Source organism: Mugil cephalus, chromosome 15, assembly GCF_022458985.1.
Source record: "Mugil cephalus isolate CIBA_MC_2020 chromosome 15, CIBA_Mcephalus_1.1, whole genome shotgun sequence".
Classification (NCBI taxonomy): domain Eukaryota; kingdom Metazoa; phylum Chordata; class Actinopteri; order Mugiliformes; family Mugilidae; genus Mugil; species Mugil cephalus.
Genome location: NC_061784.1, coordinates 18,591,986 through 19,745,418, shown reverse-complemented (window position 1 = coordinate 19,745,418; position 1,153,433 = coordinate 18,591,986). Strand labels below are relative to the sequence as shown.

Sequence of the window (1,153,433 nt, the reverse complement as noted above, 5' to 3'; positions counted from 1 at the left end):
AAAGATCAGAGGAGGTAACACAAACACGCTTCGTATCTGTATGTTAAGCAACCACAACAGAGTGTACAGACTGTACTGTGGTGATAAGTTGTCTGTGTGTGTGTGTTTGCAGTGCGCATGTAGACGTGAGTTTACCGTGAATGATTCACTTTGCAAAAAAACAACTCGCTTCAACTCATTATTTTCATATTTTACAAAAAGCTGATTCTGTCAGAGGTCTTCCAGAGGCTGTTGTGAAACTGTAAACAAAACAAAGTCACGCTTCATTCCACTGAGAATCAAATTAAATGGACACATTGTGTTTCAGCTTTGAAATCAAGTCATGGTTAGATTTCTTCCCTTTTCCGTAGCCCAGCCAGTTTTCCTGCGGTTTGTGGAAAAGTAAAAAGGCAGCAGGAACTGCACCAGCTGGTCAGAGGTCTTCACCCATGGGATCAGTGATTTGGCCGTGCCACAGCTCTCAGTTATTATTGTCATAACTTATAAGACTTTGTTCAGACTGCAGCTCTAATCAGATTCGTTTCTTTAATCACATCCCTAGGACGGACTGTGTGCCCCGTTAGTGGCTTGTGATCGAATCAGATATGTTTCCTTTCGGCCGGTTCCATCCATCTTCACTTGTACAGAGGCCTCCTCCTCCCAAACCACCAACAATACAGTTTACTTCACTGTCTGCACCAGAGACTCTTATTCTACATGTGGTCCTCCATAGGGCTCCAAGGATTCTGCTCTGCACTTCAAGAGACTTTGAAATCCAGTTTGAGCAACAACATCAGCTCATTTCCCAACACCACCAAAACTTTTGTTGACTAGACTGGCTTAAGTAAAAAATGAGTAAATATGAATATGCAAAAATCAAATATGAGGCCTTTCTGTCAGCTCACAACACCATCGCTGTGGGAGTCATTCGAGGCAACTGTGAACTGTACAGGACATGCTAAAGCTGACATTCTTTCTCTTCCAAATAAAATTTAACTGCTGAGCAGCAGCGTTAGAGAACATCATGTAGCTAGCACAAAGTTTTTTATTGCTGTATTCTTAAGTGTGGTTTATGCCTCTGCGGTACTAAAAATGTAAAAATGTTAAAATGTCCGGTTAAGTGTACAAAGCTCGGAACCACCACTACCCAGACGCTTTTCTCTTATGCACTTTTGCACGGACATGCGTGTTCATACAGTCTTATATATATTACCAGTCTTACATTTGCATGTATGTGCAGTAATGCTGTCCGACACAGGAAAACACAAACAAAAGTCCCAATTATCTTATCCACAAAAGAAGGTGTAATAAAAAAATCCATAGGTGATCTTTTGTTTTAAGCAAACGTTACCAATGGAGGTGTAGGGAACTCCAATCTCACCGATAGTCCTCACCCTCTGCACAACTAACGCAAACACCTCTTGATATCTAATAAGGCAGGGACCGGAAATAAAAGTAAAAAGGAGTCGAACAGCAGCAGCAGAGACTTGAGGTTCTGTCCCTTTTCATGTCGGCCTTGGGTCTTAATTGGACTTAATTGGGGCTGAACAAACCAATCAGCATCTAAATGTCAAATGTCAAATCTAAATGGAAATGTTAGACATTTGACATTTAGATTTAACGTTTACATTTTGATTCAACATCAAACATGTTGATTTAACACTTACATTTAACATCTTATAAATGTGATAACTCGACAGCACCACATACGTAACATCCGTACTGTTTATTGTTGTGTTGAATCCAATGTATATCTATATATCTATTTATGTATGTCTCAAATTGTGCATGCTGCTTTGGCTAACGAGTGCTTTACCAAACAAATATTTCATGCAGAAAAACTTTTTAAGGGTTTTAATGATTTTGCTGGATTCATTAAAGACCCACTGGACGGGAATAAACCCAGCTATTTATGGGACTTGATCCCAAGCTACACTTATTTTGTCTGTGATCTTGAAAGGACAAACAATAATTCATATCCGCTCCTAAATAGGCATCTAACAACATCTACATTGTTCTAATGTTCTTGAAAATGAAAAGAGTCTTTACTTCCTGACACAGACTGAGACATTTATCATCTGGAGAGGACAGAGAGACTCAGTGATCAGGATTTATTGTGCATGGGAGATAAGACACAAAAACATGCTTACATACATGCACAGACCACACACCATGAACACACACACACACATAATCATTTTCACACACACACATTCAGGGGTACCACACACTTCAAAAACTGGGGCTGACTGGGACCACTCCTGCCCTCTCCTCCCTCTACTTGACCTTTAACCCCCGTCTCTTCATTCTTCCCGTCTCGCCGTCTCTGTTCTCTCCTCTGTCTTTTATCTTTTCTCACCAACGTTTTAGAGAAGCGATACATTATCTTTTTTTTTTTTTTTCCCCGGAGCTGCACCAGAAATGAAAAACTTCACAAATTCACAAGTGTATAGTTTGTGTGTAGTTTTTTTTTTTTTTTTTGCATTTTTTAAATCTAGGGACATGGTACCGTCATTGAAGAGATGTCCTGTGTGTCAAGAAGTGGTTTTAGTAATAGTGATTCCATCAGGACCCAAGGACGGGAAGTCCAAAGACATGAAGCTAGTTTGCATCTAAATAGCACATATTTTAAGAAAGTGAAAAAAAAACTATTTGAGATAAATAAACTTCCCTCTCTTTTGCGAATAACCCAAAAGTCTTGTGGAATGTGGACACAGCGGCATGTGGTTCATTTGTGCGTGTCCGTTTCAGGAATGTTACGATATAGAGAAGGTTTGAAGGTTGCATCTTCTGCTTAATGACAATCCTTTTCTATCTTAGACATGCGCCAAATGTTCCCTCTGTAACACTGAGAGACCAGAAAGAGCCTTTTCTTTTTATTTAAGACCAGCCACTGCAGTCTAAGGCGACGGCTCCAGCTGTCTAGACCGAATTTATATTCACCAACCACATACACAAGTTTAAGCCAAAGTTATGAGACGACAATGTGCGTGGACAACATGGAGGGAAAAAAGGACATTCTGCTGCAGCGAAGGCCTAAATAAAAGTGCTAAGCACTGCTGTAGACCCCTTCACAGTTTGTAAACAGTGCAATGTTTTTTGAGGGACGGGGCTTAAAGAGTTCAAACATTCTGGCAAGAATGGACGAGGAAAACGTGTATTTCAATATGCTACACTCACTGTCCGAGACTGTGAGTGTTATAAAAAGTTGACTGACTGATGAGACTACATTCACCGACCCCTACACTCTCACTCACTGGATGGACGTTTTGACCAAAGGACACAGAGGGGACGAAGTCTGGTCTGTCTTTATCAAGTGAAGCCTCTCCAACAACGCCCCTGAAACACACAGCTAACGTTGCGTTAGCTAGCAGTTAGCATGTATCAAGAATCCTCCAAATAATAATTAACTTTTTTTATTAACGTTATTTCAGTCACAATTTAGTCCAACTCATAACGTTATCCAGGTTAGATATGATTATGCATTACATATTAATCTGACCTGAGAGTTGTTGATGATAGTCTCACTCCAGTCCTTTCTTTTAATCACAAAGTCCTCTGTGACTGACAGTGGCTGGTATACCTCAAGAAACCTCAAGTGAGTGTTTTTGCTTTTTCGGTTTTGGTCCCTAAAAATACAGCAAGATGTCATGACAGTGTTGTCTCCAGCTAATCCTGTGACGTCACAGTGACGTAGGCCAGGAAGGGGTTTATATGTTCCTAAAAATCTTAAACGCAAATACCAATAAATAAATAATCTGCAGGGTAACAGGGTTAAATTCGTCATTCAAGACCAAGAGGCATTTAATAAGATGTTGTGGACTGTGAGATCTGCCACATAAGGAAAGAATGCAGCACATATATTGTGTTTGAAGAGTAAGTGCTGTTCATATGGTGCAAAATGAAGAGCAGATGCCAGTTAAAGGCAGATGAAGCAGTCGGTGCAGCTCTTCCAGGCTGCCAGGCAACAAAATGAGCCGTCGACTCTCCTTCTCCTGACTCATATCCACTGAGCCCTCCCCACACAACGGTTTTTAATAGATGAGATAGAAATCAATAGAAGTCAGCACTAACAGGCAGATGATTTAAAAACTTTAAATCTCATCATCAACACGCAGACAAAGACACGGAGCGGCTTTATTTTAAATTATACTTTATTTCATATAAAAACAAAACAATAAACAAATAAATTAGATATTTCTAAAATAATTCTCTTGAGGAAATGTTTAAGACCGCTGTGATTGTGTCGACGGTCGGTACCTGGGAGAAGAGCAGATGACTGGAATGTAAAAAAAAAAAGAAAATAACAATAAAATTTTGTGGTTTTACCAAAAATGTGTCGTTTTGCAGAAAAGACAGTGACACAGAGATGACCGACGGCATGAAATTAAAAACAAATGAGGAGAGCAGAGAATCCTTCGTTGACAATTTTTTTTTTTTACAAATGCATGAAAATGACTGGTTGGAGAATTTAAAGCATTTTGGAATGAAACCCTTCATTTGCCTTTAGACTTCTGAATAAAAAGACAGCAGCAGATCATTTGTTCTGACCTTTGGAAGATTTGAGAGAAAGATGTTTGCTGATGATACACTATGGTCAGTCTCCATCAGTTTGTATTTTGGGGTTTTGTCTGTCGTTTGGCAGACTAAGACTCAGTTGGCATTTTCTCCCCACGGGGGAATTCTCTACAGCTGGTCCTGGTGGCGGCGGCGGCGGAGTGGCGAATCTGAATTGAGATTTGTAATTTAAAAGATGGAGGCTATGGGGATAAAGATAGGGACATTTGGGGGAGAAGAGGAGGCATTACCATAATAAGAGCCTCTTCATTTGCACACAAGCCCAAGCTATCCTCTCACCACCACCCCCCAAAACTCCCTCTGGTCCGTAGGCACACCCATTAAGCCTGCAAAGCCTTCATTGTCCAGCCAGGCTGCGGACCTGAGGACCCCTCGCCAACAGATTGGGCTGGGTGAAGGGTTACAGCCAGACAAAGGAGACTCCCTCCCCCTCCTCCTCTATTTGAAATCAATCACACAGGCTTTCACATTCAGTGTCCCCCCCCCTCCCCTCCATGCCCTGCTCTCCTTGTCAGCAGTGGCAGTGGGCTTGGGCCAGCTCCCCACAGAGTCCTCATGCTAAATCGCCCCGTCCTCCTTTCAGGACCAGTCCCACCCTGGACACATTGTCCCCGACAAAGCGTTCATGTAGGCAAAGAGTGAACGAGTAAAGCTGTTGTTGGGAGGAAGACCGTGAATCAAAGTTGGTAGAAAAAAAAAAAAAAAAAAAAACAAGTCTCATAACCTTTGTGGCTTTTGTGGTTTTTGCCCAAAAACAACCACATTATAAATGGGCTGCTGGATTAAAAAAATGCAAAATACAGGGTTTCATTCCAAAATTTTGACATATTCAAAGCACCAATCGCCAATTTTTTGACCACAAACATTGAATTGTTCATAGAAAAACTTGATTTAAGTGTATCTCAGTCAGTCATCAACAAATTTAACCAAACATAAACCACATCCTTTTCATTTGCATTTGGAAATGAACACTGTGTTTTGGAAAGAAAGCTGAACATGAAAAACGGTGTGACAGAGCTGTGACAGGTTTGGCACTTGATTCAGTTCCTTCCCTACCCCTTTTGCCTCCAGTAACCTTCATTTTTTGTGTCATTCAGAATAATTTATAAAAGGCAATCGTCTCTTCTGCTATTGATATGTACATACAATATTTTAATATTCTAATATATTCACAGGAAATCATCAGTTCAGGCACTTTGCTGCCGCTACAGCAACTTCTTAGCATGAGAGATCCTGAGATTTAAGACCGTTTTCTTTTTAAATAAGCAACACAAAAAGTAAAATAATCTTATATAGAGAGATTTATATTTAACATCAGTCTCTTTTTTTTATTTTATCGTAGCAAAATAAATCTTTTTTTTTGTTAGTTTTTTTTTTTTGTTTTGTTTTGTTAAAAAAGTCTTTTTTACCGAGGTTTTCAAGCCCTGGTTTTGGGTTTTGAGTTTGTGTGAGGAGATCATCGTCTGTCACCCTCTCCCTCCGGAGGAGAAGAGTTGATCGAAGAGAGCACTTCAAGGCGTTTTTTTGAGTACCAGGGTCCATTCTGTTGTGTTTAGTGCCACAGTTTTTCCAACGTTACAACTGTTCTTGGGCACAGTGCCAGAGCTGATAGTACCACATTTTGTTTGTCCCGCTTTTTCTTCTGCTCGTTCCTCTGCCCACGACGAAACGTTTTCTTCTTCAAAACCTCCACCATGTAATGAAGCCCACTGGCCTCAGTGCTCCATGTGCATACATGTGTGTCTGTATGTGTATGTATAAATGCCTACCTATCTCTAAGGGCTTTGTCTGGTGCCATAATGGAGGTCCAGTGGAAAACAGAATAAAATCTTTAACTTAACTTTAAAAAAAAAAAAAAAACCAGCAGTGGACCTTCCATTTAGCCGCCGGTGAACGACTTCACCTGAAAGTCTGAAGCAGTGTTTCCCCCCCCACGCCAGTGTTTGTGTGTGAAAGCGTGGGGTGCCTATCGGAGAGCCGTCTTCACGTCTATCCGAGAGCGCACGTCCTGGTAGCCCAGGAGGCAGGGGTCGGTGGACAAGGCATCGTGGGTGAAAACGGAGTCGTTGTCAGAGGAGCAGGAGCTGGACGTGTCCTCACACGATGGGGAGTACTGTTCAAAAGGCGTGGACAGGTCCAAGTACTGAGGGGTAGAGGAAAGCCACAAGTTAGAGAAATGCTGGAAGAAACTTATTCACGTTTAAATGTTTGTGAAATTGGCAGTAAGCACTGATGGAAATTGAATTTGAGCATCTTTCAAACCGCTATCGAGCAAAAGAGATGCAGATGTGGAGAAGTGCTTTTAGACCATAGGGTCAGTGAAGACAAATATTTTTTCCCAAACTGTGTTAGGTTTGTACCCAAGTCTAGAAAGTTCTGTGACAAATCAACCCTCGACTCTTCTGCAGTCTGACAGTGACAGAAATAGCAGCCTGACTGCTAAAGCCGTCTTTGTACTGACGACATCTGGACGGCAGATTGTCGAGAGAAATGTGCGTGTACATCTTCATGGCGACATGCTGTACATTAGCATGTGAGTGTGTTCCCTAATGTGTCTACGTTTGAAGCCCACCTCGTCAGAGATGGACAGCAGCACTTTGTCTAGCTCCTCCACCAGCTGTTTGAAGGTCGGCCTCTGGGTGGGAACGGCGTGCCAGCACTCGCGCATCATCATGTAGCTGCAGAGGAGACACAAAAACACAGTCAACAATCTATGCAGTATGCGGTTAACTATGATTTGAGAGAAAATGTTAAGTTACATAAGAAGTACTGCCCCATTTATACCAGGGGACTTTGATGTTTTTCAGGCTATGGATCCCAAACCGTTGGCACCACCTACCTACTATATGTGTTCTATATTAAACTTGGCCTAGTGCTATTTATATATATACATTATTATTATCATTTTGCATTCAATATGAAGCTCTCCCTTATCCCTTAAAATATAGTGTGTATTTAAAGAACATTTATGAAAAAAACATATGAAAAATGTCTAATCAACCAAAGATTTTGCGACCCCTCTGCAGCACCTCCACGGACCTCCTAGAGGTCGCCGACCCCCTGGTGAAGACCTATGTTTTATACAGTGTAAAGCAGGCTGACAGATGCTTACAGATCATGTGTGCAGTTGGAGGGTTTGTCCATGCGGTGTCCTTCCTTTAGCAGCTTGAAGAGTTCCTCGACGGGGATACCGGGATACGGTGAACCCCCCAACGTGAATATCTCCCACATGAGAACGCCGAACGACCACCTGGGCACACACAAGAAGACAGGAAAGACAAAGTATTAGTGATCAAGGCTCATAGTAGAATTTAGAGTTGAGAATATATATATATATATATATATATATATATATATATATATATTTTTTTTTTTTTTTTTTTTTTTGATTGTAGAGAAGAGGAGCTTTTCTTGGTTCTTTGGCATAAAGAGACTTTGTGTATGAGAGGTTGAACTTACACGTCACTCTGATGTGTGTAGACTCTGTCAAACAAAGCTTCTGGTGCCATCCACTTCACCGGCAGCCGTCCCTGCAGAGCAAACATGGACATGTTAGATCCCTGCTGAAACTGAGCCACGAACTCTCGCACTTGAAGTATTTTAAACGCAATTCTCACTCCCTGTCGCTGCATGGCATCTCCCACATGATCCCCCCCATCCCCGCTCCCCTCCACCCTTCCTCCCTTTTTTTCTAATTAAGTCCCATTAAGGCTGCTGCCAATCAGAGGAACAACATCAAACATCTGTCTCGAGGAGTGTTTCAGCTGCGAAATGAGCCGGGCAGGAGGGAAACTGACCGAGGAGCTGATATGTTTATGAGCAAGGCAAGATGAGGTTTTCCTTTAAACAATTCATAAATATTGATAATATTAAAATTCTGCTTCATTCACCCTGACGGGGTGTCAAGGTCAACTACAGCCGGAATGGAAAACCAAGAGCAGTAATTTAGCCAAACTCTCACTGACTTGTTAACTACCGAAAAAGAAAGTTTTTCGCCGCGAAGCTACAGGAGCAAATTCCTGAAAATATGACGCTGTCGCTTACGTTGGTGGTTTTCTTGTAGTAGTCGATCTGGTGGACTCCTCTGGCCAGACCGAAGTCGGCGATCTTCATCACATTGTCCTCCGTCACCAGAACGTTCCTGGCTGCCAAGTCTCTGTGGATGCACTGCAAAGACAGAAGAGAATGAATTAAAGACGGAACTGATTACTCCCAGATTAGCACGAGGTTTAAATTAGTCTCATTGACGCTTAATGATGGAAACTAGGCTGAATGTTGTATACATTTATAGCCTCAGCGAAGCAAAAAAGGTGAAGCTAAATTTGATTAAGTAATACTTTATATTTACGAAATGCTCTGTTGAATTTAGATATGTGACACACTGTGTGCCTTTCTGATCCAGCCCGGGGAGGTAGAAAAGATTCACTGCAGATTTTCTTCAAAAGTCAGAGTCTTAGGTCAACACATAAAGCCTCATTTTAGTGAACTCCGCAAAAATAAAAAGTCTTTATATAGAAATCCTGGAGTTTTAAGAAAAAACAACCCTTTGGGAGGAAAAAAGAAAGCACTGTTTGCCCACATTGAATGCATGTCATTAAGTTTATTTTGGTTTTCATTCGAAATAGACGTGGGATTTGTGGCGACGTGCAAAATGAACCAGTGTTGGTTTGCGGGTCTCCCCATAATGGAGGGTTAGTTTCAGGCCCCTGCATTCTTAGGAGGCCGTAGAGCCAGAAACCTGATGCCTGTACCCAGACGAAGGCTCAGGCTGCCTGTTTGCTAACAGATTTATGGCAGCGCTAAAAAGGACAAAGCCCCGCAACGAGGGGACAGACAGATGGATGAGGAGGAGAGTAAACAGGACTTGAAGCTGTGGCAGCTTTCTGCTTAGGAATGCTTGTCTGAGACACCGGCTGGCAGACAAAGGGCTGTGTTGATAAGGAGCACACAAACATAATGCATGCTGGGAAAATGAAAGGGGTAGAAAACATGGGGGTTGGGGGCAGGAAAAAAGAAAGAGACAGGGAGAGGAGAAAGAGGAGAGGAACAGCTGGTGCTGCCATCGACAGTCTAGACCACACCAATCAATCTGAAGGCCAAGTGCCCGAATACAGTGAATTCAATCCTAATCACACTTCCCTTTCAGTCAAACCAGACTTCTTACATTACAGCTCTGTTGCAGATTATACACCTCAGAAGACCACAAATGTTTTACTATCCTACTTTCATCTCTTGACTGTATTTCCTTCTGCGGGGATATGGATACACCTCGGTCATGTTTGATGTGTAAACAAACCCACCGATCTGAAGCGACCAGTGTCGAAGTTTCTTAACAACCGAGTCCCCCCAAAATCAAGAAGCACTAAAGCAAGTTTTTTCAAGATGTATTATTAAAACACCAAAATGTAAAACGTTATCACACTGTTCTTCGAATGAAATCCTTGCGGAGAAGTTATAGCCACTCAGATGTTTTAAAATGTTTTAAAATGCTTCCTCTACCAAGTCATTTTCACGCTTAAAAGTGAACATACCCTCTTAGAGGCCAGGTACTCCATCCCTCGGGCCACCTGGTAGGCACAGGACAGCAGGTCTTTGAATGTGAGCTGCTCCTCAGGCACCTTGGTCACATCAAAGGTGTAATCCATGCCTGGAGGTCGCCGGGCACGCAGATACTCCCTCAGACTCCCTTTGGAAGCGTATTCCACCAGCACATACAGGGGGCCTGGGGGTTAACACAAACAGGATGAAGGATGGAGTTGTTTCTATTGTTGCTTTAGCCTGGACGTTTAGGACCACCATAGTTGAAACACTCACAAAATTAGCTTGGTGAGTTGTTTTTAGGTTTACAATGAAAGGGGTGACATGCCAGGAAAGATAGTGTTTCCTATCCAAAAATATCTTTTGCCAGAAACTCACCATCCTGTGTGCAGACTCCCAGCAGGTTGATGATGTTCTTGTGTTTGTCCATCACCTTCATCAGCTCCATCTCTGAGATAAGGTCCGCCAGATCCTTGTCTGTGGCGTCATCTAAGAGAAAAATGTCTCTTGTTTAATGTGCACCCAGTTTGCTTTCTGCTTTCTAACACTTATATGTTTTTTTCCTACCTTTGAGCATTTTAACGGCCACAGTGGTGGCCTGGTCCGAGGAGTCCTTGTTGATGCCGTAGGCGTCAGCTCTGACCACCTGACCGAAACAACCTTCTCCTAGAGGTTTGCCCAATGTTAAACTAGAGAGAGAAAGAGCAGGAGTTAGAAAAAAGAAAATAAGTATGTTCAAAAGAAAACTGTACAAATCCATAATTTGGAGCTCTGGTTTCTTAAACTATAGGTTGGACTGAGCCAAAATTGGCTGCGGGCATGTTTCTTTTTAGGGCCACGCATGATGCGAGAGCTACAATGTTTAAATAAGCCCCAGAAAAGAAACTAAAATTAGAGAAGGAATGCTCTCATTGAAAGAGGCAGAACGGTTTCAAATGTTATTGAGATCTTAAATATGAGAAAGAATATCATCTGCATCTTTGTAGACGATCAAACAAAGAAGTTGCTCTGAATTGCAGATGACTTACTTCTCTCTAGGAAACTCCCAGTCTGGGTCATAGGGCAACTCGAACTCCATGACTCCAGCCAACATAGGTGAACAGCTGGAAGAGAGACGAGCCACCCTCATCAGGGACGCGCTGGACTTCCCGGAAGAGTTTGACTCCACCGAGTACTGAAAGAAAAGATCCACAGAGGGTTAACTAGTTACCAACAGAACAAAAAGGAAGGTCTAGTGATATGAACCCTCTAGCCCAACATCATGTTATAGTCAAGTACCTGTCTGCGAAGAGGAAATTTGGACAGCTTCTGAACAGGGAGGGCGTCAAAAGGCTCCCTTCTGGGGTGGACCTGCATTCGGCACAACACCACAATGACGATGGCCATGATCAGAGCCAGGAATCCACAGGCGTAGATGATGATGTCTGTGTATTTGGTCTCCATGGTGTCCATGGCGTCTGCTGCTTCCTCCTCTGCAGGAACAGGGCAACAGATTTTAGAAACTATTCTCAAGTATATTCCCAGATTTCAAGATATCACACGCAGCTTGGTGCAATACTTGGTTATATGTCAATGCAGAAAGACTTCACTTCAGTCTTTACCTGAAAGTACGGTGAGCCAGGCGGACTGGTGGGCAAAGCCGATTGAGTTTCCAGCCAGACAGGTGTACTCCCCTGCATCTTCCATGGTCACTTTGGACAGGTAGAGCACTTCCACCTCTGACATGTTCAGACTGCCGGTCTGCACGACACAAAAAGAGGACATAAGCCGATCAATAAACTGAACTATTAGCTAATGTCAGATTGATGCAAACTGATGCAAAGAAAGAAAAACCAACCTTGAGGACCTGAACGTAGGGAGTCCCATCAGGACCGTAACGACTGCCGTTCCTTTCAATGTGCTTGAGCCACTGGATGTGAGGCTGGGCATCACTGTAGACTTTACAGTGGAACTGCACGTCACTGCCCACCACTGCTGTCGTGTTGGCGGGCAGACCGGCCTGAAGGATGGGCCGGTGGGGGGAACGCTCTGTGTCAGGAAGAAATTGGAGAAGAGATCAGTAAAGCAAGCGGAGACTCAAGAGTCACAAAGATTGTATTAAGCTGCAGAGAAACCAGTCGGAGCTTAAAGGATTTCAGTCAACGGTTCAAAGGTGAAGTAGGCACATGGAGAATTTAACTGATCTGCTAAGCCCGATTGGAGTCTGAGAAACACCCCTCTCAACAGGAGTCCAGGTATGCAGGAATCCCAGTCAGCGGTGGCTAAAAATATCCAGATATTTAGCCATTTAACAGCTGACATGCAAGACTGCTTTGTAAACAAATGTCTCAAAATGGCCAGCAATTGTCACTGTCACCATTAATGTGTTTCAATGCCTGCAAGAGACCAGGCAGTGCCATTTTGGGATGAAACCCGGTTTCATTAGCGTGCCTCTTTGTCGCTGGTCTCTTTGATCTGTGGTCACTCTCACTCCCTGATCTCGTTAGTCGTCTCGTTAGTCTTCTCCCCCCGTCAGCAGGGACGGAAACTGACCCCGCGGTGGACAGGCAGCGAACAAATGAACAAACAAACCGCAGCCCTCCTCGATCTCTTATCACAAGTCAGGGAGAAAACTGGAATGGACGCCTGACCGTACACATCCTGCCCGCCAAGGCCGACGCCAGGCGCCCCTGTCACTTTCTACTCACCCCCTCGGTTACCTCCTCTCTCAGGCTGTTTTTTTTTTTATTTTGGAAAGTGCTGACTAATGGTGTTCTGACTATTGCTTTAACAAATACTCTACTGTTCACATTCAGATCAATAATGCACCACATATCTATATTTTTTAAAGTACATATCAGTGTCTTACCCAGGACATCGAGAACATAGCTGTGAGCGATGGAGCCATGTTTGTTCTCCACCACGCAGGTGTAGTTTCCTCTGTCTGACGGCACAACGCTCTCCATCACCAGGCTCCAGTGCTGGTGTCTCAGCTAGGAAATTCAACAAAACATAACATTAGCATGAAAGAGACATTTAACTTAAAGAAGTACCTCCAAAGCAGCACAAAGCTAATGACTGAACTGCAGCCATCCTCACCTTGATGCCCCCGATGCGGTGCTCTCCCCTAAATTCGCGTCCATTTTTGAGCCAGCGGATGCTCGGCATGGGGCTGCCCATGGCCGGGCAGCGAAACTTCACCGTGTTGCCTGCAGGAACTGCGTACAGCTTCTTCTCCATGCGCTGGGTGTGGGTCCAATAGGGACCTGTGTGGACGAATATTGAGCCGACAATGAGACCTCCTGTTTTGCTGATTTTTTTAAGAAGTGCAGCTGCTAAACAAACGACAAACGCACCTCTGGAGAAGTAAACTTGGTCATTTTCGATCTCGGACGACGAGTCCTCCAACCCGTTGTCCTCATCGTCGTCCCCAGAACCCAACGTGTCTGGAAACATGACAAATAAAGACAATTTGACTCAATTTTTCGGCTGCTTTAATCCTCATTATTTCTCCCATTTCAGCACTTGTGAGTTCCCTTTACCTGTCACGGTGATAGTGAAGTTCCTCACAGGCTCTTTAGTTCCCCGCAGGACGCACACATAAACGCCAGAATCTTCATATGTTACGTCTGTGATCTCCATGATGGCTCCACGCATCTGGATGCGAGGTGTGGGCAGAACTCGCCCTCCCTCCTTGTACCAGGTCACCGCCATGCCGGGCCGGGTGTTCATGTCGCAGCGCAGTTTCAGGACGTTACCTGGCTCCAACAGAAGATGCTCTGTGGTGTCTTCACTCAGGTCCTCGAGAACATCTGTTGAAAACAAAGGGGCTGTAAGTATCTTCAAAGATCTGCCCTCCTCGCTTCCGAAACTTAGTTTCCTTCACTTTCCATAGAAGTGGTCATTCCGTCATATATGACCTTTAACTCCCAACCCCACACAGACACAAACACTAAACTACCATGGAGACCAGAAGGCCTAACTGACCCGACCCTCCTTCTCTCACCCTCCCCACCCCGGCCTCCCCATCTTTTTGTTGCTCTGTGGATTATTGTGGGATCCTTCTTTGCTCACCCTCCCCAGAAAAAAAAAAGGAAAGAAAAGGAACAAGGCAAAAGAAGAGAGCGCGGAGCTAATGAACATGTTGCAACGTGACAGTGGACGGGGAGTAAATCTAAGGGGTGGAGAAGGTTCACTGGAGATCTAAGTGAGCAAAGGGAGGAGAGACATTTTTCCAGCCCGGGGAGGAGGACGGGACGTTTTGAGCCCACACAGATGGCCACCTCACCACTGACAGCATTTTAAAATTACAATCTAAAACTGAACAGATTCAGTTTGAACAACAAAAGAAAATACAAGCAATGACACATATTATTGTAAAGTACCTGGAGGGGCTTCAGCAACAGTCAGGTCCACAGTTTGGGAAATGATTGTACCTGTTGAAGGAAAAAAGTGTTTTAAAAAGTGTTTTAAAGAGTGAAGGTCGCATTAATGCTCTTTGGTCTTTTTGTAGTAGAATATGCATGATAACATGTCCCAACTTTAAATGAATCTCACCAGGCAGGACCTCCAACCACGCTGACTGCATAGCCTGCACCGCCTGTCCACCGTGACTTCCCTCAGCCATGCAGATGTACTCGCCTGCATCCCCCAAAGTGATGTTGGACAAGTGCAGAGTGTTCATCTTGGATGCATTGCTCTGCAGATTCTGCACAGAGATGAGATTATATAGCATCTTTGTGATGTGAATAAATAAATAAATCTAACTGAGGTTTGTTGGTATCTGCAGATCTCACCGTTAAAGCCCTGAGGCGGGGTGGTCCGCCGCCCTGGCTCCGCCCTGGCCCGCTGACATCTTTCTTCAGCCACTGCACCTTAGTGGATGCTGGCCTGTGGACTTTACACACCAGCTTTGCCTGACCACCCAGCACCCCTGTGGTGTTTTCTGGGTAACCTGGCACGATCAACGGCCTGGGGACCCGGAGATCTGGAGAGACAGGGTGGAGATGGTCACCATTTTTATTTTTACAGAAGGACTTTAGAGGTTTGTGAATCCTAAATTGAGATTAAGAAAAGCATGTCCACTGCTACAAACCACCATGACGTCAGTGCACCCGAGTGAACAAGAGAAAACTTGTCAAAATACATCCTGCCGGTTTCAGTTTACCTCTGAAAGGTCCAGCAACAGAACTACACCATGTTCCTAAACTGCCACTGACATTTAATGCATCCCAGGAACTGGTGATAGAGTGCCCTGATAACCCCGCTACTATCGTGTCACCATCAGCCACAGTGCCATCCATTCAGTGGGTCACTCGCCCATTTATGCGCTCGCCCACTCACTTGTTGGAGCATATGTGCGCCCTGGCCGGGGACCTCACTTACTGCTCAGTCACTCAGAACGAGCAATTTTCCAGGGCAATTTTCTGTCTGATTGCTTCCTGCGGCACTTAGTGAAAAGGCAATCTGTTCCCTTGTAGGAGTGAAGTGCTGCTTCTTTTTTTTTCTAACCACCCAGCGTAGATGTAGGTGATGCTTTCAGGGGAAAAAAAAAAAAAAAAAACACGCTCACAACCTCGTAAGTGGAAAAATCAGGGATGGCAAAACTAATTAAACTGAGCATCTTGTTGGCGAGTTTTAATGCAAACACATGCAAGTCAAAAACATTAAGAGCGTGAACTCCCTTTAAACATTTTCATCCGACGGAGCAAACTTGAACTAAGAAACCAGGAGCCGAGCACTGATCGCACAGATGAACCACTTGCATTGCAGCCACGCTAATGAACTTGCGGAGACAGGGACGGTGCCCCAGAGTTGAACTCGCGGCAGAGTGTGAATTGTCACCCAGAGGCGAGGGGGCAAACAAAACACAACACAACACAAACAAACCGCTCGGATGGTGCGAGCCAGTCAGTCAGCCAGCCGGCCGGCCGGGCTGGCATCGGAGCCCTCTGTGGAAATCACAATGAAGAGGCCTTCGTGCCCCAACGCTGGAACTCACAGCAGCAGAACCGGCCCATATGGACTTTCTGTCGGTTTAGTTTTAACACCAGAAGCTGCAGAACATATTGAAAAATAAGCCATTCTTGTTTCTGGTTGACTCATTTTTGAAACTCATCTTATGATTCGAGTTTGCAGCTGCTGCAGTTACATAACTGTGTCATCACAACGTCTTGTGCTTATTATACAACCTAAAGATTTTTCTGTTTTCAGTCCGCGTTGGCCTCATTACTCATCTGTCTCGTAAATAGAGAGAGATTTTTTTTTTTTTTTTTTTCCGGAGCCCCCTCCTGCACCTTGTCGTCTGAACAACAAGCCCCGGCTGGCCTCTGTGGCTCTGCAGTACAAAGTGGGGCCACAGAGACAGAGAAGAGACAGCGTCTGTGCTCGATGCCTCCGGGGCAACTATCCACTTTGTCTTTCATCAATCCACACGTCTCCTAACAAAAATGCCATCACTGAATCCTTTAATCCGACTGAAAACTAATTTACTTTACAGCGGGGAAGAGACAGGAGACAAACAAATTCAAAGTTATTGAAAGATGCAGTTTGTCTTAATAGGGACATGTTAATGGAGCGTTAACAGTGACTGTCTTATTGCACTGGCGTCTGTATGTGGAGCATCAATGAAAAAAAGCCCCTGCCGCCCCTCCTCATCCTCTACCGCTGGCACACAGCCAGACAGATTTACACTTCCGAGCCCCAGGGAATCGGACGGATCAGGTAGCGCAGTTTAAGGCAGCAAAAACACTGAGCGCTTCCGACTCCCTCACTCCCCTCCAAGCCTCGACTGCAGCCTCTCATCTCATCTTTGCTTTGCATCAGCTTTGGCCTTTTTAGGGAAAAGTGATCAAATCATCTACACGTGCACAGTGAAATATGATGGATTCAGACGTCTCATCTCATCAAACGGAAGCGGCGGAAGACGTCTACCCCCAAGCCACGTGTGCTTATCTAAATTGTATGCAAACACAGGCCCTTGAAAGAGAATTGATCTGTGAGTGCGTTGCAGTTTCTACTTACCTTTTGCTCTTAACTCATCGATGGCTCTGGCCGTGACCCTGTCCAACAAACAGAGCAGGAGAACGCAGAGCATGCAGACCCTCGCCATCTTCTAGACGCGTGTCTCTTGGGGCCGAGTGGAAAAATTATAAGTGAGAAGCCTGGAGTGGGCCTCACACTCCGGTCGCTGGCATGGTAACTTCAGAAACCCACAAAGTCTCTAAATCAGGATCCTGCTGGGGCAAACAAACACATGGCAGACGGTTATCTGATGATCAGAAACGCGATTCTTTAAGGAGATCTGGCTGCAGCTAGTGACAAAAATAATAATAATACTTTTCTGCATCTAAAAGCAGATGGCAAAATCACCACCAATTGTTTGGCCAAATAGTTAGAGCCTGTTTTGGCCGCGAGCAGCTGTGTTCTTAACCAGATGTCCTGCTAACTGTCCCGCTCGTCTGCCTTACATTGTCCAGGCTCTCCTGTGTCATGAATAAGGAGCTGGGCTGTTGCTGCCTGTTGTTTGTCAATGGACGGTGCTCAGTCTGTCCCGGGGTAATGGGCTCTTACTAGGAAAACACTTGAAACTTGCCAGGAAGCTAGAGACTGTGAAGGAGTGATAGAGAGATTCGACTGGCGGCTGGTGGGGCTTCAGGTTCTGGAGGTGGAGAAATGGACAACTGGACTAAAAGAGGAGTATCGAGTACTGACAGCATCCTCTCATCATATCAATCATTTTAAGCTAATGAGAAACTGACTCACCTAAGATGTAGGTTACAATAACTTTTTTAATAAATGGTCTGGAGAAAACTGGTCTGTACTGAAGAACTGGTTTAACTAGGGATGAGACCAGCGAATTAATCTGTTAAATATAGAAAAGTTGACTCATCCATTCATTAACCAATGCTTCAATTGTAATGCAAATAACATAGGTAACTTGAGAAGCATTTGTGATAATCAAAGAATTTGCTACATTGATAAAAAGCCCTAATTTAAAATGTGAGCTAATTTCAATTAACGTGCAACAAATGAGCATCTGCTGAACCAGATTTAATCTGCAAGCAGATTTGCGTGCAGCACTGTCCTTGTAACTCAATTCTGCAGACTATAAACTTTGACAGCCTGTAAGACGACAAAAGAAGTAATGCAATTTTTGTGCTGCAAGCTGGGCTAACAGGCGCCAGAACCTGGTGATTGCGCACCATGCATGCAAGCCGCGCCCACACACACACACACGCACACACACACACACACACACACACACAGACCGTTTTAACAACCAGCTTGCTGAATGAAACGTATTCTTTCTCAATTAAGGACTGGAAAACTTTTTTCTCCTGCTGCTGCTAATTCCGCTGGCAATCTGCCTGGCTGCTGCACTCTGCTGTGTCCAGCCGGAGCCAAAACACTTCTACTGTATTCTACTCCTCAGCCCTAAAAACGGAGGGAATTGCGTCAATTCACATTTCTGTCACATAATTCACGCTTAATAAATCCGTCCCATGCGATATTGAACTCAAACAGCCCGTGTAGCTTATAATGGACCCTGGAGATGCCAAAAACAAGTGCGAGCCTGTGACTTGTAATGTCACGGTGTTCGCACGTGTGCGCGCCTCAGTCGGTCAATATATTGGATCAGTTCAGTAGAGTATGTGACACATCCGGAGATAATTTTTAAAAAGAGGCATGTTGTACAGCAAGTTTTCCCCCAAATTAACACATTAAACCGGCTCATCGTATGTATTTGGTCTGTCTTTTTAATCCGTTTTCAATCCCACAACTTTTTATTGGTTCTGCGCTCTTGACAAAGTTCAAACTCCGCTTTGAGCCATACAAACCTGACTTTTCCCATGACACAGTCTATGTGGAAGGTTCAATGTCTACCAAGTGATTTGTTTGGCTCTGCGCATTGCAAAAAAACAGCACGTTAAACTGCTTCTTCCTTTAAATAAAACGTTTAAAAATGACAAAACTCGCCTTAGTCCGTTCCTTTACAATGAAAATGATTCAACCTAAAAGTTGAAGCAGAACAAAATAAAACCCATTCTAGTTTCTATAAAACCTGAAAATGACGCAGAGTGTGAGATACGCTGCGTTATGTTATGTTGTAATCTAACTCTTATTTCGCCGTGTCCTCTGACAATGAATGAAACAACAACTCTTCAAGAATCCCCAGCTGTCTCAGTCTGTTTTCACCCACCTTTCCTCCCGGGCTGTCCACGCAGCGATGACTGGCACCACTGGGGGAATCACTCCTTGTCCCGGTCGATAAGAGTGAATATAGAAATCCTCATTTGGAACTCTGATATCCCTGGAGTATCCTTCCAAAAAAACAGCCGGGCGAGTCGCTGCGTCTGCTGTGTATCCGACTGAAATCGAAGTCGAGCTTATAAATCCATCAAAAACAGCCCCCTGCAACATGAACGACAGCTGCCGGGCTCTCCTGATGACCGGGCAAAGTCCACTGCGGCCGGCCGCTTAAAACACTAAATCCGTGGAGAAAATGAAGCCCGCGGAGAGAGAGAGAGCGGATTTCTTTAGTGTAAATAAGTCCAAAATGTTGTGAAAGAATGGTCCGGTGTTAAGACGGGTGGGTGGGGAAAAGCCCCGTGGTTCAGTCTCTTCTTAGTTACACTGGACAACTCTTAACGTGCGTCTTTACGCACAAGTTATCCTCTTCTCTGTGACTTTATCCTGGTGAGATCTGAGCTCTTGCAGCTGAAATGTGGAGCTCAGCCTCCTCCGTCCGTGTCCCTTCAATCGCAAAAAGAGAGAGAGAGGGGGGAGAGAGTGAGAGAGAGAGAGAAGAGAGAGAGAGAGGAGCTATCGGATCGACTGCGTCCTTCGCGCACTAGTCCTCCTCTTCCCCCACTTTGCTGCTCTCCGGACGGCAGTCACAACAACAATGGTCTGAGAACGGCCGGGGGAGCAGGAGGAGGAGGAGGAGAAAGGAGGGGTAGTAGAAGAGGGAGAGAGGGAGGGGTACACTCCTGCTGCCACCCCCACACAAAAACACCCCCCATCCCTCCTCAGAGCTGGCAAATAAAACCCTAGACCTTATCCCTCCTCTCCACCGAGCGCAAATGAAATCAGTCTAACGATATTTGTCGCGGGCTAATTGCTCCAAGCATGTTTTTCCTTCTTCTTTTTCCATACAGTACGCGTGGAACACATAAATCACGCCACTGAACGAGTTTATTACGAAGTCTCATAATTTAGTGCGCGTTAATTGCTCTTCAGAAGACGCATTCAATTAAGCAGCTTTTGTGAGTGAATTGCCTCCATGTTTTAATTGCATCAGTAAAAGAACAAGGCCGAGTAATCCCATTAGCCGCAGCAGAGAATCAAGATAAACCCTGTTTTTTATAAGCTTAACACTTTGAGCCTCAATGTCTCTCCTCAAATGGAAGCGTTGGTTTATTAGACCCCACTAGGCTAATCATTTTAAAGGGATAAAAAAGAAAAAAAAAACAACATCGTGAGTAAAATCTAAGTTTAAAGATGCAACAAATAAAAATATAGCTTTTAAATACATCTATACCAGGCCAGCAGGAGCACAACATATAGAGGGAGATAAAGAAAACACCTGATAATGACAATAAAGTGGTGAAATGCTAACATAAGATCACATGAATACACTCACTAACTCATTAACTTTTCCTTTCTTCCACATTCACTTGGCTCTTCATACACAACACTGTCCCCGTCTGAGTCTGCTGGGATTTCATCAACGAAGTCGCGAGGAGACAGCGAGGAACAATACGCGCCTTTCTGTAAAAGCTGATCTCTGGGCCTGGATTGATCCTTTAATGATGAGTCACCCGCTTTTAAATCCCCACGAGGAGGAGAAATAAAAGACAGATATGTGTCTCCGAAGCTTAAAGAAATGTGTGTATAAGTCGCACGGCTTTAGGAGCAAACCTAATAGAGAAAAAGAACTGAGACGTGTTTTTCAGTTTTCTAAATAAATGGCGATAGTTCAGGGGATGACTCTTGGACACACAAGCTGAGGTCCACTAATATTGTCCCAGTTCGGAGTGGAAAGACGGTCGCACAGAACCCTGAGCTTAAACTTCATCCAACAGCTTTGGGATGTAAAATGAAGTGGAACGTTTGAAAACAGAAGAATGAAGCTGTTTGATATAAAATGCTTAAAAAATGCCACATAAAGGCACAGAATTCGAGCGTCTACATATTTTTGATTGTTAGGGGGACTTTAAATTACCATTACTACTATTTGTAATTTGTAATTGATTTGAGTATCATCATATTTTTTTTGTTTTTTGCACATTAAAGTTTTTCAGCTGGTTAACCATGTAGCTGTAAAAGCTCACATCTGTTAAACTCCACCAATAAATGTGTTTCAGCCTCTGAGGAATTCTTATTTATTTATTTATTTATTTTGCCTCTGCTGGACAGTTTTTATTGTGAAGAGAGACAGGAAGCACCAAGGAGAGAGAGGGAGGGGGACGATCACAAGCTGCAAAAGGTCCTGGCCCGGATTCAAACACGGTTACATGATACCTGCTTTAGCCGAGAGAACCACCGGGGCGCTGCGCAAAAGAGCACAACCGAGATCCAGCCGTCGCACGGGCTCGGCCGACTTCAAAATAAAAGTTCCAAACGGATCGCGGAGCGGGACTGAGGGGGCCGCCGCACTCCGTCTGCTTTTATTTGCGACTCGGACTCCTCGGGCGGCGCGAGTGGGTTTTAGCAGAAAATTTATGTGCTGAAATAAATTCCAGATTTGACCTTTGACACTTTGTGGCGCTACTTCGGGTCAGACGCAGCTTTACAGCGAAAGTCAAAGTACACAAATAAACGAGTCCAAGTGGAAGTCATAAAGCAGATAAGAGCTGAGCTAATGCCAACCGGAGCTGTGGGGTCGACCGCTGGGACGGCCTCAGTGTGTCTGTGTGTGTGTGTCATATCTGTGTGTGTGTGTGTGTGTTACTGACTGTTGGCTCAATACAACAGGTCAGATGAGCCCAGTTTCCACAAATGATTAATTTGTGTTTGCTCTCCAAGTTAGGACTGAACTGGGGTCTGAAAGTAATCAAATGTGTGTGTGTGTTTTTGTGTGTGTGTGTGTGTGTGCATGTGTTTACCCTGATAGGTTATTAGATACGTGTGTTTTGGGAGGGGACGGCGGTGTTAATGTTATTGCACCTTGTTGTTGTGCTAATGAGGTACAGGTGGGATTGCAGGCGCCTCAATCGCCTCACACACACCACACACAATCCTAACAATTAAGTCCATTGGCACACCCCTAACCTGAGTGTTTAAAGTAAATACACCATGTTTTGGGGAAGCTAAAATTATCTACTTACCATCTATGCATGTGCCAAATTACCGCTACACTAAAATCACTGCCGTGTGCTAACGCTTTAGCCCAGAGCGGAGATTCGCAATTACGCTAAAAAGGAACAAAGTTAACTATTCACTGTAAGTACGTGTGCTCTGCTTTCAAGGAAAAAACATCTCACTAGATTTCCGGGCATTCAAATTTCCTTTTACGCTGTTTGTATGTGACAGTTAAGAGAGAATAACTTTGTGATATTGATGATTTGGGACCAAAATGAAGGACGCCCTTGTCTGCAACGTGTCAGCGATCACGGACGCTGTCGACCTTTGAGTTTGTGCGCGGTGGTTCACCTGGGGGTCTGTAACCTGGAGCTGCCCACAGCACGAACTCTCAGTAACCTGAAAGTCTTGGGTGCTTTGCCTTACCGTTGCAAATATAACTGAAATGTCGTGGATATTGCATTGTGGGAGTTTTTATAATCTTGACTCTGCGGTGGGCTTTAAATTTGTCTAATGGCCCCATTTGATGTTTGACCTGAAGTTACGAGATTAAAAATATGACATGGGACGAATGTTAAAAGTTTATGCACTCAACTCAGAACAGTTTGGGAGAAAAGAGGCAGTTTGAGTTTGAAATATTTTATATTTTCTAATTTTAGTAAAATATACATTTGAAAAGAAGCATTTTTGACAAACAAGCATATAAATGCTATGCTACATGCTAGCTTCACGCCTTTTCTACTTATTAGAACTATTCCTTTAAGTTATGCAAGCACACGTGCAACTTTATCTTTCACATTATTAAAAAAAAGATAAAAGGAGAGTAGATCGGTGTGAGATTAAATTTTTTTTACTTCTGCATCCCGACATGAGAGTAACAGCAATAACAGACTTCTAATAACTACACTGATGCTGCTGTTATGTCTATTCTGTAATTTCCAAAAACCTTGTGCAGCACGTTTATACGTTTACCACTGCTGCTATAAAAATCTATATATATTATGATTTTTTGCATATTTTCTATATATTTTTAGTATTAGTATTTTAACTTTAGCTTGTAAACCTTTGTAAACAATACCTTCTTTGCACTATTTTTTTGTATATACTTGCGCTGTATAATGACAATAAAGGGCATTCGATTCCATTCTGTTCTATTCTATAATGAATACTTAAATTTGAGATCCCCCCTCACTCTTCAACCAGAACCTGCATCGCCACCTCTTTATCTGATGACATCTGATGACACCACCAACCCCCACCCCCACCCCCACCACCCTCAGGTCCAGATAGCATTGATAGCCTGCTGCATACTGATGTAAATGCTAGTGGGGAATACCACGGCTGCTTGGTGCCTGACAGCTGATAACAGATTGGGGAGGAGGAGGAGGAGGGGCCGCATTGGGGTGAATGATAATCATTCGGGTGAGGTGAGGTGAGGTTAGCAGTGTGTGTGTGTGTGTGTGTGTGTGTGCGTGTGTGGAGGGAAAGTGAGGTGGAACAGAGGTCAGGAGGAATGTGTGAGGTGTGGTCGGCCGCTCATTAGGCCGGTTCACAGCAGGGACACATTATGGAAACATCAGCTCCCATTTAGATTGAAATATTCGACTGTTTTGCTGATGCTCCTCATCTTAACCTGAAAAAAAAACAAAAACCGCTGTGTTTGTTGCGGTGCTGCGTGCAAACCGAAGCCTGGACGTACTTTTCTTAATGGTGGATTGAAAGTTTGCGATTGAAAGGGTCAGAGGTTAGCGAATTCTTTGTTTTGCTCCGGATTCGTTTAGAACATTTCAGCACCTTCTTGATTTGCTGGAAGTCTGTTATCTCTTGAGATAAGTCAGACTCGCTCTTTTCCAAGAGATCAAACCCTGGACCTAACCAACACGAAGTCTTTCAGTGCTCCAGGTCAGGAACGCAGAGCAGCTTCTGAGCTTTTTTAGATCTTAAAATAGATTCTGGACAGACTGCAGTCGCTCTGACGTCAAGGCGAGATACTAGAATCTTCAGAAAAGTCTCGGCCTGCGGCTTCAGCGCCGGTCATCAGCTCTTGGCCGCCTGTCTGCGGCTCATCCCCGACACAAAGGCCATCGACTCCCACGCTGCGCGGAGCTGCAGCTCCCATTGTTGTGTGTTTGTGTTAATCATTACCTGCGATGTTCGCAACACAATGGGACAAGCTGAGAGTACGGGCTTTGTGATGCAGGGGAGCGCTGCTGCCAAAACACAAGGCTGAAAGGAAGACAGCAGCGAGGCAGGGGGAGGGGGGAGGAGGGGGGAGGAGGCAGGGAGGAGGCAGGGAGGAGGAGGGAGGAGGCAGGGAGGAGGCAGGGAGGGAGGGAGGCTCCCACGGCGAGAGATCTGATATGTTTCCCCACGTCATCTGACCTGGAGGTAGACCTGACCAATCAAACATGCAGAGCGGAAGGTTTGATCATGACACAGACCCCAGCGTTTCTGAAGATGCTGAATATGTTGTGAAGAAAATTATGCACAAAGTTTATGTTTTGATTCGACTTTATAGTCACACAACAGACGCGGTGTCTAGTTTAATACTTTACTTGAATGTGCATTGTAAAATGAGATCATTTAACTGAGTTAATAGTTAACAAGAAGAGGATTAACAAGAAGCTTCCATCTAAAATGAAACCTTTCAGAAATCTGCAAACTTTTCTGCTTTGCACCCACGAAACAAACAAGAACAAGAGATTTCTCATTTTCAGAAACGTTAAAATTTACCTTTTAATTAATAAGGGATTAAAATAAACCATAGAAAAACAGCATGCATGAAGATTTGTCTATGTGGAGGTGCAAAACAACAGTTTAGAGAATATTACTCTCTGATTAAAAGAACAATATTCATTTAACAACGTTTTTGAAACTCTCCTTTCCAAGGCTGAAGGAAATGTTAAATGCAGATGTTACGCGTTAAAAGCCCATTCGTGCACACGTACGCCGACATTTGCGTAACTGATTGGTTTGGTACGTTTGAAGGGAGCCGTCATGAGGCTGGAAGGAGGGGTGGAGGCTCGGGGAGCACACACCTGGCTACGTCTGAGGTTTTAAACAACGTCCTTAATTTACAGTATGCGAGTAGACAGTTTCCTCAAATTCCCGGGGACAAATAAAAAGTTTTCTGAATCTGAATAAAAAAGGTAATCTGATTACTCTAAATGTTCTTTTTAACATGTGTTTAAGTCTGACTGCTCGTGTGTTTGATGTCGGGCTAATTTAAAAATGCAGCTGCTGCTTTTCTAACTAATTAGAGTAAAAATAAATCCTTAAAAAAAAAAACTCACGCATTGTCGCTTTACTCTCAATAGAACGCTACTCAATGCAGAGTTTTCTCCTCTTGTCCCCCCCTCCAGCCACACACCTACACACACCCAGCTGTTTACATGAAGATGGATATCAATGACAGCCACTGTTTTCCCTCGCCTCTTCTGCCTTTCTTCTTTGGTTCCCTAATCACATCCAGCAGGGGACTCCTGTTCCCCCCTCACACACACAGAAGGCTGAACCCTGCCTGAACCCTGCTGCTTTAATTAATCTCACTGACTTTGTTAATTATTTGTTTGGCTGGTCGACTGCCTCTGTGTGTGTGTGTGTGTGTGTGTGTGTGTGTGTGTGTGAACATGTCCCTGCTTTGAAGTGTTTGGGACGTATGCCACGGCTGAAAAAACTTGCCCGGCGCTGATAACCTCGAGCAGAGGAGGAGGAGGAGGAGGAGGAGGAGGATTCCCGCTTCTTCTTATCCGTTATTAATCTGTGGAAATATCTCACGTCTTGCGGTTTGTCATTACAGAAAATTTGTGACGTTTTCCTGAGAACTCAAAAAACCGCGTGGCAGCACGCCAACTTCTAGCTCAGAGCAACACGTCACCGTTCTCACCAGATCTTTACATCTCTGGTAATTAAGGCGTCCCAGTCAGTGGACGAGTTTTTATATTATTAAGTTTGGCAAACAGCAGCAGCTCATCCTGGTTTGTGAAGCCTGGTGCCGCCGCGATGGCTCTCCAGTCTCACCTGTGTGGTCCTGTGGTCTCCCAGCATGTCGCGCTCTCTTAGGTGTAAATTTTTGCACACTGCAATTCAATCAGGTGACTAGGGGAGCTCATTAGAAGAGACGCTGCATTGTTCCTGCGTTAGAGCGCTCGTTAAATGCGTCTGACGTGGGTGCATTTGAAAACTAATGGTTTTATTGAGATTTTCAGGTTGTTTTCTGAAACTTCACCCCAATTAAATCATTGTTGCTTTTTTATTTTCGTGCATATGCACTATCGGTCAAAAGTTTTAGAAGAGAAAAGTTTGCTTTTTTATTGAAATGTATGTAGTTTAATGTCTCATTTTACAAAAAAGAAAAAATCATGGAATCAATATATAACCCAAAATATATTCTTAACTTTCCACTCATCAAAGTCTTTGGCTGATTTAACACACCTAACATGGAAATCAAACATTTTTCTTCCCAATTTTGTTGCAGAAGTTCCCAGAAATGTGTGTCACTTGTTTGTAGGGAGCTTTGCTTTCACTCTTCTGTCCAGTTCATCACAAACCAGCTCCGTGGGGTTAAAGTCTAGAGACTGGGCCATGTTTCAAGCTTTCCATCTTGTTTTTATCTTGAGGTAGTTCCGGTTTAGCTTGGACTAAAGTTTTGGGTCAGTATCTTGCTGTAGGATACTGTGTGCGCCTCTAAAGCTTTTGACCGATAGTGCAGTTTCTGCATAGTTTGGACTATTAGCCTCCCTTGCTAACCGGCCACGCTGACACGGAGAACATTTCTTCCACTTCATTGAAATCATTCTTATAAGTAATTATTCAGATAAAGTGTTTCTGTAACAGTAACCGTGAAATAAAATGGTCTGACAGATCACAAAGTCAGAATAGTAGTTTTCTTTCCCTCCAAAACTTCATTAACACCGCCCGTTTAATAGGAGACGACGGAGCCTCGTCTTCAACGTTGCTGCCCACATTAAAAACGCTCGTTTAAACAACCGGCTGATTTGCTATCTCCGTGTTTCTGTTCCTCCTGGAGACTCAACATAACTCCTACGTGGGATAAACATGCGCAGAAGGAATGGATTGATTCCCCCCAGAGAGAAACGATCATATCCACTATTGAAAAGGTTGACGGCAGGTGGCACTTACTAATATTTTATACCAATTGATATACTATACAAAAAACCCCACACAACTTCACGGTATGGCTTTGGGCTCAGGCCTTCAAGCCACTTTGATAAAATCAGAATCAGAATCATTTTAATAATCCCAAGGGAAGAAATTACTTTTTGTTGCAATGTGTGTATTGTAAAAAAAAATATAATATATATATTAAAAAAAACTAGTATAAGTGAACATGACTGAATATGGGGTATTGCACAGCTGGAAATTACTGCACATGTAGAGTCCAGAGTCCAATAAATATATAAAGAAATAAGTACAAGTATATGAAAAGAAAGTGAACATGAGTTATTGTGCAATCTCAGCACACTCCCTCAATGTTTAGTGAAGCTGTGTGAGAGCTGGATTATTTTTTCTGATCACATTATGAGGGCCCATTTTTCATAATACGTTCCTTGAATAACATTTTAATTGTTCGATGTCAACAGCTCAGAGTGTTCGGCCATAATTCTGGCTTGTATTTGGATATTAGTTGAATAATTATGTGACAGGATATAGATGCTCTTTTAATTTCCCCCTGATTAAAGTGGTCGTGCAGCTTAAACTGAGCCTCGTGAGAGATGTGGGATAAAGATTCATTGTGTCCATAACTTGGTGCATTACTCCACTAATTACTTCTCAGAAAGAAATAACATATTTTTTATGTGCGTATTATAATGTAATCAATGCACACGTGTGCGTTGTTAAGCATATTTGCCTGGCAACAGAGGAGCTCGCTGTCGTCCAAACACACAGTGTGATATACCCAGGATGTACGTGCACAGACATGTTTGGTTAACCTCAACACTCGGGCTTGAGCGAACGCAGACTCCCGGCTGCTGTATTCTGGAGGAAATCCGGTAACGTGTTACATATGGGAGGTATTATTCATGATTACAGTTCAATAAACACAATGAGAGGATGGAAACAGATCTGTGGTCCGACTCTTCCTCCTGGCCTCGCTTAACTTGGAATCATTTCCTTTCTCTTCTTCTCTTCTCCTTGTCTGACATCCCCCCGGCAGGATGGAGGGTTATATTCTATCTTCTTTGCAGGACTTTTTTAACATAGCAAGTTATTTTCACGTTTTTAGGTCCCGAACGGTGTAAATAAAGACGACGCTAAAGGCAAACCTGTTTGAGAACAAAGCTACATTTTCTCTTCCCAGCAGATAATAGCGTGAATGGATGGAGGCTCCATCTGGACACACCAGGTCTCCTCTTTTGAAAGCCCTCAGGTCCTCGCTCCTCCGCCCCTGCAGCCTGCTGCTATGAAGACATCAAAGGTGGCGAGCGCCTGGTGTCACAGTAGCTTTTGCTAATGGGTCCGCCCTCTCCATTGGGGCAGGAAGCTGGTCACTCCCCTGCTTCACATTAAGAGCCACGCACTCCAGCTCTCCATTGAATGACCCTCACACACCACCTAGCCCCTTGTTGGTCTCCATTCACTTAAGCCTCATTTAATACCTGGAGTTCACTATTCAAGGGAATCATCTGCATTTCTAACATTAAAAAACTAAAGAAATACAAGTGGAAATGGACATAAAATAAAGATAGTAACACAGTTTACTCAAGACGTTTCATACGCATTTTAGGACACAAAATATTTGCAATTAAAATGAGCTTTGAATATTTCAACATTAGTTATTCGCTCAAATCTGAGTCACTGAACTCAAACCTAGGCCTAAATAAAAATAATATGGTAAGATGTATGCATTTACATGCCCTAAAACATCAATCAAAACAGCTTGAGCATTAAAGCTGCAGTAAACGTAACGGAAATATTTTTTCCCGAGCGGATTCATTCAATAGAAGACGATGAAAAGACGGACCAACGTCGCTGCCCACGTGGATTCTGGCTTTGTTCATCCTTTCAGACGTCTGTTTGCACACCTCGTTTCGGGCTGCCTCCACATTTCTCACCCTCCTGGAAACTTGTCGGGTCACGTGACGTTTAGCCCATGTGCTGCAAACATGGACGGAATTAATGGATTTATTCGACCCGGAGAGAAACAGTAGCTCCGAGTGTTTACACGGTTACTAGGAGCTGATATTTCCTTAACGAGCGGATTACCAAAGATTTTCTCCAGCCTTTGATTGAAGATCTGAGTTCAATCAAGGGCTGGAACCAAGTTTGTTCTGATTAGACTATTAATCTGATTAATGTGTCAGTGCTGGTGGATTCAAACAGACAGTACATCAGTATTATTCAAACATCAGCAATCACGACAGCAGTCACATGTCAGGTGACGTCACACTTGCAAGGCCGCAGTGCATTCTGGGTCATTAGAGCCATTTTTGCAATAGTAATTCAAATGCTAAAAGAGTTGATGCTGGTGTTAGCTAGCTGCTAAAGATGTGGAGGAAACTAGAAAAAAAAATTGCTCACAAACTAGTTATAGTTTAAAGATATGAATCAAGCTTCAAACTTTATTCATTGCAAAACAGCTCTTCACCTTTTTTTAAATTAATTTTACAGTTTACACAGTATTAAATCCTATGTTTCAAACTAATGCCGTGTATATCCACTAAAGTGCAAACAGAAAATTATGCTGTGATCATTACATGACGATCAGCCCTTGCTCTCTGCTTTAAAGCATTTATGGAAATTAAATTGTAAAAAGTGATCAGAGACTTTTATTTACTTTGTCAATACTACACCACTTAGGTCTCTCTTTTATTCTGTATTCATTCCTGTTAAGTCCAGGATTTCTAGTGAATTATCAGGCTATTGATTTTTATTTATGTGGGTATTGTCATATTTTGTGTTTTCTATCCAATTACAAATTTTTTTTTTCACCTTAATCAGATCGAGATGCAATTTCCCCAAATAATACGTGCATGAGGGGGTGAAATCATGTCACTGAAGCAGCAGAGGGGAAATCTTCGTAAAGTGATAATAGTGGTAGTGTAGGGAGGAGTAGGGGCCTAGAGGTGTTGAGTGGGCTAAGAGGTGTAGTTCTGAGCAGGGGGTTTTGGAGACCTGGTTGGTGGGAGACGGAGCTTTAGTCCTTTACGTCTTAGATGTATTATGCATCATGTGAACAGTGGGCGATTCTTGTTTTAAGCATTGGGGAGGCTGGTGGAGTGGGCACGTCCTTCGAATACAGCGATTGTTCTAATGTCTCAAAAGGAAAATTACTGTGATTATTTGGGGTCACTTCATGGTCTCCTACTAGTCCTGCACAGGTGTTCAAAAGCTCCATTTTGAGACCTTTATACCTCCGTGTCTCTCTTCTCTCCCCAACACAGGAGACTCCTTACAGCACTAACAACAGGCTACAGACGAACCCTGTTCAACGTCAGATTTGGCAGCTGGTCACCCCTGCTTCATGTATGAGATGAGGGATGTTACACGGACGGTAATATTTACATTATTTGTCGTCACTAGGAACAGTACAGATTTACAGAACGTAGGAAATAAAGCCTGTTTTAATGTATGTCAAACCCATTTGACATGTTCTGACCCATGTTTTAACACGTCCCACATCACAGACTCTCACTGGATGTCTTCAAATTAAAATAACTGAGCTCCGGCTACATGTTAACTTCGAATGCAGACATTAAATCCACTTTTTTTCAAATGTCATCAATTTATAACATGGCTGCCTTCATCTGGCTTTTAAAGTAATGTCATACAGTTTGTATCTGTTAAATCCTTATCTTCCGAGAGTTAAAGTCAAAGGAAAAGACATTTGTCTACTTAAAAGAAAAAGCGACTTTTAAGAAAGGGCTTCGCATGACTGATCTCATGTATGTTCAGGGAAGGAATAAAGCAACCGGAGATATAGACTGGAAAAATTAAGGCAAGCTTTTCCATCATTTTAACCCTTAGATCAAACAGAAGTAGTCTTTGTTGGTACAACATTAATTCTGTACGTAACATCAATTTACTTTTGCAGATGATGTCAGCTTACTTTTACAAGTTGACTTTACTCACAAAAGTAGATGGAGCATCGTATTTTTAAATCACTGCATGGCCGACTTCCAGCGAAAATCCCTCGCTAACGGTGTTAGCTAACGGCTCTACGTTACGTAGAGGAAAAAACACATCTCTGCTCACTTTTAATCAAATATTTTAAATCAACTTGCTGTTGTTAATTCCAAATCACATCAAGTCTCTAGTTATTTTACTTATTCATTTCTACAACAATATAAAACCTTAAAGACTCTAGTAAATAACTATATCACCAACATTAACTTCGCTCTTACCTTAATGGCCAGTCTCCCACTTTTTCCAGTTTCTTCTTTTGAGGAGATGGTTGTTTGGTGGGATTTACCCAGAATTCATTACATCAGGCTGCAGTTGAAGCAAACTGTGTGTTATGGAAATCTTCATAAGATCTGTTGAGCCATTTACATGTAGCTTGTTAATGAAAAAAAAAAATCAAAATGACTTGTATTTTGAACAAATGGAGACGAATTCAAAACATAATATATTTAAGTCAAGTTTTTTTATTGTTATTATCAGACATTTAATTATTTTTAAATGACATATTCTTAGATTGACCTTTTTTCAGTGTAGGACATACTTTTAAATGATCTTTCTTTATTCAGTGTTGATGTTATTCAGCGAGAACGAACACCTAACATTTATAAATTAGTGTGTCCTGTGTCACTGATGAGACATACAGGTTGTAACATTCCTTCAGAGGTTCGAATTATTAATATTATTGCTCCAGTAAACGTCATTGTTGTTCTTGATAGACAACAAAGACATATCTTAAATTTGAGTAATATTATGATTATAAGTTTTCCTACTTTTATTTTTAGTTTAATTTGCTTCCTCTCAGCTGTTCTACATACGGCTCATGTTCAACCTTCATGAATCCCTGTAAGTGATGTGGACGGAGGTAAGAGAGAACATTAAAACTGACATTTAACGGACATTCATCTCATCTACAAAAGCCATTACTGAGACAGATCCACAAGAGGAGCAATATTAAGCGTCTCGTGTCAGAAAAGGTTACAGATTAACATCTACTTGATGGATCTTTGTCTTATTAAGGTTTTCTTACGAGGTACCACTGGTCTTAGGCTCCAAACAAGATAAAATTTTCTGCTTTTATAACCTCTTCATATATACACTCCTTCTCTTCCCACCTCGAGTGAGGAGGCCCCCTCTCCGGTGTAGATCCCTCCTAGTAATCCCCTGGATCAAACCACCCGCCCCCTCCGCATCTCAGCCGTCCTCTGCTTATTAGATCAGACCCTCTGTCAAAAAGCAGGGATCTGGGGCCTCATTGTTTGGCCCCTGATTAAGAGCTTCTCACTCTGGAGGATCAGGCCTCTACACTGAGGGGAAGCAGAGGGAGTTGGGGGGTAAGAAAAAGAGAGGATCTTTCTTTCTTTTATGCTGTGGGGAGGGGGTCTTACGGGCCACATTGTTGCAGGGCTCAGATAAGGCTTCTTTTAAAGGTAGGCTGGATTTGGAGAACAATGGGATGTTAGACGATGAGGGATTTAAAACTTAAGCTCAAACTTTTAGGCCCAGCGGCTTCAGACTTGTGCGTTAGTCGGAGGTGTACCCTGTCAATCTTGTGAAGTGAACTGCTCTGGCAGAAATTCAAGGCAACATCTTAATATGAACTGACTAATCACATCAGGTCACTGCCAGAAACACCATTACAAAGAAGAAGGCGGAGACTCCTTTGTGTATTTGTCACATGATCACTATATTAAATAGAGAAGAAAATAAAATGAAATAATCAAACATCCAAGTGTGGAGTTCCTCAAGGTTCTGTACTGGGTCCTAAATATTTTCTTTTATCATCTTTTTGTGATTATTGTTTGTTATTTTTTTTCACATGAAAGCATCAGTTTTTGATAAAGGCAAGAACCCAACTGGAGCGTCTTTGTACCTTGTATCTACTTCACTTTGAATGTTTGTGAGAAACATAAAACTGCACTGATTAGTTCACTTAGTAACATGAACATTTTTAACAAGCATACATCTGCAAAAACTTTGTTTTTACCTTCAGTATTTGTTCAACTAAAGCAACTAAAACATAACTGTTATTCACATGGTTATGTTTAGGCACTCAAAGCATTTTTGTTAAAGGTTTTAGTTATAAAGGCTTAACCAAACTCAAAATCTGATAAAACGGGTCCTGCACTTTGAACTCATAACTACACATCTACAAACATGTGAAACAGTATTTTATTTAGAATAGATCATTTATAAACACTTTTTTTGGTATAGACTAACTACCTGAGGAGGAAATGAGATGTTTTTTTTTTTTCTTTTAAACATGTGAATATTGAATATTCATATATGTGAATATTTTCTGTGCAAATAATGGGAGGGGAAAAACATGAAAGGATTTTTAGCTTCCTTCCATTCATTATCTACAGTATAGCCATTAATCTTTTCGCAGGGTTACAGGGGGCTGGAGACAGTTTATCACAGGACTGATAAGCCAGACACCCTCATATAGTCAGCTTTGACCAATCAGGAGTCTCCAACCTACAGCAACAGTTTTTGTACAAGTGGAGGAAGATGAACAGACACTAAAAGGCTAAGGCTAGCATGTTATCGTGCCACATGAACAAACCCGTGATCCTTCTGAAGCCTACTCTAATATTCTAATTAGCCCTCAATGTAAAGAAAGACGTTAGCTTGAAGTTGATGCGACATTCCAGAGGGATTGAGAGGCCATGTGGGAAAAGCAAACCGAGGTGTTAATCTCAACAGAGTGACTCCCCTCCCTTCATGTCCCATCATCCTCCAGGGGGATATTCTTAATCCCACAGTCTCCGCCATTCATTCCCTGACATGCACCGAGACCTCTTCACCATCACCCGATATACAAAGGGTTAATTAAAGCTGGACAACTGGAATGAGAGCGGAGAGTTGGTGTCCATCATGATTTGTTGATGTAGGATGGCAGCAGTGCTCTTGAACATAGGATTTGTTTAATGTTGATTTTAGGTTGATATGGTTTGAATTAACTCAGCGACAAAATTAAAGTTTGCTGTGGATGAATGGGTTGTTTTTTTTAAAAAAAACTAATCTGCAAAGCCAATAAATATCACTTTTGTACTGCTTTATACTTCACCTCTCTGACAATTCTGAAAGAGATCTGTGTACACACTTCTGTAGATCATTTACAAAAGATGAAAAATAAATAAATAAAAATAGCAACAGCAAAATTCCACGACATATGGAAGTAATAATAATCAAATTACACCTAACAGTGATTTTTCATTAAAGTTAAACTTGATTAAATCAATCATAGGCTCCACGGGACTAACGAATAAATCGTATTTAATTTTCTGCCCTGAAACGATTTGGTTGTCTTTGTTTGTTTGTTCAGTGTCATATAAAAGGATCTGCTGCATGGTCCAAAGGGACAAATTTAAATGGGAAAGACTCTGTCCCACCTCCTTTCTGTCCTTGGGCCACTATTGATAGGAACTGCATAACACAACAGACCATGCACTCTGTTTCTTGCAGAATCACTGCTTGTATAGTTTTTTTTAAACTGCATAAAATGATCGGAGAGTAGAGAACCCAATCAAACAGATGACACAAAAATATTAAGCTTTTGGATGTTTTAAATCAAGAAAAAGAGTCAATATTTCATATCTGTAAGAACATCTCTAGGATTACAAGTATATTTTGAAATTAGAGTCCATCTCTTCACAAGTGTTTCCAATCAAGTGGTTGTAATGTTTTGGCTGAGCAGTGTCCATTTTCTTCAGACTATGTTGCATTACTCCTGTCTTTCTAAATTGTGTGTTTTTACTGTAGAGAGGACGTCTCAGCACAAGGACTTTTCTGCTGGTGTTTATGGGTGTGGATGTAATTCTCTCACACACAGACACAGACACACACATATTTCGTTCCGTTCGTTGACAGACAGACAGAGAGTTGGTGACAGAGGCGGAAACATACCTTCCTCTCAATGTGTGAAACCAGAAGACAAACGGTAGTGCTGCTGATAAACCTTGAAGCAGGTGGATGTTTGGGTTCTGACGTTCAGTCAAGCGTTAAAAAAACACACACAGACGAAGAAACACCTGGGAGGGTATCAGAGCCTCCATCAGGGAATCAGGAACTACCCTCAGATTCACCTCCCTCTCCATTTTTGAGTGCGGTTTATACCATTGTGGGACTAGAAGACGTAATTTACGCTAGCAGCCTGGGTGAGCTATGATTGTTGGGGAGTATCTGATGCTTCTAGATGATGTCAACTGTATGTTCAGCTCAGGCTGCGAGATCTGGAGATGGGACCGGTGATAAAAAAAAAAAAAAAAAAAAAAAAAGTATTTAATGATTAACAAAAGAAAAACTACAAGACAAAAACTTGTCTTGAAAGGAAGGACATGGAAACACAGCTTGGGGACAAAAGTCATGGTAGGTAGACAAAAACATAACATGGAAACAAAAAAAATGACACAACAGGGAAGAGAGGACAAGGCAGGGGTATATATATATATACACACAGGGGCAGAGGGATGACGGGACACAGGTGAAACTAATGAGGGCAATCACACCAGGACAAGTCAATAAGCAATCAAGGAAAACACTGGGAGAAGTTCCAACCATTAAACCAAGAAACTCAACAAAATAAAACAAGAAACATGATCATAAAAATACAGAAAACAAAAATCAGGATCGTGACATAGACAACACAAGTTTAATTTATTTTTTGGAAGAGATTGCTCAACAAAGTATTTTGTTTAGAATTTTTAACTTTCCACATAAAAGAAATAAAATGACAGAATAATTCAATCCATTCATTCGTATGTTAGACATGAAAAGATTTATCCTTAAAAATATGCTAAAATAATAAAACAGCTTTTATTAATTTATAAATAAAACTAACGACTAGCTAAATTACTCCGCTTCAATAACAACAGCTAAAACTGCTAACCCCTCTTCCACTTCTTCATGTTCATTCCTGTACCAATTATAAAGCACAACCATCGCCATCCCTGACCGAACCGATTCACCCCGGCACTAGGGTCTGGGCATGGCATTAAATTGACGCAGAGGTATAAATTGCGAATTACAAACACATGAATTAAAAACTGTACCATTGTCAAATGGACGTAGCTCAGACAAATTGGCATTGTGCTGTAATTAAAACAATATTCAGCAGTGTTGAGTTTGTGTAGTTTCTGTCCCATCAGGAACAATGAACAATGACGGGTAAAAAAAAAAAATTAAAAAATGCTGTAAAACATTTACTTTTATTTTGACTGAGAAAGAGAAGAGAGAAAAAACGAGAGAAGACGGAATCATTTTCATCCGCAGAAAGACGTGAACGGAGAAATGCATTTCGGACCAATCAAAGCTGCTGTGGTTTGCATTGCTGCAACCTCCAGGTACGTCCACGGGGAGGTGCATGCACCCGACTACAGTGCAGATCTGACTACTATAAATATAACTTTACTTGGAGAGACAGGACACAACTAAGAAGAGTTTTGTTTTCAAGGTTGAAGGCATTGAAACAAAAAACTGTCTAAACAATTGTCTGAAAGGACAAATGAATAAGGCAACCTTGAGAAAACATTGTCCATCTTTGTCAACTTCTTATAGTGAATAAATTCAGCGTTGTCAGTAAAATTGGGGAGGAAAAACAACTTCTTCTCTTCGATAACAGATCCAACACAGAAGCGTAGATGTAGCTTAAGGCAGGTACATTCGTGAGCACATCTTTACGCCTCCACTGTGACTCATCTTTTTGACTAAGTCCACATTCTTCTCCCATGAATGCTGAGCTTTTCTTAAGTTTGTCTGTGAAGGTTCTCAATCATCTAGGTCATTTTATATCCAAAACACAAGCTGAAACAAAGGCAACTGGACTCGTAGGGTTTCTCTAAGACACTTAATCCAAGTAGCTTCTTAAGTTCTGAAAGACTGGCGGAGAGTTGTTGTGTAAATAGGAAGATCTGTGGGTGTTGCCCCTTGGAAATTCCAAGTCATGCATGCGGCAAAATGTCTTTAAGAAACCCTAAAAGTCCACTTGTCCTTGTTTCAACTTGTATTTTGGGTATTTTCTAAAGTTTCCAAATCTAAGATGCATATGCAGAAGACAAAGGCTTCATAGATGGCAAACAAGGGTGGTAGTTGTGCAGAAGTTTGTTCATTTTCTAAACCAGGATCAGCAAGAGGAAGCAACACGGCCACAGCTGTACTTTGTTGACATTTTAATTCTAGGATTTTGTTTTCCCAGTTCCCATGGATGATGGTAATGATTGAAGACCAACCTTTTATTTTATTGCTTTCTTATACAACTAATATGCATAAACCGCTCACATACTACTAACCCAAAACTTTAGTCCAGAACTACCTCAGGATACAAACAATGGAAAGCTTGGAAACATGGAGTGGACCATGGCCCAGTCTCTAGACTTTAACCCCATGGAGCTGGTTTGTGATGAACTGGACAGAAGAGTGGAAGCAAAGGGAACTTCTGGATCAAAACTGAGAAGAAAAATATTTGATTTCCATTTAAGAAAGAATGAATGTCCCAAGGGTGTTCACATGTTAAATCAGCAAAAGATGGTTACATTCATGAGGAAAAGGTTTAGAATTTATATTATATTTATATTATATATTGATTCCATGATTTTATTTTTAACTTCAGCTGTTTATTTGCTCTATGCTTTCATTTCAGAGTAAAATGAGACATAGATTTCAGTAAATTTCTTAAACTTGTTCTAAAACGTTTGCCTGGTAGTGTATAAACCCCTTCACGGTTTGTAATCAATGTGATGTTTTTTGGGGGCGGGGCTTAACTGGATGCCAAACATCTCAAATGCTATAGCTTGTAAACGGTGGTTAGCATATTTCAGTAGACTTTTGGCAAAAATGGACGAGGAAAACGCATGTTTTAAAGAATATACTGATACACTGACTAATACACTAATATTTTAAAAAGTTGACTCCGACCGATGGGACTATATTCACTGACCTCTACACTCTCACTCTCTGGATGGACGATTTGACCAAAGGAGGACACAGAGGGGACGAAGTCTGGTCTGTCTTTATCAAGTGAAGCTTTTCCAACAAAGATATTACAAGAAGTAAGTGGAACCACTGTGGAGGGTAAAATGCAACTTCTGCTCGGGCAGCCCTGAAACACACAGCTAATGTTGCGTTAGCTGGCGGTTAGCATTAGCATTAATATGTAACAAACAAATACCCCTAAATAAGCATTAACTAAACGTAATTTCACTTATAATTTGTTCTGACCCATAATGTTTTCCAGGCTGAAGCTGATGATGCATTACATATTAATCTGAACAGATATTAAGTGTGCTGGTTGTTGATTATCTCAACAAAGTTGTCTACAACTGGCAGTGGCTGGTGTGTGATAAAACTTCAAGTTATTGTTTTTGAATTTTCAGTTTTGGCACCAAAAAATACAGCAAGACGACATTTCCGTGGTTGAAAGTGACAGTGACGTCTATCTATATTTAGCAACTGTACAGTTGCCATGGTTACTAGTTCTAATATAATATGGGAGTGGTACAACTCATACATATTGCCAAGTAGTTTGTACACACAAGGTGTTTGCTTCATTTTGTTGCATGGAAAACATAAAATTTCACTCAATACCAAGCTGTATATGTACAGTGAAGTTCCACTTGAGCATTATGGAGTAAGATGCTTTGCTCATGGGCACATCAGTGGTAGCTTTTAAACAAAGGGAAGACCGGGTCTCTTTTTAGCCCTCCATACATGCTTCTCCCAGCTCGTCAGGGGATAAAAAAAAAACTGTCATTCCTTTCCCATCGTGGACAAAAGAAACCCGTCCCTTCCCTCCACACCACCATCATAAATATCTCAGTTCAGACGCTGACAGCTCAAGCTTGATTCATTTTCACGCATGTACATATTTGAACTGGATTCCTGTCAGGAACAATTATAATGGTCCCCCCAGGATTTCGACACCCCCTCTCGCTCCTGAGAGGCGTCTGCTGTCAAGACTGCTTGGATGATTTTCCGGAGTCGGGGTGTCCACATCTGTGCCTGATTAGCACAACAATAAGGCTCAGCAGCCCAGACTTAATGAGAAGGCATCTTCAGCCTGGACTTGAGGAGCCCATAGACAAAGATGCCATACAACCACTACACACAAGTGTTTTTTCTCCAGATCCATTAAACAGAAACCTGCAAAAAAAAAGAAAAGAGAAAAGAGAAGAAAAAAATCTGACCTTACAAAATATCCCAAAAATATGAGGCTTTTTTGCAAAGGGTCCTTTGTGCTCTGAATGGACAATACTGTAAACTGGAAAATAAAATGTGGGTAGACGTGGAACCGAAAGAAAATGAAAACATCACCCACGGCCAAAATTAGAGGGGAAAGCTGGCTGTACAATGTGCTTCCATTTCGTTTAAACAGCAGCTTGTGATGCTCTGTTTTTCTTAAAGTCAATTTCCCAAAAAACTTTCCCATCTGTGCAGCCAGTTGTTACGGCGGCCTGAGTGGCCTTTTGTGTAAATGTGAAATAAAATTACACAGGGGATGCTCGCAGACTCGCAAACATACAGACGCGTAGTGTATGGTTAAAACTCCTGGAGCTGCACTGAGGACATCAGACAACAATGGCTCTGTCATTATACCCCAGCCTGTATGTGTGTGTGTGTGTCTGTGTCTTTTTTCATTCACTTTCTGGAGTATAAACCCAGCTTCAGCCAGAATGAATCTCAACTTATCTCTCATCTTCCACAACTTCCACTTTTCCCGTCAAAAACCAGGGACAACGCTACGAATCCTTTGAGGAGAGATTGTCTGAAAATGTGCTCTGTTGTTCCCTTTATTTATTCAATATCAAGTATAATCAAGCATAATCTACTAATACCTGCGCAGAGCTTGCGGCTACCCTCACATCAGTGAAAGCCATTGTGAGTGTGTAAGTACGGTTATAAATGTAGTGTAATGTGTGTTTTTAATTCCTGAGGAAATCTGGGATGATTTTACTTTCAACGCGCTGACAGTCACTGGTTTGGCAGCGGGTTTTGTTTAGAAAGTGCCTTAACTACAACTTAGTAGCGCAGACTTCAAATTAAACCAAACAAATATACCCCTTAATGAAAAGACAGACTGATTTGTTTGGTGGCGTGTTTGTGTCTAAGGAAAAAAAAATCCAAATGCATTCAGATAATTACTAAACGTGAGGTTGGAGGATGGATTATCTGTGTAGAAGCTGCAGCATTATCCTTTAAAGGAATACGATGAATGTTAAGGCAGAATAAGAGGATTCAACAGTTAAATCGATTTGAACCATCAAGTGAGCAGAACTCTAACATGTGGATATTTTTATTGAGTTTCTCGAATCAAACCCCTTTTCTTGTCTCATATTTGTTTGGAGGTCAGACATGCCGGTTCGGAAAACAAAGCCTCAGAGGTCATTTCCAACGACACGTCATTGAATCGATGGTAAACAGCAGACAAAGTCAAAGTCATCCAGCTGATCCAGTGAGTTTACCCAGCCGGCCTCCTCCCCTGGCTGTAAATGGTCAATTAATCTAAATCTCTCCGTGTTTATTGGTCTCCGTTAGCTAAATGAGAGTAGACTTCTCCTCCCTCTTTGGGGCCGTAAAATGAAGAAAACGGTGCTAAAAGAAAAGGAGACTTGCTGATTGGCAGCGGCGCCCTGTGTGGCCTTGAAGGAGTGAAGGGAGGTGGGGGTGGGTGGGTTTCTCTGTCGGAGGGGAGTTTTATGAGTCCCTGTAATCACCAGGCGTTAAACTCAACAATTAGGAGCTGCTATTTTGTCGCTGGTTTATGGCGAGAGGTTGGCTAGCTGCTCCATCAGATCAGCAGGCGGGAGGATGGTTGTGGTCATCAGCTAGGTACACAATACAGGAGGAAGGACATTAACACGCCACCTCGCAGTGTATGAGCTTATTTACTAAAGCTCCAGACTATTATAAGTGGTTTTAAGAATAAAACATGCTCACCTACTATGTACATTTTCTTTTGTTGTTTTGGTTCAGAAAAAACTGAGTGAGTTATAGGTAACGTTGCATCGTGTGGGTGACAGGTAAGTGGATTTCAGCTTCACTTCTGGATAGATTTTGACATAAAAAAATAGAAAACACTCTTAAAATATAGTAATACTAATAATGAAATAAATCCAATATAATAGAATATAATAATATGAGCAAAGAAAAATGTGCACGGTTTTGGAAAGTTACAGATATTAGGCAGCGGCACATCTCCACGCTCTTTTTTTTTTTTTTTTTTTTGACAGTGGGTGGGTTCTGAAATTTCTGCAAGCTTTTCAGGCAGTGGTCTGTGCATCCTGGGTTTTCTCATTAAAATAACTGAGGAAATTTCAGGCTATGCCCGTGTCAGGTTTTCCTACTCAGACACACAGCATGGTGTCATTGAAAGGGAACAGCCCCCACTTAAATTACACGCGTAATTAGTTGTCTTCACCAAAACTAATACCGACTACCAAGTAAATACATGGCCAGACTTTTTCTTGAAATGTCATGATCATTGAATAACTTCGTGATTTTCCCTTTAGTTAGTTGTTATAGGACAAATATTTAGGCAAATAAACCCGTTTTTCTTAACTAATTACAATGTAAAACTATTTAACAGTATAACATTAATAATTCCCCTTTTACTACAGAAACAACTGTCTTTGAAAAAAGTCATTAGTGTTAAAATCTGTCAATAATTACCTTTTACTTCAGGTAGTCATGGAGAAGCTTCTGATGCACATAGACTTAGAGAGAATCTGCACTTGCATGAACTCTTGACGAGTAATTTACTGGACGTATAGAAGAGAAACTGTAACAAAAGTATCGATCTCATCAAGCTAGTATCGATCCGATACAGACATTGGCCTTGGTACGATACTATCGATATTTAGTGCGATACTCCCCAGTCCTAATACAGGCCTCATGGGTGAAAATGTTGCATTAGTAGATGCATCCTTGTGCAGGGACACAGGGATCAGCTGGAGCTGACCACCTTTTAACTTTAACTGGCAATTATTTAAAGGAACAACATGTAACATACAGTATTTAATATACAAACGCATAAAATAACCAATACTTGGTCTGTAAATGTCCTTATTCAAGTCATAGTATATCTGAAAACCCAAGCTAAAGCAGGGGAAAGTGGACTTGTGCGGTTTCTTTAAGACATTTCACCGCTTTATCCAAGTAGCGTCCTCAGTTCTGGTGGTCTTTTATGACCCTGTTATGTCATCAAGGGAAACATTTAAAGTTGAAATACTTGCTTCTCTGACAACAACTGCTTCATCCAGAATGTTTTATTCTGAAATGTCCCTCCTGACAAAACATGGAAGCAAACAAACATGCTGGATTCAACGCACATGTCGATTCTTCAATCAGTCGATTGAATGCAGAGGGCCAATGTCTTTACCACCAGCTTAAAACATTTGGTTCGTTCCATTTCTACTCAGAAGTTGGAATTTCCGACTTCCAAGTTGGAGTTTTCAACTGGAACGCCCCCAAAGTCATATTTTCTACTCATGAAGTTGTAGAATCCTCACGACTCCTGAGTTGAGTAACAAAGATGGCCGCCACTGTAAACAGTAATTATAAGCTAGTGTAATATTCCGTTTATTTGCTCATCTGATTAGTTTTTGTTGCATTAAATCGTCTTACAGACCGTATTTTTCCACATACATATGTTGAAATGTTGAAAAAGTTTTTCATGTGTTATATGGGAACTACAAGTCCATGTCACGCTAACAACGGCTAAAAACAATAGCCTGGTAAAACCAAAACAGGGCAAAACAATTAAACCTTTTGAATATTTTTATAAATTGCTGCCTCGCGTGGTCTTGTAAATTTAATCACTGTAAATAATTCTAGTAAAACACTCATGAGGTGGTTCAACTTATCTGTTCAAATTCACTCTGCGCTCAAAAAATCTAAATATAGAACACACCAAGTTATATTCGGACAAGGCAAGAGCTTTTATGGATGCGACCATCTAGTTTTCTGACTTCTGTAACGTCTGTAGCGCTGATAACTCAGGTGTGATGTAATTCCCGGTGTCGAATTCTGCCCTCCGAGGTAAATGGAACGCACCATTTGGGTCCTATGGGTTGAGGGGATGGGCCAACAGATACATGATTAGTTTGGGATCTAGAGAATTTGAAGACCAGGTCATCACCTTGTCCTGGTCCTTGGTCTGGTCTAGGTGGGTAATACATATGCAAGTAATAACCACATGAATGTCAAGTCCAGAAGTTTCCCAGCAGAACGATGAATTATCACAAGATGGCCGATGTCAATGGTTTTAATGTTGTGGCTGATCAATATATATTACAAACAGAGACTTCTGTCATTTCATTAAGCTTTGCTCACAGCCACAAACTATCTCCGTCCTACATTTGTTTTCCTGTAACGTTTAACAGAGAGAATATTTTTTCCGTCACGCCACCTGCACACTGTAAAGTCAGTCAGTATACTGGGGTAAAGACAGTATAAGCCACCGTAGCTTCGTAGTAAATGTTCGAGTCAGATTTGTTGTCTTTGGGTATGTGAAATATGTAGAACCTAGAAGGAAAGGTTTCCTCTGCTGACCTCTGCTTATCTAACCCGGCCCCTGACTGCACGACCTGCCCCAGCATCTCTCACCTGATCAGCCTCGGGTGACTCTGCTCACGCAAACTGTCACCCAAGGGTGCTCCAAAGCTGAAATGACCTCTGAGCCTCATTCTTCTGGGGCTGCTCAGATTCATGATGCGAGAGTAACACCTGTGGAGTTTGTGTGAAGAAGTAACTGCTAATACTACACATTCTTTTTAGTATTTTACGACACATTATGAGTTCGTATTTGCACAGTGGTCACAACGGTCGGTGCGTTATTGTGTTTTGAGTGCAGGCAAAGAAATGAGAGACAGGTGGTCGAAGCCGTCCAGCTGAACTCTCCCGGGAGGCGCTCGGTTCACAGGGGTCAGAGGTCAGCGTGCACGTGTTTGCACATGTGTACCCATTCCACGTATTCGAGCATGTTTTAGGCTAAAGGTAGATGTCAGTAGGTCGGTGTGTGTCTGTGACATGTTGTCATCGGTGCGTAGAGACCTGCAGCTGCAGATTGGACGCTCAGTCCTCTGGGACGACAACAGAGGAGCTCTCTGTTCTGTTAGACAGAGCGCTCACACTCACTCCTGTATTGTGGCTCTTATTGGCTTTTTTTTTTTTAGACAAATTGATTTACTGCAGATTTGAGAGATGAGCAGCAGCATCCTCTCAGCAACAGGAAGCAACTAGATTTATGGAAAGTTATTAGCATATATCTTTGCCCTTCTGCTCATCATTGACGCCTTGTGTGGTCTTCATGTTATTCACACTTGACTGTGGGAATTAAGCTTGGTTTTTATAATTTTGCAGCAGATCTCCATATATTTAGGCTTTATTCTGTAATTACGTCACTAAAAAAACTGATCGGTGGGGGGATTTTTGTGCCACTGTGCAGCAGTTTTTGCATGTACTTCAATTGCTGTTTCCATTACACCTAGAAATGCGCAAAACCCAAATATCGCAATAGAAAACTGGTCATTGAAACAGCTACATTTAAAAGAAAACTCTCAGATATCTAAAGCTAAAACACTTTTACGCTCACATGAGGTCGTTTTTCAGACGTATCGATGTAACAGTTAAAAAAACAAAAGTTAATGTAAAACAAAAACATGAGTTAAATTAACTCACAAGAAGTCAAGACAATGGATTGTGTTTAAGTTTAGAAAACCTTTTAAATTGAGTTCGATATAAAAAACTTGTCATGACAGTTGGATTTAAAGAAAAGAGATTTATTCATGTAACTTAATGGGGCTGTAACGTTTTACAGTGCAGGTTCATTTCTGGGGTTGATACGTCTACCGACGTGGCCTAATCTCCTCTCTAGCACCAAACTAAGAGAGTTGCTCCATTTCATAGAGATTAGAAAATAACAAGGAAAGAAAATACTTGGGAAATGTTCTTGCCAAGAGGTCGAGGAGGAGATCTGGACCACTACAGACATCCCGCTTATAGTTTAGAGCAAGACTCCGCTCGGTCTTTATCCAAATTCAGTACGGCTAAAACTCACCAATTATCCTGCTATAGAGTACATGCAAAAATAGCAACACACGCTTTGGAGCATTCAGGCTCTGACTTTGCTCTGTCCGGTACTGTAGACTCAACGCGCTCCATTATGTTTAATGAAATGTGATCACATTTAACAAATTAGGAAGAATTATAAAAACTAAATATGTTCTTCCATCCTAACCCTATAAGGTCTCTCTCTACTTCACAGATTCATCTCATCTACAGTTTGACTTTCACTATGATGTAGGATAATACTAACGAAGCAGTGTCTGGTCTACTGTAGGAGCCAGCTACTTTACGTCACACAAGCTCACTTGCACATGAAGTACAGGTAACACCAAACCACAAGCAACATAATCAGACATTTAAAAAAAAAAAAAATTTTAAAAAAACCCTCACAGAGCTGAGCTGAGCTGCACAGACCGGTATGGAAGCAGTTTGAGCTCTTGGCCTGAGCGGTGAACCGTGTAGTTTCGTGGTGCCACGCGTCTTTCCTGTGTTGGTTTATGGATGTGTGGCGACATAAGTGATTCCAGGCCCGTGTGGTAGCGCCGTGACGCAGATCCAGCCAAAGAAAACCCCTTCAGACAGACGGCCGTGTGTGTTCTTGAAAAGAGCCGCTTGTTCTAGCCCGTGTTCAAGATTGGGAAAGTGAGTACATTTCGGTCGTGTATTAGTGTGAGTTGGGGGTAATTTTGCGACTGCGCCCGTTTTATTTTAATGTTTTCACATATTTAGAGCTGTAAATTTTGAGATTTTCTGGGCGATACAAGTCTGTAGAGGAAGAATAAATAACGTGTTGCCTTTGTGCGTGGATCACTGTGTTTGTGCATTTTTAAAAGCAACCCACGCTCTCCTTTTTTCCCCTGCAATTGAAGTCATTATGTCCATTAATTACCTGTGAAATGGCTCTCAGGCAGAGGCAGGCCTGCTGCATTCAGGCTGCCAGCAGGCAATTTGAGTTGGCATCGAGCCAGGAGGGCAGATATTCAGGGCAACACACGCATTTAGCTTTTATATTTCAGTCTATTATCACATAAACCACACTGATTTATGAAGTGGAGGAAATCCTCTTTTGACCAGGGAAGCACAGAATATTCACCGTATAATAAAAAAGTGAAGAGAAATGAGCTGCTGATTTTCCTTCAGATTACTGAATTTTGCCAAATCATTTTGGCTCCCGTCTGTGAAAAAGCTTTATTTTGTCTTCAGCTGAAAACAATAAGAAGCAAAGAGACATTTGCGGTGTTGCAACAGACCAGAGTATATTGGCTCACCGGATGATTTGGAAATTAGCTGTGCAGCTGAGGAAATCTGAAGCTGAGAAAACTCCCTTTTTTTTTTTTTTTTTAAGATAATAATTTCCCTGAATCCACACAGGTTTTACTCAGCCTGGAGGTAGGGCTGTAAATTCCACTGAAGAAGTTTTGCGGGGGCTTAAAATTTTATTTACCAGGTAAAAATAGAATTGGGTGGCGGGTTGCTGTGTGATTTCTGTGCTTGAACTGCACTGCTTTTCGATTCATCAGAAATGTTTTGGCCACCGGTAATAAGCTGAACAAGCTGCAAGGAGTGGTGCAGTGACTTCTTTTAACCGGGGGCTTTGCCTCCCATGCATGAGCCTAGATTTATTTTAAGCTCCTTGCATATAGACCCCTTCACGGTCTGTAAACAATGTGACGTTTTTTGAGGGGCGGGGCTTAACTGGAGGCAAAACATCCCACATAATAGCCTGTAAACATTAGCATATTTCAACGGACTGTTTTAGGAAGAATGGACAAGGAAAACTCATATTTTAGCGAATATACTAATACACTCACTCTCTGAGACTGTGAGTGTTATTTTAAAGAGTTGAATGACTGATGGGACTATATTCAACCACCTCTACACTCTCACTCACTGGATGGACGATTTGATTATAGAAGAAAACACTGAGAGGATGGAGTCTGGTCTGTCTTTATCAAGTGAAGTCTCTTCTACAAAGATATTACAAGAACTAAGTGGAACCACTGTGGAGTAACGTAGTAAATGCAACTTCTGCTTGGACACCCCTGGAACATACAACTAACGTTGTGTTAGCTAGCGGTTAGCATTAGCATTAACCAGTAACAAGAATCCCCCAAATAACGATTTAAACTTCAAGTTATTGTTTTCTATTTTTTTTGGTTTTGGCACCAAAAAATTCGGCAAGACGACATTTTCATTTGGCCTCAAACTTCCCTCTGTTCTGCCTCCAGCTAACGTTGTGACGTCACAGTGACGCAGACCATGAAGGGGTTTATACTTTCTAATATATATACACAATCTGCAGTGAAGGGATAAATGTTATTCGGCAACTTGTTTTATACTGTAAAACCTGTGCAGCTCAACCTCATGGTTTCGCTGCAACCACTTACATTTACTGAGTCATGAACAAACAAGCGCACACACACTTGGATACCACAGGCGTTTACTCATTTATATACAGTAGTCAGCAGCAAATACGCCCACCGTGATACTCTGACCACACATGGAGACACACTGTGGCCTGAGGTGTCCTTCTTTGAAGTGTCGCGCGCAAACGGTGTCACACACAAAAAAAGAAGAGTTTCACTGCAAAATGGTTTAATCTTCACTCAGTCTGGTCCTCTTATAATACTCTGGATGGAGGGAATTCCCTCAAATTTGACACAAATATTTACTTGGATTGAAGGATGAATTGACCAAGGTCGAGTGGTCGTCTTAGATTAAAGTCCTTGTTGTTCACCAAAAAAATATTTTATTCAGATCGTTTCTAGCAGAGACACACAACCATGAGGCAGAAATCATAGACTTACAGTTTTCAGTCAAATAAATCTCGTCTTTTTCTAATAATTAAGAAGATTTAAGAGTGAAAATTGTACACAGGCAGCTTTAAATGTCAAATGACGTCGCAAATGAGTTTTTCTCAAGATGGAAGAAGAGAGTGTCTGAAGGATGTGAAAGGATTGATGCGACAAAGTGTAATGTTACCATGGAGTCAGAGAGTTTTTAACCCTTTTATTTTTAACTTTTTAATATGAGGCAGGTCTGTGTAGATGTTCTCGTCTCTATTGATTTTTCTCGGTCAGTTAGCATCAAACCAAGCCCCTTCTAAATCCATGCTTAGATACTGTGTGTCTACGTATCTAAGGTTGCATTTTGCTTTGGCCAAGGAGGATGATATGGGTTTTTGTCAAAGCAATTAACAATTCAGGTTTTAAATAAGTGATGAATTTATCAAAGCAAGGCCTACGAAAAAAGTATATATTTTTGTGGATATACTGGTTCGTTCTTGCTGGACCTTCTTGAAGACTGACACGTCAGATTACTCCAACATGTCCGCCATCATGAATGCTGTCTGAGAAGGTTTGAGCACAAAAAACTACTTTAGTTTCAAAACAAAGATCCAAGTTTGGAGGAGTATGATTAAGGTTAAGCATGTGCCCTCCATCCACCCAGACCTCCTCCCTACACAGACTCTAGGTCACTCAACTTCCACCATAATTACTAGAGCCATTAGAGGATCACAATAAAATGTAACTACGGGTCTTAATAGGATGAGGTTGTTGTGTTGTTTTCTAGATTTATTACTTTAAGTATTAAAATGCCTAACGAGAACGGGTTTAAACTTCATGGATGTTGCATCATAATGTGCACGCAGAGATTCGTTTTTTTGAGTGTTTATTAATTGTACAAGTACATTTCAGTCGCAGTGACTGTCTCTACAGTGGGCAGGTCCCTCCCAGCATGCAGTGCAATGAGGCCCCGAGCAGCATGCATCCTTTTAGTGAAAGAGCAGCCAGGTGGAGGGGCCTATTCACTGCAAACTGACCTTGACAGGGTCTGATTGAATTCCGCTTCCTCTCGTTCCTCCCCCTTTCTCCACCTCTACCTCCTCCTCCTCCTCTATCTTCCATTCTCCTCCGCTGACTGACATGTCCCATCAATGTGCTCTTTGTTTCCGGCCTGAGAAGTTTCTTTTTCTCTGTTTCATTTGCGTCTTGTTTATCTCCTTTCTCAGGATTACTCTCACTAGACTGGCTGTGGTTTGTATCACCTTTCTCTCTCTGCTTGTGTATCCCTCTGTTTCCTGCCTGTCTTTCTTTGACTCTCCCTTCTCCGCTGAAAGATGACGACATCGGTTGCACGGGACAGTTTCGTCTTTAAAAATGGTTTTACGAAAACCTTTTTGCCTGTAGCTGTAGAGAAAATAAACCAGGCGGTGCAGATTCTTTGTTACGCAGAGCGACCTGAGATTCTTAGAAATCATTTTCAAAAGGGCAGCCACTAATAGCGAGGAGGTGAGTGCACTAACCATCTATCACGATCTATCACAGGCTAAACACAACAAGCTACAGAGTCAAATTGACGCCGAAGCGTAAACCCCCTATTAGCAGTCTATGCAAAAAAGTAGTTAAAAGATTTGCAAATATGAAAGTGGGTTTTAATTCAGGATTAAAGTCACTAGGAGGTTTACACAAATTTACATTTATTAACCTCTTATCATTCCAGTTTATTTAGGACACACCCAAAGTGAATTAAATGCTTTTCATGAACATTTTGAAGCTTATGCACAGTCTTGGTCTCTTTTGAAAGCTGAGTTTATATCACAAAAGTCAAAATTACGCTAAGTACGATTGTTCTTGAGGAATCAAAGTTGGGACGCAGTTAAAAATTATCAAGTTCATCTGAATTTTCTTAGGTTGGGTTCAAAAAGCTACTGCTGTTAAAAGCACTGACAGGAGAAGTAAATAACACTGACAGTCTTGTGATTCAATGAGTAAATAGACCAAAAGAGCAAAACTCCCAGCAACTCGCTGTATTTGAGATGGACCGTGGAAAAGTTCGGGTTCTTCAGGCCTCCCTACAGGCTGCTCAGCTGGCGCTGTGTTATCATTCAGAAGGAGCCTGAGCGTCGGACTTTCATTACGTTTATCTGTGTTTTCTTTGGTCTTTGCAGCCTTCGAGGTAGAGAACGATAAACAGCCCCGTACCTCACGTCTGCTTGTGATGTCACTGCTCAGCTTCTCGGGCCAAAGTAAATCTGCTACGTAAGGAAACAGGGTTGATAACCGCTTCCAGTTTCCAAAAAAGTTCGTGGATCTGCGTAGATGAAGTTCCATACAAGCGTATGTTGTTTTTCTTGCGTAGTTCGTGTTACATGGAGGCTCTTTTCACATAGACTCCACGTGTTTTAATAATTCCTCCAGTTGATTTCGGCCTGTAAAACAATCAGAGATCTGTCAAATATTACTCTGAGTAATTGGCCAAAAATAGACAAGTCACACGAATTAAATGTTAAGACGAAGCCGCTGTAAACTTCCTGGTTTGATGTGAAATTAATACTTAAACAAGATTAGACCGACTGTAGATCGATAAACAGGAAATGAACAGGGCTCTCCTCCGATAAAGAAATGTTAACCTTCCATCCACCCCGACCTCCTCCCTCTGGGGACTTTTCACTTTTGTAATAACGTAATTTTTATTGTCCACTGCTTCCAGATGGTTTTGACTAATCAATGTAAACTATGTATGTGGTTTTGAGGTCATCTTCCTTCATTTCTCTTTAACTTTTCTTTCCAAAGTTGCTTAGCTCAGATGGATCAACTTTAATCTTATATTATTTCTTTGGCCTTTTATCTGTACATTTTTTTTTTTCAAAATTCCTCCCGAGTTGGTCAACTTTCAAATACCTCTTTAATCTTGTAGAACAGACAGAGAAAATGTGACCTCCAAGAAAAACAGATATCACTGTAAAATGATCCTGAAATCTGTTTTTCAAAACAAAGCTTTTAATGCATGAAATTTATTTGAGTCAGAATGTGAACATGAGTCTCCTGAGTCAAAGCTCCAGAAGTTAGAAAGGGGGGGCAGATGTCAGCAAAGTGAAAGCGTGACGTGTGAGAGGAAAACGTCCTGATGACAGATGTCTGTCGACGAAGACAGACAGTGGAGGAGACAGCGAAGAGACACAGATAAAAAGACAGACAGGAAGCACCAAGTGACTTCTTTGAGCTGTGGTTGAATTCAGGAAGTCAGTTAAATTTCTCTGAATTATACCGACGCCCGTGATCAAACAAAGTCGTACATTTTATCGATTTAAGGCGGCTGTACCGTTTCATCTGTCCAGCAGCTGATGTTGCAGCTACAGCTCAGTAACAGGTGAAACGTTTCGCAGTTCAGCTCCCGGCGCAAATTCTTCAGAGCGAACCAGCACAGTCAAACGAGAGCCAAGAATTCATTTTCAGAAATAACCAACACCAGTAAAAGGGTGAAAAGAAGGCGCACGTGAAACTGTACTTAAAATCACCCACGCACGCTCCAGTAATCGGCCTCAACACTCCCAACCGTCCAACTTTCGTTACTTACTGCCATAACCCGTAAAGCACTGACAATAGCACATGAGCCCTGCCACCCCCTCAACCCATGTCTCACACTCCTCCCCCCCTGTATCCGGTACAGATTTAAGTTGCAAAAGGACACGGTTTTCCAAGACCTTCATCCCCACAGCCATGTCTGACATATCTAGGGTTTTTGTGATACTGTGTTATATGTGCTGAGCGTTTAAATGTTATATGTTCGTATATGTGCCATGTCTGCGAACTGTAAAGCAAATTTCCCCACTCGGGATAAACAATAAAGTATGAATCTTAATTTTAGATGCTGTTTTTCACTGTTTAATTCTATTATTATAAGTTTAAGATTATTAAATATACAGAACAGATATGTTAAAATTGCTTTTTGCCAGTTTGGTCGACTTATTATATCACATTATTCTGTCCCACGTCTTCACTGAGCTTAAACTTAAGCTTTTTATTGCTGGAAACTCAGCTGGACTTTACCGATAAATTGTGGGTTTCAGAGCACGAGTCTGTAAAGAGCATTAAGTAAAAACATATTGTTGTGCGGCGCTATTTAACATTCATACTAGATGCAAAGTTTTGGCTGAGATGTGTCCAAGCCTGCGGTCAAAACCCGCCCCCATCGTTCCAGCCGGGCCCCTCTCTCTTATTCTCTAACAGTGCATGAAGCCACACAGGTGTACACAGGGTGTAACAGCCTGGAACAGGGAGACAAATCACAGCCCCGCTCACCAGAAACAGGATTAGTGGCGATGCTCCTTATTTACTTGTATAAATGCCACTAATCTGTGTAACCATAGTTTCTTCCTCTGTCCTCGACCCCAACAAGGTAACACACAACCTGCTGAGGTAATGTTTGCTAATAGCTACGTAGCTACGTTTCAGAGGCCTTTTTTTTTTTTTTTAAATAACAAACTGCACATTTGTTGGCTTTTTGTTAAAGGTTTGAATTAAGGTAGAGAAGTTAGAAAGGAGTTGTTGATTCGAGGCCTTTCATTATATCTCAGCTCGATTTCAGCTGCTGTTTTATTTAAACAGATGGTTAATGACCGTTTTATGCCTGCGTCATTCGTCTTATGTTTTTGTATTGAATTTACTTTCTTTTACTTTTGTGCAACATTTTTTTTTTTTACTATTTTATTGTGAAGCACTTTGTGGTTTGGTGCTGTATAAATAAAGTTTACTTATGTTCTACTTACTTACATCAGGCCGAAAAACTCAGCATGTAATTGTGCAAACATCTAATTTCAATTAGGGTAAAAGATTTACTTAAATACTTTAACACATTTAAGAAAAACGGGGCTATTGTGGTAGAAATACACACATTTTTAACTTATTTAACCCGTGTGTTTACGGCAAAGGTGAATATACAAATATACTTTACAGTAGAGTCTTTTGTGATTCTCTGCCCTCCTGTTATTTTGAGAGCGCACTTTGTGGCCCAGCTGCTGATGTTGCTGCTATCAGCCGCTGTCCCTGTGGTTCAGCCGTCGTCTGCAGCTGCTTGAACGGACCCGCTTATCAAAGGGGGCACGTGCTCCTGTGATGTGGCCCTTCAGGCCGCTATCAGGGGGACGAGGGGGAGGAGGGGGAGGAGGAGGGGGACGGGTGGGGGTGGGAGGGGGTGAGGAGAGCTGACCCAGAGGACACCCGCCAAGACGCCCTCTAGGTGGGCGGCGTTATCAGGGAGTGTGGAGGCGGGGAAGGTGGGGGGAGACATGGAGGGGGAGGGACTGGAGGGATCCATCTAATGAACGACGTCTTCATGTTATTTATTTATTTTTTTTAAGGCGACCGTGTATTTTTAAATTTATCACCGTCAGTAAGAATATGATAGAAGTAAAAGTCGTCTCTGAGTAAATACAGTGTGACTGAACAGGGAGGAAAGATTTTAAAAGTTTCTCTGCTGCCTCTGCTTTGAATAACACTTGAATGCATCAGCAGTGTCTGTGTTTTTAAATTGTTACTGAAGTCATCACTCCTGCACGTTATCTGCTAAACAGTTTTTGAGTGTTTGAGTTATATTAAGGCCTGTTGATGTTGTTGTTTGTTAGTGATTTTTATTTATTTATTCATTTATTTATTTATTGGTGGGGGAGCTGCCTTGAATAAGCCCAGTTAGGGTTTTATTTACCTCTGCGGTTCTTTATGTATGTTTTTTTTTTATTATTATTATTCTCAGTTATTGTGTCTGTATTATGGTGCAAATATACAAATTACAAATGTTTATTTCGAGGCTGTTGTTATTTGTCTTATTTGTGTGGACGTGGCTAGGTCACCCTTGTGAAAGAGGTTCTTCATCTCAAAGGGTCTGGTGAAATAAAATAAATTAATTAATAAATAAATGAAGCTCTGTTGTGGTGGAAAGACTGGAAGGGTGAAAAAGGAAATTGGGATTATGGTTTATTAATCCTGAGGAGACCTGCAAGTCTGTTACATTATTCAACACTTTGGATGTTTTTTTCAGTTTTTTAATGTATTTATCTGTTTATTTACTTACTCTTATATATATCCACTATATATATATATATATATTATTTATTTAGTTTTGAATGGGTGTTTATGTGTTAGGAAAGTGTATTGCAGTTTATGTTTTTAAATAAATGAGGAGGTTATAGTCTGTGGCACTGTGAAATACAATAAACTCTTCAGTGAGGGAAATCTTTAAAAGGGTCCTTAAAATAATCAAATATGTAGGTGCTCAGTTAATTTTACTTTACTGTCATTATGAGAACTTAATGAAATTCTGCAGAGACCCCTGGGTTAAAGGCACAACATAAATACGCGGACATTTAAATAAGACTTAAGAATAGAAAAACCAACCTGAAAGGGAAAAATATGTGCAAAGAAAAGGTGAATATTGTAACAACGAACATAAAGTGCAGCTTAGTGCAAGTTGTGAGTGTGATTGTCCTTCAGCTTTTAAGACGTTGTCTCCACTCTACAGATTGATCTTGAGAGTCGTGTTGAATGTCTGTTTCTGTGCCGCAGGTCTCCAGAAAATTAAAAGAGATTCATATTTAGTGATTTACAAATGTTTCCGACTCCTGCGCTTTGAAAGACTTTTGCTTCCCACTGGTGAATCTCAGCCAGCAGGGTGAGAGATAAACCAGGAAGGGGTCTGCTAACTCCCAGTGATAAGCCCGGGGTATGTCCACCTCACACAGCTCCCAGCGCTGATAGCGCTCCACTCTTTGATGTGACTCCTGGAGGGAAAACGGGGTGATTGAGAAGGAAAAGAGAAAAGGGTGATTGAGAGGGAGGGAAATTGAGAGAGATTACAGGAATGGCTGCAGGGATGTTGTTTTGTCCCCGTGTTGTGGGACACTATTTCAGCCCTTATCAGTCCACCGTCATCTTCTTCTCTTTCAGGTTGAAATGCTGCAGACAAATTTTAGTATCGACAATGTTTTGTGGCCAAAGGCGGTGACGGACGGGAGTCTGGTGGCTCGTTTGGTTTCGTTTAAGACAAATACATTAGACTTATTTTATTTCTTATTATATCACATTATTTTTGCACCAAGTCTTCAGTGAAGCGTGACACGTTTTCTTAAAAATAGGATTAAATCCAGGACAACCCATGAAATCATTCACACAACTCCAAGAAGAATTGAATTTACCAGACCAGGACTTTTATAAGTTCATGCAGCTAAAAGATTATCTGCAGAAACGCCAGGAGTGGGAGAATATTTGTAAGACATCAAGAGGAAGGGGTCATATCAAAAATATATAAAGCAACAATATAGATATTAGAGCAAAAATGGGAGATGGAACGAAGTGTAACTGTCTATGTTGTGCATCTCCTCTGTATTTGTTGTGTTTGTGCTTATATCTACATGTCAAATAAAAAATCTTTTTATTGCTGTAAACATAAGGCCATCTGCTGCATTTTGCAGTTAAGTTGCATATTTCAGAGCATGAATCTGTAAAGAACATTAAAAAACATATAAAAACAAATTATTATTGTAGTGACGCATTATTTAACATTCATTCAGTTTTGGTTCAGATGTGGCCAAATGTGTGGTGAAAACACGCCCAACAACATCGTATCTGAACAACTGCATATTCTGTTGTTGCACCTCATTCATCTCTGCAAAAAATACCAATGCATTTTTAATTTCTTTCTGACCTACGATACTATAAAATCAACATTTCCAGAAATTATTGGGCCGCACCACCAAGAGGCTGTTTAACAAGTTGAAAACAAAATAAAAGTTAATATCTACTCAGATCATCTCTGACTCATTTAACCTCAAATAGTGACGTACGGATCGATACTGAAATAACGATACTGGGTTTTTACGCTTTAAAATCGATTCTCAAATCAAAATGTCGATACTTTCGATGCTTCCGTCATTGGAGGTGATGTAGGAAAGTAAACAAACTATTGAGTTGTAGCAACACAACAAACCTTGTGAAACACCTCAGGTTAAACCACAACACAGAATAGGAGGCATTTATCAAAATGAAACTCTGATATCGTGACAGTCCTATTATGTATTAAGTCATTCCATTATCTATCTACTAGACACCAGGCATCCCCACGACTTACAGCTGATTTACAGCATGAATGCCAAGTATTTCACACTGAAGTCAGCAGCAGTAAAGAGCTGAGGCTCATTTTATACGCATGTCTGTTTTCTAAGAGATCTGACGACATTTTAAAGTTTTCTTTTTGTGCTTTTATTGGAACTGTAGTAACAACTGAAGTCTCAGTTAATCTGGAAACCAGCTATTGAGACTGATAACACTTTGATAACATGTTCAAATTATAGTGACTTTACCACCACAACAATTTGACCTTTCGAGGACAAATAAATCTGTAGCTGCGTCGTTCAAAATGTTCGCTCTCGTTTCTGTTTCAGCGTCGGAGGAATTAATGAGTTTGCTGCCACAGTGTTCAAGAAGTCATGAAATGAGTTTAACGCCGTGACATGCTCCGTTCCCATGAGTTTGGTCCTTTCCACAGGATGTTATGCTGTGAAATTTGAGCATGGACATGAGAAAGGAGAGGAGGAAGAAAGGGGGGAAAGGTGTGTGTGTGTTTACTTCCTGTAGGATGTTACACCGTGACCTCTGAGGATGAACCTGGGGTGAGAGTGGAGGCTCTTCTCTGCATCCTGACACTAATAAGATGCCTCCGTTTGTCTTGTGTGTGTGTGTGTGTGTGTGTGTGTGGCTGAGGAAAACCTCTGATAAGTGTATTCGCATGTGTGTGTGTGTGTGTGTGTGTGTGAAGTATCCAGATAAACAAATATCTACTTGAAGCTCTGGACAAGTGACCCTTAGAGCTCAAGTGGAAGGAAGTCCTTGAGCAGAATCTACTCCCTTCCTCATGCAGCAGCTACTGTTTTCAGTCACTCTCAGTGGTTTATCCAAAATCTTTTTCTTCTCCTCAGACGCAGAGTGAATGCAGAATCAGAAAGCTGCAGACGTCTGAAAGACAAAGCATTTTCTGTTTGATGCAGTACAGAAAGGAGAAATTATCTAATTAAGACAATTGGTGATGTTACTTTGAACCAAAGCAGCAAACTAGCTAACCAGAAACACTGGCTAATGCTAGCTGCTGCAGGTATAAGAAATATCATCTTGAAATACAATAGTTTAGCCAAATACTACACGATAGTATGTGTCCTACGTGCAGTGGTGTCATACACGGGGGAAATATTTTTACAATTCCAACTGAATGTGAAAAGAGATGAGCCAGCAGCAGCCCTGTCTCCTTAAAACCTGCCCCCTCCCTGTCCCAGTGAAGAAGGTGAGCAACATTGTGTTCAGCTTAATCGACCTATGCTCAAAATTCGACTTTCTGAATGAGGCTCACGTTCCAGTTTACATGCAACAGAGAAAATCTAATAACCGATGGGAACATCTTCTCCTCCTCCACACTAGGTGGCGACATGTGTCTTTTTCGCTGGTTAATACGAGCCCCTTTCTGGTTGACCTATTACATCATATAATAAAGAAGAGTCGTTCATGTGGCAGACCAGATGGGTAACAGTTCGGCTTTTTTAATCTCGTACTTCTGGTGCAGATAAGATGGCGCTGTCCCTCAGGTGGTTCTTCTACCGACTCTGTTTACCTTCTTCTTCTTCGGCAACCAGCTTTCTTGGATGTTTTTGTTCTGGGGTCATACGCCAGCGCAGTGGTTGTGTAACATGCGCACGCGTGTTGTCCAGTTAAAGTCTGATTAAGGCGCATACATGCCAGAGAAAATCAATTTCAAGTTGCATTATCTGAGTGTCTTAATCGGATAATGAGAACTCTGATTTTAATCAGAGTAATGTCTTTACATGCACTTAGGCTGTCATGTTAGTTAGAGTCAGATTAAGGCAATAATTTGCTTTTTTCACATGCATGTAAACGTACAGCCTACTGCAGTGACATGCAAGGACTGCACCACTGCAAGGAGTCTATTGGAACTTCTCTGTTTTTATGAACAGCAGCTGCACCAAAAAATGTATCTGCTGCAATGTTTGAAATGTAGTGATGGAGTCTATTCTACACACGACTGTAGGTTAAAAGATTCCCTTAAACAGAAGAAGAAGTCAGCAGAGACAGGGCGAGTTGTTAGAGCAGCAACAAAATGCTCTAAAATCTTTTTGTGTCAGAGAACACATACAGCAATAATCATTTATTGTTAATTGAAAAATCACTTCTGCACTGAAAGGAAGCTGCAGATATTTGAAAGGAATCAAAGGAATGAGCAATTATATTTTTTATAATATAATATTCACAGTGTACTGACAAAGTCCACCATTAAAAAGAAAAGGGGCCTGATGCATGTTACTGCTTGTCCACATCAAACTTTCACCATTTGTGTCCAAATAAGTACAAGCATTTGGAGACGTAAGTCATTTGTGTTCAATGCACTTTTTGTTTTTTCTTAGGTGTGAGTAGCTCTATGTTTTTTACTTCTTGTCATTTTATCTTCTCTATAAGGCGACTTGCACATTTTTTTTTCCACTTCTCGACTTTTTCTCTACACACGTACCTAAAACATCCCATTACGACAGAGTCTGTTCATTAAGCCATTACCACGCGTACCACACACAAAGCCACACGTAACGGTTAAAATGTCCCATAAAATCATCAAGTTGATTTAACGAGGGGGCAGCGAGTCCACCTGAACGCACAGAAGTGAGACAAGAAAAGCAAAGAGGAAAAATGTTTCACTAAAGAATTCGCTGAAAAATAAACTGATGTCTCTCTCTCTCTCTCTCTCTCAAAGCTGCAAGCGAGTTGGAGAATTCAGTGTGAGAGTAAAAGCGACTCAAGACGCTAAATAAACAGATTCTCCACAGGTGAGCTCTCAGCTGGAGTCCACAGATGACGCTGCAGAGACAGGTGTCCACGGACACAAATGTGCCTCCCCTCCCTCCTCCCTCCTCCCTCCTCCCCATGAACAACGAGAAAGAGAAAGAGAACAGGCCATTCACGCTAAAACGATGAATAATCAATAAACACAAGTCTCCCCTCCATTCATCCCTCCAGCTTCTCCTTCCTTTCTGTCAGCGTCTCCCTCGGAAGGAAAAATAAACTTGACCCCTGCATCCTGGCCATTTGTGACCTCTCCACCTCAGCGACCCCTGAACACACAGGTCCACCCTCCTTTCTCTTTTCCCTTGAATCTCTCCATCAACTTATTTGAACTTCTACTGCTGCTCCTCAATTCTCTGACTTTTAGAAAGTGGTCGCAGTCCGAACTAAGTGTCTACTTATGTTAGGGAATATAAAAAAATTAAATTTTAAAAAATGGATACGTTCCTTGAAGAGGTTTTACCACTCATCCAAGTAGCCTGGTGGTGCACAAAGAGGGGAAAGGAGGAGGAAGGCTGAGAAACCTGCTTTCGGACAGTTTAAGGTTGATAACAGTGAAGACGAGAGGAGGAGGAGCAGCAGCAGCAGCAGCAGCAACACATGGTCCCAATTTCACGGTTGTGGACGGAGGAGTGCCGGCGGATGCGGGGGCAGGAAAAAGTCTTGCAATCTGGAGGCATTAAAAGCTCAGTAATAGTCACATTCACTTCCACAACCAGGAAACTGCTGCCCCGGTCCTACTACACGTCTATCTTTGTGAGAAGCAATTAGAGTTGTAGGACTTCAGGGTAATGTCCGCGGGGAAAGACTTGGTTTTAGGGTTAAAGTAAGAATCAGGTTGAATGGTTAGAGATTAAAACAGTTTATAACGATGCTAAACAAAATGACAAATCTATGTCCCTAATATGTAGGGACATATGTCGTGTGTTACTACCCTTTGCCTTCAAACCAGCACCCCTATAGGTGCACTCACACAAAGCCGGGGATTTTGTAGGATCTTAGACGCAGTGGTCGGCCAAGGAAACTTAGTGCAGCAGATGAAACACACATCAAGCTTATTTCCCTTCGAAAACGGAACATGTCCAGCAGGGACATCAGGTCAGAACTGGCAGGAACCAGTGGGACCCAGGTACACCCATCTACTGTCTGAAGTAGTCTGGCCAGAGCAGTGTTCTTCATGGAAGAGTTGCAGCTAAAAAAATCCATCCCTCTGACATGAAAACAAGGTCAAGAAACTCAACTATGCAGGAAAACATAGGAACTTGAGTCAGAAAAATGGCAGCAGGTGCTCTGGACCGTTGAGTCAAAATTTGAAATATTTGTAGCAGAAGGCAGGTTGTTCAGTGAAGGGCTGGAGAGAGCTACAATAATGAATGTTTGCAGCCAACAGTGAAGCATGGTGGAGGCTCCTTGCAAGTCTAGGGCTGCATTTCTGCAAATGGAGTTGGGGATTTGGTCAGGATTAGTGGTGTCATCAATGCTGAGAAATACAGGCAGATAGTCATTGATCATCAGTACCATCAGGGAGGAGGATGATTGGCCCCACATTTATTGTGCAGCAGGACACAGATCCAGTCAAGGTCATGAGGAACTATCTTCAGAGTAAAGAAGAACAAGATGGCCACCACAGAGCCCTGACCTCAACATCATGGAGTGTTTCTGCCAAGCTGCCTAATCCATAAAAAAATGTCTGCACACGGCTGAATGTTTGCAACTGGGTTAAACGCAGAGAACTAATTCTTGTACATGTGTTTGGTCGATGAACTTTTTCTTGCATGCACAGAAAAAGAGATTATTAAAGGTTTACGCCACCTCTCTCATCCCGATCAATAATTCACACCAATCAGGTCTGTCAGGTTTTCACGTTCTTATTATTATTGGGAATATTACGTGTATTTAGAGCGATATTTAGCTCTATCTACACCCTCGCTGGTTTTCTGCAGACACAAACTAAATTTCTCACTGCTGGTGTGTTTTCCTGTAGCTCATTCACTGTCTCACACACACACACACACACACACACACACACACACACACACACACACACACACACACACATGCTGAGACAGAGCAGACCATAACAGAGTAGTAAAAGACGTGCAGCAGGGCAGAGCAGGACATCGAGTGCCTGACTTCCTGTTACCTCGTGTTCTTCCTGAGCTCTTAATTAGACCTGTTACAGTAAACCACCACCTCCGCTTTCAGTCCATCTGTCATTTAGCCATCTGTCCGTCCACAAGGCCTCCTCTCTTTTTTCTTCTCTTCCGCTTCTTCTTTTTTCCAACAGTCGTACTTTTATACTCGCAGTACATTTAAACGTATACAGCTGTCTCGTTCACAGTAAATACTGAGGCGATGTAGTGTTCGAATTGGCTTTGAGATCAGATATTTTCTGTTCTGAAGGTTAAATGGGAATTTAATTTTTATTGCGTGTGCATCACTTCAGAAACATGTGAAGAGCGTCCAGCTCGTTCATATCATACACGTGTTTTTTTTAATCATTTATTTTGAAGGTTTGAACATGTAATGACCAGTGCAAGGCTGGGACATTTCCTTTCATCTTAGCCTTTGTGGTGTGTTCAAGTGCAACTTTTTTGTTCATGCGTCGGCAACATGAGGCGGAATTCATTCAGTTTTCCTGTCTAGAAATATAGTTTGTGGTTTCAGGCTTGTCTAATTTTTCATCTACATTCTGTTATCACCTTATTATTTATCCTTCCTATGTATGCAGCAAATATTTACTTATTTCTATTTCTTGTATCCAAATAAGGTATATTTTTCCTCATTTCTATATTTATTAACTATCTTACACCCATTTTCATTTTTAATAGTGTTTTTTATTTATTTATTTTTTGTGCAGCTGAGCTACTGTGACCAAGCATTTTCTCACACATTGATGTGAATGATATTTACTGCACAAGGTCTTATGCCACTTACAGTAATCTGCCTTATTTAAACATTTTTAAACCTACCCTGCACAAACCATTGATAATTCCTCTATATACAGAATGTCCTTTTCCATTCCCATTTCTAGTTTCCTCTATATATTTTTTTGTTATTTTTTGTATATTCTTTCTAATCTGATATTGTTTTTTTTTGTATGTATTCTTGTCTAATTCTATGTGGGATAAAATACACAATACCTTTTGTGTTATAGGTTTTATTTATCACGTATGCAGCTTTATCTACTACAGTGCACAGTGAAATTTATTTTAGTACCTGCATGGAGTATAAATGTAAAACTGAGAAAGAAAAAAAAATATTAAATATAAAAAACTGCAGTTTACAGTGAAAGAAAGTCCAGTTAAGGCTCAGAGTTAAGTCGACAGATGAAATGAGGATTTAAATCTTTTCTGAAAAGCATGTGTCAGAAGTGGGATTCGAACCCACGCCTCCATTCGGAGACCAGAAGTCCCGCCTGTGCGTGAAGGAGCTGATCCTTGAGTCTGGCGCCTTAGACCACTCGGCCATCCTGACACAAAACTCTTTCTTTCCAGGCACCAGCAAGATTAGGCGAAGGCACAGTTTGGTAGTTTGTAGAGGTCAAACAGATATTTCATATGTACATAACACACAAATAGCTTTTAAAATAGATTTGTTGCAATAGCAGAACTAAAAGGATGTGTTTTTATTATAAACCAGTATAAGATCAACAGTAAATTGCACAATCCCTGTGATAAAGAGAGCAGAAGAGCTAACTGTGCGTACATACAGTGATCTTAATACTTTAATGTAATGTTTCTACTTAATTTGTTTACAACAAAATGTCTGTGAGTGGTTGAAGGACTGTCTATTTGCATGCAGAAGTGTTTTACTTGTCTTTGTATTGGTTGAAATCTAGATGACGTAATAAGAGGAACTACGCCAGGTGAGTAATTCCTGAGTCGTAACTGGAAATATTAAAAACTCAGCGCAATAAAAAGTGTTTTTATTGCTGTTTATGCACTGGTGGAACAAGAGAGACACAAGATGAAGGTTGTCCACGTTATCTAAATGTGCTGTCAACACACGTTGCGCACGACATATCGGAACTGGACTGTGCAGCGGCCGGGTAACAAGTTTTCTCCAAACACTGGCACAGATTCCAAGTTTCATACATCAAATAGGCCTCTGTTCACCAACTGACTTTAAAAAAAAAAATGAAACTACTTAGTCGTAAACACAGAGACACACACATAGACTCATGGTCTCAGTCAACACTCTCAGCTCTGTGTGTTTAACTGCAGCTCCTGGACTCTGCCGGAGGTGTTTCATCAATGTCAGGGCTGGTTTGAAAACGTCCTCTGTCAGGCCACACCGGCTGGAGACGCTGGCTGCTTTAAAGACAGCCACAAACCTGAAGACACGCTGAAAGAGGCCCTTGGTGCGTCAATGGACCGCTCACTGCTCGAGGGGAGGAGGGAGGGAGGAGGGGAGGGAGGGAGGGAGGGAGGGGGGTGTTAGAAACCCAGAGAGAGAGGAGTCAGTCGATAACTCTGATAAGAGCAGCTTTATTTTCACACTAAACCTCTTCTGATTGTCTTATCAGATGTTATTTATACTGAGCCCAGAAACATCTACGTGTGAAATACTGCACTACATTTATCAAAGCTTCTCAGTGTGACTTACTAATAAGTTTTATTTTTATTTCCAAAACATACAAACAGCTGGTAAAGGTTGTGCAATAGCTCAGATAGGGACGGCAAGAACATAAGGTTCATGTGCTAAGGAATTATAAATGGTTTGTGCATGGTGAGGTTCAAAGGAGTTTAAATAAGGCAGATTACTGTAAGTGGTGTTTGACTTTCAGTAAATATCATTCACATTAATGTGTGAGGATTATTAGACGAAGACTTTACTCATGCACGAGAGAAAATGTTTGGTCACAGTCGCTCAGTTGCATAAAAAATAAATGAATTCAATAAACACCAGTGAAAAGGTAAACGGTTGTAAATGGGAAAATAGGAGAGTCAATAAATATAGATAAGAATAAATAAACAATAGTATAAGGAAATATTTGCATATGTACACATCTACAAGAAACAGAAATAAGTAAATATATAAATAGGAAGAATAAATAATAGGGGATAATAAGATAAGCTCCTGAGAAATGTTATGCATTTTTATTTTCTCCATTTCTCTTTATTTGGGATTAGTAGGATTTAAGTTAGTTTAACTAACTATGCATCGTCTTTGAACAGGAAGTAGTTTTTGGGGAAAAAAATTGTCCTTGTGTGTGGACACAGGGATTATTTAACTCAATATTATAATAAATTCCAATATGTAACAAAATTATAACAGTTTATTTGCATGTCTGAATGTTGCTGTGCAAAAGCAGAATTGCAAATTATGAAATCCCAATTTCCTCAATTGAGTACTTGCTATATAGCTCATTATTATTGATAAAGTAGAAAAGCTAATAAACATAAATAAAGTTTAAACTGTAAAATCTGATGAAGTTTTGTAATTTGTCACTTTTGTTACGTGATCAGCTGTAGAATGAAATGTCCGCTATCATGTTTTTACACCAACTAGTATCTAGTTATGAGAATAAAAGTTTAAATAAAGCTGAATAAGCTGCCACAAGCCTGAAATTTAATGTCCCCATATGAGGACGTGAGGTCTCGGGAGGATAATATGGATGAAATGGAGTTATCTGCTATGGGCTTCTAAAGATACATTCAATCTGAGTTTTAGTTATCCCGTAGATATCGGCAACAGTACGTCCCAGACTGTCCTTAATCTGCTTGTCCCCCAGGAGGAACCTAAAAATAACGCAACTGTACGGATGGAGCTGACTCTGGGTCGAATCATCCTATCATCACGCTGAATTTGACGATACGAACCAAGGTGTTCAGTGTTTGGGGAATAACATACATCACGTGTTGGGGTCATCGACTGTGTTTGTCACCTCCAATGTGACAGTTTAAAGGTAAAATGAACTTAATTCGGTCCAGCTTTATGCAGTCAAAGGTTTTTTTTTCTTTTATCGTTGCCACAACTCTCTGAATTTCTTTCTAATTCCATTTTCCAGCTGATATCTGTTTTAACGTTCAGTCAGACTCAGCTACTGCAGGAAAATCTTTGGTTGATTAGACATTTTTATATATATATATTTTAATTTCGCCCCCACAGTTATTATAAACACACATTAACTATAACCAACTACAGAGACACCTGTCAAAAAAAAAAAAAAAAACTGGCTGTAAAATAGTAAATTGTGTTTGTGGTACTTAAGGGAATTTATTTTGCCCATAAACAGACAGTTCCTTCAAGGATTAGGATTATGGTTAGTTCACGTGCTACAACCTGACGCTTTAATGTCACCCTCCACCCACTGCTTCTCCGTCCCACCACCTTGCCCTCGACCGCACGTGCTCAGATCTCAGTGTGGTGCAGCTGCGTCAGCCGAGGCCTGCGTGCTGTCGGTTCAGACCACAAAACACACACACACACACACACACACACCCTCAATGGCTGCCCTTTAATCGGAGGACCGACACACACCCACAACACTCCTGGGCCTTTAATGATTAAAATAGCCCCCGAACACTGAGGAAGAGAAGAGGCTGGTGGCGCTGGTGGAAGAGGAGCAGCTCTTTACTCTTAATCTTGGCATTAATGAGCTGTAGGTGTCACAGCTGTTTAAATTCATCTCTTGAAACAAATCTGTCGCGTCAGTTCACCAGCTCAAGTTCACCGTCCTCATCCAGATCTTCTCGTTAACATCTTGTTCTAAAATCTCCCCCTCAAATAGGACGAATAATTTGTCTTTTAAACCAGCGCAGAAATCACATAAATACTAACATCATGTAAAAGAATCATGGAGTGAAATATAAAGGTGCAAAAAGTACAATGTGAGTCTGAACATGCGTCAGGTTCTGGTCAGGCTGGATATTAATAGATGAAGTGTAAAAGCTGTTGAGGTGGTAGAACCTGAAGGAGGACGTCTGTGCTGACCGAGGGGACGGGAGTACAGTCAAACCTCTATGGAGCTTCACAAATATTAGAGGAAGATCAGTTGGTGGGAGCTGAAAGCCTCGCTGTCTGCACGGCTCTCACTCTCAGGGAGGTCAGGGCCCCTGCTTTTCAATCTTTATCGTTATATCTGTGTTTAAAAAAAAAAAAAAAGTGTTAAGTGGAGAGGGATGAGAAGCAGCCATTTAAAGTGAAGGTGAAGGGGGAGGAAGGGGAAGACGTCTGGGTCTAATTTATGGCCCCTAATAAATCCTCGCTCTTTACCCTCTAACCCTTGAACCAGCCGGGCAGCTCCCTAAAAGCTTATCGCTCCCCAGCCTCCGCCCCCCCTCCCTCCATATCCTCGCGGGGCGACAGAGAGAAAGGAACAGTGGCCATATTATTCTGCTGTAAAACCAAATGGCGTCCTTGTAATCACCTGAATGGCCCCTCAGCCAGACAGCCAGCGAAGAAGTCGGCCAGGGAGACAGTCGGTTATTCAGCCGCTCGTAGCCCCGGCTGGATGAATTACAGAGGCCCTCCAACCTCCAGGACATAAACACACTCACAGAGATTTATCCCCGATCCAGTCGAAGTGAGAAAACTCTGAAAAGGCTTTTTTTTTTTTTTTTACTTTTAGCACCAAGAACGTTTTATTATAGATAAACTTGTTTCCACTGGAGAGCAGACAGAGTCTTTCTTCATATTCTTTAATTGGCAGACTGATTTTTTTCATTTATTTATTTTTTTTACTTGATGTGGTAAAACTGTTTCAGGCCTTGGAATATTTTTTTATTAGGCTATATTCAATTAATTTGGACCTTCGTATCCAGATGGTTTGTCCTATTATAAGTCACTGGGTACTAAAAAAATCCACTTAAAATCTGAATAAAAGTCTAATTGGAATAAAAAACACCTCATAACCACCTCAGTCCAGTTCAGTATGAAACTTTTTGCCCCTAATCACCACGGTAACGTGTGACCTGATCAGTTTACAGTCAGTAAAGATGGAAAAATAAACTTTCTCTACATGGACACTTGGTCCGACTGATGTTTGTGAGCATAAAAACACTTATTTATACACAGTACGGCTCAAACGTCTTAGACCAACACACAGGATCATGTAAAGTTGCTTCATCCTGCAGCAAGATAATGACCCAAAACTTTAGTCCAAGCTAAACCAGAACTACCTCAGGATAAAAACAAGATGGAAAGCTTGAAACATGGAGTGGACCATGGCCCAGTCTCTAGACTTTAACCCTGTGGAGCTGGTTTGTGATGAACTGGACAGAAGAGTGAAAGCAAAGCTCCCTACAAAGGGTCATATATTGATTCCATGATTATTATTTTATTTTATTTTTTTAACTTTCAGCTGTTTATTTGGTCTGTGCTTTCATTTCAGAGTAAAATGAGACATTAAACTGCAAACATTTCAGTAACACTTTTGACTGGCAGTGTATATTACTGGATAATTTTATGTTGCGTTGAAGTTGAAATGCTATTTATTTGAGCCTGGTTGACCAAATATCGTCCATATGAACGTAGAGACTTTCAAGAAAATGTGTCGAGAAATTTAGTTTATTGTCTTATTCATTTCAGCTGCATTGGTCAAATAAAAGCATGAGAATTAACTGTTAATTGGATGGATGGATGGATGGATGGATGGATGGATGGATGGATGGATGGATGGATGGATGGATGGATGGATGCTTTATTATCCTAAACTGGGACATGTAAGTGTTGCAGCAGCCATGTACAGGCACTCAGCATACTATACATGATCTATAATGATAGCAAAAATAATAATCTATCAGTCCATGAGGAGCTGCACAGACTGACGGATATAACTCAGGCTCCGTAACCATTATTTTAAATTATTTAACTTTTATATTTCTGCTGTAAAAGGGAATATTGATAAATGCATCTTGAAGGGTTACGTTACTTTAAATCGTCAAAATAAAATCAATTTATTGCAGTTAGTCTGACATTAAGAGACAAAACTTGAGCGTACCTGCGGCCTACGATATCATGTCTGATTATCATAACCGGTTCCTCATAAGGACACTTGTTTGTTTTTTGTGTGACTGACGGCAGCAGCACTAAGTGACCAGCCGGCGTCCTGGATCCTGCCGGCCCCCGCGGCTGGCGAGGCCTCCAGCTCGTCTGGTCTGCTGTCGGCTCGTCTGACTCAGCGGACTCACTGGCTGACTCGCCGGCTTGTTTTCTGGCTGGCAGAGCGGCCGTGTCAGAGTAGATTTATGTCGCCGGGGCCGTGGTGATAACTCATTTCAGACACGCTGAGCTCCCCGTGGGGGAGCCATAAACCCGCTCGCTGTATTAACCTGTTTACCCCCGAATTCAGAGCAAAACACTCAGAGGCTTCATCCATGTTTACACGTTTTTTCTGCCTGATGCTTTTATCCATAATTAGCGTAATTACACCCATTGACAGATATGATGAACTGCAGTGAGTGTTTAGATATGATTTAAGTATTAAATGCTGACACCTGATCCAGGACAGGAGACGTCTCCTGACATTCAAGATCTGAAATCTCTGTTCAAAATGTTGATCTTATGCTTCTGTCATCCAATTACATTCACGTAATTTAGTTTTTTCAAGGAAGCATGAAAACACAAGGAAGTGAAGAAGATGCTACGTTCAGGATCAACACAGATGTTGTTCGTTTATCCCAGTAATCAAGCAGCAAAGTCTCACACTGAGGCAAAAATTATTATTTCTTTGCATGAGAATAAAGAGGAAAAAATGACTAAAATACTTCTATTGAATATTATCTGGATTTTGCCACAACGATTGTGAGACATGTCCAATTCTTGGTTTGGAAGGATTTTGCTTTTCATTAAATGTTAATCAAGTAAATATGTCGTGTCTCATGCTTCAACTTTTAATTTTTTTTTATTAAAACCAAGCCTTTGATCTTCGCCCCAGCCTTAACCTAAGCCCCGCGAACGCCGAAACAATAAGTCAGAGCAGGTTTAATCCAACAGATGCAGAAGAAGAAATCTTTCATTTCTTTCATCATTTTCAAATTTTCACACACAATCTTTCTGACGCTGAAGTGGCCTGATTGCTGACAGTCCAGGAAATTGTTGCCTTTAATAAAAAAAAATAAAAAAATGAGCGATCGTAAGTGAGGACAAGCAGCAGGTGATCAGATGTGCTTGTCCCGGGACGGCAGACGCCCACGTCCTCGACTTTCAAGGACAGTAACACAAAGGACGCGGGCATTTTAAGAGTGCGGTGTCTACGAGACGCTCAGTCGAGAGGAAACCGCAGCTGTAAAGACAAAAGAGGAACCCAGAGGTCTCATAAATCACTTTTTTAAAAATGCACCACTCACACCCACTTTCAACAACAACGGCAGCCACTTCCTTCGAAGCGACCACATGCGCCAATAACAGGATTCTGTGAGAGTAAAAAAAAAAAAAAAAAAGAAAAAGAAAGAAAAAAGAAAGGAGACGGATGTTTGTCTCATCTGCTGGATCACCCACAGAGGTCAAAGCAAGGCACCAACACGGGCGAGAGTTCGAGGTTTGGTCCCTCTAAGTGTCTGAGCAGGGTCCCTAAATTATACTCTTTATAATATTAGAGACAATTGGAGCCTGGTTTGGATTAAGAAGAAGAAGAAGAAAGCAGATGTTCGTGTTTATGAGAAAGATTCAGGGTGACTGTCTTTTCCTGTTGGTTCTACTGGTTTAAAATCTTTTTGTTATTGCACGGTTTTGCCGATTAATTGAAAAATCACATGTTTTTATTGCAAGATAAATAACAGAAAGGGCACAAAAGAAAAGCACAAAGTTTCACAAGATCATTTATGCATTTAGGCAACGAGGAGCAACATTTTAACATTGTTTCTGTTCATTGGATTAAAAGCTATATTTTCTCCAAAGTTCAGCGCGGTATCACGGATCCAGAGCTTCTTATCTGGTCCATAACCTCAGAGTGACCCGCTCAGCTGTGCCTCATTAGCTCGTCAGATCAGGAAAACCTGTGCACCGGCATTTGTACGCACTCATCCAATCAGCAAATCATGAGGCCGAATTATCTCTTCCTGGTGGAGTTAGCTCTTCTGCTGACGGACCTGCACAGTTTAATTTGATATTTCATAAGATTGCAGGCAGGAAGTCAGTGTCAGGGGGTTTCGGCTGAGAGAAGGTGACACGGGTTGTGGATGTTGAATGTAAAGAAGTGAGGCTGGCTAGAAAAAAACTAATTATTATTTATTATTATTATTATTAATTTGACATTTCAACCACATATAGCAGGTGCTATATGTGGTGGTGAGATGAGAGGATGTCCCTCCAGGACCATGGATCTACACGAAGACGTAGGACTAAGTATAATACAAGGCACCGAGCATAAAGTGCAAAAGACATTCATTACAATAAAGACAGTTTAAGACACTTGTGAGACATTGCATTTACAAAAAAGACACTAAACAGCAACAGAGAAAAACATTAATCTCAAAGTCCTTTTTCTCTTGTTTTTAGCTTTTTTTTTTTTTTTTGCCCTCACAGACATGTGACTAATTGTCATTTAAGAAAATTAGACAAAGCTGAAAGTCTCCGAAGACTTGGTTTTAAATAATAAGTATGTCTATAAAGTCAGTGAAAGATTTGGAAAAAGAGACAGAGGTTTTATTTTTGTGGTTCAGATATAATTGACAACTGTCATCAAGGTTTAGATTCAAATATTAGAAATATTTTATTTATTTTATTTCAAACATTGAAAAGAGAAGAGATGCACCAAATGCATATTCAATAGAATAATAAAAATACTTCCAATAAGCAACATAAATTACTGGAAATATTCGAAAAGCAGCACGTTTATCCGGCCCCACCCCTCGTCAGTATTAAATAATATGTCATTGTTCAATGTTTTCTCATCCTCTGCTAAACAAATATGAGTCCCACCCTCCTCAATTTACATGAAATGTCACATAAATTAAACCAAACATTCAAGACGCTGACTGAAGGAAATTAAGAGAAACATGCATGGTACACTAGGGGCGCTGTGCAAAACTACACCAAATTATTTCTGTCAAGAAGCAGCAGGTAGCATACGCCCAGTTTTAAAAAAAGGAAGAAAAAAAAGAAGAAAAACTGTCATTTGGACACAACAGGTTGTCTGGGTCTTTTACAGAGTCATTACTTGGCTGATGTGAATCATTACCGTCCGCTGCAGCCAAGCAGGCCTGTAATTGTTCATGTATGGAGCCCCTAGGATGTGACTGATTGGATGTCATTAAGTCGAATGTGCGTCAACGTACGTGAAGAGAGCGTATTACAGTCAAACTCTCCCTCAACCCTACACTTTCTCCTCAGAGGGCAGCTAATGGCCCACGAGGTCCAGGTAGCAATTTAGGGCTCTTAACATTTAAATGCTTCCTACTGTACGATTTCAGAAGCCACATCCACACATGGCACAATACAAACGTTTACGTTTCCTGTAGATAAGATGTTTTATTCAAAAGGAAAAGGAAAAATGTATTTTTACCCATGAACATTTGTGAATGTGGGATTTTTATTTAAATAATGAGGGCGCCTTTTGTATTTATTTTTAGTCTGAAATCGCTCTGTAGTTGACTTAAAAAAGGACCGGCACTCATGTTGCTTCCTTTTATTTATTTATTTTCACATTGATTTTAACTGGATAAACGTCCCCATTTCACAGAGGAGTGAACCATCGAACTGTAATGGGATAATGGAACCAAACAGAGGACACAGTCATACAAAATATGTGTAAATGTTGTTTCAAACACTAAAAAAATAAATAAGTAAAATAATAAGACCATTAAAATAAATTGTTTAACTATTAAGAACTAGTGTAAAATGAAAACTTGCATCTTAATTCTGACTGACGAGGTTTGTTGTGTTGCTACAGCTCAGTAGTTTGTTTACTTTCCACTATTTTCCTCCCTAAAACGACTGAAGTATCAAAAGTATCGACATTTTGATTTGAGAATCAATTTTAGAGCATAAAGTCCTGGTATCGGAAGTATCGATATTTCAGTATCGATGTGCACATCACTAGAGCTGAGTCTTGGAAGTCACAGAGATATTAAATGGGATGACATAACCTGCTGCAGGTGCTGTACGAAACCATCGTGGTGAAAAAAAGCTTCAGTCACTTATGATCATAAACTTTGGCATTCAATAAAAGAAAAATAGAACTGGCATCATGGATACAAGATCCAAAACAAGTTTCCTTTGTACGGCGTCAGGGCTCGGCCTTGAGGCTCTTTTAGACACTTAAACTTTTATTGATCCAAAACAATCATTTGGAAAATTGCAGAGATGGAGAAGCAGCCGGAAATACTAAAAGAGGAATACTACAGCAGAAACACGCTACTACTGATATCCAGATTAGAGGCTGCTCATTCACGTTGAAACTGACCAGTTGTGTCGGCCTGGACATCAGGTGAGGATGCCTTCTGGGTTTCCTTCCCTTAATTTATCAGCTGAGACGAGGTCTACAACTAGAATCCACATCACGCAGGATTCCTCATGGATGGACCAGGTTTTTCTTTTCTGTAGAGAGGGACATCTGGAACGCCATACGCTTAGCTTAGCTTGCAGGTGAAAACAGATAAATGTATGGAAGAGTTATTACGTCTCTAATCTGGTCGGACGAGGACTTCTTAAATAAGACCCTTGAACCTGTGCACACTGGACATTACCAGGTAACTGAAGCGTAAATTAGGCGGCAGGTCACTTGGTTCAAAAGCAAATCCAGTTTTCCAGACACTGGAAATAAAATAAAATAATTTAATCTTGATAACTGGTGGAAATTGGACTGTAATTTCCTTTAATAAGCTTCGCTGAGCCGGCTCCATGTGCCTCTGGCTGTTCAGTCATGGAAGTCAGATAAAAAACTCACGGCGCAGCCTTTTGCTCCAGCGAGTATCGCAGCAGTTACATGATTTTGAGGCAGATTGCAGGCAGCTGGGTTCACGCAGTGCTGTGTTCAGGTGCTCTGGTGCATGAAGAGTTCACACAGTGTGACCTTAAAAGTCTTCGCTTCCAACAAGGGCTCCTGTAGACCAGAAAACAGGCTGCGAGGCTCCAAACATACATGATCCAGAAAACATAGAAAAAGTAGAAATGAAGTTAGGTTTTTTTTTTACTGTGCATTTTTATCTCATCACAATTAAAAACTGGCTCCGCTTCTCAGTTGTGGAAATTGCTGATGCTTTGTTGGAAAACCAAGTCAAAGAAGCTTGAGTGTTTTATGATTTGCGGGCGCGGTCGTGTTTGTGGGTTATGTCTCATATATTTAGATTTAAAACATGTTCAAAGACGAATGTCTTCTCGCAGGGTTTTGTGACACTGGGATTGCATGAGACCGTTTTATGGGTGAACTTTACAGCACGAAGAGAACACAACAAAGAGGAATGAGTGCTGCTGTGTGTGAACGAACAAACCCAACAGCTCCTATGTGTCTAAAAGTTGCTCCACTTTGTTCCTTAACAATAAAATGATTAACCGGCTTTTATCCTCCTGACAAGCATCTGCAGCCACATGAGCAGCTCTTATGCTTTGGCTCTGTGCTGCTTTCAGCTAAATGCTAATGGCACCATGTGTGCTAACCAAGCAGCTACCTCCTGGTCTAAACGATGAAGCCCTGCAAAGAACTGCAGTTCACCGAGTGGCCACTAGAGGCTCCAAAAGGGAGCAAATCCTAATAGACCCCCATGTTAAAAAGCCCAAATTTACAGTGATATTAAACATGTTTACAGTCCTATACAAAAACATATTTTGGTCTCAATAGTTTATTTTACTATTCATTGCAACTGCGCAGGGGGTGGATTTTTTTTCTGACTCATTTGTTTATTTTTTTATTAAGGTTTAAAGTTCTGCATAATTAATTAGCCTGAGCTAACAGGTAGCGGAGAGTTGGAGTTAGCATGAGTTAGCATCACAAATCAGCAGTATAAATATTTGTTCAGAGCAAATCAGTACGGGAGAAGAAAAATGTTTTTCCATCGTTATCTCATCTGAACATTAAAATAAAGCGTGATTCGGGGGAAGGAGCCATCTCAGTACGACAGTTTGTAGCTCTTAGCCTAGCCTGCGTGCTAACAGTAGCTCTTCCTCTTTCGCATTTTAAATGACATATACAGACTACTGCCCCCTGCTGGTAGGAAGAGTTAATTACCTACCTACCGACTATATATGTTCTCCATTAAACTCAGCCCAGTGCTATTTATTAATGTACATTATTATTATGGATTCATGCTAATGTGTATTTAAAGAAATTTAATTTTGTGGCTCTCCACAGCATCTACAAGACTTAAAACTTGCACTAAGGCATAAAATGGTATCAGTAGTTTAATATATACAGGTCTTACAAGTTGAGGTCTGTTTGAATAACATTATATGTTGTTGTGAGTCTGATTTTATTTTGAAATGGTTCATATAAATTATGTGCTAACTCCCTCATGTTCAGATTCGATGTTGAAAGCGGCGTGGGGAAAAATATCAACACTGCACAGCGTGTGATTATAGTTTCGGGTTAATTAAACTCTCAGGACAGACAAGAGTGTTGCTTGTCAAGGCAGGAAGTTAAACCAAAGCACAACAATCAAGCCTCAGCTCCTCAAGAAACTGTTTTTATTAGATGCACTGGAAGCTTAGACAGTTACAAAAGACTTACTGCATGAATGAAATGCCCCTGTAAGCCCCGGAGAGTCTCTGTGGGCACATAGAGCACATGGAAAAATAAGAAAGAATGCAAAGCAAAAACAAAGAAGAAGAATAAGGCTGTCATCACCCCGTATTCCTCCTTCATCAGCGAAATATGTAATTAACAGTCCGGAAGAGCAGCCATCCTCCTCCTGTTTATGTTCTCGACTTTCCCTTGTGAATGTGCGTGCGTTTGTTTTCTCAGACGCCTTAAAATTCTCCCCGTCACACACAAACAGACACCTCAGATCCTCAGCAGAGTTGCGTGCTTTGTCAAGGGCCCTTCTTCTTCTTTTTCTTCTTCTTCTTTTTCTTTTTTTTTAATTAAACAAAAACAGTGGCATCAAGAAGTCTCACAGCCATGACCATCCCATCCTCCCACAATAATCACAACCCACTTTTTTTTTTTTTCCATCACACATTTAGCAACAATGTAACTGTGGAAACAGGCAAAGCTGATTTTATTTAATGTCTGGAGTTGTGGGAAATCTCACGCTAGAAGCACGGAGATATCCGGGATACACTGGAATATCTCAGCAACTGCTGGATGGTTTCACGTGAAATTTTTAACACCTGTTTACAGCATCTAAAAGATAAATCCCAACGGCCTCGGTGGTCTTTGGACGTTTTATTTCATGCCATCAGCAGGCCGAACTTTTCTAGGGCTGGCGCAAAATTGATTTCGTTTTTTCATTAGCTGCAGTTATTAATATCTGATGGATGACACAAATCCTGATAATAGACAAAAATTAACCAAATTAAACAGAAAAATAACCCAGAAAAATGATACTATTGCTTTTTTATACAACAAAATGAATCATTTGTACATATCAGCAAAAAGTAACTACTTGCTTATTTCCTGCGTCACTTTGAAAAGTTCCTTGTACGTGTTTTTTCCCTTTTTCTTAGTTTTGCTTGTGTCTCAAAATGAATCCTTCGCACAAGCTTGTGACTTGCAAAAGTATGTGAATTCTTGTTTTCAGTATCTTGTGTGACCGTCTTGCGCAGCAAATAACTTCAACTAAACATTTCCTGTAACTGCTGATCAGTCGTCTGCTGCATCTTGGAGCAATTTAAGCCTTTAAGTCCGTTCCTTAGAACAGAACCACTTCAGTTCTGAGATGTTGGTGGGTTTTCTTTGCATGAACATTTCTTTTGGATTCACTTCAGGACTTTGACGTGGTTGTCCAAGTGTTTTGGGTCGTTGACTTGCTGCATGACTAGGGACGGATACTGTTACAGTTTTATCTGATGACAAACCAGTACCTTTGAAACTGTGCTGGTGCTTAAAGAATAGAAAACATACAAACTTTGTCCAAAAACGGTGCCTTTTTATTTTTAAGGCATTTTATCACATATAAGTTGACCAGAATATTAATTTAAATAATATAAATACAACTAAGAATAATAAATAAATGAACCAATATAAAATAAAATTCATGACAAACCGTCATAATTGTCATAATAAAAACACCTTGAACATTAGCGAGGAGTTTCCCTGAGTGTCTCCTGCGGAGGCTAACCATCATCCTCAACCTCCTCCATTTGTTCATAATCTGTCTGACTGTGGATTTGTGGATTCCAAACTCTTTAAAGATGGTTTTGTAACCTCCTCCTCTTCCCCAAGATTCAGAATCCCCTCTTATCCGTACTAAACCCTCTCACAGACACCGTGAGCATGTAGCGCTCTGTTAGCATTTGGCTCAAAGCTTCACTGAGCTTCTGGGACACCTCAAAGATTAATCATAAGGATATTTTATAACTGTCTAATCCGTAAAACAACTGGTGTTCATGGTGATCAGATCTCAATATGCCAGTGGTTAATTTAGTGGTGCATTCATGGTTTTCAGTCAGGTCGTACGCGCTAGCTCCCGCTAATAATACTACACTTTAGTAGATTTCTTTTAGCAATAGAGAGAGTTTAGAGACCTTTCAGTTTGCTGGATACGTCGTCTTTCTATTTAAACATGTGACGCCTGCAGTCCATGTCTGAAAAGAGCTCTAAACTTGTGACCCACGCACTGGCTGATCCGAGTCTGTGAACCTGATGGGAAACTCTTCAGAAACGTTTGTTTGCCACAGAGACAAACACACAGAGTTCACAGGTACCATTGTTGAATGAAATCACTTTACATTAACATTTTGTTTACATGCCCTCAGTAAGTCAAACATGTTGTAGCACAGTCACCTGTTCTCCGGGATCCAGGAGATAAGGATTCCCCCCCGGGCCCCCCCTCCAACCACCATCACCACCACCACATCAACCACTCCCAGGGGGAAACCCCACTTGTTGTTGTGTGCTTGTCACTGTTAGGGGTAACTTCTGCCTCATTTGATCTATTCTTCATATAAAAACATTCACAATAGCAGCTTTTTTTGTTTTGTTTTGATATTTTGGCTTAATTTGACAGCCACTCTACACATAAAATATGCAGATATAAAACGTTATTACATCCAACAGTGGTTCCAAATCCAGACTGCAGTCGTGGGATGCACCTTTACCATCACGTGTGTCTCTTCCCAGCTGTGTTTGTTTCCAGAGATGATGACAAGCTGATCTCTCAAGCAGAAAGAAGTAATACACCGAGACATAAATGACTTCATTAATCCATATTAGTGCGGAACAAGCTGCGTTAACCTCAGGCAGATGTGACGTTGGCTCTGATCTCTCTGGTATGTCAGTGATTGTTGTGTTTTGTGGCCACGGTGACAACTCGGCGCTCCTCCCTCTGTTTGTTTGGCTTTGTTTTGCTTTAATCTACAAATCTCCAGAACAAGACAGGGACCAGATGCTCTGACCAGAGGAGGAGGAGGAGGAGGACGATGAGGAAGGGAGAGAAAGTGACCTCCCGCTCCCACCAAGAGGTCAGCCAGGAGGCTGAACAAGACACAATCAAATGTTTCTAACACCGTCACTTAAAAATATACTGAATTTCTACTGGTCATTTCTACTGCAGACTTGATGAAGACGCATTCAAACGCCTTGTTGTTGCTGTCAATAGAGGGAATGCACATGACGTAAGCACAGTAAGTCTCCACGGTTACGGCCACTGAGTGGCAGTTGAACATGGAGATTAGCAGCATAAGTTTGAATCATAGACTTTAATAGCATCTAAATTGCAAAACTGATTTAAAAATGGGGAAGAGCTGATGTGCGATTGACTGAACCAACAGATTTGAAAAGACAGACATAGATATATTTTTACAGATATCTGACAAAGAAAAGAGAAGTAAATGTATCGCTGCATTAGAAGAAACAACTGGAATCCAGGCCCTGACACCTGGTGTTGTGGTTCACATTTAGTGTCAGGTAATATTAATTTATGGTGTATTTTTTTTTTTGATGAAGTCAAACCTTAAGTTACTTCTTAAGTTACATCCTGGAGGGCTGTCAGATAAGTTGTTTTGGCGTAGTTACGGCATTCTTACGTCTACAGTATTGTATGGGTAACGTTACTCCTCAGTAAAGCTCTTAGCGTTAGCATCTTTTATTTAGGTACATTTATCATAACTGAACTGACCTAAACATAACTTAATCTAACTAAAACTGAAGCTAATACACTTTTCTAAATCAATACTAGTTCATATGGACCATTGTTGTATCCAGTTGTCCTTAATTTGCTCTGATAATCCACATTTTTCCCCGATTTCGCTGTATTTATTGATACATTTTACCATGTTTTTGCCATCAGTGCATACCGTCTATATATGAGCTGGATAGTTTAAGTTAAGCTACTTTACAAAATATGGACGTGATCCATGCTAGGTAAATAGTAGCCTGGATTTCTATTTCATTATTCAGAAAATACCTCTGCACGCAGTTGGATAGTCCTACAATCAATCCCATTTTGTGTTGTAAACAGAGTATTTATCGGTTTGTGCTCATGTGGACGTGTGAAGAGTTTCTTTTTAAATCTCAAAACTTCTTGTATTTTGAAATGTCTCTAAATTTATGGTGTTTTTCCATCTCTAAATATCATGTCTGTTTTGGACCTTACTTCGTTTGAAATCATAATTCAACCAAGCCGCACGAGTGGGTTCATCACAAGTTGAGACATCCGAGCACAGACGCACATACAAACTCAACAAAAGCAGCAGTTTTTTTATCTTAGAATGCGACAACAGCCAATGTTTGCGGGCGGTGAGCTGCAGAGACCTGTCTGTCTCCAAGCTGTGATGAGCACCGTGGGGTGAGAGACAGTCTGGCGAGAGCCCCGGTGACCGGGAGGCTCAAACCGTGACCGACGTCTGACCACACAGCTACGGGTCAGCCTACACAGAGACAGACAGGGAGACGACGACCAGGGTCTCCTCCAGAAGACGTTAATGATCCGGAGACAAAGAAACAAGGGGAAAACACGCTGGCTGCTGTTACAGGCAGTAATGTTCCTTGAAAATGGGATTTATCTGATTAACAGCGAAGCAAAACGTGACAGTTTTATCAGTTAGCGTCCCTGATCTTGTCTCATATTCAATAGATATAAGACAACTGATCCATGTCTGTCCCAGTTTCTAATTCATAAATAAAAGTATAATTATTTTAACACATTAACACTCATGCCCAGTTAAGGACAAAAATGCCAGTTGAATCTTTTTGATAACTCAGCAGTTGTTACGCTTTTTGCTATCATATTTGCCATCAATTTTAGCAAATTTAGATATTTCAAACTCAATTTTACTCTATATTTGTTACACTTTTTTATATAAATATTTTAATCAACTTCAGTCCTAATCATAAATATCAAATGTTTGATTAATTTCAAAATTTTAACCGTTTATATGCCAGTGTTTGTGATGGCGTCAAACAAAACAACCATTAATAGAGTTGGTCTTAATTTTACATCAACAATGAGCACAACGTTTTAAATTGGACAACATAAGCCTTTTCACCTGCATCCTTACTCTTTAACATGTAAAAACATGTGTGGTTGGTTTGAAAAGGGTTGTATGTAACTTCAAGAACCTCCAGAAACGAAGGTCGACAAATGCAAAGACTACAGCCAACAATGAAGCACATTCAGTTTGCATCTGTGTGAGAGGTAATAACTCTCCATACCAGCAGGGGGCAGTAGTCTGCGTTCGTCTTTCAGCAGCAGAAGCAGGAAAAGCTAAAAAACAGACCTTTTCTGAATCATACTCATAAGTTTATTCATTCAAGACGATCATGTTGTTGAGAAAATATTTTCTTTTAGGTGAAGTTCAGACGAGATGAAGATGCTAAATGGAATTTTATTTGATAATTTTATTTATTCGTCGCTGCTGTTTTTCTTTCAGCGCACCAGTTCTCTTAACTGATCTCTACGATCACATGTAGCAAAACGATCTTTTTTCCTCTGGTTTTTCTTGGCGTTGTGTCAAGAATTCGTATCCGTAAAAGTGGATCCACTGCAAAACCGCATCTAGTTGTAGAAAGGCCGTAGTACATAACTAAGGGGCGGAGCATGCGCGTCAACCTTGCACACCATACAGTAAATATATACAGTCTGGGTTACAGTCCATAATTAACTCATCGTCATAGTGGCGAAGCAGCAGTATATATTAACCTAGCCACAAAACAAGGGTCAATATCTGATGCAGCACCGTCGCAATCCTGTAGTCCACCATTAATGTCGGGGGCTGGAGGGTCGAGAGGTGAGGCGATAACATCATCGTTTTCATATTCAGCCACTCACACGTTTGAAAAAAAAATAAAAATCTGCACAGGCTCCGTATTTTTCTTTTTCACCCTGGGACCTGGATTCAGAAAGGTGCAAGACTTAAAAAATCGGATTTGTGTAAACGTGGCCTGAATCAGGTGAAAAGTTGGCAGCAGGGATGCAACTAGCACCAATACTCTGTGTGGCCACCTAGATAGAACAAGTTGTCCAAAAAAACAGGGGTAGTGATTTGATCCCTGGTGCATGAAACACATGTAGAACCAACAATTATATACATATATGTATATTTATATATCACAGCCCTTTATCAGCCAACTTTTTTCAAGGAAACTCCATCTCACATATCACGGATTAAAAAAAGTGTGTGACGACATAATCATATTTGCAGATTCTGGCAGCCTACAAGTAGGAAAGGAAAAAAAAAATGTCTGAAACCTTTTTCACACTGTCTGCTTCATTGGCTACCCACACTAAAATAACTCATAACTCACAATAGAAATGAGCAGGAAAGGTAACGCTCCCATGTCTCAGCATGGAAACTTAAGCAGACAGAAGACAGAGGCCTTTCTGTCTAAGCTGCAGAGGAGGAAACACAGGCATCATGCAGCGCCGGGACGTCCTGACAGCCCGACGGCCGTTCTGACCAATTAAAAGGTGAGAGGAGAGGAAGAGCAGGATGTCAGGAGCCGAGCGGAGAGCTGTCTGGACTCCCCCAAAACACTGAGCTCAGTGTAGCGCGGTTTCACTCCAGTTTTATTGGAGGACAAAAGATTCTCCCTCTGGAAAATGTATAAAATTTCATGTCATGAGTGATGGTTTAACACCGGCGCTGTTGTTTGCAGAAGGAGCGCAGGCCGGAGTTGTTCTGGAGACGTGTCGTTGGAAGTGACAAAATGGCAGCAAACCAGTTGAAGAGAAGCAGAAATTTGAGGATCAGGGTTGGTGCAAACCAAAGCATCAAAGCAGCAGTGGCTTCTGGCCACATTTGAGACATGTTTGTGAAGCGCGGACGGTGTTATTTATTGCCTCGTAAATATGATGTTTTGCATTTTGTGGATTCTGTTGGGCCACTCTGACAAGATACATCAAACGCACCTCCAGTTCCCTAAATACCTTGAAGGAGAAAACAGGTTTTAATGTGGATTTTCACACTGTGAGCAGCTCTGAGGTTGTGGATACTTTGATCATTTTAAACCTGAGCCCCGAATCTTTTTGTGGACAATTCTTTGAAGTTTTTGTCATCGTTTCTTATCAGGTTTGATAAGAAGCTACTTCCCCCAGGTCATCCCACAGTACTAGATGATGTTTGTGGTCGAATATAAGCAGTGAGTGGTTGGCTTGTTGGAGCCAGATGTGGCAGGAAAATTTTTAGATGAAGATTTTCTGATGGACAAATCAGGCTTAATATTATGACCACCTTCCCAATATTGTGTTGGTATCCATTGTTCCTCTAAAACAGCTGTGACCTGACATGAGAATGGGACCTAGTGAATTTGGAAGTGAGATCAACACCTTGTTCCTAAACTGTTTTTGTGCTACATGTCTAAATGTGATCCACATGAATGCCAGGTCCAAAAGTTTCCCAGCAGAACATTGAATTGTCACAAGATGGTCAATGTTATTTACTTCACCTGTTTTGTGGTTTTAATGTTTGTGGCTGATCAGTAAAGATTTAGTCTTCCATGTTGATGTGTAACAGACTTTAAGCAGTAAATAAAGATGTGACAGAGTAAAAATTCAATTCAGAATGTCATTAAAATGTTTAGAGCAAGGATCAATAGCAGAAAATGGTCGTGCTGTGGGCGGTGAAATGTTTAAAAAATCTTCTTTCTCTGGGACCTTACCGTGGCAGTTAGTGGGCTTTAAACAGAGCGGTGTTGTGAGGTCCAGGCCCGGCGGTAATCTCGCTGTTGACAGTTTGGGTTTTTTAGACAGAGGAGACAGCGGAGAGGCTCACGGCCGTCTTTTGATGAGGCCAGATGAGACCTTCAGCCACATTCCTCGTCAGTCTCCTGGGCTGCCATTCGCCACATTACTGCCTCCTGTCCAAACAAACAAGGCCAGCCTCAGAGGGCCCCCTGAGTCGTGCCAAGCCAGGCCAGGCCGGGACAAACCGCCCACCTCTGACGGTCCTAAAATATAGACTCTCCATTTTTAAACTCCAGCAACAAGAAGCTTTTTCACCCAAAAACAAAGTCGTTCCACATTTTGTGTAGCTGTTGTTGTTTCCTGTGATGTCCAGACGTCAACAACCTGTCACTGGAAACTGTGTTTGTTCCTTAAAGACGCACACTTAAACGCCACAGGTCTTATTTGTTTTTATGTTGAAGGGATGATGGAGGAGTAAACTAAATAGTCCGAATCCTTCGCCAAATACTGACAGTCATAGCTTCTTTTCACGCCAAAGCATTACAAACATTAGTCACATTAATTTCAGGGGTGGTGTCTATCTACTGCCCGTCTGAAACCACAATGTGAAAATGTGCTTTCAGTCAAACATGTAGTGACGCACGCAGGCATAAGCTTGTTAGCTAGTTTGCTAGCTAACAAGCGAGGAGTTTGATGAGACGACTGCAGACGGCCGCAACACCAAGACCACCATCACTTTTGAGAATTGTTAGCTAGTTTGCTAACTAGCTAAGTAGCTTATGCCTGCGCAGAGAGATTGAGCCCTAGAAGCACAAAGTTAGCAAGTTACAGCTAAAGTTGGCAGCTCGTCCATGATGTGTTATGTTTCTGTGTACCAGATAGCATCTTTTAAAAATCTACAACCACAAATGAAAATTATGAGCTAATTTTTGCTTGGACCACTAGCTAAAATTGCAAAACAAAAACACTATATTCATTGTGTTTTCTACATGGAGGAAGCTAACCAACTTTGAGCTAATGCTAATTCCCATAGACTTCAAACAATAAAGGAAAACTGGAGCTCAGTTTACTCCATATATTGCAGTGTTTAAGAGAAAACTGGATCCAAAACAAGCCTGAAACATGGACAGGTTGACTTGTTCGTGTCTTGAAAAGCAACCTAGAAGAGTTTTGATCTCTTTTTGTAATTTGTTTTATCCTTAATGGGTTTCATATTTAACCGTTGCCTGAGTTCAGAAAAGAAAAGTGTGTTGTCATCCTACTGTCAAGTCTATGGGCCAAGTGGGTACGTGCAAGCAAGGCTAAGAAGAGAAAGACTATTGCACGTATGAGGTGAACCGCTAAGGGTAGAAGTAAACCCAAAAACTCAATATGAAATGTCAACAGAAGCCTGACACTTGCTGCTACACGACTGACGTGACATTTGAACAGATGCCATCACCAAGAACGACATTTAGTGGCAACTTGCTTATAATGTAGCTGGAAATGCTAGCTTTTGTAGCTCATAGTATGAATGCAGCATAAGCTATATGCTTGTAAGCTTTAGCCTCAGTTATTTACTTTAATTATTAGGCAGAATGTAGCTGCAAATGTTACAGATGGAATGAAATATTTGTTCAGTTGTTATGTCAGTATTTGTTTTTTAAGTACCACTATAACCACTATGCCACTACTATAAACTGGGCTAATATGATTTTAATAATCATTTGGTAACATAAAAGCTAGCAGCTAGCGTTAGCTTTGTCATGTTTTTGCTATTATTTAATTTGAAACAGACTCACACAACACAATAAATACATAGTGTACACAGTGATGATGAATTAAAGTATAAAACTCGGGACAAGGTGAGTGTCTTCAACAATTCACAGAATGCCAGCTAACATCAGCATGCCAGAATTAGCTAGTCAGCTAAAGTTTCAGCTGCCAGTACATGTTGTTGTGTTGTAATGAGTGTTCACAACCTCTGACACTAATATAGTATAATCGTTTTGTTTTGTAAATCTTTCACTATTGTTGTAAACTGCATGTGTGGAGCAAAACAGTTAAAAATACATTTTCTACCATCAAAAAAATTAAAAGAACAATATTTTTATCTTCAGTGATACCACACACTAAGCCACTCAGGTTCCTACAGTTTTGACTTGGAAAAATTGAAAATAAGAAAAGAAAAAAAGACACAAACAGAAGTACAAAGTGGTGGCGTGTACGCTATTCATTTCACGAGCAGAAAAATGTCTAGACAACATATTATTTTTCTGTGATGTTCAGATGTTTGTATGAAACATGTCTGACGGTTGAAAACAGGTTGTGTTTTTTTGCGTGCAGGTCTCCGTGTGTGGGCTGTTGTGTTTCTGAAAGTCTCAGAGAGGCAGCTCGTAAACACAGAGCCACATGATTTTGATTTAACGCAAGTTTTTACTAGAATAGTTTTCTCCTGATCTCCCGAAACACAGCCCTCCACAGCTGATCGAAACTGAAGAATAGTGTGTCACTTCATATTTACAAAACAAAACCAGCCGGTCGGTGGAATGAATTTGGTTCAGGGACGCGGTTTTCGAGAGGACTAGATGGAAACTTGACTTTCATATTTGACCTGCTCATAGTTTCCTTTTTGCTTGCAGGGACAGAAACATAATGAAAATTGTCCACAGTATTGTCAGTGGGAGTTGCCTGATTGCTGTTGACTTTACACTTTGCAGTACAAACAGTACCTTACCCCATGTAAATCACCCTTCCCCACTCCTTCCTCCGACAACTTTGAATCGCAAATGTAAAGGCAGGATTTTACATTTCAAACAAATGATTGTATTTACATGAAACCAGACACAGGCAGACACCAGACAGGAGGCGAGCGTCCACCTATAATTGAACAGATAGTTACATAAATAAAAATGTATATTAGACATTTTAAAGGTGGAATTTGCAGTGAAATTGCAGAAGTGTAAATATTTAATCAAAATATGACGCAAAGTGAAAGTGCTGATACTATCTGTACATGTGTGCGGATGCATGCACAACCAAGCTTGTATTTTACATATTCAATTCAAAATAAGATTAGTTGCAGGTACATCAAATGTATAATAAACTAATCTTCCGTAAAAAAAGATTGGACGGTGCGGAATTTAAGATGTTATATCATAAAATTAGATCAATTGCTTCATGATTAGATGACCGTAACCATCTGAGACTTGAGCTTTTATTTGGTTTGCATTCAAGGTATTTTAGGATTAGTAGGAGCTAAGAACTATAAAAACTAAGCATCATATTTGAACAAGAAGTAGTAGTTTTTGAAAAAAAAAAGTACTCATATGTGGACACTGGGATTATTTCATTATTTATATTATAAAGAAGTCATCAACGTGTGACAAAATATAAAACTGTTCATTTTAATACCTGGACATGACTGAGCAAAGAAAGAATGGCAAACAATGAAGTCCCAACATCCTCAAACGAGTACTTGCTAATTGGCAAACATTGCTAATTGTTAAATTTGCGGAGTCATATCAAACTAGAAACCGTCCACTAATGAGGACAGTGGATTTAAATGAAGCAGAATAAGCTTCAATCAAACCTCAAACAACTAAAAAACAAAACAAACAAACAAAAAAACAACTAACAAATATCTGATGCCTTAATTCTAATTTAGGCTGTTTTTTTTCATATTTCCTGTTTGTTTAAAAAAGAAACCATTATTATTTTATTTCAGCTTTTATCATATAGTTAGATTCATTTCATACATTTTGAGTCAGTAGTAATGAAAATAGAATAGAAAAATACATTTCACCACAGAAACTGCACATTTGATGTCAAAGAATTAAATCAAATTTGATCTAGATGCCACAATGAAACTAGTAAACAAATTTAGCCTTGCAAAAATCTTTCTTGTCTCTGGAAAGTATCAGAAACATGAGATTAGGACGTCACAATGCTGTTTTAACAACACTGACCAGATGCTGAATTCCTGCTTGTGCCCTGAGTGGGGCTGACTCTGAAAGTCTTTATCATGGTTGTCAAATCAGATTGACATGTAACCTCTGAAAGACAATCTGTCAGGCTGCGAGCGCATGTGTGTGAGTGTGAGTGTGTCTGTTTATTGTGTGTGCACGTCTTTGTGTCTGCGTCTCCGTGACAGACAGAGACGTCAAGTCGTCAAAGAGGACAATGCGTCTGGACCAGAGCTGAACTCTGGGAGACGGAGACAGACAAAGAGATGGTGTGATAGGTGGAAGGAGGTGACAGAGAACCAAAGGCCAATGAGTGAAGCCGTTTATGTCGCCACCTGCCCTCTTGCTGTCTGAAAACCCGCAAATTAAGCCAATGACGTTCTCCTGAAGATGAAATAAGAGTTTGTTTTTTTTCTCATTGAACTTTCCTCCACAATGGTTTTGTTTACTATTTTCAGCAACCTCCCTGAAGGAGAAGAGGTCTGGTGGTCTCTGATGATGTTTTGTTTTTTGTTTTTCTTTGCTGATGATGCAGCCCTGTTTGCTTCACTGGACCGTGACATTCAGTGCACACCATCATGGTCTGAAGCACCCACAAGTCTGAGGCCATGTATCTTTGACAGAAAACAGTGAGGTGACCTCTTCCTGCTGAAGGTCTTCAAGTATCTAGAATCTTGTGAGAGCAACACTTTGACATGCACGTGAAAAAAACTAATTATTGCCTTATACCGACTTTAACTGCACAACTTAACTGCATGTAAACACATTACTCCAGATTTCACCTTATCTGATTAAGACACCCAGATAATGTGTTTAGAAATCAATTTTCTGGCATGAATACGCTTAATTTAACTTTAACTGGACAACGCATGTGCGCATGCTCCATAACTGCTGCGCTGACCATGACCAAGGAAGTAAAACATTCAAAAAAAATAACGGTTGTAGAAGAAGAAGGTAAACAGAGTCGGTAGAAGAACCACCTGAGGGATAGCACCATCTTATCTGCACCAAAAGTAGTGAACACATTATGTATGAGATTAAAAAAAGCTGAACTATTATCCATGTGGTTGTTGTTTAAAATGCTAGTATACTGCATGAACGACTCTTGTTTATTATACTGTATATCTAGAATCGTATCAACCCACTGAAAAGACACATATCGCCACCTAGTGTGGAGGAGGAGGACATGTTCCCGTCAGTTATTCGATTTTCACTGCTGCATGTGAACTGGGACAAGAACCGCTTTTATGTTTGTACATATTGTTTTATATATATTTCTTATATTTTTACATTCTCTTACTCATTCTTATTGCCTATATTGCTCTTTTGTTCTTCACACTGGTGAAGAGGAGTAGGAGGAGTTGGGTAGGAGATGCTGCTCTAACGAAAAGTAATTTCCCCTGGGATCAATAAAGTAATTCTGATTCTGATTTCTTCAGGTGCTGTATGTGCGACGGGTGAAGTGAGAGATCAGGAAAAGAAAAGATTGCAAAGCCACTCTGTGGTTGAAAAAGTATAAAAAGACTTTATGTGAATAAATAAAACTCAATCCGACCAAAGACCAGAACATAAATAAAGTCAGAGAAAGACTGACTAAATATAAGTAATGATGAGCTGCTTCAAATCTTAATAACAACAAAGACGTTAGGGACTTGGGGGAAAGTCATGCAGATAACACCTGACATGTTAAATTTCTCATGATCTCTTTGAAAGCCCATCATGTCTAACCTTTTATACCACAGGCCTTATTAGCTGCTAATGAGCCTCAACACATTTGAGATCTTATTATTTTTATTTTTTTTTTTTCCAGCACATGTCTCTCTTGAAGGTTTTGTCCTCGCCAGCGTCCAGCGTCCAGCCCTGATTGGTCCGGCCCGTCTGCTGCCACGCCGCCACGGGGGTGTCATTATGGGCCAGTGGGGGTGTCACTCAAGCCCCTCGGAAGAGAAAAGGGAGGGAGTCGATGTAGCATTAGGTCATCCCCACCCCTCCTGCTCCCTCTGTGAGGCGCTCTGACAGGTCTCATCATACAGGGGACCTGCCGGGCAGATTGACAACTCAATGAGCCGACCAGCGCCGGGCTTTTACAAGAACCATTTCACGGCTTCAGTCTTTGTATGACGATCCCCCTACACCGCCCAATATACCCTCTGCTACCACCCCCATCCCCTTCTCTCTCTCTCTCTGTCTGTCTCTCTGTCCTTCTTTTTATTTCTTTCCACAGCCACAGTCTGTCCACTCACCACTGTCCTGCCTCTGTTGTTGTGGTTGAGCTGGGATGTAGCCAATTCAATCCTCTAATTATTAGAAAATGAAAAAATAATAATAATCTATTAGTACTTCGGAAAATATACCTTCATTCAACGCTAGAATGACTTTTCTCTGTGACTTTTGGTATTTGTTTGGGTAAAACTTATATAAAAAAAGAATAAATGCTGATATATATTTTATTTAAGTTCTTCCACATTGCATTACTCCTCAATAATGCACATTTTCATTATTCACTTATTAAAAATGCAATAATAAATAGACTTTTTGGCTAATAAACACATCAGATGTGTGTGAAACAATAAGGAGAGGAGAGAGAGGACTGACAGAAATGTCATATTTCATATGATTTTCAGTTTAATTTGCCTCCATAACGGCACCACACTGAAGAATTGGCACCGATATCGATTTATCTTTAATATTAGTAGTGATTTGAAAAAAAAAATTGGCTATTTTGTGCTTTATATTTTAGAAGCTAATTAGCAGATATTTCTACCTGCGAGGCACGAATGCAAGGTTGAAATTTTAAAATATACATACATTTTGTCCTTTTTACAGATTCTTGTACTTGCACTAATTACCTCACTGTCCATATTCACTATCTTAGCAATAATATTATATTTCATTTTTTTAATTCCCAGCCCACACTGTACGTACTGACTGTCAGAGTGCTGTTATATTCTTGTATATTTTGTGCATTCTTTCAGATTTATCTTTAATTGTTTAGTCTCGTGTGACGAGGTCATTTCCCATATGTGGGATAAATAAATGTTGTGTTGTGTCTGTCTATCGACGCCGCACATCCGTCCAGGCTGAGATTAACACAGAGGAAGAAGGGTGGAGGGAGACAGGTGAAGAAGAAGAAGAAGAGAAGAGCGGAAGGAAGGAAGCAAGGACAGGAGGGAATGAAAAAAAAAAGGAGGGAAAGTGGGAGGCCTTGGAAGGGAGGGGATACCGTTACGCTTTGGTGCCTCTCAAATGAAGTCTGTACACTAGGCACAAAAACCCGGCTCGCTCCATATACCTCATCTTTGCATGTGAAAGGGCGCCTCCTTTGTCCGGACCTAACTGCACATTTAACCTGTCTGGAATGAAAGAGACGGGAAATTTCTCTCCTTGATCCCCCCCTCCACCACCACCACCACATCCACTCGCACCCTCTCTCTCTCGTCTTAACAAACCAATTAGCCGGACATTTCTCCTGCAAAGACGACTTCTTTACACCCGTGCTAAATAGTGAACAAGGAGCTCTCGGATGTTTAGTTTTTAGCCGGAGGGAAGAGGCAGAGCTTGTCCAGCTTTTTCTCTGGGTTGGGCTCAATTTGGACATCGCAGATCTCCCGGTAGTCGGTCCAGGAGGATGCAGGTTTGACGCCTGTGTCTGGGATCAACAGCAGATATCGAGAATTTGACAACCAGCTCGTTTTCTGTTCTACACATAAAAAAAAAAAATCACATCACCCTTTTCAGCTGCTGTGTTTATTTTTAAATTGCACAAAAATGAATGTTTGTCGTTTGTGCATAGGCAGCTTTGGAGGTGACGTGCAGATTTATTTGTGGAATTAATTATAAAAATGAGTCATAACTAGTTTCATCAGTGATTTTAATAAAGTCCGACTCTTTAAACATACATACTTTCCCATTTCTCCTAAATCTTAAGACTCTTAATCCAAATATGAGTGACATGTTGCGAAATGCAGCTATTTTTCCATTTAACAGTTAAGTGGACACTTATTTTTCTCCACCAGAGGATGCATAATGATCCCAAGCTATTCTGTGGCCGCGTCCACAGTGAACCTCAGCTCACGCTGAGAGACCGAGTGGAGATCGCTTCTGCTGCCAAAAGCCCCTGGCTATGCTTCGGGTTTAAAAAGGAGGCTTGTCACGACGCTGACCAACACAATCCAGCTCGAAGCCAAGCGGGCTGTTTGTGTTTCTTGAAGTTTAGCCATGTTCAACACTTATTAAGGAGTATGTGGTGTTTTATTAATCATTGCTAACGTCCTCTGCTTTTATGAATGAGTACTTTCGGGGTGCCAGGTTGTGAAAAACCCACTTCGGTTTTAGCCTGAGCCGTCAAGCAGGCTGTTAATAATCGTTCCTTGCACAAAAACACTGAATGGTTTTTGTGAGGCTCAAACTGTCTTAGATGCAGGAGGTTTGTAGGACATGTACAAGGAAACTCCGCGATTTCTCGGTAGTAAATGTCCCCAGTTATTGGGTTACACCCTCTGTTGATTATTAAATTTCTGTTAACAGGTTTAACTAATGAGGTGGGCAATGTTTGTAATGACTCCGCACAAAGTGATCTCTTCCCAGAAGTCCTTAACAAATAATCAGTTGAGTGTAAAACAGGAATGAAATGAGTCTTTAATTAGAAGTTGGCCCAAAGGAAAATGGGTAAACGTTTTCTAAAGTGATCATAAATAAAGCTGCTAAAGTTGTTTAAGTGAGTGATTCTACCAAGAGACAAAGTAGTTAACAAATACAAGACAATTAGTTTTAGTTGTGGTGTCTTTTAGCTTTTATCTTTAGATGCTTGTAGTAAAGGATGTGTACTAAAAGTTGTGTAAATGTGTGAAGCTGGTTTGCACCACTAATCCGCCAAACCAGAGGTAAGCTGAGGTTAAACACTGTACGTGGACTTCATTGTCAGAGAAACGCCAAACATGTGAATGGGGAAGCTGACACTCTGTCATGAATGCCGGCGTCCCGAGGAGCTGAGCCCCAGAGAGAGAGAGAGAGAGGACGCCGTCTCTGTACCTGCGAAGCCGTCAAGCGGCCGACCGCGGTTTGTTTGTGTCGCCGGTCGAGTCGAACCTCAGCAAGGGCTCTCTCGACACAATGTCCAGGGCCCCGGCCCCTCTGGCTCCGACGCTCAGCCGAGGGGCCGGCTGTAAGGGCGTCTCAGCCGGGGGGCCCCGGGCCCAGAGCGGGTCCAAAAAGGCCTGGTGCTGGGAGCCTCTTACAGGGGCAGCTGCATCCCAGCGGCCCCTCAACGCCCCGCTCATTCTTCTAATTAGACATTTGAAGAATCAACTCCCGCAAGGGCGAGAACGGCCCCTCAGTCCCCTGCAGCCAGAGCTGAGTGGAAGAAAAATAATGTACACATCACATGCTCTTCAGATTCCCATTGTTTAAAGTGTACGTCACTAAAAAAAACGCGCCCTCAGCGTGGTGAGGCGTTTGTTGAATTGTCTGGTCGTTTTGAGAGTTGGTTCGTTTCTCCATGCCAGGTGAGAGTTTCTGTGAGTTGATCAGCATCTCCAGAGTGAAGTTCTGCAAAACCAAGACCTGAACCTATGTTTTTAAAACTTGATCAAACAAATTTGGTGCAGAAATGACTTCTTCTTCAAATACATTTTGGTGTGCTCATATTAGAAACAATCTACCGTATATATTTGATGATGCTGCATCCCGTTTACCGACAACAGTTCTTCCATCCTGTTCGGTGCCAAGACAGAAACTGGAAAAACTTATAGGCCTTTAACTTAATTATACAGACATGTTGTTTCAATAAAATAAGTTAAAACCCAGCCAGTTGTTTTAATTAATATTGCCAACATTGTCACACACAGTGGGACAACATCATAGTATCATGGGGAAAGAGAAAAGTTTACTTTTATTCTTCTCTTGTTGTTGTTAAATTCTGTTTTGCATATTTTCCCTAATAGTAGCTCTACTGTTCCCTCATTTCGTCTTCAAATTCTTACTTGTTTAATAGCTTTGCTGTGTGTGTGTCTGCATTTAAAAATGGTTTATTTTCTGTATTTTAATATTGGGGTTTTCACAGAGAGATGTGAGAAATGTGTGTTTTTCTCTCACCTTATTGTGTGCGGTCACTTTGTGCCCCCCCGCCCACCCGCCTCACACTCGTCCCCGTGAATGCGCTGCGTCTTAATTAGAGCGAGCGGGGATGCTGCTTGTGAGCTGCAGGTGCAGCTTTAAATGACTTGTTGACATTTTCTGCAGTGTGCAGAAGGTGGCAGGTTGTGATCCTGCAACCCGGCATCTCATATACATAATCCAGCAGGCAGACAGGCCCCTGCTCTCGTTTGAATGGGGAGGGGAGGGAGGGGAAGGGGGGGGGGTTCTCCCTTCCTCTGGGGACGTTTCAGGGCTGAAAGAGAACCCTCACCACCCGGCTACCGGGGGCCCGTGGGCGCAGTGAGAAAATGAAGACCTCTGCGCCCCTCTAAATCCCCAGGAATTTCTCATTAAGCGTAGGTCCCGGTCTGCCGAGGGCCCTCTGGGCCCTCACCCACCCCCTGTGAGGGGTCTTCCTCTCTGGCAGGGAGAATGGAGCTCTCCACTCCACTTTGTGCTGGCTGCCGGCTACCAGGGCCTGTTATTCACCTTTTCCTTTCTCACCAGCACAAGAGCTTTCTCCCAATCGTGCTTTCAAAGCCCTCAGGACTTCCTCTTCCTTTCATTCATTTTTTTTTTTTTTTTTACATAAGTGTGTGTGTGTGTGTGTGTGTGTGTGTGTGTGTGTGTGTGTGTGTGGTGTCCCAAAAGAAAGAAAGGCATAATTGAATTTGACATTTTTTAATGGTCTCCTGAGATATTTTTTGTCCGGAGACGCCAAAGCTGGAGTGAAGCGGACTCTCATTTCAAAGAGGTTTTTTTTTTTTTTTTCTCACGTTGTCTGTGAGTACAAGTAGGATTAATGAGGATTATGTATATGAGGCGAGGTAATGAGTTTGATGAGAGTAGAGAGGATATTTAGTGTAAGATTTCAAAACATCTCCGTGAGTCAGGATTTGGCAGCGTCGGCTCATGACCGCTCTGGGGGTTTTGTTATGGAGGAACTCTATCCTCATATTTATCTGAGACCAAATGGACTGAAGAGGCGAAGGTGACAGTGACGTATTTTTTTCAGATCTCGAAATGCACTAATAAGCTGAAGAGACGAGCCGTGCGTCTTTTTGTGCCAAAACCCTCGTGTGCTGCACAAACATGTGGAAAAATGGTGTCGTCGGCTCATATCTGGTGTTAACTTACTTCACCTTTAATCATCTATGTGGCCACTTTTGTTACTTTGTGTTTGCATTTTTTTGTGTCTTTATTCTTTCGGTTTTTGGCCTTTTTCTCCCACATGAAAACACCACATATGAGTCCACTCATGTCACTGCAGTTCATCCATCAGCTGTGCGTGTTTGCGAGTCCGTGGGGAAGTGTTGGAACGATAGGTCCGGGCTAATTACCCCGTGTCCGTCAACTTTTCCAGCAGGAAGAGCGGCTCCATATGGTTCCCCTCACTCACGGGAGCCTGTAAACCGCCGCCACGGCCTCGGATGATGGACGTCCAGCGTGACCTTAACGCGGCTGATATCTTGTCTCCGCGGTGAAAAGATGATTCAGCATCTGGGGCTGTTGGTCAGCAGTAACTCAGCTGCAGGTGCTGAGAAAAAAAAAAAAAAAAAAAAGTGTTTCCTCCAGTGGCGTGTCCTTGTTTTGACTTTGCTTCGTGTTGCTGTTTTGCAACAGCACAAATAAGTTAAAGCCCTTAAGTGTAGGACAGATGAATTATTAACGTCCTTGCAACTTAATGCTCTCTGAGCTGTTGTTTTTCAGACTGAAATTATTAAACATCTAAAAAGTTTATTTATCTGAAACATAGACAAACATATCACTAAATATTGCTCCTTAATGTCAATGTAATGTATTTTTTCATTATAAAGAGTAAAATAATGAAAAAATTGTTAAAAGGAGTAAATTTCCGCGTCTGCAAAAGCTTCTTGTAGAATAAAACATTCGTATTATTTCTTGCAAAGTCCACTCAAAGCAGCTTTGAGTTAGCTTAGACACTAAGAAGCACTTGGACTGAACATTTTTCCTTGATTAAACAAGCGGCGACTTCCACGTCTGAGTGATGAAGCCTAATGTGGACGTGCAAAACAACTGCAGTTCATCAAGTGGCCACTAGAGGCTCCAAAGGGGAACAAATCTGCATGGACCTTAATGTTAAAAAGACCAACTTTACAGCATTATTAAACATGTTTGCAGCCTGGTACAAAAAATATTTTGGTCTCGATAGTTTATTTCACTATTTATGACAACTGTTTTTTTTTTGCAGAGTAAAGCACATTCCACCTCGGGCTTCATTTTCAAGGTTCAGAATCCAATGGGTGATGTCACGAGTCCATAATATATGCAATCAATGTGATTAACATATTATCAAAACGATTGTCAAAACCTTAATTTAGCTACCATACATTGAACTCAGGATGGTAACACAAAAAATAAAAAAAAATAATGTAATGTCATGTTTTAACTCTCAAGCATATGTGCTAGTTTTGTTTAGTTAAAAACTAAATTTAATAGGTTTATGGGATTTTCAGCAATGCAGTCACTCAACTAATCAATTCACATACTGAAAATTAACTTGAAATTAATCAAACTTACTTAATTTTAAACAATAATCAGTCTTTTTATATATATACTGGCAGATTATGGGGTAAATGCTTTTAGAGACCAGGATTGTTTTTCTTTTTTGCAGTCCCTAAAGTGGCCACTGGGGGCAAATATTACATCCATGAAATGAATAGAGAGGGAGAGAGACAGAGCTGTCCCATGCAGGCCAGGACAGCTGACAGCTGGGTTCAGCTGGGGTCAGAGGTCGTAGATTGGCAGCAGTGGGGGAGTGAATTGGAATCTAAAACAACAGGAAGACACGCACACACACACACACACACACACACACATGCACAGACACACACACACACACAGTTCCGGGACTAGAGACGAGCGTGGGCCTCCGGATGTGACAGACAGTTGACTAGAACTTCATCCAGGAGCTTTCCCTGCGTGTCAGTGTCTTCTCGTGTTACTCACATTGTGGGGACATAAAGCTGTTAATTCAGTCACATTGTGGGGACTCGCCTCCTGTCAGGGGTAATATATGTAAATCCTTTTAATATAATCTGAAATTAGGTAAAGTAGTGATTATGGCTAATGTTAAGATACATGAATGCGGAATACTTTGGGACGCTTTCAAATGTGCCTGCTCCATATTGAGTTGAACAGGTTGAATGAGGCTGCAAAGTTGTGTTTCTAATAAAGTGCACGATTAGTGGATGTAAATAGATGGAGATTTGTTTCAGTAATGATAAATGCTTTTCTGATTGATATTCACACCGGACACTTCATTAGGTTACACTAGCGAAACAAAATTAATTGTAATATAACATTGTCTACATTGGATTGAACTAAACTCAAAACTTGTCAAAAATAATGCAGATATTTGTTTTCACTAGTGGCCAAATATTAAGAAAATTTTGACAAAACGACAACTAAAACGTGTAAACACGGTGATTTTACAGGTCGGCCTGAAATTCAATACACTGATGCAACCAGAAAAACAAAGCAAAACAAGATGCAAGGTCCAAATTATTATTATTATTTTTTTAAAAAAACAAAACAGAATTGTGTATTTTCATGCAGATAAATAAATGCCATCATTTGTATTTCTAATTCTACTGACTCCCTTGTCTTCTTCACTTTAAGCCATTAACCATGTTTCTTTGATGTTTTTTTTTTTTTTTTTTATGAATTTAGACTGAAAAAGGCCAAAAACAGTAATAGGAAGTATTTAAAACACATTTATGTCATTTCAATTATAAGGTTAAATGAGTAACGTAAGCATCAAATTGGGTAAAAGTTGTGCTTTATTTTGAAACAGTTGGAACTTTAAAATCCATGCATGCATTTATAAAACTGTATGAACTCGGAGGAAACACTCTTTAATCATGTGATAGTAAAGTTGCTCTAAGCCTTTTGTGGTCAGGCTTATTCCTGCAGGTCACATGTTATGTGCTGTGATGCTGCCCTCTGGTGGACATCATGAGTCTTTACAAGAGCGTTAGTATCTATTCATTGTGAACACGTGGGGCTTTAGCCAAATATGATTATGTGGTTCTGATGTGATAATCACAGAGGCCATAACTATTAGTTTTATTTGTATGATGGGTGGATGAACTGTGATGTTTTTAAATCCTGATATTAATGTTACCAAAACGTCAAATGCAGCCAGTTGTAAATAAACACAACACATATCAAAAAATAAATAAATAAACAAAAATAAAAAGTAATGAAACAACTTAAATTTACTAAAAATGTAAAAGTATACATACTTGTTTGGTAGAAATGGCCCACATATTATTTATATATATAAATATATATTATTGGATTGTTAATACTAATGCATCATTGAATAAGCAGCATTTTATTTGGCCCAGGTGGAACTGGTTTTAACTTCTATAAATATATTAATGTGGTATTTGGTCCATCCAGTGGGTGTCTGGTTAAATCTGTGGAGGTGGGAAACAAGAAACGTTCTCATACACAAAATATTTTCTGAATTTGTGCAGGAATTCTTGTACTTTTGGGGCAAATTTTACAGGGTAAATGTGTCAGAGGTGGAAGCACAACCACGTTAGGTTTTTTTATGTGAAATCTTAATGAGTTTATTTGACAGTTTGGAAAACTCTTCACTCTCTTTGCTTGTGGGGAGTTAGATTAAAAGGTGAATATCAGCCTCCGGCCTGTAACCTATGACGCTACAGCTAGCAGGTGGTTAGCCTGGCTTAGCACAAACACTTGAAAAAAGGTTTGTCTGGAGATAAGCTGATTCCAGATAACTCCCGACTTCCACTCATAACGCGTAGAACTTTAAGACTTGATAGATTTTAAACAACCAAGTCGCCTACAGTTGTTATGAAAATAGAAATGATATATTTCAGTATCACTCCTAGAAGTGCAGTATTCCCATAAACAGCACGCCAAGGCTACGCAGAACAGAATAAAGGTGAGAAACAAGTTTAATCAAAATCTCATTTTGATCTGCATAGGATGCGGTGATGACTCTACAAAAGTCTTAGTCTTTTATTACCAAAACAGAAACCAGAAATGTCTTTTCAGTTGAAAAGAAAGGGGGAAAGAACTACCGCAGAAAGATGTGTGATGAGCGCTTTCTGTAGCTTTGGTGAATTACTCATAATTATTATTTTGCATATGTCTCATTTCACCCCGTGAAACTCAGAATGGCTGTGAGAAGTAGCTGAGGGAAGGCAGTTAAAAACATGCAGGTTTAAAATAGAAATAGCCTGGTTGAGGCTAACCGTGACATTTTATAATAATCCACATGATGAAGCATTGTCAAAGTAAAACCACTAACACCGCACTGACATGTTTTTGTTAGCTCTCTCTTCATCTACAAAGTTTTGTAGTGAGTTTCCACCCGTTGTTCCCCAAACGGCAGACAGTTAGCAACTAGCTGGTTAGCTTTCATTCACCAGCTCAATTAACACCAGTTAAAAGTGAGTAAATTAGAGTTACAGATATATTTCAATAAATTATGAGGACAAGTGAGACGTGGCGACATTTTCAGGCCATATCAGCCGTGCCTTTTACTTTGACTTAGGCAATCAACACTTGCACACTCATTGCAAGGCCAGTGGGGGTGCAGAACACATAACAGGGTTTAATGTAACCCCCCTTTTTCAAGTCTAGACTTCCTGTGTTACAGTTGCTGGGTTGGACACGCAATAATCATAGAGTCAATTCCCGGAGGATACATAATTAGCATGGTGCTAACGTTAGCCGTCTCACATGCATGTCACCTCTAGATTATGTTTTACTGGTTTTTAGGGTTTGTGTAAGGGAATGGACCCCAGCATAGCTAGTGTTTGTTCAAACTAGGAACAATAACACACAAGGTTGAGACTTGATAAAAGCTGGGGGCCTTGGTTAGAAGACCAGACAGAAGGCCAACACAGGGTCACTTGGGAAAGTAACTAAAGCAAAGTACTGTACTCTGAAATAATAGCACAGGGGTCAAATTATTTAAGTTTAGCAATACTTTGTACTAGTTATTTTGCACATCTGTGATCTAAAGACTTCACGGCTCTGTCTTTGACCTGACCTGTGGCTCCAGGCTGACGACCCCTGGTCTGGTTGGACAGATGTCAGGCAGGTGACTACACCTCCTGAAGACCACGCATGAAATGAAATAAGTTTGAAAATAACATTGCTGTTGCATGCACTAGTGCATAGGTCTTCAACCCCTAGGGGCTCCACGGAGGCACTGCAGGTGGGTCGCATAATCGTTGGTTGACACATTTTTCATAATTTTCTCCCACAAATTTAAATTTTCTTTAAAGAGTCAGAACTTCACTCATTCAGCGACACAGGAGCTGTCTTCACAACACTAACCCAGACTTATCAATCTAAGCGTCCTGTATACAACAGGCCACGCCCCCTATCGGTTCTGAGCCAATCACGAGGCTGCATATCACACGTTTACTCTATGAGGTTTCCCACAATTGGCTGAGAGCCTATTCAGTCCTCAGGTTGAATCCAGAAGCATATATACATATACATATAACATATATTTATAAATAGCACTGGGTCAAGTTTAATTTATAAGACGTATAGTAGGTAGGGGGGCCCTACTTAATCTCCCCATTGGTTTGGGGTCCCAGGTCTGAAAAACTTTGAAGACCCCTGGTCTAGTAAATGTATCTACACTGATCAGGCATAACTTTATGACCACTAACAGGTGAAGTGAATGACATTAACCATCTTGTGATAATTCAATGTTTGGCTGGGAAACCTCTGGACCTGGCACCTGAACCAGACCAGGCACCCACCGTGTTTTACACAGGTGGGTGGACAAAATAATAGAAACACCTCTCTGTATACCTGCTGCAGTTCTTCAGCTGGCCTTTTTTGAATTAGTTTCACTTAATGAGCAAATAACCGAGTGTACATTCAGGGTTTTTATTTTTAGGATCTTTTGAGGTATATTTAACACTCCCGTGGTGTAACTTGTTATTTATATTGATATAAAGAGTGCGTTTAAGGGCTTATCTTATTAAAATGTTTTATTAATTTGTATTACAGTTCTTCTAAGTGGAGTCAAGCAATTTCTTATAGAGCATCAGACTCATAAACGAGTCGCAAAGTCAAATCAAAACCATGCGCTACAGCGGAAATTCCGGGAAGTGGAGAGTGCGCCAAATGAGAATGAAATCACGTGAACGGCGACGCCGGCTCATCCCCGGAAAAAAACGGACCCGTGCGACCGACCCGCGGCGCTGTTTTGCGCGAACAGCGCGAACCCGCAGCAGGCCCCGTCCTGTCCGCCTCGCCGTCTGCCTGTCTCTCCGCCTGTCTGTCTCACCACGAGTCTCCCTTTCAGTCCCACCAAACTCCTTCCTGGCCGAGGCTGGAAAGCAAAAAACGCGCCCCCCCAAATAACCAGTTTCCACACACTCAAAGAGAAAGTGGAGTGCAATAACGATGACATCGAGCTTTTTGAGGCTGCGTTCATGTCACTTCACTGGTAAAGCCAACCCAGTGTTTCCCGGATGCGAGGATGATTTTTCGTCCGTCTCGATTGAAAACGCTGCTTCCCACATCGCAGCCCGCTGACTGGAGTGGTGCCTATGTATGTATGTGCGTGTGTGTGCGCAGGGGGGGTATTTTTACACCTGAGTCAGCCCCCACTCTCTAAGCGCCCCCCCCCCTGAACATACCGTCTCCAAAATCACAATATCTGCACGTTTCTTCCTCTTACAAAATCAAACACACCCAAGCACCAAAAAAATCTCGCACGTCTTCCAGATCAGCTCCGGCCGAGAGCTGCAGTTGTTTTCCAGCTTTCACCCCTCCGTGTCTGAGGGAAGAGAAAAAAGCTGACCGTGTTTTTCCTTCCTGTACAAAATCTGGAGCCACACAACTACGGTCGACGGTTACAGTGCGATTAAATGTTGTGTTTTTTTGTTTTGTTTTTTTTTGCTGTCAGACGTGCGTTTGGCACACATGCATAGACTCTCTCGCTCACACTCACACGGACACACACACACACACACACCAGTGGATTGTGCCTCAGTCTCCCCCCCTTGTCGTGGCCGAAACGCTCGTAAGACAGTGACTTTGGGAGGTATAACATGTAAAGAAAATGTTCCTGTCGTGGCAAGGCTCGACCCAGGCTCCAGAAACCCCTCCAGAGCAGAGCAGAGGTGCGCTTTGTGGGTCAGTTTCTTCGTAGCTGGGTGAACTTTATAGCGCACATATATTAACACTTTGTGGCCTGTTTTTTTTTTTCTCCTCCTCTAAGGCTGGATGACTCCATTTTGAAGAGACAGGGTGTGCAGCCAGATCCTGCACAGCAACTCGTCTCTCAGGGAAGGAGACCCGTCTGTTTTTCCGGGTAGCCCGCCGCACCACTTCACTGCTCCTCTTCAGACGTGTTGGTGCTGGTGGGGGGGACATTTTCGAATGATTATTTTTTTTCTCAGCTCCAAGCGCATGTGTGCTGCCCAAACCAAGTGCGTCTCGGGTTGTTGGGGGGGATGGCTGTGGTATATGTGGGAAGAAGATGCCAGTTGTTGGCACAAGTTTGGCATGTGCCATGTCATAGCTGATGGTTGCCTGGTTTGGGTTAATAATTGATGCTTGTAATTAAGGAGAAGGGGCGTGGCGATTTTTTTTTTTTTTTGGAGGTGGCGAGTGGTCGTCTTTTTTTGGGTCCTGCTGGGTGGCCGTCAGCTCAGATGCTTCTTCTTCTTTTTATTTTTTTAATAATTGTTATATATTTTTTTTTCTTAAGAAGAGATTTACGGCCCCTTCTGTGCTCCACGCTGTTGGACCGGCTGGGGAGGGAGGCACTGGTGACGACTGGCAGTGCGCACAGCAGAGAGAGAGAGAGACTGACTTTCAAGGGGCATGGCAGAGTCTGCAGGCAGGAAATAGCCATGCAACAGAGTAAACATCCATAGACGAGGGGGGGGGATTTTAAAGTTATTGTAGTTATAGCAAAGCAAAAGGGGGAGTGTCGCTGAGAGGAGCACAACACGCCCGAATTTCTATTCAGAGGGCCGCTGGACCAGGCTTTAGCGCATGTAGAGAGGAGGGAGGAGGGAGGGAGGTGTTGGAGGTGGTGGAGGGAGGGGGGCGAGTGAGTACGTTTCACAGAATCCAGGCCTAGTAGTATTGCCGCTGGGACTCTCCTCATCCGCTTTCAAAAAATTGGAAATTGGCACATTTAAACGCCACAATGAGCGGGTTGAGGGCCACTTTTGCGATGTCCGACATCGGAATGGTAAGATTCTCGCGACAGATCCCGTGTCATGTGGCGTTTTCTGCGTGATTTTGCTGTTTGATGCACATAGCCTGCATCTGTCGGAGGGAAGCCCGTGGAAGTGTGCGGTTGTCAGCGCGTTGTGTGTCAGCGTGTGTAGCCGACGTGAACTTGCGCGTCGTCGTCTTTGCATGCGATCCGGCGTTTGTGTGTCTTTCTTGTGCAATTATGCGACCGCTGCAAGCCACGGGCGACACGCAGACACACACGCAGCTGCGCACACCTATATATACACACACACACTCACACGCGTACACACGCGCAAGATAGGCACGCGCGCGCGCGCGCATGAACGGGTCCATTTTAATTCCCAATTCGTGATTTTTAGCGCCGGCGTGTTGACGTGTGGGGGATTTTAACATGACGCTAGAACATAATGTCATAATGCCGCTGCCTGCATGCTACGTGTGTGTGAGTTTAGAGTCTGACCTTATAGCGCCTCATGTCATTTTCATCATATCGCGATAACGGTCCTAAAAGGATTTACGGCTCGACTGCGGCGTTCGCGCAAAAAAAAAAAAAAAAAACCCTCTCCTAGAAATGTCACGTTAGGCCGGTTGGCTCGTCGTCACTCAGTGAGTCTGTTTACGTCTTTATTTTGACACCATGTGAAAGCAGGTTGTGTTTTCCCGTATGGGTCTTGTTGTTGTCTGAGCTCTTTAAAAATATCTAATTACCAGCTGCCCGGGATAACTTTAGACATAAGCTGCAGCAGTGTTATGACATTTTATTGAATGAAAGGAAGATTTGACCATAATATATTGTCCCCCGTTTGTTTATACGTGAGGTATTATAGGCGAATGTCATGAAATCACAACATTGCGTTGAACTTTCATGGAGGAAATGCCTTAAATTGACCTGCTTGTTTCAAGAATGCGCTCTGATTGTCTTCTCTTCGTGTTTCAGGGAGGGATCATGCCAGCATGAGTGGGCCTTATCCAGGCCCTGGCAGGGAGACTTATCAGTCCGGCTGCCCTTTGACCCCTGGCCGTGACCTCTCCGCCCACTCCTGCCCCTCCAGGCGGCATGATCACAGGTCCGGCCTGACCATGTCTGCAGCCACCTCCTCCCTGAAGCATGCATCTGTCTATGGGTTCGCACAGAGGGACCACTCCACCACTTCCTCCTCGTCCTCCTCCTCCTCTTCTTCCTACAGCCCTCTCAGGAGGCTGCAGCATCTCACCACCATGGTCAGCCAGCCGGACCTGGTCCTGCCACTGAGGGAGCCAGAGAGGAGCTGGGAGTGGGGGACACATAAGAAGGAGAGGGGGAAGGCGACGAGGGATTCCTGGGCCGACTGCACTGGCAGGGATTATTCTGGCAGCCAGACGACAAGCAGAGAGGAGAACTTTGCAAACTCTCTTGCGAGACAGAAACAACCCCAAGTCCAAACTGGAAGTAGAGACCCACCTGCAGCGAGTAGTCGTGATTCGGTTGCTTCCGAGAAAAAGGCAGAAGGTGGATTGTCAAGCCCGCCGAGCCCGGCCTTCTCTCTTGATAGCAACAGCCCCTTTGCCAACGGTTTGCTCCACTTCGAGTCCTCTTTGTTTGAGGATGACAACAACGACGAAGAGCAAAGGATCGCGTCGCCAACCGGAGGCGTGCAGGAAAAGCACGAGAGGCCGGGCGGTTTCCATCAGTCCACCGCGGCGGACTCGAATCTTGACTCCAAGGGTGCTACGGCGTCGTCGGCCAAGGTCGTCACCCGCTCCCAGTCCTCGGGTCAGCGGAGGAGATACTGGGACGGCTCGGAGGACGAGTGGGAAAGCGACACCGAGCTCTTTCTGTTTGAGGATTGTCCCTCAAGGCATCCAGTGGCAAGTTTTACCCTCATCAATCTAAGTTTAAGTTTTCAGTTTCGATATACACGTTTCTTGCAGGAGTAGATGGGCACAACTAGTAAAACTTATAAATGGTCAGCTGATTCACTTGCTGGTTGGATTACATAACCTTTTCACACACAAACCTGGAGGAGAGTTGAAGGGAGGAATTTGAATCAAACATACAGCATGTGTTGAAGGGAACTGCATGCCCATGGCTAACTGATCTGGTTTGATTGAACTGATTTTGGAGTACTGTGGGAGCTATACGTAGTGATCTAGACGCACGTAGCCTACGCTCTGTAACAACGGCACCCACACACTAGTTGGCGCTGCATCTTTTTTTTTTTGTTTCTACTTCCTGCTTCAGTTTCCACAATGGTGACACGAGTCGTATCTCCAAACCTCCTCAGTTACAGATTCTTTATTTATCCAAAACAACCATCAAATTGTGGAGATGGAGGAGCAGCTGGAAATACTAAAGCGGAAACACGCCACTACTATTTCTGGGGTGGTTTGTAGGGTGTGCATAGGTGTCTGCGTTAACACCATAGCGGTCGACTGCTGCCACAATTTGCTGAGCGCAAATTCTCTTAATGTCTCAGCAAAAAAAAAAAAAGAAGAAGAAGAAGGTACAAAATAGAAAGTTTTGGAGGTATAGCAGATACATCTGTTGACACCTTGTCTCTGAAAAGAGTTGTAGCCAACTCAAGTTTGATTTACAGCACATCTAGCAGTGCTAAATATTGGGCAGTATCGCAGGCTTCTTTTAAAAATGACTTGTAGTTCAGTTGCTTTTTAGTCTGAAAACACAAGCTATGTTCACACTTCGAGTGACGGAAGCTACAAACACAAACCATGAGTTGTGAACATCAGTTGGCTTGGCATATTCATAGAACCACACCCAGCAATTGTGCCTCACTCTGCTGAGTTCATTATTATTTTTATCAATGTCTTTGTAAAATAAAAAGGTGGAGGAAGTGATACTAGTGAAACGCATATGATGGGTGGACACGCCTCCACGTCTTTGGTGTACTGAACATAGCTGTGGCGAGCTCAGAATGGGTTTGCAGCATGTCTTGCTTCTAGTGCTGAGCATAAGTTTATAGTTAATATCAGATTTCACCGAAAGTCACTTGTAGCGCTGTTAAACTTCAGGTCTGCTGTTCCAGCTGCAGCAGAGGCTGTGTTACACTGCTCAGTGAGGCTGTGAGTGTACTTTCATACCTTTATCGTCAGATTCTCGCAATTGATGTCAAACATATTGCTCACGTTCTGCATCCTCACTAAGTTAATCATCGCCGTACAATAGAGCTGCGTGCATCATGTGACTTTTTTGTTGACGCCGCCATATTGGCAGGAAAACTCTGAGGAAAAATGAGTTTACTGCATTTTAAACAGATACAAAATGACCAGTGCAAGGCCAAACTCAGCAGATTACATATCGCAGGCTCTTATCATGCCCCAGGTTTGCTTTTTCTTTGAGCATTAATGAAGCCGGCGGGGACAATGTTTCTGACCTGTAGTATCCGGATATATAGGGCTACCTCATTAACTTCCCTTCCTCCTACTCCGGAGTCACTGAAAGCATACAATAACCCGGAGGGGTCTAAATGGACGCAGTCAGGCTTCATGATGTACATCCAGGTTTGGAGTCACTTCGTCACTGTTACGCTGTCGTCACAGCAGCACAATGCAAAGAGCTAATCACTGCTAAATAGTCTCTATATTCCATATATGATGGTAACACAGTTTAAAAGAATGTCTAAATGCACCACAACATACACGAAATTAGTCTTTTATTTTTTATTTATTATACAACGGGTAACTGTTTAATCCTGAATTTCTTTCCCATTGTGAGTAGTTTTAGGGCTGAATGAGCAACATCCCTTTGTAATCCATGTTATAAACATTAGCCTAACTTTGCTTTATGGAAATAAATGTGTCAAGTGGAAACTTGGCTCAGAGTTATCATGGTTTTAGGTCTTCTTTAGTAACATCAATGGGTACATTGCTAACAGTAACTATTATAGGTAATCTGGCATAATTTAGATTATGCATCATTACTAGGCAAGAACTGGCACTCTATCCATAGCACCATTATATTTCCTGTCTATATTATCAGTGCATTGTGAACTACAGTTTCAAAATCTTGAATAAGCCTCTGAATAAAAGTAAAATCTTCTCCACAACAGGAACTAATTTAATTAGTATTGTACGATTGGAGACATGATCATGAAACTGCATTTTGGTACGGCTCATTAATCAGAAGCGATATTTGAAGAAAGAGCGAAGGACCGCAGCCGCTTTAATTGTAGTTGTGTGTACTTGCTCGCTGTCTACTTCAGTATGAGATGATGTCAGGCTGGTGATTTAGAGAGACTCGCATGACGTAGTTGACATAACCACAGTAAACACACTCAGACTGTGACTTATGATATTAATACTGTCTCATTTCAGTGTAACATTGAGCCGGTGTGAACAATCCTAGGACAAACTGAAGTGGATAAACATGATTCAGCCATGTAAAAAAGCCCCACAGATTCTCGAGAACGTTATTCATAGCGAAGAAAGCTGACCATATGTACGGTAGATGTGAAACTGCAAGAAGGCTATAAGTAATTTGCTAGTAGCATTTTGTGCTAGTACACTCACAAGTCAACTCAGTAAAACTACACCTCTCATTTTTGCATTTTAGTTTGTTCATGGATTGGAACAATAGGTCATAGTTTGTTTATTTCTGTAGGCAAATCCAATCCTGTTATCACTAAGCTAAGCTAAGCTAAGCTAAGCTAAACGTCTTCTGACTTTAGCTTCATGCCCCTACAATTTAGCATAGCTCCCCTGAAACAACCTCATTATAGACATAACTGTTAAGATACACATAATATAACTTAAATACAACACAGAATTCATTCTGAGACTATCATCACAACTTTTGTACCTCCAGAGCCACAAAAGGTTTCATACAATCATTTGCACATACTGTATCTTATTGTTCTCCCTAAGACATTTGACATTTATATTGTATGATATATAAAAGTATAAAGTCAACACTGACATTTGATCACCTTTGCTCATTTATTCTATATTATCTGTACTTTGAGTTGTTTTATATTTTTATAATTATTACATTTTTTTTATGTTATCAGCAGCAGAATAACTTCAAGAAAAAGTCTTTGCCACCTGTGAAGTTTGTAGAGGGGGAAGTTGTTTGGGCAAAGTTCAACCGAAGACCATGGTGGCCCTGTGAGGTGATTGTTGACCCGGTACATGGAGTCTATCACAGAGTGAAAGGTGGGCCTTTTTACAGCTGTTTCAGATAATAATAATTTATGGCATTTCCTTTCAAATGTCACAGAGAACTTATTATGATTTACATTACCTGCAATGTGCCATTGTTACTGACATTCTCTGTTATAAACTATTGGTTTCTATATATTTATTTTGTAAATAAGAACAGAGGCTATGGAAATACCTAAAGTTGGTACCAATACCTTTGAAGTACCACAATTTGGAAAATGAACTATCCCTACGTAAGCTTGTTTAGGCTAATGCATGAGCTATTTCTACGCCTAAATAAACTATTGTGGTGTAAGCTTTGGCTATGTTAGCCTAAACAAGAAACAACAAACACATTAGCTTGTTAGCCTACTTTAGCCTAGGAAAGCTAATGTGAGCGTTGGTGAATATTCTGTGTGAAGCATTGTTACAACAGATGCAGCTGTTGCAAAAGGAACAGTTCAGGATATGAACTAAACTTCAATTTAGCACACAGATCTTTGTGCTTGTTTTTGGGATTAGTTGGACGTTTACTTGGACATGTAACGATAAGTCATGTTCAGAAGTCTGAAACCAATATGCAGTAGTTGATTGTAATTTTGTACCGAGTTCAGTTTTCTCGCATTTTAAAGCTCCCTTTGCTTAGTTGGTTCCTTTGTATAGTTGTTATGAAGATAATGTAGTTATAGGATGATATAGTTTAAATTTTTCGTGAGATCAAGTGTAATGTCTTGTTGTTGTTGTCTCAGAGCCCAGTGACCGGCCGTGTCGGCTCTATTATGTCAAGACCTTTGGGGAACCTGTGGAGCTGGTCTGGGTGGAGGAAAAATCAACTCAAACTTTTCACGGAGGCTTTGAATTTGAACAGCTCCTCCTACTGCGCCGGAGGGGGAAGCAAAGGGAGCAGAGCCACAAATACACTGTAATTATTATCCCTTAAATAAAACATGATACTTGCATGTTGTAGTGGAAAGTTGGTCTAAATTATGATTCTTAGGTGAGTGATCACCTTGTTAAAGAAACTTGATGGCGTTGATGTTGTTTTTATCAGGAATAACACATTCCTCCTTTAAACTATGTAAAAATATTGACAGCTCTTTGTCTTAATTTTTCTACAGATTGCGAAGCGTTTTCAGGACTCCTGGAAATCTAGTGTCGCAGAAGCAGAATCTGTTCTCCCAGAGAGACCAAAAATGGCTTCCACCATTTCTTCGTCCATAGATGATGCCTTCCAGGACAGCTCCACACTGGAGAGGGAAGACAAGGCCCATCCAACATTTCCTCTTTCCAGTTCCCCGACCTGTTGCCTTCCGGAAACAACGCACATAACTAATGGATCCATTTCATCTCCAGTAACCTCACTCCAAGTGACATCTCCGACAAATCCAAGCACTTTAAAGAAATCTTCCAGCAAGAAGAAACAGAGTAAATCATCAAAAGACACGAGTAGTAAACACTACTCTAAAAAGGCACTCAGTAACAGCCCTGACCAATCAGACAGAGACAATGGAGAGTGCCCATACTCCGACCTTGACTCTGTCCCTAAGATATTGTGTCCTAAAGCACTTGAACGTCAGCATAAGTTAGTTCCAACTCAGCTCTCTGTTACAGTTGTGAAAGAGGTGAAGAAGCAGCCTGAGATTCAGACTGGTCTTTGGTTTAGCAAATCAGGCAAAGACAGACGACCAAAAACAACCAGCCCAATGCCGGACCGCACTCTCTTTGGTAAGGTGCCCTGCAAGAAGAAGAACTCATCCGTTGTTAGTAAAAAGACGCTGGTTCCTTGTGCCACCTCCTATTCCAGCGGTGGGGCTAGTGACCAATCAGGGTTATCGGACAAAAATAAGCCTCTTGAAACCAATCTAACACCTGAACAATCAGGACAGTTGAAGTGTAAAAACACCCCGGCTGCTAATAATATTTTTGATACCACTGACAGTCCTAATGACCAGATGTCCTTGGTTTCCTTTAGCAGTGAAACCTCAAAGAGTAGGCAGATAGTTGATGATTCAGCAGACACTTTTACTGGCCAGGTAGCTAGTCCAGATGTTAAAAAACCTTTAGAGACCAATATAAATGTCAGTTTAAGTGACCAGTCCGGGTTTTTAGAAAGCGTGAAGTGTGTTAGTCGAATTGAACACTCTGAGAAAAAGTCCACTAGAAATGTTCAAATAACTGACAATGTTTCGGACCAAGGCAAGGAAAGCATCCCGACTTCACTGTCCAGTTTACAAACGAAAACAGCCAAGTCATCGACAGGGATAGAAAAGCAAACGAGTTTGGTCTCTAAGTGTAGGGTTCCCTTTGTGAAATTAGTACGCAAGGACATGAAGGACAAAAGGTTCCTAAACTCCAGTATTTGTCCCACTGACAAAGGAGTCACAAAGAAAGAGAAAATAACAGATAATAATGTGACTAAAATATCCTCCAAACAATCACACTGGATGGAAGACAAAGCAGCAGACAGTTCAGAATCCATAAGGTTCTCCGTTAAGAAGTTAAAAGCGAGCAGTGGTTCTGGTTTGCTTCATCTCTCAACAGAGTCATCACAGGGGAGTGAAACTGTCACCTCCAATATGTCCGCTGATGAGCTGTGTAGCACAGAAGCCGAAAGGATACCAGTTTCAAATGTAAGCCCAAGCAATGTAACGTACCCAACCTCTAACCAGTCAGACAAGACAGAAGGTGAGGAGGCTTCTCCTTCTGTAAAGAGCAAGTCCTTTGACCAGGTGGACAGTTCAGAGCCACTCCTCACAAGTACAACTCATAGTTCTTCTGTTCTGCCTCCTCACCAGCATGAGAGCTCAGAATGTAGCAGTGCTCTTGCGCCCGAAGGCCCGTCACCTGAGATATCAAAGAAGGCTGTTCACAAATCCAAGCAGGTTCGAGATGAAGTCCTACATGAGCAGCCTGCGCACCTTCCTGCCAGCAATCGGCTGATGACTAGAGCGCTGAAGGCCATGCATGAGAAACGTGAAAAAGCCCAAAAGAAGACTAAACATAAACAACTCTTGACTCCTTTCAGAAAAGCTGAGGACCTTGTGTGGAAGCCTGAAGCTAAGCAGGACTCATGCACTAAGATAAAATCTTTGAAATCCCGTAATAATGACAATGGTGAGTGCAATCAGGATGCTTTTTCTAGCTGTAGTACATCCCCTTTGATATTTTCTGATTCAAATGACTTTGATGTCAAGAGTGAAGATGAAGACCTCTCAATATCTTCTACTCCGCCAATGGACTTCATACCCCTCACCTCTAGAGTAAAGGCAAAGAAGGAGGATCATTCCTCTGACATAAGCTCCGTGTCTTCACCGCCCTCACCATTTTCTTTTATGAATGCGTTTAAAAATGTAGATGAGGTCTCCTTTCAGTCAGTGACAAATGAGAGCGGTAAACCCATCTCCTTCAAGCCAGACACAAACTACAAGTTCAGCACGTTTCTCATGATGCTGAAGGACTTGCACGACACTAGAGAGCGAGACGGGGCGCCCTTAGAACTGGATATTGGGCCTCCGAGTGCACATGTCAAGGAGGAGCCCTTAGTGATGCCAGGGGAAGCTACGCCCATGGGTCAAGATCAAAGAAACACATATGGTCTGAGCACTTCAAATACAAGTCCAGATAAATCTGTAGTCACACACACTGAAGTCGGCGTCCACCAGATATCCAAGAGATCCTATAACAGAAGGAGCAACTCCACCGGGGGTAAAAAGAAACCCAACCGCAAAGTGCCTTGTCGTCCTGGCAGGTCTGGACCTGGCTTCCCAGGACTGGAGTCCCCGTCACGAACGACATCCTTGATGGCTGTGGACTCCTCGTCACGAGTGGATTTCCCTTCGAGAGTATTGGGTTGGGAGAGGCAGGTTGGAGGTGGGGAAGGGCTGATTGGCGCAGACAAGGAGGAGAGATGGCATCGGGTAAAAGAGAATCTACAGATCATGGTGCCTTTGGAGCAGAACAAGTGTAACGCTACGCTTTGTCGGAAACAGTCGAACGACCTTTTTGCACACTGCCCTAAAAGTTTGACGCACAACACTGGAGGAGGTGACATGGCTCCAACAGGTGAGGAACAGTTCTACACAAACATGTACAAAATAGTCTGTGAAGGTTCTCAGTAGTCCAGGTGGTGGTTTAACCAAAGAACAAGCTGAGGAACAAGGTAGCTGGACTTGTAGAGTTTTTTGAAGATGTTTCACCCAGGATTAAAAAGCTGGTGGTGAGTGAGGGTTTAAACAATGTCGGTGTTGCACACTTGAAACTCACACGACAACCAGATATTATAACTGGAGGAATCTCTTTTGATCTAATCATGGTTCCTCAGTGAAGGTCAAGGTGTGAATGAAGGTGAATGACCTCCCGTGTGACAGAATGTGGCTAAACTATAGTGCATGATATTCAATCACTACCGTAGTGAATGTATTTTTAAGGCGCAGAATCTACTCCATAGAAACTTCCAGAGAGACCTGAGCATAGTTTTGAAATTAAAACACTAGTCGTGTTGGAGTTGGAGCTGATAAACAACAGTTGCTTTTACTGAAGTCGCTGCAGTGAGTGGAAAAAGAGAAAACATCCATATCCGTGGTGTGTATGAGGGTGCGTGTTTGGCGCTGATGTCATGTGGATGAGAAAATCTATTTTGGACCAACCATAGTTGTTGTTGTCTGCATGGCTGCAGTCTGTCGTTAGATTTCTAGGAATGTTCACATCAGGCTACAGGGTAAATGACTACGCCAGAGGTTTGACGTAGCGCCAATGCTCATGCATGAATCTGGCTCTACTCTCTCCAAGAATATTCTCTCCTTCCACTGGACATAAACAACATGACATCAACCGGAAATCACGGACACTTACTGTAACTACAGGACTTTTTTGATAATCATCACATTTTTAAGTTGTTCATCTAGTAGTGCACTGTGAAAAGGAGCTACTAATAGTTAGTTCATCATGCATATAATCAGCCACTTTGCCACGATGTGAAAGAAAAAATAAAAACAGGTCAGAGGAGAGTTGGGATTTGATTACCACACTGTAGACTTTTTCATGCTTTTACTCTTCTTGGCAAAACAAATGATGAATGTAAGTTTAAATGTTGCTTCCTTATTCTAAGCTACTTTTCTAGATTAAATTTTTGGCACATTAGATCTAATTAGTCCGGACGAATGCAGACCGAAGGGTCCTTAAAGAATAATTTGTGAGTTTAAATCTGACTCAAATCCACTTAAAAGGGCATATTCACACTAAGTGACTTAAGTGTGATGACAGGGGACAAACCGAGAGCTCAAAGAACGTAGTGTTAATGCCATAAAATGTTATAGTTTCATTTGAAAAGTAGTTCATTTAACATAATTAGCTAAAATTGGATTTTATTCGTCTTATGTGACAGAAATACTCCTACATCCTGTAGAAGGACATGGAAAATGTCTGTTTCTGAATGACTATTTATACGTTTTTATATATATTATTATTTACATTCAGTGTCCGTGTCAGCACATAAACGAATAAGAAAACCAAGCAAGAGGCTGATTGAATGGACAGAAGAATACGACCAGATTTTCTCCACAAGGAAGAAAACCAAAAAGCCTCTCCAGTCGATTGGAAAGGTAAAAATCCTACAAAGTAAGCTCTGTTGTGACTTCATAACTACACGCTGTCATATGTGCATAAACAAACAACAAAAAAAAAAAGTATGTCGGCCGGTGTGCCTTTAAGCAGCCACACTCTCACGCAGTTTGTTTTCTCAGGCCGCCCAGCCCATTACCTCCATGGCTGAACCCTCGGGGTCAGACAGAAACGCACTCGACCACCCATCCTTCAGCTTACTTCCTGAAATACAGACGCCGCCTCCTGAGGAAATCGCTACGACGACGTCGACGACGACGACGACGACGCCCTCTGAACTACAAATCCCCAGCACTGAAAACACAACTTCCCAGGATGCACCGGTGCTTTCCATCGACACGTTGACCCCTCCTCCTGAAGCCGAACCTTCGCCGACAGAGGGCCTCATCAAAGACGACGGTAAAGGAGCAGCCTTTTGATTTATCTGCAAACACAATCATTTTAAAATGTCTGCCGGAGTAAAGTCTTCATGGCCGAAAGTATGTGGACACCTGAAAAGCGCTAGGACACACACACATAATTCTAAATTCAAGGACATTGTAACATCGGCTGATGAAAGCTAGAATGGAAGTTAATGTCACTGTGGATTTCTTTTTTTTTTCTTTTTTTCTTTAGGCCATCTGAGTTGGAGTTTAAAACCAGACGAGACAAGATCACATGACTCAAAAGCTCGTAACTTTTTGGTCAAATCTCTGAAAAGTGGGTGTGAAATACCAGTGAAAATAAACATGCTTTATATAAAAAAATATACTAAAAATAAAAACTTTCCCGTTTCATCAAGTGATTAGACATTTGTTTTCAGACTTTCCAAACTAAAAGAAAGTTGCAGATTTTCTAAACTTGTTTTTAAACTTGTTGTCTGTAATAAGCCAGAGTAAAACAGATCTGAACAGGCAGGCTGAGGTGAAGGCAGGTAGAAAGTGGAGTGGTGTTGAGATGGACTGGAGATGTGACCAGTAATGACCCGTGAACACAAAGAGCGACAGGCTACAAAAAAGCTACGTCGTGGATACGAAGACAAAATCTAAATCTCAGGTGGCTTTGATCAGGGGCTGGATGAGAATAAATATACTGCAGGGCTGGATTTATGTTTAGGGCACAGGGTGATCGAAGAGATGATCAGATTGCCAAGAGACTTGCCGAGGGAGGGAAAAGACAAGAAACACAAGTACTGGGCTAGAAGACGTACAAAATATTATTTTTTTTGTTACGATCTTAAGCAGTTATCTAAAATATTCTGTGCTGTAGTATTAAATAATGTCTTCCCTGGAAGTATGAGCCCAAAAGACAATAGAAGTGTGCACAGAGCTGTGTTAATGATGCGCCATTCATTATACACTCTCTTATCAGTTTATTAGGTACACTAGTGAAAACTAGTCCATTCTTATAGTTTGATCATTTGAGGATGTAGTTTGTGGAGCTGTTAACCTGTATTGAATTACTAAGTGAACTAAAAGGAGGTTGTCAAAATAGTAGGAACATGTACGAGTGCAACACAATACAGTTCAGTCACTTTAAAATGATGCTGAATGTCGTAATCTTCGTAACATTTAGTGCAGGACTGTTACATCACAGTGGATTCTCTTTCACTAGTGTACCTAACAAACTTTATTGTGCTCACTACACTTTATTCCTTACGTGTCAAACTTGAACTGGAGCTGAACTCGGTTTCTCTGTCACATTATTATCCACCACGAGAACATCTGGATGTTGAGAGTAAATACTGCGACAGCAGCACACGTTTCATAAACTGCTCCTAAAATACTAAAACGAATCCATCTGAACATTATACGGCACGAGAATGTACCCCTCCTTTTTAAATAATTGTTAAATGTGTGTAGTTTGTTGGACAGAAAAATAGTAAGAAACAGTTGCTGCTGTTGATTTTTTATTGTTTAAAACAGTTTACATAGTTTGAATCATGAGGCTTTGAAATGATGTATAATTTGATTCAGAGTGGGCCGTTGTCGTCTGAAATATACCACAAAACATAAACCAAAGCAAGCCTTGTGTGGTGAGAGCCCAGTCCTGTCCTGTCTAAATCTGCACAATACTTGTTGTGTTTTAAAAACGCTGCTGAAGCCTTTTTTTTTTGTTTGTTTGTTTGTTTGTTTCACGTTGATCCGATCGTGATGGTCGATTTTCTTACAGGAAGTGGTCCCATGCTGGAGAAGAAGCGGAAGAGGAAACCGACCCAGAAGCTCCTGGAGTACTGCCTGGAGGCCGAGGTCGTGACGGGACCCAAGAAGAAGGTACGACACGGAGCTCCACAGAAGTGAAATCTTCCATATTTTAAAGTGGTGTATCTAACTGTGTGTGAGCTATATGTTAACCCCTTCCACCAGTACCTGGCCAGTACCTGGTTAAGCAGTTGGGTTGTGCAACCAAGCACCGAAAACGCACCTAAGAAGACCAAACTTTAGTTAGTAATTTGCATATTTAGGTTTAAAATGTTCAAATTAAATAGATACAAAACATCACAGAGCTGGAGCTAACCAGCTAGCTTCAGCTAACAGAGAAAACACACAGCTAAACTTTGAATTTCCCAGTCATTCACGTCCTAATATTTAATCTAATTCAAAAACAGTTGACAACTAATGTAATTTTATTACCTTTTTTGGCCCTTTTGAGCCAATGCAAACAAACTTTGCTCCACACGGTGACTTTTGAGCAGTTGTGACCCTGTGTTTTTTTAATATGTCGTGAACAGTTGGCATCAGTCAGTATTTATACAAAATATTTTATTTTATTTTTTTTTATTGGACAATACAATACAGACAATACAGATATGAACAATGTATGAACAATGTGTTTTTGTGTGTGTGTTTGTGTGTGTGCATGGGTGTGTGAGACCTTTCCTGGTGTTACATTACATTATGAATGTAACAATAGAGTTATAATAATAATTATTATATTAATGTTACATCATGATTAAATAATAGTAGATATTGCTCAATAATAATTGAATAATATTTGCCGTGGGAAGGGCACTGTGAGAGAAACAAAACTGACCAAAGTATACGAAGTTCAAATGACGACATGATTCAGAAGAAGCCAGCTCATAGCTTTTCCTGTTTCCCTTTACAATAACAAATACAGACTACTGCCCCCTGCTGGTATGGAGGGTTATGTCCTCCCAGGTTCACTTCGTATGTACCAGTACTCTATAGTCTTTGTGGTGCGTTTAAGAGCAACGTTTTGGTCCAGACACAGAGGCAACGTCAAAGTTGCTGGTTGTTCTTTGATGTTCTGAAGAAAGTTGCAGTGACTAGAATCATTTTTGTTCTTTCTTGGGAGAAGTTTTTGTCATTTTAACGTGAATACTCCCTGATAATGTGTCTCTTTTCTCACAGGTCAAAACACTGAAGAACAATCCTGCTCCTCAGTCCGGTCAGTGACTCAAAGTGTTGAATGATATTTATTAAACACCATTCCTACTTTACGTCTAAAACAGTTTTCCTTTTCCCAGATTCAACAGCACCACCTGTAAAATCAAAGAGTAAACCACCTGCAGCCTCCACCTCCACCTCTACGCCGACCCCAGAGACTTCCTCCTCTACACCCTCCATTCAGACCAAACCCAGCTCCCCTGAACCCCCCGCTCCAGCACCAGCACCAGCACCAGCTCCACCCAAACCCAGTCCGGTGGAGGCAGCGCCAGCCGACCTTGATCCTCCCCCTCAGCCAGACGACAGCACGGCTCAGGAGGTCAAAAAGGACGAGTCAGAAGTCAGCCATCTTACTTTTCCTTTCACTTTTCTTTTTTTACCTACTTCAAATTATAAGTTGTTATTATACAGCCGCTTGTTGTTTTTCTTCCAAAGGGCGAAGCGTCCAGCCTGGACCACAGTTTCTCCTCCATGAAGGACGACTTGTTGCTGTGCGATGACGCTCTTTTACCAACGAGGAAGATCATAGGCGACCGAGGAGGGCCGGCCTCCATGAAGGAGAACATTTGTCAGGTGAGCTTCTGACCTATTTTAATGTAACCGTGACAGACGACGTAAGACTTCACGAATAGATGTCACCACGAAACTTGCGATATTTTATTGTGTTAAAATTTATATTTAAATATGCAAATGAGGATTTATCTACTTCCTGAACAGAAATCTAATTAAAAGCAAAAATGAGGTTCAAAATTGTTGTTTTATTTTGTTACCATATTAGATTTCCAGATATTTCCAGGGGGAAAATGGGATTTCTCTTTTTTATCACTGTAAACTGAACTGTAATTTTCTTCTTAGAAAAGACTTCACGGGCAGAATATCCAGTCACGTGACACTTTGAACGAATCACGTTGTCAGAAATCGGCACCAACCAATGAGAGATCAAGTTTAGCTCCAGATCGTTTTTTCTGCTTTCACAATTGATTGCAAATACAAAGGATATGACCATATTTGGACCCAACAGACTCCTGCAGGAGAAAAAGAGCTTCACAACGGTACCTCATATGCTGGAGTAGAGACGAGCCTCACAGAGCTACGAATTGTGAATTTAGGAGTAAATTAGAGATGCAACACAGACAAAGTGTAGTGAAATTAACACCTAAATGTATATTTTGACCTTTTTTTTATATTAGTTTGATAGAAGACATGTTAATGATGGAAAATTGAGGTGTTTTTGCCTTAAAACAGAACCAGTTGTTTTCTGGTTTCGCTGTCTGATGGATTAATAGGGAAAGAGAGTCTTGTCACTAGGTGCTCAAATAACAAAGAAACACTCTTAAGTGAGAAAAGACCTCTTAGTGGAAGAGCCCGCTCTCAGTTCGAGTGGTTGGTGTTTTATCGCAGGTCCTCTACTAGAGTCTTCAGCCAGGACTGAATAAATGAGCTTTTGTCACGCTGAACTAGTGTAATAGAGGCCTGGTAACGAATGAACGGAGCAAAACCTTTTTGAAGAAAGAAGTTTGTCGAGAAAAAATTGTAGTGGATAGAGACAGGACCCCTCTGAGTCTAGATACAGGTGTTGGTGGAGGTGATGGAGCAGAAGGAGACGACTATGCAGTCAATTTAATTGACTCACAAAATTTAAAGATTTTCAGTGTTGGAAGGGGACAAATTCAAGTTAGAAAATTGTCTCTAACAATGTTTATACCACAGACTGTGTTTAATTCAACATGTTTCCTGTAAGTGATCCCTCATCTTTGGAGGAGTTTTTCATTTCTTCACAACAGCTTCCACAGCTCTCTGCTCTGAATCCCACATCACGTTATTATTACATCACGTCCTTTTTGTCTCAGGTGTGTGAGAAGACGGGGGAGCTGCTGCTTTGCGAGGGTCAGTGTTGTGGAGCTTTCCACCTCGCCTGCATCTCTCTGGCCGAGGCCCCGAAAGGGAAGTTCATCTGTCCTGAATGCAAATCCGGTACGTCTGCCTTAAAGCTTGAAGGGTGCACGTGGCGAGTGTCAGCGGGGCTAAAAGCCAGTAATGTAACGTTTTTTTTTTTTTCTGCCAGGCGTCCACACCTGCTTCGTGTGTAAGAAGCGCAGTGAAGACGTGCGACGCTGCATGATTCCCGTGTGCGGGAAGTTTTACCACGGGGAGTGCATCGCCAACTTCGCCCCGACCGCCCCCGTGAACCGCGGCTTCCGCTGCTCGATCCACGTCTGCCTCACCTGCTTCATCGCCAACCCCAACAGCTCCACCATCTCCAAGGGTAAAGAAATGAAGAGACGCGTAGACGACGCTGTGCCTTAACCGCCTGCTGACGTCTGTTCTCCTGCGTGTGTGTGTTGCTGCAGGTCGTCTGGTCCGATGCGTGCGCTGCCCGGTGGCCTATCATGCTACAGACCTGTGCATGGCAGCCGGCACCGTCGTGCTCTCCAACAACAGCATCGTCTGCCCGAACCACTTCACCCCACGCCGCGGCGTCAAGAACCACGAACACGTCAACGTCAGCTGGTGCTTCGTCTGCACCGAAGGTACCGGATCCAGTTGGATTCAAATTTTATTTCACCTTGATATTTATTGTATTACGTAGAAATTGCAGCTGATAAATTGCACAATTACCAATTTTACACTTGTGGTATCATGCTGGACAAAATGTCAATAATCTTGATTCTGAACCATATCTATAAAAAATGGAGCTGCAATATCTTAATTATTCATTTTAATTCATTAATTTTGAATAATGAGAAGTAGATATTGTTGAAAATGTATGAACTCTGACATAGAAACTCAACACAAAGGTAAATATAAAGTATAAATGCTTTCACCAGCGTATCCACTACAGTGTAGGCTCTTAGTAGTAGATCCGTTGTGAAGGTATTAATCAAGATTTGTTCCTGAAAGCTGCATTCACTGGGGTTAAGTTACAGTTTAGTTAATAATTTACAGTAGAAATGTAAACAGTAAATAAAATCACACTTCTTTTAGCTACGTTTTGGTCTCCACCAACTAAAATGTCTGACTCATTAGCTGCTAAATAGTTAGCTTTGTCTGTTTTTTTGGAGGCTGAGCAGAAAATGTGCCATAAAACCACAACAATGAGCTAAAAGCGGCTGCAGTGCTGCTTATGGACGTGCACAGACGCAACTGTGATTTGTGCGCTCTGAATGCCATTCCTCTCGTTTTCCTCCAGGGGGCAGTCTGCTCTGCTGTGAGTCCTGCCCTGCTGCGTTTCACCGGGAGTGTCTGAACATCGAGATGCCTAAAGGCAGCTGGTACTGCAACGACTGCAAGGCCGGGAAGAAGCCTCGCTACAAGGATATCCTCTGGGTGAAGGTTGGACGTTACAGGTCAGCGTACTGAATATTTGCTCGGCCTCTTCTTCTATATTATTTCTATATTTTTTCTAACAGAAGCTTTTACACAGGGATGGATTTCCAAGTGTTTTTCATGTTCTCCTGAGGATGAACCATAATAGCTTTTCATCTCACCACTGTCAAATAATATTTTTACTCAAGTTTATGGCCAGATATCTGCAAAACTAGAGGCTTGCCCATCAGCCACAGCTGTTCAGTGCTAGTTTGCAAGCGTTAGCATGCTAACATGCCAAGTAAACATGTCAGTATTGCCCAGGCGTGCAAGTGCAAAAAAACTGCAGTTCATCGAGTGGCCACTTGAGGCTCCCAAAAGAGCAAATCCCCATAGACCCCCATATTAAAAAGCTCAACTTTACAGTGATATTAAACATGTTTAAAGCCTGGTACAAAAATGTGTTTTGGTTTCAATAGTTTATTTCAATATTCATTTTTTATTGAGGTTTTAAATTCTGCATAATTAAGGGCGTTCCTGCTTTGAGTGACAGGTGCTAGCCTGAGCTAACAGGTAGCGGAGAGTTGGGTGGACGGGTCTTAACATCCAACACGACCCCCCCTCCACGTCCAAATTTGGAATATTCGTGTGTGGGTGGAGTAAAGCTCATTCGAGCTTCATTTTTGAGGTTTAAAAACCAATAGGTGCCGTCATGATGGGTTTGTCCATAGTGTATACTGTCAGTGGTATTGCCATTGTATTCATGTATGCTCACATTAGCATTTACGCCAAAAGAAAAAGCAGGCAGCAACACAATGTATGTTCCGACGAAACTAACATTTGAGGCATTCTATCCTTTATTTTCTGTTATTTTGTTCCTCATGGTTTTTATTTTCTCGCTCTTTAAAGGTGGTGGCCTGCAGAGGTCAGCCATCCCAAAACCATCCCTGAGAACATCCAGCGGATGCGGCACGATGTCGGGGAGTTTCCCGTTCACTTCTTCGGCTCCAACGACTACCTGTGGACCTACCAGGCCCGGGTCTTCCCGTACATGGACGTGGACGCAAACAGCAAAGAAAAAATGGGCAAAGGTGTCGATGCGACCTACAGGAAAGGTAAAAGTCGTACTGAAATCTGTTTAGTGGTGCTGTATGTGCCGTCTTAACGTGGTGTCCCGATTGTCGACGTGTCCCCTCAGCTTTGGAGGAGGCGGCCGTGCGATTTCGCGAGCTGCAGGCGGAGAAGGAGCTTCGGCAGCTTCAAGAGGACAGGAAGAACGACAGGAAGCCGCCGCCGTACAAACACATAAAGGTCAGGGAGGAGTCTTGTTTGAGTAAAACTTAGCTAAACTAAAACACTAGCTGGGTTGTATCAACTTTTTATAGATTGAAGTCTAAAGTAAAAACCCTGATTTACACCTTTTTGACTCAGGTGAATCGACCAATAGGAAAGGTTCAGATCTTTACCGCTGACCTATCGGAGATCCCCCGCTGTAACTGCAAGGCGACGGATGAGAGTCCGTGTGGAATGGACTCTGAGTGCATCAACCGCATGCTGCTGTACGAATGCCACCCACAGGTACCGAACCACCTCCACCACACTCACATCGTCACGAATCCTTCTTTACTTTACTTTACTTTATCAGTTTATTGTGACGTGGACAGTTCCTATTAATCTACTCTGCAAAATGTCAATAAATAGTTCAGCTTTAGCTAATGAAGCTAATTTCCAGCTGTAAACCCCAGCCAGGTGGTAAAGGGCATCTTAAAGGTGAACTTCAATAAAAGATATTATCATCGTAGGTTAAAAAGGGATAAAGAAAACAATAAAATTAATTTACAAATACAATGCACGTCAGAAAGCGTGCATCAAAGCATGGAGTTGGCTGTTAGCACCGTGGAAAACATAAAAAAGCTTCCCCAGCAGCACCACATTCACATGCTGTATATCACAATACACAAGCACAAACAATTCCTTACAGCACATGCACTATGTTACTGTATTAAATAGCACAAAACTATTTACAGAACATTCATATGAAGACAGAATGACATAGATGGAAAAACAGGCGACAGCTAGGAGCACAAATACAATGATTAGTATGAGCAGATGTAATTGTCCTCCAAACCGTCAAAGGTTTATAAATGCTGTTCTTTGAAAGAACCGCGCATTCAGTCTGGCCAAAAAAAACAAACAACAAAAAAAACGGTTTAACCGAGGAAGTAGGTACAAGCCTCCTATTGGATAATTACTGCGCGGGTGATTGATTATCTGCCAGCCGTTATTTTACCCCAACTGATGCAATGAGTAGTGACTCATTTCTTAAACAACCATGTGGGAGGACACACCTCGTGGTTGTGGAAAAAATGTTTGGTAAGAGTCAAATCATAGCTATGCATCAACTAGAAAAAACATCCAAGGAGACTGAAGCAGAAACTGCTAAAATTGGGTTAAGAACCGTCCAATGCTTTATTAAACCGGAGGCTAACCACGGAAAAAAAAAAAAAGGTTATTCCACCAAGACAAAGTTACCTGCATTTCCTGTCCCATGTGAATTGAATACGGACAGTATTTATCATTGACGTGGACGTATTCGTCCACTCCTGTGTCAACAGGAGTATTAAAAACATGAAAACATTAATTAACTTTTGGCAATCCTGTCGTTAAATATTTGAATCGACTGACGGCCTAATTATCATATTTGGGAAGATACTTCACATTCTGCCACGTGGAGCCAATAATACATAACTGTGTAGGTGGATAGAGAGAGGAGTTAGTGTTTTACTCAGATAGAGCTCTTTATTTGATTTGATTTGATTTTATGTTAATACTCATGTTAACTGTTTCTCAGTTATTTCAAGTATGAGTGCATTTCATCTTAAAGTTTATTGACAAATTCATATGAATAATTATTCTCACTCTATTTTGTCAAGCACTTTTACCCGTGGCCCACTGTTGCTGGAATAATTTGTGTTTTTTATTCATACTTAGACTGAGACAGACTTTAATGATCCACAAGGGAAATTAATTTCTCAGAGTAGCTTAATTGTTACAAAACGATGAGCTGTTATACAGCCGGGTCCAAGAGGTTAAGAACTAGCTGTATGTTGTACTGAGGTGTAATTATGTCTTCATTATGGTTAAAAAACTTCCCTGGAGAGCTGAGGTGAGGAGAAGCTCTGTCGACCTGATTTAAGAAAAAAATTAAAAATTAAATCTACATAATCTAATCTCGAAATTCATCTTTCTGAATGTGGCCCTCGTCCCAGTTTACTTGCAACAGAGAAAATCACTTAACTAACGGGAACATGTCCTCCTCCTCCTCCACACTAGGTGGCGATATGTGTCTTGTCAGTGGGTTAATACCATGTCAATAATGCGCTCTTTCCAGTTGACCTCTTACGTAATGTAATAAACAGTTCATGCATCACAACCGGCATCACAAACCACAACCAGATGGATAATAGTTCAGCTTTTTTAATCTCGTATATAATGTTTGTGCTACTTATTGTTCTTCTCCCGGCTCCGTTACCTTCTTTTTTAGTAATTTATATGCATTTGAATTGTCCAGTTAAAGTCGGATTAAGGCTATAACTCTTTTTTTTTTAAATTTTCATGTGCATGTAAACGTACTGAAGAACTCTGATCTTGCAGGTTTGCCCGGCGGGGGACCGCTGCCTCAACCAGGCCTTCACCAAGCGTCAGTACAGCCAGGTGGAGATCTTCAGGACGTTGTCCCGAGGCTGGGGCCTCCGCTGTGTCCACGACATCAAGAAGGTAACTGCGCCAGACTCCTGATGCCGATGCTCGTACCTTCCTGCAGAGGTTGTGTTCATAAACGACGAGTGTTTGTGTGTCAGGGTCACTTTGTGAGCGAGTACGTCGGGGAGGTGATCGACGAGGAGGAGTGCAGGTCGAGGATCAGACACGCTCAGGAGAACGACATCTGCAACTTCTACATGTTAACTCTGGACAAGGTACGGCGGCTTCAAGTTGACTAGTGCCAGTGTACACTTTTTAAAAGGAGCAGTAGGTGGCTTTTATCTCGTCCATGCATCAAACATTCATTTTCAATATGGGAAACAAAACAAATTACAGTCAAAGCTAACCCTCACATTGACACCTTATCCAAAATCTAGTCGAAACGAACAGACCTGAGACGTGAGGCAGCAAAATAAAACTTTTCTTTATTAGAGTGAAAGTATTTTGAGCCTAAAATACTTCATTGACAATTAAAACCTTGGATAGAGGAGTCCTTGGTCATCATTAACCAGAGACAGAGACAAAAAATGACAAAACTAAACATGCTCGACACAGGAACGTAAAAAAGATGAGTGTTGTAATCAGATGTTTTTTTAACAGGTAAACAATCAGCTCAGTCTGAGGAGTTGTTCTTGTGGTTCCTGGTTGAAAGTGTCTTTGTTGATACCAAAATTGAACCGACAGTGTTTTATCTGACACAGTACAACATCTCCATGCAGGCAGGCTCACCGTTAGCAGTGGACTACGGTACTAAAAGTTCAGACGGGTGCTGCCTGCACTGGTTACAGCACAAAAACCTGGAGACACTAATCTCTGCATCTACGCTGCCACACACCTACACACTGAAGGAGCTGTCTGCTAGATTTGTAACTGAAGTGTGTTTCGTTAGGACCGGATCATCGACGCTGGGCCGAAGGGGAACGAGGCTCGCTTCATGAACCACTGCTGTCAGCCGAACTGCGAGACGCAGAAGTGGACGGTGAGCGGAGACACCCGGGTGGGACTGTTCGCTCTCGTCGACATCAGTGCAGGTACGATGCTTCTTCGCTGGCTGGTTTTTAGTTGTGAGAGAAACGTGGACGTGATTATGTGAAGCAACAAGGAAGAGTTTGTTGTTAGAAGATTAGAAGTCGTGTACACAAACTGCCTGCTGTTACATCAGCTGCAGGTCGTGAAAACACACGGTTGCCAGGCAACCGTTGCATTGCCCGGAGCCACGCCCCCGTGAGGGCAAAAACATGCTGAAATGTATCAGTAAATACAGCCAGACCAGGAAAAATGTGGATTATCAGATCGAATTAAGGACAATTGGACTCGACAATGATCCATACGAACTACCAAATAACAAATAGTCCACGAACATTAACATGTGACCAGAAATCTTATGCTACCTTCAAACGGTTGAACCCCATTTGTAGGTAGCGTAATTCCTATAAGCTGTACATGTTTAAAAACATTAATCAGATCAAATCAAACTTTATTTGTATAGGACTTTTAATGCAAATTAATCACAGCACAAGCTGCTACACATGTAAAAACACGTAAAAGTCAATTAAAATAACTTTTTTGCATAATTTTGCATAATATGTTTAATGTGTGGAATAATGTTAAAAACACATGAATTTAAAGGAAAGGTGTACATTATTGACATTACTTGCTGCATTGCATGCTAAAATAATTTTTGGACTTGATCAGTATGATCCACGGAGGTACTGCAGGGAGGGGTTGACGTTTTTCATATTTTTTTTAAATTTCCCCCCACAATTTTCTCCCACAAATTTGAATTTCTTTAAAGAGTCAGAACTTCATTCATTCAGCGACACAGGAGCTTCCTGTACACAGTAGGCCCCGCCCCTAATGCTTCTGAGCCAATCACGAGGCTGCGTATCACAAGTTGACTGTCAGATTTCCCACAATTGGCCGTGAGCCTGTTCAGTCCCCGGGTTAAATCCAGAAGCACATATTAGCAGAAGAGACGCTAACATTGCAGTGTGTTTATGTCAAGTGTGTTTATGTTTACGGCAGTTGCATGGCCACACTTTTTGAATTTTGAATCTTCATATTGAATGCAAAATTATAATAATAATGGAAATTATACTTAATCTCTCCATCAGTTTTAGGTCCTTGGCCTGAAAAACGTTGAAGGCCTGAGTTGTTCATGTTTATCTGTTCAGGCACAGAGCTCACCTTCAACTACAACCTGGAGTGTTTGGGGAACGGGAAGACGGTTTGTAAATGTGGAGCACCAAACTGCAGCGGCTTCTTGGGCGTCAGGCCAAAGGTGAGAGGAATGACACAAAATAAATGACATATACTGACAAACAAGCTGACGTACAATCTCACTACTTCTTTGCTCACTTCTCTCCGAACCAGAACAACCCTCCAAAGGAGGACGACAAAGGCCGTAAGCTGAAGAGAAGGGGCCACGGCAAGAAGAAGAAGAAGGTGGTGTTGACCAAAGAAAGAGAGGACGAGTGTTTCAGCTGCGGAGACGGAGGACAGATGGTTTCCTGTAAGAGACCTGGATGTCCCAAAGTTTACCACGCAGACTGCCTCAACCTCACCAAGAGGCCTGCAGGTCAGTGGTTGGTGTTGGTACAGTGGAGATGTCAATCTCTTGAATGTGGGAGTCCAGAATGCATTTTTCTGGCTTTGCATTTCTAAGATTTTCCGTTTTGTGCTCACCATTTGCGTACGTGACATTCTGTGATACGGTATTTTTGCGCCGCTTGCCTCTGCAGCATTAACTACCTTAATTATCTTGAAGTTGGCGTCACGACTTCTTCTCTGTTGTTTGCTAGCTTGACAAACTTTTGAACCGCTTTGCTCCAAACAATCTCGTTCATGTCGCCATCTTCATCCGTCAACAGCTGTTCGCACGGGATTAGTTTTACCTGGGGACGTCCGGTAATTTCTAATAATCACAGAGATCGTCTGTGATCTTAATCCTGTGCGAATCGTCTATGTCCACGATTTGTAAAGTACGAATTACACCGCAAATTACCTGAACAGATCCACTGATAGAACTAATTAGGTGTGAAATGACATCTCCGTGATTTAGGGGTGAATTTTTACTTTTTCAAGGCTTTGGTTTGATTCTCTGCTTTTCTGCCTCGTCACTTGGGAATTATAAAGGATGTGCTGTAATTCAAAGTCTGGAAAGTTGAGATGTCCCTGAACTGTTCGCCCGTTTAGATGGATGAAATCCTTAAATCGACCGTTAAAGTGTTCGTCGGGGGGTGATTTAAATAGTGACAGGTCATTGGTGTTTTCTTCCCCGGGATAAATAGTATCAAAATATATTTTTAGTGTCCATTACAAGTGATCGAAGCCGTCTCTGACATGCAGAGGAGTGAGGCGGAAAGTAGCAGAGCCATAAGTTTGTTTATCCCCAGCGAACACGCCACAAGAAACACAGACGTAGGAGGGTCATTTCTAAATCACAGGACATCCCAGGGAAAACTAATCCCACGTGAGTGTTGTAGTTGTCTGGGGGTGTGCCCACTAAAGTCAGCTATCATTGAGTGTGCATATAAAAAATCTTTGGAGAATGCACATCTGAAGTGCATTTTCCAAAGATTTTGTGAACAGTTGTTGAAGCTTCTACTCTCCCTTGACCGTCCTTTGTGCGTATATATTTGTTGCAGGTCGCTGGGAATGTCCGTGGCATCAGTGCGACGTCTGCGGTAAGGAGGCGGCGTCCTTCTGCGAGATGTGCCCCAGCTCTTACTGCGCCCAGCACCGCGACGGCCTGCTCTTCATCTCCAAGCTGGACGGAAAGTTGTCCTGCAGCGAACACGACCCCTGTGGACCAGATCCGCTGGAACCGGGGGAGATCCGGGAGTACTCCGGGCTGGGCATGGCCGTCATCCCCCCGGCTGACAAAAACACTAACAGCGGCGTGACCCCCGCTCCCAGGAGGGTCCAGGAGGGCGGCAGCAGCGTCGGCGGCAGCAGCGTCGGCGGTAGCAGCGTTGGCGGTGGCGCCGGCGGCGGGCGTGCTTCCGAGTCATTTCCTGCTTTTTCCATCCCGGTACCCATCACTATTCCCGTCACGGCTCCTGCCTCCTCGCCTCCCCACAGCTGCTCCGACGCTCTCAGCAGCCCCCACGTGTTCGACCTGCCGCACTACTCGCCCATCTCCTCGTATGAGGAGGAGAGGGACGTCCTAGATGAGGATGAAGAGGAGCTGCTGGCGGAAGAGGAGGAGGAGGGGGAGTTGGTGGAGGAGGGCGATGAAGGGAGGCAGAAATCTCAAGAGGAAGATGAAGAGGCAGAGTTGGAGGAGGTGGGGCTGGAATACTTGGAGGAGGAGGAGGAGGAGGAGGAGGACGACGACGGCGACGATGAGGAGGATGACGACGACGATGAGGAGGAGGAGGAGGAGGAGGAAGAAGAGGAAGAGGAGGAAGAGGAGTGATGCACAGTTGACTATTATTTACTACACTCACTACAGAAATGTCTTTGTATTCAAACATCAGTCGTCTATATGGAGGGAGGATTTTTAGGACAAACATTAATTTAAAAAAAACATAAATTGTGAAGTTTATAAATAAAGGAATAAATCATCAGTACTGTATAAATTTAAATCTATTTACTGACACATACTCAACAGTTTCACAGTTTATTTATGCTCGCATTGTGTGGTTTTGTCCTTGTAGTCGCTTCCTGACGTCGCTGCGCGCTAGCAGCCTTCATACGGGACACAAACGAGAAAACTATTAGGAGCGTAAAAACACAAGACTTGTAAACTTCACTTGAGTATATTCGTTTTCTCACAGGTTCACCTGCTGGTTCTCTTCACTGTGTTATTTCAGGTGTCATACGCGTCCTTCAAAATCTGTGGTTGTAGAGACGAGTTGTCAACAAATGACTCAACAGGTTCAGGTCATCGTGAGAGACTTCATGGGACTGAATTAGATCAGGAGTATGTTTATGTCTGTGCAGGTCGTGGGTGGCTGTGATCACATAAGTACCAGAAACAAACCATAATTAAAGCTATTGGAGTCCTCTGTATCGTTTATAAGTTTGGTTTCGCTGTCAAACCTCCAACAAGCCTCTCTACCAGACTCAACATGGTCAGCGGACTTAAGTAATTTGGATTTTGCTGGACACAAACTGCTGCCATCATCTGTCCACTGTCTGGAGCTTCCACTATTACCAGTCTCCTCTCTATTCTCTATTTTTTTTTCCTTTTTTTTCTCAATGCCTCGCATTGTTAGTCGGTGCTTCGAGATCAGACCATGCAACGGGTTCGGCTACAGTCCAATGGAATTATTTCCTTTTCCTAAATCATCAATCAACAGATTGAGTTGCAGCTGACACTATTAGTTCACAAGAAGCATGGAGATGACAATTTCATGCCAAAAATAACCAAGTGGATTAAGAGTTTATGGTAAAGATGCAACAGAAGTATTTACACCATAAGTGGACAATCTCTGAGGTTGTTTTGCAGCTTGTTGGACTGACTCCTGGAACAGTGGACAACATGAAACACCTTTCCTTCGACTGTGTCTGGTGCAGAGGTAGCACTTAGTTTGCTCCAGTGTGTATGCCGTTCTCTGTAGTCATTATTTATATACTGTTCTGTGACGCACAAATGATGGAGGAAGAAAAGATGAGTTGTCGGCGTTCTCTCTCCTCGCCGTTGGCTCTCCATCGAGGGGAAACAAAAAGTTTGATTGGAAACAAGACAGACTCTTGCCATGACGCTCGCACTTCACTTACGTGTTCCTGCCACTTGTTTCGCTCCGTCTTCAAGCTTGATATTGTCTGTGTGTGATCTGCCAATGCCTTAGAGTGTATTTCTTTGGAGATATTTTTAAGGAATGGTTTGGCGCTGGTGAGAGCCAAGTTCCCCTTCTAATGCCTTTTTACAGTTGCCCAAGTAATGTTTCATTCCAGTGTAATTATGACCTGTTAGATCTCAACCATTGACCTGCTATATAAATATATAAGAAGAAGTTATGAAATAATCACCTTGTACTGGCATCTTTCTTTTTGGTTTACTTGTTTAACATGAAGCTACATAGAAAACGTGTGAGCACATGTTTGCTGTTTATTTAAGCCCCCTGTTTATTTAACCCTCTCTGGATACATTGTCGCTAAATGCTTTCAAAATATTCTTTTCCTTATCATGGGTAAAAGATGTGTGATTTTACGTGGTTGTTCTGTTATAAAAAATACAGTTTGGCAACTAAGTTTAATGTAGTGTTTGGGTAGAAACGGACAGAAATATGCTTTACTTCTCGAAATAGGCCTGATTAGCATGCTAACTAGCCAGACTGGATACGTTATCCCTACAAATGCTAATAAAATATTCTTTTCCTTATCATGGATAAAATAAAAGGGTAATTGTAAATTATCATTCTGTTATAAAACAGTTGGCTTCTTTAATATGTGGGTAAAAATGGACAGAAACGCATTTTAGCTTCTTGACATAGCCTACATGATTAGCATGCTAACTAGCCATACTGGATACGTTGTCTCTAAATGCAATCAAATTATTATTTGCCTTATCATGGGTAAAATAAGATGGTGTTCTTACGTGGCCATTTTGTTATGGGAAAAATGCTACTTAGTTTAATATTTGGGTAAAAATGGGCAGAAATATATTTTAGCTTCTTAGCATGCTAACTAGCTTCTCACGATCCCACACTGGATAGGTTGTCACTAAAAAATGCTGACAAAATATTCTTTTCCTTATCATGGGTAAAATAAAACGGTATTTTTAAATTATCATTCCGTTACAAAACAGTTCGCTACTTTAATATGTGGTTAAAAACCGACAGAAACATATTTTAGCTTTTTGAAATAGCCTACGTGATTAGCATGCTAACTAGCCTCTCAGGACTGGCCACGTTGGATAGGTTGTCGCTAGATGCTAACAAAATATTCTTTGCTTCTTCTGCGCTGGATATTCCATGTTGTGTCGTAGCTAAACAAAAATGTTTATATTGAGCTAGCCAGCATAAAATAAAAACCAATGTGGCTTAAAATGTGGACAGCAAACTCCTTAGAACATCCAGTTAGCATGCTAATCCTCACTGGGCAAAATGCTTAATTCTAATAACATTATACATTTGCAATCATATCACAGCTTTAAACTCAAACAAGCCTTTTATTGTACAGAACCTTTTTGGACACCAATCTGTCTTTAACAGCCTTGAATAAAAATATTGTGCATGGAAGTATCAACACATGGAACATCAACACACCAAAGCAGCAACATGGAGGAAATTGTGATTACGTCCATTTTTTCCCTGCATGTCCATCTGGCAATACAACTTAAAAGGCAATAAATTAGTGACTTAAATATAGCTGTAAATGTTGTTCTGAGAACATGGAGCAATGACAGTTTGTGCCACAATACAACATTCACCCACAATACTTTTTCCTGTGTTGGTGAAATATGCCACTGTAGCAGAGGGAATCTGTTTTTGTTTTTTTATGGAAAAAAAACTTGCTCAACATTTTACAGCTAGAAGTAACTGGAAGAAAACATCAGTCATATTTTGCTGTGTGAAAATTAAATTATTTAAAGTAAATGTTCTTTCAGAGAGCTTAGGCCATGCAATTTCATTTCAGAGGTTTCAGTTTCTGGGCAGTTAAGTGACCGTTACCTTAAGATCGACTTATATTTCTACTAGCTTTTAACACAATCATAACTTATGGTGCCAAACATTATGTTTCAGATCCATGATATACATGCTGTCAACATGGATGTATTATAAGAACTAGACTCCAAGATGTCCTTCTGGTTTGCTTCAGGTTTGTGCAGCCTACCGTTCATGTGTGCATTAGTGTTTAACATGGAGCTTTACATCGAGATGACAGTAAAGCACATAAATATAGCATTTCTCGGTTCTGAGTGAGCTTTACAAACATTTAAACATTCATGTTTCAAAAAATAAAATAAAATTATTATCAGCTGATTGGGCCCCATAGTCCTTTTGTTGCACAAACCTTGAGTGACCACTGGGCGAAATTCACAGTAGGTTTTGATGGCATATGCCGCTCTCTTAATACATCCATGGGCGTCACTTGGCAAAAGTTGTGGTAAACACCAAAGAGATGAAGCTCTACAACGCGAATACACAAGATCCTGCCATTTGTTCTTTTGGTATAAAGGCCTCTACGATTGGTATAATTTCATTCATGCTGATTAGTTTCCCTTGGCGTCTCTCCATCTGTGCATCCAACATGTGCAGGCCAAAAAAAAAAAAGAAAATGGGATCCACACATAGGTTAAATACAGTTGTAGGTAAACAAAATTGACAACTGTAAACAAATCATTCACCGTCCTGAAATGTCGTCCTTTAACCACAGCAAAGTTTCAGATTGTTTAAAACTGCAGCTTCGGAGATTGTTTACTTTCCTGTGAGCTGCAGTCAATTTGATATGGGGATTAAACACAAGTGAAGAGTGTTGGTCTTTACATCCATCTCCACTGGCAGTCCTCTTCCACAAAGTGTTGCAGCCCTCAGTTCTTTATGGCACAAAAGAAATAAACATATGTAACAAGGTTCAAACAGTTCTGTTCAATTTCTTTTTTTTCCCCCCCTTCTGATTTGGACACCACGTCCAGTTACGGCCATCCAGCGTATTCAGGTTTCACGGCCACTTGTGTTCCCCTTCCTGTTGCTCAGCATCAGTTGTTATGGCAACAGGAGTAGAAATAAGAGTCTTTCTTCTGGCTCAAGTCCACGCCCGTTTCCTCGGCTGTAACAAAAGACACAAGATGTAATACACAAGGTTTTGTTTTAAGCAGCTTTGACATTATTTTCTGGAGGATTCATTTGTATCCTGTCTCAAGCTAAGGAATGCTATTGATGTCATCCCATTTTTAGCAACAGCACTTGAAGGGGCGTCAAGGCTCCTAAATCTCATGTGGTGTTCCCCAGGGATCAGTTTTGGGTCTGCTAATATTTCCTGCAAATAATCTTCTACTTAACTAAAAATGCCTGATATAAGCTAAATCCAGCTATTAGCTATTAAGATTCATAAAATCCATGCATCTATTTAAAAAAAAGCCATCTTTTGCATCCTCCAATTAGAAATCTCACTCTCGAGGTCTTGCAAGACTTGTTTTGCATCACTGGTGTCGCAAGACCACCCAACGAGATGAGTTCATGGGTAGGGAGAACTAAAACATGACAGCAGCTACAATTTAGACAGTGACACTGATGTGCGGCAAAAAGTTGGATTTAAAAAGGACAATTGGTATTAAGAGATCGGTATCTGGGCCAACCCAGGCATTTTTAAAATGATCAGATCATATTGGTTTCAGGCTTCAACCAAGCTTGACCTTTTGTAGTCAAAACCACGTCCCTGTTTCGTCAAAATGTCTTTTTCCTCTTCTGTTTTAAGGCGGCTGGCTAGGGTGACAGCTGATGAACATCGAAAGAAGAAGAACCAAACTTACTTGACTAAACATATCTGCTATGGGAAACAACTTCACTCTGGAAAATGGGATTTAAAGTGTGCCAGTTTGCCGTAAACTATTGTGGAGGTACCACTAATAACTGAAAACATTTGTTTTTGAAACTGAAATACCTCTAAAGGAGTCAAATCTAGAGCTTGCGTATTAGACTCAACTTGATTCTGGGAATCAGCAGCAAAGTCAATAAAGTGGAGTGGGGCCACTCTCATAGCTGCTCAATCTCCTGTGGTGTTCCCCAGGGATCACTTTTAGGACTGCTGTTGTTTCTTGCATATTAACTTTTTACACTTAAACACCGTCATATCTTGATTTTAATCATGACAGACAGTCGGCTCTGAACAATCACAATCAGAATCTGACATGCTAACGAAGGTCTCACCTGTTACGTACTGGAAGGCAGAGTTGTTGTAATCCTCAGCAACTTTCTGGAACAACTCGTCTGGAAACAAAGAGGAATAATGAGGCCTGTCAGTTACCATCAGTTCATATCATTCGCAGTCACATTAAAACATGTCTCGTCACATGTCTCGCTTACAACATGCAGTAACTATGCAGTCTGGAACGATGACAGAAGCTAGGAAACATGCCTCCATGAAAGTTCACAGTGACGGCTAAAACAATGCTAAAGGGGAACATGTAGAACTGGACTAGGTTAGACAAATTGATGTAGCAGAAGTACAGGTAAAAAAGGAAACATCAACTGGTTCTGACTTGCTGCTTTTATTTCAGATTTATGCTGGAAAAAATCTGCATGATTTCCCTCAAAGTGACTGCTGAGATTAAATCCGTTGCACATGTTTCTCTTTTCTAATCTGTGCATCCACAAACAGGTTTTAACTGGATGTAAGAGTCACCGAATTGAGATCTAAAGGCAGATGATTCTCTCTTAGGTGAAACACAAACTGAAATAACTACCATGCCGCTGATTTCTTCAGCAATCACTCTGTTGCATCTTCCTTCTGCTTCCTGTTGTTCTTCTGTGTCTCAATGTGACCCATGCCTTTCATATTTTTAAGCACAGGAATGCTGCCAAGGAGCTTCACTACTTCAATACTTCGCTCCTAGGCCAAGTCACTGACGTGCTTTCTGTTGTATGTGCCGAGGGATATACCTCACAGTGGATTAAATCAGCTAAATGGTGGGAATGCTGACTCCTCACAATCTGACTGCAGTTCCTCTAAAACCCTTTTAAGATTGTTAGCGGAGCACTGCTGCCTTTATCCATCTGTTTAAGTGAAATTAATGTACATTACGCTAATGCTACTGCAGTTCAGTTACCACCTTTGTTTTGTCCGTTTCAACGTGAACTTAACATTAAAACCTTTGTAAAATTTAGTGGAGGACTGTTACACCGATCAGGCATAACATTATGACCACCTTCCTAATATTGTGTAAGTCTCCCTTGTGCTTCCAAAATAGTTGTGATTCATCAGAGAATGGACATGGGCCTTGTGATGGTGTCGTGTGGTGTCTGGAAACAGGATGTTGTTAGTGAGGGGTTAGTTTGGATCCTATAGGTTGAGAGGAGGGGCCTCTGTGGGGTGATCCACAATTTGGAATCTAGTGAATTTGGAGGCCAGGACAACACCTTGGGCTGTTCTTCATGTTTTTTGAGTTATTCCTAAAGTGTTATTGTTTGTGTGTCAGGCTGCTGCCATCAAGGAGTGTCATTGATATGGGGTGGGGGTGCCTGGTGTTGTCTAGGTGGGGGCTACATGTCTAAATAACAACCACACAAATGAATGCCAGGTCCAAAAGTTGGAATTACATTTACTTTTTTCCTGCTCATCCTTGAATAAGATTAACTGGATTTTCCCAAAGGAACTACATTACCTATAAAAAGTATTAATCTCTTGGGATGTTTCTCCATTTTATGCCTTTTAGAAGTTGGAACCATGGACATAAATACATTTCCTGTTACTATCAAACAGATTTCTACAAAGTGATTTTAATTCATTAGAAATATATAACGCAAAATAAGTGACTGCATAAGTGCTCGCCCTGGTTAAAGTGATGGACGTCCAGCTAGATGGTACTCATAGGGTGAGTAACTCCATCTGTCAAGTCTTTTCAAGTTTAAAAATATACTCGCATTTTTCATTCATAGGACTCACTTCCTTAATAACCAAACCACAAATTGCCATTGAGCCAAAAACCCGTGTGACGTGTGGTCTGGAGATGACTGAAGAAAGGAACTCACCCACGTTTTTTCCTGTTTTGCTGGACGTCTCAAAATGCTGAGCACCGATTTCTGTAAATCAGAAAGGTTATATTATCAGTCAGGATGAGGCAAGTTACAACTAATGACACACAGACGCTGGCAGAGGACAACCACCTGCCTCATTGAGGGTGTTTTTGAGGATTTCAGCCATTTAATTTTGCAAGCTGAAACTCCTTTTTTACCGTTATATAATTAACTCACACCTGAGGAGAAAAAAGACAAGGAAGACAATTGTGCTTCCAGATTAAATGAACTTCATCTCTGAGCCACTCAGGAACATTTTTGAGCAATTTAAAAACATATGTACGATGAGAAAAGAGCTTAGAGAGATGTTTCTGATAGCCGGCCATTTTTAAAGCTGTTTCTGAAACAACACTGTTCACTTTTCTTTGTCAGACGCTCACACAGATGGTGGCGTGAGAAAAAACAGACCAGACCAACTGAAACACCGCAAAATTAAAAAAAGTGGAAGTGTTTCCTGACCCTGAGTATGAATAGACAGCTTCACTGGTAATGTGTGTGAACGTGAATGGGTTTTGGGAAGTAATTATAGTAATTGTGTGTGGGGGGAAAGAAATTAAATATGTTTGGTTGTACTGTATCACTAAATATCAGATCATCTCACACAGTACATCAACAAACATCTCTGACCAGGCGGCCATGTCGCCCATCTACAGAGAGATTATTGTAACGTTTAATCGGCAGCTTGACTGCACGTACCTTCAGCGAAGTCCTGGGCGTCGTGGTAGTCTATTTGGCGCAGGCTCCGGTCTCCGTCAATCAGGTCGTTCTTGGTGCCGCACAGGTAGATTTTACAGTGCTGCGGGAGAGAAAGAACAAAAACATGAACGTTTTTCTTTTATTTACATAAAATAAGTCCTTGTGAACGCGTGTCATGTCCGTTGAGCTAGAAATGCAGCTTCACACAGTGATAAATATATAGATTGTTTCAGTATTAACAGAAACTAATTATCGATAAAAAACAATCCCCTTTACTTATTTGATTAGATATTTCCTGATTTATTGACACACACACAAAAAAAAAAAAAAAAAAAACATGAGGGAATTTTAGTCTGGAGTCAGTCCATCCACAATGAATTAATTATGTCTGGCAAAGATCTCCCATTACACATCGGCCAGACGGAGGTGGAACCGGTGAAAAGCAGTTTCTACATCACTGCCACTCCCTGGATGTGTAGCACAAGGCACAGAGCACGTTCTGAACTCAGGGTTTAAGCTTTATACTTTTTCATTTAAAGATTTTCTCTTACACCTTGTTTTTTTTTTTAAGTAAGGGAGACTTGCAAAGTAAGAATTTCATTGCGTACTCTTAACGGCTGTTTTTACGACAAGAAACATCTTGAGTCATGACCTAGATCTATTGTGCCTGTTGTAAAAGACAATGAAATAACTTTGAATGATAAAGAGTTAACAGCGATTAAGACATTTATCGAGAGGCATGTGTCACATAATAAATCCCTGTGACTGGTTGAGGTGTGTCCAAATGGATGCAGAGTGTTTTTTTGTTCTGTAATGACTGAAACACGTCCCACAACGAAACGTTTTGCATCTTTTTGTTAAATCAATGAGAGATTTGCAAGAGAAACATTTCAATAAATGTCTAATTATATTTAATTTAATATTAATACCGACAACTTGAGCCGAGAAAATCTTTATTACCTCCTCGCAGTTCTGCAGCTCTTTCACCCAGAACCGAGCTCGCTGGAAGCTGCTGGTGTCGGTCAGATCTGAAAGCCAGAGGTCAGAAACACGACCACATTTAGGGACAAGAAGTTACTTTTTAGTAATCCACATTGTCTTTGTAGGCTGGACATATTTCCCAGTTAACGTGGGAACAACAGTAAAAGCTGAAATACTTTGCGCAGCCTCTTGATTTCTGCAAACAGTGTTAGGTCAAAAAAACTGAAGTGAAATGCAACACGTCGAAATATAGGAAGAAAGAGGGAAGGCCGGTGTTAAATTAAACACCAGCGTGAGTAATTCACTGGGAATTCCCACCAGTTATTTCCTAAGAGACAAAGTTCCTCAATGTGGAACAAAGGAACACAGACTAAAGTACGTAGGGTTTCAGGATGATCAGATCCACGCAGAGACTGTGATTCTCTCTCTCCCTCGGCATCTCATCTCTTACCTCAGCTTTATCTTAATCGAAAGGGACACTAGTTGCTTCGCATCAAGCCTCGAGTGGCAGCACTAATGTATTCTGACAAACGGGACATTTAACTGGTTCAAAGTGAGGGCAGCTAACAGACAAAGGAGAGAGCGACGATGGGAAGGCTTGATCCTCTCGTTTGTGGATAAGATCGAGGACTGTGTTTATATTCTTTCATTCTCCTCTGCTCTGGCGGAGAGCTGCGAGATGAAGCCTTTAGACGTGTGCTATTTATTCCTGCACAGGTTTCCAGTTGTTGCTGGGATCAAAAAATGATCATGATGATGAGATAATCAGTTTTAATCCCTTTGTTTGTTGCCAGTGGTTATAATGTTATGGCAGATTGGTCTATCAGCCACGCAGAGTTCAGTTCCCACAGTCACGTTGCACATTCAGCTCAGGCATGTTTGCTGTGAAGTTATTATCATCGTGTAGATTTACCGTAACAGACGATGGCGGCCCGAGCTCCTCTGTAGTAGATTCTACTCATGGCCTCGTAGCGCTCTGATCCGGCCGTGTCCTGAGTGAAAGAGATCAATTTAAATGGAGACACGATATGGAAGAGAAGTACCTACTTCCTGTTTAACCACACGTTTTTTTTAATTCAAGACGCAGACAGAGAGAAGCAGCACACGGTACAGGATCCACTCTCTCACGACCCATTTACACAGGGAGGTCTTTTGTTATTTTTAGCCGACATTTTCTCTGAGAAGTTGCGGAAAGACTCACCCATATTCCCAGGGTTATCACCTTCTCGCCCACCTGGATCGGTTTGGCGACAAACGCGGCGCCAATAGTCTGCGAGTTAGAGAAGACAAGGTCTGAACGGCAGCTCCCAGGAAGCACAGTTAGAATATTTTAACTACTTTATTAAATTTAGCTCTGCAGGTTGTCCGACGCTTGAACCCTTCAAACTGATTTCATTTACTTTTTCATTCAGGAGGTTGTTATTAGATGAATCAGACACGGCACGTAGCTTTATTTAATTGTGCGGGTTTGCAGCCATTTTACATACTAAAGTTTTGAATAATAATTTTGTGGCTGAGGGCAGAAAGACACGGGTTGTTGTTGTGTACACACATGCAGCTCAGCTCTTTGAATGACTGCACAAAAAGTTTGAAGTTAATCATGCAGCTGTTCACTAGACCAGCCTCAGTGACTTATCATAAGGCCCGCAAAAATGAACGTGACGTCAACGAGGTGAAGCCAATTCCTTTTAACAGCAACTATTTTTAGGATTGAACACTCAGTGTGATTTAACCCTCAGTCTGACTCAGGTAGTGATGCAGGAGCACGGTTGTGATGACCAGCACAAACACACCTCCTGAGCAGGGGAGGATAAAGAATCTGTTTCTGAATGACAAGTTCAGCTTCAACGTGGATCTCTCAACAAGAATGAAGTTGTCCACATTTACTGTCCACGTGGTTTGAGTTACCACCAGAGTACAGCTGATACAAAAAGCCCTCCTCTCCTTCAGCAAAGACAAACCACGCCGGAAAGAGTGCAGAGCAGATGCAGCATATTTGATTCTGGAGAATATTCTGGAGAGTATTTGTCTATGTTTTGGACTGGTGCAGTATTAATTAACAATATCTGCCTTAAGCAATCAAATTTGTCCACTCACATGTGCTTATCACAAAGTGTCTCACACAAGCAGGACATGGTGGTAAAGATGTGGACTGCTGATTTCAAGAGGAAGCAGGTCAGTTGTAGTGAGTGCGTGGTTTTCTAAAATTGTCTCCATCTACATTTAGCCCCTCGTATGTACTGTGTGTGAGCTACAGAGAAGAAGTTTTATATTTTGTTTTTTATGAGGGACACAGAGCAAAATACTAAAAAAGGGATTTCAGTTGTGATTTTGCGAAATCTAATAGCGTTATCTGCTCAAAGATAGTGCATCCCAGGTTTCTATCAGAGTTCAGTGTCATCACCACAACCACCCAGGGGCTGATTGTATAAATAATGCCTTTCATGCGGGCATCAGGCGGCGAGGGAAATCAGCAACGGACAGGCACGGATATTTAGGCAAAGCAGCTGACACTCACGTTCTGGTACGGGCCGACCAGGAAGCGGTGGTGGACGTATCTCTCCACCAGGCTCGTCTTCCCGACGCTCTCCTTTCCCAGCATCACAACTTTGGCGTCCACGCGCATGGCCGTCATGGTAACAGCGTCTGGTGGAGGGGCCCACGAGGAAACAGCAGCAGCAAACGGGGAGGGGGGGTATTTACAAGGAGGCCGCTGTACTGCTCGCTGTGCTCTGTGAAAAAAATTAATAAATAAATTAAAGTTATAGGTGTTCACTGTGAGACACTGAATCATAATTCAGTGTCTCGGAAGTGATAAATAAAAATATAACTCCATTATTACTAAAAATAAATTAATTACCAGTCTTTGTAATTATTGTATAAAAGGTTAAATCATAATTCTTTTAAAAGTTTCAAACTCTTGTTAAGATTTTCACACATGAAAGTGAAACCTCTAACTCCAAACCATGAATTTGACTACAATTTTACTACATAATGACTATGTAAGAGAACAATGGTACAATCCAGGTTTAAATTTATAGTTAAATCGAACCGAAGGCGGGAAAACACAAAGAAATTGTTGTAAAACTATGAGAAAAGTAGTTGCACATGACCCTGATAATAATTTGATTATGATAATAATAATAATAAGAAGAAGAACAAGAAGAGGAAGAAGGTGAAGGCGTAATTGTTATACAACTTCAAACACTAGCTTCCACTATATCATTTGATGTTAAACTGAATTTAAATTCCAAAACATAAAGACACAAAGTGACCACAAAGAGACATAAAATGAACAACTCACAACTACTATACAGCTTCAAACACGAGGTTAAAGTGAATTTAAAAAAACGTGGACTAAAACACACATACTAACCACAAAGAAACACAAATGAGTACAGAGATAGTCACTACTGTGCAGCTTCAAACACTAGTTTTCACCTTATCATTTAAGATTAATCTGAATTTAAATCCCCACAATAAACTGTTGTTTTCTTTCAATAATATAAGATGTTAGCTTCCAGCTTTTCCTGCTGTCTCTGTAGCTGATTAGACTTTCTCTTAATAAATATATTCCATGAAGACTAAATTACCCGAAGCTAAATAATAATAATAATAATAACGATCATGATAATAGTTCGTATACAAATGACACAGCTAAAAAAGGCGTTAAAAACACGAGGAGAGGTCAGCTAGCCCAGCATAACTTCAGCACCGAACACAAACACTGAAAACTCACCTGCTAGCTAGCTTGACTCAACAAATCTCCCTCAACATCTGATCTTTTTTTTTCTCTCAGCAGGAGCCAAACCCGAGACTGAAATCCGCCCAAAAATCCTGTTACAAAGCGGACACGACAGCAGCCAGTTCGCTTGTCATCTCTGCCCAGCCGAGCGGAGGGGCTGGAGCCGGAGCCGGGGTGGTGGAGGTGGTGGTGGTGGTGGTGTCTGGATAAAAGTGTTGCGGTTAGCTCGGTTCAACGTTACTGTTGCGCAATGGGTCGTCGGTTAGCTAACGTTACAACAACAAACGGTCACCGGACGGCATCGTTTCTGCTTTAAAAGAGATAAATCCTTAGTAAACGGATCCGGATTTTGGTTTGGGACGTTTAGCTGGCAGGAGACGGAGCTGTGTAAACGTTTCTGTGGAGAGAAAACATCCAGCTGAGCTTTGTTTATTTGGGTGGGAACCAATGTCGGGAACCAATGGGACGTGAGAGGCGGTTTCTAGAAGGCGGAAGTGACCGATTTAGACGAGACAACTTCCGGATGTTGGAAAACCCATTTTCCAGTGTTTCATTTCCAATTTAAAATACAAAGATTTGGAATATATGTGTAACAATATCGTGATAATTGGCAAATAGACATAAATGTATTTTTTTTAAATTAAAGTTGCTTCAAATTTTATTGCTTTAAAATATATATTTTATTCTTAAAATTAGAGAATATATGTGCCGTAAAACTATCTGACCTTCTTAAGTTTCGTTATATATTGGATAACTCCTGTTATCGAATACAGACAGTTAGAATAGTTGTTTAATATGTTATATACAATTGTAAAATTCTTAAAAGTTTACTCACACTTCACAATTTTCTTTAAAGTAATAATAATCACACGGAGAAGTAAAATATGCTATAATAAAATAATCGCTAGAACACATCATCAATGATGTAACAAAAACCCCCATTTGGCTGAGGAAAAAACAAACAAAAGAAGACATACAATTACCTCAAAGAAACAAACAAACAAACAAGTGAGAAGGGTCACAAACTAACCAGAAGAAAACACACAATGAACACATAGAGACACAAACTGAACACAAAGAAACGTATAACTACCACAAAGACAAAACAATCAGAAATAGACACAGTATTGATAAATTATTGAGCACATTGTTAAATGTCACAAGCTTTTTTTTTTTTTTTTTTTTTTTTCCTTTTTGTTGAGCAACAATAACTTTTTAATTTTTATTTTTGCAAAACACTTTCCTCTTAATTTCCTCTTGGGGTATTCAAGTGCTTTTAAAGTGATTAAACTGACATTTTTACTCATTTTGTGTCTCCAACATATTCTGGGTGTTATTTTGTATCTCGCTGCAGTCACTGTGGTTAGTTTGAGTGTCTTTGTGGTTGTATTACATGGCTTTGTAGTTTGAAGAGATTGTTGTGCGTTATGCGTCATTTTCCTAATTGCCCTTCGGGAATAAATAAAGTTTTCTCTGATTCTGATTCTGCATCAGTAGCTAGTGTTTTTTTTTCTCACAGCTAGTGTTTTTTTGTATTTGTTGTGTCATTTTGTGGTTATTTTGCAACTGTGCAACTTTTTTGTGGCCTTTCAAGTCATAACAAATTGTATGATATCGCATTCTTAACTATTTCCAGACATTTAAAACCTATTGGCCGTGAAAACTTTTTGCGATTATTACTCTTAGCTGTGCATAATTTTGGCAGGGAGTTAGAAGAAGCTGATTGGTCCAAACCCCGATCAGCTGACGGTGATGCTGGACGCTGATTGGCCCAGAGTTCATGCGCTCTTCCTCCTCCACGAAAACACAGTTCTCTCTCGCACACATTGGTCAGTAAGAAGAGAACGGGGATAAAGACTCCAACATGGCTGAAGAGGAAGGAAGCGAGTTAACTTCTGGGGGGATTTTTCAGGAAATCTTCACGTCTCCGCTTAACTTGACCCTGCTCAGCCTCTGCTTGTTCCTCCTCTACAAAATCTTCCGCGGGGACAAGCCGCCGGACTTCGGTGAGATGGAGAAACCGCTGCCAAAGATGAAGAAGAGAGACTTCACCCTGGCAGAGTTGAAGCCCTACGACGGACTGCAGGACCCTCGGATCCTCATGGCTGTCAACGGAAAAGTGTTTGACGTCACCAGAGGGAAGAAGTTCTACGGACCAGGTAACGGTCAACACGCAGCAACAGCGGCAGCAGCTACCGAGGATTAAACTGCAAATTATTAGCTATAGTTTGGGACAACTTTTGTTAGACTTTGGGTTTTGGAAGCTGCCCGCCCCACCCACTTTTAGTTTGTTAACTGACTGAGGTCTTGTTTCATAACAGAGGGGCAAGCGGTAGCCTTGAAACCACAGATCGTCTATAAAGAAGTTGCGTTGTCATTGGAGATAACTTCAGCTCGGGTCTTCAAATATCGCGAGGAAGGCGCTCACTGAATACCCGGAAGTGTTCTTTTACCTTGTAGTATAGTGTCAAATATTTCTATTAAAAGTAATTTCACATAGTTTTAGTGAGAGTTGTGAACATAACGCAATGCTGAGATCCAATGCTGTACAGAAATTGCACCTTTGTTTTCTTAAAAAAAAAAAAAAAATGTCTGGTGCTTCATTACATGTCTCCGAAAAGTGCAGTTCATTAAATATTAATACTTTAATAGTGTACTTTACTGCACTAAACCAATGTGAAACTCTTAAGTAGGCTCTTAATCCCCCACTATCACAACAGTTGAATTATTATTTTTTGAGAAAATACATATTGCATTTCATTATTTTGCAGCTTATCAGCCAAAACAAGACTTTTAACTCTTTTGTTACAGGTTTTATACAAGACAAACTATCGTCAGATGTTTAAATAAAGGCAGCAAATACCAGTCTTACATTCTGCTAGTTTGTTTCTTTGTAGGACTTCAGCTGGTGTAGCTCAAGGCCATTTTGGTAGCATTCATGGCCGTTTCAGGATGTGGATCTTGTAATTTTTTAGGTGCCAGCTGTAAGTTTGTATGTCCTGGGTGTGAAAGGATGGTTTCGTTAAACAAAAACACAGCCGTCTCTGTTTTGGTTTGTTATTACTTTTAAGTACGTTTGTTGTGACAAACTGATGCAAAAAAAACAAAACAAAAAAAAAAAAAAAAAACTAGTCCGTTTATTTCAGCCATTATAATAAAGCAATGAGTGCTGTCCCTGGTGCTTTACATAGATTTCAATTATTTGACTATCAAATAAAAGCACTTACAAATGGCCGTACTAAATATAAATTAAGAAAAGCATACGTTGAATTAAAAATACTGTTTGTACCGTTTTGTACATCCCTTCATTGTTACAGTGAAGACTTATTTGTAGTTGTGAAGTTACGATCCGTTCTTCCAGACACAGAGTGTGTCCTCGCTCTTTTTGTCCTATCTCAGATGGTAACCTCTGTTGCCTGTAACCTCTGACCAACATGATAACTCGCTCTCATGTAAACCTTCTGCAAAATGCACACCCAGCCCTGAAGCCTAACATCCTGCAACTTTGGTTCTTTTTCAGGAATTTCACGTTTGTCCACAGGGAGTAGACTCGGTGTCTAACTCACAGGCACTTACTGCTGTTAGAGGACATTTAATTTAAGTTAATTTTTTTTTAATATTTAGGACTATCTATTCTTTGAATGTGTCTGAACGCAACCTGAAGCTATGGAGAATGTGAAATGAACTTTAAATGAAATATCATCTAAAAACTGACTCAGTTTTTATTCATAACAGGACAAATTTGATCAGAAATGAGGATCGATACGTTAAGAGCTGTGACGTTACTGAACTCTGTCCCCCACTGACCCCTGCACACCCATTCACTCACCCATTCACTCACACCCCTCACCTCCTCACATGAAACATTAATAAAACATTAAATAAAATAAGTATGAAAGGGGAAATTATAAGCAGTGTAAAGCAGTTAAACATTAAATGCAATCTTTAAAAGTGATTTAAATAGTGTTAAGAACAGAGCAGTGTCAAATATTGCGCTGGTTTAGTAACATTCATCTGTGTGATATGTTCATAGTACCTCACTCAATCATTGTGTATATCTTGCACACTCACCTGTATATATGTTCTCACCTGTGCATAGTTTTCCATCTATAAATATTCAAAACCAACCTGTATCATATCACTTATATAGCACACTATTTATGCTACATGCACTTAATGCGTATCACACTTCCTGTTAGATACTAAACTGCATTTCGTTGCTCTGTACCTGTACACATGTGATGACAATAAAGTCGAATGTAATCTAACAAAGCAAATAAGTTTAATAATAACTAATTACTCCCCAGAAATGGAGTAAAGGTGCACATTCACTCTACTGCAAGATAACAGATATTTATGGCGTGTCATTTTGCATTGAGTGGTTAGACAAGTCTGTAAGTTAAAATAAAAAGATTGCAGAAAACGTCACTCGAAGAGGAGGAAATAATGGATTTCTTCGGGACTATTTTCTGCGGCGGATTGATACATGCTCATTAAATATTTTCAGTTGTAGGAGGGCAGTGTTTATAATGTGTTTAAGCTGCAGGTCTTTGTTAATGTTTTCATGGTTCTGTGCGTTTTTTTACTGTATTGCAGAGGGGCCGTATGGAGTGTTTGCGGGCAGAGATGCGTCCAGAGGTCTGGCTACCTTCTGCCTGGAGAAAGAGGCCCTGAAGGACGAACACGACGACCTCTCGGATCTGAACGCCATGCAGCAGGAGAGCCTCTCTGAGTGGGAGTCTCAGTTCACCTGTAAGTAGAGACACGTGGACGATTGTTCTCTAATTTTGATCGGAGATTGAAATGCGACCGATTACGTTAATAATAACATGTTCAATATTTAACTTCATACGTTTGGTGGTGTTGTTATTCTCTGTTACAGTTAAGTACGATTACATCGGCAAGCTTCTGAAACCAGGAGAGGAGCCCACGGAGTACACCGACGACGAGGAGGGGAAAGACAAGAAGACGGACTAGAAAAGTGATCAAAAGGGAAACACTAGCGATGCCTTAATGTTTGTAATGTTTTGATGCCTCCTGTTTAGGGCAAATCTTCCACCTTCTTTGGACCAATCCTGGATTTTATAAGACGACAGGCTGGACTTCCATTTATCTACATTTATATTTTTAATGAAGGCACTAACGGTTAAATTAAACTAATGTAGAGCTGTGTAATGTTGTTAGAGTGTAGAGCAGTTACTGGAGAGTTAAATATTGATCCTCGGACTGATTCCAGCTTCTTTATGGAGCAGGTTGACCCTAAATATCCGAAATAATCTGAGATTACGCAGTTTGGCAAAAGGTTCCATCCAAGGATCCCTGCAAGTCATTTAAATACAAGAATGATATGTTGAAGGTCTGAAGGAAAATTCAGGTAGAAGCGTGAGTCCAAACTAAGGCTTGTTTCGTTTCTTTTTCTTTGTTTTTTTTTTTTTTTTTTTAATAAAATAAAAGCTCTTGTCGAATTAAAAAGTGAGCGGGACCCATGACTGGGAGCAAAAGGACCGTGATGTTTGACCTATGACGACTCAACCTGATGATCCATATCGTTGCTTCCAGTTTAATGTTCGCTTCGCTTGTTCACGGTGGCAGCACCACAAAATTAGAAACCATCTCGTTTCAGCTTCTCATATAATAAGAGGACGTGCTTCTTTTTTTTTTTTTGTACAATTTCCTTTGGATTTTAGGTCAAATGACATGTAATGTGCAATGATTTTGTTAAAAAAAAAAAAAAACGAAACGATGAGGTTGATCACTGTGGTTCATCACATTATGCAGAGCAAGGTGTCAAAATTCATACAAATGGCTTCTCACACAACAACACTGAAGATAAACTGCTGTTTTACATAAACATTTTACAACAAACGTTCCCGTTCTGCTGATGGTTTGTTTACATTATTTTTAACACTAAATCCAGGATGGAGAAAGAGCATAAAACAACTTCTTGTAGGTTGGATCAGCCAAGTTTTTCGTTTTGTTTCATGAACTAATCATCAGGAAAAGAATCGTTAAACTCTGGTGCCGTCTGAATACACGTCCTCCAAACATTCCTGTGGAGATGAATTAATTTATAAAGCAGAACTTGGAAGGAACAGGAGAGAAGAAATGAATGCTGTTAATATTCCTCTTTATCGCTGTAACTTTCCATAAAAAAACACATTTAGTGAGGGAATATTTTTCAGGAGGCATGTACATAATACTCATGTTACTGTCATACTGTTATAATCCTCAAATCATATTTCGATTTAATAAAGAACGATGAAACAAAGACTTGACAAGCCTGTTTTTTGACTCTGATTAAATAATCCTCCATGTTAACGTTCACCATTGCACCTGACTGTTATTCCTATGTTTATACTGTTTAATCCTGTTTTATTTTCTCTTTCTTTTTACTTGTGGTTCTTGAGAGTGTTTATTTTATGTGCAACTAAATTGCTGGTGGATCTTCAAAGTCAAAGTTATTGTACTTACTTTTTTTTTACTTTTTACTGCACATCAGTTTCTAGTTTACTAATTTAATATTTTTCATAAAAATGATATAGGATATAATAAAAGCCTCTTTGCTTTATGATCAAAGTGCCAGTTAGGCTCTAATTATTTTTCAATTATTAATAATTACTGAAAAAAAATCCCCAAAAGGTAATGTCATCCAATATTTATCAAGAAAACACTAAATTCCTGCTTAAACATGTAACCCCCAGGTCATCAGTCTGTATAATTAGCCATTTTACTTAAGATACACTTTATTTTTGTATATTCCAACTGTTATTAATAGTAATGTGAACTTTTAAATGGTCTGAAAAGCATTATACAGACAGAACATCTGGAATTGGTATAAATATTTTAAATATGTGCCTTGTGGATCTATGTTAGTCTAACTCTAAATGGTCCTCGTTTATGTTTAAATTAACAGAACTACAACCCTTGCGAAGCCAGCGGGGATATTAGTGTGGGTGCAGCAAATTTTATTTAGTTGTAAAAGGTATGTGTCAGAAGTGGGATTCGAACCCACGCCTCCATTCGGAGACCAGAAGTCCCGTTTATGCGGAAGGAGCTTATCCTTGAGTCTGGCGCCTTAGACCACTCGGCCATCCTGACACGACGCACATGACCGATCGCAGTTTGAGTTTTATTAATCACACACATACAGCTCTATGTTAATATGTGATATTTATATTGTTAATAACAACGAAGAATTGTAACTACTTCGTGCACGTATTTAATTTTCTTCCAATGTCTAAGAGTGTGAATTTGCCTTCCATTTTCACTTTTGACAGTTATGTTTTAGTTTGCGCATGCTCGTATTGGCATTCGTGATAGGCAATGATGCTGAATTCATGTACAATACGTACAATTGGTAGAAACGACCAGTATTGTGGCCGTAAACATAATAAACTCTTCCAAAGTGTTAAGTTATATACCTGGTATGCTGATATAACTGCATTTTAAGGCATTATTCTTAATTGTGTCGCCTTCTGAATATGATTTTCTACTTCTGTTGGGGTCTACGTAATTATTCTATGTGCACGAATGCGACATAACTTCCGGTGTGTGTACGTGCGGCGGCCATATTACACTTCCGTTCTTCAAGGGTATTTGAAGGCACCAGGCTAGTCGACATGTACCGGTTTGCTAAATCTGCAGTTAACCTCGGCGGTAAGAAGACTGTATTTTAATAATAATGTGTCTTGACAGTGTATTTTTGAGTTAATTGATTGTTTAACACCAGTGGACAGAGAGTCTGAAACAATTTTTGTGTCAGTGACCGCCGTCAACGTGCTACCATTATCAGCTTGCAATGAGCTAGTTAGCGTTAGCATCTCCCAAAGAAACAAAGATTTACTTCGACAAACTGTTATTAAAATAATGAAATGGCCGTAAATGGAAATTAAGCAGGCCTTTAAGTTAGCAGGATACGCTAAACAATCAATTAAATATGTTATTTGACTTTGAGATCAAACAAGGGCAAATAAGGACAGTCTGTTTACTTTAGTAATACATTTCAGATAAAACGTAAACACCATTATCAATCCCAAATATAATGTTTAATATGACCAATAAGCGTGGAAGAAGTTGTCCATTTTGTGTCCATTTTATTTGCAGAAATATGTCAGACTTCAGCTTACGTCTTCATAACTATTCCCCAGTTTTTACTGGGTGGTCCAGGATCATCCTGCAAGTCATACTACACGTCTTCTTCTATGTGGCCACAACAAATGATTACTCATTAATCTAGTCACTGTTTTTTTATTACAAAAATGCTTCTATTTATGTCTCACAGACTGAGATGATTCAAAAACACAATAACACAATCCTGAAATTTGTGAAGCTTGTTACAAATAATGTACCATGTGCAAGAAATGAATAGTAATTTAAAATGAGTGATTGATCAATATATTTTATGTTCCATTCACATAAATACCACTGACGTTCGTTTTGACTGATTAATTATTGTCACCTACACTCACAACAATAAGTATACTATTATGCAGAACCAATGAGGCCGCAAGATGTGGATCGAAACTATAAATATTGCATTGATCCATTAATCGGTCAACTTATTGAGGCTCTAAATCGACAACCGTGACACATCAGGTGAACTTGGATTAAAATCATGAATATGAGATATAGATCATGGTATGACGTCTAGACTAAGGACAGTAAAGACGCCTTTGTAGCTTTATGTCAATTTACCTAAACAGTATACTGTTAAGAAATGTTAAACTGGTGACCAACCAACGTGATGTCAAGCGATCAAGAAAATGATCAGACTGAAGAAAAGTAGCAAATTCTGAACCAGAAACAGTTTGAGTCCTAATACATTTATTAGAATGGTTTTAGATTAATGTACTGTCAGTTGACTTGTTAATGGAGGACTGTTTTTTGTTTGTTGTACAGGTCAGGCCGTGCGACAGGTGAGGTATGGATCCTCTGTCCGCCAGGACTTCCACTCCAAGTACGGCTTGGCCGTGATGGTCGGAGGTGCAGCCTTCTGCACAGCTGTGTGGGGATATGTAAGTTAGGCCACTTCACATTTATTTAGAAGTATGACGGTGTACTCACAATGTGGCAGAGAAACGTCAAATGTCCCAATTATCAAAAATCTTTGTTGATGTCAGATATACTGTGGAAATGACCATTTAACGATATTAAATGTATGAAAGCCACCGTGTCATCTACCCTGTGTGATTGTAGTTGTTGATTTTGTAGCATAAAATTGCACAAAGATGGCTACACAAACAGACTGCTCATCTAACTAAACCTCACGTGTTTGTATTGGCCACTAGGGGGTGATCAGAGTTTGTTTATTCGCATATTTTGCAATATCATTATATGTTAAATGTGCATCTCCAAAATGACATGGTCAGAGAAAGAAAGTGTTTTATAACAGACAAAAGTCAAATAAATAATGAGAGGCGATAGATTCATAGGATCAGAGTCACTTTAATCTTTGGATATTTTAAAAATATTTTCTGCCATTGTAGGCTCACATGGGACAATCGTATGGGATGCTTCTAAAACACGAGTTCCTTCTCATTTTGCAGGTCCTGACTCAGACCGGCATCGTCTGGAATCTGTCACCAGTCGGGAAGGTCATGCCCAAACCATGGAGAGAGGAGTAAAGAGCCGCCATGACAGACCTCCCTCCCATCCAAGAAACCTTCTGGTTGTACAGATGAACAATAAATATCTGCGTTTTCAGACAGTGAATGCCTCTGTTAATTCCACCACGTTACTTTGTCCGAATAAATTATGTATGATTCTACTGACTACTTGTGTCCTTATTTGCTGCAAATGCTTAAAATGTCTATGATCTTTGTTTCTCTCTATACAATGCTTTTCAGACTATTTAAAAGTAGCATTACTATTAACAATAGTTGTAATAAGTGCAATGACTAATTATACAGACTGACCTGGGGGTTACAGTATTACATGTTTAAGCAGCAATTTAGTGTTTTCTTATGAAACATCCGATAATATTACCTTTTGGGGACATTTATTACTAGTTGAGAATTAACGAGGGCCTAACTAGTACTTTGATCACAAAGCAAAGAGGTTGGGGACGTCTGAAGTTATTTTATCATATCCTATATCATTTTTATCAAAAAAATAATAACTAGCAATTATGTTATGCAGTAAAAAGTACAAGATCTTAGACTTAGATGAAGTAGAAGAAGTAGAGTCTTTTACTCGGGCCTACTAATTTGAAACAAAGTAATCACTTTTTATTCTTAAGGAATAAAAATGACCAGAAATCAGTGTCTATGGATTTGGAGGAACAAATCATGCAGAGCTTTCCATGAAAATTTTCCACAATCATAAAATATGATGTGTTGTTTCTTTATTTGTCTTATATGAATAACTATTTCCCACATGTCGTTATTTGAGTAAATGTGAAGTTTGAATGAATGTGAAGTTCAGCCATGAGTCCAGGAAGCAACGTGATTACGTCAGAAGAAAAGCAACAACCAATCAGATCGCACGCCATCCTCTTCCAGCGACCAATCAGCAGCCGGAGGTGTGCTAAGTCCCGCCCCTCCACTGTTCCTCCGCGCTGCGCTAAGGTCACTGCTGTCATTCGGTCCTAGCTAAACCAGCCGAAGGAGGCGGAGGAGAACCAGCAACGGAAGGTGCACGAAACAACCCCAGAAAACAAGCAACATGTCTCTGTCTAACAAACTCACCCTGGACAAGGTGGCCGTCAAGGACAAGAGGGTCATCATGAGGTGAGCGCTTATTGTTGCTTAGCTTTTAGCATCTGATCCCTCATACGGAAATGGGATTATTTAACGGTACCTACCTATGTAGCTCACATCCTCTAACGGCTAAATCTGGCCTTCCCGGGATAGCTAAAAGTTAGATTAATACTAATATAATGCTCGTTTGAAGACTGGAAGATGATGGGTAGCGTGGTCTGAGTCATTTCAGAGCCCTGGGTACAGCACAGGAAGTGAACTTGTAAATTGTCACGTTTTCCTTTCTGACGTTACGTGCCAGTGGGGAGATGCTGCATGGATGAAACCACCAGCAACAGAGATGGAGCCGGAGTCTTAATCCAGCCTGGATTAAAGCAAAAACATACTTTTATTACTTGCATCAGCAAATGATATCATCATCTTTAAAATAAATATGAATAAATGAACCAAGAGCTTCAAGGTTAGTGTTTACTGTGAGGAAACTACCAGGAAATGTGCTGTAATTATCCTAGAAATCAGGAAATACTTCCATCTTTGATTAATAAATAGATTAATTATGTGATTTGTCTTTAAACGTGGCTGCAACAGTTTCCCAGAGGCCATATTTTGCAGCTTTTGCAAAATACAATGAAAATAACCTCTTAAATATTCAGTTTACATCATGGTTTACTTGGATATTAAACAAAGAAAACATACATATATATATATATACACACACATATAGGAGAGACATTGATTACAGAACAAACTACTAACTGAACAGTCAGTAAAATCACAGCTAAGTGCAATAATTAAGATTTTATCTTGCTAAAACGAGCTGCGTATTTATTCATTTGTTTATCTATGTTTTAGTCCTGCATTCTTATTTTTTAAATTTTAATCTTTATTCGTCTTACATTTAAATTTCACACAATTTCTAAAAGGTGTGCATTTGATTTAATTTGTAATCTAAAATGGTTTTCACCTGTAGTTATAATCATTAAATTTACTTTACTTACTTTACTTTTTGGGACTAATCGGGGAATAAAATAGGTTTTGCACACTTCCTGTCTAGCCCCATTATTATAATGACAAAAAACATCTAAATGACCTCTTTTTAAATTCTTTATTTTTGAGTATGATATCCGCTGAATATTCCCACAAACGCAGACAGGCAGCGATCGTGGCAGTGCACTTGAAACCGACACCCCGTGTGGAAATGTCAGGGGGCCACGTTGGTTTGCTCGTCGTGGTGATGCAACGGCAGTCGGCATAGGACAAGGTTCACCTCCCTGCTCGGTGTTAAAAGGTCAAAATTCACCCCCGTATAAGTTAGTGTGGACCAACAGTGCGCTGCAAGCAGACAGGCAGACTGTGGCTTAACTCCTATCACACCCAGGGCCTGTCTTAGCATGCCGCTATGTACTGGAGTTGTTTTTATAAACTCCCAGATTCAGATTGAGGCGGAGGGGAAAGTGGAGCTGAATTCAAAAGAGGGAAGCCAGGGTGTTGCTGTAGAGACCTGCAATGCCTTAAAGGAATATTTTCCAAGGCCAGGACCTCACTTCTTTAGTTTTCTTATCCTGTGGCAACATTAAATGTAGCACGTCAGAGTTGGCGTTGTACAAACATTTCATAGAAACGGAGTTATTCGGTTTTTTGTCTCTGTCGAGATTAAGTTAAATGAAGCAATGAGGGAGGGAGATAATGTTTTCATTCATTGTTCTTTGCAGTCTTGAGTTTGCCGTTGCCCAAGAGGGGCAAGTTTCACCAAATTTACGACATACGAGCTGCAGTTTGCACAATGCCACTTTCCTCCATTGTCCATTTTGAGCTTTTTATCAGCATTCAAGCAGCTCACAGCTTTTGCCAGATTCTTCCATTGAGTTTCTGCTCCTGTTACCAGCTCATGAATCGAAGCAGCTGTGGTCCAGATCATCATTGTTTCGCCGTTATCATTCTGTTTTTGGCCCCAGCTGTTTTTAACTAAAATAAGAGCTCTAAAATCCTTAGTGCGCCATTTTATTCAGCACCAATAAGCAGTCAGAAGCAGCTAGCAGCTAACAGCTAGCAGCTAGCTGATGCACACAGTGGAGTATTTAGCAGCTAAAAAGGGAAATGGAGACCAACAAACTGAGCCACAAGAGAGTGAATATTTAATTATCTTGGATTATGCAACACGTTCTCACGAGCTAGAAAATGTCTGAATCCACTGTTTGCTCAGTGAGACGTGGATCTGAGCTGTAAAGCAGCAAAGTGGAACAATATAAAAGTGTAAAACTACTGCAGTTGTTAAACGATTGTCGCCTGTGTCCTGCTCTTGATCCTCTGGATTGCTGACTACAGTGTGTCGCCGTTATAATGGCAGCGGGTGCACAGAGTGTGCGTCCTCAGACGAGGGAGGGGGAGGTGGTTATGTAACGGACTGGAGTACGAGGGATGCAGCGTGATCTGGAGCTGCAGGCCTGCATCGCTGCACGGCTGGATGAGCAGCAGAGAAACACAAGGCTGTAATCGAAATGTCTGTGTTGACTTTAAGTGGGCCCACTTTCATTAAATCATCTGTTTAGATTACGCTCATTTATGTGCAAAATAAACTCTCGGTAGAGTCGACCTCCTGCTTAGCATCGAACACATAGCCCGACGTAGACTCTGTTCTTATCAGAATGCGAGTCTGGTTAATGCACCACTTGTATTTCTTTACGAGACAAAATCACGTCTCCTTGATCGATTTCTTTCTTTTAATTTAATTTCTTCTCTTTCAGAGTCGACTTCAACGTTCCAATGAAGGACAAGCACATCACAAACAACCAGAGGTAAAAAATCCATCTGTTTCTGTTCTCATTCTAAAAGTAAAACTGCTTGAATTTCTCATCAACATCAGCTCAATAGTCTGATGTCTTAATAGAAAAAGTGAAACTGGTGGATGGGTTCATCTGGAGTCATGTCCTTGCTGATTTTCAGGATCAAGGCGGCCGTCCCCACCATCCAACACTGCCTGGACCACGGGGCCAAGTCCGTCGTGCTGATGAGCCACTTGGGCCGCCCCGACGGAAACTTCGTGCCTGAGAAATACTCTCTGGAGCCAGTCGCTGCTGAGCTCAAGACCCTTCTGAAGAGGTGAGTTGATGGAATGAAGAAGTGGTTTCCCGTTTCCCAAGTTGGTTTCCCAAGTTGTTGGATACAAACTTTATAACTCTAGAAGTGAAATTTACCCCATAATGCCAAAGAAGGTGCAACAACAACAACAACAACAACAAAAATGATGTCTTAATTCATAAAAAATAAAATGAAATGAATAAAGAACCATCTTCTCTGCAGGGACGTCACCTTCCTGAAGGATTGCGTTGGTGCAGAGGTGGAAGCCGCCTGCGCCAATCCCGCCGCCGGATCCGTCATCCTGCTGGAGAACCTCCGCTTCCACGTCGCCGAGGAGGGAAAAGGCAAAGACCCCTCTGGGAACAAGGTGAGTCTGAGTCCATTAACGGGAAGTACGTGACATGACGTCTTTCATGCTCTTATCCTGTAAATATTAAGACTTCGATCAGTCAATATTATCAGAGTTTAGATTTATGCAAGTCTAGACAGAACTATTAGCTGGAAGGCTAGCAAGAGCTACTATTAGCTGAAAGGCTAGGAAGAGCTACTATTAGCTGGGAGGCTAGGAAGAGCTAATATTATCTGGGAGGCTAGGGAGAGCTAATATTAATGGGAAGACTAGGAAGCTATGAAAAACTACTATTAGCTGGAAGGCTAGGAAGAGCTAATATTATCATGGAGACTAGGAAGAGCTACTGTTATCTGGGATTCTAGGAAGAGCTAATATTATCTGGGAGGCTAGGAGAGCTAATATTAATGGGAAGACTAGGAAGCTATGAAAAACTACTATTAGCTGGAAGGCTAGGAAGAGCTAATATTATCTGGGAGACTAGGAAGAGCTACTGTTATCTGGGATTCTAGGAAGAGCTAATATTATCTGGGATTCTAGGAAGAGCTAATATTATCTGGGAGGCTAGGAAGAGCTAGTATTAACCGGAATACTAGAAAGCTAGGAAAAGCTCCTATTAACTTTGAGGCTAGGAAGCGCTAATATTATCTGGGAGGCTAGGGAGAGCTAATATTATCTGGGAGGCTAGGGAGAGCTAATATTAATGGGAAGACTAGGAAGCTATGAAAAACTACTATTAGCTGGAAGGCTAGGAAGAGCTAATATTATCTGGGAGGCTAGGTAGAGCTAATATTAATGGGAAGACTAGGAAGCTATGAAAAACTACTATTAGCTGGAAGGCTAGGAAGAGCTAATATTATCTGGGAGGCTAGGTAGAGCTAATATTAATGGGAAGACTAGGAAGCTATGAAAAACTACTATTAGCTGGAAGGCTAGGAAGAGCTAATATTATCATGGAGACTAGGAAGAGCTACTGTTATCTGGGATTCTAGGAAGAGCTAATATTATCTGGGAGGCTAGGGAGAGCTAATATTAATGGGAAGACTAGGAAGCTATGAAAAACTACTATTAGCTGGAAGGCTAGGAAGAGCTAATATTATCTGGGAGACTAGGAAGAGCTACTGTTATCTGGGATTCTAGGAAGAGCTAATATTATCTGGGAGGCTAGGAAGAGCTAGTATTAACCGGAAAACTAGAAAGCTAGGAAAAGCTCCTATTAACTTTGAGGCTAGGAAGCGCTAATATTATCTGGGAGGCTAGGGAGAACTAATATTAATGGGAAAAGTAGGAAGCTACGAAAAGCTATTATTACCTGGAAGGCTAAGAAGAGCTACTACTATCTGGGAGGCTAGGATGCTAGGAAGAGCTACAAGCTGTTCCCGAGAGCTGGACTCCCTTGAATCGTGAAGATCAGTTGGTCTACAGGATATTTATTCTAGATCAGGGGCCACATTTATTTTCATTATTTCTTCTTCAGAAGAGAACCTGAAGCCTCACGTACTTTTTTTAATAATTCTCCATGACTCCATGACCTTATTTGCAGCACTCCCAGCTAGTTATTCTCCGAATGTTTCCCTTTGTTTTTAGAAGTACATTATAAAAGTGTTTACATTTGATGAACAGCACTTTTACGAGACATGTAATGATCAACCGGACATTTCCTAAGAAAACGAAGGACAATACAGTTCCAGGTCCCAGTGTTTTGTTATGTCCACAGATCTCACTAAAGATATGTCAAATCTGGGAACAGGACAATTTACAAATTCATCCAATATTCAGCATCTTTACAGCAATAAAAGTAGAAATAGAAGAAGCTCAATCAGAAGCCACAGACTTTGGGTCTAAATATTTTTCAGCGTGTGGTCACTGTTCACGGCAGCTGATCGGTGACAGATTTGTCACGATGCTCGGACACCTGGAGCAAAAACCCGGAGTCGCTCCAGCTGCAGCGTCTCTGTCTCTGTCTCTGCAGTGTCCCCTGAAAACAGCTGCGTCACCGTCTGATGACGTCATCGTCCAGATGGGAGTGGTGGTGCAGAGACTCTGTGTCCGGTCCTGTTTGCTTAACCTCACGTTGCTTGTATATGTGAAAGTGTTCAGGCTGCCCAGTGCCTCTTAATGTATACGCTACTGTATATATTAAGTTATAAGTTATCACTTCATACTGGGAAGTAGTAAAGGGTTCAGTTCACATTTCAAAGGTGTGAATGAATAAATTTACGAAAAGGAGTGCAGATGTAATTGAAAAATCCTCATCTTATTTGTTGTGATTGTTGTGAGTGCAGGTTTTTGTTGTAACAACATGCTTTAAATGACGTTAAAACAACCACATTGACTGAGTTTTATCTTCTCCGTGCACCTCCGCTCATTAGATCAGCCCGTGTTTGATATTTAACTTTAAGACCGAATGTGTCGAGCTGAGTTTGATGCGAGTTACAGTCGCTCCGGTGGCAGCGGTCTTGACCTGCTGACATTTATTCTGAAGGTCAGTGGGCTTTTCCTGTCCTGAGAGCCCTGGTTGGTATGCTGCTTGGTTTCTACTGTAGTGCTGCACTGTATCACACCAACACCTTCTTTTATTTTTAGTTCATTATACAAACATCTTCAGCATGGAGCTAAAAATAATCTCGTTTAAAGGGCCAGTCCGAGCATTTTACACATGAGGATGAGTTTATTTGTCACTTTTGCGCTGAAAACTGACAGGACAGCTAGTTATTGTATTTGAGTTGAGACTTTTCTGTGGATTGAAATGGTCGAGGCCGGACTATAATCTGACTGTCTGACATTTGGTCAACGCTGAAGAGCCCTTGTGACCTTTTTCTACCACCCTCCAGTCTGGCAGTCGTGACCTTTGCCTCTTAAAGTGCAGCAGAAACCTGATCAACAACGTACTGAGTGAACGTTGATGATGTTCGGTGTCTGGTGAGGTGGCTCATCAGCAAGAATTTCATTAAGGTGCAGTTACTGAGTGACGTCACGACACCTCAGTGATGATTTTAGTTCCTCTTCTTGGATTTTTGGCAGCTTTGATGCTATTAAAGATTTGATTCTACAGGGACGTGGTTTAGGAAACCTTTTATAACAATAATAATTCACAATAGACATTAAAAAACAACTTTTTGAATCATGCAGCAGGATGAACAGAACTTCTTTAATCAATGCCTGAATTTAATATGCTGGTGATTTAGTGTGCAGCCTCCTCTGCAGCTTACATCTTCTTACGTCTTTTTAAACCCTCAGACCAAGGCCACCCAGGAACAGATTGACTCCTTCAGGGCGTCTCTGTCCAAACTGGGAGACATTTACGTCAACGATGCCTTCGGTACGGCTCACAGAGCCCACAGGTGAGCAGGACACGACGACGCTTTATACAAAAATACAGAATATTTCAGGGATTTTCTGTGTAGTAAGTTGATTTCCTTCCTCTCCGTCTCCCAGCTCCATGGTGGGAGTGAATCTGCCCCAGAAAGCTGCTGGTTTCCTCATGAAGAAGGAGCTCGACTACTTCGCCATGGCTCTGGAGAAGCCCCAGAGGCCCTTCCTGGCCATCCTCGGAGGGTGAGACTGGTTCATTTCTCTTGTTTTGTCCCCACTAAGCAACAACATTCAAATAAATGCATATTTCACAGTGAAACTTAAACTTTCTGTAGCTGTGAGAGACCGAGCTGCATGAGGATACTCGGGTGGTTTAAAGATGAAGGGGTTTTATTTACCCAAAATGCAAAAAGAAGTAATTAAGTTGTGGGCAGATAAAAGAGGTCAAATTAGCAGATGTGACTATGTGAAACAAACTCAGAATAGACACAGTGGGGCACATACACTAACAATTAACATCTAAATAAAATAATAATAATAATAATGTAATCAGACAAAGAAATTAACAAAAACAAATACCAAAACAAGAAGAAATATTGGGGAGTTGGTGCAGTCCAGTCAGAAAAGCAGCCTCCAGGTGCAGCACCACCCCACAGCACCAGTAACTATAAAAGAGATAGAAGTAAACACAAAATTTAACCGGGTTAACCTGCAACATAACATATAAATGTGATGTGTATAGTTTATCTGTAAACTATATGGGACGTGTAAAATGAAGAAAACCTTTTAAAGCAAACAAACCGAGAACACAAATAAACTACAAACTAAAGGGGTCAGTGCTGAGTGGTCACCGACTTTTTATTTTGTTGTGGGTGCAGCCATCACAGTGGCATTAAACCAGGGTGTTAAAAAAAAAAAGTTATTTATCCAAGCTTTCCACAATCTATTGAATTTGTCTGGTTCCAGTCATCGTATGTACGATCTGTTTTTCATCATTTCAGCCCAGTCCTCAACATTCAGTTTTACTTCAGTTTAAAAACCTAATGGAAAAAATAAAAAACACACTAATTTTATATTATTTTCCCTCAAATCTTCCATTTCAGTGTGAAATTTGAAGATTGAAAAGGGTTTTATCCACATTTAACCTGTTAGCGAGCGTTCAGACTTCAGCAGAACCAGTTCAAGTTTCATACTTCAACACAAGACTTGTATCTGTATATCTGAGTTTGTCGTCTCTATTTTTAACCATCTGAGGTTGGTTTAGATATCATCACAGTACACTCTTCTTAGTCCATCCAGGAATAGAGGATAAGCTCATTATGTAATCAGTGGTGTCAGGGAGCATTGTTCTGTTCCAGGAGATGAGAGGTCGCACATATCGTTAGCATGTAGCAATCGGTCATATGATTTATGACAGATTTAAAGCTATAGTGTGGGCTTATTATCAAGCAGTGATCGCCACAGTATCTCATTGTCTTGATCAATAAAGAATCATAAAGCTTAACTGAGAAAGTTCAGAGATACATTTATATGACTCGTTTTCTGTGAAGCAGAAAACAAAAATCAAGCCGACTTGTAAAAAAGAAACAGCGCCGACTAGTGTTTGGGTGGAGTTGTTACAGAGTATGATGGATAAATGAGCCTTTAGTCTGAGACTTTTGCAGCACAGACGGTTGAAACCTGAGGCTGAAGTCACATGTGAGATTTGGCCTCGTGTCAGAGTCCATTGGAGTCTGAGTGCATTGTGCAACCATCACTTGTAGTCGGCGTCAATCAGTGAAGCCGAGTAGAACATCGACCACCGGCGTGTAATGATTAGACGACAGTGAACGGCTCCAGGTTCATTAGACGCCACTAAAACAGTTTAACCACATCTGTATAATTGAGGATATTTTGATTAATGATCGATCTCGTAGCAAAATACTGCAAATTTTGATTAAAACCCTCAATTTCTAAATTATTGATCACATCAGAACAGGAGTTAAAAACCAATCAAATGAATCATCTCTGTGTTAAAACTATCAAACAAGATGTAGGAAGTCCAGTTTGATTAGTAGATTAATTAAATAAAGGCTGCAGAGGTTAATAACACTAAGAGATAGAGTTCCTGATTAAATAATTAGTCACCTTTTCTGATGGTAAAGTGGAAAAAAAGGAAAAAGGAAACTGCGATGAGTATTTTAATATTTAAACTCACCAGATGATGAATCTACCGATCAGTAATAAAGACAATTGTTGGTTGAAGCCCTGAAATGGTAGAAAAAGAGCAAAATTTGGGACTAGGATATTACTTCATTTGCAGAAAGAATATAAGTAGTTTTTTTTTTCCTGTTTTTCTCTCCATGTTCGTTTCTTATCTGTTCTGACGTTCTTTCCCTTTTTCTGTACATTTCAGAGCGAAGGTGAAAGATAAGATTCAGCTGATCAACAACATGCTGGACAAGGTCGATGAGATGATCATCGGCGGCGGTATGGCCTTCACCTTCCTCAAAGTCCTCAACAACATGGAGGTGAGGAAGACGATGACAACGTGAACGTTAATCACGTTAATATCTCTAAAATACACCCAATGATTTTACCCTCAATGCTCCGATAGCGGAGAGAAACGAACCTAAAAGGTGGTGGAGACCAAAACAGAACAATTTAAAGGAACAATTTAAGACTGAAATACGTCGTAGCACCTTCAATAAATCAAGCAGCAGCAACATCTGGGCTGCTGTTTCTCCAATGGCTGTCTCAGTAAGAGTCATAGACTCTTTACTGTATACCAACATGTTAATGGACTTGGGCCGAACTAAAACACTAAAGTACACCTTTTTTCAAGGATGGCTTCTGTCATTTTAGGTCATTAATATAATGTTGATGCGTGTTTTGGATTTCGCTTTTCTTATCTGATGCTATACAAACAGGATGTGACATGATGGCGACCACTTGTTGCGATGCCAATCACACCATTGAGCGATCACGTGGGACTGTGAGAGTTGGAAAAAACTGTTCTACTGCTAAAAACAAGTACAGTGTATAATCCAACATTTCTGGGACCGTATTGATTGGACTCTGGCTCCAAAGTGTCAAGATGGCTCGGCCCATATCTCTGGGAAAATAGCGTCAGTTTGACCAATGTAAAGAAGTGCATTATTTATACAGTCTGTGGTCAGTCCTCATAGAACATGAGTGCTCTAGGTTTAAAGATTCACCATTTTGTTACACAGTATCTCAAAAGGTACAAAATAAGTGTCAGACTGTCCTGGGTCAGTCCTTATTTGTTCAACAGAACCAAATCCCAATGAATGTCCACAAAGTAAAATCTGTTCCTCTATTGTACTGGTGTGAAGGCAGAAAACTGATACGTGCAGGAATGAAACAAAACTATCTGCAGGGCCAGAGCAAATATTTTGAAATATATAAATAATATAAACTAACCACCAGTGTTCAAGACGTTTTACCGGCTTAGTACCTGTAGCAATTTTAACGTCGGTAGAAGAGTATTTAGTTTAGTTTATTTAGTTTATTACTACAACAATAATTTTGAATCTTGCCTCCTCTCTTCTCAGATCGGTACCTCCCTGTACGACGAGGAGGGCGCCGGCATCGTCAAAGACCTGATGGCCAAAGCCGAGAAGAACGGCGTCAAGATCACACTGCCCGTCGACTTCATCACCGCCGATAAGTTTGACGAGAAAGCCGCCACTGGCACCGCCACCGTCGCCGCTGGCATCCCTGCCGGCTGGATGGTGAGAGCAAAGCATTTAAGTTTAGTCACAGAAGGAAAAACTGAAATGAAGTTATGCTCATTTTTGTTCATTATAACTCGTGACTTTTTTTTTTTTGGAGGATTTGAACGACGCAAAGCTCATAAATGTCTGTTTCTGAATCCTCTGCCCTCCAGGGTTTGGACTGCGGCCCAGAGAGCTCCAAGGCCTACGGGGAGGCCGTGGCCAGGGCCAAGCAGATCGTGTGGAACGGTCCAGTCGGTGTGTTTGAGTGGGACAACTTCGCCAAAGGGACAAAGAACCTAATGGACAAAGTGGTCGAGGTCACCAAATCTGGCTGCATCACAATCATCGGTAAGAAAGACGAGAGGAGGCGGGGGGGTCTGTTTTCTAGCTCATTGTAAAATCTAAAACACCTGAAACTCACCCACAGTTACAGGGTGTTGTTAGACTCACCTGGGTTGGGTTTAAGTCCTGGTTTATGTGGCGCCACCTCATAGAGATGTCCTGGTTTGAATCGGGGACGATTCAGGCATTTTCATCTTTTTAAATTGATCAGATCAGATGAAGCCTCAGCAAAGTCTGATGTTTTGTAAGTTCTTAATGCCTTTGGGTGAAAGTCAACGTTGCAAAAAAATTAAAAGAAGAGCGAGATGTACCACAAGAAGAAGAACAAGAAGAAGAATCAAATGAAGATGAAGGAGAACCAGATGAAGATGAATAATGAGAACTGGATGAAGCAGGACAACCAGATGAAGAAGATGAAGGAGAACCAGATGATGAGGAAGGTGAAGGAGAAGAACTAGATGAAGATGAAACAGATGAAGACGAGGAAGATGGAGAAGGAGAACCAGATCAAGAAGATGATGAATGAGAACTGGATGAAGAAGGGCAACCGGATGTAGAACCAGATAATGAAGAAGAAGATGAAGAACCAGATAATGAAGTTGATGAGGTGAAGATGAAGGTGAACCAGATCAAGAAGATGGAGAAGGAGAACCAGATGAAGATGGACAACCACATGAAGAACCAGATAATGATGAAGAAGATGAAGGAGAACCAGATGAAGAAGAACCAGAACCAGAACCAGGAAGTCACATCTAAACTTGTCTGCTGTGGAAGAACTTCAGACAGAAATGTGTAAATGTGATAAGAGGAGAATCTGAAGAAGAGGACATTTAATTTATTTAAGATCTTTTAAAATCTGATCTTAACTCAGATCAGCTGATTCTGAATATTTTAGGATCAGTTATTGGATCAAAGGGCAAAAAAAAATCTTCTGTATAGAGGAAACAGTAGGATGGTCCAGATGTTCTCCTGGAGCACTTATGACCAATTACCTGCTCCATCACACGCTCTGACACTGATCATCTGTCTTAAAAACTTTTGTAGTTTTTTCAGTGATTTTAAATGATGCATGTTTTGTCCAGGTGGGGGCGACACTGCCACCTGCTGCGCCAAGTGGGACACAGAAGACAAAGTCAGCCACGTGAGCACAGGAGGCGGCGCCAGTCTGGAGCTGCTGGAGGGTGAGTGACAGGAAAACACTAACGCGTTTACTTTCTGTTTTTATTGTTTTTATGGTGGTTCTCATCAAGCGTCCGCTCTCTTTGCGTCCTCAGGTAAAGTCCTGCCCGGTGTGGACGCCCTGAGCAGCGCTTAAACGTCTCATCAGCTGGAGTGTGAGTGTGTGTTTGTGTTTGAGAGGTGGGTAGCTGCTCAGCCAGACTCCTCCCAACTCCTGAGACAAACCCCCCCCAGAAGAGAATCATAAAAGCACCTTTCCCCACCTTTACCCAGCAGAAACGGTTCCTCTTTGTCTGCCTTACTTCATCGCGCTTCTTCGGGCTGGAAGTAGGAGACGTCACTTGACCTTAAACGTGTCTTCTGAGTTCGAACAGCTGGAATCATGTTGCTTCAGAACAACGCGAGGAGTCGGCAGCGTTGGCCCGTTTAAAAAAAAAAACCTAAACTCTCTGGCTCTTATCTGTGTTTGGCTGCGTCACTTTTGCATAGTTACACTGGACCGCACCACCCTGAGTTGTATAACTACAGTACAGTATATGTATGAATAGAAATGGTTAACGTGGAGTGCGTGTGTGTGCGTGAGTGTAGATGTTACATTTTCTGTGTCGGAGCTAACGTCTGGTCGTCTGTCCTGGTCCGGACTGACGCGTCTCAGCTGATCGGTTCGGGGCTAATAAAAAAACCGTCTCTGTGTAAAACTCCTCTGTGGCCGTCTCCTCATTTAAATGATACAGCGACGTCTAATTATACCTTAATCTGTACACACAGGGGGGAGGAGGGAGGAGGGAGGGTGGGGGGGGGTCTTAACAGGTTTAATTAAATTCAGTGTTCCCTTATGTTTTCGATGGACTGCTGAGACTAAAAGGAGGATACCAGACAGTGAGACAATCACATCAATAAAACAAGGTACTTAAAGTACTTAAAAACTAATTAGCTAAAGCACATACAAACAATTACTCCAGTGCTTCCAAAACCAAACCAGGACGAGTATCTAGTATCAGTCAGTGTAGCAGGCATAGGACCCCAAACTGATGGAGGGATTAAGTAGGGACCCCCTACCTACTATATGTGTTCTATACTAAACTCAGCCTAGTGCTGTTTGTAAATATACATTATTATTATCATTTTGCATTCATTATTAAGCTAACCCTTTACTAAAATATGGTGGCTTCAGGTTAATGTGTATTTAATGAAATTTAAATTTGTGGGGGAAAATGTATACAAAAGTTGCCTAATCAACAAAGACCCCCTGTTAAAGACCTATGGTGTAGGCTCAACCAAGAGTCAGATAATCTAAAAATAAATTTAGACATAGAATTCCTCAGCACTGCATGTAAAGTTGGGACATTACTGCACTAGTATCCTAAAAAACATCATTATATGCCACCTGAAGCTTTTTCATTTTTTGCTTTACTTTAACTGCACCAACAAGTGTGCTGTATAGAGCGATGTGCAGTAAGACTCTTTGTGTCAACGTCTAGTTTAATGATGTAATTCTGGGTTCAGACGAAAGACAGGACAGGAAAGAGAATTCAAATTATTTTGCCTCATCATATCTGTGATCAAAGTTCTGGGTACGAATCCATCGGGTTTGACTGGGTGTAGTTTGCATGTTGTCCCTGTGTCTGCGTGGGTCCAAAGACATGCTTGTTAGGTTAATTGGTGATTACAGAAATTTAGGGATACTAGTTCAAAAGATCAGCAAAAGAAAATTCTAATGGCAGGAAAAGCAGAATTTCTAACATGTTTGGTCAGTTTCCTTGGGGTGATTTTAGGGTTATTACAACGTTGATCATTAATCATCTGGTATAAGTCGACTAATTTAACCTCTTTAACCGTGAAAAAGCTCACATATTTCTTTCAATTTATTGAAAAAAATGTATTGAAAAAACATGCACTTTCACACTCAAATATAACATTCTAGAAATTGTATGTATTTATTTCACCACTAGATGGCAGCAAGTATTTTTTTTTTTTTTTTTTTTTTTTTACATCTAACAGATTCACGAACATTTCATCACAAATAACAAACTTTAAGTTTGATTTAATATGACAGAAAGTAGAGATCATTGCACGCTGATTACATGATTTCACCGCCTTCGTGTTCAGGTGCGTTGACATAATCCGGCTCATCTGTTATTGGGAAGAATGAAAACAAAGTGTAAGACAGTGCTGGAGAAATATAAGAAAGTCTGTTAAACATTTCATTTATTTACAGTAATTTGGGGGTAAACTGATGAAAAAAAACATAAGAATATCAATATGTACATTGTCTAATGCAGAAGTTGTCTTAGTTTTATATCAATGGATATTTAAATATATTTGGATTTTGTTTGTATGCAATTAATGTATTAATATATTAAATAACCTGATGATTAATTTAAAGTAAAAATAAAAGATGGAAGTTCAGGGAATGAATCCAAAGTTTTGTTTCAGAACTTTTCTAGCCTGTAAATGTATATATGTATTAATATAAACCATACTTTTACTAATTAGGTCCAGTTGTGATGCGTCCATTGTATCTTGATCTGTTGTTTCTGACTCTGACTTTCTATAGAACCAACATCAACTTCTTCCCCAGTCTGAGCCTCATTAGCTCGTTTTTTGGATCGATGAGCCTCGACTTCACCCCTTTTCCTTCCTTGGACCAGTTTTGAAAGCTGGTGACCCAATTCTTCCTCTTTTAAAACTTCTAACATCGACTTTGAAGACAAAATATTTACTTTCTGCCTGATATATTCCAGGATGATAAGTAGATAATAAGAAGTTATCCACTTCACCTGTCAGTGGTCATAATGTTGTGGCTTATCACATTAAAATAAAATAGAAATTAACTAAATTAATAATAGATTATATGTTTTATATGCTTCCCTTTAATTTCCTGAACATTTATCTTTTATTTTCAGTATCAATTAATTTGCAGGTTATTTGATTTATTAATGAATTAATTGACTGGTTTATAAAACGTCCAAATATGTGTCAGAATATTAAATTTACATGGATATAAAATCATCTGTTAAAGAGCTGCTGAATCAGTTCCTTCCCACTGATTAATCAGCTCCAGATCTAAATGGATTAATCCAGTTTGTTGATTAACTTCTATTCTTCTGCTTGTGTCACATATATATTTATTATTATTATTATTATTTCTGAAACGTACCGTCCTCTTGCTCCTTCGCCACTTGGTCCAGGTACTCCGCGTTCTCGTAGTCGTCGTCTGTTTGGTGAAACACTTTGAATGAGACGAGCTCCATGTATCCTCCACTTCTACATTTTAAACATTCTTTCTTTTAATAGATGAATAAAAGTATTTAGGCAGGACGCACCGTCGATTGGTAACGAGTTGAAAACATTTCCATAGATGCCTGGAGCCTCTTCTAGAAAAAACATCACATTTCCAGTTTGTAATTAATATTCAGAACTAAATAAAATGTTAACATAGATGTAAAAATGCTCACCTCCGGCCCTTTCTACTGGCTTCTCATTTTCATACACAGACATCGCGATTGGAGCTCTGGATAAAAATATTAAAAGATAGAAAAAAAATTCAGAATCTGCATAAAAAAAACACAACATTTCTATTATTTTAAGTGTTTTTTTAAAAATAAAAATAAAAATACAACACTTACACATAGTCGTGTTCCAGACTTGAGCTGACTGTCTGAACTGCAGATACACAATAAGGAAAGTCATTAGATCACAACCATCAGTCGGTTTTAAATGTAAATCTTTACACTTAAAACAAAATTTATAAATCTTACCTCCTGGCTGATCAGGTTCCTCTGGATGTCTTCTGACAAATATGTGAATTGTTGTTACTTTGGGCAATGTAACTGAAAACAGGACTAAAATAATCTCTAAAACTATCAGAAGACATTTACTGAATTGAAAAAAAAAAAAAAAAGCTAGAAGCTACAGTTTGTGGTTGCTATACTGTCTGTAAAGGCCTGTAAAGAGGCTAAAACCTGGACGTGAAGACGCTACGCTGGAGGAACACACTGCCGTTTGTCCCCGAGTGCACTAAGCGAATGAGAAATACGTTAATTAGTAAAGTTTAGAGGTGATGGTTTGTGTACAACGCTAACGGTTTGATTTGATTTGATTTAATAATCTTCATTTCAAACATGTATGTAATGAAAACAAAGTAAAAAACATAAGTGAATCATAACAGAACAGGTGAACTAAGAAGTAGACAAATGAATAAAACAAAACCAAGAACTGTGTCACACACTCGAAAGGGAGTAGGAGGAAGTAAAAACTTATGTAGTCCTCAATTTAACTCAGTTCCACTTAGACAAGATTCGCTAAGCTAAGCTAAACTAAATCTGAATACAGCTCCGTACTTTGTGCACAGACTTTAAGCTCATTTAGATTTTTCTTATCACATGCTTAGAGAGAAAGTAAATAGGAATGCTAATTAAATGCTAATTTAATTAGCCTGTTCAGCGCGGTACTTATAGCCGACGTTGTGATTGGACACTTGAGCCTGGTGGCCTTTCAAAGTGATTCTCAAATTTCTCCACTTCAGAGAAAGAAATTTGATGAAAGCTTCACATAATATAGAACAGGCCTTAAACCTGGTACTTTATTTGCTCTGTCCATGAATCAGGCGTCTTAAAGAAAAGGTTCACGCTAGCAGCGATAGCGCAACAAAGGCTACAAATACGATTTTAAATGGTACCCCGAGGTATGAAGAAACCTGATAAGACAATCCTTTGTTTGTCATCCCTCTCAGGGGTCTCTTAAAGTTTTTCTGTGGCTTATGGGAGTGACCATGTTAAAAACCGTGAGATGTGTGAAACTGTCTTGTGACACTTGCAGAGGCAAAAGCACGTAGCGGTGTGTGGAGCCGTTTCAAAGCCTCAGCACAACCTTTAAACTTCAACAGGTTCCTGAGCCTCATTTCAAATGACCGACTTCTCACTCGCGACAGAAAGTAAATGATATTTCTTAAGTTCCCGAGACGTTTTAACTATTCATTTAACCCTTTAACTTCCACTGTAGCCACCATTGTAGTTGTAGTAGACAATAAAATGCTTAATTTCTCATTTTGTACCAATTTTCTAACCATTCAGTTTGTAAGATACACAAATTTGCTCATGTTTGAACACATTATATATATATATATACAAATAAATAAGCTTTTATAGTTTTTGAGATATAGAAAACACACATCATGCAGCTTTAGTATTTATATTGTATGAATCTGTACAACCGTGTGAACATTTTAACAATGATATGTCAAAATACTCAGTTTGCAGTGCACGCTATTAATATAGATTAAAAACTAATGATATTTAATCGTGATTGATTGATGAGCGACGTACAAAATCTGGCGTGAAAGCCTTAATTTAGGAACAAGCTGAATTGAATTTTAAAAACATTTTACATAAACTTCCTCCTGCACAATCTGATAAAGTTATGATGTTATGTTTAGTGTCAGTATCTCATGGTTGCTATCATGCACCTTCTCATGTGACTAACACATACAGTTCATGTAAACGAAAGGAGATCGTTATAAACAGGACTTACACTATGGTTGTAGATCTCTGGTTGGCTCTCGTGACTGAGAAGTAAAAAATAAATAAATGTAATAAATAAGGGACATAAAGTAAACAGGGAAATAAATTAAATAAATAAATAAACACAATTTACCTGTTTTTGACTGCATCACTGCAAACTGGCTCCCCCCACGTTGGCTGTTGAAAGAGCATTTTTAATGTGAGAGGTTTTACGAGTTAAAACGGTAAGTTTTATGGCTTTATGGAAGCTAATGGTTGACTGAATACATCCATGTGATGCTTTGCCTTTGATTCGTTCAGGGTAAACATTGGGTAGATGTTGACTATTTTCTTTTCCCGGGTTTATTTGCAGTCCTTCTACTTTTTCAGTAGCATCACAGATCTCCGATAAAAGCTGTAACCTACACGCGTGTGAGCCGCTCGTAAAACGCTACACGCGTTATTTCTGTTTCCACTTCTTGCTCCACTTTCAACGACGGCGCGACACAAATCGCACAAATCTTTGAACCCCCTCAGTTAACCTTTCCTTGATTTGTTCCATCCATCTTTAAGGGACGTGACATTTTTATGTCCCTTATGGGGCTCCGTATCATCCTCCCGAGACCCATAAGTATTTGTTTGGAGCTTCTTTAAAATGAGATTAAGATCTTTAGGTATGTGGGATTAGTAGGACCTAAGAAGTAAAAAAATAAGCATCATCCTTGAATAGGAAGTAGTTAAAAAAATTATAATAATAACATGTGGACACATGGATTATTTCACTGTATATTACAATTAAAGTCCCCAATGTGGACCAACATACACAACTGTTTATTTTAATGCAAAAACTGAATTGGAAATGATGAAATCCCAATGTCCTCAAACGTCACACCAAACTAGAAAAGTTAATAAGCGTAAATAAACAAGTGTATTGACCCTTCGCTACCGGTACATGGCAGACGAAAGTGTCCCCATATGAGGACGAAGGGTCTCAGGAGGTTTTATTGATCCAAAACAATCGATCCGACGAAAACTGAACAAGAAGCTTCCACCAGGCCGACATCAAATCGACACAGAAGACAGAAACGATGCTGAAAGCTGCTACTTTTCCACCAGATATTAATACTCACAATGTCTGAGGCTCGTATACTTGGGGCTCCTCGTGTATGACCTCTGCAAAACACGTACAAAGAGCAAAAAAAAAAAAATGAAACCAGAAAACATGTCTTCGACTGCAATATTTGATGGTAGCGGTTTTCAGGTACCATGCTATGGTGCTGTCCTGTATTGTGGCCTTAGACTGACCTCATTTAGCATTCACGACAAAGGGTGTGTGTGTAAATCCACTACAGTACAATACGCCTCCAGGTTTAGAGCAGCAGTGACACCCGCATACACATTGGTCGTTGTGGCTGTTCATGCCGCTTTATCTGGCGCCACAGTAACTATGCAGCACACTCTCTCTGCACTACTGATACTACTGTACAGGAGGCTTGACCCAAGAGTGGAAAAGCAGTGTTAAATCTTCTTCATGTGGTTCAACTAGAGCAAAAGATTGTGTGTCAGATTCAGCTGTTTTTCGATACTGCAGCACCTGCTGATTAGATCAGTGACTCTGGTCCAGCGTCTGAGAAATGTACTTACTGGATTTCCTTTTGCATCGCAGGCACAGCACCACCACCACACTCAGTATGATCACTGACACGACAGTCAGGACTGCAGCCAGCAGAACGGGGTTTTCTGTCATACCTGGCGGACGCACGGGAGGGGGGGGGGAGGACAGAAAGGACCAGATTTAATCAAACTTCTCTAATGTGAACCGTATTAACGCAGCCATTACCGGTCACAGTTTTTCAACGCTATCGTGGCTTAAGTAGCTGCTGTTTTCCTGTTAGCAAGTCAGAGAACCACAGGATGTGGTTGGCCAAGAGAAAAACTGACTGACTGAAACACGGCCTGCCTTTCATCTATGAACTCAGACCTACACAGAATATTTTAAAGTGCGATCGCAGGAGCATTTTGTGTACAGCTCTTATTTATTGCCTCTTACAGTGTTAGGCTGGCCAGTCTGTCGCAGAGTACGGCCCGAGACAAATGCAAATTAGATACGAGCTCGACAACCTGCTGTTTGTTTTGTTTAATGCGGTCGAAAAGCAACGTTTCTCGCCCACAACATTTCTTCTGCTCCCGTTTCTTCAGCATGTGTCTGTAGACACTATCTGTAGAGTACGGAGAGCAAAGTGACACGCTGTCTGAGTCTAAGATTAAATATGTTTGTGTTCAACTGAAGCACATTTGTTATTATAATCCTGCAGATTCTAAAAAAGCGGTGGACGTCTTGCATGTAGAAGTGATTCGTTACAAAAGCAAAAATAAATTAGAGAGCAACTTCTTCAGCGCAGAAAATAGTGAAACACGCTTATCAACATTGGACCAATTTTGTGATATTGGGGTGGTGAGTTGCTTAATTTGTGGTTATGAGCTGTGTTACAAACAGCTTTTCCTCTTCTGCCACTGTCATAGCGGCTAATTAGCATTTCTTTAAACGGTTTCATAAAAATGTCACACGTTTTTGCAAATCACTTAATCTTTTTGGACACTTTATGAGCATGGCGCCTGAAAGCTGAATGATACTCTGACAGCACAGTGTGTAAATACACCAGTGAGATGCGAAGCAGATTTTTTATTTTTTATTTTTTTGTACTGTGAACCTGCACAGTGAACGATATCTTAAACCCTCAAATATGTCAAAAGGCTTCTGTGCTGCTGCACTGCACACATGGGTTAGTTACTATACAACATTTATTTCCCTCCATGACGCCATGTTTGAGTTTCAAGCCTCGGGCTGTGGTCTCAGAGGAAAGTTACTCTTTCCAGTCGGGGGGTAGTTTTCCATCACAGCCAGACTGTAGCACATTTTCCTTCGTGACTTCTCTGAGCTGTATTTTTGTTGGTCTCCACCTTAATGCAGGTTTGCTGAGAAACGTGATCGTGGAGGAAGACAAGCGACAAAGCTGTGACCGATGAAGTCAACGGGCGTCGGTACAGGAATGTCACTCTTGACCTAGCCCGTGTTTGTTTTAAATAATTTGGCAACGACGGTAAAAGATAGGAGTTAATCCGACCTTTGTGGCCTCTTGTCTTTTAAAAAACGAACAACACTACCTACACGAGGGACGAATTTACTGCAGCATTGTTGTATATTGTTGTATTTGACTCAGTTACTATCAGCCAGGTGGAATTTAAATCCATGCACACCAGCGGTTATCACTACTGCATGTGAATAATAGCAGCAGAAGTACAATGCAGCCAAGTGCATTTACTCAACTTTGATGTACTTGCACTTTATTTGGGTGTTTTATTTTTTCATGCCATTCTGTACGTCTTCTCCAACAAATCTGTTTATGCGCCGCTACATTAATATCATAGATTTACTTAGGCAAAAAAAAAAAAAAAAAAAAAAACATGTCAAACACAAACATGTCAAATCTTGTAAAGTATATTCTTAAATATTTAACTTAAGCTTCCCAGTTAAAGCTGTGGTTGATCAATTAATTAGTCAACGGAGAGAAACTCGTCGTTTAAAGCGCTTTCTTTATAATAAATGAATCAATTAATGAATAGAGGAAACAGCCAGCAGACTAATCCATAATGAAAATAGTCATTAGTTGTATTTGGATGCAGAAATTGTTCAATAACAAGAGTAAAGTCCTGTGTTTACTTCATACATGAGTATTAATTCTCTAATAATACCATGCGTGACGCCATCGCAGTCGTAGGGGGCATTTCCCCTTTTGATTTTTAAAGTATATTTTTAATACCTTTTCTGACTACTAACATATAATGGGGAACTGTTATGGTGTAATATTTTACATAAGCAACTGATTGTACAATACTGACCAATACAAGTACGCCATCAAACATTACATTACATTACAGCACACTGAACAATACAGGAGTCAAAGTTCACTACAGTATTTTAGTTCTAATTCGTATTTTACTCTGATTGTTATTCTTTATTGTTTGCTATGCTTTTTTTTAATGTAAACTTATTCAAATTGTACTTCTCACACACAGATTTTAATTTATCGCCCATTTACTAAGGATCCCGTATTAAAATATGGGATGCTTAGTAAATAAAATAAATTGAATAAAAACTTTTTTTACAGCATGGATTCCCTGAAATTTCTTTTTCTAAACGCTCCGTACCCAAATTATCTGTCTCCTGTAGTTAATAACTTCTTCTTCTCTTATCAGGTACACAAGACAGAAAGTATTTTAATTTAGGGTTTAGTGAGAACGTAAATGTCAAAACTAAATTTGAAATGAACTCTAACATCACTTTTAAAATGAAAAAGCAGAACTACAACGGTTTACATATGTCCATGATATGACAATTCTGGGTTACTGCCGAAATGCATTTCAAAAAACCACCAGACAAAGTACCCATGTTTTTTTCTAGTGTTATATCATTGGATTAATGCATTAATTGTTGCGCATCTTAGGTTTTTACTGATACATACACGTTTCATATAGAATTATTAATCTGCTTTGCATGTAAAATCTTATCATTTCACATTAAATGAAGAATGAAGAGGATTAGACTGCCCCTCTGAAATCTGATCAAGCTCAGAGCAAGTAACTCTTTGTTCTGGTGACCCCGACGAATAAAATGCAAACCTCTGGGGACAAACAGTCACACTTGAGACATAATTCATCAGTTTGACAAGAAAACATGTTGATTCATCTGTTTTGAAGTTACCTTCAGTGGTCCGACTGCCTTCATTGTTCTGCAGGAAAGAAAACAGCAGCAGCAGCAGAGTGACAATGAGCTGAGCTTCCTCTTTCAACGCCTCCTCACATCCGTCAAACACCTAGCTGTTGCCTCTCTGTGGTTTGAAGTGGACATATACAGAAAGAAATCACCGTCGCCAGCTGCTTGCTGTTTTCTTTTTTTTATTATTTCATTTTAACAACTCCCTTACAACACAGGGGGATGCGTTTTTACTTTTCCACCACATTTAACACCATCAAGCCCCTATTACTGAGAGACTAAGCTAATAGAAATGGGTGTGGACTCACAATTCACTTCCTGGATAGTGGACTATCTCAGTGGGAGACCTCAGTATTTGAGGTTGGGGGACTGCGTGTCAGAAACCAGCAGCAGCAGCAGCATAGTACACCTCTGACTTCAGTTACAACACTGACGAGTGTCATCTGCGGAAGTTCTCAGATGCCGCCGCAATTGTGTGTTGTATCAGAGATGAAGAAGAACCTGTTAGCGCAAGAACCTGGTGAACAATCACAATAATTATCCTAGTTCATTAAGGCCCCAACAACTCAACAAATATCTTTTCCTGACCACATTTCTTATATGTGAGTCTCTTTAATGGAAAAAAATGTAAGGTCGTCTACAAACAACTTAAACAAAGGAAGTGATTTATCTTTAAATTGCAAAATATGAAATAATTAACAGAAAGTAAATAAAAACATGCATGTAAACCAACCTTATTATCATTATCTCTTATCTGATGGTTATATAACTTAAATATCTTAGAGCCAAACAATATAATAGACCTAAAAGGTATAAATGTTAACTACCCTAGCTTAGCAAAGTAGCCACTGACTAAATCTTGAGAAAAACTAGCCAAACTAACCAGTTTAACTAGCCTAGCCAAATGCTATGTTTCCTAGCAAAGTAAAATAGCAAATAAGAAAAGGGCTTAAATTTCAATCGTAATGCAAGACAATGCAAAACATAACTGGATGTTCTGTAAGCTATTTAGCCAAACGCTAACTAGCCTAGCTTGTTTGCTCAATGCTAGTTTTCTAAATGCTAAGTAGCCTACGGCAAAGTAAACTCTGATTTGTAAGAGTTAAATGTACTTTTCCTTGTTTTACAACACAGACACTGAAAGCCACGTGTTCACTAAGTTTGCCGGCGCACAAATAAGACAGAAGCTGAATTATAGTTAAACAAAAATGCAAAGCTTTCCACAAGTTATACTTTAATTAGCCATGCTAAACCATAATTAGTCTAGTTTAGCAAAGTAGCCTCTAGCTAGTGATTAAATGTGTTCACTTTTTTCTTGTTTTATGACATTTGAGTGTGAATGCTCCATATTATTTTACTTTATTTACACAAAAATAAGACAATAAGTTCAACGTAAAATCCCAATGCATGACAATGTGCAAATAAATAAATAAATAAATAAAACAGTGTCTTCTCTAAGCCATTTTGTGAAAAGATTTTGCGAACTGAGTCTGAGCCCACATTAGCATATTAGCAAATGTTCACAATTAAAGTGTTTGCAATTGATCAAATTGTTGCATGTTCATTTTCTATCAATTGACTAATCATTTAAAGACACCAGCTCAGGTAAACTAGTTGGTTTTCTGGTGTTTAGAGGAAACTAATCTGTAATATTGTGTGTGAGAATTTGTAAGTAGGATAGTTTCACAAAAGAATAGGACACAAGGGGGAAAAAAAGCTATAATAAACCAACAACTGACAGAACAAGGATCAACATGACTTTTTTTTAAAAGTCTTATATTAGTTTTCTGTCATTATTTACAATATAAAAGACAATATATACAATTTAGACAAATAAAAACTGGAGATATACAGTGATGCAATGACTGTAATAAATACAAGCAAAAATGGCTGTTGCCGTGGATGGTGCATGTAGAAATGGGGGGTGTGTGCTACTGTTTTAAGTGTCTTTGGGAATGATTCTAGCACGCATTCGACGTGGCCTTGTTTCGATAAGAAGCTTCTGCAACGTCGCATGATTCATTACCATCCAGTGTTGCATTAACTTTTCACCAAGATCTTGTATTGATGATGGGAGAGAGTCTGACCACTGTGTAAAGCCTTCTCCAGGCTTCATCCCAAAGATTCTCAACGGGGGTTAAGGTCTGGACTCTGTGGAGGCCAATCCATGCGAAGACAATGGCAATTTGAGCCCCATAAATCCTGGCATTGTTTTCTTGGAATATGTTTCTGGCACCCCGGAGGAAAAACTCGATTGATGGAATAACCTAGTAATTCAGTGTATTCAGGTAGTCAGCTGACCTCATTCTTTGACATAATATTGCTGAACCTAGACCTGAGCAACTGCCCCCACACACTTCATCTTCCTCTTTTCTTATCCTGATGCGCCCCTCACTCTGGTTCCCCACTATCCTTCCAGTTTTTAATTATTTGCTGGACAGTTCTTAACCCAATTTCAGTAGTTTCCGCTTCAATCTTCTTAGATGGTTTTCTCTGATTGATGCACTGATGCATACCAGTGATTTAACCCATTTCCACGACCACAAGATGGGGTGAGAATCTACTCATCGTATCAGTTGAGGTTAAATAACTTGTTGCCAGCTTAAAGATAATCGCCCGTGCAGTAATTATCTAGTAGGAGGCTCACACCTATTTGCTTAGTTAAGTCCAGGTGGCGACTTTTTTTTTTTTTTTTTGGCCAGGCTTTGTAGCTTGGCGTGATGACGTTGCAAATGTCACGTCAGGGCACGCACGTCCCAAAGACATCACGGTCTCAGTCCGGGGTTTGCTGATATTTCTGATTAAATATTCAGCAGCATTTTACTACCGGTGGTGTTTACGTTTTTTTATGTTGCGGGAGGAGGGTGCGGAATGATTTCTCTCCCTCCGCTTTCATCCAGGTGAAAGGCGGCGGCGGCGGACTAAGCTCCTGCAGCTTGTCGAGCCCCAGCCCCACCCTCCGTTTGTTGTTGTTTGTAGTCTTTTTTTTTTTTTTTGTAGTCTTTCCCGTTCCCTCGTGCCGAGAGAGAGAGCTGGCTCGCCGCGCGCATGCAGCAGAATGGCTCGAGCGGCGGATCCAGCGGTTCCAGCGGTTGTGACGGTGGCTGCAGCAGGGAGCGTCAGTCTCCGTCCTTCAGCCCGCTGCCCGCCGCTACCACACGAGTGAGGCGGTTCATTCAGGAGAGACGGACGCTGCCTCTACCCAGAGTGATGGTGGTATTCTCGGCCGCGGGGGACACCGAGAAACCGGGCGATGCCATGTCCAGCTCGGACTCCGCGGAGGCAGATTTCCGAAAGCCGGCCTCCCCCACACCGACCCTCGCCCTGAGCAAACCTCTCCGCTCCTCCCTTAACACCCAGGAGCAGGAGGTAGGCCGCTTTTCACTACACAAAATAATAACCACACAGACATGATATTTAGTTTAAAACAGAAAGATGTTCACATTAATTATCCACGTTATTATCAGTGATAATAAAGAACTATGAATTAATTAAGAGCCACTCTGTTAAATCATCTATTAATTACAATAATAATTTGTGACATTACTACCAAATAATAACACTACGTTTTGCTCTACATGGCTATTTATACGGAGGCCGCTGATTGGTTGAGCTGCCCAGGCCCTGCCCTGATTGGCTGACGGCTGTGTCATGTGACCTGCGTTTATAAGGAACCACGTGTTCGGTCAGCTGAAGGATCTAAACATGGCCACGGCTGCTCTAATCTTCTTATTTCTGTGGCTCTGCCCTCCTCTCACAGCCATCTGAAAAGCCCTGAGACACCTCACTTCACACAATTATGTGTTTACGTGGTTGATCTTTTTAATCTAGGTTATTAAAGTCCCTCCAAATCCAGGTTTGACTTTATTTTGTTTGATCAAATATAGATTTGTCAGAAATTTGAACTACAATATTAACTATAACGTGTCCTCTACTATCCATTTTATCAATGGGCCTTGATTTAAAATATAAATTGTACCTTAATTATTCCATCAAAGCAAAAATCTTCATTATCTTTTGTTTATTCTATCAAATTTCTGTAAATTTTGAAAATATCTTACTCAATATCTCACAAAAAAAATTCAGTTTCATAGATAATAATCAAAGTAGAAAATCTTTAAATGGGAGAAATTGTTAAAATTAATTAATCAACTAATCATTTCAGCCGTACAGCGCTTCTTCTTTATTTCTGGGTGCCTGAGGAAGTAATTATATTTATACGGAGAGGGTCAAAATCAAATTAACAGATTACTCCTCATTTCAAAGTTTCCAGAAGTCATCTCTCTGAACGTCGGAGGCACATACTTCACCACTCGTCTGTCCACGCTGCGGCGCTACGAGGACACCATGTTGGCTGCCATGTTCAGCGGCCGTCATTACATCCCACGCGATGCAGAAGGGCGCTACTTCATAGATCGGGATGGAGCTTATTTTGGGTGAGTGGCACCGATCATGAGGCAAATATTTGCCGTAGTGTTTTCTCAAGAGTTTGACAGAAACACTTGGGAGATGAGGGTTAATGTACATGTGGGAGTGGGAAGTTTATAAATGGATGGAGGGTAAACTTAAATTAAGTTCCTTAACCTCCTGAGACACCGCGTCCTCATATGTGGACATTAAATTTTAGGTTTGTGGCAGCTTCTTCTGCTTCATTTAAACCTGATGTCCTCATAACTAGATACTAGTCAGTGAAAAAACAAGCTATAACTTCTCTAATTAGCAAATACTTATTTAAGGACATTAGTTGCAATTCTGTCTTTATTATTATTATTATTATTATTATTATTAGGTTTATGGACAATGTGCACATACACTAAACAGTGTCAAAGACATGAATATATGTGAAAGGAAAGAAAAAGAAAAAATACAAAACAACATCTAACACAGATCCACATGGATGCACAGAGAAGCCTACGACACCACGTTACAGACATTGTACAAAAACACACAAACACTATGTTTGTGAAGGTTCTCAGTCATCCAGGTCATGTTCATTCAAAAAGGCGTTAAAGATAAAGGCAGCTGGACTTGTAGAATTATTTCTGAAAGACTAGTGGGAAGTTGAGGTTTAAATAGGAAAACTCTGTGGGTGCACCCACCAGAAACTAAACAACACATTCACAAACACATGACTCAACACAGGAGAGCCATGTCGCCAGGGAACGACTCAGCAGTCCACCTCCACTTGAAGGACAAAAGACACTCCAACGTTTGAAGATAACAACGTCAAAATCGTAGGCCAGAGAGGACAGATGGTTAGAGAGGAATCTCAGCACGTTTACATGCACGTGAAAAAAACGAATTATTGCCTTAATCGGACTATAACAGGAGAACTAAAGTGCATGTAAACATGTTACTCATTATCCGATTGCGACGCCCAAGTAATGCGATTGGAATTCGGTTTTCTCCACCATGTATACATCTTAATTGCACTATTGATGAGTTAATGCGTGTGTTTGAAATGCCTGTCCTTTATTATATCACGTAATAGGTCAACCGGAAATCGGGCCGTGTTAACGTGGTATTATCCCGCTGAAAAGACACGTGTCGCCACCTAGTGTGGAGGAGGAGAACAGTTATTCCATTTTCTTGAGCTGCATGTAAACTGGGACAAGGGCTGTAGTGAGAAAGTCGAACTTTGAGCATCAAGCTCGATTAAGCTCTGCATGTAAACGCACTATGTCAAAGTGGAAAACCCTTCTCTAAGCAGAGGAAGTGGAGTCAGATTTAATTTACCGTCTATTTATTATTCAGTTTTGACTTCCGTCCCCAAGAGGTTTCAACAACATTCACACCTTGAGACTGGGTAAGTACCCGAGACACACAGGCACACAGCCCCCCCAACAACAACAACAGGTAAAGTACACAGTCTTTATGGAAATGGTGACACCAGTTTCTGGTCAAGCAAGTATCTGGTGGATGTACCCACAGAGTTTTCCTATTTGAACCTCACCTTCCCACTAGTTTGTTAGAAATGAAGAAGCTACTCGGATGAGCGGCGAAACGTCTTCAAGAAAGTCCAGTTGCCTTTATTCATTATTTATTCAACGCAAACACTACACACAAAATACAATCTACTCATTGTATTTTGCCATTCCATTGACCATTTATAAAAAAGAAACAGCTGTCAGTTTTATATTTTGTCACTTATTGGTGACTTTATTATAATATACAGTGAAATAATCCCTGTGACCACATATGAGGACATTTGTTTTGTTCCAAAATTACTTCCTGTTTAAAGATGATGCTTAGTTTTTATACTTTTTAGATCCTACTAATACCAAATTGAAGAATTAAAAAAGCTCAGGTCTCAGGAATCAACAAACAAACCATGAAGCAAACAAATTGGTCTCTTCCGCTAAAACTCTAACTGGTTTACATGCATGATGCCTTTTGTCCTGCAGCTTCGTACTTGTTGCTTACTCTGGCAAATCTATTTTAATTTTACACCCCTGCACTAAATCGTAGCTTTGTGACTGTTCTGTTGTTCAGTTTTTGTTGGATACTTTCCTAATAACCTTCATGAAGCTGAGATTTAGTGCAGGACTCTAATATTTTCACTCGTGTCCTGAATGAACTTTCCTATGTAAAGGTGCAATTAATTGAACATAGTCATAAAATGGTCTCTCTCCGAAGTTAAACAAGTCTGTGAACTCTGTGTTCGGGCTGCACATAAAAAAATTGACACATTTGTTTAAGTAGCGCAAAACAACCGTCATAAAAACACCTACGCCTAAGGTTCAACAGTGGGTTTCCAGCATTCACACAAACCTCACGTGGTGTTTGTGCAGCTGTGTGTACCAGAGAGAGACTTAATACTTTGATGTCAAGCTTTCACTTTTCCTTTTTTAATGTCCGTGGGAGAGTTTGTCTAAGCGTTGCGTTGTTGTCTTTGTTTTAAAAAACGATAAAGTTTTTTGTGCGAGTGCCAGGTTTGCACCCTTTACCCCAGTGTGGATGTTTTTGGCGACTGCGGACACATTTGTTTTCTCCCATGAATATCTCAAGGTCTGAGACGCCACAGGTCTCAGGTCAGCTGAGTTATGACTCATAACACAGTGAATAATAGTCACACTGGTCCTTGACGGTGAAGTGTTTCACAGTTCACAATGCAGCTCTGGAAATTATAAGCTTGATCCATGCACGTAGATGGCACTAGTGACGGGGTGTTATGACCCCCCTCATATTTATATTGACCACGATCCACCCACTCTCCCCACTTTCCCAACATAAGGCGGCAAACGTCGTCGGTAAAACAGAGGACGGATGTAAATCCGGTGCAGTTTGAGCTATGTGCTAATAGTTTCACTGCTACTACTATTAGTGTGTTGTTAGCATCAAACTCATGGAAGAATATCCTTATCACCTGTGCAATATATATATTTGATCTGTTATTTGTAATTTAAAAGATTAAGAGTCTTCTATATATTCTTTTCTTAATCAGATAAGAGTTTATTGGATATTGCACGTTCTCTGTTCTATTTCTTATTTCTTTTGTGCACAGCTGCTGGAAATACAATTTCCCGGAGGGAGACACCCCCAAAGGGATCAATAAAACGAAGCCTCTTAGTGTGTTAGGGACGTGTTCGTCGAGTGTTTGACAAGTAAAAATACTCAAACGATGGTGGAGCAAACAATTTAGCAATCAGTGTGTCATCGTGAACCAGAGGCCTGACTGACTGGGAAGTTAAAGCAAACAGTTTTTAAATATCAAGCAGAGTGGATGTTTGACTTGTGCAAGGAAGTGGGTTCTGCTGAGGTCAGTCCTGTGATGTGTGTGTAATTAAAGATTAAAAAACAAACAAAAAACAACAAGGAGCTGTCAGACGGAGAGGTGGAGCATATGTTAAGTACAAATTATAATGATGATGATAGGAAGGAGAAGGGTGGTGACTGTGTGTACATACTCTCAGAACGAGGCTTTTTATTTGGTGCGTCTGGGTTTAGGGGCCGTTTGTCTTGCTGGAAGATAAATCTCTTGTCATTTGGGGGTTTATCTTGTGCATTGCAGCAGTGTTTTGTTTGTTTTTATTTGTTTTTTGTCTGCATGAATTATGTCCTCTAGTGTTCACCAGCCTTTCACTTTCTGCTGTAGAGGAGAAGCGTCGATACCGAGGAGGATTTTGAGCTGTCGATATGTCCACGCTCTGTGGTGAAACATGAGGACACGAGCTAAATAAAGACAAGCAGATGTAAATAGAAGCAAAAAAAAAAAATACATTATCTGTGTTTAAAGTGGTATAAAGTGAAGGTAATGATTGAAGTTTGTCATCATCACGGCGGGCTGATTTAATCACGGGCTTGTTTTCTGTTTCTGTCCGCAGCGACATCCTGAACTTCCTCCGAGAGGGCGAGCTTCCTCACAGGGATCGAGTGAGAGCGGTGCACCGGGAGGCTCAGTACTACGCCATCGGGCCGCTGCTGGACAGCCTGGAGGACATTCAGCCGCTCACGGGGGAGAAAGTCAGACAAGCTTTCCTCGACCTGCTGCCCTACTACAGAGGTAGCTCCTAAACTCAGCAAACCCCCCGGAAAGGAAACCAGATCAGCACTGATTAGTTTTTAGGTTTCATGGCTGGGGGGGCCTCTGAATCAGATGATACTTTAGGTACCGCAGTTAAAGTTGGAGCAGCCCAATATCTTTTAATAGAGATCCTCTGTTAGGGAGGAAGCATTTCAGTAAGGTTCTTATGGCTTTTTATAACCAGAAGTAAAAATAAGATTAGATTGAGATTTGTTTACTGGGAACTTTTTTTTTTATTAATGAAAGAGAATAATATTTCTATTGATTTGATTAAAAAAAGACTTGACAAACTTATTTTATCATGAATTAATTAATTCACCATTTGATTAAATATAAATAAAACATTGACAGTTTTCATGGACAGTAAAGAACAACAGGAAACTGAACAAAGTGTTTTACTACTATTAATAGAATAGAGATAAAATGTATAAAATGACAATTAAAAAGCAAAACGTTGAGATTTATCACAGTTTAAATGGATCCAGAGTTTAGGGATAGGGACGGGTATCATTAAGGGTTTATACTTTTGAAACGGTGCCGGTGCTTAAAGGATGGAAAACAAACTTTTCATTTCTTTTAAGGCATTTTAGTGATGTGCAAGTTAAACAGAATATTAATTTAAATAATATAAATGCTACTAAGAAATAAATTAACCAATATAAAATAAAATTCATAACAAACCGTTATAATTATCATAATTAAAACAGTGGCAGATTATCAGAGACGACCCATTTCTCAGCTTTTTTCTTTAAAAAACTACTATGAGTCGTCAGATGTTTAGCCTCCCTTGCACGATTTCTCCTTTGAGCCGAGTCTGCGTCTTTTGAGTTGAAGTGCAGCCAAACTTTTTAGCGTTTCACTTTCCCCTGCACACACGTCTGCAGCTTGTACCCATCCCTATTTAGGAGCCGTACTTTAGAAAAGGTCTGATCACTTAAATTAATGAATGTTCTGTTCTCATTTCAGACAATCTGGAGCGCATAGTGGAGATCGCCAAACTGAGAGCCATGCAGAAAAAGGCCCGTTTCGCGAAGCTGAAGATCTGCGTCTACAAGGAGGAGATGCCCATTACACCGTACGAGCGCCCCCTCTTTAACTCTCTGCGCTTCGAGCGCTCGGACAGCGAGGCCAAGCTCTTCGAGCACCACTGCGAGGTGGACGTGTCGTTCGGGCCGTGGGAGGCCGTGGCGGACGTCTACGACCTGCTGCACTGCATCGTCAGCGACCTGGCCGAGCGCGGCATCTCCGCCGAGCAGCAGTGCATCGGCGTCTGCGACAAGCACCTGATCAACCATTACTACTGCAAGAGGCCCATCTACGAGTTTAAGATCACGTGGTGGTGAAGCCCCGGACCAAAAGGACGGAAGGAAGGAGGGAGGGAGGCTTCACTTTTACTAGAACTCGGCCGATATTGGTTTTTGTATTGACGCTGCCAATATTTTGTGCTGAAGTCTTAAAATGTGACCCTTTAAAATCATGCTGTAAGTATTTTCTGTTTCTCCAAATTACTTTTTTTTTTCTTCTTTAAAAGTTAAAAACACCAACATGTTCCAGGGAAATCCAGGCTATTAAAAAAAACACTACTGCTCCTCTAAAGAGTGATGCACTAACACCCCTTAAAGTCCCTGCTTCTGTCGCCCCACGGTGGGTAACGTTCACCTGGACGCAGGGACACATCAGCGCTGGATGCAGTTACAGGTGCAACACTAGTGCCATTAATCACAAAGAGGCGGTGAAGCTTTCAGGTTAGGTTGATTCAAAGCTCCGTTGACTTTGCCTTCGTCCGTTCACGTAACTCTCTCAGCTCAGCAGTTTTGCTCTGTTGTTGTACTCGGGAGCCCACGGCGCACGGGAACCCACTACAGGTGACGACCGACGAAGAGTAATGCTTCAGGTCTCAACTATGCACGAGTGGAAGGCGGCGTCTGTCGCCGCTGACGTTTAACCGCTCTGTCAGGCACACATGTACAAACGAAACGTATGACTGTTGGTGCAGACGGATTCTCACCCAGGCCGAGATGCAAGTAGTTCAAAGGGCACAAAGGAGAGTATTACGGTCCAACCAGGTTGAAGAACAGTTGTAGCTTATAGACACACTTTTCATTTATAAGAGACGAAATGCCGTTTTGTTACTTAGATAGTCCTGTTTTAAGGATGTAACCTCAACTAGAAGAGTGTGTTTTAGCCTTTTAAGTCGATTTTGCTCCATCTTGAGTGTAACTACAGTGACTTTGTATCTGATCCCCCGGCAGAACCGAGGCTGACTGGTTATCCCGCGACCTTATTTCTAATTCAAAACCCAGCTTATCCCATCGCCCTGTTACATCCTAAATTTACTACGTGTGTTTATTTATTTATTTATCTGTTAGTCTAATTTTTAGCTTCACCCTGATTTGGATTCACCGAGTTCACGTTTCACCACATTTGCAGAGGCGACATTTTAAGACAAGACCTTGTAGTAAATATTAAATATTTTAAGTAAGTGGACTAAGGTTAAACCCGTGTAATATTAGGAGTTAGTTTTGTTTCAGGATTAACTGTGACAGAGTATATTTTCCATAAGCGGCGTGTTTTTAAAGATCGGGCGGTGTCCAGTTAGGCTGTGACAGTAGGTACCTCAGATACAGGGGATTAAAAGGAGCTAGTTTTGTTGCACAGTGATGAATATTTGCATTTGTCTGCATTTGTCTTGATGAGACAAAATAGTAGTTGTTATTTTTTCACCTACTGTACTTGATAAAAGTCTGAGCACCTTGTGATTGTAATAAAAAATAATTTATTTATCTAAAGTGGCACCTCCATGTTTATCGACTATAGAAAGCGACACTTAATTTATATCATTATGTTGATGTTCCTTTACCTGTATATGCAGCAGAGATGCTACGTTCTTCCTCTGTTCTTGATTTGAAGTTATGTTTGCATCGTTTATAACGTTTTTATATTGTTGTTTATGTTTGTGTTAGCTTCTAGGAAGCTCTAGTTCTATAGCCGCCTTAAGTTTGTTGTAAAAAAACAAAACAAAAAAAGAGAGAGCGAGCAATGTGACATTTTTATTATTTATGGTAAAATTAAAACCGCTAAATTAAAATACAGTGTGTTCCTCTTTTATTTATGTGATGACAATTCAGATGAATATCAGCATTGTTTTGATAAAAGCTGAGTAAGTATGAAAATAAAAAAGATTTAATCTTCAGGTTAGCATCCTGTGGCTAAGCTAGCTGCTACAACCGTAACACACCTGTCAGTAACTTTGTTAGCAGTCCAGTTGCATTGTGGGTAATGTAGGAAACCGATCAGCCATAGCATTAGGACCACCTGACTTATATTTTTTATGTTTTGCTATTTTTTTTTATTCGGTTTAATGACAACATGTGTTTCCATTAATCCTCTTAAAGAAAGAAGATGGATGCATCAGATCTGTAGTCCTACATAAAACAAAAACAAAATGCATACAAGGTAACCTTACATACACACTCAGCCTAGAGCTAAATAAAAGTACCACATAACCACCACATAACGTATACATACCGCGTACACACACACATTCACATGGACTCCTCTAGACCTCTGATGGTGAACTGTGGTTTCCAGGTGAGCAATTAAGACAACTTATTTTGTGAAATTATTTGTGTTTTTCTAATTCTGTTCACTTACAGCTGTGTTATTGTGTTTTTTTGCCTCTGCAATGTTAGCAAATTTAAAAGATGAGATAATCCTTCAATTCATGGATAAAAACTGCTTATTTTGCATCACATTGATCTGTAATGGTTTGAAATTTGCTAATGCCAGCTGCTTACCGGGAACTACAATGTCTTGCACGGCTAAATTTCTTGATCTTAAAATTTGGCCCAACTGAATTTGTAATTGAATAGCCCTGTTTTAAGCCCCTCGTCTTTTTTTCTGGAAACCAGGTTCAGCACCATGGAGAGCACCGGGGCACGTATCTTATCTCATCTTCAACTACCACTGATCCTCGAGAAAATATTCAAATATATTTCCACGTATAATTTTTGAATTATGTCCAGTAATTGTAAAAGTGTAAGCAGTGATGAAGGGGGTCTCTGCCTCCCACACTGAACATGAGCCGAAATGTAAAGAAAATATTAAGTTTTACAGACAATTAACCTATCGCTTTGATTTGTTGATTACTCCATCTATCTATTCCCAGAGTAGTCAGTAAATCATTCAACTACTAAATAATAGTAATAAACTAAACTGAACCATCATAATTATACACAACAACACTACAATTTAACCTCAACTGTGAAACTAGAACTTTAAATTTTACCATGTACTCCTATAAATATCTTAAAATAAAAGCCTAAAACGATTTCAGAGATAGAAAATCTGCACTTTTGCTTTAACAAACTCCAGGTCGTGGCCCATTTAATAAATGAATTAATTAAACTCTCTTTTATCAGCCTCAGATTGAGATCTATGTCACGACTGCATCAGTGCTGACCCAACTAGGAAACATATTCACTGCACTAAACATCATTCAGCTTTTAACATCCATCATCATATGAAAGAAAGCAAATGTGCAGCCACGGTGGACAGGTCATTATACTTTAAAGTAGCGGATAAGAGTTGTCAAAGCAAGATAATAGTCACTAAATGTACCGTTTATTGTAAAAAAAATAAATAAAATAATAATATTAATAATAATAATAATACATTTAATTTGTATTGCACTTTACATTTTGACAATCTCAAAGTGCCAGAACTGTACAAAACAGTTAAAAGGAAGAGCCTCTAAAATACATTCAGTAAAAAGCTTCTTTACTCGCATGTGAAAAACAAAAAATTATTATTGCCTTAATCCGACTTTAACTGGACAACATAAGTGCATGTAATCACGCTACTCCAATTTAAATCAGAGTTCTCCTTATCCGATTAAGACAGATAATGCAAATGGTAATTGGTGTTCTCCACCATGTATACGCTTTAATTGGACTTTAACTGGACCACGCGTGTGCACATCCTCCACAACTGCACCATAAATAGTGCGCACATCATGTACGAGATTAAAAAATCTGAAATATTATCCATGTTCTGATTCTCATCTGGTTGTTGTTTGAAATGTCGGTCTGCATGAACGATTTCTGTTTATCATATGACGTATTAGGTCAACCAGAAAGGCAGTCATATTAAAATGGTAGTAAGACACATATCGCCACCTAGTGCGGAGGAGGAGGAGGACATGCTCCGTCAGTTACTCGACTTATTTTCTCCCTTGCATGTAAACTAGGACGAGGACCTCATTCAGAAATTTCGAGCATAGCATGTAAATGGAGAAATGGATGAGGTCCAGCACAGAGCCCTGAGGGACACCGCAGGTGACTTGTGGATTTTGCCTTGCCCGGGGCAACGTGCGACGAGTTGTGAACCAGTTGTGTACATTATCTTAGAGTCCACTGGTGTACTGCATTTGAAAACGATGCTTTAGTGTTTGTTTTGTTCCGCTAAAGATGTACTTAACTTGTCAAGGCATCATTTCCGGGTGATTTTACTTAAATAACTCGTATATATTGTGATATACTATGATATCTATTCTTGAAGACTATTCTCCGCCTCTCTCTCTCTCTCCCTCATTGCCCACCTATGTCTCTCTTTCTTTCCCTCTCTCTCTCTCCCAGCTGAGGGGTGGAGGCAGACGGCCGATGCCTTTTCAGCGGAGAGAGGATGGAGGAAAGGGGGAATTAGTGTCTCCTCTTTAGTCGGTGTTCGCAGAGCGTCTTGGTCATCGCGAAACTGGAGATTTTGTATTATTATTATCATCTTTCATGGGATCAACAGAAGCTTAAAATGACCCGGGGACTGATCACTGATCTGCTGCTGCACAAGGTAAGCTTACCTCTTTCCTCTCTCCCTCTCTCCCCCCTCTCTCTTTGCTTCCTTCCTTCTTTCCTTCCTTCCTCCGCACGGACTATATCAGCGACACTGATGATGGCTTGTTAAATGTAATCATCTGTTATATGGGGGGACGGTGGGGGTGGGTAGTTACATAACAGAGCGAGACGAATCACAGGTTAATTAAGGCTAGTAATACTAATCAGAAAACGCCTAGATGGGAGTGTGAGCCGTGCGGGATCTTCTGTGACTTGATGGAGGAGGGGAAAAAACAAAAAGAGGAGGAAAAAAAAAAGAAAAAAGAAAAGAAGCGTCCGGTTAGATGGAAGAAACTGGAAGGTGTTGAAGAAAATGTTCCAGGCCCGCGGCCTCACAACATCACCACGGGACACGGCCGATAAACCGGTCACACAGCTGCACATGAAGGGGAGAATATGAGCCCACGTCACACAGCATTTTTATTTTTTTTTTTTTATCATCATCATTATTAGTATTAGTATCATTATTATCATCTGGATCACCTCCGTCTCCATGACAACGGGGTATCTCCAACCTGGCAGCTTGCTCCTCTTCCTGCGGATGCACCTGATCCCAACAAATTTAGCCAATAGCCTGCTCCATAATAAGAGGAATAAATAAATGAAACACCCGAGTATGATACTGAAGATTACTTTTAATTCACCTGCACCACAGGTTAAAGCACTAACACCCCCCCGAGCCTGGTTATCAAGAAGTTATTTTAAAAAATAAAAGTAGAAGCTGTACATTAGTTTATGTCCACATATCAACCTGAAAGGACTTCGAAAAAGAATAAATAAATAAAATAAATACTCCTCATACCTGAATGAGTCCAGGTCATGATCGTGACATAAACTCCTATAATTAATTGATTATTTTATCTGTTCATTTTTATTCCATCTAATAATAGAAGGTATGCATGGAAAGCGATAATAATACAAAAAATATTTTATATATAGTTTGGTTTTCAGATATTTTAGTAGCAGATTAAACTTAAAATGGCTTCATAGATGAGAAATCAGTAAAAAAATAAATAAATAAAATAAAATAACAGCTCCTCATACCTGAATGAGGCCAGCTCATAATATAAACCAACTTAATTAATTAATACAATGTCATTCATTATGCAGCGCGTCAACCTGCAAATAAAAAGCCTGACGATGGCTCAAGACAAAGAAATTATGAAAAAATGGTTTCTTTACAGTCAAATATACTTTCTTTTCATGTGACAATGTGTCATATAATATCGGGTAAAGTGACTTAGTTGTAAACAAAAAAAAAAAAAACAATACAATTGTGAAAAATATGGTTTGGTATCAGGTATTTTGAGTAAATGCGCTAAGATAACAACCTACAATTGCTTCAAACATGAGATATCTGTGTTCTTGTGTTAAAAAACAAAGCTTGTCATACCTGAATGAGTCCAGGTCGTGACATAACCCCATTTAATGAATTAATTAGACTTAATTTTATCTGGTCCTCCAGCTCAGATTGAGCTCTTTTGTCATAATTCTGCATAATCAGCCTTCAAATATACAGCCAGAGCCAATTATATGTTAATCTCATGTGATGAAGTGTCATAATATGGAGTATCCATTGGAAAAAAGCCACTTACTTGTAGAGAAATGCACATATATAGTGAAAAATATTGTTTGTTTTTCAGGCATTTTAGTGTCAATACGTTAAGATAAGAACCTAATATTGCTTCAAAGATGGGAAATCTGTATTTCTGTGTTACAAAGCATAGCTCCTCATACCCGAATGAGTCCAGGTTATGACATAAACCCATTTAATTAAATAAGAGATATGCAAAAATATTGTTTGGTCTTCAAGCACTTTAGTACAGATAAGAACCTAAATTGGCTTCACAATCAAGATGCACAATCAATATTTGGAGATAAGAGATCAATTCATTTCAAACCAGATTTTGCAAAATAAACATAACTAACTCTCTCTCATATCTGAATGACTGCAGGGATATAAACCCATTCAATTAATTATTTAGTCTGGGAAACGACCAGCAACCCACAACTGACAACGAAGAGATAAAAGCTCACCAGATAATAAAGCGTTTGAATTAATGTAGCCTGAGTGCACACAGTCAATTTATAATGTATTTCTATTACTGTTTAAAAGACCATTAGTACCTGGAACTATATGTGGGTTGTCAAAGGATGAATGATTATTCAGTTGTACTTCATATTATAAATAATAGATGTAAATTACTGAAAAGGGTTTATAAAGTAGGTGGTCTGTGGGTTGTAAAATTAAGTAAAAAATGAAACCAGTAATTCTGATTTTAGACATCTTAACCCAGATTATTTCAAAGTCAGACATTGTCTTTATACTAATTCTATCCAATAATAAAAAAAAGCTAGTTTTGAGGTTTCTGTTTCCTTTTGTTAACATTTTAGCCTGTTATCTGTAGCCTTAGTTCAAACAACTAACACAGTATTTACACTGGTAACCTGATTCAACAGAAGTCAACCTATGTCCATTATGTTCCTCAGGATGGACCAGTGGCAGCGTTGTTAAAGCCTCTGATAATAATACCAGAGAGTATTTGTTTGGAGGAGGTGTTATTTCCACTGGGGATAGACTGACATGTTCAATTCTCACTTCTCAAAAGTCCTATTTTTGTCCTTATTTTTTTGCAGCTATTCATAAATCATTAACTTTCATAGAGAAGCTCTTCTTAAGCAGTAACTACTAGTCACTGGTTTTGTAGTTCAGGCTAGTTTCAAGCCAGTACATTTGCTCCATTAAAATGTAATAAGCCATTGCTTTAAAGTGACAAATCTGATCCTTTCATTAATTATTTACTGAACCCTTCCCTCTTAAACTGTCAGTTCGCCCAAACCACATGAGGCCAGTTCTAGAAAATACTGTGATAAGACCTGAAAGTTATTTGTATGTAGTGTCTGTGCTCAGCTGTTTGAATGCCTAAAAATAGCCTGCATCCCCCATGTGGCCTCCACATGATTTTGGCCACATCTGGATCTAGCTACCTGGTCAACAATCTCTACCACACAACAGCGGAGATAATAAAGAGGAGACCTAGAAACTGAATCACAAATGAAATGCCTGTCTACTGATGTGTTCAGATGTGTCGTCAGGCTTCTGTGTGTCAAATGCAGCCTCCAACTTTGCAGCTGAAGTTTGTGTTTTGCTAGCATGCTAACAAGCTTAGCTACTACTGCAGCTTTAACTCAGGCAAAGTGTTAACCTACAGTATCGTTACACGGCTGCAATATTTTACAGAACATTGGCAAACAAATATTGTCTGCGTTGAAGTCAATCGCAAATGCTATAGTGGCGCTTAGGCTAACATTAGTAGCCCTGTCCTGCTGTTTATTGTTGTAAGGTAAGCTAACCCGAACTCAATTGTTTCTACCTGTTTTTCTTCCTTGCTTTCTGCGAAATATGTTTTATTTAGCCACTGTTGTTAAAAAAAATAAGTCAACTTGCTTGCTTAGTATTGATTAGCAAGCTAGCTGCAGCAACTTAAAAGGAGAAGCGGAGCGAAAGCTATTAGCTAGACATGAAATTCTTTATTTTTGTGTGAAATCAAGAAACCAGTTCTTTTAGACATTTATAGGACCATTATAGGCCTATGCCTTAACAAGCCACCATACAACTGACTTGTGATATTGTTAATGTGTCATTTTGAAGAAATTTAACTCTGGGTTGGTGTTTTCTTCCCACCTTTAAAGACGTAGATATATCTGTTAACGCTTTATTTTGTCTGTTGCTGTCATCATATTAAACTCACAAGCTTGTGGTGACTCCATGGAAACTAAACCTCAACCTCAACCTAAACCTTAGCAAGCTAATGACACAACAAGTCAAAAATTTAGTTTAGTTTATTTGAATTTAACAAAATTATGTAGTAAAACAGACTAAATTGCACTAAATGAAGTGATGAGAGGACGTAGCATAAAACCAGCTTATGTTATATTTTTTTCTGCAAAGCTGCCTGTTGTAGTTACATAAAAGCTATGACAACAACAGAAAAAAAATGAACTGAAAGATGTTAAAACAATCCATGTGACTGAGCTAAACCGTAACAGTTTCCTGTGATTTTGTTAGTCATTTGCCACTCTAACACCCGGGTTTGCGTTTTTATATCTTTATTCACACATGTTCATTAATAGATATTAACAGATACTATCATCATCAGCCGTAAGTTGTGACAACACCACTGCTAGGCTACAGAGGCTAACTGTTAAGCAAGCTAATGACACAACAGGACAACACACAGTTACTATGAAATAAATTGACAAGGCTGTTTCCGAAGCCGAACTTCACAACTCACGGCAATACTACAAGATGGGACCTTTATATGTTCTTGTGAAAACACAACACAACCCCATTAGAATATGTCACATAAAACTAGCTAGTGCTATATTTTTTTTCTGCAAAGCTGCCTGTTGTAGTCAAAATAAAAGCTGTGTGTTTTGAAAAAACAAAAAAATAAAAAAAGAATGAGCTGAAAGATGCTAAAACAATCCACATGACAGCGTTAAACCATAGTCTAGTAACAGTTTCCTGTGGTTTAGTCGCTACGAGAGGCATTTCTGATGCACAGGTAGTCATTTGCCATTCTAACAAACACCCTGGTTTGCATTATTGTATTTTTTATTCACACATATTCATTAATAGATATAAACAGATGTTGCATGAATGGCATCTCTTGGCACAAAGCGGATCCAGCACATTGTTTGTCCTCGGGGGGTCGAGGTGGTGGTGGTGGTGGTGGTGGTGGTGGTGGGGGGGGCGGTGGTGGCGGATGCACGCTGCAAGAAGATGAAACAGACAAATGTTATCCAACGCCGTCGTCCTCAGCACATTCCTGCTATATTGTGAGCTCTCGGTCGGACTGCTGAGCCGTGCGTTGCCATGGAAACCAGGGCTGCTCAAGCTCATAATATTCCCCCGTGAATGGGGAGAGCAGAACGGCTTCAACACGGCCATTTGTTCCAGTGCTAGAAACACTGATGGTGGGCTTAGGCTGCCGAAGGAAATCTGTCCTGGTCTCAGGTCAGTGGGAGAAAATAACTCCTGGTGCGACAGCCACTTCAGTTCCGCTGTTGATGTTGTTGTTGTGTTTTTGTTTGTTTGTTTGTTTGTTTGTTTTTTTCACCCCTCTGTGGTGTCTGGATCAGCTCCACGCACACATGGAAACAGAAGAAACAGCACGTATGGACAAAAACAATATAAATCATGACAGAGTGTGAGCTCTAATACTGTATGAAGGGTGGAAAGTTTTAGTGGGGTGGAGTTTCCAAATACTCTCATGCTAATTTTATTTGTTGTCTAGCCGGCTATTGTTTGCATTTATTGTGTTTTCTCATTTGCAATGCTAAGCATTTTACATATATAACTATATTATTTATATTTTTCGCACACTAAACCTGTCTGTCCACACGTGTCCACTGTTACTGACCCAATAATTTTATAAAATAAAAGGAAGAAACACCGTGATTATAATCTTAATAAATACATTATTGTCTTCCAAACAAGCCACCAGTAGCACAGCTAATAAATCACTGTTTGTCATAAGAGTGTACCTTTTCTTTTGTTACCACCAGCACGTACATCATGTGTTGAACCACGTGATTAATACAAGGGCTGGAAAAAAAATCCTCTCATCTTTTATCGGGTGGGTTAAGTACAGTGCCTTACATCTGAAGTGATGCTTGTGAGCGTGTCGTACGTGCCGGGGACGTTGTCAAACATCCTGTATCGCAAACGCAGGCGGGCAAAGCACAAACTGCGCCCAACACATAAATGTCACGAGAAACCGCAAAGCTTGCGCTCGTTTGAAAGGGAATGTGTTCTGTGTGTGTGTGGGAGAGAGAAAATGGACCGAAAATCTGCACAGGTCCGGGATGCTTTCTCACACTACGTGACCTCGCGCTAAAAGCACATCTATTTTTGAGAAGCACGGCTAGGTGAGACTAAGGTGATTCACTGTAACAGTTAAATAGTTAAACCGGAAAACGGTTTAGGTCACGTATAAAACTTTTACTCTTTCTCGTTCCTCAGATGTGGTCACCTCACGGTGTGACTCCACCCCGCCCACGGTGTATTACAAACATAATTCTGTGTTAAATCTCTGTAGCTACTGCAAGACAAAGTGTAGTTTTCTGTTGGTAGTGTGGGTGGCTGGTTTCCCACATCATAGCCGCGCAGTCTCATGCTGAGACGTTTAGTACTACTGCTGGGGAAGCGCTTTACTTTAAACGACGACGGAGTAGGAGGTCTGTTGTTTATGATATTTATCTGAAGTCACGTCTTGTTTGTGTTGCTGACACTTTATCCCCGAGTGCATCCGCAATAAGACAAGTTTAATTTGTAAAAATGCATCCAAAACTAAAACAGGCCGCACCGAAACGGCAACGACAAACACTGAACGCTGCGTTTAAAAGAAAAGCTTCCTGGAGACAGCGTCAGGGGGAAAAATATTTAGTTTATGGCGTTGGATGATCTGAACATTTCTGGAGTCAAGGTACAAGCTACCATCTCCACACTACATTAACCTTGACAGCCTATTTTATTATTATTATTTTTTAATTTATTGGACCTAATACAGACTAGGAGAATAAGAGTGAGATAAGAGAAGCCTTTATGAACCTCCATGGGAGGAAACGTTACTTCAGCTTGTTTATTTAAGATTGGATTGGGACTCGGACATTAAAAAAAAAACTTGAACGGAGGACAAACACAACAGAGTGGGAGGGGAGGAGGGGGGGCAGAATTAAAACAATAAAGTTCAGTTTAATGGAAGAAACATGGTGAAAATAAAAGGCGCCGCAGAGACGAGGCAGGAACAGATCTAAAACTGATGTGCACTAAATTGAATCCAAGGCAGTAAAAAGCCCAAACGTCGTCTGGCCAAAAAGGGGAATTCAACAGAAATAGACGCAGACAAAAATAATCCGATGCAGGATAAACGATAAAATAAACACCAGAAACACAAGAAACGAGGAGAACGCAGAATAGCAAAAGAAAACAGGCAAAAAAAAAGAGAACGAGACGCTAATGATTGAGGAGGAAACCATCATCACGAATGCAAGAAATCACACGGGGAACATCTACCCTGAACTAAAAGCATCTATTTTTGAGAAGCACTTAAAACTTCTGTGTTGCGTTCTCTGTAGCTGCTGCTGCACGACAAATTGTAGCTTTCTGTTGGCGGTGTGGGTGGCTGGTTTCCCCTCATCACAGCTGGTGGTGAAGCCGAGCGCTTTATTTTCAACGACGACAGAGAAGGAGGTCTGTCGTTCACGATATTATCTGAATTCTCGTCTCGTCTGTGTAGCTGACGCTACCAATCTCGCTCAAATGTCCACAAAGTGAAAAGGTGGCTTCAATGAAAACGGCCTTAAAAGTGGCCACCAGTTTTTAAAGAGGCTGCTGAAGATACGCTCGGTGAAGAGGCCGCCGTGTGTTACCAGGGCTAAAATGCATAATTTTTTGAATTGCCGTTTTTAGAACACGGTTCAATAACATCAGTGCCACTGACTCATTGTTGTAAGGCTGTTATTTAATCCCCGGTTCTTTTTTAAACGTCTCCAACCCAGCAATGGAGGCAGGCCTTTTTCTTTGGCCTGACGGTTTTTTGGAGCAGTTGCTGATTAAATTTTCAGTGTTTTCCAAAAGAATTCAAAGGGTTAAATCTGAGTAAGTGATGAATTTCAGACGGTTTGTGATTATAAAATAAGGATTTGTGACTTTTTAAAGAAGCTGGTTTGATTTGTGAGTGACGCACAATGCTGCATTGTTAATTTATCAACCAAATACAAAATGATGCATGTCATTAAAGACTAAAGATGACACTTTTCATCTGCACATAAAAGCTAGAGATCAGCCACAACATTAAAACCACATATAAAGCACCTGAACATGGTTGCAGACCGACGACTCCCCCATGGCAACAACAATGGTTTGTTCCTTGTTCCTTACTACACACTGCAGCCTACTGTGAAGTCTCCATCACCTGACCTTTCCCTGAGGCAAATCACCAACAGTGTTCCTGCACTTGCGCTAACTCATGCTTCCCGCCATGTTGTCCCCCCTCTTGCAGGCTTGAATCCACCCAGAAACCCCATGGAGCAGGATGTGGAGAGCCCAGCCATCACCAGACCGTCCAAGCTGCCGAAGCAGGCCCGAGAGGACCTGCCCAAAAAGCTGGCAGAAATGGACCGAGCCAAGAGGATCCAGCGGTACGTCCAGAAGGACGGGAAGTGCAACGTTCACCACGGGAACGTACGAGAGACGTACCGCTACCTGACGGACATTTTCACCACGCTGGTCGACCTCAAGTGGAGGTTCAACCTCTTCATCTTCGTGCTTGTATACACGGTGACGTGGCTCTTCTTTGGCTTCATGTGGTGGCTTATCGCCTACCTCCGGGGTGACCTGGACCATTTAGCAGACAACCAGTGGACTCCGTGCGTCAATAACCTCAACGGGTTTGTATCAGCCTTTCTGTTCTCCATTGAGACGGAGACCACCATTGGTTACGGATACAGAGTGATCACGGACAAATGCCCCGAGGGAATACTTCTGCTTTTAGTTCAGTCAGTGCTGGGATCTATCGTGAATGCCTTCATGGTGGGTTGCATGTTCGTCAAGATCTCGCAGCCCAAGAAACGCGCTGAGACACTAGTGTTTTCCACCAATGCGGTCATCTCCATGAGAGATGGACGGCTGTGCCTGATGTTCAGAGTCGGAGACCTCCGAAACTCGCACATCGTCGAGGCTTCAATCAGGGCCAAACTTATCAAGTCTAAGCAGACCAAGGAGGGGGAGTTCATCCCTCTGAACCAGACGGACATAAATGTGGGTTACAACACAGGGGACGACAGGCTCTTCCTGGTGTCGCCTCTCATCATCTGCCATGAGATAAACCAGAACAGCCCCTTCTGGGACATCTCGCAAGCCCACCTGGCCAAGGAGGAGCTGGAGATCGTGGTGATCCTGGAGGGGATGGTGGAGGCCACAGGTGAGTCGACACATCCTGAAAATGTCATGATATCAGTTTTTGTTTTTTTTGTTTTTTGTTTTTTTGAGTGATGGGATGCAGAGCTGGAGCTAGACAGTACGTCAACATCACTGAACATCATTAATTATCCCGTTCAGTGATGCTGTCAAACCTGGTTTTTGTTTAGTACTGCTTACTTTGGAAACACATTAATATAAACTCAGTGAGCAAAACCTGTCTCTGTGGACATCTTGGGAGACAGACGCTGTCTCTCCTCTCCAATTAATTTTTCCTGTAAGTTATAAGTCAGTTGTCTGACCAAAGTGTGTTTGTTTTGTTATTCTTCTGCTGTTTTTTTGTTGTCTGTCTAGCATTAACCTCTTATCATTCCAGCCCTTTTGCACATACCCTTATTAAATTGAATGCTGTTCATGAACATTTTGGAGTAATGCATGGTCTTGGTCTCTTTTGAAAGCCAAGACTCTGAAGTTTCTATCACAAAAGTCAAAACTACTCTAACTGGTGTTGTTCTTGAGTAATCAAAGTTGGCACAAAGTTAAAAAACAAGAAGTTTTTTTGTTTGAGAAAATATGTTGAATGGGTTGAATCCTATAATGACTTTTATCAGTGAAATCAGAAGAAAATGACATCTTGCATCATGCGTCATACTCTCGTGTTTAGTACAGAGCTCTGATTGATTCAAAAAGATACTGCCGTTCCACATATGACGAAGGGTTAAACAGAAGAAGCAGCAAAATGACTCAACATGTCTGCTGTGTGGAAGAACTATACTTTGGAAAATGAAGTCAGTCAGACAGTAATTTATAAATTGTTCAATGAGGTTGGTTGGCAAAACCAAATACCAAATATATTCACCATCTAAAAATGTTTTAAGTTGCAGAAACAATCCTTTCTGCAGGCTGGTAAAACGTCATATGGATTTCATTGTAGGGGCGTGCTTTAACCCATACAGAGAAAAAATTATTTCCGCATGCAACTGGATAATCCTGCAACCAATCTGAACCATTTTGTTATAAACAAATTCAACACCACAGCCCTCTGATGATCCCTGAACAGTCTGATTGGGCATAATCAGCTCCCAACAGGAGCGGTTCCACGCCAAACCTCACGCCACAATAACATTTGTGGGCGGTGAGGTTAGTCTGACGTGAATAACCACAAGCAGCAACTGTACAGAAGTTGTCGAGAAAAAAAAAAGAGACACACAAAGAACCAAAAGCCATGAAAAATGTTGTATATTTGGATTTCCAGAAATGACTCACGCTCTCAGACGTAGCACACTTTAATGCAGAAAACTGCAGTCGTGCCTCTAACAGCAGCTCCAACCGAATGGTCAGATTTATGCATGAAATCTAAAATATGAAGCTGTAACACATAAAAATATACCTGAGTGAATGCAATGTGAAATATTCCCTTTAACAGAAACGTGATCAGTATCCACACGCAGCCATTCAGGAGCAGCCTGATGAATACATGATATATGATCAGTGCGACCGTAGCAACAAGACATCTTAAAGCGATATTAGTAGTAAATCTGTCAGTAAATCTTGGAGTTGCAGCTGCTGTGAACCCGACTACCTCCAGCCTTTGTGTTAAAACACTTACATTGATCCGCCATAACACTGTGACCACTGACCGGTGCACTGACCTGTGAGTGGGTGGAATGAACATTTTGCTCTTAATGCTGATGCCTGTATCAGGAAATATGGGCAAGTGAAAGGTTCGGAGAGACTCTGACAGGGGATAAATTGAGATGGCTAGACAACTGGGTCAGAGAATCTGCAGCTCTGGTCTGAAATGGTCGGGACCGATCAAAAGTGGCCTACTGAAGTAAAAGAGGACAATGCGCCCTACCAACACAACAAAAACTGGTGATTTGAGGAAGCACAAGGTGCTGACTCGACCTCTGAATTCCTTAGACCTCAATCCAAACAAGTCCAATTGAGACTCAACCTCACAACTTCCAAGACTTAAAGGATCTGGATCCTTGGTGGCAGCTTTATTATTTATTGTGCCGTCCAGAACTGTGGCTTCACTTGAGTCAGTGCAGACATATCCAAATTTAGCCCGCTAAAATAATCTAATAACGCAGTCTTTTATTCTCCCTAGCAGAATGAGACAGACTTCAGGATGAAGACACATGAACTGAAACATGTTTATAAAGACAAATGTAACATATTAAATTGGCCTACGCTGAGAGGAGAGGATCTGCAGGGCACACGGCAGCTGCACTTCAAAACATCTGGGTGGGCAACAGGAGGCGTGTGGGTGATACCTGATCACACATCCTAAATTAATAGATCTCTGACGTTAATATCAACCTGATTAAAATGCAAAAATAATAAACGATTGGTTCAGTAAAATAAAAGAAAGCAATTGCATAACGGCCGCGCTGCGTGTTATGAAGCAGCAGCTGGAAACTCACAGAGGACTCACAGACAGATGAGCCAAAAATATCAAAATGCAAGTAAACGGCGCTGCACGGTGATTCAGTCCCACTCCTGGTTGGTGTTAACTAGCGGTAGGAACTGAATCGTTTGCCTCCAGTTAGCAACCTACATGGCAAACCCAAGGCAGGGAAAGAAACCCACAGATACAGATCATTAACGTAAATGAGGAGAAGATGCGGTGGAGGTGCCTTGCAGGAGAAACAGCAGCAGGCTAAAGCAGCTTAAATAAGGCGTCGTGATGAGATCTGCTAATGGATGCCTCCTCTGAGCTGTCAGCTGAAGTGGGCTTGTTTATAGATTAACTATCAGCTGATGTAGCTGGACTTGTGAGCTGAGCTTGGCTCCGAGGCCTGAATGGACTAAAGCTCGATTTGTGCTTCTTGATGCAGAGTAAATTGAAGGTAGCAGCGATCTTTGACCTTTTTTTTTGTCTTATCCCAAATGAGCCCTCTGGAGACACGACAGGGAACAGGAGGAATGATGACAACAGCAAGCAGCGCCCGTTCATGAACAATCACTTGCCAGATCATTAGGTACACTGATGAAATCATCCTGGGCAAAATCTTCATGAAGATTCAGCGTTTGTTTAAAATAACTGAGGGAGCTGTTGACTCCGCCGTGTTTTCATTGTTATATGTTCCTATTAAAATACATTCATTTTCACAAATGTACGAGGTGGCAATGAATTTAAAGGTGGGCGTTGTGATACCTAGAGAAAAGGGTGACAAACATATGGCCTAAGGGTCGATCTGACCCTCGGGATGAATTTGCAAAGTGCAAAATTTGACACTTTTCAATTAAAGAAACAGCTATTTGGAATTTATTTTCACACTGTTTTAGTGAAAGTTGTGGAAAAATACAACACAGAGACCCCGAACTGAAAAATAGACAATTCTTTTAGGAAAACTTGAGATGTGGTTGTGGTGGTTAGCATAGATGCCTCACAACAAGAAGGTTCTGGGTTTAAACCCATCGGCCACTGGGGCCTCTCTGTGTGCTACGTTCGCTGTCATTTGGAGCTGTTGGCATCAATTGCTACCAGAGTCTGTGCCGCACTGACCTCGATACCGTATCCCACCAGTCAAGATGGCGGAGCCAGGTTCTGACACATTTTTGCTTCGTGTTAAAGTGACGCCAGGAGGCAGAAGAGGCATGACGTCCATTGTTATATGCAGAATGTGTCCTTTAAAGCAGCTTCACTTAGCAGCACCTAGCATAGCATGTACTGTGCATTGGCTGTTTATACCATGGACAAACCCATTGTGATGTCACTCATTGGATTCTGAACCTCGAAAATGAAGCCCAAAGTGGGCGGAGCCTGTGGTCACCATGTTGGATGAGCTTTACTCCGCCTACGTGTAATCACTCAAAGCAGGAATATCCTTAATTATGTAGAAATTTAAAGCTTAATGAAAAATAAACAAACCTGTTCGGTTGTCATAAACTGAAATAAACTACTGAGACTAAAACCGTTTTTTTGTATCAGGCTGTAAACATGTTTAATAATGCTGTTCCCTTTTGGGGCCTCAAGTGGCCACTCAGTGAACTGCAATTTTTTTCAATTCTGCACGGGCTTCATCCCTCAGGCCTGGAGGTTGACGCTCGGCGCTTCTCAATGTGTTTATGATGTTCATTCGCTTCCTTCAACCTTTTGGCATTTGAGATTAGCATGTGTTGATGTGCTAATTAGCACTAAACTCAAATTACAGCTGAGGCTGATTGGGGGGCAATTAGATTTTGAAGATGTTGTGCTTCATAAACTAAAATATTGAACACCGTATGTTTTGATAAGATAAGGGAGCGTAGCAGCCGACAGGAAACGAGGGGTAAAATGTCCTTGGCTGGAGTCAAACTGCGGCTGTAGAAATTAGTGATGATGATGGCGATAGATAAAAAAGCCAGAGGAGAATAAAAGCTACAACGATTCATCCTGTAGCAATCGATCCAGTAGTCGAGCAAACCACTGACATTACCGTCATTATAGCCACTCTGCTATCACATCTAAATCTGGACCGAAAATAAAAACACCATCAGTGATCATTTTACGAAAATGTCTCCACCTCAGACTGATCGTTCTTCCTGAGAGGCCAGAGGTTTTTAGCATTTCTGTTTAAAATCTTGATATGCTTATTTAGGAGCTGAAGTGGGTGAAGGTGCATAGCTACTATTTTTATTTTTTTTTTTTAGTGTGGGGGTAATTAAGGTAACAAAAAAAAACAAAAAAACATCTGATTTTAGAGATTCAAATGCAAATGATTTGTTTGTTGAAACAGATTTGTAGCATCTGCTAGATGGGGATTAGGAGCAGGGTGTGGAAGGCTGGCAAGATGGATGCAGCCACTCGCTTCTGAGCGCCTGAGAGACCCGAAGAAAGACGACGAGAGAGATAGAGAAGGAGAAGACTGAAGGGAAAACAGGTGTACGTGGAGAGAAGGAAGGCATCTTACTAAAATTATCTCTGATTAGTGTCACAATCACACCTCTTCTCTGAGTCACAACTCGGTCAAATCTCTTAGATTCAGTGTGATTTACACTTCCTGACGATATGTTTATGTCTGTTGTATCTCTCGCAAATAAACATTGAGTAATCGCAGGGAAAAATGATGATGGTTACAGCAGCAGAAGTTTTCTCCCGCGTCAAATTAGCCCACGCGTTTTTTAATAGCGCTAATGCCCGAATCCAGCATCTGTTCACGCCCCTTGAAGCATTAACCCAACTTTTACTTCCTGTTGTCTCCAGGCATGACCTGCCAGGCGAGGAGCTCATACGTCAGCAGCGAGATCAAGTGGGGCTACCGCTTCACGCCCGTCCTGACGCTGGAGGACGGCTTCTACGAGGTGGACTACAACAGCTTCCATGACATCTACGAAACCAACACGCCCGCCTGCAGTGCCAAAGAGCTCGCTGACATGGCCAGCCGCGCCCGCCTGCCCCTCACCTGGTCTCTGGGCAGCAAGCTGAGCCAGCAGGGGCTCCTGGAGTCCGAGCAGGAGGGTCAGGAGACTAAAACCGACCCGGACAGCGAGCAGGGGAAGAGCCAGCAGCAGACGGAGAGGAACGGGGACATTGCCAACCTGGAGAGTGAGTCCAAAGTGTAGCCGGTGTGCGTTAGGCTGAATTCTTAATATGAGATGTACTGGACTGTAATGTAGGTCTCCTGCTGCCGGAGAGACCACACAACGAGGACCAATGAGCACAGTAGACCAAGTATCCCTGCACCTAGATCCGCTTTTTTCTCAGTGACCCCCCCCCACCCCCAAATAAAAACAACAACAACAACAAAAACAACACGTTGACATGTGGCCCACCGCTGCTGGACTGAAAACCCTCTGCGGCAAGTGCATGTTTCAAATATAATGTGATGTCCTCCTGACCAGATTCCTATTATTTTTTCTATTAAGATATTCCTAGGGGCATTTGCATACGTATTTTTGTATATACTACAAAATGTTTTAAATTCTTCGTTTTGTTGCGGTGCGAATATTTGACAGCTGTTTGATACTAATAATTCCTTTAGGTGAGTTTCTGTATATATTCTATGCCTTACTGTATGTATAAAGCTTTCATCATTTGTTTTTCAGAAATATTTAAGCATGTATAAACATTACCTGCCGTTAATTTATCTTGTATTGTGTATATACTGTACGACGATAATGCTATAAGGAAAAACGTACATCTCAATGGATGCAAACTCTAGTTTAAACCAATGATAAAATTTCTTCCCCAAATGATAAATGTTTGTTTAAGGTAGTATTACACGAAGCCATGACTTGCTGTTTACAGCTGACTGACTTCAGACAATGGCCCTTTAAAAACTGCATCTTGTCACTTTTGCACACTGGAGGCCTCTGGTGGAGAAAGTTTGTCGCTATTTCAGTCTCCAGAATCCCTCACGTGTCACCTAACAGTATAAACAATAAATAAACCGTTGCTTATTATGCACTTGATGAGACTCTTTTTCTTTCTTAATCTGAAGTTACAATCGATTTTTTACAGCATCACATCGGCTAATGTTTTTATTGGAGGGGAAATTAATAATATTTTGAAGTTTACTCGCGATTAAACCATCACAGACATGTTTCATTTCTCATCTTCTTTATTTCACTCAAATGAAAAACATCAAATATTTATTTTTTCCCACAAATAGCATCATCTCTAGCACGTCCACCGTTAACCAGTGTTAGCTTCATGTCAGCGTTCTCCAAGGTGGTTTATTTTGAAAATTGCAGCTTTCAGTTTAATTTGAACAATTTTCTGGACACGCTCACTGTTATATAACTAAAACTACAGCTTAAGACGGATTTGGTTTTCTTATTGTACATTACAGAAGATGTTTTAAAGATATTCACTATTGTTCTTACACCCTCAAACCCACGTCTATTGTTTCAGAAGAAAAAAAAAGCTACAGTTAAAAATCAAAATCACACAGCATACATATTTATATATAAATGATTTCCTTAAACAACACTGTAGTTTTTAGCTTTAACAGGAGCAAACAGAACAATTTTTTAGCTGTGGATTAATACAAATCCAGTGAAAGGACATATGTGGAAATAAATACATCAGGACAAAAGACTAACCGATTGTTGATCTTCACAACATTTGAGTTTGCTGGCATCATGCTAGTCTGGATTAATTAAACCACACACTACAAACCTGGTTCTCTATACAGCTGATTAATACAGTAATCTACTATTGTCAAACGTTTTAAACATACGTTCAGTCGTCCCTTTGCTAGTTGTTGAAATAAAAGTGAAGTTAGTGAATTCAACAATACTGAAAGTGTGCGCAAGAAACAACACAAAAAATAAAACCATTAGCAGTCAGGCAAACAGGCAACACGCCGGCCTGTTTTTACAATATACAGTACATGTCAAAACAAAAAGGCAATATTTAAGACTTATTATCAGCATTATTTCTAACATGCCTATTATTCATTACAGAGGTAAGTATGCAAAAAAAAAAAAAAAAAAAGTTTTAAAAACACAGTACAATGTTGTTCTTTCCTCTAAATTTGTTATTGCTGCATAGATAGTGGGTCCACAAGTGGGTTTGTGTTGCTAAGTGTAACTGGCCTCAGACAAGAACACAAATGCATCACTACATATGCTTATGCTCGCAGTTTTACCTACTCAGTGCTAGATTTGTGAGGTACCTCTTACTCAAGCAAAAAGTGACGACGGAGTGGCTAGCATAGCTGCCAGCTAAGGTCTTCACGGGGGATTTGATTCCATAAAGGCCTGCTCACACCAGAGACAGTGAAATGTTGTGAAAATAAAATAAAAAAATGTTGTACAAATGTTGAAGGAACGAAATATCTGGCTGTTGAAGGTATGTTCACAAAGGTTTCATAAATAATACACAAAAACAGTATAGCTGAACAAACAATAAAATAAGGCCTTTGCAATGCTAGTATGCTAGCGAACTACTATTGGTACTGGACAGCAGCTAACATTTTTCCATTTGATAAACAGTACTTTTTTTTAATCAACTGTTATGAACTCTTTATGGGGCAAGGAACCATATATGGTAACGTCTGCACACATTTTAAACTACATTCCTGCGCCTCTCAGTGACGTTTACAAGCACGTGGTTTTCATTCAGCCAATCAGAGAAGAGTTTTATTATCTGCCAAGTGTTAACCAAGCCATCGCCGAACATACAGGGCTCTCAAGTCTCACACGCATTTCAATAAATTCACACGCCCTTTAACGAAGATAAATAAATGATAAAACTCGCCACAGCTAGATTTAAAAAAGACGTTAGTAATGTATGAATAGATAATGCCAAGGCAGATTGCTCTGCTTCAACCAGCGACCAATCAGCCAATCAGAAAATAGTATTCTCTGTTGCCAGGTGAAATAGGAGCGCCCCCGTAAAAATAATTTAACTCCAAGCCAATGAAAAACTTGAGAGCCCTGTATTATACAGTCATTGACATTATCTTGTATTTTGTTTACTGTTTCATAATTGTTTTTGTGTATTTGTTAGTCTTTTTTTGCTTTAGCTTGTGCGCAGCAGCTAGCATGCTAGCTCTCGCATTTTTCCGTTGAATTACTAGGATTTCATTCAACAAACGGCTATTTAACAACAGGAAGTAAGCTCTACAGTAAATGCGACCTCGCGCATTTAAGCTCTTTAGCTTAGTTGCTAATGAAGCAGTTTCGATAAATATTATTGTATTTGTATCACTGCCCTCTTTTAACTGTGTAACTTGGAGCTAAAATAATTTATCCTGCCTCAGACAGAACTTTCTAGTGCTACTTAGTGAATTACTCTGACAGGTGAGTAGCAGCTAATGTGCTAATATGCTGGTAAATGGTAACTAACATGTTGTCTCTCCCATTTTACAGTTAAATGAACAGTATTTCAGGTCACAGTTATTAAAAGGAGGAAAGTTAGCTCGCCTTGTTAGCTAGCATGCTAACTCTCTGTTAAGGTCTTTAGACATTAATGTCTTGTAACTGGCTAAAAACTCGTGTATTTTGTGAGCTTATACCCAAACAAAGAATCAATAGAAATCAACGGAGGATGTAGCTCATAAGTTATGATAAGCCCCCACTGATAGCTGTGATTTAAATGAAATTAAGTGGCAATAACTGATGTAACTGGTGTGACCAGGTATTTAAGGTGTCGTGACTCAACAATTTGTGCATGTTGTTGAGCTACTAAATTGTTAAGTCTTGCTGTATTTGAAATGTTTCTCCCTCCCTTTATGTACTCCACTACCCAGCAAAAACCTGGGGCGTGAGGGGTGGCGGCAGGTTGTCATTGTCCATGTTGTTGGCGTCGATGGCCGACACGGTGCAGTGCATGACCTCCAGAGGGTACTTCTTCAAGATGTCGTGCACCTCCTTTTGCACGGTCTCGGGCCAGGAGAGGAGGTCGGCCTGCAGGCTCTGGGCGGCCTCCATCAAGGCCTCCTGCCGGCTGCTGAGACCCGACAGCAGATCCAGATTCTGGTTGAGCTGAGCCAGGACAGGGTTGGTGGCGGCCACGCCGGCTCCCGACCGAGCGTGCTGCCAGTCGCCCTCTGAGCTGTTGAATCGCGGCGACGCTTGACCAGACATGTATCGCTCAAATTCCTCCGGAGAAAGGTTGAGAGACTGGGCGTCCAGCTTCTCGATGAAGGCCGCAGCACAGCACTGAAAATGTAAAAAGAAAATCAGTTTATCTTGTAATTATTCTTAATCGCATCATTTGGATTAATTCGTATTATCTATAAAATCTGCTTTAATTACCTAATTTATAAAAGGGATTTACTGAAATTTAATTGGTATATGTTTGTTGCAGTGGGGCAAAATACTAAATTATTAAAGCAGAGGCCTTTGGGTCAAACCAACTTTGACGAGACCTGAAGTAAAAGAGGACCGACCAAGTTTGTGAAGTAGTATCCATCCTCTCCGGTCATCAGCCTGCTGGGGTTACAGAATCTGGTGATGTACTGGATGTTGGACTGAAGTCGCGGAGGGTTGGCTTTCAGCACGATGTAAATGAGCGCGGGCAGAAAGTCGTCAGCGGAGGCCGGCTCGTTCTTGGTGATCCTAATGGCGCTGAAGATGTGTTTACTGCAGCGTGTGATGCATGCGAGTTTGTCCCGAGGAACCCTCTTCGAGTCCATTTCAATGATATCTGGGGAAAAACATGTCCGGACTGTCAGAGATGTCTCAGGTAGGCAACGCAAATCAGTACAGTGCTTTGGTGGTGACACGGATTGGTGATGACCACTGCTTGAAACTGACAAAATCATTTGTATTTTTAACAGAGTGTCTGTCTTCATTGCTTGTACGACTAGAAGCCTGTATGTCCGTGAAGTTTCTCAGTCATCCAGGTCATGGTAATCCAAAGGCGTTTGAAAAAAGGCAACTGGACATGTAGAGTCTGCACACTTTTTTAAAACGCAGTCGGATCGCCAGAAGCCTTTTTATAAAGATGGCCTGACCGACAACAATGTCACCCATGGGTTTCCTGTAAAGCAACTTTGAAGCTCAGTGTCGGTGGCAATGGCCGACACCATCTTGGCAAACTCTGCCTTACTCTCAGGTAATTTAAAAATAGGAGTGGATACTACGAAGAAGTCAGCTACCAACCTCTGAGGAAAACCAACTGTCACTCAAGTCGGGCCACGTCTTGATTAAAAAATATATAGTTAGAACCTCACTTTCCCTACAGTGGTTTAGTCGAATGAGTAAATTATCTATAAAGGCTTTAAACATATTTATTTCTGCTGTAACATTGGATATTTTAACACCGAAGTCATGAGAATTGACAGTCTTTTGGAGTCAGCCTCTAGTGGCCAATTGAGAAACTGCAGTCTTTGGCACTTCAGATATTTCCACTTTGCCTTCACACGATACTGACATGATTTGATATTTGATATTCAATCAAATTCATTTAATGATTTTTAAGTAATTATGGTCCAAGCAGATAATATTAAAGATGATCAATTAACGTTGCCTAGACGTAGACATACGAGTCCTAGTCAAAGACAATCAAATACAAATAAAACTTGGTTTCTTGAAGGAAAGAACACAAAACGTATCATCTTACAGTTTAAACCTGCAATAGCTATCTTTTTGACCATTATAGCAGGAGCAGTGGTGGTAAATTTCACTAGTAACTGTGTTTTTTGGTTCTGTTTTGGTCTCCACCCAGTGGGAAAGAACAAAAATCATATATTTATGACCAGAAAACTGAACAAGGAGCTGAACGCGAGTATAAACTGTAGTAAAACCAAATGTAGCTGCTGGATTTTTACAGATTCAGTACTACAAGTAACTGCTTTGTGGTTGGAGACACTGATATTAAATATTACTTTCAGCTGCTTAAATTAAACACAGTCACACTGTAGGTTAAAGTGCTTTCTGACCTGTTATTGCTTTGACCACATTCTCAGAGACTTCTGGGATTTCTTCATCCATGGACACACAGAGCATCTGGATGGTCACCCAGTGCAAAGCCCTGCAACAAAGAGGATCAACATTTTGTACACTGGAGTGAGCCTGAGGCTTTTTTTTATATTTTCATATATATATATATATTTGCCTATGATGTAACAATACACATTTGTTATAGTCGCTTCTCGCCCTGGGTGAATCAACTGCACACAGACAGGTTTTCACAGACAGATGAAGATCTAAAATGAGAATTGTGCAGTGGTGCTTTCTAAGGGACCTGCAGTCACACAAAAAACAAACTCTCTCCACGCTGTTTTTATTCCCACTTCTTAACTCCATATATAAATAATCCACTCCCACCTGATCCTCTCCTGTGTGGCCAAGTCCTTGTTTTCATCATCTGTGTTTTCTGGACAGAACACGCTCTTGTACAGACGAGTCATGATGTACTTTTCCACTTGATCCATCACTTGCTCCACAGACTCTGAAGAGCCTGGTGACAAAAAAGACTCATCAGATTTCATAACATATTGCTTGTGCTGCCATCTAGTGGTTCCTGCATACGGTTTTATTGAGAATTTCTTAAAGATTCTTGGACATAAATGTCTCAACTGACCTTTAAAGTGACTGATTAAGCGGTCGGCCAGACCTTGGTAGAAATCTTGAACACACTCTGACAGCTCATCAGCACCAAGGTCCTGTAAGAAAAAAAAAAAAAACAAGAGGATAGAAGATCATAAAGTCATGGAAACACCAAACAGTGACTTATTAGTAATGCTGAGTGCAGTTCACCTTCTTGCTTGACATGGTCACGAGGAAGGCTCGGCACTGCTTATGGATCTCACGTCCAGGCTTGTGCAGGTTTTTCAGGAACTCCATAAAGTCTTTGGAGACTTGGTCCGTATCGAAGCTGGCATGGCGGCTAATAGACGGACTGGTCGCCTTTCCCTCCTGGGTTTCTGATGTGGGAAAAAAACACATTTAGATACAATCTATACTTTTAGCTCCCTTCGTTTCTATAGAATATCTATATTCAGCTACTTTACAGGGACAAATGTATTTCTAATGTGAAATACATGATTCAACACTCAGGTACATATACTCAGTTGATGGTTCCAGAAAATAATCCCAGTCTTAAACTCCCAAAAATAACCACAAACTGACATGTTTACATCATCATTTGTGTGTAGATTAACCCTCAAATATGTTACACGACTAACAATCCAGCACATGCAAGATTAAGCTTTTAATTAAAGTCCTCATAACTGTTGTGTAGCATCGTATTAACAATAACAAACAATTTTGTAATCATCAATGTCATAAAAATGTTATTACAGACTGGTTGTGTTTATACTGTTGCATTCAGTCTGCAGTAACCACTCATACATCATCACTATATACCTGGTTTCTGCAGCATGGATATTGTGCAGAGCTCAGTTTAATATAGACGACAGATGAAGCCTCTTCTAGACAGAGTTTGAAAGCACCAATCAGATTTTTTTGGAGTTGTGGCCACAGCAGTTGTGTTAGGCCAACCTCTTATTTTCCTGCTTTACTTTTCATATGATCTGATTCATGACTCATCAGTAGCCTCGGGAAAGAAAATGCTCCTCAAAACCCAGCGAAGCGAAGCTAAACTAAATGTCGTCACCTTTCTTGGCAGCGGTGCGCGATGAAGGACTGAAAAACTTCTTCACGGTGGTCACTTTTCTGGTCTTCTCGTTGGTCTTCTTCTCCTCAAACTTGGAAAAGGCGCCCAGGGAGGCAGCTCCCGGGTGCTGCTGCTGTTGCTGTGGTGCTGTGGACTGGGACTGCGCTCCGTGGCTGCTGGCATACGCTGCCTCCTCCTCTCGCTGCAACCTGGCGTGGAGGAAAATGTTCAGTAAGCATCGCTGCAGCTTGTTAAGTGACACAAAAGGCGCTGGGGATGCTTGTATTTGCATCACGGCTGAGGCTTGTTCACTGCTTGAGCTGATTAACAGAGAAACATAGCGGCTATTTGTTGTTTTTAACACATTGAAAGCTTCTGTTGTTATTTTGCATTTTAATTTTTAATTAAACCCATTGGATTTCCTTTAGAAACATTAAAGGAAGCCATGGAAGCTGGATAGTTTTATTGTGGCATAGTATGGATCTTACTTTTCTGCCAAGGCCCAATCATCCTGGATCTGCTTCTGCCGCACCCGCTGGTACTCTTCCCTCCAGCACTTGGAGCACAGGCCCTGCCATGCTGCGTTGCCGTAGTAACCGCATCCCTTTTTGCACAGCAGGTCCGACTGGTCGACGTGTATCCCCCGCCGCTCCGTACGCTGACTCATAATGCCTGAGGACCTGGAATAATAATAATAATGATAATAATGATTTAAAAAAATAAATAAATTCATCATCTGATTTATTGTTTGCATGCGCCGTCGTTGAGATCGATGTCTCCGCCGCCATCTGGTTACGACTCTCAGATTAATGCATAGTTTATACCCACTATGTGCCACAGTGTCTCCCTGTTTAGAAAAGAGACACCGAACTCGTGCTGTGTGTCCACTGGGAACAAAACTAGGTGATTAAGCAATGAAAAGCAACATTAATAATTCCATAAAATTAACAGAGATCCAAACATGACACTTGAGATCCAGACATATGTTCCTTAGTATAGGTCAAGCTCATTTAACTTTTTTTTTTTTACCATCATTTTGTATTTTCCACTCATTACTTCCTAAAGGAAGTGTGAACCCTGGCTGCTCTCATTTCTCTTTTCCTTAAAACACGAGGAGGCAGGAAAGGATCTTGTGACGTTTGTTGGTCTACAGTTTCCCCATAAATGCAATGTCCAAATAATAAGCACAATTACCTCTGACGACACTGTGGCTTTTATTCAGCATGTTTGGATGGGAATCAACATTAAAAACACATTCATACAGTTTTCAGAGCAGTCAAACTGCGCGTTAATACACTACTGCCAGTTTAAACTGAATATGTGATGCACTTAATCTGCATTTAATGACGTTCTGTCTATTAAATAATTATTCAGTCAGGATATAACTATGTTTCTAAAATGTTTTAGATTAAATATATTTATACACATATAAACAGACATTCATCGTCTCCCTGGGACGTACAGATTCAGTTCAGCAATTCTGACCAAAAAAAAATAAAATAAAATCTAAATGTCACGTCAGCTTTAATGGCTACAGTGACGGCTTCAGCCTTAGTTTCATTTTATTTTTCAACCTAACCGAGCTATTGTTGTTTTCAACGTTTTTAACCTGCAGCTGTTTTCAGATAAAAGACATTGGCGCGTTGCCTGTTCAGTCATAAACACACTCGGTTCACAACTAGGCGTGGAACAAAGTGAAAGGAAAAAAAAAATGAGAAAAATGGAAGAAATGCAGCTAAAACACGTTTAATATTGGACTTAATGTATCAATAAGCATCTGTTTACTAACTGAAATGCTGTGAAATCCTAAAATGTGATTATTTGCATGGAAAATTGGAAACTGAAGATAACGAACAGCCTTTTATCTTTGATTATGTAAAGCCCTGTGACAGTTTCTTGCTTTGCGGCGTTGATCCTGTTGCTACAAGAGAAATGTAATAAAACTGTCAACAAGGTGTTATTACTGCTCAAGACTGCAGCTCATTTTCAGAAATCCAGACACCTTTCTTTTTCTAAGTATTTCTTCACCTAGTGTTGTTGTGTCAGTCATAAGAGAATATTATAACACCACAATGTCCCATAGGTGATAGATTTGGTTGATATCTGGTTGATATCTGTAAAGGTCATAGCACATTTATAATCAGAAAACAATTCAGACAGCCTTCCTTACAGCGATGCGTTGAGACATTTAAGCCTTAAACCAGCATTACTTATGCATCCCCGCTCTTTTATTTAGATTTTCCTTTTGTTTGTCGCCAGTCTGGAGGTCATCTAGCTAAAAATACAAATGTTTTGTTAGCTCTCATAAGGAAGGTAATTAGCCAAGAGAATTATGCGCACAGCAAGGTCAGTTAGGTTTTACTTCATGAACATGCCCTCTACCTACTGTGCAGGTACTCACCTATTATGTTTTCAGCGAGGCGAAGCAGGAACAAACCTCCTCCTCTGTGCTTCTGCGCGGTGTGATGACAAAACAGTGAAGGACCAGACAATGACGTAACAACCCGGAAGTCCGCTGGTTATGTGGTTATTTTTGAGATTACGACCATATTATTTTTAAATGTATGACCCGTACGACGGACAAAAAATATCATAAGGAGTAAATGCTTGCTTTGTAGATAATTATAATTGGTTCTAGACATTTGTTTTTTTTTTTACTTCCGCATCGACGACTCGTTTAAAGGATCGGTTGCTGTCGTCATGGAAACAAGTGGAAGGTCATGTGACTTTACAAGTATTTCATAATTTCGTCTGATATATTATATATGTGTGTAATACGTAGATAAAATACATGATAGTATAAAATTAAATCCATATTTCTCAACCTTCAACAATAAAACGGTCTTGTTTGTAGATATTATTAAATATGCAGAATATAGACTATATGACAATATATAAAATATGTAATAAAATCATAAAATGTGTTCTATCATATGCAATATATATATTATATCATATTATGATATAAAACACTTGACAACTATTTCATAATTTAGTCTGATAATGTAAAACTATAGTGAAAATGTGTTTCCATGATTTATAAAGTATAATATTCACATCACTTTTTCTATTTTATTTATTACTGCGTCATGCTCATTTTACCCATTATTGTTTATAACACTAAAGATACTGTGATATTATTTCCTAAAATACTATGCTATTAATTGTAATGTTGTAATATGTAACAGTGTTGCAAAGAAGTTGTATATGCATGTAATTCAATGAAATGAAAAGCATTCAATGCTTCACGACTTGCACCAAAACTACAATAGTAATTTTAATTAATAATAAAGTTATTCCTCATAGCATTTCTAGCAATATCCACAGTTGCAAACAACCAGGCCTTAATGTTATTTCTGCCTCTGACAGAGGTAGTGAGACCAGACGTTACAGTAGACCCTATCAGAGCCAGTTGCTTATTTATTGACTCTAAGGTTAATGTTCAGTGACCATGTCTAAGTTCCAGTCTGATTACAGAAAGTACTGTGAATTATCTGCACATACCCCTAAACATTAGTGTTCTGTAGTTGTGGTATTTGTTTCAGTCGTTTCAGCAATCACTGAGATGCCACTGGTCAGATAAAATCTGCACCTTAAACCTTTGGCATGAGAGATTTGAATGAACAAAGTGAGAATGACACTTTTTTTGTTAGTCTAAAAACTAATAATATTTTCAGCCTTTTGCATCAACTCTAACAGAGAGACCAGGTCTTGCCTGATGCCTCTAAATTAATCTAAATTAATTAGATTGTAAATTTATTAGGAAAACATAATGGGAAAGTGCATCATTAAACACTGACCAGCCACAATATAACGAACAGCTGGCCGCGTAAATAACACAGAATTTCCTGTCTTGGGACATATTAGCAAGTGAACATTTTGTCCTGCTCACTTTGATGTTTTTTCCATCACATGAATGGTTGTGTGTGTGTGTGTCTGCATCACTTTTCTGGGGAATCCTCCCCTTGTTGTTTCCATGGAGCTGTGCTCATTTAGATGGTTGCACATAAATGCTAGGACTCACGTTTCCCAGAAGAAGATTACATCGTAATCAGAACGTCAGTGTTATTCACAAGTACAATCAGTTATTTACGGAGAAATAAACAATTATCCCGCTTTTTGCACTAACAGTGAAAGCTAGAAAAGTCTCTACAATACATTGTTAAGAATCCAAGTGGATCTGTTGAGGCCTCGGTCACTGGGGCGAGTGAAACCGATATGAAACTTTCAACGGGCAAAGGAAGTGAAAGTTTACTTATTTGCCTGTTCACCAGTTCCTGTTTAAAAGTACAAATGTGGTCTCGTTTTTGCAGAAACTCGACAGGACATTTCATCCACAAAATAAGAAACCACTTAACAGACTGGGGGGCTTCATATTTGTGCAGACACTGTGGGTCATGCATTTGTATTTTAGTGAACTGGTCGCGCTGATAACGTCATTCTGACGGGGGCAAATAAACACACAGAGGGTTAGAGACACAGACACAAACAATCCACTTAGACAAATACAGCCATGATTCTGACCGGTCGCAGTTTGTGTCTCCCTTCTCCAGCCACCGTCCACGAGCTGTTCTCCGTGGCCCGGGACGCCAACATCGTCCCCGACATCTCGCTCGATCCCGTCCTATCCACCTTCCTGTCCCTGGACTCGGCGGCGGCGCTGCAGCACCGATATGCCTTCTTACGGCAGAGCATGAGCAGCGAGCAGCAGACGGTGTTCAGCCTCAACCTGACCGGAGCGGTGGGGGGCAGCAGGGTCACATATGGGGGAGTAGGTGTCGTTGCTCTGGCTCTGTCCATGCTGTTTGACCAGGTTGCCCAACAAGTAGGTAAAACTAAGACACAAATTCTGTCCTCTCCGGGATTTGAGAACATAATTTTGCTGATTGTTTGCTTCTCTAGCTAATAGTCATTTTGCCTGTGTCACAAAATATGACTCAGGAAAGAAACTGAAATTTGCACATTTAAAATTTTCTGTGGCCAAACCAGGTCCGAGCACGGGGTTCAACAGAAGGCCATCTATCGACTCATGGATCCCAGCCCAAGAGGATCTTTGGCATCACCACCTCTTCCAGAATTGGGAGGATCATCCACAGCTACCTCCGCGCCGTCCCGGACATCGCCAACAACCCGGAGAAGATGGCCGAGACCACGGAACTCTACGACCGCTGGCTGAAACTCGAGCTGCTTGACCATTATGAGAGGATGATAACTAAGAAGAGAATGAGCTCTGAGTCCATGCAGCAGTGGTTGACGGGAGCTGCGTTTCACCTGCACGTGAGAATCCACCAGGTCAGAACAGGAAAGGCTTAAAGTCCAGTTGAAGTATAAAAAAATCAATGCAGCGGGATCAAAGAACCCACACAATGGGTGCCTATGTTACCCATAGTGCAATTCAGCTATATCATATAAAAATTAGATGATTTATTGGTCATAGTACGGGTTTGAATTCCAGGTGGCGCCATCTTGAAAGTCTGAAGCTGGAGTCTGTAGTTTCAAAGAAATCATACAACTAAGTTTTTTTTTCTTTGAACACCATTATGGATTCAGACAGTAAGAAAAATGGATGCCATGACAGCTTCTCAAGCGTGAAGCCAAAGTATGTAGAGCTCCCCCTGGTGGCTGGCTACAGTATAGGTCATAAGCTCCTCCTCCATTTGAGGAAACCATTTTGATCCTGATCTTTCTTCCACAAATGTTAAAGCTTCTGCAGGACATGGATTGCTTAACCTACGATCGTAGCCAACGCCTTTGCGAGTCATTTATACTTGTGCGCTCGTCAGTCTGACTCACTCTGAAAAAAAATGCTAGTTGGGTCGGTTAATTTTTGTTTCCACTTCCTGCTTCACTTTTAAAACTTTTGCACCAAAGATCAGTCGTACTAATTTTTGTATCTCCAAACCTCATCAGTTAACCATTCCTCAATGTGTTCAGTCTTTATTGATCCAAAACAAACAATTCCAAAAATTGCAGAGCTAGCGAAGCAACTGGAAATACTAAAGTGGAAACACACTATTACCAAGTGGACCAATCACAGCTCTTGTGCTCTGATGCAAAATTACATTTCTCGGGAGCTAAATTTATAAGAAGATACTTGCACGAGAGTGTAAATGTCTTGAGGAAAGTCTACAACTTTTTTTCTCCCAATATATTATGACCTAGAGGACAGAATGCTTACAGAAATTTAACAAAATGGGAGGTGTCCTGTCATCAAAACATCAAAAAACTCTTATATTTGTAGTAATGGAAAAATGTTTTTTGGGCTGCAACACCACAAGTGACCACTAGGAAGAAAACTTTTGGTAGCAAAATGAAAATCCAGTGATGTTCGATACCACTGATTTCCTTTTTGATCCGATACTGAGTAAAAATTCATGCTGGTATCAGCGATACCGATCCGATACCGATACTTTGTGTAAATACGCCCTAATGTGTCTCGTAAACCTGCAAAAAAGTAGCGTATTTCAAATCATAGCTTCATAAAGAAAACAAGATTTTATTTATTTAAACTCAGACGTATATTGAGGCAGTGGCCTCATTTACTATATACTGTAGCTGAGCTAATGCAACAACAGGAAAACCACTGCCGCTGTGCTCTCCTCTTCTGTCCTCTTCATCATAAATGCCTCGTATTCTGTGTTGTGGTTTAACCTGACGTGTTTCACAAGGTTTGTTGTAGCTTAGATACTTTCCACTGTGTTCCTACATTACCTCCAATGAAGTATCAAAGGTATATTTTGACTTGAGAATCGATTTTAGAGCATAAAGACCTAGTATCGAAAGTATTGATATTTCAGTAGCAGCTATTTCAGAAGCTTTCTTATTAATAATAATTTATTTCGGGTGGTTAGTCAGTAAAATCCACCTTGACTTGCTGCGTTCAGGACACACTACTTCCTGTTCTGTTGATCTAAAAGCCATTTTTTTCTCCTTTTAACAGGTTCGCCTCCACTCTGTCCCGTTAGGATCAGTAGAGTCGCTCCGTTTGTCTTATAAGTCGGGGTTAAATCACCTGGTTCAACGTTACACCACCTATCTGCGCAGAAGCATCAAGGAGACTGGATCTCCAGGACCGGTGCAACCCAGAACCAACACATCAACCCCAACCAATGCAACCTGCTCCAGTTTTTATGTCAGCCTGACTGGTCCCAGTGTCTCTGCTGATGGATTTAATATGTCTACCCCACCCCGTTTAACTGCTGGAGATAGCAGGGGTTGTAAAACAGACGGATCCGGGGGAGACTTTGGACTCCGTTTGTCAAAAAAAAGTAATGTCACAGCTGACGCTATGATAAGCAGAAAAACACTCAACTCTTCTGCTGACTCTAACAGAAAGGAGGAGGAGGAGGGTGGTGTGCTTGGTTTGTTAGTCATTGAGCCTTCGAGAAACGTGAGTCATAACGTGCAGCATCGCCCCTGTGAGTCTCCAGCCATACAACAAGCCTTGGTCACCCGCATTATGAACGCCCAGGACCTGCAACGCAACCGAAACTTTTTCCTTTACCCTGACAAAGTCTTCCACGGCCTGCTGAGGCAGAGAGACCACTTTGATCTAGAGAGAAGTTAAATAAACTTTGAGTTTCCCCCAATGGAGATCAATAAAGTACTATCTTATCCTATCTTAAATTGCACTTTAAATGATGACCAGCCTATCACTTGCTACTGACAATACCCATAAAATGACCATAAATATGACTAACCTTACTTACAGAGGGCTAGATAAAGCTAATTAGCTTAGCTTATCATAAAGACTGGAGACATGGGAAACTGCTAGCTTCGACGATTTATATCTTTGCTTTGTTTATTCAATACACAGACTAGAAATGAAAGAAATGGTATTCTGCATCCTCCACCTGTCCTGCATATTTTCCTGGTTGGAACCTAAATGCTAAGCTAAGCATGTGCATTTTTCACTTTTTATTTTTGTTGATTTCCCCCACAATTTATTAGAAAAACCTAAAACGAGTGCAGCCAACTGCAGCAGTCCTGACATACTCTGTGCCAAGAGGATAAAGCATGTTTTCCAACTGAATAAAACCAAGAGCATGTCATTGTTTTTCTCTTTGTGAGGACATTTGCATATGGCCGGTCCAGTACTTTCCTTTTAAATCGTGTTTGCATAATGATGAATGACCAAAGGGAAGGCTGCAGCCTGCAACACAAATCCTGCACATCTCCTTTGTTTATTAGATCACCAATCTGTTTCAACGTGATAATGGAAGTTGTTTTTAATAAAGAGTTTCATCTTTTACTGAGACAAGTCATGCTTTCATTGCCCTGTTGCCTTTTTACTTAAAAAATAAATAAATAAATCATTGTGTTCGCCTTGCATTTACTGAAAATGTGTTGAACAAGGTCAACTAAACATTTCTTATGAACAATATATTTCCATCTGTGGTGATACACCTGAATATAATATAATATAATATAATATAATATAATATAATATAATATAATATCATGTCTGGCCAAAAGAATTTAATAAATACAACACTTCTATCGGTTCATATGGTGGCTCTGAGGTGCAAATCACAACAGCAAATCAGAAAATACGACAACAAAAGAGAAAACACAACAGCAAAAGACAAAACACAACTGCAAATCTGAAAATGACGGCAAATCAGAAAACACAACAGCAAAAAGAGACAATACGACGACAAAAACAGAAAACACAACAAAAACAGAAAACACAACGGCAAAAGAGAAAACAACACAAAAAGAGAAAACACAACGACAAATTACTAAACACAACAACAAATTACTAAACACAACGGCATTTTTATGTTGTGAAATGCCGAAAGCATATCCAGCATCACATCATATTCATGTCCGGCACCAAAATATTCCTTAACAGCAGCACGTATCTGCTCATTCATGGTGATCATGTTTACAAAACATTTAAAAAAAAAAAACCCTGTCCTTTCCGGTTCAAAGGACGGACCAGTTCTTTTGTCCAGTCAGCGACAATTCATGTCACCTGAGGGTACTTACCTTTTCCGGTTTGGTTAATATCGTTGTGTTTTCTGTTTTGCTGTTGTGTTTTCTGATTTGCTGTTGTGATTTCCACCCCAGGGCCACCATAGGATCACGACTGCATGAGTGATTATCTTTAAACTGGAAACAAGCTATTATTATTTATTGAATCCCAGCTAATGCAACGAGTAGCTTCTCATTTCTCAAACAACTATTTCGATTTTCCTGATGACTGTCATGATCTATCAGGCTCAGACTGTTAACAAGAGGTTCATTATTTTTCACACATGGATTGACCACCACATGGTCCAGACCTTAACCCCATTGACAAAGGAGAAGGCGTGATTGCGTCACAGCGTGCGGTAGAACTCCAGTAGTAACTCCGCCCCCCCCTCCCTCACGCATTGTTGACGTCCGTACGTGGACGACGCCTGACTTCCGCACATTAATATGAACTGGACGAGCGAAGACCACAAATAAGTGTTCACAAACCTGTATTCTCAATGTAAGGGTTTTCTAATCATTATTAGAAACATTTAACATTTCGTTAAACTCAGTCACGCCGCCTAGTTGTAGCTGTAGCCGTAAACCGCGCTCGAGTCATCGTCGATGTCGTCGCAGTTAAACAAACTAGGAAGAAAGTGTTTAAACGGTGGCGTGTTATTAGGAAAACTACATATAGGAGGAAGCTTATGCTGCAGCATTAACCGCACAGTAGTTTTTTTAAGTTCCCAATACGAGTACTTCTGCTGTGTAAGTGACTACGTAGGTAAGCTAGTAAGCTACAGTGCTAACATTGTTGGAAATCAAAGGGCGACGTTAGCCAAGTTCTTGAGTAATGGTACTTTAGCTTAAAAAACTGCACAGCGTTGGAGGCTTTTTATTGCAATAACTGACTAAATTTACTCCACTTTGTCCCCGTTAATTGTTTCAACACGTGGCTTGCTTCCTGTCTTGGTGTTTGCCCAACACCTCCAGTGGCCTGGTCAGACCAGTTGTGTGTTTTGAATAAACCACACCCCGTCTGCTTTAGTTCGTTGTAAATCACGTGGGTGAAACTTAAAACCCATCATGGTCCTGGTATTTTTTTTTTTGTCATTTAGCCTAATAGAATGCATGCAGTGTTTTTCCTCTGTTAATTCTGATTAAATGTGCTGGAAAAACCTTTTGCAGAATTGGACAAAATGTCAGACTCAGACTCGGATTTTGACCACCAAGGCAACTGGAAATCCTCCAAACGCCGGAGACAAGTGGTGAGTTATAAACCCAACAAAAGAAATCAAAATAATACTGTTTCTATTTCGTGTTATTCTTGTGTGCGTGTGGCGTTTGACAAACTGTTTCTTCCTTCCTTTGGTCCCTCAGAGAAACGACACGATCATCACATTTCGTCCAACAGGTAAATAACATTTTGTGCAGTTGCTTGAAATTTGTGCCCCCGTGTGAAACTATTCAGTCAAGTTAACTTCTATGTTTCTCAAAACAAAAGAACAGCGACTCTTAGAAGAGTTGGCCATTGTTATTGGACACAAAGGTGAAAAATTTAATCAGACATTTACTGCATAGTCATCACTGCATATTTGGAAAATGTCTCTTTGTGAAAAGGAGAGATCTGTACTTTAAATCTGAGTAGCAGCTGTAAATAACCTTTACAGTAACGGTGTCTGTTATATTAGTTTAAATTGCATGTTCAGTTTTTGTTCACTCACAGTGAAGGGCAGGGTAGGGGATATATATTATTATCCACTTCTGTTTTTGCTTTACAAGTGTGAAGTGTGAAGCAGCATCATGGTTTTTTGATTTGCATTTAAAACAAATGTGGCTCGAGTACAGACGTGTGTGTGTGACTAAGTTCAAGCGCGACAAAGCTGTTGGCGCAACATTGGAGAGAAGGAAAAGAAGTTTGGATGTGTGTAAATGTCTAAAAAGGTTATGGACGCCTACTTGTAGTTGGAGTCTTAACACCTTTGTGTCCAAATAAGATTTAGTATTTTTTTAGGCAGTTTCATTCTTTTGTCAAATATAGATATTATTAATTTGAACACCTTTATATCACACTGGTTCTGTTACATTATATATTATCATTATTATGAGCTTCCTCTTTTTGTATCAGTCTTCATGACCTTTAACCACTTTAATATACAAACAATACGACCAGAAATAATCTGTAAACCTCTTTATTGTTATAGATATAAACCATTACAGAATTTTTATTCAATTCAGTGTTTTATTAACAAATATTATAACATTTTTCTTATTTTGTTATAAAGCTAAATAAGCGTAAAATACAGTGTTTGCGTACGTATCTTTGTTTATCCTACTTTTATTGGACTCACTAGGCTTAATTGATATCTACTCAGTTATTTTACATGTACTTGGCTCAGGCCTGTGTAAACTGGTCTAATCTATTATTATATATCTATATTTATTATATTTTATAAATTATTTGTTTTTGATGTTTTTCTACAGACTAATTTTAACATGTATTTTACATTTTATTTTAATTTTACAAATTCATTGTTTTGTTGTTAGTGTGATTGTCGCTGTTTAAAAGCATCTAAAAAGAGAAAATAACGATCCATGTTTAGCAGCTAAATGTGGGATTTCTGCATTTGCTTGTTTGCAGAGGAGATTTTTGACAGATGGAGCTTCATCCCCGTGGAAACCATGAAAGAGGCGGCGCAGCGGATGAAAGTTTGTGCGTTCTGGCTTCCCATCCTGCTGCAGCCCGAAGAGTCCAGCAGCATCATTTCCTGGGCTCAAGAAATCGGTCTCATCACAAAGTACGCACGTGTACGATTCTCTGATAACACGCTAAGTCCTTAATGTTTGGATTGTTGAAGGAGTTTGGTTTTGGTCTCCCTCCAGGGACAGCGAAGACTTGACCCTGAGACACATAGTCCGGATAGAAATAGTGGAAGCCGTCCTCAGAGCCCTGGAGAATGGATCTGTAAGTTCGCTTTGGTATTTATGTAACTTGTCCTGCACTAACTCTCAGCTTCATGAAGGTTGTGGTGATCAGCATTCGTTTAAAAGCTGTTGTTTTAATTTTTTGTGGCTGTTGTTTGTTATATAATATTGAATTGTTTTGACAGTCCTGTTTTATTCAGTGGGCTAATCTAATATATATATATATATATATATGTGTGTGTGTGTGTGTGTGTGTGTGTGTGTGTGTAAAAAAACGTTTCAGTGTTTAATTCAATCCACTTTAACAGCATCACAGACATATAGTTGAACTACTGCATTTTTGCATTGTTTAAAGTGAATAGGCTGTTGTATTACAGTGTATTAGTGATGACGTGACCAGTGATTGAATAAATAACTGGCTACACCAGTAAATTCCAGGTCACACACATATATAATAATGAAGAGGTTAAAGTGACGGTCGTGTAATTAATATTTTACTGTTTCTGAGCTTGTTTTGGTCTAAATTTCTTTTGTTTTTTTCCCGTTCCAGCGGAAAAAAGAACAAGCGAAACAGATCATCTATATAAGCAACATGTTTAACTTGGTAAGTCTGAATGACGAGATAACACATATTAAAAAGAGTTCTCTCTTTTCTTCAGATCAGATTTAAATAATTAAGACAGAAAAATATGGATAAATGTGTGAAGAAATAAACTCCAGGAGAAACTTTTACTGCTAGAGATGAATGTTAAACTTACCTTAAACGATGCAGATAAGTTCCATGTGAAAAGAAAAGAAGAATTGAGGTTACAAAAACACTTTGAGTTGGTTTAATCTGTGTAATAGTGAGTGGAGGTGACTGAGCGTACGTGTTTTTGCAGCAGAGGACTCCAGATGTTCTGGATGACGGTATCTGCTGGTTGGAGCAAACAGGAGAACCTGGCATCCGCCAGCGCCTGATGCAGTTCGGTCACGCGAAAACCCGCTTCACCGCCCTCCACTTCATGTTCACAGAGTGTAAGACTCAGTCTCTCTGTGCCTGTGAAAAGAAGAACAAACTAGCTGTTAAGAGTCGGTATATTCTTTAAAATCATCTCTCCTGCTTATGTTCAGATGCGAGGTTCGTTCATGAGATGGGAGGCTACTTGGAGAGGACGCTGAGCTCGCTGTTGGCTGCACCGGTGGAGTATTGCGTCGAGGTAAAACTCACCAGCCTCATTTCCCCATTAAGTGGACGTAGACACACAGTCGGAAGTAGGAGTTGTGGTGAAAGAGAAACTTTTTTAAATTAAATGTTCGCTGAAAGTTGTAAGCATGTTTTTATTATATCCATCCATTTCTCCAAATATTTTTGTTGTCATTTTCTAACATTTTAACATCAAGTCAAATGGAACTGATCAGGATCAGAAAAAGAAAACAAACGTAAACACACATTACTGGGGCGCACACACATACAGGCCAGTACACTGCATCCTTATTATACAGAATATACATAAATAAGCAAATATAATAAGAATCATAATGGTAAAAACTGAATAATTACTTTACCATGGTTTACAATGATGTATCATAAAGATTTTTTATCTCCCTTTTTTTTATTATGTGCATCCAGGTTGTATTTTCTTCCCCCAAATATTATTATTGTCATTTTCTAACATTTTCACATCCAATCAAAGCAGCAGGATGTGGCTATGTAACTTCTCATCCTTATTATACTGAACAAATAAATAATATATGTAAATAAAAAAATAGAAAATAGAATAATTTCGTTATCATTGTTCCTTTTTTTTTTTAATTATTATGTTCATATATGGTTCTCAGAGCTGGTTGAAGTCTAGATCTGTAGGTTAACTTTTCCAAACCAACACAGTCTGAGAGTCACTGTAACCACAGACTCATGGAGAGTCTCTAATGGAGAGAATATGTTCTGAACACACACGGTTTCTCTTTCAAAGGGACCAAGATATTAAACATTTCTAACAGACACTTTGTAACATTGTTTCAGAATCTTTTGAAGATTGTGTTGTTTAATACTGAGAAACATGTTGGAATGTAGAAATACTTTTTCCTCACTCTGGAATTGATAAAGAATTATGTAGATAAGCGAAACAGGCCTTTGCATTGATATTGATAAAATCTAATGAATTCCCATCTCTGTTGGAAATACGCTTCCTCGTCCACACCCCTCAGTGGTCAGACGAGTCCTTCTGCCTCTTCCACCTCTGCTCAGACTTCTTCTCGGTTTTGTGTTCAGCATTTAATAAATTTAACATGAGCCGCTCGGTTCCAGTAACGTTAACGTAACGCAGGAACTCAACATTAGCCACCGACCAACACCCTTAAATAATTACTGAACAGTTCTGACGCTCAAGGGCACGAATATAAACGTATAATCGTCATAGAAAAAAGACACAATGACAAAGTTGGACTGTCTTCTTTTTTCTTTTAACTTTGTTTTTATTGTTTTTCAAGTCAAACAATAGAACCAGAAAACAACTTCAAATACATCAGACAGAAGATATTTTCTGTCTTTTTGCAAGAAAGAAAAGTTGGATTAGTCTTTGCAGAACAGGTTTTACAAAAAAAACACTTAAACAAGGTTTCCATAGTCATTTTTACAGAAGACAAAGGAAGGAGGTAAAATAAAGGGGGATTTCCAGTGTCTATTTCAAAACAAAAGTCATATAGTTCTCCTATCAAAAACAAAATATTTGCAAATGGGATCACGTCCGATCGAGATATCGTCTCCATTTCCCCCAGTATTTGTTTCTCAGGGACAGTGTTCACTTTTCCACACTGTGAATTTCTTCAACTGTTTCTGTCTAGTCTGAAATTGCTGGACACTCGTTACTCAGCCATTTCCTGGTTATTGCTATTTTGCTGCTCGTTATAATAGTAATTGTTTATTTACTGCTATTACATCTGCTCAGTGTGAAGAAATATTCAGACTGTCTTTAAGAGAGCTAACAAATTAATGATCAACTAAGACTATCTAGTAGGTGTCACAGGAACATATTTTCTTTTAAAGTATCATCCTCACTTTGTTTTACATCTAAAATGTAGAAAATTCAAAATGCTCCTCGCTCCTAATTGGAGCCCCAGCACTAACACTAACTCTAATTACTATGTTAAATGTTTATGTTTTAACACCTTGTGTCAGCGAGTTCCCTCCCTCTAAGTGTCGGTCACGGTAGCGGCCGTAGTAACAAATGTGGTTTTTGTTTTGATTCCTCGTCCAGAAAAGTGAAGAAATGAAGAAAAAGGGAAACGAGAACTTTCAGAAGCAGATGTATGAAGAAGCCGTGAAGTATTATTCCAAAGCCATCAAATTTTAGTAAGTGTTTATTTTAAATCATCACTTTTCCAGAAGGTGTTACTTGATAATTTTGTATTGGAATTTACCAGATAAATGGATAAATCCCTGTAACTGAATTTATTTATTTATTTATTTTCATTTCAGCCCTGATAACCACATAATTTATGGAAACAGAGCCCTATGTTATCTCCGGTCTAAGAAATATCTGTAAGTACCACTTCATTCATTCATTCATTCATTCATTCATTCATTTGTGTCCATATCCATGAATCCATAGCTATTTAATCCTTCTTAATCTTTAGCCATCTTTAGTGAAGGACCATAATAAGGAGTTTCCTTGGAGCTTTAATTTATTGTCGGCTACTTTGAAGAAAGGAGGCAAATAAAACTTCATCCAAGCGTGATTTTGTTTGAATCTTTCCATAAAATAACTTCCATTTTTCCAAAAGGTGTTGAATAAAGACAACTGGACTTGTAGGATTTCTGGGAGACGTTAACGCCGCTCGTCCGAGTCGCTTCTTCAGTTCTGAGAGACCAACGTCTTCAAGAAATTCCACAAGTCCAGTTGCCTTTATTCAACGCCTTTTGGATTAACATGACCTGGATGACTGAGAAACTTCACAGACAACTTCCACTTTTCTTTATGAGAAGGAGGCGCCCGGAGGTTTTATGTTTTATCAACTTTTACCTACGCTCATTCGCCAGTTCATTAGGTACACCAGTAAAAACTAATGCTAACTGTGTAAGAATGGAGGTGATTGTTCATGTTAAAGGATCCAGTTTGTGGTTCTATTGAACTGGATTGATTAATGCTGATTTAGTGCAGGACTGTTTATATTAGAATGTGTTTTTTTTAACTGGTGTTCCTAATAAAGTGGCCAGTGAGTGAATTTTCAAAGAAAATGTGGAGAAAGTTGAAATTCGTCTTATTTTTCACAAGTTTGGGGCAAAATTTCACCTCAAAACTTTTTCTGGTCAGATTCAGTAATGAAATAAAAGAATGAGAGTGTCCTCGTCTTTTCTGAAGCATCTTGAGACGGTTTCTATCGTTATTGACACTATGTAGATCAAGGCTATTCAGTCAGTGGAGCACGGGCCACATGCGACCCAGAACCAGTCCCCACGAGGGCCAACCTGTGAACTGAACTGATGCAGATTTCAGATATTCCTACTGTGTCTGAGCCCAGGAAATGGATCTGAGCAACAGTCTGTACACAATTCAATGCAAAAATATGTCCTTTCTGCTCTAAAATGTTGAATTAACAATGAAAACCATCGACTTAACCCTGTTTGTACTGACAAATACTCTCTTATTATAACCATCAAACACCAAATCCATGTTCATAATTTAATTTACTTGCATATTTCTATTAATATTTATCTGTATTGATTTAGAATTTGATGTTTCCAGCTGCTTACTAAGGCATCTAACACATCTGGCTCAGCTGCATGTCTTAATTTTTAATATTTGGCCCAATTAGTCCTGATACAGATCATCATCATGTATCATCAAATTTATAATTTAATTTATCCATCATGACTGGTTCCATTACAATGTTTTACCTCCTGAGACCTGAGCTTTTGTTTGATATGCGTTTTTAATTTTTCCAAGGTATTTGGGATCAATAGGACCCAAGATGCATAAAAACTAAGCATCATCTTTCAACAGGAAGTAGTAGTTTTTGAAGAAAAAAAATAAACAATGTCTTCATATGTGGAAACTGGGATTAATTCATTATTTATATCATAATTAAGTCATTAATGTGTGACAAAATATGAAAGTGTTTATTTTAATATCTGAACATGGCTGAGAAAAACCAGAACAATGTAGTCCCAACGTCCTCAAACGAGTACTTGCTAATTAGCAAAGTTGTAACTCGTTGCTGTTGTTAAAATGTGTTAAATTTGCAGGCCATGTTAGACTAGAAATGTTAATTAGCATAAACAAATAAGTTTTAACCTTAGAATTTGATGGGGCTTTGTTCCTTGTCCACTTTTGTCCACTTTTGTCTGTAGAATGAAGCAGATTAAATGATTGTTTGTGATCATGTTTTCACCGACTAATGCTACCACTAGATGGCAGACTAAAGTGTCCACTAACAAGGACAACGGGATTAAATGAAGGAGAATAAGCTGCAATAAAACCTAAAACTTAATGTCCCTATATGAGGACGCAGGGTCTCAGAAGGTTAAAACACACATTGATTTCCTTGTCTAATATTTGCTTTATATAAAACGGGTAATATTTTATATATATATATATTTAACTATAAAAAGAAGGGTCATAAACAGCACCTGTGGGATACGGCAAATATTGAGCTGTTGCTGGGAAATGTTCATTTATTTCCTTTTTCTTTTACAGAAAAGCAGTAGCTGATGGAAAACGTGCTATTCTCCTAAAGCCTCTGTGGGCAAAGGTACTCGTCTATTTAATAACCAGACCAACATTCATTTTTTTAGCGTTTGGGACCTCATGAGTAGGGATGGGCTCCGATATCTATTCTGCGCATCGATCCGATTCTTTATCGATTCCATTTTTCATTCATTTCATTTTTTTTGTTCTTTATTTCGCACATCAAATCAAAAACATATCACATCTTAGTGCACCACCATGATTGTAAAGGAGGAGGAACATTCCACTTATTAATTTCTCCTGTGAGTTTTTGGTTTATAAACGTCAATGTTAAATTTCCCCAGTTTACGATAGAAGCTGCTGGGCCTTTGCACATATAGTGTATGTTTACATGCACGTGAAAAAACTAATTATTGGCTTAATCCGACTTTAACTGGACAACATACTAATTACTCAAAGTAAAATCAGAGTTCTCCTTATCTGATTGACACACCCAGATAATGCGATTGGAATTAAATTTCCTGCAGCATGTATACGCCTTATTTGGACTTTAACTGGACAATGCGTGCGCACATGCTCCACCACCCACTGCGCTGGTGTTAGGACCCCGGAACAAACAAAAACATCCAAGAAAGCCGGTCGCAGAAGAAGAAGAAGAAGAAGGTAAACAGAGGCGGTAGAAAAACAACCTGAGGGATAGCGCCATCTTACCTGCACCATAAGTAGTGCACACATTACATAGGAGATGTAAAAAGCTTAGAGCAAGTCTTTATACCAATGCACCACCTGTGCAGCCTCGTCAAAGTAGGCGTTTGCAGTTTCATATAAACAACAGAAGTTTTATTGAGTCTGTAAACAAGAGATAGGAGCTTGTATAAGTAAACAAATTAGGAAATCTGTCACTGGATCCTCACTACACGTGGCTCTCTCGGCATGTTGGCGATGTTGCCGCCTCTTACTTGAAACTCTGGTGCTGCATAAGTTGCGCTGTTGCGGTCTCGTCCTCGTCGTCACGTGATGTGAGCGAAGATTCAGCACGAGAAGAGCTGATAAACATCAAGGAGGGGGAAACGATGCCAACAAACTTAACCAGTTAGAACCGGTTCCTTTACAGAACCAGTTCTCGATGCCCATCCCTACTTATGAGCTTGTTAACGCTGTCAAACATTTCTGCTGCAACCACGCAGGTAACTCACAGGGGCTCTTTTAGGTTTTCATTACAGCTTCTAAATGCAGACTTTGTACTGATATTTACGATCCTTCCTGCGGTGTTTGGATCACCGTTTAGTCTCGTAACGATCGTAGATGCAGAAAAAGACAGAAATGTTGACTTCTTGCTTTGTGTGCAGGGCCACTACCGCTACTGTGAGGCCTTGTTCTTGTTGGGTGAGGTGAGAAAAGCCCTCGAAGCAAACAATACAGCTCAGAAGTTGTGTAAAGACGACACAGAGGGAGCTAAAGACCTGGAACAACAACATCAAAAATTCCTTGCTGAATTACCAGCTGCTAAAGGTATTTTTTTTATTTATTTTTTTCCCAGTAAAGATTAAAGATTTGTCCTTGAACTGAACCGATTCACACTTGTGTCACTAAGCAGCTTCTAAATCCGGCTTTAAAGTCGCAGGTAGAGGCAAAGGAAACGAAGGGACGGAGTTTAATAATAAAGTCTGCTTTAGTTTCTGTTCCTTTAAAGTGAAACTAACCCCTTCTCTCCGTTTTGCTTTCAGTTGGTTCGTCAAAGAAACCTCAAAGGTGTGTACGTGTTTGTGTTTGTGTTTACTTTTAACTCGGACGTGATTAGTGACTTCTGGTGAACTCTCGGTGGATTTAAATTTCATTTTCTATAACCCGAACTCTAGATTTAAAGTCGGCCTCGTGGTGGATCAGTCTCATTCTGTAAAAGCTATTAAGAAGACCGTGCCGACAAAAAGTATGCCTACAAAGGTTAGTAACCACAATAATACATGTTGTTTTGGTTTTTTAGGCGTCAGTCACATGTTGAGCAACGTGAAACCTGAATCACGACCTTGTTCTTGACCCTCATTTATTTATATTTTGAGTTTTGTTTTGGTTTTTTGGAAGTTTTTTCAAGGGTTTTTTCTGTTCAGGAAGTAACTTGTCGGTGTCGAACACAATTTAATTAAATCTAAATAAAACATTGTGCGTAAATGACAAGTAAATTATCATAGTTTTTGTTCAGTTTTTGTTCAGTGTCAATGAAGTGAACACAGAAAGAGAACGCAGTTCTTTAACTTGAGGGTTTCTATTTCTGGATTTCAGGTTTTACAAGTTCTTGTGTTCAGATCATGGACTGTGTATAAAGCCAGAGCAAGTACAGCTCCCCCTGGTGTCTGGCTGCAGTACAGGTCATAAGCTCCGCCCCCTCCATGTTAGTGGATGGGTCAAACTAAAACACTAAAATACACATCAAATATTATTTTTTTCAAGGATAGTTTCCATCATTTTATGTAGTTAATATGATGCTTCAAAGTATCAAGATGGCTCCACCCGTGTCCCCGGCAAAATAGCCTCAGTTTGGCCAATAAGAGGAAGTGGAGTCTGTGGTTTTGATACGCAATTTAAAATGTAAAAACTTCTATTTCTAATATTAGTTATTTGACTGCTAAATTAAAATGAATGTACATGACATTTCCTCCTAATTAATGTGTGATTTCACCACATTAATTCATCATTTTCAATTACTAATTCATTTCTTTTTGTTTTTAAATAAGCCCCGATGATCCAGAGACGAATTAAATAACTTTTTTGTAGCTGAAATGGGTTTGTTTGCTTTAAATTTAAATTGATAAAAGTTAATAATTCACTCATGTGTTGACAGGTCTCAGAGGGTAAAGTGGAGAAGCAGTCAGGTACGTTTCTTTTTAAATCTACTTTGTTTTTATTTAGTTAGTTTTTGACACAATGTCGATCTCCTCTTTGATGCTCAGTTATTCTCCTTCAACACAAGTCGATAGAATTAACTTGTGAGTTATGTTTGTATTTTAAGGTAAACGACTTGGATTTTAATTGAAACGTGATGTTCTCTCCCCAGGGAGGAATGAAAAGATGCAGACGGACGATTCTAAACCATCGAAAAGGTCAGTGAGCGTCATAAAATATTATTATCGTTAAACTAGGACGCTGCTTCTGCTCCGGTTCACAGTTTGCTTGACAGATTTTAAGACATAGGAAAGTGTTTAGTTGTTTAGCCTTGTAAATGTGAGAAGAACAACGATCAGCCATAACATTATGAACACTGGTTGGTCTCTTTGTATCGTCACCTTCCAGTGAATGGGATAATACGTGAGGCAGCACGTAAACGTTTTGTCCTCAAAGTGGATTTTAGGAGATTTATTTGACAATATGACAATTACTGAATTATCTGGTCTTGACTTGAACAAGTTAAGAATTTCAGGTCGTTAATGTCCGAGTGCTGGAGCTCAAATCTGTTCCAGGTAGCTGCTAGTTAGCGTTAGCATTAGCCAGCTTGGAGAGACAACGTTGTGCACATGGACATTTCAGATCTTCTTCCCTTGAAAAGTAAATAAATAGTAAAACCTCTCAGCATTTAAAATTATTATGAGGAAACAGGGTGAAATTAAAATACTTGATGACAACTGTTTGGATGCTCATAATTGGTCCAGGTGTTGATCTGACCTTCAAATTCCACAGATTTCAGTCCATTCAAGCATCTTTAGGATTTACTGGACCTGACAAACAGCAAAAGATGTTTTAGTGCCAGATAAACCAGGGCGTCTTGTTGGGTTTGGGGCTGTTTTGGGCAGGTGGTTATAATGCTATGGCTCAGTTTATAAGGCCGATAGGGAGCAAACAGAAAGAGTGAAAGATGTGAGACTGTTTAAGTGACTGAGAACTTGTTTCCAGTGACTTTTCTTCAAAGAACGGGAAAGCAGAATCCAACGCTGCAGCGAAGAAGAAAGCAAAGAGCAGGAACGTTCCAGCTGAACAGGAGGTGAGGCCTTAACTAAACAAACTAAATCAGTACGTGTCAGTGGCATGAATTTAAAGTGACCTGTTGTCCCCGTTGCTCTCGCTTCAGAACCATAAAGAGTTGGACAACGTGGGAACCGTGTGCAAACAGCTGAGATCTTTGGTGCAGGACGCCCACACGGCCCTGGCCGACCTCCGCAGCCGCAACTCGGAGCAGGCCTTCAGCCGGGCGCTGGCCTTAATGGAAACCGTAGAACTCAAGGTAAACACTCACAATATACAGCCAAAATACCAACGCTTCCCAAACAGACATCTGCCTTATAGGTGGTTTATACTTGTGTGTTAAGCTGGTGTAAAAGATCCATTAAAGCACATGGTTTTTGAATTACTGTAACTCACAGTGATTTGCGCTTTTGACAAAATTCAAAATGTGGCTGAACTCTGGGAAGTTGTGCTATTCAGCTATAAAGTCCTGTGAATGAGGCTGATATGAAAGATCTGATGTCGACTCATAAAATCCTCAGATCGACGGCACATTTCCTGTTGTTGTTCGTTCTAATTAGAAATCTCACTGTACGACAAATCTGATTACATCTAAAATAGACCACAGAGAAGGTCTGCACAAAAGCTAGGCCATATGCAAGATGTAAAACAGGAAGTTAGTATTGTGGAAATACCAAGTGAAGTTTAAGTGTAAGTGAAATAGTTTTCTCACCTAAATTAATTCATATTGAATCAGGAAATCGGTAGCGATACCTGCTCCTAAACGTGTCTTTATTTAACTTAAAAATGACCTGTTTGGTTGTGATACAGCAATAAATAAATAAATATAAACTGTAAAAAAAAATGATTATTGAGCATTTGTTAAACTTTAATGTTTTATTCTGCGCTGAATGACAATATTGTCGGTTTAAAAGTAGTCCCATAAAAATAAAAAATGTTTTCACTAACATGATGAATAATCACGATTACTAGTTCAAGTGTAACTTTGAGGTCCAGACTAAGTTGATGTGAGGTGACGTAACAGTCTTTGATGTTTGTTTCATGTGTCATGTGCTCTTTAAATCTTTGTTTTTTCAGGAACTTGGACTTTCCACGATGGACATATTGTTGTTGCTCTTTGGTCGAGCGTCAGCCCTGACAGAAATCGGGCAGCCTGAGGTCAGTTATTCAACTATTCATAAACGTCTTCTCCTCATATACTTTTAAGGTTGTTACATTTATTGTGTATAGATCATGTTTATACTTGTTATTAATGTGTCATTCTTCTAATTATAGGCTTTAATTTCCTGAAATAGCTGCTACAATAACAGTTTTACTTTTGTTAGGCACCAGTTTCAGCTGTGGAGTAATTAATTATTAACTGATGTAAATTTACTTTGATGGACTCTCTTCATGTCTGGTTGTTTTTCAAATGCAGGAACTTTCCGAAGCACGAAAACTTCTCCAGAAGATAAAATCCTATGAGAAGAGGACGTTTCAGTGTCTAGTTTTTTACGCCGTCGGCCGAGTGTACATCAAAGAAAACCGGTACGGAAGCTCCTAGTCTGAACCACTGTCCTCGTCTCAAGCCTTTTCTGTTTCTAACTGTGCAGCTCATCGTTGTCGTGTGTTTTTGCTCTTTTCTTTGTTCAGGTTTCGAGTTGCTCTGGAGCAGTTTTTAGATTCTCTTCAGATGGTGAAGAATCAAATAACTCCTGGTAAACTCACTTGGCCTTTAACCAAAGACATCGTCAAAGAAACACAGCCCGACTATTTCAAGGTGAGTTGCAGCTTTGGAAAAGATAATTGATCATTTATTTAATCTGTCTATTTATACGGCTGCATAAATAGTTTGATTTGGCCAAAAAGCCTGAGCATCATTAGGATGTTAATTCTTTAAAAATAACATAAAATAAGTTTCTTAGTAAGAATAAAAAAAGACCACTTTTCCCAACAATCTTTTAGTATCGAGTATTGCCCATATTATCCTGATATGATTCTAAAATAATAAAATTTGCTCATATAGACTCGATTTTAAACGCTCTAAGTGGGTTCAGATGAATAGGAGGTTGCAGTTGCAGGAGGCTCAATGTTTCAGTGGTTTCAGCGTCACAACAGCTCAGCTGGTCCGGTGTCGGAGGATCATTTTTATAGGGACGAGACATACGGGTCTTAACCTCTGGCTTTGTCTTTTTAGGAGATTCTGGAGAACGCTATAGAGTTGTGCAGATTTCCTCCTCCTCCCGAAGCCATTTGTCGTCTTGAGAAATGTCTTGGTCCCGTGAAATGTGAAATCTACCTAACTGATCCAGATTTTAAGGTAAGAGGTCGCCCAGTTAACACTGATTTAGAATGAAATGATGAAAAGCGCTGATGGATTTCAAGCCTGTATTCTTCTTCTTCTTCCTCTGTTTTTGCAGGGCTTCATTCGGATATGCTGCTGTCACAGCTGCACGGTCGAATATCACATCAACTGTTGGAAAACCGTGAAGACGTCGAGCTTCTCTGACAGGAATGAAAAGGATCTTCTACAAGAACCATGTTTGACTCCGGACTGTGTCGGTCAAATCTGTAGTATCAAAATCTATTGTTCAACGGGCCTGGTGAAGTGTAAGGTGAGATCGGTGGCCGGTGTTTTAATTTAATTTTTACGTTGAATCGTAGGATTGTTCAGTGTTGACCTGAGTTCTTTGTACAGTTTGAAGCTACGATCTCTAAACCAAAGACGCAGAGGAAGCAGAGAGTGAACCAGATATGTACAAGGTAAAGTTACACAGTTCATGTTGGTTCCTTTTAGGTCACACAGCAAACGGTGCCACTTTCTGCAGCTCTCCTCGGTTTTATAGTGAGGATTAGGGATGAGTACGGATACATGGCAACGGTAATAACCATAATCACCTGCATAAATGAAAGTGAACCTTCAAAATTCCTAAGTCAAAAGTTTGACTGTACTTCCCCTCAAAATATGCAGAGTGGGCAAGCTGCAACAAGTGCATGAAGGCGATATTGTGCAAGGGAGGCAACACCTGGAATTTGATTAAACATTCGACACCACATAGCATTTGTTTTTCTTTTTTTAAGTTGATAAAGGGGCCGTCTTTGATAACCTGTCAGACTTTTTATAGACTTTTTAGACTTTTTATATTTTTTTATTATAATTATGTGGATTTTATTTTAATATTGGTTAATTTATTTGTTAGTCTTAGTTTTATTTACATTTTTTTGTAAATAATGTTTATTTATTTCGGTCATTCAAAAGAAAAGAAATGCATCGGAGGCATATACAATTGAAAAAGAAACAACAGACAGAAAAATAAAAATACCTCCAATAAGTAACTTAATTTTAATATGTCATTATTCAGTGTTTTCTTCCTCCTCTGCTAAATAATAATAATAATAATAGCAGCAATAGCAGCAGCAATAATAATATTAAAAGTGCTTTACATGTCTCTTCTTCATTCCTACACCTTGTGAAACCGACACCTCTTCCCCAAATTGTGTAACATTTCCACTGTGTGTGATTTCCTCACCCAAAAACGGATACGGACATACTTTTGTGTGTTGTACGAAAACACACATTATTTCAATGAATATTCTGCTCAACTTGCACGTCACAAGATTTTATGGACAAACCTTGTTTTCCATTCTTTAAGTAACAAAACGTGACCCATCACTACTAGTGAAGATTTATTAAGCTTTCGTCTTAGCTCCATGTTTCACACTGGTGATCTCTCCGGTCAAGACGTTTACCGACTCTTTCTAGCTTTTCCCCACGTGAGAAACTACAATGAGCTCCCTCAGTGAATCCAGACCAGCTCGGTTTGCTGGATTTTGCTACTTAACTCTTGAGGAAATGGTTACATGGATGTGAAAGGTTAAAAAAGTTTAAAATGGAGGCGACTGGACTTCGCATCAAAGTAGCTTCTTCAGTTCTTAAAGACTTGTTGAGAGTTGGGGTTTAAGTGGGAACATCTGTAGGTTGATCAGAGATGTATTTTCCAACTTCTACATGGCTTCTTTTTACAACAGGCTTCCTACAAAAGTTCAGTCTGATCATTTTAAAATGAGCTGTTGGTTGGTGGTTGTGGGTCTGAGCAGCTGCTGCAGCAACATGCTACTAGTTTAACATGTGCCTTTTTTTTCTTTCAGTCTGAAGAAGTTAAAATCAAAGGAGGAGCGCAAATTGAAAAGAAAGCAGCATAAACCGTCATTTCAGGATAAGCGAGGTAACAACAATGAGATTTTACAGGAGAAAGAAGACTCAGCGTCTCACAGTCAACAGAAAGGTAACAGCTTCAAAACGGAAACATCTGCTAAAAAATTAACCTTTTTAGCATTTTAGTCAAACACATGTTAATCTGTATGATTCCCTCTGTGTCCTCAGCCTGGTTAGTGTACAGGGATCGAGTTCTTCTCCAGATCAGCCAGAACATGGAGCTCGTGCGGGGGGAGACCAGGCTCCACGTTTCCACGCTGTGCACCAGCCTGAAGCCGTGGCTGGAGCTGGACTCGTCGAGGGGGAACCAGATCGCCGCCAGGCTCCTGAACTGGGAGCAGGAGCAGCTCCAGACTCTGGGTCAAGTTGTGGAGCTGATGCTGGAGAGGAAGAACCGCGTTTGGGCTCGTGTCTTCGTCCAGCAACTCAGCAGCTGTGCAGATGTGCATCACAAACTCCTGAGCTGGGCGTGTCAGCTGAACAGCGCAGGTCAGCGTTCATGAAATTACTCCTAAAGAGCTGATCGCCTCTCATTTTATATCAGTTTTTAAACCCTGACCGACTGTTTTCTGTTTACTTTAGGACTGAATGCTGCTAAATCCTTTGTTGAACGCTACGCTGAACATCTGGAGCAGCTGGACCTGGCTCTGTTGCTCACCTTTGACCCGTTGCAGCAGATGATTTTAGAGAAACTCGGCACTAGGCCGGAGCTTTTATCAAGCATTGGCTTGTCTGTGACTGAATACCTAAAACAGGCTCCGACGGATGACTTGAGACTCTTTATCTGGACTCTGGAGGAGCATAGAGATGACTATGTGTCCTGCCACGCTATACTGGATGAATATTTTGATATGATGGGTACATGCTTTCTGCTTGATTTAACATTGGATTCGAAGACTCTCTGGATTCGTCTGATTTCACTTTGTTCTTTCTTCTTTCAGATGGACATTGTTCGGTCTTAAAAAAGTCAGATGAAAATCAAAATGTAAGTCCCAGTAGGTTGTTGTTGTTGGTATCACACAAGACAGACACATGAATTAAACCTAAACAGGGGGTCCGCGGAGTTACTAAAGGGCGGGGTTGCAAAATCTATGGTTGATAAGACATTTTTATGTATATTTTTTTAATTTTCACTCACAAATTTATTTATTTTTTAAATACACGTTAATATGACTCCAATATATTTTAGCAAAGAGATAAATAGAGGCAGAACCCCCTACATCCACCCTAATATAGCATGTTTAAAGTAAAAAATCATGAATATTTGAACCTGTGTATTATTTGAATAGCTAAATATTCATGCAATATGATAATAACAATATATATTTATATAGTAGGTAGGGGGTCCGTACTTAATCTCTGATAAATGTTGACCTAAAGGACTAGTTTGACATTTTTAGAAATAGACAGTGGGAAATCTACTTATATTCAGCGACATTTTAAGGCATTTTAATAATGATAGTAATAATAAAAATATCATATCATTTTTGTGCCCCATGATCCAAATTTCAAATTGTTAAGGGACGTGGTTCTGGTTTGTGGAAAACCTAAAATAAATTAATTACAAATGATCAAGCTCGGTTAAAGCCCAATCATTAATCGTCACTTTGTGGTTCTCCACCTAATAAAGTAGCTTATGATTAGACTAAAGAGAGACAACATGTGTTACTGAAACTGTAAACAGTTGTTTGTTTTTTTATTTACGTAATAAGTACATACAATTATACATTTTAAAAATGGACTTTCAAAGCTGATGAATTAATAAAATGTTCCTTTATGTAATTTGACCCTTGGTCTAACAGGTAGTTTCAGGACATCATAAAGTCAATAACAGAAACTCATTGATAAAATAACATGATCGAACCTTGAGTCTTCCTACTGTTAAACAAACTTGATGTTCACGGTTTTCATTTCAGAATTCTCCTATGAAGGCTAAGAGTCGAGGCCGGAAAAAGAAACAGAAAGAACCAAAGGTTTGAAATCAGATTATAAATTGTTGTTTGTACTTAGAATATCATTAACTTCACACTGAACCTGTTTCCTTTCCTCTCAGGGTGTTATTGTTTTGTCTGGAATGAGAGGTGTAGCTTCACAAAGAGAGGAGTGGGACCAAGACTTTTTTGAAGATGAATCTTTGTAAGTTCCTGTTTTTTTTACTCATGGAAACACAGATGCACGTATTGTGGCGCTCGTCATACCTGTGGGTAACACTCTGTGTGTCGCTCTGTGTCGACAGATCATTCCTACACCCTGAGGATCTGTTCAGTGTTCCCAGTCACCTTCGAGAGCAAGTGGCAGATTTTGAGGATCAGTACAACGGCACGAGAACGAGAACTCACTATAAAAGCATTTTGGACAACAACCCCGACCCCACAAAAGAGAGTTTGTATGAGTAAGTGCAACATTAACTGCTTCACGTTTTCACATGCGTTAGTCCCAACTTCAGTCTGCTGCCACCTGCTGGTCTGGAGGGTCGTATACTGGCCCGTTGACTGTAGTCTTCAACTGCAACGTTTTGGCTCCGGTAACAGTCGGCCATCTTTGTTGTCAGTACTTCCTCTAATAGTGGCCAGGGCACGCTCTTATTTCTAATTAACTTTGTTCCTCTCCTGTATCTTGCTTTGCATATTTCAAAACCTTGAAGAAACCGTGAAGTTCACGTCAAATTTTCTTCTTTGCGCCATGTTGCTAAATCTCTTTTGTCTTAAAGTGTTTCGTGTTTGAAAAGCTTTGTTCATGTGGCACCTCAAATGTAGCTATTTCATTCAGCCGTCTTCCTCTGCAGTGTTTAACTCAATAAACCAGTGTTTTTCCTGATTGCACAGAAACAAACATTTACTCATATTGAAACTCTTTCTGTTTCCATCTGTGGCACCTGTGTGTTACTACATCTATAATTGGATGGTTAGCGCTTCCACAGTGATGGAAATATATTTTTTCTTCGACCTGACCTGTATTTGAGCCTTTATTTGTGTAAACCACCTCTAGCCATTATAAGACACCCGGCTATTAATTGAAAACCGGCCACTATTAGGTGAATTATGGTATCTAGTCACTGATGATCACATGACAGTAACAACATAAGGAGTCCTGTGGATTGTTGCAGCAAACTAGCAGTTTGGTTCATAAAGTGTGTGGAAATACTTCACCAAATATGTCGTGAAATACAACTAAACTACAACTGCAACGCATCTGAAAAGGCATCAGCTAACGCTAGCAAAGGAACGGTGCAAATCCTTTCGACATAATCGATTGATGACTGCACATCAAGTTTTTGTCAAAGTTTTTGGGTCTTTCTGTCCCTATCTTCTAACAGCCTGGGGAGTAGTATTAAATGTTATTGATGGTGCTGAGGTGCTGCCTGTTTTTATACAGTCTATACATATCTGCACCTCACAGTACGTAACACATGAGCTGCCTGTTCTATGTGTATGTATTCGGGTCAAGAATATAAATTTTATTGTTACAAAGTATTACTTTCTGGTGTGTTTTTATTAGTCGACTTGACTTTCATCACATAATGGTCCAAAAATGTCGTGCAAACCTCTGGATTCATGCTTCTGTGTTTACCTTTACGATTTTAACTTCTTGATCCCCACTTTTTGTTCTCTGCACACATGATTTGACTTTAACACCCGGTTTCTCTTCGATCCATTGCAGCTACTTCGCTCAAATCCTGGAAGAGCACGGTCCGCTGGTGGCGGAGGACCCCCTGCTGGTGGGCGAACTGGAAAATTTCCCGTCTGTGGCTCAGCAGAAGATCGAGGAAGCGGGCGGCTTCGAGGCCTTCCTCCTGGACTCGCTGCGCTTCATAAAGATGGGGAGGTGTATCGGCCTGGCCAAGCACGCCGTTTCCCTGCAGCAGTACGGGCACGGAGCCAGCCTGGACGACCTGGACATTATAGTGGACACTGCTAATAACTCCCTGTCTCCTGATTTGCTTGCAACCAATGGAGCTGCTTACGCGGGCTATTTGAACCCATATTTACCTGCACACACCGCTGTCTATCCCACCCTCCCAAATCCATATATTTATGACTTCCAGTCAGGAGGAAGTGACCCTTTCCTCCATTGGTCTAACGGTGACGACCAGGAGCTCAATTACTATTATCCTAGTTGCTATGAGGAGCTGGACCTTGACACCTTTGAGGAGGATGGTGGACATATGGAAAGTGATTCAACCTCGGGTGGAACCGCTTCAGTGACGGCGGATGAAAACGTTTTGACGAGACATGCTGCAGTGCAGGTAAAAACTACACCTTTCCTAACATCATTAAAGAAATCAGGTGAATATACGGATGGTTAAATACCTAAAAGTTGAAATGTTTTTCTGCTTAGACGTGTCCCGAGGCCATGAGGAGTGTAGCAGTGAATACAGAAATTCATGAGCGCTTTGAAATCTGCCAGGTGAGTTTAACAACTTTATATGAGCACGTAACTACTGGTCTGTTGTGTATTATTTGTGTTTAACTCTATTGTGATTTTGTTTTATGTGCATTTCTAATTTGCACATAAATTAATCCCAGAATCAAACATAGTTACATCTTCAAATTTGATAAAAGCAAAGAATAGGAGCATCCATCTTGGTGAACGGACCTAATAACCTTCCTTGCGTTAAGACACAAATGTTTTTCTCCTGTCTTTTTCTTTACATTGTCCTCTAATTTCATTCAGCCGTCTTCTTCTGCAGCGTTTAACTCAACAAACCAGTGTTTTTCCTGATCGCACAGAAACAAACATTTACTCATATCGTCTTTTTGCAGATGTCTTAAGAGTCTTTGAAGCTAAATTTGGTTGGAAGCTAAACTGACGTCGCCACAAGTGTGTAAACAGACTGAAACTTCTCCGATATCGAATGCTAACAACAACAACATAACACGACAACTGTCTGCGGCTGCGGTTTTAATTAGATGACAGGCATGTGAACGTTTTGCCCTCGAGGTTGACGCGCCGGAAAAACGAGTCCCGATCCGCGGAGGCTCCACCTTCGTAACTCGTGGTACTTTAAAGGATCTGCTGCTGACGTCTTGTTGCCAGATTCCTTCAGAGGTTTAGTCCGCGATTTCAGGGATGTTTTCGCAAAAATGGGGAGATTTTTAGGCAGGTGGTCATAATGTGACAGCTGACGGGTATATTTATGCTTCTGTTGAGTTAATCTCGCAACAGTATTTGATAGGAAAGTCACTCTCCGGCATTAAAATAAAATCAGCCTGATTGTTTAATTATTTTTTTCTGTGTAGCTTTGTAGTTAGTTTTGTTTTTTTTTTCTCCAGGGTGACATCAACAAAAAAGAGAAGGACAACAGGAATTTGGAGCAGCAGATCAGGGAAATGGCGAACGGCTGCGACAAAGTCAGCTTAAAACACAAAGAAGACGTCCGGTTACTGGAGGAAGACCTGCAGAGGATCAACGCCAACATACAGGCAGGTCCATGACGGGTTCCCGGTTACGTGGATCTGTCGCGTGAGAGCGATATGAATGAATAAAATGTCTGTTTTCTCCCCCGTGAAGGTGACCAACGCGGAGCTGGAGCTGTTCCAGCAGAAGCTGGAGGAGGAGGTGAAGAGGGACCAGAGGGAGAAGAAAGCAAACCAGGAAGCACTGAAGGCGCTGAAGCTGGAGATAGAAGAGCTGGTGGAGGAACAGGGACGGTGAGATGCAGCTGTTTGTTCATTTGTTCAGGCATCGTGTGCGATAATTTCCCCGTATTCAATGCTACTATAGAGCAACAACTCTTCATTGTTTTTATATTTTTTTACATTGATGTGTGTATTCTTATTCTAATTGCCTACTTATTCTTATATATTCTTATTGCTTACATTGCTCTTTGTAATTTCCCCTTGGGATTAATAAAGTAATTGTGGCTGCTCTCACATTATTTACTGACTGATCCCTAATTAATTTTCTGTATTCGTGTTTTTATAGCCTCGTCCACAGCATCCGAGAGAAGAAAGCCAGCTTTGAGGCCAAGCTGAATGATTTCCTGGAGCTGGGGTACGAGTTGAGACGAAGCATGAACTAAAAAAAAAAAAGAAAAGAAAAAAGGAAACCTGTGTCTGACTTCACTCTTTAATTGTTCCTGCAGGAATCAGTCGGCCACTGAGAAGATGAGTCTGGAGGATGAGATCAAACGCTGTAGAGGCTTGTTTTCCTCGGCCATCAGGAGGTCTCGCACAGCTCAGGTAGCTCCTTCATCTTTTAACACAACATGCTGCATCATCAATAACACACATTATGTGTATCTGGTTTATTAATTGTGCTTGTTCTCGTTCTTTAGTTGTCGGTGGTGGAAAGCAGTCGGGAGCAGGTTTTGTTCGGCCTCCACAGGGAGCTGACAGACGCCAAAACTTTACTGAGCAAACTGGACGAGGCGTCGCACAGGTGAGAGAGAGGAGGGAGACTAGAGACCAGAGACCAGAGACCAGAGCCTGGAAACTAGAGACTAGAGACAAGATACGAGGTCTCAGAGTCCAGAGTCCAGAGTCCAGAGTCCAGAGACAAGAGACAAGAGACAAGAGACAAGAGACAGGAGACAGGAGACAGGAGACAGGAGACAGGAGACTGGAGACTGGAGACTGGAGACTGGAGACTGGAGACTAGAGACTAGAGACTAGAGACTAGAGACTAGAGACTAGAGACTAGAGACTAGAGACTAGAGACCAGCGTCCAGAGACCAGAGACCAGAGACTAGAAATCAGAGTCCAGAGACTAGAAATCAGAGTCCAGAGACTAGAGTTCAGAGACTAGAGTTCAGAGACTAGAGTTCAGAGACTAGAGTTCAGAGACTAGAGTTCAGAGACTAGAGTCCAGAGACTAGACACCAGCGTCCAGAGACCAGAGACTAGAGTCCAGAGACTAGAGTCCAGAGACTAGAGTCCAGAGACTAGACACCAGCGTCCAGAGTCCAGAGACTAGAAATCAGAGACTAGAGTCCAGAGACTAGAGTCCAGAGACTAGAGTCCAGAGACTAGAGTCCAGAGACTAGAGTCCAGAGACTAGAAAGCAGAGACCAGAGACTAGAAATCAGAGACTAGAAATCAGAGACTAGAAATCAGAGACCAGAGACTAGAGTCCAGAGACTAGAAACCAGAGTCCAGAGACTAGAGTCCAGAGACTAGAAAGCGGAGACTAGAAAGCGGAGACTAGAAAGCAGAGACTAGAGTCCAGAGACTAGAGTCCAGAGACTAGAAAGCAGAGACTAGAAAGCAGAGACTAGAAAGCAGAGACTAGAGTCCAGAGACTAGAAAGCAGAGACTAGAGTCCAGAGTCCACAGACTAGAGTCCAGAGACTAGAGTCCAGAGACCAGAGACTAGAAATCAGAGACCAGAGACTAGAAATCAGAGACCAGAGACTAGAGACCAAAGACCAGAGACTAGAGACCAAAGACCAGAGACTAGAGACCAGGCCGTCACTGTGGTCGAGGTCATGAGAAAACTCCAGCTGTGACGTGTCGGCTGATTTCAGATTGTATAGTGTAATGGATAGGATAGTGTAGTAGTATAGTATAATATTAATGTGTAGTATACTATAGCAGTATAATATAACGTGTAATGTAGTACAGTAGTCGCGACGTACGGGGGTGGGGGGTATAGTGTAGTATACTAGTATAATAATGTATAGTGTAGTATACTAGTATAATAATGTATAGTGTAGTATAGTAGTATAATGTGTAGTATAGTATAGTATAATAATGTATAGTATAATGTATAGTATAATGTATAGTAGTATAATAAGTGAAGGCAGCTGCTACAGATTTTCTCTTTTAAGGAACAGTTGCGTATAAATATCAGTTTAAGGACTAGAGCTGCTTTTCAGACGCGTCCTCCTCCATAGAACCAGCGTCTGATCAGTGTCGGTGAAAACGTCTCGTCTTCGCTCTAACTGTGACGTCCTTCATCTTCACAGACACTCCCACAAAGACCTGGAAGTGGCCAAACAGTCGTGGAGATCCACCGTCGAAGAGCTTGAAAAGAAAATCTCTGCTGCCGAGGTACATCAGTCTGTTTTATTCTTCTTCTTACGTTTCTGTTTTTGTTTCAGATATAAAATAATGAAGCTCTAACACGTCATCCCACTACTCATCATTTAAGACGTTTCTCCACATCATGATAGTGATGTTATTCTTTATGTGAAAACAAAAACAGTTGCATCATGTTATTCAATAAATAGGGACTTTTATTTAAAGGCTCTCGGTAGGTGATAAATAATTTACATTATCCTGGTACTAGTGTGGCTACTTTTAGTGCACAGTCATATTTTAAAAACATGTATTGGTCTAGAATACGGATGTAATGATACACTCAACTCAGGATTCGATAAGATTTCCGATACTGGGTTAATATACGGTACGACTTTCTCAGGTTTTGTGAGCTCGCAGACAAATTATGACTGAAAAAGATTCCTTTAATTATTTCTCAGGCAAAAAAACACATTTCTGAAATAGGATGTAACTTCAAAACAGAAACTATGCAATGAATCCATATTTAAAAAACATATGTTTAGATGTATAAAAACTAAAAATTATATTTTATCTTTAACGAATTACAGAGAATCCCCTTTTATTTCCCTGATGTGCGTGTGTCCTCTTCTAACAACAAAAAAACAAATAAAAATTGGATCTTTAAAACAAACCCCACATCAAAATAACTAAGTGAATAATACAAATAAACAAACTAAGACTTGCATGTGTTCCTAGTTTGGGATTTACATGTTTTTTTTGAAGAAGTTCAGTATTATCTAATCCAGTCTGAACACCTGGTAGTGACGTATGACGTCATCAAGTGATACATTTCGCCCTCTGCTGTTGAAAAAGGGCATCGCGGCTCATTTTTCATCTCCAGCTAATTTGAATCATTTGTATCGATTTTTAACTGTCTCACGATGAATCGTTACGTCCTTCGTCGTCTAGAATCATAAATTTCACATTTTCCTTTTGTTTTTAATTGAGACTTGTCTTCATGTGGTCCACAGCGTCAGAGCCAGGAGCAGCTGGACCAGATGAAGACCGGCGGGAGGAGAGTCGGGGAGTCGCCTCCGGTCAACAACCAGCCTGAAGCTGCAGCTGCACCAGCACCAACCAGACCGGTGAGACCAGCGCCGCATGTTTATTAACAACAGCTCCCGCTTAATCTGATTTAAGATGATGATTTAAGAAGCATGTGCAGATGCGTCTAATAACTAATCATTAATCACTAAGCCCTGGACTCTGTGCTGTTTTGTGTGAAAGGTGCAACTTTCTGCGGAGGCCAAAGAGTTCACTCCTTTATCTCAGGCCTCCCTCAGATTTCCAGAGGCGCCGCTTCCCCACAGACCTGCAACCAGACCAGCGGAGCCGTCGCACAACACCGTGTTCGACAAATCCATGGAGACGCTGAGCACCATGTTCCCCGATTATACAAGGTTAGAAAAATAAAAAAAACACAACTAGATGGCCACAACATGAGGAAATGTTGAATTATGTGATACATGTATTGTGTGTTTGTGTTTGTGTGTCCAGGCCAGACTTGATGAGGTTTGTTCAGGAGTTGCGTTCTTCCAGTGGGGGGAGCCTCAACAACATGGCGCTGCAGGATGTGGTGGGTGGAGTGACACAGCTGATCCTCGACCACCAGGTAGACGCTCTGATTTAGTTTGGTTTTAAAACTAAGAGCTCTGAGTTTAGGCTCGAATGAATGAATGAATGAATGAAGAAATAACCAATCATCAAGAAATAATAGAAAATGCCAATTTGTCAAAATTTAAATAAGATTATTATACAAGCATAAATAGTTGTAGCAAATTATAAGCAAAATTTACATTCTCTAAAAGAAGTGGATGGAAGGAAAAAAATGAATTAAAATGGAGGAGACGCAGGAGAAATGTGTCATTTTATTAACATAACATTTTTATCTTCGTCTTTTTCTTTTCGAAGTGTGAATTATTTCTACAAAATCAAAATGGAAACATTTTTATGCAGATCGTCGCCCGTTTGCACATTTCTTTCTTTAACTCTTGGTTTCAGTCAGAATCAGTTCCTCCTGCTCTTTATTTTAAATTTTTTTCAGGATATATTTTTTAGCCTTTGGTCTGTTTCTGCAGCATTAAGGCTACAAGTAATGAAACGGTTCAGTAATTTTATTGGTTATTATTGGTAGTTGTGCAGGTAAAGTGATTTTATTTTTGGTCACATACTAAAAAAAAGAATAATCAAGGTACCTGGAGCTATTGTTACATAAATTTTATTTTATTTTATTTTATTTTATTTTATTTCATTTTATTTTTATTTGAGCTTTTCCTGGTTTTATTTGAGATTTTATTCATTTTTTAATTGTATTTTTGGCAGTTTTATTCATTTAATCATTTGCCTGTTTTGTAGATTTCTGTCTTTGTCAATTACTTTTAATGTTGTTTTAGAACTCGTAATGCTGTTGTGACTTTTTTTCCATAATATCCAGATTTATAAAAGGGTAATAGTAGTTTTATAGGTTCTTCAGATGCCTTTTGATGTTAATCTTTCCGTTTCTTTTCTCTCAGGAGAGGCTTATTTCTGCCAGGTCCAACATCTTGGGTCGTGGGAGTCCGGCTCCGTGTGCGACCCCTCCCTTGTTGCCCCCGGCGCCGGTTTGGCAGTCGGTCACAAGCCAGAGACTCAAAAACTCCAACTCGGCAGTAAGTCATTTAACTCTGCACATGAATCCGTCTCTGTTGAGGCCGGAGCTAACGGTCGGCGTGTTGACGATTGCAGCTAAACATGGAGGATCCGTGCATCATCTGCCACGAAGACATGAGTCCAGAGGACACATGTGTGCTGGAGTGTAGACACAGCTTCCACGACGAGGTGAGCAGCTTGATTCGTTTTTATTACCACCGGTACAAAACACACGAGGTTATTACTGTGTCACGTTGGAGGTTTCTTAGTCAGGATGGAAGAAAACAAAAAGGAAATAAATGCACAAACAAGAGACTAAATTCAACGGTAAATGAAGCTCTCAATCCAGTAAATGACATTTTATAGATGGAGGTCAGCTCTTATCAACAATATATAACACTATTGACAAACGTTAGCATACCATCAAGTAGCGTGTACTTGTTTTAGATCTTATTTTAACAGGTGGTTCCAGCTAGCTTAGCTTACCTGCTACAAACAGGGCGTTTTTAGTTAAAGCATTGCCTTTTTCAACATGTCCACTTCCTGGCGTATGAAGGACGTACAGGACAGATGGTGGATTAAATGTTCCAGCAGATGGACTCAGTGAAACAGTGGTGAACAGTAACCACACTGGCTTAAGACTTGTAACATTTATGTACATTATCATGTGAACGGAGGGAGAAAAAAAAGCAAATATCCAAATATCGACTCAGAAAAATTGGCAGCACGTGTCCGATGGCTGAAAAAAACAGTATCAGCCTTAAAAATCCATATCGGTTGATCACTAGTAAATTTAAATCTTGCAAATTTACAATTACATGTACGTTTCTTTTCCCCTTTAAGGCTTGTTCAAACTGGGGCCGGGTATCACCTCTGATTTCATTTTTATTTTTTACCACTAGTTGGACATTTTGCATAATGTTTTTGTTTTTCTGCAGCTTCCCTCCTTCGTTGTACTTTAAAAATCCAATCAGCTTTCACGTCTGCTCATGAAACTGGTCAAACACAAAACCAACTATAGATTCATAAGGAGAGGATGTAGGAGATGTGGTGTTTATTTATTAAAAAATATGATAAAATTGATGGATTTTATGGGTCAGTTTGAAGTAAACGCAGCCCTGTTAAAAGGTCGTCAGAATAAATATTAATAATAGTACCTGGCGTTAGGTTTCCTGGTTGTAATGTTTGTCCCTGGTTCTGTTTCAGTGCATCAGGTCGTGGCTGAAGGAGCAGAGCACCTGTCCCACCTGCAGAAACCACGCTCTGCTGCCTGAGGACTTCCCCGTGCTGCCTGGAAGGAGACGTCCAGCCCCGTGAACTCTCATCTTTGAAAAGAAACTTGACTGAAGCTTTGTTTGTTTGTGTTTGTTTGTTTTTTTTGCTATCATGGAAATGTCAAAGTGTGCAGGGAGTCACCAGTTCACACTCCGAGGAAGTAAAACGGTCTCATGCTGGAGTTTGTCTCCTGTTCATTCATCCTTTGGGGGTTTCACTCTCATTTACAGCCACTTCCTGGAGTCTGAACTGAACTCAGTTTAAACTTTGATTTTTTTTATGGTAGGGTGTTTTTGTGTCTTTTATAACCTGTGCTTTGTGTCTTAACGCGTCTCGTCTTCTCGTGTAACTAAAGGAAATATAATCGAATGTTCAGGACGGACACGATTTATCTCCTCAAGCTGCTGCTCTGTGTGAAAACTAAACCGTGGACCATTTAACTGTCTTGTGTTTTTGTGTTATTATGTTGTTGACCAATAAATAAAACACAAAATACCACAATAATTGAAGTTGTCTGGTCTGATTTAATTTATCTATACAAATGCAACACAAATAGATTTTAAGGGAAAGATTTTTAACCAAAAGTTGTTATTGGTTGTTCACATCCTCAACACATACATGAGCAGAGACAAAAGAAGAGTTAATATACATAATATACAAAAAATAACCAGTCCAGTCTTCGAATTATTCAAAGGTATTCAAATTACAAATGAAAAATGGAAAATCGAAATCAGAAATAGCCACAGAACTTCAATAAATGCTAGACACACTGATCCAGTTCAAGGTTGTGCATAGATTATATTTTTCTCGTACTAAACTGCAAAAGATCAATAAAGACGTCTCTTTATGGAGAGTTAGCACATGAGTTTTTACAGTGTCATATGTTGCAAACTTTTTGGGGCCATTTTTTTTTTTAATTTTAACTCTTATTTTGGGTTGTTGAACCTGAAAGAATGAAAAATTGTTACATATAAGCTCTTATGCTCTTTTGCTTTTTGTGCACTATGGAACAAACTATTAATTTTTTTATATTGTTAATATATTATTTATTGTTCTGTTTCTTATTTGTATATTTGTTTTATTCCTTTATGTTTGAGATAAAATTTAACAATCAACCATTTGAACAAAAAATTTAAAAAAGTTGAAGCCCTGTCTTTATATTTTCTGTTGTGCCCTCTAGTGGTTCCCTCCAGTAATACTTTAATTGGGATAAAAGTGTGTTCCTTCAGAGTGTAGGTGAGTCATACATTATAATGCAAAACGTAAAAATCCAATCACTTCTTAACATTTCACACAGAAGTGAGGATCACTGAAAAAAAAAGAGAGAAGAAAATCTGAAAAAAAAGACATTTATTGAACAAAAATTTACAAACACTTTTGGACACGTGTAATTAATGACAGGGTGATTTTGTAGCTCGGCGTCTTTCCTTTCTGTGGCTTTGCTGCCTGTTGAGAACAGTTCATATCTCCATGGAAACAGGACAGACGCAGAGTCTAATGGCCTCCGGTGAATTTCTCTCAGAGTCTGGAAAGCTTCAGAGGGAAGTTCTCCGTGATCAGATGATCGTCGTGAAGCACGATGACGATGTTGACTTCAAACTCTGGAGGACAGAAACAGAGACGTTTAAACAGACCGCTTCTTTGAGAAGTGGGGCTTCGCTGGAGGCAAAACATCTCAAACACTATAGTTTGTAAACGGTGGTTAGCATATTTCAACTGACTGTTTTGTCAAAGAATGGACAAGGAAAACGCATATTTTTAGAAAATAGCCTCTCCAACAAAGATATTACAAGAAGAAAGTGGAGGGCAACGTAGTAAATGCAACTTCTGCTTGGACACCCCTGAAACACACAGCTAATGTTGCGTTAGCTAGCGTTTAGCATCAGCATTAGCATCGCCAAAGCTAAATCAAAGTTGTCTATGACTGTCAGTGGCTGGTATGTGATAAAACTTCAAGTCACTGTTTTTGAATTTTCGTTTTTTTCCCCAAAAACTACAGCAAGACGACATTTCCATGGTGACAGCGTTCGCCTCCAGCTTCCCTCTGTTTTGCCTCCAGTTAACGTTGTGACGTCACAGTGACGTGGACCATGAAGGGCGTCTATGCTCTTTGTGGCTTTAAAATACTGCTTGAAGGAATGAAAGTAGCTCAAGATATGGTTGTACTGACCGACTTTGAAGTTGGTGGTCTCCAGCGTGGGGCAGGTGAAGAGCCGGGGGAAGACCATGTAGATGGGGATGGGGAGGCCGTGGCAGACGTCGCCTTCAGCTATCTGGATGTTCTGGATCTCTGTGGCGTCTCTGGCGTAACCTTCAGCGCAACCTGAACACAGCGAACCGGGGGGCGACTCAGAAAAACCTGCAGCTACAAGCTGACGTGGTCACCTTCTCAGCAGGAAACTCACCACAGGTCTCCACCCGAACGAGCTGCAGCTCGATGCTCTTGATGGCGACGTCCGAGTTCTCCACCATCACCTCTCCGGTCAGCGGCTGGCTGATCACACAGTTGGTGGCGTCTAAATGGCCTCTGATCCGAAACTTTGGCAGCGAACTCCTCTGAAGACAAAAAATGATACAAAGTCAGTCCTGTCCTGGAACTAAATCAAGAATATTGCTCTGAACAAAAGCAACCTTTTCCAATTTTTTTTTTTAATAACTTAGTGGTAGTTATGCTTTTTGCTATCATATTTGGCAGAGGTGTGTATTTATAAACAAATTTTGATATTTCAAACTCAAATCCCATAATGCTCCATTTTTACACTGTTTAACCCGTGTCCTCTTCAAAAACGCCCTAAAAATAGCATAATAGCATATGTTAATATTTTTTTCTACTTTTTTTTGCATAAATCTTTTAATCCACTTCAGTACTAATCACAAATACCAAAAGGTTGATTGTTTTCTGTCTTTTAAACCCTTTATATGCCAGTGTTTGTGACTGCAAACAATTTTTTTTTCAATAAATAAATAAATATTTTCAATAATCTAAATGCAAAGTGTTTTTTAAAATAAATAAATAAAATATGTGCTATTTTTAGAGCATTTTTGAAGAGGACACTTTTGTCCCTTAATGGTCGGGTGTCGGGTACGAGGTTAAATACATTTCTCACCTCACGGATGTTCTGCAGAGTGTCTGGAGTGATGGTGAAGTTGACAGGAGTCGGGACAATTTGAGATTTCTGCGGCTGAAAATTAAACGACGACTCATTTCACACAAGTTTATAGAAATAATGACTCACAGACCAAAGAGCATTTAAGGTAGAGACACACACACACACAAAAAAAAAAATGATTGTGACATAAATCTGCACTTGAACACACCACAAATATTAAAACCAGCAATCAGCTGGTACATGATGTTCTGAGCCTCCATGGGAGGTAATAACTCTTCATACCAGCAGGTGGCGATCCTCCATAATCATTGTCAGAGCCTTATATTAGATAAATATCGAATATACTGGAGATATCTCTGGTTATTGCAGTCAGTTTTAACCTTGATATCACACAGAGTACCTTTTAATATGTTTTTCATTTTTTTTATATAACATACTATTTTTTTTTTATATTTTTAAATATACTTGTAATATGTTTGATGTCCGTTCCAACTACAGTCACTTGTTCTGTAAAAATCTTCTGCAAGAAATTAATTATTTTTGTACAGATGAACCACGGTGAAACACACTGTTTCACTCACCTGACTGTGAATGATGAACTCACAGCTCCTGCTCAGGTCTTTGGCCAACAGGGAGCGCTTCATGTCACAGCGGAGGGTGTACTGAGGAGACAACACACATGACGTTTACTGGCAGCAGGTCATGACAGCACGTAAAAGAAGACGAAGTATTGATGTTAACTCAACTTAAAGTACAGATGTGTTATCAACATCTGGAAGCAAAATGTCCTGTTATATTAATCAAACCTGTCTGTTGAAGTTTCAACAGTTCCCACAAAATACCTTCATGTTTCAAAGGTTAAAACCACTAATTATCCTTTCTGTATTATCCCACTCTGACTGTTTATAATGCAGAAGGTCCAGCTGGTGATTTCTGCACAGAGAAGAAAAAGACATGATGTCGCTGATCCAGACTCACCTGGATGTTGACGAAGACGCCGTGGTAGGTCTCGTACAGCACTTTGTTGCCTTTTGTGAGGAGGGGAAACTCAAAGGGGATCTCAGTCTTGCCTCCTGGGATTTTTCCCGCCTTGGCCACCTCGATGTTACTGCTGATCAGCTGGATGGGCTGCAAACGCATCACAGGCTGATTAATACTGGCACCTTTTTAATTTTAAGGTTACTACTGTCAACATTTCCAGACTTTTAAAGGCCCTGAATGAAGCTTTTTAGCCTTTTTGAATTTATAAAAAGCACCTGTGAGGATACAGTCTCTTAAAAGCCACATATAGTACGTCATTTATTATAATATTAATCAATAAAACATGTAAATTATCTGGGGTGTGATTTGTCTTGTGTGATATTTTTGCAAATAGACGCACGGTTTACCTTGACAGAGTTGTAGAAGGCCTCGAAGACGCCAACACTCTTGGAGCTGAGCTGCAGGTTCACCAGACCCTCCATGCTCAGGGAGATGCCGTGATGCTGCAGCGCCTCCTTACACATCAGCACGATGACGCCGGCCACCACTTCCTGCACACAAAACAACACAAGCTGAGCTCCAGTCGAGTTTGCGTCGAAAACTCTCCCCCAATGTCGCGCAAAAGATATCACGCATCAAATCTTGAATAAAATGCTTCTAATCTTTAACTTGGCTACACCATTTATGTGCTTGTTTATTTCACTGATCAGAGGTCATTAAAACAACACAAGCTTAGTTGTGGTAGTAGCACACCGGCTAACGGCCGAGGATATGGAAACTAAAGCAGCAACAGTTGCAAAAAGTGGCAGTAAAATATGTCAGTGAAGGGTATAACTTTGATTATCTGATAACAACGTGAAGTTCTTCTGGGAAATCGGGATCCCGCATCTACGTCGATGTTATTTTGATTTGTAACACCGCCTGAACATTGTTGCTGACCAAACACACACATCCATGGCAACAGCTGCTACGTCCCTCGTCAACGCTACCGGCCTTTTAGTGCATGTGCTTTTTGGTGGATTCATTCGCTTAATTGGTGCGGCACAGTGATGTGGTGGTTTAGCACTGATGCCTCACAGCAACAAAGCTCTGGGTTTCGACCGGGGCCTCTCTGTGTGGAGTCTGCATGCGTGGGTTCTCTCCGTGTAGTTTCCAGAGGACACAAATCAAGAGTCTTTATTGTCATTAGGAGAACATAACAAAAATTAACATTTAAATAAAACACCTATGAAAAATTTGAATGGGCTTATTTGTCCTAATATCTGTCGATAGAAGTTCTAAGAAGACACAGCTATTTTTTTTTAATTATTGATTGATTAAATTTTTATTTTTTTATACTTCACCTTTGAGTCAGTGGTCATAATGTTAGGGCTGACTGGTGTATATTAGTAGTAGTATAGTAAGAGCCGTAAAAATCTATTAGGATTAGGTAAACAAATTTCTGATATGAAATTCTGAAATTATGATTTATAGTTTGGAGATAAAGACAAAAATAATTAAATGTTATCAAGATGAAACGAAGAAATAGGGACAATTACGGTTTTATTTATTTTTACATACTTATTCACAGTGTTGGGGGGTAACGCTTTACAAAAGTAATATATTACATTTAGGCAGTAACGGAGTAATATAACGCGTTACTCACTATATAGTGGTAATATTATTACAGTTACTGAGTCCGGTAACGCGTTACAATCCGAGCTGTCGCGCAGGCGGAGGTTTCAAAAAAACAAAACAACACAGGCGCAACAACCGTAAATAAAGAGGAGAAGAAGAAAACGGTTTTAAATCAACAGAAGAAGAAGAAGAAGACGAAGAAGACGTGTAAGATGGCAACAACTGACTGAACGAAGTGGTTGTACTCGCACTAGTCTATTTTGAATTTGCCACAGAAACGGATAAGAACCTCACAATAAGATGAAGTTTATGTGCTGGTTAGAGGCCGAGGGAACTATCTACGGCTAAAAATAGTACAAGTAACCTGAAGAAACACCTGGAGTTAGAGGCTAAACGAACTCTTGCTAGCAAACAGACGGAAGATGACGGCGCGAGCAAATATAAACAATGAAAGTTGTATTTCTCCGGATCAGAGGTGAAGATGTTTGACCAGGAGAAGCGAGAAGGCTGAGGGCTGATTGTGTCGTGGAGGATGCGCTGCCTGTCAACAAAATCCATGTCCGATCAAGTGACAAGGTAAAAACAAACCTCTAATGATATAGTCCTTTTGTTAAGGTATAAACACATTTCCACAGATAGTTCATTTAAGATGAGACACTACAGGTGGTGTTTAATGATTAAAAATTGTTTTAATTTGTTAAGTCAGTTGTGTTTGCAGAGGGATTTTCATGTTTGTTATTGTCACATCATCTCAAAATACTTTAACAGTTAAGTAAAACAATAACACATCTCCATGCTTTACAATACTCATAAATGAGACTCTGTGTGATAATGAACAAAGCGCCAACTGAGAAAAAATATGGATAGAAATATAGAAAGTTACAATGAGTCACTACAGATTTGTCTCAGTGTCAAAAATCATTCACCTTTAAAACTATGCAATGTAAATTGCAGTTCATATACTTGTAGTAGATTAAAAGAATACAAGTGAAAACATTAAAAGGACTATTCGCCATAACAAAATATTGCGCACCTTCATTTTGTAATGCCTTGTCGTAAATATTTATTTTGGTGAAAGTAACTAAAAAGTAATAAGTAACTTTTTAGTCTACACAGAAGGCAATATTGTAAAGAAGCTTATTACTTTCAAATGCAAGTAACTTGTAATATGAAATATATTACATTTTGGAAATAACTTGCCCAACACTGCTTATTCATACGTATTCATAATTAAACTGCGATGTCAACAGCAGCGCGAACAGCTACCGTAATATTTGTAGTGTGCGCACAACATGCTCACTACTAGCGCTTCCTATCCGGCTACCGTAATAATTATAGACTGCGCGCAGCATTTTATTTTTTTCAATTCATAAAACGTTACAATCGGGGACATTTTCGGGGACAGCTTTAGTTTGGGGGGGTCACGTCATCTGAAACGGGGGCTGTCCCCAGAAATCGGGGACGTCTGGACACCCTATACTAGGATTACCCACTCTCCTGGTAGTTGCAGCTCGTTTTTGTATCATTTATAGGATTATTGTTATTAATTACTGTTGTTATTGCTGTTTTTTTTTCTTTCTGTAGTTGATTCACTGGGACTGAGTTTGGAAGATCAGATCAGATGCTGGTCATGTGACGCCACCTAACTCGCAGGCCACTTGAATACATGTAGTGACTTACCCCTTCTCGATACACTTTGTTGGCTCTTTTTAGTCGTATATCCAAAGTGACACTCATCTCTGACAATCACACAACCGACAGATAGTTTAATAAATAGTTTTCCCGTTCCCTGTGGTTCACGCAGCCAGTGCACAATTAAACCAGAGATGATTTTATATGTGGTATATCAGCTGCAACAACAAGATCTTATCCGGTCTCCTGGTAAGAGCTTCCGGGTCTTCTTCTTCTTCTTCTTCTTGTTTTTTGGTGGGTGGCATCTAATCAAGGAAGGTGCATTACCGCCACCTACTGTGCTAGAGTGGGTCAGAGAAAATAAATAAATAAATAAATAAAAACTAGATTTCTCTTAAAAATTGAAGCAAGGAATTATATTTTATATTTTTTGGAAGTTAACTTCTGTAATCCCACTTTTTTTAATTTATCCCTGAATTTCTTGTTTTATGCATCAGACAATTGCAAATAAGATGCTTAACACTCTCTTTTTATCCTGTTATCATTCTTGTAAATATTGTGTGTATAGATTTTAGTTTTTTCTATTTTTTATTGTTTCTTTTCTTTTTTGTTATATATCGTTTGTCTAAAAGCATAATTGCCTCAGTCACATTTGAATATTTTATATAATTTTGCCAGTTAAACCAAGATTATCATATATCTCGACCACCAAAACTCAATGTCATACATTTCAATAAATTTCTTAAATCCTGACACGCAACATTTTTATGATGTGAGTGGTAAATAGTTAAAATGTTCAATTGCTCTGGCTAGTCTTTGCATTTATTTAAGTTTAATACACAGTTCTTAACTATATTCATTTTAAGACCACTTTTAAGGGAAATGTTTTGTATTTTTAGGGCTGCAGTTGCTTAAAAAATGAGGTTTTTACGAAACAATACACATGGAAAAACCTCAATAATAAAATGCACAGTAAAACTGAAGCTTAACTGATAAGTAATTTATCTGGAAGAGTCCACATAATGTTATCAGCAATAACTGGTTGCAGCTACAGAGTTTACACAGCTTTAAGTACATTTGATTGATAAGCGATTATAGATCATTATCATGTAATGGAATATTTTTAATCCGCATGTGTCATACTCATTGCACAACAGCACTTGAATGTTTGCCGCCTGTTTTCTGTAAGTCATTGAACACTGAAGACATTTAGAGGTCAAAATGTCAAAAATGAGACATTTTGAGACAGAATTTTCCACATTATCGTAGGAAAGGATGTTGCATTAAGTGTGTAAATAATTATTTTTATGTCAGATACGTAAACTCATTGGTAAAAATCATGTTATTATACAAGCTGTGATCAGGAAGGCTGCCGTCAAATTAATTCATAAGTTAATAGTTCCTGTAGATCAAAGAGTTGCCTCTTTATCTCTCGCTGTAAAACGTCAGCTGCTTTGGACTGAACGATTGTTTGAACCCAATACAATTGCCAAAGGCCAACTTGAGCTTTGTGGCTGCTTCATGGTGTTGCCACAATAAAATCTGACAGATAACAACAACTCAGATAGTGTAGCTGCTGGTTGTCCTTCCAACAGCTAGATTCATTCATCTTTTCAGCCCGTACACACTGGTTCCTGTACAAAGGTGGAAATGTTCACGAATGACGCACAATTATCAGCAAAATCCAGTCAACGTGAATTAGACCACGTACTATTAAACTACCCATGAAGACATGAAGCTCGTTAAGTGCATGAAAATTGTATTTATTTACAGAATTACAGGGTCGTCAGTGTTGTGCCAAAGCTTTCCCTTCATGCACTGGGGATTTTCTCTCTACACAAAAATACACTTTCATATTTACATAATAAGGGAAAAATAGACGTGTATTTGCCTCCATGCCCATGTTCAGTGTAATATTATACCATCACAATCTATATATATATATATATATGTCTATCGTAAAACACAACGTGCAAAGTTTTACATTACTTTACCAGGAATAATGTCGAATATAAAGTGCTGGCCATTCGAATTCAGTAACAGTGGACATCACCACATGTGGCCGTGTGATAATAATAATAAGCACTTTATATTCAAATAGATTCAGTAATGCTAAAAGGTTAAATTAAACAGGCTTTTGTTTTTTGAGGGGGATAAAGTTTCAGTTTCACCTCTGTGTGGTCAGAACAGACGTATAATGCTAATAGGTTAGCTAACTTGGTGCAAATACTGAAAACAGATTAAAGATACTAGCTTGATAAAAGTTAAAAAAAAAAAAAAACAACAGCAAAAAAAAAAAGAATAAATATAACTCACATGTCATATAATAAAACGGATATTTGTTATTTTCACGTTTATAACTCCCAGAAAGCAGATTGAGCACAAGTGTCCTGCTAGCTCTTTTCCTGTTAGCTAGGCTAAACTTCTTCTTCTGCACAAATTGTCTCATAAACCACAAATAGTTGTTTTCACAATGTTAGGGCAGAATATACAACAACATATAAGTTAATTAAAGCATTATTATAGGTGCTTTTTTGCGGAGGTTTGTTCCCAGTTTCCAGTCTTTGTGTAAAGCTAAGCTAACCAGCTGATGTAAACGTAGCATCGACCGTCTAATCTAACTGTCAAATAGGCTAAAAGCTCAACTCTAGCAATTTATTTAAACAATAAACTATTCATCAGTCTAATTGAGCACTCAAACTAAAAAATGTAATTAATCACTAAGTATAAAAAGGCTTTTAACGCCAAAAACCCTCTTTATTAAAACCCAAACAAAAACAGTCTTTTCAATAGAGACCACTGGTATAATTGACTAACTGAACAATTAAATTCCAATACACTAACATATAAGTGATTATTAATAAATAAAATGTGCGGAGGATGTATTTGCATGTCAGGTTTTGAAGAATTCTTGCGATTAAACCACTTTGGCGCGAGTGTCCTCTAGTCCTTCTTATAGTCCGCCTCCAGTTTCAGCTTCTCTCTGCTGTTGGAGCAAGGAGCCACGTCGCTCCACGGTTGCACCTTGTCAAAGAAGTTGAAATCGGCCACCAAGCGGCCGCTGTTGGTGGTGAACAACACCGGCTTGAACTCGCACCCCCACAGGATCTCGTTGGGGACGTAGGACGTGCGGCTCTGGCACGTGGCCGCCGTCGACTCCATGGTGGCGTTGAGGGTGACGACCAGCTCGAAGTCGCGCCTCTGCAGGTTCTCCGCCGTGAGCCCCGCCAGCGGACTGCGCTCGTCCAGGACGTGGTAGAAGGTGAGCGGGAGGATGAGGAACGGCGACTCGTCGCTGGAGTCCATGTAGAAGTCCACGGAGCTCTGGTGGACCTGCGTCTTCTCGCCCTCCTGCGTCACGTTGGAGTGAAGGAGCTTCCCCGTGAGCTGGCACTGGATCAGGAGGCTCTTCCTCATGTTGGCCACTCTCAACATCAGGCACAGCTTGCCCTTGTGCCAGGAGATCACCGCCATCTGGCTGAACTTGATGGTCTCCGCTCTCTTCTTGGGCCTCGCCAGCTTGGCCAGGAAGGCTCCGGTGACGAAGATCTCGGCCAGGCCGGTGATGACGAGCTGGGCCACCAGGGTGAAGATGGCCAGAGGGCACTCCTCGGAGATGTAGCGGAAGCCGTAACCGATGGTGGTCTGCGATTCCAGGGAGAACAAGAAGGCGCCGGTGAGCGTCTGGACGTTGACCACGCAGAGCGTGTGGTTGGGGTTCAGACCGGCCTCCAAGTCTCCGTTGCCCATGCCGATGAAGTAGAAGATGACACCGAAGATGAACCAGGTCATGACGAAGGTGGAGGCGAACAGGGTCAGCTTGTAGCGCCACTTCATGTCCACCACGGTGGTCCAGATGTCGTGCAGGTACAGCTTCACCATGCCCTCCACGTTGTCGATCCTCACGTTGTTGTGGCCGTCCTTGGTCACGATCCTTCGCCGGACCTCCTTCTTCATGGTCATGTTGCTCCGGTTAAATTAAAACTCTTAACGCTTCTCAGGTATCAGTTTGGCAATCCCAGTAGACGGGCTGATAAAAGATTACAAAAAAAAGATATGATGAATATCTCGCCGTGAAATGGGACGACACGTCTACTTAACCCGAAGTTAACCAACCGATCATGACATAACACGTACTATGATTCATAAATGTGATTTAACTGGGATAAAATATTAACCACTATTGCTAGCAGTTGGAATAAAGTTGACATCGGTTAAGTATTTCATATAATTAAATGGTTTAAAGTGTTGCTTTAAAGGCCCAATAATGGCTCCACCAGATATTAAAAACACCAACAGGATTTCTAGGCTTGCAGATATGTTGCTCCTCAAGTCTTTCTCTCAGATTTCCACCTCTTCTCCAACACAATAAAGGTAATTGGAGCCCAATGGGTGGTGCCCGACTCGCCTGCTATGGTTACTCTGGATAATCCCCACAAGTCGGAGATTGGTCACAATCAGTGCCAAAGAAAAACTCGTTAAATGCTTTGTTCTTTTACTTTTACACTACAATTAAAAGAGAAATAGCCTCAGTCTTTTCCTGCAACAGTTTGGATTAAACGTGGATTAAACAACCAAAAGGGAAAAATCCAGGCAGTAGTTGAAATAATCAGTCAATTAAGGAATTATTTTCCAGTAGATGTTGTGTTAAGAGTCAGATGTTCACCAATTGTAAGGGAAGTGTTGTTGGAAAAAGTTGAAAGCTAATCCGGGTGGAGCTCTGTTCAGAGGGCATTTTTCTTTTTTGTTGTACGTATAGAAACGAATCAGACGTTACTGTTACACGGTAATAATAGTCGTGTTGTGGGATTTGGCACGTATTGTTGTATTGTTTTTTCGACACATGAAATTTAAGACTGGGCACAAAAGGGAAATGATAATAATCTTTAATCTGTATAATAATCCATTTCTGTGGCGCACCGTTAAACACTGGCGCATAAGACAAAGTTAGTAAAGAAAAACAAAACGATAAAAATCCCAATTTGAAAAACTAAACTAAAGCTCAAATAAAACCATTAAAGGCTCGTAGACATTTGATGGAGATCAAATGACCCGATTTACTCGGAAAGAGGAAATAAACTCCCAATAAACTCGTTTATGTCAAAACTATGTATTGCACACACGTGATAGAAATGCAAAACATCCAAAACGGTTTGTGATATTTCTTTTTAAAGTCAGACAAGATTTTTAACTATTCCAGCAAAATATAACAAATACAATTCAAAACGTGACAATGTTGTAAGTTAACCTCGTAGTGAACCATTGCAGGCGACTGTGAGCAGCTTTAATCATTGACTCCTTAATAAATGTGTGTTACACTCACAATCATGCGGCGCTGCCTCGTCGAACGGTCTCGTCTTCACTCGTCGCTGGGCCACAAATAATAAATCTGTGAGACGGAGCCGCCTGAGAACATCCAGTTTAGTGTCGTCTTTCTCCTATTGTCCCAAGTTATGAGCTCTGAACTTTAGCACAGTGTTATTCAGGGGCTAGAACAGAGGTGAGACAATGCCGGGCTGTAAACTCAGATCTACATGTGGGTTGGCTTTTATCCTCCTCCTCCTCCTCCTCCTCCTCCTCCTCCTCCTCCAGTCTCCAGTCGCCACCTCCTTCTGCCTGGACACTTAAGGTTGTTGTGCTCCGTTTATGATTGTTTTTGATTTACACACACGCCCACATTTACAGCTTCCAGTAGTTCTCTGAAGGGGTTTATGAGCCTCTCTTGGTGTTGCTACAAATAATAGTTTCACCAGTTTGTAACTGGTTCTAGAGAAGCCTGACAATATTTAAACCGGCCGAGGATTTGTTCGTCACACGTGAGACGAGGGACGTTTAAAGGGCCGAAATTACTGGCGGCGGTTTGAAACGGCCGAGTTAAAGCGTAGTTTGTGAAATTTAAGGAGTTTGTTGACCTTCAAAAACTCACCTTCATGTGGAGTCTCAAGATTTAGGAATAAAAATAATAAAACCAAGTGTTAATCTGCAGAAAGAGGAGAGTGTGTGATGATTATGTACCTGGTCTCTTGTAGCCGTCACAGATTTTATTTTAAATCTTCACCCTCCAAAGTTTGTCCTTGTGTGTTTGTTAATCTAAGTTAATGCAAAAACTAAAACAGGTTAAAATTACACATTAACAACACATTATATATATATAAATGAAAGTTTTAGAGCACTCTGAAATAAAAAGCATAGACCAAATAAACAACTGAACCAACAGATACATAAAACTAAAATCATCTAGGTCAATTGCTTTTCTCTATAAAACAAATCATTTTATTAACTAGGAAAAGTCTCTTACATACTTCGCTGATGAGGCCGTACATGTCACACTGTGTAGAGGTTTGGGGAACTGTTTATAAATCAAATTTAGATCCCGTAGTTAAACTACAAAAAAAAAAAAAGAGTCATAAAAAAAGTGGGGCATTTAGAACCATCTAACAGATCATTTATTGAATGTGGTGCATTCAAATTCTTGCATATAGTTCGATTAAAATTCTGTTTTTCAAATTAAGAGAGGGAAGATTTAAGAGAGCTACTTATTGTTGAAATGTGTAAATCAGGAACAAATGTAAAATACAGATGTGTTTCAGTTCTTGATGTGAAATTATGTAATGGACTACGTGATAAACTGAAGGTATGTAGTTTTATATTAATTAATTATGAGCCCTGAAGTGTAAGATGACTGAAGATTACACGGAAAGGAAATAGAGTTCGAAGAGACTTAACTTGGACGTCGTAGTAATTGATTTTGTTAGTTTTATTTGAATAGTTTCACTTCTATACTCAGTTGGATCTATTCCCTAATGTGCGTTGGGCTTCGGCCCAGATCCTTTTATGGTCAATGGTTAAGATGTTACGCTGTGTGTTAAATTATGTAAAGTGAAACGAACGGCCAAAATAAAATAATAAAAATACTCATGGAATCAATATATAACCCAAAAAATATATAGCGAGGACACAAATGTCCTGCTGGATCTTTTCCCGTGTAAATACAGACGTGAAACTGCATCAGAAATGTATTAATTCAACTGTATGGTCATTTTTGTGGCGCTGTTAAACCGAATTTAATTTAACACTAAACGTGTTTCAGTTATTACTTCATAAAAATGGGATTTAGTGCAGGACTGTTGTAGTAGAATACGTTTATTTTCTGTAGCGTACCTAATTAAGTCGCTTTTATTTCATAGAAAAAGGAATATTTTTGGTTACGGTTTTGTAATAAAACCAATTCAGTCAGTGACTCAAGCACAGAATGGATCTGCAGTGAATCTGATGATGTAAATGTGTGTAAAAAGTCAGGTCAAGAAGTGAAAGGAGCTTCGGTGTCGACCCCAGTGTGACACAAGACGCGTTTACCAGCAGAAATTTACCGCAGGAGATAAAAGCGGCATAAACAGCGTGTCCTCATTGAGGCTGAAGTGTCGGCTGAACACGCTGTAACTATTACAGCACGTTCCTTTAAGATCTTTATGACCTTGAATCTCTCGCCTCAGCTTTGTCATTAACCTCATTGTTATTTTCCACATTCCTGACAGCCAGGTAGGTGTGTAGGTGTGTGTTGCTAAGGTCTGAGGGCATTTCCTCGTTCGTTCTGGTTCACAAAATCCAGTTAGATCATTTGTGATCAAATAAAATAATAATAGTAATTAATTAAGAGACAAAAAGAACAAAAACGTACTTTCTACACACTATATGATGTCCCACATCTTCACAGAGATAAATAGTTTGTGCTCATAAACGCTGAGATGCTGTTTTGATAAATATAATTCTGTAGAACTATAAATCAGAAAAGGGTTTAGTCTACACAGATAAATGAGATCAGCGCCATCTACTGGACAAAAACACAACTTTATTGTGTCATTTAGATCAGTGTTTCTAAACCGGGATGCCCGCGGACCCCTAGTGGCCTCCTGGTGTAACTGCAGGGAGGAAATGGAAATGAAAAAGATCACGTGACATTTATAGAAGTAGGATTATTTTACTATATATAACTCGGACCTTTATCTAAACTACAGAGGGGGAAATGGATTTGTTTTCTCTAATTACACCTGCTTCACAAGAGTAATTCACCGTATATTACTAAGAGATATCAGAAGCAGCTTTATTGGCCGGGTGTGTGTGCACATACAAGGAACTTGCACTTTGTTTAGTTGGTACAAGGAAAAGGGAAAAAAACAACACTTAAATAAGCATAAAAATAAATGAAAATTAGAAACACCGTACAACCTAAATTAGACTTTCAGAATGAGCTAATAATAGAAGCAGATATGCACAATGAACTTGAGCGGCGGTGTATAAATGTAATGAGGGTTATTATGGGAACGGTCACATGCTCTGTGACTGCTCAGAGTTCATCGCTCTGATGAACTCTGAGCAGTCGGCGGAAGAAGCTGTTTTTGTGCCAGGTGGTTTTGCTGCACAGATAGCGTCCGGGGTGAGAGAGGTCAGCGGAGGTTTCCCGGGTTGCACTGTTCAAAGTTCCTGCACGATCTGCACCCATTTCAAATAACGAGGCCCCTACTGTTCCAGTGGACATGCACAATTCATTGCTTAATATTTAATGCTCTTATTGTGAAACATCTGCAGGAAAGCTCAGGTTGAAATTAAGCGAAACTGATCTGAGAACGACCGATTTAGAAAACACAACACTTAAGACGTGACAGAATGAAACAGGTCGTTTTTTATTTACAGGAAAAACAGGAGCATTTTTTTAGACTAGTTCACGCTGCACTTTATTCATTTACACAATAAAAAGTGTTCTCGTTTATCAGTGGACTGACTCAAAGTTCAATCAGAAAATGATCACGATTATAAAGTCTCAATCGCTGGTCGTAAATGCCACCGCCAGTTTCCGACTGGAATGTAACAAACTTTGTTGAAACCAAAGCGCACACACGGTTTCTGGACAGGATTTAGGAGACTGTGCGTGTTTACTGTGGGTGTCTGGCCTCAACTCGCCTCAACTCGCCACACTTTTTTCTGACTGACTGACTGATGGTGTTTTCCATTAAGTTCAATCCCCCGACAATTAAAATTCAAGGAATTCCCTGTGGGGGGGGAAAGTGTTTCCAGCTACTTGTGTGATTTAGATTTCAAGTGTGATGCTTTTACTGCTCTTGGAAAAATAAATCTGAAGGTTAATGCCGCTACAGAGGGAGTTCGTCACCTTTGCGTCCATTTAACTCGTTTTAATTGTGAACTTTTCCTTGATGGAGGACAGATACACGGCCCATTTAAACAAAAACACGGAGAATAAATAAAGATCGATTCGTAGGTTCACTGTGGAGGGGGGTTGGCGGCGGTGGTGGCCTTCAGGATGCCTCGCAGCACCTTGTAGTTGTTGAGCGGCTGGTTGTCTTTGGGGGGGTAACAGGGGCCTCGCTCTGTGGCGTAGGAGTAAGGGAAGCGCAGCACCCAGAGGCTGTCGGGCGGCAACACCAGATCCGTCTGCTCGGGATGGAAGACGGGACAGGGAGGAGGACCGGGCAGCACCTGGACACACAGCAGGAAAAGAAAGAAAAAAGAGCATTAATTTAGTTAAAACTTAATGTAAATGAACTGGAGAAAGGAAGAAATTTGAAACCACTGCTGGACCTTTGACTTTGTGCATCCTGTAAATCAGCTCGTCTTCAATGTTTTTCAGGCCAAGGACCCCAAACTGATGGAGACATTAAGTAGTGACCCCCTACCTACTATATGTGTTTTATATTAAACTCTGACTAGTGCTATTTATAAATATCCAGTATTATTATCATTTTGCATTTAATAGTTAGCTATTCAAATAATACACAGGTTCAAATATATACACATACACACACATATATATATATAGATACACACACACACATATATATTATTTCAATCTAAGCCTCCTGTACATTTTAGGCCCCGCCCCCTATCGCTACTGGGCCAATCACAGCGCTGCATATTACACGTTGACTGTCAGGTTCCCCTAATGACAAAACATTTAGCTTAGGTTTAAAGTTAAAACTGTCAATTACTTCCTTTATCTGTCAGTTTTATACATATATAATTATTTTCTTGACAGTTTTAACTTTAAACTTAGCTAAATACTAACATACTAAAATATATTATATTTAAAGAGATTTAAATTTGTGGGGGGAAATTAAAAGTTAAAGACCTATGGTGTAAATTAAATAGTCTATCTATCAAACCTTTAACTGAGTAAGTAAATATACAAATCATTAAAATGGAAGTCGACTTTTTTACTTCCTACACATCAGAAATTTCAAAATTTCATACTTTTTCCAGATGCTAATTTCCAGACTTCTCAGTAAAAACAAACAAACAAGCAAACAAGTGTTTGAGTAAAGTATCATGTAAATAAATTGTGGAATCAATTGTTTTCATTATTCTGAACATATAAGATTCATAATCTCATGCTTTAGAAAACTGAACAGTGGAAAAGTCTTGAACATTTTTCCATACTTTTCCAGATCTGGAAATATATAAAACCTATTTCCACACTTGCGTAGAAACCCTGTATTTATCTTTTTTTTTACCTGTGGGTTGAGGGTAACCTCCAGCGGTGCGTCGGGAACCACGATAAAAAGCCGCGCCAGCTGAGCGAAGTGGGGCTTCAAGCCGCGGCCTTGAGAAGGAGACGGGATGTACAGCGGCATGTCGGTGTTCAGGACCCTGGTGGCGGGGTCTTTGGCGCCGCCCGGCCCCAGCACCTTGACTATTTTATCCGGCCCGCAGCTGATGAAGCGTCTCCCCCTGCTGTCCTCGTACTCGAAGCCCACGAACACTCGGGCCATGTCGTCCCTCCTGCGGCTCCTGCCGAGGCCTCCGGTGCTGCCGCGCTTCCCGACCAGGGTCTTGTTGGGGGCGGGCCACGAGGAGGTGCCTCCGTCCAGGGGCTCCATCAGTCCCGCGTCCTCCTCCGAGCGAGAGCGGATCACCAGGTCCCACGGCAACAGGAAGGAGGAGCCGGGGAGGAAGCCCGGCTGCTCCAGGCCCGTGTGGCAGTTGTATGACTTCGCCGGACCCAGTTTGACCAGCGACCAGCTGGAGAACTTGGGGAGGAGGCCTTTGGAGCAGCCAGAGTGCATCATGCCAGGGAGGTACTCCACGGTGGACGGCTGGCGATCGATGAGGCTCGGCCTCTTTGGCTGGACCTGGGCGTCGGGCCCGTCCCCGTCCGCGTAGGGCCCCAGGCTGTCTGTGGACTGGCCCAGACTCAGAGCCAGGCTGAGGCTGGTGTCTCCCGGGGTGTGGCTCTGGGCGGTGCTCGGCTCCTTCAGCCTTTCCGTCTCCCCAGAGCCCGAGGCCTCGCTCGGGAGCCGCTGAGCCTGGTTGCAGGCCGGGGCCGGGTCGGGAGTGCTGGGCTGGAACACTGGGAAGTCGATCCTCTCCAGCTTCGCGCAGCATTTCTCCTCCAGCATCTATTCAGGAAAAAAAATGAGAACAAGGAGGTAAAAAAAAGTGGAATTTAAGTTCAAGTTTTTAGTTTCATTATGTTTTGCCTTAATTCTGAAGTGAAAAAGTGAAAAGTTCTTTGGAAATGAAGATTATTATTATAATAATCACCTGACTATCTTAATATCTGAACTCTAACGTTTCATTTTCACTGACAGGCGACCATTAGTACAGAAACACCGTCTAACATGAGCTTAACATCTAAACCAACCACAGACGGGGCAGCATGTGTCTCATTATCACTGCTACAGAACAGATATCTGCAGATATCACCCGGTCATTCAGTGAGACTCACCTGGTAGAAGTCATAATTTGCTGCCTGGATGTCGAAGGGATCCTCACGAGGAGCTTGTTTCCTGCCACAGTTACAGGAGCTGGTGGAGCGCCCCCTGCTGTTGTGGTTCAGGATGGGCGGGTTACGATCCATGTCTGGCTTCTCTCCTGCAGAAATAAAAGTTAGGAGTGGGTTATCTTATTTGTTCATCATCAGAAAATTAAGCATTTAACATCTTATGGCTTCCTGATTCTCAAATTACAGGATTTAATGCTTGAATCTAAAATTTACAGCACACAGAAGTTTCCAGTGCAGGTAGTTATTGTATTCTACACCTTGTGGAGCACATTCACCAGGTTATTCGTCCTTATTAGCCCAGACTCAGTGAAGAAGAGGAGGGTAAATGGTTCACCTGGCTGAGGCAGGAGGTGGAACTTGTGGACACAGTGCTGGTCAGTCAGGCTTCTCTCCTCACACAGCTGGTGGCCGTTGCTCCAGAACTTGTAGCAGTCCTCATTGAGCTGCAGCGCGTAGCGCTGGAACGCGACTCCCCGGGCGTGCTGGCTGTACACCCGCAGCGCTTGTGCCAGCTGGTTTTTGTGCACCGTGGTGGTGTAGTTATGGGGGAGGTTGGACTGGTAAGCGCTGTGAGCCAGCGGCAGAGCCTTCTGGCACCTGTTCTCGGAAAACTTTGTGTCCGCATCGAGAAAACCCTCCAAAACCTTCACCTGGCTTTGGATCTTCGTGGCCAGCTCAGCCAGTTCTTCGTCCGTGTTGTTAATGAGGACTTGGTGGAGCTTGGAGGCGACCTGGACCCACTTGGTGTAGGTGGGCAGCTCGAAGTGCGAAGGCTGCGGGTTGCGGCCGACGCTGTCGTCGAAGCCCTTCTTGGTCAGCACCAGGTCCACGTGCTGCCAGAGGAACTCCTTCAAGCTGCAGTCCACCAGCTGACCGCACAGCGACAAGCCGCCCGAGTCGCCGCCGAAGCTGAGCTGCCGAGCCGAGCGCCTCATCTGCTGGTAGCGTCTCGGCCCAGACACGGCCGGGGCGGGTTCCTGGTCAGACACGATGCAGTTGGATCGCAGCTGACCGAGCAGAGAGCCCACGGGATCCTCGTCCGCGGCCGGTATCACGTACACAAACGCCTGGTTGGCCGGCACGGTGAACAGGCAGTGACTGCTCTGGTTGGTCAGGACTCGGCTCTTACGGAAGATGCGATAAATCTGGTCCTCCAGCGCGTGCTGCAGCCTCCGCCTGGGGGAATGCTTCTTGGGTTTGTCTGGGTTTCCTCCGGAATCTGAGCCGTTTCCAGAGGCCTTCAAACACAACAAGTAAAAGAGACGTTGTTTAATTTAATAAGGTTTTTAGCACTAAAGACCCGTCATCGCTTCCACATGGGAGGAGAGGATCAGTGTGATTTTCTTTAACTTAAACTCTTAAAATATTATAGATTTAATTTTTAACAGTTTAACTAAGTGTATTACTCACTTGTTTAAGCACTTTAACAGTAGAAAATATGCTTTATATGCAAAATTTTAAAAGGTTTGATATACAATAGATAGGTACGTGTGTAGTATGTGTCATTTTAAATTTGTATATAATTTGTATTTTTTTTACACTAGTACATAGATTTAAGTTTAGTTATTTACATTAAGATAAGATAAGATGTTTTGTTGTACCTATAGTTATAGATGTATGACTGAGAAAATAAAATAAATTGAATAAAATAAATAAAATATAAACTTGAGATATAACCTTAAAAGGGGGGTAGCTTGTATATACACAAATTTACAATATTTTAAAGTTTTTACACTTTAATACTTAAAGTAAACACTTGTTTATATGCATTTTAGACAGATATTTACTTTTTTCTTCTTTAAATCTCACATTTGTACATTTTATATTTAAGCTGCTGCACCATAGGACTTTCAGGACGGAAATTTCAAACCAATACACATCCAAGTCATGGAAAATATTTTATCCATACTGTGCGCCAACTTTGATTACTCAAGAACAATACCTCTTAGAGTGATAGAAACTTCAAAGTCCTGGCTTTCAAAAGTGAACAAGACCAAGCACGAGCTCCGAAATGTTTATGAAGAGCATTCAGTTTAATTTGGACATGTCCTAAAAAGGCGCCTAGAATGATAAGAGGTTAATAATGATTATTAATGAGACCTGAGAACGGTTCATCTGGAAGACGAAGAGCAGCCGGGGAGGACAGGGCCGACAGTTCAGCTTCCACTCCTTGGACACCGGGCAGTCTTTGATGGCGGCCCGGATCAGGGGCAGGACCTTCTGCCGCAGGGCGTCCAGGGCCCTGAAGAGCCGGTCGTAGGTCACGTCGAAGGTCTGGTTCGGGTGCACGAGGAGCAGGACGTGGCACACGGAGAACATGTAGAGCAGGTGGAGGCAGTGCTGCCTCTCCAGGCCTTTCCAGAACTCGTGGGCGTCCGAGTGTCCGTCGGCGGCGTTCAGAGCCTGGCAGGCCCGCAGCAGCTGGCGGCTGTCACACACGGAGGAGAGGAGCAGGTAGATGACCCGGTTCTCCTGGTGGTAGAAAGCCTGGATGTTGCTCTCGGCGGCGGCGCCGTCGTCGTCCGGTGCATCGAACAGCGAGAAGATGTGTTTGTCGGCCAGGGTGTTGATGAGGGAGTCCTTGATGGGTCCGGGCTGCATGTTGCTTTTCCCGAAGATGCCGACGACGCACAGGCCGTCGTCCCGGTAAGAAGCGTCCTCCAGGGGCTCCGCCTGCAGTAGAGCCCCCATACTCACAGGGAGAGCCATGTTCGCTTCCTTCATGGCGAAAGCGGGGGAATGAAAACATCGACGTACCCGTTTCCGCGTCCACTTCCGGGTTCCGATCGGAAAATCGTCCGAGTAGAAACAAACAGGTTTTTTTTCAGTTACAAATTCAGTCGGGTCAAATTTTAAGGTAAAAAAATGTATAAAATGTATAATATGAACTTATAATATTTATATGGACATAAATTAATATTTTTTAAATTTGTTAATATGAGAGTGGCACGTCAAAAAGTGCATAAAAACACAATAACAGCTGTAAGTGAACAGAACTAGAAATATTTATTCACTTAAATAATACTAAAATAAATAGAAAGGATTGTTTCTGCTCATATCTGACATGGTACATTGCAAAGGGCATTTGACTGGATAAAAATCTCACAGTGACTCAACGCATTGATTGCAAATTATATACATAGGTAAAATAAGTAAGTGCTGTCTTCATTGTTAAGTCTACGTTTCAGTGTTGAAAAGGACACGTTTTAGATCCCTAGCAACACATCAAAACATCGAGGCGACGCAGAGTGTTACATTCACTGCCTTATGCATTTCTTCAGTTCAGTCCAGTTCATGTGACAACAGGCTGGGACATGCAGGGGTTGATCGCATGGTGTTTCTGTTTAGTTTAATATCTACAGTCAGAAGAAATATAGCTTAATTGCATGTTGCTCATTTTCTGACTAACAGTTATAATATTAATGAAAATTCCAGTGTGCTTGCTAAAAATTTATTTTTTTCTTGTTTTCTGACAAAAATTCAAATATGACTTAGGCTAATGATATTTATTTAAATATAACTATCAACACAACATTGAAGCACACACTGTGTGTTCAAGTATTTACTAGTGATATACCAAAATCACCTATATTTTAATAATGTGGCCAGTTATTATTTTTATCTAGATGTGAAATTAGAAATATAAAATGCTTAAATGCATACATTTGGATAAACCTTACTTAATTATACCAGTGATAAATCTCCCTCATCCTGTTTCACATGTTAAATTCAAATTGTGCTTTGACTTTGTAAATACTGTTCCTCTAGGACTGTATGTAAGACAGAATTGTAATTTTTTTAATGGATTAAATTCCAACAAAGCAGGCTTTAATGTCATGAGTGCATCTTTAAATCTGGTAGACAATCTGGTTGACAAATAAATCAATACAAGTGTTTCATAACACCGAGACTGTAGTGACCTTTGAAAGAAACAATGAGTCACTTTTCAGTCGGTGCATTATTCAAGCTTATTCAAACTTGCTAAACCAAAATGCTTTTCATGCAGCGTGGAGGAAAAACGTCACAGGAAGAAGCTTCTGACCAAACCAGACTGAGGGTAACCGCCTGCCTCGACCAGTTGGGTGAGATTAACGTGATAAAAAATTAACCGCTTTCACTTCACTGTCAGCAGAAAAACTTTCCTCCTTCAGCAGCTGAATATTATCTATTGAATGAATCTATTTTTTTATCTTATCATTTTATCTTATTGTTTATCTTTTACACAGTCTTGTTACTTTTCTACCCGTTATATGCTATTGCAACTGCAATGTCTATTCTTTCCTATTCTAATATGAAAATCACCTCCTTTTGTAAAAGCTATTATCATGGAGCATCTGAAATGGAAAAAAGTATCAAGAAAAAAATGTTTGTTTGTTTTTTTTAACCCAAAATAACAGACATTTCATGAAAATAATTTAAGGAAGCTGATTTTTTTGTTTACCCTCAAAGTGCATATGGACATGAAATGAAAAATCACCAGTTCGCCGTAACATTAAGACCACTATGCCTAATATTGTGTCAAAGAAGGACTCCTCCTCTGGACTCCTGAAGGTGTACTTTAGATTCAGGATTCAATATGACTGTATTGATCCCCACAGGGAAATTATTTTGTTCTCTAAGGAGACACGAGATAAGAAAAACATATATGAAGAACACAGATATGAGAATAAAATAAAATGAAATAAGAATGATTTAGACATAAAATTTGCAACAAAAAAAAAAAAGATTACAGTCCAATATACAGTAAATAAAACATGTAGCTAAAATGTCGAACCAGACTTGTTTATCCAGAACATCCCACAGATGCTTGATTTAAATGGGATCTGGGGAATTTGGAGGCCAAGTCAACACCTTGAACTCATTGTTGTTATTGTTGTGTTCCTCAAACACGACCCTGCCGCTGGTTGTGTCCATCTTTAACATAAGTTAAGAGAAATAGTAAAGATTCCTATAAATCTCTATTGTCTCATCTATTTTATTATTTATGTTGGGACCAGTGTAATCTTTATCCAGTGCCTTTTTCCCTTTTCGTACTTTCCCGTTAAGAGGAGGTAAGATATCCTATTATGTAGTTTTCCATTATGTTATTTGTTTATGACCAGAATACAAATCTGGCATTTGTGTAATTCGATCTGGATAAGAAACACAGTTCAGTCAACAGCTCTAATGTTGAATACCATGACCTTCATGAAAATAAGATTTAGAGCAAGGCTGTTTTTATTAGAATCAATATGTTTTGTACCTAATGAAGTGGCAAACATTTATATATATATATATTAAAAAAAAGCTGAGTAACGTCTTATTTCTGGGACGCACTTAATTTTTTGCCTTTGCCTTCTTCTTCTCCAGCTCTTAGCATTCAGGTCAGGCCTCCTTTATTGTGATCCACAACAAGGTCTCAGACGTCAGGAGGTTGCGTGCGCGCTCGTGACGTACGGCGTCGTCTCCCTGACGTCACTGCCCCTCTGATCCATATCCGAAATCCCCGATAACGCGGTGCGCGCTCCCGCTCGGCTCTGAATGGGGGCTCAGTCCGGCTTGTGACAGCTCGTCCAGGAGTATAACCACCGCAACGCACGCCACGGTCGGTCGGCGCGTCCTCTTCCAAGTCGGGTCCGCTGTTTGTCAGACACACCGGTAGTCGACGGCCCCCGCTCCTCCCGGTAGTACACATTTATTCAGGTAGTATGGTAGCGCACTGACAAGCCCCACTACACTACTTGGGGCTGGTGTACTGACTCTTCTTATTCTCAGCCCGGCAAGTTAAGTGTGTGTTTGCACTGACGGGGCGGAGGTGTCTCTGTCTGTCCAGGAATGAGAAATGATGGCCGGCTCTACAGCAGAGGAGAAAACCTTCCGACGGTTCCTGGAGCTCTTTATTCGGGAGATGAGGATGCCTCTGCAGGAGAGCGACCCGCTCCCGATGCGCCCCTTGACGGACCTGGTGTCTGAGGAAGAAGTGGAAGGAGAATGCCTCGACCTGTGTCTCCAGCACCTCTACAAATAGTTAAGTGACCACTTTCTGTCATGGCATGTTGCTATTTTATTTAATTTTTATTTTAAAATAATAATGCATATTTATTTATTTAAATTGGTAATGGGGTGTGAGGTGACTCTGGGATGTTTGTCTTCTACCTGCTCCGCAAACGCGCTGGGTGTGTCCAGCAACAACTTAAGACAAGTGAGGTGTTTAGAAGAATTAAAAGCTGAAGCAGAAGTTGTCGGGCTGCCTCGCCCCCGGGCTGTGCGTGTTCTCCTATAAGTATATCACACCGCCTCCTGCTTCGTGCCACAATTTATTATTATTATTATTTTTATTTATTATTTATTTATTATTATTTTTACGCCAGTGGTGCCAGAGAGGTCTGCAAAAAAAAAAAAAAGAAAGAAAAAAAAAAGGTGAACCCCTGGTTTTGCGTAACAGCACCACGTCACTGTGGTGTAGGAGGGGGGAGGAAGCCATTGCCATCACTGCTGAGCGCATCTTCACGGAGGCTATAAATAACCCCACCGGTTACGTTATTAGCTACGACTCTATTTTAAAAAAAAGAAAGAAAGAAAGAACGAAAGAAAGAATAAGACGCGCACCGGATGAATGAGCTCAGGTCTGAAAGGCAGCTCACTGAGAGTCATACATGTGAATGCTGTTTTTAACCCAAATGCCTCCTTTTAAACGGGGAGGGGAGGGGGGGGCTGCAGAGGACAAACCTCCAGATGCATGTCAACAACCCCCGAAAAACGCTGCTGCTTTTTAATCTGTCAGCCCTTAAAAGAAAATCAGACGGACTTGGCAAGTCAGAACTGAGAGGGAGCTCAGTGCTGCCCTGAGCTCTGCTGCCTGGCCTGGTTTCGAATCCAAAATAGGTGCAGAAACTGTGCTGGGAAGAACAGGCTGGAAGGACTCATCTAGGGCACCGAGCGGCAAGGGGGACTGCTGCCTGGATAGTCTGTCTGAAAATGACTTTTTAGCGACCGATTTGCACATGTGTGTCTGGGGTTCGGTTCACTCCGGGAGGGGTTGGGGGGGGTGGAAGAGCATGTGTTGGTGACAGGATGCATCTGCTGGAGAGTGCTCACATATTTAACCTGTTGGAGAGAGACAGATCAATATCAGACAGGCGTAATGTCCAGGTTTGAACGGCTGGTGCTGAGCATTAAACACTCATCTTGCACAGCTTGTCTCCCACCCCCACCACCCACCCACCCCCCCCCCCCCCCCCTCTCTCTCCGTCTTCACACTATTTACTGTGGATGTGAATAAATCCAGATTTATTCGATGAGGGAAACAGCTACTATCAACACCTCTGAAGTTCTCTCTTTAGCTTGTCTATTTAATGCTAGTGAGGAACACTAGTTAAAGGACGGCATCACATAATCAGGGCTCATTATTAAGTGCATTTAAAAATAGACAATATGTGATGTAACACGGTTTCCTAGGGGTTTCTCTTCACACAAGCAACCATTCATTTCAGTAGAAGAAGGGCGTCCCCATCAATTTACTTCCCCTTTGATCTGATCCAGATCTTTCAGTCTGACTTTTTAAGTAGATTCATAAAGACTTTCCTTATCCTACTTGTTCTCTTCAATGTCATATGCGCATTGCCATCTTGACTGGACTCCAACTAACTCTTGGCTTTTTCAAAAAATGGCCAAAGAGGTGGAGCTCGAATGGAGCTCGAGGCGGACGGGGTGACGTGGAGGTAGCTTCCCTGCAGTTTTTTTGGCTTGTTGGCATCATTTTTCAGCCCTAGAGGTTTTAGCGCTCGGTACCAGTGTGGACAATGAAACCAGTTGGTTACATTTCCTCCTATTCATGCTGGATATTGTCATTTCCGTATAAGTGGTGGGGGGGCAAAAATATCTAGACAACAGGAATCAGTTTTTTCTATAAAAGTAATAAAGGTTTATTATTTGATTCACAGCGTTATATTCCCTAAGTATTCCAGTAGCAATTACATTATAATCTCAACTGTGCCACTGTGATATAAAATTAGACACCTTAATAAAATAATTAACCTATTTTGTCCACCTGTACTCTGCACGAAAGGCTTTTATGGTTAGAGGATACGAATTTATGGATAGTGCTTTTAATAATAACAAATAATACGTATCACTGACTTTATGGTTTTTTCTTACCAAACAACTGATTGATTTATGAAATGTGGTAAAAGTGGCGATGCATTATATAAACGACGGAGCTGAAACCACGTGATTCCTGGCGTCAGTGTCACTGCTGACCAGGTTTGACTGATAGCTGAGGCTGCAACACTCATTTAAATGGAGCCCGTCCAATCTGGATGTGTGAAACATCCATTAGCCATAGTTACCAAAATAACTGCAGCCCGCCTCAGCCTCAGCTTACTTTTGTGAAACGTCCCTCTGTGTCTCTTTTCTGGCAGAGGTACTTTCTTATACATTTGGCTTGTTAGAGTCGATGAATCACTCGCTGGCTACTCTCTCACTGCAGCAGTTTATCATGGGAGGTGGCATCGAGAGCTATGAAGGTCAAGAGGGGCATTTATTTTTTGCTGTGGGGTGTACACAAAACAGAGCTGCTAAATTATTATGTGGCGCTAGAGGAAAGGTCGCGGGTTCACAAAAATTAGCAAACGGCCCGCCCAAGAGAAACTAGGGTGTCAGTCATTTTCACTCTACGGCCTCGTCGTGCGGTATATGTTCAGAAATAATGAGTCCCCGTCACAGGCAGAAGAGGAAGTGATATAGAGCTGCAAAGCCTGTAGGGAGCTGATGTGTGAAGAGGTCGGGCCTGATGGATGGGTCAAAAAAACACAAGACTCGAGAGACAGCCGTTCATTTCCTGTTTCAAACTGGAGGTTTATTTTTGTTTTATCTGAACAGAAGCAATGACTGTTAGTCCACAAACTGACTAGACTAGCTTTAAGAAAACCTCAATCATAGAAAAAAGGCTGACTAGCCTTGATAGTGGCAACAACAAACCGTGAACCGTTTAGGACCAGTCACACCTCAAATTTCTGGGGAGGTTTATAAGTGATGCACAACTACAATATTAATTTAGCTTTAGCAACTAGATAGTGAACATTGTGGAGACTTTAGCAGCTGACGAGTTGGATATTTCCCTCAGAAGGTGGTTGGGACCAAAAACAGAGCTACAAGAGCGATGACAGTGGGTGCAATAAGGAATAAGGAGTTTATTTTATTATGGAATTCAGAGATCTAAGGAAGTACCTCAAAGCATGTTTTTTTGAACCTGAGCACATACTTTTTGCCTAAATTAGGCCTAAATTAGGGGTGGGTATTGGCAAGGACTTCACGATATTTCAGTCACGATACGATACATTACTGCGATATTATGATATTGCGATATATTGCAATATTCTACATAGTTCACTGAGAAATTTTGAAATGCAGTTTAAAATATGCATTGTAGATATATATATGTACATCATATCACATATGTCAGCCCAAAACATGACTTTTTCCTTTTTCTTTTAAAAATCGACATTCAAAATTGCCATTATATCGCCAAATCGATATTTTTTTCCCACCCCCGGCCTAAATCTAATTGTTTGATTACATCACAGCTAATCTCGCAGACTTCATTTCTGTCTGGTTCCAGTATAGACAGTGAGTCAGTCCTGCAGATGCTTTTTCCCGTGCGCTGGAGCTACAGAGGACACGGATCATGTATCGACTCTCATTCAGACATTGATACACGATCTAATGTATCACTTAAGCTCCCATTAGGATCGACAGCAGCCACTTAAAGGCGCGCTCTCCGCGTCCATTTGTGCTCGCTGCAAAAAAAAAAACGAACGCACGACACAGTCTGCGTGTCCGTTCGACATGTCTGTACATCATATACAGCCGTTGTCATAGTAACAACAATACAGCAGCAGCAGCAGCAGCGGAGCAGCAGGCGGGCCATGCTTCAGTCAAGCGTCTTTATATGTGGAGTTTGATAACAGTGCTTCAGTCGACAACAGAGCCAATCAAGTGCGCCGGCTCCTCTGGGTTGCTCACTGTGTCATTTAGCTGTTCGCTTGTGCTCAGTGGAGCTGGGAATCACGTCTTTAATGCCTCTGGTCATCTGGTGGAGAATGAAGTCAGTGGGGAAGCTGGGGTATCAAACTCGGGGGGTTTTCTCTTTATAAGTGTGTGAAAAGAGGCGAGAAGTGAAAGGTGGATTTTTGCTGAAAACTGACATTTTAGCTTCCAATACCATTAGCTAATACAAACGCAGCATGTACATGATGCGTCCGAGGTCAAAACTGTACAGTAATGAGCTGAAAGAGGCTAAATTGCTCCGTAGACAAGGATTAGATGTCACTTAAATGCGAATCTGGCAATTTTTCTGTTTGTTGGAGTCTAATATTCTTTATCTCTTAGCTTATTCTTCAGTCTCCACCACCTCCTCAGGCAAATACATGTCCCTTTAGCTCATATTTTTCTTTCAAATAACAAATAAATCACTTTTCTTTTCCCAAGTTCCCAATTTTCAAAGTCCGTACAGTGCGCCGCCTTTATGATTTTGATGAAAGGTGACTTGAAACCAGGCGACGCTGTAGACGAACAAACTGAATTCGGGAACACTGTCACGCCTGACTGATGCCACATCCGTCTGCGATATTGGATGGGTTTGGAAATGGGATTGATGGGCGCGGTGAACCAAAACAATTAGCTAAAAGATATTAAAAAAGGTTTTAGGAAAAGTACGGTTTCTCTCACACTATAAATGAGGTTTAAATGAGTCCTAATGGATCAAAAAACTCACCTTTTTTTTGGTTAAATGGTTAAATAACCAGTCTGAGATCATACGAAGTAAAGCTGTGATTTCTGCGTCTGAGTTTGTACGTGTTGGACTGAAAACCTTCAGACACGTGGGCCTCAGCGGCTAATGGAGGATAACTTTTGCTGCAGTCTCTGAAGCAGACTGATGGTATGAGTGTTTATATTTGTGTGGTGGCCAACATCCTACATGGCTGTCTACTGTAGTTAGATAGTTGGAGGCAGCAGCTTTGGTGATTCATCCCAACGTGTCATTAGTTTGTCTCTGGGTTGAACAGCTAATAATAGACTTCTGCAAGAAGAGAGAGATCCCCTTTGTGTGTGAGTGTGTGTTAATAGGGGGTGGGAGAAGCACTTGGTGTGCTAGAACGAGTTTGGAGGTGTGTGTGTGTGCATGTGTGTGTTAAAATGACGGCGGTTAATCCGTTTTCCTCCAGGCAGCTGGGAATCACATCTGAAAAGAAGAGGACGGGGTTCACTCCCTCTAAAACACAGTGTGGTTTGGAGTGTGTGTGCACGGATTATTCCCAAGCGTGACTGAAATTATGCCAACGAAACACAGGGCTGTAGGCGGAAGTAGATGTCAGTCACTTCAGGAACTTAAATTTGCTATTCAGCTTCTGCTGCTTAAGTACAGGGGCAAATTAATGCAGGTAGAAATACCCTGTTTCAAGTAAAAAACTATGCACCAGAGAGGCTATGTGGATAAAAATATGTACCAGGAAATGACTAGTGAAAAGATTCATAGTTGATAATTTAACTGATATACATTATTCAGAGCTGCATTATTATTAAATTTGAACAATTTTGCATTTGTTGCTACTCATAATTATGGATTGTATGTGGATCATTCTCCCGATGACGTTAATAATTAGTGAAAAACAGCCTTTTAGAGTCTAAAGAAGCAACTTCACAGCACTTAGCAGTCCAAACCACATAATTATTATAAAATAGATTCAAGTTTCTGAAATACTTAAGAAGAAAACAGCTGGAGGTGTGAAATATTTGACATTTTGGATGTGAAAACTAACTTAAAGGTCGATGTTTTATCTGATTTATTTGTTGGGCGGCTCCTTCTGTTTTAAATCCATTAATTTAATCAGATAAAAAGTTTTTTTTTCCGCTTCTGAAAAAAATAAAATTGTATTTCTGCCCCTTTTTTTCTGCTCCGACACAAGTCGATGTCGTGTGAATTAAATTTTACTTCCCTGAATCGCCATTATTATTATTAAATGTTCTGATCACATCCCGAGCAGCTTGTAGACGACAAAAAAAGAAAGAAAAGCAATAAAAATTAACCCTAACACCCAAAGCTCAGTGTATTTGATCCAGAATAAAGAAAAGTGGCGAGAGTGTCTGGCGTCGCTGCCGGTTTGTACTGGCTGCTGATGAATTGATGAGGACTCGGAGAGGTGGGAGAGGGGGACGTAAACACACAAACACAAACACAACGCTGATAGATAGTAATTGAGGGGAGAGCCTATCTAGACCTCATTAAACAGAAACGTCTCCCACAGCTGTAAAGAACTAGGGGGGTAAATCCGGCTTCCTCCTGCACACATGACACACTCGAGGATGTACTCACACACACACACACACACACACACACACACACAATCAGAGGAGTGGGCGGTGTTGGAGGAGCTGCTGGTGACAGGTTTATTAGAGGATAAACCACAGACTGCGATGACTGTCTGTTGGACCGAGCTGCTGTGTGACTTCTCGACCACCGTTTTTAGCGATAAATCACCTGCCTCGCCTTAAAAAGCGATTTTGTTCCTTGTTCTTCTTCTCTTTAGTTGACCATCCTAACACTAATCCACATATATTTTGATAAAAATTTATAATTTACAAACAAATGTATATATTTTAATGACAAATAATCCGATTTGTGCTGCCTTCCGATGGTGTCGTTAGCTTGCTAACTGTTAGCCTCTGTGGCGTCTTGATAGCAACGGTTGCCTAGCAGCGGCGCTATCATGACTTAGCGCTTATGTTAACTTTTGAATGTCAGGTATTTTACGTACACCACTTCCTATATCTTGACCACAAGCTTCATTTGTTCCATTTGGAGACAACATTAGCTTCACAAACATTAAGTTACTCGGCCGTTAGCTTGCTAACTGTTAGCCTCCGTGGCGCCTTGACAGCAACGGTTGCCTAGCAGCGGCGCTATCATGACTTAGCGCTTATGTTAACTTTTGAATGTCAGGTATTTTGCGTACACCACTTCCTATATCTTAACCACAAGCTTCATTTGTTCCATTTGGAGACAGCATTAGCTTCACAAACATTAAGTTACTCAGCCGTTAGCTTGCTAACTGTTAGCTTCTGCGGTTTTCTACAGGGCAAGAGTTGCCTAGCAACAGTGTTTTTGTAGTAGCCTTGGTTTTGGGCTGAGTTTGAAGACGCCATCTTGGCTTCTTGATGTTTTATTGATTAATTAATCAAGAAAATAACCTGTTTTATGATATTTCCAATCTTGATGACTTACGGTGCATTTTCCGCTGCTCAAGTGATGGCAACAGACCCCGAGCGGGACAGAATAGTGTTTTCTGTAAACATTAGTCGCATTTCCACCAAAAATACTCAGAACTATTATGGTGCCTTCAGATGGCTTCATGTTTACCGTGTTCACAAGAACGGCTCTTGAGGTATTCGTAACCTAGTAAGGGAAAAATTTCAATGAAGTTAAGTTGTGACACATTTGCTATTTTCAGAAATGACATATTAGCAGTTTAGTTGTAGGGTGTATAGGTACATCAGTCCTTCTTCCTCTGCATACATCTGCGTCCATGTTGTTGTGTTTTAGCACAAGGAATAAAAACAAAATGTTTTTTAGTGGCAGATATTAATCTTAAACTCAACCAACGAGTGATGCTCAGCTCTATGGCCCCAGTCCAGAAAGTTCAACCAAATAAGTGGATTTAAAAGTTCCTGCTTCAGTTCCTACTGTATACGTCCTCTGGTTTTAAGCTACAGTTTTTATTAACTGTCAATAAAACAATAAAACGTCAATAAGACCACGTTTCTTGCTTTTAAACTAATTGAACTGAAAAGAACAACAAAAATCCTCCTCACACATCCACGCATCACAGGAGACAGATACGCTCCTGTTTGTGGTTCAAGCTTCAACCAAGTCACGTCCTCTGGTTCAAGGACGAGCCGGCTTTGTTTGGAAAAACCAAACCCCTCAAGGGCTTTATTAATGAGGACTTCCCTCAGGCCGTCCTACAGAAGTAGGATGCTGCAGAGGAGAGAGAGCGACGATTTATGCCAATACAGGAGCGTACAGCGGCATTGATGTCCGACCGGCCACCCACGCGGCCTTCCCACGCTTCAGGGGGCTGCGTTCACACTTACACCGGCGTGTCTAAAAAACAACTGACCTTTTCATCTGTAGTAACACAATCTGCACAGAATAACAGCCGCATAACGAGCAGCGAGACTGATTTAAATCTTCACAAAGTTGACGCTGATCCATTTCCTCAATGGGACATGACGATGGTTCGATATTACTGATTGCGCTCCCGCTTTGGATCAGAAACACACAGCACACTTGTTGGTCTTCTTGTTTATAACATCTCATTGTGTATCTTCGATTGACTAGTGTTGTTTATATGAGGCTGCGAACTGTCTTGTCTCGGCTGGACCGTCTCTTTTTATTTAGAGCCTCTTGGCACGTCTCTGCGTTTTAATCGCAGGAACATTAATCTCACTTGTGCACCACTTGAAATCGTCATTATTTGTGATTATGCTGTGACAATTATGCGGGCGAATGGCGCAGGAACGACTGCGAGGACTGCTGAAGGTGTAGGGAGACGGGAGATTGTTATCTGCGAGAGCAGACCTGTGAAAAAGCTACCTACCTTCTACAAGTGTTTAAGAGATTCTCATTTAAATAAGAGCGTCCTGCTTTTCGGTGGACGTCAGAATAATTAGATGAGAATTAGAAGTCACAACACTCTCTCGGGTATCTTCTTTTATTGAGTTAAGTCAGTGTTATTAATAAATTTGTAGAGAAAAACTTCTTCTGTTCGACGCCCCACATCGGACTGAGCCAGAATAAGTTCTGTCCTTATTTGGGGCATGGAGAGACACATATCTGTCCCATAAAGATCTTTTTATTAAGCGTAAATATCTGTGGCCAGAGTGATTTCAGTCGGGGTTAAGACACAGCCGATGTCTCATTTCTGCCTTTATATTTGAGAGTGGACGTTAGGAAACGAAGGTAGAGGCTCGCGGCGAAGATCCCTGACATTGCGGGAGGACGTTGCGGTGCACAGTCGGGGCGACCCAAGCGTTTCATTTAATAAAATAGGTCCATTAGTCTTCAGCCATGCAGGATGAGGATGTATTTACAGCGCAGGCTCTTTGGCATATCTGACAATATGTTCCTCTCCCCGCTTTAATTAGAACATCAAAAGCCGGTCGCTTCAAAAGCAAGGTGCTGCTGCGTCACAGAGGAATGTGTTGCGTGTGTGTGTGTGTATCACCACAGCGGCGATCCAGAATAAAGCTGCAGTCCAGAGCTCCGAGTGGATTTTATCTGCAGCGAGGCCAGCGTCAGACGGTTTTGTCACTTTCCAGCAGACGAATCAGACCAAAGTCCCACATGCACTGTCTCAGAATGAAGTGACCTCCTTTCGGGCTGAACTAGTTTTAAAGACAATGTGCGCGCGACGGCTGTAAACACTATAGAACAACATCGAGCTCATGAGAAAGCCTCTCCCTTGAAAAAGCAATAAAAAGAGGAAAAAAAACAAAAAAAAACTGGCAGGCGAGAGCTTTAAATGAAAGTCAACAGACGCCTGAGCGCGGAAAGAGCGCTTGCATGGAATTTCTGAAAGTCCTACTTTTTCCCGCTGCCATCTGTCTGTCCGATGGCTTTTCACTGTTTAATCAGAGCAGTATGGAGATCTGATCCCCCTGGAGATGTACATCCTCCGAGGCCTCTGGGAAGTAACTGTACGACTTTCTAGAGCAGCTCTAAAAACTGAAAGTGTTTTTTTAGGCTGTGTCAGTCTCTCCTTAAAGGGGATTTTCTGTCGTTTGAGGTATTCTGTCTCAGAAAAACACCGGTCTGGTAATGGATTCAAAAACAGATTCACTGCTGCAGAGTGACCGGTCTTCATCTTTGATTTTTTTTTTTAGCCGTTTCTCATCCTCACGTTGTGCTACGACTTCCTTTCCTCCCACCTCTTTTCCCTCTGAGCTCTGGTCTGGTCTATCCCAGCCTATAAAATTAGTTGCAGGAGTAATCCCTTAATCAGAGTGTCTCGCTGGGATTACCACAGAGGGCAGCCTCAGTTACTGCCCTCCACCACCACTGGCAATTGTTGAGCCTGCAGTATTTGACATACAAAGCATTCCTCATCCGGTGCGGCCATGACGCAGCGATGGTAAACAGCTAGTTGTTGTGTGACCTTGCCCGCTGCAAAGACGGTACAATGACTCTTTTGTTTTGTGCCTTGAAGTCAACAACAAGTTTCCTTTATACAGAAAGGCTCTTAATGTTAAAAGTGGTCAGAGTAAACGGTAAAGAACGGCACTGAGAACATCTTAAATAGTCTGAATTTTGTTTAATGTGACCCGTGTGTGTGTACGTAGTTTTTGCACAGTGTTCCAGGCAGTGCAGACGAGTTCGCACTTGTTTGCACTTAATTTGCACAACATTAAGCTTCGGCCTATTTTTTTTTTTTTTTTTTTTACCTGTCGTTCACACGTTTAATGATTGAAGAGAGGAATATTGCATCTCTCGTTTGCATTCCTTGGAGAGTGCAGTGAGGTGTGATGTTTGATATTTAGAACTTATGGAATCATAGGCGTGCATTTTTTAGCTGTGTGTAACTTTATCAGGATTTTATTTGTTTGGGTCTGACGTGGGAACATGATCGTGAAATGTTTATTCTCTATTTTACGTTTCGACGAATGAAGTTGGTCGTCATTCTGCTTCCTGGTGGATTTAATAAACGAAACCTCACGCATCACTCAAGACTCTAAATGGTTTTCAGTCCGAGGGACTGCTACAGTAATTATCTCTACTTTCATTCCATTAGTTTTTTCTGTGGGTTGCGATTAATCAATTGATTATGCGGCTAATGGCGAATATCCATCTGCCCTCTTTCTACTCATTAAAAGAAAAAACTTAAATGAAACTCAAGAAGTTGTACGACTTTCAGCTCTTTTCACCGCGCAGGTCATCGGGTTGACTTTTTACAGGCAAAACTAATGGGATTCTCATCAGACGTCAGCTGTTCACTGTGCTTACTTAGCATATGCAAACATGCTAAACTTATATAAACCTCAGCTTGTGAGCATTGTCACTGCCATTGGGATAGTGGCATTAGCCTTTAGCTCAATGAATTTGGCTATGGACTACAACTTTTTTTACAGACTTTCTGGATGTACAGTAAAGTTTTAAAATCACTTAACAAACTGTGTAGCTGAGGCCGTCCCAGCATGCACTGGGAGAGCGCAGGCGAACACAGTCACGATTATGAGCGGAGTTGGACTGTTGAGCTGCGGGAGGAAAACATGCAAACATGCAAATATGCAGAGAACATGCAAACTCAGACGGGACCCGAAGGCCGGCGCGCCGCTGTGTGCTGTTGCCAGTGTGCAGCTTGAGTAAGACACAACAAAGGGAAGTTCACCAGAGGACTGAATACCCTTGAGTTTTTTTTTTTTTTTTTTTTTATTTCCTTTGCATGTGCACCACTCATAGGAAAACAGTGAAATGACGCTGCTGCCCCATGCGCTTTGTAAAGCAACAGATGCCAAACGCAGCATCATGCATTTCTCTGCGTTGTGTTACATTTTTTATGGCTCACATTCAGAGCTGTTGTTTACACAGCTGACGCTTTATGGCCCCGTTCAGACCTTTCGCAACCGGTCGTCGCAGGTGATGCGATCGCGAGTGTCCAGATTTAAATATTAGTGTTCACACCTGGGATTAAAATGTGTCTCCGCGTTCGTCCCCCTCTGGACCCCGGAAGCGTCCGTACTCTCACTGTAATCTCTGGTGGTGAAGGTAAATAAAGGCAGCGACGACTGAGGAAATACTGACTGAACTCCAAGCAAGAGCAGCACAATCACATGGATAATTAACCTCGTGCCTTATTTATATGAAAAATGCATCTATTATTTAGTTATTTAACAGCTTCAAGGACATAATATTTTAAAAGTCTCTCATTACTAATGAACTTAATCCGTTTCAGGCGACCATTATTTAACAGGGCTATTTAATGTATCTGTTTTTTTGTTTTGTTTGTTTTTCTGAATGAATGCAGCTAAACTGATGCAGTGTTGATGTTGAGTAGGTGTAAAAGTAGTGGAATGCATATAGACAGAACCTAAACCACCTTCAAATGTGTTCAGGGACTGGATCTCTCAGTTAAGGTTGTCACCTGTATTTTAAGCCGGCCGCTTGTGATCGGATTGCCCAGGACGCATGTTAATGCAAAGTCTGACCTGGCTTGACATTTGTAGACACCTGTGCTGCATCAATATGTGTTCATCACACCCGAGGTTCTAATTGTTTTGGGAAAGTACCGACTCCAAACCAGGTTCTAAAAACCACATTGTTTTTACATTTCCTCCAGTACAGGGACGCAAACACGTCACTGAATAGTTATAGGAATAAAAGAAAAACAAAAGAAATATGTTTCATTTAACAAAACCATGAGCTTAAAGCTGGATTTACATCAATTTTAGTCCAGATCGCCGCGCGTTAATCTGCCTTTCTGAAACAAGGAATCATGCTGCCGAGGTTAAAAGCATCTGCTCCTGTGGAAGAAAGGAAACATCCACGCATATCCATACAACTTAGTAAATCTCCTGTAATGCCACTGTCCAGCTGTTATTACAGATGTTTGAACTACCCGTGGCCACCGGCGACTCACGCATGCACTCGCCCTCTTATGTCGAGCTGCGATGTTTGGCCTTTATTAAAGTGGCCATAGTTTGCTCGGTTGTCATGGAAACCTTGGTGAAAGGTGCTGCACACGTGTGCGCAGATATGTAGGTCGTGATGTAGGCAGGTAGGCGAGACGTGTGTGTTTCTGTCGATGTTCTTGTCTGCGTTGAATTTATGGCTTGATATTGTTGCAGGTTGTCGCATTTACTGCAGTTGCCTTATATTTATCGATTTTCTTACAAAGTGTACGAGTAAACCAGCGAGAATGTAAATTATCAGGTCGACAGCACCAGGCTGCAGCCAAGGAGACTTCTACTTACAGCCCGGCTCTTGCGCCTTGGCAGGTTCACGGTTCGTAACTCTGTCTAACACCGTGAAGAATGGAGAGCCTTTCCAGCAGCGGCTCACATTGACGCCTCTAAAAAGAGGTGCCTTAATTAATTTCAGCTCTGGAGAGACCCCATTTATGGAAGTGCAATGACCTTCAAAAGTGTGCAGTGTCCTCCTTTTTTCCCTCTCGCAGCATTATGGCCACTTTGCAGAAGCTCTTCCAGTCTGACGCTGCTGCTGCCGCCGCTGCTCCTCCTCCTCCTTCTAAGTGCGGGGTGTCTTTGTTCACGCAAGGTGCCCATAATTCAAATGATGAGTCATATGTCTGTGGCAGATGAACTGAATGCAAAGCAGTGCAGCTCACGCTATAGTCCGGGATCCCTGCCTGCCTCAACCTTGGAAAATGTACCTGAGAGCTGCTCAACGAGTGAACCCCAGAGCTAAAGCCGTGCACGGAGACGATGATTTATCTGAATCTGAATGAGCTCCTGCAGGAAGGGACGAAACAGCAAGGTCACGAAGTGTAATTATTCCTTTTATTTTGTAACCGGGACTAAATGCCTTTTGGTTTTTGTAGTATAAGGAACAGCGAAGCAACAGAACGTGCTGTAACATGATGTACCAGAGGAAAGCTATGTGGTACCAACTAACAATTATTCCTCCAATTAAAAAATATCCATATTTTAGAGGAAGACAGATTAGGGAACAGGTTAATAAGAGATCGAGAAAGAAATCGTGATCAGTGGATGATTTGTGTGAAGGTGACATTTTGACCCAAGTGCGCCACGAGAGAAAAGTCAGTGTGAAGTCACTTGTGCTCAGCTGGAAATTTTTGGCCTCATTACGGGCGGCGAAAATGTCAGGGGAGGCCACCAAATACACAAGAACCGAGTCTCAGCATCCGCGGCTAATTTAACATAAATGGCCTCGGAGCGATGACCCGGAGCTGTGGACTTAAAGGTCGCTGGTTCTTTTTTAGCCTCGATCAATACCTTTAATTCTTCCAAGTCAGCACGCGAGGGAGGGAAGGGCAGCGCGTACAAAACATGAAAATACATTTGCCTAAAGTGCAACAAATTAAACCACAGAATAAATCATCCGACTCTGCTCTGAAACTCTGGGAAGATTATCTAAGAAATTAGCAGGTTTTACTCATTTCCAAAGCATGGCTTTGAAATTCAAGCTAATGTGGAGCGTTACGGGGCTAAGGTCGCATTTGTTTAACTTACTGGAGATTTTTGTAGCCGTTTTGAGCCACTGCTGCCACGCGAAGGAGCAGTTCACAGACACCAGCAAGTAAAAGGAAAAAATAAATAAACACAGATGGCCGGGATAAGATCAAGTCTGCACGTTAAAGGCCTGAAGCGGCATTTCTCTCTGCGCTACACGTTTGGCTTTTAAAGGCCTTGAACCCGATCTTTGACTTTGGTTGGCTACTCTGCATAATGAACGAATGAATAATTTTTTCCAGCTTTTAAGAAAACCGCTGATCATGAATGCAACATAAAGCAATAAAAAATTAGCTGAAGCCATATTAACGCCCACTAAACCCCATAGCTGCTTATTTTGAGCTATAAAAACCCCAAAAACATGTAATTATGTTTAAGTGGTTGCATGAAATCCTGAGCCCACATATAGTTTACACTCAAACCCACTGATTTAACATACTGAACATGTTTCATCTCACCGGAGAAAAGAAACAACATCTTAGTTTTACTTTTACTATGAGGAACTGGCTCAATTAAAGGAGCTTCCAGAGAGACGCGGTTCAGGTCAGGACATGATGTGGCTCCCATCAATCCACCAATGATCCAGCTGGTAGATTACATAATACCGCCTTAAGGCTTTGTGCAGAGCAGCAGTGGGCCTGCTCAAAAAACCTCACAGGGAATTACATGTAAGTTCCCCGGTATTTCTGCGCAGGCTGAGCAGAAGCTGCAGGCAGATCTGAAAACCGACTCCACTTAGTTACAAATGCACGACACATGCAAAAGCTGCAGCCGGCCGCCGTTCTTCCCGTGTCCCGCGTGTCTCATCTAATTGTCCATTATCTCGTTATCATTATCTCGGTTTTTCTAATTTTATGTCAGATTAGCCACGGCTCTGTGCGGCCAACGCCGTGCAACACTTGGCGCTGAGTGGAACGTGGCATTGCAGCGCACACAGCAGCGCAGGATGACGTCCGTGAGTCACAGCCGCTCCATCATTTCCACGCTGTTTGTTTCAGGTTATAAGGTGGAACTGCTGAGAGGGCAAAACGCCGCATACTTTTTATTTATTTATTTATTTTTTTTAGCATCTGCGAGTCGTGAGCCGTCGGCACATCACGCAGCTCAGGTTTTTACTATTTTTTTTTTTTTTATTATTTATTTGGTGTAGCAGTGCATCTGTGCAGACCCATTTAATTCCATGCACGGAAAAAAGACATTATGGTTTTGGCTCATTTCAAGTGTTGTCGTGCTCGTATGGAGAAAATCTGTTGGCAGGTATGCTGTTATTAAAGAGCACATCTCATTATTATTTTATTACAGTAGCTGTAGCTTAATACTTCTCTGCCAGGAAGCTCCCTTTTCCCCTTGGACTGGCATTGTAGCCGCACGGTTGATCTTTTTTGTAGTAGTAGTAGACAAAAAGATGCTTTAATTCTTATTTTGTATCTGTTTTCTAACCATTGATAGTCATTCAGTATGTAAGATTTGCCCATGTGTGCACACATTATATATACAAATATCTAACTTTTTGACATAATGATGACTGTAGTTTCGCAATATTGTATCAATCTGTACAATTGTGTGGACATTTTAATAATGATATGTCAAAATATTCTATATTTAATTGTGATTAATCAATTTCTTAGTGTAGAAGCCAAAGGGTTAAAACTTTATTTTCTGTTGGTTTGGTGTTAATTTGCCATAACTGTGAGAGTGTTGATGCTCTGATTTATGATAAATCAGATAAAGAAAAAATCTGTCACCCAACGTACAAACACATCCCCAGCGACACTGTTGTTGTTGGTACTGACCAAGTCCTTTGACGACTGGACATTTTTTCATCTTTACTCTAGATGTAATTGTAGGAATTGTGACTCTTGTCTGCATCAAACAAAGGAAAAAGAGAGGAGGTCGAGGTGGATGGATGGGTCAACAACGTTTGATTTTAACTTTTAACTCCTGGTGCTGCCAGATTTATCAAACACTGTTCGCACAGAAGCATAATAATTACGTGTGCAGCAAAACCACATCGTCTGAAAAAAAACAATACAGCGTTGACAAAAACTGTCCACCAACACCGACACAATAAAAATAACCCCGCCCACGCACGCTATTGTCGCCGGTACCGACATGTGACAAAGTCCTCTCACGACAAGTTCCCGTTGCCTTTGTTTCAGCTTTACCATGAAGTGAAGTGATTTTATTCCCTTTATTCTACTAATTGAGGAGGTTGGGGTGGATGGATGGGTCAACGATGCTTGATATTAACCAGGGACTTTAACTGCGTTGTCCAGGTGCTACTAGATGTTTCATCTATTCTAAGACCACCCCTGTTTTTGATCTATATATATCGTTAACCTAACAGCCTCACTTTTGACTTACTTTTAAAATATTAATAAAAAATACCAATGTGCTTCCTAAATATTTAGTTTTTTCTTGTTTTCTGAAAACATTCAAATGTGACCTAGACATTTATACTGTCTGATATTAAAAACAGCATAAGTTGTGTTATTGTAGCTCATTGTGAGTTTCCCTTGGGTGAAGTCTGACAGCAGCAGCTTTGTTTTAGATTTAATTGGGGGAACTGTGACTCCTGTCTGTCTGAAGCGAAGGAGGAAGCCACGAGAGATTACAGGTGCAAAGGGACTTCGGGGGGTTGATGGATGGGTCAAGAGCATGTTTGATTTTATCTCATCCGACACACTGTCAACTTGGTTTCGCTTTTAACCAGGACCGTAGACAGCTCCTAAGTGTACCACCCGCTCACCCACAACTCAAACCTCTACCCACACTTAACCTTCACCGCGGTGCTGTCTGTTCATTCATTTCATTTATTTAACACAGTTAATCGATTGCTTGAGAGAAAGAAGAGAAAAAAAAACATGTACACAAGCATTTAGCCATAGACGAAGTCCCTATAAATCAAATGCAGCATTTAATCTGTTTGCTTAAAACTACAGAGCCAAGCTATTTCGGGAAATTATGTATGATGGAAACTAAGATTTACAGAAAGGCTAGAGACACTCTATAGAGATGGGCTTGTAATGAGATTTGCTGACAGTAAGGGAAAAGCGCCAGCCCCATCCTTCAGGACGTTTAGATATAGAGTAGATGTGGAATGGAAAGTATCAAAATAAGAAAAAAAACAAGGATGGGATGGTTTTTATTTAAATACATGAATAGAAAATTAAAAAACAAAAGGTTTTTACCCTCGGTCGGGTAGAAAAAGATGCAACAAACGCTTGGGTTTTTTTGATCCACTGATCAAAAGTCCACTGATGTCGCTGGACTCCTGCTACTCGCCATCAAATGCCAGAAAGAAACCCAGGAACAGACTAGAGCGCCACATGGCGCGTGCAGAACAAGGAGACAAATTAATTCATCAAAGTCGTTTGAAAGCCGTCTTAAGGGAGAAGCAGCAGCGAAAATGCCACGATTTAAGGGTTCCTGGCACACTCTGTGTTACGTAATCCTGCTTTGCCCTCTTGAGAATACTATGTTCACATAACAGTAGCTAGTTAAGAACACACTAATTCAACATTTCTCTTGGAAATACAGATGAAGAAAAAAAATAAAAAATACACATATATCAAAGTGAGTCTGGTAACAGCCTGAGGATTTTCTCTCCGTTGCTAGAAAAAGGCTTTGCCGTCTTCCAGGTCTTAATTGGGGGGATGCCTGCTAGAAAAAGGAACCGGCGCCCAAAACCAGAAACATATCGATGGAGCCGAGCGAGTTCCCCTGGATCTCCACTCTCAACTCCACTTGGCACGGGAAAGCTTCAATATTTAGAATAATAAAGTGGGAGCTTATTCTGTGGATTTGGCAGCGGCGGACGACTGACACCGCCGACTGTCAGTCACTTGCTTTCTGCGTTGCCATGGAAACAACCTTGTTGCTCTACGCCGGGGCTAATTCTGTCGAGAAGAAGAAAGAGCTCGTGGAAAGCAACTGTATAAAAAATAAAAATAAAAAAATAAATATATATATATAAATAAATAAACATGGCTGCACGCATGAGTCATCCGCTAACACATACACCCAGAGCTCTCCGGTTTTATCACTGCGAGCAGCCTGTCAGAGCTCCCTGCGTGATCGTAGCTAAACGCAGCAGCCGCAGCAGAGACCACATGAGAGAACAAAAGCAGCCACAGACCGGCGGTGGTACGGGCCGCAGCAGACGGCACCGATCACCTCCACCTCAAACCGGGACCATCTGTGAGGCCGTGAGGTGGGGAGAATTCGAAAGGAGATATTACAAGAAAAAAAAATCAACCATTATCAAGTCTAGTGAAGGTTTTAATGCTCATGTGTGTTTCATATCGCTGGAAATACTTAACACAATATCCTGAAAAAATACCAATGTGCTTGTATTACAAAAATGTTCAAATATAACTCTATACTGTATGGCTTAAACGTGAACATCTGAAAGTAAATGCAGCAATACGGAAAAGTAGATTTACAATTCAGTCAATGGTTTTGTGACTTTTGAAAGGGAAGATAAAGAATTTTTATAGCCCGTAAATCCTCCTGTTTACTTTGAATCCTCAAGGAGCTACAAACCCAACCAAGGAGCAGAATAACTGCTTCAAATATAATTTTATTTTGCTCTTTGTTTGACATGCTGTTTATTTTATCTGCTCAGAGCAAATCCCTTCTCCTCTCTTAAGTGACTGGTGGACTGATCTATTGAATGTCACGCTCATAAAAATACTCCTAGCAGGGAGGGTTAGTCACACTGTGTCCTCAGAGTTAATTTTAAAAGCAGAAAAAGATACAAGACACAAGTTGTGGTGGCTAGACGACTGAGTCAGAGCATCTTGCGGGGACTTCCTGGTCTGCAGTGGTCGGTAGCGATCAAAGTCGGTCCGAGGGAGGAAAGGAGGTGAACCGGAGACATGCCCATTGATGCGTGAATGCTGCAGACCATGTGCACTCTGAATTATGGCCTCTTTTAGCTAGATAAATCGCCTCAAAGGAAAAACGGTGTCAGAATTGGTTCGAGGAGCATGTTCAAGGTGTTGACTTGACCTCGAAATTCCCCACATCTGAATAAGATTGAACATTCTCGAGGATGGAGGCGTCACCTCACAACTTTAAAGACTTTAAGGATCGTCTCCTTTTGTCTAGAGGAGTCCATGTCTCAGAGGGTCAGGGCTGTTTTGGCTGTAAAAGAAGAACCTACACAACACTTTGAATAGGTGGTCACGTGGTTTAAATGTGAATAGAGGGTATGCGAGTGACGTCACAGCGAGCTGAGGTCTCCATGGTTACGGCCACTGAGTGGCAATAAGTGACAGTTGAACGTGGAGATTAGCAGCATTAGCTTGAATCACAGGCTTTAATAGCGTCTAAATTGTAAAATTATTTTTTTAAAAAAAACAACACAGGGAAGAGCTGTTGTGTGATTGACTGAACCAACAGATTTGAAAAGCAGACGGAGATATATTTTTTACAGATATCTCCCGACTCCCATAGAAAAGAGAAGTAAACGGATCTCTGCGTTACGAAGAAGAAACCTGGTGTTGTGGTTCACATTTCGTGTCAGGTAATATTAATTTATGCTGTATGTTTTTGAAGTCATACCTTAAGTTACTTCCTAAGTCATCCTTTTAACGCGACAGTATTGCTAAGGGCTAACGCTACTTCTCAGTAAAGCTCTTAGCGTTAGCATCTTTTATTTAGCTACATTTATCATAACTGAAATGACCTCAAACTAACTTAAACTAACTGAAACCGAGGCTAATCCACTCTTCTAATTCTATACTAGTTCGTATGGATCATTGTCGAGTTCAATTGTCCTTGATTTGATCTGATAATCCACATTTTTCCCGATTTCGCTGTATTTACGGCTACGTTTCACCGTGTTTTGTCGTGGCCGCAGGCCGCAGTAATATCTCTATAAGCAAACAGCTGCTGTAAGAATAGTTTCATTTATTTTCATTTTTTCAGTACAGTTTCATTTCAGGGCTCGGTGGTTACTGATGCCCCCCAGCGAGAAGGTCCGGGTTCGAGTCCAGCTCGGGCCTTTCTGGGTGGAGTTTGCATGTTCTGCGTGGGTTTTTCTCCGGGTTTTCTCCTCCCTCCTCCAAAGACACGCTCGTTAGGCTGATTGGTGACTCTAAGTCGACCCTAGGTGTGATTGCGAATGGTTGTTTGTGTCTGTGTTAGACTGGTGACCTGTCCAGGGTGTACCCCTCCTCTCGCCCCGTGACAGCTGGGATAGGCTCCAGCAACCCCCTGCTACCTTTGTGAGGATTAAGCGGTAGTAGAGATGAGTTTCATTTCAGAAGTCACAGCAGGATATGATTCTGTACAAAAGGTTCTTCCCAGAAGCTATCCGTAGCTTATACATCAAGACAGCTACATACTAAAGTATGAAAACTAACACCTAAATTCTAACCTGACCCTAAAACAATCTAAGGTAATTCCATAGATACAGACAGTATAGGATTTAAACACAATAGCATCACATCAGGCACAGGTACATGAGCCAGAAAACCTCGACCCAAACTTCGATCAAACATATTTCGACTGCAATTTATGTTTTCATTTCTCTGTTCAAAATAGAGAAGGAGGCAGCCTCTTTTATGTTGCTCTCAACCTCATTCCAAGTCTTTAGAAGTCGTTTCCCCCCTTGTGTTGTATTCATGAGTGGGTAAAGAAATTGGGAGATGAGATGAATCTGTAATTGAGTCTATATACTACATTATACATTGCACAGGCGTTTCAGAAGTTTGTATCTATAGAGAAGAGGATCAGTTTGTCCTCGTTACCAGAGACGGACACAGAAACACCTGTACCAGGGAATCCTATTCAAAGTAGTGGACTCAGCACAAAAGAACAGTCATAGTCATAGTTAGGAAGACCAGTTGTGGTCGTGCATCATGCAGTCAGTCACGTCTTTACAGTGTGATGGTGTGAACCGAGACTAAGCTCTCCTTTAATCCTCCTCCGCTCCACATGACCTCACTGTGATGCACGAGCCACGGGGAGCTGCCATTGGTGCGTCGCGCCTTCTCCTGCGTGACCTGCAGCCAATCGGAGCTCCTCAGCTCAGCATCCACCCCTCCCGCCCCCCTGCCTCCCCTCCAGGAAGCCAGTGGTGGAGGGAGAGAAAGAGGGGGGAGAGAGGGTAAAACGTAGTGAGTTTCTATGAATGGAAACATGGAGGAGAGGACGTGATGATGGTGATGAGGAAACTAAAATAGCTCCCATTTCCTGATCTCCATCTTCATCAGTTAATTTTTACAGCACGTAGTTCAATTTACTGAACAGTGATGGAATGTAAGGAAGTAGATTTATTATTAGATTTATTTATTTGCACACATATAACGCTATGTGCTTATAATCCAGATAATAAAGGGAACAAAAAATAGATGTGATAGGAGAGGAGCCAAGGAGCTCCCCTCAGGTTGATAAAACCGAAGGAAAAAACAATTAACAAAAACAAAGGAAAGCTAAGCTAATCTTATTTACATAATATATAACAGAGAAATATATAAAAGAGTAGAAACCTTGTCTATTCAATCGATTCAATCGTCCATTAAACAGAAAAAAAGAATATAAGATAAAAAATAATCATCAAAAGAAGTTAACAAAAATTAAAAATACATCATATTTTTTAGATGTACTAATATTTAATCATAATTTGTAAGTTTACTCCCCTGCATTTCTTAAATATTAATACATTCAGCCAAGATTTTATTTTAGAAGAATATATTGCAAACAGAAATATAGTAAAAATGACAACAAACAGCAGATTAAAATAAAATAAAAGTGTGCAAATTATGAATAAAGTGGTACAAATTTAACTTAAGCCTGTTCTCTGTTAGTTTAGCATCACAGATACTTTCTCTGATGTCTAAATGTTTTCTTGTGAGCAATTAACATACATCCAGACGTACATTTCTCATTAAGTGTGTGTTCATAAAGATGAGTAATAAAAGATGCCTAACGTTTAAATGTTTGCAGCTTACACCCCCGATCCGCATGTTGTTCTCCTGCTCTTCATCCCGTAGAAAGATTGTTTTGGATCAATAAAGCTGGAATACACTGAGGAAAGGTTAACTGAGGAGGTTTAGAGACATAAACATTGGTGTGACTCATCTTTGGAGAAAGTTTTAGTCTCCATTGTTCAAAGTGAAGCAGGAAGTAGGAACAAAAATTAACCCGACTGGTAGAAAAGACACAGTGGAGACTAGTGTTTGGGTATCTATGTGCGTAGGTTCACGGCGTCTAAGTCCCTGCAGTATTTTAAAAGAGCCTTAAATGCTGGTTTTGTTCCCATCAGTCAACCTGTGCGATCATGAAAATTCCTAGGAAGATGTGAACCGTTGCCAGATAACAGGTTCTGCAGGTATTGGGGTTTTGCGTTATGTCACTGCAAACTAACCCGGCAGTCTCCCTGTCGATGTGACCTAACGGTGGCATCAGACTCTGACTTTGCTGTCGGATTTCTACATATTTTATCTTGACAGCGTTTGCTTTATTCCAAGAATGAGCACAGGATATTTCTCCAATATAGCTGCCACATTTTCAAGGAGAGTTTTACCCAGGAGGTTAGTGTGAATGCCGCTTTATGGGGGCAGGCTTTAACCACTCTGCTCCTCATATTTCTAGCCCTTGACCCAGTTTGAGAACAAAATCAAGGACCTGAAGGAAAAGAACTTTCTATATATATATATATATATATACAGTATATAAATATATGCACATATCTCTCAAGCAGATTATGTGAATATTCTGAATAACTAACGAGAGATTTCCTGACAAACAACACACACAAACACTTAAATGAGTCAGAAAATGTGGCAGTGTTTGCGCAGAAATGGTGGTGGCAACAGCAGCAGCTGTGTAACAAATAGTTGACTCTCACAAGAGCTTGGCATGATAGTGCACACATCGCAAAACCCAGATCTCATTGTGAGGAGGGGAGAGAGCTGTGATCAACATCCTCAGGTATTTTTTGTACGTTTCGGGACGTTCACGTCTGAGAATCTGCCGGGGGAACCTCAGCTTTGCTTCGTGTTTTATTGGTCGTAAAAGTTTCCATCTTTCCATCTTTAATTTTGTCTTTTGTCGCCAGCTCTACAAACTCCAAACGGTTATAATGAGGGCAAAAGGAAAATGGCCAAACTGCTAATTAGCAGCAGATGAAAATGCAAAAGCCTGAGTGTAAATGTCATCATTGATCAGCCCTCCTGTCAGGAAGCGTATCGATGTCCAATGACAGGTAGTCGCTCATGCATATCAACTCCCCCTGTTTAACAATACAGCTCTTCATTTCTTGAGCCTTACAGCTTATTCTTTTATTGACCTGCATTGACCACATTTCCGTGTCTTTCATGGAAACAGTATCCACTGAAAAACAAACAAAAACAGTGTGAAGATTGGTTTGAGGAGCACAACAATGACTAGAAGGTGTTGCTTTGGCCTCCATGTTCCCCATATCTCAATCCAGTCGAGCATCTGTGGGATGCACTGGACAAACTGTCTGATCTGAAGATTTAGGAACCACATTCAGGGGTTTGGATCTTCTGTGTATAGATGGTTTGTTCCGTTCACCTGAGGATTCTACGACTTTCTGAGTAGAAAATCTGACTCGGAGGCGGCGTTCCAGCTGGAAATTCCAACTTGCAACTCTGAAATTCTGACCTCAGACTACAAATTGAACGCAATGAGATTAAAGCTTGTTTGTCCAGTATCAGGGCTTTTTAGCTCACAGAGAACTGGTTCATTATGACCCCATGAAGAACCAGAGGCCAGTCGTACCTGAACAGCAATCATGACAAAATTGGCCACAATGGTGGGTGTCTACTAAACACAGTCGAGAAGAAGTGTGTGGACGTGTTGTTTGAGTGGAGACAAACGCAAATGCCATCTGCTAATAATGCTAGGAAAATTAATTATGACTACAATTAAGCCTCTAAAGCACTTGGTTATGTTAAGAGATACTTCCTGGTTACAACTAATTAAATAATAATTCTTATATATATGTATATGATGAATTACAACCTTAAGTCTCCTGTTCTTGCACATGCACCAAAACCTTCACACCTTTACGATCCACCTCACATCATCATCGTAAAGGTTGCGCCACTTCCCGCATTGAAAGTTAGCTCTAGATCTTAGTATGAGAATAGGTAGGACGCAGTTTGTCCGGTTATATTTTGCTCAGAGTCATGACAACAATGACTAATTTCTTTTCATTCTTTTTTAAATACGTTTCACTGTTTCCGTCACTGAAGTTATTTGTAGTTTCTGCGGTTGCCATGGAGAGAGTGATGTTTTAACTTTACATGTAAACTTTGCGACGCTTCAACGTTACCACGGAGCTGAGGAGAAGAGCGGCAGGAAAGTTATTAAATGCAGTAAACGCGTAGCTGAGTTACAGGAAGCCCACGGCCCTGGAACCATTAAAACCAAAAAGTGGCATGGCAAAAAAACATGGCAAATGGAAATCTGTTTCATGTTTAGCACAACATAAAGTAATGAAAAGTTAATGTAGTGGATTAACATCAAGATTCCCAAAAATCAGGGGCTTATGTTAAAGGGTAAAATGTGACAATGACAATAAAGACAATCCGATAAAAGCGCCTTTTGTTGGATTATTGTAATTAATCAATACTGTTGTATGAGAGCTTTATTACATGATGATAATTGATCCTTGTGGTGAGTCTGATGGTGTTCACCAGTATAAACACTAATATATTCTCTCAGATGCTTGAAATCTTTGGGTCAAATGTGAAAGTTTGCTAATTGAGCGGAGCTGAATTCATTAAAGATGCTCGGGCTGCGGGCGGCTGTTGCCCCGGGGGGTTTTCATTGATTAAACTCATGTCATTTGACATACGAGCCACAGAGGTCCTCTCACACTGAAAGCTGAGTATTTAATTGTAGAATATGTCCCCACGTTGTACTCAGCCAAGCCCGGCTCATTTATTAGCGGGAAATTAAATGCTGTGCAGTGACTACTGTGTACAACAGAGTGAACCTTTGAGGATTCAGCCGGTTGCTGCTACATTTTAAATGAACATGAACCCGTGTTGACTGCATGTGTGGTCTGAAGAGAATAAAAGAGAATTAAAATCTGATCGTCGTTGCAGGATTGATCTGGTGATGTCAGTCTGCCCCCGTGGTCCAGACTGAAACTGATGAATGGATTATCATGACATTTTTGGCAGTTTGTGGTTCACAGATGATGAATCTTGTCTCTAGCGCCGTGTATGGGATCGACATCTGTGGTTTTGAGGGAAATATCTCGCCAGATAATTAGAAAACCCTTATTTGTCCTACAATGGGGAAGTTGCAGTTTGCAGCCGCATATATAGGGGCAGAAAAGTAACAGGAATAAAGAGCAGTGTTTAAGATAAATAATGAGGTAAAAGTAGAAAAGAATAAACAACAAGTATTGGCATTTGAGGAATTGACCTGAAACTTTCACTGAATGCCTCTACTTAACATTGTATTTCGTGTTAATTAGCAAATGTTAGCATGCTAACATACTAAAATGAGACGTATTTTATAAGGTCAGCATGGGAACTAGTTAAAACAAGCTGCCATTTTTTTGTTTAGTGCTATTTTGGCTAATTGTAATGTGTTAGCATGCTAACATACTAAAATAAGATGTATTTTTTGTTTAGTGTGATTTATAGTACCTACCAAATGTTAGCACAGGAACTGGTTAAAAAGTACTATTTTGGCTAATTGTAATGTGTTCGCATGCTAACATACCAATACATGCTTACATTCAAATATAAGACATTTTTATTTGCTATTTAGTGAAATTAGCAAGCATTAGCCCATTAGCATGGTCAGTGAGGTGATTATGGTAGTACGTTTGCACAATGCTAACACAATCACATCAGCATTAAGCTAATAGTGTATCAAAGCCGTATTGTTAATATTTAGCCTTGTGTTAGCATATAGCTCAAATGCAATATCCATACTACTAGTTTAGTAGTGTTTATATTGAACCGTAGCAATTCTTTATTGCTTCATGAACCATGTCACCGAAATCATGCCCCCCCCCCACCCATTATATATTTAGAGCGATGTGATGTATGAGTGTCTGCAGTTCATCACGTCATGACAGACAGGATAAATAAGCTAAATTAAGCGCACGTCAGATCAGTTCAGGTTTATTTTCAACTTAATTTGAGTGTGATGGAGAGCATCCAGACACGGGGTTACCATGGTTACCTGCATCTGGAGGTGGCCTAGTTATCTAAGTGACTCATGTGCAGCAGGCTTTGAGTCCTTGAAACGACCCCCTCTTCCTCATCCTCCTCTCCCCCTCCCCTCCTCCCCAACTCTCTCGCTAACCTTAAGGAGAGACAGCCCTCCTCCTCCTCCTCCTCCTCCTCCTCCTCCTCCTCCTCCTCCGACACACACAGACCTGGACAGATGTTATGATGTGCTGCTGCGCTGAACAGAGCTGCGTTACATCATTTTAACATTGTTCAAGGCAAATACTGACACTGGGTTTCTCCAGCTGACATGATGTCTGCATGAATGTCAATAAAAAGCACTTACTTATCCATCTATATGTACTGTTTGGGGTTTTATTATTGCGCAGCCTGGATTCTGACAAACTTTTTACTTTTTTTGGGTAAAAGGTGTTGCGTAACAAATCAGCTGGTATTTATTTTTAGCCACGCTGCAGTTTGTTGGTCCAGAGTGAATTAGTTCAGCCACTAAACTAACAAATGTAACATCAAATGTAAAGCTTGCTAACTTCAGGGATCCCCCCACATAAAAGATGGATGTGGCCATAATGAAGCCGGCCTGGACTTTGGCATTTATTGTTCCTTGTTTTAATGGTGTTAGAAGCGGGCGAAGGCTGCATCATCCTCACACATGCTTCTCTTTAAGGCCTAATATCTACTTACTTACATATATTTGGCTAAAGACTAAAAAAAACTAGTGGCCATCAGTGGTATTGCCATTTAAGCCACTTTTTGGATGTTGTCAACTTTATAGTTTTGACTTATTGATTTTCTTAAAGTTTTACATCTATCTATCTATCTATCTATCTATCTATCTATCTATCTATCTATCTATCTATCTATCTATCTATCTATCTATCTATGCTGTAATCCCTCGACTCTGAATCTAGCATCATTTTTATTTTATCAAATATATTGGTTTCATGGCTTCAGCTGCATTTTGTCTCCACTGCTTCTGCCTCATTGTAACATTTCTAATGAGTTCTCTTGAAAAACCTTTGACTTTTTAGCAACGTGCTAAGATTAGACTATTTAAAATAGTATCTTTCCATACATTTGAATAGATAAGCTAAAATTAGTCAAGAATGACCTACCTGAATATTTGTTCGTATTGAAACATTCAGCGTGCAGTTTGTTATGAAGCAACTTGTCGCATATATCTATCCTCACCTGCCAGTTCATTAGGTGCAGTGGTTAAAATAAATTCTTTCTTATTTTGTTTCTTTATTATTATTATTATTATTATTATTTGTCCCCTGTTGTTGTGTTGTTTTCGCTAAATCCTGACAAAGGTTCTTGTATTCAGCATTTTTGGACAACAACTGAGAGAGTTGTTGATTCAACTGTGTTTTAGGCTAAATAACAGAGACACACCACAAATAACATCCTCCAAAATGATCCTATGTCTGAATTACCACCTCTCTGACACTATTTTAGCAGAAACTGAGTCACGAAGCGTTAGACCTGATGAATATCTATCTGTCTGTCCATCTATCTACTATCCACACAGGATAAATGCTGCGACCTCCACAGAGGATTAGCGTGAGGTGACTTTTCTTATCTGTCCCATTCATAACCGCGTCGTCTCTCCTCACAGTAACTGCCCCTGCTCCCTGGCTGCCGCCCTGGCCAGAGCCACAGCGGACAGCATCCTGCAGACCGACCTCTCCATCCACCACCTGAATAAGACCGTTGAGGAAGGAGCCGACCCGTTGCCACGTGAGTCCCCGGGGGAGCCCACGAGACCGCTCTCTCACACAAATTAGGTCTCCATCCCACACACTAACACAGGCATGTAACCACCAGGGCTTTGTCCCAGTTCTGCCCCGCAAAAAAGCTGCGTTAAGTGGTATTTGACCGCTAGGGGGCGGAAAGGAGGCAGGATGTACTACATCCAATCCAACCCAGTGCGGGCGAATCGTACCAGAAAATACAGCTATGATTCTATAAGTCATAGAGTAAACAGATGTTTATTTGTATATTGCAGAATAGAGTCCTCAGCAAATGCAGCATTTACTTTTATTTACTTGTGTTTTATTTATCTTTTTAACCTCTTATTAAGGGCGTCACTAGATTTTAATGACACACAGGATGTGAGCGAACGTAGAACACAACCCAGTAATTGTTTCCTCTCAAATATTTTAACAGTTGCACTTTTTGAGGTTGCATATTTGACTACAATGGCTGCAAATTCAAGTACTGAAAAATATTACTTATTTACTTGAATTAAGGTAATATTATTTTATTATTATTAGATATTTATTATTTAAAATTTTATATTATTTTTGATTAATTATTATATATTATTTTATATTATTATTATATTATTTATTTAAACTCAATTTTATATAGATTTTTTTATTTTGCAAAAAATAAATAAATAAATAAATAAAAAAATAGGCCCAACGCCTCCAGTGCCTCTTATCATTCCAGCCTTTTTGCCAAAACAAACAAAAAAAAAAAAACCTGTTAAGTTTCTTTCACAGCTTTGGCATTTGTTGTTACCTGTTTTAATAGTGTTAGAAATGGTCGAAGGGTGCGTCAACCTCAAAGATGCCTCTCTTCAAAGCCTAATATCTACTTACATACATTTAGCTAAACCCATGACAACTTGTGGGAAAAGTAGTTTATAAGAGTATTTTACTACTTTTTTTTTGATAGAACCTAGTGGTCAGCAGTGATATTGCACTTTAAGCCACTTTTTGAATGTTCTCAACTTCAGATGACATATTTCTTCATGCAGCATTTACTCAAACACAACTCGTGTGCAGACACGACCCAGCAGAATGTTAGAGCTTTAATAAACTATACACAGCGTCTGTATTGGCCTATTTTTAAAGTTAAACTGATCCATTGTTCCTTGTGGTTTCATTCAGGCTGTCAAAAGTCCAAATCTGATATTTGCTTGTTTATTACATGTGAAGAGCTAAATGTTTCAAGCCCAGACTAGCTCTGTTTGGGCGGTTCAAACGCAGGGAACGTCATTTATAATTTAATTAGACATGGAAGCTACAAGACAGATGCTGAATTTGCCTTGGTCGTTCTCGCAATAACAACAACAGCCTCTTAGCACGGTTCAGTCATCTCGCCCTCGATCGGAGCGTTGTGTGCTGGAGAAGAGTTGCGCCACATGTCTTGATTTTTGATTCCTCGCAGTAAAGCTCAAACTGTTCTGCACGTTGCCATGTGTGCTTCCCCCAAAGTTGTTGTTGTTGCGTAACAGCCGATCGCATCCTGTTCGGCGCTGCTTCACTGCACTCTGCTGTTCAGTTTTTATCCTCCAGCCATTTGCAAGGTGTTGTGAGTAGCCCTTGATGGCAGACGCGGCGCAGTAACGTCTCCATTTGTAAGCGAGGCGGAGTGGAAGAGTCAGACCGCAAAGTGCAGTTTAGTGATGGGACGGTGTCTGATGTGCAGGTACTTTGGAAAAGGTGGAAGAGGGCGAAGGGAGGAAATGGGACACAGCGTGGGGCTGGATGTGACTGCTACCATATTTGGAGAGCAGAGTAACAGACAGAAGACAAAGCAAAGGCAAGATCGACTATTATACCTGCAGCTAGCGTTAGTAGGTCAAGCTCACATGCTCACATTGGCTTTATCGTGGTTCTTAAAGAGAGCCTCCACTCACGGGCTTGCCTCTGTACCACTAACGTACGACCAATTCTTTTGAAAAAGTAAAACAGGCCTCTGGGGGTTTTCTATTACAATCTACCAGGGTGTAATTTCCACTGGGGATGAGTAGTTTCTCAAATTTATGACACTGCAGAAAAATATCTCCCAAAATATCTCTAAAAAACTGAAAAGAAGTTCTTGTCTGTTTATATGACAATGAGCAGATTTTTCTTCCACTGCTGAAAACGGAGCAGCATCAACGTTATTATATGTTGTTGTAGACTCCCTGGGCTCAAGTTCTAATCTGAGCTTTGTGCAAAAATAACCAACATCCGTGTGGGGATTAATAAATAAATAAATCATAACGTGTTCTTTCAGTGACTGGGAGAGATTTCCCAGCTTGTTACCTGGCTTTTTTCCTACCGTGTCACCGTGCACACACACACACAACAGCAGTTTATTATAAGTGTGGTTTGAAAATAGGCTGATTTGGATTCTGTGTGTGTTTTTTGTGTGTTAGAAATAGAGTCTGTGAAACTGGCCCGGCTGGTGTTTAACAGGCTGTTTGAGATGTGCTGCCTCTGGATGAAGGAGCTGCCGTTCCGCCGCCGTCCGCAGCCGTACTACGAGACGTCCATCCACGCCATCAAGAACATGAGGCGCAAGATGGAGGACAAGCACGTCATCATCCCCGACTTCAACACTCTCTTCAACATTCAGGTCCCGTCGGTTTCCTCTCTCCTTCTTTAAGCTGTTCTTAAAAAAAAAGACTTTTTATCTTGTGCGTTATTTAATTTTGAGCGTCTTTTCGTGATTTCTCTTCCTCAGGATCAGGAGGAACAGGCTTTCTTTGCTGTGTTTGACGGTCACGGCGGCGTGGACGCGGCCATTTACGCCGCCAACCACCTCCACGTCAACCTGGTTCGTCAGGAGTCCTTCGGCCAGGACCCCATCGAGGCGCTCTGCAGAGCCTTCAAAGTCACGGATGAACGCTTCGTGAAGAAGGCCTCCCGAGAGGTAAGAACCAAAACCCTTCACTGTTGTTTACACTCAACTAAACACTAAGTCTTCTACCCCGTTAGCTGAAACCTCCACTATAAGAATTACTGCCACTGTTACAGCTAAACCTCTTCTTCTCAGATCTTCTTTCAGTAATGTGATGATTCGGATGGAGCATATTAAGAATATTGTGTGATTGTGTCTTCGTTTGGCAGCACCTGCGCTGTGGCACCACCGGCGTGGTGACGTTCCTGCGGGGCCGGACGTTGTACGTGGCCTGGCTCGGAGACTCCCAGGTGATTCTGGTCAGGAGAGGGCAGGTGGTGGAGCTGATGAAGCCGCATAAACCAGACAGAGAGGTAAGAAACGCAGATCTGAATGCAGTTGGTAAAATAAATGAGCAATAGTTTATAGGTCCATCAAAAGGTCCAGTGTTTAATACAAGCACAAACTTTAGATGAGTTTATGGTAGATAAAGAAAGGTTGCTTTCAAGTTTTATTTTATTTTTCAGAAGCATATGTCTTAACAAAAAACATACTGTTTACATAAATGTATTAAATGCACTCATGAGAGACAAACCCATTCCACTAGACAGACAAAACTGGTTAATTTTACCAAATTGTAATGCATTGAAGAAATCAGTGATGTAAAGAACATGTTACCTATCACAATAACAGAGATCAGGACGGAGGAGGAGGAAAAAATTCAAAAAAACAGCTTAAAATATATTAGAGTAATGATGGATTATAGTTGGCTAATGTTTTTTTTTTTGCATATTATTCAGTATGATGTAGTTATTTCAGATCTGTGTTACATAAGACTGTCACTTAAACTATGGATTATGATTTTGTTGTGATTTTAAACTAAACTAAACCATATACGGTTCCCTAAGTGGTAAACAAGTGGTAAACAAATGGTAAACATGTATTTAAACCATAAGAACATAAGATCTGATTCAGACATGTGTCAGCATTATTGTTGACCACATTTGACCTGAGAATGTTTCCTAGATCTTCTCTGATTGGTGGAAATGAAAACCACATGTTTCTAAACCTCACTGAGAGGAACAGGGACACAACTTAAAATGTGTGCAGAAGGTACCAAATATGGTTACTTGCCCTATAAAGGGTTAAATTGCTGTTTTGTAGATGAAATGATTCTAGTTTTTTGTGCTAAGTTAAACTAATCAGCTTACTTTTTTTTCTTATTTCCTCAAAACTTAATGTAAACCAAAGTTCCTCCAAGAACAAACTCCTTCCAAAAACGAGTCCATTTTGGAACAGACGTCCTCTTTTTCCCAGACTTGTCCTCTTTCTGAGACCTGTGCGTGTCTAAATGTGTCAAACTCAAACTTTCAAACAATTTCACACTTTTCTCTACTAGAGCCTCAGACATGTTTATATAGAACTTTCATTGCGTTTACCTCAAGAATCAATTTACAAAGAACTTAAATTAAAAAAACAGCAACACAATAAGCAGCAAAATAATGATAAGAGTAAAATAAAATGAAATAAAATAGGTGTTGGTAACACTAACTGTCACGTTTCCAATTTAGTTCCCAAGATACAACTCCATCACACAAACAACACAAAAAAATGAAATGTTTGTAGACCTTTCATGACTACACGATGGGAGGACAATCAATCAAATTAACACGTTTCATTATATTTCCTTAACACACTGGCTTTAATTGTTCTTTTAAATGTAACTTTTGTCTTACTGCTACAAATGAATAATAACACGAAACAGCTCTCTTCAGCCTTCTTTGTTTCTGGACAGTTTGAGCGCGCGCTACTTTATACATTTGGTCCTAAAAGCAGCATCAGTGTAACCCGAGCCGACCGTAATTTTAAGTGCACGACACAGGCGCTTAAATCACTGCACTGAGTCTGAGTTTGCTGCAGAGAATGAGATCATAACCATCACGGTGTTTCTGCAGGATGAGAAGCAGAGGATCGAGGCTCTGGGGGGCTGCGTGATCTGGTTCGGCACATGGAGGGTCAACGGCAGTCTGTCTGTATCCAGAGCTATAGGTACGGCAGTTCACTCTGTAAACCGCATGCACATACGACGGCAGACTGTGATGTTTGGTCTCTTAATGCGTGAGATCCTCGGGCCTCCTCCTCTCTGGCCGTCCTCGTTGCCAGACTCGGTGCTTTCGCTGTCAGGGCTCCAAGGAACCAGCCTGAGGAGATGAGACTCGCTGAACGTCGCCTATTTTCCGATCTATTTACTGATTGGTGCCCCGCCGCAGAGACCCGACTGCCTCCCCTTTGATTCGATAGTGTTCCTTGTAATCTGGCAGCGACTACTCTATAAAATAAAAAAAAAAATAGCTGAGGCCAGCCGGGCGTAGCTACGCTCGATTCCTTTTAGAATATGAGTCACACGCCATCCGACACACCATTTGGATTTTATTCTGGGGAATGTTCCTACACCAGAGAAAGAAAGAAAGAAAGAAATATGAGTCGCAATTACTGGATCGTCCTGCGGCCAATCAGAGCCAATTAGTTGTAAACTAATTCAGTGACGTGCGTGACTACGTCGCTGTTACTCCACAAAGCCTCGTCCAAATTATTTTATCAGCCTGGAGCGTAATCTATTCCCAGTAGATCAGGGGTCTTCAACGTTTTTCAGACCAAGGAGGATGGACATAAAGCAGGGACCCCATACCTACTATATGTGATCTATTTTAGACTCGGCCTCCCTTATCCCTTTACTACAATATGTTGGATTCATGTTAATGTGTATTTAAAGAAATTTAAATTTGCTGTTTTGGGAAGTTGTTCTGGCGTCCAGATTTTAACCAACTAACCCGTCACCTGCGTCGACAGGTGACTCCGAGCACAAGCCCTACATCTGCGGCGACGCAGACCACGGCGTCTTCCCGCTGGACGGCTCAGAAGACTACCTGATCCTGGCCTGCGACGGCTTCTGGGACACAGTGAGTCCAGACGAGGCGGTGCGGGTGGTCAGCGACCACCTCCAGGAGAACTCTGGAGACACCACCATGGTGGCTCACAAGCTGGTGGCCTCGGCCCGAGACGCGGGCTCCAGCGACAACATCACCGTCATAGTGGTGTTCTTGCGGGACCCGCGCTCCCCGCCGCCCAACAGCGCCGAGGACGAGGAGGAGGGCGCGGCGGAGGGGGAGGTGGAGGAGGAGGAGGTGGCGGAGGTGGAGGAGGAGGAGCAGGAAGAGGAGGAGGAGGAAGACGAAGCGGCCAGGGTGGAGCGCGACGGCAGAGAGGGAGGCAGCACTGCGGACAACGGGGGGAAGGGCCGCGGAGGCTGGCCCCTCCAGCAGTGCTCGGCCCCCGCCGACCTCGGCTACGAAGACCGAACTGACTCGTTCACGGACAGAACCAGCCTCAGCCTCCTGGGGCCGACGCTGGAGGGCCGCATCTCCCTGACCCGGGGCTCCAGGGCGCCCGCCTTCGACTTTAGCCCCGGCCTCTTCGCGGCCTCCCGCGGCTACCGAGACGAGCGCCCGCTCAGACGCAGGCCGTGTATCCCTTTTCAAGAGGCCGGCACGTCTAGCTTCACGGACCCGCTGTGGCCCCAGACAGCCGTGCTGTTGGGCCAGGCAGTGAGGCAAAGCCACAGGCCTGGCCACGGCAGTCGCCGGTGGGGCCGGAGGTGGCCGAGCAGATCCAGGGAGCTGCTGGGCCTGTTGCCGTCGGGCCGCTCGCCTCCTCACGTGCAGCGCCACCCGAGCCAGAGGCCTGGAGTGGCGACGCCCCAACTGCCCCACGACGCCACCATCTGAAGAGATGACACCGAACCATCATCTCCGTCATTTCTCGCTCCCTGCCCTTCAAGCCCACCCGTCCACCCTTTGCCTTCAACAACACGTCTTTCTTTGATAGTTGATAGTTGTGGCTCCTGCGGTCGTTGTGTGAATTTATTGAATCTCTGTCAGGGGAGTGGTGCTCTCTGTCCTAAGCCGAAATGTTACCAAGCCGGCCCACTAAACACAGGCTCTGCTCCTTAATGCTGTAAGTAAAGTGCAAACCTCCACCCCCCCCACCCCCTCTCGCCATCCTCTCCATTGTGACCACTGAAGTGGAAATGCAGGTTTTTTTAAACATGTGTTCAAACAGAATGTGAAACGAATGAGTCGACGTCAGACGCAGTGAACAGTCTGAACACATGTGTAAGTTTAATTTATGTGCTTGGTCACTTTAAACCCTTCAGATCGAAGTCTAATCTCTTATTCATCATCGCAGACTTGAACCTTACTCCATTATATTCTCGTTCCACTGCAGGAATTGGCAACAAACTGGAGGTGGATGTTGGATGTTGTACTAAAATCAATATTTTCCCACAAAGATATAAACTAGAGGCATATTCTTGGCCTTCTATGCTATAATTAATGCTCATTACCAAACTAAATATATATATAAATACATCATGTTTACTATTTCCTGATATTATTTATTTGCTTAAATTGGCGCTAGAATAAAACTACAAAAACAAAATGAATTATTTTTTCTGCACTCGAATCATCAACAAGAAAAACTCCTCATGTCTCTTAATGCCAGCGTCAGGTATAAATGCAGGCGGAGGCGACAGCTGTCAAGAACCTCAAGCGACCATGCATTAAATTAAACACTAATGGCCCCGGCCTCTTTGTCCCCCCTCAGCGATTCCTCTGGTGCAGATGAGCGGCATCGGTAGAGGAGGCCAGAACAATTGTTGCTCCTGCTTTTTTGAGACTAAAGGCACATGCTGTTCCTGCCCCCTCCCATCCCGTGGACGACCCAGCCATTATCCAGCCACAGTTTGTCTACAGATAATTGCATTTAGCACCGGATTATAAAAGATTAGCAGTCACTTACCTGAATAAAGTCTTAATGTAGTCCAGTTTTCCAGATGGAGGTATACTCCTGGGATAATGTGAGTTTTTTTTTTTTTTTTTTTTTTTTGGTTGTGGGGCAGAGGTATTTAAAAATATACTTTCGTTATAGCCATTGTTCGCACATAATTATTCCAAGTATCACAGGCCTATTACACGAAACCCACTGATTTAAAGTTCGGTTAATTGAAAGCAGCAGAACACGTGCCTTCCTACGTCCACCGATAACATTCACATGTTGGTGTCGACGTCAAGTCTGACTCGTGTCACATTTATATCATGGCTCAAAGTCGGTTTGAAAGAGAAGTTAAACCTTTTGGGGAAAGACGCCTACGTTTGATATGAAGCTACAAACCAGCAGCCGATAAACTACATATATGTTGCAGCAATGCATCTATGCCTGTCATGATGAATTTACAGCTTCTCAGCTTGTTACAAATTCAGGATACATTAAAAAAAATCATCTCAAAGGATTATCTTATCTTGCTTAAATGTAAAATGCGGATTTTCAAACAGATTTTGCAATCAGTGAACAAGGGAGGCTTCACAATTCTGTCGGTCACATGATTTACAAAAAGATGCACATGCCTCACAATCTGATTTTACCATTTAAAATCACAAATTTACCTTAATGGAAACATAAAACGTCAGTTTATAGCTGCCTTTCCGATGACGTTGTGTCATGAACGGCGCAACTCCTGTGGTATTTGCCAAAACTTGCATGGCTAACGCATAGCAGCCATACGTTTTAACCCTAAATATCCATCTTATAAAGCTCCTCTTTAATCCTACTTCATATTTAACAGCATAATTAACAACTATGTAATCATCAAATACTCCTCCTGCTCATTCATATCACGACACTGTAGTAGCAAGTTCATGTTAGACTCATGTTAAACCCCTTCTAATAATTCACATACCCAGTTAACTCATCTGTGGAGACGCTCGTGTCACTTTGCATTAAATGTGTACCTTAATGTGTGTAACCATACTTGATAAACGTGTGAACTAATTATACCACAAATGTTCCATGAAAACCACCATGAACTCAATTGCCGTCACTTTCACAGTCCTAAATGAAACCCGATCCCATCGCAACGTTAAATCTCTGCTCTATGTTTAACCGTCGTCCACTTACGAAAAGTTTCCTTGTATCTTACAGCAAAGACATTTATACAAATTTTATGTGGAGATTTGAAGCACCAAAAAAATATAAAACAACAAAAAACAACACTCTCATTTCCAGCTAGAAAACCTTGATTTTTTGGGGGGGGGCTAGTTAGCGTGCTAATTAGTGTTAGCTTCATTTTTTTGTTGAGAACTTGCTTTTGAAACCATAACAGGGGCAAACATTTACGTGAATATTTATTTCTGTACGCTAAATAACCGCTAAAAGACAGAGGCTAATAAGTTAGCACCCTCACCAGCTAACGAGAATGCTAATTTCTTTTTTTTCTAATACGGTTTTGCATATTTAGTTTTTTAGTAACAGCTAATTAAACCAAACATTACATATATGATACAATACGAGCGTAAAATGTAAAACTGGAAAATTATTTTGGGTTTGTCTCAAGGATATTTTGATGTTTTCTGGGACTAATCCTTCAAAGTTGTCAATTTATCAGTTGAATGATTTGTGACTTAATTCCCAATCCCACGCTAAATGCAACACTAACCACGTTACAAACGCATTCTGAGCATAATTCTAGCTAGCTAGCTAGCTAGCTAAATGATAATAATAAAGAGCATTGGGCCAACATGTTTAGCGTTTACAGCTTTAGCCACTGTGAAAGACAAACCTTCTGAAAACCTCGGCTAGGTACTCGCACCCTTCCCATTTTCAAACAAGCAAACAAAAAGAAATGAAATAAACAAGAAAACAAATCACATCTCTACACTATGCTTGAACTTGGAGCATTTTGTTGGCGCCGTCTGCGCCTAAAACCAAACAACTACATCCTGCTGCATCAGCCGTTAACACACTATTTAATCCATTCCTCACACTTTTGTCTTTAAAAGTTTGAGCTAACCAAACATCGTGCGATGCGGCCAATTTCCAAATGTTTATCAACAACCAGGTCCTTGCAAACCGTGCCTCCACTTTCCTGGCCCCATGTCACTGGCTCATGAAACACCCACCACCACCACCACCACCACCTCCACCACCACCTCCCCGTCCATCCACTCTCGCTGGTAGTCGCCTGTAACTTCGTCCTGTGGACTGGCTAACGAAGACGCTTCGATGGAGCAGAATGTACCTCCGTGTCCGAGGATGTTCTTCCCCGAGACCCCCGGTGAAGTCGGTCGACGTGAGGTGTCGCTTTACTTTTCGGCCCTTTTCTCGGGGCCGTCTAGCTACGAGGAATGTACTGTCGAGACACTCAACGAAACAAAACAAAGCCACTGGATCCCTTCGAGGAAGCGTCGCCGCCGCCGCCGCGTTCGGTCTCCAGAAGCTTCTGGAGAAGATTCGGCGACGAGGGACGACGTTTAAAATATTCACTTAGGCGCTGGTGTGTGTGTATATTACGAGTACTAGTTGTGAGTCGAGCGAGTGCAGAAGCGGTGTACATATGATTATTCTGTCTTGTAAATCGGTGGTTTTAATCCAACGCTCCACGAGGGCCCGAGGTCGGACGCCGACGGTGGTCGTGTCGTCTCGCGGCCTTAGCTGCTGCTGTTTCCCCCCCGCTTCCCCCGAACCTGACGTGAATCTGAAGATTATCGGGACTAAACATCCATATTGCCAATCCGCGGTAGCTTAAATTATTTCATTTTATTTTATTTTTGTATTCGCCTTAAATAAATAAAACACCTTGCCAATGAAATTGTATCCGTAGTCGATAGGTTTTCATTCCAGCTCTGCAGGTGTTAGCCTGTTAGCGTCGCGCTGATTAGAGGATGACGAACAGTTTCGGCCTTAACAGTATTCGCAACCCCTAGAATTTTTTTACATTTCGGCGTAAAAATGGCTCAAAACATGAACGGATTTTCACGCAAGTAGACAAAGAGAACAGAATCTAACTAATGAGACTGAGATTTTACACTTGTGTTAATGTTTATGTGGGAAAATGAGCCAATATTACATTTATGTGAGTTGCAAAAGTGTCAAGTGTGACCCCCCCGTGCAGCAATAATGGCAACTTTCTTTTTACGTTGATTAGAAAAACTTAAATTTAACGGCACCCTAACTTATAATCGTAGAGGTGACTTCTCAGATATGTAATATTGCTTCATTTTTTTCCCCTGAATAATGAAATACACGGTTCAGTTCTCTGTGTCCACTCTAAAAACTTGTGTGTGTTAATCTGCTGAAGCCTGTAGTGATTTCTACTCACAAACAAACACATTAAAGCGTCACTGTGAGGGTTTAGTTCGCACATCGCACACGGTCGCTAAACTCCAGGGACTGAAAGCTGCAGCCCCGGATATTATTATAACGACAAGGTTTTAAATCTTTTGAAACGGCATCGGCAGAAATTCCCGAATCCAAAAATTTCCCGCAAAAAATTACGACGGATCACGACGAGGCCTTGTCAGAACCCGGAGTTTTCTTCTTACAAAACAAACAAACACTTTGTCATTATAATAGTTCTGTTGTTACAGCGATGGTTTGGGAGCTGGTGGCGGTTCAAAGCCGAAACGCTGGAGCACGTCACGCTCACGGCTCCTCCTCGGTGCAGCTGTGCAGTAGTAGTAGTAGTTGTTTTTGGTTCTCTTTAGATTTATTTTTTATTTTTTGTGATGTAGTTTTGCAGCAGGTTGACATGAAGCTTGTTGCTCGCTGCTGCTGCACTGTCTGGAAGGAGAGACTAAAAATGATTCACAGAGCTCAGTGACAAAGATCCATGAGTCGCATTCACCGAAAAAAAAAAAAAGAGAAAGAAAAATACCTGTGCATTAGTTCTCCAGTGTTTCCCATCAGACTAAAAAAATCCACAGAAGTTGTCACTGTATGAGCAATAACAGCGTTAACCATCACTCCTTAGCTCGAGCAAACCCCCCCCCCCCACACTCCCTCGTTCGCTCACGCTCTGCTTGCACTAAAAAAAAAAAAAAAAAGTTTAAATAAAAAAACAAAAAAGAAGTTCCTCAGAGTTGGATGTTTCCCACTTTCCCTCATGACGAAAAACACGCGGAGGTTCGTCGCCGCTCGCCCACTCGTGATCATGACCACCTTCCAACTTATAGGGTCCTCCATGAACCTGCACTGTGTCTACGTACACACACACACACACACACACACACAGACACACACAAAAAAAGCTTTTTCTTTTTTTCTCTGTAAGCAATAATGACATTGCATTAAAAGTCTCTCTGCGGGTTTGTCTTCTGCTGCAGGATGCAACAAAAAACGTAGTCCTGTCAGCCATACTTGAAAGAGCACATACGCAAAAGGCGAAAGGCGAAGTCGGTTTCACGTTCACTCCTCCCCCTCCTCAGAGGACGGGACGGCAAAAATACGTCTCTAGATTAGGTTTTATTCGGGAAAATGAACGTGAAGCTGATTTAAAGCTAAAAAAAAATAAATTTAAAAAAAGGGAGGTGAGATGATGAGATGAAGGAGGCAGGACATTTCGGTTGTATCGGCATTCCTCAGCAGTTTGGACATGTGTGCGAGAGACGGGGGGGGACAGATGTTGTCTCTCCTTCTCGTCCTCCAGGCGTGAAGACAAACCCCCACGATTGACTTCTTCAACATGCAGGTTAGGTTAAAAGACAAAAAAACGATTTAAAAAAAAAAAAAGAAACTGTAAAACACACGTTGAGTACCTGTATTATCCGTGTTCCTGTAGTATATAAATGTGTGTTGTAACTGGTGACTAACGATGTATATAAAGATTAGACCAAGTCTCTCACGGCTGATGCGTTTCATTTTTTTTCCCTCACGTCGGTTTTTCGGTTTCTCCTGCAGGTTCAGCTTTTTTTAATCTGCTCCGCAACATCACGGTTTTTTAATCAACGGGATTTTCTGCAAAGCGACGATTTGGGGGAAAATGATTTAATTTCTTTCCTTCCGGAGTCACATGTGGCCGGTGATCCTGATTAATTCAGGGCAAACGTGTTCATCCTCGCTGAGGGAGGTGAAGACTCAATAGATGAAATGTGCTCAATAGATCAGCCGTAACATTATGACCACCTGCCTAATACTGCAGGCGTTAGCTGGTTAGAGGACGACGAACACGTGGAGCTGCTGCAGAGTTTCGGTCTTAAAAGTATTCACAATTTCCCACATTTATGGCATTTAAATGGCACCCAACCTGCTCTGACCCTCGTAGGCCTGGACTCCTCAAGGCCTGTGAAGTTGTGCTGTTGTATCAGGCACCAACAAGTCCAGGGTGGAAGTCTCCACGAATCGGACTCGTTCGTAGAGCAGACGTTTCAGATCTGGGGGAACTCCTTGGTCTCATTGTTTTAGCTCCTCAAACTCTTCCTGAATCATTTTCCTGCTCAAAGAAGCTACTGCCCTCAGGAAATGCCACTTCCATGAATGGGTGGATGGCGTCTGCTGCAAAACAACCGACACGTCTCTATCAGAACCTGCATCAATGTTTTCAGCTACAGCTTCTCTTTAGATCAGACCACATGAGTCAGTCTTTGAATTAGAAAACCATTATTTGTCCTGCAATGGAGACATTGCAGTTTGAAACAGCATATATACAAGAAATATTGACTTGCACAGATGATTATTGTGGATATTGCACCGAGTCGTCTGTCAGTCTGTCACTGAAGCTGCTGTCTTCATCTGACCCGAGCATCAGTCGGCCTTGGCCGGTCATAACCCTGTGTCATAACCCTGTGTCATAACCCTGTGTCATAACCCTGTGTCTGGTTTTCCTTGTGCTGTAGAGCAGGGACGTCCCACAAAAACTCATGGGTCCTTATAAAAGTGAGTCAGATCCTTCCATTTTTTCCTGCCTCTAACATGTTCAACCTGCCCATGGTTGATCTGATTATCTGAAAAAAAGTTGGAGCACATCAGGGATCTGCAAAGAGTTTTACTCCTCCTGACATCTTAAAACTCTTCTTAACTACGGACCAACCATCAGCTGGGTTTCATTTATAACTAACAATGATGCATCAAAGTGTAAAAATCTCATCTTTATTATTCATATAGACCCATTCACAGCCTATGTCAATGTCACATCAAAACGTTAGCTGGAGGCTAAACAGAGGGAAGTTTGAGACAAAGACTGTCACTGTCAAGCATGAAAATGTTGTTTTTCTGAATTTTTTGAAGTTTTGAACTTGAAGTTTTATCACAAACCAGCCACTGCCTGTTGTAGACAACGTTAAAATAAAGGATTGGAGTGAGACAATCATCAACAGCACACATTTGATATCAGATCAGATTAATATGTAATGCATCGTCAGTTTCAGCCTGGATAACGTTATGGGTTAGAATAAACAGAAATTATGTTAAGTTAATCATTATTTGGAGGATTCTGGTTAGACGTTAATGCTAACGCTATGCTAGCTACGTTGGTTGTGTGTTTCAGGGGTGTTCAAGCAGAAGTTGCATTTACTACGTTTCCCTCCACAGTGGTTCCACTTACTTCTTGTAATATCTTTGTAGAAGAGGCTTCACTTGATAAAGACAGACCAGACTTTGTCCCCTCTGTGTCCTTTGGTCAAATCGTCCATCCAGAGAGTGAGAGTGTAAAGGTCAGTGAATATAGTCCCATCATCAGAGTCAACTTTAAAATAACTTTGAGTGAGTATTAGTATATTCTCTAAAATATGCATTCTTGCCAAGACAGTCCATTTAAATATGCTAACTGCTGTTTACAAGCTACAATGTTTGAGATGTTTTGCCTCCAGTTAAGCCCCGCCCCTAAATATATGTCACATTGTTTACAAACTGTGAAAGGGTCTATATGCTGGTTTAATCTAAAACCAAAAAATCTTGTCATAATTTGATGTTATAATTATCTAAAACTGTAAAAATGACCATATTTGCTTTCTAAATGTAGTAAACTAGAAGCAGAAAGGAGCGAAAAAACGGAAAAGAAAGCGCCTTAAAACTGCACTTGTTAAACACTAAACCATTTTCATGCATAAAATATTGCGTCTGCTTCTTCTCACAAGGTTTCTTCAACTTCCACTGAGGGGTTTCTGGATGATTTCATCCATTCAACTCAAAGTAAATAACTGGTCCTTTATCCATTAATCATGTCACACCTTCCTACATTTGTTCTTGCAGTAAATCCTCAGACTTACCGGAGCTCCAGACTGTTTATTTAAAAAATATGAGGACCTTTTAAACCCGGCTCGGTCAAATACAGAAAGCACAAGGAGGAAACAGGAAGTGTTTTTTTTTTTTTTTGCAGATAATACGACCACTACAAATAATAATGATAATGATAATGATGATAACAGTGAACCTGGAGCGACAGGGTGAGGACGAGATGCTGTAACGGAGCTTTCATGTGGAACAGAGGCCGTCTGACGTTACATAAGCAGCTTTACAAAAGTGAGCAGTCCTCCACATTCTTTCTATAAAAAGACTCGTCATTTCACCCCACTCCTAATCTGGCTTTATTCTCTCCGCTCCTGCCGTTCGGGCCGCGAGGAAAAAGAGGGTGATGAAATCTCGGGGAGGATGAAAGTGGAACGTGAAGCTGGAACAGAAACAGACGAAGGTGTAATAAAAAGAACAGAAACACTATTTATTTTAATTCATAATCTGATATTTGTGGGTCTATTGTAGGTTAATTTTGTGTTTTTTTTTATTTCACATTGTAGTTTTGTGTCTGTTGTTGTGCATCTCATTTTATTCTCTGTCTTTCTGGGTCATTTTGTGTTTGCTTTCAACCAATTTGTGTCTTTTTGTTGCAGTTTTTAAAAAAAAATCAGGTTTTAGGTCTGTTTTCAGTTTTATCTTTGTGATCAGTTTTGTGCGTTTTGATGCTTGTGAGTTTTCCAAGTTACATTTTCTTGATTTTACTATCATTGTGTCCATTTTTGTTTTCAGTCGCTTTGTTTCCATTAACCTCATGTTGTTTTACGGCTCTTTGTGGTTGTTGTGTATGTGTTTTCATGTTGTGTCTCTGGTTTTGAGCGTCCATATTTTATACAGAGTTTCGTAGATGTCTTTTTTTATTTTGGTCTCCATAATTACCACTACTTTAATTTCCTTTAATCTTAGAAAACCATCCCCAATCCAAATGTGACGGATGACACAAGACAGAGCTCAATTCATGTATCATAAAACATTTTATTACACCAAAAAAAAAAAAAAGGGGGGGGGTGGGGGGAAATGTAGACGTCAAATAATACACAGTGCATCTCAGGAAACATTCAGAACAAAAGCAGCTTCTGACACAAATAAGAGAAAAGGTTTAGTAAATGTGGAGCGTTGCGGCTGCAGGTTCCTGCGTCTCGGAGAAGCAACATGCAGCGACGAGAAGAGGAAAAAGTCGTACAAACGAGCCGGAGGTTCCTTCTCCTTCAGTCCTTCAGCCTTTAAAGCCATGCACGTTCAGGCACATGTAGAGCAAACACTCACAGTAACACGTATATTACACATATCATTTATATATATATATATATATATTTACAATGTAAACTCTATGATAGAGGTGTGCGACATATTAACACGATTAAGGTTAAACTGCTCTGAAATGTTTCCTCCCAGTGCCGTAAAAAGATTCGTAGCAGCCTTCGACTTGAGCGCGTTTAAGGTCAGTTCACTTGAATCTGTTCAAATAATAAGAAACGAAACAAATCAAATATTCCACAGCTTGTTTTTGTTGATCCAAACTATGTAAATACTATTCATCTATGGGTGGAATAATAATTTAACAGCTATTTAATCAATATTAAGATATTCTAATCTTTATTTCTCTGTGTTTTAGAAGTTGTTTTTGTAACTTTTCACTCTTTGTGGACATTTAATATATCAAATTAAATGGTGGGAATATAATTGGTGCATTAATCAATAACAGACTAAGATCATTTGTAGATTTGGACACTTGATTTGGGTAAACGGACGCTTTAAATACGCTTTTTTTGCAGCTCTAGAATCAAACCAATAACGATACACAGGAAAAATTCACAAAAAAAATGCAGGGATTAGTTCTGATAACTTTAGCGTTTAGTAGGATGAAGCTGTAGTGGAATGTGAGTAGCACCGATCTTCCCATCCAAACCCAGACTGCTCCTCCAGATGAATAAAAGTGTGCATACAGGACGGGTGGGAGGGTGTTTGTGTAGCGGAGCATCAATCTACTGCCCACAGGCTTCAGCGTAGCAGCGGCTTTTTTTCCATCACGCATCTGATCCAGATCATTTAGCCTTTTCAAATGCAAATAAAATAAAATGCGTCCAAGAGGGAAGACATTTACATAAATTAGAAGAAAAGCTGGCGGTTCGACGATTTACGCTGCCGACACGTCGCAGCGTCTCCAGAGCCGAGCGTTTGATTAGTGAAGCTCAGACTCTGTACCTGTACGACTGTGTGAACCGGGTACAGACTCATTAACTCATTTATTCTGGAGGTGAAATAGAAACAGAATCAGATTTGGAAAATAAAATAAATAAACGAGCCCTGAACGTATTTAGTGATTGAGTCAGTACAAATAATTTCCCTCTGATGTTTTTACTGAACTGACCATGAAGAAACTATTGAGAATCAACACTGAATGAGGAAAATGTAACATGAGACTGTGACGTTGCTTCTCTTAAAGAGACAGTTTCACCGTATTTACAGATAGAAATACTGTGCAATCACCTGGATATGTTATTATTAAATATTAGTTATTACTATTATTATTATTATTGGTCATAATCAACTCTCTCCAGGTTCAGCCTGTTGCATCGGTTTCATCTTGAGCTCATGCGGTTTTTCAAAGCAGTTTCTACTCTAGACATCTGAGTAACTAACGCGCGCGTGTGCGTCGTCTCCAGGTGAAAGCTGATTGGCTCAGGGGGAATCACCTGTCGGCCGGTAGATTCATGTCGTCGGAGAGAAGCTGATCTCCTGGAAGGAGGAAGAAGAGAAATGAAGAAATGACACGATAAAAGTCTCTTATAGCAAAAAATAACAATATCAGCTTCTTTCATTTCTTTCACTCCTCGTTATGATTCAAATCAGAAATTATGCAAATATGAATTCACATTTTCTCGCCCGATTTAAAAATAAACTAGGAAATAAATCCCATAAATCTCATAAATCATAAATGAATCACTTTGTCCACACTGTTGTGATCATTTGAGGTTTGTACGTTTGGATAAAGTTGAACATAATTGAGCTGAGGAGTAAAATATTTTCCTCAGGAGCTTTAAGGTTGGTTAATTATTTACTGAATCCAAACTCTTTTAGCAGCTGTTTAATTTATTTTTACTGTTTAAAAAGCCTGTAAAATTTGGAGGAAACTAATTTGAATAAAAGTTCCTGCTATAAAATAAAGACACTCAGTTGCTGTTGGAGTTTTGTTCGTTCTTCTAGGAAACTGATGAATGTTGCTTCTTAAAAACTTCACAGGAAACATCTTTGGGGAATTTGTGCAGAGAATGAAAGAAGGATAAAAACGAGAAACAAAAGTGGTGAAAGAGGAGGAGAAGAGTCTGTAGCGTTAAAACTAGCTAACCGCTATTAAAACTGAAGAAGAAGAAGGAAGGAGGAGGAGGAGGAGGAGGAAGAAGACGACACAGGAGGAGGAGGTGTTGGTCACCTGTGCAGGGAGGAGTGTGGTTGTCGTAGCGAGAGTTGTTGCTCTGCAGAGCTTCGTCCTCGGTGTCGCTGTCGCTGCTCGTCGCCGCCACCAGGACAGACGTCGAATGATCTGTGGACGAATCGATGGAGGAAAACCTTCAGCAACCAAAGACTCAGGACCGGTACTACACCCTCTACACTACAACGGGCTAAAAACACCAAATGTAACAAAACAATAGTGAATCGATAGCAGCATGTGAAAGAAATGATTAGTTTAAAACGCCCTCTGAAAGACAAGCGGCTTTAAATGTTTGTTCTGGTGTTTATGCCGATTACTAAGCAGGTAGAGCGGCGCTTTACACCCCTCAGACTTTTCTACATTTCTGCAAAGAGATGACACAACTAAAGTTTACGGAAGTGTACGATGACACAGACCTCAGCAAAAAAAAGATCTGGAAAAGGATTAAAAACCATCTCTAAAGAGTCTGGACAGATTATGAACAAATGGAGGAGATTTAAAATGAGCGTCGTCCTGCACAGACGTAACCGACCAACAACAATCAGCCCAAAAGAAAGATGAATAATTATAGTCTGCAGGTCCAAAAAACTGTATTTCTACAGAGAGGAAACATTAATTTTAAAAACACCCAGCGATTAGAGTGCTCCTCTGTCCTGGAGATGAAATAATATTCATTCATTCAGTGGAACAAACCTTCAATGGACTGTGGTTGAGCAGAAGGAGCCTCCAGCAAAGACTGATGGGAGTTTCCTAAGCTCTCAGATTCACAGTCCAACATGGCCGCCCTGCGACAGGAACAGATGTTACCAGACACATTTAAGTAGAATAACACGGCTTCAGCTTTTAATCAGCGAGGTGAGGTGAGTCTGAGACGCACCCTAGTCCCCGGCTGACACAGTTCTTGCTGGCAGTCAGGTAACTGGATCCTCCCAAGGTGAAGATGTCGTCTCTGGATCCTGAGAACTGCTGCTGCTGCTGCTGCTGCTGCTGCTGCTGCTGCTGCTGCTGCTGCTGCTGCTGCTGCTTGGAGGTGGAGGCCTGGTCTGATGAGGTGGAGCCGAGGGAAACCAGGGGCCCCTGGAGCCCGTCAGCCTTCAGCAGGACTCCTGGAGAAGAGACGACAAGCAAACGAGCAAAGTGACGCGATGCTCGTTTCTGCTGGGTGGGTCCTGAGCCCATATGGTAAAAACAGACTAAACACAACTTCCTACAACAAGTAGTGGAAACTGAAATGTGTTGTTTGGAATATTGACAGTCGCAGTGAGAAGAGTGTGAGAGGAGGAGGAGTGTGCGGCGCTAAAAACGAACGGTAGCTCGTCGCAGATCGACCACTTACTAGACGATCAGGAACTATTTAAAGTGACGCTGCAGCAGAACAGGAGAAGGAGTAAAGTCAGATTTTAGTTTCACAATGAAGACAAGTAGATGTATCACGTACAGACCTAACACTTCCACCAACCCTCCTGGTGTTTTATTAAGGACTCTAACAAAACAAACGTGCTTAAAAGCTGCTTTAATCATCTAATCGATATGTTGTTTGAACACATTGATTCGGCTGAAGTCGTGCGCAGCGATAAATTCTCAGGAAATGTGCCTGACTGCAGCTTTATTGTGTGTTAGAGCTCGTTATCTGTGGCTTTTACAACCTTCACACTTACGGTTTTGGTTCATATTCACATGTGAACCATAGAGGGTTTGCACTGATGTCACTGCTGCACGAGGCCACGCCCCCATGAGAGGCGAAAACATGGTGAAATGTAGCAGTAAATACAGAGAGACGGGAAAAATGTGGATTATCAGATCAAATTAAGGACAATTGGACTCAATAATGATTCATATGAACTAGTATAGATTTGGAAAAGTGGATTAGCCTCAGGTTCAGTTAGTTTTAGGCCATTTCAGTTACGATAAATGTAGCTAAATAAAAGATGCTAACGCTAAGAGCTTTACTGAGAAGTAACGTCAGCCATATGATACTGTAACATTAAAATTTATTGTTGGAACTGAAATAGTTACTGTCGGCCATAACACACAAACCACAAACTGATCTACAAACAGCCCTGCAGAACGTAACTTAAGAAGTAACTTAAGGTTTGACTTCATCAAAAAAATACAGCATAAATTAATATAACCTGACACTAAATATGAACCACAACACCAGGTTTCTGTGCAATAATGCAGCAGTAATGCAGTGATCCATTAACTTCTCTTTTCTTTGGCAGATATCTGTAAAAAATAAATCTTCTTTTCACATGTATTGGTGGAGCCAACTGCAAAACAGCTCTTCACTTTTATTAATTTTACAATTTAGATGCTATTAAAGCCTATGATTCAAGCTAATGCTGCCAATCTCCATGTTCAACTCTCACTTTTTGCCGTAACCATGGAGACTTCTCATGCTGTGACATCACGTCCACACCCTCTACGCTGCTATAAGTTAGAAAACCACGAACCCTCTGCTCCTGCCATGACGTCTTTAGGGTGAAGACCGAGCTCCACGGCAGCTTCAGCTCCTCTCAGGTCTTTATTATCCATCTCCTCTGGACTCCTCCTCTTCACCACCAGAGAACTGCTGCTGCCGCCGCCGCTGTCCAGGACGGGGGACAGAGACTTCCTGGCTGCACGCAAGACAAAGGAAACATAAATAGTCAGAAATATATATATATATATATGTGGGAAGTCCTGGGAGAGTCTCTGAATGAAGCCTTCCTTAGTGTCTCAGGCTAAAAACACACAGAGAAAACTCCGGTTACTGTTTGTGACAAGGATTTACTCACAGAAAATAATAATAAACAGCCTCTAAAAGACTGAGCTCACTTTGTTTCTTTCGTCTGGAAATAATCTGCAGATGGTCCAAGAATTAAAAGCTGAGTGAAAACATAATAATAATATGGAAAAGTTATGCGTGGTCTCATCCTAATACAATAACTTTTCCACCAGCCAAGGTTTCTGTGTAACAACAAGTGGTTTCTAATAAAAAAATACTTGAAAAAGGAGAATCATTGGACTTATATCTACTACAGCTAATGCTTCTGTTCGGAGGAAACTTAATCTGCGTTTCTGCTTCATGGAGAAACCCTGACCCTCACCGGGGCGGCAGGGCCTGGACCGAGCTGCGGCCGCTCTCCCCACCAGGTCCAGCTCGCCGGGCTTACGACAGGCCGACAGCTCCGGGTCCCCGAGGTGAGACGGCATCTCCTCGGCGCCGAAGGCCCCCGACGGGCCGGGCCTGGGCTCCCCGGACCCCCGGGCCTCCAGCACTTGGCTCTTGACGTCGGACATCTTGCTGCGGACCTCGGCCATCTGGGCCTTGAGGCGGATCAGGACCCTGGAGTCCGGAGCCGACCGCCGGACCACCTGAGGCCGCCGCTCCCGCTCCTTCCTCGTGTGGGGGTGGACTGAAGAGACGGGAGAGAGCGGGGACGTGGAAATGAGGACGGACGTAGGAGACGTTTTAGGCTAAATGATAGAAACTGAATATTATAACAGTCATGAAGTGTTACAGCAGGTCTGTTACATCAGAATGTATCTGTTTGTTCCTAATGAATGAACTGAGTTCGGTTAAGTTTGATCTTAAAGTTGAACTTTAAAAGCACAGAAAGTTCTTTTATCTTTTATTGTTTGTTCCAGCTTAAACTTCTCTGATCTGAGCAAAGGTTTATCGTCTGAGCTGCACCTCACAAACCATCTGGTAGCAGCCTTCGTCCCTTTTTATGAGTTCTGTCAGAGGTGGAGCACATAGTTCATGTAGGACTTTGTTAGATAACGAATGCCTGTTTAAAAAGCTTAAAATGATCAAAGCTGACAAAAATCAGTCTAGTTATTGTTTCTATTCATCGACGAAGCATCAATGTCAAGTTGTAAAATCATTCTCTGAACATTGGACGTGGACTGAGATATAATCTACCATCGATCTCACACGACAAGTATCTGTTAACGATTAGACATTAGTTCTTATTGATGTTCCTATTTAAACTCCTCACCAGACGGGAAGAAGCTACATGAATGAGGCGTCTTCAAGAAATTCTACAAGTCAAGTTACCTTTCTTCTTCTTCGTTTTTGTAAACTACACATCTAAAAAGGCTAAATTCTGTATATAAAAGGCCGATGCCGATGCATAATGAGATTAGCAGGATCTTTATTTTGCCACAGAGTTTGTTTCTGTTGCATGTTATTTAAATTAGTTTATTTTTGTCATCTATTCAACACTTTACGTACTCATAAAAATATTAAATCATCATTGAATACAATGTTTTGATGATTTTTCTTGCTCGCCCTGGTGTGTTTCTGTGTCACTTAGTGAATTTCCACCTCAACAGGAGGTGATAATCATCAGTATTAGAGTTTGAGGGCAGATAATTTTAACCAGAAATAACTGTTCAGTGCAACAAATACAATAATATGAAGAGGTTTATTTTAAGACTTTAGTCAGACGTTTGTTATATGTTATCAGACTTATAAGTTTGTTTTTACGTTGGCCTTATTCATTTCTGTAGCTGTAGTTCTGTGAATAGTTTTATTATTGTTGATCTGCTAAACCACTTGAGAAAAATGTGAAAAATAAACAAAATTAAATTAAAAAACATATTCGTTTACTCTTGGATCTCAGAGGCAGAGCGTATTTAAAAGATAAATCTATAGTTGCTGCTGGGCTTGTGATCGTTTAAAGAGATTTTCTTTTATTGCGGACGAGCCCTGAGTGTCGGTTTGAGTATTGATTCTCAGTTTAGCCGGAATGATTTGTTGTCGGTCGAGTCGAGCGTGTTTTTACGGACCCTGGCTGTGCAGGAGAGACACCGGAGGCCGAGGCTGGAGCCCCCACAGGGTCTCCACGCTGCTGCGCTCCTTCAGGTCCAGCAGCTGGATCAGGATGACCGGGTCGATCTCCAGGAGGCTGTTGCCGCCCGGACCGACGGCGCCGCCTCCGGGTGCTGCTCCGCCGCTGGTGCCACTACGACCAGAAGAAGACGCGCTGTGCAGAGGACACACACTGGACCCACCTGCAGATCAGGTTTTTTATTATTAGTATTATTATTATTAAGTCGAGCACATGTGCAGCTTTTAAATGGTAAAGATATACACTGATCAGCCAAAACATTAAAACCACTGACGGGAGAAGTAAATAACTTTGATCATCTTTTGACAATTCAGTGTTCTACTTGGAAACTTTTAGACCTGGTATTCATTCATGTGGATGTTACTTAGACATGTAGCACCCACCTAGACCAGACCAGGTGCCCCCCACCCTTATAGAAATGACACTCGTTTATGGCAGCAGGAACAAAGACACAGACACAAAAACAACTCAAGGAACAACTCAAAAAAAACATGAAGGAAAGTACAAGGTGTTGATTTGGCCTCCGAATTCACTAGATCCTAAACTGATCTAGTATCTGTGGGATGACCCATAGAGGACCCTCCCCTCAACCCATAGGACCAAAAAGCCCCCCCCACCACCAAACGTTAGGTTTAAACGTTAAGTCAAGTCATGCTTGTGTCTGTGCTGCTTTCGTGAGGCTAAACTCAGCTTTAATACAACAATACCGACATGTAAAAATAACAATACGTGCAGCAACATTTTTCTCAGCTTCACTCTGACACACATCCCCCTCACACACACACGCACACACACATGTACACATACAGGCACAAAGTGTTTCTATATCAGCCGGCTGCTACGGGTACAGAGCACCAACAGTGACTCATCCTCTTCAAGCCTTTTCAACACCAACACAGTCAAACACGCTGAAGGAGCGAGTTTTGGGGGCCTCACTATGGTCCACTTATACAACACAAACACATTCAAATACTGTCTTTTATTTGCCTCGAGTGAAGAGAGAAGAGAGGGAAACTACACAATATAATCCCTTTAATTACACGATTGCGTTAATGTGAGATGTCTAGTGTTTAGAGCATCACGGGAGATTAGGGTTTGTTTCTTTTAGACGTCTGCTCAGTCAGGTGTGTTATCGTACTGATGGAAATACACTACATAGTGATGGTAAAGGTGGGAAAAAAAAAGTGCACACTGACGTCTCGTGTCCACACGCACACATTTGCAGCCACAACAATAAAACCACCAACCGGAGAAGAGATTTATGTGGATGTTTCTTTGACAAACCACCTGAACATTGTTACAGAACAAGCACGCAACCGTGAAAACAGCAAATAGGTGTTTCTCGCATCCTGGTGCTTCCCAGAAAAAAAATGCACTCAGACATCGTTTACATGCAACGGAGAAAGTCGAATAACTGAAAGTGAATGTCCTCCTCCTCCACACTAGGTGGCGATATGCATCTTTTCAGCAGGTTAATACGACCCCTTTTCAGTTTGACCTATTACGTCATGTAATAAACAGCTGGAGTAGTTCATGCAGCAGACCGGCAACAACAAGATGGATAATAGTTCAGCTTTTTTAATCTCGTACATAATGTGTGCGCTACTTATGGTGCAGGTAAGATGGCGCCATCCCTTCTTCTTCTTCTTCTTCTTCTGCGACCGGTTTTCTTGGATGTTTTTGTTCCGGGGTCAGTTGTGGAGCATGTGCACATGAGTTGTCAGTTAAAAGTCTGATTAAAGCGTATGCATGCTGGAAAAAAAGATTTTTCAATTACATTATCTGGGTGTCTTAATCGGACAAGGAGAACTCTGACGTTTTTGCATGCACTTTAGTTGTCTAGTTAAAGTCAGATTAAGGCAATCTGCACATGCATGTAAACGTACTGACTGACAATGACGAGGAGTGATCACAAATATTCCGATTATTGTTTCATTGTTATTTAATATTGGACCTGAAATAGTTACTGTCGACCTTAACTACGTTAAAACAACAACATCGACACACTTATTGGACAGCCCTCCAGAACGTAACTTAAGAAGTAACTTAAGGTTTGACGTATCTTAACTTAAGTGTTGAATATCACGTGAACCACAACACCAGGTTTCTGTGCCTGGATTCCAGTTGTTTCTTAGTAACACAGCGATCCATTTACGTCTCTTTTCTTTGGCAGTCGGAGACATCTGTAAAAATATATCTGACTGCTTTTAAAATCTGTTGGTTCAGTCAATCGCACAACAAATACTGACTTTTTTTAAAAATTAATTTTACAATTTAGACGCTATTAAAGCCTATGATTCTAACTAATGCTGCTAATCTCCTGGCTGGCTGTGACATCATGTACATAAACTCTATTTAAACCTCAACTAGTCTCTCAGAGCTGAAGAAGCCACTTGGACGAGCAGCGAAACGTCTTCAAGAAATTCTACAAGTCCAACTGACTTTCTTTTAACACCTTTTAGAGAACCATGAGAACCTTCACAGACGAAACAAACCGTGTGTTATCAGAACCAGCATCAACCTTTTAACTGAATCTTAAGCTGCAGCAGCTCGTCTCGTGGATCAGACCATTTACCGTTGTTACTGATCTCTGCAGACAAGGAACCGTCCACAAGAGCCTGAGTGTTGGAGACTCTCCAACTAAGTCGTCAACCTGTCTGCCGACAAAGTCTCTTAAATCCTTCCACTTGTCTGTTTTTCTTTACTTCTAACATCAACTTTGAGGACTAAATGCTAAATGTGCTGCACAATACATCCCACAAATAGAAAGATTGCAGAAGAGCAAATTAAAATAATCTCCAGCAAAGTCTTTTGTAAAATAGAAGTGTAAATGTGGCCACAGAAATACTCTTCAAGACAAACACACAGAGTTCAACACCACGCACAAAAAAACAAAACAAATTGTGGGCTGCTTGGAAGTGAGACTGTGCAGACCCTCGAGGAGGAAAAAAAAAAAAATGTCAACAGTGGAAGAAATGTGGGAGCCAGTTTTAAATTTTACCTGTGGCTCCAGCCAAGTCATCAGGAAGTTCTCCTTCCTCGGTGTCCAGGTTGCCGATGAAGTCCACATCATTCTCCCCAGACCTATGCAAACACAAATATTTTAATGTTTAAATTCATGCTGCACACTTTGAGGAGGATACTAATGTACTGATAAAAAGACCGTCGGCAACTCCACTCACATGGTTTCCTCGTCTATGTCGTTCTCCTCCGTGTTGCTGGTGGCTGTGGAGCTGGCGGAGGTGCTGCTCCCATCCAGCGGGTTCACCTCCTCCTCTGTGAGACAGTCCACCTCCAAGTCCCCGTCCGACAGATCCTGAGCAAAACACGGACACCGTCACCAACCAAGACCAAGAAAGCAAACAAATCACGTCTCAATCTTCTGCATCAGATCCAAAGTGGCACGATAGCTTCGAAATCAGATCCCAGTCAAATACGGACATTGGAGCATGTTCCTCCCTTACATTTGAGTCGTCGTGCTGCGTCCTCTCTTCGTCGTCGCCCTTCTTGGCGTTGCTCAGGGTGGTCTGGATGTCGTCGTCGCTCTTCACCGAGCGAGGGTCTCTCTCCGAGGTGGCGGTGCCCGTCGCCGGCCTCAGGTCCGGGGGCGAGGAGCTGCGCGACGTCTGCCGGCGAAACAGCTCGATGGCCAGTCTCTGGAATCAGAAACATGCGTCACCTCTCTCAGGTTATTCAGGAGAAAACACAGGAAAAATAGAAGCTACCAAACATATAAAAACGAACAAAACAAACACACTTGGATTTAGGTAATAAAGTTTGTAAAATAAATAAATAAATAAATAACACAGACAGACATGAAGCCAGTACCTCTTTGAGGTTGTTGATCTGCTGGATGTAGCCGCTTTGGGCTGATTCCAGCTGGCTGATGTACCAGTACTGATCTCTACACTTCTGGAAGAAAGTAGGTGAGCGAACCTGGTAGCTGTGTAAGACACACACACACGCACACACACACAAAAAAAACACTGTTACTCTACAATACAATACATGCATTGCTGCTTTTGTTTATTTGACTGCCCTGCAAAATATTATCAGATCAAATTAAGGAAAATTTAACTCGACAATGATCCATATGAACTAGTATAGATTTGGAAAAGTGGATTAGCTTCAGTTTCAGTTAGTTTTAGGTCATTTCAGTTCTGATAAATGTAGCTAAATAAAAGATGCTAACGCTAAGAGTTTTACTGAGAGGTAACGTTAGCCATAAAATACTGTAGCGTTAATAGGATGACGAGGAGAGATCGCAAATAATACGTTTATTGTCATTTACTGTTGGAACTGAAATAGTTACTGTCGGCCGTATATACGCCAAAACAACATCCACAAACTTATCTGACAGCCCTGGAGAACGTAACTTAAGAAAAAAAACTTAAGGTCTGAAACCACAGACCAGGTTTCTGTGCCCGGATTCCAGTTGTTTCTTCTCTTTTCTTTTTGCCTTTTTTTTTTAAATAAATTTTTACAATTTAGAAGCTACTAAAGCCTGTGATTCAAACTAATGCTGCTAATCTCCGTGCTCAAACATCGCTTTTTGCCGCTCAGTGGCCGTATCCATGGAGACGTGCATACTCTCTTATCAAAGGTGGCAAGCAAAAAAAAGAAAAACAAGCTTATGCATCCATCAGCTCATACAACAACAAAAAAATATACAAAACAATAATAAAAAAAGTGTACTTATGTGGGATACAGTGTTTTTTTTCCTATAAATCTGGCTAAAACATAATTCTCCTAAACATATCGTACTCACACATCTAAAATAAATCGGGATTATTTTTCAAACAAGGATGTCCTCAGTTTGTTGTATAACAGGGATTGAAACTAAAAATGAAGTTCATCTTCAACACACATATACGCTGCTCTTCACATATCATTTATACCTGCTCACTCCAATCACCAGGGGCAACGTACCACATCTTAACTGTGCACACAAGCACCTCTGACCTACAGGTTTAAAATCAGTGTATCGGTGTGTGTCTGTGTGTGTCTGTGTGTGTCTGTGTGCATCTGTGTGTGTCTGTGTGTGTGTCTGTGTGCGCCTACCGGAGAACCAGTGTGTCGGTCTGCATGTTCAGGTAGCCCTCGCTGGCCAGAAGGTCCAGTCTGAAGAAGCGGTTGTAGCCCCAACATTCACCGACCTCAAAGTCGGAGGCAAACTCCCGAATGATGTTCTTGCTCGGGTCGCTGGAGGCCTGATGGACCATCTCAACGCGGTACTCGTATCTACAAAGATACAACACAACATCAGCGCATAGTGAAAGACCCATGAGAAGTTTTAGAAAACAGAAACATAAACATAAAGAAAGAAAAGGATTTGATCACATCAATCAGTTTTAACTTAGATGTGATTTCTTATTAAACATGGAAACTTGCAGAGAGCTGCATGTGTCAAAGGGAAATATAGGTTTTGTGTTCAGAGGTCCAGATTTAGGATCAGAACTACAGAGTCAGCTAAACTAGAAAAGAGTTCAACCACTTCATGTCTTTTAAAACTACAGATGAGACCAGAACTAATTTTCCAGATTCATCTCTATCAAATCAGGGAAGTCTGACTTCAACTTTTTAAGCTCCTCGACTCCAAGTACTTGTGATAGTTCAATGGGAACTTGATAGTTTAATGAGTATTGAAGCCACTGAATAATTAATGTGTGCTTATTGGAAATGGATAATCTTATTATGTCTGCAAATAAAAAAAAAATAAAAAAACTTTTACCTGCACCATCAGAGAACATTTTAAAAGACTTGAAAGGCAAGTTACTGAAAGAAAAGTCCGCTAATGAAACGTGTTAGTGAAATAATTCCTACTTGGATGTTTCAGGAAGTCCAGAGGAGAGTTCAAGGAACACGGACAGGTAGTTTCCACGAACGACACCATTACCATCCTGAGGAGACACATGACAAGAGTCAGTGACAAACACAAACCAGCTGTTGTTTTTTTTGTTTGTTTTTAATTTATGTTGATTTTAAATAGTGTGGAAACTGCTTCAAACTCACGGGGTAGACTTTAAGTCTCCAGCAGAGGCCAGATATCTGCAGAGGGGGGCTGTAGACGGGGTCAGCGCGCTGCCTCAGGGTGCTACACACACAACAAAAACACACACATATGAACAATACAGTAACAATATTACTATAGGTTATATATCTTAAAACTCATCTCTTCACCACGGCCTCCGATACCTGTAAGTATTTAATTCTGATTTTATTGTTTTGTCCTATTGCATGTTGTTATTTTATTTATTTATTACAAATGTTTCAGGTCTTCATTTATTTTAATTGCATTTATGCCTTGTGCAAGTTGTTATAGCTCTTATTTACTGTCTATGGCTGTTTTAAAGTGCTTTATAAATAAAGTTGGACTGGATTTGAAATCTTTTAACTTGTTATAGACAAGCGAGTAACAGCTGAAGCTCTGCACGTCCTATAAATTGTCTTCATACGTTATGAAGAACTGTTTTTGTGGAAATATTCAAAGAGATTTGTGTTTATGAAATCGTTTTTCTTCTGTGCAAAATAGAGTTTGCACACAAACGACACTAAATCGACTAAATCTAATGACAATAAACATTCAAGGACATGTCTGAAATACTAAAACTATTCTTGCCACCAGTGACTAAAATAAAAACAACTGTCACAAATGTTAGTTAGTTAGTTAGAAGTCCCTTACTTATGTGGCTGAATGCGATTTAAGAGGATTTACCTGAAGTTGACCAGAATAAAAGTGCTGGAGTCATAAGCAGGAACCAGCTCACTGAATAGGATCACATAAAAAAATAAAGAGACATTAATCGCCGCCGTCAGGTTATTCTCTCATAACAATAATGAATGCATGACTCAACAACACCACCACCTACAACAGCATTTATTATTAACGATCATATCTGCTTAATGCATCCCCCCCGATGAGGTCAGATTACCTGGTGAAGTCTGGAGGAACCGGCGTGGTGACGAAGGACTGCATGGGTTTCCGGTGCACCTGCTGGAACATGAGCAGGATCTCTGGACTCTTGGAGATGAGTTCGCTCTTACTGCAGGAGTGAAGCTGTTCAAGAGGGAATTAAAGAAAAACGTCATGGGGTGATTAACAACAAAGACCGAAACAATCATTACCTGCGATTCTATCAGAAGTTTTCGCAAAATAAAAGAGATATTTCTGAAATTTCGATAAAGTACGATTCAATCAATCAGACTTTATTTGTGAAGAACTTCTCATGCAAAAAATAGCACAACGTGCTGCGTACAATAATCCCACCTGAATAATCCCACCGTGAACACGACTTGAAAATTCGTTATGTGGAACAAATAAAACAAGTAAAATGAGATAAATAAATAAATCAAACTTAAGGTCATGATTAAAACAAACACTGTAAAAATTCTCACTATTGAGACAGAAAAATAAACTAAATTTTAAATAGTAAATGAGTAAATAAATAGATAGTTAAGATTCAGTTGGACTTTGTTCCTATTATAATGTTTTTCACGAATTAGCTGTAACTCACGTAAAGTCTCGTCTCGTGATGTCCCATAATTCTCTTTAAATCGCATCATAAGAGACTCCACTTAGAGGAAGACGGACTTCAAATATTACACTTTTATATCGATACGTCTTAAACCTCCTCATGAGAGCATAAAAATGTTTTACCAATATTTGAGAAGATGTTTTTCAGAATGTGGGCGTTTCCATTACTGGAAATCCAATTATGCAGCTCAGCGTGCAACGAATGAATTTATAGTATGAAGGTTGATATCTATGTGTAGGAATGTGTAGGGACGTTCATGTATGTATATCTGGGTAATAAGGTCTGGAAGATCTGAGGTTACAGACGGAGGGGGGACAAAAAAGGACCTATCTGAACCCTCACCAGCTTTGTAGTGTCAGGATTTATTTATTTATTTTTATAGAATTTATGCAAATAAACCATTTATTTTTGTGAACATCTGCTCTCCACCTTATGCTACAGTGCTAATGCAACGTATAACAGTGTGCACCTTTAATAATCTCATTTGCTGGATACTTCACCATCTATAATGATGAATTACACAACTGTAAGCTCTAAAATGTCTCCATACGTCTGTTGTGTTCGACCTCTCTGAACCTGCACTGGCTTTGCAGCATGAGGCGTTTTTCTTAATAGAATTCATGGAAATAAACCCATTAATTTCTGTAACTCTGATGCCTGGTCTCCACTTTGTGTTGCAGCCCCTTGAGTCAGGCCTCAACAGTGTAAACCTTCAACACTCAGCCTCTTAAGAGAGGGAAATGGTGTTGATCCTTTTTACAGCCGCGCTATCTGTAATGACTGGGTTCTGTTGATAATCAGTTTCTAAATTAGGGCATGCACCTTAAAAATATCCGAGTAGGTCTGTTCTATTCAGCGCAGCGCTACTTTGTATCTTCAGACTCTTTCCTCGCAGATAAAACTTCAGCTTCATGAGTCACCACATCGTGCATGACATCCCTTCCCCTGCCTAAGTTGTTAAAAATGAATAAAACATGTATTTTAGAGGAGCGCTTACAGTGAATTCTCACCAGCGCTGCACCAATTACGTAACTGTTTTAGAGTTTAGTGCTGACAGAAGAGCTGCGTGTTCGAGTTAAAACGCGTTATTTGTGTATTCGTTTTTCTGAGATTTGACGTTGACACAGCGAACTGAGAAATGAACGGAGGCTTGAGTCTGCTGTAGACTACCGACCTGATGCTCCACCTCCTGCAGCAGAGACTCCAGCAGCTCCGTCTCCTGGGTCAAGGACGTCTTCTGGCCTGGTGGGGAGGGAGCGCATGGCTATTTTCAGTGTTCTTGTGCTGAATGTCAGACTTGATGGAAGCTGGTGAGCAGGCTGCGTATGTGGGCGCTGCTGAGTGCCAGCGTCCTCTCAGTCAAGATAAATATTTCATGTGCACACTACCCCCCTTTGGCTATAAAAGGGGTGGTGTCTCACAGCTTTCAGCGGCGGAGTCTGAATATTTTTGCGAGGTGGAGGGTCTCAACCTTCAGACACGTTGTAGAGGCAACGTTATCGTGTCTTGGAACAACGAGAGCACTTTCAGACATGGTGACGTAACACAGACGACTTCTTCTTCTTCTGTTATTTGGTTTGTCGTCACACACACACACACACACACGTCCATTCAAATGTCTCTTATCAAGACGTAACATGAGTTGTGATTGATATATGTCCAAATCAATTTTGACGTTTGTTTTGTTGTTTCTTCCAGAGACGTATATTAGAGAGAGAGAGTCTGTCCAACTCAAATCATGGAGCCATGTTTGCTACATCAGAGGGAAGATTCTCCAGTGTAACCCTATGGGGCGGATGTGCTGTGTAGAAATAAATGTCTTATTTTCACCATTAACAGGCCAATAAATGTTTTTGCCGACATGTGTCAATATGAAAAAGGTCCTCACTTATATATCCCAGCCTCTACTTACTTTAAATATCTTAAATGAGCCTGTAAAATGCTTTGTAGCCCAATCACCACATCAGTCATGGAGCTGTGTTTACGTTCTCCTCAGTCTCCAGTTTTCATCCCTTAAATGTCTGAAATTACTAGTGTTATCAAGTTAAACTAGTCTTATTGTTATTTAGTGTTATCATTATAATATTAGCATGCTAGCCATAATAACTTGGGCACGCGGGTTTAATGACGGTAGCTGCCATTTTTCTAAGCCTTTAGTCTAGATAAGTAGTTAGCATAAGGCTAACACAAGGCTAGGTTAACTTCTAACTTAATTCATTTGTAAAGCAGCGTTTTTGAGATGAAGCTTCACATTAATGACAGTATGACTTTATTTTTCCTATATACAATCTTAACAGACGTCAAAGAGAGACACTGACATTGAGAAATCAGTTCTTCCTTTTAATCTTCTGCTCCCAAAACTTTCTCTGTTTTTTGGAAACAGTGGAGCTGTGTTCTCTGTTATTGCCACTTCTCTATAGGTGAATATTGGTTCGATGTATCCAACATGGCGCCCATGAAACATGTGACCAGCTCAGAACCATCAATCAGCGCAGAGAGACAACTCAGACGGTCCAGTCTCTAGTTGGACAGACTCTCTCTAATATACAGCTCTGGTTCTAGTTTTCTGGATATTCATGTAAAGCTTTCCCCACACTATATATTTTCTTGACAGTGATTGTAATCGGATACAACAGCTTAACTACTCTCTATCTCTAATCTGAAGTTTTTGTTCTGTCAGGATGTTTACATGAAAAGTGCTCGTCTGAAAGAGGATAAAGCTTCTTTTAAACACTTTAAACTGTTTATATAAAAGTCTTGAGTTTGCAAAATAACTGTGCTCTCAGCTCTGTTTAGTTTTTTTTTGCCTTATTTACATTAGTGACCATTACTAATATAGCCAACATATAGACAACACTAATAAAAAGAAAGACAAAGACATGCTTTATAAACCCAGACAGTGATGTGTGCAGGAGTCCTACCCATTAGAGTGATGAGCTTGTTCTTCAGCTGATTGTCCAGACGAGCGATCATCATTTCGACAGCGTTTCGTATTTCTCTGACGCGCTCGTCCTTTGCTCCCCTCACGGCCTCAACGTTTCTCTCCTGAACCAACAACAAAAAACAACAAAAAAACAACACACAAATGTTGACTCTGTCCCCATTTCATCAGTTCACAGAAAAACTGAAACACTAACATGCCAGCGCCATCTTGTGGATGCCGACAATACAGCACACGCACGCAGCATAAACTAAATCTGATGTAATTAGGGAATCTGCTGCACACTCACTTAATAATTTAAGGTGTTGTTGAAGTAAATAAGCAAACCTCTGTGAAAGTATTTTTAAAGCTTTACCTTAAGGGAACTTTTGATGAGGGATCCTCTGTTTAATTCTCAGTGAACCTGAACATTTTGAAATGTTTATATTTAACCCCAGCACAACCTCAAAAACTAGTTGTTTTTTCCACTAATCAGAAGTGAACAATTACAAGAAATAGATGTTTTTTTTGTATTAGGAATCAGATACAAATGCAATTTAAGTGAAAACGTAATATAGGAATCAACTTCATTTCATAAAAACACATTTCTGTGTAAAATGTTGCTCTGACATGTTCTTGATATCAGAATTTTAATTTTAAATAGCACTAGAGATATTATTAGATTTAGATTTATTTGCATCTGATATCAAACAGCAGAAACTAATCTTTTATCTGGAGTGGATTATACGTTTACCTCAATGAACAAATTATATTAGTTAAGTTCAAACATGCAATTAACACAACTGTGCAGTTAGAAAAAAAAAGTTTCTGAATCTGACTCCTCAGGAAAAGAACACACATTTTCTTACATGAGAAAAAGCTACAGAACAGAAAGGTTCCTTCTTCTGAACAGCTAACGTAACCAATAAACGTCACAGCCTTTATTTTTGTGTTTCCTGTAGTGAAAAGTGAAAACGCAGCCCTCACCACTTCCTGCACCAGACTGATGAGCTCCATGAGGCGACGGCGAAGCTTGGCAACCTCCTCCTTCACCTTGGTCACATGCTGGTCGTAAATCTCCACCAGAGGCTTGAAGGTGTGACCACCGTGCTGAAATCCACAAAAGAAAAACATGATGCAACCTTTCTTTTATTCAGTCAACTATTACTGTAACGTAGAAATAAAAGAGTAGCAGTAACACGTTACCATGCCTCCCCACAGAGCACACTGGTGGCAGATGCATTTCTTGCAGGTCCAACAGAAAACACTCAGCTTCTCGTGGTGGTTCTCACATCTGCAGAGAATTAATCCGACAACAAAACATGTCAGATAAGGAAAAAAAAAAGCTTTTGTGGTGATGTACTTAAAGAAAAAGCAGGAGAAACAGGAGCATGTACAACCTGATGATGGAGGAGCAGGATAAAATCAAACAGTATGAAGATCAGAGTTACATACTAGGTACTGGAATCTCTTGTTATTTCCTGAAAATACACAAAGACCCCGTCTCCTTTGTTCTTTTCATCTAAACTTAAAGGCTTATTCCCACAAATAATGCTTCACAGAACCAGCACCACAGATACTCTGCTCCTTCAGATTGATGAGGTCCATATTACACAGAATAGTCCCAGTAACTTCATAATTAGTTATTATCACAGTATAAATTGATTAAAGATTTTAAAATAATACATTTTCAGTGTTTTTCCAAACAACGCACATTTTTTGTTGTTAAGGACATTTTAATCTAAGCAGAAGATCAAATGATTTACAGGGTTTATATAATCAAACAAAGTATTCATTTAAAGTCAAATCTGTTACATAACTAATGTGAAGCACAGATGTTGTCAGAACATAATAAACATAATCCAGTTTGTCTTATCGAGACAAAATCCCACAGAGATGGTGACAGTATGACCAGGAAGTTATCAAATCTAACACTTCTTCAGCGCAGGAAGCGTTAATCAATACAAAAGTGTGTGAACTTTGGACTTAGTAGTTTAGACTTCAAGAGGTTCGACAGTCGGAAGGACACAGGACGGCCATTGTGTTATTGAAACAGCTGTCTACTTGATGGCACTCTAGGAAACATTGTCTGGGATAACTGGTTGTCCCTCTGTGAGAGGTGGGGGCAGGAACACATTCAGGTATTTGGACTGTGCTTGCGACTCATGTCGTTTCACTAGAACACATACTAATTAACGCCCAGGGAATGAAATTGTGCTCACTTGTCCTTGTCGTTGTCCTCATGCTTGGTTAGGTTGCAGAGCTGCAGAGTGTCCAGCTGCTGGGTGACTTCTTCTGCCCAGCGACAGTTCACCAGCTCCCTCAGCTGGAGCGGAGCTCTGCGAGCAGAAGAACATACATATTATAAGACCTGACAACATGACATAAAACATAACCAACATAAAGTAGCACAAACTTATTCAAAATGTCACTTGTGGTGGTGTCTCCATCCATCAACGCAGTGGTACAGACCATAGTGAGAATATCATTCTGAGAGCGTCCCTAGATCGATGCCGGCGTTATTAATGTTACTTTTTTGTTCATCTATGACCATGTTGTGCTTTTGTCACTTGTTTTATATTATCAGAGTTGTCACATTAGGCTGTGAGCTTATCAAAGCAAATTCCTGTCCATTGATTGTCCATTATTGAGAATAAATCACTGATTATTTAAAGAAAGGTCAGCACTTACCGACAGTGTGGACACTGGGCTCTCTGCTCTGTCAACCAACGCTGTCAAGCAACAGATTCCAGTTTAAATACAGTTCTGAAATACAACTGAATTGTCTGTAACCGCCCCTGATATGACACTAATATTTTGGCTACTTTCCAAAAAAATCCTAATTAAATTATATAAGGTCGAATACAGAGTGACGCTGCAAAGAAAAAACATGTCTTGTTTGCTGCCTGGTTGTAAAGAAACTCACGCGTATGCAGCTGAAGCAGCAGAGTTTGGAGCAGTGTGGACAGAGACGAGCATCCCTCAGCTTTTCCATGCAGATGAAGCAGCGAAACACCTCGGCGATGCTCTGCAGGTCGACAGAAGAGGGAGTTTTATAACGACTACAGCTGCAGGATTCCCCACAGAGCACCGACAGAACAGAAGTTAAGTCAAACAGAAACACACCTCAACACTTTGTTCGTCCATTTCAGCCAGTTTGAAGTTCATGAACTCAAGGATAAATCAAACAGGTGCTGTAAAAAAAAAAAAAAGAAACATACTGTTACAGAAATCAACTTTAACTGTGCTTCAATCATTTCCAAGGTTCATATTTCTTCCATTTCTCCATGGTTCAGTTCTGATGTTCGCTGTTTTGCAGCTACGCAACACCACAAAAACAAACTATAATGCACTCATAAGTGTTGTGACTCCTTTCTATTGAAACCAGCATTAGCTTTTTCAGCAATTTGAGCCACAGTAGTTGTCACTTTAGCCACTGTCCTCTGCTGACACCCCACAAGATAAACCAGGTAAACCAAGATTAACCAGGGGACTAGCTATCAAGGTCCTCATCAAAGTCTCTCAAATACATCCACAACATCATCCTTGGGGACAAAACTGTTCACCTGCTGTCTGATATATTCATCCACGCGCTTACAAGTCCCAGAACAACCAGGTAAACTAAAGACTTGACTAGTCAGGTCAAATTTGTGGTGCCACTAGTTTCCTTTTCAAGATACTTGAAACTAGCTGCTGTTGTTGTGTCGTGTCATCACTTAGTATCAGTGTCAACTTACCAACATGTTAGTCAATCAAATGAAAACTGTCAACTATTCTGTTATTTTTATAGTTTTACCTTGTCATAGATGGTATGCGTGAATCAAATATACAGTATAGAGTCTAACAACATAATTATCGATTATCATCATCAGACTAATGAAAACAATAACTAGATGCAGCTCCTATTGATACTTACACGTTGTAGCCTGATGGAGAATATGGATGTGAAGTACTCATATTTTTTGGTGATCATATTTGTACGGCTCTTCAAGACAAGACACAGCTATTGGCACTTAAATGCTATAAACTACAGGTTTTTTTTTAGTGCCGTTAGCTCGTAGTCAGAGGCAAACTAGCAGCCAACAGAAGAGGCCCAGCATCACTGCAAAAATTAACCTCTCCGACACTAGTCAGGACGAAAGCTACTATTTATAGGAATATAAACTGTTTGTGTTAGCATACGCGAGCAAGTCACAAATGATTATTATTATTATTTCTGTACATGCTAGTGTGAAGCCTTGATAGCTTGTTGGCATTAGCAGGGTGGCTCACTTACCTCCTCAGACACTCGTCTGTCACACCTGATAAACAGACCGCAGGAAACAAGCTACGTTACATTATATCGTCTCCGGCAGTTTAACCGCCGACAAATAGGACAAATTAAGTCTACGTTAAGATTCAACTGGGTAAAAATTTACACTATGCTCCGACTGGGATGAAAAAAAAAGGCTGAAATTGAAGATGTAGCGGTGTGTAAAGGCTTTATAGAGGCTTCTGTCCCCTAGCAATAACCAATCAGAAGCCTCCTTTTCTTCTTCGCTTGATTTTATTGTGCGCATGCTTGTCACACGGGTTGAGGGTCTTTACCGCCACCTGCAGGCCAAAATCCAGACTCACGGGCATGTTAAAAATGCTGAATTACATTTTATATACTGTACTGTGCGGAAGTTTTAGGTAAGTGAGGGGAAAAAATGCTGTAAACTAAGAATGTTTTGAAAAATATTAATAATGATTGTTTAGATAGATAGATAAATAGATAGATAGATAGATAGATAGATAGATAGATAGATAGATAGATAGATAGATAGATAGATAGATAGATAGATAGATAGATAGATAGATAGATAGATAGATAGATAGATAGATAGATTACTTTATTCATCCCCGAAGGGAAATTAGGTTGTCACTTTATATGTTATTTTTATGAATTTACAAAATGCAAACAAAAGAAAAATATAAGTCACATCAATATTTGGTGTTACAACTCTTTGCCTTCAAACCAGCATCAATCCCTATAAGTACACTTGCACAAATTCAGGGATTTTGTAGGACTGTAGACGCAGTGGTCGGCCAAGGAAACTTAGTGCAGCAGATGAAAAACACATCGAGCCTATTTCCCTTCAAAATCGGAAGATGTCCAGCAGAGCCATCAGCTCAGAACTGGCAGAAACCAGTGGGACCCAGGTTCACCCATCTACTGTCTGAAGAAGTCTGGCCAGAGGAGTGGTCTTCACGGAAGAGTTGCAGCTAAAACGTGGAAACAAGGCCAAGAGACTCCAACACGAAAACATGCAAACTGTGTGTCAGCAAAATGTCAGCAGGTGATCTGGACTGATGAGTCAAAATATGAAATATTTGTCTGTAGCAGAAGGGAGTTTGTTCAGTGAAGGGCTGGAGAGAGCTACAATAATGAGTGTTTGCAGCCAACAGTGAAGCATGGTGGAGGCTCCTTGCAAGTTTGGGTCTGGATTTCTGCAAACCGAGTTGGTGATTTGGTCAGAATTACTGGTGTCCTCAATGCTGAGAAATACAGGCAGATACTTATTAATCATGCAGCACCATCAGGGAGGCTCCAAAGTTATTCTGCAGCAGGACAAAGACCCCAAACATGCAGCCAAGATCATTAAGAACTATTTTCAGAGTAAAGAAGAACAAGAAGTGCTGGAAGTGATGTCATGGCCCCCACAGAGCCCCGATCTCAACATCATGGAGTGTGTCTGGGATTACAGGAAGAGACAGAAGGATGTTTTGACCCTTCTTAAACACTTTTCCACAACAAATTAACAAAAAAAAAAAAAAAAAACTTGGACTTTGAAACTTCTGGACCTGGCATTCATTCATACGGATGTTACTTAGACACGTAGCACTCACTTAGACCAGACCAAACACCCCCACCTAATAGTAATGACACTACTTGATGGCTGACACAAAAACAGTTTAGGAACAACTTACAAAAAAAAAGATCTTGAAGAACAGCACAAGGTGTTGACCTGGCCTCCAAATTCACTAGATCCCAAAATGATCAAGCATCTGTAGGATGATCCACAGTGGCCCCTCCCCTCAATCGTCCTCCCACTAACAACGCCACAGGACGCCCTCAGAACAATCACGTCCAGTCTCCGATGAGTCACAACTGTTCCGGAGAAACTTACGCAACATTTTGGGGCAGGTGGTCATAATGTTATGGCCTGATCGGCGCATGCCAGCCCTGGCTTACTATCTCATTTAATGTATGGAAATTAGCAACAGAAAGTTTGACAGGATGGGCTCCTCTTCCCATCACTGAGCTATCTCAGCTGACAGGAATAATACAAACATCATCTTGTTATCCAAAGTACCCTGTCTATGACTCCACTCCAGCTATTTTGTAGGGACACACACACACACACACACAGAGAGAGAGACACACACACACACACACACACACACACACACGCTCTAAATTTGCAGTAACCCCATTGTTGTTTTATGCAAACAGTCTGAAGCTGGATAGGACGCACAGAGGCATATGCAAATCAGGCTGTCAGGCAGCGCAGGGCGTACTGCAGAGGTGAACGCTTCTCCACTTAGGAAAATGCTGATGAGCAGCTGTGGATTTCCAAAACTTTTTATCCCAACACTTTTTTCTTCACTTTAAATAATCAGACAGCTGCTTGGGGCACCTCAAACTTCCTCAGGTGAGTCGAAACCTCCGGCGCACCTCTCATCAGCGACTCTTTAAACGGCGCGACTTATCTCGTGTCAGAGGCTTTTATTTAGAGTTTGTGCGCCGTGCGATCAATCCACCGCCTGGGAGAGTGCATGTGTCGGAGCTTCACGGGAATATCTGCCTTGCTTATGAATATTACAAGCAGGGATCACGCAGGAGTGTGCAGAGTTTGCGTGGTGTTGTGGAGGGGAGGGCGCATTAGAATAAACTCAAGATCATTTTCCTGGGTGGCCTGAGTGCTTCATTGTCCTGGTAAAGTTACAATCCTGTAGGAAAATCAGCCATATTTATCATTACAGATATTAAGATGAGCGCGGACACGGTGGAGCAGTCGGAGGCTTCAGCTGAACAGACAGGTAAGGACATCTCACACTCCTCATGGCGCACATAAACACGGATCGAATCACCCTCAGCGCGCACGGCAAGTTCAACAGATGTGAGTCAGGGGGGAAAAAAAAGTTGCCGCGCTCGGTTTGTCGTTTGACTGCAGGTGTTTCTGGAGAAACTTCTTTGAATTTCTTTGGGGGGAAAAAAAAGCCTTAAATACAAGGATCTAGGTGGTTAATCAGTTTTAAACACGCAGGGGAAAATCAGAAGAAGTGTGAAACACTGTCTGGATTATGTCAAAGTCTCAGTTTTAAACTTTTTAGAGGCTGAATTTCACGTCACATGGGAGAAGTTTACAATCATGTTTGGTGCAGGAACATTTTTATTTAAGCGACAAATTCTGAGACGCAAATAAAAGTGAAAACATGGAGCATTTTAATCAGCCCCTGTTACAAAGAAAGCTGAGTGTGTGTGTGTATGTGTGTGTGTGCGTGTGTGGATACACTGGCAGTTGGTTTCTGTACCAGGATGCACCTGAGGCTATTTGCTGAGAAATAGTGTCTGCCCAGAGGCTGAGGACACCAACCAGTAACAAAACAAAACCAGGAACCAGCGAAATGTGGAACTTTTGCAGAGACAATGGCCGCGCGAGAGAAGTGAACCGCTCCGTTTCATGGAAGTGCTAAATGTCTGCGCTCGTGTCAGAAAAATATTATTCATCTCGGCTCATCGTTTGAGTCACGTCATGGTCCACTGTGAAAATGTTGGTTCACCCAAATGAAGCGCTCTGACTCGCCAGTTTATTAGGTACACCTAGTGCTGAATTGTGTTTTTACTGGCAAGCTTCTCTTTTATTTTGACAACCGTGTTTCAGTCGGTGCGGTTCTAGGCTAAATACACACTTTTCGCATCTAATTCAATCAGTTTATCAGCACCAGAAACTACATCCTCCAAAATGAATGTGACTTAACACGTTTCAGATGCTGTTTAAACAGAAACTAAGCATTTTATGGGCTTTTTTAAAATCATTTTGATCCTTAAACTGAAGAGCACCTGAGGGATACCCAACTATCACTCCATGCACATTGTTATTATTACATAACTTGACCATTATCGTGATGTAGATAGGACTTAGTGCAGGACTGTTATATTAACCACTAGTGTACCTAATGAAGTGGCACTATGTCACTTTTAAATGTTATTTCTACCAGATGAAACAAGTTCAAAGTGGATAAAAATCTCCTAAAAACCTAAACAAATAAAAATGTTCCCTCTTGGTGAGATGCCAAGTCAGAGAACATGCTGTAATTCAGGTGGACGGGGTCTTTAACTCTTCATCTGTTACAGTATTTGACATCTAGCGTATCTCGGGAGGATCTGTACTTGCACCTGCTCACTTTGCACAAACCTGTCTCTTAGAAAATACCTGCACGCTGCAGGTGGAACTCATGACTGGCTGGATTATGTTCAGCAGCAACTTCTTGTCATTGTCACAGCACCAGATACCACAGATGCTGTCGATTTTGACTTTTTTAAAAGAATGTTTATCCAAATTATTAAGACTCCAACCTCACTTTTATTGAATGCTGCAGCACTTTGTCTCAGCTTCTGTTTGTTTGTTTTTTTGTCTGCGACACTTTCTGCCTGCGGATCTGCAGTAAGTGTCAAATTACACATAAAAATATTAAGGTGTTGAAGATACTGAAAATACATTAACACGTGAAAACAGCAACAACAAAAAAATAATTTAGAAGAATAATCTTTAGAAAACTGTGCAGAAGGATTCAACAACAACAAAAAAAGAACGTTACAGCTAAGACTTACTTTTATTTTAACTATGTATGGGTGGTCCATATCAACAAGCCTGGTGTCTTGATGACTGTCCACTTTATTCACAGGAAAAACAGGACGTGCAACAAATCAGAGCGACAGATAAAAGACAGATTTGAGAATAAACAGAGTTTGACTGAGCTGCTGCTCTGTCCCTACTTCGTGCTGTTTACAGACGCATCTGTTTCACAGGTTTAAAGTCTGGTTATACCCTAAATCCCATAAAAAATAAGAAATAAAAAACAGAAAATCAACAGTTAAGCTAACCCTCTGCAGAAAAACAGTCCAAACTTTACCTCCTGTAATGGCAACGTTTGCTAATAAGTCAAATTCTGTTGTTTAGAGAGGTTCTTCTGTATGAACTGTGTTATTTTATAAGTATTCTTTTTAAAGGGCTAAAACATTTTTGGTCGCTTGAATGAAAAATATACAAAGCTGCGTGTTTGTTGTTGAAACAGAAACCTGCAGTGATTGTGTTTCATTCTAATCCCAGCGCTGGGATAATTAGATACTGTTAGTACAACGTGTGGAATTGGGAAACTGCTTCTGTGGACATCATTTCATATTCAGAACCTCGACGGAAGTCAAACAGAGTCTCCAGGCAAAAGGATCTTTAGCCTCGAATTTTTTTCCCTTTCTGTTCAGTTTTTAAATCATAATGTTAGGAGCAACACATAGACGTAGATAAAATAACAAGCTGTTGCTGTTGTTGTTGTTGTTGTTGTTACTGGCTTTTTGTTTCCATGCAGCCATCGTTTCTAGTGTGTGTGTGTGTGTGTGTGTGTCAGTGTGTCTATACAGGTCTTCTTGGCCGAGCTTATTTGCATGTCTTGGTCATTTCCATACTGGAAGCTCGGCTGTAAAGCAGGCTGTGCTGTGGGGGGAAGGTGGGGGTGGTGAGGTGACATGGGGAGGTGGTGCTCTCCGGATGGGTGGGGTGGGGTGGGGAGGGGGGGGTTATAGGTGTATTTGCATTGTGAGTCGCCAGCAGCTTATTGCCTCACTCTCTCTTGCTCTCTCACTCTCTCTCTCACACACACACAGTCCAAAAGGCTCAATTTGACATTCAAATGATGCGACCTTATCCAACACACCTTTGTACTCTCCTCCATGAGATCTTCTCTCGCCGGCCTGCTCGCAGCACCGGATCCTCTTGAAAAGGCTCGTTTTTGAATATGCATCTGCGTGTGAGAACGTTTGGAGGAACTATTCACATGATTTATTTACGTTAAATAACTTGAATAATATGGAAATGTCTCTCAAGTATAGACGTATGAATAGGAAAATGCGCTCAAATCGTCAAAAGGGAAAAGTCCTCAACGCAGAAATGAACCCATTTTCATTATGAATTAATTTTTCTGATTGAAAATTGAAAACAAAAATCACAAAACTTGCAAAACATGCCCAATATAAATCAAAATCGTGTTTCGTCTTTAGTATTTTTATGATTTTTGATTTTGTATTATTGTGTCTATTTTACTGGACAGTATTTTGGTTTATTTAAAATTGTGCTTTATAAATAAATGGGATTGGAAAAGGTTTTTTTTTACAACTAAAACCCTGAGAAAGACATTTTATTAAAATAATAGTAAGCTAAAGTAACTATTACTTTTAAGTTGTACACTAACTATGAAAAATAAGAGGAACTTGATGTGTTATTCATGCATTTTACTTATATTATAAATGTGTTTTTGTTTTGTGTGGTTATGTTAATGTGGCTAATCGTGTTTTGGTTTTATCTTTGCATATGTGAGGTTTATGTTTTACGTGAATCTTTTGACAGTTTAACTTGGGACTATGCTGGGTGGTGTTTGAGGCGGTGAACAAATGAATTACAGCCAAAAAAGCAAATATTACAATTACCATCAATATTAAGAAATTTATTTAAAAACGTATATGAAAGACTACTGACCCCATTTAGAAATGGTGTCATGCAGCAGAATGAGCATTGACCCAAAATGTGGCAATATGAGAATTAAATTAGACAGCTAATGCCTTAAAAAGTCTGACCTTAATCTCTTTTTCTTTTTTTTTTTACAGAGCGAAACGGAATCGACTTCATTCGACAAGTAAGTGACAGAAAGAGCTCCTACTGCTTCTATCACTTCCTGCCCTCAAATTCCCATGAATGGCTTCATGAATGAGGTCTCTGTCATCGGGGCTGGATGGCTCCGATTGTTTTGTGTACTAGTAACACAGTAACAGTAACACTTTCCCGCAAAGCTCGCGTGCACAGAGATGTTTGTTTCCGGAGCGGTGGCTAAAAGTTGCCTTTTAAGGACAAACACTGATCTACATAGAGAGGCCGTAAATCAACTTGAACCAGCGAGATTCTATCAGAAAGAACTCGTCAAAGCTTTAAATACGGCCACACAAATATAGTTTGATTCTTTTTATTAAAGAGCACAAATAGGGAGGAATGGTGTATTTGTTGGGCACACAATAAAGCCTCATTTCCACCACTAATGCGAACCTTTCCAGGAACTTTCATTGAATGTACCAGAATTTAAATGGTTCCACTAAGATATATTAACCAACTAAGCCTACCGCTGAATAGCCCTCATTGATGCAGCATGCTACCGTTTATTTTTTTATTTAAATAACCCTCAATTGTTGCTAATATTGGCACTACCGAAGAAATCCTTAGAGAGATGGTGGCGGCGATTAAGCCCAGGCTTTTTTTTGAGTATTTGAGGAAGTCATCGTACAAAAACGCTGCCGTAAAACAGTAGCTTTTTGAAGCATTGCCTGACTAATTTGCCTAATCGTCTTTGAGCTTTGTGCCCCAAACAAACCGAACCAACATCAAAGAACGAACGCCAACAAAGGCCGACTGTGGCCTTGCCTCACGCCTCCTGTGTCCGTGCCCCTTATAACTTACATTTGAACACGGCGCAAACACTCCAGCCCAAAGTCAAGAAGCGCAAACGTTCTGTGCCTGAGGGAGAGGAAATGACTTCTTATACCAGCAGATGGCAGAAGACTGTGTTTGTCATTCATGGGAAGAGATAAAACTAGCTAGGAAACGACGAAGAGCTGCAGAGTTGGTCTTACTTGAATTATGTTTAGGTGAGGATGAAGATATTTGTTAGCTTATCTCCGTTTCTGTTCTCCTGCATTGGTTCGCTACGTTGAAGGCCAATCCGACGAGCTCAAGCACTAACTCACCCAGTTCAACTAAAATAGCCAAGAGTCCGATTTGTACAAACGAAGCACAGTGCAAGACGCTGACAGATACTCAACTGTTACAGCACAGGCAAACCAAGCTATAGTTTGGGGCCTTTGGAAAAAAAAGACACATGTACATGTACGTCTTTGTCTGGTCAAGGCTCTTCACCTACAATCCCTTGAGCCAAGATCCGAGGCAAAACACAGTCCAATAGAATAGAAAACCCACCCAGCAGGTTAGCAGTCAGCTACCAACTAGCAACCAACAAGGAGACACAAGCTAACTAGCCTGGCCAACAACATTAGGCAATGTGTGGCACATCATTGGGGTTTTCAAGTGGGCACTTCCCTTCAATAATGTTTAATTAAGTTGGGCCCACAACACCTAAAGAAGGCTTAACTTAACCAAGAGATTAGCTTAGTCCTACTAGTATCTACTAAAACCACTCAGCTAGACTTAAAAAAAGTTCTCAAACGAATGTGGAAAAGTCTTTTTCTTTCTTTGTTTTGTCTTCATTAATTTCGTTTGCCACTTCAGGCCCCTCAACAAGTACCCAGGATAACATGAATTTGTTTTACTGAAGCAGATGGGCAAGATGTGCAATGTAAAATAGGAAAAAATAAAGCATATGTTGGACCTTGTTTTCAGGAAGTCAGTGAACATGGGACCGACTGAGACTAATTTTGAGTTTCAGGTCAATGAGCAAACGTGTCTGATGTGATTTTAACACCATTTGGATAGTACTCATTAATCAACTAGTTCTTGGTTTTGGCCTTTTTTTAAAAACTTAAATTTATTGATAATAAGAAAATGATAGGTTATTAAAATGTTTTGGATCATTTTTAAGCATTTTTCAGAGGAAGTTTCACTCCTCAACTCGAAGGCTTCTTCAGTTCTGAGCTACTTTTTTAACATCTTGTGTTGGTCATTGACGGTTGCTCAACCAAGGCTGAGGTCAAGCCATGAATGGGTGTCAGGCTGCCACACCTCTTGCTGCTTTGTTTTAAATGCCTAGAGACACAGCACCATGACCTGGATGACTGAAAACCCACACAGGCGTCTTACTGAATCCTTTAATAAACCTTTAACGGTGTCTCTCACTATTTATAATGAGCGGCGTCGTTAAAGTTTATTAAAGGATACGACAAACAGCTCCGGGCTACGGGAATGGTCCTGAACGTATTGTTACCTGAGACATTTTTTTTTGGAAGAACCAACAGCCCTCGGGATAAACTACTCACCCACCCCACCGGTGTCAACACGACCGCCACATCTTTAAAAGCCAATCAAACAGTTTGCAGCTATTTGGATACTTCTCCAAATATACCTTTTGCCGCGGGAGAAGATTTCTTTCGGTTTTCAGGAAGTGCAGTGGGTTTCAGGGGTTAGTTGGTTGGGGAGTGAAAGAGGGGGAGGGATATTTGCATACCTGTTGCCCAAGGGGAGGGAGAGAGTCTGTATCGCTCTTTGTATCATGTTTAGTGACCAAACTGGTCCTGGAGCGAGTGTTCACGAGTCTCTCTGGCTCTGTCTGTAACAACACACGGTCTGACTCGTGCATCAAATTATGATGAATGTCTCCCATCAGTACATGAGTTATTAAGAAACCTGACTTCATAGTTTGTTTTCGCTGTGCCTTAGATAAAGACAGAGGACATCAACGACTCCCCTCATTCAGTTGCTGCACTGAAGACATGTCACCTGACGCAGAGCTCTCCGGTGCATGGGGGGCAGCTGACTGGGGTGAGACATGAAAAACATCATGGGCAGCATTTGTCCTTTTAATATCGGGACAAATATTTCCCTCAAGTTTACAATAGTAGTCATTTCTACAGCTTTTGCTAGTGAAAAGACTTTATGGTCTGCAAGAATGAGTCAAAAGTTAAGTTTTAAATCAAAAAAACAAAAATCAAATAAACATTTAAATAAGCTAGCACGGTAAATTGTTAGTGTAATTATTTATTATTGCAGATATTTCAAGTAGTCGTATAATCAAATACTTGACTTAAGTAGGAAGCAGAGCTACTTTGCATTAATATTTTTATATTATGCCACTACAAGGAAGTATTGCACTGTATGTTACGAGTATGAAGAATTTAAAAAAAATGCATTAGTTGTTCATTGGGTTAAATAATGTTAGTCTTGGTGTGACTTAATTAATTATTAACTAATTTATATACATAGTACAGACTCATTTTAGTTTTCGTTTGTTTGTTTTGGTCCAGGAGCTCACCTCTCTCCACACCATGCAGCAACTGGTTCTGATGCCACCCTCTCACCTGCCGTCTCCGTCGCCCTTCCTGTTGTCCCAGAGTCCCTCCAGTCACCAAGGTGAAGTGTCACAAACAACATCCACTTAAGCCACGTTAACACAGTTGGAGATACAGGCCTGTGGTGAATAGTAAAGGAAATCTGGAGTAATGAATTGTTCCGTAAACAACATCATTCTGTACAGCAATTAGCTTAGCTTAGCTTAGCACAAAAACTGGAAACATCTAGTTTTGACTGTTAAAGCTCCATTGCGAGCAGCTGTTTTGGAAGGAGTGAAGGTTTCCCCCTTTACCTAAATATGTGACATCTTGTTTGTTTTTGTTTTCTCCTGTATTCAACAGTGAATGGAGTCAGAGCAGGTTTAGCATAGGTTAGCATCAAGACTGTGAAAGCTGGAGGAATTAAATATGATTTTAGTTGCTTGACAAACAGCACATTAGCAACAAGCTATAACTTCTTATTTAAATACAAATTTTGAAAAGCAAAAAGAACATTGATCAATAAAATGCTGCTTTCCTTTGTAGCCCTTCTGCAGCAGAACCTGATGTCCCTTCCCGGTCAAGGTCAAACGAGTCTTCTTCAGCATCAACCTGGACTCGCTCTGACTCCACAGGTAAGTCCAGACCACTTCCTGTCTGTACATGCATAATACATTAAAGGTAGGAAGGACAACATTTGAGCAAAGGTGGATGCAAATACCTCAAAAACCTGTTTCCTCCCATGGAAAAGAATGCATTCAGTGGGATTTAAATCATATTTTAGGCTATGGATGTTTTCATTGACAGTGTGTAATTGAGCATTCAATATTGTGGTGTAGACCAAAAACAGAGCTAAAAGTTGGCAGATGTTCCGCTAACGTCTGCTGCCGACTCTTTGATCCAGGCTATGGGTCGCTCTGGCCTGGGAGGACCTTCCATGGAGAGCCACATGGACATGTCCCACCTGCAGATGCCCAAACACATGTCGGTGCCGCCGCAGGAAGAACCCAGTGATCTGGAGGAACTGGAGCAGTTTGCCAAAGCTTTCAAACAAAGACGCATCAAACTGGGTTTCACTCAGGTAATTAAGAAAAAGAAACGCCTCATATGTTTCCCTTTTAAGACCCTGATAATGTATTTTATCTGTGAGCTTACCGCAATAATACTTAATATTCTCTATGGGTTTGAAGAGGACTCATATTTGCGAATAAGATCAAATCAGGAATAAAGTTGTAAAATCAATTAATCTTAATCTTGGAAGCAGTAGTTTGATTAAAAATTTCCATCCACCGAGCTCTCCTAGGAGATCTTCATCAAAGATGTATTTCATTTTTTGATAACATGCGTTTTCCGCTTGCATCTGCTTTGACTTTTTCATGATACATTTTGTGTTCATTCACAGGGAGATGTGGGCCTCGCCATGGGAAAACTGTACGGGAATGATTTCAGCCAGACCACGATCTCCCGATTCGAGGCTCTTAACCTCAGCTTCAAAAACATGTGCAAACTCAAACCTCTGCTGGAGAAATGGCTGAGCGATGCAGGTACAACACAGTGTTTGCTTCTTTCATTATAGTACAACCAGAACTGAAGCAGAAATCTGTCTATTTTAGTGATGCTTATATTCTGAAAAATGCACACTTACAGATATATAATTCCTTGTATTATCAACAGTAACAACCTCCGAGCTTTGCTGGAGCAGGGAATAAAAAAAATGACTGAAATCCATAAACTTGTGTTAAATGTTTATGTGCTAGAATTTATTGTTTAATTCCAATAGTGCCTGATTAAGGTGCAGCTAAAACCCACTTTATCAAAGGAATAGTTGATACCTCGTCTGATATCCATCTGTATTTCATTATCATTTATCCTTAAACTAAAAGGTTAAGGTTTAGTTTCTTACATTTTTAACTGTTGCATGTAATTGTTGAAACGCTATGTGCTGCAACAAGTGAAATGCTACCATGCCTTTAGTGTTTTTAAGTGAAGAGAACAATGTTAAAAGATTAACATTAGATGCTGGGCATTCTTAGGTGACAGGTTGTGTTTTGTTTTGTTTTTCTGTAAGAAAACTCACCGTCTGACTCGATGAGCAACACTTCATCCCTTCCTCCCCTGATGGAGGGCTACGGGCGCAAAAGAAAAAAGAGAACAAGCATTGAAACAAACATTAAACTGACCCTGGAGAAACGTTTCCTTGATGTAAGTTCAATTCACGTCCAGTTGTTACTGATAAACAATGATCAAAGCCATGACAAGTGTAATTAGAGTATATATTTTCACATTATGAAGGTAAAAAAACACACACATTCAATACTTTTGTGTTTGTAGAAGGTTAAAATCTAATTAAAAATTAATACATTTTTCATTTAGTGACATTATCAGGTCATAATACTTGCGAAATGAACGAGGTTAACTATAATAATCAGCTGTACTTTGTGTTTTTGCACTAATTAGCAAGTGTTAGCATGCTAGGACACGACATTGAAACATGCTAACGTTAGCATGTAACTCACCTAAGACAATCTTTTGATTGTTGAATTGCTGGTGCTGGCTAGTGCTGTCAAAATGTTCAGTTTTTTATTTAACTCCAAATAATTTATACGTATTTCCAAAATCTATTTAAATTTAAATTGCACTTACGCTAATTTGCTAATTCGCTAATGTTAGCATGCTAAAACGTTACGCCAAGAGGACAAATATGGTAAATGTCATACAAGAATAGATTTACAAGCAGTATAAAGACATTTGATATGACATTATAACACATGAATATGACTTGTTTATTAGTATATGAATACATATTTTATGACATTACAACTGTCTTATCACGCTGCCCTCCCTTATCTGTGTAAACAATAGCTTCTACTTATTGAGGACTAATAAATATGTCTCCCTTTGACTACATTATCGTGTAAACATCACCCAGTGTTGATTGATATTAATGCTGAAAGGAGATTGTAAATAATATTTTAACACATTATTATGCCAAATGCTAAATTTAGCACCAGTTAAAACTATCCAAACACAAACATAAAAAAAAAAAAAAAACTGTTAGAGTTTCTTGAAAAAATAGATTTAAAATATGAGCCTGTGATTTTTCAAGTAATTTAATATGTAATACAGACTTTATTTTAAAATACCCTGGCTTTATCGCAGACATTGTGATACCTTGTGGCCTTTTAGCAATTCAGAGGGGATTTCTTCAACATTTGTGCTTTTCAGAACCCCAAGCCCAACTCCGAGGAGATAACCCTGATCTCCGAGCAGCTATCCATGGAGAAGGAGGTGGTTCGGGTTTGGTTCTGTAATCGCCGTCAGAAGGAGAAGAGGATCTACTGCCCGACAAGTATACCGGTCAAAACTTACAACTCCAGAATGGTTAGTTGTCTCATCATTTTTAACAAAACACTATTTCTGTAGAAAGTAGATAGCAGAAAGAAATAATTTTATAGTCCTAAAAATTATTTTCACATTGTTTCAGGCCTCAGCATCCAGGTCCTACAGCCCTCTGGCTTCAGGCGGAGGTAAGCCCTGCACTACATTCATCTACTGATAACTCTTATTGTAATATGATAAGGTGAAAAAAGTCTAAAACTTTTGGTAACTAGTTTGCCGTGGCTTAACTGGTTATTGACTCTTCGCGCTTTGTTCAGTCGGTTCAGTTCTATTTCACTTCAGTTCAGTTTTAATTTCATCTCCAAGTTGAAGCAACTCAACATTGATCAAGTGTCTTCTAAAAACAGCTGATTATATATTTTGGGATGTATTTGCTGGATGATCAGACTTTGCTTTTATCGATAGGAGCCATTTTCCTCAGTTTACCTTTGGGTGTACATTAATGTTACCAGATCCAGAACAAGAGTCACAACTAAAGTTCAAAAGTAAAAAAACAAATCACACTTTAACTCTTTGGCTTATGAGAGTCTGCATACAAATATCCCTTGTGGAACGAATGCCTCTGAGAACTGGAAGTTATTCATAATACATGCATACAAAGCATTGATACGTCTCTGTGTAGGTTTCTGCATCTGTGTTCATATTCGATACCTTTTTTTCTTGCAGTTTCATCCAATTCATCCCCAAACAGCGTGAGCCGTGAAGCTTCACCCAACGGTTTGTCTGCAGCCTCCGTCTCTCTAACGTCTCAGGCCAACCCAGCTTCCTACAGCTCACCAGGGTAATGACCTAAACTCTCATATACATTAAAGATACCAGGACCAGGGCTGTTTAAAGACACTCTGGGGGTCCCAGGCAAGAGGCACCTTGGAGGCCCCCTAGCCCCTGCCAACGCTCAGAATATGATGCATTCGGAATAAATATTTTATTTTGAGAAAAGAGCAATATTAGCGTAATAAAACTACAACAAAAAATTTAAATTTTTTCAGTCTTCATGTCTTCCATGTCTAAAGATCTACAAATATTCTGAGACTCAGTTAAATTATTCTTAGTTATTCTTGTCTCTTAAGTCACTGTCAAAAAGAAAACCAAATTATATTTGGTGTTTGCTTTAATATTTTCATGCAAGTACAGAACTGTGTGCGCTTCGCAAACACTCGACTATGAAATAATTCATGACAATTTCAATGTTTCATGTTAACATTCGTTTGATGTAGCATTTATACTACAAAATACGTGGACACATGTATGTGTTTTCTTCTTCTAAACACAAAATAGTGACAGTTTGGACAGATTAAGATGATCTACTGACTTTCATCAATGTAACAACAATGTTAACAGTAAATGCAATGCACTAATAGGAGAAATTGGAGTGGAATTGTAAGCTAGCCTAAGGCTCGGCTAGTTTTTGGCCCTGGAAACAATGTGTTAGGCATTTTTTTTTTATGTAGGCGGTTAGAGATAATGTACATAAACTAAAGAAAATCACATAAAATAGAGAGACCTTAAGTGTGACACATTTGTCCATTAGCTTAGCGTAGCATAATCATATCTGCACACCAAATATATAGAGATAAAGCCTGTAGACCATTAGCATAGCTTAGCATAACCGTGTCTGTACATTAAATGCAGAGCTACAACTTGAAAATCATTAACTTAACTTAGCATAATCATATCTGTAGAGCTAAAGCCTGAAGGCCGTCAGCTCGGAGAAACTAATTCTGTGGTCCGTCTTTGGTTTTTCAGGTCCTGGTACCGGGCGTGGAACCCAGCAGCATACCATCACTGAGAAACTTGAACTGTATCACGTCAGGCTTTTTGAAGATTGTTTTGTTTGTGAAGTATGTACACATGAAGACAGAGAGAGATGACACGACACCCCTGCCGCGATCAGGGTCACCACTACAGGCTAAAACTCAGACGGACACATGAGGCCAAACAGCAGCACAAGCAGAGGACTGCGCCGACGCCCCACACTGCTCACACTTCCACTCGATTCATCGCTCACGCCGCCTCCAGCTGTTTGCTTTGGGTTCATGTGACTTTTTATTCTGCTGCAAAGATGAAGAACACACAGAAAAAAACTCACGCACCAGCCTAAATGCTTTCAGATTTAACTGCCAGTAATTTATTTGAATGTTGAAGGATTCAGGTCCAGATTGTGCCAAAGCTGTTCTTTATTCCACCTTCACACTGGGCTGCAAACACCTCAGTTGTTGCTGTTATTTTTATGTATTTATGTTCAGATTTAGTTAGAGATGTGTTTGACGCAGTCTTACTTTGCATACAGGTGGCTTGCATAGTCAAAACAGGAGGAATTGGGGACTTGGGCGAATTCATTTCAAAATAAGATCAATGTGGCTCTTATTTTCATCACATAATCAATTAGGTTACACTGTACTGAAATCTAAAGACATTCTTAAAATAATGGCAAAAAAGAAACATGATCATAATCAAAAACAGTCTGAAAATTCAGGTGGATGTTTACAGTGGCTAATTTTCTCTTCCGGTTAAGTTTGTCTGAACTGGAGTTCTGTTTACAACCTGTTGATATTACACTATGTCCCCTCAGCAATTTAATTTTATTACAGTGAGAATGATGGATAAATGTCTAGAAACAATACACAGCCTATAAATATTTGAAACTCTTTAACCTCCTGAGACCTGAGCTTTTGTTGTTGTTGTTGTTGGTATGCATGTTTAATTTTTCCATTTCTCTTTATTTGCAATGAGTAGCACCTAAGAAATAAAAAAAAAACTAAACATCATCTTTGAACAATGTGTCCTCATTTGTGGACACAGGGATTATTTTATTCAATATTATAATAAGGTCACAATATGAAACTGTTAAACATGTTCAGACGTTTTTCATGTCTGAACAAGCAGAATTGCAAATAATGAATCCCCAATGTCCTCAATCAAGTACTTGCTAATTAGTGAAGTTATAGTTTTAAAACTCTCTTTTCATATTAAACTAGAAAAGTTAATAAACATAATAAATATGTTTCAACTGAAAATTTGATGAGTTTTTGTACCTTGTCCACTTTTGTTAAGTGATCGGCTGCAGGATGAATGCATGTTTTTACACCAACTAGTATCTAGTTATGAGCATAAAAGTCTAAATGAAGCAGAAGAAGCTGCCACAAGCCTAAAACTTAACGTCCCCATATGAGGACGCAGGGTCTCAGGAGGTTAAAGGGTGTGAACGACCCGTTTTTAGTGACGTAGCACAGAGCGATGCTTGTCCTTGATCTGATTGTTGCTGATTTTAGTCATAAATATATAGACTTATTTAAATTTCCACGTTTTCCTGGCCTTTAAACAAATCACCAGTAAATCTTTTCCTCAGTTCATGTGTTTAGTGCTCTGTATATTTCCAACTAACAAGTTCGTCCGACATGTTTGGACGTAGCATAGTAACTGTTTAACAGCCTTTACACCGCCCCAGGCCGCGTATCCGACTGCCTCTCTACGAGAACATCTGAATCTTTTGTGTGACTTATTTCCTTGTCCTTCCTTATCTGTGTAAACACCAGCCTCCTGGCTTTGACATGGTGAATACGGACACACATACTGGGGCTCTGCACATATATAATAGCTGTGTGAAGAGCGGTTTACTCCCAAACAGTAGAGGAGCAACAGGACATGTACTGTGAACTGAATGTGAAGGTCCGAACTTCTGCAGCTTGAGTCTGAAAGTGACAGAGGTCCAACTTTATTTGACTGCCTCTTCTGTGGCAACGTCACGGACTAAAGGGGGAGGCTTTCATGGCCATTTTAATCTTTCAGTGTGCATGAACTTGGGAAATGGACGAGACAAACCATAAGTCAGGAAACTTTGCAGTCCCGATCAGTCTCTGCATAAAGTGAAAATCAAACATTTAAAATAAACAACAACAAAAACTCAAACTCCATCTTCTAGTTCATCTCCTGTGTGGATGAGTGATGGTGTAAATAACTGCAAGATAAATTTTCTACCTGTAGCTCATGCATGTGTTGCATCAAAAGCTCTCAGTCGCTGCAGATTAAATCAAATGTATAGTTTTACTTAAAAAATAATAATAATAAAAAAAAAACTCCAGCCATTGTAGCTTTAACCAGACTTTTCTCAAATGGGAGTAAACTGTGCAGGTCGTGGGGACTATTTTTAGCTGTGGATGGATACACACTTATTAGTACTTCCCCACAGATTTTGAGCAAAGTCTTTTAAACTTTGTTATTTTCATTGAATTTCATTGATATTGGAAAATATAGAGACCCCAAACTCTTCTTCTAGACGTGGAGACGGAGAAAATGTGAGCATGTGCTGATCTCTGCTGGTGGGAGTCAATAATTGTATTTACCTGTTACAATTGTTTGTTTTAATTTTCTGCTCTAGGCTGCTGTGTTTAACAATTTCTCTGAGTCTTACTTCATTTCTATTTTAAGTGCCTATTGTATATTTTATTTTATTTTATTTTATTTTATTTTATTTTATTTTATTTTATTTTATTTTATTTTATTGTCAGGAAATGTTTTGCAGTGGTTCAAAACTCTGGATTTAATTAATCAAATAATAATAATTATGTTGTATATTTGTTAAGGTAGGTTCTTTTTGAAATAAAGAGTAAAATGGTGTTTAAGCTGATGTAACTGAAGCTACTGGAGTAAAGTTTAAAAGTGGAAGCAGAACATCATGGTTGTCTGTGTCTCATTTGTATGGGAGAGAATTAAGGCAACTGTTCACAAAAACAACTAAAAATAGATGTTGAGGTTATGTTTGAGTGGCACAATATTCAAAGAAGAAATAAATTTGAATTCTGTATTTTTTTCTCTGACTTTGAATTCTGAAACAAAGTCATAATTCTTTAACACTTGGACTTCCACACTAAGAAATATGATTAATCATTACAAAATAGATTCATACAATTCATACAATACATATCTCAAAAAGTATAAAAGCCACAGCTTCGATGTTTGTATATAAAATGTGCTCACACATGGGCAAATGTATGTGTTTGTTTTACAAACTGAATGACTAGCAATGGTTAGAAAACGGGTATAAAATAAGAAATTAAGCATTTTATTGTCTAACCTCATTTTTAAAATCTAATTGAATCTAACCTGATTCAGGAAGCTCCAATTAAACTTTATATTAGTTTTAACAGTGAAGAAAAAGATTCATGAATCTTGAGGTTAAAAGTTAATAAAAGGTGACATGTATGGTGGACGTAAAGAAAGGCAAATGTCCTAAAACCATTTCCAGACCATGAATATGTGTCATGGCTTCTATATCTCTTGAGACCCGTCGGTCATGTAAATATTTATAAAGAATTTATGTGGACATACTGAAAACTTCCACAACACTCATCCTTTCAGGAACTAGGTGACAAATAATATATGACAATTGGATATTTGGATTCATGAGGAAAAGATATCTAATGTAAATATAAGGAGGTGCATATTTGTTTATTAATGGACATGTGTCACTGAGCAGCTATACAGATATATGTTTATAAAGCAACATATTTCCAAGTGTAAGTGCTGACAACTACATTGATAAACACTAAATACTGCTCAGATACAGTATGTGGTATTTATTTAATGAGGTAATTAGAATTGAATTAATGACTTCGATATGGAAATAAGATGAAAATAAAGAAAAGGTGTTCTTCTGACTGTCTGATTTTAATCAACTTAATAATGTATTATGTCCACACTGTTTGACCGTATTGATAAAACACAGCACCACGACCATTTAAAATACTATTAGTGCTTCATGTGAAATGTCATTGGCTGGAAATGGTGGGTGTTGTGAGGGTGCAGTCACTAAGGGGACAGAAGAAAAGACAAAATTAAAGAAAAATGAACAGTATAAACACTTTAATGGTAAAAGAATATTAAAATAAACACATTAGAACATGTAGATTAGACATACAAAAAGCATTTCTGTTTTCATAAAGACAGATTTCTCTGAGTTTTAAAATAAAATAAAAAATAAAAGCTTCAATCGTCAACTTAGTGCCTTGAAATGAAGAGTTTGCTCATAGAAAGTTCATAGAAAGAGTTTTTTTCATTTATACAGTGAGGTCACTTTCGGCATTTGTTTCCCTCCTTTGTGATTTGTTCCCAGTTTAGTTGTGGGAATATTTCAGATTTCTGTAAACCTGCGATAAGAAATTACAGCTGTTGTTAGACACATCATACAAACATCCTGCTCATATAGTGTCGAGAATGTTTATGTCTAGTTATTCCTCATGTAAAGGGACACACTGACAGGCTCCTCAGTGTCTGAGACGTGGATACAACTGTTAGAAACTGGAATCTGGAGGCCGTTAGCTCGGCAGTTTACCTAGAAACAGCTCAAGCACGTGACTTCCTTTAAGACCACTTGTTTGTACAGATTAAGCAAGATGTCACATGTAAAAAAACAAAGACAGTTACAGGTGCTGGTAGGTAGAGTTTGTTGCATTAGGACAGAGCCAGGCTACCGCTTCCCATTTACTTCCCATTCTTAAGATAAGCTAAGCTAATAACCTCAAGCTCTTATTTGATGCAGCTGGATAAGTGGATATGTTTAACCACCTATTAACCACAGAATGTAAATATGGATTTAACATTTCCTGAGTGTGGGATAAATAAAGGATTATCTTGTCTTAATTTGGCGACAGAAGTGAAGCCAAAATATCTTGACTGCCCCCTAGTGGCTGGATGAAAAATAACTTAGTTGGTTTCATATCTCACTGAAATATAATATACCCTCCTGAAATGAGGTTTTAAAAAAACAAACACAGCTAAGACTCGGAGCCAGGGATGTGTTTCTGATGATAATCACCCTCTGACTTGGGAGACAGGTTGACACCATCCACGAAATTCCTTGTAAACGAGCCTGGATAGAAACTGAAGCAAAAGAATCAACGTGTCAGTCAAGATTACATGATCAACAGCTGGAGTTTACAGTAGCCAGGTTTACATGGAGACTTTTTTTTTTCTCATTACGATTTAAGGTTTCAGATCAACTATTTATATATGTGAGGTGATCTACTCCGATCTGATGTTTACACGTACCTCTACTTTTAATCGGAACGGCCGTGACATGCGCAGATCGATGAAAACATCACGTGATTAATCAAAGATGGAGGTCTCTCGTCTAATCAGCAGTAGTTTCTATGTTTTTTTTTTTTTTTTTTTTTTTTACAGTTTTACAATTAAAGCAACAGCTTGATTCAGAAAGTTTGTGTTGTCATATCCACTTTTCCTATTGCGTTAGCCTCATAGAAGCCGGTCTTCAAGGTTTTCCAGCGGTTCCAAATTTGTTCCACTCTTCCGTCTATTCCGGCTTCAATTCATTTTTGATGGACGTTTTTAAACGGTTCGATATATATATATGTATATATATTTACTGCCGTCTAAGCGTGCGATAACGTCGAGCTCTTATCACAGCTGTTATTAAAAAACAAGTTTTTTTTTCAATAAATCTTTATTGAAAGAAACACATTCAATTATTAAAAACAAGCGGCTCCGCAGAGGGGAAAACGTCACTCAAACGTCACTGCGCATTTACGTAAAAACAGCGCATGCTCAGACAGAACGAGGCTCGGTTTTATTCCGATTCACCGTTTACATGATTTTAGATCGGTTTGGGAAAATTAATATTCTACCTCTGTTAAACTGAATTAAATTTCATTCGTGTTGGTCCTGTTTATTCTGATTGAGGTGTTTATATGGAGCATTTTGATTCGGTTTGGGCTTCTAAACCGACTGTAATCGGAATATTTGGCTCCATGTAAACCCAGCTACTGATGATGAGAGTTTAAAGCTTTGCATTAAGACGTCGTATAAGTGTCAGGTTCCTACCAGGCAGGCCAAGATGTCGGCAGAGATGAGCATGTAGAAGACGTTGTTCCATCCGGTGGGAGAGATCAAACCAGCAAACAGAGGACCCAACGCAGCACCTGTTTAGGATTTAACAAATTAACGGCACAAAGTTTCACCATCTTAATCTTTTAAATGCACACACATAGCTGTTCTTCTCACTTTTAATATATTATAAAGCTGAATGTTAATAAATATCAAATATAATAAGGAGGAAGGAAAAATGTTTAATTTACAATTCTAGTTTCCATTTGACAATATCAGTTCCCTATATCGGCGCCTCATTTCCTTTTTAACTTCTGATTACAATCTGATCATCTTGATTACTAAACGAATATTTTTTTTAATTATGAGATCCCTTAATCATTTTCTGTTTTTATTTTTAATTTTGAGTAAAATTATGCTCCATATGTCAAAGAGAGTCTCAGCTAGGGCTCTGGATTAAAATATTTATTTGCAATTAATTGTCCACACTTAATGTGCAGTTAGTCGTAAATGAATTATCCATTCTTGCTCGTCATCCACAACATTACTGCTGCATCGATTCCTGATTTCAGACCAAATCACAGAACATGTGTGCATTAATAAGGCGATGAATAAATTGTCAGCAGAGTCTTCTTGTTTCCAGGCTTTAATTCTGATTTTGAAAAATGTGCCTGTCACTAGTTTCCATTATAGTTTTCCGCTAAATAAAAGCAATATTTCTGAAATTTCAATAAAGTACAATTGGTGTTTCTTTTGTCAAGCCAGAGAGACTTCACTCTGAGGAGGATGGACTTCAAAAAAACTGGTCACATGACCCCCTGTGTCGTCTCTGGTGTTGGGAAAATGTGAAAAAAGTGTTTGCGTCTGAAAAACCACCTCACGAGAGCGTAAAAGTGTTGTAGCTTTAGATAATTGAGATTTTTTTTTCAAAATGTAGGTGTTCCCATTACCATTTTTTTTACTGCGATATTTAGGTTTTGCGCATTTCTAGGGGAAATGGAAACACAGCGTAAGTGTAACTCCGGATTAAAGGAGGAAAGAAGCCAGACAGCTGTTTAAAAATGTGCTGTCAGATTTGTAGATTACAGCAAACTACTTTTTTTCCAAAAACTGCAGCCTTGAAATCCAGGAAATACGTTTCAGAAAGGCACTGTGTGTCATAAATTCAGAACAACGAGCCAACTGGGGCTAAAGATCCCAGCAGAGCTGCTAATATCACAATTAATGCTTATTTTATAATTTATTAACTGCTACTGTAAGAAATACTAAACTTATGATGTCAATGTCTTTGATATGGAAAAGTGACGAATAAAGTCGTGAAAAAAGGTGATTGCACTTTCATTCATATGACAGGACATTTAAAAAAAAAAAGTGCTATACACTACTTTTAAATTCATTATTGGATTTTGTGTATAACAATACGATTAAACCAGCCCTAATGATGACAGAAGCTTTAAGGGAATGATTTACTCCATACAGACCTATCGATCCTGTGCCGTCAATAATTGCTGTGACTGTTGACAAAGCCCTGGAGTTTCCTCTCAGGCTCTCGTGTGTTCCCTGTGTTCGGGGGGAAGAGATTAATGTCAGTGGGTCAGTCACTCTTAAGGCTTTATTTATCACATGACGCCTTCAGGTCTTACCAGGTCAGCAGACACAGCCGTCGTGATGAGGGCGTACGGTCCGTTCACCAGGCCTCCGCACAACAACAGCATGCCTACATATTAAAGAAAGAAACTAAGTAAAAGATAAACAGGTGTCGTATGTCACCTGATAAACTTCCAGGATGTGGATTTCTTGTGTGATGCTAGTTTTCTGCTCTTTCTTTCTATCTTACTGATGCAGATTTTGTCTCAACATTTTGACAGTATTGAGTGTCTATTTAAAAAGAAACTATTGCCGTGTTACTGTGCAGTGAAAGTAGTTAACTATGTTTGAAATAATATCAGGCGATATTTGAAATGTGCAATTTTAAGAAAACGCTCTGTAAATATGAAAATATGAGTCATAAAGAAGAAAGACGTCTCACCAATTGTTGTAGCAAGGCTCCTCTGTCCGATGTAGTTATAGACGTAAAGCTGGAACAAAGATAAAACAACCATTTAACAGAAAACAAATAATTATATAAATTATATAAAAAACCCTCTGATGGGTTGAAAATACTTGATATCTCTCACTTTAGTTAGAGAAATCATGTCGTCAAGGTAGTTTAACCCTAGTTTACACACACACAAAGAATGAAAGAATGAAAGAAAGAATGATTTTGTTCTTTTGTATAAAGATGTTAGTATATATTTGTATGTATGCTATAAAAAATATATATATATGTATATGTTTCAGTAAAAAATAAAGAACTCAGGTTTAGCAGGGAAATATGAGAATGACGGAATAAGACGAAAACTATTGAGAAACACCAACTTCCACTTTTGAGAGTTTGATATCTGATATATGAGGTGACACTCACCATGGGGGCAGCAGCAACCAGCATGACGAAACAAGTCGTCGCTCTTCCTTCCGTGTAGTCGGACACGACACCGGCCAGGATGCCGCCTGCAGAAACGAAGAAGAGTAATTATGATCTTAGGATCCTCTGAACGAAGCTACAGAAGCAAATATGACGATTGATTTGATTTTCTTATTGAAGGCACCTTTGTTAATATTTTTTCTTGAAAATAAATTAATGAACTGAGATGCTTAAATTATTTGAAATGTTTAAACCTACAAATGGTGCAAAGTAAGAGTTTATTACCAAAAATTAAGGGAAATATTGAGGTGCTGTATGAAATCCCCCCCTAACTATGTTGGCATTGCTTAAAATAACAGAACAGATTTGGTAAATTTCAGACACATGAAGTTGATTCAGATGAAAGACCTGAAATGAAACACTTTAAATTTAGTTCAGACATTTTTTGTAAATGGTAAAATGTAAAATTTCATAAATTTCAAAATGGTGGTTTTGGGGACGATATGATATTTAATTTTTAGTATTTAAATTCCAACATTATGCATTCAGCCCTTTCTTACTGTACTTGTACTTTCTTCTGTAGATACATATTTAAACAGAATATTTCATATTAGAATATGAAATATCTTATGTCTACGTCAAACCAAATCACGTGAGGCTTTTAAAACTTACCCAAGATTCCTCCTGCATCAAATAGTGTCGACATGTCTCCTGCTTGTTTTGCATCAAAATGTGCTGAAAATAAAGACAAACACATTAACGGAAATATCACTTTAAAAAGTGTGAATCCATTTTTTCACATTCTCTTTCTGCCCGTGGCTTTTTTGATTTAAACTCTTGGGATGAGATGATTTTTTTTAACCTTTTGCAGCCTGATGAGGCAACAACAACTCTTTTTTTTCAGAGCTCCTCAGAAAGCTCCTTTGTCCGCACCATCAAACATGTGATGTGAAAATCCGACTGTGCTCAACATTTGTTCCTGTTAACAGGGAGTTTTTTCATGTCACCGTTGGCTTCGGGCGCAGTCTGGAGGTTTCAGGCTGGTTTTAGTAAAAAATCTTTGTGTTTGTTATTGACACTATAAAAACAAAATTTAACTGAACTTAATTGAATGACACCGACTGGAAACACTTCTTAAATTGGGCCTTGAAATGAACTTGTAATCCCAGAGCTACACTTACGTACTTAACATTTTACTTTCATTGGTTTAATTTGGTTCTATTTCTCTACTTCCAGGACTTGTGTGAAAATCCTCTGATGTTTTGAGTAGAGATGGAGACTGATACTCTGTACCATAATGGCACCGGTGCTGATGCTAATGGCAATAACCAGGCTGAAAAGCAACGCAGATTTGGGTGCTTCAGTTTGGTGCCACTGAATTTTTTATTAGCGCCCCCTTAGCTCTATTGCTGTTTGTCAGTTTTTCACCTGCACACATTAGAGTGAACCTTCAAAATGCCAAAAGGCCAAATGTTTGTCAAAAGTTTGGCTGAACTTCACCTCAAAAGATGCAGACTCTGCAACCTGCAAGAAGGGAGGTAACACCTAGAAAGTCAAAGCCACTGTTTTTATTATGATAATTATGGCAGTTTGTTGTGAAATGTATTTTATATTGGTTTATTTCTAAGTGTTAGCTGTATTTATGTTATTTAAATTAATACGTTTAACTTAATATTCTGTTCAACTTTAAGAACTGGTATCGGGGTAAAACCTTAACAGTTCCCATCCCTGCTTTTGAGTCATTTTTATGCAGAAATGTACAAAATGCTGCATGTTGCAATAACGTTTAACTGGCAAAGTGTGTTGAAATAATACATGCGTGTAAAAACTGACCAACATTAGAGATGTAGAGAGGAAGCCAGTAGAGGAAAGTGTAGCTGACCAGCTTGGCAAACAGCAGACAGAGAGAGAACTCCACCACTCCCTGCGAGAGACATGAAACACAAATAAAATAATAAAAAATAAAACCTGAAACATGCAGAAGCAACTTACTCACTCAACTAATTCGATAAGACAAATATCTGTATCTTTTTATGTTAAACTACCTAACACAAAGTAATATTTTTCATTAGTGACTGACTAATCCTGGACAACCCTGAAATATAAAACTAATGTTGTGTTAGCTCACGGTTAGCATTAGCGTTAGCATGTAACAAGAATCGCCTAAATAAGCATTAACTTCACATAATTTCAGTCACAATTTATTCAAACCCATAACGTTATCATAGTCAGGTCAAAGGTTTATTGGTTTTAGAGGGGTTGTGATGTTTATGTTGCTTATGTAATGTATTATATGTGTAAAAAAAAAAGTGTATATATATATACACACATTAAATGCTATTTTATTAGGGACACTTAACACAGCTTGATGTGACCACTAGATGGCATCAAAGTAAACACATTTCATATCTGAATCAAGTTTAATGAAAACCTTTAAAACACTATTTAAACACGTTTACATATTTATACGGTTGAAAGCTGCAGTTTCCACTCACAGGTATGCAGAGCGCCTCGCGGAAGCTTATGGCCTTGGCGTCCTCCTCCACGATCTCCTGGGGCTCCGCGGAGATGGAGCCGTTGATGCCTCGGTTGACGTTGGAGGAGCTGCGCAGGAGAGGATCCGTCTCACCGCTCTCCTGATCACCGTCACTCTGACACACACAAAGACACAAGTTTGAGTTCGTGTGGTGTCTCGTTATGGGCGAATCGGAGGGAGGAGGGTTTCTGTTACAACTCACGTGATGCTGAGGAGGAGAGCAGTTCACATCTTCAGGTTCTGAATAAGAGAGGACAAGGTGCGATGAGATGCTTCATCTTATATAGACCCCTTCACAGTTTGTAAACAGTGTGATGTTTTTTGAGGGGCGGGGCTTAGCTGGAGGCAAAACATCTCTAACACAGTAGCCGGTTAGCATGTTTCAACGGACTGTTTTGGCAAGAATGGACGAGGAAAACGCATATTTTAGAGAATATACTTATACACTCAAACCCAGAGACGGTGAGTGTAATTTTAAAAAGTTGACTAGACCGAAACCCTACACTCTCACTCACTAGATGGATGATTTGAACAATGGAGGACACAGAGGGGACAAAGTCTGGTCTGTCTACTGTCTATCAAGTGAAGCCTCTCCAACAAAGATATTACAAGAAGTAAGTGGAACCGCTGTGGAGGGTAACGTAATATATGCTATTTACACCCCTGCATTAGCATTAGCATGTAACAAGAATCCCCTAAATAAGCATTAACTTCACATAATTTCAGTCACGATTTATTCGAACCCACAACGTTATCCAGGCTGAAACTGATGATATTATGATTAGATATTAATCTTAACTGATACGAAGTGTGCGTGTTGTCGTTTGTCTCACTACAATCCTTTCTTTTAATCACCAAAGCCAAACCAAAATTGTCTACAACTAGCTGGTATGTGATAAAACTTCAACTTAGTGTTTTTGATTTTTCTGCTTCGGCACCAAAAAATATAGCAAGACGACATTTTAATGGTTGACGGTGACAGCGTTCTCCTCAAGCTTCCCTCCGTTTTGCCTCCAGCTAATATTGTGACGTTGCAGCGACGACAGATTCATTTTATTTCTGACGCCTGTATTTAACCAGTAACTGATCCAAAAACTGTCGAATGTGAAATGTCTTTGTGTGTTTCTCCGACGAACAGACACTGACTCTCAACTAGGAAGAAGAAGCACAGGATCCCACTGGAGGCGATGATGAGTCCGGGGACAATGAAGGACATCCCCCACGCTGTGGAGACGAAGGCCCCAGCGATCAGGGAGCCCAGGATGTTTCCCACTGAGGTGTGGGAGTTCCACACACCCATGATGAACCCACGCCTGATGAAAAAAACAAAACACAACAGGCTATGAGGACTTCTCTTCACACTGATGCTTCTATTGTGGATGAACAACTTTAGGTTTATGTTAGGTTTATATTATATACTTTGGGTTTTAGGTGGTAGGAGATCGAGAAACACATATTTATTAGAGGAGGAAGTCCCTAAATTAAAGGAGTAAGAAGTAACTAGGAGTCCAGGGCCAAATGGCTCTAAGAGCACTAATAAACAATGTCAATAAGCCACAACATTATGACCGACTGGTGAAGTAAATGATGCTGATTGTGTCGTTACTTTGGCACTTGTCAGTGGGTGGGATATATCAGACAGAAACATGAACATATACAGGCATACATCTTAAAAAGTTTTGTTCTCCGCTCTTTTTTTTCTGTGCCAATGTAAGTGAGATACATACAAACGATTATAATGACTAAATTTAAAGAATGAATTAAAATATTGTCTTTTGATGTAAATGCATTAAGTCCAGTGGAATGGTACACCAAACTTTTTCATGAACACATTTTTGAGCACAGGTCATTTTCAAGCTTCTTTGAATTGGTATATGCGCCCATTAAAAAGGGTACTTGCACATAAATTCCTATAGTCCTTTATAGATAAATAACTGTATAGATTTATCATTTATACTTGTATTTCTGAGACTATATTGGTTATTGTTGTTTGATTTATCCTGCAGAGTGACTTCACTCAAAGTGTTTTCTGTTCTAGTTATATAGCACAAGTTAAACCTCTGTCTGTTTTAGTTTCATTTGTTATGTGCACCCCAGGAAGAATAAAGACAGGGGAAATGGACAAGGGAGAGGAGCTGAGAGACTCTGATAAGGGACAGATTGCGATGGCTGCAGTTGCTGTGGTCCAGGTCCCCAGAGGGCAGGACTTATCAAAAGTTTTCTGAGGAAGGAAATGGTTATGGAAGAAGTTGGCCTGGCTTCATGAATCACATTTTCGTTTGCATCACGTGGACTGGCCAAGTGCGTCACTTATCTCAGGCACCAGATAGTTGCCATGGTGACGGGCCTGGTCAGTATATCTCATGTCTGTATGTAAATGCTTGTATATCTCATGTAGATTGGACTGTATATATATTTTTTTGTAATTCTTACAACCTCTACCTCATTCTTATTCTTACTCTATTTTTAAGATTATTTTATTTTGATTCTTATTGTTATATCCATGTCTGGTTCATATATGTTATTTCTATACTTTAAAATCCAATATTGAGGCTAAACATATTTCATAGAATGTCACTGGCAAAAATTGAGCATATTCACATATGAATTACGACACTTTAGTGGAGGCCTGTAGATTTATTTCTGAATGTTTATTATTATTATTATTAATGATAATTTATACAGGTAAATCTCATTAAGAGACACAGAGAGACGTTTGTCATTAATGATTTATCTTTAGGTTCTGGACTTTTGGAAGGATGTCACGAATGCTGAGTGGTGACAGTAATTTTTCTGACTATTTCTTTTAATATTTAAACCAAACAACAGGGCCAAACATAATTAGCAGTTTAATTAGGGAGTAAAAGAATATCTCTTGTTGGAACTTGAGCCATTTCCTCCTGCTTCCAGTCCAAAAAAGCACATTTTATAAAATGTGGAACAGTTAATAATTTATTAACCTTAAAGGTCAAGATATAGAAATGGCCTTTTTGCACGTTCAAGCTGCAGAGCATGTGATTTTTTTTTTTTTTTTTACTTTGTACTCTGATTTCTCGTAGCAGCTGCGTGTGTGATTTTGCACATGGAAGCTCGGTTTCACTGTGCTTTTTAAAACGTGACAAATGTGCATGAGTCAAGAAGCTGCACACTCAGCAGGACTGTGCCCCCGGTACTCACTTCCCCTTTCCGAACCAGTTGCCGACACAGGCCACCACCGATGGCCAACCGGTGGTCTGAACCAGCCCGTTCATCACCTGCAGAACGAAGAGCAGGAAACGGTGAGAATCTCAGCGTGAGTTGTCGTGTTTGCATCAACGCTTCATGACTCTGGTGCAGCCCGACACAATGAGCAGGGAACCCTAACATTCCCACACCCAACCTGTATAAGCCCAGACGTGCTCCTGCAGTCATATGATGAGGCTGTGAGTCATGTGATGCATGTGAGTAAAGCCTGACTAAGACATAAGACCTCTACATTTTTAAAGAGATGAGAAAATGAATGAGGCCGGTAGTGACCCCTAAAGAGTTCACAGTCATCGCACCTGTTGTTAATCGATACAATAAATCAATAATTTATCTAGAAGCATTATTTTTAATGTGTTGCTGCTATTACTTAAAGCTTGAGTTGTATCTCTATTCATAGTTTCCCAGTGAATATGGCTGAAGGGAAGGGTCACATGAAGACATGGGGGTCATCTGACACTTCGGATCGACACTAATGAGCTGACTCTCGCCTCGGGAAAAGATCTTTTCACTTACTCAGCTACACATGCAAACGCACAGTGAACCTCTGAAACAGTCGAGTGCACATTTTCAACAAATCTTATGTAGAAACAAAAGTGTTGAGGCCATTAAATGGTTAATGGATTAGTTAGTAAAAGCAAAGCAGATTGAGTTAGTTAATCGTTTTTGTGAAAATGTTTCTGGTTTTAGCTCCTCGACTATGAGACTTTGCAGCTTTTGCTTGGTTTTCGGTGATTGCAAATTGAATATCTTTAGGTTTTAGAAAAGAAGAAGAAGCATAATTAAAGACAAATAAATAAGGTACAGATAAATGTGTATGTTCCCTTTTTTCTTAAAACTGATCCAACTCTTAAATGCATGCGAGTATGATATTATGCGTCTAAAAATACTTTTTAAAAAATGAAGTGACACTGCTAGAGCAACATTCGTTTCCTACTGAGCTGTGTGCTAGTGTGCGTTGCTGAGACACTGGTCAGCAAGAAAAAGCTTCATCTTATCTCAGCGCTTCCTGTTTTCCCATCTGAAGTGAAAATTTAAACAAAACACAGATCAGCGTTTCGTGTTGTCGTGAGTTTACCTGCACGAAGGCGTAGTACCCTAACGAGTGGATGTTCCAGTAGAAGCCGAGGCCGAACAGAGCCGTGAACAACCCGCTCGTTAACATCCCGAAGCTCAGGTAATAACGCAGAGGCAGGCGCTCTCCGAACATCCCACTGAGAACAAAATTAAGAAATGAATTTAGTTCATATTGGCTCACAAACTCACAAAGCTTGGTTTATTCTCCTGTAATAGATCCATGCTGAGCCTGCGTCGTAGCTTACACATTAATATCCATTCATTGGTGTGTGGGTATTGTAGTTAAATAAAGCTGATATCACACTCAGGTGTGTGTTATTGCTACTATTCTGCAATTTCCCCACTGTGGGACAAATAAAGCCCATCTGAAAGATTAAATGTATTTCTGGGTAGGAGCATGTTGAGCTACGGTGCAGCACAAACTTTAAAACACGACAGCGGCACATACAAACCTGATAAACATGCCGATGGCGTAGGCAATGAGGAAGGAGTTGTCCAAGACCCCAAACAGTGTCTGATAGTTGTCCTGGTCTGGAGAGAAACAAAAGAGACAAAAACATGAATAACTCTAGAGTCCTTACTGGTTTCCCATTCATCAATATGTGTGTGTGTCTCTTGTGTTTGTAAATGAAAAGGGGGAATCAAAGCAGGAACGGAACAGGAGGAAAACTTTCTACACAATTATACTATTTCTACGGAAGCCCTAAGCGGCCACACGTTCACATATTATTTTTCCCTGTGATATCGAGTTAATTTCCTCTGTTTTCTCGAGATCTTGAGTTAATCATCTCGTTATCTCTGGAAAACGAGCTCCAAGATCTCGATATATTTAATTCAAAAGAGTTCTGTCATACGTGACGTGTCATGCTGACTGATGAATACCCTTAACACTATAATGTAGTAAAATAATAACCCAATGTAATAGGTTCTCTGTAAGGTGAGCTGTTCGTTTTGTGTTTGCTAAATAACGATGAAGTTTCTGGAGATCTCGATGAAACAAAACTTTGTCTTCCTGAGATAACGAGACACGTAACTCGAGATGTTGAGAAAACAGGGGAAATTAACTTGTTATAAATGAAATGTATGAATGCATGGCCGCTTAGGGCTTCCGTATATTCCATGAAAAGGGTAATGATATCTTAAGGCTAGCGATGTTTGCTCCCAGGCTAGCTGTTGTCCCTATCCCACATGGCTGAACTATTTCTTTAAGGCATTTATACACGAAGTGTTTGAAGTCTTTAATTTTTATTCAGTCTGTCACAGAGTTGCCTGTGGGTGTGTTGTTGTGTAAAGTGGAGACAGTCGTCTGCATGACTAAAGCGAGCACCAAAACAAGAAATACGAGTCTGGCAGTAGCACAAAGAGAGAATTAGCACAACAGCAAAGATCAGATGAAGCTAAAACAGACGAAGGCAACTGGAGCATAATTTAAAAATGGGCTGCTGTGTCCAAATTCTCCTGCAGGTCAGAGTTATTTTGATTATGTCCAAATATGACCAAATTCCTACACTTCACCATTTTATACTAGAGGGAAATTACACAATACTTCAGATGTGGAACAAACTTTAACTTTGGAATATTTATTTTTTTTTAAACGTGATTCATATTTTGGTTTTAAATCTTTTCCAGATGTGAGAAACTCCTCCTACACATTTCAGTTTCAGTTTTACAGTGGACATCAATTAGTCATTGTCAACAGGGTAAAAACCTACTTAGAGTTAAAGTGTAGTAACAGTTAGGGGCCTGTAAAGGTTCTCAGTGATTCAGGTCATGGTATATCCAAGAAGGAGGCCTTTTTAAAAAGCCTTTTGGAACAATTGGGGCTTTGAGCATCCTCACTGGAGCCCATTTTATATTCATTTATTTTCATTAATCAGTGCATGTAAATACATAATATAAACTAGATACTAGTTGGTGTAAAGACATGATAGCGGGCATTTCAGTGGATTCATTCTACAGCTGATAACGTAACAAAAGTGGACAAGGCACAAAACTTTTATTTTACAGGTAATTTTACAGTTGAACCTTGTTTATTTATGTTAATTAACCTTTATAGTTTAATATGACACACTAATTCTATCAACAGAAACGAGCTATGACTTCGCTAATCATATTATACTCGACTGAGGATGTTGGGACTTTGCAATTCAGCTATGTTCACACATGAAAATCAACAGTTTTATATTTTGTTACATTTTAATTACTTCATTATAATATTGACTGAAATAATCCACACATAATTTATTCCAAAAACTACTTCCTTTATAGTTCTTAGGTCCTAGTCATCCCAAAGAAAGAGAAGCGGAGAAATTAAAAGCAGGAGGTTAAGGACTCACCAAAAGGCGCCCAGTCACACCAGGTAACATTGTCGGTTATGTTTAGGTCTGCTGGTCGAATGACTTGGGAACAATTTCTGTGAAGCTCACTCTGAAGTGAAAATGAAAAAAATAAATAAATAAAATAAATAAATAAGAACCACATTTATGAAGATTGTTTAGATCTCGATATCATGGTGTAAATGCTCAAACTGTAGCTGCAACTCTTAATACCTGCTGCATGTCTAGTTTTGTTTCATTATTGTTGAGAAGAGATGAACTTGTGCAGAAAATTGAATTCCGTGTGTGGTTGGTATATATTATTTTATATTATATATTATTAACTTTTGTCACGGTTCATCGAGGTTGAAGACAAACTCCAGGTAGGATTTTGGCATTAAACACTATGATAAAATATTTGATCTAAGAGGAAGAAACCCTCAGGTCTTCAGGTAAGATTATTTAACTCACTGTGTAATAAATGTGTGCGATAGCGTGTCTTTTTTGCTAATCTTTGTGTGCTATAAAACGAGGCTGGAGCCGCCCTGAAGATCAAGATCTGCTTAAACTAACTGAAAGTAAGTAACACATTTTTTACTCTGTTATGTTAGATAATTTTTGTTTGATCTGACTCAGCTGTGTTTTGGGTTTTTTTTTTTCACCGCCCTCTTATGAAAGAGTTGTGTTAGAACTTGTTCCATATTTCACCATGTTAATATATAAACCGCAGATACACCAGGAATTGAATTGTCCCACTCACTTTAACGATGCTGATTGGTTTCCGCGACAAATGATAGGATGTGTAGAAGATGAAGGTGAGGAAAAGAATAAAACCGCGATACCTGCAAAAAAAAAAAAAAAAAAACACATTAAAAAAAAGAGAGCAGAACAAAAAAAAAACTTTCCACTGACGCATAAATGTGTGTTTGGGAGACACCAGTGACATTAACAGCCTGTTGTGGATCACGTGTTTTCATGCAGGAACTTATATAACGCTGAACAATAATAATAATCCCAGTTCGTTAGCAGAAATCAAAGAGCAGCTCCGTGAATGACAATTTGAGTCTAGAAAGAGTAACAGATCTAACTGTGACGCTTAAAAGACGACCTGAAGCTGTAAACATGTTCTTCAACCAGCTACAACAGTATGATCAGTAATATACTGTAAAATATCAGCCCACGGTTTAATAACAAATGAGTGAAAACCTGGAAGATTAGAGGTTTGTGTTGTCTACAGATCATTGTTTATGGGACATCCAAGTGTTGTGATTCCACAGTGTGAGTCTCCATCAGCTCTATGTTTTTTATCACATAGACTAGAAACGTGGCATGACACCGCGAGAAAGAGTTTCAATTAGCACATCCGATTCAAACGCTTACACATTTTACGTTTACATTTTTTCGTTTAGTTGCTGCACCGTAGGCCTCTGAGGAATGTGATCAATCCTGTACATGTGTTGCACATGTCAGAATTGACAATAAAGTTGACTTTGACTTGATTTGACTGAAAAAAATGCTGGATTAAGAGTGTAAACATGTGCGAATCCATCTCCTTTTGGGTTTAATGAGTCTAATCTCAGCTAGCTTTACAGCAACGCAGCTATTCTCCAAATATATGTGATGATGTTTTCAGTCAAATGCAAAGCAAATGTTCTCTGTTGGCTGGTTATGCACTATAGAATTAGCAATTTAAATGAATTCAAAGTGTTTATAACATTTCTATAAATTCACAAATTAGTTCTGCAGGTTTTTCTTGTGTCCGACTTAATACAAAACTGATGCAATTTATATTTTCCTCCACCTTTTAATCTTCTCATCAGCTCATGATTGTTCCTGGTGGAAATTGGGATCATCACTAAAGCGTTTCTGCAGATAAGTTGCAAAAACATGAACCAAAAAGGAACCAGTCAGCACCACTGTTTCCCCAACAATAGCCACAAGCAGCAGTGTGAAGTTACAAGCTGTGATTTTCTTTAAATAAGGCACTCCCTTGTCTTGTCAAATTCCTCAAATGCTGAATTTGTCGACGACTATCGACTCGTTAGGTCAAATTTGTGTCAACGAGGGAGGAAGCTCTAAATTGCCGGTTTTTTAAATGGAGTCTGGTGCGCCCCGGTGCACAGTATACGGGCACCCCCAGTGGTAACACGGTTATAAACAATTAATAAAATAAATAAATAAAGATGTAGTTACATAATAAAATATATGTGTGTGTTTTTTTTTTACGGTCCCCAGTAGAAATGTTACACAGAGTGTGTGTTTATCGATGCGGTTCAGTCAATGATTTACAGCCGGAGATAGCCGGACATAGACCGGCTTCAGAGTTGCCTTCAGAGCCGCCTGAAACAGTGGAAACAATGGAAACTTACCAACTATCCCGAGAAAAGGACGTGATAAGTCGTATCCCGGGAGCCACAGGCGACTTCATTTCTTGATGTAAAACGTTGAAATAATAAAAAAATAAAGTTTAAAAAACGGGCGCTCTCAGCAGTCGGTGCCAGACATGTTTTGGGTAAAGGGCAGGTACCAGCTGTAGATGTGTAGCCAGGAAAAAAAAAAAAAAAAAAAAACGACTAAAACCAAACAAATACGTATGTGCTAGTAAAACCAGACCTTTTACAGCGAGGTTATAAGTCCCAAACAGAGCAGTCGCTAGCTGCTGAATATATACAGCAGCATTTGGGCTCCTTCTTGTTCGAGGATACAGGTCGTAAACATCCAGTCGTGATCCATTCCGCACCACTCTGTGTTTATATAGAGCCCCGGGAGACAGCCTACCCAGCACCTCGGAGGAGATGTCAGAAAAAAAAAAGAAAAAAACTAAAATAAATAAATAAAAAGAGGCGTCGGTTATGAATAAGCAAATATTATTAATAAACAACCGAGTCTTGTTTTCCTATAAGGCAGCTTCCTCCATGCGTAGCAGCATGGCGCATAGCTTAGCACTCGGTGTGGAGAGGACTTCAGTACGCGTCGTGGTAAAGTAGATATCCCTCAATCCACAGAGCAGCGTGGACGAATATTATCAGTTTCAATTTAAGAGCTCCGGTTTAAAGATACAAAGCTAATAAAAACACGTTATAATTCTGCAGTTTTTGTTTTGCACCTATATTTTTCTACCTCAAAATGTTCAGTTTTTGGAGACATTGATCAATTTATTTATTTTATTACTCAATTAAAATAAGTTTTTAGTTTGTTTAATCTCTTTCACTACAATCTTTAAATTTTATTAATTTATTTTATTTTTTAATGTATTGATTTGGTTTGTTTATTTGCACACTTTAAGATAGAAAAAATAAATAAAATAAAGTTATTTGTTGTGCAGGAGAGATGGAAGCCACAAAACACTTTAGACTTTAGAAATTTAGCTACAAATGAGACTACAAATACTACAAATAAGAAAGAAAGAAAAAAAAAGAGAAACTATAAAGCTATAAATCATTGTCTACATACAAATATTAGAGGAAATTAAAATGAATGGAAGGATATTGTGTGCAGAATCAGGAAGAAAAATATAAAACATTGTTAATCACATTCCTGTACAATAGTAAAAGACAGAAGATATTAAAAATAGATATAAAATCTATGCCATATTTAGCCATTAAGTAATTACAACACAGGGGGCAATTATATAATGAAGAACGTTATAATTTTTACAGTGTTTATTTTAACTTATTAACTGGAACACCTTATTTATTTAGTACAGAAAACACAAAAGACCACAAAAAGAATAAATAATGACTTTTTCTTTTCATTCCTGTCCACTCATGCTTTTCTTTAAAGACATTGATTGTTAATTTATACATTTATTTTGGTTAACTTCAATTAAAATTTCTTTTAATTTGATTAATTTCATTGAATATCGTCTGTGTTTTCTAAGTTTTGTATCGTTAATGATGTTTCTGCACAACAGTAAACAACAAAAAACTATCCTAAACATGGATTTAGATTCAGCAACATGCACAAATAAGTTATTACAGCGCAGCATATACAACACAAGAGGCCATTAACAAAAATAAAGAATTTATTTTAAAAACACAGCCGTCAAGAAGGTCAGCAAGACAGAAAACACACATATACAGATCACACCAGTCCCTTGATTATCAATAAATAAACCATAAGTAATTCCAATGTGGCTATAAAAATTAAATATTTAATAATAAAGCCAAATAGTTTAAAACATATAACTTAATAGTACAGCTCATTTTTCACAAACATTAGAATAAGACCAAGTATTTCCCAGCTCACATCTCTGAGGTTTTAATTAAGGCACGGGGCTAAAGGCTCCTATAGTACATACTCTCAGTGTCAGTCCTCATATACACATGTTCAGCCTGTTAACATCAGCACTTAACGCCAGTAGCTCTGCTTGTATTTAATCATGAATCAAAGAACTGGGAAAGTGAAACTAACCTGATCAACGTTTGAGTTATCAAACGTTTGTATAACACTGTGCTGAACTCTCTTATCTGACTCTGGGTTTGACTATTCGACTAAACATCAAGGTGCCAACGTTTATTTTGTAATTCCCACCGCAGCTCATCAGCTTCTGTTACTGTAAATCCAGACTCATGAATGTCGAATGCAGCGCCTGGGCATAAGCTGTGGAAGAGACAAATAATCCGGTTATGATTTATGTATTGGTAGTGCGCGTGCAGACAGAGAGAGAGGCAGGTGGCGGCAGCGTGTGCAGTCAGTACCTTTGGGATTGTTGTGGAAGACACAGTTGTTTGCGCAGGTGTCAGGGTGGGAGTCCCAGAAAGAGGACGCACAGCAGCAGAGAGGAGGGAGCTCCAGCTTTGCCTGAGACAGTCGCTCCTTCATCTGAGCCCTGAGAGCATCAATGAACCTGCAGAGTTACATCATGTGAATCAGGACAGTTTCACATTTACAGAGCACGCGTAGTTTCTAGTGAGTCTGAATACGAAGAGGATGCAAGCTCAACACTGCTCTTTCTCATTTCCTCTTGATTGATTGTAGATTTACAGTCGACTTAGGTTTCATACGAGGTCTGTGTGTGTGTGGCTGGCATCTTTTGCCTTTACACCTTAAACCAACTGTGCCAGGACTGAGCTGATATCAGAGCAAATGTTACATTCTCAGGTGGTTTTCCACCTACACCAGACTTTTATAAACCCAAACTAAGCGAACCAAGCATAGGCAGCATACATTAGCATAGCTTTAAATTATGCTAATAGCGGAAAAGCGGTTAATTTCCATCAGGAGCCACAAAACGTCTCATAGGATGTTTCTTCACATATGGAGCAGCCGGTATAAGCTTTGTAAAATCCATTTCCACCGATTACCTTGCAGCTACTTTCCCTCTCTCCTCTCTCCTCCTCCTCTGCAGCTCCACCGCTCTCTCCTCCTCCTCGAGCTTCAGCCTCTCCAGAACCAGCAGCTCCCTCTCCTCCATCCTCTGTCTGGCCTCCGCGAGCTGTCGAACCCTCTCCAACCGCCGCTCTTCCTCCAGACGAAGCTGCTCTTTCTCTGCTTTGATCCTTCAGCCAAGACGAGATCACGTGAGCAAACTTTCACTGAAACCCGAGTCGACACTCGACAAGTAACTGACATTCATGTGCCGGTTGTTTTCGTTCCTGAGTGAATTCAAGCTCATGTGTGAAAGACACAGATTTCTGTTGTCTGACACGAACTAAAGACAGACTTTGGACACAGAGTGATTAGACACTTGACACAAGTTGTCTGCGGTTGTGGTCACCTTGCTGTCCTCTGCAGGTGTTTCCTGTGCTGCTTGTTCTCCTTCACTTGCTCTCTCTCCATGCTCATGGCCACACGGCGATGCATCAGGAACTGAGACTGACGCTGCAGAGACAGACGTGTTACCTCTCACACACAATCTGACAGCGTTTGAGTTAAAGTGTCTCACGTCTTACCTGTCTTTTCAGTTCTTCTTTGTCAGTCAGAGGCCACAGGAGCAGCGGTTCTCTGAGGCCGGACTTAGAAACGGGATCAGGTTGTGATACGTCAGGATCCCACAGTGAATGTCCGCTCACCTGAAACACATGCAAACAAAACATAGAGTCAGTAAAAAACATAAAATCCAATCCGCTTATTGCTTTAATGTACACAGTACAACCTTACTGTCTAAATGAGCTTCCTTTGCTAATTATTTCTCATTTAAGATACATGTAGGGGGAGAAGAGTTGTTTGCATCAGCTGTGGTATTTGAGGCTCGACGTTCTCGGGTGGCAGCAGTGATCACTTCGGTCTCGTTGAGGAAAACCACATGGCAGGGCTGAAGCTGAGCTTGTGGTTTGAAAGACATCTTTATGCATTTCTGCTGAAGAGGTTCTGTTTCTGCTTGACATTCACGACCCTGCATCGCTTCCTGGTTTCTCAAACTACACTCTGGGTTAAATCACCAAATGAGCGTGCATTAATTTCACTTCAAAAAGTTAACTTGTAGGAAATAAGAGGAACCGTGAGGCGCTTGGTTGGATTCATAGCGTGTGGTTGACATGCACCGAGACTAACACACCTAACTCATGAAGAACTGCAGATAAATGTAATTGTGTTTGCTCCAGTTTTGAGTAACGTTGGTAAAACATTTACAAAGCTTTAACAACCAGCTGCCGTTTATGGTCAATAAAGATCAGGAACAGAGTCATGTCTGGTGTTGTGTTTTCAACGTGTGACGAATCTGTTCAACTTAGAACAGAAACTGTGTTATGGTAAAGTTCACTCATCACTCCTGAAGTTGCATAACACCAATTCTAGGTTAAACCCAAATCTGTTTGGCAGGTATAAATTTGCTTTCCTGATAAAAACTATAGAGAAAGGTAAATGAAGCCCAATGTGAATTTCTCTCTTTGTAGTCGCTGTTCTTTTTGGGAAAGTCAACATGTACAATGTACATGAACAATCACAAGAGGAAAACAGAAGGCGAATGAACACAATTATCATTAAAGTCTTCACCTCATCCATTGTGTCAATAGGGCGAGGTGAAACATCGCAGCTTGCAAACTGTATAATCTTGCTACTTGCACCAGTTTCACACTTGTAATTATGCTCTGTGAAGAGTTTAAGGTCTTCGTGAATATAAACCTAAACATATTTGTGTTTATATGAGTTGACGAGAGACACATCATCACCAACATGCATAGAAAAGGGTCAAGCACTGCATCATATAGCTGGTAAAAACGGTGGATACCTCCTCCATTATCAGACATGATGGTGTCAAATGTCTGTGCATCAAATTCATCTACACGTCTGGATTATTTAGCTTGTATTGGTCAATTTAATAACCAGTAATGAGAACTGTCTGATTTCTAAAAACATTTATGAATGGAATCGTACGCCTACAGTATGAAGTTACAGTGGGGGAAATAAGTATTTGATCCCCTGCTGAATTTGTAAGTTTGCCCACTTCCATAGAAATGATCAGACTCTGGTTTTTATGGTTGTTTACTGGTTATGGGTATAGACAAAATATCAGTCGAAAATGCATAAAAAACACACAATCTAAAAGTTATAAATTGTTATGTATTTTATTAAGGGAAATAAGTATTTGATCCCCAAGCACAACACAAGTCAGTACTTTGTAGAGAAACCTTTGTTGGCAAGCACAGCGATGAGACGTTTCTTGTAGTTGGTCACCAGGTTTGCACACAGCGCAGGAGGGATTTTGGCCCATTCATCTTTACAGACAGTCTCTAAATCCTTCAAGTTTCTTGGCTGCCTCTTGGAAACTCGGAGCTTCAGCTCCCTCCACAGGTTTTCGATCGGGTTAAGGTCTGGAGACTGACTAGGCCACTCCATGACCTTAATATGCTTCTTCTTGAGCCACTCCTTTGTTGTCCTGGCAGTATGTTTTGGGTCATTGTCATGTTGGAAAACCCACCCACGAGGCATCTTCAGTGTTCTTGCTGAGGAAAGAAGGTTTTTGTCCAAGATGTTACAGTACATGGCTGCATTCATTGGCCCCATAATGCGGTGAAGTTGCCCTGTACCCTTTGCTGAAAAACAGCCCCAAAACATGATGTTTCCACCTCCATGCTTAACCGTGGGTATGGTGTTCTTTGGGTCATACTCACGTTTTTTCATCCTCCAAACACGGCGGGTCGAGTTAATGCCAAATAGCTCAACTTTGGTTTCGTCAGACCACAGCACTTTCTCCCAAGCCTTCTCTGAGTCATTTAGATGTTCACTGGCAAACTTAAGGCGGGCCTGTACATGTGCCTTCTTGAGCAGGGGGACCTTGCGGGCACTGCAAGAGTTCAATCCATAACGGCGCAGTGTGTTGCCAACTGTTTTCTTGGTGACGGAGGTCCCAACTGCTTCCAGATCATTAACAAGCTCCTGCCGTGTTGTTTTAGGCTGCTCCCTCACCTTTCTCATCATCATCCTCACTCCATGAGGCGAGATTTTGCGGGGAGCTCCAGACCGAGGACAGTTGATGGTCCTTTTATGGGTCTTCCACTTGCGAATAATGGCACCAATAGTTGTCACCTTCTCACCAAGCCTTTTGCTGATGGTTTTGTAACCTATACCAGCCTTGTGCAGGTCTACAATCTTGTCCCTGACATCTTTTGACAGCTCTTTGGTCTTGCCCATGGTGCTGTAGAAGTTGGAATGTAAGAAACTGATTCTTAGAGCAGGTGTGCTTTATATACATGACGAGTTAAGATCAGGAGTATTGGTAATTAGTTGACTGAGCACAGCTGTGTGCCACATGCGCACCAGCCAATCTGTAGGAGCCTGAATTCTAAGTGAATTGTTGGGGATCAAATACTTATTTCCCTTAATAAAATACATAACAATTTATAACTTTTAGATTGTGTGTTTTTTATGCATTTTCGATTGATATTCTGTCTATACCCATAACCAGTAAACAACCATAAAAACCAGAGTCTGATCATTTCTATGGAAGTGGGCAAACTTACAAATTCAGCAGGGGATCAAATACTTATTTCCCCCACTGTATGTCCCAATCTGACGCAATTACAGCTCTGATGAAGGTGTATTTTTGAGGCAGACTATGACGTCACCTCATGCTGTCTGTGTCTAACAGTACCTGAACACATCGCAGTGACTGCAACCAATGGCCAGCTTGCACATACATCACTCAGGCATAACATTATGACCACCTTCCTAATATTGTGTAGGTCTCTCTTGTGCCTCCAAAACAGTTGTGACTCATCAGAGAATGGACATGGGCCTTCTGAGGGGGTCCTGTGGTGTCTGGCAACACAATGTTGTTAGTGGGGGGGCTTTGAGTCCTATGGGTTGAGGGCAGGGGCCTCTGCCTCATCCCACAGATACTTGATCAGCTTGGGATCTAATGAATTTGGAGGCTAGGTCAACACCTTGTGCTGTTCTTTGTGTTTTTCTGAAAAGGTTTTTGTGACATTGCTATGGAGTGGGGGGTCGACCTGGTCCGGTTTATGTGGGTGGTACAGGTCTGAGTAACATCCACATGAATGCCAGGTCCAAAAATTTCCCAGCAGAACATTGAACTGAAATGGTCGATGTTAGTCACTTCTCCGGTCAATGGTCATAATGTTGAGGCAGATCGGTGTATCTGCTTTGCTTGGTTGTAAGGAAACATTCTTATAAAAGGATAACTTCAAAATAACAATAAAAAGGGCATTAATAGTTTTCACACTTTGTATCCATTCACCTGCTGCTGTACGAGGGGACACTGATGTCGAGCGGTGAAGAGAAGATCATCACCCTTCTCCTCCTCTTTCTCTCCCAGGACATCGTCCTCTGCTCCGAGCACATGAGCTTTCTGTTGGGTGTGGGAGGGAAACGTTTTTAATTATAGTCTGAATACGCAACAACATGCACAATCATAGGAAGTATGCGTTTTAAAAAAAAAAAAAAAAAAAAAAGAGGAACAGAGCGTGAGACGTAGACGCTCACATGTCTGGTTGGAGACTGGATGTTCCATTCGCCCTCTGGAAGATCTGTCGTCGTTTCCTCGTGCTGTATCACTCGACGGGCTGCAAGTCTGAGTCTGACCTGCCTCATCCCTTCACTGGGCTGGAAAATTTATCAAAAATAAATAAAACTCCATGATAATCACAGTCACATTAGTTTGAGTCACACAAGGAAGCGGTGCAATGATTCTGGACGGCAACAAAGTGTATCACACTAAATAAGAGAGAGTTAAACTAACCAGGACTTTTCAGACATAAAATGCATAATGACTTTTTTTTTTTAAACTAATAAAACTGAATAACTACATAGAAATAATTCTGATATGGACTTTTAAATAAGGTTGTTAAAATTTGAGAACAGAGTGGATAATTAACAGCTGCTCTCTAGTGGACAAACTGAATATTTATGTATTTGCTTCCATTCAGCCACAAAAGAGTCACTGAAATGGAAACAATGATGCAGTGTGATAAGACGGAGACATAGGAAAAACATTTGGTTACGAAAATAGTCCAGGTCATAGTATATTTTAGAATATACAGCTCATGCATTTTTTTTTTTATAATGTACAACGAACTCATCCAGTTTTAAATGACTAGTGGAAATTTTTTTTGGAACAGATGTCAGTATTGTCCACTTGAATCTCGCATTAGGGTCCGTTAACAACACAATACTCACACAGAATTAGAGAATGCCATGTTATTATTTCTTTATGAAGCCGTCTTTGTGCACAGGATGATTACTCTAGCCTACACTAAGATTAGATTAGATTCAACTTTACTGTCATTACACATGTACAGAGCAACGAAATGCAGTTTAGCATCTAACCAGAAGCAGAAATAAGCAGAAAGTGCATGTATGCATGTAGAATAAACAGTATGATACAATATGATGTATATTTTTATGGTCATAAGGACATTATTTACACTGTAAACTGAATTTACCCTGAACTGAGGAGCCCTGATGTGGAAAAATAACCAATGTGTTCACAAAAAACATCTGTCTAAATACTTTGGGCCATTTAGTGCAATATGTGATACTGATTTCAAACAAATTTCCAGTATAAGTATAAACCACAGTATATATACAGTATGTCTGTGCCCGGTCGCTGTTTCTATGTAACTAACAACCGTATCATCCTGGACACTGTTTTGCCAACTACTTTCGTACTTTTGTTCAAAGTGCTAATTCTGTAAATTTTTTGATTACACTGTTATTTTATTTTACAAGATAATACTCATTTGTATTTTATTTTAATCTAGTCTTACTTTATTATATCTTTCTTGTGGTTTTTAATAGTGTTTACTTTTATGTGCAACGAAGCTGCTGCGATAAAGTAATTTCCCTCGTGGATCATTAAAGTCTGTCTAAGTCTAATTAGAAAAGTATAAACGTGCTAAAACAGCCTCTCACCTCCTGAGAGCTCCTCTCCTTCAACCTGTGTTGTGCAGCTGTTCCTGCATATATCAGCTTCTCACCGGTGGATGCACGGTGGCTCCAGACCTGATAATGTTGTTGTGGGGTTCTCCTCTCAGGAGTGACCTTAAGAAAAGAAGACACAGATCTAAAATGATGCAACCAGAGGCCCTTTCAGTTCAATGTGGCTGGGAAGGAATTAGGTTATTAAGAAGTGACTTTGCAAATGTGAGGAATTTCTGCTTTTTTCTGTTTCATATCATTATGAACTAAATACCGTGGTGAGAAAGAAAAAAGTCAGTTTTTCCAGTAGAAATAATGTCCGTCTTTACCACTGGATCAGGCCGAGGCTCCGGTCTCTTCTTGTAGACCTGCACCCGCTGAGCCACACGGTGGCGTACTTCGTCTTGAAATCTTCGAAGGCTCTCTTCATTCTCTCTCCTCTTCTCTTCCTGGAGCTCCTCAGTTAACAAAGCAAGAGTCTAAAAGAGAAAACACAAGGAGGTTGTTTGGAATACCTGGCAAAAAATGAAGTCAAATGACTCCACCTGGCCTGTAGCTTCACTTGTGAGCTATGAGCTGCAACACAGATGATTAAACGGATTTTCATTTTTATTTTCACCTCCATTTGAACACTGGTCATTTACTTGACGAGCCTGGACTTTTATACTGTTACCTGTGTTATACCTGTGTAGTGTTAACTCTAATGTTACGTCCAGAGGCCCAAGGTCCTAGTAAAAGCTTAAAAGAAGAAGCCTAACATTGCGTTATTACCTCAATAATTCCTGATTTTGTTGATAAATAATCAGAAACGTAATTATTTAAAATAATGATTCATTTCATGAGTCAGTTAGAGGGAAAATACTTTTTAAATCTGTTTAAGATTTAGAGAAACCTAAAAGTGCTATCTATGCTGTAACAAGAGCTGTAACATATTTTAAAAACATTTAATTCCTGACGTCAGAGGAAACAAACCTAACTCCAAGAAAGCCTTAAATACACAAGGGCTTGGATGACAACTTTCTACCTCTACATGGAGACAAAACCAAAGTTATTGTATTGCAAACGTCTCAGATATTCAGTATCTAATTATATAGTGATACTGTGGTTATATTAGACCAGGATAAGTCCTTGAGTTTGCACATAAAAACAAGTGACCACTAGCTGAACAAACTAGCTGTTTGTTTTTGTTTTTTTTTCCCCAGACTGGACTACAATAATTGTTTTTTATCAGCTTGCTCACATAAATCTGAATGCCGTCCGGTTTATTTATTTATTTATTTATTTTGTGCTCCAGTTGTCTCTTCTTAAACCTTTTTAATTAACAACCTGCAGGTATTATTAACGGTCTCCCAGTAACCTGGCAACCGGACGAACATCTAGCTTAGCTCGTTAGCATTAAATGCCAAAACTCACAGTCGGATGCTCCGGGAAATCTTGTCCGCTCTCCACCCAAGCTCCCACGGCCACAACCGCCTGGTTCCTCTCGGCCAGCACCTTGCTGGCTCTGGGGGCCCAGTGCTCCTTTCTCCGGTTCACTACAGCTCTGTTCATGCCGTTTGCTGAACTGAGCTACAACCCGGCTAGCTCCTCATTAGTAGCTCCAGCCACACAGTGTTGCTAACCTACAGCTAATGCTACCTTCACGGTTAACCATCCGGTGTGGCTAACTCCACATAACATGCAGTGGCCGCTAAATGAAGGGTTTAAATATTAAAAGACAAGAAAAGTTAAAAATGTCTAACTAAAGTACCTGCACGCCAACAGGTTTGTTTGAATTTCTTCTTTTGGTTTTAATGGCGGCTGGTAACCAACTCAATGGTGCCACCTACCGGACTGGAGGCTCATCAGCTTAGTAAACAAAACAAAAATATTAAATCCTATCGATTAACCCTGTTCCTTCAGATATATGCAGGACATATTCTATATTATTACAGTGTGTACATGTTCCTGTTGCATGTTTTCCTATTCTATTTTGTGAAGTGTGCTGTTTATACCAGTGTGTCCTCTTCTTTACGGTTCCTGTCCAAACTTCTTCCTACCTACGCCACCTGTTTTTGAATATTATAATGGTGTATTCTAGTGACGTTTATGTCCTACTATTCTTGCCATGTTTTTTTGCACTTTTTGTTTCTTAATTACTGCTTTCCCTTTCTCCTTACTTAATGATATATTCATGCTTATTTTTTTGAAATTTGAGTCCTCACTTCCCCCAACATCTACATGGACAGGAGGCAGGAACCCGAAATAAAGCCCACAGGCCCAATTTCAATCCGCCCCCTAAAGACTCAAACCCTGAACCTTCACTGACTTAAGTGCTGTCAGCTGTACAGTAAGTGATTGAGTGTGAGAGCCTGAAAAAGGCTCCAGATCCTATGAATAGCAGCGGAACAGCACTTAGTCCCCTTTTCATGTGATGTTACCTTGACAACAACGTGCTGTTGACACTGGCGACTCTGGGAGTTTTGATTTATAATCTACTTGCAGTGTGCACGAGGCGTGTGAGGAAATAGACTCCCTGAGCAGTCGGTATCCAAGCACTTGCTTTGCAGGATGGACAAGAGATAATTTGAAAATAATTAATTTATTCAGTGTGAAGTTGCAGCCGGGTTGAAGTGGCACAGACATTAGCATGAACTGTGCTTTAAGTGAAATTTTTATTATTATTTTTAAACTAAGAGTTAAATAGCTAAATTCTGATCACGACTGCTGGACTGTGGGAAATCCCATTCTCAGTTTTTGTGTGTCACTTTATTCTGAATACTCAAGAATGACATATTTGATATATTTGTCAAAGAACCCTGCAGTGAAATGGATGCAAAACATTGTTTATTTTACAGTAAAGAAAGCTGAAATCTTGTTTTAAACAGAAATTAAACACCCATATGGCTCAAAAGTTTAAAAAAAGAAACACAAATATAGGCAAGCTGGTGAAGAACAACTATTTGGTCTTCTCCACCAACTTGCCAAGAATCGCAATAAGAGCGTCCATCTGCTGCTCCTTTTTCCTCTCCCTCGCCTCCTCCCTGGCGTCCAGCTCCCTCTGTCTCTTCTCCTGCCTTTCGCCGTACTCCTTCAGGTACTCCAGGACCTCATTCTTTCTGGATTTTTTAGGTCGTGAACACCCAGGCAGCGGGTCAGTGGAGGTGGATGGACCAGGAGACGTGGTGTGTGGCTGGTTGACGGAGGTCGATGTCGCGGAGGAGCCTGAAGAGGAGGTGCCCACGGTCTCGTCCAGCTCCTCAGTCACATCAGAGTCGTCTTCTGTGGTGATGAGGTTTGTGTGTTTATTTGAGTCCTTGTACCCCATCGCCTTGTGCATTTCTTCAAAGTAGGGCCAGGCGGCTGGTGTGCTCTCACCACACTCAGTGCCTGACCCAGTTTGTAATAGAATCAGACCCTGTGTGAAGAATTTCTGATTAAAAAACAGGAAACAAAAGAAAATAGAAAAAGAAAATAATTGTTATTTAAAGGCCTAGAGCCAGATAATCCACAACTATAAAGTACCCACATACAGAAACACATCTAATACATGTGCCCATTGACAAGATAACCCAAAATAAGAGTTTGCTTACCCTGTACTTCTTCTTCAAATTTTCCCATTTTTTTGTAGCTTGGGCTGGAGTGACCTCTTCCTCTAAATTCATTTCCTTTAATACCAAACTGACGATAAAAGCACACACACATACACGTATCATCTATGTTTTCTCTGACCTCTGTGTTTACATTCATCCTTTGGCTACAGCAACACTGGCAATGACAGATAGTGATGAAGTTCACAAGGTGAACATGTCCACTGTGAATACTTACTAAAACCCCTGCAGAGATGCATTTCTGTGCCCTGTGAAATGCGCATCTTTTTCCATTCTCAACCTTATGAATTTCTTCGTTTGTTGCTCACTCCCTGTTTGTAAACAAAACAAATTGGTCAGATCTGACCAAATCATCAGGCTGCAAAAATAATAAACTTCACACAGTTGTGACAATCAACGTTAGTATTTACACATAAACTTCTTCTTTCGTACTCCGTCCATTACGACCGCACCGCTCTTTTATTGAGATTTCGGGTATTCCGGAGAGTTAGAAGCTGCACTGATTGCTCCAGCGTGAGAAACGCCGCCGCCGCCATGTTGGACCGGTCGAAAGCCTGCAAAATAGCCCTTCAAAATAAAAGCGTCATTCATCCACGCTGTCAATCAGTACATGATGAACTAATTTAAATCTAATATTCTAATAATGACTAACCATTACTTGCAACAATATTATATTTAATTACAATGGAAGAATATATCTAACTATATAAATGTGAGTCTGTGTCAAAGTAGTCAATAATATTTATGTTAAATACATGAATTTGAAGAAAACTGCCTGTTTCCACAAACTATTTCTGATAATACCCAACCACAAGATGTTACCCAGGAGATATCAGACCATTCTGATGTGAAATTTGAGAATAAAAGCACCTTTAATGGTCTCATATTTTATGTCTGTTCCAAAACATTTCAGATTGCAGTTTAAATAAAAACTACCTGTTTCCACAAACTATTTCCACTTCACACTGGTAGTACACAACCTCAAGATGTTACCAAGGAAATATCAGGCCATTCTGAATTGGAATTTCAAAATAAAAGTCCCATAAATTGTATAATATTGTTTGTTATTTTCCAAATGGTTTTAAGTAGCAATAAAAACTGAAAAATAAGATAAAACTGTCTGTTTCCACAGATGAATTCTACTTCACATGGATAGTGCAAACCTCCAAGATATTACCCAGGATATATCAGGTCATTCTGATGTGGAATTTCAAAATAAAGCCCCCCTAAAGTCTCTAATATATTTGCTATTTTTGCACATGCTTTTGAGTGGATGGAGCTAATGACCGGTCCAAGATGGCGGACACAGCATCTCCCATATTTGACTTGACAACGCTATGAACTGTAGGTAATTCCCTTACGGTAATGAGGCATTAAGGGCTCATCCACTGACTCGCTGACTTTATGATCTGACAGTGGATGAGCCCTCACACACTCACGGATTTATCGTGAACTCGCCTCCTTTTAAGAAACCACTCACATTAATAATATACGGCTCTGAACTCAGTGGTGCAGTGCTGCCCCCTGCTGGGCAGGAGGAGACACATCCAACAACACATTAGACTTCAAAATAAAATACAATAACAAACATATAAGTGGTATCTAGTAAAAATAACATAGAAAATAGCGTAAGCAAAATTAGCATATCAACAAATAAACAAGAAACTGACGGAAGAATATACAGTGTAGAGCTCATAGTCAGGAGCCAAATTTAGATTTTTGCTTATTCTAATGTTTTCTTGTATTTTTTTTTATCATTAGTATGCGAGTGTGTGTGATGGAGTGAGGTCATAGATGGATTTAACCCCACCTGGTGGATACCTGTGTGGCTGAAGGTGGAGGCAACAGTTTTTGACCATGTGGCCATAGTTATAGACTATATTAAATTAATTTTTGTTTGTTGTTACGTATGGAAGAGGATTAGAGCAACTTTCTGTTTTTGACTTTTTTTTCCTCAGTATTATGACATTCTGAGATTAAAGTTAGAGCTAAAAAAAAGAAAATCCTATATATTGTATATTTTTATACATGTTTTTCATATATACTTCTTTATATCAGACACACACTTACATCTGTTCCATATTTAATGAATATACTGTATATTTACGCTTGACTGACCCATTTGCTGGATATTTTTTTAAATCTTTATATACTGTGTACATTAAAAATGCCTCTTACATTACCCCATATCTTGTTATGTAATCGTATATTGTACATAAACTTTTTATGGTACCTCACACTTTAATTTTTTACTTTTATCATTTGAATTCAAGATTCAAAATCTCTGTACTGATGCTGCTCGATATCAAATCTATCATTCAATCCATCCATGAGATCCTTACGTTTCCCACAGGGAGTTTTACTCAATAAAATGTATGAATAACCCAAACAATATTTAGCACTTTGCTGCTCACACACTAATTAGACACCATACAAAACAACGGAATGAAAAATACTAATAACAGTATCTGAATAATAATGAATATAATAATAATGGGAATTATAAGTCACCTCACTTTGAAAGATGGCAGATTCAAAGGAAGAGATTCTCCACTTTTTTACTTAGGGTTTTTATTAAAAATTACAATATTTTACCACATGAACAAAGAATTAAACCGCATTCACAGTGTGCAACATGCACACTCTCAGATGTAGAGATTACTCTGAATGTCGGTGATTCTGACAAGTTTGCGGAGGACGTCTGTGCTCGGAGTCGGTTCCAGCTGAGGAGAAAAGGAAATGAAATGTTGGAAACACTTCAGACACATTTTCGTAGTGATTTAAGACCCATATAATCTTAAATGACATTGAAATGCTGGAAAAACTCTAGTGGACTTTGGTGAGATAAAGTTATCTATGATGTTGAGGTTTCAGAAATACGTCTATGAGGAGTTTTAAGTGCTATAAACATAATTTATTTTCACAGATGACATTATAAAATATGTACGGCTGCATTGGGGAAAAAAGTTGAAAGTGCAAAAGTGTAAAACTTTGTGGTAGAACTACAACTCCCAAGATGCAGTTCGGCAAACGCCTCAAATCGCAGAGCTTGAAGTGTCAAGTGTGAGACTTTGAGCAGGTGGAAACTAAAGATAACAGAAAAGTTAGAACACAATCTGCTACTTGGACGACTGCCCCCGTTTATTAATCACAAATCATCTGTTCACAAATATATTTTAAGTTTATATTCTTCTTATCAACAAGGGAGTGAGTTACTATTATTGTAAAAAATCCAAACCAATGACAAACACTCTCCAGAATATTCTCCAGCATAACATCAAAGGTTCTGTACGATGGAGCAACATACTGTGTCTAAACATGGTGTGTTTTTGTTGAGGATGAGGAAAAGTCTACGATTATTAAGTGGATGCTCCATGAAGGAGAGAACTGAGGTGGGACAGTTTATCGAAACCACATCAAACTTCCCCTCTGTGTTTTCGTGCATTCTTCCTCCGTGACCTTTCCAGCAGATGTGAAAAAGAAAAAAGCGTCTCACCTGTACGGATCTGCCAAGCTTGGTCAGTGCCAGCTTATAGGTCTCCATGGTGACAGAGTCGGGGCCGATGACATCACTGTAACACTGGTAAACAACGCCGGCGATGCGATGGACCTGGCAGTGGTTCAGGACTGATGAAACAGCACAAAAGGGGGAGAACGTGAGGTTATCTGACGACCGCGCCGTCATCAGTCGGTGAAGACCGGACACGAGTGTGACCCCTTGAGGCCGCAGGCTCGTTTTTTAACATTTTTTTGTTTTTATCCTGGATACATTTTGTTTGTTTGTTTCAAATGCATTAGCTTCAAAATGACAAAATCAGGATGCAGGACTCGGTGTGGGCGCTCGGCGAGTGGAGAGGAGCCTAATGGCCCCACATTTCATTCCGCTGGCAGACGCCAAAACGACGGTGCCCGGCAATTTGGGGTCGAGTGTCTCGAGGACTCAAGGACACAGAGCGGAGAGTCAAACCCGGCCAAAGCAGGACCCACAGACGGAGAAAACATCCTCTATATCCGGCTTTAATGGTGCCAATTGCGGCAAATAAGCAAAACCTAAATATCACAACTTAAAGGCCTACATTATGAAAAAACTCAAATATTGCAAAAGTTCTCATGAGATGGTTTTTCAAACATATTGCAAAAGTGCAATGGAAACACTTTTTTCCACATTTCCCCACCGCTGGAGTCAATGGAGATGACGTGTGGGGGTCATGTGACCAGTTCATTTGAAGTTCATCGTCCTCAAAGTGAGAATTTATGAGAATTATGGGATATCGTGAGATGAGACTTTACGAAGCACGTTTCAATGGAAACACGTACAAAGAGGAATGGAAACTTCGGAAATATCGCTTTTATTTTAAGAAGAACTAATGGAAACACAGCTAACGTCTGAGTCGTCGACTTGTTTCTCCATCTTGTCTTTAACTATAACCTGAATAAAAGTCTTTCTTTAGAAATGAGAGATTAAAGCCGTTTAATTACTGGAGTTGGGACATTTGCTGGTGAAATTCAACAGAGGCGACAATGCACAGATTACACAAACATCGCCTTTTAGCACTAACTGTTGTTGGTCACTATTCATTTTTTATGCTGATGTTTTGTGTTTTATAACAACATGAAATTGTAGTTGCTTCAAATATTCTCACTGTGTTTATGTTTTATTATTATTTGTCATATTTTATGTGTATTTTTAACTTCTTCTGTATGCAAATACATTGTTTTCATTCATTTAGGATGGAGTACAATATAATAACAGCTGCAGTCTCTAACAAATCTCTATCACTGTTTCAGAATAATTTTATTCATTTATTTATTTAGCCTTTATTTAACCAGGTTAGTCCCATTCAGATCAGGATAACTGGCCAAGGTAACAGCTACACAGTTAGAGAATTAAAACATAGAAACACTATAGGACTCCACTGTTTTCATCAGAGCTTTAAATTCAGATGCAGTTCGGATTGAAGGACACACACAAAACATCTGCTGGTGTTAAACTAAAGCAGCCGCATGTTACAGCTCTGCTGAAGTATTTAGTCCAACGAATCCAGAGACCACATTCTGATTGTCACAGCAGAGAAACCACAGGCACACTAATAATAGCCGCACACTCAGAGTTGTCTGCAGAGTCCGCACAGGATTAAATTATAGCATCAGGGAACATTTGCATCAAGAACTATTTAAAATGGCTTAACTGAGACTTTTCTGTCTGAATCTAAAGGACAATTTGACCAGAAATGCAGCAAATGCAAATATCTCATCTGGAACTAGAAAAAGCCGAAAGGCTTCAAATATCAAATATCTGCTAAAAATGCAAAGCTGCGTGACAGGTGACGTTTCGGGGCCTCGGTTAAGCAGCTTTTCGTGCGAGAGGAAACGTGGCCGGCGTGAGTCAGAGACACGTGAGCCCGGGGAGGGAAAAAAAGCCGGCGCCTGTACCTGCAGCTGGAAGTCCAGTGACGATGTTGGGCTGCTCCAGCGACTGGCAGACGCGCCGGTCGGTGAAGGCGCTGGTGTGGAGACAGCGCAGGAAGGGAGCGGAGCTGGCGCACAGATAGTCGGCCGCCTTGTAGTCGGCCACGGAGGCGTCCGACAGCACCGTCACGTTCAGCTCCCGCCGCTGCAGGCACTCGAACACCTGCGGGAGGCGGAGGAACACGACACGGTTAGATGAGCCGCGCAAAACATCACCCACAGGCTCCACAACTGTCTTGTTAAAGTCTTGAAATGCAGGGCGTTAAAATTTACACAGATCAGCCATAACATTATGACCAGATATGGTGTGGACGACTACTTTTGCCACCAAATCAACCCTGACCTGACTCCTCCAGAGCTACTGGAGAGGTGTAGATACTTTAAGCCTCCATGGATCAGACTTACAGTATTTTTGGGAATTTGGAGGCCAAGTCAACACACTGACCACTCGTTTCCTGTTTAACTATTTTCAACATAACACAGGCACCATCATACGTTTGTCCCCTTTTTTTAAACAACACAAACGAACCCTTTGCACCGGCTCATTTAACGACACAAAACGTACCTTTTCCGTCCACTGGAAAAGCTGGTCTTCTGCAACGTAGCAAGTCACCTGGCAAATCAAAACCTTCGGGAGGGGTGGGGAGAAAGAAACGACACACATCTTACACACAACAGGCCGTGGAGTCGAGACTCAGAGATGGGAAACACAGATACGACAACAGGTAACAAATCAAAATGACAGGCTCTGTTTTAATGGTGGAGCTGCAGCTGTCTGGTGTTTTCTGCTGCGAATAAAAAGAGACTCTGCTCTGATGAGTCGACCAATAAAGAGCCACTAAGCGCTCAGAGGAACAGGATAATATATTTAGCCTGTACGACATATAAAAAAAATGTGAGTTTTATTAGATTTGTTCATGACTTAAAACAATGAACCCTCAAAACTGTCAATTTTCCTTCCTATTTGTGGATTAATAGATTCTCTACAGAGAAAACGGTTCAAACAGACTCTTTAAATGTAGTTAAATCACTATTAAACATGAAGATTGGGATTTTTTTTTTTAATGTTTATTATTAATGGACTGTTGCAGCATCCGTTGTCCACAGCTGCTCCTGCGGTACTTGAGCACATTAAATGTGAAGGCTGCAGGACACGTGTGATAAATCTGGAGCCTCCTCAGCAGCTCCGTGCTTTCACACGGGGCCCGTTCACCGAGTTTATCTTGATTAAATCGCACGTGAACGACGCCAGGTTTTCCACACACGGGTTGAAAATCAGTTTTCTTAACATCAGATTACGAAGAGCTCATCTACCCCGAGTGTAACGTCCTCCTTTTCAACGCTATAACTATATAATTCTGTGTCTCCACCGATTTATTCATGTCGTCTGTTAGCAGCTTGACAACGTTGTAATGTGCCCTCGGTATAAATGAGTAAACATCTCCAACCGCACTTGAGAAAATTAAATAGAAGACGAGGAGGAAACTCATTAAACAGAATGATCATCGAGTTCTCATCAGTCTGGGGCTTTTCTGTGCCGCTGTTAATCAAAACCAGACGTATTCTGTTGTTCGCGCTTGCTTCGCCCCCGGTGCGTCACTCACTGTCGGGTCGTCCTTGCGTCGGTAGAAAACGCACTCGGACTCCTCGGCGGTTTGGCCGCTCGCCGCTCGGCTCCTCTCGTTCCACACGGACGCGTGTCCGACCGCGTCCCAGCTCTGAGAGGCGAGAACGTACACTGACAGGAATCCTGCGAAGACAAATCCTCTCTGTGTTCAACAACAGCGAGACACAGCGAGACACAGCGAGACGAGGCGAGACGAGGCGGCAGCTTTTTTGTTTTCACAGTTTACTTATATTTGACGAGGTGACATTATCAAGCACACAAACACCCTCTGGACAATAAATCTGTCTGCGTCTCAGGACATTTACTCATATTTTCAGGCCAGTTTTTCTACAATACATATATTTCAGGTATTTCTCTTAACTTATTTCTGTGCGATATTAGTTTTCTTAAGAGCAATAATCCATCATTATTCAGATTGATAGATAGTCAGATACTTTACTCCATCATTTCTCACCATTTCAACCTGTTTTTCTCACCTAACTCTTGACACTCATTGGTTTATCTCTAAACTGTTAACAGCTTTTCTTTTCTTTGCCCTTAACCTCCTGAGACCCAAGCTTATGTTTGGGATACATTTTTCATTTCTGCCATTTATTTGGGATTATTGGGACCTAATAAGTATAAAAAACTAAGCATTATCTTTGAAATAAAAGTAGTTTTGAAAATATATATATATATATGATTTATTTCACTGCGTATCATAATAAAAATCACCAACGTGTAACAAAATATAAAACTATTTATTGTAAAACCTGCCTGGCTGAGCAACAACAGGACCTCAAACAATGAACGTCCTCAAAATAGTAGATGCTAATTATCGGTATTATTGACAGAATTTGTTAAAGGTGCACGTTAATAAAGAACTAAATATTATGAGGCTTTAGTCTCTTGTCCACTTTTTGACTGGCTACAACATGTGTACTGACCCTTCACTACCACTAGGTGGTAAAGAGTCCACTTATGAGGACAAAAGGTCCAAATGAAGCAGAATAACAAACCTAAAACTTAACGTCCCCATATGAGGACGCAGGGTCTCAGGAGGTTAATATATTTGACACTGCAGCACCTGAAGTTCCCCTTGGGGATCAGTAAACTCTTTTTTTCTCATCTTGTCTGATTTCATTTTATAAGTCTAAGAACAGAAATAGATCAACGTTAAATTGACTGAAAATAAATTAATATAATTTATCCAATTTCATCCATAACTTTAGTCTTTTCAAAGGATCCTAAGACACTCAACAGACACTAATGTGAAGATGCAGCAGCTTTACTCTGAGCTTCCTCCGTTTATGTCGAGATCTTCATCGTGTCTCTAAGACTGAGTCAGTTCACTCTTCACATCAACCTCATTTCAGCCTCATTCCTCAGTTGTGATGGTGTTGTGTGTTTTAGTCATAAAAAAATAGCCAAGAATCTTCTGTGTTATAAAACTGAGCTGGACATTTTTTTGTCTTTTCTGAAAAAAATCATTTACAATTTTGAAAAAAATAACCGGCAGATAAAGCGATAATGAAAACAATCATCGACCGTTGTCCTGGATCCTGAATTCAATCTGCTGCCAGAGCAGAGCGACGGCCTCTGAACTCGACTATTTCCAGACATCAGTCATAAAAGATTAAATTTATCGTGTGGTTAAATGAATCCGTCACAGGTGATGTAGAGTTCGCAGACGCACTTACTGGCAGCGTTGGGTCCCACGGCGAGGATGAAGTCTGAACACGGCAACTTGTTTCCAGACCTCAGTGACTCTGAGACGTCGGGGCTCCAGTGCAGATGAATATCCCTGTTTGAACAGTGACGTGGATTGTATGGTTTGTATTATTTTACGTACAAGTGTATGACGTTTACTTGAATGACAGAGAGACCAGTACTGAGAACACATCGAGTACATTAAAGCAGGTCTCTTGAGCAGATTTCAAGACTGATATTGGTTTATTTATTTCTCAATCCCTTTAACTGTGGTAAATATTTCTTAATGCGCTGATTATCTACTGTATTAAAATTGCATTAAAAAATGTATTCATCAGATGTGGAAAGCAGAGTAAATGTCTCACATCGTACAGCAGGATTTATTGTTTTGACTCAAGTAGAGTCTTTCAGTATGATTTTGAGGTGGTTGTATTTTGAATATTTACATTTATGCCACTTAAAGCATCAATGTTTTATATTTTTTATACTATTACATGTATTTGAGAAATAGTTTGTTCGAGATTAATAAGTTTACATAAAAGATTTAAAAGAAAAATATATGATAAACTTGTAAACCTTGTATATATAAAAAAATGGCTCAGCTCCACAGTGAACTCTATTCAACACCTTATTATCATTCCTATGTATATAATACATATTCTTCCACCTCTAAACCTTGTACATCTGTTCATTTGGTAATTGTGTAAATTTTGCCTATAATATTTTTATTTTGTTTTAAAGGATTGTATCTGATTGTACTTCTCATTTCAATTTTTATTTTTACTTGTAGTTCTCAAGAGTGTTTTTATGTGCAACTGAACTACTGTGACCAAGAAATTTCCCTTGTGGATGATTTCAAGTTTCAAGAGGAAAATGATCATACTGTTTAATTACCACCTCTCTGACTGTGGTTCCACATAAACTGAATATTATAACAAAATAATAGTCATGTTTAGGACTTAGTCTATAATCAGTCAGTAAACATCTAAAAAAATAGTACTAGTAGCAGTAGAAAAGTATTACAGATACAGATAAATAATATAGATTAAATCTAAATGCACTTGCTTATTAAATTAAATGTATTGACTAAATCTGTGAGGGAGTTGTTGAATTGATGTGTCATTCAGCTTAGTTAGCAACATACTGATGCTATCCCTCCGCACATGTCTATACAACATTTGCATGCGTTACAAATTCATAAATGTGAGGATTGGCTCTCTATATATTTTCTATGTTTCATAAATAATGGATATTTTTTCATGTTCTGAGTGAATCTAACTTACTAAACACAAATAATCTTCCATGCTTCAGTTTAAACTTCCTGTTAGCTCCGCATGCTAGCCGGCTAACGCTATTTACCTCTTCTTCTCCAGCTCCCTGCGGATTTCTTCATCTTCTTCGTTTTCGTCAAGGTCCTCGTCGTCGTCCTCAACAGCTCGGGAGTACACCGACACCACCTCGCCGAAAAACGTCGCCATACTCGACGTGTTTCCAGAAGAAAGTGAAAGTTTAACTAAAGGATTTGATTCAGTCCCTTAGCCGTGACGTACTTCCGCCTCCAGCAGCAGCAACAATAGCCCTTCAGAATAAAAGCCTCCGAAAAGTATTTTGGTAGCAGGTAGCAACACAGGTGAGTCAGCTCACGAGGAAACGATTCATTTACACCTGAAAGACAAAGGACACTCATCTGAAGATAACAACGTCCAAATTTTAGCCAGAGAAGACATGTTTTTTTAAGAGGACGAGTAAAGGAAGCCATTTTGGTCAGATTGGAAAAAAAATATCTAAACACAGGAGGTGGACTGATATATAATCTGCTATCTATTTACAATACAGTCTTAACTTCTGTTACCAAGAAGTTTCAACCACATTCACCTGGAGACTGGAGCCTCTGACTGATAATGGGACATTTGTGCACCACACACAGGAAAAGAGGACGTGAAAAAACAGTTCATCACTCTCAACAACAGGCAAGTATCCAGCTGTAAATGGACATTGGTTGCACCAGTTTCTGGTCATCTGCAGTAACAAATACAGCAAGTTTCTGTAGGTTATACCTACAGAAACTTGCAGCTGAAGAAGCTACTATGCAATGACCTGGATTTACGAAGAACCTTCGCAGACAATAAGTATAAGAAGTTTTTATTGTCATTGTCAGTTTGGCAGCTCTTTGGTTCAGAGGCAATAAAAAAATATAAACTATAGCAGCATAAAGATAAAAAAGTATAGCAGCACAGAATAAAACACAACATATACCATAAAAGCACACAGGAGCACATAAATAAATGTAATTGGTACAATGAGGGAAAAATAGCAGCATTTAAAACAGTAAACAATTAAACAATAGTGCGAGTGGTATCTATGTTCACGTAAATATGCCTATTGAGGTAGGTGGACTGGGGAATAAATGATAAATAATAGTAGAAGCTGTTTTTTAGTCTATTAGTTCTGCATTTGATAACTCGGTATCTTTTCCCAGAAGCCAGTGCGTAGAACAGTCTCTATCCAGGGTTGGTTTGTTCTGTGGAAACGTCTTTGTTTTGGAACCGGCCCATATAGAAAGTGGGACTCTTCCTTCTCTGAATAAAAATATGTGATACATGGTCCTAACTCTACGAGGGACCCTTTTCCCGACCTTCAAGCTTAATCACTTAAACAATGTTGTTCCAAAAGACAAATTCAGGGCATTATCTTGCGGTCGGGAATCGTTTCTGGGTCATGTGCTAGTAGGAGAAAGGATTCCAGCAATTAACAACTAACCTTTTATGCATATGGATGCGCCATTACTATTTTAAAATAAACCCAAAAATATATGAACTGTATTTTAATCTAAGCACCATTTTATCGAGCTGCACAAACACTCAGCCCGTGCACTCAGAGTATTTCAGCACCATCACTCCCGGCAAACCCTTGTGCTCAAAGCCTTCGGGTTTGCACGAGTGTCGAACGAATTTCTACTCTTGCTGTTCGCTTAAATCAATGAATGATTAAAGGCTGTGGCTCTCCAGTGAATTCACGCCGAGTGCTGGTATACAATGCATATTGGCATGAGTATGACTGGCAATTGAATTAGGAATGCTTCACGTGCTATTTTTGGCCCCATGTGCCAATCAGGGGGTGAAGTTGACATGCCACATGACTGCGCTCTTCCCTTCCAGCTTCTTACGGGTAATACATAATTAACTTGAGTGGACGAAAGCAGGAAAACATCATTTTAAAAAGAGGCAGGCAAATCATCTTCAGCTAGCTGGAAGCATAAGCCAAGTCATGTTAGAGCAAATTGGCCTCAAGATGACTGCAGAGCATCCATCCTTTCTATTGTGTTGTATAATTCATTTTCCTGTAAGCTGTGCCCTGGGAGATGAGGGACAAACAGAAATGTGATGATATCAGCACGACCATAAAAAATACCTCATTGTCGCCAGAAAATGTCTAGTGTTGGAAAGACAAATTGGACTGCAGGGCAAAGCGTGGAGGGGAATAGAGAGTGCGCTCTTTTACCAGTGTGGTGCAATAATGTAGCAGGAGGCCATAAAGTAGCAGCAGAGAGGTTTCCTGTCACAAAATGGAGCAACATGCTAGGAGGAAGCCCTGGGCTGCTGTTAATATAATTGATAGTCGAGAGGAGAGGAGGAGGAGGAGGAGGAGGAGGAGGAAGAGGACAGGGGAAGATTGGGCGGGATGTTCCGCAGCTTAACAAAGTCTAAATCCTCCGGGGGCTTGGAACAAGAGTGGAATTTCACCGCTTTACTGTCCATTAAAACGAGGAGCAGGACGAAGAGTCAGAGGACAAAAACATCCACCACGACTCTGTCTGCCTGCCTGCCTGCCTCTGACCAAGACACTACAGTCACTAGCCGCCGTTTGAGTGGCTGACGTTTGAAAAAACAAAACAAAAAAAAACCCTGCTTCTCGCAGCTAATTTACCCCGACACATAATTCACGGGCGCAAATAAACACTTGAAGCACAAATGAGCATTTTTTTTCTGTCAATTTCTGTCTCCGCCACAACAGGTACGGCTCGACTTCAGAGACACACGGACTGAAAACAGATAAACAAAAAGAGGAGAAAACAATGCGAGAGCATTAATTATAATTTTTTTTCCCCCCCACAGGTTCCATAGAAACAAGAGAAATTTTGAATCATAAATAGACTCTCTGCAGCTTCATACGTTGAGGATCATTAGTTCTGCAGGCGTCTGGTCAGAAACAAGGGATAATTTTCTAGTTTCAAACAATCCACTCTCCTCCTCTTAAACAGCTGCATATATATACACACACACACAGCAACAGACTTCTTCTTCTGAGTGCATCTCCATACTGTATTCATGAGAAGGCAGAAATATTCATGAGCGACATCTCAAAAACTAGCACCACAGGCCAGAAGCCGGGGAAAAAAACCCATATATTGGGTTTTATTTTTGGTTAACTGTCCCTTTAACGCTTTCTCCTCCACTGACAGAGAGACATGTGTTCATTTGGACAAACGACAACTGGAGCGATGTCATGTTTTCAAGAAGGGGACGCAGATTGTAATGAGTAGGGCTTAATAGACTCGTGGAGACTGAGAACAAGCAGCCGCAAAGAAGAAACACGACTAAAAAGGTCCAAAGCAATCTGAGGATACGCAACTAATTAAAAGTTGAGTTTTAGATTTCAATCTGAACGACTCAATCTTCGTGATATAGATTAAACCTGAGAAAATGTAATTATTGTGAAGTAGAGAAGAAATGCCGCAGCCTCTGGGGTCTGAGAGCAGAGGTCTCCCCGATATATACAGATAATAAAAACTGGAGACTCTTTAGTTTTTCCTGCGTTCGTACCTCGAACACCCGTTACCATCGGGCCACCTTCACACGTAGGAGTAGATGAAGTGTTCTGCTCCATCTGAGCCGCATGTCTGTGGATTGTGGGAGGAAAAGTGGAGCGCCTGGAGGAATCCTACGCAGACACACGGCAAACATGCAAACCCCACACAGCGAGGATCAGTTGCTTAGGAACAGCATTGTTCATCAGAAGTGGGTGCGATCACTTCGGAGCAAGGTGTGGGTTTTTGTTCACATGAACAATGCTCTGATGATGCTCCTGGAGCCTGGAGGCGGGTGGAAAAGGTGAACTGGTTGATTGCGCTCCGTATCCACCAGCTGCACAAAAGGTTGACGCGATAACCCAACGAGCAAACGGCAAAAGACGGTGATGTTTCGCTGAAAGTTTTAAAAATAACTATCAGCAGCTGCTCGAATTTAACAGCTTTTATTCGGAAATGCAACCATTTTTTAGTTTTGTTAGGCCACAGACTGAGCTGTCATTGTGTTGAATAATCCGCACCTGATGAAGTGGATTACGCAACAATATGCAAAAGTGTTTTTGAAAGGTTGATTTACAAGCAGGCCGTCATAGAAATGTGCATTAGTGTTTAAATGACAAAAAAAATTAAAAATAAAAAGCTCGGTCGTTCGCATAAAAAGTGCCACAAATAGTTACGCAACCAATGAAAAGAGACACCGAGACCCTAAAGTGACATTTTCATCACTGGTTTATGTAGAGTGTCAGTGATGGAACACAACAACGCGAGGATGAGTCACTCAGTTTCTGCCCAGTACTGCACCGCAACAACTTCATGTCCCTAGAATAAGGGGTGGGAGCTCGACCAGAAAGCATGTCCACCTCGTACCTTGATGTATGAAACTACACAACACGACATAAACATGTTTACTTTCTGTATTATTAGACTGTTGCGATGATGCTCAATTATCTCGTAACGCAGATAGTTCTGTAGATTTTGAGTAAAGCGGTAGAAATATGTGAATTCCCCGTGGGTTTTCAGACTTATTTTTAGATGTATTCATATGCAGTTTATGTGTAGGAGTACACAATGGTTTGTTACTTTTGCTCATTGTCTTGTGGTGGGGAAAGTGGCTGCACTGGACTTTGTGATATGAGACGAGATGAGATGAGAATAATATGAGATAAAATGAGAAAAGATGAGATGAGATGGGAATAATATGAGATGAGAATAAGATGACACAAGATGAAATAAGATATGATAACAGTATGAAGATGAGATGAGATGAGATGAGATGCAACGAGATGAGATGAGAATAAGATGAGACGAAAATAAGATTATAAGACATGAGAATGAAATATGAGAAAAAAAGATGAGATGAGAATAAAATATGATAACAGTATGAGATGAGATAAGATGAAAAGATGAGATGCAACGAGATGAGATGAGAATAAGATGAGATAAAATGAGAAAAGATGAGATGAGATGAAATAATATGAGATGAGATGAAATAAAATATGATAACAGTATGAGATGAGATAAGATGAAAAGATGAGATGAGAATAAAATATGATAACAGTATGAGATGAGATAAGATGAAAAGATGAGATGCAACGAGATGAGATGAGAATAAGATGAGACGAAAATAAGATTACAAGACATGAGAATGAGATGATATGAGAAAAAAGACAAGACGAGATGAGATGAGAATAAGATGAGATGAGAACAAGATGACAATGACAACATGAACAAGCATAAATCTCAACATGTTGAGCAGAATAAAAGTGAACTTGTTCAGCCCAAACACAGAAGCTAAAGTGCAGCGTCCTAGGTTGAGGTCGGAGGTCTTCACTGATGAGCTGTTGTGGGGTCTGATGGCAATAAAGAGGCTGTGGGCCGATGTGTGATAACATAATAACAATAATAATAATAATAATACAGTCACTGAATCTAAAGTATCAATCCATTTTATTCCAGCTAACCATGTTCCAGATCGACCTTAAACGTGCGTCCGGCCTCCAGAGGCCTCCGCGTCCTGGTTGCCTGCCGATGCATGTCTGCAATCTATGCGTATGTATAGGAGCAACAAACCAGGGAGGCCGTACGTCTTCCCGTAGAAGGCACGACATAAAATCTTCACTTTATCAAATACTACTGCTTGGGGTCGGAATCATCATTAAGGAAACACAGAAATCAATTCATGGAAGACATTTCCTCTTTGCGTGTGCTAGAGAACCATTCATTCCCTCCTAAAGCCATTTCTGTCGCGCATAATAGGAAAGTTGGTCTGTGTCTGTTTGTGTGTGTCTGTGTGTGTGTGTGTGTGTGTGTGCATGCATGAGCGCATGCATGGTAAACTGGCTTTTGTGCAATTCATTAGAAATTCTGCTGACAGAGACTTGCAGTGAAAGCAGTTGTGTGCGCGTGGAAGGAATATCAAGAGGACTGTTCCTGTGCTCGGAGATGGCCTGCAGCTTTAAAGATATCGGGCTCCATCGCACAAAGACGCACGACATCTCACGCGCACGAGACGACGAGACGGCGGTGCGTTTCGGCGACATGTGTTCAGCGTTCGCACCCGCTAACCTTTCTCATCACAGTTTAGTAATCCTGATTAATGCTAGCGGCGGTGAAAGAGGGTATTATGTCCCAGTAATGTGCAGGCAAATGAGGGACTGTTTCATTAAGGAGGAGGAAATCATTGTCTCAGTCATTCTTTGGGTGAAACCAGTACAGACACAAGATGCACGTGCAGGAAAGACACAGGTGCGGTTCATTTTGTCAGGTTAGATGAAATAAGAATAAGAAAAAAGTGATGATGAATAAATGTCAATATTTAACAAATCCTGGTGCAGGACAGGCTTGTTTTAGTTACAGATTGTTCTCCAGTCCTTAGATGGTGAAGTCTCATTTTCATTTACTTAATATTGTTTTAATCTGTTCAATGAACCGTGCAGGTTTCTGTGGAAGCATCGCCCGTAATCAGTATTTACATATTTGAGCTAATGTGACGCTCGTAGTGCATCTGTGCTGCTTCCTTCCCCCTTTTTCTTCCCTTTCACTGTTTTTTTTTTCCGTACGATCCATAAAATCACAGTTTTCTTTGACTTTTCCCGCAATGCTTTCTGAATATTTCAGGGTTTTCTGACTTGCAACGTCAATGTTTTATGTTTACAGACAGTGCAGTTTTCTGGCTGCGGCGCACGCAGATGCCTCACAGCTAAATGTGTGGATACTTCTCTTCGAATGCTAACACTTCACCCTTTGATTGCCCGGCGCACAATACGGGCACGTTTTGAACCAATGATGAGTATTTTGCATTGACGAAGAAAACGTGGGAGGGGTGAATTATCACCAACCCAGCGCCACAGATTCTCTCAGCATCATTCAGTCCATCGTTGTGGTTTTATGGCCCACAACCTCTACTGTTGTAGCTCATTCTCTCATCAGCCTTATTTCCAGCCCCAGCAGGCAGTAAAAAAAAAACAACTGGTGAACCAACTGCTGTTTGGTGCTGGGCAGACAGCATGCAGTGTGCAGAGGTGTGAAATTGGACAGGGTTTAAAACTTCTCTCTCGAGCTCTCCTCTCATTCTTCACACGACCACTTTTCTCTTTTTTTTGCTTTTTGCGACCGAGTGCAACACCGTGATCGCCTTCAAGGAGTCTGAATGTGTCTCCATTTGTGGGATCCGTGACACTGAGGCTGCAAAGATAACATAGTTGAAATCTTGGAAGGATTGGGAGGGGTGGGGTGGAGGGAAGGAGGGTTGGGGAAGTGGGACGCAGCCAGGAGGAGGCCACAGTGCCAAGTGTTTTGCACCACCTCCAAGTGAGCAGATATAAATACTTTTGCCATGAATGTAATTGGACGACACACTGTCCAAACCCATTTATTTGATGATGCCTTGAAAGGAAGACTATTTCTACTTTTCCTTTTCTTTTTTTTCCCTCTTAGTTTGGGTCAGTTTGACCCAGACAGCTGAGGGAATCTGTATGAATATTAAAATAAGTGCTATAATCACCCTCCATTTAGCCGCCCTCAAACATATGCCATTCTTTAAACTGTGCATGAAGGGTCGCATAAATCTTTCAGCATGCACTCATGTACAGTTAGTTCATCATCCAGGGACCCTTGCTCCCTCCAACACCATTCATTTTTCATGGAGCGAGCGCCGCTGGTGTCGGAGCACGGCCGCAAGTAGGACTGCGAGATCACTGCGAGAACATTTGAGGCTTTGCGGTGTAAACACACACAAAAAAAGGGGCAGGGGCATTTACCTGATTACACATCCCTCATCCCAGCATCACATGCTTTCACTGCTGTGATATTCTCCTAAATCTTTTTTTTTTTAATTTTTTGAGCTCACTCAGATGATTAAAGCAGATCTGAATCTCTGGTGGTGGTTCAGTGTCTCCAAACACTCTGACGCTATTCGATTTCTGAAATTATCTTGTTAAATATTTATCGCCTCTCAGATGGATTTCAGAACTTGTAAACCATTTTTTAAATTTTTTTATTTTAGATCTAACTCTCCCGTAGACCCGCCGTGTCTTCTATGACCCGCTACAGTCTAATGAATCTCCGAAAGAGCCTGCAGAAAATAGATTAATGACACAAAATAAACTCTGTTCATAATTAATGAAGGGCCAGATCTGGAATAGGAAGAAATGAGTTCTCATATTCGTAAAATTATCCTGAAAAACTGCTAGAGGGCTGTTTTGCTTAATAATGTTCATGTATCTCTTTTCAGCTTTAGCAATTTTTTATTTAATTATTTTTTTTTTTGGTTTTGTTATGATTTTAGTGATGGTTTAAGAAGCAGTGCAGATAGAACACCCAGTTATATCTACCAAAGCTAGAGGATGAGGCTGCTGTTGAAAAATAGACTGAATACATACAGTACCTCATTTCCTGTCTCCCTTAAAAGCTGTAGGAGACATAAAGGGAGACTGGGCGGTAACTGAGTAACAGTGGGGATTGATTGTTCTATATTTACAGTAGCACACTGAAGCAGATGTTCCAGCCATACTCGTCTATAATGGACGAGTTAAATTCAGTGTCAGTGTAGGAGGTCCTAATGCATGCTATTCTTTTGTTATTGCTTATTGCAAACCTTTATGAGAACCTGCAAAGAATTATCACCGGAGATGTTCTGCTCTTAGTTCTGCAAACTTCATAAAAGCCAAAATAGTTAGTGACTTGCAGCCGAAAACAGTGGAGCATTCAGCTCAAATAATCTCTCAGCCTTTGGTGGTTTTTCCATTTGAAGAAAAAACAAATTTTTTGCAAGCACATTAGTATTTTTATTGATATTTTAACAGTTAGTCAAAAAATGACTTAGGAAATTATGCTATTAAAGATATGCCAGTTTTTTTGTGCCATCTTCTCCTGATAATTGTAATAATAATCATAAACTATAATTATAGTTTAATGAAGTAGTTTAAGTTTCCTAAACTTCAGCAATAGTTTGTGTTATTTTCCTAACTGTAATCATGCTAAAACTGCCACGTGTTAATGATGTAGAATTCCAAAAAAGTTAAAATCAGACGTGAAAACAAGTCGGTTTCGAGCACAATCCCACCTCTCAGAGAATCACTAAATATCGACGTCGGTGTCTGATGATAGAATTGATCATTTGGTTGCGGTCGGGGTGTTTTGTCATGTTCGACACCGTGTTGTGCTGTGGCAGCAGACTGGGAGCGGCTGACACCAACAGGATCAACAAGAATCAACATCAGGCAGCCTGGCTGGAGGGAGGAGGGAGGACGGAGTCTGATCATCTGCTGGAGGTGTCAGAGAGGAGAAAGATGCTCAAGCAATAGACTGATACTGCTGAACTCCACAGGAGAACATTTCTTTCCATCAGCTCATGTCCAGATTGATTCATTGTATGGATTGCCGTGAAATTTGATACAGACATTCGGTTACGGCGACGGAGGAATCCTGCAGACTCCAGGCTAGTAACCCTACTGGGCGCTGGAGCAGTCAATGCCTCATTGATGTGGATGTATTATTAAAAATAACACTATAGCTCGCAATGAACTTGGTTGGAAGTTCACTTTGAGAAACCGATCCAGAGCCCTCACCTCACAGGCAAAAACGGATGAAGGTTTAAGACCATGTTTAGTTTACGCTCCTGCACAGGATCTAAGCAGAACCTACACTAATTTATAACAAGCATTTCTGGTGTGTTCTGTAATTTCACCTCTAAGATGCTAATCGACTTGTTGTCACGCCATATAGATACTTTTTGTGCATGTCATGCTACGACATTGACAGAAATTCCTTTCGGACCATGCATGAGGCCTGTGTGGAAAACCTTGGTGCAAAAGCAAATGTTTGCATCCAAAAAAAGAAAAAGGAAAACCTGCTCAACTTTTACTTTCATCTTGCAGGAAGCTGCTGCTGCTTAAATGCACGAAAACCAACATTCTTTGCAGCATTATCACCATTTTTCTTCTGTTAAGCTCTGACATGTTTGTGTTGAATCATTAAATAGCAGCTGCCATAATAGCTGTGAAATCCTGTCACACATTATAGATCACTGAGCTGTTTTCTTGGTTTCAGTTCGGCCTCATTCATCCGTTACCAGAGCTGGAAGTCTTAGGTTGTTTTTGCGTTATCTCATCAGTACCCGAAGCAAATAGGTGATGCATGAGGTCAGATGCACATTGTACAAGTGATTTATTAGAAACAGTTTTCTGGCAAGTTAAACTGACATCTTCACGCAGCGGCCATTAATAATTAAAAGAATAACTCAGTCTAAATAGATCAAATAGCAAAGATTTATGTGGTACCTTTGCGCTTTGCATCATGGGAAAATTGACTCCCTGAACATCTCATGATCTATCTGCTGCATGAAACTTTTGGTGCAGCATAATCTCACTATACTTTAAAGTCTCAGTGGGTCAAGGTGTGGCCTCGTTGCTGAAGCGTCCCCTCGCTGTGTTCTCCTTCACCCTCACTTCTTGCTATATTTGGAGTGCGTGTCACACCGCCTGCAGGTATCTTTCAGTCAGGGAGGAGTTGAGCTTTTGTAGTAGTTTGACTGTGACAAATGAGTGTTTAACCGGGTTTTTTTTTTATTTAAGCCTCTTCTTTTGGAACATCTCCTTAAATCCACTTTAAATCTCACGAATCTACTGTGATTTAATCCAAGTGAGAAGGACACTGCGAGGTCATTTCATTTGAGCTTATCACTCATTGCTGTGCAAGAAAATTCCTTCCTGCAAGAAAGTCTGGAAACAGGAGGAGTAATAACCAGAGAGGTGTTGAGATATTGCAATTGGAAAATACACAACATGCATTTGCCCAAATCAAACTGTAAATAATGTTTGAAAGTCTCCCGGGAGATACCATTTCCTAGGGAGCCTTTATGGGTGACAGCTGGTTTGATTTACAGCGCATCTTCACCGAGGACATAATCTATAACCCAAAATGCTAATAAGTGACTAATGCTGCAGCTTCGCACCAAATTAGCGCATTTTCGTCGCTCATAATGAAGCTTAAACGCTTCAAATCATGTAGGGTTTGCAGTATTAGACTGACCACACCCACAGGAATGCCAATAGTTACCGATCAGGGTCTGAAAATGGAAACTAATTTACCTGCTGATTTATTATTTATGACCTAATGAGTGTTTATTAATGTAGTGAACAGGAGGTAATATAACCTAGTGATGCACAGACTACACCTCATGAAAATTGAAAAAAGAAAAAGAAGAAAAAAAAAAACACACAGCCCTGCCAGCTGACTGGTATACGGGACCTTTAATGCAGCTGCAGCTCTTCATTCAGATGCTGAGTGGAGCAGAGGAGACCAGAGGAGGGACGCCTTTCACGAGGGGCAACCAGATAAGCTCGGTTCTAATCGCGTTTTTTCAAAAGACCACTTTGATCCATAGGGATTTTTCCCCCTTTTATTGCTTATAATATTCAGCCGGGGAAGCGCCGTCCTGGATACAGACTGAGCGGATTGCGGCAATCAAAGCGTCCTGAATGATCGGAGCTCGGCAGCAGCAGCAGCAGCAGCAGCAGCAGCATCACATTGTATGAAATGCGTCACCGCGATCCGGTTTTCCCATTCACACACATCGGCTCTCCACTCACGGACTGTTTCCCGCACTGACTATTTCCTCAGGTAAGAATTCCCCATTTATCATCATTTCTTTCAGCCTTTATTTAAACGTGCAGGTGGGTTTAAGTGAGACTTTATCCAATGCGTAAAGCTGGCACTCTAGTATTAAAACGCTGCTGCGTGAAGGAAATAAATGATGGCTTCTGTTCAGGTTTAATCTTGCGAGGCCTACAGAACACAATAAGCGATGTATTGTCTTGACTTCTGTCACGTCTTGCATTCAAAGTCTGTTTTTAAAAGCGGCCAAGGCACCTCCTCAGATTTGCTTTAAGAGCCACTCGGTGCGCACTCGCCATGTTAATTGTTTGGTGCCATTAATGCAGCTAATGAGATTTTCTGGGCGGGTTTAATGGCTCCGTCTCTCCGGGAGCTGCCTCCGGAGCGGGTCTCATGTGTTTTCTTGTCGGCGCAGGTAACCACATGCGCGGGCCGGTGTCTCCGCGCTGAGCCCGGAGAGCACGAAGGGTACTGGGGTCAGAGAGACAAGAGTGCCCGGGGGGAAACGGTGGACCGGATGACAGCCAGAACCGGAACCGAGGCCTCGGGGCTGTCGGTGCCGCCGCACCGCTGTCACGGGGAGGGCTTCCCGGCCAGCAACGGCACCTGCGCGGAGCAGCTCAGCCTCCTCGCGCCCTTCTCCTCCACCCTCGCGCTCCTCGTGCTGGTGGCCGTGCTCGTGGGGATCGTCCTCGTTTCCCTGGCAACCTTCCACTTCCACAAGAGGAAGCTCCGGAACAGGAAGATCCAGCGCGCGCAGGAGGAATACGAGCGCGACAGTCGCAGCCCGGCGCGCGCCGGTGCGAGCGGGGAGCCCGTGAGGCCGTGCGTCATCGTGCGACCCGTGCGCTGCGAGGAGAAGCTCTCGTGCCAGCAGCAGGGCGCGCAGAGCGTGGACGTGGAGGCGGAGGACGAGCACGAGACGGTTCCTCTTGACTGTTAACTTCAGGGAACGAGACTGTGGAATAAACAGGAAAAGCAATAAGGCACAAAGAACCCCCCCTCCACCCCACCCCCCACCCAAAAAAAAGAAACACACATCTCTGCTGCTTGTAGGTGATTTAGAAACAAAAAAAAAAAAAACACGCAGAATACTGAGCAGAATAAGCCTAGAGGTTAACACTAGATCCACGGTGACACGCAGGTTAGCTGCGTGGCCACGTCCGTATAGTATTTAGCCACTTCCATATGGGACTCTGTAAAGTATTTGCCTGCTTTGACTTTTTGGACCTCTCCCTCTTCCCCAGCCTTGTTCAAACCTCAAAGATGATTAAACTTTAACTCCTTCGTGGGATGTGACACACACACACACATATGCACACACACACACATATACACGCACACACACAAACATGGGCTGTGTTAAATTAATTAAAAGCTGGTGACACAACACAGTCCACAATGGCTCGCTGATCTTCCTTGGCATGTCCTCTGACACATACCAGTATGTAGTTAGACTATAATGGATGTTGTGGTGCTGTTAGGCAGTGCAAAGCTGCACATAGGCTGGCTTATTTGTTTGCATAGTATTTTTTCCTTCAATTAAGTGACTTAGCATATTTGCATAAAGTACTGTCCTCCAATGTCTGTTAGACATCTGTAGGTATAGCTCTAGTTAGCCTTGACAAGATGCAAGACCTTTTTGCTGTAGTTATGCACTTAAGAGTTTTTCCTTTAAAGTGTCAGATAGTACGTTTTAGCGCTAATACAGTATTTTCTTTCTTGAGTATTTATAATGTATTCTCTGACATGTAATAAATGAAATATTCTTCCAAACAGAGGCTTTCAGATGGAGCCGGTCCTTTTTTTCCGATCCTTCCTATTGTATCATAGTGGGCCTAATTGATATTCTGTGTCATTTATGAATTGAATTCACTGTAAATGTATGCCATTATGAGAGCTGGAATGTTTTGCAGTAACCTCATCTTTCTGGAGTTCATATAATCTGCCTTATCAAAGGAAAACATGTAATATTCAAAGTTTATAAATAAATGCGTAATACAGAAATGCTTTATGTTAATTCTGTGTCCGCAATCTTGCTGCTACTCAGGGGCGGGAAAAAAAATCAGCTATGTTGTAAAAAACCCATGCAATAAGTGACATCTGATAATATGCAAATGTTCGAAGGAGCCTTTGTTACGTCATCGTTCGTCCTCTTTCCAAGAACAAATGACCTTCTCAGGAGAGACCCATACTTGCGAAGGGAATTGCGCATAAGGACCCTTTAACCGTCCACTCCATGTACAGAAACGAATGGAAGACACAGACAGATCCACTGCACACAGAAAGCACACTATAAATGCTACACCAGCTCCTCTGTGTCTAATGACATAAAGGTCATCCATGGACGTACCATTTGTAATGAAGTCACATCATGTCTTATACTGGAGGTCGGTGTAAGCGAGTCGTGCATCAGTCAATATGTTGGCCGGATACCAGGACACCATGTTCCTAATTGTCTCCAGCAAAAAAAAAAAAAAAAAATAGGCCTGGGAATATGAAGCAATCTTTGGCTAGACGCCAGCCAACCCCTCCCCCAAAGAAGCACTGACACACTGCCCATCTATCTTATCTCATTGGCATAAGTGCACCAGAATGAAACCATTTGTCTTCACGGGGAAAATTGGAAGCAAGTCAATGAAAGATGACTAATGCATTTCACATTGAAACACATGTTTCCTTCAGTACTATTCATAGATCAAGATGCAGAAAATAGTTTTCCAGCATAAAAAAGCAGCAAATAAATAATAGTTTGAATGATTCAATGCAATGAGTAGAAGCTGATTTCTAGGCAAATGTGATATATCCTCCATCACGACACTTCTCTCTGCTAATCTCTTAACATTTATTTCATTGGGGAGGCAACCTCCTGCCAGTGACCCAGAGTCTGTCAGTGGGAAAAGGATGGATGTGAAGAACCAGGGATGGGTGGAGGTCAATGGGGACCAGATGGAAATTGGCAGTTCGAAATGGGTTGGAGGAGGTGAGTGGCTATAGGTAAGATGATGGTCAGTGGCTTAAACTCAGTGAAGGTTAGTGGTATTCAGTAGGGATGGAAAGAAGTCAGTGGTAAGGAGTTAATGGAGGCCAGTGATTTAGAAATCTGTGGAGGTGAGTGGATGGGAATAATTTTAGATTAGTGGCGGTGGGTTGAAACTGACATGGCAAGGAATTAATTATACACGGGGATAGGGGCAGTAACTAGGGATGGATAAAAGTCAATGGTTGGGAATAGATGGGGGTTAGTGGCCGAGAATCGATGAGCATCGAAGGGAAGTCAGTTACTAGGAATAGATACGAGGGACAACGGCTAAGACTGACTGTGAGGAACTAGCTAGGAATTAAGAATGGGATGGTAGGAGGCTGATGGAGACGTGGACGGAGGCCAGTGGCTTGGAGTTGATCAGGTCATTGGTGGCTGCAAATGGATGGAAGTCAGTGGTTACGAATGCAAGGAGATAAGAGGTCAATGGTTAGGTAGGGATGTAGGTCAGAGATTAGCAGTTGGCCCAAAATCAGAGACCAGTTGTTGAAAAATGGTTGTAGGTCAGAGGATAGTGGGTGAGAGTGGATGTAGGTAAGAGGTCAATAATTAGGAAATTATGCAGGTCACAGATTTTTGTTGTTGGAAATGGATGGAGTCGTATACTGTAAGAGGTCAATGATTAGGAACAAATGGACATAAAAGCTCAGTAGAATAGAAGAAGTCAATGAATTTCCCCTTAAGTCTGTCTTAAGGGGAATTGACTGATGTCAGATATCCATATTTTAAAAAGCTCGGAGCTCGGAGGACAGTAGCTGACAATGGGTCAATAAATATGGTCAATGATAAGCAATGGATGGAGGTCACCCTTCGGCAGCAGGGAATGAACGGAGATCCCTGTGATCTAGAATAACACTTATAGAGCGCCGTTAGAAAGACAGAGGGAGACACTTTTGTGATTTAAGTTTGCTCTGGGAATAGCCTAGTTATTGTCTATAACCTAATTTAGAATTAATGAGGCCAGTTTTTAAGGTTTTGTCGTCCCAGGCGGTCTGATCCTCTGTTGCGGCGGGAAGACTTTGCAGAGGTGTTGGTTGGTCAGTGAATGGGTTTTAGGCCTCTGGGCTGTTTATAATAGAATCATCATAGCTGTGTGTAATGTGTATTGCCTCAGGCAGCGTGCCTGCGAGAATCGCTGTTCTTGTAATTTGGCGAGCCCCTCGCGAAGTTTCATTCTGTTCTGTTTTTATATATTGATCCCTGTGCAACATTTTGGTTGCGACTATCTGGTGCACACTGTCCTGTTAACTTTTCCTTTGTCTTGAGGAATCAAACGTTTGTTTGGACCAAAACAAAAACTAATTTACTCGAATAACAAAAAAAAACAACACAAGCTGTAGAGTCTGTAGATCAGCGAATAGCTCTGTGCTAAGATGTAACGCTCGATGGCTCATAACAAACATGCAGAGGAGATATGAGCCCCGGTTGGATGGAGGGGTGAGGATTTATAGCCCATAGTTCCTCCACCTGCCCCAATGGCGCCCACCTCCAGGCCCCTGCCACGTTACAGAAATTGAACATATATAAAGTTACACTTCAGTGGATGGATTCGCTCACGACTGAGCTAAATAATATGCGTAACGAAGAATTAGGCCGTATGTGGCGGGCAGATTCAGGCCTCCTCTGAGCAGTGGTTTAACTCAGCTTCGTGTCGTTCCTGCGACGTCTGGCAAGCAAACGACTGGGTGCACTAATTAATAGGTTTCTGGTTGCAGTCAGTGTAAAACTAACACTCGGCTAGAAACCTGCCAACTTGCCTGCTGAGGAGAACGAGCCTCCAAAGGGCCGCACATTACCAAAATCTGCATGGGTGAAGATAAGAAAAAAAAAAAAAAAAAACTGCAGTGATAAACGCTCCACAGTCCACTGTGTTATGGATAAAAAAACAAAAAAAACAAATCACAGTCTGTTTTATACAGCATGAATCAGGACAGAATTAAAACATCGCACAAGGTGAAGGGATGAATCAGACCTGCATTCGGTTACAGCTTTCTCATACTGATAAGGCTTTGTCGTCAATTTTACAGCTCACTCCGATTATTCCACGAGCTGCATTAGCAGATTGGTTCTGGCCTCCATATCTCAGCTCGGAGCGATGACAAGTGTCAGTTCACTGTCAGGCGGAGAGGACACCACGGCTCCCGTTCTCACGCCTGCTGTCAGGGTTCGAGGGGGGGATGATTTGTCACCTCCAGCGTCTGTTTATATGCTTCATTACTGCAGGTTCGAGATGTTGGCTGCGAGGGTACAGTAGCAGAAGACTCAGGCAAGTGCCTCCGACGATTTGTGGGCCGAAGGATGAATAAAAAATAAGCCTTTCGAGGCGGAAACATTTTTCTAAAGTGGGCGCTTTACTGTACAAACTTTGTGCTTGAGCTATTGCACATGATCCACCGTCTGATGCGCGCATGGTTCTCACGTCATTTTCCTGCCATTCACTATTATAGCGACTATCGTTCCTAAAGCTAATCACGTTCATCACTTTTGGAACAGGGCAAGTGATGCAGGTCTAGATAAAAAAAAAAAAATCAGTCCTGATAGTTTTACCCACAGCTAAGATGTGTTCCATATTAAATTCAGCCTAGTGCTATTTATAAATATACTTTATTATTATCATTTTGCATTTGATATTAAGCTATTCCTTATATATAAATATGTTGGATTCATGTTAATGTGCAATTAAAGAAATTTAAATTTGTGGAGGAAAATTTAAAAAAAAAAATATGAAAAATGTCCGATCAACCAAAGATTTTGTGGCCCCCCCTGCAGTACCTCCTTGGACCCTCTAGGGGTCGCGGACCCGTTGTTGAAGACCTATGGTGCAAAGCGAAACTTTGTCATATTATCTTTGTTCCTAAGGTGAATTTGCTGCTTATTTAAGCATAAAACTATTCATTGTTTGTTGTTTCTAAATCTCAAACACAATCAGTGCACGAGTTGGTCTCTTTTTGCTCTGTTTTGTTCTCCACCAGCTCCTGCTAGAAGTTTCTCGCTCTTAAATAGCGCTCAGTTTATATCAAAACACTGCAAAAAAAACCCCAAAACAAAACAAAAAAGGCTTAAAGAGGCTAAAATGCTGCGTAGATCTGAATCACAGTTCTTTGAGATCCTGTAAATCAGTGACCCTGTTCATATACAGCCAGTCTACGTGATCAATAGTTGATAAAAAAGTATCGATCAGCTTTAAAATTGCATTGATTCGAGCTGTTTCTCCCGATGCCGTGGAAGCACACCGTCCCCTTACACAAACTCACGACGTGTATTGATTCACCGCGTGTTCACATTTCTTGGGGCCCTTTGCTCGTATTCCGGTCGGTCATTGAGAGCGTTGAGGACGCGGCGCCATTGAGAGCCAAACTAAATGATGTTTCCTGAATGTGAAGACGGCCACTGATGCCCCTCCACACACAGCTCCAGGAAGGCAGAGGGGCTTTGAGATGAGATTACTGATGGATGGGGCCGCTGGCCGCTCACGCCCTCCCAGATTTATGGCCGCATGGCTTCATGTCCTGTACAGTAATCCATTGGCGGGACACTGCATCATTTTTCCGACAGCTGAATTAGGGTTGTGTGTGATTGCTCACCTTAGTTTACAGCACAAAGGCTCGCAACCTGAAATTGTCTGCAGAGGCCAGTGACATTTTTTTCCCTCCTAGAGGATGTTGCGTAACAGATGTGGAGCTAAAAGATGAAGTCTGGCACAAATATTCCATCCCACAGGTGTAAAATTGAATTTTCAAGGCCAGTCCTGCAGCATAACACAGGCTGTGACTTTAAGGAGAAGTTCAGTTTTGAAGATGAACTTGTGCGCTTCATTTACTTATGAATATGTTACACTTGTGTTACGCCCCTCTACACTTCCATTGGCCTCATCTAATCGAAGAGAAAATTGAAGAGGAGTGGGGGGGGATCACTTTTCAGCTGCAGAAGCCACCATGTTTCACCTTTTTTTTCTTTTTAAATTTCATTTTATGAAATATACTCTTATTTTTGTAACTCCATCATGTGTTTTCTCTTTATGTTGAGCCTCTCGAGCCGAGTCACAACAGTTGTCTGAATAGACAGTGTTTTATTTTATACTTTACAGTATAGTAAAGTTTTTTTATCTTTGCATTAAATATGCTAGTTGCCACAGGAGGAACATTTGGTCTAGATTAGACCTTTAAAAAAAGCCCAATTTTCCTCAAACCTGATTCCAAAACTCAGAGCCTTTCATTTTGTCTTCAAACTTTTAACGCACTCTTGTGAGTTATTCCTCTTTTACTAAGAACTCATACATTCATTCATTCATTTTCTGTAATTATTTACGTGGACAGGTGTCCAGTCCATCACAGAGCTAACACAGAGAGACCGACAACCACTCACATTCACTCCTATGGTTAATTTAAAATCAGCCTAACGAGCACATTTTGGACGGTTGGAGGAAGGAAGTTTAGGTTTATCTTAGGAACGTGTACGGGTGGTGGTGGCGTCCACTTGCACGACCAGGGTCGGACAACAACCAGAAACTCATTTAGAGGAATTTGTCCACCGAGGTCCTGAGGACCAGCAGGTATTTAGATCTGAAGATGCCTCTTGGATGAAACGTCTTCAGGGAAACTAAAACACTCCAGATGCATTTGTTTTAGCTCCGTCTTCAGATATTTCTGTTGTGTCCAAAAAAAACATCAGATATTAAAAGTTTAAAGATGAAACTTTTTTTGCATTAATTTGCAATGTTTTAGAAAACGTCCCTGGAACATGGATGAAGGGGTCACTGAGTACGACTCCTAGTCAGTTAGTGTTTGTACCAAGGGACAGATGTGTCTTTATGGCTGGACATCACCTCAAGTACTAATAAGTAGAAAAGCTCTATATTTATATAAAACCATTTACTGAGTCTGAGAACGTTCATAAACAGGGCTATGAATTAGATTTTATAGCCAGTAATCAACATTTTTCCTTGTTTTTTTTTTGTGGTATGCTAGTAAAAATGTTTTACCTGTGTTGCCACAGCAGCTAATAAAAACTTAAATAAACTAGAATAAAACTCCTGGAGGATCTTTTTTTTAAATATCTTGATCTTTCGGGGTCTGTTCTAAGTTTAGGTCCATCACATTTCAAATTTGACTCCACATTCACAAACACATTTTAATGACTTTCAACTGAGCTCATCCAGCTGCTTTTACATTCCAGCTTTTCTCATTTACGCTGCGGAACAAAACTGAGACGATCGCTGTGAACGGGGTGCAGATTTGAAGACTTCCAGGAGGAGAAGTACATTTATTGTAGAAGACATTTAGAAAAACAAAAAATAATCTTTCTCAACTCACTTCCCACACATCAGTAATCTCACACTGAAACACATCAGACTATCAGGACTGGAGCGGCAGCCAAGTAAACTGCAATGAAACTTAACATAAACGTGATCTTTTAAAGGGAAATTACAAAAGCTTCTTTGTGTCCATTTTAAATAGCAGCGTCCACTTTAAATCTGCCCTCCTCCTCCTCCTCCTTTCTTCTGTTTGGGTTTCTTCTTCTTCCTCTTCTTCTTGGCCGCCGTGCTCTCAGACTCTGTTTTGCTCTTCTTGGCCGGGTTGGGCTGTGAAGCGGCCGCGCCGTCGGCCGCCCGTTTCTGCTTGGCTTTCTTGTCACGTTTCTTTTTGGCTTGTCCTTTCTCCGGCTTGTCTGTGGAGGACGACTTGTCGGTCGCTGCCCCCTCCGCCGCCGCCTCTGAAGAAGACTTTTTACGCTTGCTGCGTTTTTTTGATTCTGGCAGGAAACCTTTCTTCTTATTGGGAGCCGACTCCTGGGCCGCGTCCTTGTCAGGCTTCGTCTTTTCAACTTTGGGTTTGCTGCAGAATGAGCATGAACACACACAAGGTCAACGTGATGGCTTTATATATATATATATATATATATATATAAAAAATACATTCTGTGATTATTTACTACACATGTCAGGGCGTAATCTTTGCATCAATTCGCAGCCCAAGGTGAATCTACTACATAAAACAGACTTGAGGGGGTGAATATCAATGCAATTATTTGTTTTTTACATCATATATTTTGTAGAAATTTTAATTAATTTAACAGTAAAGAGTTAATTTTTTTATTTTTTTCATGCATTTATTATATTTTTAGTAGATTGATTTTTAAATAATTTAAACAAATCAAATAGTTATTTCTCAATTAAATGTTCAAAAAGTATTAAGAAAAGAAATTCATAAAAATCTAAATAGTGCCTAAAACGTGCTGCGCTGCAGTAACTTTAATATGGTTGCTTTTTCCTCTGGAGAATTTAAATTTATTGGGTGATTTTTAGGTATAACTGTGTTTCATCCACAAACAGGGGGAGAATCAAAGTGGCCGCATGAAACAAAGATTTCTACATGTAGCGGTGCATCCTCAAAATGAATCAATTCAAAGTCTGACTAAATCGCACTGCGAGGGAAGACGAGCGCCCGCCCTGTCACCATTAGTCCCAATCCTCTGACTCACACGGACAAAACAAAAAGAAAAACCAGTCATGTAAAGAAAGGGAGAATAATTATTGCCGGAGGCGTCAAAAGGATGTAGATATTTTCTCTTCATTTACTGAGGGACTGTCCATTCTTTTCTGTGGAAACAAGTGATTAAATGTATTGGAGAATGGCTTCACAAACCACTGCCAGAATCTCCCCGGCTGTGTTTGCTGGGAAACAGGTCTTTTCTACCAACAAACAAACTTATCAGTGCTTCGAAGGGTTGTGCTACGACATTGGAAGAATCAAGCAAAACTGGACTCATTCGAATCATTGATAGCAAGGACTAACTGCTAAGATATGTTGTTTTCTAACAAGTGTATTGCAATTGTCTATGTCATAGAAAACTTAATAAAAACTTGAACCAGTCATGTATCAGTGATCCACAGTGAGACAAACTGAGAAGTCTGCACATCAGGACTCCTGCAGGAAATAGGATTTAACTTACTAATACTAATGTTTTTGGAGATCTGAGCATTTTTTGAAAACAGAAACTAAAATATGGCCCCCCCGCCAAAACCCGTCTGATCTGGGCCCCAGTCAGGTTTTTCACCTGTTTTCCCCGGTTTTTAACCAGCACTGTGTGTGTTTTGCTATATGTACAATATACAGTCAGCTGAGTTCGTCTACTTCCTTCCTCCACATTTCCAGAACATTAACTCCGTCACCACCTCAAAGACCCATCTATTCACTTTGGCCTCCCACAAACTGACTATTTAGATTTTATGGTCTCTCTATGTTATTGTCTTCTTGTTTATTTAATTACTTGTTTACTTATTTTTGATGCTCTGTTAAATATATATTATTGTTTTCATGTTTATTTGATTTTGTATTTCACCTTCATTTTATTTCATTGTAAAGTGACCTTGAGGTTCCGAAAGGCGCTTATAAATAAAATCTATTATCATTATTATTATTATTATTATTACCAATAGAATGAGAGTAACGCAGCTTTTCTTCTCCAAGCTAACATCACTGGCCAAGAAGAAGGGTGGGGGTGGGTCTTGAAAAACTTGAAGCAAACGGTGGCAATATAACAAATTTATTTTTTCTCCTCCGAGTTAAACTGCAACGTAAACGCTAGTGTATCGGAAGTCTGAAATTTCCGGATTGGAATATAGAATTTCTGAGTTTTCATGAAAGCATCATCTAAGCCGGCGTTTTTTTTAATCGAAGTCACTGTTTTTGGAAAGATGGAGATTAAATTTATGAAGCCAGGAGAATGTGAATGTAGCTTCAAACAAAGGACTTAAAAATAGTAAAAAACAGTAATAATAACTAATATTAAACATCCAGGCTCATCCGAGTTAAAATGAGTCACCCAACGAGTCACAAGTTGTGCGTGGTTTACAGAAGATAATTAGAAGTCTCCCACTAATCGGGTTCTTTCTGCACAACGATCTCCTCCTACAGCTTTTAATTTCAGGATTCAGGCGGTAACTCACGTCACTCCAAAGTGCCTCATCACAGCCCAGTAGGTGTCCTCCATCTTGCCGGTCTTCTTGAAAGCGATGGTGCCGGTCAGCGGCTGCAGGACTTTCTGAAGAGGATCCAGATCCACAGACAGCTTCTACACGGACCGGACAGCGGCAGAGTCAGAGTCAGAGTCTGGATTTGAATCCACATCAACCGCTTCCCCCCGTCGACCGACCACTCACCTGCTGGTGGACGTGTTTGACCAGGAACTGACACAGCTCCAGGACTTTCAGCACCTTCTCCTTCGCTACCTTGCTCTCAGCTGGACCGACGCTCTGGAGACTCTGAGACGAGAAGACGCTGGGGTTAGACTCCTGTTAATAGATAAACTGCTGGAGACTCACTTTAGTGCCATTATGTTCTAAATAACAGCGCTAAATATCATTTTGAGCAGTTTTCAAACCCTAAACAAATTGAAATATAACATTTTCAGTCTTTGCTAATGCAGCTTCTAGATGTGGATGCCTGAAGGCAGCGATTACAGTGACTTGGACTGAGAAATTAAGAATGAGCTTCACATTTTAAGAAAAAAAAGAAGAAAGACTACAGTCATGAGGTTTATCTGGTCTGTTTTCATCTAGGAGGATGAAGAGGGGTGAAGTCATTTGGGGAAGCTCTGCAGAAGCGGCGCAATTAGCCGCCGCCGCCGCCGTCGTCGTCTCTCCAGAGGACACACGGAGGACGGCGAGAGGAGCGGCGGCTCTAATCATCATTTATCACGGCACGGAGCAATCTCATAAACCTTCTCCAATAATACAATTAAAATGCGAACAAGCCCAAAGCAGCGTCCGGACTCACAGCGAAGACGTGACGCGCGGCTACATTACACGCACAGAAATATGACTTTCAATCTGCTCCACAAGCAGAGGATTTAAATAGGGAGGAGGACGGGGCTCGGGACGGGACATGGAGGAAAAATAACGACCAACAACAAATGATTTTAATACTCTGGTGTCCAGAGCCAGAAGAACCTCTGCAGAGAAGAAGCCACCTCCGTCTCTGAAATGCATCCTGGATGTGTTCACCCCTGTACTTAAAGCTGGTCACTTCCCCCAAACTAGACACTGACGCGAGGCCTCAATAAGGAAATATGAGTGCATACAGGTTGTGTGGCTCCTCTTGGGTAAAACTGTGTTGACTTACCGCTGCCAGCTGCTCCGAGACCTTCTCACAGAGCTCTGTCCACTGAGGACCACTCAGCAGCTGCTGAACCTCCCTGCTCTGCATCGCCCGCAACACCAACACACACGCTTGGCCCTGAAAACATACACACACACACACAAAAACATCAAATTAATGAACAGGAATTCTAATGAGATGCTGTATAAGTAAAATCCAAGTTAGGACTGATGAGCAGTTTAGAGTTCTGTGTTAAGTTGAAGCTAAAAGTAGAAAAACAAAAATAAAAGCGGGTATATATGTGCAAGAGGGGGCGATTTTCGAGATACGCATTTTCTGTTTGTGCACGTTTAAATGGTGCCATCAACATAAGGGGCAAGTCATGTGCTGGAGATTTGAATCGCGTGATGACAGGGAGGCAGAAAAGAAAAGCTCTCTGTGGTCCAAAACGGAAAAAAAGTAGCTAAAGCTACTAGGCTACGGAGGAAGTCTTCACGATGTCAGACTTGGGAAAGTGACGGGATATCCCCGACTGGAGAGTTTATGCATTCTGTACCGATGCAGGACCTGATTTAAAATTTGTTGTCATATTCTTCTCCTCTAACCCGTCTCTCAACACATTCATGGTCCGTGTTATGTGTACATTGTTTCGTCCTCTCTGAATATATTAAGTGCCATATTCGTAAAATACTCCATTTTGCTGTTACTCCTGTTATTAAGTGAGTCAATGTTAGGTGCTGTTGGTTGCCAAGGGTAACTGTGAATATTGGCGACTGATGAATCAGAGTCAAGAATTCAAGAAAGCCGTGTTTTAACCTTTTTTTTTAAACTAGATGGTTAATCATGAAACACATAAATAATAGAACTTGGGAGCGAAACAGTCAAGTTTAAATGTCTTTACTTGGAAATAACACTACAGTGCTGCTGTGATTAAAGTCACATGTGGTTTGACTGCTGTGTTTTTGAAACCTCTTTAACACAAAGTTTATGTCATTCAGATGTGATGTCTACACGTAAACGTGTTCTCCATATCCGCAATTTTCGATTGTTTGTTTTGGATCAATAAAGACACACTGAGGAAAGATTAACGGAGGAGATTCAGAGAAACATCTGCACGACTAATTTTCTGTGGAATTTCTGCAAAAGTTTCGGTGACCATTGTAAAAAAAAAATGAACTCGTCTGGCAGAAAAGACACAACGCAGACTAGTGTTTGGGTGGTGTTGTCACAAAGAGAACCAGACTGAGGAGCACTCGAGTATAAATGTCTCGCACTGGCATCTAGGTCCCACTGTGCTATAACGGAGCCTTAATAGTGACAGCAGAGAGATTATGAACCAAAAGAGGAAGCATTCAAGATCCCAGAGGACGTAATTGTCATTCAGACCACACACGAAAGCGCACAGAACACTATAAATGAATATTTCAAGCCTTACGTGCAAGCAAGGGAGACAACATCATACATGGAGACGGGTTAAACCGCACACATATTGGTCTCAGGATACGAAACATTTCCACAGCGGTAGCCGGTTTGTTTTGGGGTAACAACGCGCAGAACCTGCCTCTTTATCGGCTCTTTAAATACTAATCCAGGGTCATTACAGATAAAGGATCTGATCATATAAATTATTCAAAGGGGATCTTCTTAAAAGACTTGAGGGTTTAAGGTAATACAGTCATTCTGGAGACATTCTGATAATAAAAGACAGAGGAGAGGGTGGACGTGAACACAACCCAAGAACTAAGTGCATTAATCAGAGGCAAAAAGAATAATAATAATAATAATAATGATAATAAATAGATCCCAGCTAACGTCTGTGAAGATTGTTGGTCATCTACAAAACAGGTTCTTTAAACCTCAACTCTCCACCAACCTTTTAAAACTGAGGACTCTGCAAGTCCAGTTGTCCTTTAGAAGACTAGCGCGCCCTTTTAAAAACATATTTATACCCTTGTGAGTAGTGTTTTCAAAGATTTACACCTCCATTAAGGTAGAGAAAGTTGGAGAGCAGCTAGAAAATGTTCAGATTTTTTATGGAATTAGTTGACAGTATATATCATATTGTTTAACACTAGAAGAGTCACAGGATCAAAACTCCTGAACTAAATCAGAAACTAATCAGGTTTATTCAAGATGGAGAAAGAGTTTTTACCTGTTGATGTTCTCTGACCCCGGATGTGATGTGCTGCACGGCCGTGTCCAACAGGTTCACACATAAAACCTAGAAATAACACACACACACAAGCGTTACAACACGCCGCTGCTTCCGTCTCCACGGCGACGGGCGTCCGAGTCACGTCTGTACTCACGGGGAACCTGGTGAACATGTCGGTGAACATCTGGGAGGTCAGGGGGCTCTTCCTCCTGCTCATGAAGGAGCACAGGGCGTCTCTGAAGAGCGTCGAGACCCGATCCACGTCCACGTTCCCCATGAACCTCAACTACACAAACACACACACACACATAAATAAATAAATCAGGCTCGGTTCACTTCAGCTACTTCAGTTTCAAGAGCCTTGTTTTGTTTTGTGCTGTCACAATAAGTGTGTTTTTCCATCCACCTGTTTCCATCTTTCCACTCTCTATAAATATTGCAGCAGTTTTTATGCTAGACTGAATTTAAGAAGAGGGAAACATCAGACCTGTTGTGTGTGCGCACGACTTCTCCTCAAACCACTTCTTCTTGTTTTCATTTTTTTTAAAGAATTTTATATGAACCGGACCATTTTCAATGAAGCGCTCCTAAATCAAATGGTGCGACTGCGTCACTGTGAGGTGTGGTGAAGATGGAAAGGTCCGAAATATGAAGCAGGACAGAGACAGAAACCTGTCCCTGAACCAGCTTCTCTGTCTGACTATTGCCCTATTTACATGGGACTAGTATTGTCTGGTAATTTGAAATAATCGTGGAGGACGTTTGTGATCTTAATCCCATGCAAATTGTCCATGTGCTTATTTTATAAAGTGAAAACTCTCGTAACACAGAGATCCTCTGATAAAAGTAACCTGGTGTGGATTAACATCGCTGTGATTTAAGGAGGAATTTTTACTTTTTCGATAATTTTTTGTTTGATTTGCGCCGTTTTTCTGCCTCTTGTCACTTAAGTAATTATGAATAACTTCTTGTTCAAAGAGAGTGAGGATATAATTTGAGGGAAGAACTAAATTTAAAACATCTTTGTGCCTGCGCTACATTAAAAACATTTAGTATTTCTATATGTGGCGTGAAATTATGGAACAGAATGACGGAGGAACTAAAGTAATGTCCAAGCATGAGTAAGGTTAAGGAGCGGTACAAACACATGGTGTTCACCAGGTATAGGAAAGAAGGAAGGGGCTGAATATGTCTAAATATACATTTTTATGAGCACATGAGGAAAAAAAAACACAGGAAGTAAATGTCTTCCTACTCCTTTTTAAACATGTTAGGTAAATTATTGTTAAAATGCAAAAGCTTTCATTCATTCATTCATTCATTCAAGGATGTGCTATAATTCAAAGTTTGGACAGATGTTATGGAGCGAAGTCGAGATGTCGCTGAACTTTACTATAAACGGGTTGTTGGTAATTTCCTCCCCTGGATCAATAGTATCAAAACTTTTATTTTTTATCATCCATCACAATTTGCAACGTAATTAAAGCCGTCTCTGACTCGAGTGAGATGGAAAGTAGTAGAGCCACAACAACAGAATGGAAATTAGAGTAAAACACAGAGTTTTTTTTTATTCTGTGTGAATGGAGCATGTGAAACACAGACGTACGGGGAGTGATTTATGAATCACAGGACGTCCCAGGTAAAACTAATCCTATGGGAATCGTGTAGAAGGTGGTGAACGTTGTTGATAATGGACCCTGGAGATTGTTCAAAGTCTTTGATGTCACCACAGCGTAGAAGAGGCTCTGACCTCGTTTGTAAACCGAGTCTATGTTTGAGCCAGTTTGTGATCCAGATGTAGATCCAGTTGCGTATAGGTCTGAATCACCTCTGCACACTCCCTGCTGATGGTTACAGGCTGCAGGTGGAGGCCTGGACCTCCACCAGTCCTCCACCACCTGTTTAGTTTTAGCTGTACTGACTTGAAGGTGGTTCACTCTGCACTACAGTAACTCTGAGTGGTGAAAAAGGTGAACGCTGGTTCTGATAGAAAGGATAGAGAGTGGATCACAGTTTGAGTTCTGCAGACCACGCTGGCTCCTGTCCACGGATGAAAACTCCTACAGTGGACACATCACAACTGGACCACAGAGCAATGGTCACCATGGCTGTTGCCACGGTGACGTGTCTCAGTGTGCAATGATGCTGAAGTAGCGGTGGTTTGGGTGCCACACAAACGCCGTCATCAATGTCGTTCACTTTTAGTTAAAAATAATAATGAAAACCTGATTCTCATTAACGCAACCACTCATTTATATTTGCTGCGCAGGCAGAAATGTCACATTAAGTTAATCGAGTCTGACATTAAACCTGGACAAATGAAATCAGACGGAGCACGAGGATATTAGGCTAAATCATTAGTGGTAATCGAGAAAATGAATGTCACGTAGAGGGCAGTTTCATTTGTCTTCACGTTGATACAGAATAGCCGCGCAACTTATTCTCCTTATTGGTCTCTTAGTTAATAAAACATAAGTTGTTTTTTTCGTTTTAAGAAGCTGCTGCTACTTATTTTTTGGCAACTTTGCTTAAAAAACTGATTAGAAACTCATAGGAAGACTCTTTCTTAAGGAAAAAAAAAAAAAAAGGGGCCAAGTTATCGAGGACACTTCATGACCCAGTAAAAATACAAGAACAAGCTTTTAAAATGTATCTGGTGCAATCCTGAACATGATTTGAGATGAAAATATTATAATAATGGCTTGAATACCATATAAATATTTAAGTATTATTTATCTACCTTGTGATCTAAAAGCAAATCTGTTGAAGTGTGGCTTGTTTTTGGTAAAAAACAAACAAACAGTGTATTAAGTTACTGTGGGACTGATCTTAGTCTTAGTCTTGGTCTTAGTTTCTTTCTCGTCTAGTGAATGAAATCAATGTGTGTGAACGTACGTCGTTCGCTGCAGCCGTCTGCTCCTCTTTGGTCTCAGTAGATAAAGATCCTCGCAGCACTTTCACCACATACAGAGACGCACTGAAGAAACAGGACAAAATAATGTAAAACAAACACACAGGCTTCAATGCAAATCCTGTTTTCTGTCTGTATCAACACCCCGACATTGAATCAGTGAGGATTTACTTATTTTACTGTCACACTATTTTTCTACGAATCTGATCTGATCAAACTCTGACGTCGTACCTGAAGTAGTAGAGGCAGACGGAGGAGTCGGACAGTTTCTGGGTTTTTGTCATCAGCTTTTCCAGCAGGTCGTGGAGCTCCCCCTGTCTGTCACCAGCGGTCCTGCAGTAAACTTTGGATCTGCACAGCTGGTTCCTGAAACAATCAGACGTGATGGGAACTTGATTAGATCATCATTTTACATATTACCGAGCCAATTCTTCATCGATTCCCTCGTGGGAAAACTAAATACGAACGAGGAATAAATAAGACTGATGGAATAAATACAAAACCACAGGGATTCAGGCCAAAAAAGTACACTTAACACCGCAAATTTCTGCTATTTAACGTTACAGCGTGACACTGTCGGACCTCAGTGCCATTTTGTGTCTGCATATGAGGAAAATATGAGAGAAATATGCTAATATACAAGATGTGAACATGTCTGATGTAGACACAACTAGAAAATACATAGAGGACATAGTTTTACCATCACAACGTAGTTCGAAAGGCTGAAGCATCATTTAGGGGAACAGTCTGAGGCATATTGTGAAAACTTAAACCAGTTTTAGATTTCCATGCCTAGAAATAGTTGTTGTTTTTTTCTTGTTTTGAAAGGTCAGATATTGATTTATTTATATTAGAAATCTCACAGGAAATGTGACAGAGGCTACAAGTAAATATTTTATTTAAAAAGTATGACGACAGAGAAGAGCTACATGTAAGACATGAAACTACCACAAATCTCTGGAACCTTTTATCTTTGTCGAAATGAACTGACATCTGGTCAAATGGGGACTTGAACCAGCCCTATAAATTATATAAATTATAAAATAAAATAACCAACATGTATTTATTTGACTCAAAGATCGGTGGTTTGCAAAATAAAGCCTTCCACCATGGCATCATAAAATGAAACGACAGGGACGTGGACAACAAACACTGGATCACTCAGATATTCTGAGTGTGCAGAGATGAAATTTTTTTCTTTACCTGAAGATGTCTGCAGCTCGACGGAGGAAGTCCTGCTCCTGCTGTTCGCTGCCGGAGCTCATTCCTCTCTCGATGAGGGTCAGCAGAGGCTCCACCAAACCGAGCACGAGGGGGCTGCCGGCCTGCCGAGCCACGAACACTTCCACCAGGTCCAACACCTAAAAAAAAGAAGACGTTTATAGGAGGGGGTTAGTCTTTATAATTTTGCTGGAGTTGAGCTGGGCAACGATCACATCCAAAGAGACGATAAACCACCTTGATCTTAAAGTCTCGGACCAGCGCCCTCTCTTTCTGGAGCTTTGTCCTCTCGTCCATCTTGGCCTGCGTCTTCTTCTTCTGCTCTGAGAACAGCGCCGCCAGGCCCTTATCCAGCTTCATCATGGCGTCGTCATCCAGATCTTCATCACTGCTGGCGTCCTGCTCCGTGGCCTAAATGTTCAAGCACAAGGACTTTTTTTTATAGTGTAGCGCAACAGATTAGAGGCCGATATTTGAGTTTTTTGCATCAGCCCTGTGCTGCTGGACCCGTGCAGCCCATACATTACTACCCCCCCCCATTTTTGAGTTCGATAAATGTTTATGTTTTTGGTTACATCGAGACATGAAACATTTGTTATCACTGTGTCCTTTTTATCATTTAAATGGAGAGAAAAAAAGCAGTATAGGCTCCAAATATCGGCATGTATCAGCGAAGACTAATTTAATAAAAATCGGTATCGGCCCTAAAAAAATCCATATCGGTAGATCTCTAGCAGGGATTTATGTATCGGGCTGATAAAAAAAAACATGATAGGACTGAGATCAGACTTCAGCTTAGTCTGATCTTTTTGTAGTTATTGGTTTGAGGTCTGCCGTAAGTGTTAAAACTTTTTCTTCGTCTTCTGTTTTTAACAGTGGTTGGCGTCAAAGCTGCCAAAAATCCCAGAAGAAGAAGAAGCAAAATCTGCAAAACTTTAACAAAACAGAGTCCACTCAGGAAAAGGCAACAAACAACAGACACTCAACGCTGTGTTTAAAGAAAACAGAAAAGTTTCCTGAGTATTCCAGAGAGCTTTACTGAGTGGAACATTTCTGGAGTATAAAACACGATCTAACCTCTCCACGCTACATTAACTCTGACAGAAATCCAGTTGCAAAGAAAAGACTTTAGGAATAATGGTTAATATTAAATGATTGGGATCGGATCAAAGATTTTACGTTTTCAACGTAAGAAAAAAGGATATTATTAAATTATTCTAGAAGTTTTACATTTCGGTTTAGTGGCTTTTAAAAAGTTTGAAAACGCACCAGAGCGTTCTGCTTCTGAAGAACTTTCATCAGCTCCAGGCGGAAATTTTGGTCGACTTGTTGGCCTTCCATCTCTTCCTCCTCCTCCTCTTCATCATCATCCTCCTCCTCATCATCATCCTCCTCGTCGTCGTCGTCTTCCTCCTCCTCCATTGCTTCATCTTCGTCCGAGTCGTCAGACTTGTCCTCCTGTCGGACACATAACCACATCAGTAAGCACGCGCAAGTAGATAAAAGAGGAACCTTAACGTTGGAATTAAAAGATAACAAAAATAAGCAAAGTGAGTAAAGCAAGAACTGACCTCCATCTCTTCATCATCATCATCGTCATCCTTTGTTTTTGTGTCATCAGTGACAACCACAGCGTCCTCGTCGTCCTTCTCCGGGTCCAGAACCTGCCACCGAGCACCATCATTATCATTATTTACAAAAAACGATCTACAACCAAAGTGGCTCCATTTAGGAACACAGATAATTAGCAAAACAAATGGACCCTCTTCTCTATTTTTTAAATGCTCAGTAATGTCTGGATATGATCTAAATATATTTATGAAAACAGATGAGATGGTTACAGCCGAAACCCATTTAAAGACCAGAATCCTCTCTTGAGCTCCACTGTTGCCCAAAAACGATTAAAAATTCAGGAATACAAACAGCGAGCTGTAGTTTATTTTGAGACGGTCCCACATGTGTCGTCCTGCTGTTCATCAGATAAAAACAGTGCCAAACAAACAAACATCTCTTTTTTTTCCTCTACTCCTGCTAAAAGCTACAGCTCTTTCCCCGTTTCGTAAAATAAAATTCACATAAGAATCAGATGGTCACACAGTTTTTTCAATAACAACACAGATTTGATCAACTAGACAATCTCCTAACTAAGACAATATCCTTGATCAATGTAAAAGGTGAAGCTAACTGATTTCTTACTAAAATCTTCATTTATAAAATATTTTTTGTTCAATAAATGTTTATGTTTTTGTTTTAAATTAAGTCTGAACTTAAACAGTTTAGAAACATTCTCCTAGCTTAATAAATTTACTCTCCGCCAATAGTGACTTTGATGAAAAAAAAGCAGCCTTAGATGATGCCTTCGTGAAAACTCGGAAATTCAAGACATACCATAGCATCCACATTACAGATTAACTCGGAGGAGAAAAAATAAGTTTGGTACATTGTCACCATTTGCTGAACATTAAAACATGTGCAGCAGCTATTTTTTTTATTTTATTTTGGAAGCAGTAATTTCTGAGCTATTTTTTTCCCAAGTTGTCTTGAACGCAACATCAGCTGCAGCTTCTGATTGGTTAGTGATGTTAATTTGGAGGGAAAGCTGTGTTACTCTCATTTTGTTTGTAGACGAACTCCCTTGACTTCTCAAACCTGACGAGATCCCACATGAACATTTTTTAGCTAAATTGTTTATTTATTTTCAAAAAACTGATTTGTTCTCATTGTTTTTTTATCATATAAATGTAGGGAGAAAAGGCAAAATCGGTTCCAAATATTGTCTTAGAAAAATCAGCAGCGTGGATCAACCATCAGATCTACTCTTTACATCTCGTCCTTCTGTTACTTACGTCTAAGATAGCCGTGAGGGCGGCCGCATTGACGTGGGGGCAGATGGAGGAGAAGACCGTCTTGCAGACCTGTCTGATGTGTCGGCTCTGCTGGGACAACAGGGACAACAGGATGTCCACCATCACCTCCACCCACTCGGGCTCCTCCTGCTCCTGCTCCGCTGCTGCATCGAGGGGGAAAATTAAACACAATCATCCACTTTGAAGCAGCTTGAATTAAGGTCTTTTTATTTTTGTGGGAGCAGGTTATAGTTCGTTGTGTTTCCGTTAATCCTAGAAATTTGCAAATCCTAAATAACGCAATAAAACCTCTCAAATAAAGCTAAAAAGGTGCCGAGTCTGCAACATTTGTCCAGAGGAAGAACAACTTTTCTCGTACACAGTTATTGACTACTAGATAATTAAGAAACTTTTATAGAGTTACACAGAATATTAAAGGCCATAGCAAACATTATTTTACCCTTTTTCTTTTTCTTCTTGGCTTTCTTTTCCTGAGCTTTGTCCACACAGCTCTGCAGGTCTTTCATGATGTCTAGCAGCTCTTCGGGGGCCTTTTTATTAAAAAAAAAAAAAAATTAACAAAAAAAAGACAATAAGACCATCTTTGTCTTATTACCTGTAATTTGTTTTTAGTCGACTACTAACAACTTGTTTTTCTGCGGTGAAGTTGCATTCTGGGTCATGCAACTAGCGGCAGATAAAAATATCCAAATTGGATGAAACGCATGAATCGTTTTATTATCTCATCTGTTTTTTTTTTTTCTTCGTGGGTCTAATTTAACGAAACATCAGTGAAGGGAGGTGCCCACTTGAAAAACCCCAATGATGTGCCGCATACTGCCTGCTGCTGTTGGCTAGGCTAGTTAGCTGGTGTCTTCTTGTTGGCTGCTAGCTCGGCACAAGGGATCTTATTCTGTGTAATAATGAGTTTTCGGATTTGTTTTGAAAAACGAATGAACTGATTCTTGTGATACCTTGAAGAGATGCAAGCCGACCAACAGGAAAAGCTGCTGGAAGGCACTGCTCTCTGCTGTCGGCCCTTTCTTTGCTTTCTTCTTCAGGTTTGCCACCGACTCCAACATGCTGGAAGAAAATAACAAGTCAACTGAATCAACTTTGCAAGAAACGCCAGTGTAGAAGTAAAAAAACAAAAATGCTTTGAGATCCCCTACCTGTCCCAGGCCTGTCTCTGCTCAGGACTGAAGGGCCGGCTGCTCTGGACGAATTTTGGCTGGCTGAGCAGGACTTGTGCATACTGAACCAGGTGGTAGATCCACATGGTGCCGTCGGCCGTCACGCCGAGAACCCGCTTCTGGTTGACGGCGGCGCCTTCGGCCGAGTCGTCGGATTGCGGCATGTGGTGCAAGGACATGAGGAGTCTGGATGGAGGACAGAGAGAAGGAGGTCAAACTGAAGCTCAAATAAATAAATAAATCACACTGGCTTTACACTGAGACACTTTAGTTTCAGACAGAACGTTTACACGCACGTGAAAAAAACAAATTATTGCCTTAATCCGACTTTAACCGGACAACTTAAGTGCATATAAACACATTGGTCCGACTAAAATCAGAGTTCTTCTTATGGAAATGGATGTTCTCCATCATGTATACGCCTTAATCGGACTTTAACTGGACAACGCGTGTGCACATGCTCCACAACCGCTGCACTTGTGTATGACCCCGGAAAACAAAAACGTCCAGGAAAGTCGGTCACAGACAAAGAAGAAAACATATCTGACACAAGAACCACCCGAGGTATAGGATAGGATTAAAAAAGCTATTATCCATGTTGTTGTTGGTTGAAATGCTGACTCCAGTTGTTTATTATATGACGTAATAGGTCAAGAGGGCCGTATTAACCCACTGAAAAGACACATATCGCCACCTAGTGTGGAGGAGGAGGACATGTTCCCGTCAGTTATTTGGTTTTCTCCGCTGCATGTAAACAGGGACAAGGACCACATTCATGAAGTCAAATTTCGAGCATAGCTCCATTAAGCTGTGGATGCAAGTAAAGCACTTTAGCTAAATGTTTATTTACTGTATATATCATGTGAATTGGACTGTACATTTTTTTGTTAATTTCACTTCTACCTCATTCTTATTTTCTTATGTCTTTTTTTTTCTTATCTTGTGACTCTTGGACTAAATAATTTCTCTGCACGGTTCAATAAAGTGATCTTGAATCTTTAATCAGCGCCTCTCACCCGAAGAAAGTGTTGACAAGCACTCCTCTGGTTTTATCATCCAGTGGGACCGAAAGCGTCGCCTTCGTCTCTGCGATGTCGGCGGAGGACTTCTTGGTGCTGAAGAAAGCGTGGAAAAAGACAAACCTGGAAGGGAAGCAACACACCACCAGTTCACAGCCGTCTCCTCGTCAAACAATAAGACACAGCTCAACTGGACGTCGGTCTCACCTGGACACGTCCATCATGAGATCCTCCTTCTTCTTCACGCTGTGGTTGTCGATGATGGAGGCGAGCCGAGCAGCGATCCACTTCCTCAGCCGGAATACGTTCTCTCTACGGATGAAGGAAAATTAACATTAACATTCACGCACCGTCACCCGAAGATTCGACGAATCAAACGCGGCCACTCACTGCTTCTCCTTTTCGTCCTTCTGCTTGCGAGTCTCCAGCAGCTCGTCCATCCGAGGCTGCAGGAACATGCTCTTCAGCCAGTCCACGTAGCTCTGCAGGGCTGCGGGCTGAAGGTACTGCACCACCCTCCACACGGACGGCACCACGGGGTAGCCCAGGTCCGTCAGCGAGGAGAACGCCACCATCACCGCCAGCTGTTTGTCTGAGTCCCGGCAGCCCGCCATGAAGTCAGAGACGTAGGTGTCCATCTCTGGGGCCAGCTTGAAGCGGTCCGGTTTCTGGGAGAGAGCAAAGGTTATAATACTGATCGTTAAAGAGCATCGATAACACTGTGCTATAAGACAATATGGATTTAACTCTTACATATAAATAAATAAATAACTATTACTAAACAATAAACACCTTCCAAATTAGTTATAAACTACAAACAAAGGCAACATATGAGTAATTAGGTGGGAAATAATCTGCCTCTGTGAAAGTAGATTATGTTTTTAGCTCTAATTCATCGGATCTTCAGAGAGCAGGGACACTGACCTGAGCCGACACCACGTGCATCCCGTATTGTATCATCACCTCTCCAGACAACACCTCCTTCAGCTGGGGCAGCGACAGCAGAGGGAGGGCGCTGCCCAGCAGACGGAAGCACAGGTAGCTGGACACAGACAGAGGAACTTCATGAACATGAAGACAAATTGAATGTAAATGGGGAATAAATGCTGCAGGTTGTTCTGTAAAGGACACTTTGGTTAACAGCTGTTGCTAATGTGTGTCTACATACTGATTGAACATTTCCATCTGTAAACCCTGGATGTTTTTAATCTGGCCACTAGTGGGCAGCACAAAGGGATGTAAACACAACACTTGCTGCGTTTGCATTACAGTTTTTCGCAAAATAAAAGCAACAATTCGATAAAGTACAATTGCTTTTTGTACGTGTCTCATCTTGCGACATCCCACAATTCTCTTAACTTCTCGTCAGACTTCACTTCGAGGAAGATGTACTTCAAATGAACAGGTCACATGCGTCATCTCCTGTTACACCAGTGACAGGGAAACGTGGAAAAAAAGTGTTTCCACCGCACTTTTGCGATACACTTTGATATCGATACGTCTGAAAAACCATCTCATGAGAGCGTAAAAGTGTTTTATCGATATATGAGCATTTTTAACAAATGTAGGTGTTTCCATTACCAGTTTTTTATTGCGATGTTTGGGTTATGCACATTTCTACGGGAAATAGAAACGCAGCAACTGACGAAACCAATGAAACTGATGAACTCTGCTATTATTATAAATCCCCAGGTAATACTAGAAACATGGAAATAGGTCTCAAGTGGACTATAAGAACAACATTTAATCTACTTCAGCATTTGGATAATGTCAGAATGCAACAGAAACCATATGAGATATATACATATATATATATATATATTGTTCTATTAAACTTTTTTTTTGTTTTACTACTATGAAACTCTATGAAAAGACTCACTGAGACGGCCCGGCCTGGTCCTTTAACATCCCCTGGATAATGGCTTTATTCCAGAAGAGCTGGAAGCTGCCTTCCTTCAGAGAGAGCTTCAGAAGGTCCAGGGCCACCGCTGGCAGGATGCGCTCCTTCTTCACGGAGAAGGTCGCCATCTTCAACACCTCCGTCAGCCTGCCAGACGTCACAGTTATTCACACCGGTTAGCAGACTGCATGGGGAGGGACAACTATGAAGGTTAAACAGAAGCACTGAACTCACTTGGGGATGTTGTCGGCGTTAATGATGGTGGCGGAGCCCAGCAGCTTCTTCAGTTTCTTGGGTTTGAGCGTCTGTGGGAAACGCTGCAGCGCCACCAGCAGCAGCTGCAGCTGCTCCGGAGTCCTGAAGGCCGACGCCAGGTCAGTCTGCAGAGAGCTCAGGAGGACCTCCTCAAACACCTCCTCAGGGATCTGATCGAAAAAAAACATTAGTTTTAAGTCTCCTTATCTTATCACAGTCACAGAGATGTGTTGCCGGAGGCAGACGCTACCTCAGAGAGGATGTCCATCATGGTCTTGCTGGGCAGGTCCTTCAGGTGCTGTTTGTTCTGGCTGAGGTTCTGAAGCAGATGGACACATCCCAACACCACCTGAGGCTCCTACAGAGACATGACACACAGCTCAGAGACCAAATAAATGAAACTTCACATTGCTGGAAGATCTGGAGACTGACTACTTCTGGGGTTTTCCCTCCCTACATGCAGGGCCGCTCAAAAGAAAAGAATTCGCAACATTTCTGCATTTTCCTGAATAAAGAAATGCACGTATTTCTGATTCATTTCTTTACATGTGTTCTTTTTGTCTCCACTCAGGTTTTTTTTGCAAAAATGTTCTGAAGGCCGCAAATACTTTTAAGCATCATGTGCAAGCATCCTTTAAAAGCTGATGAGCAATGATGGGACCACTTACTTTAGAGAGGCGTCCGGACTGGTGCAGGGCGAGGACGCCAAACAAGTTCCCAAACATAGCATTTCTGGAAAGTTTCTGAAAAACAAAAAACAGATAAAAAACAAGTGAAGACGTTGATACTCAAAAATCGAACTCGTAAAGATTCGAGCTAAAAGCTAAAAGAGCAAAGAAAGCTCACCTTTTTCACCGCCTGCAAGTCGTGCTTTTCTTTAATCCTGTCGAGGATACTCTGCAGGGAGACGTCTTCAAAGGCACTCAAGACCTGGAAAGATAAAAATCAACACATGTTCATTGTTTTCTTTCTTTACATTTGTGGTACAACAGCTCCTGCTTCAGTCAGAACTCATTTTTATTAATTAAAATATCTCATAATGCTCAGTTTTAATTATTAGAAACATCTAAGTTTGATCACATCTTTATGAATGACATTACAGCTACATTACACTGAGAGGTTTGTCAAAACTTTCATCCCCTCTATCTACAAATTGAGCGAAGGCAAAATAAGAACATGCAATTTGTTTTCTATGTATTGAGAACAACTTCTGTTAAGTTGGAAAAATTAAAATGTTTTTTAGTAAACAAACTAAACAATAGAATATCTATCTATTAATGTTTCTGTGCAGCTTTTCCTGAGCCTGCTCTATTAGCTCCCAACCTAATCTTCATGCCTCCAATGCGATATCTCCCCAAAAAACAAAACATTAGGCACATTAATAAATATAGTGTAATATAAAAGTCCTGAACTAGAATTAGTATTTAACCTAGTTCACTGACTAAAACATGGTTCTCCAGCTTCAAAAATGAAAACACAGTTGACTCTCTGTGATTTTAAACTAATCCTGAATATGATAAAGATAAGATTTAGATCAGGACCGTTAAATCAGAACCTATGTGTTGTCACCGGCGTACCTAATGATCCGGCAAATGCAAGTGTACGAGTTGAGGAAAACCTGGTCCTCTCACCTGTCCCAGAGCCAGGCTGAATCCAGGTCTCGCCGTCTCCCGTGTGTGAGCCAGTCCGTCCACCAGACGTTTAAAGGTGTAGTCCAACTCATCGGCCTGTGAGACGCAGAGAGATCAGGACGACAGGACGCACAGATTTACTTTCTTCCCCTCACACTGTGTAATATTCACGCACACTGAATTACACTGAAACACATCCTGTAGCCAGTGGTGGAAAGTAGGACACTTACATACACTTCTATTTTTATTTGTGAAATAACTGTGATTTGATATTTTTTAACTCCTCTGCAGCTTAAAACATCTGTCAACATGTGTATTGATGAATAACAGTAGTGGTATAGTATTAAAAAACTGACAGACAGTTCTGTTGAAGTACTTGTTTACTTCTTGATACTTTAGTTACATGTAAGTGATTTAAAAAAATACTTTGACTACATGACGACTGTTTGTTCTAATACTGGACCATGCTGGATCTACAGCCCCAGTGACAGACCCTCACCTTGTTTTCTGTTTTCAGGTACTGGATCAGGTTTTCTATCGCGTTCAGTCGGACCTCCTGATCCGGTTTGGCCAGGTCCCAGAAGAAGTCCAGGAAGACCCGGTTCTGCTGGAGGACGCCCGTGGGCCGGAGCGGCTCTGCTGCTTTCATGGAGACCTCCACCATCTCTACGGACATATCTCCTCTAACATCCACAGCCCGTCTGGTCCATGCTGCCGCTGCAGGAGGAAAACGTGCCTCGGTCGCGGGAACTACTTCCGGGTCACTTCCGCCTTTTTTTTTATAACTCACGAAAAACTTTATTGAACTACGCAAAACAAGATGATTAGAAACTGCTACTGCTAATAATAATAATAATAATAATAATAATAATAATAATAATAATGTTCCAGCTGAATGATGACGGTATATGTTATGGAAGATATAAGCATTGTATAAAACTACTAGTCAAATTATAGTCTATGTTTCAATATTTTAATAAGCTATTGTCACCATAATTTAATTTATTTCTTAGGTTTTGATTTAATTGGCTGGACAACTCATATTTATTCATCATGACATTGTGATTCCCAGATTTATGAGGGTTTTTGCCCCATTACTGTAAAGTCCAATACCACATTTTTTTTTTTTTTTTAAGTATTTTTTCTATATTTCCATGTCTACATTAAAATAAATGCTGCAGTTCTCAAAAGGAAGATTCAGGAAGGGGCACTTTTTCCCTGTCGTGCCACTTTCTGGTTAAGCCTCACACTGTCCACCTCTGTTCAGCCATTTAGACTTTAGTTGACAATGGTTGCATTCAAGTGCTTGACCGAACTGTGACTGCAAGTCAGGATGTACACGAGCAGAACTTGAAACCTTAATTCACCTATGAGTATCTTTCTCATTTAAACCATTTGTTCTGTTGTGAAATGTTAAAATGTTTCCAAGAGAAAGGTATTTTAAGAATAGAGAAGTCACCAAGGAGTCATCTTTCCACTCAGATTGTCCCGTGAACCCATATGACGTTAAAAACACTGCAGAACTGTGGGATGTTTTCATGATTCAAGAGTTAAAAATAAATAAATAAAATGAGATAACACATTACTCGCACATCAAACTCCAAGCATCTTATGTTTTCATAAAAAGATATTCTTTATTAAAACATCATGCGGATTCCATTTTCCCCAGCCACAAACGATTAGCAGTCAGACACAACAAATTTTTTACTTAAGGTCCTTTCATTCGATGGGAGCAGCGAGCACAGTGTCCAGAGCGCTCTGAGCCTCTTTGATCTGCTGCTGCAGTCTCTGCTTCATGGCCTCGTTCTGGGCCTTCTTCAGCATGTCCTGCATGTCTCTGATGGACGCCCGGTAGCCGGGGGCGTTGTGAAACACTCGGATGGCCTTGTCGCCGCTGCACGCCAAGAAGCGTCCGTTAATATCGAATCTGAGGTCGGTGATCTCCATGCTGTGGACGCCGTGGAGCTCCTCCTCCAGCCGCCCGCTGGCGGCGTCGTACATGGCCACGTTGCAGCCGTCGCTGACGGCCACCACCCGGCCGTCCGGAGACAGAGCCACCAGGCTGCCTTCAGATGAGGAGCAGGGAACCGTCTTCAGGAGGTAGGGATCCTGCTGCTTCTTATACTCCACATCTGTGTTCCACAGCTTCCACGTACCGTCCTTCGAGACGGTCACCATTCTGATAAATGAAAGGAATGAAAGGACATCAGTTATATGCACATAAATAAATAAATAAAGGCCTCTCTAAAGCTCATTTGTTATCTATATGTTGTTTATTTCATCTGTACAAGAAGAAAAGTATAAATGTACTAGTAGAGATCTAAGTGGTATCAGTCTTTTCATCTGTCACCAAGATGGAAAATGATTTAATTTCCTAAAAAGTGATAGTCTTTTAAACTCAATTGTTGTGTCCCGCTGGCCTTTCACTGGCGGAGCCTCAGTGTCTTTTGTAACTCTGGTGTCTGTCTCCGCAGATCTTGATGTCATAAAGTGACAGACACCAGAGTCACAACAATAAACTGCACTTAGACAAAGAGGCGACACGTTACGAGAACGAGTTCTTTATCCACGTGTGATTAATGCGACCAAGTCCATGTACCAGTGAAAGACAGGGAGGGTTCAGATGAGCACCCCACAGCGTTTTTTTTTTTTTTTTTTTTTTTAAAAAGAGCTTGATTTACTTGTGAGAGTCGTTGGAGAAGGCGAATGCATGAACTCCTGCAGAGTGTCCTTTCAGGTCGAAGGCTCTCACCACCTCCCTGAACTCGCCTCCTTTGCCGAAGCAAACCTCCCACACCTTCACGTCGGGAGTGAAGCCGCAAGACGCCACAAACCTGAGCACAAAAACACACACAGCACAGGAAGTTACACATCTACCTGAGCCACACACAGACTGAATTTTTTATTGTAACATTTTAACATGTGATTAAGGTTAAAAATACCGTAAAAGGAAAACCGACCTGAAAACATCTGTGTTCTTATTTCTATTATTATTATTATTTCTAGACAAATATAATGGACCTACAGTGTCTTTGAAAGCTTTCATCTGTATATATTTGAATATATTTCAAGTATAAAGTTTGCAGTGATGGAGAGAGAAGTCAAACCTGCCACATGGGGAGATAGCAGCATAAGAATTAGTGATCTGGTTGGTGTTGATAGAGGCCAGTATGTCTCCTTTCAGGTCCCAGATGTGGATGGTGGTGTCGGTGGAGGCGCTCATGATGAACTTGCCTGCAGAGAAAAGAGAGAGAATCGCTCTTAAAAAAAAGTGAGGGACGCAGTAGAAATCTGATTTAATTGTCATGATTTTCTGTACCTGTCTCTGCGATGCCGATGTTGAGGATGGGGGCTTTGTGTTTCTGCGGGAAATCCTCGGGGGCAGATTTGAAGTTCAGAGTGCCGTCGTCCTTCTTGGTCATTTTGAAGATTCGAATAGCGTCTCCGTTGGCCAACCAGGTGATGAACGCCCTGAGGGAGGTTAAAAAAAAAAAAAAAAAAAATCAGAGCTCTGTACACAAGTTGTGTTTGAGTAACTGCTGCACACAATATGTAATTTTCTTCTGATTTCATTGACAAAAGCCATTATAGTATTATAAGTATAACACATTTTACTGCTTACTACTTAGAGTGATTCTGAGTTTTGTGAAAGAAACTTCAGGTTAAGGAGGTTAAGGATTAATTGTTATATTAATGTGGGACTTGCGTCCACTGATGAGGAAGAGCTCAGTTGTTGTGTGGTAAACAAATCCACACAGGAGAATCATTTCACATCACCTTAACCTTTATGGTTAAGGTTAGTTAAGTGACAGACAGAGGTCGTTTCAAGTCATTTATCATAGTACTAAGGAGCAACAGACCTGGAATCTGGGCTGAACCGGACCAGTGTAGCGTGATCCAGCTCAACGTTCGCCCTCAGACACTTGTGCTCCCGCTCCAGGAAGTCTTTGGTGCTCCAGATCCGGACGGTGCGGTCGTCGGCGCAGGACGCCAGGTACTTCCCGTTGCTGCTGAAATCGAGGCACGTGATGTTCCCGCTGTGGCCCTGAGGAGCACGAAGCACACGTTCAGTAAAATTAAATAAAAGTAAATACACTCCAGCTGGAAATTCATTATTTTCAGTCTGTGGTGCAGTTTAATTGGACACCTGAGAAATGTTTTCTAGTTTTCTGTCCATTTATATCAATGAGTGAAGAATAAATAGAGACATTAAGCAAAAATCAGGCTCTCTTGGACCTCGGACAAGGTCTTAAAATGTCTATTTACCTTCAGGGAAGCGGCCAACAGTGGATGGCTGAAGCTGTGCTGCGACGGTTTATCTTTGCGACTGCGCTGCTTCTCCTGCTTCGGTTTCTTGGACGCATGGCCCTTCACAGCACTGCTCTCAGCTGAAACACAAACAGGAGCAATAAGAAATGACCCCTGAAACTGCATAAAATGTCAATGTCCCACATTCGTCACAGGATAAACCTCAGTAGACGAGGAAAATAGCAATCGCATATATTTCACAGCTTGTAATTGACAACTAATTCAACAGTACAATAGAAGAAAGGCCAACAGATACCCAAACCACCTCCAAGTAATGAATTGCAATGCAACTTATCTCTATCAACATTATAAACCATATTAGGCAATAAAAACATATAATATTTAATTAGTCCTGCAGAAGTACTGCAATTTGTTAATGAAATAATGATTTATGGCTTGCTTTTAATTTATTTTTTTTTATTGCAGTGGCTTGTCCGTGTACATATATGTATTTAACCATGGCTCTCCGTCTGACCTCATACTCTCAGTAATGAAATGAACTTTGTGATCAATAAAGTGCGTTAAAAAAATTGCTATGACTCAACAAAAACTAGAGCTCCTATTGGTCCGATATGTGAGCGACAGGTGCCTCTAAAAGTTGTTTTAGTTGGTGACATGCCTTTTGTGTCATCTTTGTAGATGAGCAGAGATCACGAGGCTCTTATGTTCTGAATGAATGAAGCGACCAAAGTCGCTGTCAGTGTCGCTGAGCCCCCTCCCTCCCTCCCTCCACCTCAGCAGCCACCGCTTGGTTTAGCTGGTTAGAGTTACATTAGCTACATTAGCTAGCCCGGCTCTTACCGGCAAACTCCGCCGCCTGCTCCGTTTCCTCTCTTAATTCCTCTTTCCGTTTGCCTACGGCTAATGCAACGAGAATAACCAGCGCCCCCAGCAACAAAGTCAAGGCGACCAAAGCAGCTACTTCCATGGTCGAGGTATTTCTGCCACGTATTTTCACCACCGTTATCACTCTACTAGCCCTCACTACCACTTGGGCACTGCGCATGCGTACACGTGTTCGTCTCCGTTTAATGCTGCGTTCATCCAAACAGTCTAACTCGTAAATAATAGAGCTGCACTTGAGAGAAACCCCGTTCACCTCATATTCCGCTATGCAGTTTAAATTTTAGTGATTAATGTTAACAGCCTTTGACATTTCAAGAATGTGTTGGCAGTCTAGTGTCATGTTTATTGCCGCCCGACGTTAATTCAAATTAAAATTCACCGTGAACTCTCGTCGTCACCATTATTACGTGTTCTCCGACATTCGGTGAATGCAGCATTAAAAGACAAAGACGTCAGTGATTGTCGCCACCTAACGGACTGGAAGTAGACGTGTGTTTCTTTAGTTATTTAACTATTACAGACAACTCCAGATGTGCTTTTTCATTTGTTTTAGTGCAAAATAAATAAGTAAATTAGGAGAATATTTATATTTAATAAACTATCCTTGAAAAAAATTTAATTTCTTAAGAAAGGTAAGTGCAATTTGATCCTATTGCTGTCTGCTGTTTATTCCAGGTTCTTGGTGTTGTGTTGTACTCACTTCTCTTTCTCAAACACTGGACAAATTAGAGATAGCAGTTATTTTCTTTGAATAACTGCAGTCTTTTATGTAATTTTCACACTTTCACACGCAAATTCATGCTGCGGGACTTATGTTGGACACCTGTGTAGTGAAGTGTTAAAAGCACTCAGTTACCAGTATTTATCCTTTATTTAAAATCCTGCTCAAGTATATTTGAGATAGTGGAGGGAAAGCTACAATACATTAATCTAAAATATATTTAAGTCTATGGAAACTCTCAGCTAAACTACAAGTACTTCAGAATCATACATTTAGCATTTAAGAAAATGCGCTTATTGTATCATTACTATTCAAATTTTAGTTTCTTTTTTCCACTCACTATTTGATTACAGCATGTATCATGAATCATGGGTGTTTTTTTTGGTGGACTGGGCCCATATGTTTTCCCTGACCGGCAGTATTTTGCAGCACCATGCATATTAAAAGGTTTGGCATGAAACTGAAATAAAAACTAAAATGACACAGACGGACTTTTTATGTTTCTTCAAATCGCACATCTTATGCAGCCTCCCTCATTCCAAACATACAAGCACAATGATTTGTTAGACACAGTCTGCGGATACTAAAATGTGACTTGTATGTGGAGCAGGAAACATCAGCCTTGTTAAAATCAGCTCATCCTGGCCTCTTTTATCATTCATTACGGTAATTAGTGCATATCAATTCTAAACCTTGGAAATAGTAGTTTGATAGACTGAGCATTACTCATGGTGCAGAAATAGAGAAAAATTATCAGTCAGTGGAGATATCGACATGATTAAAACAGGATGCTTTAAGAGAGGGTTACCATTTTCAAGAAATATATTAATCTCAAGTTAAAAATATTTTAACATATGAGTCGTAATGATGCTTTTTAAATTAGCGTTACGCATTTAAGCTGCCAGCAGTCATAATGTTGTGGCTGATCGGTGTACGTCAGACTCTGCAGGACTCGGTGGAATGAGACGTTGAAGGTTTCAGCGGTTTCTTGTTGGAACATCCAAAACTCAGTCTTTATTATTTCAAAATTGACCATCAGAAACTGCATCAGATATACTGCTCACTTTAACAACAAGAGATGGTTATTCTTGATAAAACAGCAGACAACCGATTTATTACCAGGTTTGCTTGACAAAAAAAAAAAAGAAACAAAAGAAAAAAAAAATTGCTGAAATGATGGTACAAGTAAAAAGAGTTAACAGAAGAATCCCTGCATCACGGTGAAGATTCCTACTTCAACAGATCTGAGTAAATCTGATGGTGAGTTAACGCAGTGTGATCCGTCGTTAAGGGGTGAAGATGCAAATTAATTAAAACTTCTCTATTTACTACGGTACATCTGTATTGACAGTAGTTGAAGGTAAAATCTCGTCGTTTTTTTTTTTTTTTTTTTTTTTTTCTCAGTGAATTAACAAGGATTCAGTGCCTGGGAGTAAAAGAGAGAGGTAGTCTGGCACAAACACACACATCTCAGGGTTTTTAAGATGGTACAGGTTCTATTTCGCAGGCATGACGCTGAAGAGTTGGCTTTGGTTTGTCAGCACAAGTCAAGAGTAGCCATCCTAGTCACACACCGACCTGCTAAACTACATCAGTGTTGGCAATTGCTATTAAAAAAAAAAACAAAAAAAAAAAACAAAAAAGCCATCCACAGGAGGACTCTGGGAATGCTCGCGATGACAAAAAGAGTATGAAACATGAACACCAGGGTCTGCACACACTACATTAAGACATTGACTAGGTTGCCCTTTAAGTGCAGAGAAACACACACATTCATTTACAGGGTCAGAGAGCCAATTAAAAAAATAATTTAAATGCAAACGTCTCATCACTTCACATTTACGCTGTAGTTTGTGTACCTCATCCGAACCCGCCTGTGCATTTTCACCCCCCCCCCTCCCGCGTGGACTCATTCAGAGAACGTACTCAAACACTCGGTAACATACAAACCAGAAGTGAGCACTTCACGTAAAAAAATAAATGTTTGAGCTGAGACTTCTTCTCGTGTCTTTTCACTGGCTCAGCTTTCTCCTTAAGACGAACCAATGGGAGTGTCCACACGCTGAAAAAAGGAAACAGAACTTTGGATATGCTTTTGTTCAAACTATTCAAATCGTCTTTCCTCTCTATTCAAGTACAGTACATCGTTACATCGGCCTCTTTCTCCTTTGCTGCTACATTCCCTCACTGGGCCATGTAGTCATCCAGGCAGCATGAACTCAGCAAGCTGGTGTGCTCTTTCTAACTCCTCTGCAAACACACAACGCTTTGGGCCAGCACAACCCACTTTGAGGAGGAGGAGGAGGAGGAGGAGGAGGAGGAGGAGGAAGGGGGAGGGGGAAGCAGAGGGCATGGTGGCGGCCTGATTCGGGGATGTTGGGCTTAGAACAGAGCAAAGTTCGCCAGGCCGACCTGGCGGCAACAGCTGGAGTCCTCTGAAAGCGGTGTTGGGTGCGTGCAGCAGGTTATTTCTTCCTGTTGTGCGGCCGTCGGGCCTGAAGCCTCTGACGAGCCCCGGTCGGCTTCGATCCGGCTCCGATTGAGAAGGAGGCAGTCGCTGGAGAACCTGAAACATCGAAAACAAACAAAAAAAGATGCATTAAGCTTCAATTTTAGCTCCACAGGTGGAGTCTGTGTTGTAGGAACAACACCATAAGGATTTACACTTGTATAGAGATCGATTTATAGCCTCCACTGACTTTAAATCCTAAATTAAATCACAGATAAAATCATGCACCCATCAATCGTAAACTGTTAAACACTGGCTCATAATTCACTGATCTGTAACGTTGACGTGCTTCAACATTGTGATTTTATTGTTGCCTTTGTGTTTTAACAGTGTGAAACTTTTGTCGTTGTTGTCTGAAGATGTTTTGTAATGATGTATTTGTATGTTTTTAGGTGTGCTTGTTTGTTTTATAGTATAGTGCTCAGGGACTACAGATGAAAATTAGCTAATAGCTAACTCTGCTATGGCTGAGAGCTGAGCACCGTCCCTGTTAAATAAACACATAAATATATATATACTGCTCAATAGTGAGCATCCACAACTAGAATAAGCTGAAACATCTCTACCTGCATCAACGACTTACCAAATGGAACAGCGTTGAAGCCTTGGGCCGGAGTTCCAGGACTTCCGAAGGGAATTGGACCTGCAGCAGCAGCAGCACCCTGGCTGAAGGATGGAGTAGACATCCCTGCAAAGAAAGGAGTACAGAGTTTAACCACACAAACAACCACTGCTGTGATAGAACAATTAAAAAAAAGAACAAAAAAACAATAATGTCAATGGAAAAACGCATGAACCTGCAGAGTTGTGGACAATGACGGGAATCAATTAGCTCATTATTATTTTTAACAGCTACTCAATGAATGCACAGTTTTCATTCACATTTTTTCATTATTTTGTACCAAGAATAATAAGATAATGATTTTAAATTAGAACACGGGAAGATTTTTCACCCAGATTTATACATCACTCCAAATTCATCCATCCGTACTCTTACCAAAAGCTGGTTTGTCTGTAGCAGCAGCAGCCCCAAAGTTGAAGCTTCCCATTTGCGGTGCGGGATTATTGGAAACCGGCGTTCCGAACTGGGGGCACGGCATAGCAGCACCGAAGTTAAATCCACCGGACGCTGGCTGAGCGGGGCCCGAGGCGGCCGGCTGAGGAGCAGCGCTCCCGAACGCGAAGGTGCCTGAGGAGGAGCTCTGAGTCTGGGTCGCTGCACCGAAGCTCGGTGGAGCTGAGGGAGCAGCTGAGGGAGCAGCGGTGCCGCCGAAAGCAAAACCAGCGTTGCCGGCTCCGAACGTCGGTTTCGCTGGGGTCCCGAACGTGGCTGCCGTCGTGACGGCGGCTGCCCCAAAAGTGAAAGGGGCCGGGGTGGGGTTGGAGGCGGCAGCAGCGGCGGCAGCAGCAGCAGCAGCTGCAGCAGCGGCGGGTGCTGCACTACCGCTTCCAAAATTGAACGGCTTGGGCGTCGCCGCTGACGAGCCAAAGTTTGGCTGAGCAGCTGCTGCCTCAAATGTCGGCTTTCCAAAAAAGTTGGCCGACTGGGTGGTGGAGGCAGCGGTGGTGGAGGCCGTGTTGGCCATGGCGAAGCCTCCGAACGAAGCAGACGTCGTGTTCTGGTTGGGTGCCGCCTGGCCGAAGTTAAAGCTCTTCTGGCCGGCGGCTTGAGGGTCCGGCTGTGCGCCGCCAAACGTGAAGGTGCCCTTGTTGGGGGCCGTGGTAACAGCAGCAGCAGCAGCAGCAGCAGGAGGTGGGGCAGCTGCTGAAGCTGTGGTGGCAGCAGCTCCAAACTGAAACGTGGTCCCCATGTTAGGGGCTTGAGCCGAGGCCGTGGAGCTGGTACTCGTTGTGGATGGTTTGGACCAGTTTCCGAAGAGGGATTTCACAGCTGGCGGGGCTGCGGTCTGTGTAGTGGTGATGGAGCCCGTGGAGGCTGGGCCAGTGGGGGTGTTGGTCAAGCCGGGGAAAACGGATGCGGCTGCTGTGGTGCTGCTCGTTGAAACACCAAACATCGAAGATGTGCTACTTGAAGGAGCTGTAGAAGCGGGGTTGGTAGCTGTGAGGGGTGACGACTGTCCAAAGCCAGCCCCTGCAGAGGCGTCTCCGAAGATGGGCTTGAAACTCGGGACCGGGGGTTTGCTTTCTGAAGCAGTTGTAGCTGAGGAGGTGCTGACAGCAAAGATGGGCTTGAACCCTGAAGCCAGCAGAGGGTTGCTGTTACTGGCTGACTGGGAGCCGCTGGCAGCGGCGGCAGCTGCAGTGACTGGGTTAGAGGCTGAAGTGGCTGAAGGGGCGCTGGTCTGGCCGGCCAGCCCGAACAGGCCTGCTCCCGTTACAGGCGGCGTGCTGCTGGGAGCCTTGGAGACCTGGTTCAGGACCTGGGTGAAGGCAGAGGGCAGCTCCGCACTAGCAGAGGAGGCCGGAGGCTGGTAGGGAGGAGGGAGCTTCGGGGAATTCACCGTAGTCAGTGTCTTTAAGTTTGAGCCACTGAACTGTACAGGTGTGGTTGACGCAGACGCTGAAAGATACGGAGGGAAAATCAAGTCAGCATGAGAAATAAAGGGTCTTCTAGATAAAAGATATATGAAATGTAACTACATCAATTGATCATACCTGTGGTTGCACTAGCAGCTGACGTGGAGCTAGTAGGAGTAGTAATCTTCATCCTTAGAGCCTCCAGCAGTGGGTTGGAGGCTGCAGGTGTTGCACTGCCGCTGCTGCCTGGGCTGGGATCCAGGTTGATGACTGGCACGGTAGAGCTGGAGGATGTAGGCAGGGGAGCTGCCAGGAGGCTGCCCAGGGTGGTGGTGGTGGTGGCAGAGATGGTGGAGGAGGCTGGCTGGGTGGAAGTGGTGACTGGGGGAGGCGCAGGATTCTCTGGCTCTGGAGCTAAAAAGGAATAATTTATGATTTAACAATAAGGGTCACCGACGTGCTGAGGGCTTATTTCTTCCATTTTCACTAACAATGACTGAATGAATCCATTTGTGAATGGAAGCAACAAAGAGGAAGTTTCAAAACCTTTTTTTACTCTACTTCTTCTTCTACTTACCAGGTGTCTCCAGGACCTTCTGGATCTTACTGATAGCAGCCTTCTTCTCCTCATCCAGATCTTTCGCAGTGATGGTGTAGCCCAGCTCAGGAGGAGGAGGCTGCACACGAAACAAGTAAAAACAACAGTAAAACATAAGAATTTCTGCAACAGTAATCTCCGAGTATATGAAGAAAGTCTGAGCACGGGGGCCACTTCTTACCAGAGAGATCTGGTCGTCTCTGTGGCTGGACACCAGCTGGATCTTTCGTTTTCTTTTCCCCCCACTACCGCTGGAGTAGGATGAGGTAGGGGCCGGGGCCTTGGGGGCTGGAGTCAGCTTTGCTGTGACATCATCATATAATATTAATAATATTTACCTAAATCCAACTTAAAAACAAAAACACGGCGTCTTTATTTACAGAACAAAGCAATTTGAAGCCTTAACACTTATTTAAAGTTTGATCCTGCCTTCAGTGAAACATAATTGCAGCTGGATGAGTATCTGCACTAATGTTACTCGTGCTAAGTGGCTCGATCTTTAATGGAGGTTCAGTGGATGAAATGAGAGCACCGCAGCAAATCGCTCTCCTCACATTACCTTACAACGTAAGAGGGATTTGCTTTTATTTCTTTTTATGTAAGCCGTAAAAAAAAAATAATACAATCACCGCAGATTAAGGATACTTACAAGTAACAGGTGCCTTGTCAGAGGCTGTATGATCTGACCTCACTGAGGATGCTGAGCTGGGAGACTGCCCGTCGTCCTCTCTGGGAATAAAACCACAAATTAAAACCTGTAGTGTTAGATTAAATGTAGGTGACTGGGTGGAGGCGGGCGGTGACATACCTGGGTCTTTTGGCGGCTCCCTCTGGAGTCTGAGAGCGAGATGATCCGGGGCTGGAAAGAGGGGAGCTGGGTGCGGATGGTTTCTTCCACTGTGAAGGTAAACACAGTTTCAGAGCTCTGCTTTGTTTCTGCATGAACATGTGCACCGTAATGAAGCCGGTAAGTGTTACCTGGCTGAGGCCTTGGGAAGAGCTGTAGGAGCTTTGGATAGCATTCCTCCTGGTGCCTGGAGTTCCTCTTGGGGAATGAACCACACAGCCAGAGCTGATGGAGGACGTGCGAGACCTCTTCATGAAGGACTCCTCCGCCACTGAGATCATCCCTCTTTTCAGGCTTCCAGGCCTGGAGAAAGGAACACGTTAGACAGTCACACCACACAACCCTGAGCACTATGAGCGTCTCATGCACAAGAGGAGGAGGCTGCAGAAAAGTAGAACTCACTTAGGAACAAGCTGTGACGGTGTCCCATTGGGTAAAAGACGCTCGAAGGCGGAGTGCGCGCTTCCGCCGCTGTCGTTACGCCTTGAGAAATGACAATAGATTATAAACACGTGCTTCACTCAACTGAATGTATGACTCAAGTTCAGCAAATCAAGCCAACTTTCAGACTCTGTTGCAAGTCCGGTACCTTCTTTTGCTTTTCTGCTCAGTTGTGAAGCTCCTGTCCTCGTCCTCCACTTCTCTCTTGCGGCTTTCCTTCAACACCCGGAGGACACTTTCTCTGGAGCAGGGGTCTGCAGGCGCCCTGGCAAAACTGGTGCAGCTCAGATGGTCAAAGCTGAAAACAAAACAGGAACACGGCGCAACTCTGGTCAGGTTAGAAACTCCACATAACGGCGCAAACCATGAAACTGGATTTTAATAAGCATGAATCAAAGTACTAGAAACTCAAACCAATACAACAAGGGAAGACCTGATCAAGTTTGTAAAACAGTAGAAGAAGAAGAGGTGTGGTTTTAGTTTACTGCAGAAAAGATTTGATCATTTTAATGTTTGCTTTTGGCCCCGACACCAATTGGGACAAACCTCAATAGTTCATTGCTCAATACATTAAAAATAACGCAACCTTGCGCAAACGCTGCACCAAGCCTCGACAAATAACGACTGCGCGTCAACGTAACGAAAACCTGCGTGTAGAGACCTGGGGCTGCTGTAGTCGGGCCTGGCGATCTTGACTGTGACGGGGCTGAGGGCGGCCGGGGAATTTCGAGGGCTGAGGATGTTTTTCTTTCTGAAGCCGTCCCACTTCACGGGAGGCAGCACTCCCACGGACGAGACGCCCGGCTGCTGCAGGGGGTAGTGGCGCTGGGGGGTGATGGTGAACCTGCCCATTGTGCCCGGTGGCTCCCTGTGGAGGTGAGAAAAAAGCAATGTGATATCTGTGTGCAAGACTGTTAGTTCATGTTTACTATTATACCCAGAGTACAGGATATGATTATGTTATGTTTCATAAACACACAAAAATATAACCATTGAGCTAAAAGATTTTCAATTATTAACAATATTGTAAATCCGTGTATATACAAGTTATTAGTTTAGATTACACATTGATACTTTTATGTTTTACCTTGTGTGCTATGTGGAATTATTACTGTTTCTACTGTAGTGTTTTTGTTTTTACTATTAGCTGCAGGTTCAACTATACATTTCACTGTACATTATACCATGAATAACTGTGCATGGACGAATGAAACCTATCTTATCTTATAAAGCCTTTCACACGGACTACAAGTTTCTCATTGTTGTTGTAGTAGCAGCAACAGTATTTTTAAAATATCTGAGCTAAAAGTTTCAAATACATATGCTACATGCTGGATAACCTGTAGGGACAATTATAGATATAAACCATTTCGAAGCATTTATACTTCATTGTTTATGACATTTCTCAAGGCGCAGGAGTTAATAATTAAAACCCGCCAAGAAGTTGAACCGTATTTGAATACCAATAACCACCGCCTCCAAAGGACGGGGCTAGCTTACGTCGAGACAGCGTGATTTGATTTGAACTAACCCAGCAAATGAAAGCCTCCTGTTCGGGGTATAGACGGCATGGTTGGGTCTGGACAGTTTCTCCCGTAGTTGTTCTCGGGGGTTTCTCACGGGTCTCGGCCTCCCGGAGTCGGCGGCCGGACTTTCGGGTTTCCCGATGTAGCTCCCCATGAGGAAATCCCGGGGGCTGAAAAGAAACGAGTCACTTGCTAACGCGTCCCTTCGATAAATCCCAGTTTCACCGAATCTTTGTCTAAAGTGTCCTTCTGGCTCCCGGTGCTCGTTTCTGTTACTGCTGCTCTTCGTTTTCCTCCGTGCGGGTACCGACACGCCGGTCACCCCCCAACCCCAAAACAAGCGCCGGAGCACGGCTGGAAGGTTCAGGCCAGCTCGTGGATTCTGGCCTAATCTAGCGGTGGGAGGTTCTCCGCTGTGATAATAACAAGCAAAACAACAACCTGCGAGAATTAAAGTCGCGTAAAGAAAAGTAGGAATATAATAAAAAGCCAGACTAACTACGCCTAGAGCAGAAAGAAGCGCTAAATGTTTCTCTCTAGGTGACATGGCGGCAACGCGCCGCCGGAGGACTCTCATATCCCATCATGCTGTTCTCCCGACATTTCTTCTTCGTTGTTGGAATTGAGGGCGTCCACGTTGGTTGTTCACGTACAATGGCGCCATCTTGTGAGCTGGGGTTTAATTGGTGTCGAAGTCGTTTTAGTTCACGGGCCACATAAAACCCCAATTTGATCTAAAAAATACAACTTATAAATAACGACAACGTGTTTCCCTTTGTTTTAGTGCAAATAAGTAAATTTTAAGTTAACTGTGCACCAATAAATCTACTTTTTGCACTGCCTTATTTTTGCACAAACTACTACCTCGCATTTTATAATCTGAGTAATGATATATATAGAGAATGTCTTTATATTTCTTTTTTCCACTATATACCTCAGAGTGGTGCTATTATTATTATATTGTATATTCTTTCAACTTTAATATTGTTTGTATATATTCCGGTCTAATTCTGTGCTACTGTGACGAGGAAATTTAAAAATGTCTTATATTTTATTATGAAAGTATTTGCATTTCATGAACTTAGAATTTAATAATCCACAAGGGAAATTACTTAGTCACAGTAGCACAGAGAAGAAACATCCCAGCGTCCCTGATTTTAAATTAATCCAGTGTCTGTGAAGCTACTCGGTCATCCAGGTCATGGTACAACTGATGTGAAGTTTAGAGTTTTATTAGCAACATCTGTGGATGGAGGCCACCTCAAAATTACATGATTAGATACTGTCAACAGGCAGATTTGCCACACTACTACTTTCTCAGCTACCCAGACAAAACCACAGACATTTGGGTTTAGGAGGATGTTTATTTTCATTCTGAAATATGAAGCATTTCTTAATGTAAAATAGATCAAATGGAAACATAATTACATATAACAGAGAAACCATAGAAATAACGGCTACCTTGAGATTAGTATTTATATATGATGTCAGGGAATAATGCACTTATTGATGAACAGAAAGAGGTGCTGGAAGCCAAGAAAGGCTGCAATGAGTCAAAGTAAATCCTTTACTTTTTAAAATAATTCATAAACCATGTTAACAAAACCTGCTTTCATTTTCTAAAACATAACTTCTCGGTTTTGTTGGCTGTGCTTCTGTCTTCTGCGCTGAGCAGGGACATTTGGACTTCGAAAGTTTTGTCAAATGCGCTGTAGTCCACACGAAACGCGCCCTTGTCTAAAGAAATGCACGACTCAAAGCGATGGCCCCACAGGATCTCGTCCTCTGTGTAGGATGTTCTCGCCTGGCACGTCATACCTGCAGCACAACAGAGCAAGAGAGCGTCACTAAAACTTCACTTTATAAGGAAAAAAACACCTGATAAACCCTGAGGGTCGTGGTCATACCCAAGACTGAGCTGAAAAAAATGCTCCAGCCCCAAACATTAGTGTTATGGAAAATAGCTCATTTGACTTTTTTTTCAACAGTGACTTCAAGTAATCAAACTGGCATTTAAAGTGTTAAAATTACTCAAAATTATTAAATTATTTTTGATAGTTTTGTAAAGTTTTGTAAAATGCTAAAGTTGTTGAGTTGTGAGACTTATGCAGAACAAAATCAGAAAAAATATTGATCTGTTAAGTTTTTATTGCAGTTTAGTCAGACGATTTGTTGTAAGAGTCAAAATTGGTCAGTGTGTGTGGATTTTATTCAAATTTGTAGAGATAGGATGTTACAAAAATGTGCAAATCCAACGGGCCAATGCGCAAATGAAAGGAATATTCTCAATGGACAAAAATGTCCCTAAGGTCGTCACTATGTGTTCACTGACCAGAGACCAGAGACCAGAGACCATGCATGGCCTTTCCATCCAACGACTCTTTGTAGATGTTGGAGACCAAACATAGTCGTGTTAAAATATGACGACACAAGAATAACTTCTCCCAACCTGATGCCTCCACGATGCCCTCCAGGATGACAATGATCTCAAACATCTCCCTCTTCAAACGCTCGGCCCCGACCCTCCAGAAGGGGCTGCTCTCGCTGATGACATGGGTGATGGTCTGGGGCTCCACCAGGAGCAGCCGGTCCCCGCCGGTGTCATAGCCCAGGTTGATCTCCGACTGCTCCAGCGGGATGAACTCGCCCTCTTTCGTCTGCCTGGACTTGATCAGCTTGGCCCGGATCTTGGCGTCCACCATGTGGCTCGCCCTCAGGTCGCCGATGCGGAAGAGCATGCACAGCTTCTCGTCGCGCTCGCACACGACGCAGTGCTTGCTGAAGATCAACGTCTGGGCCCTCTGCTGCGGCCGGGAGATTTTGACAAACATGCAGCCGACCATGAGGGCGTCGATCATGGAGCCGAGGATGGACTGCACCATCAGGAGCAGCGTGCCCTCGGGGCAGTTGGCCGTCACCATCCTGTGGCCGTACCCGATGGTCCTCTGGCTCTCTAGCGACAGCAGCAGGGCCGAGAGGAAACTGTCTACATTCACAAAGCACGCAGGCCACTGGGGGTCATGGACGTGAGCGATGTCGTCTCGCAGCCAAGCGCCGAAGAAGTAGATCCCGCCGAAGGCCACCCACGTGAGGATGTAGCACATGGTGAAGACGAGGAGGAACCAGCGATACTTGAGGTCCACTAACGTGGTGAAAATATCTGAGATGAAGCGACTCTTGTCTTCGATTCGACCCAGATTGACCCTGCACTTTCCATCCTTGGTGACGTAACGCTGCCTCTGATTGCTGGTGGTGGTGCACATTGAGTGCTCATCGCCCAGCAGCTTGCAGCGCTTCTTGTGACTCTTTGCAATGTTGAGCTTCTCCGTGGCAGAGATCGATATGTTGCTGCTGTTGGCGGAGCATTTCGACTGCCACCTGGAGCTGAAGCGTTTGAGGTTTTTGCTGCGATGCGAGTGCTGACGTTTGGGGGTCTCTTGTACTGCTACTGTTTCCGGGGGATCTGCTTGGATGGTGGGCTGCCGGGGAAGCTCTTGCTTGGCCAAAGCGGACTCTTGGCTGCAGGAGCTCTGGTCGTGGGCGGGAGAGGCTTCTTGGGAGGATGGGAGTGTCGGGCAGGTGATGTAGCTGTGGACCAGAGAGGCTCTCTTTGTGATCATCATGGAGGCAAACGTAGATTTAGCTGCAGCCTGAAATGATAAACAAGGAGTAATATTCATGAAATGCAATAATTAATTCACACGGAGATTCAAGGCTTTGAAAGTTTCCTCCAACTTGTGGAGGAGTTCAGGTTCAAGTTACTTTATTTGTACCCAACCAATACCTTAAAAAATTAAAATGTTCCTTCTTCGTTTTTATTTCTAGTTTGCTTTATATTCACCTCCTTTATGTCTTAATTGTATGTGTGTACATGTATAGGAAGGCATGTATGTGTATGTTTATATATGAATGTGTGTTAGATTTATTACCTATTTTTGTATTTGTATTTATTTATTTACTCATTTTATTTCTTAATAATTTCTTGTACTTTATTTATTCTTTTTTGTAACTTGTACTGCTTTGTGGCCTGTCATTCATTTAACATATAAAGTCATATGTCAGAAAAAAAATAGGCAAAAAATGCCACAATGTGCAAAATAGAGGATTACTCTTCTTCAAGCTTTGCTTCTTTTTAGACAAGGCAAAGGGGAAGGAGAGAACTCCTTCCTACTCGTTAGGTGTGAGTGTGAATGGCCCAACGACAGCAGCCCTCCAGAATAACGAATGAATGAATGAATGTGCTTCCAAGAAAAAACCCTGACCGTGATCCTGAGCCGTAACGTGTTAAGTGTTTCTTTACTTCCTCGTCAGCGTAGCACAAGGTTTCATCGGCCTGAAGTGGTCTGATCAGTGTCTCTGGTCTTATTACACATGCAGGGATTATCTGCAATCCACAAAATTAATCCGAGAAACACCAAAGAAACGCAGTGGATTTAAAAAGATTACCGACTGTATTTGCCTCAAAGGCTTAGAAGAAGTTTTGTCCAGATGTGGACGAGTAAAATGTGCTAAATAAATTCCCCGGCCTCTTGAGAACCTCGCATGTGTAACATCTGCACACAGCTGCTGAGAGGAGGCAACTGGACGGGCAGGAGTTTATTGGGAGGGCACAGGCAGATAAAAAAAGAAGTTCTTCTTACTCAAGTTAATCACTCAAAGCATAAATATCTATTATTTTAATTTTATTTCTAAATGTTGCTGGATGATTTTGAGCCACTTGCACCTGTATTAATTAGTCACAGTCTTTTTATTTTTTGTATTTTGAGATGTGGAGGACGATAAAAATTTGTCCTGCTCATACATTAACTAATACAAAATATCTTGATGCAATTATTTATAATTAAAATATTTGGAGTGGTAATGACAAATACAAATTGGATGGAAATATTTTATGACCATTTTCTATAACTTAAGTAACAACATTTAAAGCAGGTAAAATAGGAGTTTCCTTGAAAAAGCTCAAATTAAAAAAAAAACACTTTGCTCTTCTTTTGTGTTTAACTTATGAATTTTAAACTTAAACTCTTTGGTTTGGAAGCGACCACCTCCCGTTAGTTGCTTCCAAGAAACTTAGAGCAAATAAAAAATAGTTTAATCAATAAGATAATTAAAGGAAACTCAGAGCCAACTATTCTAATAACTGACTAAAAGATAAATGGCCTCTTCTTGATCTTTAAATAGCCACTGCTTCCTGCTTTTTCAAAGTGAAGATAAGATCAATGACAATAAAAAAAAGAAGAAAAAGTTTAGAGCCTTGGCGTTAATTCCAGACCCATTAAATAAAGTGGTACCAAATTACCCGTCACGAGCAACAGCTTAATTACGACAACAATTAAAAACAAAAGTAAACTCAGCCGAGGTAATGAATAAACGTCACATACCTCTGCAAAGCATCTTTTTTTGAGAGAGAGAGGATACGTCTGCCAGCAGAGTGTAACTTCCTCTAAGTCATGAGGTTGATTAAATGAAGGAGGAGACGGTCTGAGGGGATGAGCTGCTCCAGCTGTTTGTCTCCTCCTCCTGCACCAATGACAGCACAGACCGACAACATGACAACTGAGAACTTTACTGTAATATCATTGCTTTTAAAGTTAAGCTTGTCTACTTACAATATATAGTTTGCTAAATGTGCAAAAGGGAAACGCTCCTTCTTTTGACGAGCATAAATATGCACAACAATTGTTACTGGAATCTTTCCATTATATGTTATTTATTTTGTGTTTTTTGAATGCATTTTTGGATTTGGGGACCATTAGTGTTCACAGCACATTTAATACATGTGTTTTTTTTTTTTTTTTTAAGCTTAATCCTCAGAGGCGCTGCAGACAAGAGACAAGACTCCAGAAAGAGAAAGTCAAGCCCCTCAAATGAAAAGTCTTCCTATGATCTCATAAACATCTGGGCGCGTACTCTCGTTTATTTTTAACGGTATTGGAGAATTTTCTCTCTAGCACTGAAATTAAAGCCTAAGCCTCCTTCTCAGGCATCACGTGCTGCAAATAAATAAGATAAATCTGAACAGCTACAGGGTTTGTTTGTATAAGTTTGGTCTCATATTAAAGCTCAGACTTTTTTACAGCTAATGCAGAAATGAACATCCGCCTGCGCATTAAAAAAAATAAAAAAAAATAAACTTGTGGTATTTGAATTACCGTAATTTACCGACGGACAAAATTCAAAGTGTGGCTGAACGTTGGGAAGTTGCGCTTTCTGGAACAAAAAGCTGCCGTTACGGTAATGAAGACGCACCGTTGCTGCCGGGTGCAAGTTTTGGAGCGAAAAACAAAAACGGAAAGAGAAGTTGTTTGGAGGAATTTGTTGGTAAAAACTCAGTTATACCATTGAGATGTCACGAAGATCTTCCAGACAAAAGCACAACTTCCCAGTGTTCAGAATCACTTTGACAATAGCGCAAACTATTTTGTATTACGGTAATGCAAATATCGCGATTTTTAAGGGATCGCCGGCGATCAATTCAGGTTTTAAATGGTGATTTACATTTATATAGGGTTTTACATATATAATTTTTTTTCTAGGACTTAAAACTAGTGTTTTCACTGGGTCCAACAGGCTCTAAATTTGTAAATTATCGTTTTATGTAGTGAAGCCAGAGTTTTCCATTATGTGGATGATTAACGCTCTAAATAACACATTTAATCTCTCACTGGTGGCTGTTACACACAGTTAGAAGTTATCTGAGATCTGTTTATGTCTGATGAAAGACACAGATACAACCAAAACTCAAAACAAGGTTATAAAAGTCGGGTTCAAGAAAATCACAAAATCAAATAAAAAAATAGTTTGAAAAAGTTAATTCTTTTGGTTTATTTCATCAAACAATAAATACATTATGGAAGCGTCAGTTTAATGGCTTGTACATGAAAATCCGCAGCAACAAATGAAAGGTCCAGGGATCATTTAGAGGCATTTAGTTTCCTTAAATGACGGTAGTACAGAAAAGACAATCTGCAGCTGAGTTAACCCTGAATACTGGAACAGATGGCGAAGCCACTGGTTACACAACCACAGTTTGGCTTTGTCGTGGTGAAATCCCCTCTACTATACGGCTGAGGGATGCTGATGTAAAGAAGCCTTTGTGTAATCTCGGTATGATTGGAGTCAACGAAGGAACCCTCATTACAACCAGCTTACATCCTCCTCGACTGCACCACGTCTCCGTGTTCGTCATATATGTTTATATTTTACAGGCATAACAGAAAAGGGAAATGAATAAAGGCGTGACTCGTATTTTCCACAGAGGGAAAAAGTGCTATAGTTTCTTCTTGGTGGTCGTTTGTTTTTGCGAGAATCTATTTGATTTTGGTCAGAGCCACAGCTCTCCTCTCCGTGTTCTGAAACAAGGCTCGGATCAGACTCTTCACCTCAGAACTGGAGAACTCCATCGCCAGCGGACCTTTACCGTCAGCCCACCTGTGGACAGGAAGCACACACAGATCGGACTATTGAGTTCTTTCTTCAGACAATACTTTATCTTAATTATATTATTCACCCTAAACTGATCAGGCTCTTGTGCCTCCAAAATAGTTTAGATAAGGAACATAACGCTGCATCGCCAGACAGTATGTTTACATGCACATGAAAAAAGAATTATTGCCTTAATCCGACTTTAACTGGACAACTTAAGTGCATGTAAACACATGAACCGACGTTACTATTTTCTCTGGCATATATCCACCTTAATCAGACTTTAACTGGACCACGCATGTGCGCATTAAAAAAATGAAATGCGCAAGAAGATCACAGACAAGACAAAACAGCATGCAAACACTGCAAGATAAAATATAATTTCAGCCGCACTTTTAGGAAGAGGACATATACGTTGTGTTGCTCAGTTTACGCTATGTCAGAGAAATAAAAATGGATCCTCTTTAATTTATTAATAAGGAAATATAATTTGCAGTTTTTATCTTAACATATATGTTTTTTAAATATGCATTAATTGCATAGTTTGTGTTTTGAAGTTAATCCTACTTCAGAAATGTGTTGTTTTTTTTTTGTCTGAGAAATAATTAAAGGAATCTTTTTAAGTCATAATTTGTCTGCCAGCTTATTCGGTTAAAAGAAATTGAGAAAATGCTTCTGTGGATCATCCCACAGATACGTGATCAGTTTGGGATGTAGTGAATTTGGAGGCCAGGTCAACACCTTGTGCTGTTCTCCATGTTTTTTTTGAGTTATTCCTAAACAGCTGCTGTCATCAAGGAGCATCATTGCTATGAGGTGGGGGTTCCTGGTCTGGTCTAGGTGGGTGCTACATGTCTAACATAGTAAGTCCTTCGTACCTGTCGACGATCTCCTGCAGGTTGGCCCGCAGCACGATGACGAGCTCCTTGAAGGTGCTCCACTTCTTCACATAGAGCGGCACCTCCTCCTGATATTTCTTGTTCTTGTTTTCCTCAGCCAGAGGGATGAAGACCAGCGGGCCTTCCTCAATGATGCTTTGACACAGAGTGTGGAGGTGCTCCCCGTCCTCAGAGGAAATATCCTGAACGGAGCAGAGGAGGGACAAAAAAAAAATAAATAAAAAATCCAATTAATCACATATAAAGTATGAGGTATTTTATCAACCTCATGGATTTGTTCCAGGCTACAGAAAAAAAAAGACAAACCTCTAGCATCATGATTTTGGCGATGACTTCTGTGATGGCCGTGTTGAGGAGGTTGCCCATTGCTTTACAATAGATGTTGACTGGAAGGACGTCCTGCCAAACTGTACCCAGCTGTTTCAACTGATGAATGACCTGCAGGAAACACAAGCACGAAGGAAAGGATCAATCACAATAATAAAGAAGAGGTTTCTGATTTATTTAGGTGTGATTTCAGAAAGGCTGAGTGGAAGGTGGAATACAGTGCAACCTAAACAAATACTCTCACCTGTCTCACTGCCTTACTAGCTGCTATGTAGTTGTCTTCATCATCCAGGTTGCTGAAGTTGTGAGCCGTGGAGAGTCTCTCCAGGAGCTCAGCTCTCTGAACATTCAGCTGTGCTAAGAAGCACTGGGCCCCTACAGGAACACATGACAGAAAGATTATAAACATACCAGATTAGTTTTTTCCTCAAGTTTTTTGATTAGTCCTTCAATTAACAACCAGATACAACTCCAGACACTGGACTGGACTTATTGTTACTGCACATTTTACACATGGTTGTTGGTCGTAAATTTATTTCATTTCATTGCAATTTTGTTTTTGTAATATTCAATTAGTTTATTCATCTTGTACATATTGTATATATAGATCTTTTTCTATTTTATCTTTTATTATTTATTTGTTATATATTACATATGGTATGTTGAGTGCGTCTATGTTGCTGCTGCAACTGTGAAAGTATCTACGTATCTATATATCCAAGTATCTAAGTATTTAAGTATCTAGGTATCTATATCTGTCCATCCATCTGTCAGAAAACATAACTTCTATTTTCTTTTCTACTTTTCTTTACTTCTATCTTTTAAACCTTTATTCAAATATAATCATCATTAAACATTTCAGTGTAAACCTAATTAGGTAAGATGCTGTTTATTATATTCTGCCATTAGTTAGCAGAGAAGGTGTTTAACATGATTTACCATCAATGACTTGTGCAAACCAATTAGTTTATTAATTAGAAATTAAGCTCTATTATTCATCTGCAAAACATTTCTTACACTTTGAGAGGAGAATGTTGATGGAAATCTACGTGTTTTGAGGTCAGAAACCAGCTAATCTTGTCTTCTCAGCAGCTCGTGCTTAGCTGCTGTTGCATGGTCTCATTTTTAAAGGGTACAACTCACTGGGTCTGTGTTTACAGAAATTCATACACTCTTTGGACTTTCCACATTCCTGACAGTCTGAGTCTTTCACTGTGAAGCATCGATGTATTCTACATAAACAGACATAGACTCACTGCTGATGTTTCTTGTTCCAACGTAGCGTTGACGTGAATGTGCTCAAATTATATATCTTCAGAATAAAAGGTGATATTTATTTTGAAGAAGAGGAAACTTTGGACCAATGGTGCCACTTGTGATGCATGTAAAATAAAACTCTTTTGAATATATAATAACTTGGATGACTGAGAACCTCCACAAACATTAACCATGAACGTTCATCCATTAAACTTCTGAAATCAAAGAAGAAGCTCATCTTACAGACAAACGTTTTAAACACCACAGAACTCCTCACTCACCCAGTTTCCTGAATCCCGGCACCATGTCTACAAACGTTGCCACTCCCTCGCTGAGGGGCTGCGGCAGGTGAGTTCTGAAATGGTGGCCCAGGGTGAGCAGGTGGTGAGCCAGGTACATGCAGTTGTTGTGCTGGATGGCAGCGAGGTGAGGAAACTTGAGAAGGTTCTCCCTGGATTTGAGAAGCATGGATAAAAACAGAACACCATAAGGAGAAGTGCTGGTTTTTGGTGAGGCACGTGTTATTAGATGGAAACTTTCTTACTTGTGGTATGTGGGCACAACATCGTAGAACAGCTGGAAAATGTTTCTCACGGTAAAGAAGAGCTGTAAAGCACTGAAAGGAACAACAGCATAAAGGCTGATTAGATAATGATCTGATAAGGCTTCATCCTTAAACCATTCTGACCTGCGTTTATTCACAGTTTTGAAACAATAAAATCCTCGACATCATGTTTAAACTACTACATCAAATTACAAGACCATCAGGAAGGAATTTCAGTTTAGAAAACCACAGTCAAATGCGATTTTTGCTGAGGTCAACACAGCTGGCGGGGAGGGTCTGTGACTAACATACCATTGTGTGGAGCTTCCAACGGCTTCACACAGGGTGTTGAGCGCCAGGTCCATGAGCTGCTGCACCGACTCGCTGATGCGACAGGCCGGCAGACGCAGGCTCCACGCAGACAGCTGCTTTGGGTTCTCCATCGCCGCCTCCTCCTTCGTCGTCTCCTTCTTCACCTTCACCTCTGACTTCGGAGGAGGGAGCTTGGAGAGACGCAGCTTAGAGTCTGGTGTGATCTGACAGAGGGAGAAAGAATTGGACAGTAAATAAGACATCTGACAAAAAGGCGTGGGTAATGTGAGTGTGGGCCAGGGCAAACAGGGTCATTTATTTCTTTATCTATTTATTGCTTTATTTTGTCAGAACAGTGCATATTAATGAACCATAAATACATGATGTATTGTTAATATGACAGAGTTAGCATTACATGCTAAATTTCATCCACAGTCCCCAACAACAAACATATATGTATGTATGTATATATATATATATATATATATATATATATATATATATATATATGTATAAAAAGGTCAACACAGTACAATAAAAAAGACTAATATAAAACAATGTACAAACATTACGATACAAAAAATATAACAGATTTGGTTGAGTTGGATCATTCGTGCCTCAGCACAGTAAGAGACAACTGGCCCTAGTGTGAGTTTACCCTTATTCTCTGTTGTCGTTTACTTCTTTTTGTGAACAGTACCTTGACAGTGTTGTGCATCTTGGAGGTCATGAGTTTGCGGGCTGCCACGATGACGTCCCGGCACTTCTTGCTGGCGAAGTGACAGTTTACATCCCGGGCATATTTGAGCAGGTCTGTGGAATCGCCCTGCAGGTAGTCCATGTCCTTTAGAGACTTCTCAAACTCCTCCGTTTCCTTGATCACCTGGAAATAAGTTCAGAAAAGATCCAACTTTAATAAACAGACTTTGCTGGAAAAGTTGTCTCTTTATCTTTACTCCATGTGGCACAAAATGTTATTTTTATGATACAGCTGATTGGTCTTTACAGTGTTGTATTTCTCCAGCTGGCTGCTGTTGGTGGGAATGGAGTAGACCAAACACTCATGGATGATGCACTGAGACAGTTCCACCCAAATCAGCTCCCCCAAGTCAGACGAAAGCTTCCTGTCACCAATGGACACGTCTGCAAAATACCAGAGTAACACAGAGTCAGAGTTACTCACAGAGTAACCTTCCAACAACAGAAGATTCGTCGCAAACATGGTTCATTCAGTATTTCTGTGCAACCACAAGCTGCACTTTACCTAGCAGGTGCGTGTGCAGCGTCGTGAGTACAATGAGCAGCTTGCTGTAGACCTGTGAAGGAGTGGATCGCTCCTCGCTGCTCTCCTCCAAACAGTGCAAGGCCAGAGTGGTTCCCTCCGCCTGCTGCTCCGTCACCCTCACTGACAGCGACGCGTACATCACCAGTGGCTTCAGCACGTTCTTCAAAAGGACCTGACCTGAACAACAGAGACACGCTGAATGCACTGCACTTTATAGATCATCTGAGCTGGTAAATCAGCTGCTTTCTAGTTCTTACTGAAAAGTTTGATCTTGTGTTGAAGGTCTCCCTGGATGGCCAGAGCTTGCAGGACGCAGCGCAGCAGAGCGGGAGGTTTCGTTTCCTCATCCTTGTTGCAAGCACTTCTCAGGTTCAGCTCCACCTTAAGGAAGGACTTCAGACCTGCAGGTTCTGGAGAAACAACAAACATCCAACAGTCAGGCTCAACTATCAAATAAGTTTGTAGTTGTGTTTTTGAAACATACACAACAAAGGAAAAGTCAGAGATATGTTCAAACTAAGCTTAGAGCTACTTAGTACAAAAAAAGCAGACTCGTGTGGCTTTAAGATAACAATTAATAACTGATTTCATGGTCGTATTTATAGACAAAAACACTTCTACTCCCTCTAGGTGCTGGCCACACTTGATACAGGTGTATTTGTACCACACGGATGTTTTCTTAGGACGTCTTACCCTTTGAAGATGGTAAACTCCAAATGACGAGGCGCTTCCACTCATCCCCCAGGTGGTAAATGAGGTTTTCTCTTTGCACTGTCAACTCAGAGCTGAGAGCACTGAGCAGGGTCGTCTTAGAAGTTTTCCATTCCTTCAGTGAATCCACGCTGCCCCTTGCCTGGAAAACACAAAAATGTGACCCATCAATCAGTACATTTAATAAACCAGAGGAACTGGGTTACACAGGTAAAACATGCTAAACTGTATCCAACAGGTCAGTAAATCGTATACGTAGTCTATTTTTAATCAGATTTCTGTCTAATTTTAGAGTATGAATTCTTTTTAACATACACACACCTTTTTATACATTGTCAATTGTCTATAAGAATCAATACAGCTGCTTACAAAATTTATCCAAACTCTTCTTTCATATGATCAATTTAAGGTGACATTGCTAATTGCAAACTGCAGATTAAGGTTTCAGACTAGGTGCTGGTTATTAATTATATGCCAAATTCTTCTGTCTGGAAATAAGCTTCATATACAGCATACAGCACTGAATGAGAGTGATATGTTGGGTTTGTGAGGTAAAATAACATTTTATTGTTGCACCACAGGGGCATCTGACCAACTGCATGAATAAGCCATTAACTGCAGGTAAATTCACAGCAGATCAGCAGCTCTTACCCTTTCAAGATGTTTAGCTGCATCAACATACTTCTTCTCGGGTAAAGCTTTATTGAACTCCTCCATTGAATCGTGAAACTGAGGAAAACAGAAGATACGTCAAAATCAATCATGTGCATTCTGAATATGAGCAAAACCACGCAGCTTATCTTTCTGGACAGCCATGCATGCTGTACCTCTTTCAGATGCTCAAGCATTTTTATGATGATGGTGTTTCTCTCCAGCTGTTGCTTCATCTTGATATGCTCAGCCACAGCGATGTGCAAATTCGTCTGCACCTGTGTTCAAGGACACAAACTGTTAAACACAACATATAAATCAGCTTTAAATCCACCCCGAGTACATCTGAGCCCAGTCTGATCTGCTCTGGGACAAAATGGTTTCGTACAAACCTCAGTCTCAATGTACGTTTTAAGAGACTCCATTTCTTTGGAGACAGCTTCCACCTGCACCATCAGCTCTTCAGATGCTTGCAGACTGGGCAGGAAGTCACTGTACCTCTTGTTAATCATGTCACATAGTTCTTCCTGGGGAAAAGAAAGAAACGTTGAGGCACTCAACACCATACATGATATAAAAAAGGCAAAAATAAATAAATAAATAATGAAAAAAACGATATACTATATGAATGACATTCACAAGAATGATAAAACAAGTGAATTAAAATAGTGAATAAAAACACACGGCAAAAATTGGTCAGTAGAAAGAGGAATATCAAATTAAAATGGATCAAAGAGTTTGGTTAAAACAAAAGTTGATATCAATCAATCAGAGTGTTTATTACCTGGGTTGACCACACTTAATCAATATAAAAAGGACTAATTATTCATAAATAACAGTGAGTGTGTGTTATCTCAATTCCAGCCAATGACTCATTGCCTTGTCTTTTTGACAACATGTGTGCATTTCTGGACAATCAAATATCTTTCTTTTAGCAACTGATCCTCCAGCTACTTGCTTGATTCCGGTTCTGTCATTGCAAGACCTGAAATATTTATTTGGGTTAAACTAAAACACCTTCAACAGTTTCTTCGTGGGTATAATTTAGAGTCTCCCTATCAAGGATGACTTCCAATACCTAAGTTAATACAGTTAGTATATTACGTCCTGTTATTTAAGTAAATTGAGCTACCTTCTTAATGTTTCAATTCAAATATGTTGCATGCAAGGGAGCCACGTAGCTTATGTGTCAGCACTGAGTCTGCGCAACATACGGCTAGCTAGCAGGCATGCTAACAAAGATGATGTAACTCCCTTTGAATCCCCGGGAAAGTCTGTTCTGTGCTACCCATAAGTGTGGTTAATATTTATTTGCAGCTGGGTGTTACTTCAGATCGTATCGTTACATTAGCTAAGTTTAGCGCCCAAAATCTCGATGATAAGCTAACAGCTAACGCTAGCTCATGCTAAGCCAGCTAGTGCTTTTACCTTCGTGTCTTCCACCTTGCGTGACATTTTGCTTATTTTACTGGACAGATCCTCTTTCTCCAGTTTGCCGGAGCTAGCAAGCACTTCGGTCACAAACGACGCCATGCTGGCTGTAACGGGACTGTTAATAAAATTTAAGGAAAACTATAATAACTTCTGATAACAACAACAACTCAGAAGGTCCAGGACCCGCCAGGCGATTTGATTGGTCGTGACTGGACCCGCCTCCAACCGCCTTCTTCTACGTTTGTTAATTAATGACAAATCTCAACCATATCATGCGATCAGCACCACCAAAGGTTATGTGGGGGTATTACAAGTCCGTGTGATGACTTGTGGTGAAAAGAAAGAAACCTTATATCAAAGTATAAAAGGCCACATGCAAAAAGTATATCAGAAACTGGGACACTGATAAAACAGGAACAAACAGGAAAGTAGCTGTAAAAAAATAAACAAACAAACAAATAAAAAGGTATTTCCATAAGTAAGAATATAGAACAGGAACAGGTGAATACTGTTAATACTATTACTACTAATACTAATACATTTTAGTTCAGGAGTATAATCTATGCATGAATGCATTATGTATAATTTATACACTACAGTACACTATAATTAAATGGAAAGGACTGGATAATTTAAAATCTTACTTTCCCATAATACATTTTGTGAACATGTTTTCACTAAATCCCTACCCGTCTATATTTTGTTAGTGCCATAGTTGGCGACTTGGTGACTTTTCAACACAGCTCATAGTACAACCCCCACTGCACACAAAGCCACAAACAAACTACCAAGAGTGCCACAATATATTCCTCTAGTGTTCTTCAGTTTTAAGAATCTCTAAGTTGAAGCATATAAGCAGGCACCTGAGGCACTCAAGAGGAGTTGTGCAATAAAAACCCTTTATTTTAACGCAGCTATCACTTAAAATCATGCCAACATGTTTTAGCCAAGATGACCTTCTTCGGGGTAAGCTAGTCCATACATTTGATAAAACAGGCCGAATTTGTCCATGGAATTGATGGGCACGAATAAGCGATTATGTATGATTATAATGTATAATTATTAAAACAATTATTTAAAAAAAAAGACTGAATTTTAAAATGATCAGAAGAAATTGTTGCCTCTCTTGTTTTCTGTCGTTGTTCACGCCATTACATGTCAGTAGGTGGCGGTAGTGCTCCCGAAAAAGCTGTTTTTGGTAGCAACCACAAATAGGACCACGAAGAAGAAGGCCCTCTGAATCTCTATGGCAACGACAACTATTCATTATTCGTTAGCCGTGTTTTCCTTTTGACTTCTACGCCTGTTAGTTACCCTACATAAACATTTTTTTAGTATTTTTTTTTCTTTCCTTTTTGTACATTAACATTTGCAAACGTTAGAGCGTCTAGTTACCCCACTGCAAGTGAAAAAAACAAACAAAAAAAATAACCTGTGTGCTACAGCTAACGGAACTGGTGGTAGCTACGACCGATCGTTTAACGTTACCGTTTTGTAAATGTTGCCCTAGTAAATAAATATTCATGGCAGACTGTTGGAACACAGACACCGGAGAAGCCGTGTATCGGTCCCGGGATGCTGTCAAAAACCTGAGAGTAAAGTAAGTAGCTGATGGTAACGTATAAATTAGTTTAGCTACACAACTTCCATCAAATGAGTTAACATAGTTACTCGGATTCTGTGGTTTGTATTGTTGCTCATTGTAAGAGTCTACTACTACTACTAACAACAAACCACGTTATTTCAAAGCCGTATCAATTTGTATTTATGGTTTTCATTGATGCCTCTGAGCTATGCAGTCATTATTATCTATTTAAGTTATTGAATAGCTGCAGAACAGGCTGTGTGGCTGGTCACACCATAATGAATCACCTGATGTATGCAGGTGATTTGGTGATCCTCACTATATTAGTGTATCCACCTGTCCAGCTGTATAAGAAACCTCATGTACAGATTTATGCAATAATGAATGCGACATGCAGTTTTTTACTGAGACTGTGGAAACCACTGACATTCAATTCAAATCTCTGTGTTTAAATTAATTTGCCCTGAATAAAGTTTGATTGACTGATTGATTCCTATTTTAGGGTGCGCATAGAGAGGGTGACCTCCACAGCAGCCCTCTCTCAGCACCTCCAGCAGCAGGTTCTGTCCCAGCAAGACAGAGGAGAAATTGAACTAGAGACCCTCACATCGCAAAGCCAGAAAGGTAAGATTATCTCTACTACAGTGACTCAGAGGGATGCTGATGGTGAGAGTAAATTTTGCAGATTACATCACACACCAGAACAGGGGCATGAATGGAGTAGAGATTATGTTTAGTTTGCTCCTGCATATTTTGGGGTAGAGGGTTTCTTTAAAGCATACTTTAATAACATGACATTTATGTTATTCTGTCAGCAGGTGATAATGAGGAGGAGCTGGTGGTGGGCTGGCAGGAGAAACTGTTCAGTCAGGTACAGTTTTACATCTTTAATACTCTTGTCCTATAGCAAGAGTCAGAGTTTTTTTATTTTTTTTTTGCTATCGCCTTGACAGAATTTAGTTTGCTCTTTGTATGAACTTCTTCTTATCCTCCACCATCGTCTTCCTCTGTCTGTGGCTCCAGTACGAGATGGAGCTGTTCCAGAACGAGGCAGCGTGTCAGACCCCTCTGGACCGTCAGTACCACACAGAGGTCAAGGCCCTAAACAGAGGCAAGGGTCGACGCAATAACAGGATTTTCACGTACACTGATCATGACCGCTACACCAACTGTCTCCCTTTCCACCAACTGGTAAGCTGCAGTCTACACTTTATCATCTCAGAATTAAATGTTTTATTTTTGACAAATAGTTGCTGCTTCTGAAGTAATTTGATTGAATATTTTTTATAATAATAAAGTATTGTATGAATAATTGATTCAGACTGAAAACAAGCTGTAGACTTAGAAAGTGTGAGTCTTCTTTTTCATGAAATCTTGAGACTGACTGACTTAATAGTTGAAGTGCACTCCAAAGATGTTGTACATACTCCACAACATATGACAGCAAAGGCTCGGGATTTTTTATTTTAAAGGCAAAGGCTGATGGTGTTCAATATTTTTCTTTATTGTCAAGAAACTTGCAAAAAATTCACATGTAAGTCGCTCAATACTTGTTTCCCTGCTGTTTGTCACTTTACACATGAACCAGACCATACTTTTTTCCTCATAAATTGTTTCTTTTTCTGTCAAAATAAATGTAAAACTGCTTTGTAAGTTGTGTTTTGTCGCTGGTCTTTGAAGCAGCACTCCACTGACTTACTGACCACAACCAAATCCAGCCCCACCTTCTTGGCTGAAAGGATGGCCCACATGAGACACAGACGTCAAGACCGACGCACCATGTATGTGCAACACCTGCTTATGTTTTCAAATGAAATTATAACCTCAGACTGAATTTATGTTATTTGCCTTTTTCCAAACTGTTTGGAGTCTCGTTTGTAAGTACATTTCTGGCTTTGGAACAAATCAGAACTGACATAAGTTGAGTTAAGACTAAATTTTAATCCATGCAGCATGAACTGATTTAAACAGCTGTCTGATTTAATGTTTTTTTTTTTTTTTAGGGATTCTAGTATTCCTAAGTCAAAAATCATCAACTGGGAGCCGACAGAAGAGTTTGTGAAGAGCAGTCACGTGGTGAATAATGCCATGCAGGCCATGCACATCATGGGAGACCTCGGTCCCAGTGGAAGGTGAAACCATAACCACGGAAAAATAAAAACTGGACTCATCCATTAGTCTCCTGCCTCAGGCTCTACCTAGTATTTACATATAATATATTATATAATATATAAGATAATATATCAGGCCTTTAGATTTGCATGAAATATTATCATTCTTGTTAAATTTATCCTGCTGACACATTAATGTATATTTAAGTAAATTAGGTAGATGGAACTGAATGTCTTTATAGTGAATATGTTGTATCTCAGATCTGCTCTGTGCTCTTTAGAGGAAGGCTTCACCTGTACTTGATGTTTTACCAGTCCACAGCAGACAGCAGATATTTCACTTGTTGTTGTCCTCTCTATGTGTTTTATCTCTAAGGCTGGGTCAGAAAGAGAATGAGTGTTTGCTGGTGACCATAAAAACAGATGGCAATGGAACGATCGTCGTAAAACCTGATTTCAATAAGGGCAAAGATCCCTACAGGCAAGATCACAGCAGCACTGGACACACAGTATCTTTTTCTTTACTTACTACTAACACACATAGGAAAAAACACTTTAACACACACGGACTGAACAGGCACAAACCTTGGTTATAGTGTCCTACCAACAATGTTGTTTACTGTTTTAATGTATCATCTAAAGAATAATTAAGCTTTTACGGTTTTGTCTGATAAAACCAAATTGATCTTTACTGCTAGGATTAAAGTTTAAAGCCCGTGTGTTGCCTGCGGTGTGTGTTGCAGGATTATAATGGAGGGGGAGAAGAGAGAAATTTGGCGCCTTATTGTGGAGAACGTGTCCACAACCATGAAACCAGACGACAAAGAGCGGGAGCAGAACATGTACAAAGACGTGAGTTCATCTCCTCCGCTGCTTCGTCAGGACCAGATATTTATAACATTCACTGTTGATGCTTCATGGACATGGAGTGACATGAACACATCCACATTCACATACATTTTCTGTATTTCTAGCTGTATGTGAGGCACAAGGAGTACCTCACTAGCCTCGTTGGACAGGACTTTGAAATGGTAATTAAATGCCTGTTATAGTTTCCCAGAGTTGTTGGTTACAAATTCAGATTGGTTGGTTTTGTCTGACCTACAGTCAAAAAAATCTCTCTCCTCCAGCCTCCTGCTGGTGTTTTGCGTTACCTGATGAATGGAGAGATAGGTGAGTAGGAAGATGGAGCTGATTGTCACAGATTCCTTACATTTTTTTTTGCATTTAATTAACTTCTTCTTCTCTCCATCAGTCTCAGCTGAAGGCTTTGAATATGATAATTTATACATCCACTTCTTCATGGAGCTGCCCAATAGTGAGTATACGTAGTGTAGTACATAGCATATGATACTATTATGTGCTTTCCAACCTATTAATTTGCCACTTTGACTCCTGTGTGTTTGTTTAAGATTGGTCCAGTTTGCCTTTCCAGTCTCTGTCAGGGGTTACCCAGACCTGTCGGACCAAAACATTAGGAACGGTGCGTATTTAATCCAAGACATTTATCATTAGCTTCAGAGCAGCGGTGCTTGGATTTGTTAAGCCATTCGTTTTCTCTCTGTCAACAGGAAAACGTAGCTTTCTTCAGCCACCCGTTCAGCTTTGAGGCTTTTTACATGATTGAAAAAGAGACCGAGGGTCAGTGTCGGCCATTTAATATCACATTTAAGTGATTTTAAAGATTAGACTGATTATTTTATATTTTTCATTTCAGAATCGATTCCTCAGTGGCCAGTGCTGTACTTCAAGGTTCTTTCTCTGGACTCCTGGCAACGCTATCGCACTGAAGGTTATGGCTATCTGCTTTTTCCTGCCATGCCTGGTATGTTGTGTGCACTAAAACCCAGAAGATTGAAATTTTCTAATTATTCAGAGGTTTTTTTTCTGCTTAATCTAATGTCAGGAAAATTATCTGATTATAATTTGTCTGGTTTGAGGATTGTGTATTATTTTGCTTATTTACTGTCATTGTTCGGATTATTTCTACTAACCAACATATTTCGTCTGTGCATGTGCCAGGTAAACACACAATGACTTGTCATACGTGGAGACCCCTTCAGACCGGGACTGTCTCCGCACTGAGACGTTTCTTTATCGGCGGCTCTCCGGAGCTCGAAGACCTCAGCTACGTCAGAATACCAGGGACCTTCAAGGTGGGCTTAAATCTGCAGGCGCTCTCTGGAGATACTGTGTATATGTATATTTGTGCCTGATTTAATGTTATATTTAATGTTTAAGATTCATATTTTCAAATAAAAAAACAACAATCCTAATTAAAAATAAAAAAAGCTGCTAAATATGCTGCAGCTGATTATAAAACATACTGAATACTTAACCAGTTTATTGTTAAAATAGTCTTTTCTATGTAAGTTTTATATATATATTAAATGTACAGTGTTGTTTTATTGAAATAAACACAGTTTTTTTTTTAACAAACACAGTGGACACAGTTCCCTGATGCATTTAAATATTTTTTGTTAAAGTTGTATTTTAATACTTCTACATATGGTTTCAGGGGGAGAGGATGAGTCGCTTCGGCTTTTGCACTGAAACCTCAGGCTGCGTCACTTTTAATCTGCACTGCATTCAACAAGCCAAGTAAGTACAGGAGGGATTCAACCACCTGTTATTATGCATTCGACTTTATCTTAATTGTTGTAATCTTGTAATTGTCAACACCTTCCTGTCTTTACTCTGGCTCTGGGCTCGCTGCTTATGTGGAAGATAATTAATTAAATATCAAATGTTTTATTACACTATTACTGTAAAGAAAACGTGTCTGTGTAGATGCTGAAAACACAAACTGTCTTTGTGTGAAATAGTTCACTTTAGTTTGACGTTTCCATGATGTTGTTTCAGGGCCTTTGTTGATGCTGCCGTGATGAAGAAGAGGAGACAGAAAGTTTTTGATCAGCTGGGAGGATTCAGTCAGCAAGGAGCTGTTTGCACCATCCTGGGTAAAGAAACTGACTCAGAATTAGGTTTTAAGTGTCCACTGAACTCAGCTTCTGGAGGTTTAAAAATGTGTTTGAAGACTAAATATAGCTGGAGATGAATTTATTTAGAAAGACACAACTTGCTTCCAGTACTCGGGGGGTGATTCTAGGCCCAGGGCTTCAGGGGTGATTTAATGTCCAGCTACTGTAGCTCAATAAGATAAGGGACAACACCATTCTGTAATATTTGTCCCTCCTTTTGGACTGAACAGAGCCTGCAGACTCTTAATAGGCGACCCCCCCTCTCTTCTCTCTCTATTTTAGGGGAGTTAGTGTATGTCCTCGTTAAAAATATTGTGTTTAAACCCCATATTTTCTACTGTTGTGCTAATAATTTTGTCATTTTATCACAGACGGACATTTTAAACCCTAAAAATGGTCTAGACAAACAAGCAAATACTTGTCACTATCTATTATAATATATTACAGAATGCTTAGTAGTCTTTCTCTCTCCCTCAGAGGCTTTTCAGAGGGCCAGGAAAAAGATGCAAGAGGCCAGAGAAAGTCTTCCAAGAGATCTAGTCACCACCACTTCCCAACTCCGCATCGAGGCTTCTACGTAGGTCTGACAACTGGAGTAGGACTAAAAATGGACTTTGATAGACTTTAACTTGATAGTTTTGCTCAGAAAGAAGAAAACAATGTTTTAATACTTTATTATATTTCTACAGATCTAACATTCTTGAAGCTGGGCAGAGTGATAACTTAGTGTAAATGTGAATATAAGTGGTCGTTAATAGGAGGTAATGCCAGGATGCCTACGAAGTATGGTTTTATCTGGCAAGAAATTGTTTGTGAAGTTACTGTTTGGCCAGATTTGAGTGTAGAAAGTGAAGATTGTGAATTCAGATGTAACAGAAAGTTAACTTTACCTTCTCTAACTTTTGTAATTTTGTTTTTATATTCTCTATTGGTGATTTTAAATACGACAATCATATTTTCTGTAATATAAACTTTTTATACTCTACCTTGGTGCATTTTGTCCATTGATTATAGCTCATTCATTCACAAATTTACTTAAATGCATGCGGTATCTTTGGTATGTGATAGATGAGGGACATATTTATGTTCTGTCAACAATTATTGCTCGATTGTTGGTCCAATTATTTCTATCCTGTTCTCAGTAAATGTGACAGCAAGAGGGATTTAATTTAGTGAGAAGCATCATTCGGTTTCTGAGACACATGTCACTGTGTGATTTCTATTATCTGACCATTCAAAACCATTGCATAATAAAAGGATGAGACAATAGACACTTTACATTATGAGTTCAACCGCTACAGAGTTCTACTTACTGTAGTTCGTGCCACATTTTGTCGCACAACATGCACTTTAATTAGGGACATATGCTCTACCTACTTAACATTTCTGTTTAGATAGTATAGCATTTTTACCTGAGTGTGTCAAACACGAGGCCTGCGGGCCAAAAGCAGCGCACCAGAGGATTTAATCTGCTCCACACCGTGAATTAATGAAGTGCAAAAATTACACAGAGACTTTAATTGCATTAACGTTGCTGCTATTCCTATTTGTCTGCTATTTTAGTACGAGACGTTGAGAGAACTGGACTGTATGTGGCCCCTGAGCTAAGAAATGAGTTTGACACCCCAGCTTGAGATAGTAGTTTCAGAGTTTACATATATGAAAACACACTCATGTTATAAATTACTCTGCCAAACACAACAGCAAAGGTTTAAGTTCAAAATAATTCCATTTTGGATTATTATTTTGGTATTGTAATGCATCATTAGCAACAGTCTAATAACATAAATCAGTAGTTACTGGATGTACTATTATCCCACAATGAAAACTACAGTTCAGTGTTATTTATACTTCTACTTTTAATACAAATACTGACAATGATTACTGATTGAATCTCCAATTTCCACTTTCATTACGCCCAAGTACTTGCTGCGTTTGAGATAGTGGGAAATTGTGCTTCAATAGCCAGTTAAGCCTTATTTTAGTCGTATACAAATGCAAAACACAATCCTAGTTTAGATATACAGTTTGTAGAGACTGATATCGAATTGTGAACCTTAAGGACAAGCGAACTAATCGATCAATTTACCTAGAGTCGATTAAATGAAGCGCCGTTGTTGCTTATGACTTCGCTGTGCCTTGTTTGCGCGCGTATTTGCGTGCACATGTAATGTACTCTTAACTACATTCAACATATAAAGCACAAAAATGCCGATTTTTCTTTTACGGCACATGCTGGTGTGCAGCACTTCCTCAGAGTCTCCAACCAAGAGGGAAGTTGCCCAATTTCCCACGACTTGAACGTACCATCACAATCCCGATTTCTCCATCTTCCTCCAACCAGGCAAAGGACCAACCTGCGTCTTCCTGCCAGCGGAATATTTTCACCGCTAACATACACTCCAACAAGGTATCTGAACCAGTTTACCGTTTGTAAATCTATAACCTAATTGTCCTTTTCTTGGAGGGTGTTTGACTTCGTGACTTCGTGTCGATCGGTTTGTTTCTGGGAACCTCAGCGTCCTCAAGCTGCAACTAAAACTGGGCCGCTGGTCACATTTCTATGTCAGATATAAAACGGTGCTTTTATATAAAAAAACATGTGTGCGCAAAACTAGGCTTTCTATCGAAAATGTTGACCAACTGAATCCCCACACAGCTGTCGGGGTTTGTAGTTTAATCCGGTGTTGTGTCGCTGGCGGTAGCTGATGCTGTTAGCATGTAGCTAACATTAGCAAAGTGTAAAAGCTGTGGCTCTGGTTAATTTGATTTTGGAGAGAAACCAAACATTGTAATACTAAAATATAAAGCATTATAAACACCACGGTTTATGCGGGCTTTGCCATAAGTAACAATGATGTACACAGAATTGGGAGTAGTTAAAATAAAGTGTTAGCTACCTTTACTTAACCTTTGAATGTAACGTTATTCCTAAGAAAATCAAATCCAATAATTTTATTATTGTTGTTGTTGTTTATTGTGTGTCTGTTGAATTAAATAAATCCTAATCCTGTCATTTAACAACATGGAGTCGTAAAAAAAAAAAAAAAAAAAATTACACCTACGTCTTTTTGAAGATGTCATCACATTTACACTACCTGGCCACTTTATTAGGTACACTAGTGACAATACATCTATTGTACTGTAACAGGCCTGCACTAAGTCTTAGCTTAATAAAGGCTGTGTTTCGTTAAGAATAACAGAGAGCTGTGTTTTCATTTGAAAGGCTGTGGTTATTAAAGTGTGTTGCACAGACACACCCCAATTTTAGTTAGTTCCTTAATAACAGAAACACAAACGACATCAAATATAGTATGTGTGAATTACCACCTTTCTGAGTCTGTTTTAACATAAACTTAACACCACAACAGTCATGAAGATAAGATTTAGTGCAGGACTGGTTAAAGACATAAGACATTGTTTTATTTATCCCACGTATGGGAAATTTCCTTGTCACAGAATTATATAAGAATATATACACAGAAACAAATCTGAAAAAATATACAAAAACTAACAACACGCTGAAAAATATATAGAAGAAAATAGAAATCTAGAGACATAAATGATTTTATAAGAGGTAAGAACTAAAGCAACACTAATATTAGGACCAACTATATTAGTTTGACGATGTTTCATGTCATAACAAATATTACTCATGTCGCCAGATTCATCTCTGCACAAAATCTTTCCAGAGCTCCTCAGTCTGGTGTCGAGGTGTTTTGCAAACCACTCCAGCTGGCGTTTGACATAGTGTGCGGTGATGTTACGCATGTGTTTCCTCTCTGCCATGGCTGGCAAACCATATCACAGAGCGTTTCAGTTCAGTTTGCAGCTCACACACACAGGGGTCCTTCTCTGAATGATTGTGCGGCCTTCACAGGAACACCGGCGCAGTCGTTGGCGCAAGCAGAAAATCTAAACAGACTGACCTTGGAAAAGAAAACAAGTGTTTTGTTTTTTTTAAGGGAACTGTGGGACATGGATGGCAGAATTTATGCATGTAGTCATTTATACTTGTGAAATCAGTCTCCTGGTAGATTCATGGTTGGATTTAAATTTTTATGTTATTTGTTATTCATAGCTCATTGCAAAGTGTATTTCCTTTCACAGTTATGAAGGAGCTTCATAAGGAAACTAAGAAGTTCCCTGCGAAGCAACATTCAGGGTGAAGGAAAGAGTAAAACCCAGTCAATCCAGGATTAAGAAATTAACTTCATCTGTTTGTATTTTACTCAGACTTAAAGGACCACAACCATGACGGACTCCAAATATTTCACCACGAACAAAAAAGGTGAGAAAATCCTCCTCCTTCCTTTTTTATTTTGAACAAAGGTTCCTTTCATTTGTGCTCGTATAAGGTTGGAAAAATAATCTAATTTCTTTAAAAGTATATTCAAACTGTGCTGCCTTTCACTCTCGCTGTGATTCATCTTCCAGGGGAGATCTTTGAATTGAAGGCAGAGCTGAACAATGAGAAGAAGGAGAAGAGAAAAGAGGCAGTAAAGAAGGTCATTGCCGCCATGACTGTTGGCAAGGACGTCAGGTACCTTAGACCATTTTAACTGTGAATAAGCTAAGGAATTTGTAGAATATGTTGTTGAGGACCTGAAGCTCGAAGTGTTTCTCACCGACACACAGATATCAGGCGTCAAATCAGGAAAGTGTTGTACTGAAATTTAAGAACAAGTTAAAGCTTTTCAGCCCTTTCAGATTGTCCAGAGAACAACATTTGAAGCCTCTCACTTTGAGCCTCGTGCTTTGCTGTCAGTTCTTTATTCCCAGATGTGGTCAACTGCATGCAGACCGACAACCTGGAGCTGAAGAAGTTGGTCTACCTGTACCTAATGAACTACGCCAAGAGCCAGCCTGACATGGCCATCATGGCCGTTAACAGCTTTGTCAAGGTATTTGCGCAACAATACTCTCTAAATGTTATTTTTTTTTTGTTTTCTGAAAATCACAAATGACTGAGAATTGCACCAACATAGACCGTGTCCCAGTAAAATATTTCTTGTCATGCCCTTTTAGGACTGTGAGGACCCCAACCCTTTGATCCGGGCTCTGGCCGTCCGCACCATGGGCTGCATCCGGGTGGATAAGATCACAGAGTACCTGTGCGAGCCGCTGAGGAAGTGCCTGAAGGACGAGGACCCGTACGTGAGGAAGACTGCAGCCGTCTGTGTCGCCAAGCTCCACGACATCAATGCCCAGATGGTGGAGGACCAGGGTTTCCTGGACTCCCTGAGAGATCTCATCGCTGACTCAAATCCCATGGTACGTGTTCATGGTGTTATTTTTGTTTTTCGTTATGTTTGGATTCAAAGGCGAGACATGCAAAATTTAGACCTGTACTGTATATGTGTTGTTTCTAAGACTGCATGGGTTTTAATATATGTATGTGTTACCCAGTTACTTGGAAACAGAATCCTTTTATCTGACGATGTCTTAATTTACAGTGAAGTATAATTAGCTCCACTTATGACTTTCAGGTTGTGGCCAATGCGGTTGCTGCCCTGTCAGAGATCAGCGAGTCTCACCCCAACAGCAACCTGCTGGACCTCAACCCCCAGAACATCAACAAGCTGCTGACGGCTCTCAACGAGTGCACGGAGTGGGGACAAATCTTCATCCTGGACTGCTTGTCCAACTACAACCCGAAGGACGAGCGCGAGGCTCAAAGGTAAGACTTGATTACCAAAAAAAAATTTTAAAAAATGACATGATTTTAAATAAATTTGTGCTATTAACGAAGAGTGATCAATATCTACCTTCCGTCTCAAAGCATCTGTGAGCGCGTCACTCCTCGGCTCTCTCACGCCAACTCGGCGGTGGTGCTGTCGGCCGTCAAGGTGCTGATGAAGTTCCTAGAGCTGCTGCCTAAAGACTCCGACTACTACAACACTTTGCTGAAGAAGTTATCCCCCCCGCTGGTCACCTTGCTCTCTGGAGAGCCAGAGGTCCAGTATGTGGCTCTGAGGAACATCAACCTCATTGTGCAGAAAAGGTGTGTAACCTGCAACACCTGCAAACTTCACACTACACATTATGTAAAGTTTTTTTTAAACATGCATTTGAATTAGATCACAGTGAATAACCAATCTGGTAGTCGCTCCTTTCAAAGCGTCTAAATAGAAACGCTGTCTTTATATTTAGAGCGATCGATATTTCAGCACAGTCTCGTCCTCTGGTGCTTGTGCCTCCGGGATCTAATGTGTCATGTGCCGATTCTGTTTAGGCCCGAGATACTGAAGCAGGAGATCAAGGTGTTCTTCGTCAAGTACAACGATCCGATCTATGTGAAACTGGAGAAACTGGACATCATGATCCGCTTGGCTTCTCAAGCCAACATCGCCCAGGTACCTGAAACCTGACACCGCTGCATGAGAACTTATTGTGATGATGATTTTGCTACTGAGCAGTTTCCTGTTTTTAACGATTTACACTGATAAACACGCTTTTGATTTGTACGTGACTGGAGGGAGAGAGATATATTATCGTGTATCAGGATCGTGCAAATGTGGCAATATATCACGATACTGCATAATGCAGTAAACTGCAAATGGATCATTTGGATTAATAATGTTTTTTGACTCAGTTTGTCATCTGATGTGCATATACAGCGTGTATTTTTAAGCTGCACTTAAAATTTCTCAGTGAACTATGTAGAATATGGCAATATCATGATATTGCAATAAAGTACCGTATCGTGACGCGAGTATCGTGATACGTATCGTATCGTGAAGTCCTTGCCAATACCTGCCCCTATTTTTATGTCTCAAACACGTATGAGATTTGAGCAGTTTGTTTTATGTGAACCAGATAAATAGATTACATGTTCTTCTTTAAGAGAAAATCAAAACTATGTATAAAAATATTATACTTGAGAGATATATGGATGAAACAGGAAGTATCGCACTGATTTACTGCTGTAAATAATTGTTGTTATTGTTTGAAGCAGTGGGACTAGATACGTTTTACTTTACTCCCACTCCCTTTTGAATATATTGCATGTTTCTTTCTTCTTTTTTTGTTTATCTTTTTCTTTTGAATATATTCGAAATAAATAAAGCGCAATCAATTTAAAAGCTAAAATATTTCTCTGTCGTTTCGTCACCTGCAGGTTTTGGCTGAACTGAAGGAATACGCCACAGAGGTAGACGTCGACTTTGTGCGCAAGGCTGTACGAGCCATCGGACGCTGTGCCATCAAAGTGGAGGTAAAATATGCCATCATCATTTATCTCTGCGCTGGAGAGCGTAATTCGCTCCAGTCTTGTTGCCACAGCACTGAGCTATAGGAATGTAATAATGCAAGAGGTTCGGTATCAGCTGATTAGTGCTCACTCTTCTTGTTGCACTTCAGTTAATAAGATATAGTCATAAAGTGTTTGTGTTGGAGAATTTGTTTATGCTTCTACTGAGATTCATGGATCAGGTTTGTCAGCTCCCGGCTGGTGATGCCAGTATAAAATAACCAAAAAGATAAGTTGTGTTAACTTATCGTGACCTTTTCCTCATATTAACCTTGACACATTGTGCGTTTCCGTCCTGTTTCCTCTCTAGCAATCGGCCGAGCGTTGTGTCAGCACTCTGCTGGACCTGATCCAGACTAAGGTCAACTATGTGGTCCAGGAAGCTATCGTGGTCATCAGGGACATTTTCCGCAAATACCCCAACAAGTACGTTTTACACTGAACTCCTGAGAAAGACCAGCTAGTATTTACTATCAGTTAGTAGATGTGAATGTTTATTACGAGTGTAAACTTCATCCAGGACTGTGTCATTTATCATGGGATCTGACTGGAGTAGGGACATACAGACCTACTATAAAAAAAGAGCTGTTTGAGTAATAAATAAAGTGGGTTATGTCGAGCCATCAAATAGATTATTTATTGAATGTGGCACAGTAAAATTAGATATAGTTCAATTAAAAATATCATAAATAACTTGTCTAGTGAGAAATAAAAACCTCTCTGATCGTGTTTAACATTTTTTTCATAATTAAGAGAGAGCTCTTTACTGGTTTAGGTAAAGCAAGAACAAATGTAAAATACAGATGTGTTCTTGGTGTGAAATTATTGAATGGACTGTGTGATAAACTGAAGTTATGATGTTCTATATCAATTTTTCAGAAAAGCCCTGAAATGTAAGATTGAAGATTATAAGGAAAGGAAATAGAGTTCGATCTTTGTTGTGGCAATTTTTTTTCTATATTTGTGCAGTTTATTTAACTTGTGAGTTTTCCTGTAGATATTCAGTTGTATTGATTATATAACAGGCATTTTCAAAAAATTTCGGTCAATGATTGAGATGTTGTGCTGTGTGTTGAATCATTGAAAGTGAAATGAAATGAAACCATATTTACAGCATCATGCAAAAGATACTGTTACCACATTGCTGTTGTTCTTCAGGTATGAGAGCATCATTGCGACGCTGTGTGAGAATCTGGACTCTCTGGACGAGCCTGACGCTCGAGCTGCCATGATCTGGATCGTCGGCGAGTACGCTGAGAGGATCGACAACGCCGACGAGCTGCTCGAGAGCTTCCTCGAGGGCTTCCATGATGAGAGCACCCAGGTGGGTTCAAAACGTGCACAAAAAGACACTGTGCCGATAGTTATCGTGCGTCGATACAATTTATTTAGTATAAAACATTTATTCCTGTTAAACCTGAGGCCGATCCAGGTTCACCAAAATCTTGTGGCTTTTCCAGAAGAAAAACACAAAGACCTTACTTCACAATTCCTTTTTTAACCATTTCTATTCTTTTCTTGTCTCGACCTCTCACAGTGACGATGAGGAGTTGGACTCTGATCATAATGTAATGGCTTGTGCTTTGATTTGCAGGTCCAGCTCACTCTGCTGACTGCCATCGTGAAGCTGTTCCTCAAGAAGCCGTCAGAGACCCAGGAGCTGGTGCAGCAGGTCCTCAGCTTGGCCACTCAGGTGAGCGCCATCTTTTATTCTGAAGACATGCAACTGTACATCACTTTGAGCTTGGACAACCTTGTCTATTATTCCTGCTCTTACAGAACTCTGCATATTATCACATGGACACTAGGGCTGCACGATTATGAAATGAAATGATAGTTACGATTAGTTTGATCAATATTGTAATCACGATTACTCATCATGTGAGGAAAAGCATCTGTGTTTTTATTGCACTACTATTGAACAACAGTCCAACAGTTTTCAGAATTAAACTTTAAATTAGAATAAATGGTTAATAATGAACAATAAAATTTACACAATTGGTTGTGTGGGCTGCCAATCGACACAGACGTGGATTTAGTGATGCAGCTAGCTAGTTAGCTTTGGCCTTCATACATTCCTCGTACTTTGGTGATATTTTTTTTTAGATGATTGAACAGATTAATTTCGTTTCCCTGTGGTGTTGCACTCTTTGCATATATCTTGCTTAACTTGTTTCCTGTCACTAAATCCAGAATAAGTCCATGTTTACTTGAGGTTGCCTCTCCAAGGTGCACTCACCTTAGTTATTTAGGCAACTTACTGAAGTTTTAACCATGCAAACTGAGAAAAAGTCCACATTTTAAATGTAAATATTGCAGACGATCAGATTCATTTAATTGTGGCAGCCGAAATCGTGATCACGATTAAGATTCAATTAACCGTGCAGCCCTAATAGACACATACTGCCTTCGTAATAACAACCAGTTCCACTTCCTACTTACCTTATCTTATCTAAAGCACACGCGTCAACCTCTTTCCTTTCCATTGCAGGACTCTGACAACCCTGACCTGCGTGACAGAGGCTACATCTATTGGCGCCTGTTGTCCACTGACCCTGTCACCGCCAAAGAGGTGGTGTTATCGGAGAAGCCCCTGATCTCGGAGGAGACCGACCTGATCGAGCCCACCTTACTGGACGAGCTCATCTGCCACATCGGCTCCCTGGCCTCCGTCTACCACAAACCCCCCAGCGCCTTTGTGGAGGGCAGCCACGGGATCCACCGAAAACACCTCCCGGTTCAGCACAGCAGGTCGGACACGCTAACCCTGCGTCCTCTCGTAATGTTTTCCCCCCCTCCCTCTCTTTCTCTCTCTCTTACCAGTTTATTTCTTTCTCCTCTGACAGCATCGACACAGGCGAGAGCCCGGTGAGCAGCGGGGCAGCGCCTGACATGGAGCAACACGTGATCCCCATCCAGGGCGACCTGCTGGGAGACCTGCTCAACCTGGACCTGGGCCCCCCGGTCAATGTGCCCCAGGTCTCCTCCATGCAGATGGGGGCGGTGGACCTTCTGGGAGGAGGCCTGGACAGTTTGGTAGGCTGGAAGTTATTTGTATGTCGCTGAAGATTGGGATTAGCTTTTGTTCTTTCTCGTATTTATAACAATTGGGCAGTATTTTTGTCTGATACTCTCTAAGGAAGATAATTTGATTGAACAGTCAAAAAAAAAGTATTGAGAGACATATTAACACTGTAGATGTTGGAGTTTTCATCAGATTTAAATCGTTTAAATTGACCAGCTAATACTCACAGTTCAAGAATATGCTGAAATGTTGATTCTTACCATTGAATATAACTACAGTCCGTTTCACAGTGGCTCATTTGTTCATGTAAGTATGAGAATTCAGTTAAGCAATAGTTTAGTAACTTTTCTCACAATTGTATATATATAAAAACAAGTATTTTGAAATGTCTTAAACCATGAACCATGAACCTAAATATTTCTCCTCTGTTAATGGTCACAACCTCCCAAGCTGCTGGAATATCTGGACCTCCTCATAATCTTCTTCTGGCAGATTAATTGTCTAACATACGATGCAGAGCACAGTGAGGGCTGCTCTTGATGGGTTGCGGTTGCTAAGGAAGTCTCTGTCTCTTGTCTGTGTTTGTGTGTTTGGTCTGTCTGTCTGTGATGTTTGGATGCTGTTTTTTGGGGGGGGGCGGGGCGCTCTCCTCTCTCCTGTAGCTGGGGGGAGACCTGGGCGGAGGTGTTGGGGGAAGTCCAGCAGTAAGTTAAGCCCTTCTGTTTGGCCCGCCTGCTTGTCTGCATGCCGCATGCTTCCAGACTTTTTTAACCCACCACACACTCACAAGTTAGATAGACACACGCACGGTTTTGGATGTTTTAGCCCATTTTCTGCCCGTCATTTACATTTTCATTGGCAGACATCTTGGTCTGGACCGGCCACACGTGAACCTGAAACAGGATATGCTGATATATATAAATATATATATATATATATATATATATATATATATATATATATATATATATATTATATATATATATATAGGTGCCAGATTTCTTCTTCATCAAGAACCAGTAACAGTCGTTAAAGCTGTTGCTATGACACTAGTTTCCTCTCTGACTTTCTTCCAGTTCTAATCTGAAAAACACCATAAATCACACATCACAGGAATCATGTTCACCAGATCCATAGATAAGAGCGACAATATGAATATTATTTTGACCACTGATTATTAGGGGGTGGGTATTGGCAAAGACTTTACGATATGTATCGCAATACTTGAGTTACGATACCCTTAAGTATTATATTTTTATAACTGTTTTTAAATTTTCTCTTGAAGGAGGAACGAATAATGTATTTATATGGTTCACATAAAACAAAATACTCAAATCTCACACTTGTTTGAGACATTAAAAAAAAGGTTCGGTATTGGCAAGGACTTCACGATACGATGCGTATCATGATACTTGAGTCACAATACGATACATTATTTCAATATTATAATAAATCAAAAAACAATATTAATCCAAATCATCCATTTCCAATTTATTGCATTTGTAAAGATATATTGCTGTATTGATATTTTTTCCCACCCCTACTGATTATATCATGATAAATATCCCTTAAAAGTTCTCTGAGCATTTTAGGACAGAATGTAGAATCAACAGGCAGCAAAGTATAATATTTCTTTGTTATTTTTGCATACATTTCTTTGATTAAGAAGTAAATAGTTTTGCCAAAAACTTATATTTTATCTACAAATAATATCTTTACTGAAGCACCGTGTTAGAAGATACTGTCCAGTCTTATTTAATGTTTCAGGATCCAAAACTTCTTGGCCATACTTCTTGCATGCTCCATATTTTTGAATGAATACTATTATTAAGTGAAGTGATGGGCTAAAACACCCCAAACCTCAGCTGTAGTGCTATAGATTAACCTCACTCTTCTCTGGGCTTTGGCTCGTCACACTCTAGTTATGGTTGAACTCTTGTTTTCCTCTAATCACTGAAGAGTTTCATTAATCATTTCTTCCTTTCGCATGCTTCTCTGCGCAGTTCTTTCTGTAGGTTTATAGTGAACTGATGAAGTTGTCTGTGGTTAAACGTGTGGTTACTAAGATGCATGTATATATATGTGTGTGTGCGTGCGTTTGCTTCAGGTGGGACAGAACTTCATCCCGTCATCTGTCCCCAGTACTTTCGCTCCGTCACCTACACCTGCGCCTCCAGCTGTCAGCAGCGGCCTCAACGACTTGTTTGAGCTTTCCACAGGCATGGCCGTCACCACTGGAGGCTATGTTGCCCCGAAAGCAGTAAGTTTACTCGTTATTAAGCCGAACGCCACCCCTTCCCACTGAAAGGAGTAACGCACAGTTCAGAGTCTCCCGAATGATTGTTGAGCGAATGGCTCTCCTGCCTTATGCCCTCGGATCCACTGAAAGCATCTTTCATGCGGCTGGACGAGATCACGCGAGGGTTCAAACTTTGCACGATAATCAGTGTCGAGTCGCAGGTATTTAAAGAGAAGAAATCTCTTAGGCCGCATTCACACGTTGCAAAACAATCTTTTTCTTCGGTTTTTCTTGGCGTCGTGTCGGGAATTTCTCTATAAAGGTGGAATAAAAATAAATAAATAAATCTGAGGCTTCTCCGGATCAGCCATCTGTGGAAAAAACAAATAAAAAAAAAATATATATATATATAAAGGTGGAATCTGTTGCATCTAGTTGTAGACAGGCTGTAGTACATATCCCATTTCCCCTCTTTCTGCTACAAAAGAAGAAGAAGAAGAAGAGGCGGAGCACGAACATCAACTCTGCACCCACATACAAACATAAACTCCAGATTACAATCTTCTTTAACTCAACGTAGTCACAAAGCAACAATATATATTGACCTAGCCACCCAGCAAGGGTCAATATCTGATGCCGCACCATCACTAGCCTTGTATCCGTTAATTGATCTTGCATGTTGTTGTTATGAGATGTTGGGGGCTGGAGGGGAGGTCATGACGTCATCGTGTCTATATCAAATGTTCATACATTTAAACTCCTGAGACCGCGTCTAGTTTGATATGGTGCACAACTTTAACACATTTTATCAATTGGTGGTATTCATTGACGCCCCCCTGAGTGGCAAAAACACAGTGAAATGTATCAGTAAATACAGAGATCAAAGATCAAATTGAGGACAATTGGACTCGACAATGATCCATATGAACTAGTATGGATTTGGAAAAGGGGGTTAGCCTCAGTTTCAGTTAGTTTAGGTTATTTAATGATGATAAATGTAGCCAAATAAAAGATGCTAACGCTAAGAGCTTTACCGAGAAGTAATATTAGCCATACAATACTGTAGCGTTAAAAGGATGATGAGGAGAGATCGCAGATATTCCGGTCATTATTTTATTGTTTATAGTTGGGACTGAAATAGTTATTGTCCCCTGTAATTACGCTAAAACAACAACATCCACAAACTTATTCGACAGCCCTCCAGAATGTAACTTAAGGTATGACTCCATCAGAACATACATCATAAATGAATATTACCTGATACTAAATGTGAACAACAACACCAGGTTTCTGTGCCCTGGTTTCGTGTACAGCCATCCATCTACTTCTCTTCTATTTGGCAGATATCTGTAAAATGGATCTCCAACTACTTTTCAAATCTGTTGGTTCAGTCAATCACACAACAGCTTCATCTTCATCTTTTTTTTTTTAATTAATTTTACAATTTAGGCGCTGTTAAAGCCTATGATTCAAGCTAATGCTGCTAATCTCCATGTTCAACTGTTTCCAACTTTTTGCCATTCAGTGGCCGTAACCATGGAAACTTCAATTTGCTGTGACACCTACGTGCATACCCTTTATAGCAGAGGTGTCAAACATAAGGCCCGAGGGCCAAAATCCTCCCACCAGAGGGTCTAGTCTGGCCCGTGGGAAGAATTTGCAAAGATTACACTGAAGTTGTCGTTATTTACCAGGTAATAAGCTATTGTGTTACTGGTCCGGCCCCCTTCAGATCAAATTGGGCTGTATGTGGCCCCTGAACTAAAATGAGTTTGACACCCTCTATCACAACGAGCGATAGAGGGTGACATCTTAAAGTGACATCTTAAAGTGACATCTCTTCTCTGTCTTTGATCAGCCATGTTCAGGTATTAATATAAATAGTTTTATATATTGTCACACATTAGTGACTTTTTTTATAATATAATAATGATATAACACCAGTGTCCACATATGAGGACATTGTTTTGTTTTGTTTTTTGAAAAAAAGTGCTACTTCCTGTTCAAAGATGATGCTTAGTTTTTGTACGGCTTAGCTAGTAATCCCAGATACCATGGAGAAACGTGCAAACCTATATATAATATTTTTTTGTTTTTACACAAAAATCATATTTGTGCAAACGTGCCATGAACACTGCATGACCATAAGATGACCCCTCTGCAGGAACCTAATTGGTCTGAAAGGCAATAAAGCAACAAACTGGAATGCTTTAACAAATTTAAGACGGAGAACAAAAAGAACTGCCTGTATGAGACCTGTAGTTCTTTCTAGTTTAACATTTAAAGTGACATTTGCCTATTATTTGGAAGCTTAGTTGAACCATGTTGACGCTAATATGTCACGTTGATATTTTAAAGTAAAAGACTGCATAGAGAATTTTATTTTGAAAATCAATTCCAACGATGGACTTCCTGCCTGAACGTTCGGACGCGGTTTCCAAGCGTCACCACGTTATCAAGAGGTGCTGCATCTGAAACCATTCACAGCAAACAAGTTCTCACTGACCGTGTTAATGCTTGAAGCTGCTCCTGTAGAAATGTGAGATTATGTAGCAGCAGAGTTGATGACGCTGGATTTTGTCGCAGGTTTGGCTGCCTGCCGTGAAAGCCAAGGGTCTGGAGATCTCTGGGACCTTCTCCCGCCGTCAGGGCCACATGTACATGGACATGACCTTCACCAACAAGGCCCTGCAACACATGACCGACTTCGCCATCCAGTTCAACAAGAACAGGTCGGTGCGGTCGCTCAGAGGAGTCCGCCTTTAGTTTTAGCAACATGCAGCCACTAATGTGTGATTATTTTTATTTTTTTATTCTGTTCTTGCAGCTTTGGGATGATCCCCACTAGTCCTCTGCCCATTCACACTCCACTGATGCCCAGTCAGAGCATTGAGATCTCTTTACCTATTAACACTATTGGGCCAGTCATGAAGATGGACCCGCTCAACAATCTGCAGGTACAGAAGCACTCACTCTACTTTAAATAGCAACATTTACAAAACACTGTCATCAGAACAGTCATTACCTCCATTTAGTACAGTTCTTTCTTCACATTAACAGTTCATATGTAAAGTGAACTTAAATCCAGTTCTGCCATGCATTAGACATATAGTATTCTGATTATTATTTTAAATTGTAGGCACACAAAACCTGTACTCGTTAGTCATGTTTGTTCTGTCTTCTTCTGAAATGTGTTTTAGTTTTGGTTAATGCGGTAGTAGTTAACATTTAAATCGTTTAGCATGTGTTAGCTCTTAGAACAAGGATTTGAGAAGCTCATAGCAACACTTTTAAACCACTCAATAGCTTCTTTTAGTAGAGACACATAAGCACAAGCAAAGCTCAATTAATCTGATTATCCCACATTAATACTAACAACACTTCATCCTTCGTGAGCCAGAACATTTAACAATTCAGTGACTGGTGTTTAATTTACATTTATACACATGGATTTCTGTTACTACAGCTGACTTCTTTTAATCCCTTTGTTCTGTTCTGTTTACAGGTTGCCGTAAAGAACAGCATTGATGTTTTCTACTTCAGCGTCCTCATCCCACTCAACATATTCTTTGTTGAGGATGGAAAAATGGGTATGATTGTAACTCACACTTGTCTTAAACAATAACACCACAGCATTATGTGAACGGCAAATAATCTACAGTGTGACCCAAATGTTTCCTGAATCATGTTCTTCTTAAATTAGATTTGAACTGGTTGATAGTTTCAATCAACTGAATACCTAATAGTGAAGTTTAATTACTTCAGCATCACCTGTAGTGATAATGTTGTTTGGTTTTCCGTCTTGCAGAGCGACAGGTGTTCCTGGCGACCTGGAAAGACATCCCCAATGAGAACGAGCTGCAGTACCAGATAAAGGAGTGTCATCTAAATGCAGGTCGGTAGATTTGTTACAGCATTAACAGGATCAAAATAATTCACTTTCCTACCTCATTCACATCATTCAAGTTAAATCTGTTATCATTTTTACATCATGTTTCTCCTGATACCACTGATATGCAAACATGACACATAACATTTAACTATACCTCAACAATCTGCTATGACACAGAAAACTTTGGGTGGCTATTGGCAAGGACTTCACGATACGATACGTATCATGATACGCGATTAACGATACGATACATTATTGCGATATTATGATATTGCAATATTCTACGTAGTTCACTGAGAAATTTTAAGTGTAGCTTAAAATACAAGTTGTGTATATGTACATCAGATGACAGTGATAATTCATCATGATGAATTATCACTGTTGATATTGATATATCGATATTTTTTCCCACCCCTACAGAATACATAAAAGATTATAGAGATATCGGGCTGATATTTGCATATTTTACTGGTATCAGTATCAGCCAATATGCAGGTGTGTTTGCCGATACATGCTGTATATATTTTTACAGACAGATGCATCCACAGGCTGCACAGAGGCTGCAGACTGTGCAGCCCATACATTGTCTCTCCCTCACTAACACTGGAAAATACTTGTGCTCTACCTCTTTTTACCTACATATGCATATGAGTGTTAAATATTCTTTAAGTTCAATCAAGTTAAATTAAAAACCGGCCAACACATATCGCCCATCGGCCTATCGGTATCAGCTTTAACAAAAATCCATATCGGTCGATCTCTAGAAGATTATATAAGCAAGAAAATATATGTATACAAACAACTTGACATGATTTCTAGTATAAAATAGAATTTTATACTCAGTGTGCAGTGTTGTGCGAAGGTGCTTTTAAACATTTAAACACTGAGATGAGTGTGTATCATATTCTAAACTCTTTCTGAGACGACTTCACTGATCATAAATCCATCCTCCTGTGCTACAGTCAACCAGTTGCTCCTTGTGATCCCTGATGAAAACCCTGATGTGTGTTATTTCCACAACTCATTTAAAGCCCTTACTTTTCTCTCTTTGTGTTTTCTTTCTCCATCCACATGCTCATCGTTGGACACTTCATTTTTTAATTTATTTATTTATTTTCACCTGTACCAACTAGAAGTTGCCAACTATTGTGCGACTGTCATGCTGGCAGCAGGATAACATACACTTAGAATAAATAGCTGGTCAGACAAACGTCATTAATATCCTCCTAGAGCTTGTTTGCCTTTCTCTAGTAGTACAATTGTGTAAGTTTGTGTAGAGATTAGTTCTAGTATCACCAGTAAATACAGTCTCCCGTGTGTGTGTGTTTTTCTTGTTGTGTCTCTTCTCTCAGTACTTTGATGATAGCACCAGGTAGCGACATATATATAAATATATGTTCCTAACTTGATTCTGGTCTTGCAGACACGGTGTCAGGGAAGCTTCAGAACAACAACATCTACACTATTGCCAAAAGAAACGTAGAAGGTCAGGACATGCTGTACCAGTCCCTGAAGCTGACCAACGGCATCTGGATCCTGGCCGAGCTCCGCATTCAGCCCGGCAACCCCAACTACACGGTACCACGTCCAAACTGCTAGAGAAAAGCTTTTATTATGTTCACATTGTGCTTTCAGATAGAAACTGTATCTGAAAGCTTTAAAAGTCGCTATGATAACTTGTTAGAAGTTTACTGGGCGTGGTCAGCACGGAGGAGTAAAACACCTCATCTCTCTGATATGAGTCTTTGGCTTTGATAAGTTTACTGTAGGTTAGAGTCTCCAACTCTCTACATTTTGTCCCACCTACAGTCCAAAATCCAAACATCTTTACTTCATGTTGATTATAAAACAGAGAAAATCCAAAGATGTCCACATAGACGACACCTGGATCCCTCAGGAGGAACTAGAAATATCTTGTTTAGCTTATTATCTATTGAATAAAAGGATGAAAATTGGTGGAAATTATTATAAAGTGCAATAATATGAGTCTTTGGATTTAATAACTAAAACAACAAACTCTAATTTTTAATTCATAAATAACCAAAACCCAAACATTTTTACTTTATATTAATGATCATATTGAGAGAAAAGCGGCAAATAAATAAATAAATCCTGAGTAGTTGTACTTTGATTGGTTGAAATATAGCTAGAGCAAATAATTAGTGTGTTCACTAATTGACTAACTATTTCAAAAAATAATTAAACACAAGATAGGATGGAAATTTAATGTAAAATTGTAATTATATCACATTTTTCTTCTTTATTGGTCTTAAAATTTGCAGACCCACCTATCAGGTAGAATTACACCAGGACATTTTTTCATTTATTTATTAATTTATTTTCCATTTATTGAGCATCAACGATACAAAATTTCCACAAAGTGAAGACACAAATATCTTCTACTCAGGAAAATTGGGAAAAATAGTAACACACAGTGACTTGGATGAATAACTTTAATCTGATTACGCGTTAGATTACTGTGAAAAAAGTAGTCGGATTAAACCTCTGAGTAAGTCTTATGTATAAGTTTAAGTTTCCTAAGATTCACTTGTTTGTTGGTGGAGTCCAGAGCGTCGCAGATGTGAGAAATGGATCCTGTTTGATTGGGGTTTGCAGGACAATATGATCTGTTATTCTATATTGTGTTACATAATTACTTAAATGGTTTGTTGTCACCAGGTTTCACTTCTTTTTCTTCCTTTTTTTTTTAAACCATTTTTGACCTCTCACCAACTTTAAATGTTAAATTTTGACATTTCCCCACATTCAAATCATCAATACTTTCTAGATAGATTTGCTTAGGCTGTTTTAAAATACTTTTTCAATAATGTGTGTCTCCTGTCTTCGTCCACAGCTGTCCCTGAAGTGTCGGGCCCCCGAGGTGTCCCAGTACGTCTACCAGATGTACGACTCGGTGCTGAAGAACTGATCTGCTCCACCACTTAGCAAATCCTGCTTCATCCTGACGGCGAAACCACAGTGTTTTATCATTTCACTGCCAAAACAAGAGAGTCCAAAACGGTCAGCGGTGAATGCTGAATAATCCGAACGGGTGGCGTTAGAGGCGTTGTGATCACATTTCCCTTGTTTTGGCAGTTGAAAGCTTTATTCAGCTCCACATTTAGATTTTTACCTCCCAGAGAAAAATCAATTCCATCCTTAACTTCGGTGTCTTAATGTCGTGAAGAAGTGACCAGTGATAAAATTGTCCTCTCCAGTTTCCACGAAGCCATTGATTTATTTTATTTCATTTTATTTTTGTACTTTACACATGTTTCGGTTCAGATTATTATTTTTTTTTTTTTTATTTGATACCGTCGTTGCTTCAGCTGTACCTTCAAAATAATTCCAGTGACTGATTTTTCTTCATGTGCATGAAGAGACAAAACCCGACAGGCGTCTTTTCCTGTCGCGAGTTAATTTACGAGATTTAGATACAAACAACAACTTTTTAGTGTAAACGCAGACCAGAGAAGACGAGTAAGAGCTTGAGAACCTCCTTGTCATTTGAGGTTTATGTAAAATTGGTGAAGGTGACAAAAAAAAAATGAAAAGAAACATCCATTCCCATCTATTAAAAGACACTCCATTTCAGCTACTTGTATTATTTTTTTGATGATTTCAGGTTCAAATAAAAATAAATAAATAAAAAAAAAAGTAGAAAACTGTGAACTTTAAAACTTTTGGGCCATAAACGTTCGAGAAGCTTCTGATCGGCAGACGACACATCTGTGAATGAGAGTTCTTGTCTCGCCGTCGTATCCAACAGCTTTTTACAACCACTACACAAACCACAGCAGCTGTTCCGTTGATTCTGTGTTTACTCACCAGTGCCACTCCTTTTTTTTTTTTTTTTTTATGAATTTATTCCTCGTGTCACTCTTTAGCCCGGTTACTGCAACCACATACACGGCTTAATACACCTCTAACAGCATTCCTATTTATTGTGCATCTACCTCTGTGTGTTTCCTTTTGTTGCTTCCCATTCAGAAAAAAAAATAATCACACTTTCTTTGAACGCCAGTGTTGTTTTTGTGTGTGTGTGTGTGTAATCTTCATGCCAGTCCAAATTTGTGGCGGGTCAGCCAAACCAAACTCACAGGACCAAGCAAATTAAATGCCAAGCTTGTGTTTTAGTGCTTCGGTGTCATTAGAGCCTCCTTGAAGTTGGCGTTGTGTGTGTGTTTGTGTGTGTGTGTGTGTCTGTTTGCGTGTGTGTGCGCTATGTAAGCGTTAGGATGCAAACCGAGGAGCTGTAGTGTAGTCCAGTGATGGTGTAGTTTCTGTAGCTAATGACTTTAAAATGTTTTATCATTTCCCCGGAAATAGAATAAAACGAAGGCTTCACGTATTCAACGATCAGTGATAACGTAAAAAAAAAAAAACAACAAAAAAAAAAGAATAAATACATTAATGTGCCTGCATGCGCTCGCTGTCATTTTACCCTTTATTCTCTCCGGCTGTGGATTTGCTTCAGTTTAACACGAACCCCCACGTCTCCGCGGTAGAGCTCATGTTTTTTTTGTTTTTTTTTTTTTGTTTTTTTCCAAACACAAACAGACTTGTATCCAGAGCTGTTGCTAAAAGTACAGAGAGAACGTACGGTGAGATCTCTCGTAGCGTCTTAATGAAATGAAATATTTCTAGCATCGTTGCTGTAACCCTGTTGTAAATGATTTGTTATTGTCATAGTATCACATCTTTATGTCAATAAATTGTCAAACACATCCTGCGTCGTCGTGTGGTTTGTGGGTTTGTAGGAACCTAAACCCTTAATGTGGGGAGGCTACGTTCAGAAGTTGCTGCTCTCAAGACTCTTTTAATCTGACTTTTATTTATTTTTTTATTTCTCTTATTTTACTATTCTTAAATCTTTAGTGCTTTTAACTCTTACTTGTGTTATTTAAGTCTTTGTGCGTTTTATCGTTATTAAATCTTTTAAATCTTTAATAATTTTTACATTTTCTAAATCTTCATATTTTTAGATATTTTATTAATATTATTGTATCTATTACTTTTTTTTTGTTTTTTTAAGTGGGTCGGTATCAGTATTATCACCCTCCTGCAGGATATCTGAGACGTTTCCAGCCTGAGGCCAATAGACTAAAGGTATTAGTGTCAACACATGTATATATTGAAATCCTCTCTTCTACCAACTCATGCAGAAACTGATCTGCAATTAAAAAGATCTTTCTAAAACTATGTAACTAAGTGACTTGCTTGTGTTTCTTGAAGACATATTTCATCTCTCGCTCAAAAAGTTTCCTTAGTTTCAATCTGACTGTGAGAGTCTCAGATGTTTAACATCCTGAGGGCTCATTAAGTGCAGTTCAGTTTTTATAGGTGAGGCTTTACACCAGGTGTCACTTACCTGAGCTGAAGAGCTCATAACAGACATAGATGTGCCAACAGAGAATTTTCACGTTTTATTAAAATCTCTATTTTATTGCAATTTCTACAGTATAAAATTCCTAAACCTCCAAACCGGTCCCTGTCTCTCTCTTTACGCTGCCATTAAATCATCTAGTAAAACTAAAATATCACAAAAAATATTACAGTCATCGCTGAAATTCACTGAACAGAAAATATCACACAACAAACGAAGCAGTGATAGAGAAGCCGCCTCAGCTTCACTCAGACTCTCCACAGCATCGCCAACAACAACCTCAACGAGCGGCTTTAAAGCTCGTCTAAAACGTGTCACTGCCTTCATCTATTTATTTGTTTGTTTATTTTGCTGCTCACCTTAAAAACAACTTATATCTAAGTTACAGGCAGTAATGACACAAAAACTCCCAGACTCCAAGCGTATGTGCAGCAGGACCCCTCAGAGTCGTGTGCAGAGCTCAGTAGGACGACGTGACCTCTCTGCGTTTTGTTTTTTTCAGGTATATCTATGTGAGCCACGAGCAGGGGACCCAGCAGACTGGGGCAGAGGACCAGAGTATCTCGGGGAGCTGGTGTAGCACGGAGGGTTGTCGAGTTCAGTCGGGGACCCGATGCTGTTGCTGGAAGAGTCGTCTGTGGAGGGATCCTGTAAAAAAACAAAAAAAGAAAACGTGACAACATCAGCACAGTTCCACACTAACAAACTAACATGTTGCAATAAATAAAATACAGTAGGAGCAGATTTGTGCGAGTTTGAAGAAGGTGTTTGTGAGCAGCTATTTTAATATTTATGCACGACTTTAGATTAAACAGAAACAGTTCGAGCAAAGGACAGATGCTGTTCCATAGTGTTTACACATTAAAAGCTCATCCTTCGAGCCGGAGTCGAACCAGCGACCTAAGGATTACTGTCACAGAACCTCTACAGTCCTCCGCTCTACCAACTGAGCTATCGAAGGGCACGGGTGGGTGTTTTTTAAGAAAAAAAAAAAAAAAAAAAAACTGAAACTGTTTAATAGAGTAAGACACAGGCTGGTATTGGCAATATCGATCCAATAACGATACTTCATGTAAATACACACTAACGTGTCTGGTAAACCTAAAAAACTAGTGTATTTCAAATCATCATAAAGAATACAAGATATCAGAGTAATGTATTTATTGATTTATTTTAAATTAAATTAAAGTATTAAATAAATTAAAGTATATTGAGGTAGTGGCCTCATTTACTATATAGCAAATAGAAAATGTTGTTTCAAACACTATAAAAAGACATAAGTAAAAAAAAAAGACTGTTAAAATAAAATTTTGCTTAAATTTTAAGAACTACTATAAAATGAAAACTTCATTCTGACCCTGTTCTCTCCTCTTCTGTCCTCCTCATCATAAATGCCTCATATTCTGTGTTTGTGGTTCAAGGTTTGTTGTGTTGCAACAACTGAATAGTTCAGTTACTCTCCACTCTACATTACCTTGAATGACTGAAGTATCGAAAGTATCAAAGTATTTTGATATGAGAATCGATTTTAGAGCATAAAGACCTGGTATCGGACGTAACGATATTTCAGTTTTGATCCACACGTCACTACCAATGTTGTGAGACTGTATCATCTCAGCTGTGGCTGGTTCAGGTAATAAATCGGAGGCCAAAGACACTTGCACAGCCACTGCAAGGCCAGTAGAAGGTCAGACATAATTAATGTAAAGTCTGCAGAGGAGGAATCTCCTTCACTACATAGGTATGTATTAGTAAAAACATTTCACTAAATATATTCTCGTCGTTATTCCGAAACTTTATTGTGAAGCAGTGACCTAAGAATAACTGAAAGTGTTCTGCTATTAAACCAGCTACTAAAGGAAGTGAACTCACAGCTGTTCACATCTCAAACAGATGCAAAACAGATGCAAAATAGATCGTCAACACTGAGTCAAACGTTCACGCGGTAGTAGCTTTATAGCCCACCACAGGGAGACATGAGTAGTGGACTGTAAACTCTGCAGTGAGTATTGGAGCGTTTATTGCTCCTACATGATCGTGTCACGGCCTGATATTTGTTTAGGTGGTTTGTGAGTGTCTCACTGGTAAGACGTACCTTTTGCTGGAGGATGTAAAGTGAAGTCACTGCATTTATCCCATTATGCTCAGTCATTTTTGGAAGGACGTCATCTGCAGCAAATCACAAAACACTGAGCCGTCACACACGTTTCCTAATCTCCATGCGGTCGTTACTCTTAGGTTACAGTTTGTGACAGGTGAGAGGTTTTACCTGTGTGACTGATCGGTGTGGGACGAGAGTCATAAAACCTGGTGAGGGACTTTCTGGGTGGATGACGCGGCCTATAAAGACAAAATTGTACCAGTCCGTTCATGTTTTTGTCTCTTTTTAAAAAAAAACAGTCAGAGTTGCTTTAAAAGCCAGTTTACTTCTTAGACGGCGTCCAGCAGGCGCACACTGTCACCAGAGTGATGAGCAGGAAGATGCCTCCGGTGGAAAGGATGATGTAGAGGGAACTTCTTTCTGGTGGGATAAGTAAAAATACAGTTTATCAACAGCACAAAAATACACGGGATCACATTAGTATAAAACGTATTAAAAGAGCCTGTGAGTAAAGCTAAGCTAAATATATTATCATGTGTATATGACATGGATGCCAGTCTTGGTCCTTTAGGGTCAATATGTAACTTTTGAAGTACATAGGATATATCGTGCATAAATTTTTATTAAACTAAATTTTTGCCTATGTTCAATATGATCATGTTTTTACAAAATCCATAATTATTTATTCTGGAAACAATCACTTATAAATGAAAAAAATGACTAGATATCACTAAAATGTCAACTCCAAATTTAATAATAACCACCTTCTAATTGGCTAAACAATAATAAAATGAGCTTATTTTGATTATGTTCTTTTTGTTAAGTTGAGATAATCATGACAGATGTTTCTTTTTTTGCAATATATCAAATTTTATATGGAAAATAACTAATAAGTTACCCATTACACACATGCTATTACACCTCTCAATGAACTGTGCTAAATCTAAATCATATGATCTACTCCAAGGTTTGTTCTTTCTCCTCTTTCTTAGTTATTTAATATAAAGTAGCGTCTGAGTCAAGTGTGGATTTATCACTTCAACTTTCGGTTTCAATTTACTCAATTGTATGTATATATATATATATATACATATATATATATATATATATATATATATATATATATATATATATATATATATATACATATATATATATACACTAAATTAAACTCAAAAAGTTCCATAATTACACATTGACCCTTTAGCTGAAAATTTTCAACACCTGTTGGATGGTTTGTCATGAAATCTGATCTAAAAATACCTCCCATGACTAATGTGTCTCCCATGTTGCTCCATTATTTGGTCAAAGACTTTGTCCGCAGCTTTGGTTTATCACAAAACACCTGCACAACCACTGAGATTCATATCTGCTGCTAGTACCAGCATCAAACGTTAAACTTCCTGCTTAGCACCAACATGTTAGCTGATGTAAACATTTAGCCTCACAGTGAAACTACCTGTCTATGGTTAATAGAGCCACCAACAACATGGACAGTGTGACTCACTGTAGACAGTCAGTCTGATGGGCAGACTCGTCATGTTGCCCACGGGGTTCTCCACCGCACAGATGTAGATGTCGTCGTCTGCCATCAGCACCCGCGTGATGGTCAAGAGCTTCTGATCGGGGGACAACACGAACCTCGTCTCGTTGGTCAGCAGCTTTCCGCCTTTGAACCACCTGTACGTGGTCCTGGTCCCGTTCTCGTGGGAGCAGTTGAGGAGGACGTTTTCACTGAGCTCCAGCACAGAGGACGTCTCCATGTCGATAAACGGTCTGGATATAGGTTCTGGATGTACATGAGGGACAGAAGACTTTAACATGTGAACAGATGTAAACAGCAAATAAAAGTAAACGTTCTGTCCTCCATGGCTGATGCACTATGATCTGGTGCTTGTTGTGGTTCCACATGCAACAATTAACTTATATTTACTTATCGTATTTGAAGATTTTAGGCATTTTGGACATGAGGAACAAGCTGTAACTGAAACACTACAGCCCCGTCATCAATATTTAAAGGTTAATATGGTGCTAATTCAAACATCCATCGGATAAGGTGCCTCCAATCTCTGAATTTGCAATTCTTCTTACTAATAAACCATTCCCATAACGATTTAGTAATGATTGATAACTGTTCATAGTCTCCTGTTTGTGTCTCTGAGGTGTACCCCAAGGATCCATCATGGGGCCTTTGCTTTATATGGGGTCTGTTTCTTAGAAAATACTACCTAAAAACCAAAGAACAGCTATACTTATGAATTAAAGCACGTGCTGCAAATTTAAAATGCATCTCTATTTGTCATTTCTTCGTCTCAAACAAGCAAATGTTGTTGTTGAAACGTTTTTAGTATGTGTTGACAGTATTTTTCTGTAGCTGCATCTTTCAAATTTGTAAACTTCACATTTTTTCTCCACACATGCTGGAAAACTAGAAGATTTACAAAATAAAAGTATGGCATTATGTCCATTAGATGCAAGACAAACATGAAATCAAACAGCCTCTCGCTCAGGGAGCTGTCCTGTATTTTGTCTAGTCACCGTCTCACAGCTGAACAATTAAATCGACGAAAAGCACCGGGACAGTATAATGTGTGAAAATTCAACCTTGCATTTTGAAATATAAAGCGAATAAAGTGGAATATAAGTGACATTTTGCAGATGGAGACATTTCACATGAATGTCAGTATTGTATTTGTTATGTCATCGTTTGGCAAGGGATTAAATTCTCTGCAGTAAAATAAGAAGAAAAGGTCTTTTGGACAGAATGTCTCCTGTGGGACATTGTTTCTCCCTCCTACTCTTCTCCAGGACACAGGTGACCTTCACTCACGCTGTTATGTGAGCTTGTGCCGGTTTTGTTTTGTCTTTCATTCAACACACACAATATCCCATCCTGCTCATGTAAACCTAAGCTGACGGTCATTTAAATTCCACACACACTTATATAAATATAAACTACGTATTCAACTAAATGGAGCGTCGCCATCGATTAATGGAGTCTGACCTCATATGATTCCCAGCATAGCTTCACCCACGTGCAACCAGACAAATAGAAAACACCTCTGTGGATGAGCAAGGTCTTAAAATGTGACCAGTGAGTGAACAGTGGATCGATTCAGCATTCAGAGTCAGACTAAAGGAAACTGTGATTCCCTTTTTTGGTGGTGGTAAGCTTAAATCTAGTCTGAGATATCTCCAAAAGCTCCAGTAATCAAGATGCAACTCCTGAACTTGGAGAGGAAGACTGGAAACATGACAAAAGACTGCAGCATTTTGTTATGAAATGACACAAATATAATAAATCCCTTATAAGCTGCACATTTCAACAGAAGTCCAACAAATTTGTGAGTTTGTTTTGCTTGTTGTTTTTGCAGTATGAAGACATGGTATTTACCAGCAAATCAGAGAAATCAAAGATGAGATTTGGATTTTAGTCTAAGTCAGAGACAGGTGTATGAGACTAAAGAGAGTAAAATGTGAAAACATGGCAGAATCATGCAATATAACAAGGATTTTCAACGTTTTTCATTCCAAGGACCCCCAAACTGATTGAGAGATTAAGTAGGGACCCCCCTACCTACTATATATGTATGTTTTCTATAATAAACTCTATCCTCCTTACCGTCCACAGTGAGCGTGATGCTTCCCTCTCCTGCGAAGCCGTCATCTGTGATGGAGATCTCCACATCATAAGTCCCGTCATCCGAGAGCCTCAGGTTGTGCAGAAGCAGGGTCCCGTTCTCAAACACCAGGATGCGATCCCGGTACTCGGGCCTCAGGGTCCCGATGATGTCGGTTCCGATCGACTGGACCACCGTGACGGCCTTTTCCCTCCGGAGCTCCCACTTGATGACCGGCGGGTCGGAGCTGAAGCTGCTGTAGCGGACGGACATGAGGGCCTCCCCTCCTACTGTGCCTCTGATGAGAGTGTTTGGGATAGTCATGTTCACTGCCAGCACTTGACCTGCAGGGAAACAAAGAAGAGGATATGAAATCCTTACTTTGCAAAAAACAATGAATACAGAGAAATAAATACAACTAATACACAAAAAACGAGGTGCGGGATATATATGGTAATTAAAGTTTAAAAATCCAGAGTTTTAGGAAGTATGAACTGTTCATGAGTCTGCACCTCCTGAACCTTGTAAAATCCTCTAATATTAATTTAATTATTGCTTTAAAAACTGGGCTCAGTTATTATTAACAGCTATAGTCTTTAGTAGCTGGACATTTTAGTCTTTTTCGTGACTATCACCGTGGAAAATACACGCCCCGTCTCTGCTGTACACTGGGGCCAGTTTTCATGGCAGATCCACATCACCATGGGAACAGCTGTCAGTCTTTGGGATGGGCCAACAAAAGTGGGGATTGTTTGTTAAAATTTCCTTCTTGGCAGTTCATGAAAAGAGCACTGCGAGCAATCCAGACGCCATGCTAGCTCCGCAGAAACAGAGCGGCTCAGTGACTCCGCCGCTAACCCACAACAATGGCAGGACAGTGATGACACACGGCCACAGCTGAAAACATCTGAAAACGCTGCTTCTGCTACAGCCTTCAAGGCACAATTACAGTGTTACTTACAAGGGGTGGGCTCGGGACTGTATAAACACCCACGCAGTCTAAGACGATCCAGCACCCCGACAACAAATACTACCTTTGTGAGGGCTGCAAAGTTCGGTTTTCAGGGAATTTGGTCAATTTAAGTCATGCTGGATTATGCAAAACGCTTCACAAACTGACCAGAAATCTGCGGTCGCGTCCCACTGTGTCAAATAGTTGTCATGCTCTGTTTGTACATGAATAAAGACAAAGGATCCAACTTTAAAAATCACAAATCCAGTTGGTTCAGTTCAGTTTTTGCTAGGATTTTCCTCTCTCTCCAAGAATTAATTAATCAACTTTAGCTGGAAATCATGATATCATGAAAGCATCTTCTAATTGTTTCATGCTGTGAGTTGGTGTTCATCAGTAAGAAGTATTTACATATTTATATTTGCACTGCACAAACTTAGGAACATGCAAAATAACGATTTGCTACCATTTGTGAAACTTAATTTTCACAAGATCCTACAGACACAATGCCTGGAACACAGTGGCAAAACTACTTCGTCATTCGTGCATCAAATGTATAAAAGTATAAATCTGACCTACCCGAATTTAAGAAACCGAGACATACGAGCAATAAAATCTGGTAAATAGTTTTGGCTTTTGAAGGAGCGTCCTTCTCCGCCTTCATCTTGGGTCTCAAGCTTTGTTTTCCTCCCGGACAACCAGCATGATTTGCGACTCGGGGCAGGACGGAGGACACAGTCATTCATTCAGGCTCTGCTGGGACTGAGTACGTGTTGTTCTCAAAAGCCACTGTAGAGGCAGGACAAAAGTGTGTGTGTGTGTCCAGACGTCCGTTTTGTGAGTTGTGTCAGCTCTGCATTTCATCGGAAAAACTATTATTTTAGAAAAACAAACTCACAATATGAAGATGATAGCGTGAATGTATGTGTGTGTGATGTGTGTCAAGTGCAAATTGATATTTTAGGACACTGTTGGCTCACTAAACATGGAGATGAACCCTCTGAGGATCACGAATGTGTAAAACAAACAGTATTTAAAGGAATCAGTGGCGTCTCAGGGATTATTATAAGTCACTTAATGGTGTCCAAATGTGCAATTAGTAAATAACAGTTATAGCATGTCTATGTGTGAGTGAATGCAGGTATAGGAGAACAAAAGAAAATCAAAGTTCAACCAAACCAAAGAAGACACCAATCACACAGACCCAGGAGTCTACCTCATCCCAAATACCAACATATTATGAAGCTGGTCTCTGAAGGCCTCAAAGTCATCACAGTGAATGCCTTGATAATAATTTGCTCAGTTTTTGGATTAGTTTGAGGTGTCTTGAAGATGGTTCATCTAATTGGCTCCTTCAGTTCATACTTGGGTATGTTTTATTTATATTTCCCATCAATTTAACCTATATTTAACCTTTTACGGCTGCCATTACGGTAATAATGGCGCACCTCTTGGGGAGCCCCAGGAAGATAGAGTTGTTTGGAGGAAGTAGTTGGTAAAAAAAAAAAAAAAAAAAAACAAGTTGGTAATATCCTTGAGATGTCACGAGGGTCTTCCAGACAAAAGCATGACTTACCAGTGTTCAGCCACACTTTGAATTTTGTCAGAAGCGCAAACCATTGTGTTGAATTACGGCAATTAAAAAAGAAAGAAATATAGAAAGAAAAACATTATTTAACGGTTTATCCGTTCTGTTATAAAGGGTTAATTACTTGTATGATCAATAAAAACAAACAAAAAAAACTTTCTTCATGCATAAATGGATAAAAACGCAGCTTGTGCGGGCAAGAAAATTGATGGCTGCACCTTTAAGACATGACGTCATCACCAACCGCCAATGAGGGAAGACACACTGTTGCTTAGCAACAGAACCAATGCAAACAACAGCGGTGAAGACAGCGTGCTCACTTGCAGGAGGTGCTACTGTATATTTACCCCACAGGCCGCGCTTACCTCCTCTTAATGTTTGTTTCTAGTTAACAGTTTCTCTTGTCGTTCTTCCTTCAATGGCTGAAATCTTAATGTGTGAACCTTTGGAGCTCTACAATGTCCTCAACCAGCGCCGCTGTGTGCCGAGGCTGGCAGAGATCAACTACCTCTGTCTGATCGGTAAGAGAAGGGAGTCAGCTCAGATACTTATTATATTATTTAGTAAAGCCAGAGCATGGAGAGTTCGTCCACATACACTTAATCAAGTTATTTTTTTATTTTATTTCTTTTTCTAGATGCTCGTGAAATCCAAGATTACTACACAAGTCACATCCCAACAGCTAAACATGTCAAAACGGTACGTGCAGAATAAAACACTGTATCCAGTATATGCAAAACACAGATCCAGAAGTTTTGTGAGGAAGAAGAGAAGGCAGGTAGACACTACGACTGACCTGGAGAGGAGTGGATGATAGATGGATGATAGATGGATGATAGATGGAGAGGCTTCAGGTGTTTAGGCTGATTGCAGAGCAGGAGATAATTGTATTGCCAAGGCCATAGACTCGCACCAGAACAGTAACAACAGACATGAGGGAGGGAAAACACCAAAAAACACAAGAAATAAGGGAGAAATCTAGTCTCAGACTAATGGGTACAAACATGCAGAAGTTTGGTCGTTTTAAATGCTGCTGGAAGTCCATGATTAGGACAAAAAACAGCCATTAAAATAGACTTAATATGCACCTACTATTACTACAAAAGACATCTAATATCTAGCATCTCTGATATTCCAGCATCACCTCTGATCATGTCGGGGAGGGTTGAAATAGGGTCCTGACATCTTAGTTTAAGGTCATGCATTGTATTATAGGACTTGAGGAGCAGGACCTCATCATCAGATTTCACCTCTTTGCAGGGATTCTAATTAAAGGGACTTGTCCTTTTTAGAGGGATTAATGTAAAGTTACAACACTCCTGAGGAAACATTTACTCATCCAGTGTAACTACCTGGACCCAGCCTCTGATTGCTGTGAAAGCTTGGAGGACAGGGTTTATTTGACTTGCACTCTAAATGTATAACAGGTTCAGTAAATGGACTTGGGTGCAGTTAATCAGCGTGTGTTGATTAAACTGCCCATACTTTAGTTTATTTGAACTAATTTACATCCCTGAACATTTGAGTATCCCACAGTTATGCATAGAAAACTGTAAAGCGTGTCTAAACTTTTAGATATAACTGTGTCCAAACTTTCTGCATGACTCTTTCTAGGATTCAAAGGGTAACTTCCTCCTGTCAGAGGCATTGGAGGTGGACAGCATGCATCACGTGGTGGTGTACGACAGCAACACAAACTGCTTAGAGGAGCGAGGTACCCATCAGAAGTGATCACAGTGCTCCTCATATGCACCATATGCACTGTAATGATAATTCTCTCTGTTTTGTAGGCAGGGCAGCTGACTGTGCTCAGGTCCTGGCTGAGAGGAGCCTCTTCCCGGTCCGTATAGTGAGAGGAGGCTTTGAGAAGTTCTCGGCTCTGTACCCTTTTTTAAGGACAGAGAAAATCCTTTACACCATCATGGTAAGACAAAACAAACAAAACTTAATTATCGATTGGTGCTGGAAATAAATAATAATACAGTTGTTCCATATACAACAAGTTTCCCTGGAGTCTTGACCTTTTCGCATAGTTTTTCCTCCTCCACACACCTTGGTAGTTGGAGAAAAATGATTTATTTTTGCACACAGCTCAAGAGACTACATAGTTTGCATAGTCTGAATTCCTGCAAGCATCTACAGTTTACACGCGGACCCATCTTATCATCATCACTAGATAATAAACAGCCACGTTTTTAACTCAGCCTCACACAGTCACATATTTCAATTTAATGTAAATTACTAAAATAAAATTCAAGTGAATATTTTCTTTATTTGTATGGTTTGCAGATTGTTTAGATGCTCATAAATGACATAGAGGATATTTTCTGTAAGTGAACTAGTCCAGGTTTTGACATGAGATCCAAACAAACAAACAAAAAAGATCAGGATTAAATATTTTTCTTTCAGTAAAACAGACAAATCCTGAGATTTTTCTGCATGAAAAAACAACAGTTTAATATATTTCTGTGTCAGGAGCTGGAAAACCTGAAGATTTACCCGGTGGAGATCATAGCAGGGCTGCTGTATATGGGTGACCAACAACAAGGCATGGACTCCAACATCCTCAAAGACCTGAAAATCAGCGCCGTCATCAACATCTCACAGAGCGACACTCTGGAGTAAGGCAGGACAAGACACTGGAAATATCACAGAAAATACTGAACGTTTAATTTCAGTTTCAGCTCATCCAGAATTAACTGTGACTTCTTTTAGATCTAGGTCCATTAAGGGGAACCAGACGATCCTTAACATCCCCGCAGCCGACTCAGTGACGTCTGATTTATATTCAAGTTTCGAAAGGATTTGTAGTTTTATTGGTAGGTGAGCCCTTTAATTAACAAGCTTTCATATATAGAAGTAGCGTGTTAATGACATGAATAAACATGCATAAATGTTAAATGCAGAAGGACACTTGAGATGTGCACCATATTTCTAAGATATCTTAACCAGGGGCCTTAGAGATAAGTAGAGATTAAGTTGGGACCTGCTATATGTGTACTATATTAAATTTGGTCCAGTGCTACTGATAAATATACATAATTATTATCATTTTGGGTTCTAGGGTCAAATATTAATTTCAAACATGTGCAACAGTAGGTTGGCCATAATACTGCAGCCTGCCTCTGTCTGGGATTTCACCCGGGAACTGAATAGGCTCTCGACCAGTTGCGAGGAACCTGAGAGAGGCGGTGTGTGATGCAGCCTTGTGATTGGCTCAGCAGCAATGGGGCGGGGCCTACAGGAGGCTTATATTGACAGGTCTGATTTACTGGGGTGCGCTGTATCTCTGAATGAGTGAAGTGCTCAAGGAAAGATAATGTCTTCAGACATTTCAATTTGTGGGGGGAAATAAAAATATATATATATATATATATATATAGAAATGCCTAATCAACCAAATATTTTGTGACCTCCTAAACCAAGTTACTGTTGCCTCTTACTCACAGTAAAACATGCAACAGCAGTTGAGCTAAAACGTGTTGTGCAATCTCTTCCTCAGAGACCAACTTTGATTCAGTTTTTTTCCATAAACGCGTTACATAGACTGGGGAGATGCAAGAAGTATATTTTTGATTTTGTTTTCAGGTTCACACATCAAGATGGGCTCTCGTGTGCTGATAGTTTCCAGACAGGGCAGAAGCCGCTGCAGCGCCATGACCATTGCCTTCCTGATGCACCACCTCAAATACACCCTGGAGGCGAGTGGGGATCATTTAGTTTAGTGTCAGTGTGTGGACAAATCGTGCTAAAAGAGCCTTCGAACTCTCAGATGAAATGAAGCTGGAGATAAACATGTAGATTCTGTACTTTCTTTATTTGCAACAGGAAAAGAAAATCGGACTAATGTACTTTTTCATGAGAGTTACACTTTGGCACTACCTGATACTATTATTCATCCAGTAAATATCTCCTACAAAACCACAGATCATCATTTTCATATTCAGTTTATCTAATAATTTGCCTAACAAAATACTAAGGAAGCCTCCGACATGTTTTAGCAGGTCTGAAATTTGGACCTGCTACCTGTATCCTTTTACTTCCTTTTACTTCCAATGCTTGGAAAGAGAGAGTTAGATGAAGGAGACTTCAAGGAACAGTCTGCCTCAAAGTCTAATCCTATTCCTGAATGTTAAATTTTAGTTTTTGTTTGCATTTTCTTCTTTGCCCAGAGACTTGAACTTGACCATAGAACTTTTATTTTTTTCAGGAGGCCTGGAGGTTCGTGCTCAAATGTAAAGCCATCATGAGGCCCAACACTGGGTTTCTGCAGCAGCTGTCTGAGTGGGAGCTTCACACCACAGGAACCAAACAGACTGATCTCTCCGGACTTCATTTTCAGTGAAAGATCTCAAAGACGAGGACGATGATGCGTTGTCACGGAGACGTCCTTTCTGTCAAAGAGAGACATTTTAAACTCTGCAGCCTTGTTATATCTAGATCAGACACATAGTCTGTAACAAAAACAGTGCTACCTGGTTATTAATGTTGTTAATTGTCAACATAACTGTATTGATATTTATTTAAAAAATATATTTTATATAATATATTTAAATATTTAGTTTAAATTCAATATTGTTTTACTAGTCTAGTTGGGTTATTGGGTATCTGAGGCGTAGACTCAAGTTAGATAACTTCATTAAAAGGGAGCTTAAATTAATTTGTTCACACAAGGTAATTAATTATAATAAGACTAAAATACACTGTTGGATTTTTTTAATGGAAGGAGAACCAAAACCCCATACGGTGATATCTTTAAAAACACATTTTAACCATAAATTTTCAGCAAGTTAGAAAATAAATGCATGTAATTAAAAGACGCAAACAGTATTTGACATTTTAATGTTTTTCTCTTTTATGTTTTCTTTTATTTTGTATTCATAATGAGATATTAATGACTTATCTGTGTGTCATTAGCTGTGATCCAGTACATATATGGCTTCTCCCCAGAGGTGCTAACAACACTTGGGAGGCCAGTTACATAACATCACCTCCAAAAATACAGACCCCCACTACACGTGTAACCAGTTTGTTGTTCTCAAATTCACCTTGCTGGAAACACCGCACCTCTCTCACAAAGAAAAATATGTGTGACAAAAATAGCATCGTTTCTGTTTGCGCATGGCTTATTATCCGAGGCGTAATCAGATTTATAAGAGCGGCGGGGCTTCCTGAGAGGCTGAACTCAGGGCAGAGCGGCTCCCATGAGGTCATTTAAAGGTCTCGGTGCTGATTGGCTGAGATGATCACCACGATCATCAGGGTTGAATGTGATTGGACGAAGCGCCACGTCGAGCGATAAACAACGTATGACCGTTAGCTGAGGTAAACCGGATACGCCTTTAAAGAATAAAAGCACAAAAGTCTCAAACACTAAAACGACTTTAAAATAGAAAATAAATAAATGAAGTTCTACACGTTGTTTTCCATTATAAAGTTCTGTTTCATTCAGTTTAAATTAACCATTTAATTACAGCAATACAATATTTGCAGACCCTTCATCATATACATGCAACTTATCACATGTAAACATACCTTTGCACCTTTTGTATTTTTTGTACTTTTATATTTTATATAACATAATACTGCTTTAAGTAAATTAGGAGAATGTTTACATCTAATTAACTATCCCTTTAAAAAAATATATAATTTCTTTAGAAAAATAAGTCCAATTTGGGCACATTGCTGTCTATGGTTTAGTCCTGGCTCTCAGTGTTACATCAATAACATTGGTGCATGCATTAAAAAAAAAGAAGCATGTATTAATGTTGCAGTAAAATATTCTGAATGCCTTAATTAAAATACTGATAGCTCACAAATCTAGTCAATAAACAAAATAAATAGATACATAAGGATATTAAGTGAGGCTATTTCTTTCATTTAATATATATATACTATATTAGCATCTATATCAACATCTCAGTAACACCACATAATAGTAATAGTTATAGGATATATCTGGTGACAACAATTTTCACTCAAAATAACTGATAATGATTATACTTGCAGTTCTAACTAAATCTAGGAATATATATATATACAAATAAATAAAAATAAAAAACAATCTTAATCTCCAACTCAAGACAGAAATGGATCTGTGTAGTTGTTATCTTTGTAATATAATATAATATAATATAATATAATATAATATAATATAATATAATATAATATAATACATTTTACATTTGTATTATTATTTGCTTCATAAATACATTTTTTGCGGCTTTTATTTTGAAGCCGTTCACACAGGAAGTCCGCCTTCTTCGTTGGTGTATTTCTGACACTGACTGACAGCCTAACAACTGTTGCACCGTGGAGCCTGGAGTATTTCTCAACTCCTCCTGCTAATGTCACAGTAAAAAAATGCTGTTCAGCCCGACGGGTGTGTCCGAGTGTTTGCGAGAATGGGGCGATTTAGAGAAGGACCACCAACAGATTCAGGTAAGTTGAGCAGCGCATATGAAGCTTTATATTTGCCCATGGATGTGTACCCTAAGCTAAAAGCCGGGTTGGGTGAGCTCACAGGCGGCGGTGGGATCCGCCCTCAGCAGCTAAAGATGATTGTCTTGACACATCCAAGAAAAAAGGAAAAAACTAAGTTATATTTTAATTTTACAGCATGTTGAACTACTACTACTACTACTACTACTCTTACCGGAACCGTTGTCACATTTGTCCCAATACGCCAATATTTTGGAGGAGCACCCAGCTGTTTGTGCGCTTTGGGGTTTACGTTTCAGATTAATAAATAAATAAATACATAAATTACGGTCAGGTTGAGATTATACATGCTAAATGTTGAGTAAACCTACATAATATACTAATACAGTGTGTTAACCGTCGATTGAGACATTTGCCTTTTGGTTTTCTCAGATGGTTTGGTTTGAATCATTAATTAAACAAACTATTTTGGCATTAATATTTGTTTCCTACGACACAATCACATGTAATCATATCTAGATTTATTATTTAAGGCTCGCGAAAGACTACATTGATCTACCCGGTTAGTTATAATGTAATTAAAACCTCCCTGTGAGGAATATATATATGTTCTTCCATATCTATTTTTATGAGTGTGTGTTTCACGTACAAGTATAGGATTTGCATACTCAGATCTAATGTATTTATGTTTTATAAAGTTATAACATTATTTTTAGAATAAAGATATTTCTTTTGGATACATTTCTAATCTTTATAGCTGTCAATTATATGTATTACGGATATATTAGTACAATATTCTCTATGAGGTGCAGTCAGGACACAACATTTTCTCTCCAGTTATATCTAATCACATATCTAATACCAAATTGAAATTAATGATCACTTTTCTCTCTTAAAAGTGAATCTTATCACTGCGATTGACTGTCTCTTCCACAAAAAGAGACTGTGTTGTCGATAATTGCTAACGTGTCCATCTACAAGTATCTGAAAATTGGATAAAAACGTAGTAACATTGAACTGGTTTACTTTTCATCAGTGTTACTGTACAACTTATTGTTAGAAAGCTCTAAAAGTAAATAAATCTCCATGGGTCAAGTATTAAATCAAATTTATGAATAACGTCAGAGCCACTGCACAGTGAGTCTTTATATATTATTGTGTGACCTTTCTTCCTCCCTCCCAGGACACCCACCGTCTATACAAACAGAAACTTGAGGAAGTCACCAAGCTGCAGAACAGCTGCTCCGGTGCAATCGCGCGTCAGAGGAAGAGGCTGAAAGAGCTCACTGTGTCACTACAAGAGTGAGTATTGATCGGAAATTAAACGAGAGCACGCTGGATTTTCCTGGTAGATGACTTTAAATTCCATTTTAATGGTTTTAAATGTCTTCAGCTGCTCCAGCATGCATTGATATATTTAGGCAAGGTAGTAACATTTTAACATTTAATTCAGTTGTTCATTACAGGTTCTGCATCTTTAAAGGGAAACTGCATCTATTTTAGTTTAGGTTGGCGTTTATTTAGTGAAATACTTACATTTTCTAAAAAGTCTAAATGTCACAAACCAGAGCTTGTAATGTTGTGTTTATCTAAAGTGTGTCTAGATAAGATTTTATTGCAAGACAAGCATTGCTATGGCCCTGGGGTCATCTCCAGTGCAGTGTTAGTGCTGGATTGGTCATGTGTTAAGAGGCCGTGTGTCTGCGTAGATTTAAAGTTCATTAGAATTTAGAGTTTAATGTTTAATGTGACTTTTCTTATCAGTATTTCCAGTTAATCTGGACCTGAAAGTGGAACAAGCAGCAAAAGTTATGACATTTGAAACAACAGCTGGAAATTCAGAACTATTATTATTATTATTATTATTATTATTATTATTATTATTTATTTATTTAAAAAAAAAAGAAAAGAAAAGAAATTCAGAACTATTAAGATCAGATTGAACTTTTATTGTGACAAGAATCAAAGTTTAACTGGGAGATTTTTAAAGCCACTGCTCCGAGTTCACTCACTCGTGTGCGAGAGCAAATGGGTTAAATGGAGGGAAAGTGTGTGTGTGCACACTTGTCTGAAAGCTGATTTAGAAAGAGTCTTTGTTGGTCAATGTTGAGCCACAAAAGCGCACGCTCTGCTCGCAGTGATGACATTAGTTCTGTGATTGTAACCAGGGTCATATGGCTCCTAATTCTTGCCTATACGTTTCCTGTTTAGTCCGTTAACGAGTGGGGACAGATTGACACGTGCAAAAAGATTTAGTTTGTCAAGTCAACTTAAAAAAAAAAAAAAAAATGAAGAACAGAAAAAGGTGTTTAACTGGTCTCCAATTCACTAGATCCCAAACTGACCCCTCCGAACTACACAATATTAGGAAGGTGGTCATAATGTTTTGCCAGATCTGTGTAATGACTTGTAATTAATTCATTATAATTATGTTTTTTTTTTTTCTACAATTAGATGCAAAGAAAACCTTCCAACACACAAACTGGGTCCAGAGGAGGTGGACGCTATCGCTGAAATCGAGAACTCCATCAAAGACAGAACGGACACGTTCTTTGAGATGGAAGCTTTTCTGCCAAAGAAAAACGGGTATGAATCTGTCATGAGGTTTATTGTGCGTGTGTGTGTGTGTGGATGAGAACAGTGAATTACAGCTGCACGGTAAAAACGTGTCTCAGTGTATTTGAAGCTGCTCCCATTTAAAAAAAAATGCCTCTTCCTCTTCAGGTTGTACCTCACTCTAGTTTTAGGAAACGTCAACGTCACACTCCTCAACAAACAGTCCAAGTAAGTCTCCTTCTATTTCACCCTCAAAGATGCTTTTTAAAGCGAACAGTGACGTTAACTTCCGTTTATTTCCACCGAACAGATTTGCCTACAAAGACGAATACGAGAAGTTTAAGCTGATCCTCACCGTCATCCTCTTCGTGTTCTCCTTCACGTGTCGCTTTCTGTTCAGCTACAGGTTTGTTTGTTGAAGTCAGTGCTTCGTTGAGATGAAGGAACACGTCATTGAGTCTCTTTTTTTCTTTGTTGTCTTTCAGAGCCCTGGATGCTCTCTTCAACTTCCTGTTGGTGTGGTACTACTGCACACTCACCATCAGGGAGAGTATCCTCATCAGCAACGGCTCAAGGTGTGAAACTATGTCACTGTGTGTGTGTCTGTGAAGGTTCATCCAGGTCATGTTATGTCCAAGGAACAAGATGAAAGTAAAGCCGAGTGGACTGAAAATGTTTCATTCAAGTTTGTCCAGATTTTAGCCACAGGAGACGGATGGTTTAAAGGAGGAGTCACACCGTTAGTCTGGAGTTTCTGGTCACTGTCGAGTTGTTTTGAGCTCCACAAATTCCTGGTCTGATAAAAATAAAAACAAAACTTCTTCTCAGTCAATTATAACCCGAGAAACTACTTGGGTGAAATGTCCTTAGGAAAATCTGACGAGTCCAGTTCTGTTTGTTTAGCCTTGTTTTTTTTTAGATAAACAAGTTAACACTATACTATATATGTACTGTTTGTGTCTATATATGTGTGTATATGTAATAGAAAAACTGTATAAAATTCATTATAATTGTCTATTTCCTGAGTCTTATAATGTGTCTGTCCTCCATGTCGTTCCAGGATCAAAGGTTGGTGGGTTTTCCATCACTACGTGTCGACCTTCCTCTCTGGAGTCATGCTGACGTGGTGAGTTTTTCAACATAATGATGCTTTCACACAGTTGTATAAAATATTCTAATGATACACTGACTGCTCGCTGCTGAAAAGCTTGTGTCTGTGCCCCGTTTGAACCAAACGTCTTCTTGGTTCGCAGGCCTGAGGGAACGCTCTACCAGATGTTCAGGAACCAGTTTCTAACCTACTGCATGTACCAAAGTAAGAGATGTTACAGGTCCACACGACATACTGACTTTATTTTACTTAATTATTTTACAGAGAACAACTGCAAACTCTGGAGGAAAAAAAGAAAAACGTTATTTTGTACGGCAGAAATATTTTCTTCTGTTTATTCATATATTAACTTCTCTGTAGGGAAAAACTGACAAAAACGGGATTTCTTCCTTTTTTCTGTAAATATGCTCGAGTCCTATTATGAAGAACTTGATTCCATATGGAGAAAACTGAGCATTAGTAGTTGCTTGTTCAATCAGTTGGAAAATAAAAATAAATTTACTTTTAAACTGTCTGTGCAAAACTCCACGGTTTCTGCAAAGTCTTAAAAAGTCTAAAATTTGATAATCCCAATTTAAGGCCTTAAAAAGTCTTAAATACGAGCATATTTTGCATTGTAGGTCTTAAAATTACCTTTAGTTAAATCCTTACATCCATTCAGTACTGCTTCATTAGCTCTGGCCGCAACTTTATTTTGAAAGTAATTCTGGATCTCCGATTTTCCTTATTTTTCATACTTTGTTTATGTCTTAAATTCAACCCACAATGGTCTTAAAATGGTCTTTAAAAAGTCTTAAATGTCACTTGTTCAAATCTGCAGAAACCCTGGACTCAAACCAGCAGATAATTATAAAAGAATGTTTCCTTTTACAAAGACACGGTCGGTTTTTGGAAGCTAAAAACTCGAAAGCCTGTTGAGTGTTTTTCTTTGAATGGCTGTCGATTAATTCAAGATGAATAGCACACAGCAGGAGAACTGCATAATCAGATCAAATCCGTTTATTAGAATTAATTTTTCCTCTGTTTTCCTTTGCAAAGTAGGCTTTGTTCAGTTCCTCCAGTACTACTACCAGAGTGGCTGTTTGTACCGACTCAGGGCGCTGGGAGAAAGACATAACATGGACCTGACCGTCGGTGAGTAAACTAATGTCAGTCACCAGCGTGAGCAGGCTGATTGTTATCATCTATCAGCTTTTAGCCAATAACTAACTATTAGTCTGAAGTCACAGGGACTAGTTAGTTAGGGCTGTACTTTTGAAATTGTGGGTTTTTGGTTTGTCCACAACTTTGATCCAGACAGGTTCACAATAAAAAAGAATTGTAGAAAGCAAAAAATCCTTATATTAAAGAAATACATCTTATATTTTGTTCAGAGACAAGAACGTCATGCTTATTTTAATAACTTTGTGCTTATTTTAAGAATCTTTGTTAAGCAAAAAAAGCTTAATTCTTACTACAAGATGATTTGATTGGATATAAGAATATTTGGCTTCTTTCTAGTAATTCTGTTTTTGCTGTGTTGAATGTCCCCAAACATCACATGGATTTTCATGAAGTTGAAAGAATGAATCCATGTGACTCTCTGGCATCAAAACTCGATGCTTCCCCACATGACGAGCTGCAATCGGTCATCGATCGAGCTTCAGTCTCACTTTCAGAATGTAAACAGTGCGTTGTTTATGCCTTAAAATAAAACCGTGAACTGTCTTTATTCAGCGTAACAGAGCAGGAGAAACGTCTTTATGACGTCAGATTAAGTTCATCTGAACTCATTTCTTTCTCTCTTCTCTTCGCTGGTGTTCAGAGGGTTTCCAGTCGTGGATGTGGAGAGGCTTGACCTTCCTCCTCCCGTTCTTGTTCTTCGGTCACGTGAGTCGCTTCTTCTTGTTCTTAATGGTGACGCCGAACCAAACGCTAGTGGACATTCATTCAGGAGTTAGATCAAAAGCAGATTCTTAAATTGAATTACATGTACTATGGATGTAAACTGAGTAGTCTTAAACACAGCCGATGCAGAGAGCCCTCCGTGCCCTCAGCAAACATAATAATAGTCTGAATAGTCAGCGGCGTAGACGTGACACATTTTTAGAGCATGTAAACAGTAACGTGTTCCTCCCTCATCCCACAGTTCTGGCAGCTCTACAACAGCATCACGCTCTTCAAGATGTTCCAGCTCCCAGAGTGTAAAGAGTGGCAGGTTAGCAAGCCTTCAGTGTTTCCAATAGTTTAATTAATGTGCATCTAGTCACTGTCCTCATCGTTTAATGCATCCACTCATTCTCAGACCTTTCCTCGTGTAATGTTGCTGTCAAACGGTGCAGTTTTTCAAGTCTTTTTTAAAATTTCCAGCGGCCACGTTGTTTTCTCGTGCCTTTACACTTCCTACTTTTTCCCACATTAACTGTTGGCCTCAGTTGCCCAGCAGGAGTCCTGTCATGACTCGCAGCTGATCTTATCACTCGAACGGGAAAACCATTTGGGTTTGACTCACATCGTAAGCATGAGTTCCCACGTTGCATTTGAAAGCAGCACTAGTGCCCACGGGTTAGAGCCACTTCCTCATAGTCATGCGTAACTCACAGTCATGCACAAACTCATCTTAAACCAGGATGTATGACACATACACATGTACACCCATTTCTAAATGAAACAATATTTAAAATTGACAGATACAATATCTGTCAGTATTATGGTGTTTCACTAAAGAACATCATAAAAACCCAAATTACTTTTTTAGGTAATGGAGCTATAACCCAGTTTATGTTAAGTCGTATACAAGAGAAACAAGTATTAAAATCTCATTTTTGTCGATTTCCTGTTTTGATTACAATACTTGATAGTTTGATACCATTTTAATTCATCCTCAATCTTTCTTAATTTTCTAATCTTCTTCCTTGTAAGATGTGAAAACCAACATCTTAAATGTAGGATTATATCAAAGTAAACAATGAGCTACAGACACGGGAATTATAAGTTAGGGATCTGCCCTATATAACAGATATCGGTTGATTTTTGAGTTTTTACAGTAGCTACACCATTTTCTTTCTTTCTTTCTTTCTTTCTTTCTTTCTTTTTTTTTTATCGACCTTTTCTCTACTCGTCTGCCTGTTTTTCTAAGCAAAGCTCTTAAGAAATACAGTCTTTTGCAATTCCGGATTGTATTTCCACTTTGTTGCAACAGTAACAGATTCATTGTGGGTCAAAGATGTCGGTCAAATACAAAAAAGATATATAATTTAATTTAAAAGATATTCCAGATTAATTTTGTATGTAAAGGTATGTGTAGACACTGATCAGCCACAACATTAAAACCACTGAACGTTGATGATTGTATTGACGATGTGAAGTTCTTTTGGGAAATCCGGGTCCTGGCTTTTATGTGGATGTTACTTTGTTTCATTTCACTACCTGAACATTCATTCCATGTGACCAGACCACCTTCTTCTTCTTCTTCTTCTTCTTCTTCTTCTTCTTCTTCTTCTTCTTCTTACTTTGTGGTCCAGCTCTGTTGTCACGTGTCTATTGCAGGAGCTTGCATCAGTAGACAGGGGTCAGCATGGATAACCTCATACAAAAATAAACTGTGACCCACTTCATTATCAGAATCAGCATCAATTTCCATGTTAATGCTAATGCTAACTGCGAGCTAACACAACATTAGTTGTATATTATTCAGGGGCTGTCAAGCAGAAGTTACATTTACTGCGTTACCCTCCACAGTGGTTCCACTTACTTCTTGTAATATCTTTGTTGGAGAGACTTCACTTGATAAAGACAGACCAGACTTCATCTCCTCTGTGTCCTCCTTTGGTCAAATCGTCCATCCATTGAGTGAGAGTGTAGGGGTCAGAGTCAACTTTCTAAAATAACACTCACGGTCTCGGAGAGTGAGTGTATTTGTATATTCTCTAAAATATGAGTTTACCTCGTCCATTCGTGCTACAACAGTCTATTGAAATATGCTAACCGCCATTTACAGGCTATAGTGCTTGAGATGTTTTGCCTCCAGTTAAGCCCCGCCCCTCAAGAAACATCACATTGTTTACAAACTGTGAAGGGGTCTATTCCACCTACTGACAGGTCGCACGTTAATCAGATAGTCATAATGTTATGGCTGATCAGTGTTTATTGCAGTAAAGTGCTTAGAAAAAGCGGCAATTGTGTAACATCACATTTTCTGTATCTAACACTGCGTAAGATCTTTATTATTTAATAGTTATTTTTGTTTGTTTTTTTTGCTGTGGTGTAGGTTGTGATGTGCGGCTGCTCGTACCTGGTGCTCTTCACAGGAAATTTCTTCACCACGCTGGCAGTGGTTTACCAGAAATACATGAACAACCAGGACAAGTCCAAGAGCATATAAGAGAGGAACCAAGAATCACCATAAACAATCTCCCAGCCTGTGTGAGGAACTTTAATGTTCCCTGTAGAGCGCTGTGATCGATGCCTGTGGTCCATTTACACGCACCGCTACTTTTATCTGAATCCTTTTCATTTCATGTTCATGTGGCCTCAAGACTCAATCAACCAGAGACTGTGTTGGCCTAAGTTACACTGTGAGGTTGTTTCGGTAGCTTCTTTTTTTATGTTTTTTTAGGAAGCGTTACTGATTATACATAGACTATTATATTTATTTAGGAAAACCTTTGTTACGCGGGAGCTGTTACGTATGTATGATATATTTTAGCCTCACAGAAAATGCTCTGCTGAAATAAACACTCCTCCATACCTCAGCGTGTTTGAGTTTCACTGCCTGTTTAAAAATGAAATATATATGTTCATACTGAACTTTTTTTTAACCGTCTAGTTCATACTCACTTGTAAATGATCTGTTTGCATTACACATATCAACCACAACGTGGAGGCATTGAGTTGAAGCAGCTGATTGAACGCAATGATGGAGGACAAAACCAACAGAATCAGCTTCTATAACAACAGAAAACTATACAATAACACAAAACAAACAAACAACAATGTGAGGGTCTTATTCTCAGAAGGTAAATAGGTCTAATAAAGACAATAGTTTTGGGATCTTTTTGTTTTCGTACGAGGATTTCTCATATAATTTGAGTTCATTCTTCCATCCGTTGATGTGGGGCTTCACCCTGACGTATTTACATCTTTGAAGATCAGATTATTTACCAAGAAGTCCAAGTTATTCTCCTTTAACTGTACTACAACCTTGATGAACATCCAATTCAAAGGGTGCACTGTGAAGATCTCACAAAATCCACATGAGTTGTTGTTCCAGTTAAATCTCACATGAAGGAAGTTGTTGGATGAATATAGATCATTTAATATTTTAAATGTCACCTCTTTAACTTTATGAGGAATTGGATAAGACAAATATCTCTTCCTTACTATTTTTTGGTCACTGCAATCATGTAGTACATATTTCCTTCTTAGCTGGTAAAGAAGTTAGTTGGAATTTAAAATATTTCTAATAAATTTATTCTACTCAGAGTGAACACATTTCCACAATATTTGAACGCGACACTAATTGCTGAGTCATTGTTTTAAAGGGAACTGGAATGGATTTAATTACTTTATTATAGTGTTTGGTTAAACATTAAAACCAACGCTGTTCATGCCAATACACATTCAAAGGTTTAGATGAAGTTCATACGTCCATTAACCAGAAGGTGGAGGCATTGAGTTGTAGTTGCTGACTAAACATGAGCTGTAATTACACTGAGTGGCTTTCACCCATCAAAAGCTTTTTTGTTATAAATCAATTTTATATTGTGTGTATATATATCATTTTATCTCGTGCATTAGGTGAATTGATCCCAAGGTGGAAGCATTAAATCTGAATATGTTTCATCTATCAAAACCCTTTTCTGCGACTTTTGGTGACACCAACAATGTGTCTTTGTCGTAACCTCACCCCATCCTAGTGTGTAGACTTTGGGTCTCAAAACACACGTTTAAAGGAACAATTAACAGTTTCTTTCCAAGCACAGCAACATAAAAATCTGCAATTTTAAAAAACAGGCGCATAAAACAACAGTTAATAAAAATGCACACAGGTACAACTCAGAACAAATAAGTAAAAGCATGTAAAATAGTCTCGGTCAGAGTCAAACCAGACACCAAGGTGCTTTTTTAAAAAATAAATAAATAAAATAACAGAGCATGATAACTACAGTCATGCACTCAACAGTTCAAATGAATCATAGCTTGATTAACCACAGGGTGGCAGCATTGAATCATCGTTTGCTGATTCCAACCAACTAAACTTGTCTTTGAACCTTTGTTTGAGGTCTTGTTTCATGAGGATATTCAGGCTCATTTTGTCAAATAACTTCATTTAAGGTGATCACAGTTTACCATCTGGTGCTGCAGGTGATGATGAGGAGTAATTAATGTTTAGATACTATCTGTCGTTACCAATCATGGGCAACGTTTTTGTTTTTTTTTAAAGTAATTTTGTGCACAATGTAAATGACCAACTTTCTGAATCCAATTAACCTGTGTTGTCTTGTGATTGTGTGGAGACTTTGTTTGATCTTCTAAGAAAAGAAGAATAACCACCCCCCCCCAAAAAAAGAAGCTGCATTTCTTGTGCTTTATGATTTAAACATACCTCCAGCGGAGCCACAGACCCGGAGCACGAGAAATAAAGGACGGGAAGAAATTTGCACGCAAGATCAGAGGGAATAATACCTGAAAAATTTAAAATAGAAACCAGCCTCGCTGCCAATTTATAACAGTAAAACTCCCCCCCCCCACCCGAGCAGAAAATAAAGTGTTGGATGTGTAAGTGCTGCAGGGCCAGAGACAGCGAGGCTGAGCTGCACAAACGGGGAAACGGAGCAAAGTGAATGGGGTGGTGGAAAGGAGAGGGGAGGGGGGGCTGGGGGTATTCTCCCAGCCTCTGCACCACTTCTTTCATCTTTCTCATTAAAGCCGGAGCAGTGGGGGCCGTCAAGAATGAGCCCAGGGACGTGGGGATCGGGGGGGGGGGGGCTGAGCCTGAGCCTCGCATCGGGAGGCGAATGAGGGAAGGAGGGAGCGGCCTGGGCGGGCAGACGGGCGGCCATGTCAAACCCTCACCTTCAACTTAACCTGCCTCCCTCTGGGGCCCAGATAAAGACCTCTTATCTGTGGCCACCTTCTCCATCGGCCTGGGAACGACTCGAGCAGCTGCGGGGAGGGAGGCCGAGGGGGCCGTCTCTGGTTGAATGGGTTTCGAGATGCACGAGCTTTTTCTCTCGGAGAGCGGGGAACACGAGGGAGGAGGGCAGCGCTGATGAGCCTCCATCTGGGACGGACTGATTAACAGAGAGGGGAGGAGAGGAAGTAACTTGTGACAGGAGAGGTGATTCTGAAGAAAGAGGCTGATCCAGGAGCTTTAGATTTATGCCGGGGATCATCTGAATTTTGTTTTATATCGTGTTTATTGTTCAACTGCTTGAACTCTTCCTGTTGTGCAGATTGTATGATTTTTAGTTCAGTTTTTCTGACAACAAGGACTCAGCAGCCCTGAACACATCAAACATTGTTCTGTTTTTTTTTTTTTTATAGTTATGCAATACATATTTATAGTTTTCCCACTGCTGCTGTAAAAACAAGATATATTTTATAATTCTTTTAGTATTAGCATTTTAACTTTATCTTATAAATATTTGTTAAGTATACAGTCTTTGCACTATTTTATATGTACTTGTGTTTTTCTGGCACGGAAAAGGAGAAGCTATTCAATCTCGTTGTGCACTGACGTCACTACCGCCTGGGGCCACGCCCCCTGAGTGGCACAAACATGGTAAATTCAGTGAGACCTGGAAAAATGTGAATTATCTGATCAAATTAAGGACAATTGGACTCGACAATGATCCACACGAACTAGTATGGATGTGGAAACGTGGATTAGCCTCAGTTTCAGTTAGTTTTAGGTAATTTCAGTTATGCTAAATGTAGCTAAATACAAGATGCTAACGCTCAGAGCTTTACTGAGAAGTAACGTTAGCCATACAATACTGTAGCGTCGGACCGGACGTTCAGGGGGGCGTGGCCCCGTGCGGCGGTGACGTCAGTACATACCCTCTATTCTACTCTATTCTATTCTATTCTATTCTATTCTATTCTATTCTATTCTCTATTCTTTCTACTGCCCCATGCGGTCAAAGAAATCTGTTATTACACTTGTAGCATGAAACCAAATATGGACCGTTCCTGTTAAAGGGTTAAATTCCAGCTTGTAAATTTTAGTGGGAGTGTTAAAAAGTTCTCTTCTTGTGCAAGCCGGTGGAATATGATATCATATGTTTTGCCCGCTGCAAGTATCTGATAGGTTTGTCACAAGAACAAAGAAATCTGTCATTAAACTCTAATCCTCAATCTCGTAAAAACGCAGACGATTCTGAAAATTGTTCAATTAACTCACCCATTCAGCATTCAAGCACACGTCAATTCTGCAGTTATTCAAGTTCACCGTGTAGCTGCCTTTGAGCCACACTGTCCTAAGCCAAATCATAAAACCTGGAGGGGCAAATTCTTGCCTGTTCGCTTGAGTCCATGCGGGTGTGAGCATGCCCTTTCGCTCTCACAGTAACCTAAAGAATCCTTGTACAAATCTGGCCCTTCAACTTCAGCCTTTCAACCTCAACTCCAGGTTAAAAGCAGCCAACGGCCTGTACGGAGCCTCTTCCACAAGATACGGACGTTGTGCACGGCCAGCGAGAGGACAAAGTGAAATGCATGCACTCAATTTTAGTAAACGATTCAACAAAATAAGGCTGATGTAGAAAACATGCTCTGACAGTCAGGAGATTCAGATCTGCACCGTCCTCATTAGTAAATTAAGTCCCACGACAGCATCTCCTCCACCTCCTCAGACATCAACTGCAACAAAATTAAACATGCATATTTCATAAGACGGGAACATGATTGCATCCACTTGTTAAATGGGAGCATGAGGAATGAGGAAATCTAAGAGAGTGGGAGAGAGTTGGGGCTTCATGGCCTGCAGAGTTAGAAAGAAAAAAGAGAATTCATCTTTATTTCAACACGGCTCTTTGGGAGTAACCGTAGCAGGACTTCCCCCCACTCCGCAGAGCTGATTACACACTTTCTGCCTTTCTTGGGGTTTGGACTGCGGGTTTCTATAGCAACCACAGAAAGCAGACGGCAAGGAGTAGCCTGGCTTGCCATGCGCCTTCGCCACGTCTTGAACCATCAAACAGCATTTTGGAGCAGGCTCTGTGCTGCCAAGTGCCTTCTTCTGCTCAAAGTGTTTCTTCTTTTGTCAGACCCTAAAAATCCAACCGGCGCAGCGTTGATGAAAAAGAAAATTACATTTGTGTCATATTATATTAAATAGTCTGCTTTTAAAAAGGCGTGGCCAAAAAAATCTTTCGTTCTATGAGATCTAATCAATTAAATTAGCAGCTTTTTAATGATTTCTTGGTCAATGCGAAGCCAAGGTCGAGAAAAAATGAGAAGTTTGACCTGATGACGGTACTGGATGAAAGATTAGAGAACAATCAACAGGAACATCAATAAAGAAGGAGAATAAGAAAAGTCGAACCTGTTTGAACTCATTCAGAAGAAGAAGAAGAAGATGAAGGAAAAGATGAAGGAGAAGAAGATGTAGAGGAATGAACCTGTTTGATCTCCAAAGAAGAAGAAGCTGGAAAAGAAGAAGAAGAAGAATCAACCTGTTTGAACTCCTTAAAAGGAGAAAAAAAGATACAAAGGAAGTAGCAAAAGAAGAAGAAGAAGAAGCAGGTGATGATGAGCATGGCTGCTCCATATCTTCAATCATCAATCTGCTTTGACTCCTAAGAAGAAAAAGAAGAAGAAAAGGAAGGAGAAGAAGAGATAAAGAGGTTGATGCTCTATTTGGTCGTATTTTGGACTGATTATAAGTGAGAGTTGTGACCGGAACCAGAACCCAGTAGGAAACATTGTCCACGTTGTTGATGAACAAAAATGATTCTACTGACAGTTTCCAGCTCAAGAAACCAAGACAGTTCTCCAGAGTCTCCTCTCCAAATTTGAGATGTCAAACAAAACTCTCCGAAAGGCTGAAAGGAATGACACGTGAGCCGAATGTTCAGGCCACCACCTGAACAAAAGTCAATGACAGCAGATGCCAACGGTAAGATTAAAAATTTTAATCAGATTTGCTGTGGATTAACTTCGATTAATCGCAATTAAATATTCATTTTTAATCTGTATTAATTTAATTTTTCATTTTATGAGCAAACACACTCAAACAGAAAGAAGGGAATCCACATGCACTTAACATGTTGACTGAACACCTTCAACAGTTTCAACAAAACAACTTTTTGTCTCTCTCTTTTTTTTTTTTAAACAAACATTTCTCCACATTAATGTGGCTCTGGTCCTCCTCTTTCAGCAGCCACTGACACGAACTAACTTGCTGACATTGTCCACGACGAGAGAAGACTGCTTCTTATTTACAATGTTGCCAGCAACTGAGGACAGTCTCTCACACGCAACAGTGGTTGTAGGAGTGGCCAGATATTTGTGAAGCAGCATTGCCAAATTGTCTTTGTCTCGGTTTGTCTCAGGCTTTTAGCTGAAGTGCTGAAAGAATCACTAACTTCAGTATGCGTCATGTTAATGTGATATTTTAAGCTGGAAGTGCTTCGGTGAAAAGAAAACTCCTTCCTGCAGAGTGTGCATAATACTTTATGTCTGTCTTGTTTCTTTTTCCATGAAATGCACCATGCAGAGGGCCAACATGCTGTTTAGCATCTTCCATCTTTATGGGTTGGTTCTGCTGCCTGTCACTACCGGATCAACTGCACATTTGTTCAACTACAAACTGCCCGAAATGCGTCATTTTGTGCTGCAGATGGGTTAATTGCATCAAAAATATTGATCAGATTTAACCCGTATTAACACGTTAATTTTGACAGCCCTAAAAGAAAATACACAGTGAGAATAATAATCATCTAAGAAAACAATGTGACACGTTATATCTCATAACCAGCCGAGCAAAGAGACGTTTATCTTGTGATTTTCCAGAGAGCAAACATGAGCTATGGCTGACGCTCTGCACATAAGTGGTGAGGGGGTCGGATGAACTGTTGCACACAACTGTCTTATTGAAATACTGTTGAAGTTTGCATGTAGCTAAACTCCCTACAGCTCTATGACAGTTCAAAGTGCCTCTTTCTGTTCGCAACATCTGCAACTGCACTTAAATGCAGCGGCCGGAGTGGTGAAGGTACTTTATTACCACTCTGAACTGTCACAATCGGTTGTGAGGGGTTAAGAGACACATGCAAACGTTTGTTTCAGGAGGGCAGCTGGGCGCACGGACGGCTGTGGAGCCATACAGCCGGCCTGCACGCAGTCACGACTTCCCATATAATCACAAATGTACGTGTCAGGTTGAAATATGGGGCTTTAGAGGTATTTGGAAAACAGTGTGCTGGCTGTTTTCACTTATTCTAGATTGAGCATGTGGCGGAGCCAGTGGAAGGAATGAAGGAAATGCAGTTTATTGTCTCAAATATTAGAATGAAGCTTTTAGTTTAACTTTGCTTTACCATTTTGCTTCAGCGGCGCGCACAAATACAGACACAAATCTCAAGCTGTATATCCACACAAACATCCACGCAAATGTATAGATTTCATATTTAAATACGGCATCGAAAACACTCCCATCGACCCCGCAGAGTCCTTGACCCACATATCAGAAACATGAGGGCCTGGGGGACCAGAGGATGAAGAATGAAGTGGGTCAATAGGTCCACTCCTACACACTGTGTGTTTTTGTGGGCCAGATGGCCAATTTGGTTTGAACCAAGACAAGAAAAAAAATTAATCTCAACACATTTTGTCCTCCGTCTGATTGAATGCAATCACCCCCGCGCCGTGCAGAATAAACACCCCGCGGCCCCCTGCTGCTCTGCCCAGCGGTCGGCTGCAGAAAGTTCACCGTACAATTACATGCACAGCAGTCCACGGTGAACCACCAGAGAAAACCCCAACGCTGTCAGCGTCATTTTGAGATCACTCTTTCTTAAACGTGACTCATGTGTGTTTACGTCAGCCGGTGGTTTCTAAAAGTGGCGTCTGCACGAATCCTCTGGAACAATGAGGAGGAATGAGGAGCTTCCACAGTCTTGCTCTTTTGTGTTTTTTTTTTATTATTATTATTCAAGCTTTTGCTGTAAAACGGAGAGGAAAGTGGAACTGCTCAATTTGAATTTTATTAATTTATTTATTTATTTTTTGCTGTAAATGGGTGACAAGATCATGAGTTGTAACAGTAGTAAGCCTCAAGAATAACTTCATTTCCCTTTGGAGTCATTAGAGTCTCTGAAAACACATTTCCTCATTTAACATTTTGATAAGGATGTTTTAGGTGTGCAAGCACTGTTGCTGTGAAACGTTTTCCCGTTGTACTTATTCCTTCAAGTGTTGAATTGTGCTTTTCCATCTCCATAATAATCTGAATCCTCATTAAAAGCCATCCCCACACTGCCAGGATTATAATTGTGTTTTAGTGCTACGGGACGACTTATTAACATTTCATTAAACTTAATAGTCTCTGCCTAAAGACTGTGAAATTTGAAGATATTGAGGCTAAAGAAGAAGAAGAAAAAAAAAAAAACGCTGTCAGCACATTCTTTTTTGGGGTCGTAACGTGAAGCTGTCCTGAGGTTTTAAAGTCCCGGACTTGACCCATGTGCGGGGTTACTCAGAGGCTGGAGCCCGTTACACATTTAAAAAATTGTGATGCAGCAACTTTGGGCATCCGCTGAGGCCTCAAAGAGAACAAGGCTCACATTGTTCCTCCCGTGACAGGTTTAAAATATCCCATTTGCATTATATTGTTGAAAAGGTTTTTCTTTCCAGTGTCCGGTTTATTGCCATTGTTTCCATTTTTGTGTGTGCGTGTGTGTGTGTGTGGTGTGAAAAGACGTTTACCTCATTGTTGTTTTTTTTTTCTTTCATTGCTGCCATTATCAGTGAGCGCTGCCCACCGCTATTTCCAGTTTCCCTTGGTTACCATTTCCCTTTTAAATCGTCGTGTGCCCCACACTGGGCCGAGCTGTAGACGAGCAAATGGAACAAAAGCCTCAATATTTGCAACAAAGACTTTAAATGAATACAAATGATGTTACCTGTGTTCACAATTAGCATGGAAAGAGACCAGAACTGAAACAGAAACTTGCGTTTGTGTGTTTATTGACAGACCTTTCAGTGGTACCCAGCTTATAAACCGGAGTAAATGCTTAAAAAATTGTCCAACATTTAGAATATCACAGATTACACAATGAAATATAAGAGAAACCATCATCATACTGCATCAAGTTCAAGGTAACTGCTAAGTGCTTTTCATACTTTCAGTCAACACAAAGTTATTTTTGAATCAGTGCACAGCAGAACATGCCAATATTGGGTACATTTGTTTCAAAGTGGAATTTTTCATCAGTCCCTTCTCCATCAGTTTTGGGTCCATGGCCTGAAAAACATTGTTCTAAATTAACATTGCTCTTGTTAACATTGTTACTATTTATATTTTTTAAAGAACTGCTCATTGATAATTGCTAAATGACATCACAAAATATTCAAGGAACTATTTAGGGTGAATGGTGAGTGTGGAAAATACAACAAAAACATGGTTCATCCTACGGGGAACGAAATGCAGTCGGTAAATCTTGCGGCAATCTGGTCATTAGACCGTAAAATTTCTTGCACGATTGTGTTTCTTGCCCCGAGGACAGGTCGCGAAAGGTCACCAGAAACATCAGCATTTATTCCGCGCAGATATTTGATTACCACAGCAAATGTAATGCTGGTGTAGGCAATATTTGCTCAGTTATCTTCCTCTGGACAAGAGGTACCAGGTAGGTAACTGGACATGTCCAAATCTACTGGTAACCAAGGACATAAAGAGGATAATTCTGCAAAACGTTGAATTCAGACAGAATTTTTTTCTTTTGGTCCAGTGACAGTGTTGTTGTCTTTTGTTTGTTTCAGTCATGTTAAGTCCAGACCATTACTTTCCACTGTGCCACACAAAGATTTGCACCTCAGGCAAACGATTCAAGGAGAAACTTAGTTGTTCGTTGACTAACTCTTTATGCAAAACCGAGTAAATCTAAAAGACGTAAATAAACCGCATTATGTAAAATCACACGCCGCAGCTAAGACATTACTCACTCGCCACAAATGAAAGGCCAAACAAACACTAAATGGCTGGCAGCTGCAAGACGCTATAAAACACTATAAAAAGCCCTCTGGACAATGCAGACATGGGGCCGCTGCTGTGTCACAGCTGCCTGCGGTGCACAGGCGGGGTAACAAAACAGCAGCTACAACGCTGAGCTAATAGTACAATATAAAGCAGCACGACACAGTGGGATTTCAGCTGTAAGGTCAAGAATAGGAGGACTTCTTTAAGATCACCAGATAGTAAGAGGTGAAGGGGGAACCTGTGTTCGCCTGCAGCGTGAACACCGATAAGAAGAATACACAATGGCCGCATCACAAAGCGATTTTAAAACTCACAAATCATTAACACCTTCGAGAACACCGCACACTTGACTTTTTTATGTGATTGGATAATTTAATGGTTTAAGGTTAACAGTGTTAGCGACTGCACTTGGGGTTGTCAGTCAAGCTACTGTGGAGGGGGCCGGTTTCAAGTGTGTGTGTGTGTGTGTGTGGGGGGGGGCAGTCTTGACCCTGTAACATGTCTTCCTGCGCATAAACAAGAAACAGTATCTGGCATTAGACCGTGAGATGTTTAAAGGTCTGTCAGCAGGTCTGCTTAAGACATTGCTTACATTTCATAGATTCTGTTTTGTAAGCGCAGGGCTCGGTCGGCGAGAAGCCCCCAGAAGTGTTGCCTCCGAGCTGTTATTTCTTGTCTGTGGAGCTGTAAACATCTGAGCGAACCGAGGGGGGGGGGGGGGCGATTAAAGTTATCAGGGCCGCCCCGAAGGCTGTAACTCATCAATTCATGCCCTGTTTTTTTTTTTTTCTTCTTTTCTTCAAAATTAGATTTCACCAGGATTACAGAGCATGTGCAAACACTCAAGAGCAACACTCTGTGGACTTTGAAGGGGAAGAGACTGGTAGACCGTGAAATGTTTGAGAGATCCAGTGAGTTGTTGCGATGATAGGCGGAAAATCTTTTGGCGATGTGAAGTTGGAAGAGATTTAAACAGAAGATTGATATACACCAGCCACAACTCGGGTTCCTACCACCAAATACACCACGCCAGACAGATAGATAGATAGATAGATAGATAGATAGATAGATAGATAGATAGATAGATAGATGGATTACACAGAGACAGGAGGAATTAAAGTCAGCTAAAAAGGGTCAAAAAATAAAAGTATACTGAATGTAGACAGTGTATATAAGCCATATACATGGTACAAAGTATACTTAAAAAGTTTTACAAAGTATATTTAAAATATAGTAGTAAAGTAACTAGTAGCAATATTTATACACGAGATGGTTACCTAGACAACCAGAGGCTGGGACATCCTCTGGCGACGAGCAAGTCTTTAACTGTATTATTAATAATATTCAGTGATGCTGGTAACGCGTTACTCTAATCTGACTACTTTAATCTATTAATTTAATCTAACGCCTTGCTATTTCCAAACCAGTATCATCTGATTAAAGTTACTTATCCAAGTTACTGTGCGTCACTGTTTTCACCATTTTAAATTTCTGCTTTCTTGTCGCTCGGTGAGTGACGTCACGAATGCGACAAGTCACGTTTTCAGCGTGAGGACCGTAGAGGAAAACTCACGTGTAATACAGTGCAGAGAAACAGGTAAACAACAATTAACCTCCTGAGATATTAGCGTTTGTTCGTTCGGTATGCATTTTTAATTTCTCCATTTCTCTTTGGGATCAGTAGGACCTAAGAACTATAAAAACTCAGCAATATCTTTGAACAGGAAGTCGTTTTTGTTATCATATGTTCACTCATTATTATTTCACTGATTATAATAAAGTCGCCGATATGTAACAAAATATAAAACTGTTCGTTTTCATGTCTGAACACTGCTGTGCAAAAGCGGAATCGCAAATAATGAAGTCCTCAATCGAGTTCTTGCTAATTAGCGAAGTTATAGCTCGTTACTACTGATAGAATTTGCCTGTAATATTAAACTAAAAAAGTTAATGAGGATAAATAAATTAGGTTCAACTGTACAATTTGATGAGGTCTTTGTTCCTTGTTCACTTTTGTCACGTGATCGGCTGCAGAATGAATCCGATTGAAACTAACGCTATTATGTCTGTCCACCAACCAGTATCGTTAGTTTTGAGGACAAAAGTCCGCATATGAGGACGCAGGGTCTCAATTAAAAGTCTCTTAAGTCAAGACTTGACTGGAGCAAAACCAGTAAGTTGGGGAGAGTTGAAGAAGTTAGTCAGCCAGTATGTTATAGAGGAAATGCTGCTTTTTTGATGAAAACATGCATTTTGTTTAATTTTATTTATTAGTTTTTTTGGTGGTGGGGGCAGCTGCTGAATGTAACCAATAAAGTAACTTGTAATCTAACTTAGTTCCTTTTAGAAATCAAGTAATCAGTAAGGTAACTAAGTAACTTTTTAAAGGAGTAATCAGTCATCACTCACAGGATTACTTTTTCCAGCTAACTGTGGCCACACTGTCTGTGTTGTGGATGAGGTAATGGCCCCTTCTTATTCACGCAGCTTAGAGAAATCGTTTGGGTTGACGTGTGCTATAAGAGTTCATCCTGGACTGAGCAGTAGGTTTGTCTTTACAGTGACACTGAATCTAAAAGTTTTGTTGCACTGAACTCGCTGAGAATAATCAACTTCTTCACTGCAAGTCTGCAATCTAAAACCATTCCCACCGTTGTGTAGCTCTGTCTCTGTCTGCATGTGTATTTGTGTATTGACTGGTGTTAACGTGTCATTTGCGTGCGCTATCAGGATAAAATCCTCCTTTGATTGGATTGGAAGTAAACATGTAGATCACGGAGGCGCAGAGACACCAAGATGAGAGCATCTGCAGCCTGATTTTCTTCAGCCTCGCTAAGTAGGATAACATTACTTATACCATAAGAAGGTAATCAGAGCCGGTGGAGAGGCTTGATAGCTATAGCCCTCAGCATGGGACTCTAATCTTTTATGTCACAGCGGCCTCCGATGCAGCTCCATGCCGTCGACTTACCTCGACGACAGTCTGTGATTTAACTAAGTAGATCTTTGCGGCCCCTCCAGCTCAATCACAAACATGATTCAGACTTTGCATTAACTTCAGCCCCGGGGCTAAAGTACAGGTGTGGAAAACCCAGGTCGCTCACACCACATTTATAGGTGGTCTAGGATGCATTTAACCTGGTTCCTTTGGTAGTGTGAACACATGTCATGTCCTTGGGTGCATCATTCATTCAGAAAAAAAAACAGCTTTTATTAAAGATCCATTCTCTTCAGAGAGAACAACAAGTGATGTCTGTAGCTAAATATTAAAAAGAGAGACTGCAGCTGTATATAATATAATATATGCTCCACAAATGATGTTGGTATTTATTTGCATACACAGATTGCGGGTACTAAAAGCTGTTCATTTGCAATCAGATTTCCTGTGGTTGTGAAATGTGATGCAGGACAGGGATAATTGACCAAAATGTCTTAACAATTAAGCAAGTCTTTCTTTTGTTTTATGTGTTTTTTTTTTACATATCGCAGCAAAATGCCCACAAAAGTGACTCCGGCCTCTCTATTATGTGAGTATAAAATATGTGGCGCGCCCTTAGACGTCTTATTAATGCAATAAGAGGTGAATCAATGGGAATTGTGCTGTCTGCGGGTGACTAAAAGCTGCCCTGACCAAATTTTGATTCACTACATTTGGGTGCAATCGGCCACCTGGGTCCCCGAGACTGGCCTGGCTCAATCCCGCCTCCCTCCACCTCCCCACCCGTCTCCCCCCTCCCTCTGCGTCCTCAACGAGACACTGATGTGTCGGGGGCTGAGGTGTGCCGGAGTGATTCATTAGTTCATTAAGGGCGTCTTGTGGCCATGGCAACAATCTTTGCAAAGGGGTCAGCGGGTAACATGACAGCCTCCTTCAGGGCAAATCGTGTCACGGGATCTGAGCAATGGCAGGGGGTACAATCAGTCACCCACCACCACCCCCCCCCAACCCCTTAAGACATCCTCAGGTCCCGTAACCCGTTTATGCTCCCTGCCTTAGAAAAACAACCACACGCCTCCGCAACATACAATTCTCCCAGTGTAATGTAATCAGATATTGTGGCTTCTTTATCTGGATGGTTCCAGTAAGCCTGGAGGAAAGCAACAAACCCGACAGCTAAAGTGGAGGGAAAGGCACGCGGTCTTTATTTGTCGTATTTCTCAGAATCAGTTCTAAAAGTGGTTTATGCACATTACAAGGGATGAATTAAAGTCCACTCTCACCATTTCTCCATATTAAAGCCCATGTGAGCACACGGTGTCTCCTCCAGCATGCAGCAAATTATATGTTTTACTTTTTACAATTGTTGGGTTTGATAAATGCAACCAAGCAAGTATCTTCTTACAGATGCATTTATTAAGATTTTTTTTATTATACAACTAAATATACAAGAGTGAATCCTCACATGACAGGATAATTGCACATTTCAGCATGAAAATCACAGTCCTCACAAGCCCTGACAGGTGAATTTTGCTCATGTGTTCCCACTGAAACTGGACGTCCTGGTTTATATCGCAGGAACCTGCAGCAACATCTTGCCTTCTGTGTTTCTTTTTACTGCGGGGTAACATTTTGCAGTCTGAAGCGGTTAATTCACACAAGAATCCCCTGTGTGATCATGTTGTTTCTGCCTGAGCAATCATCCTGTTCCCATTTGGAAGCTTGTTAGTGTGATTGCTGTAATTTTAAAGACGTTACAGACATGAATAGTTTTTTTTTCTTTTTTTTTTTTCTCGCTCTGCATTTATAAAGCTAAATAAAAATCCAGGAGGGTGCGCTTGGAGCCCTGGCGACTTTCCTTTCATTCCCACCCCTTCTTCGTCTGACAGGGTCTGTGTGAACCATCGGTCCTTGACTTTGTCTGGCACTCCTGCGGTGAATCACTCTGCCCCCAATCTGTGTGAGCGTAGCAGCCGGTCTGTGAACTCACCTCAGGCTACAGGGACATGATGAAGAGGAAGTACATCATCCTGGCTACTTCAAAGATTTTTTTTTTTCATGCCATTGAATGATTACCCTTATGTTAGCCTGAGTGAGATCACACATTTAATTTCTGTTCTACATTGAACAACTCAAACCCACTTTAGTTAAACCTTTGGACGTAATGGATATGATACGGTGTGTAACCCTGTGCTGGAGAGTGTATTGAGACAAGTAAGAACAAAGCCACCACTACAAGATATGAAGTGATGCTAATAATGTTAAAGGGGGACTGACTGTACACATCACATAAAGGTCAGGCGGGATGATCACAGGAAGTGCAAAAATAAACCCTTGAAAGAATTGAACACATTTTCTGGTGGCAACAGCACTAGCATTGTAAGGTCTGTTTTAGAGGGACTGAAGCCTCCCTAAAATATCGTTAAGCTCCCCCTCACGTCCTAAACAAATTCAATATAAAATAGCCACAATATGAGTTTAACCTCCTGAGACACAAGCTTTTATTGGGTCTACTCTTTTAAGGCATTTGAGATTAGTAGGACCCAAGTATAAAAGCTAAGCATCATCTTTGAACAGGAAGTAGTAGTAGTTAACGATGTACTCATGTGTGGACGCTGGGATTATTTCATTATTTATATTATAATAAAGCCCCAACGTCCTCAAACGAGTACTTGCTAATTAGCGACATTGTAGCTTGTTGCTACGTCATATCAAACTAGAAATGTTAGTAATCATAAATAAATAAGGTTTGCACTAAATGGCAGAGTAAAGTGTCCCCTAATGAGGACAACAGGTTTAAATGAAGCAGAATAAGGTGCAATAAAAACCTAAAACTTAATGTCCCCATATGGGGATGCAGGGTCTAATTCAGGGCTAATCTGTGAGAGCAAATTGTGTTGTGTTGTGAGTGAAAGTGATGTCTCCCCTGTCCTTAAAGGGCAACAGTATTTTCTGTTTAATAGTACAGGTCCCAGCAGTAGAGATTTTAGCAGAATTAGTAGAAATGAGACGCTATTAAATCATCAAAAGTCACATTGTTTTTAAGTTTACGTCATTTTTCTTCCCCTTTCATAATAAACTGAAATCCAAGAAGTCATCTGCAAATATTTCAATATTTGTTAAAGAACATAGTCATAATCAAGTATGAGTTCATAACACGTTGCGCAGCTACTCTTTCACAATGCTGTGAACTCCACTCTGACTTTCCTCCATCTGGTTTCCTGAGTGGGCGGAGCCACACAATCTAAACAGAAAGCAAATCCACGTGTGGAAAACCCCACCTGATGAAAGAAACAGCTTCATGTGGTTGTGTCCTCCCTCCACTCCTGGTTTAACTCCAGTAAATGACGTGTTAGTGTGATAGTTTGAGAATGTGTTTGGGTTTATATCACTTTCCTGTTCTTAGACATTTGAATGATGATGATGAAACATCAAACATTAAATGATGAAACATCATTTGAATGATGCTTGAAGTACAATCCAATGGCAGTTCCTCCCATCTTACCCAATTGTTTTCAGGAGTCTTATTGATGGTGAATTTCCAGACTTTCATTTGGTCGAGCTTGTGTCGGACTTTTTGTTATTTGAATCTCTGAATTGTGGTGTACTGAATTGTGTAATGTTGTGTTATCTGTATGCAGTGTGGTGAGAGTTCTGTGAAGTTTAATGAATCAAATTTTGTCAAAAGTTAAACTGAAATCTGCTTAATGATCCCGTATACAGCAGAAATCATTCTTTTAGATGATGTACCAACCCGTTTTATAGATATGTTTTCAAAAACAATTGAATTTCTTTGGAAGTTTCTTTGTTTAATTTGTAGGATTTTTTTTTTGTGGCTAATGGAAACTAGCCGAGGTAGCATTAATGTATAAATCTGCAGTTGTGCATATTTTCCTTTTCATACCATTTTTTCCCCCACGTTGTTTTTAAATCCTAAGAATGTGATTGTGTTTCATCTGGTTTATGCGAGCTCAAAACGAAAGTCTGCTGTCTTGCAAGGGTGAGATAATGGGCATCAAATCTGGAGAAGGCCTGTGTTGGACTGGTTCTTTGTGAAACTTGACATAACTTCAAAGTGATTTTCAACATATTTAGAGTCAATTTCGAATAAGACGGTGAATAATGTGGTAAGTTTAAGTTAGGTTGGTTACATTTCAGGTCGATGTGAAGGTAAAAGCATTTGATTTGACAAAAATATTTGGGTTTACGACAGCGAAAGCTATCTTCCTATTTCAACATGTAAATTTAGATTTTTACTGTGTTTATGGGAAGGCAGTATGTTGATGGGAAAGTATCACATGACTCGTGTCTGCTCTGGTTACATGTACACAAAAGTTTAAATCTCCAGTCTGACACATTGACGTGTGAAGACATTATTTCTACCTCGGTCGTCTCTCTTTTTGCTTTCTATCCACTTAACGGCACCAGAGATGACTGGATGGGCAAAAAAATTGGAGTGAGAAAAAGTTAAAGTGAGGGAATATAGTAAAGAGGCACAGTGGATTTAAACTACAACAGAAGAAAGATTTAGAAGACGCGAATCATATTTCTTTCTTTCTCTTCCCACCACCATTACAGGGGATTTCTGCCCACTTCAAAGACTATTTCCCACAAGTTTCTGGCTTTCTTTTCACTCGCGTATGAATCAGACCTCATTTTCAAGTGGCAGCAACGTTCGTGTGGCCCTCCCTTCATGTCTCTGATCCCAGCATTAAAGAGGAAAGTGTAGAGTTTTACTGCAGCAGCGCAACAAACCCCAGTCACCTTGACTCGAATGCTATTTGAATGCTGCAGGCGTCATTTTCAAAACTCTTAGGGAGGAAATGTACTTAAGTAAAAAGCACCGAGTCTAAGGATTAAGGAAGTCGCAGCTACTCAGATTCAGAATTAAATTTGTGGGCTATTTTTAAAAGTAAAATTTGATTCCTATCTGTGTATGAAATAATAAAGGTATGAAGTAATGCCTTTGCAATCATCACACAATACTTTTATTCTGCTGCTGTATTTAAATTAATTATTCAAGCTAAAAAAAGAAACTCTAGGTTGTTTCAGGATGTTTTAAAACGATTTAAACCAGAGCAGTGTTTCTGAGGAGACGGACATGCCCAAGCACACTTTCTGGCAAAAAAAAAAAAAAAAAAATCACAAGCTCTGACTGAAAACATCTAGTCAAAGTTGAGTTATGAGGGCACATGGTTTGTCGGGGCGCCTGCACAGCTGGGGAGGGGAGGAGTGGAAAGCAAGAAGCTCCGGCATGCAATGCTCTCTTGGTTGGAAGCTCCTCTTCTGTGGCAGGTGGAACGAAAGTGGCCGGTCAAACCATCTGTCACGGATGTAGCGCATGCCTGTCCACACCCATCCCGGGACAACAGAGTGAGATGACTGCAGGGTAGAGCGGAGCAGAGGGACTTAACTAAGAAAAAAAATATTCAGGAACAAGAAAAATATTTTGTGCTGGAGGCACTTCCTGTTTGCTTCCGACTCTTAAAACGATTATTCTCACATTGTTTTGTCTTTTAATATCTCGATCAGATCAAAAAACAGTTTTATTTTAGCTTTATTAACAGTAGCGTTAAAGTTATTGAGATGTAGTTGATTAACTCATTTAATCTAAAACTCTTAAAGACATTCCATTCTTTATAATATATGACTAAAAATCAGATTGTGAGCTTGTGCTATTTGTTGTTGGATAGCCTTGCCACTTTATTAGGTACACCTGTTCAATCGCTTGTTAACACAAATAACTAATCAGCAAATCTTGTGGCTGCAATTCAATGCATTTAGTCATGTAGAGGTGATCAAGACAACTTATTGAAGTTCAAACTGAGCATCAGAATCAGGAAGAAAGGGGATTTAAGTGACTTTGAATGTTGTGTGGTTGTTGGTCTGAGTATTTCAGAAACTGCTGATCTACTGGGATTTTCACGCACAACCATCTCTAGGGTTTACAGAGAACGGTCCAAAAAAGAGAAAATACCCAGTGAGCGGCGAAAATGCCTTGTTGATGTGAGAGGTCAGAGGAGAACGGGCAACTCAAATAACCACTCGTCACAACCAAGGAATGCAGAACAACGTCTCTGAACGCACAACACGTTGAGAATTAAGGCAGTTCTCAAAGCCAAAGGGGGTCGAGGTGGACCTCGTAGGCGAAGTAACCGGGAACTGTGCGAGATATTGAAGTCAGTGGTGGAATTAAGGAAATATGTGCACTTTAAAATGTCTTATGAGATCATTTTTTTTGGAAAACTTCTCCGTCCACAATTAAAACAAACACTCCAAGGCGTTAAAACTTTCCCCTTCCCACTGGCAGCTTATTTGGGTTGGCAAACGGCGTCCGGGAAGAAGTGGGGCAAGCACCACCTGGATATCCCTCTCAGCGTCTAAACAGTGATTTACAGTAGATCACTGCGCCGTTGATGGATGTGCTAATTGAGATTTTTTTCATCCAGCTTCTGTTTGCATTGAACCGTCTGAATGTGGTGTTTTTAGAACAAGTCAACAAACTGCATAAACACCCGTCGCTGATATAATAGCTGTTGGTGATGCTTTTTTTGTGGTCAAGTGAGCGATGACAGACACTAGAAAGAGGCTTTTTAACACAACACCTGAGAAGTCATATGTCATCATTATGGAAACGCTTTGTTCTCCGTGCCCACGTTAGTGTGAGAGCGTTTCTTTCACATCTGCGTACGCTCTGAACGGCTTGGGGTTTTTTTTTCGGGCGAGCCTCGGTGTTGACGGAAACCTAACTGTATTGAGTCTGAAAGAGAAGCTGTGGCATGCAAATAAAGCCAAAAAAAAAAAAAAAAAAGATTGACGTCAAGGTGATAGTTACTGAAAAATGTGTGCCTGTCAGTCTGCATCAGAGAGAGTGTGAAAGAGAGAGAGAAGGAGGGAGGGTGAGGGGGGGAGACTGGAGGGGAAATTACAGAAAGAAAGCAGCCGTCACTGGTGAGCTTTGAGTTCAGATATATTCCTGCAGACGCTCTGTCTAGCAGTCAAATTCAGGCAAATAATGCACGGCATCTGTCAGGCTACACCACCGAGGAACAGAGGCATTTTGAGGCAGCTGCTATTGATGCTCACATCCTTAAATATGATTAATTATAAAAGAAATTTACAATCAGACGCGTATTGAGTTTTGTACCTCAAAGGGAGGTCTTATATATATATTCCGGAGTAACTCCGGTGGATGGTTGAGCCTCTGGTTTTAACAAAGGAGGAAAATGTGTGGGCTGACAGAAATGAAGAACTCTCTTCTGGGTGAAGCCTGGTTAGAATCACCGTATGAATAACTGGTGGATAGATTTCATGTGAGAGATGGGCTCCTCTAAAGAACTTGGCTTATATCCAAAACAAATTCACCCTGATATGAGGCGCAAGATATTCTTTTATGCTTGTGTGCAGCAGCAGCAGCAGCTGGTGTCCCCTTTTCAGCACGAAGCTCATATTTGGTTTATTTTGAGTGGACAAAGGCAGATTGAGTAAGGATTTATATAGGAGATACGCCGGTATAGAATCAAGACGTAACGTAGAGATGGAAAGTTCAGTGGTTCAGAGTCTGTTTAAGTATTTCTAGCAAAATAAATCTGAATGGAGTCAATCTACAGTCTGTTTTACATTCAGTAGATACATTTGTATAACTCGCTGTGTTAAATCTAAAAGATAAATGCAACATTTTTTACATGAAACTTAATAAGTGTGAACAGTATAGGCTGCTAGCTCCACCACTGCACAGGTCCACCTACAACATCCTGGTAAATCACATAAATAAACATACATTGAAAATACTTTTTTTAAATTTTTTTTTATCAACCTCCTTCTACAAACCCCCTCTACCTGCTACCCCCCGATCTCCAATTATTCTAATGGTCTCTCCTTTAAAAAGGCGTTCAGGCCTCCACCGAACTCTTTTCGGCTGAACACCTGAGGAGACAGAAAGGTATTCGACACAAGATTTCAAAAAAAGAAACAGATTACGCCTCTAAAACGCTCCACAAACTTTCCAGTCGACGCGTCTCTTTTCACAGGAAACACATCACAATAAAATACAGTCAATCTTTCATCTTTCATTTTTCATCTTCTGTACCTTAATGGCTAAAACTGATTGTCCGTGTGATATTTTGTCAGTCAGTCTGATGAATACGTTTAGGAAATGAGTATTTTAACTTAACTTCTTTATATTTTTGCCTTTTCAGGCCTCAATTATTAAACAAAAACATCATTAAATCCTACGTATTGCTACTCAAAGTGACATATTAAAACATGTTCACACAGCAGATCTGCTCATTACTCTATACCAACATAATACTGTATTATTATTATGATAATACTGACTACCCCTATGGAGCATGGTTCACATCCTGTATTCAGTATAGCAGGGTTGGTGTTTTAATCTGTAAAGTCTGACCGAAGTGTGGATGAATTAGAAAGGCTGTAAACCAGTTTAAGTGAAAACCGCCATATAAGCATCACTTCAACAGACTGAGGCTCTGTGATTTTTTTAGTTTTGCACACTGCTGGTGGTCTATTCCTGTAAGACTCACCATGTAAACACTTTTTTTTGTTTTAACTTGCTGCAATAACACTACAGAGAAGTTGTCTTATCACTGTTTGACAACGTGAGTGGTTGGTTTACGTTTGGAAGCACTTTCTGATCAAGCTATAGTCGGCTTAAAGTGCTCTACGACCACAGGGAGATTTTCTTCTCCATGTCTAATGCTGTGCTCTCAGTTATGATGGAGGCAGAACAGCTGGGTGACCGGCTCCAGGAAGCTTTTCTGCTGCAGCTGTCAAGGTGACCCGACACTCAAACCTGGTCCGGTGCGTGGAAACGCTGCTCAACCCCCACTCTGAACACTGTTTTTCTTATTGCATCGTAGCTGTTTCTTCTAATTTATTTTGTCCATAATGTGTTCTGTTGATGTGAAGAAGAATGTTAATTAGACCACACGTGATAATGTGTGGGGACGAGCTGGAAACAGCTGGAAATATGAGTGCTATGAGTGGCTCGCTAATTCATAACTTAACATACTGTGAGATAACCAGAGCAGTTTGTGGTTTACAGTGTAGCTCTAAGAGCACTGAGAGTGATCTGGAAAAGTAGTAGATGGCCTGTAGTTTTTTACATTTACAACACTACAAACTACTGCAGATCAGAGGAAAGTAGAAAGATGCTGGAACAGTATTTGTTTAACATAGTTGTTGAGGCAATAACTCAAACAGGACATGGCGACTGGCATGTAGTAACAAGCAAACAAACACCAGGCTGCTGTCTCTGCAGTCACAGCGCAGTGTAAACAGTTTTAACCAACAAAAGTGAAAACAACCTGAGGATGGTATCTCACAGCTTGTCGTTAACTCAAACTCCATGATGGGATGCTTTGAACATCAAGGTATACTTGTAAAGTAACCTTTCTATTAAGTTTTACACATATATATATATGTATCCTTTGTTTAATCAGGTAAAAGTAATTGACATTTAAAACCCTCTTTTTCAAGAGTGACCTGGCTGAGACGGCAGCACGGAAAACGCACAAAACACAAATAAAATATGGACACACACTACAGAAAAACAAGAGTGGGATTACATGATTACACAGTCCAGTCACAAGATCCAAATGAATGTATTTTTTCTGTCTTTTATAATTGTCTTGAATTCCCCCTAAGTTAGAAGATGTGTTCAGATCAGTTTTGACTCTCGGGACCTGCATCTGTGTGATGTCCTGATGGAGCAGGAAATACTGACTGAGGTTTCTACACATGTGTAAACATAAATATGTTTGTTCACGACACAAAACAGACTTTGAAAGTAATATATTTTGAATGCAGTCATATTGCTCCATGTTACTTTATGTCAGCACAGTCCAGTGGATATTTTTGTTTTGTTCATATTTGGAATTGATTTTTGCATTTTTCTCCCAAATATATGTCACATATAGGTCAAATGTATAAAATACTGCCACTTCAAGACAAAGAGATGATGTTTCTATGGATTCTTGCTTTTCTTGTAAACGGTTTTACCCATTTTTTTTTTTAAATCAGATTTTGAAAATGTGCATTTCAGCTGCAGATGATAATATTGTGTATATATTTAAATGTACCCGAATATAGATGACTAGACACAGGCCCATTGATGTCATTTACAAGCCCAGTGTTTCTTGTCATTGACCTTATGGCAGACTTGAATTGTCCAAACATATTGATTATTTTTGATATAAATGGGAAGTTTGAGATGGGATGGACGTTATTTAGGTTACTTTAGGTCAGCACCAGGTTTTTTGAGTACGGGGGTAATTGCAGCAGTTTTGAGAAATGATGGAACATGTGTAACGTTGGTTACTAGAGAGGATAAAGAAGTGCTTTTACCAGATGAGCTGTCAGAGGATCTAACTGACAGGTTGATGGTTTGGACTTAAGAACGATCTGAGAAAAGAGGAACAGAGAAGAGGACAGTGGTGGAGGTGGTGGGAGATGAATAGTTCAATTGCTGGTGAATAGTGTCAATTTTAGTTTTAAGGAAAGTCATGAAGTTGTTGCAATGAGCTGGTAGAGAAAACGTCTGGTGTTCCCTTCGTCCAACTTTATCTGATTAGTGATTGGTTTCTGCTGCGAGTACGTTCCACGACCTTCAGCCTCGAGTTGACGGAGCTCAGGTGTGTACAGCGTTAATTCGTATGATAATTATTGTATCTGAACGATCAGTAATTCCAAAAATCCCATAAATGTACGATAATTTCACCTTGTCAATGCATGACTATTAGCAGATAGTCTAGTCTAGTCGAGACAGCAAACAGTGCTGTTAGTTAATTTAAAGGTAAAACTGCATTATAAGCTTTACTATACATGGTGTGTGGTAATGTTTTTACCTAACAGATGGTCCTGAGCAAGGTCATATTGGGTACGTACGACAATCTTCCTCAAAATACGACAATTTTAAGCTTCTGGTACAATAATTTGTGTGAGTGTAGGAGACAGTGCGGACTTTTAGTGATTCATAGGCAGTGGACTTCCATCCACTATTGGTGCTCATTCATTCATTCATTCATTCATTCATTCACTCACCTTTATTTGTTGTAGGGGGGCAGTGCACATTAAGGAACTTTTTCAAAATAAAATGTAGATGCACCCAATTATAGCCAAAAAGCACGACCATATAACCGGGTAAAAGAAGCAATAATTACAGTAAAATACATAAAATACACATTATAGTTTCAAAATTTAGAAACAGAAATACAAAACATTCATACAACCTCATTAACCAACATAAGAATGGATGTACACCCCCCAACAACGCTAAATAGAGATATAAACCCTGCACTACAAGGGATTCAGAGATGAGTGTTGACAAATTTGGTTGTCAATTAGCCATTTTTTTATTTTTTTTTTAAATAAATTTTAATGAGAATGAAATGGACTCTCCTGTGTTTCCTGGGATTGTATTCCACTCATTAATCTGCCCTGTAAGTACAAACTGATTGACCAAATGTGGGTTTTCCTGAAAAGGGATCTCACAACCTCCTCCAGCAGCTCCTCTGGTAACACTAGTTGCAGGTGATCTAAATTATTATGCGCTAATAACGTGTCCCAGTTTCCGGCCATGTGATTTAGACTCAAAGGTGTGGAGACGTGATAAGGTCGTTTTTTTTTATTTAATCCCAACCTTGAGGAGTTTCTGTCAAACAGAACTGTGTGAATTTGTATCAGAAAAAAAAAAACACCGATAAGCTGGTTCTACCACACACGTAAAACCCCACAATGGGAGGACCCCCGCCAGTCTGAGACTTTAATTGAGCTCCCTCCCTCCCTCCCTCCTCCCTCCGTCCCCTCTCCTCCTCCTCCTCCTCCTCCTCCTCCTCCGGGCTGCCTGCTAATAACTTCTCGTCGACGCACCACTCCGCTTCAGTTTGTTTTGGGCTGGATACGACAAGCAGCAGCAGACATGGCTTTCCTGCACACAACACTTCTACCGCTCTTCCTTCACATGTGCCTCCTGAACTGGAGCGGTGAGTTCAAACCTCAATTAAACTCCTTTTTTTTTTGTTTTGGGGCTGTTTTCATGAAAAAAAAGTTAAAAAGAGAGTTTGAATGAGAGCGCAGCGTCTGACACTGTTTAATGTTTTTTCTTTAGTTAACTCGACGACAGTTTATAATGAAAGCGCGTTTATGGGCTTTTCTGCTCGTTTGGAGGTAATTAGTTTTTTTTTTTTTTCGCTTCGCTTGTGATTCTCGAAAGGATATTTGCATGAAGTGCAGTAAGTGCATGTTAAATTAACGTTTGCATCCGCACATTTCACACTTTTAAAGCATTTCAGTTGCTTTTTTTTTAGTAAAAAAAAGAAAAAAGAAAAGTCTCGTCGTCGTTAAGAATTTAAAGGTGTAATTAATTACTACGTAATTGACGCTGCTTAATTAACCGCGCGTAATTGAAGTAGCCGATGCACTGGCTCATGGTGGGTGTCTTTTAAATGGCTGCGTCTTAAACTCCTGTGCAACAGAGTCTGGATAAGTTATTAAAAGGTTTAATGCGACTGCTGCGAGCATCTGAAGAACCACACTACTTTATGCAGACCGCAGGAGCAAATTTAGCTTCCAAGTCTGGGGCATGGTCATCTGAGGGTTTCCATTATTTAAAACAGACAAAAGTGTCCGTGTGATGAAACTGTGACTGAGGGCAGCGCTAGTTTGTGTGTGAACCAGAGTTTATCTCCTGATTAAGGATATTTAAGGCATGAAGTATGTCCTCAAGGTGCAGCGAATGCTTGAAGTTGTTTTTAGATTCCTTTAGCTGGGACTGTTTTCATTCTTGACTGATGTGCTGTGAAGATTAAACCATTAATTGTTAAAATGCTGCAAAAATTACCCATCAAGAGGCGCCAGAGCCCAAGGTCATGTGTGCAGGCGTCTTGTTCTGTCAGATCTGTGGCCAAAATTCAAAGGCGTTCAATTTACCGACAGAGAAGAGTTGTCAAACTTAACAGCCGAGGATCTGGTTTACTGTATTGGTTTTTGAAATCATATAATAAATAAAGAGCCTCCATTGTGACTCACTTTTCCCCCCGCCCCCCTAATGGAAATCTTCCTCCTTGTCCATGGAGCATCTCACAACAGGACAACACTCACTCGGTCCTGACCTTAACCCTCTTTTTTCCCTTAAATCCCTGTTTTTTTACTCCACCAGCCTTGTCTTAATTGGGTTACCTCTTTTTAATCCTCATCTCCCCACTACCTCCTCTGGTGATGTGCCAAAGCCGTCTGTTTTTGGATTAGGTCTTTGGTCACCGATAGAGCATCGTGAGGAGCTGCTAAACCAAGCGCTGTCAGTCAAAGCTAACCCATCCCCTAATGGGCCTTGAAGGGCACTTACACGAATAGAATTTGTGGCTAAAAGCATTTTTTTTTCTGCATGGAAATGAAGCCATCCTTGGCATTAGAAGAAGAAACCCAAACATACACGGACCTCTATCGATTTCAGAACCCAGTGTTCATCTGTATGATGGCCCTTGTTGTGTTACAAGAATGAGCAAGTGGTCCGGGAAGAGTGGTGGTGCAGTAAATCTCAGCGGCGGCAGCGGCTTTTATGATGACATTTACAGAAGAGAAAGGAGGAGACGCGGCGGACGGGCTTTTTCTTAGTTCATGCCATTATGAAATATTTTTATCCATGAGCAGCGCTTCATCCTTTAGTGCATTTGACAGATCAGAGGGATCCATAAGGTCAGTGTCTTTGTGTGTAAAATGCGTTTTGCCATCAGCACTGACAGATGTAGCTAATTCAATAGATGTGAACCCAGTATTAGTCACTGCTTGAGTTGTATGTCACTCAAACATTTCATGTCGTACATGGCTCAGTGTGGTAATAAAATCCATATGAACGGGTTCAGACACAGACTTGGAAAGCATCTGCAGCGATTCACTAGAATTTGATCGTTTTTTAATTTGCTCATGAATGAAAGTTTCCTTTGCAGATTTTCGCAAAACTAAAAGTGATATTCCTGAAATACAGTTGCACTTTCCACGTGTTCCCATTGAAAGGTGTTTCGCAAACTCTTGTGAAGTCCCATCGTGTGATAGACTTCGCTTTGAGGAAGATGGAGTTCAGGTGAACTGGTCACATGACCCCCCCCCCCCCCGAGTCACCTCCAGTGACGCTGGTAACAGGGAAATGCCATAAAAGTGTTTCCGTTGAACTTCTGCGCTACACTTTCATATCGATACGTCTGAAAAACCACCTCATGAGAGCGTAAAAGTGTTTCACCTTTAGATATTTGAGATGGTTTTCCAAATGTAGGCGTTTCCTTTAGCGACATTTGGGTTTTTGCACGTTTCTAGGGGCACAGATATGATGGAAACATTAATAGACCTGCTCCATTGTTCTCCGAAATAATGAAAGTACCAAAAAATGTCAGTCAATTCTTGGAGGTTTTACATAAAATACTAGACTTATGCTATTTTTTAATTCATTTGCAACATAATCTCAAAGTGTGTGCATGCGCTTGACTCTTGAAGTGATAGTTGGACCTCTTATGAGGTACTTATCCAGTCGTTGTGTGGCCTCGGGTGGTCGGTGGTCTGCTTCTCCAGCTCCCTGTCAGAAAAGCCTGATAGCATTTAGGTAAAGCAGTGATAATGTTCTAAGTATAGCGCAATACTTAAACTGTTATTGATGTTCTTAAGTGGGCTTTGTTTTAGTAGGCTAAAAAAGGGGTTTGTGGTTGTTTATCAGTTGTGTTGTTTTCTGATACAAGTGGTTGAGGAGGGTGATGTTTCCCTCTGTAGAGAAAACACAATATCCAGGCCTGGACGCTCCACGTGACCTGAGCTTGTACCTGAGGCAGCGACTGATATAGAAACCCTTTGTTAGATGATGTGCTCCAGGTTGGTTTACGTGTAGCTGGCGTTTGGGCTGATGTCATTAGTCTGAGGCACATTCACAACAAACTTCTCTCTCTGCAGTTTTAATTAGACGGTGATGTAAGGCTTTTTAGAGTCCCTGGATTTTGTGGCTTGCCACTTGCCAAGTTTTACTTCCTTCCTTCTTGATCGACAGCTTTCTAATTCAAGCCAAAGTCATTTGAGGTTATTCTGGATCAGTGTGAGGAGGTTTGCAGAGGAACGAGGAACAAATTCTTACATACGACACATTTTTAGAGCTTCTTCTTGTTGATAGAATACAACTTTTGGGTGTTATTCTTTCAGAAATACATATGTTCAGATACATATGATCAGATGTTTCTGATAACACAGGTAATACACGACATACATTAATTTTACACAATATTAAATGATTGTGTATTTGTCTGTATTTGTTTTTTGGGACACAGTTCATAAGTCTGTGACTCGTACGGATTTATTGATATCACGAACGATGAATTATTTCTTTTACTACCAATCTTATAATTGTAACTGATCACAAGGTCATATGGAAATACACTTAATTCAATATGTGTATAATTTAATACAGCTGTGCTATAAATAATGCAGTGCGTGATGCTAAAAGCAAAATAGTCTGCATTGATTTGCGGTGAAATTGTTTAGTCCAGTGCTTGTTTTTGCGTCCTCATTTTATGATCAGATTATATTTGCATTCAAGTGCGGCTCCTGTTTGGCTGGTAGTGTTGATGATTACTATCCTGTTAAGAAAATGTGTCTTCGCGGTATGTAGATTAGTAGAGTGAGGCATCTGAAAATGAGTCATGAGGCATCCCAGCGAGTCAGTCTGCTGTAGTAAATGACGGCCGGTCTCTCTGACCTCCTCCTCATCCGTCTCCGTGGCTGAATGCCTGGGAATGCCTCCCGCACTCTGCTGCTGGGCTTGTCTGGATGCAGCAGGAAGCGTGCAGCTGTTGGCTGCAGTTGTTCGTGTGGGATTAGTGCATTTGCCTGAGTGATAGCCAGGCACGACAGCCATATAATCTAATGCATTGGCTCTTTGTTTTCATTAAAGAGAGTGTGCTGTTTGATCCCTGTAGTATAATAATGGTGCCTTCGCTGCAGCATTAAGCATATGTAAGCTAATTTAGCTAACATGTAGGTCAGCACGGTGAACGAGCAAATACAATACACCCTGTTGCGTTAATTATTTGCATGAATATTCAAACTTTTGTCTTGATGCATTCAACAGATTTTTGTGGGCGTGCTTGGGCAGGACAGATATGTTGGCATTCCTTTCCTGTGTTTTAGTAAGATTAGTAGATTATAGGGGCGGGTATTGGCAAGGACTTCACGACGTGTGTCACGATACTCGAGTCACGATACGTTATTGCGATATTATGATATTGCAATACATTGCAAAATACTACATAGTTCACTGAGAAATTTCAAGTGCAGCTTAAAATACATATTGTATATATGTACATCAGATGACAGTGATCTTTTGGTTTGTTTTCAAAGTATGTGCCTCGTTTGTTAGCTGCCAGGAGTGGATATTATAGGGCGAAGGATGAGCATTGAGCAGCACACTTGATAACTGTTATTATTAAAGTGACAGTATTTAAAAAAACTCACATTTCCTGCAGCAAATTGATTAAAACTGACAAAAAAAAAATGCTTTGTTTGGACACTTTTCCTTTGTTCTTTCAGTATGTGCTTTAAAGCCTGTGCATGCTCTGAAGATCCAAAACATGTTCTAGGAAATCAAAGCTATAACTGTAGTTGGCAAGACCAGAGCTGACATCCACCCCTAAGTCTGAATTGAAGGTTTTCTTTTTTCTTTTTTTTTCTTTTTTTTTTTTTTTTACATGCCTTGTCTTGCATGTGTAGTGAATGGTTGATGTTTGACTGGGATTTTATATCCAGCAGCTGCCTCTGTAGTTTGATCCCTGGCCTTCTGGGAGGGAATTTCTCCCATATCGACTACCTTTCTGGTGCTGAAGAGCGGCTCCCCGAAACATGCTTGGCTTGTGCGTTATTCAAAGCACGGCATTCAGCAGAGTGAAAAAAAAAATCCATACGGTGAATAGTCCACCTCAAAGAAGATTAGACTCGTTTTAAGAGCTCGAGACAGTTCCTTAAGCAAACTCAATCAAGAAGATGAATGTAGGAAATTACTCAAGAGAGGGAGGAACATCCATGTGCATTGAGGAAGAACTCATCTTGGAGTTGTGCCAAAGTGCTCTCACCCACAGAAACATGAGCTGTGACTCCAGCAACACACTAAAATTCCTTTTTTTTTAAATATATATATATGTTTTTAGAAAACAAAGTGTTGGCAATAGCTGCAGGGGTGCACATCATTTTTTTTTTTTTTTTTTTACAGCTTCTTTGAATCCTAAATATTGGATTTTGCTGCACCACTTGTTCAGGATTGATGATCTGTATGCGGGACTGTAGGGGCAGTATGAAAGAGGAGTTATGTTGCATGGTCCAGTGGTTGTAAATAGACACGCTAGCACAGTTTAAACAGCATTTTGCAGCTTGCAAGACATTAGACTAAATTATCCTTTAAACTTGAACTCTGTGTTTTCTCGGTGGGTGAGCCACTCCCATTCAGTCTGCTTTTATGTGAAGTGAATTTACCCACATGCAATGTTACAACGTGAATGTGTTACACCCTGGCCTGCAGCATTTGACAAATTCAGATAATGGGGAAACAAGTAAAGAGCAGTAATAATTCATTCTAGTGACTTGGAGGATGAAAATTACTGGGTTCTGTCATTTATTGTGGTATAAGATTATTAGTCCTCGTACACTGATGTGAAAGCTGATGATGATAAATCATTTTAGATTTACTTTGTTTACTCTATAGGCGCAATAACATAAATGTCATGTTTGGTAAATTTATATATGAAGAAGAAGACAGTTTTAAAATAAGATGTTCATAAGTAGCAGTTCAGTCTTCAGCAGATTTGGCCATTTGTCCCTAAACTCTCGCCCAGGCAAAATTGGCCATCTGTACATGACGTCCCTTCATATTTAGAAGGCCCATCTGTGGGACACATGGCACTCTCTTGGGCCACAATCCAACCCTTGGCAGCGGTCCCATCAGTGCCAGAGGGAGAGACAAAAAACCTCCAGTATCAGCTTCAATGAGGAGCCTTTCCGTCCTCCTTTTCCCACTTCTCTCCCTCTTTGGTCTGCAAATAGAGCTTAACCAGCAGCTGCACACACCTGACGCCCAATACATCGGACGAGGCACATTCTGCCATGGGGGCAACAAGCAGGGGCTCATGTTACAGAGAAACTGGACACCACAATGGTCTTCGCCTCCTTCCCGCCTTTTCTAAGCCTTGTCCCCCCCATACCGTGTCTCCTCACGCACCTCTCTCATGCCCCCTTTGCTCTTTTTTCTTTTGGAGTGCGGTGGACAGATCCTGGGAATATTTACTTAGCTCTCGTTGTTGTCGACTGTTCTTCCTGAAGGAGCAGGAGGACACTTGGAAAGGGTGGGATTAACTCAGACGTGTGATATAGGCAGCGTCTGTTCACAGCCAGCTACGATTCACAAAGTTTAAGTCCGTGTGAAGTAAAACCTCTTAGTTGATCACATGTTGACATTACTTGGTATCAGAGGAACTCATGGAAAAATAGAAACTAGGAGGAAAAATGATACAGATTCAAATATTTAGTCCCTGAGGCGTGCACTGATAGGTGGTTTAAGCAAATGAAGACACCTGGAAACATGCCTGTTTGCTTTGATGAGAAGATAGAGACCAGTCATGTTTAGAGAGTAAGCTACCACCTGCAGGATGGCTTAACATAAAGACTAGAAATGAGGGGGTGGTAGGACAGTAAGGCTGGCTCTGTCCATGCCTGTGAGCACATTTTAGATTTGACTAATTAACTAGTTATATCTCGTTTTGTTTAATCGCATTAAAAACTAAAGTAAAAAAAAGTATATTTCCCAAAATTTAGACTGTGGTTTGACCAAGTATTTAGTATTTAGTAGTATATTTAAAGGATAAAGACAGGTACAAAAGGAGCAGGGATATACGGGAATTTCTTCTAAATTTGTGTGTCAACCAAACGCCACCATATTAACCCAGAAATGTTCCTGCCTCAAGCGACTGTATGCAATGTCCCGACCCCCAAAGGTTGAATAAATCAACCTGGCGTGCAGCATCTTCAGGGCAGAGCCGCCCATTAATCAGGAAGGCTGTTGATTATAATTTCCCACAAAGAGCTTTATAATGAACTTTTATTACCCCTAATGGGTAGAAGGCACAGATTCCCCCCTTTTACCTCCTGAGGCGTGTGTGAAATGTGACCACGGGACAGTGTCATTTGTCAGAGGTTTCCTTGTGTCTTCAAGTCTGTGCCCCTGTAATGGATATGAGATGCGTTTCTTCTCGGAACAATGCAGATGCCACCGACCGTCTTTAGTGTTTTCCTTGAGGCTCCCCCGCAGACCACGTCATTGTCCTGAGGAATGTCAAGTCCCTCTGATTTCTATTGTTCTTAGGGTTCGTGTCAAACTCTTAGACCAGTGTGTCACCTGAAGCACGCCAGAAGAGCCTCCAAAAATATACGCAGCGTGTCATTTAGCGCATCAGCGGGATTGAGTTGCCTAGTGATATCATGACAACATATGACGACAGTAACAGAAGAGTAAATACGGCAGGTAAAGTCTGAAGTTTCCCCTGCACCAAGGGGCAAAGAGCTCAGAGGCTGTGTTAACAAGGTGATTAACAGCCACCAAAAATAAGACACTTGAGACAGTCTCTCAGTCTTTCTGCTCAGAGGCAAAGGAATATGTTAACAGAGGTTGTTTTTTTTCCTGTTTTGAGCAATTCAGAAGACTCAACGTAGTAAATTTATCATTATTTTGTCAATTATCAACTTATAACATGCATGTAATACATTAGATCATTACAATGTGTTTTTTTTGCCTGGTGATCAAAGTCAGTCAGGTCCTTACTGGTTGATAAATGTGGATGCTTCATTTTTTTTGAATGAAATTGGTACTTGAATATCATTTCAAACCATCAGGAAAGAGTTTCAACCAAATAGCCATTTCCAAGCTGCCTTTATCACTACATTGTTGGGTAAAATATTGTGTCTGTCTTTCTTTCTTTATGTCCCTGTAGAGAAAAGTTCATATTAACTGGCATTGTGCCAGTCAGTCGCTGTCACATAAACTTGCGTTCACATCTGTTAAATTCAAATGAAATCAGTCTGAATACGGACTCACTTTGATGGTGAAAAGGCATCTCTGTGTTGAGTGTGTACATGTGCAGATGAATATTCATGACGACCCCGGGGCTAACCAGACAGTCTTTCATGGTGTTTGCCTCTTGCTAATGGGCTGTGCCATGCCATCGTTATGGCATGCATCTGGCACTGTTGTTGTTTTTCGTAGTTAGTTAGTTTTCGTTGCTGTAAAATATGCAAAAAAATAAATAAATGAATAAATAAAAAATTAGATTAGGATTCCTCGGTTTCGAATTGCATTTTGTAACTTTGTATTTTCACGGTTTATTTGCAAGAAATACCCTTAGCAGTATGCGCTCTGCAAAGTCAAGTTTGCATGGAGAAGTGGAGGGGTGGCTCTGCAGACTCTTGTCTGTTCTGTTATCCCAACCCCTGAGGCTGAACAATCAGAGCAGTCTTAAAGGGCCAGATTTATCTCACATTTCACGCTTTAACTGAGACTCTACCCTTCAGCTGATTCATAGTGCAGGGTAATTATTTTCTTGTCTTTGTTTTGTTGTTGAGTTTGTAGTTGTAGGGCATTTGTTTGGCAGATTCCCCAGAGAGCTGATCTTTGTTTAAGTGTCCCTCAGGAGCAACAAGGGAAGCGGAAAATAAGCTGGATGAAAAAAACCAACAGCAACTGTTGATCAGACAGTGGAATTTATCTCGATTGTTTACAGTTTCAAACTAAAAGAAGCTGGCAAATATTAAATTACGCCTTTACTGTGTTAAAACGGCGACAACAAACTAAAACTTACCTTCCTAACAAATAACCAGAAGCTGTCAGTTAGTGTGTGTCTGTGATTTTAATGTTCACACCCACACACAGATGGCAATGCGCCTTCTAAGCTTCCAGTTTTAACAGGTTTACCTCAACTACGAAGGACGACGAGGACAGTGGAAATCAGGCCATTGTTGGGGAAATGCAAACAGTCATGGCTGCAGATGAGGAAGAGTTGGTACAGAGAAAAAGAAGCCGGGTCTGCACTTGCTGGCGTTCGTAAACACGATACAGAACAAAAACAATATGCAAATATTGCAAAGAAGAAAGTAGCTGCTCTGAAAGGAAACAGAATCAATTTGTTTCAGTGTTGCTGCCGTGTCAAAGAATACACTGAGAGCATATGAAAGAGGAGCTAACAGCAGAAAATCATGCACCTGTGGACATTTTAGTATTACAGTGTTCAGATACGTCTGGAAGTTGATGTTCAAAGTGTGGCTGATCAGATGGACTTGAATTTAATCTCTTAAAAGTACAAGATTCTCATTTATATGAATAAGAACGAGAGCTTTGCATTTTCTTTGAATTTATGTGCATTTTGTCACACCCGGCTCAGCTACCAGAAGCCATAGGGTTAGACGTGTGGGAGGAATTATTAACAAACTCCTCGCAGTGCAAACTGAGATGAGCTGAATTTGAATTGGGAAAGATCAAACAAATGTGTCCTAATCTAACTGCGTATAAAGTCGTCCGCGGTATGCAGACAGAATAACATGAGTAAATGTTGGGTTACAACAGTTTTCATGGAGATCTGCTGTGATCTTTGTTGTGAAAGGTCTTGACGTGGACTGTGGTAAAAAAAAACAAGCTTTGTTCATAGATAAGAATCACTAAAGGGTGATGTCCAAGTCGCACACAGGATTTATTGAGAAGCCATGGTGCAGAGTTGACTTTAGGGCCAATTTAGTGGCCGCCAGACAAAGCTAGTGTCTTTTGAAGACGTGTCTGATGAAAGCTGTAATGTGATCTACCTCTGCAGCTCAAGTTAAGAGTATGGAATCTGCCTTGGGGGCTTCGTCTACAGCTGCAATTTAAGAATCAAGACATGTCGTGGCTCCAAGCGAAAACTATCAAATGCACCGTGGAAACTGGATTTAACAAACTCTGTATTACAATCTATAATTAGTTCAGCATAATAAAGATAAAGCATGTGGTGAGTTATCTTTTGTTGATTCAGAGTTGACACATTTTCTATGTGCATACTTCAGTTTTTATTTTATTACAAATACTGAGCATACCCCGACAAGCCCACCTGGACTTTCTCCACTGAACATTTTAGAAGAATGTGAATGCTTCTCTAAAAACCATGGTTGTAAGGATATGTTTTGTGGCTGGAAAATACTCCAAAAAAAACTTGAATCCCAACCAAATAAAGACATCAGGCTTACCATGATGGATTATGTAGCTCTGTGGCAGCCAGCGTTTTGCTGCAAACTAATTAAAATCAGTGTTCATCAGGGGAAAATGTGTGTGTGTGTGTGTAGCTAAAATAACAAAACAGCTGTTGTGCAAAATATCTGGAGGCTGCTGACGAAGGAAATGAAGGAACACTTAACAGAACACATCTCATATCTTGTTGTCAAACTATCAGATTTGAGATTTCACAAAGCGGTGAGAAGGACTTAAATAGGGGCTGTTGTGCATCTGAGCAAGCAAATACTCTTTTTTAACTTTGCAAACTGACAAAATCTGAAGTAAATTCAGTTCTTGTAAGCGGGTTTTGTTTGTTCTAAAAGCACTTATCAGCTGTGACAGGAGACTGAACAGTGGCAAAACTGCTCCCGCTCCCATGAGGTGGAGATGAGAACATGAATGTTATCTTAGTGAAAGTCTCACTGCAGTTCCAACCAGCATCGCATAAGAGTCACTCGAGGTGACTCGGGCATCTGGCACGGACTGATGGTCTTGGATGAGGTTGCCAGGGAAACAGACAGTTGGGGCTGCTCTGCTTGACCTGTTGTGAAAGTGACACTGACCTTGATTAGTGACTGAAAAAGGAGAGAAAAGCTCATTATGATGAGGTGTCGCATCAGAAATGGTTAGATGGACCAAAATTAAGCAACAAAAAAACAATTGTCTTACTTTTTAATTTTTAAAAAAATACTTTTTGGAGGTTATTACAGGTTATTAGACCACCAACAGTGTATCTCATGTTTGCTGTATGTTGCTATGACAGTGGGAAGTTGGCCAGCTTTTTTCCAAAGATGTCAGTAACTTCTGCATGAAATGTGCAGCGTGAAGAGCCAGGTGGAGGAGGGATTACCACCTGTTTTAGTTACATCATTCTTATCTAATATGCAACAACATTGATGTTATAAGCAGACCCCATCCAGACTCAGGTTTAATAAATGATGGCTCCTGAAGTGTCATCAGCTGCTCGATTATCGCGATGCTTTTAACCACGTAACACTTAGAGGAGAGGGCTCTGTGGATGCAACTAGATTTCTGGGATTCACTTCACCAACAGCATCCAAGATTAACAAGCAGGAAACCGACTGAAGAAAACTCTGACGCTGCAAAGCCCCCTGCAGGGCTGGAGGAGTCATGACGCCGTGGGCTTCCTCCACCTCCAGCCAGCTTGGCATCTGCTGCCCAGCAGAGACCAGGAACACTGGTATCGACAGGCCTGAAAACACACATGGGAGCTTGTTAAAGGGCACATGACACACAGCTAATCATAGCAGAGGTGTAACAAGGCTTCATACAGTTGCAATACAACTGATTATAAATCATGTAGATGGAGGTGGTCATCAGTTCACCTCCTATTGGGGCTGTCATTTAGATCAGTGGTCCTTCAGGACTTGCTCGCTAGTGTGCAGTGATTATTGTCAAGCACTTTGACAGATTTTTAAGAGCAGATAAGCTGTCATCTAAGAGACAAAAACAAATTGCAATATCTCACCTTGTCCTAGGTGATTGAAACTCAAACATTAAGGTTGACAGTCAGTAAGTGTACTGGCACGTGAAAAAAGGCGAATTATTGCCTTAATCCGACTTTAACTGGACAACTAAAGTGCATGTAAACACGTTACTCTGAATAAAATCTGAGTTCTCCTTATTCGATTAAGACATGTGGAAGTGAAGTTACTATTTGATCATTAATTCAAAGAAAGAATTGATTGCATTTTGTTTTTCTTGCTGTGCTATCTTTTAGACAATTTCCCCCACAGACAGATAGTGTGATTGAAAATCGATTTTCTCTGGCATGTATACGTCTTAGTTGGACTTTAACTAGTCAAAGTGTGTGCACATGCACCACAACCGCTGCGCTTGCGTATGATCCTGCAACAAAAAACATCCAAAATGAAATTAGCTGGTAGAAGAACCACCTGAGGGATAGCGCCATCTTATTTGCACCATAAGTAGTGCACACATTATGTACGAGATTAAAAAAGATGAAATATTCTCCATGTTGTTGTTGTTTAAAATGCCGGTTTGTCGCCAGAACGACCCTTGTTTATCACATGACATAACAGGTCAACCGGAAAGGGGGCCATATTAACATGGTATTAACCTGCTGACAAGACACATATCGCCACCTATTGTGGAGGAGGAGGAGGACATGTTCCTGTCTGTTATTTGATTTTCTCCGTTGCATGTAAATGTCCAAATCGAAGCCACAGATGATGGGACTTGAAGCTGTTCCTTTGGGTCAAACTGTGAAAGCTCAGTATCCACCTCTTCCCATTATTCCTCCCTATCTGGTCTTTGAAACTCCATAGCCCCGGGTTTTATTTTAAAAAGGATTTTATATTTTTGTAAGTGTCCCAGTCCGTGCTTGGGTGACGACATCTTCGGCTTTTCAGCTACTGCAGAGCCACAAAAGGTGGAATATAGCCGTCTCCACAGGTTCAACTGTGCTCTCCACGGTGAGTCAACAGATCCTCATGTGTAAAATCACTGGAGTTCCCCTTTAATTAGTGGCAGTCATGCTTTCCAGAGTACTACATGTACCCTGACCTCAATAAACTCTTGAGGTGACTAGAAATGAGCTGCTACTTTAGTACCTCGAATAACTTTAACCTACTTTTTAACTTCACTGAACAAACTTAATTTTTTCATTTTTTAACTTAATTCAGCTCTGATTCAGCATTTTTGAGCAACGTTCCCTCGACGTTCTCTTGTTCATCCCCCTTATGTTTTCATATGTTTGCAGTTACTGTCAGTCAGTGAACTCAATCTGCCACAAGCGTTTGCTGTGAGCATTTGATCACTTTTTCATTTAAATGTTGCTGATCGGCCATGCACGCATCTGAAAGAGATGAATCAATTCTTGCTGAAATACTGCGGTGAAAACTGACCTTGGCAAGATGTGCTGATTGAACATAATCCATCGTGTTTTAAAGAATAACTTTGTCATTAACACATATGTCGACAAAAAAGCTTATAACAACAGTATAGTGTGTTGTAAACCCTTTTTAAGTGCCATCATTCATTTAAAGTACTGTAGTAAGGTGAAAAACGCAATATGGCTCCGCTATATCTTTTGCCTATTGGTGTTATTTTTAGTGCATTATCTGGCTGAGGGCCTCAGACTCTGTTTGGCTCCAAATGAACTGGCAGTTCTTCATTCACTGACACTGGCATCCTGCTCAAAGTTAAGCAGCAGCATGTCTATGTTTTCTCTTCATTATAGGCATCAAAAAGAGCCCACAAACTCTGAGGACTTTCCACACTGTTTGGATGTAGCTTGGGAAAGTGTCCTAACCGAATCTCTTTAATTCGATTAGAAAAGGCTCAGACATACAATCGGCATTTCATTAAAGGGAAAAACACTGGTTCGATTCAATTGAAGAGGTCTGGTCGGAGCACATGAGACAGACATCAAAAGACTATTTACAGGTTTTAATAAAATCAGAGCTAATAACAGTCTGTGTGTACTGTCTTTTGCGACTGTTTGGGAAAGCTGCTGCGCGATGACGGCACGGAGTTGCCGGCTAATTCTCTAGGTCGTCTTAGCTCACAGATCAAGGCCGCTGGTCTGGATCTTTGAACTTGACATTTCAAAAGGGAGAGGATAAAGAGATGCTTAAATATCAAATCCTCCCCCACTCCCTCAGCCCTGGTATTGGACGCTGTTAAAAGATCAACCGCCTAATCAAAGAGGAGTGCTCTGAGCAAAGGATTCTCCCGGTGTGCTCGTCCGTGGAAGATAATTTATGCATGTTTCAGCATAAAACTGGGTTATCTAACTTTTGTCTTCTCTTCACTTGTGTATATGAATTCTTCTGGTTTATCATTTGCTGTGGTTCAGCACATTGATGTGTAATTGTTAAATGTAAAAAGGTGGAAGAGTAATTTTCGTAAATCCTCCATAGTGTTGGTCAGTTTGGTCTGTTTTGTGCTAGACGGTCTATTGTGTGTTTATCAGGGCTTTCTCTTGCAATACAACTGGGAACCACAGTGAATGTGGTTCACTGTAAATGATTCTTTAAAGGTGCTTTCATTTTGGAGGAACTTTTTTTTTTTTTTTATAGTTGCTGTAACTGTTGGAGGATCTGTTTTTTTGTCCTAACTGCAGACAATGACAACAATTGTGGCTCCTAATTTACAGTAGATCCCTTGGTGACTGCATGACTGCAGAGCTGGCCACAGGCATTTTAAAAAGTGTAAACATTGGTAAAACGTTGTAGCCTTGTAAACAAACGCTTGGTCGTAGAATTGGAACCAAACACGGAGTAACAGAGCAACACTGAAGTTGAGGTTTTTTGGATTTTGTACGTTGGCCAGATGTGAAGTCGCTCTGCTGATTTCAAGCTTTGCATTGGGTGTTTCTAGTTATGGTGCAAATTGCACAAAGAGAGGCCTTGAAGGGTCTCAGAGGAGCTCCCTAGTAGGTAGCTATGGTGAGTTTCATTCAACTGGAACTGAAGTCGTTGAATCCAAGATGGCCGCCCCATGTGTAAACAGTAGTTACAAGCTCCTGTAATATTCAGTTTATCACTTCTGATTAGTTTTTGTTGCATTAGTAAAAAAAAAAAAACAACTCATGAGTTGGTTCAAGTTATCTGTTCTATTTACAATTTGTGTAATTTAAATTATATTTGGACAAAGCATGAGCTTTCATGGACACATCTATTTTTTTTTTTCGATGCTGAAAACTCAGGTGTGGCATCGTTCCGCCCTCCGAGGTAAATGGAACGCACCATTATCCTCTAGGAAGTCTCCAGAACGGTTTTGGTCCTAAATCGTCTATGCAGATCCATTTTACTGCCTGTCTCGGTGCAGTGGTTTCAAGCTCAGCGTTGAGTGTGAAGGATAACTTTGTTGAAAGACTAAAGAAATATCTTAACGTTAACGTGAGGGAGGTTTGGAGAATGTTGGAGGAAGTGCGTGATTTTTTTTTTTATGTAGTTGCACAGGTGTGTGTAGGAAAGAAATCAACCGGAATTTCATTGTGTGTGGTCCTGTGATAATACTCCAAGTTACTCCCCCATTCCTCCACTTCCACCCACACACACCCCTATGTGCCCCCCCCCCCCTCTTTTTTCTCTACTCACTGCATCTACGCTCCTTCCCACAAATCACTTGACAAATGGGCTGCCCACAGGTGTTGCTGGCTCCCCTCCCCAGCTGCCTGTGTCCTCTGCAGCATGGGAATCGGGGGGCGACGTTCCTATTATTCACAGCTGCCTGTGTCAACGTGAACCCCACCTCCTCCATCCTCCTCCAGCACAGCAGGACACAGTGCCACCCGACGGCCTGGGAATCCAGTCATAACCGCAGCCCCGGCTCAAGGTTTTGGCACGCCGCGGCCCCGTGAATAAAACAAGCGATGGATATTGTCTGCTCAGTCCTGAGAACTGGAGTCTCCCAGTCTGGAGATCAAGATAACGTAGTGGGGTTGAGCTGCTCCCGGGCTCTCGTATCAAACAATGCAACTGGTTATGAGTTCTGGACACAGTTATGTCATTGTGTTTGACATTGTGTCTGACCGATTGCACGCTCTGAACGCTCTTGGAGCAAAAGAAGCGAGTGTTTATAGCTTCCTACGGGCGAAGTCTGTGTTTTGACGTGAAATACAAGGAGCGTTTGTTGTGAAAATACACAGGTTTTAGATCTGTGAAATGTGCCAATATGGCTGCTGTAAAGGTGGAGGGGTTTTGAACCTTTGGCTTGCAGGCTGTTGATATGCACACAAAACCCATTTACTGAGGGATGTTGAAAAACATGCACACGTGTACTGCACATTTTTGTGCGTAGTAATTAGTGGGGCCGATGGGATTAAGCTGATCAACAGAAAACTAATCAACATGCAATTACCTGGATGTAGTGGAGGTATAGGATACATTTATTAACAGTAAAATCCTTTGAGGATCATGTGAAGGGCTGCCTAGTGTTTTTCTTGAACGCTTCCCGTTATCTTGCAGCAGCTAAGGCCCACATGTGCTTTGTTTGCTTCCCGTCTCCGCCCCCCTCCCCGAACGCGTCCCTATCTGGGGTGCACTTACAATAACTTGCAAGTAACATCCACAAAGAGATGCTTTACTGAGTAGCCAGACTAAACATTACCACCAAAAACACCTAATCTGAGCACAAAATCTCTTCATTCTTGTTACCTCTGAGTCAGATACGATCTCTGCTATAGACTATGAGTTAATATTTTGGATAAATCCCCCTCTTATCGATGTATTTTTCATCTTTCTCTTCTATCAGAACGGAGCCGCACGCCTCTTTTCAAACGTTGCTCATGAAGCAATCAAGGCTGATCTCTGAAAAGCATGAAATGGAATCATCTTAAATATGAAATAATTTACGGGGTGTGTTTCTGCAAGTCAGAACACTTCTGCAGGGAGATGGAAAGCTTAGCCAACATGTGTCTTGCGATTACATGTATTTAGTCAAGCAACACTCCTTTGGCTCTAAACGTTTCTTAAATCTCCTCTAAACAGTAATCGTAAGCTCTTGAATGAGGTTAAAGGTTTTCATTTAAGAAATATATAGTTTGTCTTAATATATGGTCTGTACGTTAAACTCATCACAGGCCGTGTGACAAGGAAGAATAAAAAAACTACTTTTCCAAAAGACATTTCCTCCTTTTGACCCATGCAAACGCTTTTCCTTCGACCATCAGATCTGGGGGCGTTTTTAGTTCTGCTGTGAAAACGATCGGTTGTGGAAATTGGAACCACTTTTCCTGATATGATTGGAGCGCTGCCCACTTTCACTCCTCTCCTGTCCCTATAGGAAGCAGTTCTGGCTTTTGGATCGTGGATTTCAGATGGTTTTTGATGGGGGGGGGGGGATGTGCCACCAGATTTTAGATACTAATTCAATATTGTCCAGATAACACAGTTCACACACGACAGGCCCGGGCGTAGGGAGTAGCCCTTCCTGCTCATTAACGCAGCAGTGCACCTGTGATCACTCTGATATTCTCTTTGAGAGCATTAAGGTTCTCAGCGGGGGATTTGGGGGGTGGGCTGGGGTTCAGCATTTTGATCCCGGTGAAGTAGGTGTGGCACGCTCGCCCGACAGCTCGCCTCATGTCTGGTTGATGGGATAAAAGGAGAGCGAATGCACAAATAGTCCTTTGTTGTAAGACAGGCACTGCTCGACTGCTGATGCCCCAAAAGCAGACGCCGATGTACAAAACAATTCGTAACAGTTCAAAGAAATATAAATGCTCGTGGATACACGTTTAGGAGAATAAAAGTGTTTGAGTTTTCTCTGTGTGTGTTTGTGGTTGAGTCTTGTAATCACCATTAAAGCTAATTATGTTACGTTTTTCACGTAAAGAACGTAGCAGACTCATCAACTACAGTGTGACACTGAATCATAGAGCATCCCACTAAATAGATTCAGCCTGTTTGCATAAATAATTATGTGGTTGGAAGAGACGACCAAAGCAATGAATCACCCTTTTCTTCCCTGCAGCATAAAAAAATGCAGCTGTTTCAATTTATTTTCTGCCAAACGCTCAATTTTTTATGAAAAACATAAAAATATGTGTGTCAAAAGTGAAAGTTTAGGGATTTGACTCCTTTGACGTGTGTGGGAAAAAAATGGCATTTGAAAGAAATTAAGCCGGTTGTAGCAATGATAGAGGAAAAATCCTTTTTAGGCAGAAGGACCGAGGTGTCGACTGATCATCGGAGCATCTGATGCATTTGATTGACCTACATTAAATCCTGGAGTTAGTGAAACATTTACAGCAAGGAAACACCGTCCAGGAGTTTGTTTTTTTACCACGCTGATGTGGGCCTTGTAGTTTCAGGTTAATCCAGATGGAACAAACTCATTCATGGTATTTGGCGGAAAACAAAGCAAGTTCTGTCAAGGATCCAAGGATTTTTATTTGTCATTCGCAACCGTACATAAGCATGAGATGGAACGAAGTTATGCACTCAGTTCCCAGATTATTTCTCATGGTAACTATAATATATAGCTACTAAGTAAAGTAGTATACATGTAAATAAACAGTATAGATAAGTATAAAGATAAATAAAGTGGAAAATTAAGTAAAAACGTCAACAAACGGCATGAATGCAAAACAGTATGGGTTTACACAGCTCCACCAGAGTCTGTCGACACATTTGCAATTTTTTTGTGTTTAGCTTGTTGTGCTAATGAACATGTGCATTGGGAACAATCAGCCTGCGCTCAGCCCTCAGGTACAAAGCCATGGTTGACAAGGAAGTCTCTTTATATGTGGACAGAGCTTTACAGGAATATGCTAAATGATATTTTTTCCAATTGCTACTTGAATATGTTTCACCTCTTCAAATAGACAGATTCTTCTGAGTTACAGAAGGTAGTGTGACATTTATGGGTGTGATATTCCTTTTTCTTGCTCTCGTCCTTTAGGTAGCAAAGATTTTCTGTCCAGCTTTTTTTGGGCTGTTGAACTTCACCTCATTACTTTGAAGTGAGAATATTTCACGGATCATTTCTGCTCAACACTTCTCTGGATGACTGCTGATAAATTGCTTTCTGGCGTGACAGCTTCTTGCCTTTATTGTCTTTATAGCGTTCATGCATTGATCAAATATCCTACAAATACAAGGCCTGGTGGTTTAAACACAATTAACTCTGCTGTTTTTGTAACTTTTTTTTTGGTTCGACATTTGCAGAGCTTATGGCTCCTGGAGGCCGACATGAGAGTAACTCAGTCCAGCACTTTCTGCTGGATGGTCGAACGAAAGCTGATTTACTTGGCAGTTAGATTGTAGCTTTCAAGGATATTCGGCACACTGATGATGACCACAGGGGCTGGGATAAGAAGGCCTTTGTTGGAGTAGAGCAGCAAGACTGTGTGCTGTCGCCAGAGGTCTGATTGGAAAAAAGGTCTCCTATTTATAGTGTTAGAATCACAGCCAAAGCCTCATACCTGCCCTCTCTTACCTTAATGTCTCGTCTTTCACACACTTTAATATGAGACGGAGAGGGAATCACTGTCACTTCCAGATTCTGTCTGCCTCAGAATTTAATGCTCTCAGTCAAATGTGATCGTGACCTGATGCCAGACGCCTGATGTCAGATTAATTAAAGGAGAGCGTTCCAAAGCTGGGTTACATTTCTTGACAGGTCAGGATGTGCTCTTGTGGTTAATGTTTTGCCCAAACATACCAATCCATTTAAGGGAATGAAATCCAGTGGTGTACTCTCAAATTGATGTTTATATCTGAAGCATTCAGCTTTTCTCCAAGAACTTGCAACAGCATTGTGGTCGGAGGTATTTCTGCATGTGCTCTTATCCCCACTCCAGTTCCTGTTACTGGCATGTAGCATTTGTATTGTATGATGTTACAATCAATTGTTATTGGATGCAAAGACATGTTTGCTTATGGAGATGAATATGTAATTACATTTCTAATTATATGGTTGAGTTGATAGCATCCCCTTGACATGGAAAACCTATAAAATCAGTGTCACTATAGGCTTATTTTCCATGTTGGTTTTTGTTCTGCTGATAGCTAAAGGAACCCCCCCGTGATATAGATACAGTGTTTAGCCTATTGACCTTTAATTATCCATCCTGTGGCTGTGGAGCAACCTGCATGCCAGAGCCCAGCAGCTCTGCAGGGGGGTCTATTGATGGATAGTGGATGCCGTGGAACAAGCCTCACTCACTGCTGAACATCAGATACGATCATAAATAAAACATTCATGTTGCTCCTTTAATGAAGTCTCACCCACTGGGTGTGATGATGAAAAATTAATGCAGCTGCTGAAGAAGTTGCTAACCAGCGGGAATGATTAGTAATTCTTTAAAAAGCCTGGGATTGGAGACTGGGAGATTTCGTGAAACACTTGAAAAAAAAAAAACTTAAGAATGATTCCCAGAGTCGCAGCGTGTCGGGGAGTTATTTCAGGATATCCAGGCAGATGTTTGAGACGTTGCTACATGTTTCATGTTATTTCTCTAAGTTAACATTTGGATTGTTGCAGCAGAAAATAGGTGCAAACCAAAACGGACTGTCTCCCAACTTGTCTAAATGTTTTCACTTGCGTCTCACGCACTTCATGCACATCTTGAGTTGAAAAAGTCTACCTCCACGCTGATCACAGAGGGCCGCGCTAGGTCCTAACCTGGAGCTGTGATATGCTCTATTGCATGAAATAGGGGATCACAGATGCACAAAGAGGTGCCTTTGAGGAGATTTGCAGCACTTCCTTATCTCTCTGTGTGAAAGAATAAAGCCCGGACCCTTCACTGCCACCGACTGTCACCCGGGGAACGGGCTGCTGGGAGATTTGTGCCAGATGCTGCTTCTGAAAGCGCAGCTACATCAGGAGGACAGGGAGCTCTCATCTCCACTGTAGGGCTGTATGCTTTCACTTTGGATGTGTGTGTGCGTGTGTGTGTGTGCGCTCTTTGATGTCAGGCAGTGCATAGCGTCCCCCAGGTGTTCAACACCACACTAGGGTTGCTTATTGAGAAATCCTCCTCCCTGTCATCCACACTTACATGCTAGCTTTTTACACCCTCCACTCTCTGAGGGACTTTCACTGTCTTTGCAACTTTTATTGTCCAGGTCCTAGAAAACTCTGAAATGCTGATCTTCTTATACATTTCCCCCCCATAAGTAGCTTAAAATATATATATATATATTTTTTTTTCCTGGCAGTGGTGGGCCACATCTTATCTCCCCCTTAAAATCAGCCTGAGAATAATGAAGGTTTATTGAACATTAATTGAAGGTCATTTTAATGTTCTTAGAGGCATTCGCTCTCATTTCATGGCTCGTCGGCCATGTGAGGGATTAAATGGGGCTGGTTTGTTGTGTCAGAGGTGATTTGGACTCTTATCAGTGGCAGAACTGCAGATCTACCGGCGTCCTAAGCTGGAAGCCTTAATGGAGCTGGGAAGCCATTAATGGTGACCACTCTAGTTAGCGTCTGAGGGCATTGTCTGTGTGTTAGGCGTATAATAAGTGACTGCCCCCTTATTATCCCTGTTATTGTCTGATTTTTGCATTGAGAGTATTGTGAGTCTGTCTTAAAACTGCCTGTGTACATACTCAAGTCTTATTTTAAATGTTTTTTAAGGGTTAAACTTGATTGTGGCACTAGGAGCTGCTCTTACACAGCTGCTTGTGTTCAGACAACTGCTTCTAACATTTGGTATTGGCACCGGTATTGAAAGAAATTCAAACCCCGCTGTGGTGATTGGCAAGATGGCAGCTCCGAAATCTGTTTTTGGATCACAAAGAAGATGTGGAAGTAGGGGAAGGATGGAAAGCGTTCAAAAACCACCATTACTCATACGTTTAGAGTGATTTATGTATACGCCGTTACTTAAACTCTGTGGCATAATGATTAAATAACATTTAGTGACCAAATCCACCTAAAGTCGAGGAGTTAATCTGCTTTTTAAAGTGTGTCGTAGCTGGTCTTTGTCCCGGCCCCCCCTTCTGTCGTTCATCTGTCTTGACAGGCCAGTCGTTTGGAGTCCACTCACAGTCCCGATCCTGTCAACACCTCCAAATATGCTGGAGTGTTTTTTTTTTTTTTTTCTTCTACCCTGTATGAATTAGCTCTGTATCATCCAGACACAGACAGACGGGCAGACACATATAAATGCACGAGCACACCCACAGGCAGCAGTTTGGGTAGTCAGGGTCCACAGATCACGGGTCATGTGTGTTTGTGCTTTAGTCCGTGCAGCATAAAGTCACAACAGGAACAGATAAGACCAGTCCCAGGTTGGCTTTGGAACCCAAATCCCCAGCAACCCCCCGGTGCTAATCGGATTAGCTGAAAAGTTAGCAGCACGGCCCCAAAGAGACACAACATTTTTCAGACTGACTTCTGCAACATGTTTTGCTCTCTAGCCTCCGTAATCTGCCTCTTGTCTCAAAGCCGTTTCACATATTTTTTTTTTCATAGTTTCACAGTAAACAATGTGTGCATGTACATGATGGACTGTTTTTAACCACAGCATATTTTGGCTGACTGGTGGGTGGGGTGTATGTATGCATGTGGAGGGGGGAGTGGGTTGGCGAGGGCGGGGTGGGGTGGGGGGGGGGGTCTGGTCCACCCAGGTGGGGGAACAATGGCGTGCCCGTTGTCTTAAAGGAATGGTTGGCTGAGCATAGGCCAGGCAGAGGAGGAAGAAAAAAATTAGTTGTGAAAATGATTGGCGCTGCAGAAGAGGAGGAGGAGGAGGAGGAGGAGGAGGAGACAGTGTGGTGATGGGGGAGTTGTCTTCTGAATGGGGGCAGCAGGGTGGCAACTGGACTCTTAAAGCTCTTTTCATGCTTGGGCTGTTTCAGACAACGCTAAAAAAGCACATATGAGGACTCTGAAGTCCAGCTCTGGTCAATTGTTTTCCTTTATTTTATTTTTTTTGAAAAAAAAATAATTTGAAAAACAAAAACTGGGATGTCCCTAATGTATCCTCACTCAGTATCTGGTAAAAATGAACTGAGCCTACATTCATATCTGTAAATATCTGGGGAAAGAAATGAACTGAAGTGATCTGCTGTTACACAATACAGCTTCACAGTTTCCCTTTTGTTTCTGCTGCTCGGTGCTGGAAAATAGCTACAACCTGATTCATCTGCTACAGAAACTCATGGATTATTGTGTGTTTTTACTTCACCACCATACCATAAAGTTGCACACTGCAAAGACAACAGCCAGCGATTAAAAAGGAGAAACTAAAACAACTGATATAAGCTATGTTGCTGACTGAACATGCATATTCTGGTGAAACGCTAAAAACAGGGCTCCTTCTAGTGTCAACAGTGCAGGACACACCCAACAGCCTTACACTGGCTTGACTTGAACACCATCATTTCCATATTTTTTTTGCACTGCAAGAGAGTAAAAGAGACATCACAAATACAAGAACCAACAACCTGCACTGTTTTATTACACTAAACAAAAGTTCTACAAGCAAATGCATTAAATCTGCTTTAAGGTGGGTTAAGGAAACAGAAAACAACACAATGACTCCTGTCAGTGTAGGAAGGAGAGGGTGGATGATAAGGGAGTATCCTTTTATTATACAATTACACAACTTTAAATTAAATTAAACAAAAATGTGTTGCTTTTAGTGCGGTCCGTGTTTTCCTTTGTCACTGTGTGAGAGGGCCCCTCTAGAACAGCAGCCAAGTCCAACATGGCTGAAAAAGCTTTTGGCTCTTTGAATCAACAGCCCAGTGTCAAACTGGGTAGCCTTCATTTGCCTGCATTCCCCCAAAAAACGCCTAGGGAACTGATTTCTCTGGCCAAGACGTGGTTTTGTGGTTACAGTCAGCCAAGCAGAAGGGAGATGAAAATTATGCCATGTGGACAAGAAGCCTTTTCTTCTTTGTTCCGCTAACATGGCGGACTGGCTCCAGGTTGGTCTGGGAAGATAGACGTTCATCTGCCAAACACAATGTGTTCAGAATTAGAGAGGTCAAAATAAGAGTTAAATGTTGGCAGGGAAGGCTGCAGCTTAATGCTGTTTAATGTTTAAAGTGGGACGGCGGTATAGCACCTGCAGAAAGCAGAGCCTTGATTTATGTGCATGTCTTTGTGTTTTTTAGTGCGGGCCAAGGTGGAGGTGACGATGCATGAGAGTGTTGAGGTATACCTGGACGACTTGGCTGAGATCTCCTGTCAGCACAGCTTCACTGACACCACGCTGCCAGACCGTGTCATCATCCAGTGGTTTGTGGTGAGTTCCCCCGGACCAGCACTGAAAAACTGACACTCTGAGTCTGGAACCATCCAACCGGCGACACATGAAACCTCCTTAAAATAATTTGATCCCTCCTCAAGGAGCCTAGAGTTTAGGCCTTTTTTCATTTTCTGTATCGTTTTCCTGAGGGGGGAATAGAAATGTGCAGGAAGTGTGTAATAGGATAAAAACTAGCCACAAGGACTTAAAATCCTCGACTGTTCAGCGGTCATTCATTTCCAGAAATTATTTCCTTAAGTGTCTATCAAAGTCTATCAAAATATATACTTTTATAGGCTATAACAACAGACCAAGGAGAGTGACAGGCAAACCTTTTTTACTAGTTCAACTCTAAAATACTGAATATTCAAGATGTTGCAGCCGAGTTTAAGGTGAAGTCTCCTCCTGCAGAGATCGGTAGGCGACAGTTCCCGGACGCGCATCTTCTACGATGATGGCACTCAGCAGCTGGTTGATAAAGACACGGACTACAGTGGTCGCATTGACCTGGTTTCGGACCAGCAGGGAAGTCGACTCAGGATCCAGAACGTCCAGATCTCTGATGAGAAGGAATTCGTCTGCCAGGTTAACGGCCTTGCTGCCGGGAACGCTGAGGGCAAAACCCACCTCAGAGTGTTTTGTAAGGACGCTTACAGAATAGACAAACCATTCTCTAATGGGAAATTTATTTTCTAATGAATGCATCTATGATATATATATTTATATTTTTTTTATTTCCTGACTCAGCTCCTCCGGTCGCTCCAGTCATCGAGGGCGTCACTACTGGTGTATCTATCACCAACGAGCAGCCGTCTCAGGTGAGTCCGCTTCATCTTAGTACACAAATAAAATAAAATACCATGTGAACTATTCATCAAATCAAATAGTGATTCCTGCATAATGCTACAATGTCCAAGATAATGAAGATGTGACTCTCCATCCAGGTTGCATCATGTGAGGTTCAAAACGGTTTCCCAAAACCCAACATCACCTGGTACAGGAACGGGATGTCGCTGATGCCTTCACCGGGACGTAAGTGCAAACAGTCTGTTTAGTTTACTTTAGTTTATTCAGATCCCCATTAGCTGTTACCTTAGGCACCAGCTACACAAAATAAAAATACATGCAATATAACACAAAAATAAAATCACAAGAAAATCTTAGTTGTCTGTCTGTAGAGATGTCATGGTTGGTTGGTCAGATGCGCCATTCTGTCCATCATCACTGCCACCTGGGGCCACGCCCCCCTCAGTGGCATAAATAAATGTATCATAAATACAGCGCGACCATGAAAAATGTGGATTATCAGATCAATTTAAGGACAACTGGACTCAACAATGATCCATATGAACAGGTATGGATTTGGAAAAGTGGATTAGCCTCAGTTTCATTTAGTTTAAGTTATTTTTATGTCATTTCAGTTCCGATAAATGCAGCTAAATAAAAGATGCCAACACCAGGAGCTTTACTGAGAAGTAACGTTAGCCATATAATACTGTGGTGTTAGAAGGATGATGAGGAGAGATCACAAATATTCAGTTTATTGTTTTATTGTTATTTACTGTTGATACTGAAATAGTTACTGTCGACTGTAACTACGGCGGGACAACAACATCTACAAACTTATCTGACAGCCCTCCAGAACATAACTTAAGAAGTAACTTAAGGTTTGACTTCATGAAAAAATACAGCATAAATTAACATTACCTGACACTAAATGTGAACCACAACACCAGGTTTCTGTGCCTGGATTCCAGCTGTTTCTTCGTAATGCAGCGATATATTTACTTTTATTTGGGAGTCGGAGATATCTGTAAAAATTAATCTCTGACTGGTTTTCAAATCTGTTGGTTCAGTCAAAAGCACAACAGCTCTTCACCTTTTGATTCAAACTAATGCTGCTAATCTTCATGTTCACCTGTCACTTTTTGCCACTCAGTGGCCGTAGCCATGGAGATGTCCCATTGATGTGACATCACGTGCATACCCTCTATATATATATATGTCATTTTAGAATACAGCATATTTCTTTTTTAAATAAATATAAATATTAACATGATAAACTGCAGCATGATGTCATCGGGGATTTTTGATGACAAACCCACGATGCATAAAAACATAGAAATACTTTCACTTTGCAGACATCTATTCTTGCATGTTATCCAATTTATTTATCAACTGTTTCATCTCGTCTGCTCACCAGACGTGAACGTGTTAACCCTGATCACCCGTGAGTACAGTGGCTTCTACTCCGTCCAGAGCACACTGCAGTACAAAGTTGACAAGGAGGACGCGGACGCCCACTTCTCCTGTGAGGTCAGCTTCTTTGTCCCCGGAGCCATCAGGACAGTGGAGTCCCACAGCGTCAACATCACCATTCACTGTGAGTTAGCACTTTTATCCTGCTGTCATGTAAACCACGCTGATGGAGCACTTCACCGCTAATCAGTCACTAGTGACGTGTGCGTCTCGCATCCGTTGCTGATGTAACGGTGCAAGAATGTAGGTGAAATAATTGCTCCACAGCGCCTCCCGTCTTTCTGGGACGTCCTGTCTAAACTTGTTCTTCTGCTGTCAGGCCAATTCATCACGTAAAGTACATGCTGTCCAGGTTTGAGGAGTAACAGAAACAAACTGTTCGTGAAGTCGTCATGTCCAGACAAACAAATTTTCTGCCAGCTCACATCAAATCGTATTTAATTTAATGGCCTGTAGCTGAACTACAGCAGCAATTACAGCAACATTACTTCAACTAGTTGAACCACTTCTTCTTCTTCTTTAAGAACTGGTAATAAAAAATATGTAAAAATAATAATAAAAAAATAATAATAATTTCTTAAAGTCGCGTCCAGCGTTTTAGTAGCCGTCTGCAGAACAAAATCACTGGAATACATCTTTAAATGTTATTGTTATTGTTGGTAAATACAAATATATTATCGCTATTTCTTATTTTAACAGCCTCATCTTCTCTTTCCTCCAGGAGGCCATTGTTGTTTCGAAGGGGTTTTTGTAGGGATGCCGTAGCAAACAAAGCCAAACGCTGTCTGTGCTGTCAGCATTATGGAAATCGTCTTGTAAAGTGACTTTAACAGCTCGCTGAATGAGCCTACTTAATTTGATTTGTGTGTGTGTGTGTGTGTACAGACCCCACCACCGTGGTGGAGCTGAGGAAGGAGTCGCCCCCGGGCTTGGTCAAAGAGGGGGATACTGTGGAGCTGCGTTGCCAGGGCGACGGCAACCCCCCGCCGCCCTTCAATTTCAACAGAGAACAAGTAAGAATTGAAAGCTTTTTCTCACCCTAAAAGTCCCCCAGAGAGAATGGGTGACACGCAGTAGTCATGCAGGGAATGTTTTTGATATGCAGAGCTCACTGGGCCCCCGTGTAGACATGAGTGTGCAAGGTCTATGAAGACTCTGTCAGCTCTGACCCTGCAGATCCAGGCTGGGGTCTGAGACCGGAGGCCACGCTGACAGGCCTCATGAGTGGGACCCATTCCCATGTCAGACACACACTCATTGTATGTGCGGACAATAGGAAAGCCCAGCTGACTGCTGACTTTTTCTAACATTGTGTTATTGTGTTCATGGTTGTTGGCTAGACTTTAATAAGATTAATTTTATGTTTTGGTTCGGGTCGGTTTGAGCAGAAAATGCTTACTTTTCCATTTGTAGTCAGACGTCGGAGTCCTAGTTGGATATTTCAACTGGAACAACCCCCTGAAGTCGGATTTTCTACTCAGAAAATCGTAGAATCCACACTACTACGAGTTCAGTTTCCAAGATGGCCGCCCCATGTATAAACAGTAGTTAGAAGCGCCAGTAATATTCTGTTTATTGGCACTTATGATTAGTTTTTGTTGCATTAAATTGGTTGTGCAGACAGTATTTTTCCACATACGTATGTTGAAATGCTGTTATAGTGTCATTTAAGTTGTGTGGTGTGTTATATGGGAACTACAAGCCCATGTCATGCTAGCAACGGCTAAAAACAATAGCCTGGTAAAACCAAAACAGTGGGAAACACCATCGTGGCAAACTGTGATTAACAGTGTATTTTTTCTACATTTAAACAATTAAATATGTTGAATAGTTCTATATATTTCTGCTTTGTGTGGTCTTGTAGATTTCATCACTGTGAATTTTCTAATGAAAAACTCACGAGTCGGTTCAAGTTATCTGTTAATTTACAAATTGCGTAACTTAAAAAGCCTAAATTTAGTTATAACAATAATAGCAAGATTTTTTAAGAACTTTAATTTAACTGTGCGCTCAAAAAATGTAATTATTGAACACTCCAAGTTATATTCGGACAAGGCAAAAGCTTTCATGGACGCGGCCATCTAGTTTTCCGACTTCTGTAACTGGAACGTCGATAACTGACTTTTGAACTCTGAGGTAAATGAAACGTGTGAAAGGTTCTTTACACATTAGAAAACATAACTCTTGAAGACAACTCTTATATTTTTTTTTTTTCATACTTCCCCTTTCTTTGTGTTAACCTCAGTAAACTTCTAGATTTGAATTTGCGCTGCTGTCGGCTTCCAATAACACGACATCCATCAGGGTTTTGTAAAACTTTGCTCACTGTGGACAAGCAAATGGATGGACCATGAAACAGAAAACATGTTAATGTCATCACTCACACTTGTTTACGTTCATAAGTACTCTGAAATCTCATTTGTGGCTTAGTTTTCTCCGGACATTCCCTAATGGTGAAACACGATCAACAAAACCATGACAATTTGTCACACAATGTGAAAAAAATGTTTTGAAAGAAAGTTTGCCACATTTATGTAACTGATGAAGTCATTTTAAACTGGGAGGCAAAGCTCATTTTAAGTCTGTGATTGTTTATACATAATGTCCGAGTGAGTTGGTTGAAAATAAATCTGTTAATTAGTGTTTAGATATATGTATTTTTTAAAAAATGAGAGGACTCTTTGCAGGAGCCGGACGTGGACTTGGACAACAGCGGTGGTGTGTTGATCCTGTCGTCGGTGTCTCGAAAAGACAGCGGCGTCTACCGGTGTCGCCCGCTCGACGCCGCTGACGTCAAAGGAGAACTGCAGCTCGATGTGCATTGTGAGGAAAAGCTCCACATACACAACACCGTTTATTTCCAGAATGTGAAAATTCTCAGATGTTTTAGTAAGAAGAGTCCATTTACTTTTCATGAAAACTTTCATGAAAATTCATATTAAAAGTGTATTTGTACCAGAGAGAGTCACCACTGTTCTGCTGAGCTTCTGTATGTTTTTTAACATGAATATTTGAATCTAAGCCTTTGTACACTCACCGGCCACTTTATTAAGTATTACACCTTTCAAGTAAAAGCTTGGACTCCTGTTTGCCTTCAGAACTCCCTTATTCTTGGTGGCATACTTTCAACAATTCAACATCACGCAGCATCATGCAGTTGCTGCAGATTTGTTGGCTGAACATCTATTACGAGAATTTCCCGTTCCACCACATCCCAAAGGTTCCTCTATATGATTGAGATCTGGTGACTGTGGAGGCCGTTGTAGCACAGTGAACTCATTGTCATGTTCAAGGAACCAGTCTGAGATGATATGAGCTTTGTAACATGGTGCATTATCCTGCTGGAAGTAGTCGTCAGAAGATGGGTACACTGTGGTCATAAAGGGATGGACATGGTCAGAAACAATACTCAGGTAGACTGTGGTGTTTAAACCATGCTCAGTTTGTACTAAGGGGCCAAGAAAATATCCTCCACACCATTACACCACCACCTCCAGCCTAAACCGTTGATACACGGCAGGATGGATCCATGCTTTAATGTTGTTTGCACCAGATTCTGACCCTGACATCTGAATGTAGCAGCTGAAATAGAGACTCCAATCTCCTATTGTCCAGTGTTGGTGAGTCTGTGTGAACTGAAGTCTCAGTTTCCTGTTCTTAGCAGACAGGAGTGGCCCCCGGTGTGGTCTTCTGCTGCTGCAGCCCATCTTCTTCAAGGTTGGACGTGTTGTGTGTTCAGAGATGGTATTCTGCATTCCTTGGTTGTAACAAGTGGTTATTTGAGTTACTGTTGCCTTTCTATCATCTCCCACCAGTCTGCCCATTCTCCTCTGACCTCTCACGTCAACAAGGCATTTTCGTCCACGCCACTGTAAAACCAAGAGATGGTTGTGCACGAAAATCCCAGTAGATCAGCAGTTTGAGAAATACTCAGACCAACAACCACACCATGTTCAAAGTCACTTAAATCCCCTTTATTCTCCATTTTGATGCTCGGTTTGTACATCGCCTTTACATGATTAAATGCATTTAATTGCAGCCATGTGATTGGCTGATTAGCTATTTGTGTTAACAAGCAATTGAACAGGTGTACCTAATAAACTGGTCCCGATAGACTTTTTTTATAGGACGACTTCAGGAATGGAGAGAATTCTCTGCAGTATCTGTTTACCTTTCAGAATTTCAGACATGGTCATGGGTTTTGGTTTGCGTACAGGCACCATGATAACAAACTTCACAGTCTCCAACTGGTTTCATCTCTTCACTGGCTGAAACTACAAACAATCAGATTTCTGTTTCTCAAAAAAAAGTGTTGTTTCCAGTGAATGAATTCCACGCAACCGTTTGACTCTGTGTTGTATGTGTCTTGTCTTGTCTTGTTGTGTTGTGCTCAGACCTGGATCCAGCTGTTGTGGTGCCAAAACACTCAGAGGTCATGCTCAGAGGAGAAGATCTGACTGCGACCTGCAACGCATTGTCCTCCCTCAAAACATCCACTGTCTGGTACAAGGTACGATTGAGACTGCATTAATAAAATAAAGTAGAAATATTCAGAACTATAATACAGCCACAAAACGAGTTATTACTCATATTTATGTGACTTTACCATCACCGTCTGCATAACTAAAAGCAGACGGATCCTCTGTTGCCATAATCCTTTACTTTGAACGTGTTTTCTGTGCTCGTGTTCAGGATGGGAAGAAGGTGGGTCAGGGGAACACGTTGCATCTCCGGGACGCCACCTACAAAACAAGTGGGGAGTACATATGCGAGGTGACCGTTCCCTCCCTGCCTGCCCTGCACACCAGCGGCTCAGTTCAAATCATCGTGCAAGGTCAGTCATCACCTACACCACTTCAGCAGCTTCATGTTTAGTTGTGATGCAAAAGGAAAGGAAAGAATAAAGAATAAGTGTGTCATTGCAAAAAATTGTAACTAATAATTTTTCTGCATGAAGAGAAAAACTGGGAAAAAACACTTTTGAAAAAGTAGATACAAGAAAGACTAAAAGAAACTGATTTCTAGATATATGGACGTGAAGGTCTCTTCATCCGCAGTTAGAACCGATCACAACTACATTTTAGGCGGTTGATGTGTTATTTCCTGAAGCAGGCACCGCACTTATTCCTTAAACTGAGCACATAGGTCTTCAACAGAGGGTCAACGACCCCTAGAGGGTCCGCGGAGGTACTGCAGTGGGGAGGTCGCAGCATCTTTGGTTGATTAGACATTTTATATATATATATATAATTTCTATTTCTTTCAAACTGTTGCACATGTTTCAAATTAAAAAAATAATAATATTTGAACCCGTGTATTATTTGAATAACTCAAACTTGAATGCAAAATGATAATAATAATAATAATGTATATTCATAAATAGATAGAGGTAGTGGGGTCCCTACTTATTCTCTCCATCAGTTCCCTGGTTGAGTTTGCGTCAGTAAATTAAAACGTTATCCAATCAGGAAACAGGTTTGTTCATGAAGTATTTTCCTGTGTGTGTTCGGGTCAAGGTGTTCCTCAGCTGGTCGGTTCGGAGCAGGAAGTTCACCTGGAGGAGGCTGAAGGGAGGAAGGTGAACTTGAGCTGTGAGGCTCAGGGTCACCCGCTACCCACCCTGTCCTGGAACATCAGCGGCAGCCAGGTACGCAAAGACGGTTAACATGTGGAAACCCTGACACTGTGCAGTGAAAGTATTTTCTACGCTATTAAAGTATGATTTGTACAATTTTATAGGCTCCCATGCAGCTTAGTTATTTATGGTTTGACTGTTTTATTCATTGTTAAGACTTGTAGCTGTGTTTCGTGTTATCATCATGCCTTGTCAAGCAAAGATAAAACAAGCAGGTACAGAAAGTTCAAGAACAACTAAGGTGATACCTGAACCATACTTGAACCTTGGGGGAAAAAATTATGATGTAATATATTAAAAATAGAATTTGGGGAAACAGAAAATGTAAAGACGTAGCCAGCTTTGGATCTGCAGGCTGATTCCAGCGAGCCATCAACCTGGGCTGAACCCTCTCATTTATTATCAAAAACAACATCCAGTCCTTTAGGTCCGTTACCGCATGACGTTTTCATTTATTTATTTTTTTTTTACGGTTGAATTAGGTGCACCTACTCTAATCGTGTTTAACTTGAGAAGTGAAACAATATCCAAAGAATCAACATGTGGGTTTGTTTGTCTCTGCAGAACTGGGTAGAAATAATGAGCAAAACAAACGAACACATGAGTCACAGCATCGTGTCGATCGAAGTGACCTCAGACACCAGCGCTTTCTGCACCGCTACCAACGGCATGGGCACTGACGTCCAAGTGTTCAGCATCAAAGCCCGTAAGAGCCTCTCTCTCTCTCTCTTTCTCTGTCTTTCTCTCTCTGGAGAATCTGCGTTACATATATTATATGTGCTGTATGTTTTCACTTCACTAACATTTGCTTTCAGATGCTAATATGAAAAGAAAAAAAAAAAATCTTGTTATGTTAAAAGGCCGTACCAGTTTTGTCTTTAATCTTTCAGCCAATTAAATTCCAGTTTTTATTCTGCTACTTTCAGCTCAGTTCGCTTAATCATCGCAAATATTGTAGCGACATAAAAGCAGATGAGTGCTCTCTGTTCTCTCATGAGCATCATCAGTTGTGGAACTTATTTTGCTTTTGAAGCCTAAATCTAATGAACGTGTGACCGTTCACAAGTGCTATTTATTGTCACTGTTTATAAACTTGGAAAGAAAAGATGATTATTCTGGGAATTTTTTATTTTATTAAATGTATTCATAAGGTTAGTTCTACCCATGCAGTTGTGAAATTAAAAATGTTACAGAGCATGTGCTGAAAAGGTTTTTTAATAACAGCCACATAAGCCAAAGTCCTTCTTTTTGTTAATATAAATTATTTGCAGCACAGGTTTGAAGTTCTACCTTCATCAGTTTTACATTTTTCTGATTCCACCCCCCTAAATCATCAGATAATGTTGATTTTTACTTGAATAATAATAATAAAAATAATAACAGTTTAAACAACTTTGTCCTTCCCCAGATTCAAGTAAATAAATTATTAAATTAAATTAAAAAATGATCTGCAAACAGAAATCAAAACACAATCTTATGACACTCAAACAGTCAGAAGCAACATGCATAAAAAATCCAGTATTGTAACTTAATTATAACATATTATAAAAGCTACAATGAACAAAAGTATTTTACTTTAAGTCTCAAGTATTTTGGCCTTGTCTACTCATCACTGTTCACCTCGGGTCAAATTAACTAGAATTTCAAATAAAGGTATAATAATAATAATAATTTGAGACAAATCATCATGCAAATAAAATCTTCGCTTTCTTTCTTTTCTCCTTAATGATGATGGCGGCTTCTGCCCTGAAAGACAAATGAACCTCGAGCTGAAAATAGACAAATTATTTTGATGACTGAGACATTTTCCAGGCAACAAAACAGTGACAGTGTGAACTTTTGAAATCTGCATCGTTAAAGTATTAAACTCTGTATTACATCGTACAGATGGAGCCAGAGGAATTGTTTATTATTAAGAATCAAATTAAATCTGAGAGTGTATATATAATTATATATATATATATATATATATACACACACACACACCGGGTTAATGCACCCACTCTAAGTGTTGTTCTACTTGTTCACAGTTCCCAGGGTCACCACCCCTGCTCCCGTCTCTCCTGGTAAGATTATCGCCCAACATCCTCTTCATGTCTGAGACGCCTGTGTCCCTTTCGCTCATTTTATTTCCAACTCAAAGACCTCTGTCCTCTGTCTCACCGCCCACGCTTCTAACTAAGTTCTGTGTGTGACAATGAAAGGTTGGAGGAGTGCATGCATTATTTATAAGAGACTCATACAGCGTCTCCACGCCAGGACGGTCTCTGGTTTAGTGGGAGATCATTTGGATGGCCTGTGGGCGTATTAAATATTCTGTTTGATACAGGGTGAAAAATCGTAACACCAGCAGATTCAACGCTTTAAATGATACTTGCACCAAACATGCTGCAGGAATAAAAAACATTAGTTTATCCCGGAGTATTTAAAGCTACAATACGCCAAATAAAAACAAAAACAAACACAGTCTCACTTTTATTGACTTTTCCAGACAGTCCTTTGGTTTTATGGAGGATTTTTTTCTATTTTTTTTTTTTTTTTAACATACCTGGAAAATTTGCAGTCAATTACAGAGAGGGGTATTAACATGGGGCAATTTTCTGAGCAGTCACTTCATACCATTAAAACTTGACTGGCCTACAGGGAACACAGCGGCAGCCATAACACGTCAGAGTGAAGGAAACGGTGTGAAGAACATGTAGAGTGCAGGGCCGGGGAGGAATGCGCACTTGGTTGCTTTCCTAATTATTATTTCCTGAGGCTATTTAGTGGCTGCAGTTGTTAAAAGAGGCAGTTTTACACACACACTTTCTTTCTTTGAGTTAAGCTTCGTACACTTAACAAACATCTACTTTAAGAATGAAGGACGTACTCGACTAAAACAAGTTGTCTTTCATTATATATTTATGAATATTCAAAACACTGATCTGGATGTGAGACTGGAGGAAAAGCAAATCGAATCCAGAAAAGGGCTAAAACTGATATGGTAAAAATATTTGATTTAATGTGTCATCAGTGCTGGGAGTAATGTATTACAAAAGTAATGCAATTACTGTAACATGTTACTTTTTGCTGTAACGCGGTAATCTAAGGCATTACAGAAATATTTCATTTGGTACAAATGTCCATAACAATGGATTTTAAACTCACAATTAATTAAATTAATTAATTTGTGTGTTTTTATTCAAATTCGAGCAGAGGAGAAAATAATCTGAGCAAATGTTACCTCACGAAATAGCACAAGTAATTTAAGGAAACATGTGTTTTGGTTACAATATACAGTAGTAAACAGTATTAGCGTCTAGTGATGTTGATTTCAATATGAAAACACCTAAATTTACAACATCTCTGTCACAATATGTTTTGAGCCGTGAGCCATAACTGCTCCATTATAATGTTCTGTTGTTAGCGTTAGCCTAGCTCAGTCATTATGTCATTCTACATCACTTTCTACTGAATACAATAAGATCTAACGCAAAATCCATATTTACAGTAACTTAAATAACGTAAAAGTAATGCAAAAGTAATGCAATGCCTTACAATGTAACTCATTACTTTAAAATTACAGTGACAAGTAATAAGTAATGCATTACATTTTGAAGTAACTTGTCCAATGCTGTTTATGATTTATAATTTGGGCCCAAATCCAAGACTTATGTGAAGTCTGGGAGTAGTTGTTGTGTCTTCTATGTGAGGATTGTCAAAGGATTCAGGTCAGACAGATACTTTTGAACCTTCTCAGTCAAATCTGAGACAATCTCGTCCTGAACCTCTGAGGTTTTCTGCCAATGAGCCGGATTTCCAAATTGTTCCTTAAAAATAAACATCTCAAACCAGGGACGCATGTGATAACTTATTTTAAATCTGGATGACTGTGTCAGAAGTTTCACAACAGCGAGTACAGGCCGTTCTCATACTTCTTCTTTTGTTTCTACTTGTCCTTCTTCTACCTCTTGCTTTTACGGTTTGATTGACAGTTTTCAGGTGCATCATTTAACCGTCTGGACTGGAGCATGAACCAGTAGATTTACATTAAACTGGTGCATGCCCGTCTCCATTGTCTGGATTTTCATTTCCCCATAAGGTCACATGATGTGGTGCGTTCAGTGCTCTCTGATCGAACATGATCATTCACATTCTGTCCTGCAGCGTGTGTTGCAATATTAAGTTTGAATGCGTAGTTTGAGGTCTGAGATCAGAGAGAAAGATATGTGCAAAGTTTCCCTTGTGGTGTGTGTGATGCAACCTGATTTCAAAATTGGGTAGGATTGTAACACTCCTGTAGTCTGGGCCCGGCCCCTTATATTTGTAAGCAGACGCCATGTGTGTATCATTGATCTTAATATTAAAATATCAACCTATTAATACCAGGATGTTGCTTCACGGATGGATCTTAGTAAAATTATTTAATTAAAAAACTTTTTAAGGAGGAGAATTGATACGTTGTGGTATTTTGAGTTAAATACAATGTATATCACTTTATTTTTCTTCTAAATCTTTGATTTGGTCTTCAGCGGCTAAATATTGGTCATGCAAAAGTTCATGATTGTGTCAAAGAAGAAGTTAAGTCACTTTGTCTCTTTACACATCAATTTTAATTTCTTCTAATTTTTTATTTGTTGGAGTTTGTCTTTTGACGTGTTTATGGAGGAGGTTCAGGGATTATAGTGGAGGAGGAGGAGGAGGAACAGCTGCGTGAACTTTTATATAACCACTGATTCAATAAACATCAGTTGGATCTGAAGCAAGTAAAGACAAGTCTGATATGAGCAACTGTGATTGAGAAATCAGTCACAGTATTTGAGACACTTCCTTCTCCAAACTGTTCTGTGGTGGAAATCCTGATGTGGATGAGTCAGATAAATGTCACCTGAGTTGTTGGGAAAGTTTTGGAAAGGATCCACAGAAGATATCATTACATGATATGACAGAAAAGGCGTTGAGATGTTTTGACTGTTGAGTTTTTATCTCATGAGATGAAAGTGTAACTAAACATTACCAGACACAGATCAATTCAGGAATAATAAACTGGGCCTGAAATGATATATTGAGTAACTTCAGTAGTTGAGAGAAACAATTAGTTTCCCACTACCACTACGCTGCAAAGTAAACCTGCATCTTCTTTGCATTCTGGATGGATAATGTAATTTAAATGAATTAGACTATTAGGCCTGCGGGTCACAGATGTCTGAGCAAAATAAATGACATTTTTCTTGGAATTCAAGCTGTGCTGCAGCATCCTCTGGCAGCTAAATGACAGATAAACACGGCAGACGTACGGTAATTTCACGCTCAGCTGATTATTTCTTATGCGTAAGTAAAAAAAAACAGAAGTTAGTTAAAGATAAATAATGCACTTGGTAGCAAAGTAGTTTAACTAATGTGGTTTGTGAGTACAGAACATACAGATGCATGTGTTTGCATCAAGGTTTTGACGTTTGGTGGAGTTTTTGCATCGTGCTATATGTCGATAAACTGCACCCATTTGTCACCGCCTCAAAGTTGAAATTACTCACTCATTTCATGCCACCAAAGATTTTTTTCATTTGCACCCGTCATTGCTACAACTTTCATGTTTTCTCGTCGCTGCTGTTCACTTCCTGTCCTGTCACTTCAGGTCTTTCATACTTTTAAACATTTCTCTCATCTAACCTGAAGCTGAATTTATTTGAATCTTTTTTTTCCCGTTTCTGCCACAGATATTATGCAACTGTTTTCTCAGATCAATAAAATGCATCTTTCACCTCCTGAGACCCTGCGTCCTCATGTGGGGACATTAGGTTTTTCATTCTGCAGTCGATCATGGGACAAAAATGGACAATGTGCAAAACCTAATCAAATTTTACAGTTGAAACTTTTTTATTTATGCTTATAAACTTTTCTAGTTTGACATAACATGCAGATTTAACAAAGTCTGTCAATAGTGACGAGCAATAACGTCGTTAATTAGCAAATACTCATCTGAGGATGTGAGAATTTTAATGTTTGCAATTCTATCTTTGCTGTATTAAAATAAACAGTTTTAGATTTTGTCACACACTGGAGTGAAATAATCCCCATGTCCACATATGAGGCATCGTTTATTCTTCAAAAACGACTTCCTGTTCAAAGATGATGGTTCATTTTTTTAGGCCGAACGAAAGCTCAGGTCTCAGGAGGTTAGAAATGTGAAAGAAGCTGTTTTATTTTGTGGATGTTTAACCTGTAAACGTGTGTTAACCCTGCGGTCGTCTGTCTCTGTGTGTTGGTGTGTAGTTGATGGTAGCGGGGTGATCATCGTGGTGATCATACTGTGTCTGCTGCTGCTGGCCTTCCTCGGCAGCGTCATCTATTTCCTGCACAAGAAGGGGAAGATCCCATGTGGACGCTCGGGCAAGCAGGAGATGTGAGTTTTTATTTCTCCTTCCTTTGAGCTGCAGCCAGACTTTAGGAGGAGAATCGAGAGACTTAAACACAACAAACCGATGTAAATCTTTAACACGTGTAATTTATCATCGTACCAGGCTCCTCTCTCCGTCTTTTATCTTGTTTTTGTTTTTTTTGTGTGTGTGTGTGTGTGATTCCTCGAGTCAACTCTTGTTTCTGTCCCCAGCACCAAGGAGAAGACCACCAAAGATGACATTGTTGTGGAGATGAAGACCAACACAAAGAACGAGGAAGCCGTCCTCCTAAAGGCCGTCAACGGAGACAAAAAGGGCCCTAATGACAAGGTAACTATTGTGTGTGGAGCTGCTGCGTAAAGTTTGCTCTGAGCGACGAAGTTTAACTAACTCGGAGGTTTTAGTGTTTCTTTTTAACTTAACATTTAACTCTGGGAGCAAAGTTATAATTACTGAGAGAACTACAACATAAATCCTAAGTAATGTTTGGTTTTAACAAACAGAAGCATCTGGATGGTTTCTTGGAGCAGGTTCATCTCTCACACAGTTAACTTCTTCTTCTTCTTCTGCTTCTTCTTCTTCTTCTTCTTCGTCTTCTTCTTGTTTGCTTTCATTTGCGTCTTCCTCTTCCACTTCTTTTTCTTCTTCCTTTTTACTCTTCTGGAACTTTCTCTTCTTCCTCCTCTTCTTCTTCTTCTTCTTCTTCTTCTTCTTCTTCTTCTTCCACTTCTTCTTTGTTGTCGTCATCGTCTTCTTATTCTTCATCTTCTATATCTTCTACCTGGATCAGAGGTGAAGTGTCTTCAGCTTGTTTCTTTTAATAAATCACGACCTGGAGACGTAGAGTCTTTACAGATAATTTGGTTTTCAGAGGTAACAAAGTCCTTGTAGTAAAATACATAAATGCCCTTTTGACTGGCTCCGTTTGCTGAGGCGCTGGTAAAGATCAGGAACATTTTTTCCCCCCACACATCTGGCAAGGACGAACCTGTCCCTGAAAAAACACGGCACCTGACCAAGACGGATTTTCCACACTTTAATTAGAGCATGTTACGCCGTGATGGTGTGTTTGCGTGGAGGAGAACTCTGAGCGCTGTTCAGTCAACCGCACATCCAGCGTATTAGTTAAGACAACTCCAATCAAATTTATCATGTCCAGTAACTGTGCCTGGACTCAGATGGGTTCGCAGCCCCTCCTTTGGTTTTCACAACGTTGTAAGTGGAAAGTTTATGTTGGAATAAAGGAGGTGGATTCTACGTCAGTATTTTCTCGCCAGTTCATTGCTTACGCCAGTGACAGTTCATTTCAGTGTCACAGTCCTGCTCTAAATCTTCAGCTAATGATCGTTATGGTGTTCAGTTCATGTTGAAACAGCGTCAGAAAGGAGGTAATTCAGCTGTGTTGGTACAGTACATTATAATTCACTTCAACAGCTCTGTCTAAAGGCTTAAAACACCACATAAATGCTAGTTGGCGCTTCAGTTAGTTGATTATGATAAAATACAGGACAAATATTTTAGGCAAATATCACAGTTTGTATGAACTAATTACAAAATAAAACTATTTAACTGTATAAAAATTAAATAATTCCCCTTTTAAAAAAAGTCATTAGTGGAAAGTAAAGTCAGTAACAAAATCAGTTGAGCAAAATAAGTAAACAAGAGCAACAATGTAATAATAAATATAAAAATTGCTCAGAGAGGGAAATGTTGACTGATTTATTTTCCAGCAAAGAAGTAGGTCTGCGTCCCGTGTAATTGTCTTCCCTTCCTTAACAGCATCAGTGCCATCTGTGCGATGCTGCTTTTACGCTTAGATTTTAGCATCAAACTCCATATCCACCTTTTACTACAGGTGAGGATGGAGAAGCTCCTGATGTGCACAGACTTTGAGAGAAGCTGTGTTTGCATGAACTCTATGAGGAGAAATTTACTGGACGTATAAAAGAGAAAACTGTAAGAAAAGTATCAATCTCATCATGCTAGTATCGATCCGATACCGATACTGGCCTTGGTATCGATGCAGTCGATATTTAGATCGTTACGCCGAACCAATGGAGACCGAAACCGAAGTCATAAAAGTGTCTACATCTGTATAAAACAAAACGCACTATTACTAAGCGGACCAATCACAGTTAAACTTCTGGGGAGGTGCACGTCAGCTACAGCGCTAACGTCTGGGTTACATTAGAATGCATTTGTTTTCACATGTTTACCTAATAAACTGGCAAGTGAGTATATTGTGATATGATCTCATAGAGTTTTTCTTATAAATGTAAAAAAAAAACACCTGAGGAACATGTTGTCAGCTAGCAGCGTGCTAAAAGCATGCCAGCAGCGTGCTAGCAGCGTGCTAACAGCGTGCTAGCATTTTAATCCATGTTGTAACCACGTGCTCCTCTTTCTCTGCAGTAAAGCTCCTGACAATTCACCGGGACACATTGATGAGGCCAGAAGTCAGATCCCACTGATCTGAGACCAACAGTCTGGACGACCCCCCCACACACACACACTGTGTTCTCAGCAGTATTCAGTAGATGTTCACTACACACACACACACACACACACACACACACACACACAACACACACACACACATACATACAGGTATGTAATGTACAGATGTGTATTTTCTTTCGAAGGAATGTTTTCTTCCTCAACATTTAATTTGGTTTGTACCGTTTCCTCAAACTTGTGTTCAGCCCTCAGCTGTTGTTCATTGTGTCAGATGTTGTCTCAAGACCATCGTCAGGGTTTTTTTTGTTTTTTTTTGTTTGTTTTTTAATGAAAGTGTATATATTATATATATTTTGTTATTTAAGATATTTTGGCACTCAGATTTTCATTTCGTGGCAGCGCGCGTGTGGGATCGTGTGCATGTTGATCCGTGTTCATGAGTCCAGAGGTGAGTTCGAAGATGACGTCAGAGACCAAACGCTCGCTCTCGTTACCGTGGTAGCAGAGAGGTCTGTCAGTGTGTTTGATGGCAGTATTTGTATAATTAAAATTGACCAAAGTCAGACCCACACCAAGGCTTTTTTTTATTTTTTCCCCCCCGTCCAGAATCATTTTGGGTGTTTGACAGCTAAAGCTTGAACTAATCTCCAAACGCGACACACTGGCGGCCTTCGTTCTGCAAACTGCTGTCAAGCCGTTGTGCTGTTTGTAAATACGTGTAGTGTACAGATCTGCTAGTGGAGGCCTTGGACTGTTACTGAAAGTGAAAAAAGGTCAAAGGTTAGTAGTGATCTGCTGTGCCTGTTTTTTTTTTTTTGTTTTTGAGAATGCATCATACACTGAACTTATTTTGTTGTTGTTGGTTTGCTCTGTTTCCTTTTGTGTTTCCACTGAGAGCCCGAAGAAGACGTCGCCCAGTGTTTTTACACGTTTTGTGATTTTCTGTAGTTTTTACACGAGACTAAAACAAGTACACACAACAATCACTGTGATGGAGTGACAAATTAAAAGCCTGAAGAAGCGTTTGTTTTTCTTTTATCTTGAAATGTCACAAAACTTCTTTTTTTTTTTTCTCCTGAATCCCTCAAACACTCTTCTCTTCTCAACATCAGGACCAAAACTACTGCGTTTATCTGTTACACCTGAAACATCACAAAGCCTCAGGCAGATTATTTTCTGTAAGATATCGTCTTAAAGGGCAGAAAGTGTTTTATTAAAGACAGTAAATCAGCCAAAACGTATGAAAACACGGTCACGCTCCTTCGAAGGCCGGCGTTGTGAATATATCTCACTGTGTGTCTCATTGTGAAAGGATTTGTTTGGAGGCGTTTGCCCTGATGACTTGCATCGTTGACATAAGTAGCGGTTCAGTTTTCTCTCTTCGGTTCGTTGAGGTGTAGAAATATCCAGGTAGAGGACGGCAGGACGTCCTCGTGTGCAGCGCGACGCTCGGTACGAAGCCATAACATCTACAGACGTCGAACCAGTTTGACTCACGAATCTGCACCTCAGCTTTTTGTGTTAACTTTAAATATTTCTGTCTCCAAAAAAACGAGTTTTATTTTTTTTTCTACATGTGTGTAAATTAAGCGCTGTTCATATTATTCTTTGATGCTTGCCTTTTTTTTATATATATATATTTTTTTTTTTTTTGGAAGAAAATAATGCCAAATAAAGTTTCATTTAAAGAGAGCCTGTTTCTTCTATTGTTGTTTCTGCAGAGGAGGTAGAAAGAGGAGGAGAGGGTTGGTGGAGCGAACGCCCGAGGGGTAAATATGACCCACAGCGGCTGAGGTCAGTGTGTTCTGCGTTAGCGTTGTGCCGTCCCACGGCGGGAAGACAGGAAGGAGAGCCGCCTCCAAACCGCTGTCAGCTCAGCTGGAAACCACTCCAACAGTAGCTCAGATTTCCAGAGTCGGTTTTGGACTGAAAACACAAACTCACATCTGCTATGAATTCAGGCTCCGTCGGCTCACGTCTGTCCGCACTGCTGAAAACAAACAAAATAAAAAAAAATCCCGTCCACCTTTCATTTAGTCCCCCCTCCCTTTTTTTTTTTTTTTAGAAGTCTCTGAGATGAAGGAGCTGTTAACAAGCTGAGGCCTAATTGTAAATAACACTAATAATTCTTGTCCTGCGGTGAATTCTGTGACACGACCACATGGAGGCGCTAAAGTCTTTAACACTGTCCACATTGCAAATGTAAATTGCATTTTATAATTTATTGCCACTTTCTCTTATGGTGTGTTTTATGGGTTTTCAAGAGCAACTTTGTAGACGGAGAGGTCACTGATGGGAAAAAACACTTTTTTTTGTAGGTGTGTGGAAAATTGGAATCACATTTATCTCTTTTTGCTTAAAAAAAACTCTTCTTTCGTTCACCCAATTACTTCCTGTCCTTTTTTCACTACTACCCAGGGTTGGATGGTATACAGGCTCATACCAAATGTATATATTTTTTTCCGTCAGGGTATGAATTTTTAATATACCGGCTTCTTAACACGCATGGTGCGACTGCGTCACTGTGAGGCGTGGTGAAGATGAAAAGGTCAGAAAAGTGAAGGGATGGAGAGAAGCCACAAAAAGGTGTGTTGGTTGTTTGTTTTTGTTTTTTTAAATGGTGATCAGATGTCCTTAATTTCTGGGGACAGTCCCTGTTTTGGATGATCTGTCCACCAGCTTTATCTTTCCCTGAAAATATCCCCAATTTTAGCTTTTTGAGAATGAGAAAAAAATAAATAAATGTTGCACCAGACTACAGTTATTACGGTAGCCTGTTGAACTACTACTGACATCACAGACACAGTTTAAATATGTTTAAATATCAATAAATATATATATTTTCATCTTGATAACATTTAATTCTCTTTTTCTTCTGTCCCTGGTTTTCCAAATCAGCAGGCAGTGCTAACATGTAAACCTGTTTTACTACTAGTGTGTGATTATTCTACAATATTTACTCATCATCACAGTAAAACAGTCAATCTACTGCATTAATTTCTCTCTAAATCAGTAGAAAATCTTGTGAACACGTGATTATGCATGAAAAAAAAAAAACTGTGATACCGTCATAATTTTAGGTCATACCCTCCAGCTCTACAACTACCTTTCACATATATAAACATAAACCCTGAGAAATAACTTAAAAATGCATTTCTTAATACAGTATAAGCTGTTCATCTTAAGACAACTCATTTAAAAAGGGAAAAAACAACTGTAGTTAAGTTTTAAGACCCATGTCTTTCCACAGCTTTGTTCAACTAAATAATTCAGCTTCAACCAACATTTTTCTCTCTTTAATAAAAATGACTCATGCTGATAAGTTATCTAATAGCTGGTGGATATAGAAGCTAAAATCCCACATATTTCCTCAATGAGTTGTAAAAAGTTGGATTCACTGTCGTCACGGAGCCAGAAATGCAACTTTTTAAATCAATGCTGAACTTTGTTACCTGCAAAAACACATCTTAGACGCTTTGTAGTTTAATAAAATGCACATTTTTCTTGCTTTTACATCCCATAGTTGACCTGACGTGGCTGGTAACACGTGTACGTAACAAAAAAAACATTTCTTCAGTCGTCATGAACAAAACACGCAGTTCAAATGTTAAAGAAAATACAGTTTAATTAAAAATCTTAATGGCTTAGGCATGAAAACATTGCAACATAACGAATGTTGAGGATATTAAAAAGACAATAAATAAAATCATATCTACACAGGCGATAACAAAAAGCTTTTTAGTTAGGCAAGTTCCTGCTGAAAAAGGCTAGTTAACATGATTCTACACACGTCATTAATCAGTGGGTTTAGTTTTACCAGCGACTCTGAGGGAAAAAGTGTGCGAGACAGCGGAGCCTCTGGCAGTGATTCAGCAACGAGCCCTGAAACACAGATCAAGTGAACACGAAGCCGAGGGACTGGTGTCAAATACGCCGTCTCTGATCTGGGGAGGGGGGCAACACGAGGAGGAGCATCATGCTGCTTAGAAATGCTTTCTGAGGGGGACGGGGGGACGGGGGGGTTAAAGCTGCAAGACAAAACAAAAACTTTTAAGATGCCACAGATTCGTTCCTGTAGGGCAACTCCAGGCTCATTTATTCGCATTTATTATCTTAGTGTCGTACGTTTTTCTGAAATTGTGGAGGCAGTGTGGTCGAACTCCCAAAAGAGGAAGAATGTGAGGATGAAAGCAGCACTTTGCGTTCACTAAAGACATAAAGAGAGAGATGGCTTGTGAATTGTTCTCATCGGATTATTACGAAATAGATCATTTTAAAAGAAATTATGACGATACAATGTCAACTTAATTGAGATCGCGTGTCGTTACGTTGTTTGTCCACCAGAGGGCGCTGAAGTGTATTTAATTAAAATGAACCTGCTCTGTACAAATTAAAGGGGATCCCTAATATCCTTCATACTTAATGTCAAGTACGGTCTCCAAACTTTATATTTACTGTTGTGGGTTGTGAGTCTCTGAAAAGAAAGTCGGAGTCGTTGCTTCGCAGCGTTTTGGTTTGTGACAGACGGAAGGCACATTTTCTATTCTGCAGAAATCATCAGTGACCAGTTGTTTATTTTGGAACGGAAAAAAGTAACTATACCTAAACTCTACAACCTGTGTGTGTGTGTGTGAAGGTGAAGATGTTTGTTAAAATCTTGGGACATTTTTTTTTTCTTTTTTCTCTTAAATCTTAAACGTACCAGCCCTCATGTAGACTTGACATTAAAATGCTAAAGTGTGGAGCTTCTCTGTGCAGACGAAAGACATTCTAAGTGTTTGAATCTGGACGTTTCGTTGGGAGAGAGGAAACAAAACCTGACCCAGGACTGAGCATGTAGACGAGGGGGCTCATGAAATGATTCACAGGATGAAAGGTGAACTCACCAGACTAACAACTACAACACTTGAACAATGTGCCGACTGCGACGCACTGAAGCGGCCACGCGGTTCATATTTATTCCAGAGAGAAAAGCGTGTTTCCATTTAAGTTAGAATAAATAATGAGTCGACAAAAGGTGGCGCGAGTTTTAAATAATGTTAAGTAGTAGTAGTAGTGTGTTCAGCACTGCCCCCTTGTGTGCAGGAGTTAAACTGCAACGAGACTAAAGATGAAACCATTACTGGGATGTGAATAGATTCATGTCAAGACTCAAGCGCATTTTATCCAAGTATTACTAGTGTCTTTTTCCTCCAGCTGGGTTTGTTTCTTTTCATCCTGTAAGAAACACGTATGAGTCCGAACATGAGCTTTTTAAAATATTAAATGTGTATTCGAGTTGAGTGTCGATCTAAACGGGGGGAAACTTAAAGGAAAATCCAACCTCTGGAATGTTTCTGTCTCTGCGTATCCTTCAGCATCTGTTCACTCGTGTAACACATAACCCTGGTTTATTACTGAGTACCTGAGTCCACATGACAACTCAACAACTTTAGTTTTTTTTGTCTTTTTTAATTTTTTTTTTTTTGCTTTAGAGCTCGGTGTAAATCCCTCGACTTCTCACCGAACCCAGTGAAGCTAAAATCTGTGACGCCGAGCTGTTAGAAGAGAGAAGTCCTTTAGTTTTTTCTTTTTTTTTTATCTCGTTACTAAGAAACTATTAAAGTCTAGAGAAGCTTTTCGGCCGCCTGGCACAGCGGCGGGAAAAACGTGACGATAAATGACAATGATGAACTCGAGCCACTGTTAGTACTACACACGGCACGACACGTTTATGAGAGTACTTAAACATTAAACTTGTTACTTTCGTTATAGAACCGATCACTGAACCGGGAGGAGATGATGTTCGACTTATGTCGACACACCATCGAAAAAAAAAAACAGAGCGAGCCACGGCGACGACACGAAGCCCTGCAATACTGCACTGCAACTGAACATTCATCAGCATGAACACGCACGCCGCTAGCGGGGGTCACGGCGCTAAATTTCTCCCCGACCGAGCTCGCGTCGCTACATATTCGCACGCCACGATTTCGCAAAAAAAAAGAAGCCCCGTAAAGCACCGAACTGAGCGGGATCCGCCGGCTTCGACGCTTAATGAGACCGAGGGGCCTCGGTTTCAAGCGCTGGGCGGGGGGGTCCGAAGCTCGGCTACACAGAGCTCAACTTAAAGGCTTTGATTCTCCACGCGTGCTGCGTTCAGATCATACGCGACGTCGGTTCTCCGTCGTCTGAAGTGACGTCCCCGTCGTCCTACCGAGCTGAAATCATCTATTTCCCGTTTGAGTTTGAGGCTTTAGTTCCGGCCTCTTGGCACGAGGAGACTCCTCTTAAGAAGCCAGCTAATACTGTATAGTGTCTGAAAGTTCCCATACGACGTGAACGCAGCACCGCGCCGCGTCTCTCGAGCCTTTTTTTGGCAAACGAATTGCTTGTGGCCCTGCAGGAAAGTGCTTGGTAATGCTATCAATGATAATGGCACAGAGTGGAGACAGAGACGAGACAGAGGGGTGTGGGTGGGTGTGGGTGGAGTGGGGGGGTGACTGACTGGAGCGACTATGTGGCGATGTGCGCCGTCGAGGGGATGGAGACGAACTCGCGCAGGATGTTCTTGGCCGTCTCCAGGTTGTTCTGGGCGATCATCAGGGCTTTCTGGATGTCCTGGATGGAATAGCCCTGGGACATCAGGCATTCGATCTCCCCGTTCAGAGCCAGGTTCCCGGGGCCGGAGGCGGCGGCGGCGGCGGCGGCGGCAGGAGAAGAAGAAGAAGGAGCCGGAGCTGGAGTCGGGGCCAGAGAAGAAGAAGAAGAAGGAGGAGGAGGAGGAGGAAGAGGAGGAGAGGACGAGGGACCCGGGAGGTCTGGCAACGGGGCGAGGAATTCTCGGTTTAGAGGTCGGGGCCGGCGGTCGGAGTTGGCTCGACGTGGCAGAGGTTTCGGGGGTCGCTCGGGGTCGACGCCTGATGCGAACGCACCTGGAAACACACACAGGGTGAGAGACGAGTCAGTGGAGGTGTGAAAAGGTGTGTTAGGTTCAAGTACCTGAGGGAATGTGGAGGTTTTAGTTTCCTGTCAGAAGTGTTGGGAGTAACAAAAATAATGCAATTACTTTTTGCTGTAACGCAGTAATGTGACACATTACAAAGCGTGTGTTACAATGGATTTTAAACCCACAATTAATTAAATTAACTAAGTTTTGTGTTTTTACACAAATTTGAGATTAGCAGAGGAGAAAAAGACGATGACAGAGGACATATGCTCATTATTTTTGGTTTGTCAGAGAAAAGGATACATTAAAGTTAAGTTCACTTTTTGTGCAAAACCAAACGATCTCTGGACCTCGTGAAATAGCACAAGTAACTTAAGGAAACATGTAGCATGGAGCAGCTTCCTTTAGGTGTTTGGTTACAATATACAGTAGTAGCTTCTAGTTATACTGATTTCAATATTAATACACTGAAATTTACAGTATCTATCACAATATGTATTGAGCCATGAGCCAAAACTGCTCCATTATATTGTACAGTTGTTAGCGTTAGCTTAGCTTAGTCATTATTTCGTTGCACATTAACTTCTACTGATGCGTAAATGAGCTACACTGAATGAAATAAGATCTAATGAGAACACAAAACAGTGCATTTACAGTTGTTTTTATAGTTATATTTAAGTAACCTAAAAGTAATGTAATGCTTTACAATTCAAAGACATTATTATTATTATTATCAGTATTATTATTATTATTATTATAATGTAACTAATAACTTTAAAATTACAGTGACAAATAATAAGTAATGCTTTAGATTTTTGAAGGAACTTGTCCAACGTTGCCTGTCAGATTATAAACTGTGACGCTTGGATCAAAAGTGTCACTCACAGTCAAGTGAGGAAGTTATTACAACTTTTCCTGTTGCTCTTTGGATCTTTATTATTTTTCCATTTAGGAAGTTCAACCCTCCAGTGATGAATAAGGATACGCTGCATGCTCAGTATTTGGTAAAGGCATCTATTCCTGTAGCTCTTGGGACATCAGGGGGACGTCTGTTAGTTTTTAGGACTCCTGGAGGATCCCTTTTTGAGGGGGGGAGGTGTTGCACCTCTATGCAACGCTAGCGGCCTTTCAGTGGCAGCGCTTAACCAGCCACACCTGAACAGCCAAGAGTAAGGCCCAGACGTTGTCTATTAATGAGGTTCTGTGTAATAATGTAAAAGGGAGGTGCATAAAAGGCATAAAAGCTCCAGCTGAAATCTACCAGTAATTAGAAAAGCAACCCTGCTCCTCGTCAGTGCTAATTAACATCAGCTGGTTCGGTCCCGACTGGTGGCCTATAAAAAGGTGTCTCGTTAGTTCCCAAACGAGAAACCGCTCATGATGGGTAAAAGCAAAAAACCTCAAGCGGCTTTAGAAATATATTCACGGAGGAAAGTGACGCACTTATTACGCTACTTATTTTACCAGCTGTTTGTTTTAGTGGCCCAGCAGAGAGAAGTCTCCAGTATCTACGTGTGTCAAACTACTTAAGACTTCTCATGTAGAAGAACTGTGATAGGGTTCAAAATAGCAGAAACAAGTAAATACTGTTAAATACCTCAAAATGCATTAATTATAAATCTGTGGCATCATTATTAAAGCATGCGTCCTTACTGGCTTCTGCTGCGCTGTCCACGCTCAGAGTGCTGAAGGCTGCAGAGAGGCCGCTGATGTCCGACAGCATTCTCCTGGTGGGGGCGGGAGGGACGACCGGCCTGGGACAGTCGTACAGACAGTAAACATCATCCACGGCCGCCTCCTCCTTTTTGTCCTGGGAAGCCACAGCTGGATGTGGAAGGGGGTCTGAAAAATAAAATGATGCACTAGTGAAAACTCAGCCCAGCTCAGACTGATGATGTGGTTTCTTAACTAAGAAGGAGAACGTGTAACAGAGACGGCTTTCTTCTGGTTGCAGGAAATTGAAACCGATATTCTCAGCTGACTCTGGGAAAAGACTTTATTGATTCAGAAGGGAAATTGTTCAGTCACAGTAACGCAAAAAAAAAGAAGTGCTAGTAAAAAGAAATATAGGTGGAAGCTAATACAATAATAATGAAATAAAATACTATAGTATAAGCAAAAAACATTTTTTTTTTCGGTCTGACCAGTCCCCAATTGCTCGGGACTGTCCCTGTTTTGCATGACGTGTCCCCCGGTTAAAGCTGTCCCTGCAAATGTCCCCAACGTTAGCTTTTTATGAATGAAAAAAAAATGTTGCGCACAGACTACAGTTATTACGGTAGCCGGTTGTGCTGCTATTGGCATTACAGACATAGAAGTTTAAATATGTTTAAATATAAATAAATGTGTCAAAATAAATTAAACCGTAATTGTCCCCGTTTCCTCATTTCGTCTTGATAACTTTTACTTTATTTTATCTCCGAGCTGTAATTGTCCCTGGAGTTCCACATCAGTAGCTAATGCTAACACAGGTTAGCACCTGTTTTACTACTAGTGTGTGATTATTGTACAATAAATAGTAAAATAGTTCATCCTTAGTCAATCTACTGAATTAATTTGTCTCAACCAGTAGAAAATGTTGTGAACACGTGGTTATAAATGAAAAAAAATACCGTAATATACTGTAATGCTGTCAGAACTTTGAAAAATGCTATGATATACATTTTTGGTCATACCGCCCAGCACTATGAACACAAAAAACACAGAAATCAACATGCATTTCTCAAATAGTTTCGTGAGAAACTTTACCGAGGTCAGCGGCCTGCGTCGTCTCAGTGGACCCAGCCTGGCTCTGGATGTTACACATGGACTCGTAAACCTGGGGGTCCTCAGAGTCACTGTCCCCCACCTCCGGGCTGGGACAAAGACAGACGGACAGACAGAAAGATCATTTAAAATGAGCTGCAGTCTGATGCCCCTTACAGACTCTTACTGCATCTTAAATCTAAATGATTACAGGTAAAATCCTGGTTCAGTATATTGCATAAAATATATTTTTTTTGCATGCAATAAAAAAAAAGCTGCACATCTTGAATCAGTTTTCTTCACTGGTAAAACTGAACGAGTTGTTCATGCACACTGCAGTACTGCAGCTGCTTTCATTTCTTGGTCCACAATGTAACATTCAGCTCGGTTTTAGTGTTAGCCTTTAGGTATAACTTGTCCTGATTGTTACGCTCTTGTCGTCATCACCATCAAATAGACAAGCGGCACCACAAGAACTATTCTTGCTTCGTCTCCTTTTGAATTATTTAAAATCAGGGAAAATACCAAATTGAAAGGAGGTGAGTATGAGGATGAGGCTATGGAGCCCCCTGCTGGACAAATACAAAATATAATAATACAGGTCCAGATGGATAATTCAGTCCTGTCTGTGGATTAACTGTCTGGGCTCAATGGATAGATTCAAATATTCAAATTACCTCTGTAATCAGATAAATTCATTTCAAATGCTAATTATGCTAATGCTAATCTCTGCTAATTATGGTTGGTGTCTGTTAGACTTTGCGGGCGTGTTAGGCTTTTATTTTACAAACCACGATATATTGTGATATGTGGCTTTGAGGCAACATTTCGTCCAATTTCTAATTTTCTTTCTTACATTTACAGCAGCTATTAAAAACGATTCACCCTCTTGGATGTTTTTTTTTTTTTTGTTCCACTCTGACTGCTAAATACTTTCCCTTCAGGTATCCCCTTGATGCACTTTTGGCTTGAGTCAGGCTTTCACGATGATCGGAAGTGAAGTCCAGCCACAAATTCTCTACTGGTTCATCATACTGACAAAGATTCCATTTATAAATGTGATAAAAAAAAGGGGGAAAACATCCGAGAGGGCGAACACTTTTTATAGGCAGTGACTGGCCCACACTGTGACTCTTTATTTTTCTGTAATCTTGAGCCAATTTTTTTTTTTTTTTTTGTAATGACTGCATCTTCATTTCTGGCAGACTCTCAGAAATCTCCTGGCACAACTTTTGGTCTCTAATCGCCGACTCCACCGGCTCTAAATAAGGAACTGGGTGTCTGGGTTAGTACAGACGGAGCAGTGAGATGCAGCTGAGGTAGTTTTGCGCCCTTCGGCAGTGTTAAACAGTTCCCTCTATAATCCCTCTGAGAAACCGGATATGTGCAGTCACACAGTTATGCTGGGGGAATGAGTGGCCCGGGGGAGGCCTGACTTCACCCGTTTACCTGATGTCATTGTGGTTGTTTGCCTGGGTGGGCGGCGGAGGCACCAAGGAGCCCGTTATGACCCAGTGGGCACCAGAAGCCGGAAGGGAGGTGGGACTCATGTACTCGTTCTCCTCGCAGTCCGACGACGGCCTCTCGCCGCTCGACGCCGCCGACGACCCCGGCAGAGACCTGATCAGAAGCAGACGTCATCATTTTTTTTTTTGTGATAAATCCTGGTTAAAGGTGAATGAAACAAATAAGGAACCGGTCCACCACAAATTACTAATCGAGTTGAGCCCGAATCGAGCACTTTTGCCGAGTACTGTGCTCGGATTGAATGAAAATCCTCATTGGTTATCTGACTGTGTCTGGGTTCTGTGATAGACGCCGCACCACGCCCCTCCCCTACACATACACACGTGTGTTACTGTGTCCCACTCTGCTCACTCTGACACACAACACACAACCTTTAGAGTTTCTTCAGCTTCAGGTTTGTTTTTACTCCGGTTTGTACTTACTTATCAACCGGTGGAGTTCTGGTAAACGTGGGTTCGTTCGGACGACTCATGTTGTGTCTCTGCGTGTCGGAGTTTTTTTTCTTTTTTTTAACCGTCGGCTGGCTCTAACCAGTTTTTTTGACTTCACGCAGAGTGTCTGACACTTTCTTGTTGCGTTTCATTCAAAAATAAAGGTACCAGTGGTATAAATATTACAAATTAAGCTACACTCTACACACTTAAATGTTAAAAAAAAAAAGAAAGTTATGTCGATTACGTTTTACTTGATAATTGAAACAGCGTGTGTTGTATTCATTGTTGAAAAACTTGTTCTGTAAATAGTTTCGTTTGCTATCCTGATCAAAACCACAATTTCTGATAAACCCATATCAATTGCATGCCTAAAATAACATACCGGTTAAACCGGTTAAAGCTCCGCCCATTTCAACAAAACCCAACCTTCCGGGTTAATCCTGCCCACTTCCGGTTAGACCCCGCCCACTCCGAGTACAGATACAGATACATAATTCGTATGGTTTACAGATAATGCTGTACTCGCTCGTCCCTACTAATAAACAAAATATATTTCAGTCTTACAAATCCCCTCTAAATAATTGTTTCACTTCCTTTCCTCCACATCTGCCAGCGTCATACCTTGCAGACAGGCAGTACACGGCGTTGGTAGCCGACTGCGGTTTGCTCGACTCGCCGCTGGTTCCGTTGCTCTGATGGGTGGAGGACAGGGCTGCGGGGGCCTTGGTCACGGGACGAGGGACCATGTAGTTGGCAGCCCAGGCGGGCTGATCCGGGGTGGAGGGCAGGGGTCTCCTCTGAAGCCTGGAGTCCTGGCCGCCCAGGGAGGGGCGCTCAGGAGGGGGAGGCGGCGGCAGCTCTCTCAGGGATGGAGGCAGAGGTAGAGGCTTGTCTCTGTGAGTGGCCATCATCTGGGGTGGAGGTGAGCGGGAGGAGCGAGGAGGAGGAGGAGGAGGAGGAGGTGTTATTAATAAACAGAGACACACACATTCCTGTACTCCTGAACCAACGAGGACCTCACGCTGACTGTATTAGTGGAGGCTGGCAGAGGATTAGAGGATTGGTGAGAGGGCTTGACCCTTAATCTCAGCGTCACATGCGCACAGTCGACTATTGTGAATACCAACATTAAGGCCTTCACGTGATTTCCAGGAACTTCCGCGTTAATACGTGCGTGTTGTGAATTACGGGATTGTCAAATTTGGATGGATGTGTGAGAGGGGTACAACTTGATCCAAGAAAGATTACCCGAGTGGACTTTTATGAAAGTTGGAACTGGAGGTTTTCTATGATTCGTTTTGAGTCGTTTTGATGCCTCAGCATTATCAGTCAAATGAAGTCTGTGTTTTTATCTGCCACCATCTCTGAAATCATCCTTTTTACTGATAATCTTCGAAGAACAAATGAAAAAGTATTTAATTAGTCAACTTTAGCATAATATTATCATTTTTTTTAATGTTTTGCATGGGTATTTGTTGTATTTGTTTGCTCACTGCCAGTGTGAATCTTAAAGTTGCTTTATGTTCTTTCTAAATGTAAATTCTCAATGAATTTAATAGATTTTAATAATGGATCTTTTCACATCGTGCAAATTATGCTTGGACATGCTTGTTTTGTTTTAAGAAAGGCATGAAAAAAAGTGAATTAACACACACATTTTCGCCAAATTTCTGTATATTTTCCATGGAAACTTTAGTCGGGGAATTTTGGGAATTTGTGTGAATTTAAGGCCTGGAATGAATCTGCTGCGTTTGTTGAGCTCTGGGGGAATTTTGGGCACTTTGCAATATGCTGCTTTATTTTTGTGGCATTCTTCACATACGTCTTTGCACAAAACTTTATAATGAAATGTTGCTCGCTAGCTTATAATAAGGAGCAATAGATTTTGATTTTACTACTTAAACTGTAGCACCATAGATCAAATATCATCTACCTCATATTATCATCAAAACTTACTTGACTGTACATAGTCCTTTGGCTCAAACGTGTGGCTTCAATACTGTATCTGTGTTGTGGGCCCAGAAAAGTTGTTTTAGTAGTTCAGAATCCTAGAAAGCATTGTGTATGTGATGGAAGAACGCACAATGCTTGTGATATGTGTTTTAGTCAAGATTATGCTCCAATATTTTTTTTTCCACCAACTGTATTTATGTTCCTCACCTTCAGCTTTGATAATTCCCAGTTTATTCACATTAATTCCCATAAAATTCTGTTTATTCAAATTCAAAACAAATCCTTCTTCCTCAGTGAACTCAGACTCACCTTGGCTGTGGCTCCCGGAAGCTGTGGGCTTTGGAAGCCGGAGGATCTCTGCTGCAGGAGGTCCAGTCGCGGAGGCACCGGAGGCAGCTGAGACACTGGAGACGGCGCGCGCTCCACCTGCACAGACACGTATCCATGTAGAAACGTACTGCACGGCGCGATGTAAACAAAAAAAAAAAGATTCAAATGGAATCATCTTTGTCATGTCATCGTCTTGCCTTGCTGCAGGCCAGCCCGCCTATGACTAGGTCGTCCAGCCGATCGTCCTCTTCCTCCTCGTTGCCGGCGGCTTCCGCTCTGCTGGACGCCTGGAAGCCAGCGAAGGAAGCGCCGCTGGCCTTCGGGTGGAAGGGGTCCACCACGATGGGCTCGGTGCCTTTAATCTCACAGCGGCAAAAGGGGCAGCCCTGACCTTCGGACTCCTGGTACGAGACACACAGCAGGTTTAAAAGGTGAGAGAGCGTAGAGGCGCCTCAATTTAGTTCATTATTTCTTAAAAAAAAAATAAGAGGAACTACCAGTGAATAACACACAGATAGGCTGAAGCAACGACCCATATCTCTTCCCTAAATTTCTTATTTTTATCCACAAAAGGAAACGGCTAAGGTAAAACCACAACAGAATATTTGCAGAAAGAGCTGACTTGCAGCGGCTTAATATTAACGGACACTAAACTTAGGAATGGTGCAATAAAATGCACATGAATTCATCAATTATTAAGCGAGAATCATGTTTCTGTCGTGAATCCAACCGAGACAAGTGACTGTCAGTCACACTCAACTTTTCCACATTTAATCAGCTCACAGAGCTGCTCAGAAACTCACGTTTTAGCGCAAAGAACCCGACTTTATTTGAATAATGCTTTTCATATATTTACATGAAAAGCCAAAGGAAACGAAATGGTGGTTTTCAAGAGGGAAACGCTTTTATCATGAAAAATATATGCAGGAAGTGCACGAGTTTCATGTAGGAAGGTCGCTCTCGGAGATAACCGCATGTAAACTTTCATCCGTTTTGATAAAGTAAGTGTAGATTATCTTTAAAATAAGAAATTATAGATGCAATAAGGAAAACTGACTTGAACGGATCAGTGTATAGTTCAATGAAGTTACTCCACACTACTAGTGTTTGGAGTGTTTTGTGTTTATGGGAGGAAGCAAAACAACAATGCCCTTCCCTCTCATGACCGTCACGATTTACAGATAAAGACCGCGGCAGATAAATATAATAAAAGTTTATAGCTTGTTGTTGAGGGAATCACCTGCCAGGCAGTGAGACAGGAGGTGCACATCAAGTGTCTGCAGGGCTCGATCTTCACATCCTTGTCGTTCTCTGCGCAGATCTTGCAGAGTTGGAAAGTGGATCCCATCTCACAGTACAACTCATACTGCTCCTGCAGGGGGAGGAGGAGCAAAGCATAGGATGGTGCAGTGAGACTACTGAGGGAGATTTTCCTGAGAAACGTGAGAAGTAAACGAGGCCGTACCTGAGTAACTTTGATGTGGTCCTGCGGAGACGGTTCGCACAGCCCCGTCAGGTCCGGGTTCTGTGCACGGCCGTCTGGGAACAGATAGCTGGAGAACCACAAAACACGCACGCATCATTTAGAGACGCTGATCAAAACCGAAAGCAGTGCTCTCCTATTCTAGAAAGGTGAAAGAAACTTATACCGCTTATATAAAGCACTACTGCTTTATCCAGCGCAGCAAAAGACAGTAACATGGCTCCACTGTGCTTTAACATAACGCACTTTAAATTGCACAGATTGGAACAGTGACACTGTTTTGTGTTGCGACTCACAATCCCTCTCTGTATCCATCAATGAGGGCTTGGAAGAGTGGTTTGTTATGGGGGATGGTTTGCAGGATGTTCCCGTCGGCCGTCACGTAGCCGATTGCCCACTGGCCCAGGCGAGTGCAGCTCAGCCTGAAGATGTAGCTGAGAGAGACAAAACAAAGCCCTCAAGCTCCACTGCAGCTACGCGTTTGACGCAGCTGGGAACCGGGCCCTTGACCGGTTCCCATCTCGTTGGTTTCACCTCGCGGGTCTCACCTGCCGGGTTTGTGGATGAACCGGTGCAGCCGAGCCTTGACCTCGTCGTAGGTTAGAAAGGCCATGTACCCAGGATGTGTGACTGCCAGACTGTTCCAGTTCCTTAAAAGAGACGACCAGGGCTAAAGAGAAACCGACACACAGAAACAGATGTTCAGTTTCACTGCACGAAGCAGATTTAAGGATATCCTAACAAGAAAACAACCTCCACTCCACAAATGGTTATAATTCTTTTGTGATATATATATATTTTTTTTTTACATTGCAGCTGCACTTTTTTGGCACTAAACCACGTTCCAATGTCTGTTAACATCTGCTATGTGGTCAAACTGGGTGAGGTATAAACTGTTCTTTTTTTTAAGCTCATGATTTTACTGCAAACGTGAGAAATTGTCTCGTTTCGTATTTGGCTTAAAACCAAACTGCAACCAATAGTTAAAACATATTCTGGTGCAAATTTGTGCACAGAATGCACCAAACGCCTTGTAAGCTTCACCGCATGAAGATACTGGACAGATGCATCTGCTCATTATGTCCATTGAACAAATCAGAGACTTTCATGTACATGATATGGGATTGTAAACATGTTGCAGGATGCATCTGCTATGTCCCGCTAAAAAATCCCGCTGAAACATCCCACCAAAACCCCAAATACTCATTTAAAAAAAAAAAACTGTCGTCTTTAGGGACGATAATTTATCACTCTGTCAAAGAAGAATAACAATTTCTGGCTTAAAGGTGGCAAAAAAATCGCATTAAAATGGAAACCACAACATACACTAGACATCTTTCATTGAAATTTTCTATCTTGAAATTTCTACAGTTAGAATTCATAACCCTAAATAAGAAAATATATTATTTTGATGTGCACAACTAATATATTTTGTCAAATTCCTCATATTAATTGTATCGTGCGTTAATGGCTATAAACTGTTTATCTTTGAATGATGAGGTCCGGAGGGTACATATTATAAAAAGGCATATTCTCCACAAAAATAGTTTCAAAGCTTTGCAGAGGAATGACACTAATTATATTAAGGCGTTAGGTGAGACAATAACCAATCAACGATGGAAGAACGAACATGTGTGGATCTGTTTTCGCTACTTCTTGCTCAAGGTACTGGCGTGAATATTCCTGTTCGTTTTTTTACTACTCCCATGATGAAAGTGCATCTATCACTGTCATATGAAAAAAATGTTGGAGAAATTGCTGTGGATTATGATGCAAATCATCATCACATATTTTGGAGCAATAAAACTATTTTGGGAAAATGTTCGGACAACTATGCAGCACATTCCCAGATGTCGGATCCCACCGACACGTGTGTGTGTGTGTGTGTGTGTGTGTGTGTGTGTGTGTGTGTGTGTGTGTGTGTGTGTGTGTGTGTGTGTGTGTGCGTGTGAGACTCTATCTGGGAGATTTACCAGTAAACTCGACAGTAAATGACAAGTATCTTTTGAAAAGTATGATTGAAATTGGTTGAAATCCACCTACAGTAGATAATTGGCTATTAAGGAAATACACGAGATGGAAATTTAGGGATGTCCGATAACTGCTAATATCGGCCGATATTAGCCTATTTTGGTAATATCTGTTCATATCGTTATCGGTTTTAACACTGATAATGAAAACATTCATTACCCCACTGCTTGTGGGGTCCTGAAAACAACAGCAGAGGCTAACAGGTTGCTTGCTACCTAAAATTAGTCTGGGCGGAAAAAAAAAAAACGCCTGCATATATCGGTTGATATTGGAATCGGAAATTAAGAATTTGGACATATCGGCTATCGGATATCGGCAAAAAACCAATATCGGACATCCATACTTACGTCCTTTCTTAGACTTAAAAAGGACCCTAACATGGCAAGAGGGGAAACGTGGTCTTTGTTTCTTGGGGAATAGAGTGACATGCACGGGGACTTTCCACATTGTCTTGATGAAGCAGTTTACATCTCGTCTCTGCTGCGTACTCTGTAGGTTTTTGGCCACGGGTGCTCTCCATATCAACTGTTTATTCACGTGGACATCGGGAGTTTGGTGTGGACTGTTTGACGATGTTCATGCGCTGTGTATGTGTGTTTTTTAAATTTTTTATGTTAAGTATAAAAAAAAAACTGCAACCAAAGCTGGGCTGCGATGTTTATCTTTGCAACTAGATGCATGATGTTAATGCCTATAGATGCTAACCGAAACGCAACCTCAAGATAAATCGTTGGTGAAATCAATTCTGAACTGACGCAACAGGATGTTATCATCAAAGGAAGCCAAACACCACATTTTTCTGCTGAAATTAATTCATATTCAAATGTCGTGACTTGATCACTTTAAGCCATAAAGGCATCTCAGTAACCAGAAGCCTTACAGCGTCCCCCTATGAGCGGATCGTTTCTCATAAAGACATGGCATAATCTGTCTGCTGCATCTACGTCGAGATATTCAGCCGTGTGCCAGGTGAAAACAACTAAATGCCGCTCCTCTCCACACAATATAATTTAGATTCTCCACACTTGTTAATGACTGTTATTCTCCTTTTGCTAAAATACGGTTGGAGAGTCGAGTCTTCCTTTAATCGCCGGCTGAGCTAATACGCAGTTACCTGGAAGAGCCTGGTGAAGATGTCGAACTCAAAGACCGAGATGTAGTCGTTGCAGGTGAGGTCGATGGTGGATTTGAGGGCCATGGCCTCTAGACCTGAGCTGATGGGGTGAAACTCGTGGAGAGCCTGACGAAACGTCCTCCATGGCACTATGGTCCTGTATGGAGGGAGGGGGGGAGTTCACCAATATGCTCATAACGTCAAAATGTAAAACTCAGGGAGAAGGGGAAAGATGAAATAGAGATAATCCTAACTGGCAAGCACATAATCAAACAAAAGCCTGCAAAACTAGTTCTAATCTGGAATCCACACATGCAGATAAGCAAATTTATGACAAAGCAAACAGTTACATACTTGCACAAATGCTAAGAGCACACAACCCTTTTATAATAACGTATACGTTTTCTAATTCAGTGAGTCTAACGTTTATAAGGAGATACTCACTTGTCCCCAAACGACCTCCTCCAAAATTCGGCAGCGTCGGCTTTGGTGATCCTGAAGTTGTCGCCCTGAAATAAGCCATTGGGGAAGATGGCTTTTAGCTCGGCCAGCATGTGGCTGAAGATCAGAGACAGCTTGGTGAGGTTTCGCCTGGTGCAGAGGACAGAAAAAAAAAAAAAAAGAAAGACTGCAGGTGTTTATTAAGCATTTATGCACAATTTATCCTAAATGGAAAAGGGAAGTTAAACGACCGCGTTTACGCACGGTCCCTTTGGCTTCTCTGCTGACTGCTGACGTTACATCCGTTACCGCCAAAGCAAAACACACTTCTGCCTATAAAGCATCCAATTCATCCGGATATTTAAAGCCGAAAAGGAAAAAAAAGTCAATCATTTGCTGCTTGATTTGAGAATAATACATTTAATAGTTTTACATCTTTTACAGCACACTCTCAAACAGCATAGCCTGCTATAGGTCCTAAACCATGGCGTCCATCGCACCCTATACACATATATATATATATATATTTCAAGCTTTTTGACTGTGAACATAAACGTTGCTCTTCAAGCCGTTCACCAAAACTGCACCAGAGCCAAAACACGAAACGTGGCACGATGCGCCAGAGCTAATATAAAGAGGAGGAAACGCAGACCAGTGGAAAAAACATCATGTGGTTTTCACTATAAATACAACTTTGATGGTTCAGTTAGCGGCTCTTCGCCGAAGCCTGGTGACGACTGATAAAATTTGCATTTGTTGATTCGGAGTGTACACGAAGAAACGCTTGATAAAAATCACAGTGCGTCAGAGGAAGGATGCGCTTTCGCTTAGTAATGGCTTTCTGAGAAAAAGGGGAAGCAGATGTGATTGCGACAAACTTGATCACTCACTGAACATACACTGCGTTTCAGTGATGTTATAACGACACGAGGCCGATCTATTTTAGTTAAATGCCATTAGTTTGATTCCATCACGGAGATGGAAAGTGTAAAGAACCGGGGGCAGACTGCTCAGCAGCCTCAAGTGTGCGGAAAATGCTGACTAATCAGATGGCAAAGCAGTTTTACGGCAAGTATATGACCTGTATAAAGCACATACATGCCCTATAATTATGTCAGTAGCTCCCTGCCAACCTGATGCCGACTAAAAAGGAAAACAGCTGTTGTCCGATGGCAAAAAACAGAGTGACACCGTGCAAAATCTCCCGAAAATATAAGTAAACCGAACTAAAGATACACAAAACTTTTTTTTTTTTAAATCAGCCCACGTTTTTTGCATTCCTGTCCTTTAAAGGGATCAAATAGTTTACATTACAAGACAGGAGGTAGCTTCAGTTGCAGAGAGCGGCGGCGGCGGCGGCGGTGTCGGTTAAGGTATAATCAAACAATCGTGATCTTAAGGGATTATTTTATTGACATGGAAGTCAAGACAAACAACGATTAGCTCCGCGTGCACCATCTGCTCACAGCTCCTCGTTAATGGTCACGTCTGATGACATCACAGGCCCTACCTGGGCTGGGAGTTCTCCTCGTACATCCTCTCCTTGGCCTCCTTGAAGAGACTCATGGTCTGCTTCGTCTTGTTGGTCAGGTTCTCCACCACCACGCGGAAGTACTCGTTCTCCCCCAGGATTTCCATTTTGCCCTCGTATCTGGAGAGGATGGTGCGCAGGTGCTGGTAGGTGTCCGGCAGCAGGTCCAGGATGTACGGCGGGCTGTTCTTCAACGCCACCTTCGGGTTCTGGCACAGACGCACCACCTGGACGCACGGAAAACACGATCGCTCAGACGCTGCACATGCAAATAAAAAATGCCAACGCTCCCTTAAGGAAAAGCAAATAAGATTAGAAAAGACTTAGCTGCGAGGTTAAAAATGGCAGTCAGGTAATTAAAATAAAATTGGCCAAATCCCTTGGGAGCTTAAGGACAGTTAAATAATTTTATGCCAGCTAGATCACGAGCGATCTCCTGCGTTAGTTCGGATCAGGAGGTAAAAAAATACTCAGTGCTACTTTCAGTTTGTCCTGTTGTTTTGGAGCCAACATAACTCCTTGACCGCCAGACCTCGCTATTTACTGGCGAAGTATTTCTATTGATTCTGCTCTCAGCCCGGTAATTTCTTTAGATCTGAGAACATAGTGCAGCGTGGGACGAAGTTAGGCCAGAAAATGAGAGGAATGTATAAAATGTCACGGATTTTACGACTGCGCAGCAATATTTCGTAATTATATAAATCCAGTGGCGACGCATGGTCTGACTGCTCGCGTCAGAGACGTCGCCGCAAATCCCAAAACTTCCAGTTAACTTTCTGAGCATGACGCAGCACAATGCAGCATATTTTAAACTGATTGCATTTTGTAGCCGATCGCTCGTGCATTTCTCTGCATTTGATCCAGCTTTTGGTTTACGGGGGACTTGTTCAAGCTGTCGACGTAGAGGGGGTTCAAATCTGTGACCTTATGTCCCAAATCAGCAGACCACAGCCAGATGTCATAACTTAAAATGCTCAAACGTGGAATGGCAAAAGTAAACAAAAAAATTCTAGCATTTTATTTCAGTATAAACGCTCCTCAAACATCAAGTCAGTAACTTAAATACCAGCTTCCACACTTGTCATGTTCAGTTCACTAGAATTGCTGTTTAAATATTTCTGATTTCAATACACAAACATTTGTAAATCAACTACTCTAACCCCAATCTCATTTTATCACTCGGGTTAGAATATCATAAAGCGATCTCACTGTAAGAGGCAGTAAACTCTGATAACATCTCATCACCCAGCCGAGACAAAAAAGGCTTTTTCAGAAACTACTAACGACAAAAAGACTCGTCGTGCAGGTGTAAACAAGCCGGCGCAGTCACATCTGTGCACAGCAACGCTGCACATGCACCCCTGTGTCTATTGTGCCCTCGTCTTATCTGACTCTGACTCTCTTCCTTCTGCAGTTCTTCCGAATTCATATCTCGCGAGCCCTTCTTGCACCATCACCGCGCATCGCAGACGCTACGGACAGCGAGTTGGCAGTTTCGGTGTTAGTTATTCGCTTAAAATTAGTAAAGGAGGTGTGAATTGTGTTGCACAAACACGTCTCTGTTATTTTGGCAACCCATTCATCCTCCAGCCATGTGATGAAACACTGAATTTCCCCCCATTCTGATGCTGGTTCAACATAAACTTGTCAGCGTTAAGCCGAATTTAATGCACGACTGCTTTATTATAATCTTCAGTGAAATTAGAAAGAGTGTGTATACAGAGCCAACCATTGTATGTGTTCTCATGTAACACATACACCTCTTTTGATCTAACACTAAATATAGGATGGCCTTAAAGAGACACTAATGTGACCTAATTCACTAAATATTACCCCAATTAGATAAAGCATCAGGGACACTGTTGTGCTCCAGTCTTGGGGGTCTAATTTTCTCACAGTGTGGGCCTTAAATTAATGTCCTTTACTTTTAATTTTATGCTACACGACTTAGTTGAACCTATTGCTTTATAATATAATAAACTAGGTGTGTATAACAGGTTTACAACGACAACAGATCCCAAAAACAAAAAAAAAAAAAAAAAAAAGGGGGGGAAGAGGGAAGTGGTTATATTCGTCATGCTAAAGTACTGAAAATTGCCAAAAGTGGCAATTTCAGTTCAGTATTTTACACATTTTTTTTCTAACAATGGCATAATCTGAGGACAGAGTCGATACCTTATCCATGAGTTTCCAGCATTTTTCCACCATTTTCTTATCGACCACTGCAGGTTGGTGAGGCTGGAGAGGCTGCTGGTGGGGCTGAAAGGCGTCCTTCATCAAGCCGATGAGACCGGCGCCCCTCCTCGGATTTCCGGCCATTAATTCGGTCGGTGACCGGGGGTTAGCCCCGGGGCTGGGGGGGGGCTGAAGGGAGGGAGGGAGGGAGGGAGGGATGAGGGGGGGTTAACAATCAGGGATTCTTCTTGACACGTCTTTTCAGCCTTTTTTTCCTCGTTACGGCCCGTCCGTTCTTCTTCGTCGGTGGAAATAATTCGTCATGGAGACGCTGACACCAAGAGCAGGAGAAAAAAAAAAAAAAAGACCAAAAAAAAAAAATAAAAAATAAAGACAAACTAACAAGAAAAACTGTACCCGACGCTAGCTAGCTCAACAAGCTACATTTGAAAAGCCTTTCAGTTTTTAATTCGCCGAGCTCAAGACATACTCGTTGTGTTGTTGTTGTTGCGTCCGATGTCAAAAAAAAGGCGAGCTAGCTGTGTATCTGTTATCTCCTTCCGGCGACGGCGGCTTAAATCCCCCCAGAGTAATCGGGCCGGCTTATTATGATAAAGTCTGGGTGTTAATAAGCCACACACAGAGAGAGAGAGCGACCAACAAACAGGTTGAGAAGAGAAGCTGCTTCAGCTTCAGCCAACGACAAGACAGAGAAAACACGGATGTCCGGCCACGACTGACAAAATACAAAATAAAAGACACGGTCAATGAGAATAAAACAACGGGAAAGAAAAACTGGTGTACGAAGCGTTTCAAGTAGTTTACTTTAAAGCCAAATGTATTTAATATACACTTCTTTTATATAGTTTTTATATAAACATTTTTATTCATATATATATATATTGCTTATAGCTTCCCTGGATAAAAAGTGCATTGTAAATAAAATAGATATTAAATATTGCTTTAATATCTATCTATCTAATAACCACAATTGCCTAATTCACAATGCCTTTTTGTTTATTAACTCATTCCAGTAAGTAGCACATTGTTAATTCGACACATTACACATAACACACAAATACCCTGTAAACATTCTGTTAACCTTGTACATTCTGTACGTAACACAAACGTGCATACTTCTCCACCTGTGTAGACACACAGTCCTGCTCAGCATTATTGACACCACTTCATTTTTTGCATAACCTCTACAATATCTCCAGAAATAAATGGAAATGTACCAAATTTATATCAATCAGGATCTTTTAATTGGAGGCCAAAAGTCATTTAACAAAGAAAATTGTTACATATTGTTATTTCAAAGAAGAAACAGAAAAAAAACCAGCATGTGCAGCAATAATGGCTCCCCTCTTTAATATTTGGTTGCACACCCTTTGGCAGTGATGACAGCCTCTAAACGTTTCTTGTAGCACTTCTCAGCTGGTATTTTCTCCCACTCTTTCGTGGCAAATTGTTCAAGCTCTTGAATGTTTGCAGGTTTCTTTTTTCCCGATGGCAGATTTCAGCTCATACCAAAGATTTTCAGTCGGATTGAGATCAGGACTCATTGCTGGCCATTTTAAAACATTTTTTTCATTTTTTTCCTCTTCAACCATTCCTTTGTGCTTTTGGATGTGTCCTTTGGGTCTTCGTCTTGCTGGAGGACCTATGATCTTTGACTCGAACCAAGTTTTCTTACACTGGGTAGGACATTTCGCTGTAAAATCTCTTGCGAATTCTCTCATTTCATGAGTCCTGTGATACGTTCATATTGCGCCGTCTGTAAACAAATTGTTGGTGTATGTACTTAAACTTCATGTGTGCCAATAATGGTGAGCAGGACTGTTGTACATAATATATAAACACACCACACAGCTATAACACTGTCACCTCTGTACAAACCTTATTTGCATTCGTGGTTGGGTGCCAATTATATTTTACTGGCTCCGTCCTGAATTTAACCTCATTTACTGAAACATGTAAGTATTACGATGAATACTGTGAATTCTGGCTGTGTCCACTCGTTTTATTCCTCATCGGTCTCCCACGCGTCATGACCTTGTGACATGTACTTTTGTTTGTTGTTTCGTCCAGATGCACATGTGAATTTATCTGCTTCGCTCGTGTTTGCTTTGCTTTTGTTTCTGTTCTGCTTCTGCTTTTTTGTTTCACCTTTGCCTTGGTGGTTTGGATAGCTATTTACGCTCTATTAATAAAAGTCAATTCAAGTCTTTAACGACTGCTGCCCTGTTTTTCACATGTGTTTGCACTTAATATATCCTAACTCCCATGTGTCTTGTTTTTGTATTTTGTTCATACGTCTTAAATAGATCATATATCACGTGCATTATTTGCATACTTGTAGTTTCAGTAGCACTCGAGTACATTTTATGTTTTGTCCTTTTCCGCTCGTCCACACGACCCCTTTCCTGATAAAGAAAAACCAAAAACAGCAAAAGCTTGATCAATGTTTCTTGATCGTTTTTGCAAAAATGCCAAATTGTAAATGCAGTAAAAAAAAATACTTTAATCTTATAATTTATAGAATTCAGTGTGGTAGAAATGTGTGTTTTAATCCAGTTCAACACATCAGTAAAATTCATAAGTGGTCTTCACAGTCTTTCACAATCTAATAAAACTAATTATTAAACTTGCTTTAGAGGTGAAACCAATTCGTTTACCTCCATCTAGTGGTTAAAACAAGAATGACATGGGGGGTAATAAATGCAATGCAATTTTAGACAAATTTTCAGCCGGTTATCGCATATCTTTTAGATTATTATTATGGCATTTCACATTCACTAGATCTCAACATAATTTAACACATTTGGGAGAATTATGTATAATAGACATTACTCCATTACCATTATGTGGAAAAACACGTTTATCCCTCTGGTGTAGATCTTAGGACTAAGAGAATAAAAAGACGAGTGATGCTGCTTCAGGTTGGATAAGACCTTGAGTTAATATTCAACTATACAGTCCTACGTAAAGTGCAAATGTTTGAGTAATACAAGCTTTTGTGGCACTGCTGCTTTTCTTCTTAGATTTGGCACAGTCACAGCCTACGAGCCTTCAGTCTTGTGAGGGACACATCTTCACAGTTCGAGACAATGTCCAATTAATCTCAACTTCCAGCAGTTGCACAGGTTTCCTCGCATCCATCAAATAACATTATACAGGAGTTCCTCGAAAGCTCAAAGCGATGTTCAACAGCTGAGCTCCCAGCTCTGCCTGCTCCCCTCCAGGCAGGAACTCTGCAGACAGCTCCCTGTAGGTGCTGCAGACTCTGCGCTCACGAACGTCCTCCCTGTGAATGCCGTGTTTCCACCTGTGCCGCGCCTCGCCGCGTAACACCACCAAGCACCTGCGAGGAAGACGCACGGCGACGCGGACTTCCCCGGCCAGTCCCAGCTCAGGCAGACCCTGCTCGAGGGACATGGTGAGCGTAGTGTCTGATAACATGTTGACGGTGACCAGGCGCTCCCCCCACAGCCAGGAGTCGTCCAGGTGCGGATCGATGGCCGAGCCGCGCCGAGGATGGTAATCCAGATTGCACTGCTCCACCGGGTGAAACCCCGCGAGGTGAGGATCTTGGTGCATCCGGAGCATCAGTTTTTGGCTCAAAGCGGGGAGTCCACAGAAGTCACCCATACGCACTTTCTTTTTTTTGAAGTTCACCTTTGGGCCAAAGTCCTGCAAAAAAAAATAAATAATGGAAAGCTCACACTGATTTCTCATTTATAATTTGGACGGGGAACAAATGTGGTTTTCATTTGACCTGTTTCCTTCGTCCAGACTGGGATTGATTCCACGCATCCTTATCTATCGTGCTTATCAGCTCCTTCTCCTCCTCTTCTGATATGAAGTCCTCCCACAGGAAGACACCAGGAAAGGGGAAGGATGGAGCCTCTGCGCCTTCGCCATCGGCCTGCCTCGTCTCAGGGTTGTAAACGAAGTGATGCACAACCTTCGTAGAAAGAAAAAGTTTATTTACACTATACAGCTCACTCTCTGCTCGGGTGGAAGGACTCAGGACACCACAGGTGTGAGAGCGGCGTCACTCACGGGACAACTGTTTCTTTACAGCAAACAGAGAGCTATTAAGATAGAACAGGATGGACTTTATTTAGGGATATTATAAGGAACTATTTTTTTTTTTTTATAACACAAGTGAAATCACTTTAGTGTGTTAACCCACAGTGTATCGCAGATTGTGTATATTTTAGATAATAGAGTTTACAACTTGATTCAGACTTTAAATTTTATTTTATTTTTTTAGCATTGAGTTTTTCTTCTCTTACCTTAGTTATCTCAACTCTTGATGCTATTGCTGCCTTATTGTGCATTTATTTATATCTATTTATTATCTACTTTATGTCCACATATCTATGGTTAATTACTGCCAGTGAGAATCTGTGCCTTATACTGACTGTCTCTGGTATAGACCTGTTTTTCCTCACAACAGGATCAATAAAGTCCTAACGTGTCTATTTTATTTAATATTTATTCCTATTTCTTGCTCTTTGCTTAAACATTTCCTCTACTTTTCTCCAAGAAAGTTGACCTGTACTTTCTCGTAACTGTGCAAACAGCAATAAATCGTATTCTACTCTGATATTGTCATTTCTGAGGATAAACCACAAATTGACAGTCGCTAACTGTATTAAACACGTGAGTGGTGGGAAATGTTGTGTTTTAATGAGTGGACTTTTTTTTTTTAGCTATGAAATAAACTTTATTGAACGTCCTGTGAGCGCTTCCGCTAATTAGCATTAGCCGCATTTCCATCCTTCGCTGCTTCATAAAAACGAAATAACGTTGCGGTTTTTAGTTAGATATAAGTACCTTTGGTTTACTGGCTTCCAGCTGCACTTCCCCTTTATTTTGTTCACATATGAGACAGCGTCGGATGCCTTTACAACCACATGAAGTCACAGCGTTGCTGGTGTCGGGAGCCATCATCCTGCATCTCCTTCCTGTTTGTTGGGTCAACCTCCAAAAATATACAAACATGCGACTAGCGCCACCTAATTCTTTTTTCTTTCTTTTTTGAGAGACAAACTATCGAAAGCATTTTGTTTATTTATTTTTTATTTATTTATTTTTTAGAATCTATTAACCGAGAAATAGTTATATATATGTTTACCTTTTGTCTTTATGCTTCTATAGTTTTTTATTTTTATTACCTAAACTGTATTTGTGATTTGTTTAGTTTTTATAGTATAATGACAGTCACTTATTTCCTTATCTTTTTATTTTAATAATGATTAAAAAGAGGAAAAAACGAGACAGAGAAAATAAAGTCAAGAAAACAATATTTAAAGAGCAGCACTGTTATAAATAATCAAATATGATTTAATATATATATTTTTTTAAAAAATATCGTAGCTTAGCACTGCATACTCAACATTTATTTCTTACAGCACTGAACATCTCAAATTATGTTTTTGAAAGAAAATATCCGCGTACTCATTTTGCCTTACAGGCACAGCTCAGGGTAAACGTGTCGCACTTCCGCAAAGTCGATTTACACCACGCCCACCGGATATACGTTCAGTTTTCCCGGGAAAGTTCTATTGCCACCACACTGTGGTGACTTGCTGCAGAAATCTCGAGTTTATTGAAGATCGTGAAGCGTTGTAAGTAACCCTGTCCACAAATATTAACAAATGAACAGTCCTGTTGTTTGATTATGGAGGTTTAATCATTCTAATATGGGCTAAAACTAAGCATTCAAGGATTTATTGTCTATAACGTTTCGTTAGCAAGAGTTTAAAAGGTTATGGGCAGTCTGTTTTTCAAACGTGGCCAGCTAACCTCTGTTTCTGTCTGTAGTCTATATTTAAAGGTAATTAATTTTTCAAAAGTGTCTTGACGCCATCTACGTGGTAGTTATGAGCTATTGTTTCTGTGTCTCATCTTTAGCTCTCATCTGTTGAAACTTTGTAGATTAAGGTGTGTTTCTGGAGGAAACCTTTCAATTATCAGACAAATTTATCAAGCTTATGACTATTGAAGACTAAGGAAATAGAGAGAGGAGAAGAGTGCTGGTACAAAGAATAACAATTACATTTCATGTTGTGGATTCAGTATTTTTCACCAGGAGGCATTGTGTGGTGGCTAATAACAATGGTCTTCTTCACGCTGTACTTAAAGCCTAAAGTTATTTTTTTGTTATTTATCTCTCTTGTATTTGTGGTTCTCCTTACAGACAGCCATGGAGAAGATAACTGAGAAAGTTTTGCTGGAGAAAGGCTCTCCAAAAACCAACAAACTGGAGCAAATCAAGACACTTGAGTAAGTCATAGCCACACTGAATGCACAGATCCCTCCAGCTGCAGAATTTATGAAATAATCTCCAGATTAAATATGCATTTGATTTGATTTCACACCCTAACGTTGGTCTCTCTGCTGCTCAGTTTATCCAAGATGACCCTGAAGCTTGAGGACTTGCCCGTCAAGCTGCTGTCCCGTCTCCAGTCCCTGGAGCGGTGGGATCTGTCTGGGAACAGACTGCAGGAGTTTCCCAAGAAGCTCCGTCTTCCGGCGCTTCGCTGCCTGGACCTCAGCGACAACCAGATGGAAGATGTTACCTCTCTAGAGTCTCTAAGCAGCGTGGAAGAGCTCAAGATGGACAACAACCTTTACATCACGGTGAGGATGTGGCTTTGTTCGTTACTTACACCTTAGTCCGGTTTGCAGTTGAGTAATTCAGCTCTGCTGACGTATTCACCACAGGTCACTTCTATGGCACAGTGGGTCATTTGTTAGTAATGCTGATTTACAGTAAGTGGTTTCTGTGTCTGATTTCTCTCAGCCGTCTGGGGCCTTTGTGTCCGGAGTTTGCATATCATTGCAATGTATAGCCGTATACCCTCACCTTTATGTAGGTGTGAATGGGTTTCGGTTGTTTCAGCTCTGTGGCAGACTGGGTTCACACCTTTCAGCCCCCTCGATCCTGATCAGAGTGATCTAAAAAAAAGTTATTTATATTTTCTGTTTACCCCAAAAAAGCATTTTACTATAACTTTATGTCTCATGAAAACTTAATTTGAGTAGAGACACGTAAAAAAAACTTTTGCTCTTTCATAAGTTACATTTAAAAAGCTCAGATTACGATAAGAGACGTCAAATCAATTCGGATTTCAAGACCATGATGTGGATTTGAAACATTTGATTCTGCACCTTTTGTAACAAAAAAAATACTTTATTCCCAGTTTAAACCAAAAGATATGGTCAATTATAATTCTGTCCTCTGAGCATTTGCATTCATTTAAAATAAAGCCCAAATGATAGAAAAATTCAATCTTACGCTTCATCCCCGGGACGTAATCTCCATTTTCTTAGGCTTTGACAGATGTTAATGATCCATACGGGAAATGACTTGGTCACAGTAGCTTAGTTACACATAAAAGTGTCACTCTTAGAAACCACAAGTAAAAAGAAATAATTAAAATAAAAAGTAAGTATTATCTAGCAAAGTAAAATAAACAATGTAATCAGAACTACCACTACCACACTCCCTCTCTCTGTTTGTTGGTCACTTTACATGTTACCTGCTGTTTAACTGGATTGAAAATGTAAATTTTTTTTTTCATGAGACCTTTAAACGTCATGCAGGTGTTAGATTTGATCTTTTTCGTTATCATCAGGTGAGTGACAATTACAAGCTGATGGTTCTGTTGCCCAATTTGAGGATTTTCAACAGTAAAGATGTCAGCACCCACGCCAACCACCTCCGCTACGTCTACAGTGACAACCTCCGGACCAGGGTGAGAAACTGAAGCTTATCTCTCAATGTTAAAACTGTTCGCCAGTATTACTCTTCATACAGAGTAATAGGATGATGCAAGTGAAGTTAAATTGTTTGGAAATAAACACAGCTGCTGCAAACATTGCAGTACATCATTGTTTAATTTTTGCTTTTTTTTATTTTAGATAAATGCACTTTGGGAGAAGAGCTTCAGTCTCCCAGATCCTGTCACTGAGGCGAAAATGTCCGACCTGGAAACCAACTTCATCAGCGCTGCCTGCCAGCAAGTTAAATACGGACCCAACTCAGTCGCTGATTTCACCAGATGGAGGGCAAGTTCAAGCAATTCCCAAACATTTTGTCCTATTTTTGTGCTGCCTTCTGTCATTGTTGTTGTTGTTTGTTTTTTTTTAATGCCCTCTAATCCTCCTGTGGTTTGTTAGGTGGAGATGTTGGCTAAGGAGTTTATGCGCTCGCTGAAAGAACCACAGGAAGATGCTGAGAACAGGAAATCCGCTGACACTAAGGAGAACGCTGTAAGATTTTAGAAAAATTTCTGCATTGTCAAGATCAATGATTCTCAACCGGGGGTCTGCAGACCCCTAGTGGTTCGTGGTGTAATTGTAGGGGGTCCATGATAATAAAATCCTTTAAAAAATAGAATAATTTTACTGTAATGTGACTGAAACATTTATCTACCTAAACTAAAGAAGACTCTTACTCTCAGGGTAGATCAGAAATATGCTGAGGGTTCCCAGACCCCATGAACGTTGAGAACCACTGGTCTAGACCGAACATGACTGCAGGTGTATTGGATACAGACTAATTACATACACGTTTGCTTCATTCAGGACGCCTCTACGTTAGCGGAGAGGATGCAAACAGAATCGGCAGCAGACGCCAGAGTCAACGTGAAACCTCTGAAAAGGCTGCACTCGGATGTCCCGGCCTCCCCGGCTGAAGAGAGCCCTCGCAAATCCAGCCGCCGCGTCAGACCCCTGATAGAGACAAACGCGACGAGGATGAGCCCCCGTAAGGCCAACCAGGCTCCGCCCACCCCCGCCAGAGGACAGGCGAGGGCAAGAGGCGACGAGGCGCGAAGCAAAGAGGACAGAGCTCAGGCGACATCGCCCGAAGCCAAACTGCAAGACGGCGCCAATCAGGTAACGTAAACAGAGATCTAAAAGTACTCTACTGTGTTTGCTCTCGACACCATTAGAGGCCGTGGGACCTCATAGATGAAGTGTTTGGTTAAGAGTTTATAAGGAGTTGAATAATCGCTTGGAGAAAAGGCTGCAGGCGATTTGCAAATGGTTCCAGCTCCATCAGTGTGTGGTTTTCACGTCTTGCATCGTGCCTTTCCTGCTGATCACTATGATTATTAGATGGCGATTAAATGCTACGGAGACGTGGTTAAAGTTTGTTAATCTAAAAGGGAAATTTATTGATCAAAGTATCTCAGTATCACATAAAAAAATATGTCTGTTGTTCTATTTTGGTCCAGATCGATCTAAATATCTCAGCTGCTACCGGCCTTAGTAACTTTTTAAAAAGACCAATTAAAAAATAAATAAATAAATATAAAAGTGTTTTTGAGCCATACAAGGGGGTGTTGGGGCACAAAATGTTTGGCATTTAGGTGGAAGCCTCAGCCAAGACGTAAATAACATCTTGTGATGATTCAGTGTTATGCTGGGAAACCTTTAGACCTGGCATTCACTCCTGTGGATGTTACTTAGAAATGTAGCCCCCACCTAGACCAGAGTAGACACCTCCACCCCGTAGCAATCTCCTTGTTCCCCACACACACAAAAATAGATTGCAAAATCAATTAATGACATTTTGAGCTGTGTATAATCCTCTTTACGTTTTGAGAAGCCATTGTTGTGGAAGCCTCATGTCTTCATCCTCCTTCAGCGCAGAGACAGATTCTGGTGAGAAACACAGAGACCGGATGCGTTCGTTATCTGTTGTGGTTTTATTGCAGGAAGGGTGACAGTGAAGGCCTGCTGTGTCTCTGCTGATACAGGGTGTTAGACGTTATAGATTCATCTAAAGAAGAGGAAGGGCATATTAGGAGTCACTAAAATAGGATTCCACAGATCTGTAGTCATGTAGGAGAGCACACGAGGCTGCGGTCCTCTCTTTCCTGCCTCTGGTGTTATCACGTCAATGTTCTGTTATTAAAGTCCCATTTCTCATCTCTCTGCTGTCTCTCATCTCCTCTCCCCTCCACGTTTCCTCCTCCTCCTCCTGCAGCCCGTGTCGCTGAAGCCGCTTCATGTGCTCCAGTGCCACAGCAAACAGGACAGCTCGGAGGACTTCTCCACTCAGCTGTGGGCCTGCGCTTTCCAGCCGCTGCCGGACTCCTCTGGTAGGGTCGCAAAAAAAAAAATCCTTCACATTTATCCTTCACGTAACCAGCGTAAAGTTGTATTCAGTTGTAAAAAAGTCTTTTATTTTGTGCACGAACAGGCAGCGGTGGAGGAAGCCGCCTGGTCGCGACCTGTGGAGGAGAGTCTCTGTGTGTGATCGACTGTGAAACAGGGATGGTGATGAAGAAGTACAAAGTTCCTGGAGAGGTGCGCTCCATTCGTTCATCAGCTTTAGAACTAGGGCTGTCACGATTTCGGATTTTCACAAAAAAATTTCACAATAATGATATTATCACGATATCAACAAAAATGTTCACAACATTCCTCCCTATTACTTCATACTATTACTATTACTGTATGATAGTTCAAGTCATTTTACTGCATAATTGTGAATAAAAATCCTGACAAAATTACCCAACCTAAAGGCATCCTGACAGTTCAAGTCCTCATATTCAGATCAGTCATAAAACCTGTTCCTCCATAGGCGTCACAGTGTCCCTGTACCGTAAGTACAGAAGTAGACGTGCAAGAAAATTCTGACTGCGGCCGACTTGACTCACTTTCTGTGAACCACGACTCACTTGGTTTTAAGAGCAAAGGAGATGAATGACAGGCTCAGAAAGTTGGGAGAAATGTTATAATAGCAAAAATTGCGGCATCTTAAAATGACCGTGGAGTTAACACAATGGCCAGTAATTTGAAGTCGCTCCTTTTCGGATTCGCTCGTTTTCTTCTCCTGGTTCTGTTGCATTTCTCTCCTCTGTTGCCTCCGATTCCTCACTCTCTTGGTTCATCTCCTCCTGTATCAGTAACTTTGGCTTGAATTATCCCACCTGACAGTTTCCCTGACTTCAGCCAGTTGAGCATAATTTGCAAAAATGAATGAGGCCACATGCTCGCTCCACATGTACAGTGCTTTTTTCATGTCACTTACCACCTAGAAGCAGCTCAGCACCAGACCAGAATTATTACACCATACTAAGTCAGAAAATTACTCAATTTTTCAATTAACAAATAGCAGCTGCTAAATATTTACGGTATTATTGCTATATGTAGATGAAACTGTGGTACAGGTCTGACCAGTCGTATCCTTTAAGCGTGTTTTTTTGCTTTTGTTCTAGGAGTTCTTCTCCCTGGCCTGGTCCACGGTGCTAATGTCCAGGGAAGGCAAGGCCCCGGCCCAACACTGCAGCATTCTTGCAGCCGGTGGGAAGAGAGGTCTGGTGAAGCTGATCCACCCCAGAAACAACATGGCCTACGGGGAGTTCAGAGCCAGCCGAAAGTCTCTGTCTGTCCTCCGCTTCAGCCACAACCAGGGAAACTTCCTCTTCAGTGAGTAATTTAGTCATACAACCCCTGGTTTAATCAGCACCGCTATGTTTACGCTATTGTTCCAGTCAGAAAAATGTGGATTGTCAGATTAAATTAAGGACGATCAGACTCGACAATGATCCACACGAACTAGTATAGATTTGGAAAGTGTATTATCCTCAGTTTCTGTTAGTTTAAGTTAGTTTTAGGTCATTTCAGTTATGATAAATGTAGCTAAATAAAAGATGCTAATGCTAAGAGCTTTACTGAGAAGTATCATTAGTCATATAATACTGTAGCATCCAACTGGACAATAAAAGTGATGATGAAGAGTGATCACAAACATTCAGTTTATTGTTTTATTGTTATTTAACTGAAATAGTTTCTGTCGGTCGTAGCTACGTTAAAACAACAACGACAAACTAACCTGACAGCCCTCCAGAACGTAACTTAAGGTTTGACTTCATCAAAAAATATACAATGAATTAATATTACCTGACACTAAATGTGAACCACAACACCAGGTTTCTGTGTCCGGATTCCAGTTGTTTCTTAGTAATGCAGCGATACATTTTACTTCTCTACTTTACTTAGAGAAATCTGTAAAAATATGTCTCTGACTGTTTATCAAATCTGTTGGTTCACACAACACACACCAGCTCCTCGCCTTTTTTAAATTAATTTTACAATTTTGACGCTATTAAAGCCTTTGATTCAAACTAATGCTGCTAATCTCCATGTTCAACTGTCAGTTTTTGCCACTCAGTGGCCGTAACCATGGAGACTACACTTACTGTGATGTCACTGTTACACCTTCTATTGGATCCACTTCATTGTGTCGTCTCACCACTTCACCTCCTCTCTTGTAGCCGGATCGTACGACAACAAGATATTGATGTGGGACATCGGTGGAGTGGACAGCCAGTACAACTTCAAAGTTGTGTGAGTTGTCACAACAACAAATCATTTCAGTGTGACGTGTTTCAGTTTAAACGGTCTTAAACGGATGTTTTTTTTCTCCTCCAGGCAGCTGATGGTGTTGGAGGTCGGTGCCACACCTCTTCACATCTGTCTTCCTCCGACTTCCCCCAACACACACCTGCTGAGTGCCAGTGAGAACGGCCTGCTCTGCTACAGCACCAAACTGGGCAACAACACCACCACAAAGAGGTAAACGTGTGCACAGGACGTTTGTGTCCTTTTGAGTATAACATCATGACTCATCAGAGGGTTAGTTAGTCTTTAGGTCCTATTTACGTCTCCTGGTGGTCATAATATTGTGGCTGATCGGTGTGTATATATTGTAGATCAGCCTCTAGGAATAAACTCTGTTCCTGTTTTCTCAGCAGGTCAAAAGAAATGGAGATAACCTTTCCCATATATAAGAAGGAGAATAAAAACCATGACTACCACACCATCGACGGCCTGAGTTTTCTCAACAACGACATCGTGGGTGAGTGAGGTTCTTGTGATCCAGAAACACTCTTCAAGGATTCAAGGATTTTTATTTGTCATTTACAACTATACAGAAGCACGAGAAGGAACAAAATTATGCATAAGTAAGATAAGAATAAAAATAAAGTGGAAATATGAATAAAAATGGCAACAAAGCAGCATGAATGTGCATGGTTGAGAATCGCAAGACAAAATATAAAATAAAAAATAGGTAAAAATCTAGTAAAATAAAATCAAAATAGTATAAGCAGAAAATGTACAAAAATTGCATATGACCAAATGTACAAGAAATGAAGAGAAGCAAATATATTACATAGGAAGGATTAATAAGGTGCAATAATGTGCATTAACATGGAGTTATTTGTAGCAGAAACGAATGCATTAATTTTACTGGCTAATTAAGTGGCCAGTGAGTAAATGGATAAATTTAAAACCACATAAAAAGTTATTCTGTTACAGGATAGGGGCGTTGTCAATCATTATTACATCACTAGGTCACAAGATGGCGTTATAATCACTTTACATGTCAGTGCTGGTCAGTAAGGCCGTGACTTCTAGCAGGTTTCATGTACTAGTGTTTGTAACTGTTTAGGAGCTTTTGATCAAATCACTCAGATACAGTTTTACCTGTTTTTTTTTTTTTGTTGTTTTTTTTTAACTCAGTCAGAATTTTACATAAAATGAAATGCAAGACTTAATCCTCACACCGTCAGCTTTCCATTTTTATTAATTTTGCTTCAGTTTTTCTTTATGTTCTGTTTCTTTTGCCCTAGCCTCTAAAAACTACATGCATCCTTCCATTTACTTGTGGAGCTGGAGCAGGACCAAGGCTCAGCGTCCCGATAAGAAGAACCTGACGGTGAGCGCCGTGGTTCTGGCTGAGCTGCAGTGGGCCAGCACCGACATCCCCTACCTGGCTCTCAACACCTGTCCAGGTGGGTTCACGTCATTTAAGTGTCCCCTTGTCTTCATTTTTTTAAAGAATGTCCTCTGTGTAGACAAAAAAAGAAGAAACTTATATCAGATCCTGGTAGATCATGTCTGACTGTATCAGAATCAGAACATTTACATGCACTTTATCCGACTTTAACTAGACAACTTAAGTGCATGTAAACACGTTACTTTGACTGAAATCAGAGTTCTCCTTATCTGATCTGATCTGAAACCCAGATAATGCAATTGGAAATCGATTTTCCCCGACATGTATACGCCTTAATAGGAGTTAAACTAGATAACACGTGTGCGCATGCTCCACAACCAGTGTTGGTGTATGACCTCGGAACAAAAAACCCCAAGAAACCTGGTTGTAGAAGAAGAAGAAGAAGAAGGTAAACAGAGATAGCGCCATCTTATCTGCACCATAAGTAACGCGCACATTATGTACAAGATTAAAAAAGATGAACTATTATCCATCTTGTTGTTGGTTGTTGTTCAACCTGAAAAGCGGCCGTATTATCCCCCTGATAAGACGCATATCGCCACCTAGTGTGGAGGAGGATTTTCTCCGTTGCATGTAAACTGAGACAAGGACCACATTCAGAAAGTCGAATTTCGTGCTCGATTAAGCTGTGCATGTAAAGTGTGCATGTGCACAGCCTCTATTAGTGTCTTTGTGCTTCACTCCAGCCGATGATGCTTCAAACAGAGCATCAGAGATCAGATTGTTTCTGAACCCTCTATTTGTGTCTCTCTCTCTTTAGGCCAAGCGTACATCGTGTGTGGTGACGACCAAGGCAGGCTGTGGACGTACCACGTCACCAACCTCCAGAAGAACAGTTTTCAGAGTGGGAAACCCATTCCGCCCACTGAGGTATCCTTCGCTTCAAACTGTCTCGTTGCTTTACGGTTCAGATATTTAGCAGGCTACTGCTTATGTTTCCATTACACTCTTCAAGATACTAGAAAAGGAAAAAAGACAAATGTGGGAAGTAGTTAAACAGTTACTCAGATCAGCAAAGTCTCTTTGTTATTTACTGCTACTGTCAGTGGTCATAGTGTTGTGGCGGATCGGAGTTGTCATCTGATCCCCACGGAGTTGAGTACAGCTTGTTCGTATCGGCTGCCCATAATCAAATCCATACCTCGTGTACTTTATTTACAACACGCTCAGTCTTGATTTGTAAAACTATCTTTTGAACTGAGAAGCGTCGCCTGTGTAATTCATGACACAGTTCTAATGGAATCAAATAAATATGTGTGTCTCCCTGGAGTGGGACGTCCCCATGACATGACCATTAAAATAAAAAACATAACATTTCATCACCTGTTATCATACTGAAACTCCTCCAGTGGTGAACTTAGCTTTGCTCACGATGTCCCCTGTGTTTCGGCAGGTGTTGGCGTGGCCCAACCCGACGAGGAACGGCCTCGGCCACGTGGAGGGGCCCTCCATCAACAGCGTAGCCATGGACCCTGAGCTTCGTTACCTGGTCGCCCTTAGCGACAAGAACATGGTGATCGTGTGGAAGAGACAGGAGTAACGTGGAGGGAAGTCAATTCTGCTGTGTCCAGATACAAATCATTATTTTATTTTTTTTTAAAGTCGGAGAGAGTTGAGATTCTACCAGACGTTGGTATTTTCAGGGTAAAACCTCAAACTGAGCATGTTTTCTAATGACGTTTGGGGCTGTAGTGATCCTTTGTAGGATTTTGTCTAATTTTTTCATTAGAATTCGTGTTCTTTCATCGTTTTTTTTTTTTACATGAGTATGTAATATGTATTATTTGACTTGAAGTGTCTACTATTGGGAATAGTAGCTTGATGAACCGGATTGGTTATTGTTGCTATGTGACATTAATGTGCCGATCCGTTGTTTGAAACAGTTATTTTTAAGTCTGTGTAATTCATTTGAAAGGCACATCCTTTTAGACCTTGTTTTATTTGAGACCTTGGCTCAGTTCTGTGGTTCTGAGATGATTTTAATTCATTGCGCATAAATGAACTTTCAGCTCAGCTTTAGTAAACTGTCACTATGTTGCCTAAGAAATCACTTTTACACTCTCTGATGATGGTTTCTTATTCATGTGTGAACCCTTTGCTGTAGAATAAAGACTCGTGGTCCCATCCATTATTAACATTAACATTAACTTATGTTCAAAGGATGAGACACACTGAGATACTAAACTTCAAGTTAGCTTGGATTAGTTTACATTAGCCTTATTAAAAAATAAATAAAAAAAGGTCATATTCACTGGTGTATTTCAGCTCATTGTTTTTATCTAGATGCACTGTTCTCATCAACATTGTTTCCTGCAGCTACTACCATTATAAACCCTTACATATACACACAATAGACTGTATATGCATAGGTTCAGATACATTTGGACACAACTTTGCAGAACCTATTCAGGTTAAAGTCTGTCTTCACATACAAATTGTTGCAGGAATCGCAACCATTTTCATACACATTCAGTCCATGTTTCTCATATGCAACTGCACAAACTATCCATGAAAAAAAAATTACGTAATGTTTAATAACATCAGCCTCCATCTGGGCAGCATGATCACATATATGGATGTAACTGAGTAAACGCAGTCGATTATTTAACAGGGCAATAAAAAATATTTCCACCCAGAGCTAACGGATAATTAACATGGCTAAAAGGCAGATTTTTGCTTTAGATAGTGCTAATTCATGTCTTCAGGACATCATATGTTAGCATTGTGGTTGCAGCTATTTGCCCATGCCTGTAAAATGTACCTTAATGTTTAATCAATAACACCCGAAGTACTGTCTTTACATCACATCTGCATTGTTAAATACTTATTTTTAAATATGCTTATCTTTTGAACAACTGCGAATAAACCGTGCGCTCTGGTTGAAGGCCAGGCTTGCTCCTCGCTTCCTTCTGTTGCCTTGAAATGTTTTGATAAAGAATGAGAAACACTGCAGGACGGGGCTTTACTGGAAGCAGTGAGGAGCCAGAGTGGAGCCTGGCAACTGCACAGGAAATAAATGATGTACGGCGTGTTCCTCCTGCTGTCTAATTATATTGATCTGTACTGGATGCCTATCATTTACATCCTACAGCAGTAAAATACTGTGCATGTCTGTCACGTCCATGCAGCGCACCATGTTTTTATGGGTTGTGAAGCTGTAAGTGAACCATTTTGATTTAATTAAAAACATTTTTGATCATTGTTTTTGACTTTTATTGTCATTTGGAGCAATTTTATCTCAGCTGTGTCCAATATGGTAACAAAACCAGACTTTTAAACATGACTAAAAAATTTTAAGCTACTTGCAAACTCTGATTCAAACAAGGGGCATGCACTGATCGGCCATAATAACATGACCAACTGCCTTATATGGTGCAGGTCGACCTTTTGCCACCAAAAACACCCTGACCATCGAGGCACGGACCCCAATAGACCTCTAAAGGTGCACTGACATTTAAGTTCCTCTGGATTTTCTAGAACCAAAACAATAAACTAAGGTGGATTGTCTCAGTTTCTAGTTTTTGACTACAAAATCAATTACAAATATGGGTAAAAAATTACCTGTTTTCACATTGGATTCGACCATTTGACTAATTTTAGGTTGATCAGAAAAAAACCTAATTATTCACTTTTCAAAGACATGAAGCTAAATAAAACTAAACAATTTCAAGACATTCAGTTGTTTATTTGGAGAATAAGTCATGCGCACATACAAAATATGATTATTGAATAATAAAAACAGCATGCATACCTGCAAAGAAACATCTTAATGTCCCCTTGGTTGTTAGGTCTGCCGTTCCTCACCTGCTTTTATATGAGATTTGACAATTTTAAGGGTTAATCTGAAAAGTGACAGCTCAGAAATTCAAACTAGAACCAGACACACACACAAATATGTTGTTTAAATTATAAATACAGCATGCATACCTGCAAAGAAACATCTCAAAATGTCTCCTTGGTCGTGAAGCCTGCTGATCCTTGCTTGCATTAACTTACAGTAATGCAGAGTTGGGGGGGTGGAGGGGGTGTTGATGCTGCTTCGCTCCGCCTCTGGGAGACTGATTGGCTCAGCTGTGCAGCTCTCCCCCCGACTGTCCAATGCCTACAAAGCCCTTTCTGTACCCCGTCGCTACTGTATTCAGATACGTGCCTTTGTGCACACTCAGACCCTAATGGCCTCGTAGCAGCCGTAGATTTTTAGTGCTTGTTACGGGAACAGGGCAGCCCCGTTCACACGCACACACACACCGAGTCTCCAAAAATGCGTCCGGGTTTGGCGGCGTTAGCGTCCGAGATGCTGAGCGGCGCTGCCTGCAGGGCCAGGCCGAGGCTCGGCAGCCTCTTCCCGGCCGCCGTCACCACAACAGTGCCGCCGATGTCAGCCGCGGGCACCCGCAGATTTCGCTCCACGTCCTCCATGCAGGGATTCTCGGAGATGGCGAGAGAGCGGTCGAAGACTGTCACGTCGTTTTACAACCAGTCTGCCATCGACGTGTCAGCGGAAAAGGTAAAAAATTAGTCTTTTTTGCCGGTTTCTCGTGTGACAAGGGGCTACAGGGGTGGCAACGAGGGAGCGGTAAGCTAACCCGTTAGCATGGGTTGTGGTGTGTTCAGGGAAACGCAAAAAAAGTCAGTAAACGCGAATTTATTTAACCGACACGAGGTGTTATATAAAATTAGATACATTAATCCACACATTTAAAGCGAAATCGAGACTTTCAAAACGATTTTAAACCCAGAAAAAAGGGCTTCATCACAAACGAAATGTCCGCGGATTATAAATTAAATGATTACCCCTCATTTCACATTTAATAAAAGTCAAAGCTTTATAAATATATAAAAAGCAAAAACAGAATCTATTGCATTCGTTTTATTGATATTATATATTTTTATTGCGTTATTATGTTTAAGGTCATAATGCATATCATTATAATCTAAGGTCTCAGAGGTCGTTAAGGTTCCTCCAGATCGAGCTAGCTTTGATATGACTGTTTTGACACTGAGCAGTGAAGGCAGCGCGACGATGTTTTAGCTAAACATTTAATACGTTGAAATAAATGAAGCGGCTGAAGTTACTGTCACCGAGGTTGAGCCAAAAACAAAAGTTGTAAGTAAAAAATCTTGGTATCTGAGCCAGGCTGGGTTTGATCGACCAATAACAAGGGAGTAGGTGGTGTTAAGTTTCAGATGGAGGTTACGTTGACCCAGTTAATGTGAAGGCAACGGAACAATCCGGATTTACGATGCCTAATTTATTTATTTATATTTAGCATTTTCATATGTTTTTCTTCTTTTAAACAAACTCTTTTATTAATATTATTAGTATTATTATGAATATTGTTATTATTATCCTTTAATTTTCGACATTCTTTTCTTGACTTTCTTCACATTAATTTTTTTAGTTTTTTTAGTACATAAACAAACAAAAATAATAATAAATGTTGTTGTATTACACACTAGAATGTGTTAAAAGTTTCCACATATACACGGATTGGCTACAACATTAAAACCACTGACAGGAGAAGTAAATTACATTGACCATAATGATAATTTAATGTTCTGCTGTGGAAAGTTTGGACCTGGAGCCTCCTCCCCTTCACCCTATAGGACCCAAAGACCCACCACTAACAACATCCTGTCACCAGACACCACAGGACACCCTCAGAAAGCCCACGTCCGTTTTCTGATGAGTCACAACTCTGTTTTTGGAGGAACAAGGAAGACCTACACAATATTGGGAAGGTTGTCATAATGTTATGCCAGATCAGTTTATATACATATTCGGTGTATATGTTGTACTGGCTAAAATATTCCAAAAAATTAAGTATTTATTCCCATTTCACTTCATGTTGAATTAAATTAGATTAAATAAACTAGAAATGTTGTTTTATATAATGCAACTTGTTAAAATACTGCGTGTTGCAGTAATGAACAAAGAGTTTGTTGATTAGCCGATTAATTGATAAGTTATTTGCAGCTATACATTAAATTCAAATACATAAAAAAGCCTAAACACAAATAACTAAATAAATGTTGTTGCTTTTATAGTGACACTTTGCTAGATGCAAGTGACGTAGTAAAAAAAAAATTAAAAGTTAAAAAGTATTATAACCCAAGTAACAAGAAGTCAAAACAAAGGCACAAAGAGTTTTTCACTCAAGCAAAAACAAATGTCGCAAGTGTTTCCTCCCAGTAAAATGAGGAAGTGGTTTGTGGCTGCGTGTTGAAATTAAACACTTAAATAAAGCTCATCCTTCAAAGAAATATAGTCGTCCCTGGCTGGTTGCATTAAACAAACAAAACATTTACAAGATACTGGTCGACGTATTACAGTGTTCAGCACTGATAGGACAAAGAGTAACAACATGTTGGGCCGCTCGTTGTCTCATGACCCCGAGTCACACATTAAGCTCGTGCAGCGGTTCTCAGCTTGTGGGAACCGCTGCACGAGACATTTAAAGGGACAGACGGTGAAACCGCGTAGATCACAGCGGCTCCTCTGCTCTAGATTTTCCTACTAAAGTCTCCACTTGTGCGTTTTACGAGCAGGTTTGCAGAGCAGAAAACTTTTGCAGCATTTCACATTATGTGTCATATCAGGGTGAAGCGGATTCAGGTGGGGTCGGACCGGTCCAGTCTTGTTCTGGTTTGCAGGGCACTCAACACATATTCAAGCAAAGCAGTTTTTTTTTTAACAAAGCTAAAACACTCGGATACATTTTGGATTTTAATATGAGCTATAAATTCAACAACATACCCCCTAAAATCAGTATTATTATTACTTCTGCTTCTCAAATTGGAACCATGTTGCTCGTCATTGACTTGTTTAACAAAAATATATTTAATACTTTAAATAAAGCCCTGGTGCTAAGTGTTTTTCTTGATGTAACACTGTGATATTCAGTGGATGTTTTTAGATTTGAATAATCAAAACCCGTGACGGCTCCAGTGGCACCTGTTGCTTTGTTGTTGATGTTGTTTTAACAGGTGTACATACTCTAAGTTGTTGTTTGGCTCAGATAAAGTGACGGCTGGTGTGTGAAATTTAACCTTTAATCATATGTTAATGTACATCTGTTCAGACTAACACAGTAGTTTTATGTTTCTGCTGACGTACATGATTATTATGCAAAGAGTAACGTATCAGAAGACGTTTTTACTATAATGATCAGGTATTTCCTTTCTTCAAAGTCACCTCCTCTGGCTTTAACAACAGCATGACATATATGAGGGATATTTATATGCAGACTCTCAAAACCCAAAGAGTTAAAGTGAATAATGCAAATTGTGGGTTTTTTGTTGTTGTTTTTTGCGCTTAAGTTGTGACACTTGCAAATCTTGCAAGAGTCTTGCAAAAAACTTGCAATCTTGCAAAAAACTGAGCCCTTCTTTTCTACACCTAAAGGTAAATATGAGGGAAATGGTTCATATCAATAAAAGGTCTGATCATGCAGTAAGTGCATCCTAAAATATCCCATTGTGAACAGAAACTTGAAGTTCCTTCCAAACTCTTGGCCTGTCGTGTATAACATAAATCTGTGAGATGTCCCAGGCTGTATAAAAGTTTTTAAACACTTCACATCCTGCCCTTTTGTTAAATGCCTCAGTTTCATGAAGAATTCTGTTTACGAGTGTCGCGTTTCTGGTGCCACCACTTAAACCTAGATGTTGTATAAGATGTGAAACAGTGGTTGTGAAAGTGTGAAACTATTTCGTCACTCTCCCCAGGCCTCTGTGCGACTGACCCTAGCGACCCTGCTGTATTCCGGGAAGTCTCCGGACGGACACCACATCTTGGTAAATGTTTGAGCCACGCAGAGAGGAAGTGCGTGTTTTCAGATTGTTTCCGAGCCTACGCCCCGTTCTTCACTGTCGTGTGTTTGTGTGTCGCCTCAGAGCAGTGCCAAGTACCTCCACAAGGAGCTGCCTGTACGGATCGCCCATCGCATCAAGGGCTTCCGCAATTTGCCCTTCATCATTGGCTGCAACCCCACCATTCTGCAAGTGGTAAGGAGGCAAAGCATTATTGTGTGACCTGCACCGGATCTCACATTACAGTTATATATGCGGAAGATGTGCAACAATCGGCCACTACATTAAAACCACCAGCCATAAACCCTGGGTTTACGTAGATGCTGCTTTGACTCCTGAACACGTCCTCATGGAAACAGCAATGTTTCCTGGCTTCCAGGTGCCATATGTTCCCCAGATAAGCAATGCACACACACACTCGGCCATCCATGTGATGCAAAAGATAAACGCGGTTCAGCCGACGGGGCCGCCTCCTTCCAGGGTACGAGCTTAAAGCAGGGATCCTACGCAAGCGTGGAAAATGCAAACCAGTGTATGGAAAAATGCGCTTGGCATTGATGGATGATTCTTGTGCAACTTGCAATGAAAATAAACCATTAATTCCATAATTTATTTACATGATACTCAAGTATTTACTCAAATGCCATAAATTAAATTTGATTTTCTTTTTTACCTAGAAGTCTGGAAATTAGGGTCTGGAAAATTTTGAAAGTTCAGTTACGTAGGAACCCTGTTAAAGCAGTGGAGAGGGGTCAGCACGCACACCCTGACTGGTCTGCAGCTACACAGCATCACACAAAAACAAACTGTGATCCACTTTTCTTTTCTATCAGAACCAGCCTGAGCCATGGCTGAACCGTGACCACTTTTGATGGGTGCTGATCACTGCAGACCAGGAACACCCTGCAGAAGCTGCAGTTTTAGCTGCAGTTATGCTGCGGTTATGCTCTGTCTCCACACTGTGGTCCTCTCTGCAATCAGAATCAGAATACTTCATTAATCCTTGCAGGAAATAGTTTTTGTTGCTCCCATAAAGTTGCAGTTCAACAGTGACAAACAGAGTCAAATACAAATAGGATAAAGTCATGTAAAAAAAGAATAAAAAACAGGATGTAAGACGCCTAAAAACCAATATTGCACAAGTGTTTACAGTGTAACCGAGGTTAAAATAAATAAGAAAGTGAAGTGTGAGGCGTGGCCACGTTTGATGACCACAGGCAGGAATGTCCTCCTGTGGCGTTGTGCGGTGCGTTCAGGTAGAATGATTGTCTTCAGACTGGCCAGTGAGCTGTGGAGTGGGTGGAGGAGTCGTCCTGGATGCTCTTTACGCTCCTTCCACTTTTAGTTTTACTGCTTCTAACATCAACTATGGGGACAAATGATAATCAGCTATTCATTCAGCTATTGATTATGACCAGCCAGTCATAATGTTATGGCTGATCGGTGTATGTAAGCATCATGATGCGATAGCGCGACTCTAAAGTAGACTGGTTTAATAAAAAAAAAATACAGAAAGGTGACTCAACTCAACTAAAATGATGAATGGCTGCTAATTAATGCCTGACTCGAATCTTAGAGGTTCTTGTATTTTCCTAATATTTCCCCCCGAGACACATTAAATCAGAACGTTAATGTTGAAAGGCTGCCTGCTGCTACGACATGCAGTCAGCACCCTTCCCCTGCAGACTTTTTCAGTGGCGCCTGTTTATTAGAAACGCGTGACGCCGGATGAAGATATAAACTTGGCAGCAGACGTAGCCCTCAGTGTTTGGGTTAGAGCGACATGATCCTTTCGCTGCAGACTGAAGCCTGTAAAGAGAAGCAAAACACTTTGAAAAAGTTTAAACCCTCGTGTTACCTTCACACACACTTCTTATCCTCGGGGTCAATCTGACACCAGCAATTTAAACAATTTCATCCCACATGTGCATCCAGAACACCTGTTACATGACTCTGGAGAAATGTGCAGAGCACCTTAAATTAGAAAAGGATATATTTAAGTGGCTTTATATCATATATTCTTTTTATCTGTAACATTTGGTATGAAAAACTATTATCAAGAATAATTAAAACTAATCTGTTAATGATATATTTAGAGATGTCAAATATTTAATGGGTTTGCATTGATTAAAGAGTGTATATATTTGTGTTACCTCTCTATTTAATTCCTGATTTTATTCACTAGTGACTCTTAAGGACTTATGGACTTTTTCCTGCTATTATCAGTTTTTATCCAGGAGAAGTTTCCTTCCAGCTAAACCTGTGGAGGCACATTGAGTCGAGCTCGAACGCTGATTTAGACAAAGTTCCTCTAAGCCTCTTGGCACCGAGTCCACAGTCTGTCTAGTTAAATGTCGCTCCGACACAAAAAGCAGTCTGGATTGTGTCTTTTTTTTTTTGTTGTTTTTTTGTTCTTGTACCCTGCTCAGCCTTCTCGGTTCATAGCCGGAGCCCGGCAGCTCTCCCTGTGCACACTTCACGACGAACTTTCACCTACATTCCTTCCTTTCTTATATCACTCCTCTCTGTACAGATTACATAAGGGAAGCTCCTTTTGTGTGAAATGTAGGTCAAACGTGGGTTTTACTTTCACTACGAGCTCTTTGATCAAAGGGTGAACACGAAGCCTGCAGCAGATCTTTAAATTTCACACATCCACATCAGAAAGTACGTCTTCACTTTGTTTGTTTCCTGGCTTCTCGATATTTGAAGCTTCCTGAAGTATTGCGGTAATAATGTGGGACACATGTGGACTTGTTATGTTGTTATGTCGAGGGGCCCGGGTGGGGGGGTGGGTGGTGAGCGAGGGAGGGAGGGGGGTGAAGGGGGTGTGGGGGTGTGGGGGGTTCAGTGAACAGTCGCAGAGAATCAGCTTTAACGATAATTCACATGGTCTCTTCTCTCTTGTCTTACAGCATGAACTGTATATCAGAGCCTACCACATGCTAATTGACTTTCCTCAGGTAAGTTTTATATATATATGTATATACACACACACACAGGAGGGGTCATAAGTTCAAGTTGTTCTCTAGATCGTGAGCAAAACAGGAAGTGATGAGATGTTTGGAGCAGCTGCAGGATTGGTTCAGCGCTGGCTTTTTTTGTTTTTTCTTTTATCTGAACTTTATTTCAAATTAAACTTTATTTGTATTTCACTTTTCCTACAAAAATGCAACCCAGAGTATTTCACACAAATAAAAACATTACAACAAGACGTGCACACAACACCAGGAGGATCCCACTGAGGTCAGATTTTTTTTTACAGCAGATACAAAACGCAGCTATAAAATGACTCATTTACCACATGAAAACAAGAGGCAAATAAAAGCAAGTGCATATCAGGGAGTCGGCCTCAAGTGCCCTCAGATCGGGATTTAAAAGCTCTCAGTGACTTTAACTCAGTTCTCAGACGTGCAGAGACAAAGGCTCTTTCACACGATTCAGTACAGACAAACTTTCCCACGTGTTTCCAAGTGTTTACATTCATAAGTTGCTCACAGACGAGTAAAAAGATAAATGTCCTTGGATGAATCAGAATATCTGATCACAAGTCTGTCTTTGTTTATAATCATACTCATTTTTTTTATATCATACTTGAATGCTGCCTTGTTTATAATGTATCTTTCCTGTTTTTCTGTTCTTATTTTTATTCTTTTTCCATCCATAGTCCACTCATATGAGCACTGTGATGACTGAACGTCTCTGCTGCTGTTAATAACGAGATTTCAACATCAGATTTACTTTATTAATCCTAAAGGGAAATTGCTTTTTATTTATTTATAGTGTTCAGAAGAAGGAGCAATATATGCAATAAGAATATGTAAGAATCAGAATTAATGCATCAGTATTAAAAAAATAGTAAAAAGCATAAGTGAACATGTTGCTCCGTTATCCCACTGAGGGATGAATAAACCATATCTTATTTACTTATCTTAATTTTTTTTTCTTTCTCGTTGTTGGTTCATGTTCAGTACGTTTAAAAACGAACCTGCTGAACGTGTTTTGTGTTCTGCTCTGTTTGAATCCATTTCCAGTAGCAGTTAGATGTAGAAAGCTGTAGCTTCCCTCTGGCTTTTTCTGCCACCAGAAAACAAACACATCTCTCAGTAGTTTATACGAAAAAAAGAAAAAAAAGGAGAGAGAGAGAGCTGTTTTATAAACACATTTCAAAAGAGATTAGAACAAAAAAATCCTTTCACAGACAGATTTAAAAGAAACGCAGCTTTGATTTAATAAATAAATAAATCTGAGTTTCTCTCTCCTGCTCGTGTTCTCCGTCCCTGAGGTGGAGTCACCTGAACTATAAAAGCTAAATTATAGCGTCTAAAAAGGTTCGCGGGGCTAATTTGGGGAGACAGCCGAGTCCTGTCATCCTGAAGGAGTTTCACTGTTCACTGAGGAATCCGCTGAACCGAGAGACTTGAAAGGAGAGATTATGCACCGTGAAGCTGCTGCAACGTCTCTAACGCGAAGCGTCTGTGCAGGAAGAGTCTAGTTTCATCTGATAGCGAAAGACAGAACAGAAAGCAGCCGTGAACGTCCTCTGATGATGATGATGATGATCAAAGTCCAAACAGGACCAAGTTAAAATACGTCAGTTCACCAGAAAGACGTCAAATTCAAAACTTAATTAAGACAGATGTTCTCAAAAGTAAAAATGTTTTTAGAGTGGGCTTCTTTCACAGCGTCCCTCCTCTCCTCTTTTTTCAGATCAAGGATCAGGACGCGGAGGCTCGTTTCTGTAAACTGGTGCAGCAGCTGCTGGACGACCACAAAGACGTGGTCACCATGTTGGCCCAGGGCTTCAGGGAGTGTCGCAGACACATCCAGGTACTGGAAGAGCTGCGCCCCACAGCACTCGATGGTCAAAGGGCCAGTCTGTTACTGCAGGGGGGACACTTAACACCGATCCGCCACAACATTAAAACCACTGGCAGGTAGAGTAAGTAACGCTGGTCGTCTTGTGACAGTACAGTGGGGCTCATGCAAGAACATTTTTCTATTCTTATACTGAATTTCTCTTCCCTTTTTTCTTATGTTGCGTTCGTACAAACACGCCCTGTCAACAAACACTTCTAACGATGAAAACCACTAGTGCGTACTTGAGGATAGCGTATTTGCATAATAAGCGCCGCAAGAAAAACAAAAAAGGATAAGTTTCACACATCAGATCTTCAGATTAATTTTGTAGATTTTATTATTTTATTAAAAACAATTAAAACTAATTAAATATACAATTAATAGGTAAAGAACTTGCAGTTTCTCGTGAGGGCCGGATCACTTGTAAATTGTGCTCATACCCGAGAGAAAATTCTAAATACGGGAGAAAAAAAAAATGCTGAATGCAGAAAAGGTCTCCTGAATCATTCATGGGCAACACTTTTGATCGTAAGAACGGTTCTTGCATGAGGCCCAATGTTCTGCTGGGAAACTTCTGGACCTGGCATTTATGTGGATGTTTCATAGCAGTGACGCTCGTTGATGGCAGCAGGATGCAGCCTGACACAGACACACACAAAAACACTTTAGGAACAACTCAAAAACACGAGTTGTTAGGGTTAAATTCACTAGATCCCAAACTGATCAAGTATCTGTGGGATGATCCATCATAGATCCACTAAAAGCGTTCTGTACCAGACGCCACAGGACCCTCACAAGGCCCATGTCCGTTCTCTGATGAGTTACAAGTATTTTGGAGACACAAGGGAGACCTACACAATATTAGGAAGGTGGTCATAATGTTATGCCAGATCGGTGTTAAGTCAAATGAGTTGAATGTAAATGTGTTTTTACTCGTACAGGAGCATCAACCTGCCTTTTCTTGTCGTTGCAGGATGAGACGATGCTCCGCAGCTTCCTGGACACAACGCTCTGCTCCCGTCTGGGAATCCGAATGCTCGCCACGCACCACCTCGCCCTCCACGAGGATAACGTACGCCTGAATGTTTCTCTGTTTTTTTTTTCTTTGACCTTTGATCCGTGTTGTTTGTCCAGAGCCTTAATGACGAGCCTCAGGGAGAAGTTTCATGGTGGTCAATAGAACAGCAATAAAATCATCTCCTATCAGTCGTTTCTTTTAAGTGAACACAGATAAGCTTTTATTACAAGACACAGAGAACTGTTCTATAAGTAGCAGTTTGTAATTTAACACTTTTTATTTGTAGAAATTTAATTAATTCTTTGAAAATAATAATAATAATTAATGTTGGTTTCAGCCTGACTTTGTCGGGATCATATGCAGACGTCTCTCCCCCAAGAAGATCATAGAGAAGTGGGTGGACTTTGCCAGGTAAGAATTTAGCGCCGCTTCGCTCGCTTATCACCTTCAGGCGACTTTCTGCTCCTGTTGACCGCGGTGGGTCAGAGTTGAGCTGATAAAGCATCAGGAATCGCTGCCTGGAGCTGTGAATGAGATATGAGCTATCGTTACTGTTTACCTTTTGTAATCTTATCAAGTGACCTTTCTGAGGACACTTTTACAGAGTTCACACAGAGTCAGAGTGGAAAGAAATGATTGTTAGATAGTGTTAAAATGTTTTTTTTATTATTATTGATAAATGCTCCTGGTGTCTGACAGGCGTCTGTGTGAACACCAGTACGGTAACTCACCCAGGGTGAGGATCAACGGACACGTAGCCGCTCGCTTCCCCTTCATCCCTCTGCCTCTGGATTACATCCTGCCAGAGCTCCTGAAGAACGCCATGAGGTGACCCCCCCGCCCCCCAGCACATACTCAATACATACATGAATATTATTCACCTTATATCATCAATCAACAACTGAATGTCTGCAGTGTAACATAAAATCTTAAAATTCTGTCAAGCTCATACATTTCCTTCATTCAGTCTTATGATCATGTAGGATGTAGAAGTTTTGCATTTGTAGCTTTATGGGATTAAGATCAAGAAAATCAGTGTTGGAGAGATTGAGATGTGCTTTGAAAAAAGGTTTTCTTTTATAAACATATTTTCAGCAGTTTTCAGATCAAGGTGTCAAACCTTATAGTCCTTTAATCTCATAGTCTTATTATTTTATTCTGTTTTTCAGTTTTATATTCTCACATTTTTATTTACTTATTTATTAACTTGTTTTTTTATTATTAATTTTTTTTTGCCATCTTAATTCTGAGTGTTTCTATATTTTATTCTATATTTTTATCCTGCATTTCTTATATATTATATAAATATATATATATATTTTTGATGTTTTATTATTTTAACTTACCCTTTATATAGTGTGCATTAGTTTCCATATCCTTTTTTGTTGTTGTTTGTTTCACTTTTTTTATATTTATATTTTTATATCAAAATTTAAAGCACTTTGAATGACATTCACTTGTTCTGAAACGTGCTATATAAATAAAATGTGATTGAAATTCTGACAAGGTGCAGGAGAAACCAAGAGCTGCAGCTATGAAGAATAAATGTCTAATTTAAAATACTTAATTAGATTCAAAGACTGTCAAACCTTAGATTTCAAGTTAAAAATGCTCTTGGTTCCATAGTGTCTTTGGTAGCAAGTCACGGCCAGAAATCATCTGTCCATTATTTTAATGTTAATCTCTGTTATAGACGTTGATGTGTTGGTCTTTGATGGATCAAAATGAGCTACAAACACTTCATTTAGCGACGAGAGCTGGAGCTGCTGGCTCTGTGTTGACAGTGTTTAATTTAGGAGATGATTAATGATTCCAGGTGTGGCCCAGAGACACCGTCCAGGTCAATAAGGTTCTTCTTTTTATTTAACATGTGTAAAAAAAAACATATTTTATTTAGGAAACTTCTCCCATGATTTCATGTTTGTTTGATGATGTTCAGGTCGTCATGACACCATCTTACAGTCTATGTCAAATGTTCAAATTAAGGCTGTTATTGTTAATGAGAGTTATTCTTCAACCTCGTACTCTCCATAACTTCCTCAGGGCCACCATGGAGAGTCACCTGGACACCCCGTACAACGTGCCCGACGTGGTTGTTACCATCGCTAATAACGACATTGACTTTGTCATCAGGTGAGTCGTCACATTTCCTACCGCAGCTTTTTGGATTTAAAGGGGTTTGGGTCCTATGGGTTGAGGGGAGGAGACTCTGTGGATCATCCCACAAGATACTGGATCAGTTTGGGATCTGGTGAGTTTGGAGGCCAGGTCAACACTTTGTGGTGTTTTCTTTTAGTTGGTCTATGGTGCTTTTGTGTCTAGGTCAGGCTGCATTCTGCTGAGGATGACTGCTGTCATCAAGGAGTGTCATCGCTTTGGGGTGGGGGAGCCTGGTCTGGTCTGGTCTGGTCTGGTCTGGTCTGGTCTGGTCTAGGTGGTTGGTACATGTCTAAATAACATCAACATTACCAGGTCCAAAGGTTTCCCAGCAGAATATTGATGGTCGATGTTATTTACTTCTCCTGTCAGTGGTTTTAATATTGTGGCTGATCAGTGTATATTCTTGTATAATATCAATTAACCCTGTGGAGTCCAGAGTATAATTGACACATTACATTTATATTTCATCTTCACGAACACGAACCATTTTTGTAACTCAGAATGCAAATCTAAACTATATATTTCAAAAGCTTATGTACAAATTCAGCACACAACAAAATTATTTATTACTATTTCCATTAAAATGCAGGAATTTTTTGTACAACTATTTACAAAACTGTCAGATGTAACAATAAGTAATGCACCAACATGACGACCATATTCAGGAAAAAGTGTGGCGTAAATTATTTATGATAAATCTAGTTTTACCTATCAACACAGTTTAAAAACTAGCACATAGGTTGAAGTTAGCTCTTAATTGATCATGTGCTGTGGACGAACCAGCGCATCCGTCGACTCCATTCTATTCATTTTTACCCCTGAGGAGCAATTTAAAAAGCCACAGAGAGCAACAAAATACACATGACTGATGGGAAAAAACACAAATGTGGCGTCAACATTAACAACGACCTGTGTTTTCAGTATCTCCTCCCTCCTCTTCATATTCTACCTGTGGGTTCACAGCATGGTGTCAGGAGGCCCAGTAATGTAGCACGGTCATGTCATTCAACTCCTCCCGAGTCCAGAGGGTAATCACTCGAGTGTTTTATTTGTTTTACTAGAAAAACTGCTGCGGTTGACAAGGTAGCAACCTGACCTAATTCCCAAACCACTGCACCCAAACTGGTTCCTTTCAAAGTGAAGGAGCAGAGGATTTAGGTTAAACTTCTTATGCCAGTGTCTGAAGTTCTCACCTTGTGTGAGAGGGTTAGGAAGGTGTCCCTGCCTGATTCTAGCACAATGAAGGGTTTGAGCTCTGATTCCAAACACTCAGCTGCTCGGGACAAAATGTATCTAGATGTGAAACTTCTCTGCTTCTCTTCTCTCACGCGTCCACCTGTAGATCCTCAAACTCTCTTTTGAAGCTGACAGTTGTTTGCGAGTGGATGTTCCCGGTTACATTATTCACACTTAATGAAACAAGTCGAGCGTAGAGTGGACTGAGTCAGAACCTCTTAGCGTCATTGTCACTGTTGCTCCATCTGTTGTTGCTATAAATTAATAGACTATTTAAGTTTTGTAAATGGAGCAGATGACTTGAACCAACTCATAAGTTTTTTTTTTCACTAGAAATATTTACAGTGTTGAAATCTACAAGACAACACAAGGCAGGAATTTATAAAATAAAAGTTTTAATTGTTAATTTAAACAGTTTGGCCACGACGCTGTTTGGCTCTGCTTTGGTTTTACCAGGCTATTGTTTTTAGCAATTGTTAGCACGACATGTTGCTCCCATATAACACAGGAAAAACTTAAATTACACTATGACAACATTTCAACATGTATGTATGTGGAAAAATACTGTCTTTACGACCGGTTTACTGCAACAAAAGCTAATCAGAAGTATTAATAAACGGAATATTACAGGAACTTTGAATTACTGTTTACACATGAGGCGGCCATCTTGGAAACTGAACTCTGAGGTAGTGAGGAGTCTACGACTTTCTGAGTAGAAAAAAAAGGACTTCAGAGGGACGACTTCTGACTACAAATGGAACGCACCATAAGCCACGTCCATTTGTTGTTGCCTTAAAGTTGGGATAAATTGAACTTTGAGGCAACCCTAGTACTCGCTACAGGCTTTGGAACTAAACTAATCAAACTGAACCACCGAACCAACTCGGAATCTGTGCAGATTGTGCTAGTTCACTTTCTTTGCTTTGAGAAAAATAATTTCTTGCAAAGAAACCTCTCCTCCTATAATATATCACACCATATGTGAAGAACCTCTGTGTCTTATTTGACAGTAACTTAAGTTTCAACAGGCAAGTAAATTCTTTTATCAGGTCCAGTTTCCTCCAACTCAGTCAGGTTCCTTCCTGTCACCCTCCGACCTAGAAACAGTTCTTCATGCATTCATATCATGCAGGCTGGACTACCGCCACTCCGTATTACTCAGGCCACCATCTCCCGTCTCCAACTAGTAGAAAACGAGGTCAGGGAAGCGAGACCACATCGCTCCCATTCTCGCATGATTACACCGGCTCCTCATTAATGTTAGGATACACTTCAAAATACTTCTGCTTGTTTAGAAATCCCTCCATGGTTTTCAGCCCTTCATATATCTCAGAATCCTCAGATCCTCAGAGCCCCTCGTCTCTGGATCAACCTCTGACTCTGAGGCTTTTAAGAAGCACCTTAAGACCCGTCTTCATTCCTCTGCTTTTAGCGGCATTTGATCTGTTTTTATTGTCTCATCTGGTCGCCCTGGGTGTTAATGGCTTTTCATTCGTTGACACAGTGACCTGTTTATACATGTTTACGTGACACGTTGATGTTGCTTTTAAGGTGCTATATCAATGAAATAAAATACTTGAAGCGCAGCAAACACAACTTTCTCCTGATTTCAGGATCTCAGATCGCGGCGGCGGCATCCCGCACAACATCATCGACAAGGTGATGGATTACCACTTCAGCACGGCCGAGGAGAGCGCGCAGGACCCCCGCATGAGCAACATCTTCAACAACATCACCAACAGCGGGAATCAGTCCAGCCCGATGCATGGGTGAGACTTTGACAGACTCGGTTATATTCTCCCATGTACTTACAATTGCATCAGAATGTTAAATAAAAATAAAATAAAATGTTGTCTTTGCAGGTTTGGCTTCGGCCTGCCGACCTCTAGGGCCTACGCCGAGTACCTGGGAGGCTCTCTGTCCGTGCAGTCCATGCAGGGCATCGGCACCGACGTCTACCTGCGTCTGCGCCACATTGACGGCAAAGGAGAGAGCTTCAGGGTGTAACGCCGGTAAACCTTGTAGAGCCCCGACCTAGGAACCAGGCCACGCGGCAGCGCGGAGGGTTTCCAAACACGAAGGCTGGCAACGACGAGGTCTTCGGTCCCGCAAGAGTCACGACCTCCTGTTTTGTCAGAAAGCTCCTAAATTCACAAACTCACTACTTATGATTTTTTTTTTTTGTTGTTGTTGTTGTTGTTGTTTTTGCCTTAGACTGATTATAAGCTATGTTAGCTCTCAAGTTAATGATTTTTCCGTTGTTTTCCCTTTTTGTTTTGCGCCCTGTGGCATGTCGTCTTGAAGTTGTCGAACTTTTGAATGTGTGGGTTATCGGGACAAACCGTGCTTGAGAGTGGGCTGTGGTGGTGATGATTGATGATGATGATGATGATGGGAGATGAAGGAAAGGACAAAGAGCTTCGGTTTTAAAGAAGTTCAGTTTGAAGCCGACGGCGGCGTAGTCTCAAAGTAGAGATGATACGAGATTAAACTTCTGACACACTCCAGCAAAACCCCCTGTCGAAATCTCTTCACCAATCCGCTCGCGTGTTCCTCCATAGTCAGTAGTTGAATTCACGCATCCACGGCTTGCAAAAAAGGAAAGCGGTCAGCTTCAGCGGAGTTACGCTTCAGCGCACGCGCCGCTAAAAAACCTCAACCTCCGACGACCCTCAGCCATATCCTCCAGAACCTCCCGGGTTCAGCTGTGGCTGACGAATGCAGGAGAAAACTGCCAAAACACCAAATGCTCATTAACAGACGTCCGCGTGGGTCCCGTTTTCAGAGAACAGTCGCGAACATCTTTGCAGTATTTTAGCGCTCAGACAGGGGAGCCACCGAGATGTCCAGCTGCCTTACTGTGAGACAGGCGTAGTCCCTCAACTGCATGCTGGCTTTTTTTATTTCAGCGGTTTCCCTTTTTGTTGCCTTTCACGCACACACGAACACAAACACGCGCCGCGTCGCTCAGTTTCATCAGTTTCACGTCGGATGTTTTTTGTTTTTTTTTTCTTTTTTGCACAATATATAGATTTTTCCCCATTGTAATGCTCGGCACTTGCACCAATCACAGCAGCTTTTCACTTTATTTCTCTCAAACTAAAAATATGCCAGAGAAGTATTGTCTGTCATTTTTTTTTTTTTTTTTTCACTACAGTTTTTGTAAAGAAGTTGTGTTTCAAGTCAGGTGTCATTTTGACACAGGTTTTCTATAAGATACATTTCAGGATGGGTCAGTTCACTGGTAACTATGGAAATTAAGATTTGCAGAAGGTTATTTTTTTAGGTCAATTAGTCCAGATCACAACTTGATTATTGCATCATCTTGATTTATTATTATTCATTTAATTTACCCACTTCTTTTCTATTAATGTATACATGTTCACTTCCCTAACATCACAGCTAAATATCTAAAATAAATCAGTTTGAAAGGCAAATAGGTCTCTATACCTGTTGCAAACTGCCATAATCTCTCTCTCTTCCATGCAAGGAATCCGCGTGTTTGTAGTCTCTAGTCATTTGTAGAAATGAGACAACTACCCGCCTGCTCTGGCACTGACCGTGAGAAATATGGCAGAAGAAAAAGAGACCATTTGCGCTGTCAAATTAGCAACATGCGACAATAATCAAGTTGCCGATCTGGATGAGAAAATGTCCAGTGAACCTTTCGCCAGCCTGAGTTTCTGAGTTTCCAGCGATAAATAATTAACCGTTCAGCAATAAACCGGAACCACAGCATGAGAATTTACAAGCACTCCTCCTCACAGCGTGTTGAACATTCCCCAGTGGGCAGCAGTTGTCAACCTTAACGTTACATTTACACTTTTATTTAGGAGCATATGTTGTTGTAGGAACTAATACTGTTGGCTCTGTCTCTTTTTTTTTTTTTTTTTTTAATCTGAAAGGGCATTAGTCACACTGAGCTCTTATTAATTAACAAGATGGGAAATCTATGAACTTTATAACCCAGTTAGCAGCGTTTCATTTTATTGTAGCGCTTAATCTTGAAAGACTACCTTATTAATATTTTGTTTTCTTGATCTTACAAATGAATTAATACTTGTCAAAAAGCCTCCTGATTCCTTATTTTTTTTTTTTTTCCCCCACTGAGTTTACATACATACAAGATTACCGATATATTTCAGCCGATGAGACGTCGTGAACGTGATATTTTACTTGTAAAATATTCAAACTGAATCCGATTGAATTTGTGAAAGGCTCATTTATTTGTTGTGAAACTGAAATAATCCCACATAATTACAAGAGCGACAGAGAGAGAAAACGTATTATCTGTACCTGTGTTCTTATTAAAGAAGTCTATATGGATTAATGTGCTTATTGTAGCTTTTGAAGGTCTTGAAGATATATGCATGTAAAAATGGGGTGGGGGCGGGGATACTGGGGGGAACACGACACTGGTAAACAATGTTTAAAGGTGTGGATAACCAGCAATTTGAGGTTTTGTTTTATTCCACTGGCTGATTTTTTTTTTTTTTTTGGAATTTGAGGGTCAGCTTGTGGCTTTTATGAAGCAGAAACCATGTACTGTACGCCCTCTGCTGGCCTTGGGGGGGGAAACAAACAAAGAAAAGCGATGGCAAATTGAATAAAACTGTTCTCAAATTTCCATTTTCAAAGCCCAAATGAGAAGTAAAAATTAAAAAAAAAAAAAAAAAAAAGGGTCTCCAGTGCAAGGCCAAATACTGGAATCGAACAATGTTACTGACATGAAATGTTCTGCCATTGAGTGTTTTTTGACTTTTAGACTGAAATTTGAGTTTTTCTCCCACATGTTTTCTGTTGTGTTCAGGACTCTGTAGACATTAAATTTCACTTGGTTGAAACACTGAGAATCAATTTTCATTTGTACTCACTGGTATTTATTCACTGGTAATACAGATGCAGTGGAATTACACCGAAATAACAAAATACATACCCTTTAAGTTTAAATAATATTAAACTGGTAGCATCACTAAGATTAAAGAAGGCTATAGAAAATACTGACATTTAAAACAAAAGGAATGCACATACAGAAAATTATGCTTGCATTTTTGAAACAATTAAAAGTAGCAGACAAAATACTAATTTCAATAGTTATTCTAAAACATCTCGTCCATTCATCTAAATTTGAATAAATGCTTCAACATTCAGCCGTGACTTAAATTCTTGAATATAAGCCTGAATGTCCGTCCAACAGGGTTCTTGCACACTAGTTAAAAAGCCAAAATATTGAGGACTCTAAATGTTTTTGTGTGATCGGGATAAAAAAAAAAAAAAAAGAACAAATCAGCCATAAATAAATAAAGGTGATTTTATTTGCTGTGGATATAACTTAAGAGGCTTGACCTGACCTCACCTTCGATCAACAGCTTTCAGTGAAGTTAGTTCATACGGAAAATTAATTGTTATTTATACGGCACCAAACACTGGAGCATCAGAAGCACAGACACAGCATTAAAACCACTGAAGGGAGAAGTAAATAACATTAACCATCTTATGACAACACAATACAAGGAAACCTTTGTACCTGGTATTCATGTGGATGTTACTTAGACATGTACCACCCACCTAGACCAGAACAGGCGCCCCCACCTCCCAGCAGGATGCGGTCTGACACAATCACGCACGCAGACGGTTTAGGAACATTGTGTTGCCAGACACCACAGGAAGGGACGTTCTCTGATGAGTCACAACTGGCTATATTAGACACAATATCAAGCAGGTGGTCATAATGTTATGCCTGATCCGTGTGTAACAACACAAACATGAGGATGAGACGCATAATACATGGAAGACTGATACTAAGTTAAAGGGTAGACATAGAAGCACACACATTATTAGTTGTGGATAACAAACATAACAAAAGCTCTGTCGTGTTTTGAGAAAGGAATCTTCTTGGTTTCGTGTTATCATGTTAAAACGTGGACACGGGCGACACCGACTCACCAGCCCAGTGTGTTTGTCGCTTCTAAACGATATGTCGTTCTCTCCCTTTTCAGTCTGTTTACAGGTAGAAAGATGTGAGGCGTCATAAATTAAAATCAAAACACTTTCTGTGTTTTTAATTCGTCCTCTGCTGATGACCGTGCAGCACAAACAGCACCAAGCACTGAGTGTGGCAAATGAGCTTTCCTTTTGGTCCTTTAAGTCCTGAAATAACACAAGAACACTACAGAACATATCACATATACCTCAGATGACTTGTTCTTTAAAGCAGCGTCTGCAGCGTTTATTGAAACGATGTGTATTAAATTTCCATTACAGCTGCCACCTGTGATCAAATGCACTCAAATGCACGGTGTCTGCTTTTAGGCTGAATTTCTGGAGATAAGAGCAACGTTTGCCTGGTGAAATGTATGTGGGGTGTCTGGCACTGTTTTACTATTTTTATGCTACATAAAAATCTATCCCCTGCCACCAATTATAAGAAATACCTCAGGCAAAACAGCAACACAGAAACTGGAGCCAGTGCTTTGAAGAAAGAGTCCAAGGCACTCCTCTAGCACACAATATACATGTATATATGTATAAAAAGCCTTTTTTGAGATGGCTATTTCATTATGAAATGGTTCACAAGGTTAGTACTAACAAATGGACACTGGGATACAACCCACGCATAGAGGTGCCAGTGCTTTATGGGGAATATTTAAATTTGTTCATGGTTCAAAATGTGATATTGTTGCATATTATTGTCCATATTCATGTTTAATATAAATGCAAAATATATTACCTAAAGAAATATCATGTGCAAACATAAAAAATTGGCATGTAGGCACAGTGGCATTTTGAGCTAACGCTAACCTAACCATGTTAGACTTCATATAGACTACAGCCAATAATACAATAAAACAACATTAACCTGTTCACAAGACAATTAGCAGCGATGCTGTTTTATTTTAGCATAGCCTATTATCATGCCGAAATGTATATATTTAGCAACAATAGCGTCTTACTTTCGTTTAGCTTAGCAGCACGCTAACGAGTAGACATTGAATAGGAATGAGATTATTTTAACTTAATACAAATAGATACATGCTAATACGTAGATCTGTAGCATAAATGTTGTGTTACTTTACATAATTTCTTCTTAGTAGCATGCTAACATGTAGATATGTAACAGGAATGGGGTTATTTTAGTTTAGCTTAATACAAATAGATGTGTGCTAATATGTAGCTCTTTAGCATTACTTTACATAAGTTCTGGTTGTCTACATGCTAACATGTAGATATTTAACAGCAATGGGGTTATTGTAATTTACATTAATACAAACAGGTACATGCTAATATGTAGATCTTTAGCATCAACATTTATATAAGTTCTGCTAATTTGTTTAGCAGCATTGCTTGGTTATGTTGGCACACTAACACCAATTAGGACCTTTCTGTTGCCAGCAATGTTAGTTTTGTGGTTATATTCTCTGAAATGTTGAGGCTACAGTTTCATCAATTTGGGGGCAGAGAACGAGTTTCAAAGACAACATTGACACACATAACTTCAGCAAATACTGCAGGTTGGTAAAGAAGAATAGTTTGCACAGAGCATACAGCGCAAAACCAACATCTGCTGCTCTGCTATTATGTTCACTTGAAATTTAGAAAAACTGCTATTAAGAGTAGTTCAGCGCTGAGCCGAAACTCACTAAAGACCTATTATTTATGCTTTGAAGGGTCAATAAAGTTATAACAATTCATTGTGATTAAAGCATTCATTCATTTTCTATTTTTTATTATCTGCTTGTCCTCTGAAGGTTGGTGGGACGGCTGGAGCCCATCTCCGAGGGTCATGAACGTCTTTAAACAAAATTTCATGGCGACTTTTTTGCATATTTGAATTTATTTTACTAGTGTTGCTTCCAATTAGTGTCGATTATCATTAGTCAAAAAGCTGGAAGTAAAAGTACTACACAATCAACACACTTCTGATCGGCTGTAGACAAAGAAGACACAATGAGTACTTTCATTTTTTTATTTTATTTTGGAAGTCTGTCGTCTTCCGACACGGGTCTCCGTGACCTCTGCAGTTTATCATTTGAGAAGCACAAATAAAAAGACACGAGACAAAGCGAAGACATCATCCGATAAGAACCTGACACTCGCTCAGCGTACGGCTAAACTACAAGTGCACTTTTTGTCTGAGAAGAAAGTAACAACGAGAAATATAACTGAGCAACACTTTGGTCGGTCATCTTATTTGGAATGTGGTATCAAGTTTGTACATTTTCCGTCCTTAAGACACAGTAACGAAATCTGACCTCGTCTCTAAGGAACCCGCACTTCTCCAGCGTTTCGTACATTAAAACTGGAGGTCACAGTACTCAAATTCATTTTGACCTTTCTTTCCGCCATTTTGGACATTTCCATCAAGAGATGTGCTTGTGTTATTATGACCTTTAGCGAAAACGGCAGTCCTTAAAAGGCAATAATTCTGTAAGGCAGAACTATATTTAGACAGTAAACACATTCATATTTAAGCAGCATCAGTTTGCAGGATTCACTGGTTTGACGCCTTTTACACAGGCTCCAGGTCACAGTAACAGACAGTAAAAGCTATTTGAAGACCGGAAGGAGGGGAGGAAGGAAAAGAAAATGACAGAACACTTGGGGCCGCTGCAAAAGTTCTGGATGCAAAAAACACAACAATGTCAATATTTAACAACGCAACCGTTTCCTTAAGACATAGCAACATTTACTCACCATGCTGCACCACACGCACAAACAGAAATACCCTTAAATCAGTCAGAACAGAGAGAAACACACACCAAGTTGTTTGCAATGAGATACGCGGCCTTAAAACAACCAGGGTTTTTTTTTTTTTTTTTTTAAATCTAATCTGAATCAAGTATTGAATCAGCTCAACAAATATGACAAATCTCTTGTGGGATAATTTTATATTTGCGAGTCTGAATGTTTGTTGGCTGCTGGCAAACAAACGTGAAGCCACAAAAAGCTGTAGTCGTCAAACGTTGGCACAAATATATATATTTTTTCAAACTTAAATCACTGACACAATGTGAATTTCAGTTTGATTTAAGACTGCAGAGTAGCTCCTTCTTTAACAAACATCTTTTTTTTTTGGCTAAGCACAGAAGCTTATTTAACGGCGAGTTACGTTGGGCATTAACGTTAAGTCCAACCATTTCTTCTAGTATAGGTGAACGCAAACATGGCTTAAAAAAAAAAAACAACAAAAAATAAGAAATCTGCAACATTTTTTTCCTTGTAGAAAAAAGCTGTTATAAAAGCTTAATGGAACTTGTGGCTTTTTATTGTTTGTGATCGCGCCATGCGTCGGAGCGCAGAACGGACGTCGACAAACGATCTGAACTTCAGGGGCGAGAGAGGAGATTCAAAAAAGCCATTTGTTAGCTTCAGGGTGTATGCGGGCATTGGGCCGACACGGCAAAACATCCAAAACGGAATCACTATCGCCACCAACGCTTCCAACGATGGCACGCGGAACATAATAGCCCTTTTATTTTTCTGTAAACCTTTTTTCACATCATCCTTGACCGACAAAGACTACAGCTCTAAACCACGCATTAAGTTACCGCACAAACCTTAGACCACGACTTTAAGAATAAATTAGCAGTTCGACAGGTTTCGGCTGTCTGTATGTGACGAGCTTTTTTTTAAATGACCGCTCACAAGTCCGAGGCATCGACAATGACCGGAACAAAAGGTAGAGAAGGTTTGATAAATATGTGACACGAAGGGAAGTCTGTGGAGCCGCCGTCGCGCTTTCACACGGCCTGAAGGCCCCTCTCGTGACCGTCCAGCTGCACCTTGATCTTGTGCAGTTCCTCGATCTCCTGGTGGTGGCGCTCCGTCTTGTGGCGCACCAGGGAGCGGTAGAAGTGAATGGTGAACACCACGAAGATGATCCCCACGGGGACCATGATGATGGTGGAGGCCAGCGCGGCCTGCCAGCCGCTGTTCTGGGCCGGCGGCGGCGTCGCCGTCGGCTTCTTCTGCTCCGAGTCCACGGGCAGGAACTTGATCCAGCACAGGAGCACGACCTCCGCCAGGAAGAGCAGGATGCCCAGGGCCGTGGAGAAACCCCAGGCCAGCTCGATGTAGTGGTGCATGCGTTCGTGGGGCGACTCGCTGACCGAGTTGAGGTTGTGGATGTTGCTGACGGCCTCCACGTTGGGCAGGATGCAGGTGCTGATGAGCAGGGCGAAGAGGTGCACCGCCACCAGCACCGTGGTGCACACGCTGAAGGCGATGAGGAGCACGCGGGGGTAATTGTAGTGCGTCTCCAGCTGCACTTCCACCATGGCCACCTGGGGCGTATATGAATATCCAAGTTACTGCATGTTCATGTCAAGTGTTTGCAAATTTACACTTTGCAGGAATTAGCTCTAAGGCCGGATCACATGTATCCCCGTTAGGCTTTCTTGAACATGTTTTACCCAAGTGTCTTTCTTCAGTTCAAAGCGACTGGTGAGGAATTTAAGTTTTTATCTGGAACATCTGAAAGTCACATGACCAGAGCCTGTAACAACCTGATATTTGCCTGTAACTTGAAGAACATGTTTTAATCCTTTTCTCCTAAATGAATGATACTGTGGCGTCCCATTAACTGCCAGAAGATCCAGACTCAACTTGTAAATTTTTTGGAAATACGAGTTAGTCCGCGTCCCCCTGTTCACCAGTCATTTAGAGCTGAAGAAGCCACTTGGACGAGCAGCGAAACAGCTTAAAAAAAAACTCTCATGGCCTTTGTTTCGACTGTGGTTTTGGGTACACCATGACCTAAATGACTAGAACCATCACAGACACACGTCATGTTCATTTTTCTTTTCTTTTTTTTTTAAAGCTGTTCTGAGGTGTCCTTTTTCAGCATCCATCCATCCATCCTCTTCCTAATTTAATATAAACACTCAGTGATTTCATTTAAAAGCCAACATGGTTGACTTTTTTTGTTGATTTATTTTGTGATCATCATTACCTAAAACAGGGGTCTTCAATGTTTTTTCAGGTCGAGGACCCCAAACTCCTGGAGAGAGTAATTAGGGACCTGCTACATATTATATATGTTCTATATTAAACTCGGGCTAGTTATATTTATAAATATACATTATTATTACCATCATTTTGCATTCAATATTCAGCTATTCAAACACTGCACAGGTTCAAATTATTATCCCCCCCCCCCCCAAACATGTGCAACAGTAGGGTGGACGTGTGAGTGCCGTGAACCTAAACATATGTAGATACATGGGATTTCACCTGGAGACTGAATCGAGTCTCCTTCAATATGTGGGGGAAAGTTAAAAAATATATATACAAAGAATGTCTAATCAACCACAGATTTTGCGACCTCCCTGCAGTACCTTCGCGAAACTCCTAGGGGTCACGGACCACCTGTTGCCCTTAGACAAGTGGAATGCTTCAACTTAAAGTGTTGTTTCAAATTCGTTACGAGGCGCAGCTGATGTCGGCACTTGTTCATTAGACTTCTGTTATATTTTTGTTAAAGTCTGCACCAATTCAGTCATAAAACTCCTTCAAATCTTCAGTCTGAAGTGTCAGTAGCAGGAGTGTTGTAAAATATCATGCACATCTGTCATTATTTAGTATTTATTTATTTATTATTATTATTCTTATTATTTGCACAGGCATTCGTTTAATTTAAACACGGTTATTTGAGAAGAATGAGCTGTTCTGGTGCGTTCATATAGCCATATATATATGTAGCCATATAACCTTTCAGTTCATATACAAGTCGTAACAAACGCAGCCATATATTCTGCAAATGTCTTGAGGCGTCACGTCTCACGTGTTAAAGCTTCAAGGAAATGGGAGTTATTTGAGGAATCCAAGGCAAGTTTTGCTGCAGGTACTGACTCTCGGATGGTTAAGCAACACTTCTGATGAAAAAGAAGATGTCTCAGTTGAGACATCTCCAGTTGAGAAAAAAAAAAACATACGGACATAAAAACCTAAGAGAGAGAATTCAACTCCTGCACATCCAGTCGAAGAGATAAATATTATGCTTCTCTTCACAGCTAAAGACATTAAAAAGTGACACGTATTTGGAAAGTTAAGAAAAGTTCAACTGTAGTTACTGAGTTATCAGCGATAAAGAAAACTGTTCTGCCAGCAGCATCGCATGGGGACGTTTTACGGTGATATAACAGACTCGTCCATTACAAAGTCGTATTAACATGCTTCGCTGTAAATGAGTGTCATGACAATACGCGAGAAATCAACCACAGCAGCCAACCATGGCATCTTAAACGCACAAACAGGAAATTTTAAATGACTTCCTTCCTGAGCTACCGAACCACACACACACACACACACACACACACACACACACACACAGTGCGGACGATTATCTAGGTCATGCAAGATTTGTGGTTACGATTTGAACGTTAACCACCAACTTTCTTATGAAACGGAAACAAAAAACAAAAAAAAAACAAATAACGACTCACCATTGCAAACCCAGAGAGCAGAGCGGAGGTCCTGCTGGACGCCTTCAGCTTGGCGCGGCTCAGGTAGAGCTTCCTCCAGGACAGGGCCTGCACCGAGTGGTGGTTGGAGCTGACCAGCTCCAGGTAACTGCGCCGGACCCAGTCCCTGTAGTCCATCCCGCCGCTGTCCGGGACCTGCTCCGAGGCTCCGGGGGCCGGGGAACCCATGGGCACGTTCAGCTCGCTGCTCATGGCACCTGATGAGAATTTAAAACTCGTGAACAGGGAATCATTTCCTTGCTAGACTCCCTTTTCCAGATATGCACTTTGGTATGTAGGGAAAACAACCTCAGAGTCAATGCAGAAATCCTAGGAAGCACTGTGCAATGAATTAAGCAGCTGTATACAATGACTTTAAGGTTAGTGACATTTAAAAACGTGGCAGTGGAGTTGGGGTGGGGGTCCCGGTCCTCCTGCAGGGTGCACCTGAACCCCTCTTAGCATGTTCAGAGTATATTTAGAACAGTGGTAAGTTAGCAGGATCCTTTTACCGAGTTTAGCCGAAAGAAAGCTAGTGCACCGCAGGGCTTTGGTTATTTTACTCAGTGCCAAGGCGGAAGAGAACATTTGTAACAATTCCACATAAAGATTTTGGTGCAATAACAATGTAAACTCATCACTAGGGTAAACTGAGGGAACAGAGGGTATTTAATGTCCCAGCTAGCTAACTAAGCTAACCAGTTCATTTCTAATTAGGTTGGTTAAGTTGTGCAGCTTTTGATTTCTATCAATCCCCTTCTAGTTTTACATATCTTACCTTTTTTTTCTGAATTGCAGACCCAAGCTCCGTCTTCTCTCCTTCCTGCACTGGGCCGACGGATAAATGAACGCTCCGACTCTTTGGGTTCAGCAACTTCCGCTCTTGTGTTTTTGCGGTTCTCACAAACGTCTCCGCTCCGAAAACAAAGCAGCCGAGCCAGGGTCTGTGTCCGCCATACCTCGCTGTTTTTTTTGTTTGTTTTTTTAAATTTGCTTACCCTTCACCCTCCAGCTGTGACGCTCAGGAACTGCCGTGGTCCTCCTCAGGTCTGTGTCTGTCTCAGCTGCGAGGTTTTAATAGAGCAGAGCGGAAGTACATGTTACAAATTAAAAGCTTTCCGGTTGGGCGTGTTGCTTTAAAAAATAAAAGAATAGTGGGGAAATAATAAAAAAAAAAGTCGTGTGCTAGCCATGTGCATTTGTGTGTATATTTATTTATTGCACAAACTACCCACACTGCCTACATTTTAAAATATTTTTAAAGCAATTACATTATATTATCAATTTTTAGCTTATATTTTCCTCTGTATATCATATATAGTGCAGTTTTTATGTGTATATTTGGTATATTCTTTATTTATTTATTTTTTTTAAATAGTTTTTTGTATATACATTCTTGCCTAATTCTATGCTACTGTAAAGGAAATTTCCCATGCGTGGGATAAATAAATAATATCTTATCTTATACGTGTGTTGGTATATAGGTATTAGATTAGATTAGAGTAGATTATATATTATGGGTTAAACGATTTCATTTTCTTAAAAAGAAAGTCAACGAATTTGAGGTGAAAGTCGAGTCGACGTCGACTAGTTGATGACGTCATAGGTAGAAAGTAATGCTTTTTCAACAGTGAAAAAAGAAACGCTGCAAAAATGTCAACTAATAAAACACAACAGAATTGAACATAAACACATGAGCTTATAATTATAATATACGTGTTATGTGCGTGTATACCTAGGCACACATTTACAGGTATAAAAATAAAAACCTTCATTTAAACCTGCATTTTGTATTTACTTGTGCTATCTTTGACTAATATTTAAATTTGGCCAACACCACTGTATTAGTCTTATTACTTTTATATTTACTGTTTACTTTTCATTGTAAAATACTTACTTAATACAGTAGTCAGAGCATGAAGCTTGTTCCCTATTATTGGGTTAATTAACATAAATAACGCCAAACTGCATTTTGATGTGTATGCACTTCTATTATATGCACTGACAATAAAATCTTATTCAAATTTTCATTCACTACTTATTGTGTAGCTTCCAACCACAATCTATAGATAACACTATATCCAAAAACGTTAAAGAAAGGACAAGAGTTTTTTGAAGACGTTTCACCCACTCATACCAATAGCTTCTTGGCATAAGGGCAAGTTGAGGTTTATATGGGAACATTTGTGGGTGTAGCCCACCAGAAACCTGCTTGACTTGTGTCTGTTAACGACCAGGTTCTCAAGTTACATTCGTATGTTCCCAAAGAAAAACAATAACTTTCCCTTAAAGTAAAACAGACAATAAATTAATCAAATGGACGTCAAATCCTCACCTGGTGACACTTAACTATTAACTAGTAGAAAACACATTGTCCTAGTTTGAAGTGGGTTGAGAAAAATAATGGCTTGTTTAATTAATTAATTAATTAATTAATTAAGTGTATCCGACCTAGTCTCTGTGATCCTTCCCCCCGGCACCCAGAGCCTGTTCTGTCACATTCTGATCCCTGCACATACGTCTTCAACATGAGGGCTGCGACCCCTAGCGGCTCTGCAGAGGTACAGCAGAAATGTCAAAAATCTTTAGTTGATTAGACATTTTTTATATATATATACACACAATCTCCCGGAATGACCACTCTACTTCTGCAAGAAAGAAAGAAAAAAATATATATTTGGACCTGTGTATTTGAATAGCTTGGTATTGAATGCATTTGTAAATAGCACTAGGCCAAGTTTATCGGGGAAAAAAACGTTGAAAGCCCCTGATGTAGAAGATGCATTAGTTATTATGATGCTGGAGGGGGACAGGGCTAAAGCAGAGAGACAGACAACCACTCTCACACCTGCAACCAATTTAGAATCACGAATTAGCCTAATTAGCATGTCTTTGGAGGAAGCTGGAGAACCTGGAGAGAACCCACGCAGACACAGGGACAACATGCAAACTCCTCATTCAGTGATGCTTTACTGAATACAGCCAAGTGTTAATTTCAAATTTCAGTTATACGCTAAAATAACATAATTTAAAGCAATGACATAAGCTATCGATGTAAGAGAACCACATGGGTTCAGGAGGAGGAGGATAGAAAGAGCAGAAAAGATCCCAAAAACAAAATAAGATTTAAGGATCAACAATACAAACTTTATTGTAAAATGAATGACAAATATACAGTGTCATATTTAAAAGAAACAGCTGGGCGCTGATGTTACTGAAACACTGGTGAATGTGACTGTTTTTGGGTGCGTGTTAATACACATTTAGGACTCTTGTAGCGCTTACAGCGGCGAGATGTATGTGAGCGAGTAAGGTGACGGTTAATGAAAATGCAGCCGTTAGAAAGACACACACAAAGTGAAGACATTCAGTTTAAAACATTTATTGAGTATCATCCTGGAGAACTAGTGAAAAAAGTGTGAGAACAGCAGCCAGGAATTGGCTTCACATCCAGCGTTAGAAAATCCTGACTCCATCCGTGATACTGGTGTTTGCGTGTGGGACACGAGAAAAATGGCGTTTCATTTCTAGTTTCCTTTCAGACGGTTTCCAAAGAACCATTCAGAAAGGGAGAAAAGGCACATCTGTACCCTCAAAGGTGCTGTTCCACAGGGCGCCGTCGTCTAGCTGCTACTTGCTACTACTGCCAGAGCATAAACGTACTGAGATCTGAGCTCATTCATCGAGTTTTTAAAGGACACCCTGCCAATTTGAATGCGTAATACTGCTGTGGATATACTGACATGTAAGATTTCCTAAAATCTGTTTTTGGAAAATTACAAAGTAATAAAAAACACATATTTAAAAAAAAAAAAAAAAAACTAATAAACAGTAATTGTTATTGTGTGGTAAAAATCCAGTGTTTTTAAGCCCTATAAAAAGCCTCATTGTGCATTCACACTGCTTAGCAACACAAACAACAAATACCGTTCAGTCTGGTCACGTCCTGCAGAGCTGAGCGACAGCCCAATTGTTGTCAGTGGACAAGAGTTAACAAGTTAGCCAGTGGGTCAAACGTGTCCATATGCGGTATGAACCCTTTCAGAGTGCCAATCAGAATTTAACGCTTCATTGTTCCGCTGCAGACTGGTCTCACGCTGTTTCGCCAGCGAGCGCCACACACACGACGGGCTGGCTGTAGTCGTAGCTATGGCCGAGACAGAGAGCCTAAAACGTGCGGACGTTAAGTGATGCGTGGTCAATAGACATCTACGTTTGTGTTGCCAGTTCTGCAGGAGTCAAATAGACAGATGATTGACAACTAGAGTAGTTTAAATGATTCTACTGAGAAATACGCAGGGTGTAGTTTGTTCACTTTGGGGTAAAATAACGCTAATTTCTTATAATTAGCATGTATATTTCCATATGGCGACAGCTCTGGCTGATCCCTTATTGACCCACGACAAGCGTTTACAGCTCACTATGTTAACGCAAAAAAAAAAAGAAAAGAAAAAGCATGTGCAAGGCCAAACCAGCAGATAAAACTGAATTCTGTCTACAGCTACTGAACGCCGCCTCAATCCTACAGTCCGTCAGCACAGAACCGTCCACCAGCCAAAGTTGCTCGCAGTTGAGAGGCACAGTTCAAACGGGCTGCTGCTGCTGCTGCTGCTGCTGCTGTTTCGTTGCCGCGGTTTTACTTGACAGCGACCACTGAGGTGCTGTGGATGGACTCCATGACGGCCGCCAGGCGGCTGCACAGGTCGTGGGCCTGGCTGACGTGGACCTTGGGCGGGTCTTTGAGCAGCACCGTCTCGGCCGAACCGTCCAGAACCCTGGGCAGCAACTCGCCCAGCTTCACCTGCAGGGAGTCTGAACACAGAAGGAGAGCAGGAGAAATTTATGTTTGTTTGTTTTAAGTTGGTCTAGGTTGTCATGACCCCAAACTGATGGAGAGATTAAGTAGGGACCTCCTACCTAATATGTTCTATATTAAACAGGGCCTAGTGTTATTTGTAAATATACATTATTATTATCATTTTGCATCAATTAAGCTATCCCTTTTCCCTTTACTAAAATATGTTCAATTCACTACAATACAATACAATAATGTGCATTTAAAGAAATTTGAATTTGTGGGGGAAATTAAAAAAAAATACATAAAAAATGTCGAATCAATCAAAGATTTTGCGACCCCCTACTGGCATGAAGCGGTATGCCGCCCAGCCCTATTTGAAACCATCTTTCTCACCGTCCATGTCCTGGCCCAGGCAGCAGCACCAGTGGCTGCGGATGCTCTCCATAGTGTCCCGGTCTTCCTGGGCCAGAGCCGAGTCCCGGCTCATCAGGTGCAGACAGGGGATGACGACCTCGTCCATGATGGCGACGCCCTCCTCCACCTTGCTCTCATCGCCGCTGCAGAACAGCCGCGACGCGCTCTCGTTCAGCGCCTGCACGGAGGATGACAGGAGGAAAAGAAAAGATGGAAGATACAGCTGAAGAGTTTTCCTGCCTTCACGTGTTTTTCTCGTTATCATCAATGTCTCTTAAGTGAATTTCAGAGAAGTATTTAAACAGATTCACACCGATATATCTATAGAAGAAGTGATTACAGTTCTCTAGTACATTAAATAAAATGAACAGAACCTTTAATAGACCTGAAAATCTATTAGTGTTACTTGCACTACACTGTGTTTTGCACTGAAGAAGAAGCATATTTTGTATAAACAGAAAGTGTGATGCTGAATTCTAACTGCATTGTATTGTTTTTTAACAAGGCAGATGAAATAAAGCTTATTAAAGTCATTTTAAATGAAATAACTACTGTCAGAAGACACACCATGTGGTAAGAAGGCAGTTTTTCTGTGGAACATTTAGTCAAAGTTGAACAGATTTTCTCCCATGACCACCTCAAGGGCTTCTTGTCTGTGCTTGCTTAACAACAAGAATTCAATTTTAACTTAATTTTTCTGAATTGTTTACTCCGAAAACATTGTTCCAAATGTCACATACTGGAAAACAAAGACAATGGAAAAAGCTTGAGCTTCCAGATGGGAACTAAGCCAAGTTTGATTTATTTAAAACTTATTTTGTTGTTGTGGCTCCAAATACAAACTAAAAATGGAAATGCTGATAAAGATATTTTAGGCCAGATGTCAGGAAATGCCAAATGGACACAGATAGTTCCCAGAGGACGACTGCTATGAATCTGTGGACCAAAGTACAAAAGCAGGAACCTCCTATGAAACTTACATATTCAGCCTCGCTCAGTAACGGTAACCAACAACTCGTCTGATTTACTCACAGAGAGACACTTCCTCCTGTAAACTGCAATGAGGGACTTGTCCACACCGCGTTTCTCTCCGTTCCTCAGCAGGTTGGAGTTGGTCTCGTACGCGTGAGCCAAGTAGTTCAACGCCTCTCGCATCCTGCAGCACGGGCGGCAGTCACGGTGTCAGCACAACCAAAAATACAGCGGAACATGCGCTCGAGAGACATATATATGCAGCGTACTGAAATAAGCCTCAGAGTCAGTCAGCTACATGTTTAAAACTAATCACAAACATGTCTTAAAACAGATTTTAAATGCACTCAAAGAGCAGTTAAAGGAGTTCAGTATGTGTCCTATATGTGTTCTATATTAAACTCAGCCAGTGCTATTTATAAATATACATATAAGTTCAAAGGTTCAAATATTCATATATATAGTTAGCTCCTGTTCTGCTAATATCACATTTGTGACTGGGATTTCATCTGGGGACTGAATAGGCTCTCGACCAATAGCGGCGAACCTGACAGAGTGAGCCTGTAATACGCGACCTCGTCATTGGCTCAGCAGCAAATAGGGGCGGGGCCTATTGTGTATAAGAGGCTTACATTGCCAGGTCTAGTGAGACAGCTCCTGTGTCCTGCTGACTGAAAGATAACGTCTTCTGCCTCCATTTATCCCTTTACTAAAATACGTTGGATTCGTATTAATGCGTATTTAAAGACATTTAAATTTGTGGGGGGAAATTTAAAAACAAATATAGAAAAAAAAAAGTCTAATCAACCAAAGATTTTGCGACCGTGTAGCGTTGTCCTGAGTATCTGACACCTACTTCCCATGCTGGTAGTGCTCCAGTCCAGTCAGCAGGTAGACGAACACGGTCCTGAACAGCCTGTAGTCATCGTGCCACTGCTGCGAGACGACAAACACAATAACACAGTTCACAAAAAGAGCGGCGACTTTTTATGTTTCCACATGACCGACAAAAACAAGCTTTAATTCTTATCTCAGCCTATGATTCAGACCAGGGAAAGAAATTAATCACAAAATTATATGAAGAAGTGGAAAGTTTAGGGAAAGAAAACAGCGTATATAAAAGAAAAGTGGGATAAAAGGGAGGGATGGGAGAAGGTAAATGAAGAACAGTGGAAAACAGTAGACACAAACATAGAAATCATGGCGGGAGTTAAAGACGAGTACGGAGACAATTCTGAAAGTGCAATTTCCATTTACACTTGAAGTTTTTAGGATTTAGGAAAAGAGAACCAAGAGATCAGGAGTCAGGAGACAAATACATATTTTGAATAATAATTATGGTGGCAGGTAAAAAAGCTATCACCAGGAAACAGCTAAAATGGAGGATTGTTTACAGGTAAAGCTTGATGGAGAAGTTAATGTTTTCGACGAGACTAAAAACAGACACATTTAGAAATTACTGCGTTGATTTTGTGTTTCCATTGACAGCAGATTTTGTGCAGTGAGGACAATGTGTATTGAAGTTTATTGATCCCTTTGGTTCAGGCTACAGATTTGTTCATGGTTCATATGCATCATTTGATGTGTTTACTCTTATTAGAAAAGAGACTCTGCAAGAGAGGTGTGAAAATAGGGACATGAGTGGAGTTTTGCTCGAGTATTAAAGTATTTTTATGTGTACATTTTGCTTCACATTTTCTCTACTCTATCTTTATTTGAGATTTTATGTCTGTGAACCTATGTCTCTGCTGCCCTGTGGGTGAAGATGGGTATGTTCTATGTTTCTTTTGGAAAATTGTATGATTGTATCAGCAGCAGGATGGCGTGTGACTGAAAACCAAAAATATACAAGACCCAGATTTATTATTCTATCATTATTATTATTATTATTATTACAAGTTTATATGACATCCTTAACTTAACAGAAAGTGTTTAAGTCCAGCCTGTGCCTGTAATCAGGTTCCCTGTCTCAGTCCCTAAGATGCTGGAACATACATAGTTCTCATTCCAGTGGGGACAAATGTCACCGGGTTTACACGCTCCCTGCTGGTATTCCAACCATGCACATCCAAACAAACTCACCGATCACTGATGTGATAAACTGAATATAACCAAAAGCAACTAGCAACATCTAGCAACTCCTACTAATGGAGTTTTATGACCCTGAAGTGGTTGATAATATGTGTGGAACCTTTTTATGCCGTTGTATCTACACATTTTTCTTTGAAAAGAATGAGTTGATGTTTCAAATTCTGCCTCCACTGTTTTTACATCCCTATAAAATTAATCTATTTTACATCTACAAACTGATGATGATTGGTGTTTTCATTAATTTATACTAGAGTATAATGTTAAGCTGGAACAGATTTATTCAAATAACACAACAACACATTAAAGTGTCCTTGAGAATGAATCAAACGCTAATAAAGTTTTAGGAGCGTGAACGCTCAGTACCAGGTATTCATCCATGTCCATGTCTTCTGGCTTAATGAGGCGCAGCTTGGCCCGGGCTTCCCTCATGATACTGATGGCCCTGCATGCACAAAAACAACACACAAAGTTAAACGGCACCCGACATCCTCACAACTTACAGGTCTCTGCTCTGGACACTAGATGGCGACACATGCACACTGTATTTCTATATAGTCTGTATTAAGAGCAGGGGCCTCTCAAACTTTATCTTAGCAGCTTTTAGCTTCACAACTTCTTTTAAAAATATATATATATCCAAGAGATCCTAGCTTGTGACTCATCTGTATTCTCATGTTAAAGCTTTCCCCACATCGAGGACACATTTATCCATCATCTGTGTGCACCTCTCGTCGAAGCTGAGGTTGCGGTCGGTAAACTGCTCAAGCAGCGTCCTCTCAATAACGCGCTTGGGCGCCTTGTTCTGGAAGAAGTAGACCAGAGCGTGCTGCAGACGAGCATCCTCCTGGGGGGTGGTCTCCTCCTGGGAGAGCTCGTACAAGCGGGAATACTCTTCGTGGAAGGCCTGAAAGAGCCACGGGGAGTGTTAATGCTCTGAAAACGCTGACGAACATGAAGATGGACTTTAATTTAATCCACGTAGCGGCTGGGGAATTTTGGATTTCGTGAGACAAGATTCAAGAAAACCTTCTTAAACACCAAGATTAAGAGGCGCTTGAATTTTTGCCACTGTTAATAAATAATATAGTTTGGCATTTTGATGATATGTCGACAAAAATGCATGTCTGGATTTTAATGAATATGCAGGAAAAGGCTCAAAAGAAGCAGATGAATGATGCATTCAGTTGAGACATGAGAAGGCTCCCATACCTTGATGAGGCCAGCCTCAGGACCTTCCTTATCAAAAATCTGTCTGGCCTTGGCTATGGCTAGAATCACCCCCTGCATGGCTGGAGTCAGCATCATCTAGGAAATGACAGAAATGTAGAAAAGAAGTGAGAGTTAAAGATTTTTTTAAGATAATCTTAAAAAAACTAAAGCAAAAATCTACATATAATGTGTTCATGGCAGATGTTATTGTTCACCATATATTCCAGTAAGTGCAACAATGTGGTATTAGCCCCACTACGACTCTTACCTCTTCATTGTATCCGTCAGCGTCGGCCCTCACCATGATCCTGCCCACGTTGGGAATCTCCACTTCCGAGACCTCGTTCTCAGGCTGTCGCTGTCTCGTCGGGACGTCCTGGCGCGGCTCCTCGTCTCCCGGTCCTGCTTCGCGCTCAGGAGCCTCCCTGGAAACCTCCGGCTCGCCTTCAGCCTCAGGGCCGAGGCGCGCCCTCTCCGTGTCCTCCTTCTCCACGTGGGGGTCAGACGGCGGCTGGTTAGAGAGCTCTGCGTCAGGGCCAGGAGTCTGACATAGGCAGAGAGTTAACGAAATACACGTTATTATGCAGCCCCTCTATCTTTTATATGAAATGATCCCTTTGCACTTACCACGAATGTCTGTTACAGAGCTTGAATTTTACGCCTCCACCTACCACTTTATAATACACACCTGCATGGATGGAAGTGAACCTCTAAAAGCCTGAGGCCACTCTCTTTATTTGTGATATTTCAATGTGGTGGTGCGCTTTTGTTTCTACTGGAACGATTAAAGTTTTTTTTGTTTTTTTGCAATATGGACATAATCATTTAGACTTTCTGCATCCATCCTTTTTTATGTTCTTGAATGACTTAGGCTGTAAGTAATGTGTAAAGTGATGGAATTTGCATTTCCAAATAAAAAGATGATTTAAAAAATGATTAAATAAAGACAACAACTAAAGCCAGACGGTCAAAAGTTTGGCTGTGCTTCATCTCAAAAGATCCAGACTGTGCAACCAGCAACAAGGGAGGTGACACCTGGAATTTGATTATACATCTGACGTCTATTTTATTTTATTATGATAATTATGACAATTTGTTGTGGATTTTATTTTATATTGATTAATTTATTTCTTAGTCTGAGTTGTATTTATGTTATTTAAATAATTTTTTGTATATTTTTTAAAAATTTTCCCCTCAAATTGAATTTTCAAGATAGTTTTAGTTAAGTTTTAGTAAAGAGATAAGGGATAGCTAAATATTAAAAGCAAAATGATCATAGTATATATTGTATATATAGTTTAATATAAAATAATAATATATAATACATATAGTCCTTTGAAAATCCCTGATTTAAATTAATATTCTGTTCTGTTGCACGTCTCAAAACGCCTTAAAAATAAAAAGGCACCGTTTTTATTCAAAGTTTGTATGTTTTCCATTGTTTAAGCACCGGTATCGGATAAAACTGAGTGGGTGAGTAGAAACGCCAGTACAGACTAACAGCAGCACCGGTGGTCGTAATATTTTGAGCACAAAAATAACACGTGGCATGAAACATGGCAGTCAGCGGCAGTAGCTGCTTTGACATTTACCTTATCTGTATAGTCCTCTACGACCTGGCCTGACATTAAGCCTGACTCTCCAGCACTATTCTAACACCTGTAATGGGATCCTTGACACAGATGTACGCGCTTTATTTTTGTGGCCTAGAAATCCTGACCCATATTCTACCGAGGAGAAGTGGGCTGGGTGTCGGGGACTGGCCCACCTGACTCTGCAGCTCCTTCTCGGCCGAGGCGGAGCTCTGGCTGGGCCCCGGGGTGTCGGTGTCGGTGGCCGCCGCGCTGCCGGCGTCGACTGGCTGGCAGCCAGGGCTCTCTGGAGGTGGTGGTGCTGGTGGTGGTGATGACTCTGATTCTTCTGGGGGTGAAAAAGAGGCGGAGGCTGTGAGTCAACACATGCGCTTGGAGAGAAAAAACAAAAAAAAAACAGAAACAAGCCAAGACATTTCCAGCACATATGTTTGATAACTGACACTCTTTGTGTAGATAATGTTACCAGGAAGTACAAGTATTTTTGGATTGACTTTACTGAGAGTTGCTTGCGTTGAATATAACACACAAAGGTATTTATTTATTTGCTAACTATATTCTGGGACCATGGGGTATTTAAATAGAAGCGTATCATTATACAGTATTTATGTCCACATTCCCCAAAAATCTGCGTTGTCCATTTGCATTTATTAGAATTTAGTTTGTGAAGACTCATCGAAACTTCTCAATACACACCTTCAGGCTTCTCTCTGGCATCGGGCTCCGGATCCTTCTCTGCTTCTGGATCAGGTCGCTGCTCTGAAGCGGCCCCCTGCTCCGGCTCTTCGGCGGAGGGTCCCGACTGGGGCGCTGGCTCCACGGCCGGCTGCTGCGCGTCGTCCTGACTGGGGCTCGGGGGCTCCGCGGAGGCCGTGGACTCCTCTTGCGGGGTGGCGGTCTGGCAGAACTGCTCCTCCCATTCGCTGAGCTCCTGCTGGAACCAGCGGTTGTCTTCCTGGACGTAGCGTCTGAGGACGGGCGGCAAGGAGTCCATGCCGTGGAGCGCCTGGCCTGTCTCGTCATCTGTGTCTTCTAGGTTAGGGTTAGGGTTAGGGTTAGGGTTAAAACCCGCTTACTGGCTTGAAACATCTAGATATATGTTTAAATATGCTACTACACTATTAGTTTCTTTATTATATAATGACCTCAGTTAAGTATCAGGTTTGCAGAGACAGACATTTACTACAGAGCAGAATTTCTATAATTCACAACATTATTTGCATTGTTTTTACTTTCAATCAGACTAGTTTCGGCCAAATCAATCCTTCTTATTCTCCACGCATCCGCTTTTCTCTGCTACGAATGAAACGAATCTGTCGTCGTACCTGTGATAAGTTGGGGTAGCCTGTCATCGATGTACATCAAGCAGTAGGCGCTTGCGTTGGTCATGCCTCCAAAGGAGTCTCGTTCCAGCTCCTCCCACGAAGACTCGGTGATGCTTATGTCGTTGTACTTCATCCAGCGCTGGTTGGCGTGGTCGTAGATGTAGGCCCAGTAGTGGCCCGCCGACGCCTGGCCTTCATGCACGAGCACTGCGTGGAGTCTGTACGGCACCTGAGTAAGAGCAGAGTACGAATCATAAATCACTGAAAGCTCTACAGCAAGGACCCCCAAACTGATGGAGAGATTAAGTAGGGATCCCCTACCTACTATATGTGTTCTATATTAAACTATACATTATTATTAAGCTATTCAAATAATTTGTGTAGGAAAATTAAAAAAATATATATATAAAAAATATCTAATCAACCAAAGATTTTGCGACCTTCCTGCAGTACCTCTGTGGACCCCCTAGGGGTCGCGGGCCCCCTATTGAAGACCTATGCCCTACAGTATTATCCAAACACTGTGAGTCAATAGTGCAGGTCTCAATTAACAGCAGAATAACCTTAAACTGACCTGTTGTTATTTGTATTCTGTTGTGCAGTTTCTATTACATTACGCTCCCGTTTCCCCACGGAGATCAGTGACGGAATAATCTGATCCCGGCTAACGCACTTTCCAGGGCTGTAGATGTTAAATATGTAATTGAATTGCAGCTTGACAGAGTAAATTAGGGCGAGTGCGAGCATTACCTGGCAGAGACTGTTGTCTGAGTACATGCCCTCGAGCGTCAGAGAGAGCCTGTCGATGCTGGCCTTTAGCTCTGGTACACACAAACACAAACACGCACAAGAAAGGGAGACAAAAGGAACAATTATTTTCTCCTTCTGACTATATTTACATTTTATGTGAAATGTCCTATAATGAGAATGTTTGGGAGGGACGTGTCTCCAACTGGTGTTTAACTCAGATGACTTCGACTCAGCTTGATTATTAACATATACTGATCTATTGTCTGACACTGGTGTGAGTGACTGAGTCACAGGCAGCTGAGAAACACTGAAATGTTCTATTTTTGCGGTGGCGCACAGCTCGAGGCCAGTGAAGTGGCATTTTCCTGATGCTCTTTCTTCACCTGCACTATTTATATTCACCTCCGAGGTATTTTATTGAAGCAAAGTGATAGAAGAGGTGCAGTAGAGGATGAATCTGTGACAGCTCATGGAGACAAAGTTCATTCCTGTCAAGTGAATATAGTGGATTATTTCACAGCTAAATAATAAAGCTCATCACACTGAGGCAGCTAAAGCATGTAAAGGCTTGTATAGTCTGAATGAAGTGGATAGAAACGGTAGTAGTAATAAATTTGAATCTGATAACTGTGTTTAAAGCAAGGTCATTGTGTATATTCTGAGCGTTTTTTCCCATTAGCATACCGTTTATGTCATTTTCTACTTCAGTCCTCCAGCGCTGTAGGCAGGTCTTAACAAAGTGCAGCTCTTCTTCAGTGATGCTGTGGGGGGCTGGATGCGGGGGGTAGTCGATGGGGAGTCTGCACTGGGTGAACGGCTTGTATATGGGCGTCCGCTGGCAACTGGAAACACTGGAAACCGGGTCCTCTGATGAATCTGCTTCTTCGGCTTCACTGAAGAGAAAGAGAGGAAGCATGAAGTGTCTGGAAGTCTGTTCGGTGTTCACAACCTTTTGTTTTATTCAATCGTTTAGACTCTTTAACGTGGACTAATTAAAATACCTGTCTTTGGTTTCACTGAAGGGGTGGCTTGCAGGCGTTGGTGAAGATGCAGCCAGTCTGGGGTCTTCAGCCGGGGAAACACTTGTAGGCTTGGTGGTAGCAAACTCCAACACAAACTGAAGCATGTCAGCCAGAGGATACTTGGTCGGTCCTGAGCCATAGTTTTTATAACTGTGAACAAAGACACATGAAATATTGGTCGAACATTGCGGGATTAGGGGTGACACACACAATTGGCTAAGAAGTTATTTAATTAATAAGGTTCAATACGTGAATATCAATAATAGTAAATCCAGTTGTTGAATAATAACCTGTGGGGTTCCACAAGGGTCAGTATTGGGACCAATGGCATTTATACTTTATCTGAATGATATTGTCACGGTAAAATAATAATTTTTTGTTTTGTGGATGATACTAATATATTTTGCTTGGGGGATGACCTGCAGGAAATAATAAGAACAGTAGAAAGGGAACTGACTGCTTTAAGCCATTGGTTTAATCACAATCGATTAAATTAAAACAAAAATAGAGAGTGGAAATAAATAGAGTGTATGAAATAAATTTTTTGGGAACTATAACAGATCACAAACTTTGTTCAAAACTACATATAGAATCAATCATTAATCATATAGAAAGTCAATTGCTGTTCTCTTCACTGATAATACCATACATGACATACTCTGTAGAGGTTTCAAGAACTGTTTATACATCAAAATTAGATCCCATAATTAAACTATAAACAGAAGCTACACGAGTCATAAATAAACTGGGTTATTTAGAACCAACTATTAGATAATTTATTGAATGTGGCACAGTAAAATTCTTATATATAGTTCAATTAAAAATATAACAAATAATATTAATAAAAGCCTCCCTGATGGTTTTCAACATTTTTTCAAATTAAGACAGGGAAAATATAATTTAAGAGGGCTCTTTATTTTTTACTGTGTGATAAACTTATGTTGTTCTATATCAATTTTCAAAAAAAGCCCTGAAATGTAAAACGATTGAAGATTATAAGGAAAGTTTGAAGTAACTTAACTTGGATGTTGTAGCAATTGATTTTGTTTTTTGTTTTTTAAACTATTTGAATTTAACTTTTGTATTATTCTGTAGATATTGAGCTGGAGCAATTACCTAAGATAGGCATATACTATAAGCCTCAGGCTTCTGCTTTAATCCTTTTTTGGTCAATATTTGAGACGTTATGCCGTGTATTAAATAAATGGAAAATGAAAATAATAACCACAATAAAAGAAAATACTGTAACAGAAATAGCTGAATCAAGCTGTGTTCTCTTAAAATGTTTATCAGGTGACTTACCACTCCAGTTTTTGTTGTAGAACTGCAAGCTGCTCCTTGAGTTTCTTCACCTCTCCTCTCCTCTCATGTGTCCGGTCTATGTTTTTGTGAAGATATCTGTGCACATAAAAAAATCAGCAATCCTCAAAACCACGTAAAAAATCCTGAAACATTTACATATTCTTTTTCTCACATTCTACATATGGCAGCACTCTGAATGCATAAAGTTGTCATACTTTCCTGCTGATAATTAATTCCTGATTGGTTTCCTTTGAACTTATTCACATACTTCCTGTAGAGACCCTTCCTCTCTCTCTTTTTTTTCTCACCTGTCCATATAAATGATCTGAGGAAACTCGAGTTTCTTGTGGATCTTCTCAGGGCGTCCAAGCTGGGTGTTGAATTCAAATCTAGAAAGTTCAAATGTCAAGACCGGTGGTAGCTTTTTGAACCATCTCTGCAAACCAAGAGAGAGCAACAAAGACTTCCTTAGCAGATGAACATACTGCATGCGTATATTAAATCCTTTTGTGAGCTGATGAAATTATTCACCTCACGTCCAGGTGTGACGTTGTGCTCTGAATGAAGCGACTCGATCTCCTTCTCAACCATGGCACCTTCTAGGCATTCATCGAGGTTGTTGAAGCCGTTGACCTGCAGAGGGTACTGGCCAAACTGCTCGATGTTACACACCGTTTTACCTAAACACAATCGCAAACGAGTGATCAGGAACGGATTCCATACTGATTATGTCATCGCTGCAAAAAAACTAGGTCAGAACTCATACCCTCGTGTTTTCTTTCTGTCACAAAGGTGCCATAGAAGAGCTGGACCATGGGGTTATGTTGTTTGTCTTCTGCTTTACTAAAAATAAAACATGACATCGATTAATGAGGATTTAAATTACATATGCAACAGGACAATTTAAATATATGACTTACTTTCCATTGGCAGCCAGCTGAAAAGCATCCTCCAACCAGTCAAGCAGTTTGTGTGAAAATTCACTGACATCCTGAAATGAACAAATTGTACAAGAAAATTGCAAATTTATGTTTTTTTTTCTCTCTCTGATTCAATCCTTTGTAATCAAAGAAAAGCACATGGGATTATTAAAGGAAGTTATACTCAACATTGTTGGCTCTGAGTCAGTTCAATTCACACATGACTACAGGTCTACACTAAGACAACATGACTCTCTCCATGTAAACTGAGCGGGCTCTGCAAATAATGTTTTGATTCCATTACAATTTTGCCATGAATTACTGAGAAAGAGGTGACGACATTAGGGAGAGTGAAGAGAAACACTGCACATGACACTCTTACTGAAGTTAAGTGAGGTTACGTAATTGACCTCTGCATAATTATTATGCACCATGAGAAGATCCCTGGCTGCAGACAAACTGGAAGCCACGCTAACCTAAATATTTTACTACAATGATCCTCATGTGGAAATTTTCTTCCAGCATTTAACACATAATTTGAGTCTATCTGCAACATGGATGGGCATCAATAACCGGTTCTTTTAAAGAACTGGTTCAAACTGGTTAAGTTCACCCATATCATTAGCCTTCACGCTAATCGATTCGCATTATCGATACTTTTTTTGGCAAAACTTTATGTAACCAGTCCAGAAGGTGGCGATAATGCACCTAAAAGTTGTTTTCTAATTGCCATAAAACGAAAGAAGAAGAATCTTTACGTCGAAACATGTCAATCACATCACGTAATGACAAGGAAGACACGATGGTAGAACAAGCGTCTTCCTTGTCGTCACGTTCCTTGCCCAACTTTACAGCAAGATGTTTACAGCCTGGCACAAATTACGGTTTTGGAAAAGAGAAACTGTTTATTTTTCGATTCATGACAACTGTACGAGGTGTGAATCTTTTTCTAACTCATTTGTATATTTTTTTCATTAAGGTTTAAAATTCTGCATAATTAAGCACGTTCCCACTTTGAGTGACAGGTGGTAGCCTGAGCTAACGGGTAGGGGAGAGTTGGGTGGGAGGGTCTCAACATCCGACAAGACCCCCCGTGTGGGTGGAGTAAAGCTCATCCAACATGGCGACCATAGGGTCCCGCCCAATTGGGGCTTCATTTTTGAGATTCAGATCCAACATGCAGTCAATGTGTCAGAGAGAGAGAAATGTTCAAAAGTGTGGCTTCACTTCACCAGAAGGAACTGTGCAGGACTGTAATTTCAAACAAGGGCACGAACACCACCAACAAGCTGAAGCATTTGTCGAGCATTGACGGTATTATATACAGAGAGAGAGCCATGTGTTGGACAATGTCCAGTCAACGAGTGCAGCTATCTTTAAGCCTCAGCAGAGCAGTGTCAGTCAGGATCCAGTGACCAATTTCCTATTTTTTTCTTACTCAAGTTCTGATCTCGTTTAGAAACTCAAAATTGCTGTTGTTTACACAAAACCACGAACGCCTCCTTTTTATAAACCAGAAATTCACAGGAGGATTTCATAAGTGAATTGATGAAGAACGGGATCGATAAGCAGAATCGATAGTGGCATCGGTATCAATAAAATCTTATCGATGCCCACCCTTAATCAGCAAGCGGAAAGCCCATGAAAAGTGTGTCTTTAACTGAAGCTGTGTTTCTACCTGCTGGGCCTCGCTGGTCCTGAAGGCTTCTCGCAGCAGCTCCACCGCAGCAGAAGGATCCACAAACCTGCGCGTGGAGCCCACCATGAGGGCGAACAGACACCGGAGCTCCTGCATGAAAGCTATGTTCCTCTTGTCCTGTTGACACAAACACCACAACGCGGCTCGTGAGTGTAGACCACCTCCCTACTAACCGTGCACCTCAAAAACACAAACAAGGCGATGGTGAAACTCTGATCTGCGTGAGCTAGTGGCACCGGGTTACTCACTGAATGGCTCTTACACTTCTCCAGTAGTCGCTCAGACAGGTGGTAGTTGAGAACCAGCCTCTTGAACACAGGCAGGTGGAACAGTGACTGCAACATGAAAAATATATATATATATAAAATGTGCAACAGTCCAACTTTCATTTTGCACTTTTTATGTTAAAATATGGATGTTTGTCATATTTAGGTTGCAGTACAATGGTTTAGAGAAGTGGGCCCAGGTAAAATAGCCGCGCTGTACGCACAGACCAGTACACACATTAGTCACAAATGTCAAATAGTTTTATTCGAGCTGCCAGGAAGACACGCCGCAACAATTTGTTACAGGACACCTGTGTTTCTCATGATAAACTCAATGCAGTCACTTAGTCTTAGGTGTCATGTGCGGTGGTCATGTGAGCTGCTGCTGCTGCTGCTTCTTCGTCTTCTTCTGAGCACTTATGAATATCTTGATATGCTTTGCCGCTGGAGTAGGAAATTCAATTATGGCTTATCTCGGTTTTACTGTAATTTACGCCACAATGGGTTATAGAGGGAATATGAGCTGACAGCTGATTCATGTGGTCACTCAGCTCCTGTCTGATAACGTGATGACTTCTTTAGGGGAGGCTGCAGGAACACACAGCACTGACACACACACACACACACACAAAAAACAATCATTTGCATGAAACTCAACACTGCATCATTTCCGTATTTCTCCTGCATATGCGGGCCTTGACTTCTAAACCGACGATGAAGCCTATCTGAGTTCACCAGACAAACAATCACTGCCTCCCCCCTTCGCTCCGTTTCACACGCGGCACTGGAAGTCCACCGCCCCGCTCTGTTCTCACGCCGCTCGCTATTTAATTATCCGCACAGTCCTGCAGTGTGTCCGGGCGAGGGCTCTGGTTTCTGCCGAGCTACCTGATAGGTCTTCAGTCCGGAATGGACTCATAATAGCATTAGCGGCTCAGAGAAATACTGCGTGTTCAAATTTAGCAGGAACTTGGCCGCGCATTTCTGTTTTCAATTTTGACGGTTAACTTCATTAGCACGATACACAGTTGAGGAAAGAGCGAGAGCCGTCCAGTTCACTAAACACTGCACGGACTTTGGAGGAAGAAAGTCTATAAATGTTGCTATGAGCTAAGTGACGTGAGAGTTATTTACATCTTCGGAGCAACAGAAGTCAGAGAATGTTGAATTTTAATAGTTTCCTCATGAGATGTTTGATCCTTCGTAAGTAATTTGTTAAAAACTCACAGTTGACATGCGCAGCATCACGTCTTCCTGCTTACTCATTTGTTTACTTTTTCATGTGTATGAATATATCCATGCGCTGTAATTAATACAGAAGCAAGCGTCCAGATTCCAAAAGACAACATGTCAGATCTTTGACTTCAGACAAACAGATCTCTGCTCTATGTGAGATACGCTGCAGCTCTGGTCTGTACACGGCCTTTAAAAGTATTTCAAATTTAGTTTGCTTAATATTTATACCTAAATTATGAAACAAATTAGAACAATTACTCTTCAGGTTTCTCTTCCTAAGAAGACAGATTTGAACAATCCTTGAAAAAGAGTTACTAAACACCTACATTTACATGGATTTCATCCCATATCACTACATACTGGAAGCTACAGGGCAATAAAATATGATGTTTACGGGTCCATTACCTCCCCTCCCTCCATATGACACTGCATTACAATTTTATTTCTATTTTCTTTTGTTTCATGGAAAGTAAGTAACATTTTTCTTTAATAAGTAAGTGTGTTGGTATAGAATAACTTTGGTAGCACTATAAGTGAAGCAACAGCTACGTCTCTGGACATTTACTTCCATCAGAATCATTGGAAATGGCAGTTTCTCGTCCTCACCTGGATGACAGCACTGAACCAGCAGGTGTTTCCCACATTGCGGATGCCCACGGGCCAGTCGTCCTGACGGACCCAGTCTGCAGGGCTGCACATTTCGCTCTGGGCTTCGCATCTCTTCCTCTTTATCCTGGCTGCGTTTTCCTCTGCGCTGGCCTCCAGAGCCCTGCAGGACATTAGATTAGCATTTTAAAAACATTGATCTGACAACGCATAATTAAACACGGTTGGACTCAGTTAAGAGTCCACATCCCGTGCCTGTGTGTAAGCTGCATAATAAAACCTTTGTGAGTAAAAAATCCACCTAAATGTGTTTAAGGTGCGTAAAAATGCTTACGTGCTGAAGTTGATTACCTGCACATTAACATTAAAGCTAAAATAAGAAGAATGAGAAAGAGTCTAGCATACATAACGACTAGATAAGTGAAAAGGTTTCTGCTTTGTTTGGTTTAGATCCTTGATGGACCATAAACATGACAAACCATCCTGTTGTTGGCATGTTTCAGTGTGGACCAACATAGTAAGCTGGCTTGCTAGTAATGTAATTCCCAGAGCTGTGCTTATAGGATGATTTAATTAGCTTCAATCAGTGATACACTGGAAAAAGAAAATTGTTGAACCAACCCAAAAAAATTACTTCAATTGGTAGCACGCAATTTAATTAGGTTTTTTCAACTGAAGTTTACAAGTTAGATTAACACAATTGATTTGAGTCGGATACAGTTAATAATTTGAGTGCTCGGAAATCAACAGTTTACATTTTAAATTTAACGCACATCCACTTCCTCTCGGTTTAACGGCTCAAAGCTCAAATTCAGAGGGAAAAAAACTAAAAAAAAACGTTGATTCTTTATTGATCCAAATCAATCAGTTCGAAAATTAAGCCTAAATTAGGCTTAATCCAATTAAGGTGGAATGTGGGACAAGTGGCATCTCCAGGGCGCCCAAGTTTTGAACTTAAATTGGAGTGAGATTTTCTTTGTTTGGCCGAGGGATGAGGGGAAAAAAAAACATCATGGAGTCAGACCTAAAGACACTTAACGCAGAAACTTTGACTTGAATAGGAATAGAAGGTTAATCGAACAAAGCGTAATTTCAAGTTGATGAAATCCATTTTCTAGTTGTTTTCTGTGGTTTTTGTTTTCTGTGGTTTTTGTCTCCTCGTCCTCCTCGTTCTTTCATTACACTATTTTGTGTGGCAAAGAAGATCAGCAGTAAATAAAAAAACAAAAAGGTTAAGAAACTGATACCGTACCTGTGGAATTCTCTCTCCTCTTCCTGGGCGTGGTGGGACTCCTGCAGGCTGAGCTCTATGGCGGCCTGCAGTTCATCTTCAGCAAAACACAACAACATGACAGTCAAGAGCCATTTCACAAAATGTTGCCACTCTTCCCTGCGTTCATACGTTCATTCTAAGATAGTTTGATATATAAGTCGATACATCAAGCTGTAAAAATCCATTAGGACCAGACATTTTCCATAACAGATCACTACGAGTGACGCAGGTCTTGTCTGAAATCTTCCTCTCTAAGGTCCTTATTTCATTCATAGTTTGCGGAGAATCAGTTTTTCTCTCAGTGTAACAGGAGATCAAAGTTGCTTCAGTGATAAATGAACCCAGTTATGGATTTCATGCCTAAAATGGCTTAGAGATGGTCCAGGAACAAGCTTAACTTTTGTCCTGAACGCAGCTTTGATGTTTTGAGAAAGAATTTCCTGATCCTGTTGTGTCCCTAAATTGTCAAAGTTACATCATTTGAGCACAATGTTTGGTAAACTGGTCTCTGTCCTCTGCCGTCTGACGCTTTCACCATTAACAACTAATGTTTCAAAATGTGGCTGTCATGTAGTGAATGTAAAATATGTCATTTGCGCTGCCCAAAGGTCAAACAGTTGTTTTTTTTTAATTGTCATTTTAACCTTATATAGCAGTTGCAGCCCGTGGTGAGATAAGAGGACGTCCCTGCAGGGCCACGGAGAAGACACAGCACTAAGTATAACACAAAGAACTGAGCGTAAAGTGCGGGTGTGCAAGCTCATGCAATGCAAAACTAGTGCCGATGGTGCAAGAACGAGACACAAACGCAAACGGTACAATACACCTGGGAGTCATTTGTGCTGTAAGTGTTAACAACCAGCCCTTGAGTCGAATTGGCTTCTTTCTGAAATGCAACAATTACTTTAATCTAAAAGGAATGTAGTCAGAATAGTGTGTCCTCAGTGTACCTTTCTTGCCCTGCCAGGCCTCTCCAGATGTCCCTGACTCCTGCCGTTCCCCGGGGTCCTGAACCTCTGCAGGCTGGGTCGTCAGCAGACCCACTGCATGTCCGATGTCCCCCTGACTGGCCTTAAAGAGACAGACAGAGGACGAGAGGAAATGTTGTTAGAAGCGTCTTCTATCCGTCTGTGTTATTCTATGTTTTTTATTGTGTTTAATTATTTTATTGGTGTTTAGCTTTTTAAGGTTCCTCCAGTTTGTACTGCCCTTGGTTTTTATTCTGCAGCACCTTCATTGTTTTTTATAGTTTTTGTTTGTATTGTTGTATTGTTCACTGTTCAGTTACTGTATTTCGTCATGTGCCTGTTTTTGACTGTGATGGACGCCTTCTTTTTGATTATCTGCGAATACAAATAAGGTAACCTGAACCCTGAACCCTGAACTTAGCTTCCACATAAGATTTAACAGATAAGATTTAGAAATACAAAAAGCCAAAACCTTTGTGTCAGTCAGGAGGAAGTCATGAGATCCTGCCACAGTCAGTTAATCCATTTATCGCACTGTTTGTCTAAATATTACTTTTATGAGCTTCCTATTAACTCTCTAATGTTATGTTTCAAAACATAAGTAGTGCACTGGCTTCCTTTAACAATGCTCACACTGTGTGTGTGTTCCTGACAATGGACTGGATAACACTTTACACAGACATTCATATTTTCTGTAGTTTAAACATCTATACAACTAATCCTTCTAGATTTGATTTTAAGGCAGCTGCTTCTAAGTTGTTGCTTGATTGTATTGGGAGTCAAATTTAAAAACATAAAAGTCTGATTAAGCTAATTAACATGAAAATAAATTAGGACACCAGGCTGGTTTTTAGGGTTTATATGGGATTATCTATCTATCTATCTATCTATCTATCTATCTATCTATCTATCTATCTATCTATCTATCTATCTATCTATCTATATGTGTATTCATCTAGTTTTGTGACATACATGGGATCTGTATTTAGAATACTCATATTTTTGGTATTACTGTGTAATTATAGCTACTGTAGCGTTATATTTATATATGTATACTCTGATGTGTTAATGACGATGTATTGAACGTCTTGTCTAAATGAAATTGAGTTAAGGGGTAAGAATAGACACGTTTTTACTTCCTCCTTCCCCCTTTTTGTGTGGCATGTGGAAACAGTTTTTGCTTTTGATTTATTGATTTGTCTCCTTATTAGTCTGCCTGTTTTGGTTTTGGGATTTTCACTATTTTTCTTTCTCGTTTCTTTTTTTTTTATCTATTTATTTTTTTACTTTGCTTTGCTTTCATTACTTACATGTTTGAAATAAAGACTACAATCAATCAATCAACCAATCAACCAATCAATCAATCAATCAATCAATCAATCAATCAATCAATCAATCAATTAATCCACATCTGTTGCAAAAGTTCTCTTATATAACACAGTGAAACAGGCCTGTGATTAGAATCCTCTTGCTGTATAAAAGTCATTTAATCACTTAGAAGGAAAGATATCAACTACACAGATGGTGAGGATGTTAAAAGTTGCTGCTGACTGGCTACATTAATAGTTTGGACTAAGTGTGTGGTACAGTTTATGTCAATAGAGAGAATAACTTCTATCTTAAAAGATAAAATGAGTGTGTATGAAGGGATATGGAAACCATTCAATGTCTTTATAAGAAAGTGACGCATCAAAGCTTCTGCAGTCTGAGAACTATGACTAATTTATTTACTCATGTTAGAGGTAGTGAGATGCACTTTATATTAATATTGTGATATGACCTTTGTAATATTATACTTATGAGCACTTATTATGAGAGAGAGGACAGGTATGTATATTACAGTGTCATAAATGTAATAGTAATGATGTTACTTGGATAAAAACAAATAAAAACATTGTTAAAAAAAAGTTGCTGCTGATTTCTTCATCGGTTCTTACATTCAGGGCTCTGTAGAGAATCTGTTGGTCTTGGATGCCAGTGATTTCACTCAGCTGGTTGATCAGCATTTCGCTCTGCTGAGGGAGAGGTTGAGGCACACAGAGAAAAATAAAAAATAAAAATAACAATCAAACTTACAGCAGTTGTATCCATGGGGACTGGGTTAGTGATAAAGTGGCATTTATCCAGATTATGAATGGAAATCATAACTTGAGCGTATTTTGCTTTTTTATCTATCTTCATATTTAACCCAAGTGGTCACAGTAAGATAAAACAGTTCACCTTGTTCCACTCACGGTGGGAACAAACTAAGGCCCATGACGTATCTGAAGTTATGTGCGCCTCAATTGTGGACTATGACCCACATAAACAGATATTCATAGGGCATACAGCAGCTTATATATGGACCTGAAGGACAAATGGAAACCTGCCACGCCTGTGTGATCCACATATTGGCTGGGTTGGAACAAAATATATAAAAAAAAATAGTTTGGAAAGAGTTATTTACTTTCTTACCAGGTTACAAGTCTTAAGGATTATACTGGTCCCATCCAAGAAATAATTTGGCACATACGCACCCAGAAATGACACATTATGCTGGTTTATTTTCATGTGTAATGGTTAACCAAGCAACATGTGTGAATATTATTAGTTAGTGAGATTTAGTAGCCGCAGGTGGACTATGCTAACTGGCTAGCTTCATATAAACCTTTTCTATTAATGAATAATGGCCCCATGAATAGACACCTTGTATTTGATATTCTGGTTGGTGCTGACACAAACAAACTAGCCTACAGTTTCCTTTACACTCAAACACTACAAGAGGTTTATTGAGACCAGCGCGACCAGTGTTTTTTGCCGTCTCACCCAACGCGCCAGCAGCCCATTAGCTACAGTGAGACCCGCGAACACAAAACGCTTACAGGCCGTCATGTTTTGACCTCACGGACCCGCGAAGTCCTAAAAAGAAATAACACAGGTCTGCGGAGCGAGAGGCACTATATAAAGCCTGCCATCCCAACAGCAGGTGGACATGTCATGGTATCACACACACATATACACACGCATGAAGCCAAGAGCAGGCTGACCAGACTTATATGGAGTCCGGGGGGCTATCTGAGACCCTCTTAGTTTGCCTCTATTTTCGGCTGCTGACATGGATACCACAGGCTTCTGTTTATCATTCCACTCGCCATGCCACCAGACACCAGCGTGGCGAGTGGGCCCCGGGTCTCTCCCTTTTTCATACACGCTTCCCATGTCAATAGCAAACAGGAAACAGACGGGAACGTTTTAATTGTCATTTACCTTTATGGTCATACATTCGTTGTTATTCATCTCACTTAGAGAACCAAAATTATCAGAAAGAAATACAAAAAAATCACATCAATTCTCCAATATGTAAACCCTTACTACTAGTGCATCATTCAGGTTCACGTTATCTGTGTTGGAACAAATACAATGACCTATATTTATAAACCAACAGCTGATGGAGCCAGATGATGATTAATTGTTAAAACTTTTTCCTGAAGAAATAAAATCGTTTACACCGTGTAGGATATGACTGGGCTATTTCATGAAATTAAGTTTTGATAGGATCATGAGCCTCAAACTCTTAATACAAATTTGAAAAAAATATATTATTTTTCCATAATCATATATATATATATATATATATACATATATATATATAAAACAAATGTCTCACTGCCACTGAAACAAACAAACAAAAGCAAATATACATAATTCACTGACAGGTCAGCTTATCAACTTATATATTTGAAAGTCACAATATTAAGTAAAAAAATAAATAAATAAAAAAGTTTGGGTGTATTTTATTAAGACGAATTCATACTTGTTTTCCAAAAAACGTGAAAATGTTTTAAGATTCTTCAAAATCCCTTCTTTACATGAAACAAATCGAGAGGCAACTTCAAAATGCCAGATTTTTCAACGCACGTTTGGCCCAGTCCACACAACACAGAGGGGTTAGTGTTAGCTCTTCAGGCGTTCCGATGCAAACATGCCACTTAACGTGTTAAAAGCAGCTTCGTCGATCTTTACGCTCACCGAGTTCGTTGAGTTTTCCCCATTTTCAGACTGTTCGGCTCTCATTGCAGACAAAACCCGGCTTTTCTTCTCGTTTTCCCCTCTAAATGCTTCCTGCGCTGTGACCGACTCCATCTGTCAAGAGCCGAGAGCAGACGGCCAGCTGCGCGCGCACACCTGTCAAGGGACGCGCGTGCACCGGAGCCAGGGCTAAAGGTGACGCGGTTACCCGCGGAGTGATTGGAAATTTCTTGAAGGTAACGCAATACTTCCAGTGTCTATTTAAACTGGTCCTAACATTAACCCGATGACTGTCCAGTAGACTGTGTCTACAGTCTGTATAGTGACTGTGTTTATTTATTATTCATTTTATTTTATTTTATTTATTTCCCCAATTTTAATATCTACATCTTTCTTCTACATCAGGGGTATAAACTCATTTAGGTTTGGGGGCCACATAACAGCCCAGTTTGAACTCAAGTGGGCCGAACCAGTAACATAACAGAAAAAATAACCTATCCATAACTCTAGACTTTTTCCATTAGTTTTAGTGCAAAGAAGAAGTAAATTAGGAATGTTTACATTTAATAAACTATCCCTTAAAAAATTCTTTAAAAATATAAGAAATATAAGAGCCATATCGGCACATTGGCGTTTGCTGTTTAGTCCTGGGTCTCAGTGTTGGCCTATATCCGCTTCTTTTTCTAAAACAGTGGAGAAATTAGGAATAGCAGTAATTTTCATTGAAAAACTGCAGTCTTCTATGTAATTTTGGCAATTTGCAAATAGAAAGTGGTCCAGATTAGACCCTCTGGTGGGCCGCTTTTGGCCCGTGGGCCATATGTTTGACACCTGTGTTCTACATTATATCATCCATTTACACAAGCTAAATATTTCCCATGTACATCCCTTTGTCCTTCTTTAATGTTTGCATAATTATATTTATTATTATAATTTTTCTTATATAATTTGATTTACTTCCCTCCCATTTTTCCTCTTTCACTTTTACTTCAGTTCTTAGTGGATTTATTGATTTTAGTTATTAGTTTCAATACACTTTTGCATTATTAATATTTTTTCTCTTTTTTTCCATTATTCATATTTTTTCTATATTTTTCTATTTACTTTCTCCATTTTCATGTTATTATACTATTTTAGATGTAATTATTTATCATAAATTTTCTATATATTTTTTATTATTTCCCCCCAATTTTACAGTATCCCAACTCTCCTTTTTTTACCTTTCTACCTTTAACAGTAAAAGGCATTTATTTATATAATATATAGTCTATTTTCTACATATTAATCAATTTATTTTGGTGGACATATGTTTTAATATGTTCACCTTTCTCCCTTTTTACTTTTATATAATATGTTGTCAGATCTTATAATTTTAGCCTGAACATAACTGGATGTCGTCTTACTAAAACCTGGGTTTGAACAATATTCGATGTGTGTATATTCTAGCAATTCTAGCTAATTCACAAGAGAATAAATTTGTTTTTCAAAGTACTTTGAGTCACAGCCATCTGGATGTGTGAAAGGGTTTTATGCTTTATGCTAGGCTTTATTTTCTGCTGTGACATCGCAGCATTATTCACAATTACCCATAAGCCACTTCTTAAAATTTTAACATTTTCCAGCTGGGTGAAAACAAAATACCAACAACACTGTTCATAACAATGTGGAGCAGCAGTAAACTGGCACAGAACAAACCTTCAGGGACATTTCTCTCTGCTGTTTATCCACTATCTTATGTATCACCTTACCTTGGCAGAGAAAATCAATATCAGTGCAACCTAAATGTCCGCACTACCCCGTCCATTGCTCTTCCCCTGCACTCAGTATGGCTACTGTTCAACGTATTTGGTGACTGTGGATATTTTTTTTTCTGTTAACAGAGAAAACACCTGGATGGGACATTTGGAGAACAGCTGTGATCTGGGAGGTTGATTTTTCTCAATATGACGTCTCTAATATGGCTGACACTGTTGTTCACAGGTAAGACGCTCTTTTTTGCCTCAGAGCAATGACCAAACATTTTTAAATAGTAGAAAACTTTAGCTTTACACCTGCTGGATGTTTTCATTCTCCAGACGGTTTTGTTTTTTTTTAATATAGCGAGATGTACATGCGAGCGCGTAAAAGCTTTCAGTTCAGATTCAATGCAAAAGTGCAATGATGTCTTTTCAAAACACATTCATAAATACCCTCCAGGTTGTTCACAAAGAAACGCATCACACAAAAGAAGCTGCACAGCTTCTGAGCTATTTTTACATAAATTGTAAAGTGTGACAAAAAGAATACAAACAGTTTCAAAATACAGTGTTTCACAAAGAAGCTGACTATTAGTTCATATTCACGGTACACAGCCGTGTTGAGATCCAAACACCATCTTCCCACACTTTCTACTACTCTGTGTTTAAATAAATAAACTAATTTAAATAATGAACTGATGCAGTGCACAGTCCAGATTAGACGTAGCAACTTAATTATATTTCTGTAAACCCACTGAAACACAAGCCGGAGAGTTATTGCGTCCATTAGATTGAAAAAATGGACAATAATCACAAGCACACTGTTTATATTCGAGCAAAATAATCTCTTTTAATCAATCAGTCAATCAATCAATCAAATTTTATTTATATAGCACTATTCAGAACAAGTGAATGCCATTCAAAGTGCTTTACATTTTGATTGACAAATATATATATGTAGTAGTAATATAAAGTGGACAAAAAAAACAACAAATAAAGGACATGGAGACACTGCACACTGTAAAAAATAATATGTTAAAAGAATAAAAAATCTATATCAAAAACTAAATAAGAAAAACTGATAAAATATAAAAATATAGTATAAGAACAACAAAATAGAACATAATAAAATGCAGAATAAAAATAGAGAATAAAATAAAGAAACACTCAAAATATAGATAGAGACAAAAAAATTAATAATATAAAACAAGTAAATAAATAAGTAAATAATAACAAAGACTATAACATAAAAGCCAGATTAAAGAGATGTGTTTTTAGTGTCCTTTTAAAAGTGTCAGTGTTGCTAACTCCTCTCAGATCCACCACAGTTTCAGAGCATAGTGGCTGGAAGCAGCATCACAACAATTAAAAGATGATCTGAGAATAAAAAGCATCTCTGAGATAAGCCCATGGAGTGCTTTAAAAACCAATAAAAGAACTTTAAAAGCCAATATGAAAACTAACAGGCAGCCAGTGTAAGCATTTTAAAATAGGCACGATGTGTGCTCGCCTTCTCCATGAGTGTCCCAGTTTGCCCAGTTAATAATCCAGCTTTCATTTTTAGCCCATCTGGCTGAATGTGTGCCAGAGAAACCGAAGAGATCGGCTCTGAACCAGCTGACCAGGACCCTCCTGAGGAAATACGACTGCGGGGTTCGACCTGTTCACAACTGGACCAGTACCACCACTGTCTACATAGACCTTATACTGCAGTCCGTCCTCGATGTGGTATGTCGGCTTTAAAGACTTTCTCCTGTGATGAAGCACTTCTCATGTTAAATGTCTTGGAAACATAAAAAGTCACTATACTTGAATACGTGACAAGGTGATATTTAGAATCAGGTCAACTCAAGATGAACGGTATCTACAGAGGCTTCAATTCAAAATAAAAAGTCTAAAACTGTCACTTTCTTTTCCCAGGATGGAAAGACTCAGAGCGTTACTACAAGTATCTGGTACAGACAGGTAGGTGAGCGCTCAGTCTTTCATATTTTTTTTTTCTCACAGTGCAGATTGAAACCCTCCAGTTATCTACCTCCTAGTCATTTATAACAGCTTCTGTGGGTTTTCATCTTCAAGTTTGTTCCCAATATACAAGACTTTTTTAAAAATTTTTTATTTTATTTAAATTAGAGTTGCTTTCTCAATTAAAGGCACAAATTATGTTTTTGTCTCAAACCGTTTCCAGATCTGGAGAGACGAGTTTCTCGTTTGGGACCCAGAGGAGTTTGATGGTATCAATGAGATCTCGCTGTCATCTGACGCCATCTGGATACCCGATGTTATCGTTAGCGAATTGTAAGAAGTCACTGTCGTCTTGTCAATCCTAGTAGTTTCTTAGATCTTAGGATTGTGGTATACCTTTCAGTATGATGGCTACATCTATCCACCATTTATTTCAGCTACTTGTCTACTCTAAATAGGAACAATTCTGCTCATAAATTATCTTCAATTAAATTTTTCCAACTTGGTTAAATGGTGATTCCATATAAGACCATTACTTGACATTTTTCTTGTCTACTAAAGTTGGAAATGTGTAAAAGTGTGCGAGTTTGTACAACTAGACATTGGGAATTGGCCTTGAAAATTTACAGCCATACATTATTACTCTAAACAAACACCATGAAAAGTCTAAAACAACAACTGGAACTCAAGGGTTACGTTGAAGATTGGAAGAATATGGTTAAGAAAGCAGCAGAGCAGTGCATAGATATAAATAAAGGTGAATTAATGGTCTAAAACATTGTTAGCTTAATAGCATAACTGCCTATTTTTTGGAAAACACACAGCAAGCAGGTACATTGGTATTTTTATTGATATTGGAGCAGTAAGTCAAAAAATGACTTAGGCAATTATGCTGCTATGCTAACGACATGCCAGTGTGTTTGAGAACACTTACTGAATAAACTTAGCCCTCCTGTTTGCTTCTATTCTCAGGCTGACGAGCTTGGCGGGTCAAATGTTCTGCCCTGTTGTTTAGGTCTCCCCTTACCTCCCTTCTCCTTTCATGTGTGTTTCTAGCGTGGACGAAGGGAAGGCCCCTCCAATCCCCTACGTGTACGTCAACTCCTCTGGCTCAGTGAAGAACTACCGGCCCATACAGGCGGTGCTGGCTTGTAGCCTGGAGATGTACGCCTTTCCGTTTGACAAGCAGAACTGCAGCCTCACCTTCCGCAGTTGGCTTCACTCGGGTCTGCCTTTTTTGAATAAGAGCATGATCTCAAACATCTTCACGGATAGTATATTCAGTCATCAAGGGGCTGGTTAAAACTTAATATCAGTGTGGAAAATGCTTTTCTCAAACTATTCAACATCTTCTTGGTCCAAATTTTGGAGGATCCAGGAGATTTAGCAGAATCGGAATATAATATTGCTAGCTATGTTTTCATTGTACCCCATACCTCCTGCCCATTGACAGCTGGGATAGACTTCAGCCCCCCACGACTCTCTGGAGCAGGGGTGTCAAACATATGACCAAAACAGATCCATTAAAAGTACAAACAAAGGGAAAGATTTGGGAGTTGTTATTTATAGATTATGTTACTAGTCTGGCATGCCTGAAATCAAATTGGGTTGTGAGAGCCCCTGAATTCAAATGACACCCCTGCTCTAGAGGGTAAGTGATAAAAGGATGGATGGATGTTTAACTGAACCACTGGCTGTGTCCGAAAATCGCCCCCTAACCCCTACAGAGCCCTATATAGGAGTTACCCCATTTTGTAGTGGTGTACGAAACCTTGGTGATCAAATTCTATGTCCTAAATAGGGAACTCAAAACTCAAAAATCATCCAATGGTCACTCAACGGGGGGTAGATATCCCATCATGCACTGCATCTCTACAAGTCAGCACAACATTTGCCTCTGAACCAGAAGCAGCAAGTATAAAAAACTGCAAATAGTAAATGTAGTAAAACGCAGTCGTGTGGTCCATCCATTTAGGTGAATTTTACATATAAGCTTATTAAGACATATACCGAATCATTTTCAGGTGAATTCTCCAATCGGGGTGCAGTTCTCTCGGATGTTTATCAATGAAGTAGTACATGTACTCTCTTAGGGAGGATATTTTAGTTTTAAAGCTGCAAGCCACGCTAGCATTCATTCCTTGTTCCTCGGCATGGGGTGCAGGGCGCGGCCATTCTCGTCGTAGTTGCTGGTGCTAAAAACAGTGTCCGATAAACTTTTCAGTTTCTTTGCTGATTGTTGATCATGGTTTTGATTAGCCGTGTGAGCAAGTAGCAGGACACCGGAAACATGAAACTGGTAAAAGGAAGTAGAATTCTGCCATGGAGCCCATCATGTTTCTGCTGTAGCCACTGTAGGCTACTCCACGTGTTAGGAAGGGAAGAGCGACCGAAGATGAAGTGAATTCAGGAAGTTTCCCCTTGTTTTGTGTGTTTAGTTTTTTTCTTGTGGATGCAGCGTCACTTCTAGATCTCTGCTTTTACACCTTAAAGACCTGGGCCCTTGTAGAGGAAGACTAGCCATATTCAGACATGGTATTAATATGCATCCTGGGTAGCTCCAAGCATGTGTGCTCATACCCAACATTCAGATGCACAATAACATTGTGTTTAATACCACATGTGAAAGCTGCGATCACACTATATTGGTGAAACAATAAAGACTCTGTACAAGGGACTAAACATAGCAGAAGCAGCTGTCTGTGAGCACCAGACCAAACTGCTCTCAAACAGCAATAACAATTCCCCTGAAAGACCTACGTGACTTAAATTGCCAGTGTTTTCTAACCAATGTGAAAGCCCGAGCATATTAAATTAACAATGAAATAAGGCAAAGGAGGCAAATGCTTCTGGGTAATTCTCTCAAACCTGTTATGCTCGAGCTCATATTTCAGTGATGTGATGAAAAACGATCCATCCCCTGCACAAACAATAATACATATCGATGAATAAGAGCAGCACGCTGCTGTAGAAGGCTCAGTAAATACTGCTCTGCTGCTGTGGCAGACGGTAACACCCTGAAGTATCTGCACACTCTGTGACTGAGAACACAATACGGACGAAGGAACAATGTATGAACTCCTGCCATCGTTTACTCTTCGTTATCTCGCCCTCTGCAGTGAAAGAAATAGACCTGGCTCTGTGGAGGAGCGCCGAGGCCATCGCTAATGACAAAAGGGAGTTCATGAACGACGGCGAATGGGAGCTGCTGTCCATTCCTTCACTTTACCGGCAGATCCGGCAGGGCGACACCGACTACGCTCACATCCAGTTCAATGTACGATTCCCTCAGCCGTGCACATGGTTTAAACCAGAAAGTTGAAGGACATTTTTATCCTCGTAGTTTAATATTTATTTTCAGCTCTTTGACAAACGAGCCAGTGACTGCACTATGATGACTGCGATTGATTATCGATGGTGATCTTTAAACTGTGGCCCCGGAGCTGCGTGGAGGAATTGTGTAAAAGTGTAAAGCAATTGGCTGCAGCCTTCATGGATCGAGCTGGAGAACTAATGCCGAATGATGAGGCTGAGAGGCCGTTTCTGGCAAGTAAAGAGACAGATAGAGAGGGGAGCTGATAGACAGGGGAGGGTGAGCTACCATAATGAGACTGTCTCAGTGGCTGCCTGATCAATGGACTTCTTGTTAGTGGTGAGCAAAATGGCCCCACAGCCCATTGCAGGTGGAGGGCAAGGGAGGGCTGCTATTTATTCAGCTCAAAGAGCTTTCTGGTAATGGAGCATTTCATGGCTCAACGGGATATTGTTACACTGCGGTTTTGTTGCTAAGAGTAGATTTGTCAAATAATAATAATAAAAAAAAAAGAGAGAGTATTTCGGCTGGAAAATGCTTTCGTTCATTTTCAGTTCTGGGGAAATGTTGCTTTATGGAGGAACATTCATATAAAGACGAGTTTTATGGTGTTGTTTAAGCACAGTCTAGCTCAACAGTAGGTCTTATGTTCTAAGGCTTTCACTAGACGACAAGTTTTGGTCCAAACAGTATACGTTATATTGCTGATGCTTTTTTTTTTTTTGCTATAATGTATCAATACAAGGACGATGAGTACTGATCTGTTCTTATATAAAGAGGAACTATAAACTATTTATGCTAATGGGATGAATTGTTTCTTCCTTCACTAGATGTTTGCCTTTGCACCATTTGCATCCAGTTAGGTTGAACGTTTACGGTAAATTTTAAGGAGTGTTGCTTTTTCTGATTTCCAGCCGTAACAGTAAAACTGTTAAACGGCAACATTTGCAACCTGTGCATGAAGTGCTGGTTTTCAGATGGCATAAAGTATGCAATGTAATTTATGTGATGCGTTCTGTGGTTAGAAGATAGAAGTTTAACTGAATTTAGCTAATAATAACTATCAGGACTTCATCTCTCTGTTATGAGATTGGTTGTAGGGCTTGTGTTGCTCCTAGTTGTTTGATTATGTTCAGTTTTCCCACCACCACCAGAAAAGATTGGGGACATAAGCACATCACGTAGCTAATGGAATGCACATTTGAGATTGTCAGGCCATGTGTGTCTACATGGAAATAACTGAGTTGTATAATCTGTGTAAAATCTGACCAATAGCTTAGGTTGGTGAGATTTAAACAGAAGCGTGTCTCTTTCAAATCTCTGCGCTTATCTTCTGTCCAGGTGTTGATCCGCCGGCGCCCCCTGCTGTACGTGGTGGGACTCCTCATCCCCAGCATCTTCCTCATGTTGGTGGACGTGATCAGCTTCTACCTGCCCCTGAACAGCGGCACGCGCATCACCTTTAAGATCAGCATACTGCTCGGATACACAGTCTTTAGAGTCAACCTGACGGATGAACTGCCCGCCACTGCCGTCAGGACTCCGCTCATCGGTAGGACTCTTTGTGCTTAGATATAGTGTCTCAGTAGCTTATTTTAAACCATCTATTAGTTTGAAACTCAGCGGTCTTGTTCATTTTACTTTTGCAACCAAAAGGTGTTATATAACCAACTCAAAAAGCTCCAAATTACCAACGCAAAAATAATTACCTTATTAATATTAATGGACTGGATTAATGGATTAATCTATTTCTATCTATCTATTTGTTGTTCATTTGTTCATATGCACATTATATATATATGTATATATATATTTTAACTCTCTTCAGCTATTTTTCTTTTTACTAATGGTTCTCAAGAGTGTTTTTAATGTGCAACTGAGGCACTCTGACCAAGAAATTTCCCTTCTGGATGAATAAAATCTAAGTTTTAGAATTCTTTTAGAAAGAGCAGCAAAGCATAAGTCTTCAACAGGGGGTCCATGACCCCTAGGGGTTCAGTGGGGGGGTGGGGTGGGCGGGGTACTGTATGGGGATTGCAAAATCTTTGGTTGATATTATTTTATTATTTTTTATATATTTTTTTCTTAATGTTCCCTCACAAATTACATTTTTTTTTCAAATGCGCATCAGCACGAATCCAGTGTATTTCAGTAAAGGGATAAATGGAGGCAGGGAATAGAAACAGAATAGCAAATGAATATTTGAACCTGTGCATTATTTGAATATCTTAATACTGAACGCTGAATAATAAAAATAATGATGAAGTATATTTATAATTTTCACTAGGTCAAGTTTAATATATAACACATATAGTAAGTAGGGGGTCCCTACTTAATCTCTCCATCAGTTTGGGGGTTCTTGAAAGCCCCTGTAGTAGAGGGTATTCTAGTACAAAAGGGATAAAAGAAAAGCAAACAACATCTGGGTACAGATGTTGAGATACTCTTGAACAGCTGCAGATGACACCATGATAACTAACTAATAACGACTTGGCTTAAATACGCAAAATCAGTCAGTGTGGAATGTTTTTTTTTTTCTTTTTTTCTGGAGCTTGAAGTTGAATCCTCTTAAACTGATTACTGACTGTCATTTAACTATCGTGCGTGTTGCCAGTGTTGTCTCTGACTTCTCCATCATCTCCTCTCAGGTGTGTTCTTTGCTGTGTGCATGGCCCTGCTGATGCTCAGCCTCACCAAGTCCATACTGGTGGTTAAGCTGCTTCACCACAGCGAGAAGGAGGTCAAGCAAATGTCAGTGTCCGCCTGCCTGCTGGACAAGTACGGCTCAGCCGGTCACGGCTTCACTGAGAGCGCTTTGACCTCCATCAAAACCCTCGACCACATCAACGCATCAGGGGGTAAGCTACAAGACTATACAAGGGAGACCTACACAACATTAGGAAGGTGGTCATAATGTTACACCTGATCGGCTGTAGACTGCACAGTGCAAAACTCACATATAAGTATCAAGGGAATTATTGAACGCTCACATGTTTGTGTCGATGTTCTCACAGATTATGAGCTCGAGAACTCACTGGACGAAGACCTGCTGTCCCTGAACGAGATCCAGGAGCCTCCGTCCAGACTGGAGTGGCTCCTCCAGGAGCTGGTGTCCCTTCGCGTGGCTTTCTCCCAGGAGGACAGCGAATCTGCTGCTCAGGCCGACTGGCTGTCCCTCTGCTGCAAGCTGGACCGCTACCTGTTCCGCCTCTACCTGCTGGTCCTGGTCCTGTATGCCGGTACCCTGCTGCTGCTCTGGGCCAGCTGGAGCTTTGCCTGAATACTGTTTGCCGTTTACGTTGGTCACTGTATTTAAAGTATGTATGGAGTACTTGTACTGTGTTGTAAAAGCCTTTGTGTTTGTCTTCTACATTAAATGATTATTATAAATGATGACTAGTGGTGTGCAGATCAATACTGAAATATCGATACTTTTGATAATAGGTGTTTATGCTGTAAAATTGATTTTCAAATAAAAATATCGATACTTTTGTTACTTCGAGGTAATGTAGGAACACAGTGGAAAGTAATTAAACTACAGAGTTGTGGCAACACAACAAACCTTGTGTAACACCTCAGGTTAAACTACGACACAGAATACGAGGCTTTTATGATGAAGAGGACGAAGAGGAGAGAACAGAGTCCGAATTAAGATCCCAGTTTTCATTTTAATCATCTTATTATTTTACTTATTTCTTATTTTAGTGTTTGAAGCAGCATTTTCCACATATTTTGTAAGATTGTGTCCTCTTTTTAGTTTTTCTGTTGCTGTATTAGCTCAGCTATGTAGTAAATGAGGCCACAATCTCAATATACATCTGAGTTCAAAATAAATCAGTAAATTACTCTGATGTCTTGTATTCTTCATGAAGCTATAATTTGAAATACATAGATTTTTCTAGGTTTACCAGACACATTAGAGTGTATTTACACTAAGTATCAGTATCGTATCGGTATCGCCGACATTTACTCGGTATCGGATCGGAAAGGAAATCGATGGTATCAAACATCACCAATAACAACCTTTTACATTGTGTTTTATTCCAGTGTGGCTGCTATTTCTGTAGCTTTTCTAAATTACTGATGCGAAACCGGAAAAGTCAATACATCAAAGTCATCACATATACAAAGCAACAGTTTATCCCACCTGGAAATGAAACTGGGAATAAACGTCCCTGATACGCTGCCAATTGCTGGGTCCTTAAACGCATAAAAAGAAATATTCCGGACCAACGTTTAAGAAAGCCATTACAATTTGTACTGTGATAAATATTTAAGAGCTGACAGTTTTGCCAAAACCACAAAACTAAAATTCAGCTCAAAACCAGAAGCATCCTTTTCAATATTCTGTTTGCGTAACCTCCCATACTCCTTCCGCCGTTGCTGCACCATCAACTTGACAAAGACATTATTGCGTCGGGTCTGTTATTATGTTTCCCGACAGTGAAGATTTACTCAGAGATACTGTATAATAAAGCAGCTCTCTGGAGAAAATCCTCTGTGCCAGCGTGATGTTATGATATTGTATTCATGCTTTAATCTCCATCCTACTGCCACAAAATAGATCAGTGAGAAGCATTCAGAGCTCAGCCGCTGTGTCTCTATTCCCCGTTGGGTCTCCTAATAGCTGTGATAAGAATATAAAAAGTGCATCACAGAAAACCTGCCAGTGGAACAATCCATATTAATGCAATTTTGACGGTATCTGTGACCTCTTCTTCCTGCGGATCCGGTTACACGATGTTATGCAACATAGCTGCAGATAAAGCAGCGCTTTGTTACTGTCGCTGTGAGCCAACCAGCGGCTGTGTCTTAAGTTCAAGCCTTTGTTTTGAAGATAACCTCAAAATCATCGCCTTTATTTTTTAAATAAAAAGAACAGTCAGAAGACGAACATGACAGTGTTTTAAGATAGAGCACGATGGACAAAAAACCATTTAAGTCAGGCCAACGATTCACTTCACATTTCTGAAGTAGAAGAGATTAGAGCCTGACTGTGCCTCTGTACGGAGAGACGACTAGAAGCCCTCAAAGGATGCAGCAGACTGTTGGAAAAAGTAGGTCACCAAACACTTCTGTCAAGTAAAGTTTCGCTCAAGCTCTTCGTGGCTTTAATTTATCGGACTAAAGGTTAAAAACCAAAGCCTTACGCGTTGTAGAATGACAAAACAAAAAAAAGTCAAAACGCATTTGGACTAAAGCTAGATACACCGATCCGCCACAACATTAAAACCGCTGTCAGGAGAAGTAAATAGCATCTTGTGATAATTCAGCGTTCTGCTGGGTAACGTTTGGACCCGATTCATTCGTGTGGATGTTACTTAGACATGTAGCCCCCACCTAGACCAGACCAGACACCCCCACCCCATAGCATAAACGGGAAAAACAGCACAAGGTGTTGACTTATCCTCTAAATTCACTGGAGTTTAAATTCATCAAGTATCTGTGGGCTGATCCCCAGAGTGACAACTGTTTTAGAGGCACAAGGGAGACCTACAACCTGGTCATGATGGTATGCCTGATTGGTGTATGTGCTTTTTGAGTATTATAAGACTAATGTCCTCCCCAAAAAACAAAAAAATGTAACCACATGACATGGCGACAATACTACGATATCAAGGACCTGGAAGATTTCTCTGTCGTGGCTCCTACACTTCAACTACTGATGAGTCCTCTCTCTTATGTGGGCTGCAGAAGTGATTTCGTATCGTCTTTGGTGTCGTTATTTCAGAACGATACCATCGAGGCTTTGTGTAGATCTACTGCAGAAGCATAAAGACCTTTAACAGGCCTGTGATGGCACGCTGTGGTCTGTGGTAGTAGATGTCGTATCTTCTATTTTGATTTGTTGCTTCAACATATTCATAGCATCACTGAGATTCAAAGTCATCACTCAAATAACCGTGCACCCCACCACTTTCATTTTGATTTGATCGACGCAGCTGGCTTAATTAATAACATCAATCAAATTAAATTTTTCCTTAATTTACATTTAGTAATGAAAAGTCAAAATGTCATTTGTGATTTCAGCTCGAGACCAGAGCTATCCGTCTACGTACGCGAGATGACACTCTTCCCTTACAGTTTCTTGAGCGATCATCACTCTAACGTACTGGCCCCGGTGCTGTTCTATTACTTAATTAAATCATTTCTCAAACATGACATGTGATCCGGTCACAACTTGTACTTCTGCCGCGTCTCGGCTCCATTTATCTGGGCCGGCGCACTGTAAGAGGAGGAGTGGCGTCAGGGCAGACGGATACACCCTTAAGAGCGGAGTGACACTAACAAGGTTTCGATGGTGGATGTGAGTGGAGCGATGCTTATAGTGGATGGATATGGAGGGTGTGGGCGTCAGGCGTCCCGAGGCCTTTCATCAGAGCGACGGACAGACGTCCACGGCGATAGAAGGGGACACAGGTGAACCGGCACCATGAGAGTCTCACCTGCCTGGATGCCACTCGTCTTCCTTCTCTTTCACGGAGCTTCGAGAGCCTGCACAGGTAGCAACTTCTAAATTTGAGTTCAAATGTTTACCTGAGCTATTTATCAACTTTAATACGTGTAACTGACTTTTTAATATAAGGTCTCATGAGAATGATTTAAATATTACAGCTGTCAGCAATTATAAATAAATAAGATTAAAACACAGCTGCATTAATGGATATGGAAATGCAAATACTGTAGCTCACATCATTCAAATTAAGTAATATTGCTGGGAAACGTCAAGCAAACTGTAACTTTAATTGATTATTTTCAGTATCATTTACAACACCGGTCAAAAGTTTTAGAACAATTTAATATTTCTATTTTTTTTTCTTTTTTTCTATTTTTTTTTTTATCAATGAAAGCACAAAACTGAATTTTAAAAAAATCCCAAAATTCGAAAAAATAATCATGGAATCAATATGTAACCCAAAATATATTCTAAATATATTCTGATTTAACATGTGAACATACTTGTGACATTTTTTCTTTCTAAAATGGAAATTAAATATTTTGCTTCCCAATTAAAGTCTACAGACTGGGCCGTGGTCCACTCCACGTTTCCAAGCTTTCCATCTTGTTTTTATCTGAGGTAGTTCTGGTAGAGCTTGGACTAAAGTTTTGGACCATTATCTCGCTGTAGGATGAAGCCCTGACCAAATTATACCAGAGGATACTGATACTGTTCTAAAACGTTTGACCGGTAGTGTATATGAGGTCGTTTCAAACAACTGTTTAAGCCGTTTGTTTTAGATGTGTGTTCTACTTAGATTGGGTGGGTTTAGTTTACAACTAAAACGTGATTTCAGTCAACACTCACCAGTGACATGAGTAAATGTCATTTACGTTCTCAGTGAAGAAACTGGGCAGCAGCACTGGCAGGTTTGCCAACGCCACCTTGGTGCGGCTGTCAGAGTTTCTGAGCGCAGGCTACAAGAAAGGAGTGAGACCGGTGAAAGACTGGAGGATGTCCACCATCGTAGCCATAGACCTCATGGTTTACTCCATCCTCAACGTGGTGAGTTTGTCACGCTGCACAAACGGACGAGTGCAGACCTACAGAATGTCGCAATAAGTCATCTACGTACACTACGGGCCAAAAGTTTGGAAGCAAGATCAAATTTGTGCAGAAAAGATCATAGTTTCATTGGTTTACTTTGCATCAAAATAAACATGATTAGTATGTAAAGAGTAACTTATGAGAAGACATTTTGGCTAATAACAACATTGCATATACGAGGCATGCAAGGGATGTTTATATGCAGACTCTCAAAAGTCAAAGAGTTCAAGTGAATAATGAAAACTGTGATTTGTTTGTATTTGTTTTACTTTACTTACACTTGCTTTAGTTGTGACTCAAATCTTTTAGACCTTGACACTAAGCGCTTCTTCTTTTCTTTTGCTGATTTATTCGCCAATGTTCCGGTAAAATTAATGAACACCTAAAGGTAAATTGAGGAAAATGGCTCATATCAATAAAGGCAAAGTCTGATCATGCAGTAAATACATCCCAAAATACGTACAACTCATGCTGTTTTTCAAGACAGGCATTGTGAACAGAAACTTGAAGATGCTTCCAAACCTTTGGCCTGTAGTGTAAATATCTACATTACAGCAAATACAAAGAAAATGTGTTTGTTTTATAAAATCTTAACCTTAAATGTGATAAATGCGGTAACATAGTCAAATTAACTAATTATGAGTGTCTGCAGTAAATATTTTATAGTAACTCTTCGATGCATACTACGCTTCAAGACTACCGAGGTTCAGAGAGAGTAAATATTATAAATATTAAAACTATTGCTTTGACAACTCTGATTTCTCGACTACAGGATGAGAAGAACCAGGTTTTAACAACGTATGTGTGGTACAGACAGGTAAGAAAAATAAAAAATGAAATCTAACTATTATTATTTCAGAAATACAGCTGTTTGCATTAAAACTCGCTCATCAACAAGAAAATATTCATTTGTGATATCAAATTAAGATTAATTAATTTATAGTGTTTTGATCCTTTTGTTCGCTGTGATTTGCAAATTAAAATTTTCTTCCACATTTCCTGTCTAACTACTCTGACTGTATTCATGCTACATGATGTCTACGATGTTGAATATTTGCAGGTGTGGAAGGATGAATTCCTGGTGTGGGATCCAGAGGATTTTGATGAAGTCAAAAAAGTTTCCCTACCCACGGCTAACGTGTGGGTCCCCGACATCCTCATCAACGAGTTGTAAGGACCGGCGCGCACTCGTATTTTTCTGCTAACTGTTTTCACACTGTCAGACAGAGCCGGCCCGAGCCTCTTTGTTGTTACTGAACAGCGTCGCTATTGTCCTGTCTGTCTGTGACCTGCAGCGTAGACGTGGGGAAGTCTCCAGACATTCCTTACGTCTATGTGACACATAATGGACTCGTGCAAAACTACAAGCCCATCCAGGTCGTCACCGCTTGTACTCTCAACATCTACAACTTCCCATTTGACGTCCAGAAATGCAGCCTCACCTTCCAGAGCTGGCTTCATACCAGTAAGATGTTTACAACATAAGCAGTTTCTAAATGAGTTTTATTATATTATCCTACCCATAAAGATAAATAATGTGTGTTTCACGTTAAGGGTGCTTTTAAAAGATGTATACTTTGCATTTATCAATTCACTGCATGTAAATTGACAGTAAGGAGACTGAAACTAAACTCCTAACCTAATCAATACTGGCTTCAAAACAGCACCCAGTTCTTGTGAGTCTTGAATAGTGCAGCCGTTGTGCTCGGTGCATCCATCGCCTCCCTCCCGCTGTGACATGTGCTCGGAGAGCAGAGTGGTAGGTGAAGGCTGGCGTGTTGCCGTGGCTGCTTCATGCTGCTCCCGATATTGTGTTCGATTTGCAGTTGATGACATAAACATCACCTTGATACGAAGCCCCGAGGAGCTCCGGGAGGACAAGAGTGTCTTCATGAACCAGGGCGAGTGGGAGCTGCTCCACATTCTGTCCAACTACAAGATCTTCAGCGTGGATAACGATGACTACTACGCTGAGATGAAGTTCCATGTGAGTGTACGGGGTCCTGAAGTTATCTATAATATCTATATGTTCACACACATTTGTATGCGTAAAGGTATACCAATGTGTGTAAAATGGGGACATTGAGTTTTAGGTTTGTGGTTACTTATTCTGCTTCATTTAGACCCGTTGTCCTCATAATTAATTAGCAAGTACTCGTTTGAGGATGTTGGGATTTCATTGTTTGCAATTCTGTCATTGCACAGCAATGTTAAGCATTATTTTTTGCCTTATTTGTTTTTTAAATATATAAAGCCTACTTATTCTAAATACATTGAAGAAATTTAAAATGCATACATTTTTAGAAAACCCCTAATGATACTGCTTAATCTGACTAATCCAGTAACTAATAAGGGTATATTTAAAAATCAAAATCAATCACTACTGAAGCTACTAGCGTCACGTTGCTAACAAAAATCCTTGTAGCTTTGCTAAAAACATTAGCTTAGCGCCCTGTGCGGACCTGCTAATGTTAGCCAAGTATTAGCAAACCACTACAGTTAGCCAAGGGGCAGAAAGTAAATTTTGTTTTTAAAAACAACATTTGAGTATTTGACTTACCAGCATCAAACTACAGAGTGACAGAGTCCTACAGTTTTCCCACGTGTCTTCTTTATATCTGTATTCACAGAAACTTTCGTCCATGTTTTTTTTTTTTTTCAAACTTTATTGGAAAGAACATTGGTTCTTTATTCAAACCATTGGTCATAAAACTTAAATAAACAAGGTAGAAGGACATTATAAATAAAACAAAAAGATAAAATGAAAACGTACACATTATTCCTCTTTAAACCATGTATCATATAATCAACAGGTTGATAATAAATTAATTCCGGTTATTGTCATTGAACAAAACGTGATATTTTTTAATTACATTCAGTTTTGCACAATATATATTCTTCCAGTTGAGTCTGAACCCTAATTGAATATATACATACAGCAGTAATATAGATGTGTTACAGAAAGTACAATTGCTTTTGATCTGAGTGTTTAATATATATTATTCAAAGCCTTTAAGTGTAATTCTTTAATTTCATGTTGCGTTAATCCAAAATTTAAACGTATTAAATGCTACTTATATGTTTATTATTGTTTATTATATAAAAAGAGGAGCTATTGATTCAGTTTTTTTTAAGAAGCATGCATGTTCACTTTTCCTTATGATATTAATTAATTAATTTATTTAAACTAGTTATATGTTTCTTCCTATTTAAAGCAATAGAAAAAAAATGTCAGGCCAGACAAGGCGACTATTAGGCAAATAACAAATTAAAAGCTACAATAACAGCAATAATAACTAGACAAAAGCAATCAAATAAAACAAAAAGCTTGTTTAATTAAGAAGTAAATTGCACCTTGGGGGTTTCAAAGACTCGTTTTAATACCTTTCTTCATCTCTTTTTTGTAGTACTTGCAATAATTAAAATTTTCATATTGACATTTGCCTATGTAAAATTAGCTGATAATGATAATGCTGTTAATTAAAAAAAAGAATCCTGCCTTTCGGTGTTTAAGGTTACACACAGACAAATATTGTTTAGATTTCAGGTAGTCATACAGGGGAGTTCCAGATCCGTTGTCACAATTATATATATGTAAAAAAAAAAAGATGCTTAGTATCTTTAACACTAAATGGCAACTCTATAATTCACATTTAAATATATTTTTCTTAATTAATTAGTTGCAAGTGTAAATACCATACCACTGTGCTCAATTGAATTTTCTTGATACATTTATCAGCATTTCTTGTTTATTGGTGCACCAAACCCAAATTAATCGGCCTCAGACATCAAGAACCGTGGTCTGCACTATTTTTCCTGCACTATTTTTCCCAAACCAACAAATTCCTCCTCACTGTCTTTTCCCAGGTGGTGATCCGGCGTCGGCCGCTGTTCTACACCGTGAACCTGCTGCTGCCCAGCATCTTCTTGATGGTGATGGACATTGTGGGGTTCTATCTCCCACCGGACAGCGGGGAGAGGGTTTCGTTCAAGATCACTTTGCTGCTGGGATACTCCGTCTTCCTCATCATCGTGTCTGACACTCTGCCTGCGACTGCCATAGGAACGCCGCTGATAGGTGACTGGGCTCTATCATGACCCTCAGTAGGACGATGAGATGAAATAACTTCATTTTATGAACGCATGGAAAGTTTTGAGATGGGTTTAAGCCAGGTACACCATAGCTCATTAACAAAATAACTAAATTAAATAAATCATTTTCTCATCCTACTTACCCCGTAGGTGTGTACTTCGTGGTTTGCATGGCGCTCCTTGTGATCAGCCTAACAGAGACTGTGCTGATTGTGCGTCTGGTCCACAAGCAAGACCTGCAGCCCCCCGTGCCTCACTGGGTGAAGTACCTGGTGCTGGAACGAGCCCCGGTCCTCTTCTGCATCCACAAAAAGCATCGCCTCTGCTCCAAGCTGTCGTCCCAGGCCTCAGACCTGGAGCACTACAAGGACAACACCTACGGGACTGGTAAGGTACAGATGAGAGCATGTAAAGCAGTTGTTTTCATCTTTGAGAAGGAAGGAAGGAAGGAAGGAAGGCATATATATATATTCAGGCTGTGAATCAAACCGAGATAAAGCGCCTTTTGGTGTTGCTTCATTAGTTAGTGAGGAAATTCCTAAACTAAACACTCTCCAGATACACACTTTAGCCTTTACTCGCAGGGGCGTCACTAGGTTTTAAGGACAGGGAGGCTTAGCCCCCAAGAGATGCAAAGGACGTAAGCACTCGTAACACAAAATTACGAGAGAAATTGTTAATTATCATCATTATTATAATTATTATCTCAAGCATTTCACATTGCAACAACAAACACAGGTACTAACAGTAACAATAACTGATCAGCATAGAGGCTAATACCATGACTTTTGCTCACAACACAATAATTGTTTGCTACCACTATATATATATATATATATAAAAAAAAAATGTCAAAATGTACATTTATGTGTTAATTTCAGTACACTTACAGTCCATTTACTCCTAAATGGCTCGTAACTCTGTGAGCCTCCTGTCTACTCCAGCATATGAGGTACTGTTGTGAAGCTTTTTTTCTCCTGCAGAAGTCTGTCTGGTCCAAATATGGTCATTTTCCTTTGTATTGGCAACCAATTACGAAAGTTGAATGGCCAATCCGAAGCTACGCTCACCCTCTCATTGGTTGGTGTTAATTTCTGACAACAAAATGAGTTTTTCTTTATATTCTGAGCCAGAAATCTGTCCCCAAACTTAATATCCCCATATATTATTCAGAGCCTGATTTATATAACATGTTACTCCTAAAAACATGGCAAAAATAGATTTTTTTGGACTGTATTTTGTGACGCTGTGGCTTCAGCCCCCCCTAAAATAGGCCCAACGACGCTGGTTCCTACTCGACTGAAAGACTGTCCTTATCCTGTCCTGCAGCCCAGTGCACCCACCATCACACCTGCGAGATAGGCCGAAGGCACAGCCAGCACGACAGGGAGAGCGGGCTGCTCGGGCTGCACCTGCCCCCATCCAGGGACAGCACCCCGCCCGTCATGGACAACATCCTCCAAGAGGTGACGGCGATACGCCACTTCCTGGAGAAGAGGGACAGGTGTCGGGAAATTGCCAAAGAGTGGCTCCAGGTCGGCTACGTGCTGGACGTGCTGCTCTTCAGGGTCTACCTGGTGGCCATGGTGGCCTACAGCATCACGCTGGGCACCCTGTGGTCCGTTTGGCAGGTCGCCTGATGTCTGCTACAGTACGACTAAAGACACAGACTCAGTGGATGAAACATAAAATTAGGAGCGCCAGAGTTAGTGGCTCTACGTCTTGTGTAGCTCACAGGACACAAGGAGGCACTCACATAGTAACGCAACAGAGAAACGGTTCCTAGTAGTTGTTGTGGTCTGCATTTATAGGTAAAGTAAAGCTCAACTTAAAGCAACTTGAGACGTGTTTTCAGGGTGAACCAAAGGATTTTGGGGATGCCAAAGCGGAGACTGACATATAGCCTCGCACACACTTACAAATTCAATTATCATCCACTAATATAAAGGATGACATTGAAGGTGATCGAGGTCAGTGGTAACGCACCCGTCAGTGATATTTCAGCCGGCGAAAACCACGTCCTGCAAAACAAAGATAAATATACAACAAAGTTAAACGTACAAATCCATATAAACCTGCATATTCAAATACCTGTATGTTAAATCTTTGATTGAGATACAGGTTTGTGACAAGTGAAGGTGTCGCTGTGTGAAATCTGAATATTCCTCGTATGTGTTAACTATACATTGAATTATAAAGGAATTAATACTAGTACTGTACTGTATTTGAGAAGAAAACATTGCACGTCGCATTGCTTTGATTTATATGCTTAATTATATATGTTATATATTTAACTGAGTTGTAGTTTTTCATGTCATGTTAAATCAAAAGCTTGTAAAGAAAAGTGTTTCTATCTACATCACGGTGTAACTTGGTGAGGTCCATGTTTGCGTTTGTGTCGATTTGCACCGTAACTTAATTTGTTTTTATTTAATTCCGTTGCTGTGCCAATAAATGATCGTGTAAAGACATACAGCAAAAGATATGTTTGTATTTATATAGTATATATATATATTCAAATATTGCCAAAGTAACTCTACATTTATTCATCAAATAAACAAAACGTTTACCAAGTTCTTCTATTTTATTATTGACGTGCTCTGTGTGTCACAATTACACATTCCTTTAAAAACTAAAACAAGTAGAATGTAAATTTGTTATTTTAATTTAAAGCCTTTGTTAGTAGCATTAATTCACAGTGTAGATGCAGTGTCAGTATTAAACTGAAAGATACTCAAATTATCTTTATTGTACAAACAGCAACAAAACAAAATGCCACTAAAAAATTAATCAATTTGACATATTGTTATTTTTAATTGTTTTTTTTTTTCAGTTTCTATCTATTTTTTATTAGTATTTTTTTTACTACTATTTATTAATGCAACACGTCACGATTTAATTCACACAGATTTGGCCCACATGGGTTTCCATAGTCTTTATTTTCCATTTCCCAAAGAGGGAGCAAAAGATCACCATAAAAATCGCAGCATATTTAACCTCATACTCTGTTTAAAAAAAAGTTACATTGTTGCCATTAAGGGACATTTTTCTACTTTTTTGTCACATAAATCTTTGAATTAACTTCAGTCTTAATCATAAATACCAAATGTTTGATTCATTTTGTAATGTTAACCCTTTAAAATCCAGTGTTTGTGATGGCGTCAAAACATTTTGTCAGTAATTTGTAACAATATTGAATTTGATGGATTTTTTTCTGTAGTGTCAACACTTTTTTATGGCATTTTGAAGAGGAAAACTTTACAAATATCCTAGAAAAAGTATAACCACCACTAAATTATCAAAAATATGAAACCAGCAAACTTTTTCTTTTTTGTTTGTTTGTTTCTGTTTGTTTTGTTATATGTTTGTACGCAGAGGGCTAAAAATACAGTGATAATTATTAATATTATTTTTTTTAGCTCATGCACAACCTGCAATTTCACCCAACAACCAGATGATGGCACCATGTACAACCACATCAGTTTCCCATATGTGTAACGTCAGATGTGCAGAGAGAAGGGAGGCTTCTTGTCAGTTCTGTAGTTTAATCCTCTCAGACTTATTTATTTATTTTTTGAATGTGGAGGTCAAATAAATTCATGATGTTTGGTCGCATCTCTTCCTCTGTCATAGTGTGGAATTTCACATCACACATGAAACTGAATGTATTTTGCAAATCCTTTATGTTTTTCTTGCGTCAGAGTGTAAAGGTCAATTAATTAAATCCGTTAATGCGATCAATCGGGTCGGGCTTCAGTATCGTTACCCTTGGAGACGAATGAGGCAAATGACTCCATTAAAAAAACAACTGGCATCGTTTCTAAAGCCCTGCACTGTCCGGTCCACTCACATTTAATTTTTTGCAGTATTTCTGATATTGTGATTTAATTATTTAAAATCACCAGCACACACCTGTATCCCCTCTCAGATAAGAGTTTTGTGCCTTTCTCTCAGCACTGTCCTTACAGCGTTTGGTATAAAAGGGACTCTATTGTCTGACAGGAGAAAGGAAACATTTCCAAGCTGGTGCATTCTGGGTAAGTGCCGGCCAAAGATCTAAAATGTGAGATGTCTTCCTCCTGACTGAGTTCAAGCCCTCAGGCTTCGGGGGTTAAGGGGATAAAGAAATAACACGAATGAAAACATCGCAGTGACTTAACTTGAAGCATGTCCACCAAGGGGATCCTCTACTTCACTCTCCAGTCAAGTCAAGTCAAGTCAAGTCAGATGTATGTCACGTGTTGGTTCAAATGCGCCTCCAACACCCTGGCTATCCTGCAAATTTGAATGCCCCAGGTCATATGGTCCGGTTTAAACATAGTATGGCTGATTACCATTTTAACTGCCCCCAAACGATCAACTTCAGGACCATCAGTCCAATGCTGAGCGCTGGCAGCTAAAGGAATCCAGGCTGCAGATATGTGGGTCAAAGATCAGTGCTGAAACCTCATGCTCCCACACAAAAGGCCCCTCACTGTTCACATCACCACCCTAACAAACCATTCACCCAACCCCTGCCCCTTCCTTCCTAATACCCCCCGAAATAAGATCAAAGTCGCACCAAAACCAACAAAAACCCGCTCACAATGCGGTTTTCTCTCTCATTTCCTGTTTTTGTTTGGTGTCGAAAAATCCTAAAAGGGTGAGAATGAAATAAAATGAAATGGCCACAGTGCTGCAGACTGTTCTGCATAAGTTAACAGGGAGAGTGGAGAGCTGCCTCATTAGTTTCCAATACACTCAAGTCAAGATCTGATCATGTGTGCCACAGAGAGGAAATGAGCAAATACGGGGGCATTACTGGAGACACTACTGAGGCTGATATTTATTCACCGGACACGGACTGACTTGTCGCGTCTAGCTCCATTTGGGTTGAAATTACAGCAACAACGCAGATCTAAAAATGAGTGTTTGCTGCCAGAAGAATTTGCATGTTTTTGGACGTTACATCAAATCAAGTAGCATTAACTCCTGAAGCGTTTCCAAAACATACAGCGCAAATTATATGTGCTGTCGAAACGCAGACTCCAGCAGTTTGACGGCGCCGATGTCAGAGCATCTCGTCGTTAGTGCATTTAATTGCTGCTCGTGGCAATTAAGGGATAGTTAGCGGGAGTTATTTTGTTTTTCCCATCCAGGCTCAATGGTGTAAAGGCAACATTCAAACCTCATCAGCAGCGATGCTAAAATTTTAAGGCTCGTCTTGAGGACCGTGGATAACAGATCGTTAAATCAATCGAAGGGGTTATCCGCTGGGGAACATGACTTTTTTTTTTTTTTTTACTGAATTATGAATTTGTGTTTGGAGGTAGGTCATCCTCTGGGAGAGCGCGTTGATGATGGAAGAGAAAAATAAGGTCAGGTCATGATAATCAGTACTAATTATCATCTGTGTACCGTGAATATTTAAATGTTAATATATTGTCACCAGATATGGAGACAGGAGTCACCATTTCACATCTTTCACTAATCAGTGGACAATATACTACAGCACCATTTACAAAATTCAAAAATATCAGATAATGGAGGCTGTGTCTTCTTGTCTTTAGCAAGCTAAGCTAAACTAAGCTAACTATTACTACTGTATCAATTGAAAATCAAATCAGACTTTATTTATACAGCACTTTTCATACATTTAGCACACAGTTCTTCAATCGGTCTTATTTGTCTATGGTTTGAAAGAACATAAGCACATTTGGGTATTTATTTTGGGTTCATTTATCCCCCCTCCAAAACAATGGAAGCTGTGTTTGTCTTCTTGTTATCAGTAAACTAAGCTAAACTAAGCTAAGGTAAGCTAATCTAAGCTAACCAGAACGATATTAATTTAACACACAGTTCTTCTTATACTTCCACCATTTGAAAGAACATAGGCATATCTTCCTGAAATATTGAATTATTTATTCAAAACATTTGGCTAATGTGTGAGACCAAGCAAAGGTACAAAAACACACGTTAACCGGCTGCAGATACACAAACACAGGAGACAAATACAAGCAAAAAAAGCTCCACAAAAACAATTATCTAAAGCCTTTTCTCGGGTTGATTTATCCATCCAATGGAAGCTGTGTTTTCTTGTTATCAGTAAGCTAAGCTAAGCTAGGCTAACCAGAACCGTATTAATTTAACATACAGTTCTTCTTATACTTCTATTTTTTTTTTTCAGGTTCATTTATCCCCCCCTCCGCCACAATAGAAGCTGTGTCTTCTTGTTATCAGCAAACTAAGGTAAGCTAATCTAAGCTAAACTAAGCTAACTAGAACTGTATTAATTTAACACACAGTGCTCCTTATAGTTCTACGGTTTGAAAGAACATAAATCTATCTTCCGTTTTGAATAATTTATTCAAAGCATTTGGGTAAGGTATGAAACCAAGCAAAACTACAAAAACGCACGTTTAACCGGCTGCAGAAACACAAGAACAGGAGATAAACACGAGCAACAAAGTGCCACAAAAAGACTTATCTAAAGCTTTTTTTTTTTCGGGTTCATTTATCCATCTAATGAAAGCTGTGTCTTCTTGTTATCAGTAAACTAAGCTAAACTAAGGTAAGCTAATCAAAGCTAAGGTAAGCTAACCAGAACCGTATTAATTTAACACACAGTTCTTCTTATACTTCTACGGTTTGAAAGAACATAAGCATATCTTCCTAAAATATTTAATTATTTATCAAAATATTTGGTTAAGATGTGAGACCAAGCAAAGCTACAAAAACACATGTTTCCCGGCTGCAGAAACAGAAAAACAGGAGACATACGAGCAAAAAACGTTCCACAAAAACAATTATCTAAAGCATTTTCTCGGGTTGAATTATCCATCCAATGGAAGCTGTGTCTTCTTGTTATCAGTAAGCTAAGCTAAGCTAAGCTAAGCTAACCAGAACTGTATCAATTTAATACACAGTTCTTCTTATACTTCTACCATTTGAAGGAACATAAGCACATCTTCCTAAAATATTGAATTATTTATTGAAAACATTTGTCTAAGATGTGAGACCAAGCAAAGCTACAAAAACGCACGTTTAACCAGTTGCAGAAACACAAGAACAGGAGACAAACACGAAACACACAGATCTTCTTATACTTCTACGGTTTGAAAGAACATAAGCATATCTTCCTAAAATATTCTATTATTCATTCAAAACATTTGGCTAAGACGCGAACCCAAGCAAAGCTACAAAAACACACGATTAACTGGCTGCGGAAACACAAAAACAGGAGACAAATACGAGCAAAAGAAGTTCCACAAAAACAATTATCTAAAGCCTATTCTTGGGTTCATTTATGCATCTAATGGAAGCTGTGTCTTCTTGTTATCTGTAAGCTAAGCTAAGCTAAGCTAAGCTAAGCTAAGGTAAGAACAGTATCAATTTAATACACAGTTCTTCTTATACTTCTACCGTTTGACAGAACATAAGCACATCTTCCTAAAATGTTGAATTACTTCTTTTACTAAGGAATTTCTAAGATGTGAGACCAAGCAAAGCTACGAAAACGCACGTCTGCAGAAACACAAAAATAGGAGACAAATACAAGCAACAAAGTGCCACAAAAAGACTTATCTAAAGCTTCTCTCCCCCCCTTCTCCCCCCTGCACATTTTGCGTCTGGCCTCGCTTCCTCTCTAATGACAATCATGGGTGTGTAACAATACAGGAGCACGCATCAACCTCCCTGCATATCTAATGATAGCGTTTGTGACCTCTGTGGCACAAGAGGCAGAACAGACAAAAAGGCAGCCAGGCTTGAAGCGCTGCAGTAGTTACCGTCCGCACATTACAAGTGAGAAATGGTGGCAAACAGCCAGGTGGCGAGTGCAAAGGCAGACAGACGGATGCTCTTCAGCTACGTGAACACTGGTAGGAATGTGCATCAGTCTGTTGAGGGCGAGTTGAGTCAGGTGCTTTGAAAGTGTTATTGAATGATAATTCATAGGCAGCAGCGTGTGGGTAGTTTTTCGCCGTCTTGCGTCATTCTCAGCTTTAAGGATGTTTTGCTCCATGCAGACATGACGCCACCCACAATAGAATAATATTATCTACAAAGACTAGAGCCAAACCAGATTATAAAAAATGAACGCGCATGCACACACATGCTGCTGACGCCATTTCTCCTGGTTGCGGTGCCGGATTCCAGTGTTTGATGGATTTCTAATCTCTGGAAGGAGGGACTGTGTGCAGAATACATTTACTGATCAACATCTGAACTCGTTGGGCTTCATTGTGTGAAGGAGAACAAAATAATACCACAGAAAGTCAGGTAATTCCAAGAAGTCAGATGTTTAAATGTTGGATTTGTCTCGAATTGAGTTTAAAGACGTTACTATGAAATGGATTAAATGGGTCGTTCCCAAATACGTCAGCGGCAGCAACAACAACAACAACAAAATAGGTTGAGTTCCTTTTGCTTTCAGGGCAATAATCAGTGCCTTTGCCTTATATTTTTGTCTAGTTGTCTGCAGCTCTTTTATTTTTATTTTTTGGGGGGCGGGAGGGCTTTTATTGTGAAGCACTTTATGAAGTCTGCTGGAGCTCTTTCTGCAGAAATGAAGGTCTCAAACAAATCACCAGCACAGGCATTGTTATTTTCAGCTGATTGTACACGAATAAAGATGGATTATAGGAATTATTTCACGTTATTAGTGAATGGATTTCATTTTCTGACAATAGAAATCCTGCGTATACAAGACCTTTAATGTGTTAACAAAAAGAAATTATTTTTTAGTCATAAATATGCAAAATATACTATAAAATTGGTGCAATCGGTCACGCAATTACCTAATAAAATAGGATCTGTTAGATTTCTGGCTTCCTGTTCTTTCTGAAAATTAAGGAAACAAATAGTGAGCCAGAAAGACAGCTACAACAGACGACGTGAAGTCCATTTTTTATTTTTTTTTTTCTCTAACTGCAGATTGAAAGTATACAACTGAACATCATGATTTGATTTTTATTATGAGACTCATAAATAAAAATACAAAAAAAAAATCCACTACAAAAAACAATCTACCGTTAGTAGGATGTAAAAAAAACAAACAAAAAGAAATATTCTTTATATTTTCACTATCAAAGGCACAACATTGACTTTATTGACAACATGGAGAAGAGAACCTGCAGCATTAAATCTTTTATTTTTCCTTTTTATTTTTTTCACACTCCATCAGAGAACACTGAAATGTTACAAAGAGATGTGTCTGATTCTACATGGAAAGAAACAAACAAACGAACAAAAAAAACAAAAACAAAAAAAAAGAAAAAAAAAAAGAACAACCTCTATATCAACAGACGGTGGCTATAGATTGGTGGCACAGCTTAACAGGAAACGTACTGCCACGGAAAAAAATAGCACGTTGTCGCTGGAAAAGACAAAGGACCTTTGCAAAGCTCTAATGCAAATTTAAAAAAAAAAAAAAAAAAAAAAAAGAAAAGAAAAAAAAGAATTACAACCGACGACAATAAGAGAACAAAAACAAAGAAAATAAAAAATAATAATTGGGCACCTTCTAAGATTAGGCTAAGATTAGGTGCTGAGGTAGACAAAAACTATAACAATTCAAATCATAATAAAAACACTATTTTCTTAATACAGAGCAACTTGACTGGCACTTGTGCTGTCACAACAATGGAGGAGAGAAGTAGCACAGACAAGCCAGGGAAAGACAGAGAGAAAAGCTTTGTTACATAAAAAGCTTTGTTATGCTTGGTCCGACAGGGCAATTGGTCCTCAGTGCTATTATAAAAAAATACAATGTCTTGGTGCTTTGTTACTCAAACAATTTTAGTCTAGACCTCGATGGCACATGCATTGCAACACTGCATGAAATGGCTACTTTGTTCTAGAAACACCACACCAAAACACAGAGTGCCAGCTCCAGGGATGCCATGATTCCTCTCTGACAAATTCAACATCCCCCCCACTTTTTTTTTTTTTTTTATTAAATGCGTTTTGTAGAAAGAGGAAAAGAAAAAGTACTTAAAAAAAAAAAAACTGAAGCAAAGCACAAGGGGGGCAAAAAACAACCCCAGTGCCAACCTATCCAAACGGAGGTTTTCTTTACTTTTTTTTTTCCCCAAGAACAATACCAATGCTCTCATCAGCAAGCCGGTTGCTGATTAAAAAAATAAAAGAAATGAGAATTTGGACTTAATTCCCTTGCACGAAAAAAAAAAAACCCCAAAACAAAACTATTTCACGTTTTGTTGCACCACTGCGGCGCGTTTGGAATTTTCACAAAATTTGCTTTGTTTTGTGCCGCTGAATAAATGCTTTTCGGGTGCCAATCACAAGAGCAGAACCTAAAATAAAACAAAACGAACGCAGAATCCCAAAATGCCATTTCCACAGCATCAAAGGTTTATTGCAGTCCTTGAAAACGAAGCCCCCTGCTCTATTCAGGATTAAAAAAATAAAAAAAACTGAAGGAAAATCAGGTCATTTCCGAGCGTCATGACATCCCTAGGGTGCTGGAGACACCATTTTTATTTTCTTCTGAAAATACAGAAACTAAGCGGATATAGATGGATATTTTTGTTGAACAATTTCCATTTTAGGCACAAAGATAGTACAGAAACATCGGAGGAACACTGAGGGAAGAACTATATCGATGCCAAATGTATATATATAGATTTTTTTTTTCCAACAGAAAAAAAGTGGCATAGAATATCATTTTTATTTTGTATCTGATCTGATTAGTGCATTTTTCCACTAATACACACACACACATACACACACGCACGCACGCACGGCTACGCACTCATTCACCCGCACACAAAAAAGTAGAAAACATTCAGAGGACGATGATAGGAATAATGTGACTGAACAGGTCTTGCATTGTGGTGTTCAGACTGAACCGTGACTGGGTATATTATAGTGGGTGGATATTATACGAGGGTGAAAAAGCCCCCTCGGCTCACAGTGTTTGAGAATAAAATGGCAAGACACCCTGGGACGTGCCATCCCTTCTTCTTTTTTTTTTTTTTTCTTCTTCAAGTACAAAAACAGAACAAAAAAATATGCCGACAGTCAAGTTTGATTGAAAAATCGTGAATGACAAGTACTAATTGGTCGGTGTGGCGGCGTCAACCCGCCGTCCCGTATTTTATCATATTTTTTTTTTGTCTCTTTTTTTTTTCTTTTCCCCGTAACTTTGTCACATACACGCACACACACTCGTAAAATTTGTGGTGGATAGATTTAGTCCTTCACCTACAATGCAATTGACATCCAGAAAGCAACACTTATTATAACAATATGTTCACACACGTTTTTTTTTTTTGTTGTTTTTTTTTCAACTTTTTTTTTTTTCCGTCCAACAATATCAAAGAGGAGCAAGGCAAAAAACGATTCACACCCAGAGAGAGAGAAAAAACAAAAAAACAGGTTTAAAAAAAAAAAAAGAAGAAGAAAGAAATACAAATATTTGTGCCCTGCTGTAACCCTCCACAAATGGAAAAAGGACCGACACTGAATACAAAAATATCACAATTTTTATATATCAAATTGCCTCTGTTGGCTCTTGTTCAGGAATACACACATTGCTCAAGAGAGCTTGTCTGCTGAGAGAATCTCTATTTTTAACCTCCTGTTTTTTTTTTTTCTTCTTCTTCTGTCTTTTTTTTGATTACAACTTGCAGCTCCAATTGTCCAACGCACTCTGCATCACTGCAAACTTGACCTGTCCTGGGCGGTTCAGGGTATTTCTTTTTTTTTTTTTCTTTTTTTAATGACGAACCTTCGTTTGTTTGTTGTTGTTTTTTTTTCACATTACAAAACTACAATTCTATTCACATATTTTCAAGTTTAAACTCTTGTTTTTAAACGCTCTTAAAAAGCAATAGTACTTCCTCTTATCTGCCGCATCCCTCTTTGCTCATCACTTAAGGCTTCAAAATTGCTTTTTTTTTTTTTTTCTCTGCTCTTCTGTGGTTGGAGGTGCAGGGGGAGACAACAAGAGAAAAAACAAACATCCGTTTGAATGACTTTTCTCGTCCTATCAACGTCTACTTTTGTTAACTTTTACCCATATATGTACATTTTGCTCAAAAACAATCACGAATGAACTTTTGATACAAACAAAAAAAAAAGCATGAGATGAAGTAGCAATGACGAAATAATGCAAAACACGAACACAAATAAATGTGCTTTTGCCAAAAAACAACAACAACAACAACAACAAAAAAAAACAACTTAGAGGTAGCTTTTATGACAAATGACCAAACCTTCCGGCTCTTTAACAAGCAGGGTTAATAATACCAAGTTTGGTAACAAGTAATGCACAAAGAAATAACACAACAACATATTAGAAAAAAAAAAAAAAAACAAGCAAATCTCTTCACCGTGGCACTTAATTTTCTCTGCGTCGTCGTGTTAGCAACGCGGCCTTCCGACACACACTCTTGTGAACAAACAAAAGGGAAAAAAAAATTATAATACACTAGCAACATGAGGTCACAAAAAAATAACGAGGTAATTCAAGTACGATGTGTTGAGATCAAACTCAAGGTCAATAATGACGACAACGGGAGACGAGAGAAACGAAGCGCGGGGACAAAACCACAGAGAAAGAGTTGATTTATTCTGCCGTCTTACTGGTCGGCCCCCCTCCCTCCCCTCCCCTCTCCTCCCATCCCATCCCTTCCCCTCCCCTCCCCTCCCCTCCCATCCCCAAGCTGCTGGGCTTTGTCTCGTCCAATCAGTGATTATCCCCCCTCTTCCACCAACCATTTGGATATGTGATCACCCAAGATGATGCTGTGGCATGCGGTGACGTTCGTTAAAGCCTTAGGTTCGACCGTGACACCTGTGACTGAGGAGGCCTGATGCCGCGTTTCAGAAGACGTCAGAAACTCGGACATTCCCACCGAAACGGAAATTTTCACGCTCAGCCCGCAGCGGTTAAATGCTGCACATCTGCGCCGAGGGTGACCGCTCTTTTTACCCCCCCCCACCCTTCTCTCTGCTGCTGCACAGCGTTTTAAATTATATTTATTTCCTAAAGCCCCAGTGGAAACTAAATGCAAATGCACGTGTGAATATGCATCGTCTCATACACAACATCTATACAATATAACTGCAAGGAAGATAATGCACAACCCATCTGTACTCCAGTGGGGCATATTCTAAAATAAACCTACTCACGCAGAGTCAATCTGGGGCTTCTGGGGGACAAAGAGGCCCAGCCAGACTACTCAAAGTTAAGCTTGAGCTGCTGCACGGGCAACTTTGATGTTGAATGGGAAAAGAAGAAGAAGAAGGAAAAAAAAAAAAATCTTCCAGCCTGAACCACTGGAAGGCACGGAAAATAATAACATCCTCCAAGGTGGGAATGGTAGGTTTCCAACTTCGAATGAAAGGCGGCATTAAACCTGCCAGGGTGTGTATTTTTTTGATGCAGCCTCGCATGAACCTGGCTTACAGGCGTTCACATTCATGTTTTGATGCCGTATAACAGTCTTCAAACTGCCACACCGCCTTTTTTACAAACGGTACGGTGTGCAGCTAAGGCATTCCCAGCGCTTCTTCAACATTCACTACTTAGCAGTCAAAGTCACAGGACTCCCACGGACAGCAAGCTTTGTTTTTTTTTTTTTTTTTTCCTCCCCAGTTTGTTTGTTTTTTCTTTTCTTCCAACAACCGTGGTGAACGGACAGATCTGTTGCGGTCAAAGTGTTACGGTTTATGTGTCAGTATGTGTAATTCATCCTTAGTGTAAGAGTATAAACTGGTTAAATGTATATGGATAAAGCAGTCCAGTTATCTATTGCTGTATAGGTGAATAGGCTGAGTTTAATGTGGCGTACTGTGTAATAGCGAGTTATGATTTAAGGAAAAAAAAAAATGTATATACCTTGCCGACATCAAACAGAGACTGTTGTCGTAATTGTTTAACCTGTGCAATCAAGCCATGATAAACTATGATGCAGAGCTAAGAGCAAAAAAAAAAAATTATATATATATATGATGAGAAAGTGACGCAGGTTAGCCTTTGGTTCTCGGTGGAGAACCGTGAGCGGCCGGTGGTGACTCAGCCTTCTCCGGCTCTCATCTCACGAAGACGTAGAACCAGGAAGTCTGCTGAGAAAACGTGGGAGACTTCAGACCCAACAAAAAAAAAAAAAAACAAAAGAAAAGAAAAAGAAAAAGCAGCACTAGCATCTTCCCCACTCACAACCAAATGGGCGCTTGGTTTGCGTTTTTTTTAACGCTCCCACTCGTCCAGTTCAATTGTTTCATCTACTGCATAAGCCTGCTGGCTCCGCTGCTGATTCTCAGGGGCTATCGCGCTGCCTCCGCGGGGATCCAAAGGTTTTTCACGTGCGGACAGGTTCGCTGGCTGATTTCTGGGAAGGTCTATGCCAACTGCCCTGGCATAAAAGAGGATTGGAGACAAAACACTTCGAATCGTCTTTTTGCATCGGGGGAAAGATTTGGGACGCTTTCGCCCAAAGCGGTTTCACTCAAACTCTGGAGCGTTTGTTTTCTTCTTCGCTTTGTCGGAATTTGCCGCTCAGTCCTCCTCCGAGACGCGCGTCCTCGTGGTTTCTGGTCATAAACTTCTGAGACGATGAACTGGCCGACGCTAATTTTTTTTTTTTTTTTACTGACGTGACCGAGCGGTGTGGATGTAAACACCGCAGAATACCAACGCAGAACAAAAAGAAAACCTTTCTCGCTGTTTGGATGTGAAAAGAACTGGAGTGGAGGATGTGGGTTCCTGATGTTCCCCCGTGTGCAGGTTCGCGTAGCCCTTGAGAATCTGCGTTCTGACCACTGTGGCAGCAGCATCCACAAAGCCACTTCCTGGCAGCGTGCTCGCTTCATGGCGCCGCTCGAAATGACCCGAAACATTGACACAGTTGCAGATGTAGTGAATGACCCGATGAATCCGAACAATGGTGGAGAATCTCTCTCCGTGTCCAAGTCTTCCTCTTCTTCTTAGCGCTCTTGCCCCACCGTCGCCACCTTTTTTTTTTTTTTTTAAATTCTACGCCGTCGCTCGCCGCCTCTGCCTTTGCATGAAAAGAAAAATAGAAAACAAACCCTCTTGCTTTCGAGTCTCTTGCCGTTGACATTCCTCGCTCGTCAACACTCAACGCCTCCTACCCGCTCCGTTACATTCCCCTCACCTCTCAACCCCTGCCCCCCACCCTCAAACGTACCCGCCCTCTCCATTCACTTGCCGGGTCTCAGACGTAGCAGAGGTACAGGTAGGTCTTCTCTATGCGCCAGTCTGGCGGGACGTCTTCTGGCTTGTGGCCTTTCATGTGCTTCTGCATGGCTGACAGGCTGGGGCAGTACTCCAGGCAGATGGTGCATTGGTAGGGCGAGGCGCCATTGTGGGTGCGCAGGTGCTTGATCATGGCCGAGTAGTCCCTGGATCGCTGGTGGCACAGCTTGCACTCGAATGGCTTCTCACCTAAGGACGATAAAGAGGCGGTTGAAGAAGCGGTGCCACTGAGACAACGGTATGCACATTTTGACGTGTGATGTGTTTGTTAAACATGAGACGGAAAGGCTAAGACTGTAGCTATGCTTCGTTTTTCCTGTGTCGTATACATTTGGGTTGGTTTTAAACCTGCAGGGTCAAGTGAGCTCAGGAAATTCAGAATAAATACGTGCATTTGATACCAGTTCGATGGTAGAATGCTAAACACTGACACCGTGGTTGTAATTGAACTGGATCTATGGACAGTTAAGAGCGCAGCGCATGGACTCCGATGTCGTGAGTGATAGTAAAGTGTCCACGGCTGGGCTTCAGGGGAGAACAGCATCCCATCACCACTAATTCAGAGACCGCGGATTTCACCCCGGTGGCCGACAAGATATTCCCGTGTTTCTATGATAATTGGACCGTGCGCACAGTATTGATAAGTCAAAACCCAGAAGTGGGAATCCCAACTCTCTCCTAAATGGCAGCGTGCAGCGGCAAAAGACGACGGTAACTCTTTAGAGTCATCCACTGCCGCCTTTACTACAGCTCAGAAGAGAAATAAGAATAAAAGTGAAATGTACAGTAGTGCATTTTGTTCACCTCTGAGAAGCCGTATTAACACAGCGCCAGGCGGGCGCATCAATATGTCCCCCTTGCAGCTAACAGCAGCTAACAAAATGCTAATTATTCTTGTTTATTATAAGGACAACCCAGCGTAGTAGGATTTTTGTAATGGAGCTGAGCCGTTTTTCGGAAAAGATGAAATGGAAAACAGATGTCCTGCTATTTAATTGAATGTACAACTATCAAACGTGACAGCAGAGGCACTTGTATCCAAGCGGAGCGTAGACGGACCCACCGGATGCATACTGTTGGTATAAAGCCTGCAATTAGGTGCATATTTAATCCAGAATTTTCTTACCCAGGTGCAAATGTTCCATTGACACAGTTTCTGCAACCGGGTTTTAGCAAACAAACAAGCTCCAACATTTTCTCCCTATACTGGAGCAAAGCTAAACCAGCTGAAACGTGGCTGTGTAAAGACTAATAACTTGCTTTTGGTTTGAATTTCTTAATATTCTGTGTCTATTTCTATTAAAACTCATTATCTAAACCTAAATCTAAGTTTTAAAATAAACCTAAATGTGAAAAACAACGACTCAATTTCTTCTGAGGAAGACGGCGAAACACATCTCAAAGCTCCGCAGCGATTTTTCTTTCGTTTATTGCCGTCCTGCCGTCATTCTCAGATCTCAGCAATTACTTTGTTTGAGTACAGTGTCACAATAACTGATAGAAAGAGAAGCGATCGTGATAACCACAATTTATTGCTTAAAGATGCGAATAAAAAAATAAAAATAAAAATGAGACTTTTATCGACTGAGATGAGAACCACGCAGGGAAATTTAGAGAGAAAATTCCACGTTGAGCTACTAAAGAATACGATTTCCAATCAGCTGATTATGGCACGTCGCTCGGAACGTAGCTCCTGCCGCAGAGAACTCCTGGAGGCGTCATAAATCAAAGCGCAACGCTCCCTTCTCGCTGTGGGGGCTGCTACGTTCGAGGGGGCAAATTTCAATTCTGCATCGGCGCCCATCCCTAAACGTGCTAATGATTTGAGTGATGGCAGGGAATAATCCACCAGCGCTCAAGCCGGCAGACGCAAATTAGACATGTAAATGCTGACCTTTACCAATGGCATTTAAAATGAGCTGTCGGAAGTGATCTGGCCCAGCGCTCGCTGTCACCTTTCAGCTGGCGCCTCGCGCGCACGTGCGCTGGCAAAAGCGGGCTCCTCCGTCCCTTCTGCCGCTCGGTCGGCCCCCGTTCTTTAGAAAGTCCTGGTTAACCTTGACCTCAGCGGGCGGCCTAGGGTCGCGCCGGCGTTCGGCCGGTAATCATAAATACGGCGTGGCCCCGACCCTCGCGGCCTCTCTTTGCGGCGGCGCGGACACACCTGCCTGATGTTGATATTGATAACGAGACTGTAAACGGGGGGTCGCCTCGAATAACCAGCTAATAATGAATTGCAAATGGGGCCTAAGTATTGATCCGCCATTGGCATTTGGGGATGTGCGGAAAGAAGGGGGCGAAGAGCAAGGAGGTGGAGGGGGGGGTTTAGGTTGCCAATGTCGATGATTCATCAAGCAGCTCCCTTTTGTGCGAGGTTGGCCTTTGACTGTGAGCTTGTCACTTGCTCTTGTTATCTGCTGTTGCTCTCCGGCTTAACGTAAAGCCCCCCTCCCCCACACAAAAGGGGAAAAGGGTGGACGGGGAGGGGAGCCAATTATTGGACAGGCTGCCTTGATAGTGTGGCTTAACAGCTGGCTTATTGAATGGGAGATGGGAGCGCTGCTGCTGCTGCCGCTGCTGCTGTGCGTGTTAAAGAAAAAGAGGTGGCGAGGAAGCGTAAAGCCTTGGCCGCGTGCCCTCCTGGTGAGCACTCGTGGCATCCTCGCTCAGTCTGGTACGCGGCAGTCTGCACTCATTCTCCAGGGCAGCCAGCTTATCACCGTGTCAACATCTTTATGGGGCTCTAAATATACCGGGATCAATACGAAGTCTTCGGAGACATTCATCTACTGTATCGCAGCGGCGAAGATATTCATCTGGTCTGGGCTCTGCCTCGCAACTTGGATTTCCTTCAACAAAGCCCTTTAACAGGCTCCATATCCTGCGTCGTTATGTTTCAGAGCCTCAGCGACACCTATTTATAGGACTTGACTAATGCTCAGCCAATAGTGAATTTTGAGTTTTACAACATTTAACATGTAAAGGGCCGATATGATGTTATGCACGGTTCATAATTTGCTCTGTGTTCACGCTTCCGACCGTCAGCACGTTGAATTACACAAACACGACCATGTGTGCTTCAAATTTAGGAGCTATTTCTTGGCAGACAACAGCCCAGCTTCCCAAAAGCCGGCGTTGCCAGGTTTGCTAACGTTGTGCCTGCACCGTCACCAAATCCTTTGCTCAGCGACCATACATGGAAAACCTCGGCCCGTAGCTGGAAGCGGCGACCAAGAATTTCTGTGCGAGTGGATAAAGAGCAGAAAAGTATTTCCTGCACATAACTCGCTCCAAGCTAGTTTCGCCTCTACTTCAAACCCCTCCTCCCACCCAGTTCAGACCCATTTCCATCGCAGTACCTGTGTGCACACGGTAGTGGGTTTCCAGCTGGTGCTTGAGGCTGAACTTCTTCCCACAGCCGTTACATTCATAGGGTTTCTCCCCGGTGTGGATGCGCTTGTGGCCCTTCAGCGTGCTCTCGTCCCGGAAGCAGCTCCCGCAGAACTCACACTCAAATGGGTGGTCCCCGGCTGAAAGGAAACGACGGAGAGAAATTATTTAATTATAGAAAATCTGTACATTTTATTGCGAAAAGCCAAAAAAAAAAAAAGGAAAAACGCCACACCTCTCAAACTTGCTCAAACAAGACACTTTCCTTTCCATTTACATGCAAATCAAACTAATGTATATTGTAACAAGACTCTTCTATGTTTAGGTCTGGCTGCCTGTCAACATAAAACACATTAGCATACTGTTGTGGTACTGAAAGGAAGCCGCATTACTGAATGTTTTATGTGACTATTTTGATGCACAACCTGAGAACTACAGGCGTTAGTTGCGCTCTAATGGATACCCACTTAAAAGGCTCTAATACCAGCAGAAAAATACAATCCACCTTTTGTTTTTCTCCACAAATCATCCGCACTGTTGTTTTGCTTCGTGTAAAGCCTTAAATAATTGTAGCCTGTCATGGCTGCTCACCGGCCATGAGATGTATTATTGACCATGCAGTCCCTGTGTCACAGCACACTAATGGATAACCTGACTGATGTGGTAAACCTGGAATAATGAGCCGCGTGTGTCATGACGGGATTTATTATCCTTGGACATATAACTTTTTAATTTAATAAATCCATATACACCATTTTCTCTGTGTCTAACAAGACGGCTGTTTTATAAAGCCTGTCAAAAGAAGATGAAGCGGCGGCCAGACATCATTCTCTATCTGTTCGCACGTTTATTTGAAGAGACTGAAAAAAGGGGGGTGATCAAGTGGCGGAAGTCGGGGGTGAATCATGGACGCACTGCAGACGACAACTGCCGGGGATGAAGAAAAAAAAATAAAAACATGAAACCAAAAACTGCAGTTCCTCGAATGGCCACTTGAGGCTGTCTCCAAAAGTGAGTCAATCCCAACGGACCAGCGCAAATAGACGTGTGAGTGAGAGGTGTGAGAGTGTAGCAAAATCGGTTTCGGAACTGCACGTATAAGATGTATATACACCGATCAGCCATAACATTATGACCACCTTCCTTATATCGTGTAGGCCTCACTTTGTGCCTGCAAAACATCAGAGAATGGGCGTGGGCCTTATGAGGGTGTCCTGCGGTGTCTGGAAACAGGATGTTGTTAGTGGGGGGGCCTTTGAGTCCTATGGGTTGAGGGGAGGGGCCTCTGTGGATCATCCTACAGATACTTGATCAGTTTGAGATCTAGTGAATTCGGAGGCCAGGTCAACACCTTGTGCCGTTCTTTGTGTTTTTTGAGTTGTGTGTGTGGCTGCATCCTGATGGGGATGGCTGCTGCCATCAAGGAGTGTCATTGCTATGGGGGTTGTGTGCCTGGTCTGGTCTAGGTGGGAGCTACATGTCTAAGTAACATCTACACGAATGAATGCCAGGTCCAAAAGCTTCCCAGCAGAACACTGAATTGTCAGAAGATGATCAATATCCTCATGTTATACCAGATGAAGTGCAGTAAAAGGTGCTGCAGAGACGGCAGCATCTGAAGCCACCACATTAAGGCTTCAAACTGCTACTGGGGAGACTTATAGGCGTCGGGTTGTCGTTTCATTTCATGTTATTCATCACATCTCTGGTAGACGCATTTACCAGCCTGAGAAATAACAACTTCTGACTTCTTATTTACAGAAGATCACACTTCCATCCTGAGACATTGGACTAATTTCAGGCAGCCGGCTGGTGGAGGATGTACAGTACTCGTCCCCTCCGAAATGAAAATGATTATCACTTTCTACTCCTCAGACCGCCACAGCACAGGTCCCCACAGGGCAGCTGTAATGGATATTCAGATGTCAATGATCAGGGATATTATGATTTGCAGGAGCCTCTCACCAGCAGTCCAAAGACTAATTGTATTCCTGTGTTTGATGAGGGGCCGCTTCTTGCGTCATTTGCTTCCCCCGTGTTACACTCTCCAGCCAAGTAATGTTGTGGATATTTATTAATGTATTTCACTCCACCGCTGCAGGTTTAAGTCACCATCAATGACCTATGCCTTTCATTATCTGCCTGTCCAAGCAGCAACGTGCCAGGGAATAAATTGCATTTCTCGTTATGTGCTGCTACCACTGCCCCGCTGTTAAGAGACAATTTCACTTCCATCCTGCATATTTTATTTAAGACTTTATGCGTTCGCATACAGTATGCATGCACGCAGTTGGTTTATTTAAGAAGACAGACAAAAGGAGGGACGAAAGAGGAGAGTGATGCCGATACCTTCCGAATGCTGATTTCGGGGCATGCTACACTTTTATGGTGGAAAGTGCTCTCGATGCCTTGCGATGTTGGACGCGTTCCCATTAAAAGGGAAGGAGGGGTGAGGATAAAACCGAGACAGGGATGGAGCAGGGGATGTGGGTGTATATGGCGGCGGCGGTGGTGGGGGCTGGGTAAAAAAAAAAAAAAAAAATCAATAAAAGTGACAGTCTTTATTTGTCTGCATGAAGTTATCAGTGGCTCCCGCTGTAAGACATTGTGCTCTTTCTAGCGTTTCAACCACAGCAGAGATCACAATCCATCACAGAGCTCGGTGGGCTCGCACGACGCCGCAAGAATAATAATTGAGCTCAGATTCACCTGCCTTTAATTAGGGCCTCAGATCAAACCGCGAGTGGGATGCTAATACTCGGCGGAGGCCTATGGAGGGTTATTTACGCTTAATGTCCTGTTGCTGTGCTAACGCCTGCTGTCGGCGAGCATCATCCAAAAATGGGAGTTTTTGCATTTCTCGTTTAATGAAACAAGATTTCCAGCATTTAACAATAAATCTTCTTAAGATAAACCAGCCCATAAAATAAAAAAAAAGCGTGGATGTTGTATCTTTATACACAGATATACTTTAGTAACAATGCATTTCAACTCCTTTTCTGTAGTTACTCTTTGAACTGTCAACATCTTTATGATGCAACGCTCATTTTAAACGGCAGTAGTGAATGTGGTTAGATCTGATAAGATAATACAGTTATTATTAGTGAGTTGTCATTCCAGTCCGTGCAGCGGCCACTTCTACCCCGGTTGTTACATATATGAAATTAAAGAAAAAGAAGAATAAAATCCAGAGTGATGGCCGCCCAGCTCCGGCATCCTGCCTGTGTCCTGGATGCATACCATTATCTCCCGCCGCCACTCGGGGACGCCAAAGTGCAAACCTGCCCGGCAGAGCTTTAAATAAATCAGACACAATTCTATAGTCACGTTGTGAGGATGTAAAGGAGCAGACAGGACTTCATTTCGTCGGAATGTTCTCATGGGTGCTGGAGAATAATAATAATAATAATAATAATAAAAAAAATGTCCTTCATCCAGCCCAAATCTGCTGCTACTACTACATCCTCTCTCTGTCCTCCATTTCTTTTCGCCTTCCTTCCTTCCTTCTTTTCCTGTTGTCATTTCTCTTTCTCTGTGGTGTGACCACATGGCAGGAGACGCCACAGATGAGGACCCAGCACAGTGAGGTGGAACCGCAGCATGGTGAGTGAACCCAAGGGTGCCCCCGAGCATCACCACCTGCGTCTCCTGACCCCCCCCCCCCCCCCCTTCCTCCCTCCCTCCCTCCCTCCCCATCACCTCCTTTTGCACCCCAAAGGGCTGCTGAGGGTGCCTGTGCCCATGGGCACATGAGGCATGTTCATTATATACGGTAAGAGGCTGTAAATCACCAGGCTCCATCACTGCCAGGACCAGAACTGGCTCATTCTCTCTCTCTCTCTCTCTAAATTCAATTCAGTCCTCTCTCTCTCTCTCCCTCTCTCTCTCTCTCTGGCTGTAGCACTATCAAATACAGCTGCGAACACAAAACACCCCGCCACAGCAGACAGCAAATTGGCTCAGAGTTTAAAAAAAAAACACACAGACACTTACACACAGACAGTGCACAACAACAGAATATTAATGAAGGCCTGGTCTGTAAAGAGAGTGTGTACGTCTCTGTGTTTGTGTGTGTGTGTGTGTGCGGTGGAGGGAAAGGGAAAAGCACAGCTGCTATGACTGCCACTCTTATAAGCCAACATTGTCTGAGTACTGTACACGCATGCTACGAAAGACGCAGACATGAAATAAAGAGGCGGCCGCGGCGGCGGCTACGTGTAATGGTATGTTAAGAGGAGGTAATGAAACTGCAGGTGGATGCAGGAAAACGTGGGGGGAAGACACAGGCAGGGAGAGAAGGAGAGATGGCAAGATTAAGAAATAAACACCATTAAATCCGTTTTTTTTTTTCTTTTTTTTTTTTTTTTCCCTTCCTCGTCCTAAATGGTGATCCAGTGTCAGAGCCCGTAGCAGCAAGGCTGCTTTCAAAAGATAAGGCTGCAGACAGGTAAAATGAAGCACATGTAATGAATGTCCATAAAAGAGCTTTTTCGCTGCTTTCTGCCGACAGTTGATACAACAGAGCGGTGATTCAACCAATAACCAAGCTATATGTAGAAAGCTCTCTATGGAAGATGAGCTGCCACAGTCTGTCCATTAACATTAAGGTTGAATAGCGGGGATTGAGATCCTGGAAATGTCGTCAAAATTGGCTCCAATTTACTTGAGGGGGGGGGTGGAAAATACCTGCGGGAGGGCTCGTCTGGCACCTTTTACACTACTGTACACGGAAACAAAGGCACCATATCTGAGGTACGACACGACTGTCGCATCTAAATACTCGAGTCTGACATTGAAAAGCAATTACTTTGCAAGCTTCAGTGTCTGCCACGAGTCCAAGTGAGTGGCAAGACTTTTTTTTTCTCGTGTGAATGAAGCCAAATGCCTAATCTGCCAACAAAAAGCCACGCGGGAGGTTTCAATAGGTGGCCACACCAGACAGGCAGACTTCCATCACCAAATCAGAACCCAGAACAAGTGGAGTTCACCGAGAAGAGAAGATTGGTTGCATTTAAATCCAAGAACAAAAAACCACCATTCCCCAAAACCGCTGAAACAACACGGCAAAATGGCGGCATGTGAATAATTTTCCTTCTTTGCCACTGCAGGCAGTAATAAGGTCATCCCTCTATAAAAAAAAAAAAAGAAAGAAAGAGAGAGATGGCAATGGTAATGCACGCCCGTATAATCACTCCGACTTATGTGATTCATTTGAAACTCGTACGAACTGAGAAAAACATTCAGAGCCGAACGAATTCACAAAGGGCTGCGTTCGACTCCGATAGCGTCTCTGCACGCGCAAAAGTGACTTTGACGAGTCGTCGTCGTCGTCACTACAGAGGAAAAAAGATGACATTTGTGAGCATTAATACACGTTGAGGTTACGCTTTTGGATATGTATGGAGGTGGGGAAGTGAATCTGGAGAGGGTGCAATAGTTAGATCCTCATCTTGGCTGTAACATAACACTAACGTAACGACAGAAAACACTAAATGTTTGGAGGAATAGATATAGTTTACGTTCCTACTGTTACAGCTGTTTAAGTGTGGTTTAGCTTCACAGTGTGTCCAGGAATCTATTTGAGCTTGTTGGAATTGCCATTATAATACAGGAAAACTTAATTTGATTGTATATTTATAAATTTTATTTTATTCTCATTTAGAGGTGATCTTTTTCCAAAAAGAATGTGAACATTGTGTAAAGCCGACACACTCATTTAGAGCAGTTACTAGCAAAGATAAAATACAACAGCTGATACGGTTGTAAAGAAGGAGTTCACTGGTGGATTATTAAAAGAGCAGTCGATTAATTACCCTTTAGATAATCCATGTTAAGGAATGCACTGTGTTATTCTGTGGAAAGGTTGAGAGTCGAATTAATGCAGCAGATTGACTAAGGATGAATTATTTTACTGTGATGAAATAAATATTGTACAATAATCCCACGCTAGCAGTAAAACAGGTTTGAATGGGCCCATGTTAGCACTGACTGCTAATGTGGGAATGGGGACATTTACAGCATGGAGTTTTTCACGAGGTTTCATTTATTTTGACATATTTATTCATATTCAAACTGCTATGTCTGTGATGTCGATAACGCGTGACCGGCTACCGTAATAACTGTAGCATGCGCGCCAGATTTTTTTTTCCCATTCATAAAAAGCTAAAATTGGGGACATTTCCAGGGACAGCTTTAGCCGGGGGGACAGATCATCCAAAACGGAAGCTGTCCCCAGAAATTAGAGACGTCTGATCACCCTATAAAAAACTCAAACAACCGTCACGTCTTCTCGTTCTGCCGCTTCATTTTTCAGACCTTCACCACGCCTCACAGTGGCTCAGTCGCACCATGCGTGTTTAGAAGCGCTACATTGAAAATGGTCTGGTCTGAAACAGTGTCTCAAGTCGCAACGTTCCCAACGCTGTGTAGGGAAACACACCGGTATGCTGGCAAATTAAAAATTCATAACGTAACGGGAAAAAAATACCGGTATTCAGTGTGAACCGGTACACCGTTGATACCTGGAAAATTTAATGAATTTAACAAAAGGGGCCACCCGGTAGCTCGAGGCACAACTAATAAAAAGTAGCTGTGTTTTGCTTTAGTTTCCGCTGTCAACAAGCAAGACGAGCTGTAGTTAAAGTTGCCAGGCCGATTCTCTAAGGTGGATACGCTGTCTGGCTCTGTCTGTTTTAAAGTGCTATTTTTGCCTTGTTATCCAGCAAAGTGTGAATGAGATTATTAACATCAAAGTGTAAATGTAGAGGAACACCATGCCTTTACTTTTTTTTTTTCTCCTCTCCTCTCTATCTTTTTTTTTTTTCTTTTTTGGAGGGTAAATTAGGACCTATTTCTGGCGCCCATGATGTCTGTGTGAGTTGCTGACTTTATAATCCCCCGACAAAAGGCTCTGCATCATATTTAAACGATTGCTTTCACGGCTGGCTCATTGTGATTTAACACACGCCCACAGTGGGATGAGGTTCAAAGTGGCACGAGGCTGCAAAGTCTCATCTGCGGCTCCGGAGACGAGCTGAGGTGACATTTGCGTCGCCCGGGTGGGCAGGTGGATCAGAGACGCCGCATGTGTCCTCTCCAATGTCGGGTAGACGGAGCAGATGTGTGCATCGCTACTGTACAGGCGGCACACACATCACCCCCACCGCCCCCACCCCCCCACCTCCAGCTCCTACCACCATCACACACTAATGGTGTATTCGCCTGACTTGTAAATAGGGCCGACTGCTCTCATCTCACTGCCTTTCGTTTCAAATATTTATCCGTGAGCCGGTGAGCTAAATCGGCTCTGACAGTGAGACTGTTATTTAAGGTCGCAGACAGGCGGCTGGGTGAGAGAAACAGAGAGGGAGAGGGGGAAGAAAAAAAAAGCGTCCATCCCTCGCTGGCGAAATGGGATTCATTTCCATGTGTTCATATTCTGTCGTGGCTACGTTTTTTTTTCTTTTTTTTTTTTTTTCTCCCTGCTTCCCCTCACTCTGAATAGCCGCATCCGTCAGACTACCTCTGCTCCCCTCGCGAAAAAATGTATTAGTACCCTGGCCTCGTCTCAGCAGAGAGCCGGCACTGAGAGAATTACTAGTGGACCGAAGAAGAGGAGGAAAAAAAAAAAGGAACAAAAATAGTCACTGTAAATAAGCTTCGTCTGACTGCTGCAGAATTCATTTCGTGTTGACCTGAATTAATGCTGTTTATTCAGCTGAGCTAAAGCAGCAGATCCTCGGGGTCGGGGCGACATAATTCACTGCCATTTCCTAATGTAAAACATGATCTTTTGCTTTGCATTATTCTGTAAGCTGTATTTGTCAATGACAATCCTTGTCGTCTTCTTACTGTGGTTGTAAACAACTCGTTTGTTTTTTTTTTTACCCCCGCACCGTAACACACATGGGTCGGAGGTAGTAATATACTTTATGGTAATCTGAGAAATAATAAAAAAAAGAAAAGAAAAGAGAATGTTTGGGGCATTACAAGGCATGATTTATGGGTCAAAAAAAATGTGCTTCGGGTCCCCAATTAAAGACAAAAGAATTTAGGAACATGCATCATATAAAAACAGCTGAAATAATAATAAAGTTCTTCATAACTAGATCTGTAAACCAGCCCTGAAATAAGCGCCTGCGTCGAGGAGGATGAATTATTAGTAGGTGCTGTAGGACAGGAGCTGGCAAGTATGGTTAATCAATCAATACTTTTATGAGCTGGGTTTACAATCCGTTGCGCTCATTATCATCCGTCTCTATTAGTTCCACAACGCGGTTAATATTTTAATGCGTAACTTAGTTAATAACTAATCAGTTTAAAAGATTATGAGTCTGGCGGAGCGGAGCTTCAAGGTAAGGGCTCTGGGTGGCGATAGTCACTCAACTGGGGATATTGTGATGCGGCTGGCATAAGCCTGGGTTTACTTCTCCGGGTGTCTGGGCTCAGCTTTAGGGCCAGATGGAGAATTTTGGATTTCCTAAGAAATGCTAAATATACGTTTTATACATTTCCAAGAAAGCTTCACCGCGGGGAGGTGTTTTGGATTAAAATGGGAGCGAACCCTATGGCAGACACGGAAAATAGAGGTGTTACATATTTTATTTGGTCTGCAGAGCCAAGATTTCCAGATCAAGACTTAGAGCGCGGTTGCGGAGAAGAAGACTATTATACTGTACTCAGTTTGCTACAATAGCATGAAGACGCCTCAGCCACAGCCTCCTAACGCCATTCAGGTAGCGCCCAGGTGAGGCAGAGCAGCTTATCCACTAATAGCAGGGTTTCAATTCCCAGTGGCCCGCCCACATGCCAAAATGTCTATAGGTAAGACTGAACCTGACATTTCGCCCAATGGTAGATGGCACCTTCCCTTAAAAAAATACACCCGGACTGGACCATGTGTCTAAAGGAGGGGTCAAGGATTAGGAGAAGAATGAATATGGAAATGAGAAGGAAGGAAAAGAAGGAGAAGAAGTATATGTGGAAAGAGGAAGAGTGACAGGAGGAAACCTATTTGTTATTTCAATCAAATCAACAATGTTCACAACCCTCAACTGAACCGTAGATGGCAGCAGTGAGTCAAAATCGCACTGTTTTTCTCAAAGAAGTCATTAAATTTTCACATACTGGAGTTGCCATTAATTATAGGTTAAGTTATTATGCTTTTATGCTGCTGGTCTGGCCCACTTGAGATCATATTGAGCCGCATGTGTTTGACTTTGATGACTTTGAGTGGAGATACACGGATAAGCAACGCCGCCACTGACCTGTGTGCGAGCGTAGGTGACGTTTGAGTGCAGTATGGCTGGGGAAGGTCCGGTTGCATTCACTGCAAATGTAGCTGCGAACGCCGGCGTGGACCTCCATGTGCTGCTGCAGCGCCGTCTGGGTCTGGAAACGCTTCCCGCAGAGCAGGCAAAAGATGGCCATGTCCGACCCTGGAGAGGAGAAAGAAACCGCCGGTTAATTAATTAGTGGCGAGGAGGTCGGAAACACAAATTCATTTGATTTAAAAAATGCCTTCGATTTATTTACAGCTTGGGCCTTAGTTTCCTGTTTCTTCGCATGTTGCCTTGCATGTTGAATTACAAAACAAAAGCAAACATACGTTGTGATAAATAATAGTTTTTTTGTGATTATTTCTGCAACAAAGAGCTTTGCTCCGACAAAGCACGCCACGTCGTGCGTGCTCACGATGATTAAGACACAATCACTCAGACACATTACACTTTAACAAGCCTTCCTCCTTACACGCAGCCAGCCGTATTCATAGGATTTAAAAGTTGCACACAATACTCATGTTTCTCTCAGGGTGGGTGTGTAGGCCGATAAAGATCTCCTATGCAATACTTCAATCGAATCTTGACTCCGGCGAGCACTGTGCATTTTTCTCCAGCAGAGATAAAGAGCACACAGTTGCAAGCGCGCAAACACATAAACTCACAAACACAGCAACACACACACACACATACACTACACAGTTGCACGCTCCCTTGAACACACTCCCTTCACACTTTTTCAATTACCAGGCTGGGGAAAACTCTGGGGAAGGACTGAGTGTTTGGAGCTCAGTTTCTATTTCATCAGTCAATAACACATCTTTGGGGCAAAGCTGACACTAATTTAAAAATCTATGAAGAGCAGCCCGCCTCATGTTCATAACCACTGGAGGAGGAGGTGGGCCCACGACAGCCTCCACACCAGATCAATCACTGTCTCGGCTGCTCTAAACGCTTAAGAATGGGCACGGGGGGGAAGGGGAGGGGATGGGGGGTATATCTTCGGAGGATGATGATAGGAGGAAGGACAGAAAAGAGTCGCTCGTACGCAGGTAAAGACGAGAGATTCGCTTAGAAGTCGAGAACGGCGACGTGGAAACCGAGCGAGAGAGAAAAGAATCTAATTTTAGCGCACGTAGGGGGAGAGAAATGAATATTGACAAATCTTCCCCTTCTGACTTCAGGTCTGTCTCTATGTTTCAGTTTCAGTTGTATAATAGAGGAAGCAGGTGTGTCTACAAGAGACTGGAATTTTCTATTAGATCCTTGGTGAACGCTCATGACTGAAAGCCTGAGGTGCTAATCTGTCAGCCCTACAGGTGCGTTATATTTATATTGACGCTCCTCTGAGGACGGGTCCTACTGTGCAGGTGACCAAATGTTTCTCTTCAAAGGCATGCCACATTTTTTTTTTTCTAGAAATATTTAGCTTGAAGATCAATCTTAACCCTCCTCAACACGAAGAGGCTGCAGAACCTTAAGGCAACGCTTCAGATTTGAACAGTTGAGCCTCAGTAAGGGTCGTGAACTATGGGCAGTGACCAAAAAGACCAGCACCGTGGATCCAAAATGAGTTTCCTCTATAGGATACCTGGGCTCAGAGTAGAGCCACTTCTCCTTTGAGGTGGTTGGGGCATCTGGTGAGGACATCTCGTAGGTTCCTCACCAAGTTGCTGAAGGTATTACATACACTACCGGTCAAACGTTTCAGAACAGCATCAGTAATCTCTGTCTACAGCAAGATAATGACCCAAAACCTTAGTCCAAGCTCTACCAGAACTACCTCAGGATAAAAACAAGATGTAAAGCTTGAAAACATGGAGTCCAGTCTCTAGACCTTCACCCGACAACTGCCACACATTTCTGGGAACATCCGCAACAAAAAAACTCTCTGAGTTTGCTTTCATTTCAGAGTAAAATGAGACATTAAACTGCATCCATTTCAGTAAAGAAAGAAATATTGGAGTGTTGTGAAACCTTTGCCCAGTAGTGCATCTCGACTGGCCTGAAAACACCTTGTGATACCTCATGAGTAGTCAGAATGCAATGGTGTGCAGAGGGACGTCTGGAATACCGTGTTTAGCATACCGCCACCTGTGAGCTGATTTTAGATAAGCTAATGAAAGTGCACGGATAAATCAGTCTTTCTGATTTTCATGTAGAAACATGCGGTTTCCTTCTTCTCCACCCTCAGGACACTTCAAAGGTCTGACCTCACCAGACCTCATCATCATCTTTTCCTGCATAAAGGATAACCTCAACTTGACTGCATTTCTTTGCTCTGAATGCGAAGTGACTGCTTCCTAAGGACTGGTGAGCCAGAGCATGCGCATAAGTAAAGCGCTCTGTTTTTTTTTTGTTGTATTTTCTTCACCTGTGTCTTCGTCTTCTCCTCCGGGCTTTTATCAACAAAGATAGTATTGAATGACGTTGATTGCTTCTGAAATCCCTTTAGGACTCCAGGTACTTAACTGGCTGATGATTGACAATCCTGCTTCCTATTCACTCGTATTTCCCTTTATTAGTTTATCACTCATCTTATAGGCAAGACTTCTTCTCCTTCCGAGCCACTTCAAAAAATCATTTGCGGTCACAACATAAAGTAACACGGCATGATTGGATTTCGGAGAAGGCTTGGAAATAGTGTGCGAGGTCAAGGTATAGAAAACAGAAGAGGAGTGGACATAAACGGGGGGTGGGGTAGAACTAAGAGAGACTTTGGCCAAAAGTGGATAATTAGAGGAAAAAAAAAAAGTTCAGGAATGTAAAAGGTCAGCAAGACCTCTGACCTCAGACCTGAGCTAAGGCATGGTGGAAACATGAAACCCAGATACCAACACACACACACACACACTCGTACAAACACAGAAAGACAAAGCCGACAAAAAAAGTGGACGCACCACAATGGAAAACACTGCAAACACATTAAAGTTAAATGGTGGACAATGTGCATCAGGGAGAAAATACAGACGAGGACGCTCCAGAACAAAGGTCATAAATCCAAAGAAACCACCTGGAATGACTGACTTTTAAACACGTCGCTTTCAAAACTAAACCAAAAAATTACCACATCTATGCTACTACTACTTTTTTGACATTTGAAGAGCTATCAGACAAACACATCGTACATTGACCTTCAAGAAACCAAGGCCTCTAGTGGCTTTTGTAGCAAAGACGGAACCAAAGAAGAAGAGTTTAAAATCAGCTCAAATTGTAGGGAGGCTGTCAGGCTGGTGGATGGGTAAACAAAGCACTGGACATTTGTTTCTTAAACTGATGTGGTCTAATCCATAAGAATTTACTTAGACATAGTAATTAATACTGAATGTCATAATAATAATTGAACAGTCAAAGAGGTTCGTCTGCTGCCGCTGTCCTTTCCTTTGTCTGTAAGCTGCAGTTTGCAGCAAAGCTTTAACTCAGAGCCCCGTTAGACGAAATTAAGTGGTACAAACTATACAGTCAGTACAGGGAATAATTGTGTGTTGCAGGGAAGTGGGTAAAGGTGTTGTCAGCCGCTGATAGATGAAGACGCCAGCGGAGAGATAAAAAAAGGAAGGAAAGGTAGGAGAAAAGTAGTTGACCCAGGAGGTCCATTACAGTGTAAAATTGAGTCAGCCCAAAGTGACACCTGAAAGAAGCGGTAGGAGCTGGAGTGGTGGGGGGTTCTTAGTCTCAGTCCTGTTTGGCTGTTTTGGAATAATTTACCTCGTCTTACCAGCTTCTCTCTCTACTTCTTGCGCTACCTATTTATAAAGGCTTGAGCATCTTGTGGTTGTTTCTCTGTGCGTGTGTGTGTGTGGTCACGGCGGCGGCGGCAGTATCTTAATGGGCACAGAGTGGCAGGGCCGCTGTTATTTAAGTGGGGGAAGGACAGAGGCTGGTAATGGAGAGGAATACTCCCCGATGGGAGGTGACAGTGGCCGGATGGGCAAGTAGCAGAGAAATGGGCCGAGGGTAGAGGCCGGTCATTGTGGAAGGTACTACGTCTGACTTTGATGTGCAGCAGGGTCACCACCAAAGTGCACCTCTAAATGAGACATTATAAATAACTTAATTAGTGGTTTAAACAACATCAAATCAATGAGGACTTAATTATATAACTTTATGTTGATTAATATATTTAATTTCTGCTCATACATTCCTGTAAATCCTGTCTGCTCTGCCTTTAAATGGAAATTCTGCCACGTGGCCAAAAGCAAAAAATCAAATGGAGAATGAGCTTGTTGGAGGGATTCCTTAAGGATCTCAGTACTGTGTGTTAATTTAATGTCTAGATAATGATTTAGATGTTCGTTACTTTATTCTTAAGCTTGAAGACAAGATATCAAAGTTGACTAAATTAGATTTTGGTGCTTTTGGATTTAGGTACGCCAAGTTACAGGATTTTAAAGGTCCCATATTATACATTTTTTTTTAATATTTCATACAGGTGTCAGAGGTCCAACGTCATTGTCTTCAAAGTGTATTATCCCAAATTCAGGCTGGGTCCTGAATGTCAGCCAGACAAAAGATCTCTCTAGTGAGCTCGACTGAGAACAGGCTGCTTCTGTGTCTGTACCTTTAAATGCTAATGAGCTGTGTCTGTCCACGCCTACTCCACACCCCTTTCGGGGAGAGGATGCAGCTTTTTTTATGATGGATTTATGAAAATATTATATGTCTAAATAGGTGAGTTTGTTCATATGTGCTGTTTCAGTTACTACCATGTAGCTAACGCTAGCTTCTGCTAACTGTAAGGGTAATTGTTATGGTTCGTTGATGCAACCAACAACAGAACAACGGCCGTGGTTTGCTCGTACCTTTGCCACGTGTGTTTGTGACGGTTTGTGAGGAGAAAAAAATGGCGCCTGCTTGGTAATTTTAGAGGGCAGACTCATCTGTTTGGGGGGTGGAGACGTCAAGAAGGGAAAAATCTCAGTTCTGCCTGTTTCAGCAAACATTCGCTAAAAAGTGAAGGGAAGTGACAGAATTTTTTCACATGGACACATATTTCTGTTAGAAATCTTTATCAATTAAACTATCAAGAGGAAAAAGACGATGCCACCGATAGACTCCACGTGTCTGCGCTCCATGTGTAGAAGACATGATACCTGACTGACGACCCAAAATTATGGCTCAAGGTGACCGTCCCGAAACCCTTGGCTGTTTCTGCAAAACCGCTCTGAATGCACGTGTTTTTTTTTGGACTGTAGTCGAGACAGTTAAATGCGTCCCGACTGTGGTCTGCAATGCAACGTGCTGAACAGAGGACCTGCCAGAGTTAATGAGGCAGAGAGCAGCGGGACCTCAGCACAAGGTGTTCAATCACAGGCCATTACCACAGCCCTCCACCTCTGTTACTGCTTGCTCTTGTCAATAGCAATCTATAGCAAGCTATAGTTTATCCATACGGAGGGCAGAATAGTGACTAAGCGTAGGCCTCTGCATCCGAACACACCTGTATTAACAGTAGGTTGTCAGTTTGATCCCGGTAATAACAGAAACATGACCCTAGAGTCAGGATAACAGGTATGAGGGCTCCGTGCTGCCTTCAAGTACGACTGGTCAGAGTTCTATGTCGCATCTGTAAATATGATTCCTGTTGTGCACGGATGTTCGGACTAAACAGGATCTTTAAAGGAGACTTCAACACTCCATCATGGCACTTCCTGAAAAGCTTTGATCGAAGACAGTTTATTATTTATCTTTTTTTTATTTATTATTAATTAATGTTTAGTTTTAGAAACAGCACAGCTCAACATTAACTCCAATTGCTCAAGAGAAAAATTAAAAACATACTATGACCGAACGGGTGAAGGATGAAACAAACATATTGCAACAGCGAACATATTGCAATGATCAACATTAACTGCAGGTCCATAATTCAAGCGATGGGAACAAACCATGGACGAGCTCTGTTTAAAGCAGCGGCGGTTGTGCTCTACCATTTGTTAGAGCTCATTTTCCGTTGTGACATCTGGACTCAACAACAAGTTGTACTCAGCGTGACTCATCTCAGCCCCCCCCCCCCCCCCCCCACCACCCCACCCACCCACCCATTCCCAGGATACTCTTTGGTTTGCAGCACAAGGTCATCTCAGTTGACGTACAGTAAGAGAAATCGCTATTTGCCATTTGTCCCGTTTAAGGAGGATCAAAACTGCAACAAATCTGTAAATTGGCTCGCCTTGAACTGCCCCCCCTCCACTTTACACCGACACAGGTAAAGAGTCAGTCACAACAGCGCTCATTCTACCAGGGGCTCTGCTGATTCCTCTCCAGCGCTGCTATCTGCCACCACGCAACTGCCAGCCACCGCAAACACCAGTCACAACAAATCCTGCCTGTGTTGGCAGAGCAGGGTGTGAGAAACTTAAGAAAAGGTGACGTTCCCGCTGCTCTTTAGCTTCGCCAAGTGTTTGTTGTTACTCTCATCGGTAATCAGGCTTAATCACACATCAGGTCGCAGTCTTTTTTTTTTTTTGAAAAGGTCGGCGGGCACCTTTTCACGTCCGCCTCCACGGGGCGTCACCAGAGACGTGCATCTCGTCGCCATGAATGAACAAATAAATGCCCTCTGCAATTTCCTCTTATGCGGCTCGGAGAAGGTCTCTAATGAAATGTTAGGATATGCGTCTAAACGTCGTGTCTGGGTTAGCCGAGACCCCCTGTTGGCAACTTTTGTCTGCAGCAGGGTTGGGAAATCGTGCAGTTTCATGTAAATGTGCGGCTCTTACGCACACATGCAATTTTGGCCGAAAAAAAAAAAAAAAAAGCTGCTCTCACACATCGTTCCGAGACGGCGAATGAACTGTCACCAAGCGTAGAATTTATTTTAATAAGAGGAAACAAAATAAGAGAAAATCCAAGAAGCGGGGTGCAAGAGGTGAGGAATGTGCGATGGTGTGATGAAATCACTGAATTTCTTTGCAAACTGCACTCTCTTCCGCGGTGTTAGTGATTTCCTCATTACAGTACATTAGAGTCAAAACAGACTCCTTATTGGACTGAAACATACTGTCAGACATATGCTACTCAGTATCATAATGGTTGCTTCGGCAGATGATTGAGAGAACAAATTCGTTTTTAAACGGCGGAAAAACAAATGGCTGGATTTATGCAGACCAAACATTGAGTAAAATGTTTGAGGGGGGAAACGGATTCACGTGAGAAACAATTCAAGTGGTTTTTGTTTCGGTCATTTAGGTAGATTGTGCAGGAAAGCTACAGCCCGGCTCCTAATAGGAGCGCGAGGGGCTGCCAACACAGATGCAGAAATGAGGAAATGAGCATTCTGTTAAAGAAGTTTACATAACGGGCATTGCATCGGAATTACATCACACTGCACAACCTTAGCAAATGATCTCCGGTTTGTCGCATGCAAACTGTTCACGGTTACAATTTGGCAAGAAAACAATCTTGGCTTAACTTAGGAGTGTTTTCACGATAATTTCAGGTCCACATCCTGAAATGTTCTCAAAATTCCACTCAAAGAGCTGCTAATTTGTCACGTCAACTGAGGGGTTTAGGTTGTTTAACCTGTTGTTACTTAATCTACTCGATGTTGTGGGAAACGCTCGTGTTTCTCCTCCTGTTCCTGGCCACTATTTGCATTTCAAGAAATCACGACTGATTCATGACTTTCCAGGAGCGCAGGCACCTACAGACGCAGCGTTCCTGAATCCTATCCATCACCTGTAGGTTAATGTCGCGTTCGCCATGCACGGCCTCTCATTCAGAGCATCCTGTTATCCAGCTGTGCACAGTGCTTCACTAACATCCTCTTTTCTCGGCTCACATTATCAGCCTGGTTCCTCCCGCGTCCTCGAAACGCGGATGAATAACACATAAACACAGAGGTCTGCTCTCGAACGGGGGACGCTGCGTATACATGTTTGTGTATACGCTATGAGAAAGAAAATGAGATGGAATGTTTGTGCCACTGCTAATTCAGTTAAAACACCTCCACAGAATTATTTATTGATCAAACCGGAGGAGAGACGAATGATTGTTAAAATGCAGCTTTGGTAACACACACACACACACACACACATACAGAGTGAGTCTGGGGAGAACTATGGGATTGAGGTAACAAAGTATAAAACGTTTGCTTCTAGCAAGACGTAGATTTAATGTTGTCCAAACCCAAAACAAGATTTCCTCTTTTACATGAAGAAAACAACCCTGCCCTTAATTGAAAATAGCCAGTGGCTGTTAGCGTTGATAGAAGCGGCTGCAACAGACAATTGCAACCGCATAATTGCACCAACAAACTTCATTAATTTATTTATTCATTAGAAACTCACGGGAGATATTTTTAAGTTTTCCGACCAGAAATTAGCGGCTAAATACAAATGTCTGTAAGCACAGCCCTTGCATGGTGGAGTTTCGGGAAGCCGAGGGGTTGAATGATAAATCCGAGCGGCTGAGAGATGATTAAAGGCTCGGCCACGGCAAACCAGCATTAGAGACCCACTGGCAACGGCGGCCGATGGTGACATTGCCTCATGTCGCCCGTATCTGGACCACGAAGTTGCACTTGAACACATCACAGAGGCTACAGTTCGCAGCCAGCTGGCGTGGCTAGCTAGGAAGCTAGGAAGAGCTGCAAACTGGCACGGAGAGCTGGCCTCTCCTGAACCGTGCTGCCACAGTTTATTAATTCTAGATGATCCCGATGTTGTGAAGAGAGCCTTCTTTGCACTCTGTGAACTTCGCTGCTTTGTTTAATTTCATCAGTCGCATTTCTCTTCCCGCGTGCTGGGTCGCTAAGCCGAGCAGCCAATCAGAGTGAGTCTGACTTAGACGGCAACAACGGCCAAAACGAGGGCCACAGCTGTTCACCGGCGGCCGAACACCTGCAAATAACTGTTGGATTGTCTGTTACAGCCCCCCCATAGCATATTCATCTTTTTATTAAATAGAACAACACATTAATTCCCTTCAATCTGACTGTAATCATTACTATGATTAATAATAATAATTTACACTATTAATATTATTATATGATGGATATTGAGTATCACTAAATACCAATGACTGCATATACTATGGACCCATTGTGATGTCACCCATTGGATTCTGAACCTCGAAAATGAAGCCCAAAGTGGATGGAGCCTGCGGTCTCCATGTTGGATGAGCTTTACTCCGCCCACACTCAGATACTCCTAATATGGACATTGGGGCCGTGTTGGGGCGGAGCTAAAGCAGCCTGGATGTTGAGACCCGCCCACCCAACTCTCTGCTACCTGCTACCTCATGGCTATCACCTCAAATTTAAACCTTAATTAATTATTATTAATTAATAATTAATTAATTAATTAATTATAATAAATTAATAATTAATTAATAAACGAGTGAGTTAGACAAATATTCACCCCTAACTGACTGAGACTGAGACCCGTTTTTTTTGTACCAGGCTGTAAACATGTTTAATTTTGTTGTAAAGTCAGACTTTTTAAAATTTTTTGCACTTCCACATGGGCTTCATCGCTCAGACCTGGAGGTTTTTCGCCTGGAAAATACATGTAAGGGCAATTAAACACGTCTTAGGAATATTTATAATTTCTTTCAGCACCGGTAGGACCAGTCCATTAGCGACTTGGGGGACTGGAGAGCTCCGAGGAGTCAGCTCAAAGGACCAGTAGCTCCTTGCATTACACATGCAGCAGAAATGAAAAAAAAGAAGAAATCAAAAGAAAGGCAATCTCTGTTATAAAAAGACGCAACAGCACACAGTCAACAGACCCTGCCCCACTGTGTTTTGTTTTGTTTCGTCCCTGCCTCCCAGTTCCATCGGGCAGTGATAATTTACGCCGGGCCCCGCAGCAGCGCTGACATTGTAAGATGAACAGCTCCCAGCTAGATTAATGCCACCAGATGCCAGGCGAGATGCCATATTAATTACCCAGAGATAATGTCAGCACAACCATATGGCAACTCAACTGGCCATTTAGTTGACAGGGAGAGGTCTTTATAGCCGTGCAAATTTCCTCATCTGCACAGCGTCACAGGCCCGCCATGTTCTCCCCCTCTACTGTAGCAACTGGAGCTCTTCATTAGCCGCCGACGCATTAGGGCTCAAATTGTAACGTTAAAGTGTTCGCTCAGGATGTCATGATGGACAACAGCACGTTGCTAGTGAGGCTCAATAAGCGCCTTTTTTTACTCACAATGACTTAATTTGAGCAAATAAGCTCCGATCAAGGCTGATAATGTTAGAAAATGCCATATTTTTGTTATTAGGAACAAATGGGAAGATCAAAATCAAGAGTGATTAAGAAATATTGAGTGTTACCAAAGCCTATTAGCGTATTTCTTATTTCCATAAACAGAGCTTCACTACGAAGTACAGTTCATTTTGAGTCAACCCCACACACATCCTCCTGCCCTCAGAACAAAGATGACGCATTAATCTATGGATCTTCATCAAATCCGCTGTTTACTTTGGTCGGATTGGCTGACTAATAACCAAACTAAAATATGTGTTTGTGTGGCGCATTTTCAAAGATTTATGTCTCGACTGGAAACAAATAAGCCCGGGGCTAAGGGCCACACAGAATAATAAAGTGTGGGAGTGCTGAAATTATTATTTTGATCTCTTCGGTCGCAAAAAACACTTTCTAAAATTGAATGCCAGTTAACATTTTGAAATGACATAGTTAAAGTAGAGCTGTAGATTTCAGGTACACATCTCCCCTCACACCTTCACGGACCTCGAAAAGCAAACCTCAACCCCCCACCCCTCACCCACTCCCCCTGCACGACTGCAGTGGGTATAAATTCCAAAATGTCAGTAGAATTTATTCACCCGCATGTGTTTGTTTTCTTCCTCGCCGCCATGCTGACTGTAAAGATCATCAACGATGCGAGCGGGGAATTAATGTCAACGTGAAAAACAGTGGCAAAGCCCTTTATCATGATTTACAGTTGCACCGCCGGCCCCTTCTTGTTGCGGTCTTGCTGGATCATTTACAAAGACGGACCACGCTCGCCATCCAATCCGGCCGCAAACCGTCTCCTCCTCCACCACCACCACCACCACCGGCGCACCCACCTACCTACCCCACCCTCCAATCCCCACAAATCCGATTTAATCAGACAACTTGTGCAGTGTGGCTTGGAGTAAGAAAAAGGATAATTAGTAAACAGAGGAGCTACTCGCCAGGCTTCATTGGCATTCGCACCGGGTTACTGTGTCGCATTTAAAATGCAGTCTGATGAAGTCTACAGAATCAAACCATTTGTTACTCCTATTGAGGAGGCTTCAGGCTACTGGCAATTAAATTGGAATTAGCGCTGGGGAATGAGATACGGCAGATTCATACCAAAGAGAGGAGGGAGGGGGGGGAGAGGAAACGGAGAGAATGCTCCGTCTGGGCCCAGCTTCGCTCCACACTGGGTCAAATCTGGTTTGTTTATTTCCTGCGTGACTCAGATTATCATTTTTATAACCTAAAACCATCCACCCCCCCCCCCCACTCCGACAATGCACCGATCGATATAAAATTAGAGGCTCGGAAAGAAAAATAAAATTGAAAGATTGGCGTTTAATTGAGAGAGTCTTCGGGAAATAATGAGTTCATAAATTAAAACAAACACACGAGCGCTTTTAGGGATGAGAGACGGGAAACAAAGAGATGCCATTTGCTCCGCCACAGTCCACTGAGCACAGCGGAGCCCCGGCGTGGAGGGAGTGCGTGTCCACTGGCAGGGGAAGAGAAAGGAAGAAGGAATAGACGGACGGACGGATGGGTGGATGGATGGGTGGATGGGTGGACGGAGGGGAAGAGCGGCAGCAGATAAATGAAGTGGAAATGAGAGGGAAGCGCTCCTGTGCTACAGCTGGCCTCCGTAACTCTCAGCCAGCCTGACCGTGACAACTGGCTCGCTCTTCCTCTGCTTTCTGGTGGAAGGGGAAGCAGCAGCAGTGGCAGTGGTGGGGGTGGTGGGGGGGTGGCTGATGCACAAGGGCCAGCAGGGGCCACCGAGAAAGATTTGATTTCATATTTTTAGTTAACAGAGAGCAGGGGAAAGCAAATCAGCGGAGGAGAGCTATAGAGTCGGCTCACTGGGGACGACACGAGTTGCATTATTGCTGCCTGACATTAAACGAGTGGGAGAAACTATGTGCTGCCATTCAGGGCTCTTAAAGACGGTACGTCGTTTGCACCAGCGCCAGCAATTTGTGCATCTATTATATAAATACCATTGGCCGGGATGGCATTACCGATTCCGCGATAAATTAAAATGCCGGATTAAATTTCATTGGGACGCCAAGGAAAATGTTAGCCTATTAGTAAGTAAGTGAGATGGTCATTATCAGAGTAAAGTGCGTGTCTCGGGCGCGTCTTTGCGACCACACAAATGCGCGCATGCACTCAAACGCTCCGTCCTCAAGGTTAAATGCGAGAGACGCCGTTCGAGCGGAGTCCATTACTGCGGGGAACCAATGAAAATAAATGACGGCATTCAGTGGGAGATTCGAGCATCCCGCGGAGAAATTTGCGCAGGCCGGCCATTTGTACGCCCGGTTTTCTCCGCGCAGAATGCTCAATTGTGTGTTTACCGACGGAGCATCACATTTGAGCGCGGCCCCGTTCTCCTCTTTAACAGGAAACGGGGACGTTTTCGCTCTAAATGTATCAGCGAATCTGTCGGCTCGTGTAAATTCCCGTCACCAGAGATTGATGATCTTAAAAATAAAAAAAACAAATGTGCAAAAGGAGACTGTGTTTTCTAAACCGGTCTCCATGTAAATGATTGGTGATTGATGTCGATTGTAAACGGTAAACGCGGGAAATGCAAAATGGCTGCAATTTAAACCTGCTGCGCAACTGTCTGCGTCATCGCTGCTTGGTTTTGCCACTGACAGCCTCACATTATTAATATAAGTGTCTGGCAACGTTGCAGAAGTGATCCCTTCAGAGATGATCCTCACGTAAGTAACGAGAGGATCCCAGACTAAATGCAAAGTAGTCAACATTGTCCACTCTCTAAAAGAAACTCCTGTTCATATTTCCACTCGAGTTTTTAACCAATTTATATGTACAATTAAATTAAAGGTTTATTCATGACTGGTTCGATACTTGTACAACAAACACCATGAATATTTTAATAAATGTGCATTTAAAAGTGAGGTGAATAATTCTATCTGAAATATTTAAGTATTACAACGTGAATACTTTTAATAACAACAGTTTTACTTAGAGGTGGATTGATAATTTTCTTTATTTATACAGATTTTGATGATTTGGTTGTTTTTTCTTACTGCTTTTAATCGTTTAATCTTTTTATTTATTCAAATATTTCAGTTAAACTTAAAAATTAAAAGATTAATGAACATTTCCTATTTTTTCCACTAACTTCCTGTTATTTAATTTGCAAAGACTCCGTGTGCAGAGAATCTCAACATATTCTTTTGGGGACTCTCTTCAGTTATTCTTCCATAGTCTCATAAAAACTCAAACTAACCAGCTGCTCGGATCAGTGCAGACATCAGGGGGCTCCCAGAATTAAAAGGGCGAAGAAGTCTATTAGGGTGGGCCCGGTCATTCGCTCAGTGTTTATTTAAGAGACGCAGCGTCTCTGGGAGCCCACCACAGTCTCCTTAAGGACCCGGGTCCTGTCCTCCGCCGCCGTTCTTCCATTCCGTCTTAATCATCATTTCCATCCCGCACCTCCGCTCCACTTGTTTGCGGCTCCAATTTATTTTATTTATTTATTTATTTTTTTGTATCTCTAAACGAACGGCTTCATCTTTATTAAAGCGCCGTCTGTTCATAAGTCTGGAAAGCTATTCACGGGGGCGATCTCCGCCGCCCTGAAATATAAAAGGTTTGTGGGCCAGATGTACTGGGAGTGACTTAGCCAACTCCATCCAAACCTTGTCAACGTCCCATCACCCCCCTCCTGTCCCCCCCACCTTTACCCGGTGTCCTGCAATGGAATCCCAAATCTCTCCTCGCCTTCCCAGGACTCATTCTTCTCTCTGGCCATCTGGACAGTGGGGGCAGACAATGTAAAAGGAAAAGGGGGCTGGGTGACGGGGTTGCAAACCCACATTAGTCACAGGCTCTTAGGTCCTTCAACCCATGCACGCACACACGCACGCGCGCGTGCACATGCATGCACACGCACGCACACTCTAAGAGGCTGAAGCCAAATGACCCCAGCTCCCCCTCCACCCCTCCCCACCCCACCTCCTCCCTTCTTTTCCCCTCACTGTGTCACCGCTGACATCGTCTTTCCTGGTGGACAAAAGGCTTTTAGCACCTCGCTCTACTGTCCTAACCTCTGCACCGCTGCCCCCACGGTCCTTTGCAGCAGAGACGCGCTGGACGGGACGGGATGGGGTGTTTGTTTTGTTTTCTGGGACGGCTTGGGAAAACGGGAAGGGAAGGGAGGGGGTTGAGGGGATGTGGGGGGGTCGGTGGGACCTGGGTGCAGGAGGCTAGCCGACGTGTGGAACTTTAAAAAAGTAGAGAAAATCATACATGAATGCTCAGGGAGAGGCATAGCCAAATCGCTGGTGAATTATAAAGGTGTTAGGTACAATGGGGATGGCATGCTTCTGGGCCGGCTTAATGTAGTTAACACAGGCCTTTTGTTGGCGGCGGCAGAGGATGCGTCCAGGGGTGGAGGTTTGAGAGAAAAGTCACGACGCGCTACAAGCCTCCATTGTCGAGGGGAGGTTTGCATTCAACGTACACACACACACACACACATATATATATATATTTATATATACAGAAGGTATTTTCAGCAGAATAGAGAAAGACGCGGAGAACAGGTGAAGGCTGCGCCCCCTTCCTGCGCCGCTTAACAATCGCCATCACGCCGCCGAGGCCCATTCTCAGCCGTCACCAGGTGCTTCACAAAGAAAAACACGGCGGCACAATGGAGGGGAAAATAACCGGCGGATACCCGAGTTCACCTCGATGAGATTAAGGGCGCGCGCACAAAGAACCTACAGCGGCTTTACAGGACTCACCAGGATCGTTATGCAGCGAACAATCGGGCGGATATCAGCTAGAGATGCCGGAGCAGCGCGCCACGACAAAGATGAGCAACGCGGTGAGATGAAGTGTGCGAGTGAGGTGGCGACGGGGGGAAAGTGAGAAGTAAATAAAACTGTTGTATAAGGATTAGATGAGCAGTGTTCAGATTCACACAGCAAACTGTTAATTTTGACTTTATCCAGCTTGGATTTACCTAAGAATTATGGATAATATTAGTAAACGTGAACATAAGAGGAAAGAAATTGTGTAAATTCTAGCACTACTCTACAATAAACTGATTTCAGATGGTGGGAAGCTACAAAGTTTACATCGAGCGCTCCGAACGAAACATCTCTTAATGAAATGTAATTATTTCCGTGCATTTGCAGCGGTCGCAGTGTAAGCGGAGTTCAGGCAACTGTGACCTTGGAGGCAAACTGCAAGTGGCCGGCGTCGCTTTGCGGGTCGGGAGAAAAAGGGCTTTATTTATTTATAGATCAGCTGGGCGTCGATCAAACCCCATCGAGGGGAAGACGGCGGCGGAGGAGGAGGAGGAGGAGAGCGAAGAGAAGGAGCAGGGAAAGTGTGCGTGCGTGTGTTTGTGCGCGCATGGCTCGGAGGGTTGCTTTTTGAAGAACTAATACAGTGCTGTGCCTCAATCTCACTTAATTCCGTTTAAAGGAAATTGATTTTGAGGATGGGGAGGGAGGGGAGTGTGCGATTCGGGCAGTGGCGGGGGGGGGGGTTTAGTACACAGGGTTGTTCTCTCGCTCTCTATTACAACAGCGATGAAGTCTCGGCCTTGTTTCATTCGTTTGCGTCCTTTGGTGGTACTACATACAGTAGTGTTGCTGTTGCAGGATGAAGAGGAGAAAAAGAAGAGATGAAACATTAATGATCCCTGCAGGGGGAAGTGGCTCGCTGCAGCAACAAGTAGCAGGAGGAGAGGGAGAAAAAAAAAGAAAAAAAAAAAAAAACGGAACATAAATATTAAAACGGAATATAAATAAGGATCGCAACCAGATGAGGTTGCGCAGCATAAATACATGCAAGGGCTAATATCAACACGGCAACAGGAGAGCTGTGTGAGAGGAGAGGATGTGGAGGGAGGATTCAGAACAACTGCAACTAGTGAGGAGGCAACTAACTCGACTGCACACGCGCTTCACAATTAACATCATTATTATCATTATTTTCTGAAAGCATTTAACTTCCTTTCTTTTCAAAAGTAATGCATTTTGGACAATTTAAAATTTGTTGGTGGTCATTTAAACTCTACTTTATATGTATATATATCATACAGTTGTCAAGGTTTATGACAATTTTGTTTTTTGTTTTGTCAGAAAGCAGCAGGAATTATTTGATTAACAGAATTTTAACTGAATATTACAGTCAAGTTCAATAAAAAAGCAATAATAATTATTATTTTTTAATCTATTTAAGGATAATGTTGTCATGAAAGAGAAATTACTTTTAAAATTATTGTTATTATTATTTTTTTTTTTATTATTTACTTTGATTTTTCCCTATGCACACAATTCCCTCACAATGACTGAATAACTCCAGGTTTACTTCAAATATATATATATTTTAAATTCTTATAAATATTAATTATTGTACTTAAAGTGGATCAAAACATCTCCATGATCAAACATTCTAGTGAACTGTACGATATCTACAATAAATAATAATTAATTCCCTTTTAATGCAGAATACTGTATAATATTATAATGAATGATATTTTATTAATTACGGGGAAAATGCAAAAGATGTTTTCTGTATAGGGCAACATTAAAGTATACTTCTGGAAATATAAAAGTTGCTGCTCATGTATAATTCAGCCAGGAAGAGAATAAAGTGGACACTGAACAACTGATGCGTTCTCCCATTAAAGCAAGTTTTGATTTTTGTATTCCAGAAGATATAAAAACAACAAAAAAAAAACAAAGGCAGCCCAACACGTCTAAATTGCGCCTTTGATTTAATTCCTATCCTCATCTTTTTTTCCTTTTTTTTTTTTTTTTCCACCAGGGAACTCCACTTATCACAGCATCGCTGAGTGGCTCGTAGGTTTAGTCATTTCGGAGCTCGCGTGCTCAGCCAGACGAGAGCAGAGGAGGTTCATGTTTTCCACGTTTGTATTGGAAAATCAAAGGCGGCTGAGAAACTCGGCGAGGCTTCTCAGACAGAAATTGAGAGGGAGAGGGAAAACAAGTGTATTCAGTGCCAGGGCTGTTAACAACCACCTGTATGTGCCCACCTGTGGTTTCTAAAATAGCTCAGACGCAGAGCTGCTAACCCAGGAGGAATTAAAGCTAATCCTAAAATTACCTCTGAAAAATAAAGATATTGGAAACTATTCACTCTGAGACATCGGGTTTGGAACAAATATGCAAGCGTACGGATTTATTATTATTCTCTGCTACCGTGTGAAGCTAAAAAAAAATAAAAATAAAATAAAAAAATACATAATAAAAAAAAAAAAAATCCTCCATCAATCCAAAACGCTGCCGAATTCCGTTGAGCTAAGCTGAACGCTCTTATTCATAATGATCAAATTGGGATTCACTGAAGGCAGAAATGAAATCATTACTAAAAGACCATCATCTTAAGCCTCCATCTCAGGAGAGAAGTGAGAAGCCTCCTGCCCCAGATTGCCTAAAAATGCAGATAAGAAACGATCCTGCTCCAGAAATTGGTCCTGGTGGACTATTACATTGGAGAGATTAGTGGAAGATAATCATATAATGGCGATGATAGCACTGATCGCAACAAAACGGCCCCATAAAGTCACCTCTGAATAAAGAACAGCCGATTCATATGAGTGGGAATAAAGCCGTTAAGAGCTCGTGCTGGGTAGCATGTGTGAGACATGTGTGTGTGTCTGTGTCTGTGTGTGTGTGTTTGCAGTGGGAAGGGGAGGTCGGCGCCGCCTCTGGCCAGCAGGGGGCGCTCGTCTTTCTCCACACACATGCACTGGTTCCCACCGGAGAGACGGAGCAACAGGGAAGGGGAGAAGTCCTCACATGACCTTCCAGTTCACGGGAGTTTGCCGTGAGAGAAAAAAGCCTCTTATACGGTATATGGTGAGACTTAACAGTGTCTCGGTGTCCACCGGCGAGACAGTTAATGGCCGAGAACGGAGATTAGAAAGTAGTTTAGGGGGTCAGGTGTTTGTTGCGCGGCGGCCCGGGGTCGCCGGGGGTAGATGTTGTTTCGCTAACATGCCGTTTCAACACGAGTATACAGATGCAGATTCATCCCAGCTGCTATCCCAACCGGAGAAACGGCCTCACACACGCCTCGAGGACTTTCAATCGAGACAATTCCACTTGTTTCCAGTCCCTCCGGTCGGCTTTTAAGAGGTTTCTTACTCTCGAGACGCCATGAGTCAAAAGGAATTTCTTAAATTCTTCAAAGGAATGGCATGCGCGGAGTTCTAGCGGAATCTATTTCAGGATTCAGAGACAACATTTCTGGTTAAAATGGACGTGATTTATCTTTACTTGTGCAGACTGCGTCAAAAGCCAAACGCTGAGAAATGTGACCCAAATAAAGAGGAAGACAAAAGTGATGTGAATATAAAGGTGCAAAAATGCTCATGCACTGCTACTGCATTTCACATAAAAAAGAAAAGAAAAACATATTAGCTTGTACATGCTACAAATGCAAGAGACCACAATCTCATTCAGGATCATATATGAAACTGAAACTCGCAGTTTGCGTTGCCTTTCGGAAGTTTCGCTGAATGTATCTGATTTTTGCGTCATTCATGACTTTTATTCCTAGACGGTGACATTTATAAGGTTTGGTTTTCTGTGTCTGTGCTTTTTACGAGCTTAGTTTACTTCTGTATTTTGTTTCTGTCTCAGGTTTTTTTTCCCCAATTCTCATAAAATGACCATTTAAATGAGGCTTTACTGGTGTTAAAACACACCAGATACAGTGAAGAGCCAGCGACTCTATATGCAGTTCATTTAGGAAATCCTGCCGGAGGAAGAGTAGCCCAACAGGAAACCACCTGGACACAGACTGCGTAGCGCAACTTAAAGCATAAAGACGAAGATCTCGTCGACGTCTTCGTCACCTGCTTGCGTCGCCACTTTGCATCTTCAGCTCTCCCTCTTCCTCCAGGACGGTGTAGTATCGCGGCAGGAGGAAGGAAGGAGAGACCAGTGGCTCTCTGACCCAGACTTGTTGCTATAAATCCACACTTTTCTTTTTTTTTCTCTTTCTTTTCTTTTTTGTCGGGGAGGGGAGTTCTCCCACCTTGACCCCACATCGTTTCCTCGGTACATCTGGCCCGCGAACAAGCTGACAGACACACTCAACAGCAACACACGCCAGACACAAACACAACCTCTGCTCGCACACTTGGGTGGGCAGGAGAGAACACATGAGCGCTGCAGCTCCGTTTCTCAGAGCTCCACAGTGGCCTGATTTCTGGCTCGTATCTACTTACTTCACTATCAGTTGTTATATATATGTATATATATAAATATATATACGATTTCTAGTTGCACCTCGGGCGCAAGATGCATTTTGAAAAAGTTCATTTGTTTCAACGCAGCGGGAGGCACGTCAGTATTATTTCCCTCGGAGTTTCATTTAAGTGAGTTGTTAGATTTCTGCTTCCAAACATTTACCTGAATAGAGATGTAAATATCTTTGTTGTGCCAAGTAATTGGACAGGAACAAAGCGCACGCTACGCCCTTCAACGGTGACATTCAAATTAAATACAGGACTTAGTCCGAGCGCCGCATTTTAGGACGTTTAAAAGACTTTCTCTTTTCTTTTTTTTTTTTCCCCCTTCTCTCTTCTTCTCTACCCTGTTTAAGATTCCTGGCCTTTCACCTGACCCCAGGCCTTCGTTGGGGGGGCGGTGGGGTGGGGGGGTTGGGAGCTGGTTGCTCGCGGCGGTGGGGGTTAAAGTGTAATCCCGGTCCTGTGACCACAAAGGCTTGGCCCCCGAGGGCCAAGGACCGGCCACATTTTCTGAATTGCAACGTTATCCCTCAGCAAACCCTTCGGACTGCCTACATATCAAAGGCCATTATACAGCGGGGCTCATCACTGCTCTGGTTTTTTTAGGTTTTTAAAGCGCCGTCAAACTCTTCCTTTGCGCCAAGGACTCGGAATCAATCAGAAATGGGGTTTCGGATTTTGCTTTCATTGTGCGAGGGAGAAAAGCTTCAACTTCGCAGTCGCGAGCGCTGGCGAACGGCGCCGCAGAGGGCCGCCGAGCCTTTCTTTCTTTTTTTTTTTAAATCATTATATCAGTGCCTCAGTCCAATTTCACAACAATCTAGGAACACGAGGAACAGCCACGTAGCATCATTACAACTGACACATATTTCAGGCCATTCACATGCTGATATCTGGCTGCTAGTGTACCGCTAATTGCTTGCTTAAGTAATCCATTAAAGAGTGTTTCTACAACAGCTTGTATGCTCCATTATCATTAGTTTTATTCGGCGCAAACCCCCCTTTTTTTTTTTTTTAAACGGCGCCGCACTCGGCTCCGAACGCCTCTTTGCATTTAAAACCTAAAGAATTTGCTGCTTTTTTTTTTTTTTTTTTTTTTTTTTTAAAGAGCAGCAACTTCAGAAGATAGAGAGAACTGAAGCGAAAGGGAGAAAAGGTTTAATTGACGCCTCCCCCATTTTCCCAGGGTGAAGATGAGAGGGGAGGAGGGACGAGGGAGAAAGAAGGAGTGGAGGAGGAGGAGGGGTGGGTGGGTGGGGTGGGGGGGTGAAGTGACATTGCTCTCCCCGGTATGGCGACTGTACAAAAGGAAGCAGATTTGCAGAAGAGATGACCCCTCACCCCTAAAGCTGCAGAAAAAGGAGTCCTTGGTGGCCCCAGCACCAGCCAATCAATCACCTCCCAGAGCCTGCTGGTCAGCCGGACTGTAAGAGGACACCAAAGCCGGACCAGCGCCCCCACCCCCAAACATTCCTTCGCAGGAAACTTTTTTTTTTTCCTTTTTCTAGCTACGGGAGGGAATAAAAGTTTAACTTTTTTCGTTAAAACATACTTGTCAAACTTCATCTTTCCCAAAAATTTAATTCTAGATGAAATATTTGTCTGCAGCAAATGAGTTTTTCATCATCTCGGGCTGCAAATAAAGCTCATCGTTTAGTTTTCACTGATTGTCCTTAAAAAAAAAAAAGAAAAAAAAGCCCTACATAACATAATAATAATAATACATCCAATTTTCAAAGCACTCAAACTATTTGCGCTGATTTCTGCATCATCTTTATCCTTTCAGGGATCAGACAGCGGTTTCATTTCCTGCCGCTGTTCGTGGCAAACACCTTTGTTTTCGATAAAAACTGAAAAAATAAAAAAAATGAAGAAAATGTCAAATAATTAAAAGTGACAAATAGCTGATAGAGACAGAAACAATATGCGGCGGAGGAGTGGGAGAAGTGTGTTTTGCGGTTTCTCTAATCACATTTCGGAAATTTATTTTTTTCAACAAACTCCACTTATTTTATTCACTTACTTTTTATTTTAGTGACTGAACTTCAATAATCTTAACAAGATGGAACCAGAGCGGACATATGGTGACGCGCAGCAGCCTCCTTGAGCCAAGATTCATTCCCACTAAATAACACTATATTACTAGATTTTTTTAGTTAATAGCACCACCTGTCATTCAGTTGCATCTGAGGCCTAAAAACTAAATAGTACATTTATTTATGGTAACATCTTCTACATTTATGTTCCGGGATATAAAGGTGCATATCTAAAAAATCTCACAAAATCTTTGGTTGATTAGACATGTTTTTATACATATTTTCTTTTTAATTTTCTCCCACAAATTTAAATTTCTCTAAATACACATTAACATGAATCCGACCTATTTTAGTGAAGGGATAAATGGAGGCAGATGACTTTATTTTTCAGTCAGGAAGTTAGGATGCATGTTTGTGGTTACGTGGCAGTTGCACGCCGCCTTAAAAACGGAATATTTGAACCTGTGCTTTATTTGAGCAGCTTAATAACATTAGCACTAGGCAGGTATAGCCATGTAGCAGGTAGGGGGTCAGTTTGGGCGTCCTTGACTTCAAAAACAACAAGAGCCCTGTTTTAAAATAAACATAAAAAAATGTCCTTTTCATGATTATTTCTTCTTTTTTGTGTGTTTTTTATCAACCGACTACGTCACTAGAAGTGAACACTGTTGCGCTACAGCTGTAAAAGTTAGTGAAGGTCAGCGGATCCTGAACAGCTGGCCGCCGACTTGTGAGACTTTTGGCGTATTAGCCCTGTGAATAAATGCATAATTAAATGCTAAATTAATTTTCAGTAGCTCATTTACATATCGGAGCCAGGAATGAAGGGCGGCAAAAGACAACGAGGAAGCGTGCACGACGATCGCTCACCGTGTCACTGGGGGAAATATTAGCATAACCAATGACCAGGTTAAGCCTCTTTTAACGAGACGAGGACTTTTTACAGGAACGATGCACACGACGCAAACAGCTCCTCAGTCCTTTCCCGTGTAAAACCAACTTCAAATAATAATAACACTAATGTGCCGCCGCCTACATGATTTCACGTCATCATCAGTCATCTTCAAACTTGTTGCAAGTCATGCTACGAATCAAGCGTTTCAGTTTGAGAATGCAGTTTAACCAGACTGCTAGAACCTGAGAGCGGTTTAACTTTGATCCGACGGCGCACCACGCAGCACATTCTCTGTTTGCTTCTCAGCCCGAGATTTCACAAGAAGCAGTTTTCTTTCCCCTTGCCAAATTACGTCTAATTATGTAAATTAGCGGGACATTTTACAGCATCTCCAAGGCTGTGCGAAACTCGCTCTGCGTTAACTTCCCCCCCTCCGTTTATGGCGGCTGTAAATAGGAACAGCCTCAGATAGCGAGCGGGTCACTCTGTTCTTAAGGTGTTTGTTACTTAATCTGAGACCGAAATCGTGATATGAGACCCGCGAGCACGCGGGGCTGAAGTCAACAGCCACCGAGATTAAAGCATTCCAGGTAAAGCAGAGCACACAAGATGTGTAATGTGTAGCTAGGATGCCGTCTAATAAGGTGAGCTGCCTGGTTCTAACGCAACACCTGAGCAAACAGGCTGAGGACTCATTGTCACCACGAGCAAATAACGAAAGAAGAAGCAAAACAAGAACGTTCAGGGACGCGTCTCTTCTTCATCTCGTCGTCTGTGCGCATATTAACCCTTTTTTCATTTCGCAGCTTATCAAGCGTACTCTGGTGGGTTTTCCGCAGCTAGTTGCAAAAGGCCTGACCAGGTGCCATCTATCAAAACAATCTCCTCTCAGAGGGAAACCTGCTATTAACTGATAAGAGTCTGCCCTCAGTGGGGTGTAATGGGTCCCACTTGAGTTCCTTCTCGGAGTATTGTCCTAGCAGGCCACCTCCAAGACGAACCCAACTCAGTCACTGCTCTCCGTTTCACTCCCCCCTGGCTCGAAGGCGACGCGGTTGCTTCACACCACTATACGGTCTTGAAATTGAGTCGAGCCACTTGAGGCGACGCAAGAGACTTTCATTCCTCTGCAGCCGTCACAGCAAAGTAAAAACGTTGCTCAGTTCCTGTCGTTGCTGAACGAGAACATTATCATAACCGCATGCAGACGACCCCCTGGTTTGCATACAGGTTCTGTTTATTCACAAATTGCATCTACTATGTCAATTTAACCCTTCTTTTGTAAATCTGAAGTTTTCTCTCTTAAGAAAATGCAGTTAACTTCACTCTTTGTCTTAAGATTCAATGACTGTGTTCACACACGGCTCCAGAACACATGGCATAAATTTGTTAAATTAGGAATGAATGGGTAAGACTACAACTAGAGTATAACATAGAGTTCAAACACAAACACGCTGCCTTACATACATGATCACCAGCTTCAGTTCTCGTGATAATTACAAGGTTTGAACTTCTATTTGCCATGTACGTCATTTCACCGGGAACATTATGAGCCGAAACGAACACAATAGCAGGGTTAAATGTGACTGAGGATGCCAGTGCCATAAATTAAAAAAAAAAAAAAAGGGGGGAAACTGGTGTTCCTGCACACAAATCAATAGAAGGAAATTGTTCAGTATTTCACAACCTGCTGGTGCGGACTGGTCTGGCCAAAAAAAAAAAAATACCGCAAGCCTTTTATTTTGAAAGTTGTTATGTGTCATGAGAAAAAGCACAAATCAACTTATTAAATTGTATTTCACAAGCTGAAAATACTGCAGACTGGTAATGAATGATGGATTATCTTGAAAATATACAATGGAATAAGGCAATAATGATGGAAATATTAAAAAAAAATAATCTGATACTTGGAAGCATTGGTCTAAAATGACCCTTAATGATGATTTTTAAACACTATTGGAAATAGCTGGAGAAAGAATAACAAAGCAGGGTTAAAGCTTGTGGAATATGTGGTGCCGTGTCCAAAACATACAAAAAAAAAAAAAAAACTGAGCTTTCGGGGTTCTGAATTTCACATAAACACGTTTTTACTGTAACAAACATGCAGAACAAGAGTTGACTGATGAAGATGTTCCACTGGGAAATCAAACACCGGCCAGCGTCCATGTTTGTCTTGACTACAGTTATGATCCTTCAGCCTGGAAATTGCCATAAAGAAATGTGGCATTCTTCTTCTTCTTCTGCTTCCTCTTAACTGCAAATACTTTTGAAATCGCCAGACAGCAAAATAACTTCCAAGACATTTCCTTAAAAGCCTGGTTGATAAGTAGCTCATTTCCTTTAAAGAGAGATCAAGGTCCCTCACCAACTGTGATCTGGCATCACACTTTCACATGGGGTGATAATTAATTAGCTCTAAAGGTCATTCTTGAAATTGGGATTGTCCGGGACCTGTGCTGGTTTTGTCTCAATGCTCCCGACGCCTCGCGACAGACAAACAGGCCGACGTGAAGCGCACGGGGACGTGGATGCCGTCTTCTAACGATGGACATCCACGTTAGAAATGTCCGTCACCGACTTGAGATGAGGGAACCCCCTTTCTTCCTGTTGGGGCAGCTCTGTTCGTTGAAGCCATCTTTGGGAACGCTGCCAAAATGACCTATCAGAGATTGACGGGGGTTAAGCTCCCATAATCAATATGACACCGCTAAGTGCCCTTTGATTGAGCTGCACGCAGTGTAAAAGGACATTTCTGTGTGCCCGGCTGCTCTTGCCACCAAGAAATGCCGCATTTGTCCAAAGCTAAACGGCTTCTGAATGTCATTGTCGCGGGTACATTAACTTTTATATGAGTCTGAGAGACAGACTTGGAGTGAGGATGAACGGCTATTTTCATTAGCGTGGCTGCTCGGTGCCATTAACGGCGGCGCCGCCGGACGGACGAACGGACGGACGGGGGACAGAAATGGTTCGCAAAAGCAAAAGCCGGAGATCTCATTCCTCCTTCCCTTTAAACGTGCACCGCGAAGGAGCCGCAAGGAGCGGGAGAAGGCAGCGGCTAAATTTGCCGACGTGAAGCCCGGTGTCACCAGGCAACTGGATCTGATGGCTCCTTTGTTTGGGGTGAAAGGTTGGAAGCACTCGTACTAATCTCCTTGCTTCACAATTAAGGAACACAGGAGAGCTGCTCGAACCTCTTCCCGCTCTCAACCAACAACAACAAAAAGAAAAGGCTTGAAAGACTCCTCTATTGTCCCTCCTCCTCGGCCCCCCACCCCCCTCCCCTCTCTCCACGCTAATCGAAAGGTATTTGCACTGTAAATTAAAAGGGCTCTCGCGCGTTGCTGTTTTAACACTGACGCGCTCTCCTAAGATGTCCACAAACAGTTCCAATCTAATTACAGAGGGAGATTTACTTCAAATAACACCGTGGACAAAAGAGCCCTGGCTATTGTTGACGTGGGGCCAGTGTTCCACATCTCTTTCTCTCTTTCACTCTCTTGGGCGAATCCTTTTATATTCAAAGTCCTCGCCTTGCCAAGGTTAAAATGCGATGGGATATCTGAAAGTAGGGAAACCTCCCGACAAAAGCGGCCTTTTTATTCCCCGGATGGCACAGGCCTTTACTGATTTTCACTGTTCTGTCTCTTTCCTTATCTATCCTCTTTATTTTTTTTTTTCCCCCCCCTTTTTCTTAACCAAGCAGATCTCGAACAAAGCCGCAGCGGCTGACATGCAAATGTAACAGGGGGAGAATAGCGGCGTCCAAGGGGGTTGAGATTGTCCGACAACGGGACGCGCTCGCCGGGGTTGCATTGTGACGCGCGGCTAAGACACATCCTCGGGGTCGAAAGAGGGAGGAAGGGGATGGTGGATATTGGCTGGCCAGATTTGCAGCGTGTCCTGCTGACTTCCATTTTATGGCCCGTGAATCGCGGAGCCCTCTGGGAGTCTATAATCCGCCCCCGCCGCCCACCCTCCCACTGCCCGGACCACATCATTTTATTGGTCTCTCTGGATGTGTGGCTGATGTCCCCGGTTTACAATGATCCATCCATGTGGGGATTCTCCCGCAGCCAGACTGTTGCACCACCGCGGACATCCCAATTTGCTACTGGATCCCACCCACCTATTTCCCCCTTATAAGAATACTACCTCCCTCTCTGACATGCTGTTGTCCAATAGTTTCCTGCGGCGATGCCTCAATGCGGCTGTGCCCACCATGACACTAAGCCTCGGCACTGGAGCTCCACAGCGCAGGGGCCCAGTTGGGTATTTGTCAATGAATGAAGCAGGGTGCTGGGGAACGTAGCGGTGCCAACTCTCATTCACACATTTTATCTCATTTACACACAAGCCACAGATCCCCTATTCACATAGGCCGCTGTGCATAACACTTATGGCCGAGGCGGATGATTACTACTGGGTGTTGGTCACACCGCGGCCCCCACTTCGGTATCCGTCAGGCAAACGGAGCATCTTCTTCCTCCGCCTGGAAAAACTCATTTAGATCTTATCTGGGGAAAAATTTGTTTGCCGAGAGAGAGGGACGAGGCCGGTAGCAGAAGTGACTGTAGTCTAGCTAGCGCCACTTGATTTAATTTAGCCACCGATAGTGTCTCTGACCACTTGTACTCTTCTTATTTTGGAAGGTGAGGGAGAGTGAGTGCCACAGAGAGGGGCGGGCGAGCAGGGAAGCAACCAGATAGAGGTATTTGTTTACACAGACGGGGGGGGAGCTGTGCTGTGATTATATTGACGGACGTGCGGGAATATGGAGATATTTTAGAGGCCGAGTGTAAACGAGAGAAGATCGTTATCCGGCGTCCGCGTCGTCCCGGACGCACAGACAGAAACTACTTGCGCAGTCTTAAAGATTTGTTTCTGATGATCAGTTAACTGTTGAAATCAAGCGTGCAGCAGAAGCAGCAGAGTCGCCATCGAAATGCCGCTTGTTCCAGCTCCTCAAAAGCTTAAAGGCTGCTTTTTATCAATGTTGAATTACTGCGTATTGAGTCCGTTTGACCGAACAAGGAATCTGAGGATGTCGGATGAACGTCTTGTGACATTTCATACATTAAAAGATTTTTATGTGATAATGTTTTTTTAAAAAGACAAAGGCGTTTAGGCTCTGATGGAGATCTGAGTGGGATGTAGATAAAACAACAGCATTAATACATACTCTCCTTTTTACTTCTTTGTTGCAGTTCAAATAACTTGTGTCTTTGTAAGTCTTATGATCTCTATCAATAATCTATATCTGATTATTGATAGCTTTCTTGAATATGAGTGGAATGCTGGAATAGCATGATGCTAATCAGCATGTTGACTTAACAATAGGAACTTAACACGCTAACGTCGTGCGATCGGAGCACGCGAGCGCAAGGAAAATGCTCCATACCGACCCCCAATTTTACTTTCATGGGCACGATTTTATTTCAGCCGTTTAAAAGAGCGCACCAACTTGCAGCGATTGCAGCGAGTCAGATGCCGATTCCCTATACGTGCGCGTTTGTGTGTGTGTGTGTGTATATCAGCAACACGTGTGTAGCGCCTGCCTGCCTGCCTGCCTGCCTGCCCGGGCTGGAGGAATATTTGCTTTGCTTATCGCCGCCCTAATGCTCACTGACAACTTAATAACATCACAATTAACTAAATGCTAAACAGATGCCAGTGCCGGACTAATGTGATTGAGACAATCGGCACTTTTGACGTGACCCCTGTGTAGCGCTGCCATTGGCCTAATTTGCTTGAGTGACATGAATGCACCGCGTGTGTGTGTTTGTGTTTGAGGGACCTGATTGCGAGGCCACCGGTGTGAACAATTTACAAGGAAGAAAACTCAGTAATGACCCAAAAGAGCTCCTTCTCCCCGACCATCGTAACCTTGCTGTACTCCTCCCTTTGCCCCCTTCTCCTCTTTCTTTCTCCCTCTCTCCTCCTCCTATCCTCCCTCCCTTCCTTTCCACAGCTCTCTCTCTCTCTCTCTCTGTGTCTCTCTCCAGCCAAACTATTTCTGGCTTGAGAAAAGAAAGTGTTTACTCTGCGGCTGAGGCCTGCTGGAATCACGCTGTGTTCCCACTGGCTAAACCCACTATTGCCACTCCATGGTTTGCATATTTTCCCTGTATTACAAGACGTTAAAAAAGGACAGAGGGTGATAAAGAAAGAAAGAAAGAAAGAAAGAAAGAAAGAAAGAAAGGATAAAGTAAACCCTTCCCCTCCTATTATGTGGATTTTCTCTGATACTGCTGCATGTACGTATGTGCGTGTGTGTGTGTGCACATAGGGATGATTCATGCATAAACAGGAACACCAACAGTCGGACAACAAAGTCTTCTGAGGCCTGTGGACTCTGAGCTAATTTCTACACCGGTCACATGGGAGACGCAGTCCCTGTTGTTTCTGCTGCTCCTCGCGGCTCATGCTGAATAACAGGCCGACGCTCACGACGCCGAACGCAGCGCAGATTTCAGCGCAAAATTACAAAGCCTGCACTTGTTGACATGCGGATGACACAGCGGCTGCAGATCCTGCAAAGAAATGCACGAATCTCTAAATCTGCAGACAACCAAAAAAAAAAAAAAAAACTCAACGCTGATTTATGACTCATTTCTTTTGTTTGCCAGTCACTTTCCCCGCGCGCGCATTCTGACCTTTTGCTTTTCAGCACAACGCTACACTTTAATCAAGTGCAATGCGACTGTGGTGGGTTCAACAATAAAATACAAGAGCCATAAATTACGGGGGACCAAAACAATCTAATGAAAAAAAGGGGAGACGGGGACAGCTGGCAGAAGGAGGGAGATAAAGGCAGAACGAGAGGGAGAGAAAAAATCCGCAGCTCAGAAATCAGAACGGTCTTGTGCAAACCGACTGGGAGAGGCTTTACTGGAAATGCAAACTGAAAATGACACGTTGGAAGTCTTTAAATGAGCACACAACAGTTACACAAAGTGATAGTATGGCGCGGGCCAAAATCCACATTGAGATGGCTTTGGAAACAGTTTACGGCTGATCACGAAGAGGAAACGACTCCGTGCGCGGCAGTCGTAGACAACTGCGCCTTCGCTGCCAAGCGGACTTCTGACTGCGTGTATCTGTCTCCCCAGATTTATAAAACAGAATGCATTAATGAGCGTCCGCATTATACAATAATGAGCTCCTTAAACTTTACGGCCCGCCTTCAGTAAGAGACAATGCAGGCTCTGCCGTTTACTTTATCGTCCACCTAGAGAGGATCTTCTCTAATCTTTTCGTATGTTGTAAATTAAAAGACAACAAAGCCCTTCTCTTTGCGTGTGTTAGGCCTGATCGGGGATTTTTGTGCAGCCCCGGAGGCACAAAAATCTGTGGGAGAAAACTGTCCGTGTTTGTAACAATCTCACTGCAGTGAACTTGCATGGGTGTTCGGCCGTTGTATAGATTTTCTGCTGCAATAACCTGTACAGAAGGTGCCTCGCTAATAGTTGTTTCATACCAGTATCATTCCCGTCGGCCGGCTGTCAATCACCTGACAGCGGCATGATGAAGTGGAAGCCTTCATCATAAAATAAGCTTGTCACCTCATACTGTACGCTGCCCGTCTGGAAGCTACTATCGATGCCAGGCTAAGCCTAAAAAAAAAAATAAAAGTATTTGTCTCAGCGCACACATTACATAAGAGTTGGAGGACATGAGACAGAGATGGTAGTAAATGGGCTACAACTCTAAGTGACAGCAGTGTTTTTCTTTAAGGATGAGAGCTCCATGAAAGCCAGACAGACTGTGTTCTTTGCTTACAAAAGCCCTGAGGCGAGTCCCAGTTTAGAGAGACACAGAGGAAAAAAAAAAAAAAAAGGGAGACTCTGATGCGTTGCCATCCAATTTGAGAAAATATGTGAGAAAAATTAGCCGTCAGTAGATGTAATGCAACTCACAAGTGACTTCGGCTTCTGAACACAGGCATTCCTGGATTTATTTTTGTGCGCGTCGCACAACGCCGCCAAACAAGGCGACAGTTTGGAGTGTGTGTGCTTGCACGGGTTCAGTCGGTAAAAACAGCCACATGATGTTTTGCTGCTAGCTCCCCTGGCATCCTGAGCGGACCTACCTCCCAAGCCCCCCCCCACCCCACCTCGCACGCGAAAAAGTAGCCCGTCCGTTATGAATGACGGCGAGTCCTAGAACGCCGCAGCGGCCTACAAACTATCCCGCTATTTCGGATAAACACTTTCTGTACGCGCCACACGACGAGGAAAGCTGTCGAGTGCCGTCGAGTGGCTCGGTTGAAGACAGACAGTGAGGAAGAGACAGAGGTTGAGTCAGACTGCAGCTGATCGGGCACACAGAGGAGATGCCACAATAGCTTCCATTCAAAGAAGAAACAGCCACAGATTCAGAGGCCAAATATTGTCATCAGAGAACATTAGCCAAGGGCTGAAGCGCTGCCAAGAGGCAGGCAGAGATCAAATCTGGCTTTGATGGCTAACAGTAACCCCCTGCTTTCAACGCACGCCCTCTCTGCTATTTTGTGCCTTGCGTACTGTACACACATTTCTGTACAAAACAAATCGATACTCGCAACGTTTTCTGGTTTAACCTCCGGAGACCTGAGCTTTAGCTTGGTATGCATTTTTTATTTCTCCTTTAGGATTGGTAGGACCTAAGAAGTATGAAAACTGAGCATCATCTTTGAACTGGGAGTAGGTTTTGGACAAAATGAGCAAAGATTCAGCTGTAAAATGTTACGAGGGTTTGTACCTTGTCCAGTTTTGTTATGTGATTGGCTGCAGAATGAATAAACTGAAGTGCCCGCTATCATGTTTTTACACCAACTAGTATCTAGCTATGAGGATAAAAGTCTAAATGAAGCAGAAGAAGTTGCCGCAAACCTAAAACTTTGCGTCCCCATATGAGGACACATGGTCTCAGGAGGTTAAACCGATTTAAGAAAGTTAAAGTCCAGTTAAGCTGTTTTTCTTTTTATGTAGTTCAATGACATTTTCTCAACATAAATGCTACTGTAAAATAGGTCTTCAACATGGGGTCCATGACCCCTAGGGGATCGGTGGAGGTACTGCAGGGGGGGGTCGCAAAATCTTTGGTTGATCAGACATTTTTTATATTTTTTAAAATTTCTTTAAATGCACATTAATGTGAATCCAATATATTTTAGGAAATGGATAAGGGATAGCTTAATATTAAATGCAAAATGAAAATAATATAAATATAAATAGCACTAGGCCGAGTTTACTACAGAATACGTATAGTAGGTAGGGGCTTCATATGCTGTCCTAATGAGGTGTTGCATCGGAGCAAATTCTGTGAAAAGCGGCATCAGGGCAAAAAGACATCAGGGGACGTACAAGTATCATCCAACGGACAAGGGAACAGACAAAGGTCTCTCTGAATTTTCTTTCAAAAGCAAGAGCCTACAATATTGTAGCGAGATGGAGATATAGCTCAAAATAATACGTCTCCACAAAGCTCAATGTTAAGTCACTATATGTAACAGCAAACACACACAAACCAACGATACACACATTGCCTGTTACACATACCAGACCTGAAGACCAAATCTCATTTGAGCCCATTTTTATTTTCCTTTATTTTTGACTTCCCAGACTAAGCTTTATGTTTAAAGACTGACACTGGGTTGTCACATGATCAGACGTCATTTAATGGAAGTGTACAGTGGCTATAAATAACAAAAACAAACAGAGAAAGTGAAAGTGTCCGTGCAGCCAGAGGACCTCGTCATATTTTACCAGGGCCCATATTTAAAGGTATGAACCCGCAGAGGGGCTCAACTCATGGATGATTACTACACTGTTACTGCTTGTGCTGCTCCAGTTGTCTGGCAGGAAGACACGTCTGGCCCTGCGAGCGCCGACACCACCCCCCGCCGCCCCCCCCCCCACCACCCAACACTCAACCCCTTCCATTCGTTCCAGACTGGAATGCCTATATTTAGAGTGCTCCTTTCCGCTGTTATGGCTGTTGAATCATTAGCCTCGTTTAACCCTTCTTTACCTCCAACGAGCGGATTGGTCGAGGGCATGCCCCTCAGGAGTACCCCACCCCATCCTCCCCTATATCAAATGTTGAGGAGGAGGTGGAGGCAAAAAACATAAAAAAAAAAGAAAAAGAAAGAGAAAGCAGAGGCCCTGTATGGGAGCTTCTACTGGGAACCTGGGGGTCGTGGCTTCAGATGAAGGACAAAACACAGGATGATGATAATGATAATGTGTGGCTATTTTGGAGACCTCATTCTGGCCTGACTGTGCTTTGGCAGCACTCTTGTCGTTCATCTCATTTTGTTTGACAAGCCCGAGGAAGGTTGAAGGATGGTGATCGGCTAGTTTGCGATCCCCTGACTTTTCCCTCCGACACACCCGTTGCACCAAAGTGCCTGCATGTGTGCAAGAAATATCCCAAGCATATTCCACGGAGGGTGAACCTCGGGGCTTTCCTCCATTACTACCTACTATATATAAGGTCAACTCAGGCATTGCTGTGTGGAGTTTTGCATGCTGAGTCCCTCTGAACCCACTCTTTGGAGATCCCATTACGCAGCTGCAGCATATTTGCAGCAGCATTTACACTCGTGCACGTGGTATTGTATAATAATAATAACAATAATAATATGTCGGCTGCCTGCCAAAGCATTAGCTAAAGACACTGGAGTTCCTCGGAGGATAAATGAACCGTCACTAAACGAACATTATTCAGTTTGCACCGCCGAAACCTTCAGCTGCGTTCGACGCTACGAACACGAGACGAGAGGCTTCGCGTGCAGCTCACGAGGCGGCTCCCGGTACGGTCTAATTGCCAGCGATTCTCTCAGAGTGCAAACCCACGCCGAAGAAAGGAGTCGCACTCACGCGTGCGTGACAAAAAAACGGAACCCTGAATACATATATGGCGAGCGCCAAATCCTCCAGAGCATGCCCAAAGCGCACCATCTCCATAACAAAGTGGAGACAATTTAAGCCACCTCCTATTAAAAGAGTTCATCACCAGCAGTAAAACTGTTCTGGGCCATCACACATCTGCTGAAGGGGGGATTTACTCCTTCCTGTTTACATTTTGGCACCTACATCATCCTCGTCTTCCCATCTTCATAGCTGAACACTGATAAACAACATTGGCCTGCCAAATTTTCCCGGTTTGTTGATTACTGTTGGGTCTGTCTTGATTTAGGGCAAGTGGGACTAATCCAAGATGATGTGATCTATCTATCTGTCAATCCGTGGCTCCAGTTAGCCAGAAGAGGCTGAGCGAGAAGGCAGAACGAGCGTCTACACACCAACACCACAACACACATGAATGCTGATTTGGGAAAATAAACAGTAAGTAAGTAAGCAGATTGGGAGTGTGGATGAGAGGGGACTTGAAAATTAGATGCCGTCCAAATTTGATCTGATTATAATACTCGCTCCCACCAACACATCGGGCCGTTGCGAACGGTTTCCGTGCCATTTTAAAGTCGACACAACACGTTCGGCGTTTCATATCGACGGCCTATGCCGTAAATTAGCCGGGACTTTCTGTGCGAATTCAATCAATGCAAACATGCAGAGGAGCTCATAATCCCTTTGTTTATGTCCGCGGTCATGATGATACGTCTGACTGTGTGTGTGTTCATACCGGTGTGGATCTGCCGGTGAGCCTCCAGGGATTCCTCCGTCTGGAACTGGGCGCCACACTGGTCACAAACGATGGCCTTCTCACCAGCTAGGAACAAGAGAGAAGAGAGAAGATATTATTATTATTATTATTACGCACTCATTGTACCGTATTTTAAAAGGCTGCGTGAAATAAAGAGAAGGAGGGGGGTCAAATAAATTCCATTTAAAAAAATAAAATTCATTAAAAACTTTTTTTTTTTTGGTTTTTCATGATTTGTTTTAAAATCACCTGATTAGTCACAATCAATTAAAAATCCTTGAAATAATTATTTGTTATTGCAAAAAAAAAAAAAAAAAAAAAAAGGATTTTGGATTTATTTCAATGTACTATTATTACTAACAGTCCTGTTGTACACTTGCAGACAGAGGGCACAACATACTGTAGATGGTAATTATGTGATTTTCTTTGAAATAAGTCCCATCACTTGTACAACACCCAAATCATAAGCAGCAAACGCGCAAGTAATGAAAACGATTATGTTTTTCTGTCCGACAGCGTCGCATGTTTATTTGATCCTCTTTCATTTAAAACAATGCAGACAAACATTTCTCAATATCTGATTGATTAACGAACGCATTGTACTATATAATTTCGCCCGTTGAGCTCAGTAATTTGATGAGTCAATCTATACGCCCTCAGATGCAGCTCTAAATTTAATGAATATGCAAATAGAGCGTGTTGTCTCCTTCCCCGTAAACGCTTGGCGTGGGCTAAAAAAAAAAAAAGTCTCATCTAAGTCACACGAGGGTCCATTAACGCTCACAGATGGACATTTAAAACTGAAACCCCTTCAATATCAATACACACAGATCTGGCATAACATTATGACCGCTTTTCTTATATTGTGCAGGTCTCTCTTGTGCCTCCAAAACAGCTGTGATTCATCAGAGACAGAAGACATGGACCTTCTGAGGGCGTTGGTGGGAGACCGGGGAGGGGCCTCTGTGGATCATCCCACAGATACTAGATCATCACCTTGTGCTGATCTCCTGTTTTTTTTTTTTAATTCCTAAACTCCAGGTGGGCCATGTCTAAATAACACCCACACAAAGCCAGAAAGTTGGTCACTTCACTTGTCAGTGGTCATAATGTTACGCCTGATCAGTGTACATACCGTTGACCCAAATAGAAATAGATGGAAATTGCATCAGCTTAGAAGAGGCAGGCTCTAGATGCAGGCCAAAAAGCCATCATTGACACACTGCTTCTGTTTATGTAAGCAGATCAAGCATTTGGCCCTTCGGCTATGGTCTGGATTCTCACGTTCACCCGTTGCTTATGAATGTGTACAGTTCTGTTTAACAATACAAAGAGAGAGGTGGGGAGGGGGTGAGGGGGGGCTTACAGACACACAGAGTGCTGTCGAAGGGCACATCAGATCAGGCTCAGGCAAACTCCTTTTTATGGCTTGGCAACAAGCACTGTACATGCCATACACATCACACATCAAACAGCCACGCAAACACGGCTCGCACACACACGCACCCTCACAAACACACTTTCACACGCACATTTCTGAACATCTGGATGCTGTGTGTGTGCAAAATGGGTGTGTGTGTGTGTGTGTGTCTGTTTCCAGTGCAAGCACAGAGTGATCTCTCCTGACTAGACCTTGGGTTTGTTCTTGGCACGGCCTCCTGGGTTACGACACCTCCAGAGAGAGAAAGAGAACACAATGAAAACAGGAAGCCAATTCTTAGATGACAGAAAAAAATTCAGGGAGAGATGGCTAGTGTGGTTTTGCAACCGCAGTGACATTAGGGAACAGCCTGTACTGTAATAAGCCCTACCAAAAGCAGAAATGACACGGACCGTACATGACAGAGTGTGCCTGCCAGTACAGTGCTTATGCAACAAGTTATGCAAAAGATGGTGCGCTACAAGAGTGAGCGTGACTAGATCATAAGCCACTGTAATTCAGACTATAAAGCCGGCACATCCTGGATTCATCTGCGATGTCACAAGATATATTTCCATTTAACAACTTTAGGCTAAATCGGCCGAGCCGCTGAGCAATGTCCTTTTTTTAATTGGCTGCATATTCAAGAGGCATAATTTGCAGTGTGAGCGTATGGCGCGCCGGTGTCAAATGCACAGATGAGCATATGGCCGAATTAGCTGGCAAAAGTATCCACTTAACCTTTGGAGACACGGAGACATGTAGCGGAGATGTAGACAGAATCCCCCAGCACCCTCACTTATGTCCCTGATTTGCATTAATCACACAGCGCCTCATGTTGCTTCCTTTAACTTCTGATTCATCACCGTCGGGTCTGTAATTATTATTATTTATTTTTTTTTACGTGCTAGCGGCCGCTCCGCTAACCTTCACTGGACTCCTTCCATCTATCGATTCCAGCCCATTGATTGCCCTTGCAGCAAACCATCTGGGGCAATTTTATGACCACAAAAGTGCAACTCTGATTCCATCGAGAGTTACTGATAGACCAAAAGCAAATACACATTACGACATGTTTTTACGTCCGACAAACATGCCAAGTTGGGTTGATTACATTACAAGTTAACGTTTCCCCAAAACAGGCTGTGTTCGTTTTTTTTATTGCGGGGTTTTCTCACTTTTTTTGCGAGCTACTCCGCGGAATTCGATTAAAGTCAGAAACTTGCGGAAGGAGGAGCAATTCGCCGTACGTTATGATTCACCGTTCAAAAATTCTCGCCGCTGCTGTCGTCCAATCACTGGATCCTCTGAGGCCGTCAGATCAAACTGTGATAGTACAGCCTCCAGGTGTGAATATGTGCAAGTGCAACAGGGTGTTTGTGCATGTTCCTGGAAAAGAGCATTCATCTCAGATAGCTAAAATAAATAAATAAAGAAAGAAAGTACTGACATCAGTGGCTGACTGGAAGATGAACACGCCCATGACTACAGTCGGTTTACAGCGCCGTAAAACACGGGCAATTCAAAATGTGACGTTTCACTCCGCTATCAGTAGCAACAGCAACAATGATGAGGTATTCAGCCCAACGCTCAAATGGTCGCTCCAAGTGACGGCCCCGCCTCGCAGACAGCGGTGCAACACTATAACCAGTCTTCTGGGAGGCCAAGAGGCGTGTGCTAAATGGGCCAGGGATAGGATTTTAGTGCGGGGCATGCCCCTGCTTGTGGCACGAGGACATAAATTGTCAGGAAATGCCTGCGCGCTGCCTCGCTTCAAGGAGAGCGGAGTTGCGCGAGGTCACTGCGGGGCACGGAGGGAGGAAAAGCGGGAGCGCAAGAATCCAGGGCGCACGCCGCCAGGCAGCCACCCAGCCAGATGCCCGTCACTCCGGTTAGCCAGCTAAGTGCTAACAGGGGGCCCTCCGCTTGGTAACGGCCTCCATCGGCCGCTCTCGGTGCCAAATTAAAGCCGTAAATCCTGAGGCCCCTTTGATCACAAGAGGGTGAACTTGTTAGTTGAGAAAGACAGAGCGACGGGGATAAAGGAGACGCACACACCGTTGCTCCTGTCATGTGCTCTAAATTACAGTTTTAGCGAAGAGATTATTTTTTGCATCGAAATGATCCTGAGGGACAACTTCCTTCTTTCTTTTTTTTTTCCCCCTAGTGTCTCAGTGAATCAGTATCCAACGGTTAATGTCAAGTAAATAAAAGACAACCATGACAAAATCTAAAAGGAATCTCCAAATGGTAGACTTGCCCAATCTACTGTGCTACTGGGTAGCCCTGAGTCACTCTGCCACAGATACGGCCCTGACCTGACATAATAAAACGTTGCACAACGTGAATTAGTGTGTGTGTGTGTGTGTGTGTGTGTGTGTGTGTGTGTGTGTGTGTGTGTGTGTGTGTTGGGGCGGTGGGGATGGGGTGATGATCAGGTGCCACATGCCACGGAAACCGCTTCCCTTTTCGCTTCCCCTCCTGAAATATTGCACAACCGCTGTTGCAGGGCAGCGTGGCTCGGTTATTTCATAAAGGGCTGTAAAAGAGAACAAGCCGGAGAGGGGCCTCCCGCCAATCAGCTCCACTTCCAGCACAGCCCGGCAGCAAACACTAATATAATGGCTCTGTATACTGTAAACTCAATCTGGCGTAACAGGTCTCGCAACTCCTTGATAAAAGATAGCTTTCCTTTTAACTGTTACAGTATCATTCGTTTCCAACCTGTCAGAGTGCAGAGTGCGGAATCCAACAGTTGAGTATTGTTTCTGTGGATGTCACAGGTGTTTCATCTGCAGCTGGAAGTTGCGCTTTCTCTGGACGCCGAGAAAATCCCCGTCAGTTTGCTGAGGACCTTCACTCAGCAGAACGAGTTCTGACTTAACTTCATCCAGTTCAAAGTTAGACGGGAGGGCTCTCCAACTCCACATCTACAGGCCACGCTGTCACAGCGAGACGTGCAGAATTAAGGGGATATCGAGGGATATTTGTACGCAGACTCTCAAAAGTCAAAGAGTTAAGGTGAATAATGCAAAATCTGATTTTTTTTGTTGTTTTTTTGGGACTACTCCAAATCTTCTCAAGCCTAAAACTAAGCCCTTCTTCTTTTCTTTTGATGACATTTATTCAGCAATGTTCTGGTAACATTAATGTCCACCTACAGGTAAATTGAGGAATAAAACAAATTCTGATCATGTAATAAATACATCGCAAAACATTTATGCTGGTTTTTAAAAAAGGCACTGTGAACAGAAACTTGAAGTGGCTTCCGAACTTGTGTGTGTGAGCGAGCGATGGTATCAATGGGCGACCCGTTTTAGTCGTTCAGTCGCATTGCTCCAACTGCAAGACAATCTATCCTATTCTACTCTAAGTGTTTGCCATTTCCTAACTTGTGCGCGAGTGTTAAAGCTGCTGAGTCAACTGAGGATGCAACGGAAGCAGGCCCTGATAAGGAGGCACAAAGACGGTTATGAGCTCATAGAACACCGTATCAGATCAAAACTGTAAATCCAAGTCAAGTAAAAGCAAACACGCAGTTCGGAGGGAACTTAATATGCGATCCGAGTTTCGTGCAAAGTGGTTACTGTAACCGACTCAGCCTTGTGATCCACTGACACGAGGCATGTGTCCCAATCCCGTCATTGTCATATTATTCAACCACCAGGTCTGTTTGTCATGTGGTTGTCACTGCTCTTTACATAAAAATATTTTTTTACCGTTGGTAATTCCCGTTGGGTGTGGTTGACTCTAGGTACACTTCCTCGGTATTATTCAGGAGTTTTTCGCTTGAAGTTAACTGCTGTGGGCTTCCCCCGAACAGCGGCAGCATTTCACCATCATGCAGCCGTGATTAGGATTGCGGACTAGCCTGCAGCACGGGCCTCACAGGGAAGCGATGGCGCATTCCCTCGCCTGTAATTTCCCCTGACACACCAAGTGCTCATTCTCCAATTTCCCTAAATAATGTGGCGATGGTGCAATGTCCTATTTGTTATTACACCATTATCCTCGTGAGCTGGGGAAGATGCAAACCGAGAGGAAGACCGCGGAGGGGGGGTGGGGTGGGGGGGCAGGAAAACCTCAGAGTCCATTTGCCTGTTTGTGGCCGTGATGAGTGTATTTGGGTGCAGCGGCACACGCCATCACCGCGCTCGCATCATCCAGTTCGGCAATGTGATCGCATAATGCCGCCATTCAGAGGCGCGTTCAAAAGAATGTGTCAGAGCCAAAGAGGGGCCTTGTTTGTTTGGGGTGATAGTCCTGCTTTCCTGGATTCGCCCGCGCAAGGATAAATATTTTGTCACCGTACGCACTCATATTTATAATACTTGTTGTCTCAACCTACTTTTCTTCCGCAGGTAGAGTATATATGCTAAGTCTGCAACAGATGTACCCCCTTGGGGATCACAGACTAAACAGAATCTTTCATCAAAGACAATCACAGAATTAAACATAAGAGTTACAGAGCCCATCTTCGCTCATAGCAACGCACAAAAAGTAGGCCACCGCGCTGTTAACGAGAGTTATACATTTCATCCTGCAGGGCTGATAAAGGAGGAGGGGGGGGGGGGGGGGAAAAGTTTCTTCTTCAACAAAGCGCCGGTCATTTTGCAACGCGATGAAGCCATCAGTCTTTCAAAAGCGACTTGTGCAATAATTTTCCTCGTTTTGCGCATCACGTTTGGACGCGGGAGCAGCACAGCACACACAGAAAAAGGGGGCCGAGCACGCGAGTCCGTGCAGAGTCATGCGAAGGCCTGTTCGCTGCAGCGCAGTCATAAAAAAAAATAAGCCGGTCTCACATGCCCACTTGCATGAGATGGCATGACACTATTTAGCGTCCATTACACAAAAAAACATGACTAAGAGCTTCCACATTGAGGAATGCTGCAACAACAGCGCGGGACTGTTCCAGGGGAAATGCAGAAAATGAAACACCGAGCGCGGAATCTACTCAAAAGGAGACAAACAGCTCTTGTATGGATAAAATGGCGGCCGTATTTGAGTGTTAAATATGCGAAATGTAATTAAATACGACTTTTTCTTGCTACAACTATTGACTGTTTATAAAGATGGACTGTAGGTTTCCTGAAGAAAGGTTCTGAAGCTTAACGTAGGAGGCATATTTGTCGGCATCTTGGCAGTGGCTGACTCCGTCTAACCCCAAATCAAAAATGGGCAAAGAGGTGGAATATAGTGCACATCTGTCACTCAAAGTGATTTCATTTAAACATGCAGGCAATTTAAATATATATATAAAAAAAGACCCAAAGATGCCCAAACTGTTTTGTCGTAAACATGTTTATTTCCGCTATAAAGTGGGACATTTTAACACGGAGGCCCGCTGGGGACTGACTCACTTTTGAAGCCAGACTCAAGTGGCCATTTGAGGAAGAACAGGTTTTGGCTCTTCCTCAGCGGCTTCATCTTTCAGCCCTGGAGGTTAGAGGTTGGTTAGAGCTCAAGAACAACATATCCAACCACTGGCACGTTGTCAGAGCGCAACCAGCTGTTAATGCTACCAAAATAAAAGCTGACGGTGAGCTCGCTACGACGCACAGGTAGGAGTGGGGTTAGACGCATATAAATCACTGCGTGACATAGACCGGTGAGGCAAAGCTGTGATTTGTGTCGTAGAATTAAGTAATTTTGACCAATATGAGGTAAAAAAAAAAAAATAGAAAAACACATTTTATTTTTCTTACAAAACTCAACTTCCACAGAATTTGACCTGATCCCAGTTAAATGTGGAATCGTATTATTTCATGATCTTTATTTTATTCCTTTTTTTGTTAGTCAACAGTGACCTAAAAAAAAACAAAAAAACGACAACTTTACTTTGCAACAACACGTCAAGTATTAAAAGGCAGAACTCACCGTGGCCTTAATTCTAATTAAAGTGTTGGGGGGTTTTTTTTTGGTGCGGAATTAACCTGCGAAGGTTAACGTGACATGACAAAAGGCTCAGTCCTGTGTTGCTCTTCCACTTTTATATCTCGTGCAACCTTGGTTCTTGCAGAGCAGGATGTGTTTTCTTTTTTTTTTACTTACTGTATGTGTACATATTTGTGCAGCGAGCGGCTGACTGATCAGCTCTCAGTAGCTGGGGAGGCTAAATGGGAAATTAAAAAGGCTAATTACAGTGTATCTGTCGATGCTCCGACCAATATCACACTCTGTGGTTTTTAACGGTGTAAACAGGGCAGGAGAGAGGCAGACAGGCAGATTAGGGAGAGTGTGTGTGTGTGTGCGTGCGTGCATGTGTGTGTGTGTGTGTGACAGAGGGAGGGAGGAAGGCAGACAAGCGCAGTCACCAACAAAAACATAGCCTGGCTGTTCACTGAGCCTACATAAATGGCTTACGTAAGAAAGTACTCGCAGTACCAAAAAACAGCAAAAATCCATAAACACACACACACAGACACACTTCCCCTCTCCAACTCCCCCGTATGCACGCACGCACGCACGCACGCACACACACACACACACACGCACACACAAACACACATGTTGGCTTCGCTGCACTTGTAAGGACTCCCATTCATTCCCACAACCATAAAAATATAATTTCCACTGTCTCTACAGGATTTACAGCCTCAATCTTTACCATAAAATAAAAGTGAAGCAATTTCCAAAAATGACAACGAGACATCAAAATAGATACTTCTACCCCCGAATATAAAAGTCAATCTGGTTCACATATAAATAGCAAAACAAGAACAAGCGCACGCACATTCACGGGAACACACACACACACACACACACACAGACGCAGTGTGCCATCAGAACAATGAGTACAGACACCGCACGCTCACAACCCCCCCCTCCACCCCCTACGATCTACCTTCAGCGTTATAACGAGCTCTGCTGTACAGTTTTATTTACACCAGGCTCTTATCAGTGGTACAGCAGCACAGAGGCTGCCAATTGGAGAGGACAGGCCATGGTACTGCCTGTACCCTGTAGTGGAGTAGGTGTATGCCGCCATGCTCCCAGCACGTTTTTATCAAACCTCGGAAAAAAATCTGGGCCCGCGCCAGACCGCCTCTCAAAATAATAAAAGAAAACACACACACACACTCTCAAACACACACACACACAGGATGAGTTTGCAATAAGGCACCGTGACCACATGCACATTATTGCACAGGTCTTGCAGCACACGCACGACTTTTTTCTTAACATTTAAGCATGCAACGAGGGACACCCCAACGACAACTTTACGTGCAAGCATGAAGTTGTGCATATGTTTTTTTTTTTTTAGCCGACATCAGTCTTAACATCTACCAGGAAGCGTGTGACGAAGGGGATGCTCGCGATTCACAGCAGCGTCGTTCGGGGAGAAGTTGGAGCGAAAAATAAGTTTTAGATGCAGATTCGGAATAATGACGCAAGCGTATAGATTGCATCAATAAATTACACGGGGTAGAGAATTAGAATCATATAGCGCAAGACTGGAGACGGAAAGTCAGCCCGGCTGCAAGCAGACTGGCATGAAAATGAAGCGAGGACAGATAGATATGTTGGCTGTCAAACACGCTAGCAAGTTGAGGGCTGCAAGTTGCATGGGCTAACGGCCCAAATTACTCCACGTCTGAAAGATATTTTATGGTGCAAACAACAATTACAGTATGGAAACGTGACCTGATAAGACAGTAGTCCGAGACCTCACAGGATGAGATGAGGTAACACAGTGTACCTGTGCATGGAAAGAACTTGATGTACTATTTAGATGCTATTGCTGTGATTATAAAACATGCACCGGTCCTCACAAATACCACAAAGACCCATACACTCACACGGGCAGAAATGACTTTATGGCGTGAGCCAACGCCGCAATATAGATAAGGTGGAGATAATCTTGCTTTTTCTATGGGAGGCGGCAGGGACGGGGGACGGGAGGGGGGCGGTTAGACAAGCCATCAAAAGCACAGGAACATGTTTGCTCCCGATGATATTGTTATCGACGGAGAGGAGAGAGAAAAAAAAAAAAAGAAAAAGAAATCAAAGGGAAGCGAGAGAGCGCGAGGAGGAGAGGAGAGAGAAAAGGAGGAAGCAGATGAAGACAGAGAATATTCAGGTCGCATTTGACAGCTTTACGGTCTGTTGCGCCGAATGGGATGTCTAGGGACGTGGCAAAGCAGACAAATATTGACTTGCAGAGCGTTCGCAAGCGCGCACACACATATATATACACACACGCGTGCGCGCGCACACACACACACACACACGCTCAGACTGGGAAAATACACAAGACAGTTCCACATGAAGCCTCCAAATTCAGCCCTTTCAAAATGGATGAGCTCACATTGCAACATCAGTCACCCTTGTTTTTTTTTTTTTTGTTGTTTTTTTTTGCCCGGCTCAACCTCTTAATCCATTTTGCCTGCAAACCAATTTGTTTGTCCAGTAGGTCACAGACAGTTTCCTGCCCTCAGTGTTCCCTGTTCTCTCGTACTGTTTATTCCTCCCTCTCCTTTGCTTTACTTTCCCTGTACGACGGAGCCATTTCCAGAGCGTTTGCCCCCTGGGAGATCGAGGGCATCTCAGTCCATACAGCCATCCCTCCTCCCTCCTCCCTCCACCCTCCTTTCCTGCAGTTGCTTCCTCCCTTTTACCTTTTTTTTTTCTCCTAGTCCCCTTACTCTCAAACCGTCTCGACTTCATAGAAACAGTGTTTTAAGTGTATGCGCTGACAAGAACAATCATGAAGAACTGTGCAATGTCTGACTTCTCAGTTTCCCCAATACTAATAATAATCAAGATTATTGGTAATAACTGGTGATATAGTAAATATCAATGATTTCCTAACCCCATTTTACCCATATTTTTCTTATTTTTCTATTATTTAACATTTGAGGTCCCCAGTACCACACCAAGGTTTTCTGCTTTTGAGCAAAAACCGACTTTAAGGCAAACGTTTATCGTCGTCAGGTGGCTTTTCTTTGCGATGCCCCGCGGTCTGACATAAAACCCTCCACCGGCATCCTTCTGTATAATGACGACGGTGAACTCCCGAAATGATAGGCGAAAGACGGATCGGGGGGTAGTAAAGAAAACTTTTTTCCCCAGGTGAAAGAACACACACAGACACAAGTGGCCTGTGTCGCTGTCCAGTAATGGCAATTAGTCTGCCGTCGCCAGACACTGACCAAATGTTTCAAAGCACCCCCGCCCACTCCATAAGTGGGCCTCCCCTCTTCCCCCGGCTGCCCCTTGAGGTGAAAGGTGCCATGTGTTTTCGGCTCTGCCTTCAACCCCCCTCTGGTTTAAAAAAAAAAAAAGGGGAGAAAATGAGGCTCTGACATGTATCCGTGCGCTCCTCCGGGCCGCAGACGCAACGACGTCTTCGGGGTCTCGGCTGGACGACGCGTATTTGTGTGTGGATGAGTGTGAAATGGTGCAAGGCAGGAAACAAGAGCTGGGCGCGCACGGAGGAACCACCTGGGGCTCTCCTGGTGTGAAGAGGCAGGAAGTGAGTTAGTCTGCTTAAAGAAAAAATGCCAAAGTGGACCGTTTCTCACAGGCCTCAGGATCTGGTATTAATAGATCCTGGTTGGACACTGGTGGGTGGGCTTCTGGTGAAACATATAGGACTGTGCTAAGGTCTAAGGCGCTTGTAATGATCGGATGCAAAAGCATCAGGGAGGAGTTAAAACTTATTCCGCAACATAGTATTAACCTCCCGAGACCCGGCGTCCTCATATGTGGACATCATGTTTTAGGTTTATTGCAGCTTATTCCGTTTCAATCAGACATGTCCTCATAAGTAGATACTTTTGTCTGCCATATACTACTAGCAAAGGGCCAACACACTTGTTTATTTACTCTTCAGTGACTAAAAGAACAGGACATCGAGTTGGACTAGGAACGAAGACGAGACTGAAGCAGTCGAGCGAAAGTCGACCAAGATTGTTTGGAACAACCACCGGCCCAAGTATCTCCAAAAAGCTCTGCGCAAATATACTAAAACGTACAAGTTGGTCTAGGTGAAAGGGTGGTAGCTGAGTATTTTTAGATCTTTAGGTGAATCAATACAATATGTACGTCATTGTTTTTAAAGCATCCTGTTATTGCAAACTATGAACATGTACTACCCAGGAATCTAATCTCGTATCTAAGAAAATCACACACAGTACTTGTGTTTACACACCCAATCAATCTGCTTTATAAATGCTTTATGTCAAATACCACAGAAGAGATAAGAGAGGTTTAAGGGGTAATTAAGTGTAATTAAGAGTCGTGCCAGAATTGAGAGGGACGATTATTATTTTACTTTTTCCCCAGCGAGAGATAACAAAAAAGATCAACTTAAAAACACGACCCCGCTGCATCAAGTTGGATCTTCTCCCGAGCAAAATGTATGATTTACCAACAGCAAATGGGGCCTGCATGACATAATGTGGCTGTGTGAGTGGTGTATTTCCTGCATACAAAGAGCTAAATGCGGAAGCATTTGTTGCCAAACAGTTAAATAGAATATTGTAGTTTTAATTGCACAGAGACCAGATTAAAAACGTGAAAACTAAAGCTTTGAGAATGTTCTCCCTTTGGCGATGTTTGGATGTTACTACCAAGCCTGAGCTGTCAAGCGCTAATTATCAGTAACCATAGCTGATATGACAATTGAAACTGGAGGTCGGAGTTCTAAACTAACCAACATGACACTCGGTTCAAGGTGAACCTAAAACAACTACTGAGGACAGTAGGGCAATGAGTTAATGTGTAATCTGGTCAAAGCCATTCACCAGAACCAGGAGAGACTGTGGAAACAATCCATCTGTTTATTGATAATGAATTCCCATGGACTCCACATTTGATTGACAATGGCTCTGTCAGATAATCCCGTTAAATAAATGTGCGGCCTCAGTGTTTTCGGAAGTATTATCTTGCGAGTGTGCTGCTGAAAGCTGCTGCAACATTTTTCAAACCTTGACATTTTTCAGCACCCCTCCCCAACACGCTCTTTTTATTCTTAACTCTAAGTCTTGTTTATTTCCTCTACAGCTAGGGAACGTTCCTGCTGAATTTCTACTGCTTAAAACTTTAAACCAACTCCTTTACTGATCAGTATTTTTTTTTTTTCTAAAGCTGTCTGACACGAAACAGAAGCTGGCAACACTCAGCAAACAACCACCTGGATTGTTTGGATCTTTGCAGCGAACACCGTGTCCGGCATGTTAGCGGTAAACACATTTTCAGGCTTGGAAAGATTGGTATTTTCTTCTGTATATGCATTAGAAGATTAAATCCAAGGCAACGGCAGCTTAACAGAGCAGTGTTTGTTTCGACAGGGCGAACTACCGTATATTCAGTTTTAATACTGAAAACCGGGCGCTGCATATAAAGTCAAATGTGCTCAGCTATCCAACAATCCCAGACATCCTACACTGAAGTAGAACGCCTCAATATATAAATCAAACTTCATCACACTCAGGCCTGTAGTTATTGAGATATCCTGTCTTGGAACAAAACACTGAACAGGCTGAGATCATCAGCCTTAGGCCATGCTACTAGCGGGACTGAATGCTAATTTACATACAATATTACCTTTATTCGGGGGAAAGAGGGAAAAACCTGACGCTCTGACCAGCAGTTGAACCCTTACCCCTGTGACCACCGCAAACTGTTACTCAGCCAGCTGCTGGGAATGCAGCAATTGACATCCTCTTTACAGTGCTGTAAATGCATTTATAGTTCAAGAGAGGAAGGGGTAAGATGGCTGCAGGATCAAGGCAGGAAAACTCATTTCGGCTGCTGCCTTGGGGGGGAGGGGGTGGAGGGCTGAGGATTGAGGCAATTGCACGAAACCTACACACGGAAGAAACACTTGTTGCCTTGCTTTTTTTATTTAACTCTTCTGCAGCAGCAGGCACAAAAAAAAAAAAAAAAATGGCCGTCGAGTTGAGGCTAAAGCTAAAGCCAAGGCAGTCCTGGGACTTTTACCAGGCTAACGGGAAACAGAGAGCTACTGCTCGTTAAAAAATCTGTGTGGTTTCATTCATCCAGTCTCATGTTAACATAAGCATTCTTGTCAAAATGCTGAGCACCCTCCAACGTTCTTATGTTCAGTCGTTTTTTTTTTATGTTCTCTCCCTCTGTTCTGTTTTTTTTTTCGTACACCAAACCGGCCACATGGCAGACGTTGCTGGATGTCCCCCTCCACTCAGACTCCCTCCCTCTCCCCAGGTCAATAACCTGTAAAGATTTAGTGTTTAGGGCCCATTATTTCCTGCTTTCAAGTCACACATTGTCAACGGCAATGCTGAGTTTATTAAGGCTGGAGTCAGGAGGCCAGAGAGGAACGCAGAGGATACAGTGATCACTTGGGCAGTAAAAACTGTGACAAGGAAGAGAGGAGAAGTGTAAATTGGCACAGAAATATCTAAACTAAAAGCTGGCTCGGTGCAAAAAGCGAAATCCGCACACATTTTTTTTTCTAAAACTATTTTAAAAATATGTGGGGAAAAAGTAACAAAAAAATAACAAAACATTATGTTTTTTTAAACCTCTACTATGTCTCCACCGCGCTTTCCCATGTGAGGATTAGTTTATCGCTAAACAATTGTTGATGTGAGTCGGGTTCAGCTCAGGAAAAGGGCCGAGCCAAAGCAACAACTGGAGACATGAGTGAAATACAGATGATAGGATATCCAAATGGCTAAACAACAGGAAATTCTTGAAACATGCAGCTTTTCTTTACTGCACTCAGGTGCATTGATTTACATACTTGTTTATTTAGTTTGATTCCAAAAATCTTCTCTTCCACCCCGTTAAATCTTCCACATAAAACTTAATAAGAGCGGACTTCAAACGGCCAAATCGGATCAATTAGGGAAATCTCACAACGAGAGAGCTATTTGGGGGGAATAAACTTACCTCAAAACACAACAGAACTTGCACTCATCAAGCCCGTTGTTGTCTGCCAAATGACACCATACAGAGGTTAACGGCGCTTTTCCATTAGGTCATCTGTTTTTCCCAAATGGGGTGTCAGAGTGAGGATATTGTTTGATGAGGAAAGTCGAGAAAAGATTAAGAAAAGCCCCATGTTCAGATCCTGTCCAGACCCACAACACAGATGACATTGAGATCCAATTAGTTATCATTTATGAGAGCCTGAGCAGAGCCTTCTGGCTGCCTTCCTCAGCTGCTTTCATTTTGTGCTACAATAAAGTTAAAGACACTGCTGAGGCTACAGAATGCAGGCTGCATTATATAAGGATACTGTATAGTGGTCCTAAAGGGAGATACTGATTTTTTAAAATTATGCTCACTGTGATATTTGATTGTATGAAAGTAAAAGCGTTAAATTTTCTAATAAGATTTATATAAAACTCCCTTTTCCATTAAAGCAGGTTATAGGTTCATATTTGCCCTCTTCCTCCTGCAGACACGTCACTTTGTGCACATGTATCCACACAGCTCTGGATATAGAAACAGCAGAACCGATACTGTAGAGGCAATGACAGCTCTTGGCAGGCGGCCAAAAGTAGGGAAACGCGTGTGTGTGTGTGTGTGTGTGTGTGTGTGTATATGTGTGTGGGTGGGTAGTGGTGGTGGTGGTGGTGGAGGGGGACACAATCAGCTGAGGCAGAAATAGGCCAAATGGTGACTGTACGGTTCAAAGGGTTCGTCTGTCCTCTCCAGTTGCTATACTCTCCGAGTCTGGCTCTTTCCTTCTTTTCCTGTTGGTACCTTTTTAAGCTATGGAAAGAAATTCTTTCCCGGGCACAGATTACTTACTTATATTTATTCATTTTGCCGTGCACAGTTTTTAACTTTGCCCTGAATCTAAAACATCTGGGATTTTGTCCCACAATACTGCATCAATGAATCCGTACAGTATGTTTAAATTATCATGCGTTGCTTCCAATGACTGTTTATAAATATTTACGCATCCCGGAGACGTCATCCCTAGCATTCCTGAGATGTTTTCAAGCTTAATGTGGGTGGCTGTGGCTGACGCCATCTTGGAAGCACTCCCAGCTTCTGACAAAATTATAAATGGATAAGAGGTTCAGGGCAAAGTTAGCTCTAGCTACACGAGTTCACAAAAAGTTTTATTTGTTTCATGATTTGTGTTGTTGCCATTTTGTTGTTGAATGTTAAATGTTAAGTTAAATGTTAAGTAAATTAATAAGGCTCAAAGCAGTGGGAACAGCTTGCTAGCAACCTGAGACAGCGCAAATGATATATCTTAATATTTATGTTATATTCAAATGATCATGCATAAAGACATTAGCTGTAGCAATTGTTTTGTACCAGGATGTAAACATGTGTATTCAGGATGTAAAGTTACATACGTTAACACTAGGGTCTATGGGGGTCGATTTACTTTTAATATCAGCCTCAAGTGGCCATTTGAGGAACTGCAGCTTTTGGCACTTAGATGTTGGCTTTCTTTTTTCCAGCCTCGGATGTTGCTGCTTTCTTATTTCTACCATTACAAGCACTAGTTGTGAACGTGTGGAATTATAGAATTACATCAAAATGCACATATATTTTTAAAAGCTCCTAAATTAACACATCCAACGGTAACCTAATTAAATTAACTAAATGATTATGCAAAGTAACTGCAACTTCAGTTCGTATTTTGAGACATTTCAAATACCAGCTGTACATTTTCTGAATAAATTAATAAAAATTGCCATTGCCATTTACAGTCAATTCAATAACGGGCACTTATAATTTCCTAATTTCATTATCCTCTTCCCAAACCTCCTCGTAGAAGATCAAACTTTAACGATCAGTGTTAAACTGTGCTGGAAAGGGTGAGGCGCTTCCCATTTTCTTTTATTTTTTATTTTTTATTGCCTGTCTGGATGTGCTTTTTGATGTTTTATGAGACGATTTATTCACTTCAGCCAAACTAATGGAAACATCCCCACCAGTTTGCACAGAGCTCTATGATGCATTTCAAAGGTTTGTATAATTCTGAAGGCGGGTGACAGTTCTGACAGAAACATCTGTATCAGGGATACGCGCTGCCGTCGCGCTGGATGCACTCATTATGTCGTTGTACTCTTTATGCTTCTCTTTATTAACGCACGTGTCCTCGCATATTTAGCATAGTTTCCTTCTTAGGAAATCTTGCTGACAACATGAACACGGAGTTCTCTTTAAAATAAGAATGTTGCGGGTCAACAGATGCAGACATTGTCTAACAGAGGAAGCAAGGGAACGAACACTGCTGACAGTGCAATAACATTCCTGTTATGTTGGATTTATAGTGATCTGTGTGGCAGCATAGGCTTCAGTAATGATTTATAATTTGTGTGTGATGATACAATGCAATGTGTGTGTCGGTTAAGACTATTAGAGGCCTCTGTGACTGAACAGCCGAACAGACATCAGTCACTGCAACACGGGAAGATCTTTAACCTACGATTTATGATCGGGTTCATTGACATGAGTCGTTAACTGGGCGAAATTAGACTCACTAAAACTAAAAGTTCATTCTATAGCTCTCGTTTTTGTGACACCCTGTGATAACTTGCGGTACGACAGGTTTTAATAAGACAGGTCCCAGAGTTCTGTTTGAAATTATGTACGTTTTAACCACTGTGGGCAGAAGACACTTAATTTCTCTGTTCCCAGGAAGAGGCTCCGGGACTGTGACGGGCGTCTGTGGAGATTCTCAGTCATCCTGGCCGCGGCGGACCGGAAACAAAGGCAACTGGACTTCCTTATCTTCGAGACTTTCTTGAAGATATTCCAAAACTCACCCAAGTGGCTTCATCGGCTCTATGACACATCCTCATGTGCTAGAACCACCCACAGATGTTCTAAAAAAAACTGGCAAAACATCTTTAAGAAACCTTCTGCCAATCTTCAAGAAATGCTCTGCTCATCCAGTTGCCTTTTGTAGTTGGTAATCATTTGGTTCATGGCTGAAGAAGCTACTCGGATGAGCAAAAGGTCCAGTTTGCCTTTTGGATTACCACGACCTGGATGACTGAGAACCTTCACAGGCATTTGGTTTAAGATAAAATTCTTGCAATGTGGTTGTGATTCATACACATCATTTTCGTCCCTAAACTGTGCTCCTACGAATTATAACCCCACCAAAGTATGGTCAATAACCGGAATTCTTCCTGAAAGCGAAGACAGTTAATAGCTAATTGTCAAATGAACTAGAGAGGCCAGGCGGTACAGAAGTCTGTGCAGAGTGCTTCAGGAACCGTCTCCAAGACAGTCATAGAACAGTTGCAAATCAATACACCCTGCGCCCCCTAATGCTCCCAAAAATCCTCTGGGGTACGATCCAAAAGCCTGTTTACTCCTGGATTCAACTGCTTTATCTTCTGACCAGCCATATTAGTATTCTGTGGCCACTTGCTTGTTTTCAACAGTTATAACACAATATCCACGCTCTGCTTTTATGTCGCACCTCCCAGTGGAATTAGTAGCATAAAAGCAATCCTTGTGTGTCCTGGCTACTTCCAGATGGCTTTGGGAGTGCTTTTATCTTTTTCCCTCTGCCTCGCTCGCTCTGTCTCCTTTCACTTTCCCTTGCTTTCTTTCTTCCCCCCACATGAAAGTGCCGTCGGCAGATCTTTGCTTAGCCGGGTTCATTCTCTCTTCATCCGAAAATATAAAAGTTTCAAAGAGCATTTCATGAGGGAGCTCTTCCATAAATGGGATTCATAGCTTTCTAATCTGCGCTGCGAAATTGATCTAAAAAGTTTCCCAGAGCTATTGGCCAACTTACATAATGCAATAAAAGGTCGTGCCTGAGAGAATATTTACTTTTATTACCATTTGTGTCACAAACAATCCCCCCACTCCAATTTCTCAGTTGGCACTGTAACAGAATTTAGATCCTTTGCTCCCAATTTGCTATACATCACCAAAATGTGTTGGCCTTCATTTTTTCAGCAAACTGTCAAAAATATAAATGTGACTAACTGCTGGGTTGCATTAAATAATATAAGAGAAGGCAACATGAAAAGGAAGAGTGGGGCGATATTTCTTCCGGATTCTGCGTAAACTGAGCAAAAACCGACGATGGACGCACTCAAGAATGATTAATGCACATGGTTATCACATGATGCTGGTGGAAATATACAGAACAGGACGCGTTTGTCTGGCCGTTTATTAAGCTGGGAACACCACCGCCAGGAGCCACGGGCACGCTGATAATCTAACAGAAGAACGACTGACGGGACACGTGAGCCGTCGGCGCTCGTGTAAAACCCGCCAATTTACACACGCCGTCGTGACACAATGAAGGAGCTGTCAAATTTGATTGGCCGACTCCCGTTTCTGCCGATGTCAGTGCATACCGGGGGCTCATTACAGAAACTGCGACAAGTGGTAGTGAAAATCTAATAGTCAGCGTGAACGCGGGGCACGCTGTTATATCATTACCAGAACAATGTTTTACTGTTGGGCATAATTTCGGAGAAATCTGAGGCATCTTTGGAAACAATGATTTTGCTTTACTTTTTTTATTTATTTATTTTTTTCCCCCCTCAGCAGTCAGTCTGTCACACGCTGTCTATCTCACGGATAACCCTCACTTCACTCCCAGGTGCGAGAGTCCCTCTCCCGTTTATGAGTAGATGATGGGAACAATACTCTCGTCACAGGGTCGCGATTTGATGCGACAGTTAAGCGTTCGTCAGGCTGACAGCTACAGAGCTTCAGCTGCTCGGCCCGGACAGTTTACACGACACGCCGCCCTTTGACGGACAGCGCATTTCACGCTCGGATATTAGCACACGCGGCGAGAGGTCTGGGGCTCTCTTACCATGCAATATTCTTCAGGGTAGCAGCACAAGTTTGTTCTAGCTGCACAAAACAGAACGTAGAACATTTGCATTGTTTAATGCCTCCAGATCCTAAACTGACGGATGTGTTCTATATTAAACTCGGCCTAGTGCTATTTATAAATATACATTATTATTATTATTTTGCATTCAATATTGAGCTGTTCAAATAATACACAGGTTAAAAATTGTAGGTGAAAATTAAAAAAGTATATATGAAAAATGTCTAGTCAACCAAAGATGTTGTGACTCCCCTTGCAGTACCTCCGCAGACCCCCAGGGGTCACGGACCCCCTGTTGAACACCCACCAGAGGGTCTAATCTGACCCGCAGCATGAAATTGCAAAGTGACGAAACTTTGCAGTAACGGAAATAACTCCCATCATTAATTTGTCCGCTGTTTTAGAATTTAATTTTTGTTTCCAGGATAACTTATTAGATGTAAACATTCTGCGAATTTACTTGTTCTTCTTTGCTCTTTGCCCCCTAGGGAGTCCACGGAGGTACTGCAGAGGAAAATCGCAAAATCTTTGGTTGATTAGCCTTTTTTATACACATTTTTCAATTTTTTCCCCCACGAATTTAAAAATCTTTAAACACACATTAACATGAATCCAACATATTTTAGTAAAGGGATAAGCGATAGCTTAATACTAGATGCAAAATGATAATGATAATGTATATTTATAAATAGCACTAGGCCGAGTTTAATATAGAACACATATAGTAGGTAGGGGGTTCCTACTTATTCTCTCCATCATTTAGTTATTTATTTTTTTATGTCTTATTATGATCACCATCTGTCCACCATTAGGCATTTTACCACCAGGTTAAATGCACCTTGCCCTGTAGTAAGTGCCCAGAATTTGATCAGTGCGTTTGTTTTGAATAGCACATAGGAACGGTTTGAGTCCACTACGTAGGGTTTATAATCCCCACGCAGTCAGACAGCCTTATAAACGATATAGACGTGACTGCATATGGCGCACAACTAAACAAACAGGTGAGACGTCCACAATCACACCTGTACGTGTCGACACAGTCATCCGAGCGGTAGACATCAGTGTCCTTTTGCATCTGTCTCTTCTCCCTTTTTCCGCCCTCGCACTTGATATCGGTTTGAATACCGAGCGCACAGAGAATTACTTACTATCTGCGGAGTTGGTGTCTGACAAACACCGCCACATTACAAATACATCGATCGTGTCATTGCGGCCCCGGCGAACACACAAACAACAAAACGCTGCATGAAACTGAGCTGGGTTTTGTTTTGCGAGCCTGTCCCGCGCGCAACCGTCGCGCCAGACGCTTCCAGCGCGGCGTTGGCACGTGCGCGCGTTCCGGGGCGTGCGCGTCCGTAGGCTTTACAGCCGGGCTCAATACGCGCGTGTGCGCACACTCGCACAAAGCAACACAAATCTATACTAGCCACAGGCTCCTCTCCAATCTATTTTCTGCTCAGCTGGTTTTAAATGAAGTTATTATGACTCATTAAAATGCCCACAAGCTTGTGGAAGTCGGCCAATTACGATTTAAATTTAGCCTCCTGCTCTCACAACCTTATCTCCCCCCGTACAACCCAGCTCTCATCACCGGCCCTTTTTTTATTTTTATTTTGGGAGGGAGGGGGGGGTGTTTGTAATGCATTCGGGAATCCTTTAACGACCCCTCAGATCCCCCCCCCCCTCACCTCACCCCACCTCATCGCCAGCCATCCAGCGTGCATCCACACACACACACACACAAACACTCACACGACCATATTTCATACATGCAGGCCTGCAGTGACCCACCGTGCAAGAAGTGAGATTAGGTTGGGGGGGCTGTAGTGACCCGTCTGAAAAAAAAAAAAAAAAAGGACAACCTCTGCCTGGAATAATTACATATCAAAGAAAAACAGATGAAAACAAAAATACGAATCTAAACAGGCTCGTATCAACATGTGCAGCCCAGATACACGAACCTCCTCCAAATGTGGCGAATACCACTAATTGCTACACAGGACTGCACAACCGGACCTTGCCAATACCACATGTGTACACTCTCACTTACACACTTTCAAGTCTGTACATAAGTTTGCTTTTTATTTGGTAAACTGTGGGTTCACGTGGTTATCCATTTTTAAAAAGCCTAACCAGACCTGACATTATTTGCATTTGCAGGTCGAGCCGTTCGCTGTCCGCTTGGTCGCGCGTTAAAGAGCCCGCATGGTTTTTGTCAGATATTTAAATTTGGAAAATAAGAAATTCAGGAGCTTGTGTAAAGAAGAGGAATATATATATATTTTTTATTGGGGGGAGGGGGGGGGTGCACATGACCACAAGTGGATATACCCACGTAAGCATTGAATTGGCTCCGCCCCCTCCCTCATCCCGACGCCCTGAAGGACACTTTGCCTAAAAAAAGACACTCCCATAATACCTGGAGACCAGAGTGAGCTATTCCACCTGATCCCGCTTTAGCCCCCTTGAGCAATGTTCACAATTCAGCCAGTAAGACCCCCCCCCCACACACACACCCCCCTCCCTCCAACACACACACACACAAAGACCCACGACCCAATTTAACATCACACTCCGGAGCAAACAAATGTCTGCACCCTCTGCATCTTCTCCTTCCTTCTGAGTTAATGGTGAGCAGAGAGAGTGTGTGTGCATGTGTGTGCGTGTGTGTGCAGCTCACCTCGCGTTTGTGTGGACGTGAGACTGCGCGCGAGTCGCGTGTACACATGTGTTTGTGAGCGTGTGCATTCTACAGTATCATTTGAATTTCCAGGAGAGCAAATTAATTGGCAGCCTTTTGCAATAATTGACTTTTACCACACACGCACACACACACCGAGCACACTGAGCGAGCACTCACGTCTCTCTTTCTCCCTCTCACACACACACGCACACAAAAACACACACACACACACACACACCGCTCACTGACAACAAAGCTGCTGGGAGGAGGGAGGGATGATGAAGCGAATCCAAAATTCAATCGACTGTGTTCTTGTTTTGAGCAGAAGGCACACAGTGTACTGTACTGAGAGAGGCCATAAAACTCTCACTCTCCACTAAAAAAAAAAAAAAAAAAAAAAAACACAACAAAAAAAAAAAAACCCCTTTGGTAGACACACAGACGTTTCAGCAATCACCCTCCATCAAAACACTTTGTCTAGCATACAAAAATAAGACTTGGCATCAGAGCGGAATACCAAATCAGGCCCATTAAGGGAGCACAGGGGCACTCGCTACTTAGCAACCAAAAGGATTTAAAGCTGCAATATCCCTGCAATAAAAGGAATAAGATCAAGTCCTCTCATTTTTTTTCCTTCTTTTTTGGAAAATAGAGACGGCTAAAAGGGGCAACTTTGAAATTTCTCTTCAACTTTTTATTTATTTATTCATTTATTTTCGCAATAGGCGTTCTTTAGGTGTAACCAGCGCCGCAGGAAAAAAAGGGAGCCGCAGTCATTCGGTCCCTAAATAATCTGCTGGAGCCGCCCAGTTTTGGCAAAACGAGGCGTTTGATTTCCATCAGCAGCGTTCGCAACTTTTTCACGTCTTCGAAAATAAAAACTGATCTTTTTGGGGGGGGTCCAGTTCAACCGCAAAGATTACAACAGTGATGACATTTGACCTCAACTTCACATCTAACACGGGTAGAACTCCCATCCGTCAGTTATTTCTTCAGCCTCTATGTGGAAGGAAAATGGTTCATTGTATGTCGATTAAAGAGACGAAATGTCGGTTGCTTCAACAGGCGACACCTGTAAAATCCTTGGCTTAGAGAACGTTCTCCAGGACCATGATTGTGCAATCGTCACACCTTCCACCTTCCTAATGTTATCTAGGTCTCCCCCCTTGTGCTTCCAAAGCAGTCGTGACTCATCACAGAATGGACATGGACCTTCCGAGGGTGTCCTGTGGTTTCTGGCAACGCGATGTTGTTAGTGGGTCCTGTGGCTCCGTTTCCCAGCAGAACACTGAATCGTCACAAGATGGTCGAGCGTAATTTACTTCTCCTGTCAGTGGTTTTAATGTTGTGGCTGACCAAAGTATGAATTGCGATGCTTTACAGTAAAGGATGCTTTACCATCCTGCACAAAACACATTATCAGGGGTGGGGAGGGAGGCATCCGTTGAAAAGTAAGTGACACATTTCTCAGCAGAGCAGGTTCTAGGTAATACCCAGGCAGCCACTTCCAGGAAGGAAGCTACAGGTGTCAGCCAGAGCCACACTGAGCAAAATGACATTTTCAGGCAACTGGCCATCTAGTCCGGCGAGGGCGGTGTCTGGAGTCTGAACTGTCAACCTGGTGGACCAGCGACGAGGTCTCTGTCACGGTGGAGGATCGACGCTCGCTCACACCGGCCCGGCTTAAAAACCACGGCTGTGCAAATTCACGCTGTCATTTGAGTCATATGTTTTTCTTTCGCCCTCGCCTACATGCTAATTGCTCCGGTTATTTCAAGATAATATCCACCGCAGTGGGAAATGACATACAACCCTGTCCATTTATGGCCATTTTTGGAGCTCCTGATGACCCGGGGCTATTCAATTCAGTTCATCGTGAAATGATTAATTTTGCCTCTTTGACAGCCTCCCACTCCAGTGGAAGTCTCCTGTGTTGAGTTCTTTCCCAATCCTTTATTTCTTGTTTTAATGAGTTGCTGGTTTGTTAAATATTCACGTTTGCGCTTTGTGCCTCAGCCGGAGTGGGACGCGTGAGTGTTGGGATTAATTTATTGATTTTGTTTTGCGGTTGTTGTCAGTGTTACCTTTATCTATGTCTCTGTCTGATGTTAATAAAAAGAAAACTATTGCACTGCAGTTTCATTGTCATTGGTATTTTTGACAATAAAGATATTTTGCAAAAAAAAAAGAACAAAAAAACAAAGCTGCTTTTTCCAAGAAGCCTGCGGCACAGGTACACAGAATTCTGTTTAAGGAGGGCAGCTGCTCAGGGCGACGCATTTCCAGCGAAGGCACATTTGCTCTAAAGAGAGGCCTATCAAGTTGTCCCTCCTACACCCCCGTCTCTCCCCCCCTCCCCCTTCCCTTCTTCGTTTCATATAGGGAAATAAAAATATTAGCTTGCACTATTCTAGGTGGACTCCTGTGTTGTGTCACCTCTCAGTTGTTTGTCCCCCAGTTGCCCTCTCATGTAATATAACCCAGCTGAGAGTTGGCCAGCTGTATGATCCCAGCGATGTTTGGAACAGTAAATCAACAGGTCACGGGAAGTGGTGCATGGGAAGGTTTAAGTTGCGGAGCAGGAGTAATGTTATGCTACTAAAGAATGAGCTACTGCTGTTTGTCTGCGTGTGTTAATGTGAGTGTGTGTGTGTGTGTGGGACAGAACATCAGCTGTGGTAAAAAAAAAAGAAAAAAAAAATGTACATGCAAACCGCTTAACATTCTGGGCCATACTTTTGTTTTTTTTTGTTTCTTTTATTTCTGAACTACTTTTCCTGCTACTTGCTTTTAATAGCACTCCCCCCCCCCCCCACCACCACCACCTCCCTCCCCCCTTCCCTCCCTCCCTCGAGTCTCCTGTCTCTCTTCTCACTCATGCATACACACACGCAGTCAGACACACACATACGCATTTAGGAATTTGCGGCCTGGAAGGCAGTCAAGTTTCATTAATTTCTGGGTTTGGGTACAGTACAGTGTGTTCCTGGACTCACATCTGCGAGCGATCATAAATGCTGGAATGCTGGCAGAACATCCAGACCTGCCGGCACAAATATGTCGTCATCACTGTGAGGGGAGAGAAGGCACGACGCCAAAAAGAGCCGACCGGTCGCCTGCCAAACAACCAAACAAACGCCACGGAGATAGAAACTCAGACAAAGAGCAATGGGAAAGCAGCCCTCCCGCCTCGCCGCATTCATATTCAAAATTCTTTGAATTTTTCCTCATCTAAACGCTCCAGACATTTACGTGGGTATTTTACTCCCACGTTCAGATTGGGATCAGATCGGGAACAAAGTACAAGAGAAAAACTGTAAAGATAATAAGCACTGCTGTAACTGAACTAACTATTGAACCGAATCAATTTCCTTTATTCGACTTGGCACCTGATTAAAGTATTTTTTGCATTGTTGTTTGCCTTCCCACCACCGGGGCGGCGCCATTGTCAGAAATTGTTTTGTTTTGTTTTTTTTTCCTCAAATTTTTCTTTTCAAGTTGACTACACAACACGGCTCGGCCTCATTTCATTTTTAGCAAACAAGCCCAAAACATTAAGCAACGACGTCGAAATTCCCTTCACGTTGGTCAGAAACCCAAATCCTGAACCCTCTCTCTGTGTGTTAGCACACCGCGCTGCCTGACTAATGCACAAGTCAAACACGAGCATACCAAAGCGATGAAGCCTCTGTGACACACCACCGCGCAGCGCTACCACATGACCCACAGTGCCGGCAGATTATCACGTAAAGTCATGTTTCCATCAATAATGCAGGGCCGCCGAGATAATACGTGTTTGTGGGTAAACTGTAAGTGAGCTTGTGAGCTCTTATTTTGTCATTTTGCAACCCTGTCCGCAGTCTCTCAACTACTACAATCTTGTACAGAAGGTAACCACTTCTGCTTTGATTGGCTAACGACAATCTATCGAATGGTTTAGTTACCTCGAGGCGTCGCTTCTCTTTTAGACGCCAAAAACGACATATTTTAATATAATTTAGCGTTTGAGGGCATAACTACAGGGTATAAGCGTGCAAGCTGAAGAATCTGACCTACAAATGATCGCCACACGTGTGCGGCCGTCTGTAAAGGTAATCAGCGAGAGGAACCGTTGCAGATATTACCTGAAAGGCCACCAGGCCCCTGAGCCACTGACTGACCGGCTGCAATTTGGAACATTTATCACATTTATCTCACTGCTACATCTGCACATATCGGCGACAATGCGACATTCTGCACACATGTTCTGCTTATTTGCACACTGGGAACGTCCTATGACCATTGCACAACTAATTGCGGCCGACGTTCTCTCCCTCCCTCTTTGTACACAGCCCCGTGCTTGTTTTATTCACTTATTTTCTGCGCTCAGGGTGAAGCGCGTTTCCTCCATCTCAGTTCAGTTTTTTTTTTCGTGTGAAGGGAACTCGGGGAAATAAGAAGTTCACCGTGAACCTTCTGTGCGACGATAAGCTTCTCGAATCTCGAAAAGACGCACAAATAGTGAAGTAAAAGAAACAGCCGGTGACCACAGGCGTGTAGATGGTGCAACCTCCACCCTCCCCTGAGTGCGAGGGGACACATTACGGACGCCATCCTTCCATTCATATATCATCACAACGTGCCCTTGAGCAAGACACTTCGCCTCCGACTGGCGGTTAAATAAAGATGGATTTCTTTTAGCGTGCTCCGGCTCAAACACACACACACACACTCTCAGTCGTCGTCTAATCCGGGGACTCTTTACTATGTATACATACTGTAAACAGAGGATTAAGTCTCTTAAGCTATAAAGGCAGTGAGATGAAAAGTTGGAGGTAACGGAGATGGGAATGCGGGCGTTCGGAGGGGGGGAAGGGGGAGGGGGGTCTCGCTGGTAATCTTATTATGCTGCATCGTCTCGCAGCAGAAAAACAAACTGAATCATATCAGACCGGTCTGGTCTCCGGCGCGCTCTACGCACACTTAAAAAGCAAGAATACCGTCGACGGAGTGGATAAAATACAGTTTGATTGATGAATGAATGAATGAATGATTATTTGGATGCAGAATAAAATGAAAAGGGCAAACAATACTTACAAGACAAGTAAAAAAACTACAAAACTTAACAAATTTCATGGTCAAAAGGAGAAGGAAGAAGCCAAAACTTATTAAATGTCACCCTATGTTAAACTAATATACACTATGATAAGTTATAAAATAGTAATATTTATATGTATACTATATAACATATATGTATACATATACATATACACATATAATTACAGTGAGACATAGGAAGTAGATTAAGAGTAAGATTGACTTGAGTGTTTTGTACAATGTAATAAAACCATTTTATAAAGACATTAATCTCACACTTTTCGCATTGAGGAATATTAACAGTGAGTGTGAAAATGAATGGAATAAGCCCCCGAAGTTGTTTCTGTTAAATATAAACTAAAACTATAAAACTGTAACTATAAAAGCGCGCAGCTGTTTTTTAAACTTTGACTAATACGATGTTTAAAACTGGACAGGCTGACTTCAGTTAAGTGCCGGGTCATAAAAGGAGCAACGGGATTATGATTATTTTATTTTTTTATGCTTTGTGCTAACTGTACACTTCGGTTAGTACTGCGCTTGAGTGTCGGCCCCGTCCGGGAACTGAAACGGATATTTCGCCGATGATCTTTTTTTGCATTTAATAGGTCAAAGTTTTCGAAATCTTCCCATTATTATTCATCCGTGATGTTAAAAGGGCAGCTATGATTTCAAAAAAAAAAAAAAACACCTCATAATGTACCCAGAAGAGGCTGAGTCACAGTTCCCCACCCTTGCCCGAACCCCCATCTGCAGGCTTTGGCTCAGCAAAGGCTGTCAAACACTAAACGTCAGGCGGAGATTAAAAAAAAAAAAAAAAAAAATAGAAGGAGAGGACTGAGACAGAACAAGACGAGAGGAAAAAAAAAATAAATAGCTGGCACAAGGTAGACTGTACATACTGTACCCTCAGTGGTGGCAAGCAGCCCAGACTGGCGAGCTGCCAAGTCCTCCCGTACAACAAGCACAGAGAGACAGACAGATGGACGGACAGACAGGCAGAGAGTGAGAGACAGAGTGGAGAGCAGAGGGGAGGGAGGGAGGAGGCAGCGGTAGCGGCGTCTGAAATGCTCCACATCCACATCCACGACACGCTGCGCATACCAAAAAGCCTCTCCACTCTTTCGCTTCATCTCCCCAATATTCTGTCTTTTCTGAAGCGAGCTGAAGGATGATGGCGGCGGCGGCGGTGGAGGTGGCGGTGGGGGGAAGAGGAGGAGGAGGAAGGGGGGGAAGCAGGAGGAGGAGGATGGGCTGAGGTTGAGGGTTTTGGGACTGGGTGAAGTGTCATCATTACAGAGAGACGTGATAAAAATCGAGACGCGGCGTCAGACCGAGAAAAAGCCTTGAAAGTCAAACGGTGGAGGCGGAGGTGGAGGAGAGAGAGAGAGAGAGAGAGAGAGAGAGAGAGAGAGAGAGGGAGAAAAAAAATGAAAAAGTGCAAAAAAATAAAAAAAGACAACAAAAACTATCAAAGAAGCTTTGCCTCGGCGCTGCCTCTTCCCTAACCGTCGCCTGTCTCGACAGAAGCGCCTGTCTTGCCTTTTACGCCAGACCAAAGCGGCTATGAATCAACGCTGATGTGTGTAACAGTACAGGTTGATGTCGTGCGTCAAGACAGCCCCGCATGGAAAGAGGAAAAAAAGAAAAAAAAAGAGAGAGAGAGAGAGAGAGAGAGAAAAGTTTGTGCACTTGCTGCCACTGTTGCTAAAAATACACTGCCCACATCTTCCGCTCGGCTGCCTTTCTCAAGGTGGAGTGTGCGGTTCTTCCTAGAGTTTTCTTTTTTTTTTTCCATTTGATCTCCTATCAGCAGAGTTTTCAGGTTACAACAACAGCTACAAAGGAGGGAGTATTATTAACCTGTTGATATTGTAGAGGCTTTTTAAATGAGCTGCCTTCTAACTGGAACTCTATTTAAGTGAAGATTACCTCAGTGGGGTCTAAACCAACACCAGAACCTCCCGGAAGACTGCATGACTGTATTCGTGCGTGTTCCTTACACCAACAATCTGACTTTATCCGGGGAGTAATCATGAGGCCTCCGGATTTAAAATAGATATAGAGGCACACCCCACTCTCTTATTATGTACTTCAGGTTTTCAGAAAACTCTTTTTTTTTTCTTTCCTGCAATTTAATGCTGCTAATTCTGTGCAATCGACTGGATGAGATAAGAGAAAATACGGCCTGAAACATGAAAACAAATAAACATCACAATGTGAAAGCAGTCTTAGATTTTCTTCTTTACAAAGGACATTTGTGCTTTCTACCGTAAGATTTGCCGTTTTAAATGTGCCTTATTCCAGGTGTCATTATTCCAAAGATGTAAGACGTTTTGTAACATGCATGCGAAGCGAGCATCAGTTCTGGTTTTTACTAGGGGTGGGTATTGGAAAGGACTTCATGATACGATACGTATCGCGATACTTGAGTCACGATACGATATGTTGTCGCGATATTATGATACTGAGATATATTGCAATGAAATTTTGGTGGTGGGAGGTGCAAAAGTCTTTCATGATTGGCCCAAAACATGACTTTTTGTTTATATATGTTTATGTTTAGATATGTTTTTCTTTTGAAATTGATATTAGACATCAAAATCGATATTTTAGGGGAAGAAAAACATATCGAGATATATTGCCACATTGCTATTTTTCTCTCACTGCTAGTTTTTGCTAATTAAAATGGCATGCTAAATAACAGCACCGCTCCAAACTCACAACTGCAACATAAATACCTAGAGTCTTAATAATAGAACAAGAGATATAACGTGGTAAAAGATACATTTGCCCATTTGGTTACTGACATTGGTAAAGTTACACCAACCAATCCAATGGGAAATTCTCCAAACATGTCAAACATGTTATCAAAGTACTGAAATTTTAGATCTGCGTCAGCTAACCTCCCACCGCTTTGAGAACAGGGCAACCTTGACTCCACTTCGTCATAATTCTCGACTTAAACAACACCACGGGGCCGTATCTGCCACTGAGCTGTACGACACCATGTCACATAAACACAGTGGCAGTTCTGGGACAGCCTCTTTAGCGCACGATATTACATCCGAGGAGGCACATGCTGCAACTGGAGACGCACGCAGTAAAAAAAACGTAGGCGTTCAACATAGCCCGTTTGTTTCTGTGAAGTAGCTCGGTCGCCTCTGCTTTTGGGATGTGTATTTGCTGCGGGATTCGTGGAAAAGCGTGGGTGCAATTTTTTTATTTTTTATTTTTAAAAAGCGAATATTTGACGGGTGTCGCTGTTTGACGAGTTGACCCAAGTTGCCGGCGCGGGATGAGCCCGTCATTCGACTTTGTCACAACGTTATCATATGGGAGCATCAGTTCTGCTAAGAGACATGAGGAAAACAAATGATCCAGGCAATTATGGCTTTTTAACAACTGGAAGTAGTCAGATCGGGGAGTACTGGGGTTGGGTTGGGGTGTCAAGTAGGATATTTGGGGTTTTGTTCGTGTGCAGAAGGGGCCGTCCCATGAGGCTCCACGGCTTTTACAGTGTTTCAATAAACCATCTGCACTTAGGGCATTAGGAGAGGGGAACTCTTTGCTGCCTATAAAAGACCATGCCATTAAAGCGTGCTGAACCCAGCAGGCTCAGGGCACAGGGACTGTGCGTGCGTGTGTGTGTGTTTGGGGGTGGGTTGCAATAGCTTCAGACTGGACCAATCAATGTGACCAGTGTTCTGACCTGTACACACCTCTAAAGTCACAGAGGTGTAGGACGACAGGATGATGATGATGTGCAGGCACCTTTTGGGTTAAGTTTCCCAGAGCTGCTCAGCTCGACTGGGCTGAAGAGTCGTTTAAATCCACAAATCACCGTAACTGGGTTATGCTCCACATATGGTATACACGTCCTCAACCACCGTATTTATAATGAGATCAAGCTAATGTGTGGCAAGTTTTCTCTTCACTTAGCTTTGCAGCAGCTTAAGTGGTTATAGTAATTGCTCTCGTGTAGAAATCAGTTTTCACCATGTCGCAGCAGCGCACAGTGGAAATCAGTCTTTGCAGCTGTGAATAGATGCTAAGCACGTTGGTAAAGTGCCAGACAAAAAAAAAAAAAGCCTAAAGTTAAGCTTCAAGAGTATAAGAGAATACATCTGAGGAAGAATGAGACATTCACTCATATTAAAAAGGGGCATTCAAGTCGAGCCCATTCACTTGCAGTCGTATGTATTTTACCATCAGTGACCGCGGTGCACGCCGACGTTTTGGATTCCATTCATGTGTCAAGCATCGGAGCTAAAGTTTCAGGGACGTAAAACGCATAGAAAAACGGCAAGGTCACATCCTCAAGAAGGAGAGCTGATGCGGGCGTCGAGGAGGGACATGAAATGCGGTTGGATAAGTGAGGAGAAAATAAGAAAATGTTCGAATAACTGATGCGTCATTTAAGTCAATTAGGTTTTGCTGCATTGTGCCACATCGTACGGGCAACTTTCCCTGAAAAGAATAACCTAAATCCTTCCTCCACTGCTTCTTTAGGGGCTTGTCAGATACACTCCCAGTCAAGAGTTTGTTCACACCTTCCCACTGAACTGAACGATTTTAACTTTTGACTGGTAGTGTATATATTTGGTGGGTGGAGTTGCACTCTTCACCGCAGTTCTTTAAACTCCTTCCAACCTCAGTCTGCTTCTGATTTAGGTCGACTTCCAATTACATTGTAGGGAAATGCAATTTTGCCCCCGAGGAAGGATTTCTCCACACCGCAAACCTACACATTCACAAAATTTGTTGCCAAGCCGTACAGATACGCAGTATATGCGTTTTCCAAACATGCAAAAACACACATAGCTGTAACAGGGTTTTTATTACCACTTCACCTCTAATTTTAGCTTCCTTTCTTTTTGACAGCAGCGAAAACCCGACACCTCGGCAGACTCACTGCGAGAGCAACAGTGATCATAGTGTAGGGTTTGCGTTTTTTTTTTAGGGTTGGTTTGATTTCCTTACCTGAATGCGACAGCAAATGCATCCGGAGACGGAGGCTGTCCAGGAAGCTCTTCCCACACAGCTCACAGCCGTAGGTCTTCATTCCACTGTGCATCTTTCTGTTGACAAAGAGCAAAACAAACTCGTTTCTATCTTAGGTTTAAGGTTAGGTTTCACGGCTCGTTCGGGGGGGAAAAAAAGTTCGGCCCTTTCACAGCCGAAGACGAAACGTCACACTCCGTCAATCATAACATTGGCACATAAAAATAACCATCAGCGTAACGCGGCGTCCGACTACCACACTCATTCTTCTGCCGGGCGCACTAGACCATGACTCGGAGCTGTAAATCACTAGGTGCTATTCAAGCAGAGGCATTATCAGCTCTCTACATCTCAAGTGCTGCAGATGGATAAGGTGCTGTAAAGTGAAATGGAATGCTTTATTCACACACGCAAACAAACACACACAAGCAGGACAGCTACTTAGTCTTATAAATCATGTATGGGACGGTTTTTGACTACCGCTCTCTAAAAACCGCGGGGGCCGCGTGCAGCGTGAAGAAAATGAGATCTGCAATGAATCGTCCATTTCCAAATAAGACAGTCATTAAGGCTCTAACGTAGTTTCAGCGCGCAAGGTCAGACGAGACGAAGGGTCAATATTTGATTACGAGGTAAAGGCCTCGAAGGTTAGGTAACCAAATAACAACTGGCAACGGAAAGCTGATGCCGGGCGAGTGCTCTCCGTTACGAAATCCTCAAAGACCCCACGGCTCGGCGCGAGGCATATTATTCTTGAGAGATATCTGAAAGTGCTCTAAAGCAATTAAGGTGACACGAATTGCCAAACAACTGCCTCCCCGAGAACTTCAAACACCTCACCTTGGGAGAGACGCGTGAAAAAGGCACGCACCTGCCCGTGATTGTGATGATTGTTTGTCAAGTTGGTGCGGTTTCAGGTTTGCCACATTTAATCAGCCAAAACTGTTGCTCTTTCAAACAGCCAGGCTCCAGAAACTGAATATCACCGTTGTGATGATGATGCTAAACCGAGAAATCAAATCCAGGACAGCTGGTGGAAAATCACACTGATAAATCCTTAAAATGTGTTGTATATTAAACTTGGCCTAGTGCTACTGACAAATATACATTATTAATATAATTTGCATCGCATTTGATATTAAGCTATTCAAATAATACACAGGTTCAAATATATATTTATGTAAGACATGTGCAACAGTAGTGTGGCCGTGCAACTGTTAGCTTCTCTTCTGCTAATATTACAGCATGGGGACTGAACAGGTTCTCGGCCAACTGCGGAGAACCCGACAGAGTCGAAATGCAGCCTCGTGATTGGCTCAGCCGTGATAGGGGTGGGGCCTACTCTGCACAGGAAGCTTAGATTGACAGATCTAGTCTGGCGCTCTGTTGAGACAGCTCCTGTATCGCTAAATGAGTCAAGTGCTGACTGAAAGATAACGTCTTCTACCTCCATTTATCCCTTTACTAATATATGCTGGATTCATGTTACTGTGCAATTTAAATTTGTGAGAGGAAATTTAAAAAAAAACATATAAAAATGTCTAATCAACCAACGATTTTGCGTTCTCCATGTACTCCCCCTTGAAAACCTGTGCCTTAGGGCGAAAACACAAATGCACAGAAAAGCGGCGTGTCTCTATACTCATGCGAGTGTACAAAACACGACGACGTCAAACAGATTTCATACTCCGCGGAGTCAGGTGGCACAGGCTGATCAACCCGGGTGCATTCTTGGGGAAACAGTGCCCTTGATAAGAGATCCGCTCAACTTGGGCGCGATGACAGCCATCCGTCTTAGCGTCTCGACGAAGCCACAGAGGAGGAGGTGGTGCCACTCTCCTAAAACATGACTGATTGATGTCAGATGTCGCATGCAAATTGATTTACAGCTCTCTTTTTGTGCCTCGAGAGGGGCAGGGAGAGACGGAGAGAGGATGAGACCGAGACAGACAGGGAGAGATTATAGCACGTCCTATGGCAATAGTTGCAGGAGTTATTAAGCAATCAAGTCTATGGCTTCACTGGCAATTAACTGCGGCAAAACATCCTTGAAACCAGAAGAGAGTTGGGAGTAAAACTCAGAGATGTAGGAAAATACGGAGAGGGTGAAGAAGTCATGATAACCATTTAGTGGTAAGAAGTTGCGGAGAGAGCCTGGAAACCACAGGCAGAATGACGGCCCTTTGGCAAGCAGCGAGTGATTAAAGGGTCCTATAAATGCCAACTGCCCCCAAAAGGGAAGGGGGATACTTGAAAAGCCAAAAAGGAAGAGAAAGTGACACAGAGCGAGAGGCGACAGGAGCGCAGCTGGGAAAGAAAGTCGAACGTTGCATGTAAACCTGTAATGCAACATCATGTGGACGAGGTACATCATGATGTATCGTGCTTTCAAGAAAAGATACCACTTCCTGCTTTCACCAGAACGCCTTTCAGCCAGCGGAGAAATCTTTATTTGAAAAAAAAAAAAAAAGGCACAACAATTCAGCACCAAAGTGTCATCAGGCTCAGGAGCAATCGCACCGAACTGCAGTACGTCTTCCAGCTGCATCGCTCTCTGGTCTACCGAGGCACGCCGACAGCTTCTATACAGCAGTTCATCTTCGAGATTGTGCCCTCGTATTTTAACTGGCCTCTGCTCCCGTTTTGTTTCTCGCCTTCGACACAAGAACGCCACGAACGATCGGGCGGAAATGTTTTTTTTTCTTTTTTTTTTCTTTCAAGGGTCATACGTGATGTAGTATCACACTTCGCGGCACGATAAGGGAAGTGGGGAAACACACGTAAGTGGTTAGCCGCAACACGCGCGGAGCACAAAAGCCCTTCAAAGGCCTTTTGTGTCCCTCCTCAATCTGACCATTGTGCCCCCCGGACAGAGCACCGATAAGGTATGGATGGACTTATTAAGGGCGCTCAAAGTGGAAACCGACGCGGCGGATTTTCGGCGTAAATGTAGCGCGGACGATGAGCAAAGTGTTGCGCTACATATCAACCGCAGTCGCTAGCAGTGAAACAGCACATTACTCGATGTTGAACGCAACAACGCAACAGCACCTCTTAAAACTCTTTCAGTCTGTTAGAGGGAGGGGTCAGGACCCTGCTCCGCTGAAACAATAATGCCGGCCTTTCTTTTGGCATTTATCAGTATTAAGTCGATAAGATGTGGTTTTCAAGGAAGTGTATATTTTACAGTAGGTGCACAAGTGGAAAAAAAAGGGAAAATGAGCTGAAATTAAATGATCAGATCAGTTTTTATTTCTTGTCCTTATCCTTGCGCGCTCAGCCGTGACCCCGAGCTTGTGTTCCGGGGGGAGTTTTGAATCAGCTAAAAGATGCCGGTCCGCGTTGGTGTCTATACACTTTTATATCATGTTGAGGACTCTGCCCTCACAGAAGAAGCTACTTGGCCGAGTGGTCTTCAGGTTGCCCTCGTCGTCTACCTGGCACTTGATCATGCGCCGCGCTGCATTGTGATTAAAACTTACACTTTATAATAGAAGAGACAAACGGCTGAATGAGTGAATTGCTGGCTTCGAGATAACATCTTCTACCTCCATTTACTAAAATATGTTGGATTTATGTTTAAAGAAATGTAAATTTGTGGGTGAAAATACATAAAAAATGTCTAATCAACCAAAGATTTTGCGACCCCCCCCCCTCCTGCAGTACCTCCTGTTGAAGACCTACGCCTCATATGATTTCTCGACGTTTTGTGTACGAGAGCACAAACTGGAGTGGGGTAATATGCAACATTAAGCAACAGTCAGCATTTAAAGGTCCGCTTCTTCATGTGCCCTGTAACGCTCGGTGTGCCTAAGCAGAGCCGATAATGGCTATTCTTTAATTATATTTCACACACTTCGCCGCTTTAACGACGTTTAACGACATGTAAAAGGACACTAAAATATTGTCCGCGATTAGTGATCTAGTTCCGACAGACGTCTGTGCACACGCCGCCCTCGGATCCTGACTGTCTGCTGTCACGTTCGGAAACAGATGAGAGATGCGTGCGTGTGTGTGTGCGTGTGAGTGAGTGGTGGGAGGGAGCTGAAGGAGGGAGGGTGATTTGAAACAGACTGACTGTAGCCATTAAGGAAGTTCACATAAAACTCTCTCAGGCCATTTACTCCGTTAATAATCGACTTTGTCCAACAGTCACTTTTGACAACGGCAATAAATCTGAAATTTATGTCAACAAAACATATGCTGATCACCTCGTGGAGTGTGCTTCCTCGTAAAAGCCGGCACGACCGAGGGCTGTCTGTCTTCGTGCGTGCGCGTTTGAAATGCGACTCGATTACAGGCCCGCGTTATTGAGCCGTAACAGCTTGCCTCGTGTTATTCGCAACTTTTTTTTTTTTTCTCTCCTCCCAATTTTGCCGCTGGACCCGGCCGGCCATACATCAAAACCTAGCGCTGCAATAGATTGAGTAATGGCTTCACACCTGCCCTCTAATTGTGATATAAAGAGTCAAAATAAGGAGATAACACACACACAGCGAAACTACTGCCAAGCCCCTTCAAATCAAATGACCGACACCCTCTCCAGTTCATTTTATATCGCCACATCCAAGAGCACCGCTCTGCGTCCTCTCCGTCTGCGCTTTCATCTTTTCCAGTTTTTCTTCCTTCCACGCTCTCGTCGCTGAAGGGAGACATAAAACGCCCTGAAATGATGTTTGTAGATGTGTAAATAAATAAGAAAAAAAAGAAAAGCTTTGCGGAGACAGCGAGACGGAGAGAAAACCGAGGCGTTGAGATGGAAGGAAAGAAAACACTAAACGATAAAGGGAGGCAATTGATAAGAGGTGGTAAATTGAGGGAGGCTTGCGCGTTGCGTCCGCGGCCGTTTGTTCATTAGTTCGGCGGGTTTCCGAGAAAAAAAGGATAATTGGGGGAAAGGAGGGCCACTGGATAGAGCTAGGACTTAAACACAAGATGCACGGCGGTGATGAATCTGAGCGTCCGAGACATTTATTGATTATAAAGAGAAAGGGAAGTTCATACAGAATCCGATATTAAACCCGTTGTGCACTTTTTTCTGTGTATTCTCACCCCTGCACTAATCCATATGTTGGAAAATACTATGTTTAAAATCATGACCCGGTTTTTACATCTTTTAATTTACGGTTTTGTTTCACCCATTCTCGACCTGAAAAAAAAAAAAAAAAAAAAAAACAGGCAGCAAGCAGCAACAAAGGGAAAACTTGTGTACACCTAGTCTAGTCTAGCACCAAATGAAACACACAGTTAGGAACTATCTGCTGGAAACAGTTGGTGGTAAACATCTATCAGACAAGAAAGGATGTTTTTAGCGGGAGCGGTGGAGACTAAACAGAGATAAAAGGAGGGTTAGTTGGACTTACATTCATCAGTCGGACAGAAGCACCACTCCAAATGAATACTAATTTTGCACCGTGTTTGCATGTGGAGATAAGAGGCTGTTCGTCATCCCGTTTGACACGACTGCTGCATAAGGTGACGATACAGTGAGCTGCCTCAACTGGTTTGACCTCTTCTAGTAGCCAAAACAACCTACTAATGCAGATTTAAGGGCTAATTTACTTGCGTTAATGGCTAAAAGCACAATATTCATGCGTGTGTTTTGGTTTGATGTGCGTTCTGAAATCCACTAGGGAAATTTTCAAAGAGCTGTTTGGAAAAAAATGTGAGAAGTGTGGGTGCGTTGAGGGAATCTTTCTTACTTTATGCTCTTATTAGTTTGTTCAGATGGATAAAAAAAAAAAGAGAGAGAGAAAACGTACTCCCATGTTCGCCTTTTTTGATATTTTTATGTTAAAAGAAAAGGCAGCGCAAGCGGCACAGACGACTTATGGCTTTTTATCAACACGTAATTCGAGATTTTCTCAATGATTTCTTACAGTTTTCGCTATTATTCCTCGTATGTTTTACTAAAATTGTGCTCCGAGTATATGTGATTGTTGTAGCAGTGGAGTGGACATTTATTTTAAAAGCAGAAGAAGGTGGTGCAATCACATTTTAAGATGACAGAGGTGTTAATTTAGCTTTTAACAGTGAATTACGCAACTATTGGTTTTTAAGGAGACGTTCGCAATTTCATGTAGAATAGAACTGAATATATTTTCCAATAATTGCCAACGGTACACATGCCGCCTGTATGGTGGAATAAATTTGGTGAAAAAGATCCAATATTCTGTTTAGTTTTTTTTAAAAAAAAATTCCATATTTTACTTTAAAAGAAAAAAAATGTCCAACTAGAGGAACGTGGGGACATCAGATTTTTTTTTGTGTATGTGTAAGCCACATAAAATAAGGTCATGTGTTTTGTATCAGTCTGTCTTTAAATTAATGTGACATGATGCTCTACGAACAAATTCCTGTACAATTTAATAAAATGTCAGCAAATAAATCTAATTTATAATAAACTTTCAATCGAACTTTGCTAGCTAGCTCTTATAAAGTGCGGCTAGCTCAAGTTGCGTCCTCCGCGTTTTGAACCACTTTCTTTAAATAGCACAAATTTGTTCTTTACACTGGTACACTTTGAGTAGGAGCGGCTGTAACGAGAAATAATTTCCCCCTGGGATCAATAAAGTAATTCTGATTCTAAAATAGCTTCACATGCTACATGCCCTTCAGGTGTGTTAGTGTTAGTCGAAGATTATTAACGCTTCCATTTATTTTTATTTTTACTTTATATGCACTCGACATGAGACTCAAAGAACAAATTCCTGTACGACTTAATAAAACATCAGCAAATAAATCTAATTTATAGTAAATAGCTAGCTAGCTCTTAAAAAGTGAAGCTAGCTCACGTTGTGTCCTCCGCGTTTTGAACAACTCTCTTTAAATAATTATAAATCTCCATGGTGTAAAATATCAGGTTGTAAAAAGTGGCGGGAATGTAAATTTCTAGTAGTTAACAGCACAAATAGCTTCACATGCTACATGCCCTTCAGATGTGTTGGTGTCAGCTGAAGATTATTAACGTTCAAACGGAGCTACGTTTACCCTGCAAATCTGATCAACACCAAACAACACCGCTACTCGTGTGCCATCTAAAATAAAAATGTAATTCCACTTCTTTCTGATTGAATACTCCAAGTACGCAGGCGTGCGCAAAGCTAGCGCTAAGTGCTACAGCAGGAGAGGGGACCCGGCGTGTAATTGCGAGGCTGCGGGAGCATGTAATGTGACGTTAATAGAAAAGACAGGTCAATCAGCAATGCACTACAAACACAGGTCAATAAAAAGACTTTAAAAATTATCCATGGTATAAGTGGGATAATGCACTCCAGAAGGAAGAGCGGAGCCGATGCAACATCCATTTGGGGATAAAAAGCGCAGGGTGCATGAGGACCACTGCCGCACAAACACACACACACATACACACACGCGCACACAAACTCCCTGTCGTGGTGAACAAAGCCGAAATGATGCACGAGGCAATTCGGTGACACTTTGGTGGCTGATCCTAATGTGGCCATAAGTGGCGCAGTGTGCTGCCGCCACCTCTTATTTTGGTTTTCTGACAGAGAGAAAGAGGGAGAGAGACGGAGGGGAGGACTTTTTTTTTTTTTCAACATGAGTTTCCAGTCCATTAGGGGCCTGGCCGTGTCACACAGACAAACATGTTGTGTGGGGGTGAGGAGGGGAGTGTGTGTGGGGGGGGGGCGTAGGAGCAGAATAGTAATTGGTGGTCAGAGAAACAAAAGGATCATCAGGAAAGAAATAAAAGGAACTTGTTATTCCAGATAAATGAAGGATGCTAGCGGCTCGTTTGTCTCGCGACAGACGCCGCATCTCGTCCGGGCGAGGCGCCGCGTGCGGCTCCTCGACTTTGGCGCGCATCCATTTTGCGGCGGCCTGGAGAAGAAGCAGGTGAAGTAAGCTCCCTTTCTGTCATTTTATCCCTGCTTTTAAGCCTCCTCAATTCCATCGCCCTCCCATCCCCGTCCCACCCCTCTGTCTTTGCTCAATCAAAATGTATCAGGCAGGCTGGCGTAACACCGGTCGGCGTGGGCTGTTTATCCCCGAGTCCTCCTGCACATATCAATGACTTGGCCCCCGTTGTCCCCCACCCCACCCCTCTACCCCCTCCCCCCCGCCGGGGAGACGTTCATATAAATTCCAGCCACACACGCGAACGGCGAGGCACTCGTGTTGAGCATAGATGAGTAGCAGGGCAAGAGGAAAAGAAGAGAGACAGAAGCATGGGGAGAGGGACCGCCGCCGCCGCCGCCTTTCATCCTTGTTGTCTTATTTATAATATCGCAGACACTACCACCCCCAAATATGCCCCCGCGAGCGTCTCAAGAGAGAGAAAAGCTATACATATAAACAAGGTAAAAAAAAAAAACAATTACAAATCCGTCGACGCGGCCCCCGCCTCACGTCACCTGTAGACACACGGTGTCAACCCGGCGAGATGCGAGACTCCCCTCAACTTTCGTCGTTTTCGTGGTTTGACGACGACTGGTTGGTTCTGACGGCCCAGATTAACGACGTCCACGGGTTTCATTAAAATCCCATCAGTCACGACTGAGTTAAGCAGGGGCATTTCGCGCCGCCGTGGAACGCGTTTCCAATAAATCCCGACACGTGTCCTCACTCCTCTCTGCCCGTTCTTCTTCTTATTTTGAAAGACAAGAAGATGAATGTGATCTGAGATGAATAGAGCCGATGCGCGTTCTGACCCGAGTAAGCCGGCGCCAAGGTTAAACACTCTGAGTGCGGTTAGAATGATATACAGTACACCGAGTAAAGTTGTGTATTAGTTCATGCGACTGTGAAATAATAGCACTCCGAAAAATAGCACTCTGAAATACCACATTTCAGGCTTCAGCTTTAACAAACAAATAGGTGCGACCTCAGAATGAAAAGGATTCAAGGCGCAAGTGCGCTCGCAAGGCCTCGAAACCCCTTTCAGACATGTTGGATTCCTTTATCCTCTGTGGATTTTTGTCATTTAGACATAGACACCCACAGTATAAATGCTCCATAAAGTTTTATTTGGACAATATTTGGCGGCGCGAGGAAGAAAAGCGTCGTCAGTTCAGATCTGTGAGTTTGAAAATGCGTTTTGCTATTGAAGCCTTAATTAATGCTAGCGTGATGGGACACTTGTCACTTTTCTTGTTGTTTATTAAAAATGACATTTTGCGACCTAACTGGTCAACGAAATCGATCATTTTGCATTTTTTTTTTATTTTTTATTTTTTTAGCCTTTGATGGAGAAGTTCAGAGCTGAAACGTGTCCCTGAAGGTTGTGAAATAAACCTCCGGGCTCACGACTAAAGTGCTGTCAGCTACGTTTCTTGTGAGATCAGCATCAAAACGCAGCGCTGAGGCTGCAGGAAGCTTTTCTGTCTCGAGGTGCAACTCGGCTTCGTCTGTGCCACAACTTAACTGGAACCCGAGTTAAAAAAAAAAAAAAAAAAAATTGCAAAAATGATTACCACTTGAGCATGCCTGCTTTGCACGTACAGTCAGGAGAGCCTCAGTCTTCAAGCGAGAGAACAATAACGAGGGACTTCTAATTGCGCTTCCTGGGCAGTAAGACACTATTTCGACTTAATCCCAGTAAGATACCTGGATCCCCCCAAAGCTTAGAAAGTAGGATTCGCTCTCTAATACCCTCTGTGTTACCCAGAAAGCCGTTTCAACCTCTCTCACAGTTCTGCTCAGCGTAGAACCGCCTTCCTCCCCTTTAAAAGATAAAGTCTGTTATTCAATAAGAGGTGACACTGAAGAGAGAATATGATGCAGAGGCTGCAATTCAAGACCACATGTTGGCAGAAAAAAAAAAAACTACCCATGAGCGATTGAGGCGCCCATGTCGAGACACGGGAGCAGGAATTCAAACTCATCATTCAGTTATTCGGAGCGAGCGGCGAGGAGGAAAAATGACCTGAGGTACAAGCTCCTGCAGGAAGAACCCATGTGCAAGTGTTTAGCTAGTTATCAGCCACCTAACTTGTAAAGCCGGTCAAAAAAACACAATAAACCTGGATCTGTTCTCTCCAATAAGAAACAGAGACATTACAACCTGCTGCCTCCGATGCTTTTTCCTCTTTGTGCGTTAAAGAACGGCCTGACCCTGAAAGCAGGGTGCGAGTCGATGTGTCGCCGGGCGACTGGGCGACACACAGGTGCGAGTGTGTGTGTACGTGCGGCTCCCCTGAACACACACACACACATGCACGCCTCCCAGGTCATTACTATAAATGACAGTGTGCTCGTACTCAACCAGCCTGGTTAAATAAGGATTAGAGGGATAAGGAGAAAATAGTTTCACACTTTTGAGGGCAGCAAATGGTGTTTGGAAAAGTCTGCACGCGAAAGTAGAAGCTCGGCTTTGCCTGCAAATAATTTGACATTCCCAGCCCCCTCCCCTCCCTCCCAGCCCACCCTCCCACCCCAACTCACCCCACACACACATTCTTTTTTTTTTTTCTCATTTTAACTAGACCTAAAGACACTTTCACTCAAGTGTTGGAACAGTGGGAACAAAGACCGGGGGAGAGCATGTAAGATCACATGTATAAAGTATTTCTGTTATAGCCCATCTCTGAGACAAGCACCAGCCCCGCTGCTCGCTCTTCCCCCTGCTACTCTTTTGGTTTGAGCATCAAAAGACGCCTGCCGTCTGAAAATAGCACGTCAACATTTCTGTTTCGTCTTGTTGTTTCTTTCTCTCTCTCTCTCTCTCTTTTTTTTATTCTCGACAATGTTGCCAGTTTGCTAGATTCCTGTTTTTCCTCTGCTCCTGCTTTCTTGATCTGTGAGAGGTTACAGCGCATTGAGTGAGACGGTTGGCTCAGGCGTGTGTGTGTGCGTGTGTGTGTGTGTGTGTGTGTGTGTGTGTGTGTGTGTGTGTGTGTGTGTGTGTGTTGTGTGTGTCTGTGTGCAGTAGCAGAGCTTTGGTGGTCTATAAAAAGCAGCCAGACAAAGTCTTCCCTCTCTCCTCATGCATTATGCATCGGCATCACCTTCCATCAAGTGGCAGAAAAACCTCAAAGATGTCTAACTTTAGCTTCCATTCTGAAAGCCAAACAGAGGAGGAGATGTGTTATTTTGACTGCCACCGTCGAGCTAAGCACCTGTTACATCAATAAAAGACGCATTTCGCAACAAGAACAGCGACGGCGACTACCTGTGCGACGGCGCGGCGCTCACAGAAAAGCGGTTAAATGCAGATGGCGGGGAGCACGGCAGGCGGAGGGGGGAAAGAAGAAAAAAAAAAAGAAAGTTCAAGCTAGATCAGATGTCACCGGATCAAACTTTGACCTTGTCGGGAAGTTTTGTGATTGCGGTGTCAGTTAATAACACAGAGAGAATCCAAAAGGCTTATGATGAAACAGCTTCGAGAGGAAAGGAAATGTTTGACTTTAACGGAAATATATTTCCGAGGCACAGGGAGGGGGGCTTTAAAAGCAAATGATTTTGATATTTTTGAATAACATAGTTGTGGATACCTTTATAAGATATTGTACACTTTAAATAAGAAAAAAGAGCTTATGACACCTCATTGACTATAATCTAAAGACTTTGATCCAGGTTAGTTCCATGACTGGACTCTAGATCAGGGGTCTTCCACCTAGTGCTATTTCTAAATCATCATTATAATTATTATTAGCATTTTGCATCCAACATTAAGCTATATTATACATATATTAATACACAGGTTCAAATATTCACTTCTGACGCCATTTAACTCTTAACTAAAATATGTTGGATTCGTGTCAATGTGTTTTTAAAGAAATTTCAATTTGTTGGGGAAAATAAAAAAAAAAAATAGACAAAATGTCCAATCAATCAAAGATTTTGCGACCCCACTCCCGCCTTGCAGTACCTCCGCGGTCCCCCTAGGGGTCACGGACCCCCTGTTGAAGACCTACGCCCTACATCGATATTACTGGTTATTTTATAAACGGACAAAGCCGTGTTTACCCCGTGAACGTTATTTTATTCCGTCGTCACGGGTTTGCATTGTTTAACTCGGGCAGATATAGATTTAAATCATCACTGTCAAACTAAACTAGAATAAACAGACGATTAAAAGGATCCTCAAACCCACACGGGGAGGAAGCGTGGAGTCGAAACGTGACTAATGACCTAAATAAGCCGGCTATATATTCATGTTGATGTATGCAGCGAACGCTTGACATGTCACTGCTCCGTGATTATGGCTACTACTGTTGACCAGATGTTGCTTATCTCGGGAAACGCTGGCACGCCGTCAATATTCTGCCGGGTCCCAACTTCACAACGCTGCTCGGTGTAAACACTCTTGTTTGTCTGGAAACAGGAGAGGGACCTTGTGATTTTATTTTTTTTGCGTGGCCGGCGCGAGCCAGAGTGGACCAGTTGACAAGGTGATTATTTTGGTATTTTGGACGCGGCTCTCAAACTATTATGCAATGCCTCTGGGATTGATTTACTGTACGGCTCGTAACGCGGGGCAGGTCACATTCTGGGAAACAGATAGTGGCAGGCCAGCGTGTTTGTACGTCTCCGCGTGTTGCGTGTGTGTTTTGTAAAAAAAAAAAAAAAAAGAAATAAAAGCTAAGAACTCAGGGGCTTATTTTGACACCTGAGACGGCCGCGAGGCAGCTTGTTTTGATGTGTCTGACCTCGCAAACTTGTGTGTGTGTGTTTGTGTGTGGTAGCGGTGGTGTTGTTGTTGTTGTTGGTGGTGGTGGCGGTGGTGGTGGTGGCAAGGTGGGCGGAAGGGGTTCAGGTGGCAGCAGCGGCCTAAGCCATCTGCACTGTCATTCACCGCACGTCCGCCTTCCAAGAGTTGCACGGCACCCACGGGCGTCCCAAACAGCCCCAGCCGGAGCTCTGCGGGGCTGCAGTAAACAAGTCGCTCTCATCTCACAGAGTGTGTGTGTCTGTGTGTGTGGTGATACTATATTCCTGTACAGATCAGAGAGCTGTTGAAAGCATGAATGTTTCCTTTCAGATGGCGATAGTACTTGCATCTAGATGAACGTGCACACGTTGCCGACGGCGACTTGCTCAATTATGCAACCGGTGCACATATATTATAAAGTATGTGGAGAACAGTATAGGAAACATGGACACAACACAGAAATGTATCGTTTTGTGTTATGTTTTTTTTTTTTTTATATTTTAACAGTCAATTTGCATTTATATTTTAATTCTTGTGCAACACATTTAACATTTGTTACATGTGAATGGGCTTGTTTGTGAGTGCACGTTGCAGGGCATTTATTTTGTTTATGAATGTTTATTCCTCTATCATGTAATTTTGTTGTATCATGCACACATTGACAGCAAAGTCTTCTCTAAAAGTTCAGTTTTAAAGAGTATCCATGTCAGTAAAACAGTTCCATATTTAGATGCAATTTTAAATGAATGCAACCTTTTCTGTTTTGCTCTCTCAGCTAATTAGCTAAACGGGAAGATATTAACCGACGGCAATTGTTTTTTATCACCTACTGTAATGTCGCAATCTAAAAACATTACCAGGTGAGGATTTGCAGATAATCTCCATTTTATATCTCACAAATTTAATTATTTGAGGGTTTGAAACACAGTAAGTAAGGAGTCATTACCGGAACACTGACAGTATTAGGAATCACTTAAATAAATGTTTTTCCCCTCGCCCTACATGCATTACTACTAATTCTGGGCTCCACATCTTATTCCCGCAAACTTTCTTTTCATAAAATAAATAAAAATGGAATAAAGTGTTACCCTTCGGGGGAGAGAGTTGTATTAAATGTGACTTAGTAGAGAATAAGCCGGCTCAAAGGAAGCAGAAAGATAATGAAGCATGACAATTGCTCCTATTTCTGGCAGCCCCACTGACGTTCCCTGGAGGTTCCTAAACCTGACTTTGGGAATCATTGGTGTCTGTTATGTAACTAGAGCTCTCTGTGTTCTTATTTATACCTGATGTCTCTCCTTTGCTGGTGTCACAAGGCGGCATGCCTCTCGGTCTCATCATATCTGGCCTGAACCCCGCAGTTAACTATGGATAAACATGTTGCTGAAGATTTCCACAGCTTATATTAGTGCCTTCATCTCGGCACAGCACCCTATTAAGTGGAGAAAACTTCAGCAAGTGAGTATGACAGCTGAACAGCAGCCAGTGAATGGAGTGGGCGGTCTGTGCCAAGAATTTCTGTCGGCTTGAATCAGTGCATTTGCCGGCGCAGCGGAGGGTCATGTGAGAGTTTAGGTCTGCGCGTGTGCGCGAAATATAGCTAATAACACACAGCCGTGACACACATGAAAGTCGCACACATCCGCTCCTCCGTGAGGACGCGGCGGCTTTAAGAGGAGGTTTGCGAGGAGCCGTCGGCGTTGAACCGGGTCCACGGTACGTCACCGTTATGTACACAGAGCGAGGGGGGGAGACCGTGAGACAAGAGCTCCAACAAGAAAAGAAGGAGAGGGAGAGAAAATATATTGTGCGAGGGAAAGGATAAAATATGTGCTGACAGCTTTTTGGCCGCGGGGCCAGAACACTGAAATAGTAGCGTCTGGGTGTCAGGCCGGGGTCACTCCCTTCACTCGAGAGCAGACTTTCCCCGACCCCAGCTAGCAAAACATCACACACCACTACAGTCAACTGATAATGTAGTATCTGACAGATAATGTACTAACTTGTCTAAATGTGACACGAAGGCACATCGGAATGAGCTGAAACTGTAGAAAGACCTGTCAGCTGAATAAAATCATTTTATTTATTACAAACACGGTTGCTGTTTACGTAACGCGCTGAGACAGTGGGAGCGGGATGAATACACTCAATTACGGGATTATTCCTCAATGACATTATTACATACTGAAGCGTTTTAGTCATGTTCTGTTGCAGAGGCTGCCTCTGTTGCGGCGCGGTGGTTCGGACTGGCGGTGAGAGGGGTGTGGGTGTACCTTTTCTTTACAACAGGTTAGGGAGAGCATAAAGGAAGAAATCGATATGACTGCTAATGCTGTGACTCACCAGATGCTTGTGTGTGTGCGTGTGTGTGCATGTGTGTGTGTGTGGCAGTGGGTGCAGACAAGGAGCAGGATGGCGATCTAAACAACAAACAGGACCTTTAAATGTCCTCCATGGAAAAAATGAAAAAAAAAAAACATGTACTCCTGGCTACAAGGGACATGTGATATCGATGACCCCTTACATCCCAGAACATGTCATACGGTACCGTCATAACTCAGTCTGTTGATCTTCATAATTGTTCAGAATGCACTCAGCTGCACTCCAGTTCACTTATATACACATAATTCTAGATTTATTTATTTTTTTTATACTGAGAACGTGACGTGTGTTGGAGGGAGGGAGGGTGCAGGAAGTGCAGTTCCTTGAATGGCCACTAGAGGCTTTCTTTATAACATATAATATGTCGTTAATCTCTATAAACTAGTGGGGTCCAAACACATATAGCGAAAAATAAATGTAAGCAAGTTATGCTTGATATGTGATAACGCCTTAAGAAAAAACGAACAAATAGTTGAAACAGCTAGCTGCCATTTGAATTAACTGCCTAACTTAATTTCCCCAACGTTTCTACACTCACTTTGCTATCTTTATTAGTTTCATTGGTTATGCCATTACTGGTCACCTGCGGCAAAGGCCTTCTTTAATTAATCTCGTTTGGTGGAGAAGCTGCACTGTTCGAGAGGCTAGCACCACCTACTGCTAAGACTAATTAGAACAACACGGTCAAGCACGATTTCCATGTGTGGACAATATTGTATTATAGGGTTTGTGAGTTAAAAATTGACTATGGACATAGACTGACCGCCCCAAGGGGGAGGAGTTAAAATTTACATTCCTGTTTAAATGACATCGAGCCGTAAAGTTACACAATAATTTTGGCCTCAGTTGTTAGCCGATGAAAGCTAGCTGCACTGTTAGCTTCTCTTCTACTAACATTTCAGGGTGCATCTGGAATTTCACTTAGGGACTTAATAGGCTGTCAGCCAATCACGGGGGAACCTGACAGAGTCGGCGTGTAATATGCGGTTTCGTGATTGGCTCAGCCACGATAGGGGCGGGGCCTACTGTGCACAGGAAGCTTAGATAGACAGGTCTGGGCTAGCGTGGCGCTCTGTGTGAAACGGTGTGGTGTCGGTCCGACAAATATTCTAAAATATACATAGCAGTACCTCTGCGGACCCCCTTTTGAAGACCTATGTCTTAAGGAATCCTACAGGTGCCACAAAGGGTTTGTCCATATTTAAATAATGAGAAAGGCATCACTTGCAAACAAGGACTCTTATTATGGAAACATAAAAAAAAAGCCAAAAAAATTGCCTTTGAACCCAGTGAAATATACAAATAGGTGAATATCTAGGCCACGAGTTGTAATGAGTCTGTTCAGGAAGACAAACCCAGACCCTGGAACACAAATAGCCTCTTCCCACATCTTTTAGAAGACCCCCCACCCCCCTGGCCCCAATCCTCTTTTTTTTTTCTCCTTCTTCTAGAACAGCAAATCAAACAGCTGCTCAGAAAATGTCCCAACCTACTTGAACAGACCAGGGCATCTTAGCGAGTCTCATGCTTGGTTAAATATTTGCCAGCTGGGGTGCTTTTTCCTCCGCCCGGACCCGTTTTGTGTGCGCGCGTGCTCGGAGCCCCCGCTCGTCGTGAAAAGCGCAGTTCAGGTGCCGAATCCATCATACATGTAGATGGAATCCAATAAGCGACGGGGCAAGACTGCAGCTGGGGTCCGCGGAGACAAGAGACGGAGAGGGAGCAGCCATGCCCGCGTTGGCAGTGCTCGCTCGATCGCTCCGTCTCAGCAGATGCCATGTTACAGAGAGGGTAATTAATAGCCCAGTGGGGCCTGGGTGTGATCGCCAAGACACCCTCTTACACACACATACACACTCACAAAATAATAATGTCTCCATTTGCCCCCCGGAGCAGCTTTGTGCCAACTAGCCTTCACCTCATTATGCCAATCAAATGGACCGGGGGTGCGGAGGGTAGCTGGAGGGGGGGTTGGGCGAAGAGGGGAGGGAACGTGCTGTCCTTTCTCATTCGGCCTCACTCATTTTCGCCGTCCATGTGTTCATTATAAAAGAAAGATTTGATCTTAATGAGACAACGTCGTCTCACCGAGCTGTCAGAAAATGGCCAAAGCTGGATTCGTTTTTTTTTTTTTTCTTTAATATTCTAAGGTTGTACCTTGGTTTGGTAATGAGCCACTCTACAGTTCACTTCTTCCAAGAAGTTAAAAAAAATAAATGCTGCTGGATTCACCAGCTGCCAGTCCTGAGCTGCAGCTGGGTTTTCATATTTCACTTGGCCCCTTTCCCCCTTAAACTGAACGGGATAAACTATTTACAGTGCGGGTGCCAGAAAAGTACTTTAAAATAATACCAGGGATTTAAGTGGAAACAATTCTACAACTAAAAACTTTGCAATGTCACTTTTTTTTTTTTCTTTTGCTTTAATTGCATAAGTCAGTCACAATTCCAGCGCTGGCAGTTAACAGGGGGTTTATTCCTTTTGGTATTTGACCTTCGCACAATCAGTTTTAAAAAAAAAAAAAATTAAAAAAATGTGGTTTTGCTGACGCTTTTCAGAGGACGTATGTGATGCCTGCACGACGCACGGCTGCTTGTGCCGTAACTTCAAAACCGTTCATTCAAATGATGCTGAAAGAAATTGGTTTGCACATTATTTTAAATTAAATAAAAAACTTTTAATCAGTGCAAGAATCTAAAGAACTAAAGAAGATAAATACAGATGAAAAAGAAAATACTTCCACCTGTGAGCCGCTGCAAGTATTCAGGTGTTTTTCCCACTCATTCGTTCGTTTAGACTTTAAAGAATACCGATTCGCCTTGATACGCACGTGGCCTCAGATGAAAATACCTGTTAAACTACTTCCTCAGACCGGTTGAGGCCAAAACAGGAGCTAAAAGACGTCGGAAACTTGACGCCGGCACACGAATGCTAATGTAACAGTCACAGTAATGAGCTCTGACGTCTCGTATAATTGCATGTCCAAATGTCTCCTCGCAATGGCGAGTGATAACGACAGTGAATCGCCCTATAGACAGCGGATAAAAGCTTTGACATTTGGGCCTCGCGGACTGTTGCTCATTTCGTTTTCACCCGTTTGGGAAAAACTCACATTTAGACGCACGAACCAACACGAGCACACGGCCGAAAGAGATTAACGAAAGCGCACCTTCAAATACGCTCCCGTTTCCCCTCGCTATGTTCGCCATCACCGCCACAAAGAGCCGTCTTCAGGGGACCGGGGAAGGGGGGAGGACGGGGGGCGTATAAGGAGGTGTACTTAGGCAGCCGGGCCCCGCGGAGGGTCTGCCGCGGTGTCAGGCGCTTACACCGTTTTGGTAAAACGCATCGGTGCATTTCCTCCCCTGCAGCCTCATTGAAATCAGCTTCTTAACAAACACATCTCCGTCCTCTTATTTTGTCGCTGACCCACTCCTCCTCCGCCACCCAACCCCGCTCCACCACCACCACCTCCACCACCCCACCTCCACCCCCCCTCGCGCCAACTGCCACCGCCAAACTCCCCCTGTGTGTTACCTGAGACAAGCAATTTACCTTTTTTGTTGTTTGCCTGACCTAGAGAAAACAATTTCAGAGGGGTCTTCCTGCGCTCTTAACAGCCCTCCGTTTGAACAGGTAAAGGCGACTGGCGTGCCACAATGGCTTTTTTTTTTTTTTTTTTTTCCTCGGAGAAGATGAATTGGCGAGCTGTCAGCTTCAGACAGGCCGAGTAGCAGTGTTTCTGTAATGGGACACTGGAAGTGTCTTTGATTAATGGAAGAGCCATACTGAGCTGTTAGGGAACCCGCCGTTGCCCAGCGAGAGCGATTGAGCGGCGGATACATGCCGACAGATGTGCAAGGCAGCGCGGGCCTCGATACCTGCAGAGGAGGAAGAAACGGAGGAGGAGCAGAGGACAGGGAAAACAGCAGCCTGCCTTTAAGCCACTTTTAACCTGGGGCCCATTTCCCCGCGGTTCCCCATTCAGACGGTTGATCCGGACCTGAATGCCGTCAGCTGCTTCGCTACTTTCGCTCCTCTGATGCAGCCCTGAAGCCCAATTATTTGACGTTTTTCGAAAATGTGCAATGCCAGAAAAAATAAATAAAAATAAAATGAAATAAATGAGAGGGTTTGAAAAATCAATAACAATATACTGGGCAATACTTGATTATACACAAGACTAAAATGTTAACATTTCTCATAGAGGGACCTAAGATGTGATTAGAAAATTGCTCGCGCCAGGAGTTGATCAGGACGGAATTATTATCAAAACACTTCCAGCTACTGCTCCTGCAAGGCTGGAGATTCAGCTCGCCTTTCATCACCTTTAACACGCGGCTACTGAGAGCTGCACTTTAAAGCCACAAGGCTACAGTGAGGAGACGCCGGCCGTCCTCCAACATTAGGAGAAACCCTTTAACCCTTTGACTTCCACACTAAGAAACACGACTAAATATCATTTATTTAAAACTTATATTAACGGCGTGCTCTGCAAACTGAATATTTTGACATATCATTATTAAAACGTTTGCACGATTCATACAATATAACTATCTCAAAAACTTTAAAAGCCACAACTTAGATATTTGTATATATAATGTGTTCACATGTGGGCAAATTTGTGTATTTTACCAATAGAATGACTGGTAATGGTTAGAAAATGGGTACAAAATGAGAAATTAAGCATTTTATTTTCTGCTACTACTACAACGAAGATCAACCATGTGGTTAAAATGCCAGTTAAAGGGTTAAGACCTTGTATATTCTCATCTCGGCACGTTTTCGCCAGTTTCCTCTCGCTTTCCGGTTGTTCACCTTAATGAACCGACCCCAGTCCCGCCGCAGAAAGCGGTGGAAAGATTATTTTATTCCCGTTATTAACCTGAAATCCGTCAGCTCAGGCAGAAGAGGCGCATAAGAAGTCAGAGTTGTGCTGTAAACAGGCTGAGTGTCTAATTCCTCCCTGTACAAATATGTCAGAATAAACACTTATCTTTGAGAACAGCCGAGGAGACTTCTGTGGATTTTTTTTTCTCCCCCCTCCCCCCCTCCTTGCAAAAGACAGCAAAACATAAATACGCGATTTTTAAATGCTCACTGATAAAAATGGAACAAAATCATCCATCCATGACAACCGCTGTTTACAAGACAGCTGGAACAGAGGGTTTCCAGGCCGCACTCTTGCTGCTTTTTGTTTGGAATAATGCTTGTTTATTGGAATTGTGGCATTGCTTCGTTTTAAATGGAAGGAACGGCATTTTACAAGGTAATTAGTCAGGCTGTAATCCCACACTCAGTCTCCTTCTCTGTCTCTCTCTGACACACACACACACACACACACACACAGTCTTCTTCAGAACACTACATCCTAATGGTATCATGTGACAAACCACTTTTGTCACCCTTAATTCTGCTGAAACGGGCCTTGCCCTAACCTCCAGGAGAAGGATGGAAATACTTCTTGAGGTAAAAAAAAAAATAAAAAATTGATAACATTAAAAATCAGCAGCTGCTTTTAAAGGTGGCGTGACACTTTGCTATAGGTTTTCTCCAAGTCCTTTTCCTGCTTCAACCTTATTATCAGCTCTGACATGGACTGGAGGGATTTTAGGTGAGGGCCATAGTGGGGGTTGGGGATGGGTGTTTATGTTGGCCCTTGTTTCCAGGGTTGGGAAACGTCCCGAGGGAGTGCATTCCTCACCCAGAGCCCGACTAAAGGTATGTGAACCATCTGGACAAAGACATCGGCCACAATGGCCCTACACAGGCCCGTCCATGTGCCCCGATGGCCAGCCAGCGCTCGCACACTGTTGGCTTTTTCATTACGCTGGCGCTGGAGGCACGGAGCTAGATATCCATCGGCTCCACTATGGGCCGGCCTGTCACTTCCACTGTGTGTGTTTGTACCACGGTTCCTTCCTCTTGGCTCAGCCGGGGTGAAAAGGGTCATCTGTGATGCCCGCACAACTGTGTGGATGTAAAGAATGCTGCCCGAGGTCAACATATCACTAACCAAGGGGTCAATGAGCCGATTGTGTCCTTATTCACTTATTTTATCGCCATTTCAAATCATCATATGACTCCGGCAATGAATGCACAAGAGACAAGTGAAATGCCTGCTCCCTATTTCCTTAACCTCCTGAGACCCAAGCGTTTGTTTCCAATGCATCATAATTTCTTTAAAATAAGGTTAAGAATCTTGATTTAAGGTCTTTCGGTATTTGGGATTAGTAGGACATAAAAAGTGTAAAAAAATAAGCAACTTCTTTGAATTGGAAGTAGTAAATTATGCAGACACAGGGATTATTTAACTGTATATAACAATTTAAGTCACCAATGTATAAAAACTGCTAAGTTTAATGCAAAAGCATAATTGGAAACGACGAAATCCCAACGTCCTCAAACGTGTACTTTTGAATTTGTTAAATTTTACATGTCATATCAAACTAGAAAAGTGTACTGACCCTTTGCTACCAATACATGGCAGACAAAAGCGTCCCCACATGAGGACAACAGGTCTAAATAAAGCAGAATAAGAAGCTAAAACCTAATGTCCCCATATGAGGACACCGGGTCTCAGGAGGTCAAATGACAAAATGCTGATTTTAGACAATTTAGCAAAGTCCTTAAACAGAGACGTACAAGTCCGTCCTTGACTGAGCCTCTGCACGGAAAAACAACACTTGAAGGTTTCCTGAGGCTAAGGTTAGATTTTCTCCACCGATCTGTTCGTGCCAATATTTTTGGCTTAATTTGGAGATATTTGCACGGTTAAGAGACACTACGGGTAACTGAGAAAGCAGCAGTCGACAGGATTCGACATAAATACCCCAGCTTGATTCTTTAACCCCACGCGTTTGTCCGACACTGCAAACACACAAAGACCCACTCTCTCCAGCCCGGCCCACGCATCCACATTTACACACTGCCAGAGGGATCATCCTCATCATCATCATCATCATCGCTGGGTCCAGTCAGATCATTCATCCACAGAGGGCCGCTTCAGACGGCTGCACGAGTGCCGTCCTGGAGCTGAGTGGCCCGCTCAGATAGATGGCGGAGATTGAGCACCGGGGCAGCAGCGCGGCAGCTGCGTCTAATAAAGAAACTGAATTTGATAATCAGCCGAGACAGTCAATTTGCTAATAAGGGATTCTAATTAATTAATCAATGTGAATTTGGTGGAAGCAGGCGCTATTGTCAAGAGCGGTCAAGTGTAGTTTGCTGTGCCTCTCTTTTTCCCATTGCTTAACGCTTAAGCTGATTTCAATTTCATTTGGCACTCAGCGAATTTTCTCCAAAGGGAGAAGGGAGGGAGGACAATTAGGTCTATGGGAGCTCTGAGAAATCTGGATGTGCGTGTGGGCATGTGCACTTTTGCTAATCTTCACCGAAAAATCACATATTTTAGCAGGACTTTGATCTAAAGACTGGAAATTGTGATTCTTAAAATGAAGCTACTTCATTCAAGATACTTGAATCAACCAATATACAGTAAGAAATGGAGTAAAATACTTATTGTGTCCATTTATTCCCTTCATTAATTCCTTGAGTAAGAGTTCTCTGTTTTTTTTTTTCTTACACAGTCTCAAGGTTGATAAAATATTCTCACTCCTGACTGACTTGACAGTTTCATATTTGTTCTTTAGCATCTTTGGGATCTGCACATCGAGTTGAAGCTTTATATACATATTTCTTTCGCTTTTGTTGTGAAAGTTTAAAAGAAATGTTCAGACGCCTTTGTAATGACTGACCCATTGATGCCACACCGCGCACAAGGTTAAGTAAAAGTAAGGGCAAGGCTGAATACCAGGGGGAAGCTGGGAGAGATAACGGTTAACAGTAGTTAAAGGTTATCTTTTGTAACCGGTGAACTCAAACTGAATGACACCGCTCTGCAGCGACACCCGAGGAGTTCGGGCGCTGAACGCGTGTGTGCACCGGTTGTGAATACAATGAGCACAAACACCGTTCCGTCATTTTAACGGCGGCCTGTTTAACAGGCAGGGCCTTGACATAAATGAGCTTGGCTTGAGGTTTTACAGAACACAAACTTGCAGCGCGTCTTGAAGTAATAATTGACAACACAACTTGCCAGATCCAGCCATCACCGAAGCATGTGTTCGAAACTGCATGTGTGCTCCGCTTACTTTGGGTGAAAAGTGTCAAGGGACTAAGAGGATTTCGGGATCATTTTCATGAATTTGAACCGCTTCAGTATTTTCCTTCATCCCTCCCATTTATCTATGCAGTATACTGCATTTTGCATTTAGTGCCAATTTCCTACAGGTAACATGCAAAACATGCAGAATCCATTGCATTTACTTGTAAAGTTAAATACACCACAATAGCATATCCACTATTACGTGCATAGGAGATCTGTATACAGTTTCACAGTAGCTTTCTTTTGGCGCTGAGAGGTAAATAAATTAAATCCAATTACATAAATGGGTTATCTTCCTGCTGTAATATTGGCATTGTTATCCTCCCAAAATTGTTCCATCTGCGTTAAAATAAACTGCCAGCGCCGCTCTTTCCAGACTCCCCCTCCCTTTAATCGTCCCTTAGACAAGAACAAAGTATATTTTAATTGCTGTCCAAACCCAACTTCCAGTGTTAACAAGTGTTCCCTGGCCTCCTCTGAGCTCTGACAGTGTTGATTTTAACACTTTGTGATTCCAGCGAACGCCGGCCCTTTTGCTGTACAGTCCAGTTAACTCTGTGCGCGCTCGGCCTGCCGTGGGAGTTCCTTATGTCGAAGGCACTAGTGCCCTCTAGGTGGAAACCAAAACCTCCCCCCGCCTCTGCTTGGAGCAAATGGTTTCGTCGTGGCCGGTGAAAGACAGACGCAATGCACAGATGAAAAGTAAAGAGCCTGTCAGGTTTTTTTTTTTTTTTTCCTTTTTTTTTCCCCCCAGTCTTATGCATGACCTTAAAAGACCCTCACATGTGTTTCAGACATGCAGAGGGAGGGAAAGAATTTACGCTAGGAGTGACTGACGGCAGCCGCATATGTGGCGTAGTTAAAAATGTACACAGAGGCACAGAGCGGAGAACGATGATTCAACTTTTGTTTCATAAATCAATGACCCAAATAACTTAGTGGATCTTTCTTTTTCTTTTCTTTTTTTGTGCTTTGAGCACAAAGGAATGCAGTAAAGTCAGGATGCTGCAAAAACTCTTATTTGGACAAACACTAGACAGACAACAAAGTGTTGCAGAGCTCGAGAGGAAGGAATTTATAGAGGGGTGGGGGTTGCCACGCTGGTTGCACTGGTGGTGGTGGGAGGGAAGGAGCCTAGTGGTGCTGGGGGTCAGAGGTCGGCTTCTTGCACTCAACAGCTGTCCTAAAAGCAGCAGAGATAAGGCCTGAAAGCATCCTGTGTGTGTACAAGTGTGCACTTGTGTGTACGTGGTGTGCGACTAATACCAGCCACTGGGCAAACAGATACAGTAAAGCCTGACCAACTGGAATCCTACGACTCCACCAGTCCACGGCATGCACTTTTCAAACTTAAGCCCTGAGAAAAGGAGTAGATTACCCCCACCGAGAGAGCGAAGGAGGAGGAGGGAGGTCAAGGCTTGACCGGCAGGCCAGGTCATTCATCAACCGCTAATGGCCGGAGCTTTATGCCGTCGTGATGAATGACCTTTGTCCAAGAGGGAAATGACGCAAAGCTTAACTGGAAGACAATAGCATCGGCGGAGGCATCCATTCTGCACTTGTCAATCAAGGTCTGAGGGAAGTTGCCGTCGCCTGTGTGTGTGTGTGTGTGTGTGTGCGCGATGAGGAGTGTTTGCGCGTCGGCTCCGGGCGATTGCTTATTTCCAGCTCTTACATGACAAGCAGAGGCGACGCCAGCAGCGTCCGCGCAGGAGACAGGTGTCAACGAGGTCTTGTTCGGGCCCGTTTTTTGGCTAGCTGGGTATTCACTCCTGTCCTGCCTCGCAATTGTACTGGATTCCATTCAATGTGTCCGTGAAGGTTCTTAGGCATCCAGGTCATGGTGAATCCAAAATAAAAAGCAGCTTTTCAGCGTATTGTCAAATCTATCTTTTCTTTAGACGAGTGGTGCGATAGTTCAGAAAGTGGAAGTCAAGACTAAAAAGTGAGGAAAGAATATCTAAGAAATGGGTGAATTGTTACTCCGCCACCTTTAGAGGACAGTGTCAGGAGGAGACGAGATTTTTAGTTTGTGTTGCGTAAGTTATGACTTTTTCATAGATATTAGATGTAGCCAAAAAATGTTAAAAGTACAAAGACTGCTACTGGTGACTTACACGGTCATGTATTCTGTATCAAGAATCCCTTATAATGTGATTCATGTTTTGTGGCACTAACCCACAAAATTCTCATCAGACTCAGTATTGTCCTTGTTTGGTTGAGGAATTTGTCATGGTGATGTAAGAGGAAATAAGAAGAAAGTAAAAGCGGGCCCTGCGAGTCTGGAATCGAAAAGCATAAACGCAACATCCACCGACAGAGACACAGCTTTGAGTAGAACCGTCCCGACGAACGCGCTCGATTCCTCTAAACAGCGCTGATTAGACCCGAGCCGAGAGATGAATTAAGAATCCAGCATTTATCCTTTCTTTTAAGTCAAATCATTCATGTTTTTTTTTTTTTTTTTTTTTTTTTTTTTTTAAATGGCTTTCAATTTAGTTTCTGTCAATTGCTCTCCGACGCTACGAACTAATACCAGAACTACGGAGGAGAACGGACCTGCTGAGCACGCTGTCTGTAGATTAATTTTGGTCAAATTGAGAAGTGAACTTTGGCATCTGTGCAAAAAAAAAAAAAAAAAAAAAAAGAGGATATGCTCAAAACATATGAGTCTGGGTTCCTGATGAGCAGGAGATTTAAAATTTAATGAGGTGTTTCAATAACACGGGTGCATGGCTGCAATATCTGCAGTTCGGTTCCAGGCCGAAATGAACCCAGAACTGGGAAACGTGCAACAACAACAAGTATATTTTATCTACGTGAATTCACACGAAAGACAAAGGACGGTAATTCCAAACCAACTTTCCCCAACCACAAACTTTCCAGCTGGCCTCGAGGGTACGCGCATTGTATTCATCAGTTGTTGATTTTTGTCTTGTCAATGGACTGTAAACGGCGTTGCCTTTATACGACAGCTTCGGGGAACTATACGATGTAAGAGGCCAAATTTACGAGAGCTCGCCACTTGACTGACAATGAACAAAGCAGTCGTTTGATTCAAATGGCTGAGCCTCCGTGTTTATTCCTTAGGTTGTTGCTTGTTCCATGCACCTAGAATAGCTTTAAATTATATGCGCTACGTCCTAGCGTGTGATTTTCCGTAACTTGTTTTAGTACATGCGATAGTTTGGGTCAGAATATGATCATTTGAAAGCGACAATAAGATAGTTCTCTCATTTCCCATCTGGCAACGCTGATCCCGAGTAGGACATATTCTAAACAACTCGGGTTGTACTTTCATCAGTCGCTTACAGCGGGCTCAGCAGTTTTGCCAGATTATCTTAACCGCTTTGTAATGAACTCAAAGGGAGCAAACCAAAAACATTTTCTTCCTTTAGTCTCTTCTGGCACGGGCTCGTGTTTTGAGACTTTGATTAGTCCTTAATAAAATGATGGAAACACATGATGTCAAAATCCATTTCAGCTCTTTTAACAAGCTGCCCAGTGTTCTCTAGTAAACTCCGATGCACAAAGCGCCCCGCGCTAAGAATAAATCGGGGCTCATGTGAGCGATCTCGAAGAGGGCTGGAAGCGGCTCCTCTTCCTCCGTGTCACTATCACTTCCTCATTTTGAGGCCCGCTCTCGTTTCACCAGATGCTGAATAAGACGGAATGCCACACGCCTGCCTTATTGTCGAAGGAAGTAGCCGCTTACACACACAGACGCGCACACACACACACACGTGCGCGCACACACACTCAAACCTCTCTTTGTCAAATGTTCCCTCTGCGGCGTTCTCAGTCCAGTCAGCTTTATTATTGAAAGTGATACAGAAAGGAATTGATTACAAAAGAGGATTAACTCTGAACAGTCCCCAAAAAGCCTGTAAAAACAAAACGGCCCAGCGTGGCCATGCGGATCCAGGCACGTTATCATTTTATTAAAATGACGCCGGACGCATTTCTCTCTCTCGGTGATCACAGAGCGGGTGTTGCATTTGGCTGAGCAGGGCTTCTGGCGGGGAGTCCACCTCTCTGATGTGTTTTAATAAACACGACCTTGATTGTTCCCTGGTGTTATTTTGAAGCGTGGAAATGAGCCTTCTTTTCAATAGTCTCTGCTGGAGCCATTCCTGTTGGCAACATCCCGGCCCTCCAAACAAAGTCAGCACTGTGACTGGCACTGGCCGCGTCAGACAAAACACACCATTTTTAATTAGCTTTGTTGCAAAATAGGAGATGGCGGGGGAAGCGGAATAAGAGAACACGTCTGAACACCTTAATTGGTTCATTCAGGATCAGCCGCGCAGCTACGCAAAGAACACAACAACAACAACTAAAAAAATAAAACATTTCTCTGTCGCGCTTCTTTTTGGGAAGCGGGAAAAAATAAACGTAATACTTCATGCAAGCTTAAATAATTAATAACATTATCAAAGTTTTAACGTATGTTTCTGAGAAGATGCAAATCAGAGAGAAATACGAGCTTCGTCATAGCAGAGATTTGACCAACTGTCTGTTTTTTTCCTTCCTTGTGAATGTTTTGTGTCATTTTTGAGTGTAAATAAATCTTACTCATCTGTATCTATAGATAAAGATGAGCTACACATTTTTTCTCCTAAAATATTAGCACAGGGGTCTTCAAGGACCCCCAAACTGATATAGAGATTAAGTAGGGACCCCCTACCTACTATATGTGTTCTATATTAAACTAATAAATATACAATATTATCATCATTTTGCATTCAATATTAAGCTATTAAATTAATACACAGGTTTAAATATTCATTCTGTTTTTACTATTTCAAATGAGCAACAGTAGGTTGGCTGTACAACTTTAACCATAAACACTGTTAGCTTCTCTTCTGCTAATATTGCAGCATGATTTTGGACTGAATGGGCTCTCGGCCAATTGCGGGGAACCTGACGGAGCCAGCTTGTAATATGCGGCCTCGTGATTGGCTCAGCAGCGATAGGGGCGGGGCCTACTGTGTGCAGGAAGCTTAGATTGACAGGTCTGGTGTGGCACTCTGTTTGACTGTATCACTAAATGAAAGACAACGTCTTCTGCCTCCATTTATCCCTTCACTAAGGTATTGTATTCATGGTAATGTGTATTTAATAATTAAGAAAAAAAATATATATATACAAAAAAAATGTCTAATCAACCAAAGATTTTGCGACCCCCCTGCAGCAGCTCCGCGGACCCCCTGTTGAAGACCTATGTATTAGCAAACGTCATTTCTAAGCAGCTGGATAAAAAAAAAAAAATATTAAGAAAGCGGGTATGTTTGTGACTGTTTGGTAAATCTCTCATATTATTCCACCCCTTTAAGTTTAACTTTAAAGAGCCGAAGCGCTCGGCAGAAGGCTCCTTTTGTGTGATTCGAGGTCGTCTCCATGTTGCAGTTCCAGCGCCGCTCTCGCCTAAAGCCACTCGCTAGTAGGCGGACAGAGAGGATTCTCTTCTCACACTGCCGAGATGAATATCAAGACAGGTACTGGCGGCCGCGCCGTATATCCCCCCCCTCCCTCCGTCCCCACACCCCGTCCCAACGCTTCCCTCCCTCACTCATCATCCCTCTGTCACCTCCCTGAAAGGTTGGTGTCTTTCTCTCTGAGGGCGTTTGTTCAGATGTGGGCAGCCAGGACAGTGTGGCATGCCTGGGGCTTACCAATGAGATTAGACGGTGACAGTGACACGGTGGCGTGGCCAAATGATCTCCAAAACCGCAGGCGGGGGATGGAAAAGGGATGTTCTAAGCCGTGCAGATGAGTCACTGAGGCCCTGTTTGCTCTCTGGGAGCTGCTGCTCCGCTCTCGTGTTTGTATTCGGTGAAATCAGTGGCCTCGTTGTTTTTAATAGAGACAGCGAGATGTAAAGAGCTGATCTCATTAGTTCCATATTTTGGCTCGCTATTAACGCTTGGCGGGATTATTAGTCTTGTTGACTAAGTCTTTGATCAAATATTAATTGTTATTCATCGGGAAACATTTTTAACTTTAGGCTGCTTTTTATTTTGGAAAAAGAAGAAAAAAAAAAAACAGCAGCAAGCACCTAATAGAAGACGAGTCCATCCATCACGGGTAAACAGAAACAATACGGAGCAAACTGAAGTCATAAAAACAGGAAATCAGTGCAGGTGTAAATGTCGATGGATGCTTTGTTCATCCCAAATGTAGCCAAATTTGTAGTAATGATGTAAAAAAAAAAAAAAAAAAAAAAAAAGTACTGTCATTGCCTTGCCAACCTTTTGGTTTCTTTCCTTAAGTTGCAGCTTGTCACCATATTGACAAACCTTCATCGACGCATTGTAGCGGATGAAAACAGCCCCACGTCCCATTTCTTCTTTCCCAGACAATAAACCGTAGCTGTAATGATAAACGAGCTTGGAAGGAAAGCCCGTTCCGCTTCCACAGTTTCTCGTCCTATACAGCAACACGCTCGGACACAAACAAAAGCCACGGCGCAAACTCCAAAGTCCTCCAACCTAAACGACCTTAACGGGTTAAGACTAAATAAAGGACAGAAGCCGCACGCTCTTCCAAGGCGACAACGTGCGATAGAGGTTTGGTTAGGCCTTGGAATAATAAAATAAAAACCTGAGTAAAGGACAGTCGTGTTTTTCTGTTGCCATCATTGCTGTGGTTACGATGGTGAACGAGGAATGGCCATGGTTATGAGAAACTAATTGATTTAAAAAGGGGAACCTAGCAGCAGTCGACCACAGTTTCGCTGACCAATTTATTCACCCCGACTTCCTCCTCGCACCACGGTTTGTGGCTTTATAACGACATAACCCACTCCTCATCCTCCGGAGGCCATGAATGTCTACTAAAAGTCACTTATCGCCATAAAAAAATAAAGATAATAAGAATGAGATATTAAGAATTTCTCATTTAAGACTATAAACGTCGGCCAAATGTGGTGGTAATCTGGTCAGTAGCTGCTGAAATCCATTGCTTCGGATGAAAGAGTTGTGGACGTTGGTAGTTTGGGTAACCACAGCACTTTAGGCTTTGCCACTGTAGCTGTTAAAAAGCTGGTGAAGGAGTTCATTTGGTTGTGGGAATAAAAAAATAAGAGACTTCGCCGCATGTCACGGTGATTGTACGCTCCCCCTTCAGCAAAGGGAGCGACTTTCTACAAGGTCATCAGCTTGTCTCGCACACACTCGAGAGCCCTATTCACAACATTTTAAAAGAGCTTCTGACAAATTAATTTGTATAATACTGGAGGACGGAGGCTGTTTTGCTTTTCTGAGGGCATGAGTGGAGCGCTTGACGTTGGCGTCCTCTCACTCTTCTACGTAACCCTGCTCTCAGATAGACTTTAAACATTAAAATGGTGCGTGTTTTTTTTCCATTATTTACCTCTATCAAATCAGTTCACGGGTTCAGAACAGAACCTTCTCCTTTTATGCTAGCTACAATGCATCAAGTCAGACAAAATAACAACTCGTGACTGTACTATTTGCGACTGCGGTGGGCATCTGCATGTGAGGAGATGGAGGACCCTGTGCACATCAGTTACTACTACTAGGGTTTGATCCGCGACTAGTCAACCTCATGCTTAAAGCATCATGGCACAGAAGTAAAGGTACAACCCCAACTAAGCCCCAGAAAACCCTATCGACAGATGGGTTAAGGTTAGGGTTAGGGTTAGATGTCATACTGTAGATTGGCTATACATAAGTGCCATATGCAGACTCCCTTTCACAAGCGAATCATCTCATACCCAAAGACAAGATAACTGCAGCATTTCAAGTGTCATCTCCAGGTTGCTTCAAGGACCAGAAGATATGGAAACCACAGGACAAGCAACAACCTGGAAGAGACTCAGCCTTCTTCAGGACGATGATTGAGATCCAAACAGTTGCCTCGCATCGTCAAGGACTGATCACTGGGCCCAGTTTCTTAGATGTTAGCACTTCACCCGGCGCGCGTTACGCCCCCGTACGAACAAAACATGTCCACGCAGGGCGGCGGCACACGGAGATTTGAAGTCCGCGGCCGCGCGGATTACAGCTGGCACATCATGTCCAGGATATTTAGCATATAACGACAGCGCCGAACGACCACCGCTGCACCGCTGCTGCACGAGGATAGAGTTCATTCTTTCTTATCACAGCTGTAATTCTTGATAGCCGTGCACACATCTGTCAGCGGCTACATTTCCACGGGGGATTATCAGACCGCTCGACAGACACACCACTGCAGCAGCAGCAGCAGCAGTTTATTTAAAAGAGGAAGGAGATGTTTGCCCAGTATTTTTTTTTTTTTTTTTTTTTTGGCAGCATGCAAAAAGGCTAGACTGAAGTACGACATGCCATATTTCATAAAGAGCAGGTAGAGCTGGGGAGTCTCAGTGGAGTCTCAGGCTGTCCTAGAAAAGCAAAGACGGGGTTTCAGGGAGATATATGACTGGCTGGGGCTGCTGCAACATGGATAAACTCTTCGTCTGTTCCCTGCCCTCATCATACATGTCTGCTGTGCAGTTGGTGTCCTGGATCCTGAGGTCATGTCTGAAAGTCTGCGGTGGCAAAATTGGTCAATGTATTGATTCAATCAGTGGGAACATGTAGTTTCATGGCATAGGAACAGTTACCTTGGCTCAGTCAAAGCATACACTATGAAGTACTCGCTCCTTTTAAAAGCAGCGGCATAACTTGAATACTTGAAAGGAACTGCCACTATCTCTTTACAGAGCCGCTAAGCCTTGAAGAATTCAATCAGTCTTGGTTTCAATGGAGAGTTTTATTTTACGCTACGGCCCGAGCCTTCGGTCACACCTAATCTAGCATTATGTCTACGAAGTAAAAACATTCTTGGCTCAGAAATACAATAATCTGGAGGCATTGCTACTTTATGTGTCACAACGTACTGTACTCTTGGAGGCGCAGCGTGCATAACATTTCTTTGGGTTTTTTTTTCTTCCCGTCGATAAAAGGCAACCTTCAGCAAATTTCAGACGTTGTTCCTGCCATAATAAAGCTAGCTGGTGGCAGTGATGTAAAATAAAACAAAATAAATAAATTAAAAAAAAAAAAACACACAACACCCAAGGCTATGGTAGGGACTTTAGCTAAATGCTAAGTTTCATGCATTCAATTTAGACATTTGAAAGGATATAAAAGGCCAAAGATGTGTCATAGGGATTTATATAAGATATTTTTGCTAATATTTAGTATTTCAATTGATTATCTGCAGGTTAATGTATTTTACATAGGTTAAAAATGATTAAAACTGATATTTAACATGAACACAATACTAATGTGCGCTTTCATAACCACATTAACACCTTAATCTATCATAGACAGACAGTGTTGAGGTGTTAAGAACCAACTCTGACACTGAAACCAATGCAATATATATTCTTCTGCTTTAACTGATGGTGGGGAACTACTTTTCTACAATGTCCACTTTTTTTTCATAAGTTGTAGAGTGTTAGTTAAAATGTCCTTAATATGTAAAGGAAATAGATTGTTACTTCAAAGATGGATTTTTGGCAGAAATCGCACACACATCGCTGTTTCAGTTTAGCTGCATGGGAATGCAATTTGTAGGAGACACGGTTGAAGGAAGAAGTACATGATCCCCCAACCCAATGATTATCAGTATCAGCTGTGTGGCTGAAGCATTTCCTCAGAATCTGTAAAGCTGAACTTGAGTTGAAATGATTTCAATACACCATTTATGTTCCCCACCCCGATTAAGGCTGCGTGCCTCCGTTTGTTAGGCGAAACCTGGCATTGTCGAGTTATTTTCACAAACATTGACAGCGGGAACAATGTGTGAGATGTCAGTCAGATATAATAGACATATATCTTTCTTCTTTATTAGCAGCTTCTCTATAGATTCGCTGAAATGATAATAATGCAGAAAGTACTAGGAATTCACATTACATTGTGCAAAAACAGAAGACAATCGCAGGGACAGGAAATATCAGCTTCACTCGCGTACTTCTAAACGGGCTATGATGTTTCTTTTCCTACTACTACTGTATCCCTTCAACATTTCAATAAATAATAATCACAGCATCACAGCCAGTGTAGCAAAAAAAAAAAAAAAAAAAAAAAAAAAAAATTCCCCTAAAACCCATTTGCTGAAAATGAAATTGGATGCCAGGATGCTTATCTGCGGGTATCCGCACTTTTCCCTCCGAGTGTGAAAATGCTTTCCGCTTCATACATCTATATGCAAACCTGGCTTACATTAGGAAGGAGCGGCTTTGATCCGAACCTTAACCCGATGAAAGGCGAGCACCGGGCACCGCGGAGGAGCCGCGCTGGGGCGTGTTGATAAAGGAACGCGCGTGCCTTGATGCCAATAAAGAAGCGCCGAATGCCAAGCGAGGACGTTACGTGGACGCGTGCATCCGCAAAACAGGGAGACCACAGCGGCGTGTGGTGACATTACGAGAGACCGAGCGCAGTCGACGGACCAACACCTCGCCAACAATGCTTCCTCTGGCCCAATAAAATCATAAAACGCCTCTCACGCTGCTTCCCTCTCTTTCACCGTCTCTTTGAACTCGGGTGACGCTGACTGCAGCGGAGGAGACGGCAGACGTGACAGTGTGAACAGCAACAGTCTGGTGCTAGACACCACTTTACACCAGGACTGCAATTCACAGTTCAAAGCGCACGGCTGAAAGAAAATATTTTCGAATGATGGTAAGGATTACCGATACGTGTGCCGAATACAAAAGGGTGATTTGGCGCTTCATCGTGCCTGACGGGGTTAGCTACAAAATGGCGGTGGTGGATGGCATGTGTGGGAAGGTCTCGCCAAGGCGCGAGGTACATAGTGAGTACTTGTCAGTCCTCTCGCAGGAATAAAAAGGCGAATCCAAGCCATCCCTGAATGGCGAGACAAAAATCGAGACCGCGGCGCAAGAAGGGAGGGTGATGTTTTCAAAACAAGCCTGAATGGATGCACGTTTACAGTAACACAAAGAAATAAATGAAGCCCTTTGAGGAGAAGCGCCGTGTTTTACCAAAGAACTGGGCAGAGAAACCAGCAATTTTGCGATTCTTCTTTTGAGGGGTTTCTTCTGTTTGGGGTGGAGTGTTGGGGGGTTTGTGGCGCGCTGGCAGCTGAGGCAATCTGGGTCTCAAGCACATCTAAGGTTGGGCAATTAGTTCCAGTGCCACTATTAATGTGCTGAAGGGGCGCGCTCTGCAGGGGTTTGAGGGCTCGGCTCAAAGGGCTTCGGTCCTTGCTGGGAAGAGTGGGGGGGGGTTGAATATGGCCAACAAAGGTGGGGGTCAGGACCTCAGGGCCATGTGAAAGCTGTACCATGTCCACTGACCTCTGAATGCTTGTACAGGCCCGTACCGCCGTACCGCCGTACCGCTGCAACCAACAGGTCAGCCGTTACAGTTTCTACCGTTCGCTACTGTTACAAATGTCTGCGCCGGCTTCCTGAAAGAGAAATGACGCCTGCCTGACTGACAAACGGAGGTTTTGTTTCTATGACATATCATTTACTTAAGCGTTCAATAAAAGCTCATTAACGGCCTCGTTAATGAGGCTCCTCCCTGGTAACATTTCCATAGCAACAGCCCGGTAACCGGACTTTTAATCATCGTTCTTAACTTGCACTCGATATCAAATCACGCGTCCATCAAATTTAAAGAGCCGCTACTGTGCCGTTAAATTTTATTTGTGTCAAGTGCTGAAATTAAAGGGGGGAGAAGATTCTTTGAAATGTTAGAAATATAAATTAAATATAATTTAGAGAAAAGAAAAAAAGAAACATTCATGCCTTGCATAAAAAATGTCAGAAGAAGTACTTTAAAGACGTCATCACTGGTGAATCGGTTAAATAGAAATTGCAGGAAACATCATCATGTACACAAACTGTATATTATGTGTCAACATTTTGCAAAAAACTGCACTCAGAAGGATGTTGCTTTTGCTGATCTTTGATAAATGCCAAAAATAAGAGAGAGATTAATATAGATTATCATTTTCCGCTGATAAAGAATTAGTCGAGATAATGTTTTCCTTTTTTTTTTTTTTTGCTTCGCTTGAACTCCCTGTCGCTGATGTGTAGCTCGGTGACGGCGAGTACCGAAATGTTTCCTGCAGACAAATCAAACGCCACAGCGCAAATTCTCTTTGTTGCGTCCTCGCTCCGGTCCACATTGTACCCGCATCTCTCCCCTGCGTTTGATCCCTCCCATAATATGTCAAGGGTGTTTAGAGGACAGAAAGCAAGACGTAAGCTGAGAAAACGTGAGGCCAGGAAGCACTTTTCACGCCGCGGTTCTGCCCTCTGATCCAATATATTTTTTTTTGGCTTCTCCATGTTTTCTTTCTTCTCCTCCTCCTCTCTCCTTTGAGGCGAAGGCTGTCAGCAAGGCCTCGGCGTCTTCCACGCAGTCGGGCCACGGCCGCTGCTACAGACGGATGGAGGAGGGAAGTAGCTGTTGACACAGAGCCGAGCTGCGGCGGTGCTCCATGTTTAAAATGTGGCTCTCTGCAGCCAGTCAGGACGTTAATCAGCCCCTGTTTATGAGACTGACTAGAATATACACGACTCTCTGATCCTCAGACTGTAGAGGGCTAGTGGACATAAGCCACGTTCGGAGTGAAGAACGAAAATAACTAGTATTATTTATTTTCACGTTTTTTTTTATTATTATTATTAAAGCTTAATTTATCAAATGCATTTTTTTTTCTTTTACTGCATTTTTAATAAAATGAGCTGAAATTGGGGGGAAATAGGATAAATAATAATGCAAACTTTTACCACAAGTTCAGACTGTGACTTTTCAAATGTCTAAAGTTTTCAGAAATCCAATTAAATGTTCTCTGCCTCTGCAAACAAACAGAAAGTGTGAAATAAAAAGTATGCATTCATGAAAGCAATGTTCGCCCGTTGGTGCTGTGTTATTTGATTAATGGATTATATTAACGATTCACTCCAGTGTGACTGTAGCAGGTTCATCCTTTTTTTTTTTTTAAACCACACAGATAGTCTCCAAACAGAAGTTCTGAAAACAACAAGTCAATTAATCCCTGCTCCATCTACATTTTGGGAAAACTCCGTTTGGGAAGACAAACAACCGTCCGCCCTTTGTCTCCTGATTGGTCGCCGGCGGCAACAGATTCAAAACCTCTGCTGCTGCTGCTGCTGCTGCTGCTCCTGGAGCTTGACGGTTTTGGCCGAAGCGCTGACCACTATAGTTTGACAGAACCCTTTGTGTTCTCTCAGGACAATAGGGGTGAGAGGTGGGGGCGAAATAAAAACTCCTCCACACCCCCGCCGCACCCCACTTCATCTGTAAAGTTCTTGCTTGCTGACCTCTAACCCCCCTCCTGTCTTTGTCCAAGTAAAAATAACTAAATCTGTTCCGGCACATGAATGCCTGAGAGGCTGCTGCCCTTATTGTACGTCTCAGCTTCGGCTTTTCCCCTCCCTCCTCGTCTCACGATACGGGAGGTTGACACCGAGATTATGACGAGATTACGGCTGCGTCTTCGGGGCAGATGGTACCGGTTCCCGTTCTCGTGCGACGCCGGCCCTTGGCAACTTCAGATTTTTTTTTTTAATGAAAGACGGGCAAAACAGGAATTGGGTTGGTAATGGATCGCCGGGGATTAAGGTTAATAAACGTACTTGACGGCGGTTTGACAGTTTGGTTTTTTGGATCCGTCACAAAACGTGGGATTATCGGGGCGTATTGGGTGTCACGTGAGAACGATGGGACGATGACCTAACCAACGAAACCTGAAGCATCGTGTTACTTTTAACTGTCAGTGTCTATAGCGTCGTCTAGTCGTCAAGTGGTGGGCTGTGATTAAATGGGTCACAGAGTCACTGTAAGACAATTGAGGCGCGCATACGGCCGTGGTGTTGAATTTTCACTTTCCTAGCAAAAATGACAAAAGGCCCATGTTGTATTATTACAGCGCTCTTTGTGTCGGGAGGTGCAGGAAGTTCTCATCCTGACCAGCCGATGTCAACAGGACCCGAGGTAGAAGGAACACTAGGCTATTAATACATTTGGTGATCACAAAAAGGAAAGTACAAACGGCCGTTGTTAAAAACCTAAAATGAGGCATTAAAATCGACAGTATAGGTTTAAGCCAGGGGTCTTCAACGTTCTTCAGGCCAAGGACCCCAAACTGATGTAAGGATGAAGAACCCTGCACCTACTATATGTGTTCTATATTAAACTCGGCCTAGTGCTATTTATAAATATACATTATTATTATCATTTTGCATTCAATATTAAGCTATTCCTCATCCCTTTACTAAAATATGTTGGATTCATGTTGATGCATATGTAAAGAAATTTAAATTTGTGGGGGAAAATTCAAAAATACATATAAAAAATGTCTGATCAACCAAAGATTTTGCAACTCTGCATCAAGTACTGGATGTTTATCAACCTACACGACAAATGATGACGGAAAATCGGGTGATTTCAAGTTTCTTACATTGTGCGTCATCATGCGTGCCATCTATACCGACTGCGCTCGGCAAATAAAGTCATGCGAGGGTTAGATGTGAGTTTTTCACTTGAGCGAGCCACAGATCTCAGATGTTAAACACTGCTGCCGTTATCCTTTTGTCTGATACTCATCCCGTTGCGTGGAGCACGGGCAAATGCTCGCCTAAACGGTCGAAGCTCAATTGCAACGTTGGTCAGTTTCCTAAATTGTTCACCTCCACACATGGTCCAGTTATGTCCAATCACAGAGACCAGTGTGTGTGTGTGTGTGTGTGTGTGTGTGTGTGTGTGTGTGTGTGTGTGGAAGTTATCTTTGCCGCCTTTTCTCTCTGAAGACACCACCCCCAACACCTTTTCTTCTCCCTTACGAAGCAGCAACTCCCCCAGCACACAGACAAAAGTCAGGTCTGTAACCCCTGCGGCCCCACCCCCCGTGCTCTTTGACCTATAGTGGAGGCCTGGCTGAGCACAAACAGTGGTCGCTCCCTGAAGCCCCTCCGCCAGCTCCACCTCTACCGCGGGCTCCTGTTTCACTCGGGCCAATGAAAGGGCCTACTGTAAATAACGGGGGCCTGGCTGACCCCGGCGTTTATCTGGGCCTGAGACCCCTGCATCCATCGTACTGTAACAGAGCCCGCCGCTCACAATAGACTCTCTCATGGGTGTTGGACTCGGGGCTCTCTCCCCTCTGTGCCCACTCAGAATGGGGATTAGGAGGGGAGGGGAAAAAAAAAAAAAAAAAAAAAAAAAAGAAGGGCCCCTGTCAGGTCCTTGGAGGGGGTCAACCCCCTCCAAGCCACCATCCCAACCCCATCCCACAGACACTTTAGCCTTTGTCCCCGTGTGAGACTTGGGAGCAGGGAAGGATGGAGGGAATGCGGAGGTGGAGCTAAAGCCTGAGACCAATCACTCTGACAAAATGCTGGATCAAACTCGCGGGTTGCACACGGCATCAAAGCTCAGCCGGCGCCGGAGCCGCCGAGACGTTTCCGCTCGGCTGTTTTCTTCCTTCTAAAACAATCTGGGTCAGCTCGAGCATCACACTTGTTTTTTAAAAAAAAAAAAAAAAAAAAAAAAAATGTATTTTAGCATGGCTAAACATTCAACACGCACAATTAAATAATTGCAAATCTGGAGAAAAAGGAAAATTTAAGCCATTTAAGAACATCGCTGTCGTGATTTGTATTTTAGTTGATTTTCTGACACTTCACAGTCAAAACGATTTAACGGTGATCCAGGAAAATAATAATATTCAGGTAACTAAAGAAGAAAAAACTGTTAATTGTAGCCTTTGTTTAATTATTCCCTACAATCTGCAATTTTGGGATTTCTCGCGGGCTACGAGCGAGAAGTTCGTTGATAATAAAACGTCTCCAGCCTCATCCTGTCAACCGGTTAGTCTATGAGGAGGGGGGGTGCACACGCTCTAACATACAGAGGAAAGAAGGCAGAGGGACGCAGAAAGATAGAGAGGAAGGTTTTGGGTCAGAGGCTAAGTGAAATATATCCCCACTCTGAGGCATGCAAGAGAGAGGATGCAGGAAGCTGAGGGCCAGAGATAAGGGCGCAGACGCGGGATGATAAGCACCCAAACACCTGTTAGGGAAGCTTCAGCACCTCGCCTCAGACCAGCACTTACAGGAGGGTAATAAAACACGAGCGGGGAAGGAAGAGGAGAGAAAAAAAAAAAAAAAAGAAGTGCACGAGAGAGAAAACTGCTGCTGCTGTAACCTGCTTCCCTTTTTCCGAAAAAAAGGTGGGAGTGAAACGCCGCAGAGGGTGTCTGGGCGCCGTCGCACGTATGAAGCGGCGGCTAAACCCTCCACCCCCCACCCCCCCCCATCCTGTTTTACAGCATGCTTAATGGCATATGGCGGGAGCCTACAGCATCATTTGTAAGGTCAGCAGCGAGACAGCGGCGGCAGAAATGATGCTGTTTGAGTCATGACATGTCAGAGCCGTCCGCTTCAGTGATCAGTCCAGGAAATGGAATGGCTTTTTTTTTTTTTTTTTTTTTTTTACTCCCCTCCCCTCTCCCAAACCCCCCTCACCTCTTCTTCTTTTACTATCCCACTCTCGCCTTTCAGGGCCCAGGGACAAACAGACAAACACGAGAGAATCTGGAAACGGTCAAGAAAGACCTTGGAGACACCTGACAGTCGGGCAGTAAACAAGAAAGAGGGGATTCATAAGGTGTCAGGAGGAGAGAAATTCACGGGCTGATTACGGCGGGACGGACTCCTGACCAATTAAATGACTCTCGCCGTCGGATGTCTCCTCCAGTGGAGACTCCAGTCAAAGGCCGTCGCGATAAATTATAAATTTAAATAATATCGAGTGGGAGCTCAAGGATTATTACACGTTAATTTATCATAAGAGAGTTGCTTTTATTCTACAAACAGGTGAATGTCAAACAGACGGACTAAATGTGAAGCATAAATTAGAACCATTAAATTTAATAAAAAACTAATAAATGTAACGTTCTCTGCTAAACATAATGCAAGGATGTAGATTTTACAGGTAAGGACTGAAAATGTAAGAAATATTAAATGAGACGGTGGCGGGTGACCAAGCTAAAAAAATAAATGAATGAAAAAACACAAGTGAAGGAATTTGGACTTCCCTGCCATCCCCGGCATTTGTGTACTTCTTGTGGATTTGTCAATATTAGCATCAAAATGTGACAACTGCTGTGTCTTTGTTTGCTTCTCCTGACGACTCTCTGCCAATCGGATCCGGCTGGAAACACCCACCGCTTCGCCGCGGGCTTTTGTATCAGCTGAAACCCCGAATGAACCGCACCGGGGCGACGTTATAAATGCGCCTCTAATGATACACATATTTATTCCCGGCCTCACTCTGTTTTCAGACATTCTTCCTTTTCAAGCAGACAAATCTCCCCTTCAGTTGAATTCATCCCCCACCTCGCGAGCCGCCCGTATGTGTGTGTGCGTGTGTGTGTGTGTGTTTGCGAGGGGGTCGGCCTATCCATCATCAGCTCTCTGCCTCTCCCGTAATCTCTCTGGGCGTCTTCGGTCAGCAAATACATAAATCAATTATGGTTTCAAGCTTTATGCCATGATTTACCCAACTGATCCCTCCTGGATTACAGCGGAGCTTAAAACGTGTCGGTCAGCGCTAAGGCTGCAAGTCGCCTTGATATTCATTGCACTCCCGCCACGGCGTGCACCGGGCCTCAAGACAGACACCACAAGTATAGATCTGAGGGCGTCTTGAACAGCCTGACAGTCGGCTGGGCTGCTTTGTGATAACGCCCGTCACATCCACCTTAAGCGGTAAAACTTTTATTAAATTGAATATTTCTAGCCCAAATTTCGCCTCCGGTTCAAGGTCTGAGCCGAGCCCTTTGGCTAACCTGTAGAGGTGCGATGAATTTAAATCATCAGCATACTAGCGTTTTGTTTAAAAGGCGCGTGCACAACAGTTTCTTTTTGGGGATTTGGGGGCGAAAATCACTGAATTAAACAACAAAACGCCACCAGCCAGCAAGCTAACATGGTAATTGCATCAGCACTCACTCTGATGATCAATCTTTCAGTGTTGACGCTGAAAATCATTTCGGAGTGATTTCGTACGACGCCATATGTTACGGAAAGTCTTCAAGTCAATTAACATGTCCTCACGACCTTTAACAAAACCATTTGTGGCTCCAGGAAAGACGGCGATCTTCACTCATCAAACGTTATTTTGTTAAGTTTTGATCTGTTAAAAGGTGAACCCTCCAATTCAACGTAAAAAATGCCCGCCTGCCCGTCAGCTTGTTGTGCTTATGGAGTGAATGTGTTTCCATTTAAAAAGAAGGAAAAAAAAGCCGTTAAATGAAGTCATCTGGGTAAGAACCCGCTTGCCAGCGTTCAGTCTAATTTAATCATATTTTACACACTGCTCGACTAGTTCAGCGGCTCAATTAGCGCTGACGTTAGCAAAATTAAGCTACTGTGGCTGCTCTGCATTTCCACTCTAGTTTCCTGAGACCTAGCTCCCTGAGCAGATAGCTAGCACTAACTAGCTAGAGTCCACCTGTGGAGCTACGTGTTCCTCTGAAGAGGTGGATAACAAGCTCACACAGCCTCATTTTCCTACCTGAGGGCTCCTTTGTGACAGGTGATGGTGGAGAGAATGGGGGGTAATTTTTCTGACCAGCTTCTTAGCGTGCTGGTATCACTCCGTTGGGGCCCCTTGCCAATCTCTGGCAAACCATTCAAGTGGCAACAAAGAGGCTAATTAGAAGCTCTCTCTCTGGTAGCCGCGAAGGACTCTGGTTTGATACTTCCCAGGGAGGCTAGGGGGCCTCCGAGGTGGCAGCGGCAGCTTTTTTTTTTTTTTTTTTTCTCCCCTCTCTCCTCACACACCCTCAGGAGCACACTCGGGTTGGCCCTTTGGCTCCGGCGCATTTACTCATTGTAGCCGCCCTCCCTACGGTCCGTCTGAGTGATAGAATCAGAGAGAGGGAACCGACACATCTTCTTTCATGTGGCGGGGACCCGGAGAGGGGATGCTAATGGGATATCGATGGGATTAGAACCCAGAGCGTTCAGGTCCAGGAGAACAGAGGAAGAGCTCCGTGAACCAGAACTAAAACCCACTGAGCTTTAAGGCCAGATCATTCTAATTCTATTGACTTTTTCTTTTTTAATGGGAAAGTTGACAATGACGCATGGACCTTAATACAGTAAGAAAAAAGTCTCCCAAGAGATGCAGATCCGCTAAGTCTAATTTAATAAGTTTTAATAAATAAATAAAACCCATTTATGCACTCTATGTGGAGCAGTTCGCACGCGGCGCATCCACAGAGAGTCGGCGGCGCGACATCTTCCCCTGCCAGCCCTCACAGCGGCTTCTAGGATTAGAGATACACATCAGGAAGTTAAGACCGATAACACATTTGCATGTCACCTGATAACTAGCTGTAATTAGCACTCCCCCTACCACAGCCCCTCAAACACACACACACACACACACAAAAAAAGGAAGAAAGAAAAAAAAAAAACATCCCACACGCTTGCATGGACACACACAAGGCCAACTTCCAGTACAGTATGTTATCCTTCCCCCTCCCTCTAGACCACAAGGCCCCCACGGGGACAAAAGATAGGGGCCTCAGTGTGTTTGTTTCATAGCAGCCCATGCCAGACCGCATCAGCAAAGGCCACGTCTGCCGAGCGCTGTTAGCCACACAGAGCCACACAGAGGCAGCTGGTCGCACCAAGTCAAGCTGCTAACTTTTATTGCACAAGCACCTCCCTCCACTCTTATCTCAGAGAGGGAGGCGATCTAATCAGCTTGCTGATTAGATCGCCTCCCTCCATCGCCATAGCCACTGTCTGGATATTAGAACCCCCACACCTCCCTCTCTTGCCGTTGCCCGTCTCTCTTTCTTTTTTTCCTTTTTCCCCTCCACCCATCTTATTTCCTGGAAGACGAAGAAAAAAAAAAATAATCTGCCTCGTCTTTGCCACCACAAGGCCGCGCGACAATAAAATGCTTGATCCGTCCTAAGGTGTGTGCGCGTGCGCGTGCTTGTGTGCGGACGTGTAGTCCATTCCGCGTGATGTAGCCCCCTGTGTTAAGTCTTTAATCGATACATCTCCCTATCCTGACAGTGAGGACAGAGCCCAGATCTGAGATCAGAGCGATGGCGGTGTAAATCTTTACGGTTCAACCAGAGCCTTTTAAAGCCTGTCTATAATTGGGCCTCAGCCAGCAGCTGCCTCGGCTGCGGCTATCACCGCGGGCCCGGTCAAAGCGCCAGTTCCTCAGGGGCATAAACAAACACCGCACCTCCAATAAGGGCAAAAAAAAAAAAAAAAAAAAAAGCACCTGTGTGAGGATAAAACGAGAGACGATGTGGCAGCCAGACTTGAATAAGCCCTCTGCTGTTGTCTGTGGCTTAGGTGTTTCTTGGAGGGGTGTTTTCGTTGAGTGAGGCTTTTTGTGCTATTGGATTATTACACCAACATGTACTGTACCTCTGAGTGCAAGCCGGGGAGACTTAGCTCACTGAGTGATTTCAAATAGAGGGTAATCCACTGCCATGTAATGGATGCTTTGTTGCCAGGCTGCTTTCAGGAACACGGAAAATGCTTGCACAGTTTTACAGGTTAGATTCAGGAGCCCACCGCTCTTTTAGTTTTAGTCGGGGCGACATCCTGCAGTCAGCGAGGAAGACTCCATCAAGGCTCCGTCATGTCCATCAAACCACACACATTCATCCGCCGTTTGTAAACAAAACACTATTCTGCACATACTACACACCATTAAGGTTATTCAGTTATTTTTGGCACACGGACGTTTATTTTGATTTCTTACATCATTGGCAGCTTTCATTCAGCTGCTACGCACCGAGTCGCATTTATAATATTGTATTTATATGTAAAACCACAGCTTGCAGTAAGTGCCCCACAAGTGGACATGATGGTAATACCAGCCTCTATGGTCAGAAATTGGATGCAGTAGTATTGGCTCCAATGAAACCAGCAGTTTTTTTTTTATTCGACGGGTTTTTGTTTTTACATTAAATTGCACGCCGGCTCTTGAAACTCACCAAAACAATTTCCTGGTGGCCGCCGTCGCAACGAAAATCGGGGGACAGGTCTGTTTAAACGTCTGCCTGGATTAGTGGTTATATCCCAATATAAAAAATAAAAAAAAGAGTCAGAAAACCTGAATTGAGAATGGATGGGGAAGTGGAAGCCGCCACAGCTGATCGAAATGCGTCTGAAACTTTCACAAAAGGTTCACAAGGTTCATTCACAAAGTGGTGACAAATTAAAAGGAAATGATTGTTTTTTTTTCCCTCCAAATAAAACCTGATAGTACTAGAGATAGTCTGAAACCGGCATCCTGTTGCTTAACTCCGCATCGCTCCACTTACACAACTAGCAGCCATCATGGTGGCCATTTGAACCCTATCTGGTGTAAATACACTGGTCAAAATATGCGGTTAATGGTTGATGGTGGCCAACGCACACAGGTGTCAATGTGTAAGGAAACTACTCCCATGCCTTCCACTGGGCTCACCTCAACGTGCAGGTTATGTGTGTGCACATACGCCGTTATCACCTGCAACAAACGCTATGGACTGCTATCTGGGCTCAATCTGCTCTTGGTTTACTAAGAAGTAGTGCCAAGGGTTATCTGTCCCACTCTGATATGCACAGATAAGGGCCTTGGGCCCGCTGTTTAAACACCTGGGGCCCGGGGTATTAGAGCGCCCTCCGTCCCCCCTTTTGCCACAAAAGGAGAGGAAATGGAAGAGCGAGCGCTCGCGGCGGCTGCTGCTGCTGCTGCTGCTGCTGCTGCTGCTGAGGAGGAGTGCGCGCACGTGTGGAGGTTAATGCAGGGGTGATTATTTCCACCGCTCTCACCCCAAAACCCGACGTCCATCAATAACAAACTTAAGCAAAATCAGAGAGGAGAGTGGCAGGAATTCATTGACTTATCCCATTCATTCACCCTCCCCCCCTCCACCCCTCTGAAAGCAACCCAGGCTGTATTATTAAAGAAAGACTCCCCTAACCGATGGTTATCAGTAATGTTTAACGTCTATATGCTGGAAAGGCCGTCCTTTAAATTAGGCTCCCTTTTTTCACTTATGTGATGTACATTACAGCGAGGGTCAATCATTTGCATGAGAATGGACGATTAAGTGAAAGAGATAAACCCAAGGCTAGTTCCTGTGAACTGGATGTTGTGTTTGGAATACCAAGCAGAGGAGGGCTTTTTCTTTCTTCTCTCTCTCTCTCGCTCTCTCTTTTGCCCCATCTCTGCAGAATTAGCCCCCTGCATCATGCACTTATTTTCTCAATGATCAATCGCACCCTTCCCCTGTTGATTATTTTCTCAGTGCAGGGGTTACTAAAATATTGCCGCAATCCCGTCCGCCCGAAGCCCCAACAACGCTCACCCTGAGCTTCCTCTGAGAAATAAATCTAAGGCTTGTCAGATGCGAGGTGATGTGTTGGCCTGCCGGAGGAGAGGCGGAGGGGCGGCCGTGGTCAGGTGGGGACAGCTTAGAGTCAGCGAAACGGCGCCTCGAGCACTTTGGAGTGACTTTTCAATTAGCTCCGTGCGTGAAATTATTTACTTTCTACGCGCTGGATTAAAGAAGTTCTCAAATAGTTGTTGTTGAAATAATTAGAACAAGAATTAAAGTGCAACACGTGCGACGTCGCTGAAGAAAAAACTGATAAGAAAAACAAATAGATGACAATAAAATAAAGAAGAAACTGATATTGACCTTCTCTTTAATTTAATTTTTGTTTCTTATAGTTTCTGTTGGATTAATGTGGCTAATAAAAGTGTTTCGATAACGTCAAGGTAGCAGCTCGCACGTCTTATAGCCAAAATAAAATGCACTGAATCTGGATGAGGTTTTTTTTTTTTTTTTTGTATTTGTGATAAAATCCAGGGCACAGAGGAATGAAAGGGAGCAGAGACTTAAATTTATACAGGAAATGGGCACTTTCTGGTGCATTCATTTTAACATAGAAGCACACACACAGACACCTCACACCACTGACCTGTGCCACATCTGGAAACAATTACACTCATGTTTGACTTGACCTGCCTGCACCAAGTGAACTCTGGGCAACTTTTTTTTTTTTTTTTTTATGCGTTTGTTGCAGGGGCAGCGGTGACCCTGACACAGTGGCTGTGGGGGAATGATGTGTAATTAGTCAGAGGGAACACGACTCCACTTGTCTGAAATAAAACATCTTGCATTCACATCAAAAGGCTCAGACAGCTTGACAGGCAAGCAAAAAAAAAAAAAAGAAAAGAAAAGAAAAAGCACAGACTTGATACGCTATCAAATGACCCACGGCGGAATTTGTGAGGACATGAGCGGCGTCTGAATTATCAAGCATCTCAGGGTTGCGCGGCAAAGTCTTTCATGTGCCGACGGTAAAGCAGACAGTTGATGATGCAATGTTTGATTTCTACACTTCAGGAGACTGTCAGGACAGCACATACAATATTAAACAGTGTCGTGCCGGTGTATCAACCAGCCTAAATTAACCCATTAGTATGCTATGGGGCAAGGAGGGAAGATCAATGCATGAAACGGTTTGGAAATCTCCTTTGATACGAGATTTCCCAGCTTGAGCGAATTGATGAAATTCCTCTTGAAACACAGGCAACCATTTCACACGGCAGACTTTTCTCAAGACGTAGCCTGAGCGCCGAGACACCGCGGCTACATTAGTGGATCTTACACATGAGCTACACCGCACTTAAATGCCGTCGCGAAAGCCCGCTTTGAAAAAAATGTATTATAAGCAGTTCAGAATCCACAGTGTGATGCAGAGACCTCCTTTCAATTTAATGAATAATGAGCGCTCATCACGAAGGCTACACAAACGTAAACACTGAACACACAGAAACTGCCAACGCCTCAAAGCTAAAGGAACCAACTTCGCTACACGTCGTGTAAGATTGCAAACGGGGACACAACCGTGGAGCAAAGCCTATTCTATAATATTTAGTATTTTCTAACAGACGGACTTAGAAAGCGAAGGGCTTGTACTGAAACACTTCAGCTCCGAGACACGCATGCCAAGATACTGGTTCAAGAGTGATGAGATGGGTTATGGGGTTCAAATCCTCAAGTGAACTTTAACCACTGTGCATTCCTGTTGATTTAAACAAACATTGCAGAGTGAAGACGGTGGCCTTCAAGGTAAGTAAAGGCCTTCAGACAAACAAACACAAAATCCACCAAAAAAAAAAAGTGATGCAAGAGCATTCTACAAGGTGCCTGCAGTCAGCTAATCTAACCATTACAGAGATCGTGTGTTGAAAATGTCTTAGGGTAACTTTTTTTTTTTTTTTTTTGGTGAGATGTCCGGTCCCACAGATTTATTTTTATGAACCGACTGAAATAGCCCTGCGCTGGTTTACTGCCACTCCCCTGTCCTAGAACTACCCCCTTGTCTCAGAGTCCAGGTTCAGCTGCGCTCATTTCGTGGGCTGACCGTCTACTCTAATTATCAAGCTAATAAGGGACCCCCTTGTGCAGTTATGGGAAAGGGGAGGGGAGTCAAGTCCTGGATGAGGGGGTTCCACTTTGGTAAGTGTGTGTGATAGCTGCCGCCCACATCTTGTAAGGTGTGACTAATGGTCTTGGACAATGTTAAGACAGCACTGCTTCAGCAGTTAACTGGGCAACGCTGGCAGTTACTGAAGGAGGGAATCTCTAGACCTGGGCCGTCAGCTGCGCAGAACTGAGGTTTCTGATTGTAAAACAAATTTAAAAAAACGTCCCTTCATACATAAAAGATGTGTTGTTGGGTCATTTTGTTAGTTAGCTTTACTAAGCCAACAAGCCTCAGTATTATCCATAAACCAACCGTAGCCAAAACGTCAACTTTCCACCTATAGCATACATTACTAATCCCCACTAATCTCTATAATTAGGAGGTTTAATTGAGCGGACTTCATTTTCTGCTGCATATAATGCAAGTAATCCATAAATAATCCATTGAAACTAAGTCATGGACATAAAATACAATATAGCTTGATAAGCGGCTCCAAATGACCATACATTTCAAGGACACTTTACACCATTAGCATGCAGTTAGACCAAAGAAAACCTGGCTTACCTGTGCTGCTCCACGGCTTCGTTATCTGGTAGCTCTGCCCCGCAAACATTGCAACGTTCATGCTGGTTCCTGCCATCTGGTTTCATGCCCACTGCCAGCTCCCCGAGCTTGTTGAAGAACTCTCTCTGGATGAAGCTCTGAGGCAGGAGGCCCCCATAGGCACTGAAGTCCATTGACATAGCCAGGGCTGGGGACATCGGGAGAGCAGAGGCCATGGATGCCGGCATGGACATCATAGTATCTGATTTATGATTAACGGGCAGGGAGTACAGCGAGGCCAGATGCTTCTCCGTCATTCCAGACATTGCTTCCAACCCCATCTGGCTGACATCGGCTTGAGGGTCGCCCATGCCCTCCTCACGGACGTAATGCAGCTCGCGGGCACTGGTGATCACGCTGCTCCTGGTTGGCGTTCCGGGACCGTCTCGGTTCCTGTCCTCCCCACTGCGCTCGCCATTGCTGGAGGCACTGGACTCCATGTTGTGAGGGCTCTCGTGGCCGTTGCCACCCATGTCCACTTGCATCATTTCAGTCTTGATCTCAGTCATCAGGTGGTGGGAGTTGCCATGGACAAGGTGTTCTCCACCGAAGCCCTGCTGGAGCAGAGACTGGCCGATGCTCATCAGACTGTCCACGGCAGCTTTGGTGGGACTCAGGGTGGAAACGCCGAAGGAAGTGGAGACAGAGGGACTCTGGTCGACCATGCCGGCCATGGTGGAGACTTGCTGGGTACCTGACAGATAGGAGCTCTCCATGGAATGCTTCTTTGAGTTCTTGGCTCCATTGTGGCCTTTGCGCTCATCATCCTCCTCTGTGCTCCCATCATTAGCATTGACCTCCGCATCATTCTCATCTGAGGACTGGATAGTTTCCAGGATCTTGAGGCATTGCTCTTCCAAGTACTCAATCTCCAGAATCTCTGCTGCATACAGAAGGTCATCCAAGTCCTCCACCTTGGCCTGGAGCGTGGCAGTGTAGGCATACTCCAAAATCTGCTGAAAAGTCTTTGGTGAAAGAAAGTCCAGGGTATAATGCTGGCTGCTGCGGTGGAAGAGGATCTCGAACATTTTGCTGGTGCAGGCTAGCACAGTCCGGTGAGCGTGAAACTCCTGGCTGTCTACCATGATGACCACATCGCAGAGAGTCCCAGCCAGACGCATCTGGTTGGCCTTCTGCAGCAGGGCAGTGGGGTGGTTGGGGTTCTGGAGCTGGATCATACCCATTTTAGTTAAATCCATTGTGTCGATGCAATCCACGAAGCCGACTCATGAGGCTCGCCTTCCCCGCTCAGCAGTGTTTTTAGCTTTCTTTGTAAACAAGATGAAACCTGCGCGGAAAAACAGAACGAAGAAAAATCACCTCAGGTAAATTCTGATGCAACAACAAAGATACTGTGCGGAGAAAAAAACTTATGCTCTTAACACATTCATATCCAACAAGTGCAGTCCTCTTTTCTCCCCTAGTGTGAATGAATGGACGTTGGGTGCTTTTTAAAGAGAAGCAAAAACTGCATTCAGATTCCCCAATTTCTTCTCTTTTCAGAGAGGCATTCATCAGTTACATTTTCAAAATAAATGTAATTAATTTGTCAACAAATGTATTTAAAGCACACATGCTATTTATTTTGTAAATGGCAAGTGTAAAGCCACTGGAGTCTGAAATTGCAAATATCCTGCAGGGATGGTAAACACTCTGTTCAGTGGCATTGTTCTTAAAATCAGCGGAGAGTATTGACTGTAGATTTCTGAAGGGAGACGATTTGTGAGCCGTCCAACAGGCTCATCCTGCATACCAATCAGCCCGACATATGTTACGTTAAAAAGATGTCTCCATTTGGTTATCTGATGGGGATGTACACCAGTTAAACAAGTGTGAATTGTGGGTTTTCACTGCTGCTCGCCTCACAAAGACCGTCAGCAGCCTTTCTGAAATTAAATAGCTTCTTACTCAGTATTCTCATCACAGACGGGAGCAGAGAGCGGCGGCCAGAAATGGGTGGAAAGGAAAGCAGGATGAGGCAAAAACACACAACGCTGCCGCACCACACACCCTCCTCTGCTCCCAGCCACTAATGTTGAAAATCGCCAATGAATGATTGTCCCTGTGACTGCTGTTAACTTCAAGTTATCAGGACAACATGTTGCTCCACCTTAAAATCTATAGCATACTTTGACCCGAGCTAAAATAATAAACAGGGGGGGGGGCTCAAATTAAATAAAGTTCAAGCACTGCATGCACTTTAAATAAATGGCCATCCACAGAACACCTGTGATTCAGCTGTGTCTTTATTATGCCAATTCAATAAACCGTTGCCACTGCATTTACTCTAAATAAATGAGAATGATTGAATGACTACCAGCTAAGTACTTCACTAACCCACGTCCTGGTTGGGCTCACTGATGGCCCTCTTTTATCCACCAGGTTAAGGACAAATGACAGATTTTGTCAATATGGGTCCATCCATTTTATTTATTTATTTATTTATTTATTTATTTATTTATTAAATTTGATTATTTTTATTTCGAGAAGCCTTTATTTCCCGGATTTTTCATTTAAATTTAAAAGAGACTTTTTAAAAAAAAAAAAAAAAAAAAAGAACAGAACAGAAGTTGGGTTTCTTTTCCTTCCGGCACAAATGAGAACAATACACAGAGGCACCTAAGAAAGAGGAAATATCAACAGCCTTCCAACTATCAGATCACTTTTTTTTCCCTCTCTTAAACGACCGATAATCCCCAAGGCATGCATGCTCACTTCAGAAACCAACAGACAGACACGCTCGAATCACAATATTCAGGGGGCGAATGATGATGGCATCTATTGTTTGCAGTGAAAATAATCCTGGCGGCTTTTGGAGAACAGGACGGTTTGTCTTTTCGGCACGCTGACAAAATCGATACATAAGGATGGTAATGAAACCACAGGTTCTCCCCTGACTGAGATCGGCCCCCTCCGCCAACAGAGATCATGCCTAAAACCCGACATTACCTTTATTACAAGTGTGCCAATAGCTCCGATTTATGGCCCCGTAAATGATCAATGCTTGTTGCGCTCTGAGGGTTATCAGCCGAGCTGGGCTTTCTTCACTGGGACGCGATGTGAAGTTGCTGTTTGGAGACTTTGTCTGATCTCTGTTGGAAAAGGACGGGAGCTGCGTGCGTCTAGACGGCGTTAATATTGGCCAGCCGCAGCAGACAAATTATACACCGCGTTATGCATTATTCAAAATAGAACGCGCTACACTAAAGTACATCAAGCCAGCGGAGGTTTTCCTTCCCTGGAGGGCGATATGGATCGCTGACAATAACCACATTAGGCCGACTTCACAGAAAGGCAGCATAATCAATCCGATCACGAGTTGTCTGCCGTAGCGCGCCTTGACGAGCCAGCCACAACAAGAACAAACAGCGTTCAATATTCCACACCACGAGCCACACTGACAGACGCGAGCGTGGTGAGAGCGAAACGGTACGGCGTCTCTAAGAGGGGGGGAACAACCCGAGCTCGCTGGGAGGAGAAAAAAATAAAATAATAAAAAAAAAGATATAATAAAAGTGAAAGACAGCGGTCGGGATCCCTCACCGATTCCAGCCAGCTCTGCTCTGATCAACGCGCAGGTGGAGTTTGTTTGAGGCTGGGTGAAATACTCTAACAGTGCGTCGGAGCAGTTAAGGAGAAGAGGGAGGCATGGTCTGGAGAAAGCTGCCTGAATAATGAGGAGAAACAGTGAAAGGGGGGGAAAGAGAGAGATCAGACAGACCCGATAACAAATCAATTTGCCATTGCATCTGTTACCAGTTCCCCACCTCACAGTGTGGTGCGCGTGGTACGGCGAGCCGATCATTGACAACCAATCAAACGTGTAGTTGTCTGTCAATCAATTGCGCTGTGACTGCGAGCGGGGGACTGGATTTGGGTCTGTTTCGTGCTTAAAGACCAGTGTGTCCTGTCCTCACCGTGATGTCCTCGCGGCTAAACGAGCCACGCTGGTGCGTCTGGGGACACAAGGACGGGCAATAAATAAATAAATAAACAAACAAACAAGCGAATAACCTCCATCAAAACGGGGCGAACGCGATTTCTCCTGCGAGAGTCACACGCAGCGAGGCGTCATATGTTGTCTGGCTCCCGGTGAAGCAGCCAGACCTCACGTCCTCTGACTGCGATCTCCAGAATACTAACCAGACCGAGAGGGGAGGGGGTTACGTCAACCTTAACATCTCTACAATAGGCTACGGTGCGTTAATGCAAACTTCAACACCTTGCAGCGCAATCAGGTACACGCTTGTTTTCATCCACAACTCTGGTGCGCGGGTCCAACTTGCGTGCCAAAGTCGCGTTTGCTGTTAACTTCAAGCATGAGGTTGAACGGGGACACGCTAAGCGTCCCTCAGCGCTGTAAATGCATCAAAACATCCATGTGGTGAATGAAAGTACACAGAGAAAACATTGGCAGACGCATGCAGAGTAGCGGGTCTGGCACTTGTCGCCGGGAAACTGCAGCAGCATTTAGCCCGGATTGGTACTCACCTAAGTTGCACGTTTTGATTCCGTATAGTGTAGGGGGATTGGGGCTACAGCATAGTAAGGCAGTTCGCAGTACCCGCTCTCTCAACACGCACTAACTCCTTTCTTCTCTCGCCTTAGCAAATCAACACGGCGCTGACGTCAACGCAGCCAGTCAGCCAGACGAGCAGCCGGCGCTGCGCTCCAGCCCATACAAACACTGAGAAAGTGAGACACCTAGGGGGCTGTCTCATGTCAAACGGCTGTGTTACAGTGTGGCAGTGAAAGGTGAGCGACACTGCCCTCCCTCCAGCGGTTTGAACGCACATGCAGCCTACAGTTATGTTCCGACTCGGGCCAGGGGCTGACTTAATGTTTCTGCGGCCGTACAGAGAAAAAAAATAAATAAAAAAATAAATATAAAAACAAAAGGGGGACAATACATTTCATCTACAAAAGAGAGCAATGGTACCTGGGAGGAACTACACAATCCACTTTGACAGAATTAATATTTAAAGACACTGTATTTTGATTATTTAAAAATAATCTAATTATGCAAAAAATTGTCAGAGGCTGTGTTAGGCCCCACGTTTCCATTTTTTTTTTTTTTTTGTATTTTAAACAGAGAACTACCACTTATTTGGTCATTTGTTTCTTTGTATTTCTTTTTTTTTGTAATTATGTGGTATATGAGACCTGGACACGTTACAGCCCCCGGGTCATATAAGGCCCCTGGTATTATTACATGTTTTTGATAAATTTGATTGAATAAATGTAATTTCTTGGAAAGTAACCTCGCTTTTCCATTGCTTAATCCTAACAGTTACTCTTACCAGTCGCAGTTTGTCAAAACAATACAATTTAGTGCTTTTTACAAAGAAGTGAAAACAATATTACGTAGAATTGAGTTCAGCCTATTGCCACGGCCCTCCACAATATTTGCTGCTTCTCGTGGGGCCCCTTAGGAAAAATAATTGAGCTCTATGTGGTATGAGAGCCTCACATTTGTTGCATTGCTTTGCTGGCCTTTCAAACTCTTACCCAATGAAAAGACTGAATCTCCTGACCGACATTTATTTCAGGTAGGAGCTACACACCGGGCCTCCATATTACTACAGTGGACAACGGTGAACTCTTCAGTCAGTTTGGTCGCGAAATTAAATTTATTACTGTGATTTCAACGCAAGGCACCGCATTTTATGTCGATCTTGTGTTCAGTAACACCGATCCGACTTAGATAATGTTTAAGAATCAAATGTCGTGTTTGTGGCTCAATAGCAGAACAGCTCATTTTAAAATGCTGACACTAATCTGAAGAAGACCATGAGATGATGAATGGAAACCACTGGGCGGCTCTTTTCTTCTTTATAAAAACTACATAAATGATGAATGCGGTGAAAGACTCTTAGCCAGATGGTTTTGAAGAGTATTTCCAGCCCTTGATCGCTTTAATTCTCCCCATTGACCAATGAGAATGGCCGCAGTGTATGGAAAATCTCATCATTATTTATTTTATTTTTTCGCATTAATAAAACTCTTTGAGTCTTTCGTAGTAAAAGCACACTTTAGAGCTTTTCTCTGGTATAAACGTGATCGATTTTTTTGCCTTAATGATGACCAATCACAAGGGGGAATCTTTTACTGATCATTTTATCTCCCTATATTTTTAAATGCGTTGTTATGTTGCCTTTAAGTGCTCTATGTGAGCTCCTGCTTTCCTTAAGTTAAAAACTGTATGACATTTAGAAGTTGGAAGTAAGAGAATATGTGCGCGGCGTGTATCAGTGTTCGACACTTATGTTTTTTCTCAGATCTGATTAGAATTCGTAATCTCCAAACTTTTTAACTGGAGTTCACTCTGAACTACTGAAAGAATCTCAACATCACGGTGCATCTTTTTGTGCAGACATTCAAGGTTTTGTTGTTGCTGGATCCAAGTAACCTTGGTTGTCATTATATTTTCTCCAAAACAACATCATATTTTAAGTTCAGCGTTTCTGTTAATATAATAAACTACACAACAGTTTGCAGCCAAGATGAACTGCGTGCATGAATCACTTTGGCTGATGGTTCAGGTATCATCTCAAAGGGGAAATGATGAACGGAACACATTCGCCTTTAACGAGCATTTCTGAGCTCTTTGAATATGAGAGGAGTCGGGTACAACAGACTGGCGGCGAGGCCAAGGAGCTGGGAGGACCTTGTGGTCTGCACTCATGAGTTTAGTCACCTTCTCGCCTCAGGTTCACATCAACACTCCACTGATAAAACGGTTCCAATGGACAAGTCAGGTCAGAGTATCTTTCAGAGGGAGACCGGGGTCATTCGGTGTCTGCAACAGATCACTCAGCGAGTTCTATCGCTCAGCGGCTGACAGACCCCCCCCCCAGTGGGTGGTTCGCTGAGGAGGAAAATATTAATATTTAGCAAAAGAAGCCAAAGAATGCAGCTCGATCCGCGTTCTGCAGCTACGCGACGAGCTGACTCTCATTCGAGCAGTTCAGCTCCACTATTAAAAATCTTCAAGGATGCAACAAAGCCCGACTAAAAGCTTTCAGCTGCCTGTCGTGTTTTGCTCCGCAGTGGTCATCCTGACTCATGTCACTCCTCGCTTTGAGTTTATTTTCCCATGGACGTAAGTGCCCATAAGTAGCAGCATCATTAGCTTCTTTATTAAACGCCAATTCCCTCGAAACGCCGTCGAAATTCCCTTCTCGTAGTGATTGGATCGTAGGTGGTCATGAAAGTGTGAAAGTAAGGCTTCCAGATCAATTAATTGTTGTTCTAATGAACTGTATTTTGGAACCAGAGCAAATTAACGGCTTTGGTTTCGGGCTGAAAAATTACAAAAAGCTCATTTCAATTAGGGAACAGCAAAACTAATTCAGGCGAACACGTGTTCAGTTTTGATACGAGGTTTAACTTTTTTACCTAAAGCACATCCTGCCGCGATTTCGGAATTCCGCCTTCAATTATAAAATAGCAACAGGTTCGGGTCCTTGCATCAGATTGGGAGTAGGCGCAGAGTTTATAGCTGATTCAAAATGGAAAGCATAGGTTTGAAGAGGGCTTTCAGGGAAATCTCATTTCCTTTAAAATACAGTGGTGCTCTGGGAATTTTTAGATTCATCCGGGCACGGATCACAGAGTGCTTCATTACCTTTGAGCTGCGTGCTGTGCAGGCTTACCCAGGGATAAAGAAAAAGGCACTCCCTTAATCTGGCAATAATCCACCGTTTTACTGAGGGAAAAGAAGATGAGGGCTAAATTATAAAAGCCAGATCATCACTTCACTTTAAAATTAAACCAAGAGTTAGGAAAAAGATGCCGGGGAAAGGCAGCTTTGGTTTTTGAAAATGTGACCATTAACTGTCAGTGAGTCAACAATGCAGTGCAGGGGTTGGTTATTTTCAGAGAAAAATGCACAACCTTAATAGTTTTTTTCTGTGCGGAAAGAAGGCGATCCACTCCAAAGCAACGCCGGCGTGATTTCCATATTCCACTGCGCTCTACTTAAAACTACAAACAACAAAACTTGGATATGCATAATAATGACAAATGAGTGAGAGTTGAATTTATCGGTGCTGCTCTCTCTCTCTCTTGAAACAACCGGCGAGGCTTAGCTCACAACAAGTGGTCTCTCATTACCTTTTTATGTTAATTAGCTGTTTATTCATTTACAGCATACTCGGGAATGTGATAAAGTCCATTCCCCACTTTAATACTGAGAATAATTAAAGCATCCACACTGGAATTATCAACCTGAATTACTGTATGTCATAGATGTGTGCAAATGAAAGGCCAAGAAACAGGGTCGACTGGCAGTAATTATGGTTGAACAGTCGCCAGGCTGTGTGGGTATAAATCGATATATTAATATCAAGTACTCCAAACTGTTGTTGATGTCAAAAAGCTGCTGCGTACGTACCACACTTTATCTCACTACTATAAGCACAGGTCCTGCAGTGTGTTAGGACTGACCGCTTTCTACAACAGCCTGCTGCTCTAAATGCACACAAATCACACAAATCTGTGCCCCTCCACCACTGAAAATAGTCCCTGCTGCCTTTTTTTTTTTTTTTTTAAACATAAAATAAATGTATGAAGTCCAAGCTTATTTACAGACTAAGGCAGTAATGGCTTGAGAGTTTTTGTTGTTTTTAACGGCATCTGTTGCAATGAAGGATAAAACAGTGCAATAATCATTTACATCGTTTATGGTGTAATTATTTTCTTTTTCTTTTTAATGTTTCATGTTTTCTCGTGTTCTGCGCCGATACAGTAGGCGATTTTAACTATTTATTTACTGCATTGTTTAACCTGTTAATGGACTGTTCTTGTTTTACTGTGTTTTAACAGTTACGCGTTCTTCATCACCGTGAAGCTTTTTCAAAAACGTCAAAAGAACAATGAGTTTGTCCATTCTGGTGTAAATAAGTTGCAAAGCTGGCTAACAGTTCTGTCATAAAGGAAAATATTTTAGGTTAAGATGTATGCAGCTCTGCTGACCAGAAACCCCCCATTGTCTGTGTAACGTGTAGGCATGGCGCTTGGAGGAGGTGTGTGTGTGTGTGTGTGTGTGTGTGTGTGTGTGTGTGTGTGTGTGTGTGTGTCGGGGTGGGGGGGGGCTGTAGGCCCCACACAGTGGACCTTTGTGAAACTCTGCCCATGCAGCCAGACTGAATGGACTCTTTTTTTTCACTTGTGTAAACCTGGGGGGCGTCTCCGGCACTGAGGCCACGCCTCTCCGACCCCTGATCCCCACCTCTGACCTTTAGCTGGATTTGGTCGGGAGGGACTTTTTGGTCCCCATGTGCTCCACGAGCGAAGCCAAAAATGACTCAGTTGAGATCTTAGTTTGACCTCTCAAACTCAAACGCACAAACGCATATGTGCTGCAAATAAACTGTACGTAGCGGTTCAAGTAAGTGAAAATAATACAGTTGAACAAGCTCTTTTAGAATTTAATTATCACCTAAAGCATCTACAAACTTGGGAAAGATAAGAAGAAAGAAATTAATGACACAGTAGAATAAATAAAATAAAAAAATCTGCTCTTAGTCCTTAATCCGTCCGAATTGAGCTCACTTTAAACCCCACTGACCCCTGAATGACCAAGACTTTTGTGTTTACCAAGTTACAGGTTCGTCCACTTTCCACACGCACACATGCCACAAAATGGCAAAACCTGTTCCAGGTTAATGGGTGAAATGCGTATGTTGACCTAGGTGTCTTATTTACCAAGTGCCTGTTTACTTCTCCATTCTGCGCCTCCAGCTGCACCCTCGGAGGACAAACTACGGCGCTTAAGAGAATCCCCTGGATCAATACCTCTCTTGTCTTGAATGGCGAAAGAATGGCAGGCTCGCAAACTGGCCTTGTTTGGTCAGTTTCAGGTTAAGAGAGAGACCCGATCTGAGGCTCTGCAATCATTTCTAAACCAAGTAATGACAGACCTCTGGCTCGGTTAAAGGGTGTAGTTATTACAGAGAAGATAAGGTTGCTAGTGAAATGATCGTCTTAAGACAACTTTGTCCTGTTGAAGAGCAGAGTGCACTTTTCACCTCAAAAAGCAGGAAAAAAAAGGAACAATTCAAATTGGCGTTGTGTTTACTGGCCGAGCCACATACCAGATCAAAAGGGAGTTTATTCCTCCCCATACACAACTATTTTACTGTCAAAATTATAAAAGATTCTAGACGTGTTCATGAAATAGGGAGTTTCTCTACGACCTAATCGCTGGGTTGCGTCACACAGCCTTAAGGAGCACTAAAGGGTGTTTTACCATCCCTTAGATAGTAAATTGAAGGTACATAACTTTCAGAAAGAAAGACTGACATTCATCCCTGTTCATGGGCGAGGAGCAGGGTGTACCGTATCACAGAGCTGAGGATCACCATTTAACCTAACAAGCATGTCTTTGGACGGCAGGAGGTAGCCGGAGAAAACCCACGCAGGCACAGGGAGGACATGGAAACTCCACACAGGAAGGCCCCAGTTATGGAAACACGTGAGACACCACTTCAAACTCAAGATCATTGAGAGATTTTGGCCGGAAGAATGTAATGAGATCCTTTATAACTCCCAAAATAACAGCGCTGCAGACATGTCTTGGTGAAATACCTGAAACAGTCCTACACAAGGATAAATATTTACCGAAGATGCTTTTGGCAAGTAGTAGAAAAGCTATAAGTAGTGTGGGATTGAAAAAGAAAGCTAAAGCAGGGTTCCTCAACATTTTTCAGGCCAAGGACCCCAAACTCATGGAGAGATTAAATATGGACCCCCTATCTACTATATATGTTCTATATTAAACTCGGACTAGTGCTATTTATACATATACATTATCATTTTGCATTCAATATTAAGGTATCCCTTATTTACTAAAATATGTTGGATTTATGTCGTGTGCATTTAAAGAAATTTGAATTTCTGGGGGAAAATTAAAAAAAATATATAAAAAACGTCTAATCAACCAAAGATTTCACGACCCCCCCTGTTGAATACCTATGATTTCTAGTATGGAGTCTTGCTTTAAGACTTGAATTGGAAAAATGTACTGAAGTCAAACGAATAACCATTTGAGGAGACACAAAGACTGAGCCCAAAATCAAATACAACAAGCGAACAATGCGAGACAGGTGAAACGAGTGACTTTCTCCTTGCGGCGACGCTTTGGGTCATTTATAGCATCCGCAATGAAATAACGGATGTGTCCTTGTGATGTTGTGGCGTGATATCCGTAGCCATGTGAGCTGAAGAAATTTATGAGCTAGCGCCGCGGGAAACCCACTTAAAAAACAAAACAAAAACAAAAATGGAGGGACGCATACGTTTGACAAACTGTCACAGCGACTGCTATTTTTCAGGGGAAGAGCAGCGTTAACGTGATGATTCATTCTGGCGTTCAGGCTTGTGTTTCCAGCCACGGCTGTGGAAAAATAACAACAAATGACAAGAAAAATAATAAAAGCTTTAGGAGATCATCTCATCTGGAGTGTGTGATATCGGTAAGTACGCAGCCTACACATCTCTTTTTCACTACATTATTTTTCTTTGTTAAACGAATGCAGACGAGGCCGAATGTAAAAGACGGACTGATCAGATCATTTTAATAGTATCTCACAGGTATGAGTTTGTAATTAACGTTCTCGGTTCCATAACAAAGCCTCAAGGTCTGAAGCTATTCTGGCTGAGACAGGTGACCCACAGAAAAGGAGTCTGGCACGAACCTGCGCAGACAAACACAAAACCCCACATGGACTTTGGTGGGGTAATTTTCTCATTAATAATTAACATATTTGAACCCATTTACACTCTTCACCCAATGTCAGCTGATCTCCTTGACCGAAGGAATCACAACAAGAAAAGCAGTGATCTGAGAGGAGAGAGCCCCACTTACGGTCTGACAGGAGATCAATTCTCTCCCATGCCCCGGGTAGTCTGCATGCACCGTACAGTGCGAGAGGGCTGAGGGAGACGTTTGAGCAAATAAATCGGAGGGATTTCACCGCGCGTCGAACGAGTTTCTCTTCAAGGAATCGCTCCCGAGCCGTCGCAGTTGTTCAAGCCCGTGGGAAACACGTGGGCCTTTTTATAGGTGTGGTCCGCACGCACGTCCGTGGAGGGTTCGATATATGTCGACTAAATGAGCGGAGAATTATATATTGCGTGATCTGTAACACATATTTGCTGTCAGTCTGGGTTCAGGTTTATTTCGCAGCAGCTCTGGTTACTTGCCTTCCGTTGCATAAGCAACGTGAATTAAAAATAAAATTAGTGTTCGGAACAATTCCAGACTCACAAGACAATGTTTGAGATATTCATTTGTTGACTACACTTGACAAAGTCAAAAAAAAAAGAAAAAAAAAAAAAAAAGAAAGCAAATGTTTGATGCCCCGTCATTGTGATGGCTCGTCTAAATGTCCCAAAGCTTCTCTAGACCAGAGGTTTTTCAGGCCACAAACTGATGGAGAGATTAAGTAGGGATCAACTATGAATATACCAATATACATAATTATTACCTTTATACATTTAATATTAAGCTATTCAAATAATACACAGATTTATTTTAAACAAACAGTAAATTGCCCCCCCCATACCCTAGATGATACTGATGATACGTACTCGATATACGTGACAATAACTATGTAGAAGTGCTGTTCCTGAATTTTATTTTGTGGGTAAAAAAATATGGTTGGGTGCAAAGAAAATTTGGGGATAATTTAGGCAGTGTTTCTAACTACATTTTAATGCAGTTTGGGATCAAAACTAAATCAGGAATTTGTGCGCGTGTGAATATGTGTGTCTTCCTGCTGTACCTGGAGTTTTCAGCTGTGCACGGCGGCACTTGTAGAGTTCTTGCACCCTCTCCTGTCAATGGCACTTAAACTACATTACCCAGCAGGCAAGTTTTAGGAGAGAGCCCTTTTAATACACTTATTTAAAACGAAAATTCAAACAAATTAGACACAACAATGGGAAACACGACTATCTGTAGATTATAGCACCACAATTACTCACTCATCTAGTGGCTGAGTAATTGTGGTGGTTGATTACCATGATTTGTCTGCATCGCTGTTTTGTTTTTGTTTTTGTACGACAGGCTTCATTAACATAAGCAACCTGAGTATTTTACACCCTAAAAAAATATCAATATAATACATACATTGTAATATTTTTTCACTTTTTTTGGACAGCTTTTGGACTTGAAACCATCAGCTTGTGCCTGGCAACACACCTCGCTAGATTTATGTGTCTGCATCAGATTGGTATTGTGTAGCTCTACACCCTACACACTAGCTTGACGTGCACCTCCACGGGAATTTAACTACATAAACAGCCCTACAATACGCCCTTTGGTTTTCTAGTGAAGCAGAAACATGTGTAACACCACCATGTAACTGGAACTGCTGTAAATTTGGGGATACTTGTTAAATACACAAGGAAAGGACTAAGAAATACCATTACAGACACACACATCCAGTGTCACTGTGTGAATTTGTTTTTCTACCTGTGTTCAATTGCCCTCAGCTTGATTCCCTCCATCCTTTCTCGGAGCGCTGCTTAATAGCCCCTTTCCTTTCAGAGGAGATTGCATGGACATCCTGGAAGGGGCCAAAAAGCCCAGAGATAGACCAGTTTAGTGCTAAGTCCGTGTACTTAAATTAATCTCACATCACTGTAATGACTATGAGAAGAACCGAATGGTGAAATGGTGGGTGAAGAAATAAATGTGGGAAGACAGGCAGCAAGGAGAAAAAGGACGGCAAAAGAACACAAAGAAAGTACGATTAAACCGTAGGTCCGGTTAAGTGCTGTATTACATTCACCCGGAAATAAGTGCAGTGGGTGCACGGCTGTATCGATCAAATAAAAACAAGCAACTGAAAACAATTCAATTATTTATGAAAGAAAAAATACAGCATCTTATAAAAGACAAGGGATATTAGATCCAAATAAACCCCTTCGTCAGCCTACTGAGGGTTGAAGGACTCACAATTAATTTTTTACAGTCGATTAATACATTAGAAAAATAATGCTTTGCAACAATTATTATTATTATTCTTTGAGTCTCAAAAATCATTGAGGTTTCCCTCATTTGCAATGATGTCGAGGTGCAACAACATAGAAATAAAAAAATCAAAGATTAAAACAAACTAAAACATCAGGAGACAGTACTCGGCGCTCCATTCCCACCTCCCACAATGAACTCTATGTTCTTGGCTTTAATACATGTTGTTGCGCCTTACACAAAAGAAGCTTCTAGGCTTTTCTAAAAGGTAACTGAAGCTTTAACACGGCCGTAGCCCACGTCAACACCATAAACACCATCAGTCTGATGCTTCTAAGGAGTCTCTAACAAGGTGCATTAACTGACATCAAGAAAATAAAAGACTCTGTTAGCATTAGTGGATGTGTCACAGTAGCATGCTGCTAGTTTGCTGCGATGACCCATGTTGTTGTTGCCACATGATCAGTGACTAATTGAAGTGGTGCTTAAAGCACCATGGCATCAAAACTACTTGACTCAACCCTAATGTGAGTCAAGTAATTATTTTGGTAAACTGTATTATCAACAGGGATGGGCAGAGATGAAATTTTATTGATACCATCCTTTGTTTCTAAACTCAGTGTAAGTGAACAAAAAGGAAATTGGTCACGCGATCTTCACGAGCACTGCTCTGCTGAGACTTAGCGATAGCTGTACTTGTTGACCGGAGATTTGTGAACACATGGCACTCTCTGTATTTTTGGTGGTGTGGACCGTGGACGGTTTCAGTCTCTCCACCATTACGTCTTCCTTGTCATCACGTGACGTGAATGTCGTGCTTCGATGTAAGGATTCCGCACGAAAAGAATCTATAAGGGGAATTGATAAGCATGAAGGCTAATGATATCGATGAACTAAACCAGTTAGAGCCGGTTCTCGATGTCCATCCCCAATTATGAAGATCACAGAAAGTTTTACAAATTTCTGACAGTTTAAAATCTCAGCACACATTCCTGTTCCTAGCTGTGCAAACTTGCTGCTCTGCCGTGTTTGGGAGGAGACAAACATCACCAGAAGGACCCGAGTATTCCCGAGGCAACTAAGCTAATATGACACCTGTACAGTGCTGCGCACTTTGCCTACAGTTATGATGGAGCAAAGGCATAACTACCCACATCGTCACCTTGTGTCCATTGTGTGTGAGTTGCAAAGAAACCACAACAAACACGTAATTGTGCGCTGTTCCTTGGTGAAATCAATAAAGAAGGGTAAAAGAAAACCCTGGAGTAGCTGCAGTTTTTCTGACAGAAGGCCAGGCTGTGTACGCCAGCATCCAAAATATAATTTAGTCATCACCCTAGTGTAACAACCAGCGTAACAAGATGCCACAACATCAAGCTCTTCCATCATTAAAGCCTAAGCTGCTGTGGACGCCCCACCACCTAAAGCCTTCCGCTACAATGATTATGCACCGTGTTATGCTTGAAGCAGATCTATTTGCATTAACAATTGGGACTTAATAAAAATGTTTTTTTTTTTAAATAAAATAAGGCCGACACAGTTGTTCCATTGGAAAAGACAATAACAGGCAGTAACGGATACTGAACTTAAAAAAAAAGGATGGAAAATGCCAGTTATAAACTGATTCCAGTGTCATGTGCTTAGGTATTTTCTGCTATCCTACGGGGACGACATGTTTCTTGATACGGCTGGCGGAAAATAAAAAGCAGCATTCCTCAGAGGGTTTGTATCACGTTTGGGGAAGTGTATGAAAAGACAAATGTACCAGCCTTACGTTTCTGTTTAACAACCAATAAGACAGACGGTTGCTGCCGCAGTGTCAGAGCCTGCACGGGAAGGTGAAGAGACACGACACGCCTGACATCTGTTATTATACTCCCAGAATACCTGCTACTGATGCTGCCAAGGTATACTTCTGATGCCATGTGATCCTGGGAGCAGCACAGTGTTTGCAAATGCAAGCAGCGTGTTCCCTTTTTTTTTTTTTTTTTTTAACACCACAGTCTTGATTCGTAGTTTGGCAGAACACGGAGGAGTGAATGCTTTAGAAGACAGAACTAAGCCGCCTCTTTCCATGGGAATATCTCAGGAAACATTCCCAAAGAAAGTCAAGAGAGTGATTGTTCTTCGCAACTGTGATGATGAGGATGGAGATGGGCTTGAAAAGCGGACGATGGGATGTGCCTTGGGGTTAGAATGCGGGAGCGATTTTCACAAGCTCTGGGACGTGGTTTTAACACTGTGCGACTGCATCGTGACTAACAAGGACGACAATGTAGGTCAGAGTGTTTGTCAGAGTCGAGAAGACATCACAGATTTCCAAAACATATGGAGGCCGGTATTACTGAACCAATTGTGCCATGAACACACGTGCACTGCTGTTGCACGGAATTTCTACCGCAATTTTGACAGATTTGAGACAAAAAGAAGGAAGCGATGTTTCGCTGAATCCAGCCTACAGGCTCCGACCGTGCTGCCTTCAAGGTAAAGCTCGGTATTACTTTTTCGAGGATGAAGCAAGATGAAGCAGATTAACAAGCTTCACCTCTGAGAACTCTTATTATCAGTTCTGACAAGCGGCTCCTTAAAACGGAAACTTTGATTGCGATAGTTGCTGGATTTCACTAAGTCAAAACTGACTACTTCAATGAACTGGACGCATGATTATTTGCGTATCCAGAGATAATCAATTAAAACACGTACATTTGCAGGTGTTTTGGAAGTCGTCTTAACATTCCTCCACTTCTATTCCACACGTACATAGGCCTGCTGCTCTTTTCTTTTTCTGTTTTTTTTTCCAGGCACGCAGCTTTACATGAGGTTCACTCTGTAATACGTGTACGGACCTAAAGAGACAATGATTCTATACAAAAGGTCTGAAGGTTCAGGTGTTTTTTTTCAGCGCCTCCTCTGGGATGTGAATGCATTCTGATGAGATATATACAGTGGTTTCTCCAGACAGACACTCCAGCAAATATTGTTGAAGAGTCTCTCAAATGTTGTTTTACGTTGTATTTAATTCAAGAAACGAACCAAAAAAACAAACAAAAACGAAAATTTGACGCTTTTCTGAGTCTTGGTCGAGTCAAAAAAGTAAATGTTAGTGTAAGATGTGTTGCGTCGGGTGTCACTTCCTTAAAGAAATCTTCCAAATAAACCTTCAAAACCTTATTTCAAATTCCTAAATGAGTCATTTTTTTTTGTTTCCCTTGACCTACACATTCAACATTCAAAGTGCAATTATGCGCAACCTTCAAAAGCTCAGATGTGGTTTATAATACATAAATGTCAAGCAATTCAAGTGTGAAGTTTCTGCTTTAAGGTCAATAGACTAGTTGCGTGTCTGTGTGCGCACATTTAGTCAAAAAGAAGCGGATGCATATCGTCCATATGTGGCTGGTGTCACATAAGCCGCTATCACATTTGCACTAATTATGGGTTTCAATATGACTCACTACGATCCTGACAGTCTACGATGGTGTTTTGATGCAAGTGGTTCCAGAAAGAGATGCATAAGTGTGTACGCATTTTCAATCAAACACGGGAATGTACATCTGCCCTCTGCGTTTTTTTTTTTTTTTTTTTCCTGTTATGTGTGCTGACTCTCGCCTCTCACCACCCACCACCTCTTGTCCATCTCCTCTGGCAAGGCCACAGCTGCCTTTCATTCAGAGAAAAAAGAAAAGAAGCACCTCTCCTCCCCTCATCACACATTTCTTCATCTTTTTCCCCATCCTACACACACACACACACACACACACACACACACACACACATACAAAATGTAGGAACCGAGCTGTCCTAAGTGAACACAATTTTGAAAACATCTCCCTCGCATCTTTCCCTGTTTACAGTCTATATCTCAGTGCATCATATTTAACTTAACAGTGAGTGCGTGTTTTTCTTAGGCTCTGCAAAAGGAAAGGCATGTAAAAACTCAAACTCTGATTCCCATTGTGCCGAGCGGAGGCAGTGAAGCTCTTGTGTCCATAGTGCTTAACCACTGGACCGATGGCAAACGACACAGTAATCACCTTACAGTGTTCCCTGTGTTCCAGGAAAAAAAAAGGAGGCTTGCTCGCCGCGGGGAAGCTCCTCGCAGCTAATCCTTCAGCACATCTCTCTCTTTCTTTCTTTCTTTCTTTCTTCCTTTCTCTTTCTTCTTCTCTCTTCCATCTTGTTTCCAATATCTGCGGAGGAATCGCTCAGTACAGCCTTGATTCGTTTATCCTCTAACCCAGTTTAACTTGAAACCGCTCCAACCTCTAACTCCCATCAGATAAACACACCATTTATTATTTAAGGTGTGATGACAGTCTGTGGATATTTAGAAAGTTCTCAAAGTCTACAAGTGAAATCCCTTCATAGCACGCAGGTTGTTGTGGCCAACAGCTACATTTTCCAGACATATACCGACTGTATGTCAAACCAGAGAACAGCTGCTGGTGGTATAATGTGATTTGCCAGCTAACCAGAGCATCATTTCATATAAGACATTGTTTATGTGTCACATGTATAAGGGACACAGTAAAGCAGAATTAGACAAGAATATATACAAAAAAAATGGAAAATATGAAGAGCCTATGTAGTGACGTCACTATGCCCGACCCCCTGAGTGGCAAAAACATGGCGAAATCTATCAGTAAATACAGCGATACTGAGGAAAATGTGGATTATCGTATCAAATAAAAGACAATTGGACTCGAACATGATCCATACGAACTTCCAAATAACAAATGGTCCACGAACATTGACAGAGTGGCCAGAAATCAGTTATCCTGATATTTATATGGACATGATTTCAATGCTAGGAAATACTATACTTATACTAAAGTATGACCTTTTGGTACTTAAACACAACACAGCTCCAACGGCTTTGTGCTAGAGAATGTTACCTCCTTATTTGGAAAAGTGGATTAGCCTCAGTTACTTTAAGTTGATTTTAGTTCTGATACATTCAAGTTGTAATAAATTAACCTAAATAAAAGATGCTAAGAGCTTTACTTACACTTTAAGTAATGTTACTGTAGCGTCCGACCGGATGTTGAAAAGATGACGAGGAGTTATCGCAAATATTCCGTAAAAACAACATTATCGACAAATATTACCCAACACAAAATGTGAACCACAGCACGAGGTTTCAGTGCCTGGATTCCAGCAGTTTCTTCCTAATGCAGCGATCCATTTTCTGCTGTTTTGTTTGGCTTCCAGGAGCCTTTTACAAATATATCTCCGACTGCTTTTCAAATCTGTGGGTGCAGTCAATCACACAACAGCTCTTCCCGTGTTTTTATTTAGTTTTACAGTTTAGACGGTATTAAATCCCTTGATTCAAACTAATGCTTCTAATCTCCATGTTCATCTGTCACTTTTTGCCACGTACCCTCTACTGAGGGAAATAGAAATATAAGGACATTCTGTAGCTACAGTGTGGAATGGGAATTAAACATGGCAATATAATATCATGGTAGTCTGTGCAACATAAAGATACACTGGATCCCTTTAATCGTAACTTATATTAAAATTCCAGCCTTCGTTCTTATTACTCACCAGTTTATTTGCTGAGAAGTCATTTCTAGAAGTCTGGGGCGGAAAGAAACATGAAAAGTTAAAGATCATAAATGAATATCCTGGTGAATTATAGTGAATTTACAACTCAAACAATCCTCTAAAAGTCATCTATTACAGTTTACAGGTTCCTTTGTTTTAAATTAGCAACATTTGGTTTGCTTACTTTATGTACTGTCCTCAACAAGAGTTCCTGTAACTGGAAGGAATTACCCCGTTTTAGAAAAGGGAGCCAAGTTCTAATGAACCCCAGTGACTCTTGGTGGATCCTTGCAACTTAAAAGTATTCCACTCAGATAGCTTCTCCTGTTAGCTCACGTATGAAATGAGCTTACAGTGTAGCAAAGAAAGTAGCTTCACTTTGAAACACATTTACATTAACTAAGGCCTGGAGTGTACTTGTTTTGTGACCACTCGTTTGCACAGACAACTGCCTTGAATTCTTCACTTACATGTCTGTGCACAACACATTTATCCAACAGAGGGAAAGCAGGAGAGGCCAAACAGTATAGAACTTAAATACAATTCACTTACTGTATTTTTGTTGTTGTTGTGGAGAATGGCTCTCTATAGCTCAGTGATTAACAATGTCGCTTAGTCAATTGTCAGGTGTGTGACGACTGCTGGAGAAAACATATTTGCAGGTTTCCAAGTGGATTTCTAAAATGGTACTAATCTCTCAACAGCCAAATTCCTTCACTGTGCAGCAGCAATGACTCAAAATAGCCTCGCATCTAATTGCTAACCCGTCCTATGAGCTTGTCTTGATAACTTGCCGCCAGCTGACCGCCTCCGTTCTTCATACTCTCACGGCATCTCCTGGACATGCAGCTTTTATTTTTAAGGATGTGCACAAAGCGAAGCAGTCATCATGCCACACGAACACATAACCAAGCATATCTAACTGGATCATGTTTTTTAGGAATAATAAAATAAAACATACACAGACCAGTTTTACTAAGGACTCTGTTCTTGTTTAATAGTTGCATTTGTGCTGTAATGTTGCAGGTGGAGTCAATAGCGTTGAGCTTATTAAATATACGTAATGTGGAACATCAAAAGCAACATCAAGCAATTGAAATAGAACTTAATATAATATAATATAATATAATATAATATAATATAATATAATATAAGAAGAAGATTTATATGCTGTAAGTCGGCTCAAATTCAGATTAGCCAACAGACTAATGCAGCACTTCTCAAATGGTGGAGCATGCCTAAATGTTAAATGTTATAACTAAATGTTAAATTTAAATGTCAAATGTTATAACTAAATGTTAATTCTAAATGTTAAATGTTATAATTAAAAGTTACATCTAAATGTTAAATAATATATCTAAATCTTATGTTAAATGTTATAATTAAAAGTTAAATCTAAATGTTAAATAATAAATCTAAATGTTATATATTATAACTAAATGTTAAATGTAAATCGGGGGTAGTCTGTTCCCAGGGGGCGGGGGTATGACACAAAATAATTGAGAACCACTGGACTAATATGTTAATTGAGTTGATACCCCACCAATAAGCTACAGACTACAACAAAAAGGTCTGTATACTGGTTTCACTTCATATTATGGCCATTTCCATATTCTCCTCAAGCAGAGGCATGCTGTGTACAGTATATCAGGTTTGAGCCAGATGAATAACTGTAAACTACACAATAAACATGTACAGTAAGTCATTGGACAAGGGAGACCTACACAATATTAGGAAGGTGGTCATAATGTTACGCTTGATCATTGTATAGATAGAGAGATATGTTCATTCTCTATATGCGTATATATAATAAATATCTAAGACTGTCATGAAAAAAAAGAAGTAAAAAGTAGAGGAAGTGTAGAGATAAACTTGTACATAACGGCTTAAGCCGAATCTTCAGTTCAGCTCGAATGCAATTAAGATGCATTTGTCAGGAATTCAAGCAGCAATCAGCACCTTCGGTTTTCACAGCAATATCAGGCGACAACAATGGCGGTAAAGAGGACATCATCTGAGTTCCAGCTGCAGACACATTGATCAACAACGCATCCCCGAGGAAGTCGATAAAAGATAAATGACCTAATGACGAGAGGACAGGTGTTGAAGAAAAGGGTGATGGCTGAAGTCAAACACGCTGCTCTCAGTGTATCCACGGCATGAACAGGCTGAAATATGACTAATCAAAACACACGAGGGACAAGCGTGGCTCAAGAACAACCCGTCTTTGAAATGAGTTACTAACTTCAAATATAAAGAGAGAAGCCTCTGGTATTATGTCTAATCCATTAAGTAACTCATTCATTCATCGTTGATCTGATATGTTCGGTTTTCTTGTCATCACTTTACGTAGCAAGTATTTAGCACACAGTTGGAAAAAGAAGGAAGGAACGGTGTGTCACACGGCATCAGGATGGTGACGCATGTGTGGATGTGCCTTAGATGTAATTGTACAGGGCAGAGATACGGCACATTTAATCTTTAATCCGTGCACCTGAGCATACAGGGACATCATCCTAACATCTGTGCACAGATAAAAGAGAATAAAACACAGTGCACCCGCATAGAAGATCCTCACCAGGTCTGCTGCACCACACAACCACTGTGTTATCACCCTCTTCAGCTGTTGCGCTAAGTGGCAAATAATGCATTCAGTTGAAGTGCCAGTTCACCCCAAATCACCCCCACAGCATTACAGCCATTTGAGGGAAATGAGACCCAGTTTTGCGGCTTAATCTATGGATTTTTGAAAAAAACAAAAATACAAAAACAATACCAAAGCAGGCTCAGCACTGTAAGGAATTAGTGAGGAAAATCTGCTTTTTAGCGCTGTGACTGTAAACAACTGTGAAAGTGACTAGACCCCCATTGACTTCCATGTTAAAATACTCAAGGTTGCAGCAGGATAATATATGTTCACAGACTTTTACAACAAAATAAATAATAAAGAAAAATAATGTAATTTGCTCATCAGTGTGACTCACATTTTAGCAAATTTAGCCATCTTTCATTTTTTCAGTCAGCATAAAGTCATTACGTTTTGTCAGTGTTTATTTATTACATTTCGTTAGCCTAGCATAATTGGTTGAGACATATTTGGAAAACAAGAAAAAACACAATTTTTAGGAAGCACATTGGTATTTTTTAGTGATATTGCAACAATAAGTCAAAAACTGACTGAAGCGATTATGTTATTAGGCTAACGATTTATTAAAACGCAACTAATTACATTAATTACAGAATATACAAACCTTTATTTTCTGTGCAATTAACACAAAAACAGTACTTTCTGTGAATAAATTGAAGTAACTCTCAACTACTATTATGGTTACTGAAGTGAAACAAATATAATGAGGTAAAACTATTTATTTAAAGCCTTAAACAACAAACTGTAGGCGTTCGTCGTATTACTTTGTATTTGGACTTGTACAGAAGCAGGATTATTTCCAGGAGCTACATTAGCTTGCTAAATGCTAATATTTTTAACATGCTACTGTACACTGTTCCATGTAATACCTAGATGGGACCTATTTAACTTCATAGTTGGCTTACTTACCGTGATAGGGGTTGTATAAATGGCAGGGTGATGCCTTTTCAAATGCCACATTCTTCCCACCTATTTTTTAACCACAGTGCTGGTAGCAGCTTGCTAGTTTTAGTAAGCTGACTTCAACTGCCTGCTGGTTTGAATCGCATGGACAACAGAAAACCTAAACTCATTGTGATTTTTGTCAGTGTTTAATTATTACATTTCGTTAGCCTAGCATAATTAGTTAAGTCATATTTGGAAAACAAGAAACAACACGATTTTTAGGAAGCACATTGGTATTTTTTAGTGATATTGCAACACAAAGTCTGACTGAGGCAATTATGCTACTAAGCTTATGATTTATTAAATGATTTATCGCAACTAATAACATTAATTCTCGAACATGGAACTTACACATAGAATTTTCTTCAAGTTCAAATTAAAGTGCAATAAACACAAAAGCAGTATTTTCTGTGAACACATTAGAGTACTCTTAACTACTTTCGTGATTATTGAAATACAAACTTAATTAGGTAAAACCATTCATTTAAAACAATGAACTGCAGGTGTGCAACTTGAAAGGTCTACTCTACTACTTTATATTTGAACCTGTACACAAGCAGGATTCTTTCCAGGAGCTACATTAGCTTGCTAAATGTTAATCTTATAAACACACTACTCTATGCCGTTTCAATAAGTGTTAGTAAAAAGTCAGGACAAGGTAATGACCCACTTCATAGTTAACTACATAGTTAGCTTACTTACCGCGATGGAGGCTGCATAAATAGCAGGGTGATGCGTTTTCAAATGCCACAGTCTTCCCACCTACTTTGTAGCCACAGGGCTTGTAGCAGCTTGCTAGTTTTAGTAAGCTAGGCTACATATACACGGCCCATAAAACCTATTTGATCTGATACAAAGAGGCGGAGTCAGGTGCAAACAAAGATGGGCGAACATGTTTTTTTTCTTTTCCAATAACACCGCACAGGGTTCGCCCGTCTACCTTATGTATCAGTCGTCTCTCGGCCGTCAGCGAGACATTTAAAGGTGGTGGGTTTTATAATGAGCTAGCACATATGCTGCACCTCAAGTCTACTTTTAACACTAGAGCAGGTCAGGTAAAGAAAATCCATCTGAAACTCCAAAGGCAGCGACAGCTCTTAACCTTACATTCAGTTAGCCGACATGGCCACGCAGAGAGGAACGGGATGAAGGGTTGAGGAAGACGAAGGTCAGAGCAACATCTTCACGTATGAAGAAGAAGAAGAAAAGCAAAGAACAGAGGTGAGTCATCCATAACTAAAATAACTAAATAACAGAAAATCCCATTGGGTGAGAAGAACTCTGGAACAGGTTAAAATTTAATATTTAGAGAAATAAGCTGCATGGTGAGATTATGGCTGCAGAGCTGAGTACATTGAGACTGTGCTCATGAGAAAGACTACAGCATTGAATAAACTATGACTTTAATCTCTCTGGAATCAAGTCAGTAAAGAGCATGAGCTCTTGTGGAGGAAGGTTAGAGTAGATGGAAGTAGGAGATTCCCCAAATTTAACCAAGACAGTTGATCTTTGGACAATCAATGACCAATGGCACTTCTTCTTCTTCTACTTCTTCTTCTTCTTCTTCATAAAAGCAAGAAGAGAATCAAACGTTCCCTTGGTTGAGCTTCAGTGGTTCTAGACATCTGAGGAAACAAAACAGAGAAAAGATAAATAAATCAGCCAACACCCCGTCAAGTCAGGCAGCGGTGCCGAGAAGGAGGCAGAGTAATAATTGCAGTTGTTTCATGTGCGTACCTGTTGTGTCAACCCCCCTCCGTCGGCCTTCATCCTCCGTCTGTCTGTTCTGTGACCAGAGGACGAGAGTGGGCAACAATGCTGCCAGCTGCGGCCACAAGCTGTGAGCAAAAGCCATTCATTTAAAAGGGGTTTTTGTTCAGCTTAAGAAGTGATGTGGGAAGTTATTTCTTTGAAGAAGCCCCCTTCTGAAGATTTGCTGATCAAAAACCGAAGGTTCTGTAATTTGCCGGAACTCCTGGTGCATTTCTGTGAAAGGTCCAGCGCGGCGAGAGAATACCAAAACGGGAGAGGAGACGGGCCGTCAGTGTTTGCTGCAAAAGCGCGCGTGAACACCGTGTACATCTACATACGTGGATTTGACAGGGTGTGACAATACGCGTTCTAACATGTTCTAACTGATCGCTGTTCATACAATTCCACACATATAAATAACTGTCCCTCTGCTTCTCAAAACACTGTCCATCTTTAAACACAGTCTGTACAGTGTCATTTGTGGGTTTGTTTGTCTCAGTTTGACTCACTAAACACTGTTAAATTACTACACTGCTAATGATTTGTTCCTTTAATGTTCACTATGTAAATTTAGCTATCTAGATCAAACACAAAATTAAAAAAATAATTAGCAATTAATTTTTATAATTGCATTATTAGTATGATGATTATTATAATTATTATTAATTTAATGCAATTTAATTTAATATTTATTTTATATTATTACAACATGCTCACAAACTACTATCTATATGTGTATGTTTTGCAGTAATATTGATATTACAATAAACTTGAGCAACTAATCATTCAAATAATTAAAATTACTTAATCATAATAATGACGATGTAAGTATACGCCATAGCCGGGAAAATTATTTATATATATATTGTTATTATATGGTAATTTATTGGATTAAAAATACCAAAGCATCTGTGTGTAAGCAGCTGGTTGGTGCTGTAACCACTGTGAAATACTCGGTGTTATTGATTCATACATGGCCAATCGGGGCCAACGGGGACTGTGAGGACATTCCTTGGAGAGGAAGAACACAAATCTGGTTCTCGGTATTTGTAAATTATCTCTTTGAAAGAATTTGAATTTTTTTGCCAGAATATTGGATAATTTGACCATTTTGATAAAATTAAACTACGTGACGTGACGAACACGCGAAGATAGGACCCCCAGCTATACCCTGATTTGATATTTAAAATTTTATTTATTTATTAAATTATTATTTATAAAATTTTATACTGATAAAATAAGCCTGAAAACTAATATGTGACCAATTGAAATGTTTCAGATAAATAAAATAAAGTAAAATAAAATAAAATAAAATATTAAAACCAGATACACTAATGAACTAAACTATATCATGTCATGGAAGGATGTGTCAAAGGAAAATAAATAAATAACAAGAACTGCTAACCTAATAGCATTGTTTTACCCTGTCAGGTTCATTAGTGATTCTTTATTTGGTAAAATCCATATACTTTTCTTAAAAGTTCATGCACAACTTGAGAGTATTCATGTAGTCATTAAAATGACTTGCAGTTTTCTAGATGCCAGATCTAGATCTAGTTTCTAGAAAAATAAAATATGAGTAACTAAACAGATTAAATGTTTAATAATTCACATTACATTTTGGTCTTAATATTAATATGGTCATAATTTTTTTTTATTTTTTATTTTTTTTTGTCAATCATCTGGCAGGCACAGGCCGTTCTGTTCTAGTTTCGTCTTGAGCTGAGGCCCAGATGAAATAATGCGGCTAGATGATGACTCCTTGCACGTACAAGAAGGTTTGGAAAAAAAATAAAAGTGGAGGGAAAGAGTGTGTGAGAAAGTTTTGGCATTGTGGCTGTAGCCAGCAGTGTGAGTGCATGTCTGTGTGTGTGTGTGTGTGTGTGTGTGTGTGTGTGTGTGTGTGTGTGTGTGTGCTGTGATGTAACGCTGATGTGATTTAAAGGCTGGGAAGCAGAGATGAAGCACAGTGTTCTGGATAGGAATGCATGGTTGGCTAAGTCTGCGCCGAGGCAAAAGGCAAAGGCAAAAAAAAAAGGACAAGACAGGAGCAGCCTGGAAATGAGACGGCTGAAACGTGGCTGTGCATGAATAAAACAAATATTCTCCAACAATCTGACAAAAAAAGAAAAGAAAAAAAAAAGAGGGAGAATCTGCTGTGCAAACATCTGCTTTTTTGTATTTCACAAACAAACTGCAGCTCAGCGTTTGGAATATTCAGACGGCTCTGATCTTCTCAGCAAAGAAGACTTTGATGGGAAGCGAGGCCTTCTGTTTGATCAAATCACTTCAGCTCAAGTGAATCCATTTGACTGTTTACACCAGTGTACTGTGGAAAATTAGCCCATTGTCTGGCACAGTGTATTACCTGGCACTGTGCTCTGCAATACTGAAACCTGGGACTGATGAAGAAGAAACTCTTACACACACACACACACACACACACACAAAAACCATGGCAGCCGAGACTGGGGCAATCCATGCAGACAATAAGTTACTTTTTTTCCTGCGTTGCTTTGTCTTTTACTGCAGTGCTGATTGTTTGCAGCTTGTTGCAGCTTTAAAGTGACAGGAAATCTAAGCTCGGAGGATTGGTAGCTGCAGCTTCCACATCGCGCAGCCGTTGTTTCGGTAATGCAGGCCTCGCTTCTGAACATCACATCAAACGCGGCGTGATATTACTGCAGATTGTTAGGAAGTATCAACACTCTGGCTTTGTGCGTCGCTTCTTCAGTCGCTCTGCCAAGCTGTGCGATGCAAAGGAAACCTCCGGACCACCTGCTGACTCAGCCTCTAAGCGCAGGAATGCTCCATCTCAGGAAGTTCCTCGAGTTATCAGGCAAACGCTGGCTCTCAGGGAAGTCTGCGAAGAAGAGATGCCGCTCCGTTCCCGGGCCGGTCCCGGACATTTACGCACCAATTTACATTATCTGACGGGTGACTGCATGTGTGCTTTTTCTCCAAATTCAGATTCAAAAAGACTTTGTTTTTCCCTGAGGAAGCAATTTAACCCTTTGAGTGGCATTGTAACCACACAGTTGATCTTGTTTGTAGCAGTAGTAGACGATAAAATGCTTAATTTGTCATTTTGCACCTGTTTTCCAACCATTGCTAGTGATTCAATTTGTGAGCCTGTGTGTGAACAGACTAATATATGTAATATATAATTATATATGTACAAATATCTAAGTTGTGGCCTTTATACTTTTTGAGATTTGCTCAAACGTTTACATCATGCAGCTTCAGTATTTATATTCTATGAATCTGTACAATCGTGTCAAAATACTCAAACTATTAATACAGATTGAAAGTGACTGATATTTAACTATGATTCTTAGTGTGGAAGTCAAAGGGTTAAGAGCATAAGTGTAGCAGAGTCAACAAGTCTGATCTCAGCAATTAACCACAGATGAAATGATCTGAAGCCACGCCCACAGTGTTCCGTTTAAAAAAAAGGCTGATCTCTTGATTGACAGGTGTCTCGGCCTATCACCCTCAGCTGCGTTGTGGACCCCCCCCCCCACCTTCCTCTCACCCCTCCCACCTGAATTCCATCCTCACCCCCTTTCCATTGTTTTCCGGTGACAAAGACCGCCCCCCCCCCTCACAAACCCTCACAAACCCTTTCACAATCTCCTCTCATCTCCAGGAGCGTGTTCGGCCGTCGCGGCCTGACAGTGAATTAATGCCCGAAACACACGCTGCACATGGAAACTTTGACAGTGACGAAAAGCTACATGAAGCGCCGCGGCCATTTTACTAATTAACTCATTACCACACATTGACTAATGTCCTCTCCAAACAGGAGATAGGTAAGGCGTGTACCAAGCGGCTTAACACGAGGCCTCTCGCCATGTTTGTGTGTGTGTGTGTGAGTAGATGTGTGCTCGCACAGGTAATAGCCATGAGGCCGAGCTGTGTGCCTTTAGTTATCTGTGTGCAGGATCAATCCCAGGCCAAAGAGACCCACACTGGACCATTGTTACGGCGTGGGGGGAGGGATGGCTCCCTTGAAAAGGACCCTAATCTGGTGTGTGTGCGCAAAAAAGTTGAGGGGGGGGGGGTGCGAGTGGTGGAGCGGTGAAACGGTGTCTGCAGGAGAAGGAGAGCGACGCGGAGCTTTGAAGAGCCTGTTTGGTTCCGTTGAACCGTGCGAATCGGGGGGGGGACCGGAGCACTGGTGCACACGTAGAAATATGGCCAGTGTGTTTGTTTGTCCGAGTGTTGAAAGGCGGGCTTCACTTGAGCGAAGTATGGGAAGGAAAAAAACAACAAAAGTCAAGCGGCTCGAAAATGCTGATGGACCTGATTTGTGCTCTATTTTTAATCCGCTCACATCAGTGACTGAGCTAAAGAGTGACGCCGCTCACCTCAGACGTCTTCACTGCAGTTTAGGGTTCTCCGTTCTTCTGCAACTGAGAGCGTTTTCATCTGAATGTTTGTGACGTATCTGCAGGGCCTAGAGTTTTCTTTTGGGAGGTGAATCAGGTCAATCACACATCCATATTCAAAGCTTTAGGACGCATTCGAATCATAACTGGGCTGTCTACTCCACCTTACATATTCATTTACAGTTAGCCTACCGCTGTTTGGAAAACTTAAGGAGAAGCAGGTTTTCAGCAGCTGTTTGAACTTTTGCATCAAAATCTGGTGCATTTTTACGCCTTAATTGAACACGGTCCAGCTATTTGAGTGATATTTAAGTGCTAATTTAATAACAGGAGAAATCATGTTAGTTTGAGTAAGCAAACAGGCACATACAAACACCTGTGATGAAACTGTTGTGCAGGCTCTGGGTGTGTCAAGGCTGGGAACATGCTGCCCTCTAGTGGGTGTTGCGCACCACTACATGACACATGGGTCTCAAAGCAGATGCTGAACCTGCAAGTGTGTGCACGTGAGTATTCATGTGGTTTCTCTTGTTTAGCTCATGTCACGAAGTAGCGACGACGAACAGAGGGTCAAATCGATGCTGACGGATCACTTTCAAAGGCAGTTACACATTCATACTTTCTGTAATATTTAGGAGATGAAAAGAAAGGACATGAAAAACAGACCTGGTCACTAGATCTCAAACTGATCAAGATTCTGCAGGATGATCCACAGAGGCCCCTCCCCTCAAAGGTCCCCCCATGGACAACGTCCTGTTACCAGACACCACAGGACACCCTCAGAAGGCTCATGTCCACTCTCTGATGAACTGTTCTGGAGACACAAGGGAGACCTACACAGTATTAGGAAGGTGGTCATAATGGTATGGCTGATTGGTGTTGGTGGGCATATTTGGTTTTATTGTTATTAAACGTACGCCGAACGTGCCTCACGTTTTAATAGGTTTATGCAGCTTCTTCAGAATCATTTAAATGTGCAGGATCCTCTTTCAGGTCTTATTTTCTTTCCAGACTAGAGAGACTTTAAGAAAACAGCTCTACAAGTTCTTTTTTCTTTTCTTTAATTTTATTGAACACACACACACACAGAAAAAATGTGTTTTTATACTTTGTTTCCTCAATTCGTGGTCGGTGTTTACACGGCGGGGACAGAAAACCATGGCAGGATGTTTTTATCTGTCTGAAAACTCCCAGAGTGGAGCTGGGTGCCTTTATTCTGCTTAAATCGAGCGGTTTGAGTCAAAGAGAAAAATGTAAGTTTTATTTTTTATTTATAAATTTTTTTTGAAGTATCTAAAGGGCTGAGCTGATTCACAAATGAATTTCTGAAGCTGCCACATGAGTAGAAATAGTTTTCAAGTACACCGGCTCCCATACTTGCAATTCCAGAAGAGAACTCTCTTTAGTCTTTGGACTAAATAAATACAAATAACTCACTGTTGTGTAGAAAAATTTTTTGAAGCATGTATTTGTTAATTATTTCCTGCAATAAACTTGTTGTTACATGACAGATATGATGGCCGGACCTACTGATAGAAGTACGTAGTAAACCAGGGCAGTACTTAACTGGAGCAGTATAAGGAATCAGTTTTATATACAGGTGCCATTCTGAATATACAGTGGATATAAAAACAACCCTGGTCAATGCCATGTTTTTGCGATGTAAAAAAAAAAAATAAAATAAGACCAAATGCAATAGTTTCAGAACTTTTTCCACCTCTAATGTGACCTGTGCAACTATTTTAGGAGGAGGCTAATAATACTAAAAAAAACTAATATAATGTGGTTGCGTAAGTGTGCGCTGCCTCTTATAACTAGGGATGTGGCTGTGTTCAGAACTGAGAAGTTCTAGTAGACTTTTAATGACATTTCCTGAGTCACATCTTACAGCAGAAGCCACGGTCCACAGAGAGCTTCCAAAAAAGCATCAGAGGGATCTCATTGTTAAAAGTTCAGTCAGGAGAAGGGTACTGAAGAATTTCCAAGGCATCACATTCACAATGGAGCACAGCGAAGACGTCAAGCACAGAAAATATGGCACAATGGTGGCATTACCAAGAACCGGATGTCCCTCCAAAATTGATGAAAATATGTGGAGAAAACTCATCAGGGAGGCTGTCAAGAGGCCTACAGTAACATTAAAGAAGCTGCAAGAATTTCTGGCAAGTACTGGTTTTTCCCCCCGTTCTTCATACGTGAATTTTTGCAAAAACATATTTAAAGTCGCCCAAAAAGCACGCGGGAAAAATGTGTTATGGTTTGATGAAACCAAGGTATAACATCACAAACATCACAAAAAGAACACCATAGCTACAGTGAAGCACGGTGGTGGCAGCATCATGCTTCAGGGCTATTTCACTTAAGCTGGAACTGGGCCGCATGGTGCGTTCCATTTGTACTCCGAAATCAGAATTTCTGAGTTGGAATTTTCAACTGGAACGCACCCCAAAGTTGTATTTTCTACTCAGAAAGTCGTAGAGTCCTCACTATTCCCGAGTTGAGTTACCAAGATGGCCGCCCCGTATAGTAATTAGAAGCTCCAGTAATATTCCGTTTATTAGCAATTCTGATTTATTTTTGCTGCATTAAACTGGTCGTACAGACAGTATTTTTCCACATACATATGTTGAAATGCTGTTACGGTGTATTTAAGTTTTTCATGTGTTATATGGGAACTACAAGCCCATGTCATGCTAACAGCAGCTAAAACCAAAAGCCTGGTAAAACCAAAACAGTACAAATCAGCATTGTGGCAGATGTTTTTTTTAATTTTAATTTAAATGAAAGAATTAAAAGCTTTTGAATATTTTTTTTATTTTTTTTGCACTCAAAAAATGTAAATATTGAACACACCACATTGAATTTAGACAAGGCAAGAGCTTTCATGGACATGGCCATTTAGTTCTCCAACTTCTGTAACTGGAACGCTGATAACCCAGGTGTGACGTTATTCCCAGTGCCAAATTCCGCCCTCCGAGGTAAATGGATTGCACTATTAGTCATGGTGGAGGGAATTTTGAAATGCCAGTCAATTTTGGCACACAACCTTCAGGCTTCTGCTGGAAAGTTAAAGATGAAGAGGAAGTGTTGGCTTTGGCTAAGGAGGAAACACGCTAGCTGGGGACCATGCTAAAGGTCAGGCTAGTTGAGTAGCTTTAGCAGTTAGTAGTAGGGCTAAGCTAATCTCTCAGTTGAGAGTCACACAGTTGTGTTTTGGCAGCATGGAGGGAGGTGACTCCAGGACGCTGGAACTTAGTGTTAAGCCTTCTTGAGGTGTTGTGTGCCTAATTTAACAAAAACACTGGCGAAGGAAGGGAGGTGCCCGCTTGAAAACCTGAGTGATCAGCTAGGCTAGTTAGCTGGTGTCTTCTTGTTGGTTGCTAGTTGGTGGCTGACTGCCCTTAATTATTTCATTTATTCCCCAATTGAGTAGTACCAGTTTTAGGTCACATGAAAGGTGGAAAAAGTTCTAAAATTATTGATTTTTGTCTTATTTTTTTACATCGCAATAACCTGGCATTGATCATGGGGTGTGAAGACTTTTTATATCCACCGTACGTGGCAGTCTAAGAGGTGGTTTGCTTAATTTATGCATGTAGAAAATGGAGAAAAAAAAAGCAAATCAGCAGGAAGATGGAGATGTGAAACTTTTAATGCAGACACTGAGAGAAATGGAACGCATGCCGCCATTTTCTTTTTCAAAGGCACTGTTTCTTTCCAGTTTTGCCGCCGTCAGATGTCTGTAATTCTGTCGCATACTACCGGCTACGTCTTTCACAAACTATTAGCTCAAACTCTATGACAAAAGGACACAATGGGAGTCACACATTCACAGTGTACTAGCTTGCAGTCTAAAGTAGGAACACTGTACAAAAACAAAACCAAACAAAACGAAAAAAGGATGGGTGGACAGACAGATTTTATCGTTTGCAAAGAGGTTTGAGAAAATCATTGAGCATAAAAAGAGACCTTTAATTCCCACAGACACATTTACTTCCCGGTTTAAAGATGTCAAATATAATCATTCAGATTAAAAAAAAAAAAAGGGAACATTGAAGCTTAACGGCTTGAGTGTGTACATTCATTTACATTTACTTCAATTATGCTAACCAGCACATTTTTCCAAAGGAATCTTCAAGAGCTGTGGCAGTTTGGGCTTTTATTTTCTTTTTTAAATTAGTTTAAATATTAGGCAGTTTTAGCACACTGGTCATCCTACCAAACATGTAAAGAATGATGGGAATTAAATAAGTCATAACTGTCTTAATGTTGTTTTCGTCCAGTACTATTGCCAAAACATTTTTATTTCTTATGAATCATGAATAAAGTTCTCTGTAGTGTACAAAAAAAAAAAATTTACAGAAGTTGTGCTTGGAACAAGTTGATAGAGCTGAGTAATGTGTAACTTGATGCTGGTGGAAAGTGGTTAATTACTTTACAGACGTCGCTACGCGAGATGAGTATACGTTTAAGGATATATGTTAAAAAAAACAACAAAAAGCTGGAGACGATCTCTCGACCAGCTTGGGCTGTGTTGTGGCAGTGCTTTTGCTGGTTAGCTGTCTTAACCTATTTTAATAATAACTGGAGGATGAAACGCAAAGAGGTTATGTGACACTACATTTGAACTATCGGTTAAAATGCCGCGGCTGTTGAATCTAAATTGCCAATCTGTGATTCATGAAACCAGATGTTTGTTTGTTTATGGAGCAAAATAATTACATTTATTCACATGGTATTAAATATCTTGCAGGATGCATTTGTCTAATAGACATTTGTAAAGTTATTTACATGTATTGAACATGCATAATTAATATATATACTGGAGACTCCCATACTTTCTATGAACATGTCTTATCAGGTGTGTGGTAAACCGACCAATGGAGAAAACTGCCCAAACAATTTTTATATTTTAACTATTTCTTTTTTTTTTCATAATATATTCAAACAGTCTTTAATATCTGAATACGATTTTTCATCTTTTGAGAAACAAAATCCAGCAGTTGGACCTTGAGCTGAGGATTTATCGATAGGGAAAGATCAGAAGAAACTCCACTAAACCTACAATACATGTCACATGACCACAAATCACTAACGCCGGTCATCTGCAGGATGGCGCGAGCAGAAGTGACACAAAAAAAAACAACAACACACTGACGACAATTTTGGTGCAAGTGAGAAAACACCGACCGTAGGTTTAGGAACCTCAGCAAGCGAGGATGTAGAGATTATTAAGTGGAATGTATTCGAGGCCGAGTGCACGCAGTGGAAACTTTCAACTTTTTTTTTTTTTTTTGTGTTTTGAGAAAGAATAAAGTTGTTCACATGGAACATGTGGATTTTGAGTCACTATTAAGCCCAAAGCTGTCAGGTAAAGAAGTGGTTGCTTCAAGAAAACCCCTGGAAAAGGTGAAAAAGCTGAGTTCTCACATGAATCTAATAAAAACAAAACCAAAAAAAAAAAACAAAAAACAACACACTCGACAATATTAACAGCACACACGCAAGCTGTGTCCAACTACAGGCAACTCTTCTGGAGTGTGATCTCAACAAGGGATGGCACTGAACGCTACCTGTTTGACAGAGACGGTCCACGGATGATTCCCACGGATCTCTCATCCCGACACTAAGACTACTGGGTGGTGCTCGCCAGCTCCAACATTACAGAAGCAGACAGTTTCCTTCGTTTAGAGACGGAAAGATGGATGGAGAGCTGACAAACCGGTGCACAACGTTACTGCTAAACCTATCATCATAACTTAATTAACTTAAACTACTACCAACCAAAAAAGAAACTGTGGACTTCTTTAAGTCGGGTTTCCATTATTTACATCCTGTTGCATCCTTTTTTTTTTTCTTTGTCATTGGTCCAGTTCATATATTTATTTATTTATTTATTTATTTAGCAATGACCTGTAATATGTGATCATTTTAAACTGATGGAGACTGACAGGAGTGTGGATGCATGGGGTTTTTATGATGCTTAAGACACAAAGGATACACCTGGAGTTAACTTTTTTTTTCTTTTTTTTATCTAATTCAGACAAAATAAGGCAAATATTTCTCCTGTGGAATGAGACCCTTCTGTTGTTGGGATGGATTCAGTGTGGGAAAATTGGGCTAATTGAAATGCTAAAATCTTTAACTTAATAAAGAATTTGCAGCATTACAAAATGTCCCCACTAAACTTTTTTTTTTTTTTTTTAACTTTACATACATCTTCACATATATTTATAACTGGTACAAAACTGAAGCCAGTGGGTCGAATCAAAGCTGAATTAGCATCAGGCTGAATGAAAGATTTCCATTTTTTTCCCCCCATTATTCTCAATTGAGTTTAAAATTAAGTCAAGACAAAGTCATCAAAGTTCTTTTTGTGTTTTTTCTTACCGTGCAGCTCTGTTGTCTTTGTGAACATTGCAACTGCAGTCGCGGCTGTCTCCCCCCCTTCCTTTTTACCTAGAGGTTAGCCTGGTTTGGTTAGCTTGGAATAAGGCCCAAGATGGCTGCCGAGATGCCTGAAAGGACTTTGAATCTGCTCAATCTGAAACATGTACGGCACTTTGAACACACAGCACCTCCACGCGAATGTCGTCCACGATCGCAACCCATGCAGGAGTCAGGCTAAAGCATCTTAAATGCGACTCTGAGGAGGACGGGGTTTAAAACGCATTAGCCTTAGCGTGTACCGCGATCTTTCTCATGGGTCTTTTTTCATTTTCACACAGCCGAGGCTACGTGAGCGGACCAGAACAACACGGAGACGACATTTAATAATAATAATAATAATAATAATAATAATAGAAAAAAAAATCTGAATAAGTGGATGACAGCAACATGTCGAGAAATACAGTCACTTTGCAAAAAAAAGAGGCAGTTCTAATCTCTAGCACTGGAATAACACATTTAAAAAAAAAAAAAAAGCTAAAAAGGCGAAGGAGCCTGCACATTATTTAAACACACAGAAAATATATCAACAAGGGAAACAAAAAAGACCCATAATGCATTACCATGATGATGACCATACTGCATAAAGGATAGTAGTATTGGTAATGTACATGTCTTACATGTGCGTACATTATGAAGGCAGTAATCTGTGAAGTAAAGCTACAGTCCAACCGTGGTTATCTAGAGAAAAATAGTATAGATTCTGTTCCGCATTTAACTGATGATCAATTTAATATTACACGCAAGAACGAAGGGTGAATTACACGATTTCTTTTTTTTTTTTCTTTTCAGTGACATATAAACACGGATGTAAAAGAAGGAACTAAGGCAAGTGCATGTGGTCTTTACATATTCCCGGTCAGAAGACACTGTATAAGGAGACCCATAATTATTATTATTATTTTCTCGCTTTTCTTTTGCTTTTTTTTTTTTTTTGCTTCTTTTTTTTCCTTGAATGCAATGGGGTGGTGTGTGACATTGCGTTTGAGGTTTCAGTGACTGTGACCACCCCCTTTTTTTTTAAACCTTAAAAACCCCCGCGCCCCCCCGACGAACCCCTCCCAGCCCCCTCGCCGCCCTCTCGGTCCCGCCGCTGTCGCCGGGGAGGGAGATTACGCTTTACTCTCGTTGCCGTTCATCTGAGGAGCCTCGTTGGGGACCGTCTTCACCTCGGCCGTGGCGTTCTTCACCTCCGTCTCGCCTTTGGTGTTTTCATCCTTCACAGCCTTACCACTGCGGGCCCAGAGAGAGAGAGAGAGAGGGAGCCAGAAAAAAAAAGTACAAAAAAAGAGAGGAGACTCTGTTAGCAGCAAATCACTAAGTCTCTCTTTCACTGCTAAACTGTCTGCTCTGAGCTGCCTTTTGTGTCATTTTTCAAAGAAGAAACAGGGGGAAAAAAATTGGGGGAAAAAACATGCAAGATGCTTTGAGGGAATTTGTTTTCCCTCCTGGAACTGAATGCATTTCACACATAATGGGATCAAGCTCACTATCCTAGCCAGACATCAAATAAGAGCACATGGATGTCACAGCTACTTTCAAGGAACAATGAATGCTGATGTGGAATGAGACAGGGGCCGGTACAGTAGGCACAATGCATGAGGGAATGAAAGACTGAGGCATAACCTACAACACAAACTACAATACACAAGAGGATTACACGCCATCTGGACCGAGCCGGGACACAATGGGAAAAGACTTTAAAGCCATACATCACTTAAGTCGAATATTTTCTGGCTCTCCGGCTTCCATTTCGAAAAAAAGAAGAAGAAGAAGAAGAAGAAGAAGAAAAAAAAAAGCAGGGTGCTTCCCTTCTCATCTTCCGTTCTTTGTGTCAGGCCTCAAATTTCAATTTAAAACCGAACAAACTCCCGTGCGCTTCACAAAGGCCGGGCCGGGGGAGTATCGGGATGTGGAATCTTATCCAGCCTTGACCGCATTCTTAGCTGTGATTTTTTTTTTTTTTTTTTTGCAAACTCTTATTTCTAATATCACTTTAAATGATGAGTTATTGTTCAGTCTAACGCTCTCACAGCACCCCCCAGAGGCTGAAATGTGCAAAACAATTATTTTTGTAGAGCATCTGGGGGGGAAAAAAAGCGTATAGAAGATTCAGGCACAGGCTCTGCAGTGGAACCACAGGAAGGCTTTGCATTATGCAACATTTTACACTGTCTACAGGTGTTTGTGTCTTTTCTTAAGTTTAAGACTAACTGTTAATTTCTGAACCCTCTGAGTTTCAGGGTTTTCCATGGCATGCATTAAAAAAAAATTAAAATCTATTGCTTATTGTTATTGTACTTCCATTGTTCTTGTTTTCGCAAAATCTTTGGTTGATTAGAAATTTTTATACATGTATATATATGGATATATGTACTGTATACACATACATATATATATATTTTTTTTCCCCGAAGAAATTTCTTTCAATTCATGAATCCAAGATATTTTAGTAAAGTAATATTAAATGTAAAATGATTCTAAATCTCTCCATGAGTTTGGGATCCTTGGCCTGAAAAACGCTGCAGACCCCTGTACTAAATAGATACTAGATCTATATACTATTAAATCTTTTATATCAAATTATGGTTAAACGTCACAGCTTGTTCCCTATCAATGGGTTAATCTTGCACTTTTTCGCTCTTTTGCTTGTCAGATGCCAAACTGCATTTTGTTGCGTGTGCACTTGCACTATATGCAATGACGATAAAGTTGAATCTAATATTTTCTAATCTGATCGTATGACATTCATTTACATGATATGTGCGGGTTTCGATTCTGCAGATTCCTTTCTCTCTCCTCAACGGAGACAACGATGTCCCCGGGAGAGAACCGACGCCACTCAGAAATCCAATAAACCCGCGAGAAATCTGACAAGACGTTTCAGTGTTGGGATGCCGAAGACCGATCACCACACAGATCAGAGGGAGAGCCGCGCTCCGCCCTGTCAGAGTTATGAAGAAAAATCTCTCCAGTGACAAGTTTGGTTTTTATCAAGGTGATGTCGAGCTGACAGGAGCCCTGCTTCCAACTAGCTCTCGACTCCCCCCCCATCCTTCATCATTGACATCTTCCTCAGGCTGTCCGAGTGAGCAAAGTATGAGATGAAGGAGGGGAAGAAAGAGGATCGACTGTCAGTAAGCCTCTGTAATTCATCCTCTGCCACTGCGTTCTCACCGTCCTCTCCTCAGCTGTCAGGCATCAGGAACATCTGCAGCCTCCGAGGGGCCAGCCCTCCAAATAACACCCCTTCGTAGCAACACAAGAATTGTAACGGGGGAAAAAAAAAGAGGGGTCGGGGATCTATTATCGGTTATCTTTCTCAAAAATTAGGAGGATGGAGAACAATGCAGTAGCGCCGTCACCCATTTACACTCAGAAAGATTTGTCTGGCGAGTTCTCTATAGAAAGATATCTCGCATTTATCAAAAAGAATTTCTCATTTGGGGTGTGCTGCAGTACTTTCCACACAGCTACAGCCGGGGGGTGGGGGCTGGACTGTTTTTGTTGGCATTTATTCTTCGCATTATATTCTTGTTGAGTTTATTTCATATAACGCAGCAGCAATCATCATGAACTTAAGGCTTATTTGAGCATTATGCTGATTGCGTACTTAGAAGTAGGGGCGCCGGACTGTTGCCGCATAATCAGCTCTCGAAACTAAATGAGCAGCGGCAGCTAAAAGACGATGACGGATGAACGACAGCGTGACTTCATCAGTGTTCGCCCAGTTTGCTCCACATCCGATTTGGTGATGAAAGCATTCATGGCGGCTGCAAATGGGAATATTATGTGTGGAAAGTTCTGTTTGCTTGTTTGCTAGGAGGGTTTGAGAACTCGGCAGCGGTCAAAGTTCAAGAAGGAAATAGGTACAGTAAACCATAGGTCTTCAACAGGAGGTCAGCGACCCTTAAGGGGTCTGCAGAGGTACTGCAGGGGAGGTCGCAAAACCTTTGGTTGATTAGACATTTTATATATATATATAGCATGTTTTTTAGCATGTTTAAATTTAAAACTTGAGTCTGCCAATTATTTTCTTTATCTGTAATTTATATATACACACCGGTTAGTTATGTTTACAGCAGTTGCACGGCCACCCTACTGTTGCACATGATTGAAAAATGAATATTTGAACCTGTGTATTATCTGAATAGCTTAATATTGGATGCAAAATGATAATAATAATGTACATTTATTAATAGCACTGGAGTTTAATATATAATAGGTAGCTCCTTAATCTCTTCATCAGTTTGCAGGTCCTCGGCCCTATAAACGTTGAAGACCCCTGACAATAAATGAAAATGGAAGCTTTGCAATTGATAGCTCTGGTCACTTGACTCTTTATATTTCTATGACGTTCATACGTTTCTGCGTATCATAAATTACCAATGCTCATGTGCGTCACAGTGACAGCGGATGATTTGATTTGCAGGATGACTTGCATCACTCATGTGCGCGTTGATGGCGATGATGCAGTAAGCGATGATGTGGATGAACTATAAAAAGCTTCGACACAGGAGAAAGATCGTCCTTATCAGGTGAGTAAACAAACAGGCGGAGGGCGGGGAGGATGGTGGTTACTGATGACAGACATGCGCTGGTAGCATCATAGTAGCTCACGTCGCTGTGCTGTGCTGTGCGCCAACAATCAGAGGAGAGCACCACCCTTCAATCGTCAACCTGAAGTGTCTGGTGTTCCCACTTTGGTTCACATTTGAGGCCGTAGGAGGACAATGAATTTTTCTTGTTAGGTTTAAAACCACTTTTTTTATTCCCACACTTGAGATCCTTTCATGATATAACGGAACAAAGTTTAAAAAACAAACTTTGATGTCAGATACAAGGCGAGGTCTTTGTGATCGGCCTTGGGCTTCTGTTAAATAATGATGTTATGAAAGAATGCTAAATTATAAAGGCTGGTTTATTGAGCTGAGCTTCAGGGACAGTCGAGAGAAATGAAAAAGAAAAAAAAAATCAAACCACTTACGGTCAGATAAAACTTTAGTTTAGTTTCTGTTCTCGGCCGCATGTCTAATGGAGTGGGAGTCTGACACCAAACCGACACCTCTTTGCATTTTAGGGTGATTTTTCTCCCCCTTTCGGAACAGCAGACCCGTGTGCTAATAGGATGCTATCAGGACAGAAGTGACAAGTAAAGGAATACAGTAATGGAAGCGTTCATACTCATTTTGGGCTGGTGTGGTCGAGTCTGTGCACAGGGCATTTGGGGCGTCCTTGGTCGGGCCGTCTACTTGTAAGTCCTTACTCTGGGTGCTGTCGGGGGCTTTGACTGAGTCACTCTGGTTCTGTGGCCCGTCAGCGTTAGCGGAGGGTGGGCTGACCGGGTCTGACACTGGGGGCGTTGGGTCTGACGAGGGGGCAACTTTAGGGGTGTCGCTCAGGTCAACCAGGGGCCCGTCGTCAGGCTGGGCGTTTGCTTTAAGCGAGCTGGGATCGGGCGCGGGGCTGTTTTGGGGGGAGGACTTGGCGGGGGCCGCTTTGGTCGGGCTGGATGCGCTGGTGGTTAGTGTGGTGCACTCGCTAGCAGGACTGCTCTGTGCCGTGCTAAAGCTCTCGGTAACCGAGTTAGCGGCGGTGGAGGGGAGCAAGTTTACCACCATGGAGGGGGTTTCTGCAGCAGCGGGCCTGTTCGGTGGAGGGAGGGGAGGGGAGGGGAGGGAGGGGGGAGGAGGAGGAGCAGGGTAAACAAGGAAGGAAAGGGAGAGGTGGGGGAGTGGACACAGGGGAGGAAGCACAGAGCCAGAAATGTGAGGAATATAAGAAAAAGGGGGAGCGAAAATAAAAGTAGGAGGAGAGTGCAGGTCAGGGAATAAACAAAGCAGAGTGAGGGCTACTGTGCTGCAGTGAAAAAGTAAAATCTACACAATCAGAATGTTAGCAACAAAATATTCGTGTGTGGGGAAAATAAAATAATCCAACAATAAACAATAAAGGAAGGAAGAAGTGGCAGGTTTTTTTTTTTTTTATCGACTGTATGCGCCTGCATGCTTTATGCAGCTCGGCAACCTCAACGCGCTTTGAAAAGACCAACAAATGTCTCTATAGAAACGGAATAATTAAAGGCCGACAAAAGTGTGTAGCGGTAATTACAAAACGCATTCCTGTTAGACATCAAAGCCTCCGGGTCGGACAATGCGCGCGCGCGCACAAAAAGACGAGCGTTGAGGGGCTTTGCTCGCCGGCTGCTCGTGACATTTGTGAAAGTCAAAAACTGAAAGATGAGTCAAACCGCGGCTCTGTAGCCCCCCAGAGTCAGGGTTTAGCGTTCGTGTGTACGGACGCATGCTTGCACAGTCAGACACTGCACGTCCCACATAGAGAGAATCATATTGTGTTTCGATATTTAAATCTAGTTTGGCCCCCGTCAAATGCTATTTCTTTCTGCTGCTGTGACTAACCCGATGATATGATTCCCCTCCTACAGACGTGGTCTCCATACTCACTCAGGTTCTGTCAGCGGTGTGGTCTCGTTGGGCTCGGTGGGACCCCCTCCTTCTTGGTTCGGGGTGTGCTCCTCCTCTGTCCTCACTTCAACAATGGGCTCCTTAGACTCGTCTTTCCTGTTTTCCAGAGGATTAAAAACGAAGCGTTACGGGGCTAACTGTACCTGCTGTCCGTCTGCTCGACGCCACGGGCAACTGTGCGAAGATCTGGCAGTGGAGACGGAGAACTAACGGGCTCGAAACATGCAAACGGAACACGAGGACGGTCGTTTAATGTGTCGCGCGCACGCGCTACCCCTCGTTCGCTTCCAACATTTGATCACCGTCCACCTGGATCACCCCCCGCAGGCTCTGATGGTAGGTGTACCCCGGCACCACGCTGCTGTCTGACTGCGCTCTGTGAGCTTTAAAGCGTTTGCTCGCAGGGAGACACATGTTTGGATCTAAGTTGCAAAAAGAAAACAACCTCCCCACCTCTCCACAACGAGAGCACATATCTGGATTTGACCTCAATGAATGTGGTTAGCGTGAGCTGTTAGATGAAGTGTCTGTTTGTTGTGTTCGTAGCTGGCAGCGCAGGAGGCGATTCAGCACTGGAGGACTTGATTGACTTGAAGAATGTTTGATTAAGGCACGACTGACGCGCAACAAATGGATTTCAGCGTGATTATATTTGACAAGAGAAATATTTTCCCGCCAGTCAACTATGATCATCTGTGTAGCCTACTGTGAGATCTCACCAAGTGCCTCAAAAAAACAGATCGATCCATTTCTTTCTTTCTTTCTTTCTTACATGTTCATAATTTTATGTTGTTGAAAACTGCACAGTGGTAGCAGTCTTCCATACACTAGTTTTCATTTTCCATACACTTCCAGACCTGTCAATTTATTAAATCAAATTCTATACTTTTCCATACTTGCATAGGAGCCCTGATACAAATGCCAGGTTAAAAATCTCCCAGCAGGACACTGCACTTAGGGAAGAGGGAATAAGAAAAATGATGCAGCTACAGCATAAATGTGTAACCGCAGTCTGTGGCACGTTGTAAAAGCTTAAAGTATGAGTTGACGGGAGAGACAGTCGATGTTATTCACTTCACATATCAGTGGTCATAATGTAGTGGCTCAATGGTGTATTTGATCGCATAATAGTCTCAAAAGTGAGTGAAGTTTGGTTCCAAAGATATGAATGGGCAAGACGAAACTTTTATCTGTCTATCTATTTATCTATCTATGACGACGACGACATCGCATGCTTACGTGAACGCTGCCTTGCCCTCCTCAATGTCCTTGCTCTTGGCTCCGGGGCCGCTCTTCCCGCAGAAGTTCACGGCGATGCACATGAGGAGTCCGCACTTGTTGAGGAAGTAGCAGGTGACGTCCACGCCCACCAGCAGCAGGAAGAAGACCACGATGAGGATGCCCACGATGGCTCCGGTCCCCAGGCCCGAGCCCCCGGCCGAGGCGTCTGAACGGAGGGAGGGAAAGGGAGGGAAAGGGAGTGAAAGGGGGGGGGGACGTGGAGGCCAAAGCAGGCAGAAGAGGAGAAGGGGGTTTAACATGTGAAGGGAGAGGGGAATAGGAAGGAAGTTAGAAAGAAAGAAAGAGGGAGAAAGAGAGAGACAATGAGGGATGCGGTTTTGAACAGAGCCCTTCAGGGAGGAAGGACTCAGTTTCACAATCACAAAACAAACACAATCTATATAAGATGAACTATATCTACCAGCCACTCTATTACAGTATAATATATATACATATATATGGTGGTGTAAATACTACATGACATAAGATTTATCTTTTACAGTAAGAAGGAAAATCTTGAAAACCTGAAAAAAAGGAATATAAATGAATATCTACCAGGAAGGAGGACACAACGGAAACACAACATCAATCGCAGACACTGGAGAATATAAGGGATGGAGATTGGTTGGAAGGTCAGTTAACTTACCACGCTGATCACGCCCCCCTCCCAAAAAAAAGGGTCAACAAAGCAACAGCATATTTTGTTTTTCTTAGTTTCTATACTGTCTTTTTTTTTATCAGCTGCTCAAAAAACTTTCTTCAGAAGCGTAAAGGTTAAAGGGTTATCTCAGCAGATGTTTATCTCAAAACATGCAAGCGGCCGTCAACATTTAGAATTCGACTGCGAGGGCAAAGTGCAGACGCAGGTTTATTTCCTCCCACGGATTATTCCACATATACAAATGTACATGCGGTTCATAGACGGGGTGGAATAAACAGGATTTGGAGGTCGAGGCAGATCAGGCCTCCGTGGACTTGCATTTGAAGAACAGCTTTCTTTGGCCGTCATCGTTCATTCTGGCGTTTGATGACATTTCTACAAACCCCTTGGCCAAATTTCTGTGTTGGCATGCAACCTTCAAGTGCATTTGAGTTGAAATAAAATGATTCTTTAAGGGGAAAAATAAGTACAGACTCCATGCACTGTACACAAATAGAAAAAATAAAGTAAAATAAGAGTGGTGAATCGATTAAATTTCCTTAAAATGGTACAAATCGGGGCAACTAAATACATGCTAAATGCATCAATGGATGCATGATGCTGCCCCCACCATGCTTCTCTGTGTATGGTGATCTTTTTGTGTTGCTTTTGTGCCTACCTTTTGGAGCTTTTTTCCACATGCTTTTTGGGACAAGCAGGTATCAGGCCATTTAAATGTGTGGCCCTTAATATTTACACTTACTTTTGGAAGAATTGTGACAAGATATGGAAGCGCCAAAAAAAAGGTGTCGGGTTTTGTATTTAACGGGGACAAAACACAAGCTACTTACCACCACGCTTCAAACCGGAGAAACCTTTGGAGTCCAAAGCTTTCTTACTTAATTGTCACTTAACTGCATGTAAATACACCTCGATATGACTTAGAAAAATATGGTTTTACAGTATGTTAGTGTATTAGTGGTTAACTCCTGTGTGGAGCACTGACGCAACTCAAGAAATTGAAGTTGGCTCCTTAAGTTGTACTGCAGAGAATTGATAAGGCAGTGAACCGCAACAATGGCTAAACTAAAGCTCAGCACAGTTAGACAGCAGCTAACAACTACACGATTCCTTTAAACGGGGGAATTAAAATAAGCGTGATTTGTTGCCACCGGGTTTCACAAAGCTGCTCATTTGCGCCACTGTACGTTTTCGTAAAGTCGAATCTGCTTCACATCATTCTATTGGGTACAGAGAAGTGAAATGCAGCACAGTGTGGCCATACTGATGTTGACCCGCGTAAAGACGTCACCGGACAACATTAGGGTGGAACTGGATGGGGGCCCAGTTTTAAGATGCCACCTCACACTGCCTCAAATCGTCACGTCTGACAATCAGGGCACCAACTTAAACTGGGTTGTTTGCATGCAGCACGACAAACTGACGAAAACGTGCAAAGTACACCAAGCCACAACCAAATGAAAGACCTTTAACTAGAGCTACCTACTGTAAGCCAGTGACACTTTGCTTAGGGCGGTAAAGATCGATCACTCCGCAGCATCAAGGACTCCTCAAACCCTTTGAGGAGGATGCGAGCACTTTCTCGTTTGAAGGCCATATTTTTAGTTTGTGTAAACTGTTTATAGACTCAGCCCAGGAGGAGGGAATAAGGAAAATGATGCAGCTACAGCATAAACGTGTAACCGCAGTCTGCGGCACGCTGTAAAAGCTTAAAGTATGAGCTGACGGGGAGAGACATCAGCGCTGCGAGGGGCGCTGCATTACATTTCTGTGTCCATGCTGGGATCTGATGTCAGGATACATGTAGGCAATGTACCGTCACGTCGGATATTTACTGGAGCACAACAGACTTTGATGTAAAACCATCAACTTCCAGCGTCAGGATTCGAGGTTTAAGGCCAAATCTATGTACGCAAGTGTGTCCAAAGCTGTCATTAAATTAAAGAAGAGGAGGATATTGCATGTTAAAGGGTCAACTTGGTTGAAACACATTTAACTAATAAAATGGAATTTGGACAACCATGTAACCACTGCTAACTGCAGATGTATTCAACTCAATTAACAGTATGATCAACAATCTCCCAGGAAGGAGGTCACAACAGAAAAACATCAATTGCCGACATTGGAGGATAATATAAAGGATGAAGACAGGTTGGAAGGTTGGTTCTTAACTAAGGGTCTGCTCCGAAAAACCGTCCTCTGAAGTCTAGAGGAAGAAGGGTTACCTCAGCACATGCAAGCGGCCGTCACACATTTGTTAACTTTAATTAACAGTATGAGCAAAATGCAAATTCTGTAGGATTTATAATATTTGCCCGCGGTTTTTCTGCTTTTCCACTAGTGATGGACGCGCCACACACAGGCAGCTAGGAGGAAGCCATTATTTACATACTGCAATTACCTTTTCACTGGTCCACTCTACATGACATGTTTACCATTGGCAAATAAAATCTTTAGACTTTATAGGTTCACAAGCACCGCTTTCACGGTCTATTAAAAAAGTGAGTGACGTAAATAGGGGCAAGCGGTGGTCGTAACTCTACTGGCTCTTTGACGAGGGTCAAATTCTCACTTCTGACTTTAAACTTTTAAGATTATTGTGAGCGTTTGGCCTTCTCAGGCGCACCGCTCGGAGACAGACCGGAAAAAACACACTTTTAGAATTTCTATGCGTCTCCAACATGTTAGGTTTGTGTTTACCGCACTCCAACACAGCCCACGGCCGACCTAGACGTTTCACTTAAAATCGTGTTCTTTTTTTTTTTTTTTTTTTGGCTGCACCGCAGAATGCAAAGGTTCCTTCTCTGTGATGGCTGTGATCAAAATGGCAGGAGCGTGCCACGGCTCTGTGTACTTACAGGGGGCTTCACTGTTGCAGACAGCACTTGTTTTTCCTCTGCTCATTGCTTGATTTGCATTTTAACAGGCACAATAAATCATGTGGCATGTATTCAGTGCCGGGGGGGGGGGGGGGGGGGGGGGGAGTAGGGGATGGGGGGGAGGCTCTCACCGAGGCATAAAGCACAAATCTACGTGTCTGGGTGGACTGCACAAACATTTCTCTTTACAGGCTTGTCAGGTACTGTACTGAGCCAGTTCCCCAGAAGACTGCTGATAACAGACCGCATGTGATAAACCTCAATTCTAGTGAAAACCACACAATCCTTAGAAATCAATAGTTGGTGTCTGTCCTGCATTGAAGATGCAGTGACTCGTACACCGATGAAAGAAATGTTATATCAGTTGTTTACATATTAACCATTATTACTGTAATGCAATGACAGATGCATTCAGATAGTGGCCGCTAAATCATAATTCTTATAAAAAATCAAGAATCTGATTTTTTCAGAGATGCCTCCCAGGTGCCCAACACTTACAGGTGATCGGACTGTTGCAGCAATAAATATCACAGTACGAGTCCAAGTGAAACAATTTTTTAGAGCCCACACAGTTTTTTTTTCTTTGCCCATCCAGTCGTCCGAGGCACATTTTCTGTGCGATGAAGCGAGGATTGAACAGATCTGAACACTGCAGAGGCCATATTGTAGAGGAGCAAACATACAGTAGTGCCCCCCTGTAAAAAAATAAATTCACTAACAAGGACCAAGCTTCCAACCAGAGGGATGGATTAACAATTTATTGATGAGTGAATATGGATGGGTACGAATATGACGATGGAACGGTTCGAGCGCGATGTCGGGAAGCTGGGTGAGAGAATCCACCGTGGCTCCGAGGCACGACGGACCCCAAAAATGGCATTGTTTGAGATCGAAGCAAGAGGTAACGATGGCAGACTTGGGAGGACCATCGACCTAGGGACTGGATATGTGGGCTGAGATGCCGTTCCGTGAGGCTGAGTTGGCGGCTCCTATCCTGAAAGAGTGACCAGAGTAATGTGTGGAAGGGATGCCTGACGAGGAAAGAACTTGACAGAAGTGCCAGCGGAACCAAATGCAGATAATGTCCTGTCCAGACTCGGAGACAAAGAGAGGACGCTGGTGGGATGCATTTAAGGACCGTCGGTAACGTAAGCAGTTGCAGAGGATTACGAAGGGGTTAAATGCTGAAGTAGAAGACTGGTGTTAGTAGCCCGAACTGGCCGCGAATGCTGTCGTTTGAGAAGCAGTTGTAGAAAAAATACTTTCTCCAGTGATTCCCTGGTTCATCGTCTCCATCTGAGCTCTGCCACAGTGTGGCACTGCACCACCAGTAAAATATCACCAGCTTCTGATTCCCTTCTGGGTGAAAGGAGGCAGAGTGATGCTTTGATAGCTGGCTCCCTCACTGACTGATTAAGATCGCTGGAAACACTCCATGCAGGGAGTAAAAGGAGTGTGTGTGTGTGTGCGCGCGCCTCAGCTGGAATTCATACATTTAAATGAAGATTTCACTTACTGGTGCGGTAACAAGTGGGAGAAACTGATTTGTATATTGGCTGGAAAATAGGAATTTGGGCTCATTTCCATGGAGTGCAGGATAAAGAGCTGATGGAGGAATCATTGTGGAGAAAGTTTTAACACGCAGCAACGGTACCGACCGCGGAAGAGAGACGATTACTAAGATGATTACTGTGAGCTTTCGGATTGTGTTAGGCTTTGGCTACATGCAGAATTCATCTGATTATAATACGTTAACATGTGTCTTCTGTAATATAAACACAAGCCCTGGAAGATGAAAGACAAATTAAGATGTTAGCAGACAAAGCGGAGGGATGTTTCTTGATTAGGGAATAAATACAACTTAATCTAAATCTTCTCATTAATCACATCGCGCTAACAAGCCGAGGAAAGGTTTGAGGCTATGCAGAGGGAGCGACTCTCAAACTCCTGCAGCTCTTCCTGTCGTCTGTATGCAGTGGGCGACTGCACCATTCGCTTCGGGGGGGTGGAAGAGAGATATTCTGTTTATATGCAATGCCAGCAAGCGTGATGCAGACATTTAGATGGAGATCCTGATTAGCAAAGATGAAAATCACTAAGCACTGATCAGCCCTATCATTAGTCAGTAGGCGCTGATGAACAACAGGAGGGACAAAGTGACAAAGAACACCTCGAGGGTCTTGTGTGCTCTTGTTTTCCCACAGACAGAACCCTAGTTGAGACTTCACAGCGGTGCAGGGGAAAATAAACCGAAGGAATACAAATCTCACTTTAAAGGAGGGCCAGGGGGTCATGATTCAGAGGCGAAAACTTCCTCAAGGGGAAATATTCAAAGGCAAAATCGTAATCACTATAATATCAACTCATATTTTGCCTCTTCGCAAATATCATCCTTCCTCTGCCTCCTCATTCCTGTTTTGGAGAAAATGGCGCATTACGACAAATCAGTGTTATTCTAGCTCCAGGCGTAAAAGGTCGAATCGAGCAGTTTTGATGACGCTTTAACATCTTAAGTCTCACACAGAGAGGCTCCTGAGCTACATTCACCTCAGCAAGTCTCCATCAAAGGTTACATCTGTGGCTCGTGTGATGGCCTCCCGCCAGGCAGGGTCTGTTTCTGTGTGTCCTTTGCTCTTTGTTGTTTGTCTTTCAGGTACCTGGCTGGTAGGCAGAGCCAGTTAGGCCGACTGGGAGCACCTGGCCAGTCTCCCGCCTTTTTAATATCTGGCTGTCAGCTCTCACTTTCTCTTGCCCCGTCCTAACGGCACCATGTTTTTGTTTGGCTGGCTTCGGCCTGGTTCTTAGTTATTTTACACCTTACACTCACTACAAGAACATTCATCCATCATCAACAGACACACACAGTGCGTTTACATGCACAGCTTAATCGAAGCTTTCTGAAGTTGAATAACTGACGGGACCATGTCCTCCTCCTCCACACTAGGTGGCGATATGTGTCTTGTCAGCGGGTTAATACCACGTTAATACGACCCCTTGATCTATTACGTCATATAATAAACAAGAGTTGTTCATGCTGCGGACCGGAATTTCGAACAACAACCAGATGGATAATAGTTCAGCTTTTTTAATCTCGTACGTAATGTGCGCGCTACTTATGGTGCAGATAAGATGGCGCTATCCCTCAGGTGCTTCTTCTACGCTTCTACCGACTCTGTTTACCTTCTTCTTCTGCAATGTTTTTTTTTCTGGGGTCATAACGCCAGCGTATCGGTTGTGGCACATGCAAACACGCGTGGTCCAGTTAAAGTCCAGTTGTGGTGTATACATGATGGAGAAAATCGATTTCCAATCTCATTATCTGGGTGTTTTAATCGAACAAGGAGAACTCCGATTTTAGTCGGAGTAACGTGTTTGCATGCACTTAAGTTGTCCAGTTAAAGTTGGATTAAAGCAATAATTATTTTTTTTTTAGTGGCAAAGACACCGAACCCCCAGTTTCTCCCAGTGTGTGAATGTGTGTGTGTGAGCGAATACGTAAAGGTGTCTGTGACTGCAAGGTAGAAAAGGCGCTACATAAAAACAAGACCATTTATAAATCGAATGGAAAAACCCTCTGACATTTATTTGGAACTGAAGTGCTCTTTGCTACAGCCTCCCGCCTCTTCAAGATGAACCCCTTTTGAATGGGAAGTCGGGCTTATGCTATGCCTGACGTTTAAGAACACACAAGGAAATGCCCTCTCTGGGTAAATACTATCATTAATGACTTAGTATTTGCTGAATTTCAACACGCTGAAGGACAAGTAAAAAGAAAATAGCAAAATTTCCGCCTTCCAAAAGTCGTGAAAGTGTTTTTTTTTTTTTCATACCTGACTCTCGCCATGGTCACAGAAACAACAACCCACGTGGACCACATCCACTTGAGTACCATTACAGCACAATTCTGGGTAGCACTCAGCTGGAACGTGTGATAAATGGACGATGAGCACCACTGTTCGGTCTGTGAAGGTCACCGGCCGCCATAGCTCCCAGATATCTTCCGTTTTCCAAGACAGAAAAACAATCACCATTCACATCTGTGTGATTACTGAAAATGTAACAATGCTTTATTAATTCTCTCACATTGAAATGTTGGTCACGGCTGCAGGTGATTCCCCCCTCCCCACCCTCATCTCTCAAGACTCTGCGGCGCTTTAATGAGTTGTAGAGCAGAGTGTGGAACGAACGGCCGAACAAATGGAAACTGTATAGAGGTTTTGAGTGCACTCTGGTTTTAAAGCTCTCTGTCACTCGTGGTAAAGTAGAGCCTTTGAAATGTCCCAATTTTATTGCTCGACTTCCTCAGTAGCTGTTACTGTTATCCAGAGAGGAATGACAGTCGTTTGAACAAATGCCTAAAACGACATATGCTTACGTTTAACAGGCAGAGGCCTTCAGGGGCTGCTTGAATTATGACTCTTGTCTTGTCAGAAGCAAAGAAACAGAACCGGTGGATGGTGTTCCAGGGTGTCAGCGGATACATTACATCCGCCCTGAGTGAGAAAGGAAGTTTTGTGTCTTAAAACAACTCAACCGTGTCTCAGAACGATAATAAGAATCCTCCTGGAACTGTGAATTTTCACATCTTTGGAAGGCACTGATGAACAGTTGCTATGTTTGTATGAACAGTATTTCTTCAGCCTGATTGGAGTGTCCTACTTGGATGAGAATTATTTCTTTACATGCCCCAAAGCATCAATCAGAATACTATTTTTTTTATTATTATTATTATTATTATTATGAGATATTCATGGTGATTTTGCTGAAATTAGAAAAGAACCTAGACTGAAATCATTCTGATTAGAGGATTTTCTTAATGTACTAAGTGATGTAGTGCAGATTACAGTCTGCTACAAGTGCAAGAGAAGGAGAACTTTAATGAAAACAGTGGATTCATTCAGCAGATGACCACGATTGACCCATGTTTTCAAAGGCGCGGCGCAGATCGATTCCTGCTTTGTTCGTCTTTTCAAACGCTCGTTTGAACGAGTTGTTGTTGTGTTGCCTTCGTGTTTCTGTCCGTCCTGGAAACTCACATCACCTGATGTTGTCCTTCCAAACATGCACAGAACTGATAGAATTTTTTTTTATTCCACCCACCACACAGAAATGATCTTTTCAATCTTCAATCTGGTTATTTGATGTTAACATTTTTACTCCATTCTGCTCCGCTTGAGGTAGTTACACGAGACGCACTCGTTCTACTATACGGATTATTAGGGGGAATACAAGTAAATGTAGCAACTGTTGTTTGGCATCAGGTCAGAAAACTTGATTTTCATAAAGGAGATAACAACAAAAGTATTTAGTCTTAATTTGGGGGCATCAAATCAGAATACATTATATTCCGTCCCAGATTATGGCAGCTACTAAACCCTTCATGGGGCAAGGAACCATATTTGGTTCACGTTTTGTGACACATTTTAACTTGCGTCCCTGTGCCTCTAAGTGAGGTTGAGGTGCATGTGGTTTTCATTCACCAAGTCAGAGAAGATCAATGCAGCAGCTTTCAGGTCGAGTCAGGGTGTAATGGGGTCTACAAGGTCCACCTCTGCACATCCACCTCTGAACACAACTGCGTTATAAGGTACAATGAAGCAGTGGCCTAAGTTTGTCTAATGTGATAATGTGAATGTTGGCAAGTGCCTGAATCAGCACTTATGTTCCAATGGTCCTAATCATAGGTCTTCAACAGGGGGTCTGCGGCCCCTAGGGGGTCCGTGGACGTACTCTAATCTTTAGTTGATTAGACATTTTTTTCAAATTTTCCCCCACAATTTTTCGGCACGGCCACCCTACTATTGCACATGTTTGAAAAAGAAAAAATATTTGGACCTTTGTATTATTTGAATAGCTTAATATTGAATGCAAAACACTAATAATGATGTATATTTATAAAAAGGATTAGGCCGAATTTAATATAGAACACATATAGTAGGTGGGGGGTCCCTACTTCATTTCTCCATCAGTTTGGGGTTCCTTGGCCTGAAAAACGGTTCTATATGAAAATGAAAAATTTGGAAAATTTTCACTATAGTAAAAAAGTCTTCTTATGCCTGACAACAACACTCTAGGGTTGAACTTTAGAATTTCCAAGTATCTCAATGAGTGCCCTATAACGGGTTAAAAGCAAAGCTCTGCCCAGCAAGTCAACCAGGATTCAGTCGGAGCTGTATGTTAGCTTCAGTCTAATGTTTACGTAAAATCTCGTGTTGTGTCACGCTGCTGCAAAGCCTCTATACAATACACAGTTTACCATTTGTTCCTTTTTCTGTTTTTTGTTCAAAATGCGGTCTTTATCTTCTTCAGCCAAGCTTTTAACCTTCCAACTGGGTTTAACAGTCATGTGTAGTGTAATGCGACACTGAATGCAGAATACAAACATATTGTTAAAGCTCCAAAGGGGAATTTAAAAAAAAAAAGAAAAAGAAAGGGTTCACAATAAGCTTCCGGAAACAAGGAGAAAAAGTCAGCACCACTGCGCTGTACATCTCCGCATGTTTAGTCGCTAACGCCTCAGAAAGTCGTTCATGAAAGAAAAAGAAACACAATTTATTTCACCCCTACAATTGTTACATGGAAATACACTGATATGCAATTACAAAAAAAAAATGTCTCAGAGAATAAAATAAGTCCACATAATTGAAAACGATTATTTTTTTGTGTGAGTGTGTAACAGCCGTTGCATTTTTTTTTTTTTTTTTTTGACATTTCTCTGCTTCCAGGTAAAAAGAGAACATGGATCGTCAAAATAAAAGCTGATTGCTCCTCCAAAAATCGCTCTGAAAGGAGTATGTACACATTTCGTCACAAAACATGATTAGTTTTTCTGTCCTCTCCTCGACGAGGCGGTTACACAACAAACATAAGTGATAGTGAGCATTATATGATGTGGAGTAAAGTAAGGAAGGTGGGTGGAAAATGAACACTCTGGCCTGGACCAATGTTAAGTTTCTCTGCAAACTTCCCTCATTTTGTACAGCGGGACATTTCAAGCTTGTATCCAAAAGAACAGAAATTAGGCACAGCATTTGTACTCGCCCCCTGGTTAACACATTCATAATGCTTGACTGGGGAGCTTTGAAGCAGCTGCATAGCACATTCATGAATACTGGATCATGCCTTGTGTCAGCTTTCATGCAGTGTTCATGCTTTCGTGTCACTTGTGACCTTAACAGTGGAATGATGTGTCTGTTCAGCGGGCAGTCAAACACAAGTCTCTTTACAATCTGCCACGGCCGCTTAAAAACATCGCAGACACACGATTAAACAGTGTAGGGCAATTTATCTATTTATCACCCCCTCTTCAGATCAGGTTAAGGCATTATGAATGTGTTACTAATCAAACCCAAAACAAAGCTACAGTACTTTGTCTACATCTGATGGAGCGCTCGAGCCCAACTCGTAGCGTTGACAAAAACCCTCTGAAAGTTCCCCTTCTAAATCCATTCATAATACAACATGAAAACAGATGAGAAAAATAATATTAACAGATTCTAAAAACCCCAACATTTGAGAATGATGCAAGTACTCAGCACCCTGTAATAACGCCATGAAACCAATATCTTGACTTTTTTTTTCCCCCCTCTTTTAAATCTTGTGTGTGGCTGCACAAGGGTCGAAAGGCATAGAAAGCAAAAGGAGTCTGGGCGCAGAGATTTTAAAGGCTCAGACTATCCTCTTTCTCCTTGAATGAAATCAGTTTATGAGAGCCAGAACGCGGTCAGCACGGACAGCAGGAGAGCTGCCAGACTGCACGTCACGCACTGGCAACCGAGGGTAGCTGAGGTATATATATGTATATGTATATATCAATGTCCAGTTATTGAGTGATAATCATAGCAATAAAGTGTGATAAGATAAAAACAACAACAACAACAACAAAAATCAGAATAACAGCCCAAACGGAATAAAGAAATTTGTGTGTATGGCAATGTCATGGTCCATAGGTGCCCAAGAAGATCACACATGAAGACAGGAAAAGGACACGGAGAAAGGGGGCGCAGGAGAGAAAGAGGGAAAAGAGGGAGAGAGATAGAAAAATAGGTCAGAAATACAGAAATACAAGTCTGAAAGGTTATTAGAGACTGAACCGAGGAATAAAAAAGGAAGTCTAAGTTAGAGGATCAAAATAATAAAAGAAGTCATAGCATGTTAGTAGCACGGCAAATGACACGTGGTTCATGGCAGGCATGGGTGGAGGGGTCGCATAGAGGAAGGCGATGGTGGGTGGGGGATTGACATCCACAAAGAAGACATTTCAAGCACACTGCGATCCAGTCTCCCTCTCTCTGCTTCAAGGTTTTTAAACCGGTCACCGTGCAAATCAGTGGCAAAGCTTAGGATAAGATAGATGACAACCTGGATGCAACAGCACATCCACAAGAGCCAGGCTATTATGTGTCATCCGTAATGGCCAGTGGTGTAATGTGAGATAAATGCAAGCTTACTGATGCAGGGGTGGGGCTTAACTGGAGGCAAAACATCTCAAACATGCTAGGTTGCAAACGCCGGCTAGCATATTTCAATGGACTGTTTTCACAAGAATGGACGAGGAAAACGCATACTCTCCTACAAAGATATTGCAAGAAGTAAGTGGAACCACCGTGGAGGATGATGTAGTAAATGCAACTTCTGCTTGGACGCCCCTGCAACATACAACTAATGTTGTGTTAGCTCACGTAGCGGCTAGCATTAGTATGTATCCAAGAATCCTCCAAATAATGATTAACTTAATCCCAGTCACAGTTTAGTCTAACCCATAGTTATCTAGGCTGAAACTGATGATGCATTACATATTAATCTTATCTGATATCAAATGTGAGAGTTGAGAGTTGTTGATGATTGTCTCACTCCAATCCTTTCTTTTAATCGTGTTCAACCAAAGTCATCTACGACTGGCAGTTGCTGGTACACGATAAAATTTCTAGTTAGTTTTTTAATTTTTCAGTTTTTGCCCCCAAAACTACAGCAAGACAACATTTACCCGGTTGACAGTGACAGCGTACGCTTCAAACTTCCCTCTGTTTTGCCTCCAGCTAGCATTGTGACGTCACAGTGAGGTAGGGCACGAAGGGATCCATAAGGCATCGAAATTTTGTTATGTGCGTCTTTCGGAAGACCGAGTCGAGGACTGTTCCCAATTCCAATCCCTAAGCCTGCAGAGTAACAAAGCCAGATCCTTCTTCCAGCGTCAGCCACAAAAAAAACAACAACTCATAAATTAGGTGAATTTTCATGCGCTTTACATTTTGCAGCTTCGCAGACGCATTCATAAGAAATATTTCCCCATTATCTGGGAGGCTTTATGTTTCCTTCAGAATGCATCGCGGTATAAATGCAAGTAATCAAAAAGACACACACACCGCGGCGCTCACAAAGGAGCCGAGATCAACAAGCCCGAGAAAAGAAGAACGTCGCCGAGCGCACGTGGCAGCTCTCGCATTGGTTAAATAAAAAGAAAGCCATTATGTTGTCAGACATGTTTTGCTCACACAGTTCTTTGGTAGTACAAGCATTGACGTCTGCTGCTACGAAAACTTCAAACGACGGCTGCGTGCATGTGGACCCGTGTGCAAAGGAAAACCTGGGAGGGGGAGATTGATTCACACCGCATCGCACCACTGGTCATGGCAGGGAGGACGGCCCATGCAAAAACCACACATTCAAAACAGAAGCTGGTTATGAAGGTCAGTGTCTGTGACATGGATGAATGGGTGACCTCATGTTACAAAACCTGCAAAAAGTTAATAGCTGTTCTCTTTCTTTTTTTGGTAGTTTAACATTAGCCGGGGAGATCTGGATGGATCAACAGCTGCCACTTTTGAGACCACATTTGCACTTTTAGCTTTGGGATGACAATTATAGTGATGGTGTTTAATGTTTCCACAGCTGGGCAGCATTTGACCCAGCTGTACCTGCAGAAATCATAAAAGCCGAATGACATAAACGATTCCGACGCAGCAGTTTCACCTGGTCATTTTCACAAAGTAGAGAAAACCCAATGCTATTTGCTGAACTGCATACAAATTACTGGGCTCTGGGTATGTTTTTTTTTTTTTTTTTTACAGAAAAGAGATTTAAACAGATTGAAAATCAACCGTGCATCAACACTGCATTCACAATTTGATCCGAGGAGCGAATTGAGCTCGTACAGCCAGCGTGTATTTACAAAAGAGCAGCTGTTTCGAGTGAGCATTACCAAGAACAGCTGCGGGACTGGAAGTGGAATAGTGGAATTAAATGCAGATGTTGAAGCTAAAAATAAACCTCGGCGGGTTCCCTTAAGGCTCCAAGTGGAAGAAAAAAGAAAAACAACAGCAACTTGGACGTAACTCAAAGAATTTCTAAGAACAGTAGAAAAACAAAATTAAAGTAGTTGCTGGAATTAAGGGGTAGGGGTGGGTGGGAACCTCTGTTCTTGTAGAATTATAAGCGATCCAAACCTCCCACTGCTATATGGCTGTTGCCCAGCAAGCGCATGAAAAGAAAAGAAGTCTTCACGTGCCATGCACTGGCAGCAGCTGCCTTTTAGGGTCTTTGGTAAATAACAGAAACTAAAAACAATATTAATCCAGCTGGAAGTGGCACCATGCAAAGACTGTAAAGGGCTGCATCCCCACCTAACTAGGCCACACAACTGTACGTTCAGGTCAGCCGTGGATCCTGAGCTGTGAGACCCACTAAACCCGACAGTGGAAGGGCAAGATATGAGCCGGTGAGAAGAAGAAGAAAAACAAGGATGACAGAAGTGATGGGAGAGGAAGAGATTCAAAGAATAAATAAACAGAAATTAAAATAATAAAAAAAAGAGGTTGAAGAGATAATGAGTGTGACGGGGACAGGAGAGAAGACGTACCATGCTTAAAAAGATGAAATAGTGACATTTCAGTGACAGTGATTACAGATTTCCCGCATGTAATTGTTTCTTTAAAATATCGAAATGTGAAATTAATCCTGTTCTGTTTACAGCTCATCCTGTTTAATGGTCCAAAACCACACAAACTAAAAAAAACACCTACACCAAATAGTGTACACAGAAGGAGAAATGACTCGGTGACACTGTACTGAACTTAATATCTTTCCTTATTTGTGTGTAACACTGGACTGATTGAACTGTATTTATTGGACGTGGTAGGTTTTAGTTAATGTGTTCATTCATTTCTTTGTGATTTCATTTCATTTTATTCTATATATATTTTTTTTCTCTTCTGGGATTGCACATGGGGACTGAATAGGCGAATTACGGGGAACCTGATAGAGTCAACGCGTAATATGCAGCCTCGTGATTGGCTCAGCAGCGATAGGGGCGGGGCCTACTATGTACACTATGTGCATGAGGCTTAGATTGACAGGTCTCGGCTAGTGCAGCGCTCTGTGTTCAACATTGAATCAGCTCCTGCATTGATGAATGTGCGGAATAAGTGATAACTGAAAGGTAACGTCTTCTACCTCCATTTATCCCTTTACTAAAATATGTGTAACTCATGTTAATGTGTATTGAAAGAAATTTAAATCTGTGGCGGAAAATTAAAAAACACTGCAGTATGAGTTGAGTCTTAATACTTGATCTATTTACACTAAAAGAAAGAGAAATACTTATTTCATAATTATAAAGACAAAGCTTCTTTTCTCTGCCCATCTGTTCTCTTTAGCGTTGCAAATCTTTACAGTCGGTCGGTTTCAGACTTAAAGGAGGCCAGGAGGAAGCAACAGCTTGCCACTGTAGTTTTAAGCATATGTTCATCAGACAGAAGTAAAGTTTGTTGTGGACTAATTTCAGTCACAGATTTAAATTATTAGTTGTTGTTTTTCTTTATATTTGTAAAGGCAACCTGTGACTGAGACACACATCGTTTAAGGAGCAAGGATGTATTTCAAATATGTCCAATAACTTTTTATCTAACATCTATCTTTGGTTTTACAATGTTAAAGCTTTTACAACATGAAGGGGAAAAAAATCTGTATTTCATGTATTTCTAGCGCTAATTAATAATGAATTAATTCTGCTCCTAATTACAAATTTAACAAGGCTGATGCAATCAACACCTCTTCTGAGGAGGGAAAAAAAGAACAGGTGAGAAGGAACTGAAGTCAGATGTGAGAATGGGAGACAGATAGAGGACGGTACAGAGAGAAAACAGATGTGTTTTTCCAAAAGATAAGAAGACGTTTGGATGTGAGGGAGGGTTCACATCTGAGACAGCTCAGGTATAGTGGGATGGGGAGGCAGCCCAAGTTAAAAACAGAACTTTACACACAACGCAGCAACAGAGCAAAGGGGCCGGCCGTGACCAGCAGCACAGAGAGCTATTTGGGAATAAATGGACAAAGAGGTCTGAGTCTGACTGACGTCTGCTCTGCTGTCTCGCTGAGCGAGTGTGATTCTGAGTTTTAACTGCACTGACAGACCATTACTGAGGAAAAGACCACGGTGAGCATGAGGTATGTCCCAGGTGAGTTTTTTTTTCCCCCCTTTGATTCCATACCAATCTTCTAATATTGAGCATCTACCGATCCGAGTCCCGATCTGATCTTAAATAAACAAGATGTCCCGTCCTGGAGATCTTGGAATAGCAAAGCTAATGTAGCGAGGAAGCTTGAAAACCTAGAAAACCTGTGCTCTCTATTCCAGAGAGGCTCTGCTCATCCAATGCCGTAAACTCCCAGAGTATGTAACAAGCTTAGATCTTGCTGGATACTCTACGAGAAGCAAGAAAAACGTTTTCTCTGGCCAGGTCATTTACGCTTCACGAGAAATTCAAGTGCCGAACTCAGGGGAAGTCCTCATAGGGCCCTCCCACCGCTGAGCATTGTGGGAGATATGTAAGGTGGACGACGGGGGACAGTTTTCTTATTATTTCCGGATTCTGGCCAGGATCACCCCCTTCATTCAGCATGTAGATGTCCACCCAGGAGAGAGTAGCGATCTGGGAGCTCACGGATGGCCGCTGGCATTTCCTCTCTTCCACATTAACCACGCCCATTTCCGATTTTCTAACCAATCACAGAACAGTAACTCGACGCCACACGAGAGAAAACGTTCTGCCCAGTTGATGCGTCGAGAACAAGATGACGTCATCTCGAGAACAAACTTCTCGCTTCTTGAGGAGTGTGAAAAAGCATTTAAACTCCCTCTGGAATATTTTTCTCCCTGTCGCTGTCTGGAGGAAACATTTTATCTTCTTTTAATCGCAGGGTTTCTTGTTGCTTTGGTGCAGCCTTTGCCTGAATATATCTATAGTATTGGATAATTACCTCCTATTAGCACCTCGCCAAACATCCACACTGCGTAATTAACAAACTTCTGTCTGACTGACTGTATTTCCCAGAGTAAAGTTCTTCCACACAGCAGACGAGCTACTTTTCGCTTTGTTTTTGGCAGCTTTGACGCTAGCCAAAGAGCAGAACGTTTTCTTGCGCTACAGGGTGCGCTACGCGGTTTTGGTTTACGGCGGACCGAGCTTGCATTTGCTCTTCACGCCGCCCCGCGGTTACTGTCGACGTTGAGCAGCTTGGCCTCTAAAATCTAGCGAGCGCAGTTTTTTAAAATGCAAATACTTGCTCAGCGGATGGAAAAACAGAGACCTTTATTTCTCCAAGAGGATTAAGTGGAGAAGACGTTAACTGGAAACTGGCAGAGCAGAGAGGTGGAATTAGCAGCAGAGACAAAGAGAGCACAGGCCGAGGGTTCAACTCGCTTGTGCATTTTTTACTTGCACAACGCAGTTTTGAGGGACACGTGTTTAGTCTATTGTTTGGTCATTTATAAATGCTGTTTAGTCTGTTGCATTCTTCTTCGATACCGCAAAGAGGCCCAGTTGCTGTAAACTATTGTAGTTCCTCTTTTCCATACTTGAATCTGTGTGGATTTTAACCTTAAACGAGGAGCTGCTCTTCTAAATGTGGCTATGAATTGAACATCGTGTCACAAAGTGCCACATCCAGTTTGCTCCAGTTCGTTCTTTGCGTTACTCTACACAAACTTCAGAATTTGTGCTCATTTCACAGTTTTCTGAGGCTGCGCTGTCTCTTGTCATTTCAAACCTGCTGCATAGGCCACAATATCATGTGTAGCTCAGCAAATAATACAGTCCTTATTCAGGTTTCCGCTACAGTGAACACAATACAACTCCCTCATGTAACAGGCAGAGACAGACGATTCACGTCAGACCCTACGAACAGGAGGATTTCAATAAGCGCCCGGTTAAAAGTCAAGGATCCAAACAACAGAGGCGTGCTGGTCATGGTGGAAGCCTGCGTGCTCTGTGGCTGCTGTGTGTGGATGCTCGACGGGGTGGGATGGCTGGAATGGTACCTGGGATGGCAGTGGGCTCTGTAGCTGTTCTGAAGGAGAGGACACCAGGGTTGGATTTGCCCCGCTCGTTCTCCGCCACCACGTGGACCACGTACTCCGTGCTCCATTCCAGGCCGCTCAGTGTCACGTAGTCGCTGCCGCGGGGAAGGCGGATCTCTGGTTTCCAGTCAGACACGTTCTTCTGAGAAAGGAAAGCACACGGGACAAACGTCAAAGCCGGGAAACCAAGTGAGCTGTGGTCGTTCTCTACAGACGCACAGGAAAGAATCATTTACATAAGAACGACTCCATTCCTTTCTGTTCATTTTGCAGAAGGTCAAAGGAGTAAACTAACTAGCAGTAATGTTTAGGGAGGGTTAAACTTACTTCATTTTACCAGAAATTAACCTGGACCAGTATGAAATAACTTGCAATGGCAATTTTATTCAAAGTAAATGTATTAAACTGATTTGACATCAGACAATCAGACAAAATAACAACATTTCACCAACTAAAAATAGTCTTTCTTCAGACTGTCAGATTTCTCAATCTTAACTTCTGGACAGACACACTGTCTATCACACTGAGATCAGAGCTGCAAGTTCAGACATCGCCACCTATAGTCGGGTTGCAGTGGTAACAACGGCCTCAGCACAAATGCAGCTGAGCTGGAGCCGCTGCTTTCCTACCCACTCAAGTGCCACCAGACAATTTATTTCGCCGCCTGCCCACTGATTGTCCATAGCGGTCGGCTAATGGCGCCATTTATTCTGAAGCACTTCTTTCACTCTGGATTTTACTTCCTAACTTGTGTCTTGTTGTGAAAGGAAATCTGACTTCCGTGATTAGAAATTCACAAAAATCCCCCAGTTGCTGTCCAGATGTTCCAAAAATCTGAATACAATCAAAGTGGATTTTGACTGAGTGGCTTGGTTTTTGGCTTTGGGGTTTAATAAAACAGGGTTTTCGATATCCACAAGGGCTTTGTGGCTTCCTGTTTCGGCTACTTACATTCACCCTGAAAAGAAAGCACAGTTTCAAGAACTGGGAAACAGCTTTTTGTCGGACAGATATTATCCTAAGTAGCAACATTAACCTCCTGGAGACCTCATATGTGGATGTTAAGTTTTGGGTTTGTTGCAGCTTAGACCTGCTGTCCTCATACGGGGACACTTTTGTCTATCATGTACTGATAAGGAAGGGTTAATACACTTGTTTATTTATGCTTATTAACTTTACTAGTATGATATGACATGCAAATTAAACAAATTCACAAGTACTTGTTTGAGGATGTTGGGATTTCATTGATTCCAATTCTTTAGTTCAGTTTTGGTACAGCTCTTGACAACAAGTGGAGAAAAATGCAAAGTGGTACCAAGTTACCTCCTTGCCCAGTATACTCACAGCCTTGTATCTGATCAGGTAATGCTTAATGGGGGAGCCACCATCGTCCTGCTTGATCCAGCTGACCTTAAGAGAATTGCCCACTTGGGCCCGGACCTCTAGTTTGGGGGCAGTGGGTTCCCCTGCACAGGACAAACCAAGGAACAATAATTAGTCGGCGTAGATAAGGTTGGTGCATCATCATGTGTTCTGTCTCTAAACGCTAGTCATCTAGCTGTGAACCTTCCTGCTGTGAGTCACTTCAGGGTCAGTCAAGCTAGAGGTTGAACTGATTGCTGATTCGACTGTTGGGACTGATTGCCAGTTCTACCTATAGTGTCTTAAGATCTTCAGGCTGGCAATTACTGCAATCAGAGGACGTTGCTGATGTGGACGTGGCTTTAATCATCGTGTCCTATTTTGGTCCGATGTGATACAGGGAGTTTTTAATCTAATCTGTTCCCAGGAGCTCCAAACGCCTCCGAATGTGGGTAGGAGTACAGATTACATTACATTAGGATTAGTTTAAGGATGATTTTTATAATATATTAATATCCGTGTTATTGTCACTTAGCAGCTAAGGCTAAAAATAACGCCTACGTGTTTGGTGTCTGTCTTTTAAGGGGACACTCAATGCAAATAGAAAATGCTACTGAGAGCGTCCAAAAAACACAATTCTTTGACGTAACGCCTAAATATGATCTAGCCCTGACGAGACCTTTAGTGGTCACGGCAATAATGATTCTTATAAGCAGCTGGAAACAGCGCTGAGTGTAACATTTAAAACCTGTTACGGAGAAGATTGGGGTTGATGAACGGGTCACGGAGTGTCTGACTATGACACATTAGAGCTGTTTCCTCCCAACAGGCAATGCTAGCTCCTATTAACCATGACAACAATCTCCCCCTAACAACTAACTCATTATCCTCTCATAACTCTTGCAGGGGAAAAAAAAATAAAAACTCAAACGATTCTTTAATGTTGTTTTTTCGGAAGACTTGTCCAAACTGATCTGAACTCACATTTCAATCTTACAGTACAGTAAGTGTTTGGTTGTCAAAGGCAGACTTTAGGTGGATTATCAACTTTAAGGACAGCCAGAGTGAACAGAGAGCCTCAGAAGCACTGACTGAAGTGTTGTTCTCCTCATTATCGGCTCTGTCCTCCTGAGTAATGACTGCTGGGTCACTGGATAATGAGCTGGTAGGCCTTGATTGGACATGTTACTCTATTACTTTTAATAACATTTACATAATCTTGTGGGAAGGAAGGTCAGCGTGCTGTGTGCGTGCGGCGCTGGCGTCTGCTCCTCTCATGCCAGTGTGGGGGATGTAAGGGCGGAGACTAACAACCCAAACTCATCAATTATGTACATATCGGTTACACATAGTTAGCCATGTTACGCTATTAAATCCAACACATCGTGATGCAACAGCCTTTTGGCCCATGCTGACAATCTGACAGTAACAGCACCAGCGAGTAGCAGGAGAACACGTGTTGTATAATCTGAGGACGTGATCTAAATGTGTGCTGGGAAATCAGTGAATGCACGAGCATACATTTTAGATGACGACAGAAGAAGAAACATCTCCGGCATTTAACATTTCAAACAGCAGCGTTAGTGGTTATTTTAATGGATATGCAAGTGAGCAATCGACCGAGCGCACTGCCTTGACAACCGCGTACCACCAGACAGGGGTGAGCATGACAGAGGCTGAAAGTGAATCAGACAGTATTAGTCAGTTAGTAACAGCAGCACGGTTTAACAGTGGTGGCAGGCACACACACTGCTACATTTCAGCATTCTTCTACACAAGCGTCATTTCATTCTGAGCAAGGTGAAATTTGATTTTTCTGAGGCCAAGAAAACAGAGAAAGTGGTGGTTAGTGTGAGGGAAAATAAAAAACAGCTATTCGTGGGAGTTAGTCAGAGGGAGGAGTGGTGGAGCACCACCCACAGCGTCACGCTAACATGCATGTGGGTGGTGTGGTTCCACGCGTTAGGCCGGGCTAACGCGTAGCACCCGCCACCGTCTTCCAGTGTACATCCAGAGATATGCGGATGAAAAAGTTATTATTAATACATGCATCAGGACACAGAAAGCCTTTATTTTAGTTTTCTAATCTGAAATGTCACCATCAAGGCACACAGTTGGTGCTGAAATATAATAATTATGGATTGAGGCCAATGAATGTGACGCTAAGTCACTGTTATCAATGCAATGCACAGCAGTCTAACACCTTAAACACTATAAATGGGATATTTTTTTTTTTAAATAAATTATAATGGCTAATAATAAAAAAGCAACCTGAATACAAAAGTGTTGATTGCCTTTTACATTGTCGGATACTGAAGAGTGTTAGGGCCACTCATGAGAAAAACATTTTTTTTCATCATTTATCACTTTGAGAAAAAAGTCGAAATTTTGATAAAAAAAAAGATTCATTGTCGTCTGTGCCTGAACTCTCTGGGTGGATAGGGACACGCTCCTGAGCGTCCCTCCCTCAGCGGACAAGGCATGTGTGACAATATCCAGGCCACTGTTGACATGCAACAGTCCCATATAATATATCAGCAATATAACTGAAAAGATAATCACAATACAATTTTAAATTCTTAATATTAGTTAATAATTAAGCCCCAATACTCTTCCACGGAGAATCGGCAGTACCATACGCATACGGTACCGCTGGTTTGAAGGTCTACTTTATGACAATGTATTACGACTTTTTTCTCGAAATTTCATTTTTTCTCTCTCGAAATTTTGATTTTTTTCTTGAAATTGTGTTTTGACTTTTTTTCTCAAAGTGCACGATGAAAAAAATAAATCTACCTCATCTAATATTTTTCCTTCTGGGTGACCCTAATACTCTTCCGTAGTTGGAAAATGATTAAGGCTGAAAACACTTGCAAGAAAGAAGAAAAGTGAGAGGATGAAGTCAGACATAACAATCTCCTCCTTACAATTTTGACTGCTCAGGCTACTCCGGGATTAGCTCGATTACCTGAATGTGTACTGTTCAAACAATTTTTTACGATAACATTTTGTAAAACCTCTGAGTATGTTTAGCTAACAAGGAGACAAAGACGCATGCAGGACATTCTCGCTGGGAAACACCAGAGGAAGAAGAGTTAGAAGGATGCAATAAGAGAGAGGAGATAATCTTGCATGCTGCAGTAATGCAATAGATTGCTTCGAGCCCAAATCAGTAGAACAGTGTGGGCTCGTGTTGATCATTTGAAGGGGAAGAAAACAGGGAGGAACGAGCTTTGCGGGTGACCACATTTAACAGCGCGTGCGGTGCAGATTGAAGACAGTGGCACTCTGTGAGGTGCTCCTGTGACAGAGTTCATAATTCAGGTGGGAGGTGGTAAATGGGAGAGATTTCTGGCATCGTCGTAGTCAAAAGAGAAACGAAGGCAACAGGAAAACAAACATGAGGTGACGATTGTGTTAGATGAAAATGGAACCCTCGTGTATGTCATTTAACTCCAGACTGAATTATTTTGTTAATCTAAGGTAATCTGACTTTTTTAATGAACACGTTTTTGGAATAAAGGTAAAAGCGCTGGCAGCAGTATGGCTTCACTACCGCGGCCGACTGAGACCAAAGCAATCTCGCGGCGTCGCTGTAAACCAAATTAAGATAGATTCACTGAAACAGATTAAATGAAACACACGAGCCAAATTGCAATTAGGTCTGCGGCGTAATTTCAATTAACGGCGCCTAAAAACTGAAAGATATTTTGGCACGTACCGTAGCCGGGACGCTTCCTTTCCAGGAAAAAACAATTTGGCCTCTAATTTAGCATAAATTACTGTTTTAATAGAAAAGAACAACCACATGTGGAAATTAGGTTGCGTGAGTCTCGTTCGTGGCTCGGTTAACTTTGAATCCGCTTGTAGTTTTGTGACTTTGAACTGATTGGCAAACGCGGCTCCATGTATATTTCAGCTCCATCTAATTAACTTGAATGGAAAAAAAAAATGCCCAGCTCCACCTTGTATTAACATGCGATCTGTGTCTGGACGTTTTATTCCGATAAGGGCAAACTCATTAACGCTGGTCTAAATGCCAGCAAGATACGCAGAATCACATCACGCACAATTAAAAGAATGTGGCGTATAAAAGTGTCTTACATTGTTATATTAAGTGTGTGTTTATATATATATATATACGTATATATAGTATGAAGGCACTTTTTAATTGCGATGGAAAATGTGCAGAAGCATCATATTTGGACTGGGTGAAGAGGATCTGAAGATGAATGGAGGTTATGAACCACTGCTGGAGCCATGTTTGCTAAATGCTCACTACGTATTTGAAGAATGGCTTGGAGGTGAATTGAAAGTAAAGCTGCCCCCTATGAATCTAATCTAAACAAACACCGCCCCCCCCCCCCCCCCCCCGTGAGTGATGATGACTGCCGACCCTTTACGATCTAAATAAAGAAAGTTTACCTTCTGTTGGCCAGCGAAGACGACATCATCAGCACCATGCAAGAGCCACATGACAACGTCACATGATGCGCATGATCGGTTGGAAGGGGAGACACAGAAGGAGGAGGGGGGGAGAGCGGGGGGAGGGAGGGAGGGGTCGCAGAGGTGGGAAACATACAAAACATTTTTGAAATGATGAAAAACATGTCAACGTAATGAACAAAACAGATAAGAATGTTAGGGACAAAGTGACGAACGGAACAAAAACAACAGCAAAAAAAAAAAAGAAAGAAATCCATAAACAGATTGTTTTTTAAATACAAGCATAAAAATAAATTGGTATTGAATGTATGAAGCAGTTGGAGACCTGGTTTTGGTTGCTGTAATCATTAATGGTTAAGCAGCTACTTGTAAGAACAAACCAAAACTGTGCACCCAGAGTCGCCTCATGCATCCAGTCAACAGCTTTTCCTCTGACGGATGTCGTTTTACGTTAAGGCCCAATTTGAGCTGTGCCCACCTGTTGCATTATGGCGGGTTTTTTATAAAAATAAAAAAAAAAGAAAGACAAATACAGCAATTGAGTTTTTGTGAACACAGTCAAAAGATACAAACAGAGGAAACGCTGCAGCTTTGCGCACACAATGCTAACTAAATATGACACACAAAACAGCGGACAGCGGAGTGAACATGAAAAACCAGGACAAATAACGTCAGCGTCGGACGACAAAAACAACTTGTGACGTTTTTTTTTTTTTTTTCTCGAGCGGTCACTGGTGCTACGAACGGCGCATTAGCTCTAATGTTTCTGAGGAATGTTATGACAAGTGAGTCAAAGATTTAGTAAAGAGCAATGTAGTGACGACGCACTCCTCGCACAGTAAACACACCACGCATCAGGAACTGAAGACACACAGCAGCACGCTGCACAAGTCATGTTTGTTTACCCACTGTTATCTCAAATGGAGCTTCAGGGTTCATGTAAGTCATGAATTAAAGGAGCAAGCAGTCAAATGGGTTAGTGGCTTAAATGTGAAATTAGTAATATATACATATATATGAGTAATGAGCGAATACCAGCAGGGGCTTGCAAATGTCGTCACTCACTGTTTATCCAGGACACACTGCTACATCGTCTGCATACGTGCAGCACGCCACATCCTCAGAGTGAACTGCTGTGTCATACCTGTCAGAGGACGTGACGCCGTCTGACCTACGCCAGCGCTACGATGACACACACTGAGACGGCCCGCGAGGAAAAGAAATCTACAGCAACGCAGCAGGTTTGATAAGAACAGAGAAGACAGAGGAGGAGGCGGCGATCGGGTTCGATGGCCAGGAAAAGAAAAGGAGAATCGATGCAGGGGAGGGGGTGATTTATTTATTTTTTTTCTTTTTCTTTTGCAGTGCTGCAGTTTAGGTGGACCGTGGAAGCTGCTCAGGAATAAACTAAGATCATCACTCAATTAACAGCACATCCGAAACGATGGCTGTTACTGTAACTGAGGACTTTAATTATCGCTACCACGGAAAAATGTAAAGTGTAAAGTGACCCCTTACAAACAGTTGTGTCAGACTCATTTTAGTTTGGGAGCCACATACACATAGTAGCATAATAACCATTAAGTAACGACAGCTCCATTTTTTCCCATTCTTTTCAGTGCAAAGAAGATCAAGTAAATTAGGAGCATGTTACATTTAATAAACTGTCCATTGAAGTGGATTTTGGGCTCATTGCTGCCTGCAGTTTTGTTCTGGGTCTCAGTGTTATGTTCTGTCCACTTCCCCGTTGACAATTTAACAATAGCACTTATTTTCATTGAAATATATTAGTCGTCTGTGTAATTTTCATGGGGCAGATTAGACCCTCAGCTTGACACCTGTGTCCAACAAGCTAATTTAATCAGTTTCATTTGGAAATGCATTATTTAGCACCGTCTATGTAAGTACAAAACAGAAAATGCACATTACTATAACTTATTAAGAGCAGTGGTAATAAAGTAATTAACTCAGGTAGTAGTACTTTCATTTTATGCTACTTTAAACCTTGACTCTCTGTTCCACTATTTGACGGTCGTAGGTACGTCTCACACAAGGTGCACAAAATATTCACATTTCCATCTAAATCTCTTGCGCGGTTTTATTTGAAACATTGAACCCAACATCTGGCCAGAAATCAAAGATCAGAGAGGGAAAAAAAAAATCCAAAAACTGAAAACAGATATGCGTGTCAAAAGGTTTCTCTTTCATGTCTCAGTAATGATTTCATGAATCCTCTGCTACTCCCGCATATAAAACTGCATATGAAGTAGTCCAAACACCTATCAGGCATAACATTATGACCGCCTTCCTAATATTGTAGCTGTGACTCATTAGAAAATGGACATGGGTCTTCTGAGGGTGTCCTGTGGTGTCTCTGGCAACTCAGTGTTGTAATTTGGGTTTTATGGGTTGGGGGGAGGGGCCTCTGTGGATCATCTAACAGATACTTGATGAGTTTGGGATCTAGTGAATTGGGGGTGAACACCTTGTACTGTTTTTCATATTGTTTGGAGTTGTTCCTAAACTGTTGCTGGGGATGTTGCTGCCATCAAGGAGTGTCATTGCTATGGGGTGGGGAGCCTGGTCTGGTCTGGTCTAGGTGAGTGCGACATGTCTAAGTAACATCCACATGAATACCAGGTCCAAACGTTTCCCAGCAGAACACTGAATTTTTACAAGATGGTTGATGTTATTTACTTCTCCAGACAGAGGTCATAATGTTATGGCTAATCAATGATACATTACCTATCACTGATCCCTTTTATTTAAGGAATATTTATTAATCTACTTATAATGATGCAATAAAATAAGCAAAGGATCTGAATCTTTTGACAGAGTTTTGCCAGAAATCATGTAACTTTGCGCTAACATGGGATTTGTTATAAACTCTACAAAAAGCTCTTTCCGTGTCAGTTCTGCAGCCACAGTCACTTACGAAAAGGTAAACCCAGACAAACTTAAGCTACTCCAAAGTCATAACACCACTCTTAGAGAGTCCGTATTGTGATTTGGATCTGAATGGACGGCCACATCGTGTTAGTCATGTCACACACGACACTATATTCAGGCGGTAAACTCTCATGTCTACACAAGTGTTAGTATTCACGCCAGTTAGCGAAGCTGGTAAACCGGCAGCTCGTTATCCTTAGACTACTCTCTACAGAGGGGAAACGAGACCCTCCAGAAATAAGTGGACAGCCTAACCGCTAACTGTGAGGCCAAGCGGGTGAAAGAGTGGGAAAGTTAAAGGAGAGACACACTGCCAGGCAGGCATACTCACTATAGGCCAAAGTGGTGGCAGCAATAGAGGTTGGTATCGCTGACGAAACTGAAAGATGGTGAAAACATCGTGAGAGGAGCCCTCGGCGAGAATAAAATAAAGGAATTTCTCTGGAGCTCTCCTGTGGAACAAACACTTGCCTTTGTGTTTTTTTTTTTTTTTTTTTTAACATGCGTCGTTAATACTGCTACAAGTCACATCATATCAGTAGGAATGCAAAGAATATGTGCACAACAAATGCCGCCGCATCAAGGTTCGTGAGAACTTGGCGAGACGAAACTGTAAAACGTTCAAACTTAACACAATTATACAGTTCATTTAGTTTGCAGTTGTCTCCCTGACGCTCACCCAGCCCAGTTTAGGTGGTTACACCTCAACTTAATTGTATGTTTACAAAACTGAATCGAAAAACGCGTCTAAGTCACCACATGGAGCTGTTTCTTTTTTATTTATTTTTGTTTTGTTTTTTCATTTGCATGCATTTGTTTAATTAAACTGACTTTGCAGCGGTGCCATTGTGCGTTAACTGCGCACCCCCCCTCCCAAAAAAAATCTCAACCCTAATAATATCCTCAGCCAAAACGATCTGACCGCAATGGCTGTTAGATTCTTTTATTTTCCCTCTGAGACAAAACATTTTTCTTGCGTATGTAATTATATCTTAAGCCTCAACAGCTACAGAGAATTGTGTGTTAGCTGAGAAAATACTTTTCTCACCAGAGAGTGGCCGCCCTTCTCAGACTTACAGGAAAACCTTTATTCTGTCTCACTCCCAGACATTGTAAACCGTGCGTTGCGGCAATTACGTCCAGGCACAATGCTTATTATGCCTGTAGAGAATATGGCCAAATTGTACATGCACATTGCCCGTCAGGTTTGGATAGTTTTATGTCCTCTGTTTGTTTGTGAGGTTCTTATGAGGTGCCGTGGGTTCCCCTGATGCTACAAGTGCGTGATGCTGATAATCTAATTAAGATTTTGAGGACGTGGACAGTTCCCTTGACCAAGGTCTTGGCCTCTGGTCTGGAGTTGGTCTGCGGCTACCCACTGCTCCATAACAGTTAATAATGCAAATTTGCCTTTGGTGATTAAAAATGTACAATCCGTGAGATAAACTACGTTCTTTTATCCTTGTAGCGCTATTGTCTGCTAGCAATACAATAACAACACAATGAGTACGCATTCTGCAAGCCTACGCAGTGCTTGTTCGACTTCAGTGAGTCGTTTTTTGAGGATCCGATGCTGCGTTCTTCTACAGTGTCAGCTTCAACTCATTTAATACCTTTGCTGACTGCGCAGTTTTCCTGCTTTTGCAGCAACAACCAGCAGCAGTTACTCATTGCCAAGTTGTCCGATTTCCACTAAGTCTAGACCTTTCTCAAGCTTTACACATACACAAGGAGAGCACACACACAAACATAAGCCACCCTCTCCTTAATCCAATATAAGTCCATTATGTTTCCAAAAATGTGCAGTGCAGCGTGGAGGTTATCAGTCGCCCAGGTCATGGCGCATCCAAAAAGCATTTAAAAAAGGCGATTGGACTCGAAGAGGTTTTTTTGAGAAGACGTGTCGCCACTCAGCTTGTTGGTAGCTTCTTCAGTTCTGAGGGACTGGTGGGACGTTGAGGTTTGAATATGAACACCTGTGGGTATAACAAAGCGGCATCCTCCAGGTCTGAGTAATGAAACCCATGTGAAGTGCAAAAAACTGCAGTTTGTTGAGTGGCCACTTCAGGCTCCAAAACGGAGCGAATCCCCATAGACCCCCATGTTAAAATTCTGCATAATTAAGGCGTTGTCGCTTAGAGTGACTGGCAGTAGCCTGAGCTAACAGATAGCAGAGAGTTGTGATGGCAGGTCTCAATGTTCAACACGAACCCCATGTCCATATTTGGAATATCCAAGTGTGGGCGGAGTAAAGCTCATCCAACATGGTGACTGGGGGCTCCGCCCACTTTGGGCTTCATTTTTGGGGTTCAGAATCCAAAGGGTGACGTCACGATGCTATTGTCCACAGTATATAGAGTCAGTGGGTACAACCCATCAGGAACTTTCTTGACTTGTTTCTGTTAACAACAAGAAACTATCACAAATAGTGTCCATTAATGGCTAGACACTTGCCTGTCGTTGAGTGGCGACTGTTTTGTCCCAGTCCTCTTACTTGATGAATGGTGCTCTAGCGACTCATCGTCAGTGAGAGGATCCAGTCTCAAGGTGTGAATGGGGTTGAAATGTCTTGATCGAAGACTGTATTGTAAATTGATGGCAGATTCTATCTCAGTCCACCTCGTCTCTTTAGAGATGATTTTTTCCAATCTGACATAAATGGCTTCTTTTACTCCTCTTTCAAACCATCTGTCTTCTCTGGCTTGGACGTTGTCACATTTACAACACAGTCCTAACTCCTGAATCTAGTATCTAGCTGGTAGTGGACAGTAGCTGTGCCAGTTTCTGATCCTTAACAGAAAGAAGTCAAGCAAGTATTTTGAAGGGCTACACCCACAGATGTTCCTATTTAAACCTCAACTTCCCACCAGTCCCTTATGACTCAAGAAGCTACTCGAATGAGCGACTAAACATCTTCTCAGTAAACTTTTCAAGTCCTGTTTAGTTTTTTAAAAGCTTTTTAGATACACTCACATTAGACTTATTGGTCTCTTGAGTAGCTTTGTCTAAAGAAACCCGCAGCACTCCCCTGCTCCTGAAACCCAGCAGAAACTAGAAAGCTATTATAGTCTTCCTAAATATGTCTATCTCTGTGTCTTAATATGTATAAAGGCTAATTTACAATATAAATGAACACATCGTGAGAACGAATGGGAATCCACAGGATTTCTGGATGTTTAGGTTTCCATAAAATACTTTTTTTTTTTCTCTCAGTGTTTCAAACATTACTACCAGGCAAAGTTCTTATTACCATATGAACTGTTTCTTTCCCACATTCCAATTCATTGTCTGAAGATGGAATCGCCTCTTTATACATTCACATTTGCTGCAGTACAATAAACTTTATACGAGAAAGAAAACAAAACAGATATATTAAAAGACGGATAAGGAATACTAAAGAGGCAAGGGGAGCACTACGGTTCAGAATCAATGGCTTGCTACAGCCTGTGAGTCCGTCATATATACAGACATTGATGCAGGAACAGATCATTCACAGGGTGCTAATTACTCTGGACCCTCATGTGGTCGGGACTACCGGCATTATTGCAGCTTCCTTTGTTAATCATTAAAGAAATGGTAAAGCAAACAATGCAGTGGAGACAAATGAGGAAAAAAAGGCAGACAGAACGGGGAGAAAAGAAACTTACTTGTGAAAGAATGCTCTGAGATGGCTAATGGAAAACAGAACAGATGAAAAACCATGATGAGAAAAGAATGATACAAAGAGAAGAAACAAAGAGAATGAAATGAGAAATTTGATCAATGAAAAGAGGCCGACTCTGTCCTGCCACATCATTTAATAAACTGTCATGGCGCTATTGTGCCTTCCTGGACCCTCAGTTCACAGAATGTCTTGTTTGTTTGGCTGCTGGCACGCTACAATATTACCATCCAAAGTACGAAAATAGGCTTTTAATGACTTTAAACTATGGTTCAAGACAAAGATTCAATTACTTCTTAAAGAGACACTGGTTTCACGGCTCCCAAATGTCCCTCTGCTACTGTAATTCAGCGTGACACACTAAAAAGTACAACATGACTGACGCCGATTCACCCATTTCCTGTCCGTAACCGGTGCATTAAGAAAAAGTTTGACATCAACATCAAGTTTATGAATCTTAAACGCTTCGCAAACACACAAATGAGCCGGAACATCTGTAAGTAGGACAGACACTTCTCTCTTCTAGCTATGGGGAGTCGGGGCGAAATGAGGAGGATGCGGCGGAGGGTGTTTTCTATAGAAGAAGCGGGGTGATGAAGCACGGATGGAAGCGTGACACAGAGGCTGGTGCGAACTAAAACAAAGATTTATTCATGACCCTGATTTGAAATGCTGAAAAGGAGGTCTGCTGCATCCTGATTGTAGCCTGGGTAAACTTGCTCACACTGAATAGGCAGAAGAGCCTTGGGCCCCGTTTTTCTTTCGGTCACGAATTCATATCAGATATGCTTTCTGATGTTACAATGTGCAATTACTTGGTGTTACATTCAACACTTTCTGGATAATTGCAAGTCAAATCCTTGAGATCCTTGTTTGCGCAGGGCCGAGCGGCTCAGCCTGAATGTAAATGTTGTTCCTGCACTACTGTTGGGCTCAGTTTACACTTCCAAGTAAGACGGCAACACCTTAATGCACAAAAATAAGCTCAAGGTCAAATTTAATGTCAGGCTGACACCTCCTGATTTGCCTCCCTGCTCTTTGCTTTGCTGATTCCGCCGCGAGTCAAAAAACACAGCTCGGATATGATGTCAGTTTATTCACCAGAGGAAAACGCACTCGGTGCAAACATCAAGGGCGACTCTACAAGTCTCTCTGGGACATCCAGTGGGTGTCTCGGTGATTGTGACATGCGGCTTGGTAAAACGCTCCCTTATCTCTCTGACAAGCAAGTATTCTCCTTGTATCTCCCTTGTGCCGTTAAGGTGACTTTCTCCTTTCCTTCAATCACGGCTAAAAGGAACATTTCCAAGACCTCGGCAATATCCAGCCTTTCATCATTTACTGCCGTCGCCAAATATAAACAATCCCCAGGCAGAGCTTGACCTGTGGCGGCGATATTAAAAATGTAGGCTGTCGTTGCACTATAAATACAGGGAGGACACTTCTTCACGCTGAAATATAAATCAGCTTTAGGAATGTGCAAGTACTTTTCCAGAAAGCTTTCGCTAAATCATCTGACTTGTGGTCTTGGAAGGCCGGGGCTCTGTAAAATAAAAGGAAGGACGGCCTGCCTCGCAAAACATTCACGGGGTGAGGAGAGGAATGTAATACTGTTTGGTGATGGAGGATGTTGTACTTTGCAGAGTTAAGACCATGAGCAGAGTAGTTTGATGAAGAAGTGGCGGCAGCGGCCCGAGTTCTATGGGGCTAAAGCACCGACGGGAAACGGTGACGGGCGATAGAGGTTTGCATTAAAAACAAAAACTCACTGGCACGGAGTTATCTGTATTGGAAAAAAAAATTATAATGGCACTCCAATGAATGAAGTAATTGAAAAATAAAACACGGACAAAAAAAAAGGATTTTAAAATCTTACTTTTTGTTTTGGATGGAAGAATATTAGGGTCAGACATGAGAAAAAAAAATAGAGGAGGTAGATTTTTTTTTCACCATGCACTTTGAGAAAAAAGTTGAAATTTCGAGAAAAAAAAGTTGAAATTTCGTGAAAAAAGTCTAAACTAGAAAGTAGACCTTTAAACCGGCAGTACACCGGCAGTAAACCGGCAGTACCGTATTTGGACTAGTACTGGACGTGCCCATCTTCGGGACTCTATGGGGGATAGGGACACGCTCCTGAGCCTTGGAGCGTACGGCCGTCCCGCTGTGGAGTTTTTTCTCAAAATGCTTGATGAAAAAAAAAAAAAATACCTAATCGAATTTTTTTTTCTCATGGGTGGCACTAATACTCCTCCGTAGTTTTGCTACTAGTTTTATATTTGAATGTGTGTTAATCCTTAGACCTCATGATGTCTGTATTGCTTGACTTGTTTTCAGCTTCAACTTTCTATCAGCGTTTTAGCGTCTAGCATTTAGCATTAAAACACAGAAGATTAGCAAAATTATGTCAAATTGTAAGATCGTAGTTTCTTTTTGGCATTTGATTTTATCATTGCAGTTCTCGTTTATGTCCCAGAACATCTCAATACAACAATATGTGCTTCGCCGATTTTTGTTTTCAATGCGAATCCCTATGTTGGGCATCACCGTTTTAGCCCCACAGAATAACCACTCCTTCTGGCCTGAGCGGGAAAACGACTGCACCGGGGGCCCTGGCGTGAGAATAGAGGAGTTGTAGGGGTAAAAGCATCTGGGCTCAGCTAGACACGAGCAGGCGGTGGAGGGAAAAACAGCATTAGGTTCAAAGCGTCGGGGTCAGACGAGACACTTATTTGGAACAGGGACACGGGGAGCGTGGAGGGGTGGGGGGGTGGGGGGGGTGTACTTACGGACTGGCTCGGTCTTGAAAGTCTTGGGCAGGCTGCTCTCGCCTTCGCCTTTGCCGTTGATGGCGGACATCTTGAGCTCATAGACGGTTTCTGGTTTGAGGCCAGTGATGACGATGCTGCTCATGTCTGTTGGCGGGAAGGCGGGTTCATAAAGGTTTGCTGAAGGAACAGGACTTTCAACATGCTAACAGCAGACACGGACATTAAATACAGAAATAATTCATAATGTTGCTTTTCTTTTTCTATGGTGCACAGTCTTATTGTGTTCCTTTAGATCTGTGTGAAAATAAACTACAGTATATACAGTATATATAAGGAAATGAACCTTACGCTGTTGAATTATAACATATTAAGACTTTAAATTAATACGTCTCTGTAGGCTTATACTCAATGGGATGCAGAGTTGAATAAGAAATATACTTTTACTCAAGCAAAGTAGATAGAGAGAGAACTCTTACATACTGTTCATATTTCATGCCTTCACAGTATGGTCCTAGTTAGTTCTGACCAATAACTCTCTCATAGTATGCGTGCACAACAAGTTATAAACCACAGATCTATTTAGAATGTCCAGATACTGTACGTCTCATTAATAAATGATGAATGAAATGATAAACTCCAAATAAATGTTTCAGAGAGCAGGGAGAGTTTATGTTTCAAGTTTTACGACGTCTGTTCATTCCACATTATCACGTCCTGTTTTACACGAGACATAAAAAGAAAAGCCAGAATGATTTAATTATATTTTAGTGATTTTGAAAATGGCATCAACACTCTGAAAATGTCGGATATAATAACATAACTGCAACTATTAAGCGCCGTCCTCACTGCCTTAATGGAAGAAATCCAGCTTCTTCTCACCGTCCAAAGACATGCTCCTTAGGTTAATTGGTTATTCTAAATTAGATGTAGGTGTAGTGATGTGCAGATCGATACTGAAATATTGATACTTATGATATGCTCTAAAATATATTGTATCGGAAAGGAATTCGGTGATATCGATCTAGTAGCTGGTAGTGCAGTAGTCACTAGTAGGTGTGAGTGTTAATGGTCGTCTGTCTCTGTGTTAGCCCTGTGATAAACTGGCGACCTGTCCAGGATGGACCCCCTCGCTTCTGTGAATCTTTTCCCATGTAACCCATGTAAGTCCTTCCCTGTATGGAAACATTTGCAGATTTCAAAGAGAATATATATTTTTTTTTTTATAGCATGGCTAGAATGACTCAGTGATACCCGCTGTGACTTGATGTTTGATTTACAGCATATATGCATTGATTGCACCAGAAAGAACTCGGATGCAGACGGTAGGAGCTGGCTGGGACACCGCAGGTAAACTGGAACATTATCATAATGGGGGCTATTCACAGACTCGTTGCCGTGGGGGAGCAACACCGTATACAAGCAGAAATAAGAATTTGACCTTTTGATGAGCCTTTATTTTTTCATTCATTTACAGGATTTGATGTAAGGGTTGTGACGACAAAAAAAAAAAATAATAATACCATCGCAGCATCCCTGTGTGGTTCCTTGTTCCAAGTTCAGTTGTGGGAAAATAATCAGAAATAAGATTCAGCTATTAAGAAAGGCTGCCAGTGTGGTCTTTAAATGTAATTTTTGGGTTGGATTGGTTAATTTTACCAGTAAGCTCCAAGAACAAGAACAAAACCACATTTTGATAGCTTAAGATTTCACATGTATTACACAAGGTTTAACGCCAAAACATTTCTTTTCTTTTTGTATTTGAAACTGTGCCATGTTTCATTTGACAGACACTATTGTCTGCACATTAGAAAAGCACAGTTGAGATTTCAGTGAGGACACGCACGCATACACGCATACTCTGCACATATGCTGAACTGTGCGATACACAAAGGGTAGTAATTTCATGGATGAGAGGAAAGTTAGGCAGTTGAAAACAGCTGAGAAACATATTTCCATTACTGTGACTCTGTTTACGCCTCAGAATAATGTCTCAATTTAGAAGGAGTTTCAGAATAAAACCAAGCCAAAGAGACTGCTTGAGAAATCTGGGCTGTTAGCAACCAACATAGAACCGGTGTTGCTGCTGAAGCTTATCACCTTCACGTGACATTTCCAAACACTATACATGACCAGGGCCACTTGTTTCATCACAAATTAGATCATGATAGTGAATGAATGTTAGGATATAAACTGTATATTAGACATTGCTAATGTCTTGCATTTGATTCATGATGCCCAAAGCATTGACAAATAAGGTTTTATAACCATAATTAAAGGAGAAAACTTCTTAAACAGCCAATGTATTTTAAGCGTAGAATGTTTAAACATGGACAGTGGAAGCAAGTAGAGCTCCCCCTGGTGACTGGCTGCAGTATAGGTCATAAGCTCCACCCCCTCGCAAGGAAGAACATGGCGAGACATTGTCCACATTTATACAGTGTTAAATGTGTGCTCGTCTGTATGGACACCAATACCAGGATTACCGGCAATAAATCCTCCCAGAAGTCGAGTTTTTTGCATTTTTTCCATCGCCCTCCAAGTGGCATCAACAACACATCAATCAGCCAGATTATTGTACGGAGAAACGTTACCATTGCGACCTACGGTATGAAACATAAAACATATTTACAGGGTGCGCTATAAAGTTTCTTTTACTCTTGTGTACATGCATTCTGCAGCATTGACACAATTACAGAACAGCTCTACAGTGACGCCTGTGGTATCTCTCTATATACAGCAGCTCTGCTTTTAAACATGTGATGCCCTACATGAACCCTAGTTCACATTACTGTGAGACACGCAACAGATTTTGTCCTCACAGTTCAGCCACTTGATAATTCAGTACCAATGATAATACAGTATTTTCCCTTATCATCTGCAACTAGATCTTTACTGTGCCCCACTTTACAAATTAAAAATATCACACACAGCGGAAAAAAATGCATTGCGTGGATGGGTGCTCTAAATTATCGGAGGGTGAGCAGCTGACGTATGCAAATGAGATATTTTTGGTAACATTTACTGTACGCGCGTCAGCCCATGTGTTTCGATTTGTGTGTATTCGCCTGCTCGACAGGCGGCCCCCGGGCCTTGAGCTGACAGCGGGGCCTGTCAGCCGCTGACTGATACGTCCCATGTGGCAGACAAGACGAAAACCATCCAGATTTGTAGGAGCCATAAACCCTCAGTGGGTTGGGATATCATCTGGGGCCTGTCAGTGCCTGAGCTGACTGTCATTTAGGATACACTGTTCCACCTCTCCTCCCGACATCAGCTGCTGTCATATTTGGATCTAGTGTAGCTGTTAGCTGGAGTGCGCTGGAGTCGCGGGGCCTAACACAACGTGATAACGAAGACAAATGTTGAAGCTGGATAATATTTCAAGATTTAAATGTCATTATTTAGAAACTGTGTCTGAAGTTTGTATTAGAACCTATTCTTATGAGCTGATTAATTGATTATATCTAGCCTTCTTCTTCAGCTTAACTTTTAAAGAGAGATGCGTCATTCGTGGCTAAGGATCAGGGGCGGAGCTAGGAGGGCTGAAACCTGATTGGACACCTCAGGTGCCACCCCAGCTGAAAACAAGGTGTCACAGTAGTGAAGGAATTCACGTAAGATCACATGATATTACTACTTTGTAATGTGTAGCCTCAAAAGAAGACATTTAAATATAGAGAGTAGAAGGATATATTTTTGTTTTAGTTCAGATTTGTGTCTCTATTATGTCTCTAATAATTCAAATATCTTCAGTCAAATGTCAACCTGATAGATTATTTATTGTGTATTGGGTTCATTTGTTTCATGTTTTTACATATAGGGGTTACTATTCTCCTACAACACAATCTTGATGTGTAACCTGGTAGTCTCATTTTTTTTATAGGGACAGACGATGAAGAGAAAAAGGGAATATTTCACAAATCAGGTGCAAATCAAGTCTAGACAAACCCCAGCGCTGATATCAGCAGCACTGGCAGCTCCCAACCTGAGGTCAGGCAGGTAAAAGTCAGAGGGGTCCGACACTAGACTCCAGTCTAACACCAACAGGGCAGAGGCAGTGAATTCCAGTAAATGAGTCATTTATTCACTCATTGGTCTCCTGCATGCTGGCACTCTTTGCCCCTGATAAAGCTGGCCCACTCTCTGGCCACCCCTGGCTAGATCCGCCCCTGCTATGGATTAATGTGGCGCTAAGGAGCAGCTGTTGCAGGCAGAGCATTAATCGTGGCCACAACTGAACACGGTTATATTATGAACTCCAACAGTTGCAGAGTGTTCGTGTCATTTTCCAATTAAATAAAATACTGTATATATTTAAAATGGGTTTTATGTTTGTGTGTCTCCTGTGAAACAGGCTGTGATAATGAAGAACAGTAGATCAATATTAAAACCTAAAAAATAAACTCCCTGAAACATTTATTCAGGCTTACTCATACATGTATTATTAATGAGATGCACACTATGAAGATATTCTAAATAGATCTGTAGTGTGAAACTTGGCATAAACACTTAGTGTGTGGGAGTTGTTGGTGTGGGTAAAAACTGACCCGGACCAAACTGTGAAGGCATTAAATATGAACAGTATGTAAGAGCTAAATAAACTCTCTTTGATCATCTGTGCTTGATTAAAAGTAGATTTTTTAAGATTAATTCAACCCTGCATCCCGCTGAGGAAAAACCCACCCACACCACTTGTGACCCACCTTCCTCTGCGGAGTACTCCCTGACGCTCCACTCCTTCCCAGGCAAACGCCACTCCACCCTGTACTTGATGACGGGCACTCCACCCATGGAGTCGGGCTCTTCAAACTCCACCACCGCGGTGCTGGAGAAAGGTTCCACCTGTTGAATTTCTGGCGATGACGGCACAACTGCGAGCAACGGAACAAGAGGAGATTTATTTAGAAGCTGGGGATTTCTGTCGAGCACCGGTGAGACTCGACTCTGTCAACAGTAGCTTTGTCCAGTATTTCTGGGTGTGTTCGCACCTGTTTCGTCTCCCTTGTGTAGCCCCTACAATAATCTGCCACGGTTGTCAGGATAGGACTTTATCTACTGCACTGTGCCGCTAGAATAAACTGCGATTCACTCACCTGACAGAGGTTAACCTATAATTAATGAAGGTATTGACAGATTAAATCAAATGCAGCCGTTCGCTTACAGCTTGAGTTAAAATGACAAAATAAATCAAATTACTTTTTATTACTTTATGATAAGCATTGCTATATCAGATAGGTAACACTGTCTTTATGAAGCCGGCTGCACCTTATAACAACAGCACAATATAAAGTTCACAAGCTATACATGTTTAACCAATCCAATTTATAAGGATCTCTACAACGTTAAAGTTCATTAATGGTACTACTAAAGATTAATTCCTAATTTATAAATTCCATATTAAAGTATTTGCAAACTAGTTATTAAGTCAATGAAGTTATTGGTGGCCTGTAAGGCCCTTTACAAGTGTAAGTAAAGGATTAATAAACTATTTAAATGTACATTTATACATCTTATTACTGACACATGTATTAAGTGTGTTAATAAATAGCTTACAAACATGTATTCCTAGAGTAATTAAAGCTTAACTAAGGAAGTTCTGAACCATAAATAGTTTGGCCTTTGACAGAAACTATTTAAATGGCCTTAGGGAGCACGGATAACTCCTTAAATTAATTAGTTTGTAACTACTTTACTATTTAATTTATAAATGATGAACTAATTATTAGTAAAGTATAAAAATACCTTTCTAGAGATTCTTAGAAAGTAGGAACTAAGTACTTATAGCTGCGTTTATAAACCGCTGTCTATTAATGCAGAGGGAATGCTTTATAAATAATGAAGTGTTTACTTCTGCTTCATAGTGTGCAGTCATCACAAAGTGCCACCGGTGCGTCTGGCTATTGTGTGAGCGGCTTCAGAATGAAGTCTTTAAACATGGTGATGAATTCTTTTCAACGCAGGGTGTCAGTTTCGCATCTGTGCGCTTTACCAAAAACTTCCCACGAGAGAGCCCGATTTAAAAACCTCTGATCACCGGGGTACAGAAGATTTGTTGGACGTGCCTGAGTCACAGTTTCAGCCGGAGTTTATTACAAGATTACAAGACTGCGATGCCATTTTTCAGGTGGCTGTTTTCGTCCGTTTAATAACTCCTACTCGTCTTTTCCTCCTTGCCTGTCTCTGAGGTTAAAAAAAAATCCACATTCACGGCAGACAATCTAATGGGCTGGTTACTCATTTCACCCAGAGGACGAACGCTCGTGACTTCGCCGACTCCATGATCTCTTTCTTTGTCTACTGCGATCTGGAATTCATAGCTCTGCTATTGATATCGCTGCGTGAATGTCGAACTCACGTCTGGGACGCGCATTCAATTAATTACTGTTCTCGATAAATGCAGAAACCTCAAGGGCAAGCTGGTTAAAGGCTTAGGAGTTTTAACCTTGTTTGTCTGCAACTAGTGAGGTAACTGCTGGTGATTATAAGGCAACTCCGGATGATTGCACCGGCGCTAAAAGGGAAATTAAACTAACTAGCGACACATCTCTGACGCCCTGAAGCTGCTGAACTAGTATCATGCGGAGAGAAACTCACTAAAAATCTTCCTTAGCTCTGCTGATTTCTCAGGTTCTGGAGGGTTTACCGTAAAAGAAATGACGTATGTTTCTTTAAAGGAACTGCCAGTTTTTCTCCTTGACATGACATTGTAGAATAAGACCTATTTACAGGCCTTTTAGAGGGGATCACTTTAGTCATACCGATATGATATGCAGCAAGCGAGGAAGAAAGGTAATACTTGAAAGAGTCGACAAGATAACTCACAATGGCAGCACAAGGTGCTTCACAATTAATTCAACCACGCCGCATTTAGACGAGGCCCTGAGTGATTTGCATACCAAATGAAGCTAACACAAAGCAAATGTAGCAAGGAAAACGAGGCACAGAGGGCAGCTCCACTGTGATTTCTATTTTTTTTTTTCCTTTCATTACCTTTCTAGTCTGTTCTCGAAAGTGTCTCAGAGTCACGTGTACGCTTCAAGTCTAATTTCTATTTATACAACACGCTGCCTTTGGGGCATAACGTCACTTTCTATTTGGATGTTGGCAAGACAGATTAATTGTGGCTGCAGTCCTGCTACTCATCTCAAGGAAATTAGCACCTTACTGACTCCGCCATCACAAGTGGAGGCATCAGATGGCATGCGATCGCAGACAATACGGGCAGCAGGGAGAGATAGTAGTGGTAGGTGGTGCTACGCAGTCATTAACCTAGAGTTCAACCAAATCAATTCATCTTTTGGGGCGTTTCTGTGTTCATCACAAGAGCTCAAATTTAGGATTATAAAATTACTCTGCCCTTTTTTTTTTTTTAATTTGTTGGAGTTGGTGGGCTTGATTTTTTGGGGGTTAACAAACCTGCTTGGATCAGAAGGAACTCCTTGGACTCGGTGCCCAGCGTGTTAGTTGCTGTGCAGTTGTAGCTCCCAAAGTCATTTTGAGCATCAGGAGTAACCTAAAGGATGGAAAAAGGAAAAAAAACAAAACAAAGCAAAACAAACCATTGGTTAACTACACATAAGCATGAGAAAAAAATATAGTTAAGAACGTAAATACAGACTGGATATGAATTAGATCAGGGGTCTTCAATGTTTTTCAGGCCAAGGACCCCCAAACTCATTAGAGAGATAAAGTAGGAACCCCCTACCTACTATATGTGTTCTATAATAAACTCAGCCTAGTGCTACTTATAAAAACTAATTTTAAAAAAATATATATAAAAAATGTCTAATCAACCAAAGATTTTGCGACCCCCCCTGCAGTACCTCCACAGACCCCCTAGGGGTCACGGACCCTCTGTTGAAGAGAATGAATGAATTCGATTTTTCCAGATTATCCAGATGAATTAGATTATGCTGGAACTGCTTTTATGCCAAGTGCTTTTTTGGCCTTGACTTGTTTGGAAGGGGGTTGCTACGCAGATGCACAGATGCCTAGAAGCAACTTATTAAACTCTGGTTCACTGACGTAGCATCCAGCACTTTCCTGCCTGCTATTATAATTTATAATCTATATCTGGAGTAGGTCAAGAAATACTCTCTTAAGTCTCACTGAAAGTATGTTAATGTGATATACGGCTTAGGCTTCGGCGTTAATTAGGTGTAGCTACGTCGATAGCTCAGAGCCCGTGAGGTCCCTGATGCCGTAACCACAGAGCACCTTGACAGTAGCATGTTTCTGCTTTAGTATTTCTGGCTGCGTCTCCATCTCTGCAATAGATAAACTGATTGTTTGGGATCAATAAAGATAGAAGACATTGAAAGGAAGGTTTTGTATGACCAGCCTTCTGCGAAATTTCGGTGAAAATTTCAGTTGAGTCATCGTCGAGCGAAGCAGGAAGTGGAAAGTGACAAAAAAAACCCACAGCGCTGACTAGTGTTTGGGTGGCGTTATTACACAGTGAACCAGACTCTAAATAGCCTTTAGTCTTGGAAACACCCAAGTTTCTTTAATATTATTATTGTGTCCTTGTTAATCATTACTCAGTAAAATTTAAATGATTTAAGAACCAGCTGATCAAATCATCCAATAGTAAATTAGAATACAAATGACTGGTAACTCCTTCTAAAGGTTCGATTGTATTCCTGTGTATTCCCGTGTGCGTCAGACCTCCAGGTAGCTGACATCAGGCGTGTTGTAGATCTTCATGTTGGTGGTGTTGGCAGTGGGCAGCTGGAGGCCGTCTCTGAACCAAACCACCGAGGCTCGGGGGTAAGCCTCCACCTCGCAACTGATGTTGGCCGGGTTTCCCTCCCACGTGTACGCCGCCACCAAGCCCAGGATCTTCGGAGCGTCTGAGGGAACGAGTAGATGGCAGTCGTTAGGCACGTTCAGAGGATAACGCGTACGCATAAACACGACTCGGTAGTTGGAGAAAATGTTGGTGCCCGTGAGGAATGATTCTTCAAGATGACACGATCCAGATTTAGGTGCTTATCTAATCAGCTGAATATGAGTAAAATGTTCACTAATATTAAATTCTGATTTAATATGAGAGGACCCTGCTTATGTGATCCATCACTAACCTTTTAGTATTATGATCTAATCAATCAGACTATATTAAGCCTCGTGTTGCCAGGAAGAAAGGGATTGTGGAATAGGAATATTTTTCTCCTTCACTCACATTCTTCTTCTCTGTCTTAACAAGGTCCTTTATGATATCTTTTTCAGCTTAACAGCCAACACAAGCTGGTTTTATAGAACACTGCCAGGGTGCCAGATCCCAGGACTGAGTGCCGTAAGCCGCTTTTTCCACATTTTGACGTATTTGGCTCATTTTGGTTTTGACAGGCATTTATTTTTCCTTTCATTGCTACCGTTCTAGATTTGGTGCATGCAGAAAAAAAAACAAATAACAGCGGCTTCTAACTCAGCCCGTACGGCCGGGCTCTTAACTGTGCATTAAGGCTTAAATTATGACAGGACGAAGAAGTTAGAGACCACAGGTAATGACGGCTCTCATATCCTGATCACATAGTCGGGCGGTGATTTGGAATTCAGCGAAGCGCGCTCTGCTTCCTGACGGTTGTGAAACGCCGCAGCCCCTGACACTGCCGGAGCTTTACTCCTGACCCTGGATCCTTGAAATCTCTGCAGTGTGCGGCTGTTGGGGATTGATGGACACGGCCGAGTCAATAGCCGCTCCATCTCCTGCAGCCCTGATTAGACGCTCAGTCTCTCCGTCAATGCTGCTTTCGGGCCTCATTGACTTACTACAGTGCCTGTGACCTGCCGCTTGGATATCTGCAACGCACCAGGCTGATCTAGGTGAGATTATCACACCGCAGACAGTACAGAACGTAAATTACAGAGTAAGAAACAGCGAGGACCGGTTTACTGTACATAAGAATATAGGAATACAGGCATTTAGTGTCAGTCATAAAATGGCCTATGAAGTAATATCTCGATATCTAACTTCAATTTATGAAGTACGTAGTAGTTATGTCATAAATGTTACGCCATTATTTGATGCATGGACACATTATTGGGAGGCTGCACACGGTAGGTATTCGAGTTATATGGAAATGAAGACTGAAACAAAGACCAAATATGACGTGATTTAACTTTTTATGTTCATTACCTTTCTAGTCTGTGCTGTGAAGTGTCTCAAAGTGCACGCTTCACCTCTAATTTCTATTTATACTGCATGCTGCCTTTGGGACATAATGTCACTTTCTATTTAGATGTTGTTACAAATTTATCGTAGCTACAGCCCTGCTACTCGTCTCAAGGAAAATTAGCTCCACGTTCACAAGTGATCGCAGCCAGCACAGGCAGCACGGATCAAAGCACGAAACCCAAAAAGAGAAAACGAGATGAATTCAGAAACAGTTATTCATTATCAATTAGTGTAAGTCCACTCTACATTGAGTAGCTTATTCAAGACTCTGTGTAGATTTCACATATAACCTCCTCCTTCAAAAAGCCTTTCCATTCTTTCTTTTTTTCTGGTCTGTCAAACCATTTGGTTAATTATTTTATGCTTAAAAATAAACATGAAGTGATTTTGCTTTACTTGTTTTTGGTTTAAATCAGGGGTCTTCAGGGTTTTTCAGGCCGAGGACCCCAAAACTGATGGAGAGATTAAGTAGGGACCCCATACCTTCTGTATATGTTCTATATTAAACTCAGCCTTGTGCTTATAAATATACATTATTATCACTTTGAATTCAATATTAAACTATTCAAGTGAAAGATGACGTCTTCTTCATCCATAAAATATATTCGATTCATGCTAATGTGCATTTAAAGAAATTTAAATTTGTGGGGGAAAATTAAAAAAAAAAAAAGAAAAAAGAAAAAAAGGTCTAATCAACCAAAGATTTTCGCAGACACATCCTCATAATACTTGTACTACCTTGTTAAAGATAAGATATATAGGAAATAATATCTGGAACAAAGGAACCATCCTGGTACTTCTTGGGGACTTTCTTCAACATAAAAAGAACAGAAAATAGTTCTCTGAAGCCTCACTCTGAAATAATAGCTACGTTTATTGCTATTCATTTGTGAATACCTGCAGAAGCACATGCAAGAGTTGGCAAAACAAGGCAAACAAGCTTAAGGGGGAATTTCTAACTCTACAACCCGCAGGACTGAGATGAGTACGGAGGAAGTGACTCGCTTCCACCTCAAACAGCGTTTTCATTAGACATTCACGCTAAACAAACTTCAACTGTCGACAAAACAGGGCTCAAACAGAGAAGATATTAACACTTTGCTATCGGTCCTTCAGCAGCAAACCTGGACGCACTCAGCCCGGTTAATAGGATCACGCTGTGGAGCAGATAGGAAGTTCCAGGCTCAGATAGCATCCCCATTGTGTGAGTGGCGATAGAGAGGACAGAGACTGAGAGCTGTGTTCGAGACAAAGCACCTTTTTCTTATCGATAATTGCTTGGCAACAGCGAATCTGCTACCTGATTATCCACTGATTACTCCTGCTAACTGCTAGCCCTTAAACAACTCTATCAATGCTGCATTGTGATTGTATCACGGAGCAAATTGCGGGTGCATTAGGAGCATATTAATTCAATTAAGCAGTCATTCGCTTTAATTTAAGCTTTTATGCCAAGGTAACATTTTGATATGTTTCACAATGAGATCAAGTATGATCTGGGTTCCATTATGTGCAACCAACCTTTCTAAGCATATGTTTTGAGTTTGGTACTAATGGGACAGTTCAAGCAAAGCTCTAACGCGGCACATACTGTACACTGCATTATTTTATTCGAGTTCAACACATCGGAGCTGCCTTTTAACTTTAATGTTGGGGTGTTTATATCACAAATGAAGCATTCACACAAAACTAGGTCTTTCAGTACATTTCCTCAAAGGGAAAAAGGGGCCGTTGGTCTTGCACTGACCCTCACCGGTGCTGTCGCAGACTCACATCGGCAAGCGACAACAATTCCCACAGCTCAGGTCCGGCTCAGGCGTAATGCATTTCACTCACACATCTGCAACAATCATCTTACACTAGTCTGTGGAAGTAGGGCTTGTGCTCAAAGACAGAATAATGTAGGGTCTAAAAAGCCACTGCGCCCCTGAAGCTATGTCTGGACTGAGACCTTTGTTTCCATGGTTACAAATCACAGTGGTACCACTGACCCGGCAAACTGCGCTCACTCGACTACTGTGCCGTTTATCCACCGAAGCAGAGCCGAATGCCATTTCTAGGCTCTTCTAAAACCTTTTCTATTTTGATTGTGTCATCGTTTTATTTTATTATCTTATATTAGCAACAGTCCCCCAGCAACGGCCAAGTCACTGGATGTTGCAACCATTGTGTGTATTGGGGTGGGTTTTGGAAAGGGCTTCACGATACGATACGTATCATGATACGCGATTCACGATACGATACATTAATGCAATGTTATGATATTGCAATATTCTACATAATTCACTGAGAAATTTTAAATACATATGTGCAGATAACATAATAATAATTCATTGGACAAATTGAGTCAAAAAACAATATAATATAAGTGGTGGTGGAGGTGCAGAAATTGTTTATGTTCCGCCCAAAACATGACTTATTCTTTTTATTTAAAATCGATATTAAGACATTACAATTGATAATGTATCGGAAGAAAAAAAATCATAATGTATTGCCACATTGAGATTTTTTTCCCACTCCAAGTGTGTATACATTCAAAGCAGGCCATTAGTGGTAATCTATGCACAATAAGCACAGACATGTATGAATGGTAAAATATGCTGCAATTTACAAAAAATATTTCCAATTTAGACTTCAATTACCCAGGCGAGCCAGAGTTGTGGTTTGATACCAGCTAGCAATTGTAGGGGTGTGGTGGTTAGCGCTTACGCCTCACAGCAAAAAGCATCTGGGTCCAAGGTTCTCAGACAATGACAGTTGGAATAGGCCTGCGACCCTCCGGAGGACATGCGGTTACCACTATGGGAACTAGAATTCTAAGCCCGTACCAATTCGTGGAACCCTTGACCAGTTCATCCTTGAGCTTGATCGAACGCGTGTGTGAAAATTGAAGAAATTATCTCAACGCGTTCCCGGAATAACGCATTTACAAGGAAGGGCCGGAAAAATGCAACAGAAAGCGGAAAGCATAACACCTGTGGCCCTGGACGTAGCCCATCCTGAGGCATACAAAAAATGTGCCAATGTTAGAAGACACTGAGAAATACATTCTCTGATATTACGACAGCTCTGTACATGGTCAGGTGCTGATTAGCAGGGAGTCCGACACGTTCACATCTGGAAGAACTTCTAAAAAATTAACAATCCTCTGCAACAGCACTACGGTAAAAATTTAAATACAAATTGCATCCATAATTCTCCTCAACATAGATGTAGATATAAATATTACATTTCTATTTCCATACAGTAATACTGAGATACAAGTAGTGTGGAGTTGGATCTGGCTGGAGATCAAATATCTCTAGTTCTACAGAGAGTGAATAGAATATGTAATATATGCGGAATGAGTCAGTGCAAAAAGCATAAATATCTTTAAGATAAGGCCTACGGCACGTGCCACAAAAGAGCCACGGTGTTCTGGTGTGTCCTGGAATTTCATTTTATTTGTGTAATGTTCCTTTTGCATGTGATTAACAGAAGCTGCCAAAGGAAATGAAAGCTCTTAATTTCATTGACAGTAGTATCAATAAAGGTCTTAGCGAGAGTGTATGAGTTTGTCAAACCGTTACACACCACTGAGTGTCGACTCACCACAGTACCGAGTATGAACACATGTTCATCCCGTCTCTATGAAACCAGCGTCCGGTGTCACCAAAACCTCCTGTCCAGAGTTGCTCTTTTACACCAATATTACACAGTGAGGAGAAATATCTGGACGACCTCATGCGAGGCGGTCATGAGGCAGGTTGGGGTGTTAGAAAATGTCACGAGGCTCGTGGACCGGACTGGACTGGACTGGACTGGAACAACAGGCCCTCTTACTCTTCTTGCTAATGCTAGTGCAATGGGTTCCTCTGCTTGCAGGTAAAATTAGAAGCTAATGATGAAAGTCTTCAGGGGTGCTGTCAAAAGCTAATTTAGAAACCTACTGTGATGATGAGAAAACATTTTGGGCTCTACAAAAGGGCAAAAACAAATAAACCCCTGCTGGAATTAACTCAACATCACGGGCTAATGATAAAATTAACATATCATATTTAAATGACTTTTAACAAATTATTTGCTTTTGATAGTCCGTGGCAAACTGCAACTGAATCACACGGCTAACAAAGGACACATGTTTCCCTGTTACAAACCTTTTCTTTGTTCACTCCTCATCTATCTGCGCGAGGCATGGTCTGACCCAGTGTAAGATTCTGCACCGAGAACATTTTACCACAGTCAGGCTAAGGATAAATCTAAGATTTATGATGACGTTGATCCCATGTATGACAGATGTCATCAAGCACCTTCGTCCTATATTCATATGCTGTGGTCATGCCTGTCATTACATGTCTATTGGTTGAACGTTAATCCTGTTTCAATATGTATCACAACTCCATTTGAACTAACAGTACTAACTGCACTGTTTGGGGTTTTGCCCCCTATTCCAAAGCACAGAGCGGATTTTGTGGCCTTTGTTACTTTACTGGCCCGGCGTCTAATACTAACGAGGTGGAAATCACCCCTGCACCCATATCCCACTCTTCTTGGATCAAAGATATACTCAGTTTTGTTAAAGTGGAGAAAATATGACACGATAAATGGTTCACTTGCTAAATTTGATTAAAGTTGGGGACCTTCCTTTGCACATGTGGATGGTTTGGTGTTTCCTACTATCCAAGGGTAACTGCTTCTTTTCTTCTGTATGTCTTTATATAATTTTAGTTTATTTATTTTTTACCTGCGGTGGATTTTAAATGTTAATTTGTGATTTTATTGTACATACATATGTTAATGTATGGCTGACCTTAAATAACTTTGGATGACCAATGAGTAAGTTCTACTTTTCTTTTTTTTCGTATTATGACACTACTCAAGTATTTGTTCTTGGTGTTTTCCTGTAAAAAAAAACATGTGGATGAGAGTTGTGTGACTTACAGTGGACTTCCAGGTACATGTTCTGGCTGTCCTGGCCGATGGAGTTGCTGGCGGTGCACAGATACAGGCCGGAGTACGTGAACTGGACATTTTTCAGGGTGAGGGAGGAGACCCGGGCGTGACTGCGCACCACCACATTTCTATCAACGCTCTATGAAGAAGAAGAAGAAGAAGAAGAAGAAGAAGAAGAGAAAAGTATTATTCTCACCTCTAGAGTAGGTCATTGGAGTAAACAAGACAACTTGATAGAGGAAGAACTACAAGCCAAAGTTATGTCATCAACTCACAAACTAATGAAACTGAGACACTATGGGACTGACGGGATCTACTGTCATCTACCGCAGTGTGAGTTGTAGTGAAAAAGCAGCACACGGTAAGACCAATAAGAAGGACTGAAATGAGTTATTTTGGAGAGAAGTTAGCATAATGTAGAAATGATTAGCTGATGGGAAGTCAGACATCACACCAGCATTACAATTTAAAAAGTGGATTTAACTGAGAGTAAAGGCATCAATCATACAAATATATGGGTCTCACACGTATATAAACAGCATCACAGCCTCTCAGAAAGTCACCCTGGACCAATAAACTGCAAATTCCTGCAGTCTGTCCGTTCCTGTCCCCACCATTTAGCAGCCTAGTTGCAGGTTTACAGGCAGTCTAATTGCAGTTGGAACAGTGTAATTGTAGTTGGAGCAAATAGCTTGTTAAATCTGTTTTTTCTTTCCATTAGCGGGTCCTGTTTATTAACACTGCCTGCCCACTTACTGGTTTGTGCATTCGCAGGGTGTTTGCTTCGCCTAAGGCGGCTCTAAGCACAGGTGTGCAGCCGAGTTCATCCAGTGACCTCGTTTAAGTTTGTTTTTATTTAATTATGAACTGCAACCAAGCTTGAGCCTCACACACCAAGAAGGTTCTGGGTTTCCAATGCAGCGGCCGTCTGGGGTCTTTCTGTGTGGAGTTCGCATGTTCTCCCTGTGGTGACTCCAAATTGGCCTTGGTGTGAGTGTGAATGGTTGTCTGTGTCTCTGTGTTAGCCCTGTGATAAACTGGAGACCCGTCCAGTGTCTACCCCGCCTCTCGCCCAATGACATCTGGGACAGACTCCAGCCGGTTACAGAGAACGAATGAATGAATCGAGCTTGATCCGTTGGCAAAGTACAGGGTTGACGGTTGTGCTCCGTTTAATATTTTCTATAATGCCACAATTATGCTGCGAATGATCGAGCCGTATAAAACGAGCAGCGAGGTGGCAGGTCCTCAGAAAAAAGTAGTCTCCTAAAACCACAACCAACACTTTTTCTTCCCTCTGCGCAACACAGAGTTTACACCACCACCAGGGGACATACATCTTCCTCCTCGCTGTGATGATCTCGTATTAATATTTCAGACGCTGGCAAGGATTCGGGGGTTTACGTTTTATAAATAATTGAATGATATTTGCTGTATTAGCATTGTGGCGTCAAGTGTTATTCTTTACGGAGCGCAGGCGATGCCAACGTGGCAGAAATATTTCTGCTGTTTACTGGAGATCTGAGGGAGTGTCCTGGAACATTTTGAAAGGGCAGCATTAATCTTGTCATACTGCAGTAACACAGGAAAGAGATGTAGCGGGCACGCTGCCGGAATGTCGACAGAAACAAGGTTAATGGAGAATAATGCTTTAATGACACCACGCAGCTAGGAGTGAATAGGCAGACCTTTGAACAGGATTTATTCATTAATGCCAGTGAATCATTTTTAATTACACAAATATGATTCGTCATCAAATTAATTAGAACAGGAGACTCCAAACAGGAGGCCTGGAACGGGCTTTTCAGTTTCCCTCTGTGTGGCGCCTCGCTTTGTAGCTTAGAAATGACGCTCCGTTACATAACCTGCCGATACATGTGTTTCGCTTGTCAAATACTGTGTACCGCAAGCATTATGCAGGAGAGGGACCGCCAGACATAATCTGCACGGGCTGAATCTGTCACAGATGGAGCAGAAATGCAGTTTGGCCCTGCTTTCGCTCAATTTAGAAGGAGCTCCTCTCAGCAATCACAGCGAAAGAAAGCCTGCAAAGTTTGGCTGCTTTACATAAACGCGACCAAAGGGTCTCGAGAAGGTTCCCTTTGTGTCGACCGAAACGCGCACTGGCCCCGATTTTTTTTTATTTTTTGTTTTTTTTTTGTTTTGGATTTTGCTTCTGCTGTGAATAAGGATGATTCAGCTGATTAAAATGGAGCTCTGTTAAGCACAGCTGAGGTTGAATAAGCCGTGCCAACCAGAGTCCCAGAGCAGACACCGCATCGAGAAAACGCCTCGTGATAAACTGGCTCCCAATTTGGGGAAATCGAGGACCCGGAGGTCAGTCTGCTCCCTGGTAGCGCCAGGGGTTTTAGAGGCAGAACGCGACCAGTTCGGCAAGCAGTGAGTTAGCATAATGTAGCACTGGAATAAACAAATGCATAAAAAAAAAAAAAAATGTGCCCATCATCAGGCATGTCGCCGCGCTGAGTGCTCGGGTGGGGCAAGTTTCATTAAATCCCAATTAAAAGCATAGGGTACAGTTTAAATAGTGCTGGACTGGGTTACTATTAAACCATTCCATCATTTGTAATTGCCTTTAGTAAACAGATGTCTAAACTACTAAAAAAATAAAAAAAATAAATGACTGAAGGTTATGCATCTGGTAATGGCCACAAAATGCACTGTCATTGGATCTGTCCTGATTTGACGAGGAGGAGTGCATCCATTCAGAGCTCTTGATGCAACGTCGTCGAGCAGGCTGGTTATTATAATCACACCGTGGTCTGGTTTAAGTGCCGGCCTGCTTTCTTAAGTGCACTTCTTGATGAAATAAAGACGGCGGAAAGGCCTTGCGTTTTCTTTTTTTTTTTTTTTTTTGTTTACCATAATATCACCTTTCACGTTTACACATCTGACATCACGACTAATCTTGTAATGGCCACTTCTGAACGGACGCAGGTTTGTTGCCGTCGCAAGTGTTTAAGTCTGCGACAGCACGGCCGCGATTATTGTCCAGATTAGCTTTTAGTACGAAGCTGTAGGCGCCGAGAGATCATTACCCGGGCTGGGCTACGTCAAAAACATGTGTCACTCTATTAGGCTGCACGCAACCACTGACTGATCCTCTACAGATTTATAAATATAAAAATATGAAGACTTCGTCATCACAGTCCAGTTGGACCTTCCTCTTTCTCCTCCTCCTCTTAATAAACAGGACGTGTTAAAAAATCCTTCTTCTGCCTGAGAGTCACTTTTACCTGAAGCCTGTAAAACCTTCAAAAAAAGAAAACATCTCTAACGAAACCACCAACAAGTGGTACGTGCACTCGCAGCGTATTGTTTGTATAGATGGAGAAAAAGGTGAACGTTTGCATAAATTTCTTTGTCAGTGAACAGAGCATGAGGTTATGCTCACACAGGTAAAGCCCCGCCGTCGTGTAATAATAACGCCGCACAATACGCTGCAGCTGGGAAAGAAATCGCTTGAAATGTAGCCCGACGTACAACGAGCTGACACAATATTGGTCACACGCTGGGAGGACGCCAAGTTAAACAGACGCGTGTGATGCGATAATTTAACCGACCGTAAAGAAAAAAATTATGCAAACAGTGAATCGGAGCTCTGGATGGTGTTATCAGTGAGTGGAGCGAGCTTTTGCAGTTGGACCAGTGTAATTGTAGTTGGAGCAAATAGCTTGTTAAATCTGTTTTTTCTTTCCATTAGCGGGTCCTGTTTATTAACACTGCCTGCCCACTTACTGGTTTGTGCATTCGCAGGGTGTTTGCTTCACCTAAGGCGGCTCTCAGCACAGGTGTGCAGCCGAGTTCATCCAGTGACCTCGTTTAAGTTTGTTTTTATTTAATTATGAACTGCAACCAAGCTTGAGCCTCACACACCAAGAAGGTTCTGGGTTTCCAATGCAGCGGCCGTCTGGGGTCTTTCTGTGTGGAGTTCGCATGTTCTCCCTGTGGTGACTCCAAATTGGCCTTGGTGTGAGTGTGATCATCGAGTGGAATAATTAAGAATCGGATTTAGATGTATATGTTCAGACCACGGGTGTCATTTTAGTTCAGAGGCCACATGCGACCCTATTTGATCTCCAGTGGGCCCGGACCATGATAACAGCACAATAAATAATTACAGCTCTAAACGTTTCCCTTTGTCCTGATGCTAATAGGTACATTATGCAAATGTTTACATTTAGTGGGCTATTGTTTTACAAATAAAAGGTAAGATCAGCCTGATATTTCTTATAAAAACAAATGTGCGTTTCAGCAAATTGCTGCCATCTGCTGTTTGCGTAGTGTTACGTCTGCAACTCTGACTAAAACAGTGCGACCCCTAGTGGAAAAAGTAGGAATAGCAGCAGCTTTTAATGGAAAATTGTGCAGTTTTCGCACTTTGCAAATTCAACCCACGGGCCAGATTGGAACCTCTAGGGGCCACATGTTTGACACCCCTGGTCTGGGAGAACAAACTTGTGGATGGTTCTGGCTCTGGAATCTTTATTTAATTCCTTGTGACGTGTGTACGGCAGCGGGTAATGTTAGCATGTTATACGGCATCAGTTCCACGTGAAGGTGGGGAATGTTGTTTTGTGGATGCTTTTTGCATGTTTCTTTCCAGTCAAGCAAAAAAACAGGGACCTCAACTGTTCTCCTATGGCATGCATGATGTTCGATTCCTTTAAACCAAAACAAAGCAAAAAAAAACAAAAATCATGTGTTAAGAGATTGATTCTGATTGTGTTGGGTTGTATTTCAAGGAGAAACGGCTCAAAACCTGAATATACAGAATCAAAACCATCCATGTGGCTGCTGCCGTGTGGCAGCGGCGAGATTATTGTTTTTGTCATTTGGGTGAAACCACAGAATAAATGAGGCCACAGGTGACTGAATAACCCCGCTGCAGCAGCGGAAGGTCGGAGCAAAAAAACACGCAGAACCCTGACCCATGAAGGCAGGCTCCACCGTTTAAAACCACTCTGTTAAGATTTAGTGGAGCTGAGGCCACGGCTCGCACACAGCACAGCAGAGCAGACGGCGTTTTCCACGTGAGGACCGTGGAGCTGGTGCTGAATCAGGCAAAGTCTGAGAACCAACCAGACCGTGCAACAGGAAATAACAGCATTGCCCAGAGAGAGAGGAAAAAAAAAAAAAATCAACTACTTTTTCTACTTTGAGAAACTGCAACCGTCTCTGCGTCTCATGATGGAAAATCCGTCGACTAAAATAAACAGGGACAAGGAAATAGGGCAAGTCTAAATATGTACCAGAACTAAATGGATTAAATGAACTGCACCATGTGTCTAATGGTCTACATATTTAGTGCACACTTAAATGTAGTGCGTGTTAAATGCGGGTTAGGTGACAACACTTCTGCTCTGCGAGTAATAATAATAATAAATTAAAAAAAAAAGGTAAAAGGAGGGGATCTATGGTGTAAGTTTGGGCTGTTACGACTACAGTCAGGCTACGATGTTTAGCGGCTATACCTCATATTTGTCTGGTCGTGTCCAAGAAGCCTAGAGAGGACAAACAAAGGAGGAAGCAAAAACAAAGAGCAACACAGTGGAGCAGAGTGAGCTTTGATATTGGATCAGTGCAGAATGATGTAGACCGGATTTACTGTACCTGCGGGAGATGTGCAATGATTTCTTTTTGTGGAGGGACCACACCGGGACACATACACGTTCAATACATGATTGCCAATCATTTCACAGGATATATATATATATATATTTAAAACGGATTCATATCAGAACGGATGCACTGCAGTGAATATGCTCAGTATTCCAAGATGGTGAACTTATGCTATAGCAAGCAAACAGTAACGTAGCTTCAAAATGCTTTCTGACATACAACAATCAGGCATAACATTATGACCACCTTCTTAATAGTGTGTAGGTCTCTGCCATCAAGGAGTGTGATTGCTATATGGGTGGGGGTGCCTGGTCTGGTCTAGGTGGGTGCTACACGTCTGAGTAACATCCACATGAATGCCAGGTCCAAAAGTTTACCAGCTGGACACTGAATTTTCACAAGATGCTCAGTGATATTTACTTCTCCCGTCGGTAGTCATAACGCTGTGGCTGATCGGTGCACATTACCCAACAAAATCCAATAAAATCTTAAAGGCTCTTCTGCCTGTAACATGTAACAAGATTTAAAAAAAAAAGAAAGTAACTTTAACGTATAAAACCCAATGACAGTCAGAGTTAGCATAAACAGGAATGAAGATTACAAGGACTTGCTTAAATATTAGATGAGACTAAATGATTTTTATACCGAGCTGTATTTATTATGATATGTAAGTATTTCTGTTATAAATAAATCACACCGCCCTGTTAAAATATTGAAAACGGAGCAGAGGCGGCGTGAAAATCTCAATCATTAAGTTCAAGTTTCTCTCCGAGTGAAAGGGAGCGCGGCGGCGTGGCTCAGCTGCAATCAGGGATCCAGCAGAACCGGTCAAAATGTCAAACTGGAGCGTGTTTTCCTGACCGCACGAGGCTTTCTCAGTCGATTATTAATTAATGTACTGTAATAATTTGGAATTTGGATGCACACTGATGAAAACAAGGCGCTGCAACTAATTAGAAGTGGACCACACCTCATCAAGATGAGTGGTGGAAACCACTTATCTTCCATTTAAAACAATTACAGATCATAATCGTGTGGCGTTAAAAAGCATATGGCACCAACGTTCAAAGAACCGCAATAAAGACCCCGCTTAAGAAAATAACACCACGATACCATCAGCTACAGCTTTTTACAAGACAGGTATTCACAGGAGGCAGTGGCAAAATTAGTGTTCTGTCACCGCACATCATTTTAAAATATGTCCGTACCCTTGTAGTCGGATGTCGAAATCAGAGCGCAAATGGAGGACGGAGCGTGGCAGGAAACCAAGGATGAATGAGGATCCAATGGAAATTAGTGACAGCTATTACCAAATGATCAGCAGGATTCTCGGAGTGCGGCGTTGTTAAATGAAAACCGATGTGACAGTGACAGATAAGAGAGAGGGGCAAGATGACAGCCTGTGAACGGGAGACGTTTGGCGACAGCTGTAAATGGAGACGGGCAAGTCCTGTCTTGCAGGTGGGAGATAAGATTCAGAAACTAGCAATGCGGCAACGCGTGTTTGCGCTGATTGGCAGTGATAAATGGCACGGTTAATAGGTGGAAGCTGGGGAGGCTGTAGCTTGGTCCAATGTACACGCTCCTCAATTACCTTCCAGCATAATTGTTGCGGCAGGAAGGTTCAAACTGGATCGAACAAATGTCTCACATGATGCCTTGGACGATATTGTTATTCACAAAGTTTTGCAATCAGTGAAAAAGAAAAATGAATAAAGAAATGTAAAATTCAGTTTGACCTTGACATTTTGTCATGTCAGTTATTAAAATGGTTTCTTAAAGAGACAGGCGCCAAAATGAAGCGTTTAACACCGATGGTAAAAAAAGATGATGTCACAATGTAAAGTATGAGACTAATAATGTGTTTTATGAACATTAAAGTTTGTAAATATATTCTATTTGAACCCCCCAAATAAAATGATGAACCCGTAAATTAACGTAATATGGACTCTTTAAAATGCTGCCCTGGCTTTTTGACTGGATTTGTTGCCCTATAATGTTTATTGTGTAATCTATGCTAGTCGCGATATTATAAAGGTTTTATATTGACATCTAATTTGTATAAAGGCCCCATAATGCCTCATAATGCCATCATCTTTACAGTTTAATATTATTACACCAATAGTCAATGGTTAATTTAACAGAAAACACGTAAAGCATCACGCTGCACAAGCTGACAAAGCATGGGAAGTAGGCCAGTAAGGCTCACATATTCTGCAGCTGAGGCTCATCACGTCCTCTGGGAAATACCAGGACAAGTGCTTTCACTGCACTGACTCTGTTTGTGTGTGTGTCCAGGTATAGCACACCTATGGTTACACGTTTTGAAAAGATGTACAGAACAATTGTGTTTAATAATGCAACGCAGTGGTCTGGGTCTCACGTTTTTCCTCGCATTTTCAGAAAACTCGAATCAAAAAGTGACATACAGTGACCAGCCACAACATTATGACCACCTTCCTAATATTGTGTTGGTCTCTGAAACAGTTGTGATTCGTCAGAGAATGGACACAGGCCTTTTGAGGGTGTCCTGTTTTTGTGTGTGTGTCTGTGTCAGGCAGCAACCATCAAGGAGTGTCATTGCAATGGGGTGTGGGTGCCTGGTCTGGTCTAGGTGCGTGCTACATGTCTAAGTAACCTCCACATGGATGCCAGGTCTAAAGGTATCCCAGCAGAACATTTCAATTCCCACAAGATCTCCTGTCAGTGGTCATAACGTTATGCCTGATCGGCGTATAGGCCTCACACTGCAACTATAGGAAATGCAGGTGGTGGTGATGGAGGACAGCTTACCACCAGGTTTTGTTGTAATGTGACTGTAGGCTGCAGCAAGTTCAAGATAAACGTGGCCTAGCACAGGGTTTATTATTATTATTAATCATGTAGCTTCTTGAAAATGCCACCTATCAGTTCAGCTGCTCTTTACCTTTGAAATGCACAGCACCTAACGTCTATTGCGCATAGGAATAATATCAACATGTGTAATTATGTCGCAGTATCTCATGCAAACAAAAACCAATGTATGAAACATTACGCCCGAGTCCACAAACCTGCTAGAGGCAGCTAGGTAATTATCTCAATGCTGTTTACTGCAGTCTCAGCAGAAAATTACCCCCGAGAAGTGACTAATCTGTCTGCCGCTCACATGACGTCTGTTGTCAGAACAGGCCGTTAAGATGGATTTATTTTTAAATTATTCCATTTTAATGAGCTGATGGACCATAACAACAGCTCTGGGATGAAATTCTATAGTCAGGCCGGCAACCGCGAGAACGCTGCGACCACAGTAGCGGGGAAAAAGGCAGGGGAGTTATATTCATACTGTAGCTCACACATCCTAAGAAGCCTTTTGTCGTATTCTATAGGCAGAGCTTTAATCCAGCGTTATCTCCGGTGGCCCTGAAGGACACGAAAGAAAAAAAAAAAAAAAAAACGAGGATCTGCACCGAAGAATGACAAAGACAAATTGCCGTTTTGTGACTCACTTTACTCATATCACACTCGTATCATATTTTTCCTGAGAAAACGTGCCCACTCATTCCTGGAGTGGATTAACGCGGCGGTTTGCCAGAGTGGCATCGCCGGGCCCAAAACAATCACAGCAATAATTAGACTAATGCTGTTGAAATCATTTTCGCTTTTTCAGCTCGTTCTCGCTTACTTAAAATTCTGTGAATTCCATCCCAAAAAGTACTCCCTTTAAGTGCTAATGACGAACAGGGAGTGAAGCAGTGTGCTGTTTACAACAATGGGGAATATATCAGACGGAGGAACGACTGGAAATCGGTTTTATGGCAAACTGCGCGCTGTCCCCTCTAGCGTTCACTGTGGAACTAAACCATTAAATCAATTCCAGCAGTACCGGAGAAGACTGTCAAAAGATTTGAGAGATGGCGGGACCTAAAGTTTGCAGCACAATGAGCCACTTCAGGTGGTGATACAGGCTTCAGAGGTTGTTTGATGCACACAGTATTCATTCCGGGTTTAAAAGCTATTAGTAATCCAAGATGAGGCATCATTGAGTTGTAATTTCAAGACTAAACGAGAAGTAAACATATGACATGTAGACTAAGTGTGTTAGGTCTGCGATGAATTGGGAGTTTTGCTTTGGATTACTGAAATAAATCAGTGATGCAGTGTGGGCCACAAATGGAACAAGTTATCTGAAAACACGGTGGAGTTTTAGTCGAGCTTTCCACCAGCTGAACTCCTCTGGAATATCATACTGGAAAAAGTAAACAAAATTCTACAGCACAACAAAATGAGCCACCGGAAACTTCTTCAAAAACTGCATTACATGCTTTATCATTGATAATTATGCCACTATTGCGGGGCGATGCTGTTGAAAAAATAAAGTGGAATTCAATATTCGCAAAGTTTGATTTTAATAAGAAGGCAGAAGACTTAAAAAAAAAAACATAAATAACCATAAAAAGAAAAGGTACCTGCTCTCCTTCAGTGAAGACTGTGTTTTGGAAACTCCAGGAGATGGTGGGTGTGGGGTCACCTGAGGCCTCACAGGTCAGGGTGACCTGCTCGTCAAACTCCATGGCGGTCTGGTTGACCAGGTAGGTGATCTTGGGTTGGACTAGAAACAAGACAGAATGTGACAGAGGATGCTTTCAGTATTTTGTGAACAGTAGAGGGTGGCTGGCATTAAGAAAGGTTAGGAAAGGTTCACAGCAAAAGCTTCATTTGATGTAGTCAGCGCTTTACATGTCACTTAAGTGATGAACATCTTTTATTATTATGTAATAAAATATAGAGGGTATGCACGTGACGTCACAGCAAGCGGACGTCTCCGTGGTTACGGCCGCTGAGTGACAGTGAGTGACAGTTGAAATTATTTTTGTTGTTTTGGCGTACTAACACCCGACAGTAACTATTTCAGTTCCAGCAATAACAATAAAACGCTAGACGCGATGTTTGTGATCACTCCTCGTCATCCTTTAACCGTCCGCTCGGATGCTACAGTGTTGTATGGCTAACGTTACTTCTCAGTAAAGCTTTTCGCGTTAGCGTTAGCATTAGCATTACTTTTATTTAGCTACATTTCTCATAACTGAAATGACCTAAAACTAACTGAAAAACAACTGAAACTGAGGCTAATCCACTTTCCCAAATCCCAAATACGTACTGGTCAGCATGTTTTTTGCCACACAAGGGGGCGTGGCTACGGGGTGCAGTGACGTCAATGCATACCCTCTATACCGGAACCTCTTTACATCTTCAGAAAATTAACATCATTTCAAATATTTAGTTCCTTTTAACCCTTTCTTTTTGTCTCCACCAGCCCCTAGGGATAAATATTTTTATCTTTGTACACGATAGATACTCAGCATCCATTAACAGCTACATAGCAAACTGTGTTCCTTTTTCTGGGCAGCTGGCTTTGATGGCGGTTTGAGCCTTAAAACCACAACAATCAGCTAAAAAAAAAATCTAAAAAAGCTCTATCGTGCTGCGGCAGAGCTCGCTGAAAATTGCCTGCGGTGTTCTGCACCGTGATTGTCACCTTGTACATTATACATAGTCCTCTGATCCATTGGTCATCTAAAAATAAAAACATTAAAAGGCCATTACCCATTTTGAGGATTACTGTATCGAAGTATACAGACAGGAGGCTTGCGGTTTCATACCCCGCTGACCCATTACAGGCCCACAAGAACATAACTACATCATTTCCTCATTAAGAGGCGTGATATCTCTTTGATTGTCTGAGATGACGAGTTAATTATTTTTCAATAGGACACGCTGTACGCTTCACGCTGTGTAGCCCTACAGCCAGAAAATGGGAGAAAAAGCTTCAGAGGAGTATACAGCAAGTGTCCATAAGTACAGAGACAGAACAGAAAAGACCAGAGAAAGAAAAACCACCGGGACGTTCTTCATGCTCCTGCAGGTGTATGGAGTTATTCTCTTACCAAACACGTTCAGGCTGACTTCCTCCCTTTTCTCTCCCGCCTTGTTCTTGGCGATGCAAGTGTAATCTCCTTCATCCACTTTCTTGACATCCTTTATTACCAATTCCGAGCCATCCTCGTTCAGGATGTACTTATCGCCCGTTTCAAGGACGACGTTGTTACTGTAGCGGAGAGAGAGAAAGAGGAAGGAGACAAGGGTTCACATCACAAGTGTTTGCTTATACAGCTTGAAAAAGGGACCCGCGAGTACGTTCCTCAGCTCGCTGACAATGAGCGGGTTCGGGGTTTCACACAAAGAATGGAGCGTTAGATCAGAAAAGCTGCACAGCGCCGTGCACAGTCCTATGAGGAGATCCCTAACAAGTCCACGCCGGGTGTGTTGTCCTTTAGCATCCGAGCTCTGAAAGGAGGCCATGCCCCAATTGGACGATGACGCGTATCTCCTTCAGTTTTCAGAAAAAACACTCTTTCGCTCTTGAGAACCAGACCTTCACTGGAGGTTAGAGATCTGTTTGGACAGAATTAAGGGAGTAGCGGCATTCCTGGAGCATTTTGAAGGCCGACAGTGAGTGACGGCGCTGTCAGCCGCCCTAGGAAAGCAAAACAAATAGAGCTTTACCCCTGTGTTTTTTTATGTGTTTATTTATTTTTTTCCCCCCACCACCTCCTTGCCCATCTGTTCTGCCTGTCTCACCCCTCTCCTGCTCAGGAACTGCCTCTACCGCGCACACATCACATGTCCCCTTTGCGGAGTGAAAAGCAGCAGGGGGAGCAGGCTGCGTGTTCAACAACTCTCATTTACTCGTACATCTGCAATAATGCTTTATTTAAAGGTTGCACATGCAAATACACTGATCCAGTAGCTGCATGACAAGAGATCTAAGCTGAGGTGGGCTGAGCGGTTGATGAAGGGTTGGTCAAATACCCTGAATGAACCTTTTATTAAACTATCCATCCTAATTTGCATTTGCTCACAGCTCTTTTTTTTTTGTAATAGTGATGCAAGTATCAGCTCCGACCATCATCCGCATTTTAATTTCTGACACGCCCCGCCTGTCTGCCCGCAGACATAGCAGCGCACCAGATTACATCAGCGTCAATGTTCTGCAAGCGTCTCGCCTGAAGGCTGTAAGCTCCGTCGTATACGCAAAATGCCCTCTGGAAGCTGGTGCCTGCGTTGAGGTCGTTTGTCAGAGGCTCAAGAACTCTTCCGTGACACCGCGGTTTGAGTGAGACTAGGCTGTTTATACTGTTCTGCATTTAACCTTCATGCTTTACAAGTGGCCCCGGGAATGGTCAGCGTGAATCATGGCTGTTGTTGTTCGGGAAGACAGCTGGAACTGACAAACGCTGGCGTCTTGCTAATATGCAGCGCCTGGGATTCGTTTTGGAAGGACGTGAACCGATAAGGCATAGCATTATGACCACCTTCCTATTGTTCCTATTATTATGTAGGCCTCCCTTGTGCTTCTCATCAGAGGATGGACATGGGCCTGTCCATGTGGTGTCTTATCTTGTGTGTCTATTTGTGTCAGGTTGCATCCTGCGGCGGCCATCAAATGGCATGGGGCTGCTCCGTCTGGTCTAGGTGGGGGCTACGTGTCTAAGTAACATCCACATGAATGTCAGATCCAAAAGTTTCCCAGAAAAAAACTGAATTGGCACAAGATAGTCAGTGTTATTGACTTCTCCTGTCAGTGGTCATAATGTTATGCCTGATCAGCGTATATGCCTCACATTGCAACTCTAGGACATGCTGGCGGTGGTGACGGAAGACTACCAGGTGACCACCAGGTTTTGTGGCAAGTTCAAGATAAATGTAGCCTAGTACAAGGTTTATTATTATTATTATCAATTGTCACCAGATGATCAATGTTATTTACTTCTCCTGTACGTGGTTTTAATGTTGTGGCTGATCGGTGCATGTTGCTATTAAGACTGGAGAAGTATAGAAATAAGTAGGTGGTGAGCTATAATTTGGATGCGCCAGAAACCTTTTTAAATTCCTTTACACGCTGGATTTACAGGTTGAGGTAAAATTAATAATAGAGCTGCAAAATATAGTCTGTAATATTTATGTTTTGATGTTCTGAAGTAAGGTTCTGATCGTTCTCTGTGAAGTGAATAGTAATCTGATAAGTGGATTGGATTGCCAGATTCATCGCCGTATTCAGTTTCAATAAAATGCTATCAACCCCCACACTTGGGATTCCTTTCATGTTTATGTTTTTGAAACGTCTCAATTAGCACGCGGTCCTTAAACACACCAGCTTCCAATCTGAAAGCAGTCATCACTCTAAAAATGGAAGTGCCGGCTGGATTGTGAGCCACAGAATGAAATTGCTTTCAACCCAGTAAATACGCTGCCCACTTTCTGGCAGCTAGTAACTGCTGGCTCCTCCAAGATGAATATTAATTTTCTTTTTTTTTTTCTTTTTTCATCTACATTTTTCTTATCAAATGTATAGCAGCTCCATCACGTAATTGCTATTTATAAATCAGTGGCTTCAAACATACAAAAACCAGCCTGTCAGACGGTCCAATCTGGCCCTCTGGATGAATTTGCAAAGTGTGAAAATGACACAGACGACATTAACTGCAATTTCTCAATTAAAAGAAGCTGCTATCGTTAATTTTTCCATCACGGGTTGAACTGTTTAACACAGAGACACGGAACTAAACAGGAGATGGCAGCACTGAGCCGAAATTACACTTATTTTTTTCTGAAGAAAATTTCATTTTCTTTATAAAGTGTTTTGTTAGGATAGTTTGTTAAATGTGAACATTTACATAATGTGCTTCTTTGCAGTATGACAAAAGGAAAAGCTGTCATTATAGGTTATTATGCTGTAATGTTACTGGTCGTGTCCCTTTTCAGTTCAATGGGCTGTATGTGGCCCCTGAACTAAAATGAGTTTGGCATCCCCATTATAAATATTCATTAACAACAAACAGGAATTTTAAGACTCCCTACAAGACCGCACAATATAAATAGTACGGAATATAAATGACATCTAAATACAAGCCTGTCTAAATACTACTCAGAGCAGTCTTATACATGCAAATGTAAATGCATCTAAATCTCATGATTTCTCCCACAGAGCCCTTTGTAAGCAAGGCCGTGCAAATTCATTCATAAGCCCCATTTCCAAGCGCTCGGCTACACAGACTCCCTGAAATGTATTTTTGTGTAAATGCTGTTCTTTCCAAAAAAAAAAAAAAAAAAAAAAAGAAAAGAAAGGGGTTTGGGCACAAAGAATGTGAGGAGGAGGAGGCAGCATCACCAGCGGGCAGGAGAGCCGACATCACTTCATCTCAAATTCGATCAGGAGGCTCGGTTTATGAACACAGCACAGAAGTTACCAGAGCCGGAGAATTAGCGGCAAACCTGAAACACAGAATTTGCTAAAGCGGCCTTTCAAAGAGCTTGTTTGCAGCCCAACCTGACGCGCATATTTGAAATGGATTAAAAAACAAAAAAGAGTGGGACGATGAGTCACATTTAACACGGCAATAACAAATTAATTCAAAAGAGAAAAAGCAGAAAACTCAGACCTGTTGTAGCTCTTGTAATGAGGCAGGACTAAAAAAAAACAAGCTGCTCTGAACTATTTATGAGTAAATAGAGTGTTAAAGCCGGCAAAAAGAAGATGACTCAAAATCATGTGAGTGAACATGTTTGCGGTGTGGAAGAACTGTACTGTGAAAATGGTAAAATAGCAGATCATCATTCAACACTACTAACACAAGTCCCCTCAGGCGAAGGCTGCACCGAAACAACAGCAAAGACTGAACTCCATGTTTGAAAATGAGAAAAGTTTCCCGGAGTCAACATCAAGGAGAAAAATATTCAAGAGAGGGTTAGGAAGTTTTTGGTGGTACATGACCAGAACATTTCTGGAACCAAAGTACGAGCTACCCTCTCCACACTACAATAACTTTGACAGCAATATTTATTTGACTTAATCCAGGTGCATCTAGAAGAATACAGGGCAGAGAAGACACGCCTAAAGCAATCTCCAGAAGAGGACAATTTGTTTATTCATGATTGGATATTGTATATTAGTATTCCATGTATGCAGACAGTGCATCTTTGTACTCTGGACATTACATACAGTGTTATTTCCTTTGAACACTGTTGTTGCGTTTCAATAGCTGAATGCAGAGGGCAGAGATAACCTCCACAATCATCATGCCCCCTACTCGCTACATAAATTATATGTCTTTCTACTGAAGCACCGCCAGAAGCACCTTTGGTAAAACGAATCTCTTTCCTTCCAAACACGCGGAAATCTGAGCCATTATCTAATTAGTTTGTGACTAATTGAAGCAATGTGTCGGTATAATTTGGAGCCATTAAGAGAGTTCTTTGGAATTTACTAATTGCTCAGGAATGAAGCTGCGGGAACTTAGTAAAAGGGCAAAGTAATATTCCACGACCCTTTTTCTCTAGGAGCAGACAATGCACAACACAGGCATTCCTGATCGAATGAATAAGCTCGGCCCGCTGCTATGAAAAGGCAAAAAGATAAGAGAATAAAACTCTCCAGCTCCTCAAAAAAATGGTTGCAATGTTTTACGACGGATAGCTAAAATTAATGAGCACGATGAAAATGGGAGGATGCAAATGACTTCTTTCAGTTCTGAGTGTGTTCCTGTAGCAGTTATAGATATTTCTCCAGCTCATATCTACAAGTTTTTCTTATCAGGCACCATGTACCTGTCTGTTAGATTATCTCTAGGGAAAAAAAACACGGTCTTGTTAAACCTTTTATACTGGCTTTTTACATGCATTTAGCATCTCTGTCTTTTTTTTGGAGGATGGTTAACTAAGCAGCCCGAAAGCAATTTTCTTTTTCACATCTTTGCTTCAACTAGCATTGTTTCCCTTTGAGATCAAGAACAAGGGATTCAGAAAGACAAAGAAAAACAAAAAACAAAAGGAAAACAGAGTGCTTCATTTTTGTGGAAGCTTGGATCTATTCCTGATCCGATCAGAGGTGAATCTGAACTCTGCTCCGATCATGCTCATCAAAAACAGGCGGCTGAAGGCGCTGAGTGACTTACTGTGCCCAGGTAACGGTGGGTTCGGGGAAGCCATCGGCATCGCAAGCCAACAAAGCAGAGCTCCCGATGTCCGCTGTAGCGTTGACGTCAAACTGCCTGGCGCGGATGCTGGGAAGAACTGGAAGAAAAATATTAAATTAAAAAAACAAAACAGCAGTCATTTAAAGAGACTCCATGTCTGGTCTGTCCACTTAGGTCAATTACCTTTTAGGTTGATACGGCAGACTTGCAAATAGACTGGCATACATTTTAACTTCACATCACTCCATAAGGCTTGTGTTTCGGTCTCTACCAACTCCAGAAATGCACAGCACATCTTGATATTTGTGTCTCGGTTCCTCGCAGGTACCCCACAAATCTTTCTTCCACTAAAAACAGCTGTCTATGATTTAGAGCGAACCAAAACAGTATCCAGATAATAAAAGAAATGTAGCTGCGGATTCATAACAGATCATAGGGATCATTCTCTGTAGCGTCGTAGCTTATCTCCTCATTGTCATTTTTTACACAGTGTCATGTTCACTGATTAATCTAATAATTGTGCCTTTGTGAGTGAGTGCATTTGTGTTTTGCTGCTGCTTTTCTACTGATATTCCAAAATAATCACATCCAGTTATCTGCCCACACATTCATACCAGCGGCCTTTGAGATGGAAACATTAATCAACATAGAAAAACTTGAGAGTAGCACACAGAAACTTTGAGTGAAATTTTCTCTAGTGCAAAAGATAGTGCTAGACAAAATAAATGGTTGCATGTCTTGAGTATGATTTTGGGGTAATGTTAAACCTTAACTGCTAACCCCTAACGCCTAACCCCTAACCCTAACCCTAACCCTAACCCAACCCTAACATTAGCCCTAACACTAATCCCTAACCCCTAACACTATATAAAAACAAGATCATTTATCATTTGCCCACTGCCAATAGATAATCGTCTGTATTACTGAGCTGAACATGAGAGAACTGGCTGCAGACGTCTGCAAATACTTATGTAACGTAACAGAATAATCTCTCAGTCAAACTGCTTCCCAAAAGTTATACGCTGCCACCACAACCCAGTTAAGGAAAAATGTTCGACAAAACTGCAGTTAAGTCGTGTTTCATCCAGTCAGAGCATTTGTAAAAAAAAAAAAAAAACACATTATTTGTGCATTTCCGAATACCGTATACGGGTGCAGCTCCACCCCTATTAGGAACCATTGTCTCAGGCGAGACAGACGAGCGGAGTAACTGATATCATTAGGGCAAGAGAAAAGTGTAAGGACCATACTGCAGGTTTCAAAAGGAACATTTCCAGGGTTTCGGGGTCAGCGTTACTTCACCCTACCACGTTAAGCAAAGGCAACCTGCTCAGTGAGCGGCGGGCCAGAAGGCGACAGAGATGCAGTACTAACCATTAACAATGACCTTCATCGTCCTGAAGTCAATCTCTCCCCTGGCTGAGACACGGGCCTCGCAGGTGTACATGCCCTCATCTGTCTTCTTGATGCCGCGTATCTGCAGGTGGCCATTAGGCAGGATCTTGAATCGCACTGAAACAGAAAAAGGTACACAGAGAAGAAGGCGCATCACAAACTATCCAAACTATTTAAGATGCCAGTAGGATCCTATGTGTACATGTACAGATATTAAGAGTGATATTCAGGTGATTTAAAGATGCAACCTGTGTCAAATAGCTTAAGGGAGATAAAAAAAATAAACCTTGAATAGCCTCGGTAATCAACTTGTTGGAAGAGTACACTCTGGCCACAACAGCTTTATTACACCAATGTTTTTGACCAGTCGTTGACTTGGACAGTCTAATTATCTGTCTGAACTGAACCCAGGTGATGTTTTTTGAGGTGAAGGCATCCCAGCATTAAGATCCGGGGCTCAGATCTCATCAGCCTGAAGTGCCTTGAAGACAAGGAGCTGAGTCATTTCTGTTTGTTCTCTGAAACACCAATTTGAGAAACCATTGTGATACCATAAACTGTACGACTGGCCAACAGAAACTTTGAATCCCACTGGATTAGAATTTGTGTACTCGTACAAGTAATATGATTCTTTGTTTGGGGATGGAAGCTCTTCTGGGGGGGGTTTTAATGGCCCGAGCCTGATATCCAGGATGGAAAGTTCATCCCCCTGCCTGAAAAGGAAGAATAACTAATGTGAACAGTGCTATAAAATCACTATGTCCAATATAGTAATCTTCTGGGAGGGATGTTGGCTTGGGATATTTTCTTCCCATAACCTCAATAACTGCTACCATTGCTGTGGTACTTCACTGTGGAAAGTAAATATGTAAATTTACTGTCTTACTATGAGGGTTAACGATTTCATTTTTCTGCTGCATTGTTGCATTGCATTTCGGAACGCAGTCCTGTCACGGTTACTCTGTCGTAGTTACTTTACAGTCACCAACATCTTTTCATAAAGCGGATCAATTACAACAGTGTCTGACTAATTTAAAAATCTACATATACTGCATCAAGATGCCGTACAGAACCTAGAGTCTGGAAGGAGAGGAAAGATGAATTCATACATGCTGATCAGCCACAACATTAAAACCACTGACAGGAGAAGCCCCTCCTCCCAACCCATAGATGATAGCAGCAAATTAGCCCCATTTGGGTGAAAACAAACCCAAATGGGGGTAAATACAAATCCCCCCTAGTCAGTGTTTATTTTGTGTTGCTAGCAAAGCGGCTAACTCCAGTCAGGCACACACATAAATAAAGTTGTTGCCTAGCGACGAACGGTGACGCTACATAGAAAAACTTTAAAAAGTAAGGGCCGCATGTCCATGTAGCCTACCGTTGGGGAGATGGGCGTCAGTGGCCAGAGGTGTCATACCCGAACATTTACTCTTACCTCACTGAATCTCCGGGTAATGTATGACAACTGTCATCAATTTATAATCATTCCATAATGTTAAAGTAATTAATCATGACATAAATACAGCATTAAGCTTAGCCAACGTTAAACCTTTTATTAAAAACATGCTTCACAGAGCTCTGATCTGACGTCGCCTACTGTCATTTCATTCAATTTTCAACATTATAACTAACAACTGTGACGACTGACATTAGCTAACGTTAGCATCATAATTTAAAGTGATTAAGTGCTGCCCGTACACATATCGACTATCAGAGTCCCCCGGCTTTCCATCTTTGTCCATCCGTTTTATGGCCTGAAGCCATACATTTCTTCAGTTTGTGTCCCTCCCTCTTGAGGGGAGCAGAGAAAATCCCAGAGTTTTATCTTTTAAATTGTTTGAAGAACAATACACAACGCAGCAACTTCTCCTTTGTTTTCACCCATGAGGCGGTGTGGCCTTTTTAGTGACATTAGGTTATTGTCTTCCATAGGACCCAAAGCAATCCGCTAACAACAATCTGTTGCCAGACACCACAGGACACCCCACCAATGAATTATTGAGGCACAGAATCCTCCACAAGCACTATTTTAATCTTCAACTTTTACACTGTCACATAAAAGATTGACAAAGTTTTTGTGCGAGGTTTAACAATGCAACATGGAGCATACGGTCAGGTCGACTGACGCTCAGAGGAAAATGCATAATACATAAGCAGTTTCACTTCTCAGTGTTGGTTACAATTAGTGGTTTTTCCAGTGAAAAACACATTCCTTGACGGGAATCCAAGAATAAAGGCGGGTTTAGCTCAACACTGTGGTAACTCCAGGCTCCCAGCGGTCAACGCGGGAGGGGTTACTTTCAGGTTAAAATAGGCCCCGGTTCAAGTGTGAAACAGTCTCCTGCTTGACGTCCACCTCCCACAGCAATCTCTGTGAGGCAGAGCAGCTGTGAATGTTGCGGACAAACTCCTAAAGAAAGTGGCTGTTGGCTGCATCAAGTCGCAGATTAGATCATTCGCAGACTAAACCATTTAGTCATCTTTCGTCCTCCTCTTTTTTTTGGCAGAATGCTCCAGATGCAAAGGTTTGTGTTATCCTCCTTTACAGAGGTCAGCTGGCATTCACGGCAGTCGCAATGGATTCCGATGTTGACCTTGAGTCAACAGCCAGCAAAGTGTCCGCAGAAACACCCTAATCCTGCAGCGCCATTTGCTTCTAGGGTGTTTATTCGTATGCGCACTCCCACTTTCTCCAAGATGGAGCTAAATACCTCAGTTATGTGTCACACCTCGCAGCTGCGAAGCATGTTTGATGGCACAGGCGGCATGTGTTTAGAACACGGGGATCAGCGACGGAGAACGGGATTACCTCGCGAGAAAATGAACGGAGATGGTTCTATAGGTCGTTTTATGTTTGTGCTGTTTGTTCTTTGTTCGTTATTTGCCACTCTGACTGTGACTCAACATCGGAAGCCATGGTAACAGCTGCAAATCGAAGCTAATTACAGCTTCCGTTCCCGGTAAAAGAGAAACAACCTTTTCAGAACCTCCTTTCAAGCCCAGAGGCGGCGAGTATTTGATATACTGATGATATGGATTTTCCGCTGAGTGTACCTTTAATGGTACATCAGTGAGCAAACCTGGCAATCCTACAGTGAGATCAGGAACACCTCTGACAAGTACATACTCCCTGATAATAATTTCTGCGAAATCTGTTAAAATCTGTTCTTTTTGTTGGTCCGCCGTAAGCTCTTATCACTTTCCCCTTTTTTTTTGTATTTCAGTTTTTCTGATTTATTTTTTGCTATAGTTCTCCCTCTATTTGGCAAATTAAACTCCAATCTACCTTCAGGCATCTTCTCTAGTGGCCATAACCACTTCTTGCTAGGGCAAAAAATAAAAATTAAAAAAAAAAAAAAAGCAATTTCCATGTTCAAGCATCGTCTATGAGGTCTGAAACTACTTCCCCGCTGAAAATGCTTGGCTTTGTTCATAGATGATGGGCAGGAGGAGAAGGAGATGAAGGAGAGTGTGGCGAATTGATTGGAAAGCACGACGCGGGCAGGCAGCATTTGCAGGAAGTTAAGGTGACTGCTCAGGGAGTCAAGAGGATGAGATGGCATGGCGGGTTGGAGGTGAGAAAGAGCAGCTCAAGCAGTGGAACATTTTTATTTGAAAAGGCTCACCGTCTTTGGCAGCTTGGATCTTGGAGCCCTTGTGCTTCCAAAAAATCACGGGCGGCGGTGAACTGACAACTTCGCAGACTATGTCGGCATCGTCGCCCTCACTGAACTCCTGCGGGTCGGGAGCACTCTGGAAGGTGATCTTTTCTGTAGGGAAATGTGACAAATGCAAACATCAGAAGTTTTTAATGGATGCCTCAACATTCTGGCCAACTCTTCTGTAGGGGAAAACTCATATGTGGCGCATTTGAACTGCATGAGAAATCAGGATTCTCAGCATAACGGGCAAACATGCAGTACATCTGAGGTTACACATTTCTATTAAAGGCCGTGTTGGTTTAGAGAAGAAGGGTACTGTAAGGACTGTAGTCAGAAGTGTGGTCCATGTTATGAAAAACAACAGCTGTGAATGAAGAAATGCAGCACTCTCAGTATATTTCAGGGCACCACTATGCTGACATGGCAGAGGTGCCAGCACAAAGGGCTAAGAAACCAATTGGTTTCTCTCCAAGGTCTCGCGTCCACCATGCAAACTGCCGTTTTGGCATCTGCATGCTTAACCCTAACTTTTGGATCACATTTTGTTGCATTACCTGAAACGCTACTTAGCTAATTGGGGACTCTTACATGGTTTGATTCAAACAGCATCTTGTCTGAACCAGGTTAATCAGAAAGAGGAAATAAATATGGGGAAAGCCCTGCAACAGACTGGGGAACTTCCCAACGTCGCCCACCCGTACTTCTTGTGCCGGCCTGAGTAACATTTCTTCTTTTAGTCACTTTGACCGGCCCATCAATTTTATATTCGTGGTTTGGGTTGCTTAAGTTTTGCTGATAAATCAAAGTTCAGTGCATTTCTTAAGAGCCATCTGAAGGGGGTCGTAACATAATTAGGGGTCTCGTTCGAACAAAGCTATTTGGTCGGCACGGTTTAGTAGTTTGAATGTCTCGGTGGCAGTAAGCCACCGTGAGTCCTATGGTCATGGCGTAATCTTTTGTGGCTTTAGTAACCTTGGTAGCCACATTTGTGTGGCCTTGTGACCGTATGGTTCGTTGCAGTGACTTTGCACTAGTGTGGGAGTGAGGAAATTGTTTCTGTTATGGCTCTTTGTTTGATAGCAGGGTATGTGAAACATACCTGAGAAGGAACTGTGGAGGAATTAATAGTAAAGTGATCTCACATTTTTAATGTTGACTGCATTAATTTTATAGGCTTCCTTCAGTTTGCAAAAATTCACTAAATGTCACTGAATGTTACATTTTTATTCACTAATAAATTTATATTCACATTCAACTAAATGATTTTGCCAAAAACTTAGTTGGAAATTAATTTCTGCCTGGATTATTATGACTAGAAGTATAATTGGAACCTAATCCAGACAATTATGACTCATTACAATTTATTTGGATTTGTACAATGTTTTTCTATCTTCACCACCACTCAGCAAGCAATGTTCATTCTATTCCCTTCCTCTTGCCTTATTTTTCTTGAAATATTAACAAATGTTTCTTTTCTTGTCAAAGCATTACTTCAAGACAGCCGTTATGGTGTTCGTCTCTGCTTGAACTCTTGTGGTGTCTGGGTGGGTTGACACAGTTCATGCAATAATGTTGTTTGGCAAGTTCGAAGACACTGTTCAAGTCAGTGGAAAATCCACACGGCGAAAAAAAGACTTACGGAAAATCTTAACCCAGACAGACGACTGGGCTTCCTGATCCCCGCTCTTTGCCACACACATGTAGATGCCAGCGTTCTCAACGTTCGCGTGGTATATGGTGAGAGTCGACGTGACTTCGTCAGTGCGTGACACAGAAATGTCTTGCCTGTTGGGAAGGATCTTCTCACCACCGGGGCCATACCAGTCGATGTCTTTAGCATCTCCAACCACTGAAAAACAGAAAATGTAAGGTGAGACAAGAAAGCAAGAATTCTTGGGGGAGCTTTAGAGCAGTCAGTGTTTATCCTTTTGGAGCTTTGCATTAAACCATAAGCTGTAATTATTGTTACAAATGACCCCTAATAATGCAATTGATTACAACAGATGACATGCAGGTTCAATATTCAAGTTCATTCATTTATGCTGCCCCTCCTTTAAAGTGAAGCCAAAGCAAGTAGAGCTCCCCCTGGTGACTGGCTTCAGTATCAGTCATAAGCTACACCACTTCCATGTTAGTGGATGGGTTTTGGGTCAAATTAAAACACTAAAGTAGACATCAAATATATATTTTTTTAGATTTATTTTTATATTTTTCAAGGACGGTTTCAGTCATTTTAGGTAGCTAATGTAATACTGATGCATAAGTGTCCATTTTTTGGATAAGTTTAGCTTTAGTTAGTTATTTGATGATGTAGAAACAGGATGTGACTCCAGATTGCCATGCCAACTGCTCTATGAAGTGGTCCTGTAGGACTGTGAGAGTTCGAAAAAAATAAGTACAGTGCGTAATCCAACAGTCCAGCGTGTAATGTAACTGGTGGAGTTTAGAGCAGAGCACAGTATCAATTAAACATCGGAAACGGGGCTGCACCTGTATACCCGGGCTAATAGAGTCAGTTTGGCCAATGCAAATAAGTGGGGACGTGTTGTCTATATTTATATACAGTCTATGCATTAGACTCACTATGCCTCCTGCCATGCTATTTATTTGGACTGTATAGAGACTGTGTCATGACCGTCTTAATTAAATTGCATTACAAATTAGTATGTCTTTAATTGTGTTTATTTGTCCCCAAATACCGAATGGAAATATAATGATACATAAAAGTATTTGTGGTAATAGTTATAGCAGAGTGCACTCTGTTGGATAGCTGTGGATGTGTGTGTGTCAGAGTTTCACATGTGGTCGTGCCAACTGGGTGAAAGGAAAGCAGGTAAAGGGGAAAAACAACATTGCTGTAACAATCGGGAGGATCACTGGAATGCGCGCGTATCAGCGCAACGTATCAGTATTCACTTACATCCATAACACACATCGACATTACATACAGTATATCTTCAACAAGATTAAGCAAGCCTGTGCTCTTGTGAGATTGTGTAAGCAAACATAAACCAGACTCGAAGTGAATGGTGAAAAATGATCACAATGCGAACCGAAACATAACGAGCCATCTCCTTGCGCTAGGAGTCGGACAAAGTACGCTTAATGAAAGAGTGGTATACGGGAGCTCTTTTTCCATCTCAGTGGAGTTATTCAGTAGGAGGCCACTTTCACTAAAAGAACTTTTCTACATTTCTTTTTTGTTTTTTCCAAAGACTAGGACTGAGATCCCAAATACTTTTCTAACGTTCTTTACAACTGAAGAATTTGAGTTGAAGCTTAAATTCTTCTTTCTTCAAAAAAAAAAAAAAAAAAAGTAGTAATTGAAAATGTCAATGCTTTATATTCCACATTGACAAAGCTTCCAGCTACATTTTCACAGGTTTCTGCAAGAAGCAGCGAGACAAGAGGTTATTACTGGGAGGGAACTGTTTCTCTCAGTATAAAAACCTTTTTAAAGGGTCAGTTCACTCCCAGCCACAGAAGAAAAATGCATTTTCATACTTGCACCTACTGGTATCCAGTTTCCTTTTACTGGATTAGATAGACTAGATATTCAGATATGTCTGACTCAGCTTAAAACCTCTGATTCTACGAAAAGCATTTACGCTGTGACTTCTCCAATAAGTGACACTTTGATGCTCAAAAGCTGCATTTAAAAGTCCAAACACAGTCTCCCCGTTAATCTACGACACTATTTCGTATCTGAGAAGCGCTCACAAATTTTTTATTTTTTTTTCTAGTTTGCGTGTTTGTGCGACAGAGGTGACTTTGTGGTGCACAAAACCAAAACAACTGATCTGATTACAAGATCACGGGAGAGATCTGTGACAGGTGCAAAGAAAACCCTTAAATATTGAACAAGGTCGTGTGAGGAGTCATTAGGTGCGGCTGTGTCAGCCGCCTCTGCTTTAATTTTGCATCCTTAAGGGATGTTTCTCCTGTCAAACAGGTGCAAATTCCTCAAAATACACATTAAAACACATTAATATAACATCACTGTGACTCAGTCGGATTTTGTGCTGTTGCACATATGTTACTCTGTCCGAAAGAGGTAAAAGCGGGACAAATAAGACCAGAAGTATGTGCATAACTACAAGGATGTGCTCCGTAAAGCTCCAGGCAGCTGACTTCCCTTATGTAAGTACCACCTGTATTTCACACAAGCTGACAAACGCACCGAAAACACAGAGAACATCTAAGACCTCTGTCTCATTATCTTTTCAGGCTGCTCCTCTCTGCTAAGCCCTCTTTCTTTTTCTTTTTTTTTTCCTTTGCACCTGACTGTGATCTCATGCCCCCACTGTCTATTCAGCACAAACTCCACAATCGCTTTAGCCTCTTTTACCCCCTCACCTGTACGCCGCTATCAAATTACCCCCATTAAAACGTCCGGCTTCAGGAGGCGGCGTTCGCATCGGGCTGTTTTTGATAAGTTACGTTTGAGCTTACCTTCGCAGAGGAAAAACTTGGACTCTCCGACGCTGATCTCCCCTTGCGATGGAGTGATTTGCACCTGAATGGCAGCTGAGGAAGGAAAAAAGAGGACAGAACAAAATATGCATTAGTCTAGGGTTCAGGGAAAGGCAAATCACAATGAGGAGAGGCTCAAATTGTCTTGCGTGTTGAAAGGAATGTTTTAAGCTCAATCGAATGAAACACATTCAGTGTTTCCCCAACTCCACACCTCATCATAATACGGGTTAAGTTAATTTTATTTTCTGTACGGTACAGAAGTAATTTAATCTAATTTAATAATTTAGTCTTTCCAATAGAATAGGTTATTTTAACGCACAGTTCACCAGTTCAAATAACACCTCTGCTGGTATATTGCCACCGGTGTCATTTAATGAAACACATGAAACACGAGCGTTTGTGTCGGTGTCACAATCACTCATCATCACTAATGATCAGAAACCCTTCACCCAATCAGAAGATAAATACCTGATGTAACCACCTCAATCAGAACAGACTGGGCTGATCATCTTCAGAGGCGCGGCGGGGACCTCTGACAATCCATTCAACGGGAAAATATTAGCTCCAAATAACCTTGCAAACGCTCCCTGGTTGGAATAAATGCATTCTTCATGGGCGTGTTTCCCCACATGGGGTGACTTCATTTGTTTTCAAGAAGGACAGAAATACGGAGGGAACAAAACCACAAGTAGTGTTGAAGAGATGGAACCAAACTGGAATCTGTGTGCGCAGAGCCACTGAAAATGCAAGTTTTTTGGGGGGAAGGATCTGAACTATTTATTTACTCAGTGCCGTTCTTGTACTTGTTTTCCACATCCCTGCTTCTTCCTGGTAGAAGATTTATAAGGTATAAAGCTTTAAATCAAACAATATCCCTTTCCTGAGACTCCCAGTACATTTCATTTTGCAGCATCAGCTAAAGCTACAGTGACAGAGATGAGAAGAGTACAGAGAACCACCTGGTGTTTTTTTTGTTTTTTTTTTTTCCTTCTGGCGTACCAATTCAGGTTCAAGCTCGTAGCTGCGCATTCAATGAAAAATGTTAAAATACGAGAAAGGCAGAATCTTGAAATTATCACACGCACATGTGCACCACCACTGCATGGGATTTAATGATTTTTTTTTTAAGTGTCGTGCAGTGTAATGTCAGTCTCCAGATATGTGGCATTGGAGTGAAGCGCCGCCTGTGAAGCAGAAACACCAGTGAATCGTGATCCAGAGCTTGACAGAAAAAATCCCGCTGAGCCTTCAGCGTGTCGCCACTTCACACAAATGAGTGAGTCAGTCTCAGCTCAATTCTCACCAGGAGATTCATGGGAATGGTTTGCAAGGACTTGCCATTCAAACACAGGTAGCCACCTATAATCACAGCACAATGTGGCATTGGGGTTTTATGATGCGACAGTCTCGCAGCTACAGAAAAACATCCGCGTCTAAGAGGGGGCTGTCACAGCTGTGGCCTTTTTTTTTTTTTCCCTTGCACGCCCTTTATGTGAAAATGCATTATCATTATGGTGTGAAGCTTAACCTGAGCCAAAATACTGGGACGAGGCGTGCGTACGCAGCATTTAAGAATGCAAAGAAGTGCACAATGTGCTTTTGCATTTGAGCGGAACAATGTGTGCGCCGTCTTTTATTTAGCAACAACAATCCGGTCACACCGCATTCTATAAACTGAGATTACATCATCATTATCTTCATAGACTGCGCCACGTATTGTGAGATACAGTACAAAATCCATACAACCATGGCAAATGCTCTCATAGAGACAGCAAACGCTTGTTATCGACTTCCGAAAGAGCCCATGTGAGCAGCCTCCAACGATCCTTGATTTTAATTATGGTTGTGTTTAGCATGGTTTTAACCCTGATTACAGTCAGGATAAGATCCTCCTGGTGGTGAAAGATGAAAACCAGCAGGGCGATGCAAACCATACATTATCTTGAAGGGGTGTGAGAGACATGGTGAGTTTTCAGATTGGGCAATTTAGGCTTTTATCTGACTTTTTATTGTTCATCCAACCAGCCACTCGCATAGTTTCCATTTAAAAACCCCCGTTCAACTGTTTCTGTGTGTATTACCACTACGTCTCATGTGTATGTTGATTCTGAGTGCTGCAAAATTAGAGGCGCTGGTCCATATAGAATAGAATAGAACAGAATAGAATAGAATAGAATGCCCGTCATTGTCATTATGCAAGTGACGTCACAGCAAGCGGAAGTCTCCGTGGTTACGGCCGCTGAGTTTACCTTACGGAGGGCTGTCACATAAGTTTGTCGATGTCGTTGTTTTAGCGTAGTTACGCCCGACATTAACTATTTCACTTCCAACAATAAATACCACTAAAACAATAAACAGAATATTTGCAATCTCTCCTCGTCTTCCTTTTAACGTCCGGTCGGACGCTACAGTATTGTATGTCTAACGTTACTTCTCAGTAAAGCTCTTAGCGTTAGCATCTTTTATTTAGCTACATTTATCATAACTGAAATGACCTAAAACCAACTGAAACTGAGGATATTAGTTTTCCAAATCAATACTAGTTTGTATGGATCATTATCGAGTCCAGTTGTCCTTAATGTAATCTGATAATCTGATCATTTTCCAGGTCTCGCTGTATTTACTGATACATGTCACCATGTTTTTGCTACTCAGGGGGGCGTTGCCCTGGGCAGCAGTGACGTCAATGTATACCCTATATACAGTGTATTATTTACGAGAGAAATACTGAAAAATATTGATAATTTTAAAATATATTTTTATAGGAGCAGCAGCAGTAAAAATGTCAATATATATCCCATTGTGAACTAGAATGACCTCCTTTTATGAAGTTTTTAATCCTTTAAGTAGATGCAAAATATGTAGGCATTCAAGCAATGCATTGTTAAAAGCATGTGAGTTCTCCAGGAGGCTTTGTAAAGTTTACCGCCATCACATCCCTTCAGCTGTTGCCTCGTCAGGAAGCCGTAAACCTGACTCGAACAGGAAACATTCTGTAATTTCCCTGGCCAAATGAAAGCATTCAAGGTGAGAATAAAATCCCCTCCACGGCTTAGTCAAGAAGTCAGACAAATATTGATTTGCAGTAAAACTGCTGCTACGTGAATGAACCGGCCTTTGTTCCGGGGCTAGCATGCGGGCTCTAGGGGACACGGAAAACCACTGCCCACAGTATGTTTGCTTTCACAGGCTGGAGGTAGATACAAAGACAACAACGTATCCATTTCTTCCCCTCATCTGGTAAGATCACAGATACCATGTTGCAAACTCTACCCATGCCTCCTAAGACTAAGATGACTGGCCAAAAATCAACTGATCATATCTGCAGCACTTAAGACAACAGAAAGGAGACCAGCCGGTGTGGGAAAGATAGCTATTCCCACAGCCATTTTCTATCTTTCGTTTTTTTTTTTTAGTGTTTGCCTCTAAATGGCCACTTGTTCGGAGCCGTCAGGATGAAGTGGGTGTTGAATCTCATACGTCAAGCCAATGTTTGATTTTGTGTCTCGGCTGAGAGCATTTTTGAAAGCAAGGTCAGGAGTCTATGGGTTTAATTACTGAACAAGCTCGAGTTAGTTAGCGCCGAGTTAGAATGAGAGGCAATTATTGAGCTAAGAAACATACTGTTGCAATTAATCTGCTCTGAAAGTTGGATGTAGCCAAGCACACGCCAGTTGCCTTGAGTTGGATAGAGCACCAGCACTCAGACTTTTTTATACATCCTGTGTTGCTCACTGCAATTTTTAAAAGAGTCGTCTATAAAACCATTGATGCCTTAAATTACAAGGGGGGAAACTATTGGTATTTCGCACCGTCTTCTTATCGGTGTGTAAGAGAATCGCAAGACAGGAAAAAGTGCTTCAAAACGAAACGCGAGACCACACTCGACTGGAGCCACATCAGAATTTTTAAACCTGGAACCTGTGCTCAAATGAGCATTAATACAAAGCCAACCTCAGCCAGCAACACGAATCAAGTGCAAATGAACAATTCAAGGTATGATCTAGAATGTCTACATGGGAAATAGAGCCCATAATAGATCTAGGTACCATTGTGTGCAATTAAAGGCTATTCAGTAAGAGCACATTTTATGGAAATGACACATTTAGTTGCTTTTTGTAGGAAATGAAAAGGTGGGCTTTTTTTTTAAAAAAAAAGTGTGTGATTTTGAGAAGCTGCTGCTTACATAGAAGGAATTGGGAATTTGAAGCCTAAAGGGTTGAAATGAGAACTACATTAAGCCACTTCCCGAGGATGAACAGATTACTCGATGCTAAATCGACGCGGAGCCGAAGCAAATGTGAGCACCTGATTGCTGCAATTGTTGGCGAAAATTTATGCTCCACGAAATCATGAGCGAGTGAAATCATACATTCTGTTCAAATTACACTAGGTCTGAGGGCGTCATTATGTAACGTGTATGAATGGCTATAAATTTGATTGAAAATCATAGACAAAAAGACCTGAACTCGTGTTTTTTTAAAGGTTTCCTCAGTGTGAAAATAAGCGGCGACGGTGGACGGCGATCGCTGCTGGAGAGAATGAACTATTTTGACGCAGTTTTAACGCCGCAAATGAGTCAAAGTGTGATCAAATATCGGCTAATGAGCGCCGACTCGAGCTGTAGCTCACAACTGAGGAAAAGGCAGGCTATAAAAGCCTGGAAGCAAATGAGGTGGGGTGTAGATTAATAGCAAAGAGATAGAGAAGTACTTGGGAAAGTGAGGCAAGAGCTTAGATAAAAGATGAAGCTATCTTTGCCCTAACATGCTCTCTAACGACGCCAATCTAATATCTACCCACTAAGCCTGTCCCTCACATCCAGCCCTCTCTAAAGACTTATAAAACCTCCCTCTGTCTACACCGGAGTCCTTCTTTACTTTCCCTTCATCTGCTTAGACACCCTCGGTCACATTCCCACATCACTCAGACCGTTTCAGTTTTACTGTGATGATGTATTTTAGAGGTACAGTATGTGGGGAGAAAATCCGCTGCGAAATGTCGACTTCGGGGGTAAAATATGCGGTTCTTTCTCAAGCTGCAGGAGGGCACTGGGTATTTTTCAGACCCACATTCATGCATGGCCACATGATGTTATTTATATTGTATCTGGACACTGCATCCCTTATTCCAGTATTATTTAAGGGAAACGTGTTCTGAATTTCAGACAGAGTTGCAGACTTGAGACAGCTTTAAGTTATCTTAATGCTGTTGTTCTTAATGTTTATGCCTTTATGCCTGTCGCATAGTTACATTTAAATATGTAGGTTTTGGGCTGTTTCAAACATCAGACATCTCGCCCTGCATGTAGTGACAGGTATAAGGCAGTAAGCCTACGTCACGGAAAAGGCCACACCCCCTCAGGGGTGAATACTGTTGTCTGTATATACTATGGACAAACCCATCGTGACGTCACCCATTGGATTCTGAACCTCGAAAATGTAGCCCGAAGTGGGCAGAGCCCGCGGTCGCTATGTTGGATGAGCTTTACCACGCCCACACTCAGATAGTCCAAATATGGACACATGGGGTCGTGTGGGACGTTGAGACCGGCCTACCCAGCTGTCCGCTACCTGTTAGCTCAGGTTAACATCTGTCACCCTTAATTATGCAGAATTTTAAACTTTAGGAAACAATAAATGAATGAATTAGAAAAAAATTCACCCTTCGTACAGTGAATGAATAGTGAAATAAACTATTGAGACCAAAATCGTGTTTTTTGTACCAGGCTGTAAACATGTTTAATAATGGGCTTTTTAACATGGAGGTCTCCCTTTTGGAGCCTCAAGTGGCCACTTGATGAACTGCAACTTTTTGCAGTGACAGTGAGACAGTGAGATATCTTTGTTTGTGGTCTTATTAGACGAAAATGTGAGTTAGGTCAGAGGAAGTGTGGGCGGGTCATCGATATCTGGGTCCACGAGGCTCCGCTCTCTGACTTTACTGCACAGACTCTGGCACAAAAGTCCAAAGTTAACATTAAATACATCACGGTGAGACTGGTGCCAGTGTAAGCTATGTTAAGCTTAAAGGGTGAAATAAGTCAAGTGACCCTTAGGTGGGTGGTGCAGCACATGTTTTCATCTCAACAAAGGTTCACCACTTTTGGATTTATTTTCATCTCATCTGCATTGTTAATTTAACTTGATTTGTTTACACTCTTGCTGTCTATGGAGTGCATAAGATTGTTAGTGATGAGAGTCCACTCCGGTTGAAGTACTGACAGTCCGATGTACGAATACTAAAAGCAGTCACTGCAGGTTTCTGAGGAGCAGACAGCAACAAACAATGATTTGCCATGTCTGTAAAGAGTGTGTCCACGACACATATTGCAAGACTAGCGTCAACTAGGAATATGCGGCTAACGAACTCAGATACAGGAGCTCAAATCAGGACAGTTTTCATTGTATTTTAAACTCTCTCTCTCACACACACACGGCACAGCAGCTCAGCCACAAATGCATGCATAAATAAGGCTCCCATCTGCCTTTCTCTTTCAGTGCCATGCCCCGTTCCAGCTTTTGAGGGCAGCACGACTGCATAAGCAGAGGTGACAGTTCCCACCTTAAACCTTAGTGCACCCTGTTCCATTTCTCTGGAAGAAAACAGACAGGTTGTTCCCTGAAACCCTCCGCAGAGGATAATGCAACCCAAGACACCCGACGTTATTTGAGTGCATTCACACGGAGGACAGTATCCCACGGAGCTGACCCGCAGTTGCTCATCAGCAGCAGTGCTGTTTCCCCACTTAGGATCACTACACAACATAATACTTACATAACCTATTCTCAACTGTGTACATGAACCAAATGACAGCAGTTGAATTGTAATACGCTGTAATAGTGCGATACCCATAGACATTTTGGTTAATATGGAAGATAAACAATATCATAAAAATGCGTATCTGTTTGCTTATTAAAAGTCTAAACTTACCTTTAGTTTGTGCCAAAATGATCAAAATTAAATTACAGTAGTTTTATTTCATTACTAAAGAAGGAGACATGGCCGTTTCTAACACCTCAAAGACACGGAAAGCTTTAATTAACTCTCCCTTAGTGGCATATACATGGGCACACACACACACACACTACGTTTGCCTAGTTAATGGCTTGCCAAACGGAACAAGTGTTCAAGTTATTAATTTGACAAAGTTAGAAAAGAGTGTAGAAGGAAGAGGACATTTAAAGCTACTCATGCTAAGCCCAGAAACGATAACAGCAGTGGTGTCTTAATCTACTGCTAAGCCGTCAATACTATAAAGCAAATATCCCTTTGAGGTTCTAGCAACAATGACCAAAAGCACTGAGGGAAGATATGAGTCCTGGCCATTTTACAGCAAGCGGATTATGGACTTTACATCATGCTACTGTAAACAGGCTTTCAGCATCTTAACCGCTTTTCTGAGTTCTTCTTTAATTCCAAAATATGCAAAAGCGTATTTTCAAGGCGTGTCAACACGAAAAGCTAACAAACAAGAAGTAGCCACTCCTGCTGGGTGAAACCTGAAGTTTTCGGGCAGCTTCTTCCCCGTCTTGGATCGGGAGGTTTGCATGCCTAATTGGAGACTGGCAGCCGGCGGTGGCTGGCTCCATTACAAGGAGGCTACAACAGTCAGCTGTTGGTGCTTAACATGCAAGTCATGTCGGAGCAAGCACACACTATGCAGAGGCAGACTGTACAGCGCTGGGCGACACGGGGGGTGGAGAGGCATACATCGACGGCACACATGCTTGAAGAGCAGCCGTCTGTGGATGTGCACAACACGTGAAGAGGCAGGACTTTGAGTCTGAGCTTTATTTTTCTGTGGTAGGATGCTGGCAGTGAGGACAAAAGACCTGAATCCAAAGAACACACCAGTCCCCCCCAAAAAATTTTAGCCTCTGAAAGCCTCTTTCCAACCGGAAAGACTTTCGTGCAGGTTCATTCTTAATTCCCCTCTGGCAGAAAAGGAGGAGGTGATGGTGAAGTACTTGAGATATTATGAGTCAATTTCAATCTTAAATTGGTACCCCTCCATTTATATGAACATCTTGGAACATGTCTCTGAAGGAGGAGAGAGACGGGGAGCAATTGGGGAAAGTCCCAGAGTGCATCTGTAAATTCTGCCTTATTAAACTGCAACTCTAAATTGCTATTCAAAGTGTAAAAAATGCCATAGTTTGCGGGGGAAAAAATGATTGCAACCCTCATAAAATTAAGTGTGCAACAGTCCATTTAAAGTAGGGGTCTTCAACATTTTTCAGGCCAAGAGCCCCAAGCTGATGGAGAGACCCCCTACCTACTATATGTGTTCTATATTAAATTTGGCCTAGTGCTACTGCACATTATTATCATCGTTTTGCATTCAATATTAAGCTATTCAAATAATACACAGGTTCAAATATAGATTTTTTTTTTTTTATTTCAAACATCTGCAACAGTAGGGTTGTCATAATATTGCAGCGTGCTCCTGGGATTTGACCTGGGGACTGAATAGGCTCGCGACCATTTGCAGGGAACCTGACAGAGTCAGAGTGTAATATGCAGCCTCGTGACTGGTTCAGCAGCGATAGTGGCGGTTTCCTACTGTGTGCAGGAGGCTCAGATTGACAGGTCATGGCTAGTGTGGCGCTCTGTGTGAAATGGTGCGCTGGTGAGACAGCTCCTGTGTCACTGAATGAGATATGTGTATTTTAAAGGCACTTAAATTTGTGGGGGGAAATTCAAAAAATGTTTTTAAAAAAATTACATATGTAAAAAAGATTTTGCGACCCCCGACCCCTTGTTGAAGACCTATGGTTTAAAGTTTGTCTTTAAGAACTCAAAGCATATTATTATGCACAAGCCGGTACCAGTGGAATCTCAGAGAGCAGATAAAGAAAGCAGAGTACTTAACCTGGTCTTTTTGGAATCAAGAATCTCGCACAAGTATTCACCGCATGTATATGTGCCCCATAATGAGGGGGCACTGAAGCACAACTTGGGATGAAGTTACCTTATCTGTTAGCAATCATTCTCTATAATCAAAGAAAGAAAATAAGTGGAAGTGGATTATTCTCATCCAGTTTATTCTAATCCTTGGGTGTGAGGTCAGTAGTTATAGTCTTCTGCCATTTACAGAAAACTCCTCGAGCAACCCAAGACAGCGTTTATTTTGTGTTGAATGTATTTAAATGCACCGGAATCTGTCGCAGAGGCCTAACCTCCTGTTAACTTCTGTGGTGTTGTTGCCCTACAAAGAACCAACTTGGAATTCAGGGCTGACAAAGTTTAAAAAAAAAAAAAAAGACTTCAGTCCAAAGTAAAGTGTCAGCCACTAATTAAGCCTGACTGTCAGGTCTAATCTCACCAACATACATCAAGCCTGTCAACAGATCATCCCTCCACCAAGTCTGCCTGTTGCCTGATGTCAAAGTAGCATGTGCACGCTCTCCGTGCAACCCCTCACTATCCCTTGAAAAATTAGAAGAATCTACTCCACAAAACTATAGCCAAGATTCTTGAAACCTACACCGAACAGGCAAAAAAATAATGACCACCATCCTATTATTGTGTAGGTCTCTCTTGTGCCTCCATAATAGTTGTGATTCACCAGAGAATACACATTGGCCTTCTGAGGGTGTCCTGTGGTGCCTGGCAACAGAATGTCTGTGGGTCATCCCTGATCACCATCACTGGTCATACTTGATCAGTTTAGTGAATTTGCAGGTCAGGTCAACTTGTTGTGTTGTTTTTCATGTTTTTTTTTTAGTTGTTCCTAAACTGTTTCCGTGTGTGCGTCTGTGTCAGGCTGAATCCTGCTGGGGAGTGTCATTGCTATGTGGTGGGGCAGCCTGTCTGGTCTGGTCTAGGTGGGTGGCACATGCCTAAGAAACATCCACACAAATGCCCGGTCCCAAAGTTTTCCAGCACGACACTGTATTGTCACAAGATGGCCAGTGTCATTTACTTCTCCTGTCAGTGGTTTTAATGTTGTGGCTGATCAGTGTATACTCTCCATATCAATGCATAAACACCATTCCCCAAACTCTGCAATGTCTTTTCTAAATCGTTTGTCTGACCCGTCAGTCCACAGAAACAATCTGTGCTGCCTCCAGCACCGTCCACAACAATCTGCAATACATCACATCTACACATTGCTGTTCTGGGCTCTTATTACTATTTCCTTCGATTGTTTTGTTTTCCTGTGCGATTGTCCGTGCAGTATAAACAGACGGATACTAAATGAAATTCTTCAATGCTTAAGGGGATTTGAGTTTGTGGAACTACGCTGGGGGGAGAAATACCCTTCTTATGAAATTCACTCCATCATTACTACATCATTTGGTGCTTTGATGATGGCGGTAGAGATTCCTGTCACTCATTGATCTACTTCAGGACTTTAGTTTGTTTGATATAAGGCTTACAGTCACATCACTTTTGTAGTTATCATCAAACCACTCAGCAAGCCCTCAGACGATGACTGAACGGAGACACTGATCCCATCGAGAGAGTTTTCTCTCCCCTTCAGAGTTGAAGTGGGCCTGAAACATGACAGCAAAATCCTGCCTACACCATAAAACCAAAGCAAGTTGACCTGATCATCTTAGTGGATTTGCACTTGTTGAGAACAGGACCAATGGCTCGTCCAACCACATCAAGTACATATTCTCTTTTCCATTTGAGATAGAAAAACTTGATGCTAAAGAAAAGTAAGGACTTGTGATGATATGCATGTCACACAGTAATAGGATATCTGCAATATGACCCAAAGAAATATTTGCTACTGAACCTCCTGCTGGTGTCCAGGAGACAGACTGTCTACTGTGCATGGTCCAATGCGTTCCCACTTTCTTGCATTGGTCAAACTTACACTATTTTTCCAGGGATACAGATTCATATGGCTCCATCTTGCGAGTTTGGAGCCATAGCCTCCGCAGTATGGTCCAACAGTGGGTTCGATATCGATGACACGACCACACTTCCTCCAGATTCACTCATGTTTTCGTTTAATTAGTACTATGCTCTGCTCTACCTGCACCAGTCATAAAGAAATGTTAGCTTATGCACTGTACTTACTTTTTATATGGCCATGTGGGACTGCTTTATGTAGTGGTTGGAATGGCCACTGGTAGTCGCCATTATGTCACATCCTATTTCTATTAACCCTAACCCTAATTGTCCCTGGCAGCAGAGCGAGCAAGTGAATGTTTGTGGCTAAGGAGGAAACATCCTAGCTGGGGAGCATACTAAACATAAGGCTAGCTGTGTGGTTTTAGTAGTTAGTAGTAGGGCTAAGCTAATCTCTGGGTTGAAAGTCACACTTGTTGGTTGCTTGTGGTAGCTGAAACGTTTTTATTATTGTTATTCAGTTGGCCTGGGTTTCTAGATGTGTTTTGCAGAGGAGGTAAGTGTTGGTTGACATGTAGTTGCATATCCCATAACTTCTTAGCTACTGCTGTTGGCTAGGCTAGTTACCTGGTGTCTTCTTGTTGATTGCTAGTGGTAGCTGAAAGTTTTTTTTTGTTTTGCAGAGGAGATAAGTGTTGGTTGACATGTTGTCGCATATCCTATCACTTCTTAGCTACTGCTGTTGGCGAGGCTAGTTAGCTGGTGTCTTCTTGTTGATTGCTAGTGGTAGCTGAAACTGTTTTTATTATTATTATTATTATTCAGTTGGACTGGGTTTCTAAATGTGTTTTGCAGAGGAGATGAGTGTTGGTTGACATGCTGTCGCATATCCCATCACTTCTAAGCTTCTGCTGTTGGCTAAATTAGTTAGCTGGTGTCTTGTTGTTGGTCGCTAGTTGGTAGCTGACTGCTATCCTGCTGTTCAGTTTTTCAGTTAGACTGGGCTTCGAAATGCGTTTTGACTCAGATCTTGGCACAAGGGATTGTAACATCTCATCCTGTGTAATAATGACATCTGAACGTGCATCAACATTTTATTAGCCATGTAAAATGATGGAAAACATACTTGAAAAAAATATTTTAATGTGTATTTTAGTGTTTTAGTTTGGCCCAAGTCCCATCCACCAACATGGAGGAGGTGGAGCTTACAACCTATACTGCAGCCAGACACCAGGGGGAGCTCTACTTGCATCCTGGAGTTTCACTAAAGGAACTTTATCATCTGGTTTTCAGACTGGGGGGGAGGCAGGGGTGGACAATGAGATATACTTGGCCCCCATTACCTCCCGTGTGCTCAACTGGTGGCGCCACCAGTTGAGCACATTATATTTAATGTTATATTATATATTATATTTAATGTTTCACTTGGTATTAAAAATGAGTAGTAGTATAACCACTATTAATTCTGCGTACATATAATTAATGTAATTACTAAAGGAATAAATTTGCAGGTAAACAGCAAACATACACAACAGCTGTTGTATTCAACCCGCAAACAAAACTCACTTTGAACATTATGTTTCCAATTTGTGTTTCAGAGGCAGATAAATTACCCTTTCAAGAAGCACATTCAAAACCGTCTCCGCCACTTATAATTAACCTGCTGTACTCTCTCAAAACACCGAGCAGCCGTTTCCATGTGCTCCGCGTGGGCGTCAGGCCTTAATCAAATTGACATAGACGTGTCAGCTGCTAAGCTCCTTCTCTCCACATCTTTCAGTCATTCACCACCACGGCTTTGTCAGGATTACGGTTGTTGCCATCGTTCCCGCAAACCCGCCACCACTTCACTTGTCATGCGAGTGAATTATAAGTGGAAGAGTGTGAATCTGGAAGACGACAAATGAGTGCATCAGGAATCAACTGCTTTATGTGTTTTCTACACTAAATAGCTTGAGGTTAACTGTAATGCGAGCTAAGGCTGCTTCCCGCAGTTTCATATTGTCCCTGATCAAAAATATCAGTAAACCACAACAACCTCATATACTACAACAACAACAACAACAACAGCTCCTCTGCTGTCATTATAAATATTTAGATATATTAAATACAGGCCAATCTATAAAATATTCCTCTCTGCTCTGGATATTTTTCTCATTCTTACAGCAATTAACTACCAGACCTGGAGAGAATGCGCTGAAGGCTGAAAGGCTGAGAATGGCAGCAGAAAAGAACACAGCATTAAAACCTGTCTGTGAATAGATATACGACCAGACAGGGTAATGTGTGGTACACTTAAAGTTTATAAGACACAAGACAGAGATCCGCAGCTCTCTTTCAGCCCCGTAAGCTGCAATTTTCACCCACCTCACAGCAGACGGCCTCACCTATGGTGCGACTAAAAATTTTTAAAAAGTTTGTCCCAGAGGTTCCTCTGACCATGGGGGAGAGAGAGAGCGAGAGAGAGAAACGGCGACATCCAAAGCACAAGGGTTCGATTCACTGAGGAACAGGAATGTGCTCTGCCATTGCCTGGCTCTCTGCCCGGTAGATATTGTGCGAACAAAGTTGCAATTTTGGCTTGATGTTGATACAAGAGGAAAGTTTCTGGGGTATCCACAATGGAAACGATTCATCTTCTGAAAAGCGCGAGTGTCCCCGCGTAAGGGAAAATTGCAGCATGTTGCTTGAGAAAATGGGGTAGTGTTTCACCTCTCAGGACCGCGGTTAATAATTGGTGGAAGGTAAATCTGACATTGATGCTACTGTTTGTAATGTTCGTGGACAAATTGGCCAAGCATTAGCATAAGGAAGCAGAGTAACAGTAGGAAAATGCTATTAGCAAGGTATTCTGTTGTAACCTGCGTGATATGTTTGACTAATTACCACTACCCTGTTGGGAAATTGGGGAAACTGCGACACGTTCACTGTCAGAGTTAAAAGGTTAGCCCTCCAAAGCTTTAATTTATTGTTCTATATTTCACACACCCAACCTATTGCACTTCTCAGCTGTAGCAGGTCATGAAGAGTGGTTCTGAGTAATTTGAACCAGGTCTGACCTGAATACGCCTCAGCTTCTGCCAATTAACTTTCTGCGGGGTCTTTCTGTCACCAGGTCAAATCCCCTGGCACATTATAATTAACAGCGATGCAAGTGAAGGCCAGGTTGTAATTTGGAAAAAAGAAAATGTAATGTGTTTCAGGTGAAGAAAGGGCATAATTAAAAAAAAAAGAGAGAGAAGAGAATGACTTGACATGACAACAAACAAACTGCTCTATGCTGTGCATTGATTTTGCAGTCACCGGCTGGTTATTTGTCTTTGACTCAAACACTACGTACAGACAGGTCCATTTGCGCGGGCCGTGATGAAATAACTCAGAGGCTTGTCTATGCTCGACGTCAAAAAGATTCAATAGAAATAAAAAACCCTAACTTTTCAAAATGGAAACGCTGATGCAGGAAGTGAGGTGCTTTTTATTTCTTTCCACTTTCAGCACTTACATACGTGCATCAAGCACATCGCTTGGCTTTTAAGACGAATGCTTGAATAGTTTACCTTGATTCTCGAAAAAGACTGAAGAGACAGAAAGGTGTCGGGGCTGAATTTCTAAGCTGAGATAAAAAATAATAATAATGATAAAAAACTAAAAAAAACAAAAACAAAAAATAGTTGGACGCAATGTCCCCAATTTGAGCTTAGGCTTCTGGGATACCGTTTCAGATGTCGAATGGGATCAAGTGTAAAAACTGACTTCTAATGTTGCCTTATTTTCTGTTTACACAACTCAATTTTTTTCCTAAGACAAATTCAAATCAAGCTGAACCATTTCCACCACGGTAAATGAAGCATCATTATTTCTCATGGATCTGTTCAGTTAAAGCATGTAAGGTGTCCTCCCCATGTACAAATAAAAACTACCCTGTAGAGGTAATTACACGGACATGTAATCTGGGAGATAAAAAATGAGATCTGATTAAATAAAACATGGATATGATGTAAAATATAGCTTGGAGTGACGAGAGCATTACGCTTAAAGTGGAAATTGTTAACGCTTGAATTAACACCTAACCCTTGAATCATCTCTCTCGAGTTCAGAGGTCTGTTGAGGTTTCATGTAAAATTCACTCGACTTTTAAATCTTCAGCCTGTCTTAATTTCCCATTCAGGCTTCATTTGGGTTCGATAATAAATCCGATATCTTCCATGGATTCCCTCTGCACGCTCAAGCGCCGGTGTGAGTGAAATTGCCCGTCCGCCCCCTAATTAACTAATGAGGCCAGAGGGTCTAAACCACTGCTCCCATCCTCTTTCTTTGTTTGACCCTGAGGTGGCCCGAGCTGATAATCACTACACAGCTACAGAGTACTCCCTGGCATACTAATGCCAAAGAAAGTTCCAGAACCAAACACAGCAGCAGGCAACCAAGGGTGTCCAAACAGCGACTTGAACGCTGCAGCTTCTCCACAAAACAAGATTACCGTATTTCCTCTAATAGTGGCCGGGGCCTTTATTTACTCATCCAGCCATTTTTGGGGGCAGGCTTTTATTAGAGGGAGGCCTTTATTTCGAAATGCTGTATATCAAAGTTTTCCTACCATTTACTCTGCTTTTTTTTTTTTTTTTACTTTAGCAAGTACACCATACTCACAACAGCTGCAGGCAGGATTAATAAACGCTTAGAATGGATGAACGAATAAATTTCACCATTGTATGGGTTTGAAAAAAAAATAATAGGGTAAACTGACAAGGTTTTTAAATGGTACGATACACACACATGAAAATTTTACCGCAACTTACTTTCACTTTGACAGTGATTCGTTGAAAAGCTGTGTTCATGTGGCACTTCCCGTATTAGTTCATGTAAACCACGCCCCCGGCCATTACAGGAGACCCAGCTATTAACTGAATGCCGGCAGCTATTATAGTAAATACGGTAATCAAAGAAGACTTCGATGACAGGTGACAAGAAATAACAGAACCAAAGAAACAGTGAGTGCAGAAAAACTCAGACAAGTTGTAAAAATTTATATTTCTTTACAGAAAATGAGGGAAAATGAGGGTTTGATATGCAATGAAACACTTGCTTTGATGAGAGAGCACTAAGAAACCAAACTTCAGACCTACACCGGTGCCTTAAGAGAGCATGAAGTTAAGCTAGCCTGAAAGCTCTACTACTGTTTTATTGTTCGTGCTAACAAAACACAGGAAAATGCCACAGCAGCCAGTTTGGTGCTGCAGTTTGCAGTGACTTCCTAAAAGAGTGAATAACTAAGGTTGCAGGATTAACGTCCCTGGAAACAAAGGAAGGCATTCAATAACGTTAGCATGCACGGCAAATCGAAGACTCGTCACGTTGCATGCAATGAGCATGTGTTCCAGAGACACCACACAGCTGTTAAGCTTTTACTGGGAAGAATAACTCTCTGTGATGTCCTTCGCATCCAAACCACCAAACTCCCTCCTTCCCTGCCAACCATCCTTCAGTCAAAAAGCGACACAATTCCCACAACACTACCAGTAATGATGAGCTAAAATATATTCCGCAGTCTTCGGGTGTTAATAAGCTCTACTACTCACTCTTTGCAAGGCAAGCTTGAAATATTCCCCCTCATTCACCATTTGCTTAGATTTCATCCTCTCCAACCACTTTCCATTCGACTTTCACTGAATCATTACCTCACTTTGTTTACCAACTGCCTGAACCCAGGGAACAACCAATGCACAGGGGAATTTTAAGTTAAGATTTACGAGCACCCTGAATCTGTGAATATTTTTTAATTGCTTGTTTCTTTACACCAGGGTTGAATCACCTGCTGTGGCTGCGAATGTGATGCAGCTTCATGAGATGGTAAATTGACGCACCACTGAAGCTCTGCAACAGCTGCAATATTTGTCGTAATGCGATCACTGACAGAATCATCTCGTCTTCGTTTGCAACCACTTTTATTCCTCTGCATTAACACTCTGAGGGAAATAAGCCGTGACCTGTGAGCCCACATTAAACCGGTCGCGCAGCACAAGATCATGCGATAATGGAGGTGTCACCTACAAAACCCATCATGTCAGCTGATATTGTAATTTAAAGATGCGTGCAGTATTTCCCAGAGAGATTTGCAATTCATCAGATGAGCACAGACTGACTGTGACACTGTGAACCTGGCGCCTTTGGACCCCCGAGGGTCTGGGACAGCAGGGACATTTGGCTGCTTTCCCCAGATGGTACAGCGATCACAGTTGTCCAATATTCTCTATCAACCGTAACACATGTTTTCATTAAGAAGGGTTTTGATGTGGATCCATTGATTTCTTAGCCATTAGGACATACTGTGAGAACACTAGCAAAATAATTAAATACCTATAAACCACAGAAAGGATGGATGGCAGAACCGTTGCTTAAAGGCGAAGGCAAAGCATGTGGAGCTCCCCCTGGTGGCTAGCTGCAGTATAGGTCGAAAGCTAAACTCCTCAAATTAAAACACTAAAGTACACATCAAATAAATAGTTTTCAAGGATGTTTTCAGTCATTTTAGTTGACACGTGTCTATTTTTCTGAGAAAATGGGACGTGACATTGTGAAGATTAACAGGTGCAGTGCCAACCGCTCCGTGAAGCAGTCCTGTGAGTGTTGGAAAAATATAATTAGATAACTAAGCACAGTGTATCATCCAGCATCTCAATAGGATTGTCACTGTGTCCTGAATCGCAGGCTAAAAATTTAACATTATACATGACAACCTTAGTGACCTCCATATGAGCAGAAAAGATAACTAATGATCCCAGACGGATTTCGTTTAAAATGCAGTAAATATGGACACAAGCTCTCCCAGCACGTTGAGCGTCTGAGGAACAGCCGCTGTGTTATCCTTCATGGGCCAGCAGCCCCATCTGAATTGTTGACAGTGGCTAAATGATCCGAGAGGCATTTTTGGCAGCGAGGGGGTTTAGATAAACTTGCAGAAGTTTACTCAGTCGGAGCTTCCCCCTCCAGGCACCTCCGAGAGCCCCCTTTTTGGCTGAAGGGCTGAGTGGTTATCGCCATATATACCTCCAAAATACCATTCTCCAGATAAATCTCACCCTAATGCGCTTGCACAACAAGTCGACAGAGAATGTACACATCTGGGTTCGGTTTCCAGCAGCAATCTTAAAGCCAGATATGAGATATATGATTTTTATGAATCTCAATCAAGTGGGTCTGCCATAACCACAGTTGGGGGATTCCAAGATTCCAGCCACTCAGAGAAAATCAGCTGCCCTCAAAAGCTCATCACGGACTAAATGAAGCCTCGCAGATGAAGAGGAAGGACAAAACCTTGTCGGAGTGGCAAAATAACTTCTGTCACTGTGCCAGAGGAGAACGCGGTACAGTATGTCACGGATGAAATGTTGAAAGGATGGGGAGAATGAATGAGGCTGATCTTTTCAGAGAGCGCAGAGCTGAGCTGACCTATGATTCAGATTATACCATTATCAGACTAACACACCCATGAAGTGGATGGCCTTCTTTTATTAGACCGCTGCCCTTTTGGGTCAATGACATCCTTTATATATTTTGTATCTTTGCTGCCTGATAATAGGCCATGCAGCAGGCCAAGAGACATTTGGGTTGGGTGATGATTAGGTCAATATAAATGGTGACGAGAGGACAAAAGGAAGTTTAGCTGCTGGGTGTACATGCTGTGTACTTGATGAAATATGATGTGCTAGTTATCTCAATCGCATCTGTTCAGTAGTGTTCATATTGACGAAACCCTTTAAGACCTGAATATCCACCTGCACTTAAAAAAGAACCTGCAGTATTTGAATCACAGATGGACAAAATTCAAAGTGTGGCTGAACACTGGGAAGTTGCACTTTCTGGGAAAAAGGTTGCCATTATGGTAATGATGACGCACCGCTGCTGTCAGCTGCAGGTTGGGGAGCGACGCAAGAGCTGGGAGCCCCAGGAAGTGAAATTTGTTTGTAGCTGTGAGTCCCAGTAATTCAAATACCGCGATCTTTAACGTGTCAGACTTTAAAGGGTTAACAACTCTTGAATCTGTACAGTGCATTATAATGACAATCAATAAGTTAATCGCTACCTAGAAACTGCCTCAGCAGCTTCCATGCTGAAGGAAAAGAAAGTTTCCAGGACCAAATAAAAGTGAGCCAAGTGCTTAAAACCAACAGCTCAGTCGAATGAATCCCAATATTGGAAAACTGTACAGCAGAAATAAAAATGTTTAATTCTCTTAATTGTGACAACTGTACAGAAGGAGAATCACTGGCTAGGGACACCAAGATGATGGTGATGATGGCAAGATGGCAACCACCAGAGGCACCCACTTTAAGCTTCAAAACTGCTCTTCAGTAGCGTAATGGGCTGTTTGTCTATTTACAAATACATGAGAAAGAGAGAAAGAGACAAGAAAGTCAGTCTGGTCGCTTAAAGGTTTCCTAAATAGCATTCATAGAACAATTCTAAAAATGTACCTTTTCCTGATGTTTAAGCCACACACCCAGAGCAAGACCTGCAACGACCAAGGAATACAAAGCTGCTGTGGTTCATAGTAGGTGATCTTAATTTAGAGAAACACAATGCCCCTGGTGCGAGCAGTACTTTAAGACATGCTCTCATTTGTTACGGATAATTTTACAGAGGTGCTGCAATTAATTTGACAGTGACATATGGGTGCCTGAATATGCTAAACACAGCACTTCTTGAGCAAACAAACGCAGGGCGGTTGGCACGGAATAGCTTAACACGTGGTGACGGGAGGCAGGAGTGCGGCATGTGTCCAAGGCACATGCACTTCAGCCAATAGAGTACACCGAATCAAACCAAGCCTGCAGTGGGGATTGGATACGGCGGGATCCACGAACAGAGCCTAACTTTAAATCCAACTGAATCTTTTGCAATCAGTTTACAGCCCCTGGCCAGTTCTCTGCTTATTCCTCACACCCACCCCTCAAAGGACCGGAGACACTTCGTGCCCCCGGTAAGAACTTTCAGTATCATCCCCACACAGACGTAAATGCACACCAAAGGAACTCATTCACATACCAGTGGATGATATAATAAGGAGCCAAAGTAGATATTAAGAAACAGAATCCACAACCTCTGGGATGTGGCGCTGGATTTATAATTGATGGGGTTTCCACACTGGCTGCTTGAGATAGAATAAAACTCTTTTACATAATTGAGAGTGGCTTGTTAATTCATTCCTCTTGAGCCTTTCCATTTGACCGTACACTGCTCGCTGGGATGGGAGTTTTAGCTGGAAGCTTTTCCACAAACAAAAGGACATTCATCGGCAAGCATTTACACATCTTCCCAGAGTACATCCGAGGGTTGGCTACAGGACTTTCTCGTAACCTTTGCTGAACACTTTGCCGTCTATCACACAGCAGAGTAATGATACCAATCCCCTGAAAGATGCCTGGCTCATGCGTCTGAGACACTGTCTATCACTCACGCACAGCTGCAACTCGGATCTCCTTCAGCTCCGAAAGGGGGACCTTGATCCTTCTCCAAACTTTGCCTGAGCCCCCACAGTGCATTGGTAATCTCAATCAAAGACAACAGCAAACATCAAGCAGACCACCATGTGAGACAATAGATACTGTCTGCTCCTGCACACAGATTCAGTAACAAGCTAGAAATTCAATTCAGGGTTCATTTTTAGAATTTGTTAGCACATTAAATGCGTCTTAACAGCAAAACGACGCAAGATTCCAGACCATTTCCAAGGTGTCAGTAATTAAACTCTCAGACTATAACATCGAGGCGTCTTGCACACGCTGCTTCTCTGATGTCTTTCAAAGGCAAATAACCATGAACCTTTTTAGATGCGATGTGAAAGAAAGCGTATAATGCCAGATCTCATCTCTTTACCGAGAGAAGACTTTCTCTCGATTCTTGTCTGTGCAGCCCGGAGCAGTGTTACAGGAGTGCAAATGCCAGACGCTAATGCAGCATGACTTTTAATGATGAACTCTTGCCACGATATGAAGAAATAATAATAAAAGAAAAAGTCACTATGGAGATTCATGGGGAAGAGCTGAGCAAAAGAAAAACAACCAAAAAAAGGAATGCAACAAGTGAACGCATTTAAAATACACTGATCAGGCATAGCATTATGACCACCTTCCTATAGAGCCCTTCATGGTTTCTAAACAATGTGATGTATTTTGAGGGGCGCATCTCAAACACTATCATCTGTAAATGGCGGTTAGCATATTTCAAGAGGCTGTTTTGGCAAGAATGGATGAGGAAAACACATATTTTAGAGAATATACCAATACACTCACTCCCTGAGACCATGAGTGTTATTTTAAAAATCACTGGATGGACGATTTGATCAAAGCAGGACACAGTTTTTGTAATTGCGTTACCACGCGGTTAGCATTAGCATTAACATGTAAGAAGAATCCCCCAAATAATGATTAACTAACGATTTAGTCTAACCCATAACGTTATCCAGGCTGAAACTGATGATGCATTACATATTATTATGACCTGATAAGAAGAGTCCCCATTGTTGATTGTCTCACTCCAGTCCTTTCTTTTAATCTCCAAACCCAAACCAAAGTTGTCTATGACTATCAGTGGCTGGTATGTGATAAAACGTAAAGTTAGTGTTTTTGATTTTTTGGTTTTAGCACCAAAAAATACAGCAAAATGACATTTTCATGGTTAAAAGTGACAGTGTTGGCCTCAAGCGTCCTTCTGTTTTGCCTCCAGTTAACATCGTGACGCCACAGTGACGTAGGCCATGACGGGGTCTATTATTGTTTGTGTCCCTCCAGAACAGTCGTGACTAATCAGAGAATGGACATGAGCCTTCAGAGGGTGTCCTGTGGTGTCTGGCAACAGTATAACGTTGCATCAGCACATTTCTTCTTCCCTAATTGTTTCATTGTATTTCCGTCGGGACATCTAATATTGTAAAAGCTCTCTTTCCAAAGTCACAGAACAAAGCTCGAACAATTCTTGCTATCACTTTCTCTGAGTTCACGTACATTCTGAGTCAGTCCCTGGTGCAGGAGAGCAGACAAGCTTCGGTAATAAGCACTCTCTTCTGTGGGTGACACTGTTCTGCTGGAGAAATTCTTATTTTCACTCAGTCACCTCCACAGCAAGGTCAGAGCTTGGTCTTCCACACAGCAGCCCTTGTGGCCCTCACAATGCTCTAAGAGGCTTTCAGTTGAAGGGAGGTCTCCTTAATCACTGTACCACCCTTATGCACACATCAGCTCTGAAACTCAAGTGTACCGAGACCCCATCACACCCCCGTGGACGAGATGTACCCTTGTAACCTTTTAGACGGGATAGGTAGAAAACATCAAAAGTTTAGTGGAATTGTTTTTGAGAAAGATAAGCATCATCCAAGTAAGGGTCGACCCACACGGTCAGAACTCTGCGAATTCAGTTGATGTAATTGAACTATTTTATTCCTAGGCTCCTCGAACGTATTAATTGTTAAATGAAGCCATAGTTTCAAATGCACATTCTGCACCCTGACCATCATCAGCAACGATGTCAAATTAAGCTGGAAGATTCAGCCATTGAGATTCCATTATCCACTTGTTACATTCTCAGCTGCAGAAGCACGTGGACACGGGGGGGGCGATGCACATTTGCCGAGTCCAATTAGCAAAATCTTCCTGAATTACCATCTCATTTCATCCAACAAAAAAAATACACTTACTCATTTGCATTTGATCCTTCTTGCAGTCTACTGAGAAATTAAAAAAATAAAGAAAAAGGATAATAACAACAGTTACTTTGAGATGACGCTCTAGAAAATGGTAAAAAAGGGTAAAAACAAAAAAGGAAATCTTACCCTTTGTACCATGTGCATTTTTCAAAATTGTGATTTAATGGGGAAATGAACACATAAAAACCCACATATAAACAGTGTCACCAAATGGAAATCGCTTTTTGTAATTGTATAGATGTTGTTCAGTAATTCACTGATAAACTTGGTGCACCAGTGAGTCAGTCTGCTGCCGTTGTTTGCTGTTGGATTCAGTAATTTGCTCGTGACGATTAGAAAGAAAAAAAAAGAAAGAAAACACACGTTAGTGGATATAAACATAATGGCGGGTGTTTAAAGATGGGGAATTATACACTTCCGTGGGCACTTCGTGTGAATTGATGTAGCGACACGGTTTTGGAGGATGAAGTCAGTCAGCTGAAACTGTTTTTCAACAGCGAAAGACGTTACAGAGAAGGATACGGAATTTACGGCGCTGGATGACCGGAACATTTCTTTTAGGGATCCCGGGTTTTTACTGACTGTTGGAGATTCCGCTACATTAACTTTGACAGCCTTATTTATTGGATTTAATCCAGTCGCACGGTGCACATGCGATCTCGGAGAATGCGTAAGTAAAACAAGAAAAGCCTCCATGACCTCTCCATGTCTTCCCAGGGGAGGAACTTTCGTTTATTTAAGATCGGACGAGGACTTGAAGCAGTGGTCGAGGATCGAGGCATTGTTAGTAGCTGAGGTAGCTCTATCTATATAAATTTATAAATTATAAGGGAAGTCATAATGTTCTATGGGTAAAGTATCTTGGGTTGCAAGCAGTCTGCGACCACCCTTATTGATTGAAATATTGATACTTCCGAAACCGGGCTTTATTCTTGAAAATCGATTCTCAAATCAAAATATCGATACTTCAGATACTTTGGCAATTCGAGGTCATGTAGGAACACAGTGGAAAGTAAATAAACTATTGAGTTGTAGCAACACAACAAACCTTGTGAAACACCTCAGATTAAACCACAACACAGAATATGAGACATTTATGAGAAGAGGAGAGCACAGAGCCAGAATTAAGATGCAAGTTTTCATTTTAAAGTAGTTCTTAATGGTAAAACAATAATTTAATGGTGTTATTATTATTATTATTTTACCACCCTGAATTTTACTCAGTATCAGATCGAAAAGAAAAATCTGTTAATTTGCTCCACTACGGAGTGTGATTGCCGCGTTCACACCCGTCCAAACAAACTAACCTAGCAGGGAAACACTAGCGTTTTCAGAACAACAACCAAGGTGTGAGAGCGCAGCAGCAACACAATTCCACAGGAAATTATCCGATGAACTTTCACTGCAGCTTTAAAGCAGCTCTCAATTCAAACTGTCACAAATGCGCACTTTCACACAAATTAAAATTGAAACACGTGCCCGTGGTGTAAATCTAAACAAGGAGAATGCTAAATACCACTTAAATGTGTAAAAATGTGATTTGCGGCTTTAGAGATCATTTGGTTGAATGAAAACGATGGCAAAGAATGTTCGGTGAGCACAGTTCGCTCCTAATTTAGAGCATTTCATCGGGGAGCACTCTTTGAAATATTTCCTTAAATGAACCACGTGTCCATGAGGCCGCGGTATTGCGTGACCAGACATGGTGCAGGGAGTCACAGAATCAGTCAAAAGGTTTTGATGTAGATGGCTGGATACAGTAGTTTGATGAATTTAAGCTTGTTACGGCAATGACAACTGAACTCAGTGTTAGCGTATGAAGAGCATTAGCGCCGTGTCAACGTCATTAGCCGTGCAGCCGAGCTTAACTTTTGTGTATTCAGTGCAGCATTTTACTTCCATCCCTATTATCCGCAGAGATTCTCCCAGGATGCTTTTGATTGAAGCTGCGCTCACAGTGACAACATAGGAGGAGAACTTGAATATGTATTCACCATGAAATATATGCAAACTAATTTACGACAGTGCTTAAAGTGCATTAGGCACATATTTCCTCGTTCGCATTCCACCCTCTCTGTCATCGGCTTCATTTGTCTGGTTTCAACGTGATTGCGAACATCGCAAGTGCATGACTCCTACAGTTGGCCCGAGAGTCCGGCGTTTGAACCGTCTGCAGGACGTTAGAAGCAGCTTCTAAAGTGAACGGAAGGGAGGACACGCAGACGCACACAGATGGGTTTGTCTGGATGCCTTGCGAGGGGGGGGAAACGTGGGATCTGCAAGTTATCTGGCAAGTCTGGGAGTAGTGGTTGGTCTGAATCCCTGCATTCAATCTAAAGAGATTTCGCTCCTGACAGATTCCATTTTAATTGGTTTTTTTCTGTCCAAGTCTTGCTGGAATAAATCTTCCTCAAAAGGACATCTGATCTGAAATGTGTCATCGTCAACAAAGGCCAGAAAACCACTGATTAAATAGCTGATAGCTTCCGCCTCTGCGGGAATTGCAGTTTCCTGCAGCATGGTTGTATTCTAGTGCAGGAAATAGCCAGGGCCTTTTTTTTATTATTATTATATTACATGCTACCCCTTTCCTTCTAATGATAGCAGCACTTTCCAGTACATACCTTCTCTGACATTTAAAATGTACTATAGCCCACCACTTAATCTATTCAAGTTCCGTATTGTGTTCATTATAGCCATCAACAGCTCCTTGAACCAGGATAGGGAACAGTGTCCAGTGTAGTTTGGCACTCCTTCAAAGAGGCTTTAGGGTTGGACAAATTGATACCACAGTAAAGCTGGGCTCAGACCGCAGGAGTTTTTAAAATCCTATCCCCCATTTTGCACCACGCACGGGTGCCAACGGTGAGAAACTTCACAGAGATTGCCCTGTCTAATATCAAAGTTTTGCAAAGTACCAGCTCTGAAAGTAACAGCACAACACTTGAGCACGTGATTACGCCTGGCCATGCTTTGCTGGAAAGGAAAAAAAAAAAAAAAAGATAACAAAAGCCGAAAGCCTAAAGTAGTGTGGGTGGAAAAAAAAAAAAAACGTCTAGGGAGATGCTTGTAGAACTGGAGGTAAGATTTCAGCTGTCACTTTTAATACATGTCAACAGTAGTACGCTCGCTAACATAAACCTTGAGGACCAGGATGTTTAAACCGTCAGTAGCTCTCTGTCCTTATAGGCTTGTTTCTCTCAGTGAAATGACCCAGATGTCAAATCCTTAATATCGCACATTTCTAAGCATTAATTGGGGCAGCCCAGATGCTTCAAGAGTGGGTCCATAAACCGCTCAAATTACCAGATAATCTGAGTTGAACCCCGGTGCAGGGCAAGGTCTGGATTTCTTTCCCCCAATTGTTGCGAGGTGGATAATAAAAGGATAAACTGTTCCAACCTTAACCGATAACTTCATACACTGACTATTGGTGAAGTAGTTCAACAGAAATGTCACTTTCTGGATAAACTTGCTATTGTATGTCCATCAGCACATTCAAAAAGTTGGTCAAGAAAGGGAATTGGACTTGTTTCTACAATTTCCAAATGCCTTTTTCTGGATATACCACGACCTGTATGACTGAGAACCTGCACATCTGGTTTCAAGGGTCTATTTTATGACAAAATAAAAGCAAACAAGACCACAAACACGTGACTAGCTCAAAATGAAGGATGCGATGCATTATTCCCTCTACTGAGTTAATTACAGTGATTAGTATTAATAGCACCATTCCACAGTCAAAAAGCCACAACTGTTTCCACCTGTTGCAGGAAGTGATAATTGGAGACAATGGATAAATAATAACAGTGATTAGCAAAATGCACTCATCAATGCACTTAGTATGCACGACGCCTACACGCGCAAACAGGCTTCCACATAAACTGTGAAGTACTTCATGGTATGGACGAGTTTTGACTGTTCCAGACAACATTTTAATGACCAAGTCACTTCAAACTAAGTTGAATAATATTAAAAAGGGTTAAAGACAGGTTAGCTCCTCAAAAGTGAAGCCAAACACGTGGAGCACCCCCTGGTGGTTGGCTGTAGTACAGGTCCTAAGGTTCACCTCTCTTCAGGTTAGTGGATGGGACTTGGTCCAAATTACAACAGAAAATGTGAAATACATTTTGTTTTTTGTTTTTTTTTAAGGATGGTTTGTGTCATTTCGCGTAGTTCATATAATGATGCATACTCAAGTGTCCTTTTTTTTTATTATTATTTTTTTTGTGCAAGTTTTGTTTCAGTTTATTTGATGCTATGGAAACAGGATGTAATATTGTGAAGACTACGAGTTGCCATGCCAACCACTCTGTGAAGCGGTAAGAGTTGTAAAAAGTAATTAAATGAATAAGTACAGTGTATAATCCGACACTTCCTTGTGACTGGCGGAGGTAGATCAGGGCGTAGTATTAATTTAACGAAAATGCACGAAGTGAGTCTGGTGGAAGTGTGGTTGGGTCATCGGTACCACGACTCCACTCATACGGCGCAGACTCCAACTCCAAAGCATCGTCCATATTTATTCCCAAAGCTGCCACAAACCGAAGTAGAAGAAGAAAAATAAATTCACATGGCTAAACGTGCTGTGTGGAAGAACATTACTCTGGAAATTGAAAAGCTACCTCCTCGACACGACTTTACTTTTTTTTTTTTTTATCAGCTCTGACGACCTTATTTATTAGACTTTATTCTTGTAAACCTATGCGCCGTTTGCACAAAGGCTTCTTCCCAAATGCAGCTTCTCTGGGGCGGGAGACCGAGGGAAACGCATGCTGACTCGCTGAAAGAGTGCGCAGATAAAGTCATTTTTAGTCTGGATAACAGTGGGTGGCAACAAGGATATCACACATTATTGCTGTAAAAATGAGGTGAAGCTGAGATGCGTGACGTTCCTCTACACTGACGCTAAAGATTAAACCTGATTGTTTAAAGGAAATGGAGGGGGGGGAGAAAATCCAGAGTGAGTAGCAACACCTGGACTCTCATTTGCCAGGATTCAATAAAAACACACAAGACGAGGACTGCCCGGCTCAGCGGCGTGATGAAATAAGCACCCGGGGAGGGGGGCTATGTAGACTGGGAATCAACTCAGACTCTTGCACCACCTCTCAGTTTCACCTCTATCTCATTTTCACTGAAAGTGTCCTGTGGTAAAAATCACCCGAAATCCGCAGTCCATCACCGGATTGTGTCATCCTCATGACACACTTGCCATACTGATGACTCCCTTTCCCCATCCAGCTGAGTGGATGTGCCGCTAACACATACATTATTTAACCGTCTGAATGGGGCGAAGGAGATTGGTAAAAATAACATGTCTCTGTGGTCCAGCTGGATGCTGAGACACTCTATTATAGCATTTTCACTCCGCGGATTGTTAAATAATGTATGTACATAAGGCTGCAGGGAGGGAAAACAGACCCGGTGCCAAGAAAAGAGAACAGAGGGAAGTGTAAGATAGGAATAGACAGAGAGGGAAGAGGAGCAGAATTGGTGCAGCCCACTGCTGATGGTGTGGGAAAAAAAAATAAAAAAAAATACCTTGCCCTTGAAAAATGAGGACGAGCAGCTAAAACTGGGCTGACTCTAGGTCCCAGGTGAACAAGTACATATGGGTTATATACGGGGATGGCATCGTCATGCGGACTTTCGTAACCGCTCCGGAATATTTTCCATCTTCTCTTTTATTTCGTCAAATTTAGAAGGTGTTACGCAAGAGCCACCCATGCCACCGAGACTACACGGCGCTAATAACTTTGTTTTCTCTCCGAGCCAAAAGAATGCTTTGATTCCATTTTCATTGTCTCTGCAGAGACTCGGTTATCCGTGCAAAGCTGGGCGAGCTCTGGAACTTCTGCGGGACTGAAACTGTAGCACTCTGTTTGAATCCTCCTCACAGCCGAACGGGGAGCTCCCCGCTGAGAGAGCTCTCCTGCGCTTGCGAGGGCCGAGCACCCGAGGAATTGCATAATTTCCGCGTAGTGCTAGTGTTAATTGCCGGTGCAGGAAGTAGCAGTGTCTCCTTCAGGTAGTAGAGACGAGTCTCAGTTAAGACTTGAGGCGTCCAAAGGTCATATTATATTCAGTGATATTACATTTCTAACAAATTACTCAAAACACTTATATCGCATGTTAACGAGAGAAAAAGAACTGGGCGGCGGGAGATCTGTTTGAACGCCCTGTTATTAACTTAAATTAGCCAATAAAGCCAGCAATGCAATTTCAGCTTTCAGCTCGGTGCTCACAGTCACCGAGGGCTCCATACGGTGGCCAATCAATTGACCTGTGGAGTGTGAGCAGAAAAGGCGTCTCTGGCTGCGGATGACTGAGTTAACACATCATACGAGTTTAATAAAAATCGCGCGGGGTGGTCGCGCTTTAAATGCTCGGCGCGCTAGAGCGGTCGGAGGACACTCCACGTGTGGGCGGAGGTTTTTCTTTTGCTTTGAATCAGCTGAAACACACACCATAATGAAATCCAAATGGCTTGTGACTCATGTTCTGACAAGAATAGAGGCAAGGTGAAGGGTGGAGAACAAAGGATCAGCACACAAGTGCAACTTCGGGTCAAAGTAAACGAAACCAAAGACATGCCACGTCTGTACAGAGTAATATATTGATATGATTATTTATGTGTGTTTTTTAGGATACAACTTTCCCCTTAAATATTTCTTGATAGCAAACTCATAAGAGTCATCGACAACTTCTCACAGTCTTGTTCCGCAGTCATTCTTTTCAGCTTCTTTTTAGCTGTCCTGGACATTGATTACTGCTATAAGTGGCCGCGTCCCTCAGAAATAGTCGCAAAGGGAAAATTTCTACATTCGCAGTATTATTCGGCTGATCAGGAGCCTTTGCTATGAAATCGATCGTTGTAAAACTTTGCAAACGTCCCGCACGGCTTCACTGGACGGGATGAAGACGGATCGTTGTGAACTTCTCACAAACTTGGAATTTCGTCATTAACTGTGGCTTCGGTTGCACTAACTTGGACATGGATTGTGGGATTTGTCCTAGTAAGTACCTGGACATACATACGCAGACTATATAAGTAAGTATTTGGATCGCAGCAGAATTCCAAACAAATGGTTCGGGACAACTACATGCATGCCACTACACCCTCTGGACACATAATTATCCTAATATTAAGAAATACTACGGAAGCCCTAAGTGGCCATGTATTCATACATATTATTTCCCCTGTTTCCTGTGATAACGAGTTAATTTCCTCTGTTTTCTCAACATTTAGGGAAAACAAAGTCTTGTTTTCTGAAGATCTCAATATATTTAATTTAGTTCCATCATGCTGACTGACGGATGCTCTTAACACTATAATATAGTAAATTGATAGCCTAATGCAATAAGTCTACTGTAAAGTAAGCTGTTTGTTTTGTGCTTTGATGTTTGCTAGATAACGATTAAGTTTCTGGTTTCTTGTTTTCCCACAATAATGAGATAAATAACTCGAGAAAACAGAAGAAATAAACTCGTTATTACGGGGGAAAAAAAATAAGATGTGAACGCTTGGCCGCTTAGGGCTTCCGCAAAAATCAGATAGGTGGAAATGCCAATTTTGGATATCTATATCAAATAATATATGCAGGACACGGCCCACAGCCAACATCTTGAACCCCTGAAGCCACATTTTAAATGGGAGTGCCCTCCATTGCCCCTGAAGCCAACTGTTCTGCTGCTGCCTGTGTGTCATCTCCTCAATCTGTTGTTTGCAGCCTAGAGAGCCAACACTGGCTGTCTCCCCTGACCGGTGCCATCAACAAAGCAGCAAGCAACACACTGTCTGGCCGCTCATTCTCACGGGGAGACTCCGACAAATGTGCGAGCCAGTGTGGCGCATGCTCGCAGGGAAGAACTTTCTTTTATTATTATTATTTTGACTGTTGTTTAGTTCAAATATACTCTAGGACTTCTGAGTTGCACTTGTGCAAGTAGCAGAGATATAACACATACAAATGTAGTATGTAGTTTGAACATCAATCCAAGAAAAATGTACGATACTATGTGATGCCATGACTATTTAATGTACTTTCACTGGTAAACCAGAGAGCTTCCATGGCCTGAATCTGTTCCTTCTTCCTGTTTTTTTAATGTTGTTTTTCAGCCCTGATCATTTCTAAAGGGGTAAACAGTTTCACTCCAGCTGGCCTCAAAATTATCATTTACTGCACCCGATGTGAGAAACAACCGCTCTCGCCTCATCCAGCGAAGCCGTGTGGGACGTTTGCAAAGTTCTACAAATAAATAACCGCACGTAAATTCAGCACTCCATCAATTTCATAGCTTTCATAGGTTTCTGGGAGACGCCGTGTCCAGGTCGTGAGATGTCGTTGACACAGCTAAGAAAAAAGAAAAATTGGGGTGAAAAGTGCACACGTGAACTCTATTTTTGAACACAGCGTTTGAGACAGGAACTCATTTTATTTTCTGAGCAACAGCTCGCTCTTGAGGGCGCGTCAGCTTGTGATTGGAAGTCCGGAAGTCCTTTCAAAAACTCGGCCCCTTTGGCTCGGCTCCCTCAGAAGAGACGGCTCTTATGGCTCCCAAATGGCTCCTCGTTTAGTATCACTCTGAGCCTTCTGTTCCATCCCTAATTTAGCCATCATGAATGGTTTGTGTGTTAGCACGGAAAAAATACAGTTACTATTGTTTGAATTTAACACTATGACACTCCAGATAGAAGCGTTTTGTGCAGATTGACATTCTGAAATCCTACAGGCTTAATCTTGGATGTCCGGTTTTCACTAAGTTCTTCACTTTTTCCTGACTCCCTTCCATTTAAATCTGGCTTAACCCTCTGTCACTCTATGTGTACCTGGCCTTTACCACTACACTCACTGTGTTTGAAGAATCTGCCCCCCCTCTTCCTTTTTAAAACAATGGTATGATCCTAAAGTCACTGGCCAGGCTCTTCACATCAAACAACACATCACTAGCTTGAACTGAAACAAATAAATAGAAAAACCTCTGCACACAACCAATTCATTTTGTTGTAAACAAATTCAATTTTTTGCTGATCCCATCACATGAAGTCTGCCTGAAGGGTTTGATGGTCCTGGCAGATTTCTGCCACATCATAATAATCAGTTCCCAACACAGCGACTCCAGACCAAAGATGCTGTGGGTGGTGGAGGTCAGACTGGCTTCCAGACAAACTTTGGTTTTATGGTCTGGTTACAAAAAAAAAAAAAAAAACTGCAGAAATTTACAGTGCACGAGTCAAAACATGTATGTTATTAAAAATAATAAAACTAAAGTCTGACGTTTAGTCTGAGTCCGAGGATCATCCACAGGCTATAGTTCACAGAACTTCATCTTGTACAGTGCGGTCCGGAGAAATCTTGAATTTACTATACATAAATAAAATCGTAATTAAATTCTAAGAATCCAATTATGTGTGCAGCACATCCTGCATGAACTGATTCATTTCATCTGGGCTGCCTCGAGTTTATTTTAGTTTGTCTTTGCATTGCCATCAACAACATTAGTCACTGCTACAAGAAAGCCTGGGGTTCACTAGAGGAAATTAATTTTTTTTTTTTTTTTTACACCCTTGATTAAAGTTAATTATTTTTAACCACAGCTGAAAGACAATACAGGATATGGATGTCAGTGTCAAAAGGAAAGTATGCAGAGTGAGAGTAAGGGCATGGAAATGGTAAGAAAGGTGTCGGGGATGGTCATGATCATTAATGCACACCAGAAGTGACTTAAAGGTCTCCAGCACAAAGAGACCTCAACTTCAGTTCTGCACCGTTTGCAAAAGACTTGCTAAAAATATCACGTGAAGAAAAGCAGAAAGAAAAGAAGCTGTGTTTGGAAGTCCCCGAATGCTTCCAATTTCTCATCCTGTGTGCTGCATATCTGTGGTCGGTCGTGGGTGGTGCGTTGCAGGACAGTGCGTCCGTGCGTTTCTGTATTTTCCTTGGGTTTATATCTGTGTGCCTGTTTATGCTCATTTGTTTGTACACACGACACTGTATGTGGCTATGTGTGTGTGTGTGTAGATGAAGGATTTATATGTTGGCGGGCTGCTTTGCCTGTGGCGGTGGCGACCAGTACGTAGCCCTCAGCTTTGTCATGGTAAATAGAAACCTTTGCGAGTGTGCTTTACCCCGAGCATCTATTGTCTTCCTCTGGCCACAGAAACAAAGGGAGGTTCCCGGGAGTCCAGATGTACACAGTAAAAACAGCCAAGGATGCTGAGGGGGGGGTTGGGGGTCAACAACGGCACAACCTGGAGCTCAGTTTAGCCAGACGGCGTTTCATCCACATCTTGTGTTCTGCTCTCACCATCTTTGCTTTGTTTTGTAGACAACAACTCAGTCACCCCAATTCCTTGTGAAGCACAACCGGAGTACACCATTACTGCAGGTGTTTCTACTTACATTTTATAGTTGGCTTTTCCTAAAATCCTTGAAACCACAACACAAGGAAATTCAGACTTTAAGATGAAATATTTGAGGTGGGTTGATGTTTACTCTTCTCGTGAAAAGGGAATGACAAATGGTGGAAATACTGAAAGATGAGTTTCCACCTTTATGGATATGGTTAGATTACACCCAGGCAAAAATAATTACTTGGTTCTGGTTAAGGAAAGATTAATATAACCAAACCATAGTAAAGTACCAACCTGATGTGATCCTTGGGTAGCTTTGTTTCACTGTTAGCGGACCAAACCGCACATTAGAGTAACACTTTTTCCCATTACTTTCCTCAGCTTTGAGCGTCAGATTCTAGCTCATTCCTCTTCTCTGAGGGCAGCTAAATTTACCCCAGTTCTCTGCTTATGTGGAGCACGCCCCAATTCCCAAAGCCATTTATTTTGACTGCGACCGCTGTCAAGAATTAATCTGAGGTATAGTGGTTACCATAGCAACCCATGACACCAATTACGCATGCACGCATATGAAACAAAAACTCTTAAAATGGGCACCTCCTCAAGCCAGGAACATGACCTGGCATTTGCATGACAGGGTTTCCATTTCAAAGAGACAGGACGAGAAGAAACCCACCAAAACACACTCTGATAGTCAGAAGCACTTTGGTTTGTTATTTAGGAGGGTGATATCTTTGTTGCAGGGTTTTCTTTGGTCTCATCCCCAAAAAAAACCTGGGTGCCTGGGCCAAAGTTTCCCCTTTGATCCGCACTGAGAAAAAGTGTGGCTGCTGTTCTCTCGCTTTAAGCTATTCTGGCCTGTGATAGCTGGAAGAGAAACATCATGAAGATAAACCCTGGCCCTTCTGGCTCGCGGCTCTCGCAGTAATGAAGCTAATCCTTTTAAAGGCTCATAAATTCTCATAAGCTCAAAATGAAGAGTCAGTGTTAATGTACGATAAAGCGCACACAACGCCCTGTGCATTTTGATGAGACTTTGATTTTGGGCTGGATGTTGCAAAGAGGCCAGGGAGGAACACAAACATTTATGAACTGTTACTCTATAAACAGAGTTATTCTAGACAGAGTCAACACTACCACAGATTGATATTTTTATCCAGGCAGATTTTTTTTTTGTCCAGGAAATGAATTCCACTGTGAATATGTGGTCAGAGTAGTATTACAACAGACAAGTCCATCCCCATTCCCACTAAGATGCCACTGACTGACTCCTAAAGGCTTGAAATTACTCAAGGCAGGAGATGCAGTCATCTGGAAGCTTTGTTACAACTACATTTGACAGGCCAAAAAATACAAGCATCTATTTGACGCATTGTTGTTGTGAGTACAACTAAGAGCCCAACAGCTAACAAATGGCTCAGGCTCTCGAGGCATCACACGGTGTTTTGGGACTTCCAATGTCGCCAATGGTTAGGCCAGTGCAAGACCTCCTGTCACATACACCACTCAGCATTTACAGTCTGACCACGATAAAAACTGAGTCTTAGTTGACACACATTTCCGACAATAAAATGCAGGTTTTACGGAAGTTGCTCGATGAAAGTGATATGTTAGCTAGATTGTGGCAGGACGTACTGATCCTTTTGTTCTCCATCGTTTACCTAGTCTGACTCAAGAGTATGACTCTGGTAACACAACAATTATATTTCATTATGGGATGTTTTAACCAATACAGAGATGCTACTGGTTAGTCCTACAAGCAATCAACTCCACGGTGCTCAGAGGACATGCATGACTATCGCTGATGACTTTTTGTTTCTTTGTTTGTCCATCACCAAATGAAGCCCAACCAAATGATTTGACTGGCCTGCAGAGCTTCTCTGAGACATAATCAGAGGGTGAAGCGCCCACAATTGCTCTCCTGTGCTCCTGTGCTAGGCATTCGTGAGAGAGAAAAGAGGGTCGCAGTAAACAACATGTCCCTGGCAGTAGAGCAAGCAAATGAGGAGGAGGGAAAGTGCTAGCTGGGGAGCATGCTAAAGGTAAGGCTAGCTGAGTGGTTTCAGTAGTTAGTAGAAGGGCTAAACTAATCTCTCGGTTGAAAGTCACACGTTTGTGTGGTTGCTGCATGGAGGGGGGTGACTCCAGGACACTGAAACTCGCTGTTAAACCTTCCTGAGGTGTCATGGCCCTAAATTAATGAAACATCGATGAAAACCCCAAAGATGTGCAGCATACTGCCTACTGCTGTTGGCTAGGCTAGTTAGCTGGTGTCTTCTTGTTGGTTGCTAGCGGGTAACTGACTTTTTCAGTTGGACTAGGCTTCTAAATGTGTTTTGTCTCGGATCTTGCCGCAAGGGATTCTAACATCTTATCCTGTGTAATAATGAATGAACCTACTGTCCTTCTGGAAGTCGGACAGGCTACTGCTTAGCTGCTTGTGGCATGTTCAAATATGATTGGTCGGTCTATCCTACTTAGACAACAAATAGAAGCCAGAAAACATCGGATACCAAAGCCTTGTCATATGTCTGCAGGTTCTGCATATTTATATGCAGATATTTGCTTGAAAACATGAATACATAGTTAGAATGTGTAACATGTACCCATCAATTTATGTGCAGGTGAGAGAGCTACACTGACACAAAAAATGTCAAGCTCCAAAGTACTTGTGCATTCTTCACAGCTCACAACTTTGCGGTCTGAACTGTGCATTTGGGTGCCAATACATATTTAAAAACTTAACGTTAGACAGTGGGTACTGCACAAAAAATAATACTTTTTAAACTGTCATCTTTGCCTCTTTGGTACGCCCACACTGAGCCTGTCTTTATGTTTAGGGAACAGAAACATTCTCGTTTCTGAGATAGTCACATTCCTCTGAGAACGCTTGAACACACAACAACATAAAAGAGTTTTACTCCTCATTTCCAGCAAATTGAAGCTGGTGTCATCTTTAAAAGAGCTTTCCAATCCCTCTTGTGAGCAGCTGAGCAAAACTCTGCAGGGGTTTACTCCAGGCAACGCGAAAATGAATCGATATGTAAATCAAGTGGGAAAATACACCCCACCAAAAAAGACAGACTGTACTATCATTTGTATTATTGAAGTAACAATGGGAGCCAGCGGAAGGCCTTTGTGGAATATGGGAAATGAGGAATCAGAACTTAAAGGAACTCAAAACGTTTCCTGAAAGAGAATCTCCACAGCACACCGACATGCAGTAGGAAAAGCACATTTCCTACTTTTCTTGTTTCTTGGTAATGAAGATTTCAGTCACTTCTCACCAGTCATCGAAGCCATTACCATGCAAAATAGGGAGCTACGCATTTGCATCCCGTCTTGCACAAAGCATCAGGAAGTAAATTCATTCTGAATAACCCTAATGAACACTAATTGACAAACATACAATCCACCTACACGTTCCAATTAACAAGTCTTCTGAGGACTCATATTAAGCCATCACGCTCGGCTCGACTGTTTCATGAATTTGTTATCTGGACAAATCATATAGGCAGCAAGAGAGTGCAAATGAACATGGATGTGCACTTAGTGGGACAGCATGACATATTGTTACATCTGTCTTCTGATGAGAGGAAGGTATGCGAGGGAGATTTACTCAAGGGGCAACACAGTCGTTCCATTATTAAAATATCTGAGTGCAGCGTATGGCCGAACCTTCAGTGGAATAAATACATTTAATGTATCGATGAAGCAGGGAGAGCCTGTAGTTGATATGAAATGCTAGACCTTAACAGATCCACATGTGGTGTGCAGTAGAAAACGTCTTGTTGGTTTGTTTACGGAGGACGCAGCTGAGAAACAATTTCAAGCAGAGCATAAAGTCACACATTACAAATAAGTGCACAGACAAGATGGACTCTTGATTATGGTAATACATTCTATCACTCCACCTTTTCTATCAACTCACTGAGTGTCAAAAAAACAAAACGACTATGTCCGAATGAAAGGCACCATTACCACGAATAAATTTATAGGCAGAAGGCCAGTGATGATTTCTGTGGGGCATTAGTTTCATCAGTGTTTTGCTTCATGTGTTATAGACTACATAAAACCATGGACAAAGGTAGAATAGGTGCTGGAGACCGTTACTTAGACCTCTTCTAACACCTCCATTAAAAAAAATAAACCCAAGCCATAATAAAAAAGCAAGAGCGAAGTCTTAAAGGATTCTGGTGAGTGATGTCTAATATCACAGATCTGGCAATGGCAGAGGAATCGGTGGAGAGGTGAACCTTCAGAAGTTCTAAGCACTTCTTTCACTTTGCTTAACAATCACCAACATCTTAACAACAAGCTCACCTTCACAAGGTGACCTACATGACTGCTGTGGGAAAAAAAAAAAAAAAAAACTGTTTTCATGCCTCACCGAGCGTCTGATGAAACGCAAACCCGAAGATAGTGTTTGATGAAAGAGGCAGACTTAAATTCCAATTCACAGCCAAACAGATGTCAGGCATGATGTCTCTGCAGAGACGTCTTGTGTGCACGCCAGCCACAGTTTGTAGTTAAACAGGTCGCTGTCTCGGAGGCAGCAAGATAATTATCTTTGATTAAATGCTGTGTAGTTCCCAAAATTAGAACTTTAACTCTTAAGAGGACACTCACTGAAATACTTGGATATTCTAAATTACAACCCTATTGTAGGACCTAAAAGACTTGATAAATGTTGTGACATGTGGCATGTGCTGCTCTAGGCACTTGTCAACATACACATTATCACATTAGACAACATAAGGCCACTTCTTCATGGTACCTAATAAAGCAGTTATGCTCAGAGTTCATGCAGAGCTGGACCTTGCAGACCACATTAGACCCTGATTTGACACGTAAATGTTTCCTTGATCTTCTCTGATTGGCTGAATGAAAACCACATGCTTCTCAACCTCAGTGAGAGGCACATGGGTGCATTTTAAAAATGTGTGCAGATGTTACCAAATAAGGTTCCTTGCCCTATAAAGACTCAAGCAAATTGTAATACAACTGGTTTTAGTTCCTTGGAAAAAATGTGTTGTGTGGTTGTAGTGAAATCAGTGAAATTCTGGTCTGAAGTCAATTCAAATGAATCGTGGACTTGGTGTCAAAAACCACATAAATTATTTCTTCACTTGTAGTTTGTTTCACTTGACCAAGTGTAAACTGCACTAACCTTTGAGCGGGGGAAATAAGCATGTGATAAACACAAAACACCGTTGTCCGGGTTCCTAATGGACTGTTCTGCACTCACACTTTAAGCAATCTGTTTGCTCAATACTGTGTACCGAATATTGCACTAGTTTACTGCTCTAAGCAAGTAGAGCTCCCCCTAGTTACTGGCTGCAGTTTAGGTCATAACCTCCACCTCCTCCATGTTAGTGGGTGGGACTTGGGCCAAATTTTGCCAATGCTAAAAAAAAAAACGCTGAATAATTAATGATAGTACGGTTTCTGTCATTTTATGTAGTTTATGTAATGTTCATTCATGATCAAATGTCAGTCTTGCTAAATTTGTTTAGGTAGTTTTAGTTTTTTGATCCCAAAGAAACAGGATGTGACATAATGGTGACTACCGAAAATGGCATCAGTTTGGCCAATGCAAGGAAGTGGTGACATGTTTTCCACAGCAATACAGTCTATGGTCTGGTCAGAGCTGGCAACACAAAATTACGAGTATTCATTCATTGACAATTTAACAATGAACAATTTTAAGTTATTTGTTTCATTTGTTAAACTTAACTACATTTATATGGCGAATATTTCTTCAACCCAAATGAAATTATTCTTATTAGAGATTTTAATTATTTGTGTTGTGAGTGTTAAATTACATTACAACATTATATTATAACACAAGAACAGGTTTATGGCCTTCAACAATGAATTCAACTAATAGAAGATCTCTGCCCACATCAGTTATGGCTTCGTTCATGTTTTCACACGCTTGTTAGTCCTGTCACCACCACCTTTTCTTTTCGAGCACTCGTTACAAAAAACATTATCAAACGACACACAAAAGAAAAAGCCCTCTGTCAAAAAGAGAAAAAAAGAATTTTAAAAAGTGCCACTGCCTTTGTAAGAGGCTAGCTGCTAAAGCTTCACACATCACCCACAGTGCAAATGTCTCGAGTTCTGAGGAACCGTGACGGGTTCAGATCAGAGGAGATTTTCAGAGGGGCTCCGGAATTGAGCGAACACCAACGAGTCCCTGAGTCGTGCCAGTTTCTCTCTTCCCTGACCAAAAATTCTTAGCATTTTTATAATTGCCCATTTCACTAGTATTACAGGGGATGTGTTAGACATGCTGCAAAACGAGTGAGTGACCACTGAGGGAAACATCTTTGCATGAAAGTACGGGAAAAGGCTCCTGGAATGCACCGAACATCACAGGCCGAGGGTGGGTGGAATTCTCCTTCTTGTCCATTTTACACCCACTCACATCACTAAAAAGCTACTCAGTGGATACCTGATAAATAGATTCCAAATGGGGCTCCTCACTAAGCAGCTCTGGCCTTCAGACTCTGCCTTTTATGCAGTAAGCCAGCCAGTTAACCCTACTGCCTTCAGATACTGGTCTTTTCACTCTGATTTATTGCAGGAACCTACACAGAATGCCAACAGAAACTACATTCCATGACAATTACACATTTTAGACTTTTTTTTAGACATTCAGACAGATCTTAGGTAATTCTTTCTTTTTTTTTTCTTTAATTTGACCTGACCAGGCACAAATGCAGGACGTCTGTTTGGTAGCAACCCCAGAGAAAAAGAGATGCAGTCAAGCTGCCATGAAATCATCTCTCTTCATTTGAGGTTTCTTTTTCTTTTTTTTTTCTTTTTTACTTTAATGATATTTTAATACTGCCTCCATATTCCTGCAGCGGCTCTCACAGAAATGCTTGGTGGAGCTATTAAGGTTGAAGCGATTTTCTGATAGCCATTTATATTGAGGTGATTTAAACAAGACCCCAGGGTATCCACATACAAAAATGAAGTGCTGCAGAAAACCAAATTTTTTGATTTTCTCGAGACATTTTATCGCCGCTGCTGCTGTTGTTGACAAAAAAAAAAGTACTTAAAAAAGAGTAAAATGACACTATGCCATTTACCTCTTAATATATGTAATGGGTTTACTGAAAACGAAACAGCTTCACAGCAGCGAATCAACTGCTGAATTGTCAAGCAATTTCATTTAGCTCAAACTAATCAGGTTACGTTGTTTTCCTGGCCGTGGAAAACAACAACATGACCAGATTAGACCTGGCCTCAAACTATTTCTTTGGTGTTTGTGCACTTTTTCTCTGCTCGGGGGATGCAAAGGGTGGCTGGTGAACGCAGATAACACGGCACGAGCGCAGGAACTGATTCAGAGAAGAGCGACCCTTTGACCTTGCAGTAACAATAATCTTTCAAGGACCAGGTTGTTCTGCAGAGGGCATGGGGACGCGTCTGAATGATGAGCACGAGTTATTATCCTCTGGGAAACCAAATATGTTCCTATTTCAATCTCATTAATGAATAATAATAAGCTCACTGACCAGACACGACACTCATGTCAATATATTTTTGAACACTTTACCAAAAGTTGGTCGAATTGAGTTTATATAATGAACCCTGAGTTCTGACTCGTTTCAATTTGAGGCCATTCACATCCACGCTGGAGAAAATACACAGGAATTACAGCCTTTTTAAACTCAAATGTAATTCGACAAATGAATCTAATTAGAATGTAAGACAAACCAACTCCGCCACCATCTCTGTGGTCGTCTCGAACCCCATCCCTGTGAACTGATTCATTAACACACACTGATCATGTGAGTTTCAGATCTTTTAGAACTGAAGAAGCTACTTGGATGAAACTTCTTCAAGACAATCTAACAACTCCAGCTGCCTTTGTTTCTGGAGACGGAACCCAATTTGTTGTTGGCGTCGATGTGTTCCACGGGTATCCTTGCCCTCTTTCTCCAGTGAAAGGTACTCTACCTACTCATTGCCAGCCAGAGGCTCCAGTCTCAGGGCGAGGACGGGGGTCAAACATATTGTGGACAGAAGTTCAGACTGCATTGTAAATTAACGGTAGATTATATCTCAGTCCACCTCCCCTGTTTAAAGAAGGATTCCTTCTTTTATTCCTCTTTCAAACCGTCACACAAGTTTTGAATGAGTAACACCTTGAGATATTTTTATTTAAACGCCATGGACCCCTTGAGTCTTTTAGAACTAAAGAATCTACTTGGATGAAATCTCCTCAGCAAACTCTACGAGTCCAGCTGCTTTTCTTAAGCGTTTTTGGATATGCCACGACCTAGATGAGGGAGAACCTTGACAGAAAGGTGTTGTAATGTTTTGCCAGACCATTACTGACTATCTTTAATCAATTAGGTTGAGCTCAGATGACGGACTTCAACTTCCCTTTCCTCCTTCAAAAACTTGCTTCTTGCTTTCACAGTATGTTTTGGGTCATTGTCCAGCTGTACTGGTAAGCGCCACGCAATCTTCATGTCTATATTTGGCTGAATCTGATCAGACAGTATATCCCTATGCACTTTAATGTTAATCCAGCTGCTCCTGTCTCCTGTCACATCACCAATAACCCACTAATGAACCCAGCACAGGAAACCACACGTGCCCATGCATCAGGAGTCGGAAACAACAGCCTAAGGCCTCGATTACGCTCACTTGTGGACACAAGTACAGCTACCTGCAGATGTTTGTTATAGTATTTTCTAATCTGATTGGAGAAAGAGTGTGCTGTTGGTGCCCTTGTAGTATAGCAGTGTGACAACGAATTGGAGGGTACACAGTTGTTCGCTCAGAGCCTCGGGTAAACCCAGTAATGACAACATTTTTTATTATGCCAACCCTTACATTCTCATGAAAGTATCACTTAACTGCTGTCACCAGGCTTGGCCTTGGCAAAACATTTGGAGATATCCAGGTAGTAGTAGGACTATGGCCTTGTTGCAACAATATGATTAAATGTGCGCTCTTGGATGTGTAAAGCGACTGTCAGCTTCTATCCAGCCACATACTCAGCAGCAGTTGCAATCTAGAGCATTACTTTACTTATCACTTCTTATCTGCTGGTGGGCCATCTAATCTCCCTTCATCTTTGAGAGCGTCCCAGCTGTAAAATCCACTGGTGGGGAGCAGATATCATCTCATGTCAAGAAGAATCCAGCTCATTCATCTCACCAGGGGAGACGACGTCTCACATCTGCTTCCCCGCCGCTTCCAAATGTACCCATATACAGTATGCACTGAGATTTTCAGATGTGTGCAGCCCGAGGACATTAATACGCCATGTGCAAAAATAAGAAGTCATTAGTTACGAGTTTGCATTTTTGCTTCGGACTGCACTGGCCACATCACACAAATTCCATCCACTGCGTCGACATGTCCCATATTTGACAGCTGGCCTATTCAGGGATCCTTCGTGAGTTATTTTAAACAGACTGTGCACAGGAGGATTTGCGTCATTATGATGCATGACGATATTAACGGACGAGAACCAGAGGAAGACGTGCCGAGTGCATGTTTTAGCAGAAGAACACAAGACTTTACTTCAGCAGAACAGTTTGCTTAAAAAGGAAAATTTGGATGCTTTTTTATGTCAGTGGACTCTCCTTGTTTTCCATTCCTTATCATCCTTACAGTGCCTGAAGCATTTCTTTTCCTCATATGTGGCATGAAAGGTCATTTATAAATGTCATTAGCCTCTTACATCTGATGAACTAGACCTTCTGTATCTGTGTGGTGAAGTTTATAACATTACACAAAGAAGGGCACAGTCACATGCAGTTACATCGATCAGGCATAGCATTATGACCACCTTTCTAGGATTGCGTAGGTCTCCCTTGTGCCTCCAAAACAGTTGTGACAGCATGTTGTTAGTGGGGGGCCTTTGGATTTTACAGGTTGAGGGGAGGGGTCCTCTGTGGATCATCCCACAGATACTTAATCAGTTTGGGATTTAGTGAATTTGGAGGCCAAGTCAACACCTTGTGCTGTTGTTCATGTTTTGTTTTAGTTGTTCCTACACAGTTTTTGTGTGTGTGTCTGTGTCAGGCTGCATCCTGCTGGGGATGGTCACCATCAACGAGTGTCATTACTTAAGTGGGTGGTACATGCAACATTAAGACAAATGCCAGGTCCAAAAGTTGCCCAGCAACACGATGGTCAATGTTATTCACTACACCTGTCAGTGGTTTTAATGTAACGCCTGATCGGTGCCCACCATCGGTTCCACCATGCATATATATAAATATAAAAGTCTAAACCACAATTAAAAAGCAAGAGCAAGAGTCTTGACTGAAAAATATAAGATTGGAGTTAAATGGGATTTGTCAATTATCAGATGAGACATAACAAAAAATTACAAGTGTTTCCAAAGGCAATGAAATTGGCTCAGAGGTATGTTAACTTATTTCTACAGAGCTGTAATCAGGAACGTCTTAATAAGGACCAAAATACCCAGAATGATTGTGTGCTTAGTACCTACTTCACTTCCTCCCCAAGTCTGTCCCCAGAACTTTGCCAGAGGCATAAACACAATTCTTGCAGAAGAAATTCAATTTGAAATGGTGTTTTGACGATGGTGGTGCAGAGTAGCCATTCAAGGACCACAGCTTACACACCTCCCCAGTTTAATCGCCCACCTGAATATATAACTTGTAGGAAGACGGAAAGAAAAACAAGCAAACAGAGACATAGTAATAAGGACAGGGACTAATGCCAGCAGCTCAGTTGAGGTGTCAGGGTGGTATCCAGCTGCTGCAATATAACAGTTACAATATAAAGCTGCTATTCACAATGATGATGTCACCCTCGGCTAATTCCCTGCATGCTTTGACAGCGTTTTGGGGAAGAGATTGTCTCAGCGAGTGCGCCTCTTTCCAGACATGCTGCCGGTTTGCTAAGGTGATTAACACCCCATGTTCTTCAGGATAATCCATGCAAGTTGTAATGTCCTCACCGGTCACATGGCAGAGAGCAACAATGGGTTGTGGTGACAAAAGAAGGCTTTTGCACAACCCGAATGCAACAGTGCAGGATTCGCACACCATTTTCATACAGTCATAGGCCGCGAGAGTGCGCACACTCGCCAATGTGTGTGTGTGTCGCGTCTGAGCTAAGCATTGAGGTCTGGTAACCTACTTTCAACTCCAAAAGTGGACACAAACTCGCCGGTTGCTTCAGCTTTCTCCTCCCTCGGTCTGTTTCTCTGCTCCAGCGTGCACTCGCACACACTTTTACAGGCACCGGGCCCCACCACAGCCCTGGTTAGCGCTGCCTGCGCTGCGGTTGCTATGGAAACACCTGCATCTCTGATAATCCTATGAATAGGATGCAATGGGCAGGGCTTCGAGGAGGGGGCCGCAGGGGGAGGGGTGGGGGGTTGAGGGGCCTCGACATGGGAGCAGGAGGAGACGGTAAACTGAAGCATGTCGCCTAACTTAGAACTCTGATTCTCTCTGGTTTTTCAAAAACACCTGGTCCCGACCTGGCGGGATTTGATTGCAGAAAGAAGTGTTCTCTCTAGATGTTATCTCCAGTTAGCAGCTGTATGGGCTGAGAGTAGTTGCTGAAAAAGCCATTTACTGTAGCAGTGACATTACATTGCAATATCTTATTGAATCTCTGCGTGAAATGCCAACGAGCTGCTTCTCTGGGCCCTTCCCTATATACAGCTATACAGTGGTATTGTTTTTTCTTTTTCTGACTGATAAAACCAAGTCAGCCCTGTGAGAAGCGATCAACTCCTCATGGACAACCTCATTACTGCCAACACCGCCTCATTTATTTTATCTGCAAGCGCACCGTCGCAGCAGCATCTGTGACTGTGCAAATCAAGAACAAATCCACGTCGCCAAAATTGTCGAGTTCCTATGCTTCAACTGTCCTTGTGCGTGTTAAGACACCGCGCGCCGGATTATCTGTCAGCTGCAACCGAAACGTATCAGCACGCAGAAATCAGCGGTCTCCACTTTCACGTTTACCTTTCAAAAGAACTGAACAAACGAGATCCATCACGTGGACCATTTAGACTCAGAAGTGGTGGCAGGCGCCACAAAATAACAAGTCAAGTCCCAGTGCGGTAGCTGCAAACACCTACACAGTACACGGGCATGTCACTCTGCTGATAATAAACATTGTGCCGGAATTTCATTGCCAGATTCCATCAGTAGCGTGACATACGATAAGACCCTATTCTCTGCACCAAGTGAAGTGATGTTTGATGCTCTGCAAACATGATTCATTCATGAATCCTTCCTTCCTGAATGGCCCGTTCTATGAATATATAAGATTGAATGCAGATTGCTTCTGGCTGCATGTTAAGCAGGACCACTTTCAATTTGCACTTTTTTCCCCCCGTTTTTTTCTTTCCCCAATCGCCTGTATCATGCATGTTATACATATTCAAAACATAAAGAATGACATCTTCCCTCTATGGACTGGAAAAATTTCCAGCAGTGCAGTCAGAAATACGTCCGGTGCGTATTAAAATGTGAAGGCAGCAAAAACAAAAAAAAAAAACATACATGAATGACATATTATTATTATGTATGCAGCTCAATCACTTAGACACCCTTTGTATAATTTTCTCATTTGCCTGTAGGGCTCTTGGCCCAGCATTCGACATAAATTATTGCCACCATTCTGAATTTTGAAATTCTTCTCTCGCCAGCTGTACTTGAGAATGACTTGAAGCTTTTGGAAAATACAGTAAACTGTAGGTATTGTGAATAATTGCCAACACTTTAAAGAGTCAACTTTGGATTCTCGTGTTATTGTAATCAAGCAATGTGGACACGGAGCAGTGCTCAGAAAGTCTTTTGGCTCATGTTGCTTTTAAATGGCATGGTAATGTAATTTACATTGGATAATCTGAACTTGTAAGACTTTTATGATAATAATAGAAGAAGCAAACTCTCCAAAGATCTAAAGAAGTGTTCAGACTGTGAAGTGAAAAAGAATATAAATACACTGCCTGGCCAAAGAAATAAGTCTCTAACTGTATTTAACTAAGCAAATAGGTACAAGCCTGCTGGATAATTACTGCACGGGCAATTATCTTTCAGCTGGAAACAAGTTGTTTAATCCCAACGCATGTAATGAGTAGCTTCTCATTTCTTAAACAACCATGTGGCCGTGGAAAAGATGTTAGTCTTCTTTGAGATGGGTCAAATCATCATCAAGCAGGGGAACCATCTAAGGAGAACAAAGCAGAAACTACTAAAATTGGGTTCAGAGTTGTCCAACGCATTACTAAAAACTGGAAGGATCTTCTTCGAGGAAGAAATGTGGTTGGAAAGAAATCCTGAGTGTTCGCGATTGCCGATCATTTCAACATTTGGTGAAATCAAATCGAAGAAAAATAACAGGAGAACTCAGGGCTATGTTTAATAGTGAAAGTAAGAGCATTACCACATGCACTATGTGAAGGGAACTCAAGGGACTGGGGCTGAACAGTTGTGCAGCCGTAAGAAAACCACCAATCAGTGAGGCTAATCAGGAAAAAATGGCTTCAGTATGCTAGGAGGCATAAATATTGGACTCTGGAGGAATGGAAGAAGGTGATGTGGTCCGATGAGTGCAAATTTACCCTGATCCAGAAAGATGGGCTTATCAGGGTAAGAAGAGAAGCAGATGAAGTGATGCCCCCATCATGCCTAGCTCCTACCGTACCAGCCTGTGAGGTTAGTGCTATGATCTGGGGTTGCTGCAGTAGCTCAGGTCTAGGTTCGGCAACATTCTGCCCAAAGAATGAGGTCAGCTGACTGCCTGAATATACTGAATGACCAGGTTATTCCATCAATGGATTTTTTTCTTCCCTGACGGCACGGACATGTTCTGAGAGAATATTCCCATTAAAAATGTTTGGGATGTTCTGGAGAAGGTTTTGCGCAATGGTCAGACTCTCCCACCATCAATACAACATCTTGGTGAAAACTTAATGCAACATTGGATGAAAATAAATCTTGTGACATTGCAGAAGCTTCTTATCGAACCAAAGCCACAGCGAATGCGTGCTGAAGTCAAAGCTAAAGGCAGTCCAATGAAATATTGGAGTGTGCGACTCTTTTTTTTTTCTTTTGGCCAGGCACCGCATAAATCCACTCAACAACAGCATTGCGAGCACAAAAGCTGTGCTCTCCAGACTGTCTCCAGGAGGTCAAAAGATCAGAAAAACAACAAGTTGTTCGTCTCTTCTCACCTTCACAATGCTTCATATGACACTTAAACTCCTCGGCTCCGCGCCAGCAGAACAGATCCAGACAAAGAACTGTTTGGGAAACACTAACAAATTAAAAGCCTCTCGCTATAATTTACTGCCTCCATCTGCCTTCAGAACAGGTCAAAGAAATGAAAAGCGGCAGCTGTTAATACACTGCTGCTGCTGCAGCTGCATTGCATCGACGCTCGCCTTTTTTCTGTACTGACCTTGTTTGGCTGGTCCTGGTAGCATAAGTGTATATACTGTATATATACAGCGTAAGTATTCACTGCGGGACATCCTTATATTTCTGTTTTCTGACAGTTTATCTTATAAGTCAGTCTGAAAGTGAAATAAACCAGAATAAAAGGTAGACTCTGGTGGATGGGAACCCAACTATAGTGGCCTTAAAAGGAAGACTAGCAGATTTGCTGAAGATTAGAGAAAACAGAAGAAGAAGACGACGAAGGAAACCCGCGAGAAGCGCTGGACCTGGTCGATGAAGCGGGATGTTAAAAATCAGAAGAAGGAACGGTGAGAAGGAGGAGAAGGAAGTCTAATGAGTACAGGATTCTCTTAATTGAGCTCCACAGATTGGCTCGCTTCAAGAGGGCTAGTCAGGTGTCAGCTGCCGATGACAGCCACTTATCTCTTTTAGGGACTGGAGACGACACAGTGTTAGCGATCGGCGGCGCTCTCTAAATCGTCGGCGCCCTCTGCTCGCTGCCATGACACCCCGACCGACAGACCAGCCGACCGGACAAGCAGAAATGACTCCGAGGGCCACAGAGGACAGAAGAGCGTGTTTTTGCGTCGCCTCACCCCGAATAGGTTGATAATGATCATTCCAGGCTGTCACTTTTAAATGGATGTCATTATGAAACTCAACTAAATGTCAACCTGTTCCAGTGTTTGGAGTTATTTTTGAAGAGAAATGCAGTGGAAAAAAAAAGAGAAAAAAATCTGTGCTAAAGAAAGACGTGTTGTATTTTTAGTTGTGACCTTCAGCATAAGCCGTGCTGTCAGCTAGTCAGTGAGCTTCAAGAAGTTTCAAGAAGTTTCACAGATTGTATATAGTTTTTGGTCATAAAGTAACTGCACATTGTCTTGAGCAGACTGAACCCATCAGAAAATGCAGCCACATGTATGTCACCACTATAGTAGCAACACATTGCGCTGATCAGTCAACATATACAAGGTAGAACGTCTCTTAAACATGAATGATGGGAATCGTCTTGAGGCGCTTATTTGATATCCAAACATCGTATGGCGTCAGGAGGAGCAGTCCGTGCTGCCTTCACGTGTTTGCCCCAGAACGCAGCGGCCTCAAGAAGAAGAAGGACGCGCTTCATTTGAAGTGAGTGCCAAGACCAAATGAGCCAAAGAGCTAGGAGGAGCATCTGGATGCACTTTTGAGATGAAAAAACTGGTAAAAGCAAAGTGGAATGTTCAAATCTTACCCACTCGTTCCTCGCAGTTGCTGCGTTTCCATTGCACCTAGAAATGTGCAAAAAACCCAAATGTCGCGGTAAAAACTGCTAATGTAAACACCTACATTCCCCGAAAAACCTCTCAAATATCTAAAGCTAAAACACTTTTACCCCCTCATGAGGTCATTTTCCAGAAATATCGATAGAAACGTTTATCGCAAAAGTGAAATGGAAACAACTTTGTCTGCAATTCCCCGTCACCCATGCCACTGGAGATGACACACAGGGTCATGTGACCAGTTCATTTGAAGTCCATTTCCTCAAAGTGGAGCCACACGTTACAACAATTTGAGAGAATAATGGGATATCGCGAGGCTTTACGAGTCAAAGGTCATTCGCAAAACACCTTTCAATGGAAACCCTGTGCAAAGCGCAATTGTACTTTATCGCAATTTTTACTTTGCGAAAAAATGTAATGGAAACACAGATAAAAAGAGTCCCTCCCAAGCTGGCTTCTTAAAAATGAATAAATATGACAATGAGCCGGTCTTTTGAACGACTCTTTGAAAGAAACGGATCCAAAAGATCCTGCTCCCTAGAAAGAGCCGAAATCCCATCTCTAGTACAAGCATTCTTAAACTTTTCATGCAAAGCGTACAAAGCGCTTGCGCTCGTCACTTTTACACCACAAACTTTTCGACTGCCCCTCTTAGCCCAGGGTTGGACTGGACGTTTTAGCTGCATCAGCGGGAAGTAATGGCCACTAGAAAGCAACCGGGAGCAATAACAGGACCGCGTGACTTCAAACTCTGGTCATTTCAATGCAACACAATGCAGCAGAGAGGCAGCTCTGATCGATTTCTGAGGAAATATTCCCTTCATGTCTGAAGTCTCACGGTGGCTGTAGAGCTTTCAGGTTAGGGAGATTAATTTCCCCCACAATTAGTTTTTTTTTTTTTTTTCAGGAAGAGTTTGCTTCTGAACAAGTAGCCCCCGTGTTCACAGTCTCTGGGGTCTATCTAGAGTTCAGGCCCGATGTGAAGACCCGGCCTATGAGTGTGGGCTTCATGCCAGCGTAGGCTAAAAGCTGACATGGGTGACATTTTTATTGTTGTGGAATGGAATAACGCAGCATCCAGTGCTGGATTGGTAATAGCTACCTCGTTGGTGACACTCTAGAAAATCAATACAAATCTTTGTCCGGAGAGGTTCTTTTATAAATTGCAGGGACAAAGGATTTTTTTTTCCTTTATCCCCCATTGCCAGTGCCCTCATTTTGAGATAAAGTCTAGAGTAGAAAAGAGTGACGGACACAAGGGAAAACAACACCAGGAAAAAAACAATGAGGAGATTAGACCCAGGATTTCAATGACAGACTCTTGGGAGACAAAAACCCGTTCTGTGGTTTGGGCGTCTATTTTTGCAACTGTCTAATTGAACCTGCTTTGTTTTCTGATGCTGTCTGATCCGACAGGAGTGGAAATACAGTGGAAATTGGACTGGACGTCGGGCTGTGTAGCTGCAGCGTGTTGTTTCCAAGTGTTTGCTCGGAGTCAAGAGGGGACTGTTGCGCTTGGCTGAGGTAGTTAAGTGCTTCAGCTATTTTGCTTTTGACTTCCTGTCATCCGCCGCCCGCAAATGACACAGTTATGCTGGAGATGCGGTCGGCCTGAGCTAAGGATGCAGCGTTATATATCTTAAAAGCACATCAGGCCGAATTCAGCGCACACATACGCTGCAGCTTTTGTTCGTTTGGTTAAGCTCATTGACTTCATTTTATATTCAGTTCCATTCACGGCAAGAAAACAAAGGGAGAAGGTTTTTTTTTTTTTTTTTTGGCCTGCTCTATGATCTGTGACAGATGTAGAGCTCCGTGTAGAACGAATAAAGAAAAGCTCTGTGACGGAGCACAGGATGAGTCTCGGGAGTCTTCTGACTTCATGCTTGTGTTCACCGAGTCTGATTCGGCTGATGTTGTACTCTGCGATTCTTTTTAATTGAATGCTGTACCCAACCCGCAAAGTTCTTATCTTGATTAAAAAAAAAAAGAAGAAGGAAAAAAAAGAAGAAAAGAGCTAATATCAAAAGACGAGAAGCAGCATTCACACATGCATTTAATTTCACCTAAACAGCCACATCAGAAGGATAATTGGTTCTGATGAATTAATCTCAGCACTTTTTGAGCTCGGAAAAACAAACAAAAGAAGAAAAAAAAGTGTGCCGCAACAGCAGAAGCAACAACACAAGCAGAGGATCTGCTTTGATTGTGAAATTACTCAAAGGTGGCGCGGCTGATGGCTGATTCCTAATGGCTGCGGAGGAGCTCGGGGGTTAGGGAGATTAACTTCAAACCTTCCCAGAATTCATTTAAGGTTATTTCGCATCTTAATGAGGGAGAGCCTCAAAAAAAAGACAAGAGCCTTTTTTTAGCTCCTGTAGAGTGAAGTAGCTGCTAGTGTGAGGTAAAAGGCACGTTTGCCCAGGCGCTCTGGTTAGATGCTTTGGAGGAAAATGAATCGTGCTTCATCACACTTGACGCAATTACGCTTTAAGGAATCCGCATGGATTTCTTGTACGCGGCAGAGCGCTTCAATCATTCAAGCAGTTTCTTCGGGAACCTTAATAACTTTATTTAACAGCACCTTAAACGCTCGGAGAATATTCTTACCTTTACGCAGACAAGGAGCATGATGCAACAGGAAGATGGTTTAGAAATCACCAGGGAGCGAGGAGGGAGCAGACATAAGGAGAGAGGGAGAGAAAAAATAAATAAATAAACACAATTTTATCACAGGCAATATTTCATCTTTGAATATAGACCTAAACTCTTGGTGTCTCCGAAATAGATTCCAGAGATGCAGGGCTATGATTTGAGGCGCAGCTCTAAACGCGACCAACGCGTACTCTGAGAAAGTAAGAGCGACACACAAGTGTATTTATTGCAAAAGGGGGGACGTGGGGAGCGCTTTCGCCGATCCGGAGCCGAGCAAAGGTCCGGTGTGGATGCATCCGTCATGGTTTCCATGTTTATTATCCAAATAAAGACACTGTGGGAGGATGACAAACGCTTCCAATGGATGAGGGGGGCTTAAAGTGAAGCTAGGAAATATTACGGTTCCAAATCTTAGTCACAGTAGGAAGTATAAGAAAGAAAGAAAGAAAGAACGAAAGAAAGAAAGCTTGGTGTTAACTGGGGTCCAACAGAGAGTGACAGACCTGAGAAATGCCCAAAAAGGTCTTAAAAGCTGGCTAGAAAACCATCATTACCCTCCGCATGTATCCCCCCACTTGCACGAAGAAAAATGAGAGGATTTGATATCTTTGGCGGAGGTCTGTACTCATGGGGAACCTTTTAGCGTTTTAACTTCACACACAGCCTCAGTCTTGATCCATAAACCTGAGCCTTCCAAGCATTTTCCGACCGACTGGGTTTCAGTTTGACTAAAACAGAAGGAGAGCAAAAAAAAAAAAAAAAGAAATCTCTTGTTTTATTCTGAGTCAGTTTTAACATCGCCTCTGAATATACAGCATTAACCTTACTGGGATAAAAAAAAAAAATGCAGAAAATGAAAAAGACAGGAGGAATAACAGCCTCACTAAGCTCATTAGATCTAAGGGAAAAGAATAAATAGATAGAAAAGGTTACTCAAACATTTGCTCCTCTCAGGAACGTCCCACCAACCCCCCACCCCCTTCTCACCCGATAATGTATTGTGAGCCCAGAGGCAGCCTAATTTGTTTTTCTTCCCTTTTAAAGCAGAGCTATTTGTTTGCTCTGATAAAACAGTTGAGGAGCAGCGCCTTGTTTGGGAGCAACTCTGAGCCGCTGAGATACCGCACACCTCTCCCGCCCCACCGCCCCCGCACGAGCAACGGATATCGATGTTGAGATGCGGCGCGAGCAAGAAACGACACACCGGGCGTCAAACTATGAGAGCAAACAGTGTCGGCAGGAGGTGGGGGGGGGGGGAGACCGCAGGAAAGTCAAGACAAAGGAAGCTTCTCTTCTTTGGAAACCGCAGTATGTGGGGACGCCCGGAGTTCACGAGGAGGAAAGGATCCCTGGTCAAATGACTTCAGTGCAAAAGATGATACTGGAGTTCATGGTTCTTAAGTTCCGAGTTTGTTTGGCATTTCACAAAGAGGTGTTACTCAAAAAAATTCAGAAACTCTTGAAACAGAGACATCACTACAACATTAATATATTCTTGGCGTGGCGCAAAACAGACAATCAGCAGTTCACTTCATCTGGAGGTTGAAACAAAGGTGCCCTTGAGTTCACCAACACGAACGACCCCAATATCTGAAACCTTGTTTTCCATTCACTGAAAGTTTTAGAATTTGCTAACTGAATCCAACTCTGCGTTTTCAAAGCTGGGTCACAAACTGAACGCTAATCCCACTCACTGAAAACTGACTTTACTAAGTTTGGATTTGTGAATGGAGGTAGGTAGCGAGGCAGAGCCGAGAGATACCCAGCTGACGGCATCCAACGAAGCACCCAAGCCTTCAACACTGAGGTGGGGCCTAGAAACCGGTGTGAAAATTGGTTGCAGATACAGAAAAGACCTATCCTATCGCTGTCTGGTGACGCTAAATGTGCTTTGAAAGTTAGCCACCTCGTAGCCAGACATTGGTTCTGGTTCATATGCAGTGAGATGATCGGGGGAAGCTGCTGCAAAGAAGCTGATGACCATCTCGCCCCGTACATGACACTTAGAGTAAAAAAAAAAAAAAAAGATGTCACCAGAGTTCCACGAGGTGATGGATGTAAGTGTGATAACCATCAACTTCATTAAAAATGATGCTGTGAACTCCAGATGTTTTGCTAAGCTTTGCGATGGCATGGAAGCAGACCATGTCCGGATGCTCTATTGCAGTGAGGTGAGATGATTCTCAAGAGGACTCGAGCGTTTGTTTGAGCTGAAGGTTTTCTCTTTTTCCACTGAGAAAAAATCTCCTCTTGCTCATTGCCATACCAACACCAAGTTCACAGCTAAACTTGCTTATCTCTGTGACATTTTTTTTCACTGCTGAACCAGCTGAACATCTGACCTCAAGGGAGAAATAGCATAGCAGGACGAAACTTTGAGGGCTACGAGGGTCCAGGAAGAGAGAATGGACATGTTTTCACTTTTGTCTGACATTTTGGAAAACTCCCTTCAGATGAAGATCAGTCATTCAGTCTTTCTGCACCTCTCACCACTGGCAGATAAAGCTGATGAATACTTTCCTGAGGATCCCACAGAGGGACACGTGTGGGTTGTGGACCCATTTTCACTGGATCTCACTGGAAATTGTGTTGCTTTGCCCTCAGCTTCTGGAAGTTTCCACTGATAGCAATTTAAAGGGGCAGTGGGCAAACTGGACTTAGGATTGTCCCACATCTAGCACAGAGAATCAGGATTTTCCATTGTGGCCTCAACTAAGACCAAATATCATCTTGTAGCAACTTGATTTGTTATAACTGCCTTGTCTGGTCTTTGAGATGATCACAGTGTATCATACAACTTATTTCACAAGGTTTCAGACATTTCAGCCCATCGTTCACCAAAGCTGATCAGAACGGACTTTCAAGAATTCCAGGAATGTCGACTTGATTTTGCAAAACCTATGTATCTTACATGTACTCACAATAAACAAGAAATTCACTGCATCAGTCATTCATATTGGAACATTATGCAAGGAGCAGAATGATGAGAGGAGGCAAAATATTGGGGAAAAAAAAGCTGAAACAACCGCAGGCCATCTCGCACTCTCGTTTTAATGCAGCAAATTAGCACTGATGTATTAGCCATTGTCATCCTCTGGGCAACAGTTATTATGAATATAGAACTTTTAATACAACTTATGCAGCATTCTGAACAATTACGTTTGGTTTTCAGAGCTAATGCTTGCACCGCGTGGCCTTCAAGTGGATGTTTAATGCCTTCGAAAGGTGTAGACATGACAAGTGTAGACTGACTCTATATAGGTCACTCGTCCATCTGCTTTAGCTATCTTGTCTTTTTATACAAATGTTTCCGGTGCACGCTGCGGCGATTCGCTAAATATGCACACTAAACGGCACCTAAGCGTCGCATTGTTCTGGCTCCACTTTCTGGTAGCAGCACTCCCACGTTAAGGATATTCTGAGAAGCTCGCTGTCAAATGTTTTTTTACAAGAGGAGACTGGAGCTGACAACGTGTCTTTTGACAGTTTACTACAGTTCAAGCCACAAAAGGCTGAAAAACGCAGCAGCATCACACAGTCTACCGTGCGTCTGTCGAACGAACCGGCGTCGGGAGTGAGATGTGAACGGGAGCCAGCCGTGGGCTTCAGAACTAGCTAGCACAAGGCTGCCCAATTTAAACAGAAGGCTGAGTGTACGGCTCTCTCTTCCAAGTCAAGTCAAGCCAAGGCGACGTATTGTGTTATATTTTTGTCCTGTGTGTTGCGGACTCAGAACATAAGAAAAACATGCCCACACACTGAAATCACACAGATGGTACAGTGTGAAAAATGTGAGAGCGCCTAATTGAAAGCTTTGGTCAGAGGGCCATAGCCAGCGTATGTTACAAATTATGGGAGTTTAGAAATTTAAACGGAACAGAACAGAGGCTGGAATTGTTTTCCCCGAACTCAAAAGCTAATTGGATTGACTACTCATGTACTGTATGTGCACATACACCGATCTGCCACAACATTGTGACCACTGAGAGGAGGAGTAAATAACAGTGACCAACTTACAATAGACAGAGGCAGAACGGAGATCTACAGTATATGAGGAAGGTGGTCATAATGTTATGCCTGATCAGTGTATGTAGCCTCACTGAATTTTGTAGCACATGGTACAGGAAGCAAAAGGTTTTCTATTTTTACCCAAAACTTCTCATTAAAATAGTTTTATCCTACTTGACAAACATAAATTATAACCTTTAGGTCAACCTGACCCATGGAGTTCCTCAAGGACCAATAGTCATCCCACTTCCATTTAATCTATATCGTCCATTTTCAAAGTACGTTAATAATTAACATATTTATTGAGATGGTATTTAAATTTATTTCTGTTTTGCCCCCCACCAGATACTAGTCTGGTATCACCTGAGACCACATTGTGTGGATCAATGTGCATTTTGTGTCATGTTTTTTCACTAGCAGTCTCGATAAAGAACCACCTACACCTGTTGTACCATGAAATGATTAAAGAAAAGATTAAAGTAATAACACGTCAAATGTGCCTGAAGAGACTTTCTATTCATATCTATCTTTTATTTTGTCCGAACATAAAAATAATCTGGACAGGCAGTCATGGGGGGATTACAGATAGTCCACAATACAACTGATGGTTACACTTTGTTTTTAATTTATTTTTTTAAATCTTCTGCACTTTTCTGTGAATTTCTTTGATTGTTTTATTGGATTTAAGGGATTTTCCTCCTGACACACACCTGCAGCTTTGATTAACGTGCAAAGACTTCACAGATAGCCGCCCCTTCCTAAACGGAATAATTTGACAGGAAGCCCGGTCCCGTTTTAAACTCAGATTAAAGGCTGCGACTTTGCTCATATGCCTGCGTCCCCTTGCCACTGCATATTTTAGCCCAAGTCACACAAACGAGACTGAGTAGAGTTCTGGCCTTTGGGAATCTGTTTCAAACCAGAGTGTCACACTGAATCTGTCAACTCGCAACCACAGAGAGAAAAAATGGAGCAAGTCAGAGCTCAGCGGTCAGTTTGCCGAAAGTGACCTACATGTGACGGTGAGGCCTCATTATAAAAGCGCATTCCGAGAACATTTTAAAGAACGTGAGAAACGCAAGAAAATTTACCCAAATGGTGACTCTGGACAATGAAATACAGGTCCACACCACCAACTGTATATCGTACTTTTGAATTTTTGTGATGTTAAATGACAGTTTGGTTTAAAATGTGTTGTAAATAAAATTATTCAGTACAAACGTATTACTTTTTATTACCGTGCATCACTCCTTGGTTCATTACCATTTCCATCCCCATCCACATGCAAACACATGATTCATAATGCTGTGATTCATAAACATGCCGTGTGAATCACTGAGTTTTATTGCAGCATCACCGCCGCGTTTCATGCTCCCACACAGCAACAAAGGTGCATTCACAAAGATCTCCACCCTGCTCTCACATGGACGTACATAGACAGACACAGATGGCAGTTAGCGCAGTGACCTTGGGAACAAGGAGGCCATCCATTTGGAAAAGCGGAAGAGTGCTTTATCACTGGCTGAGCTTTGGACGTGACGGACCTGCTGGTCTGCCAGCAGAATGGGGAGGGCAATTGATTTTTCAAGAGCGTAAACAAAATCTGACAATTGAATTTTTGCACACAAATGCGTCCCCTTTTCTTTTTTCTTTTTTTTTGCCTCACTCTCGTATCAATAAATGGAAGCGGGCCAAGCGCGTTGCATGAAAAGCAACCGACACGCACGTCTGTCGTTTCTTTTCCAATTAATCCTGCTGACATTATTAGCACAAAACAAACAAAACAAAACAAAAAAAAACACAAAAAGCTTCAGCCTGGTTCCTCGCGATGCCCTGCAGCAGCCCATAACTCTGCAGTTTGCCCTTGAATCATATGCACTTTGTGCCATGTTGGGCTCTGATCAGTGTCAACGCCCTGAGCAAGGAAATGAGCCCAAAGCTACCATCCCACATTCTGTGGGATGGTGGGATGGTGTGTCGGACTATGTGTTGCTCGGCTGAGTAACGAAGACGGAATCAACACACAGCACAATGTTTTGATTTCAGCCAAATGAGACACTGGTGCGTGCGTTTTTGATATCGGCTTTCTATTTTTAATTTGGCGTCGAGATAAGACGAACGCAGAAACCAGACGAGACAGGTTGTTATTGTCGGTGAAAGGCATGCATCTCCAAATGGAACAGAGGCCTTTTCTCATTTTAGTTTAATTTTTGTCCTTTTTTTTCCACCCTCGGCCAAGAAAGCGAGTAAGAGAAAACAAGGCGAGTGAAAATAGCATGTGGCAGCCGCACGGGAGATATGTAAATGTGGCGCATTTATCACCGAGAGGAATCTACTGAATTCTGCTCGAACAAATTTCATCTTTTTTGCTTTTAATCTGGCAATATTCGCATTGCCACGGTAACTCCACATCTGAGTCAGTATTTATGCAGAGTATCTGAGGCGTATAATACATGCTTTTTTCTGAGCAAGTAAAACACATTCACGCCTTTGTTTGTGAGCGTTTATGCTGATCAAATGTCTGAGCGGGAACCAAAAACAAACGGGGAGTATGGGGATACGCTGGTAGAGATTTGGAAGCATCTGTCCTCCTGCACAGCCGGGCGCGGCTGACTAAAAGCTAAACAAAATCTGATTTGCAGAGGAGCATGCACACCAGAACTAACAGTGATGTGCCTACAAGAGACCAATGAATGTTGATAAAACTGAGCAAGGTATAGTGAAGATTAAAAAAAAAAAAAAAAAAAATGGTTTGCTGATTCAAAGCGAATGGGTTCCAAGTTGAACTAAGCTCAATTTTGTGGAGATTGATGGAGTTGATCCCAAAAGGTTTACCACATGGAAACGCAGTCCTTCACTTTGGTTCCTTCCAGTAAATGTAGCATGCTGATAGCGGGCTTGGAGAATGAAAAGGTGAACAAGTAGATTTGATGGTATTTTTTTTTTAACCGGAGCTGCAATGAGGACAAGAACATGTAGCTCCATCCTTACACCAGCGATATCTCCATTTTCTTCTTCTTCTTCTTCTGCTCACTTAGGAGCACAAAGCGGGTTACCTAGGCAACCAGGGCCAGGAACGTCCACAACTTTCATCTACAAAGTGATGGGCGATGTGAAGTCTGGACAGCAACAGGGTCAACAACAACAACGTAAAAAAGAATCGAAAACCTTTTTAACTCTGTTCGATGTGCCACAACATTGAACAGAGTTATAACACTGACCATCTTCTGACAATTCAAGGTTCTTCTGGGAAACTTTTGGACCTGACATTGATGTGGATTTTATTTAGACATACCACCAACCTAGAACAGACCAGACCAGGAACCCCCCAACCCACAGGATAAAAAAGGCCCCCCACTAACAACATTCTGTTACCTCAGAAGGCCCAAGTCCATTCTCTGATGAGTCACAACTGTTTTGGAGGCACAAGGAAGACCTGCACAATATGAGGGAGGTGGTCATAATGTTATGCCTGATCGATGCACATGGATTATATGAAAGCTGATAATTGCATAAATTACCTTTAATTATAAAGTATGGCTACAGTCTTTGCCATCTCAGCAGGTTGAGAACTGTGCTCAGGGACACTTGAGTCAGTCAGAAAGGAGCAGACATCAGGTGACTGAGTGCTACTTTCTCCAGTCAGTATTGGAATCTTTGACCTTCTGGCAACAATTTCATCTCTCCATCCTCCAGATTTATTTGCCAACCCTGTGTACATTTTCACCGCACAACCGCTCCGGTGCTTCTTCATATTTGCCCTCATGATGTAACGCTTCCCTCCCCCCACGGCAGGTCTCACGCCCCGCCGGGCCGACGGCGATGACTATCCCCCGTTTCGCATTTTGAAGTGATTACGGGCATTGCGCTAGACGCGTCTCCTTCAATTATCTCGACTGCTCAACAGCAGACTGCACTCAACATGTTGTGCTGTCACCCACAAAAGTCAAACTCCTAGACTCGGAGCCCGCTAGATTGTTTTCTTCTCGTGCTCAGGGCACAGCAAGTGAGCTGGCACTGAGCTGAAAATTCAGCAAAAGGGCCGCCGCTGAAAATAATCCCTTTCTTTTCTCCATTTTTTAAGTGGGTAAAGGGTAAGTGGACAGGCAGACCCACGGATGTAAACTGACGCTCCACACTATTAATACAGATGCTGAATTAATCATATTTCCACTCCATTCTGTATGCGGCTGATAGTTCTCTTAGTCATAATACCCTGAATTATTCACATTTCCCTTCTGAAGAGTAATTTCACTCTGAATTATTGAATTTCACAATCCTACCACAGTCTGCCTGATTGGCCTGTTAATACGGCAACCGTGCCTTGAGCATTTCGCACATTACAGTTCCATTTTTTAAATAATTACTGTACCACACTCAGGTCCCTTGGAGATTCTGCGGCCTTTTTGAATCGCGGGATGAGTCATCATTCTTAGGATTGAGGAAATATTTTACTTCAGCGTTGTCTTGTCGCCTCACAGTATGTTCACAATCTGCTCGAGTGTGTATCACTGCCTTTTGGACTTTTTCCACTCTTTTATTGTAAGTGCAGAATGTGCGTGTGTAGAAAATTGTTATATTACGAAGAGAAAAAAAAAAGCGTTCTCTTTTTTAAGCTGCTTGCATATTTTGGCATATTATCGTAACAAGAGGAGAGCTGCTAATGTTTATAGATGCTATGTTACATCATGAGAAGCAGAAGTAACGAAACCCTTTCCATTTTGGAAACGCCTCCCTCAGGTCAAACCGGATTAATCACATACATATTTGCGATAATTTAAAGACTAGACTCAACCAGTGAACTCCTTGTGCCGGTTCCAAGCCCTGATAAACGGAGAAGGTTGTGTCATGAAGGGCGTCCAAATTAAATATGCTAATCCAAAACTTGGCTTTATCATAAAGGATTGGACGGGACTTTGCAGGGTGGAAATCGGTCAAAGAAGGAGGAGGGGAGGGTACAGAGGATAGAGCAACATGGAAGCAGGTGATCTGCTGTGATGAACCCTGAAGGCAACAGCTGAAAGGGAAATTAGAATAATTCAAGCATCAAGAGGATGGGGTTGGTTTTATTACTTTTTTTAGCCTGACCTCACAAAGACTCACATTTTAAAACACAGAATGGGAACAAATCCTCTTTGTTAGCTTGGTGCAACATACAACAAAGTGGCAAAAGACTGTCCCTAATGGGGGACACCATACATTCGAGGATATATGTAGTGTTTCAGAGGCAATTTTTATTTTTATTTTTTTTTTTAATTTTTTAACAATTTGTCACTAATGTTTTACTGTTGCTGTTAAAATCCACTGTTTTATCACTGTTGAGGTCAAGAATTCTTCTTCTTATTATAATAATAATTATTATTATTACTATCATTAAGTCAACCTGACATCTGGAGTTCCCCAAGGCCCAATACTCATCCCCCTTCTATTTTATCTACTGCATTTTTGCCTTTTCAAAGGACAACATTATTTAACATTGTACTTAATGGGGGGACAGCACACATGGATGAAACTAGTGACAAGACATGTTAAGCAACTAATACCTATTACTTACACTTTATGTTCATACAAGCGGGCTGCGCATGAGGACCCAGTTTGCGAAATCTGCAGCAAAACTGGAATATTACACTTAATTGTCAGTGTGCCAAAATTCTCCCTCTGACATTTAAAGCCAAATAACCTTGATTAGGAAACACATAATTTGTTTATACATGTCTGCTGCTGAGACCTCATTATATCTCATTTATCAAGTGCTACCCCCCGCCCCCATAGAGGTCTGGATGGTTTCCTGCACTTACTGTTGCTCAGTCCTGGGTTACGTGCAAGTAGAACTCATTGCAGAGATGGGAAAGATGATACTCAGACCGTACTAACTTACAAGAAACACACTGTTTCTGATCTTATTTGTACTTTTACATTGCTCGCCTGGTTCCACATTAAATTAACAGTATGTAAAATCAGCATGAAAGTGAGTCTGGAGAAACTGACAACAAAATAAATAAAAATCCAGAGACAAGCCTTGGAGCTGACCATGGCGTTTGATTGACGATGATCTTGCAGTACAAAAACAACATGAAAAAACAGATCAACACAAAACTGATAGAACAATGTAACAAAAAAAAAATAAATAATAAAAAAAAGCCTCCCTCTTGGAAACATCATCTCCAGGAAATGAAAAGCAAGATTGAGGCAGCATGAAGTATTGATTTGGCCTTTCTGAGTGCAGTTGTTGAGCTAGTGAATATTTTCATAAAATTCAACATGGAACGTGTGGGTTGCATATCAGTGAGGGGAAAAGGAGACATGACATTAACAAAAATGTTGAGCAGGAAGGGACTGGGGCTAAAAGAGCCGTGCAGTTGTTTCACAGAGCGCTCGGCTCCCGGTAGCTCTCTAGCATCGCTCTCATGAATATGAATGAAGGTTAACCCCTGGGAGGGAAGCTGTCATGTCAGACACAACTGCAGCATTGGCAAATTTCTCCAGACAGATCCGAGAGCCAGCCTTGACAACGGGGTGTCCGGCACAAGTGATTCAGCCTGTCTGCGCTGGAACATTGCATTGCATTTTTTTTTTTTTTTCCCCAACAGTGTATTCAGCTTCACGTCTTTGTGAGAGACTCGTAACAAATTATGGGAATGTGGCAAACCAAGGCACGGGGGAAAGTGTCCAATCTGTTTGTTGTCATTAAAACACGATTAGTACACATGAATAGAATTAGGTCAAAAATTGGGAGGCACGCTGTTGCATCTACACCGATCAGGCATAATATTATGACCACTTTCCTAATATTGTGTAGGTCTCCCTATGTGGGCCTCCTGAGGGTGCCCTGGGATGCCTGGGAACAGGATGTTGTAAGTGGTATGGTTTGAGGGGAGGGGCCTCTATGGATCAACTCACAGATATTTGATCAGTTTGGGATCTTGTGAATTTGGAGGCCAGGTCAATGCCTTATGCTGTTCTTCATGTTTTTTTTGTTTTTTTTTGTTTGAGTTATTCCTAAACTGTTTTTCTGTGTGTGTCTGTGTCAGGCTGCATCCTGCTGGGGATGGCTGCTGCCACCAAGGAGTGTCATTGCTATGGAGTGGGGGGTGCCTTGTCTGGTCTAGGCGGGTGGTTCATGCCTAACATCCACACGAATGCCAGGTCCAACAGTTTCCCAGTGTTGTCACAAGATGTTTAATGTTATTCACTTCTCCTGCCAGTGGTTTTAATGTTGCGGCTGATCGGTGCGTGTGAGCCAGAAAGACTCAAATTTGTGGGAACAGACAAACAATTTGAGGCGCCACAAATCGATCCAAAGACACGTCAGTGCAAGTTGTAAATGTAAAATAAAAAGTATTAATTCCGATTAGAGCAGAAAAAAATAATAATTTTATGATTACAAGGCACGAGTCTATGAAGAAAAGGGCCGTGACCAAAGCTCACGGCTGATAAATAAACTGTGAATTAAATACAGCTTTTTGTGGATGTTTGATCGCACACACAGCGAAACGGAACATTTGCATGTACAACACAGAGTAGAAACAGCACGACGGCTGACACACATCGCACTATCATGGCCCAATCACACCTGCCAGATTTCGAGATTCGTTTCTTCTTTAATTTTCCTCTTAACGCTAATTATTTAAGGTGTGTACGGAATTTTCTGCCACTTGCCAGATTGTCTGGTAATTACAAGCTTAAAGGAACAAAAGTCATTTACAGGATATCTTAAACTCTTTTTTTTTCCCCTTCCCTCAAGGGGACTGCACCAAATTTAGTCTTCAAAGTCTTGTCGAGTGTTGCCGTGTGAGTGAAATCAGACCCTTTTGTGAGTTCAGATGGAGCCGCGTGAAGTCTGATAAGGTTGTCGTAAAGCTGCCTCAGCTACAGACACTTGAAGCCAAGTTGGAAAGAGAAAAAAGGAGGAAGTAAGCTTACCAAACCTTTGCCGTCCGCTGTTTAGCATAACACACCTGAATGAACTAATGAACTATGGCTAGAGTTGATTTGCGTGGGGGTATTGGCAAGTAGCGTCCGTTGTTATGGGGATCAGTGGAGGAATTGGTGGAAAGCTCCAGGTGATTGGTTATTATGTTGCCAATTCGATTGAATTCCTTTCCTCTTAAAAATTAGGTCCCACTGGAGGCCTTAAGGTTTCTGTAGCTTACTGTGCCACCCCGTTGTGTATCGAGTGCTGAGGCAGAAGTACAGCTGTGTGTGCTGTACCTGCAAAAAACAACAGATAAAACCTTCCCTTTGGTCACTGAGCTTCCCTGGCACAAACCGTGCCCTGAGCGAGGTCTGGAGAACAGAACTCAACGCCAGGCACAGACAGCGTTGGGGGGAAAAAAAAACGATGCTCGTCAGCAAGCTCTGACACTCGGGCGTAAGCACAGAGACGCACCAGAGATGCGCCCGCGGGGGTTTCCAGCGACAGGTCTGAAGCAGCGTGTTGCCACAGCTGCCGATTGATGCCGAGCGGCGGAAGGATGGCTCTCAGGCGGGGTTCAGATACCACAGCGTGAACAGATTCCGGGGTCTTGAGAGAGGCTTTCAGTTGAACAATCCCGTCGATTCAACGTTTTGCACGAGATAATAATACAATAACAGGTAGAATGGCACGGACAGAGAGGCTCAGGAGCAGAAGATGATTGAAGCATGTGAATGGGAAAATTATATTTACTTACATTTAAATAAAATACTAAAATATGTTGGATTCATGTTAATGTGTATTTAATGTGTCATTTGAATTTGTGGGGGAATATTGTGGGACAAAATTTGAAAAATATATAAAAATGTCTAATCAACCAAAGATTTTGTGACCCCCCCTGTAGTACCTCAGCAGATCCCCTAGGGGTCTCAGACCCCCTGTTTATGACCTATGTTCTATACATTTCAGCTTTTTAGCCAGATTTTCTACCATTTGTTCTTGTTTTAATGTAATGTAATCTCTGAGTCTTAGTCCTGTTGATTTTTTTATCTTCCATGTATTTTATTCGTGTTGAATAAAATCTGTTTTTAATTGTCGAAACTTTCCTAGGCTGCTGTCTTGGCCAGGCTTCCCTTGGAAAAGAGGTCTTAGTATCTCAACGGGATCGACCTGGTTAAATAAAGGCTATTAAATATAAATAAATAAATAAATAAAAATCACATGATAACATGAAAAGGAACTTGCAGCATTCTGAAGCACGGTTTCGTTCTTTTGCAGCATGAATCTGCAGAACCGTGTAGCAGACCCCTCCTTGGTGGCATTTTGCACATTTGTTGGGTTCAGAAGCCAAATGAAAAGCCGCCATCATGACAAAGGCTGGGGATATTTAGTAATTTATCACATTAATAAAACTAGGCTGAGCAGCCAACACGCTCATCTCAATTTTTTTTCAGAGTGCTCTCAAATGCACCATCAGGAAGAATGCAGCAGCATTGATGTGTGGACTTCACTGAAATTAAAACACACACACACACACGCACACGCACACGCACAAAGTTCCCTACTCCAAATTCACTGTTCTCTATGATCAACAGCCTGTTTGAATAAACTTTCAAGATGAGTTTTGGCTGTCACATTGCGTTTAATGACTTAAAACAGATGCGCAAAGCACTTCTTTCTGCGGTAGCATATCCATATACTAATGACCAGCTTTGTTCTGACATTTTGTGTTTTCCAGGCCGCTAAGTCCTACCACATGTTGTTACGGCTGGATGCACGTCTTGCCTCTCTCGCAGAAAGCTTAGGATAACTTCAGCCTCGACACGCGGGAGGCAGGTAGACTTTGCCGGGGGATGGAGGGAGGAAAAGATATGAAGTGGAGGGGTGTTTGTGCGAGCGAGGGATAAGCAGGGTTGGATACGTGACAAGAAATGGGATCAATGGGAAGGAAAGAAAGAGATATGGGGGGGGAACAAAATCCCAAACCTAAGAAGAGACAGATGCTTCACAGCCAGCCGTGCTCCACCTCCAACACAAACATGGATGAGGGATGATGGCGAGAAGGGAGGGAGGGGGTGGGCTGTGGTTGATTAAGAGACAGACTGTGCAGTGACTTGTTGCCCACTATCAGATAAGCTCTCTCTGGTTTTTATCTTCACTGACGTGGACCATTCTCTAGCAAAGCACACTGCGTTGTTTAGGCTATTATAAAATCTAGAAAAATAACACCAATTACCTCGGGGAAATTTTTTTTTTTTATGTTTTTTTCTAGGTGTCGGCCAGAGGGGCAGCATAGAGATAAAAGAAAGAACAAAGACTATTAAAGCCTCCAGTCATGATGGGTTTAATGAGCATGTGGTATTTTTGTTTCATTTCTGATAACTAAAGGTTTGTTTATTTCCACCTTTCCCGGCTGCACCGGAGCAGAAATAATCAGAGATACTCCAGTGCTGGTATGATTGCATTCATTTTCATGCATAGCACACAGCCTGTTTTCAGAGTCAACATACCAGCTAAGAGCTTTAAAGCCTAAGCACTGAGCTGGGGAGACTTTGTGAAAGTATTCTTAAGATTTAATTATGCAACTAGGGAGAAATGTTAATGTATGACTTGAGACTGCATTCAGTACAGATGAGCTGCCTACAAGAGGTCACTGTTCAAGAAAAACTCCCAAAAAAGAATGAAATGAAATAAATTACCAAGAGAAATAAGTGAACAGAAATGTAAGTAAGCAAATGTATATAATATTGGCTGTCTGGCAAACACTTGATGATAATGTAGACCTCCACAATTTTTTATTTTTATCTCATGTTTATGTTTTTTTGCTAATACAGACTATTTCACCAGTAGCAGAAAACAAGAGAAGCTCAGAATTTCCAAAAATATATATAATAATAATCAAGTATAGTACTGGGGCCAGTTTTTAAAATGATCCCGTTGGTTTCGGGCTTCAGCTAAGCCTCTTATTTTGGAGTATTTTATTTTAGGTCTACCATGAACCAAAGCCACGTCCTTGTAGCCTCTTCATTGGCTAGCGTCAAAGCCAGTGGAAGAAGAATCAAAATCATGTGACGAAACCCGACTGCTGTGTACTTCAGTATTTTATTACTACTTTACTCTAGAAAATGAAGTAATTTACACAGAAACTTGTAAATTATTTAATGTGCATGTTTGGCGAGGTAGTGGTAGGAGATCATCGTTCCATACTGATTCAACACCAAAAAAGATGCACATTTAAAATAAGAGATACATGTCCTCCAGACAGTGTCAAATAGAAAATATCGAGAGGATTACAGAGTTAGACCAGCCCGTTTTTGGTGTGCTGAACACATTTTCTGGGGCTAAGGTAGGAGCTACCCTCTCCTCGACATCACTAGCTTTGACCACCCTGTGTATTGGACTTAATACAGTCACAGGTGATCCAGAAGGAAACAAATAAAAGATATGATAAGCAAGATGGGGACATCTGTAAGAGGAAGAATCTTTGTAAGTTTAGACCTGGATAGGGACTGTTTAAAAGATCGGTAGTGGATTGTAGAGGGAAAAAAAAAAAAGACCGGCAGTGATAATAATTATACAGACGCTTTGATAGATGTTTGCCAAGATGCTAACGCAACTCAGTCTCTTCTCCTTTTACAGAGCTATCCAACCAGGGAGTCACATAAATGGCCATCTGTGCTAGACTTAGATCAGTTACTAATTCAGACTTTAATCCTTTCTCTGGTCTGGGAGGCTTCCTCGATTCTGCCCTATTCACCTTCTCCTGCCTGACTCTGAATTCATTCACTGAACCCAAGTTACATCAGTAACCTTCATTTTTCCGCCACAGCCCTAGCTGCTACCTGCTCTGTCTCCATTGTCCAACTAATGATTGCTGGTTTACATGAAATGCCTCACAATGAGCGGGAAAATAAACTTACACGGTGCCGATTAGCTTAAGCAGCATTGTGTGACTTCGTTTTCCAGTGGCTTAACGGATGCTCATTTTTATATCAAACCCCTGAAATGAGACAACAACCAACTGATAAATTTGTTTCCGTCTCTATGTGGAGTCTTGCAGTCGCACACATTTTACTTCTGCTTCCGTTCCGCACCGATTCCACTCGACTCGCATACAAACGAACGTCTGTTTTGCCACTCGCGGCAGGCAACTCCACATATAGCAAACTCATCAAAGCTCTGCGAAGCCAGCTTGAATCCTCAGGTGAAAAAAAAAAAAAAAACGCCTTGGTGCACGGGAAAGGAAGTTTAACGTCCCTGGCATCGGCATCTGTGGTTTGTCTGGGCTGAACACAACAAGGAAAAATGAGGCACTTAGCATGAACAAATCCAGTCACCGAGGCTGAACAGACCAACGGAGAGACAAAGAAAGACAAAAAGAAAACACAGAGGGAAAAAAAAAAATAAATAAAACACAGGTGCTTGTAGATGCTTCTCGACAACAAACCTGCAGGACATGTAGAAGACTCAGAGTGTCAACGGTGAACAAAGCTGCTGTGCCATCAGTACGCTGCTTTTTTTTTTTTTTTTTTTAATCTGGAGAAATCTCATCGCTTCGAGGAACACCTTCTGTTCCTGCTGAATGACCACTTCTTTTGCAATTTAATAGATAGCTCTATCCGTGGAAAAAAGCCAGTGTGTGCAAATAAGGAGATGACAAATAGTTGGGAGCTTTATGATCCCATCTCTCAGACTGGCAACCTCATTTGTATGACTACCAGATGCTGGAGCATTTTTATTTTTTTTCTCTAAGTTTTGCACGGCAAACAAGCACTTTCTACACTCGGCTGTGAATTGTCATTGTTATTAGATTTCCATCAGCCTAATGCGGCCACTCCTCTTAAGGCACACAGAAGTGACAGAGTTCGACTTCTTTTAACGTCGACACCGTCAGGAGGCATTACGGTCCAGCGGTGACGTGTACTTCACTGGCAAGACATGACTCGGATAACTAATTGAGGTCATTTGCTTGACAAGCTGTAATCTGTGTGCACAAAATAAGGGGCTGCTGTTCAAGAAAATGAAGCAAACAGGGCTTTGGATGTGCTGGTCACAGATGATGAGTTATTGATAAAGTCATTATGCTGTCTTGCATTAGTCAGGCTACGAACATTTATGATAAATGACACCATGTCCAATCGGCACGGTCCGTCTTTGGTTAAATGATGAATGGCAGGAGACCATCTCCTCTCCAGTGTGTCTGATTATGTGCTGAATCGATTGGACAACACTGTCTTTGCATCATTTGGAAAAGTACAGCATCAATCCCACTGTCATTTATACTCACACAGGCTTACCTGGGGTCCTCTGGATTCTTCATAAATACTTCAGTGACTACATTTATATGCATAATACAGCTTGAACCCCACAGAAATGACTGCTTAGAGATTCCCACTGTTTCCATGGATGCAAGTGATATAATAAGACACACTGTATGTGTGCATCTGTATGTAGGTGCTTCAAAACATCAATCAGAGCGTAGAGGGGTTTGTTTACATGCACTAGGTGTTTCTCACAGCTTCAAGTTTGACGTAGAAGGAAAAGAACCTGAACCCAACTTTACCGACAAGGCAGAATTTATTCAAGAGAAGAAGACGGACCCACATTTCCAGCGGCGCTGCCCACATGTTTAAACAACTGCCTGATGTAAAATGTTTGCTCCTCAGCCGCAACATTAAAAACACTGACAGGAGAAGTAAATAACTATGAACATCTTGTGACAACTCAATGGTCTGCTGGGAAACTTTTGGATCTGGCATTCATTCGTGTGGCTGTTCCTTAGACATGTACCACCCACCCAGACCAGACCAGACACCCCCACCCCAAAGCAACGACACTCCTTGATGGCAGCAGACATCCCCAGCAGGATGCAGCCTGAGACAAACACACACATATACTTATATGACCATCTTTGTGAGGACACTCGTTGGCATAATGCATTCCCTAGCCCCTTACCCTAACCCTAACCATCTCAACTAAATGCCTAACCCTAACCTAACTGTAACCTTTAACCTAACCCTGACCACCTTAACTAAATGCCTAAAACTAACCCTAACCCTAAGCTAATTGTAACCTTTACCCTGAAACTGAGTTTTAACCTTCACAACAGACAGAAAGTGAGGCCAAAAAATGAGGAACAACTCAAAAAAACATGAAGAACAACACAAGGTGTTGACCTGGCCTCTAAATGCACTAGATCCCAAACTAATCAAGTATCCGTGGGATGATCCAGAGGCCCCTCCCGTCAACCTATAGTTACCCAAAGGCCCCAACTAACAAGATCCTGTTTCCAGACACCATAGGACACCCTCAGAAGGCCCATGTTCATTCTCTGAACTGTTTTGGAGTCACAAGGGAGACCTAGACAATATTAAGAAGGCGGTCATAATATTATACCTGATCGGTATACCTTCCTATTAAACCACCATCCATCTGAGTATAAGAGGTACGTCCATCCCACTGGGATAACTTGTTCTGAGTGAGGTGGTTTTATGAGGCCTTTTGGTTCTGAATAAGGCTTTTTACCTCTCAACCTGAGAGTACTTTTAGACAAATACCTCTCAAATACATCAGGAGACAACCCGAGCCGAGCGTACACTCACTAAGTAAGGGAAACCATTCTTATATATATTGAACTTTTATTATTATTGTAGTTCATTAAATCCCACCTTCATGAATGAGCCAGTGTACAGTAGATGATGTACAATTGAAGCATTAAAATGTCCCCCATGTGGCTAAGAAGAGCATTCGATTATTGCACAGTGCTTTTTTTTTTTTTTTTTTACTTTTGTTTAATAACTCTGATTAAAAAAAAACAAAAAAAACTTGAGATCTCCGGTAGGAGCGATGCAACAACTAAAGGTAACGCTACAGTAGAGCCACATATTTGGGCAGTGAATCAGATTTCAAGACTATTCCATCATTTAGTACGATAAAAGTCCTGTGAGCCTTGTTAAAGTGGGATGTATCGGCATTCTAATAAAGACAATATTTCTCAGGGTGTGAAAAATGATGTGGGGCACTCTGCCTAATCGTGCTTTTCTTCTGCTGCAGGGCAGACAGACACCAGAAACAAACACTCAGCACCCGTATTCTCACGATCATCCTGGGGAGATCATCTTATTTTCATTCATGATGACAGAGGTGGTGATTGCATGATATAATATAGATCTGACTCAAAAAAAAGAAAAGAAAAAAAGGGCTGCAGAAGTAACCTACAGCATGATTAAATTGATGAATTCAGTAATAGGCTGAGTTAATGAAGCACGGCTTAATGACTGCCAAGATTACTGGAAATAAAATTCACAGATGCCATTTTCTCCACAGCTGATCAGTTGCCACTTATTAAATAGCATATATATATATATATATATACTGCCATAATATCATTGAAAATGGAAGTGCATCGATTTTTAAAGAAGAACAAATGCTGCATGCAGAAACTGTACTGTGGAAAGAGAGTGAAAAGTGCTGGGTGGGATAATCAGTGAATGATTTACAGTCTGCAGAATGTGTGATATATAGGCAGAGTGCAAACTGTATGGGCGTCCTTATGGACTATTTATGTGATGTGACACAACTAGCACATGGCATAGCAACAGAATGACAGCAAGAGCATATGTTCTCACCCTGCTAAACTTTTCTAAGGAACAGCTTTATGGCTACTGTGTTTTAAATTGTACAAGTGCTGAATTTAGCATAGCAGGCCACCTCACGAAGCAAACAACTATCCACAAAGTACCGAAGAAACAATTGTGTTTTTTAGCATGGACTGTATGAGGACGGACGATGGAACAGCTCCTCAAAAATGAGGCCAAATCGGGTAGAGCTCCCCCTGGTGGCTGGCTGCAGGATAGGTCATAAGCTCCACCCACTCCATGTTAGTGGATGGGACTACGTCTGAGCTAAAACACTAAAGTAAGCATGGTTTCTGTTATTTTAGGCAATTGATATAATACTGATGCATACTGAAGTATCATTTTTTCTGATGAGTTCCATTTTAGTTATTGATGCTGTAGAAGCAGTTGCCATGCCAATTGCTCCATGAAAGGGTTAGTGAGAGTTGGGGGGAAAAAAAATAAGTACAGTTTATAATTCAACATTTCTTTGTAACTGGTGGAGTTAGAGCAGAGCTTTGACACCGACTCCAAATTAACAACCATATCCCTGGGAAAATGGCATCAGTTTGGCAATGGCGAGGACGTGGGGACACGTCGTCCATATTTGTGTACAGTCTATGGTTTGTACCATAATCCCCTCTGTCTGTAGGAGAAACACAGCCCTAACGAATGCACCGATATGTGAGGCCGTCCACCTTCTTCTTCACTCCCTCTTACTCCGAAGGGCCACTGAAGCGTCTGTAATGGGTGACAAAAATCATCCAAGAATCCCAAAGCAGGATTTGTAGCAGCTCAGCCGATTACACAGGCAGAAGTGAGCTTTTCAAGTGGACAAACAATACTTTCCAAGTTTCCAAACAAGTTTGCCGCTGAACTTCTCATTGAGTCCGTAACAACTGCATGCAGGAATAAATCACCTTATAATGGTAACAGTAATGCAAATAGATGATTTCAAAGCTTAGCTTTAAGATTGGCTGCAGTTTTCCCCAAAAGCATAAACAAACCATAATGTTTTTATCACACAGGGTGAGAAACCCTCAGAAAACGTAATAGAGAAAACTGATCTTGATTAATTAAAATATATGGATGTTAGGCCTGAATATAATATCTGAATATAAGACCCAAATTTTCCCCTGTGCTTTTAGCAGCGTTAATAAATTCATTCCAGGAGCTATATTTATGAACATTTTTAGTTTGCTAAATGCTAATCCATTTTAAACTCTTATGTACACTGTTTAAATATGTGTCAGTGAGAGGCCAGAAGACAATAAATTCATGTAGTGCAAAACAGCAACTTTAAAAGTACTTAGATGACACTAATTTAACATCATAGGTAAGTTCCTGCGAACGATAAATAGCAGGGCACCATTCTTCCCACCTCATCTATACAGTCTGTAGTGGCTTGTGGCATCATGCTAGTTTTGGTAGGCTACCGTGAGACAATCACCTGAAATAATCATAACCTGCAGAGTAATACGGCCAGCAGCATCCAAACTGCCAAAAAGAAGAAGACGAAGAACTTCCTGAGTTTGGACAAGGCAAAAACCCCTTATCCAAACCAATGACAGGGATACACATTGTGTGAACCAAGAGACCATGTATTTTGAACGACTGATACTGAAAATACATCTAGTCCTGTCACGTCTCGCTATCAGAAAAAAAAAGGAGCACATTTCTTCCTAGTTTTTAGTCAAAAAACATTTGTTTTTGGCTTGTGGAATTTTACACTATATTAAAAACTATATTAAAATTATTTTAGGTGCAATTGTCTGGCTGCATCCACATCCACATATTACCTTTGACCGCCTCAGTGAACGTGTTATTAGTAGCCAAACAAGAGAAAATGCACTCCTCCCACATACCATGATAGGAGCCTGCGATGGCTCAGCAAACTTCACACATGATGCGATTGTCATGTGTCTCCACTGGAACTTGTGTCTCTGGTTAATTTCCGTTCCCTGTGCTTTTTTGGGTTTTCCTCCCAAATGCTCATGTGCAAAATGAATCAGTTGGAGGCTAGGGCGTCTGAGGCAAGTAACTTCCAGGAGCTTTCAAAAGAGATGGGATCAAAAAAAAAAAAAAGAAAAAAAAGCACTATCTCACGGAGCCATTTTAAAACAAAAGCCTTTCAGTTCCCAGAAAGCCTCTTTCTCTATATTTGGCACTTACTCTTCTCCAGGATGACTCTTTCTCAATTCCGGTTGATCACATTAGAGGTCAGTCAATGGAGATGTCAAAACATCGTTAGCATTGTATATATCTGATTACGGTCTACACAAATAATAACAGGTCTCACTTGTCCCTGGATATAATAGCTACGGCTATGAGAGATTACAAGTGACAACTGGGTTTTCCCGAGGCACTGGCCTGACTGTGGGGAGTGGGTGTGATATGGGTGTCAATTCTGCATTCCTTAGGCAAACACAAGCATCGCCTGGGTGAATCTACAGTACATCTCAGCCCCCCTCCCCCGCCCCAACCCCCCCACTGAGCCCCTCTTCCATAAAAATGAGACAACTGCCTTCATGACACACTGAGAAGCAGCTGAAGCGGCTTCCTGTCGTGATGAGGGCGCGTTATTCACCCTCGGATGCTGTCAGACAACGGCCATGTTTATCGCTTCCTCCCACAGGCCTCTCGGGATGTCGCACACAGTTAGACTGATGAAGGGATTCAACAAATGTATTGCAACGCTTAAAAACACAATATTACGTTTTTTTTTCATGCATCACCACAAGGCCGCATTCGAGCACAAACTAAAGACACAAGGACGGCGAGAGTGACGAGCACTTGGTGAAAATAAACTCATTAGCAGATAGAATAATAATGTGTGATCACTGCGCTCCTGGTTTGGCCTAAGGCATGCATATTAATTGATTATCACAGCCTGGAAACACGAGCCCAAGAGAAAACCTTTAATAGCCTATATGTCGCGTTGAATGGCTCCATTCATTAAGATTCTTCTCTCACAGGGAGGCACTTTCCCTCAGTCAGGAGCGGTTGTGTAATAGAGGGAAATCAGCAAATCTCAGGGAAAGAAATCCAAATGCTGTGCAGAGGTTAAGAGATGACAAATCAATTCTCCTGTGAGGCGTTCCACTTGTAAAACGCCACCTAATTGTCCACGCGATTAAGCCAGGAAATCATTGTTTGGAGAGCCCAAGCTGTTAGCTTATGTGTCCACTCTTAAAGGGTCACCGGCATTCTGCTAATAATTGGAATAATGGTCGAGTCAGAGTAGAAATGTCACCACCACAGTCGGAACAGACTGAACCAGTGGGTAGGAATTTTTAATTGGAACAAGAGGGGCGGCATAAACCTTTGATACACTGTTTAATAGGTAAATATCAATGCCTACTACCCATGTAAATGCTTGATCCGGGTTGTTTCGGTCTGGTTGGAATGAATCCATTCTTCCTGCGCATATTTGCCCCTTGTGGGTAAACATCAGGTAACATGATTAGCTTGATGAATTAAGCTTGAACCAGTTTGGGAAGCACATGCCATTTTTATCTCCTAATGGGTTAATTCAGAGTGCTCAATACGGACGGCAAACTTTTGCTTCTCCTGTTATAAGCAGATTTGACGATCTGCAGGGATTTATACTCGGAGTGTTTGGCTCATGTAAATGCATATAGCACATCATGTCTCTATCTCTGTCCATATAAAGACACACTTTGATCACGTGAGCAGCAAGATATTACAACAAAAAATATAACGATACAAAGTATATACAAATGTCACAAAAACAAAGTTTTCCAAACTGTCCATGGATGATGTAATCTTGACTGTATGAGTAAAGTGACTAAAGTACGAGTGCAAACAGTAATTACAGGGATTATATGTCTTAAAAACAGACATAATTTTGCAAATAATCAGGCCCATATGTACATATACAACACATAAATCCATGCTCCTAAGATGATACACCGCTAACATATTGAGCAAGCTTATGGTCTTTCCAACGCTTTCTTCTGGGCATAACGAGCTTTAATGAGTTCTTTTTTGTAATGACCACAGATCAGAAATAAGAACAGACCATGTGAATTCTGATTCATGAAGTTGTCAATCTGAAGCAATATTTACTACATAGCTGTTGAGTTGAGTTTAACCTTCCAGAAGCAAAACATAAAGTGCATTAAATGTCAAGTGTTGGTTTTCAGTGACTGCCCTGGTGGTTTATTTGCTTGTTAATTTGCATTGTTTGGGAGGATATTTTATGACATCTGTCCAAACCTTCCCAGGGCCTAAAACCGAAGAAGGAATGAACCAATTACCAATTACTGATTGGCTGGGAAATGTCTAACATGGCTGATGGAGCAGCTTTAAATGTCTCCGCTTGTTTACGACCACAGAATGTTCCCTCGTCGTCAGAAGCAGGGTATTGCGAAATCTCTGTTGTGCTTTTGTCTTTCCTTGGCCGCGACTGTGTGCCTCCCCTTTCCCTTCCTTATTCCGCTGAAAACGTTGGCTTTAATCTACACAGTATTGCCCATATTTATCAGCCAAACAGGCCCTATTTTTTCTGAAAACCATTTCATCCTGAGCACGAAGGGATTGCTCTCCCAAGTCGACATCTTTCTCATTTAAGCGATGCTAAACGGATGAGCTATGGCTAGCGGTAAAATGCATGCACTGACGACAAACAAAAGTGACAAGTGAACAACAAATAAATTACAGTTTAAGGAAGGGTGCTGCCATCAAGGACAAAGTGAGGCCGGGGGTAACACACTCATTCAATGACTATGTAATATATCCCTGGTATGATGTTGTCAAGGCAATATGTTTGGATTTAAACGGCGCCATATCAGCCAGCAACACAAGGACCAGATAAATGATGTAGTACACAGATATCAGACTGCACTGCAAATGTAAGCTGCTCTTTGCTGGGAAGGAAAACACGGAACAGGACAAAAGATCTGATTTAAACAACAGGTTCAAGGTTTTCCACCTCAGAGCTTATTAAAACGTTGTTTCACGTCATTTATCACTGCGATAACATTTTCTGCGAACCCGTCTGCTATGATCGGAAGTGTTTTGTTACTTTTAATTAAATAAAAGTCTCCCCATTGGTCAGCATGTAGCATGCAGCTGTCTGACTGCACACTGGAAGCCGCTCATTTATACTTTTGCTTTCTTTGTAAATACAATGCAGTTAGAAAGCGGAGAGTCTGTGCCAGCTCCGAAGTCTCGTCAGGGCAAAATAAATACACTCTGAATAGGATGCTGAATTAAGAGCCTGCATGAGCTGATGATAAGAAACTGGGAGATGGAAAAAGTTTCTGCGGCAGTCTTCCAGACTGTCTCCTCATTTGCAACCCATTAACTGGCTGAATATTCATTATAAAAGACTAGGGGCACACTATACAGATGCAGATGGGTTACTGGGAATATTCACTAAAAATAGTCCGTCAGGGTAGAAAAAAATTATTTTGCTGACAGGTGGTGACTAAGAACAAGTGTCCTTCGGTAATGTAATAAAACTAAACATGCTTTATCTCCCAGGGGGAAATTCCAATGTTATTGTGGCAGCTGTAAGCAGCAATAGGACTTTGTGAAAGCTAAAGACAAAAAGACCATATTGGAGATTTGGCAAAGACTCATTTGTAGTGTTTTAAAATTGCAAACAGAAACTACTACACATTCATGCCTGAATGGCTGCAGGTGGTGGAAAATTGGTAAACTCAAATGATCATACAGATGGGTTGTGCCCTCTTCAGTACATCCCATAGGCAAAAAATAAAACATAGGACGTTCAGTACTGTAGCACATACACTGTATAATTCAACAATATTTAATTAGGTTTAGGAACAAAAACTGCTATTCAAAGAAAGGGTTTGGGTTAACAAAGAGGACCGTTGTTGTCGCGGTTGTCGAATAGCAACAGTTACGGTTGTGGAAGAAATGTTAATCTTTGCTTCAAAACGCTGCATGAAAAGTTCAGGTTACGGAACACTTATCATTAAATAGAAAGATTAGCTTTCAGTTTGAAGCTTTAAATAGTCATCAACCTGTTTTGTTACGATTCTGTTTTGTCCACCTTTTTGTCTTTTTAAGAACAGCCAAGAACGCAGCATCTCAATGGAACAGAACAGTCCACCTTTTAGCCAGAGAAGACACAAGAGTAAAAGAAGCCATTTTTTGGCAAATTGGAAAATGATTGTTTAAACAGGGGAGGTCGACTGAGCTGTAATCAGGCGTCAATCTATGACACAGTCTTAACATCCGTCCCCAATGAATTTCGTTCCCATTCTTGAGACTGGAGCCTCTGACTGGCAATGGGTAGTTAGAGGACCATTCACTGGAGAAAGAGGACGATAACATACAAGTTTCTAATGTGAAACACTTTTAGATTTTTCTATTTAATACCCAGCGCCCCGCCAGACATTTACAACTGCAGAAGCCACGTGGATGGGTGGTAAAATGTCTCTACAAGTCCAGTTGCCTTTCTTTAGTATTTTTTTGGGGATATACCACGACCCTGATGACTGAGAACCTTCACAGACATTGAAGACCAATCTTCTTTGTCTTCATTACTTAAAGAAGAGAGTCATAGCCACGTGTATATCAAGGAAATTGAGGATAATTCTAACATTTGGTAATGTAGAACCCTTCTTCGATATGAGTTCACTATGCTTTAATAACCCACTAACCCTAACCGTAAGTGCAAACAAGAAATCTTTGCCAACACATTTCTAAAACATGACTTCACAGAATTACAAGTTACAAAGCCACTCCAGATGTTCTAACAATTTGCAAGTCACAGGATGCCATCGTCATATGGAAGCTACTGGTAATGCTGATTCAGATGGTGCTTTGGGAAGGTTTTGCTCATAAAAATTACTCATAGCAGGGCGATGAGAGCACTGGCTCTGGCAGAAGGCTTTGACCACTTGCGGTAACCACGTGGACTCATCAGATTTCTAGAGCGCACTAATTTTTCCACTATGACTGGAAAAGTCAACACAGCAGAAGGCCGGCAAGTGAGGATGAGGTATAGGAGATGAAATTTCTATTCTACTTCTTTTATTGCATCTGGGATAGCCATTTCCCTTGGCCTGAGCGACTGAACACACATTTTCACCCTGTGTTCCAAGTGCTGCTTGCGGGAAACCTTCGAATTTCAATATCTGTGTGAAGGCAAATCTGAAAGAGTTGATATAAATCACAAACCTATCCTGAGTTCCGTGCCACAGAGCTCTTCAAAGTTTCTTACGCATGTCCTCAAAAACGCCTTGGGTTAACAGCATATGAACAAGAAAACACAGCAGTCTACCCTAATTTCCTGACAACTCAATCCAAACTAAGTCTGACAATATTATGACTGGAATCTTGACTTATTTCCAGGCATGCAAGGCTTATTTGTCTTTGTAGAAGAATAGTGAAAGCTGAAGTTCTTGTAAAACCTAAAATAAAACCAATGACCTGAGAGAAGGAAGTGGCTAGACATATAATGTCTATAATGTATAAAGTTTCAAATTCTTGGACTGGAAACAAGGTAGTGATTGAGGCCTAGAGGTGAAATCTTTATGTAATATGACACTGCTCTCACCAGAAAGAATGTCTCTGTCCTTTGTTGTTTCAAACAAATCTAAATAAAGCTTACATTTACTTGACAAGAGGCGTCTAGCGGTCGGGTCCCTATCGAAAGTATTGGCTTATTTCGTAGCATGACCCTTTCGTTGTTCTTAAACATAACTAAACAGCTGCAGATGTCTTAACCCAACCAGAAAGGGGGTTGTTTGGAAACCAAGGACCTATTTCACTGTTGCTCTGAGAACTTGTTGGGGAATACACCTGTTTTATCAGCTCAAACTCCCACTGTGTGCCTGCACCAGAATAGTGTGAGAAATCCTTTAGTCAGCATGGTTACTTCCCCTCCCATAATGAATTGAATCTTTGCAGTGCAGTACTGTTCTTCCTAATTAGCGGTGAGTAAGCACTTTGCCCGGGGAGAGCTGGACCGGTCCTTAGCTCCCTCCTTTTCCTTTTGGCACCCTTTTGATATGTGAACTGCATTTGCAAGTGTGCAGTCATGGTGGCTGACAACTAGTAGGACTTTTTTTTTTTTGGCTTTTTAAGTCTAAATTCTCCTGTCCTTGCTCATTGGTGTGTGGGGGCCACGAGCAGGCAGCTGTTAGTTTTCATCCTTCAAATGTTCTTAAAAGAGAAGCAACGGAGGGAAAATCCGTAATGTGAGACTTGTTAACGTCATACCCCATCGCCCCCAAATACCTGCATTTAATTCTGCTGATATCCCAGCTGAGGTTCATTTGTTACGTGCGATTGTGATTGTTGAAGCATTCTCCCGCTGAGCACAATTTGTCGTAATGTCCGGTAAAAAGACACCTAAGCATTTGGGTTACTTCTCATAAATTTCACATATTGGATTTAAAACCATCTCTCACGGTAGTTGTTGAGCAAATGAAACTGGCTCAAGTAGCATAATGCGGCTTTAACTGAATCCATTGGTTACGTGATAACAAGCAGACTTGTGGAGTAAACTCCACCTCCTCTCACCCAGGTGGTCTCTGGCATCAAAGCGCCTTGATCTCTCTATAGTAGTCTTTTCGTCTACGGTTTCTTCCCTGTATACTGTTTAAACAAAATGTCAATGGTCAGACTCAGAGGTGTACCACACGTTTGCACATATAGTTTTTCAAAGGAGCGCACATGCGACCAAAGCTTTTACTTTTCCACCAAATTCAACCGCCAGGCCTTTGAGGACTCATAGGCAACTACCGCAACAATTTCCACAATAAACCCCCCCCCCCCCCGGCCAGATGAGGCGGTTCATGACTGTGTCCGTGAAACAGAAGCCTTTCTGAAAGAGGGTATATTAAGACGGACCTAAGATAAACAGGGAGAAAGGCAAAGTGAGACTGTGGAATCTTGAAGGGCACCAGATATGGCAAATAAACACACCTCACATGGACTACATGTGTTGGGAGCAGCAGGAAACAAAGACGATCCAACCCACTTTGAAAAATAAATGGTGCTGGGAAATATACACAAACACAATATACACACACACACACTCAGGTACGCTTCCCGGCCAATGAAAGCCAGACTACCCAAGTTTCATGAACCACTTATAATTAAGGGGATCTGCTTTTGTAATACTTGGGTATTAAAGTGATCTGCAGCATGGAAGAATCTCCCAGAACTGTATTTTAACAGATGGCTGCATTAACCTTCTGCTGTAATTCTTGCCAAAGCGAGCCATAGGAAACTCTTACCATCGGTTTGAATATTTATCGAATTCTGTTGAAGCCACCACGTAGCAGATTTATTCATTTACTGCAATAAGGGCATTTTCACCATTTATTGTAAAAGCATACATTTCGCTTCTAAAAAGAGAAAAGAATACCTGTTGCTGTCTATGTGTAGTTATATTGTAGAACTGGCGGTCAATGCACATTTGTAAGTCAGGGTGTGTATTCTGTCGGCGCAATAAATGAATGTAATATCTATGAGACTGCTGATCAATACCAATAAGTTTCAACACTGTACTTCAGCTTGAGATAATAACCAGTGTTTGACATTGCTAGACGTATTCTTTCATTTATCTCTTAATTCATTTATCTCAAGGGCAAAAACAATTCTGTTTTTTGCACCAGTCAACAAACAGATTCTTGCAGCCGGCTATGTTCCCATGCACAATATGTCTTCAAACTGACTGAAATCATATCAAGCAGAGGTTTGTATCGAGCAACTTTGAATGAAATAAAAGTTCCAATAAAAGGTAAGATGTATGCATGTGTCTCAGAACTTTTTCGAGTGCAAAGTGGTTCTGTCCGCTGTGGAGCACTGCGTCTGCCGGAAATATAACTTTATTGACAACAATGAATTCGTTCAACAGAAGATGACAACTGGATCTATTCCAAATTCGTTCATCTTTTCAGGTATTGTGAACACTTGAAGTGGATTTATTCAGACCAGTAAGAAACTATTGCATGGTTAAAATGTACTAATATTTTCCTATTGAGCAAATAAACCCTCTCGGCTGGATTGGAAATTACTCCAGATAAGGCCGGTCTGTTCTGACTGAGGAGGTTACATGAAGCATTTGTGTTCTGATTATTAGGGGGATACTAGTATCCATGTAAACACAGCCACTGTTATCTTCCCACCTGTTGTCTAACAACAAAATCTCCAGTGTGCATCATTCAAATAAAACCACACGAGCTTGTGATGTCTTATGTTTACCTCTCTGCAGGTCTTTAATGTTTTTAATCTAATGTATTAGGAACCGATATCAGTGCCAGAGACACAGCGTGACAAAAGCTGGAGAATAAAGAAGCCCCAGAGACCGGAAGAGAACAGACAACAACGTTTTTTTTTTTGTTTTTTTTTTTGGTGAAACTGGTGATCATTTGTGCTCATTTCAGCGACAAACTTTAATTGAGACCTGAGGGGGAAGGGAGGGAGATGGCCATGGGGGAGATAATCACACTTTTTCTTGGAGTGATGAACAGTGTGTGTGTGTGCGTGTGTGCAGTCGCAGCTTACACTGTTGAATGCAGACTGCGATCTTTCCCCTCTTTTTTTTTTTTTCCCCCAGGGCGGCTCATCATCAAGCCAACATTAAAGGCTGATTTTTTTTTCCCATTGTCAGCAAATGCCAGCATGAATTTGCATCAGCACGCTGCCTCTGAAAAGACACTCAGACTTTTTTTTAGATGCCACCGTGAACCAGTATCTGGGGGATTGGGAAATGAAGTGCCGCCCCAATAAATGGATCCTCACCTCCCTCATGCCGAAAGCGCCAATTAAGCAAATCTAATCATCGTCATGTATATTGTAGAACTGGAAGTCGATGCACATTTGTAAGTAAGGATTTGTACTCTGTCATAGCGCTAAATGGGCATAATATCTGTGAGGCGGGTGATCAATACCAATAAGTTTCAACACTGCACTTTAGTTTGGAGCAGTAAACAGTGTTAGAGACACGGTGCAGAGTGGAAGTGTACGTGGGATGTGGGTTCAACAGCATTTAAGAGCTCTGGCAAAAATGTTAACATGGCGCTCTGCTATTCTCTCTCAGAAACAAGAAATGGCTCAGCTTAGACCTAAACTGCCAGGAATTAGATAAAAACAGTGTACAGTTATCTGAATTTGTTCCATATATCATCATCTTCACTTGACGTCACCCCGATGGAGGAATTTGTGATGATAAATGACAAATAAAGACGAAAAAAGACAACAAGGGCAAGTGATCGATAGGGAAGTGTTGCTTTAGCACTCATTGCTGTTAGGGCAAATGGCCCAGTGACTTTAAGGGCATGTCTCCTGAATGTTTATCAGCAGTTTAAAACACTATACACCCTTAATGGCCTACGTCACTGTGACATCACAGCGTTGGAGGCAAAACAGAGGGAAGTTTGAGGCGAACACTGTCACTGTGAATCGGGAAAATGTCGTCTTACTGTATTTTTGGTGCGAAAATTGAAAAATCAAAAACACTAACTTGAAGTTTAATTGTATACCAGCCACTGGCAGGTATACAAGTGGCGGTTCCACTTACATCTTGTAATATCTTTGTTGGAGAGTCCTCATAGGGCCCTCCCACTGCAGCCAGTCATTTTGAAGGCCGCGTCTGTCGGTCACGCCGTTCATTCAGCATGCAACCACACACAGTATGCCGATCTCTACCCAGCGATCACACTGCGTCCAGGAGCTCACCGAGTGGCCGCTAGCCTTTCCGCTTTTCCACATTAACCACAACAATTAACAAGCTGAACAGAAGAGAACAAGCTGCAAGAACTCCCAAACGAGGGCTGTGGGAACAAAGTTATCGCTTCTCACAGAGTATGCAACAGCCTTTACAATCGCATGTACCGGTCAAAAGTTTTAGAACAGCAAGCAGTACCTCCTTGCATAGTTGGTCAGGACTTCATCCTACAGCAAGATAATGCCCCAAAACTTTAGTCCAAGCTGTACCAGAACTACCTCAGGGTAAGAACAAGATGGAAAGCTTGAAAACATGGAGTGGACTGTGGCCCAGTCTCTAGACTTTAACCCCGTGGAGCTGGGGTTACAGTACAATAACTACTGAATTACATGGTTTCCCTCCGTGAATGCAAGGCGCTTCTGTTGGCAGCATATGCAGAGGACATAATAAGAAAAGATGTTGGCACACTTTTAGCAACAACGAATTGTGCAGACTTGCAACACACCCAGCTGGAAACTCGCTTTTTATATTTTTTTCTCGAAGGTAAGAAACGGAGAGAATCGCTCGATGGCTCACATTGTGGCAGCCATCTTTCATGTGGGTATTTTGAGGATTCCACAACTTGATTCAAAGGAGGACAACATCCAAAGGCAAAGGCACATTTTATGTGCAACCAAGTACGGCCCTGGATTTGGGCTGCAGCAGGTGATGATTAAAAAAAAAAAAAAAAGAACAACTAGAAATATATGTCTTTCATCAGCGCCCTCGTCTTCTCTATAGAGCAGTTAAGCATTAAAAATGCACAGTGCTATTAGGCTGTTCGCTTTACATTTGCTTTGGAACAAAAGCAGCAGCATTTATCAAAGTAATGCCAGAGAACAGACTCTGGAGATGTGATGAATTTATAAACACACACATTCATGGATGTGGTTTGCTTGTAAGCCGACTGCAGGATCAAACACCTCGACATGACAAGTTACTGAGTACAACTAAAAATACCAACTAGGTTTAATAATTCAAGCTATTTTAAAAATGCAGCCATTTCTACAAAGTACAATGTTGTGTGCATAGACCTCTGCTGCTATTGTAGCTTCTGCCGGTTATTAACAATTGATAGATAGTTATATAAACACAGATGAAATGAGTGAAATTGGGTGAAATGAGTGAAATGTTTTTTTAAAGATCCATTTTTATAGTTGTTCTTCCTTTACATGTGGTTATTACTGACTGGTTACAATTGGAATCCTAGCTGCCTGGTGCTAATTGTTACCCAAGTTAATTTTGTACATTTATATCGGTTGTCTTTAGCCCTATTCGCTCGGGACTAGTTTTATATAGGGACCTCCAGTAAATTGTAATAATGGCGAAAGTTATGTGTGATCTTAACTGTAATTTGGAAATGACCTAGTTATGTTTCAGAAGTCAAAAGATAGTACTAATCCAGTGTTAATCAGCATCTCTGATTTAAGAGTGCGTTTTTACTTTTTCAAGACTTTTGTTTGATTCACAGCTTTTTTTCTACCTCTTTTTTGATTTAAGAATTATGAAGGATGCGCTGTAAATCAAAGTTTGGACAGATGTTAGAGCACAAAGATTTAAATGATGCCATTCTGGTTGCCAGGTTTCTAATTTCTTCCTCTTCCTCTCATGATATTCTTGCATAAAATTCTTAGTTAGTGAAGTGCTTATGAATAAGTATCATTTAGTGGTGATTTCCAGTGGAATTAATAATTTTTACCTTTTCTTTTTTTTTTTTTTACTCTTAAACTAAGCTGTTCATTAAAGATTCCATAATAAATCAATTTACCATGTATTATTGTACTTAAATATACTTTGACGAGAAGTATATTTTTATCTGGTGAAATACATCGGACGTTAGTGATGGTGGATGTTAGAGTTCTAGGGGTAAGTTCATGTAACCCTTACAGTAAATGCAATAGCCGTTTTCCATTCGGAGGCAATGTGGGAATAAGAACCCAACCCCACTCAAGCTGTAAATGAACTACGCAACAACGTAAAATTTCTCCTAAACTTCTGTGTGCGCATTAACATTAACACCTAAAGGCACTCAGATGTTCAACCTTAGCTCACCAACTGAGAAGCAGCAACACCTTCATAAAGCCGGCAGCACAGCAGCCTGAGCCGACACCCGGGTGTCTTTTGCCTGAGGCGAAGACCATGGTGATAGCAGGCTGGAGACAAATCCTGCAATTATGCACTCCTGCCCTCGGTCACCCTGCTTGAGCCTTGTGTGCAAATTTACACGGAGGATGGTGTTAAAGGGCTGGGATTCATCATACAAACAGTAATACTGGCTATAACAAAAAAAAACAAAAAACAAACAAACAAAAAAAAAACAAACAAGAAAAACAAAACAAGAAGATGATAGACAAGAGAATGAAAAAATACCTATGCATCATTTATTAGATGAAACCGAGTTCAAAACATCACAGGAAGAAAATCTGATTTCTTTGCAGACCAGATCCCTATTTAGTTAAAGAGCTACAAAATACACACACACACACACACACAAAATTAACAGTACTATTACGGTACATACTGAAGTCACATCAATGTACTTTGGACCCATCTGTTGTGCCAAATCGTTGGCCCTCTTGTGTATCTTGAACTGCAACACTACCAGTCAGTAACAACAAAACACAGCAAAACAAACTGGATGCAGGCCTTGTGTGCAGAGCTGATAACATCCCCGACAAAGACGCTCTTTATACTGAATGCCTGGGCTACATCTTGTTAGTCCCCATTGGGCAGGATTAAAGTGTTGTCGGCCTGATGGCTTCCTCTGCGACTGAGGAAAACTGATAAAAAAAAAACAAAAAACAAAAAAAACAGACTAAATAAATAGCACTCAATATGACCACCTCAAAGTTTCCTGTGGATATTTTTGCTGGTGTCTAAAAACAGCCCTGAAAAAGAGTCTTTCTCTGTCTTCTAAAGAAGGAAACAAAGAACTCGTCGCGAGCATCAAGCGCACGTCTCTTTCAATCTTCTGTGGAGACGTTTCATTGCATTGTGGCTTGATGGTCTTGACTTATGGAACTTACCAGCCTGATGATGCATTTAAAGACCTCGCTAATATCCACACTAAGGCAGAAATCAACGTGAGTGCCTGAATGTCTGGCGGAGATTCCCAGAAATAGATAGTACAACATTTTCTTCAGGCCTTTTTTCCATTATTCCCGTAATACACCACTTAGCAACTTAAATGGTGCGTCCTCCTTTTCTCTGAGATAGGAGGAGAGATGTGCAGCACTTTCTATCCTCTGAAGGCCTGCTGCCTGTCTCCTCCCGCCCTCTGGCAGTGTATCACATTACTAATCAGATTATCATCACTGTTCAAGAAACTCATTGCCCCCCCTCCGTGCCGAAGCTTCCCATTGACCAGGCTAGACGAGTCTGGCTGGTGTCATCTTTTGTCCTAATGACAAAAATATTAAGCTGTTGATGGATGATGTATGGCAGAATCTTACCTATAAATTTTCATTGTGGATTTAAAGTGATTAAATCAAAGTGTCAAATACCTCAAAAGACTTTTATGTAACAGCAGATAAGGTGTCTTGATGTGTGGAAAACCAGCAATGATGATTCCAAAACCTTTATCAAACACTTTGAACCTGCAGAGGTAAGGATTCTTCGAATTCTGCATAAAGCAGGAGGGCTTTGGCACAATTTAAACCACATAAAGTGGCATCGTACAACGTATCAAACATCCACCATCAAAAGAACACTATTTCAGTTATCATAGCAAGCATGTCTACAGCTGCGGGGACTTTTTAAAGACACTAAGAGAGCAGTGATTGCTCCAGATCTTAAAAAAACAGAGTCACGTAATGGTGAAAGCTAATCTTTGGTTTAACGTTTTAATCCTCACCTTTGAATTGAAAACAAATTCAACGGGACTGGCCGTTTCTCGGTCTCTTTTCTTAATCGCAGCACATTGTCCCTGCCTTGATGTGTACTTTGCTTACATGTGTCATTCCTTTCCAATCCAATAACCACTTGAAAACAAAAGCAATAAACTCTGAGACTCAGTGGAGTGAGGGGTCACCCGCAGTGTCGCCCTCAAAGGTCATGTTATCAGCAATAACCCTCATTTGATGAAAATGTCTTGGAAGGCTGGCTTCCAGAGTGTGCCCCATCCTGTTTCTGGCTCACTAGAATTTGTGTTTATACTCAAAGTTACCTGATCAGCAATGCATTCTCAGTGTGAAATGATGCTAACACACGGACAATGAAACAGATTATCCTGGGAAATGGAGAATTGTCCATGATAGCCACCTAATTCTGCTTCAAACTGCAGAAAAAAAACAAGGATGAAAAATATTTCAGGTTCCAGATTATATTACCTACTCAGGTCCATTCTAAAAATCGTTGTATAATTATAACCTAGCATTTCCTCCATCTTGGTAGGAAGTTAAAAACACCTTTTGCAGAGGTAGTATTTGGTTGGTCCAAATATCTTGTAATTGACTAAGTGGCTGTCAGTGAGTCACTGGCCATTGTTTTGCAGCCCGCCCATCTGTGACCATGCAGCCGTCCAATCTCCATGTTGTTGCTAATGGAAAAATATTGATCCCGGCTGTTCCATAATCAGAGAGGGGAAAAAACACATGAGAGTGAGAGGCAGAACAGAGTCAATACCGGCCGCATTTGCAGCCCTGCCTTTGTTTGCTTTGACAGATGGAGGTATTGATGTGATGTGCAGTATTAGTCCATATGAGCAGGGGGCTGGTTAAGATTTGAATCGGAAGGTATTCAGAGGGAGTCCAAATTATGTCAGATATTGTCTGAATACATTTATTCAATTACTGAACTTCATGGTGGCTGAGTAAACTCCATTAAATGTGGCCCGAGATGAAGGCGACAGCTTTGGGAAAATTCAATAGGTGGATGTTAGTATGATAATGTCACCGCCTTCCCAATTCCCAGTATCAGCGGTTGGCACTGAGAGGTATGCTATCTGAAAGGCTTTGCATCCCGGCCACAGACGGGAAAAGTATCTCGAAGCAAAATCAGGAGAGAAGATTGAAAGTTGCATCACTGTTTTGGTTCAAATCTGATGTGACTTGATAAGTGTCCCTGCTGCTGCTGACATTATTTACGGTGCACAAGGACTTATCAGATTCACTGTCTCCGTATCAGTCCTAAAGGACATGTGCATATCACAAACAACTCTTTCAAAAACGTCTTAGTGGTTAAAAAGATACGTTGACATTTAAGTTTCATTTAAGTCCTTTCGATTACCTTAGATTGGTGTTGTTTAAAGTCTTAGAAGCACCGGACATGTAGGCACTGACAATGACTTTGTTTAACCTTGGATATTCCTGATACATTACTGTCAGACTAACCCCAACAAACCTTGGCACAAGTGTCTTCGTGCCTTGGCATTCTTGAAGTCTCTCTGTCAGAGAAGTATAACCTTAACAAAGATGCAGCACAGACACAGAAGAGAGGGTGACCTGATCAATGCAGCGGCTGGACCTTCAGAAAAATCCATTGCTGACTTGCAATTTCTGTAAATGTACAGGAACTGCCATCAAGTGATATAGACACACTGTATTGGCAAAGAATGTATGACATGATTATTTCGGTGACAAGAGTTAAAATGACCAATACATGAAAAGAAAAGGGGTTGAAATCAGCTTAAGCTTCAGGAGCAGGGATTCAATTGAGTAGTTTGCATCCATGCTATATCGTTGGTAACTGAACAGAATGAAATTAAAGTTGAACTATTTCTGATTCTCATCCATGGCATTGAAAATACAAAAGCTCTGGCTGTACAAGTGTTTCCTGCAGAAATGTCTCGCAGTCCGGTTTAATTGAATGTTCAGTAACCTACCATTTCATGCTACGCCAAGTGAGTATACTTTTGTACAATTCTTTTGTCTTTCAAAGGAACAACTCAAGCAGCATCACCCAAGGTGAACACTAGGTCACATACTGTGATGCAATTACAAACCAACATGAACCCTTTCTTTGTTTTACTGTCTGCGATACAGTCGCTTCCCTCAGCTGCATTTCCATCGCCAAATGGACCCTGTCCAACTGAACCTTTTATGTTATACTCTGACCCATTCAGTGTCTTGGGCTACTCGACCAGCCAAACAACAGCTCAGGGGGATGAACAGCTCATTGCCTCTTAGTGCTCCAGCATATACAAGGATGTGGACAGTGCTGGGCATAACTGTTTATTAACCATACCATTTGAGATTACAAAGGGGTTTTATATCCAAAGAACGTTTGGTTGTGGTGACTGGTTGACCTCTTTCTCCACTGAATGGTCCTCTAATTACTCACTGACAATCAGAGGCTCCAGTCTCAAGCTGTGAATGGGGGTGAAACTGTATTGGATGAGTGACACCTACAGATGTTCTGATTTTAATCCCAACTCCCCATCAGTCCTTGAGAGCTGAAGAACCTACTTGGTCTCACGCTACAAGTCCATATATACTATGACCTTGATGACTGATATCCTAAAGCAAGACAATGAACCCTCGGGAGTTTTGAGCATCAATAGGTAGAAAAGCACCATATAAATACAAGAACACTGACAGATGTAACAGTAACTAATGTAACTTTGACTGGTGTAGCTACAGCAGGTAACACCAATTGACTGTATGTACAGTATGCTTACAATGCCACCGATCTGATTTTCAGGAAGCCTATGGGTGATGACAGTGTATCAGTAGTTTTATGGAGGACACCCCACCATGTCAGAAAAGATGTCTAGATTGGTTAACCTAATCTTTCAGGCTGAAATCAGTCACAGCCAGTGAGCACAGAAACATTTTTCCTGCACTTTCTTGTAGAAATACTGTAGATTTCAACAAGGTTGCCAGATCTAAAACCAGTAAACACACCAAGGTCTGAAGGCTGCATTTTGAGAAAAGTTGCTGCACCGTACCCAATTTGTAATAACAAATTTTAGGCAAACACTATCATTAAAGCAATTTTGTGTGGAAAGGGTAGGAAAATTCTACCATTCCTCATCAATGTGGAATGAGGTTCGGTGAACCAACAAAATGTAGTCTGGCAACCTAGTTCGGGGTCAACGTGTCAACATGGCACTGTTGGGCAAACACCAGGATATTTGCCAGTACAGACTGCAATTGAATTGCCATAAACTGTCAAGAATCACAAATGAAGAGTCATAAATGGTGTCGTTATTACTGCAAAATCACCTTTTCATCCTTTTCATTTAAAAGCCTTACTTTTATTGAATTTTAAACATTAGTCAAAGGACTAATGAGTAATGTCAAGGGGAAACGTAATTACAGCTCTTTTGAGGAAGACAGCGCAGAGGATTTATATCATATAGCGACGCTGGAGAGGTTCATGTATCATATTCACATGTGAGAATGGTTAGCTCAGCAGAGGTTATTGAAGTTCAGGCTTTTTACTGGGTTGTAATGAAGATCTGGCATAATGACGGGTGAAAAAGCAGACAGCAATCAAGCACAAGAGCTCTCCATGTAATAGCTTGGTATTCTGAGTTTCATTTGAGTCATTAGAAAAAAACAAAAAAAAACAAAGTACACTCTGGTCGGGTTGCCAGTCTATCGCTTGGCTAACGCACAAACAGGGGGGCCCCAGTTGGCTGAGGGACTGGAACCCAGAAACTTCTTGCTGTGAGGCATCAGTGCTAACCGATTCTAAACGTAGAGGTATTCCTTAAAACTGAGATCGCACAGGTTTTTTTGGGAAAGTGCACAGAGAATTTCAGAACAGCCGCAATCCACAGCTCATTTAAATGGCTTCACACACGCTGTTGAAAAGACGAAGGACGCAAGGGCGTATCCGTTTGCTAGCGTGGATGGATGATTATCAGCGCAGTTTTGCTATCAAATCAGCAGCTATCGATTCATCTGACAGCGCAGACAAATAAAGCTGGCCATTTGCGAGGAGTGTGTGTTGGTGTGACACTAGAAAGTGTGTCACCGTGGCTTGAAACGGCGGTGATCCATTAATGGGCCTGTGCTGCCTTGTTCCTCATTGATCCAGACATTGGAGGGCTCGCCGATGGCTTATGAGCCATATCCTGCGGCTCAGACGCCGCCATTTATGTAAGTCCATTAAACCTTGTAACACCCCAAAATGAACCCATACGGGAACATTTCAATTATTAGATCACCGAGGTGCTGCTTGGGCTCTTTAATCACTCACCCCATCACTAACTCTGTCGCAACGCTCCCAATCCCTCTCACGCAATTATGAAAACAACGTAGCTCAGGGTTCAATTTGCCAGCATAATTAATCAGAAAACAAAATTAAATGTGACCACACCAGATGTCCCTTGATGCTTCACAGACCACCGCCTTGCATTACGTCTATGCTGTACTATATGTCGATCACAAACCACAGAGAAATGACTACCTGACATGCAAAACCTCAGCCAGTCTGGTGTCCGCAGCTAAATCTGGTGAATGGTTTAAAGCGTGGAGGTTCAACAAGCACAATGTAACTGCTCTATATGTATGTTCACAGGTTTAGAGCTTGAGTTGCCATCTTGCATCCTGAACAAATGTCATTTCCTTGCACGCATCTTCATCCTCCAAAACCCTGAAATGCTGAAATGAAGCAAATGCCCTTGCAAGAAAAAATGACAGCAACATTTATTTGGTGAATTAGCTCTATCAATCTAGGTTTGCCTTGCGTGCAACCTGGAGATCACATGACTATCCATCTTGCCAAGCTTCAAGTTATTTGCATGTGACTGATCCAAAAATAGGTATCCTCTGAGGAGCTACAGCTAGTTTGACAGTGGTCACTCCTAACAGTGCCTTTTACTAACTAGCATAACTAACTTGTTTTGTCCAGGCAGTGACAGACAGATAATTTGTCAAATAACCTGCTTTTTTCTTCTTCCCAGGTGGATCTGTGTAACAAACCATCTGACTTTAGGTATACAAGGGACTCTTGTGGCCATGGGAATGACTGTTCGTTTATTCATATAGCATTGTTCGCCCTGTTAGAGAGGAGGCTGGGGTGGATGAACGGGTCAACAAAGCGTGTAATGGTGTTATCTTATCTTCATTTATCTGGGAGCACCATCTTATGCAAACTATAACAACACTGAAATCTTACTAAACCTCAGCTATAGCCGCGGCTCAGGGAACAGCAAAAATAAATCATTTCAAAAACTCGAAGCTGCTCGCATCGAATTTTGTTTTTGATCTGAAGTTGCTTTGCATATGGTCTCTGACCTCTGACTCCAACAGCAGTGTTTACGAGAAGTAAGGATAAAGCACATCACCATGGGTGCGCTTTACTTTCCTATCTAAATGACCTCATATAAACATAACTCTAACCTTAAAACAGGCCAGCAGAACTCAGTCCTAATCAATTCACTATTTTCTTTGGAGAAAAACAAGAGCTTTGAAGATAAATTCAGAGGCTTAAGGCTTAGTCCTATATTTCACCACTATCTTGTCAATGGCAAAAAAAAATCTCCTAACTTGGAATTAAAAGATTTCAAAGAAAATTGTTGAAGAAAGAACTATTGATCTGTTCCATGTTGCGTTCTCTCTGTGAGACCACAGAGGAGCGAAGCAGTCATGCATCAAGCATTAAGAGCACATGTTCACATATGCTCAGCGCTGCTTCATGCAGCAGCCGGCTGCAGCTCTCTGATCTATACCGCACCCTGGAAGCTTCCAGACACAACACATGGACACTGATCCAAGTATAAGTCTTCGAGCACGCCACATCATCCAGAGCACAGTATTCAGCACAGGAGCAAGTCTGGCAATGGGACAGAAAGACATAAATAAATCTGCCCATTAAGTTGTTACGTGCTATTGACACCGGGAAGTCTATGCACACAGTGTAACAGACCCAGTCTGGGGAGCAAATGTTTGCAACATTGTGTAATGTTTAACATGACATAATTGATTTTTCTTTGTCGCTTTTTTTTATGTTAATTTTGCATTGTGTTTGAGAGGGATGGAAGAAATTAACTACGGCTTTATCCTACACCGCGTTCAACCACGGCAGTAACACATCTTGGCACTGATGCATGTGAGCACATCAGTAAACATGCGATACTTGAATTTCGAGCATCCATTATTGTAATAAACCAACTTATTCGAAGTGCACGCCTACGGGAAGTACATAATCTCTTGAGGCGTTTGACACCATCTTTATGCGCCTTCTAATAAACGTCCCAACCCAATCCATCCCTCCTCAAACTGCACGATTTCAAGGCTGGGGGAGCAGTAAATGTAAACTGCCGTTGCTATTACATTTTCAGAAAACAATCTGGGACTAGCGGGCTGTGTCACACAGTCATCAGTCTCGAAACCCGTAGTGTGTCATGAGGGAAGCCAGGTGAAAAACTGCATCCAGAGTGCAGCCCAGTCTCACACCTGTTGTACACTGCAAGGGAGGAAGAAATCAACTGAAGTGCTTAAGTGACGTTTGTATTTCCTTAACCTCTGTTAACAAAGTTTGCGCCCTACCCTAAGATTTGGGATTATGACATAAAATTGAATTTATTCTCAATACTGTTGAGGCTCTCACAGCTTGTTCTCGACACATCAACCGGACAGAACCTTCTTCTCAAACTACTCTGTGATTGGTCAGACATTTGAAGTGGGTTTGGTTAATGAGGAAAAGCAAAAATGCTAATATTCAGTGTGACCGTTAATCCCCCCTGGGTAGAGATCGCTAAAACAAATGGCCGACATCCGAAAAATCATAAGAAAAGTTCCTCTCGCCGTTCATCTCCTCCATTTCCCACAATGCTTAGTGTATGTGACGTATGCTGCCATGAGGAGGGCAGTTGAGTTTCTCAATGTTACAGTCGTACCTTAGCAGTCATAGGAAGCAACAATTCATAGCAGTTTACTGACCCGGCTCCCTGCAATCTGATAAAAACGAGCATCAGCAAATTTAATCTACATTAGGAATACTAAAATATCTAAAGTCAGGTATCAAATCCTAAACAGATTTTTCTTTTTTTTTGCATGTGTCCATCCAACCTAAAACAGTTATTATTATCAAGGCTTATTAACTATCATCTCAAAGCAAACAAATGCCCCTGACCTAGTTTTGCATTGCATAGCAACTGAGGCATTAAATGACACTGAAGGGGCAGTAATTGTCTGAGACTTTTCAAAGACAAAGTGAAATTACTTCCCTTCACCTGCTAGTGTGAGAAAGAAAAGCTAATCATGAAACGTCTTTTCGCTTTAAAGAGAAGAGATTTAAGAAAGAGACAAAGGAGAGCAGGCACTGAAAGAGAAGTGTCTCGGAATCAGTTTCAAACTCATACATTTGCTCTAGCCAATGAAGAACAAGCAACATAAAATAAAAATAAAAAATGTGTTTTTTTTCACCCAAGGGAAGCAAAAAATGTCAAAAGTGGAATTGTTAGCTTTTTTTTAATAAACATAGTAAAAGCTCTAGTGCAGCTGACTCAGTGTACTTTATGTAACAACAGGCCTTTACATTATGCTTTTCTGCGGGTAAACTGCTAATTGCTGCAGACATGACAAATTAAAAGTTATACAAAAAAAAGATCTGTTTGGCAAAGCTTTCTAAATGAGTGGCTCACTTAAAGATTACAAAACAAGCACAAACAATTTGAAATGCTAATTTATGCAAGACATCAAACTCTCTCCCCCTCCGTGTACTTTTTAGCAATTCAGTTTTTAGTTCACAGACACTTTTCTGCTTCGGGCAACAGACAAAAGGCCTCTGTTCTCCTTCCATGACATCTTCCTTTTCAAGAATTAATGATCCTAATATAGTCTGTGTGATTTGAATGCTACGCGGAGCTTGCAGAGGAGAAAAGAGACGCTGCGTTATTGTGATTCAGGGTGTCATCAGAGGTTTGGATCACGGCCGGGCTCCTCCCGAGGTCAGCAGCTCAACATTTAGACATCGGACTCACCTTGCACGCACACGTGGAAAAAGACTGGTTTCGACAAATGTCAGCAACAACAGGTCTGCTGGTTACTATGACGACGTCTTCAGCAACTGAACACACTATGTGAATAACAATATGGCCCTGCGCTGATGCTTCACTTCAGAGAATTAGCCGGACTGCAGGCTTCTCCCAGCAGATAATTTCAAGTTTTAAGTAATGACTGTTGGATGTATAAAGGTTTAACAGGAATGTTTATGAAGGTATGTGACCTACATATTAAGTTTTGCTGTTTGATGAGGTAACAAAAGTATTTAAGTCTTTTTCTAACTTTCTTCAAGCTCAGATACTTGCTGCGTTTCCATTAGCAATGCTAATCACCGGAGATGACTCAGGAGGTCATGTTGCCAGTTAATTTGAAGTCCATCTGAAGTCTCACTTGATGGGAATTTAAGAGAATTATGGGATATCGCGTGACGAGACTTTTACGAGAGTTACGGCTCTTTCGCAAAACACCATACGAAGCGCAATTGTACTTTTCAGAAACATCTCTTTTATATTGGAAACGCAGCTACTAACAACACAGAGAAAAAGATTTCCTCTTTTTATTTTTACATGTCCGCCCATGAAACATGAGCGGCTCCATGCTGATCTGGGCCTGGGCTAGTAATTTTATTTACTTAAAGTAATATTTATAGTAGCATAAAGAATGTACTATATTTAATAACTAATGTGAAAAGTAGCAGCCAGCAGAGAAAACTGATGGGCAGAAGGTTTCAGAAAGTTCACCATCTAGATCAATACACCATCTGCTCTACAGCCATTGATATGTCCTTTGTCGCACTAAGGATCGAGTTGCTATTGCACTCCATCACCGGAGCCTGTGTTGCACATGAATCTACAGCAAAGTCAGATGGAAAAGTCAGAGTTTGTCTGAATAGGTTAAAACCTAATTTCAACAGCGTCTTTATTTTGACATGAAGGCCCCCCATGGATTTATGAGTGACTGTGACTCGGTTGAAGGTCCCATCGGTGAACATTTTATTTACAGTGCAACCAGGAATGTGCAAAAACAAGAGAAACTAAACAAACACTATTAACAGAAGTACATGAGGCTAAATCCACTCACGATGACTCAACTAAAAATAACAGCACAGACCCTGGTAGCTGCTGAGCTCGCCCTGCTCTCTCTGGCCTCCTAAGGCCACTGACTATGTCCCTGACCATCGTTCAGTATGGTGCCTGAGGGCCTTACCATCTTCCTTACAGGGGTCAACACGCTACACATCTCAAAATAACAACAAACAGAATCACTATTCAATGAAACAAACATATCCAAGTGGACTGGAAGATCCCACAAATGCCATATTCTTACCCCATTCAGACGCACTTAATATCTCCTAATAGTATCAACTGCTTTCCCCCTAAAACATGGCAGCACCTGTGATGTCACTGATGATATCATCAGGTGTACAAAAGGCAGAGAATGGTACCTGCAACAAGTACAAAGGTAAGAAACCAAGAAAATAAAACTGCTGTCAAGAATGTGTGTCTGTCATTACTGCTTTAACCAGGTTTTGAAAATGATGGAAATCTCAACTAAATGGAACGCTTAACACAAACACTAAGTCAGTTTAGATCTGGTCCCGCACGTTATATTACAATAGACATTAGAAATGTGCCACATTTCACTCTGAGTCCTAATATATTTTACTATATATTGTAGCCAAGACACCAAAATGACAACTGTAGACTTCTAAACCTGACAATAATAAACCTAGTCCAAAAGATCAAATCTCAAATGTATTAACATAAATTAAGATTTGGGATTACGTTGTGACGTTGAGATTCAAGTTGAGATGGGAGAATATGAATGTCATCATGTTAGATTACAATCTTTTACAATCCTTCCTCTGAACAGAGAGTGTTTTTAATCTACCTTCGTTGGATTTCATTCCTCCTGACTGGCAGAGACCAAATTCAGAGAACCCGAGTTACATTAGTAACCCTCGCTTCTTTTTCCACAGGCTCCACCGCACCACTAAATGCCGCCTCAGCCGCTCCCACTCTTCAGTTCCATCAAAACAGCCATTCCTGATTGATGCAACAGGCATCGCCACCAATGTTTAAGCATGGAAATGTCACCACGGGCACCAGAATCAAAACTGCGTTCGCTTCATCTGAATTTGTTTGCGCTAACAATTAAGTGGCATTCAGACGTAAGGGACAAATGTTTAGTTAGGAGCTTTCTGTGTGTCTGCGTTGTGTTTGTAGATGCCAGTTTGATGACCATGATTACATTCGGCACTTGTGTCAAGGAGTTTGAAAGGTTAAAGTGTGGTTTATAAGGGCAAATTCTGCAAGTAGTCCCCCATTAGGCACATTTCTGAAGACGCTGATGAAGGCCAATTTGGTGAATTTGCACTTTCCATTTTCGAGTCTACACCCTTTTCATTATAGCTGTGTAACTACCAGAAGGTCGTTTTCAAGTTCACAAATGAATCCACAGCAACTAAAATATTAGTATGAGTGCAACCGCAAACTGCAGCGCTTGATGATGATGGAATGGTGCTGTAAAAGATACGGACTCCTTCCCCGCCACAACAAATCGAGGCACGGCAAACTAACTGGAAAAAATGTCTCTGTGCAGCTCCCACTGTGCTTCCAACCATCCTTTTTATTAGCATGAAGTATAGTCGCAGGCTGGCACCAAAACGCCTCTCTGATCCAAAACTCCCCCAGAGAGAGGAAATGAGGGACAGGGAAACGAAACGGGAGAGAGGAAAAGAAACAGCAGACAAGAGAACAGAAGAAAGTCGGAGTTAAAGCATAAAGGAAGGAGGCGAGAACAAAGACGCGGAGAGAAAACTAAGTAACAGAAGGGAGGAGGAACGGGATGGAAGGCGAGGCACTGTACTGTAAAAAATTAAAAAGAAACAAGAGATTATAGAAGAAGGGGAAAAGCAAGCGCAGGCTCTCAGATGTAGCTTCCCCTGAAGAAGAAGGATTTCAGAGTATCCAAATTGGCATTTTTTTCTCGCTTGTCACCAGTAACAGGGGTGACGCTGCTGAAGCTCTGCCATAAACACACTGCATGCAGCATTTACATACGCAATTCATTTACAAAGGAAATGGAGGAGGATTGCAAATCAGAACGTATCAGAGCATAGGACTGTGCATTTTTGTTGTTCCCAAGCAACAACTTCAAGCTGAGTTGTAAAATAAGCACGGGTGCCCTTGTTAACAGCAACAAGGGTTTGGGGAATCATTCATGGCTACATTTAATGCCTATTCTGCAAATGTGTGTTTTTAGAATTGAAAACCTGCCGTTCATCACTCATGCCACTATGGAGTAGTAGTTCGATGAGTGGTTCCGCATATTAAGAAAATGTTAAAGAGCATAATGTGGAAACGTAAAGGATATGCATGTTTTCTTTTTTCTAATTCAACAGGAACAGGGTAACACTCTGCAACACATTACAAACCTGTTGCCTATGCTTTCCCCTGACACCTGTCTTTACACAAATCTGCCAAGATGTGAACAAGCACCTTTCCAGACATGTTCTTGCCAATGCTTTCACACTATTCCACCAATATTTTGTGGCAGCAGCACGCTGAATAAAAGGCACGGGAAAGGAAAACGGCTACCGCTCAGTGCCGGGACATAAACAATCCTTGCGTTGCGACCGCATTCAGCACACTCATTAGAGTTTTGACTAAGCTATTTAGTGAGAAAGCCTGCAGGCTGCCTTTTAAAGCAATATCGCTGGCTATTGTCGCAGTCTGTCAGTGTCACTTCTCTTTCACCTATAGCTTCCGTCTTGTCCTTAGCACTAATTAGGACTTTCTTAGCCGAGTAAATGCCCGGAGAATGCGTGAGCCCAGCACTGGTAATAAACCTAGAAGAGCCTGTCTGGAAGATAACCACTTGATTTGTGTAAGTCAGATCGCCGGAGCCTCATTATCCGAACAAGGACAAACTTGAAAACCTCCTTTCAGAAGCCAGTGGGTTAACTCACAAGCACTACATCCAAAACATTTCTTAAAAACACCCAAGCTTAGGGCCATAGTCGAAGAAAGACCTTTCCCCCTCACATTCATATTTTTAGGTGAGTGCGAGCTGTTCTTTCACCTATTCCCACATTAGTCACGATCACTCCAATGATATATTTGACTGTATTCTCTAAAGCAGTCGTTACATCTCCGCTCGTTATGACTCAATAAGATACGAGCAATAAGAAAAGATACGAATGAATGATGAGATAAAATACGAACGATAACATATGAACAACCGATAAGATACAATACGAACAATAAGATACGAACGAAACACATGATACAAACGATAAGATAAGATAAAATACAAACGATAACATGAACAAACAATACGATACGAACGATACGATACGAAACGAACGATATGATACGATATACGACACGATATACAATAAGATAAGGTAAGATAAGGTAAGATAAGATAAGATAAGATAAGATAAGATAAGATAAGATAAGATAAGATAAGATAAGATAAGATAAGATAAGATAATCAAGCAACAGGCCAAGAATGAGATGAAAAACTGTATAAAATCAAACATATTAAATCACTTACAGACTGTATCAAGCCTTAAGTAAGTAACTAACTAATTACTATTACTAATACTAATGTTACAGTTTGGTGATCAGAAAGGTTCAGCATACAAAATGATGTCAATAAACATGATTAATAATGACAATCCAATCTCCTCCTTATTTTCAGTGTCTTCTACAGCGCTCTCCATCATGCGTTTGCTAAATCTGATCTACCCTCAACTCTAGGCGGTCCGCTCCCCGTCTTCCTTCTCAATCTGGGACACCGCTCCATTTCATCAAGTAGTTTTCATCAAGTACTTTCTGTTTCTGCTTGTTTAACCGTTTATGACTATGCGAACCATGGCACAATCAAGGTCCCTGAATTCATTTTAAAATTTGTTCAAACACAGTATGATCACTGTGGCAGTTTTTTTTCCTTCTTTTTTTTTCACAATGCTGACACATACGTAGCTCTTTTGACTGAACTTGTCACACAACTTTTGCACATTTCTTTTGTGTGTATTGAAAGCAACACCGAGCTAAAGAAGTGCGGACGACTTCTCATTTGTAGTCGCACAGCTCGTTATTTCTTGCACTTGTGAGAGCTGGAGTTTCTGCAGCGCCTCGCCGACACACCTCGTCGCGGTCAGACATCCACCTAGAAATGATACGCTCATGCATATTGTTTTGCTGGACAATCCATTACTATTGTTTGAGCAGAATGTCAGAAGTGCTCACTCAGGACAGGTAGGGGTTATTTATGGGTGCCGCTGTCAAAAAGCATCAAAGCACTCGGTGACCTTTGTGGTGCTCAAGGAGGATTTTTATCTGCATGCTAAATTTAACCTTGCAAGAAAGAGAAAAAAAATCCCCAAAGAGCAGTCTGTACGCAAAAGCTACATAAACAAAGCCTAAATAGGAGATGGGTATATTAACAAAAATTGCAATCAATTTTCCTCCCATTTATGTGTTCTGTTTATGAGAAGAGAAGGCATATCCGCTGGGAGCGATTAGTTAAGATACCTTACATGGGAAGCAGTGATAAAAGCAACCCTTTCCAGCGAGATACTGTAAATCAGATAGTGTAGTATTCCCCACAGAGCCTAATTTATTCTGGTTCTAGGCCAAAACTGATTTACCCCAAATGCAATAAATCCCCTCGTGCGGTGAATAGATCCCCGTTACAATAGTGTCATCAATTTTTCCAAGGACGCAGACCTGCTTTTTCTCCAAAATCTAATACTTATCTGTTTAAACGTGATGAAAGGACCACAGTGGGACTTTATCTTTTACATTTATTTAACCTTCTGCCCATTTCATCTAACCAGCCACACTTTGTCGCAAAACACACCAAGTCTGGGTGTAGACAAGACATAAATTGTGATATATTGTATCCTATAGTAGGTCTCTGTTATTTAAAATATGCATAGCGCGTGTTTGTGGAAAGAGCAAATGGAGTCGAAGCTAGTCTGAGGCATCGAACTTATTATTCAGTCCTTGTGTTTCCGAGGACGGGGTTTCCTTGCTAAGACGTAGCGTATTGACATTTCCCGCCAGTCACTGACATTAATATACATGCATCTACCGGGACAAAGATAAGAATTTGAATTGTCCAACCAAGGACTGCTAAAGCCCCCTTGGCTTCAACTGAAAAACGACCTCCTGTGGTGGATTTGCACTTGGAAAGATTCACTTTATCATCTTATGGACATTATTACTGTACTAAGAAGTCCTTTGAACCATTTCCCAAATCAAAACACTGAAAGTTTTAATCCAAGTAAACAGCTCGCGCTGAGTGAGTCGGCTCAGGAATGCTTAGCTTGCATCCCAGAAAAAGGCATTTCAAACACAGCTCTAATCAAACTGACCCTCTTAAAGTTCAGGTGGAATGAAAATAAGTGAGGAATAAATTGCTCAGGATTTGGTCTGGTGGGTTTTTATCCCCCAGTCGGTAACAGCTTTCAGATCGGCAGCACGGCAGCAAACACGCACAACAATCATCTGATAGCCGATACAAACTCTCTTTGCTCCACTATTTCAGTCCTATGTGGCCTTGCAGAATATCAAGCGATGGAAACTCTCGGGCGGAGAGTGCACAACTGAGGGGTCCAATTAATGTGGTGAACTCGGCGTGCACATGCGGCCCGTTTACCGCTGAGGGATGAACTATGACAGAATGATTGGTACGGCTCCCCCTCTGGTGCGCAGCACGGCAAAGATGGCTGATTTCAATCCAATCCAGTTGAACGCCAGCCATGCCCTAAAGCCACATCACCAAAATGAAATGCTCCGGTCCTCTGTGAGCACTAAAGACAAACTCAGACAACCAGTTGCATGCGAGGTCCCTTTTCCGTAGCTACAAAAATATCCTGTTACCAGAAAAAACCCTGACGGGGTCCGGATACCGGGATCCTCTTTAAATAGATTTGTGCTAGCTTGCTTAAACAAAGCAAAACAAAAATCCAATATTGGTCCAGTATTTCCACTGGAGAGTCTGTCACTATCAAGTAATTGCCTTAAAAACAACATGTACTCATCAGGGATTGAACATGAGAATTTTCGTCAACAAAATGAGAAACACAGCCTCTAATTGGTCTTACAGAAAATTAAAAGAAAAAAAAATCCATGTAAACAGCGAATTGCCTTTGTTATTGACAGGTCGTGTTACATGACATTAGAAAAAGACAGCAAATACAGAACATCATTAGCGATGCCTGGAGTCCAGAATACTAACGACACTCCGAACAGACCAAAGTACTGAGAGAGTCTGAAGTAGACATATTTATTATTCAAGGAGCATTAGCAGACAGGCACGCTGTATTGCATTGTTGCATGTCTGTCTGTGTTTCCTTTAGAGCTGCTGCTGAGTGTTATGCTAGGGCTCGGCTGCTAGCTCACCTGCTTCAAACCATCCAATCGAGTCTGGAGTCATACTTAAGGATGTTCAACTCTCCCACTTTCCGGCAGTTTTCTTCAGTAGCCGCCCAGTGAACCAGCCGTATACTTTTATTCTCAACCTTGGACACGCAGTTCCTAAATTGGCTGCTGTTGATGCAGCCCGAGCTCAAGTACTCATCAGGAAGCTTAGAGTCCCTCTGGGTGTTTTTGAGACGAAAATTTTGGTTAATTAAACTCCTGAGTCCTGCTTGGGTCCTTTTCAGAGCTTTTGAGTTTTCTAAACATAACACATACTGTACAAAGCTGCCAGATACCAGTTTGTTATGAGTCGTACTGACTGAATTATGGGTGCGTGATGTTTGTAATGGGTATATACCATCAAAACAACTTTGACAAGAACATGAAATTAGTTCAGCGACAACTCTGTGTTTTGCTGGGAAACTTTTGGACCCGGCATTCATTTGTGTGGATGTCACTTAAGACACGCAGCACCCACCTAGACCGGACCAGGCACCCCCACCCCACAGCAATGACACAACAGGATGCTCACACGCAAAAACGGTTTAAGAACAACTCAAAAAACATGAAGAACAGCACAAGGTGTTGACCTGGCCTCCAAATTCACTAGACCCCAAACTGATCAAGTATCTGTGGGATGATCCACAGAGGAACCAGACACCACAGCCCCTCAGAAGGCCCATGTCCATTCTCTGATGAGTCACAACTGTTTTCGGAGGCCTACACGATATTGGGCAAGTTTTAACGTTGCAGCTGACCCGTGTATAACGGCTCCACTATCCCTTTAGAAAATGATGACTGATACTAAAGTGAAGGAGTGATAATACTCTGAACATAGCACTTGAACTGGTATTGATTTTTTTTTCATGAAGGCATTTTTCAGGCACCAATGGCTGACAATGGAGACGATACATACACCCTTTCGTGTGTCAAGAGTATTTAATCTGCTTAATACAGAGCAAACATTCCCCCGGCAAGACACGGAACATCCAGTCGAATGGAACTTGTCCGAGTTAAAACAGCGGCTGCAGCGAGCGTACACGGTGAAGGGTGACCTTTACATGACGCGAAATCACACAAAATGTGGTTCTGAGCGGTGATGCAGTTTCGCTTTGACCCCGTTAACCTGAGTCGCCAGTGAACCCCAGCTCTGGGGCCCCCGCTGCTCTTACTTCCCACTCAGAATAATGAAACAATCGGATTGGCAGAGGGCAGCGTCAGGGGAGGGAAGGCTTCCTCATTAAAAAAACCCCTTTATTCATTCTTATTTCGCCACAGACATCTTTTGTGCTGCTCTTTTTCTCCGTTCTGTCTTCCATGCGCATGCACCTCGGTGTCACAGTGGTAAGAGGCCCTGCACAGTCACTGGATGGAAGTCTGCAAAAGAATTTCATAAGCCGGGGATCATGTGTCTTGCCGTCACCGAACTGCACGTGACATTGACCTAAATCTTTTTTTAGGCAAAAACATTTAATTCTCTTCTGCTCTTTTGAGTTTCGATTCAATTCAGAAAATGTCGGTCGTGAAAATTAATTAAAAATTAAATACGTCTGGTCTCTGTGTCTGGTAAAATCATTTTGTGCATATGATGTGCACCCAGAATGGTACAAAAAAAAAAAAACATCTGTGATTTCACTGATGAGGCTCTGAAAAGATGTTTTGAAGCCCAGGGTGCATAAAATCACAAATAGATGTTGTCTTTTCCATTTAAACTGATGAACTGAGAAATCCCCCAAACGGCCACAAAAAAAAGCTAGCAAATGAAGTAAAATTAATTTCCAGTTATAATGAAACAAGGGACGTAATCTCTTGTCTCATTACCTCATTGTCCTCCCTTGCAGCTAAGGTATAAAAGCTCTGCTTCCATAATGAAGTCTATTCCACAGCTGAACATGCTGTTATTCTTAACGCGCTGACTCTCTTTTTTTTCCAGCATGCAACACTTTTATTTTCCTTTTATTTGACTGCAAGGGTCATTTTTATTTCAACCTCAGTGCTAAGCTTGGCCATGTTTTCTTTGCTGGAGAACTCAAGATCTCTTGTCTTCTACATTGCAATTTCTCGACAGCAGGAGGGGGGGAGTGACATCGGGAGAAGACGATTTGTTGAAGTGATATCTAGGGTGCTGGAGAGATAAATAAATAAACGGAACTCTAATTTGGACCAGAGGAAAGACCCTGAGTGAACCGGAGATGGGTCAAACAAACAACTATTCACTTTGATGGGGCAGTGATTAACAAAACTGCTACACACACACAATACTGTCCTGGCTCGGGCCTCTGAGCGAGAGTCCTGAGCCAGGCACAAACAGAACTGTCTTTAAAGACACACAGGGAGAGGAGACTTTGGCTGAGGATTCACCAAAGTTTTGACATCTTGCAGATTGCACGGCTTCACCTCCCCACTTACATTGCGAAGGCCACCCTGTCATGTCCGCGAATCCGACCGGGTCACGTCGTGTCAGTTTTAAACAGGTGCAGTCATCTGTCTGACACCTGGAAGAATCCCAGCGAATGAAACACACGGAGCTATAGCCGTCCAGTCCTCCCACTGGGACGTGAATTTGGCATCAATTCAGTCCTGCTCCCCTCATTACCAGATCAGTATTAGCTAGCACCGAAGCTGCATTCCTATCTTGTCCTCCAAGTCTCTGTGGCTTTCAAACTGTTTGCCACAAAAAGGCACCACTAAAGACTCCTAATATTTACACTGAGGGAGCTGTGAAATGTATTCAGAGGAAGAAAGACAGATGCAGAGACACAAGGTACGACTCATCCATGTCAAACGGAATCCGGCCTATTGTATCTGAAAGAGTACAAGAGACAAGAGGGGAGTCACTTGCATTTAACATGTCCTCTAAGCTGCTCTCTCCGTCCTTACCGCCTCCCTGGGGGGGAGCGCCCCCATTCAGGCTCCCTGATACAGAAAACATGAACCGTTCTGCAGACAAATATTACTGTTTTATGAAAGGCCTGTTGTTTGCCTACTGGGGAGATTCATTAAGCCAGAACACTATGTGATTATGGTTATGATCATTGCGAAATACTTAATAATAGGAGTGAAAGGAAAACACGGCATTGAGATTCCTGAGAACACGGAGAAGACGGAGATGGATACAGTAATGCAATACGTTCCAGCTCGACTGCCCGGCCCGTGTTGCAATGTTATTAAACCAACAGCAGGCTTGCCCTGCGTGAACCACGAGCCGTTAGACTGTAGACAATGAGTCCTCGCTTGCTTTTAGTGGAGAGAAAAACCTAACCTGAATTTCAATCTAACCTTCTGAGAATTGGAAAGGAGGACAAACAACTGGGTCATGCGAGGCCACGTGCACACCACCTCTTTCACCACCACCACCACCACCACCGCCGCAATCCGCCGCTCTCTTCTCATTTCTCTGCTCACCTTAACTTTAGGATTTCTCCTCTAAGTAAATCCATACTGATTCTGATTGTAAGTAATAAAAAAACAACAACAACAAAAAACAAGTCTTAATTCGATTTATTTAAGCTGTTCCCTTACCTTTAAGATATGGGTCAGCATTTTTAGCATCCCATTTAACTCCTATAATGGAAATGACCTCTGCAACTGCAGACTTGTAAAGCTGTCATTTTAAATAGAGAATTTTATGGCGGCATACTTGTCAGTCCAATTTTAAGACCATTAAACTGCAGGTCCTGAGCTACTTCTTCAGTCTGTGTTGCAGGAGTTTGGTAAAAGTGACTAATCAACCCGTGTTTTATTTAGGATACGTTCAGCTGCAGTTTTCCACGCCTACTCGAATGGATCATTCTCCAACCACCTTATAATGCCACTTATATTCAATATTCAAAACAGACCGGCTAAAATCAAATGACTGCTCTCAATAGCCGCTTTATTTTTTTATTTATTATCAACCTCTGCCATATCTTGCATTTCACGATCAGATTCAGGATCAGACATATGTACGCATCACATATATGTATGTTTACCTCATTCCTCCTGCTGCTCTCTTCTTTGTCTATATCTAGCTGGCTGGCATCAAGCCAATATGTCCCTCCCACAGACTGTATATAAATATGGACAATGCATTCCCACTTCCTTGCATTGGCCAAATCGATGCTATTTTCCCATGGATACAGACGGCACCATCTTGCAACTTTTGAGCCAGAGTCTGTGCAGCACGGTCCGAGAGTGGAGCCACGCAGAGCAGTGATATCAATAACCCGCCCACACGCCCTCCAGACTTATTTCTGCTCTCATTTAAGAAATGCTAAGATCTGCTCTATCTCAAGAAGATACAAAGAAATGTTGAACTAAACACTGTACTTATTTACTTAGATTTTCCTACGGTGCCGCTTCATGAAGGAGTTGTCACTATATTTCTATATGGTCAAATAAACTAAACTAAAAAAGCTTAACTAAAACCAAACTTATCAGAAAAAAAAAAAAAAAAAAAATTCTTGAGTACACTTAGTATTATATTACCTAAAATGACTGAATCCATCCTTGGAAAAAACTGTATTTTATGTGTACTTTAGTGTTTTAGTGTAGTCCCTTCCACTAACATGGAAGGGGTGGAGCTTATGACCTATTACTGCAGCCAGTCACCAGGGGGAGCTCTACCTGCTTTGGCTTCACTTTTGAGAAGCCGTTCCACCATCCATCTTTACACGGTCTATGACCTGAATAGATCATAAATATTACATGTACGTCCATGGAATGTTTGCCCACAGGGTTACTGCAAGCTAGAACGATACCATAACACTGTGCATCTATATGCGCATGTAACCTTTTGTTGGGCCAAGAAATGTTTTACTGATGCGACGGAGTCTGTCCTTTTCCTACATATGGGCAAATATCACCTGAAAAGCCTTGTGAGACATGAGCGGGTGTTGTTATTTTCAATTCAAAGCAGAATTGTGCCACTCACTCAAATATGTGTGTGGCTACTTTTTTTTTTTTTTTTTTGCTAAGTTCAACCGGTCAAATGAGTTCCAAAGACAATTTATAAAAATGTTTGCGTATTATAAACCCCCGTAAATAAACGACTTTCCACTGCAAGTCCAAGACATCTCTGTGACACTCTGTGACACAGTCTGTGACATTCAATGGCAAACACGCATTACTGCTACCACAAAATAAACAGGCTTCTTACGCAGCGACCGAAGCCATGCACCAGTCTGAAGAAAAACACGGAGCGCCTTGCAAGCAATGCTAATCAGAAAAAAAGTAACATATAAAACCACTTTCACAGTCATATAGTGGCATTCCATTGAGGATGAGGCACGGAGGATAGATTCTTCTTTTCATCTCAAAATGATGCAGCAAAAGCTAAAGTAGGACTCCTTTGAACATCACAAATTCGCACAGAGAAAGCAGCATGAAGACACTCCAGGTGCAGTGTTCCTGTAAGGCTGTTCTGAGCCCCCACTGAAACGCTCTTGTCTGAAACTTGTGTATAGAGGTTTAGAGGCAGATTTGGGAACTGAGACAATAAGCTTTTTCCTCAGTTGATTTCCTGGTACTCACCAAACTCACCGCCGCCTGCGTTTTATTTATGACAGACCTTGTGTGGTTTCAAGGACATCACGGAACAATGAATGCAGAACTTCAGCAACGCGGGCAGTACGCGTAACACTTCACCAAAAGAAAAAAAAAAAAAAACACAGAGACACACTGATAAAGTTCTCTTACCTTGATTGCAAGAATGAAAGGAGCCATTTCAAGTCACCACATGCGAGAAAAGGAGGGAAGAAAAAGAAAGTCCATTAGTAAAATTACAGTCTTTTCATACCCATAGATTAGACGGCTGCAGTTGCGGTTCTAAACTGAGCATTGCAGGTTCAAGTCGCCAGTGTTGTGACGGCGTATGTGTGCTTTTAAATGACATAGTGATGACTTTAAATATGGTGCACGCATGGGTCATGGGTCAACACCTTCCGCAGAAGAGGAGCAAAATTTCACGTTGACTTTTAATGGCGGATGCTAATCTTTTTTTTTTAGCAGATAGCAATGCCTAAAAGTATTTGCACTGCTTTGAATTTTCTACACTTCCACATAAAAATGATTCAAACAGTCAGTGGCTGGTCACAGAAGTCCTGAAAGTAGACAAAGCGAAACCAATCCAACAGAAAAAGAATATTCTTTTGAGTTCAAGAAAACCACTTATACATATCAGAGTTGTTTTCAGTATCTGCTGTGACCTCCTAAACATTTCTGGTAACTGCTGATCAGTCTTCTACAACTGCTAGGAGACATTTTAGTCCATTCGCAGTACAGAACTACTTTACTTCTGAGATGTTGTTAAGTTTACTCATATTAACTGCCTGCTTTAGGTCTTTAGGTCAGGACTTAATATATTCAAAAATATTAAGCTTGCGCTTCTCTAAATATTCTTTTTTCAAAAGGCTTGCGAGTCATTTCTTTGCAGAAATGTAGGAAATCCTGAGAGGTGTGAATCCTGTATGTCTCCTATACTGTTACAGTGTGTGCAAGGTGCAGGTCAGTGGCATGGACTGAATAATAATCTGGCCTTGTGAAGTTTGTTCGATTGAAAGAAAAAATAAATAAATAAAAAGTCTAGCAGAAATATTCCATAGGAAGAAAAAAGGAATTTTGGTTTATGTTTCAGGAGTGAACACTGCATGCATCCTTGAACAACTCACTGTTTACCCACAGGGTCACAACACACCATCGTGGCAACATAACAACATAACAATACACATACAATATGTGTAGGTACGTATGTGGGAACTCTGGCAGCGTGCATAAAAGTTTTGCAGATTCTAGCGGATTCGGTCTTTTTATATGATTTGAAAGAAAATAAATCCTATTAGTTTTTTTTCTTTCAAAGCAGAAATGTGCGGGAAACTAAAGTGCTGCTTCCAGCAGGTTGTGACTGGCAAGGAGTGCTGAGATATTTGATGTTTTCACAAAGTTCAGTTCACTTTCATGAATCCTAGAACCAAGTCATTTTTGCTTGCTTTCGCTTTTCTGCAGAGAAGTCCCAGACATTTCCAGTGATCCAACATCAAGTCTGTGACACTGTCTCAAAACTAACGACAGGCATTCAAGAGAAAAGGGGGAATGTTTTTTTTTTTTTTTTTTTTTTTAAACAGTCCAATGAGTAATTCTGCATTTCATTTACCTCGGAGGGCAGAAGTCGGCACTGGGAATGACGTCACACCTGAGTTATCGGTGTACCAGTTACAGAAGTCAGAAAACTAGGTGGCCACGCCCATGAAAGCTCTTGCCTTGTCCGAATATAACTCAGTAGAAACTTGGTGTGTTCAATATTTACATTTTTTAAGTGCAGAGCGAAAAATCTTTATATTAACTAATATTATTGCTATAATATTAAACTAAATTTAGGCAAAATTTAAGTTACACAAATTGTAAATCAAATGGATAACTTGAATCAACTCCTGAGTTTTAATTATTTACAGTGATGAAATCTACAAGACCACACCAGGCAGAAATTTTATAAAAAAAATATTCAAAAGTTTTAATTGTTTAATTTAAATAAAAAAAAAAAAAATACACTTTAGTCACAGTTTGCCACAATGGTGTTTCGCACTGTTTTACCAGGCTATTGTTTTTAGCCATTGTTAGCGCACCATGGAGTTGTAGTTCCTATATAACACACGAAAAACCTAAATTACACTGTAACAGCATTTCAACATGTATGTATGTGGAAAAATACTGTCTGTACGACCGATTTAATGCAACAAAAACTAATCAGAAGTGCAAATAAACGGAATATTACAGGAGCTTCTAATTGCCGATTACACATGGGGTGGCCATCTTGCTAACTGAACTCAGGGATAGTGAGGATTCTATGACTTTCAGAGTAGATATGGGGATTCCAGTTGGAAATCCCAATGCAGAACTCGGAAGTTCAGGCTTCAAAGTACAAATGAAACGCACCACAAGATAGCATGAGAATGCTTAAGAATTTAAACTTTAAAACATGGTGATACTCAGTCACACGAAACCATATTTCATGCTGATTAAATGGTCGAAGTGTTCCCAGAAACTATTGGTGTGCCTTTCCTGAACCACCAAGTCTATTTCTGGCCACTCCATGGAGTTCACTCAAGTCCACAAGCTGAGTATTAAGGCATCACAAGCACCTGTGCTCTCATAACAGCGCACATTAACAATCAAATAGACCAACAGTTGACCACAAATGCTTCCATAAATGTGCGAACCCAACACAAATAAGATGTCAGACCTCTACAGATCATACGTGGAGGGCTTTGGGTTTCATAAAGTGCAGCGCTGCTTCATTGAGTTTACTGGCTACTGATTTCCTTTAGTCTCTGGGTGCCATGCTGGCCTGAATCATTCATCACTATTAGGAGAGGCATAAGATCCTCCTTTAGCTCATCCAGCAGTCAGAGACGAGAGGTCTGCAGAAGGAGTTTCTTCAGTATAAGGCCTCCAATTTACAATACATTCACTGTAAAGGTTTAAACACTTTAGGAGTACTGTGTAAACAAAGTGAAAATACTTTTAAATTATTTAGCCAATTCACTGCAAATGACATCCCAGTAGAGAGTTTTCCAATCAGTTTGACTTTTTTTACCTTCGAGGTAGTTGAGTTTGAAACTCGTAGTAGCTGTCATCAGGACCAATTTGCTTTCACAATTTCATCGTCATGTTTCTTGCAGTTCCTGAAAAGCTACTTTTCTTTTTCCATTACTGTTCGTCAAACGTGAAACGTTTTAAAAAGGCAAATATTTATCCAAAGTGACAGATCATGAATCTAAATCAAGTGTGACGTTCTTGGTGTTATTCCAGCATTGCAACATTAATAGAATCCATTTAAATCATCTGAAATCCCTGACAGTATCATTTGGAAAAAAGCAAAAAAAAAAATAAAAAAAAACCTTCTCTCGTTGCAGCTTTTCATATTAAAATGGATCCCCCCCATTACTAAAATGGAAACCCTGCACATTCAACGGCTGCAATTTGCTGGCAACAAAACATTGTAAAGGAGTGTTCGTCATAAATCTTAAAATCAATTTGCATCTGCCAGCTCTCCTTCTATCCCCAACAGTTGTTCTTTTTATAGGGTCATCATAAATCAGAGGGGTCCTGTTCCTGAAAAGGAGGGGCACGGTATGGAAATGAGTCAACCCTTACGCACAATGGCAGGGCGGGTAAAGAAAAAAAAAAAGGCGCCCATAAAAATCTTTCTTCTCGGGTGACTCAGTGGGCGGAAATGACAAAAGGTGCAGCACTTGAATATTATCAACCTGAAAATCGGACTTGACACCAAGAAATTGATGTCACTTGCGTTCGCCGTCTTGAATATTCAAGCTTAGGGAAAGGTTTAAAAACGTACGAATCAATGTGTGCGGCATCAAACTGAGCCAAACAAACTGCTTAATATTATATAAAACGATAAAAGGGACATTTCTCGCACAAATATGTAAATTGCTGTTTTGAGACGCTGAAGAACCTATACACACAGGCTGAAAAAAATAAAGCAATTGTTCACCGAAGCAAACAACCGAGCGACACGTTAAGTTCACAACAACACGGGAGTCTACAAAGCAACGTCAAATACGGCGGGGATTACAAGTGAGGATGTGCAGCAGTTTCCGAACAAGGATACAAAGTACTTTGACATGAAAAGAACAAACAGTAACAATCATTTCTAATAGAAAAAAAATAAAAAATACATAAAGTTGTACTAAGGCTGCACAGCAAAATAGAATTAATATCATCATTCGTAGGGATTAGACTCATTAAGATGAAAATATGACTAAAAATTCAGATTCAAAGAAGCTGTGTAGTCGGTCTAACCTGATATGCAAACATCCCGACACAAAACAACAACTAACAGACTAATAGTCTCGCTCAATAATTTCCAAATCAGCAAAATTATGAAACTACACTTCAGAGCAAGCCAGTAAAAGTTATGCAGACAACCGTGTTTAAAAGGAGTCCCACAGATAGCAAAGCAACAAGGTGTTATTCTTTTCCACTGACCAAAAAAAAAAAAAAAAAAAAAAAAAACAGCAGACAAGCAGACAATCATCGAGATGATACTAGATCCGAACCAGACTTATCTTCAGAAACGAAGAACACAGGAACAAAAACAACCGGGCAACTCGCAAAGAGTAGGCGCTCGGCGCTGGACGCTGCTCCCATGCAAAGCAAAGTTGTCTTTATTCGGGTCGGATATGAGGTTATCTGCTTCATCTGTTGTTTTTCGCTCGGCGGAATGCGCCGGCTGAGGCCGTTTAATATCTCCTGAATATACCGGCTGTGGCAAATATTGTGTTGATGGTTGCTTTGAAGTCAGATATTGATTTTGCCTAACGTCTTCCAGAGAATGTCAGGAGGGTTATGTGGACTGTGATGCGCATGAAGCGTTCAGTGGCGGCTGGCAGGATCACACATGCACACAGAAGACCTGCTGGCTGGTTGTGCTCCGCGCCTTCGGTTTTGGAGCGAAACACTCCCCTGTGGATTTTTTGGAATTAGATTAGGAATGTGGTCAGAGGTAGCGGGGTTCAAGGGTTCAATTGCTGCCTTTTAACATCAAAGTTACCTCTGGTGTTCAGACTTAAATACTTAAGATATAAACCTGCACATAGTGGTTGAGTATGGAACCGATTTGAAGGTGGTCAGGGTGCAGAGAAAATGAAAACAATATCTCCAGAAGGTACGACACCGCGTTAGGCTTTAAGGTAGCGCCACATTATTCTCTCTAAACCGTGAAATACAAGAAAGCTTTACCCCTTTCAACTATTCAGCACTTTTGAAGAATGAGCACCACAAACATATCCCATCAAAGTAAATGATTATTTATACTTTCTATTTTTGATGTTCAAATGTCCACAGTGGAGGACAGAAACACCTGCGCCTCATATGCTCCACTGTGCAAAATTTTCCACATGATCAGGAGGATTAGGAGCTAGGTGAGTGCACAAATCCAGTGAGTTATTTGTGCGCTTTCATGAGATTCATGACTCTCGCAGATTACATAACAAGGGCTGTTCCCATCCAAACAGCTAACACCTTTAGCGAAGCTTGTGTGCCACAACCTTAACCCCGTCACCCAAGAATGGTCACATCTCCTCATACACCACTCGTCAGTGGAGCACAACTGGTGATTTCCCAGTTTGTAATTTTCCTGGGGAGACGGGATTCAGATAGTTCTGCTTGGTAAGGTGGTGAGAAAACCACTAGAAAAGTAGCCCATACTTAACACTTTTACTTTTCATTTTCTTGATGCCGGCAGAAATGAGCACAGCAAGGCTGCATTATTAATAAGTGTTGTTCCAATCTAAATAAGACCACAATGTCTAATATATTGTAGCGACTCTAAGTCTGGTCCTGCTTCCTCAGGTTTCGTTTATCTGTATTATAAGCTCAACTACCCAAAGGGGAACAAATAGTATATAATTGCTTGAATGCAGAACTTTCACTGCTAATGTATCTCTAACAAAACTAAATGAAAGCAGGAAATTGAACCCTGAGAACCTTAATCTAAGAACTAATGCCTGGACTGGTTTGTAGTGTATTGTAAACCATATAATAAGGGATTATTTTCAGTCTTAATCTTCTTTTACCTTCTCAGTTCGGTGAGTCCAGACAGTACTACCTGCGCAGGCATAGCTCTGCAGTACAAACAGCCAGATCCCACTGTAGTTGGCAATTCAGTCATGCAGCCTCATCAGTCATGTGGTCTCCTGTGCCAGCTTAATCACCCATTAACCAGGGAGAAGTGAACTGTGGACAAACAGCATCAATTCCACAGTGTGGGCAGAATGAATACCAGCGTCGCGACTAACCCATCCAGAACTGTCTTGTCAGGGGAAATGGATCAACTGCATCTCCGAGACAAGTCAACAGTTTGAGGGCTAGTGATGAATGGCGCTGCTGCTTGTATGGTGAAATATTGCGAATGATGAAATGTGGATTCATGTTTGCCTGACGTCAACTCTGGTGCATACTTGTAAATCCGCGGGAGAAGAGAGCGAATCCTCGGGAAGACGCTTGTCAAACATGCTAATCGGAGTCTTGTGGTCGGCCAAGTGTAGACCAGTTGTGATGGATAATATCGCTTCTCCCTGAAAGTAGCATCTTCAAGAACTGCTGTTTTTGCCATCTGCACTGAGGCTGAATTACAGCAACACTACTACTTGAGATGCTATAGACCTAACCTTATTTGCACAAATTAACATCTGGTATGTGTAAAGGCACTGATGGTAAGTGCTTTCTGCCCACAGGGAATGGTAAATAGAAACCTACAGTTTAATAATCACAAATCTGTGTGTAATAAGACGGAATTAGTCTAGTAGTCCCCCCTGCTTTCAGCCTTTGTGCTGTACTAGGCTCAAAGCTTTAAAACAGAATTTGAGACACGTACAGTCAAATATAATGAACCAAATGTAATTTCATGTGGAGATTAAGAAAATTTGCAAAGTTCCATTGTATGAAATTCCACGTCAGTAAATCTTGGTCAAATGTCAGTCGTCCATTAATCCATTTTATCTGCTTGATCCGAAGCTGGATCACCGTGGCACTGACTAAACATATGGTTCCAGATGTCCCAATCCCAAGCAACGTTTTCTAGTTCCAAAAGTGAGGGCCCTAATGTGTTACCAGGCCAGATGAGATACATAACGGCTGGGTCTCCTGGGATATCTTTCCAACTCACCATGCCTGCTAAACCTCCAAGCAGAAGCCCAAGCCCAAGCAGCTTTCTTACCAGATGCCCGAACCATCTCAACTGGCCCCTATCATTGCAAAAGAGCAGCATCTCTACTGGGGACTCCCGCCAGATGTTGAAGCTCCTACCACTCTCTAAGACTCAAGATCCATGGAGATAACATATCTAAGCCGTCTGTTTCCACAGTGCATTTCTTCAGCTCACTACCCAAAGTTCATGCAACATGGAACACTTTGCCAACCAGTTTTGAGAAATGAGCAAATACACAATAGGTAAACACAGTTTGCCCACCAGCAAATGCATTCGTGGCCTTAAATGTCACATGTACAAACCATATTTCACACAAACCCTGACATTACTGCATTGGACCTGTATTCATACTTGCCAGAGGGGTGGAGGTGGGGAAAAAAAAGGCGTAGTTAATATGTCAATCTATTTGTGCATGTGATAGCAGACCTTTCCTTCAACACACACACTTGATGGAAAGGTCACTGTACACCCAATTAGCTGTGACATTTCCAGTTATGATTGCTCGTGACAGGTAACAAGAGTTCCACTGGGCCAGGGAATCACTTAATCCAGAGTTTGGCAAAGGTATTGAGGAATAGGTCATCCATCAGAGGAATAAACTTATCCAGCAGCAGGGGGCAACTCGGGAATTGTTAGGCTCTTAATCATGTATGTCAAATGAACAAACAGACACCCAACAGACTACGAATAAATGCAGCAGAAACAGGGTGCAATCACTGTAAGTATTTTCCCCCTCCTCTCGAGTACAACACAAAACCAGGAACAAAAACAACGAGATAGGATTTTAGCCATTTTAGACATAGCTGTGGAAAATTTGGTATAGGCTCTAGCATCCGTATGTGGATTTCCTCCACCACCTGCTAAAGCAAGATAAATGTCACAACCAATGAGGAGCCACTTAGGTTCACAATGCTGTAAAGGATGAAAGAAATGATCTATTTGTACTAAGCTGCAGGGAATTAAACTCTCACCACTGGCAAGCACGATTCACCCCAGAAGAGATGGATTCAAGCAACACTGACAAAAAAGGGCAAGATTTTCTTTGTGGAAAAAATTATTTTCTTGTAGTCTCGGCACTGACACAACTGCACACTAGTGTAGCAGTTGGTCGTTCAGGATGTTCACCGCTGCCTGTTATTCTGTATTTCAGACATGCCCTGTTGATTCGGGATCAGTGCCCAAAAGCCTTAAGTTCATCCTTGCTTAAAGGTCTCTGAAGTGAAGCGTGCTCACATCCCGGCTGCACTCTGTACTTCACGCTGTGAGGCATGAGAAACCACATAAGAAATCTTGTGTTTTTGACAGTGTTTTACCTCTCCATAAACCCTGCACAGTCATTCGAACGGACAAGGCCTCACAGAGGGAAAGACTGACTGAGGCAAATGAAGCTAGTCCGGCTTAAACTTTGTGAAACAAACGAGCATTTCCAGCCTGCTGACAAGCTTGCCATGGTTTATTATTAGCGTTATTAGAATTTGGAATTTATGCTTCCAAAAACCCAAACACCAAGTTAAACAGGCCCATGAATTTGACTCTAGGGCCACTGCATGAATGGAGACATTATCAACATGATTAATTTGTGGTTCTTAACACTGGATGCTAAATGTAGCAAGGGTCAAAGGTGAGATGACAACTGGGGCCATTGTCTTGGGTCTGAAATGACCAAAGCCTCTATTCTACCACTTTCCCAGAGATTGTTGGCGCCCTTCAGCTCTGCAGGTTTCCACAGTTGACCTCCGGACAACCCCTCATCCTCCAGCCTCACAGGGAGCTTTTACATGACTGCATCTTAATTCTATGCCAGCAAGGACGAGAGTGAATGAAAAGAGCTTCGGAGCATGGGAAGCTTTCACATGCTGTTCGACGGTGCGCTGTCAGGAAAATTTGTCAAGACAACGAGGTTAAGTGTGACAAGTGCTATCGGCCATGGGAACTTTGTTCTCATCTCGGGTGTCTTGATTTGTTATTGTTTCATAACGCCTTCAAGAAGGGGAAGACTTTGAAAGCGCGCCTCAGGGAGTCTTCCATAACAGAATACTCTCTCCTCAGAAGTCGACATGGAGATTATGGTTTTGTTGCTGTGACCGGCTCTTAAAATCTATTTCTTAACTAAACACTTTAAGATAACACACAGAGCAAGGCACCAATTTTCAACATGAATAATTCAAGAGGCACTCTCTCCTGTGCGAGAGGGCTAAAAATATTCCAGTTTTCCTAAAAAGTCTTCCAGATGGAAAGCAGGGATCCGGTTCATCAGGAATTGGCCACTGCGAAAGAGAACCAGTCCTCTTTCCCCAGACTTTTTCCATCTATTATTTAAGAGAACCCTTTGGTTTAACTCCATTAAGCTGCATACGGTAGAAGCAGTGACGGGCCATGTATTTTCCAACTAGGCTTCAATGCCCTCCAACCTTATTCAAAGCACCTCTTAATACGATTGGTATGACACCACTGCTATAGAAACCATCAACATCATGCGCAATAAAACAGGACGTTGCTTCGTAGGTATATCATATAGCAAGGTGAATGCAATTACAAAAGCAAGAAACTCAACAATTCAAAAAATCTCTTTTCACTCACTACCGCCCCAGCAGATACTTGGAATCCGGTAGAAGCATCAATGTCGACCCAATAAAATGGCAAAAATATACATAAAAGGTGTACAGAACTGTGCAAACGTTTTAGGTAGGGTGTGGGGGGAAAATTCTGTAAACTAAGAATGCTTTCAAAAATGGAAGCGTTAATAGTTTATTTTCATCAATTAACAAAATGCAGTGAATGAAAAATCTAAATCAAATCAGTATTTGGTGTGACCACCCTTTGCCTCCGCCATGCTTCACTGTTGCCTGCAGACACTCATTACTATAATGGGCTGGAGAGTGCAGCCCTTCGGTGAATAAACTGCCTTCTGCTACGGACAAATATTTAAAATTTTGACTCATCAGTCAACAGCACCTGCTGCCATTTTTCTGACCCCAATTCCTATGTTTTCATGCATAGTTGAGTCTCTTGGCCTTGTTTCCATGTCAGAGGGATGGATTTTTGGCTGCAAGTCTTGCATGAAGACCACTTCTCTGGCCAGACTTCTCCAGACAGTAGATGGGTGTACCCGGGTCCCACTGGTGTCTGCCAGTTCTGAGCTGATGGCACTACTGGACATTTCGAAGGGAAATAAGCTTGATGTGTTTTTCATCTGCTGCTTGAAGTTTCCTTGGCCGACCACTGTACCTATAAGGATTAATGCCAGTTTGAAGGCAAAGGGTAGTAACACCAAATATTGATGTGATTTAGATTTTTCTGTTGTTAGCTCACTTTGCATTTTGTAAAAATTGATAAACACTACCGTACGCCACAAAGAAGGCCACAGAATAGGAACTTGAAAGGAACATGCATCATATGCATGTGTTTCAAGCTTCAGCCACCTGCAGATCTAATTGTGAAGATCCAGGCAGATTTCTTTGACTGACAGCAACACATGATGTCTGAAATATGATTGGATAAAAGCTCTAATGCAAAGTTACACTGCCAGAAGCACCGCAGCTGAAAGACAGACAAGCCATAAAATGAAAAGTATAGGCTATTGGGAATGATTTAATAGGATTGGAAGAAATTCAATTCAACATTAATAGTTAATGAGTGCAAACAAATCAGGTAAGGTCAAAATGATGAGGCCGTAAATGGAGGGGGTGATAATTAGCTGCCCTCATATGTGCTGAGTTGTTTGGAATGAAAATGAAAAGGCGTCCCTGCCACGGGTCTGTGGGTATTATCTGGTGGAAAATGGATAGAAAACTGGTAACGCAAACCCTCTGCTGTAAAAGTTCACAGAGTTCTCCCTGGTTCCACTTAAGTGTAGAATGAGATAATAGGTAAAGTACTCTCATTTCTTCTACCATCTACAAGGAAGGTTTACATTGGAAATCACAATTATGACTCTGGAGTCTTACCTTGACCGTAAAGAAATACTGTGCAGACATGTTGAGGTTGAATTGCCTTTCTCAATAATATGCACGGACAGAAACTGTAGGAAGCAATGCTATATGAAATCAACCCCCAAAACTCCCAGCAGAGTCTTCAGCCCTCAGAGCAGACATACAGTATATTTTGTTCCGATTGTGTCATCGGTTAAACTCTTCACACTGTGAATGCTCTCAGGCTTCTCATCCCTTAGGAGTCTGCTATGCACAATATAAAATCACATCTTTTGTGTGCGGCGGTGGTGGCGGTAGCGGTGGGGGCGTCTGGTGCACGAATTACAAGTCTCATTAAGTGTACACAGCTGTAACGTTGTGGAGGAGGAGGGCGAAGAAAATGTAAAATATCTTGGCAAGCATTACCCCATAGCTGGAATTCAAACGGGGGTATCTGCCTTTTATAACCCGACCTGGGCCGTGGAGCAGTGGGTTTAGCGAGAGCAGACGGTGACTACAGTAGGGGAGTGTGTGCATCAAAGTCAGCGGTACATAATCTTTTCATCAAGGAGCGCTGGTGCCGAGAGTGGCCACAGCTGGATTCTATATGAGAGAATTGTTGAGGCCACAACACAGAAGCAGAGCGAAGGCATTTTCATTCAGCAGCACGGAGCTCTGCCGGGGATTTTTCATTCCAGTTGGTGCTGCTCTTTCAGTATACATGTAAATCATTACAATGTGCGCAATCATCCTCCTCTCAACAACAAAAGCTTTTGGGCCGATATGTAAATGGCTATCCGCTCGTTTGTTCTGCTAAGGCCGGACTGACAGTTTGCAAAGCTTTTGAGCAGCACGATGGCACACAATTAACCCTCCCGGCTCCCAATGATGTTGTCTTGCGCTGCTCATCACCGGAGTAGAAGCTGATGGCCCAGTTTGTAATTTTTCAGTAGCTCAATGAGAGACTGGATCCAGATAACTGGGTGTCTGGAATCAAACAGATCTACATTAAAGGCCGTTGGGTAGAGAGGAGGGGGGGGGGGGACTCTCCAAAAATAGTCCAATACTTAACAGATGTCGGTCTGCTGCTTGGTATTTCAGGAGCAGCTAACCTTCATCCTTGCTCCACCAGTGTGTACACAAGGAGGGGAGTCCTTACAGCTGGCTGGCAATAAACTTTGTTGTTATTGTCAGCTCGTGGTCTGTGATATTAAAAATAAATTGAGTGAAGGTTTATTTAAAAAAAAAAGAGAGAGTCACAGCGTCTGTCACTATTAAACATCATTTTACAATATTGTTGTTTTATTTTAATCATTAAAAATGCAGCAGGCAGAGAGGGAGCTGCCACGCATGCAGCGTTTGATCAGAACACCTAGTCTGCATCCATTGTGCCAGGCTTTGATTTTCGCTCAGGAGTAAACAGATGCAGCACAACGAATCATGGGAGATGCTAAATAAATAAGGTTCGCTCCTCTCCAAGGTCACTAAATGTTTAAAACTAAAATAACCTCTCATCCTATGGATGATCTCTCAGTCACGATAGCAGGGATGTAACAGCAAGAAAATGCAGCAAATGTGGAAGCAGTCCTGCGATCAGATATGTGAAAGTTGAGAAACGAGTTAAAAATTCATAGGAAAGTGATAGAAACTGCAGATATGGGAAACTAAGCATGCACGTTTCATAAAGGACCCTTTCACCTAGGGCTGGGTGGTATACCGATTCACACCAAATACAGATATCTTTTCTGTTATAATATGAATTTTTAATATACCGGCATACCGGTGTGTTAGATTACACAGTGTTTGGGATGCTGCGCCACGAGACACTACATTTTCACTGTAGTGCTTCTAAATACACCTGGCACGAAAGTGTCACTTGGAGGCGTGGCGGAGAGGGAAAGGTCCGAAAAATGAAGCAGCAGAAGAGAAAACTTGGGTTGTTTGGGTTCTTTTAGGGTGATGAGACGTCCCCGATTTCTGGCGACAGTCCCTATTTTGGATGACCTGTCCCCCAGCTAAAGCTGTCCCTGAACGTGTCCCCAATTTTAGCTTTTTATGATTGAGGGAAAAAAATGTTGAGTGCAGTCTACTATTGACATTACAGGCATAGCAGTTTAAATATGAATAATAAAAAAAAAAAGTCAAAATAAATTAAACCGTAATTGTCCTTGTTTCTTCATTTCATCTTGATAATATTTAATTATTTTTTTAAATCTCCGAGTTGTCCCCAGACTCCCTCATCAGCAGGCAGTGCTAACAGTGTCACGCAAACCTGTTTTACCACTAGTGTGGGATTATTCTACAATATTTACTCATCATCAGAGCAAAATAGTCAATCTACTGCATTAATTCCTCTGTCAACCAGTAGAAAATGTTGAACACGTGATTATGCACCAAAAAAAAGAAAAAAGAAAAAATACTGTGATACCGTCAGAATTTGGAAAAGTAGTGTGATATACATTCTTGTTCGTACCACCCAGCCCTACCTTTGCCTTCAACCGGTGGCACATTTTGTTAGTAGTGGTTCATCTGAATGATCATTCTTACTAAGCAGTTGTTGAACTCAAGGGACTGCTCCTGCCTTTATGACACTCAGATCTCTGATGTGTGCACACTTAAAGCAAACGAGAGAGCAAATATATCATAAATTTGGGTCGAGCTATATTTAACCATACACATATACGTTTCTTTGGCCTTAAATCAGATTCTTCATTTTTTTTTTTTTTTTTTTTAGACTTGTCTTTGACCTCCAGACTAATGCGCTCTTCTTTTGCAGCCAGGAGTGAGAAAGGGTCTTAAATCTTTTGCTGGTGTGGGGAGGGCCCTATTCACAACATGTGTCTCAGGTTCATATGCTTCTTAAGGGGCCCACGTGGGGAACGTAAATTAGAGGGATGGCAGCCATAAAGCTCCGTGTTAAAAGGGAGTGTGGTTGATGCAGCTGGCCCCTCTTTTTTTTTTTTTTTTTTGTTACAAACAGGCAAATACGGCCATATATGGAGCCTGGTTCCTCGGGCAAACAATGTACCGGACCTAACCGAGCCTCGAGGCTAGGTGAAAGCAATGTTCAGCAGAGCAGAAGAATCATTGTAAAACAAATTTGCAGTGATTCTGACAGTTCCACTTCGTCTAATGTTACCATTACATATATCGTACGTTGCCCCAAATGGCAGGAAGCGTTTTAGTACGGCGTATAATCAACTGCTAAGATGGACCTTTAATTCAGTTAAGGCAGCAGTGAAGATAGCCCCCCCCACACACACACACACACACCCCCCCTTCCCCCTCGCCTCCTCCGCGGTGGGTTCGGTTACTAACGGTAAGAGCAAATGTGTCTAGCAGCTGGTAGCATATGGGGTCTCTCCCCTTCTCTGCTTGTATGGGATAAGAGCACAAAGACGCCAGCAGTGCACAGCTGTCTAGACAAAGGCAGGCAAGGCTTGGAGGGAAAAATCCAAACCAAGGAAGCCTATGAAGTCCAACCAGGCACCAGGATGGGGGGGATATGCCGACACTGATGTGCGGGATACTCGGCTTTCATTTGGTCCGACAGTCTTGAGCTACGGGCCATCCCGAAGAAAAGTCCAATAAGCACTGATGAGAGTTCTCGGGAGACGTGAGGCCTAAAAAACGTAACCTTACTCCGCAACACATGTTTCAAGGCCACGTTCCGTGCAGGGGGTCCTGGGCGAGGATGGGGGAGTGCAGCTAGCCCGTGCGAAGCAACAACACCGACCATAAAAGAGAACGGCAAAACACTGGGCTGGCTACTAAGCATGTAACCCAAAAACAGCAATCGCTCCCCCTCCGAAGTGGAACTATAGAACAGCATTTTCTCTGCCGATGGAAAGAAAAAAAAAACAATTATGACACGGGAGCAACGGTGCAGATCTATCATTTTTGTCAAGCCAAGTACAGGAGGCAGAATTTGTTGAGTTTAGAAAGGTCATAATTAAGATTTTTTTAATGATTTTATTACGCAGCGTGATCGGGGTGGGTGATCGATGACTAGATAAAGAGGTTACTGGCTTTCAAACCTCAGCTGCAGGCTGTGAGCACACCGGGATTTATTGCTCAAACTCAATTATCCCAGGCTCTTATCCACATGTAGTCTGTGCCGCCATTTTGATCCTATTAGTTATGGACTTTGAGTGCCTTTTAGTTCCGTCATTGCAAAGCCAGGGGGAAATGTAAACAACGGTAAAGGGGAGCACATGCAAGTGAAGTGGCTGCAGTACATGCACACACACGCACACACGCACAAAAAAAGACTGGTATCACATTTGCTCAATAACTACGTTTACCTAGAGTAGTCTGGATGGGCAGCTTAGTCTGTCCAGACACTAAAGTGGATAATGGATCTAGCCAATTTATCTCATTAGCACAGAAATACTCAAGATAACAAAACATTCACGTGCATCTAAAGCAGAGCGGTGAAATAATAGCCCAGCAGCAGGTTTATTTTTAAAGTTCTCACTGTTTCCCTCATTAGGTTTAATTGCTTTCCCCGCAGCCGAGGGAAAGTCCTTACTGAAATCATAACAATCTAAATTTGGGCCGGTGAAAATGAGTATTGTCAGCTCATTTTGTTTTAACCGTCCTCTGGGCTCTGGAGTCATTTTCAGTGTTTATCACGTGCCCCTTATCAGTCTCCACTCCACCACCACCACCACCCCCCCCACCCCACATCCCAAAGCCGCCGGGGAAACTGCAGCGAGGGTTCCTTCGCTTTGTTCTTGAAGCCAAGCGGCGGGAAGGGAAGGACTCTAATCATCTTGTCTTCGTTAGCGAAGAAGATGAGGGATCTTATTACCTATTCCCTTTTTCTCATCACTCACGCGTATTGCCGATGAACACTGAACAGAAATAAACAAAAGAATAAACGTGCCCAACCAGTCAGAAGTTTGGGTTCCGACTGAATTGAATGAGCAGGTGTGTCCAAAACTTTTGACCAGTAGTGTATAAGTCAAATAATCAAAGAACCTTGAATTGAAGGTTGATTAATGCAGTTTGGTTAAGCGGGGGTCATTTTCAATGTTCCACGGTGATGGATAGATTATATTAGGGCTGGCGAAACTGCAGGCCCAGTTTGTTGATTTATGAAACAATCCTTCACACTATGGTCGCAGACTTTTCTAAAAATCCCTCACTTTAACACACCAGTGAGTACTAACAAAAAAAATAATAAGCTATCAGCCTTCTTCCTCAGCCTCTGGGACTCTTGAAAAAAAAAGTGAAAAATCAGTAAATGGTGCATACTAATCAGTCCGGGGACACTGATTCGTGCAATCAGTGAACTTATTTATACTTATTTCCCCCCGTTGTAGCAGAAGAGTTCAATTCTTCACTGTGAGTGAATCCCATCGAGGTGAACGCATTTAATGGTCAGTAAGCGAGCACTTAGTGTTTACAATTCTTTGGCTTAACCGCATACAATGGATGGAAGGCTTTAAGTACCGTCTAATCCCTACAGCTCCACAGAAGGCCGCTCAAGACTCTCCCTCGTGCAGTCCATTCATAGCTAGCACGAAGAAAACCGTGACAAGAACATGAAAAGCTGCGCCTTACTACTTCAGAGGTAATTTTGCTAACAATCACGTTGTACTGCTTCACATACATGAAGAACGTTTGCTGTCACGAGCCTCCTCAACAAAGCCTTCTCTGCACAATGTGGCTGTGAAATCATCTGCGTTTCCATATAATCACAACAAGCAGCTAATAAATACTGTTATCATGCTCAGACGATGCATATAATACATGAAATCCTTTTATGCATTGACTACAAGACACTTGGATGAGAAACTGAACATTTGTAGCGGTGCACTGGATTTTTGAAAATGTGAATGCTGGTCATTACAGACGACCACGTGCTGAACACAATTTACACACATGACTGTAACTACTGGCATCAAGCCGTTCCTCCACTGTCAAGAGAATTAACGGTGAAGATCCTTGAAAGGGAGGACCTGAAAATGATCAGAATTCTGGAGCGTGTCTTGCATCTGCAGCGGCGCAGCTTTTGGAACATCACTTTTTAGTATGTGTGAGAGGACGTGCATCCGCATTTAGCATTTCGTTCATGTGTCTTCTCAAATGCAAAGGCGGGTAACAAACAACAACAGCAAAAAGAAGTAAATAATGCAGACGCCTCTGCACAAGGCGTAGCTGTGCCCCACTAACAACGTTCTGTCGCCAGACACCACAGGACACATTATTAGGAAGATGGTCATAATGATATGGCTGATAAAGGGATGGGCATTGATGAGATTTTAGTGATACCGATGCCATTATCGATTCTGCTTATCGACCCGATTCTTTATCAATTCCTCCTGTGAATTTTTAGTCTAGAAAAAGTAGGCGTCCGTGGTTTCGTGTAAATAACAGAAGTTTGATTGAGTTTCTTAATAACAGATAAGAGCTTACGTAAGTAAACAAACAGGAAATTGGTCACTGGATCCTCACTGGCGCTGCTCTGCTGAGACTTGGCGATAGCTGTACTTGTTGAGCGGAGATTGTTGAACACATGGCACTCTCTGTATTTTTGGCGGCGGCGTCACGCTTGCTTGAAATTATGGTGCTGCATAAGTTGCACGTTGCGCTTTGACAATGCCTTCTGGCGTAGTGAAGCCAAACTTTTGACCGTTTCAGTCTCTCCGCCATCGCATCTTCCTTGTTGTCACACAAGAATCAGCACGAAAAGAATCAATAAGCATGAAGGCTAATGACATCAACGAACTGAACCAGTTGGAATTGTTTCTTTTAAAGAACCAGTTTTCTGTGCTAATCCTTAGGCTGATCGGCGTATAAGCTTTCGCAAAATAAAGAGTAAGACCCAATAAGAAGCTTTGAAGGAGTTTGGAAACCCTTTTGCCTAATTTGTAAAAAGCAGCTGAGCAAAGATCTAAAAATAATGACGTCTAGAGTTAGGTTAGACTCGAGGAATTTAAATGTGCATCCTGGGAATAAACCATACTATGAGGGAGGCAGCTGCTAATGCTAATGACACCAGTAGATTTTGACCATAAATGGGTTACAAGCTCAAAAAAAAAGGAGAGGGGGGCTGACTTAACGTAAAGCTCAGCCCAGAGGAAGTACTTTCTGTTGAGTTTAAGGGAACAAATTTTCAAGCTAAAATCAATTGTTCTAACTTAAATTTTAACCTGCTGGTCTTGTTTTCCTACAGATGGTAACAATACTCGCCACATTCATCAAAATGCCAAAATAGGTAATTATATAGACAAGATGAATAAAGCTCCCAAATATAAGGAACTTTCATTGTGTTTTGGATTTTGCTCTAGTTTCAGAATTTGATGCATTTAAAATAAGGATTACGAAGCCTTCAGCTGATCTGGGAATCAGACTCTGAACGGTGACTCCGTCCATAACCCAGACAGGAATGATTCCACTTCAAGGCTGCGTTTCTCTCTAATTTGCCTCCTGTGCCAACCACAGCCCTCTGTGAATCGACTCAGTGCGTCACAACACCGCTGCGACGGATATCGAAGAGGAAGCAGCAGGAGGACGGGCGTCAATGGGGCAAACAAAGTAGATGGTCTGTAGGCAACTCGGTCTGAAATTTTAAATGTTTAACGGACCAGACATTAGAATGCTGGTCAGACAGCGTCATGTGGACAGAAATACTTTCCCTCATATGTAAAAAACAGCCATTCCTCACTTTGAAGAAGAGACAATTCCTGCCGTTACGAATACAGTGGCACACAAATTAAATTTCAGCATGAGGGCAACGGTCTCTTTCTTCCCCTGTTCTGTTTGACTTCCCCGCATGAGGCGCTGATTACCTGCCATCTGTTCTTCCCATCTTGGAAGTGAACATTTTCATAATTATTTTTAACCGAATCCATGGCATTATCTGTAATAAGCTGAAATGTCTCGCTATTGGCTTTCTCTTGACAGCTAATTAATAGGCCTATGTACATTCCTCTGAAAGTCAACTCATGCAGAGACCTAACAGTGCTTTCCAGACATCCGAGTTCTGATGCGGATGCGCCTCAAGCCAGCTGACAATCATTTGCAAAATGAGACACAAAATAAAGTTGGCTCCCTTAAATTATTTAAAAGAACCCAGGGTGCATTCAGACACTTGCAGACAGGGACCTGACTGATGAGTTCTAGCAAGCAGTTCCCTTTTGGGTGTAATTCAGCGCAGGTGTCACAAGGTGACTTGGGGTAAGGAAAGAACGGGATTCAGCTGGTCAGTGTACCAGAAGCAGTTTAGCCCGAGGTTTTTTGCAGGACGAAAGCTATCCAACAGCCTCCTGTCAGGCCTCTCCTGTTTCACAGGTCGTGACCGTTTATTGGACGGAAATTGTCAGATAGAGTGGAAGCTGGGTGAGAAAGAAGGAGACACAGTGCTTCCTTAATAGCTTAAAGCCAATAAACACATAAATAAACATTATAGCAGCGGATACTTTTACAGGGGCAGGTGGTGAAAGGTTGGTTAAGTGGCACAGAAACCTAGTGAAACACCAAGAGTCTGGCCGTTAATCAAGTTTTGGTGGGGGGCTCTCAGCTGAGATCTGATTAGATGCAGACACTGGACTCCCTATGATGAATGTGGGTGGACCTGGGCGCTCCAACTCCTTCAAGCTCACCCACCATCTCTCCCACACAATCACTCTCCGTGGTGCGGGCACGAGCTGGCAACCGAGCAGGTTTACGAACACATTGATTTCCAACCGTTTGGCACCATGCTTCATATGGTGCTGGCTATCAGCGTGTCTCCTGACAGCTTCACAGAACACATTCATAAGTAAACAGAGCAATATATGTATATATATATATATTTATATATATCCAGCAACTGCAAAATCAAGAGTTACTGTCATGTAGTTTGGAGATAGGAAGGAAACAGGCTGTTCTATTTTATACAAAACAAGCAGATCAGGAGAATCCAATAAATCATCTCTATCAGATGGATGAATGTAGATTGCATTCACAAGGACGTAAACTCTGGAGAAGCCTGGATTTTGTAAAAGTATCTCAAGTCCAGCTCATTTGAATGTGCAACAATACAGAGTTTTGGTTGTTGTGGCAGGAAAACATCTCTATCTGGCAGATGAATGAAGATTATATTCACAAGAATCCTGACTGGCAACAAACCTACAAAATAATCAGACTTTGCATATGATCTTCAGATCTCAACCCAAGACTTTCAGGGTGAAGTATTTGACAGTCACAACTAGCACCAGCCCTCATCAGATTGAACGGTGTCTGTCCAGGCAGGAATTCAAGACGCATCAAGAGTCTTTGCCAAGCAAGATGTTTAGTTTTTTTTTTTTCCCAACACATCATCGCACATGACCGACAGCTTGACTGGCGATGACTCCTGAAGGACATGTGACTGATGTGTGACTAATCCAGGCAAGAGAGCAGGGATGATGACAGAAATCAAATGTCAGATTTCCATCCAAGGGTTGTTTTTTTTTTTTTTTTTTTTTTGCATATTTTTATTTTTAACTCTTGCCCTTTTCTTAATCTCCATTTTGTGTTTGTGTCTTGCATGTTTAGGTGGATCCAGATTTTTCAGTAAATGGAACCCCAAATTTTTGAATCCAGGTCCCATGGTGAAAAAGACAAATATGGAGCCTGTGTGGACGCCTGATATGAACATGATGACGTCATCCCCCCCACCCCTCAACCCTCGACCCTCTAGACCCTCGACATCTAATAACAACAACAACATCAGTGGTGGACTACAGCCTTGTGACGGTGCTGCACCAGATATTGACCTTTGTTGGGACTTGTTACTATATATATCTACATAATGTGTGTTTGTATATGGAGTTCTGTAGCAGAAATAATACCATCGGATATGTACTACAGCATTTATACGAGAAAGATACAGTTTTGGATTTGATCCATCTTAATGGACAAATTACTGAAACGACACCAAGGAAAACCAGAGAAAAAAAGATTGGTAGGTATGTCCATGGCCTTCATTTACAAAAGATCTCCCACATCGGCATCTGAAGGTGCATTTTGGCCGCCATGGTGACACAGTAGCATAAATGTAATGTTTTCACTTGATATTTATCCATGAATAGTCCCCTAGTCTTTTGGCGCCATTTATGTAATTTTGTTTTTAGCAATGCAGATAAGAGAAAAGACATTTGACTAGGATCTAGCACATAAACTTAACATATCCTCCTCCCACGACTATTACTTCTTGTTTTGGGATTTCATTTAGCATTTCAGGTCATGTCAGTGTTCCAAAAAGAGACAACAAAGGGCTCATCTACTCTTCAGCAGCTGCTTTTCACATTAATGTGTGATCCATCTCTGACTCCGACGCTATTCTGTGCGAGCTTTGTGTCCGTCAGTTCCCCTGACATATAATATATTGTTTTTTCCTTTACATTTGCCTCAGATTAGCTTCCATGCAATTAAAGTCTACGCCTACGCTCAAGGCAAGCACAGACCACATGAAGAGCTTTCTTCTCTGGTCAAAAGGTCGACGCAGTAAGACATACACAGGTCAGACATAACATTATGACCACCTTGCCAAAACAGTTGTGACTCATCAGAGAATGGACATCGACTTTCTGAAGGTGTGCTGTGGTGTCTGGGGGCCTTCGGGTCCTATGGGTTGAGGTCCTATAGGATCATCCCACAGACACTTGATCAGTTTGGGATCTAGTGAATTCGGAGTCCAGGTCAACACTGTGTGAGTAAGGGGTATATATTCATATAGAGTATATTCCATGGGAGCATTTTTAATAGTCCACACTGCTATATCAAAAGCTTGAAATAAGAAATTGTGGCCATGTTTTCTTCAGCTGTTGCGAACTGTAGGTGACCAGTGGAATTGTCTCCACTCATCCGACCAAAATGAATTTAGTTTAGGCTCCAAAGTGAAATAAATTAATGTAACTTTGAACACTATCAATCATTGTGATGAAAAGACAACAACATGATTAGGGCTGATGAAAAGAATTACCCATAAATGGCCCAGACACAGGGACTTAGCGGAGCAGTAATCTATTGGGAAGAAAAGGACGAGCTTCAATTTTACTCATCTGAGGCGTAAACAGCTCCCTGTGAGTCACGCCGAAGATGCCCACGGAGGACAAGGCTGCGACGGCTCAGACTCTGTAGAGGTGATGCACTGGCTTGTAGTACTTTTAGCACATTGCATGAGCCGGGGGGATTACAGTACTAGTAAAATAATTATCTCTGGAGCACACATGACAAAAGCGCCAAGCGGAATGTTGTTTACAATATGTAATGTGACGTTACATTTGTACCATCTGTTAGTTAAAACTATGTTGGCAGAGATTTACGCACTAAGTACGCCTATAATAACTCAGTGTTTGTTCTTTCCATTGATGCCGTTTGAATTTTTTGCTCCTCTTGGTATAATGACATGCTCTCTACTTGAGATGAAAGCCCCTCACAACGCTGGTCAGGTCCTTGACTCGCCCACATTTCATTTGACCCCCTTCTGCAAAATGTCCTCCTCCCTCATGTTGGCAGCCTCAGCCGCCCTTTAAAGGTTGTAATTGTGGCTGCTTTGGGGGCAATTATGAGGTCAGCAGCCCGTGTTCCTTTTTATAAAGGGGTGGGGGTGGGGGTGGGAGGGAGGTGGGGGTGCTGAGAGTGTTGTCATCTTTGAAAGACATGAAGCAGCTACGGGCCTTTCGGAATGTCTACGAGACTTTGGCACGCTGTTTGGACCGACAGCCGGGGAAGGGTGGTGCCAGGCCTGTGGGAGAGCCTTGGAGACGATCCTGATGTCTTCGGGGTGGGGTCATTATCGAGCTGTGGCTGAGAAGGGGCGTGGCAGCGCGATGAGGGCTTGCTGGAGTCGACCTGCTTTGCAACTGGCTCAGCACCATGGGCGACAGATGGAGGAGAATGCCATGTGCCAGGAGCAGCCGACGCAATCCTTCACAGCTGTCCAGCAGGGCGAGGGCACGCAAAAATAGCCGGCCCCATAAGAGAGCATGGTGGGCACGCGGAATGAGGAGTAAACATTCTCATCGCTCACTTCCTGATGGAGCCGTGACAGCGGCTGATTAGATCAGCCTCTGAGTGCTTCCACCCAGGCAGGAGGTAGCACTGCAGACCCCCTACCCGAGCCCCTTCAGGTTTTCCACCTTTAAAAAAGCTCTTCCTTAGTTTTCTCGCCCAGCACCTTTGGCACCACAGCAACACTGCCTTGTCAGCCGCTATGAACTATTTACCAATTTAAAAAATGTAACATAAGTACAGGCTACAGAGGATAATACAAGCAGTTCGACTAAAAAGGCTCAGAGAAAAAAAAAAGGAACAATGAAAATCAGAAGGATGGTTCACAGATCAATTCAACATGACGTGTTTATTTTCTGTGCTTAATGTGCGTCTCTTAAGATTTAAGGAATCTTTTAAGAGTATGATATATATATATATATATGGTAAGCCATCCAAAGTATTCACTGTAATTGATCAAAGGCACAGGGAGAGTTGAATGGGGAAAAACAAAAAAATTCAATAAGTAAAAGATTTATTTATAGGGTCAAAACACACAAAACACGCCTCTAGCCCTGATCCTGTTTACACCGGGCATTAAAATGCATTTTGGATGAATGGATTCCAGTCAGGTAACTTGCAGGTGAATGCACCCAAGCCACAGTGAAGCTGGACCTTCTTCCGATCTCTCAATCTGGATACAAGGCACATCGTAACCTCCTGAGACCCGAGCTTTTGTTAGGTATGCATTTTTAATTCCTCCAAGGTATTTGAGATCAGTAGAACCTAAGGCCTAAGATAAAAGCATCATATTTCCACAGGAAGCAGTACTTTTTAAAAAAACAAAACAAAACAAAAAAAAACCAAAGTCCTCATATGTGGACTCTGGGATTATTCCATTATATGTATTATAATAAAGTCACTAATGTGTGACAAAATATAAAACATTTTATTTTAATACCTGAACATGGCTGAGCAAAACCAGTATTGCAGAAAACAAAGTCACAATGTCCTCAAACGAGTACTTGCTAATTAACGACGTTGTAGCTCATTGCTATAGATACAATGTGTTAAATATGTGAGTCATATCAAACTTTAACATCAGTACGCAGAAATAAATAAGTTTAAACTGAAGAATCTGATGGGGTTTTGTTCCTCATCCACTTTTGTCCTGTGATTGTCTGTAGAATGAATCTGCCCACTATTATGTTTTTACCGACTAGTGTATTGACACTTTACTACCACTAGATGGTAGAATAAAGTGTCCGCTAAAGAGGACAATGGGTAGAAATGAAGTAGAATAACATGCAATATAACCTAAAACTTAATGTCCCCATATGAGGACACAGGGTCTCAGGAGGTTAATACCAGATGTAAATGTGGTTTCTCTTGGAATAATGGTTTAGGTTCAAGAAATTGGTTCTCGAGTTCTCATTTGGGAATTCGCACAGTTTGTTCTTGACACATCATAAAGGCAGAACGGAGAACCAATCCGTGATTGGTCAAAAACTGGAAGCGGGTGCTGATAATACAGAAAAGCAGAAATGTTAGCGGGCACTCCCAGATGCTAACGTCTGCAGCTAATTTCTCCTGGGTACAGATCTGCTTACTGTGTGTGGGTGCATGATGAATGAACGGTGTGATCCAACCCGACGTCAAAACGACTGGCCAACGTCCGAAAATAAGAAAAATGCCTCTTGTGCTTCATCTCCAGCATCTCCCACAATAACCAATGTTCTTGTTCACCTCGAGCACAAGCACAAGAACAAATGTTCTCGCCTACGTGGAGTATGTACCAAGCTTAAGGCTACAAATTGGTTTCCACTCATTTGAATCTTTCCGGACGTGTATTTTTTATTTATTTATTTGTTTGTTTGTGTGAATTGCTCAATATCACAATTGGATGACTGCAGATTTTTCATTAGCCAGACACAGAGAGGTGTCATTTTATTTATTTATTTTACTTCCTTCATTATTTCTTCGACTACGACATCCACACATGAGCAGCACATCAGAGGGTTCTCTCTAACAGATATGTCAGCCATCTCAGCCTTTAGACAATGAATTCGTCACCCTTTTCAGAATATGAAAGACTAAAAAATGTCACGCTGTTTTGACGGAGCAAAGCGCTTTTCATTCCTTTCTTAGGTATTTGCACATTTCTCATGACTGTACCCTCGCTCCAATTATCCCGTCTGCTGACTTACTTACGCATGCCGATGTGTTATGCAGGTGATAGAGTCCTGAAAAGAAGCTGTCAATCGTGTCTCCTTATGACAGCATGCAGCGATGCCAGCCGCTTGCGATCAGTATTCAATTAGGACTGCATTTGTCAGCCTGTTCGTGCGCATCACTCAGCAGAGGGGTCACCAACCCATGACAGACAATTATTATATGAAGAAAAATGTTGTGCTCAAATTAAATCTATTAGAAATACAATTTAGTGCTGGCGTGATGGGTTTAATAACCTGCATTTAAATGGACTTTAATTTAAGAAAATCACTTCTGTTTCCTCGCTTGTGCAAGCAAATACTGTATGTTAGAGTCACTCAGATTCGCACTGCGAGTACAGATTTTCAGAGTTAATACACAGCGGCATAGCAAGTTAGCGATCAAAGGAAATCAGATTTTAGTCGTTTTTAAGCCTGTTTTGCCTCTGATTAATGCAACTAATAAAGTGTGAGTGATTAAGTATGGACAGCTTGCATATTTCACCTCCATTGCACTGAAACTAATTTTCTAACCATCAGATACGAAGCCAAGTAACTTTAGTTTTTGTTTGTTTAGTTTTTTTTCTTTCTTCTAGTTCACTGTCAGTACAAACGGGAATGCCGCATTAGAGTATGGATTTAAAACAACAGTTCGCTGCCAGATACAGAGAGTTTTAGCAGATCCTGATTAGCGTACTCAGCACTCTGTGAATTTGTTTGGCAAGGGCTTGAGTATAATGAACCTTGTACTGTACTTTGTAAGTCCCGCACAAGCTTTGAAACGTCAAACTAACTTGCAGGGCTAAAGTCCATAAAAGTTTTTGTGTCAGAAATAGCATGCTCATGATTTACATTGCAGAGTTAAGGCTCATTTAACCTTCTGGAGTCGACGGACACGCCATACAAATCACATGACCATTTTAAGACGACATATCTCCATTTCAACCTTTGTAGAAAGTGCTAACTTCTATTAAACACTAAATTGTGTTGATAGGCCAAGTAAAACTAGACTTATTATAAATAATTTACGACACACTTTTTCCTGAATATTGCCATCTGGTGCACGGGAGAAACGCTGAGAAGCAAATCACTAGCAAGCGGAGAACGCTAACCAAGTGACAGCTCCTTTACTATTGGTGGAAAAATGCATCCCATAAACCAATCAGGAAATTATGCGCCATGATGTGTGGTGTGACTGCAGCCAAAGAGAGAGAAGTCAGAGATTTAGGACATTTAGATATTATTACTTACTGTTACACCTGATAGTTTTGTAAGTGGTTGTAAATCATTGTACGAAAACACGTTCCTGCACTTCATTGGAAATGGTTATAAATAGCTTTGCTGTTTGCTAAATTTGTACATAAGCTTTTGAAATTTACACTTCAGATTTGCATTCCAAGTTATGAAAATGGTTCGTTAAACATGTTTGTGGTTTTCACGGTGAACTTTTTCCTACTTGGATTTTATGGTTTTAGTGTGGTTTTAGGTCCAATGTGTTGATAAAGTTTGTCAAAATGTAAAAAAAGGTAAAATGACACACATGAGGACTCCAGAGGAATAAAGTACCACTGGACGTAGACGGCGTAACCGATGCACGTAACCTACACTAGTGAAAGCCTTGTCGATAGTCAGGGTCTTTTTTGTGTCTTTTTTGCCAGTTGGGCTAACTGTTGTTTACTTCTCCGACTTCACTTTCAACAATGGAGACTGAAATCCAAAATCCACAAAACTTAGCCAGACACTAGTCATACTAACGCTTGCGTCTCCAAATGACGTGTTCCATCTTTACTGAGCCAAAACCATCGATTTGAAAATCGCCAAGATGGAGAAGCAGCCAGAATTACTACACACACTGCTACCAAGCGGACCAATCACAGCTCGCTGTTACAGTTGTGGGGAGGTACACGCCTAATATATAATCTACTACACTGTATGATGCATGATCAATGACAAATCCCAGGCAGAGAATTAAAAACCCTTGATTACGACACTTGGAGCTATAGGACTACGTCTAGACAGACTTAATAGTTCGGAGGTTCAGGTACATAAATAATTGTTCTAGGCATTTATGGATCTCAGTGGCAAACAGAAATATCTATATAGTGTCAGAGGCAACCCAAGCAGCTCATTATTTTTAATTAAACCCACCTTTTGAGTGTCTTCATCAGAGCCTTGCACATATAGCACCACTGTGCCCCGCTGCAGATGCGATTGCATTAGAGTTATCTTACTCTAATTTTTTTTATTTTTTATTTTTTCCAGAGCTGAGTGAATCCCAAATTAAATTGAGCTAACCCCACTTTAATTTAGGCTGAGGCAGATATCTTATATTTTATCATAGGATCTAAAAGGATATAACCAGCCTGAATGGCAAGCTACCAACAGCGGAGAAGTTGAGATGCTATTTTGTTATGCTGGTGAATCAGCCTTTCAACGGTCGGAACAGTAGATTATAATAATACAGTATGTAGAAAAAAAACCCCTCAAGGATCCTTTAAAATGCTTTCACATTTCTAAACCCTCGAGCCGGTTATTGCTCCTGATGGGAAGTTTAAAAGAGTGAATGCGATTCTGTGAGGGCTACAGGCTGTGAGTAAACCGTGATAAATTCTGAGCTGAAACCTTAGTGCGTGAGCAAGACTCCATCATGGATCACCTCATGGATCACCTCCCGGAGCAGGAGTTTGACACTGGATACTCCCCGTGGAAAGGACCCCGGGGCCCCGAGACAGTGGGTTTAGCAGCCTGACAGGGGCCCCTCTCTTTTGAATAAATGCACAGAGGCGGACGGCCAGCAGCAGACGGGAGCATTTAAGGAGGGACCCGTGCGGCGGAGGGGCTTGGACGGCGTCCAGAGCCTCTCGCTGAGCAGCTTAATCACAACCAGGTTTGGAAATTTAAGTTGAAAACAAAACTGGGGAAGCTTGTAAAATTTATGAGGTCTTTGAAAGGTGAGACTGCAACGGTGTAAGGGGCCGTACGTGTGCGCGCCGCCCCAGTAACTACACTTTATTATCTGCAACATTATCACAAGAAAGTCATTACAGTCATGTCCTATATCCTACACTAGCTGTCATGTTCACAACATACCCAGCCATGACAGAATCTCTGACAGTCTCGTTTCAGCGTTATTTACCGCATTGAAGGGATTGCTATTTACTGGCATGTAGCCCAGACTCTCAACCCTGTCTCCGAGAAATTACGTTTATACGCTTCAAGTTTGGATTGTCAATTTCATAAGAAAACTCTGAGTCTTCCTGGCGAAGGGAAGTTCGCTGTTTACGTTTTTACTCAGGTGGTCCAGATGGATGGCGGGTAAATTGGCCGAGGGCAGCGTGTGGCTGGATTAAGCCAACAAAAGCACTTTCCTCAACGTTGGACGTCGGTGGTTTCCTAAATTCAATGTGAAAGGCTGTGTTGCTGTTACCAGTGACTCTACATGAAGCAAAAAAAATAACCCTAAAAGTACTTAATTGTACTTTTAGGGCAAAATCTTCAGTAGCTTTATTCATTGATTGATTGACCCATTGTTTCGACTCTCTGTTGTTTGATTGCAGTAACAAAAGACAACATAAGAAAAGTAAAATCAAATCAAACATTTTGGTAAGTATATTAAGAACTGCTGGTAGATCACCAAAAACCTTGTACAATGTGGCTCACAGAAAGAAAAAATGATGCAATATAACTTTTCAGGGAAATTAAACCCTAATAATTAGCTTTGCAGGGAGTGGTATTTAAGGGGTTTCGTAAGGCTTCATATTTCTTTCCAAAATTTGACTGGTCATTGGAGAATATATATGAAAGGACTTGATTAAATTGACAGTATAGTTGGTGGAAATCTGGATATGCATTGGAGTAAAGTATTGAATACTTGCAGTTGCAGTGCTGTAGGTGCACATTCATCTGTTGTAGCTCTCTGCTGTTGCGGTTTAAAAGAGAAAAAAAAACAAAGCGTGCAACAACTTAAAATGAATGCCACTGTTGTTTGTGTCTGTTGTGGCTGTTCATGATCCTTTTAGCGTTGGCACCGCTGCAGAGCAGACTGGAATAATATTGTCTTTGTAGTGGAGTTTTAATGTGCATCTCCTGTTTTTTTTTTTTGTGCAGTTTCATTCTTTGTTGTTACTGTTTTTATTTATTTTGTCACATCGTCATTCCGCCCCTTTCTGGTTTTCTGGTTCGTCGTTGAGGCTTCGCTCAGCGTCACGACCTGGGGGGTTTGTGACGTTCAGTCTGTTCGCAAGGACACAAGGCTTACACACAAGCATGCCTCCGAAGCCCGAGCACTGGTTTAATTTCCATATCCGAAGGGCGTTTCAAAAAGCCAATTAGACTTGTGGAGTTTGTTGAAGACGTTTCGCCCCACATCCGAGTAGCTTCTTCAGTTCTAAGAGACTGGTGGGAAGGAAACGCCCACCAAGCTCTGTGGGTACAAAACCCATCAGAAATTTGTTTGACTCGTTTCTGTAAGAATGGACTACAGGAACCACCTTTGTTTAGCCATTAATGGCAACTAGTGGGACCAGTTTCTGGTTCTTACAGAAAGTCAAGCAAGTGTCTGATGAGCTTTTCCCACAGAGTTTTCTATTTAAACCTCAACTTCCCACCAGTCTCTTTGAACTGAAGAAACGTCTCCTCAAAACAAGTCAAGTTGCCTGTTTGAAAATGCCTTTTGAGTTGCCATGACGTTGGTTATCTGCGTACTCTGCGTAGACAAAGTGCAAACGGACGGCAACAGGGAACCGTGAATCTGATTCAACAAGGAAACAATCCTTGTCTTTAACAGCCACTAATAAAGAGGTAGACTGGCCTTAAGCCACAGCAATGTCTTATTATTTCTAGAAAGTCACCTTGATACCTTGATTTTTTTTTGTTTTGTTTTTTACTTGTGTTTTTAACAGTTTTCCACACAAGGGCTCATTAATTATTCATTTAGTGGTATAGTAAAAGCACTGGGATGACTCACCTATTGAAGAAAACATGAGATGAAGCCACCGCGTGAGCCAACGGAGCAGACGAGGGAGAGAAGGAGAACAAAGAGACGTATTAGTGATACTGTAAACAGCTCCTCTCAAACGGTACAAAGTCACACATTAAAAAAAAAAACTTCCAGATGCAAGGTGACTGAAAGCCAAGGCGCCTCAGAGCAGTGGAGCTCTATCAACAACACTGGATTATTTCCTGAAGAGTAAAAAAAATATATATAAATGTACCACTAGTTTCAGCTAACCTTTAAAAGAACGCAGCACTAGTCCAGTCTCTGTCATTTTTTACTCTTGCACGAGGTTGATTGTGTTTTTGCATTAATGATAATTACACACCTGCAAGGGCACAGTAGCGCAAGACATTAAAATTATGAATGTGCACCCTTTTAAAACTAACTTTGAAGGGCGTAATGTCGGAGTTGCAGCGTTTTTCCAACTGTTAGATCCCTGCTGCTTTGTCCGGTATTGTTTGCTTGTTTAATTTAAGTCAGCTTAAAGGATTAACGCTGTCTCAGGTAACATCAGAACCTTTAACTACTAAGGTCGCACTATAATCAGGGGCATTAAGCGCATATATTTATCTCTTCTGTCGTTTTTAAGGGTTCAGGATTCTCCAGCGTGTCCATATTAAGAGCTAGGGATTTCCCAATCGGAATCGAAGCTGATCCACGCATTTTAAAAATGATCAGATGTGCCTGGTGTCAGGCTTCGGCCAGGCCCGATCATTTGTAGGTATTTATTTTAAGTCTGCCATGAACCAAAAGCAGGTCCTTGTAATATCGAAATGATGAAATGTTGAAATGATGCAATGTGGACGTTTGGTGAAGTGGTAGTAGGAGATCATCATTCGATACTACCAGCTTGAATCGGCACTAAAAATGTTTATAAAACTTAAGATAAGAAAAGCCCGTATATATCTCCAGAGGAGGGAATTTTGTTTAATTAAAACTGGATCAGGACTCAGATCAACTGAGATCAACCTTGCATATTAAAGGATCTGGACTCAGGCGGAAAAAGAAATAAATAAAACTGATCCGGACATCCCTATAGGGAACCCAATATACCGGACTAGTCTTTTCCCTTTTCACACTAGCGAATGCGGTCGAAGTCACCACCGACCACTTCCTCCTTCAAGTCGATTTTTTGGAGCAAGTGAAAACTCTCTGGGAAGCAAATATCAAGGTCAGCTTAATAATCCACCTTAAGAAAATCCCTTCTGTCCTTTTACCTTACCACTTTAGAAAGTGGTCCCTTCAGTAATTATCTCGCTCCTGTTAAGTGCTCAAGAAAAGGCGGTATGCAAAGGCCAAATGAGAGAGTGAACAAGTAACTTTCAAGCAACAGTGGCGTAAGCAAAAGGCTTAAAAGGTCGCCGATATTCCAAGAGAAGAGCGTTTATAGGAGTCACCCTGCAGCTCTGACTGCACATTGACAGCATCACTTAGCAGAAAGTGAAAGAAGCATTTAGAGATAACATTTCTCAGCTACTTCATCTTCTGGCACTCTTAACCCTCTTAAATGATATTTTTCTAACACAGTGCAAAGGGGGGGGGGGGGCGGCACTAATTCTCTCCCCTGAAGCACAAGACTACTTGCATCAGTCATCCGAAGTCTCCCCCACTGACGCCAAGTCTTCAACATGATTGTGATAAATGAGGTCCAGCATGATCAAGGGCCTACAATGCACTATGCAAATCCTGGTAAGTACCTCGGCCTCTCCCATATGCACCCTTCGCACACCTCAGCACACACCTGCACAAATGTGTCCAAGGCGTAAAAGGCCAACGTATTCCGTATTATTGTTCCGACGAAAATACAAAAACTGAGTCGGGTCCATTTTAATGTCTGCCCTGTACCCTAATCCTTGTGTTCACAGTAATGAAGCAACGCGTCAACCAATCAGAAGTGTGTGTGTGTGTGTGTGTGTGTGTGTGTGTGTGTGTGTGTGTGTGTGTGTGTGTGTGTGTGTGTGTGTGTGTGTGTGTGTGGCACCATCAGAAATATAAATCCAAAACCTCCAAGTCAAAGAAATGATTCTGATGCGGGCAGCAAGGACAACAACAACAGGCGCTACACTCAAAGGAAAATGTTTATTCTCTAGCAGCTGAAACAACTAATCCATCTCAAGTTAATTATGGAATAGCACTTAACGGAACAGAAGTTTCAATCTACCATTAAGCTACCATTACCACTTTTTCCAAAAAGGCAAAAAAACTACAACAAAAAATACCTCCAGTTAGTATAAAACAACTTCTTCATCAACTATCCAGGAAGGTTTGCAATAGTAAAGTATTTCTATACATAAAATGCGCACTACAGCTCCTGCTACTGATGTGTTTTTAATAGTTTCTCTAACAAATAACAAGATACGGCTCATCAGGCTCTGCTGCTCGTCACTAGATCAGTTTATTGTTCTGTCAAAGGTTTTGCTGTGGTTTTAAGTGAACACATACCCTTAACCGACGTTTTAAAAAGTTGAATTCGACTGGTATTATGTGCCGTCCCGTGCTGCCAATACGGACCTTGATGACAATGACCCACCACTAGGGATGGGTGTCAATCCTCGACAAACATAATTGCACATGAGCTGGCAACACAAATGGTAGTAGTTTTTGTTAAAAAGGCATGAAATTTATCACTTTTGACGCCATTGTTTTTATTAGGTTAATTATGACAGTTTGTTGTGAATTTTTTTTAATATGAATGAATATATTAATTTATTTATTTATTGGTCTTATTTGTATTTATATGATCTGAATTAATATTCGCATTAATATTTTTGTGCAAAATGCCTTAAAAATAAAAAGGCACCGTTTCAATAGTACACGTTAAGATAAAACCTTAACGATACCCATCCATCCCCACCACAGTGGTTCTCAACTGGTCTTGCTTCAGGACCCATCATCACCCCTTAATGACCATGACCAAAATCAAAGAAAACCTTCCACTTCTCAAATTTATTGAATGAGAACACTGGGCAGTTTGAACCTGAGATAGTAGAATGAAATATCACAGTATGAAACACACACACACACACACACACACACAAAAATAATAATGGTAAACATTCCCTTTTATGCTCAATTGCCTGCATTTTAATTCAGTCTTCACTTCAGTAACTTAAGCCCTTTTTAACAGACTCAACAGAGCTTTCATTCACAGACATTCACAGAGAAAAAAAATCTTTTCTTTTCTCCAGTAGCAGATTTTAGCCACACACACACAAAATAAATTAAACAAAGAGTGCAATTCAAAATTATTCAAAATCAACTTTTGTCCTGATTACTTTACCAGTGGGGGAATACTAAAAAACACTGTGCTTTCAAGTGCCAACACCTCCCTGCACAAAGCACACTGAGGCTTTTGTCCTCCTTTGCCCTTAATATAAAAAAAATCCATATCTCATATAACTGATGTCGTACCTGCATTTTGTCGTTAAATTAGCATATGTAAACAAGCTTTGCGGATCTTCTTCTATGTTGTGGTTAATCTACTGCTAAGGAGTGTGAATTATTATTATTATTTTTTTTTTTTTTTTTGCCCAGGCAAAGACCCACTTTTGGGTCACGACCGGCCAGCTGAAAATCACTGCGTACAGATCATCACGGAGGAGAGTGATCTCTGCTGTTTGAGCAATCTGAAAAAGTGTTCTATCAGTCAATACCCTCACTGCCGGCGGAGTAATGTGTGGACTCTTCTGAAACTGAGAAGTGAAGTGATTGCCTGTCAGAGCAAATAAATAAAACAGTAAATATTCCTGGAACGGGCCCAGACTCCTTGAAAAAAACGAAAAAAAAAATGCATGACTTGCAACGTGTTGGAAATAACTGTGGTCAGCTCGAGGTCTTAACAATAGGTTGCGCATATGAAAATCAGCCAAAATTAAATTGGTATTGTCGTTAATGCTACTTGGGAAGCGTTTTTCATTACAAGGACAAGTAGGGCTATGGCATTTCACTAATTCTGACTTTTAAAAGGAAATTGTACTCGCTAAAAACGTATTGTTCAGACAAAACGTCCTTTGTGTCAAGAGCCCCTTTAGCAGTGCACCACTAAATGCAGGCCTTTTGTTGTATAGTGAGTCCGCCCTCTTTGGCTCAGCATATTCAGTAAAATCTAGCTGCTGCGTTTAAGTCAGTCAATAGGGAGCATGAGAAGTTGATTTACCCAGATGTTCCGGTTCAGACGGTTTTATTATAAGCTGCAAGACGATGGCTCTGCCCAGACCTATAATTCTAGATGACCTGCAGTGGTGTTAACCCACCAAGTGGCTGCCTGAGGTGTGTACACCGAAGGATTGCAGGTGATATAAGACACCAGCTGGCACGTATCTGTAGATCAACACGTCGGACCAACCGATCGGAATAAGTGAGGTTTAATTACACTTGACTGGAAGCTGATCACGCTGATGCCTTAACAAAATTCTTATCTGTAATACTTTTAGACCTGTGGTTACCCAAAGGCAGAGCTGAACGGCTGCACTGAAGGAGGGGAGACAGAAGGAGGCAGCTGATCTGGTCGAATGCTGCCTGTATCACAAGGAAAACATGAATCAGCTTTTGTCTTGTGTGTCATCTTAAATGCATCCGCGGATCCTGTTACTTCGCACCTAAGCAATTCAAGACAGAATCCTACACTGACAATAACACACGCAAGCAAACCGGATGACTGTTACTGGAAATAATGTCATACTAAACCTACCAATGCACCAAAATGACCAACTAGAAGAGCGAAAGAGGAACCATGATGCAACTGCAACATGCAAACATGTCGTATTTAAGGGCTTTTGTATTAACTTTGACTGTTTTTTTTTAACGAAAATATTCATACATTGATATTGCATTCCTCTTGAAGTAAACCGTTTTCTAATAATCTTCCACAAAGTGGTTTTCTGTAAATATTGCCACGACAAAGTAAAAGTACAAAGCACGAATGAGCGAGTGTGATTGTTGTGTTTTTCCAGTACATTAATCACGGCTGATTAGACATCAGCTAGCTGATTTCCCAACATAAATGCAAGCTGCAGGCAGCTCTAGTCATAAGCATCGACTGCGTGTTTACAGCAGCTGGTCGGGAGTCAGATCCGTCTGCCTTCTGCAGCAAATAAATCAAAAGGTACGGAACGGATTCTTCATTCAATCTGCTGCTGCTGTCTCTACACTGAAAAAAAAAAAAAAAAAAAAAGCCTTTGGCTTTCTTCTTTGTGATTTGAAGGAGTCACCGCCATGTCTGTTCCATACAGCTCTGACTAACTCTGTGCTGGTGTCCAAGTTGACAGCTGAAAACAAGCACAACAGAGCAGAGAGTGTGCCAGTGGCAGAGCACACAGGCACAGATAACAGGCTTAAGCACTGGCTGGGAAGTATTAAGACCACAAACTTTTTTTTTTTTTTTCCTGACTCCTTCCAGCAAACCCACTGACTTTGTACCAAACTGCTCCAAGACAAGGCCTTACTTGACCACTACGTAAACAAACTGTTGTGACTTGACTTCAATTCCAGGGATGGGCTATGTCTCTCTCACTGAGCCTCAACAAACAAACACACGCCGAAAAACCTTGAATGCAGATGTAGGATTCAGTTCTAGCCCTGCGTGCCGAGTATTTTTAGTTTTAGGGAACCGAGAACTTCAGCTAAGCTATAGGAAGTGGCAGTGCACACAAGCAAATGCTGGTAACGCTTCGCCTAAATACCGTTCTTATCCCCACATGTCTGACCTGTAAATAAGTGAAACATTGCATAACCTTCACACGTGGGTCTATATGCCAGGCTGACACAACAAACACTTTAGTCCTGCAAGGGGAGGCTTGGAAATCAGGTCACATCCGCTTCTGCCCTAATAACAGACAAGGCAGAAGCAAGAAAGCAGCTGCTGAGGAGGGCAGCTTTGTCTCCAATATGTCAATAAGAACACAGCCTGAAGTACAAGCCCTTAAGTCCAACATCTGAGAGTTGTCTGCTGGGAGGGAGAGGAAAAAGATCTTCTATAAAAAATAAATAAAATAAAAATGAGACCGAACATGGCCCATTGTGAAAAATTGATGCGTCTCAATAGTAAACTGTCACATTTTAAATGCTGTTTATTAAGTACTCCATTAAAGGTGTTTGTTAGGGCTTTACACAAACCCCCTGCCATTTTCTGCTACACTCCATTTACTTCCTTCAAGCTCCCACTAACTGTATCTAAAGTGCTCCGTAGAGATTTGCAGTTTACGCCCAGGCTTGTCCAAATCCAAGGTTAGTTGAGACATTTACCATTGATGCAGTAGTTTACAGTGAAATGGGTAAATATTCTTTTTTTTTCACCATTATGCTAATGCTACTTGTCGCGCCGCTGTGCAGAACTTAGAGCAGCGGCGAGACCGTGCACCGTCACGCAACCGCAGCGCACAGTTTGGAACGCGTTCAGTTAATTTGCTCAGCGCTTCTTGCTTGTTAGCGTTTCGCGTTCAAATAATGCGATCAGATTTTGCACACAGAGGAGGACCGTTTCTAATGCCCAAATTACAGATGTAATTATCAAAACAGTTGCGCACACAGTCGGTCAACTTTTCCTCTAATGAGCCTGAAGCTACAGCTCAGGAGGGGACGGTGTGCTCTGTCAATCCTCCATGCTGAGTGTTTTTCAAACAACAAGGCACCTCTGATGTTTTGGGGAATTTTGGACTTTTTATGATTTAAAAAAAAATGTACACAAATACAACCGAACCAAAGCTCAAACTGTTTAAAGTCCTAACTGCATAATTGCTTGATTCAATAGTAGATATTATGGTGAATAATAAATTATGTTGTTTTGTATGCAGATTTATATTAGTTTTAGAATTTCATTCACACGGCATATTAATCTTTCTGTCTGATGGTCTCGTGTCTCGTTGCTTGTGTTTACATGGAAAACAATTCTAACCACAAGACTAGCCACATTTAATGATATATAATAAGATACATGTGTGGAGCATAGACTGTATTAAAATATGGACTCCCCACTCCACTTAGGAGTCTGTGCAGTATTGTTTGAGTGTGGAACTGACATTTTACCACTTTCCCTTTATCTGGCTGATAAATCCTTCCATTTGAGGCCATTTTGTATACTGTTAGTGGGTCTATAGGGTCTGTCAGGGCTGACCGTATCAATCTAAATATCGACAGTATCGATACCTAGGCCAGTATCAGTATCGGATCGATACTAGCATGATGAGATCGATACTTTTGTTACAGTTTCTCTTCTATACGGCTATATGGGTTAAACTGTTTTATATTGTAATTAGTTAATTTGAGTAAAATATTTGTCCTGCGTTTTATCATAATCAACTAACTAAAGACAAAGTTACGAAGTTATTCAATGATCATGACATTTCAAGTAAAAAGTGTCTGTATCGGTGATACTGGCCCTGTATTTACTTGGTATTGGATCAATACCAAAACTCCCAGTATCGCCCACCCCTAGTGTCTGTTTAAGCCCATTGTCTCTTCCCGCTTTAACTTCCTGCTGTCAAGAAAAAGAATTCCAATAACACATACTCGGTTTTACTCATTGTTCTCACAGATGTAAGTGAGTGACATTTCAACACAGACATTTGCTATGCTGTCAAGGTCTGGTTTATATTACACAGCTGTCATCTTTCAAGACATATACACATTGTGTCTTTGTGTGGACTTTTGTTTTATTGCAAAGCTTTTATAGTGTCAAATCTAGTCTGATTGTATTCATGTGTATAATTTGGGACTGTAAAGTGACATGTTTGTAGGAGTTAACTGCATATCATCTGCATGAATTTAATATGTTTGCACGGTGTATAGGAGTCAGTTTTGGTGTCTTTTCATTATATATATATATATATATATATATATATATATATATATATATATTGCCGTGCTGACTGAGAAAGAATGACCAAAAATCTAAATTTAGGTGCTTTGCTTCACAGTAAAATAAAAAGGCGTGACTGCATCACAGTGGCCCTGCTTTGTCTCTCTTTGTAGCTGTTTAACATGGGGCACCAACGGGCAAGAGCTTGTCATCTGCTTTGTGCAGCCAACAATCATCGGTTCCACTCTAATTTGACAGGACAAATGTTATTTACTCAACGTCTCCCGGGTCCAGTTTGCTAGAAGACACTTCAGTGAATATCAGAAATAATGAATTGCTGCAGTCTTGGCACGCACACTGAGAAATCTCAGAAAATGTAACAAAAGCAGTCACTTAAGTGGCAGTAAAGTATTCAGAAACATATGGACTCGAGCTCTTAGAGGGTTGTGTTTCTGATGTGGTGGCAGATGTGGTAAGAGCCCTCTCTTCAGCGCTACAGCGTCTGAGCGCAGTTCAAAGCCGCAGCGTTTCATAATCAGACATCGTTGATTTCATCAGACACAGGTCAGATATTCTCAATCTACTCTCCCGTGTCTGCGTCTGAGTTCTCTCAATGACCTTTTCAGAGAACAGACCTGGTATGTGCTGCCGAGGGAGGAGAGGATATCACTATAATTCACATCAGTTTGCAGTATAAAATCAAACTCCAAAACCTCCGGGCCTTCTGGGGATTATGGAAAATGCAATTATTTTTTTATCAATAAGACGGCGTAATCAACTCATACCTAGGCAATCTCATTATACTCCAGACTGCCAGATGCCTAATCGGAACTTCTATTATCTCTACTTCTGTCTTTTGTCCTGCATGGCAGTAAATTCAATTGTAACATAATTAGTGGCATTATATGAGCAATGACCCTTACGTCTTCCGGTAAATGATCTGAAGATCAAAGGGGTGTAACTTATCTTTTACATTAGGGCGTCCACCTGCACTGAAAGGTCTAGATAGAGTTTAAGATAAGGTTGTCTCAGAAATGTACTCATTTATCAAGCTCGTGAGAAACAAGCACAAATCGCTTCAAGAAAAAAGAAAAAAAAAAAAAAAACGGACCATTTTTCAAACTAAATCAATGGTGGGGAAGATGTGAATTTGTCAAATGATACCCTTAGCAGCAGTGGTAATACTGACCACAGTAAGTTGAAATGCTCAGATCTATAGACAATTTATTTCCTATGCCTATGTTGCTCCTTACAGACAGAACATCTGAGCTGTACCACTCGGACAACAGCCTTGCAACCAACAGTCCCGAGCATTGCCGCTGGACCATTGTTTCAGCAGCAAGCGTTGCAGTTCTGATATGACAGTGTCATCGTATTGGAGGCTTATAGAAGTGCAGTCCTGATGCAAAATGATAACTCTGATAATGATCAACAAAGTAATTCAAATGCCTGTTTAAGTATATTTGAACTGGGCTCAGAGAACATTTGGATGGATGGATGTATTTTCTGCATAGGCTAATAGGAATTATTTCTACAGAAATATTTCAGGTATGGGCTCACCAAAATAAAATCTATGAACCAATGTATCGGTTGTACATTCCATGGGATGGAGAGCTTTATTACGATACCGGTACATTAAATTATGAACAACTGATAATTGCAAACCTCGTTGTAAAGACACATGCTCTCTATATGTCCAAATATATTTTAAACTAAATGGATACCAGTGTTTATATTGTTATCTCTGTAGTAGAATTATTTATTTGATTTCTTCTACTCAAGTAAGTAGGGTGCTCTAAAGAGAATATTTTGGTACTTATCTATGCAAATGCAAAGCTTTATGCAAATAATTTTAATTAGATCTAATATTGTTAGTTCCTTTTTATTGTTAAAAGTGAGTCTAAAGTTCTTTGCATTGCCTTGATCCCCGTTCCTATAAGGAACCAAACCGAAGCCGAACCCTGCCTTCAAAGAAGTGAACCGAACCAATCGCCACACTCTGCCTCCATGTACAACCTTTAATCAAGTTGTCTTGATTACATTGTCCTTTTATTACGTAATTAGATTAGAAACGGAAGGTAAGTTCTGCATACTTCTCCAGCAGTTCATAAATATTGAGGAAGTGTTCTGTGGCTTTCATTACCAGCTGACACCTTTAAAATGTGAATTTATTCTGGAAATTGCAGGAAGTCCAGGAAATAAACAACACTGCGAAATAAACACATGCGATAAATATTTAGAGGTCAACTCTGAGACAAAAATGTTTTCCTGTTTGATAAAGCGGCCAAGAACCCGGAAGACCTTTGTTTGAGATCCGAACGACGATCCGAACTACCTCGGCTGTTGTTTTCAAGGGTAGAGACAAATGCTCTTTGTCAGTGCCACTTTCACAATCACTCTGTGGTGCCCCTCCTGCCACAGAAGCATATCCCTGCGGGGGAAGACAGGAAATGGTTGCGATTCTCATCAGTAACCTGTCAGGAACCGGTGACTGATGGCTCACAAACCCTGATTTAATAATATTTCCAATAACCTGTTTCCTTTAAAGGTACACAGTTACTGGGGTTTGTTACAACCACACAGTCAGAACTGGTTTCCACCCTAACCCTAACCCTAACCACTCCCTACCACTGACTTGAGCTGTAAAACTGGAACATGATGGAAACTTTGTGAAGCTACTCACACATAGCCCTCTGCATGACTGGTGCGAACTGAGTCACGGAGAGCAAAACAATTGCTGGGAAACCTGCTTAGAAAGACATACTCCAGTAATCAAATTCATGCATTTAATTTGCTGATCAGAGAAACTCTAAGAAATTGATCCCATGAGCAATGTAAATAATTAGCTCTTTCAGGAAAGAGAACAACAATCTCAAGACGTTTTACTCCATGTATTTTGGCTAACGAGTTGCTATTTCATTGCGTCAGTTTGGAATTTCCCTTCGTGGATCACTATTGGTGTGATAAACCATTTATCTTATTAGAGCTCCGCTTATCTTATCAGACTTGAGGTCACAGAACGGCGAATATTGCCAGGGAATGAAAACTCTGAGACAATATAACACACAAAAAAAAATAAAAATACGCCACATGAAAACAATTCTCAAACAGAAAATTTAATTGTTGCCTGTGCATCCGTCGCTTGGAAACAATGTTAAAGAGGTCATTTTTGCTGTAAGGCCCCAAACCATTTATTGACAGAAAGATTGGCTGCTGTAATCCCTTCATCTTTCTACGCTGCCTTAAGCCGCCTGCAATATCTCCATCCATCTGGTACACAACAACGCTTGGGTCCCTTGGCTTATCATGTCGAAACTATCTCATGCCGTCTACCTCATAGGCAGACTTAATCACAACCTTGCTTTCTTCGTTTCCAGCTGGCCGGTAAACAGGAAGAGCCTTCTGCCAGTCTGCAAAGCTTTGACGGCTAATACAGCTATCAACAATCCTTCCATATCTCAGCAAAGACGTATATTGGCATAGACAGGAAAGGGAAGCCAAGTAATCTGCGTGCTTGTGGTGGGGTTTTGTCTGGATCCTCGACGCATGTTTTGAAACCTACATTTAAGAAATGTTGTTCTACATAGTAAGCCTAAAACGGCTCTGAAGTAAAAAATAATAATAATAATAATGATAATAATTTTAGCATCTGTTGCATTATCTTTCAAGCCCAGGTTCTAACTGATCAGATTAGTTGCTTTGTTTCCCCTGTTGAGAGTTGAGAAAATAAGCAACTTGATCATATGGGCTGTGGACAACTGAGATGGGCCTTAAGGGACAAAAAAATACAGGAATCAGGCATAACATTATATGCCCGACACAATCTTAATATTGTGTCGGTCTCCCTTGTGCCTCTAAAACAGTTGTGACTCATCAGAGAGTGGACATGGGCCCTCTGAGGGTGTTCTGTGGTGCCTGGCAACACAGTGTTGTTTGTGGGGGACCTTTGGGTCCTATGGGCCGAGGGAAGGGGCCTCTGTGGATCATCCCACAGATACTTGAGATGTAGTGAATTTGGATTCCAGGTCAACCCCTGTATGTATGTGTGTGCCTGTGTCAGGCTGCATCCTGCTGGGGTTAGGGTTAGGGTTAGGGTTAGCCTAACCTGGTCTGGCCTGGCCTGGTCTAGGTGGGTTAGGGTTAGGGTTAGATCCGTTCTGGATCTAACCAAGCATAAGCACTGACAATCAGGATAGTTGTGTTATTCACGTCTCCTGGTTTTAATGTTGTGACTGATTGGTGAAAATGGTAAATGGTTATTTTTTATATATATTCTTTATCTACCCATACATTAACAGCACACATATTGGCACACCAATGCGATGCACTGGGAGCAACTTGGCATCAGTGTCTTGCTCAAAGACACCGATGCTGAAACGCTAACCCTTTAGTTCGTGGATAACCCGTTCTACTTACTGAGCCACAGTCACTGCAGTAACTGTGATACTGACTAGAGAAGAAAATGGAAATGAACAGAGGAGTCCTACGGTGTTTGTCAAGACCACTACGCTGGCATGACACCATTGCTGGTGCTCTTAATTTCCACATTTCTAATTAACTTCCATTTCCATCAAGAGCATTAGCTGTAGTTTTCTCTAGTATTAGCGTTGTGACAGCTCTTACACATGTAAGCCTGACTCTAATTACACACAAAGGCTCTCTCGATCTTCAGCAGTCTGTTAATTTGTAATCGGTAGCAGTCTGACCTAATAATTATTGTTAGCTCTTAGCACACTCCTCATGACTAAAAAGAAAAAAGGGGGGAAAAAAAATATAAAAGTAGCCTAATTCCAGCAGCTCTTGTTATGAGGTCCTGTCCTCCTTTTGTCTCGATTGCTCACAGATGTTCTTCGCCTCAGATCCCACAAGCTAATGCACTGTAAATAGAAGGGCTGCCTGGACACGAACCAGTAAATCTGAAACATACTACCGGACCGTCAATGGAGCATGAAGCCCCCAGAGGAGGCCGTGCCAAAGAAAACACACGCCGTTTTATTTAACATTTTCACGTCGGCTTACACGTCGCTCGCGGTGATGACATGTGTTGGCAGCTGTAAGGGCAGGAACGCATATTAGATACAAATCTAATTAATAGGCAGCAGGTGACAAATGAACTTTCATAAAGTGCTCACTCTATTAACATGTTTTACGAGATTCCATTACATTTCTCCACAACCACCCCAAAAAAAACGTGAGCACAGCGTTGTTTGAAACATACAAATATATTTTCATTATTTGTCCATGGTGGAGTAAATTAGACACTTTCGGGCCGCTGTATCTTAAACTGTATGAGAAACCCTGTCTTGTTTTAGATGCAGTTCCTCAATCCCTGTGGTCAGACCCATTTGTTTTGTTGCCTTTCACTAACCTCTTTACACAAGTTAATGTCTCATATCAGAACACAGACCTCAAAATATAAAAGAGGCAGCCTTTGTTGTGTGAATATATCTGGCGAATGCCTCATATATGCCTCATATATACCAGATGTAATTGGTAAATTCAACTCGAATGACGACTTACGGGTCACCACAGTCAACAGTGTGTATCATGACTTGACTCAGCTGTACTGCGCCGTTCACTAAACGGTAATAGAAGCGGGGCATCGCTGACAGTCCTTTGGCTCTGGCTTGAAGCGCTACTGAAAAGAAACAATTAATGGACTATTAATGAGCTAAATGGACGCTTTTATCTTGGAGAAGTAATGGGGCTTTTCATAAGGCTTGGCAAATGTCCACAGAGGAAAGGGAAAAAGAGCAAGCTAACATAAGTGAGAATAAATATTTAATAATTTCTCCTGAATGGTTTTACTTTCAACAAAGAGTTTTTATTTTTTTTTTCGGTTTGTGTGCTGTTATGAATAATCTAAATCATCATGTCCGCCATGAAAACTTCACACCGTGTTAAAAACTATTGCATTTCTTACAGCTGTCATGATATCATTTGTGATTCTGGCATTCCTTATTTAATATTGGCTGTTTTTTAGAAGAAGCTTCCAAAAGTACAGATATTTTGCTTGGTCAGACTTTGAAGATAAATACATTTGAGAACTTTCTCTCTGTGCTCTTTTGTACTTGGAATCAGGTTTAATCAGATGCACTGCTTCAGGCTTGTGGAACAGAAACCAGCCCAAGCCACGGCGATTGTGGTGAAATCACAAGATTGGATTGTGCGTTCATGTTCTAAACCTTCCCTGGAGAACGTCTTCTTAGAGAGACACAATCAGGATATCATGATAATGATATATGAGAGACAATTTTCTGATTATAGCGCTCATTAAATGCAGCTGCCGTGTCCGATTTGCAACTACAACTCTTTATTGGTTGTATTTTTGTTTGCTCAGCATCTCATCAGCTTTTAAAAGGGATGTTATCTGCTGTTCATGACAACTTGGGTGGGCGCTGTTGAAGGCTTGTCTAAGCAAGAAGCTGATAGCTGCAAATTGACTAGGGGCCGGCTAAGCCCCTTGGTAGAACCCTGCCCTGATTAATTAGAGCACACAGAAGATGGAAAACATATATCTGCAGCTTAGCACTCCTGTAATCCTCCACTTATGTGGTCAAAGCTTGACCAAGGAAAATACAATGAAGTTAGGCCAACAGTAGATCCTCTCTTGTTTATTCCATTTTTTATTGATCTCCGCTTGACTTTGGTCAGAATTAACAGCGAGCAGCCCAAGAGAATACTGAAGATGTTTTAGACAGATGTCCTGATGTCCCTCGGACAGTAATGAAAAACGAGCTAAAAAGAAACAGCGGCCTTGGATGAAATGAACCCTGAGTGTAGTATTTTCGGCTAAACCCCACGAGAGTCTGATTTTGTTTAGCAATCGTACCATTTCCGCCAACGGGTCTGCCTTTAATAAAGTCATTATGCATATTGTCTTGCACCAAGCACTTTCTGTGTACTCCTGTCACTTTGCAAACAACGGCAGCATATAATCAAACCAACAGGCCATAGAAATGACTCTGACAGGCATAAAATAAAGAAAACGAAACCCAGCGGGCTGCTCAAGGAACAGATAAAAACAAGAGGGATAAACTGAAATAAGTACTCTGTGGGTGACTTAAAGAATAAGAAAAAAAAGAACCCTGAAAGATTCATTTCAATTAAGTCTAAATCGCACACATCACTGATAACAACAGGGTCTTGACAACTTATTAAGAAAATGTGGGATCGGAATTGGAAATGTGAGCAGTAAGGAAGTCACAATGTATACAAATCCAAAGGTTAACCTGAGGCAAGAGGTTATATTACTATCTAAACCACCTCTTCTAAACATCCATCATAGTTTACAGAGGGACTTCCTGAGCCCAGCCCAGGAAAGAGACGATAGTAGAACTAGTTAAAGCTAGTATTTTAAAGCTTTTAAAGCCATGTTGGCAGTTATAAGGGATTTCTTTTGATGAATATAACAGAAATGATGATAAGCTAAGTGCAAATAAGTGTGATTTATCCTTTGCATTCGCCAACATCATGACTACAAAAATATCAAATAAACATTGTGATAAGTTCCTCTACTGACTGTTGCATATTTCTTTCCACTTTAACCGAGCTGCATTGAACAAACTGAACAGGAGGATGGCCTCTATTAAGAAATATCTTATCGGCACATTCCAAATACCGACTCGGAGCCCTCCTGTTGCGGACACCTTTCAGCCGGTGCTCGTAAACTACTTCTCCGTCAAGGCTTTGTGGCCGGTGAGGGTTTTAGAGTTGGACGTCTCGTCGAGTTCCCCCGCTTTGCCGTCCCTCTCCTTTCTGATCTCGAGCAATGAACTCCCCACTACAAGGGCAGTAACTCGCATTGACTTCTGTTCCTGTCATCTCGACTGGTTGGAATTACTCCTCGGATCTATATGGAGCACGACCTTGAAAAGTGTTTTCAATTACTTGCTGCCGGTGTCAACCTCTGAGCTGCTGAGCTTATTGAAACTGAACACCTCCAACTTTAAACAAGGCTCGAAAGTTGCTGTGCGACTCTGACTTTTACGACGTGAAATGACAGTCACGGGTTGGTTTAATTTGAGAGCAATCATTTTAAATGCATGTTTCACATCTCAGCGTTGTAAATTTGTTGCCTTCTTTGCGGTGAAGGAGACTGAATGTCATCGTGTCTATGTGGGGCACATACAGGAAAATGGAGGATCACATTTGCCACTGACTTGCAGCCCTTGGTTTTACGTTTTTATATTTTCTTAATGTTTCTTATCAATATGCACCAGAAACATATGGATGGACGTGAAGGGAGGACAGAATTGTGTGACTGGAGATTTTTTTTTTTTTTTATCTGTTGCAGGAATCTGAAGATTCTTTAAAACCTACAGTACGTTTTGATCCCCAAAACTCAGAATACTGGACAGTGGTGGAAGAAATTCTTACATACTTAATAAAAAGCAACACTGGAATGTAGAAACACACAATCACAGGACAAAGTTCTGCATTCAAACCAAGGCAATATCAAAAGTATTATAATGTGATGTTGTAGGACCAGATGTATTGCTAATCACACATTTGCTAATATATAGAATGACACAAAACTCCAAGTACTAATAAAAACACAAAGTAGTTGTAATGATATGTAGTAGTACTAGTAGTAGTAGTAGTAGTAGTAGTAGTAGTTGTAGTAGAAGTAGTAGTAGTAATGTAAACCATGCAATGTGGATTTCAAAAAGGCATAAGCACTAAACACCGGTGTAAAGTGGCTGTAAGTCTAAATTGAAAATACTCAAAAAAACGTATTCCTCAGTAAATGTAATTATTACTTCACACTATGGATTGGATCTTGTTTCAGGATCATGTGGCCTGTGCGGATCAATACACGCCCCCTCCTTGGACGAAACAATCCCCACACCAATTTAGAGGACAATACGGGAATTCCTCTGGAAATCTCTGCGACGCCACAATGCAGCTGTCACGTTGCTTTAAATGTGAACTCTGTGTGAACCGTACGGGATTATAACTGTATTTATTTAAACAATCCTGTTTACTTGGCAGAGGAGCGCTGTCCTTTTCCCAGCGTCCCTGAGCTATTATGTTCTTGGCTGGCACAGTCATGTTGTCAAGGGTGACGACTTAGCTCTTATGTATTGTGTAAGGTGAAAACTGTGCGCGCGCCGATTTTCAGCGCCACCGATAAAGTTACAATCCTCTGCACCGCTCCTCTTGTCTGCCCCTTCCTCTCTCTCTCTCTCAGGAGCCCTTGCCCTTGGCTGTATGCCACGACATGGTGCTAGGCCAACCAAGACATTCCCATCAATCACACTTAGGGGAATGGAGTGTGGACGAAGGTAGTGATGCGGTGGTGGTCGTGATAATGGCCTTGGAAAGTTGGAGCCTGACTCTATCAGAGGTGGAGTGGAGCAAATTCTCTGGGGGAGAAGAGGATCCCTACCCGGAGAGAGCTGGAGAGGTGAGTCATGGAACATTGCAAAGATTGACCCCTGAATCATTGTGATTCATTCTTACCTCAACTCACCCCCAGATTTCAAATATGCACGACTCATCCGAACAGACAGTGACTCATTATTACCTATATACATTTTACTTACTAAATCAAAATGTCTCGTCAATGGCCTATGGTGAGGAGATGCCACAAAATATAATAAACTTTATGTATACATACACCAGTCAGACATAACGCTATGATAGCGTAGGTCTCCCTTGTGCCTCCAAAACAGGTGGCCTTGGTGAGTGGTATATGTCTAAGAAACATCCACATGAATGCCATGTCCAAAAGTAGGGACAACTCTCTCCACAATATATGCAACATGCTGTGATTGAGGCGACGACCAATGGAGTGATTGATACAGTTGAGCGGCATGACGCAAACAGTTCCCCATGTTTACCGTAAGGAAACACCATCCACTACTTTGGTTACTACCACGTAATCCCCATGATGATAACGGGCTTGATGTTTACCGTAAGGAAACACCATCCACTACTCTGCTTCCTGCCACATAATCCACCAAATGATAGCGGGCTTGGAGCTTGGGATGAACAGCAAGAAGAGCTAGCTCCACCCATGTTCAGGTAACAGTTCTATGTTCTGCTTGTTTCACTCTGAATTATTTGAGTTGAGCAAAACACGCCAATTAGGTGACCAGAGTCTGGAACGTCCCAAAGCCATGAGTGACAAATGAACGTCTCCAGAATGTCATTCAAAGAACTATGCTGCTTCTAGTTTTACCGTAGAGCTCTGAACCATCACCATTGTTGCGTGCTCAATTGACGAAGTTTGAAGACAAAAAAATAAATAAATAAAATTAAGCAATCACATTGCACACACTGATCAATGCAAATGCCTCCCATGCCGATTCAGCCCAACGGTTCAGGAATAGCTCCCCTGGATCTCTGGCAATTCAAATGTCAAGGCTGCTATGTGCAATCTTTGAAAAGGGAGTGGGACTTGGCAGCAGAGTTTCAGCTTTGCCTTTCATAGCTGCAATGAAACAGCATCACACGGGTCCTAAAGTTTTTACAGATCTTTATTTAAAAAAATAATAATAAAAAAAAATCTATAAGATCCCTTTATGGTTAACATCATAAATCAGGTAATGTTGTTTCCTTTCTAAGGGTGACAACGAAAGTTTGTTGTACTCTTTATAATTTGTTTAACACTTGAAGGTAAAAAGCCGACACCCGCCTGTTGGGGATATGTCGATGGTAACATAGCAACATAGCGAAACATTGCAGGAGGTGAGAGACAATTTCCATATTCCAAAAACTGCTATCTGCGCCTGCTTTATGTGCTCCCAGGGTAGTGCCCAACACTATAGCAAGCTTCATGTGAGATGTTCTGAGAGCAAGGGACATGAATAACAAGTTCACAAACTCTCTGCAAGGCGGTATTTCAGTTAGTGCCTTAAAAAGTATCTCTCACAAACTGAATATGACGAAGAGCTGTGACTGCATGCTGTGAGTTTCTTTCCTCCAGAACCGCACAGGAGTCTGCAGGTGGTCGGCTAAATCCTTCAAGCTCCAAATCGTTAACATCACTTTGACTAAACTTGATACTTAAAGACAGAGAAGACCTCATTTTCTGCACAGACATAATCGAACACAAAATCAGTGCAAGGGTAGAGCATGGATTTAAGTTACTGAAAACTGTCTTAATATAAAGTGAAGCTCAAGTCGAGCGCTCCGGACAAACCAAATGAACCATCATCATAGTTGGAATTCCACCCATCAACAAGTCAGACAATAGGCGGCAGCTGCACAGAGACACTCCATTTATCTGAAGAGGAGGCTTAGTAGGGCTTTTATCTCCAAGCAGCTCAACCAGACTTCTTCCATTTACTCTCAAAACTGCAGCCATTAACTTACAGTATGATTTAATTCTCCGCTGAAAGGAATCCAACTGGAGGTAAGGGCAGTGAGAGGCAGAGGAAAGAAAACATCCACTGGCGTAAAAGTGCTCTATAATGTGCCATAATGTTGCCATTTTATATTTCTTTGTTTTTTTAATCAAAAGACACTTTTTCTAGGTGTTTCAAGTGCAATATAAAGCATTTACTTAAAATACTGTGGAACTTTATTACTTCGACAATGTCTGGTGAAAACAAATGCCCGTTGTTGTTGTAATACTCCCAGAAAAGACGGCTGTTTTAGGGCTCCAAACCAACCTCAGGAGTAAAAAAAAAAATAAATAAAATAAAAAAAACCCCGATCATTTATCTCGTGTTATGAGCTGTGGACAGCACTTGGAATTTGTGCAGGGGGTGCATGGAGAGGTTTGTTGGCCTAACCGACAGCATAAATATACCAACAGCGCATTGCGGAGTGAAACTGAACTCCTGCCACCACGAATGACATATTCACACCCTTTTTATTTCCAACCTGAATCCACATTCGCAGAGCATACCACTCAGTCTCGTATTGCTACGGCAAGGACCACCAAATGGAATTCATCATCTCCTGTTACAACTGCTGACAGTTATGCAAATGGGGAAGGCAAATTTCACTTAGCTGTATTTTTTTCCCTAATACCAGCTCTGTGTGCTTATGGAGGACCTAAGCAAACATATTTTTGAGCTGCTGCATCGAGTAAAACTGTAATTTTGGCTATTCTTCCTCAAAAAATGAAAAAACAAAAAAACTCTCACATTTGGCATGGTCTTGTTTGAATTAGTGTGAAAGGAAAGTGCGATGGGGTAGTCAGACACAACAACAAATTCTTAGGATGTCCACCGTCTCCACAGTGATGGAGAAATTTCGGTTAGCATAATATGCCTTCATACAAAACAAAAGCCGTGTTTTCAGAAAGACAGACTGTGTTGAGTCAGGGCTGCAAGTAATCCCACAGTTTCAATCCACTCTTTGAAAGTAGAGGGGGGGCACATCTGGTTTCTTGTGTTTCTACTCAGAGACTGGAGCTTTTCTTTCAGTGGCATTTTTAATGGAAAAGAGGTGTGAGTGTTGCCCCTTTGACGTTCACTGGACTGTGTCACAAGCTCAGACAGTATATTCCAATAGTTTGCACACACACACACACACAAAAAGGGAGGGGAACAAGCAATTACTGTAAGCTGGTGTGACAGGACACATAAGGCGCTGTCTGAGGCCCCCAAAATAGTTAACATCACACAGGAAGAAGGAACCAGGGTCAGATGAGTGGGGTGGTTCCAACCAATGGCAAAGTAAATAAAGGTTGCTGTGTGTTATGGTAATATGAGGGGCAACAAAGGTTGAATGATGTCTTCTTTCTGTGCTCTTGTGGAGAGCTACTGTGCAAACACATCCGCCAGAGAAAATCCTGGCAATGCCACATACTGTACATCTGGTCATAAAGAAGAAAAACGGTGATAGAAACGGCCATAAAGATACAGGGCTACCAAGGGACAGAGTGCAATGTGAATCCAGTGGAGCAAAAGTAGCAATTTCAGTGTCGGGGGCTGCAAGCAACACAAGGGCTGTAATAGGGAGGGAGCAAGAGAGAGGAAAAGAAAGTTTTTCATTTGAAGGCTGTTTAAGAGCTTGAAGAAGTAAAGTCCTTTAACATTAAATGTATAACTGGATATAGTCTACAAATAATAATAATTTCAGAGTGGAGTTTGCATGTTCTCCCTGTGGGTACTGGGTTTCCTCCCACCTCCAAAGACATGCTCGTTAGGCTAATTGGTGACCATAAATTGACCCTAGGTGTGAGTGTGAGTGCGAATGGTTGTTTGTCTCTGTGTCAGCCCCACGATAGGCTAGCGACCTGTCCAGGCTGTAATCCGCCTCTCGCCCGATGACAGCTGGGATAGGCTCCAGCAACCCCCGCGACCCAAGTGAGGATAAGTGGTAGCAGAAGATGAGATGAGATGATTTAACCTACAAAGTCTGCATTCAGGTTGGTTTTTTACAAACTGGGTCTTATTTTTAGGATTTTCACACTTACTGGTCACGGCAACGCTATACTCGCAGAAAATAATCGCAGAGATCTAGCGACATAATTGTCACACAATGGGCGATGAATTAGAAATCAATAACACCCAATCAGGCAAAGTCAACAGTTTAACCAGATTATGCAGAGCTCTTCATTTGCGAGCAGTTTATTCTCGTGCGCGCACATCTTCAACAAATGTAGGTCACAGATGAAAAGTCAAGCCGGCAAGCTTTGATGGATATTTAAAAGAAAAAAACAAAACAAATAAAAATAAAGCGGTTTTTAAATTGTTTCCTCCTCCAAACACGTTTGACTAAAAACATCCCATTGCATTCCGTGCATTCGTCTCATAATTTTTTCACTTGGAATGTTAACGTGTCACGGCCCTGTAAAAAGCTGACTTTCACAAAACAAAGCACTGTTACATTCATGGAACATGAAATATGGATTGCAGGATAAAGATATGAGATGTTATGATAGTATCATTTCACTTAATCTTACTTCACTTAATCGCCCACCTGTGCCAGACAGCAGACAAAGACACTCGAACCTTCACACCAACACCTCATGACTCGCACAATAATACTTTTACAATGTATTTTGAATGTCTTTTTTCCAGGGCTCAATTCTCAGTTTTCTCATTTGCAGTTTCGCAGTCTTCCCCGTAGGCCAAGACAGCAGTGACGCCAATACCCAAAAAAACCCAAGCTCTAAAAATGGCTTTGTATTTCAACAGTAGGCTTTATGGAGGAACTGTACGTTTTATTTCATCTGGAATCACTTTATAATATATATAATAAGCAGCAAAAAAAAGGGACAATTTGAGTAATTAATATTATGAAAGCCTCAGTCTTACAGCTTCAGTTTGAACCAAAACATAGCTAGCAATGCTAATTGGTTACACCTGTCGATAAATGAGACGTAAAACTCCTTGGTCTCCATGAAAACTAATTGATATCAGATGATTCATAACTTCTAGCGTCACGCAAGGACGTAACTAACCGGCGTCTTGCCATTTCCACCGACACACACACACCGGCTTCACAGCAGCAGCAGCAGCAGCACTCGTCCACGGTGTGAAGGTGAATTGTGAGACTTCCCCTCCCACCCCAAACTGTCTAGACTTTCCATCCGTGCAGACCAGCGTGGGATTCGTGATAGTGGAAATCTGCTCTGTGAAATGCTCAGAGGTCTAATGAAGAAATTAAGCATGGAGGAAGCATGACGGACCGTGACTAGAGGGTCCCCCATACAGAGGGAAAAGGGCCTACTGAGAGAAGGCGGGTTAGAGAGAAAAGAAGGAAAGAGGAACAGATGAAAAAAAGAAATAAATGACGGAAACTCAAAAACGGTACTCACAATGCAACGTGAGTAAATACATAACTGACCATCTGAGCATTTATGAATTATGGTAAGAGCTACATTCTGCTAACTGGAACTAGGTCCTGTACTATACATACTTGTTCTGTCTTTAACATCGTGGTCATGGTTTTGAGTCTGTCGTGCCTCGTGTTTCTGTGTCCTGTTTTGTGTTTCCTGTTTTATTTTGCTAAGTAGTTTTCCTGTCTGTTGTGTTTCCTCGTGTGTGATTGCTTATCGGTCTCACCTGTGTTGATTATCCTCATGTGTCTCACCTGTGTGTTGTCAGCCCTGAGCCCTCTTGTGTATATAGCCCTGCCTTTCCCTTTGTTCCCTGTCGCATCGTTACAACTCAAACCTGACAATACCAGAGATCGACCGATATTTGGAGCCGATACTGCTTTCTTACCCTCCATTTAGATGATAAAAATAATACAATGATAACAAATGTTAAAAGCCTAAATTTAACCAAAATCATAAACATTTAATGAACTCAAAGAATATTTAAAGCTCTTATGCATACACGCACTCTGCTAGTGGGGGAGTGGCAATGTATGGGCTGTTTGGGTCCGCAGCACAGTAGGAAAAAAAAAATATATATATATATGCATCGGCAAATGTACTCGCTTATTGGCCAATATCAATATCAGTTAAAATGGAAATACTGGCCCATATCAGCTGATCTCTAGTACATACTATTTGTATGATTTTTGTTTTGTTTTGTAGATTGTTGTGAGATGTTTTTCAGTTGTTGTGTATGTCATTTTGTTGTGTGGTGGACTCCAGGAAGTATAGTGACAGCCTTAGCCAAAGCTAATAGAGATCCAAATAAAGGAAATTAAATGAAATAGGTGTAGTTGTATATCTACAGTACCAGTCAAAACCTTCTCAGTGAAATGAATGACGGTGTGAAGGTGTGTCCAAACTTCTGACTAGTGCTGTATATGTGTATACAAACATTACAACCATTGATTTTCCACATATTCTGATTCTTTTCACTTCAGTGTCATTGGAACATTAATTTCTACTACCTGGCGAAGTTATACAGTTTAAACAGGAACATGTATCAAAGGACCATTTCCAAACAGGGTACCTGAACAATTTTTACTTTCAGGTATTTTAAAGCTGAATAAATATTTAAAATGTAATAAAGAAGTACAATTTTCTGCACAAACATCTTACAGTTTAACAGTTTATTGACCTACCCATCAGTTTGTGTTACAACCAGCCACCTTTTTGACGCCGCAAATCGACTGCACAATTGCGTGTGTGCGATATTGTTTGCAGTGTTTTCAGACGTCAAGGCTCACTATCACCTTTAGCCCCCCCTTTGGCACAAATCTGCCCGGTTGACTCAACGTCTCAGGTGAAGTCAAGCGGAAGACATGGCTGCCTGAACCCCTCAAAGCTCCGCCTTCCCACACACACACACACCAACACACATCCATGAACAACAACCCACCACCTCAACCCTGCAACCTCCAGAGCCACACCCCAGGGATTCCCGTTATTTCATCCCTGTCTGCTGAGGTACTTCTGGGATCACATCGCATGTCGGCCTGGCGCCTAGCCTCCTGCCACTAGCAGTCACGTGGGGTGGGGGCGAGGTAGGAGGTGGGAGGCTACCACGCCTTTGCTCAGCACGGCTCCACTTTCAACATAAACCAGCCTATGGTCCTCATTATTTATGACATTTTCTGCGTGATTATTAATTCATCACAATTATATTGTCTTTCAGACACAGTCCAGACACTGTCACATCTGTGGTGTCTCTGGAGTCCAGCGGGCGCTATAGGACTCAGCAACGCCCACTCCATCAACCCACTCCTTTACGGTTTTCCACTTCTCTAATTGGGTTTTGTTTATGGGTTCTGTGATCATTGGCGACAGCATGATCTGTGCCGTCGCCTCCCAGCGTCTAATGGGGGGGAAAACTTGTCTATTTATCTGCTGCCTGCCGCACTTTCACTAATCACATTGTCATCTAGCAAACAATGTGTTATTCAATACCGTATCTGTGTTACACCCAAGACTTTTAATTTCTCAGATTGTGCGAGATTAGGATTTTCCGTAATGAATATTGGAAATGAGCGCTTCTGTACTTGGGTCTTTTCAGGGTGTGGAGAGTCATCTAGTCAAGGCGTTACAGTCGTTTTCTGTGGCCATTTCGCAGCTAATTAATAGCTGCTATGGATCAAATGACCGGAGAGGTTACTCATTGTGACAAAACCAGATCTTGTCTTGGTTTTACGGTACAAAATCCTTACCAATCCCATTTTGTCACAAGTAGCCTGCATACTGACAGCTCTTTTGTACACCAAAAAAAAGCACAAATAATTCACAGTTCCAAAGATGGTTAGCAACTAGCTGGTGGAAATAGTGGTTCATCTGACAGCTAAAGTGTCAGTTTCCACTGGATGATTTTTGATTCTTTGATTACAGATGTAAAATAAATTCCAGGCACACGATGAAGGGAAGACTTCAATATGGTTACACAAAGGCTAAATATAACCACGGGCCATAAAAATACTACTTGTATTCACTCCCACATTCATAAAGTTCCAGACGTTCACACTGGGGCCTGGCCCTCAATAAACAAGTCTCCTGCCGTTGACAGGAAGTGATGGCAGCGTGTTGTCGGTGATCTTTGACCACTAAGATTTTTCCAGTCGTTCTGTGGATTCAAACCTCTAAGCAATCACTCTTTTAAAGCAAGAAAACTCACTTGGAGCAAAACATTATCCCTGTTTCATAGGTAGCACAGGTGAAAGTGCTGGAGCCTTACGGGTAGTTAATCTGATGTCCGACTGTGTAGACAGAACTGGTGACAGGAAGCGAAATCTCCGCTCCCAGAGCAGTCAGAAAGCTAGCTAGTGTGGAACAGCCCTGAGGTCCAATGTTAATTTGTTCCCCTCGGTCAGATGCACTATTAATGTTGTGCACAGTGCAGAACTGAACAGAGAGGAATAGTATGTGCTTCATTGTAGTGCACATATCAGTCCACTCTTACACATGGGGGTGACTTTTCCAGTATTAAATGCTGAAAAATTAGTATAACCTCACATTTACAAAAGTGAATCTGTGCTTAAAAATGTTAATGATAAAAGAACAACCTGACCAGGACGTCAGTCTATCAAAGGGCTAACGCAAAGGGATGAACGATCATTCATGCTCACATGCACACCTACAGCCTATTTGGATGCTTGCTAATTTCTAATGCTAATGCCAACTTTCCATTCATAACAAATGAAGTTTAGTAGGAAGATCAGTCTCTTCACAATCAGTTTGCATCTGTCGCTCAAATTTATTATCTCTTCTATTTTGACCACACTGTCAAAATCAGGCCGTCCTCAATTGTCACATCACTATTTTTCCAATAAACTACGTCCCCACCATGTCACAGTCAATCATTTCCCCGTTCTGCATCATTCCATAGCACAACCGTCCTCCTCCTCATCTCCACCTCTTCCTCCTAGAAATGACCACCACCACTACAGGCGTCTAGACATTGCACGGTCCTGTCCCCATCTATCTGCAATGAATCCATTACCTTGCACATTCATGTCCCCACAATAAACGTTCATTCATCACCTGCTTGATCCTTATTGAACTGTACAGGTTGTCATGAACGGCCGCGGAAGGAAATGCCAAGATGGGAATGGCCGGGGCAAACTAAACAAAGCTTTTTAAACCTCTGCTCAGGAAACCCATAGAGGGTTCGTCCATCTTTAAATACAGCCAGTGATATGATACAGATACTATCCACAACTTTATGGAGGTGAGGCCCACCTCCGCAGGTTTACCCCGTCAGTCTTTGCTTGCCACGCTGCCGCCTCATCATGGCAGCTCTTCAGGCTCATGGTTACAAACCAATCTAATAAGCAGTTTAAAGTCGCCAATAAATCAGCAGTGACACGAACCCTTTAAGACGCTAAGGTCTTATACGACAGTCTTTTCAGGGGTCAGTGCGTGTGCTAAAAGGTAACAAAGCACAGTGACACTGTATTCGTGGCCATCATAAATCCACTGTGGGAGGCTAAGGTCTGAATGATATGAAGCTAAGCTTGGACATTTCTTTGGTAAAATCTGCACAAAAAAAAAAAAAAAAAAAAACAAGAAAAGATTCATTTGGCAATAAAAATGACGCGGTGGCTGCAGTTTCTGCATCTCTCATCAGATTAATCTCTCTCAAAAGACACTTTACCCTCATAAAATGATAATGACTTTCTTATGGGAAGTTGTTTTGTCCCCCTGTCATTGTAAAAACCTCTGCTTGAGAAAAGACAGGCTGAGAAAGTTGTCAGCAGTCTGTACGTAGGAGGAACAATAGAGCACAAATCTCTTCATTCAGAAATTGAAGTCTCTGAGCAGTTCTGATTAGACAATAATGAAACACAGAGAGATAGCTGCATAGAGTGCTCAGAAAAGGTCTGTTAGGAAACTCACAGCTGACGTGGCATGAATTCCATGTAGGTTAATGATGTCCTAATTTGGACTTTGATGAGAATTTATATTGTAGGACAAAAAAAGAGCACAAATGTCAGCCATCTTTGCCGGACACCAACAGGGACGCAAGATACCGCATCCGAGCACTGCATCACATCCAACACAAAATGTTCCAAGCATAGACAAAGGACCCCCTCCACCCATAGTGAGCGAGGGGACAGTGATTAATGAGGCCACACTAGTGGAGAGAGGCTCCGTTCTACTCCACCTCCACTCTTGTCTCTGCTTCAGCGGTAACAATGTCAACAAGTAACTAATGACTGCCAAGATGTCCTGTGTTATACATTTCCTCATAACATCACACTCCTTACCACCTCTAATGCCGAATTTACACAGTGGTGGTACATGGCTGGGAGCCAGATAGATGGTAATTATTTTCAGAGGCAGATAAGTCCACCACTGCCACCAAAGAGCAGCTTGGCAAAACAGGTTAGAGTTGCGTGTTTTGTTCTCGTTATCGCAGCTGAAACGCACCGAGATCTGAACCTAGCGCGTCTTCTACCTGCTTTTCTTTAGCATTTCATCCATTAATTGATTGTTAGGCGCCAGGTTTCTCTGCATTGCAGAACTCCTTGCGACTAATGACAAACCTGACACTGTCATCCTGACTTAAAAAACAAGAAAAAGTCTGCACAGGTTTGAAGAGTACGATCTTAACCCTCTTGAGTCGGCGAACCGCTGGTGCGTCCAAATCAGATGACCAATTTAAGACCACGAGGCAGCAAGATGCAATATCACTGAATCTCTGTTTCAACTTTCGTACAAAAGTGCTAACTACAACCCGTACACCAATTTTTAAATTGTGTTTACAAGGAAAGTGAAACTAGACGCCACACTTTTTCCTGAATATAGCCATCATGTTGATGCACGTCTGGTGCGAAAAGCAAAATGCTAGCAAGCTTCAAAAGCTTGAAAGCTCTGAATTCATCACATCAACTAATCAGGAAATGATGTGTCAATGGTTGCTAAGGAAGGGGGAAAAGTTGTGGTGGTGACGCTTTATTCAGTCTACGGTGTGACTGCAGTCAAAGAGAAAGAAGCCAGAGATTTGGGACATCATCACTTATTGTTACACCTGACAGTTTTGTAAAGAAGTTGTACAAAAATGTGTGATGCATTTCCTGCATTTTAATGGCAATAGTTAAAAATAGCTCTGTTGTTTGCTAAATTTGCCCATAAGCTTTTGAAATATACACTTTGCAGTTGCATTCTAACTTATAAAAATGGTTCATTAAACATATTTGTGATTTTCCCAGTGAAAAATATATCTTTTTCCTACTCAGATTTTCTGGTTTTAGTGTGGCTTTAGGTCCGATGTGTTAATGCAGTTTGAGGAAAAGAACAACACTAAACAAGGTAATGTAAGATGAAATATAAAGGTAAAACCAAAAGTAGTCAATCGATTAAGTCTAGGATATGTCATGGTAAATGTGCAAAAAACAAACTAAATACTGAAATTGTATAAAATAACATAATCAATTCATATACTCATAATATAATTCCACACAGCCTGGTGGCATGAATAACAAGTAATGTCAGTAAGCTTAAAATGTGTGGACATGCAAAATATGGATATAGATGCGGGGAACTATTTATAAGCAATTCATCACATTTGACATTTCTGACACCTATGGAGCACAGAGAAATTTCCAGAATGGGTGAACTCCTTTCTCAAAACTGCCCTCCCAAGCAGCTGGGCTTTGTCGCCTTCCTATAATGCCACACTGGATTCTTTTTCCATACCTCAGTGTGAACTCAACATAAAACTGTCATCGAGTCAGTCTCCTATTTTTAGCCTGTTTTTTTTCCCTCCTAAAATTCCTGACCTCCACTCTGTTGGTCGAGAGTCACTCAAACCACTGATCGAACTGCAATCTCCCTGTTCAAACACAGCTGCATCAATGGGCTTTTATCGCACCCCACATCCCCCCCACCACCCCCCACCCCCGGGTACAAAGATATGCACAGCTGCTGCCCTGTTGCCCAGAAACTGAATGTCATTTAAGGAATACCCCCCATTCCACAAACGAGATAGTGTTACACGAAGCACTGCAAACAGCCCGACCCTGCAAACTTGATTATCTCTTTGGATTTTCTCTTTCTCTTTTACGGCAAGCACTCCATACCCCTCCCGATGCGTCAATTTTCTTGGGCCTGTCTCTCTAATGAGAGGTCAGATGTCACTGAAATTGTGAGGATGGGATGAGTAGAATTACATAATTGCACCCTCCTTAAGGGAGGACCTCTCCGTTATTGAGTTTTCAGTATCACTTTCCCATCAGTAGAGACTGACCTAAACCTCTGTTCAGTCAATGCATACCCACTTACGAGTTCTGTAATTTAAAAATTGCATTACTGGATGCGCAGCCCCTACCAAGTCTTACCAAGAAACCTGCTAACAGACATTTATGTCAATATGGAGGCAAAATGCAGCAACTTAGCTTTCTCTCCTAAAAATAAAATGTTTTGATGGCTCTACCTTTTAACACCAAATGTCTAAAATGTATATTTAATATCGTACAGAGGCAGGAGTAATATGTACCTAAGGAAAGGGAGGCCACAGGTGATGTCTTCAGGAGAAATACATTTGCCAACTAATTTTTTTTTTTTTTTTTTTTTTTTTTTTTTTAAAGGAGTTCATTATACCAAACATACCCTTAGCACGGAACAACATTTTCTTCAATCCGTGCTCTGATACTTCCCTCTTTATCCAATTCAGCCTTGCTTTGAACAGAGAAAATCAAGACTAGAAGATGCAAGAGGCTGCAGAGGCATGAGTTGCATGCGGTTTTCCCTCTTTCCCTGCCATCACGGTGCTAAGAGACTGCCGCTGAGTCCTTCAAAGCAGGTGCAAATATAAATAAATGGAGGACGGCTGCTTGGGTTCTCCCTTATTAACCTGACAGGTATTTTATATTCTGTACAGTTTGAGGCTTTTCTGCAAGAGGGAGTTGGCATTTAAGGCCCTCCAGAGGCACTAAAGCCGCTGGGCTAGTAAGAAGAGCCATATCCGTGAATGAACTAATTAAGCTCTTCAATGTCTTCTGCAAAATGGTGCCCTGAGATTGTTCTCGGCAATAGCAGTAATGAGAAGGAGGGAGGCAGAAGGGTAAAAACATAGGCGGGGGGAAAAAAGCAGAGGGGGAGGAGGGTAGACCTCACCCTCAAATGCATGAGGAGCGTGCAGCGTTCAGAACAGGCAAATTAGCAAAGAGGAGGCAGAATTTTAAGTCCTTTCTGTTCCTGTCCTGGGCAAGTGCACATGTTGCATTTCTGAATGCAAACTCTGTGTATTCTTGTCTTTGTTTTTCTAGCCTTGGTTGCAGCACGGCTCATTAAAGGCTATAAACAATGCGAGATGTGCTCTCTAATGAGCAAATGTTTCTGTAAAAGGGCTCTGTCCTTGGGAAGCTGGCCATGTTAGCTAAAGCTACATCCAAACCCAGTCTCATGCATCTCAGGACTAACAACCGGGCCATTCTCACTCGGTCCGTTGTCTCCTCAGTCTCCTTGTTCTCATTGTCCCCTCATTTACTGCACTCTGCTTCCCACAGAAATGATCATCCAGTCACTTGAGTTTTCCTCCGCTCTGTGGAAATCTGGAAAAGTGGTTAATAATGAACATCTAAGAATCTTTTCCGCTCTCCCCCTTTAAAGGGTGCATCCAGTGAAGTGAGAGTCAACAAAGTCCCAGGAGGTTTCGATGACACAGGGTAGCTAACTAAGTGATGTGCTTGGCCGGCTACAAAGTGCAGTGGAGCTGAATAAAACAGCAGTCAAACAACAGTGGGCTTTCACTGATAGCAGGCCATCATGGAGTATGCTTTCTTTGAGATGGAAAGAACAACATTTAGGTGAAACAAACAGTGGAAAACGGGTACACGATGTGGCATTTCGAGTTGCTCTTTCTACCGTCAGGGTCAGATACCGATAAGCGATCTACCCACGGCTCACTAGTCACAGCAATGGGGAATAATGATCGCAAAAGCTGTGACAAAAGACACCTTTACTCCAAAAAATAATACTCCACACACGAGTGTCCCAGGAAGCTGAGTGCTACAATGGTGTCTCACTGGAGAGTAGAATGTAGAAAACCTTCTAGGTTCATTGTGGCCATGCAGCTTGAAACATCTTGGGAGCTTTGCCAGTAGATCTAGTTGTATTTATCTTTGGTGCGCCGAAGGAAAATGTTCAAAATCTTCTCTGTAACACACAGGACGCTCATATATCAGATTTTAAGTTACCTTTAGGGAAAGGAATTTGGTGGAAATGTTTTGGGCACAGCTCAGTTTGTGGTGGCCGTTCATACATTTATATTTCATAAGACATTTTCACTACAAGTCCCACAAATATAAAAAGGATTCAAGGTTGTCTAGGTGGTAGTATGCCTTGGTATCAAAGAGAACAAAAAAAAAACATTTAGAAAGACTTTACTGCTCTTGAAAATATGCAGCAGATATTGATGGATGTTTCCCAACTTTGCTGAACCACATGTGCTCCGAATCTATTTAACTCCAGCAAGGCAACATCTGGTTACTGATCCACTTCATATCATCATGGCAGAACACACCCCCTGCCCACCCACCCTCCCAACCCCAGCCCCCACGGAGGACAGCGCATGTCTGCTGTATAGCATGCGGTTGCCTCTGAATGCGATAAATAATGAAGATACGCCTCTTGGTAGCCATGCTGTAGTTATGTTTCACCACGGAGACATTTCAAGTGGTGAACTTCCTCTTCCTGCTTTGCTGTTAATGCCGTCTCAGGGGAAATTAGCACAGTGTACTTAACGCACATGCACTATAGACAAAGGTTTCGTACGTTACGCAAAATCCTCCAACAATGAGAAAATAAAACTGGCACCGAGATTTTGATCTTTACCTTCTTGGGTAAAACAAACCAATTTTAGAACACAAAAAGAACACAACAAGTACGTCAAATCCAGAGTGACCTAAGTGCTAGCAACAGCATGGATTCTGCTCAGCAGAGCGCTATGAAGGACAACATGGGAAACAACAGATTGTGGGCAGCCAAAATAAATTATGTGCTGGCAGGCTGGGGGAGGATTCTTTACCACCGAAGATGGAAGTATATACGAGAGAAACGAGAGAGTTTAAAGCATCATAATCGCCCCAGCCACCTTGTTACCTCTGCAACCCATGCAGATAGTGCAATAGTGTGGATCGTCTGTACTAAAGACCTGATTTGAAAAACAAAAGGTTTTTTTTTTTGCCTGCAGTCAGAACAAAGCCCCTGGGACAGAATCAGGATTGGGCCCCGAGCGTCTGGAGATTTTATTCACGAAATAAAGTCCCGTGAGGCAATTAAAAATGAGCGGCAAAAAGAAATGTCCAATATCGAGGGTCTCTTTTTTTCCAGTATGTGGCTTTAATAAGCATGCAAGTCAAGGCTATATATTCAACACAGACAGATTCAGTGTGCCACTGAGGGATGCCAAGAGCATGTGAGCTGCAGCCTTTGGACGGAGATCTCCGTCGGCTCAGGTAAAGAAAAAGAAAAAAGAAAAGCCGAGCCCTCGACCCCTCATGCTGACTCTTTGTGAGTTTGGCCCATCTGGCTGCCTGCACTAGGAGCCGGTATCAATCACATGCGGCGTGACACTCCCTTTGTTCCTGCAACGCAAACATATTTCATCCTTCTGGTGTTCAGAAGGAGAGCTGGTCTTCATTTGACATTTACCTTCCAATCAGTCACGAAAGAAGGAAAGTGATGGAGTGAAATGTAATGGAATAAGTTAAAAGTTTCACTGCCTCCTCATACGAAGACGTCAGACGGCTGAGATCTTGATCTAGATATAATTGGACGTAATATTTTAACTTTTAAAGAAGGTGTAAAAGCATTAACAATCTCCCCCGTTTCAAGCACGAGGGGGAAGTTAAATGTCTGTACTCAGGTAGTGATCCGTACCGAGGGTGAAAGCAGACGCTGCTGGCATTAAATTAAAAATTCAAAAGACTTCAAAGAGTTTATTTTGAATTGTATTGATCGGGCAAAGCTTTTCGAGCGCATTATTGGCTAGAAATGTATTAATACCACGAGGCAACCAAGTGAACGCGGCAGATATTACGGCTCCATATATTCATACACCAGGGATTTACATTTAAATTTGGAGCATTTACAGTAAACCGCGCGACACAGTCGCTGCACGCTGCCAAATAATAAGGAGGAGAGACTGCGATGCCACTGTGCCAAGAAAACAGAGCATTTCTTTATCACCTGCCAGCCTCCATGTATCATCAGCTGAATAAAGCCGGCTCTCGGGCCAGAGCAAAGAGAAAAAGTCTTTTGGTAGCCGTTTTCATGAGCAGGGCATACTTTCTGGACTGTCAGTGGAGCAAAATAATTACGCAGCTACAGAAATGTGCAGTTACGATAGCTTATTAAAGCAGCAGAGCGGCGCATTATGCAAAGACAGCCTAATAGATGAAATGAGACAGCTGTCAGTCAGGAGATCGGCTATTCATCCCAGAGACATAATCAGGCCACGATACCCAAGTATATTCTGCTCCTTTTTCCTGCAGTCGGTTCGCCAACAGCGTGTCTTTCTCATTTTAAAACATCTAATTCTACTTATGCAAATGAGCGTAATTTAGAACACTGGAAAGACGGGAAAGGAAGATCCCAGTTTGCGCAATGTGAAGGTGGCCGTCATTTAAATGTAGCGGGAGAATCGACTTGAGGTCACGCTGCGCAAGCACTATCACTTTTGAATTAAACCGAGGAATGTAGGCGTTGTAAAACATCCGCCCATTTCTAACACGACTCCTGCTCCCAGCGAGCCACGTTACATAAAAAAAAAAACGCGGCCCCGGCAGCAGAAAGGGGAAACAATAAATCCAGAGGTTGAAGCGCTCCTGCCGGGCCCGGCGGCTCCTCCTTGACGACGCTCTGCATTGTGTCCCGCCTCCTTCCCATCCTCCACCCCGTCCACCATCCTCCACCTTTGTCTGCTCCCTGGGCTCCCAGCAGGCCACTCCTGGCCCTTTTTCTTCAGGAACAGCTCTTCAGCAAAGCTATTAAAGTGTTAAAAGATTGGATCGGGTGATTTCAAGCGAGAACGTTTCCTTATTTTACACCAGGACACATCTCAACCACTACACCTTCCTTCAATGCCCCTAAATTTTCTAGGTTTGCTCCCCGGCGTCGTTAATTACGTTCAAGCTAAACACAGTTTCTGTTATGGCAACAGCCGCTCCCTCCCCTCCCAGTTCCTCGGCGGCGTTACCTTGCAACCACCTGCGACCAGCCCGACACAAAAACACCATTTATTTTGATCAGTCCGACCTCATCCGTGTTCACATGTGATTTCCACATGGGCAAGGGGCCGCGGCGGCGGCAGCGCCCGGTTTATATGCGTCTCCCTTATTAGATCGCGGGCAGGGTTTTACGAGTTAATTAGATCATATTTGACACACCAGTATGATCCAGCGGTCCACAGAGCCTGAGCGGCGTCCGCTGTCAAATCAACGGCTTCTGGATGTCTGTGATTCACCTCGTTTCCATATTGTTGCCTCCCAGCGACATAAGAGAACGGAACAGGGCATATTTTTCAAACGCACGCTTCTTTAAAAAAGTAAAGGAAAAAAAAGAAAGAAATCAAAGCATATCATCAGGAAATTGAAGTGATTTAGCTGTTTCAAGTACCACATTACAAGAGCTTTAATCCTGTTAAACACAAACCCAATTTTTACCATAAGTGGAAATATTTTATTTTACGTTCATTAGATTTTTCTTTGGAAGCTAAATGGTTTTGATACCGCTGCTTCTGCACAGATTTGAACGCGTATGAATGCATGTCAAGTTTTTTTTTTTTGTTTTTACTTATATTCGAGACGTCGCCACCGTCTGAGTTTGTGCCACCCGAGTCTGAATCAAGTCATGTTGTTATTTTTGCCGGCACTGGTCCACAGCGGATGCTCGTCTCAAGATAGTGCTCACTGACAATCGTGCCAATTTAGAAAAGTAAACAAGTGCACAGAAAACTGCACATGGTGCACATCTCGCCTTGTTCCTTTCTCCCAGAAGACGCGCTCTTTTTCTTGTTCTTTTTTTTTTTTTTTTTCCCTTCACACAAAGGCAGAGGCGACTTGGCACCTGAGGAAACGAGCCAATCACAGAGTCCCCGGGATGAGCTAACCGCCGTTGCTTGGCATTACATCATGATGGTGAGTCACTCCCTAGGATTAAGAGACAGTAGAACACATGCCCAAATACACTAAGGCCCTGGCTCTTTATGACAGCTCAGCCAAAGTAAAGTGAGAAGATAGATCCGCGATTGTTGGAAAAAACACGCGAAACTGGTCCGTCTTTGTGCTCATGAGGTGCATCAGATAAACAGTATGAGAAGAAAATAATCCCCACGTCGGCCTCTGAGCTGAAGCAGGTAAATCGTGTCAGACAGCTCCGGTAGACTACGCCAACACATGCCAGCAAGTGATACAGAAAGGGTACAGAGTTTATGTGTTGCTTTACCACAAAAAAAATAAATAAAAAAGACGCTGCCTGAGGCCACCCAACACATCCCTAAATATCAGCAGGGACCTGCAAATACGGAGCACATCCCCCAAATCTATTTCATGAGTCAACAACCTGAATATTTTAACATTATTTATGATCACATTTTCAGTTTTCACGCACAACACTGTGAGTATCTGAGCCTTAGCACTGTCGAAAAAAAAAAAACATTGTGCTCAATACTACCTTTATAAAAAAATAAAAATATATGGACATGGTTCAGATGGACGTGACAGCCCTCTAAGGCCAGTTAAGATAATTGTAGGATGGAACAGGATCCGGAGAAAAAATAAATAAATAAAAAATCTGTTTATCTAAGTGGTGCATCAAGAGGCATTCAATAAGAAAGGAGAATTTTAAAATCTGTGCCACAATCACGGTGAATTGTGTGGAAAAAACATCGCTGCATGCATCTCCAATGAGCGTCAATTATCCCCGTAGACACCAGGTGTACAAGAAAATGAGCTGCCTCTCCAGGTGGCTTGAAAAGCAGGGAGGAAGGGGAAGAAAATCCTGCCCGCAATCGCAGACGAATGCAGCAGGTGCGATATCAGCTAGGCTGCTGAAATCCTGGAACAAACTGCCTTAGACCGCTTTGCACTTTTACGAGTCCCTGAGCTGCAGCACTGGTAAAGTAGCACCCCCTCCCCGAAACCCAGCCTTGCTTCATCTCAGTAAAGAAGTGAATAATTACAGTATTTTACCCAATAAGTCTGTGCAGTCTGTTAAACAACAACCTACAATATACTCGGTATATATTGATTGGCGTACGAATTCACATACAAGTCACTGAAGGTAATACAGTCTGGCTACAAAATAAACTAATCCCAAACAAAATGCCACTGGGCAAAATGACCGTTTCATCTTGTTCCTTTTCAGGTTTCAGGTCAAGAGGTTTTTTTCACTGACACGAACCACGATGCAGGGGAACTGGTCATGCCTAATTGAGCAAAGGGTAAATAGTTCCGTTTCACGACAATGGCTACGGGCCTAGACTGAAGTCTTCACATTCATAGCAGCTGCATCCAAGCTCAGCCTATAACTGCACCAATGTGACCTGGTGGTAGCACAAAAAGGAAAAGCGAGGCAATCAAAGGAATCACTGGGATTCACACAATACAGAGAGGAGTCGTTATGGTACACTGCAGGTACGGTATACGACCCGAGGAGTGAACCTAGGGAACAGGACGCTGTATTTTTCCTCCGTGTTTCCCCACAGCTTTCCTCTTTCATCCCCTTAACCACCCTCCGGAAAAGGTCGGCATTGCTTTCTTTTGCACATCACCAACAAGCTGTTGCTACCCAAGTCTTTTGTAAAGCTTCAACGTAGGCAGGTTTCAAAATCGTGTGGCATTTAATGTCCAAAGAATTCTAGTGAGTAATGTCATGTCTTAATCAGAAAAAAAGCTACACTCAGAGTAAGGTCCGATTCAAAATTCTGTTTCCACAACCTGCTTCAAGTAGAGGATTTTCTCATTTTTGGAATAAAGATGAAATACAAGTGTGGATGTAAATGTACTGACGGCCGTGCACAAACGCTGGGTGGTTTGGCTCATAGCACAAAGCCGATGTGCTGCCCTTTAGTCTTGCTATAATATATTGTAGTTCAGAATTTTTTCCATATAAAACAATATATATCATACGCTGATAACTAAATACTTTCCAACATCTGCAGCCAACCAACACATGCAGTAGTTGTGTGCATAAGTTACGTGAGCAGAAGCATTGTCAATCTCTCAATCTGTGCACACACAGATGATATACTTTTTTTATTCATTTGCACACACATAAAACTATGTACTTATAATCCAGATAATGAAGGAAAAAAAATAAATGTGACAGGCGAGGTCAAGGAGCCAACAGGCTTATTCTTCGTGTCTTAACTGAACAAAGGAAGTTGTGAGTCATGAAAGAAACACTGTCAGTAAGAGAATCATTCAGCGCTGACATGCTCATAGGAGCCCTGGTGATACAAAGAAAATAAATAAGTTAAAAAGGTTACTGCAGGTGGAGCAAGGTCTTGTCTATCCAAAAGTATCTCAATGCATTATGTGTGAACATGTGAAGACATCTGCGAAGCAATGTACACCGACCAGTCACAACATTATGACCATTGACAGGAGAAGTACATAACCACCTTGTAACAATTCAGTATTTTGTTGGGAAACTTTTGGACCTGGCTTTCACTCATGTGGATGTTACTCAGACATGTACCACCCACCTAGACCAGACCCTAACCCTAACCCTAACTGTAGCAGGATGCAGCCTGACACAGAAAAATGCTTTAGGAACAACTCAAAAAACATGAACGGCACAAGGTGTTGACCTCCAAATTCACCTGATCCAAATTGATCAAGTATCTGTGGGATGATCCACAGGGGTCCCTCCCCTCAACGACCTCTAACAACAACCCGTTTCCAGACACCACAGGACACCCTCAGAAGGCCCATGTCCATTCTCTGATGAGTCACAACTGTTTTGGAGACACAAGGGTGACCGACACACTGTTAGGAAGGTGGTCATAATGTAACGTCTAATCCATGTTTTTGAGTTTAAACACAAGACAACTGTGAAGTGTCTCTGACTTTCACAGACAGAAATACCATCTGTTCACCAGTGCCAGTCCTGGGGGGAAGTAAGTTAGAGAAGTGACAGACTATAAATAAAACTGGGCCCCACGCTGACAATAAAGAAAACTGGAACATCAATACAAACAGTATCTATTCCAAATAAAACCCGTGCATGTAGTTCTCCCGGCACTTCAAGGGGGACAGGGACACCACGCTGGGATTCTGTTACGCAGTAATGTGGTCCGTCGTCACCTTGGACACCCTTCCCAGACTTGGCAGCCTCACTAAAAGAAAAAGCAGGATGCTGTGTGCCAAAGAAGCAGAGATCATCAGCGCTAATGTGGAAAACCTGGGGATGTTTGGTTAAAGGAGTCGAGGCAAACACCTGACCATCCACCATCATCTTCCACAATCCACCAGAGCGGAATGACTGTCAGAGGCAGACCCAGAGAGATTTCATCTAGCTGAATGGGATCTTAGTTTATATGAATTAATTTAAAGCTGTTTTACTTAGTAAATTAGATTTGTGAAAATGTGTCCTGCAAATCTACAAGCCAACACTGAAAGTGGGTGATATTAGCCTTAATTGTGCAATTAACACATCCAGATTAAGTTACATTTAGGCTAAACAGTCCTTTTATATCGAGGTTATATTGTGATTTCTTGGATAAGAGTGTGCTACTTTTCAGACCGAGGGAGGCATCTTGTGGAAAAACCTCTCTTTGTACCAAACAGTGTAGCCTACAGTATGTTACTTGTGCAGCTAGGTGCATGAAGTAAATGCTCCATTGAAGTTAGCATATTAATGTCAAGGTCAGTGGCGATGACGAAGGGGGCATTCTGCACAAAAAAACAACATCTCCTTCTTTCCATTTTTTTCCCTCCTGCCCTTCTCCTTTTATTTTCCCCCACATTCAATTCCTTATGGGACGCCTTCGGAGCTTGCACAATGCAAATCACTCATGGTCCCCATTCATGTGCTGATTAATATGCAAAGACAGCCCGTCCCCATCTAACAGTCAGAAGAAATATAACAGCAAGCCGAGTCATTTTGAACTTATCTGGTTGGAGCCATCAGCACTTTTTTTTTTTTATTGAAGCACTGTGATGTGACATGAATCCGTGGACAAAGTAAAGCATGTTCCATTTGCATTTAAAACCTAGTTTCTGACCTTTACTCTGTGTTCTGTCATTTGCAGATTGTCAAACACTTGCTAATGACTAATAGTTTTGCCTTTCTTTGTTCATTTCAGTATCAAAAGTTTAGCATTTTGGGGGTTGCGGCCGATGACATGAATGAAGCTCCAGTTATCTGTGGATTTGCATCCAGTGCACACATCAATCGTTTGGTGGTGCAAGAGCATATTTGGGATTACCATTCCAGATAATGAGCCATTTCATTGATCATATTTCATTCATTTCATTTTGGGAAAGCCAGCATCTGTGTTGTCACTGAAGCGACAGGTCTTGGTCATGTTTAGTTGCACTTAAAAGGAGAGAAATGGATTTTTAGGGGCAATACCGGGCAATACCACTTTTGTTGTTGTTGTTTTTTTACATCAGAATTGGTGCATGGGCGATACGTTCTGCCGATTTTTCTGAGCTGATATTTCTCCCTCTCCCTCCCTTTTCTATCTCCATCTACATGATAAAAATTACCCAATGATAACGAATGTTACAAATCTCAATTTAACCAAAAACATAAACATGCATTGAACTCAAAGAATATTCAAAATAAACAGGTAAAAAGCCTATGAATACAAGCATTTTCCAGCTTCCCGCTGCACACAGCACTCTGTTAGTGGGGGAGGGGCAATGTATGGGCTGCACAGGTCAGCGGCGTCTCCAGCAGCACAGGGCTGCCTGTGGATGCACCTGTCTGTAAATCTTGCCAGGAAAACATATACATGTATTGGCGAATGCACCCGTTTATCGGCCAATACCGATACCAGTAAAAGATGCAAGTATTGCAAACATCTCTACTTAAAAGGGGAGTGGGTGAATGGCAAAATGTACATAACATGAAAGCTGCCAACCTGATTTTAGTTTTGAAAAGGAAAATGTCTATAGGGGAAAATGTAGGCAGAGTAATGGCTGAGGCTTGCGTGCACTTCAGCAAATAACTCAAATCAACTAGCAATTACGGCTCAGTGAGAAGTAATTTTCTAATGCCTATTTACAATCATTGTCCAGTAGCGGAAATATGAAAAACATAGCTGAATGCAAGCTGAATCCGAGGGTGTTGGTGCTGTAGTCAGAGCAGCTCCTACATGTTTGTTAGAATCTGTGAGGAATTAGAACAAAGTGTGTGCATGTCGCTTTGAATGCACCGTGGACTGTGGTGCAACTGCTGAGCAAAGTTTAAGATCCAGAGTCTCGGTTTATTCAGAGCGCAGACAAAAAAACGCCTTATAATTTTCCCTTGTTTGGCTGCTTTTTCCAGTTCCCCTCAGTCAAAAAATAGCCTGTATTATTTTCATAGTGGCTTTGAACTCACCACAGCAGTTAAAGTCCCATATGTTAGCCATTTAGGATTTGTGCATTTTCTCCCTCAAAACGTTAAGTTAAACTTCTTTTTTTAGAGTTTGGCTCCATGCTTGAAGTGCAAACACACGGTTTTAGATTCAGAGGATCATTAAGTGAAGTTCAGCATTTGCATTTGTTTTGCACTGATCCTCCTTTATCTCAAGATGCACGGCCCTGCTCCCTCCACTTCCACCAATGGCACATAACACATCACTGGGTCCACAGACTGACTTGTTGCTCCGGGTGCCAGTGAAATGAGGACAAACCACAGAGAAGTCCAGTCCGAGCAAACAGCCTGCAAGTCAGTGAGATGCCGAAACGCTGCACAGCAGTTTGTATTACCACAAACGAGGACACCACTCTGGAAAGCTGAGACAATTTTCATCCTCCATCTTAACAACCGCAAAACATCAGCGGAATTATCCCAAAGTAATCTGAATGGAATGTCAGCTCGCACATATTCAATTGGACAAACCGTGCGTTGCAGGATGACGCCGCTTTGCAAGAGCAGCAACGGCAAATCCAGCATATTTTTTATTTATTTATTTTTTCCATGCACTGGTCGTTTTACAGCTGAGAGCACAGGATATAAATCAGCAACAGCGGCACGTCACCCAGTCAAGCCAAAAATCTAAAATCGTACTGTGAAAAATCAGTTATTACTTCTATGCAAACCGCAAGCCTCACTCCAAAATATGTGCAGCAAACAATCCCTCTGCCACTTCACACTCCTTCAGATTGCAAACCGGCAACCACAGGAGTCAAGAACTCTGCATGTGTCCATTTATAAACAAAAAAAAATAAATAAAAATTTGATCTGGTCATGATTCAGTCAAGTCTCAGAAAGCGGCATGGGCCGACATTCTAATGTTTGTTGCTAGCCTAAAAATTTAATTATCACTGAACCGGAACAGAAAGCGGAAATCAATAAATGTAATTAAATTGCTCAGGCCTCAAACTGTGTGATACTGTCATTACCCCCTCCATACACCCGGGGTCTATCAAATAATGTGATCAATTTATCTGAATTTCTCCCTGCTGCAACAGGGCAGAGCTTAGGCACAGTTGTCTAATTATCTCCCTCTCTGTTGCCTTCCCCCTCCTCCCCTTCTCCTTCCCCCTCCCGTACGGAGGTGCAGTAAATTGCGGGGGGTGTCAGGGTACGCCGGCAGGATCATGAATCATATGGTCGAAATGAACGCGTCCCAAGTGTTCCAGCAGCGCCGCAGCAGTGACAGCCAGACCCGGTGTCTGAGCGTGAAGAAGCATGGTGAGAAATATTGCCGGTTTGAAAAATATTCTGTGAAACTTCTGCTGTATCATTAAACTCCCTTTGTTCAGCTTCGCACATTAAATATCCAGACAGAGTGTAACCTAGCACAAATATATTCAATAGTTTGTGGAGCAGAAGAATTTTTTTTTTCCACAGTAAAATGTCAATCCCACTGCAGATTTTGGTCAATATTTCTCAAAAGCAAAATGTAAAGGTCTCTCTGTTAAAAAAAATAAAAATTAAAAAAAAAAAGTTAAATATCATGTTAAACCTGGAGTTCATATCAAATACCAACAATACTACCAGCCTCACAAATACTCCATAGCTCAAGATGTCATAAACATTTATAGAAAACCAGGGATATTTGGGGACTGAAGTACCCCTGGCCGAATGAAACCCCCCTCGGTTATGGAGAAATTGAAACCTGAAGTTAAAATAATCATTCTTGTACAATTTAATGCCCACTGAATTAAATCTGTTATTAAATCTAACCATTCTCCGTCCCTCCAATGACCCTTGAGGGCCCTTAAACTCAACTTGCAGCACTCAGTTGGAAGTCTATAGAAAAGGGGGCAGATGCTGGGAGGAGAGAATGATGTGGGTGGCGGGAGGGGTGGAGGTTTTGGGGGTGGGGTGGAGTGGAAATGGGTCCCCTCCCGCCCTACATAACCGTGGGAGCTCTGGGATTGGGTCCCATTGTATACATTGAGTGACTATTCAGTCGTCCTCAATGGATGACGAATTTCCTCCTGACCAACCAAATTAAAAACTACCATCAAATCAGTGTGGCCGTGTCAACATCGCTTTTGCGCACAGAAACGCGCCCTGTTATTAAGTTCTGAACAACAGGGTCGCGTTGCGTATAGATAGAAAACCATAGGAACGGGGGTTGTGTCACATAAAGGAGGTCAGAGGCTGTTAACCTGCGTGATCAGACCAGGGATGGGAAAAAAAAAAAAAGAGAAAAAACACTGACACATCAGCACCGAATACTGTGCCAAATTTGTCGACGGCGCGAGAGAAACATTTAACTGCATCTATCCGATCCAGAGAGTTGGAAAACCTAAAATCTTGCAACAATAATCTCAAAATTATATCGCCGTTAAAAAAAAACAGCGACCTCGTTTTCGGGAACTGAAACAAAGCATCCCCCGCCAAGAGCGAGCGACTCTCCGGACACTCCATCCTCGGTGCGTCACAGCTGCCCAGCACAAGCGAGAAAGCCAGGGCTGGACTTCTGGGCCAGAATAGACGCAGTTCGCTTTAACTTACTCCACATTTGCAACCAAAACTTAATAGCACCCATGGGAAATATCTGCTGATACATGAGGTCTAACAAAATAAAGCGTCCCCCTGCAACACCAGAGCCTGCATCCATTTCCACTCACAGACAGGGACGAGCGCACGTAAAACGCAGCGCGTGTGGGGGATTTTCACTAAAATTACACATTATAGCCAACCTTATCAGGGAGGATAGTAAGCTGCACCGGAAAAAGAGACATAGTGGTGTGCGCAGACTACTTCTGTTCATCCTAAATGCACCGAGGAGAGCGGCTGCTGGGGTGAAACTAGGGATAAACTGAGGAAAGCGTTTGAATTTTATCTTTGCGCACAGATATATAAACGCTTCCACTTGCGAGAGGAACTTTTGGCATGGCCGTGGTGATTATTTGTTTATTTATTTATTTATCGCAGAGCTCGCGCTCTAACCTAATGCCACTGTCCGGAGAGTGTGACAAGGATGCCGCCGGTGGGACCAGAGGATGCTGCTCCAGAATCAACACCACTCGGCCTGCATCGCGCAGAGATTTGGAATTACTCTCCGCGCCACCTAACATCTCTAATGATGGAGAAAAAGAATGAAAAATGAAAATAAAAACAAAAACCACTGTCTTACCTGCACATCCTATGAATAGCAATCCCCAGATGAGGTCCCTTATTTGAAGCATTGTAATGTGTCACAGATATTCTCCTTGAAGAGCAGACGCACTTTTTAAAACAAGCGAGGAGTCTCTGCTGAGAAGAGGAGGTGGAGGAGGGGGAACAAACAGTTTAAATGTATATCAGCCTTCCCAGGGATAACAACTGCAACCGGACGGATTTTTGGTCCTTGTCGCTACCCGTGTTCGCGCCGCGGCACAATGAGTGACAAGCAGCAGCCGTAGCACGCAATCGCGTACACACACGCATGCACTCGGAGGATACCAGCACGAATTACTCCGCCCGGTAGGCTTTAGCTTTACCCACACACAGTGAAAGAGAGACAGAGAGAGGAGGAGAGGGAGACGCACAGAGAGGGGGCGGGCTGAGGTGAATGCAGTAACAAAGTAGTGCGCGGAGCTGTCCATGGAGACACCAGATGGTCACCAGGGGCTCTAATTCGGATTACTGGGTTTAGAAACGGGGATAACACTCTGGTTTGGAAACAAGCAGAGCGACGTACTTATTTCAAACTGAAGACTAATTAAAAAGTGGCTCAGATTGCTAAACACATAGCCTAACAATAAAATATATATATATATTATAAAAAATAAAATAAAATAAAATAAATATTTAACCTTGCTTAGGCATCTGGATTTGAGTATTTGTGTTGCATTGTTTTCTGAATAACTCCATTTTATTAGTAGTTCTCAAACTTTGTTATTCCAAAAGGCGTTTAAAAAAAAAAGGCAACTGCACTTTTGAGAAGATGTTTCACCACTCATCTCTTCAGTGTCCTGATGGAAGTGACCTGTCACATATGTGTTTGACAGGTAAGTATCCAGCTGTTAATGGCAATTAGAAGCACCAGTTTCTGGTTCCTACAGAAAGTCAAAAAAAGTTTCCTATTTAAACCTCAATTTCCCTTCTCTTACAATTGAAGAAGCTACTCAGATGAGTGGTGAAATGTCCTCTCAAAACTCTGCAAGTCCAGTTTGGATTGCTATGACATATTTCCATCATTCCCCACTTTTGTGTGGGGAGGGTTGTTCAAGCCCCACCTGTCCTCCATCACCCCAGACCAAATTGTAACCGATCCATAACTTCTGTATCTCCGGTTCAGGAAATTGACCATCTTGTGTCAATTTGTGTTAGTGCATTTGTGTGGATGTTACTTAGACATGTACCGCCCACCTACACCAGACCAGACACCCCCACCCCATAGCAAAGACACTCCTTGACACTCCTTGATGGCATGAGCTTGACACAAAAACTGAAAGAAAAAAAAAAAAAACATGGAGAACAGCACAAGGTGTTGACCTGGGTTCAAAATTCACCAAATCAAGTATCTGTACGATGATCACAATGATCCACAGAGGTGCCTCCCCTCAACCCATAGACCCAAAGACCCCCACTAAGAACAAGTAAAATATGTGTGTCTTATCACAGCGTTAATGCCTGGAATTTTCTTGCTTTGCATTGCATATCCTCTCAAGGTTTGAACAGTTTTAAAGCCCATCTCACAGAGATTTAGCCGCCAACATTTTATTGTTGGTAAGGTAAAAGGTAAAAAGATAAATCTTCTATATGGGAAAATCTGTTGGCAAAACACTGCCTAAAATGCTTCACATGCAAAAGATTTACGTAGAAGTTAGAACTTAAATATGTCCCTGTCCACCTGCTGAATATCAGGTTCAGTAGTTACATTTCACTCTAATTTGTCGGCCATTTAACAAAGCTGGTGGGGAACACAAAGTAGCCTACAGCTGTTTGATCTGACTAAACCATTTCCTGCTGTTGCAAATAGTGTTGAAAACACATACAGTGCAGTTGATACACAAACACAGATCAAACCAAATCCAGTGTGCGATTTGTCAAAACTTGATAACACTGCCAGAAACAACATTTCCGGGAGTGTTGCCCTGTGCTGTGTGATTTTGCGCAGCCTGCAATCGCCAGTCTGCAAAAAAAAAAGTTAAGCTACATCATAAAACATGTTATGAGGCCACAAACCTATAAGCCAAGGTGAGACAAGGACTACTGCTAGCACTTAGCAGCCTGGTATTTGAGGAAGTCACTCAGTGTGGCTAATTTCAAACTGATCAAGCCTCATCTTAGCTTTTGCTGAACTTTGGAACCACTTACAGTGCAGTTGCTCTACAAAGATAGCACTTCACAGCCAGACAGTCGATGAGGTAGAATAATTAGGTTGAACACTTCCATCCTACTGCCTGTGATAGAAAGAGTCAATGCAAACCTGTCTTAAGCTAAACTATGGACTACATACAGTCAAGCAGAATGACTTTTTGCGTCACCATTTGGTCACATCCAAAATACACACAAAAAACTGTATTTACCGACCTGAGTTGCTGGCCTGTTGTTTCCTGTCCACCATGTGGTTCCAAGAATCCTCCAACAATGTTGGCGCTAGGAGAATGGCAATGATGAATTAAAAGTCTGTTTTTAATCTTTTCAGGACCATTTAACATTACTTTATAAACACACTAGCTTGTAACATTCACTTCTATGGAAAACAACTGTGAAATTCTCACTTGCTGACATGTTTCCTGTGTTAGTGGCTGCCAGTCTTCACCCGTCCACCGGGGGCCCTCGGTGGAGCCTGCACCTCATTAACTCACAGGTGTGAAGCTACTGTTTAGAGAATTAAGTTGTACCATCCTTTCTTTAATGCCAACAGTCTAGCCAAAGCTAGTAATACACCTGCACGATTAACAGCAGAGGTACAAGCTGTCTGAGTATTGTTAAATGCTGATTTTTTCATGAATGCCACATCCTGCTGATTTTTCTATTTTTGTTCAACATTAAGAAATTCCCATACAAATAAACATAGCTCATTCAAAATGTTATTCCTGGTTTAGTGGTTACTTAAATAATGTGCTAAGTCAGAAATTGAAAAGCTAACTTTCTGTTGTGTCATTTTAAAAGTAAAACGAGAAAACACACTTGTGGTTAGATCAGCTGACTGGTCTTTTGAAACTGCTAACTCATTCTGGATAGCTGTGGGTTAAGCTGAAACAGTGGTGTAGTTGGGCCCTATTTAGGTTAGAGCTAAGCTAACAGTAACATGCAGATAACATGGCAGCAACCTCATGAACGGTAAGCAATTTCTTCTGAATTGTCATTGCCGTTGTTAGTCTCTGTGAGTTTGTAACAGGTTGACTTTTTTGAAGCAGCTGTCTAAGTTCTTTAAAAAGAAGATGTTACCCACTAGCATAGCATTAGCCTAGCATTAGTGTAGCTTAGGATAAGTGTTATTGCAAAAGTATGTGCGGCTTCTAAAGGCTTCTTTATTGGTTTTTAACACTAGTTTGACTCGACTTGGGCTTGAGTTTTCAGGGTGAATACCAAACTCACAATTTTGAGACTGAAATCTCAAACCCATCCTGGAGCATAACTGATTTCTCTTCTGTCCATTTCTATGCTTATTCTTCTGTGTGTTAAGCTAAAACAATGGTTCTTTTTAAGCTAGAGCAGAAACCTCATGAAGGACAAGTCATTTTTGGGACTAATAACTGTGTTTATAGTCTCTGTGAATTTATAAGAAGTCAACTGAAACATTTCTGAAGTAAATGTCTAAGTTCCTTAAGAGGGACTAGATGTTAGGCTAAGAAGTATCATTGCAGAAGTAAGCTACAGTCTGCTCCTGAATTGGTTTTAGCTAGTTTGGATCAACTGAGGCTTCAGTTTTTAGGGCAAATGTCAAACTCACGTTTTCAACTGGAATTCCTCAAACCCATCCTGGAGCATATTTGACTTATCTCCATTTGTATGTTTACCCTGTTGTGAATACCCATATTGTTGTTAGCTAACTAGCTAATCCACCATGTTGGCTCAAAAGCAAATAAGGGCAATGGTTGGCAGGAATCCTCTGTTCTTCATTGGTCTGTATTGTTCACCATTGTCGCGGAGCAATTTCCTTTGTCAAACCCATTTAGCAGACGGACGCTGTTTTACACATCCCGCACATGTAGGGCAATGTTAGCATTTATGTACCAGTATGCTTAACCAGCTAGTTGCTAACATTGCCTGCAGTGTGGTGTTATTGAGTTGTGTTGTGAGAATTCATCAGATCATATCATGAGATGCATGTAAAGTGGAGATTTTCTGCCCTGGCCCTGTGGATCCAGGAGCAAATAAAAGAACTTTAATACGGAATACTTGTATAAAGGAGTTGTTGTTGTTGTTCCATGCAGTCTTAGCCACAAGCCTGAGCTTGGAGCCTGGAGAAGAATCATTCCCATCATGCAGACACAAAACAAATGCTTAAATTCACATTCTAATTAGTGCGTTTCCTCAGAAAATAGGACACTGTTTCCAGCCTGCTACCAAAGTCTCCTTGAAGTAGAATGTGTGCAGTTTATCTCAGCTAAAGTGGAGAAATTTTAGACTCCTAATATCCTTATTTAATCAAGATTTGTTCTGAGAGAAGTCTGCGGGAAATGGTCGTTAAAACGGATAAAATACACATTGAGTATAATCAAACCTTTTTCTATCACGCGTCTTTCTCAGAATCTGAAGAAATGGCCATGAACACAATTATATGGTTACGGATTTATGCTTTTTTTTTATTGGGTGATCTCACGCAGAACTTCATTGCAACTTCCTTAGGTTTGCTGGCGATTGTTGATTTAAATGATGGTCCTGGTGTGCCATGTGGTGTGTGCGTGTGTTTATGCCATTTTATAAAGAACATTGACAGAGGAAGCCGAAAAATAAACTGCTCTGAAAATCATGATTATGTTGCCATATAAATCATTGCATACTGTGTATCGTGAAAGGTATACGTCTCTATCCTTTGGCGCTTACGACACCGAGAGCCTAAAATCTGAAGCAGATTCAGGTCATCTCAGTGATTTATTTCCAGTTCTCTGAGGCATTTAGTCAGACATTTGGTGGATGTGCTTGACTGCGGAGTCAATGGTGCAAAGCTTCCATCTGTACGATTATGGCCCAAAACGATAAACTAATTGTTGCAGTACTGTATATAGTTGTGGTCTGGCATGCAAATGCTTCTTGGTTTATTTTTCATGAAGTGACATTTGAGCAGGTTGCGACACCGGCTCCCTCCCTCTTTCAAGCACACATGCTAAATAGGTGTAGACGAGCGGCATTTCATTGAACGGGGAACGATGGAGAAAAGCAACACCATGTTTTCTCTAAGCTGGTTAAATCTGGATACATGTGTTCTCTCCTCTGTTGTATTCTTTGATCCACACTAAGTCAGCTTTGTTGCAAAAAAAATAAATAAATAAATATTGAGCTGTACAGAAACCCAATACAGGCAGCTCAGGCACTGTGTCACAGAAGCCAAATCTCTGCCACCTGTAACCCATTTATCAGCTGCCTGTTAGCATGTGTGTTGCTGAATCCTATGCTTGGACATGAAAAAAAAGAGGAGGAAAGGTGTCCTAATCCTTTCTGACTATGTTGTATTCATCACAGACATGACCACCTTTCTTTTCCACATCTTATTTTATTTTTACTCGACGTGAATAGCTAAAACATTTATTCACTGATACATTTTTAAGCATATTTATTATTTTATACATTAAAAATTAAGCTTATATTTTCTTTTAACGGGATTTAATTACTTGCTTGCTAAGACCTATGTAGTGTAAATTTATTTAGATTTCTTGAACATTTGTACATATGCAAAGCTTGTACTTTTTTTTACTTATGCTATTTTATTTTACAATTTTTAACCGTCCATTTTTCTTTTTACTAGTGGTTTTCAAGAGTGTTTGTTTACAACTGAGCTACTGTGCAAATGATTTCCCTTCAGCCAGGTCTATCTAATTATAAGTCTAATTTGCTGAGACTTAAATCATCAGAAAATGTGTAAAAAAAAAAACAAACAAAACAAAAAACAAGCACTGTGGTTAAAAGCTTGTGGTGAACTAGTTCTAAGGCAAAATACAGGCTTGCATCAGAAAGAGGGACCAACATAAGGAGCCAAGATGACATGAAAGCGATCAGGAAAACCAACTAGGGCCAGATGGCAGGTATCTACACTGGGGCTGATTGGGGAATGGGAAACAGGTGAGGCGGGTGTGGGAGTCAGGTGACTGCAAGTCTGAGGCCATCTGGGCGGATGGAATGTGACAGGAGGCATGGGTGAAAAGGTGAAAACAACACAGGGGATACATTAGAAACCTTCGCTTCTTATTTGCATCTTTACATTTTTGCATTCGCTAATCTCTGTATTTCAAAATTAAACATCTCGATGGCTTTAAATGTTGTTCGCGATTAATTTTATGGTGCATTTCATCTTATAATGCAGACAGTGCCTCCTGTGCTGCAAAGTTATACATATATATTGAGACTCAGAGAAGGTTAAGTCCACAAAATGTCAGCCATTAAACAGATTGGGTCAGGGTTCTCTACTGCAGTCTGAAAAATATTCAAAGGTTAAAAAAAATCCAAAGGACAAACTAGCCTTTTGTGTTTACATGCACTATTAACGGGCAATGTGTCATTTTTTCACTTCAACATTTAGATAGAATTAGATATCACAAACTGGCAAAAGACAAATATATATATATATATATAATATATATGTATATGTGTGTGTGTGTATATATAATATGCAAAATCAATAGGCCTACATCACTGTGACATCACAACATAAGCATTAAATGTCGTCTTGCTGTACTTTTGGTGCCAAAACCTAAAAAAATCAAAAACACGAACTTGAAGTTTGCATCCAGTTAAGCCCCGCCCCTCAAAAAAACCATCACATTGTTTACATACCGTGAAGGGGTCTATAGGGTTGCAGGCCAGGTATGACCAGAACTCGGTCATAGCCGATGCCACACTGCTGATGATCCAACAGCCTTTCCTCTAACTCAGACAGCATTTTGCTGTTTTACTGTGGCGTTTCTAATGTATTTCTCAACAAAGAAACTACGTCTTATATACATTAAAATGTCCCAATCATGCATAACATCATGTCCACCTTCCTAATATTGTGTTGGTCTTCTCTTCTGCAGACAGTGGTCTTAATGTTGTGGCTGATCGGTGTGAGTTGATGAGATGACTGAAAAGGACAGAAATGCGTTTAGACTGCCTTGCTGCTCTGGAAAGGTTACATATAAAACGCTGTAAAAGTCCCTTGCAGCATTTTGAGAGAAGAAGTGCACTTTGGCTTTTTTTTTTTTTTTTTTTTTTAAATCAGACAGTTCACACAGAAAATTGAGATAGCATCAGGAACAGGACACCCAACTAGCAGCAAAGGTTCTTGGCAGATGACCTCCGACACTTTCAGAGGCTGCTGATAAAAATGACTCTCCCAGCCTCTTTAACCTTTAAACAGGTATCTCAAATACTCTAAAGGACCATACTGACCTGAAGAACAGAGGAGCACAAGTCCAACTATTTTTCCCTTTAGCTGTATTATACAAGTCCATGTGAAATGCAAGCATCAGAATAAAACTCTGCTTGTTTATTATCAGCGATGCACTACATCAATGATGCAATCAGAAACGCTCCGGCATTAGAATCATAATGCTAACAGCAAGAGACAAGTGCATCATTGACTGACACAGAGAAAAGAGGCTAATCTGCAGGAGGTGAGAGGAAAGCTGCCGGATTCGGGTTGAGGTGATTAATAGATGCAAAAAAAAAAAAAAGATGGATTAAGAGAGCTGTCAAGAAAAATAACAGGCGCGTCTGGGAGAACGACAAGAGCAAATCAGAGCCTTAGAGACGACACGCTACAACTGCTACCCTCCAGAAAAGGAAAAGGATGTCATTTAGATGTACACGGATTAGCACTTGGCTACTAGTTGTAATGAACTGAGTAGAGTGTGCTGTAAGATTACATTTTAGAAATGCATCCGTATTTTAGATGGTAAAGCTGTGAGAGCAGTTACATTTACATTTACGAGCACATAGGGCTAATGTTATAATGACCAAGTCACAGTGAGGAAAATAAGTATTGAACGCATCACAATTTTTCATAGTAAACATATTTATTATATTATATATTTAAGCAGCTGATATTCATTTGCACTGACAAGGGCAGGATGGCTTTCTGATCACTGACAGATTTCAGATGGTGTCTTGGTTTTCCATGCCTTTTTCCACCTCCCTTTCTGCGTGTGTTCAATACTTTTTCCCAGTGTCATTCACATTATTACACATAACTCAATTTCTGAACTTATTTGTTTAGGTTCATTTAATTGTTGTAAGTGATTGACCGGTGTCATGTCATGCCCCCGTCATTCACTGATCATTCGGGCTCAGGCTGCTGGTTATTGGTCAAAAGTGCTGCTGGAGCCAGAGTGAGAGGAGGGAGAAGAAGTTGAGCTATCAATGTCTCTCAATGTCTTGAGGAAAAGTTGGAAATTAAGAGTCTGGGGTCACGTCGGCTAAACGATGTTCAAAAAAATAAAAGAAAAGGGACAAATGACAAAATTGTAAGTTTTGTGTTTCTTGGTTTGAAAGAAAGGACTGACTAACAGCAAGTGTAGCCAAGAATTCACGTTTCCCTGCTTTTTGCAGGGACCTAACGAGGAATTGTGGATCTGAAACATTTGTCGGCCAAAATTAGAAAACATGAATGCAACACGAGTGTTAAGCTGTCGATGTTACAAAAATACTGATTCAGCATCACGGGACGTATGGTTGGATAGTACAGTGGTTAGTGTCGGGGCCATTGAGCCAATGTGCAGTGTTGGTTGTCATAGCTGCAGTAAGTGAAGATTCTCAGCTAAAATTACGTAATTAAAGTTATTTCATTTTCTGTTAATATTTCCCAGAAGTTGCACTTCTTTTGTTTCACATATTTTGCACGAAATCACCATCTGAATCCGTTAAAAATGTCTGTTGAAATGCTGTGATTGTCATGTCAGCCCTATTGGTTAGAGCTGGAAGAAGTGACTGAACAGAACAACACTTGCAGCCAACTGAGGGTAAAAGGGAATAGTTTCCTCTCTAGCATCGCCACTTGCTGGTCATTTTGGTTTATCATTACATTTGTTTCTGGTGTTTCCATAATTCGATATTCTACTGTCCCAGGTTCAAACTGCACAATCTTTCCAGTCAATAAATGAGAATTTTCTTTGATTTGGGTAGCAGCTTGTCATTACGGAGTAATCAAAGGGTCCAGAAGCCAGACCAGTTGAGAACCACTGATGTAGAGCACTAAAAAAGTATAGTATTTGTAAGTGAAGTAACTGCTGTGTTGATGATTTAATCGGTATTATGCGTTGGATAGTCCACCCACCAAATTTCACCGCCAGCCACCAGTGCATACTAACATCTAAAAACGTAACCACGTAATCTACCTGCACTAACTTTGCCATCTACCAGGTGATCATGATTGACATATTGGACACCCCTGAGGTCAACCGTGTCCGTGCCAATGCGATCACTCCATTAAGTTGAAAGGAGCAGGGTGAGGATGGCATAAGACTGTCACATCTGTTGGCAGGCTACAGAAAAGATGTTATGTCTCAACTCACAATGAGCCAAGCCACGGGCCTGAGGTGTCTGGAAGTAATCGCAAAAACGTTAAGCAGCACTCTATCCTCCATGAGTGGATATTGTACCGCACGATCACAATGTTCTGGTGGAAAACAAACACTTCAGTATGCAATTGCTCTGACACACTTAGCCTTGTTTACTTTAAATGCGACCTGCCTGGGAGTACACCATCTCTTCCTCAACGGCGTTTCATGTACGTCCACTAAGACGCTACATCTGTTCTTGTTTGTCATCTAGTGAGAGGTTCTCCAACGCGTTAATGATTTCATCCTTTACCCCTGAGTCTCATTTGTATTAATCGTCTCCTTCCACTCATTTCTTTGGAGGTTGTGTTTCTAAGAATATCATGAAGTGTGCGTGCATCTCCTCCCGCCCTTAGTTTCAAGCTGTGCTTCAAAGAGAGGCTGAGCAGCGAGCCAACCCATTTTGTACGTTGCGTGTTTGCTGGAATATTAAGATATGCAGATGTCTCTTCTTCTGCTCTAAAGGGGTCGTGGTGGTGATTCTTATGCAGATGTAAAGTATTTCCTCTGTGTACACTAACAGTGCTGTCCTCATTTGTGTCTATTATCAAGGCTCTGTCTCATCATCACATCGGTGCTCATATAAAAACAGTGTTTTCCTGTCTTATATGTGTGTGCTTGTTCTTTCGCTGCTGCTCCCTTTTGGCTTTTCCCCCGTGACTCAGTTTTGTCGTAGTATTGATGTGAAGAGGCTTTTGACATGTCCAGGACACGCTGAAATCTCTGCAGGCAGGTGTCATGGAAAATGTCTTGGCATGAATGAATAAACGATGCATTGTGAACAGTTTTCAAACAAGTATGTATTTTTAATGTTGGTTTTGGAAAATGTTTTACTGCTTTAGTATTGAGACGAGGACAGGTTATGTAAAGCTCACTGCCAAATATTGCAGACGATGTCTTTTCTTATCTTCAGTCCGACAGACTTGTTCTCCCCTGATATTACATTTCCAGGTTTTTTTCTTTTTGTTTTTATTTCTTAGCCTTTTATTATTGGTCCCTCATGGGAAATTGGTTCTCTGGATTTAACCCATCTTTATGCATCAGAGAGTGAGCGAAGTCAGAGTATACAGAACCCATGGGGGATTTTAGAAGGTATTTGAACCACCCATAAATATAATAGTTTAATATTTAAATAAATATCGATCATCTTTAGTGTCCTCCGTGTGAGGAGCATAATTAATCGAAATGTCTAATGATTATGGATCTGATTACTTAATGGTCAGTTTACTTTAGCTAAGTACACACATTTCTAGATATTAATAACACCATGACTACTACTGATAGTTTAATACCCACCAGTGACATTTATTTGAATGACATGAAAACTGATTGACACTTGGGCATTGGTGGGGACATTTGTTCTGTCTGGATTTAGTTGGCCATGTGAGTAAACCATTACTTTCCGTTTGAAAGAGGAAATGGAAATGATGCGAGACCCTGCTAATATTACATCTTCCTTAATTTTTATTGTATTACGTATGTTCTCTCTGAGGTCATCACCATAGGCTGTTTATAAAAGACTGACGTAACCACAGCGGACACAACTATTGATTTTTTTTGCTTTCAATTATCAAACCTCAGGTATGGCTTTTGCTTTCAACATCTTGATTTCTCTTTGAGACAGAAATTACCGTGGTTGTTAAGCAACACCAAACACATCAGCTTTGAACTTGCGTACTTGGTGGCTCTGAAGATTCCTGACTACACAAGTTACCCTCTGATGCATCTTTGATATTGGAACCAGTACACATCCAGGTATTTGGACGGTACTTCCACTGATGCGTATTTTTTAACTGGAACACTACTCAAGTAGAAACTTCTACTGGGAAACTTTTGGACCTGGTCTAGGCAGGCACCCCCCAACCCATAGCAATGACATATATGGATGGCATCTCCAGTAGGATGCAGCCCAATGCATACATAAAAGCAGTTTAGGAACAACTAAAAGAAAAACAAAATATGACGAACAGCACCAGGCTTTGACCTGGCCTCCAAATTCACTAGATCACAAACTGATCAAGTGTTTGTGGGATGATCCACAGAGGCCCCTCACCTCAACCCATAGGACCCAAAGACCCCCCACAAATACATTTTTCCAGACGGCACACGACACCCTCAGAAGACCCATGTCCATTCTTTGATGAGTCACAACTGTTTTGGAGGCACAAAGAAGACCTATATCTCTGAGCTTCTCACCACTTCTCACCCTTTACATCACCAACAGAACCCTCAGATCCTCAGATGTTCGAGGAAAAACAAAACAGGGGACCGGGCCTTTTCTGTTGCAGCCTGATCTTTATTCCTTGGCTTTCAATAACATTTGAGCTGTTTTTATTTTTTCATCTGACCACCCTGGGTGTTCATAGCTTTTCCATTCGTTGATACATTAACGTCAATCTGTATTTCACATGTTTTGCATGACATGTTGATTGTGAGGCACTTTTGTGCTAAAGCTCTTTGCATTTAAGGTGCTATGTAAATGAAATAAGCTTAAACTTATGCCTCACGCCTTCACAGCATATCCACAGATTGACAATTATGCATCGTGTCACTCACACAGATAATGAAATTCAAACTGCTGTTGATTCCAGCAGCCTCCCCTGGAACTTGGCCTGGAGCTGCATGCTGTCAACAGACTGTCATGGAGGGCTCTACTGTACGTGAGTCAGTAACTCGCTGCCCACCCCTCTCCTTCACTCCATCTCTCCCTCCTTCTCTCTTAGTTCCACTTCACCGAATGTCTGGCAGTTCCCTGGTCTGATGTGCCCTCCATTATGTAGGCATCGGGCCAAGACGCAGACGCCATTGTGAGATGTCCCTCAAGATACTGATCTGAGTCAAGCTGACAAGGGCGTCCAGGTTATTTACAAGAAAAGATATAGCTATTCGGTTTCCTGTTGTCAGTCTCAATGGGACATTAATAGGTTTTCTTGGCTGTGTTTACCTTCTCGCCAGGAGTTGATGGCAGCCCAGAGAGAAGGTTAAGGTATTTGTTTCTGTCTGCATGGCCCCATGTCCTAAATGTGCCTGGAGGGTCAGAAAGTCAAGGATGTGATACTCAAATCTTTCCCTCCCTGACATCCTGGAGGTTCACCTACAACAACGTTCCTAGTCAGTCCAACTGGAACGGGAACAATACGGTTGACTGGACACATGCATCGTCGGGCGTCCTTTAAAGAAGCCATTCAGAAGAATAATCTCTGTTTATTACAACTTTAATTCAGAGGGGGAAAGGAACTGACCAGCCAGACAATCAGACAGGCTGGAAACTACAGATTAATAGGAAAGAATCAAGGCAAATAATATGGTAATTTCCACATAATTTTAATGAATTCTTTTTGCAGTAGAGGTTTATGACACGGCACTGTTTGCCACCTAGCCAAAAATTAAAAGGGCATTTCTCAGATGAGGCCATAATGACAGCTTTCCACCAGGGAGTGTTCCGCAGTGCCCTGTGGATGGCAGTGGTCAAAGTCATCATTAAAGCGTTTAATGGCAGTCCTCAGGAAGCCATTATCGTTTGGGGAGTGATTCATTAAAACCTAATCTCTTCCTTCAGCCCCTTATTATCGCCACCCAATGTTCATTATATCAACGGGTGGCACTTGCCCAAATCTCGACTGTTATGGGAGGGAAAAGGGGGCTGACCTGATACCATATGAAATGAGCTTTAAAAACTCTAGAGACGTTCAGGTCAACTGAAAATGGGTGTTTTTAATGTCTTGAGGAGCGGAAGGTATTGATTTTCCCTCATCTGGATGCTTAAGGTCGAACTTCAGAGTGGGCCAGAAAGACAATCCAAACACGTTTGGTTCTCTTTGCAAAAAGCTTTGCTGTCACTCGAAAGTGAAAAAACATCAAGCATGGAAGGATAAAGACATTTCCCATCTAGGATCTGATACAGTTGACGGCTCGTATCACAGTGGAGAACTGAAACATGACCACTACTATCTAAAATGCACGCTGCTCAAACAATGTCAACCAGTCAAGGTTAGGACTCTTTAAAGATGTCTGGTTGGACAGTAACCAGCTTCAAAAAATAAGCAGCAGCAGCAACAGCCTATAAGTCCTCTACATTACTACATGGACCCACTACAGATCTGACTTGTTGTGGGACAACTCCTGTTTTGTTCTTGATCACTTCCAACTGGACAAGTCCTATGGCCGTGTTTGAAAAAGGTTGCGTCACAGTCACATGGCAGCGATACTGTGTCCATTGTCAAAGTTTCCCAAACTCCGGTTTCCCGGTCATCAAACCTGTAGAGTACGACAAACATCATCTTCTCGCTTTAAAGTTTATATATCTCTTCATCTTCGTACCTTAAGCCTCACAGGAAGAAGGTTCCTGCTTTAAACCCACACACGGTTTAGGAACAACTCAGATAAGGTGTTGACCTGGCCCCCAAATTCTCCAGATCCCAAACTGATCAAGATACTGTGAGATCATCCACTGAGGCCAGAAGATGCCTGCTAAGACCCCTGCTAACAACAATCAGGACACCCAACTGTTTTGGAGGCACAAGAAAGACCTAATGGGAGTCATAATGTTGTGCCTGATCAATGTATATTCACCATCCATATTTGCTAAAAGCGAGTTACAGCATTTGCACGTAATTGTACGCACACACACATCGTCGACTGAAAGTTGCAAAGTATAAACACTGCAATATGAATAATTACTGTGCATGCGTTTAATTGCCAGTTTTGAGGGGTAATTTGCCCTTCCTTCCACTGCTGAGTGACTCTATGGATGACAGGAGGGTGGAACGTGTCAGGAAGGATGCCTCTCTGCTCATCTGCCACCCAGGAAGCAGCCTGCCTTTGTGTTCCCTCTTTTGTACATGTAACTTTTCATTCGTATCACTGTGAATACTGGAAACAGACTTTGAGTTTCGGGCGGCACAGTTGTGGTGGTGGTTAGCACTGACGCCTCACAGCAAGAAGGTGTGGATTCCAGTCCGACTGGCGCCTCTCTGTTTGCATGTTCTCCCTGTGTCAGCGTGGGTTGTCTCCGGTTGTCTCAGGTACTCCGGCTTCCTCCCCCCATCCAAAAGTTAGGTTCGTCGGGGATTCGAAAATGGCCGTAGGTGTGAGTGTTAGCCCTGCGATACACTAGCCTCTCGCCCGATGACAGCTGGCATAGGCTCGCCGACCCCCTTGAGGACAAGCAGTTATAGAAGATAAGAATGAGAGATTTTTAATTGCTATGTAATAATAATACATTGACTAAATGAGGGGCAGTGTGCGACCTGTCATTATTGTAATTGTTGATGCATTCTGCATGCGTAAATGTATGCTTTTATTCTTTCCTTCTCCTCACACTCCTTCCTCCTACACCTCTGCTGGAGCTCTCTGACAGACGATTAAATAAACCAGAAGTGATGCCAATCCATATTTCCTGAAGGAGAGGTCAGTCCCACCCTTTTCTATTAAATTTTTCAGACACCGAGGCCTCGCTATACGCTGCAGGTCAAAGTTAAATCAGATTGTGCGAGGCAAAGGAGGAAGGACATGAACAGCACTTCAAAGTGGGTTTTCTTTGGATTGGTTCAAATGCTTCAGGCTGAAAAGTTCCAATTCCAGCTCTATGGATATAAGTACAAGTTTGTATATGCCCCAAAAGAAAAAGTAAAAGAGAAAACAGAGATGGGCTTACATAGAAGCCACCTGCATGGACATACCATTGTTAAATTCATTTTTCTTTTATTTTATTTCATTTAAATAAAAATAGCACCTCAGCTCCAAAAACAAAACTTAGAATCTTGTCAAAATCACATTTGCATTTATAGATATTATATCTTTCTACGCAGACAATCGCAAAAAATCCATTAACGGATATGAAACTATGCAATCTAACCTCCCATATTAAAAACATTCATTATTTTAGAACAAATCATCCTTTGTGAAATGACAAGGACTCGCAGATGCGCAACAAACTGCACAACTTCACATTACTTCTGCTTTAAAAGTCATTCGGTTTTAATTTAAAATCCAGGATATGAGCCGCATAATGCCGAGGGGAAGTCAGACGTATTCAAAGTGAATCCCTCTCAGGCGAAATGGCCCTGATAAAATATCATTTTTCAACCGAGAAGCTTTAAAATCTAGAAGCAATAAAAGCATCAAATGTAAATTGACACTCAGGCGGAATGGATTTACTTGACCCGACTGTGCTACATAATGAAAGAAAGGAAGAGCATGCCTTGAAATTAAATAGAAAATGACAGATGATGTAGCAGAAGAATTGGAACCGAAAGTTATGGACTAAGATAACCTTCCACATTCCTCATTTAAATGGTAACCGTGTTCTTACAAGAAACCACTGTTATTTGTAATGATTATTTACAACCACAACTAAATGCAACCACCCTCAATATTAAAGACAATTGTTTCTGATTCTATATGTGCTCTGTGCGTTTGTTATTTCATCAATGTGTATATTTATTTTGGAACTGCATGATGCCCTTGTCCTCTGCGTAAATGCTCAATCATTGGCTGCTGTTTTGCAGGACCTCCTCTAGGTGGCGGTGCAGGATAAGCAGTAGGTTCTGATTGTCTGCACATATGAGGTACCCTGTGCTATCAACTTGTCAGTTTGTCCCTTTGAAGGCCACTGATGGCACGATTAAATGAGCCAAAACTAAAATAAAGAATGCTAATAATGAGAATTAAAACGGTGACATACATTCCTTCACGCAGCTTGAGACAGATCTTTTCAAAACACTGGGAAAACGATTCTTCATCTGTCGGTCGTAACAGCATTAAAGAAGTCGGCTATTCGGGCTGGCCTAGATTTTAGCCTGCTTAGTGTTAAAAGTCTTATGTTAAACTCAGTTTTGTTTATATAGCGCCAGTAACAATCCAAACTGTCGCTGGACACTTTACAGAACCCAGAACCTGAAACTCCCAGAGCGAGCACTGAAGCAACTTTTAACAGACAGAAGCCCAGCTCATATAGAGGCCCCCGCCTGTTTGAGGCCGGGAGGAGAGACAGAGTCAATAACATACCATACATTAGCGGCACATTAATGCAGCTGAAGTGCTGTTTAGAATTTGTTGGATGGAGATGAGGTTGAGTTTCTGGGTTTCTGTCTAGGTCACTGAAATCCTTCCAAACTTTTTTTCTTCTTCTTCTTTTTTTTTCATGTATAACAAACTGCTGTTAAAATGTATGCATTTATACAGCTGGCAGTATCGGCCATATTTAACACAGAGTTTCAGGCATTTTAGTGTATTTGAGCAAAACCAGATCAGTTATGCCGATCAAGCATAACATTATGACCACATGCCTAATATTGTGTTGGCATCCAGTGTTTCTCCAAAACAGTTGTGACTCATCAGAGAATGGACGTGGGCCTTCTGAGGGTGTCCTGTGGTGTCTGGAAACACTGGGTGTCCTTTGGTTCTTATGGCGGCCTCTAGTGGATCATTCCACAAATACTTGATCACTTTGGGATCCAGTGATCTAATGTTTTGTGAGTCATTCCTAAACCCTATTTGTACGTGTGTCTGTGTCAGGCTGCATCCTGCTGGGGATGTCTGCTGCCATCAAAGAGTGTCACTGCAATGGGGTGGGAGTGTTTGGTCTGGTTTAAGTGGGTGCTACATGTCTGAGTAACATCCACACAAATGAATGCCAGGTCCAAAAGTTTCCCAGCAGAATACTGAATTGTCACAAGATGGTCAGGATAGTTTTAATGTTGTGGCTGTCAAATAAGGAAAATGTGTTGTCACTGTCTTTGGTATTACACTGGCTTTGGTATCACACTAGGGGGCGCTGCAGTATAAGGATGATGTGCCACTGCTTTCACTGCTAAATTAAACCAATAGAATCTGCCTTTCAGAGATACAAAAAAAAGTGGTGGGTGGTGTGTGGTCTTGATCCTGGGGACTCAATTTTTCAGTTAATGAGGCAATTATGTTTGCAGCAGATAAATGTTGCATCATCAGCCTGAAAATATGTGCGTATCCCTATCTGTTGACACATCGTGGATTATGCAGGATGTGAAACTGCAAATATTGACAAAATCAAACGAGGCGGTGTGGAATTAGGCCGTTTAGGTCGTTTAGATTTCTTGCTGTATTAATGTCAGTCATCTATAAGTCTGACTTTAATTTCCTTAGGCAGAGACAAAGAGAATTGCACCGTCCTCATCTGCAAAGTGGGACAATCCACGTGACAGGCAAAACAGAACAGAAAAATGGCGGCCTAGATTTCCTTGTTGAATTCAGATTTGATGTACTTTGGTTCTGCTTCTTCTCTTGCTCGATTTGTCTGACATAGTTGTAGTGATGGCTAAAACTTGAAACTCAATTGCCAGCTAACTAGGTTGCACCTATTCAAATGCTCACTAATGAAAATATCTAATCAGCCAATAACATAGGAGAAAATTAGTGCATTTAGGCATGTAGATCTGTTGAAGTTCAAACCGAGGAAGAGAGGTAGTTAAAATTTAAAAGTTTGAACGGAGCATTATTGCCTGTTCATCTACTGGGATTTTTGTGCACAACACTCCTTAGGGTTTACAGAGAATTGTCTGAGAAGGATAGATATCTAGGAAGCAGCCGATCTCTGATGTCTTTATGATGCTAGAGGTCATGGGGCTATGGGGAGGATGGTTTGAACTCATAAAAAGGCAATAACCACCTGTTGCAACCGAGGTATGCAGATGAGCATCTCTGAGCACATAACAAGATGGAATAGATCAACAGAAGGCCAAACAGAGTGCCAATCTGTCAGCTAAGAACAAGAAACTGAGGCTGCAATTCACAAGAGCTCACCAAAACAGCAAAAACATTGGAAAACGCTGCCTGGTCTGATTTCTGCTGCGGCATTCAGCAGGTCAGGTCAGGATTTGGTGTAAACAACATGAAAGCATGGATCGCTCCTGCCTTGTATCAATGATTCAGGCTGTTGGTGGTTGTGTGAGGGTTTGGGAGATATTTTCTTGGTGCACTGTGGTTCCCTTAAAAACAACTGAGTACAGTTTAAATGCCACAGCCCTCCCAGTCGTTTCCATTCCTTTACAACCACTGTGTACCCACCCTACTCAAATGGCTCCCACTGTCACCAGATCTTAGTCCAGTCGAAACCTTTGGGATGTGGTGAAACAGGACATTCACATAATGTTCGGCCGGCAAATCTGCAGCAACTGTGTAATGCTATCATATCAATCAGGGCTAAACACTAAAGGATGTTTCCAGCACCTTGTTGGAAGTATTCCATGAAGAAGGCAGTTCTGAAGACAAAGGGCGGCCCCACCTAGTACTAGCAAAGTGTAACTAATAAGGTGCCAGTGGGTATATATCCAAGCTGTAATGAACCCCAAATACCCCTAAAACACAGCTCCCTTTACTCAAAGTATTCTGGTGGAAATCCTAAGTGAAGCAGGAGGATTCACCAAATGCGACTTGCTTGACTACAACATCAAGAAAGGAAAAGACAGGCATTGTCCTCCTTGTGACATTGACTTGCTGTGTCGTCAATCTGACGTGAGCAAAGATTACCTCACTACAGGAGGGAGCTGCGTGTCACAGTTGCTTTCCACCATTTGCACAAATTCACTACATGATGAGAAGTAAAAGGCTGACGACTGAGTGTAGCACTCACCGGCTGAGAACACTGACAATGCTGCGCTTCTTATGACATTTTCTTCTATCTGTCGAAGTTTGAAACATGTCCTCTGTTTGCAGGCACCGGGGCATTTGTCTTTATGTTACGATGCTTTGTACAATGTATTTTCTTACCATGAACTGAAGCAACATGATAGCCGTTTACCCTGCAACGTGGTACTCTGCACTGTCTTTCACGGCCTGCTGTTTGAGTCATGCCAGCTACCAAGGTGGCCCACAGTGAGGTGACAGAAGCGCTCACTACAGTACATCACACAGCCCTGCCAGTGTGACTGAATAGAAGTGCCCCCTTTTCAGTTTATCCCATTCGTGATTGTCACAGCGTTTCTTCGCTGTTAGAAAATCCTGTCTGTTTGAAATCTTGCCTGAGACACACACAGGCTTTGCCGTCTTCTGGGACGGGAAATGTGACGTGAGTGTTTATAAGAGAACAGAAATCATACAGATGTGTTTTTGGAGAGTGTATTTTGTGGTGTTGAATCTTTCTGACACCCTTCACACATAATTCTGCTTTGCAGTGGCAACTCTCCGCATATGTGTGTCCCTCTCACCCTCATGATGTGGTATCTGTGTCATCCTCGAGCTTGGGTCCTCTACCAGAGGCCTGGGGTTCTATGCAGTATTTTATCTGTTGCGAGGACTGAGGCT

At 41.4% G+C, this 1,153,433-nt stretch overlaps 43 protein-coding genes, 2 long non-coding RNA genes and 3 other non-coding genes across 89 annotated transcripts; 20 read left to right on the top strand and 28 right to left on the bottom strand.

Annotated features, from left to right (window-relative positions):
* Positions 1–4,115: 4,115 nt before the first annotated feature.
* On the bottom strand, positions 4,116–19,964 carry fgfr4 (fibroblast growth factor receptor 4). Its single transcript, XM_047607798.1, has 21 exons — positions 19,277–19,964; positions 17,098–17,309; positions 14,871–15,061; positions 14,632–14,782; positions 14,460–14,510; positions 13,617–13,886; positions 13,431–13,520; positions 13,174–13,340; positions 12,944–13,067; positions 11,933–12,123; positions 11,697–11,835; positions 11,374–11,567; positions 11,124–11,269; positions 10,663–10,784; positions 10,474–10,584; positions 10,089–10,279; positions 8,602–8,724; positions 8,017–8,087; positions 7,670–7,807; positions 7,130–7,235; positions 4,116–6,700 (listed from the first exon to the last, which is right to left on the bottom strand). The coding sequence occupies exons 2-21, from the start codon at positions 17,183–17,185 to the stop codon at positions 6,524–6,526; spliced, it is 2,841 nt and encodes a 946-aa protein (XP_047463754.1). The 5' UTR covers positions 17,186–17,309; positions 19,277–19,964; the 3' UTR covers positions 4,116–6,523.
* A 42,656-nt stretch (positions 19,965–62,620) lies between these two features.
* On the bottom strand, positions 62,621–62,732 carry trnal-caa. Its single transcript has 2 exons — positions 62,695–62,732; positions 62,621–62,666 (listed from the first exon to the last, which is right to left on the bottom strand). It is a non-coding gene; the product is annotated as a tRNA-Leu (tRNA).
* Positions 62,733–100,372: 37,640 nt separating this feature from the next.
* On the top strand, positions 100,373–128,932 carry nsd1b (nuclear receptor binding SET domain protein 1b). Of its 6 annotated transcripts, XM_047606390.1 has the most exons (26): positions 100,373–100,658; positions 100,757–100,849; positions 102,686–103,596; positions 106,752–106,896; positions 107,631–107,803; positions 108,000–110,943; positions 112,357–112,481; positions 112,623–112,899; positions 113,116–113,199; positions 114,652–114,752; positions 115,854–115,890; positions 115,970–116,229; positions 116,325–116,462; positions 117,740–117,863; positions 117,955–118,155; positions 118,241–118,420; positions 119,080–119,236; positions 120,105–120,310; positions 120,394–120,506; positions 120,627–120,773; positions 122,850–122,972; positions 123,056–123,172; positions 123,847–123,988; positions 125,132–125,238; positions 125,331–125,535; positions 126,605–128,932. In XM_047606390.1, the coding sequence occupies exons 3-26, from the start codon at positions 102,703–102,705 to the stop codon at positions 127,375–127,377; spliced, it is 7,773 nt and encodes a 2,590-aa protein (XP_047462346.1). In that variant the 5' UTR covers positions 100,373–100,658; positions 100,757–100,849; positions 102,686–102,702; the 3' UTR covers positions 127,378–128,932. The 6 variants fall into 6 exon arrangements, with proteins under 6 accessions (XP_047462346.1, XP_047462350.1, XP_047462348.1 ...); XM_047606392.1 differs by lacking the exons at positions 100,373–100,658; positions 100,757–100,849 and adding an exon at positions 101,557–101,740 and having other exon boundaries at positions 106,755–106,896; XM_047606389.1 differs by lacking the exons at positions 100,373–100,658; positions 100,757–100,849 and adding an exon at positions 101,557–101,740.
* Positions 128,933–130,057: 1,125 nt separating this feature from the next.
* Positions 130,058–140,525, bottom strand: rab24 (RAB24, member RAS oncogene family). The gene is made up of 9 exons (XM_047606396.1): positions 140,061–140,525; positions 138,840–139,053; positions 137,523–137,591; positions 137,235–137,313; positions 136,301–136,368; positions 135,341–135,440; positions 134,600–134,650; positions 132,779–132,838; positions 130,058–131,678 (listed from the first exon to the last, which is right to left on the bottom strand). The coding sequence occupies exons 2-9, from the start codon at positions 138,954–138,956 to the stop codon at positions 131,608–131,610; spliced, it is 615 nt and encodes a 204-aa protein (XP_047462352.1). The 5' UTR covers positions 138,957–139,053; positions 140,061–140,525; the 3' UTR covers positions 130,058–131,607.
* A 1,356-nt stretch (positions 140,526–141,881) lies between these two features.
* pgrmc1 (progesterone receptor membrane component 1) lies at positions 141,882–146,336 on the top strand. Its single transcript, XM_047607553.1, has 3 exons — positions 141,882–142,225; positions 144,663–144,818; positions 144,949–146,336. Exons 1-3 carry the CDS (start codon positions 141,931–141,933, stop codon positions 145,041–145,043), a joined length of 546 nt encoding a protein of 181 aa, XP_047463509.1. The 5' UTR covers positions 141,882–141,930; the 3' UTR covers positions 145,044–146,336.
* Positions 146,337–147,053: 717 nt separating this feature from the next.
* On the bottom strand, positions 147,054–147,164 carry trnal-caa. Its single transcript has 2 exons — positions 147,127–147,164; positions 147,054–147,099 (listed from the first exon to the last, which is right to left on the bottom strand). It is a non-coding gene; the product is annotated as a tRNA-Leu (tRNA).
* A 411-nt stretch (positions 147,165–147,575) lies between these two features.
* On the top strand, positions 147,576–149,836 carry LOC125021154 (cytochrome c oxidase subunit 7B, mitochondrial). Its single transcript, XM_047607075.1, has 3 exons — positions 147,576–147,722; positions 148,965–149,080; positions 149,612–149,836. The coding sequence occupies exons 1-3, from the start codon at positions 147,686–147,688 to the stop codon at positions 149,687–149,689; spliced, it is 231 nt and encodes a 76-aa protein (XP_047463031.1). The 5' UTR covers positions 147,576–147,685; the 3' UTR covers positions 149,690–149,836.
* Positions 149,837–150,624: 788 nt separating this feature from the next.
* On the top strand, positions 150,625–163,443 carry pgk1 (phosphoglycerate kinase 1). The gene is made up of 11 exons (XM_047607311.1): positions 150,625–150,793; positions 153,508–153,558; positions 153,707–153,862; positions 154,064–154,208; positions 157,431–157,534; positions 157,629–157,748; positions 159,901–160,015; positions 161,060–161,239; positions 161,395–161,572; positions 162,649–162,747; positions 162,841–163,443. The coding sequence occupies exons 1-11, from the start codon at positions 150,729–150,731 to the stop codon at positions 162,879–162,881; spliced, it is 1,254 nt and encodes a 417-aa protein (XP_047463267.1). The 5' UTR covers positions 150,625–150,728; the 3' UTR covers positions 162,882–163,443.
* A 1,154-nt stretch (positions 163,444–164,597) lies between these two features.
* Positions 164,598–173,265, bottom strand: si:dkey-183i3.6 (LAT2 domain-containing protein). 2 transcript variants are annotated; one of them, XM_047606233.1, is made up of 11 exons: positions 173,009–173,265; positions 169,891–169,995; positions 169,377–169,419; positions 168,401–168,444; positions 168,278–168,311; positions 166,507–166,538; positions 166,375–166,411; positions 166,204–166,259; positions 166,072–166,122; positions 165,906–165,962; positions 164,598–164,878 (listed from the first exon to the last, which is right to left on the bottom strand). In XM_047606233.1, the coding sequence occupies exons 2-11, from the start codon at positions 169,991–169,993 to the stop codon at positions 164,826–164,828; spliced, it is 510 nt and encodes a 169-aa protein (XP_047462189.1). In that variant the 5' UTR covers positions 169,994–169,995; positions 173,009–173,265; the 3' UTR covers positions 164,598–164,825. The 2 variants fall into 2 exon arrangements, with proteins under 2 accessions (XP_047462189.1, XP_047462190.1); XM_047606234.1 differs by having other exon boundaries at positions 166,507–166,535; positions 173,009–173,262.
* Positions 173,266–175,423: 2,158 nt separating this feature from the next.
* On the top strand, positions 175,424–184,632 carry kctd7 (potassium channel tetramerization domain containing 7). Its single transcript, XM_047608101.1, has 4 exons — positions 175,424–176,389; positions 177,287–177,456; positions 181,345–181,523; positions 182,511–184,632. The coding sequence occupies exons 1-4, from the start codon at positions 176,069–176,071 to the stop codon at positions 182,885–182,887; spliced, it is 1,047 nt and encodes a 348-aa protein (XP_047464057.1). The 5' UTR covers positions 175,424–176,068; the 3' UTR covers positions 182,888–184,632.
* Positions 184,633–187,166: 2,534 nt separating this feature from the next.
* On the top strand, positions 187,167–202,815 carry kcnj6 (potassium inwardly rectifying channel subfamily J member 6). The gene is made up of 3 exons (XM_047606919.1): positions 187,167–187,388; positions 195,502–196,422; positions 201,613–202,815. The coding sequence occupies exons 2-3, from the start codon at positions 195,525–195,527 to the stop codon at positions 201,969–201,971; spliced, it is 1,257 nt and encodes a 418-aa protein (XP_047462875.1). The 5' UTR covers positions 187,167–187,388; positions 195,502–195,524; the 3' UTR covers positions 201,972–202,815.
* A 136-nt stretch (positions 202,816–202,951) lies between these two features.
* Positions 202,952–212,111, bottom strand: rabgef1 (RAB guanine nucleotide exchange factor (GEF) 1). Of its 2 annotated transcripts, XM_047606918.1 has the most exons (9): positions 211,823–212,105; positions 209,910–210,101; positions 209,422–209,630; positions 208,563–208,729; positions 208,387–208,468; positions 208,131–208,263; positions 207,743–207,834; positions 206,249–206,505; positions 202,952–206,018 (listed from the first exon to the last, which is right to left on the bottom strand). In XM_047606918.1, exons 2-9 carry the CDS (start codon positions 210,086–210,088, stop codon positions 205,599–205,601), a joined length of 1,539 nt encoding a protein of 512 aa, XP_047462874.1. In that variant the 5' UTR covers positions 210,089–210,101; positions 211,823–212,105; the 3' UTR covers positions 202,952–205,598. The 2 variants fall into 2 exon arrangements, with proteins under 2 accessions (XP_047462874.1, XP_047462873.1); XM_047606917.1 differs by having other exon boundaries at positions 208,131–208,468; positions 211,823–212,111.
* Positions 212,112–213,354: 1,243 nt separating this feature from the next.
* On the top strand, positions 213,355–217,737 carry LOC125020795. The gene is made up of 3 exons (XM_047606299.1): positions 213,355–214,246; positions 214,411–214,713; positions 216,362–217,737. Exons 1-3 carry the CDS (start codon positions 213,935–213,937, stop codon positions 216,986–216,988), a joined length of 1,242 nt encoding a protein of 413 aa, XP_047462255.1. The 5' UTR covers positions 213,355–213,934; the 3' UTR covers positions 216,989–217,737.
* A 1,050-nt stretch (positions 217,738–218,787) lies between these two features.
* On the top strand, positions 218,788–247,529 carry ttc3 (tetratricopeptide repeat domain 3). Of its 3 annotated transcripts, none has more exons than XM_047606605.1 (45): positions 218,788–218,899; positions 219,568–219,647; positions 219,760–219,793; positions 221,021–221,177; positions 221,263–221,344; positions 221,855–221,908; positions 222,189–222,321; positions 222,418–222,503; positions 224,544–224,638; positions 224,765–224,827; positions 226,983–227,037; positions 228,323–228,485; positions 228,701–228,725; positions 228,833–228,917; positions 229,813–229,843; positions 230,026–230,071; positions 230,859–230,946; positions 231,034–231,186; positions 232,005–232,085; positions 232,345–232,454; positions 232,560–232,686; positions 233,104–233,226; positions 233,327–233,521; positions 233,605–233,669; positions 235,056–235,192; positions 235,291–235,611; positions 235,705–235,980; positions 236,064–236,107; positions 237,039–237,095; positions 237,176–237,258; positions 237,359–237,514; positions 238,783–239,368; positions 239,461–239,529; positions 240,396–240,545; positions 240,634–240,773; positions 241,048–241,116; positions 241,208–241,304; positions 241,400–241,503; positions 243,029–243,113; positions 244,094–244,207; positions 244,350–244,522; positions 244,620–244,734; positions 245,636–245,770; positions 245,847–245,939; positions 246,957–247,529. In XM_047606605.1, exons 2-45 carry the CDS (start codon positions 219,579–219,581, stop codon positions 247,065–247,067), a joined length of 5,235 nt encoding a protein of 1,744 aa, XP_047462561.1. In that variant the 5' UTR covers positions 218,788–218,899; positions 219,568–219,578; the 3' UTR covers positions 247,068–247,529. The 3 variants fall into 3 exon arrangements, with proteins under 3 accessions (XP_047462561.1, XP_047462562.1, XP_047462560.1); XM_047606606.1 differs by having other exon boundaries at positions 222,186–222,321; positions 244,395–244,522; XM_047606604.1 differs by having other exon boundaries at positions 222,186–222,321.
* Positions 247,530–247,592: 63 nt separating this feature from the next.
* vps26c (VPS26 endosomal protein sorting factor C) lies at positions 247,593–254,633 on the bottom strand. Its single transcript, XM_047606608.1, has 8 exons — positions 254,414–254,633; positions 251,524–251,667; positions 251,114–251,263; positions 250,717–250,797; positions 250,133–250,207; positions 249,431–249,581; positions 249,196–249,348; positions 247,593–248,626 (listed from the first exon to the last, which is right to left on the bottom strand). The coding sequence occupies exons 1-8, from the start codon at positions 254,468–254,470 to the stop codon at positions 248,544–248,546; spliced, it is 894 nt and encodes a 297-aa protein (XP_047462564.1). The 5' UTR covers positions 254,471–254,633; the 3' UTR covers positions 247,593–248,543.
* A 1,474-nt stretch (positions 254,634–256,107) lies between these two features.
* kcnj15 (potassium inwardly rectifying channel subfamily J member 15) lies at positions 256,108–259,907 on the bottom strand. Its single transcript, XM_047606607.1, has 2 exons — positions 259,689–259,907; positions 256,108–258,395 (listed from the first exon to the last, which is right to left on the bottom strand). Exon 2 carries the CDS (start codon positions 258,326–258,328, stop codon positions 257,309–257,311), a length of 1,020 nt encoding a protein of 339 aa, XP_047462563.1. The 5' UTR covers positions 258,329–258,395; positions 259,689–259,907; the 3' UTR covers positions 256,108–257,308.
* A 3,118-nt stretch (positions 259,908–263,025) lies between these two features.
* On the bottom strand, positions 263,026–268,922 carry smg8 (SMG8 nonsense mediated mRNA decay factor). Its single transcript, XM_047607929.1, has 5 exons — positions 268,260–268,922; positions 266,494–267,397; positions 266,103–266,248; positions 264,889–265,773; positions 263,026–263,857 (listed from the first exon to the last, which is right to left on the bottom strand). The coding sequence occupies exons 1-5, from the start codon at positions 268,881–268,883 to the stop codon at positions 263,642–263,644; spliced, it is 2,775 nt and encodes a 924-aa protein (XP_047463885.1). The 5' UTR covers positions 268,884–268,922; the 3' UTR covers positions 263,026–263,641.
* A 1,190-nt stretch (positions 268,923–270,112) lies between these two features.
* ppm1e (protein phosphatase, Mg2+/Mn2+ dependent, 1E) lies at positions 270,113–312,941 on the top strand. Of its 5 annotated transcripts, XR_007114274.1 has the most exons (10): positions 270,113–270,241; positions 271,509–271,822; positions 271,972–272,165; positions 300,213–300,334; positions 302,748–302,947; positions 303,056–303,244; positions 303,442–303,585; positions 305,167–305,260; positions 306,062–307,383; positions 307,496–312,941. XR_007114274.1 is itself a non-coding variant. In XM_047606388.1 (9 exons), the coding sequence occupies exons 3-9, from the start codon at positions 271,981–271,983 to the stop codon at positions 306,994–306,996; spliced, it is 1,863 nt and encodes a 620-aa protein (XP_047462344.1). In that variant the 5' UTR covers positions 270,113–270,241; positions 271,509–271,822; positions 271,972–271,980; the 3' UTR covers positions 306,997–312,941. The 5 variants fall into 5 exon arrangements, 4 of the variants coding, with proteins under 4 accessions (XP_047462344.1, XP_047462340.1, XP_047462341.1 ...); XM_047606388.1 differs by having other exon boundaries at positions 303,062–303,244; positions 306,062–312,941; XM_047606384.1 differs by having other exon boundaries at positions 306,062–312,941.
* Positions 312,942–317,360: 4,419 nt separating this feature from the next.
* Positions 317,361–338,573, bottom strand: trim37 (tripartite motif containing 37). 2 transcript variants are annotated; one of them, XM_047606383.1, is made up of 26 exons: positions 338,331–338,573; positions 337,971–338,039; positions 337,181–337,248; positions 336,981–337,082; positions 336,746–336,786; positions 336,277–336,393; positions 335,261–335,348; positions 335,042–335,164; positions 334,056–334,179; positions 332,309–332,376; positions 330,532–330,656; positions 330,315–330,365; positions 329,612–329,693; positions 329,423–329,499; positions 328,661–328,840; positions 327,428–327,542; positions 327,064–327,255; positions 326,782–326,915; positions 326,601–326,683; positions 323,538–323,762; positions 321,851–322,159; positions 321,215–321,379; positions 319,639–319,867; positions 319,455–319,546; positions 318,762–318,872; positions 317,361–318,067 (listed from the first exon to the last, which is right to left on the bottom strand). In XM_047606383.1, exons 3-26 carry the CDS (start codon positions 337,220–337,222, stop codon positions 318,021–318,023), a joined length of 2,922 nt encoding a protein of 973 aa, XP_047462339.1. In that variant the 5' UTR covers positions 337,223–337,248; positions 337,971–338,039; positions 338,331–338,573; the 3' UTR covers positions 317,361–318,020. The 2 variants fall into 2 exon arrangements, with proteins under 2 accessions (XP_047462339.1, XP_047462338.1); XM_047606382.1 differs by lacking the exon at positions 337,971–338,039.
* A 2,009-nt stretch (positions 338,574–340,582) lies between these two features.
* Positions 340,583–356,405, top strand: pou2f3 (POU class 2 homeobox 3). The gene is made up of 13 exons (XM_047606232.1): positions 340,583–340,731; positions 341,063–341,119; positions 344,961–344,989; positions 347,731–347,832; positions 348,315–348,420; positions 348,885–348,973; positions 349,243–349,419; positions 349,741–349,882; positions 350,407–350,540; positions 351,564–351,719; positions 351,823–351,865; positions 352,404–352,518; positions 353,484–356,405. Exons 2-13 carry the CDS (start codon positions 341,071–341,073, stop codon positions 353,524–353,526), a joined length of 1,185 nt encoding a protein of 394 aa, XP_047462188.1. The 5' UTR covers positions 340,583–340,731; positions 341,063–341,070; the 3' UTR covers positions 353,527–356,405.
* A 1,179-nt stretch (positions 356,406–357,584) lies between these two features.
* slc37a2 (solute carrier family 37 member 2) lies at positions 357,585–374,202 on the bottom strand. The gene is made up of 18 exons (XM_047607850.1): positions 373,581–374,202; positions 371,972–372,053; positions 371,233–371,323; positions 369,349–369,427; positions 368,898–369,033; positions 367,754–367,830; positions 365,723–365,889; positions 364,779–364,816; positions 364,536–364,691; positions 363,874–363,964; positions 362,713–362,775; positions 362,041–362,126; positions 361,606–361,654; positions 361,220–361,293; positions 361,058–361,136; positions 359,574–359,671; positions 358,552–358,616; positions 357,585–357,883 (listed from the first exon to the last, which is right to left on the bottom strand). The coding sequence occupies exons 1-18, from the start codon at positions 373,637–373,639 to the stop codon at positions 357,868–357,870; spliced, it is 1,506 nt and encodes a 501-aa protein (XP_047463806.1). The 5' UTR covers positions 373,640–374,202; the 3' UTR covers positions 357,585–357,867.
* A 1,015-nt stretch (positions 374,203–375,217) lies between these two features.
* ccdc15 (coiled-coil domain containing 15) lies at positions 375,218–384,305 on the bottom strand. Of its 2 annotated transcripts, none has more exons than XM_047607161.1 (10): positions 383,944–384,305; positions 382,860–383,009; positions 382,525–382,653; positions 381,097–381,216; positions 380,852–380,962; positions 377,106–377,225; positions 376,931–377,034; positions 376,518–376,712; positions 375,912–376,060; positions 375,218–375,813 (listed from the first exon to the last, which is right to left on the bottom strand). In XM_047607161.1, exons 1-10 carry the CDS (start codon positions 384,079–384,081, stop codon positions 375,764–375,766), a joined length of 1,266 nt encoding a protein of 421 aa, XP_047463117.1. In that variant the 5' UTR covers positions 384,082–384,305; the 3' UTR covers positions 375,218–375,763. The 2 variants fall into 2 exon arrangements, with proteins under 2 accessions (XP_047463117.1, XP_047463118.1); XM_047607162.1 differs by having other exon boundaries at positions 382,590–382,653; positions 383,944–384,089.
* A 1,034-nt stretch (positions 384,306–385,339) lies between these two features.
* psmg1 (proteasome (prosome, macropain) assembly chaperone 1) lies at positions 385,340–396,476 on the bottom strand. Of its 2 annotated transcripts, none has more exons than XM_047608039.1 (10): positions 396,265–396,476; positions 394,896–394,999; positions 393,194–393,339; positions 392,155–392,217; positions 391,554–391,752; positions 389,617–389,747; positions 386,531–388,843; positions 386,338–386,431; positions 386,103–386,190; positions 385,340–385,942 (listed from the first exon to the last, which is right to left on the bottom strand). In XM_047608039.1, the coding sequence occupies exons 1-7, from the start codon at positions 396,381–396,383 to the stop codon at positions 388,766–388,768; spliced, it is 840 nt and encodes a 279-aa protein (XP_047463995.1). In that variant the 5' UTR covers positions 396,384–396,476; the 3' UTR covers positions 385,340–385,942; positions 386,103–386,190; positions 386,338–386,431; positions 386,531–388,765. The 2 variants fall into 2 exon arrangements, with proteins under 2 accessions (XP_047463995.1, XP_047463994.1); XM_047608038.1 differs by having other exon boundaries at positions 385,340–385,927.
* Positions 396,477–407,348: 10,872 nt separating this feature from the next.
* On the top strand, positions 407,349–409,834 carry LOC125021761 (uncharacterized protein C11orf87 homolog). Its single transcript, XM_047607932.1, has 2 exons — positions 407,349–407,833; positions 408,243–409,834. The coding sequence occupies exon 2, from the start codon at positions 408,345–408,347 to the stop codon at positions 408,768–408,770; it is 426 nt and encodes a 141-aa protein (XP_047463888.1). The 5' UTR covers positions 407,349–407,833; positions 408,243–408,344; the 3' UTR covers positions 408,771–409,834.
* Positions 409,835–416,097: 6,263 nt separating this feature from the next.
* Positions 416,098–435,836, bottom strand: mybbp1a (MYB binding protein (P160) 1a). The gene is made up of 27 exons (XM_047607497.1): positions 435,599–435,836; positions 435,100–435,195; positions 434,315–434,398; positions 434,137–434,211; positions 433,719–433,826; positions 433,448–433,638; positions 433,193–433,360; positions 432,238–432,355; positions 431,704–431,981; positions 431,521–431,625; positions 431,311–431,436; positions 430,274–430,480; positions 430,076–430,184; positions 429,562–429,652; positions 429,102–429,265; positions 427,827–427,919; positions 427,525–427,713; positions 426,493–426,666; positions 426,238–426,395; positions 425,266–425,400; positions 425,019–425,100; positions 422,278–422,409; positions 422,121–422,189; positions 419,993–420,106; positions 419,032–419,133; positions 418,819–418,943; positions 416,098–416,704 (listed from the first exon to the last, which is right to left on the bottom strand). Exons 1-27 carry the CDS (start codon positions 435,773–435,775, stop codon positions 416,338–416,340), a joined length of 3,837 nt encoding a protein of 1,278 aa, XP_047463453.1. The 5' UTR covers positions 435,776–435,836; the 3' UTR covers positions 416,098–416,337.
* An 877-nt stretch (positions 435,837–436,713) lies between these two features.
* tbl2 (transducin beta like 2) lies at positions 436,714–440,420 on the bottom strand. Its single transcript, XM_047607039.1, has 7 exons — positions 440,209–440,420; positions 439,366–439,487; positions 438,960–439,144; positions 438,419–438,570; positions 438,207–438,333; positions 437,781–437,933; positions 436,714–437,278 (listed from the first exon to the last, which is right to left on the bottom strand). The coding sequence occupies exons 1-7, from the start codon at positions 440,411–440,413 to the stop codon at positions 436,819–436,821; spliced, it is 1,404 nt and encodes a 467-aa protein (XP_047462995.1). The 5' UTR covers positions 440,414–440,420; the 3' UTR covers positions 436,714–436,818.
* A 1,538-nt stretch (positions 440,421–441,958) lies between these two features.
* On the bottom strand, positions 441,959–449,981 carry pom121 (POM121 transmembrane nucleoporin). The gene is made up of 13 exons (XM_047606870.1): positions 449,379–449,981; positions 448,509–448,715; positions 447,996–448,145; positions 447,809–447,889; positions 447,538–447,709; positions 447,368–447,456; positions 447,209–447,288; positions 446,741–446,862; positions 446,539–446,638; positions 446,100–446,375; positions 444,481–446,004; positions 444,067–444,171; positions 441,959–443,540 (listed from the first exon to the last, which is right to left on the bottom strand). Exons 1-13 carry the CDS (start codon positions 449,948–449,950, stop codon positions 443,440–443,442), a joined length of 3,579 nt encoding a protein of 1,192 aa, XP_047462826.1. The 5' UTR covers positions 449,951–449,981; the 3' UTR covers positions 441,959–443,439.
* A 742-nt stretch (positions 449,982–450,723) lies between these two features.
* On the bottom strand, positions 450,724–454,910 carry LOC125021060 (G protein-activated inward rectifier potassium channel 3-like). Of its 2 annotated transcripts, XM_047606873.1 has the most exons (3): positions 454,755–454,910; positions 451,823–453,023; positions 450,724–451,191 (listed from the first exon to the last, which is right to left on the bottom strand). In XM_047606873.1, the coding sequence occupies exons 2-3, from the start codon at positions 452,994–452,996 to the stop codon at positions 450,986–450,988; spliced, it is 1,380 nt and encodes a 459-aa protein (XP_047462829.1). In that variant the 5' UTR covers positions 452,997–453,023; positions 454,755–454,910; the 3' UTR covers positions 450,724–450,985. The 2 variants fall into 2 exon arrangements, with proteins under 2 accessions (XP_047462829.1, XP_047462828.1); XM_047606872.1 differs by lacking the exon at positions 454,755–454,910 and having other exon boundaries at positions 451,823–453,166.
* A 1,260-nt stretch (positions 454,911–456,170) lies between these two features.
* zw10 (zw10 kinetochore protein) lies at positions 456,171–464,436 on the bottom strand. Its single transcript, XM_047606871.1, has 16 exons — positions 464,213–464,436; positions 463,177–463,311; positions 462,961–463,062; positions 462,785–462,862; positions 462,116–462,275; positions 461,680–461,832; positions 461,402–461,599; positions 461,144–461,280; positions 460,838–461,020; positions 460,138–460,361; positions 459,826–459,897; positions 459,563–459,732; positions 458,269–458,399; positions 458,004–458,135; positions 457,677–457,879; positions 456,171–456,804 (listed from the first exon to the last, which is right to left on the bottom strand). The coding sequence occupies exons 1-16, from the start codon at positions 464,315–464,317 to the stop codon at positions 456,684–456,686; spliced, it is 2,304 nt and encodes a 767-aa protein (XP_047462827.1). The 5' UTR covers positions 464,318–464,436; the 3' UTR covers positions 456,171–456,683.
* Positions 464,437–465,483: 1,047 nt separating this feature from the next.
* On the top strand, positions 465,484–471,880 carry mks1 (MKS transition zone complex subunit 1). 4 transcript variants are annotated; one of them, XM_047607180.1, is made up of 18 exons: positions 465,484–465,818; positions 466,306–466,427; positions 466,619–466,674; positions 466,827–466,994; positions 467,487–467,584; positions 467,807–467,935; positions 468,291–468,395; positions 468,658–468,766; positions 468,889–468,945; positions 469,045–469,087; positions 469,170–469,232; positions 469,327–469,397; positions 469,486–469,555; positions 469,632–469,739; positions 469,937–470,070; positions 470,433–470,515; positions 470,777–470,874; positions 471,373–471,880. In XM_047607180.1, exons 1-18 carry the CDS (start codon positions 465,742–465,744, stop codon positions 471,474–471,476), a joined length of 1,695 nt encoding a protein of 564 aa, XP_047463136.1. In that variant the 5' UTR covers positions 465,484–465,741; the 3' UTR covers positions 471,477–471,880. The 4 variants fall into 4 exon arrangements, with proteins under 4 accessions (XP_047463136.1, XP_047463137.1, XP_047463133.1 ...); XM_047607181.1 differs by having other exon boundaries at positions 465,485–465,818; positions 466,622–466,674; XM_047607177.1 differs by having other exon boundaries at positions 465,485–465,818; positions 467,484–467,584.
* A 1,295-nt stretch (positions 471,881–473,175) lies between these two features.
* ap2b1 (adaptor related protein complex 2 subunit beta 1) lies at positions 473,176–492,030 on the top strand. 2 transcript variants are annotated; one of them, XM_047606893.1, is made up of 22 exons: positions 473,176–473,305; positions 475,132–475,186; positions 475,333–475,438; positions 475,664–475,799; positions 475,924–476,169; positions 476,385–476,575; positions 476,678–476,899; positions 477,131–477,251; positions 478,016–478,111; positions 478,458–478,573; positions 479,306–479,471; positions 479,742–479,840; positions 480,639–480,898; positions 480,994–481,183; positions 481,835–481,876; positions 483,280–483,432; positions 485,998–486,143; positions 486,239–486,368; positions 486,917–487,001; positions 487,220–487,306; positions 488,727–488,881; positions 490,158–492,030. In XM_047606893.1, the coding sequence occupies exons 2-22, from the start codon at positions 475,150–475,152 to the stop codon at positions 490,230–490,232; spliced, it is 2,859 nt and encodes a 952-aa protein (XP_047462849.1). In that variant the 5' UTR covers positions 473,176–473,305; positions 475,132–475,149; the 3' UTR covers positions 490,233–492,030. The 2 variants fall into 2 exon arrangements, with proteins under 2 accessions (XP_047462849.1, XP_047462850.1); XM_047606894.1 differs by lacking the exon at positions 481,835–481,876.
* A 686-nt stretch (positions 492,031–492,716) lies between these two features.
* Positions 492,717–500,122, bottom strand: hepacamb (hepatic and glial cell adhesion molecule b). Its single transcript, XM_047607196.1, has 7 exons — positions 499,942–500,122; positions 498,413–498,754; positions 496,298–496,579; positions 495,117–495,210; positions 494,959–495,029; positions 494,785–494,858; positions 492,717–493,337 (listed from the first exon to the last, which is right to left on the bottom strand). Exons 1-7 carry the CDS (start codon positions 500,102–500,104, stop codon positions 493,188–493,190), a joined length of 1,176 nt encoding a protein of 391 aa, XP_047463152.1. The 5' UTR covers positions 500,105–500,122; the 3' UTR covers positions 492,717–493,187.
* On the bottom strand, positions 493,562–493,650 carry trnay-gua. Its single transcript is given in 2 exon segments — positions 493,562–493,597; positions 493,614–493,650. It is a non-coding gene; the product is annotated as a tRNA-Tyr (tRNA).
* Positions 500,123–501,217: 1,095 nt separating the features above from the next.
* Positions 501,218–506,304, top strand: styxl1 (serine/threonine/tyrosine interacting-like 1). Its single transcript, XM_047607323.1, has 8 exons — positions 501,218–501,471; positions 501,588–501,649; positions 502,565–502,664; positions 502,741–502,874; positions 503,426–503,571; positions 503,666–503,769; positions 504,539–504,651; positions 505,161–506,304. Exons 1-8 carry the CDS (start codon positions 501,369–501,371, stop codon positions 505,293–505,295), a joined length of 897 nt encoding a protein of 298 aa, XP_047463279.1. The 5' UTR covers positions 501,218–501,368; the 3' UTR covers positions 505,296–506,304.
* A 925-nt stretch (positions 506,305–507,229) lies between these two features.
* On the top strand, positions 507,230–515,786 carry tmem120aa (transmembrane protein 120Aa). Of its 2 annotated transcripts, none has more exons than XM_047608041.1 (12): positions 507,230–507,391; positions 508,575–508,693; positions 509,846–509,977; positions 510,116–510,175; positions 510,258–510,353; positions 510,433–510,522; positions 511,008–511,073; positions 511,201–511,262; positions 512,100–512,192; positions 512,863–512,927; positions 513,187–513,255; positions 515,308–515,786. In XM_047608041.1, exons 1-12 carry the CDS (start codon positions 507,314–507,316, stop codon positions 515,419–515,421), a joined length of 1,044 nt encoding a protein of 347 aa, XP_047463997.1. In that variant the 5' UTR covers positions 507,230–507,313; the 3' UTR covers positions 515,422–515,786. The 2 variants fall into 2 exon arrangements, with proteins under 2 accessions (XP_047463997.1, XP_047463996.1); XM_047608040.1 differs by having other exon boundaries at positions 512,097–512,192.
* Positions 515,787–540,026: 24,240 nt separating this feature from the next.
* mcama (melanoma cell adhesion molecule a) lies at positions 540,027–582,630 on the top strand. 2 transcript variants are annotated; one of them, XM_047607855.1, is made up of 16 exons: positions 540,027–540,186; positions 564,074–564,204; positions 564,619–564,847; positions 564,955–565,025; positions 565,152–565,239; positions 566,411–566,590; positions 567,352–567,479; positions 569,154–569,289; positions 570,861–570,976; positions 571,159–571,300; positions 571,983–572,113; positions 572,666–572,807; positions 574,132–574,167; positions 578,357–578,486; positions 578,694–578,811; positions 580,894–582,630. In XM_047607855.1, exons 1-16 carry the CDS (start codon positions 540,123–540,125, stop codon positions 580,894–580,896), a joined length of 1,845 nt encoding a protein of 614 aa, XP_047463811.1. In that variant the 5' UTR covers positions 540,027–540,122; the 3' UTR covers positions 580,897–582,630. The 2 variants fall into 2 exon arrangements, with proteins under 2 accessions (XP_047463811.1, XP_047463812.1); XM_047607856.1 differs by lacking the exon at positions 574,132–574,167.
* A 1,907-nt stretch (positions 582,631–584,537) lies between these two features.
* Positions 584,538–604,333, bottom strand: LOC125021255 (E3 ubiquitin-protein ligase CBL-like). The gene is made up of 15 exons (XM_047607236.1): positions 603,631–604,333; positions 601,435–601,682; positions 599,928–600,074; positions 599,484–599,640; positions 596,887–597,008; positions 596,635–596,772; positions 596,321–596,408; positions 596,096–596,227; positions 595,053–595,256; positions 594,835–594,951; positions 593,194–593,483; positions 592,061–592,231; positions 590,615–590,721; positions 589,520–589,708; positions 584,538–587,852 (listed from the first exon to the last, which is right to left on the bottom strand). The coding sequence occupies exons 1-15, from the start codon at positions 603,772–603,774 to the stop codon at positions 587,434–587,436; spliced, it is 2,673 nt and encodes an 890-aa protein (XP_047463192.1). The 5' UTR covers positions 603,775–604,333; the 3' UTR covers positions 584,538–587,433.
* Positions 604,334–604,870: 537 nt separating this feature from the next.
* On the bottom strand, positions 604,871–608,700 carry alkbh4 (alkB homolog 4, lysine demthylase). Its single transcript, XM_047606226.1, has 3 exons — positions 608,476–608,700; positions 607,409–607,597; positions 604,871–607,323 (listed from the first exon to the last, which is right to left on the bottom strand). Exons 1-3 carry the CDS (start codon positions 608,641–608,643, stop codon positions 606,802–606,804), a joined length of 879 nt encoding a protein of 292 aa, XP_047462182.1. The 5' UTR covers positions 608,644–608,700; the 3' UTR covers positions 604,871–606,801.
* A 495-nt stretch (positions 608,701–609,195) lies between these two features.
* lrwd1 (leucine-rich repeats and WD repeat domain containing 1) lies at positions 609,196–619,588 on the top strand. Of its 2 annotated transcripts, none has more exons than XM_047606807.1 (16): positions 609,196–609,269; positions 609,842–609,927; positions 610,050–610,284; positions 611,283–611,402; positions 611,569–611,715; positions 611,827–611,919; positions 612,235–612,546; positions 613,643–613,757; positions 613,859–613,965; positions 614,880–615,090; positions 615,939–616,011; positions 616,096–616,239; positions 616,419–616,522; positions 617,298–617,459; positions 618,225–618,334; positions 618,858–619,588. In XM_047606807.1, the coding sequence occupies exons 2-16, from the start codon at positions 609,848–609,850 to the stop codon at positions 619,002–619,004; spliced, it is 2,160 nt and encodes a 719-aa protein (XP_047462763.1). In that variant the 5' UTR covers positions 609,196–609,269; positions 609,842–609,847; the 3' UTR covers positions 619,005–619,588. The 2 variants fall into 2 exon arrangements, with proteins under 2 accessions (XP_047462763.1, XP_047462762.1); XM_047606806.1 differs by having other exon boundaries at positions 616,416–616,522.
* Positions 617,371–621,470, bottom strand: LOC125021038. 3 transcript variants are annotated; one of them, XR_007114301.1, is made up of 5 exons: positions 621,392–621,470; positions 621,216–621,271; positions 618,788–618,959; positions 618,275–618,422; positions 617,371–617,514 (listed from the first exon to the last, which is right to left on the bottom strand). It is a non-coding gene; the product is annotated as an uncharacterized LOC125021038 (long non-coding RNA). The 3 variants fall into 3 exon arrangements; XR_007114299.1 differs by lacking the exon at positions 618,275–618,422; XR_007114300.1 differs by lacking the exons at positions 618,275–618,422; positions 621,392–621,470 and having other exon boundaries at positions 618,788–619,022; positions 621,216–621,335.
* A 238-nt stretch (positions 621,471–621,708) lies between these two features.
* Positions 621,709–639,394, top strand: bckdk (branched chain ketoacid dehydrogenase kinase). The gene is made up of 11 exons (XM_047606809.1): positions 621,709–621,971; positions 625,193–625,261; positions 625,361–625,471; positions 628,192–628,239; positions 629,987–630,106; positions 631,110–631,208; positions 631,492–631,565; positions 631,854–631,982; positions 633,198–633,287; positions 636,164–636,319; positions 636,413–639,394. The coding sequence occupies exons 1-11, from the start codon at positions 621,726–621,728 to the stop codon at positions 636,555–636,557; spliced, it is 1,287 nt and encodes a 428-aa protein (XP_047462765.1). The 5' UTR covers positions 621,709–621,725; the 3' UTR covers positions 636,558–639,394.
* A 3,108-nt stretch (positions 639,395–642,502) lies between these two features.
* orai2 (ORAI calcium release-activated calcium modulator 2) lies at positions 642,503–648,070 on the bottom strand. Of its 2 annotated transcripts, XR_007114347.1 has the most exons (4): positions 647,790–648,070; positions 646,994–647,229; positions 644,189–644,833; positions 642,503–644,117 (listed from the first exon to the last, which is right to left on the bottom strand). XR_007114347.1 is itself a non-coding variant. In XM_047607529.1 (3 exons), exons 2-3 carry the CDS (start codon positions 647,222–647,224, stop codon positions 644,291–644,293), a joined length of 774 nt encoding a protein of 257 aa, XP_047463485.1. In that variant the 5' UTR covers positions 647,225–647,229; positions 647,790–648,070; the 3' UTR covers positions 642,503–644,290. The 2 variants fall into 2 exon arrangements, 1 of the variants encoding a protein (XP_047463485.1); XM_047607529.1 differs by having other exon boundaries at positions 642,503–644,833.
* A 2,066-nt stretch (positions 648,071–650,136) lies between these two features.
* Positions 650,137–673,604, bottom strand: usp28 (ubiquitin specific peptidase 28). Of its 4 annotated transcripts, none has more exons than XM_047607699.1 (26): positions 673,463–673,604; positions 671,392–671,469; positions 669,437–669,557; positions 668,466–668,541; positions 667,214–667,376; positions 665,354–665,440; positions 665,085–665,222; positions 663,407–663,477; positions 663,253–663,329; positions 663,018–663,166; positions 662,795–662,922; positions 662,487–662,582; positions 661,164–661,334; positions 660,847–661,055; positions 660,163–660,233; positions 659,413–659,641; positions 658,784–659,119; positions 658,264–658,415; positions 656,764–657,039; positions 656,496–656,591; positions 656,012–656,190; positions 655,650–655,728; positions 654,052–654,131; positions 653,256–653,379; positions 652,203–652,401; positions 650,137–651,823 (listed from the first exon to the last, which is right to left on the bottom strand). In XM_047607699.1, exons 1-26 carry the CDS (start codon positions 673,574–673,576, stop codon positions 651,648–651,650), a joined length of 3,675 nt encoding a protein of 1,224 aa, XP_047463655.1. In that variant the 5' UTR covers positions 673,577–673,604; the 3' UTR covers positions 650,137–651,647. The 4 variants fall into 4 exon arrangements, with proteins under 4 accessions (XP_047463655.1, XP_047463656.1, XP_047463658.1 ...); XM_047607700.1 differs by having other exon boundaries at positions 658,264–658,412; XM_047607702.1 differs by having other exon boundaries at positions 658,784–659,116.
* Positions 673,605–675,310: 1,706 nt separating this feature from the next.
* On the top strand, positions 675,311–684,035 carry htr3b (5-hydroxytryptamine (serotonin) receptor 3B). The gene is made up of 9 exons (XM_047607703.1): positions 675,311–675,442; positions 676,763–676,926; positions 677,119–677,163; positions 677,387–677,496; positions 678,220–678,389; positions 680,283–680,440; positions 681,818–682,028; positions 683,125–683,334; positions 683,491–684,035. Exons 1-9 carry the CDS (start codon positions 675,406–675,408, stop codon positions 683,754–683,756), a joined length of 1,371 nt encoding a protein of 456 aa, XP_047463659.1. The 5' UTR covers positions 675,311–675,405; the 3' UTR covers positions 683,757–684,035.
* Positions 684,036–686,500: 2,465 nt separating this feature from the next.
* On the top strand, positions 686,501–703,880 carry htr3a (5-hydroxytryptamine (serotonin) receptor 3A). Its single transcript, XM_047606260.1, has 9 exons — positions 686,501–686,979; positions 687,817–687,980; positions 688,795–688,839; positions 689,083–689,192; positions 689,318–689,487; positions 689,849–690,009; positions 691,890–692,100; positions 692,265–692,501; positions 693,444–703,880. The coding sequence occupies exons 1-9, from the start codon at positions 686,910–686,912 to the stop codon at positions 693,752–693,754; spliced, it is 1,479 nt and encodes a 492-aa protein (XP_047462216.1). The 5' UTR covers positions 686,501–686,909; the 3' UTR covers positions 693,755–703,880.
* Positions 703,815–838,956, bottom strand: zbtb16a (zinc finger and BTB domain containing 16a). 2 transcript variants are annotated; one of them, XM_047606257.1, is made up of 7 exons: positions 838,806–838,956; positions 834,276–835,602; positions 786,000–786,097; positions 754,038–754,124; positions 719,997–720,167; positions 710,700–710,870; positions 703,815–707,529 (listed from the first exon to the last, which is right to left on the bottom strand). In XM_047606257.1, exons 2-7 carry the CDS (start codon positions 835,511–835,513, stop codon positions 707,300–707,302), a joined length of 1,995 nt encoding a protein of 664 aa, XP_047462213.1. In that variant the 5' UTR covers positions 835,514–835,602; positions 838,806–838,956; the 3' UTR covers positions 703,815–707,299. The 2 variants fall into 2 exon arrangements, with proteins under 2 accessions (XP_047462213.1, XP_047462214.1); XM_047606258.1 differs by lacking the exon at positions 838,806–838,956 and adding an exon at positions 837,858–837,981.
* A 28,258-nt stretch (positions 838,957–867,214) lies between these two features.
* On the bottom strand, positions 867,215–1,133,933 carry ncam1a (neural cell adhesion molecule 1a). 11 transcript variants are annotated; one of them, XM_047607954.1, is made up of 23 exons: positions 1,133,600–1,133,933; positions 952,152–952,226; positions 949,339–949,548; positions 947,664–947,807; positions 944,014–944,151; positions 942,619–942,736; positions 937,552–937,712; positions 936,073–936,215; positions 931,480–931,509; positions 925,973–926,123; positions 919,543–919,727; positions 918,292–918,388; positions 915,579–915,746; positions 910,894–911,019; positions 908,094–908,117; positions 904,778–904,825; positions 901,477–901,479; positions 897,034–897,155; positions 895,651–895,831; positions 877,752–877,959; positions 876,492–876,608; positions 875,212–875,673; positions 867,215–871,260 (listed from the first exon to the last, which is right to left on the bottom strand). In XM_047607954.1, exons 1-23 carry the CDS (start codon positions 1,133,649–1,133,651, stop codon positions 871,140–871,142), a joined length of 3,084 nt encoding a protein of 1,027 aa, XP_047463910.1. In that variant the 5' UTR covers positions 1,133,652–1,133,933; the 3' UTR covers positions 867,215–871,139. The 11 variants fall into 11 exon arrangements, with proteins under 11 accessions (XP_047463910.1, XP_047463911.1, XP_047463912.1 ...); XM_047607955.1 differs by lacking the exon at positions 901,477–901,479; XM_047607956.1 differs by lacking the exon at positions 908,094–908,117 and having other exon boundaries at positions 1,133,600–1,133,932.
* Positions 1,133,934–1,135,300: 1,367 nt separating this feature from the next.
* Positions 1,135,301–1,136,123, bottom strand: LOC125021794. Its single transcript, XR_007114368.1, has 3 exons — positions 1,135,984–1,136,123; positions 1,135,768–1,135,853; positions 1,135,301–1,135,582 (listed from the first exon to the last, which is right to left on the bottom strand). It is a non-coding gene; the product is annotated as an uncharacterized LOC125021794 (long non-coding RNA).
* Between the last annotated feature and the right edge of the window lie 17,310 nt (positions 1,136,124–1,153,433).

Excerpts from the sequence above, each read along its gene's own strand:
- fgfr4 (XM_047607798.1), bottom strand. The coding sequence starts at position 17,185 with ATGGCGAGGGTCTGCATGCTCTGCGTTCTCCTGCTCTGTTTGTTGGAC. Across the intron at positions 15,062-17,097 it reads CGATGAGTTAAGAGCAAAAG|ATCTCCGGGTCCCCAGGCCG; the intron begins GTAAGTAGAAAC and ends CTGTCTCTCCAG. Across the intron at positions 13,887-14,459 it reads TGTTGCTGAAGCCCCTCCAG|ATGTTCTCGAGGACCTGAGT; the intron begins GTACTTTACAAT and ends TGTTTTCAACAG.
- nsd1b (XM_047606390.1), top strand. The coding sequence starts at position 102,703 with ATGAGTGGGCCTTATCCAGGCCCTGGCAGGGAGACTTATCAGTCCGGC. Across the intron at positions 114,753-115,853 it reads TGACGGGACCCAAGAAGAAG|GTCAAAACACTGAAGAACAA; the intron begins GTACGACACGGA and ends CTTTTCTCACAG. Across the intron at positions 118,421-119,079 it reads GTGCTTCGTCTGCACCGAAG|GGGGCAGTCTGCTCTGCTGT; the intron begins GTACCGGATCCA and ends GTTTTCCTCCAG.
- rab24 (XM_047606396.1), bottom strand. The coding sequence starts at position 138,956 with ATGACGGCCATGCGCGTGGACGCCAAAGTTGTGATGCTGGGAAAGGAG. Across the intron at positions 137,592-138,839 it reads TGGTCGGCCCGTACCAGAAC|ACTATTGGCGCCGCGTTTGT; the intron begins GTGAGTGTCAGC and ends TCTAACTCGCAG. Across the intron at positions 132,839-134,599 it reads CAAAACAGGAAAAAACGTGG|ACGAGTTGTTCCAGAAAGTT; the intron begins GTGAGTTCCTTT and ends CTTTGTTTCCAG.
- pgrmc1 (XM_047607553.1), top strand. The coding sequence starts at position 141,931 with ATGGCTGAAGAGGAAGGAAGCGAGTTAACTTCTGGGGGGATTTTTCAG. Across the intron at positions 142,226-144,662 it reads GAAGAAGTTCTACGGACCAG|AGGGGCCGTATGGAGTGTTT; the intron begins GTAACGGTCAAC and ends ACTGTATTGCAG. Across the intron at positions 144,819-144,948 it reads GTGGGAGTCTCAGTTCACCT|TTAAGTACGATTACATCGGC; the intron begins GTAAGTAGAGAC and ends TCTCTGTTACAG.
- LOC125021154 (XM_047607075.1), top strand. The coding sequence starts at position 147,686 with ATGTACCGGTTTGCTAAATCTGCAGTTAACCTCGGCG. Across the intron at positions 147,723-148,964 it reads ATCTGCAGTTAACCTCGGCG|GTCAGGCCGTGCGACAGGTG; the intron begins GTAAGAAGACTG and ends TTTGTTGTACAG. Across the intron at positions 149,081-149,611 it reads GCACAGCTGTGTGGGGATAT|GTCCTGACTCAGACCGGCAT; the intron begins GTAAGTTAGGCC and ends CTCATTTTGCAG.
- pgk1 (XM_047607311.1), top strand. The coding sequence starts at position 150,729 with ATGTCTCTGTCTAACAAACTCACCCTGGACAAGGTGGCCGTCAAGGAC. Across the intron at positions 150,794-153,507 it reads GACAAGAGGGTCATCATGAG|AGTCGACTTCAACGTTCCAA; the intron begins GTGAGCGCTTAT and ends CTTCTCTTTCAG. Across the intron at positions 160,016-161,059 it reads AAGTCCTCAACAACATGGAG|ATCGGTACCTCCCTGTACGA; the intron begins GTGAGGAAGACG and ends CTCTCTTCTCAG.
- si:dkey-183i3.6 (XM_047606233.1), bottom strand. The coding sequence starts at position 169,993 with ATGACAGAAAACCCCGTTCTGCTGGCTGCAGTCCTGACTGTCGTGTCA. Across the intron at positions 166,412-166,506 it reads GGAACCTGATCAGCCAGGAG|TTCAGACAGTCAGCTCAAGT; the intron begins GTAAGATTTATA and ends GTGTATCTGCAG. Across the intron at positions 165,963-166,071 it reads CAACTCGTTACCAATCGACG|ACGACGACTACGAGAACGCG; the intron begins GTGCGTCCTGCC and ends TTCACCAAACAG.
- kctd7 (XM_047608101.1), top strand. The coding sequence starts at position 176,069 with ATGCAGCAGAATGGCTCGAGCGGCGGATCCAGCGGTTCCAGCGGTTGT. Across the intron at positions 176,390-177,286 it reads TTAACACCCAGGAGCAGGAG|TTTCCAGAAGTCATCTCTCT; the intron begins GTAGGCCGCTTT and ends CTCATTTCAAAG. Across the intron at positions 181,524-182,510 it reads CCTGCTGCCCTACTACAGAG|ACAATCTGGAGCGCATAGTG; the intron begins GTAGCTCCTAAA and ends TTCTCATTTCAG.
- kcnj6 (XM_047606919.1), top strand. The coding sequence starts at position 195,525 with ATGGAGCAGGATGTGGAGAGCCCAGCCATCACCAGACCGTCCAAGCTG. Across the intron at positions 196,423-201,612 it reads GGGGATGGTGGAGGCCACAG|GCATGACCTGCCAGGCGAGG; the intron begins GTGAGTCGACAC and ends TGTTGTCTCCAG.
- rabgef1 (XM_047606917.1), bottom strand. The coding sequence starts at position 210,088 with ATGAGTCAGCGTACGGAGCGGCGGGGGATACACGTCGACCAGTCGGAC. Across the intron at positions 208,730-209,421 it reads GCGCACCGCTGCCAAGAAAG|AAACCCAGGAGGGAAAGGCG; the intron begins GTGACGACATTT and ends TTCCCACATCAG. Across the intron at positions 206,019-206,248 it reads GATACTACTTCACAAACTTG|TGCTGTGCTGCGGCCTTCAT; the intron begins GTCGGTCCTCTT and ends TTACATTTTCAG.
- LOC125020795 (XM_047606299.1), top strand. The coding sequence starts at position 213,935 with ATGATTCTGACCGGTCGCAGTTTGTGTCTCCCTTCTCCAGCCACCGTC. Across the intron at positions 214,247-214,410 it reads TTGACCAGGTTGCCCAACAA|GTCCGAGCACGGGGTTCAAC; the intron begins GTAGGTAAAACT and ends TGGCCAAACCAG. Across the intron at positions 214,714-216,361 it reads TGCACGTGAGAATCCACCAG|GTTCGCCTCCACTCTGTCCC; the intron begins GTCAGAACAGGA and ends TCCTTTTAACAG.
- ttc3 (XM_047606604.1), top strand. The coding sequence starts at position 219,579 with ATGTCAGACTCAGACTCGGATTTTGACCACCAAGGCAACTGGAAATCC. Across the intron at positions 237,096-237,175 it reads AGAAACAGAAAGAACCAAAG|GGTGTTATTGTTTTGTCTGG; the intron begins GTTTGAAATCAG and ends CTTTCCTCTCAG. Across the intron at positions 244,523-244,619 it reads ATGTTCCCCGATTATACAAG|GCCAGACTTGATGAGGTTTG; the intron begins GTTAGAAAAATA and ends TTGTGTGTCCAG.
- vps26c (XM_047606608.1), bottom strand. The coding sequence starts at position 254,470 with ATGAGTGTCACTTTGGATATACGACTAAAAAGAGCCAACAAAGTGTAT. Across the intron at positions 251,264-251,523 it reads CCTTCTACAACTCTGTCAAG|CCCATCCAGCTGATCAGCAG; the intron begins GTAAACCGTGCG and ends ATGCGTTTGCAG. Across the intron at positions 250,208-250,716 it reads AGTTCATCATTCACAGTCAG|CCGCAGAAATCTCAAATTGT; the intron begins GTGAGTGAAACA and ends TTTAATTTTCAG.
- kcnj15 (XM_047606607.1), bottom strand. The coding sequence starts at position 258,328 with ATGACCATGAAGAAGGAGGTCCGGCGAAGGATCGTGACCAAGGACGGC.
- smg8 (XM_047607929.1), bottom strand. The coding sequence starts at position 268,883 with ATGAAGGAAGCGAACATGGCTCTCCCTGTGAGTATGGGGGCTCTACTG. Across the intron at positions 266,249-266,493 it reads CCACCTCCTGCCTCAGCCAG|GAGAGAAGCCAGACATGGAT; the intron begins GTGAACCATTTA and ends TTATTTCTGCAG. Across the intron at positions 263,858-264,888 it reads AGGTTACCCTCAACCCACAG|GTGCTGCCCGGTCCTCCTCC; the intron begins GTAAAAAAAAAG and ends CTGTGTGTCCAG.
- ppm1e (XM_047606384.1), top strand. The coding sequence starts at position 271,981 with ATGATGGCCGGCTCTACAGCAGAGGAGAAAACCTTCCGACGGTTCCTG. Across the intron at positions 302,948-303,055 it reads ACACTCTCTTCAACATTCAG|GATCAGGAGGAACAGGCTTT; the intron begins GTCCCGTCGGTT and ends TCTCTTCCTCAG. Across the intron at positions 303,586-305,166 it reads CGCATAAACCAGACAGAGAG|GATGAGAAGCAGAGGATCGA; the intron begins GTAAGAAACGCA and ends GTGTTTCTGCAG.
- trim37 (XM_047606383.1), bottom strand. The coding sequence starts at position 337,222 with ATGAACTTCAAACTGGCTGAAATGGACGAACAAAGTGTTGAG. Across the intron at positions 336,787-336,980 it reads GCTGCTTCAGCTGCATACGC|CGTTGGTTGACAGAGCAGAG; the intron begins GTGAGTTTCTTT and ends GTTGCTTGACAG. Across the intron at positions 319,868-321,214 it reads CGTCATGGCAGGAGCAGAGG|GAGTCCTGCTGAAGGCTGAC; the intron begins GTTCGTGGTTTT and ends TCTCTTCTCCAG.
- pou2f3 (XM_047606232.1), top strand. The coding sequence starts at position 341,071 with ATGAGCGCGGACACGGTGGAGCAGTCGGAGGCTTCAGCTGAACAGACA. Across the intron at positions 341,120-344,960 it reads GGCTTCAGCTGAACAGACAG|AGCGAAACGGAATCGACTTC; the intron begins GTAAGGACATCT and ends TTTTTTTTACAG. Across the intron at positions 347,833-348,314 it reads ATGGGGGGCAGCTGACTGGG|GAGCTCACCTCTCTCCACAC; the intron begins GTGAGACATGAA and ends GTTTTGGTCCAG.
- slc37a2 (XM_047607850.1), bottom strand. The coding sequence starts at position 373,639 with ATGAAGTCGCCTGTGGCTCCCGGGATACGACTTATCACGTCCTTTTCT. Across the intron at positions 364,817-365,722 it reads CTTCTTCTTCCTAGTTGAGA|AACCTGAAGATGTGAACTGC; the intron begins GTCAGTGTCTGT and ends TCTCTTATTCAG. Across the intron at positions 361,137-361,219 it reads CGGCTGTGTCTGCTGACCTG|GGAACACACGAGAGCCTGAG; the intron begins GTAAGACCTGAA and ends CCCCGAACACAG.
- ccdc15 (XM_047607161.1), bottom strand. The coding sequence starts at position 384,081 with ATGAACAGAGCTGTAGTGAACCGGAGAAAGGAGCACTGGGCCCCCAGA. Across the intron at positions 382,654-382,859 it reads AGCCTCGGCCTGATCCAGTG|GTCACTCCTGAGAGGAGAAC; the intron begins GTAAAGACGGAC and ends TCTTTTCTTAAG. Across the intron at positions 376,061-376,517 it reads AGAGGGAAAGTAGCTGCAAG|GTTCATTGATGCTCTCAGGG; the intron begins GTAATCGGTGGA and ends GTAACTCTGCAG.
- psmg1 (XM_047608039.1), bottom strand. The coding sequence starts at position 396,383 with ATGGCGACGTTTTTCGGCGAGGTGGTGTCGGTGTACTCCCGAGCTGTT. Across the intron at positions 395,000-396,264 it reads AGGGAGCTGGAGAAGAAGAG|GGATATTCATCTGCACTGGA; the intron begins GTAAATAGCGTT and ends CTGTTCAAACAG. Across the intron at positions 393,340-394,895 it reads CGTGGGACCCAACGCTGCCA|GATTCCTGTCAGTGTACGTT; the intron begins GTAAGTGCGTCT and ends TTGTCTTCGCAG.
- LOC125021761 (XM_047607932.1), top strand. The coding sequence starts at position 408,345 with ATGACAGCCAGAACCGGAACCGAGGCCTCGGGGCTGTCGGTGCCGCCG.
- mybbp1a (XM_047607497.1), bottom strand. The coding sequence starts at position 435,775 with ATGTCCGTAGAGATGGTGGAGGTCTCCATGAAAGCAGCAGAGCCGCTC. Across the intron at positions 431,626-431,703 it reads AAGGACGAAAAGGAGAAGCA|AGAGAACGTATTCCGGCTGA; the intron begins GTGAGTGGCCGC and ends CTTCATCCGTAG. Across the intron at positions 430,481-431,310 it reads CTTGTCAACACTTTCTTCGG|ACTCCTCATGTCCTTGCACC; the intron begins GTGAGAGGCGCT and ends TCCTCCATCCAG.
- tbl2 (XM_047607039.1), bottom strand. The coding sequence starts at position 440,413 with ATGCGCAGTGCCCAAGTGGTAGTGAGGGCTAGTAGAGTGATAACGGTG. Across the intron at positions 439,145-439,365 it reads TGTTGGCCGCTTCCCTGAAG|GGCCACAGCGGGAACATCAC; the intron begins GTAAATAGACAT and ends CGTGCTCCTCAG. Across the intron at positions 437,279-437,780 it reads TTCTCCAACGACTCTCACAA|AATGGTGACCGTCTCGAAGG; the intron begins GTAAATCAAGCT and ends TTCATTTATCAG.
- pom121 (XM_047606870.1), bottom strand. The coding sequence starts at position 449,950 with ATGAGAGTCCTCCGGCGGCGCGTTGCCGCCATGTCACCTAGAGAGAAA. Across the intron at positions 447,710-447,808 it reads CCGTCACAGCTTGTTCCTAA|GCCTGGAAGCCTGAAAAGAG; the intron begins GTGAGTTCTACT and ends TCCTTTCTCCAG. Across the intron at positions 446,376-446,538 it reads GAAGGTCCTGGAGACACCTG|CTCCAGAGCCAGAGAATCCT; the intron begins GTAAGTAGAAGA and ends ATTCCTTTTTAG.
- LOC125021060 (XM_047606872.1), bottom strand. The coding sequence starts at position 453,053 with ATGAATATTACTCCTTGTTTATCATTTCAGGCTGCAGCTAAATCTACG. Across the intron at positions 451,192-451,822 it reads GGGCATCGTGGAGGCATCAG|GTATGACGTGCCAGGCGAGA; the intron begins GTTGGGAGAAGT and ends GTTGTGCTGCAG.
- zw10 (XM_047606871.1), bottom strand. The coding sequence starts at position 464,317 with ATGGCGTCGTTTGTGACCGAAGTGCTTGCTAGCTCCGGCAAACTGGAG. Across the intron at positions 461,021-461,143 it reads AGCTGGAGAAATACAACACT|GTGATCAAGGAAACGGAGGA; the intron begins GTAAAGACCAAT and ends ACTTATTTCCAG. Across the intron at positions 457,880-458,003 it reads CCAAAATCATGATGCTAGAG|GATATTTCCTCTGAGGACGG; the intron begins GTTTGTCTTTTT and ends TGCTCCGTTCAG.
- mks1 (XM_047607177.1), top strand. The coding sequence starts at position 465,742 with ATGGCAGACTGTTGGAACACAGACACCGGAGAAGCCGTGTATCGGTCC. Across the intron at positions 466,675-466,826 it reads AGGAGAAACTGTTCAGTCAG|TACGAGATGGAGCTGTTCCA; the intron begins GTACAGTTTTAC and ends CTGTGGCTCCAG. Across the intron at positions 468,946-469,044 it reads TTGGACAGGACTTTGAAATG|CCTCCTGCTGGTGTTTTGCG; the intron begins GTAATTAAATGC and ends TCTCTCCTCCAG.
- ap2b1 (XM_047606893.1), top strand. The coding sequence starts at position 475,150 with ATGACGGACTCCAAATATTTCACCACGAACAAAAAAG. Across the intron at positions 478,112-478,457 it reads GCTGTGCCATCAAAGTGGAG|CAATCGGCCGAGCGTTGTGT; the intron begins GTAAAATATGCC and ends TTTCCTCTCTAG. Across the intron at positions 486,369-486,916 it reads ACCCGCTCAACAATCTGCAG|GTTGCCGTAAAGAACAGCAT; the intron begins GTACAGAAGCAC and ends TTCTGTTTACAG.
- hepacamb (XM_047607196.1), bottom strand. The coding sequence starts at position 500,104 with ATGACTGTGTCCTCCGTCCTGCCCCGAGTCGCAAATCATGCTGGTTGT. Across the intron at positions 495,211-496,297 it reads CATCAGACTGACTGTCTACA|AAAGAAGTTCCCTCTACATC; the intron begins GTGAGTCACACT and ends TTATCCCACCAG. Across the intron at positions 495,030-495,116 it reads TGCTGGACGCCGTCTAAGAA|GCCGCGTCATCCACCCAGAA; the intron begins GTAAACTGGCTT and ends TTGTCTTTATAG.
- styxl1 (XM_047607323.1), top strand. The coding sequence starts at position 501,369 with ATGGCTGAAATCTTAATGTGTGAACCTTTGGAGCTCTACAATGTCCTC. Across the intron at positions 501,650-502,564 it reads CAGCTAAACATGTCAAAACG|GATTCAAAGGGTAACTTCCT; the intron begins GTACGTGCAGAA and ends GACTCTTTCTAG. Across the intron at positions 502,875-503,425 it reads AAATCCTTTACACCATCATG|GAGCTGGAAAACCTGAAGAT; the intron begins GTAAGACAAAAC and ends TTTCTGTGTCAG.
- tmem120aa (XM_047608040.1), top strand. The coding sequence starts at position 507,314 with ATGCTGTTCAGCCCGACGGGTGTGTCCGAGTGTTTGCGAGAATGGGGC. Across the intron at positions 509,978-510,115 it reads TTTCTGCCAAAGAAAAACGG|GTTGTACCTCACTCTAGTTT; the intron begins GTATGAATCTGT and ends CTTCCTCTTCAG. Across the intron at positions 510,176-510,257 it reads CTCCTCAACAAACAGTCCAA|ATTTGCCTACAAAGACGAAT; the intron begins GTAAGTCTCCTT and ends TCCACCGAACAG.
- mcama (XM_047607855.1), top strand. The coding sequence starts at position 540,123 with ATGGCTTTCCTGCACACAACACTTCTACCGCTCTTCCTTCACATGTGC. Across the intron at positions 566,591-567,351 it reads CGTCAACATCACCATTCACT|ACCCCACCACCGTGGTGGAG; the intron begins GTGAGTTAGCAC and ends GTGTGTGTACAG. Across the intron at positions 569,290-570,860 it reads ACTGCAGCTCGATGTGCATT|ACCTGGATCCAGCTGTTGTG; the intron begins GTGAGGAAAAGC and ends TGTTGTGCTCAG.
- LOC125021255 (XM_047607236.1), bottom strand. The coding sequence starts at position 603,774 with ATGGCCGGAAATCCGAGGAGGGGCGCCGGTCTCATCGGCTTGATGAAG. Across the intron at positions 595,257-596,095 it reads CCTGTCTCACTGCCTGGCAG|GAGTCCGAAGGTCAGGGCTG; the intron begins GTGATTCCCTCA and ends GTCTCGTACCAG. Across the intron at positions 589,709-590,614 it reads GACGCAGGCCGCTGACCTCG|ACCCCCTTCCACATCCAGCT; the intron begins GTAAAGTTTCTC and ends TTTATTTTTCAG.
- alkbh4 (XM_047606226.1), bottom strand. The coding sequence starts at position 608,643 with ATGTTTGTATATTTTTGGAGGTTGACCCAACAAACAGGAAGGAGATGC. Across the intron at positions 607,598-608,475 it reads TGGAAGCCAGTAAACCAAAG|GTTGTGCATCACTTCGTTTA; the intron begins GTACTTATATCT and ends CTTTCTACGAAG. Across the intron at positions 607,324-607,408 it reads AGTCTGGACGAAGGAAACAG|GACTTTGGCCCAAAGGTGAA; the intron begins GTCAAATGAAAA and ends TTTTTTTTGCAG.
- lrwd1 (XM_047606806.1), top strand. The coding sequence starts at position 609,848 with ATGGAGAAGATAACTGAGAAAGTTTTGCTGGAGAAAGGCTCTCCAAAA. Across the intron at positions 610,285-611,282 it reads ACAACAACCTTTACATCACG|GTGAGTGACAATTACAAGCT; the intron begins GTGAGGATGTGG and ends CGTTATCATCAG. Across the intron at positions 615,091-615,938 it reads CCAGGGAAACTTCCTCTTCA|CCGGATCGTACGACAACAAG; the intron begins GTGAGTAATTTA and ends CCTCTCTTGTAG.
- bckdk (XM_047606809.1), top strand. The coding sequence starts at position 621,726 with ATGCGTCCGGGTTTGGCGGCGTTAGCGTCCGAGATGCTGAGCGGCGCT. Across the intron at positions 625,472-628,191 it reads ACCCCACCATTCTGCAAGTG|CATGAACTGTATATCAGAGC; the intron begins GTAAGGAGGCAA and ends CTTGTCTTACAG. Across the intron at positions 628,240-629,986 it reads TGCTAATTGACTTTCCTCAG|ATCAAGGATCAGGACGCGGA; the intron begins GTAAGTTTTATA and ends CTCTTTTTTCAG.
- orai2 (XM_047607529.1), bottom strand. The coding sequence starts at position 647,224 with ATGAGCAGCGAGCTGAACGTGCCCATGGGTTCCCCGGCCCCCGGAGCC. Across the intron at positions 644,834-646,993 it reads TGCTCTCTGGGTTTGCAATG|GTGGCCATGGTGGAAGTGCA; the intron begins GTGAGTCGTTAT and ends TATACGCCCCAG.
- usp28 (XM_047607699.1), bottom strand. The coding sequence starts at position 673,576 with ATGGAGTCGGTCACAGCGCAGGAAGCATTTAGAGGGGAAAACGAGAAG. Across the intron at positions 668,542-669,436 it reads GGCCTGGCAGGGCAAGAAAG|ATGAACTGCAGGCCGCCATA; the intron begins GTACACTGAGGA and ends GTTTTGCTGAAG. Across the intron at positions 665,223-665,353 it reads AGAAGTGTAAGAGCCATTCA|GACAAGAGGAACATAGCTTT; the intron begins GTGAGTAACCCG and ends TTGTGTCAACAG.
- htr3b (XM_047607703.1), top strand. The coding sequence starts at position 675,406 with ATGACGTCTCTAATATGGCTGACACTGTTGTTCACAG. Across the intron at positions 677,164-677,386 it reads CAAGTATCTGGTACAGACAG|ATCTGGAGAGACGAGTTTCT; the intron begins GTAGGTGAGCGC and ends AACCGTTTCCAG. Across the intron at positions 677,497-678,219 it reads GATGTTATCGTTAGCGAATT|CGTGGACGAAGGGAAGGCCC; the intron begins GTAAGAAGTCAC and ends GTGTGTTTCTAG.
- htr3a (XM_047606260.1), top strand. The coding sequence starts at position 686,910 with ATGAGAGTCTCACCTGCCTGGATGCCACTCGTCTTCCTTCTCTTTCAC. Across the intron at positions 686,980-687,816 it reads AGCTTCGAGAGCCTGCACAG|TGAAGAAACTGGGCAGCAGC; the intron begins GTAGCAACTTCT and ends TTACGTTCTCAG. Across the intron at positions 692,101-692,264 it reads CATAGGAACGCCGCTGATAG|GTGTGTACTTCGTGGTTTGC; the intron begins GTGACTGGGCTC and ends CTTACCCCGTAG.
- zbtb16a (XM_047606257.1), bottom strand. The coding sequence starts at position 835,513 with ATGGATTTAACTAAAATGGGTATGATCCAGCTCCAGAACCCCAACCAC. Across the intron at positions 720,168-754,037 it reads TCACCGGCAGATCCACACCG|GGTCGGACATGGCCATCTTT; the intron begins GTATGAACACAC and ends TCTCCTCTCCAG. Across the intron at positions 707,530-710,699 it reads CCACTACCGTGTGCACACAG|GTGAGAAGCCATTCGAGTGC; the intron begins GTACTGCGATGG and ends TATCGTCCTTAG.
- ncam1a (XM_047607954.1), bottom strand. The coding sequence starts at position 1,133,651 with ATGCTTCAAATAAGGGACCTCATCTGGGGATTGCTATTCATAGGATGT. Across the intron at positions 931,510-936,072 it reads TCTTCACTGAAGGAGAGCAG|GCTTCTTGGACACGACCAGA; the intron begins GTACCTTTTCTT and ends TGTCCTCTCTAG. Across the intron at positions 915,747-918,291 it reads GTTCCTTCTGATCCAAGCAG|TTGTGCCGTCATCGCCAGAA; the intron begins GTTTGTTAACCC and ends CGTTGCTCGCAG.